This window comes from Anser anser (assembly GCF_964211835.1).
Source record: "Anser anser genome assembly, chromosome: 1".
In the NCBI taxonomy this organism is placed as follows: domain Eukaryota; kingdom Metazoa; phylum Chordata; class Aves; order Anseriformes; family Anatidae; genus Anser; species Anser anser.
Genome location: NC_139720.1, coordinates 29295397 through 30410220, shown reverse-complemented (window position 1 = coordinate 30410220; position 1114824 = coordinate 29295397). Strand labels below are relative to the sequence as shown.

The following is a 1114824-nucleotide window of genomic DNA, read 5'->3' as shown; positions in this document are numbered from 1 at the left end:
CAACACAATAAACTGTAACTTCTCAGGGCCTCTGCTTTTCCAAATTAATGTGGTTTTTTTTCATAACATTTTTCATTCAGTTGTGCAAATTCTTCTTCTTCTTAGATATATCTATGGTTGTTTTTTATGATAAATATGTGAATCGACTACCGTGGAGTCATTCTTTTTGTCACTCTCTTTGCAGATAGCATTTTTTTTTCTGCCCAGAAGCAGACAATAAATGGAGGAAAAACAATGCACTAAATTCATTGTTTCTCTTTCCTCATTCCAAAATTCAAAAAAACAATGGAATAGTATTAGGCTCTGAATTCTTTTGCCTTTATTCCATATTTCAGTTACACCTTTCCTACACATAAATCCTTTTCTCCACACCAACTATATACACTTGTATGAAAATTTTAATAAATTGTATAACAACCTTCATTTCAATAACAAAAATAAATATGTTGGTGATAAGGCAGCGTGCACTGTCCTACCACTTGCTAACTCAGCACAGATAAATCCAATAATAGATAAGAACCCAAACTTTATCCCATCCACAACAGCATACTACACAAATGCTCATTAAATAAATAAATAACCCCTTTAACAAATAAGCACAGAGATAAGCTCTCTTAATTCCAAAAATCCTTTACTGGAGTTATTGGAATATAATATATGTTGCATGAAGATAAAGCACTTAATTCACTGTCTCCCTGAACTTCTGTTTTTTGAGTAAATCCATAAACAAAATAAAGGCTTGGTTTCAAACATGAGACTTGTAGGTTTTGCAGGGAATATACTCTACTAATTTTGAACATAAGCTGATGAGAGCAATAAGTCTAATTGCATTGACTTTGAACACCATAAATTGGATGCTAGAACAAACAGTACTGAAGTTAAAATTCAGCAATCTGTCATGAATTTTCATAAGAGTGGTTGTGGGGGTTACATTGTTTGTTATATTATATTGTCCTGAATTGTAGGGAGTATTACATAAATTTCTTTAGTTGTACCTTTCTCATCCCCATTCTGTACTGGATTTATATGCTTTCACTTTACAAAACTGTTACCAGTTAAATGCCCCTACCCTTATTTGCTAGTTGCAGTCCAGAAGGGTCCAAAATGTTTTGAATTTTTATATATATTTTTTGAGATTAAAAAAAAAAAAAAAAAAGGACCATCTTCTTCAACATCACAACAAAAGAAGAACATTAGTTATTATACCAGAGTATTTCTAATGCACTTTGCACCCAGCTCCTCGTGATAGTGCACTGACTATGTCAGTAGATGAAGAATGACTCTTCAGCATGAGTAATAGCATTGGACCCAGGCCATGGTTTTGCTATCCTGAACCCCAATGTAAGTAAATGACCACAGAACACAATTAGAAGTGGCAGGATTAGGCTTTTAATATCTGTGAAGTTCTTGGAAGATAACTGTTCACCATGGCTATGTTCTACTGATTGCAAGAGTCCTATTAAAGCACAACCAGAGATTGAAAACGGTTTGAGTGTTATTGCCATTGGTCAAATACTGTCATAATGCTCAGTAGAGAAATACCTAGTGTCTTTCAAATATTAGCCTGGAAGTAAAAATAGTATTTACGTTAATTTTGTTCATTTTTACTATTTAAATATGGGCTTCTCCCAGCTCAGTATGACAGATTTGTACAGCATTTAAAATAATGATCTGTCCACAACTCCTCATGTAAAGAACTGCTTTTCCAAGTTGCAATTCTTTCCAATACTCTGTAAGCATATTCCTCTCATCCTCCCACTTTCCCAGCTGTTTCATCTGAAAGTAGAAGTCCATGATTACTAGCAGTAGCACTTGGACAACAAGCTGATTTAAGAGCTTGCCACCACGAAAATTAGGAGATTTTACTCATTCCATTCCTTTTCTCCTCCCTGTTCTTATTTTATGAGTATGGTGCTTGTCAGACTGCCCTAAAAGTTAATCTAGTGATAAGGAGAAGACAGGAAAGGGAGAGGGAAAAGGAAAGGGAAAGAGAAAGGGAATGGGAAAGGGAAAGTTAATGGAAAAGGTAATGGAAAAGGGAAAGGGAGAGAGAAAAGGAGAGGGAAAGGGAGAGGGAAGGGGAGAGGGAAAGGGAAATGCACTCCAAGGGCCAGAAATGAATTAGCTCATGGAGGCTTCTTATATTTTCCAAAGCTGATTTCACTGAGCTAACAGGACAGTGTGAATGGGACATGATGGGGTTACAAGGAGGTAGAGCTTGTGAAAAAAGAAGATGCAAAATCTTCATTCTTTAAGGTGGCAATTAACTAATTAAGTAATTGGAGTAATTAAGTTGTTCTCGCTGTTCTCATGAAAACACAGCTTTTGACTTCCATGACCTATTTCTATGACCTGTCACCATCCTCTTCATGTTCATAAAGAAATATCTAAATCACTCTATAACAGCAACATATTCAGCCAGACACTGAACTGCACTAAAAATATGTTTATTCCAGCTTTCCGAATATGATAAAATAAGCATATGTTATTTTTTAGAAACATACAGGCATCTAGAGATACGTTATTCTACGCTAATAATAATAATAATAATAATAATAATAATAAACCTTGGTGCTTTGATGATCCATCATTTCTGCATTTAGGACCAAAAAAAAAGAAAACAAATATCCTCCCCAATCAACACATCCATCTACATGATATGATCATGTAAGAAGCGTATTATCTACAAAATTGAGCTTATACATAGCTTCCTCAACATCTTCCTGTCTAGGTCTTGGATTCTCTGTGAAACATTCAGTTGGCTTCAATACATTCAGAACAGAACATCAACCAGAACCCATAAGCAGAAAACTGACATTTCTCCAAATTTCCAAACCTTTTTTCATTTCTCCAAACTTTCACACTCTCACTGTTGTCCGTAGCTTCATGCCCAGTGCATCATGCCAATAAGCAGAGTCAGAATCCACACGAAGCTTTGGATCAGGCCAAGGAAATAAGAGAAAAGATGAATGAATCTCTAACTCTGATTTTTTTTCTTTTTAAAATTATTTCCCTTCCCTTTGTTTTGTTTTGTAATCTCTTGACACCCAAATGTCTTCATCGTGTGTGTATCCTTTCAGTTTTAAGAATTATATAGCAAAGTGACTGCTAAAGTTAAAGAGTATGTTATAAACCTTAAACACTACTGCATGTCAGTTCATGTTAAACACAAGTGTTCAAAAATTATTTAAACAATATTGTCAAAGTTCTTAGCTGAGACATGGGCTACAGGACATATCTAAAGAATACAGGATGCTGGCAAATACAATGGAAATCTGGCACTTCTCAGTGATTACAGATTGAAGCAAAGGCTTTTAGCACACACTTTAGGACAATTAACATTGTACAGCAATAGAAATAAATATAGCTGAAACATTCAAAATATGCATTTTATGCTTTATGAGGTATTTGAAAGTCATCTACACATGGTTTCTCAGCTCTTTTTCAGTGTTTGTGAAAAGATAAATAACTAATTAAATGTGCTGGTAAATAAGACCAGTAGCTGGCATTGTTATGTAGTGGTTAGGAAGATATGATTAAAAATCTAGATTTCAAATTTCAGCTCTTGGCTTGGTCACTGACATTTTATGATACGTCATTTGCTTTGGTTCAGATTATCTACCTCTAAACAAGTAAAATAATATATCCCAAGGCATAGTGGTTCAGAACAGATCAGGGAATTAACTAATTGACATGTGTGGCATGTTATAATCCTTGGAAGTATACAATACATGGTTAGTGTGAAATATTATTATTCTAGTGAGGGATTCCATTGACTGATGGTAGGATGCACAGCCATGGAGAGCTTTTCAAGTCAATGCCTCCCATGGGTAACTATGTGGCCACAGTGATCATTAATAACTTTAAAAAATAAAAATAAAAAAATCTCTACTTGGAGAAATAATTACGTATTTTTCTTTTGCTTCCATTCATTATGATTGAGATCTTTATTATTTCTAGAGTGGATGGCCCCAGAAATCATTGTCCTATGCTAGCACACAACAGTCAAAGCTATGGTCTAACAAGCAAAATTATCACTTAGTGTTCATCACTTAAGGGAGAAGAGAATGATTATGAAAACGTTCAAGAACTGAACTACAGTCAGGAGTAATGAGATCAAGCCAAACAGTGTAAAAAATACCAGTATAAGTCAAAATTTTGGAGGTACTCTTGATTTCTCTTTGCTTGGAACAGTGGTAGTTTCCTAATGCAGCTTTATATACAGCAAATTCTGACTATTTGAAGTTTTATGAAAGGTGGCTGTTGACACAGGCCTTTTCCAAAACCACATACTGATCTTCTGGCCAATGAAACCTGTAACACTCCAAACAAACAAGAACATAAGAACACTAAATAAGCCTTTAAAAAGAAAAAGAAAAAAGAGAAAAACCAGAAGCTTTAGCTTTGAAATGTATCTAAACTGTATCATCTACACGGTGCAATGCTGTGTAGTGTTGAAATACCACAGAGGTTTCCAAGTGCTTTGACTCTGATATAGAAATAGCTCCGGACAGATTTATTTGTGGAACAGAAACTTCTTTGAAGCCAACAACCCATAAATAGCTCTTTATTACCCACAGAAGGATTCTGGTGCTTAAACTGTCTTTAATGAGGAAGTTCAGGTATCTCCATGAGTTATTATGTGATGTTGACAGACTTCTAGACAAACCCAGTATTTGAGGTCTTATATTCTGCATATATATCAGGGTTTATGATCCTGATACACACGTATGTAGATATTACAACTTCTATATATCTACATATTGTGAATATGCTGTTGACTGAATTTTTACAGTGTCCCTTATTGAAATTTTAGGAATGTAAACTATTTGTTACTTTTGAAAAAGTGCTTAATATTATAGTATAATGTCTATTAATACATTCCTAATATTACCACTCAATAGCTGCTTAGTTATAATTTTCAGCATTTTGATCTCATGCTAAATGGAGCCCTTCATAACAAAGTAGATCACCTTAATAAAGGTGATCTTCACCATTACTGCTCAATGTTCAGACCATAGGTTATTCTTTCCATGATTCCTGTGTTGTGTTGTTTGAAAGTGTTCAAGGTTACCAGAAGGAAGTAATGTTTTTCTAAATTATCAGGTAATGGAATCAGGTTTGCTGTCTGCACAGGTTTTCTCTTCTTTGACCAATGGGGTATGGATTACCTTCAGCCCACTAGCTAGAGTGAGAAGATAGGAGGGACCTCCCCATCTTGCCCAGAAAAGCCTGGTAGAAAAGACACATCAGAAATGATGTGCAAAAACACAGAAGTGCGAGTACCGGAAAGGGTCTGTCTCTCCTCAGCAGGCAACTTGTGTACCAAGAGGTGCACAATTAATCCCAATATTTTAAAAAGAGTTATCAAGATGGTATATGCTTGATTCCTTTGTATTACAGCAAGTGTGCACTACCTAAGAAAATGAGATTTGGTCTTTTCAACATACAAGGACTGCAGAGAATTTTATACTTTCATAATTATTGTATTTCTAGGAGAGAGAAAAAAAAAATGAAAACAATTTTTCCCATCACACTTTCAGTTTACCTCTTTCAGGGATACAAATCAATGTCATACATACTTGTTATGTGTTGTGAATCATTGCTGCAGTTGCTTTACTTACAGAGTTTTACTGAAATAGGAATTACTGTGCACAGAATATATCAGCAGAATTTGAGATCAGGTCCACAGACAAAGATAAGAATTTGTGTTTTTTTCTGAAAGAAACTGCTTTCCTGTCAACAATGTTTTTATGATTATTTTGTACTGTGAGAAGAGGGAAAACAGAAAGTATTTTAAAATAAGAATATGGAAATACATTTATAAATAGGAAAAGGGAGGTTGCATTAAAACATAATCAAAAATCTATGAAGTTGGCAGGGATTTTTTCAGTGATTTCCCTGATCATTAGTTCAAGCCCCGGACAAACAAAACAGATTTAAAAACAAACAAACAAACAAAACAACAACAACAAAAAATGTAGAAATGAATTAGTGATCTAAGTGACAAAACAGACTAATAATTCTAACAATGTAATGTGGACACTGTTTCCTACAGTCATGTTTATCTGTAACAGGTGTGAAATACAATTAAAAGAAAGCTTTGATCTGTAAAGAAAAACATAAAAATTAGCTCGCAACTTATTCAACTACTTGCTAAAAATATCAGAGAAGGGTTTTTAGACAATTCATCACTAGAAAATTGGTTGTCATTGAATACAATAATCTCTTTCAACAAGAACAACATACTTATTAAAAAGTGTAAATTGCTTCTACAACACACAATTTTATCCATGTTAGTTTGAAAATACTAATCTTTCATGGGCACTTTTCTAACAATTACTAAATTAACTTTACTTAATATATTCCAGACTATAAAGATTTTTAGAATCTTAAGTGGACAAATATATATTAATTTATAGTAGACAATATTTGCTTTAAGAAGTAAAACTCACAACATGCATTAATCCTTTCTGTCTGTGGTTCATGCTTTCAAAATTGCAAGAACTTTATTTAATTATTCAAAATCTACATTAAAATAATCAGCATGGCCTGTGTAAAATGATAAACTCTTCCAGTGTAAATAGACTCCTATGAGGATAACAAGACTCTTCCTCAAAAGGCAGTAAGATGCAAATTTCCTCTTTCACATTTTCACCCAGCCACATGGGGTAGGAGAGGCAGAAGCTAGCACAGGTGAAGCCAGCATTTTAGGAGTGGGAGACAGTTTCCAACAGTAGCTGAAACTATCCAGAGCAGCAGGGACAATCCAGGCTCATTTTAGGATCCAACATTCCCTCCACAACTGCCACCCACAAACGGAAACTGTAGCTTGCTGTTGGCAACTGAATTTCTGCAAATTATTTTCCCTCCACTGATGCCTTACCTTGTACCACTTCCTTCTTTACCCTCTGGATTGTCTCTTCCTTCCTTAAGATGCCCTTTGTGTTACTCCCTACAGTATGCATGATTAGTAGTGATTCACAAAGCATTATTAAGATAATTCACTTTCCCCCAAGAGATAAAACTCCTGAACTAGATGTACAGTCTTCTCACATATCTCTCTCTTTTTTTTTTTTTTAAAAAAAAAAAAGGTAGCATTTAATTTTTTTTAAAAAAAAAAAATTATTTTTTTATTATTTTTTTTAATTTTATTTTTTTTTTTTTAAAAAAAAAAGGTAGCATTTAATTGCAACTGTGGTAGTTAAGACTGATTGTGTTTATCACCTGGGCCTGATGCTGTCCCCTGCACTGTGATTTGTAGCTGTGTACTGATTGACTGAGCTGTGAATTGTAGAGTTAATATGTATATTTTTGTACTGAAATAGCACAAAGCCTATGAACATAGAGATACATGGACCTATATGGGACTTTAATGCAGTTCTGGGATGATAGTTCATGGCATTTCTGTTCTTCCAAGAAGTCTACCATTTCTGGTGAGTGTGTCTGGTAAAACTGTACTAGCTATACGTCTACACAGTACCTATTCTTAAAACAGATCTGTGCTTCCCTGAGCAGATTAACTACTATGTATCCTTGCAATTTCTGCTCTTCTGGGTGAGAATCCTTGTACTCACTCACATAAGATAAGGTTCAGTCACTCTATTCATCACATTTTCTTGCCTTCCATATTTCGGCTTCTTTCTTTATATGTTGAATTTGAAGGTTTTAGTATTTTATTTATGCGCTTATTAACCAGCACAACAGGTGGGGATTCTAAGCACTATCAGAATAAGAATGAAAGTAAAAAGGAATATCTTGCAATCCTATACAGAAACCTTTAATTTCTTTATGATTTATATCCATTTCAAGTTGCATGTCTGGTTCCCTTAGGCACATCTGGAAATTCTTCTTTTAAAGTATTTCTGTACTGAGAAATCAAAGGAACTTGCCCAGCAAGCAGCTAAATGCATACCATGAGCACGCTATTGATAAGAAACTGGTAATTAAATAGTATAGGTGATACAAAATGAATATATAAAGCACTTAGTGGTTCATCAGACATTCAAACTAATGTGTATCATTTGCATTAAATGCCACACTTCTAATAGGTTTAGCTTTAAGTTCCAAGCTGATTTACTGTTAATACTTATTACCAAGAGATTTACTGGTAATATTCCGATGTCTGTTTTAAATCAATGGGCTTATGTCAAAGGAAAAAAAAAAAAAAAAAAAAGAGGCAATTTGTCAGGGCTTTACAAGCTAGTTTAGTTTTACATGGAACTAAGCAAAGGACTGGAGTCTGGTGTTACTTCCTTTGAATTGCAAACTTCCTCTTTGGAGGAAGTACTTTTCTGTGTGATGGCTGACTTTATGCAATAATTTCAATGGAAAAGATGCTTAAGCCTCTCAGTGCTTGCTTGGCTACTTCCCAGCAGTGTTCATTCAGACACCATTGTATTCATATTCAAGCTCTTTGTGACTTAAATCTTAAATTTTGTGTTTAAGCTACAGAAATGTTTTAGACTAAGGAAATGTCTTATTGTTCCTTGTTGTCTTAATTTTTTGAAGACAAAAGACTGGAACCCTTTCTTTTGTAAATATTACTGGCATAGAAACCCTAGAGAACTGTACACTAAGATTAAATGAAAGAAGCTAACATTCTGTTTCAGGAAGGAAAGACTGTTATATGCTTAATTAGAGAACAGAAAGTAAAGAGCAATTTTGTTTCTCTTTCTCACGGTCCTGCCCAAAGATATGGAAAAGGTGGAGTCATACTTTGGTTTTGTTTTAAAGCCTATGAACAGTCAGTGTCACAACTCCATGGCAAAGTGCAAAATAGAGGTTTTGCTTCTAGCACTGGTTTTCTACAGGGTTGGACTTGAATCAGGTCCAGCTACTGCAAATACCAGGAAAGGGAGGAGTGTTGCAGGATGAATTTTCCTCCCTCAGTTCCTTGAGCTCCACAACAGACATTGGACAGAGCCTGTAGTGCCATTTTACTACTTTGCACATCCATATGGCTTTAAAAAAAAAAAAAAAAAAAAAAAAAAGGTGAGAAGGGGTACTGGATTAACTAGTTAGATGCATGGAGATCAAATCTTTCAGACAATTGCCCATTTTGTTCCTCTCTAGCACTAAAACAGAGGCCTTGAAGAGATGGTATTCGGAGGTAGTCTGTTTTCTTTCTTTTAGCAATCCTTTCTGACACCTGTCATCAGCTAAGGAACATTAGCTGCCTCCAGTGAAAGCTATGTAAAATACTGGTTAACCCGAAATATAAATCCAAACTGGAAAAGACATAAAGTAGGGTTATTAAGATGTTCAAGGAATCAAAAAGCCCTCTGAGAGAAGACTAAAAAAAAATATGTTTGTTTTGCTAAGCCAAATATAGAGACATAAAGTATGTTATGCACATTACAGTGTAATCACCATGTAAATTAAACAACAGTGTGGGAAGCTGGGAACAAAATGACCATATGCAATTTAAAAGAAAGGTTCTAAACCTCAGAGGGAAGAGGTTTTCTTCTGAAACAACTTGACAGTAGTAGCTATGGGAACAAAAATATTCCTGCTGAATTTTAAAGGGGAGTATATGACTAAGATCATAAAAATGTTTCTGTTACTAGAAGACTGGGTTTGGCAATCCAGGAGAGTCCTTCTAAACCTCTGCCTTGTGTTCCTGTGACTCAAAGGAAAAATTGTTTCACAGAAACTGAAAGAGACCACAATGTGAACAGCAGCTCTCACCTTGCACCATTGCTGCTATGGAGGAGAAAAATAGTAGTAATACTGGGGGATTGTTCAGCCACCGGGTCTGGCAAAGTGAGCACATTTGCTCAGATAATAACAGACACAGCTAAAGTGTATCTCCCTCAACCTGTAAATCTCTGCTTGGCAGATTATAGGCTTCATGGCATTTTTGAGAGGCAACAAGCAATTCCAGTTACTTAACATTTTATCAAATGAAGAGAGACATTTCTTTAAGAGAGATACTTTTAAAGTGTTGGCTGTGTATAATTGTCCATACATCAGAGATAGCAACTTGTTATTACAGCCAATGGCACACTAATCATTTTCTGGTAGCAAGGAAAAGCAAAAGCCCTTCAAACAGACCTTTCATAAGATGACTTAATACAGCAATAAATACAGACAGAGGAAAATGCAGCAAATCAGACAATAACATTTAAATGTAATCTTATGCAAACTTGAATTCTGCTCTGCACTAAAGACCTCCCAGTAAGCATACATTCCTACTAGGTAGGAGGAAAGAGTCTTAAGCAATAATCAGGCTTATGTGAGATCCATATTCCCAGTAAAGCAGGTGATAGTTTTGTGATTATTGCAAAGCATAAGAAAACAAATGGAAGGTTCCTTCTGTAGAATTTATATATCTTACCCTCTCTCCATTCATTATTAGTTACTCTCAGCATTATGTTACTAGACAAGAAGGAAATGGTCCAAACCAACATAGATCAGCTATATGAAATATGAAATTAAAGGAGATATAATTAATCCATTTAAAAGAATGATGGACTCTTTTTTTTTTTTTTTTTTTTCCAAAAATATATTTCCTGAAGCATTCTGGGCATTCAGAAGTGTTTGTTTGTTTGTTTGTTTTTGCTTTTTTTCCCCCTATTTTGTTGTTTCTGTTTTGTTCTGAATAGAGATATTACAGGTTTTCAGTCCCAGGCCGAGGCAATTCCAGCTTCTAAATCAACATTTCCCTAGATTTCCCCCTCTGAACTCATTGTCCCCTTATTGTTCTCTGTTTTATGCTGATAATTCTGTTTTTAAACTTATCTTTGTCTGCATTTAATGTGCCTTCACTGCAGGGAGTACTTATCATATTTATCATACCACTAGAATCAAAGATTATAAGGGTAAATGCCTGTAAGGGACATGCTAGGATTTAAACATTGGCTGTCCTGTTATTTAATGACAAGCTTAGGAGCACTGTGTGCTGTATAGCTTAGGTCCCTTAATGATCACTGCTCTAACAATGTGAAACGGCCTCCTAAATAGGCATAAAATGTGCCCAATTGGAGGCCCTTCAACCCAAGGGGAGGCCTTCACAATTATTCAAATCAGTGCCAAAACCTAATAGATTCAGTGGAATACAAATGCATCCTTGAAATTTTTGTGAAGATTGAAACTGAAAATAAAAAATGCCTAGGGGTATGAATGAATTAAAACAGAAGAAAATATTTTCAGAAAGAACAGAAGCCTAGACTTACTCTTGTATTGGGAGGTAGCAAGGACTGCTCAGCCTAGACTTTGCCTTACAGATGAGAGCTATAAACTGGCTGAGTCTGATGATTCTGACCAGTCGAAGTGGAATAATTTTCAGTTAAGATTTTTCACCCTAATCCTAATGGGATCACTTACCCTACTACATGCTTTTACTGAAATATGGGGGGGGGGGAAGATTTTTTTTAATGTAACCTTTTACAAAATTATTTTTTTCTGAACAGAAAAAGAGATTAATTAAATGTTTCTGAAAGCATTTTCAGACATGATACAATCAAAGCAAGCAATTTATAGTAAGAGTGGGAACTGGGACTGAAGGATAGCCCATGGCATACTGCACAAAAAATGAAACAAAACTTCTCCAAGTTGAAATTTTCTTCACAATTCAACATAATGAAGTCCTTCAAGATTTCCTAGGCTATAGTCTACTGGGTGTTGCCATCTGCCACTTGCTAAAATATTTCAATAGAAGTACTTCAGGAAACCTCTTTCAGTAAGTATTTCATTAAAATGTAACATGAGGGTACCAAGAGATATTACCAATAGGATGTTTGTTTAGTTTATTAAAAAATATAATGGGCTGCACATATAACAAATTTCAGTGATGTCTCTACATTAGGACTTTGCCATTATGCTCTCATGCTTCCAATGTCCTTCACTGAAAATAATGTAAAGTCTACTTTTAGTATGAGACATGCAGCAGTTGCTGAAATCTGATGTTCAGATCTGATGTTCAAATCTGATGTTCAGATCTGATGTTCAGATCTGATGTGTGATCTGATGTCAGATCACCAGAAAAACATTGAGTGTCACTGACTTTGTTTGCTAAGAACACAAAACAAACCAAAATGAAATTAAAAAAAATAAAAGCATTACCAATCATACTGCATTTAAAAAGTATATATTTTTATGCCTCTGTAATATATTAAACAAAAGAAAACGTATTTGTGTTTACTCTTATTAAACAAAGTGTTCACTTCTAAAAGTAAAAAAAAAAAAATCAAAAAAAAAAAAAACACTATCTGAAGTTTACACAAAGAATATCTGAAATAACACATGAAAGAGAAATACCTTGCTGCTGAAAAATGAATGACAGGGACAATCGGTAACTTCTTTCACATGTGCAATAGTCTCATTGCGTTTGCTTCATTGCTGTCCTACACCACCAGTGCATGCATTTACACCTGCACAAGGGGGATGCTAGACCATAACATTGCACATGAAAGAATTTCTACAGACAGAATAGACACCTGGCAATACCAAGAAAATATCTTGGCCTTTCTCACATTGTGTACACAATTTCCATCTCCTTTTGAGTCCTAAATGATGCCAGTCCTTTGTGTTCTCTCCAATTCTCCAGCAACCAACTCCTTCCTACTCTTCCTACTTCTGATAACACCACTGTTCTTGTTGGTAAATTGTAGCTCTTAGCAGAAATCCAGTAGATTTCTAGATATCTTAAAAAAAAAAGGGGGGGGGGGGGGGGCAAATGGCCAGGACCCACATTTCTGCCAACACTGGCAGCTGTACCTATCCATTCCCCAGACTCCCATTTTCCATGTGATTTTTTTTCCTATGTGATTTTCACATTCACTACTTCCCTGGGTCTTATGTCCCGCTCTCTCTTTATGTAGACACCTCCCCAGACACATTAGGAATTAATAGTGTGAACTGGAGGTGTTCCCACCTTCAGTTTTCATTCTCCTTGCAGCCTGAGCATAACTGATCAAGAAGCCGAAATGCTGATGCAGCTTATGCTTGCTTGAAAAGGGAGAAAGCAGCCAAGTGTTTCAAGTCCGTATTAGCTACTAAGAGGAAACAGAGCTACCCATCAGACAAAATTAGAAGGAACATCTAGCCATGAAGGAAAAAATGAGTAAACCAAAGACCCTTGGAAAAAAGACCTATTGTCTAGTCTCAATTCCTATAGTGAATTCCATTTCACATGAATTAAAAAATGCAAGGTCAAACATCATGGACATTACAGGCAGAGAAGAGCACATGTTACAAAATTATTTTGTGTTGTGGAGAAAAGGTGGAATTTTTCTGCTTGTGAAGTTTTGAACAAACCAAATACTGTAGATAAATATATATATATATATTGGGGGGGGGGGGGGGGGGCTGAATTTATACTCTTCAGAGAATGTATGGCAGCTGTGCAAAATTTTTGAAATTCATTTTTTTAAATTAGATATCTAATGCATAAGTTGGGTAAAACATAACTTTATCTCCATGCATGGATCACAACTTTACTCATCCTTTCTCTTTAGCAGAGTTGCTTTTTCCTTTCTTCCAAGGTTATTTTCCTACAGAAGACAGCTTGAAGGGAGAAACCAGTTCATGGTTCCACTCCCACCAGAGACTCCTGAGAATGGCTGCTATGGGAACCACTGATAATGGTTGTTCTATCCTTATTTTTGATGCTTATGAAAGACACTCACTATCCATAAATATCCTGGCTTCCTGTCAAGAAACCATGAAATAAGGATTGTTCAACCTGTCATGAGCAATTAGGCTTTCTCCCACTGTATTACAGGAACTTCTGTTCTAAACAGTGAATTTCTGTTCTGACAGTGGATGTAGCTCTGCAGCTCTCAGGTTGCAGCGAGTGCCTGGGGCCTCCCATGAAGCTTGAGTTGACAGTCATCTCTTCTGCAGAAGGTGTATTGCTGCTGATGGATGAGTTATGTCACCAGGTCAAAGAGTTATGGGAGGAAATAAGCAGGCTGTGTAGCGTTCATGAAGATGAGCGAGAGAGAGATAGGATATTCCCAGAGACCTTACAGCTTCAGGAGTCTCACACACACACATAAACACACATTGTGATGGAGATGCAGGTGGGCTCTGTGCCATGTGAAACAGAAAGTCAAGTCTATAAATGATGAAAACTGGAATGTGTCACTCCTTGTACAAGGAGAAAGGCTTTTGTTCCTCTTGAAGAACTGGAGTCAATGAAGCTCAGGAAGTATGGACTGGACAACAGATGGTGAGGTGGACAGAGAACTGGCTGAATGGCAGGTCTCAGAGGATTGTGATCACAGAATCTAATGGGAGACTTGTAAATAGCAGTGACTCCCAGAGGTCAATACTAGGTCCAATATTGTTTAACTTATTCATCAGTGACTTGGATGAAGGGATAGAGTGCCTCCTCAGCAAGTTTGATGATGATACACAACTGGAAAGAGCGTTAGATACCCCAGAGTGTCATGCTACCATTCAGAAGAATCTCAACAAGCTGGAGAGATGGACAGAGTGGACCCACTTGAAATTCAATGAAGGTAAGTGGAGGGTCCTGCACCTTGGGAGTAATAACCCCATGTGCCAGCAGAGGCTGGGGGCTGACCTGCTGGAAAGTAGCTCTGCAGAGAAGAACCCAGGGGTCCTGGTGGACAACGGGTTGACCATGAGCTAGCAATGTGCCCTTGTGGCCAAGAAGGGCAATGGTACCCTGGGCTGAACGAGAAAGAGTATTGCTAACAGGTTGAGGGAGGTAATCCACCCACTCTACTCAACCACGGTGAGGCCTCACCCGGAGTGCTGTGTCCAGTTCTGAGGTCCCCAGTACAAGACACAGAGCTCCTACAGCCAGCCCAGCAAAGGGCTACTAGAATGATTAAGGGACTGAAGCCTCTCTCACGTGAGGAGAGGCTGAGGGAGCTGGGTCTGTTTATCCTGGAAAAGAGAAGGGTTGGGAGGGATCTGATCAATGTGTACAGGTATCTGAAGGGAGGGTGTCAAGTGAATGGGGACAAATTGTTCTCAGTGATGCCCAGCAATAGGATGAGAGGTAACAGGCACAAACTGCAGCACAGGAAGTTCTGTGTGAACATGAGGAAAAAATTCTTTACTATGAGTGTGACTGAGCACTGGATCAGGTTTCTCTGACAGGTTTTGGAGTCTCCTTCCCTGGAGATATTCAAAAGCTGTCTGGACACAATCCTGTGCTCTTGCTGACCCTGTTAGAGCAGGAAGGTTGGACCAGATGATCTCCAAAGGTCCCTTCCAACCTCAACCATTCTGTAATTCTGTGAAACCTACATCTCTTACAAAGCATATGAAAAAACGTAATGTTCTCACTAAGTTAATGTTCTATTGAAAATACCCTAAAGTGTTCCATATTAATAAATAATGTTACTGAATAAAAAAAGGCTATCTGAAATGAAGCTTGACAAAAATAAATCTATTAATATCTAGTGTGTGCAGGTAGGTGCAAGAAAAAAATGTTATATCACCTCATTTGTGATTGGCAATCAAAAGTAAGATTAAATCAAAGTGTCAAAAGTTAAAATTAACCTTCCTAAAGGAATCAGTTATGCATCCTTTATATTGTCAACATCTAAGCAGGATTCATCTCTCCTGTGTAAAAAGAAAAAGAGAAGTACAAAACCAGCAAAACACTCATTTAACAATTGCTTTTATGTAAATGTATATTAGCATATGCACTCATGCACAAGCACATACACACCCAGTGATAACAGCATCTATTCCTGCCACGTAGACAAAAATGATGTCATTATTAACCATCTGCACTTGAAGTGTATTTTCCATTCATACACAGAAGTTATTCGTACTGACAATTACAGTACAGCCTTTCTAAAAGCTTTTTAATCATTTCTAAAAGTTTATAAGAAGCCAGACATTCAAGGGAGCCATGTTTTCAACATCTGATTTCTGAAAATTCTTCCCAAACTTAAGTCTACCTTGAGAACTTAAAAGAGGTAAAGATCTATTTGGCTAAAGTATTATTATTTACACTGTTGTGTAAGTTTTATTGGAGTATCACTTTGCATAGATCTGATATGATTTTTTATTATTATTATTATTATTATTCTCTTCAGTGGTGTTAGGGAGTTTAATGAAGATTCAAGAAAAGATTACCTAAATCCTACTGAATTTTGATTGTAGCAACTTGTGACATCCTAGCACTTCTTGACATTCATCACTTTGTCTTACTATATTTCAAACCAACAGCTGTATCCAGAAAAAAAAATTATAAAGTCAGGAGAATTGTTGTAAACATAAAAGTTACACTATATTATGTCAATTTGCACGGCAAAAGGGCATACAAGCATTATCACAAAGTCAGGAATAGGGCTCGTTAAGTATTGCAAAATGTTATCTCTGAATATTAATTGATTTTTAAAATTAATCTACATAGTTTCATATCCTTTTCAAGCATGCTTCCTATTAATATTCTAGCAATGAAGTTTGCTGCAGGTTAGAAATTCTTTGTAGATCAATGTGTTTCCTATTCAAGGTCTGAATAAATAAATTGTACTAGGTGAAATATTCATGGGAAGACTTTTAGGATTCTATTATAAAAATCAGTTTATTATTCTGAACACACATAGAGAAAACCTAGATTTGGATCCTTTATTGTTACACCAATCACTCTGTAGTATTCAACCTATATAAGTGTAGTGAACAGACAGTGCTGAACAGCAAAAGCATCACTTTCAGGAAAGTTACTCATGATGCATCCACTAATTTATTTTTTTTCCCAACTGAGGAACTGCAGCCACCACACAGGCTGTCAACAAATCCTGGTGACAGTACCCAAAAGCCTACCCACCTGGATAAAGGATACCTCACTGTATGTGCCCAGCTGGAACTGATTAGATGAATTAATTAGAAGCTAGATAATAAGTTAACAATTCAGAAAGCAATGAAGAGCCCCTCAGAAGAAAGACGTTACTCTGATCTCTAAGACCATGTTGATGCTGTGGTCTGAGGAGAGGAATTGCCACGTGTAGAAACTGAGCTGTCAACTACAGTCAGGGTGAGCCTCCTGTTCGCAGGGGTCATCTGGACAGGCTGGTGTAAAGCACACCAGGGTGGCTGAGCTGTGATTTGTGCCTGGTCTGTGTTTGCAGGACAGGAGTCGTCATCCACATGCTGTATTTGTCCTGCCAAGCAGATCAAGTTTAGATTGTGTGTCAGCGACTGCACTGATTGTGCTTGAGCAGCTGCCTGCTGTGATATCCAGAAAACTGTTTCATGACAGAAGAGCAGGTGAAACACAGATAAGGTCGACAACAGCTGGACTAAGTGTCTCAGTCCACAAAAGGCTTAAGAGAACTCTTTTGTCCCTAAGTCAACAGGGACCCAAAGCCAAAATACCAGAAGAAAATCCCAGTTTGTTGCTCACAGGAGACTGGAATCAAGATTAAGGAATCAGAAGGGTCTAATCCGTCACTATAATGGATTACATGTTGCTAAACTGGCAGCGTCTCCCTACATTATTGTGGAAAATGTGTAGACTCAAACTTGCCATTTAGCACAAGGACTCAGGAAATCCAGTCTTAAAACCTTACTCAGCTGCATACTTAGCAAAGCTTTAGGTGGTTCATTTGAAGTAAAAGCACAAAACAATGCAGGTATCTGAGCTCTGCCTGTCTTCCCTTGTAGGCCCACAGTTCAGACCTTGATATCCTTAACAGACCAGCTTAACTGATGTGGACTTCATCAGACTACACCTAGGTCTTTTCAGTTTACATCTGAACTAGTCACTCTCAGAACCTCTTTTAGTCCAGCAAAATATGTTTTGGAAGTGTCTGTTTCTGTCCAGTGACTAGCATAGGATGTCTAACTAGCTAGGGCCAGTTACACTTAGTAAGCAGCTAAGTTACAGGCACCATCATCTCTTAATGCTTTTGTTGCCTACCTTAAGCAGTTTCCTGTTCAGTATGCATCTGTTGAAGGCATTACTCTTTAGTGACAAAATAAGCACAAAGACAGGCAACAAAGATGCTGAATGTAGGACTGAAATGACAAAGCAGCTTTGCATCATAAAGGCAGGTGGTTAAAACACTGCTGTTAAAATGCCCCTTTGTTTCCATACTTCTTTGTTTGTGATCTGTAAAACAGTCATGATGCACTTCTCTACCTTTCAGGAACCTTGTCAGTATAAATATTGTAAAGAAAACAATGTCATCAAGCAACAAAAACTCAGATAGATATGGTAAGTGGAGACAGACAGATAGTAACAAGCCATTCTCTATCAATAAGTCTGTCTGCATTTCCTAAATTAAAATTAAAAGCCTTTTCAGTCTTCATTAATTTGAACAGTCTTTAAGAGGATAACAAAAAATTCTTTTTTATTTTATTTTTTTCCATTTTAGTGAGTTCAATCTAAAAAATCATTCAAGCCCAGGTCCCCAGAAGTATTTAAAGGTGTAATGCATCCTGAATCAGACAGAGCTTCCTTTGAGGAAAAAGGTCCAAGTTATTTTTTAGACATGTTCAGCAGAAAAGTAACTTAATAATTAGCAATGTGTTACTTATCTAACTGTAATGCATTGCATTGAAAACAATAAAAAGTGTTAGCCATTTTGCAGTTAGCCATTTTTCTGGGCATGATTAGATTCACTAAATGTTTGTATTAAATGCTGCAATATATTCATATTTACCAAGCTGAAGGCACACTTTCAAGGGCTGCTGCAATATCAGTTGTCTAAATGCCTTCTCTGAAGCATGTAACAGAGATGGAGAGGCTGAGCAATTTGCCAAAGGTCACAGCATGGTCAATCCATTTTGAGCTCTTACACAAACAGACTTTTTCCAAAGGCAGAACAGTGCAGTTTTCTTGTAATATACATTATTTTCCCAATTTGCCAGAAATGTGTTAGAAATCAGGATCAAGTAAACAGTTTTTGTCTAGTTTCAGAAAATGGCTAAAGGATATGTAGGCAAAATGCTACGCTGGAAATGAGTAACTGCATGGCAGTGTGGATACAGGAAGTGAAGACACACCTGGGACCACAGAGGTCAGGCCAGTAGCTATTGCTGGGGGGAGAGAGACAAGAAGAATTTAGGAGAAGGGAGAGAGTGAACTCCCACCAAAGAAGGTCATATCTCTAACAACATGAGAGTAAGACCTCCAACTGTGTGTGTCTAATCTTAATGCACAGAATAAAAGTATACTCCTTAAGTTCTCCCATTAAGTTTCCAGCACTCATTTCAGTAAGAGCACTTTACACCTACAGTGTTTTGAGGTGTTGTATTCCTGCCTACTTTCGGTTGCCTTGTCCATTTTATTGTCAGTTTTCTGTCCTATGGGTAATCTCATCTTCTGGCATTTATGCTTCCTTTTGAGAAGACACAAAATTCTGGAATATTCCCTCCCTCTGGAGCTGTCAAACACTGCAGAGCAGCAGACTTTAAGGGAAAAGGTAAGTGACTCTGACTCTCTCCAGAACATGATCAAACAGAGCTTGTCTAAGGAAGAAAGCAAAATGAAATCTTCCTGAGAGAAAGAAAGGCAAAATAAATTCATAAAACAAGGTACACATTTTACAAAACTTCTCAAATCATTCAGAAGTTTCTACAGTCACAAGGAGCTCTGATTCATCTGAAGAATGTTGGCAAGTTCTCCTAAATTGATTTTTTAATTTTGCACCAATTTTCACTAAGATTCTGTTAATTTTACTGCCGTACATATTTCAAAAACAAAAAAGAGCTGTTTGGGGCCTTTCCCTCTTCTATGGCTCAAAGAGAATCAGGAGTACCAGTGTTTATCAGGTTTTCTCAGAGGTTTCCTTGTATCAACAGGGATAATACATTGACCTCACAGGTCAATTCCATTCACCTCCACAGTTTAGAAACCCTGAAGACTCAAGAAAAAGAAAAACAGAACTCTTTAATCCTGTCATATCTTACAGAAATCACAGTTTCATGTTCAGACATAACTAGGTAATTTTCTTTCAAAAGGAAGAGGTTCAGTATATCATGCTTTCCAAAATAAGTCCACTGCTTTATTCACTAGTAACTGCTCTTTTTGTTTTATCATTGGCAGTTGCAATGCCAAATGATTTTAAGAGCTATAAAGCACAGATGCATTAGAAGAAAACATAGGATGGCCTCTTCATGTGGTCCAAATGCAAAAGGTTTGCTTTGAAGTGACTTTACTTCTACAACTTCTTTAACAACAGAAATTGAAACCAGCTTGTAATGTACCCATTACACTTACCAACAATTCCTGTCCTAAATTACTTCCTTTCAATCTCAGTCAAGTCAGTTAAATTCTAACTCACAACATTAGGTCAGTTATAATGCTAACCCAAGATTTTTGCTTTCAGGAGGGTAGTTGATTCTGCAAAGCATTGGAAAGCTCTACAGAATCCATGAAGATCTTTTCTGGCTGTTGTACCTACTGCAGTAAATACCTCTTGACCTTTTTACGCATACAATAGTGAGTGGGTATGTGTTGAAAATTCTCTTTTTCTTGACTAGGGATTGAGTTAGAGGATATACAGACCACAGTAATATTTATTGGAATATATTTTTTAAGTCAGTGTTGTAATAAGCAGATGAGTATTCACAGGGTACATCTGATTATTCCCTCCCACTGCTCTCACACATGCACTCACTGTCACATGCGTCACTCACAGCCCTGATGTTTGCTCAGTAGTGCAGGGCTGCAGTGGCATGCCAGTGGATGCAAGGTGGGTGTTCAGAAAATCTCTCACATGGTGCCTTACTCCTCGGTGGCACGCACAGTCCTTTTGCCTCTGACTGCACAGAGCCACCACTGTCACCATGGATGTGGTCTGACCTGCACAGCTCTTTGCCAGTGCTAGCATGTGATGGTGGTTGCATACACGCTCAGGAAACTCTGGGTCTTCTTCCCTTTCTTGCAGACGTAACAGCACCACAAGTCTCCAGTACACTTTCACACATTTCCCTTCATCTCATGCTTTTCCTCTCTTTAGCCAGCTCTTTCTCACCCATAGATATAGGTAGGACCTATTCACACTTGTTCACACAGAAGGGGACTTCAAGATACATGAACGCATGCATTTTCATTCTGACTTCAGTCTACTCTCCTCCCTCTACCAGAAGGGTCCCATAAAAGAAATTGTGTCTTCTTTAGTCCCTGTTAATATATTGAAACAGACGGCAAACCTAACAGGAATTAAGTATACTTTGAAGGGGGGACTGCCAGGCTCCTTACTTTATTCTTACTCACATCCAACAGTGTCAGAAAATAAAACACAAAATTTGGTGGCAAGCACTGTATTGTAACAGACAGAAAAATTGTCTCTTGTGTTACATTGTACTGTTTGTGATTAAGAAAAACTGAGCCCAAGCTGCAGCTGGTGTTTGACAGAGTTGCCAAAGTTCACTGTCTGGCCCATTGAAAAATAAATATTGCTGATAGGTCCCCACACAGTAATCTGAAATTATTGCCCTGAAAATTTTGGAGGTGATAATGTGAAGTGAGCAAAAAATGTTTGGCTGAAACCAAAGCACAGTGGATTTTCTCAGGAGAAGAAATCAGAAAGGGGGCCACAGCTTCATTCGTTAATCTGACTGCACCAAGCCACTTGGTACAGTCACAGCCAAACTGTCTCTTCAGCCTTTTCCTTCTCTCTTCATTTCCCATCCAGGTAGATTGTGAAGTTTTACACCCAGAGAAATGGATTGGAGAATGAGCAATGAAATGAGTAATGTAATTTGGTGCTTATTGTCACAGAAGAGACAGCATGATGTTGGCTTCTTCTGCGTCGACAGCAAACAAAATTCAATTACTGTTTGGGTATGATCAATTATTGCCAAACTACCTGCCAAGTCTATTTGCTCTGTTGGCACAAAAAGAGCAATTCCTCCAGAAAGGATGTCAAGTATTCCTGTGGTAAAGAGAGAAGGCAGGAAGAGGAGAAACAGAGTGTTAAGAAGAGGTACTGAGTGACAATAAGACCATTTTAGGCCATGGTTTTGCTATGTATAGCCCCTAAAGTGTGACAAGGAACAGATCCCAGATGGAACTGAAAAGGCTATCAGCTGTGCTTCACAGGCGCTCCACAGCACCCAGATAAAAAAATGCCTTGCAGCTGGTCAGTTGAAAAATCACTGCAGTGTTCAGCGTAAAATGTCACTGATACTCTATCACTACCACTACAATTTGCATACACAACAAACTTTCTCTGAGCCTTTTCAATTAAACCAGGAAAGATAAGCCAACTGCCTGTGGAAAAAGGCATTCATGTGTACTGATGCTTTTAAGAGTCTGACTATTTCTCTATTCAGTAGCACAGGGCTACCAGTCTACTCTACTTACCTATGCAAATATATTTAATCTTTATTTGTTAAATGACATAAAGTAGCAAATATCTAGTAGGGATATGATTATATATGAATATATTTTAGTAATCTTGCAAGTGGTGATTGCCATGTAGCTCCTGCAGATTGAGAGAGTGATTTTGTTACAGGATTGATGAATAAAGAAACCAGTGAGAGTCCAGACAAAGATGGGAAAATACAGGTACTTGCCTATTTCTCAATTTGAAATCAAGGAAGGGATTTGATTCTGTAGTATTTTAAGGTAATAAGACCTGGAGAACATAGGCAAATCCATACTTTCTCAGATCATTATATGCAAATGTATTATAGTAGAAGATCCCCAATCTGAGAACTAGTTCTATTGCAGTTGATGCTCATCTGTGTTTTCTGTGTGCATACCAAGTATGAAAAATTATATGAAAATTGCAGGCATGTAATCATACTATTTTGTCTGACTTCAACCTGTGACATATAAACTTTAGAAAATATCAAGGTTTATAACTTAGAACCCAGAAAAATATTATTTATTGTACTGAAACTCTGCAGAGCATAATGCAAGAAAAAAATGAGCTGAAAGCATCATTAAGCAAGTAGTAAATAAAAAGGCAATTTAACAAGATCAATTATGTAGTAAGTGGAAGTAGACCTACTGTTCCTTTCACTTTCAGCTTACCACCCCCAAAGTTGTCCTTCTTGTGTGCTTACTTCTGTCAGGCAGTTATTGGAAAGATACTAATGCTGCAAGGCCTGGAACAGGCGCTGATGCAGTGATATTAGGGTGGGTGATCTGTAAACTCCAGGTTTTCTTCTGCAAGCCAAGGACACCTTTCCCATCCTTCTGACTGCAGAAACAGGTTTGACGCTTGTGGTGTGGCCATAACAACAGGTTTTGCTTTTCTGATGTAGAGTACAGTGGTTAAATGCAGGGTGTGGTGGTTTTACTCATCTGGGCAGATGAGCTCCACCACAATCACCCTCTCACTCCCCCTGCTCAAAGGGGAAGGGGGAGAAAATGCAATGAAAAGAGCTCAAGGGTTGAGATAAGGAGATCACTCAAAAATTCACTCATGGTCAAAACGGCCTCACCATAGGAAGATTAATATAATTTATTACCTATTACTAACAAGCTGGAGCAGTGAGAAACTAAAAACAAACTAAAAACACCTTCCCCCCATCCACGCTCTTCTACCTTCTCCCCCTGAGCAGTGCAGGAGAATGGGGGCTGCAGTCATCCCCCATTGCAATCATGGGATGCCGTCCTTCCTGAACTGATCTGCGGGGGCTGCCCACAGGCAGCAGCTCTTCAAGCACTGCTCCCACATGGCTCCATACCACGGGGCCCATCCCCCAGGAGCAAACTGCTCCAGCACGGGTCCCCCACGGGCGGCAGCTCCCCCCAGACCCCCTGCTCCTGCGTGGGCTCCTCTCCACGGGCTGCAGCTCCGGCCCGGGGCCTGCTCCTGCGGGGGCTCTCCATGGGCCGCAGCCTCCTCCAGGCCACATCCACCTGCTCCACCGGGGGCTCCTCCACGGGCTGCAGCGTGGAGATCTGCTCCGTGTGGGACCCGTGGGCTGCAGGGGGACAGCCTGCTCCACCAGGGGCCTCTCCACAGGCCGCAGGGGAACTTGTGCTGCGTGCCTGGAGCACCTCCTGCCCTCCTGCTGCACTGACCTTGGGGGCTGCAGGGCTGCTTCTCACTCCTTGCTCTCCCAGCTTCTGTTGTGCAGCAGGTTTTTTGGTTTTGTTTTTGTTTGTTTGTTTGTTTTCTTTTTCCTTTTCTTAAAAGTGCTCCCAGAAAGGCGCAAACATCACTCATTGGCTCAGCTCTGGCAAGTGGAGGGTCTATTTGGAGCCACCTGGAGCTGGCTGTAATCTGACATGGGGCAGCTGCTGGGCTCTGCTCACCCTGGCAACACCCCTGCTACCAAAACTTTGCCACTTAAACCCAATACACAGGGCTTCCCAGCAAGTACCCTCAACAGCACAAGTTGTGTGATTCTCAAACTGTATTATCTCTTTTCTTGTTTTCTTTAAAATCCTTTTTACCACCCTTGTACTTCCATTTTTCCACCCCTGATCCCAAAGATACAACCCACTGATGACTACTTTATCTCCATTGTTCCCAGTTTCAGTATGTCTGTTACTTTGGCAATCTCCACCTTACATGATACCATTACACTGATGCCATACTTACATTGATAACATTTTATTAGGAACTTCTTGCTTCTGAGGATTTTAATTCCCAAAAGATCACTGCTAGTCCCCCCAGTTATCTGTGAAGTTTGTCTCCCATAGCTCCCCAGCATACAACCTCATGGCACTACTTGTATCTTTTGTCAGGTTTTCACTGCTAATGTCATACCCATCACTTTCTTAAACTGTGTCCAGTGTTTTTCTACAATCCATTCAGTTACCTTAGCCATAGCACTAATGAATTCAAACACTAGGTATGGAATTACGTGTGAACAATACATAGTCTGTATTGTGTTGTATATGGATATTGTATAATGTATTTCTGTTTGCAGAGGATCTCGAACTCCTCTACTGTATGGAGCAGAGAACTCCAGTTTGTATTCCTGTTGTGTGTTTTATTTCCATTAAACTTCTAGTTCGGGCTTTATGGCAGCTAAAAGAAAATACAGAATAAACTATAATATAGGAGATACTGAGAATTAATTCAACTGTACTAAACTATAACCTCATCCATTGATGCTATTACTATGGTACATGAGTTAATTGCATTTGCAAAAGGTAATAAAGAAAACAAGCTAATGCTTTAACAAAGCAATGACTTTTATGGAAATATGTTTCAGATAATCAGACTCTACTGTAGATCTTTTAACAGTGAAATAATTCAATTTCCACTGCAGTGCCTTGAAAAAGAAAATGATAATATGCAACAATGTAATGCACTTACCAAAACAGCAGAACATCCATGCTGGGCCAAACAAAATATCTGTAGATGTAGATATTTTAAAATGTAGATATTTTATATAGACTTTAGTAGTAGACAAATTATGGTTGCTTTTGCAAAGTATGAAAACAGCACAAATAAATGACAATTCCTCATTTTCAGCAATTTAAAGCTTAGGGACTTCCTGGGTCCAACCTTGTATCTTTTTTTCTGTGTATGTTTATGTCAACAGGCATTGATGGATTTTTTTTTCCCCATGAACTAACTCTTTAGGGGGTTGAATCAAATACTTTCACGATTGCAGCTTGTGCATAATATGATAATGTCATGTTTCCAAACTTCTGCAGAGACTAAAGGGATCCTGAATCAAGGGGGAAATAATATAGTAAGTTACTGCATATAGTAAGTCATTTTAAAAGAAAAAGGCCTCAGAGTAATACCAACAGTAAAGGGAAATTTTTCAATTGCCTTTTCCAATTCCAAAATGTTTGTTAAATTTTTAGTTGCATAACCAATTACACACAACTTAACCTAACATTTTATGCTGCTTGCACAATGTAAAATAACTATTCATTGTCTTTATTAATTCATCATATGGTGACAGAAGGAAAAATTGGTTCATTTGAAGTTATCTTAAAAATTCCTACAGTAATAGTAGTAATTTCCTCCACCCCCCCCCCCAAAAAAAAAAAAATATATATATATATCGAGCATAGTCACTAAATGAAAGATCTTTATCCCAGAGATTATCTACATTGGAAAAGACTTCTAAGATCATCAAGTCCAACCATTAACCTAGCACTGCCAAGTCTACCACTAGGCCATGTCCCTAAGCACTACATATACACAGCTGTTAAATACCTCCAGCGATGGTGACTACCAACAACTACCCTGGGCAGCCTATTCTAATGCCTCACAACCCTTTCAGTGAAGAAACTTTTACTAATATCCAACCTAAACCTCCCATGGCACAATCTGAGGCCATTTCCTCTTGTCCTATCACTTGTTGCTGTGGAGAAGAGACCAACCCCAACCCACTGCAAGCTCCTTTGAGGTAGTTGTAGAGACTGATAAGGTCTCCCCTGAGCCTCCTTTTCTCCAGTTGTTTCAGTTCCCTCAGCCACTTCTCATAAAATTTGTTCTTTACACCCTTCACCAGCTTTGTTGCCCTTCTTTGGATATGCTTAAGCACCTCAATGTCCTTCTTGTAGTGAGGGGCCCAAAATGAACACAGTACTCGAGGTGTGGCCTCACCAGAGCTGAGTACAGAGGGACAAACACTTCTCTAGACCTGCTGGCTATGCTATTCTGATACAAGTCGGGATGCTGTTGGCCTTCTTGGCCACCTGAGCACACTGCTGACTCATATTCAGCCAGCTATTGACCAATAATCCCGTGTTCTTTTCAACCTGGCAGCTTTCCAGCCACTCATCCCCCAGCCTGTAGCATTGCATAGGGTTGTTGTGCCCCATATGCAGGACCCAGCATTTAGCCTTGTTGAACCTCATACAGTTGGCCTTGGCCTCCAGCCTACCCAGATCCCTCTGTAGAGCCTTCGTACCCTCAAGCAGATCAATACTCCTGCCTAATGTGGTGTTGTCTGCAAACTTACTGAGGATACACTCAATCCCCTCATCCAGATCATTGATAAAGATATTAAAGACAAGTGGCCCCAGTACTGAGCCTTGGGGGACACTACTGGTGACAATCTTCCAACTGGATTTAACTCCCTTCACCGCAACTCTTTGGGCTCAGTCACCCAGCCATTTTTTTTACCCAGTGAAGCATATGCATGTCCAAGCCATGAGCAGCCAGTTCCTCCAGGAGAATGATGTTGGAAATAGTGTCAAAGTTTTACTAAAGTCTAAGTAGGCATCATCCACAGCCTTTCCCTCATTCGCTACATAGGTCACCTTGTCACAGAAGGAGATAAATACCATAGAATAAGAAAAAAAGATTATGGGATAACATGGAAAAAGGGAACAAAATTAAGTGAAATGAACAGGAGAAGCTGAGCTCCTCCATGATGACAGAGTTATAATGTCATGGCTTGTGGGTCAAAAGTCATTACATACAGCCCCCCTCATGCATACACTTGCAGAGATACAGAGAGAGAGAGAGAGATGCTGAAATAACATTATTAAGAATACAGAGGTAAACATTCAAACATGATGGTATTTACAATGTTATAGTGAGTGTTACTTATTTACACATCTTGTTTTTTCTAAAATAGAAAAAAAATAGGAAAAAAAAAGTGGGAGATAAATGTTTATTTGTAGGATCCTTTCCTGTTTATCACAAAATGATAACTTTGCAAATAGAGGCAGAAGCCTGTGGTGATAGGAAAGATGCCTTTACAATTAGGGCAGCCAAATAGTTCTTGTTAGACTTGTAATAGGTAAGTAGTAATTATCAGGTCCTCTATACCAGTGGTTTGACTTGAAAATTGGATTCAAAGTGCTCAGCTCTCACAACTCTGACAGAGTCAAAGGCAACCCTGCTTTGTGTAAAGAGCTCTAACAAGTCAGGTCCTATTTGGTATCTGGGATGACTTGCTTAGGGAAGAGTTTGAAGTTGTCCTGTGTGCAATAACAAAGCTGGTTAATTGAAGTCCCTGACCTTCCCTCACTGACTGTTTGAAACCTCCCCCATAACACATTTTACTACCCACTCAGTTACGCTGATTCAACTGTGCCTGTGTATTCATGCTGTGAGCCAGACCAATGAAATCATGGGTATTAAATAATAATAACACCTTTTTGGCGGGCATTCAGTTTTATCTCTTTGTTTCTCACCCTGCTCATTTCCATCAGCAAGCTTACAGTTCAGCTTCACAAACTGCTGAGGGTAGGGTCGGGGGCTGGGATTGACTGACTGCACTGGGGAGGGAGGCAAACCGGTGTAATAGTTTAGCCACTAGAGAAACTGCACAGCTTAGAGACACCTCACAGCCCAGCTCTGGCAGGGCTGTTATTGACACTGAAGCCAATTAGCCCTGCTGGGCTCCAAGCAGTCAGATGTGGAGCCAGGTCAGCTACTTCTCCTTCACACCCACCAGTGCACCAGTGGTCCCGCTTCTAAGGAGACAGTTCAGAGACACCCACACCAATATCCCGCATCACTAGCACACATAATGCAGGGTTGGCTTTCATGTTTTTCACTCTGCAAGTGAAAGGCTTTTTTTTTTTTTTTTTTTTTTTTTTTCCACTGTGCTAGAGCAACTGTGCCGCCAAGCCTGAGCTTTCCATGGAGTCAGCTCTGGCCGTGGGGTGCTCTGCCTGCACCAGACAGAGCCTGCTTGGACCCATGCTGGCTCTTACACGTCTCCACAGCCATGCAATGCTTAATCTGCAACCCAGATAATCCATCCATGGAGAAGTGGGAGCTGAAACTTAGTTAATTTTTTTAAAGCATTTAGTAACACTGTAGAGATGGATTCTTTGAAAAACCCAAGAGGAAATTAATGGTTCTGTCCTCAGTGCATAATTTTTATGCTTTGCTGTAAATAATATGTCCAAACATGTTAGCAAAAACAGGATAAAGCAAAGTCGTGGGTACTTGCTTTTTTTAGTTAGCACAGTCCATCCTGTATCCTGAATGAAGCCGAGCTCCTATTTTTTTTTTTAGGGAAAAAAAATATAAGATAAGATAATCAACTTTCTCATGACCTGGGAACAGATAGAAGCAAGTGAATATTTTTGCAGACAACCTTAGTTGTGGTACCCTCTAACTTTTAAGGCATCACCATGGCAGCCATGATGAAGTTCCTTATATATGCTGTTTCCTGATTTTTATAAATGTATATAGACAGTCCCAGGTTCTGTCATTCTGTTTGTATTTGCATAGCTAAGAGAGCAATATGAAGAAAAAATTTAAACCGTGGGAGATTAAATGGTCAGCCACACTAAGAAAACTGAAATGAAGAAAGAGTTTCAAAAGCAATACAGAAAACAAAACATATCTTCATTTAAAACATGCATGAAGAACATGTTAGGGTTGGTTGTGCTGGCTGAACAGAGAACAAGGGAAACAGATATGAAAAAAATGTCTAAGCATGAGGACAATTATATATGGGCTTGAATAAACTGTTTAAATTGATGAACTACAGTCAGAGTGACATGAGTCATAATGACGGATAAAGAAGATATTCACCCTGGAGAACAAGTACAAGAGAATGTTTTAAGGCAGAGATATCAGGATTTATAAATGGGTTACTTTTGATGGGGAAAAAAGTGTAGACCTTTGAGACAGTAGTAACACCCAAGGAGAACGGGACAGAAAGATTGGAGAGGCTGGCAGTTTCTAAACTGGTTCACTAGAAGTTAGCTAGTGTGTCTATAAATAGTCTTTAAAATTAAAACAGCCTGATTCTGAAGGTAGTGAGCAGTGGACATTCCTACAGATTCTGACTGAACTAACCAGTATCTGGGATTTCTGCATCTAGCTAGGCCAGGGAATCAGTAAGAAAATTTTGAAGCCTTTCTCAGGTTTATATATTTTTGTTCCTAAGCTTCAGTCTTGTTTGCTTAGAGAAAATTTTCTGTGGTCTTAAGAACAGATTCTCCTGTCCAATAGGCAGCCAGAACTTCTCTTTCCATTAACTCAGTACAGTATCTAAATTTATGATTTCTATGGTTATAACAAATTCATCAAGTATTGTGCCAGATGTTGAAAGTTATGGGCTAGTATTTTGAGGAGATACATTATTCTCATGCTTAAGGATCCCTTGAACCAACAAATGAAAAATATGTGGTCAGTGGTACCAGAGGACATCTTGCCAATTGTTAATGGGATTTTGTTTACAGCCCTGTGTATCCATGGCCAACAGTATGCGACTCCCTTTGTTAATAATCTGTGAAATTTTTTCTGTGATATCTGTTTTAAATCTGCTTGAAGATAATTTGATATTTTGCTTTGGGGGAAAAAAAAAAGAAAAAAAGAAAAGATAAGTTACTGAGTGTGAGAATATGATCAAATGGTATTCTTGTCAGAAATAATGAATATCATACTAAATACTTCAGAAAGGCCCCGTGATATATTCTGCTCCCATGTACATTCATCCTACCATCACAGGCACAAAAAGCCATCACACATGGTGAGTCAGTCTATATTTCTATGATCATAGAGAACATTTTCTACAGATATTCAATAACCTTCCAAATTACATATTTCACAGAAGTAGGTCGAATTAAGTAGAGATTGAAGACTAACATTTCTGCAAGTACCTAGCCATTCAGATTTTATCAAGATAATACCAAAGAGAAACATTCTGCATATTAAGAATGGGTTATCTTTTTGTAATAAAGATCTTAACATTGCTGTGTGTAAAGCAAAGGCCTTTTCTCTGGTGACCTCTTTTTAAGTGTCTGCTCTTGCTGTCTTCAGTTTCTGTTAACTCATGTTGTACAAGATCAGTACTACTGATCTTCTACTGATCTTCTGAGTCAGTGAAGATGTTCATCAGCTCTGCATTAAGGTGGAAGGAAAACAGTGAGAGGAATGAACTTAGAGATTCCTCTGTATGTTGAATCCTCTGCACATTTCTTCCCTGTCTCAAAAATACACTAATACTGTGCAGCTAGGCCATATCAAAGAATCTAATAGTGCATGCGTTTTGATGGCAGATTGGCATCTATTCTTTGTTTCTTACTTCTCTTAAGAGACTTGATTTTCAGGGGTTTGCTTGTTTTTTTGTTTTTTTTTTTCATTTGTTTGGTTGGTTTTTATTGTTTGCTTTTTGTTGTTGTTTTGTTTGTTTATTTGTTTGTTTCTGGTGCAGGAGATCACAGGAACATATACTGCAGATTTGTATCTACCTTTAATTTACATTACATTATTCATTGACTGTTTCATTCCCCATTCACATTTTCTTGTAGAGCTAAACCAGTCCACAGTTAATAAAACCAGTTAATAGTAGATTTTGCTTGAATGCACTCACCTTGGAAAGATGATGTTCCTTGCTTCAAATAGATATCACTGCTGGTCAGACACAATCCTCATGTCAGAATAAGAATTTGGTGTCCCAGGCAGATCCAGCTGTGGCTGCTATCACTTGACTTAGACACAGGATCTACAGAGGAAGACTCCAGTATGAAAGGTTTTATTTATTTATTGTTAACTCTAAGGCATTCAGATACCTTCATGATCACTGTTTCATAAAGTAGACAGAGACGTTTAGAATCAAAAAAGCCAGCAATTTGTCTTTTGGCAGGTGTGCACTTAGCAATGAAAATAAGTTTTGATTTCAGTACAGTGATACTAAATTTAAATGGAATCGCAGTTAAATTAATTACAATTTATTACAAAAGTGATTAAAGTATTAAATTCTTGTTTTTATGTGTGCTTGCATTTATATTTTCACAGTAGTGCTTATGGGAATTTAGCTATACAACTCCTGTTACTGCACTGAAAATTTATTCCTTGGTGTATTATCCGGTAGTTTCACTAAATAAATCCTTGAGTTTTATAGGCTCCAGTATACTTTTTTTTTTTTTTTTTTCTGCTCTGCATCCAGTTTATTTTTGGCTGCTGGGAATTAATTTATAAAAGAAACACTACATAGACACATAGCATGCTTAGATGTTGAAGAGTCTTTTACTGTGGATTTCATTGCTTCAGTGGGTTTTAAAAAAACATTTATTAAAAGTAGTGTTTCATTGAAGGAAAATCACAAGATACAAAGGACAGAAATCTGGCTCTCCTAAAAGCTTAAGCAATACACTTTGTTAAGATCCCCTGGTGCTCTCTCCCAGGCTTATCACTGATCTGATAAAGTGGTGAGGATCCATCAGATCCCCAGAGGAACTGGTCTGGAGCAGCATGTGTGTGCATGCACACAGGGAATATAATTTACTTTATTGCTGGGTGGTGGGCAGCATCCCTACTAAGTCTGTGTGTGGCCCACATCCCACAGGCAAGCCTTCATACGTTCTGTGAGAGCTGGCTGTAAAGTTTCAGGCACAGTCCTTGGATATTACGGCCTCATGTGGACTGTCTGGTGTTTATTCAAAAAAAAAAATAAATTAATTAAAATTATACTCAAGAACTCCATTTAATTAGATATGGAATTGAATAAAATCATCAACACAGCAGCCTCCACAGTATTTGTTTTGTAATAAATTCCATTTGTTTTATTCTATTCTTCTCATTTTCAGCTTCAGTATAGTACTGAATGCCTTTTGTTGGGTCTCACTTGTGACCTAACTCATTTAATTTCCTGAATAAGCTACCAAATGAGACACCTCAGGCAGCTCAGAGCTATTTTTACCAGCCTGTCTAGAGATGCACACACACAGAGCACTTCACCAGTTACCTTTCAGTGGCAATTTCAGAGAGTTTTTTGTATCCATAAAGGCCATGTGTGTGACTCAATTTTAAAAAGATTTCTGAGCACTGATCTTGTTATGACCATCAAGATGCAGGCAAGCATCTGTTGTAACTACACTTTAAACTGGCTCTGCTTCCTTTGTAACTCTCACCAGTTTTTTTTTTCTCGTGGCATCTCTTTGGATCTCTGGGAAGGGACTCTGCTGCCAGGAGTAACAATGCTGTGACTAATATGCTCCTGATAGTGGGGAGGATCTCCCCTGTGGTGAGGGGGCTTGTAGCCACCTTTAGCCTTTCACTTTTTCTCCCTTGCCTACACATCTGCCAGCAAGTTCCCCTCACACTGCATCCCCACGCTGAACAAAGCAGGGAAGCAGTCAGGCCAGGCCTGCATTTGCTTGTGGCCTTTTCTCTCTCTTGTCTGTGCTCTGAACTCTCAGCCACCTCGATGTATTTCAACACTAGAAGTCTCATTTACATGCATGTTTCACAGCAGCTCAGCATCACCCTTGCATTTTTCCAATTTCCAGGGCTGAAATATGTGTTTGCTTCGGGAGTGGAGAGCAAGCATTTCCAACAAGGTTATCGTTCTCCACATAGGTCCTGGTGTTCCTTGTTAGAGACAGGCAGACACTAATGCACTCTCTGGTTCCCTGTCTCACACAAATACATGTCTCTTGGTACTGTCACATGCCATTAGAAGCAGTGAATTGTCTTCACAGTTCTCTTGAAAATATATTTCCACTAATTTGTTTTAATTAGTTATCTAGCATATTTTTACAGATTTTCTCATTCAAGGCTTACCTGTATGTGGAAGTCCTGTCCTGTGTTATCATTCCTGACTGTTTTATAATAAATGGACAGCATATTACCAAATTCATCCTTCAGGACAGTGTCTCCATTTTCTTTAAATCCTACTCAGTGCAGCCTGGATAATAAAATCAGCTTATATTGCTATACAGTGCATAACTACAACATTTATTAATCCCAAATATTAATTTTACTCTTATAACACTAGATATCAGATATCAGCATCCTAAGTAATTACACCTGAATTTTTAAACTATTATTTTTCCAGACAACATAATTATTCACAGGTTATTACATAGCACAGAGGATTTGTCTTTGTCAAATACATTTTTTATTTGCTAGTTTTAACCACTGTCAGTAGATCTGATTGCTACCATGCAGAAGAATAGAAAAAAGTGGATAAGTGAATGAATTTCCTTTTCATCCTGAGCTTGAAAATTCTTCAGGCAAAGCTATTCAAAATACAGATAAATTAAAACATAATTTGCTCTTTTCTTCCACTTCAGAAATGAATGCCTGTGTTCTTTGTTTAGCCCCTATTATTCATGTAATGGCAAGTTCTAGGTCACTGCATACAGGCAGCTGATATTCAGCAACTGATCTTAGTGGGGCTTAATTAGTTGTCTGTGAAAATTGTATGTTTCTTGAATAAAGAACAAAATACATTCCAAACGGCAAATCCTTGTCTTCCAGAAAAGCAGCTATGAGGGTGAATTTCAACAAACACAGTGATCAGTCGTGTTGTTTCTAAATTAATTTTTCTTTAGATATAACTCAATTTTTAATAAAATTTATGGAAATAGCTGCCATGGACCTCAGGGATGAATGCATACAGTCTCTATTCCTTTACTTGGAACTCGTTTGTCAGATTATTTTTTCAGGTGTTTAGATTCTCTACTATAATATGATCTCTTGAAAACTCCAGTGTAAAGCTGGTATGACAAAACAAAACCAAAAATGTCTATACAAAGCACAGGGGTAATTTAATTGCAAAAAGCCAGCATAAGCGTATTTATCTTTCCTGACTCCATATTCTGGAATGCCTCTGGAAGCCATAGTATCTCCATAGGGTAGACTTTTTTTGCTGGCAGGGCAGCACAGGTATAATTAATTTCTCCACATTCTTTTTTGCTTGTTCGGTTGTTTTTGATTTTTGTTTTTGTCCAAACCAAACATTAGACATTCTAACCAAACATCAGACATTTTAACCAACTTTATTTTATAAATGTCTCATCATTATAGCTAAATTGAATCCTTCATTTTGGTTGAAGTACATTTCTTGTTACCTCTTCTGTTGAGAACTGCAGGTCCTCACCCTGTATATCATCAGCAGCAAAAACCATTCTCTCATTCTATATCCAGGATTTCCTTAAGACCTGGAGCCTGAGTGACAGATCTAAGAGACAGCCTGTCCTATCCATTTGCAAAGATAAAACCCTTACATTCTGATTGGATTTTTTATTCTATATAAGACAGATCTCCCTACTAATAACCACAGAGATGCTGCTACAAAGATTTTGCTTCTACTCTGTCAAATATTAACCATTACACATCTCTTCATCTATTTTCCCTCTCTGTTCTCCTTTTGTACTGTTTTAAATATCTCTCTCTCCACTGTCACTAGTCTGTATCCAGTCTTGCCTGTAATTTTTTCCTTCACTGGACCACAGTCGCATTCATGTCATACACCTGGCAAATTTTCAAGAGAACATCTCTGTGTTTATCTCGATGCTCCCCTTTGTCGCTTGGGAGGAGTTACATGTACAAAACTGTATTTGTCTTTGCCCTCTTTTAGTAAACCTTATTTATTTATTTGTTTGTTTATTTATTTATTTATTTTTAATCCAATTGTCTGAAAAAAAAAAAAGAGAAAAAAAAAACAGCAAAAGTCAAGCAACAGATATGGTAGCAAGACCGGTTGTAGTACTGATTTGCATGGTCTTATTCGGGTGCTTGTAGCTATCTGATGTTTCATCCTTTGCATTTAGAATACTGATTCTTTGCAGAAGAGACCTTTTGATATTTTTTTATTAGCTTCTAACAGCAGCATGCTAGCTTGTGAGCAGAACTGATGCTAATATAGATAACAACAATAACAGCATCAACAACTTGCTCTGGGAAATAATCGTGCACAGAATGCTCCTATGATTGAAGAACTGCAAAAATAAACTTTTTTCTCTCTTTTCCTTTACAGTTAACTCTGACTTGTCCCCCGTTTGCACTATACATACCACAAAATTAGCTAAGGTGTTGGTTCAGCACTTACATATTGGTTACAGTCACACTATGAAACCACTATGAGTTACACACATTTTTCAGGCTGTCTCATCTACATCCCATTGATGTTGTGTACAGTAATGAGACATTGCAACCAGTCACCTGTGCTGTGACTGAATGATGAGCTGGAGAGTCTGCACTACAGAGAAGTCCAGCACAAAGAATAAATAGCTCCAGCAGATCAGTAAGCCACAAGCAATAACCAATGAACTCTTCCAGTGTATGTTTGCAATTATTTCAAATGACTCTCCAAGGTAATGTGAAATGTGTTTTAAGTAGAATTTAGAAATCTAAATCCAAATGAGACATCTGTAAGAACACTGATTAACCTAAGAATGTGTAAGTGTCCATGAGTCCATGTAGAATTCATGATCTAGATACCTTGATATCTAAAGTGTCCATAAAGGTTTAATCATATATAGTTTGGATCTACAGTGTCAATATTTACTGGTCAAATTTCTTTATGATCAATAACAAAGAATACATAGGGTACAGTTCACTTAAACTGTTTTAGGCATTAACATTAGGATGAGATCTATTATGTAATAGCAGAATTCACTTCACTGACCATCCACTGTATGCTTACATGTTTGCTCCAATGACTCAGACTCCTATACGTCCACATTTTTATTAGGAAACTTAATTTGATGCCTGTTGCATGTGCCCTAATTCACCTTCTTGGAGTGGTTCAGCAGTTTTGAGTGTCTCACTTGTACTTTAGGTGGTTTTTAGTTCAGCACCAGACCTACATTCCTCAGGTGAATAATCTAGTAGGCACAGTCTGAAACCATCTATGCTACAGGGACAGCAAAAAGCAGACTGCTGAGGATAGAAATTTGTGATAGAAAATTGCATCATGCTAATTCCAAGGCATGATTAATGTGCACAAGTAGAGAAAACTGTTTCACATTCTGAGGTTTTGTCAAATTTAGGAAAATAATTTCCTGCTGGGTTAGTACAGTGCTTCCTTACCATGATGACAGATGTGAACACCCTCTGAATCACTGCATTTGTTCCGGATAACCACATATTTCATGCTCATTTGTGACTTCCATACCCAAAGCATGGCATCAAGGAATGGTAACACTCAAGCTAATACTTGTGGATTTTGGTGCTGAAACCTCAGAACTCAATGTTTTGTGATGGGAGGGCTCATCTACTACAAACAAACTTAGTCACGATCAGGATTATGGAACAGATGAAATTATTTGAGAGAGCAGAAAAGCCCTCGTGAAACTAACATAAGGCAGTACAATTTTTGTCCTATTAGAAACAGAAAAATTTGTGATGCCATGTGCCCATATGCTTATAAATACATGTTACATCTGTGTAGAATTATCTTTATTTTGAAAGCATTTATTCAATAAGACTTTTCTCATTACGGTATGCCCACCTTCTCTATATAGATTTACATAGTTGTAGTACTGTCTCGTATAATATTTTGAAACTACAGATGCTCTAATAGCAAAAATATATTTCTGGGACACCAGAAAGTTGATACAAAGTCAGACTTAAAGGGATACATTTCATTTTTTAAAAATGATGGTGTCTCCTGTGAAAATTTCAAGAATTCCAATGTATTTGATTTTTATTTTTTGTTCATATTGGAACAATCAAGAGATAGTGGCACAGATACTGCAGCCATAAAACAAACAGCACATATCTTATTACTGGGAGTGTAGGATTTACATTCACACTTTCTGAGACAGCTTTTGCCTGAGGGAGCTCTCAATTATTGGAGCTGTATTAGCTCCAAGGATCTAAAATGAAAGCTAGAGATGGGGATAACATAAGAAATATACACTACTTCTTCCTGTACCCAATTACAGTAGTGTGGAAATACTGGCAAGACTGTTGAAAATAAGCACTTGCTTTGCACCACTATTTAGTTTACTATGAGATTACTATGTATGGGGGACAGATGCATTTCCATTTACAACTGGCTTTCATCAGCACAAAGCAATACCAACAGATTATTCTGCCTAGGAAAATATCTCCATCTTTATCACTCACCTCCTAGAATTTAGTTTTGCATTTAGAGAAGTGGGAAATAACCTGTTTATGCTCACTTTTCAAAAAATGAATCAAACATATTGGAAAATACAAAATATGTTGTTCACAGAAGTAATACAGCATATTTCATCTGCTGTTTTAGGATCCAATCTTTACCCCTAGGGAATTAGTGCTTACAGAGGGGAATCTCGAAGGTCAATTCCCTGGGATACTTCTGCTCTGAGAGTGATACTTTCTCCTGTGCAACTGAAATAAAAATTCCAGCGGGAAAAGGATGTCACACAGGAAGCCTCTTCATTATTACTCATCATAAATGTCAAAGATTCCTCTTAAGCTACAGGGGACCAGAACCCTGGGAAAAAAAAAAAAAAAAAAAAAAAAAAAAGACTTTGGAATGGAGACTGGAGACAAGGGACAAGGGCTGGACAAATCATTCAAGGCACTGCTTTCTTCACTGTTTGCAGAACACCTGTCATCCATGTGGTCAAGAAATGTGATCAACATATTATCAGATTTGGTGTGTTTTGAAATAAATGTTTACTCATTAAATTGTTCAGGAAATGTTTATGTTTGATAGTAGTCAAAGTCCAAATTTTTTGAGGTGGATATTCCATGCTGTGGAGGTTTTGTATCTTACGAAAAACATAAAATAAAATAAAATAAAATAAAATAAAATAAAATAAAATAAAATAAAATAAAATAAAATAAAATAAAATAAAATAAAATAAAACAACAAAATACAACAAAATAAAAAGAAAGAGGAAAGGGAAAGGGGAAAGGGAAAGGGGAAAGAGAGGGAAAGGGAAAGAGAAGGGAAAGGGAAAGGGAAAGGGAAAGGGAAAGGGAAAGGGAAAGGGAAAGGGAAAGGGAAAGGGAAAGGGAAAGGGAAAGGGAAAGGGAAAGGGAAAGGGAAAGGGAAAGGGAAAGGGAAAGGGAAAGGGAAAGGGAAAGGGAAAGGGAAAGGGAAAGGGAAAGGGAAAGGGAAAGGGTGGGAAGGGCAGGGCAAGGCAAGGAAGGGCAAGGCAAGGTGAGGCAGGGCAAGGTGAGGAGAGGCGAGGTGAGGTGAGGAGAGGAAAGGGGAAAGGAAAAATGTAACAGGCAAGAAGAAATAAAAAAACGAGACTGAAGAAGCAGAATATTGACTGTAAAGGTGCAATGATTTGAGAGGAAGTGAAAATTAATTACTAGCTAGATATTCCTCATTATAGCAAACTTGCAGGTGTCTTCCATCTACTATAAAATTCCTGAGAATAATGTCTAGTGATAGCAGGTACTCATTGAGTTGCCCCACCACATAAGATTATCAGACTGAAACAGACAAACTTCTGACTGGCACAGGAAAATGGCTAATAAAGGAAGAATGTCATTAATCACAAGCAAAATACTCTTCATCAAGGTGATTTTCTAAATCATTCATTTTAGTGAAAGTACTGAAAACTTTAGATTGAAAGCCTGTCAAGGGACAGTCTTGTAAGATCTGTGAATCTCATGAAAAGGTTGTCTACAAAAAGTATGGAGGGGGAAAGGGAGAGGTGAAGGAGAGTTAACTAGATTTGTGCCTTCTTTCATTTCTGTGGGATACTCAATAAATCTTCATGTTTATTAATTTCATCAGAATGGTCTGCATTAAGTAATTCAGTCTTCTCTCTTTTTATCAGAGGAGATGTTGATGCTCATGTCTCTGATCCTTGCCATTTGTTGTCACAACCAGAACATCTATTTTCTGACTGGATTTTTCACTTTTTGTTTAAATCACTTAATACTTGGATATATATTGTCTCTGGCATGGAGGTGGTCTGGGTGGTCCCTGTCATTAGTTTTCAACTGAAAGAAACAAATGAAGTAGAGCAATGTAATAGGCTCCCTGACAGCTACAATCTTATTTCAGCAGCTCATATCCTTTGCATTTTACTCACAGGGTCCTACTTGAATTCGTTAGTGAACAGTCATGCATTCAAGTACAGTTTGTTGTCTAAGGCATATAATTTCTTTAAGCTCCTACTGAGATCATTTTCTATTTTGGTAGACCACAGAGGGTATAACCTCCGGATAGGAAGCTTGCCTTAGGAATGACATTGCGCTTATACCTACAGGAAACAAACTTTTCTCTAAATTAATTGCAGGGTTATAGTCCCAGTTTTCGTTACAAAATCTTGACCATTAATGCTTAAAAATAACTATTTTATATGCACCTTCTCACTGTATGCAAAGATTCAGCCACAGAATAATCATGTCCTTCAACAATCATTTTCAAGAAAACTCAGCAACAACAGACAAGAAACATTTGAAGAATTTTATTGTATTAAAAAGACTGAATTTAGTTCAGACTAGAAAGACCTGGGTGATACACAGACTCAGATGTTTAACATCCTGAATCCTACAGTAAATTTAACATTTTATATGTACCTGGGATGTATATGAATGTGAGCCTCTTGGGTCATTCAGTCCAGTAGTGTACTACTGCAGACAATTATGTCATGACATATACTATAGTAATCTAAATGCAGCATGACATTTTTGCATCCTTTAGGGATGCAAATTCCAGGGGTTATTCTAGATTTGCCCATTAGGAAGTTATCCTGGAATGGTAAGTTGTAGATTCTCTGTCCTCTGCTCAGAGGTCACTCAAAACTGATTCACTGATGCCCCACAACTAACCCCTCTTCTACTAAATGAAAAGCTAGCTCACTTTGTTTCGATTCTGCCAAGGGAGTGAGCCTACATATGTTCATGGACTGTGAGTAAGTTAGTGAGTGAGTGAGTGAGTGAGTGACCCCTTGTATACATGGGGTGATAAAAGCCAAGTTACCTTCCGTGGAAGGAGAGCAAGTTAGCTCACATTTACCACATTTATAGGAGTGGCTTGTTAGCACACTAAAGATATCCATGCTTTTATAACTCATTAACTGAGGATGATTCAAAGTCACTTATCTTGAATTTATTTAAAATATTTTTACTAATCTGAATTTTGAATTTCTAGACTTGTTTCAGATTTGGGTCCTTTTCAGTTGGGTTAAGCACAATGGAATCATCGAATCATAGAATATCCTGAGTTGTAAGGGAGACAGGAAGGATGATTAAGTCCAACTTCTGACTCCATGCAGAGCAAACTAAGAGTTAAACCATATATCTAAGAGCATTGTCCAAACACTTTTTTGAATGCTGAAAGGATTGGAACCATGACCACTTCCCTGGGAACCTTGTTCCAGTGCTTGGCCGCCCTTTCAATGAAGAACTTTTTCCTAATATCCAATTTGACCTACCCCTGACAAAGTTTTAAGCCATTTCCTTGCATCCTAGCACAAGTAACCAGAGATCAGCACCTGCCTCTCCACTCCACATCATGAAGAAGCTGTAGACAGCAATGAGGTCAACCCCCAGTCTCCTCTAATCTGAATAAACCAAGTATCCACAGCTGTTCCTCATAAGTCATGCCCTCTAGTCCTTTCACCATCTTTGTTGCCCTGCTTTGGACATATTCAATATTTTTATATTCTTATATTGTGGGTCCCATCGCTGCACATAGATCTCAAGATAAGAATTCAGTGCTGAGTATAGCAGGACAATCACTTATTTCAATCAGTTAGCTAAACTGTGCTTAATGCACCCCAGGTATGGCTGGCTCTTTTGATCCCCATGGTACATTGTTGACTCAGATTAAGTTTAGGATCAGCAATCTGGTATCTCCCTTAAAGTGGTGGTTTGTGTTCCTTTATAGGGAAGTTTTTTCAGAAACCAGCTCTCTGATGGTTAGACATTTGTTTTCAAATTTCCACTTAAATTTATTCACGATGAGTTATCCTTGTTTGTTCTTGGGCTAACATTTCCCTTCATCTTAAGTAATGTTTATTCCCCGGTGCACTTACAGATAGTAGTCTTTTCCTTTCACAGCTTCTGTTTTACTAAACAAGATGAAACTCATTTAGTCTCCCCTTGTGTACTAGATTTCCTTCTCTGATACAGCTAGTAGCCATTCTTTGCATCTGCATTCCAAATTCATGTGCCTTGGACATGTGTACAAAGTGTACATTATTCCTGGTGAAAGTTCAATATGGTCTTTTAAGAAGGAATTATGAGCCCTATACGTGGTAGAATGTCCTTCCTAAAGCAACTTCAGATAAACTGTTTCAGAACAACACTATTAGTAGTTCATAAATGTCTTGTGACTTTTTAATATACCTAGGTGATTGTCTCCCTCTGTTGCTTCTGCTGACTGATCTCACAGCTAAATGCAAAAAGTCATAGTTTTAATTTTTCTTGATGAATTTCAATTAATTTCTACTAGCTCAAGAGTATCTAACTTTTCTCGTACAATAATCCACTCCTTCTATATTGACAGTGTCCTTGAATTTGTCATTGTCAAATGTCAGTAATGCAAAGCAGTTTTGACGTCAATATTTTGAGCTGAGAAGTGAACTACTCACATCTCCTCACTTTATGCCCTCTTTTCATCACAACCCACTATTTTCTTGTCTTTAACTAGTTTCATATTCATTCAGCAATTTTTCTACCGATCACCATAATCTCATATTTAACTGCTTTCCTACAACACTGTATGAACAATTTTTTTCTTCCTTTTTTTTTTTTTTTTAATATATCTTACAAGAACAGGTACTGCATTAAAAAAAAAGAAAAAGAAAAAAAAAAAAAGATTTGCTTGGCACTCCTACCCTGGAAATCTAATTCCTTTTATCCTATTTTCTGTTCATGCAGGTGCTTCAGTAAATTCATACTTCAATTCCTCCTGTTCTGTAGCACAGCACACTATGAAATCAAACTAATGGGGCCATCATTGGCATATCTGGTGATAACAAGATTTATTATTATTATTATTGAAGACATAATTTCCTTTTTTTTTTTTCCTTTTTATAAGTGATAAGAAACTGAATTTGGTCTTCCTTAGCTTTGCAGGAATACCATACTAAATATCTCAAAAATGTTTAGGCTCATTTCTTACCTGAAGAGGCTCCACTGTTGCCATTTTAACAAAGATTTTGTGTCAGACAAGCGTGTGTAAAGTACTAGAACTAAACAGATGTTAACTAAACTCCAAACAGTTTAGTCAATATGACTTTTACTTTCTCAGTCATGCAAGACTCTTCTGTCTTGTGATTATCAAGATAACTCCAAGACTTACAAGATCTGAATATATAAAAAGAAGATAACCAATAAAATTGACTTCATTTGGCAAAAAAAAAAAAAAGAAATTATATTGCACCAAAAAAATATATATATATCACCAGGTGTAATACATTTGAATGGCAAATTATGGGATAATATTACATATTAACAAAAAACACACTCCATCATAAATTCCATACATGATCAGGCAACACTGAAAAATTGCATCCTAATAATCCAAGATTTGTTAGATCTTTTAAACTATGAAGAGGCATTCAGGTTAACAAGTATACTTTAAGTTCATTATTTACAGTGAGATTTATAATTGAAAAGAACTTTGATGGCCTGACTTCTTATCTAACAGATACCAGATTTTGTCTATGACCTAATTCCATTGTTATATTTGGTTTACTTGGTTTCCACACTCACACACACAGTCAAAATCAAACTCATACACGTCCCCGTCATCAGTGTTTTTAAGGATAAAATGAAATCACAAGTCAAGCAATCACTCCATGAAAAGAAAGATGTAGAAGAGCCTGGGGAAAAAAAAAATAAGAGAGAATCTGAGTTTTATTTTTTAATTGGCTGGTCATCTTAAACATGAACTTAGTGTCTATGATGAAAGGTGTAGTAAGATTACTATTACACACAGAAGAGGTGATTTTAGAGAGTTTTGAAAGAATAGGCTGAGTTTATGCTGTGCTACAATTCATAGAAATAAAGTCACTATTTGCCTGGTATAGAAAAGCGTCTAATGGAGTAACTGCCACCAGACCATCATTTCTTTTGTCATCTGAACCACACAGACTATGTCAAGATACAATGGCCCTATCATCCTCTTCATTTAATTTGGTTTACATCAAGACAATAAAGCAAAAATTCCCAGTGCTAACTTGCTCATCACAGTCCATTCAGCTATATGTGGAGGCTGCTTGTTGCCTGTACATAGCTACTTTTGTATTACTGGCATAGATAATACAAATAGGAAGGATATCATAGAATTATAGAATCATGGAATCATAGAATAGTTTGGGTTGGAAAGGACCTTAAAGATCATCTGATTCTAACCCCACTGCCATGGGGAGGGACACAAAGCCCCATCCAGCCCGGCCTTGAACCCCTCCAGGGATGGGGCATTCACAGCTTCTCTGGGCAGCCTGTTACATTGCCTCACCACCCTCTGAGTGAAGAATTTCCTCATAAGATCTAATCTAAATCTCCTCTCTTTTAGTTTAAAGCCATTACCCTTTGTCCTATCACTACACTCCCTGACAAAGAGTCTCTCCCCAGCCTTCCTGCAGGCCCCCTTTAGGTACCAGAAGGCCACTATAAGGTCTCCCCAAAGCCTTCTCTTCTCCAGGCTGAACAACCCTGACTCTCTCAACCTGTCTTCGTAGGAGAGGTGCTCCAGCCCCAAATTTACCACAGTGATGATGTATTCCTGAGTCATGCCCAGGAAATGGAGCAATGTTTCAGTATTAGTCCTATAAATATGCCCTATAAAGTTTGGAGCAGCCATGATCCTCCTCAATTTATATTAGTGGGTTGATGTGTTTGCTCCATCCTTGCTCCATCCAAAGATCCTTGCTTCATCTTTCCATGTGGAATCACCTGGTTCCACTTTGTGTGGTGTACCCCTTGGTTATACCATGTCAGAGAAAATCTTTGGGACAGATTCATGTGTAAAACAAAAGTATATTTATGAGCTTCTCTTAGGTTATTTCCCTTTATATGAAAAAATCCACAAAACTTTGTAGGCCAAATAGAATATTTCTTATGGTTGTCAGCAGTATCTCAGTAAAAACTTATGTCAGTTAGAGGTGTCTATTATCAAAGTTCCTAGTACAGACAAATATATACTTTAATTTCTTGGAAGTTACATATCAGAAAATATTTTATAGATGAATAAAGCCATCATTCTCAAGGCATATAGAAGAGAAATGAGATAATTTTGTTTCCATCAAATAATAAGAGTATAAAAACGCATAGTAATATTTATGTCCAGAAAGGCATTTCAATATAAAAATTTTAACCATTTTGGAAAATCTATAGGCATGGAATATATGAAACGGGAGAGAATTACACTGACTTGAACATCAAATTTAACTTTCCATTAGCTTATGTTGATGATTAAATTATGCTGATGTGAGGGTTATTGTGCCCTTGAGCCAAAGTTTAACAGTCCACTTACAGTCTAGTAATAGAGATTTTAAGAAATGATGACTCTGTCATACTGCTGGTGCTATAATAGGTATATTTGGATGGCTGTTCACATACAAATGTATTTAATTTAAATGAACATCATATCAGTCATGATCTGCAACACATCTCAGATTTTTCTGGCACTTTATCAGGTTAAATTATATATAAATTATAAATACCGTGAATATCAGCAGTCAAAGCATTATTAGTATAACAACAACAGAGACAGATAGCAGAACTATTTTGTTAGTTCACTGTGACCTGTAACACCATTGCATTTTGGGATATTAATACCAGAACTTGTCTTTCCATTTTCACTTTTTAGAAATTTTTGCATCATTCTTAAAATACAGTATAATGCAGAACCACTGATCTTTGTTGAGAGATGACATATCATGTCCTTCAAAACATATAGTTACTGACTGCTTAGTCTATAAGGTCCTGAAATAAGGTGCTCAATGTTAGTAATTGTAATATACAAATAATTTAATTTTAATATTAGAAGGTTTTTAAAGGTTTTTTAACACCCTAGATCTGAGACATTTCATTCAATTCACTTGGTTTGACACCATACATGCTTGTGTCCCACCCTAGTTACAGTTCCCTTAAAAATAAACTCCGAGGCAAAATAACAATGACTAAATTCAAAACTACATCCAGCAGCAGGTACATGTCTTAAAATAAAATCTATTTTCCTAAAGACATTTTCTGCTTTCTCCTGTTTCCAAAATTATTATATATATATAATATATATATATAAAAGGTCCATCAACTCACAGTTTTATTAACAAAGCTGTAGATAAGTAACGATGATTCCTTGTCTAAGCTTTTGCAAAATTTGTCAGACATTAAATATAAGAAAAGTGTTTCTGCATAAGGAAAATCACAAAGTTTTCAGAGTAAGCCAAACTATTCCTTTTATTAAGTGCAACATTTGCTATGATCTGCCAGCACATCAGGGAAAATAGGGTTAATGTCATATTCTGAGTGTGCTGAATAGCAAAGGATATATGTGGAAATACATTATTTTTAGGTTTCTAATCTGCACACCTCCTTGATCTGAGAATAAATAAATATATGGAAGAACAGCTATGGATCCCAAAGCTCTTCAATTAATTAAAACATCACTAAGAGCATTAAAGCAACATGTTAGCTCATCTCAATATTCTCCCTCTGCCAGTGACTAGATGAGAATTCCTGGAGTACATGAAACACAACCTGTACAAAGTGATCATTTCTAGAAAAAAAGTAATTTAGTACCTTCAGCCAGAGGTTGTGGTTGAACCATAATGTTAAATGTTCTCCAATGGAGCTCTACTTTATGAATTTCTTTTTGAACCCATTTATACTTTGACCTCCTTGAAACCTGTGGCAATGAGATCCACAGTTTAATAATGGTGAAATAGTGACAAATTGTTCCCAGTTTACCTTCTACACACAATATATGCTCTTATAAACTTCCATTGTCTTTCCCTTCGGCTCTTTCTTTCCAATCTGAAGTCTCCTAAACTACTTTGTCTTTCTTTACACTTAAGCTTTTACAGCACTTTGTGGCAATGAGTTCCACAGTTTTATAAGGGAGAAAGGAAATATTTTTTCCCAGCTTTCTTTTCTATACAGTTTAAAAATTTGTAGACCCTTTTGTTATCATGTTTTAAATTGTCTTTTCTAATCTAAAGAGTTCTGGCCTTTTCATAGACAATTTTCCTTTTTCAATAGGAAGTTGCTTCAAATCTTTCTTAAACTTAGCTACACTTCTCTGTGCTTTTCTTAGTTCTTTTTGATAAAGGAAGACTAGAACCTGCAGAGGTTTTTAGCTTAAAGGCACACCATAGATTTTTAGTGGCATAATGATTGTTCTATTTGCTTTCCATTCTTTTTCAAATAATCCTAAACAGTCTATTTACATCTCTAACCATAGTGCTGAGCATTTCAGAGAACTATCTAATAAGATCTTTTTTTTTTTCTCTCTTTTCTTTTTCTGAGTGGTTTTAAGTAATTTAAAGCCTGTCATTATGCATACATTTTTTCCCCATGTGCATTGCTTCCCACTTATCCACACTGAATTTCATTTGCTATTTTTTCACCTAATCATTCAGTATTGTGAGACTGCCCTGTCTCTCTAGGCAACCAATTTCAGTTTCTACTATAAGAATATTGTTTCAGAGACAGGTAACAAGGGTCAGCCATGCATACCCATTTTCATATGAGAGGAGCCAGTTATTGCCTCATTTGACATCGCTCAAGAACCAATGATAAGGTGCATACATTTGTGCTCTTTAGATCTTTGTACGTACCTTTATGTCAAGAGTGATATAAAATACAGTTTGATATAAACATTTTTTTATTCAAATGATACTTTACTATCAAATATACACAACAAGTTACCAAAGCCGGGATGAGGAAGGATTTACCTCTTACTGCGGCAAAGTTTATTTGGTAGCAAAGTAGATGAAATGACATCTGATTTAACAAAAACACATTAGCATTTCCAAGGCTGTGGATTAATCCACTTCGTTGGATTAAGAGACATGACAAGCTGTCTGCCTCTTCTAGAAGGAAGACTTAGAAATGTTTTGGGGAAAGAGATTACATGTCTGGAGCCTTAGAGGATTTCAAAGGAGAGAATGGCTATAAAACCTAATATGCATCACCAAGACAGGGTATTCTCTAATAATGCAACATGACAAGAATGATAAGCAAAAACAGAAAATCCCTAACAATCATCTTGTCTGGGCAATTTATCACAAATCACCTAAATAGGAATAAAAAGAAAAAAAAAAGAGAGAAAAAGAAAAAAGAAAAAAGAAAAAGAAAAAGAAAAAGAAAAAGAAAAAGAAAAAGAAAAAGAAAAAGAAAAAGAAAAAGAAAAAGAAAAAGAAAAAGAAAAAGAAAAAGAAAAAGAAAGAGAAAGAGAAAGAGAAAGAGAAAGAGAAAGAGAAAGAGAAAGAGAAAGAGAAAGAGAAAGAGAAAGAGAAAGAGAAAGAGAAAGAGAAAGAAAAAGAAAAAGAAAAAGAAAAAGAAAAAGAAAAAGAAAAAGAAAAAGAAAAAGAAAAAGAAAAAGAAAAAGAAAAAGAAAAAGAAAAAGAAAAAGAAAAAGAAAAAGAAAAAGAAAAGGAAAAGGAAAAGGAAAAGGAAAAAGAGAAAGAGAAAGAGAAAGAGAAAGAAAAAGAAAAAGAAAAAGAAAAAGAAAAAGAAAAAGAAAAAGAAAAAGAAAAAGAAAAAGAAAAAGAAAAAGAAAAAGAAAAAGAAAAAGAAAAAGAAAAAGAAAAAGAAAAAGAAGGAAAAAAAAAGAAAAAGAAAAAGAAAAAAAGGAAAAGGAAAAGAAAAAGTTGTTTCTCCCCTTAACATTAAACCAAGAAACCAAGTAAGTTAAGCATAGTTTTTCTTTTATTTATTTTCCTTTTTCTTTTGTAAACTTAGCAGCTGTTTTGCCTCTTTTGCATGTTGTAAACAAAGACCTCCAGGATATTATTCCAGGTTTCCAAAGCACAAAAAAGTGTGCCTATTTTCAACCATTTAAAGTAGATAGAGGAATAGCAACTGGGGAATCAGGAGAGGGATAACTGTGTCTTGTAACTAGAGGAAACCAAGGTTTCCTTTTCCTGGGATTCTAACTGTACCTTGAAAATATTTGGAAATTTCTTCAGCTGTCCTTTATGATCGTGTATGAGAAATACTTCTGGTGGAAGAAAGCTATTTATCATTACATTTTCAGAACAAACTTCTGTTACCAGGGGAATAATACAAAGTTTCTTTATAAAATAACTTTCCTGTTTCTTCCCATATAATTGCATACTTCTCCTCTCTAAAAAAGAAATTGAGTATAAACAGATTCTATACATAGTGGTTTAGAATCATAGAAACATAGAATATCCTGAGTTGGAAGGGACCCACAAGGATCATCGAGTCCAACACCTGGCTGTACACAGGACCACCCAAAATCGGACCCTATATCTGAGAGTGTTGTCAAAACACTTATTGAACTCCAACAGGCTTGATGCTGTGACCACTTCCCTGGGGAACCTGTCCCAGTGCCCAACCACCCTACTGGTGAAGAACCTTTTCCTAACACCCAGCCCGACACTCCCGATACTGCTCCAATGTTGTTCCCTTGGGTCCTATCACTGGTCACCAGAGAAAAGAGCTCAGTGCCTGCCCCTCCACTCCCTGCGTGAGGAAGCTGTAGGCCGCCATGAGGCCTACCCTCTTCTCTGGGCTGAACAATCCAAGGGAGTTCAACCGCTTCTCATATGTCTTCCCCTCTAGACCCTTTGTAGCTCTCATTCAAACACTCTCTAACAGTTTTGTGTCCTTTTTATACTGTGGTTTAGCCATTGACTCTCATTTTATCCAACACTGTAAAAATCTTCCACCTGAAAAGCTATCCTTTTCTTGTGATCCTTGCACTTTGTCTTTGTTTACTTATCTCCACCTGTGCCCTTCCAGGTTCCCTCAGTCTCTTACCATTACATCTACAAAGATATGGAGACTGCAGCTGGAGAGGGGATAGGAACACAGTTTATACTAAACATTCAGTACAAATGGTATTTGGAAATTGACTGCAGCTGGTAGGAGAATGAGGTATATCAAATTGGTTTGATATTATAGAGTGATATTTTTATATTTTAATTAACTGAGATTTGCAACTAGGAAAGAATAGGAGGGTGGATGAAAAAAGAAATATAATAACATACCAGTTTGCAGGAAAATATGAATAAATAAGATTACTTTTCAGATTCTGTATTGTAAAGCAGGGGATTATAACAAGATGAATTTGAAGCTAACAGGAAACATAAACAAGACTCCGATTATAATATATTTGAAATGACCCTTTTATCCTGGAGTCTGCAATAGAGAGTAATCCGTCAATCAACAAAGCTAATTTTAAGAGGACATTGTAAGTATTACTATTATTTAATGTACCTTGTTTAATATCCAGGTTTTTCATCAGAACTAATATATCATGGGTCAGATTCCATTTCACTGCACATGCTGAGTAATCATTCTTTACTTACTGAGTAGTCACACTAATTTCAAGGGGACTACGTAGCAAGATGATAGCCAGTATAGGTCAGACCTGACTAAATGTTTTTATCTTTCCATCTAGCTAAGATGTTAAATTTAATACAGCAAAATAGTTATGATTATGCTCAAAAAACTGCCAGTACTCTGTTAGGATGTTTTATACAAAGACACACTGGCATATTTCAAGGTTAAATTGTGGAGATCACAGACCAAATTATTTCCATCCAAATTTAGGCATGTACAGGAGATGATTAAATGTAAAACCTGACCATCCACAGCTTCTATTTTAGTCACTGTGGGATGATTTTAAAAAGGGCTGATTCAGATCCAGTTTAGTTGTCTCTCTTTACATTTTTTTTCAGTGTGATAGTACAAATTCCCAGCTATATCAAATGATGTCTGCTAAAATCCATAGAGGCACATTCTTTCTCTTCAGTATATTAAGGTATTTTTTTGTTTTGTTTTGTTTTGTTTTTTTAATAAAATTTCTCATATATCACCATTTTCAGTATCATAAGGTAATGTTAAACCTTATCCATAATATTAACAGTGAAATATTCTAATTGCCTAACTGGTTTGTTACAAGAAGTTCCACTACATTTAATTTATGTTTACAACAAATTTTCCACCTAGATATTTGAAGGAGAAAAATCCTTCAAGATGTGTTCACAATCATGACCCAAAGAAGAAGCTTAGATGACCCATTTTATTTAAGTATCTATCCTTTAATTTAATTTATCTGGGTTGAGTCATTGATCATCCCTCTGACCAAAGAAGTATTGAAAGTGACAACTTTGTTCTTTTATTTATCTGGGTTTTTCCATGCCTTCCTCTTTCCTAAAATTTTTGATTATTTTTTGTGGTTTGAATCTGAAATTCAGACATTCTTATTTCATTAGAAGATATGTTAATTATGACTCAAGTTAAAGCAAAGTTATAATGTTTTATTTGCAAGCTCCACTAGCTAGACTGTAAACACATTAAACTTTTCTTTGTAGTTTTATTGTATATGCTAAGTGCAGAGACAGAAAGTAATCTTTTTTACCAATACTGAGATATTTTATTTCAGGGACTTTTATCTGAATATTTTCTGCAGGAAAAAAAAAATATATATATATATATAAATATATATATATATTAACAAGATTATTACTCTTTGTTTTTCAGATGATTTTGAATATTAATTTCAGGAGGTGGAAGGAATGGCAAATATAAAAAGGCATAACTATTCATCATACTCTACCTCTATATTTTTGAAGATTCCTCCAATCTAGCAAATAAATATAGGTTTGACTGCTTAAAGCAAAATGTATTTTTTAAGAAGATATGGTCTTGATTCATTGATTCCGCAGTGAAAAATAATATTGTTTTAATGGACTTAAATAAAGACATAAAAACATGCTGTGAATATTCACATGTATAAAAGAATTTGTGACTACAGAATAATGGTGGCAATTTTTGTTTGTTTGTTTGTGTTTTCTGGAGTGTCTGGTAGATGAAAGGCTTGACATGAGCCAGCAGTGCTTGTTTGCAGCCCAGAAGTCCAGCTGCATCCTGGGCTGCATCAACAGAGCAGTGGCCAGCAGGTCAAGGGGTGTGATTGTCCCTCTGTACTCTGCCCTTGTGTGGCCCCACCTGGAGTTCTGCATCCAGATCTGGGGCCCCCAGCACAAGAAGGATGTGGACATGTTAGAGAGGGTCCAAAGGAGGGCCACAAAGACAATCAGAAGGCTTGAGCACCTCTCCTATGAAGAAAGGCTAAAAGAGCTGGGGCTGTACAGCCTGAAGAAGAGAAGGTTCCAGGGTGATCGTATTGCAACCTTTCAATACTTAAAGTGGGCTTATAAAAAAGATGGAGAGCAACTTTTTCCTCGGGCATATAATGGTAGAACAAGGCAGGAGGGTTTTAAACTTGAGGGGAGATTTAGATTAGGAGGAAATCCTTCACTCAGAGGGTGATGAGGCACTGGAACAGGTTGCCCCAAGAAACTGTGGATGTCCCATCCCTGGAGGTGTTCAAGACCAAGTTGGATGAGGCCCTGGGCAACCTGATCTAGCAGGTAACATCCTTGCCCATGGCAGGGGGGTTGGAACTGGATGACCTTTAAGGTCCTTCCCAACCAAAGCTGTTGTATGACTCAATGATATTTTCCAAGTTAACATTTCTTTTTCTTTTTCTTTCTTTTTTTCCCCTTTTTCTTTTTTTTTCCTTTTCCTTTTCCTTTTCCTTTTCCTTTTCCTTTTCCTTTTCCTTTTCCTTTTCCTTTTCCTTTTCCTTTTCCTTTTCCTTTTCCTTTTCCTTTTCCTTTTCCTTTTCCTTTTCCTTTTCCTTTTCCTTTTCCTTTTTTCTTTTCCTTTTCCTTTTCCTTTTCATTTTTTTCTTTTTTCTTTTTCTTTTTCTTTTTCTTTTTCTTTTTCTTTTTCTTTTTCTTTTTCTTTTTCTTTTTCTTTTTCTTTTTCTTTTTCTTTTTCTTTTTCTTTTTCTTTTTCTTTTTCGTTTTCTTTTTCTTTTTCTTTTTCTTTTTCTTTTTCTTTTTCTTTTTCTTTTTCTTTTTCTTTTTCTTTTTCTTTTTCTTTTTCTTTTTCTTTTTCTTTTTCTTTTTTTTCTTTTTCTTTTTCTTTTTCTTTTTCTTTTTCTTTTTCTTTTTCTTTTTCTTTTTCTTTTTCTTTTTCTTTTTCTTTTTCTTTTTCTTTTTCTTTTTCTTTTTCTTTTTCTTTTTCTTCTTTTTCTTTTTCTTTTTCTTTCTTTTTCTTTTTCTTTTTCTTTTTCTTTTTCTTTTTCTTTTTCTTTTTCTTTTTCTTTTTCTTTTTCTTTTTCTTTTTCTTTTTCTTTTTCTTTTTCTTTTTCTTTTTCTTTTTCTTTTTCTTTTTCTTTTTCTTTTTCTTTTTCTTTCTTTTTCTTTTTCTTTCTTTTTCTTTTTCTTTCTTTTTCTTTTTCTTTTTCTTTTTCTTTTTCTTTTTCTTTTTCTTTTTCTTTTTCTTTTTCTTTTTCTTTTTCTTTTTCTTTTTCTTTTTCTTTTTCTTTTTCTTTTTCTTTTTCTTTTTCTTTTTCTATTTCTATTTCTATTTCTATTTTTATTTTTTTTATTTTCTTTTTTTTTCCCCACACTGCTGTATTTTTATCCTTTTAAACTTAAAACTCTTGCACTTACAGTCTTGCACTATATCTGTGTGCCTGGCTTGTCCATACATCAAGGTTTCTGTAGAAATCAGACATTGTGAAGTGCTAATATTTTTCTGATTGACTAGACTTGTTTGAAACTAGCTTTTGAAATGATATTTGAATCCAAAGTTCTTCCATTTCTGTAAGGTAGTATTAGTGTTTATGCCTTGATTACAAGTGTGGGATTTTCTCAATATTTCTCAGTTAATTTGTAAATTCTTTGTGGCAGAATTGTTATTCTTTGTTCTGTGCATATCTTCACCAATATTCAAATTATCATAGCCATTTGTTATGCAGGGTCACCCCAACCCCTTTTCTAATTACAGAGTGATTGCAATTGTTTTGGACACGGTGGAACATATTAATTCGAGTAGCAGCAATAACAAAAGTGTTAAAAGTATTCTTCAGTATGCTCAAATGGGGGTAAGGCATAGTGTTTTACTACTCTGTAGGGAGTTATAACAAGTGTTTTAAAGTAAAGCTGCAGTGAGCAGTTCAGCAACTATCTGAACTCTGGAGAACAATAAAGTGCTTGTAAACTCACTTGAATAAGTTCACAACCTAAAGGAAAATAGAAAAAGTGAGAAAAAAAATTGCTCTCCAATTGCTACCTAAATGTTCACAGATTATCCTTGTGTTTAGAAAACCAGTTCACCTTATCCATGTCACCTAGTGCACCTTCTAACTCTTTCACTTTAGACTCGAATGAAAACAAATGTTTGCAAACATTTGCACAACTGGAAATGTAATTTGATACATCTTGTTATAATCCCCTGAGACAATTCAGTGACCAGTACAGTGCATAATCTGACTTTTTTTCCCCTTTTGATCATTGTGTTTCCATCTGTGTTGACATACAGGACAGATATTAGACACATACAGGAAAAAATTGTTTTGCACAGATACACAAAACTTATTAAAAAGGCAAAAAATTAATTATGGGTTAACCCCACTAGGCAGCTAAGCTCCACCCTGCTGCTCACTCACTTTCCCCTGGCAGGATGGGCAGAGAATCAAAAGGGCAAAACTGAGAAAACTCATAAGATGAAATAAAGACCGTTTACTAAGTAAAAAAGAAAAACAACAACAACAAAAAAAAAAGAACAACAACAACAAAAAAGATGAAACATTCAAACAAACAAAACAAATAGGAACGTGTGATGTAAAAACAAACGCCCACCATCAACTGACGGATGAACAATGTCTAGCCAATCCTTGAGCAATGGAAAACCCTGGCAAGTGCACACACTCACAGCAAGTATAATTGCTGACCTTGACATTGTATGGTATGGAATATGGACACGAGCCAGTAGTGCATGTTTGCAGCCCAGAAGGCCAACTGCATCCATCAACAGAGAAGTGGCCAGCAGGTCAAGGGGAGTGATTGTCCCTCTGTACTCTGTCCTTCTGCGTTGGAACTGACCTTTAAGGTCCTTCCCAAGCAAAGCCATCCTATGATTCAGTGATATGATATGAATATCCCACACTGATCAATTTAGGTCAGCTGTCTCAGCTTCTTTCCCTCCCAGCCTGTTGTCTACCCCCAACCTACTTGTTGTGGGGAGCAGAGTGAGAAATGGTGAAAGCCTTGACTGTTTGTAAGTACTTTTCATCAATAAAAAAAAAAATAATAATAATAATAAATCAGCATTTTATCAGCACTGTTTTGGTAACAAATCTAAAACACAGCACAGTATGGGCTGCTAGGAAGAAAGTTAACATCCACACCCAGTACACTAATTTATTTGGATTTTAGCATAGACTAATTTTGCATTGAGGATCTAATCTCTTGAACAGGGTAGTTGCTCACTGTCTGGTAGCTATGGGAATCTCCATTACAAAGTTTATTGCAGGAGTATCTTTGGCTATATTGGGAGAAACTCTCTAAACTACTCTTTTGCTTATAATCTACCTGACCTTGGCCTGATATGGCTACTCCAGAACAGTAGAACAGTAGAACAGTAGAATAGTAGAACAGAACAGAACAGAACAGAACAGAACAGAATAGAATAGAATAGTGACTTTTGCAGAAGCATAGAATCAGATGGGTTAGAAGGGACTTACAGAGATTGTCTAGTTACGTCTCCCATTCATTGCAGGTCCACCTAGAGCAGGTTTCTTAAGGCCTTGTTCAATACAGTTTTGAATATCTAGATGAAGAACATACAACTTTTTTGGCTAAACAACATTTGACTTCCCTCATTATGAGTATCTTTTACTGAAGTCTAATCAGAATTTCCTGTGTTGAATCATTTGACCATTGCCCCTTTCATTATTACTTTGTACTTCTGTGATGAGTCTGTCTCGTCTTCTCTGTACCTCCTACTATGTGATCAAATGTAGCAATAAGATCACTCAATTTTTTCTTCTTAAAACGTTTTTTCTTCTCAGACTTCTTGGTGGCCCTCTGTGGAACTCACTCCTAGGTGATAAAGTTCTTCTTGTACTGAGGAGCTCAAAACTGGATGCAGTACACCAGATGCATTTGCGCAAGTGTTAGAGTGATAGGAATAATCGCTGACCTTCATCTGCTGATTACTTTCTTCCCCAGCACTGACAAATATCATTTGCTAACTCTCAACACTCCACGGTGATTTTCTACAAAGCTGTTTTCTATCCAGTCTATACACAGTTGCTTAAGAGGGTTATAACTTTCTAGGTGCAGGACTTCACAATTGTCTTTGATGAACTTTCTGAGATATGTGCCAGACTTTCCCCAGCCTTTATAGCTCTCCCAGCACACAGTAGCACTGTACTAACAAATAACAATGTTATTTTCCTGCAGAAAATAACAAAATAATAGTCTAGAAACTTGCTAAAATCCCATACCATGCCCAGGCCACTAAAAAAAAATGTTAAATACCATCAAATCCAATATGAATCTCTGAGGGAGATTCTGCCAGCCATCATGACCAGACACCAGCTGAATTTAGAATCTCCTAACTCAGCATTTTGATTCCAGAAATCTAGACAGTTTTCTACCTAGATATATAGTCAACATGGTTCTAAGGATACTATGGGGTAACAGGTCAAAGATTTTGCTAAAAGAAAAGCAAACAGCATCAGCTGATCTCCTCATGTAAACAAAGCCAACAATCTCATCAAAGAAAGATGTCCAGTTCATCAGGCATGTTCTGTCCCTTTAAAGACACAAATCCATAAACCTACAAAGAAATCATCTGATTATTCTTTCAAGCTCATTTTTGGTGTTCTCCAAAATGACAGGTAAAATCTAATGAAAAGAAAACATTAATTTATTTCAGTTTCTAGTCATTTTGTTTTATTTAATTGCCTTTTTATGCATAGGCTCCCACTATGATATTGGCAATTATGTCATTAAAAAGATGTAAGTAAATTATGATATGTGAACTATTTATTTAAAGTTTCTAATTGAAAAATATTATCATTATTTCTACTAATTATAAAACATGCAATTAGTCCTATAAAACTGATTAGTAATATGCCAAGAAAGATTAATGAGCTTCAATATCTTGCAGTATTGAAACAGATGTATATTCAGTAAACTTAGTTAAATACTTGCTACTATCTTGGAAATAGTTCATACCAAACATTAAAATGTTATCACATTCTAATGAATAAAAAGACTTTTTTTTTTTTGTCTCTCTGCAATAACATTTCCTCATCTTTTTTAAGTATTTCATCAGCAGTATAAAGCAAATTTTTGAAGTTTTAAATTAGGATTGAAATTCAAGTTTCCACTACAACCCCCATTAAGAAGAATCTTGTAAAAAGTCATCTTGCTAAGATTTTGTGTTACACTGGAGAACTAAGTGACTTATAATTTACATTGCCTAGTGTAAGCAAAAATGCTTGTGTCTTGAAAAAACAAACAACCAGCCATCTAACATAGTCAGTGAACAATAATGGCTGAGATGTATTCATAGATCTTTAAAATCTGGCTTTTGATAATTAATAAGAAAAACTGTAACCCTAATATTTTCTAGCAGAAACAGATCTTTGCAGGGTAAGAATAACTCGAGAAAACTGTTTTAGGCTAGGATAGAGAAGACTCTTTCTAATGAATGATAATCCATCATTCGTCAGTTTAGTTAACGTGCACCCAAAGGTGAATAGAAGAGAATATTCTAGGGAAACTATTGGAAGGGACCTTCAAAGATCATCTAGTCCAAATACATGACCACATCAGGGCTAAACAAAAGTTAAAACATATTAATAAAGATGTTGTACATTTGCCTCTTGAACACTGACAGGCATGGGGCATCAATTATCTCTCTAGAAAGCCTGTTCTAGTGTTGCACCACCTCCATGATAAAGAATTTTATTCCTTGTATCCCCTGTTGCACCTTTGAGCTGTTCCCATGCATCCCATCACTGGTTACCAGGGAGAAGAGACCGGCACCTCTCTCTCCATTTGAGAGAGTTGATTAAGAAATTTTGAAGAGGAGCATAATGGTGATTTTGGTTATACTGAAAATGTTAAATACTATTATATAAAATAACAGACCTCTTTATTCAAGCTACTGTTTTCTGCCAACATTTTGCTACTAAACATTTCATTTCCACATACACAGATACTATTTTGACACAAACTGAAATAGATAGTTGCTGACATTTAATTGATAGTTACCTTGTCTTTAAGCAAGTGTCGGTTTTATTTGCTTAACAATAAAGATCACCTTTTCTGTTATCCATTCAACTTAAAAACAGTACAAAACTGTAACCAACATACAGTAGCCAATAACCTTCTGTGTTAATTTCCCATAATATGTTTGAATATCTGCAACTGTACTATTATTAGTAATGTCACAGACCACTATAAGTTTTCCTCATATATATATTTTTATACAAAAAATAAAAAATAATAAAAAAAGTATTTGAAACTCTGAAAATAAATTTAAAAACTATTACTTTTATTTCCCATTAACATGTTTTGGCATAGGTATTTGTCCAGTTTTCTTAGTCCCTAAATCACATCCAATGTAAAAATAAGTCCATTTCTTATGAGATTTCTAAAATCCTATAATTTTTTTTTTGGTTGAAAATTTTGTCATTTTCTGAAAATTAGATTTTGGTAACAGTTCACTGTAGTGTGCATATGTGCACAAATGTGCACTTTTACAATAGAGTTGTAGAATTTCTCTCATAGTAGGGAAATTTGCTGTTACTGTTCTTTTCCTCATTCATGAAAGGAAAGTCATGTGCAGCCATAGAGAATTCCATATCTTGACATACAGGACACTTGTTCTTTGATTTAGAAGTTGATTTTCATTCCACAGCTGCTACTTTTTTTTTTTTTTTTTATCTGCTTGGCTTTATAGAGCACTTTGAAAATGTGTTTCTAATTCATGTTACACAGTTTCAAGTGAAATTACTTTTCACCTACCAGCTACATGAATTTGTAGAGAGGGCTTCCTAATGTCGTAAATAAATGTACATAATTTTGGTGTTCAGATTGTTTGAAACAGGCAAAAGCTATTGCTTGCTGGCCAAAAGTTGAAGAGGTTAACATACAATGTGTTTCATTGAGGAAGCTGGTGTGCTTGCTAAAACATTTACACTAATGATGGGACCAGTTATTGAGAATTTTTTTGTACATTTGTACTTTATGAGTTTTGGATTTCTTAGTGGAATTGAACTACAAAGGCCTGAAATATATTAACAGCAGTTTTCTTTTAACCCTGCAGTGGTAATCAGTGAACACCAGAGGGGTAGGAGAGCAAGAATAAAAGAAAGAGAAACTTGGAAACAGTAAATTTCTGTTCTTACATATTGGTTCAAAGTAATGCTATACGTATGTATGGAATAACTGTTTATTAGGTAGATACAGACAAGCTCTTTTTAAAAATTTCTCACAGAGAGAGAATTAGAGTTAGGCAAAAAATATACTGAATTGTAAGTGGGGTTAGTAACACTACTTATTGGAATTGCTCAGCTTTCTGCAAGATGATCTGAATCTAACGTACAGCTTTTACCAGAGCCAAAATTGAAGACTCATGGTAAAATTTTACAAAGTGTCACGGATTTTGTTTATTTGTTTGATGTAAATTTTGATCATGAATCTGAACTTTTCAAAGAATCTGAGGAAAATATGCATTTCGAAGCTTAAAAAAAAAAAAAAAGGAAAAAAAAAAAAAAGGAAAAATCCTGATAGTTTGGAGTCATCTGTACTCCTCTTCAAAATGACTAGGTAAGGAAAAAAAAATATCACCATATAGAAAATCAATTCAAAAGTCTACTGGTAAATTCTCAGCATGTACCTCTTTTCCCGTAGGCACTGTCTAGTTCCTTCTTGCTTTCCAGTAGCAGATTTTTCTAAGCTATGTCTTTAACTCTACTCTATTTTTACTGCCTTTGAGGAAATAGGATTGCTTAACAACTTTTAATTTGCCACTGAGGGGAATAGAAAAAGGGTAGATTTAGAATTGGAAATCTAAATTTAGATATCCCTGTTGAATTTCCTATAGAGACAACAGAGGTTTAAGCTCCCGTTATAATCAATGATGATCTAATCGATACATGTAGTAGAGTCTAGAGTTAGATTCAGTTCCTTCTGTAGTGTATACTGGAAAGAAAAAATACAGGCATGTAGTGCTATCTGAGGTGTTCTGTTCCAAGATAACTGAGGCACCCATATGATGCTGCCACTAAAGGCTCTACAGAATACCTATGCCCTTCTGGCACAGCAGCTGGCAGGCAGGTAGGCCCAATCACAATGAAACAAGACACCTGCATTTAGTCAGCTGAATCCAATTTCATTGTCTGATAGGATCTATCAATTTTCTAGAGCCTCTGTTCAGTGGCTTAAACTTAGGTTTTTCTGACAATTGAGGCACTGCAGCTATATAGAATCATAGAATTATAGAATATCCCGAGTTGGAAGGGGCCCAAAATGATGATCAAGTCCAGCTCCTGGCACCACACAGGTCTACCCCAAAATTCAGACCATAGACTAACAGCACAGTCCAAATGCTTCTTAAACTCTGACAGGCTTGGTGCCATGACTATGTCCCTGGGGAGCCTGTTCCAGTGCGCGACAACCCTCTCAGTGAAGAACCTCTTCCTGACATCCAGCCTGAACCTCCCCTGTCACAGTTTGACTCCCTTCCCTTGGGTCCTATCACTGGTCACTAAAGAGAATAGATCGGCGCCTGCCCCTCCACTCCCCCTCGTGAGGAAGCTGTAGGCCACGATGAGGTCTCCCCTCAGCCTCCTCTTTTCCCGGCTGAACAGGCCAAGTGACCTCAGCCTCTCCTCTCGGCCCTTCCCCATCTTTGTCGCCCTCCTCTGGACACTCTCCAACAGTTTTACATCCTTTTTGTACTGTGGTGTCCAGAACTGCACACAGTACTTGAGGTGAGGCCACACCAGTGCAGAGTAGAGCAGGACAATCGCTTCCCTTGGCCGACTAGCAATGCTGTGCTTGATGCATCCCAGGATACGGTTGGCCCTCCTGGCTGCCAGAGCACACTGCTGGCTCATATTCAGCTTGCTATCAACCACAACCCCCAGATCCCTCTCTGCGGGGTTGCTGTCCAGCGTCTTGTCACCTGTTCTGTATGTATAGCCAGGGTTGCCCCTTCCCAGGTGTAGGATCCCCCCAACCCCAAAAAATAAAAGAAAAGAAAAGAAAATGTGTTTTCTTGTTTTCAGATGGAATTGCATGATTTTCAATTTGTGCCATTACTTCTCATCTTGTCAGTGGAAACAACTGAAGAATAGTCTAGCTTCTCCTTCTTTATTCCCTCCCACCAGATATTTATGGACATTGACAAGATCCCTTCCCCCACCTTAAATCTTCTGTTCCCCATATGACAGATTAATATCATCTATGCAGTTGATTGAGTCACTAATTGTAGAATCATTAAATGTACAATGTGCACTCAGCTTCCTCAGCATCATCTTGGATGCTCTAGTCCCTTGATAGTCTTCTTGGCCCTGTACTACATTTGCTCCAGCAAGTGGATGTTTTTCTTATAATGGGGAAAAAATAACTGGACACAGTGTCCTGGTTTCAGCTAGGATAGAGTTAATTTTCCTCCTAGTAGCTGGTAGGGTGCTATGTTTTGGATTAGGATGAAAAGAGCGCTGATAACACACTGATATTTTAATTGTTGCAGAGCAGTGCTTACACCAAGCCAAGGACTTTTCAGCTTCTCTCTCTGTCCTGCCAGCGAGCAGGCTAGGGGTGCAGCAGGAGCTGGGAGGGAACAGACCCAGGACAGCTGACCCCAACTGGCCAAAGGGGTATTCCATACCATCTGACGTCATGCTAAACAATATAAAGGGGTGGCTGGCCGGGGTGCTGGCCGGGGTGAAGGGGCCGGCTACTCGGGGATAGACTGGGCATCGGTCAGTGGGTGGTGAGCAGTTGCATTGCGCATCACTTGTTTCGTACACATTATTAGTAGTAGTACTATTATCATTATTTTTTTTCTTTCCTTTTCTGTCCTAATAAACTCTCTCTATCTCAACCCATAAGCTTCATTTTCCTGATTCTCTCCCCCATCCCAAAGAGGGAGAACGGAGGGTGAGCGAATGGCTGTGCGGTGCTTAGCTGCCGGATGGGTTAAACCACAACACACAGCATGTGTGCCATATGGCCAGTACACAGAGATTTGATGGTTGGAATTGATGATCTTGAAGGTTTTTTCCAACCTAGATGATTCTATGATTTCAGAGAGGCATCCAAGCATGCTGATTGCCCAGAATAGGCTTGAGAACTTTCCCCATATGGTTTTCCATCAGCTTTTGAGTCATTTCTGCTAACCCATGCAAATACCTGGAATACCTTAGAGCATCTCAATAACCCAAAACTCTTATGCTTAAGCAACTGCAATCTCAGATCTCTGTTCATTATCATTGGAAGTGAAACAGCTGGAGTAGGATTCAGTTCTCAAAATATGCAGCCATGTTGGTTTCCATGAGACATCCTAACTATCTTACAGCTGTAGCTTTAGAAGTACTATATGTAGCCCATAAATCTACTGTTATATCTGCCAACACAATGCAGGTGCTCCAGTTAACACAAGATCTGCAAAATGTCTCTGTTAGCCAAATTGTGTCTCCCAGACTGTATGTAGACATCTTATTTCTATGGTCATTTTAGAGATGAAGTCATCTTCTCATAGGCATCTACACCCATCATATTCCTATGAGACATCTACATGGAGTTCACAGGAGACCTGTCCCATTATGGACCAGTAGCTAAAGACCAGGTTAAATTTTCTAGAGTACCAAAAAGGGCACTAAATTCATATCTGTGAGCAAATGAGTTTTGTCTGTAGTGATTATACCCCAGAAGGTAATTCATCTCACCTAAATTAATCACCTACCAGCGTATGGAACTTTAATGACTATATGTCCTACATTAACCATAGAGAGACCTAAAGTCTTTTAGGTGGATCTAACTAGATGATGTGGACAGTGTGAATCCATCCTTATAAAATGGAATGCATATTTTTGGCCAGCAAATATGTCATACTACAGCTCAACTACACCACATAGGTATTCAAAATAGTTTCCCTAAAGCAAATGCAGTGCTTCTCCTACTTGTGTGTGTGGAAAACATGGTCAGAGCACAGGTATTTCTAGCTGTTTTCTAGGCAATCATTACCAAATGTACAGAAGTACCCTGAAGGTACTAGTCCCATGCTTACTGGTGTCTGTTTCAGTGATGTGGAAAGATATAAGGGTAAGTTAAAACTCTTTTTATCTACCAAAATCTTTCTCCCTCAATAATCAGAAGCAAAACATAAGCTCAGAAATTTTTTAATAGTCCATCTTTTATATTAATTAACCAAAGTTTTAGATCAGTTGTACCACTTCTCAGTCTTTCTATGACAGGGTAATAATCAGGAGTCTACTGTATACCAAATTATATATTATTTGATACCTAGAGTCATATAATAATCAATAGGCATATGTCAGCCATGGCTACTGCAAGGTTTTGTTAATTGGATTTTTTGATGCTTTGCTGTAAAACACAATAATCGATAAAAATATATAAGGAAACAATGGAGGTTTTGCCAAAAATTAGGAAATTAAGAGTAAAATAAGTAATATATAGGAAGGATGAATTATTTGAATTTTTCATACATATACACTTACTGAAGTTCTGTACATGAAAGATAACACTGAAAATAAAAATGAAGTTACACTAGAAATACTCTAAGGTATCGTAAGAATTATTTGGGAAGAAGAGGTCATAAAAATATCTATTGCTTTTCTAAGCATATCATGGTATGGATGCTATACAGTCTGCTTTATAATAAATTTCAGCACTTTGGAGGGATCAAAGATACATGAAGAAATGCAATGTCATTGAAAGAGAACCTCAGCAAAGTTAGAACACTGATCACTGAGGACTTAAGTCATCATCTATGCAGTTGTTTGAGCCACTAATTGTAGAACCATCAAATGTATGATGTGCTCCTGGAAGTATTAAACATCTCCTCATACTGGTTGTTGAAGGGACTTGAAGTCCATCAGTCACTCTTAGCAATGTAATCTAAACATAAAGTGATGGAAAAAAGAAGGTGGAACCCAGTATACTACTAGGTAAATGCGCTAGCAACACATTTGTGAGTTTTGTGGTGCTCCTCAGAAGCAAGCTAAAAATGCATCCAAGGAATACATTAAGTACATAGAAAAAATCGTAAACAAACATTACTTAACTTCTACTTATGGTAATTCAAAGTATTCAAACCATTTCAAAGACCTCTTTGAACCTAGACCTTTAATTGTGCTATAAACACTTGCTTTCCATTCAAAGTTAAAGGAAAACATTTATGTTCTAATGAAGTAAGAATGCTGCGTGATCCACACGAAAAAGCACTCTTGAAAATACATTCTGAATTGTCCTATGTAACACTCATAAAGCTGCACAGTCCATCATTAGACATTATATGTGAAAGACAATAGCTGAAGATATTAAAATTTAAAAGGCACATTTGCAGAGAATATGTAATGAGTTCAGGAAAGATGATTGCGGTTAACTATTGTACAGAACATGTGTAATGAAAAAATCAGAACATATTTCAAGAAGAGAAAGAAAAGAGTATATTAATACTCATGAAATCTACATGTCAGCAGCACAGAAATCAATGAGATTAAGCAAAAGTCAAAAGGCAGATGTAAGGGATTTCAAATGCAGATACAATAGCATAAATGAAATAATGTACAGACTTTTAAAGCAAGAGGAGCAAGTGAATCAAAAAGGTGGAAATAGCTGGCAGCTGTAAGTTTGTAAGCATAGTGAAAATAGAATAAATTATTGTTCTTTCTACACATAAATTAAATAGATGAATTGAATAGATAAATCCTAGATAGATTAACTTTGGGATAAGAGGTAGGGAGGAAATGGAGGTAATTAAGAAAGAGACAAATAAGGAAAAAAATATTAAATACCTTTCTAAAGTAAGGGAAAAAATCTTCTATAGAATGAGTGTATTAAAGTAGACCTTCAATAGTCCATATTGTTCTATTACCTACTTTGGACCTAGGTCCTGACAGAGAAAATAATCTAGTTGGAGAAACCTCCTCAGGGGAGGTTCCAGTCGACTGGCGGCTAGCAAACGTGACGCCCATCTACAAGAAGGGCCGGAGGGTAGACCCGGGGAACTATAGGCCTGTTAGCTTGACCTCAGTGCCAGGGAAGCTCATGGAGCAGATTATCTTGAGTGTCATCACGCGGCACTTGCAGGGCAACCAGGCGATCAGGCCCAGTCAGCATGGGTTTATGAAAGGTAGGTCCTGCTTGATGAACCTGATCTCCTTCTATGACCAAGTGACGCGCTTGGTGGATGAGGGGAAGGCTGTGGATGTGGTCTACCTTGACTTCAGTAAGCCTTTTGACACCGTTTCCCACAACATTCTCCTCAAGAAACTGGCTGCTTGTGGCTTGGACTGGTGTACGCTTTGTTGGGTTAAAAACTGGCTGGATGGCCGGGCCCAAAGAGTTGTGGTGAATGGAGCCAAATCCAGTTGGAGGCCGGTTACTAGTGGAGTCCCCCAGGGCTCAGTGCTGGGGCCGGTCCTCTTTAATATCTTTATCGATGACCTGGATGAGGGGATCGAGTGCACCCTCAGTAAGTTTGCAGATGACACCAAGTTAGGTGCGTGTGTCGATCTGCTCGAGGGAAGGAAGGCTCTGCAGGAGGATCTGGATAGGCTGGACCGATGGGCTGAGGTCAACTGCATGAAGTTCAACAAAGCCAAGTGCCTGGTCCTGCATCTGGGGCGTAACAACCCCAAGCACCGCTACAGGCTGGGAGATGAGTGGTTGGAAAGCTGCCTGGCAGAGAAGGACCTGGGAGTACTGGTTGATAGGCAGCTGAATATGAGCCAGCAGTGTGCTCAGGTGGTCAAGAAGGCCAACAGCATCCTGGCTTGCATAAGAAGCAGTGTGGCCAGCAGGTCTAAGGAGGTGATTGTCCCCCTGTACTCGGCTCTGGTGAGGCCGCACCTCAAGTACTGTGTTCAGTTTTGGGCCCCTCACTACAAGAAGGACATGGAGGTGCTCAAGAGAGTCCAGAGAAGGGCAACGAAGCTGGTGAGGGGTCTGGAGAACAAGTCTTATGAGGAGCGGCTGAGGGAGCTGGGGTTGTTTAGCCTGGAGAAGAGGAGGCTCAGGGGAGACCTCATCGCTCTCTATAGGTACCTTAAAGGAGGCTGTAGAGAGGTGGGGGTTGGTCTATTCTCCCACGTGCCTGGTGACAGGACGAGGGGGAATGGGCTAAAGTTGCGCCAGGGGAGGTTTAGGTTGGATATTAGGAAGAACTTCTTTACTGAAAGGGTTGTTAGGCATTGGAATGGGCTGCCCAGGGAGGTGGTTGAGTCGCCATCCCTGGAGGTCTTTAAAAGACGTTTAGATGTAGCCCTTAGTGATATGGTTTAGTGTAGGACTTGTTAGTGTTAGGGCAGAGGTTGGACTAGATGATCTTGGAGGTCTCTTCCAACCTAGACGATTCTGTGATTCTGTGATTCTGTGATTAAAACAACAACAACGACAACAACAAAAAACCTCTTTCCCCACTAAGTGATGTACAATGCCTTCCATCCTGGTGTTAAAAGTGTAAAATGACAGTTCTTTTTGCCTCTTTTTAGTCCATATCTGTAAGGATATATTTTATATGTCCAAGGATCTATTAAAAAAAAGCTGTATGCATCCTGAAAATAACAGGATAGCATTAAAAAGAAGATCCTTTCCTTTGCATATGCAAAACAATTGGGGGCAAAACTTTAAAATAAATATTTAAAATAAATAAATAAATAAAATAAATAAAATTTTTAAAATAAATATTTAAAATAAATAAATATATACATAAATAATGATCAGAATGGTGATGTCAGGAAAACTGAATTCTTTTCTGTCCAGAATTGACAAGAACTGACTAGATTAAGTGTCTTTACTAATATCTAGGATAGAGAAATTCAACATTTTTTCCCAAAGATCTAAGATTTTACATGAAAGAATTTTAGAGGACTAATATATGTAAATATAACCTTGTTAAAATAATAATGTATCAAAAATAAATTAATAAAAAGAATAAACAAATGTTACAAAGCAGTTTCAGTGAATCATACTGCTTTTGACCAGCAAAATATCCCAAACACTCTGCCTAGTCATAAGCATTTCAGCTACTTTCACTGTAGTATGATACATGATATGGCAGAACGAGTGCATTGACTGCATGCTGCTCAACTGTAACAACATAGGTAATCCATAATATTCATCCAGAGGACTTCCCAGACATTCAAGGGTAGATTTTAAATAGATGACAGGCAAGCTGGGCTTTCGATTTTACTATGGGTATTTGTGCAAGTGATAGACTGGGTCAGACCTTGCTCCAAATGAAATCAAATGAGGAAAGTCCTTACTGTTTAAGAGACATGAGATCAGGTCTACAGAAAGCATGCTGTAACAGTGTCATGTCAATGTGACAGCTGAAACAGAAGCTTTTTCATCCAATTTTGAATGAGTTCTCCAGTCTTCTGGAAAAGGTTGATGTCATGATAAACAGATTAAAAATAAATATATAAAAATACAGAATGATAAATATCTTATGGTTATACTCAGAAAAGTAGTGCAAAAGCTGTAGTGCAGCCTGAACAGAAGAGGAAAATTCATTTAGTTTCTTTTAAATACACAGAAACTTCTAATGCAACTAGGAAGCATACAGAGGGTTTACACAGGTGAAACTTTTCACCTTACTTGTGGAGATCAATCAGACCTGTTAGCGTCACTGATAAGCACCAGCCTTAAGTAAAAGGGAGTTGAGCAGCTTGCTCCTGCTTCTCTGTTATACAAACTTTGTGGATCAAAGTCCACAGGCTTGGTATGAGAGGCTGATGAAGGAGAAGGCTGTCCTGCCAACACAAGGCTCTGTTTTGGTGGCAGAACAGAATCTTGAGAGCCACAGTGCCCAGACTGAAACTTTTTGCTACATTATTCGTAAAATGAATATTAAAGTTAATACCCTGAATAAAATAATGAGCTTAATGAAGTGCATGCTAAACATATATGACTATAGTACTCAACTCTTCAACAAAATCATGTTAAATGTCACCCCAGGGAGGGAACAGATAAGGTTAGGATATAAAAGAGTGTTAGGAGTTAGTGTAAAATACTGTTAGAAAAAAAAAAAAAAGTTAAAGTGAGGAAGAAAGGAGAGCAGGGGGCAGCTGAGAAGCTGTGCTCCTTTTCTTCTCCTCCACCAAGACAGAGATGCCTCCTTGGTAAGCTTTGTGACTTCACCTTTTGGTGAGGAATACCCAGGATAGAATTTTGCTAGTAATGTTATTATATATTAGTGTTATTGCAGTAAGTGTATTTATCAACAGCAATTCTGAATCTGTTATATCTGACGCTTAATTATATATGTTCAACTTTGTGAAACTGTCTCAGTAAAAGTCCTTGGCAGGACTCTGAAAAAGGCAAACATTTGAGCCTGGTAAGTTCCCTTTAACAGGACATTACTGAGCTGATTTTACTTGTTTCTCCCTTTTTTTTGGTTAGCTGATCAGAAGAGCCACAAAGATCAGCATGTAAGTCTTTTACATAGAAGCCATTGATAGACAGGTGTTATGTCTTGCATTGCTAGAAAATGATGTTACACAAAATTCTCAAGTTCACAGCTTCACCGCCAAAGATTGTTCTATGTCTATATTATATTGTAGATAATTTCAATTGTAGCATTTCAGTTTCAACATACTCTGAATTTTTTGTTTCAGTGGGGTCTGAGCTCGCTAATGTAAGAAACTGAGCTCTTAGGAAACAAGCTGAACCCATGGCAAGTCTTGGTTTGAATGAAATACAATTCATCTAGCTATTTTTAAAGAATAAATGGCTTATTTCTAAAATCCTGGCCCACAGAGGTAATCTTTATCAGAACAGAAATCTATTAGTTCTGAAATGAATGCTCACTTTAGTAACAGCCTTTCATCAGCCTGCACTCAGGGATTAAAATCAGTGTAAAAATTCAGGCTTTGGTGGGAAACCTATAGTGGTAAAGGTTGCAGACTTTCTCCACCTTTTGTTCGTTTGTTTGTTTGTTTGTTGATGAATTTAATTTGTAGTATAATTTGGAAGACACATTCACTGTTATGTTTTGGTTCCTCCATGCTTCAGCAGTGACAAAAAGCAACTTTGAAACCACCTTCTTTGACAAAACAGCTATACACTTAGCTTATGTGACAAGTTGTGGTAGGTTTGCAGTTGCTTTTTGTGCTACTGAAGTCTAGTAATAAACCTAATCCTGTGTTTCCAGTCAGTCCAACAGTTCCAGGAACTGTGTAACAACAGCTGAAGAGATCAGATGAGATCTGATGACTTTCTGTTTCTTCAGAAAAATATAAGCAGTAAAAAAATATCTGCCATCAAACTGGCAATGGAACCAATTCTTATCTTGATATCTTTGATGGGAAAACTTACTGAGAATCTTAGAAAAGTTTTCTATGAATCATTGTTACTTTGTCAGTAAATGAAGAAGGTGCTATTCAATAAGCAATTTTAAAAGTACCTTTTTCATGATAAGCCCTTAAACTAAGATAACATAAGTATTGCATTAATAACAATTCCTAGAAGTCAGCTTCTGAATAAATTATCTCTATTATTACATGTTACAGAGAAAATGATTCTGAAATACTCAGTAAATGATTTAGTGGCAACCTTTAATGATGTAATTGAAGGAATGACTTTTAAAGAGTTCTTAATCAAGAAAATTTATCTGGAAACTCCAACTTCTCTATTAGTCCACCTCCTTCTTCTCTTACCATGGAACCAGTGCCATTCGAATGCCTAGGGCAGGCACATAAGTTTTTTGCCAGGCCTTCAGGAAACCTGAAGGGAACCTCTGGTTCTAGACACGACGTAAGGCATGGGACAAGATGATTACTGGGTGATTATTTTCCTTGCCTGAGATCCCTATCCTCATCAAATGAACTCCTAGAGATATAATGGACTTCTGAAAATTATGCTCTGCCCTGTGTGGACCCTTGTGGACCACTCTGGACTTGTGCATGCCTCTTTTATAACCGTGTTCTAGTTTGATAAGATTTGCTTCTTCAGTGAACAAATTTTTGCAGCAAGGTGTTGTTCAAAATAAATAATGACTGTGACCAAATCTGTGTTTGAATTCATCTGTGCTTGCTTTAGCAACATTTTTTTGTGTGCCTGTGTTGTCCTTTGAAAGACAAAGTGCCATTTCTTTGAAAGATTCAGCTTATGTGTATAGGTTTATGATGTATACCATGGGTGTACACAGCTAACATCTGCACACACTCAAAGCTGGTAAAAAAGCGATCTGCCCAGGATAGCATGGCACCATGCCTGCACCAGCTGAGACCAGATGCAGTGCCATAATACTATTGTATGGACAAGATTTTAAACTCCAAGTGCTATCAGGTTGAAATAATATGTGTCTGTTATATAGAGCAAAAATATGCTTTTTGTTACACAGAAATCATACCAGATATGCTACTACATATCCCTACTGCATTTTTTTTTTCATTCGTAATAATACCTATTAGTCAGATTATGACTTAAAATTAATTTAAAACTTGGGGCCTTTTAAGAATTTTAGCATCTGTGCCAGTCTTTATTGTGTCCCAAATGATCATAGGAATTGAATAAAACAGATGTTTAGACTTTCTGTCATTAACATGCATTGAAATTTTGTGCATAAGCTATATTTGAGGAAATTAGGTTGTAATTTAGCTTCTCTCTGATTGCTATGATTACATAAACTATAGACAGGTCAGGCTAACAACACATGTAACCCATCAGTGTGACTACTGTGACAACAGAGGTAGTAGCTAGTCACCCCTATCCTCTTTTAAAATGAATTTGCATGCAGTAATTCAATTTGCTTTAATGAATGAGAGCTATTAATGTGACAAGAATTCTGATTTGTAGGCTTTTCATTCAACTTTTGCTGCTTTTTAAAGGTTTGTGGCCAATTGCTTTTGGGGCACTCGGGCATGAATAACACTTTGCAGCACTGTTGCCTTGTCAGTATTGCTTAAATTAGTCAGCATCAGAGAAGGAACTGAAACAGGAGCACAGGGGAAATCCTTCAATGCAAGAAATGATAATAATGTGAGGTATTACAACTGTCTTTGCACTCCCTATAAACCACAGATTACACTACAAGCCTGGCGAAATAATATGGGGACAATGAAAACAAAAAAATCAGATTAGGCCCACTTTGAACTACAACCATGTAGTGGGTTTACGTGGCAAGGTTTTGGTAGCAGGGGGCCATAGGGGTGGCTTCTGTGAGAAGGATCTAGAAGCTGCCCCATGTTTGGTAAGGGCCCCACTGCTGACCAGAGCTGAGCCAATAAGTGAGGTTGTTTTGCGCCTCTGTGAGAGCATATTTAAGACAGGGGAAAAAAACGCTGTGCCACACAGCAGCTGGGAGAGTGAGAAGAGTGAGGAACAGCCTTGCAGGTGCCAAGGTCAGTGAAGAAGGAGGGGGAGAGGTGCTCCAGGACCCGGAGCAGAAGTCCCCTGCGGCCTGTGGTGAGGACCATGGTGAAGCAGGCTGTCCCCCTGCAGCCCATGGAGTACCATGGTGGAGCAGGTTCCACCCTGCAGCCCGTGGCGGAGACCACGGTGGAGCAGGTGGACCTGCACCAACAGAGGCTGCGGCCTGTGGAAGACCCCTGCCGGAGCAGATTCCGGACCGGACCTGTAGCCCGTGGAGAGGAGACCACGCAGGAGCAGGGGGTCTGGGGGGAGCTGCCGCCCGTGGGGGATCCAGGTTGGAGCAGTTTGCTCCTGAGGGATGGACCCCGTGGTACGGACCCATATCTGGAGCAGTTCTTGAAGAGCTAATGCCTGTGGGCAGCCCGCACCGGATCAGTTCAGCAAGGACTGCATCCCGTGGGAGGGACCCCACAGCACAGGGGACAAGAGTGACCGAGAAGGAGCGTCAGAGAAAAAGCGCTATAGACTGACCATAACCCCCATTCCCCTGCGCCGCTCAGGGGGGAGGAGGTGGAAGAGGGTGGACAGGGGGGTAAGGTGCTTTTGGTTTCTTTCCTTTGTTTCTCACTTCTCTAGCTTGATAGTAATAAGCAATAAATCTTACTATCTCCCTATGCTGAGTCTTTTTTGCCCGTCATGATAATTACTGTGTGATCTCCCTGTCCTTATCTCAACCCTTGAGCCCTTTTCATCGTATTTTCTCCCCGTTCCTCTTTGAGGAGGGGGAGTGAGAGAGCGGTTGTGGTGGAGCTCAGCCGCCCACCCAAGTAAAACCACCACAAAACACTAAAATAAACTGATGGCCTTTTTGTTACCAGTATCACAGGAATTATTTAAGTGAGCACTTCTATAAAAAGTTTGCTTTTCTTTAAAGGTCATTAGGTTGGTATAATCATAACAGCTCCCCCATTGAATTAGCAATGTTCATTTCCGTTCTAAACCAAATTTTCATTAAATTTTGCTTCTCAAATGACATAGAATAACTCAGTCCATTTAGATTCTTCATGTTACATGATGCATTGTTATGTGGGCTTTTCAATATATACTTATTTTGTATATACATTTACTATGCATTATGTGTAGCCGTTTATATTACAAATATGTGACTCCATATTCAATATTTATACATTAGGTGAATTCAAGCTGGAGATGAAACAATTAAGATTTTGTTTCTATTCATTGTATATATTTTCTCTGAGGGAAATATTACATTTAATTACATTCTGAGGACTTAGACTCAATGAAGTAGTTATCTGGGAGGCTCAAATTAAAAGGCTGATGCTTATATAGTTAGCTACTGTTTGATAGTCCAGATGGTACTATTAATTATTAATAATATCTATATAGTACCATGAACATAAGTTCCACTGTATGAAAGACAAATTTTCTGTGCTGCGGAGATCATAATAACAAGCTACATAAACAAAACAAAGACAAAAAAGGAGGTGCATGGGAAGCTGTGGAGAGAATAGTGATAAGAAAAATATAGGAAAGATTGCCTAAACAATGAATACTCTGAAAGGGTTTGAAGGAAGAGATAAAGGTATATGGTCTATTCACAGGGCTGCCAGAGACCTCTTTGGTCACTTCCCTGCAGACAAATCAAACATGAAATCGCTTTCATATACTCTCCAAGTTCTATCTTTAAAGCATTTGGGGGTGAATTGCCCTCAGTACCTGTGACTGGTTGACCCAGAACTGCTCTCTGAGAGTTAGAACCTGTCTTCTCATTCCAGCTTCAGCTTCCTCACAGCCAGCTTATAGCCACTTGTTCCCATGCGAGGCTGATCCTTTATGTTAAAAAACAGTTCACTCTCACATGCTTGCCCCCACTCATATACAGTAACAATATCTTCCCTTAGGTTTCATTTTGCTGGATTAATCTCTCAAAGTCTTTTTCTGAGAGATATGCTCTTCATTCCTGTGCAAGACCCTACAACCCTTCTCTGCAGCTGTTACAATTTCAATTCATTTTTCCTTAATATGTGGACCAAAATGGAACATGATATTAGAGATGAAATCTCACTAGGGCCTTTAAAATGACAGAGAGGTTTCACTGTGTCAGTTCAGCTCCTGAGAGCACCTCTCCTGATATATCATAGAACCACCATAGAATTTTCACAGTCATTCCTCTGTGATAGGAGATAGCCGTTCTGCAATCCTGTCATTAGCTAGTACAACCACTCATTTCCCAGTGGCAATATCTCCTAGCGGAAATTCTTATTGTTACACTGTGCATCAGGACACCAACAAGTGGACAAAATCAGGTTATAAGAATGCTGTCATCTGTCAGTGATGCTGTAGCCCCCAACAAAGCCCTCAGATCGGGCTGATGGCTCTACATACTGCACACATCTACTGCAGGAAGATGGAAGAGTCTGTTACTTTGTCCAAAAGTATCATCGTCAAGGGACAGGAGGAGCTCAGAGTTAAACAAAAGAATCATTGAATGCAAATTTCTGTTACCATGATACTGATCCATTTTTTCCTGACTCTTTAGTAATGAGTTTTCATTGCTTGCTGGAGTCCAAGCATTACTTCAACCAACATGAATCCTTCCTTTTTATTACAGGTTTGTGTATTTCTTTGTTTCTTTCTTAAGGAAGCATTTATTTCCTCCATTGGGTCTCCATCTCTTCTTTACAATTTTCTTCCTATAGCTAGGGACAGATATTTGAGAAAACTGTTTCTTAAAGAAATAGGCTCTTAGACCCTTTTTCTAGTTCCATTCAATAATAAATTCCCTCAGTGTATCTAATCATCTCTGTTTAATATTGAATCTTAGTTACTGATATGATGCTCTGTGTCTTTCATTTGATTTGCACTCAAATCCAAATTTTAGAGTGGGTACTTTTAGCAGTCAATGCTTTATCACAGTGAAATTTCTATTAGATTTTTACACTGGTTCCTTCCACTGTTGGTTTCTCAGATTTTAAGCCTACTACTTCAACTAGCTCTGCTGCCTCATTTAAGGATATGTTGCTCCTATACTCCCTCACACACTTAACTGTAACGCTTCTCTGCTCTTCACAGCACAGGATCCCTAACAGTCTCTGTAAGCTATGAACTACAGCTACACTATCCTTACTATAATGCAACCAAGTCCTTGAGTCTTACCTTTGATACAGAAGAAACAGGAAGAGACCAAGGAGAGCAAAGGAATATAAAATGTTCAGCATGGTTACAAGTCTGTACATCAAGCTGATGTCAATGCTGTCACCTACAAGAAATAAAGAGATGAAACAAGATTGAGAGGGAAATTTTGTAAGGCTAAACATCTAAGCAAACTTCTAGACAGGAAATTGAAAACAACTTGAGTATTCCATGTGAATGTGGTTCTTCCACATGAAAGTAATAATTCAAACTGTCATAAGTAAAACGATATGTAGTAAGACTATGACTGCCAGTGATCACTACTTCACCGTCTTGTTTAGAACGTCCTTATATACACATCTAAGTGTTGCTTACATGTGCAAATACGGAATATGTCCATAAATAGATCGTTAACTCTCTAATGAGATTTAGGCAGAACATTGCAGGAAGTCATCCCAACCAGCCTTGGAGTGGTAAGCCACACCTACACTTCTACTTATCTAGCTGCATTTCTGGTGTATCAGAGCATTTCTTAAATGTTAACGAACTAACTTTCTGTTACTTCACTGTAAAGCCTCTCAAGTATCAGTCCAGTGCCTTAACCAGTCTTCTATAAATCAGGTTAGATTTTGAAGAGCTCTTTCAAGCCTTTGCTTATAATTCAAATGGGTCATTTGAAAAGCATAAAAATATCAGTTAATTTAAATATTTTATTATTTGCTATCTTGTTTCAGTTAAGGTCAAAAATAGAATCACCAAATTCCTGAAAGAAACATTGTAATTTTATTCATCATTTGATCAAAAAGGTTCCTGACATACTATGTTTACAGTGTTCAGCACTGTTGTTATATGCACACACTGTTACTGATTTTAAGGGTCAGCCTTTGCTATTAGGTTTATCTGTCTGTGCCTTCCACTGTGCCACCCAAGGGTTAGAACTGTATCTTTCAGAGATTTCTAAAAAGCTGTTTTGAGACCTGTGTATTAAGATGTGTTAAATTTCTGTGTTGCAAACAGAACAGTACTAAATACTGCCTTCAAAAAAAATGGCTTTTTTTTTTTTGTACAGCTGTGAAATACATTGAGCATTTCTTTTCCTTATCAAAAATATATGTATGTATCTATATATATGTGTCATGGTTTTAGCTATGATAGAGTTAATTTTATTTGTAGAGGTTTGTATGATGCTGAGTTTTGTATTTTTGATGAAAATAGTGGTGTTAGCACAACAGTGTTTTTAATTGTTTCCGAGCAGGGCTTACACAGAGCCCTTACACAGAGCCAAGGGCTTTTCTGCTTCTCATGCTGCCCTGCCAGCAAGGAGGCTGGGGTTGCAAAAGAAGCTTGCAGGGGACACAGCCAGGACAGGTGACCCAGGCTGACCAAAGGGATATCCCAAACCATATCATGGCATGCTCAGCAGTAAAAGCTGGGATAAATAAGGAGTAAGTAGGGGACATTCATAGTGATGGTATTTGTCTTCCCAAGAAACCATTATGAGCCCTGCTTTCCTGGAAGTGGCTGAACACCTTCCTGCAAATGGGAAGTAGCCAATGAATTCCTTATTTTGCTTTGCTTACACACATGGCTTTGCTTTACCTAATAAACTGTCTTTAACTCAGCCCATGAGTTCTTGCAGTTTTACCTTTCCGATTCTCTCCCCCATTCATCGGGGAGACAGAACAAGTGGCTGTGTGGTGCTTAGCTGCCTGCTGGGGTTAAATCACAGCAATATGCACTTACTTTCATATCTAGATCATTCTGCCACCACTCCAAACGGTGAAGAAATTCAATTAGGCCTTCCTCTAAGGATTATCCAAGGGATACTACTAGGGAACATGCTCCCTGCAGAATGCATTAGTTTATCAATTCTTGATTCTCTTTAAGGGAAGAGATTTCTTCTAGGGGATTTGGGAAGAAGACAGACTCATAGTTTAGGCCAATGTATATGGGTATTTTGGCTTCTTTTAATTTTTTGTTTATATTACCTTGTCATGGATATGTCTTTAAAAAGTAGCCTGTGTTTGATTCTTACTAAAAAAAGCAGTGGATAAAATATAGACACTTCTATGAAAATTTTGAATCATAGAATGTCTTGGGTTGAAAGTGACCTTAAAAATCATCTAGTTCCAACCCCCCTGCCATGGGCACGGATGCCACCCACTAGATCAGGTTGCCTAGGGCCTCGTCCAATCTGGTCTTGAACACCTCCAGGGAGGCGGCATCCCACAGCTTCTCCTTGCTTTCATTCATTCATGAAAACCAGGATTTATCTGATTCTATATTCATGATTCCAAAACAAATATACAGGTTATGCTTTCAGGTTTCCACTTCCTTCACAGAGTAAAATGTTGAGTGTTAGGATGGATCACTGGCAATGATCCTTCTGTTCCTATTATTAGTTATTATGCAAAATAGTTCCAGTAAGTAGCAAGAGAACTGTTAAACCAAACCAATGTGCTTTTAATTTTTGTGGCCCAGAAATTTACAAATTTATAAACTTTCAGTACATTTTAGCATTTGTTAAAATGTTAGTGAACCAAAAATTTTCCAGGACAGTTTACCATGGGAGACAAACACTACGGCTGATACAGTTAAAACATCACCAATAATGGCCAAAGAGCTTGGCTCAGCTAGGCCCTTAAGTTTGAGGGCCTTCTTTGTCAAGTAGCTACTGACCTGTGTTTTCCACAGAAAACAGAAAGTGTTGCCACTGTGAGTAACATGGTTTTGAGTGAATGCCAGTAAAATCTTTGTCACCACAAATTTTCTTTCTTTTTATTTAGATATACATAAATATATTTATGTGGGTACATACAGTCACACAATTTTTAAGCCTTAGAAGAAAGGTTTACACTCCCCAAAAAAAAGGAAAAATTGTAATATTAATTAAATTTCTTGTTGCTTTGTGACAACAACATGATGGACTATTTTTATCGTGGTGCTAATATATAGTGTTGCAGCATTACAATGGCTTGCATATAGTTATCAGGTATTAATTGCCATCTGTGAAAAAGTAGTTTTATTTTGTGGAGAAAAAAAAGTAGTCAATGTATCATGTCACACTCTATTTACATTTGTAAAGTACATTGTTGTCAACAAATTCCAAGTTGAAGGAGAAGTTCAGGAGGTATTTTCTGTACCTTTAAAAAAAGTGACACCCTTGCATTGTTCAACATCAAGTTATTGGGATTGAGCAATCCAGATGTACTGGCAGATTGTTTGGAGACATGTTCAGGAATAGTCATACAAAGTATTTTGTTATTGCAAGAAGCATCAGTACAACTTTGTAATTCAAAAATGAGTGCACAGTCCATGAACTTCATATTCAGGCAAGGTGCTATAGGATCATAATAAAAATCTAATTATTTCTAGAAATGGTGTGCTGCTATATATTTTTATAGTAGGATTTTAAGGAAAAAAATCTATTTATTATACAGTATGATTTAGTATTAAATGGACTCTCAAAATTTATAGTCATGTTTTACTTTCAATAGTTAACCATAAAAATATATTTTTTTTCACAGTAATAGAACACGGTGTTTTTCTCCACTTGCTCTTTTCTTATCATCATTTTTCAAATAAAAGCTGTCATTTTAAAATCAAGCTCTGTAATAGAATGGCTTTACATCTGACATAAAACTGCTTTTCACCTAAAATAGGTGAAAACACATATTAGGTGTTCTAATAAAAAACACAACATTTTTCTAGAAAAGGATGAGGCAGATTAGTTTTGCAAAGCTTAACTGTCATGAACGAATTTTGTTATTGTAACAACGAACAAAAACCAAGCACTTTAGATGTTATCAAAATAGTACAGGTAAAATTTTGCATTCCAGTACTGTATTATTTATACGTACATTGACATAATTAAGCAAAGGTGTAGAGGTATCTGGATATTTTCTTGAGGTTAGTGTTTGCCCAAACCACTACATTACACAGGGATACTACACAATATTTTCAGTAGCTCCAATCAAAACAGCTACATATAAAATGTCAGATTGCTCTGTGCATGCAGTGATTGAAAACAAAAAGCATGCATGTGATTCATCTGCAATGGACAGTAACACTTCTTTGTTCATTTCTCATGCTGGACAAAGGCCCGTGATTTAGCCATACAGGAGATATCATACTTTTCAGGATATTTAGCAATTGTAGCAACAGATGAGAATCTTAGGGTTCTAGAAGATCAGATTGGATCTGTAAGTACAAAGTGTCTTATGCAGTGTCATAAAACATCATACTGAAGTTCAGGCACTTTCATTCAACTTAGCACATTTCCCTGTCTCAGATTTCTTTCCTCCCCTCTCCTCAATTCATTTTTCTAATTTTGATGTAAGAATTTTATCAGTGAAAAAACGAAAGTGGTAAACGTGAATCTCTGAGACAAATTACCAGGTTCTATAGCATGCTGAGCTTTTTTTTTGCCTTTTTTTTTTTTTTCCTGACCATAAGCTTCACTTCTTTGGTGAGGTTGCTTGACATTATGCCCTAAAAATGGAAACTTATCTTTTACAGATTCAATTGCAGACTTCTTTGCAGGCCTCCTGTTCAAGTCACTGAACTTGAGTAATCTACTGCCAAATCTTTAATATATGTGTTTGAAAGATGGGGCATAATCGGTCACACATTTTTACATGGGGATTTACTAAATATTTCAGATAGGAATGTAGGAAGCTGGTATTTTGCACAAGAAAATGCTAGCTGATAAACCATGCATAATAAAAGGGTATATATCTTTACAATGGAAGGCACTGCTTCATGGGAAAGGAGCGCCTTCCAGGGAAAGCAAAATCTGTATCTTATGAGAGTTTTTTCTGCACCTATGCAAGTGATTTGCAGCACTCCTGGCTGGTTTTGCTTCTAATATCCTGCCTAATGACAGTGAGCTAGCTCCTTCATGAGATACATCTGTGCGAGAGTGTGAACATACTATAAAAGACATCCAATTTAACACAGATTTTATTTTGTTGTTGATGATGATGGTGATGGAATTCACTCTCCATTGTATTTTAAGCTTCTTGCTATTCTCCATTAGCTGTGACAGCTATTTTTTAGTGAAAGCATTGATTCCAAATTTTCATCTTTCTCTAAATCATTTGTCTTCTAAAAGAGATGCCTATTTTGAATCCCACCATCCTCCACTTCCCTCTTACTGCAAAATGAAAATTATACAAGTGTGGGGGAAGAAACAATCAAGAAGCCTTTGCACCACAGCCCTTCCAATGAACACTGGAAGGAGATCAAAGAACTTCTGACAGAGTTCCAGGATGTTTGATTCACTGATTCAAAGAAACAAAAATATGGGCCATTTCCAAACAGTACAGTAGCCTGATTTGTTTCACCTGCATTTAGAAGTGCACTGTGAACATATTTATATGTGGGAGGAATACAGCCTGATTCAAGATAACCCAGTAAACTGCCCATGAAACTGCTGCATGGGAAGGTCCACATTTGATGGACATGAGCCATGTCAGCTTCACAGTAGTGAAACTACATGAGGTACATCACAGAAAATAAGCCCTCCTCAGAACAGTGTTTTCCTCATTCATGTAAAGGCCTTTTCAAGAAGAGGTGCAATTTCCAAGTTGGTAACAAGAGAAAACATTCCTTCCTTAGGAATTATTGCTCAGCCTGATGTATATATTATTACTTTGCTGAGTTAAAGAAACTGCATCACTTTACAGTGGTAATGCTCTATCCAGTATGGTCAGCCATTTCTGTCCATTTCATTTCTACATTCTTTGCTTGGCTCTAATTGCAATGTGTCTTTATTATTTCTCCAAGTATTTCAAACTACCTTTCCGTCAATTAAGATTGAATGTATTCCTCTTTATTTTTAAGCTATGCCTTTCAGTCTGATTATAACATTTCTGAAAGCTTAAATTTATAATTTTTATATGATTATGTCTTATGTAACTTTTTGGTTCAGTCTAATTTACAGAGAACAAACTTAGTCTCCTGTCAAATAAAAAGTATCTTTGTTGGCATCCCTCGTGTTGAATTATTTCGTAAAAATGAAGATTTTAATAAAATCTTGTGGTGGTTAGGCTCATTCTTTCTTGTATCTCTGCAAAAGTTTATGCAAACTAAACCCAGTTTGCAATGCTATTTGGAGTGGACAGTCACTAACACTCTGCATTTTTACTTATTTCTGCTAAGATTTTTTTTTCTTTTATCTCTCAAAAACAAATTGTAAATCATTAACCATAAAACTGACTCTTCAGAAAAGCCACATACATTCAGAGTCAAATTGCTAAAATGTTTATCTCACAATATGACTCCTGTCCAACTATTCTGAGTAATAATTGTGCTGAGTATATTGCTGCTTCTCTACAAAGGCTTTAAAGCCTTCTTCCATGACTCCCATGGGAGCAGTATGGACTTTATTTCTGTGGGTACCAAATAATGAGGCCCTATTGCTTAATTCCTTGTAGGATAGCACCAGCAAATTTTAATTCCTCAGTTCTTTAGATATACATTTATTAAAAGGGGAACAGAACTAATCAAGAGATACCATGTTATATAAAAATCCAATGAATTTTAACGTGGTCTGAACTTTCCCCCAGTATGCTCTGATCCTTCTAGAGCTCAATGATGGGTGCAGTCCACTTCCCTAAGCATTATAAACTTTCCATCTCCACTATCTCTTGCAAACCAAAGCAGCTTGCAATACAATTAGAGAGATGAAGGCCATTATGGAAGATATCAAAGCTGTATAAATGTATCAGATTGAAACTATTTCTACTTATTTTCATTACAACAGTCCTGCACCTGTTCATAGATAGCATGATGCAAAAATGACTGTTTTCTTGAATGGTTTTCCCTAAAGAGATCCATAATGCTCAGACCTCATTTTTGTTTGGAGCAGTTACCATCGAATCGATTACATCTTCATTGTTAGTGATTTTCTTGTTGCATCTTCAGATCCAATTAAACCAATCATGCCTTTTCAATTAACTACAATTACCTTAATTAGATGAGAATAACAACAAGAAAAAAAAAAGAAAAAAAACCTTCCAAATTTAATCAAGTTAGCATCTCCTTACTTACAGACTGCAATCAAACCTCTACATGCTTCGGTCCAGTTTCCAACTTTAGCACAAACTGACCTCTTAAGAGCTTTAAGAGAACAGTCAGCCCAGTTTGGAGAAAGAAATCATGTAGCTTCTATAACACTTAAAATTGAAACAGTCTCTGACAGGTAAATGTAAAGCAGGAAATTTTTCTAGACAAGGAGAAGTACCAACTCCAGAGCTGAGTTCTAGTCTCTGGAACCTGCTATTTATCCCTCTGTCATATTCAGGAAGATGCCTTGTACCATTTTAGTTTCAGGTTAAAGTTATTAAATCATTTACAAATATGAAAATAAAGCTTATTTCAAATGAAAGGAAAAAAAAAAACCAACAACAAAAAAACAACTCAATAGCAGACTGAAAGTACTGTAGTCCTAGATTCACCTTAAGTGTCTATTCTAGTTAGACTCAAGCCCTTCCAGATCTTGGACATTTTGTCCATGATAATAGCTTACTTCACACATTTTTTCTGTCAACCCCAGTCTGTGAACTGCCACTTCCTTACCACTTTTTATTTTTCCTTCTACAGCATGCATGACTTTATCATTCATATCCCAATATTCTCTACTGTAAACTACTGCAATCTTTTCAGCTTTTTTTTTTTCTTCTTTCTAAATATATAAAGCACAGTTTTGGCTACTTTTGACAACCACTTCCCCTGGAATATATAATTTTTCTTCCACTGAGTTGCGTGGAAAAATGACTTCCAAAACCTCTTCCACGGATACTATTGATAACACCTGTGTTTTTTCATAGTTAGTAGTAGTAGTAGCAGTAGCAGTAGTAGTAGTAGTAGTAGTAGTATAAACAGACTAAAACTTATATTTTTTGGGGAAAATTAATCCATTGTGCAAAATATAATTTTTCTTCCCAAGGTAAGGTTTCCTTCTTCACATCGGATCAAAATAATAACAAGGCACTTTGAGCAAATAAAAGAATAATAACATTAAAGCGCACACACACACACACACACACACAAACCACTCTTTAATAAGACATGTTTTCCCTAAAAAAAAAAAAAAAAAAAAAAAAGGGTATGTGTATATATATAAAGAAAAATGACCCATGGCCATGCTTACCAAAAGAAATTAACAGTGATGACCAGTGATGACTGCAAAATATACTATGGTCATAAAGACAATGCAAGAATTCACACCAGAGAAAAAATAAATACAAAATTAGATTTTCTAGATATCATACTAGATCTATATTGAAACTGAGGTGAAGATAAAATTCTTTATATAAACTTTTACCATTGAGCAGACAATTCTCTTCAGTTTCAGATGGCAGTTAGATGGGTAAATTTATATGAAAAAGAAAAGCTCTTTGATGATGATGAAAATGATTTAGAAGAAAGAAACTGAGAAGAAAGAAACAAAGATAATAGAAACAGATGAGTACAGCTAATAAAAAGGGAAAGATTCACTGTCTTCCTTTAAAAGATATGCAGTCTATTTTAAATGAGAAAACTAGATTCTCTGAGCAAGTCAAACAACTCTAATACTGAAGCTAGCATGTTAGAAAAAATAAGATTGTTAGCACAAGACTGATGGTTTTGTATAAAATTTGAGATTTCCATGTATTGCTATAAGCTGGTACTATATGATCCTAATCTTTATTTTAAATATAAAATTTGACTCTCTTTTACCTTCATAGGTTTCACATCACTGTCATCTCACTGAGACAACAGAATAACTGGTACTCGGTAATTTTTGAAAAAAAAATAATAAATTTTTAGTTAATAAATGTAGATAATTAGATGAGGACTTGGACATAATTTTTACATTAACACATATTTAAGAGTAATTTGCTTTGAATAAAAATAATTCCACTTTGATTCAGTCCTTGAGAGAGTTTGGTTTACAGTCTCCACCCTCACTGAAATTCTGTATGTTGTTTGCTGTTTGCTACTTCTGTGTGTCAGTTTATGGGAAAATAAATTATGGTTTACATATTCTTAAATAGCCATCTGATTCTATGGTATATTTTTAATGCAACAAGTGTTATGTCTGGGTGTTCGTTTCTGTTCTGGAGCACTAGTGCAGCTTGGGAATAAAGTCTTTATTCACCAGCTATGAATTGATTCATTTTGTAGGACAGTACTGGAGTGTGTGAACTAGATTCATTTTCAGTGGGTATTAAACTGGAAATTCTGCTTCAGAAGTACCTCAAATTCTTTCAAGCATTTTATGGAACCATGTATCCGAAATAACAACTGGTTGCCTACACACTGTACACTCAGTGGGGATGTTCAGTTCATGACACTAATCCAAATCTAAAATGAAGTACAACCCCGAAGTAAAATATGGAGTAGATGGGTCACAGCACCAACCAATTCAATATATGGATCAAGTCAGATGAAGTAGATCACTATCTAACAGAGACATAGCTCAAGTTCTGGAGTATTTGGACTGATTAGTTGGATATGAGATTGTCTCTCCCACTATAAACTGAATAAAAAAAAAAAATGGGAGTAACATGAAATGTCATCCAAGGTGAAACTAATACATTATACCTGTAACACATATTTCTGTGGAAACAGTAGTGCATACTGACATTTGTGTATATCCATAGCCTTGCAGACTATGTGATTCTTATGCATGGCTTTTGTCTCCTTTTTTTACTAGAGAACAGCAAATTCCGTTGCTGGCACTGAAGATGTCTGAAATCAAGCTAACAATATTTGCCAACATCTTTTCACCCAGGATCGATCATGTCCTTACAGCATGTCCCATGTCCAAAATTGGGCACATGGCCAAAATATAGCACAGCTTATAGCATAATAAAGCTGCAGAATTTTCAAAAGATTATTTTATTATAACATCCCAACTAGTGTGTTGTAAGTGTGTAATTTCCCTCAGGCAAATATAATTCTTGACAAAAAAGTGGATGCAAGATTGACAACATATGGATGACCTTATGAATACTAAAAAGTAGAGAAAGCCTGTAAAAAATACATTCTGCATTCCTGAGATATTTCCTTTTTTTATGTTTGTAGAGAAGTTTTACATGCCTTAAACTCCTTTCATTTTTCATCATTTATAGCTCACTACTAATTTATAGCAATTTATACCAAGTACTATTTTTTTAATAACTCAAATTAAATACAGTTATATTCAGGAATTTCTTCCATATTAGTGTATGCTTTACTTGTAGGATGGCAGGAAGAAGATAAAAATCGGTCCCTAACCCAATTTTAAACAATTTTATGCAATTTCAAGAAGTCTATTCTTTGTAACTTTCTCGGGACTAGCTTATTGGAATTACTTCTATGCACTTATAATTCAGTGAAGGAAGAAACTGAATTACCTTTCAGCCAGTTTTTCACTTTTCTGTGTATCTAGAACTCCATACATGCATGGCTACAAACTGATGTGGTAACTTATTATTCCCACAGAGTAAATATGTATGAAAAGAATAAAAAGAATATATGAAAAAAAAAAGGTGGAACATTCATTTACTTTACTCTAGTGAAGAAAAGGATTTCCAAATACTTTCTTACCTACAAGAACAGATGCTAACAATTTCTTTTGCAAATGTTAATTTTCTTTAGTTTTTCCTCAGCTCAGGGTATTCTGTTAACTATAACAATGATGAATTAATAGTACTGGTTAAAGTTGCTGTAAAATCATCGTGGTTTAACACTGATAGGAAGCTAAGTACCACACAGATCCTCTTCCCCCACCCCTGCTCACCAGGGTGGGGGAAGCAGAGGGTGGGAGGGTGGGAAATGGGACAGAAGAAGGAAAAAAAAAAAAAAGTCAGAGTAGTTTATTGAGAAAAAAAGCAAAGGTTGTATGGAAGTAGAAAGAGAAAATAATTACCTTCCACTTCCTATCAGCAAGTGATGTTCAGCTACTTCTTGGGAAGCAAGGCCTCAATATGTGTAGCAGATGCTCCTGAAGACAAATGCTTTCATATTGAGAGTCCTCCTGACTCCTTCTCCCCAAACTCACCTCCCCACCCCCACCCCCAAATTTTTGTTGATATTGGATGAAAGGCCATTGGAAACTAAACTGAGACTTCCACATGTATTTCAACAGCAACCAAACTTCATTTTCGTTGTTTCCTCAGAGTAATGGTGCACTGCAAGAGTTCAATCTATAATGTTTCCCTTTGTGTTTTATAAGATATAGCTCTTGATGGTGATATGTGGAAGTGTAAAATATATCTTCCACCACCAAAAGCTGACTAAGGAAATTTGGTCTATGACATACCTCAAACCTCTGTGCTTATCTGAGAGCATCATAGAGCTGTAGAAGTGAACTTGCTTTTTCAAGTTTCTTTACAGAAAAAAGGCAAGTACCAAGTCTGTTCACTTGTTTGTTTTTTGTTTGTTTGTTTGTTTCCAAATACATTGCTTCCACAGCTCTATTTTGGGATACTGCATGCCTTGTGTTACATTAATTGAACCTAATTTAAATCTACTGAAGGAGTTCAGAATCAGACTTTTTCTTCTAATACTCAGTAAGCAACAGTATAAAATCCCCTGACCTACAACTGCCACTTTCATAACATCTATCTAAATTCCTAGACTAGCAGGCACTATAGAACAAGTGTTTACTCCCCAGGTGCTCGATCACCCAAAGCTGATTCTGAGTGTAGAGGTCTCAAACCTTAATCTATTTTGTGTATGTGTGTCTATCAAAGCTGAGGAGCCCAAATGGTGAGGCAAGCATTCAAAAAAAATTAGAAAAAATAATTAAAGAAACCCAAGGCCATGAAAAAAACATACCTACAAGACAGTACTACACAAAGACAAGTGAAATCAAGGAAGTCAAGATCCAGATAATGCAGGAATACACCTAAATTTTTTGGTGTAAAATACTTAGGTTGCCTATACAATCCAAGGTGAAATTTTACATTTCCATATCCACTTAAGCTAAGAGGAACAGAAAGCTCAATGAAGAGGCTGATACTATGATGTCAAACTAGAACATACACATATATATGCAAACACACATTGCTCAAAGCTATTTAGCAGCATGGCTTCTCATCAGCAACACAGAAATCACAAGAGTACCTCTCAAACTCTTGTATGTGCTTTCAAAGGCATCAAAGGTTCATATTTCTGTCAAGACAGAAACAATCAGTAACTGAGATCTAGGAGAATTATTTCCTCAAATACATAAAACAATGAGATCATTTTGATCAGTCAAAATTAATACCCACCTTTCCACTCCGTCTTAGCTATATCTGAAACTAACAAACAAAAGAGCAGCAACTAACTCAATGAAAGAAAAAGATCAGTAATTCTAGTTTTCAGCTCAAACATTGTCTCTGAAACTGTCCCTGACTAAGTAGGTTTAATAATTCTAACATCCACCGTTTCTTTTTCTTTCCCTGTGTAGATGGAACACATGTACTGTTTCTTTCCAAGGACATACATATCATAGTTTCCATGGCAGAGTTTGTTTAAAGTATAAAATGCATTTGGCAACACTTCAAACAGCATGTCATGCATTTCATCTTTCAGCCATTCTGAAAAATGAAGTGCATGAGGTCTGGTAATGATGAGGATGTTTTTGTATATCATTCATTCAGGTGAAAACTGAAAAGGTGAAATCAAGTGTATTGAGATTAGGAAATGCTGCAGTGGTTAGATGTAATCAGAAAGACAAAATGTCACACCTCAGACCCATTTTTGGGTCATTTAGAGATCAAAAGATGGCCCAGTGGAAGATAAAATAGATAATAAACCAAAGCATTTTGACTAGTTTTGACTGGTTTGCAATTTCTAAAGATTCAAAACAAAATTTTCATTGTATTCACTTTCCTTTTGATTCCATTTTTTTTTCTCAGTGTCTGCTGTTTAAGGCACGCTGTGTGCCAAAATCATCTTAGAAAGTCTGCTATGCCAGATGTCACCCTTTTGCCCTTTTGCTCCGTCTGCAGATTTTCTTTTAACAGCATTTGAAGCTAAGTTAGTGAGCACACATTTTCCAGTATAAGAGGCATTATGAATAACACCTTTCGTGTTTCTGAATAACACCCACAAAGTGCAGAACACATTATATATCAGCTACATCAACTATGTCTTCAAAAAAAAAAAAAATTATTATTAACCCTTAGCTACATGGATAGTATCATATGCTGTCATTCTTTTAAATATATATAGCAGCTACAAGGGAAACTAATAGGAATAATAAAACCCTACAAAGATGGATTTTGCAGCATTAATTTGTCCTCTGTAGGGTAAAGATGAGCTATTTCATTTTAAATGCTTCTTGTAGGTTTAAGCGACTTGTATGTGAAAGGTCTACACTTATTTCTAAAGGAGAAAACTCTTCCTGTCTGAATTCTTCATGTAGGAATAAGATTTATTTTCTAAGGTCTTATTTCTTAAGCTATGAATTTCTAGAAATCAGAAGTGCTCCTTGCATTTCAAATTACAAGCATGAATAAAAATATAGTATTTTTCTTAAATAAAAATAAGGCACATATAAACTAATTTTGTCAGGACTCTCTCCTTCTCCAAGTGCTTCTCCAAGGCAATAATCAAATGTTTAAATATTTTTAAATAGTTTCTTTCTCTGTAAAAGATACAATTTCAAAAGTGTGTTTTAATTTAAAAAATAAAAATAAAATCTCTATATGTTACTCTTATATGTTATATGTATACTGTCTATATGTTACTGTACATCTGGCTCCAGCATAGACCCAAATTCAATTGGTTTGGCCACTGCACATGACCATTATGTGTTGTTAAGAGGAAACTTGTGGGGCTTATCTGTTGCTTTTTTTTTGATCAGTCTGGGGAGAGATTGACTGCCATGTTTCACTTTTTCTTTAGGATAAATCATAAATAAATAAATAAATAAATAAATAAATAAACAAATAATGAAATGGAACAAAACCAAACCAAACAAACAACAACTAAAATCAAAATTTACACCTAACACAAAAATTGGCTCACTAGGATGTAGGGACTGTAATTTGAATAAAATATGGAAAACCTCAGAAAAATTAAACTGATCAGTAACTCTGCTATTGTTCCTACCAGGTCGTGGATTCAGTGGTCTGAGCTAAGTGTCCAGACTCCCTTTATACTCAATGGGGAGAAATGGGCACTTTAAAGGCATGTATTATCTTAGCTTAAAGTCTCACTACAGAGCAGAACAATTATCCGTATAGATGCTTATGTGTATTGACTAAAACGAAACCTGCACTGACTAGTTCATATGTAGACATCTACATGGCAATGTCCAGAGCTATGTGAAAACATTCATTCCTGCCCTGGGACTCCCATAAGCAAAGGAAAACAAATCAGCAACCACAGTGATGCATTCACCAATATCAAAATTGAAGTGCCAGGGAAAATGGACTGCCACACATATATGTAGCTGGGGAAATTATGACACCACAGGGTTAAGAATTGTTCAGCACATGTAAATTTCTGGGTAAGTGCTGAAAACAGCAAATCACCATCTCTTCCTCTATAAAATCTGTTACCCTCCGTTGACATAAAAAGATGACTTTACACTGACTAATTTCAGATTGAAACATCTATACTGCAGGTGTCTATAGGTACAATGAATGTTGTTCAAGTTGGTTTTCAAGTTAAACACAATGCACTACCACAGGAAATCTTTCCATATTGACAACAGCAGGAGCCTGAACAACTAGTGTAGACAAGGTGAATAAAGAAAAGTGCAAGGATTCTCTCCCTGCATTTCCCAGAAGCTAGCCTACTTGTGGTTTATTCACAGCATTCTTCCTGAGGAACTGGAATGCTAAAATAGGTCACCTAATACTATCTAGAGTCAGTATTTATAACTTTTATAGCGAAGGCTGTGTTTAATGTTCTATGGCATTTTCCATAGTTACTTACATATCAACACTCAGGGATCAAATGCATTTAAAATCAAATATAAGTTGTGTCAAAAAGATTCATCATTTTACAATAACAGTCACATAATTTTTACTGAATAATAAAATGTGTGTTGTTCACCTTTTTAATGAAATGAGACCCACTGCAGAATGGACCCAGTACAGAACACAAGACCATCCAGAATGTACCTGCAAGGTTTCCACATAGGCATGTAAAACTCTCATTTTGTTCTTTCTGTTACCTTTATTTTATTTTTTAACATTACATTTGGACTGATATAAGAAAACAGTGACATATAGAATAGATATGTAAAAATACGTAATTTACACAATGTTTGAAAACTGGGCCTTCATCATGAAAATAAAGCTAAATTTAAGTTCTAAATAAATAGAATGTTGATGTATTTACATAAAATGGGTACATTATTGATGAAATTATATTCAAATAATCTCTTTTCTACATCCATCTGTGATAAAATTTATCCAGAAGTAAATGCGTAGAAGAGCTAACATGTAAATTCAGATTTATACATATACATATATATATATAATCAGCACTATTTTTCATTGTCATATGTACCCTTCCTTATTTTTATATTGTTCAAAAATGTGAAAAGTTTTTGAAGGTTTTCAGTGAACTCTTCTTTGAAAGTAGATGTGATAATTAGCTCTTGGAAATCTTGTTTTGAAACATGAAAAACAGTTTAATAGAGCAACAAGTAGTTGAAAATATTTTTTGAAAGGTCAGACCACTTCTGTGCCCACTTTGTCTTTCTTTTTGTAAGGTTACTCTAGAAAATGAAATACAATAGAACACTACCTTACTAAGAATAAATGTCAAAGTCATATCTAAAGGAAGAACACCAAACTTTTCACTGAAGGCCACCTGCCAAAATGCAAATGAACACCTACAAGGAAATATTAGACAATTCCTTTTAAAAGTAACAAGACAAATATGATCGTAAAGGTTGATGTCACATGGAATGCTCATTGATTTAAACTGATATATGTTATATGGTAAGGCACAGAATCTTGATTTTAGTCTTCATGAATAGGAAAATTGTCTCTTTTCCACTTCTAGTATTATTTATTTCTTATAATACTTGCTAGGCTTTGCTAGTGCTTTTTTTTCTGTAAACCTGTCATATTAGATGTCACAGATATGTAGTGCTGGTCAGCTGCCAGAATGCAAATTCACATCTACAAAGAAATATTGGACAATTTCTTCTTCCCTTGTAATTTTGCATTATCACTATTGAACAATGTTGAATATTTGTCTGTCCACTAAATCTCAGGTCATTATTCTACAGAAAGGTTTTTTTCTGTATTGTCCTTCCCACATCATCTTCTCCTTCAGGATTTTTTCTATATCAGTTGTAAGTAAAAACATACTCTTAAATCAGGTTAAGGATTAAGACTTTAAAATTTAACTGAGACATATTCACATGAAGTCATGCAGCTAATCATTCCACATGTTTCTGGAATTTGCCTGAAAACTTATTCAATAATTGTTTCTTGGAAACATTTAAATGTCTTTACAATTTTTTCTTTTAAATCTCCCTTATCTTTGTCTTACTATAAGTAAATCTAGCAAAGGTGTTTTTATTTTGTTTTGTTTTTAAAAGTATCTGTGATAAGAAATTCCTAGCAATACAGATGATCACACTAAACTTCCACATACAGAGTAGCATCCTTATGAGGCCTATTTTATATTATTTCAAGTTACTGTTGGTGTCTGTCAATAATCTTCTGTTTAACAGTCAGTTAGAAGTTCTTACTACTGTCCAGTTCATACAAAAGAAAAAGTCTGAATATTTGAATCATTTTACTTTTTAGGAATTTATGCTATATTTTTTAAATTTGCTGTTTTAGTTACTGGAAAGCTTTAATTCTGAATTACTCTTTTAGTCACCTGAGGTGTAGGTGTATTTCAAAGGAATAGGTGGCTCATCTAAGAGCTTATTTAAGGTGGAATATGGCTCATCTAAGAGTTTATTTCAAGAACATACTCTTATTGTGCCTACATTTTTTAATGGCATATTCTTATACCATTCTTTATTCATTTTTTTTACTTCTCATTATGCTATCAACTTTGTTTACTGTATTAGTAATTTTCAATCAAAAATATTGTTCCAATTTTGTCAAACCATTGCTGAAATTTAATTAGGCTTTTGCCTCCCTAATAGAAAAACACAAATAGAAAATAAAATTAGAATTAATAATATTATATTGTGTATTACAATTATTATTAATAAAATCTGCAGCAGTTGTGTAGAGAAAAAGAATGGGGTGCCTTGGGAGATTTGAAGGAAATATATATATATACATATATAAACATAGGATATTTGACTAGTTGGCATACAGCTCCAGTACATTCAATTTACAATATAAAGTTTCACATTACGATGTGTTCAGTTATATACAAAATTTTTAAATAATCTCTAAATTGACTCAAGGCAATAGAAATAATTAGAAGAGAGAAAACAGCATACAATGTGTATCTAGCATTGTTTTACCAGGGAACTGGAATAGTGTTCCTCAAACATTGCACATATGCACAAACATGCATTTAGACACACAGAGCTGAAAGATATCACAAATATTTCTCCAAATAAAAATAACAGCTGAAATTAAGGACATTTCATCATGTTGTTTTAGGTTTGCTTATTTTGTTGTTGTTTTTTTTTTTTGTTTGTTTGTTTGTTTTTGGTGTTGGTGATGCGTTTCGTTTTTTGTTTGTTTGTTTGCTGTTTGTTTTTGTTTTGCCAAACCTACAGAGGCAACATTTAGGCTGATGTTTGTCAGAGATCCAACATCACTATATGAGTTTTTTGAGCTTAATCTGTATGAGATGTCATACAGTGTCACAGAAGCAATTAGAACACAAGCCATCAGGACATTGGCTGATTGTCAGTCCGAAAATACGATAATCTCACTCCATAAGGAAAAGTCCTAAAGCTTCAACATTAGTAAAAACTCATGACTGTTAAACAGAGTGAAAAGCCAAATGTTTTTCTTTTGCATTCGAAGACACAATTTGTTCTCTTTTATTTTCCTTTTTTCATTTTGCTATTGTTTTTTCTTTCATTTACAGCAATATACTGGTGAAATGTGAGGTGTCTAATGGGAAAGTAAATACAAAAAGAAGATACCTCTCCTAAAGTGAATATGAACTAAAAAATTAAACTTACATTTAACCCTATTTCCTAAAATTCTCTCAGGAAGGATGATTAGCAGAATGCTAAAAATTAGGTTTAACATCTCGAAGGGAGATATTCACTAGTCAAGATTAGGACATCTACCAAAGTCTCAATTTCCTGTCCATTCTCCCATAATATATACATGTATTTGTCTAAAACACTGCAAAGAAACAAATAATACCTCAATACTACAAACAGAAATATTCTTGCAAACAAATAATAATCTTGCATTTGTTTCTTTAATCTCGTATTTAATTCCTTTGATCTTGTATTCCTTTAATCTTGGGATTTCAGAATGTAATAAATACTGAAGAATTGTCACACTGACATTTATTATATTTGTGTTGTTACTGAAGAAATCACATTATAGAAAGATATAATCATATCAGTGACTTTTGACATCAGGGGCATCCTCAAACTCCCTGCCTAATTTTGATGATACCTACATATTCATTTAAAAATTCCCAAAGAAGTTTTTATGTCCTGCAACTGAACTCTACTTACAGCACTGACCTGCTCAGTCTTAGTCTTCTGCCTAACTGTGGATGGGATAGAAAAAGGTCTTCATTTATTCATGTTACTGCCTCTCCCAGAAATCATCAGAAAACTTAGCTGGAAAAGGCAGCCTTGGCAGTAGTGCTTATTACACTCCATCCCTACTTAATACATGAGTTTAGAGGCTATGACAGTTATCAGGAATGTGTGCAAATCAGTCCTGTCAAAAGGAATTTGAAACCTCATGCCAGGGAATGACCTCATAAGCAACTTTGTGACCTGCATTGCAGGACTCTCCATCTGTCCTTCCTGTTGTGACTGTCCCACTTTGCAAGAAGGATACAAATATGTATTCATCAAAATACAATGAGAAATCATGAAAGAATTATTTCATAGCTTCGTGGTGACTCAAAAGAGGAACTATTTCAAGTGGGGCCCCGAGCAACAGCAGGCCTTTGAACAGATCAAACAAGAAATGGTTGGTGCAGTAGCCTTGGGCCTTTCTGTACCAGACCAGCTGTGTAAAACATACTTTACACTGCATCTGGGGAGCACAGCCTTTCCTGGAGCCTCTGGCAGAAAACCCCGGGAGAAACTTGAAGTCAACCTCTGGGGTTCTGGAGCCAGGACTATCAAGGATCAGAAGCCCATTATACCCCAACTGAAAAGGAGACACTACCAGCATATGAGGGGATTTGAGCTGCCTCAGAAGTTGTTGGTACAGAATCACAGCTCCTCTTGGCATCATGGTTACCTGTGTTACACTGGATGTTCAAAGGGAAAATCCTCACTACACACCATGCAACTGATGCTGCATGGAGTATGTGGGTAGCACTAATTACACAGCAGGCTTAAATGGGGAAACCCAACCACACAGGAATCCTGGAAGAGATCATGGACTGGCCAGAAGAAAGAGATTTCAGAGTACCGACAGAAGAGGTAACTCATGCCGAAGAGGTACCATCATATAATGAGTTGTCAGAAGACAGAAAACAGTATGTGTTGTTCACTGACAGATCCTGTTGTGTGGTAGGGAGCCATCGGAAGTGGAAAGCTTCTGCATGGAGTCCCACAGGCCGAGCCATGGAAGCCATGGAAGGTGAGTTGAGTCAGTATGCAGAAGTGAAAGCCATCCAACTGGCCCTAAAAATTGCTGAAAGAGAAAAATGGCCAGTACTGTATCTCTGCACTGACTCATGGATGGTGACAAATGCTCCGTGGGGGTCGCTGCAGCAATGGAAACAGAGCAAATGGCAGCATTGCCTATCTAGGCCACTACACTGTGGCAAGATATTGCTGCCTGGGTAGAAAACCTGGATATAAAGGTACTTCATGTAGATGCTCACACATCCAAGAGTCGCACCACTGAAGAACATCAGCGAAGGGGCGGACCGAGCTTCAAAAATTGAAGTGGCTCAGGTGGACCTGGACTGGGGACGTAAGGGTAAGCTGTTTGTAGCTTGATGGGCCCATGAAACAGCAGGACATCTGGGGAGGGATGCCACATACAGATGAGCTCATGATTGAGGTGTGGACCTGACCATTGAGGCCATCACAAATATCACCCGTGAGTGTGAAAACGGTGCTGCAATCAAGCCATGAGGGTAAAGTCTCCCTGGAATAGGGGGAGGTGGCTTGGATTTCGGTATGGTGAGGCCTGGCAGATTGACTATATTGGACCACTGCCACAAACCCACCAAGATAAACGTTACATACTCACATGGTAGAAGCAACTACTGGGTGGCTAGAAACATAGCCAGTAAACCATGTCACCACCTGAAACACCCATCTTGGGCCTGGAAAGGCAAGTGCTGTGACATCATGATATACCAGAGAGAATTGAGTCCGACAATGGGAGTCATTTCCAAAATAATCTTGTCACCTCCTGGGCCAAGAGGCATGGCATTGAGTGGGTGTATCACATCCCCTATCACCCACAAGCCTCTGGAAAGGTTGAAAGGTACAATGGACTGTTAAAGACCATGTTGTGAACATTGAGGTCTGGGACATGGAAATACTGGGACATAAATCTACCAGAAGCCAGTTGGCTAGTTAACACCAGAGGGTCTGACAACTGCCCTGGTCCTGCTCAAAAAAACAACCCTACACATTGTGGGAGGAGCTAAAGTCTCCATAGTGCATGTAGGGAAGTTGATGGGGAAGGCGGTATGCATTGCTCCTGCCTTGGGATAAGGCAAACCCACTTGTGGGAATGTCTTCACCCAAGGACGCGGGTATACCTGGTGAGTCATGCAAAAGGATGGGGATATCAGGTGCATGCCTCAAGGAGATTTAACCCTGGGAGATAACTAATCTGTAATCTGAGTTATGTGTTGTAGGAAGGCCCTGCAGAACCAATGACAGGCCAACTTCACGAGGAGCCAGGCAAGTGTACCAATGACTCGAGATAAGCTGGTACTGGCGTCCAGAAATGCAACTCCACCTGCCCTGAGTGACCACTTTGGCAGATGAAGTCTAAATCATCAACAGTTCTTATGAACATTTTTGGGAGAGACCTATAGAATGAAAAGTACCTATCTATAAATCTGTTAAAGGACAGGGAGCAGTGGTGATGAGAATATCTATATAATAAAGTAAGTGGGACCTGAGTGTGACACAAACGTTATGGAATAAGGGGTGGAGGTTGTGCTGGATCTGGCTGGGGTGGAGTTAATTTTCCCTGCAGCAGCCCATACGGTGCTGTGCTCTGCACTGTAGCTAGAACACCATTGGTATCACATAAGTGCTTTGTCTATTGCTGCACAATACTGGCACCACATCAGGACTCCCTCCAACCCCTCAGGGGCCAGCAGGCTGGGGGTGGGCAAGAGATAGGGAGGGGACATCACCAGGAAAGCTGATTGAAACCAACCAAAGGAATATTCAATATCATATGTTGTCACGTTCAGCAATAAAAGATGGAAAAGGGGAAGGAGAGGGAGGGCTCTCATTATGAAAACATCCATCCTCCCAAATAATCGGTATGCATATTGAGGTTCTGCTTCCTGGGACATGGCCAAACATCGCTCATTGATGGGAAGTAGAGAGTAATTTCTTTTCTCTCTCTCTGTGCTTCAGCACAACACTTGCTTGTTTTTTGTTGGTTTTTTTTTCCTCTTCCTTTTCCCTTTAATTAAATTATCCTTATCTTAACCCATGAGTTGTTTGTTTGTTTGTTTGTTCTTTATTTTTTTTTCTTTCTCTCCAGCATACTTTCTTCTTCCCCTCTTCTTCTAAGGAGGGGGACTGAGAGGGCAGTTGTGGTGGAGTTCATCTGCCCAGCAAAGTTACAAGCTTTGTTGGGAAGAGCACACCTAAGTCTTTATCATGGAGCATAGTGATAGGACAATGGGGGATGATTTTAAACTAAAAGAAGAGAGATTTAGATTAGATGTTAGGAGGAAATTGTTTACTATGAGGGTGGAGACATACTGGAATAGATTGCCCAGAGAAGTTGTAGATGTCCCATCCCTGGAAGTGTTCAAGACCAGGTTGGATGGGGCTTTGAACAGCCTGGTCTAATGGAGAGTGTCCCAGCCCATGGCACGGGCATTGTAATTAGATGATCTTTGAGGTCCCTTCCAACCCAAACCATTCTGTGATTCTATGATTCTAAGTCGTAGTCACTGTTTCAGGGAATATAGAGTCTGTAACTTCAAACAGATAGCTTAAAAGTATTGCACCTGGGGTCACATAATTTTCCTTGTCACTTCCAACTAGTTAATTTTTCTCAGTATGACTGTTGTTGAGAATCTTAGACAAAAGAACTAAATTTTCTAAACTCACTGTAAAAGAAACATAAATCATTGATGATTTGGAAGGAAGCATAGCAGCCATATTAGTTGTCATGAATATTAACATTGCTTACTTTAGCTGCATTTACAGCATCTGTCCTGAAGAGGTTACTAGGACAAGAATCAGCATCAAGATGTATTATAGCAGACTCAGAAGGTGCTTCCTGTTCACATGTTCAATAATGAACCTGGAGATGATGGTAGTAGTGCAACGCTGCAAAATTTCAGGAGGGAAATATTAGAGGTTTTAAAGGAAAAAAAGAACCAAAATTGTAGTACATAAAATCATTAGATGTATCTCACTGTTAATCTAAAAGCCAGTTGTGAATGTTGTTCTTCTACACTGAATAACTATTCCATCAGAGAAAACTTCTGCTTCATTTCTAATCCTTTCTCTTCTCCATGGCAGTTTCATGGGGGAACTGGGGTAATTCTGGAAACTGATTTATAAGCCTTTCAAGGCTGAGGGATTGTGCACAAACTTCTGCCATATGAGCAGTGCTCCTCTCCCATTCTTTCTCTGCAACTTTTGTTGGCCCTCACACAATTTAAGGAAAAACATTCCACAGAACTTAGAAATACAAAACAAAACACAAAAAAGTTTTCAATATAGAAAAAGAATAGACTGAAAAGTGGAAAACATTGTACATAATCCTTCAAGTTAGATAGTAGAACATGATGAACTTTCCAAAGGTTTCACCCACAAGCTCTCTGGAACTCCAGGAACAGAAGAAAAGTAGAAATAGAAGCTCTATCTTTTCAAGTTCAAATTGTATGACAGACAAGTTTTTGTTTGGCATGAGAGTATTTTACTGAGAATCAATTTTCTCTTCTAAAATAAAATTAAAAAACGGGGGGGGGGAGGGGGGAATAAATTTCAAAAAAGACATTTTAATTAATCACTTTTTGATTTGGCACTTAGAACACTGTAATATTCAATTGTAATATTCAGATAGAGAATTTTCAGAATAATAATGGTTTGGGATAGAAATAAATTACTTTAATATTTAATAATATTTAAATTTAATAAAATTAATTTACTTTAATATTTAATAATATTTAAAATATTTTAATTTCTAACTTTTTATATTGCTTAAGTACACCACACTATATAAAATGTTTTACCTATAAAAGTTTCTAGATAGAATACTGAAGAGTTCTATTTAAACAAAGATAAATATTTCTGATACATTTCAACTTTTAAGAATATTTTAACTTCTACATTTTATGTTCAGTATGTTATTTCTAGAGGTTTAACTTTCATTACAATCATTTATATATTTGGCCAATATTAACAAGTCACAAGAATATTAACAGAAATTTAAAGAGCTACTGTCCATATAGGTGATTATAACTGGTATTATGATATCATGATACCACGTTATCATAAGATATTTCCTGGTTGCCATTTCAGATTTTATCTTTTTTTCCCCCACTTAATGTAAATAAGTTTTTGAGTGAAAATTACAATCCAGATAGGAAAACTTTAAATATTGGAGTGTTATTAACATAAATAACTGTAATTGCATATATTGTATGTTCATAAATTTGTTTATTTTTTTAAAGCTTCAAGACTATTATTTTTTTAATATATGAGATTATTTTATGGTATTGTAAGGACATAGAAACAACTCTGGAACAACATATAATAAATAAATAACACAATTTCCATCTTGGTTTACTATGACTAACACATGTTGAAAACAACCTTTCAGAGAAAAATGGGCTCAGGAAGTTTTATTTCTATCTATACCCACACAAAATTGCTACTCAAGCTTTATCAGATAAGAACTTAATTCTTGAAAATTAATAATGAACTTACACATTTTCATATTGATTTTCTGCCTACCAGTCATTAAGTCTGACTGTCCTAGTCTCAGCATTGGGAAGGCTACCCTGCCATATTTCCTACCTTAGCACTACCAAGGTCACCAAGCTTTGTGCTAAGGCTGGCAGCTAGCCAGGGGAGGAGCACAGGCTGCAGGTAAGAGGATTCTTATTAAGCTCCAGAGACATGAAAGATTCTATGTTATAGACTAAACAGTTTTTTTGTGAAAAAATATTGGAAATCAAATAAATTTAGCAATAGAAAAATATTCCCAGTTAAGGGTAGCTGAAACTATCCTGAAGTGGTAAGAGCAAAGATACCAGCAGGTACTTCTGCTCATCCTAGATGAAAGCAGGGAGCAGCATAAATGAAACTCAAAAAAGAAAACACAGCTCAGTATAGGTATACTAGAAAACAATTTTGGTGATCTCTTCAGAATGAATATGGATCTATATAACCACAGGTTTCTTGTCAATAAGCTGATCACAGAGTTCAGGCAGAATCATAGAATGGTTGAGATTGGAAGGGACCTCTGGAGGTCATCTGGTCCAAACCTCCTGTGCAAGCAGGAACACCTACAGAAGGATACTCAGGACTATGTCCACATGGCTTTTGAAAATCTTCAAGGAGGAAGATTCCCCAGTTTTTCTGGGTAGCCTGTTCTGTAAAAAAGTGCTTCCTGATGTTCAGAGGGAACCTACTGTGTTCCAGTTTGTGCCTATTGCCTCTTGTCCTGACACAGGGCACCATTTAAAATAGTGTGGCTCCATTGCATCCTCCCTTCAGTTATTTATACATATCAATAAGATCTCCCTTGAGCCTCCTCTTCTCCAGGCTGAACAGCCCCAGAAGGCAAGGAACTAAGAATCCTCCAAAAAAGGTTACAGCTGGCTTTCCTGCCTTTCACTTTGCCATTTGATTAAATGAGATTTACAGAAGCAGATAACTCCGACTCAAAGCAACCAATGCCATCTTCAAATGCAGATATCATGGCAGAGATTCTTTCTCCTCTTTCCTGGCATTACCAGTGAATTCATCTCTGAACCAACACCGCAGGTTTGCCAAAATGTAATGGTGTGCAGCTGGATTAATTTACCACTGAGCGTGGTCTGAAAACAATTTTTGAGCTATGTTATAGCTAAAGGATGAAAAAGCAGCAGTATATATCATGACTGAAGATGTAGAGGTTTTCAGAGAAGTGAATGTCAGGAGTGAGTTAAGAAAATCCAAGATTCCTCATGAGATGCATTGCAGCTATTCAACTATAACTGTAATATTAGATCAAAGGCAAACTGGAGTCTAGCTGCAATGTATTTCAACTACGCACTAAAAACAACCAAGGAAGTCAGACCCAATTTCCTCAGAGCAGATGTATTAACAACTTCATATGCCAAGAATGTGTTCTGGTACAGTCAGATATATTTGTGGCCAAAAATGGGTTGTTGCAGCCAGACAACAAGGATCTCACAGGAACCAAAATTGTGGATGACATTTTTGTTGTAATAGAAATAGGGGTCAAGGATGAAGCAATCCAGAACCACAACAAGAAACTGAAATAACTAGTAAGCATTTCCCAGTAACTGTCTGCATGCTGACAAGCTGAAACTGAGAAGACCTGGTATGGTTATATTGGCACTTAGAGAAACTGAAAGCGGAGACATCAGAATAAATAAATGAAATTCAATAACTTATGGAAATGTTAAATTATTTTTCTACAGTATACCCATCTGTCAAATTAAAAATCATCCAGAAAAAAATCACTATTGAATTCTCTGACTTGCCCTACAGTGAAAAGGCAAGTCAAAGAAAAGTGCTGTGAGCAGACAGCACTTTACAGACCAAAACACAAATGCGTTCCAGACAGCAGTTTTGTAGCACAGGAGACAAGCTTTATCCATGTGATACAGTGCTCTGCATTTCTCTGGAAGAACCCAAGCAATCCAAAAAGACTTTTCTGTGAAAGCTCTCCATCCATTAAAACAATGCATACTCTAAAATTTGGAATCCAGTACTAAAGGCAGTTGTCACCTACTGCTAGCTTGTTTTTGGATGAGCTGTGAATGCAAGATGGTCCTAAACAGTGACATATGAGCTGACACTGATACAAGCAAACACCATACTTACATAAAACAATATACAAGGAGCAAGCCAAAAGTCATTCAAGGCCATGAATTCATTGAACATGTATACTGTGCGTGAAGTACAAAGCTATTAGAAACTCTCCATTAGAAAACTCTCCAACCTCATTAAATCACTATCTGGCACTAAAATGACATAATTTTTAAGGAGAGGAATTCCACTCTTGTTGGCAAACACTCTCATTTCTGAAAGGTGGGAACTGATCGAGAAACTTCAGACACATTTTCCAGGTGTTTGGCATACACAACAGAAAAACAAACAACAACAACAATAAATAAATAAATAAATAATCTGTAGCCACTATGTATGCATCAAGATTCATCCTGAATGTTTAATATAAATAGAACTCAGGGCAGCAGAAATGAAATCAAGTAGACCTGCAAATCAAAGGCAGGCCAAAAGGCAGAGCAAAACCACTGGTGATAACTCAAACAGTAAGTTTTAGGAAATAACAGCAAGTTGTTTAAGAAATACTAAGAACTGGTGAGCATGCCAGAATGGTCTGCTGATAAAGGCCACGTCCGTATGATACCATATTTACTAATATCTTCTTGTCCCATCACGTCAGGCAATACTAACACAAGTTACTAGGTAACGACAGATATTGCTAAAATAAGGAAGGATAGCTAAATGAATGCAACTTGGAGGAAGGAGTCCGGGATGGAAGACAGCACAAAGAAATCTGTCTTGTATGCACATAGCCTGAGTGCTAGCTGCAGCTTTTACCTCTCTGTAGAAGTTTATTTTATAAATAACATATCCAATTCTAAAAATGTGGTGTAAAACATGGGGCAGGACAGAGGCTAGTACTGGCTGTCTACTAAAAAAATAAAGAAAAAAAAAAGAAGAAGAAAAAACTGAAGGAATTCTGAATGTATTACTATGGATGATATGAACATAAACACAAACTGAAGGAAGCTTAACACAGTCTGTAGTTAAGCTATTATTGCAGCATAATAATTATTGTCATTTATTACTATACCACAAAGATACTTAGTGGTTCCTGTGGGGATCAGAGAAAGGAACACTGTCATTCCCAGAATGTTGAAATTTTGGAATGTAGGAGAGGGAAAAAAAAAAAAAAAAAAAAAAAAAACTACCCCACTTTTATCTTTCTATATTAGCAACACTCATAAGAGAGAATTACATCATCTGTGACCAAAACTCTTACTGTAATCAATGAATGTTTGCATATTCCCTGGCATCTGCGCTGTACAAGTCTCAAGACACTCCCATTTGTTTAAGATAATGTGTGTGAAATTACAGTGAGCAGATAGTCATGCTTAAATTTTCCTTTTTAAGCAAGGTTCATTAAGATTGGGAAGAAGAATGCGAAAGTATAAACTTGTGGGTGTTAGACAATAAAAATCATTTGCAGTCTCTCAGAAGCAGCTTGGAAATAACAATTTCTGCAATACCAATTCGTGTCAAGTAATCTACCATCCATAAAAGACAGAGCACTGAATGCAAACTAATGAGGAATGCTGAATCTGGGAACAATTAAGCCTGTCAACTAAACCTCCCACTGAAGACTTGAAAGGTACAATGCTCCCCAAACCAAAGCAAATGCTCTGTGGCCTTTAATGTACTCCCTCCAGATGGATTTGGTCAATTAAGTAGAAGAAATGTTCAAAAGCTTTCACAAATTTGGTTGGTTCCTAGACTGCAGCTTGCCCAGTGAAAAGTTCAAATAGTGACTGCTTGCTACTTGTTCATCAGCTAATGAAGTTCTTTAAAAGAACTCCGAGGCCGCCGTAGATAAAACATACGTAAAGCTGGCAGCAATCCCTGAGTCTAAAGAAAGGAAATGAAGAAAAAGCCATTTCTGGGTGACCATTTTTGAGAAGCTGTGATCCAGGATGATGAAATGCTGACCATTAAAAAGAAAAAAAAAGGTTCACAAGACTTTAGCAAGCTTTGATTAAAACCTCATGTAATATCTTGATGAATCTTCTATGGATTTCCATTACTATACAGTTAAAAAGCTGTTCTTTTTGAGGAAACTGTTATTTTCACTAGGTTGCCAGGCTAAGCAGACCACTTACCAGCTCTAATCTTTTTTTTTTTTTTTGTATGTTTTTGATTACTAAAAATGTTTAGGAAATTGGAAACAACAAAGTTTCCACTATGAAGATTGCTTCTGAAGTTGTGTACTTGAGACTTTTGAAAATACTATCATACGTTAGCTATAATAGCAGGAGTTTAGAAATGACAACCCAGAGGAAATGTCTCAAGCCTAAAGTCTGATTCCTTGTTTTCCCTGACCCTTCACAATGTTTCACATGGGAATGAATGTGATTCGAGTATGTGGAGGCTGGCTAAGAGCAGGGAAAGTATCTATTCTCTCTGGCTTTATGTCTTTACAAGAAGAGTTCATTCCTTAAGAAGCATTGTATGAAGGAGCATCAAATCATGCCATGCATTTTCAGAAGAAGCCATGGCACATTTTAAAATGAAATGTATAAAGTGGAAAAACAAAGGCAGTCTAACCTACCTTGAGGCTGTTTCCCTCCCAAAAAATCCTATGAGCATGAAAATGGAAGATTTTTGGAACATTGTCATCTGCTCCTCCTTTGTCTTGGCAAGAATAATAATAAGATGAATAATCAAAGTCTGTCCTTGTCTAAGCCTATGAGTGTCATTATGGATGGGTACAACTTGAGCCTTTCTAACCGTATTAGGCAGAGGAGCAACCTGAGGCAAGCAGATCTGGCTCTCCCAGCATGTGCTGAGGGGAAGCTGCAATGCTGAAGAAACCAGATATAACTGCAGAAAGATATGACATTTCTGGCATGCTGTTTGAGTAACTGACAATGTTAAGTTTGTTCAAACCCATTTTCATTTACAGTGTTTTAACCACTTTGCATAATAAAGGAAAAAAACTACTTTTGCCTAATTTCTGGATTGAACAAAGCCTTCCTTCTCTGAGGCATTCTACAGAATCTAAAAACGTCATTCTCATACACAAGATAATGTACAAACTGATTTTTACATAGCCTTTTCATTTCTGGGAGATTTGAAAACACTTTGAGAAATGCTGTGTGTAAGATCTTTGGGTTTGATCTTATCAAAGAACACAAATATTCAGAAATAGGCAAAACCAAATCGCTATTGAGTTTTTCAGTTTATTTTTGTACATTACCGTTAGATTTAAATTGTCATGTCCTATAATATAAAAGATACAAAACCCAATGAAAAAAGCATGAAAGGGATTAACTGGCTTGAATCTCGCAGGCTTACATTGTGAGAATTTCTGCCTACTGAGCTCCCAAGCTGAGGAACAGAGTGAGCTGTCTGATGCCCTCAAGCAGGCTTGGCAACAATGGGTCTGACATTAGGCTACATAATGTAGATGAGTGGTAGATTTCAAAGCAATGTCTGTGTGCTTGTACTCAAAATAGCATAAAATTATTTCTAAGTATTTCTACTTAATTAGAATTAAATACTTAGAATGCTTAAGTCACTAAAATTTGGAGGTCCCTTTAGGAAAGGTATTAGCTGTAGAAAACATGTTATTCTTTATGAGAAAGCTCAGAAAAAAAAATCTTTCACTGACAGCATTTGCAATTTGTAGTTTCACAATGATCTGATATGAAGCTTGGTAGCACTGTATTTAGGTGATCTTTGAAATTTTCCTTCCATCTAAAGAATAGAACCTAAAAGATAAGAATTGATATGGGGAAATATTAATATAAGGAAATAGTAAATCTTTGGGAGGTAAAAGTATTGACATTCTCCCAACTCTTCACCATGATCAACCTGAAATGTTTCTTTGAAGTTAACACTACACAGGCTTCCTTCATGTTAAGGTTTAGTCAAATTTATGGAAGATGAGCTTTCTTAATTCCACAAGAATAAAGTGCCTTCTCTCAAAATTTTAGATACAGCATTACTGTGCAAGCTAGAAAACTTGCTTTTTATTTAGAACCATGTTAGCATTATTTATGGCATGAAAAATACCATTTATGGTAAACTAAAAGGTATTAGTTAGATTACAAATGTGTTAGTGCAGATGAAACAGAATAACAGAGCTTAGCAAAATGAACATAGTCATAATACACATCTTCCACAACAGTTTCCAGAAAGCTGAGAAAATAAATATACTCTAGGGGTCTTACTAAAGACTGATAATAAATAGGTAAATAAAATACGCAAGAATACATTTTCTAGAGGCAATTTCTCCTTGTACTCAGAGGGGGAACTGCATAGTATGCTGAAGTGAAGAAAGAGAAATATGACAGCTAGGGAAATAAGCCTCAAGAACCTCATATTATTAACATTTATGGCTAGGAAAAACATTTCTAAAAGACAGCTTTACTTAATCAGCTACCAGTGTATCTTTGCTGCGCACGAAATTTCCAACAGAATGATGCTTCAGTACAAGTCAGGAAAACATCCTGATAGTCTTCACAAATAACATTTGCTGACTAGCTCTAATCTTTTTAGTTCCTTTCAGAATGAGTTCTCAGAAGCCTTAGGACCACTGTAAGCATTATTGGGGGTAAAATGGAAAGAGGCAATATGCAAGAGATCTGTTTTAACTGAATCAAAACTGTTATAGTCTAAGAACTATCAGGAATAATTTTATTTTGAACACTTCTCTTATTTGCATCTGTCTGATGAAATGCCCTCTGTTGGTGTTATCTCAACTCTTTCCCTTTCATACATTCATACATTTACTTTTTGCAAAGTATCTGTGACTCCTGTGAAAGGGATAACCCTGCACAGTGATCTTATTGATGTTTAATTTTATGTTTAATTTTACTCTTTCTGCTCCTCAAACAACCTCTAACAGACCTTCATTTCTAACTGACACCTAAGTCAAGGCTAGAATGTGTCTCATTTTGGCCAGTTCTAATTGCTGTTTTTTAATCCAAATTTCCTATTTATTAGCCATTTTTAATCCATAGCCATATTTGCAATCTCTAAGTATAAGAGATCTGAGACAAGGTTTAAAATGGAAGGAGTTTTTGGAAACACAGTAACAGACTCATTTTATTAATTTAGAAGCAAATATAATTATCTTATTAAATTCAAAAACGTATTTTCTTTATTGTATGGGAGGTCCCTTTCTCTGTATTAGTGTTTTACCGCTTAGTAACAGTATTAAGGATGCCATTGTGTAGTGCTGAATCACTTCAGAAAAACTGCATAAGTATGGTATTTCCTAAATGTAACAGAAGTAACAAGAGTTTTTTGAGGACTTCTATTAAGATCAGAATTTAACCCATTATCTTCTTAGATACCATGACAATAAGTGTCAATTAATACCATTGTTTTTACCATCCACTTTTAAATGTATACATACGTCCATTTAGGAAAAACAACAACAACAAAACTTCTTTGTTCTCCATCCAGGATTTCCTGCCTGGTCTTCAAGAAAAGGAATGTAATTTTATTGTATTTTATAACCTTTAAAATGCATGTCATGGCTTTCCAAAGGTTTCCATCTGTTACCAATGGAAAGGGTATTTTTATAGGTTTTTCAACTATATGTAGGTTATTCTATATAATTTAATAAATAATTATAATAAATTTAAGAGGAATAAGCTCAACAAAGACAATAAAATAAATTTTGTCTGACACCTGTTATAAATGTCTGTAAGGCTACACTATAAAAGCAACTATAGAGGAGATCAGCTTCAGCCTAAATAGGTGTCCTGTTGTAGGATTTATAAGTAACAGTTACTGATGAAACACTACACTTTTTCCCCAAAGCAGATGCAAAAGCACCTTATAAAAGATAACAACCTCTTTCTGACTGGTTGCTAATTAGATTGCATTTTTTATAATCCTGATGAATTATTTCAATATGAACGTATTACTCACACTACAGTAGATGGAATTCAGGTATAATTTCCAAAACCAAAAGAGAACTCATAAGACATTGGAGAAAATGAACTAAAAAGGATGTTTTGACAAGAACTTTGGGAGTTATTGACTTTGGGAGAGAATAAAGAACTTCCTGGGGATATTAACATTGGATTTGACAGCATCATTCAGCAATATGGAAGTTATTAAATGATCTTTGAAAGCTTGTGGGGTTTTTTTGTTTGTTTGTTTTTTCCCCCCACTGGAAGCTGCATGAAAATCCACAAACTAGGCTTAACAAAGAGAAATCAGAGAATAAAATGTGATTTGAATAAATAGATATCAAGGAAAGCTGAAATAAATCAGCAATTATTAGAAAACTGTTAACACTAAATATCGGTGTCACCTTGACTTTCAAAAGAAACGACATAAACAACTTTAGGATAGGTGAATATTATTTCCAATATATTTTCTTTATTTCCTTGTGCTTTTAGACCTTCCACAATACTGAACATTTTAGGAAGGGGGAAAATAGAACTGAAATATAAGAAAATCCAATTCTAGATTTGCTATAGGAAGAGACTAGACTGTGTGTATTTCATTCCTATCCCACTGGTTCATGCTTGCAATGTTTCAGGAGGTATAACTTCAATGATACAATTGGTTTCACATTCACAAACAAGATATTGAGTCAAACCAAAAAGTTAGCTTTATTGCTAGTAATTCAAATGCAAAATTGGAAAAGTAGAGGGTAGAGCTACAGATATTGATGAAACTGTGTGAGCAGGACATCTTGAACAATTATTTAACACCATTTCTTCACTGTCCTAAACAGCGACAACAGCCTCAATGTGTTTTAACAGGCAGACATAGCCCCCAAGAAATATCACAGATTTCAAAGGTTACCCAGAAAGAAGTTAAGATAAAGAGTGACGCAATCTAATGCACAACAAATCTTAGAGATTATAAATCATAGTAAATGATTTTCTCTTTGTTCTTCACTTATCAGATGCCAGCTGAGCACCAAGTCAGATTACATACATGCATATAGAATGCTAATTTGGGGGTTAGAAGCTCTTTTCTTCAAATAAAGTGCCTACTGCAAAAACAGGACAACGTGCATCTTATGATATCATATTCAGTAATATTTATGAACTGCAAAAACAGTATTTTCTTAATAAATAATTATATTATGAAAACTCCAAACTGTTAGTGAAAAATAACACCTGAAATTCTAAGAGAAGCTTACCTGGACCCCAAGGATCTCAGGATCAAGCCTCAAAACTTTAAACCAAAACAGATGGAACTTGAAGACCAGTAAGTGTTCTGTTTGAACGGATGTTTGGAGAGCTAAGGACTGATCCTCTGATATATATTTAGTACTCATGTGTGAAGTAGAACTGCAACAGATAAGATCCCTATGAATATGGTATGGCTTCACAATACTTACTAGGTACAAGGCAAAGCTGGAGTCTAACTCCAGCTTTATAAACTAACTCCAGCTGTTATAAATGAAACCAGGCAAAGAGTTGCACTAGAACTTCTGCATTGCATAGTATTCTAATGACAAGGAGGAAAAAGTTCTCTCTATATATATCTGCTAGTACCATGTGTAAAAGATAAAATACATTTTTTTTAAATAGTTTTGTAAGCATTTCAAATGCAAACACTCTCAATTGATTTTTTTTTTTTTTTTTTGTTACTGTTTTGATCTCCGCAAATATTTGGAGTACACATTTACCTCCCTAAATGATTGCAAATAAAAGTGGTGGTAAACTGCACCTCCAGCAAAGCAAATTACCAGCTTGCATGTGGAAGAATCATTCTGCTGCTGCATTTCCCAGGCCTCTTCCAAGTCTGCTTTTAAAGTCATCAGTGTTCTCACTCTTCTAGTAATAAAAAAATATTATAGACTATACGCAGTACTGCAGAAGGACTGATTGAGTAGACCTGCTGGAGAGCAGAATGTATCAAAAGGCAGCCGTGACTCTACCAATTACCTGTCTGCTTTTGAAGTCTGTTAATCTTTTCATGTAATGGGACAAAAATGTTAGCAAAGTACTATTGGTGTCTATATACAATTTTCTTCTCTTTCTTGATCTCAGTCATTCACATACACACATGAGAGTGTGCACATACATACATAGAGTTTCTCTTCCTTTGTTCAACTTTGATTATGACAGTTGTCAGCTGAAATTCTCCATAAGTATTTTTTCCAGTTAAAGAGTTAAAGTTTTTTTTTTTTTTCTTTTGTCGTGTCACACCCCCCCCCCCCCCCCCCCCCCCCCAAGGTATTTCATTTCTACAGGCTGGAAACTGGCAGAAACTGTTGTCAGTTGACATCCACAGAATTTCCCAATCCTATATTTTTCATTTTCAAAGTATTGTTGTAAAACCAGCTAAAGAGCTTTGAAAGAGAAACAGTCTTTACAGTTCTTCACTTCTTTTTTTTCTACTCATTGGCATTTTCTACTTAGAAATAAATGCTTTCATTAAGAAGAAATAGATTTTTTTTAGCTGACTAGAATCTTTCAGACAGTAATTTTAATGTACACCTTAATTCTAAGAAGTGACTTTCTTAAATAACATCTATTTGCTCTCTGAAAGCATGCTAACAGTCTCATACAACACACTCCATTAGCATGGAAATGGATTTTTTTTGTGTGTGTAATTTACTTTTCTGCCACTATATTACATTATAGTTGCAGTTATCAGAAAGAGCCAGGAAAACTCTTGTTGTACTTTAAACTGTGTAAGATTCCAGCTGTTTTTTTATTGTACTTCTAATGTGTGTTCTGACTAGCAACATATCTTGTAATAAATGTAAGAGTATACGTATGTCAACACAAATATATTTCAGATTTTCACATTTTAGAAATATTTTAAGAAATCAAAAGTCAAATTGAACTATTTTGCAAGAAGCATGTGAATATATGAGCATATCTGACAGACCCATTAGCATAATACTTAGAAGTTAAGCATTAATATTCCAGGAACGACGATGGAATAAAAATAAGAGTAGGTAAGCATCAGAATATTGTAGTATTCACCTCGAGCTATTTATTGATATTTTAAGAGTCTTTAATATGTATGTATCTTGAGATAAAAAGGTAGTAAATATATAGCTACATAACTAAAGATTTTTTTTTATTCTGTAAGATTGCTAAAAATTATATTTAATGCAAATATAAGTTCATATAACCTAATATTGGGTGCTAACCATAGTAAAGAATTACTCTATTTTGGAAAAAAAAAATACAAATGTTTTGAAGAAAATGTACTGAGAAATTGGTCTTTTCTATCACTGATCCTTGCTACTGTAATACAAATCCTGGAACCTAAAGTTGTCTCAGAGGCAGTTTCGGACATCCTAGAGTTTTCATAATAGTACAGTATGTCAACTCAGTCCTTTTTTTGTGGTTATTTTTCTGTCACATGTATCAGATTAGCCTGCCTAGGCTTCATGTCACCAAAAGAACTCCTACTTGCCAAGCTATAGCACTCAGGCTAATGCAATCAGCACTGGTGGGAACATATTGAGGCCCAGAAATCATAGAGATAAGCTGCACATATTCAGGAAGCCACCCAGATCACAAGTTTGTATGCAGAGCATTCACTATACCACTAAACAAAATAAAACGTTGTTCTATTGTTTCCTTTTCTTTTTTTCTTTATTTCTTATGGATAACGCCCCCCCCCCCCCCCCCCCCCCCCCCCCAGTGCAGGTTGAATCAGCTTTTTACGTAAATTAGACCAATTGCACCAGGCCCTTAATAGAGGAAATGTCTGACCATAACAGGGTTCATGAGCAAGAAGCACCTGGGTGCTCAGTCCTCCCATGATGGCAGCATCTCCAGGTGCTGCAAATTGCAAATGCTCATTCACTTGCTTCCTAGTCTATACTACAAGGTGGTGGATGCTTTCTGCTCCACTTGCAAAGTTGTTCCGTATTTCTGCCTGCTAGCTTTCCTAGAGATACTGTTGGCGCTGTCCTCACGTCATCCAAACTGACACTCCCTGTGTCAGTGACTCCCTCTAATTTATTATCACCAACAAATTTGTTTATATTGCATTCTACCATCACCCTGGTTATCAATGAAGATGTTGAACAGTGTGAGGCCTGGTACCCACCTCAGTGTACAATGCTCATTCACAGCTATCAGATAGATATAGAGATATTGGATCCTTGGAGCCCTTTTGAGCCCAAGTACAGTCAATTTTCAAGCCGCTTAATCATCTATTCTTCTAGTTCAGTACATTTCTTTCAGCCCAGCCATTCCAGTTCAGTATTCATCCCATCCTTATATATCCTTATATTGCTTTCTTAGAGTTAGGCATCTAAATTGCACGTTAAGTATGTAAGCATTATCTTAGATTTCACTTCCTGAGTCAACTTGCTCGTTATGTGTTTCAAATTCCTATGTCACTTCTTTCTGACTCATAGATATCTCTGATGCTTAAATTTCTAAAGAAAACTGGAGCTGTGGCATTTCCATGTGAAATGTTGTTGAAATACCTCTGGGGAAAAGAAAGAAAAAAAAATCATCCCTATTCCAAGAGATTACCCTCACTGATGAACTATGGGTATAAACAATGCTTTAACCTGCTTTGTACTGAGGGGGGCATACATATCACACTGCATGCAGCAGCAATTATGGTAAGTAATATCTCTTCTGAATTTTTCCATTAGCTAGGACATGAGTTAGATATATTAGGTCACATAGATTAAAGTTTATGAGGTACAGCTACTACCTGCAGATGTGTGAAATAAATAAATATCTAAAATAGAAGGCATTTCCAAATACCTGGTCTAAATGCAGAAAAACATTTCAATGTTGGGGTTTCTTGCGGTAAACAAGGTTTCAAGAACTTCTTCACTCTTCACCTTTAAAGAGAACAAGCTACTACATAATGTCTGCTGAGAGCTTTGCATCGGATTTAATAAAAGCAGAGTCAGGCTCTGTCTGTATGAAATGTTCAGCAGCTGGCAGGAAAAAAATGTTCCAGAATTGTCTGCTTTTGTTGACATTCTTGATATTTCTATTTCTGATACATATAAAGTTGCTGTGTATACATCATGTTCGTGCCACAAGCACTCTTAGGAGATGGAGCCAGAAGCACTTTCTCAAGCTTCATATGCCAAGATGAGAAAAATCAACTCAATTCCCAACACCTTGTAAAGCTGCCAAGGTCAGGAAAACCTCAAGTTATACGCTGCTTTAAGTGACAGTTGCATACATTAAAGATGTTTGTTACGGCAAGACATGTTTTTCATTTTCTGTTCATAGGAACAAGTTGTTGATATAAACAGAAAATGAAAAAAATGTTATGTTAGCCTTCCTAAAGATCAATATATTTCTTTTCTCTTTCTGCACCTTTAAAATTTAATTACCTTTGAGCTTGTTCACTTTCAACCTTATGGAAACTAATAAGAGACAGAGGAAAAAGTAACTTTTTTTTTTTTTTTTTTGTCCTCTAACCAGTGCAGAGTGCTGTAAAAGCCATGGCACCCACCTTTTCAGGTCAATTCTCTATGCAGCTTCAGACTCCTGAGATCAGAAAGTTCAGTGTAACGTATTTTGAGATAGAATAAATACTAGTTTCAGTGGAGCGTTCCCTTTAGCAATTTCAGAGGTTGGGAACTGTGTTACAAAGGAGAAAGTGAGATTTCTTGTAGTTCCTCTGACACAGACACAGAGAAGGAACATTATCAGAGGTAAAGTCAGAACTAGGGATTTGAGTGGGATGGAGACATCTTTATCAAACAGGTCTGAAGAGACTGAGAATGTCTCAAACCTCTGTATCATCCATATTTCCTCTCCTCCCAGCTCTAAGATGGCCACCTCTTCCACAGTGTCCCTACCACAGTCAATACAGCTTGGAAGACCTCAGTGGCTTGGGTTCAGCTTTTCATATGTGCTGTTTTTTCTCACCACCATAACCCATTGGGAGCCTCTGATCTAGGCACCAGCTATTTATCTGCAGAGATACCTACAGATATCACACCAGCACAGCCCCAGAGCAGACACATACTTGTGCCCACACCTAGGAGCAGAAGCTCTGCAGGAACTCTGGGAAGAGCCCTGCCTTGTTCATCCCTTGCTTCTGGAGGTCAGACACTGGCGTGAAGCACACCTGAAAGAGAAATTAAAAACACTTGAATCTCCTTAGCTTTTTGGCGTACTCTTCATACCATGTGACACAGTCCCAAATATGGAGCTTTGCAGCCTATTTAGAAAAGGGCTGCAAGCAGCCCCATAAAGTTGAAGCATTATGCAACCCAACCAAAAGACACTTGAATATAACCTTACAGACTAACACTACCATAGGCAGTCTACAGTGATTTTTTAAATCACTGTAATCAGGACCTTATTTCCTCAGTGCAGTCTACTGGAGTAGTCTGCAAAGTCCACTGTGGTTTCAAAGGCTTTTTTCATGATGCACTCCATTGACTGTAAGTCTTGTGCTACTCCTGACAAAGGAAAATGGCCTCACCTGGCAGTTCAGGCCAGGTCTGGTTTTGTGTTTACATCAGAGTCTTGCGCTACTCCTGACAAAGGAAAATGGCCTCACCTGGCAGTTCAGGCCAGGTCTGGTTTTGTGTTTACATCACAGTCTTGCCCAGGGACTGAGCAGCCAGGCAGTGTCAATAGCAGCCTTCTGGCAATGGTGGAAAGAGTGTACAGAAAGCAATGGAAGAAGCTTCCAGCCTGGAAGTCAGTGACCTTAGCAGTGTTGTAGTGATGACAGTCAGAGAGGGTGAGAGGGAGGCTCACACTTTCGAAGTGCTACTGTAGAAAAGTATGTAATGAAAAGAGAAAAACTAACTTGTAATATAAGGACTTCACAAGTAGATGAAAACAGTATCAGCAAAAAGAGCATATTCATTTGTGAAAGGCTTGCGGGCCAGTATTCTCACTTCTTTAAATCAGTATGTCTACACAGATTTCAATGGAACTACACTGATTTACCCCTGTTGGATATCTAGTTATTTCTACAGTAGAAGAAAGGCTTAATAAATATTATGGATTGTATTTTCACCCTGTATAAATTGTTGCTGTTCCCTTGGTATCAGTGGAGCTACGCTGAATTGCATCAGACGAAGGTCAGATTCAGCTATACCAAAGAGCATTCACTAAGTGCTTAGTGAGCTGTTGTTCAGCTTCCCCATATAGGCGCTCTCACTGGGCAAAGATCTGAGCTCACAGTGTGAAAAGGGCTGAAGGTAGTCTCCTAAAGGTATTTTAGGATTTTTATGGAACTTTGGTGCAGAATACATGCCATTTACTTATGCAAGTGTAGGCCTGTTCTATATAGAACAGTCTGATGACTGAAAAAGATATTACTTCTATTTAGCTCATTGTGTCTGACAGAATTATAGGGAAAAGAAGGAGGAGGAGGAGGAGAAGGAGAAACAAGAGAAGGAGGAGAAGAATGCCAGTTCATCAAAGAAAAATTTGTTTATGGCTGTCAAAGTTTAAAAACCACATCAACTACTCAGTTTGAAAAAGCAGCAAAGGCTATTTGCAGATGTACTTGGGCACAAATGTTCTTCCCTTGTGACCTTATGTGAGCCTCAAATGTACTGACAAAACCACATTTCTCTGTCTCACTTCACAGATATATCGGAAAGAGTTAGGATCATTTCTGTAAACTTATGAAAACTCTGTGTTCTATCTTGAGATATTACTTGAGGAAGTCACTGATATATCGATTCCTGATGTTGCCGGTGTTAGCAAGATAAGACCTTTAATCCATCTGCTGAATGTTACTGTGCCAAAGATTAAGCAGCTTTTATGCCATCCCTCCCCCCCCCCAAAAAAAAAAGGAGAAAAAAAAAAAGAAAGAAAAAAAAAAGGATTTAAAAAAGAAAAAAACAGATTAGCGTGCTGAGGGATTAAGGAAGCTTCATTTTTGAAAATAAGCAAAAAGCAACAAGACATGCTGGTGTGTGTGTGTGTGTGTGTGTGTGTGTGTGTGTGTGTCAGTGCCACCTTCTGAAGCTTTAAAGACCACTTATCTCTCAAAGAACAGAATGGAAAAAGAAAAATGTGGGGCATTACTACCTATACAACTAGCATAACTTCACTTAGACCAAAAAAAGGACTTTATTCACCCTACCCAGAGGTGCAAGCTGTTAGCCTACTATCCTTATCATCGTCTGTTCTGAAAAGAAGAATATTGCCATGCATTTGAGAGTCCAGTTTGTTCTAACCTGCGAAAACCCAATACACTGTTGGATATCAGTGAGGTCGGGTCAGACTGAAACTAGTATAAGTAAGCATAGATTTGCTTGTTCTTTCAAAAGGCACTGAAGAAACTAATGTATTTTAGAAAGGAAAGTGGAATCTCAGGAAAGAGAGAGAAAAAAAAACCATACTGCTGAGAATATTGCCTTTAGGCACTGGTAATGGCCAAATGGAAATAAGTGAATGACCAGACAAGCTGATGAGGCAAATGTACATATTCAATCTGTAGAATACTTCTTATTGACTCTATTGACATCAAAGGTGTGGGATGGATGCACAGTGTATGTGCATGAGAAACCTAGCAAAGTCTTACAAAATTTAAAATCCGGTGTTACTGACCCACTGTAGCCTTTCCCTGGTTTTGATTTTGACTTGTTGGAGACTCCTTTTTCAGTGTATTCATGTGAAGACACAGTATTTTTGAAAGAAACTGATCTTTTCTTGTTATCAAAATCTGAACTAATACAGAAGTACTGATTTCAAGAGATACTACTGTGGATCCAGAGGAAGGACCAGCATTTTTCTCTGCTATTTCAGAGGACCTCTCAGTTACTGATGAGTTTTGCCCCGTATATTTCACCCTGGAGCAGTGAGCAAATATTTCACAGTGATACTGAGGCAGCAAACCAAGCAGATTTTTCACAAAAAGTCTGTCTGGATGAAGAAAATGCAAGCATCCTGATCCTCATTCATGTGTCTAGTGCATTGAGTGTTATATCCTAGATTTTAGAACTACATTTGGCATCTGAACGCTCACCAAAACTTAAAGAAGTTCAGAGTGAGATGTAGCTTTGATTGATTTTTAAAACTGCAGTCCAAGATATAGCACCTTTAACTTCCAGAATCAGTCACTGAAGAATAGAAAAGAAATGTATTTATTACATGTATGCTCTAAGTCAAATGTATGTTCCTTTTTCTACAAGTTCTTCTGGGTTTAAGAGAAATAGTAGTTGATAAGATATATAGCTATGGGATAAGTATGATAATGCATTAGAAATATCATATGCGAAGTCATTGCATTAATAGCATCACTTTACTTGAACATGTTTCATTCTCCTATTTTAATTTAATGTAGATTTAACATATCCAGCTTTTTCAACTGCCGCTGAGGTCAGACAGCAGGTTTCTTGTGGAGACTGGAGAAACTCCTGTGACCCCTTTAAGTCATAAGATAACTTTTGTTATATGATTATGCTTTAATAATATTATCTGTTTTAACATGAGTAGGTTTAATAATTTCAGTGATAGTGCACTGAAACCAGAGTGTAGCTATTATAATTTAAACTAAAATTATCATTTCTTTAATATAAAGTGAGATAAAAATCCAAGGAAAAGTGAAATCTTAATACCTTTTGATTTTTTTTTCCTGTTGCTTTAAGCCTAGAGGAACACTTCAGACTGTAATTATTTTGTAGGGTGCTTGGACATTTCTGTTGCTTGAAAAGATAGCAACTCATCTTTCTTAACTCTATAAAGTGATGCTGCAGTTTGCATTAATTGAAGTCTGCAGTAGTTACACATTTTATAATTAGCCCTATTATGGTTCATAGAGTTTAAATTTTCAGCTTTTGTTCTGCATTCAAACACAAAGAGCTCCCAAATAACAAAATACTCCAGTAAAATCCATTTAGATAGTAGTACACACTTGCTAAAGTTCACTAATATGAATTCTACTTCAGGACTAAGTATGGCCTTTCCAACATTCATATTCAAAGTGAGAAGACAATAAAAAGTCAACAGACCATGAACCCTCTGGAGCAGTCAAGAGTGATCCAAGAGGGACTAGTGTGGAACATACTATTTCACACTATTACAGGGGAAAAAGCTTTCCCTTGTGATAAACATATGAAAATCCGCACCAGAGTGTTCCAAAGTTCAGTCAAAAACTCTAGGATACGAGTGAGTTATTGGAAGACACATTACCCTGTGGACATGTCACATGCAAAACCTGGGACATCCTGAAGTCATTTCTTAATTTTGTGCTTTCTGATTTTTCTTTTATCATGTCCTTATTTTCTTTTCTGGCTCCACAGTAAAGATTTTTTCAGCTCAGTGTATGTATGTATGTCCCTTTGTGTCATTAGTATTACAAAGTTGTTCCCATCAATGTTTGTCTTAAGATATGTTTACTTTGCATGCTTTAAGGTTAGCTTCGAGATCATCTTCCTAACATTTCAGCCACCCAGCTCTGCATTTTTGTTTTTCTATAAAAAAAAAAAAAAAGGATGCTCCCCTCAGGCATATGAACTATATGACTTTGCTCTCTAATCTAAGATATGATAATTACACTGTCAATGTCAGTGTTTTTACCGACCTGCAAAGCTTCAGCACTAGTTATCATATTTTGCCACTTGACACTAGGTATTTGCTGAAATCAGCATAGGCAGAAATGAATGAAGTGTTTATATAGCAATCTGTCCAAATCTTGCAGCCATAAAACTATGACAACAGCAGCATAATATTCCCATTCAAAAACTAACTTTGAGGTCAGTCAGTGGCTGGCACCATAATTTACCAAAGAAGTGTTAGCCATGCTGATATACTTTGTGATATCATCAGCAACCACTGCATTTCATTACTAAGATAACAAAACTTGTTGGCAGCCTTAGTCACATGTTATCACTGGACACTAAAGGGATCATTACAAAGATATGCTGTCTTAATAGAAGCATAACTTCTGGGCTTCAGGGTTTTCTGATGGATTATGAGATCACTAAGTTTGTAGCAAAGTAATCAGTGGTCAATGGAATATCTGTAGGATATGAGCTTTTCTTAAATTTATTTTGTATTTGAATTTGCATTTGCAGTTTTCAAGATTATGCAGTAACGTATGCCGATAGCTGTCCTTAAATTTGTCTGTTAACACTACATCAAACTCAGTGCTGGGAGCAATATGACGACTCTAACTTATTTGAAAAAGAAAACAAACTATTTCATAAAATTTCTTTGTTTAATAAGATGAAACCTTCTTTTTCATCTGAAGGAACTGGATACTGCTGATCTACTAATTAGGATAGCCAAATGTCCATAGGATAGCCAATAGTCCATAAGTCAGAATAATTAATTGTGTCAACATTTTAGGAGGATTATGAAAGATCACTTAAAAGCTTTGTTTTTCCTCAAGATGCTTCATTTGAAAAATGAAAGCATAAAAAAGGCATAATAAATAAATAAATAAATAAAAATAAAAAAAATATCCGTCATAGCAAAGTTAGAACAGAATGTTGCTGGATTCCATAGGTCTTTTGACTTCTCTGCAAACTCGCTAGGCAAACAATTTAACAGAATTGGCAGGCATCATACCAGCATCTGCTGAATTCTACCACTCATTTGAGACTGATACTCTCTCTTTCATAAGCCAACTAGTTGGATAGATGTTTTTTTTGGAAAAGGTCAAAGAAGGGACATCTGATTATTCATTCTAAACTAGTACACTTTAATGTCTGTCAAAACCGTGACTTTATTTTGCTACCAGTGCTCCAAAATTTGTCACAAGCTGGTGTGTATACAGTGCCTTTGTTTAGAGTCACACTGCCCTAAACCTTGTAGTGCTTACATCTAACCTGTAGTATGAGATGCCATTAGTCTATCATGGTTGCACATGGCATAAAACATAAATACAGATATAGATTAAAACCTATAGAGGAAATCAATACATTCAGATATCCTCTAAAGTAAAGGGATATTTGTAAAAGCCATTATTTGCAACTCTACTACCTAATTAATAGATTTGGTGTCAGAAGATGAAACAGACGCTCTGCCTACCGAGTCATCTGACCTTGTGGAAATCTGTCCAGGTTGCGTTCTCTTCCAGTGAAACTGTAAGCAAGCCATGATTTTATGACCACTTGCAAAGTACTGATTAACAAGACATGGGAAAGGGTTCTTGTCTTGCTTCAGATAGCTTAAAGCCTATTACTGGCATGACAGTTCAATGCAGAAAGAAGTCAGGTCACCCATTGCTATTCCCACCTACCAGCTTTCTGAGCTAGGAGTTGTACTGTTTACAACCTACAATGAGGTTGAGGTACCTAGGAAAATCATTGCTTGAAATATTAAGCACTGAGGGTGTCTCAAACACCTATGCAATTTATGCATGGTGGTTTTGTGTTTGTTAGTTTTGTTATGTTGTTGTTTGTTAGTTTTGTTATGTTGTTGTTGTTGCTGTTATTTTGTTTTGTTTTGGATTATTTTTCTTGGGGGGGTTCCCCCTTGAACTTAGTTTCCTAAGTTCCATCTAAATGTTATCTCCAAGATCCTTGGTATTTTCTCAGATAAGTCTCCTGATCTCCATGTTTATATAAATACCACTAAGCATCTTGAACAAATTAAGATAGTCAAGCTTATGGTGACGGTATTTGTTTAGAAATGAAGGTATAGGTACCTTAAAATTAAAGGTTGAATGATCTACTCACTGGAAGATCAAGGCTTACCTAACAAGTCTTTGCAGCCTTATTTGAAAATTGTAAATTCAATGATATTCACTTCTTAAGCTCAGTATGAAAAATAAACCTGACACTTACAAGATTCGGCTTTACCCTCTAGGATTCAAGCACTAGAACTAATGGAGTGATTTCCTGTTCTGCTGAAATAGGATAAGCTAATGTTCAGAGAGAGATCACTGTGCCTTCATCGAATTCTGAATATGATGTTTTTTATCCATGTGGATGAATGGCGGTGCAGGCTTATATTTTCTTGTGTTTCAAGTGTAATTCCATTACGTAACATCCAATATACAATGAAGTATATGTTTTTACAAAGAGTTAACTTTATTAAATATATATATTTCACTTTAAAATAAATATGTCACTAATAACCTCTTTTGCCTTCTTCTCTCACAGGCAAAAACTGTTAATGCAATTAGTATAAAAATATTGAAAGCTACAGGATCACAGTTCTATTTCTAAAAGCAAGACCAAAGGCAGTGACATTTCAGTTTAAGGAGACAGTTATAGTGACATACCGTATGAGGAAACAAAAGCTCAAGCACATTTATTTGATGCGCCACATTTATATGTATTTATCATTTAATTTTTATCTGACTGATGATAAGCAAAGTTCTATAGGGAAAGAAAGGGTTAGTAGACTAAAACAATAATAGGAAAGTTCTTTGCATATTTTTCTTATAAACCCTACATTTTATTTTTAATTGTATCTGTCTATTCTTATATGAACTCACCATCCAACTCTGTAAATCCCAGATAAACGGTAGTAGCAGATGTTCAACATCTTGCAGGTCACATTCCCTACAGAGGAAGAAATATTGACAGGATTTCAGTATTTTTCATGTGTAACCCCTTTATATAAGTCCTAGAACAGAGGTGGAAAAAAACATCACTCAAGTAATCCTCTTTCACAAATGAAAGCAAAACACTTATAGCTAACTTGGTCTCTGTGGATAAATTATGACTTTGGAACAGAATCTTAACTAGCAATCAAAGCACAGTGGAAACTCTTATACTGATCATGATTTCTTATTATTCAGGAATTTGTATAACGCTAACAAGAAAACTGCTTGTCTATAAAGAGTGAACAATGCTTAAACACCTACCACTACCAACTTGGACACCATCTTATAATATCTAACAAAACACATATATTCATACCAGTTCCTAAGTATGAATTGGGTGAAGTGAAATCTCTTGAAAAATTAAATATGAATACACATTCTGAATACGTCTGTTACTTGCTTTTGAGTTGTAATACAAGTTTCCTGACAAAATTTGAATATGGATATTCAGTTGGTAATAGCAAAATCAGCTGTGGAATAAAAGAATTCACAGATGTTTACAAATAGTTTGGTTATTTTGCCTAATTGGTCTTTTTCTAAGCTATTAGACTTTGTATGGTCTAAATGAAATATATGTATGTATCCTAAAGCATTGAAAAAAAAAAAAAAAGAAAGACAAAGACAAGCATAATATATGTACCAGATAAAATTAAGTATGAGCAGTTCCTTTACTCATACTAATAAAAGAATAATTTATGCGTATACTGTTTAATAGGGACTGACAATGAGAAAATATATATTGTTAAAATTTTATTTCCACATGATGATAATCAAGAGGTACATCCAGTTGTTTGTGCAGATATGTTGCCTTATCATTAACCTCCAACTTCACTTCCTTGAACTTTAGCTTGCAGAGTCTCCAAGTCTATATATAGAAATCATTCTTGACATTGCATTTCTGAGAAGTTCACATATAGAGTGGCCTCTTGGGCATAGCTCCGCTTATGTGCTGTTTGCCTGTGAATATTTGTACACCCCTAAATTATCTAGGCCTTTTTTTTTTTTCTTTTTTCCCCTCTGGATACTTATTTCATGGACAAGATTGTGAGTAATGAAAAAGTGTGATTTTCGATTTATTTTTTTTTTAATTTCAGTAATTATTTTCCAGTAGAATTCTTAACCCATAAAATAGCTACTTCACATATGAAATGTGTCTGTATTATTGCTTTCTTTAAATGCACTAATACATACAGGAATGTTATTGTTCAACCTACAAGATATAATTTCCCCATAGAGAGATTTTTAAATGAAATACATAGGTTTGCAGTCATTCTTTATGACAATCCAGTGACATTTCAGTGACAAAGGAAGTTAACATCATGAATATTTTTGTATGCCTGGCAATATTGTCCACTATTTGTAATAGAGCACTAAAGCATTGATCTTGAGCATTTGTAGCCCAGGCATACATATTTTTCAAAGAAACTCTTTGGTCATGTTGAATAATTTCTGTTCTACCTACAGTATCTGATTTGCTTTAGAGGCACTTACAGCTGTGTCAGTAAAACTGAGATTGATTAGGACCACAGCATAGGAATACATAAAGCATGAAACCATGTAGTACATTGTCTTAACCGTTTTATCCTTTAGATTTTCTTTCACTTAATTTGTTTTCACCTAGATAAAAATCAAACCAATCCATACAAGACTTCTTAACCCTAGTCTCAATCTGCCCTCCAATTAATTCCTTCTTCAACAATTTATCCAGCTCCCTCTTCAGTTAATTTAAACTTCTTGTTAGAGAATCTTTGACATATTCCATATTTCAACAATGTGGTTATAGACAGGTCAATGGCTTATTTAACTACATCCTATGACCTTTTGGTTCTGGACTAGTCACTGATTCAAACTCTGTTTTTCTGACCAGTCTGTTCTCCTACTCTCAGAATTTAAAACACTTCCAATTAGTCACTGTTTAATTGCAACCAGTAAAGGCAAAATTTGTCAAATGAGAGAATGTGCCTTCAAACAAACCAAAAAGTAACATTTTTGAAAAAGAAACTTTCTGCTTTCTTAAGCAGAAAAATACACTTAAAGACACAGTTTACTTTGCCTATGTAAGGTATCCATCAATAGATTTTTTTCCCCCACTGTGTTCCAACTGTGCTTTAAATCTCAGCTTGTTTTGTTGCAAGTGTCACATGGCTTACAGCTTAGCAGCATCTGAATTCATGATACATTAATATTGAGATGAAAGATGTAAGGTTAGGTCCATCATATAACTAGAAAAATTATGTTTTCTTAGTCATAAGAATTAAATTTATAACTAGTAAATTCCAAAGGTAACAACATTGTAATAGGAAAAAAAAAAAAAAATCTTGATTGGTTGGTTGGTTGGTTTTGTAAAGCCTTATTATTCATTATTTCCAAAACTTGATTTGCATGATAACATTCTTGGAAAATTCCAAACAATATTTTGGAGATCACGAAACAGAACAACACCCATGGAAAAGAAAATAACTGGGTGAGTAAAAAAAACAACAGAGTGAAAACTAGGAATGAAATGCAGGAATAGGGAGAATAAAATTAGATAAAAAAAAAAAAGGATTTAAAAAAAAAAATGGACCATGACTAATGAAGAACAAACTAGCAGAAAGACTGTCTGAGACACAGAAGTTTAAAATAAGAATAATAGAAGCTAAATAGAAGCTAAACGTGTGTAAGGAGCTCAAAAGCTTTAAAACTGCTGAAAGGCATATGCTGAGTGAATTGCCGTATTGTTTTGTTTCCAGAAAGGTGATTATCTTCTTTAAATTATGCATTCCAAATAATCTTAGATGAACTAGCCATAACAAAAGTCACTCTCACAACACTCCTATTTCTTGGTACAATCCCACAAACTCCTTTGTTACCAGTTTTCACAATATGAACATCGTCCATCTGAATAAAAAGAATTGAGAACCACTTTCAACCCTAACTGCTGCCTCAGCTCTATTTCCCTTAGCTTAGTGAAGGTGCCAGGTACTATTACCAGTTTAAATTTCTTTTGTGCAGTGTCAGCCTTGTTTGTTTGCATGTTGGATTTCCATTCTGCAGGGAGCCACAGCTCTGTAATAATCTGTTCTTAGTCAAGCGTGCTGCCAGTTGAGCAAGTGTAGTTGAAGTCCAGCATGGCTGAAGAGTGACCTTTTGACTGAGCCTAAAGGCAAAAAAAGAACTATACTCAATATAGAAGTAGGATTTGGCTATCCAGAAAAATATAAATGCTTCTCCTTCTTCTTTTATGACTTCAGGCTTTTTGATTCTCATACTTATTACATCTATCAGTATTCATTAACTATGTTCTTCAGAGATTTCCCCATTCCTAATTTATATGGCGTTGGCATGGTGCTCATGAATGTGCCCTTTTCCTTTGGTTGGATAATCTCATATACAAGTGAGTATTCAACTACAGTCTTCTACAGTCTTTAAAAAAACAATTTACAGACCTGCCTTGTAGTCCAGATCTGTCTGCTTCTGTCCATATTCAATTTATGTCCTCTTCCTTCAGTTTTCTTTTGTGGCAGGCTTTATAAAACATGGCATGGTTAAAAAACAAAGTTTAGCTGTTTTCCCTCAAAGATAATCCTTTGATCTACCTGCGGTATGAAAGGTAGCAGCATCATCCTTTGTCTATACCACCAAGTTGAGACTATACAAGTCTTAGGGAGTTTTGTTTTGTTTTGTTTTAATGTCAAACCACTCTCTACTGGGCCCTGAACTAGTCCTATGCTCTTTACCAGTCTCTTTTAAATCAAATTTTGTTAAATGCAGATGGGACATATACTCATGTATACAGTACATAGATAAATGTGTATGATACAAGATAAATACAATTTCTTCCATGACATAATTAACTTATCTCTTCTAATCTTTGTTAACTGCAGTTTTACCATACGTTAGCAAAAAGTGTTTTGTTGTTAATTATCAGCATGAAAATCTCTGGAAAACCAGGAAGACACTAAAAATCTTCCATCAAAACTAATACACTTACCTAATTAAAACAATTAATATCCATTTATACAGTTTTCTTTTCCAAATATCAGCACTTTAAAATCTCTGTTTCCCCTCCCCTAAAAAAATTTTGTCTGAAGTCTTTGATGAACAATTAACATCAGAATGATTTTTGAATCAACTTTTCTTGTAGTATGTGGGTTTGTTTTACTTGAGCTGTACTCTGCTCTGAAAGCTTGGGCATTATCCTGTTCTTACTAATTTCATTCTCAAGAAAATCTACATCAGAGTGAAGGCCGAATACAAAAATGTTATTAATGTAATATTAATTAAATTTTAAATTTATTTAAATATTTTAAAATTAAATTAATTAAATTTGTTCTGTACTGTGAAGTGCTCTAGTATTACAATCATTCATGCTAGTGATAAAGCTTGTTCATGATATTTATGTAAATACATTTCTCTCAGGTTCTGTTTGTCTCCAGAATTCGTTTTTCCTTTACAAGAGAATCCTCTTGAGATGTCACATACCATAACATAAAACACAGCTTAAAACCTATCAAGATAAAATGAATATAAAGAAAATAATCTTGAAAACAGCATCAACATGGTCCAACACCCTCAGTAAAGATCAATACTGCAATACTGCGCCTGCTAGTAGCAGGCAGGCAATACTTCAAATACTTCAGCTTTACGTAATTCACTCACTGTTCTGCTTTTTTTTTTCTTTTTTTTTTTTTTTTTAAAGCTATTAGCATGGCAAAATTCCAGAAAGTCCATTTCTTGTTCCAGATGCTTCATGTCACTATCTGTTCATACTTGATTTACATTTACAATTCCTTCATCTGCTGTACAGGTTTCTCTGTGTCTATCATAAGTTACTGCACTTACTTCTACTTCTTTATGTTGCAACAGAGTTATCAAGACAGGCTTTTATGTGAAATAGTTTCCTCTACAGCATTCCTCAGTAATTTTCTCCCATCTCATCCACTTCCTAAAACTAACTGTTAGCATACACAGAATATTGTTTCTCCTTCAAGTTAAGCTGTCCAGACATTTACCTTTGTCAAAACAACAAAGTTTTCTCAAATCCATTGAAACGTGTGATACACTCAATCCTGAACAGTTACACAATATACTGAAATATAAAGGAGATAAGAAATCTGGATATCTCTCCAGTCCTTTTTTTTTTTTTTTTTTTTCCTGCTGATTTCTTACATACCTCTGTTTCACAGTAGCGGGTTTTAAAGTTGCTTTTCTTTCTATACATAAGACATGCTTCTGTCTTGAAGAGTGATGGCCACAGTAGGAATATGAAAAACATGACAAATGAAGTTTAGGACAAGGAACCTAATACCAAACAATATATTTGATATGTATCTACCACAGTCCACTACGTAGTAAAGACAGAGACAGTATAGTAGAAAGTTAATGAGCTAACAAGTACATCTTGTATTGACATTTCAAACAAAAGCATTAGCCTGAATTATTTTTTTTCTTCTAAGGTTTTAAGCAAATGCATTTTAAATGCAGTTTTCAGTGAGAGCATTAATTCTTCTAGAGAGCTATCCCCCAGTTCCTCCCCTCCCCCCTCCCCCCCTCCCCCCCCCCCCCCCCCCGTTGCAGCAAAAGCTGGGCTAGAGCCACCGAAATGTTAACATCAATTATGAAAAGAGGGTTTTACAAGTAATTAAAACTAATACTTACATCTTATTTCTCAAGTATATGTCAATGGGATATCATTAGATGTAATACATGGAACAGGATAGAAGAAAATAATGTATATGTAGATACATTCATTAGCCAGAGACTTAACTGAATGTGAAAACCTGCTGACTTCAATGATATTCAGTGGCATGCCTGCAAGTGGTGAAAACTGAGAGCACATACCCAGTCTAAAAATGCAGGAAATAGCTCAGTTGAAACACTTGTTATGAAAAAAACGGAAACAACAGCCATCAAATGTTGATTGAACACTACAGACTCAGACATTAGTGTATTGCAGGCTTCCGAGCTACTCTTTTGAACTAGGCACCTTTCCGATCTGATTAAAGATAATCTCTTTATTTCTGTTTTGTAAACTTTTGTCTTCATTTTTTTAATTGGCATAAAACACCATGGTCTTTCGCCAAAGAGTAAACTTCAAGTATTTGTATATTTTTGTGTTTATAAATATGCAGTTCTATACACCTCAGTGCAAATTGCTTGGGAAAATTTAATTGCTCAGTCATTAAAAATGTGAAAATCTGGATCAAATGTAGTAATAAACTAAAATAAACTAAATAGATAAACTTTTCATAAGAAATGCATGACTATAGTTTTCAGAAACTTTGTATTTAAGGTGTTCTGTGCCCAGTAATATCCCAATGCCATCCTGAGCAAGGGAACTTTATATATATAACCTTGTTATGTTATACTAGTGAACTATGTGACTGTCAGTATGTTTACATAATTGATCATGCAAGCTGCACTTCAGTTCCCAGTGACTGCCTGTTATGTCAGTTCCTTCAACACTATGATGTGAAGAGAGTTAAAAATGACAGCAGACAACACAGTTGCTTTAGGGTGAAAGATTTGAAAAAGATCAGAATAAATGTTTCTTGAAGCTAGCTGTGAGCATATAGAAGGCTATATTTCCTTACATTAAAATTGTACTACATAGTTTTCATATCACTGATGACTTATATAGAAACAATAAGATAATATGTCAATAGAATTTAAATGCTTAGATTTGAGTTTGGAAAATGGCTTTTATATACATATATATATATATACACTTCATATGTATATACTTTAAAAGATTCCATTCTAATGGTAAGGCTACAGTTCAAGGTGTTTATCAGAATCATTGCAAATGATCAGACTGGGTTAACATTATTTGTTTAACCCTTGCTGTTTCTTCATCTGGAATGATGAGATCAGAACAGTGGGAAATATTATTGTCCAGCCAATCTCACAACTCGTTCCATTTTTCTTGTATTGGGACATCTGGAACTCTGGCCACCAATACTGACTGCAATATCCCAGCTGAAAATCATACCTAATGCACATTGTTAGGTTGTGCAAATGTGAAAGTGTATTCAACCAGCGTGGGACTAGAATAGCTATGCAAATTGCCCTCTCAACCACACAGTGACATGGCAAGGTTTAAATGAAGGTTCAGCATGGGCTTTAGGCTTTCTGTGGTCATTGTATCTCTGTAAACACACAGGTTTGTCAGAGAAGACAGTAGCAAACACATATTTTCTAAAATAACTGTTTACCCTGAAAAATGGATAGTTGGAGTGAGCACATGCAGAAACCATAAAATATTAACACTTTGTGGCTAGTTTACATGTAAGATATAGCTAATTATTGCCAGGGGTTACACACTGATAAAATTACAGAACACATATGGTACACAGAAGAGGAAAAATGAGAAGTTGTACATGGATAATGACAAGCCAGTGGTAAGCCAAAGCAAGATGAAGCAGTGAAACAGCTCCCATCCTACACACAGCTTTCAGCTACAATAGGAGACAAGCCATTCTGCTTCCTTCCTGTTATTACTTTTGCCAACAAATAAAACAAACTTTCTGTGATGTAAGCCCTCCCAGGGCATCATATGGTGCCCTACATTGCCAGGGCTGGACAGGATGGGGCTGCTGGGTGAAAGAGGGGCTAGGGGCCATTAGGTGGTAGGGCACTCCCTTGCCCTCACAGGCACTGAACAGGCAGTGGGCAGCTGGGCCTGGTACGTGGCCAGAGCAGCCCAGAGTCCCATGGGCCTGGGGCGGTTGGTAGCCACCAGGCAGGTCAGAGGCCTCACTGGGAAGCCCAAGCAGGGATGCACCCGCAAGGCCCAAACCACAAGCCTGGCTGCAGCGAGCCCCTGGCAGGCATCAGGGGTGAGAGCCAGGGCCTTGGTGAGGCTACAGGGTGAAGGAGGGGAGCTGCAGGTAGAAGCAGTGAGGAGTTTTTATTTGTTTATGGTTTTTTATGAGCAGCCACAGCTACACTTATGATTACAGGAAGTTTGAAACAGTTTTACACTTTTTGAAGTATTTCTGTTGGACGAGATTCGATTCCCACTAGCCCATTCCTCAAACATTGCCATTATTCTTCCTCATAACACTGTAAGATAAGAGGGCAAGGCAGCTGTCATGTTCAGTAAATAAGTAGAGATAATTTAGATTATTTACCTAAATATTACTGCATTTATTGAACCATTATTTTTTGATAATATTAAACAAGAGCTAAATATATGAAGTTTCTATTGTGCAGCTCCCTCGGGGATATACACATAGGAGTTTCTAGATGAAACTCAGAAAACTGCCTTAATTCTTCTTTTATATTTTGCAGCTATGGAGAAATGACTTATTGTATATGAATAATAGAAATGCTAACAATTCTGTTACACAGCAAAAGTCCTAAAACTAAACACTGAAAGTAAGTCAAAAGACATGTCAGCAGCTTCTTATAAATATCTATAGTTTCTTCATGTCAGGAGTAGAAAGCGAAAACTTCTCTTTCTCTTCTTTTTCTTTTTTTGTTAATCATTGAAGCTTTTTCTCTCTAAATAGAATGCTAACTATCTGCATTAATTAAGGGAATTATCCTATTCCTGTTTTCCTGTTCAAGCATTGGCAGCTCTTGTAATATGCTAAACCTTCGATGAGGCCCATCAGTTTTGATTGCAGTATAAGAGTGTAGTCTTTCCCTTAGTCACTAATTAGTTTTATTCATATAGACACATTTCGACCATGCAGGTAGAATAGAGTAAAATGTGTATTTGATCCCTTTTTGTAGTCTTAAGAGCAGATTAGTATAAATAACACTGTTCATCAATTTAGTTTCTTCTGTTTACTTGATTGGCTGATGTTTGAAGACCTGGAGTGGCATTAGTGCCGAACATGTGCTTTCTTAATTAATTATCTATAATTTTAAACTTTCTACTCCGTATTTCAAGAGTTTGAATCTATATACTAATTTAAACTACATATATTCTTATATTTCTATTCTTAAAGGATGTGTTTATGTCTCAGACATCAAATAGGCAATGCACCATAAGTTTTAAAAAATATTGTATAATAAATTTGAAATTCCAAGAAACCACCAGGCTTCTCATTGCATTCCCTTCAGGGAGATACCCAGCAGTCATGGCCAGCCCTCTACTACATAGCACTGAAGGGGGAAAGAACATCAACAATGGAATTTACCAATCCATAAGTGTACTGTGTCTGGCTGGGATGAAGTTAATTTTCCCTGCAGCAGCCCATACGGTGCTGTAGCTAGAACACCACTGGTATCACACCAGTGCTTTGTCTATTGCTGAGCAATGCTGGCACAGCATTAAGACTCCCTCCAAACCCCCCTAGAGCCAGTAGGCTGGAGGTGGGCAAGACACTGGGAGGGGACATCACCAGGGAAGTTGACCAAAACCAACCAAAGAGATATTCTATACTTTGTGGTGTCACACTCAGCTATAAAAGGTGGGAAAGGGGAAGGAGAGGGAGGACCCTCCTTATGAAGATGTCTGTCCTCCCAAACAATCACTACGCTTATTGAGGCCCTGCTTCCCAGGCTGAATACTGCTCATTGATTGGAAGTATAGAATTTTTTTTCTCTCTCTGTGTGCTTCCGCACAGCCCTTGCTTGTTTTTTTCCCTCTTCTTTTTCCCTTTGATTAAATTATCTTTGTCTCAACCTGTGAGCCTTTTTTTTTCCTTTCCAGCATAATTCCTTCTCCCCCTCTGAGGAGGGGGAGAGAGAGAGCGGTTGTGATGGAGTTTAGCTACCCAGCAAGGTAAAGTGACCACAATGAGCCAAACAGACACCAAGTTTATGTGCTTCGCTTGGAACCTCAGTAAAAATGCAGAATTGCTCCCTTGGCTAAGGTTCTCTTCGTCTCTGCCTTCTATCAGTACGTGATGAGATAAATAGTGTATCTTTTCCAATATACTGACTGATTTTTTAAAGCAATACTGCTAAGGCCTCCAAGCCATTCCAGATCTTCAAGGCTATGGCTGGCAATGCTGATGAGAAAAGCTGCACTCGCCTTTTGTGGGAATGGGCAGCAGAGCTTGGAGGACCTGAGGCAGCAGTATGCAGAAGCTGCCTTGTATAAAAAACACCAAATTCATCCTTTCTGCAGACATATCCAGGCTAGAATTTATTTATTTATTTATTTATTTATTTATTTATTTATTTATTTATTTATTTAACTCTTCTTCCCCAAGGAAGAGAAAAGAGAAGAACAGCCCCGAAGGATGGAGGGTAAGATGCTCAGAGCAGGTGGGCACAATCTGGGAGTGTGTACATCAGAGAGCAGAAAAGGCTATGTCTTTGTAAACCTGAGGAAAGACTTTTTGAAAGAAAGCTGTGAAGAAAAAGTGAGGACAATGTCATTGAAACTCTGGGAAATACTCATGGGAAAATATTCTGTGTCGATTTGTAAAAGCGTAGAGATTAAGAAAAGTCTCAGAAAAAAAAATGGTTTTACAAATGATATCGCAGAAGGAAAAGGCGCTGAAAGGACAAAAATGTGTGGTAAGAAGACAGAATCAAATGCTCCAAAAGCCATGAAAAAAGTTTCTGCTAAAATGCAAAAAGATAAAGATGTTTTTTGGACCATACAGATTCACATCCTTCCTGTGGAGTAGATACTGGCTTTTCTGCAACCATGACAAGTAATCTAACAAAGGAAAATGGGAGTATGATTACCAATCTTAGAGACTAACTTTCTTGGTTTTGGACAGTTTGTACATTTCCTTGTTCAGTGCAATTTAGAAATCTCATTATTCCATACATAGTTCTTCTTATTTATTTTATATGGAGCATGGATTGAAGATGTTAATTCACAAAAGAAGTAGTGCAGCACCTGAAAGCTTTTGTGAATGCAGCTTTTAATACTTTAGATAACTATAGGATTAAGTTAAATCTCTGTCTGTGTGTGTGAAAGAGAGAGAGAAAAAAAAAATATGCAAGACAGAATAGACTCATTGTGCCTAAATGATAAGGTAAAGCAGTTGTGCTGACTGCTAGATGCCTAATTTGCTCTTTGGATTTATCCCAAAATGATTTAGGGTAGAAAGTTCCATTACTTTTCAATCAAACTTGTTCATTTAAGCCATTCAAGTATTTTAGAAAATCCCATCAGAAGTTTTCAGTGTTTTTTAAAACTTTCAACTGCCTACCTCTGCGAAGGGTCTGTTCCAAACACAAATTATTAAAAAAAAAAAGATAAGATAGAGGAAATCTCTCTCTCTCTCTCTTTTTTATTTTTTTTTTTTATTTTTTTTTTAATCCAGTTAGCAAAAAAGCATTAATATTCGAACTTAGTTTCACACCCCTGCAATGATTTTCAGTAGTGGCTACTGATTCAGCAGATTAAGGATATCATTTACAATGCCTTAAAAGTAGAAAGATCTGCTTTTAAAAGTATTGAAAAATCAACCCCTGAGGAGCAGGTCTGTTCATGCTTGGCACTCAGTTATTGAGGACTCAGTGTCAGATTTGGATTTGGAATTGTGCCATAAGGCAATCCAAATAATTTTAACCAACTGTAGAGAGAGAACAGAAATTCTTACTGTTTGTTGAACTTGCTACTACTGTATTTAGCATGGCTAAAAAATAAGACTTCACTTACTTATATAATTAATTTTGGACTTATTTACTAAGAGCTAAAACAAATCTTTTGAAAAATTGTGTGAACATTTAAGAAGAGAGAAAAGTACATATTCTTCGATTTGTTCACATAAAACTCCTTCTAATTTCTAGAGTATGCGACACAAATGGGATTTCTAAGTGATAATCTGGCAATAATCCACAGAGAACCTAAAACAAAGCACAAGTTGTCTGGACTGTGAACATTTTAGCTTACCTGTAGTCTTTGCTCAGATGTTTTCTTTCTGTAAGGAGATGTAATCAACAACAACAACAAAAAAAACCTGATATATGTGTGTTAAAACAAAATGTCTAAGACTTTTCAACCTTTTCTGTAGAAAAATAATAGGCATTAGGTTTGATAGAAATTATTTTAGAAATCTTTAAGTCATTTTAAGTCATCAGCCTGCCTGAGTGCTCTCCAACTGTGAACCGAAAATGAAATCAGCACTTGGAGAAACCTGCAACTACGTAATTTTGTGTGATCCAAGGGAAGGTCAAGATTAATTTGTGCAATAAAATTCAAGCAGAATTAGGAGACAATATGGTCTTGATTTTGATTTGTTTAAGTTTTCTGATGGTAATCTGCTGTGCAAAGTACTAAATCATATACAAATTAAGGCTCAGTTCCATGGAACTTAACTGAGACCAACAAAGTCTCTTTTCAACTCACTGAAGAGAAACTGGAACTTCAGAGGGCAGCTCAACATACATAAGTCCTGTGGATGCTCTGAAGGAGTCTGTGTACAAAAATCAATTAAGCAGGGCCTTGACTATATATACAGCCACAGTCAAATGCCTGAAGTTTGGTAAATGAATCTTGGCTTGGAAGTTCTGTAGAGAATTTAGTATCCCTTGTTCACAAATAGCCCTAAAAATCCATTTAGATTCTGGATCCTACTGTGACTTCTGAGGTATTCTCTGTTTGTAGGGCAGCATCTCCTAGGGACAATTAATATCTTTCAGAAAAAAAATAAAAAAATAAAAAAAATTCTACAGTCAAAAATGTTAGTCTGTTTGCTCATAGTGCTACATCATTTAACACATTAATCACATTAAGAGATGAAAAATGAATTTTATCCCAACTGTTCTCCAAAATGCAGGCACAGAAAATCTCTCTCTCTCATTTTTATTTTTAAATTGTAGAGGTGTCATAAAATAATTCCCTTAGCACATAGTGTTTTCATGTAGAACTATTTGAAAGATTGTGGCATGGCTTTTGCATTTACCCTGCATCATTCTAGAGGGCTGGCAGGAAGAAAAGAAAATAATCTTAATAATTGCTGAAAAAAAGTCCAAGGCATTTTGTATAAAGCCTAAAAGTGGACATTTCCATCTTAGTCATAATTTTTGGTGGTGTTTGTGAGCTTCTCTATTTCAAGCTTGCACCTTGTTTTGATTTTTAGACATAATTGTTCTTTCCCTTTGGAGACTTAACAGCCTTCTTTTCACTGAAAATAAAACCTTAAAAATCAGCTGACCTCGCTACTAGGTGTTAGGTACTGCTATTATAGATTCTGTCAGGCATTTACGTAAAATTTGTTTCCGGTTGTGGATGTTTTTAAAAAAGGTATATATCTTATCACATCACAAGTTAAAACATTCTGTTGTTGAGAGCTCTGTGGCAAAAGGTATTTCAGCTTTCCTCTAGCACTTTGTACCTCACCTTGTTTTATATATTCCCCCGAATATTATTTCTCTGTACAATATCCACTCTATTTCTATGTGCAACATCTGCGAGGCCCCTCGTTTCAATGTAGCAGCTAATCTGTTTGATGCAAGCTCTTCAGGCTGAGGAAAACCTTGAACCTGAACCTTGCTATTTTGTAGGTGAATATGCTAGCCATTTAGCTATCATGTAGAAAATAGTCATTTTAAGCACCTTTCTGTCAAGATATGTACTAAAATAAAATCTCGAGGGTATGGTCCCAGATGATAGATTCCCCCGTGGAGCCATTCTAGCCCCACAGAAGGTTGCAAGTCTGTTTTTAATCTTGCCTCCATCACCTTAAATACGATAATTAAATACTGCCCTTCTCAGCCTGCCCTGTGTCTTCCCATACACCTTTCTGGTTAGCATAGATGCCAGAGTCTATTTTATGGACCAACCCTCTTAAACACTAGGGCCTAATTTATGTTGACTGTAGTCACTTACTTGGCACACATATAGAAATATGCCTTCTGAATCTTTGTAATCTTTAATGGTGAAACTCTAAAAGTGTAAGATGTCATGAAAATAATCATTAACACTGACATCAGTCTTAATAGGTATTTTTCAAAATGCTTTATGGAGGTAATGTTTTTCCTCCATAGAGGAAGGCAACTAAAAGAAAAACATTTCCATTTACCAGATTTTTGAGCCAGATACTGAGGGCCAAACATCCCACAGGCAGAAGCAGCCAAGAAAGAAAGAATTGCTCCCAACTTTACATAGGGAGCAGCACAGGTAAATAGAAGTTAAAGCCAAACATTTCAGTCTTTACTCCACTGTTCACTCTTTGAAAGCTATTTAGGAACTGAGACTTTTCAGAAGTTGCTGTTGAAGCAAGCATTAAGCATTTGTATAGATAATGAGAACATTCAGTTACATTAGAAAGAGTGTAAGATAAGTAAGGAATTTAAACTTTCATGTCTCAGGGTACAGCACTAACATTAACTGCCTGGGGTTGGCAACTAATTTTCCTTATGGCAGGTTATTTCAAACTCTCAATTATAGGAAATATAATTACTGACCCCTGTCAGGAAGGGGTTACTGGACAAATAGACCACCCATCTGAACCCTTAGGATACTTCACAACAGCTTCAGAAACCATCCATTCACAATCATGGAAGAATGCAGGAGAAAAAAAAAGAAATACATTTCTTTAATTACAGGCTCATCTAAAGAAGGTTAAGAAGGTAAGTAGTATAGCCTGATCTTAGATCCTGAGACATCACAATTCTACAGAAAACTCAGGACTCTTTGTGCGATTAATCCTTGTGATCAAATATATAAAACAATAGAGATTGCTAAAAAAAATCTCTCAATTACTTCATTTATTAATTGAAAAGTGTTTAAGAAACAAAACAAAAAACTGAGGGTGGTATGTTTTAGTCCCTAAAGAATATAAAATTAAATTTTGACATTAAACAGAGGGATACGAGAAAAGGTTAGATGTTAAATAAAACGCTGAGTGAATGTGAGTTAAATAAAAATTCTGAGTGTGATGAGGAAAATAGTACATGATGTGGTGGGTTAATATAGTTCAAACAAGTTATCAAAAATTAAACTTTTTTTTTTAAAGTTTCTGTCACTGTATGATGAGTACAACCTGATATTCAGATACAGCTGCTGCATTTAAAAATATTCAATACCTTCAGCTTTTTATTTACTAATTAGATCAAAGATGAGCCTCTCATCCAATAACATTTTTAATAAATTCCAGTCAAGAAGATATTCAGATGGTGACATAGTTTGAGTATTGGCAATATTTTCTATGTAACATTCTTATTAAAAGTCTCTTGAGGTGCGGATACATAAACCAGCTTCTGGCTTATCTTTTATTTCACAAATTGAAACAAACAAACAAACAAACAACAACAAATAAACCCACAGCATTCAGTGGCATGACAGATAATTCTAGAACATCCACCACAGGGCACACACTTTTTTTTTTTTTTTTTTTTTAATTTGAAAACACTAGATGATATTAAGTTTGAAGTTGTGGCACTAGATTTAATAATCTTCATATGGACTTCACACAAAAGAATTACTGAAGAGGAGTACAGATGTAGGGATGAGGACGTGGGTCCTGCTATCTTGGGGGTTCCTGGTCTATCCCCTAAACCACAGCCATGTGGTTTCTTTGCAGCCTTTGTCCTCCACGTTTCTTCAAAAGCTGTGATTAATTTCGGCACAACAGCACAGCTCTCACCACACTATGATGGAGGGTTAAGCTGTCTACCTGGAATTTTGTTTTGTTTTGTTTTTTCTTTTTTCTTTTTTCTTTTTTCTTTTTTCTTTTTTCTTTTTTCTTTTTTTTTTCTTTTTTCTTTTTTCTTTTTTCTTTTTTCTTTTTTCTTTTTTCTTTTTTCTTTTTTTTCTTTTTTCTTTTTTCTTTTTTCTTTTTTCTTTTTTCTTTTTTCTTTTTTCTTTTTTTCATTTAGATTTGTATTCTATATCACAAATGGCGCATTTGTACATTAATTGTGCAAGACATTGAATGCTGTGAATGACGGACAATCTTGCCATTAGGAAGGCAGATTGTGGTCCAAGAAATCCTGGTTCTTTTCCAAATTGGTTGTGATTATCTTACATAACCTTGGACAAGATGCTTAATAGACCATGATAAGACATATCGGTATGGGGAGGAATAGAATAGTAATTTCCTTGATCATAATATTAATGATAGTAAAACATTCCGAAGAGAGAAGATTATTCCATTGTATAGCACAAAACCAAAGGATCACCAAAGTCTCACAAGAGCATGCAGGTTCATCAGCTTTTAGAATCCTGAGCAGGATGCCTACCAAATTATGACTCTGACATCTATTTTACTTGTAATATGCTGAAAGAGAAAGTGTTCAGAACTCTGATTATAGTGTGGAAAACAAATCTAAATGAATGAAAAGATTTGTGAAAACCAAAATTCTGCTTAGCAGCAGCTGATGTCTGTCATCACTTGACTTCACGACATTACTTGTCTGAGAGCGTTGTCCAAAAACTTCTCGAACTCCAAAAGGCTTGCTGCCATGACCACTTCTCTGGGGAGCTTGTTCGAGTGCTCAACCATCCTTTCAGTGAAGAACCTTCTCTAAATATGCAATCTGAAACTCCACTGATGCATCTGCATGCCATTCCCTCAGGTCCTACCGATGGTCTGGTGACCAGAAAAGAGATCAGTGCCAGCCTCTCCGCTCATGAAGAAGCTGTTTCTTGATGCGGTCTTCTCTCCGTCTCCTCTTCACTGAACAAACCAAGTGACGTCAGCCACTCCTCATACGTCTTCCCCTCTAGACCATTCACCATCTTAGCAGTCCTCCTGTGGATGCTCTCTATATTTTATGTCCTTCTTATATTGTGTTGCCCAAAACTGCAACAGTACTCAAGGTAAGGCAGAGGTGAGTTCAGAGCAGAGCCAGATAATCGCTTCCCTCAGCAAGCTAGCAATGCTATGCTTGGTGCATCCCAAGATACAGTTGGACCTTTTGGCTTCCAGGGCACATTGCTGACTCAGATTGAACTTGCCATTGACCAAAACTTCCAGATCCCTTTCTGTGTGAAAAATCCCAAGTGATTAATCTGGCACTTCTCTTGTTAAACTTCATATTGTTGGTGATTGCCGTGCCTTCTAATTTGTCAAGATCTCTCTGCAAGGCCTCTCTACCATCGACAGAGTCAACAGCTCCTACCAATTTAGTGTCACTGACAAACTTAATTATTTTACCTTCGAGTCCTGCTTCCAAGTCGGTTATGAAAACATTAAAGAGAACTGGCCCTATAACGGAGCCCTGCGGAACAAAGCTAGTGACTGGCTGCCAGCCTGATATAACCCCATTTACTATAGCCCTTTGAGCCCAACTGAGCAGCCAATTGTTCACCCATCGTATTATGTATTTATCTAGCTGTATGATGGACATTTTGTCCAGAAGGATACTGTGAGAAACAGAAGTGAAAGCTTTGCTGAAATCCAAAAATATTACATGAACTGGCTTCCCTTGGTCAAGGAGGTGGGTAACATTGTCATACAAGGCAACTAAATTCATTAAACAAGACCTTTGTGAACCCATGTTGTCTGTGACCAATGACTGCATTGTCTTTCAGGTGTTTTTCAATAACTCCCAAAATAATCTTCATAATTTTACCAGGCACTGTAGTGAGACTGATGGGCCTTTAATTACCAGGGTCTTCTTTCTTGCCCTTCTTGAAAATTGGAACAATGTTCCAGATGAGCTTCCAGTCAACTGGGACCCCTTCAGATTCCCAAGACCATTGAAAAATAATTGAGAGAGATCTCATGATGACATCAGCCAGCTCTCTGAGTATCCTGGGATGAATTCCATTGGGCCTCATGGACATATGCATCCATCTGGAGCAGCAAATCCCGCACAACTTTGGGGTTGGCTGGGAATTTATCATTCCTGCAGTCATGGTCCTCCAACACGGGGCTCCAGGGATCTCAGAGCCCATCATCAGCATTAAATTTCTGTGCTTTGTCTATGTCCCTATTTGTGAGGTGACCATTCTCATCAAGTAACGGCACAATATTCTCTCTGGTCCTCCTTTTGCTCTTAACCCACATAAAAAAAAAAAAAAAAGGCATTTTTAATGCCTCCCACAGTACTGGCCTGTGTCAACTCTAACTGAGCTTGGTCCACACAAATTTTCTCCCTACAATGGCAAACAGCATCTCTGTAATCCTCCCGTGTCATTCAATCTTGCTTCCAGTGTCCATACACTTTCTTTTTCTGCTTTGTCTCTAGAGGAGGATCCCTGCTCAGCCAGCCTGGTCTTCTGCTCCACCTGCTTGACTTCCAACATTTTGGAATTGCATGTTGCTGTACTCCCAAGAGGTGGTAGTTAAAAAGTGACTAGCACTGATGGACCTGAAAACCTCTAAAACCAGTTTCCCAGGGGACCTCACTAGCTAATTCCCTGCACGGCCTGATGTTACAGTAAACTGCTTGTATACTAAAGCACTATCTGGTGTCTTGGCTTTGCCTTTTCTTTTTCCTTGGATAGTTCTGCACTAAACTCTCAATTTTGTGAAGGCTTCATTGTGCAAACCATGACAGGTTGCTAGTCTTCATGGTGCATCATCTAGGTAAGTCATATTAAAAGAATGGGTGGAAGATAGGGAAATCACCCCATCTTCTGCTATGGTGACTGTTTGCTTGTCACAGGGAGTTCTGTATTCATACTTACGAATCCCAATGTGCATTAGGTTAATTATTCATTCATTGCACCAGCTTTCCACTTTCTCAATTGTTTTATAGTTTTCTGTTTTTTTGTTCGTTGGCTTTCTTCATGAGGCTTTGATGCTTACACATTGCTGACGTGTATAGTTTTGCCCTGTTACTCCCTCAGATGCAGTTGCTTGTGTCTGCTAAGAGTAATGATGTCTCATCGGCTTGCTCTACAAGTGCAGTCTGGAATTTAGAAGGCAGACGCAATTCCATGTATTCATTCATAAAGGGGGCATTTATGTGGCATCTCATAGAGGGAGGAAAAGAAAAAAAGAAAAAAAAAGGATTTAAAATGTCAAATCAACTTATCACTTTTTAATGTCCTACATTTCCCTTGTGCTCATTCTTATATACCTCCTATGAAGCCAGTTCCCTTTTGTGTTGCAGATATGAGCCAGCAACAAAATGCCAGAAAGCTGGGGTTGAAGAGGAAGGATGGTGACTTAGAAGCATCCTTCATAGCTTAAGTCCATGAGACTTTTGCCACAGATTTAATTATTGCCAGAACAAGCATGTGTTTCACATCTGGAAGTTAAAAATCATATATCAGTAATACCTTTTAAGATGTGACTGTGTGTTATTGCTGCTGCTAGGTCCCTTCTGCTTTTAGCAATATGGTCTGTTCTTCATGCTCTGGATAATGAATGATCTGTTACATATCTTACTCAAATCAGTAGCATGTTCAGCTTATGATTTCACTGAACTATTTCCATTCAGCTAGTTATGAGATGATGTAAAATGTCATGCACGGTAATTTGATATCAATGTGTAGCAAAATGGTTTCTTTTACAGGAATCAGGTATCTTCTGAGATACTTATTGCAAGTGGTATATGAGGCTACTGTAATAGTTAGGATTGCATATACTGAATCTTATAAATATAAAGGAAGTAGATACTAATGCAGCTGCCTTCCTGCCCATCATTAAAGACAACACTAAGTTTACTAATCTTTGTAAATAAAATACCTTCAGAATCACAGAATGTACAAAATAACTGACATGGATCTCAAGGTCTAGTTTAGCTTGTTCTCGTCTCAAATTACAGACAGTCCAGATAAATATTTGTCTAAGAAATTTTTAAAACCTTGCAATGAAAAATAAGATAATCCAATGTTTTATTTTTATTAAAATTCATATGTTTCCTTCCCCATGTCTAGCCCGAAAGTCATATTGTTGCATTTTAAGTCCAATGCTTTCCCTCCTGTACATGATGGAATTAGAAAATCAATAATTCTCTTCCATTTGACAGCAACCTTTTATGATTTTGAAGACTTTCTGCCCCGGGCTGTCCAGACTAGATAAACACGAGTCCTTCAAACATTTCTTATAGGTCATATTTTTCTGATTTCTTTTTTGCTGCTTCCCTCTAAAGACTCCTGTTGTCCCTCATTTTTCCTGAATCTGGTGCCTAAAAGCAGACTGCAGATGAATGAAGCCAAAATACTGATTTCTGCATTTATGGATTATACAGTTGTTTACGAAGTGTGTATTTTCCTTACTCATAGCAGCATATTGTTGATTCATGCTCAACTACAATTCACTGTAATCTCCAAATTTTGTTTAAACTTAATCCAGCATGTGCATTGGTAATTATTCAATCAGACTCTCTGCTCATCATTACTGAATTCAGATTACTGTGGTATAATATCATTCTCCAAAATGATTGCAGATATTTCTACCATTGTAACATCTTCAAACTTGACATAGTTTTTAGTCCACCATTTACATATATGTGTATATATATGTATATCCTATATACATAAATCCTATATTTATACATATATCCATAAAAATTCATACATATTTATAGATATATACATGCAAATATAAATTAACAAATATGCCTTGAGGCATATCACAGTTGAATTCTTGTGACATTTAAAATTTCATAGCTTGTATAAGGTAATGTGTGAGACGACAGATGGCTTTGGCGGCACCTGGACATATAAGCCCCCCAAGGCTGCAGTCCATATCAATTGCTGATACAGACACCCCCATCCTCCAGTCATGGATCCCTTCAATAACTAGGCTCAGACACCCCATCCATCCAGCAGCTGAGCCTGGATCCCCACTCTCCCCAGTTGCCTCATGAGTGTAGGAATATGCCTACAAAGCTAAAGAACTTCACGGCATTTGTTTGTAAATGTAGCAGATGTAGACAGATTTGGCTGTTTCTTTACACAACATGAACAGAAAAAGAAAATTAAGAAAAACCTGAGGAACAAAAGCCCTTGTTATTATTAACAGCTCTTTGACATTGGTTTTGCAGAATACATACCAGTAAATAAGAAGAGTGAGCAGAATTTTCCAGCTTATATTTTTCCAGTCAATATATGCAAGAACATCACCCCAGATCAAGAAGAGGAGGATGGAGGGACTGAACTAATGGAAAGGAAGGAAATAAACCCTAACAACTGAGAGAAATAAAGCTCATCTAATCTGCTCTTCTTCTGCTTCTTTTTATGTTTGCCTCTATCTTTCCCCTTTTATAGATATGTGTTAGTATCTTTGTCACCAAAATTAATTACGACAATTATTTCTTGGAAATTTCTTGTACTTTTTTCAGTTTTCTTAATTAGTTTGGAAAAAAAAAAAAAGCGAATCAAAATAATTTACTGCAATTAAGGTCCAAACAAACTGCACTAGTTTTAACTAAGATGGGTTCAAAGACCAATGAAACAGCTTTATGAAACAAAGATGACAGGACACAGACAGTGAAGAGTTCAGAGAATCTACAGGGCTGGAGCATTTAAGAAGGTTAGACTACTGTCTAAAGAATAGAGAATTTTCACTGTCATTGAACCTATCATCTCACTGATACACAGATGTGTCTTCAAAGAGCTATAGATTATTTTCATCTTGTCTGAAGTTCTGATAATTGCATGATTGTAGCTGAAATGTTTAAAGACCTTTTGTGTGATCTGTTAAATTTTTTTAAGTACTATCCTATCTGAAGTAAAATTCAATAAATATGAAAATAAGCTGGCTCATTAATCTGCAGCTGAAAAGGTGTCATTTTTCTAGTTCTCCTTATTTCTAACATGTAGAAGCTTTACTACACATTCAGAGTATACTTACACTATGTATTTATAGTATTAATTGTATAGTATTTATATATTAATTACATATTTTCAAATAAATATGGCAATCAGTAGTAATGTTTTACTAAAGAAATGAGTGAAGCATTACATTCAGATACTGTAATGTAATTGGTACACATTTTGACTGAATATTTACTTCAGCAAGATATACAAGGAATGTTTACATAGCAGTCCCAGAAGAGATATTAAAAATAAGTAAAATGTACTCAGTTTAATAATAAACACAAGCACATTAAAAGACCAAAAAAAACCTCATTAGCTATTTGAAAAAAAAAATCTATCATATATGATTAACTTTTCAGCTACAGAAGTACTGATTCTTCAGTATTAAAAATAATAAGACAATACAAAATATTATGTGTAAATGTGTTTTTTTTTTCATATATAATCAACAATAATAAGGAAGGATCTGTTTCGTTACTGAAGAAACAAGCTGAATGTAAAAGATTAAAATATTTTATTGAAGTTTTTAACAATTTCTTATCCAGAGAAGCACAGGTAGAGACATAACAACTCAGTCATTTTACTGCTTCCAGAAAAATTGAACATTCGAACCTACAACCAATGTGTAATTATTTCCAAACTAAATAATGCACAATGCGCTACTGTTTGAGATTATAACAAACAACCAATTTACAAACAATTTACTCTTAAGATGACATTTTAACATGAAGATATTGCATGTATTTGCTGATATGGTACCTGATGTTAAAGCACCCTTGGCTAAGCTTTTACAAGTCATGGTATAACGACTGCAATTCTTGCTGGCTAAACTTCACTTCAGTGTTCTTCCATGTGAACATTTAGATCACTCCTGCTCCCTCTGGAGTGGTTTGCGCTCTGGAGGTAATATTGGCTGTAGCTTCTGCCAGCGCTTTGGAGGCCAGAGAATATGAGTAGCACGGGCATGTAGAAGTCCAAGAGAAACCTGTACCCAAAATATAAACCAGAGAGAATATTAAATACGGCAAGTTAAGTGAAATCTGGGAGATACATGATGATTTGTTAGAGCAATGAGAGAATAAAAAGCAGAGAACTTTGTATGCATAAAGAATGTTGTATGCATAAAGAATGCATTCTTTGTATGCATGCGTTCTTTGTATGCGTAAAGAATGTTTGTACGCATAAAGAATGTCCCATGCATGTAAGGAGAGAAAAAGAAAAACTGCTTCAGTGACAATTCTTTTTTTTTTGTTGATGAAACAGTTTGTGGAACCAATACAACTTGTTGAAATGCATTGTTTACAACAAGCATGAACTAGGAATGTTTTTTCAGGTTCAAGAAGCAGCAGCCAGTCAAAACAGGTGAGGTATTTCATAATCCACCAAAAGCTTGTGCTGATTAATTATTTTGAGTATGGCAGATAAAGGTTCAACTATCAATTCTGGATAAGTTCAACAAAACCTGTGTTCCATCTTTGAGCTACATACACTAACCATACCAGGATGTTAGCTTTTCTCAAACATGCTGTACTTTCCACATCTCCGTCTGTCTTTCAAAATTCAGTTTTGTCTCCAACCAAAAATAGAAATTACTGTGAACTGTAAATATTTCTATAGGATGAAAATGTATTTCTGGCAGAATTATTTGAAATATGTTTATAAATCAAAGAGTTTTGAAGTTCTAGGACTACTTACACTTTATTCATAGATTTTGTAAATGTTTTACATCATATTATTTATTAATGTGTTAATTCAATAATTTTGCTTTACTGATGTTTTAATTCAATAAACTGAAATAAAAGTCAATATTGGAGTTGCTTACAAATGAATCCCTTATAAGTGACATGGTTTAGAAAACTGAATGGCTTAGAAGACCTTAAGAAAATTATAAACACGGCTCTTTTCAATTACAGTATGAAATGCTTAGACTAGAACATTTTGAAGATTTTTGAATAAATGTTTAGATTAAGAAATTTTGAGAACTTTTAAAGATTTTTTGAGAATAGAACCATCACATTTTCAGATTGGGATTTTACAGGCTTTGCTGGTCCATACTGGTATGGAGTTAATCTCACTCAATCTGAAATGCCTAAAGAACTCTACTCTGCACTGGTGCTCTACTCTGCGCTGGTGCGGCCTCACCTTGAGTACTGTGTGCAGTTCTGGGCACCACAGTACAAAAAGGACATTAAACCATTGGAGAGTGTCCAGAGGAGTGCGACGAAGATGGTGAAGGGCCTAGAAGGGAAGACATATGAGGAGCGGCTGAGGTCACTTGGCCTGTTCAGCCTGGAGAAGAGGAGGCTGAGGGGGGACCTCATCACAGTCTACAACTTCCTCGTGAGGGGGAGTGGAGAGGCGGGTGACCTATTCTGTGTTATCACCAGTGACAGGACCCACGGGAACGGTGTTAAGCTGAGGCAGGGGAAGTTTAGGCTGGACATCAGGAAGAGGTTCTTCACCGAAAGGGTGGTTGCACACTGGAACAGGCTCCCCAGGGAAGTAGTCACTGCACCAAGCCTGTCTGAATTTAAGAAGAGATTGGGCTGTGCACTTAGTCACATGGTCTAAACTTTTGGGCAGACCTGTGCAGTGCCAGGAGTTGGACTTGATGATCCTTATGGGTCCCTTCCAACTCGGGATATTCTATGATTCTATGACAGATTTCAGCATCTTAAACTTTAGACTCCTCCTGAAAACCACAATGAGTAATAAGCTTCTCACCATAAAGTAGCCAATGTTAACAGAAAAGTTACAGAATAGAAGAAAAAACATGGTTAGAAATATTGCAATGTCCCTTTATGTGAAAAGATTAAATAATTTAGACTCCTATATAGACATCAATAATTTTATAAGTGGCATCTGGAAAGAACGTATAGGCTTTATTTGCCTGTTATGTTCTCATATCTCGTAAGAATAAGGAAACATCAGATAACAGTTTCTTAAACAAATTTAAGCTACAGCCTAATTATTTTCTTTTGTCACCCCTCCTTTTTCTGATTGATGGTTGTATTTTCTTTTACAGATTATATTCCTGTAAAAAGGAAACGCTTCTTCAGTGTGCACAATTACATCATGCTTTACTACATTATACAGGATACTGAAGAGAACATACCAAAATAACAAACTGGTTCAGAAAATAATAGTAGAAGCAGATTCCATCACAGATAACTGAACAGTGTGGTCTCTATGATCCAGATTAGGAAACACTGAGAGAAAAAAATATGTACTTCCTTTGTCCTTATATACTAATGATCTGATATTGGCTGTTATAGGAGAAGAAGTTAAAAGTACTTCTGGTTTGAACCTGTACATTCTTGCTTAAATTTTTATGTAAACTCAGTTCTTCAATTACATTCCATTTCTCATCATACCAAAAAAAAAAAAAAAAAAAGAGATTTCAGTAAGCAGGTAATTCAGCATTTTATGCAAATGGACACCAAATAGGCCCCTAGGAATATCTTCAACCAATTTTCTTGATTTAATTTCATAGGATTAATGTATATTCACTGGTCTCTCTCTACTACATAATCAAATCAGTGAAGCTGAAGTGGTCTATATCTAATTCCATATTCTGTAGCTTGATGAAGCAGGTGCTGAATTACTTGAATATAATTTGGTTACTTAATAACCCACAATATCTAAAAGAATCTGAAGAATCACTGAAATCACAGTCCAGCATCGTATTTCACTTGCTTGATCTCTTGCAAGGATCACTTATTTCCCTGATCCATTGCTTCTTTATCCTACACTTAAGCAAAGGACAATATATATCCAGACTGCAAAGTGACAACTCCTTTTTGATAAGATTTAGCTACATTTTTTTTTTTAAGTCTTGACATAGTTCTGTGTATTTTTTTGATATTTATAGAATTCACAACATCCGTTATCTTAATTATTTCATAAAGTGTTCTGCAAATGTAACATCACCAAGTGGTTACGTTCTCTGAGTATACAGCATGATGGCATACATTACAGGTTGTTGTCAAAATAAAAAACTACTGCAAACCTCACTACTGCATATAAAATATGACAGCATTTGTACAGAGAAAAATATTAAAATACTCTTCTCAAACACAAATACCATCTCATTTTCAAAGCTCTGTGTTTTTCTCAGAGCATTGCTTGTTACTGATATCAGTAGGAGGTCTGTACACAGACTGAGAATATAATAAATGAATCAAAACTTGTTTGAAGCTCAGACTGGAAATAATTTTGCCCAGAGGATTACTTCTACTGACTATCATCTGACTTGAAACTAATAAAGAAATATCCTTCTCATAAACTTGATTTACAGGACAACATGACAAGTGTTAAAAAGTAAAAAATGGGTATTGTAGGGTTATGGAAGTCTTTACTAAATAACAAATGACACTGATGCTATAGGGCTTATTTTATAATAACTTAAAGGCTCACTTTAAAAGCACCTTGCTGTCTGACTTCTGCAAAGAACCTTAATAACTTTTGTCCATTGCCTATTATTATTCTGTAGTAACCACAGCAGCCATGAATTTCACAGAGGAAGAACAGAATTGTTCGCAGTGAATAACCTGTCCTTGTTAATGGGTTTACCCTCATCAAGGTTAGATGTGGATTGAGGGTGAACAGAGAGGACACACTTTCTGTTGCAACAGTGAAATACTGAAATAATCTATTAAAATAAAGATTGATCAGTTCCCTTACAGACATTACTTATTCTTTTTACTTAAGAAAATAAGTTTACCCCCTTTCCACATGAAAACTCTTTGCTAATATCTCTGGGTCATGTTTGTAAATGAAATACATTCCTCAATCTAAGTAGTTGATTCTTATTTCTACATTATGAGCTATTAATTATTCTTGCTGTAGCAACAACAGATGTTATTTTGAACTGAATCCATATTATTCTCCCCAACCTGACCTGTTTAGGCATTAATTTATTTTTTTTTTTAATATTTGAATATGTAATTGGCCAACTGAGAAGTCTTTTTTTTTTTGTTTGTTTGAGATAGAAATTTTATCACAAAACAAGTTTTGAATGAATAATACTGTTTTGACACTGTTACTGTGATAAAAGCATATTTCCTCAAAGCCTGCTTGTTGTTACTATGTTAGTTGCATGGAGACTGATTAGTTTTGGCACTGTATTAGAGAAGATAAGCCTAAGCTTGGTGGTGCTATCAGCAGTGATATTTACATCTTTCTTTCTCATTCTGTCATAACAGGTTAGGATAAGTGCGCCTCTGTTGGTATAGAGTATGTAGTTGGTATACAGGCAAGTATGTATTACTTGCCTTGATTCCAAAATACATCATTTTAAAATTCTCAATGATTTACAGACTGTACTCTCCACCTTTTCTCCTCTGTTTGCTATTTGAAATCTTCACTGTCCCTTAGCACGATGCCTTTTCTAATCTCCAATCACAATGGGACAAGCAGCACTGAGACTGAGAATCCTGTGGAGAAGTAGCATGCAGTGGTGCTCACCAAATCTTCTATGAAATCCAGGTCCTCAGTCCAGATTTCAAGAAAAGGAAAAGTCTGGATAAGAATGTGACCTTAACAATGGTATTCTCTGCTTTCTCAGGATATGTAAAGTCTACGCAGGTTGTGATAATCACTTTCGGTTAGGAGCATTCCCCACAGATATCTGTTTGCTTCTTTTCCCCTTGAACCTTTGGTGACTTGGATCTAGATTAAACAGCCAGAATTTTAAAATTAACAACACTAAACCAGGAAAGTACAGTAGCACTGAATATAACCTGATAAAGCAATACAGAACCAAAAGAATAGGTATCTACAACCTCTTCTAAATCTAGACTCCTAAGTACTCAATTTGCTAATTAGAAGTAATAATAAGACGAAAAGACAAAAAGCAGTACAAGAACATTTTGTTCTGCTGTTATTGTAACCCTGTAAGCCAGTATCGGCATTGCCAGTAACAAGCTGCAGATCTTGTACCAGCTCTGCAAGAACTTCTTGCTCAGGCTTTGCTAGAACTGTCCTTGCCTGCTTAGAGTTTTATTTAGTTTGCTTAGCTGCAACATTTTTTCCAATGATCTGCTGTTATATTTTGTTATAGTTTTGCTTATATTGCTTATATTTGTTTGTATTTCCTTATATTTGCATGATCTTTCAGTATAATAGTTTTTTGCTTATTTGTTTGTATATAGCAAAAAGTAGAAAGAAATGTATTTCTGTGTAGAAAGAAATAGTTATTACCTTCATGCAATAATGTGGATTACATGACTGTAGGCATAAGATAATAAGAAATGGGCACAGGATGACACTGAAGACTGCAAGCTTAAATACAACTCAGCAATGATCACTTGAAACGCACCTGACTGGGGAGGTGGACAAAAAGGTTTTAAGACTATCAAAGAGTTCAGAAGAACAAGGAGTGTAATAAACATACAATGTATAATAAATACAGATAAAAATGATTTGCCAAGAAGTGAAGAAACAAGGCAAAATACATGTCAGCAAATGTATTAAATTAGCACCAAGAAAGTGAGGAAGAAGCAACCACCAACCTCACAGTCCTGGTGAAGAATTCAGGATGCCCACACAACTTGCTAAAACAGCTTTTCCCCTCTTTTTGAGGAGGACAAGCGCTCCAAAAAGTATAAAATAACATAAGAATTCTTGGAGTATCTAGATGTGACACAGGAAGATAAGCAAAGAGAATGGGAAGATAATAAAAAAGCACAGTAGCAATCCTTAATATTGGATCAACACAACAATCTTTTCTTAAGGTGCACTTGAATAAGTACTTAATTACGAATATACTTCCTCTGATGAAAGAAATACTACTTAAAAATACTATCTTAAAATGATCTTGTTTTATGATGTTTAAACCTAGAAAAAAAAATCATTATTAATTTGTGTTTTGTCTCCTGGTCCCATTAATAAATGTTTAAATTGTGCAAATCCTTTAAATCTCACTGGAAGAGAACAATAGCTACCTAACAAGAAACAGAACTAAATTAAAAGTGCCACATATTATAACCTGTCTATTTAAGAAATTTCATCAACTGCTGGAAAATCACAATTTTTAACGCATACATTATTAGCCTTTGGTTTTGAGGAGTCGCATTTGCTTTAGTCTCATATGCTGTATAGTATTGCACAGGCCTTCCAAAATCCAAGGACAATGACAACCATGCAAACACAAAAATTAAGGTTCTCTCAAGCCCAAAAGAGAAAACAATACTGATCACAATTAGTGTTTCAAATTATGCTTTCCATTCCCTGAAGTACTATATTCTCACCATTTGTTGTTGTTGTTGTTGTTTTGTTTGTTCTTCATATATACATTAGCAAAGAATCTTTATATACAGCCTTTCACATGCTCAGCACTATGGAACATCAGCCATACTTAAAACAATTTCCTCAGATTTTCTGTTTCATAACACAGTATCATTGGAGATGGGGTTGGGGAAAATCCTCTAGCAGTAAAGGTCTATGCAGACTGCATTTTGCTGACTGGATACTTGCTGCTCCCCACAGAGGTTCTGAAAGGTGCCGATGCACAGTAGGTGAAAAATCCCCTAATATGGAGATAGCCAGGGAGATTTAGAGATGACCAGCAAATATACGGATTCTGAAAAACTGGAAATGCCAAATTTTTATGGAGATTGAAAACTGTCTCCAAAGGGATGAGGTTAATGAGAAAGGAGAGAAAAAAAGTTCTGGACTACTTCATCCCCCAAAATCTCAAAGAAAACCTCAGGATAGAAATATCTAGGCAACTATGCAGTGTTTCAGCTAAAATACTAACAAAAATATATAGTATGGGATAGGTATCTGTGTCAAATTAGATTGCTTGTCTTTAAGAAAGGTTGTTACACTGGGCTTTGATATTAGATTGTAGGTGTAAAATGGTCTCACAGAGAATTCTCCCAGTAAATTAGTCTCTTCAGAAAATCCATACTTTAATAGAAAGTAAACATGATTGCTATTACATTTCATTTTCTGTACATGGCTGAACTTTGAAACAGCTACTATCAAGTGCAGTAGCAGGAAAAAAAGGCTCAATAAAATAAAATCTTGCGGATTACAGTAAAATCCCAGAGAAACCACTTCCTCTAGTAGAAGTACCTGGGATAATGAACAATGGCAGAAGAAACAAATATCCTTGACCTCCTTCTTTTTATGTATGTAAGAATCACAGAAAGGTGAAAATCAATAAATTAATGTGTAAATAAAACCATACCAAAACAGATTTTCTTTAATTTACATCAGCTTGCTGAAGGTTAGCAAAACAAGATGCTAACTAGCTCATGAATATTTTAAAAAATACAGTAATCGATTCCTTTCAGCAAAATACTAGCATCTTCATCATTCTTTCCTCTTGTCCCTGAACAAATCAGACCTAATGGAGCCATACAGATCTAGTGACAAAGAAAAGAATGCAGCCCATTAATTTTGCTAGTAAGTGTTCCATTACAGTTCCATTAGTTTGATAGCTGAAGCAGCAGCTCCAGCTATAGATAAAACATTCCATATGCATTTTCTTTCACAGAGCTACTGTATAATCAGTAAAGGTCCTTATCAAAGTTATCAAATTCAGAAGTATTTATATAGCTAGCAAATATACTATAAAAGTACTTGAAAATTTATAAATCACATTGTGACAACAATTTCATTTTGAGAAAGTTTTAAACAGTGAAAATAGTCACACTCAAATGTGCCACTCGGAAGTGATGCACATGCACTACATGTGCATGCATGCACAGACGTAATTGCAAAATAAAACATGAAAGCGAGTAATATGTTTCAAATGCAATGGATGATTCCCAGAACTAAAATTTGCCTGTTAGCACAAAATATTTGTCTGAAATTAGTATAACAATTGTGACTGCTCTGATCCAACATGGTTTTGCAGTTTAAACTTTCATATCAGAAGTAAGTGCATTGTAATAAAAGCTCATCTTATCGATTGAATTGAAAAAAAAATGTAATTTACTAAATATCAAAATAACTGGGTATATTCTCTTTTGTTCAATCATGTCTGCACATCTACTTTAAGCCTAACGTTTCAGAAGAGGTCAAAGAAGGAAATGATCACTGAAAATAGAATATTTTTCACATATTAGATCTTTCTACAGTTATCCATGCATAGAGACTGGTTTACCTTGAACTTGGATTAACATTTATAAAAGTAGTGGAGATTTAAAGGAATTCATTATCAAGTAGTGTATTTTTTATTCAATTTGTGAAGAAATCAGCTGCCAATACCTAATATTACTAAATTAAATATAGTAGTGGGCTGGGTACAAATATTGTGTGAGCTAAGTTCTGTCTCAGTGCATTATCTTGGAATAGTCAAGGATATATTATTGAAATGGCACCAGAGCTAATTAATTTCTTTGTTCCTTCCTAGTTTTTTCTTCAGTGTTTTCTAAAGAAGTATTTTAAAAAGAGGTTAACATATAACAGAGTGCTACTAGTCTTTTATCTTCAGTAAGTATAGCATTCTTAGAAATTATTCTTTCTTGCTTATGATTAACAGAACCATTATGCTAAATAGGTCTACAAAAAGATTTACAAACCAATCTATTATTTATTTTAGATTTCTAGTTACAAAAACGGTGAAAGAATTTGCTTAGCGCACATTATGATGTGCTTTGCATGCTGCTTATACATAAATATAATTTAATAGTTAAAAGCTTTTTAATATTTCACTGGTTGAAGCACAAAATTCAGAGACTAAATAGGATTGCCACTAAGTCATGTAACTCAACAGAAGAACAACATGTACTAATAGCATTCATAAAAGAGCCCCACATTAAAAAGCAGTAATATATTTGCAATTCAATATTTTAAAGAATTGATAAATTAAGTAGCAGGAAACAATTTTCACAACACATTTATTATCTTCACATAGAAAGCATTAGCTATATCCCAAATCTGTGTATATTAATTATTCAGGAATATATAAAAGCCTTCAATGTGAATTCCTATTCAGCAGGGCATTGTGTTAGTGCCAGCAGAGTCAGAAGAATATCAGGCTTAGTGACATTTTTCAGCTTACTACACTGATATTAATTATGTGTACTGTCTTTCTTGACTGAATACTTAGGACACTATGCAGAAATGCTGTACGTTACAAATTAAGTTGATTTCCATTTTTGTTCTGTTGTGTGTCATTAATTCAGAGTTTCATTCTAAGTCTTTGGCAAACACAGCTGTATGGGATTACAATGGCAGGTGTCACAGATCAGCTCCCAGAGCTCACAAACTACCCAGAGATTGCATTTGCCATCTCACTATGCCACTTTGCTGCAGACCCAATTCGTCTCTATGGGATGCTGCTTGAGCAGGTAAAATTATGATCTCCACTTCCCTTGTCTGTGGTGTTGTGTGTTCTCGATGGCACCACTCTGGCCACAGCATTGACTGTGATGCTCTTAAATCCTGCTGCAAGATTGGACACTCACGCTCTGCTATCCAGTACACACTCATGGAGGTGTCCAGCAAAACCTGACTCTTAGAAAGCAGGACCTAGTGATGAGTGACTAGCATTTCAAAGCTGAGCAAACAAGCTAAGATGAAAGATCAAATTCCACCGAAGTTCTGGAAGTGTGGCTGCACCCCCACAAAATTAATCCTTTTTTTTTTTTTTTCCTGTCAGAACACAATAATAGGCTTCAGTTTCTAGATGCACTCAAATTCTTCTTCAAGACAAGTGAACAGAAGGAAAAAATCCTGCACATCAGTTAGGTCTTGCATCTGATTTGTATTCTACATACTCTTCCCAGAAGCTCAGGAAAGCACTCTGTCTCACCGGTCAGAAATCAAGGCTATTTATAAACCCAAGGAAGTGTCAACACCAAGGAATGTTATGGAAAACATCCCATCCCACTGCTGCCCCAGCTCTGTAAGGGGTAGTGCCAGCCTGGGTGGCTCTGTTAATGAGCACCGAGACAGGGTGGCATTGGCAGCACCAGACCCCAGGCATCTGGGAACGGTCATTACCTTAAATTTTACTTGGCAGATACCTGGCAAACAGGGAAGATCATGCTACTATAATTATCAAATGCTGAGGTAAGGAAAAAAAAAAGACAAAGTAAAGAAGGTCGGCAGTAGCAAGAAAAGCTAGTTCAGGGAAGTAGGTGAGAAAATACCTATGAATTAAAACATAAACAAATAATGGTGCAGCATGTTACAACATTACAACTGTTATTGGAGAAATGTTCAGAAGTTTTCAGTAATAGCTTGTATGTTCATCAAATAGATCTGCCAGCATACTCAAAGCTTCTCCATTTTTATCACACATTTCCACAATTTTAATCTGATACAAATCAAGTTGTTGCAATACTGTTAATAACATCATTTTGTCTTTCTCTTACCTTAAAAGACCACTGTTCAATAGACTATTTCACTTACTTAATTAAATATTTCAAGAAAGATCCTACTGTGAGGCTTGCTTATATTTTCTTCTAAAATGGCATACAGAAGCAGTTTGACTTACAGAAAACATGCTGTTGGCAATATAAGCTATGAAAAGCAATGGGGAGTAAATATTCAATGAGCAGCTAGGATATCAAAATGTCATTAAATAGCTTCATGATACGTTATTAAAATTATAAAAGACTTTTTAATAGAGGTCTTTGTGTGAGGATGGCTAGAGCTCATCTAAAATGGTAAATTTCATCAAGATAATTGTGTATATATAATCTCCCTGGTCTGATTTACAGGAAAAAAAAAAAAACACACAAAAATACTTTATATATACACAAAGATTTTTCTCCCCCTTATAGCTATAATAATAGCTATGAATTTAAGAATGTTTAAATACTTCCTCTCTTGTCTTTATCTGATTTATTCCGTATTTTTGTTGAACCTACAGAGAAGAGATTAAATGTACTAAAACCAACTTTTACTTTACTTGGAAAAAACTTCCCAAAACATTCATTTTTTCCTTAATCAATCTTAATATTACTTAGAATTCCATGTTTTTATGATACTGTGACATTTGTCAAATTCTTGGGATAATTCAAATCATATATCTATCCTTTCACTTTGTAACAGAAGTCGTGATTAAATAATCAACACTATTAATTATTAATATAATTTCCTCATCCTACATAACTAATCCTCTTCATATTCGCATTTTCTCTTTAGTTCATTCCTGATCAGCTTAAGATAATGGCATAACAGGTTCTGCTGAGGGAAAAAGCTTCACACAAAAAAAGTAATCAGAAGTATATTAACATTCATATCCTTATTCAGAAGCTGTTGCAGTTCTGTGCAAGCTTGAGTCTACAAAGCTAGATTTCACATGTCAGATGATTGTTTAATTCTCCACAGAAAACTCCCTCAGTGAGGAAACAGGTTTCATGTGTGGTTATGGAGAAGGAAATTTTATAGAGAAGTGACTATATCGGATCAAATCACCAGGCCTGACCCACGTACCAGGGCACCCAGGTAGAGGTGACTGATCCTGAGGAGAGGCAGGAGACCAGCAGTCGGGGTGATGCAGCTCTCCATCATTATGCGGATGTCAGAAGAACAAGGAAGGAGAGGAGGAGACCACATTTGAGCTTCCTGACCATTACGTTAGAGGTCCAGTTCATTGGCATAAACAACGAGGTCCATTCTGCCATTTGAGATGTCCCAGGAAACTTCTAATGGCCACTGTGTCTCCTCATTGAGGGAGGTACAGGATTCCTCCAAGTCCTGCGCAACTTCTTACTGCACATAAATGTCTCGTATTCACTAGGACATAGGAAAACTACTTTGTGGACAGTCACAGTCGCTCTCTTCAAGACATCTGGTATTCTTCCTGGAATATGCTTTTTTTTTCCCCTTTCTATTTTCCCCTTGCTCTCTAGTTTTCTTTAACACACCATTAAGTAACAAGACAGGATACTATAAACCAAATAACTGAGGCACAGACTGCGTTCATTCAAAATGAAAAGTTACCTTCCTCTTCAGCCAAACACAGTAACCAGATTTAATCCACTACTTCACCATCAAGAGCTATATTTATCTCAAGAAGATATTAAGACTTGTTCTTAAGCTATACAGCACGAGCAAGAAAGTAATGGAAGACTAATGAATTCAGTTTCCTGCATATTTAATAAAATATTCTCTCATAGTCGTAATCAAGCCATAGTTCAGAAAAGCATGTGCTGAACTTTAAATATTCAAGTAAAACACTCGAGCACATTATTAAAATTAAGTAAAATAAAATAAAATGAATATAATTTCCAGAGAGCTGATGATCCAGATTTATTAACTCTTTAAATTACTCATTTTTTCAGACTATATGCAGCTATTAGGCTACTTTAGCAAAATATAACCATACAGGACTGCCAGGTCATCAGTAAAGGAAAAGGATTAGCACGTTTAGGAGCTGAAAGATCTAAATGTTAAAACTTAACACCATTAAAAATAATTCATTATATGGAGCTCTCCACTTCCAGAATAAAAATCAACCAAATTAAAATTCCTTTTGAGTGCTCACTTTTGTTACACAATCTTACTCAAGATATGCTGCAAATCCAACATTTATTTTGTACCTCAACGTTTTAGGGGACAGAAATCACATTTTAGGTCAGCAGCAGACTGCATATCCATCACCATTGCTGTAATGCCTGGAGATCCAAATACCGTCTCTGACATTAGCTGAGGAGACAGCAGTAATGACGTGCAGACAGCACAATCTGACACATTTTCATCAGTCTACTCTGGAAAAATATAGTCTGTATGTTTACTGAGTTGTTTTTTCCTGCTTCAGGATCTTAGTATGCAAAGTGAATTAAAAAAAAAAAAAAAGTGATCCATATTTTAAAATAAATATGATTCTGAGGCCATTATGCATAGTTCATCTTCTAGCTTGCTTTAGAGTACTGAATTACTGTCAGCTGCAGGTAAAGGCTATGGAATGATGGCAGTTGCCATTGCCTTGCAAGGGAGATCTGGCAACCTGTCTGAAGAATCTTTGTTCCCTTACTACTGAACAACTTAAGCAACCCAATCTGAACTTGATGACTACGCGTTCTTGTTTCCCAAATGATATTTTGTGCATTTCCTTGTTCAATGAGTCCAATGCTTATTTTAATTGAACAGAAAACAAAACAAAAAACCTCACACCAAAACCTGCAGTGACATGCTTCCATGCTATATTGTAAATTTCCTGCAGTAATCCAAGTCCTCATGCTGTCTGGAGTCACACACAGACAGAGGAGAATCTGAAGCTGCCTTGTCCTCAGAAGTCTCACCATCTGGTGGTATGCACCATTAACCCATTTGAAGAGTGAATCAATCTCAAACTGGAAGCTGCCACACCGTATGTTTTTGGCCATGAGGATGGGATTTTAACCATGAGTCAAATACATATCATGAGTCAAAATCATGATACTCTAAACGCAGCAAGTAAGAAGATGGAAGTTAGTATCTAATGATAGGGAAAAGTGCAGTTCTTATGAAAAGCAAGCAAATGCAGGGCCAGAATCTCAAGAAATTTCAGGAAAAAAAAATAAAATAAAATAAAAAGGAAGTTGTAGATAGAACAAATTTGGATAGGTGTTAAGAGTTGCTTGAACAACTCACACCCTCAAATTAGATTTCCTTTCCAGGCCTCAATAATAACACAAACTCAATGAACATTACCTATGACTGGAAAACATTTCCATTTAGTACTAATGCATTAAGTAAGAGGTTGGGAGCTTCAAACTGAGCAAGAATAACCTTTAACCTCCATTGCAATGGAAGTCCCACACAGCATCTTCTATGTTCTACAGCAAAGCAGCTCTTTCTGCAATCTCAAAATACTTTTACATCACCTTTCTTCATGCTCTCTTCCAGATCTCTGCAGAAAATAATTTAGAACCATTGCATGACTCTCTAGTACGTGTTTGTGCAGGGAAGCACTGATCATATCTGGACAGGATCCTGATGCTTTCCTGTGTGTTAAATCTAGCTACAACTCTGCAGTGACTTCTCTGATGCCATTCTGGCAGTCCTGTTCCTTTCCCATGTGTGTGTCAAGCAAGGCCAGCTGGCCTCAATTATTCCTTTTCGAGGCTTCTGATTTGCTGGCTGCAGCGTTCCCCGGGCAGAAGATACCACCAGTCTTCCTCCACTGCCAAGCAGAACAGCACCTAGCTCAGGTTCCTAGACTCTCCACTACATAGCTCCATTATACAAGGGTTCAAATATAAATCCACTAACGCTATTTTATGAGGAAGGGTGGAGAGCTAGGCCTAATTGCAAGCAGAATCTGGATGAGAAGGGATACAAAAATAATTTCCAATACAGATCAACATCCAAGTTCAACCAAACAGTGAATGCTGCAATAAAAAAGCTAAATTCTGTGGCATCTGAACAAATATTTAATTCTCTGGCCACAAAACAACACCCTAGATTAGACCCTGATTGAGATTAATGGGGCATGTCCTATCTCTCTTGTCACTTTTTTAAACCTCATCTAGATTCACAAAAAGCCATCTCAACTGTCTGATTGCAATGAAAGCAAATTGTTATGGTCATCTTTTGAATCACAAAGAATATGGGTTTCTAAGGAGAACTCCTCAAAAAGGAGATGAAACAAATATAAAATCAGTAGAATATATATTGTATATGCTACAGCAACTATCCAGATAAGAAAATAATAAAAGTGATTTATTCTTGGAGGTAATATTTTGACTGGCCTCAGTTATTAGCTTTAGTGCTTAAAAAAGCTTTAATGCTTCTCTAGTTTCAGTTGCTGAGTTTACAATTCAATCAATTTTTGTTGTGAAGTAAAACTTACCCTTGCCTAGCCCTTATGACTTTGCATTTATTTAAATGCAACTGAAAAAAAAAAGTACTACTACTACTACTAATAATAATAATTGTACAGCCTGTATTATGGCATTACTATGAACACTGCTTAGTCAGTAATATTCATTTCTGAAAACACTAAACAAAACCATTGACCTGATAAAAATGCTAGACAGGGTATATGAAATATATGTATAGAGAAACTGAGACTCTCTCTTAAAAGTCAACATTTTCTCAAAGCTGTGACAATCAAAAAAAAGTTCAATTACCACTTACCATCCTGTAGTACATTATATACATATTCATTAACTTTGGTACAAAATACACACAAAATATTCCTTTAGTTGACTGTCATAGATGTGAAGCTACTAAAAGATATCAAAAACTCTATTATGTCAAAGCACATCTTCTACTAAATTTCTCTCTGCTACACTAACAAGGTTGAGCCTATTTGATGATTGTCATTTGAGATTTATTACTGAGAACCATGCCAAAATTAATCTCTATTTAATGAGTTTTTTTGAAAGGGGTTTAAAATATCAAAATTTTGAAACATGCTCATTAGAACTATTTGTAAGTAATTTAAAATGATAGGTTATAAATAAGTTGTGATTGCATCCTAAAGCCATGTCAGAAATAGTGTTCACATGACAGACTGTCAGAAAATTTCATGCTTGACACATGGGTCCAGTTGATCACTAAATAGTGACATTTTTATTATTGTCTTGAAAAAATACAATTAAATTTCTGCCCTTGCAAATACTTTTTCCTTCCCTTTCCCTCCTAGATCATGGCACATTGACATCATCCAACTGGAAACTAGAAAATCGTGAATTACTCAATTTGTGTTCCCCAGCTTCTCCATTACCAAACACCACTGTTACAATATGAGAGCCATAAATTGAACAGAAAAGGTAACAAAGATGCTCATGAGGCCTTAATTTTTCTCAATTTGACGGAGACACTAACATGATGAGTTATGGCATTTCTGTTTTACATCCTTTTTGGATTTGGAGTGTGTCAAATTCTATCAGTCAGGAGTCAACAAGTTTCTCATGACATCTCACCCATAGGGAAAGCATTGGGTGCAAGTTTTTATTTTGCTTTGCTGTTTTAAGCATATGGTGAGGATTTCTGTAAAGGTTTTGAAAACTCCTCAGCCTTCAAAGTGTAGTATAAAACCTGCATTAAAAAATAAAAAAGTATAAAACATATAAAAGAAATATTCAGAAATAAAAAGTGCCCTTTATTTTTCATAAATAATCTACTTGAGCTGAGGAGTGTTTAAAATTATAGTCGCTAACAAAAGTACCAGAATTATTTTTGTTAATAATACGTATTTTTTCATCTACAGAAAGTTAATTAGATGACAATAAAACAAATGGATATTGAATGTCAAAATGAATGCCAGAGTACCTTTGTCACCAGTGATAGGACGGTGATAGAAAAATAAAAATAAAATAAAATAAAAATAATAAATAAATAATAAAATAAATATAATAAAATAAATAAAATAAAATAAAAATAAAAATAAAAGCCTGTATATTATTTTTTTCATAAATTTTTGGTTGTGATTATAATTTTTAAGGGTATTTAAGAGACTAATTACTGACATTGGTGTTTCCTAGAGGAGACAAAACTATCCAGAACCAATAATGTATTGTTCTGTTCTTTCTAAATAATGATACATGTTGTATATAAAAAGCCATCCTGAGCTGTGAATTTCTTAATGTCTTAGTTTCAGATGTTATTTGAACTTTGGCTGGAGTCTGGAACTCTTCCTCAACCTGATTAGTAACTTATTTGAAAGCTAGTTGCAGTAAATCTGAGAGGACTGTTCCTGTAAGCCAGTGCTGTTCCTCATCTATAAGGACACCTGAATCTGACCCTAAGATTTATTTCATTTTCTTTGTAAAATGGAAGATTAAAACAAACAAAACAAACAAAAAACAAACAAACAACCAAAAAAAAAGTTTTATGGAAGACTGTAAAATATGCATCTGTTAAACTTCACCTCTCGTATCTTACTGGTTTCAACTGTTAATGTATAGAACAGTGCAAACAGCAAAGCTTAACGGTATTATTACTCTGACATAAGTAGATGACAGTCTAGTATTGTGCTGCATTTTCCTTTTGATGAGGACTATTATTTCTAATAGGCATAACATGTAACAATACCACAGCTTGTCATAACTTATCCGGGAAACATGAGAGTTTGCAGCAAATGCATGAGATTTATTAATGTCACTAGTATACAGACACTGTTTTTTTTATGGTCCTTACTGAAGTGCTAAAGAAACATACTCTGAGTCACAGGAAAAAAAAAAAATCAGTGGAATACTAGGTTTTCCAAAAAAAAAAACCAAAAAAAAACCAAAAACAAAAAACTCAGATATTTTGAGTTCTACAGCAGAAATGTGAATGCTACTAAAGATTCTTTCCAGCATTAAAAAGTGTTGATGACCTGAGGAACTTATTTAAAGAACTTGTTTGTCTACCAGAACAAAGCCTTACTCAAACAAGGAGGAACACTCATTCCCTCTGAAATTTATAAAACTCCTGTCCATTTATGTGAGTAGTGAGCAGCCAATTGCCTCACAGACATTAGACTCAGACAGCTATTAGAATATAGTGCAGACTACTGTAAAATTTACAATAAGACTGACACAGAGCTTATTAGATTTAAAGGATGTAATTTCATTCGTTTCAATGGACACTGTTTTTAACCCTATTGGTATGATCCAATGTCTACTGAAGCACAAGGGAAAATAACCACAAAAGAAATCATATGCAGGCCCTATTCTAAGCTCCTTAGGTGGATGAAGACAGAAATTCAGAGAAAAATTTTATTACTATTGTCCTTGGTTTATCCTGTTGTATTTTTCATATTTCAAGTGTACATGCTTTTACAAAGAAAAAAGTTCATTGGAAATCATCAGAGAACAATTTCAAAAGATTTCTGTGTATACTTGCTACAGTCTTGCCTTCTGTAGAGCGACTGCCTACATGAACGTCTTTCTGACCTAAAAATTGGTATTTGCATGCTGGAGGGCTAATAAAGCAAATACTTTAGGTGTTTTAATAGCCCCAAACTAACATAATTTGAGTCATGAAGACATAAGAAACACACTGATTTAAGTTGTCATTTAAATACTCTTTGCTGAAGTTCTCTGATGTCTAAAACAAAAGTATGAGAGAGCAGTAATCTCTGATAAAAATATTAAGGTTATTTAGAGAAGTTTATAATACATTTTAAATTCAGGAATTTAAAATTAGAAAACTGAGTTTGAGAAAATATTTAGGGATCAGACTTAAGGTCAATGAAGACTGATTGAATTGTTTGTTTACTAGATCCTCTCTCAGTATACTCTTGAAATCCTGTGAGAAAATCAGCAAGTTTGGATTCTCCCACTTAACACAATAGCCTAAATTTAAAAACACATTAAACTCTGTAGACAACCAATGGAAGGAGAGGACATCAACAGAGTGATATAAACTTGCAGTAAAAAACATAAGTCTTTCCCATTTCTCTCCATGGACTATAGATGGAGGCTAGGCAACTGTGCTATTAATTTGGGTGTCTCTGTTCAAGGCTTACGATTAGATTAAAAGAATCTGGGCTTTTATATTGCCTTAAAGATTATGTAATGTTCTCCATTAAAATCCATCTGTTCAAAAGGCATTCTCAAAATAAATGGAAAACATCATTTGACGTTAAATTAACTTCCTAAATGACTTAATTCTAAATTTAGAGAGGACAACAGCAAAACTCCCTTTGGACTTCACCAGCCCAAGACCAGTATAGAGTACTTGATACTGCTTTTCCTCCCAGCTTCATGAATAAATACGGAGGAGGGGAAAGGGGTGGGGAGATAAATGTTGTTTGTCTGCTTTCCTCAGAAAACTATGGCAGAAATCCTTCTTTTTATACTAAAGGAGAGCAGTAATAATTGCAAGCGGATTAGTGTACATAGGTTACAGTGTTTGAAATCTTACTGACCTTGAGTAGAATCAGTTCCGAACTGCAATTCGTTAAATACCGTTATATTACATGACAGCTATGGGAGTGAGGGAATATGAGAATAGTAAAGCCAAAGTCCCTTGGGGTAGTCAGATAAAATGTAGCAGAACCTGTCTAAATAGCACATTTGTTATATCTACTTTTGTTGCTTTAAAATGCTTCGCTCAGGAAGCTGCTATGCTCAGTGGCAGAAATCACCTCATCTCAGCTATCACAAAGACATTGTTGTATACTGCCTCTGTTCTAACCATGGCTATATATTGCCCTCTTCCCCCCCCCCCCCCCCCCCCAAAAAAAAATCACTGATGCAAAGCTGGGTTAAAATACTCATTTTAGAAATAAATTAAAAACAAAGACATCTTGGCTACTATTAAATTACTCAAAACTGTCTTTTTAATAAAAAAAAAAAAGTTTATTTAAGCTCAAGTCCTAGGTTTTCTTTTTTAGTTTCCACTTTCAGTGAAGTAGATATGACATGTTTTCTCTATGGTACCACATCTGAAATGAGTTAGTCACTTTATACTACCCACAGTCAAAAGAACTTCATCTAAAAGTACTTTAAGATTGGATCTTTTGTGTGAAGCCTGAGCAATCTGCAGCCAGTGAAGAATAAAAATATATTGAGGATTCACTGCAAGAGATGCAATCATGAGATGCAGAAATAATTGCTAGAAAATATCAGAAGCTGGTGTGCTATGGAAAGTTTGGGCTTCATCTAGGTCTATGTGTCCTGCTAATTCTATGTGTCTAGTTATGTATATGGTATTACTCTATCATAAACAAACAAACAAAAAAAGCATGTTTTTTTTATCAACCAAAGGCATGTTTGTCAATTTCCTGGTCCCTTACTTTCAATACAATTATTTCTCCAATGGTGCCTAGTTTTACTAAGGGTTAACTGACACTTAATGCTTTTAGTCATTTATAACTGTTGCATGTAACTATATGCACACTAAACTAACATGACTCTAAGTTTCATTTTTCACACTATTTGTTAGGCTTAAGTGAATTATATGGTTCTGGTTTCAGTTTGAAATAGAAAAAAAAAAAAGGAAAAACTGAGAGAAATGAAGTGGTTATAATTAAAGATTTATGCTGGAACTCTGTTTCTGCAGGTAGTGCATGAATATTTTCTCTGAAATGAAGTGTCCTTGATATACTCTTCTCGCGCTTTATACTGTTCCATGAATTATAGAAGAATCTACACTGGCTGTGTATGTTACTTTGGAAGAGTCACTACCCTCCTTAGACTGAAGTAAGGAAAACTGAGTCATCCAATCAGTAGTCTCTTGGTATCATCACAGACTTGCCCAAAGGAAAAACTAAAGTTCAACTAGAAAATTATCTCCAGAAATAAACCTTGAGAAAGAGATATTAAGCCAGGTTAAAAGCACATGGACACTGTTTCTAGGAAGAAACAACAATGATTAAGTAGACTGTTAACTGAGACATGTATGGCTAATTGGAATGAGAGACCATGATACAGTTCCTAGAACAGTGTAGCCTTTCTGTCTGAAGATGAAAGAAAAGTGTGCATAGGCATGTACTAAAAGTAGATGCAGATTTATTATTAAGATTTATTAAGTCATGAACATACCCTAAAATTCACACACAATTCATCTGACAGGTCACAAACCTTGATATCTACAGAATTTGTAGCATTATTAGAAGAGCAGTAAGAGCCAAGACATTAAAGACTGTAGAAAGGCTGGTACTATGCAGAGGGTCCGTTGCAGATCCTGAGAGTTTTTCAGCTGGGGAAGCCTCAACTTTTTCAAAGATTAGACTGCAGAGCAAGGCAGCTATCACATTTTATGCATCAGGGAGTTCTCTGTCTAAAAGTGCTACCTATCTTGTCAAGAAGGCACTAATTTTAGAAAAATTTGGAAATACTGTTATATCTGGAAATTAAATTGCCCATCATATTTCACAAATACCAAAAAACAAGTAGAAGTCACCGAGAACTTCACTGTTTCTCTTCCTGCTTAGCATTACTTTTGCTACAGGAAGCATGCAATCCACAGTTGTTTGTTGTCCCAGTCCTTTTCCTTTTTTTTTTTTTTTAATACACTGTAATAATAAATCCATAAAGACTGACTTCTTAGAGTTAACCTGAGTGGCATCTCTACGCTTAACAGACCTCATCCAAATAAATCTCAAATTCTGTCATTTCCTGTCCGACCTTTCCTCCATGTCACCCACTTTCATCTTGTCCCTCTTGGTATGTTCATTGGGAACACAGCTTTGATCTTATACAGAGGAAAAGGTAAAAAACAAATTCTGGAACGCATGAATTGTTGCATCCATCACAAAACAGAACTGGATATTATCTGCTGTCCAGGAAAAAATGTGATTAAATGGAAATGTTTGTGTCTCTGGATTAAGCAAACATTCAGTTTCACCAGACTTCTGAATGTCCCCAGAGACCCTAATAAAATCATCATTTCTAGTAAACAAAATACAAGGTTTGAGCAACATAATTTCTTAAGGATTAAAATAAATAAATAGATAGATAGTTTCTCCTTTTATCTGATTTATTGGTTTTATCTAAAAAACAACTTTAAATTTTAAAAATAAAGCACCGTTTTAGTGCCAGATTCAGAATCAACACTTTTACAGTAAGGTGATGAAAAGGTCTATGAAGGTAAAAGAGATTCAATAACAAATGTTTTCTTACAAACGTTTAGAATATTATATCTCACCTGAATATACCTACAAGTAAGAAATAGTAGCTATTACGCTAGATAAGTCACTTACGCTAGATAAGTACTTATTTTCTTTTTAAATTACCATTCAAAGTTAAAAGCTGTTTTTGGTGGATGAAAAACTCGACATAAGCCAGCACTACGCTTGCAGCCCAGAAGTCCAGCTGCATCCTGGGCTGCATCAACAGAGCAGTGGCCAGCAAGTCAAGGGGGTGATTGTCCCTCTGTACTCTGCCCTCGTGAGGCCCCCCTTGGAGTACTGTGTCCAGGTCTGGGGCCCCCAGAACTCAAAGGGTGTGGAGCTGTTAGACCGGGTCCAGAGGACCCGATCAGAGGCTGGAGCACCTCTCCTGTGAAGAAAGGCTGAGAGAGCTGGGGATGTTCAGCTCACAGAAGAGAAAGCTCCGGGGTGACCTCAGTACTTAAAGGGGACTTATAAAAAAGATGGAGAGTAGCTCTGCTCAATCAGATCATGACAGGACAAGGGGGAATGATTTAAACTAAAAGAGGGGAGACTTAGATGAGAGGTAAGGAGGAAATTTTTCACTCAGAGGGTGGTGAGGCACTGTCACAGGTTGCCCAGAGAAGCTGTGGATGCCTCATCCCTGGAGGTGTTCAAGACCAGGTTGGATGAGGCCCTGGGAAACCTGATCTAGTGGGTGGCATCCCTGCCCATGGCAGAAAGGTTGGAACTAGATGATCTTTGAGGTCCATCCCAACCCAAGACATTCTGTGATTCTATGATTCTTTTTTCCCTAAACTTCAAGAGAGAATCCCCTTGCCTAAGCAAAGCTACTTTACATAGCAATGTAATCATGAAATCATGACACCAGAATTGCTAGTTTATACACTGACTACTGTATGAGTCATCATCTGACTACTGATGAGTCCGAATGCAATAAACTTAATATCATCTGATCAAAGTTTAATACATTTTTCTGAATTATTTTTATAGAAACTGCATAAAAAGTATTCAAGATAAATTTCCAGAATATCTGAAAATCCTAATAAAATGCTAAACCAAACCAACCAACCAAACAAATAAATAAAAAACAACCTTTGAAGCCATGTGCTAGGTCCAGCACATCCAGCAGTCCCTATTTTCACATTTAGATGTAAGAGAGGTCCAATTAAACCTGGTGGTCAGGGAGTGAATTTTGCAACCATGTGGCCAGGATGGAATCATATGACTCCCAAGTGGCTAACAAGTAACAGCAGCTAATTACCCATGCAGGATTTAATTAGGTATCTTGGGATATTTTACAGACAGGAACAATTCAGTATAAATCAATCAGATAATCAAAAACAGCAAAACAATGAGAAACTGATACTGTCCCCTTGTATTGGCCTGTGGTCTTAAAGTTTCTAGTCTTTAGTGCAGACAACATCTTTTTCCTTGCCTGAAATACTGAAAATGACAAACAAGAGCTAGGGAAAAGAAAAAAAGAAAAAAAGAAAAAAAAGAAAAAAAAAAAGAGAGAGAGAGAAGAGAGAGAGCACGATATAAAGAGAATACAGCAATATATGATAGAAGATTATTCTCGAGTAACAGTATACAATCGTGTGCTTTTGACAACTCAAATCATTTTGAACAATGAGTAATTTACGGCTATGATAGGGCAAGCACTTTTCTTCCTTCATTTATTTGTTTCATTCCCTGCAGGATGAAGTGAATAAATAAAATTACTTCTAAAAAGCCATTTTCTGTTGTTATCATTTATGCCTCCAGGAAAAGAATCTTAAAATCCATCTGCTTATAAGCAAACCCACTTTCCTGTTCAATTTGGAAATAAATTCTGTATATTCTGAAAAGCAGGATCAATTCAAAAGCATAAAACAAAATAAAAATTAAAAGTTATACAAAAGTGTAAGCAATTAACAAGATGTATACAATTAAGATTATATAAAGTCAATCAGCAGAATCCAAATGTAGAACTATTTCCATCATGACTCATATTAATTACCCAAGTTGAATATCTGGTATTTTACTCTAGCAGCATCACAACAAAGCATAAGGAGTGCAAACTGGCACAACAATCTAAATCCAATTAAACATTCAGGAATATAATTTCATATTTTGAGAAAAATAAATACAGGAGTGAATATGTGTGTTGGAATTAACTCTAGGCACTAATTAGTTTGTCTTGACTGCCTTTACTCTTAATGGAGGCAGAGCATTCAGACCCTAAATCACTGTCTGCAGAATCCCTTTATCAATCTATTTTTCCACTGATCATAGATGCATCCTAAAGACATTATCCTAAAGTTAGCCTTTGCATCAATGCCTTTTTTAGCCAGTTTTCCGACAGTTGATTATAGTGAGAGCTCCAGGCATTCCTATACGTTGCTATGCAAACATAGAAAAGATAACAATGTATATTATTGAAAAAAAAAACCAACCATATTATTCCTAAACATTAGCTGGCTGTGGTCATATGGGACTAGATATCCAGGAAAATTGGACCTGCTGGTTTTGGAATAAATAATATTACTGCTTGATGAATGCAGGTATTCAGGAATGAAATTGTTGATCTCCATCTATGTATGGTTACATTCCCACAAACCCTCTGTGCAAGTTCTGTTACATTCAATAGCCCTTCTCTGTCATGTGTCTGTGTCATCAAAAGTAGGTATTCTTCACCTACTTTTCTATATCGAGCTATTAAAATTTACTGTGTGCAGGCCAATTCTTGAAAATCATTCAGAAGCTAAAGTGTGCAGAAACTACACATGATCCTCATACATAGCAGTAGATGAATCTGAAGTAAGTATTTGTTATTTTCCTTCTGTGTTCTTCTTGGGATCCTGTTTATTTATCGGTGTAGTTAAAAGTGCTGGTAAATTCATAAACCCAAAAACGATTTGGGGATGCAGTAATTTTAGCTGCCGCCTCTCCTTACACTTCTCACAACTGTTGCAATTCATTTGATGATTCTGCCATCTGCCTCAAAAGCTGAAATGCTTGGTTTAAATATATAAAAGCTAGACAGGCAACTCTATTATTAAATGCAAAGATACTGCTAGCGCTGTAAACATGGGCTTAAAACTTCCCACCACCTTTGCAGTTCTACCTCACTTAAAAATCTTGGGACTGTAATGGGCTCAGCACCAGAATGGTTTAATCTGATCTGCACTGCATGGCAGAGCAAGTTACTGCAAAGCACCTCCTGGATTATGCTAAGGTTCCTTCCAAAAGAACTGCCCTATGGGTTGGTACATCCTATTGTGACATTTCAAAGAAAAGATTGGAATTAAATGATCAGTTCCTATACATATCACTGCTGATTAATCTGTCTGACATAAAAAATATTCTGTATGTGCAAACCCCTTTGCTGCTGTCTTGTTAACAAAGTCCTGTAAGTCTACAGCTTAAATGAACCCTTAACATTACATTCTTATTCTTATATGGTGCAGACCGGATTTAGTCAGTGGAAAATTTGACAGCCAACCTATATACTGAATTTCTTTACTTTTGGATACTTGGAATAAAGTCCATTTATTCATCTTTCTTTTCTTTTTGATGGCTTAACACAGTTTCATCCTGCTATAATGCCTTTATTTCCCAAAATTTGTTCCCAATTCCTTTTATTCAGTTAATCATAGATATTAGTGAATAAGCATATTCGAATTTGGTTATATTAGTGCATTTTACTGCATTATGTGCTCTGTGTTATGTGATGTATAAAATTCTTCTCTATTACCTAAAACATGATCATCCTGCTTTAAGTCAGGTAAGTATAATCAGAAAGAAATCAAAGGACCATTCTAAGCTGCAAGACCCTTGAAGTGTTATTTCTCTTAACAACTCTGTTTTGTAAGAATTTTCAGTGTAACATTGGGTATTAAAGCATGCATTTTTTTTATATATCGTATTACTTAATGATGGGCAGCTGTGATATAGTGTGTTGAAAAAGGGGGGATAATACTGTGTGGAAAATATCTGTAGAATTTTTTAGTGATCTTGTTCTAGCAGCACAGAAATGCAATCTAAACTCCTACATCAAAACTTGACAAAAATACATTCAATTCAATTTTAGAGTAAATTGTTTCTGGAATAAGATTATCTGTCACATTTCAGCTCAGAAACATTTCTTGATATCCAAATTTCATTTTTTAACAAACAGTCATTCTGAGTAAGTTTGGCAGGCTTTTAATTACAGAATATATGCCTCTAAAATAAAAGTTTTCAGTATTCAAACTTTGCAGGGACCACTTCATTTAAGACTCTGAGGGTGATATCAAATCTGAAATGACAGTTATGATTTTCAGGCATATTTCCCTCTATAACACATACATTCTTCACACTTCAAAAAAATGAAGGCACAGTTACAGCTGCTGCCTACTGATCTGTGTGCATTGAGCAGCACATCAACATATTCAGCTTATCGGAACCGTTTGCAAGAGCATGTTTGTCAAGCAAAACTATCTCAGAGCATTAGGGAACTGACGTCTCAGTTGGATTACTTCACTAACTCTTCTATAATAGTGTAGAAGAGTTATTTTAAGTGAGACTATGCAAACAAAACCAAAAAATTCTCACAGACTGTTAAGCAACTCAGAAACTTCAACACTGAAACCTGAAATTATTTCAGGCTTGAGGTTCAACATGCAAATAAAACCTAGAGCTAGTCAGAACACAGACAGCAGAAAGAAAATTGTAAGTTTTGATCCTGACCTGTTTCCAAAATACAGGTCATATCTTAAACTAAAAATTGGTATTTTAATGCAGACTAAATACTATAAATTACAATATATTTCTATAGTTTTTTCAGTGATTCATTATGAACTTCATAAGACAATATCATGCTCACTTTGTAGGAGTGGAAATTGGCATAACTGGGCTCTCCTGAGCTTTAAGCCAAGACGTTTAATAATCAGCTGATTGTCACACAGAGACCAGGTCTGATCATTTGTCACACTACCTTGGCTCCAGACAAAATTCTCTCCTCACATATGACTTTCAGCTTGAGGGCAGCTGGAGAACAAACACATTATAGCAATGATCCTTCGATAGGTCAATATTTTAGACTTCTCATGCCTGAACTTAAAATCCAGTACTCTAAAGGCTCTGCTTGCCTAAGAAAAAGGCACCTGTGGAGGTCATCTGGTCCAACGCTCCTGCCTTAGCAGGGACACCTCGAGCAGGTTACCTAGGACCATGTCCAGATGTCTTTTGAAGACCAAAAGAAGGATACTCCACAACCTCACTTGGCAACCTGTGCCTGTGCTCCTTCACCTGCACAGCAAAGAAGTACTTCCTCATGTTCAGAGAGAACCTCCTGTGTTCCAGCTTGTGCCCATTGCCTCTTGTCCTGGCACTATGCACCACTGAAAACAGTATGGCTCCCTCTTCTTTGCATCCTCCCTTCAGTTATTATACACACTGATAAGATCAGGGGAAACCCTGATCCTCTCCTCCAGACTGAACAGTCCCAATTGCTTGGAAATGTCATATAAATATATAAGCATGGGCAAAACCTAACAAATGGTAATTTCACTTTTTACTCTGCAACATAAAAGAACATATACCGTACTCATGGTCTACACAAGAAGAGAATGTGACATATCTGTGAGATTTTTTAAAATTAGGCTCATCTATCCCTTCCTGACTAAGCTCTTGCTAACAGTTCTCTTCTCAAATTCAATACTCAAGCAAGATTAAGAGACCTTGAAGAAACAAGATGAAACAGCCAGGAAAAAAATAAGAATAGATTACTGAAACTAGAGAATCTAATATTTAAGAAGATTATATGATAATAAAATCAATAGTACACTAAGAGAACATTCCTAACATTACAATGCATTATAAATATGTATATATACACTTTTATATAAATACATATAATTAATATATAGTCATATTTTTATCATAGAGCAAACCAGTAGCAGAAACCTTCTCAGACTACTTTATTAAAAGCACAAAAATGTGAATCCTATTTCCAACAGTGTCTGTGGAAAGAACTGAGCAATTTCCGTGAGGCCAAAGTTTTGCCAAGGTTCAAAGGAGGCAATCATTTTGACTGGACTGTGACCAAATAAAGCGTCTTGCTAACTTCTGTGACACCAGCCAATTTTACAAGGGGTAAAGCAATTGACATTATTCATTTAAGGAATATAAAATGTGAGGACAAGGACCCATACAAGTTTGCCTTTTTCCATGACTGCCAAGTTATTCTGATCAAAAAGCATCTCAGCAAAAGCTTCTGCACTTTCTTAAGTATTTGAAGCCCCTCAGTTGTGGCTCTGGTTGGCCTTTACTTAGCACAAATTACTCCAGCTGTTGTACTGCCATGTAAAAAAGATTGGCTCCAAATTAATCTCTTCTGATATGAGATAACAGTAAAATCAATTGCTCGGTGCTTTCATAATGACCTCTCACTCCCTTGATCTTTAAAATTCCAAAACCGCCATGTATACCTGAAGGGTTTTGGCATACATAAGGAATGCATTCAACCATCCTATTGCACACATACATAATTCACATTTGAATTGGGTGATTGTATCATGCATGTTACTAAGAAAACATTCTCATTTGCCAACAGCAAATGCTAAGCCCAGGAACTCTTGTTCCCCTGTGGTGCTTACAGGCTTAAGTTTTTTGTGAGTATCTCAGACATTTGGTATCATAAATAAAGATGCCTTCAAAGAGATGAGGAGAGTGGAGCTCATCTTTTTAAAGATGGTGCATGTCTTGTATATAGCCCCAGTATGTGGTGAGAGCACTGGCCAGGGAAGAGGGAGGTCTTTGTGCATTCAAAGGAGATTTGAGTTTGCACCAAACAGCTCTGGAGGCATTGCTTTTCCAATGGGTTACAATTGCACTGTGCTAACTCACTGAATCTGAGCGCAAGTGTAGATAGATATAATGATTCCCATGGCCACAGGAAGAAGGTCCTGCGAACCTGCTTTTGAAGAAGAGATGTTAAACTAGGGATCAGCTACACGAAGCAGAAATATGGCAGAAAGCAGGAATCAGCAGCCAGGATGACCCAGCACAACTTCGGGAGCCCTGAAATGGCAGGGTTTGTACAGGCATGCAGATGGGAGCACCCACAGACAGCTGTCATTTAAGTGGAGTCTGATTCTATGGGACATGACTAGCAGGTCATATTCTTCTTTTATGTTCTGGATCCCAAGAAAAGCTGAGCTGGATGATGGCACTGAACTTCCTAAAGCAGAGTGCTTCTATATGGCACTGCAGGAACTAACGGTGTTTTGGGGTCAGAAAGGGTGACTCCTTGAAAGCATAAATACTTATAGCGTTAGGAAGGCCCTAACCAGCTCTCTTAATTAAAATTGGATGCCTCAAGGTCATTTAATTTCTACCTTAGGCATCCTTTTTATGATCTGTACCACAATGTGTAAAATATTTTCTGCTTGTTATGAATCTGATAAACAGTAATTCCATATTCTCAATAAACTACCAGCTGGGGGAAACAAACAAACAAATGAAATAACCACTGTATCATTTTTAACTAATATCAGGAGACAACAGTATGATTTGTGCAGACCCCCACCAATGTCAGCAGGGCTTCCCACAGTAGCAGTTATTCTCCTGCTTAGAGTAAACCACAGGGCCAGGACCTAACAGTCAAAACAGCTTCACTGATTACCCACAGATTGCAAGCATAAGCACAAACTAAAAAGTAGAAGAAAACAAGCTACCTATTTTTTTCCTACTACTCTTAAGTACAGACTAAGCATAGCACTTTCAGGGAAAGATTTAATTTCCAGACTATAGTGAGCTACTAATGAAGTTTCCATAATGATTTTAGGCAGCCCTTCTCCAATACACATCATATTATAATGTGGACAATAAATGCTTTTATTAACAAGCAGATGAGTCTGTCATTCCCATGCCAAGTAAGGATTCTTTCATAATTAGAAATTGCACACTCCCTTGAAGCAAAATTCTTACTGAGCACGCAGCTGCAGGGAGCCTCTGTGGCGGCTGCACCCTGCTTCCCTCAGAAGAGGTTCCTGTGGTGTGGAAATTATTTCCAGCAGTGTTACAGAAATAAATACAGTTGGTTTAAAATATATTTCTACCTTTTTGAAACAATTTACATACCAAGATTGCAGTTACAAATGGATTCCACCCTATTCCTTCCTCTTTGGCCCTCAGTTTGTCAGCGGTATGGAGCATTGAAAAAAAAGGGGCAATTCATGAAAAAAACTACACACTTTAAAGCAATTAAAATACATTTGAATTAAAGCAGATGCAAAGCACTTTCAAGAATAAAGATCAGTTCTGTACTGCATATAGCAATAGCATTATGACAAATGGAAGGACTTCAGGCAAAAGCATCCCTGCCTTCAGGAGGGTTCACCTGAATATAGGAAAACACTCTGCTTATTTTCCAAAATATCTGCCTTCCTTAAACAACTTCCCTCGTATTTATCTTATCTAAAAAGAGCTACAGTAGGTTTTGTTTGTTTGTTTGTTCATTTGTTTTAATTCTCCCAAAGTGGTATGTGAAGGGGGCTTAATAACCCACAACAATAGCAACAACTTTTGGGGCAAGTGGTCCACTCAAACTTGTAACAGCCTTCAGGTCAGATGGACCACCCTGGCTTTTAGCTAGAGGTTTCTGCTTTTTTGCGCAGAACTACACTTGTTTATAGTTCTCTAACACCTTACTCAACTCCCACTCAGCCAAGTGGCAACAAAACGCTCAATGTTGAGAAAATCTGGAGATTTTCCCTTGCTTGTCACAAAGTTTGTTGAATTTTAAAGTGTAAACGTTTCTTTTCAAATACTTGGGAAACTCATCTGATTTGCTGCCCACTAGGGTCTACCTCATTATATATAATCTTCTATTTCTAGAATCAAATGTGAGCACATTTGCAAGGTAACTTGTGAATCACACAGAAACCACAGCTATATTTCTCTATTCACAATGCTGTCAACTTGAACTTTATATCAAGGAAGCATGCTGTGAATACCATCAAGAGAGTCATCAGAGGGCTGCTCTAACATTTATTTTAAGGCTACCAGAATCTGGGGTAGTTTGCAAAGAAAAAGATAAAGACGGACAGACAATTAAATTATCTTAAAGCTAATAATTTATTTACCTAAATAGTTAGCTCCCAAGTGTTTTTTTCAGTGTGCACATGATTGATTCACATTCACATTAACGATAATTTAGTTTTCTATAGTATCTTTTCCAGAACATGTCACTCTTAAGAGTAAAGTAATACCTTTAGTATCAGTAGACCAGGATAGGCAAACAAAAAATTCTAAACCATCATGTAATGAATATCACCTCAAAATTTGCTCAGTTTTTTTAGACGCTTTTTATTTATTTATTTTTTTTTTTTTTTTAAACGAGTAGTGATGACCCATATACCATCTGCCTTCTGAATCTCTCACGGAAACATCCATTTCTACCTGAATGGTGACTGTGAAAGAAAGTTTCTCACTCAAATCTTCACAGGTTCTCCTTTAGAGTTCAATAAGATAACTAGAGTCTTCTGAAAAAGCTGCGACACAACCCTCAATTTTATTTTTTTTTCTATCATAGATAATCAGTGAACAAAAATATCTGGGTGATATATGAATATGTTTTGCACAATAATATTGAAAGTAGAGGCATCATTCTAAACACTAATAATATGCCTGTTATTTACTGAATGTCATAGCGAGTGCCTATGATCAAATTACAGCTAAAAAGGTAGTTTATGAATATTATTTGTATTGAGCAGCTTAAGATATTTAACATTTATAATTTTATTCAAATAAATTATACAGATCTTTTGCTCTAAAACCATATACTAGAAACTAAACAAAACAAACAAAAAATCAGTTAACTCAAAGCATCCCACACTTTTGATGGCACTGGTGGTGGAAAAGTTAAGTTTTTTGATGCAGCCAGCTACATATTATGGAATAAGATTAAAAATTTAAGAAATATCTGAAAATTAAAACCTCTCTATTTCACTAGCATTAGAACACAAACTACCATCAAGGATGGAAATTTGATTTATAGATAGAACACGATGAAACACATGGCTGTTGTAGGTTTTTACTGTATCCAAACAAAAAGCTGAAAAGCTATCCACAACATAATTAATGGAGCTCAGAAGCCAGTGAGAATTCTGGCCTCTCTTTTGTGTTTATCAGCATTCTTGTCGGCATGTTAGTTAGATATATAGAGTTTTGTTGTGATATGCTGGCAGGTTTGGACTGTATATATTGCTCCCAGTGGTTGTGGGCTCAGTTTGCAGAACATATGCCTTCACAAACTGGGTTTCTTATAAGGAATAAATCTAGGGCATCCAGTATACACTATTGCCATAATATGATTACTTTTCCTGTAGTCCTACTTACTGAAACTTTTTTACTGTGAACACCTAAAGCAGAAGATGAAGAATTCCTAGTAAAAGAGATTCTTTTTTTTTCCTCAGGACATATGAAGGATCCGGGAAATTAGGATTCCATTACGGATTCAATTGTAAGGACCCCAGACATGTTCTTCATCATTCTAGCAAGTCTATATTTAATTTTAATTTTAATTTCTATCACATTACAATGTAAATACACTGCAATGGCAAGTACGTCCATTGCACCATTTGACGAATGATGTTATATTACTATGTTACAACTATCATATAACAAGGCCAAAAGCATTTTGCTTTTGTTCAGTTTTTGTTCTAAACCCATGAAAACCAAGATGTTCAGAGATCGGGTATAAACCTTATGAAATCCTGAATTTGCCACATTGCCAATATTAATTACGATGTGTATACATTTAATGTTATCATATCTCTCTTTCGCTTTCCATCAAGGACAGCCATGTGCCATTCTCTCAGTGACAGTTCTGCACTTTCTGACCTGCTGCAGCATGGGCATGGAACATTTTTCCCATTTTGCATTATTCTTGTGGGCTCACAACAGATGATCCACACTCCTGAGAAGTCTAGGGCATACCTATTTTACGTGAGAAATGAAAAGAACTCTAAGAAACTACTGGAAATATTCAAAAGCATTTAATCTTGATTTATGTAGCAAGTTCAACTCAGTCCTTTCAAGACTCTTTGTTTATCTTGCCTGTCTTTCACTGAGAGACAGTCAAAGCAAGGAATATTTTATGGCCTGATTCAACAAGATGTTTAAGAGTATAAATCGCCACACTTGCATGACATTTTTTTTCATGGTTTAATACTTTCTGGAGCACAGTATATTTATGTGTCTTCTGCAGTGCTGGGAAGGCCATTGGAGTTTTCTGAAATAAAAATAATGATTCAAAATGATAAAAGATCAGACCTATACTACCAAACATTGATTTATAACATACCGTCCTTGCAATATACAACTACGACTACTATGTAGTACTAAAAAAAAATAAAAATACATACTGTCAAAATTAATTTCCAGTTAAGCTGAATGAAGCATTCTGAAAACTGTGTGGAAAAAAAATACAAAAACACATTTCAGATTTTGTAAGTAAAATAATTCTGTAGATTTTTTTTCTCCTCCAATATGAAGCAAAAAACTTTGAGTCTGATGTGTTACAGGTCCATTGGCTATGGTTTTATACAATGGTAAAAGAAACATACTCTTAAATATACCACTTTTGTAGTCAAACTGATATCAGTCCAAATTGGATCACTGTTTATTTAGCTACTCAGTTAAGACCGTTTCATTGTACATCGAAGTAAAAATAATGTCTTGCCTATGATAAAGAAGAACTCGAAAGAAGGAATCTAAACCAGAACATCTGCACTATTATGTGATCGAGGATTTCTTTTTTTTTTTAATAATTAAATTGTATTTCATTTGATTTTATTTTTCCTTTTCAATTATTGGCTACAATCATCTTTTGCAACCATTTTAATCAATGCTCTTAGCTTACTTGATTATATGCAATGGAGCAGCCATCCTGTGTGTATGGTAATATCTCCATGGTAACAGATTATAAAACATAAGCACAGGATTGTGATCACTGTTTAGAAAAGAAGGTGTTTGAACATCAGGAAATTACACTCCCAATCCATTTCATTTCCTTGGGATTTCAAGCAACAACATTTAAGGACTGGCACGCACTGTCAATCCTCAAGTTTAATTTAAAAAATTATTAATTAGGCAAATTATATAAATGTTATAAAATAAAAAATATCTCATTTTATCATATCCGTTATGATAAATAATGCGTCTTTAAGGTAAGAACAACCTTAATTATGGTTCACTATAAGCAAAATCAAGCAAATAATTTATTATGCCCAACTGAGGTCAACTTGTCTGTGGAACCGTTTATGGTCTTAAATGTAAGCACCTGTGAAATACCACAGAATTTTCTTTAAAGTGTGCTGCATATTATATTTTTGATCTAAAACACAGTCATGCAAAAGCAAACAGCGGAGATACCTGAATCCAGATAGCTCTTGGAGAACACATGAGCAAGGAAAAGGGTCTGATAAGACATTTTCCTAGTTACATGAGTTATTAGCAGGAGAAGACCAGGCACAATACGACTTCAGCTGACTTTTAGGAAAATTGCTTCAGAGCATATTTAAGCAGGAAGAAAGAAAGGTGTCAAATCTTTCTCTTCAATTCATTGTCTCTCTTCTTCTGTGAGAATCTGACCTACCATCTATTCCTAACTAGGCAATAAAAAATTCCTTGATCTTGATCCAGATTACAAGATTTACAAAATGAATTATTTAGACAAGTCTGCAGGAGGAACTTATGCGTTATGATAGTTCAGTTGACTTTTAGAAAAGATGTACTTAGATATACTACTTACCCTAAGTGAAATAGCTCAAGTTGAGTTTAGACTAAATACCTAACTTCTAGATGCATAAGGCCAGATAAAAGACTTTGTTGTCAGAAGTCAATTCATCCCAGGATGTGTCCAAGGCAAGGAGGACGGTTTACCTTCAGGAGTGACTCTTCCTCTCCACTGGCCGATGTAACTGGCTGACATTACAAAGTTTTGATTTATATCGCAGAAATTCCAGCCCCAATCGCATTCTAGCGTTTGATTTATTTACAAATGAAAGGGACAAGCTAGCTGAAGATGCAGTCCTCTCTTGGCAATATGTGACTGAACGACTTTGTGTCTAAATATCTGCTATTTTGCTCCTGCTCTGTTTCCCCACAGACCCAGCAGTATATGATTGTTGAACAAACAGCAGACAGCCTACCTACATTACATTTTTCTTGCTGTAGCCTGCTTGAATTAGAAGCAGTTTGAAGATGCACAGTTTCAAACAGTAGTTTGTTTGCATTACTTGTGAAAGTCCTCCAGCTAAATTTCAACACAGTACGCTGCTTATGTCCATGCAAGTGTGTCTGTGGAGCTTTTAAGATTATTGAGATGAATAGTGAAAGTAACGGACAGTGAGAGCTTCCTGTACTGATAACTAGATTTCCATTTCAGTTTATTCTGAGCTCCCTGGGTGACTGATCCTTTTAGCTATTTTTATATCATCCTAAACTCTATACATGACAGATTGAAGGGCATCACAGCACTGATTTAAAATCTCTAGTTACCAAAAATATATAATCTTTTAATTAAATTTATTTTAAAATTATATGTTTCAGTTTTAATCTTACACTGAGGAATGCTTTGGGATCAACAAAGAGAAGAAATTTCCACAGACTGAATTGTGTATGTCATATTTTCCATATTTTGAAATAACATTTCTTCTCTTTAAAAAGCATTTCTGACTTTGGAAATAAACTGCCTGGGAAAATAAATAAATAAATAAATAAATAAATCCTTGGGCAAAATTCAATGGATTTCACTATTCTAGAGATCAGACTAAATGATCCAATGATCCCTTCTAGCCTCCATACCTCTGTGAAACTTACAGGAATTGCCTTAATGAGTGGAATTATATGTATCTAATACTCCTTAATAGATTTGCAGATTTTAAAAATCATTATGATCATCTGATATGACTTTCTACAATAACCACTTACCAAAAATTAACTTAATGAATTATAGAAACTCCTTAGTAAAACACAATATAGATTTTAAGACTGCAAGTGATAAAAATCTAATGCCATAAGGCAAGCTGTCCTGGAGGTTATTGCCCTTTGCCATTTAAGTTTTCTTTATTTTTTTGTTTGAATTGGCCCAACTTCAGCTTCCAATCACTTGGTCATCTTAAGCCACGTTTGTTAAACCCTCCCTTCTATCAAATATCTCTAAATAAAGATATTTTTAAAATAAAAATCTACTGTATCCATACTGTTCAATGTAATCGTGCACTAATATTTTGTTATTGGACAGTAATCTCCCACTTCAAAGGAAACTCACAGGCCTCAAATCATGCCCACACCTTTTCTGAGAAATCCTCTGTTAAAATCATTCTTCTTTAAAACCAAGTTACAAATTCAACTCACTCTTCACCAGGTATTTCTATGGTGGTTTTACTTACAACAGTGCATTCATTTACGTAAGTGGGTTTTCTTTTACTTTAGTCTATACAATGTGAACATGTGTACACACATATAGACATGCATTTGTAGGTATTCTGCTTGCAGTGTCTAAAGTTGCACCTATCTAAAGACGTGCAAACAAATCAACCCAAAAGGAAGCCTAACAATTGCTTTTAGATCAAACTAAACTGGAAGTATCTAATGTGATCCAGCTGCAAATGGTTTGTGGGATTGGACTAGAAATAGTTCAAAATTAAAAAACACAGAAGTGTGGCCATTCATGTGAGTTAACAAATAAATCACCAGGGCTTTCTGTTTCATTGCTCAGATCAGCTCCTGTTGGTCCACACTATTTTCTAAAGCAGACATTGTCACTAATTCCACTAGAGTTGGCATTGATCATAAACCTCTCAAATATACCAGAAAATCCTTCAGCTTCCAAAATGATAATATTTTTGTTTTCAGACATACTTCAGAGGTTTATTATGTTCAGTTGATTGGCCATCTTAAACTCTTACATCCCTTACAGAGGAAAATTATCTTTGAAATTGTATTGCTATACTACCCAATGGATCTAGGCTATTATTTTTTTTTTTTTTGCAAGATCTATTAAATTACATTTCATTAATATTCATATTGGTCAATTAGCCTATTTTGCAACTAAATGTACTCTTTTCATCCCTTCCCTCCACCATAACACTTTCAAAGGTGAAGTGAAGGATGATGGAACAGAAAGACTTCATCATCTCAGCACAGTTCTTGTACTATGCAAGATATTGAATCTGTAACAAAAAGTTCTTTCAGGTTTTGCACAATTGAGTACATAAACGTATATTTTTTTCCTGGAGGCTGTTGTTTGTTTTAAATAGTTCAAAGGCCTTTAATTTTTTATTTTCAACAGAAAACTATCCTATTTTTTTGAATGGTCATAACAGTTAGGACCTAAAGGTGAGTTATGGCTCAAATTTGGGCGTGAGCAGTACAAATGTGAAACTAGAAAGGTCACCACATCACTGATCAGGACAAAAAAACATGCAAAAAACAAGCAAACAAACAAACAAACAAAAAAGAACTGTTCTTTCTCTAGTTGGCTTTCAAGATCTGAAGTAACAGCAGTTTAAATTCAGTCTTACTTGTATGGAAGCTTTATTTCAGTTTTCTTCTTTATTTCTCATTCTCTGTATAACTATTTCCCTCCTTTATATTATTAACAAACTGCATATTTAAGGAAACTCACTGTCTGTTTGACTTCAAATTCAAACATCCATCTGAACTAAACAATGTACTGTAAAAAGAATCTGGCATTGCTTCCTTACTTTTTTTTCTTTGTTTTGAAATAAAAATGTTGTTAGGATAAAAGATTTCAAAGTTGGGTGATACACTTTTTAAGCAAAAGTTTATGCTTTGCTTTTGAAGCAAAAGTTATGCAGACGCCTAACTTCCTGAGTTATGCAGACTCCTAAGTGCAGAGGATCACATCACTAAAAAGTCTCATTGTACTGTTACCATCTGCAGCCATACAAAAAATAGGCAATGCATCCAGACTGGCAAAAAGAGATAAACAAGAAAAAAAGACCAATAACGAAGATAAAAGACATGTTGATAAAATATGAGCTTTTTACCATCAGGAAAGTGGGAATCCTTGTTAGCTGTAATCATTTTCAAAGATGGTATGTGTAAGTGCAGAATAAAGCTTCTTGCCACTGCTAAATAGCATACAGAAGTAACAAAATGTAATTTGCATCTTTAAATACAGGAACATAGAAATTGCCATGCTAAGTAAGTCTCGAGGTCTGTTTAGGTTCAACTGTCTGTGAGGGTCTGTTAGATACTTCAAAGAATGAGGATGCTTACTGTGTACTGATCGGAAGCTGTACTGACTGTAGACCTCTGAGACCAGCTATGGATGAAAAAAGTCTGTAACGAATATCTTTGTGTAGGCAGCTGCAATACAGGGAATCAAAACCTTTATTATGTGGCTTCATTTCCTAGCAGAAACATCGGACAGACTACTTTTCCAGTATGCAGCAATCACCATGAGTTACGCCTGGTGAGCGTAGCTGCTAGAATATAAACCTGTGAACTTTCACTAGCTTTTAGTTTCACTAACAATAGAAAGTTTTAGAAAACGTTTTGTGTAAGTAGAAGCAGACAAAATATGATCAATTGCTAGTCCCACACAATGGCATGCACCTTGAATAGTTATTGTGTGATCAAGTACATAGATCGTCAACTATGCCAACAATCTGTCAACAATCAAGAAGTGCAAAAGTGCTGAAGAAATGTCTGGACTGTGAGCACCACCAGCAGTGACAGCAAATCAGAAAACAACAGCACAATTTGAACAGATTAATCACCACCAAGTCATTCTCTAAGTCCTATAACTAAGGACACCTAGCTGGAGAACACTGGAGTTAGTGAAGTTTCTGGGAAGACTCCCAGGAGGAAAGCCTTGTTACCTTGCACCAACATCTCGGACCACCAGGGAGCAGGGAAGAGCCCAGAGGACCCCACAACCAGGCCCCAGAGCCTTACTGGCACTACTCACCCACTTGACTTTTTGCAGGACTGCAGCATCTCTCCAGCAGAACAGAGAAGTAATGTACAAAACCACTACACAAACCTGCCCAACTTCTTTCCCTCACTGAAGTATCTCTCTCATTGCATAACCCATAAACTGTACAGCCCATAAAATAGCATGTATCTGTGATTAAAATGGTATCTAAAACCATTTAGCCTCCATATTTCATTTGGTCTTCAATCACAACACTAAGATCACAGATCAAAACATTTTCCTCCTAAACTGCCCAAGCTTTTATTTGTTTTTCATAATTCTAATAATATAATTCATGTATATAACATAATTCATAAGAATGTAACAGGTGCATGTTGGCTTGCCTTTCAAAGGAATGTGTGCTCCTATATCATAAAAATCGAAAGACTTTGTTATCGCACACACACATATATATACATATTGATGAGAGACAGTTTTCTTTTCCGATTTCCCTGATACTTCAAGGGAGAGCACCTGCATTTATGCAAATTCATTACAGCATGAATGCATTCCTCCAAGTGCAAAAGCAGGCATTACTTATTACTACATATGCAAATACTCCTATGAATGTTAATGTTATTGAGGATAATTAGGGATTTTTTCTGTAATTGGAAAACAACAATAAAATATTTAACAGGTGAATTAAGTTTATATTTTTTTTCAAAAACAATCTTGTGCTATCATAATACTGTGCTGTTTACACAATAGACAGAATCAAAATTCCAAGTGAAAGACTGCATTTAAAAAGGGGGAGAAAACTTCCTACCTGGTCTTGTCTAAAAACTGACAATTACTATAATTTTATTCTAGATAGGTGGACAAAGTTTCCCAATTTGCAAAACCTTCTGAAAAAAAGAAAAAAAAAAACAAACAGTTGCATTCATCTTGATCAACCTTTTTCTTCAATTAGAAAAAAAAAAAGCATAATATTGAATAAACCAAATTCTCTCTATTTCAGATATATAGGTAAACATTTTTATACACAGCTACCCATATAGAATGAGCTTGATTTCCAGCAAGTGAAGTTCATGGTCTCTTGAAACAACCAATTCATTTTTAAGTAGGATGATTTAGGCTATGTCTGTTACAGGACCCAGAGATGTATCCCAATTTCATTTCAGGTCCAGATGTACATCTAGTCATCTCCCAACTCCTTTGTAAGGTAAGATCTGGCTTAAAATCTAACTGACCATCAATTTCCCTGTAGCCCAGGGAGACCTTACCAAAGAAATTTTGGTGCAGCAGGAAATGGTTTTGAAACTTTCTGATTCTACATATGTATAATTTAGGGTATACTCAGTTCCAAATTCAGCATCCTATGTAACTAAAATGTTTCAACAGTGGTGTGGGTCTGTTTTGATTTGTTTTGCTTTACTTTGCTTTGGTGGGGGGGGGTGGAGGGTCCTTTTTTTTCCTGAGAATCCTTCGTTGCCCTCACTGCTGGAGGGCAACATAACAGTGATTCAGAAGACCTCACTGACCTTGGTCTAGAAAAAGTTGTTCAGGAGCATACGATGGTACAGGGTATTCTGAACACTGGGAGCTAGCCTGCAGCACTGCAACACTTCATTAAAACATCTGCTTGGGGGCCTTCCTCTGTATACCCTAAATTAAAAGTTTAGTATCATATTAAATTAAATGTTTTATGTTTTTCTAAAGTACATGCTTCAGTATTTTTAGTATAATAAAAACAAATATCAAAAATTAAATCAGATTGGTTCCTATTACCTATGTAATTTTTCAGTTCATCAGCTGAACTAAAAATCAATTATTTATATAGTCCTACTTGCAAGTTCATTAAAAATATTGGATTCTATAAAATACATTATATTTTCTATAATCCCCAGCTGATTGGCATGACCTTAGGCAGTCTATTTTAAATCTTTATTTATCAAGCTTTGTATCAGCTATTGCATTATTTTGACTGGGATCAAAGTTAGGCTGATGGAACTATGGCTAATGGCAGTAATAAGGTATAATTTCTGTACTTGTTTTTGTAATCAAGAGTATTTTTTACTTCATTTGATGCTAAATTAAATAAAAATACACGAACACAACATTTTTCAGCGGAACCAATGACAAAATCATAGATAATGATGAGCATTTGGAATGACAAGGACAACATCAATATGCAAGATTTGGTAGCTATTGTGAATTTGTTAAAACTGTTAGCAAATCTGAGGATTTTATCTAGGAATAAACTGTCTAGGAAGCTTAGGGTTTCATGCTTAATGTCTTGATTCATCCAACCTACTTTTAAGTGTGTAAAAGTTGCACGTAAAATACTTAAGACACATATTCCTGGCTTCCTTTCTAGTAATTCAATACAGCTAAAAGAAAACAAGTGTTCAAACGAGAGGGTGGTCACACACTGGAACAGGCTCCCCAGGGACGTAGTCATGGCACCAAGCCTGTTGGAGTTTAAGAAGCGTTTGGACTGTGCTCTCAGTTATATGGTCTGATTTTTTGGGAAGACCTGTGTGGAGCCAGGAGCTGGACTCGATGATCCTTATGGGTCCCTTCCAACCCTGGATATTCTATGATTCCATGATTCTAAGTTATTTCATCCTGAGATACATCATTTCATTCCCAAGATTAATTGTTATTTGGGATGCCTCTTCTTCCTCACTGATTGTGCAGACTTGTGCAAAAAACTCAGACTGACATGTCTATCTTTCAGCTAAGAGGAAATCCCAACTGAAATCCCAACTGAATCCCAACTTTTTTTTTCTTTTTTTTTTCCTCTCCCTAAATTACTTTACAGTCTTCTTAATTTTCAAGTCTAAAGAAAAAGAAGGAAATTCAGATCAGCACGACAGGCTACAGTGGTCACACATGATGATGGTGTCTAAAATTATATCAATTTACATATAATGCTATCTGTGCAGTAATGTTTTTGAAAATACAGAATTCAAATACAATCTTCTAATTATTGTTGGCAGTTTTGCATCTTTGCATCTCTTTCTGGACCACTGCAAACAATTTTATGTAAATGTATCATCCATGACATTAACAAGAAGAAACCAGAAAGGCTCTGATTTTTTTCCACAAAAACATATTTCATCTTATATTCCGTAAGCCATTCAAGGAATAAATTTATTAAATTGACAACTAAAGAAGAAGAAATCCCTTTTTCTAACACATCCCTTTTTCTATCAGGACACCTATATTTATTTGGACTATCAATGTGGGTGAAAATTCTTTGCATACTCTCATATATATTTCTTCAATTATTAAGTATTATTAAATTGTAAAAGAAAAGTATGTTCCTTATCAGGTCTTCAAAATGCTATACAAGCTTATTAAGTGTGTGCATTTTGTTTCATCGAACTACCAATTATGAACATATTCATATTGATTTTTACCTTTGAGATATTTGAAAATAATGAAAAGAAGTGAAAAACAAATTCAGTGAAGGTAGTTATATGTAATAGTGCTCTTCCAAAGGGAACGTCTTACAAACATCCCACTTCTTCATATTTATTTAAAGAAAACTCTGGCCTTTTTAAAGACAAAGTTGGTAGAACAGACTGATTTGCTATATTGGAAATCAGGGTTCAAAACTGATTTGACTGTATATGACTATTTTTTTTTCTTAATAACATACACTTACAATAAATTCCAAAAGACAAGATTTGTGACTTTTACTTCAAGAGCTATACCATGGAATGTGCTATGCAACCAAATCATGGGAGGAGGAGGGAGTAATACTCTACACCACTCCAAAGTTCATTGAGCCTTTTTTAAGGGCAGATAGGTGTGTGTAATTAGTATCCTTGGAAGCACCTTTTCACATTAAAGACAAGCAATAACAGGAAGTTCATAGCTGTGTAATTGCAATCTTACAACAATGACCTGTGAATGGTGCCAGTGGGGCTGGTAAAAACTGGTCAATACTGTGCACTTATAATCCAGTTTCAACACAAATAATTCTTTTACATTTAATTCAAATGATGCTTTCACTTGTTCCATGCCATAGCTTTTTCCTTCTTTGCTTCTTTTTTTCCTCCTGGCATTTTTTCCCTAAAATTGTTCTGTTTCTATATTCCAACTTCCTTTCATCTCACCTTTTTCTTTGTGTCTCAAATAAATACAACAGAGGAAGACCAAAGAAATCAATAAAATTATTAGTTAAACTGGAAAAAGTAATGTATAAGAAAGAGGTTCAGTTTAAATAGCATACAGCTAGCAGGATGAGGACATAACAGCTAACAGTCTATGAATTTTTAAACAGGAAACTGTAAGGAATTAAGGAGTAAGACTCAGCTGGCAAATGGATATGTGAAGCATGACTACAGTTAGCACAGAGTTTAGGAAGATAATCTTTTCAGAAGGAAAAAAAAATGGAGGATCTTGAAATTTGATGCCTGGTGCATATGAAGCATGTTGGATTCAGACTTGAGAATTAGAAACAAGCATATTTAGGTGTTTTAGGTATCCGTATGTGTTCTTGTAGAATGTAGAGCTAAGTAATATTTCTGAATGCACAGCTGGATTAGAACAAAAGCAAATTATGCAATGCTGTGGTATTTGGGTTTTAAATTTAATACTTTAAATTATTACACTTAATAGCTCACCGAGTGCTTTTTATTTTCTACACCTCTGACATTTTTCTTAGGTACTGAATATGGTTATTGAGCTTTTCAGTGATTTTTCTTTTAATGCCTTTATCATGCTCTTTCTTCTAGCCTAGCCATTTCCAGCTCTTAATTGCACTTCATGATTCCATTCAGACCGGACTGTGGGAACCACAGTTCCATCTTTTTGTAGGTTTACTGTCCGTGGACAGCAGTAATCTCCTCTCTGCAATCCTTTCCCCCCTAAGGCTGACTTTTTACCACTCAGAGTTATGGAGGAGTTAGCTCTGAGCAAAATTCAGGAAAACTTTGGCATCATTGTCTTCTTGGGTGTCATGCAAAAAGGATGGCACATATAAGGGAAAATTTGGGCATGATAATGGAAAATTATTTATGACAGTGAAAGGGTTTGACTTGAAAAGGTTTCAAAAAGAGATCATAGGTGGCTTTGAATTAAATTATTTCACAGGTTTCTTACTTGAAAAGAAATGTGTCAAATCATTTTCAAAGGATATAGCTTGAGTATCAATGAAACAATGGTGGAAGTCAGCCTACATTCATAAACATGACAATGATTTTAGGTGCTTCAGTTCTGAAGTGTGCAACAATATACCCTAAAGGGAACTGTATTCAAGTAAACACTAAACATCCAGCCGTTGAGCTACAATTCCTTTATGTTCTTCAGATGCGGTTTAAAAACAAAAATATCAAAACTGAATTACTTCCTGGAGTGCAGTCTAAAGTTTATGTAACTTTGAAAATATAAGATCTAAAGTCCTATAGGACTATGAGCTTTTCTTGTAAAACTTTATTACATCATTACTATTATATGTTAGTACAAATCTACTGAAAATGTAAATAAATAAACTTTAAATAAAGAAAACATGCGATCATTTTTTCTTGAACTTTGGTAAGTTGCTTAGTGTATTTAACTACAAAGCTGATGAGTTCTAATGAAACCATGGGGCTGCTTTTAGTTCAACATTAATTGCCTGGTATGTATCTTGTAAGTTAAATTAGATCTTAATATTGGTTGATAATGAAAAAATGGATCACAATAATAACAACAGGAAAGTCATTAAGATAACATTAATTATTATAATCATCCTGTCTGTCAGTATTAGTATCGTGCAATGATATTAAAGTGCTACCACATTAAGGTCAGTTTTATTCTCTTCCAGAAGTCTTTATACCATAAAATTTAAAGAGGCAGAAAGAAAATAACAGTGAAGACCACGTCTCACGCACATAAAATGTTTTTCAGCTAGCAGGTAGCAGAACATGAAAATGCGACTGAAAAATAACTCCTGAGTATTTTAATACCAAGTTAATTACTTTATAAAAGAAAAAGTTAACAGAGAAACTCTTCCGAGCTGAAGCTGTCCTGTCCAGAATTTGCAAACTGCTAAGACTGTCTCATAATGCTGTCTCATTATGCAACATATTTGCTTAGAAAAAATAAGAGCACTAAGGTGCTCTTTAAACCAATTACTTTTACAGAACACAGAAATCTGAGAGATATAATGAAGTTTTATGAAGTACCTCAGACTGAGACAGCAACAGAGGAAAAAGAATGTAGTTACAAGAAACGCAGCTGTGCAATAACTGGTTAAAGTGGTAGATATGATCTAAACTACTCCAAATGGAAAATCTGCAGAGCTTTCTGAGTGTCTAGAACAGGGCAAACAGAGGTGAGCAGACTCTCAGTAAGGCTTTTGAATCAACCTTCCTTCTACCTTCTGTTGATACTTACTTCTTTTCTTAAATAGGTCTCCAATCTGTCAGTCATACATCAAGTTGTATTGTGCTCATGTGCAAGGTTTTGGTAGCAGGGGGGCTGCAGGGGTGGCCTCTGTGAGCACAGCCCAGCAGCTGCCCCAGGTCAGATCAGAGCCAGCTCCAGATGGCTCCAAAAGGGACCTGCTGCTGGCCGGAGCTGAGCCAGTGAGCGACACTGCTTGGGCCAGAGCAGACTGAAGAAAGGGGGGGAAAACAAACAAACAAACAAACAAACAAAAAAACTGCTGCAACACAACAGCTGGGACAGAGGAGTGAGAAACTGTGAGAGAACCAGACCCCCAGGTCAGTGCAGCAGGAGGGCAGGAGGTGCTCCAGGCATGCAGCAGCAGTTCCCCTGTGGCCTGTGGAGAGGCCCCTGGTGGAGCAGGCTGTCCCCCTGCAGCCCATGGGTCCCACATGGAGCAGATCTCCACGCTGCAGCCCGTGGAGGAGCCCCCGGTGGAGCAGGTGGATGTGGCCTGGAGGAGGCTGCAGCCCATGGAGAGCTCCCGCAGGCGCAGGCCCACGGGCCAGAGCTGCCACCCATGGAGAAGAGCCCACACAGGAGCAGTTGGCTCCTGATGGATGGACCCCATGGTATCAACCCATTTTAGTTTCTCACTACTCTAGTCTGTTAGTAGTTGGCAATAAATTACATTAAATCCCCTGTGCTGAGTCTGTTTTGTCCATGACAGTAACTCATGAGGGATCTCCCTGTCCTTATCTCAGTCCATGAGCCATTTTTCATCATATTTTCTCCCCCTGCTCTTTTGAGGAGGGGCTTAAGAGAGCAGCATGATGGAGCTTAGCTGCCCATCAGTTGGAAACCATCATGCACTGAAGTCTAGAGAGAGCACAAAAAACAGTGAGAGCCCAACCTGGAAACAAAATTTCCCATTTCTTGTACTGGATGCTAAGTGCTGTCTCTGAGTCGGTATCAGAAGAGTTTCCAGTTCTGGGCCCTTTATTTTGTAGGCAATTAGATTTAAGTATTCCTCAAGTTTATCAGATACACAGATGACAAAGATATAAAATTGATAGGGTTCTTTTTTCCCTTTGATGTTAACCAGTGGAGCTGATGGGGTGCAAAAGAGCATACTGTGTCCTTTCTGGGGCTCCTCAAATAGAACTGCAAAGCGGAGATCCACCGGTAAGGCACCAGTGAGCCCCTGCTGAGTATATTTTGAGTAAAATTGTGATTCATTGTTTCAAAGATAATTTTTTTAAAAGCATTTTTTATTTGCCACGAGACCATCCAGCAACCATTAGGCATCAACAGCGCAAAACTGAATTCAACTTTTGGCATATAAATGTAGCATAACTGCTGTTTATGAAATATTATAAAAATAGCTACATAGCATATGAATAAGGTGTATACATTTTCATGTTTCACATAAGGTTAACAGTATAACAAAAGCCAACTGGTTGTAAGATACCACAAATTCATAAGTTGTGAAGATCTCTCCTTTAAATCTCAAAGAAATAGAAAATATTTATTTCAGTTAAAAAAAAAAGGATGCAGCAAACTCTTAAAAGTACTCTGAGTATTACTGTAAGATCTTTTGTTCTGAAATGATTGAGGCCCTTTATTGCTTTTCGTTAAACTCAGTGTTAAGTACAATTTAAATATATGATGTTCCATTGTACTTGCATTACAGTATGCAACTATAAATAAAATTACCACAAATTGGTGAACAATTAATGAGATTCGTTTCAGGAACATTTCATCACTAAATGCTGTTTTCCTGCCAACCTAGACATGAAGTACTTAATTCTAAATGACACCACCTGCTCCTACCTATAAGTGAAATGAAAAAGCTGCCAAGGAGCATGTTGGGAATTAACTAGCAGCCTTCCTTTTAATCAGGCATTCCTCCATAACATCGCAAGCCAGCAGTCTCATGAAAAATACCATTGTACTATATGTCTGCATTTAAATGTTGAGCCATCACTGTGATGACTGATTTGAGCCCAAAACATTTTTTCTTTACTATTTTTCTTTAGCTGACATCTGGGTCACCAACTACTTGAAGCTAAGACATGCTAGATAAATGCCCACATCCCACTCTGACAAGGACAGTACAATTGACCAAACATTTATAAAGGTTTTTGTAGCTGTTTTTACACCTGTTTTTAATTTGGGGGCATATACTTAAACTTTCACTTTCAGAAATATCACACTGCAAGGACACTGGTGAAAGAGAAAAGATCCTTGAATAGTTTAAAAAATACTGTTCATGAACACACATGAACTTGCTCACACAAATTACTTTTGCTTTCCACAGTAAATGTACCTTTGGGCAACAAACTATAAGGCTGACTTGGGGAGACATTTTGTTATCTGTGTGCTTGGATGTTCCCTTTTCCCCTAACAATCTGCTAGTATAAAGGTAACTCTAGCAAACTGTCGTATCCAAGATAATAACCAAGGGTCATTAATAATAGTACATTCTGTTTCATGTCCTTAATGTCACATTTGATACGTAGTCAAACGAATTTGATCATCACATATAGCACTGCCTTAGCAAGAAAAAAATGTCACCATACGAGCTTTTTGTATGATAGAAAACAGCAACATAACAAACCTTTCACCTTATGATTACTGGCAGGAAAAGCCAGAGTGAGGTTTTGCAACAAGCTTTTCAAAGCCTGTTTATACCTGGCTCTCCTTGCTGAAGTGGCTATGACTACTTTAACAGATAGAACAAAGTAATTTGCACTGCTAAAGCTCTTCATTTAAACGACCTCAACAAGTTTAGCAGGTGTGCTGCATGTTTTAACAGCACGTGTCCCAGGTTGTATGCCCAGTATTTGTTCATGGGCACAGTATGTGTTTCTGAAAAACTCATAGCCCTTTGGGTCATAAACATCACACGTTCTGGCATTGAAATGAAAGGGAAGAAGGGGAAAAAGTATCACCCACTGAGGAATTAGAAGAACAGGAACATAGGCGTCCCTTTCTCCTAAACCAAAATATTGTCTCCTCTGAGCAGGTTGGGTTCACTCCCTGCACATGCTGTGTTATCGAATTCCTGCCATTAAAAGTGTGAGCTACAAGCTCAGCACAGACTTCTGATAAAATATTTGCTCAAGTCAATGGCTGTTTTATCCAAGAGCATTAGGACTGGACAGATTCAAAGAGACTAAAACTTGATTATTTAGATGCAATACAACCTCAACCTATGTGAACATTTCCATACCTAGAGAGAACGCTCAGTCAGCTATACAGCAATGATCCTTTTTCTTGCTCCTGTGTAACTGAAAACTAAAGACCAAGTTCTGGATTTCTTCATGTCTTAATGCTTATTCAGCAAATTTTATTCATAGCAGTGTAATAACAAAGTAGGACAAGCAACTCCACTTGAAAAACGTAGAATATTTTTATTAGGTATCTGCAGACATTCAGTGATATGACTTAATTACAATACATGCGGCTCTCTCAGCAGAATTCACAGTACTAACTCGCTCATCTGAAGTCCCTCCAAAACATATAGAAGAGATCTGGGTTCCTAGACTGTGGTTTCCAAGAGCCAACACACTGAGCCCAGAAAGTCTAAATTATGAACAGGAAAAGGAAAAAAAGACATGGTAGAAATTGTGCCTCCTGTACAGAAGAGGGCATCGATTCCATGACAACACATCTTAGACTCCACACCTGAATTCCTGTGTTCGAAAGCTAAATTTTAACCCTTTTCTCCCATACTTTAATGCCAAGTGTTACTTTTCTGACTGCACAGAGGCCTATCTTTCCTAGGAGGGCTGAACAGAGTATGTCTTTGCCAAGAACAGCTCATAGCTCAGCAATTAAGGCACTCGAGTGGTATGAAAGCAATGTATTCAAATATACTCAGGCTTCTGCACTAAAAATCCTCTGAACATTTAGAAAATCAGGAAAATCAGAAATTCTCAAAGCCCTGGACCAAGGGAATTTCTTTTTTAATTCTATATGATGGGTGGCAGGAGAGAGATGCCAAAATAGACATCTCATCAAAGACAGATAAACTATTGAATATTAGAAACAGCACAGCTCTGTGTATCCAAGGAAGCACCAGTAGTGTCTTAGGCATCCAAGCAGTTTAAAGGGTCCCTTAAATCTTCTTCTCTCTCTTAAGGTATCTTAAGAGAGATGCTACTCTTAGGGCATCTAAACACTGACTACCTGTTGGTGTCTGAAAAATACCTCCAGGAAAAGCTTCCTGTTCACTATTGTGTCACACAAACTATAAATGATTTTAGCATTCAGCTTGTCAATGGGACAGATGCTGCCATAAACAAACAAGCACTGACATGCTACCAGACCAACTTGTAGAACATTTGGGATAAGGAATAAATCAGAAATTTGTACCAGTAAAGATATGTAATCATTAAGCAGGAGTTGCATGGTCTCCTGAGGTGGTACATATACACTGATTATCTCTCCCCCTTAACAACATCTGACACAGCATTCTAGTGCTGGTGTGAAACATACAGTTCATCTACAGCAGCAACACACAAGATAGCTCAGGGAAGTAAGGTACTGAAATCAAGGAAGAATGGTATTAGTTTTGACGAGGTGGGGGAGTTGAAACTGTTAGCTCATAATTCAGGGTCAGGCACTTCTTATTTTTAACCTACGGGCTGAAATTCTACTTTGTGTCATGGAAAAGATGAATAGTTCCTTCAGGGGGTACCTAAAATTGTTTACTGTTCTCATCACTTTGCCACAGTTAATACTCACAGCACATAATATATTACCTAGCAGTCTAGAATTATTGCTTTGCAGCAATTTTGTAGTGCTTACTTCAAAAGAAAACATGATACATGTCACATAAAGGATGAATGATGACAACAACAAATAAAAGATATATTAGTGGTGTTTTGAATTATGAAAAGTTGCAGTCTACTTTCTTTTGTCCTGCGCTTGTCAACAGTATACTAAGGTCTCTTTAGTAATTGCTATTTCTAACTAAAGTATTCAATTAGACCCCTCACCATACTTTAATGAACTTCAAAAATACACTCAAACTTTTGAAAAATATGAACATACAGACACATTAACTGACCTTCCAAGGTCAAATAGGAAATTTGCAACAGATCAGGACACAGAGTGCAGCTTTTCCAACTGTTATGTTGGAGTCTTCTTTCATCTACTTTTACTGTTTGATATGTCTCATTTTCCCAGTTCTTACCATTCAACTTAGAATTTACTTTTCTCTGAAAGCAATTATTAAATATGCAATTAAATGAAATGCAATCAGCCTCACAACTTAGAAATGAAAATATTGAAGTTGTTCTCCCAATGAATTTATTACATGCATTTCATATATTAAGAGATGTTTCCAATATTTAAGATGAAAACTCTTTTTAGAAGAGCTTAATTTTAACTTTCAACTCACTAAACTCTTTTATTTAAAAGAGCAATCAAAAAGCAGCCAAAAATCAATGCCTTATCTAATTTGAATCTTCGTCAACATCATATGGCATGCTTTGTGCAAAATAACACTTCATGGAAAGAATATCACGTTGATATTAAGAAAAGAAAAGCAATTAATCATCTCCCGTATTAAATGTTCTGCAGTCACTGTCATATGCAATTTTATCAGCTGTACTGAAGCCAAAGAACATTCTGAATTTCACACATCAGGGCAGGAAATGGAGAACCAGTGCAGCTGTCTGGATTACAATGAGCTATTTTCTGATCCTTTGTGCTTCAGTAAAGGTTTTAAAAGTAATACATTTCTGTAAACCAATCAATCCTGATTATCAGTTTCATAGTTTATTGCAGCTTCAAATGTATGTGTGTTGATAAAGGGCTGGAAAAGCTAGGAGAGAATTTTCAGATGTTAGATAGTCAGTTTTCCTACTTTTCTGATACCCGTGCCTTAGAGGCTCTCTTTCTTTTACGAATACTATGTAGAAACAGAAAATAAGTAGGATAGAATATTTTCAGACTTGACATCAAAATCTATTTAATGGCAGATAAACCACAGCCTGTGTTAAGCAATCTCTGATCACTACTGTTTACATATCTTCCTTGTGTGTGTTATATAAGAATAACCTTAAATAATGTTTGAACAAGTAAAAAACACACAGGTAAATGTAGCTAAAAGACATATTCAAATGTTAAGAGTCATTTTTTCATTTTTTCTAAGAACAAGAATAGGTCACTGTATTAACTTTTTTTTTCTTTTTTTTTCTTTTTTTTTTTTTTCCTTTAAGACATGTACAGACCTACAAACAGAAATTCCCAGCTTTTTGAGATATTTTTCTTCTTCATGATCTTACATTAAACATGTGCATCTAAGGTAAGTGCATTGCCATTGCTGTTCATTAACTGATTCACAGCTAGTAAATTCTAGTAGAAAGTTCTGCTTGAAAATTGAGGTTCTAGAGTTAACAGGGAAATTGTTGATTTTTTAGGAACTAAAGGCTTCATTTAGGGGTATTGGATGCAGCCAATTGAGTCAAACCTTATTTTGGTTCACATAATTTAAACAAACTAAAAGTACTAAAGTACAATGCTGTCTGTCCTAAAACAGTATTGAAGGTTACTATGCAGCCATGAGAAGAAGGAAATAATACCCCTGATAAAGAGGTCTGAGAGTGAGAGGACATAATGGTCTGACAGCACCGAAAGATTTAAACTAGAGCTGCAATCAGACAGGCAGGCAGGAGAGACACCACAACTGGGACAGGTCTCCCAGGACTGCAATCACAAGGACCTCAGAGTAACTTGGGACTGGGGAATATGAAATGGATTAAACCTTGTCATTTCTGAAAGCCTGGTATTTTGTGTTGTGCGTTCTAGTTGTGCAGTACAAATTTCTACCTGCTTGCTTCATGCAGGCAATTATACTGCATATGAGGAAAGAAATTTTCTCTCCAGAGATGGACAATCCATATGCATGTATTTCACAGAGGCAACTTTAACCAGACATCTGATTAGAAACTAAAGCTTTTTTTGAAGTATGCTGGAAAATATGCATATCTAGACTGAATTCTTAGTGAGTTTTTTTTTCCCAAAAATATTCTTGGTCTATATTCAAAACTTTGCTGTTGCTTATTTAGCAGCCACAATGCAACCACTGTGTCCTTACATAACATTGAATGTAAACATCACAAGTGTGGGTACTGTGGACACTTTGAAGTCCCAGCTTTTAGAATGGCAGAGCAGATCAGGAAACCGGCCTTGGAGAAGACCATGACATCATTCTAGTCCATTTGCCAAACTTTTTGTCAACAGAAGCACAAAGTAGGAGGGCTGAGGATGACGTACATGCAGGGCATGCGTGACTGGGCATGCACCCAAACCTATGATGTGGAAACTGCTGGCATCCCACATTCATTAAGTGACTGCCAGCATTCAGCCCTTCTGTTTTCTAAACCTGTCCAGATTCTATCTGTCTCACACAGTGACTAAAATGCCAGTGGTATCAGCATTTGGGTCATGCTGGTGCTAATTCCAGTGAGCTGCTTCAGAAATATGGGCAATGGAAAACTGTTAATGACTAGACAAAATAATTTTAAAATTTCAGGGAAATCTAATAATGGTAGGTGAACAAGAAGTAAGATGGCAGAAAAAAATCAGTTTTGACACAGGCACAATATTGTCTGTTGGCGAGAACAATGTAAACTACTTATATATAGTGCCTAACTGCAGTTACTCAAAGAAAAGACAATATGATTGCATTGTAATAGAAGAGAAAAAATGGCCTGCTGAACACTAAGTACAAAGACATAGAAGAAAACAAACATATATGTCCTTAAAGGATAGTTTAAGTCACTGTACTTAGACTGTATTTAATGTACTAGTAGAATGTATTTCATTTCAAAATCACCATACAGCAACAAGTACAAAAAGACAGTTTTACAGATCTGTATCTACACACAACAAAATCTGTCCTTAGATCAAGTATTAGCTACTCAATGTTGAGATATTGCTGACCTGGGGTGTAAAAATAATTGTATTATGAAAGGATGGTTCCTGCCTTATTTAGGATTGTGTCATCACCTATCTGGACTTCTTACCAAATAGCCACCATTGCCATTTAAGTAAAAAGATGTTATGAAAGCTTTGGAAATGGCCTGTTGATTTCCAAACAGTAGAATAGTGATAGTAATAGTCTACCAGAAGAACTATGATTTTATTTGGTAATTCAAGTAAAACTGAAGATATATGCATAGTGACATACCAGCTGAGAATGAAAAATTTCTCATAGTATTAACAAAATCATCAAACAATTGGGAAAAAAAAAGCAAGCAAACAAGAACCAGTAAAACAGTAGCATATTATTTTCACAATGCCTTCAAAATCTATTTCCTTTTCTTCACAGATACTTTTCACAACATTAAAAAAAATCTCAGCATATTCTAAACAAAAATTCTGAATATGCATCGCCTGTCTTGGACACACTTTTTATCAAAACTTATCTACACAGCTCTTCTGCCTGTGGGCTAGTTCTGAAATAAAGAAATGTGAAAGGAACTTTTTATCATATTGAAGTATTCTGAATTCAATATTATTTTTTGTTGTTGTTTTCTAATGGAGTAAAAAATATTGAAAAGGTCCACAGTACATAGCCCAAATCCAACTTCCTAAAATCCCAAATCCCCAGTGAAATTATATGTCTTCTATGGATTGTACAGCAAGGCACATATTTGGGTAACAAATGAAAGCTCGCCAAATGTACAATCATAAAATTTGAAGATTTGTGCAGAGTTTCTGTGCACTACCATAGAATACCTACAAAGTTCATATTTTTTTCTTGTTTAATCACACTTCTAGACTTGTGATGCTCCATGTGCTTTTTTTTTTTCAAACTTTATGTTCCCTTAAAACTTTTTAATTGGGAAAATATTTGATTATTTCAAACTCTTCTATATACTTGTCCTGGTTTCAGTTAGGACAGAGTTAATTTTCCTCCTAGTAGCCGGTAGGGTGCTGTGTTTTGGATTAGGATGAGAAGAGCGCTGATAACACGCTGATGTTTTAATTGTTGCAGAGCAGTGCTTACACCAAGCCAAGGACTTTTCAGCTTCTCGCTCTGTCCTGCCAGCGGGCAGGCTGGGGGTGCAGCAGGAGCTGGGAGGGGACAGACCCAGGACAGCTGACCCAAACTGGCCAAAGGGGTATTCCATACCATCTGACGTCATGCTAAACAATATATAGGGGTGGCTGGCCGGGGTGGGGGGCCGGCTGCTCGGGGATAGGCTGGGCATCGGTCAGCGGGTGGTGAGCAATTGCATTGTGCATCACTTGTTTCATACACATTATTATTATTAGTAGTAGTACTATTATTATTATTATTTTCCTGACTTAATAAACTGTCTTTATCTCAACTCACCGGCTTCACTTTCCCATTTCTCTCCCCCATCCCAGAACGGGAGGGGGGAGGGTGAGCGAACGGCTGTGTGGTGTTTAGCTGCCAGCCAGGTTAAACCACAACAATACTCTGTACTCATCTATATGCTACACTAATACTCTTCTATAACTAATACTCATCCAGGCAAATATTCCCCTACATATTTCTCACAAGCTATTATAGGAACTTAAATACCATGTCTCTGCAATCATTATTAAAATATAGACTTGATTTTGAATTACCTATAAGCTAGAGTGCACTCACACAAGATAACAATGGCAACAACAACCACAAAGTTTTATTTACTTAAACAAAACTCATGACTTGCTATTGCAGGAGTGTCTGTCTAGCATTCTCCTGCAGCCATATAAATAGAAGCAAAGAATCCTCAGTTGTGCCTCAGCAATGTAACTATGGCAAAAAAATCTACTCCAATGTGTCTAGCAGTGTGCATTATAAGAAAAATTTTGTCTTTCTAGTAGGCTGTAGTAGCTTACTGGTGTTACTACAATTAGAGATAAGCAAATTTCCAATTTTGAGACTTGAATTGTCTCAGATGTGTATATATGTTCAGAGCTTCCCTGAAACTTAACTAAATAAGTGACTCTCTGGAATCTAATTCTAGAGTGGAAATCTCACAAGTATACATAGCTTTACGAGATTGAGTTGGCTTCTTGCAGTACAGCCATAAAAGCTGTGAGAACAGTCTTTCAGACAGGACTTTTTAGATCTTCTGGTACTAGTTATAACTAAAGACCATGAATTCAAAAAAAAGTAAAAAGTAACATGAATAAGTCTGAACCTTTCTGGAGTACACAAAAGATTTCTTGCAATTGTATTTTGCATATGGGGAAATTTTGAAACAGGCCCTGTTCTCACCATGGGGTATGTACTTATAGAACTAAATTTCAGGTTTGGAATAAATTCTGACAAACAATCTCAGTTTGTGGATCTACTGTGCATTAGTAGTAGCAGTGCTTAATATATTTTTTTCATTTATTCAATAGTCTAAACATAAAATTGCTTTCTATCTTCACGATTTCCAACTCTAACGTAATGCAGAAATGCCCTTGACATTACAGCAAGCACAGCCTGAATATGACAGTATTGCCAACATTATGCCCCATACTCAGGATTCAGATACTGGAAATCAATTATTAGTTTTTATACAGCATAGTGCTTTGTATTTGCCTTCTGGGTTTTGAACCTTACTTCCAGCTCCTTTGCTGTAATTATGAGTGCTATAGCTTTCCTCTTGATAAATTTTATTGCAGTCCTGTGAATTCACTCTTATTTGTCAATCTCTTTCTAGTAATATATAGTCTGAACTAAAAAAAAATGTACTGAAGTAATGTAGACTCAGATCTCAGTTCTATGATGTTGCATATAGTACATGCAGCCTCAAAACGAAAATTAGCCTGTGGTCATCATTTCGGTACCATATCCAACAAAAACATCATACCTATTTTATCAGCTTCGCTTCTAATTCTTTTCCTAAAACTTTCATTTCACATATCTCTTTCTCACAGTCTATATTTATTCAATGACTGCATGTCTTCTGCTTCCATTTTAAAGCTGCCTTTTTTTTTTTTTTTTTTTTTTCCCCATTTTCTGGCTATTCTTTATCTTACCTGTGACAGTTTGTCTTTGGTGATGCAGCTTTGAGGAATCAAATATCTTCTGTAGCATAATCGATACTGTCTATAATTTCTCCCTCATTCAATTAATTAAGGTGTCCCATAAATCTAGTTCTAAAGCCACTTTCCACAGTAGCCTGAAAGAAAACAGAGTAGCCTGCTGTTTTACAGTATCTACCCTTTGTGTCTGATCCTCCAGTCAGTTCTCTGTAAGACAGTATTCTTATTGAAGACAACCTGTTAGCTATTTTATTAAGACTTAGAAGAACATTGCTTCAAATACTTTAAAAAATGCAAATACATTATATTTCTGTTTACTAAATTTGTAAACAGAAATCAAGTTTGTCTGTTTTATAATACGCTACTCATTTGTTCAAAGTCTTGCTGCCATTAAGAAATATATTAAAGAAATACATGACAGCATCAATTTTTAAAATGAAAACCTTGACAAAATTATGTACTTGGTACTTTTGAGATATATATAATATATGCTAATTCCTTCCTTCTTGGGTGAATCTGAATGTGAACCAACACCAGTCATAAGCAAGATTAACTGAAATATTTCTGCACAGTGAAAATTAACACTTACATGTTGAGATAACAGAAGTAACACACTCATGATAGAGACCTTATATTATCTTTCTTTATATAACCATATTTGAATTATTTGCAAATGAAATCTACTGTATGGAAGCTTAGTTTCCACTTTCAATTTCTATTTCATCCTTTACCATTCACTTAGTAGTTTTATGTGAATTCTGCACAGTGCAGTGGTATCAGTGACAGACCACTTCAGTGAATCCTCCTAAATAACCTGAACTATTCCAGTTTTAAACTGCAATACATTCTCAGGATGTTACTGTTATTACCCTCAAGAATAGGTCTCTTTAGCTACCACTTCAAAGGTCATTTCTTATAGCCATGGAAACAAACTAAACTAAAATGTTAAAATTAATTAACATGTATGAATTTTAATGTGTAAGCCTACTGTTAAAAATCAGAATTGTTACATTGTCCATTCTTTTTGATAGTTATTATCTGTGAATCATATTTCCTTACTGAATTTCCCTTTTTTCATTTGCTGATATAATTCACTATTTTCTGTCATGTAATACTTTGAGGTAGCTATCAAAATTTGAGGTAGCTATCAAAATTGATGGGAATAAAAAAAAACCTGGAACATAAAAAGTTGTGTCACAGTGGGATTCATTGACTCAACAATGAAACTTGTAGAGAATGAGAGCACAGTATTATTACTAGGTTTTCTACATTTCTGCAATTCACTCTACTTAGATATATGCTTAGGAATTAGCCTGCCCACATTTATAATATATGAATGATCCGTATGTTGATTCAGGACAATTAAATTCAGGACCACAGCTAGTCAGATAATAAAGCTCATCTCAAAGGTGTGGATAGTAGGAAGGTTGTAGATTTTGCTCCGAAATCTGAAGAAGTATTTCTGTTTATTGCAAAAGTGGATTAAAGAAACTGAAATAGAACAGAAATAGAATAGAATCTGCTGTGCCCAGCATATCAAATTGTGACATTTGTGTGACTGACATTATCCCTCTGTCTTAGCCTGCTAATGTTATTCATATGCTTTAACATACAAGTACTCTGAATAGTTGGCTTGCACATAGACGAAAGAAGAATGACACAGAAGCAGGTAGCATCCTAGAAGGTGGAAAAGTGATATGCAGAAAATGACTCATTAAAGGACATCTGAACCAACCTATTTTTACATACACAGGGAATAATAATAGTCATTTCTTGGTCTGTGCTAGAGGTGGAAAGGTGGCAACTTCCTACATCACATGACTACAAAAATAAACTCTGACTGCACTAGAAATAACTGGTGGGTTAATAATATTACCTCAGAACCACTAGCAAATGCTTGTACCAAAACTACAATTAGTACAGTATACACTGATTAGCCACTAAAAAGAAGTGACACAATTTTTGTTTAAAAATTTCCACTTTTTTAACTGAGAATATCTTGGACAACTTGCATCTTGGGAAACTTTATTGGATCTTTAAATTTAAAATGCATGCACCTCTTTCTCTTTTGGACATAAACAAAACTATTAATGCCAGGCTAAAATATCTATCACTGGGATCGGATGAAGAAGAGCTTTATTGAACTGGACTGTTGAAGACAATTTAAATTTTTAATTTCCTAATCTGACCTCAGAATAAGCATAGATATTTTCTTCTAAAATTCTTTTAAATGTGGTAGATTAACGCCAATGACAAAATGAAAGCAGAACAATGGGAAAGAAAAAGCTTAAGAACATAAAGGGTAAATATGTACTTTATGCTACCATCCCCTAGAAGGACATAAGAATGGAGGTGGCTACATATTTTTAAGCCCACAGTTATGAGAGAATGAAAAGTAGGAAGAAAGAGGGGACATAATCCAGGCTCCACCATGTGAAAGAATTACAGTTAGCTTGGATTATTTTAATATTCTATCTTTAATAAATGTACTGATGTCATCCCCCAGTAGATGACTAAGAACATCCTAGATTAAAGAAAATGCTTCTTGGATCGTGGGGCAAAGGAGAGAAATCATTGCAAGACATGATGGAACAGATGTAGGCAATGACCCCAAATCCTCTTTAGAATACAAAATTCAAGCTTTCAATATTTTCTTTTGTAGTAAGTGAGTTTTATCATTTAACATCACAGACTGCTGGCTCTGTATGAATTTTACTTGTCAATAACAAATAACAGATTGTTGCTAACATTCAAATAGAAATGTCCTAGGCTGCTAAATACTCCTCAGTAGTACAGAGTGAAAAGTATAAAACATCTTTAATATGCTATATTAGCTGTCTTGATGAGTCTCTACCTAGAGGGAGTAGACGATTGATTGCTCCTTTGCAAGCTTGAGAAGTATTTGCAATGCAGACTTCTGCAAAAGCACTAGGAGTACAACATAAGTTGTACTCTGACACCTGATGCTTTCGAGATCTATATTTGTGGCTGTGCAACACATTGAATTAGCATTTGCAGCTAACGCAAACATTTGTGGCTTGTTTTAGAAGTCTTTATAAAAAACATCTTTACTGATGTGGTATTTGAGAAGATAGCCTCTTTCAATATCCTCACTGGGATCAGGACCAAGTTTTCACACAGATCACATGCTATAAGAAACACACAGATTTCAAACACATTTGTTTGAGTCTCAGAAAAAGCCAGTTATCCCAGACACATTTACCTTGCTCTAGTGGCATCTGATCTTAGATCACTTGCCACCAACTGGAGGGAAAATGTTTTCCAGAGGGCATGCTCCTGCCATCTGCCATGCTGGGGGGAGAATTTTATGTAATTCATCTATGTCCTTGTTATTGTCACTGAGATAAAACAAAAAACACAGTATAAGGCTACCTCAGTATTCTTTCAAGACCTACATCTAATTCGCATAGATGTGGATTCCTTCATTCATTGGAAGTTGTGACAAAACTGCCATGTTCAAGTGTATCCAGCAGCTGATAATTTCTGTAAGCTGGCTGATTATATTCAGGTAAGAATGCAAGTCCTGCAACTCAGGAGCCATAAAACTTTTGAAAAGATTGTTGACAGATGCATCAATGAAAAAAATCACCATCATTTTGAATCTGAAATGGATCTTTGTTAAGATTCTTTCATGGCAACCTTTTTTCTTAAGAACAAAGAAACCTCTTCTCCTGGACTTTATTAAAATATCTTCTATCAAACCTAAAGGAACAACAAAATTCACATCTCTGAAAGACTTTCATGGAAACAAAGACAATGGCAGATGTTGTGAGATAAAAAGTAAAATTAGCTTGCTACCATACATAATTTTGGCTATTCCACTTAAGCACTGATTGAAATGTGTTTGGCTCTTTGGTTTTTCTTTGGGTCAGGAACCTTAGAGGATCAGGTTCACACTGGGAATATTCTCAGTCTTTACAAAACCAGTCACTCCACTACTTTGCTCCACTAGTTCTTGTTCATCTCAAGAGCAATAAATGAAGATGTTTTTATACTAATAAAGTTGTACTGTAGTAAATGATGTCTTTCAAAACTATTGGGTTAATCTGGCTTTTACCTTAAAATGGTTATGGTTAAAAATAGTTAAAAGAGGTTATGCTCACCTCTTTCTTGATATTTTTCATATGAATAGTTCCACACATTCAGCGTAGCATAGCTGATATCCCAATAAACAAAGGTGGTGACCTTTCTCTACTTGTAAACATAAGGCAAATTCTATCAAATATTCAACAAATTCTCTTACAATAGCACCTGTGTTCAAATCCCAAGAGGGAATTTGAGAGCAAGCAGATGGATGAGGTACTCATATCAAAATACAGTCCCAAGAAAGAGATCAGTGCAGAAATGCCAACTGAGATTTTATTTACTGTTCACTCAGTGAGATGCACAGAGAATAGGAAATTGAAAATACAGATGTGATGGGAATTATACATGAAAATACCCAGTAAAATGCAATATGCAATGTACTCCATTCCACTTCTGTGTATGCTTATAATATACTGATGTATCAGCAACCTCAGCTATCTTGATACTCTGCCTATCCAGGATAGCTTGTACATTGGCTTCATCATCAGAACTCCTCTTTGAAAGTGAATGACCCACTTTATTCTGTCCCTTTTTCTCTTTCCATTAAAATAAGGTAGAACTGATATGGTATTTTCATTTGTTTTTGGCCTCTTGTCATTCTAAACCGTTCTAAATTGAGAGAAAATAAGAAATTTCCTCTAAAGCTTCTTCTGAATTTCTTGAATTTCACTGGGGAGCTTCTGAACTAAAATGGGCATAGTTGCTTTTGGGACAGATATTTATTGCCCTTTGTGATGAGTAGAATTATTACGAAAAAGCAACCTTTTAAAGCACATTGTTTTATTGGAAAACCTCCTCTTTCTTTGCATTTCATTTTTTCCTCTAGATAGTTCTCATGCAGTGTTTTCCTGGTGGATGTCTCAGACATTTTTCAGACAACTGCAGAACACTTTGAATCCAGCAGCCACTATCACTACAACCAGCCTCATAAAATTCTGTATCAATGAGTTTATGCATGCAAATACTAACATTCAGGCTGTACTTTATGTTAAGGAAAAAGATATATAAAACTTTCCATCTGATAATTATACTTCAGTCAATGTCTGCTAATCAATGTCTTTTCATAGAATGAGGGCAGACAAAAAAGATTTTATGCGAAACCTCATATAAAACAAATTAAGTTTGCAAACATCAATTTGATATCATTAGAATGGCAACTGCAATTTGTTTTAATTTCCATATAGCAATTTAAAACATTCATTTCATTTTCTTCTGAAACATTATGTGCAAGCTCACTTTTAGAACTTTAAACTCATGTGTTTCAGACTACATGTGTTCCTGGCCTAACTCCAGTGATTTTGATGAAACTTGCAACAGGGAAAAAAAAAAAAAAATTTTTGCTTTTATTTTTCTCTAGATACTCCTTAGAAAATATTTTGATGAGTGAGAATGCTTCTCCCATCTGAACATAGTCTAGAAGTTGAAGCCTTGTGGGAAAAAGCTCCTAATAATCTATATAGGGTATAAAAATAAATACTTTCTTAAAACAGGATCAAGAAGGTCATTCAGTGTTCTATTTTGTTAACTGAATATTATGAAGAGCCTCTCTGAATTGGTAATTCTTAATCAGCAGCTCATTTCTGAAGATATTTTCCACTTTGAGAATACTCACTAAGGTGAAAACACCTGAGACAATTTCAATACTTGTACTGCAAGTTAGTATTTGTGAAGAAAAAAAAAAAGAAAAAGAAAAGTGCTCTCAGTTCAAACTTCTCTGATGACTCTTGCTGATAATACTCCATTGGCATTAACATTGCATAAAATGAAGTACATTTATAGCATTTGGAACTGATAAACATTCTTTAGTACTTTCATAAAGTGTGACTGATCTTTCAATTATTAGCAGAGATACACTTGAGAAAGCAGAATATTAAGAGGAGATTACAACCAGCACAGCACTTAAATTCCTGAGCTGTTTCACTTAAATAAAGTGCAAATTTTATACTTTCTGCTTTTCCTAGCACTCCTCAAACCCTAAACTATTAAAAAGAACAAAGAAAAATAGATAAATACATGGATACATTTGATTTTCTGCTGAAGAGCAAAAATAAAGGCAGTGTCATTGCAGCTGCAGTACAGATGTTTTTTCTTACACTATTTCACTGAATATTAAACAGATACTCAAAATGTTTGAAAGCATAGTAAAACTGAGTCTGAAAGCCCTCTGCGTTTATCAAATAGGCACATTCAGAATATCTGGATGGCTACCAGCTTTTAAAAGAAAAAGAAAAAAAAAAAAACACTGAAAATAATGATTTTGAAATTACACATAATTACATATTTACATTCTTCCTATGTTTAATAAAAAGGCAATAGTCTGATGGAAGTCAATTGGAGATAAAAATGGAAAGACCACAATCACATGCGTGCATTAGTAAAAGGATTTTATAGACTATGCAGAACTAAATGAAACAGGGATCCAACCTTTAAAAAAGCTGCAAGACTTGTATTTACTAAGAGTTCTGAAAGAAAAGAACTGCCATTGAAATTCACACTAGGATGAACAGATTTAACTTTTATGAATAGTAAGGGTGAGCTAAGACTTTGGTGTGCTTCTAAAACAGAGGTGGAAAGTTTGCAGGTGACCTGTCTTTTGGCAAATACATAGGCATTGCATTAAACTTACTCAATTACAGACATTTAACGTGGTATGACTTTGTAATACAAAGTTAGCACATGAAGGCGTCCAAGGTGCAATGAACTGTCATATATTCTTTTGACTTTTCATTACCCTTTAAAGCTTTAAGTACAGCAACATACACTAATAGCAAAATAAATAGGCGCACACTAATAGCAAAAGCCTGATCCAAAGTCCACTCTGCCCACTGTTGCTGTCAGAACGAATGAACTGTGCAACCAGAAGTTCCTCAACATTGCTCATTTAAACTCAGCACATATGACACAACAGAAACTCATCAACAAAGTGTATATGAAAAAATGTGGTTCTATGCTTCTGGCATACAAGCATCTATAACATTACACTTGGTAGCCTGGGCATGACCATTAGTTATCTTGCAATGAATCTCTGTATTTTAAATTTAACTCTTTCTTGACCTTTACTTTTCAATGTTCAGCAGCAATAAAATCACATAGTATTTTACCAAGTATAAATGATTTCCAGTTGAAGGAAAAAATATTCTTCCTCGTACTAAGCTAGTACATCATTAGCTACTGTTGAAAAAAAAGTTTTTTTCTTAATGCTACTTTGATATAATTTCTTCAAGTAATATTTGTAATTACTATATTTTTGAACAATTTTCTGATGTATTCTTTCTTCTTTCAAACATAAATGTATTTTCTTCTAGGTATTTTATGTATTAACTTTAAGAATTTGCCAGAGAAATTATGCATTTTATGCACATGAATTAAAGTATTTAGAGGTCTTTAAACTACTGAGGTAAGGCAGCTTTAATTTCTTCTAGGATTCTAACTCTCACAAGGAGTCACAACTCCAGGTTGAATGGAGATAGTTTCTTGCCAGCGGAATTAATGACCATCCCATTCATGCAACAATGCTGGCTTTTGGATGGTAGTATGATAGAAGAAAGATTGTTTTTGCTTTGTGCTGCTCTTCTTAAAAACTCTGCACTACTAACAGCCTTTCACTTGCAGCTAGGGTTTGGGGCAAAGGAAAGTCTGAAGATTATTATCACATCCCAGTTACATATTATGTAAATGACAGCTAGAAAACGCAGCGTCTTTGATGTCTTCTTAAAAATATGGCCTTCAGCCTGCAGAGCAGGGCAGAAGCTTTTTCCATGGGTATAAGTTTACAAGCAAAAGAAAAAAATGTAATTTTTCAGATAAAGTTGTATATCATTTTCCATTCTGAAAAAAAAACCAACATTTAAGTCATATTGATAAAATACAGACAAATCTAATGGCAAAGAGTCAGCTTGAGTAGAAATATAAAGCCCTGAGTAAAAGGTAGCGCACAGCCACTCAGTCCCATTGCAGATTAGGAATCAAACATTATGAAGGGAAACCCTTTAACACTTGTCTGCCCCAGCATCAAGGCAGACTTAACCTACCTTCACTCTATACTAAACAGAATTTATTTCCCTTTCTGTTCTATCTTGGTTATATTCATGGTTGCCATGAACAAGGCTAAACCAGCTTGACACATACTCTACACAATATTACCAATACCAGACAGACACTTGAACCCACCAAAGACTTTGAATGAAGGATCTGTACATCAGAGTTGAAAGGACCTAATCAATGCTGACTTTCCTGCACAGAGAGAAAATGGCCATCAAAAGTGCCAAGGTCATGGGTAATGTTGCAGAGGCCTTGCAGTCTGAATCAAAATCTTCCCAAAAGCAGCTCTCTGGCAGATATCAGATGTGCTCATGATGTATGTTCCCTCTGATAGTAACACATGTAGCCCTTTTACTACTATTAACTTTCATTCATTCTGTATAAATAACGAGAAAATATGCTCTAGGAAATAACCTTGTAATAATAATAAAAAAATGACTATCTGCAATTGTTCTTTTTCCCATTTCTAAATTATTTTAAATTATCGAGGCCTTTACATTCTATCTACATATTTCACTTTTCTGTTCAAACAATACTTTTTGTTTCTTGAACATGGAAGATCCTTATATACCATTAATTACTAGGAACAGGGAAAAACGAGCTTCACAGCATGACATAATATCTAAAATTACTCTCTTCAGATATGTGAATTGCCCAGTCTTTCTAAAATAATAGAAATTCTTTCCAGAATTTCTACAAGTGTAGAAAAGCTGTATAAACACCAGTTGTCATTTTCCAAGTATTGGCATGTCTAATAGCTGATAAAGAAAGTGTCACAGGAAAAAAAAATAGAACTTGAATCTACAGGGTTTTATGGCAAAGTGTTATTTTTGTGGCAAGTAAGGTAGATTGTAACGTATTCATAAATCAGCAAAGAGGTGACAAATTATTAGAAACATTTTGCAATTTCAATAGAATCCTGCCATGAATAGGAGGTTTTGATCAAACAGAGTTTTCACTCTTTACTACTACACTTGTATTTGTTTACTTGTATATAACTGTGATGTATGTATGTATGTAGTTTTCTATTTGTTCTGGTAATTTTACTTGCTTTTACTACTTTTAAAAATCTACAAGAATAAAATTGTATATAAGTCACTTCTACCATATTTTATAACCATGCATCAGTTTTATATGCAGATTAAAAATAAAAATAGAATTATTATAAAAGTTGAGGTAACCAAACTATTTATGTAACTGCAAGGCACTACTGTTGCATGCTTCATTCTCTCTTCTACCCACACCACATTAACTTACACTCTCACATGTAAAATCAGTGTCAGCTGTCCATTTCTAAGTGTCCAATGATTCTATCTATCGCTATATAAATGCAAACAATTAAAAAGATAGCATTTATGCCTTGAAAACTTCACAGTGAGGAACAGATAAGAACAGAAATGTAAGCCAGATGAGCAGGAAGAGAAGGAAAAACAAGCATTAAATACCCAGGGAAAACATAAGATAGATTTCAGTGGCAGCTGAAAAGTACTGATAGTACTTTGAAATAAAAACAAGTGGAGGAGTAAACAAGACAGAACTTGGAAGTCTGCACTGGAAAAGAGAGAGAAGGGAGTGGATTTTGCAGGAAGAGATTGAGAATGTTCTAACTGCTTTATGAGTATGGACTATGAAGTTTAAAGAAGATTTTCTACAATAACATAACTCCCAGCTGGGCCAATTTTCTAAACCCATGAAGGACATTCATGTCAGCTTGACTGTGTTGGTCTCGATGAAAGCTTTCTTCATCAAAGCCTCCCCTACTTTATTGCCCCCCCGCCTCTTAACAGAAACCACAACCACCAAAAAAGGGCTATGAATATTTCAAAGAACTAAATGGGATAGATGGATTAATATTTTAATTCAAGTTATGCTTGCCTTTTATCGAGATGTAACTTTGAACATAATAAATTCTGTTTAAAGGACCAAAGGCTTTCATATTCTATATTTTGCATCCTTTTTAATTATTTATTTTAAGCTCTCTCTAAACACTGTAATGTTTATGGACATAGACAATGGTATGCCAACAGCAGAGAACAAAACTAAGATTGTATCAAGTCTACTCTTCTAATAAATTTTCAATATAAAACACAGAAGAAATCTGTTTTACATTGCCTACTGTAAACATTTGTGCTGTGACTTTCTTTACTTCAATTGACAGATCCATAAAAAGAGCGCTGTATAGTATTTACCAGAGAAAAATGTGAAGAAATATTTTCTGAGACTGGCTGCAGGCAACAGCTGAATTATAGCAGTCTAGCCAGTGAATGCTACTTGGAGTGTTCACAAGAGTAGAATTCAACAGGACTGAGTGATTCACTCATCACCTTCTGGGATACAATCATATTTATTTCAAGGAATTCATTGATAATAAAGTATAGGCATGTTATCATATATACACAAAACAAATTGAAAAAGGCTACTGGCCAACAAAGACTGCATCTCACATCAGTTTGGACACATAGCTAAAATCTCCTCAACTTAACAAAGACAAAATTGAACTATGGGGCATATTTTGCATTTTTACCACAGAAAGCTCATATTTCTGATAACAACATTTAGTGAATTTCTCAATATTTTTTTCACTTAGTAACTCAGCTTTTATTGGGTTCACTTTATTACTTCCCTTATCATAGTACCAAACTTATTCAACTTAACAAAAAATCAGATGGTATTTACTACACTTTCCCATATATCTGTGGGAGAGGAATTCACAGGGAGCTTTGTGCTGTTTCACACATCCCTGAGTTAGAGATAATGAGGAAAACAGCAGTAGAACCAAAAACTTGAGCAAGGTTGAGATAAAGTAAATTGGCTACAGTGTTAAAGATGAGCTTTGGGAGTGGCCAATTGCTGGCTGGCTCAAGGCGTGTGTCTGAGGGTCTCTAACCAATTGTATGACAGAATCGGGCACGTGGACAGCGCGTGGGGCTACAGGGAAAGTATATGTAGTGGTGAAAAATGGCAATAAGTGTCTCCTGTTCAAGAGCCATCAGGAGTCCATGTCTTGCATCCTTTCATATATCCATTTGATATTCGCCCATATCAAATGTCCTCTCATAAGCAATGCCCATGAGATAACAGTTACAAACAACTGAGGACTTGCATTCAACAGCTAACAAAGGTTAGTGTTCAAGCAAGCTAAGACTTCATCTTTTGTTTCTTCAATGAAAAATCTTCTTTTCCATTTATTTTTCTCATCCTGTCAATCTGTGAGCTCTTCAAGAGGTTTTATGTATTTGACCAAACATTAGCATTATGACAACTTAACATAATTTAGACACTACTATGTCAGAGTTTACACTGAGAAAAAGTCCACAATACACTCAAGAGAAACTACCAGAAGTCATGTTGTTTTGTTTTGTTTTGTTTTTTTGTTTGTTAAACTAAGCTATGCCAGCAATATGAAATACATTGTCTCATACTAATAAGAGAATGAGAGTTATGGCAAAATTGAGGCCTCACCGATTAGAACTTGGAAAGTAAAGCAAAGTGAATTGGTTCAGCTTACAATAGAATATGTTCCAAACTCTTGGTCTTTGAAGATGAAACAATGATAGTTCATAATAGAATAGCAACATTCTTTAAATATTCAGGACTGCTATTGAAGCAGGATATTCCAAAGCTCCAGTACACATTGCATCTCTGGACTACCTGTTGATGGTCCAAAGATTTTCCCTTTGAAGATAACCTCATGTTCCCGTTACAAGAACAACACTAAAGCTAGTAAATTCCAAGACTTAGTTTTGCCTTGTATACTTTCTTCCTTTTCATAAGCTGCAAGTTTTTTAAAAAAAATTTTTTTTTTTTTTGTCTTTCAAGCCAGATTCATACTTCAGGTAGAGGCAATGACAGAAGATAAATGTGAAGTAGCACAGACCTGCATAGGGACATGGAGATTTGTCAGCAAAGAAGCTTCTGAGTGTACTTTCGAGACCAAGAATTATACTATGACTGCATTATATTTCATTTCCTCCTCAACCTTTTTTTACCTGTGAAGTCCATGTCTACTTTTGTTTTTGTAATATATTTTTCAAGCTAATTTGATACATAAAACCTCCTATTTAAAGACCATACAGCACTGAGTTCTTGCTTGGAACAGTAAATAATGGATACTCCTTCAGAAAAAAATACCTGATAAAAAAAGAATTAAAAAGGAAGAAAATAAGAGAAAAAAATTACCTATTTTATCTTACAATGGTAGATTTCTAAACATATATGCCTGTACACACTGAGAAACTTGAAGTCTAATTGATTCTTAAATCCTTTTTCTTTTCATATTTCTTTGCAAAGCATCAGGATATTCTGTGCAGAGATATTCTGTGTTTCTTTATTGTTGCTGCTCTGATCCACAAAGTATAAATAATTCCATTTTGGATACCACTGTGATTTGGCAGTGTGAAAAAATGGGTGTTGGAGCATGTCTGCGTGTAGTAACATGGGCCACAGTTTAGTACAGTTTCTTCTGATTTGTTTTTTATTTATTTATTTATTTTTCCTCGAGCCTCCTAAGTTATCATGCTCACAGAATGTCTTGCATAAATGGGCATGCAATGGACGTTTCTGCACATCAGCATGTGCTGCAATATGCCCCAGGTATGTCAACCTGTGTGACAAAAGAGGGCTTATGGGATTTGAGACTGTCAGGCAATGTGCTATCATAACACATAATCCCCAGCTTTAGTGCACAGTTGCTGATTTCTTTCTACTCTGGCATGGCACTCTGGTAGTGTCACGAAAAAGTAGACCTACAGGTAGGTCCTTCAGTGGGAGAAAAAGTAGGCATCTCATACTATAGAAATTCAGTTGGCTTTAGAAATCATCAAGACCTTAAGATCCTCATTTTGTTTTGCTGGAATTTGTAATTTTGAAGTAGAAGTAGTACATTCTCCCTTTATTCAAGCTGATTGTAAATTCCAGTGCCACCCTTTTAAATGCAAAGTTGAAATATAACCGTTACATCTTCTGTTTGTGTGGAATATCTTGCAACTGGATTGTTCAGAGAGGCCAGAACGGACTCCTCTCTTATTAGACCTTTTTATTCATAAACTACTGTCTGAAGGTCAGACTACAAAAAATACAGTTATGTTCTCATGGATCCCATTTCTGTGATAGGCCTTCCTGCACTAATCACCTATTTACTTAGTTGCTGAATACTGAAAGGTCATTTAAAATTAGCAATGTACTTTGAATTAGTTCCTCAGCTGTTTCAGCTTATGCTGAATTGGGCATGATCTCAGGCAGTCACTGCTAGACTCCTGCCAGTCCTGTTTTCTCTCCCATCAAGAGCCCAATGCAAAGGACCCTTCCACACCCTTTGCTAAGGAATTGCTATGTGAGCATCGTTTAGATCCCTAAGGAGGCAAAGTAGAAGGCTTGGCTTAAATATCAGTTGGTCACAGCTGTTATCTGTTTATTTCAAACAATCTTAATTAAATAACTAATATTGTTTACTACTTCTATACTAATCTTTCTCACCATATTTAAAACAATTATGGGAGACGTTAACTTCTGCCACAATAATTTGAAAATGGATTAGTAATAACTGCATATGTGAGTGCTCTGATAGTGGAGGCAAGTTTGAGATATATGAGGTTTAACACTGGGTTATCAGGTTTATCTTCAAGTAACCATTAGGATGTGTTTAAAAAACTGATAAAAATATACAGAACATTTCAGTATTCCTTGTGTTTTGTTAATTTAGAATAAATGAATGGAAACAATAATAAATTTCGGCTATAATTGGACTGCAGCCCTCTCATTCCTATTTCAGATACAGCACATGAAAATATCAGGTAGACTGGGAAAACCCCCTATTCTCATGGGCATTCCAAGTATTTCCTCCATATTCATCAGAAATCTTTCCTGCATATTCTGAACAAAAATGATAGACAAGTCTTTAATGTCAATGGGATATATACATTAAAGTTGACTATGCAAGAGAAAATCATTAAAATCCACAGAAAAGTATCTGAGGGTGGCAGTCAGTTACAAGCAAACACTGTAACACTTGCAAAACTGTAAATCTCATTCTTGTCTGTTTTAAAAATGGAATTGTGTGTGAAACACAAAAGTTATATTTTTTCTTCTGAACAGCACTCATGGCCTCTCCTGGAGAAGTGGGTACTGATACACATGACACTAAGAAACACATCAGTTGGGAAGGCATAAGAGAGTAGAGAACCACAAATGATAAATACTTCAGCACTTACTTACAAGAAGTTTTAAAGGAAATGATGGTTTTTAATCTTGAAAAAAAAGAAAAAAGAAAAAAAAAAGAAAATCAGAGAGATTTTTTTGTTGTTGTTTGTTTACTAAGTAAAATTTACGTAAAAATACAGTGATTAACTGCCTTCCGTCTCCAACAGGGGAAGGACTAGAAAAATCAGATGAATGTAACAAAGATGATCTGGATTGGTGAAGAAAAGCCAAGTCTAAAATAGTGAAGGACTTGAAAAAACAAGAAAATCATTAAATCTCCTTCACAGAACAGGTTAGAGAGGCATTCAAAAAGGTCTGGGTACACTTGGTCCTGTCTCCATGCAGGCAGTAGCCTAGTTTGTCACTGAGGTTTCAAGCAGCCCTGCATTTCTGTGCTTCTTTGCTTTTTTCACAAAATTGAAGCAGAAGCATGTATCTACATTTTATTTTTTTAACACAACTACATACTAGTTGGAAAAAAAAATGGGGAACTTAATCAGAAACAAAATAGTATAAATGGCAATACAAACAGTAACTTCAGCTCAAAGAAGTAATAAACTTTGACTCACAAATCTAAGTTCTATTTGGTATTAGACAATTTTATTTGTGGAGTTTTCTAAAAGAACAAATTATCCTTGTGTAGTTCGGTTTGTAAAGAAAGACGAATAAAAATTTATAGAGCAAATAAGCATTTGTGTGGAGTATTTACAAAAATAGCAAATGAACTGTTTTGCCTGAGAAACTCACTATGAAACCTCACAGCCCAAACTGAAACACCACCACTATAGAACTATGCTAAAGCACTTGCCGTGAAATCCTCTGTAAATGGACCATACCCAAGATATTATGAGAGCTTGCCCATCACTTACTCCAAAAAGACTGTAATTCAGGACATACAGAGAAATTGGTTATGCTGAATGTGCTAAATAGCTTTTTCAATGCTTTTCAAACCACTCTTTACGCACATTGTTCTATATCTTTGAATCAGTTGAATAGGGACTTGCTCAAGAAAACATTTCCACAATTAATTTCTTGTTTGTTTGGCTATAATAGCATGTCATGAAACACTCGCTGAACATAATTAGCTCCTTTACACTTCTAATCCAAACCTTTTCGGATGAAAATACTGGCTTGCCAGATGGTGAGAAACAGCACGATATCTCACCAACTGGGAAATGTGAGTTCAGGTTCACAGGCCAGGGGACAGCAGTGGCTGTGTATGATGGAAAGGATACAGAAAACCCCCACAGGTAGGGAGTGAAGACTGCCAGTTAGATGGCTTTAGCTAAACAAGACACACAGTTCTTGCCTCTGTCACAAGGAACGTGAGGACTGCAGTGAGGTAAGAGACAAAATCAAAGGTGTTCAGTAAAAGGAGAGAGTCATGTGAGACTGTACGAAGCTCATGGAGCTGGTTGGAAGGGAACTGTCACCAGTTGCTTATTCTTCTCTTTTCTCTGCTTTTTCTTCTCCTTCTCTGCTCCCCTCTCTGTCCTCTTCCCAGTCTACCTCTCTGGTGCAAGTATGGACGACCAAGAGAAGAATCACTACATGAAGAATTGTTCAGCTTGTATCCAACAAAAATGGAAAGGCACAAAAAAATCTCTGCTAGAGTAAACTGGCAGAGATCAATAGAAGAGAATATACTGCATTGCAAGTTTGTTCATTTCGCATTATTCTTTTTAAACAAAGGAAAACCAAACCAAAACAAAACACTTTTGTGTGTTATTTGGTTGCCCTGTCATGGTTTAACTCAGCAGACAGCTAGGCACCACACAGCCATTCACTCACTCTCCCCCAGTGGGATGGGGGAGAGAATGAGAAACAAGGTAAAACTGATGGGTTGAGATAAAGACAGTTTGATAGGACATAAAGGAAGGGAAAATAATAATAAAAATTATAATGATAAAAGAATACACAAAACAAGTGATACTCAATGCATTTGCTTACCACCTGCCAACCAAGGTCCAGCTAGTCCCCAAGCAATGACAGTTCCTGTCCCACTCACCCCAAGTTTTGTTGTTTAGCATGACACTACACAGTATGGGATATCCCTTTTGTCAGTCTGGGTCAGCTGTCCTGGGTCTGTCCCCTCCCCGCTCCTGCTGCACCCCCAGCCTCCTCGCTGGCAGAGCAGTATGAGAATCTGAAAAGTCCTTGGCTCTGTGTAAGCCCTGCAACAACTAAACAATGGTGTCTTATCAGCATTATTCTAATCCTAAATCCAAAACACAGCACATATCAGCTACTAGGAAGAAAATTAACTCTGTCCCAGTTGAAACCAGGACATGCTGCCACCTTGTAACTGAGGTTCTGGGCAGTGCTCATGAGAAGGCAGCTTGAACGGATGGGGGAAAAATGCTTTAACTCAAAATCATTATGTTTGTCCTGCAAACTTAAACTCCTAGCCAAAATAGAACACTGAGCTTAAGATGTCTTGACCAGATTCTGAAGCCAGAAGATAGAAAAACTAAATCAGTAGGTTTGAGTTAGATTGAAGTTTTCTCTGAAAATCCTTCCACCAGTATTATGAGTTTCTGTACATTGCTTATTATTTTTTTAAGATAGGTAGGAATAAAAATGCATCTTTAGGAAAGGTAAGACATAGCTGTCAGGAAGCAGCAAGGGCTGGCTCCTTCCAAAGGGCAAGTGAGCTGGAAACCAAGGAAGCCAGCACCATCGTTCTGGTGAGGCTGCTCAGAGCCAGCAAGAGCACACAGGGACCTGGCAAATTCAGAAATATAAAAGCCAGCATAAGACCTACATATGCTGCAACATTTAGACATAACTTTGATCACAGATGGAAAACAGCAAACATATTGTTCCAAGCTATTGTGAGTCCTTCAAGACAACTAGAAAGAGAGATCTCAGAAGGGCTTCTTTTTACCAATATCATTAAAAAAAAAAAAAAAAAAGGTCCAGAAAAACGTGCAGTGCAATGAGCTGCCAAAATTCTGAAAAGAAAGTCAGTGTGGCTGCTGGCCCCAGCCTAAACCTGGTGTCCCCTACCAACTGGCAGCAGCACATGCTACACCAGAGGCACCTTTGCACCCTTGCCCGGAGGTTTGCTGCCTGGCAGTATCACAGCATAAATCTTGACCAAATCATGGCCTTAGTACATGAAGGACCTATTGCACCTGTGGTACTATAATCAGAATAATAATAATAATTATTATCATAATATGTATTTGGGCAAGGCCAATCTTCATTTTTTCTGCCACAAAACTCCACAACTCTTGCTAGAGCATTACATTTTGCTAGTAGACAGTGGTATTTCATTTATTTTCTAAACCATGGCACCATTTCACTCATTTCCACATTTCATCCTTTATCTTTTTTCTAGTATTTTGTATTCTGTCACTGAAAATGGTTTCTCTCCAGCAAACCTGTGGTGAAGAAGAATGTAAATTCTGCAGCATCACTAGCTGCAAGTAAATTAAAACATGGAGAGTTTTATGAATAAAATATGAAACTGGCTAATGCAATCCATTCTGTGCTATGTACATTATTTATTTTATTAAATTAATTTGACTCCAGCTCAGTTTCCAGGGTGCTAAGGTTTTCATATCAAAGACACGGCAGGGCACTCTAATAGAAGTCGAAGAGAAGTTGATGGCTTTGGAGCTGAGCACAGTGCATTTTGGAATCTGGTAAAGGACACTGCTTGGGATTTGGGGATATACACATTTTGGAAGTTTTGGCTACTGTGATAAGCAAAATGATAGCTTACGGAGTTGACATTTATTCCATTGGGCTACAAAACTATCATCTCAGAGAAGAGAAGGAGCAGTTCACTCTTTCTTATGTCATGATTCCAGTCTTTCTGTGAACCAAGACATCACTGTAATGGCTACATAGCATTCCCATTCTGAAATCTCCTTTTGATGTATTATCCCCAAGGGACACTGTAGCAGATGGCTATTGAACAAACATGCAGTCTTCCAACCCATATGCCTTTATCCCCAGCTACACTTCAGAAACCAGTAAGGGAAAGTGTAAAAAAAGTAAAGTAAAGGTAAAAAGTTTCAGTCCTAAACCTGCAAGAGCTGTAAAATTCTGCACCTAAAACAAGAAAAATCACCTCCAAATTATTTTTACAGTATTCTTTTCAGTATATATTGAATGTTCAAGATTATTTTGTGACTGATACTTTTCTGTTCTTTGCAAAGTGGTTATTTCTAAAAAAGTTCTTCATACATTTAACTTGCTATCTATCCCTCTTACTCACTCAAACATAAATTATTAAAATGCACTATCTAGAAAATAAGAAACTCCCGTTTCCTGTTAAATAATTGTTGTTATGATATGCTGTTCATATTACTAATGAGGGCTAATGGGGCTATCACAGCATTCTTCCTTCCAGAAAGGTTAGCTTCTTCACGCAATTTTCAAGGAATTGTAATCAGGATAAAAGGTTTCCCAGCAGGAAACAGGCTGGCACAGAAATATGAGGGGAAAAAAAAAGTCCACTGTAAGAAACAGATGCTAAAGGATAGATCACCACAAGTTAGTACATTTCTAATGTTCCAATTTCTAATTTTCTGTCACCATTGCATGTAGAGAATTTAAACAATCTTCAGAGGAATGCAGAAATAAGTTTCCTGAAATTCTAGATAACTATCTATAATTTATGGGGGTTTGGATAGATTCATCCTAATGTATGATTAAAAGTGTATTTCTTTTATGATCAGTTAAAAGGAAAGTTTCTTGAAGAAGACAATATTTTATATTTTTATAGCACATAGTACAGTAATGACATAAATGTATATCGCTCAGTCTAACAGAATTAAAGGTGGGTGGGTAACAAAAAGGAGCTAGCTGTAAGATGTTCATAAAGCACTACAACAGCATCACACTAAAGCTCATTCAGACTTGAAAACATGGCTTGAAAGCTGGCTGAAAAATAATCAAACCGTATTACTGGATGGCAGCACATCCTGGTATGGGAGGGCAGTGATGGAACCAGGAAAGGCTGCTGAGGGATGGTGCTTTGGCATGTGCTGATGGCAACTTGGATGAAATTCATCTGGAGACCAGAGGATTTCTGCCTTGTATGAATACTGAGTGTCATTCTGTCTACATTTACAATTCTTCATTTGTAATAATGTCATCTATAATATCTTACTGGTGTATCATTTATGTACTATCTCTTATAAACATTCATTAATAAATAAAAAATGTTATTAGCTAGAATAAATCATGTCCCTAAGTAGAGCATTCCTCCAGGAAAAAAAAAAAAAAGAAAAAAAAAGCAAACTAACTAAGCAGGAGGGCCTCAGCTGAATGCTGAGAATGTGAAATATTACCACACATAAGATCAAAAGACATCTGATCTTTTAAAAGGTCTGCCCTTCACAGAGAAAAGGGGAAGCTGTCGACTGCAAGAGGTAGGCACAAGCTGAGAAAAGCATCTGCATCCAGTGGAAAAATGGGGAGTAGTCAGAAGTCACTGAGAAATCCTAAACAGTGTTGTATCAGGATTCATGCATGTCTGTATTTTGACTGTTGTAGCGTAATAGTAAAAACTGACAAATTGTTACTAATAAATCCTAGTTAGTTAAAAAGAAGCTGCTTCTGTGTGTTCCCATACTGCTATCAATCCCATGCCAAATGACAGGGCTGAACTCAGAGTGAAAGATAGTTTTGAGTCAATGTCTCACCTATGAGATCTTGACGCAATTTCCAACCCACTCTTTTAAGGCAAGTCTCAGATACTCAAAAGCCCATTCTTATGACCACAGGTGTACAGACTTAACTGCAACTTTTCCCACACCGGATGATCAGGAGACAGGGAGCACTGGGATGCACTGTATTCCAGCTGTAGCTGCATGTCACAGCATGTTTAAGAGGCCAATAAGTCATGATTAAAAATCAGCTGTCAAGCCACTTTGTGTTTTATTATTAGAAAGAATTTCCAGTTGTGGTCACTGCTTATAAAAGATGGCAGAGCCCTTGAACCAAAGTTTTGTGATCCAAACTACACACATTGGTTATTAGAATTCATGCCTAAATTGTTCATGCTTTCATCAATTCATGCTTTATCAGAAATTTTAGAAAGCATAGGAGATGTGCAGAAGATGCTGTCATCTTCACTTTTTGTTTTCTATGTCATTCTTTCCTAGTAAAAAAGAAAATGCTCTTTTTATAAGGCTGACCATAAAATAATGTGTTTTGATGAGGAGTCTAAATGAAAAAGGCAAAGACGGCCAAAGTTAAAGGAGATCCCAAGGCAGAAAAGAAGGCATAGCAGTACTGGGGGAGGAACAAAATCAGAAAACTGAAACCACACAACTTTGAACAGCAGAGATAGCCAAAGCTCAGAAGCATGAAGCAAGAGCAGAAACAGTACAGAAATTTTTGCACTGAAAGACAAGATGAGGAACTCTGACTTAATAAAGGCAAAAAACACAGATAAATGCAAACCAAAAGTATTCCTTCCATATGATGTAGGCTTCCATTATTATTTTGCAGTATTTGTTAAACCACAGCAGTATATTCTTTACCAGACCCAGGATAAGGTATTTGTTCCTGTCCTTAGATGCTTACAATTGTAGAAAAGGTTAATGATGAGTGAGACTGCAAGCAATATTAGCTGAATGAGTTCACTTAAGTTTGGCAAGTGCAAACAGATAGTTCAGAGCCCTGCATAATCTAGGAAAATGGGACAAATACTAGAAAATGTGAATCCAGCCTTAAAATTACATCACATTTCCCTTGAAAAACAGAAATAAACACTTCCTGAGAATAATCAGGAAAGGGGAAACATAGAAAGGAATCTAGACATTACTTCTGTTAGCATATTATATTGAATTTGCCTAAAATGCAACAATGCCCACAAACTTTTGCAATTTTGTGGTTACATAAAAATCCATCCTTGCAATACTTAAAAGGAGGGGTCTTCCCTACTTATCTTTAGTATATGAACCGCTAGAGAACTGGCTGCGGGTATAAGCAGCTTACTAGTGGAAAGGCTGGCGGTGCCATAGAGATGGGATTCCTCTCAGCTGACAGGAGCTGTCTAACCTGTATTAGTCACTGAGTCTTCTGTATTTTTCATGGCACTTCTGGAGGATGATTCATCCATCCATCTAAAATCCCTCTTATTGGATGGGATGAATCACCTTCTAGAGGTGTTGTGGGTGAAAACAAGTTCCTAGATATCTAGTTAAATTTGGTGCTCAATGCCTAAACAGCCAAAGAAATGTAATGTAGCCAAAGTAGAAGCCTGTGAAACCTCTAAGGTATACATAATTTATAAAAGAAATCAGAATACAATTAATATCCTTTGCTTTCAACCCAAAGGTAATCATACGAAAGTACTGTAACCAGCGACAGTGTATAAGTATTTCATGACTCTGAAAACGCATAACCAGACATGACGGATGAGACTTTTACATAAGTATGTAAGCAATATGACTACCAAAGCAGCAAACAAAGCCATATGTAGTTGGACATAGGGCATACCCAGGTTATTAAAACATCGCCAGACAGAGCAAGATAAGAACAAAGGACTGCAAACAGGCATCCTGCTGAATATACAAGAAGGATGAATGGCAAAATCAAAAATAAGACAAGCATGATGCAATCCCCCTTTTAGGAGCATGACAAATAGCATAAAAATTTTAAAACACAAGGAGAAAAAATTGAGAAGAAAGAAAATAAGCCCTCTAAGTAAGTATAAATACTAAGTTTTGTATACATTGTGCTGATGATTAATAATGTATAAAAATGAACTATTAGCATGGTGCATTGTTAATGAATGAATTTAGTAAAGTTTTGCTTTCAAGTTTAAAACTGGCCTGATGTCCTAAAAATACTGCATTGAAGCAATCACTAATTCCCTGAAAAACATACACGTATATATCTATATTTGAATCTGGAAATATATTCAGTTGCAGCAGTGCATTGTGCTAGATGACTAGCGAAACCTAATATTCAAATACTAAACAGAAAAAGTTGCATATAGGTTTACCTTAATGAAGGACTCGACATTTTGTTCCCTATTACTATATGTATTCAAAGCGCTTTCAAACTCACAGTCTAAGATATCCCACCTCCTTGAATTTTTTTATACAGTAGGAGTGATAGCCGTTAGATTAGATTTGTATATAAAATTTCACTCTATGCCAAAAGTAAATTAACCTTGGTGTGAATTTCCAAATATAAAAAATGCTGTTTGAAAAAAACATGACCAAAAATTATTCCTAAATGTAGGTAATTTTTTTTTCCAAAACTATCACATGTAAACATTTTTTCCAATGTATGCTATGAAGTCTTTCTACCTTTGTAAGAGGAGGAATGTTTGGAAGCTTGCTGAACAGAATGGAAAAAAGAATTACAAGGTATACATCTCCTTGGAAACCTCATCTCACTCAAAGGTATAAGCAAATCTGGATAAAGCAGGTTATCTGCAAATATCTGCTGACTTAATTGAGCTTGCAAAAATCTCAGAAAAATCTCAGGAGGGATTCATACAGTCCTAGGTAAATGGTCTTTTCTGTCAGAAACTACTTATACTGATATTTACAGCAAAAATATATGTAAATTAAAAATAGTGCAATAAAACTTTAAATATTTCTTTTAAAATTCTTAGAATACAAAAAGCAAAAATTGGAATCTTAACTTTTGATATTTTATTAAAATATTACTACTGCATATCTCCACATGACAGAATTTTTGCAAAGCTTCTTAATGATTATATTAAGCAACATTTGTCCTGTGTTTTCATTCTGGTAGAAAACATACTTTTTATTTCTGAACTGAATTTAAATAGGAAACATCTTCAAATATATGCAAATCCGGCATTATCACACTATGCATTGTTAAATAATGTTTCAGTAGATCATGTAAAACTGCAGCAATGGCAGCATAAACCTCTTCTATACAACTGAGATAAATAAATCTCTGGAGAAGGTAGAATATTCTTTTTTATTGCTGTAAATACAGAAGTGCATTAAACTTCTGAACTGAGATTTGGTTTAGGAAAATGCTAAATGCCTGCTTTCACTATCAGCTAAGATAAAGGTTTAGTATGAATCGTGTGCACTTTAAACAGTACTGACAAGAACAATGTATTATTAAGCATTGAACTCTGCCATGGCAAATAATATTTATCTGACAAAATATAACTACTGACTGACATTTTCTATATTAATGTCATGTTTCATCATTTTGGAAAATGTATTTTCTTAATTCCTACAGAGTGCCAAGGTGCATGAGGCTTTAGCAGATGTGTGAACACACACTCTCTGTTCTCAATATCTCATAGACTAATTTACATTGCAGAATACAACATTCAGGGAGCCAATGTAAGTGGTGCAAAAAAAGGGGAAATTAAACAGTAGTATAATGTCTGTAGTGCAAAGTCATGATGTAAAGACAAAGATGTGACAGAATTTCTCTTCACAGACAGTTTAGTGCAACAAAATGAGAACCATAAGCAATACCTGAAAGTCAGCTCACAAGCTCTCTGAACCTCAAACAGACCAAACTGAATTCCTAACCTCAACAGCTACTTCCATTAGGAAGAATGAAAAGTGTTTTTCAAGGGGCAGTTAGACAACAAATAGTTCCCTTTCTTCCTGCGGTTCAAGACATCATCTGACTGACCACTGGCTGAGCTTGTACTGCAGAGATTCAAAGAATGGGAAAACAAACAAACAAACAAACAAACAAAAAACCTAGTGGATTCAGAAACCTGCTTACTAATAAAAAATTGAACTAACATAATTCATATGATTTATCAAAGAGCCTGAGACTGATCTCTGTTAATAAGACAAGAAATACATGCAGATCATTGTAAAAAAATATATAAATAATAATAATAATAATAATAATAATAATAATGATAATAATAAATCTCTTGTTTCTGGGGAAAAAAAAAGAAAAAGAAAAACTGAAGGGAAAGAGACAATCACAGAAAAAAAAAGTGGGTTAGTTTTGTTTTGTTTTAATAAATTGGAGGTTTAAAATTGGGTCGTAGGTTCACATTTCACAGGACTTAAAAAAAAAGTCCCAATTTATTTTGGAGGATTCATCAATAGAATCAGGTATGCATCATTACTGAAAACTAGGCTTCTTACTGAGTGCTTGTTATAAATACTGTTTTAAAGATACACCAATACCCTAATTTCCTCTCTCCATCATTTATGAAATCTTTTTGTATAAATCTTTTTTGGATAAGGATTCTTGATTATTTTTATTTTATCAAGATTTCCATCCCTGCCACAAAAACAGTATACGTGCATTTCAGATACACCACTGACCACAGTGCTTGCCTTGGGACAGTCTAGTACTTTCAAATTACCCTGTACTTTCAATGAATGTTACGTATCTGACAAACCTGTCAAAAAAAAAAAAAAAAAGGAGCGATATCACTAAATATATCAATATCTATAAATTTAATACAATATTAATGTGGAGGAAAGGTGCTAATTTGACAGTTGTCAAGATTCAGCTCCACAAAAGGGTAGAGAACATGCATTAGCAATACCAAATCTATATGGGTTTATACTCTGTACAGCACAGAGATATTGCCCCATTCAGTAATGGAAAATAATTCAATATCTGCACTGCTGGACTTTGTTTTCTCTGCTGAGATGGCTAAGAGCACATGATGCTATATATATTTTTTTAATATTATTATTATTAGTGTTCTTGTAAGTTTTATATAAACTAAGTTGAGAGAGCAGGGGTTATTTAAACAAGAAAATACCGTCAGCATGAAACAACTTACATTCGCATAATCTTCAACATCTTTTATACATGAGGAAAATGTTTTAAAACATGCTGTGCCTCTCAGATAGGTTTCGATGGTTTTGTCTCTTTGCTTGTTTTCCCACAGTGAAATCCTTTACACACATTTTCACAATCCTTTCAACATACCTTCTATCATTATACTAGCTGAAATGCCTGTCTTTCTGCTGTTACTAAACATGCAGTGCTGAAGGATTGCTGCAACTGCCTCCTCATTATACGTTGCACTAGCATTGAACTCAGTTGGGATGTTTTTTCAAGTGCTTTGAAATACCTTGAAATAGAAAAGGTATTACAGAAAAGACCCGTCATGAGAGTGAACCCTTTCAAATGGTATCTAGGATTGCTTAGATGCCCAGAACACAAAAAAAAAAAAAAAAAAAAAAAAAAAAAAGTGGCCATGAGGGTGAGTATTCACACAGCTTATTTAAAAAAAAAAAAAAGAAGAAAGTTAGAACAAGTTAGACATCAAACAAAATGAGATTGCACATGACCTGAAAGACACCTTTGTACTTAATATCAAACAATATTGTAATCCTTACCTCAGTCTGTAACTGTAAAAGAGTGTATACTAATAGGATTGAATTAAGACTGAAAAAATAACAAAGGCAAAATCAAGCTGCAATAATATATACTGGATTATTATTTTTTTAATATTGACAGATAAACTTTTAAAAATGAACAAACAAAGAAACAAAAACCTTTATCCTGTTTTTATAAGTATCCTAATAAAAGTGATTATTAGCAAATATTTTTCCCATTCTGTAACTGGATTAGCAATGCCACACTAAATGTATTTCTGGTTAATTACCCAGACCCCTAAGGGAATTTCAGTTTACTGTTTCATGCTTGATATTGTACCTATAATCAACTAAAACAACTGCAAATGTATTTGCAATTTGCCAGCTGTTTCCATTTTTAGATTGAGATGCACAGAGGCTATGAATTATAATGAACAGTCCAGAAATTATGAGCACTTGTGATATATACAACTAAGAGGATGCTAGGAAATGTATTCCACTTGCTGTATGTAATCCATTTTCATTCTATAAAACATGCATGATCATTTACGAATTTTAGAATTAGTACAGAAGATGATCCTCACCTGCAACATCTGGCTCTGACTATGGTCATTTGAAGGACAGGTTCTTACTATACAAAGAGGAAGATTAGATCATTTATGTATTTAGCGTTTATGTGCCACAAATCACTATCAGAATACCAGAGCAGACATTCAAATATCAAACAAGAACATGATTCTAGTGGTGCATTGTTGTGTGACAAAGATATGAAGCTTCTTCTCTGAAGAGCCAGCCTGGGCAGATGGAATATGGCAGGGACTGGAGAAAGGCATGGCAGGGGGAGCTCTGTGCCATCCTTTGCTGGGGAGACTGTGGTGGTAAAAGCCTGCAGCATAGCGTCATCAGGAAAAACCTGCTATGGGGATGCAATCCTCACCTCACTGGCAACACTCCCAGTTACTCCCATAGAGACAAGATTTCCCCCAGTTTTTACTACTTTGGCATACTGTACAAACTGGACAAAAGATCAACTCATTCTGGCTTGCAGAAGGGTTTTTTTTTATTTTATTTTATTTCCTGATGTTGGTAATAAAGCTATTGTAAATGTCTCAGACTTCAATGGAGGTAACAAATTATTTTCAAAGTGCAATATATCTTTATATCTATATAGCTTAGAAAAATGCAATGCAAAATTCCCCAAGAACTTGCTCAATGTCATTAGTGCAGTGACTGAAAGTCCAGTTAATGCTAGAGCTTAATTTGCACTTATGCTGAAATTTAAAGATGATGAGAATACTGTGAAAAAAGATATCTTTTGTCCAGCCCCAAATTTAATGGAAAGAAAATCCTGAGTTTTTCTTTGGATGCAGATAAGATGTGAAATCTAAAGCTACCACTTATTTATGCTATGTAACATTTATTCTATGAAAAGTTTAAATTATTCTCCAGAAATCTGGCACCATTCCATTTTAAAGACATAATTTAATTAATTTATTTATTTTTATTTCAAAACCTATGAGCAGCATTTCAGTATTCTTTTTCTTTTACATGAAACTTTGATAGCTTTAGTCCCTTATGAATCTCATTTTAAAATACATGCATTTAAATGTAGATTGGGACTTTCTCTAGAGAGCTAGGAAAAACACTTTAAAGTGGAATTTTGGTAGAAGAATAAACTTAATTTTTTTTATTACGAAGAAAAGTCAATCTTTTCCAGATATCACTGGTATCTGCTACTTACTGGAGAAATATTATTCCTCCATAGATCATATAATTTTCTTTTCTGAAAAAGCACCTAACTATTCTGACATTAGAAGTCTCTAAAGAATATCAAAACCTGTTTTCATCAAAAGGGTCAGTGCTTTGTTTCACCCACAGTGTCATACCAATTGTTAGTGTTGTATCACCAGCGTGTGTCTCTATGGCAAGACACTATCAAGGGCACAAGATCATACTGATCAATAACAAAACCACCATATAATATAGAATGTAGCATATTATTAAGTACCCTCACAAAATTAATGTCATTGAGTTACATACGGATTTAACCTATAACATTAATGTTCCCAAAGTCTATTTTATTTAGATATTTGGAAAAAATTGTTCACTTTTTTTTTTTTCCGATGGTGAGCTTTATTAGTTCCTTTACTTACATAACAAGTTGACATAAGTCAATTCAGATTTTCAACACATCAAACATCCACTTAAAATACTGGAATCTGTTAAAACACTGTCTACTATGATCTCACGTATTTTTGTCAAGAAAGGAAGAAATTCAGATTTGGGAAGCTAGAAGAGACTACACTTCTCTCATTTTGCCCTAGCGAATAGGAAATACTATATAACTGGGCCAATATGCAGGTAACAGTATTCAAGGAACACTTGTTATTTGTTTAGCAATTGCTTTATAATTTATCATCTGTCTAGCTTATTTCAACTCCCATCTCTGGAGAACCTATCACAGAAAAAAAAAAAAATCAAAATTCCAATTACTTTCTAATGTTTTTCTAATATTTTAGGGTGTGTTTTTTTTTTTTTTTTTCCCCAAATCTTTTTCAAAAACTCATTGAATAAGGTAAGTGGTTGTGCTCTTTTCCTCTGTAACCTTAGGGATATGTTATATATCTTCAGAGTACCAATAAGTTATCCTCTTAAGAAGCATAGATTTATGCTGGTAGGATAAAAGCTAGCTATAGAGGTTAAGTTCAGTTTCACAGGATTTGTCTCTCAGGTTAGAATTTCAAAGGCCCGATGTGCTGTTAGGGCTGGAGCTCTTTTTGATGGATAAAACCCTAATGACTTGAGACATAGCAACAAGGGTAAAGCTAAGGTTATTGTGCTGTTCTTGTTCAGGTAGTGTGAGATTCACTAAAAAATCTGCAAGTCAGGGAGAATGTGAAGGCTCAGCTGGCAGTTGATAATTTCTTTTTTTTTTTTTTCTCTGTGAAGTCTACAGCTTTACTTCTATATATAAGCTATCTATTGCAATGTGATAAAGAACTAAGATTTCACACACTTAAACACAACAAGTGATAAATTGAATTGACATGGTTCTGCCGCTAGTTTACTGCTGAAGTAATCCAAATACCTTTTTAGTTTTTGTTACTGTCAAATTAATTTGTGTAAAATGTGCCAGGAGACAACTCTAAAAGCAAACCAGAGAAGATAGATTTCCTCTTATTTTTTTCTTCTTTTTTTTTTCAGTGGGTGACTTCATGTTACTGCATTTCCTAAAACTTCATACTAAAACACAAATTTAAAATATGGAGTTCTACGCTGTCTGTAAATTCAAATACAAATGATTAAGACGGTATCTTCTATTATTTTATTTTCTAAAGGTGTTCAAAAATTAAATGAATGGTACAATGAAAATGCAAGGTTAGTTTATACTGTTATGTGAGCAGTACCTTATTCTCCTGGGCAAATTTATCCAAAAAAATAATTTTTGATTAAAGAATAATGTTATAATCTTTCTTAAATTAGTGCCTAGCTTTTTCAGACACAGCAATCCTTTTGTATGAACATACTGGAGAAGAAGAAAAATCTATTTTGGTGCAATCAGGAAAGTAATTATAATTCCTTTTGTATTTATGGGCATATGAGACCTTCAGTTCAACAGTTCATTACCATCCTGAATGGCTACTTTGTCTTTACTCAAATAGAAGAAAATTGGGAATGACACTGTGATAAAGATAATGAAAACAATCCAGGAGAGTGAACAGAACACCGAATACTCAGTAAAGATGCCTGGGCTACCAAAGGAACATTTGGCAGGTGCTACTTTTCAAAAGAAAAAAGCAAGCTTAGATGTCATAAGGGCCACACAGAGTTTAAGATACTACCTAGAGGAGGATGTATGAAAATACGCTGTCAGGCTAACGGCAGCTGCATCTCTGAAAGAGAATGGTTGCCTAAGAGCATACTGATACAGCACAGTCCACTTTTGCCTATACACAGTGGAAAGTAGACAAAATTTGCTTTTACATAAAATTTTCAAGGACAGACTAAGTCTGAAATATGAAAATCGACATAAACTTTATGGTGCAAAATTTTATGTCTGGTTCCTACAGACCCACCAAATATGTGAATAATGTTTTGCTTTGAAGACATTGTTTTTCAAACATTTGAATGAGTTTAGTTAGATTCCGTAAACACAGTCAGACTGCTAGATAATGTATGCTAAAAAGAATATCTGCAGCCCAGAGATCCCATCCAAGAGAATTTAGGTCACCAAGCTTTTGAAGGCTACATAGGGATATATCAAGTTCCTCATAACTGACACAGAAGTGTCATGAATAAGTAGTAATATTCAGAAACATGTGCACCTGGCAACCAAGATTTTTAAGAACACACACACACACAAAAAAAAAAAAAAAAAAAAGCTTTACTTTAAAGCTAGGCTTGGTTCTGACTAGAAGATTACAGAACTCTGTTTCTAACACATATTAAAATCCATTTCCTGGACAAGAAGGTCCCACTGGGACTAATAGTGTTGCTGACTTCAGCAACACCAATAATTCCTAACACTCAGCAGTATAAGGAAAGAGTGAAATGCAGATTTGAAATAAACACATTTATCACTTCTGCTATTTGAAACTGAGATACTGTGACACCAGAGAAATATTTGTGAAATATTTACAGCAAAATTCTCTCTAAGAGTAGCCATCACTAAAAGGCATATAGAAAGATGTGAGACAGTCATGAGTGGGATCCAAAATGAATAATCATAGAATCATAGAATGGTTTGGGTTGGAAGGGACCTCAAAAATCATCTAATTCCAAGCCCCCTGCCATGGGAAAGGACATCTCCCACAGGCAGGGACACCTCCCACCAGGCCTTCCTCCCCTGCCTGTCCTTTCTAAAGAGCCTGCATCCTTCCATCCTAACACTCCAGTCATGGGAGCCATCCCACCATGTCTCCATAATGCCAATGAAGTCATAGCCCTGCAGGTGTTCATATATCTAACTCCTCCTGTTTATTTCCCATGCTACATGCATTAGCATAGAGGCTAACTTCCATCATTCAATATAAGCATGATGACTGTATTCTTCATTAGCATTTTTTTCTTGTTTATTCTAACTACTGATGTCATTTAACAGTTAATTGCTTTGTTGTACTACCAAACTCTTGGCCTCAATTCAAAATACGATACTTTGAAAATTGATGTGAACAAGAATTCATTCTGATATTACAAACATTTTAATAGCTATCAATAACTTTAGGAAGAGTGGACTTACTCTCTACATGACTCTGTTCACTAAATATAAGCATATCTTATGTTACTTAAGGAATACTTTGAGTTGTGACCTTATGCCTTCATTGACACAAAATTGTGAGGGCCTCCAAAGGTGAGGGGCAGGTTCTGGAGTATGTCTGTCTAATCAATAAAACTGTAAAAAAATAAAAGTAAAAATCACATCCTCTGGCATGTTCTTCCTTCCTGCCTAAGTCTGTGAAATTTGAAGGTAGCTATTACAGTAGGTGGAGCCATGACCTGCCAAGGAGCAGTCATGGAGAATTTTGTAGGCAGTTACTTCTTCTGATCCCTTTACTTTTTCAGCACTTTGTTTCGGTCACAGGCTTCCCCTGGCTTTTATTAGATATAGTGTGTATATGGCCAAAATTCAATGTTGGATACCAGTTTCACATCTGTTATGGAATAGTCCAAGAGTCTACTATTTTGGCATCTAAATTATACAAAACCTGTTTTTAGTAAGTTGCAAATTAAACCTCAATTTTAATTTGTATAATAGTGAAATATGTTAATAAGATCAGGCAAAATAAAGAATTTAAAATATTAAATTGCTAGCAAGTTAGGATTTTTTGACTTTGTTATATTTTTTGTGTGTATTTTTAGTGGGAGGAAGCTCAGCCTTTGGCTTTAAAACTTCTCACTTAACCACAAAGAAACCTGATTCCCCCTAAAGTGATCCAAATTAAAATTGGGAAGGCTTGTAGCTCTTAAGTTTCCTCTCTTGGCTGTGTACCAAATCAAAACTATATTCTACAAACAATAACTCTGCAACATCAACTAAAGTGTTTAATAAGCTCTAACAATGTGCAATATTGCATAAGTACCACTTAACATACATTAATCCAATGGCTGTAAAGCAGTGATTGCAGGGACCATTTACTCTGCTCTTAAACACAATGGAGTGACTCTGAGAAAATAGCTGGTAACTCATTTTGCTTTCACAAAATACTATAAAAGATTTTTTTCCCATTTTTTTTGACTGATACTGTACGGATTTTCATTATTAAAATTGCATGACTCCCACAGAATAACAGCAGATATTTTTTTCCATTTTTCTTCTTTCTTTCTGATTATTGATCAATTATTGAACAAGGATCCAAGCTTTTAAAGTGCAGCTTATTCATCATCTTCAAATTTCAAGCTTTGAAAGCAAAGAAATATCAGACCTCACTATCACTTCACATTACCAGCTGTCTTGGTTTCCTTCCACCCTTAATTCAACAACAGATACCTCCCAACTATTATGCTTACAAATTCCTGTTTTCTAAAATTTCTAATCCAGTTTCAAGAAGAAACACCACTAACATCATACTGGAATAGATGCACTGGAGGAAAAAAGTAATTTTGCTGGCATTGCTATGCATCAGTGGTGTTCAAAGGTCTGTACAAAACTTGCCCTCGTGACCACAGAGCGCTGCTGGTCACCTAATGCTAGATTTCTATTCTGCATCAAATGCAGTTAAATATATTTTCAATAATTACGTGAAAACAAATAGTATAGTTACATAAGCTATAAGGAAGCAGCATATATTAACTAACTACGTGGGAAGTATCATGGAGATATTATTACTATTTAATGCTATTACCACTACCAGTTTTCATATTACATGCAACTGTTTCTAGATCTCAAGGTTTAGAAGAGAAGAGTTAAAATAATTGTACTGGTTCTTGGATCTGATACTGAGTTGTAGTAGCTCTAAATGAAACCAACATGAAGTTTCAAACCCTAATAAAAGTTAATCTTTAGTGCTCAAATCCTCAGAGCAAGTAAATAAAAATAATTATACCTAGGTATAATTAACTGATACTGTCTCAAATTGCACTGTAAACATACATGTAACTATTCTGTTATTTGGCATTATTTCTCTCAGTAAATCTAAGATTCTGTGGGGTTTATGTTTCAAGAACTATTTTTTGTATTTGTCTCTCCGGTAGTGAAAGGGAGAATGAATAAATTCAAAATTCTACTATGAAACTGAAAGTTTCTCTAGGCAACACTATGATTATGTTCATCAGACAATTAAATTTATATTTTTTTTACTTTGAATTCATTAAAAATCATAAGGAAAAATTTTCATTCTACGTTATTATTACTTATCAAAAACACAGCTTGGAAAACCCTTTGATGGCTAACAATCAGGAATACAGTTATTTCCACAAAAGAAAAGTTATAACTGTTTAAAAATTAAAAATGTTACTGAAATAGCTGTCGTCCTAATGAGCCACTAAAATGATTCAGTTTAAATTGGGGGTACTCATTAAGTGTTTTTTTTTTTTTTTTTTTTAAAGATAAAGAGAGATTTAAAGATAAAGAGAGAAAAAAAGCACAGTAAACAGAAAGGAGCACTCTGAATCATGCAGTCCCATGACATCAGTAAGAATTACTTGTAAACATAAAACTATGTATAAGTAGACATTTGCAAGTTAAGGATTCTAGCTCTAATTAAATATTTTTATTTGTTCCATAATACACCTCTAAATTTGAAGTGATTCTTCAAAAAATGTGTATGCTGTTAAAGGATCATGAAACTCCTTATGCATACTCACATTGTGAAAACTATTTCCAAACCTGCATTGGCTTTCTTGATTATCTTCTTATTAAATCATTATTTTTTTTTTAATACCAAAATGTCATGTGATCTGTTCTAGACAAATTTTGAAATGATTTGACTTGATGGAATTTTAAACTGGATTTAGTCAGGCCTTTATCATGGAAAAGAAGAATCTAATTTAATTCTCCTTGGCACTTGCTCCCAAAATTACAGAACAACACAGCAGAAGAGTAGTCCCCTTAGCTTTCTTTAACAAACATAATCAGATCTGAAATTAAATCCTGAGACCGTCCTCACACTTTCTGGGAGACCAGGGAAAAGAGAGCTTCACCTAATTTCTTGGTGTGCTGCCCAAAATATCATGGGTTCACTTAATTCAATATCAAAAGAGCAGTAAGTGTTTTCTTTTAGATACCTCTCATGTGGCCATACATGCTCAAACAGCAAGACAAGATATCCTTTTGAGCCATAACCTTTTTTTATCTTACTTATGTATATTTATGTCATATCTTCTCTGCCTAGGCTGAATGTTAATCATGGCCAAATTGGGAAGACTCATGACACCTTTGTTTCATATCACCTCTGTTCTTTTAAACTTTTCCTTTTAGAACCAAAGGAACACATATAAACGTTTGCAAACAAACAAGCAAGCAAGCAAACAAACAAAAAGAACTTGTACAATCGGATATGTAATTTAATATATTTTATAATCCTTTAAGACAATGTAAAAATAACAAAGCCCTAATGCAGTAAATAATTTGACCATTTTTCCTCTTTCGATAAATAAGGTTTATGTGTTAACACATAAGGCAGTAAATGTATTATCCAGAATATAGACAAAATAAAATTGGCTTACAAGGATGCACAGAATCATATAGGTAGGAAGGGACATTTGGAGGTCATTTGGCCCAACTTCCTACTCAGAACAAGGCCAGCTTGGGTTGCTCAGGGACTTTCCCAGTAACATTTCATTTCATTTTAAACTATCTCACAGAACTGAGATTTCAGCAACTTTCTGGGTAATCAATGCACGACTTGCATATTGAAAACAAACAACAACAACAACAACAAACCCTAATACCTATTCAGAATTTCCTGTGCTGGGACTTGTGTTGTCTTTTGCCCTACTGTTATGTGCCTCTGAGAAGTGTCTGACTCTCCTGTATGCTGAGGACAGCCATGAGCCCACCCTATCACCTTCTCTGCTCATGGCTGAACAAGCTGCTTTCTTGAAGGCTCTCCTCTACACCATGTGCTACAGCTCCACTGCAGGAGCCCTTCACAGGAATCTTTTCCCTGTGTCACTGTAACTCTTGAGTAGGGAAGCCCCAAACCAGACATAGTACTCAGAGCCACCAGGCACAAACTAGATGGAAACAATTACTTCCCTTTAATAATTTACAGAAGTATTGGTAGTTCTGATAATATTACTCATCATATTTAATAACATTTGCTCCCCAAATAAACAAACATACATTTGTAAATAAATAAGCATTAGTTTGCACATTCACTGCCATATTAATACACGTCTAACATCTTGATATGACATGCAGTAATATAGATGCTAAGGCCAAATAGTCTTACTTTAGGATCAGGAAACTTAATGACAATAGTAGTGACAACACTACTGTTTTCCTGTTAAAATAATGGAATCAGATAGATAACAATTTCCTGTAATTCTGCAAAATGAATATGAGCCAGCAGTGTGCCTTGGCAGCCAGGAGGGCCGACAGTATCCTGGGGTGCATCAGGCACAGCATCGCTAGTTGGTCAAGGGAAGTGATTGTCCCACTCTACTCTGCGCTGGTGCGGCCTCACCTCGAGTACTGTGTGCAGTTCTGGGCACCACAGTACAAAAAGGATGTAAAACCGTTGGAGAGTGTCCAGAGGAGGGCGACGAAGATGGTGAAGGGCCTAGAGGGGAAGACATATGAGGAGCGGCTGAGGTCACTGGGCCTGTTCAGCCTCAAAAAGAGGAGGCTGAGGGGAGACCTCATTGTGGTTTACAGCTTCCTCACGAGGGGGAGTGGAGAGGCAGGCGCTGACCTATTCTCCTTAATCACCAGTGATAGAACCCGCGGGAATGGTGTCAAGCTGAGGCAGGGGAAGTTTAGGCTGGACATCAGGAAGAGGTTCTTTACCAAGAGGGTGGTCGCACACTGGAACAGGCTCCCCAGGGAAGCCTGTCTGAATTTAAGAAGCGTTTGGACTGTGCACTTAGTCACATGGTCTAAAATTTTGGGTAGACCCGTGTGGTGCCAGGAGTTGGACTCGATGATCCTTATGGGTCCCTTCCAACTCGGGATATTCTATGATTCTATGAAAATAAAATTTAGAACATTATTTTAGTAATCATTGACTGAACTTTAACAATGTTCCACATTCAAGGAAGCAAAAGTAGAAACAAACAAAAACATTCAGTGGATTTTTAAATGAAGTCCTTGGAAATCTTAACATGAATTTAGGAATCAAAATTCCCTATCCATTTAAACCACAGAAAAGTCAGGAAAGATTCCTTTGCGCCCTACTTCTATTAGAACAAGTCATTTATGAGATGATATAATGATATAATGCTATAAATTCTGCAGAGTGTTTATCAAAAAAAAAAAAAAGGCATTTCAGGCTGTAACTTTAGTGAAATAGAATTGTGAGGAAACTGATGAAGAGGTATACAATACGTTCAGAGTTCAGCAAATTATATATTTGAATGTAGAGCTGTTCAAATTAGTTAATTACAAATGATGGTATGAATCTGACAGCTCTCTGATCTCTTTTAATATTTTATTAAATCAATCTAAAATTGTTTCAACTTCTTTTTTTCCTGGTTTATGTCAACATAAATTATGTCAAAAACAGGTGCATGCTGTTCAGCCTACCGTTCTTTTCACTGTGGTTGGAAAATCATTTAAATGTCCTTGTATTCATAAATATTTGCCAAATATTTGGATTAATAATTCATTGTGCTTGGGTTTATTACGTAAAACCTGTTCCATAAGCATGATGACTGAAGCTTTTTGCATAGTAGAATGGTAAATAACAGGAACACTTCCAAGTACCATAGTAAAGAAAATTAGCTGGCAAGCATAAAATATATAGGATTTGACATAACTAAGATAAAAACCACAACTTTCAGCTACTTTACAAGTCCTCGTGAATGTTCCATTATCAAGAAATAGCATAGACTTAATTGAGAGCTTTTAGTCACAAGGATTCAAAAAATTCTCTATTCTGGATGTGCTTAAAGGATATACCAAATTTAGCATCCTATTTACAGTAATTGAGTAACAAAAAGGAAAAGCTTTCTGAGCATATAGTCAGGAATGTTATATAAGGTTCAGAGAGAGCCCTGTCTGGATTGATGATAGCCAGGCTGCTTGAAAGATTAACTTTTATGCATTGATTTAGACTACAATCAGGCTAAATATTTTACTTTCAAAAAGAGTTAGGACAGCCATAGAGAACCTTTTATTCTCTATTCTGCAAATTTAGTTAGTCATGATAATTTAACAGACTGTGAGGCCACACAATCTTATTACCAAAGCAGCTCCTAGGGTGAATTGTCATTCTCAACAGGCAAGCCACCATCCCAATTTGAATCTCTTATAATATTCTCTCAAAAGGGACAAGCATATTACCCTTCATCATCACTCGTAACATATAATGTCCTATCCATTTTATTCATCATAGACTTTTACAAGTTCAAGCTGTGTGTGCATGCTATTTACTACTGGCAACTTCATGCTCCATAGGAAAAGTCTTTTTTCTGATTGTAAACAGGTTTATTTATTTCATTTTTGCCAGTGGCCAGAGATAAATATAACGGGATGTCATTGATTGCATATCTGCATTACACATCCTGTTTTAACACAGCTTCTTTTCATCTTTAATATCCAAGAGATAAAGTAGAAATGTCACAGATCCCATAAGAGTCGTCAGTTGTCCCATAAGAGCAAGAAGTGGTCAGTGGTAGCAAAATGACAGAAGAAGCTGCAACACCAGATAGCAAATAGATGTATCTAAGTCCCTGAAGTCATTCCCAGTATTCACTCACTACTATGCCATCACTATTACACTCACCTACATTAGCTTTATCAGTGTAAGCATAGATAGCTGTTTTGTTTTTGTTTGCAAAAAATCACATTTCATTTCACAAGGCTTGACCATCTCTTGACTTTGGTCTAAACAAAGAAAAATAGGGATTGGGATAAAGGTCATCACCCTGTTACTTTATTTATCTTAAGAGACTTGAGATGGCTGGTTGGAGTATGGGGACACAAATGGGATCACGAAGTCTTTTGAGATCTGGCAGAATTCCCTATGGGAAGTGTGTGCCCTGCCTACATACCTTACTTTGCAATTTTAACAGAGTGCTCCTCAGCACGTTGCTGTGAGCTGTTAAACTCTTCCCACCTTTTGCCTTAGCAGCTGCTGCATTTCAGGGGGATTCTTGCACTAGTTTGTAGCTCATCTTCAGCAGATGGCAAAATCATCACCAAGATGATTTGCACTTTTAGGATATGTAGCATTCTGTGTTTACTATTATGCAAGTAATCCAGTACAGTGGAAAGATATCTGCTTCTTCCTTCAACTGTCCTCTGATCCTGCCTTAGAAGGAGAGCATGTGAAACAGTTACTCTCATGGGCTGCAGATCTCTTGGTTCAAACATTCCTTTATTAGAAGTCGTGAACTGAACTTCACTAAGAGCGTCTTATTTTAGATCACCTTACCGTTTTCAAGCTTTCTGATTTTGACTATTTATACTCGCTAACAGTAGTTACAAAGAGAAATATTGGATCAGTTTAAGATTATAATAGGCCACACTGTTACTGTTATTAACTGAATTTGCCCATTGAGGGTTAACAGGCAAACCATTTTTGTCTTATATCCAAAAATGATTATGATATATCTCTTTGAATAGCAAATTAAAATCACTCTTTTCTATAGAGTTTTCTAGTCACAGGTTTGTGCTGCTGAAAGAAGAAATAACAGGTAAACAGACAAGAGTGTTTTTCAGTTAGTTTATTGCATGAACTTACAGTACAGAATTGCTTATATGGAGAATCATAAATAAAGCCATTAAAGTAATGCTGACTAAAAGCAATTTACACATTCGAAGCTTATGAACATAAAATTTCTGTTAAACAAAAAGCCAGACTCAAGTTCAACAGGATTCAGTTTTGAGAGTAAACACGTTAAAATACGTAATTTTAATAAGAAGGGCTAGCATGGGGATCTGACTGAGGCAAAAAAGATATTTTATGACAAGGTACTTAACCTACCTGTGTCTCAGGTTTCCCAGGAAGATAAGGAGGATAATAGTCTTTTTGCCCTTACACTGGATTGTGAAGCTTAACTCATAAAGAGTCTTATCCAAAGCCATTAAAGCCAATAGAAATCTCTCATTGACTTTAATGAGCTTTTGTTCAGGTCCTTTACCAGTCAGTTGCAAGACTGCCACTAACTTTAAACCCTAATTTTATAAAGCTCTTTCATATGCTCAGTTTGGAGGCATCTGGAGAGACAGAAATGTAGCAATAAGAGTCCTGTATTTACCAAACAACTCTCCATGAGATATAATTGAATGGTTTTATATATTTACTATTCACTGCATCTGTACACATCCAAGAATACATATAAATTAGTTATTGTATGCATTTACTAATAACTGTTCTCGGGTACCCTTACTTATTGGTAGCATAATCACCTCTGGATGTCACTGCTGGCTGCCAACTCTATGCATCTGATCTGTATGTGTATACAGTTTATGACTCATCCTTTGAATTAGCTGCAATATCAGATTCAAATTATAAATTGTCAGTTGGTTTGTATGTTGCTTACACAGCCAACATAACGCCAGACAATAAGTGACCCGGTACAAACCTCACCATCAAGTTACCTGATTCTTTAAGAAGTCTGAAGCAGCAGAGGAGTTTAATAGCAGATCAATAGTTTACATAAAGTGGCTTCTACATTTCTGAGCAAAGAAAAAATGTTTCCTATACCATTGAACTACAACCTCATAGTAGAAAGGCCCAAAATTACAACATTACCAGAACTGAAAAGAAAAAGGTGGGGAGTATCATAATTATATAAGCAAGGAGTCATTATTAGACTCCCATAGCATTTAAACAATGCTAAACAAATATCATAAATGCTCGATTTCATTCTATAAGAATTTGAAAACAATAAGAGAGAATTGTGTAGAAATCACTATTCTAGTCCAGATAATTGAAATAAATTTCCAGAAAAATGTAATTTTTTTATTCCCTTAAATAATAGTAAAAAGATCCAAGTTCTCTGAATATTTATTGGCTGCTATTCAAAACCACTATGCTCAGCGTTATGAATGGCTGACATGACATATTTCTAAACCTGAAACACAGCAGCATCAAAGCAGTAGTATTATGTAAGATCTGCCAATCTGTATTGCACTAAGCAACAGTTTTTCAAAGACAATGTACAATAATCACACTAATTAAAATCACAATTTAATTTCGTCGACTACTCTGGAAAGGCAATTAATATTTAAGTTTTGAATATATAGAGTTGAGTTAACAACATGTCTAATTCAGCACTAATCATACATGTCCTGTTATTTTTGTAACATCAGTTGAGGTATTAATTTTATTCAAAGAAACAACTAAGCAGAAAGGAAATGTAAAACCTTTCCAAATCTTTGTTAAAATATTTTCATTTTATTTAACACCTCAGAAAAACATCTATCTATACCTTAACTTTCCAATTTTAGTCCTTTTAAAAGCATGTAATAACAATAAATAATAGAATTTATTTTATAAGATTTTTATGAGCTAAGTAAAGATAATTTAATTTGTCAAGATTTTACATTTTCGAAATCCATCTCTCTCTAAAGGTGTATCTAATTTAGATCTTGAATGATCTCAGGGTTGTTGCTTTATCAACCTAACCCATTAGGCCATTACACATGTTGTTATTCTCAAAGAGAAAAATTGATTCTAACATCTGTTCTCAATCTGTTTTTCCATAATTTCCTTTTATGCCCCATGTAACTCATTAAACTCATCTACAAAATATTACTGTCACACTATCTACAGTATATGTGCTTTTCTATTTTAAGATTGCAAGAAATTTGAGAAGTGGTAGGCCTACAACGTAACCCATCTTAAAAGTATACTATTTTTACTGAGTCTTGTGATCCAAGAAAATATATTTGTTTTTGCAAATCAGAACCGTGATGCACATAACATAATCTAATTTTTAAAGTGACCTATAATATTTCAACAGAATGAGAACAAGGGGTTCATATCTCACCACTGCACAGTCTGTTCCTTATGACTATTGTAGTCTTATGAGAGCAAAGGTGTTTAAATTAAGAGCATACCTTCTGAATGGCTTGAAGAGAGTGATTTTAATGCTTTAAAGCAGAACAGAACAGAACAGAATCGTTAAGGCTGGAAAAGACCTTCAAGATCACCCTACCACCCACTAAGCCATGTCCCTAAGCACCATGTCCAACCTCTCCTTGAACACCCCCAGGGACGGTGACTCCACCCGTTCCAATGCCTGACCACTCTTTCTGAGAAGAAATGTCTCCTAATTTCCAACCTAAACCGCCCCTGGCGCAATTTGAGCCCAGTCCCTCTAGTCCTATCACTAGTTATCTGTGAGAAGAGGCTGACACCCAGCTCCCCACAACTTCCTTTCAGGTAGTTGTAGAGAGCAATAAGGTCTCCCCTGAGCTTCCTCTTCGAGAGATAGACAGATAGATCCTCTTCAAGAGTAAGATACCTTACTCTTACTAATACATGTTTCTACTTCCTACAAGAAAATAAGCAAATTGTTTTGCATAACTAGGAACTCTGTCTTACTTTCAGACTTAGAAAATGCTGTTAACTATTTTTAGGTTTTTCATCCAATAATCTTACTTGCGCTTGTGCAAGAGATCTCAAGACTGCAGCACACAGAGGGGTACAAAGCGCCCCAGTTACCTAAAATCTAATCTGTGTATAATGTTAAGAACCAGCCATCTAGCGTGCTCTTCTAAATATATTCTTCCTTTTCTTCTACAGCTGAAATTTCTCAACATTTTATTCTTCTCAAGCTAGTTTCCAGCCCTGTGATCTCTTCTGCCTCCTTTTGTCTGTATTCAACAATTGCTGCTCTAATTAAATGTCACAGAAGAATACCTATTTGCAGTTGACCTGTCCATAATGTATTCATCAAAACAATACAGGGCTCATTATTCCTGCAAATAGCTAAAGAATTCATTGTCCAAAGCTATCGTAGTAGCTCTCTAAAGCTTCTGTAAGAAAAGTGACATACTATCAGATGTTAGCTAGCACCTAATGTGAGGTCATAGTCTTGCGAAGGTAATTTTCTAGTATTTATAAATATCAATGAACTGAGTAAAAACCTCAGGGTATTCAGATTTAACCCAACATGCTACGTTGTATGAAAACTATAAGGTGACTACCTTGAAAATTTAACCATGTATAAATTTCTGTGTGAGATGGTGTAAATGTGAAACCAATGCCTGACTCTTAAAAATTCCTTATACTCTAAGTCTACACTGGCAAATATTTTTAAGTGAAAAAAAAAAAAAGTGCTTTTATGACTATGATTTACCTTGGAAACAGAGAATGAAACAGAAAAGGAATAGCCTAGAAAGAAAGGAAAGAGATACCTCCACAGGACAGACTGAATGAAATCCTGCAGGAGAGAACCTCTAAAACAAGATGTCAGAAATCTTAGAAAGTAGTAACAGAAAAAATAACAATGAAAAATAGCAAGTGCAACACGAACACAAATAATAACAACAATAAAGAGAAGAATGAAGAGAGTAATGGCATCATTAGACTACTCAGAAACAGACAGTAGGCTTTTTTCCATCTTTTTCTAGACAACAAGTATAAACAATTGGTCTCTTCTTCTAGAAGCCAGACAAATTCATAAGCTCCTTGCTGTCATTAATTCAACTAATGCCAGTGGACGACTTCTGTATAAAATAGGTACGAAAGATGAAATAAATCTACCCTTGACAACTTACCTGTGAAAAGCACCGGCTTTTTATAATATTAAAGGAGAATTCTCCCTTAAACTCAAAAAAATGCATTTGGAATAGGGCAAAAAGGATTTATAGGATTTGTATTTACACAGCAGAATGCACAGATTACATGACTATTATCTTCTGAATGCTAGGTTAAGTTAAAACAAGAACATGATTTCACACAGAGTAACAAAACCAAAAGCTAACTAAAACTGGAGTGCAGAAAAAACATTTACTGTCTCCCTGATGAACAGACACGCATTTTTACCGGTCAAGAAAAAGATCTTTCAGGTTACATTTTGACATAATTCAATATGAAAATGGACCCATAATAAGAAAACTTAAATATTTACTTTGGGGAAAGATTTGAAATATCCCTACTGTCATCCATAGACCAGTTACCAGTTAACACTTGCTAAGTGCACTTACAGTTTCCTAATTCTTTATCCCAGCACTGGCACTAGAGCAAGACAAGCTCCTTGGAGGGAGCCACTCCAAATTGCATCAGCTGGCAACATCCTCAGGGAGCATCTGTCAGCTACAGGGAGCTGGCTCGCCCTCTGCCTACTCCTCCGGTACATCCCTACAATTTAAAAGCTCTACTCCGTCTTCTTCCATGTGGGGGAATTCAAAGGAGTCTTTGTTACTTTTATAATAGTTAAAAGCAAAGTCAATCGCAATCCACTAAAATATTTTATGAAATCTAATACTTCCCACAAAAAATACTAAGAGCACAATCATGTGGAGTTCACACATGCTGTGTTGCACAAATTAACCAAGAGATATGCACCGCTTTTCAGTTGCAAGCTTAAATGATACACAGCTAATTGACTTACCGGGCCAAACGCATTGCTGTCAAAGCTGTGCCCATGGTGATCACCTTCCACCCAAATATGTCCATGGGGAACTTTCACATACTTCTTTTTGTATCCAATGGTTCTAAAAAGAATTGCAAAATTGCAAAAAAGGCTAATCAATTCAAAAAAAAAAAAAGCATTTTTTTTATGAAAATTCACATATCGTTGTTTTGGAATTTGACCTTGGACACCATGAACACTTGCTTAAAACAAAACAAAACAAAAAAACCACTAAAGTCCTTTAGGTTTCAATAATGCTACTCAAGTAAAAATGAATAACAATTTTGTATGAGCTAGTTGCACTATCAGGGCCTGTTTACTAAATTGCTCTGGCAAAAATCACATCACAACAGGGTGTAAAAGACTTTTCAGTTAAATATAATTAAGGAACTCTTATTTCCATATCTGTAGTAACAATTCTTTGAACCATCAGATTTTATCTCAGGTAACTGCCAGTGGACATATGTCATAGTCACATAAAGATATTGTATCGAGTTTGCTTTCATTTCAGGGTAGCATTAGGTACTCCTCAAAACTAATCTGGTATATGTGACCTGGCCTTAGATTCAGAGCTTGGATTACAGTAATGTCTATATCCTGGGGGTAGGATTTCTTCACCTGTAACAAGCTAAACAGGATAAACTTAAAGGAAACATCTAGAAGGCCAACTGATGGAAATATATATATATATATATATATATATATTGATAATTCAAGCCATTCTCTACAGAAATTCATGCTGAAACAGTGTCTCAGCATGCAATGATATTACAAAAATTACAAGCTACAGAGCCCTACAAGCTGAGGTTTGCAGTATGCAAAATTCCTGTATCTAGTTCCTGAGTAGCTGTCATTCTCACAACTGCAGTCTGCCTTCTATCATACACTTTTCTTTCAGATAGGATCTGTTATTCTGCAAACATTCATGCAGGGAGGTAATTCTATCAGGGACACTGAATTATTATCATGATGAAGCATTTACAGACAGGACTATGGGTAGTGATAACCTTTTATCTTGTATTGGGTAACCACATCTGACCAGAGAGAAACAGTCTTTTGATCTAGCTTGCTGCTTCCAGCTGCTCACCTTGTTTCACCACCTGCCCTTAATGCAGAAGGCAAAACAGGAGCATGCTCAAAAACTGAAGAATGTCAGCTGAAGACAGAAAATCACTTTCACCAGCAGATTCAGCTGAACAAAGCTGATTGGGGATGGTCACAAATCAAAATGAGAAAACTGTTTTTTGGAGAGGGGTGGCGAGAGAGAGAGAGAGAGAGTGAATGTTATGAGGACAAGCTAATCAATAGCCAGATGACTGTGAAATATTAAATAAACAAGGAATCCTCAAAAGTGCATTAATAAAGTCAAATAAAAATAATAATCTACTTTGTAAGTCACAGAATCCAAACAGTGCTTTTTCAAACAGCTTCAGAGGCAGCTGAAAGGACAAGGCTGCCAGAACTAAATTCTAATGGAAGTTCTATCTGAGTTTTTATTAGAAACTGAAAAAATGATAGCCTATTTGTGGAAAAAGAGACTCAACATTTCATCTTTCTTTAGAAAAAAAATCATATTACATAATATTTAAGGCTGAGTTGCTATATCATTTATATAAAAATGTGTAACTATCCCAAGTTGGTAAGCATATGATTTCTAAAATGCAAAGAGTCTGTAAAAATTTAATTATGCTAAAATAGCTATTTTTTACAATGCAACTACTTTTTTTTTTCCTTTAAAAATAGTCTGGACAATAAAAGTGTTTATGTTTCGAGATTCCATAATGCTTTGTCTCACTAATCACTTATTTTATTAAGTACCAAATGAGAACATATTTTACTAGAAGCATGTGTTTTAAGATATAGTTCAGAGAAGTTTGCCACTAATTCTGTTCTGTCTGATTAGACACTCTGAAAATTAATAAATTAATATCTTCCATCAGTGATAAAGGCAAACAATAGCTCAAAAAATATTTAATTTTCTCTTCTATTCATCTTCCTGAATATAGAACAGTAGATTGTGATGAAGTTTTGTACCTTCACAGACTTTATGTACAAAACTGAATTTCATCCGTGGGTGAAAGGGATTTGAAAGTTAATTCTGCTGACATGCTCGCCTCATAAATGCCAAGAAAATAATCTGGCAAATGTCAGTCAGTGATTCCTTCTCTGATCACACACAGTCTCCAACACCCAAATAATCTCTTCCTTTATTAAGCTTATGAAATTATTAACAGGAATGGGAAAATAAAAGCTTTTGCAATAAGTATTTGGAAACAAAAATGGAGAGAATTTAGTCTGCATGGCTAGACCTTGTATTTGCAGAGAGCCTATGAAAATACAAAGGCTTAACACTAGTGTATAGTGTGTTCTTTAGGGTCTAAAGCAGAAAATAAATAGAGTATAGAGTTCAGTAATTATCATTGGCTCTTTTTATTATTTCTACAATATAGGAAAATATATATTTCTTTTCTACTTTTGAAGAAGCCATTGTAAAGCAGAAAATTTTGTTTCAGTTATGCAAAATCCCTGTCTCTTTCAGTGATTAATAAGAAATTATGTAAAAATTCTCAAATTGAAAAAAATAACAGATGATTGCATGCAAAAAGATTTAACTTAGAAGACATAGAATTAAAATTGATAAGGTTAATAAGTGTATTAAGGGAATAGGAAAGAGAAATGGAAAATAAACAGAAGCAGTAGTTTATCTATTTTAGTAGATAGGACTGATACTAAATCAATAAATTCTCTGTAAGCTCTGCAGAAAAATGTAAAACCTTCTGCCATTTAACGTCTGGAGTATAAAAATCATTATTTTTTCCCACCTGTAGGTGCAATAGTAAAAGCAATAGTAAAATTTTCGGGATATATCACAAACAAAAAGTACCTGTATATCTGTGAACAAAAGAGAGGCAAAAAAAATTATTTTCCTAAGATAATTCATTCAAAATGTTAGTGTAGGTATTTGCACAGGGCAGTTGCCTGGGGACTTTGTGTCCACTGTAGCAATACTCCTGCAAACACTGTCCTTTGGAGGGCAGGCTGAAATTTAGAAACAAAGTTTTATTTGAGCCTTTCACTGCATGAATTAGTACCAAACTACAACAATAAGCTCATGTTACAGTAAATTGGATCATCCATTACTTAATATTGTTTTTAATTTTCAAGATAATTTCATTGTTGAATTACTCCACAGCAGATCGATAAATCATTCATGCAAGCCAACCAGGCTTCAGAAAACCATATTCAGTTAATGACAGTAGGTTATTTTTAATTACTGCTGCAAACACTACGTTGACTTTTTCTAAGAACAAAAAAGTTATCGTTTTCTCTCCTTTGAAGGTAGTCCAAATTGTTTCATAATCAAAATTAGTCAGTTAGTTATTAACACTGCCTCTCTCTCACATGAATTTTACAGAAATTAAACACTTTAATCTCAGTCCTAAATTACAAGGAGGAGAGAGACCATGTGTGTGTGCCACATTGGCAATATGGCTCTTCCTCTTAATACACCAACTGCCATTCATTTATTTCATTAGTTAAACATTTTAGCCAGACATGCTGAAAGGAAACATCACCCATCTTTTTATGCAGTCCTACAAGGCCAAATTCTAACACAAATAGTGCAACACTATTTCTGAGAGGAAAGAGAAATGTTGATTGAAGTCTCTCTCTTAAGGATAAGAGAATGCTATGACTTGCAGGCAACTGCCATCCACTTTTCAGATTCAGTACCATGTAAATAATTACAAATTACAAGTATAATGATCACTAGTTCTGTGAAAAAAAAATAAAAAATAAAAGTGAAAACTCACTTAGGAATGTTTCTAGCACTCTTCAACAATAACAATACCTAAAATCCTCAAGCCAAATATCAAATAAAAGCACCAGGAACCAGCACTAGTTCACCAGGAATTTTATATCAACTCATTCTGAGAGGCCTTTGCTACAAAAGGAATGCAATAAATTGTGTATTTTGAAAGCAGTACAAAAAAACTATTATTTTTCCTTCTAAGTTAAGAGAATACTTCAACTCATTTTTCTGCATTTGCATGTAATCTTGACCTCCGTTAGCTCTCACACATTAAGTATTTAATTAAATTCAGAAGATTTCTGAGTGAATTCTTAAGAGAACAATTTGTGCAAGTGATAATTAACTTAGTATTTGTTAATTCCATATCCAGTTCATTAGCACAAGTTATAATTACTGAACAATCTTTTACATTGAAAGCCTCTCCTGATAAAGGGCAGTCTTTCACTTTCTGAAACATAATATCTTTAAAAAAACAAACTGTTCAGCACTTTATATTCTACTCATTTTATCATTTTAAAAATCCACTTTCAGAATAATATAGGTAAAGACATTAAAATACCCAGATTTTCATACGAAGTAGTCAAGCATCTGTAAAAACCTATATTGATGTGTGTAAATAAATATTTCAGCTTTTGCCTAGGTATTTGAGAGGTTAGCAATGACCACCTATGCTACAGTTGCTCAAACCCCAGTTTTGACTACTCACTGTAATAACACTGAGTCTAGGAGAGTTCCATTAATTTTATTGATGAGAATGTAATGGAATTACTTTTAGCCTTTTAGTCACTTTTACAGAAATTTGTCTGAAATTTCATTTTTTTTCTTACATTTCAAATACGTTTTGAACTCAATGCAAAGGTGGTATTTTTGTCGGGGTTTTTTGTTTGGTTGGCTTTTTTTTTTTAAACTCCATGTTTTAATAGTTAACAGATGTACTTATATCTATCCTTGGCTGAGAAATAATTTCAATCTTGACAGTCAAAAATGAGCTCTATATGGCATTCTAACCACCTGTCCACTAGCAAGAAAAATCTGCTTTTTTAGGATGTGGTACCAGTGCCAAAGCAAGCAACTTGGCTCTGCTAAGTTGGATGAGGAATGATTGCCTTCCACTTGATTCGACCTTGAGAAACCAGAAGGTCCCTGCAATCTCCATACCTTTGGGTGCTATCAGGGAACAGACACTGTAGACAATTTCTTCTGTTTGCATAGGAGATAGTAAACATACACAAACTCTTTTGAAAAAAAAAAAAAAAAAAGGAAAAAAAAAGGTAACCTATATCATGCTAAGAACAACTTTTTCCAAACAACATAAATTGATGCACATGGAAATTTATCACATGTATCCATCTTCATCAACTTCACAGAATGAAAACTAGTAAGATATTCAATTTCAGATGACACCCAGATCCCAAGGTACAAACCTTATTGTAATGTATCATGTAAATTATATTAGTATCACCACAGGGCATTTTCCACATGACACTAAACACCTTCCACCCCCTAAGAAATCTCTGTTTTCCCTTCCAACAGACACATGCAGCCATCTGTGTCTTTTTATTTTAACCCTTCCCTTACAAGTTCTATATGCTTTTGACCACAACCTGTTACTTAATCAGCTGCCTTTAGAAGACAAGTTTATGTGTGTGAACCAAATAAATATTTTGTTTTAAGGCCAGGTTACCAGACTATGCATGAGAGTATGTCAGCAGGTTTGGGAATATGCTTTGGTTTTCTGCAGCTATTAATATTTGCCTCAGAGCTGAAGCATGTTTTCCTTAAAAGCTGTAGATCAATCGATTATTGAAATAGATCTGAGTTGAAAATATGCTCTGGAGAAGTGCCGGAGGAGATCCATGTTTGGGATGGACCTCCAAAAGCAGGTAGGCTGAAATGACAGAAACAAGAGACTCCAGACTGGGGAGATTAGGAGCAGTTGTTAAGGAGACAAATGATTCCTTCACCCATACTTGGGCAAATTTTCAACCGTTTAAACAATGTAGGTTTCACCTTTTGCTATGAATGAGATATTTAGAAGATTTATGAAAAATGAAGACTAATTGACTAGTTTTCTCATTCAGAACAGAGGGACAATAAAAGCAAGTTTTTATAATAAGCAAAGCAAGTATGATGCTGAACTTCAGATGGTGTCTCTTTTTTTCCCAGCTAAAGCCTTTTTACCAAAGTGATGCCACAGCCAATTTTGTTGCATCATTGCAGATTTATAAGTCTCAGCGATGGTAACAGTAAATATCTTTAGAAATATAATCTAGAAGTCATGGCAGATGTTTGTAGCTCTCTTTTATTAATTAGATATTTTCTCAGAAAGTATGTTATTCTAAGCAAAATAATTATTTAGTCATTACTTGCTTCACCAGCTTCTTCAAAATTGCAGTTAATCACTTTTAAAACATACAGTATTCAGAAAAATTACTGCATTTTAACTTAAATTAAAAACCAGTCTAACCAAATACTGATATTTACAGTTTTTGTGAATTATCTGCTGTGTGAAAACATATAAGACTAAGTCAAATGTTCTAAAATGTTGTTGCCCAAAAAGTACTCTACTTTTATGTTTTTGTAATGGAATTGAAGATAATTTTGATGTATATATATCAGTGAAGATACGACTTTCAGTGCCATATTACAAATAGGTACAGAAGCTACTCTTCAAAGTTTAGCATGGATCTTTGCCAAGATAAATTTATCTTCCCCCTCAGAAGTCAGGAGAATATGAAAATATGTACTGTACATCTACTTTTATATTAATAAATTTATTTATTTTTTTTTTTACATGTGACGTGACAGATTCCTTAATCTCTAAAAGCTTTATTTTGACCTACCTATTTTTTACCTGCCTATTTTGTAGAGAGATTTAAATTGATGAACGGAAATACACATAACCTGAACCACACATACAATGAAATAAAGCCAGGTTTCTAATTTCTGATGCCTGACCTTATGTATTCTTTCATAATGAACTTCTCTGTTACCTTCAACACCTGTTTGACTATTATCAATATTAGAGTGGTAGTTTCAATTTTTCTTAAAGTACATTTTCTTCCATTTTTTTCTGAATTTTCAAAATGTTTTCAAAACACTTCTAAGCTTTTTAATGAGTAAGCAGTTATGGAGCTGGTGTTGCTTTATATGCTTGACGTATGTGACACAATGCACATTTATCCCAATCTGCTTCTCCTTCATATATCTCTTTCTGGAGAAGGTTTTCCATGACTTTGCCCATTCACTATTTTTCCCAAAACTGTAATTTGACTTAATCTTTGAGGATAAATATATAAGATGATAACATTTCTAGGTTGTATTTTATTTTCTTTGCATATTCTCCTCTTCACTTTAAAGATATGTCATATATCTAGGGACTATGTTTTGCCCCTCTTCCAATATTTTTACCTACAAATATATATGCATATATATATATATATATATTTATATACTGCATAAGAAAGAACTGTTACACAGGTGCTGGGCAACCAATCTGTTAAGTCAAGATAAAAAAAAAAAAAGCTACAGCTAACAGAAATTATTTTCTAAATTTCGTGAACAGTAGAGCTGTAGCAGCAGTATCAACCAGCAATGCCAGAGGATCTAGATTTTAAAGTGCTTTTTCTTCAACTACAGTTTTTTGTGTTTACTTGCAATCAGTTTTTGTGTTTCCCCTTTTCAGCCTCACATTGCCTTTCTGTAGTCTTTTCAACTCATCCTACTTTCCTTTAGAAATCACTTAAAAGACCAATGTAGATCACATAGCACTTAGTATGGGATTTCCTCTGTTCCTGAGAGTTTTGCTTACAGAGTCAGGAGGCATGTGGCTACCTCAAGCATTTAATATCACTTATTCATGCACAGCAGAACTCATTTTGCTCCCACTGCTAAGAACCATCAACTAACAGTAGTTGCCTTCCCCCTGATGACTTTAGCCCTTTTACCTGTATCATGTGTGGTTTCATTCACTGGTCTTCTACACCATTCCCTTCATATTTTGTGCCACTTTCTTTTCACTGTATGTCTTTCATCTGCTCTAGCACTAACAGCAGTCACATTTTATGATCCTTTCCACAGTAACTCTCCTCAACCTTCTTAAGAAAAATGTAATTTTGGTGAAATTTTTATGACTTTAAGGATGATTTCTGCTGATCTGCAATGACACACATAAATGCAGAATCATAAATGCAGAATCTTTTTTTTTTTTCTCTCCAAATTGATCAAATGTGTAGCAAAAGACTGTTGAGGTGATACTGTGGATTCCTTGTTCAAGGAACATATTCCTTTCAATGTTCATAAGTAACTTGTATTACTGCCCCCAACTGTGTTGAGAGTATTTGAATTTAAAATAAGTATCAGAAAATTCTAAATTTGATATCAATATGCATTTTACAATTTGTTCAACATTAGATACTACCTAAAAATAACTGCATATGGTATATATATATTTGAAAATAAATATTCATACACACTTTTACACAAGTCTGTCATTCCTATCTGAGATACTGAAACTACATTCTTTTGTTCAGTGCATTCTCTTAACCGGAAGAACCGTAATTATTTTCAGGATAAATTAAAACAAAAACAGAACAGCAATTTTTAGTTGGGGAAAAAAAAAAAAAAGTGCAACATTTCATCTGTTAGATTTGCTTCATTTAAATGACTAACCAGCTTACTGATTCAGCAAAAAGAAAACACACTATATCTCATATTTCTCTACTGTAGCCTTTCACTTGTGAATCTGATTCCAACTGCCAATACTGTGCCCTTTCAAGTTAAAATTATAAAAATTACTCAGTTTGCTTTTTTGATAGAAGTCCCATTAACCATATGAATGTACTCATCATTATCTACTCACATTTCTCTAAGTTATATTAAAAATTAACATGAGAGTTTTTTGTTAATATCATTACGATCTATTAACAATATAATATCATATATTAGATAGATGGGATATTAGGTAGGAGTCATTTAAATTCATTACCATTAGCTTCATAGTTTTACCAAGGTAAAAACTTACTAGTTATTCTAGGTTGTTTAAGTAAAATTACCAAACCCTATTATCGTTGTCAATTTGGAAATTTTATACCTGTCAGAACAGGATAAATGAAGGCCAAAAAAGTTCTGCTATCAAAAAGATTAATTCTTGCACCCAGTTATCTTTTCATTAATAATGAATCAATTGGGAAAATTTATGAGAAAAATTTTAGCTTTAGACGGCTCTGAAAGAGCTGAAGACAGTTGTTTACAGTACTGCAAATTTTATTTTTTTTCTTTCAAAATAAGACTAAGATTTCACCTGATATGTTTGGACTTAATGACCTACTGCAGCAGTATAATGCCTTTTCCCTCTTAAGGTCATAGATGGGTAAGTTTTCCTCTCAGTAAGCCTAGGCCAACCTAAGAGAAGAGAATATCTAACTTTTTTTGAGATTAAAATTTATGGAACTCAAAAGCCAACTCAACAGTTAACCTCCAGGCTGTAGAATCTGCAATTGTTAAATAAAGTTCTCTACAAAACTCTTTTTGCTTAAACTCACTCTTTTTCTCCTCAGCCAAGTCCTCTGCCCTAGCAGTTCATCTGCCATTTCTTCTGCCACCAAAACTGTCAAGAGAGGCCGTAGTCTACCCTTCAGTTACCCTGTGAGTTTCACAGCCTCAGGTTAGGCACCACTGGCCATGTAAGCCTCCCAACAAATGTGCTCTTACAGGCAAGAGGGAGGAGGGAAGGACAGGAAAAAAGTTTGAAAATTCTTTGCATCCTAGGGGCAAAATTATGGCTTCTATCACCATAGAGAATCCTGTTGGCCTATTCATCTTCTGAAGAAATGCTGAATGGAGACGAGCTCACTCTATTTTATTTATTTTTTCAGAAAGAGCTCGTAGAGGTAGTCATAGCAGCACTGCCACTTTGTCACTGCTAGATGTTAATGGGCTACAGGTTAAACCTCTTACATCAAGATTTCTGTATCCTCCTCACCTTAAGGCAGGTTGAACCCCAAATATTAGGTAGAGAGAAGAGAATGAAGAGAAATATTAAACTGAACTTTTGAGGCCACATCATTGTGCAGCCAGGGAAAATTATGCAGTCAAGGAGAAAAAGATTTTTTTTTGTACCAACCTAGCACTCCAGGCTCTTGATGTAAGCAACAACGGTATCTTGGTTCTGTAACATGATATCATTGCATTAAGACAACCAAACCCTTTGGGGTGATCACAGGTCTTTCATCTTCTCAGGAAGGGTGTGCTAGCAACTGGACTAGAACTAGTCTCTTTTTTTTCTTTTCTTTTTTTTTTTTTTTTGCCTGCTCTCTTGCTGAATCACTTTCAATTAAACTTCAACTACCTCTTTCAATCCTCAACTCAGCTCATGAAGGAAGAAAAGGGCACCATGAACGTGTTTGCAGCTTGGTGATTACAGCATTCTGTAGCAATAAGAAGGGGGTTAAACTCCTCTTGGACTTTATAAGACTTCAGTTGTGTTTTTGACCACATCTATTTTGGTGTCTAGGCTATTTAGGTACCTGGCACTTCTGTCCATGTCTAGGTGCCTAAAATAAAGTACCAAGGAACTGCTGGAGTAGCAAACCTCCTTCTGGGGCAGAAGCGGCAGCAAGAAGTCTGCAGTTAGCTGAGATTCAGATGATCCAGTTTTACTGGTCCCACAGAGCCTGAAATAGGGAGCCATGCTAAACAAAGTACTGTTGGAGCACCATATATATTCAGCGCAGTCTAACCAGTTCTGCCAAGAATGAAAACATACTTTGCTTGGTGGTGCAAAGGGGTCATTCAAAACATATATTTTTAATGTTGTCTTCTCTGCAAAGACTAAAATAACTTACTCAAGACTGAGAAAAAGATCTATGACTGCGTACAGTTTAGTTAGTATTCTGTAGAGCTGTACATGTCAGAATGACATTTGCAAGTGCAAAAAGAAGTTTTAACACATCACATAGAACACTACTCCATTTGCTGGGTGTTTTTTTTTTTTTTTTAACCTTATAAGATCAACTGTTGAATAGCTATCTCAGTTAGAATCAGTCTTGTAGACCTGTGACTGCTAAAAGAATGGGGCAATATCTCTGCCTAGCTCCAAATGTACAAAATAATTCCCCACCCACACACCTCTCATACAGAAGCTAATTGTTCTACATTCATTATTGCTTAACACTAACTAAAGGTATTAAAATTTCTTAATCTGCTTTAGGCAGCACAGACAAAATGTGGAAACTCAATTTAGTAAGTGCTTTCAAGATGTATTTTTTTTATTTATGGAAACTGGAAAGTTGTTATTCTCTGTACAATGGAAGCCTGAAACTTTACATGCTTCCTTCTTTTAAAGTTAGGGAAAAGTGAGAAAATATGCCTTTTATTACTTTTCCTTTAAAAGTACATTTTCATTTTTAAAGGAGTCTCCTATCAAACAGATAATTAAGAAGCTGGCAAGTAAAGCCATAAAAAAAAAAACAAACAAAAAAACTCTGTGATATTGAATTAATGTGTTTTTCAATTATACAAATTATGAATCTTCAAATTCCCAAATATTAAAATTATTTTATTTCAAATATTTAGGAAAAATATTTAATAGTAATAAAGATGTAACAGTAATAAAGAAATCAGACTGATCAGACTGATATTTCATGTGGAGAAAAATCAGGACTAATTGATGTAACCTCAAGGAAATAGAGTTACACCATCAGAATAGCCTTTTTAAATGCAATATGACACTGATCAGAATTTGGGAGATGTAATGCAGAACCGAGAACAATTTAAATTGCAAATACCATTCATTACAAGCTTTCTTGAAATTAAAAAAAAAAAAAAAAACTAAATAAGAGAAAGAATTGGTTGGTTTTGTTTATTGGTTTGTTTGCTTTCCCATACGACAATAGCTGTGGTCATAAAAAGGTTGGATGTGCCTGTACTTAATCTCAAAAGCTTCCTCCTAAAACCTAAAAACCAATATGTTTCATATGGGTTCTGTTAAGAGATATGAACACAGAGAGAGTGATCAGACTGCAGAAAACAGCTACTTTTGAACTGGTGATGCTACTTCAGACTGAATTTTGAAATCACAGTTTTGCAAGACTTCATTCTTTGAGGTTTGCCCATCTCTTATATACAATGAAATTCAACCTTGGATTATATATCAACATTATTTCAAATCATGTTTAAATTTAAAATGACCTATAATATGATCCTCAACTGCCTATAAATATTTTTTAAAAGAAACTTCCAGGTGTGATTTTTTTCCAGCATTAGCAGTGTACACCACAGTATAAATTACTACTCTTGAAATGTCTTGACACATGGTGAAAGTAGTACACATCATTATGCAACTGAAAAACGAAATATAATAAAGCAGTTGTAATACAGACTTTTCTGAAGGAGCATTTAAATAATTGTAAGAACAAACTTTCAAAAGATACAGAATGTCACTTTCAGAAGCCTTTATCATGGAGCACTTCTCAAAATTGGCATTTTGGTTTGTAAAATATTTCAGTTATTTTTTTCTGTTTAGCATTATAAATTAATGTGATTGCAGAGGGGTTTAGTTATTTTCTTTTTATTGGGAAATGTCCAGTGAGACATATAGATTTCTTTTATAAAACATTAACTGTTTAATGTCTTCTTCTCACAGCTACATTAACTGAATTTTAAAATTTAAATTTTAAAAAAATATCCTGATCATCAGGTTAAGAGAAAATTGAAGTAGTCAGAAATGGGTTACTGCCTGTCCATAACAAACATGAGCTGATAATGTACTGTTGTTGCTGAACTAAATATTACAAAACAATGCACTTAATTCTCATTCACTGGCTACACCTATCTTGTCTTCAGCTCACCATGCTATCTGACCTGGATCCACATACCCCTACTGACACCTGATGGTGCCTAAGGTTCTCGACAATGCCCACGGAGCATATGGCTGAATAACTTTCCTTGCCTGCACGTCTTCCCTGTCCTTGGGTAGGGAGCCTCCAAATCTCCCAAGAAGGATCCCACTGTCACTCGTCGATAACCCAAAGTCAGATAATAACAGTTATCTGGATCCTGGTATGCCCACCTTGCTCACCGTGCACACAGGTGTTTACTTGGGTCTACCCAGGGAATAGTGAGGCATATTTTCTCTCCCTGTTGTCCTGAAACCTCACTGCAGTGTCACATCCCAGGTAATTTTGGTCTAGAATAAAATCTTATGGCCCTCCACAGATGGAAGTCTTGAAGGGTATTCAAGATTTATCCAAACTGAATTCAAACTGTGTCCATTTGAGACAGTTTGTTAACAAGTTCAAAAAAGGAAAGTTGGATAAAAGAGGAGTTTTGCTTAAAATGAAAGTCTACCAATATATTTGCATCTGATACACACGTTACTCCAAAGAGACCCCTGAAATAATTTCAAGTAGTAGACACATAAATTACTGAATAAAAGGACTGAAAAAATGCCATTAATTTTTCTTTTCAAATTTTTAAAAAGAAGTATCTCTGATTTATTTTTTAGTTTTTTATAACTAAAGTCACAGGTGCCTAATTCTATGATTTCTTCACAACTCTAATTAAACTCATTAATTAGATGATGTTGGTGCCTTCATGCCTGACAGTTAGTACAAACAAAAAATGTAGAGATCACAGCACACAACAGCTGGTTTTAATTTCTAGCCAACTGTCTAAACATTAACTTAGGATTCAGGTTCTTCCTCCTCTTTCTAATCTTACCCAAAAGAGAAAAAGACTAGAGAAGGAAAACTATCACCTCTTCATATTACAAAGTATTTTAACTTAAGTACAGGTGTGTGCATGAACGTATGAGCATATACATGTTTATTCAGTTTATTCAGAGGGCTAACATATCCGCCTTGAGTTGCCTATATGAGAAAATTCTTCTCTTGCCCTGCAGTCCTGTAAAGCACTCACTAAGTGAGCAATCAGCCAAATTGAATGGTGATTTTTTTTTCCTTACAACAGCTGTATGATTATTTTAAGGAAAAAAAAAAAAGCAAAAAAAAAAAAAAAGCAAGAATGAAACAAATATTCAAGGTGGGTCTTTTTTTGCTTTTTGTTTTCAAAGGCAACAATTTCTAGGAGATTTCTGCAAACAATTATTACTACTGAGCTAAACAATTACAATATGAAGTAAACATTATGCACTCTTTTCCTGATACTAGATAAGCCTTTAAACATAGCTATTAATAGTTCTTGGTGTTTAAGTATATAAGACTACATTACAGCATCTCCAAAAAGCATACTCATCTTTAATCTTATATTTAGGGTATAAGAAATATGTTATTTCTAGGTCTAAGCAGCAGTCCATCTAGCCCTATATTCTGTCTCTAAAGAACTGCAAAAGTAGACGATGACCAGGACAAGCATGTAAGCCTGGCCACTCCCTCCAAGCTGCTTTCCCAGCATCAATATTTACTGTATTGGAGATGTTTGATCATATGTCATTGTCTACTTCTTTTAGTATCTCTTTATTGATCCATAATCCATGAATTTGTCTACCCCCTTTTTGAACCTGTTAATACTCTCTGCCTGCACAATTTCCTGGGACAACAAATTCCAGAAATTCACTAAGTATTTTCTCTGATTTGCTGTAGACCAATCTCCTAGCAATCTTGTGTAGTGCCCCAAATTATGTATGTGGGATCTGGTGAACAATTGAGGTCATGCACTGCTTTCCCAATTTTGTAAATCTCCAGTTTACAAACCTTTGTATTTCTCTCCTCACCCTCTGCAAACTGCAAACTGAAGATTCAGTTGTCCATATCTGTCCAACTGCTCCATCAGCATCATTTTAGTTGTTTTTCTCTTTAATCTCTCTCTGTCCGTCTTTAAAATCATGTCTCAAGAAGTAAGAATTAATAGTGTTCTTTAGGGGCTTTACATTCTTGGCCTGTTAAGGCAGATCTATGCTGATTTTTATTTTTATTTTTTATTTTATTTTATTTTATGTTCAGCTTTAGTACTGCAATTTACATCACCGGTGGAAACTTAATAAACAAAAACACTTAACTTAGGAATAGTCTAATACCTTTCAGAGCAGCCTACTATTTGCCATGAGTTCATCTTTAAACATTTTTTTCTGAAAGAGCTCAATTACATGCAGTCTAATATTAGACTATAGTAAAGTGGTTCTTCATGGAGCCTAAAAAGCTTTAGAAAGCTGATCTTTGCTCTTAGGAATAGAAAATAATGATAGTTTCCTTTTTTTCTCACAATACTGGAATTCCATCTTGCCTTGTTAACAGCAAAACACTGCAAAGCAGTAGAAATTTCAGACCAAAGATCCTCAAAGAAATAATCTGAATCACTTAGAAAAGGAAAGGACATTGCCCTCATTAATACTTCCACTGCATTCAGTAACCTCACAGCACTGAGTCAATTGATGTCTCATTAAACCGGCATATTGCCCCTATTCTCCTTCTCCCCAGGTATGTTTTTCCATTTAAAGTTACTAAGCCAAGAAAATGTTCATTCAATATCAGTTCTTGAAAAAGCCTTTAGAATTATTCTTTGATCATTTTTCATATCAATAGAGAATCTAAGCCTGCATCTGGCCATTGCAGCAACTTGCATGTCACTGACTTGTATGTTAACAGGAACACAAGTATGCCGAACACTTTACTGAGTCTTGTATCACTACAAAATACTTGGCAACTAGGAGTACTTTTATATTTCTTTTTTTTTGAGCTGCAAAGTGCTACACAGGAAGTATTTCTGATTTTGGTTTACATAATCTTGCAGTGTGAGACCAGGAAAAAAATTAGAGATATTTTGGTATTAACAATGGAGAAGCCCAGCATGTTGGCATTTCTGGAAAGAGAAGTACTATCTGCATGATCAGATGGCTCTAAAGAAGTGAGAATACAGTGACAGGAAGCCACAGAAAAGGCTTCTAACCATAATAGCCTGAGACAGACACAAATATCCAAATTCTTATTTAAAAATCGCAGAAAAGTTGCTCTGTTTTCTGTCGATATATACTGAAAAGTTTGAAAATTTATTGGCATGCTGCAAAGCAAAAGGAGAATGAATAAGTCTCAATGTTACAATTTGTGGAATTAATCTATTTAAACTTTGTAACTCCCAATTTTAGACTATTAACATTAGATTCCATAGGTTGGTGACTCAACCCAGTGGAAATTATCTTCATGTCCCCAGAGAAAGTCTGCTCTTTCAATTACCTTCCCTTTCTTCATAAGGATGAAACAGATATCTTTCACCACACTGAGAGGAGACAGTTAGCCAGGACAAGTATTGCATCCTACAGACTGTCCCAGGCCATCTCAGATACTCCACATGGTGATCCAGCTCTGCCTAACTCAGATTCAGACCAAAGCCTGCTGCTGAGTTACAGTCCCTGGGATGGGTCTTTCTGTTTTTGGTGAGAATTTCCATCCTCAGAACGAGTAACACCCATAACTAAACATTTACCAATATCAATATAGACTTTTAACAGCAAATCACACAAATTCTGCATTTCCTGGTTTAAAAAAAAAAAAAAAAAAGATGAAAATATCCTGAGTACCCCCAGTAATGTCAAAGGATAAAAAATATGGAGACCCATTCAGTTTGAACAGTCTGAAGTTCAAGTGGAACTTTTGAACTTTTGTTGGGAAAAAAAATAATAAAAAAAGGGTTCTGGGACAACAAAACAAAACAAAACAAAACAAAAACAAACAGTTTGAGAACCTCTGAGAAGTTTCCAGTATCTTTCTAAGGGGAGACACTGAATCCCTTATTTTGGGCTAGCACTTCGCCAGTCTACCACAAATGAGTAGAAAAAAGTGACATTAGAAAGATGAATCAGATTACCTGAACCAGTTCTTGGGTTCGGTGGAAATGTCCATCAGACACAAACACCTACTGGATTAAGGTCATGGACAAGAATAAACATATTAGCTACATAGGGATGGTTAAAACTAGTACTGATAAAGCTGTGTATAAAATACGTTGCAGCCAGCAATCATACTATGGTATGCATTTTCACTGTCAATTCTCTTGGAAACTTTTTAAAAGGCTTTGATGTGAAATGGGAAAATCACTTTCAAGTTTGGGTTACACATTTCTTTTGTACTGCATGTAGCAAGAAAGATAACGTGTTCACTTTACATAATATAGAATCATAGAATATCCCAAGTTGGAAGGCACCCACAAAGATCAAGTCCAACACCTGGCTCCACACAGAACTACCCAAAAAACAAACTAAATGTTAGAGAGTGCTTCTTGAACTCTGGGAGGCTCAGTGCAGTGACCACCTCTCTGGGGAGCCTGCTGTAATGCCTGACTACCCTCTTGGTAAAGACCCTTTTCCTGATATCCAGTATGACCCTCCCCTGTCCCAGCTCCATGCCGTTCCCTCATGTCCTGTCACTGTCATCAGAGAGAAGAGATCAGCTTCTACCCCTTGTAAGGAATCCACAGGCTGCCATGAGACCTCCACTCTGTCTTTTCCTCTAGGCTGAACAATCCCAGTGACTTCAGCCACTCCACATACATCTTCCCCTCTAGACACTTCACCAGCTTTGTAGCCCTCCTGTGGATGCTCTCTGTTTTATGTCCTTCTTATATTGTGGTGCCCAAAACTGCACACAGTGCTCAAGGTAAGGCAGAGGTGAGTACAGAGCAGAGCCAGATAATCGCTTCCCTCGACCAGCTAGCAATGCCATGCTTGATGCATCCCAGGGTACAACTGGACCTTTTGGCTTCCAGGGCACATTGCTGACTCAGATTCAGCTTGCCATTGACCAAATGGTCAATGTTGCTGTAGGGCAGGGATGGGATGGGGAGGCCTCTATCCCACTTGCCATTTAAAAAGCACATATCTGTACTGCCTAACAGTGGGAGGGGAGCCAAGGGAGCCAACCTTTCCTGCCTTTCTTTCAGATGAGCTGCTCCAGCACAACTCCCCGTCAGTCATAATCTGTCACTTCCCTGGAGCATTAAGACTAATTAATTCCTCATGCCTAGCTACACAAGGAAGTGGCACTATATAATCCCCCGTGAGTAGCTCTCCCTGTCATAATGCAGCATCTTTACAAGAGAAAGAAATTATCTGACAGACATGTGACAGCTCAGAAAAAAAAAAAAAAAAGTAAATATTTGCTTCAAAGCAAAAAGATGCACACGTGAGCTTCTTTAGAGGACAGCTTTAGAGTTCAATTCTTCTGTATAGGCCATTGAGAGAAGGAAAATAGGGTTCCATAGGAAAGTGAAACAGAGTTGCAGTCAAATGACTGCCAACTCTTTGTCCCATTCAATGAATCAGTTTGTGTTTTCTTTATAAGAGGGGCACTCAGACTTTATCTCCTCTGGGAAAATGACTAAGGGCACATCATGTGCTTTTCCCCTGTAGGGCAAATCCTATTCATTCCTCAGTGTCTCACCTGATAAACCTCAACCAGCGCCTCGCTGTGGCACTGGTCAGTACACCTGGTATGTCTGGATAAACTTCAGAGCTACAAGTTACCTACCATATCGCTGTGGAAATACTACAGAACTTGACATAATGAGAAAAAGCAAATTACTAGCAACACTGAAATTATCTAACATGGGAGTTACTGAGAGGGAGGGAGGAAGGAAGCAGGTTTTCTGCCCAAGCCTTTCACACTGTAACTGCAAAAGGACTTCTCAGTTGTACCAATAGCTTAAAAACAGCTACTGGGAAACTTGAAGATAAAACAGCAATTCTACAGCAGTCAAAACAGCCATTTCCATTTCAGACTTCTGTTGCTTTTTAGGAATGGTTTAGTTATTTTATTATTATTATTATTATTATTATTTATTAATTATTTGTTGTTATTATCGTCATCATCATCATTTCTTTCTCTGTAGGCCATTATATCTTCCTTTCACATACTTCTCCCCTTCTTCTATGTTTTCTCAAGGGAAAAGCTAATAAATGTTAGATCTGTTCTACAATGGCTTTTAGGTTTCTCAGAAACCCTAAGGAATACTTCTAGAGACAGCATGCACTTCACAAGGGTTCAGTGGAATCGGTCCAATAAATTCTTAGTGCTTGTTGAGATAGAACAAGCAAAACCTTGAGCACTGTTACGCTTTGATACAGCCCTTCTATAGAGCCATACTCTTAAGCTCTATGGCATCTCTTCTCTCTTCATAGGATGTCATTTACTAACTACAGACAGCAAAAGATTCCCTCCATGCTTCAGAGCTGCAGCTGTTCACATGAGGCTGCAAAGATTTGCTTTGTGAAAAGCACATTAAAGTATGTTCTTTATCTGCAAGTTCCTTTGTCAACACAGCTCTCTGCTGCTGTGCATACCTGCTTCTCCAAAATGACAACCTCGCTGATAAGAAATATAGTGGCTCTAAGAGGACATTGGTAGAGGCAACAACAGCTAAAAGGCAGGTTGTAAGCCATTAAATTGGTAAGAGCACTGGATTTTTCAGGCTGAAGATATTAGGAAGATTTTTTATTTTTATTTTTATTTTTTTTCAGACAAGACGGCACACTTTCTAACTTCCTTGATATTTCTGTAACCAGAGAATATTAGAAAACAATACATACACAGTGCATACATGATACATATGCCATAAAGTGCAAGGAAATGGATGGCAGCTTTTGAGCACAGTGAAAAAAAAATAATCATGAAAACACTATCAAAAGTCAGAAATAGGTACTTCTACCTTAACCTGTCACTAATGAAACATTTCCTGGGTCTATAGCATTACTTTTATCATTAAGCATTCATTAACAAAACCGTATTGCATAAAAAGGAAAGTACAAAAATATAAGAAAAACAGAGCAGGAAAAAAAATGAATACATTAGAGTGAAATTTCTAACTCTAAATTAATTATAAAATACTATATTATAAAATTATATTTTATAGAGACTATATTATAAAATTATATTTTATAGACTAGTCAGTAATAGGAATGGACAAATATATAATGTTCGGATATACAGACATTTGTATTCAGTTAATACTTAGATGATACTCAAGGCACAATTACAATTCTTAGTTTTCTGTGGCTTTCCATAAGACTGAGTTTTCTTAATATAACAAATCACGTCAGTCTCATATTTAATTTAAGGCATTTACGGCACTTACGAAACTCAACACTCAGTCTGTGAGTCTGACTGCAGTAGGTTTGGAAGATGGATGACATAAAAGTCTTCAGTCCCTACTGAGGAAATACAACATATGTAATTAGGAGTATACATTCCTTTAGCCTTCCAAAAATATGGAATAAAAGAACAGGATAATAATTTTCTCCATAAAACCTCAAAGAATCTGAGAACTATTTAACTTCATTCCTTACAAGAACGCAAGAAAATTAATGAAGAACTAGGTTTTGTTGCACACTATTGCTACAAATAGCAGTCTCAGTAAATACGTTCCTACGTACAAAGGTTTACTGCAGCCATCTCTTTTATGAATAAATCTGTGGTTCAACAATACTGAATTGAGTGAGAAGTTTTCCTCTTTTACTGAATGTCTAGTAAATGGCAATGTTTCCTGCATACATTTTGGGAGTGGACAAAAAGATTTCTTCAGGGTTTCATTGAACCAACTAACTAGAAGCAGGAGTGGCAGAACTAATGTAGAATTTCTCATTAGCCCTTGTGGTTTTTCTACACAGACAACACTTCGCTAAGAAACCATCAGGTAAATATTTGACTAGTCAGATTATTAATAGCTAATACATCTTCAGTGAGAAAACCTCAATAAAGGTCTGATTTTCATATTTCATCACCTCTCATTTGAGTCTTGTTTTATGCCTGTTCGATGCATATTTTCAATCAAATGGTTATAAGAGAAAAATGGCAGTAAAAGATAAAAAGATAAATTGAAGAAATGTCAGGAGTATAAATAGGTCATTCACCTGTTCAATTAGATAGCATATTTATTTTCAGTACTGCCATTTCATGAACATCAGTGTGCAAACATGAAGTCAATGTCTTTACCGCAAATGGCTTAAATCTTGTACAGTAATATAACTTTCTTGCAAAGCTGGATAGCTCAGAAGAGAGAACCTTCTCATTTCGGAATTACAGGTTCATATTCCTTCTGATCTTACAGATTGCCTCCTCCCTGGAAGTATTCAAGGCCAGGCTGGTTAGGGCTTTGAGCAAACTGAGCTACTGGAAGGTGTCCCTGCTCATGACAACAGGGTTGGAAGTAGATGACCTTTAAAGTCCTTTCCAACCCAAACCATTCTACGATTCTATGATTCTATATGATTTAAATTGGGTCTACTGTCTGGTCAGAGATGGATAATTAGAAAATATTATTGGATATATTGTTCCCAAACAAGTCACCACCATGAGATGTCTTTTATCAAAACTCTCATCAGCTACCAAAACCTGACAAAACATAAAACTTAAAATAGTGTTCAGATTATAGCATTATCTTCAGGGCACCCATGGTTATGGAATACGGCATATAAAATGTAAACAAGATATTGATTACTCAACCTGAAGAAAGATGTTTAAAAAATTCTTAAGGATTTAAAAGAAGAAAGAAATTCAAAGTTATAGACCCTATAATGCTTTCTTCTTCTACATTATATATTGAATACTGTTTTGTTACATTATATGCTTTTAAAAACCTGACACCATATCAGAAATGTGCAAAGTGGCATTGTTATTGTTGCTATGGGAACTAAAATATTAAACTTCCTGATTTATGTACATACATTATCAGACATAATGCTTCTTTCATGTAATATTTTGTAACAAATTCCCTCTCTCCCCACCAGTCTTCTGGGGACTGCTTCCTCACAAGAGGTACGCTGCTCTCCCTGGATGAACTTCTGCCTTTTTTGAAATCAATGGGAGTTCTACTGTCAGCTTCAGTGGGGGTCATCATTTCATCCCAGATCTCTGCACCAAATAGTGTTGCTTAGGAATATGCCCTGAAGATCTGATTCTGATCTCACTTATTCTGAACAGAAAAGGTGAGAGAGAAACAGAGGCAGGGAGAGACAGAGAGAGCATGAGTGCAAGAAAGCAAGAGAAAGCTAGAGAAAGTAAGATAACAAACAAGTCCTCTCTTCCATTTCAGACTTATATGCTAATATTTTCTTTGGCAATTTTCCCATCATTCAGTTTAACAATATAAATCCAAAGGTAATATAATCAAGACAGTTTTATGTCTCAGGAACTACCTAGCCTGGTTTTTTTCAATGACCCCATCTGTTCTTTTTCAAAATGAAGTCAGACATTTATTAAGGCTCTAAATATAAGTTCAGATGTGATTTGATAGCTGGGCATATCTAGAGGAAGTAGTGTCCAAAGAGAGAGCATTAATGGCAAACATTTTGACATCAAAATTTATGGGCCTGTCTGCTTTACTTTGCCATTTACAGACTCAGACATGGAATTTCTCTGCTTCAGCTGAGCATTTTAAAGGGCTTAGTCACCTTCCAGTTATCTGTGAGTGCTGCACAAATGGAGCTTCATGAAGGCCTGTTGAAGTCTGATAGGAATACTGTATGTGTTTGTGTGTGAGCATGTGTGTGCGTACATATGTTCTTATATATGTACTCCTGTATGATGTACAAGAATCATGCATACCTGACTATTCCAGTCCCAAATAATCCAAATAATCCCAACTAACACACAGTTCCCTACAGAGTAAGTAAGGAGACAGAGGTGTCAGAAATTTGCATGATTAAAAAAAAAAAAAGTCTTTTTTTTTTTTTTTAGCGCGAATGAATAAGAGTATTTGATCTGTAAATTTCTGTGAGTGACTCTCAGAAGATATGACTATGCACACTTCACAATCAGTAAGAGCTCTAGATGTTCCTCACTGTTGAAAATTGAAGGCTACGTCAATCTCCAAATGTCAGGCTTCTTTTTCATTTGTTTCTTTTTTATCTCCTATATCTATTATGAGGAGGAAGATGACTGTTGGGGTCAAAGTAATGGATAAATGTGAATGATAAAACTCCTACTCTCTCAGCCTTATCTGACATACAGAAGAAATAGCCCTCCTGGAAGACTGATGTGTCTGCCAACCACAGAGTAGTGTAGAGGACCTTAAGTGGTAAACTCTTTGGTGAATTCATATATTGGGGCAAAAGATGTTTTTTATATTGTTGGAACAATCAATGAATTGCATACAGCAAAGGAGTAAGAATAAAACTAGAATGATTTTAAGTCTAAAAATGAAATTTTATTCTTCCATAAAGTTTCAATACATACACCTTAGAAAAGAAAATGGAGATTAGAAATACTGAAAAGCACTGTAACGAAATCCAATGTGTATTTTTTAACTGTGTACCATCTGACAAATATATAAATCTTTCAACCTTCAAATATCTAATTCTCTTACTTATAACTCACTAATATTTAACCTGCTTGAAAAGAACAGACAAACACATCTAAGGTTCAAAAAGCTGACAAGACTACTAATGTATGTCATACTTATTGCTATTTTGAAAACTCAGTGTCTATACTTTTCTATTGTACACTCAATAAACCGGTCAAACCCATCTCTTAGCATAATTCCAGCTGACTGTTCTGTTAGATCATGCTGCTTTTCCTTCTAGACAAACCCAGATATTCTTTAAAACTTACTTAAAAAAATTGTCTTTTAACTGCTTTTTTCTTAAGCCCAGTTTATGAGCCATTATGTGGCAACCCACAGTACATCTTTCAACAGAAATATATTTATGCATAATTTGTGTCTGAATAAAAAAAAAACGTTTTTACATTTAGAAAATCAATGTTTAATTAGTACTGTTTTGTAATTTATATATAACCATTAGAAATTCTGCAGGTATCCAGACTACTACATTGTGCATACTACTAACGTTTGCTGTACGAAAATGCACTGGTGATATCTGTCTCCCTTCAAGGTTTTTCAGAATAATGACCTACTCTGAATTTATATTTTGTCTTAGAAAACCAGAAGATAAGTGGTGCTGCCTGGCTGCAGATGTATGTCTCTGCAGATACAATTTATTGTATTACAGTCCAACTCATCTTGTCACATTGCACAAATATCTCCGATTTTGCAGTACACGCCACGCTTTTTCTCAGACAGTATCACACTTTGCGTGCCAGAAAATTTTGTAATAACTGACTGAAAGGTGAATAGTATATTTTTGGCATATATGAAATATATGTTAACACATTTACTTCTCATTACACTATGGTGTTTGGTATGCATTTTATTTAATCAAAATCCGCAATCATTAATATTTTGTAGTTTATTCAGTATTTTGTCAGGATTATGTCCTTCATTATTTTACTAGCATTAGGAGCATCACTTACTAGCTGGCAGATCAAATACTAGCCAAATACTTTCCCATTGCTGTGTATTTGATAGATATTATAGTCTTATAATACATTTTTCAACTTTAAGTTTTTTTAAGTCTTATGTAAATATCCTCCCCCCAAAACCTTTACTATTGCAAAGATTATTGTTAGGTAACAACTTACAGGAAGGTTCATCACCCCGACAATGATTAGATTCCACTATGATTAGTTTAACCTTATTGTACTAAAAAATTAAATAAGGCTATATTTTAAATAGTTCTATGAAAGTGGAATTTTCCTTCTAAAATTATAAATTGTGATATCTTTTACTAATTATCTGCTCAGACCCACAGTCAATGACACTTAATCCCAAGATTTTCTATCCACTGTATATTAAAATACAATTTATGTTTTTTACCGTTCTTCTCTAAGACTCTAAGCAGCTATCAAGATTGGAGTCCCATTGTTAGATACTGTATATACCCATTAACCAGGAATTCTCTTCGTTAAGTTTAAAGGTTACAAACCTATTCTAAACTCATTGCTATCAAAGAAGACACATTCAGATGAATTATCATTCACTGCATCTATCATAACAGCCTATTTTATTCAATATAATTGCACATATAAAAAGTGGGAGGTAACAGACGGGTGAGTTTTAGAGGCAACTCTCAATAGGAAGGGTAATTGCAATGGGGAATTTTAACTCCTCAGCGAATGTTTGTAACAGAAACAGGATATCACACAATTTCTCTGAAAGTCTCATGTTTTTAAACTGCTGAAATTAGGAAGGTGGCACAACAGTGTTCGTTTTTTTCTGCCTTGTAAGTTACTTGTTACTTACTAAATTTTACTCGTAAAATTGAAAATGAAACATGTTTCTGTGAAAGCAATCATAAAACTACAGAACATGCTTTAATGATGGAGAGAAAGCATTGCTTTTTTATAGAAAATGGAAACAAAGATGTAGGAAAAAAGATAGTTACAAATGAATAGCAAAAATTTGTAGGCATAAAACTGGTAACATAAAGAACAAAATGAGTTGAAAGAAGAAAGAAGCCTAAAAGGCAAAAGCAAACAGTTTAATTAAAAAATGGGAAAACAAAGCAAAGGAAAATGCATTTCTGTTTCAAATGCATTTACTTAATAGAATGAGAGAAAAAAAATAGCTATAATATGGTCATAATACTTACATAGAATTAAAAGCTATGATTTTCTGTCATAGAGCTGAGAGAAGGCTGAAGGAGGTAAATACTCTACTTGCACTGGCCTTCACAGAAAAGTTTAATTCATGGCCAAACACTTAATTAAAGGGATTTTAATGATGGGCTAGGATTGCAAACCAAAACACAGAAAGAATAAATTATATAAAATATACATTCTGGATGAACTCAAGAAGGTAATGCAGAATGAAATTCCCTTAGCCAAGACAGTCTCTGAACCAATGATTTTCTTCAAGAATTCATGCAGGACACAAGATATCTCTGAAACCTAACAAAAGTAAGCATAGTGCTTATGTTCATATCAGATGAAAAGGAGGATCCAGAGATTGCTGAGCAGTTGGTCTCTTTTCAACAGCCAAAAAATGCTAGAGGATATTATGATAAATTCAATATGAAACATACATACAATGATGAAGTGAAAAACACCCAGTTTGGATTTTAAAAAGTAATTTCTGTTAAATCAATCAATTTTTTATTATTTTTAACATAACTCCTGGCCTATCACAGGTAGGAAAAGCAACAGAAGTGTTTTACTGTCTTTTTAAGGAGCCTTTTGTGCCCTCCCAGAAACATTCTCAAAAAAGTGTTTTATTGTTTTGGGGGTGTTTTTGTTTTGCAGTCATGGGAATAAATCTGCCACATTCATGTGTAACAGTAATGCAGCAGTGCATATTGTAAAGCACCCAACAGAAAAGGGGAGGGAGAGATCACTGTTTATTGCAGCATGCCACATTATTATGACTTCTAGATTCTGTGAGGGGCAAGAAAAAATTAGGATGCACTAAACCTTCCAGAGCATCAAAGAGCACAGCATATATTATCCAGTGTAGCTCTGCAGAAATTAGCCTCCACAGGAGAAGCTTAGTGCCAGCTGTACCATCACTACACTGCAGATCTGGAGTTACAATGCAGTTGATGAAGGGTCCCTAAATGCATTCCATAGTACCTGGACTACCTGTTTTACAGTATCTATAATTGATCCTATTTGATAGAGTATTTGTTAGAATTATGCTCATCTCACAGTAAAACTAGATGGGTGAAAGATTTCTAAGTGTATGCTTAGATCTTCTCGGCATTTTTACTATGGAAGTAGGAGACGAAATAGAGAGTACTCTAATGAAACAAAAATGTGATGGGTTTTAAACACTTTGAAAAGAAATATCAGAATTTTAAATGATTCCATTACATTTTAAAGATGGCCCAAAACACAACACCATGAGATTGACTAAAGATGAACAAAATACTCTGTAGGAAGGAGCAACTGAAAACATCAATTTTATTTTCACAACTATTTTGCAGAAAAGGATTTGGTCACTATACCTGCTAACAAACAAAATATGAGATAATGTTGATGAAGAAAAAAAAAAAAAAAGACGAGTATTTGAGAGATGTAATACAGAGATTTGTTAACAGATTTGTTGCATATAAAATATGAGGGAAATGGACAATTTGTTTCTTCTATGAATTGCTTAGGTCCAAGCTGAAGTTCCAAATCAAACTTAAGAAAAAGAAAAACCTACTGGAGAGAAGCCAGGAAAGAGCAAACAAGTCATGCTAGATTTAAAACACAGATTTAGGTCTCAGTGTAGGTAAAGCAATAATTATGGGATAATTTTATACACAGAAGGATGGGCTTACTTACCCCACAGTAAATTATAATTGAGAAAATTATTGACAATTTGATCAAAGGTCAGCTCAATGATTATTAGCAGTCAAATCCAGTGTCAGGCATAGTAAGAAAGAGGAAAAACAAACAAACAAACAACAACAAAAAAAAAACACAGACATTGTCCTTCTGTTATTATATAAAACCATGGTGTATCTCCTCTTGAGTACTGTGTGCAGTTTTAATATAGATGCTTGATATGATAGATCTTGATAAAAATTGAAAATTATACAGTAAAGCTGACAAAGATTCGGAGAAGGGCAATACACTTGTTAAAAATACTTGGATTCTTCAGCTTGGGAAAGAGATAACTGGGCAGAAGAGAATCATGAAGATCAAAAAAATTAAGAACCGTAAAGGTACAAAGGTGTACCTTATGAAGGTAAATAGGGAACTACTTTTCCAATAGGCAAAGTAGGGAACATCAAACAAAAAGCAGTAAGTTCAAAACTAACTGCTTCTTCAAATAGTGCACAGAAAAGTTTCAGAACTGCTTGAACGGGGTGTTGTGGATGCTATGAGTTTTAAGGGTTTGAAAAGCGATCAGACACTGGTCTGCTGAAAAATTTTTTTTAAAGGCATAATCAGCCTTGGGAAGACTTCAAGACACTGCTCAAAGCTAGAAGAGTATTCTCCAAACGAGTAGTCAGGCATTGGAACGGGTTGCTTAGGGAAGTGGTACAGTCATCATCCCTGGGGGTGTTTAAGGAAAGGTTGGACGTGGTGCTTAGGGACATGGTTTAGTGGGTGATATTGGTAGTAGGGTGATGGTTGGACCAGATGATCTTGGAGGTCTTTTCCAACCCTAATGATTCTATGATTCTATGAGAAGAGTCTCTATGCTCTTGCCTTCTCTTCAGTCTCTTCTCTGACCTGGATGGTTTGTGACAAAAAAGATTCATCAGGAAAAACAGAAGCTTGGCTTCTTTACTACAGAAAAAGTAGACTAAGGGAAAGAAGAAGCATGCAGAACTGAAGTGCCCTATGATGTTCTTCAGAAGAAACGATGATCAATTTTTTTCAATAACTAGAAGCAGCAGGAGAAAATTGCTTAATTTTCACTAAGATAATTTACTTTTATGAATTACTGTGAAAAAATATTCTGGCTACTCAGATAACTGTAGAATAGCTTTCTGCAAGGTTTAGAACAAGACAGACAAACATTTGTCAGAATATGGTTATCTTCATTCTTTGCAAGAAAACTGATTAAACCATTCTCCCCAGTTCATTTCTATTTTATGGCTACAATTGCTACCGGAGTAGATGAAGAAAATTAAAGATGTTTTTCAATAAAAGGTGCTTCTTTAACTAAAAACACCTTAAACCTAATGAAATTATTAAGTAAAGTTTTGAGACCGCATATATGGGGCTTCATTCTTTCAAAAGCCTACTGGACAAAACTGAAGGTTTAAAAAAAAAAATGTTCTGGCACTTTTTATCATTTAAAATCTTTTAGATAGGAAGAGAAAGTAAGCCTGAGTGATGGAAAATTAACTATGAGCATAGAATTGAGCCTCAGTGCATGAGTATTAACAGAAGGTCACCTCTTGAATAAAAAGAGAATAAGCCCATATATGAACTCCTGTTATCTTGTACAGAGTCAGGTTTTGGATAAATATAGCACACTTAAAACTCCAAGGTTTTCCAAACAATTATTTTCAGTTGAAAAGAACTCCAAACAACACCAAAAAATACTAATAAATGTGAAAGCATTTTTCAGTATTAAACAAATATTTAATAAGATAAAACAAAAAAAGATACCACTTTTGTTCATCAAGATGCAAAGTTCAAAACCTTCTAGTTTGTTTAGAATAAAGCTTCAAAAGAAGAGGCAATGTGAGGTCTCTCCAGAGGAAGTATTGTTCTCTTTTCAGAGTGGGAATAGATGTGCTTCCAGCAACTTTCTTCTATCATCTGATTGTTACCACAGAGTCTGTCCATTATCGGAACCCCTCTTTGTCTTCCCTCTTTATCTCACATTGTCCTCTCTGTATGGCATGCGATGAGGGATAAAGATCTGACTTCCTATGGTAACTGCTGCTGTACCAGACTAGTGAAGCATGATGCCAGTGCTTGTTAAATCATTACTTTTATCCAGTTTATAATTGGATAACTGTTTTCAAAAAGGATGCAGTGCAAAGGAAAAAAAAAAAAAAGTACATCATTAACTTTTACAAAGAATAATTCTCTTACCATTTCTGGGTTAGTCTTAAGAGTTTCCTAATCACTAACTCAAAAGTAGAAATCGGTGAGAGTTAAAATGCATACAGACACAAAAAGATAATGGAGTAGATTAACCTGTACACCAACAAAATCTAGGTCAGGCTTAATAACCTTCAATTGCAGCTAACATAATGAATATTAAACTAGTCAACCACGAAAGATGCCTTCATGAAGCCAAACCAATTTATTTTTTTTAGAAAAAATATAATTACAATATGCTGACGTTTACGTAATTTTTCGCTGTACAAAGGTGTTTTAGTATTTCTAGCAAACTTGTCACACATAGTTAATGGTGGATCTCTATCAGCAATATTTTAAGGTGAAAATACTGCAATAATCTATGAAGAGGGCCTAAGCTCAGTATTTTTTCCAGCACAGATTTTTACCAATATATGTGAGAAAAAGGGGGATGAAAGGAAGAAAGGTAATTGCTTCTTAAGTGTGAAAATCCCTCTAAAATACAAGTGGAAGAAGACTTTTTAACTGAGAGTTAAAGATAATTACTTTCTGAAAGTGCTATTGAGTAAAATTTCCCACAGAAAAGAGTAATCACAAAATAAAAAGTATTAAAAATTCTTGGTTGGCCATTTTCCAAATTCAGCACATGACAATCAGGTTTTCTTTATCCCGTGAAGGCAATATATTTATTTTCTGGAATATACCTATATATATATACATAAATATATATATATATATACACACATACACTATAGCCCTGGAAAAAGAGTAAAATGGAACACCAAGCAGCACTAAACTTGTTCTGGCAGGAAAACTGGTTCACTAATCTGAGGTTTACACAGTAAATTATAACCATGTTATGAAAATTGTCAGGAAAAACACAGGAAGATGAAGAGTAGTCTTTTCTACACTTGTATCTTGTGTAGTATCAAGGAGTCTGCATCAGATCTGCCCAATGTCTACTGTTCCAGTACTGTCTGAGAACTGATAAAGGGAATGCTGGCCCTTTAAAAATTTGTATGTGATGGTTGCTGGGTTTTTTTGCTTGTTTTTTGGTTTTAATTTTTTTGTATGGAAGGTGTTATTATGTCATTCATAGAACAACTTTAAAATCAAAATACTGTTCTCAGTCTCTCCTAAATGTAATGCTAAAATAGACATGAATGCTAAATGAGTATTTGCCTTCTTTTTAAAGCAATGAGACTATCATCTACTGTACAAGGAATCAATACTGCATTTGAAAAGAAATAATTCAGAAGTATGTGCATATACAGTATATTAAAATCATATACATTGACTTGAACACCTCAAGTATCTTCTGTTAATGTGAACATATATAAGCAGACAGTATTATCTTTTGGCAGACTGATAAAAGAACTGGCTATCCAAATGGTTATTTGCTATTTAGAATCCAATTTATCAAGCCATTAATATACAAAAATTCTGCATAAAATACCCTTCAAGCTAGCTTTGATGGTGATTGTTCTGACAATTCTAATATTCGTTATCAGAATTATGGTTCTCATGTATTATTAGTCAAAAATTAAATACAAGAAAATAATAATGGCATTGAAACTGGTTAAATGATTTATCTCCTTCTACTCTTTGCAGCTAGGCTGGATCTACACTATTTCTGAGAGACAACTGTCTATCTTCTTTCTTAACTCTAACTGTTCCTCTTACGGGGACGTTAAATCTCCTCTAAAACAATTACCTTGAAAAACTGATGAGGTTGGAACCAGGTATAAACAGGTAGCTAAAAGTGTAACTATAAAGAAATGAACTAGGTAGTTGCTAGACATTATACAAGGGGTCACAATTTGGATTCTGTACTTTATAGTGAGGAAAACTTGTTCTTTTTGTTAAGAAATGCTGCAATAATAAACAGGTCTTCTGTACAGTGTTTGACAGACAGTTGTGGGAAGTAGAAGAACGCACCTTAAATTAATACAAAGATTTTATATTTTCCATATGTAAATGTCACAATTATATGTCTAATCAGGCATGCAACCATGCTTTTAAACTAGAACAGGTGATACCTAGCAGCAAGAGAATAGTTGCATACTTAAGTAATGGCCTAGAGAGAACTAGATGAGCCAGAGGCACCAACATCTATTTAAATATGCTATGCCATTTTCAACATAATTAGTTATCTAATTGCAAACCCAAACTTAGACAATGCATTTGCACATGTAATTAATTACAGTTTGTTTAAAAGCACTTCATTTGTGGTGCTTTATTCTTTGTCTCCTACAAATTACATTACCAAAGGATTTTGATTTTTGAAAACAACAGAGAAAAATGATGAAAATGAAGAAAGATATATGTACAAAGTAAAAGGGTAATACACCATTAATGCTACCTAGCACTTCAAAAACACATCTTTTCCTTCTTTTCCTTTCCCTTTCCCTTTTCCAACAGGAATCTATTTTAAATATTTCAAGCTGCTGTATAACTAATTTCTCTCTCTTAGATATGTAAAAGACTCTTTAAGCTTTCTATAGAAACAGCATCAATTACGTAGGTCAAATTCACATTGTAAACTTCATGCAAGCAGATAGCTAAGAGCAAATAAAGTCTTTATTTATGGGAATGTATTATTTTTGTTATACTAGAATCTAGGATCTCTACCAACAGACTACTGTCATTACTCTGACAGCTTTTTTTTAATCATGTCCCAAAAGGTCTGCAATCAAAGTATAAGTTGCACTGGATACAAATCAGCATACAGCACACAAAAGAACAGGGAGTGCACTATACAGATAAATACAAAACACATCTTCGGCAGTGTTTTGAAGTTGGAGCTACAGTAATCAAGTCTAAAGATACTGAGCCCTTACTGGACTTTTACTAGCCCATTTTATAGCTATGAAATATTCTTTGTGATGTGAGCTTCGAACATAACTGTAGCCTGATATGAGGACTGAGAAAATCATGCATTTTGGCACGTGGACCTAAGTGAGATGAAATACAACACAGACAGTGTGACATGCAGGGACTGAAAAAGAAAACTGTGAGACCAGCCAGGATGTAAGGCAAATGAGAGCACTGGAACACATCAGATGGGTTACTGATTACACACCCACAAGGTGGTGTCAGGGAGGCAGAACAAGATTTTACTTTGGACAGCTGGAAGATTTGGAGTAGAAATAACTCCGTCCTGCAGCTACACGAATGACCTCACCTAACATGACTGAGAATTAAATTAGATAGCTTAATGATGTCAGCAGCACAACATATACCCAGAACTGGGAACATACGTTAAGAAAATAACTTATGCAGAGTATCAAGTCACTTATCAAAGCTGATTCTGTGATAGGAACATAAATAAATAAATAGTGGCTATACCCTGGATTTTATACTAGACATAAACTTTGAATGCAAGGAGGAAAGTAGCTGGTTGATCAAGGAAGAGAAGAACAGAATAAGGGTCCTAAAATTTGCCTAGGAAGGCTTTGGTGAGAAAAGTTTCAGGTGAATGTAAGGGGGCAAATCAAACAGGAAAGTGTCTATGACAGAACAGTAGGCCAGAAACCTGAGGCACTGAACATAATAAATAAATAAATAGTGAGCATTCAGTTATTTCATAGATTTAAAAAAATAATAATAATGAAATGAGATACATTCTAAAAAGACAATTGGGATCAAGGACAAGTTTCTTTAAGACAGACTTGAACAATGAGTCTTTACAGACTGAGGGGAAAGAGACAGATAAACAAGATTAAAAATCAAAAGATTAAATAAAAGAGGATAAGGAATAAAAATTCATCAAAGAAACAGAGAAGAAAAAAATCATCAAAGGACAGAGAAATACAGTTGACAAAAAAGCTGTTACGTCTATAACTGGAAAGAGTAGAACAGGAGGTAATGAGAGAAATGGAGGGAAACAGGAATCACCTTTATCTCACAGAAATCACTGTATTTGTATAAAAAAATTGAGTAGAGAGAAGAATCATATGCATGTATAGTATTTATGGAAATGTCCATATTTTATTTGATGAAATCTCTAGTGACAGGAAAAAATTCCTGAAATGCAGTTGTCTTCTGATGGTTTATCATAGTCTCTTTCAAAAGTGGTAGGGAGTCTGGGGGGAATATAGAGCTGCTAAGAGATACTAACAGCACAAAAGAAGGGCTATTGGAGAGACATGATGCAATTGCATGCTCAGTTAGGCCTTCTGTTCAGAGCACAAAGTGCCCTTTCCCATTAATACTATTACATATTAAAATTATTATTGTCCAGAAGGAATTTTCCCTGGGCTCCTCCTCCAACAGCATCTAGGACAAAGGATGAAAATCGGCAGTACTTGAGGACAGAACTGGCATGCAAAATCTCTAAGGAGAAAGAGAGAATGCAAAAGATAACCAGGTTCAGAAAATGTTCAAATAGCTTAAATCTTTCTTTTTTCTCTCTTGCCTGGAGAAGTCCATTTTACATATGCATTTAAACACACTGCATTTTAATATGCATTAAAATGTACTCTTCTAAATAGCTGTGCTCCCACCTCCTCATTCCAGGTAGGAAGAGAAGCTAGAATTCTTAGACTTTAATTCTGTTATATCTCATCATATTGACTGTGGTAACTGCTGAGACTTTGTGTTCTAAGGAGATGGGACTCCTTTTGTACTCTTTTTAAAATGGCAGAATAGCAGTAGAGAACCTTTTTCTTCCAGCCATGGTACAGTAGAGAACCTTGTTCTTCCAGCCATGGTACACTAGGAAACTCTCACAGCAATTTTGTGTACATATATATACATACACATACATATAGTTATAAACATATATCATAATTTCTAATAATACAATATATTATATATATTTTATACATACACCCTGAATACACGTCTGTGTGTATATACATAAAATATTATACAACAAAACCTCCACATGCTTTGAGGACAAAAAAAAATAAAGGGAATTTAAGTTAGTGACTTACTTCCCAAGATTATGTCTTCAAGTAGCTATCTCTGCATTACCAACTGTAGTCACTAAAAAGTGATGAAAATTACTTAAAACCCATGACATTCTGAAAGGCTGTGATTGTGGAAAGAAATTACCTTATACTTGTGCCTTTTCTTACTATGGGGGCTTATAGATGATGCAGCTCTGTATTCCTAACTTTGTTTGCTCTGTGGTACATAAGTATTTTAAGTTCTGGACTTCTGAACTAGACCATTAGCCTATCAAAATTATAAGATCCAGGGTATTGCCAACCTGTAGATCTCAGGAACACGTCCTGGCTCCCAGATTACCCCTCGTCCATCCTAGACTGGTGTTAGTACAAGACCCACAAGTACATTGTATCCTCTCCTTCCTTACTTCCCTTGAAAAGGAAAATCAGGTATACAAAGGCCAGAAAGGAAGCACAGCATGAGTTATGCAGGAGTGAAAACAACGGGTGCGTTATGTTATGCTATGTAGATTAGAAACTATTTCATTTCAACTCTACTCTACATACATTTACAGAACTCTGATTATTTTAATGGAATCATGAGTGATCTCCTTGAGAAGAATTTTTAGGTCCAGTCATCTTGCAAATATGGTCACAAGAAATACATCCACATTCTTCTTTTTTACCCAGAAATGACATAGGATGGAACTAAGGTCTCCATATTAAATATCTATATATATCTATAAATATCTATATATCATTCACACTTAATCTAATAAACAAAAGTCTGATGAAAAATAGTCATCTCTTCAAAAGTTGGTTCAAGCTGTTATTACAATCTCCCAGTGGCAGATGTACCACAAATTCCTAGCATAAAATAATGTGTAATATATAACAATCCTTTAGTTATAAAATTATTCCTAATATTTAATGCATAACTCTTAACAACTTAATCCAATCACTTCTTCTAATCTCATATTCCTTTCATCCTCAAAAACTATGGTGAGTAGTTAATCACATTAATCATGTAGCAAACTTTTACTTATTGAAAATTATCAGACCTCCTCGATCAAGAGCTATTTTCTAAATTAAACAAACCTAATTCTTTCAGCCTTTTCTCATCTATATAGATCACGTGCATCTTTTAGGTGCACTCAGAAATCAACCTGCCATTCTTGCTGAGGTTTCTGCAGTAGTGAACAATTATCTACTATATCCTCAGATGATGTTTCTGTTAAATATAGTTTCTGTAAAACTATTGCATTCCTGCTCACTATTCACAATTTGTTACATATATTCCCCCTACTCCAATCTTTTTCTTTTACAATAAATCCTAGCCTTGCAGTTTTTATGACAAATGAGATGACAAGAAGGATGCCTCTCAGTGAATTAAAAAGCACACTACAAACTACCTTATCAGCTCTGACAGACTACCTATATCAATGCATCACTACAGTGAGAAGACATTGTCTACTCCAAACTTTTGTTTATTTGTTAAGAAAACCTGGATTCTTTGGATGGATTTACTTATTTATTTTAATGGAGGTTCATTTCAGAAAAGATCTGCCTTATTTTTTTTTTTAACCTGTCCATAGCATGGAATTATATATATATATATATATATATGTATATATATAAAATATATATATTTCTGCTTTTTGTGTTGTTAGATACTGTCTATCATACTTTGCTTTGTTTTGAATTTGTGATTATATTGTATTTAGCATCTCCAATTCCCAAAGGATTACTAATAACATATATGCACTGCAAGGAAAAAAGAAAGCCTTTGCTTATATATCTGTTAGTACCACACATTCATCAGTTTATCAACAAGACATATCCTTGTTTGGGGATCAAATCTACTTACTAGTTCCAGTGCAAAACCTTGCATCTGGATCTTCCATTTAGACAAGCAACGTGTGAAATCACATACAGATTGGTAGTTCTCCATTGAGCTTACATGTGGGAAGACTGATTTATATTGATTATGCCACCAAATGAATGGAATATATCATAAGCATAGAAAATAATACTGATCGTCTAGTTCTTAACAGAATACAGGAGATTAACACGTATGTGGAACTAAAACGTTCTCCAGTAAGTTTAGTCAAATATGTTCTTAACTGTCACAGGGTAAGGCATATTAAGCCTTAATAACTACATTAGTTCACTCTTAGGAGCCTGTAGATGCTGGTGGAGCAGCAATCTCAAACAGATATTACTGCTAGCCTCTTAGATGTACAATTTATCTCCCAGTACAATACAGTATGAATCTCAGAACAAAACATAGCTCTAAATGAGGTGAAATAAACATAAATTAACTACTTAGCATACACTTCTCCCAGGTTAGAAACTCTAGAACTCCCCAGATTCATTTATTTTTGTGCAGTTCCACTGTAATAAAATTGACAAGATGTGAAAAAATTGAATACTACAGCTTAACTTTAGTATAACATCAGTGAAGAGTCACTCATGTATTTGCAGATTTGCTACAGGGGTTTTCAAGATTACTGCTCAACATTTTTTAAAGTAATGACCACTGAACATAGAAGGTGTTAGAAGGCCAGATATGAATTATTTACAGCTATATTAACTGTACATTATAGTGTATGTTATACAATCATGTATTCAGTAGCATTTCAATATCCTGAAGTTACTGTTTCATATAAACTAAATATATAAACCAAAGTTTGTTGTCAAGAATCAACAGAAATTTGTATTTGTCATTGCTTCTGCTACAGGCTTTGTCCAAAAGATGTAATATTGTGGCTGTAGAGATGCTCCATACTGTGACAAACCTCCAGAGCCTCTTCCAAAGAACAGCAGAAAAACGACATCTGCACCTACTATTTTGAGTGAGATGTGGTAACGTGTGTCAAGTTTTTCAGCCTCTTATGCTGTCATTGTTGTTGAGCTTTTCCATTTTCACAAGTAGAGAATTACAAGTGTTGTTCTTGGGAGCAGAGAAGGAATTGTGTTTGCAGCAGGACTGAGACAACTGCACAGTTTTTTAACTCTGATTTTACAGACTGGATGTAGTACTCTGTAAATTTTTGTTTGTCTCAGAATAGCCTTTTGTCAGTATAACTTTTATGCCATCAGTTCTAAGCTAAATGGGACATAATTTCTAAAAGCCAAAAGTAAGATTTTTCAAACCTGTACTGAGATGTCTCCATCGAATAACCTGTGAAAGCTTGGCCAATAACACCTCATATTCAGACACCTATTCAGCAAGTGCCATTCAGAATTTCCAGTGCTTACTATAATATAGAGATCTGATCCAAAATTCCCTCAACACAATGGAAAGATTTCCATTGATATAAGTGAGTTCAGATGAGGTTTTGTTAATATTTGTATTACCAAGTGCTGAAAGGTAGCCTTAAAGACTCGTTACAGTCCTTGGCCTTGCTTAATCTCCTGTGTATAAACAGATCCTTACTTTTGCAGGAGATTCTTTTCAAATAAGATATTGATGGCAATGAAACTGAAGAGCTTGAAAAAATTTAGTTAGGTATTTTGTTTTCTGAAACTGACAAATAAAGGGAAGAGTCAATTATTTCTTTGCCGAAACAAGGAGAAACAGTTCTCTGCAAAACTAGACAGCTTGTTTGTTTTTATAACTTTGTGGGTCAGAATACTTGTTACTACAGGAAAAAAAAAATGATCAGGGGATCAGAAATCCACTGAATGTTTTAAAATAATATATGTATAAACATCATGTGTACATTGCATATCAATGTGATTGTTACTGTTAAAAAAGCTTGGAGATATTTACAAAACACAAGGTTAGTTTGACTAATAAGTTTCCTAATAACTTCCTAAGCTTCTACCAGCCACTGTTCTCAGGGATCCCCAATATCTTTAACATACATTAAATATTGCAACTTAACAATTATTTCCCACATATTTATATTTATATATATTTGTTTTCTTTTACTTTTTGGTGATAGGTCCCCTTCTTCTTTTTGACCGTCTAAATGTCTGGGCACAGCCAGCTTCATGATATCCAATTCTCAACTGGATTTTGTGTGTCAGAAATCTGCTGGTTTACACTTACATACGGCCTTGATCTTCAGTAGCCAATAGTGCGATACTCTTGGGACTCTGATATTATGCTGATACAACTGCTATTGGGTGACTCATGTCAGAAATTAAGACTCATTTTATTTTCAATATCCACCCAGAACGTGGGTAAGATGGAATGGAGATATATCTTTGTGAAGCTGGAACTCCATTCTCTTTCGCAAACATGAGTTCTTTTGTGGTGCCCCAATTTAAACCATATGTTTTATTTTGGACTTCAGGATTCATGTTGCATTGCATCTTCCAGTGGGGACTACAGACTCCATTTGGCAATAAGAGTTTTATACGTAGCTTAATTAAAGTACCTGAAAATCTGTCAGGGAATAAACATGACTGATGATTCTGATTATCTCTCAACTACTGACCTATCTAACAACAATCTCTACACAGAAGCTTGAAGGGTGACCACAGTTGCCAGTGTTTAAGTGTTTGACATTAGAAATATCTGCTTTAGCAAATCACACTTATTTCTGTTCAATACTTTAAAATTGAGGCCAGAACTGAATACAAAATAATTATGTTAAATTTAATCTGATTTTCAGGTGCAATTTCTGGAAAATTTCTCATTATCAGATCTTTCTGCAGATCTACAGGGATGCAAGTCCAGTCTCCAAAGATGCAACACTGACAATATCATTGTGGTATAGCATACCAATCAAAGCTCCAAAAGAGTGAAAGCAAAACAATTTAACTTTTTCGACTTAATTTGTTTCAATTTTGCATTTATTGCCAGTTGCTGTGAGTGTATGATGGAAAGTTTCAGGTATGTCAGAACACCAGTTTAGCAATCTTTCCTTGTTATAAGAGACATGAAGCTTATTCCTCCAATCTGGTTCTGTTTAATCTAAGCAAAATATCACAATTTGTCTCCAGTGAGTAATGGATGTTTTGAATTTCTTGTAATTAAAGTCAGTCTGCCTAAGCATGTATTATTAATTTGTATAACACTTAATTTATATTTACATTGAAAGCTTGAGTTCCCTGTAAAGTGACAACACAGAATCTAGGTTTTGAATAGCTGAATCATGATTCATTTCAGTCTATTTTTCAGTTCTGTTCCTTGAAGACCAATCTCATACCTCTTGATTCTTAACAAATTCAGCATTTTTTTTTCTTATTCATGTATACTTCATATGTATACATTTCTATGAGTACATATATGCATATATATCTGTATTCTATATACAAATTGAAAATCTGTCCACTATAGAAAATATTTAGAAAGGCTTATAAATTTAGCACAAACAGTGCCTTGTCACTTTCTGTCCTTACTGTACGCTATCACAGATAGTGCTCTACACGAACTTCTTCACCAGAACAAAGCAGCTATCCCATCAATCTTATGTTAAATAATGTCTGGAAGACAATTGCACTGGAAGCAGGTAACATATCTTAATATCAGTGATGCTGTTCTATTGTTGACTATTGTTCAAAATTCAACTACTGAAGATACTTGGGAAACAAATAATAATTCAAATACAATGAGTTTTCACTCGTCATTGTTAAAGGTGTACTCCTTACATTCCAAAGATAAACACTGTCCTTAAGCTAACTTCACATACATGTAAGAAAATTTCAAGAACTTCTATAGAGTAAAATGACTTAGTTTTAAGCCCCAGAATGCTGCTGGATGTTTGCCAAAACTTCAGCATGATGTTTTTAATTGCTTCTCATGAACCATCTAATTTGTTACGAAGAATGACCTGTGTGCCTATATATAAGTGACTGCTGCTATTTTAGGTACTCTACTGAGGCATCCTCATGACAAGGGCAGCTATAACACAATGTTCAAGAGACTTTCTGAAACTGCAGCTTGTAAGACCAGACATGATAACTAGGACATCTAAAACGTCTCTAGACAGGTATATTTAAGCAAATGAATCACACGTATAAAACTTGTAAAATCTACTGTTTTCATTCAAAAATTAAAGATTGTACAGGAAAAGATTTTTGTTTAATCACTTAGCCCTCAATTGTTTATTATAGAAGACTTTGGATTAAAAAAAATCAACTTTGAATTACATGATTTTCTTTCAGCACTGAATATACAACATGGAAAGTGCTCATAGCAGGAAACATTTTATTTCAAGACCTAAAGTAGCCACCAATAAGAGAAGGAAAAAAAAAAAAAAATCCTTCAGCAACATATGCTAACCTCTTGTCCTTGTCCTGGCAATAAATCAGCATCTAACAGTTGACTGCAGCAGAAAAGGATTAAACAACTAAAAGATGAAACTTGCCAGAAACTTCTTAAACTCTGGTAAATTTAAAGTGTGGTCTAAAGAGCAGACATCCAACTTATCATGGCATGTTCAAAATGATCGTCACATGCCTGTGTATGAAGGGCAGTTTACACTAATCTGTAAATATTTCTAAAATACTCCTCAAAATCTGTTATAGATGTCAGAGGAGCGGGACATAGTTACCTATGCAGGGTTTTACAGACCAATTTTAGCACCAGTACAAAGATGTATAGAGGATACTTGGGGGTGGGGAAATGGGGTAGGGATCAAAATGTCATTTCCTAAAATGTTCATTACAATTAAAAGAGAGGTTATGGGATGAGTTGCACCATATTACACAACAATACATGATTAACTGTTGATGCAGGTGTTTCTACTGTAAATGGTTAGTTTTGTTCATGCAGAATTTTAGTCTTCACATTAAATACTGTCTCAAATTTCCTATGAAATGATCCTGGATTTTCTTTCTCACCATCATTATCAAAAAAATTCACACTATCATTCACAGATAAAATTCATATTATTATTATTATTCACATTATATTCACAGAGAAATGAAGGGTACAGATGTTGCCATGTATTTTAAGGTTTGCAAAATTAGAGTCTTTCCATTTACAGCCCTGTAGCTTTTCACTTGTTGCACTGAAGTCTACCTTTGACTTTGTAAGTCATTCACTGACGTACCCCATGGCTGCTGGGGCAATATTTTTACCTTGTACACCCAAAGGCTTTTGTCCTCATGGCCTTGTACCTTCAAATTTCAAGACATTGATATGTCTCTGATGTTGGCTTTCTCAAGGGAATGCATTGTGAATGATGTTTAAGTCACCCTTTCTCCTTTCCCTTTTTTACCTCTTACTTTGTAGCTTTTGGATTACAAATTTAAACTCAGGAATACATAGAGCTGAGTAGATAACACTAGTAGATAATTATTATTTAAATGGCTCAGAAATATCTCCTCATCCCTCACACAACAAAGACAATAATATGGACTTTAAGAATTATATATATACACTATATACGCTACTTTGGCCCAAGTTTGGATAATGTCAAGCATGAACACCCAAGAAAAGATTAAGGGTGCTACTAATTATAACAATAAAACAACTTAAGTCTAAGTGGATGAGACAGAAGGAAAATAATTATGAAAAGTTCAACAGCAACTACATATCCTGTAGAGAGAAAAAAAAAAAAAAAGAGTATTTGAGGTTACAGAGGGAAACAGTTCAAAAGTCCTTAGGCATTTGATATTACTTCAAAAATTGACCCAAATTCTCAGATTCTATTTAACAGATCCCAAAAGAACATATCTAAAGCTAATCTATCTGAACCTTTTTAAACATCATCAATATTTCCCACCCAAAGAAGAAAAGAATAAGGGATCCCTTGGTAATCTGTCATGAAATGAAGGCTTTCTTTAAAGAAATACAGCAACTCAGCCAAAGAACAGTAGTCTAGCAGGTTTATCACCTCTCTCAAATACTTGCATTTCAAAAATGTTTAAAGTTTTTTTTTTTTTTTTTTTTTACAAATAGTTTAAGGAAACACAGAAGCATAAACAAACACCGTATCCAAACACTAGTTAGTGCTATCAACTTAACTATCTAAATCTCACAATGTAAAAACATGTAGTGGAATATTGTCTCCATATGGAAGAAAATGCAGCAGTTCATTAATTGTCTTCCATAATTATTACAAAACTTAGCCCTCTTCTATCCCATGTGAGAGACCTCTTAACAGAGACAATCATATCCTCCATATTAATCTTTGTCTCTTCGAAAAGAAATTAGAATTAACATTAGCCAAATCCAATTTACAGGAAAGAAAAATATTCTGGTACATAAAAATTCCATATGTCATTTTTGCTGTTTTGTTTTCATAAATAGGGCTCAAAGAGCCCTACTTGTACTGAAATAAACATTAGCCTAAGGATACAATTTTTATACCTGACTATGGAGTGTTGGCAGCATAAATGCTGAACTTAAACTGTAGAATAACTCATTAGGAAATATTTACTACAAATATGCTTGAAGTGTTTTTAAAAATTAATAGTATGCTGCTATGCTTGGCTTAATTAGCTTTCTTTTTCATTTACAAAGCGTATCTGTCTGGTTTATGAACTTAGTCTCTATTTCCCATTCTTGCAAACCTGTTTAATTAAAGTTTTAACTACTGCATGAGCTTTAGAAACAGTAGAATGACTTTTATTACTAGAAATCTAAATCCTTCTTTTAAACATGATCATATCTACATATACTACACTGGAAATATGACACGACATGCTCCAGAATATTTCTGAATCACACATGATACTACTACTTCCAAATAGATACCATCCATTTCCATTATGTTGCATGTAGACAATTTTGGTCTTTTTGCACAGAAAGTTGCACTAGCAGTGGAACTGTGATTAATTTAGCCAGTCACCAAATCAGTCCCCTGAAATCCATTAAAGGTCACCTTTCTTTTTTAGGTATGTACCAGTTTCTAATCTGTTCGTTGATTTCCTCATCCATTATTCTATTCTATCTCTTTCAGAGGTCCATCACTTATCGGACTCCTACCTCTACTAGTATGGCACTATGCTTTGGTTTTCAATTATAGCAACTTGTATCACAATCTTATTCAGCATGTATCACTTGCTCCCCTTCATGCTATAATAAAAGATTAAATGGTAATTTATTTTTGCTATATGTACAAAAATGAAACCTATTCATTAGAAATATGACCTGAGATACACCTGAAGCTATAGAAATACGTGACATACAGTTTATCATAATGGCTGAATATTAAAAAGCTTGTGGCATAATGGTCAGTGAGCAGAAACCATTTGTGCAATCACTGCCAACTAACAACAGTAAAGCAGAAAATATTTTTGTCTCCCCTAATCGCAGATGCTGGAGACCCTGCTTAATGACTTGCTACCCATTATACCCAAAATACTCTACAGTTTTATCACACAATTTACTTCACAGAAGTAGAATGTCAACAATAGTGAGTTCTATAATAATGAAAAAAGATAATAGTCATTTTCCCTCCTGTCCTCATTTGAATCTCGTAACCACTGGGGTGATCAAATTTAAAACCTTATTAGTTCTGCTATTGTGACCTAGTCAGACCCTCATTTCAAGATCAGTTTGCAGCACAACACTATGGAGGCAATCTTTTCAAATGAACAATTTACAATTAATATTTCTGCCAATATATACTTGTAAGCTTTACATAATGACAAGCACAATAATATCGAAATTTTCAAATTACAACATTGGCGATCATTGTTTATGGCTGAAAAACAGTGCTATAAAACACAAATTGGCACTAAAGAATTTTGTCAGGGTCTAAATGAGGAAAAGAAGCAAACAAATGTAAAACTTTACACTGTTTTTCTAAATTTGGGAGAGAGAGAGAAAGCATCATCAGGTCATACTTTGTACAATTTTGTGGTGATTAATTCACTCAATGGAAAAATATGAAGTGTATCAAACAAAAATAAATCTTTGAAGAGGTGACTTTTTTGTAGTCTTTATATATGTTCTCATCCCAGGAAAGACCATGTAAGGTAAGAAAAATACTGCAGAAAATACATTTTAACCAGATTTTCATTTAGACTAAATTGGTCTATGTCTCTTAACATTAAGAGAGCAAAGATGGTTCACACCAACTGAGATTGATCCTATGAGAGTATGCTTATATGGTCACAACTGGAGGTGTCAGTGCTTTTAAAGAAGTTACTGTGCTTCAGCTAGCATTGGTAGGCAGATACGTCGTCCCTGTTAACTCATTGCAATGTCAAGTATACATTTTCCACTTGAGTTGCCTTCAGCAGTTCCAAAAGGGAGCCCAGGTGAAACCGAGGGAAAAATGGACACTTAGGAAGAACACTTTGGGGGTGAACTATTGCTATATAATATGTATATATATATATACATATCAAAAGCGTTACAACTGCTGTTGTTTCCCTACACTAATAAAGATTGAAATTAGTCTTCTTCATTAGACTAGAGTAGTATCATGCATGTGGTCAGTTTATATGAATCACTTCAGGATGCAGTATCTCCAGCTGTGGGGAAGTGAAGAAGGCAGGGAAGTGTGTGTGCATGTAGAAACGGGAGACAAGAAAAGTAATACCTTTTAAAACCCCCAAAGCAGTCACTTGCAGTTACCTGACCATTAATTGATTTGAAAAGAACAGAAAGTCTGCTTAATTTCTGCTCCAAAGGCAGCAATGGAATTTGGTCAAGAAAGAAAAAAAAGTCATGGTCTGGGACTCTGAACCCATGATTAACCATACAGATGACGAAACAACCCCGTATCTTGTCTACTTCACAGGACCGTGTTCTAGCCATTATTGGTAAGTGGATACAATTCTTTCGCCATGTCACTGGCTGAGTTTACCACCCTAAATATATTTACATAAGATAGAAAGAGGACTTTTGCGCTGCTGTAGAATGAAATAATGAACAGTAAGATTTATTTATGTTATTCAGAGTAGACTTTTTTGTTTCAGCATATTTTCCTTCAATTTGCAAACACAACACTATCCGTGACCCCAACATTGCTCCAGGAACTACTAAGCAAACATCTAGAAGTTGAGAAGATGAAGTCCTAAACTGTTTGGGATAAATACTGCTTTTCCTAAAAACCCTTTATTCTGATGCCTAAGTATGTATTCCAGTGCCAGATTTCAGACCACCAATGACATTTGTATCCATAGTTTAGAAAGAAAGAAAGAAAATAATTTGCTGGAATTAAAATATGTGAAAGCATTTTATTAACTATGAAATGTTTTAAAATGTTACTGCATTTTAATCACTTGCTGCTCACTTTTTAAAAAATCTTCATAAAGACAACCTATTGAGCTTCCCATTGAGATGATTACACTTGTGTGTATGTCTTTTCTAACCATCTGATATCTTGGCAGCACATCAGCTTTCAGTGAAACAGAAATCAAATGTGTTTCGTTAAAGAAAAAAAAGCCTACAAAATACATCCTCTCTTAAATAAGAGAACATATAACAAATATATCATTCTTCTAAATGTGATATAATACATTTAAAAATTAGTATTGAGTGTCATAAAATCATAGGACAGTTTATGTTGGAAGGGCCCTGAGAAGGTCTCTAGTCCGATGTCCCACCCAAACCAGGGTTAGCTATAAGGTCAGACCAGGTGGTTCAGAGCAGGGCTTTATCCAGTTGGATCTTAAACATCTTCCGTCTGGTCTGAATCTCTCTGTATTTCAAGTTATGCCTACTGTCTTGTCCTCCTGTCACTAAGAAGAGCCTGATTCCATCTTCTTGCAAATCTCCCCATAAATACTGGGGTGTTGATGTTAGGTGACCCCAAAGCCTCCTCTCCTCCATGATGTCCTGCTGTCTCATCTTCTCTTTACAGGGCAAGTGCTGCAGCCCCTAGCCAGCTTGGGTTCCTTCTGCTGAACTCACTCCAGGTTATTGATGTATTTCCTGCCCCAAACTGGACATTGGAAGGCTATGTACTGTCTATGACACAATGGTACTTTTCTTTTCTTAAAATAGTATTTGTGCCCCTGTCACAGCCCTATTCAGAATGCTTGCATTTGAAACCCATCAAAATGCCTCAGCGTCCTAAGAGATAATTTCCTAGAAAATAAAGACCTTCCTAATAGCATTATTACCGTTTCTTATGCTGGTTTCTACTCAGTGTCCAGCAAATGGAAGCCTGACAGGAGAAGTAAATTGGTGACCATAACTCTGCTGAATATTTACACCACAGAGAACTTCACAACTGACCAGTGGTGGAATGAACCAGCTGAAGCTGCATGCTCTCAGGTGCTGATGCAAGCACTTTCCAGATAGACTGAGGTTATTTAAAAGGCACTTTTCCCAGCTCCTCTCCAATATTTCTGTTCTCCATCCTTTTAGTTTTCAATGATAAAGACATAAGATGCTTGTTTGTCTCTTTTCTCCTACTTCTATAATATATATTAGCGCAAAATAGAATGGTACTTCACACGGCTACAGCTAATGCTGGCAATGAGTGTCTGAAGATACATTTCATGCATATGCTGGAGTATACTTCACAATAACCATAGGCTGCATAACTACAGGGATTTACTGAAAGCCAAGACAAGTGTTACTCCAAGTTGTCTACAGAGCATTTAAAAAACTTCCCCATGGTTTATTACTATGGCAGATTAAAATAGTCTTTGAACACTACTGAGACTCGTTACGCGCGGTGTTCACAGCTATGCCATCTTAAAAGAGATGCTGATTTTTGCATTTTAGAGTGCTGCTTCCCTAATTAAACTCCCCTCAAAAAGGAGAGGGGGAGCGAAGGGAGGAGAAACGATTAAAAAAACCTTTCTCCCTCCTGTAGATGCAGCTGTCATTTGTGTCTTGCTTCAGATGCACACTAATAGAGAGTTGCTGACTACTTATTTTATCACAATTGCACATTTTATTTACACTTTATTATATTTTATTTTATTATATTTTATTACAACTTTTTAGTACTTTTGGTTTTAGTCTGAATAGTAGCTGTGAAAACTAGTGTTGATGGTATTTCTTTTATGGTCTCAGTGTTGCCCAAATCAAATGGCCTCACTTCAGAGGTAATAGGATATGTTGTTTCTGTTTTGTTTTGTTTTCTATAAGCCGATCCTTCAAATTCTGTACAGTCTGGGAGAATCACATTATGCTGACTCTTTCCCTTTAATATAAGAGTTCCAGAGGTCACAAAGCATCTACATGGAAACTCCCTTGCCTTCACTGAGTTTCAACAAATACAACCAACAGAAATATGAGAGAAATGGCACTGATGATACACACAGCCTTTTAGCAATCTTACTGTTGCTGTCTGTACTCTGAAGAGGAAAATATGTTTAAAATGTTACAGATACTATTTTATAGACAGAATCATAGAATCAGTAAGGTTGGAAAAGACCTCCAAGATCATCTAGTCCAATCGTCTCCCTACCAACATTATTATCCACTAAACCATGTCCCTAAGTACCGCATCCAACCTTTCCTTAAACACCCCCAGGGATGGTGACTCCACCACCTAAATTATAAATATTATGGATATGATTTAAGGAATTAAGACCTAAGTACATGGAACAATGAGTAAATATTAATATAATATTAATAATCACCTTTATACCATGGTGGGGTGGGGGGTGGAGGTTAAAAGACTGTCCAGAAAACTCCAAATTATCATTTTTGGCATTGCCTTTTTTTTTCCTCTCTTTTTTTATGCATTTTTGGAAAAATATATAACTCTTTTCTCTGAAGACAAAAGATAGTGTATCTATATATTTCTTCCTGAAATTCAACTTTCTGTTCTTAACCTTTTTTCTCTTCATGGATCTTCCCTAAATATTAGACAACCAAAAATCTAATGCAAAGCAAAAACGTCTCTCCCTACTTTATAGTGGTTCTGAATAATGCCGAATTTTAGAGATCTAGCTTTGCTGAACTTCATTACTGGGGCTAAAGATCTACAGAACCTCAGAAATTCGTTATGGATATAGGAAATCATTCCAGTTTTGTTGTGTTGCCTTTATAACTTGAAGACTCTGTACCAATATTCATTCTCATCATTTGCATTTAAAGAAATGGAGTCCAGTCATGCAAGGACTCTGCATATGGAAACAGAATCAAAATCAATGGAAACTCTATTTAGGAGATTTGCAAGGATATAATCAATGCTGAAGAGTCATGACAGAGCAGTATTGCTGGAAAATAACAAGAGCTTTTGTTGACTTAAAAAAGTCCCATCAGTACCTAACTATAATTAGTGCAAAATAAACTGCATAGATACCACGAGATATGCATTCCGTGCATACAGACATTTAAAAACATAAAAACATTTTGGATGACTAAGAGCTTTTCATCTAAGGAGAAGCTTGACTGTTACTACTTCCTTTAGATACATGAATTGCAAAGACAGAAAGATATGAAGACTACAATTACTCACTCCAAAGGAAAGATGTTCCAAAATTTGTAGTCTCCAAGGACAGTGCTGTGAACCTGTAGAGTTGACTGCTCTCATTTCTGTTGATCCCACCAGCAACCTTGTCAATGTGGATCGCCACATTCTGTGCTGACAAGCCCAACAGAGACAATGGACTTTGAGGAGGAAGGGAATAGCCATAAACATAGCCTGTATATCATTATCAGCTCTGATTGCTAGTCTTTTAAAGGTGACAGCCAACATGGCTTCAATAAGGGCAAATTGTGCCTGACAAATTTGTTGGCCTTTTGTGGCCTTACAGCAGTGGTTGATAAGGGAAGAAGAACTGACATCAGCTACCTGGACTTCTGCAAAGCAATTGACACTTTTCTGCATGATATCCTTGCCTCTAAATTGCAGAGACATGGATTTGACAGAGGGACTACTTCGTGGGTAAGGAATTGGCTGGATGGTCACACTTAAAAGAGCTGTGGTCAATGTCCAAGTGGAGACCTGTGATAAGTGGTATTCCTCAGTGGTCTGTATTGGGACCGGTGCTGTTTAACATCTTCGTCAGTGACATGGAAAGTGAGATTGAGTGCAGCCTCAGGAATTTTGCCAATAACACCAAGCTATGTGGTGTAGTTGACACACTGGAGGGAAGGGATGCCATTCAGAGGGACCTGGAGAGGCTTGAGAGATGGACCTCATGAAGTTCAACGAAATCAGGTTGCAAGGTCCTGCATCTGGGTCGGGGCAGTTCCAAGCACAAATACAGGATGGATGGAGAATAGATTGAGAGCAGCTCTGAGGAGAAGGACCTGGGCTGTTGGCTGATGAGAAACTCAATGTGAGCTGGCAATGCATGCTTGCAGCCCAGAAAGCCAACCGTATCCTGGGCTGCATCAAAAGAAGTGTGGCCAGAAGGTCAAGGGAGGCGATTCTCCCCCTCTACTCTGCTCTCTTACACCTGCAGTACTGAATTCAGTTCTGGGGCCCACAACATAAGAAGTACGTGGACCTGGAGGAGTAAGTCCAGAGGAGGGCAATAAAGATGATCAGAGAGCTGGAGCAACTCTACTATGAAGACAGGCTGAGGGATTTTGGATTGTTCAGTCTTGAGAAGAGAATGCTTGGGACAGATCTTACAGCAGCCTTCCAGTACCTTAAAGGGGGCCTACAAGAAAGCTGGAGAGGGATTTTTTTACAACAGCATGCAGTGATAGGGCAAGGGGTTTGCTTGAATCTGAAAGGGTACTCCAACAAGTGGACAGAATAACCAGGTTTTGGTCATATTTTAATGCAGTATGGGATCTTTGTCTGGAAGAAATATAACAACCTGCATGACAAGAGGAATACACGAATTTATACTGTGATCACTATATTTAATAGCTGCTGATGGGATTTATTCCTATGAAATCTCTACTCCTATTTCAAACTCATTTATAATTTTTTCCTTCCCAGTTTAATGATGCACCTCATAGTAAAACTAGAAAATTTACTGATGCTTGTTTTAGACCTACAGAACAGTAATGTAATGATATATTTCTGCACTGTCATAATGTGAGAAAAAGGAAGTAAATATCTCCTTATTCACATCTTCAGAGCAGTTTTGCAAGATGCCACACTTAAATGCAACATTGTTTTGCTGAACCATTCAGTGCTATAACATTGTCTCCTCATAGCTTAACAATATCCCTGGACAAAAGTTTTTAAAATTACATTTTCTAGTGGCTCACCAGTAATTCCTAAATCAGCTATGGTGTTAAGAAACAAACAATGACACGTAAGAATGAGAATTAGCACACCAAGCTCTTGCAGACCTGGACAACTGTGATAGACAGAAGAAAGATTAGTTCAGCAAGTTGCTGAATGGACTTAATTTTAAATGTTACTAGTTTAATCCCAATTTTAATATTATTTTCCTTCTCATAAACCTTAATTTATTTGTGTTACTGAAAACATACCATGACTCAGCCATCTGTGATAGATTACTATAGATTTTTGAATCTGCATTAGTGCATCTAAGATAAATGACTTTTAATATGCTTAATTTCAAAATATATAAAGTGTTTTAAAATACCAACATTTATTTTTAACAAATTAAATTATATTGACTTTTAAAAGAAGTCCTGCCTTGGAAGAATTATAATTTAAATAGTTTTCAGGAATCATTGTAATGATTTCCTACTTAAAGCTAATTCTCTTGTGAATCCATGGAAGACAAAACAAAACCTGATTTATGGGATCTACACTGTGCAATATTATCTATATACAAGCTGACATCTCAAGGGCTAAATGGTGATTTTCTATTCTTTAAATTCCTTTCAGGAGGAAGTTACACTAGCTTATCCAAATTAAATTATGAGTTATACGTTTGTGAAGTGTATTACAGTCTTCTAGGGATTTACATGACACAACTCATTTCACCTGGACTTTCAACTAGATTAGAAACAAGAACAGGATTTTTATTCAGCAAGTTTGTACCATTTTTCCACCCATCAAAGTACATTTTCAAAAAGTGAAGTACCATGTCATTCATAATTTCTGACTACCCGAATAATGCAAAATGGAAGGTCAGAATGGACCCATTATAGATGTCTCACCTAAACTAGAATGTAGCCATTTTTATTTTCAAAATGTAGCTATATTTTTTCCTCTTATTTAATCCTTTTAGAAATGAAGGACTGAAAAACAGGATTTTTCAGCTGTGGACTTAAGACACCTGAACACAAGTCAAAATACATGGAACCTGCCCTTTGATAATAATGTCTCTGTCTATATGGTATCTCATTACTTTCAGCTATTAACAGATAGTAAATGAAAACTAACTTATTTTAAGTAATAAGACAACACAGTATTCCTGTAACAAATTATCCCATAACAAGCACCAAACAGATTGAATACAGATGATTCATTCATCTATGATAGATTCACAGATTCACAGATTCACAGATTTCTCTAGGTTGGAAGAGACCTCAAGATCATCGAGTCCAACCTCCGACCTAACACTAAGTACTCCACTAAACCATATCCCTAAGCTCTACATCTAAACGTCTTTTAAAGACCTCCAGGGATGGTGACTCCACCACCTCCCTGGGCAGCCCGTTCCAATGCTTAATAACCCTTTCGGTAAAGAAGTACTTCCTAACATCCAACCTAAAACTCCCCTGTCGCAACTTTAGCCCATTCCCCCTCGTCCTGTCACCAGGCACGTGGGAGAATAGACCAACCCCCACCTCTCTACAGCCTCCTTTCAGGTAACTGTAGAGAGCGATGAGGTCTCCCCTGAGCCTCCTCTTCTCCAGGCTGAACAAGCCCAGCTCCCTCAGCCGCTCCTCGTAAGACTTGTTCTCCAGACCCCTCACCAGCTTGGTCGCCCTTCTCTGGACTCGCTCGAGCACGTCCATGTCCTTCCTGTAGCGAGGGGCCCAAAACTGAACACAGTACTCGAGGTGCGGCCTCACCAGAGCCGAGTACAGGGGCACAATCACTTCCCTCGACCTGCTGGCCACACTGCTTCTTATACAGGCCAGGATGCCGTTGGCCTTCTTGGCCACCTGAGCACACTGCTGGCTCATATTCAGCCGACTATCCACCAATACTCCCAGGTCCTTCTCGGCCAGGCAGCTTTCCAGCCACTCATCTCCCAGCCTGTAGCTCTGCTTGGGGTTGTTGCAGCCCAGGTGCAGGACCCGGCACTTGGCCTTGTTGAACTTCATGCAGTTGACCCCAGCCCATCGCTCCAGCCTATCCAGATCCTCCTGCAGAGCCTTCCTGCCCTCGAGCAGATCGACACACGCACTTAGCTTGGTGTCATCTGCAAACTTACTGAGGGTGCACTGGACGCCCTCATCCAGATCATCAATAAAGATATTAAAGAGGACCGGCCCCAGTACCGAGCCCTGGGGGACTCCACTAGTGACCGGCCTCCAACCAGATTTGACTCCATTCACCACAACTCTCTGGGCCCGGCCATCCAGCCAGTTTCTAACCCAGCGAAGCGTACGCCAGTCCAAGCCCCAAGCAGCCAGTTTCTCGAGGAGAATGTTGTGGGGAACGGTGTCAAAAGCCTTACTGAGGTCAAGGTAGACCACGTCCACAGCCTTTCCCTCATCCACCAAGCGCGTCACTTGGTCATAGAAGGAGATCAGGTTCGTCAAGCAGGACCTGCCTTTCATAAACCCATGCTGACTGGGCCTGATCGCCTGCTTGCCCTGCAAGTGCCGCGTGATGACCCTCAAGATAATCTGCTCCATGAGCTTCCCCGGCACTGAGGTCAAACTGACAGGCCTATAGTTCCCCGGGTCTGCCCTGCGGCCCTTCTTATAGATAGGCGTCACATTGGCTAGCCGCCAGTCAACCGGGACCTCCCCCGATAGCCAGGACTGCCGATAAATGATGGAAAGCGGCTCAGCCAGCTCCTCCGCCAGTTCTCTCAGTACCCTTGGGTGGATCCCATCCGGCCCCATCGACTTGCGCACATCCAAGCTCCGTAGCAGGTCGCCAACCATTTCCTCATGGATAGCGAAGGCCACATCCAGCTCCCCATCCCCTTCCACCAGCTCAGGGCACTGGGTGTCCGGAGAACAACCGGTATTGCCGCTAAAGACTGAGGCAAAGGCGGCATTAAGCACCTCAGCCTTTTCCTCATCCTTAGTAACTAGGTTTCCCCTCGCATCCAGTAAAGGATGGAGATTCTCCCTAGTCCTCCGTTTCGCGTTGATGTATTTGTAAAAGGATTTTTTGTTGTCTTTAACGGCAGTAGCCAGATTGAGCTCCAGATGAGCTTTGGCCTTTCTAATTTTCTCCCTGCACAGCCTCGCTACATCCTTGTAGTCCTCCTCAGTGGCCCGCCCTTTTTTCCAAAGATTATAAACCCTCTTTTTTCTGCTAAGCTCCAGCCGCAACTCTCTGTTGAGCCAGGCCGGTCTTCTTCCACGCCGGCTCATCTTTGGGCACGTGGGGACGGACCGCTCCTGTGCCATCACGATTTCCTTCTTGAGGAGCGCCCAGCCTTCCTGGACTCCTCTGCCCTTCAGAACCGCCTCCCAAGGGACTCGGCCAACCAGTGTCCTGAGCAGCTCAAAGTCAGCCCTCCGGAAGTCCAATACAGCAGTTTTACTGGTCCCCTTCCTGGCCTCGCCAAGAATAGAGAACTCTACCATTTCGTGGTCACTCTGCCCCAGACAGCTTCCGACCACCACATCTCCCACCGGTCCTTCTCTGTTTGTGAAGAGAAGGTCTAGCGGGGCACCACCCCTGGTAGGTTCACTGACCAGCTGCGTCAGGAAGCTATCTCCCACGCTCTCCAGAAACCTCCTAGACTGCTTTCTCTGTGCCGTGTTGTGTTTCCAGGATATGTCCGGGAAGTTGAAGTCCCCCACGAGGACAAGCGCCGACGATTTTGCAACTTCTGTCAGTTGCCTATAAAACTCCTCATCCGTCTCCTCATCCTGGTTCGGCGGTCTATAACAGACCCCCACCAGGATGCTAGCCTTGCCGGCCTTCCCGCGGATCCTAACCCACAGGGATTCAACCTTATCATTCCCAGCCTGGAGTTCCACAACATCAAAAGATTCTCTAATGTAGAGAGCCACGCCACCACCCCTTCTGTGCTGCCTGTCCCTCCTGAAGAGCCGATAGCCAGGCATTGCAGCACTCCAGTCGTGGGAGCGGTCCCACCACGTCTCCGTGATGGCAACCAAGTCGTAGCCTGCCTGCTGCACAATGGCTTCCAGCTCCTCCTGTTTGTTACCCATGCTGCGTGCATTAGTGTAGATGCACTTCAGCTGGGCCATCGCCTTCTTCCCCGGCCTAGCCATTGTTTCCCCCGGCACAGCTCCGACAAGCCTTGTTTGAGCCCCGTCCCCCTTCTTACCTAGTTTAAAGCTCTCTCTATGAGCCCCGCCAGCTCCTGGCCTAGGATCCGTTTTCCCCTTGGAGATAGAGACCCATCTGGGGCCATCAGGCCGGGTGCCGAGTAAAGCTCCCCATGGTGAAAAAACCCAAAATTTCTATGCTGGCACCAGCCTCTGAGCCACCTATTAACCACATGAGCTTTCCATGTCCTCTCCGTGCCTCTCCCTTCCCCCGTAGGGATGGACGAAAACACCACCTGCACTCCCGCTCCCTCCACCAATCGTCCCAGCCCCCTATAGTCCTGTTTGATGGCCCTGAGGCTTCTCTTTTCAACATCATCGCTGCCAGCCTGGACTATCAAAAGCGGGTAATAGTCAGAGGGGCGAACCAGGTTTGGAAGCTTCCTGGTAACGTCTCTGACCCTGGCCCCAGGGAGGCAGCAGACTTCCCTATGTGTGGGGTCAGGCCGACAAATAGGGCCCTCCGTTCCCCTGAGGAGGGAGTCGCCTACAACAATCACCCTTCTTTCTTTCTTGGTGGAGGCGGTCCTGAGGCGTGGAGTCAACTTCCTCACCTCAGGCATCCTCCCGGGTAGGCTTCCTACCTCATCCTCACCCACCAGTCTCTCCAGCTCCAGGGCCTCAAACCTATTGTTCAAGGGCACCTGGGAAGGCGGCGCCGGAAGGGGAGGGCATCTCCTGCGAGGTCGAGCAGGGACCTGTCTCCATTCCTCCTCAACTCGCAGGTCCCCTCCCTCTGCCCGATGGCAACAGGGCAGGGGGTCCACCCCCCTTTGGGGCGTCTCACCCTGGTCCCTCTCGCTCCGGTCCTGCAGGGAGTCACTCCACCAGTCTATCTCCCGCTCGCACTCCCTGATATCCCTCAGCCTCTGCACCTCCTCCTTGAGCTCTGCCACCATGCGGACCAGGTCGTCCACCTGCTCGCACCTCACGCAAGCAGTCTCCCTGCCTCCCGCCGATGGCAGCAAGAGGCTCAGACACTCCCCGCATCCGGAGACCTGAACTGCCGCATGTTTGGACGGGCAGTCGGTCTGGGTGTGCACTAACTTCCTAGAGAAAGCACCGTGCCTGGTGGAGACCATTACAGCCCAGCTGACAGGAGAGTGCCGTTAGAGGAGTTGTCCCTATGGGCGGGTGTGAGCGCTCCGCCCTGCCTGCCCGCCCTGCCTGCGCCAACTGCCTCGCTAACTGCCGCGTCACTCCCACCGCGTCACTCCCTGTTTGCCGGCCCTGTTCGCCGCGCTCCTGGTCGCTCGCGCTCCCTAAGGGATGCCTTTGAACGGCCGGGGGGAGGAGATAGCATAACTACAGACCCACAGACCGTATCATCTATCACCCATCTAGTGGAACACCAAATGAAAATACCTTCCAACTCACAGTTATTTGCATAGCTTTCTTCACAATGAAAGTCTGCTCACCACTGAAAGCATGCCCTCATTAATTCTGTCAGTTGACATCAAACAAAATTTGCAGAGCAACAGACAGACTTCATACATTTCACTGACCTTCCACATAAAATGTCCAACATGGCACAATTCTTTATATAACCACCACCTCTCTGCAAAACCGCTATACCTGCAAGTAGCTCCATAAGCACATGAACCCTACTATACACGATTCATGATTCGCACTTTTCTGTACGTGGGAAATGAAATAACTGCTCTGCAGTGAGCCAGGTTGTTTTCTTGGCAAGAAGAAATTCAGATTGATCACTGGAGCAGCAAGAGGCCTAACTACATGTTGTGTTTTTTTTAGTGTACAGGCATATATATTCCACCTCAGACATTAGGAGCAAGGATTTTCAAATATTCCTCTAAGGTCAGCATATATCAGTTCCACATCACTTTTCACCCATACCAAAAAGGAGTCAGAACAATAGATAAGAGTATCATTTTAATACCTTCAGGTCTACTTTTTGCACATGTTCAGAAACTCTCAATTTTATTAAGAGAATCATTTTTATGTTGATCTGGATTAATTTAATGTATATAAATAGATAGACATAAAATCTTCATCATCAACAGCAATACTTTCAGGTTTGTAATAATAAAGACTGTCTTCAGATATATCAAATAGGAGTCAAAATCCTATCAAAATCCTAGTCAAAAAGTTTGTTTCTTAGCATAACCAGTCATCTGTTTTAGTAAGAAATATCCTAGTCAGACACCTGCTTGTGGTTTTATTACAAAAATAATATTTATTTTAGAAAAAATTTGCCACTTTGTTTTTTTTATTATCTAAGCTTTTGCTTTACCTAGTCCTGCAAAAAGTATTATTTACATTGTCTACACATACACACAATTAAGGGACAATGGCATGTAAAAAAATCTTAAAAGTTGTAATAGCCCAATAATGTATTCTTCAGCTAAAAACAACTTTCTACAGATTAAGCAAAAGACTCTGAGACAATTTCCATGTGATCAGATAGAAAAAAAAAAGAAAGAAAGAAAAAAAGAAAAGAAAATAAAAAGTACATTTGAATTACTGGTATTAATATTTCTAACAATAAATTAACCTAACCTGTTTTTACAAAGACAAATGAGAATCATCACTCAGTCTTCTATACCCCCATGTGATACACTAACCTACAGGTTCTTACACTATTCTTCACACACTCTCAGCTATTACGCTCCAACACCTTTGTCCACTTGGCCAAGAACGCCCACAGAAGTTAACAAATAGTTCAGAGTTTTAAGGCATTTGAATGTACAGTATAATTAATTTCCTATAATTGGAATTTTAGTTATTAAACATCTTTCATATTATCAAAATTTCCATTCCGTTTCAAAAATACAGACAAATAATGTTCATAATATAGAATATTGAAAAGTAACACTTGAAATTATTTTCTATTGCAATCTTTTTCTGACATTGCTACAGAAATTAATGAGGAATACTGAATTACGAATACCAGTTTTACCACTTATAATATCAGCAATAATATCAACGATATCAAGGAACGAGTACTTTCTTTAGGATATAGGTTTACTCAGATAATAGGTTTTGTCTCAGTAGCACATGTTATTCCTACGTTTTTATTTCTTTTGTGTGATAGCTAGTCTTAGCTGTAGATATCCATAGTTTTTGAACATCAAAATCTTTTCTTAGCATTTATTATTTCAGCCTTTTGCTTCAACAGAAATGTTAGAATTTCTTTCTCAAACTGAGATGTTTTTGAATTTTTTAGTAAAACAAAAGTGATATGGACTGCAAAAGAAAAAAAAAAAAGGCACAGACATAACCCACAGAGCCCAACAGCCCGTCAGTGCTGCCATTAACTAGGGCTCATTGAGACCACACTCAAATTGTTGATTTGAATTGCAGCTGCAAAGTACTTCTTAAATATTCACTACACCAGAGCAAGAATCATTATCCAAATGAATTGAGTCTCAGACTGCCATATTGTCTAAGAGCTCCCAGGGTCATTCATATCTTAGTGTGGGAAACTAGGGATTTACCATCCCAGCTCTGTGCCTATTCTGTTCTATACCTGGGAAAAAGAAACCCTTTCAAATAAGCGTTTTCATCAAAATGATACTGTTTCCACAAAAACTTTTGATTTACATCTACTAGTAATTTATTTCCAATCAGCCCCAGTAGGAAGGGCTATCTGTCAGAGTAAACTAAATCCTGGAGTACTCGAGAGTCTACTCTTTCTGCAATTCTTTTTCTGATAGAATAATTTACTCCAAACCAGTCCCACCATATTCCCTACAGATTCCTACAGACTGCAGGAAAGGCAGTCATCTGTGAGGGTTCTTTGTCTCAAAAATAAAGGAAGAAAAAGAAAAAAAGGACCCACCTCTCCCTCCCCATCCCCCCCCCCCAAAAAAAAAAAAAAAAAAGAATATCTGACCTTAATTTGCCAGCCATAGTATGACACAGCAGCTGGACTCTCTAACTAAAAAATCAGAGCCCTATAATCTTATTTTAAAAAAAATGATGTATGCTTACCTGCCTGGATATGTGATATTCTAAGAAATAAGCATTATTTGCACACATGTACCTTTCATGAGAGAGTGAGTAGCTTTGTGTAGCATTTCTCCTCTCATTAAAAAGGAGACAGGTACAACACTGACACCCTGTTAAGGACAGATAGAAAGAAAATACTAGAAAGTTCTCGTTGTCTAGGATACTGATTTAAAATCCACTGAAAAGCTGCACTATTCCTATAAAGACTCAGAGACTAAGGCTTAAAATACTTACTTGATAATGTCTCCTTCAAGAGCAATCACTCGTTTAATGATCTTCTGTTCAGGGTTTCTAGGAGACCTGAGACAGGGGATAAGGTTATACAATCAGTAATGTTCCCGTTGTTTTAAGAAAATGAAAAGAAATTCCACAAAGAAATAGACACTATTAAAGTCATTAGGAGATTCCAAGTTCTCCTTGATATAGCATCAATCATGATATTCCATCCTGAAGTGAAGCTACTGTAATCATTCTCATTGCAAACCATCATTGAAGAGCAGATACTGAAAAATGACCTGCATACGAACACTACAATAATCAACATACCTTTTATCATGAAAAATATACTTCACATCATTAGAAATAAAATGTCCCACTATTGAAGAAGAGGGTACCTTTGCAAATAGATTCATATGTTAAAACCCAAATTCTCCATGAAACTGTAACATCATATTGTGTTTAAACATGAATGTCATTCATTCACCTTGGGAAAAAAAAAAAAATCCCTATGTTATATTGATATTTATCACTAATTTAGTTAAACCTTGCATAGGGAATTGTGGAGGGTTTAAAAAGACAAGTAAAATTTTCTCCAGCTATCAAGGATTCTTAATATAATACCAAGCTTTCACTTCAAGTTATGAAATATATGAATATACTATACTGAGGGGATTATGATCATGCATTACATAGTATTACAAAAAACAAAGTTGAAGTTGCATGCCCAGTCTGAATAGTCCAACTTTCTGAATGTATATTAAGAGATAGGAAGATTAAGAGATAGGAACCCTAGAAGTGTTATTCTATTTCAGTTTAATGATAGACTAACGTAGACCCATGTGCACCAAGGACTTTCTTTCCTACATACTTTACGTCATTTTCTTTTATTTTTAACTTTTAATTATTTAACTATGCAAACTTAGTAGAGTGTTTTTATGTTATTTTAAAAAATCTTTTTATCTGCTGCTTGTATATTGAAAAGGCAGTGAATTTTTTGATTTTCTGCTGATGCTCAGGTTCTTTATATTAGACTCCAAGTACAGCCTGCTAGCAATGCAATAACAAACCTGTATATTACAGGATTTGTGCCTGAAAACATTGGCCATGCCATCTTCACAATGTAAATTTGAGCTCACCTCTGGTCAAGAGGTAGCACACTAAGACTACATTTTCTTAAAAAGCAAAGCTGAGATTAAAAAACTTGCTTTTAGTGACTTCAAGACTACAGGCATTTGCAGTTCACTTTCACTTCCAAAAGTTAAAAAGAAAAATTGTTTCAGGTGAATTCAAAAATAATTTTTTAATTTGAATTCAGAAAGTATTCCAAATGTTTCAATAGTTTTACTTTTGTGTCAATATATTTGCAATATATTTATATTTCAACGTAATGAAATAAAATTAAAGGAGCATAATTTTGAATTTCAAAAGATCTGATATATTCACTTTACAGTTTAAAAACCTGAAAACCCTATTTTCACAAAGCAGTGTGGAACAGTGAACATGAATAAGGACCATATTTTGATTCCCTAGTCAGCACTGGAATTTTCAAGTCATTTTTGTGAAACATTTACAGTAAGATTTTATTGAGTATAAATTTTACCCAAAGAGCTGTATATTCCAGTTTACTCTTCTCTTTCATCTCAGGTTGAGAATACACATTTTTGTAATATTTTTACATTTCAGTCTTGGGCAGAATTAATCAAGTTTTAGATGTTCATATGATTCAAATATCTGGAGGATCCACAGCACTTTCTCATGCTGTTTCCTAGCAGGCTTCAGTGCACGCTCTAGCAGGCGTTGGCCTTCTCTCATTCTAAATTAGAGGGCAGCCTAAATAAGAATGTTTTATTATTACATGCTATTCTACATTTAAAATACTTGTAAAAACTATTTCATTGTTAATTATCATTTATACACATATACTCAGATTTTAGCATTTTCCTGTAAAAATTTAACTAATGGAAATAACACATACTGTTTGTGATGAATTGTGCATTTGTTAAAGACTGAATGAAAACAAATTTTAGGTTCACTCTTTCAAAATTCTGTCCTGTTTTAACACTTTACTTTCAAAGGTTCTTTGAAATGTCCCATGTTAGCATTTACACTTGATTAGCACTTATATATTGTAGTGAAAGTACTAACATCTCCCTTAATTTGCCTTCATTCTGAAACACACAAACAAACAAACAAAACAACATCACCAAAACAACACCTCACATCTTTGAGGAAGACTAAACATGTCTCTGAGATATGAGTTCTAAAGTATGGGTAATTTTCTGCTACTAATGACATATTTAACCAAAACACATAATTTATCAAAAAGACTTAAAGGAATTCCTTCTAGATAGTTATTATAACTCATGAATATTTTTAATATTTGAAGCCAGAATAATTTAAAATAAACTTTATATTAACATTTTGATTCAAAGTCATGAAAATGGCAAAGGAATGGTAAGAGAGGGAGTAGCAGGCTCACAACCACTTTTAAATCAAGGATTTTCAACAGGAGATCAGAATGCTTTGTTCAAGAGCCACGTTAAATAAACAGGAGGTGAGAGAGACTAGTTCTGAAATGATGGATATCGATGCCTTCCTGAAAGGTGCTTAGTATAACAGTGGGATTTCATTGATTATGGAAATAACAATAACATGCAGACATAGGCAATTTCTGTCTTTGAAATTTCACCATATTCAGCTACAGATAAAATTAAACAATAAAGTGGGGAAAGAAACAAACAACCGGTAATCTTTTAGTACTCCTCTCTCACTAATATCTGCATGAGATAAGAAAAAATAATATTTGAAAATGGGATTTGTTCAAAACAGAAGGAAATAGATGAAAAAAATGAAAGAAACTGTTGATCTACTTCTTTGCACCGCTCCTAAATTACACTGTTTCTTCATTCTCCTTACATAAAAGGTCATGTTCAGACAAGTTCATTTCAAACAATATTGCGTGGGAAGAAATGAGATTTCTAACACACAATGAATATTTTTCTCCCAAAGATGGCATTCAGAAGATATAAATATCATTAATATGAATTAATAACAACCATCCATACACTTAACAGACAGATCCAGATCTTATGTTTCACAGAGGGGTCAGTTTGGACACATCTTAACCATTTTCTAAATCGGTCTCTAAAACAGTTAAGTCCATATTTTCCCTAGTAAATATACTTTCTCATTTACATAAAATCGTTTCTCACTATGCGTGAATTAGGGACAATAGAGCAAGTAGAAACAGTCAGGATGACTATGAAAATCTCAAGCACATTACAAAAACTAATGCTTAAGTAGCAGGTAGCAACACATCAGGAATGCACTAGGAAAAACATCTCTGGAAAATAAATCCACTTGCTAAATACAGATTGAATTCTATTCCACTTATAGTCACTTTTCCTTTTTTTGTAAAGAAAAGTAGAACAGGCAAGTCTAGCAGTGTGTCTCTCAAGTTTGATGATAATTCATTGTTAACAACTTCTATTTAAGCTGAACTATTATTTTTTTTTCAAGCACCTCAGAAGAACAAACACTGTAATACAAAAAGAAAGCAATGATCTCTGTAGCATCCAAGACTGATAAATATTTTAGATTTTTATCTGTCAAAACAATTCTTTAAACTTCACCTACAGATCACCTGATGGCTGGCTGCAAATAACAGAACAAAGGAGAAACATCCTCTCTGTCTGAAACACCATTTGTTGATGGGACATTTCACTCTGCCTTAGCAACAATTTCTGACTTGTTCGTAAAAGTGAGCTTATGCACGGTGCAATGCAGAAATCCCAGCCTCATTCACAAAGTCGTGAATAATGACGTCAAAATCCAGATTCAGAGCTTTAAGGTAAAAAATAAATACCAAGGGAACACTAGACATGTGGTATCTATTTGTATTCAGTTTTCCAGATGCAGCCTTAGCAACTCAGTATAAGCAACCTGACATAATTAATTTCTAGTAATAATCCTAGCCTTCTCCTAAACCTAGCTGGATATCCTAAACCTGTATGTTTGTCTTGCTCTTTCAGCTGTAGAGCCATCATCTACACACAGCTTTAATTAAAAACTAATGAGCAATTCCACTACAGTAAAAGAAGAAAAACAAATGCCTATGCCATCAGGACATCATTAACTTTGGATTAAAGCCTGTCATGTTGGGCAACTTGTTTGAAAAGGAAATAAGCGAGTTAGGTTAAGTAGAAGAGAAGGTGGATCACCCCAGCAATTAGGGCAGATTCAAATTTCTTATGCATCATCAGCAAGTACTTTAAGATACAATATTCTAATCTCCAGCCTACACAGTATTCTGGCACTTTTCTCTCTCCAGCTGATACTGGTGGGAAAAAAAAATAATAAAAAAATAAAAAAAGAAAACAAAAAAGAAAAAGGAGAATACATAGGAACCTTATCCTGCTTACACACACATTAGATTCAAAAGTTAAAAGATATGCTTTAGAAGTAGAGCTATAAAGAGCTCAATTTCCTTATTACCGAATAAATAAATAAATAAATAAAATAATTTCAGAGCTAAAGATACTGCATATCATCATGGGAAGAAAATATTGAGAAAAGGAAGACTGGTGAGACAGTTACAGCTAGGTTTTTAAAGTGGTACATCCCCAAAATCAGAGTCTGAAATATACTGATAATTGACAAGTTTATAAGAAGAGGTAGTTTATTGAGGAGGGGTATAACAGTTGCTTCTCTGTTTGAAAGTAAGACCTTGTTCTATTTCAGGAAAGTACTGACAACCTTTTAGAGTTATTAGCTCTACTCCACTAAAACTGAAACACTGATTATGTTTTTATTTAAACATACTCTCCTACAGAAAACATAAATATATACATACACACATGAACAAGTACACATCCATCAGTTTATACAAGCATGCATTCTTCTATGTTCATTCTTGTATTGGGGAACGTACAGTGTAGGATAGCAGTACTACAGAACACATTTACCTGGAAAAACAATTGGAAGGCTGATGACTCTCTGAAGTCTTGCTTTCCTGATTGAATATCTGAGTACTTCAGTCACAATATTACTTCAAAACTTTTCCCCTTCCATCATTTGGATTATTTATTTACTCTAATGGATATTGCCTAGCACAATTTTATATAACTGCTCCGTTAGCTAATTAAAATTTGATCTATAATTAAATTAACGTAGCAATTCTACTTTTTGTATGTGTTACTTAACCCTTTGATTTGTCTAACTATATTGTCTAACTATATTCTTCTCAAAAGTGCTCACAGCAAATCATGTTAAAGAGCTTAGACCTGAAATTTCTACAGGCTTTTCTAGAGGGAGTACTCTTTGGGCTATACCCTAAGATCCCAGCAAAATACGTGAAGGAAAACAGTTAATTCATTTCTACTCCCCAGAGGGATATATTAACATGTGTACCCAAATACTATATGATATAATTCCCTGCCAAGCATGCTGTCTCTGTAATAAATAAAATAGGAATCCACTGATCCCAGATAATGTTCAAAAACAATGTTTGATGCTCACACAGCAGACACACCAAAAGCAATTATAAACAATTATACTTTTCAACACATATTAGCACAATAGCTATCATCAGAAGACAAAAATTTGACTTGAATAGCTACAAAATTTAACTAAATAAATACTACTTCATACTACTTCACTACTTTCTTCCTTGAATGAGCACTCAGAGTTTCTAGGTGCATGTGCTGGGAAAAGATGTTATACCGTAAACTCATCATGAAAAAGCAGCTAATATGTTTTAAACAGCTTGAATTGAATACTTTGATGATCTAGAAGTTTAATTTTACCTATCCATTATCTTAGTCAACCTGTTTAGTTTCTTTGTGCTCACTTTTGAAAATTCTTTGAATTTTGATACTGAGCATTTTACAAAACAGGCCATTGAATGGTATTTATTAACAAGTTGAAGTGAAAGGTGCCTGAAGTTTGTGTTGTGTTTAAATTTATCTATTTACATGCATATATATGCATATTACTGTTAGCACATGGTTTTATTTTTCTATGAGATCAAAGGAAGATGTTTAGGCAGCAGATAGAATTTTGCCTTCAGATTATTCAGTTTACTTCAGATCAAGATTTATGTGATTTGATTACCATTTATATGGAAGTGACTGAAACAATGAACACTGTTTTGTTATAGCATGAAAAGACTGAAATAATGGAGACCATCTCCTTCACAAACATCATTTCCACTTTGATTCACGTCATTAATGCTAGATAATAAGGTTTCAATTCCAGAAAACGGGATGAAGGGGGAACTTTTGAGATCTTAATCTAAAGCTGTGATTCAAAGCCATCCATTCAATGACCTCTTCATTTCCCAAAATTCATTCCTGTCTGATTTGAAAATTCCAATATGGTTACAGTTTACACTTCTGGGCATTTCCAAACCTGCTGCAGGATGAAAAATTAGTTGTTTATCTCCTTCTTGAGCCTTCTGGGGATCCAGAAAATAGCCAGAGCAGTAACTAAAATGTAGTTGGAGCCCAAAATAAATGGCACTAATATACCTACAGAATTGGGTACAATTCAAAGTACAATTTTGGTGGCTTTATTTTTAAACCATGCTTGGAGGAAGAGGAAAAACAGAGGTAGTAGCTATCTCATCTTTATTTGCTGGCTTTGCTTAATAAGACAAACAGGGTGTTCTACTTGGTTGAATCATACACTAGATAAAGATGTTTATCATCAAAAACAAGATCTGTGCCCTTGGTCAATGAAGAAGGAGCTTCCCATTGTCAGCATAGTAGCTGATGCTTAAGCTCTGTGCAGTGGGAAATACGTAGCAATATCCATTCTTTCATCACTCCTAGTACAATAGCTAGGATAAAACAGATCCAGCAGATCTATTTATAAAAGTTGTATAAGAATACAAATTTACCGAATATATGCACATATTTTCTAAATCAAAACATTTTAATACGTTCAATTCACTTTTTCCCAATCCATAAGTTTTGTTTTAATTCCATAATTTATGCAGAGAAAGATCACAATTAATACTTTGACTTAAACTTAATTTTCTTTTTTACCTCATCAGTGAATATTTAATTTCTTTCTAGTCCCAGCAGATACTGAATACAACAATAAACATAATATTTAACTAATAATATCACAGATTCTGAGACAATTTTTACATTGTGAAAAATAGCACAATATAATAGCAGGGGAAAAAAAACTGACCGCACTTATTTCTTTTTTTGCTGTCATTCCTGCTGCCATATTCTATTGTGTAAAATTGCTGCATTAGATGTTTCCAGTAATCAGGGCCAGTATCTGTGCTCAGTATTGACCCACCAGAACAGATATTGACCAACCGGATATAGTGAAGAGCCACCAAAAAAATAGTAACAGAAGAGTAATGTAACAGCAGTGGCTTATGGAACTGGATTTGTGCAGATGAGAGATGAAGAAAAGGGTTTAATTACTGCTCTCAACTATCTGATTGATGATTAGAAAGAAAAGAGTCAGACTTTTCTGAGAAGTGCACAACAGAAAGAGGAAAGGAAACAGCATGAGTTGCAGCAAGGGAAATTCCAGATGGACACCAGAAGAAAAAAAAAATGAAAAAAAAATCACACTGCATGTGGTTCAGCTGCGGTACAGGCTTCACAGATAGACTGAGAAACTCAGAGATGCTCAGAGCTTGACTGGACAAGGCTCTGAGAAGTCTGACCTAACTTCATAGCAGACCTTGCTTTGAGTGGTTGGTAGGCCTAAATGATCAGCAGTGGTGCCTTCCAACATATGCTATTTTGTACTTGTAACTATGCAGAGCCTTTGGTCCCGTTCAAATATATGAAGAATCATGATTCTGATACCTTAAAAAACAACAAAAACAACAATATGCAGGTTCTGCATGCCGGAAGAGATCATACTGATCATCTTAATGCCTACGGATCCCTTTTTGCTTGTCTTTTTGAACAGTACCTAATTCTACCATAAAGCATTGTATAGAAGGTTATAGAATCATCTCAAACATTCTGAATGACAATGAGTCTATCATCCAGATAAATTACTTCAAAGTTTAATTATCCTTCCTATTAGGAAATCACATCTGCATTCAAAATGGAATTTATGCAACTTCAATTTCAAGTTCATGCCTTCTCCTCCAAGGCAAAAAAAACACTCAATGTTTTATTTCTTCTTCATGCAGAAAGATTTGGGCACAACAATTTTCTTAGATTTCTCTTGGATACATCAGCTCCTCAAGCTCCTTAGCATACAGTTAGTTTTCCGATTCCAGAATCATTTTTATGACCAGGCTTCAAACTTTCTCCAACATTTACAATTTCTTCATGGCACACAAACATGAGAAGATTCAGCTGGGTTTACTACTGTACTTAACAATAAATTTAGGAGAGTAATCTAGCATTATTATGTTGGCTTAATGCAAAAATTCTTTCCTTTTTTCCTTTTTTATTTTCCATTAATTTCATATATTCAGGCAATAAGCTTATCTTTTTCATAGTAGGAACTGATGTTAAGAGGATACAAAAAGTAACATCTAAACTCTTCTCTGAGTAAACTGCCTGCTAAAACAGTTAACCAATATGTTTTGATTACTACTTGTACTTCACATTCTGTAAAGTGATATATATCTGTTGTAACCAGATGATTGATTCAGGCCATGCTATAACAACTGGGATGCTTTATTTACTGCCCTGTCTATCCCTATGCTCTTCACAGGCTTAACCAATGATTATGAAGATAACTGACAAAAAAAAACGAGTACTTGACTTTGGATCACAAAGCCATCTGATAGAAATATTACCATACATCTTCACAGTTGAACTTAGCCAATTTACAATGTCTACTATGGCCTACATTTATTACATAAAAGGCAAGCTTCTACTTCAGGATATTATGTGTTAGTAAAAAATAGTCTTAATGAAAACATATATTCTATATTATTGCTATCATCAAAATTGCCTTTACCTAATCATTTTGTAATTTTATTGGTAAGAGCTTCCACGTTTGCTTGACAAATCCTAATTCTGAATTGACTAATCTTAACCATATTTTAGTTTCTACTGATAGAGTGACAATAAGCCTTGTGATCATTTTGTTCAGATAAGACTTTCTAAAGGCCTCTTTGTTTGTTTTAAATACTGAAAATGTATTGCAAATTTTGAAATTATTTGCATTTTCCCCTTTGTCTTTCTTCCCCTTCAGATGCTGAAGAGGCATTTTCAAAATGGTATTCCACACTATAAAAAACATGTTTCAGTCCATGCTTGCCTGTCAGCAATGTTTGCATCTTTTGACCTTAAACAGTATTATAAATTTAAAGGAACCTCTACAGTTTAGAAATTTTTTCAAACTGAAATATTATACAGAAATCATAAATAATTTTCACAATGTTAACAGATAATGACAGGAATAGAAAACGTTCTTCAATTGTTCCTGAATTCCCTCTGTTATGAGACATTTTGAGCATTTACCATTTTTTCATCCATGATTTACAAAATAAGTACTTCAAGACAGCAGTTGCACCAACTGGTTAAGCATAAGTTCCAGTGATGCTTGATTTGTTCAGCAGCTCCACTGGAAAATATGTACAATGATATAATTAAAAATACAAGGAAAATTATATTTCTAATAATGTCCTGTAATTCTTAATTTAACTCCACATTGTATTAGCATTTATTAGTCAAACCTCTGTTAAAAAGCACTCACTGCCAAAAATATTTATTATTTTACACAAAGTAGTGTTTTGTAACAATTTTAGATTGCAAGCATGTACTTGTTGGAAAGATAGTATTTTAGATTTACTAATTTTTAAATTTCACAGCAATTAAAGCAAAGCATCCCTGAAACTTCATGGGGAATTTTAAGCACACTCTACACAGAAATAACAATCTGAATATCATAAAACATAAAGTCCCAGTGAAGCATTCATACGCTTTGCCATATAGCCATGGAATACACAGGACACGTAAACAACTGCCTCAAGATCTGCAGTTCTTGGATATTCACAATTCTCTCCCCTTCTCACTGCCCCCCATGCCACAGAGAACTTTAGTTCCTCTCTACATTCTGATTTAGTCTTGAGTCTTCCAGCAGAGCAGGAAAGTATCTCTCCAAAGATAATACATTCAGGAAAAAAAAGTAGATTTTATGGTAAATACACATCCATAACGCATTTCCTGGTACCAGATGCTATTTAGCAGAGATCTCTAAGATAAATTCAGGAGAACAAGAATAAGGATCAGAAATAGCGTGGTCAGCCGGACTAGAGAAGTGACTGTCCCCTGGTTTTCGTCTCTGGTAAGGCCGCACCTTGAATACTGTGTTGGGCCCCTCAGTACGAGAAGGACATCAAGGTGCTGGAGCGTGTCCAAAGGGCAACAAAGCTGGCAAAGGGTCTAGAGAGCAAATCTTATGAGGAGTGGCTGAGGGAGCTGGGGTTGTTTAGCTTGGAAAAGAGAAGGCTCAGGGGAGACCTTATTGTACTTTACAATTACCTTAAAGGAGGTTGTAATGAGGTGGGGATCGGGCTCTTCTCCCAAGCACCAAGTGATAAGATGAGGGAAAATGGCCTCAAGTTGCACCAGGTTGTCTTAGTTGGATTATTAGGAGAAATTTCTTTACTGAAAGGGTTGTTCATCATTGGAATCAGCTGCCCAGGGAAGTGGTTGAGTCACCATCCCTGGAGGTCTTCGAGAAATGTGTAGATACGATGCTTAGTAGCATGGCTTAGTGGTGGAATTGTCAGTACTAAGTTAAAGGTTGGAATAGATGATCTTAGAGGTCTTTTCCAGCCTGAATGATTCTACGATTCTATGATCTCCACACTTTCAGTGAAATTCAGTTTTCCCTGGTCTATCTACAGCATGCTATATAGCTGCAGCCTCATTTTCAAATGAGACATCAGTTGCAGAAAGTTTTCTTTATTTCAACAGAGATGTTGAAAAGTTATAACAAATAAGCTGGTTCTTAGTGGATAACTTTGGACTTTTCCCCTGTGGAAACTAGATCTACTGTTGCCATGTGACAAAATTAAGCAGGCCTTTTTGAATCCAGCAATCAAAACTATGTATCTGAAAAACTTTCAGAATCACTTACAGGGCAAAGTCAAGACAAAAGAGAGAAAGAAAAAATCAAACATGTCTCCATAAGACAGTAAGTTAACTTTTCAAGATTTCACCGTTAGCTAAAGTGAGGCAAGAAAAACAAAAACAAAGCAAACGAAAAACTGAAAAATAATTGTTTCATTAGAGTAAAAATAATTGGTAGACTGCAAAACTGTATGACAATTCACTCTGAAAATTTTAAGATAGTATAGTAACTCACAAGCATAGCTAGTATTTTGAAGTAAAATCACATTTAATAGCCTTCCAGTCTAACCACTTTGAGATTAAATGACTCAGCCGCTTGTAATGCAGACTGTGTAATCACAACAGTTATGTGCACTTGACCTTCTTCCTGCTAACAGAGAGACTCAATTAATTACTTGCTGTTTTAACTGGCCATTTCACCTTATCTTCACCTTTTCCAAAGGGTTGAAAAACTCTATACTTTAACATTTGCTTTAGAAAGCATACACAGAAATTTCTGTCTATCAAATAGGAAGTTATTACGATCTATGAGAATATCTGGTCTTTTACGCTTAAGTCAACAACAGTAAAATGTTCAGTTTTGTTAACCATTATGCTGTAGTGTAAGAAACAAATTTCATCATTATCATAGCTGCTCAAATATTCTACTCTGATTAGAAATAAAACATGACTTATTTCTGCTGAAACAGACAACAGAGAAAGGCACAAAAAACTACAAAATGTAATCAAATGTTTGAAAATCATTCTCAGATTACCATATGGGATACTAGATAGACATAATTTATTTAATTTAGAGAGGAAACTATCTTGTGATTCTGAAGAATCCTAAGTTTTTGTCTACTTTTTTCAATCACCTAAAAATGAGAAGAAGCACATTGCTTTTTACATTTTCCTAAATGCCACTTCAAGCACCTGCTGAGAAAATCTCATTCTTGATATTTCTGAACAGCTTGATACTTTCTTGCATTTAACCTCTACTATGGTCAAGAGGCTAAGCCTTCCAGAGGAGTTAAGTCTGTTATTGTCAGGGCACAGAAGATACCAGACAATTATAGTGGAATGAATCACCTTTTGGAGGAGAATTTCTCCTCATTGACTACAAAGGAAGCCAAACTTCAGCTTACTCTAACCATCTCAATATGAAATGATTAAAGATAAATTTCTTTAAAATATTGTTTCATCTACTTTATAAGAATCTAGAATAGATTAAAAAGAAAAAAAAATACACATGACAGGAAATAAAATATTAGCAGTAAGATAAAGGGAAGACCAATAACAACAAAATGTATACTCTTAAAATCGTATATTTGTAACACACATCTTTAATAAAAAATCATCAAATGTCATGTGGATTAAGCAATAAGAGATCAAGCTGATCTTTGTCTGCTAAGATCAGCAGCAAAATTCCTGGAAGCTAAATGAACTTCTACTGCTACTTTTAAAAACAGATAGAAAAGACAAACTGTTTATAGCTTTGAATTCTTACATTCTAATTTAGCTTGTTCTGTTGAGAAATCAGAAAAAGAAAAAAAAAAAAAAGAATAGAGAATCAGTTAAACATAAATTCAAAGAAAAATAAAAACAATTTAGAAAATATCTACAGAGGCCAATACAAGTCTTGAATTTGGAATTATTTTTAATTACTTTTGTAAAATATTGCCACATACTATATAAATGTTTTTTTCCATTATTGTCAAGGCACAGACGGTAATAATTAAAGTGGGATGAATTAGTTTTTTCTAAAAGTTAATTTTCTAAAAAAAAAAAAAAAAACTAACATTTTCTAAAAAAAAAAGCAGTGCTAAGACAACTGGACATGGCTACAAACTAACTTTTTTTTTTTTTTTCCTTCACAACTTCTGCTTTTAGCTTAGATAGCCTTTCAGGAAAAATGCCCACAATTAACTGCAGGAGTCCACTCTGCAGATGAAGTCAGGCTGAATTAACCATAGATTGGCTACTGTGAGAGAAATCCTTGTAATAATGGGAGTTATGACCTGCTTATGAGGATTTGGCAAAGAGCAGCAATGAGAAATTTAATAGGGAGTATATTTCCACATGATATTCTTTGTCAAAAGCTGATCTACTATGTCAGCAGGTCATCAAGCATTGTGCTCCATTTGATACTAATTGCATTATCCTCTACTTGTGTGCTTTCACAGATAGCAGAAGCAACCCTGAACAGTAACTGAGGATATTGCTTTAACAGACTTTGATCACCTGAGCAGACATGAAAGAACTCTGAAAAGTTCGCCAAGAATAAAATGGTGTCCTATGCTGGTTTTTGCCACAAGATTTTCAGAATCCTGGTCTGCAAAGACACTTCCTGTCTTGTATGATGATAAACATATTTATTATTTATTTTAAAAAATAAAAGGAAAGATGAGAGAAACCAGAAGTGTCTACAACAGTGAACAGCATGAATTAGTAACATATCTGTACTTACAGATGATTTTCCCTTCACACAAAGCAGTTTACAGGCTTCTTAGATATTGTTCCCCTGCTCTGTGAAGGCCAATCTGTACACACAGCCTGAGGGTCTGGTCTGCACACTTGCTCCCCAGCTCCCCAGCAATGCTTCTCTTCCCACACTACCGTCCCTACTGGTTATTCCACCCAAAATGTATTCTTCCCTTTCAGGCAGCAGCAAAACCAGCCCTCGCCCACCCAGCCTGTCAAACCCAATCCTGTGTGACAGTTCCCTGCAGAAGGTCGCTGTCACCTTTTTCTCCAAGTAAATGATACACTGCTCAGAATATTGCTAGAAAAGGTAGAGACTGGAAGGAGAAGCAAGAAGGGAGGGGAAAAGGATGAATTAAACTTTCCATACACTTGTCACACACTCTGAAGATGCCTTCCTCACCATCCTCCATGAGGCAAAAGTTCAAATAAGTTATCAGTTTTGTATCTTTATTCTTTTCAGATTGAATCCATGTTAGAACTAGGTGAATTCTACAGTTTTGATAAGTGTCAAAATGTTTATACCAGCTTAACATTTCTCTAGTCTGTCGATCCACATTTTATTTTTAAAAAAGCTTTCTTTTTCTGAACATTTCCTGGAAAAAAGGATGAAAGTCCCCTCCAAGAAAACAGTCAGGAGGTTAGCAAATAAAATTCATGCTAGGAGTATTGATGATATAGGCTTGCGTAAGAAACTAATATGGAAGAAAACAATTCTTTACTTTTTAGTGGTTGGAAATGTAATCACTGCTAGCAGCATGAAAACCTGGGAGGAATAAATGCAGGATATGCAGCAGCATTAACAAAACTTTTAAGAATTTCTACTAGATTTTGGATTGAATCTTATAAATATGTGGTTCCCATATTATTCTGTATATTTTGGACAGTACTGACAGATTCTGAAATGTGTTGATACTGCATGTCTTGTTGACACAGAACACCTGTAAAAAGCACAGAAAGATTAACTCGGTTAACTCAGTTAATTCAAACTTAGCATTGTTACCTTGGCATTTAAACTTAAGACTTCATATTTCCATGACAAGTGCATCTCCAAAACAGGTTTGAAACACAAACTGCCATTTGAGAGAAGCACTTTCAGCCCCTTACCTTAAGAAAGCAAGAACAGCGCTACACATTACTGGGGTTATGAAGAGACAAATATCAAGGGAAAATTGTGGAAAATTGTGGAAACAATACAGATCTTTACCACAGTGGTGCCTATTGCAACACAAATTTAATTGTTTAGAACAGTCTAACCTTTTGATGTGGATTCTCTCAGTAATATTTTACTATCTATTTTTTTAGATATATTTTTTAGATAGATTTACTATCTATTTTACTATCTATTCCTAATAGGCATTTGTTGCAGACAAAGACCATAAATATTCATAAATATGAATACTGAAATGTATTAGAGTTGTATGGCATGGTGTTCTGAGATAATTCTGTCTCAAAATCCAAGTATAGGTTTTGTATATATGCTCCAAATGATGCATCGCTGCAGAACAGTTACTCACACAGTTCCTTAAAACTCAAGCTGGCAGCATTTAGGACGATACAACAGTAGGGCTGTTGGATGCCATGATGATGCAAGTAAAGGTTGGACTTGGTGCCTAGGGACATGGTTTAGTGGGTGACATTGGTGGTAGGGTGATGGTTGGACTAGATGATCTTGAAGGTCTTTTTCAACCTTAATGATTCTATGATTCTAAGAATAAGCCTTACTTGTTTGAAAGAAACTATATGAGAGTATAAAAAGGTGTCTACATATTTTGGTTAAAGGATTGTTTAAAGCATACATTTCAGGATTAGACCGTGTCTCTTTTTAACTGAGAGGTAACAATGCTAACACTTAGCAATGCTAACACTTAGCACTTAAGTAACTCTGTATATTCAAAGCCCTAATTGACAATACTATTAACATTTGTGATTTATAATGTTTGATCAAAAGCTACCAGTGCACACATCTCTGATGTTCAAGTTTGCTATGCAGACAGTATGCGTTGGGACTAGTCTTCTAGTCTTCAAAAATAAATAATCGGAACATAATCAAAACATTATTAAAAATACATATACAGTTGTCACATTTGAAAGAGAAGACATTTCCTAGCTTTAAGTTGCAATCAGTTCAAGTTGGCAAGATGAGTCACCAACTGCAAAACAACTAGTGACAGCAAGGACTGCTCAGCAGGCAAGGATGTTTGTGACTTAAACATGTTGTGTAAGAACAAACAGGAACTCCCGCAAGCGCCCGCCTGTTTATCAGCTCCTCAGAGGGAAAAAAGAAAGCTGTTCTTCCTTTAGATTTTCACAAACTTGTCTTTACTAGGATTAGGCAGTATTATCTCTCTGAATGAAGTGAATAGACCCGTAATAGACCCTGACCTGTAACCCCACATAGGCATCGCAGGGCTACACTGCTGGTACATGCACAGTTGTCTCTCCACTTGCCTTCTCTCAACATCTGCTACATCTACAGCTGGATTAGGCCAGCCAACACAATCACTATCTGGAAAAATAAATATTTTGGTTTGTTTTTATATTATTACTTAATAAATAAACCATGGGAAATATACTTAAAGGGAATAGTTGAAATACCTCACCATAGTGCATTATATTTTGTCTTCCACTGAGATAGGAAAGTACATAACATAATATTATGTACAGACTTCTTGTCCCATCGATAATTAGTTTATACACTGTGACTGTAACTGGTTGAAAAATTGTTGCGAATGGCGTGGCTAATTCATGCTCTTTTTCAATTCCTATGATTAATAAAGATAACTGCATAACTTCAACACGCATTTTCTTCATGGGGTCTCTACCATGCAAAAAATACATCCTGTATACCCATACTGAATTGGAAGGCAGGAATCTAAAGCACATTCAAGGCTAGACATCTCAAAGAAACATGGCATTGTGTCAACTGAACTTCTGTAATGCAAGCAAGTTATTAGTGGCCTAACGTCTGTAGTATGTAATTATATGATTACTATGTCATTGTTGTGGCACAATTGTGAGAAAATTTCAAGTGGTTTCTTAGCTTATTCCTCAGAGTTTTTCAATTCTTTGTTTGTTTTTTATAGTTCAGTGTCCATAAGAAAAGGAAAAAATATGGAGTTTGTTTTCTGACACATGCCAGGGTTTGTATATACATGCTAGCAATGCTACCATCACTTCTACTGCCTACATTTATGCATGACAAATGCTGGGTATAAGAACAGAAGATCTTCCCCCTTTTCAAGACATGGTTGACAAACACTTATGTTTATTTTCCATCCTATAAGTCGTTATTCAATCCAAAGACAGATGCAAGACCCTTTTTTTCTTTTATATAATTATAATCAGCAGTATCATGACCACTTTTTGAATAATTTAATGCTATGTTTGAAAAAAAAAATTAAACAAGGTAAAAAATGGCATTCCCCTCACATCATTCTCCACTAAACTTTCTTAAGTTTTTCTTTAAACTTTCCCCTCCCCTCTTCTGCTCTACTGACTTACATTTGCATGCCTAAACCTTGGGTGAACTGGAAGAAGTGGCTGTTTTAGCCAGAGGAAAAACTGACTTTAAAAAATGACAAAAATATGTAAAGAAAAAAAAAAAGTGTAAAAAATATACCATGGTGTAACCTAAACAAAAGGTGTGGCCATTGTTTAAGTGAGAGTGTGAAATAAGGAAAATAAGGAAATTAATACCAGATTTTATCTCTTATTCTCTCTTTTTTTTTTTTTTTTTGGTGCATTGTAAATGTTAACATGTGAATTTTTGACATTGGAGTCTAAGTAGAAAATTCTAAAAAGAAGGTCAGACAGGCTAGAAGGAAGCTTGTTTAACAGCTTAAAACCCAAATAAACAATAAAGATTATAATTAAGAAAGCATAAACCAGGAACTGTGAATTTATTTGAACAGTCACAAAGTCGCAAGAATTGCATTACATAAAAAAAAAAAGTCAGCTCAATGCTGGTCCATCCAGCTGAGTGTTGGATGAGTAAATAAATTTCTACAACAACCTTGGCTGATAGATCTCAGGTCACATTTGTTCTAATAAATATATTCTCAACCTTGAGAAGATGGCATGTCATCTGGTCTTTGCAAAAGGCAATAGAACTATTCTCCTAAAAGTACAAGATGATATTTCCCAGCTTATGGAAAATCCCAAACTACTTGCATAAAAGGGTAAATGTAAATAATTAAAAACTGCATAGATTAGATTTAACAGTACATACAACCCGGTTCACTCAAGAACAATTTTGTAAGCTACAATAACAACTTATAACCATATTATGAAAACAAATGTATTTTTTCTTTTCTTAAAATATTAATGACATCAAGAGGTAGCTTTTGGAGATAACACAGAAAGAGAGAAAAAATGTATAAACTAGAATTTTTACTGCCAAGTTCATTTGTGAATAAATGAGTTTTCGATTGCTGCCAGCAGTTCAGTGAGAAATCACGTATCTTCCAGAAAAAAATTTAGACTGTAAGCATTTTAATGAGACAGATGCAGTCGTCTCCATAACTGTTGAATCACAATGCCTTCATTCATGTACTGAAGCAGAAAATGTAAGAATGAAATTGAAAAGGCCTTCCCCATTTTAATACAACAAACCCTAAAAAGCATAATAAATGTTGGCAAGAAAATTAGCTATATAAACACTAGTGCATACTGTGTATTTAATGTTTTTTATTATGTGTGGAATTACATCCCTGTACTCAACTGATCAGTTTCTAATCATACATATTTTAGAAAGCTAATATAGTTCAAATGAAATTTTATAAAATGAGCAGTGGTACTGGATACCCAACATAAGACACCTGAGGGCCTCATTATTTTCTTGGTTAAGAGCTTCTTTTTTGCTTAGTTCAAAGTGGGTACAAAAGTCATTAGGTGTACAAAAAAAAAAAAAAAAGAGCTTGTCAACCAATATCTATTTGAAGGACCCTTAACTGTGCGCTACACACAAGCTGCAGGTGCTTATATCACTTGATCTGAATTTCTGAACTGACACGGACCGTGAAAGTGTGCATTCAACAGCAAAGACAAGGCTGAGATAATCAATACATCTCTCATTATCCAGAGATAGTCTTTGTCATGAGAAAATACTATAGTACCTTTTTTTGGAGTGCTTTACATATGCTTTTTTTTTTTTTTTTTTCCTTCCTACCAGGTGGACTGACAATCCTACCCTCAAATTTAACCTGCCAGCTTGACCCTGTACCTGCCTCATACAAGGAGATGTGTCTGGCAAGCTGGACTCCGGGCTGCTCTGACCACGTCCCTTGGCTGGCAGCGTGCTGCTTGTCCAGCGGCTGCACCCTGGGGGTGAAGGACTGCCCTGTCACCCTGCTGCCCCCAGCTCCCTGTGTCCCTTCTCTCCTGTTGCTCTCTGATGGTTTTCTGTTGCAACTCTTTAAGCGGTCTTGCCACCCACGAAGCCAGAATGCCTTTGTCTTAATTCATACAGCACTAAAGCACTACAAAGACCTGATTAGCATTGACAAAGTGGCTTCAAAGTAGCTAAAGTAAATTTTAATTAATTTAATTAAACAAATTCAAATTCCCAAATGTAGTTGAGCTTAAACCAGTTTAACAAAGCTCTAGGTCATTTCCATGAGTGTTCTTGATTCAGCGTAGTAGAAACAGCTATTTCTTGAGGATGGCAAATGAAAGCTTCTGGGTGTTGAGTAAAACAATTGCATCTGCCAGCTGGTGAGACCATTCCAAAAGCTAGATGAGCAGCTCAGGGCAAGAAAGAAAATTACCACTTTGAGGGGAAAAGAAGAAATCTCATAGGTTTCCTACGCTGGACAACAAGGAAACCACATGCCTAAAGCTGCACAATGTAGCCTGTCAGTGGGACGGAGACTAACGTATCATTAACTGTGGGATGGAACAGATGGATGGACAGAAGGACAGAAATTGTTTTATTCTGAAGTAACCAGAAAATTATGGGATGGCTAGACCATTACAATTGGGATGGTTAAAGAAAACGTTGGGAGAATTTACCAATTTGGTTGAAGTCAGTGATTAACAGTATTCATGAAACTAGTCAAGCAATGTGAAATAAAATATTAGAATTTTTAATTATTATTATTACTACATTGAGACCAGCAACATTTGCAGAGGGATAGTAACTATTTAAATTGCTTTAGCTCAATTCTTTGTAACTGCCTGATTACACTCAGACAAACACAGTCCTTGCTTAAATCAGTTTAAGTAAATTTAAGGTTTGGTTTGCTCCAGTTGGTGAGTGAAGTTAAAACTGAACAACTTTACTAAAAACAGCCTGTTATCCAGCACGTATCGTTTCCTATTTGGCTGTCATGGGGCATAATAATTACGGTAACAGCAGGGGAAGGAATGGGTCCTGATAGCCTCCTGCATCAATGCCTCTGTGTTCATCATCATTTGTGTATAGCTTAACAACACTCTCTCAGATCACCAACCTACTCACTCACCCAGCTACGTTCCTGCTATTTTCAAGTACTCTGCTTCATTAAACCTTAAAAAGACTCTGATTGCAGGCCACAATTGGGAAGTTGTTATGCACTTCTTCCTTCTCTGTAATTAATAAAAGTAAGTCTTTAGAGTCTTACCTTCACCCTTCCAAAGTAGTTCGTTTCAGTTTACTTCTTTTCTGTGAGGGAGGGCAATGCTTGTTCTGTCCATCTTGGGAGAGATTTGGACTGAGATTTTTCTCAGTCCAACGTGGGTGTGGAATTTTTACACTATTTACTGTAACAATAAATGGCCACTGTGGCCACAAGTGATTTAGCAGATTACACAAGGCAATGAGACAGCTCTAAATAGATTTTCTCACTTTGAATAATAGTTGCTGCAGTTAAGTCTTGTAGGAATAAACAGATTTGATAGATAATGTATACACAGTATCATACTGCACAAACCTATTATTTACATGCATAACTGCATATTGGATTTTCTGAGAGTTGAAAAATCACATAAAGGGATTAACTATCACATAAAGATATTTACTGTTTTCAAGGTTTTGTAAAATAAGAGAATATCAAGCTATATTTAAATACCTAACAGAACAAAGTAATCACACATCATTAAAATTTAGATATTAAATTATCTTGTAAAAGTGAGGGTCACCATAATAGTAGGTTTCATTGAAATGGAAATATCAGAGGCCTCTGCAATTAACCGCTGTTTATTTATAAGGTTACTTGTCAAAGTGATTCTCCAGCTTCTACAGACCAGTACATTTTTCACTGTGCAGTAAGTGCTAATAGCTCTGGCTCTGTAAAGTAAAGTGCTCAAGATACAATCACACAGATAGCCCACAGACACCCAGGTCTGAGGAATGAGCTCAGTATTTAAGAACAAATTCTCTCTGCCCTGCCCCATTCTCCTTGCACAAAAGGCAGCAGAAATGATGTGGTCCTGCCAGCCTTCTTTCCAGAAATTTCCTGTGTGACCCTCACAGCAAGCTTCAAGCTAGAGTACCAACACACCTACCACTCCTCCCCTGGAGCAAGGCAAAGAGCTCGCATGCAGCATGTTCTGATTCTGCTCAGGAGGAAGGCACTTTCTAGAGGTTTCCTATCAGTTACAACACATGGACCATCTTCAAAGATGGTCGGAAAATGAGAATGTTAGTAGGAGTTATATCTTCTCTGCATTAAGTAGAAGCTCGTGCACATAGAATATGACCAAGTATTTTATATTTTCTTTTATATATATATATATACATTTTCCTGACAAAATATATTACTCAAAGCCTATCTACTTATCTACCCACAGAGTTTCCTGGCCATAATATTGTCTGAATAAAGTCTCCCAACAAGCTCAATTATGATTTCTTTAATAAGCTTCTGGAAATCTGCTGCTTTCCACATCATCCTCTTCAGGACTCCAAGCTATTTGCTAACATTTGATATCAAGTCTTTTAGCAAAAGCTCCACAAACAAAAAAAATGTATTGCAACTGAAAATGAGCATGCGATTTCTAAATAAAATTCTTGTTAAACAAATAACAGCTTGACTGTATTTAGTAAAGGGATTGAGCATGTGAAAATACTGAATTCTAACCAAATAAGTCGTTAAAGCAAGATGGTGAAATGATCTCTCAGAAGTCATACTACCTAACCTTACTTGAACCATTTAAGGTTTGTCACCGAGGTTTGTTACAAAGCTTTTCATGAAAATACCTTATTTTGCCATGTAATTTTTCTTTTTTGGGGGGGTTTCACTGTGAAAACTGTCTTTTCTCCACATACCAGCAACTGCCTGTACTTTTCTCTCTTCCAAAGATGCGAACTTGCATCCAAATCAGCCTGTTTCTAATTACGAGTTACAACAGGATTCTAGCAGGGAGAATGTGAAACAAAGGACATGCTAGAAACTGACACACATTAAAATTTTGATTTTAGAATACTGAAAATATTTCAATATTGAAAAGAAATTTGCAATATGAAAAGATTTACAACAGAATGTAAGATCAACATAATGCACAGAAAAACATAATTAGCAATGATACAGAGAAAAATATAGAAGTGTTCTGTTTCGTTAATGAAAAAGGGATTGATGTAGACTGAAAACAGAAGTCTCTATCCCTGAAAATTAGCTGTTCTTTAAGAAATAAAAATCAAACAACATGAAATTACATGTGTACATTACCCATGTGCACTTTGGCTCTTCACCTCCAAATAAGCAGGTTTCTACTCTAAAAGCTAAAAGCCAAGGTCAATTTGCTTGACTCTAGAAGAAGGTATCATTTTCAAGTATATATCAATCTAATGCAAACTAAATTACAGTACTTAGTTTAGCTCTGTAGAAATGAATCATAGAAAAGCTTCCCCTGATCAAGCCAGGCCAAGACCAAGCCTGTAATTCTTATCTGAAATCTTTAGGACTAGAACAAGGAAACCTGTAAATAACTATCAAACTATAAGCTATAACCTAGACTTCAAATGCAGCTCATGCTTTGAGGTTTCTCAACCAACCAGAGAATTTTAGAGTACGGTATAGTGTCTGTTTCCAATGATTTGTTTAACTTTCCATTCAGAAACTGGAAGGTGATTTTCAAGACAAACTGACTAAAATGAATAGTAAGAGTCCTGAAGCAGTCTTCTTTGAAAGGAAATACATTATTTTAATTGCTGCCTTTTCCAGAGAAGAGAGTTTTAGACCTTCTGGGGGGTCTACCTGAACAATCCAGAGACAAGCAAAAGATGCTTGATTAATTTTGGCAGCAGAATGGGAATACAGCAATACGCTACAGCATTTGAAACCACAGACTTTCTAGTTAGTAATAAGCAGGGGAATTATTCCTTCATGATCATTTTAAGTATGACACAGATGTTTTATTGTTATCCAACAAACTATCACAGTAAAGCATTTTTAAGGCAACCAGCCACCACCAGGGACTTTAAGAATGAAGTTTGAATAAAACAAATATATTATTTTTCTGTGAAAATAACTTCTGCCATTGCACCTTTCTTTTAGTTAATTGCACTTCTAAATGTCTTGGCAAGAACTTCATAGTATAGAGCAGATTCATTAGACAGCTTTAATAAGACCGTTTGAGCATTTGTTCACAGGAAAAGTTCATCCAAATGCATCAAAATTCTAAGCCAATATCAAAATACTTATGATTAAGGATACACTCACGCATACTACTACTTTTTATATTTATTCAGATTGCCAACTTCACAGTGAATATATTAGTGTTGTCCTTGTATGTCACTTGCATTCAGTCCCTGGAGTTAAAGCAATTTGGCTAACATCCAGCTACAAATCACTTAGTTAAAATTATCATTCCCTTGGTGAATATTCATTGGATCAGAAAGGAAATATAAAATGAAAGATAATTACAAGCAACTTGTAGCTACTTGAGCTTTAACCTAACCTTGTTGTTATCCATGAATGACTGGTTATTTTCCATTCACGGGCAAGAATCTCTACACTATAACTAATTAATATATAATCAAAACATTCTACATAAACTAAAGGACTACTGAATGATACTTTGCAGGCCACACCCACTAACAAATGCGAGTGGATTTTCAAAATTAATTCAGTGAAAATTCATTGAATTCCTTGAATGAATTTTCAAAACAATTCAAAAAAATAGTAGAAAACACTGTGACTAGCAAGAAGAAAGTGAGGAGAAAGTAATAGCCTCTCAAGGAAAACAACAACAACAAACTAGCAAATACTTTGCCATTAAATGTGTTATGTATGCAATAGCAACTGAAGAAAAAAACAGTTAGCTCTGCTAGCCTACTCTGTCCAAATTATTGAATTGTCTTCATTCCTGAACTTATTAAATCACATCTATTTTCTCAAAAAGGGCAAATATGTTTTCTTATTGACCCTCAGGCAGGGCAGTATAAGAAATCTAGTTTCATGTTTGCCCTTTAGATGCTCCTGAGAATGGGTACATTGCAGAGGCAACATGCTAGAACTACAAATGCAACGATGTCAAACATACTGTATATTTCAGACAAAATTGCGTGAACGGATAGGATGAAGTTCCACTACTACTGGTAAGACATTTGAAGATATTAATATGAAGCTTCTTCAGATGCAGGCCTAAAAACACCTCTTAGAAAATATATCCCAATGAAGGAGACTGTTACCATTTTTAAAATATAATTTTAGCCTTTTTTATATGCAGCACTATTCTGGTGAAAGGCATTTAAAGACTGTTATGAATAACAGCAATAACAAAGAAACAGTGCCAGTGTACATCTCACCCATTTTGAGAGATAATCTTCAGCATACAAAAACTACAGTTTTATTCCTTTATTGGTTATAGTTACTATTCATGTTTTTTCTGTTTGCTTGTTTTGGTTTGTTTTGTGTGTGTGTGTGTTTTTAATCTAATTGTTGAGGTATTTAAGGTAGGCCTCTGACCTGATCGTACAGGTTATTTTGGATTAAAGAATTAGGTGTAACAAATAAGTTTTGTAGGTGTTTTTTTTTTGTTTTGTTTTTTTGTCTTTCACAACAGGTTGTACAATATTTCTGAATGAGTTTTCCATGTCTTGCATTTAATATAGTGAAAATTAGTGAAAAAAAAAAAAAACAAACTACAGTTCTTGCAGAATTTGGTTAATACATAAATTAAATTTTACATTTGAAATTTCTGCCTTTCTTGCAAGACGTTATTGAGTACAGATATTGTGGAAGGGACATTAAATTTGTCATTTCAATACGCTAACATCTTCATTAGAAAATCAGACAGCCCATCATTGTAATATTGTGATGTTCAAGGGAACAAAGATATTCTGTTGTTCAAACATGTTCTGTCATAAGCATTTGTAAAATCTACTGGGGTGAAATTCAGCATATATCATTATTATAGTTATGTAAAGAAAGAATTATTGTGACTCTTTTCATCTTGCTTTCCTCACTGTACTATTTTTTATTCCATTTATGATTACTTAGTGATTTTCATCATTAATATAATCCCTCCGTATTAGCTATTACAATTTCATTTATAACCTAAGTTGCTCACCACAATAAGCAGTAACCACATCACTTCACAATGGCTGTACTTACCTACTCCAATTCTGATATAGGATTATCATTTAATACTACGCATTTCATAAGATAGAACTGTCAAATCACAGGGCACTCAGAAGTGGAAATCACAGTTTACAAACTGATTCTGGCAGTAGATTGTGGCCTTCATAAGAGGAGTCCAAAGGTAGTAAAATATGACTATTTATATATTGATTTTTTAACTTTTGCTAAGTATAACCCCAACTGTCATTTAGAGATGATTACAGGTTTAAGTATATTTTTGTTAATTTCTCTGATGGTTAATTAAAGAAATTGAGTTGGTCACATCTCATTTGGGTGCAATCAGTGTGGCTTCACGTTACCGAGTTTTCATTCTAGTCATTTACATGAAAATTGTATTTTATTCCAGTGTCTAAAATCTTCATGTCCAAACTTTACGTTACAACTTCTCATGAGAATGAAGAAGTATCTCATGGATACAGCCAACTCTCTGCCATGCCACGTGAACATCTAGGAGTTAGCCTGAATGCCAATTTGAATCTTGGTCAGAGATGGGCCAGAAGTCTGACTCATAACATAAAAAATAAGTTTTCTTTACATAATTTAATGTAAATCCCACATTCTACTTAAATGCCTACCTTCTTATTTATCAGAACTGAATTATTCAGCTTGCACTGCTAACAAAGTCTATGATGGAGGAGAACCTCCCAGCTTGTTCTCCACCACATGCTGATTGCTACATATTTCTTGCAATAGATATTAAAAACAAATGATGAAGAGTTTCTCCTTCCTAAAACAACTGGGTATGCCAGGAGAGAGAAAGTCCTGGAGAGGTGGATGGGGTCCTTTTTGCAGCAGGTCTCTCCTCCACATAAACCTCAGATATAAAATATAACGGGAAACTTTTTAAAGATACAGAGGGGACATTCAAGTCATTTGTTAAACCCTAGGGCTTAACTGGCGCAGGAACAGAAGTAGGGGAACAGAAGGGGAGAGGAAGAGATGTGCTGTAGACTATTAAGGAGTCTGTGTGAGGTGATGGTGAAATGCAGGCCTATTTTCAATGGATTTTGTATTTTCAATAGAAGCACCATTCCAGGGTCTTCACTTCCATCAGAAAATTGTAAAAAGCTTTTCAATTTTTAAAATGTTGAAAATCACTGATCTAAGCAATGGTAAGATGAAAGTTATGGGCTCCTGTCTCAGGCAGTCCCATTGGTCTGGTTGCAGTTATTTCAGAGCCTAACAGGGTCCCAAAGACTGTTAGAAGGTAAATACCATTGCCCAGTGAAGGTCAGGCACACTGTGAACAGCAAAATAACCTAAGGAAATCTATTTTACATACATACAGGGCTCTCATTGCCAATCAAAAATTCTGTGGTCTGAGGGCAATGCAACAGGTTTTGAAGAGAAATTAAAAATCAGTCCTGAAATTCATTCATGCACTGTGTCAATGTTTTAAGACAACACTCACATTTTTAAAATATATTCTTTCACTGGCATAGGAATTAAGAAATAAAATCTCTATATCATCATATCCATTATTAAACCAAACTTGCCGTAGGCTGACATGCAATTTAGCTCTAATTGGACAGTTAATGTTTTTAATCATATCATTGTGTCTGTAGTTCTATAGATGAGTATTAAGACATTTCCCATGTCATGGTGTCAGGAACTATACATATTTTTTGATGAAGGCCAGATCCAACCCAGCAAAAATTATCTCAATTTATATAAAAACAAAAGCCTATAAAAACATATAATCCTATAATTTCCTTATTTTATTCTTAACAGACCCTTTCACCAAAACCAAAAATGTTAGATGTGTGCTCTTAAGGATTTTTCAATAGAAAAATTACTAATATTAAAAGTTCATGCTGTTAATAAAGATCCCCTTCACAATATTATACAAGTTATAGAAACAGCTGTTTTAAAAAAATCAAAACACAGCAAAGAACTAAAATTTTACTTTCATACCTATGGAGAATAAACATATGTTCCCAAGACACAAAAGAGCAGAAGAATAAAACGTGGCATAACCGTCAGTCAAGGTGACTACGAGGCACCGCTGTGATGCAGCTGTGAAAAAGATGCCTGTAGCCTATTTGCAATAAAGGCTGGAAAGTATCACTGCAGCACCGTATACAAATCCGGCCATCCATTTTGAAGCAATTCAGAACACATGACAAGGAGAGGCAATTGCAAGACCAAAAGTCACACACTATTTCACAAAAGTGACTAACAGCATTTGGTTTGCCTGACAAAGCAAAGACACAAGACTGCATGATGATACTTTTCTATATAAACTAGGGGGATGGCACATGGAGTGAAAGGTGAAAAGAGGCATTAATTGATCTCTTTAAATATTGTGAGGATAGAAGATGTTGACACTGGACTGATGACCATAAAATTATCACGAATAAACTTAGTCTGGGATTAGACAAAAGCTATAATAATTTCCGTGGGAGCCTCCAAATATGAGTATTAAGCACAAAACACACAAACAAACAAATCTCTATCTTTAAAGGATAAAACTTAAGACTATTTTAAGAATACAATGTTGATGCAGGGGACAGCGGGAGACAGATTTGCCTGAAGCAGTGGGTGCATTCTAGCACCCTTTTCCCAAATGTAGGGGGAGACAGCTTTGTACTATTGCCCTGGAAATGCCAGTACATTACTGAGCAACACACTTTGTGATAGTACCAAATTACATTCATTCCCATCACTTCCTAGGAAATGCAGATACCATGTTACTTGATGAGCACAATTTCAGCTTGCCTAAATGCTCTATTCAGACAGGAACTTAAAGAAGAATATCCAGTTATTTCATCAAATAGTAGCTCATTTGCTGGATTCTCAGATAAGTGAAAATCAGCTGAAATATTCTCCATTCTAAGAAGTGGAAGCAAGTTTTATACAGCTGGCATCTCACGTAGCAAACACACAAATAATGAACTACATCCAACTGTCACTCCTGAGTCACCACTGTACATTTCCCTGATATTTTTAGACACCAGTGATTTTCGATACGGCAGACTAACATACTGCAGGCCTCAGAGGTAGCTGTAGTATCTTACTGTAATCTAATCACATTGGCAAACTGCAAAACCTTTATCAACGTTGATGAGCAATTATACTTGTCTGCTCAGTGAAATCAATCTCCCCAGAGAATAAACACTCACCTGTAGCATAAGCACTATACAGCTGAATGTAGTGCTGCAACTGCAGTACTAATCTCTTATCTGTTTTTGGACAAAGAGTAATATAATGTAACCCTGTAATCATTTTCATCAAACTTTTCATGTTTTTTCTCCTCTGTTTTTTTAATTAAGTGAAGAAAAATGAAAAACATATGGTGTGTGACAACAGTGGTGCTCTTTTGATCCAGACTTGCAAGTTCAATCTGGAAAAAAATAAAATAAAAATAGAATGCAGTAATATATACTGTGAAAATAAATTGTTAACCCACTGCTTCCATAATTGAATATTTCCTCTCCCAGGCAGTCATTTTTAAATACGTGAGAGCATCCCTGGGAGATTACCATGATTTTTTCATATACATAGGAAATGATTCCTATTTGTTACCTTGCAAGTAGGCATTTATGGTTAGCATGGCCTTGGCTAAAGGAAACCAATAAAACTGTCTTAAATAATGCTTTTTAGGATTCCAACAGATATAATTTCTACACAAAAATGACTTTGATGATAACAACTCATTTTTACTGTTACTACCTGCAGCATAATGTGACTAGATATTGAAGTTGTTATTTTTCAATATTTATGCTGAAACTTCCATATTTCATCATCTGCCATTTCAGTTTTCAATCTGAAGGAAATAGACATGAATTATACAAATGCAATATATGCAGACATCAATCTTGCAACATAGATTGTTTACTTTAATCAATGTCACCTACTGACATGCCAATGCTTGTCAGAGTGGCTTTTTCAACCCTACTCCAGCCACCTTGTCTTGATTACATCCTTACTCTTTTCTGGCAGTGTATGCCCCGATTAACACCTTTTTTTTTTCTTTTTCTTTTTTTTTTTTTTTCCCCAGGATGAGAAATATGTAGCATATGTTATACAGGGATATACATAAAAAAGAACTGATACTATAATGGGTCAGCTATTTTAATTTAGCTTATCGAAATGAGTACAATATGCAAGACTGACAGCAATTTTATTCCCTGGCTGCAGTCATACAAGGGTTACAAAAGCTTAAATCTCACAATGACAGTGGGACAACACATGAACAAAAGGACTGCTGTTATGGTAACTCTGGCAAGTAATTCCTAGCTGCAAGTTTACTGATAGCATAAGGGAGTCAAGTTGGTATTTACACATACAGTTCTTCTATGACAAGTTCACATAACAAAGAAGTATTTGGTGCTCTTTGTTCTATTATCAGAAAGGCTACTAATAAAGTACTTGCAAAAACTAAACTGCCCCCAAGCACGAGCCCAACTGAACATAACCAACATACATGCAATCCTGCATTACTGACCCTGTAAATAGAGAAATACAGCCTCTAGTGATTACATACACACAGAAATGATGAAAAAAACTGCATGTATAGGTAAAGTGCACAGTCTGAGTCATCCCTTTCAACTAGACTACCATAACCAATTGAAAGGCTAGCCAACCTCATCATACCAAAGTAACTACAATTATTACAAGACTACTTTGCATCAGAGTATAAGACAATAGAGAACCTTTTCAACTTAGAGAATTCATTTATTTTCATGCCTGTCAGATCCAAGTTTGATCAAAATTGCTGCAAACAAAAGACTAGTAAATCCACGGTCCATTGGACAGTTACTGAAATGTCAATTCATTTCACTTGCTTAGTTCTATTAATTATATTCACAATACTAATGAAGAACACTAAGCTCTCTTCTTCGAATAACTCTTTATGTATTTCTAAGGGAAGTCCCATGCAAGTTAAAAATAAAATCACCTCATTTAAACTTAAATAAATATTCCCAGATGTTAAATAAAGGACAGTATAAAACAAGATACCTCCACAGGACAACTACTCTTCCCAAAGCTTTAGGATATCTGGATACAGCATGCTATTACCCCATAGCATCATTATAGCACTACAATAATTTTAGTAGCCTGAACTATTAAGGTAAAAAACAACATACTCCAGTGATGACAGGATTTTAATTCTTTCCAGAATGATTCTATTTATGGACATGTCTTGTAAAGGACTTGTAGGACTTTTTCTTTGATGTGACAGACTCAACACCTAACAATGCTTACTTAAATCAATGGCTTTCTATCACATTCCTGCTTTCTCTAAACACTCAAGAAGCTGTAGAACCAACTAGCTCTCATATATAAGAGGTCAGCCTATCTGCTTTTATAACCTACAGAGATTTCTAAAAGGGTCTTTGGATGCCAATTAGCAAAAAAATAACAAATGTTGTCTCTGGTCAGCTCGTAACACAGTTTCTTTGGTAAGAGGAAAGGAGATATTATACTGGTCTCATCTGACTGGAAGATTTCTCTGGCCTAGGTAAATACTCAGTTGCCCTCTTTGGGCTGCTTTTCAGCTGCACTGTGCAAAAACAGAGTGATCTGAGAGACACACCCCACTATTACTAATAATATTCAGCAAATGTGTGCATACTGCATTAATCTGTTTAAGAAATATGTAGATACAGAGATAATGACTATTGAACTTCAGTTTCTGTGTGATTTTCTTGTGAGATAGCAAAGTAGTATATGAACATAAGTTGCTCAGGTTTATGTAAAGCTTCTGTTAAATCTTGAAGTCTAAACCAAATAGCTTAAATTTAAAAGAAAATATATAATACTCTAAGCTTAAAGATGCTTTGAGAGTGTCAGATAAGAAGAGAAAAAGGAGAAGGGAAAGGAAATTAAAAATTTGCTGCAGACATGCAAACGGACTACCAGCTGAAAAGCTGATGAATCATGAAGACCATCTCATACAAGTGTTGACCCAAACAAGAGATGACAACTAATTTCAAATCTAACGAGGCCAAAATGGGTGGGCTTTTTTCCTCTCATCTTAGTTACGGATAAGAATTGGTTTAAAATCTTAATAATAACTTATAATAAGAGCATCATAGCTGGTGATTGAATGTTTTGCTTGACTTTAATTGCAGTGTTCCCAAGACATATCAAAGACTTCATAGGACTAAAATAGCAGAAATCTTATTCATCTGAGAGCTTGAAAATAAATTATTAAGGTTTGATTTCTATTACTTCTGTGGTTTATCATTCTGGTATCTTTAAACTACTTATATATCTTTACCTGTATAGTATTATTCTAAAGAGATAATCATTTGACTTTCTATACTCTGACACAACCTTTCTAATTCTCAGTCCTCCCAATGAACTAATTTTCTGTTTCAATGATATACACCCAATTAGTCATTCCTGTCTTGTCTATGTAAAATGACATTACCCCCACAATCCATTTGTTTTGTATAATGTGAAGCTAGTCCTTATTTGCAAATTTTGTCAGTAGTCTAGAAACTATTCAACACACAAAATAAAGGTTTTTCCTTGCTTGAAGCGCTTGTAATCTCAGATGAAACTAGGATGATTTGACTATAAAAGGCTATGAAAAGAAAACTGAACAGTGATTAATACCACTACCACCCCAACACAAATGCAGAGACACATGCACATACATTTTTGTAGACATAGCAAAAACAAATGTTTTAGTACCACTGAAGCAAGAAAAGGACAGACTGCCTTTTATTTAAAGATACCATTGGGAGAATGCTTTCTGCTTCAGGCAAAGTAGCTATGCCTGCTCCAATACAGGATTCCAGACAATGCTGGAAGAAACTGAGTGCATCTTTGAGCATATAAATCAGTTTTCTGTTTTCTCAGATCAGGCAGGGAAACAATCTTCCCAGCCTGCACTACAGATGTAGATACCTATGTATATTTATTCCCTGCAGTATTTGGACCCCTGTTTATTATAAGACACAGAGAGAGGTATATTTGGGGTGCTCATTATGTCCGCTGGTATTCTGATCGACAGGTCCTGACCACAAGGTCTAGAGCAAGAGAGGTGCCCTCTGCAGTGGTCCTGAAGTTCTGGTCTCCTGATCTTCTACAACAGGTGACACACAGATGTCCTTTCTGGAACTGGCACCCACATCTCCTTTCCAAGGAAATTAGGACATGTCTCTACTGAAATAGAATGGGGATGTGGCTGGGGTCTTCACCTGTGTCCCCATGACTCTAAGAACACGATTGGACTGAGCAGCACATTGCACTGAGTAGAGCAGGTTGTTACTATCCAAATGGTAGGCTGCTGAGTCTTCAGCAAGAAAACAGTGTTGAAGGATGATTTTGGCCCTATGAAAAATAACACTTACTGGCATTACGACAGACATAGGACAGAAAATGTGGCAAATGAAAGGGCAGCAATATTTCACTAGGAAGAAGAAGAAATTATTTCCATGCAGTGAAGGTTTCTAAAGATAGTTTGGGTTTGCTTGCATTGCAACCTTCAAGGCACCAAATGCATTTATTTTAAGGCAGTGATGAAAACATTTATTTCACCACACTGAAAGAGCAATCTCATACTATCACAACACTGTAGTAAAGTTTAATCCATACCATCCTCAGCAGTGGCAGTTCTGATAATAAACAGAAGTATGTTATCAATGCCTGGAAAACAGTAGGGAAGCAGTGAGTCAAAATAAAGCAGGTCAGTTCTTCAGTTTACATGCAAATATGTTTGAATTTCGTTTCCTATGTTATTATAACTGCTCAGCTACAGCAATTGGTCGAGTCATATACTGATAACATGGGCAAGAAAAGTGAAAAGAAAATTAAATAAAAGGAACATAAACATCCTTCTCCCTGTGACTAAAAGATGATATTTAATCAATAGCTGTGTGGTTTGAATTTTAGTCAAACTACCTCGAAAGGCCCTTGACCAAAGACAGTTATAGTCAGTGAGTGGCAGTTCCATGTAGTTTAGAATTTTCTACTTTGAATCACTGTTTACTATTTGTCCAGACTCCAATAATTCTGTATTAAAATAAAGTGCTAATCATGGAATGCTAAGCACACTGGATTAAGGCGAAAGAATTTCAAGAATAAGAATAAGAAATGTTCTTGCTTCCTGTTTACCTGACACTTAAGTTGAAAGCTCTTCATTGTGCATGCTATTCAGCTCAGATAACGTGTCACAGCTGCACAGTAACAAAGTTCTGTTCTGAGTTTCAAATTAAATTTCTTTACTATTAAAATTCTCTACTGTGAAGGGGTTCAAAATTCACCTGTGAAAATATACTCCTGGGAGACACTGGGTTTCAGCCCAAGAACGGATATTTAGATATTTTTTTCCAGGAAGTATCTGAGGAGAAATTAAAACATAAATAAATATCTGTGAACACACAGAGCAAACCAAGCATCACTGTGAAGAAGGTCAATTTGGCAAAGGAGCCCTCAGTAGGGCAGAGAACCCTGACTCACTCCAAGCACTAGCTGGGAGATGGCTGGAGTCCCTTACAGCAGTAGCAGCCTTGGCTCCCGCCCAGTGCAGTCACAGAGCCCCGATGACACTCCTGCACAGCAGTACAGACAGATCCCCTTCAAGCATATGTCCCTAATGCAAAAGGCTGCATCCCTCTTACGCTCTAACATAAGCTTTCCACATCCTGTTCCGTTGTACAGAAAGGAACCAGATTTATTTTGCTTCCTGCTGCCATATGTGCTTCTGTAGAGAAAAGAGGATTTGTCCTAGTAAATGAGTGTATCATCCAAAATGAAAAATATTAGTCTCATCTCTCTTTTTTTCTCTCTCTCAGACTTGACAAGAGAAAAAAATCATGAAAAATCAAGTGTTTAATGAGGAATCCTACTTTTGATAACATTGTTTTTTCATTCATGATTAAGCTTTCCAAGCATGTAATAGGATTAATATTATTTTATAACGTTTTTTGTCCATTTTCTATCCATTTTAGACAACACAGTGAAGGAAAGGCAAAATATTTCTGTTCCAAAGATATGTTCTTGCAGCATTTTCTCCAAGGTACCATTTGAAGGCATACTGTCATTTCTCTTTAAGGTTTATCAAGCATTGCAAGTCTCCCTTTGGAGCCTAAACATTGTTGGATAATTACAGAAAATAGCTCCGATTGCTAGAAAGCTGTTATAATGAACAAAATTTTCCTAGTTGGAATAACGTTTTCAGGTATGTATTGGTAAATAGTTCCATGTAAACTGGTGCTATAGTGAACCATCTTGGAGACAAATGATTTTCATAGATTCTTGTAACAATCCCACCACAATAATCTGCAGGTATTTGCATGCTTTCTTCTGGGAAGAGTAGGTAACAATGTGTGGAAACTGAAATGCACGTTACCTTTGCATTCCCTTCATCTGCCCAGGCTTGAAGGCATCTTTAATTTACAGTACATTGCAAAAGTATCCAAAATCAAAATTGGTGCCAAAGAACACTAAAGATTACCTTCTAGTCTTCATGGCACTACTTTCTCATTAAATCAAAAACAGTGACAATGTCAGGCTAACAGGTTGTCTTTAAACCATGGGAAAACCACTTCTTGACCTGAAAGAAGCATGATCAAACTAATTAAACTAGCTTTAAGGCCAGACTACACAGGTGTTTGGCACAAAACTGCTACTCCACAGGTTCTAGCTAAGAAGACTTCTGTGGAAGAAAGAACAGAAGACAGTTACCAGATTGATGACAGAATAGAAAAATGTCTCCCACGGAAAAGGTCTAATGAAATTTTGGCCATGCACTACTCAGAGTGTGAATGTTGCTATGTTTGAAACATCAAGCAACTTATCCAGCTTCCAGAACAATCTTTTGTGCAGTCTCTCTGCCTGTTGAATCTGACACAATTTGTTTCTCAAGTACGGGGGCTGGAATGTGAAACACAAATTACCAGAACAGGAAGAACCCCTTGGGAGTAGTTATTAAATATGAATGTATATTCATGAATACTTCACAATTCTTCACTGACCACACTATATGAACATTCACTAAAATATGTAAGAGTTCATGAAAACTGCATGAATGACAATGAACATAAATGAGACATTTTGTACCACTTTTTGATAAGTGACATCTAGACCTTCAGGGATACTATCTCATTGTCAGGCTCCTCAGTATCTAGCTTAGATGCTCTGAATTACCCTCTGCAGGAATCTGCAATGTGCCTTAACAGACTACGTTGAGAATACGTAACACCTAAACTATAAGCCTGTAATAGCTTAACATACACATGCATGAGTCTACATATACCGACTTGCAAACAACATTAAAGCAATACTTCACATTCTCTTCCATGCTTTTCATAAAAGAATACTCTTAACATACTCTGGGCAAAACTAAAAACTCAACTTTCCCACTATACCTTATGTAAGTAATGTTCTGCTATGAATAATAATACAACATATCCACCCTTTTGTAGCATGTACATGAAGTATTTCTGAATAAGTCACCCTCTTCCTTGCTGCTGGTTTTGCAAACAGTGCTCTTGAAGTTCTTGTGCCAACCCAGGGCTCTCTCTCCTCAGACCACTGAAATGTGCCAAATCCAATAAAAGTTCTAAAATTGAGTTCTTTGAGATACCCAGTACAAGAACTCAAAATCACTCAGCAAAATGTCTCTTTGCATGATGCCACCTGGAAATACAGGTCTCCTTGACAAAACTACTTTTATGTCTATTCTGCATCTGGCATTGTTTTCTTGTTACACTGATCTTTCCTCCATCTACTCTCTCAAAGCTATTTTTGAGGTCTTCCACACCCAATGCTCTTCCTAGAGAAATATGAGTTACTTCCCCATAACTTCCCAATTGTATATACACAATCATATTGTGTTACCTATAAATAAATTAAATTAATTAGGCAACTGACCATATTGTAAAACTCCCTTGATATAGATCAGTTGCTGTAGATTCAAATGAGCACACTGAAGAACTTGCACTGATGTAACTAAATGGATTTAAATATCAACGTCATTAAGATCAGTGTCACTTCTTTTTGAGGGATGGTCTTAAATAGCTATTTCTTTCCCTTCAATATGGACGTTCTCTGGATGTAACATATGACTGTCCTGTTTGTAGCAGCACAACGATCTTTTACATAGGTTTGATTTAACTTCACCAGAGTGTGTGAAAGCTCTCCATTGACTCCAAAGAGCATTGAATTAGCTCTGTGGTGGAACATATGCCTTTATGCTAAATACCAAAATTTTATATTCAAAACTTATTTGCTTGATGTACTGTTCAAGGTACTGTTCTGGGTCTCCCATCTCCTGCAAATCCCAATTATCTCTCTTTTCTCTTTCTATGCCTGTTTTAAGCAAACAATTTAAATCCTTTTTTCTTTTCATTTAAAAGCTCCCTACTCAGTTGTGCCATGTCTAACACTGTATGTTGCTAACAAAAAAAAAAAAAAAAATCTGCATTCAATCCTGAAAATAAAGTTTCTTTTTTTCTCAGTTATTACACAGGAAAGTAATGTTGACAGATGGATCAAACTGTTTGCCCTCAAATGCCATTATGAATGGATAATGAAGAAAAAAACATGCAACTTAGATTAGATTACTGGGCTGAAAGCAGACTATTCTGGTAGCAATTACAGAAAGTTTAGTTATTTACATATAAATAGCCAAGAAATTTCAACCCAAGATGTACCTTAAGATATAGAATAAGAAGAAGTTCAGTAACACAAGGCTTAGGTCCATCTCAGTGCTTGGTGAGGTGATTATAACAACCATGCATCCAACAAAAAAAAAAAAAAAGAAAAAAAGATGGAAATCCATTATAGAGGCTTTACTGGAAGAGAAAGAGCTGTAGAATTTTTAAAGCACTCCCATACCAATCAGAGCTCCAGTATCATGAATTCCTGTCATTCGAAAGGTTCAGTTCTAGTATCAGCCAATCATGCCTACATGAGAGCTCCACAGAGCAGAATGCGAGTAAAAAGAACAACATTGAGAATATAGTCTGAACACACCATATTTCTATTTCTGCCTAGGAATACCTTACTTATAGCCCAGAGCTTAGTCAATGGGATACCTGTGAGTTAAGTCAATGACCCCCAACATTTTGTAGGCTTGCTTGAGAAAGATGGAAATATTCTGACTCTCACTAAGCTCAACTCACTATTTGCTCTGTCTTAAGACTGCTGCTGCCTCCTCAGTTGCTGCCCACCCAGGTCAAGGTGGTGTGGTACAGCAGGCACCGTAGATCTGGCAATATTTGTATCTGTGGATTCCACCCTATTTTACTTACTTATCCCATGCCATTAAGATGGCCTCACCAATTACGAGCTACAGAACTAAGGTGCATGAATTGCATGTGAAAACTAAACATATTTAACAAGGCTGTTGTGGATGTATGTCCATAGGTGGGACAACTCTTATGGAAATGTTATTTTCAGTGATATCTTCCAGGCACAGGAAACAAGTCCTATTGGCAATAGTGAATAATGTCATCAAAACCACTATCATTTAGTAGCAAGGGGTTGATCAGCAGTGTTGTCTCTACTAAGCCATTGCCTTGCTCACTGACCACTCAGTTGGCAGACACAGGTGGGGTTTGCAGATAACCCAGACTGTGGACATGACCAGATGACCACTCATAAATGTTGTTTAATTGATTTGAACAAGATTCTCTAAAGGGTGTTGAATTCCATCATCAGGAATAGGGTGACATGGCTTAGGAAGGTATATATATACTCTAACAGTGACTTGATACAATAACATGAAAATGAATCTTTAACAACAAAAAAGGTCACAAATGTAAAAGAGTGGAGTATAAAGAAGAAAAACGAAAGCCTGAGTCCTCAGAAAGGAAAGATTTCTGCAAATACACTACTAAAATGAAAGTCAGGGAAAAAAAAAAAAGAAAAAGATTCTCTATAAATGTAAGGTATTTTTATTCACTGTAACTAAACTCAGGGGAGATCTATCTAGATGAGTTTTGCAGAATGTCAGGCTAGATACACTATGCAAAACATGTCTTCTAATCTTGAGCTGCTCCTGTGCTGTTAATAAATCCTGTTTTTAATTAGACCACTTGAGCCTCAGACTCTTGTAAGGAAATTTTCATACAGGTTGTCCCACAGAGATGAAACTTTCAATCACTAAAGGCTAGTGGAAGAAAAGTGGCTGACAGTATCTTTCTCCAGGGATTCCCAGTCAAAGAGGACAATTTTGCACTTATTTTAGAGGTGTATTACTATTGCAGGCCTAAGGTCAAACGCATTCTTCTTCCACTGACCAAGAACAAGAAGCAAATTCAAAAGAAACAGAGAAGACCAGAACATTTATATCTCTTTTTTTTTTCTTCTTCCTTTTTCAAACTTTAAAAACCTAGAAAGATAAAAGGAATAGTAAGTACTTGCACCACTACCAAATGACAAAATCTCAAATATGAGATTCAGTTTCAAAGACTAGAATTGCAATGATTTTCAAATGCAAACTGGGGTTTTACTAGTCTTTTTTTTTTTTTAATGTCCCAACAGGAAATGAATTAAAGGAATTCTTATTGAGATTACATTAAGATTAGCAGTGTCAGTTCAAATAACAAACCTGCAACTAACAGGAAAAGCAGAGTTCTGCAGTCGATACAATGGTTAAAAGCATCTGCTTTAATAGTTAATGAAATTTAAAACATTTAAAAAAATTTTTTGAACAGAGGAATTTAAAAGCTTTGACAAAATGATGAAAGTATTCTGTACAACCACTCTTTAATCTCCTATAATCTTCTTTCCTGCACAGTTGTACAAACACAATCCCAAAGGAAAAAAAAAAAATGTTTAATATTGTTTGATAATAAATCACTGAATGCAACTCCTGAAGTACAGCTTGTAAACATGAAAAAATATTTCATCAGCTATAATACGAGTATTATTTCTACTATTATAATAGTTGTTTTCTAGCCACTTCCTACTTTACATACAGTTCTGAAATAACAAACACTAGCAGCAAGTGATATTACAGCAAAGTGTCACAATACTTTTAGGACATATTTTGTGTTTAAATTGTACAAACTAGCTGTTGCAATCAGTGTAGAGGCATTGCAGATGTCATCACCTTTGAAGCTGCTTATCCTCTAAAGAATATACACATAAACCAGCACCAGTAACTAATGACAAAATCCCAATGCAAAGAGAGCGCTTCAAAATGCATCCACAGTATTCTGCAAACATGCTTATACTTACTATTTGATTAGAGGTTCTTCCAAAAGGAAACAAAAAAAATATTATATAACTATCTAAAATTTTCTCACATGCATCTCATTTATACAGTAAAAACTCAGTCAGTTTCTTTCTTTGTAAAAGTTGTGTATATCACTAATATAATTTTCTTTTTCTCAATTATGTATATATTTTTTACTTTATATTTGTACTGCACCTGTTATTTGAGGTGCTCCTTTGGCAAAAGCTGTGTAGAGAAATGTCATAAAAGGCATGCCCAACATAAAAGATGAATAATCTAAAATGGGAAGTCAATGACAATAGTTTGACTCAGTAAAAAAAAATAGCTTGGCGTTGAGGAGGGGAAGGATGGAGGAAAATCAAAGCTTTTCATGTATTTTTCTCTTGCTCTGAGAAAGAACAGCTGGGATGCTTTAAGAATCTTATTATAGCTAATGTAGATCTTCATGAAGACTCTCAGGTTCAACTGAAATAGCAATCTACTTGGAAAAGGACCATTTTATCCCCCTTATTGGGCATTCTATACACACACTGTGGATCTGAAGACTTCTTCTGTAACTGTTTAGCCAGTAAAGAACTATATGTAAAATGTATTTAGTAAGGGATAATTCAGAAACTAAAAAAAAAAAAAAAAGTAGGCTATGATGTTACAGAGATAATATTTTACAGCTTTAGATAAGGATATGAACTGGAAATAGTTGACACACTCAAGGTATTTTGGCAGATTTCAACATTTCAAAAGGAAATATCGAGGAAAGTTTAAATTATCTTACTGGAGAGGTTCAGGACCTAGCCCAACATTTTTTTTTAATTCAGTATCATACATGAGAGGTAGTCGATGTACAATGAATACATTGGTTGAAAAAACACTGATTTGTGTTTCTATATAGAAATACAGTACATGTCAATATACAAATAATAATGCCTCTACCTGCTCTGGCAAAACACTTCTAAATCAGACATGTTAATCGTACTGTGAATTAAATTTTATTCATGTGTAAGACTTCTAGTTTGCCATTATGATTTTGCACCCATACAAACATCATTTATCATAGACATAAATCAGTGTCTTTATTTGCACATTTCAACAGCTATAGTAGGTATTTTTGTTTTTATATATATTTATCATGTCTTGAAGTTTTCTTTTTTTTTTTTTTCTGGTACTATGGGACTTACCACACAGTGTGATCCCACTAAAGACTTGCACTGTATTAAATCAGCTACTTCATTACTTTTAGAGACCAAAACCACTTTATTTTTCTATTTGTACCGCAACATCAATCATTTAAAGTGTACTTTCAACTGTGTTTATATTATGAGACATACAAAGCACACGAGGAAATACATTGTAAATAAATTATTATTACATTACTGGATACCAATAAAGGTTGAAAGCAAGGAAGAAAAAACACAAAGCACATTACTTTCTCATGGTGAGACTGCAGCAAACAGCAAACTGCTTAATCTATAGAGACAAGACAAATGTCAAAGTAAATTCTTTAGCAGGAGTATATAGCTCCAGGGACATATAACGGCATACTGCGCTCCTCAGCTTCTAGGTCACAGCCTGGAACCTGACTCAGATCATTCCTGTTTTATGAAATGATCCACTGCTTGTATATGCAGACATCAGGATTGTTAGTTGCATGCACACGAAGAATGCTGGTGATAAAACTCACCCCTTTCACTTCTTGTAGAATTGTCAGTAACTCACAGTGCAAGCCAAATGGTTTCCATCGTGTTGGAAAACCAACCACTAGCTAATGGGATAGGGACAAACTATAAATGTTTGAGCAGGTATGAAACTGCTGTTGAAAAGAGGAATGCAGATACACCCAGGACATCTGATGCCTGCCTAGTGGCCCATGTGAAATGAGCACTTGACACGCTTTTTTTCCTAGTTCCCAGTGGACACATAAGGAGAAGTAATACCCATGGAAATCACTAACGTTGGCAGTAAAGCCAAAAAGAATGAAATATCCTTTAATTCTCATAGGACCTAAGAGTTGAGACATGTTACTAGAATACAGAATAGAAACATCACCAAAGACGTGATATCCCAACTTCACTGTTAATCAATGGATGGGCTTATACATATATATATATATACACACACACACTTCCACATTCAAGTTAGAGGGAGAAGCAGATCATTTTCACTACTGCTACAGTACAGCTCTGTACCGAAAGTTTTCACAAAAGTGTCTACTGATTTCAGCACTGGAGTATGCTCCTGAGAGGCACTAGAGAGAAGTGTTTATCTGCTAGTGAGACCTCTATAAAACATGTCGTATATAGCCAAATAAAATAACTTTTCAACAACTATCAAAACTGTTGAAAGAGCATTTCTGGCAGTTTCTAAACACAGTTATAATGGTCAGAGTTTCAAAAAACAGGATTCATGATCCAGCACAGACCTGACAGCTGTTGTTAACCACCACTGCTGCTCATGCTGTTAACTGCTGTCATTTTCAATGGCAGTAAATTCCTAATTAGGATAACCCTTGATAGGAAACTGTACGGGCCTGCTTTCAGGACACAGCAATACACTTTGAACAAGTCATGATAATAAAAATAAAAATAAATAAATAGAAAAAAGAAAACGAAATGAATATAAGCATTGTTATTATGAAGTGGATGAAGATTTTTGCCAGAAGATATATAAATCAAAAAAAGCACAAGGCATGGTGCAAAAGCCACTTGTTAACTAACAGGGAAGATGATGGGAAAGGAATACAGGGACAAGCATAATGACCAGCAAGTTCTTGAAAATCACTGATGGCTTTTAAAAAATAATATAATTTTTCTTAAGATCATACATTACTACACACATTTGGTGTCCATCTAGAAAAAGGAGCTGGAAGAAGGGTTCCTCTAGACTGGATGTTGACTCCAAGGAACAAGCTGGCTGAGAATATGACAGTGGGATAAACGCAGCTTGGGTGAAACTGATGATGAACTTAAAGAATTCACATTCCTTTGAGAGAAGGAAAGCAGCAAAATAAAACAATGAATTTCAGGAGGCAAAAAAATTTGGATGAATCAGTGGAAAGAAAAACAACAAAAGGAAGTTAAGAAGATAGGATCAAAGAGCATTTTTTTCCAATGGGGTAAAAGGATGGAATTCCACTAAAGCAGAGCTTTCATCGATCTTAAACAAAAATAAAATAGGACAAGTACAAAAGAACATACAGTGACAAAATAAGAAAGGCCAACACACATTATGGAATATAAATAAAAAACATCAAGACTACCATGAAAAAAACCTGTAAATACACTAGCAGTGAGAGAAAGCTAAAGAAAATATTGACCTGCCATTCAATAGAGAGGAAAGGCTATTGACAGAAAGAGTGCTGAGAAAGAGCCAAAGTATTTAATAACCTTTTCCACAAGTTGCCACTAAAACAGTCAACAGCAAGCAAATGGACAACTCAGTTTCTACCAATGACAAAAGAGAGCTCAACTCTTAGCATCGGTCAAGTTTATCTGAAGGTGTGGGATAGAATCACGACGATCTTGACAATCTGAATTGGTTTGACCTCCTAAGAAAGGAAGATGTGGAAGTAAAGGCCATTGGTAAATTTTCAAGTGAGAATTGAGTGACCAGTGCAGCTGAGAACTGAGCATTTGGGATAATTTGTTTTTTGCTTTTTGCAGTACACTACGAACTATCTTAATTAATAACAGACCAGTGTCCAGTCAGAAGACAATGAATAAGAGATAAGCCACTCTAAAACTTCAGTGACGAACATCTGTTCACAATAAACACCTCTGCTGTCAACTGAACTGAATCAGATGAACTAACCCCCAAAATAGATTTTAAAAAGACCATCATTGGCAATTCAGCTACATTTCTTCTCATCAGAACCCAGTATATGTTATAATGAAAGAAAAAAAAAAATAAACACACACAACACTATTTATCTCACTCAAATCTGTAATGTAAGCTATAAAAATCCTTTATGGAACAAACATTCAGATTCACTATTCAATTTTTAACAGCATTTCTGTTCATTCTTGGTTTTTATTGCAGTTGTATATACACAAATTAGTGGTGATAGCACGGCTGAAACAGTCAAGAGAAAATGAAAGCAATCTTAAGACAACCCAGGATCATGGGATTCACTGAGTATTATAAATGATTACTGTAGACAGAGGACAGAGGTTTATATTCCTACTTTTTTTTTTCTCTCTTCAGATTGTTTAAGTGAGAAAAATATCACTGGCAGAGGACACGAAGAGGTTTTAGAGGTAAACACATTTAACTAAACATAAGAGTTTAGACCTGATTCTGGAATCCAACAGAACAATAAATCCTGACTCTAACTTCAGGACAGCAAGGGTTCTGCCAGCTCAAGAGGAACCTACAAACACGAATACTGCACACAAAAGCATTTCCTGTAGTCTTAACTCACTCAAAGTCATTTTGAAATAGGAGATAGAGCATGCAGTAATATCACAATGATTTGGGACAACCCTGTTCATTTATTTAACTTTTAAAACACTTCAGATTTTATTTTTGTGAGAATTCAAAATTACAGATTTGCAGGGAATTCTTAACTACAAAGTGTAAATGTAAAGTATCTCATAACCAGAGGTCTATCATGCTGGGAGTAGCAAACTAGTGAATGAAATTACCCTATAAATGTTGCCAATTTTTTATTATTATTAGGAACAATATATGCAGACCTGCTAGAGCAGGTCCAGAGGAGGGCCATGAGGATGATCAGAGGCTGGAGCACCTCTGCTATGAAGAAAGGCTGAGAGAGTTGGGGTTGTTCAGCCTGGAGAAGAGAAGGGTCTGGGGAGGCCTCATTGCAGCCTTTCAGTACTTAAAGGGGGCTTATAAAAAGATGGAGAGTAAATTTTTGCTCAGGAAGATAATGATAGGACAAGATACAATGGTTTTAAACTAAAAGAGGGGAGATTTAGTTTAGATGTTATGAGGAAATTCTTTACTCAGAGGGTGGTGAGGCACTGGAACAGGCTGCCCAGAGAAGCTGTGGATGCCCCATCCCTGGAGGTGTTGGATGGGCCAGGCTGGATGGGGCTTTGGGCAACCTGGTCTTGTGAGAGGAGTCCCTGTCCATGGCAGGGGGGTTGGAACTGGGTGGTCTTTAAGGTCCCTTCCAACCCAAACCATTCTATGATACTATGATTTTTGATCAGAAGAAACAGAACTTTTTTATATATAAATTTATATTTTGATATTTATATAAATTTATAAATTTAATAAAGAATAAAGATGAAAAGGAAACTCATGCCTGATTTTTTTACTTATATAAACAGTCTGCATTACTTATTCAGAATACATTATTTATATCACCCTCAAATAAAAAATGTGGGTTTTGCAGTTAGAAAGGAAAACAGGTCTCTAAATTTGACTTTGGTGAGTGATACAATGCTTTGCAGCAGAGTATGGATGTAGACTAAGAATAAGGGTCTTACAGTTAATGAGTACTTACAGGTACAAAGCAGATATTTAGCTCTCAGCTAATAAACTTGTTGTCTAGGGTCACTCAGACTGAAAATGATATATTTTTTTTAACATGTAAAAATTTAATTAATATTTTGTAGTCATTACGCTGTTCTGCTGTAGGTTGATTTCCTTGATCAAGCTGTTAGTTGCTTTAAAAGGCTAAGATGTCCTTAACTACTTCACACAGAACAGAACATTAATCACATTCCTGACATTTTCAAATTTCGGCGGGTCTGTTTTGTTTTGTAAATATGTGCTGTATCAGATGCATGTGCTTCAGATAGATTTAGAATATCACCAGAAGTCTACTGAAAAATCAAAGAAGAAAGGAGAGGAAAACCATATGAAATTGGATAATCATAAGATGTAATTGAGGCCAAAAGCAGAAACCATTAATTTCACAAGAGAGCCTTGGATGGTATAAAAACCCACTTCAGATGCATTAGTTGGATATCATTTTCCGTTTCAGTAGGAATAAGATCAAATCAAGGCAGTCTCATAGTAAAAGAATCCTACAGTCACACTCCGCAAAGAGGGGTCATTTTAATTTCAGGGTCTTTTATTACACAGCAAGATAACTGATTGAACTGTGAAATAACATTTACAGCATAAATAAATTCTGATGTCCTCTCTTTAATGCATTTAGAAACTACAGAATTCTTTTTATTTCTGTTTGCAAGAATTATTATGATTCTTCAATTACTTCTGCATAACTTCAAAATATTTATATGAGAACTGTACTATTGCTAAATCTTCTGCCACTGCTAAATTTCGCACTAATTATCAAATTAAATTTTTTGAGGGCTGTGATGATTTAATAGTTTCAGGGGTTCAAAAGCTCTTTACCAAGAATAACTTGATTTCTATAAACCTATTAGATTTCCTTACCTCTGGAAGCCTTTATCTAGAACAAAATATTTTTGAAATTAAAAGCAAGAAAGTAAAAAAAACAAAAAACGATAGGCATTTATATTATAAAAAGCAAGAAAGTAAAAAAAAAAAAAAAGACATTTTTATTATAATAAACTTTACTCAAAATAAGAAAGTATAGTTCTTAAAATGTCTCACAGGATCAACTGTCCACAGGAAGACATCTAGATACCTGCAGCAGAGTACCCATTTCCAAAAACCAGGTAAGAAGCCTCCAATTAGCATGCAACTCATACTAACACATTTTCAAAGGTGGTTTCAGAAAGCATGAGCATTTTAGTGTTTATAATATGCAATGATTCTGAAGATATCAAAGAAACTAAGCTGATGTGGTTTTTGAAGGCATATTTTTTAACAGAAGACGCTACTGCTTTGGTTTATTGTTAAAAGTTTTTTTTGTTTTTTTTTCCCCCCTCCAAGGATATTAAACTAAAAGATTGTAAAGACTTCAAAGAAAACAGATTTTCTCTTTTTTTATGATTTCTACTATAAACATACAAAAAAGGACTTTTTTAAATCACAGTGCAAGAGCCTGCTTAAACTCATGAAGAAAGACCATACTGCCAGGAAACTTCCAGGCCTTAAATGACAAATTATCAGTAGCGTGTATGCTTGCTTGCTCCTGCTTACAAGCTGGTTGAAATGCTATTCCCCTCACATATAGACCCATCAGGTCTGATTAACCAAGGCCTAATGTGTTGTTTTTGTTTTGTTTTTAATATTATCTTCAGAGAGATACCTTTAAAAATATAACGATAAATCATCCAATGTAAATTTTGAGCATCTGCGACGTAGCTGAATTGCAAGGTCTGTCTTAACGATCAGTGATCATTGGAGATCTGTCTTAAATAGTATGTTTTTTCTAGAATAGTTATATTTTCTGCATTTTATATTTTTTTCTAAAACACTCTAATTTTGATGGCTATGTAAGGTTATTAAAGAGGTGGGCTAATTGGTATAATAACACACATCTTGTAAATTAATTAAACTGTAAATTAACACACACTTTCAGTTCAACTAAATAAGCTTTCATTCAGAGGAAATCTGAAGTGTGTGTTGATGATACTCTCATTCTAGCTAAATTGTGTATTGCAACCGGGCCTTTTAATGAAATTTTGGGGAAGATGGTACTGCATAGGCAAGTGATATTTATTCACACTCAAGGAAAACAAAACTGGATCACTGTTATCCCAAGATTCATGATTCTTTGCCTGTAAATTAATAACTCACCTGAAAACCATGCACAGGGTGTTTTTTGAATGCAAAAATTCCCTGATTGGTTGATGATGATTAGAGAAATCTGTGTGTACTGCAGTGGTTTAGCATCAGTGAGGCTTCATTCTTCTCCAACTACACCCCACTAGTCTGTGCTAAAAGAGTGATCACAGATATTTTTGTACTACACTTAAGTACCACACTTCTTAGAAACTTTGCTAAAAACCTCAATGCATAAAATTTACTCTGCTGCTTTTATTTTAAGGTCTTAGCCAAGTATGTGGAACACCTCTCACAAAAGATTATCTATTAATGCATGAATATGTGCTGAGACACCACGCTGTATGCCAGCAGCTTAACTACAGTTCTGAATTTACTTAGCAAGAAACATCTTGACACTTTTATTTACATGCTACCAAAAATACCTTCAGGAAAATACATAAACATTAAATGAAATGCAAATTTGGCATCTGTCAGTTCCAACCTACCCACTGCAACTTTGAGTCACACAAGTTGGCTGAACTGATGATTCTGACTCCCAAGTAACCTCATCTTTAGTCACAGACTCATTCACACCTCACTCTCAGTGCCAAACCACTACTGACTAAGGGACAGATTTGTCTATCAGAAGAATATCAGGTTGTAGGAATGAGATTAAATATGTTTTGCTGTTACCATAAGTACTTACTACTAAAAGTCAAGATATACATTTATTTTGTAATTGAGAAGGAACATCTCTGGACTACAACACTGAATTACCATCCAGGTGAGAGCAGTAAAAGTAAAATACTGTGAACACAAGAGTAAATAGATTATTTTATGTTTAGTTTGGCAAAGAAGACAAAAGAGGCATTTTTGAAACTTCCAACTAAAACGTAACGTATGTAGATGTTGTGTTTTCACTGAAGACATAATGTATGTTGATCAGTTATTGAGTTTCAATCACGAGACAAGCAATAATGGTAAATATGTTCTGATATTAATTAAACTTCCCATCAACTTAAGCACATATCACTAACAGTATTTAAAGTCACATATTTATACATCTTCACCAGTCTTCCCTTAAGCCATAAAGGAATATGCATAAGCAGCACTCTTTTCCCAAGAAAAGAACTATCTGTCTTATAAGCAACTCTGATTACATATTTAATTATCATCTCCATTTCAAGATTACTGTGGCTACTCTGGGTCAAATTACTAGCATACTGTAGCTCTGAAATCTTTATTATCTTTAAGCATATTACCAAAATTTGCAATAAGAATTCCTGTTTCCCACTTTAACTTTCAGACCACTTGTTTTCTCCATGTATCTGTAGCAATTGTTGCATGTCTTCATTTTGAAATATTATATTTTAACATTACCCCAAATCTTTTCAGTTCATGTAATGATTAACTACTTCACTGGGTTATAATACTTTTCCAGTGTTTTCACTGTAGATTTTTATGTGAGAATTCTACTCTAGTCCAGTTTTAATTTACACACATTACTCCTTCAAAGGCACGAAAATGACAGAAAGAGAGGCTTATATTTTTAAATTATATTTTAATAAGAATGCATTTATTATCTTTTAAAAAAAATCCTACTTATTAGGACTATTACATTCTTATTTTAATACTTTGATCTCAGGATCACTCAACTATGCATGCCAATCAATTAATTTTGATATATGCTCTGGAATTCTCAAAGTCATGTCATCAAAACAACAATTCACAGCAAAGTTTTCCCTAGTCCCTCTTTAAGCCTATGGTGCAATCCAAAGGCAGCACTAGCAAGAACAGCCACATGTCCTAATATAAAATTACTGCTAGTCAAATACATTTTTGAATTGCATTTGCAATTCTTAACATTCAGAGGTGTTATCCACTTGTTAAATCACTTATGCTTAAGAGCAACATAATAAAGCACAAACTCAGAGAGGAAGGAAGGAAGGAAGGGAGGAAGGAAGGGAGGGAGGGAGGGAGGGAGGGAGGGAGGATCTCCTCTGCTATTCTAGTTATACGGAATAAGAAAGGATGAAACCCAGTGGTGACCTTTTTGTCACCAAAAAAGATAAACTCTTAAACTTAGCAATTCAGGCTTAACAGTGCCTTTGTGATTTCCCAGTGAAGATTTGAAGATTGCTCAGTTAAGAAAGACCACCTGCCAAGACAAACCCTATTTCTAGGAAATTCTAGTTAATTCTAGATGAAACTGCAGTTGACATGCAGTCATCTCTGTTGACCAGCTTAGACCAAGTTTGGAAGCTGAACGTGACAGTTAATCACGGAATTCTATTAGGAATGAAAGACATCTCAAATTTCCAAATGTGATTCTTCTTTCATTTTCCAAGGCAGGTACCCACTAATCAGCCATTCTAAAATGCATCATGAAGCCAGTCACCATAGAGATTGAATTATTTGATCAAATGACTAAAGCAAAATATGTGGCAAATATAATTGGACTAAATTTTTGTTGAAACTCTGACTCCAGGCTTTATTTTTCCCTCTCATGTATAATGTACCAGATAACACAGTTGGATACTTAAGATCTGAAAAAAAAAAAAAAAAAAGTAAAGGTTTGAACTGATTTGTCAAGGTAAATGGAACAAAAAGGAATACTATTACTACTGTAAATAACTAGTCAGTCTTCTTAATATACAGGCTACTGAAATGGAAAAAGGGATGCCTGCTGCAAATACATTTTTGCATGCTTCCCAAATACAAAGGAGGTACTAGCACTGTAGTATGCTGTTAGGCAAACATCTTACACTTACCTTCCAGCAACCCCAACAATAGCTAGCAGGCCCCAATGTACACAAATACTTGCCTTACATCACCAACATATTGACCTACTGAAGTCAATTAAAATTCTCATGTGCTTAATGGTAGATGAATCAGTTTAATTTGTTATTGAATCACAACTTTGATTAAGATACTCTTCATACAATCCTTTTCATGTCTTTTTTCATGTGCAGTCCCAGCGACTTTCACTAGCTCATATTGAAATATCAGTATAATAGCCACATGAAAATTCTTCCTCAGAATCTATCTCATTTACAATAAAGCAATGCATCATATTAATAAACCATTTTTCTTATTCCCCATATTATAGTCTTTGCCTGTGTGTAGGGAGGCAGCAGTGTTTTTCACTATTGGGAAAGTACTAGTGTACAGGATATACATTTTGTTAATGCACATGAATGGATGCTGCCCTTTTTCTGCATGTCTTCCCTTTTCCCAGTATACCCTTTTCTATATTCTATATCTATATCTTATTCTATATCCATTGAATAGGCCTTTTTAAAAAGAGATGCTTAAAATCTGAATAGAAAAACAGAATCATATGTATTACAAATTAAAAATGCCTAGTTGGCCAACTATTCTGTCTGCACTACACAAAGATTGTTCTCCATGGTACATTATCTAGTATATCATGGTACATATCTAGTATTTCACCAGTGACGTTTCTAATGCCCTAAAAATAGGAATTCTACCATTCCTCTTGGAAGACTGTTTCCATTTAATAAGTAAAGATTTTTTTTCCAAGATTCAACCTAAATTTTTATTTTAATAATATCCATAATATCCTATGGAACTACCTACATACTCTTTCCTACCTTTGGTCTTCATAGGTACAAAATATTTCAAACTTCATCTTCCTTAACAATCTCCTAATTTTTAGCTAAAATATAAACAGTTACTTTATTAAAAATATATGCAGAGATCTTATGTAAATATAACACAAACATACGTATAAATTGAGCATATACATAATTTGAATGTAAATACATACATACAGATGCACACAAATGTAAATATATGTATGTATAAGATAAACAGGCAATGTTTCCCTCTTAAATCTAAACTTCCATCATCCTCACTTTTGTTCATCATCCTCAACAACCTAATGTGCCACTGTCAGTATCTCTTGCGATATTGATTTATCTTTGGATGCTATTGCATCCAGAGTCCGATAAGACATGTCTTGATTTTTACCATACAACAGTGAAAATTTTTATCTAATAGGTCCGTATAACAATCCAGCATCTAAAAAATAATACATTATAAACTATCCTCATTATACAGTACTCTAGAATCATAACAAAGTTTGCCACAAAAGACAACTTTTTTCCCTTTTCTTTATTTTTATTTCCTTTTTCTTTTATTCTCATTATGGAATGAATGTAAACTCATTCTTAAATGTTAATAGTGACAATTAAAAAAAAAAAAAAAGATGATTCTGCAACTTAATGAATTTAGACTGTTGGTACTGACTCCTGTGCTGTCACATAAGCAAATTCAGGAAATTCTGTCTAGCTTAAACCACTCAGTCACTGAAAGCTATTAAGAGGGGGTTAGGCAGAGAACTGTCAGATATAATTTAGATAAAGCTGACTCTACATTGATGAGAGGTAGCTACATTAGAAGCATCCTCAGGAGGTCAGGGAGTCCTGTTTTCTATGGCTCATTTAATGAACTGATAACAACTGTAGCTATTCATCCTAAATCATTAAAAAGTTGATGAGTTAGTCTCATATGTATGAGCAAGTATATATGCTAATCTAAAGAACAGACACAAAAATACTAGACATACAAACATAGAAATCAAGATCTACATTTCCCACACCAAAACCAAACTGTGAATTCATACAAAATAAGTAGATAAGAGTTCTTACAGACATCTAATAATTTCACTGATTTTATTCCTCTTCAAGAAGCATTTACTATTGACGGTTACATCAGATCACAGTAGGGTATTCTTTTTTCTTCCTTAAAAAATGCTCTATCATAAGATTTTTTGTCAGTCAAACTGTTAAAATTGCCATTTCACAGCAATAGCTCAAGCCTGCTAGGAGTTACTGTCAGATGCATCTCTAACCCTGTACAGAACTCCAGATCTTTCATATCACCTAGTAGTAAGAAAATGCACAACAGCAATTACCCATGGAACAGATCTTGGACAACATTAGCTTGATAGTAGATAAATTGAAAATTACTTGCCATACAGCCAGGCCCAAACAACAGTCATTAAAAGACACAAAATACAGGACTTACTCAAATATGAAAATTATCATATATTATTCCATTTTATGACTATTCCACTACAGGTAGGTAAAATACTTCTGGATTTCAGACAACAAGGAAAGTGAATAGTTACATTATCAAAATCCACAGAGGCTTACAACACTTAAATTCTATTTGATAATGTCACATTTGGTATCAAAACCTTAAAGTCTTTACAGCTTCTGATGTAAAGTGATCTAAAGGCATTTCAATTTTAGAGTGAAATGAAATGTCATCTATAGATCTTTAGTATCAGCAAGAATCAATGAAGTGGTAATTTGGAGTAATAGGCAAAACCTAAATATGGCACACCTGGGAAAGGAGCAGCTCTGAAGACTGCAGCATACTCAGCCCAACTGCCTTTATTCCAACCAAAGCTACATTAAGTCAAGCTCTCTCACTCTGTTAAAGCTTTAACATGTAATAAAATTAACGTTCCTCTACATATTGATTTTTCACTTCATAAAAATGTAACACTCTGCAAAAGAAAAATTCTTCTCATTGCAGGTTTTTGTGTTTGTTTCTTTCCTTCTTTGGCCTAATTTCAACTGGCAGCCAAAGTGCTCCGGTCCCAAGGCTGTCCCAATGACACTGATCCCTTTGTTCAGATAAAATAACACATTGCAACTGTCATGTTATTGGCACATGCAAAACCCACCGGCAAAATTCCTACTTTTAGTGGAATTAAGTCAGTATGAATGCACGTTTAACAAAGTACAAAGGATAGGATAGCTTCATTAGCATACAGTAAAACAGCACGAAGCTGGGGATTCCCCATCCCAGTTTTACACTGATGAAACATTGCCCACTGAAAAGCAATAAACAATAATTTAACCACAAAGACCGAATTCATGTCAGTTTTCTGCCTTTTGAAACATATCAAATTATTGTCTGCATTCTGGAGAATTTTGGAATGTCAAAGTCTGTCAGAATATTAAACTTGGAGTATCAGCAAAGGGACCAAATGCCTACAATCAATTCAGAAATGCTGCCTTGAGATGAAAGACATCTCAACATTAAACATAAGCAGGAAGATCACTCTTAGAAAGAATCCTTCAAGGGAGGGTACATCTAGGAACAAAACAGAACATATTGACCTCTACCTCTACTGTAAGAGACATGGAGGATTGTTGACTCCACTTTGGTATCTCCAAATACAAACTTATGTACTTGCTGCTTTGTAATCAAACTCATGAACTATAAAAATAAATAAATAAATAAATAAATAAAATAAAAAGAGATGTTTTGAATTTTATCATCTTTGCCCAAGTTATTTACCAAATTTGAAGCAAAGGAAGTGTTAGAACTGATTTTCTGCCTCCGTTAGTTTTTTTAGTCTATCCGTATATCATTATTTTTTATAGTATGAATATTCTTTTTAAAGAAATGCCTGAAATCATTTCTATTACCATCTTCGCAAAACTTTTTTTTTGAGGGCTGACTTAACTTAGTTGCTACAGAGTTTCTGCACCCTGTTTTTTCCATTTGAATCTCAGTGCCAGGTGAACAATTTAGAACTAAATTGTTTACTTTTCATATTTTCCTTCCTCTACATAATTATAATCGTTTATGACAATTAACTCAGCATTGACTTTAACAAAAGCTAGACTAGTAATAAGTAGGAATGCTTAAAGTTCTACACATCTTAGAAACCAATCTGCAGAGAAATAAAATCAGTAAAAAAGATGATTCCTATGTTACAGATTAAAAATTGAATGGTCTAAATTGATCCAGACATGAACAATAGCTCACGCATTTCATGGTGTGCATAAGGACACCTGATCAACACTTGAAGTCTGCTGAGCATGGTAGCAATGATGACGGTGGTCACTGAAGTCTTATTCCCTGTGGCTGTGCCTCTGTTACTGCCACTGCAGGAATTCAGTATTGGAGCAAGAGGACAAGACCTTTAAACAAGTAGACAAGGCTTTTCACCACTTCCATAAAGCAAAGTATGATTCACAGTGGTACATCCATATTTGCTAGTGTTATCAACCTTAAAAATGTTTTCAGTTACTGCAGAACAGATTTTATTGTTTTATGGTCACGGTAATGTTGCACTGTGTTTCGCAATTCAATTACTTATCACCATCTGAACTGAAATCTTTCTTTCTTCATTTAGTATAAAATTATTTAGTCAGAAGCTTCTTCTCATCAGCCTGTTGTTTAATGGCTTTTGTCTTTAGCAACCAGAGCATTCACAGTTTTTTAATTATTTGTTTGGGTAGGCCCTAAATCACTGCAACAGACACAGACAGGACAACCATCATTTCCTTCCGTGGTAAAGCAGAACTGACTGTGGTAAACACTGTAATCTGTAGAATTTACATAAACACATTAATTAGCCTTCCTTTGTTTCTTTCCAAAACCATATTAAAATACCAGACACAGCTGCCTCTACGAGAGATTAAATTCATGTCCTTTCTAATTCATGATGTCACCCCAGTCACAAGCAATTTCCACTAGTTCTACTTTTAAAAGAAAGACAACTAATGAAAACATCACTATAAAAATTTACATCTGTACATTGTGCAGTCATTCTACAAAAAATTTAGTATTCACTTGAGACTCTTTTCTCACTCTGCTGGGTAAAGATATATAGGCCAGCATTCCTGAAGTTAAATCAAACTTCACTTCCAATAAAATAGGCAGCTATTATGGAACAAGCTAAGAGCTTCAGCTTTTATTTCTATTAGAATATTGCTTTCTCACAAACATGGAGCAAACTTATTTAACAGAGTGTTCTGTTTAAGGATGAGCCAAACCATTTGGGGTTCTTGGCCTCTTGATAGGGGTGATCAGTATTGGCAGAACACTTTATATGAATGGAAAGTAGCAATAAGAATAATGAAAATAAATGAAAGTAAATAATGAAATAAAGAGAATGGGTCAATGTGATGGCCAAAAGGGCTTTTCTGGTGTTTTACTGGACACAGAGAATGAAAAGTCCTCAATCTGAAGAGTAGTAGTAACAGAACAGTAAAAATGAGTAAAATTACAAGACCATATGATAGGAAAAATGTTACAAGGAGGAAGGCCAAGGTCTGCAGCAACAAGAGCATGGAAAACTTTGGGACTGTCCGGCAGCAGAATCAAAGTAGGAATGAGGAAATGTAGTAAGCAGCTCTCTGCAGGCTGCCATGTAACACACACATCAGTGGCTCCTACATGAGTCTCACTTTTTAACTCTGAAACATGTGGATTGGGTTTGCAGTCTGTTTCTGACAAATAGAGACAAAAATCGATAACTTTATTGATACTGTTATGATTTCTGGCACATTGCAGTCAAAAAGCTTATACCTGCAATGCTTCAACAAGTGAGGGCTGAAGAGAAAGGAGAGAGATCTCTCAGAAAGTCCATCATCATGAGACAGAACCCACATGTCCTAGTCAAGTCATATCTATCAGATGATCTTGAAATGAAAATATCTTTATTCTTTACCTACTGATAATGAGAACATTGCAGTCAGAATTATATGCCACTTACACACTTACAGCACTCTTGACCACAGTAAAAAAATTAAGAGGTAAGAAAGCCATCCTGTGTGAGCACCCACTTTTTCATCTATTCCAACATAATAGTATTTTTAAGAGAAATGTGCAAGGGGATGTTCACAAGTGAAAAAGAAAATTAAAAAAAAATATATTACTGAAATGCTAATTAGTCTGAGTTACATAGCTTTAGCATTTAATCTAATGATCACAAATCTCTTTAATAATCAGTAGTGACAGGCCTGACACTACTAACAACATTTACAAAACAAAGGATGAGCACTAATTCAAAGAGTACGGGGAGAAAATTTTTCTCAAGACCAGGCCCTAAGTCTCTGTCCACAAAGAGTTATATTTGCAATTCTCTGCTCATAAACTAATGTTTAAAATGCATATGAAGGATTTATTGTACCATACACAAACATTATAGCCATTATTATCTTCCATTCCCACTCTGGAACTGAGAGTCAGTCCTCACTTTGGAATGGACTCACCTCACTCCAGGGGCACAACATTGGCCAGCATTGATGTTTAATTAAACAATTAGCTCAAAGGTTCTGAATGTTAATCATAAACTAATGCTCACGATAAACCAACTTTACTGTGCTGCCAAAATACATATTAAATACAGAAAGACAGCTCTAATAAAATATTAATTTTAAAAATTTAAATGCACAGTAGCAAGGAAAAAGAATCGTCAACATCTTTGGTCACTCTGCCACACTAAACCTACAAACTTTATAGGCTCTTTAATTACTAGCTAGATGACTATTACTATGTAACTTTAGTACCAAAGGTCTAAAATGGGCCTGGGCACCCCAAATGAAGAAAACATTCATGCTCTACACAGCTTATGAGATAAAGGAGCTACTTTGTAAGACTCCTAACTGCATGCTAGATTTGTAGGTAAATACATTAAGCAAGCTATTATCCACAATGAAGGTGGACGAATGTAAGTAAGAATGTCTATTGCTCATGACATGAAACGTTGGCAATCTGTTCTAAATGGCCACACTTCAGGAAATCATTTAACCGTGTGCTGAAGGGCTCTCTTGGCTGGGAATACTTGAATTGAGCCTAAGCGTTTTGCGGAGTTAGGGCCAGATAAAAACATGCACAAAAATGTACAAATGTGCTTAGAGAACTGATGCATTCAGCTTCTCTACCATTTAAGAGAAAAAAAGAACAGAATGTACTCAGCAACTGTTTAGTGATTTACATATACATTGACAGCCACACCTGAAGTTAACAATGAACCTACATAGTACAGACTGTTCTCTGCAAGGCAGGGCTGAGGAAGATACAGTGATGTATGTTGGGATGAGTGTATATTTATAAGAAATGAATGTGAGAAGCATATTTTCGTTCTACATAAAATCTTAGAGTTTAATGGAAACTTTGAAACACAGACAACCATGCAAAGGTATCTAAATATCCAGAATCCTTAGGTTGAAAATCTCAAATTATTAAGGAAGCTTTTAGAGGAGTTTATGTATTTCATATGTATGTTCTTTATGCTGTCACTTCTCTGAAAGCAATAGTACATGTGATTGTCTTAAGGAGGAAGCAGAATTCTTCATATTCTGAGTATAACATCACGATGAAGAACAAACCTAAACCAAAAATCTTTACCAAAGCCTCTTCATAAAATCCAGGAACTGTCTTTCAGTTTATCGTTCCATTTTATTTAATTTTATTTGCACTTATTTTTAGGATATTAATGGCACACTCTTTGGAGCAAACACCGCTATAAAATCTGGAAAGTTAACAAGTAAAAGAGTTTTTAATTACTGGAAAGTAAGGCCTCGTTCACCTTTTTATTCTTCCATTATTTTTTTTTATTTCTCTCTCCTCCAGCAGAAACACACCATACTTGAGCGTATAAAATCCTCAGGAAAGAAATATTCAGAATTTATACCCCAAAGGAAAAGTTTCAGAAAACGCAATCAAAACTAAAATTTTAAATGAAAATATAAAGGCAAATCTCTGAATTGGTCAAAGCAGCAAGAGATAATATTAGTCTAAAATTAGTCTGTATTTTCTATTTCTGTTCTATTTGTAATTTTAGCTCCTCATTTTCTATTTTCAAAAACCTTACTATAGTATCATAGTACCATACCTTGCTGCAGTACCACTATATAGTTACTACAGATGCAGGCAGACTTCCTATATACAACCTAAATGTGTAATTATGTTAAAAGACTGATCTGAAAAAGAAATGACATTCAGTGGTCATTATCTCATCTTCTGTCAATCAAAAAATGGCCAATGTTGCTAGCAACAATGCAAAAATATTCTGTAATTAACCACTTATTTTTGTTTCTAGAGGTGTAATCAATTCAAAAAAGCAAAAGATATCAAAGGGAACATGCATTTCCTTTTGTGTAGCTGCTAACTACAAGCAGATAAATAGATATATCATAAATAGATATATAATTTCCTGATCTATCTTACTAGTTTTATACATGCTGTCAGTTACTGAACAAGTTTAATCTTTTCATTTGTTTTCAGCTCTTAAATAAGACTAAATTTATCACCATATATATCCTCATATAGCCTGAATTTTTTGTTCTTTGAAGGCCTAAGCCTTCAAAGGCTTCAGGAGAGGAAGTACTGCAATATACAAATTTCACTTAAAAACCACTCTTTCATGTCATAGAAAAAATAAACCTCAGCTGCACTAAATACCACAATTAAAAGAAGTGTAACCAATTGTTTTCCTCTAATGAAAGAGGTATGTGCCTAGTTATTCCCACTTTACCTCTATCCTCCAGCACTTCTGGTGCAAAGGAAAAAAATAAGTTTTTAATTCGGAAAGAATCTTTTGATTTCGAGGTCTAGTTTCCAGCTTTTACAATTACCTATTTTATATATTCCATGTGACAAAGTGGTCAAGTTGCATCCTAGCACTAGGACAAAGAACCAAAACTGCACATTTTCTGACTAATCCAGAATCTCACTCCCAGATGGTTGTTGTCTCTCATTTCTACGAAATAAGCCATCACTGCCAGCATATACACATTTGTTCCTCCGCTGACATAGTTCTACAGCTTAAACAGGCATTCTCTCTCTTGCAGTGCATTACCCGTTGAAGAGAAAGAAAAGACAGTACAAATTCTTTATTCTGTAAGGCTAGATAATCAGATCTGTTTATAATACCTGCATAAGGCAGAGTCTGTATTTCCTCACCTTTAGGTACCTATCTTGTACCTCTTCCTTTTAGAAGTTGTGTTTTGATCATAAGTGACCAACACTACAAACAGATGAGATTCCGCTAGTATCATGTTCACTGCCTTTAATATTTTCTTTTCTCTCTGAAAAACGCTGTAAGTAATGCATCCTGGTGTATATTTACACTTGCCTTTTTTCATTGCTGTGTCACATTGTGGCTTTAGTCAGCCTGAGAGTAATAAAACCAGATCTCTCTTCCTCTGACACTTCCAATTATAACTCCCAGCTTATAGCAGGAAAATCTTATTAGTTCCTAATTAGACTTTGTACTACACCGTTTTGTTTCATTCACCCTTGCTTCTCTGACTTGCCTGATCTGGCTTTCCCATCTTCTATCTGCCAGTTTCCTGGCCTTTATTTTTATACTCAGAGAAATATTTCCTATTGCCTCCAAGTTAAACTACAGTTCAATAAAAATGTCTTTCAGCAGTAGCACTGATCTGAATTACACTAATCCAAGAGGGGGAGAAAATGCTATTTTTTCTGCCAGCTCGGCCTCCCTATCCAGTTTATCATACAAGTTCTTGTGCCAACAGCCAGCATCAGGGTGAAAACAAGCCTTGGAAAGGAGGATGTGCTTTTTTCAACAGCAATGTAATCTGCAGACACTTCAGAAGCATTACCCTGCACTTCTTCACTAGCCTCAGCCTGTCTAACAGCTGATTGCCATGGTCTTCTCTTAGCCATTAGCCTTTATCTCTTCCTGGCTGCAGCACTTGGTGGATCCATCACTCACTGCATTCTTCCAGGATGTTAGGAAAGTAGAGCTCTGTCTGCTTGTTGCCAGTACCAAATATCAGCATGCAGATAGGGCTGAAAGGGGGTCAGAGGAGTAGGAGAGCCCATGGAGGCAATGGGAACAAGCAGCTGTGGATGGGGGAAGGCAGGAAGATGCAGCAGGTCATCTTATGGCCCGGTACCAGGGCTCCTGAGGCACACGAAGAGCTTGCTGCTGTCAGGACAGATCTTTTCCTCCTTGTCCCTTTCCCTGCTGTTACTGTTTCTCTCCCCTGCTCCCCTGCCATGCCCTCTTCTGGGCATTGCTCAACCCCTTTAGGAACTGCTTGCACCCACCTCAGAGCAAACAGCTACCCCAAATACAATGACTGAGTATGCACATAAGCTGGGTGACAGGAACACTCATCAGGGAACAGAAAAGGATGAGAGAGGTGTGAAGGCAGACTTGAAAGCCTTCAGATGCTGAGGAAGCTCAGTTTTGAAACCACAGCCTCAATTTTCACTGGGGCATGCCCAAGCAAACCAGTGCAACCATGGACAATGGCTTCTATTGTGTCTACTTTCCCTAAAACTAAACAAAACAAAACAAAAAAAAAACAGGCATTTAATAATTTGCTCCTTATTCACACTGAATGCTAGCAGCTAGCATGTCCTTTCACCTTAACAGGCTGTACATCAAAAACATATATCCTAGGAGCTACCAATATCTTGCTATGTATTAATGCTGTTTTTTTTTTTTTTTTTATCTAAATCACTGGTATATCTAAAGATAATTAGCAAAATCAAATTAATAATACTTTGCTAATTTAAATTAAAGGTTTGTTTTTATTTTCAATATATTTTTGTTAAAGTAGTAAGTAAATTATAACCAGCAGAAGTATCTTTACTCTCAAAAGCTTCACTAACAGGAATACTGCTTTTTTCCCCCCAAACCGTGTAGCTCTATTTTGCATCACTCCTCCTTCAGAGCTGCTTTATCTATAAACTTGTAATGCACATGAAGAATTAGTAATGTTAATAACTAATAACTAATCAATGTATTTGAGATGCTGACTATAAACCAAATGGAGTGCCAGTCAGTGTTAAAAATATTATTGTATATGTCAATTTAAATGTATGAAAGGTATTTAGAAGTCAGGAAGATTTAAATAATTAACTCAGCCAGATTCCACAATATGAACTTATGGCAGTGTCGATTGCCTAATGGATCAATTAGAAAGGATACTACATTTCTTCATAAGAAGGCCAGAAGGAAAAAAAATAATAATAAAAAATAAATAAATATATATATATATATATACTGGGATAACACCCTGCAGTACTGAAATAGACATTCACCATCTCATAGTGTTAGATTGCAGGCATACTTGCAGACAAAGAAATACATCATTAAATGATGTATCTTGTCCAAATATTTATGACTTAATTACTTATTTGTATAAAGATAAACTTCTCCTTTAAAAAATCATGAAACTTTAAAGAGGACAGGAGGCAGCAGAGTGAGCAGACTTGTGAAAAGAGCTCTATGTTTAACTCCAGGGCAGCAGCTGAGAAAACTTCCCCTAGTTATTATGTGACTTGGGAAAAGAGGAAAAGAGAACAGGTTCTGACACAATTAACCTTTTGGCCATACCGAAAAGTTCTCCAAAAATAAGTGCTGTTTTCTTCAGAGCCAGAATTTGTACACCTTGCAAACTCCACTCAAACCAGCAACCGTTCAAAACTGATAAGCACACAAAGAAGAGTAGTTATTTTTATTTTATTTATTTCAAAATAAGTATCAGAAGTGCCAAAACATATTCCTAATCTGCATATAAATTTTATTTATTTGGAAGAAGTGATAAGAACAGGCATTATGTACCAAATACTAATACAGGAGCAGAAGACATAGATAAAAGAGCAAAAAGGGGGAAGGTACGGGACAGAACTTCTGGAAGTGATAAGGTTAGTTTATGCAACCTGGCAGATTTTTTTTTTTTTTTTTTTTGTGCACTTAACCGAGTCTTGTGGATCATGCAAAACAGTATCAAGAATGTGTGAAATGGATTCCAGGATTAAGACTTAACAAATTTATCTCCTCATGAGCCACCTAGCATCCTTATGAAAAGATGTATTTTTCTTTCTGTTTTAACTGCAACATTCTACATTTGTGTAGCAAATGGACTACATTTGTTTCTGCAGGTAATTGTGCAAAAAGCTATCCAGGGAAATTTTCTGTGTGCCCCAGTACACTTTTCATTTTATAAATTCCCTGTCTGATTACTGACCCTACTTACTCTCAGCAGTACTATCCATCCTTCATCTTAGCTGTGAACTCCACATAGGATTAGAAAGAAGAAAAGATTTGTTACCTTATTTTTTTTTTGTCCATTGTTGTAGGAAAATCAGCCCAAGACTGTTCTCCAATACAATGACACACTTTAAGTGTTCTGTTCCGTAAATTCCAACCATTTGTCTACACTGCATGTGTTCCTGGTTTAGAAATCAAGTTTTCATTTATACATATATGTGTATATATATATATATATTACTCTCTTTGCATTCCTACCTCATACTGCATCTCCATCTTTTTTTAAAACAAACAAACAAACAAACAAAGATTTGTAAGTTGGACAATAAGAATTCTGGAATAAACTCTGGCATCAGCTATATAGTGCCTAATTTTGCTTTCTAGATACCTTTTCCATCTTGCCTTTTTGACTTGCTTCTGCACATTTTTCTAAATAATTCAGACATTAGACTTACCCCTTTGAACACTTTACCACAACCTATTATTTAAATGTATATTAAACCTTTCTATGAGGTCAATTTTTAAGGCATCAGAATATAGTACTAAAAACAGTGCAGTTGGTCACAAGTTGCCATGTTACCCTAATGACACTTCTGAGATTAGAAATAGAAATTAGAATATCGTAAATTAAATATCTGATATGAAGGGACTATGATACCATTATAAAATATTGTAAGACTGATTTTGCTGAAAGATTCTGTGTAATATCCACCAGTGTACAATCTACCATTATGACTATGATAAGCCTTCTAGTCCTATCTTGTGCCTCTCACTTTAAACCGCATTAGTTTCAAGACAGTCATCAGACCCTCAGAAATTTCCCAACTCCGGAGGTAGCATATACTTTTAAAACACAACATATAGAACAACAAAGAGGGCTAGGGAGGTAAGTTATATTAATATCTTAAAACAAAGCAATGTGAGCTGTAAGAAATCTTCACAATATTATTGGAAAATAACATTTCCTGTGTAAGTATAGACACGGATTTAATCATTTGGGCAAAATTTTGAAATGAATATGAAAATATATGGCTATGTTTCAAATAGATGACAAAAAAAGAAATGACACAAGAAGACTACTCATATAAACCACCCACATGAAAAACCAGAAAACTTGAGAGGTAGGTGTTGTATGATATAGCCTCAAGTTTCACATGAAGAAATGAACTGCAATAAGAAACATGAATGAAACGAGGACAGTTTCAAAACTGTTTACATTAGTTGATGGTACATTTTTTCCCCTGCAGTAAAAATTACAGAAAGGCTTAACTGGCTAGATTAGCAAATAATGTTACCCAAATCATCCTTTTTCAATACATCTTTTACACCTGAAGAACAGCCTTGCCAGCAGACTGAATACAACATCTCTTAGTTCTGACAGTAAGGCTAGAAATGGAATGACAGATAGAACATACTTGCCCAAACAAAAATTAATTTTGTATTTTGAAAGAAAAAGCATAACATAAAAGAAAAGGCTATAATTGCTTGAAGAGATATAGTACGAATATGGTGAAGGCTATATAAAATAACATGCAAGGAAATGAACTAACATGGATTTTAAATACATAAGTGGGTCGATGCTAATGATCATAAGCCTGATATTTAAGCTGTTTGGTTTTGTGCAAAGTTGCCATGTTTGGGTTCTATTCATGGTATACTGTCTTCTGTATATGTATTTAAAATATATTTAAAAACAAACCTGAAAACATCATTATTATCCAACAATGTAAGCAGCACTACAGCTGGACTAAAATCCTAAAATTTAATCAGCCAATTTTTAAATAAAAAGATTCAGAATCAAGAGAAATAATCATCTGTCATGCCAAACAGTGTAATTTTCTTTCCTTTATACATTATACCAATGGTTCTTTTTATAAGCTGATAAGAGAACAGAAAAATGAAACAGCTATAAAATTTGTCAGTTTATATTCCTACAAAAAAGAAGTTCATATCACATTGGAGCTCAATTTGAGAGTACCTTGTACAATATGGAGAGCCAGGATTGAAACTCGGAGTCGTACTGCTAGATCGGGATGGCCCTCCTTTTAAGATAATAAGAATTAGCCTAATTAAGTGTTTTCAAAACCCTCTTGAACATGTTTACACATTCACATGATGTTGTATGCATTTGCCACTGTTTGGAACCACCTTAGAGATCTGTTTTCTGCAGAATTAAGAATGTATACCACATGCTTTATTTGTATTCATTTCTATGTATATTATTTAAACAAAATGTACTTATATACATATACCTGGAAGGATGACTGAGTTTAATAACTGACTCAAGTTCCCAAGGCAATGGAAATAAGCTTCTATGGTAACCAGGTACACTGTGGAAGCAGAAAATAGTAAATAGCAGAATATTACACCCACAAGGAACTAACTTGTATATGTGGACTAAATGTAGATGACAAAAGAAAATTAAACTAGAATCAGGCCAAAAGTTCTTCTAATTAATGTCTTTTGTCCAACACAACAGTAGATGGAAAATGGGATCATCCCACCTGCAGATACACTTGTGTTCCCTAAAAACAAATTCATTAGAAATGTATACGCACACACACACTAATGCATACACACACACATACACACACAAAACAGGACAGGGGAGTGTTTCAGCAAATGTTATCCAGGAGCACATACGTTACATTAACTGTTAAAGCTGCATATCTGAAAATATAACCTCTTTCTTCTCTTCTTCTTAATGGACTTGTTTTGCATTAATATTGCTAAAAACAAGACATAAAATTCTGAGCACACTGAAATCAGTAATTCACAAAACTGTCTTCAACAAAACCGACATTTTACCCAGGTTTTAATTTATATATACTGCTCGCTAGTATTTATTTTAGCTTATGGGTAATTTGGAGAGTTTACAATAGGCCTTAGAAAAGTGACCATAACATATGCAGTGATCAGTACGATGAAAGCCACCATTTCACAATTTTCATGGCTTCAAGAAAATCAGTAGTAAATTTGTCTTTATAAAACTTTAATTTTGAAGCCCATAATGTAAAAGATTTTATTACACCATCTATCTCATCCCATACAAATATGTCATGGAATGATTTGTCAACGAAAGTGAGAATGATTCCATGCTTCCTTGAGATGTTATCAATAAATTATTGCAAATTAGCTACCAAATAAGCCCCATGTTGTTGTTGCAAAATGTTTCATTTCCACAAGCTCTTTAAAGAGCCAGAGCATTATCCCACTGAACTACTGAAATACTGAATTATGCAGTATTAAGTTAAGGTACGTGTTTATAGAGCCTATTGAATGCTTTCAAAAATAAAGACCTACAGCCTTTCGTTGTTTAAAAGCAGTTTCTCTCTTTCTTTAAATCCTTTATAAAGCTTATGAAAGATTTTAATATTCCCAGGATTTAGACACAGGTAAAATAATAGAAGTATGGTTCTCAGAACAAAAAGATTTGCCATGTATTATAGAGCTCTCTAACACTGGAGCTCTTCTGAAAGGGTTGATTAATCGTACTGTTTAAAGGTTGTGACACATTTATGCTCAAACTAATACAGGCAGAGTTAGTAATTCACAGTTACTAACCTATGCAAAAGATACCTCACATGTCGAGCACTTGGTTTTAAATTCTGAACCTTTTTGGACCCTGCTCATTGCTTTGAGTTGGAGCCAGTTAATAAGCATATCTTAACTCCCTAGTGATTTGTGTGTTAAGAAAAAAAAAAAAAAAAGGCTTAATTTGTTGTTGTTTGCACTTGCATTGAAATTTGTCATTTAGGTTGACTCAGAAGAACCATAAAAACCGTATAGAATAAGGATAATAATTCATATTGTACCTCTCCTTAGCCAAGATCATAAAACTTTAGACTCCATTTAAAAAAAGCAATCTGCAGAACATTTTTTTTTAAACACAGAAATAACGGTTGACCATAAATATACTGAAGGTGCCAGCCTAATTTATAAATAAATATTTAAATGGGCTTTAGTAAATTCTCAACATAGACCTTCAAGCTTTATAGAGAAAAAAATTATTCAATGCACAGAGTGGTATGAAAATTTGCATAGAGAAATGCTGGATGTTTGGTGCCACAAATACCCTAGAGCCCTTGGAGTACAACTGTGCTGAAAGTGGGCAAGGAGAAGGTCATACTGACACATGCCACATGGAAGCTTCTCTCACCAGTTTATCATAGCCACAACATTGACTTTTCAATCCATTTGCCTTACAAGCTTTCCAAGCATTTACCCATGAATTACATGCCTTGCTACATCTTTCTGCCCTTCCATCCCATCAAAAAGAAGAAAATGTGACTGCACTCTTGATTTCACCTTCCCACAATTTAAACGGAAACAGGGTTTCACCATCTGACTCCAGAAGCGTTGCAGTAAGGGGGGCAGGTGTTGATCACGCAGCATGTGCCCATACAGGCCTCCCTGGCTGCCCCACACACAGTCTGTACGGAAAGAAGGGAAATCCCTATCAGCAGATATGGAACCAGGTCTTGGGCTGACGGCTGTGTCCCGGGGTCAGAGTGGCCATGTGTTCAGCACTGTTAAAGCAGACCCCTTCAGAGGGGTCTTTTAACCAAAAGCAAAGGAAGAAATGGATTCCACACAACCAGGAAGGCCCAGCTTTTCCTCTGACATCTCTGAAAGTGGCTTGTGCTAAAGATGCCTTCACTAAACTTGAGCAGGAAGCAGAGGATTGAAATATACATCCCACAAGACAGAAGCTAGCAAAGACAAAGAAACTAGCCAGGACAAAGACATGAGCTGTCAGTGTCAATCAAGACTTCTATCACCTCTTCATGATGGGGAGCGGAGGGGCAGGTGCTGAGCTCTGCTCTCTGGGGACAGCGACAGGACCTGAGGGAACGGCATGGAGCTGGGACAGGGGAGGGTCAGGCTGGGGGTTAGGGAAAGGTTCTGCACCCAGAGGGTGGTCGGGCACTGGGACAGGCTGCCCAGGACAGTGGTCACGGCACTGAGCCTGCTGGAGTTCAAGAAATGTTTGGACAATGCCCTTGGACATATGGTCTGTTTGGACTACTATTGTAGTTGGACTACAATGATTGTTGTGGGTCCCTTCCAACTCAAGATATTCTGTTCTGTTCTTCTTCAGACAAAAGTAGGGTCGACTACTTTCTTTCAAAATGAGGAGCAAGGTGGGAGAAAACAACTGAATGTTCTTTGCACGGCCACAAAGAGGAGGGAAAGACTGGGCATTGGGAACCTGAATCAGTGGAAAGTGAGATTCAAAGCCTAAAGTAATTTATGATTAGCCAAGTTAGGAATATTCAGTTAAAGGTTTTGAAGTACAGTGTAGGCAGCAATGAAGGTTTTGGCTTGTTTCCAAAGGCAGCTGCACTCACACCCAGGACTAAGAGAGAGTCTCAGGAGGGGGTAGCGGAATTAATGGAATTACTAGAATCTCCTCTCCTGGTCAAAAGTTAGTGCTCCTGCCTGACATACCAAATTATCCACCATTTAGGTCACTCTTGAGGCACATTTGTAAATGACAATATAAAGTCTCCTTTATATTAAGTTCAATATTCTTCATGTGAAATAACAGTAACCATGATAAAAATATGTGGCCTGAGAGTACATTTAGCAAAATCTGACACTGAATCAGCAGTTTGATTTCCCCCTCTTCAACCCAGGCATTTTAACTTGTTGGGTTTCCAGTTTGAATGTTAATACTATTTCACTACGGCCAAATCTATTTGTGTTCCGGTTCCTGAAAGCCCATTTGGCACAACATTTGAATTAGCAGTAATGAGAAAAGTACGCTCTTCCATCATCAAGTTTGTTACCATGATGAATCTCCCTCTGTAGGAAAACCTGAAATGAGTTAATGCACTTGCCTATTAAAGCCACTTTAAAAGATGGCTGAATACATAGGTGGCCTATTTGCTAGAGAAATTCAACCTAAGGCCCAATGAAAAAATACAGAACGATCTAAAAAGTGGATTTATTACTATTTCTTGCAGCTACTCGTAGAAAAAGTAGATGTCAGCAAAATGAAATTGCTAAAGGATTGTATCAAAAAAAAAAAAATTAGGTAATTTTGGGGCATTTGGACTTTGCCTTTAAGATAATGAGGTTTATATGTACTTTTTGTGCATACAAGGATTTTTGTGACTTCCATGTAGCTGAACCTGGAAACCCTAATTATCTGTCACAGTAACTAAAAACAAACGAACAAACAAAAACACGTGAGGTTACTGAAAACATTACCTGAACAACAGGTATCAGGTGATCAAACTGGCAGACAGGAACAAAAGTTATGGTAAAATCTAAGGCCTTTGGATAAGAATTAGTTTTAGAGAATATTATCAATGTCTTTACTGTTTTCAAAAATATGAAGAGAACTGGAAATCAAAGGGTATAATGCAGGATGTTAGTTTCCTTTTTTCTTCCAATTTTTTTTGCACTGCCACTCAACTACTATTAAGTAGAGATAGGTAAACCAGTATTTTATAATGGTAAGTAACTGTAAATTACTAAACTTATATTTTCTTTACTTATTCTTGCTGGGGTAAATATTGAGAGAAGGTGTTTTACAACTGAAACAACAGTGCTCTCTCCAGATTGGGAGTTAGAAAATTCCATCCTTCCAAATATTCCAGATTATCACAGACAGTTTAATAGAATTTAGAACATAATAGATAGGGATGGGATTTATACAGAAATCTGCTAAGTAAGGTTTTTAAAGGACTGAAAAGACCTTGCTAAAATGGTAAGTCTAGCCCCTTCTTCTATAAGTGTGAAGTCAGTTATTTGTAAACATACCTTTTTTACAAATATAACAAACTGTATCTTCAAAGGCTGGATATTTTGTTTGTTTGGTTGGTTGGTTGGCTGATTTTGATGTTTTTTTGGGGTTGGCTGGTTTCATCTGGTTTGTGACTATTTTGGTATCTTCTTGACTGTTTTTTCTATCCAAACTATTTTCGCTGGAAATTTGTCCCAGGATGTAATGACTCAAACTTGAAGAATTAAACAAACAAACAAAAGCAAGCAAACAGAAAAACACCTCTCCTAATTTCCAGACTTAAATTTAATCATAGTCACTTACACATTTGTTCTTTGGCTAGCTTTACCTCTCATTGTGTATCAGCAGAATGTATTTATCAGCAGGAATCTTATTTTCTCTCTGACTCTACTACACCAAACAAGGCAAGGTTTTATAAACTGCTCTGTAACGTGGGCTTTGCCATCATCTAAACAGTATTTAACTGCATGTGTTCCAGCTTGAGTTCACCTTTTTTTCAAGCATAAAAACACAACTGAATGAATTACTCCAAATGAGGTGTCCAAAGTAATACTAATTCCCTACTGCTACTGGAGTGCATACTAGGATCATATTTGCCTTTTTCACAGCTGTGCCATTTTGTCAACTCATACTTCTTGATCGGCCAGTAATACAGAGATATGTTCTCCTCCTCAGTTATTTCTAAGTAATATGCCCACAACTTACAGCAGAACTGCATGTTATTGGCTCCAAATGACCTTTCATCGTAGACTACTTGGAGTGTAATCCCATTTCTATTACTGAAGTTCAAACAACCTTTCTGAATGATATCCCTATGTTCCTCTGAGATGCTTATCACAGGAAAAACTCCCTCCTCCTCTACTGCCTGTCCTTCACCTCCTCCTCACAGTGATGTCATTATAAAAGTTACTTGGGACTGTAGTATTCTTTACTGTATCTACTGCATCTTATATTTTTTAACCAAATATTTAAGTTCAGTTATTAAAAAAAATGTTAGTTTCTCTTTTCTGGTAAAAAGGATTACAATTTTAATTATTAACTCTTATGTGTCCTCCAGTCCTCCAAAGGCATTTAGAGTTCTCACCAGATAGACCGACACTCTTGTATCAAAACAAATCCTTGCTTTTTCTGAAAGTTCCTATCCCAGTTATTTTATAAAAAATATTGATTTAATCTCTTTTGTGATAGTACTGATGAGAGTTGGAGGCTGAATGCACTCTTTTGGAAACAAACCAGTTACACCATAAAAGAAATTGTCAGTATTACCAAACACCAAAGACCTTATTTCTTGCTGCAAACATAAATTTAAGGATAATGAATAGCAATGCTTTTAGTTTACCTTGAGACATGTTATGAATCCTCGCAGTAAGGCAGCAGAAAGCAAACATACCAGTACAGCACTGAAACAACACAAATACTAGGGAATATTAAAAATTGATATTTCTTAGCTGAGACAACCGAGGCCTGATATCTCTATGTAATTTAAAGACATTTATTTTCTTTCACCAAAAGTATTCAACTAGGTCAAGCCAAGGACATTTAAGCTTTAACACAGCTGTCATTCTCTCCCTTATAAAATAGTCAAGGAGTTAATGAGGAAAATCTATATGGGAATGCCTGCATATTAATTGTGCACAGAAATGCACAAACAAATCCCTTTAAAGCATGTTAGCTTTAAAAGTAATCCCTTGTCAACTGTGATGGCATATGAACTACACAATGTATATTAAGAATAATTACACATCAGATAAACCCCAAACTGCTGACAACTTAAGGTTCTTCATTTCAAAATATATCAAAGTGGCACTAACGCTTTCAAAGTATAGAATATATTTCTGTTTTCACAGAAAATAAACTTTCTGTAGCACTGTTTTTGCTACCACATTATCCTACAGAGTCATGGGATTTGTATACCTGAAAAATGCGAATTTCTGTCTTTGTCTTCAGTTGTCTGTCCCACTTGACAGAAAAACTAACTTATAAACTAATTCAAGTATTGGAAATGCTGAATAAGAACATTTATTGACCACAGACTTAATTTTCCTACAGCTCCCTGTCAATCTGTTAGATTACTATAACTCTCTGACACTTGCAGTTTATTTGTGAACAATTCCAATATTTGAGGAATAGTTTGGACTCAGTTCCAAGTAATTGAAATACTTACACTTTATATACATATCCCTTCAAACCAGATTCTTCTGGTGGTACTAAAGCAACCTTTTGTTTCTGAGCATATCATTTGAGAACATGCAATTTATAATAGGGGGATTTTGCATTCACTTATTAAGACAAGTGTTTAGTCAGTTCTTGACCAAAATACAGGTGCTATTCATATGGGAAAAATGTGCTGACTCTAATATAATGTAAATATGTTTGTGAGTTTGTAGTCACGTCTTAAAACAGGAATTTTGCCAACACAGGCTCACTTTCTAAACAAATCTGGTCAACTGTTGAATCCATGGCCATCCTCACAGCACTGTTTTAGCCATTGTCATTGGATAGGCACTTCTTTCTACTTCAAATTAACACCACATTTCATTTTAGAACTCATATCTGATACTACCAAAATGGTACAACAGATTTCTCAAGTGTCCTTACAACAGAGGCATGCAAAGTGCCTTGTTTTACTGATTAATACCTTCATTCTGTTGTGTTTTTTTTTTTCTTTTTTTAGTAGGAACAAAGCAATTAAAATGCATACATATACACTCCTGAAATATAAACAGATGTGTACACTTTCATAAGCATGTAATGCAATAGTCTTCGACCGTGCTCCTTAAAGAAGTGATGTTTCTAAGCCTCTTTTGTCTCCTTTGCCTCTTTCTCAGTGCTATAATGCAATTCTCAGCGTTTGAGCACCAGACTTCAAATGAGAGATCTATTCAAAACATGCACAGACAAAATAAGTGGTTTCCTTAGTAATGGGAACTATGTGAAAGCCTCTGAAACAGCTCCTCCTCCAGTAAGTCATTATGTACACGATCCTTTCTACTTCCAACTTATTAATGTAAAGATAACTTTTGAAGTATACCACAAAATATATTTAACGTGCACCCACAGTTTTTGGCAGTCAAATTACAGAGGAGAAGGAAAACATTTACTGCATTCATAATTAAACAATTTTTTTTTTCTAACCAGTAAGGATGTTGTATGTTCCAGTGACCTTTTAATTAATTTTCTAGATCTGTAAGTTGTAAAAAAGGAAATTGTGTAAGTAAAGTACTAAGAACTTCAACTTGGTACCCAATACACTCCAATAGTTTAGTGTATTCGATTACCATTAGCTAACCATATTCTGAACACACGCTGCCCATATCCATGCTGTTTCTTGTCACCGCCAAAATAACTTCATAGCAATTATCCATGACCACTGTTTGAGAACACTATTGATAGCATGAGAAAATTACTATGATACTTCTCTTAGTCTCAGAGAAAAAAAAAAAAAAGTAAAAGCAAAACAACATTCTAGTTCTAACATTTAGCTTACTGACTGTGTTTCTACAGATTTCTAAATCAGCAATGTAACTCATGCAAATAGTTATGAAAGCAAATAATCTAGAATTAGTATTATTGTCCATCCATTTTTAATATTAAACCATGATAAACTATAGCAAAATAGTGTCTGTTTAGTTTCACCCAAGTTTGAAGTTCTACCCTTGACGAACATACTATGGCTTGCCCTATATACTTAAAAAAAAATAAATGTGACTTTACTGGGGAAAGTAGCTAAAAACCATTAAAAAAAGATTTGAGGGGGAATGAGGTTCCCTCTCACTGATCATCTATTATGTTCCACACCACAAAGTGTTAACAGAAAAAGGGTCAATCTGTTTTGCATAAAAATTCAGTTAATTCTCCATAGAAAGTAAAACAGATTTGAGCAAAGAAATGAAGAAAATCCTCTTGATTAGGACACAAAATTTACGACTTACCACCAGCTGTAAGAACTATAACAGGTCACAATCATTATGAAAGACACTATATTCAAATCATTACTGCCACCATTTTCTTTATCAACTGCAGACATTGATTAACTCAGACAACCATGGCACTTTAAGGTATATCCCATGCATGCACTGGGTCCCTTGAACGACAGGCAGATTCTTATGAAATCAGCAAGAACTCTTCAGTCTTCAAGAGCTACCATTGAGAAGATACCAACAAATTATATCCAATTATTACAGCTTACAAAAATTGAGGTATGACCACAAGCAAGACATAAACATACAGAGGTGCAATCAGTTCTAAAGCTGAATACATACACTGAGCTTGAGAACCTCTTTGCAGGTCTCATATTTCATCTACCTAATCCAGCTGCACATAAGAATTCTCTGGCTGCTTTTCACTACTCCATCTTCATTAAGATTCCCACGCGGCATAGCGAGGTTGTGGTTGCTACGTGTGACTCATTCCCAGCCTTCAGTGGATGCTGCTATGCCAGAGATTCTTGCCTATTAAAATAGAGCCAGGGATAAAAAACAGAAGAACTCTAATATCCCTCCAAGTCAGACCTGGTAGGTACCAGTATAAATAAAACACATTAAGACTTTCTGGATCTCAGACTATTCCTGAGGAAGGCTGACTAGAGCAGTGGGACCTATAATGAAGAATTAGACAATAGTTCTTGCCTGGGATCTTATCCTTTCTGTTTCACCGAGCACAGTTGCTACATGAATAGCCAAATTTGCTGGAATATGCAAAATCCACTTGATCACCAAGATAAGCATCAGCTCATCACCACAGCTTTCATTCATCCACATCACACGATTGAATTTGCCCGTACTATTCAGCTCCTATTACTACTCAGTTCCAGATTTTGCCAAGTCATACAGCACCTTCTACTTGCATAGCTTTTAATGAAGTATCTGGTGCTTTGTGGAGATGTGAACTTTTCCTTATATGAAATTCTTTACAGGTTCACGGCCTAGATTTGTTTCCATCTGCTTTATCTCTATCCTATCAACACTAACTCTGAGATCTGATAAAACAGAGTCGGCAGCAGGTTAAGTAAGGCAAGCACAACACTTTCCATTATGAAGTACAACTGCATTCAGAAACTTGAACTCATTGTTGGCAACAAGCCTTTCATCTTCAAAAAAGACAAAGAACTAGAGCTAGAAACGTTACTTTTACTTGTGCCTTGAAAAAATGGTTCAGTCGCAGAGGGAGACACATTAATAAAAGTTACTACTTGTCTGTATGGAAGCATAGCCCTTAGGAAAATGTCAACAGTTAGCTGCCGTAATATCTAGAAGTGCCCGACAGTGTCAGGTTAACGACACTGCGTAAGCAGCACTGAAAATGCTGCTAGAACGGGGTTACAGGAAGCGATGGCACTTTTTCCTCTTCCAGGCAAATCATGCCTGACAAGTGCCTATAATTAATAAGTCAATTAATAAGTTAATTGATGAAGTCACAAGATAGATTTTCTTGAATCCGAGCAATTCTGACATTCATTCAGAACAGAACACCACCCCACACCTGACATGGAAGATACATGAAGGGAATGCTTTGCAGAACTGGTGAGCGTTCCTCTCAAATCTCAGCTCCTTCCTCTTCTACACTAAAGGCTACAGGAAGGGAGAGTGAAGTGCAAAGAGTCGCCACTCACCCCTCTTGCCTGTCACTGTGGTGCCTCAGAAAGCAAGAAAGTGGCACACATATTCATAATTGATAAAGCTACTCAAAATGTGTCTGCTTTTTTACATGTGAACGTAATCTGTGTGGATAAGCACTTGAGAAGAATTTTTTAATTGCTAATTGTAGTATAAAGTGTTTCATCCTGGAATTTAAGTCAAATATTTGTAGTGGTTGGGCTTTTTTTTTTTCCCCCATTTAACTGCATAGTATTTATTTCACTTTTTAACTGCACTTGCTGCATTCTAAACACAGCTGTGTACTCAGAGCCTAAGAATACCAGAAATGGTCTCTGCTAATTGCCTGACCCACAGGGAGCCTACAGGATATTAAAGCCCAGAGATGCTTCACCCTAATGACAAAAGTTCTGAAATCCCCTTTCAATTTTAAGAAGAATGCATGCATAGAACCACTATATTTTAATAACTAAGGATTTTATTCATCATACTAAATGTTTAAATAAATACTTAGTTTATTTTCATGTGGACCCAGTAATCAGATAAAATGTGTGCAGAATAAATACCTGGAGCTAGCACACATTACTTTCATCACCTCTCTATCAGTTTGAGATTTTTTTTTTCTGTCCTGTAACTAAATAAGCTATATATATAATTCTGGTGAAATAGATTACACTGCTATTTTAAAACCACCACGCATCACGGTGAAATCAACAGGAAAATAACTTAATGAACCTTAATCATCATGACTGTATTGTTATAAAAGGTATTTTTCACCTGCAGACAGTTCAAAAAAATGTATTCCTTAGCATTAGCTAATTAAAAAATTCAATTATTTCATTTTTTATGAATCAGAACTCTATTATGATATAATAACATTTTAACTAATATGAAAATGTACGCCTATCAAGGAGGTATTTTAATTGCACATATAGTCTATCATAAGAACTCACTTTCTTTATGCAAGTATACTTTAGCTGATTTAATTATTTAGCCTTCTAATTACACAGTCCATACCAATCAACCAAAATGAAACACTTATATAATCTTAAGTTCACATGTCAAATCACTGAATAGGTTTTTACATGAGTCTCATGCTAACTAGAAGGCCAAATTTTTACATGAATGACAGTGAGTATGTGAGGTTAGGGGCAAAAACTTAAGCTTTTACTAACTTTTACTAAACTTAACTAAACCTTTACGCTGAACAACAGCAGTCCCTACCTACTCCCTTTTCTCCAGATCTTCATTTCTCCACTGGATAAGATCAGAGTAGTAGCAGTACTTTGTTGGCTTTAACCTTTTCCTATTTTTCATTTGGGCCAGACTGTGAAAAATCTCTTCTTTTTTCTTTTAACTCCTCACCCCCCAGGCCACCCAATGCCTAATAGCTAGAGCAAGGGTTTATATCTTTTGTCCTGGGCCAGGTGCAACTACCCACATGGCTGGGATCAGGCAGAATTTCCATTTTCCTATGGGGGCTAGCTTGGCAAGCGGCCTTATTTTTCTGGCTTTTGGGTGTGCTTCCTTAACACATCCTGAGTGCTGTCCCATAGGAAACAGGCAGCAGGGAAGGCTCATAGGTTCACTTTGGGAAGTTTATCATAGTTCACATTTGCAGCTCATGGTGGTGAACATTAAAATACTATCAGAGGTGCTTTGAACCACCTTCTGGGTGGTTAAAAAAATAAATAAAATAAAAATAAATTAAATTAAAAACAAACAAACAAACAAACAAACAATGGCTATAATAAGAGAAAGGGAAAAAATGGAAGGGCCACACGGCCTTCCTCCCACCCTGGAGTATTGCATGTATATTCAGCCTCTCACTTAAATACCATTATTTCGTATATGCTCAGTTGCATGGATGAAACCTGAACTGCACACATCTTTAAAGATTTTTAAAAGTTGCTCTCTGTACTTATTCTAATTGCAGGACTCAAAAATTTGATGGAGAAGGGAAAAAAAGCTGCTTTAATTACAGCCACAACAATTCAAGTACCGGTGAATCAGTCAGGATTGATTTTGCAAAATTTCCCCTAACCAATTAAAACGAACAGAAATTTATTGAAGAATTTGGCAGTACCTTAATTTACTTTTCATAATAAGTGATTTTGCGAAGTGTAAAATCATTTTCTTACAAAATAAAAACAAAACTAATGCAGTCCACGATCCCAGAGTCCAAGTGAATCAAAATGATACACAGCATTCATAAAACAGTAACCATTTTATAGGAGAAATCTGGTGCTACTGCTGTTGCAAAAAGTACATGAATTTACGTTGTTTGCTAACCTTCAGAAAATTTTCACACTGTTAGAGAGGACCACGAGGCTTTCTTTCTTCAAACACAGCAGACGTGAAATGAGAACCACATTTCACTGTGCTCCACTAGAGGGTGGCCTGTCCCACTCAGGGCTGGAGTGCTGAATGCATGCAAGGCAGCCAACGCTTAGTTCTGACCTGTTGATAACCAACTCTATGTATTTCCCTTTTGTTCATCTGCCATTACAAAGTAATTTCCTTCACATAAACCACTATATACAATGAAAAAGCTTCTCCTGACAGCATATATATTGTTTTGTATATCTAGAAGGGATAATAAATTTCAGTGTAGACTTCCCTTAAACACAAACACACACACACAAAAAAAGGGAATTACTTGAATTACTTTACAATGTCTGAAACCTCCACAGTTTGTATGCCCTTTGCTCACAGAGAGAAAAAAAAAAGTGGGGGGGGGGGGGGGGGGGGAATCTTCACCAAAGAATATGACACAAAGAAGAGAGAAACGAAAAGGAAGGGAAGAAGGAAGGGAGAGGGGAGGAAGGAAAGGTAAAATCTGTGTAGCCCTTTGTTTATATAATTGGATGGCCAAGAAGGAGACAGAGATTAAAAGAAAGTGATTTTACTTCAGTGACCCTTTCCCGGGTTTATTCTCAATTTTTATTTCTCAGAAAGGTATATCATCGCTCTTAGTTTCTGTTGATAAGCATATGCAATAAAATTTAATATTTTATAAAATTTGGGAAAGGGGGAGTATGAAAAATCCTTGACTTTCTTAAACTATAAAAAAAAAAAAAAAGGAAAAAGGCAGCAAAATGACAGGGTGGATGGGGGCATTTTTCCTGAATGGTTCAGCAGACAGCATCCCCTGAACTGCAGTAACCTCTGCAGAACTTCAGCGATCTCCGATCAGTTGTGCCGAACACAGATAACATCCTCATATGCTTATGTACCCTTAAAAAAATAAATAAATAATAAGGCATGTAAGCTTCCCGAGCCGTTCTGCGAAAACACAAAGCGTGCCCTGCGACTCCCACGAATCGGAAGAGATCTCTGGAAGCGTGCGAAGGCAAGCTTCGTGCATCCGTACCCGGGGAGCCGTGTCACGTAACAGACAGCTTCCCGTGGCCAACCAGCCTGGCGCAGCCGCGCGTCCTCCGCCGCAGCCGGGCACGCCGAGGCATTGGCTCCTCTCTGGGGAGTGGAAGGGGCTCGGTTATTAATGACCGCTGAGCAGGCAGCACCATGTCAGTGTGACAGCCGGGAGGGTGGACGACGCACCGCTAACCACCATGGAAACAAGGAGAAATAAGAGCTAGCGAGCAGCTCTTCCCTCTCCCACTCTCCCCCCACTGGATTGCGAGCCTCAGCCAGCCAGGCAGCAACAGCGCCCTGGCAAACGTAAGGGATCTCAGCTGGCAGCACCGAGAGGCTCTCATGCTGTAGGATATCGATAGATACATCTTTGTATTATATACCATTAGACGTACACCCACACGTATGCACGTCTGCTCAGACTCTGGCTTTAATACAAGTATGTGGTTGCCTGAACTAAGGAATCAAAATTACCGAGATGCAAGAACTCCTCCAGCTCTGAAACTACTCTTATTGTAGGGTAAGTTCCTCTGTATTTTCCTTTTTCTCCTTTTATTTTAACATGTAAACTCTTTCTCCTTTCTTCTTTTTGCAAAGTTATTTTATTAGCGCATTTTCACGTTTTACTTTCAGAACGGAAATGCAAATGCAATTTGCTTTTTGTGCCAGAGATAACCTAAATATGCTTGTGAGAGTATCAGATTCGTGCATTTGTTAGCTTGAAAGAACATCAAAGGGAAGAAAATTATAAAGGGAGAACGTTCCCCCTGATGTTTCGGATGCAAAATCAAATTACACAGTTGCTCTGTGTTTTGAAACCAATAAAACAAGACACAGGACAGCCTCCTTTCTTCTCGCCAGTGCAAGGATTAAGGGAAATGCTGTTTATGTCAGGACCTAAAACCCACTGAGCGGCAGGGCTGAATGAGCATATCACAAACAGTTATTGAATTTCTGCCAGGCTACATCTTAAGGATTGTGGCAAATGACTTCGCTTAAAAATATCCCCTTTCCAGTCAGAAGGGACAGTGTGAACGTCTGATTACTGATGCAGCTGGAACAGACGCGTTAGGTAAAAGGATCGCATTAAGCAGAAGAGTTCTCATCTTCTTTGGTAATTAACAGGATCACAGCAGGGTGTCTCCAAAGTGTATTTTCATATAAGGAGACTGCTTGTTCAAATCCATCACTATAAAAGCTTCGCCTCTTTTAGTATAGGAAGGCTCAAAAGTGTTTGTCTTTGCTTTCCATGCCTTTGTTTTCACATGTCTAGTTTGAGTTTTTGCCCAGCACTGCTGTTCAGAAAGACAAGAGCCCAACACAAGGAGACCAAGGGGGCAGTAAATGCTTGGGGGGAGGGGGCTAGAAAAAAAGACAGTAATTATTCACTATTTTAATCAACATAAAATTCCATGCCAGCAATACTGTTGCCTCATGTGTGTGTCATTCCTTTCATGCAGTATAACTGTATCCTAGTATGCCTTCAGATGAAAACATATTCAGTAAAGTCCATCAGCATGGATCTGTGATTCATGCACCAGTGAAAGCCAGAGAGAGATTTTAGTTTATGCTGTGGAAAAGACAGGTTAGCTATCTGCTGTGTGCTTCAAAGTGAAAAATTACAACCTAAATAGTCCTGCATGTTCCTGTTTGCTTTTTAGAATACTGTGCCTGCATTAAAAACAGCTCAGTATTTAGATTATTTCTTCTACTTCTCCCCACCACCAACAACCCCCTCTCTGTACACCCTAGAGAACATCATAAAGAATCTGTTCCTTTGCAGCAATGCAATTATTTACTTGCAATTTTAGAGTTACTGTGTTTTGAAAAACAAACATCGTGAAACATCAACAGATAGCCAATGGCTGTAAGCCTGCCACCTTTCCATAAATGTCAGGAAACGGGTAGCTTAACAATATGTATGGTAAGAAGTCAATTAATTCAGGTGACCTTTGTAAATGGTGACAATAAAGCAGCTCTGACAATATGCCACAGCATTCGATTTTCCCTCTGGAAAATGAATGAGCTTAAGAAGAGGTTTCCTTTTCAGAGTACAGAATGAAAGGTATTGAAGCATTAGCTCCTGCTATTGGCAAGCTTGCTTCCTCTATTTCAGAGATTGTATGAAATCTGTTTAAAGCAAGCTGGTTTATTTTATTATGTGAACCACAGTCTCTGGCTCAATTCATTAAATATCCCTTTTCCACCCACATTACATGTGCATTTTCGTTGTTCAAACAAGAATTTCAAGCTACTGGGTTGTGTTTTTACAGAACATAGCATGCAAAAAGGAGATAAAGCCTGATTCTGATCTCTTCATGGTATATGCAAAGGACTACTCGGATGAAACTTTTTCTATTATGTATCACGGTACATGCTCAGCTTTTCTGATTTAAGTCTCACTGGTTTTTAATGTAAAAATTAAGTAACTGTGGGTAACTTCACGCTAACGTGCACTGATTTTTGCCACTCTAATGCACTGCTTTAAGATATTATATAGATAAGCCAAAGTGTTGGAGAAAAATTTGGCCATCCCAACCATGCACGTACAGAGAAAACACGCTGCACATGCACCGTCTGAGCACACAGCACACGCATTCTGAACTAGCACACCAGCCCCAATGTTTGGCGACTATTTCGGCTAATACTCCCTAAAAGCTCCTGCGATAACGTTGTGGTGTCAGACAACGACTGGCTGATGTTGTTATGGCAACTCGGGCGTACCGCCGTTCGGGGCGGTGTGCTCCAGCATGACATCACAGCACGCCCGCCCGGAGTACCGCAGGTAGGGCACCATTCCCCTTTTGCGCCAGGGTTAGAGCAGATCAGCTAGGCAACATCGCTACCTAAAATGCAGATCATAAGTATCACGTATAATCTTTGTCAACTGATGAAGAAAAGCAGCTTATGAAAATAAATCCTGCAAGTCACTTGTGATCACTCATCCCTTGATGCTAGAGGACAAAATTAAGTGTTTGCAAGTGAGAGCAAACTATTTAGCACTGTTGTAGCCACTTTCTGTGACTCTTACCCCCTAATCTTTATTCTATTAATACTTACTCCACAGGAAAAAAAAAAAAAAAAGCGAAAAAAAAAGCTTTGCTGCTTGGTGAGAACAACTATATCTTTAAATGGCTGGTGTTTAATAGCCAGATTTTGGGCAGCTGACACTGTAGAAGAACATAAGCAGGTTTTTAAGGCAAACTCTATATCAAGCATGTTTTGAAGTGTAGAAATATGTATTCTGTAAGTTACGGTACATCAATGTTTCAGTTTACTCATATATCCTTCCTTCACTTAGTACCGTTAAAAGCTGGAGAAAAAGAAGTAAAAGTCTTGAGAGAGACAAGGCCAAAAAATATCTTAGCAAACCCTTCCACTTTAAATTCGACAAACTCTACATAACAAGAACAAGCAAAATCTGACAGTGAAAAACTTGTTGGACGCATAGCACTCAAGCAACTGTTTCCCAAAGTAGATTTGTCCAAAAATGTGTAACTTCTAAAACATGAATTTCTTCTTTTTTTTAACACCCCCCTCCATGTATTTAAGCCCCCATATTACCTCAAAAAGAACAGTAATTCTCATTCTAAAAATACAATAAACAATTAAAACCCTTTCCTTTCCCCCCTTTTTTTTTTTGAAGGGAAAATGTCAGTAGAATTTGAGAAGAAACAGTAGTGACAGATGTCATTAAAAAGGTCATTAAGCACATTAGTATTAATAGAAAATCAATACTTCTCATTAAAACTGTAATGTAACTGTAAAACAAAATTACCCTACCTTTTACTTATTCAACTGACCGTTCCACAAACTGTTAAATGCCATTGTTGTGAAACACTGTTCACAAGAACGTTTCTTAATGCTCTTGATGCCAAAAACTTTATTGAAACAAACAGTATGAACCTCAGTGTTATACACAAAATCTAAAAATGACACCATCGATGTCACCACAACAAATCTATATATGATGTCATCAGTGTCACCACAAGCAATTCCTATCCTCAACTGACCTGAACTGATGAAGTATCATTAGCACAGCCCATGGAGCTGTACTCATCTGCACCAGAGGAATGCATATTGACAATATGGATGTCAATAAAGTCATTCCACACTGGGCTCTTTTGGAGGAGCTGAGTGTGCCACCTCCTGAGAAAGAGCACTTTCATGAGGGCAAAACACAAACTACTTTCACAATTTTACTTGATCTGACTACCCTATTCTGACAGGATTTCCTATTTTTATACATGGAAGATGGTACTATATAATCAATCTACCATAATAAATTGAATAGTAAAGGAATAGAGTCAACATGTGCACATTTTCTTCTCACAATAAAGACATGCTGTAGTCATACATGGAAAATTATATATCATTTTATAAATAGGATTATATTTATCATGCTCATTTACTTCTATTTTATGACTTCTTGGCTTTAATTTACAAAGTGTTTGGAAGAACAAGCTACAGATGGGCTCTCACCCCTAGCATTCCCAAACCTGCTTACTGGTTCGTTGCAAAGCACAAACTGCACAGACATTAAAATGGATAGAAAGCTTAATTTCATAAACACATATTTATACATTGCATTCTTGAAATGATTATCATTCATTTGGAAATATTTCTTCTTCACCAAAGATTTGTCTCTATAAAACTTTCAGCCAGCCTATTTGCTGTAACTGCTTGGCCACAAGCAGTAACGCTATAATTCAAAGGAAATAAGATCTCTGTACTCCCATTATTTCTATTCATCTGCTGTATTTATGGAATTCATTAAAATATCTGCCCCAAATTTAATGGTAGCTTAACTCTACTGACCTCTGATTTAGAACAGAAAAGATTTTTTACCTCTTTTCTGCTCTCAACTCCCACAATTCTAGTCAAACTGGGAAATGCTTTTTGACAACACTGGCACAAAAGAAATCATTTAGCAGTTCCCTTTCCTGTACTTAGAGTCAAATACTGCAAAGCTGAGTGAAATGCTATAGGAATTTTATTTATTTTTTTCAAAGTATCTACTGATTATTAGAATTAACCCAAGAATCTTTAACGAAAGTGTTCTTGTCATGCAAATAACACTCTGCAAGGAACTACTCCAAAGTCTAAAACATGTGGTAGAAGAAAGGTAAAAATACCTGTCTTAAGTTTAACTGCACAAACATTTCCCTGGCTATTTAGTTATCAGTATTGAAAAAAAAAAAATTATTGTTTATACAGTTCTCTGCCTAGGGATCAGACAATTTCAGAAATTGCCTGTTGAATAAATTACAGAACAATAATCCAGAATTATCACCAGGTAGTAGAACACACAATGAAGAGCAAAGATGTGCACCAAGACATTTTTTAAATCATCACAACATAGCCATCATCCATCCTGGGGAAAAGAAGATGAGTCCCCTAATAGTCTTTACAAAGGCAGTGTAATGGCAACACAAAGGTCAGAAATTGCCAGGGCTCTTCTAGAGTGGTGTTGAGATGTTCAAGGAAACTCCAGCTGACAATCAGGTTGGCTTTGTCATCCTGGTGCTAAAACGCAAAGTCATCCATACTAAAGAGAGATAAAGAAATATATCCCTGACTTGGGAGGCACTTAAATAACTGCAAATGTTTAACTTGTTCCCTGAATAAGGATAAACACAAATGTCTCCTCATTCTGCTGCATAATACCACATCTCTGCTGAAAACAGATATATATTCATGCCACTATTTATATCATATTTATGTGATTTATTCTGTACCTGAAGTCCTAATAAAATTGTTCATCCTGAGAGGGATAATTTTTATGCGTAAACAGAGACTTTTCTCAAACATTTTAGTCAGTGTCACGGTAGCAGTAAATCTACTAGAGACATTTATTCATTTTCTTCACCCTAAGCTCATTCCTGTGGCCACATTCTTTCAAGCCCCTGAACTTCCTCTCCCCTCTGGAAAGCAGCTATCTCTCGAGGTCATGTCAAGCATCAGCAATTGCAGACGCCACTTAACAGCGAGCTAATTCCCCATGTTTCTACCAAAGTGCAGAATTACCTGCTGAGTTTTCCACCCCAGCTAGCTCCATGTTGCTGGCCAGACAAGCAGAGAGACAGGAGAACCCACTCCAGCCAAGACTCATGCGGGGCCGAGCCTCACAGAAAAACCTCTTCCCCACCATGACAACCCCTCCAAACCCACCACACCACATGAAACTGCCATTTCACATGTCCCATACAGAAATCAGGTAGTCTTTCAAAAATTATTCCTCCCTCCCAAGTGCAAAAGTGTTTCAGAAACAGTACAATGGGTTTATTAAATATGCTGTTTCCCCTTAGCAAGTTCTAAACCAACAGAAAAAGTCTTTCAGTATGAAAAATAGAATTACAGCCAAGTAATTTCATTACCCAAGTGTAGCTTGAGGGACGTTATCTGCATAACTCCCATTTAATACCAGTTTATAACAAAGCACAGCTATTTATTTAGGTTACTCTTGAAGCATAAAACTCTAAGTTTATCCTGGATACATTCAGTGTACTACACCTTTTCGCATATCTATTTCTTCTAACAATGGATGCGCCATATTAACTTTGAAAGAAGACAGCTGAGGCTGTACAGTAGCTGTTTTATGACACTCTCCTGGAATCCAGCAATTTCACTGTTCACTCCATTTTAATTTTTTTTGGCCAGTTACTTACTGGTAAATACAAACACAAGGCTAAAACACTACAGCACATGAGAGAAAGGAAAAGACTAATGCCTATTATGTCACTTTACAGAGGTATCATTATGAGGTGAGAGAAGACAAAACTAAGTAATTGCAAATATAATCATCTGTAAAGCTAGAAATGGTTGTCTGAACAGCAATTTCACCCAGCACGTATAATTCAGCTAACATACCCTCTTGAATGTTGCTTTGCTATGTAGTCATCAACACTCTGTCAGACAAACACACGTTTTCGGTCATTCCATTTTTATTGTGCAATACAGGACAAAAAGGATATTCAGCACATTATTCTAGGATTAGACTCTGAACTCCCAAAACATATATGGAAAAGTATACTGCTCTTCAAGAGCAGCAGATAAGCTCCTGGACTATTTTTCTTGGGCAGAAAGAACAGCCCATGAATCTGAGGTATGGCACAGCACTGGTCCTACTTTTTTCATTTCCACAGGCCCAAAAGTAACGTACATGTTTGGACATACACCATACAAACTTGATGCACACTCAGATAAGAAGCAATCCCCTTAGATATTAGTGCATAGACTAATTCTAATAGGATGAACTTTCCTGAATATTTCAGTGTTGCTACTGGTAAAATAAAACCTAAACTTGCTTTCAATAATCCAGGGTTCAGAACAAAGCCTACCATAGCCTCACCACTGCTTCATTTCAGCAGCAGTCAGGAGAGCTAGTGTGTTTGTGTCCATGCTGGTATAGACACTTCCATGCCTTTAGAGCATGGTAAAACAACTTTAAGATATAGGCCAAAGAAAATCTAGTTAAAAACTCACATGTTAGCTATAATTTTGTGCCATTACTCAAAGATACTAAAACATAAATTGCCCTCTTATGTACCTCTAAATCTGGTGATACTGTATATTGCTGCTGATTTCTGTTCCATACAAATACCTCAGTAAAAGCAGGCTGGATCAAAACCATCGTGGGAGTCTCAACTGAAATTATCTTTTATTCTTTCTTGATTTTTTGCTAATTGTGTTTGTTTCTACTTTCCCATTAACATTGTTTTAACAGAGTTATGTGTAAAAGTAATTATAAGAGAACTATCTGCTAAAAACACACAAATGAAACTGTTACCATGAAAATTTCCACACTAGATAGAACAATCCAGAAACCTTTCACAGATGGTCCTCAGAATTGCTATCTTTGAGTGTAATTTTACTTCCATTTGTGGTAAATGGCAAAATTCCCATCGATGTCAACAGATGCAGAAGGGATTTGTAAAAGCTTTTTCTCTTTGCTTTTTGGTGCTTCCATCATGTTTCTATCCAGAAACATGAAATTCATCATGTTGGATCACTTCTGCTAATGCCACAAAGTAAAAGATCCTTGAGACCTTTTCTTGTTTTTTAGAACAATCCTGATTATTATACATATTATGGCACAGCCTCTATATCTAAAACACCTAGATGGAGATCCAAAACTTTCTGAAAACCAGGATTTCAGATGAAAAGGAATCTACTTAGCCAGCTCCAAAAACAAAACAAAACAAAACAAAGCCAACTTTGGAATCAGTCTGTATCCCCTAGAAAAGTTGGCTAGGTAGTTTTTCGAGCACCACACTGAGAGACCCTGGAAACAAGCTGAATTCTTGACTTTGGGTCAAATGGAGTTTAATTAAGCAGAATTACGGCAAACATTTTGCAACTATTGTACATTTTGTTTTGCCTGTGTGATGAAACAGGAATACTCAGAAACAACAAATGGCATATCATCAGTCTTGATAAGGAGAAGCAGGCCTTTTCAATATTTAAGACAAACTTTACTTTGAAATGTAACTCATGGAAAGTAAATTGATGTTCCAAAATGGAAACATATGGTTCCCCTATTTCATATCTCACTCGACTGTAGTTAGGCATTTTTCCATGAAGAACATCAGTGCTTAAATTGTCAGTTTATTACCTGGGAGTAAGCAGAATAAGATTAGGCAGTTTTTAGAACTGCCATAATCAATTTACTTGGGGGGGATGGGGAGGTCTATGGCTAATTAGCAAATGTATGATGAAAGTACAAAGTTTTGTTCAAGCAGCATGGACATCAAAGAAGTATTCTTACTGCTATTAATGACAGGGGTATGAGTTCAACTTCCCAATCATTCAGAGGAGGGACTTCCAATAAAGCTTTTGCTCTTTATTGTTTTGTCTTAACAGATAACTTGCAACTAAGATTTTTTTTTCCAAACTGTTCATGATTTATGTCCTATCTTCTCCAGTTCCATTCTAGCCTCATGTACCTTCCTTTTATCCATTAATGAGTTTTATCCCTTGGAAAATAAATGTTCATATTGAGATATTCAGATATTCAGATCTTTGCACGTTTGCTGCATAAATCCATCCTCTCCAGCCTATCAAAAAGATGTCTAACATAGACATTAATGTTTGCCTATTACTTATACAATGCTCCATTCACCTATAGTTAGCACATCTCAGTAATTCTGTTGTTCTATCCATGATCATTATTGTCACACTGGGCAATAAAATCTCAAAGCAAATGAAAATAACAGAATTGTTTCTTTTTACATATTTTGACCTGTGCTCTCAAGCTGCTAGCCCAGATGTCACTGACATTATGGAGAAAAGATAGTCTCTTTTTTTTTTTTTTTTTTTTTACCATTTTTAAAGTATTTTAAAGAAATAGGCCCATTTTAATGTCTCCATTTCCAGAATTAATAACAATAGTGCATTTTAAGGATAGAAACTATAATATTTACAGCTTCTATACTATATAGCTATATAGCTTCTATGATTAGGCTTCATTTCCCACTTCTACACCTATTACTTCTCCTGTTCAACAGTTAGATTTAGAAGCTGCTCTAAAAGGATTGTATTATTTATATAGTACAGTACACCAATAAAAAATGTGTGATTTCATTGGAAAAATATTGATTCAAATAGAATAGAACGATTTTTCTTATAACTGTGTATTTGCCTTGAGGGTTTTGAAAGTGGAAGTCAGAGAAAGGTTTTTTTTAATTTATATTTAGGTACTTACATAAAAGAACTTCCTTTAATAAAGGTGGATTATTATTGTTGTTTTGATCGTCAGTGCTGCAACTGCCTTCAGAGGCTTCTCATTGCAATCCAGATCCTGCTGCCTTTTTAAAGCATTTAAATATTACCTTCTCCAGGTATCATGTAACAATAAAACCATAAATAGAATAAAGAAGTAAAATTACATGAAATTTCAAAGATTTAATTGCTGAAAGATTAAATTCCCCATACATTGTCCAAATTCTCAAGTGTGTTTAGGGTCCTTGGTCATCCTCTCAGTTGAAGTAAAGTAGAGCTCCATCAGTGGAGTTACACCAACACAGGTATTTAAGTTTACAACAGAAAAACAAGACCTTGCTCTTTTAAAAAAATTCTTAAACTTTCTGTTTTTCAAGTGTTACTTTTCATCACTGCGTTGACAGTTTCTGATGCTTACCAGAAGTTCACAGAAAGCAAGAGAAATCTTTCTATTTACTTAGGGTGGATGTGGATTAAACTTCTGTAGTCCTTGTTTTAAACGTTTTACATATCAGTTATCCCAACAATGTCTTGTGTTGGTATGTCATTATATCAATGCTAGCAATAGCACAAAGACAGAGAAAACACTACAAAAAATAAGAAGAAAAAGAAGACTCCCCTATGTCAGGGGGGTTGGAACTAGATGATCTTTAAGGTCCCTTCCAACCCAAGCCATTCTACAATTCTATTAGAAACTGATAAAAGGTTTATACAAATATATATATATATATATATATATATATATATATATATATATATATATATAAAACTTTACCTTCCATGAGCTGATCTGACATAAAAGCAGACCCTACTTTGAGCAGGAAGTCAGACTACAAATTTGCTGAGGTCCCTTCCAACCTGAAGTATCCTATGGTGTTATGATCTTTTCAGTAGAGGGGCTTGCTACTTTGCTGACAGAGGTGACAATTTACAGTATCACTGTCTTCATCGGAGTCTGCTTAGATGGCTCAGTATGACTGCATTGGATGAGAGTAATTAAGATGCTACCAGAGGTGGAAGGAACGTTGCTAATCTCTACACGCTTTGAGTTCGGTATCTCATCCAGTGGTATGGAACTGAAAATTTTGAGAAGGTGGACAGTCTGATAGACTGCTCACAGCTACAAAGAAAATAAAACTGTTTAAACATGAGGCAATATTTGCTTTGTTGTTAACCATCAATACAAGGGTACCTTGATCACATCCCAACAGATACAAAAACAATTCTTTAAATGCCCTCCTATTTTGTTTTAAATTGTTAAAATAACACAATGTTTATTCAGGTAACAGAAAATATCCATTTTCTAGTAGGGGAGAACAATTCCCTGGAGCTTTACCACCTTAGTCTGTGACCCATGTATTTCTGCTCAGCCAGGTGTTCAGTGTATTCCACAAATATGATGCTGAATATACTACAGATTTATACACAGTCTTGAAAATACAGCATTAACAATTGTGAACAAGAATTAACATAATAACCACTTCATGTTAAGCTTTAAACTTCAGCTTGCAGTTCCTAGAGTGGTATTTTATTTCATGTAGTGAATATATTTAATCTGTTTCACTCTTTGCATGATATAAACCTGCAACAAGTTTCAAAGAAGGGATTCTGCTGAGAAATCTTGCCTGCTTAGAGTTATTATTTGTGCTGATTTTCTCAGAGTTATCTCCAATATCAAGATCCACCCAGTAATTACTTCTGCCAGAGTAATTTAAGAAACATGAACTGGTCAATTAGAGTCACTGAAAATTTAGAGAACACTCATACAGATGGTTAAATGAACACCATTTTTAGTCCTAAGCTCTGAAAAAAAGACAGGAATGTGCAAATGATGACGAACTAGAACAATGCTATTATACTACATGTAAAACAGGGCAAAAATTAGCTGCAGCACCAAATTCCAGAATTTGCTCTGGTGTTATCCACTATATAAGACAGCTTTTTCAGTTTGAAGGTCTGAACATACATAAAATCATTGTAATGAGATTTATTTGGTACTAGGATTAGAGGGAGGGTCAGGAAGCCCTTAAAGTATTTTTCTTATAAGAGAATACATTATCTATGTAGATAATTTGCAACTCTGTTCTTTACAATGAGTAAAAGCTACACTTTGATAATGTTTTTTTATGGAAAGTACTCCTGCAAAAATTAAATTATATTGTTTATATTAATCACTGGTATTATATCAAGTTACTAAACCAATATCCCAACATGAGTATACTCTAAATTCAGAAGTGTAAAATGCAATGAAGTTTTAGAAGCACCAAGTGTTTCACCAAAATAATACCAACATAGTGCCATTAACTATTTCTTAGCTATGGTCTTTACAAAGATGCCTGACAAAGCCTGCTTGTTGCCATTAATGGGGTTAAGTATTTGCATGTAGTTCGAATCTAAATGTTAATGATACAATTATTTCCTCTTACAACGATCTTTTCTCATTATGCAACAACTCACGGAATTCATTACCAAACATGTTTCAAAACAAGCACAAGAAAGTTTCCCTTAATAAGAACTTCTGTTCAGGCCCTACACCGGGCTCCTCTGTGAGCAGCAAAATCTCAGCTTTCTAAATGCCTTCTGGCACTCCACTGATACTCATATTCAAGATAGATGCTTAATGGAATTTGACCGATTACAACTCACATTTAAGTGAATGAAACACGTTTTAAAATTAGATTTCATTTCTGCTTACGCGACCTGATAATCACACCCAGAGAACATCATCACCACTTACGCTACTCCCAGCTATATCTTATTGACAGTAAGTATAGATAGTTTGACAGGGCAAAAAACAGTTTAAGCTGAATGCTTAAATTACTTCCTGAGCCAGGCAAAACACGGGAGTACAGAGAAATTCAAGGTAAAAGCTGAAACAGATCTAATTCATTGTTATGTAAATGCTATGGAGGAAAACCATAAAAAGCAAATTGAGTATATGAGACTGGATATGACACTGTTTTCCACACTGCCATTTTACACGTGTTTTATTCTTGGACTTTTTTCTGCATAATGAAAAAAAAATTGTTACCCTGGCAACTGCCACATGTTACTCCGTTTATTTCTGAGATACAGAGCAGTCTATAAAAGAATAATACTGTTCACTTTTATCAGGATGTCTCAACGCCACAGAGAACTGGGAACTAAGCGTCACAACACATACACGGTTTTCCCCAAAGTTTCAAGAAGACATATCAAAGAAGGAAAAGCTACATATTTTGCATTTATCTTTTTTGCAGTCTCATTTTCTTTATTGCTTTATGTGTAAATGGGAAGCAAAGATTAAGCATTGTGTGAGGAAGGATTCATATTCTGCCCAATCTGACAGCTGTTTTCCACATTCTCTTTTTATTACAGCTCTAGTGTATTTCTATGCCATATACCAAATGAGTAAAACTTTCAAAACTTATTTAATGATGTAGGAGATACCATCTTCCAAAGCATAATCAGAAGGTAGATCTCCAACTCCCATCACCTGTCAGGGGTTAAGGTTTAGTTCAAAGTAAGAATTAAAACATTTCACAGGTAATCTTTAATTATCTGCCCTCCCCGCCTAAATGAAGTGAACTCCGTTACATGCTTAGGTGCTATATAATTTATGAAGAGATGCCTCAGAATAATAATACTACCAGAATAATAATACTACCAGCATGCTAAAAAGGGAGCCATCTGAAGCCAGCCATTAATGAGCACACATTAAGGGGAATTCTGTCATTCTTCTGCATTTTGAAGGCTGGAAAGAGGCCACCTGAGGTCTACAGCCCAGGTCCTGGACACAGGCCTTTTTCTGTGCAGTCAATATAAACTATGAGTCCTGCCTCAGTTCCATAAGTCAAGCCAATAATCTTAAACTTTTTTTCCCACCTCCCAGTTCATTTTTTTCTGGATGGGACTTTGGGATAAAATACAGGAAAAAGCTTGCTTAAATACTGATTTGTCATCCAAAATACATGACTGTGTCAATTCAGATAATAAAAATATTTCTAAATTTGTACTTGAAACAGAATAATCAAAAATTAAAAACTTTGGATTTAAATAAGCATTTGTATGTTTGAATATTCTTCCTGACAGCTATTTTCAAAAGGTCTAACAAGTAAATGCTGCTCTGCCTATTTTGCTTGTCTCTTCTGATTTCTTCTACATCACCATGCACCTTAGAAGCTGAGGAACAAAAAGAAGTATAAAGAAGCCCAGTTATATTTTCACAAAAGGAGATTTTTGTAAAACATAGGAAGGATGGCATTGGCTAAAACTGTGAATTTTGGTATTAGATTGACAAGAAAAACAACAGTGTTGCAGCAGTCATGAACAGGTCAGAAGTTCTGAACGGGTTGAGCAGCACAGGAAACTCTTAGATTGAGAAGGTAAACTAACAGAGGCTAAATATGTATCTATGCTTTGGCAAGAATGCAAGCTACAGGTACTTCAGATATTAATGCAAGCTTACATTGGTGAACTGGACAAAGATCAACACATTTGTTTCATATAGACCACATATACCTACGTATATTGGGCAGTCCAAATGCTGAAAACACACGCCTCCCTTTGGATACATGTGCTTTAAAAATATATCACAGATAAATAAACACAATAAATTCAGGTGCAATGTTATCCTAGTCCAGAATACACACACATACAAGTGATTAGATTCTTGCAATTAAAATCATTTACCTTTAGTAATGCGTAAATAATTTATTCTTTTGATGTTTAGTTTAATCAAACTACAGAAACAGAATAGTAGGGAACATAGAAACAGACTTTTTTTTCCATTCCCTTGGGGCACAATATAGAGCAATCAATTGTAAATTAATTGGGGAAAATTTGTGTTTTGCATAGCATAAAGAGGCAAAACATTAATTCACATTCATTTGCTTAATGGCATTTCTAATATGTTATGCATGTATGCAGCCTAGTTCTTTATATTGGAAAGCAAAACAATTACCAAGGATGTAAATACCAATAAACCATAATCTACATCTCTATTAAACAAGTAAAACTAGAGTCAAACTACTAGAAAATTTCTACACTTCTATTTGAGTGTATCAAATCCTCCATCAATTAATGAGAATTTATAAAGATTTTATTACATTTAGACACACTTGGTATAGATATGTAAAACCATCCATGACAGCACAGACGTTGTATGTTGTGCGTTCTATCTGCATGAACACTTTCAAGTCAGTTCTAGCTCTTCATATATTACTTACTTTATTTCTTATATAAACTTAATATCTGATCCAACTACTCCTTCAGAAGAAACTAATACCCTTTTTAGTGGTATATACATCTAGAAATTGTTCTCCTTATTTTTAAACAAAATCCTGCCTGTATTTTCTCTTGTATTTGTACGGATAGATAAACAGATAAAATAAATATATGAAATGCAGGGGAACAACACTTTATGGTTAAAGTTTCCAAACATGCTTTCAAGGGAAAACAAAACCACATAAAGTAATAAAATAAAAATAACAAGCATTTTGCATTTTACTGGCCTTAAAAAAATAATTTTAATTGGTGACTTATTGAATGAGATTCAATAATGCCATTCTTGCTCTGATTAAATGTCAAGGCCATAGACATGCTATTAAAAAGCAAGCGAGCAATAATTTGGTGTGTATAATGACCGTTCCAGAGGATTTATCTGTGCAATACTTTTCTATTCTTATCAGTGAAACATCCTGTTCTGGTATCTTAAACTGTAGCTTATTTATTATGGTATGTTTTGGTTTAATAATATTCCATTTTTATTTATAACAATGGAAGCAAACTGACACTAACTTAACCTGATTGTGATTAGAACTCTGTCAGTCAAAATCTTATTGCTTATACGAAAAACAGTGCCTTGTGACTTTTGCTTCTTGTATCATGGAAACAAAGATTTGAGAACCCCAAATTTCAGTTCCTGTCCTCAGATAGGGAATTTGATCCACCATTTCTACAGCATTGACGAACCACTGCAAGAAGATAGGAAAAGTTGTTTACAACTCTGTGCAAGACTAACCTCCGGTGGTATTCTAGGCCAATGTGGTTATCTCAGTAAAGTTTTGCGTGACTCTGTACAAGCCTAATCTCCAGAGACACTCTAGGTCCATGTGGTTATCTTAGAAAATGCAGCTCATCACCACTTTATTCTGTAATCTATGCCTAACCAGACACAATTGAGCCCTTAGGAAATAATAGACTTTTCTGAGTGGCATAAAAAGCACCTCTCAGCAGAAAAAAACACTGTGCACTGGACCACTCTGGAAGTTCCTTGTATGTAAAAAAAAAAAAATCAGGAAACAGTTCACAAGTATTTGTAGCATTTTTAGAACCTATGTGTATCACATAGGAAGTTAAATATAGGAGGAAATAATGCAAGGTGACTGAGACTTTCTGCATCATATCTTAGAACAATATTCACATATTTTTTCACACATATAATTATTTATAATAAAAATAAATTTATAATAAATATATTTATTCACAAATACATTCTTTTTTCTTCTTCTTAAACTTGTTTCTATGAATAAAACCATATTCACATAAAAAGCTGTTCAAAATAAATTTGGGGTCTATTATTGCAATTCTTCAGCTGCAAAGGAAATTGTGGTTTGGATTCAACACAGTTTATAAGAAATAATTTTTGGAAAAGTGAGTCATTCATTTACAGAGTCACTCCAACAGAATGCATTACACAGATTAAAGTTACACAGATTAAACAGTAAACTTAGAATATCAAACAACAGCTATTGTATTAATTCAAATTGCTTATATGCAAAAAGTATTGCAAAAAAATATTTAGAAGTCATAACCTGTTTTCATGCGATTTTTGAATGGAGTGGTTGAATTTATCAATTAATCATTTGCTGTTAAAACCCATTATCCAGAACTGGTAAGTGAACACATGACAGCACGCTGCAGAAAGCAGGAAACACTGATAACCTAAAGAAACATAGAGCTTTGACTACAATTTGAGATCTTTCAAATTACGCGTGATGAAAGCTGAGGTCTGGTAGGAGGCTGATGGCATGATAATTGCTGTTTTCAGTTGCCTCTTTTGGGCATAAAAAGGATTGAGAAGTCTAATCTTGCCACATGGGTCTCCAAACATCCATTACACAGATAGCTTCAGCCTGAGCAAAACAAGCCCTCAGATTGAGAAAAAAAAAAAAGAGAGTCCTCAATGGATATATAAAATAAATGTATTTTTTTTAGTGAAGTGCTGCTATTCATCTAGTAGAGTAGAAGTAGAAACAAGTTAAAATCTATTCATTTTTACTTCTAACTCAGTTAACTTCCAAAGATGGTAAGCAAGAGAAAGACAAAACCAGAAAGAAAAAAAAGAGATTCTCTTTTCCCCTCATCTTACTCTCCTCTCTGCCTCTAGCAGAGAAAAGCTGAGTTATGACTGTTTGCACCTATAGTTTTCATAAAAAAACAGAGCTTTATTTTGGTACTATATTACCAGTTTAAATTGTGCTTTTGCGCTCAGAATTGTAGGTATTAAGAAGGAAATCAGCAAATTCCTTATAATTCCAAAGCTATTTTACAAAGCTAAGCAGCGTCTAAGATGACCAAACTGAAACAAAACAACAAAATAGTCATAGCCATGACGAAGAGTATGATAACTCTTCTTACCAAATACTATTCATTTACACTCTGAAACTGACTGACAAGAAGACTGTGAATGCTACATATCAGCATCTCCCAAATCAATATGTGCCAGGCTGGGAGATATGGATGGAGCTACCTTAAATTGATTTCTCATCAATAACTACTCTGAATGTTTTCCAGTTACAAAATTAAATAAGACCACAATTAACCTTACCTGGATTCTAACATGTCCTAACTGCTGAACACTCTATATGGATCCTCCTTTCCTATGGCCAATCTCTTCGACTTTATCTGACGTCTATGTTATGAAGAAACGCATGTGGTATTTCAGGCATTGTCAGTGCTCCCATTAGTATTGTCACATCAGACAGAAAATCTGATGATAATAATTTTGAACATAACACAGGATATTTAATAAAGACTGTACTATAACAACTGTTACAGTGGAAGGATGTTTCCTGGTAATTACCTGCATTTCCCTGTTACCAGTCTATACAATCCACCTAACCCTGCAACATTCTTTCTATAACATGCAGAAGCAGAACAGAAACTTTACAATATCAAACTAGTATGTGCAGCCTCTGGAATTAAGGATTTTTCTCAGTGAGACAAATTTGCAGTTTCATGCTTCTTAACTATCTTTTTTCTTAATTAAAAAAAAAAAGAAAGCAATTAAAATTGTGGTGAAAAATACTTTGAGAGTGAACTTTTGTAACAAAATATGATTGACTCAGTAGCAGGAATGAGCCTGTTCCAAAACAATCTGCTTAAACTAATTACCAAACTAATGAAGGCTAATCATGTCAAACCTTAGAAACTGCTTGAAATATATGGTATTTCACAATTGAGCAAATTAAGCAGAAATATTTTTCATTAGAATATACAGGTTTATCTTTCAGGGATCACATTTGTACATAATCTACTATTTTATCTACAAAGGAAAGCAAAATAAATCAAAACAAACCTTTCTATTCAAAAAAGAGTTATTGGGTTGCTGTAGGACTGTGTGTTCTGTAAACTACTTCAGAGAAGAGACATGTTGCCCCTCTTTCCTTAACAGCTCTAGAAATTGATTCCACATATAAGGAAGAAGTATTTGGGGACATCATCAGGAGCCTTGCTGCTTGAACAGAATGTAGTTTTTTCTTCTCTGACACACAGTCACAAAGTCTTATAGCAGTGCCTGAAATTAATAAAACCCAGGAGGTAGCAAGGAAAACCAGGAAGAGGAACAAATGAAAGTCATAAAGACTTCTTCAACTAAGCATTTCCTAGGTTATCATTTTGGCAAGCACACAGCATTATAATAATATTATTCATCCTAAGAAAAAAAAAAAAACACAAATATACGTGCTTATTAGCTGAGCTTAGGTAATAGTTAATATTTTTATCTGCAAATATCAAGTAAGAATTGCTTACATCCAAAATATGCTAGATAATGTCTTATTTATTATAACTATGATAAAGCACACACAATCCTGCTGGAAATACATTCAAAAATATTCAAAACAGGGATTCTCTTGGCAGAAAAAAAAATAAAATGATAACAGACCAAGCTACTGTTAACACAACCTGCTCAACCTGTTGTGAAATCTTTTTGGCCGGGCACCGATCCCTACCTGACAATAACCAAAAACCAAGCTTCACTTTATCTTCATCAATATGAAATTGCAGTCTTCCAGTTTTCTTTCAAGGTAATGATAGATTTTTGTAACTAAGTGTCTATGTCCCTACCTAGAGTAGATTCTGCACCCTTCATTAAAAGTTTAGGCTAGTGAAAATCAGTTTTCTCTGTCCATATGGCTGTATAAACCACAAGGACATTAAAAGGAATCAGACATCCTGACTGTAAAGAGAGCTCATCTCAATAATTTTTCATTGTTTTGTTCCAAGACAGACCTTTATTAACCAATGAAACTGAAACCCAGTTTTCAAGCCAAACATTTTTATGGCCTTCAGAGTATTTTCCTTACTGCTTGTAATGCAAGTCTTGATCAACCCTAAAAGCCTGTTCCTGAAGGACTGCCAAACAAAGCTATTTCACCTCATATTTGCTATAACTTTCTACTTATTACTTCTGTAACTTTCAAATGTTTCCTGGATTCCTCACATTATCTCTTCTGTCTCATGGATGACAGGAGACAGAAAAGAACATTCTGTCACTTTCAGAGAAATGCTTTCAGGACTTTTCAAGTTCTCAGCCATTCAGATGTGTTGCTTTACCCATTCATTTGATTCCAGAATAATGTCAACCTTTAACCAGTTGAAAGTTACCAGATGGCACTGGAGATTCAGAGCTGGAACTTCAGGAATACATGACAATTATTCTTGATAACCAGTAATGAAAATTGAGCCTGAGATAGGGTCTGAAAATAAAGAAGTTAGAATGCTCACACTGCTCTGTACTCTGTGTTCCAAATTATAGAAGTCAAATCTAGACTTACTTCAAAATCAGCATTGCCCACATAAAAATAGGATATCATAGTAAGGACAATTTAAAGCATACTAAGGCAAACTTAACAACTGGTGTGGATTTTGAACTTCAAATTATTTCCATGCTTTGTTTTCTTAGGATTGAGAACATTAAAGCAATTTAAGGTGACATTTCCATGCTCATTAACAGAGGACACAGAGTCATTTGCAAGGAGAAAGACAGGTGGTTTATATCTTCCATCATTATAATACTAAATAAGGTGACACCTGTTGCCTGAAGGAAGGATAATTATCCTGCAAGAGAACTTATACTGCATATTCAGTTCACATTTATAAGAACTGGCAGAAAAAGCCACACAGCAAAGCTAAATTATTCTTCTTTATCAGTTTAAGCTAGGGTTAAACAACTTAATCCCCAATGCACATTTATTGGTATTGGCCTTTGTACTGCATCAGGTAATGCAACCAAGTAGGTCTGTTACTGGCCTTCACAAATACCTGCATTACCTATTATTACACACTACTGCATAAAAGCAGACTTATGTTACAATTTTAGAGTATCACCTTGCCACCTTCACCTTTTCTTCTAAGATAGTGGATTAACTTTCGAGATACTCTCTGCCTGGTTTCAATGGCCAAGGAAGGACCAAGTAAGAGAGAAATCAACCCTTCCAAATGTCATAGAGAGTTGATAACGTGTTCTTTGCTTTAAGTTTTTCCATGGTGTATGTGTACTTTTCTTCTCTGAAACACAGCAACATGTGTGGTTTTAAATATTGCCGATTACATGGATGACTTTAAAAAACTCAGGTATACAAAAAAAATCCTTTAATATAATGGGAAAAAATAGAAGGACTATATACTGGGGAAAAATGAGATGGGAAGGGTGGCTCTGAGTCTACACATGCTGGAGAGGTACAATGGAATCAATAAGTTTGCAAACTTGTACATAAATTATCTTAACAACATGAAAGGAAGAAAAAAATTGAAAGAAGATACATTTAGTGTTTCTAGAAGTATATGATTATTGAGCTGTAGTGCTATACATACAAGAAGAGATACTGTACTTAGCTTAAGTGCCTCTATTTATTTATCTTGTATTTATCCTTTTTCTTCTGGTCCTATTTTGAAAAACAAATCATAAAAAGAAAATAAGATCTGCATTTAAATGTATTCATTTCTGGGGAAATAAGAAATGAACCATGATAATCTTATAGTGTGGATTAGAGCTGACGAACGGGTCATAAATACAAAAAAGCAATAATTTCAGGTCTGAAAATAATATTAGTTTTTTAAATCATGTAAAAAAAAAAGAACTTTACATGAAATATTAGCAATGAGATGCTCAACCAAGCAAAAACTGTCATTAAAACTAAACACAAATCAAAATACTTTCTGCAATCAGAAATGAGTATCTTTGTGAGGTAATTTATGAGTATGCATAAATCACTCCAATGGATATAAAACACAGCAGAAAATAGGATTGCAAGGATTATTTCCTAATCCTTACAAAGGATATTCTGTTTTACACCTTGTCAGTTTTTGCATCCTGAAATTGTTTTTTTCATCAGTCCATATCTCTACACTGCCTGAAGAATATTTAAATATATATATATATATCTCCACTTCTGTTGAACAATACATTGTGAATCTGATTCCACAGGTGGCTCAGGATAAAAGTAATCACCCCATATATTCACAATTATAAAGTTAAAGCAATTTGGCCTAAATTGCTGGGAAGATTCAAAATATAGAAAAGATTATCCCACCCACTACTGGCACTTCAAACATATATATATATTTTACTCAGGATTTTCCACTAATTCCAATGACAAATTTTTTTTCCCCTTCGTGGATCTTAAACCACATTCCATGCAGTATACATCAAATACAGGCTGAGACTGTATCAGGATGCTCCTGATAAAATTGTATTCACTAGGCCCTTTTATATCTTTAGATTATTGTAGTTTAAAATCCCATCCAGTGTGCACTGTGTTTGGTTGGTTGGTTGGTTTGGTTTGTTGTTGGGTGTTTATTTTTTTAGGTGTAGGGACATTTACCTTGACATGATGATATCTCAAAACAAATTATAAATATAGCAACAACTGAAAGATGAAAACACTGAACATTTGGAGTCTGCCATTAAAGATTGACGGTTTAAATTAATTCAGGTCTTTCAAACCTAAATCTTTGTTATTGAAAAATTATACACAGAAATTACGGCTCCTAAAATTATCTTCCTTACTATTATGCTAATTTTATTACAGTGACCTTTTTTTCCCATGATAAATTAAAAAAAAAAAATCAAAATAAATTCACAAGGAAAATATTATGTGATAAATACCGCCACTATCTTTCTTTGCCTATATTACAACCACCTGAGCACACCTGCTTCTATGTTGTAGGCATGTTTAACATTTACATTGTAAGAACCACAAAATAAAAATACAAAATGCAGACTTTGCCAACAGCTCTGCTTGATTTTGGCTAGGATTCTTTACTAGTCATATGTATTATGGGCCCCCAGAATTGGTGTGGTAGCTTTCTAGAAAATCCAGCCAAAACTGGTCTAACTCATCTTTAGTTCTGGCCATCTGCTTGGAGCATCTGGTAACTGGGTACATTCACCCACATCCCGAACGTGATCGTTCCTTTGCCAACTATGTGCCTAGGTAACTGCCAAAATGTGCTTTGCCGCTACTAACATGACAACTGTCAAAAAGAAGTTGAACATGTACGGATGAATCTAAATTGAACTAACACATTACTTTCCCAACTTACAGCAATATTTTTTTTTTTTTTTTTAACATAATTGCCTGGTAATGGCAACAATAGATAACCCACTTACACAAAGAAACATTTCTGAGGGTAGGAACTATAACAAGGATACAAAAGATTTAAGTACCTTGAAAGTTATTCTCAATGTTTTTACTATTTTCTCTGACAACTAGAAAATAGATATGTAGCTTTATTTTAGAAATCAAAACAATTAATTGTAGCAATGAAAAAAATAGAAAAAAATCAGAATTATACATTCAATATCTGATTTTTAAAGAAGTAAAGAAATCTGATTACTTTGAGGCTTATTTTACAATTAATCCAAGTCTATAAAGTTATTAGATGTAGTCTAACTGACAAGCATTGAAATTATTACAAGAGGATTTGGAATGCTATACAAGGAATCAGAACAGAGATGATAGATTATAACAAAAATGGAAAAGAAGTGCGCAACTTCAATTGAAATTCATCATCTTGTCATGTAAATTTAATTTTCTAATATCTCTGCTCACTCAGAAAGAAATACCTGCATATTATTTTGTGTATTTCATGTTAGGAGTAGTAGTCAAAAAAAAGAAAAAAGGTAACTAATTGATGAAAAGATGATTTCCTTTACCCAGTATCATAACTTTTCATCCTGTTTTGCCATGCCACTTGTGAAACTGTCAGATTTAATAAGTCAAAATAAGTCAAAAGCACATGAAAGAGAAAGTTTCAGTTTTACAGACTGAAAATTTAAAAGAAAAGCCTGGAAAACTTACCCAAGATCATGATAATAAATTACTATGCCATGGTTAAAGGAAAAAAATAAAATCTGGTATGTTCTGAGATTGTCATGGTGACTTCTCTTTCTTTCTTGCCCTGTCATCTGTCGTCACTTTTCCTGTATTTGAATTGTAAGCTCCATGGAATACAGATCACAATTTTGTTCTGCAGCAAGTCAGTGCACAGGACAGTGGTCCTCATCCACCACTATGGCTCCAATGCACAATGCTGCAGTCGCAACCGGTGCCAAATTTAGAATAGTAACAAAATTATGTATTATTTCTGTTATGCACTGTGATTATGATTGATAAATGCCTTGCTTCACATGCAGGTGGTCCCACAGTTATCTGCCACTCCATGGTCAATCATGCTAATCCAGTTTAAAATACATTAGGAAACAAGTGCAATATCTTTTCCATTATCAATTTTTTAAAAGGTTTTACCAACTGTTCATTCAAGTCCTTTTAAATGTTTTTTTAAAATAAAATGTGTAATAAATTCTCACATATCATATATTAATATTCCTTTGGCTTCCATTTTACTTTCTTGTACATACTTTTAACATATCTATTTTAAATCTATTTTTAAGGCCTTGTGCTTTATAATATCACAAAGTTTGTTTAATGTAATTTTTAACTGATACAAGAGATACAACTACAATAAGTTCTTAATGAATTGTATATTTTGATGATTCCTCTGATATCTGTGAAATTGTTTCAACATACAGTAAACAAGAGCACAAGGGTAGTAGACCGGACTCATTTAATGAAGGAGAAAGAGTAAATCTCACGTGGATCTACCTGGTCATAATGTTTTTATGAATTTATTTTTATTTTTACATTAAAGTAGACTCAAATCACATAATGCCCATGGATGCTAAGAACTTTTAATGACATATAAAATCATGCCATTCTTATCTTGTAGTGTCTATGGTGTGAGAACTTGTTCTGTTTTACAGACATAATAAGCATCTTATACTTTTGGCTTTTGCCCAGGAAAATTTATTCCAAAAATGGAAAAAAAAAAAAAAGTGTAACAGGTTCACAAAATAAACACATGCACTGAAATAAATATATAAATATTCAGACACTGCAAATTGTTTCTAGGGTTAAATACAAGTAGCTTTGCCTTTTCCTTTGCATCTTGCACTTACTGCTATACAGAGCAAGCCTGAAGTTCTAAAAATCCACTATTAGAAGAAAGTAAAGTAGATTTTCGTAATTAAAACAACATCCCAACAGTAATCCCTAGTCAAATTTTTCAAACATGTCCACGAATTTTAGATACTCACTTTGGAGTTTTTCAGCCTAAGATTCTAAAAATCCAACTATCATCTGATACTGTCAGCCACCCAAGTTGAACACCTCAAAATTGAGACTCTCAGAAACACCCATTCACATTTCAATGTGAAACTGTATCTTCGCCATATATAACAACAGAAAACAGTAAGAGTGTATTACAGTTAACTGTTAATTTGCACTTGTTAATTTGTAAAGAGAAGCAGGATTCTGTATGAAACTCCTTGCTATGGAGTGTGGAATAAAAGCAGGACTCCATATTCCTTCCAGCAGAAATTCCTTCTATTTTTACAAAGCCTATATGATTTCCAGCAATTGTATCAGACCGTCTAGTAGAGCATAGTTCCAGAAATATCTTATTTCAGGACAGGTTCTCTTATGAAAATCTACTGTATTATCTTTTTGTGCTTTAAAACTAAACTTATATTTGTTCCTCCATCACAGACTCCACACTTATTTCAACAAAAACATCCTAGTTATACAGGGGAAAAAAAAAAAAGTACCAATTCTTGAACTACTTCAAATAAATAAGTTGTTGCACTTTTTTTTTTTTAATCAATAGTACTGTAATAAAAATGCCCCAAGAAAAAACATCTTTTCTATTTTAATCATTCAACAAGCATGGAAGAAGAACATCACAAAAAGTGTCAGAAAAATACTAAATTTTCAAATGTAGTCTGTATAACTCCATGATTCTGACTTTAAAAAATAACAAATAATAATAATAATAATAAAAAAAAAAAGAAGTGCTGTAACCACAGTCAAGTGAGGAATGAAATCTCATCCCCAGTTTTTGGTTAGTTGACATTTCCAGGATTTCTGTCCACAGAAATGCTCAAAGTGGTTATAATGACAAGAACCGAGAAGTGGCTCTTTCACTTGATGTTTTTGAAAGGTAGCTTTGTATGAACAGCTGTGTTTTCAAAATGCTTGCCACCTCTAAATTGGTCCTTGTGAAGTGAACTGTTTGCCTTATTGCCAGCAGGGCACATTGCAGTGTAGCTGCTGCATTTTTAGTTTTTATCACTGTCTCTCTAACTGCTGAAGTGGAAAAGAAAGATTGCCAAAACCTGACGTGTTTCTTTTCCTTTCTGCCCACTCTGACTTGGTTTTTAGCTGTCTGTTGCTCCAGTGATGAGAAACATTGCTCAGTTTATTCATTCACTGAATGTCTTTTCCAGCTCAAATAATGGTGATACCCTCTTGTAAACCAAGGCTCCAGCTGTCAGTAGCAGTAAACGAAACAAACCTAATTAAGACATACCAATCATTGTCTACACAAGAGATAATTAGGTTGCAAAAAGTCACACTTACCAAAGAATCCAGGGCATGTCTTCCTAAAAGCAAGAGGTAATACCTTACAAGCAAGAGACACACCGTATTTAATAAGACCATAACTATGGATTGAATGTAACAGGGATGAACTTCCAAAAGAAATTGAAGAGTCTCTCGACAAAAATTTAAATACTTTATGATAGAAGTTATAGCACAGAAAAACAATAATAAAATATTGAATAATTATTATTACTAATAAGCAATAGTAACATTTTAGATGCAGAAGCTATTTAGGCTTTTCAATTGCAGACACTAGGAAGCAAACCACAACATTTTATCCAAATGAAGAAATACACGTACAATCAGACCGCTAATAATAATTTTTCAGTGCACTCTAGTAAAGACTTTTACATCAAAGACCTTAAAACTACCGTGCATAGCTCCTGCTGCTGCTTGTGTGAAAACACTAATCCCACAGCTCAGCTAGCAGGTGGTAGTTTGCTGCTGAGCCTCATCTCTACAGGCTTGGCTGTTGTGCATCATAGTCAGCACAAGTTTTAAGAATCAATTGCATCACATCAAATACATTGAATCACCATCAAAATCCAGTAAAAAGAGCTATAATAAAAATAGTGTTTTTACTTAACAGATTATGCTTACGTAACTGCAGTATTTGAATTATTTTGTTTGTTTGTTTAGAAAAAAAAAATCTACTTTTGCACAGGAAGCCTCTATATGTAAATCTCAGGTACCTTAAATACTATTCCAAGGAACAGGACAAATGACCTTCAGGTTCTCTTTGTCCTCTTTACTGGTACCTTTAAAATTGGATATTTGAAATGCAAAACTTTCACATAAAGCTCCAGATGGTACAAAGCACTTAGCTTTAAAGCACTGGAAGGCATTAATAAAAATTCTGAAAGTCACAGTTAGTAAGAGTATTTCAATTTAATCTTTATTTACTGTTATCAGTATATTAATGAAGAAAGGGAATCAACATGTTCCCAAAGTTCAAAGTATCACAAAGTTAAATGCTTATTTTCCAGTATAAACATTTATCTCTGTGAGGCTGCATTCTTCAAGGAAATTGAACTTCAATTATAATTTATAGTCTTGAGTGCAAGATAGCAGTTTACATGAGGTTTATTTTATTACAGTAAACTGCAGCTCACTTCTCAGTTCAAAATGGTTTGTACACATCTCAAGGTTAGAAATTAATTACATACACACAGGAACACAGACTCACACAATCAATACAACCAGTTGACATGAGCAAAGTCATACTGCCTAACTTCATTTTGGGTTTTGATCTCTTCAAATGGGACCAGAAAGCTTAACATCAGTAATCCATGCTTTCTTAACATTTTTGTCAACATTGTATATTGAAGATTCACAAAATAATACTATTAGAAACAAAAAGACCAAAGCAAATGTTTTGCCATCCAAACCATCCTACACTGTTTTTCCTGTGCCTTTCACTGCTTCTCTCTTTTTTTTTTTTTTCATAGTGTCCCACAAGCCACCATGGATGCCCATACTACTCTAGAAATATTCTTTTATTCCATACCTTGAATGAAGTCAACAGCAAATCATTTTCATATAAAATAATACACAAATATAACACTATTTAAACCAAAAAAACTTTATGAAGTGAAACAATGTATTTCAGAATGATGACTCCGTAGGCTTGGAGAGAGTGAAAATTATTCTACAATCTGTTATTCAAGGCACTCAACCCCAGTGAATATTTTATACGTGGCAGAAGCACTTCAACTGGAGAAATAAGAAAGATTAATGCTAGAACACTACAGGAGCTTGAGCTGGTGTCTTATTAGCTGAAGCATTCACCAGAAACAGGAAAGACATCAGATTAAATGATAAAGAAGAATTTCAGCCTGGATCTCTCACATCTTTTTGACGCCTTTTGCAGAAAGCCCAGTCTAATTAATATATGATGTGAAAATGTCCACAAATGTCCTTGTTTTGGGCTCAAGAATCCCATAGAAGCTAACTGATGTTGGTTTTATGCACACAAAAACATAGTAATATACATACTTTTCCTGGTACAGCATCTCAGGTACCTAGTACTTTACACATGAAAAGTCCATCTCTGTCTACATCCTATCATTCACAGTGACCAACAGCAAATGTCAGGGTGGAGCAGAAAAGCAGGTCAATTATATAGTTATGCTCCCCGAAAATACTTTCCCAGCACCTCTACTGAGCAGAAGTCCTAAGCATCATAAGAGAATTTAAATGCTGAGCTTAGATATCTGCAGGAGCAATTTATTGAACCTCAATATCTATATTACTCAGGTAAGAGTTCCAATGACATTTCAATTATTAGAAGCTAATAATTTGTATTTGCCATACAAATATATTTGTAATATACAATCCAATTAAAATTCCAGAAGTCAATGGAACACGTGCCTAAGAAACTGCATCAGGAACAGGACTCAAAAAGTGCTCCCCCTCCTCCTCCAAATCCTCTCCTCTGCCTATATAGTAAATTACATCTGTGCATTTGGCATTGAATGATTTCTACTGAGAGACCTTTAGTAAATGGGACAGTACTCCATAAAGGCACATCACCTTGCCTTCTGATGACTAAACTAAGAGCAAGTTATAGGCATTAGCTGTCCAATGCAAATCTCTATTTTTCTGCAAGCCCCAAGTTCATCTCATTTCCCAGAACAAAGGAACAGATTATATTTTTACTATTTCTATCGACATAGCTTTGCATTTCAGTATAAACTGGGCCATTTCCACAAAAAACATATTATTAATCCTCAAAACAGCAGAATGTTTCTGTATGTTTACCTCACACATTGTCTGTTCACTTTTTTGATATACTTATGTGTTAAAATAAAATATTAAATGTCTTAAAATGTACATAACACAGAAGCCACAAACATTTGCCAAATGTTCTTCAATACTCAACATTGTCCAACACCTTTCTTCTGAGCTGATACGAAATGCCTATTTGATCAACATGTCCAATCCTCCTGAGCCTGCAAAGGAAATCTAAAATCCAAATCCTTGACACTTGACTTTTGTAATTCTGTCTATCGATACCAACAACATCTCAGAAGTTATTTATCAATGTCAATGAAGCATTGATCTCATCTTACAGTTTGTAAACAATGTCATTGTGAATTTTAATACAAAAGCCAAAGGGAAAAAGGGCATAAATGTGTATCATATAGCAGCCTTCTGAGACAAAGTCTAGTAACAGTTAGTGTATAGTCTATATTCTGAAGTAAATGCAGCAGCTAATGTATACTACTTCATATATAAAAACACAGAAGCTTTTGAATTATATCACTTGGAATACAATGTACACTTGTAGTAGGATATTTTTCCTCAGGAAAAGTAAAGAGATACCAAAAATCTGAAGAGAGGACACATTTGACATTTCAGAATGCTACAACTCCAGTCTTTATTATCATTTGGAATATGAAGACAATCTGCAACTTAATAGCAAATTTCAGATTCTTGCAGAGCTACAGATGAAAAAGCAACTGCTAGTGTTGGCTGTTTTTTCTTATATTCTTATCACTTTAAAGACAATTTTCTGTTTTTATTATTCCCTGCAATTGAAGTTATTGAAGCCAAAATAAGCAAGCCAGTAATTAGACTAAATTTGCCAAAATGACAAGACATTTAATACAAGGTACATATTCCTTTCTAATTGCTTTAAAGAGAGAGAGAGAGGAAAAAAAAAAAAAAAAGAAAAGAAAAGAAAAGAAAAGAGAAAGTTTTCTTCCTAAACATCAGCTACAAAAGGAATTAGAAAATGATAAAATTAGTGGACTATCAATTTTGTAAATATCTGTATAAATATCTCAAAGGCTTGCCTAAGAATGCCATCATTAGGAATGTGTATTAATCCAACCATTCAATTTTCCTTTGATTAAACATAAATTATGTTCTTTATATTTATAAATTTTATGTTCAAAAGTTAAATATTCATGCTCTGTAGGATTTTGCTCAGTGTTTACATTTTCAAAGCCAACAGAACTCAGTCTGCTTCTAGTGATAACTGTAAGAAAAAAATATTTTAAAGGGGCATAAAATATGTAGAAATATCTCACTGATATATTTTGCTTTATACTTTATGGATCTTCATCTTTCTTCAGAGCAATGCTCCACTGGACGTATGACAAGCTACAAGTCTGAAGATATATTACTATATTAACTTCATTTATGCTATCCGGATACCACTACAATACTCTAGGCACCACAGTCATTTTCTTTTCTTACTTGCAATAATTAACACTAGATAGCAAGAGATGGCTAAATTAATTTATAACTTTATAGTTTCTTATACTAATTATTTCCTCTTCTTATATTTTAGGTCATCCTGTCATTCCTGCAAACACTAATCAATCATGGGATTTGAAGTTAATACTACTAAATAAATGAATTGCTTAATCTCCTATGACCATCTATACATGCTTCATCTTCACAAAGCTTATCAATTTTATGTCATCAAGGACAGAGTGACCTTCATTTCCACAAAATGTCTCTTACTACTGGACAAGTTGGTTGCAAATTTATCACTTATCCTCAGGAAGAAAGTCCTTCGCAATCAGCATTTGACAAATGCAAGTGTGTGTTTTATCAATTGACCGGGTCATACTGAATTGCAAAACCATAACCGTGGAATACTTACGGGGTCTGTTACTTTTCTGAACATTTGAGCTAAGATGAAGGACATGCAACTCAAAATTAATTTTCTACTTGGCCTAGTTATCACTGCAGTAGTACAAGCTGTAGAAAAAAAAGCAGACTGCCCCGAGTCATGTATATGTGAGATCAGACCTTGGTTCACTCCCAAGTCTGTGTATATGGAGGCTCCAACAGTGGACTGTAATGATTTAGGCCTTTTTAATTTTCCAGCCAGACTGCCTGCTGACACACAGGTTTTACTTCTACAGACTAACAATATTGCAAAAATTGAACACTCAGTAGACTTTCCAGTGAATTTAACTGGTCTAGATTTATCTCAGAACAATTTATCCTCAGTGGCCAGCATTAATCTTACAAAGATACCACAGTTGCTTTCTGTGTACCTTGAAGAAAACAAACTTACTGAACTCCCTGAAGAATGTCTCTCTGGACTCCACAATTTACAAGAGCTTTATATTAATCATAACCTGCTTTCTGTGATTGCACCTGGAGCTTTCATAGGCCTCAATAATCTTCTCAGACTTCATCTCAATTCAAATGGTCTGCAAATGATCAACAGTAAGTGGTTTGAAGCTATTCCTAATCTGGAGATTCTCATGATTGGAGAAAATCCAATAATCAGAATCGAAAATATGAACTTCAAGGCCCTTACCAATCTGCGCAGCCTAGTTTTAGCTGGAATAAATCTCACTGAAATACCAGATAATGCCTTGGCTGGCCTTGACAACTTAGAAAGCATTTCCTTTTATGACAATAGATTTGCTAGAGTGCCCCACATTGCTCTTCAAAAGGTTACAAATCTTAAATTTCTGGACCTAAATAAGAATCCCATTAACAGAATACGAAGAGGAGACTTTAGCAATATGCTGCACCTAAAAGAGTTAGGAATTAATAACATGCCTGAACTGATTTCCATAGATAGCCTTGCTGTTGATAATTTGCCAGATTTAAGAAAAATAGAAGCTACCAACAACCCCAGATTATCATACATTCATCCAAATGCATTCTACAGACTTCCCAAGCTGGAATCACTCATGCTCAACAGCAACGCGCTGAGTGCCCTGTACCGCAGCACAATTGAATCATTGCCTAACCTGAAGGAAGTCAGTATACACAGCAACCCCATTAGATGTGATTGTGTCATCCGCTGGATTAACATGAATAAAACAAATATTCGCTTCATGGAGCCGGAGTCTCTGTTTTGTGTAGACCCTCCCGAATTCCAAGGCCAGAACGTCAGACAGATACACTTCCGAGAAATGATGGAAATCTGTCTCCCTCTTATAGCTCCTGAAAGCTTTCCATCTACTCTGGATTTGAAAACTGGCAGCCATGTTTCCTTACACTGCAGAGCAACAGCAGAACCAGAACCTGAAATCTACTGGATAACGCCATCAGGACACAAACTTTTGCCTAATACTATTTCTAATAAGTACTACATTCACTCTGAAGGAACATTAGACATAAGTGATGTAACACAAAAAGAAAGTGGCTTATACACATGCATAGCAACAAATTTAGTTGGGGCAGACCTAAAGTCAGTCATGATTAAAGTGGATGGCTCTTTCCCTCAGGACAGCAATGGACCTTTGAACATTAAAATAAAAGATATAAAATCTAATTCTGTTTTGGTTTCATGGAAAGCAAGTTCTAAAATTCTGAAGTCCAGCGTTAGATGGACTGCTTTTCTGAAAGCTGAAAACTCTCAGGCTGCGCAGAGCGCTCGAGTACCATCTGATATACAGGTATACAACCTTACGCATTTAAATCCATCAACTGAATACAAGATTTGTATAGATATTCCCACTATCTATCCACAAAATAAGAAACAATGTGTCAATGTAACCACAAAAGGACTGGACTTAGCAGTGAAACGCTATGAAAAGAACAACATAATAGGATTCCTTGTCTGCCTTGGTACTCTTCTGGGAATCATCTCTGTGGTATATCTCTACAGCTGCGTCTCACGAGAGACAAACTATGACGTCGGACACAGCTATCTAAAGAATTACCTGAAGAAGCAGTCCTTTTCACTCAACGAGCTTTATCCTCCTTTAATCAGTCTTTGGGACATGGGCAAAGAAAAAAGCACAGCAATGGAAGTAAAAGCAACTGTAATAGGTGTACCAACCAATATGTCATAAATATCAATCAATTTCTGAAATAAAAATCACATGACTGCATTTGTGCTGAACAAAAAGGGAACAAGAAAAAGTATTTCATTTAGAAATCAGATGCCTGGACTTTGCTGCTGCTGACAAATGGGAATATGTACTGCCTCAGCATAAGAGAAGAATTTTAAATATGGCTTCTAAGGGTATTCTACCAACCAAATACGATTAACTTCATTTTCTAGAACTTTCATGAGACTTTTAAGTCTGGAATACAGTGAAAGTAGCCACATTTTCTGTATTTTTTTTTAATTATTAATACATAAAAGTAGTGGAACTGAGCAATACCTCCTCCTGTGCTGTATTACACACACTAGCCACGAGTTTTTGCAGTGAACAGATATACTAGGATTGACACATGGTGTAATGAAATGGACAAATTCTGTAGAGTAGACACAGTGAGTATGTAAAATTTTTTTATGAGGAAAATACATTTTTGATTAAAATCAAAACAGTTTTTGTCTTGTTTGTTTCCAAAACATATTCTGGGAGCTCTTGTCTAACAATAAACAAATTCATTATAAAGTCTGATAAAATATTTCCTTACATATTCTCCTGTTGAAACGCCAATCTGAGCACATAGGTTATTTTTGCTGTTTTTAGGCTGTACAACTGCAATGAACTACACAATAAACACTTTCACAAAGTACTTACCCATATTGTTAAGTAATAATGTTGTATTTTACATGTTGCTCACTGTGGGAGGAGGAAGAGAGAAGTGCAGAAAGGAGGTATGAGACTGATAGAGTAACAGGCTATTAGCTACTGCTTAAAGCACATTTTGAATTGCTTTGATACCTCCCCAGAAACCTGAAAACTAAATGCAATTTTTAGACCCAGAAAATGTAAATTCAATATTTTGTCTTCAGTCAAAATGGTTATTCATTTATTAGTAATGTCTAAACTTTAGGCTGGTGATAGAGTGAACTTGGCTAGTTTGAACAGTTTAGATGATATTAAGGATTTCTTTCTGGACCTGCACACTTCTGTTCAGCAATAACAACAACTGACTAGCTTATAAACCTCCCCAGCTTTCACAGTGTAACAAGCAATAAATGACTGACAGAAACATTATTAGTAGAAATGAAATGAAACGAGACTAAAAGAGAACATTGAATACCTGACTCTACTTATATTGAAGTTAAAGTTCTCACGGGAGTAGGACTGGGCCCATAAGCAGAAAATGTGCACAAAAACCTGTTGATCAGAATGTTGATTACAAGCTAAAACCAATTCTGTTAGGATGAAAAAAGTGACTACTCCTAAGTCCAGTACAGAAAAGATATCTGACTGTAAAGATAGCTGATGAAAAAATATGGTGACTCCAAACAAAGAAATTGGTAGCAAAAATTTTGTTATTTCAGTTGATAGTTATATATACAAATAGGGAAAATGAAAAAAAAAAAGTTATCATTGTAAATTGTACTTAGGGAATTAAATATTTATTGGATGAATAGGTAGCTTGAATTACACAGTAAAAATAGGAGTGATGAATATTTCTTGTAAGTCATTAGTAAACTTTATATTTTTTAAACTCTATAATAACTTACATTTTTTATAGACTTGTCTGAAGTAAACATTTATGTGGAATCACTGACAAGATTTTTGGAGGTAGAAGCAGACGAGCTACTTCTTGTGCATAGACATTAACTTTTCCACTTATTTATAGTGTGTCTTTTTTTACATACTTTCAAAATATTATTGGTCTTCAAACATTTACAACATGGAAAAATCATTTCATTTTACCTACTGCTAATGAATAACATACTTTCATGTTAAAGATGTCCTTTTTATAATTAAATCCCAGGATTTCAAAATCACAAAGGTTGTTTTCAAAGTTGTCAAAGGCAGAAAGAACAACCTGATGTTAATTATAAACTATCAAACAATAGGATATTCATAGATTTTATATGCTTCGCTGAAGAAAAAAAAAAAATAACAAACTCGATGAATCTCTGCTGCACACACAGGCACATTGAAATATATCAGATGAAGATGCCGAATGGGCATGTCAGATTTCAGCACCATGGACAGACCTTCTGGAGGGGATTTGTTTATGAAAAACAGGTACCCATCACCACAGCCTTCACTGTGCACATGGTACACGGTAACAAGAACTTTGTGGATATACCTTGCATGCCTACCTCTAGAATCAAGTTACATTTAGAACTTACTTATTAGAGCTTAGAAACAAGAATCTCATTTCTTTCATGCAAAAACAGCTCCACAGAGTGTTATAAAACAGCACATGAATACAAGTCTAACTGGGAGCACTGATATGAAAATTTCACACTTCCTGCCCCACTGAATAAATACAGATTATACTTGCTTTATTTAAATATCTCACCAAATTTTTTTCTCGATAGACCAAATGCATTGGTATATAGAATTTTCATACTAACCTGCTGAGTAACTAATTATTTGAATAATTCCATACTTTATACTGATATCAAATGAAAATATACATAACATTTTAAGAAGAAATTGATTATTCTATTTCTAATTGCTCAGATGCATATGTTTTCACCTATCTCTCAAAAAGAAAAATACAACTGCATTTTGTTAAAGTACCTTTGCAATCCTCCTCTCCCATGACCTTGAAGAAGACATTTTACAACTTTGCACTTTCCTTTCTCTTAAAGAATAAGCTGAGCTTTTGTTTTCAGTAGGAAAAAAAAAAAAAAAAAAAAAAACACACTTTGGAAGCACTTTGGTAACCAAACAATCACAAAGATGAATCTCTTGTAATTAATCATAATTAAATTGAGTAATATTGTTTATTTGTGCAAGTATACCTTCACTTAAAAGTGCCACTTGAAGAAATACTAGGAAAATGTCCATATGAGCAAGGTCAACAGTTTCTCTACAATAGGTTACAAGATCACAGGATTTTATATAGTTCATCCAATAAAATATTTGAGAATTTTTTAGGGTTGCTTATCTAATTGGTACAGAGGAGGAATACAACTATAATAACCAGAACAGGGATATTCCTTCAAAGAGTTCTCACTCTTACCAAAAAAATCTGCAGAATGAAACACATGCAAAATTAGATTAAAACTTTTAATAGACATACTTACTAATGCATTCAAGATAATACCAACATCCATTTATTCATGAACATATACATCAACAGTATTGCAATTCTTCAGTATTCCATTGACACTTTGAATTTAAGTTGAAAATTTACATGTTTCTAACAGGCACGTAGTGACATTTTGAAATCATTCTATTTACAGTAAGAATATGTCAAAGGCTAAAAGCATGTTGGTTGTGAAGCCATTAAAACTCACGTAAAACAGATTTAAATATGTATATTGATTAATTAATGGTTGTTTTATCCTTCTATTATACACACACCATTTTTAACCCTTTTATTATATACACACCGTGTGTGTGTGTGAAATACCTGTGTTCCATTAGAAACATGTTAGCCAGCCTGCAGACCTTTATTTCATTATATCTATTTCATAATATTTTATGCATAACACATGGCAATGCTCAGAATGGCACTACTGTGAGCCACCTCCCATCCATATAAAGATAACATCTTTAACATCTACATAGAAACTCTCCAAGATACTAGCCTAACAAATCTCTGAAACGGTTCATTATTTCTCCATGACCAAATACATTCTTCACATTAAAATCCCCAATGAAGCTACAGGCAAGCAACGGGATTGTGTAGCAATAAGTAAAAATGGATAGCTGTTCCTTCTGCAGATATATTACTCCATAAACATATGAATTTATAAATCATCTTTTCAGCCGCAATATTTTAGTATATATTTAACTTACATTACTTTACAGACATGTAAAAAAAAAATTCTAAACAGATTTTTTCCCAGCCAAACAGCCCCTGTAAAACAAACAAACAAAACTACTGGAAGAGCTTCCTACTGGTGGTATAGTAAACTTTTTAATAATCTCTTCATTTACAGGGAAGTTGTTTTTTGTTTTTGTTTGTTTGTTTGTTTTCCACACAAGGCAAAGGCCTATTTTTTTTCCTGTTTTTTTATTAACTTCAGTTTATTTGTATCCCATTTTAAGTTAATCAGAAGTTTTATTCTGACATTACCATTTTATATCTTACTAACACAGAGATAGGTGCTTATTTTGTATAAATCACCAAACATCCACTTACTGCTATAAAAATAAACTATTTTAAACTATTTAAGTTATAAAGTCCAGTCTTCAATGTTATGCATTACAGCATGAAGAAGTAAATACAGTAAACTAAACAAAGCACTCTGCTGGTAGACCTTTACATTTCAGACTTTCATTTTCTGTATACAGCTTTCCTACATTCCTCTAAGATAAGCAGGTAGGTAGTTGGCGCAAGATGCCCAAAGGAAAAACAAAGTACAAGGGCCTTTTAAATTCTAGGAAACTCCTCTAATTCTGATAAAGAGAGTTTAAAAAAGAGAGAGTTACTTCATGAAAATCACATTCAAACTAACTCAATTTCATGCCAATTCCCCCTCTGTTTGCAAATCACAAGAAAGCAGAAATCAAACTTAAAATATGAATTTGTGACCTTTTTGTGCAGGTTTATATTTTCCTATCATTAATACTTTGCTTCACACTTACACATTCTATATAAAACACTTGTGGTTCTAAATGACTGCTCTGAGTTTTGCAGGTAACCTTGCTGAATTTTTTAGAGCACAGTGAGCACGGTAGTACTTGGGAACATATGGCATTTGACTTGACCATGTTTAAAAAAAAACGACAGCAAGTATTGAGTATACATCCTTTTAGAACAAATTCAGAACAATTAGAACAATTCAGAACAAATTATCTGTTCTTCAGGAAATTTTGTTACATGACCAGCCACTGCAAAACTTATCACACAAACTTATGACTTTTGCAGAACTTTCAGAAGATTTACCTATATTTTAGTTTAGTATTGTTTCAAGTCTCTATATTCAACTCATTTATTTCTTAATTAGCTGGGTTGTTTACTCTCTTTAACAGAAGCAGGAACTAGAAACTAGCTATATTTAATTTCTTCAGAAAATTAATTTCTTCAGAAAAAAGTATTGCTACACACCTGTGTTTCCTTCTTATTTAACAGTTTTCTCTAAGGACTCCAACACATTAAAAGCACTACTTACTGATTATTCATACCAGAAAACAGTAGCTCAAAATAGGATTAATTTTAACTTGGCATTTGACAGCAAAAATCACTCCGAAACATGTTACTAACAAAAGAAAGGAGAAGGCAAGATCAGTGTTTGAAAAGTCTGGCTAGGCAATACCCAAAACATAAGACATCCAGTGTTTGAATTCAGTTACCTTACGTCTTTCTGTCAGCTACCAGACTGAAAATTACCGTGTTCTATTCATGGAAATATTAAGCATTTACTACTTGGTAAAATATTTATAAATATCAATTCCAAAATTCCATCAGCTAACACAGCCAAAATGCTAACATACATATGTACATTTAAACTTCTATTCTAGCAACAACAATGTGAAACAACTCCAAATAGTAGCTTAAAAAAAATAATAAATAAAAGATCGCAGAACAAATGTTGATTTCCATTCTAAAAGGAAATTTCCATTTCCAAAATTCACTAATAAAAAGATTTCTTCCTCAATCTTGTGCTGCCCAGAGAAAAGACGCAATGATCAACAGTTATCAAGTAGTCTTTGTTACTATGAAGCCAGAAGAAACATTTTAGGGAAATGCCTATATAGTCTAGAAAATAAGTTCACATAATGAACAATTCCTGAAGAATTAAGGAGAAAAATTTGGAAAGAATCACTCCATCAAACTTAAAGGAGAAAAATAATTCTGTTAATGAACTGAATAGAGTAAAAACAGACTCTTGACAAGAAACTCTACATAGCAGAAAATGTACAATCAGTATGAAAAGCGAATAAGACATTTTTAAGGATATAGTTAAACAGAAGAGAGAGAATAGACATTGAACACAAGACTAACAATTTGTCTTATGCTAAAGATGAGAAAATCTGTATGGTATGCGATTAACAACCGCATACTGTTTTTGTAGAGGTTATAAACAAGATAACTAGAAATATACACTGAGTTAAAAAATACTGATCTTGTCTACTTTAGATCATGATACTTCATCACAACACAGCTTACAGAATCTTAAATAAAATTGGAGGGGTAGCAATATATACCATTAAGAAAATGATCTTTTTAAAATACCTGTGAGCAACAGTGGAAAGGTGTTTGCCATAAAATGCTAGGCAGGAAATAAAAATTACATTTTTTCTGGAATACTGGTTTACCTCCCTAACCAATTGGTTTCGCAGGTCAGTTGGTTGCCCTACCAAATGTTTAATTTGAATAGCTTACAGTTGTACACCATTTGAAAAAACCTGAACCAATCTTCCAAGCTAAAGAAATACCTGGGGAATAAATACTATGCTACAACAACAACAAAATGAGAAGTATTATCAAAAAAGGAGAAAGATTGCCTAAACATTCTGTGACCGTAAAATCTAGACACTGAGAACCAAAACTGAAACCAAGATGCCAAAGGTCATGAGAATAAAATGAAAAAATACTTAAATTATCCATATGATAGTTTTAGAAGTTGGATTTTAAAGAAAATAATTGTATTTAGACATGTATATAGATAAATTCAAGATGAGTGAAACCTGATTACTGACATCTGGTGAGATCTGCATGACTGGAATGTTAAAGTACATGACCATAACCTATCTCATTAGAACTCATGAGAGGTCCCGGTAGACTGGAAGCTGGCAAATGTTGTGCCAATTTTCAAGAAGGGTAAGAAAGAAGACCCTAGCAATTACAGGCCTGTCAGTCTCTCATTAGTGCCTGGTAAAATTATGGAGAGGATGATCCTTGAAGTTATTGAAGCACACCTGGGGGACAATGCAGTCATTGGTCCCAGCCAACGTGGGTTCATGAGGGGTAGGTCCTGCCTAACAAATTTGATTTCTTTTTATGATAAGATCACCCATCTAGTCGATCAAGGGAAACCAGCTGATGTGATCTTTTTGGACTTCAGCAAAGCTTTTGACACAGTTTCCTGTAGGATCCTACTGGACAAAATGTCCAGCATACAGCTAAACAAAAACATCATGCAATGGGTGAGCAGTTGGCTGACAGGCAGGGCTCAAAGGGTTGTGGTAAATGGGGCCACATCTGGCTGGTGGATGGTCACTAGTGGGGTCCGTCAAGGCTCCATTTTAGGACCAGTCCTCTTCAATGTCTTTATAAATGATTTGGATGTAGGACTAGAAGGTGTTTTGAGCAAATTTGCAGACGACAGCAAACTTGGAGGAGTTGTGGACTCGGATGAGGGTGGAAAGGCCTTGCAGAGAGATCTGGACAGATTGGAGAGCTGGGCGATCACCAACCACATGAAGTTTAACAAAAGCAAGTGCTGGGTCCTGCACCTGGGACTGGCCAACCCTGGCTATACGTACAGACTGGGCGATGAGACGCTGGAGAGCAGCCCTGCAGAGAGGGATCTGGGGGTTGTGGTTGACAGCAAGTTGAATATGAGCCAGCAGTGTGCCCTGGCGGCCAGGAGGGCCAACAGTATCCTGGGGTGCATCAAGCATGGCATCGCTAGTCGGTCGAGGGAGGTGATTGTCCCGCTCTACTCTGCGCTGGTGCGGCCTCACCTCGAGTACTGTGTGCAGTTCTGGGCACCACAGTACAAAAGGACATTGAACTGTTGGAGAGTGTCCAGAGGAGGGCGACAAAGATGGTGAAGGGCCTAGAGGGGAAAGCATATGAAGAGCGGCTGAGGTCACCGGGCCTATTCAGCCTGGAGAAGAGGAGGCTGAGGGGGGACCTCATCGCAGTCTACAACTTCCTCGCGAGGGGGAGTGGAGAGGCAGGTGACCTATTCTCCGTTATCACCAGTGACAGGACCCGTGGGAACGGTGTTAAGCTGAGGCACGGGAAGTTTAGGCTGGACATCAGGAAGAGGTTCTTCACCGAAAGTATGGTTGCACACTGGAACAGGCTGCCCAGTGAAGTAGTCACTGCACCAAGCCTGTCTGAATTTAAGAAGAGATTGGGCTGTGCACTTAGTCACATGGTCTAAACTTTTGGGCAGACCTGTGCAGTGCCAGGAGTTGGACTTGATGATCCTTATGAGTCCCTTCCAACTCGGGATATTCTATGATAACTGTGCTGTCAAACTGAGAACTGACGTATTCACTGAAAATTCAATAGAAGTTCTGAAGGAGTTGAATCCTCTTACATGTTTGAATTACAGGTCAGTGAAAAAACAATATATTGTATCATACTAAATTCTGTCCATGATTCAGTATTTTGAGACAAAAGTTACAGACATAATTTGTAAATAGCATAAGCATACAGTAGAAGTAGTAACAAATAACGAAAACTGACCCTATAAAAAGAGACTAACTACACTGTATACACACATTGAAACACTTCATCTTACTGTTGTGTTTACATTAAGTAGTATTTCATTTCTATAGTGAGAGTAGTAGTGTACAGACAGGCACTGACTTGCCTACCTGCTTAGCTATGATATTCTTAGAAAGATATAAAGCTGCAGTTATGTTGAATTCTTTACAATTTCAATTTAGATATATATATATATATATGAAGTAGCCTGATCTTCAAAGAATGCAACTGTAAAAGAAATACTACAAGTAACCATTAACCTCAACTGTTCCCCCTCCCAACCTTTCCCCCCAACAAAACAAACAAAAAAAAATGAATTGCTTTTGTCCTTGTCTGCTTAAGAAATTATGATCAATTGTCAGAGCTACCAAATATGAACAAAACATAAACTACAACTGTTTAATTTCCATTTCTAGAATTACAACCACAAAAATTGAGTACAAAGTAGTTTATATATTTAATTAATGCCAAGAAAAGAATAATAAAGTCTATCTTTACAGATAGATAAACAATTTAGTATTTGGTTACAACAATTCGGATAACCTGTAAACTCCTGTACCTGCTAAAGCTAATTGATGATATTAGGTATAACATTGAGGACAAAGGTATAACAGAACACAAATATGCTGTTTCATTTTGAAAGCTTTTGGGTGCATCCCTTCTGACATTCAGTTGCTGTTCCAAAGAACACCTATCTTCCTATCTCTCATAGGTCTTGTCAACGTTGTATGTACTGGGATCTATGGTATCCCAGAGCACAAAAAAAAAAAAAAAAAAAAAAAAACCACAAACAAAAAAAAACACCACCTCTAGATGTTTATGTAACATAACTACATAACTATGAATGAACAATGAATGAACAGAACAATGAATGAACATACTCAGAACAATCATGTACACAAAGAAAATTTTATCTAAATTGTGATTTTACAGTTAGTGGAGCTCATTTCTATTCACCATAAATGAAACTCTTACTTTCAGCACCCAACTGGGATGGCAGTTCAGTTCCCTAGATTGCATTTTCTTGACTCAGATAGGAATGTATTTCAGTTTATTTGGGGAGGAAAAAAAAAAAAAAGAAAAAAAAAAAAGAAAAAAAAAAAAAAAACGTCCACAGTACTTGGAACATTAAAATGGTTTTAAGGATTTCTTTAGAAATTTAGGAAGAAAGCCTTCCATTCTCATTTGCCAAATTATTGTAACAGATCAAAGGCGGGTATTTACATAACATGTATTAATAAAAAACATAAAAAGAAATGCAGATATGAAGTGTTGACATTCTTGCAGAACAACTGATATTCATTGAACCAACAGTTTCAGATTTTAAAAAGTTCCATTGGAAAATGTTTAATTCCTTCTCTTGCTCAACCCACAAAGACATTCAAGTCTGTAAATCAATAGTCTTCAAAGCAACTGAATCATTTTTCCCTTCAGAGACAGATGAAAACTACAAACAAAATTCCTCTGGCTGCTAAAAAAATGTTTTTTACTTATCTCGTTCACTTGCTCAAGTGTTTTGGTTTTTTTTCTTTCTCTCAGCTTCAATTATTTTTACACCCTTTTGGCCCAAAGTCCTTTTCTTGGCCTTGCTGCCTCCTCTGCCTTTCATGATCCCTGTTAGTCCTTTGCTTATTTCCTGCTACTATTGTTGCCAGGCTGTCACATCATTTCCAACACTGCCAGTAAGGACAGATGTTGTCTGACTTAATAATGAAATTAGCAAGCAAACATCATATTTGGAAGCAAAACACATGAATAGTAAAATACAAATATTAAAGAAAGACCTGGAATTCTTAAAGAAAACCCTGGTGTAAAACAAATCAGCTAATGACATGAAGTATCTTTCAGAGAAATACAGCATAAAAATGTAATGACATTCAGATGAAAATAATGACAGTAATGTGGGAGTAAGGTAAAGCTGAAAGGGCAGGCAATTTGGGCAGATGGCCTATTCCTGATCCTAAAATAGATGATGTTCTTTTTAACATTACAGTTTAGAAGAGTGGAAAACTACTCCATCTGCCTTATCCTTATGTAGCTATTGTTCCTTATTCGTGTTGATGACAATTTCATGCTGTGCTCCAAATAGCCATAATGCTTTTGGGAATCACAAAGCTATATGCTGGATGTATTCAGGTGCAAAGAGAAAATTAGAATAAATGCTCAAAAGAACAAGATATTATTTATTATAATAATTGTAGTTTCTTGATCCAAGACCATTTGCATCCACGTCTACAAAATATACCCTCTAATGGTAGATGGGAACTTGGAACTTCCCCCCGCAAACTGAATTCATTGACTTTCTCCCACCCACTCAAAGTATATAGTCACATAACACCTCAATCATCTAACAGGATTTCCTGAAGCGGAAATTGTCCACTAAAACAGAAATGAATGAAAGGAAAGTACATGGAAAGATACGTCCATACTGAAACACCTTCTTAGAACAGCTATCATAAATAATCCTACTTTTCCTTCCCATTAAATTACCCGTTAAACACACCACCAAGATCTACAGATTATTGAGTTCTAAGCACTACTCGGAATTCACAACTCATTGTGCGTCCTGGCTAGAACTCAAGGGAAAACAGAAATGCTGAGGACAGCTGTACCTACAGGAGATAGTCTTCCATTGCTCAGTGCTAAATCAAGGGTGAAGGAAGGCGATAACTCTTGCCCTAGATACTACTTACTGCTTCAAAATGTCCACACATGACACAAAGCTACTTTCCAAGTCATTATCATAAAATATACTGGTTGATTCCTTTTGACAGTTCAACCCAACTTTTTTTTTTTTTTAATCTAAGTGTAAATCTGCATGGCATATGGAGATTTCCCAAGACCAATGCAACAATAGGCTTCTCCATGACATTTGGCATAACGTATCACCTTGCCAGTCCTTGAACAGACTGGATTTAATCAGACAAAAATTGTTGGTAGCCAAAGAGACAGCTCTCAGGTTCACAGAGAGAAGGAAACAAACTTAAACAGTCCCATATTAATAACAAGGTATTAATGGCTGATCTCTTCAGTTTTGCCTGTTGTTACAGATGAAAAAGCAAGAACTGAACTCCTACAGAAGAATGTACGTATTTCACTCTCCATCATGTGGGATGACCTGAGCGCTAGCTGCCAGAACAAGGACAAGTAGGATAGTAAGAGTCTCTTCTATCAATAGTAAGGCAAAAGACAAGGAAGAAATCAACACACAAAAGTGAGCCTATATATATATATATTCTTTCTCAAGGACTAAACTCACTAAACGCAGTTTCCAGTGGCATCACAACAGTGCAAAAATTACCTTATTCATCTTTTTAAGGCTAGCAACTACATTATCTGCATCAGTACACCTTGAAGGAGAAACAAATGAGAAGGTTATCTCTGTAACAGAAAAAAAAAGAAAAAAGAAAAAAATATATAAAAAAAAGAGAAAAAAAAAGAAAAGAAAAAGAGGATTGTGGCATGCCCAAAATGAGGTATGCAGCAGTATGGACAACAGTATGCTGCTTTTCAAGCTAACCAAATAATTAGGAAACAAACAAACAAAAACAAAAAAAAAATCTTACAGCTTTCCTGATACTTACTTAGTTGTACTTCAGAACCTCATCAGAGAAAAAGGAATATGCTCATTTTAAAAGTAGAATAAACATGGATTAAACATGGATTTTGCACTGGTCAAGGACAGACAAACCTCAAAGAGAAATATTTAATGCTAGTGTTGAAATAGCAGTGATGATTCTCTTCTCTATGCATGTCTTTCAGCCCTAGACTCTATAAAGAAAGCATTGTAGAATTCATGTAATACACTTTACAGGTCAAAAGGTTTACAATTTCGTCTTTTTGCATGTGAGCACAACTCATATTCCATGAGATGGCTGTTGGGCATAACATTTGAGGGCAGAATCTTGTCCTTTTTTTTTTTTTTTTTTTGGTATACAAATGTACTCTATGCTTTTCATAGAATGATTCATGATTCATAGAACGGCTTGAGTTGGAAGGGACCTTAAAGATCATCCAGTTCCAACCCCCCTGCTATGGGCAGGTATGCCACCCACTACATCAGGTTGCCCAGGGCCTCGTACAACCTGGTCTTGAACGCCTCCAGGGATGGGGCATCCACAACCTCTCTGGGCAACCTGTTCCAGTGCCTCACCACCCTCTGAGTGAAGAATTTCCTCCAAACATCTAATCTAAATCTTCCTCTTTTAGTTTAAAACCATTCTCCCTTGCCCTGTCATCATCTGACTGAGCAAAAAGTCGCTCTCCTTCTCGATCTTTTTTACAAGCCCCCTTTGAGTATTGAAAAGCTGCAGTAAGATCACCCTGGAGCCTTCTCTTCTTTAGGCTGAAGATCCCCATCTCTTTCAGCCTTTCTTCACAGGAGAGGTTCTGCAGCCCTCTGATTATCTGTGTGGCCCTCCTCTGGACCCGTTCTAAGACATCCACATCCTTCTTGTGCTGGGGGCCCCAGGCCTGGACACAGTACTCCAAGCGTGGCCTCACAAGGGCAGAGTAGAGGAGGACAGTCACCTCCATCAACCTGCTGGCCACTCCTTTTAAAAATCGTCTTGTCTTTTTGTTTGTGTCTCTACCATGAATTTCAGCTAAACTTAACTTAAAGCTTAACTTAAACTTAAAGCTAATACTTTCTAGCACCAAAGAAATTGTGTTTCTCTCTGATGACTGCTGAGTACATCTAAAAGACAATGCTCTGACATAAAGATGGAATGATTTTATAGGACACTCAATCATTTGAGGAAATTTGTTTATTCTATATTTTCTATATTTACAATATTCTATATATTCGAACATTTAAATTGAAGCTATAAGAAAAGGCCTACAAAGTTAGAATTATCACTTTTAAATTAAGTGCAAAGTGTCTAATAATTACACAAAATAAAAAATAAAGTTCATTTCAGTATAATAAAGTAACCATGATCATTAAACTACACGCAATCAGATGTGTCTTTCTTTACATACTAGGTAATAAAAGGATTAAATGAAATCAAATTTATTATCAGTTCAACTTTCTCAGGTTAATTTAATCTTACCTTAACATTTACTATAAAATTGGATAGGTAAATATATATTATTTGGGTAGCTGTTTTAAAAAATGCATTTTTGCTTAGTTAGACTATTGTGTAGACAGTAATACTATGACAGCTTCCGAGAAAAAAAAAAACGTTCTATAAATCCATTAATATGACTTTGAATCATCATGTTAAAACGCAGTCATATGCATTTTACCGACTCAGTAGTGTTTCTGTGCTTTGCAAAAAATTGAAGTGTTTACTGACCTTAAGTGTTAGCCTTATGTAATTTAGTTCATAAATGCTCTGCAGTTATTTATGAGAAGTACATGACCATTTTTAGCCAAGTGCTACATTGAATATTCATGTGCCACATAATATATTCCCAAATGTGATACCATGTTTTCTTCTCCTGAAATACCTGCTTGCACAACTTTACCTAAAGTAATATAACACACGAACACAACCACATCAATTCCATTTTTTCTAAAGCCATATGAGGATTCAATCCTCCAGCTAGTATGAGTTGTATCTCCATGACTTCCAGACTCTTAGTCAGAGCTTCAGAATAGCAATGTCTATCCTCACAACACTTATAAATGTGTATTCATGTTATTAATTTGGACATTTCTGACATATGTGAATGTATGTCCAAATCACTGTTGACTTTCAGCATGTTAGAGATCCAATTCAAAACTACTTTCTTTTCAGCCCTTCTTGAAATTTCAGTCTCTCTCTCACCTTCCATATTTCTTCCATTCACTTAGCATTAATCTAAACTGTTTGTCCTTATACAAAATCACAGAAGCATGGGCATGCTCCTTTCTAACTACATTCTATTTCATTAATGCTTCGTCTTTTTCCCATGCTCCTGTGAAATGTTTCCCATGTATCCTTCTCTAAGCTATTTGTTATTATTTCTGCACGATTATATGAAAAAAAAAAAAAAAGCTGAATTGTTCTGTGGATTTGAGTGCAAATTTCAAGTGTAGCCAGAGGGAAATTGCTTCTATCAATAAACAAGACATATGAACCACAATCCATATCACAGTAATGTTCACAGCCTGCCAGAGAACAGTGGAGAGTTTGGTTAAATTTTAAGATTTGCAATGCTGAAATTTTTTGCTGTTTTGTTCCTCTGTCTTCTTCATCAATTAACCCTTCTTAACCCTTAACATTATATTAACTAAAGTTCAATCTCTCCCTCGGTCTTCAAAAACCTGATTAAAATGGAGGATGTCTGCTAGTGCTAGAGGAATTTTAAGTTATTTCTAGCTCGTATGCTATCTGGTTTATTAGAAAGAGAAAACAAAGAAAACAATCTTATTGTTCATCTAGACTTTCAAAAGAATATTACAATTTATGAGCATATACAAATAAACACATTATGCCAAAGTATGGCTCTACTGAAGACAGTATGAAAGCAACATACATCATTCATTTAATTGAAAACATTACATAGATTTTTAATTATGACAAAATGGGAAAAGAATGATATTACTTATTTAAAATACTTTGAATAGAATACTTTGTGGAGAGCATCTGTTTCAGGATTAAATAATTAAATATATACCGAAGAAATAATCGTCTAGAATTGTGTGTACCAGCAAAGGAATGTTCTTTGTATTCAGATATTATCTAATTACAAACAAAATTCATATGCCATACAATATATTTTAAATTATACTCTAATGATCCTATTGTAAGACAAGAATTCATGTTTCCTCAAATTCTTACTCTTCCTGACCAAAAAGTTTGCAAGAGCCCACTCCTACTACTCATCTCTAACAATCAATTATCTTCCTACACGTTTTCTTAGGCTTTAGTTTGTCTTCCTCCTCCTTTTGTCTCCTTCATCTGAAAATTAAATTTTGCTCCAATTATCTTACATGTGAAAGTTCCCTGTCTTTGTATGTCGTACAACATCATTCTCCCACTATCACCATCTCCTCTTTTGCTAAATGTTCTGGCACTGAACTCTGTTTTTCCCTTTCCAAAACTAATATTCCACTGTGCTGGATGTACTTTCCAGTGAGTGGGGTTTACTTTTATCAAGAGAGTGGAAACTACCTCATAAATATTCAGAAAATGAAAGTCTAAGGAAGGAAAAAACAAACAAACGAACAAAAAAACTTTTAAAACAAATAAAAATAGACTACAAACCTCGTCACACGTTGCTAACAAATCAAGTGCAATCCATATAAATATTATAAATGAAGGTGACAAAAAATAAGAAGCTGTAGATACTCAAGGGTGCATAAGTCAGTAGTTAAAAAAAATTGGTAACAAGATGATAGAAATATTTTAGAACAAATTAGAAAGGAGATGGAAAAGTGTGGCCAAAAAGGACAAAACTGATAAAAGATCAAGTTGGCAACAGCAGAAGATCAATAAATACTAGAAGAATGAATGAATGAATGAGCTTTTACAAGTAGTTTTAATGATGGTGAAGAAGAAACATAGGGTAGAGGAAAGGTATGGAAAAGACTGTTAAGAGGAAAGAGCTAAGACACAGGTCTAACAGCCCATTCTGGAATCACAAGAATTAAATTTAGCAAGAGATGAATCAGTAGCTGGAAGCAAATTTTGGGCAAGAGGAAGTGACGGAATTATCAAAACCAGAGAAAGACTAATGATAAAGAGACAAAGGAATGGCTAAATGAAACAAGTGACCTTGAAGATACTATTTAATATACATATACAGAAGTTTGTAATGAAGAAGAATGAACAAGAATGGGGAAGAAATAAAAGACAACAGGAGTATGTGCTTTGGTTGGGACAAAATATTTAGTAAATAAGAAAGTCACAAGGATGTTCTGAAATGTTGGGAAAACAAACATGTTTAGGAGATAAATTATAATTTCTGTACCTCATTAGTAAAAATAAGCCAAGTGCCAAGAAAAAGTTACAGTACTAATAGTAAAACAATCAATACAAAAATATTTATTAGAACGTAAGGAATAAAGGCTTAAACAATGAAGAAAAACATGTTTGGAAATTCTGGCTAGAATGAGGAAAGCAGCTACAACAGGTCGTGTCATCCGGGATGTTTCATCCAGGAGACAATTGAAAGCTGATAACCCTGTGTTAGGCAAAATATTTTCATAGGGAAGTCTCAGAGGGAAGGAGACACTACTGCCTCTAATTAAGGACAGAGCTCAAGGTCCAGAAAGCGCTTAACAATATCAATTTTAATGCCACTAATAACCAATTAAGGTTTGTGATTTCCTAAACATTACCGGAGCCACAGCTATTCTTATTGTTGCTTTTAAGAAGCCTCAAAACTCTTTAAAAATAATTAATTCTAAAGGATTAACTCAAAAAATCCATTTAAAGGCAATAACAAAAGACATTGGAATGTATTCAAGTTTGTTCTAAGTTATATCCAAAGCAAATGTATTTCACGAAAAAAAAGAAGCCAATCATTGTCACACAGACTAAAAGCTTGAAGAGAAGGAAGTGGGAAGAGGAGGAGTGGAGGGGAGAACAAAGAAAACAAAAACCCATAAAATTAAGAGGAAAGATGGAAGGCAATCACAATTAAACATTAAGTTACATAAGTTAAGCTAATATATTTAAGTTATATATGAAAATACTCACTGAAGCAAGAGGTAGACAGAATTCAACATGAAAAATTTCAAATATTAAAAAAAAAAATTCTTAAAATCCATTTTAAAAAAGGATTAAAAATCTGGAATAAACTAACTGAAAACTCAGTGAAAACTTGAAAGTAAGACTGAATAAGCTAACTAGGTGTCCGTATGTAAACCCAGAGCTGAACCGTTCAGTCTCTGAGGACATGTATCTACACTTAAGATGCTCTGCAGATGCAGTTTGGAGAGATCTAAATAAGTAAGTCCAGAAAGTGCAGTGCAGCACTTTCAAGGCTTTCACAAGCTTGAGTCCAAGTACATTTGAACATAATCAATCAGCTTAATATCACTCCCCCTGACTAGCTTGGAAGGACCCCACATTCATTCAGAAAGATGCTAAAATACCCAGTACTATCATCCATAGTAGTTTGAGTAACAATACACAACACTCAAAAGAGTAGTGGCTACCGATTTGTAGAGACAAGACATAACCAATGTTCCTCAGGGGTCTAATCTGGGATTTATCCTGCATAGTAACTTTATCAACGACCTGGATGAGGAGACGAAATCATTATCAAGTGTGACAACACTAAAGGGGAGGATGCAGACAATATATCTGGGGACAGGGCTGCCATTTAGAGGGACCTAGACAGGCTGGAGAATTAGGCCAAAAAGCTCATGAAATCCAGCAAGGAGACATATCAAGTCCTGCACCTGGGACAGACTAACCCTTGAAGAAGTAAAACCCTGGGACTGGCTCACTGTGGAGCAGCTCTGCTGAAACAGACCCAGGAGTCCTAAAGACAATTGGCTAAATATCCCTGGTAGTGACATAGGCTAACGGTATGCTGGATCATATTAACATTAATGTAGCTAGTAGACTGAGGAAAATTATTATTCCTTTTACCCATCACTTGCTAGACCATGTCTGTAATGCTGTGTTCAATTCTGGGTCCCCCCACACAGGAAAGACATTGCTCAAGTGGAACAAGTCCAGCAAAAGACTACCAAGATGTTGGGGGCTGGAGCACTTGCCCTGAGAGGGAAGGCTGAGGGAGCTGGGCTTGTTCAGCCCAGAAGAAAAAAGGATTGGGTGGAGTAAGTAGCATCCTTCCTGTATGTAAGAGGTACTAAGAAGACAGAGCCAGGCACATTACTGAGGTGCACAGCAGGAGAATGAGTGACAACATCCATGAAGTGAAAGGAGGGGAGAGGGAAGTCTCATCCAGATATAGGAAAAACAATTAATTATGAGGAAAATAATCTTGGGAACAAGTTGCCCAGCAATCTTACAAAATTTCTGGTTTTTGGAGGTTTTCAGGACCCAACTGGGAAAAATCACAAGCACCGTGATCTGATTCACAGTTGAACCTGTTTTGACCATGAGTTTGAACTAGATGACCTCTCTTCAATCTGAATAATTTTGAAGAGGAACTATATCCCCAGAGGTTATATACAAGATGTAAACTGTTTAGAGAAGCAGAAATATTTTAGCTGAAATGACTCCAAAGTTTTGATCAGGAATATCGTCTTATTCCTTTTAAAGTTATCATTTAAAAAGGTTTCAAAATAGCTGCAGCCTCACAGAGGAGCTCTAGTTTGGGTAGAATCCCAAAATTTTAAATTAAAATGAAAATAAATAAAGAAAAAATAAATAAAGAATCCCTAAATTTTAAAACTGCATTCATAATGCAGAAAGACATTTCCATACCTTTTCAATATGTGATCATACTTTAAAATAAAGATACTTAATCTACTTTTTTTTGGAAGAAATTCTTAGGAATTTCTTACATGTGTAATCTACCATTTTCACTATGATGTTCCTTCTAAATGTCCAAACGGCATGATTTTGCATAAATGTAGAGCAACAGACTGTGAAACTAAATTTAAGAATGTTTCCAGCTTCTTTTTTTTTCTAACCCAGACATGAGTAACTAGCTATAACTAGCATCCATTTTTCTGGAATATAAAAAATTCAAAATAAATTCATCAACATGAAAAAAAGATTCAAATTAACTTCTTCAAAGAAATAATAATAAAGAATGAAAAAATGGAGACATCTATCCCTTCAGGAAAATTATTGGAAATACGCATGGAAAATGCAGCAGAAATCAAGACATTCAGTCACAAAGGAAAAAAAAAAATGATAATAAGGGGAGCTCAAATATGGATATGAGATAATATCACTGGCTAGTGAGAATACTTCAAAAAAAAATAATCTGGTAATCTAAGATACACATGCATTATGTTCTTCTTATTAAGCAACTAACTAATGTTCTGGTATATACACAGGAATACAATTTAAATCACAAGTTTTCTTTGCTTGGTATCCCGTCTCTGACAATGTTCAACAGAAAATGCCTAATGAAGAGCATAGGAACAGGGTGATTTTCCATGGTACCTTACCATCTCTTTTTCATGGACTCTTCCCTCATGAATTCATCTAAGCAGTTTTTGAATCTATGCAAGTATTTAGCATTCAAAACATCCTTCTGATGTGCCAATGAGTTCTAATAATGTTTAACAACATGTTAAAGAGATGTGTGATTTTTTTTTACAGCCTTATGCAACTATAGAGACTTTCTTTTTTCACATATGCAGACGATTCACAAACATTTTTCATTTTTAACTTAAAGGTCAACTTTCTCAAATGTTTGGTGAATATTTTTTTTTAGAATTTTAATGTGGCCAGCATCCTAAAATAGGTGCTACGCCATGTTACATTACCTGAGTAAAACCTTAGCAAATTAAACACAAAGACCAGTTGGGAATCAGAGGAATAATGATAGGTGGAGGAACCCTAATGTGAACCCTGGTGTGAGAGCCAAGAAGGTGACCCAGCGGAAGAAACTGTCCCCAAATACTATGCAATTTAAAGGGGATTACTGCCCAAAGAAGTGTTAAAAATTGATCTGGGAGACAGAGGAAAAAGAATTTGGGGATTGCGTAATTGTGTAGGAAGTTTTAAGTAGTAAGAGGAAAAGCAGGAAGAAAGAATCAAGGTGTATTTGGTGGGAATCAGTAAAGAAAACACAGGGGAAAAAAACATAAAAGGGGCCACTCACCTGTAAGCCAGTGGCTGGTCAGTACACTTTGTCAGGCCAAGTGTTGTACCTGATCACTGCCATCCGTCCTGTCTCATTAAACTCTAGTCCCAACTGTTTTCTGTGTAAGTATGCTTTCCAGTCCGTGTGCGTGCATGCACGCTCTGCTAGAGAACATCAAGCTGATCTGGAACCTCTGTGGGACAAGAGGTCTCAGTGCCAACTGCTCAAGAGGGCCTGCAGGTCTGGGGGGGCTCATAGGACTGGCTGGCAGTAACTGTAGGAAACTGGGGCCTGGGCCACAGCTTTGGGGTAGATTGAATGAATGTCTGAAACCAGCTCTTCAGAGAACCGTGATGTGTTGTGTATGGTTTTGGATGGGAGCACCAGCAAACTTCAGTCCTTATCAGTTAGACAAGGGGGAACAGGATCAGCTGATCCACACTGTTCACGTTTATGTGCTTAGCTTGCCGATGGTAAAGATGCTGTTTCATGTCCGTGCTGATCTGTGTGGCTGGCCACGTGTGTACTGCACAGCATGTGCATCTGCCTAGGGGGAATGTGTGTTCAGCCTTCCCACTGGCTGAACCTCGGGACACAGAACTGCAGCAACCTCACGTTTATTGCACCAGAACAGGAGGCATCTCCAGGTCTTACAACGAACCAAAGATGGCTCCAGCAGGCCATGAAGAACCCTGAGTCCTTAAGTTCATAGAACCCGATGCCTCTAACACAATTTCTAAGATTACCCTATCTATATTTATCGTAAGCAATAATATCAGATGATTGATTGCATTAATCTCACAGTTTATACATATATGTGCTTTTCTAGTTTAAAAACAATAGTTTCTAGTTTAAAAATATTCCACTATAAAACTTCTCCAAACTGTTTCACATTTTCTTTCCCCTTTACAACACAAAGTAAGCTCTCACTGCAACATCATCACCACAGGCTATCAGAATTGATCAGGGGTAGGATTATTGGTTCTGATGCATGCTGACAAACACTCTGCCTGCTTTTCTCTCAAACTTCAAACACGCTATACCATTGAAACCATTTGCTTTTTTTGTCCACAGGCAAAAGAACTGCTTGCTACTGAAGAGAGCAACCTTTGCTTCTACCTTTGAGATCCTAACAACTAACCATTCAAACTGACAGCACCAGCCAGGGTCAAAATCTTCTTGTGTCCTGAGGATCATACCTAGGAGAGCTGCACCTTCGTTAGTCATTCCACCCTTGGTGAGAGAACGTTCAGAAACAGCAACTGCTTTCATTTTACCTTCTGATAATAATGTGCTCTTTCATTTCAAGCAATAATTAATGATATCAGCTTGAGTTCAGTATACTTTTCTCACAAATAATTGATTTAGTTTGTTTGCCTAGTTCTTCTTACTCCCGTGTTATGACTGATGCCTGTGATCTTGGCGTTCTCTCCTACGCACTTGCTAAACTTTAACACAGTTACAAGCACTCCTAATTCTACCTTTATCCCTGTCCCCAATATTTCCTTTTCCCGTCCCTCAGAAGCTCCCAGCCAATGGAAAATACTAGAAGCAGGGAATCAAGTTTTATTTAAAACACTCGTTTCTTAAAGTCTTGACTCATACAGACCTCCATTAATCCTTGTTCTTCACATTAACAAGTCAATCATGTTACAGCAGCAGCAATAATTCCTCTCTTTTGTCAAGCTGATAATAGTGGAATAACTTTTATATTTAAGTTCATGTTTGTTCAAAATTTTCTACTTGTGTAGTCACCTGCCTAGAATCTACTTTGTAATGCCACACTGAAGTATCAGATATGTACACGACAGAGAAATTCTCTTTGCAGCTTCAACTTCTTTCTACTATGTGCTAGTCAGACCAGTAAATGCAACTTATTTAATGTAACTTCACACCAATCATACATTTAACTGCCTCATTACCTTAACATCTTTCCTTGTTTCGAATTTCACCTCAGTGGCAAAGCCACCACTGCTCCTTTTTTTTTTTCTTTTTACTACTTTGAAAGTTTGAGACTTTGAAACTATCTCCAAAATATTACCTATAAAAAAAGAGCGTCTCTTTTCATTACTCTAGGAGATATCAAAGTTCTTAAAAGTTTTCCATACTTCTTAATAAGTTATTCAAATGTGGTGTAGCAATATATTTAGTGATTTCTAACATTTTGTTCTCTTAACTTCACTTTATAAAGATTTCAGACTTCAATTGATTTGTAAACACTGATAAAACATCCTCTTCTGCAGCTAAGACAGGCAAGTTTCAATTCTAAAATATTTTCCTACTAAAACAGCCACTTTAATGTGAACTTTATATATAAATTTTAGTAGCATATAGTGCAATGAATGCACAAGTCTCCAACCCAGTCTAGGATACTGCAAAATCAATTGTTCTCTGAATGACTGTTCATATCCACTCAGTATAAATGATTGCCACATAAAGTGCATGGATATTTTTCCCTTGTGCACAACACAATTTACTGTATCTAGTTAAAAGAAGGACAAAAAGATTCACATTTTCTACTGCTTATTCAAATTTTGTGTACTTCAAATCTCATTTTCTAATTGTCTCAAGACGTTACAGTGAATGATTCTCCACAAAAAATTTTATGAGCCACTTGAAGGCTCATACACCCTTGCTTTCTTCCTTTTATTTAGAAAGAGAGAGTTCCCAGTAATTTCATTGTCACAGAATGAGTCATTCATAATCTCTAGCCTACATATTACATTAAAAATATATATATATAAATGCATATGTCCTCTAGAAAACATTATTATTACTTACAATAGCCAGCAACTACTACAAATGGCAGAAATTACAAGGTTAATTCCCATCTTAAAAACAACAAAAAACAGCATTGAGATTATCATTATATCATTAATATTCATATAAGAACACGTTCACAATTTTCTAGTCTTGCAATCATTGACTTTAAGAGTAGATTCAAGCATAAAATTTAGCATGTGCTTAAGAACATAAGTGCCTATAGACTCTGTCCCAGAGTGCTGTGGTCATCGGATCATTTGCCCTATCACCTTCTGCTCAAAGTAGAAATCAACCACCACTATATTCAGTATGAGATACCCAAGTGTTCAAAAGATTCTGAGTCCATTCGAACCGTCTCTCCAGCACTAGTCCCAAAACATCGCTAGTAACTTAACCATTTCTGGCATTTCACCACGTAAGCTAGTACATTTTACAACACCGTAACACAGAAGTACAATTAAACATTCCATCTCTAATTTTGATAAGAAATTCAGAAAACAGGACTGTGATCAGTGGACACACAACCTTGAACACCATGAAATTATATTATTTTCTAAAGTAAAGTAAAAAAAAAAAAAAAAAATCAAAATGGCAGCTCCCTCATCCTGCACAGAAAAATGCAGAAATGCATGGTTATCAAGGTAAAAGCTTACTGAACACCTTTTTCATTCCTAAACAAAATAACAAGAACTACTGTGTTTCATACACACACACACAAAACCTGATTTGCTTTAGACAAAAGCTTCTTATAAACTATACGCAACTTGGAAAAACATCTGGCTAACATGCAATTATTTATTTCACATGTATTGTTAGATTCAACACTAACATTGCAGAAAAAATAGCTCATATTTACAGTCAGTTGAGCTGCCATGAAACATTTTTTTTTTCTTTCCTAGATATCAATATCACACAATGACATAAAATTTCCGTATAAGTGAAGGACAAAAAGCAGGAAAGAAAATGTCAGTATTAGAAAAGAATCAACTATAATTACATTAGAGGATGGAGATCATTTTTGTCTTCAAGATTAGAGAGTTTGAAAAGGCTAGTAACATGGCTAACAACAACTGCCTTAATTACTAATCTAAAATGGACTGCTCCACACAACTCTTACCTTCTATAGCACTGAAAAGGATGCTACAAACATTGAACTAGTCTTTGGAAATTATTTCAGTCAAAATTAACTTCAAAAAGGTATGAATACAGTGTTATAAGTTTAGCTATCAATATACAACTAAATAACAGACACATTAAAAAACGAAATCCACAGAAGAAGCAATTTCATGAAACTTTTTCAGGCTTGGAATCAAAATCAACTTAAGCCAGAGGCAGACCTTATCCTGGAGAGAGGGAGGTTCAAGCCCAACAAAATTTTATAAATCTCCCTAAATCTTTTTTTTGTTGTTCTGATTTAGTGACATGCAATGGCAGCATAATACAACAGAGTACAACAGAGGTTTAAGAGAACAGTACTGGAAAAACAAACAAACAAACAAACAACAACAAAAACAACCAGTGTCTATTACCATCAAGATGACACATACAGATGAGAATGTTTGTTTGTTCCTGAGGATGGGTCTCAACCAGCCCTCTGCATCTTTTTTTAGCATTTGTTTTATTTATATTCAGAAAATGACTATGCTATTGCTCAATCACTATACACACTATTCTTACCACGAAAACAGTGCAACCTTTTGTATAACAAGGGAAATTAACGTGAATTTCCTGCTAAGGAGAGCGTACCTTTTGGTTTAAATGACTCAGTTAAAGAAAACCATTCAAACAGTTTCTAAATATATACAGCAGATTCTAATACATAGCACATGCATTACATAGCCTATGCACAGAGGAAACGCACCCATATTTATCAAACAATATATATTTAATTTATTCTCGCTTTCCTCTGATGATTAGCATTTATACCACATCAAATACATTTTTATTAGTTCTCTGTATGTGTGTGTAAGTACTTATGGAGTCAGATGCAGCTTGCAGCTTCAGTCTGACCAGGGAGCTTCACAGGTGTAACGTGTCTGCTAAAGGCCCCTTACTTTATCACTGCCAAGATATCTGCACTTACTGCGATTCATCCCGGAAAAGAAGGCAGGAACCACAAGCAAGGAGAATTTATTTTATATCTGAATAATTCTCCTCAGTACAGTGATGCCTTTTGTTCTGTGTGCCCACATGTACTGTGACAGGAAAGGAAAAATTAAATCGTAATGTGTTTATAATTTTGTGGCTTTTGAATTTCTTAAAGGTATCTTTATTCTTGTGATTCCAGAAACAGTAATAAGCACAATTCAATTGCTTTCCTTGTAACAATCATTCATTTTTACACTTCTCCTGAGAACATTTATTCATCAATTGACCGAATGAAATAGTTGTAGTTTTTAAACCCTCTCTTCTCAAGAAAATCTCTCCACGTATTCATCATTCCACCTTTCTGTATAGTCATAGTAAATTTAATTCAACTAGGAATTCTTAGGGTAACCCAGCTTACTACTTCTGTTCATCTGTTACTGATGAGCTTTATATCCCATTAGACTACCTGTTCAGCTTGGCTTTTTTCTGGAGTTCCTCAATCTTCCATTGTATTAACTCATTCGAATCATTCAATATGACATGTGAAATTCATCTCCTCTTCAATAGCACCATTCCTAAACAGCCCAAATCTTAGAACAATATATTAATTTACTATATTGTCATACTGGAAAGGACCCTTTATTCTTACTCTTTCATTAATCTGATCTCTCCAGTCTTACCTTAGAATTACTACCACGCTATCTGAATACCATCTGCACAAAATCAATAGCAATAAGGCAATTTTAATGGAGTCTGTCACATTTACTGGGGAATACTTAAGGTGTCACTTAGCCTTACAATTGGAAATGGTCTGTTATTTTTCTCAAATAATGTCATAATTTAGATCTACTCTGTCTCTTCTAGAAGATTATAATCTGCATAACTCTATATTTTCTTTTGTGATTTGTAATAATCTCATAATACTCAATTTTTCATAATGTTTTATTATTTGAAACGTGCATACTCATACAATTCATGCTGGCCTGCCAGCTACCTCTGGCAAAAGTACAAATCTTTGTTTATTTGCTCTGGCTACAACTATAGATATTCAAAGAACTGTTTGTTTTGTGGTTTTTTTTTCCTAATAAGAAAGAAAAGGGATTTTCAGCATCAAAGGAAACGTTTTTGACTAAGAAACAAGGAATTATGACAGAAACTATTCTGCAGCAGTAAGTAACACCAAATCAGTACTCTGCTCATAAACTAAACCCATCACTATTGTTCTATTCTGTCACAGCAATTTATAATACAAAATAAGATACAGTACGTCATATACTAGTGTCATGATTAGAACACTACATTTTAGAACTGCAAATGATGTATACCTCTCTTTTATTTTATAGAACAGCTAAATGAGAAAAAGCATCTGATGAAGGAAATAAATCATGTGTGAAATTCTTGTGAGAAACAATCTACTTGCAACCACAACGTATGTTATTGCTAAACTGCCTAATCAATTACAGGAAGCAAAAGGTGACCCCAGTTTACAGCTGTCACATTTTGATTAAGCCAAAATATGAGAAAAAATCCTTCCTAGATGCTTATTAAATCTCAGCTGTGTTAGATGTTTGCTAGCTTCATTTCCTGAAAACTTTTCTTGAATTGCACGCTTTTATTATAGGCTTTTACAAGGTTAAATTAAGCGCACTACAAATATTTTAATTATATCACTAAAAGAAATGTTGCCTAAGTAAAAAAAAAAAAATTACTGACAATGAATCATAGAATGATTTTCAGTGCTAAGAACCTGTGGAGATCATCCTGCTCAAACTATTGTTAACTTCATAGTTTGATAAGGCCATTCAGGGCCTTCCCTAGACAAACTGAAAAATTTATGCATTTCTTGTATCACATCTTCTTTGAATTGTCCTTCATTATCATTTTTTAATTTTTCAGGCTATCTTGGACCATCGATCACAGGACTTTCCTACACTTTTCCTACAGAAAGAAAAAAGAATTCTTCTCCATGATAGAGAGAATATAAAAATATTATAGGACACAGTCTAGTTTTATAATAACAGCTGGGGATTTATTTATATATTTAGGTTTTCAAGTGGTGAAAACTAAATAGCAATGTGGCTATTTTTACAACCACAGATTTCACAGTATGTCAGGGAAAGTTACCCTTCAGATCAATTCTCCAAAAAGCCACTTTAGCCAAATAGATTCAGCTCCAGTAGAGATGTTTCTGTTACTGAATTAGGTAACCCAGCTAAGATCACAGTAGCAATTAAAACACTAAAGCCAACAGAATGCTCGTGTTCTCTATTTGCACTTCATGAGTGAAGGCAAGTGAGTAGTAACAAAGATTGAAATATTCAGGGGGGAAATAAAGATAGATGAACATAAAGCATAACATCCATGTTTAAAATGCCCAGGATCTAAAAGTGTGGAATACATTTGGGACTTACTCTTAAGAGACTAGACCTTCTCAAGCATAATCATTTCTCTGCTTTTTTTTCCATTGGGAAATATCCTGGATACTCAATAAGCTAATCCACATAATTTGCTGACATTGCCCAACTATTTGTCTGGGCCTCCTCAGAAGGAAATCTAAGCATTCAAGAGGACAGTGGACACAACCTGCACCAAGGACCCAACAAAGGTACACATCAGTGGATCATAACTGTAGGGTACACAACAGGTACAGACATTTTGCTGCCTTTTGACTCCATGCCAAATGAAAGTAGACCATTTTCAGACCTGAGGGGAACTTTGAAGTGGTATGGACGTGTTTTTGCAGCATTGCAATGTTATCTTATAAGATAACATTGCCTTATAGACCTGAGCTATTTCTGCATGGAAACGGGTGATAGTCTTACAACAGTACTAATGCATTTTCAAAATGACATGACATTACTAACATAATCTAGTCTAACCTCCTGCAAATCACACCACTACAGTTCCTGACGCAACATACTGTTGATCTAGAGCATACATATTATTTGATAAAATACGGAGGACCTGCTTTTGCAATGTTATAATGCGGGGTCAAAATAACACAATACAAAAAGGGTTCAAATTTTAGTGTAACTGATTGATGCAATGTTATGAAGAAAGAACTAATGTAATGACCTCCAAACAGTGTCTGCCATTATTTGTTACTTGAAACACAGCAAAACCTTTCACTGAATAAATCTGGGAAAAAAAAAAAAAAAAAGAAAAGAAAAGAAAAAAAAGACAGCATATCTGTTGAAGAAAAAAAAATTGAGATTTGTATCTAGAAGGGTGATTTAGGAAAAAAAAAAAATAACCAAAACTTAATTTAGATTTCTACTGTTTGAAAGTATTACCTCCCCATATACAAAGATTTGATTTGTGTTTTGATTTATATCTAAGACATCACTTAGACACCACAGAAAATGTTGAAAGACATTTTCCCTTTGCAGGGACTATTTAATTTAGTGGGCAAGCTCATAGAAAACCTTTATTAGATAGCAGTTTCTTTGAAAGACTGACAAACAGAATCAAGGACATCCGTTATCAGCAGAAAATTCCCTTGCTTATTTCTGTCAGGCTTTTCTTTTTTTTTAATTTTTTTTGGTCTCCTCACAATTCACTCATTTTACTTTCAAACTCTTTTTTCATCCAATACAACTTCATTACATGAAAACTTGTGCTGGGAAGTAGAAAAACATTTATGCTTTAAGATAATAAAATCAACTGAAGTTTACTTTCTTGTCTTTATAGTAGGAACTTTGAAGGTTTATATATATATATATAAAGCAAGTGAAAGGAAAACTAGGAAGGCGCTGTTTCTGTGAAAAGAAAAAAAAAAAAAACACAGTTTCAGGCTTCTGTCGGAGAAGATGCTTTCTTCTACTCGTTGTTTCCTCTACCTGAACTGTTGGTCTTCGTCTTCAGCATTCTACACTCATCTAGCTGTAAGTCTAAATTCCCTAGGGGTCCATTAAGGATGTTGCTAGGCAAACAGTCCGGCAGCAACTGTAAAACAGGAGGCTTGGATGGGAGCCAGTTCTGTAGGTCACTACACTGTAAACCTTCACATCATTAGAGAAGACACTAGTCTTGCTAACTGCATCTATTAAGATTGTTTCATTTCTCTGAAAAGCTGGAGTTATTCATACTACGCTAAGTTTCCATGAACGGGTATTTCTAAACCAAAGGCATCAAAAAGTATAGTACTTTTCCATATACTAGGAGAGTATAATTCTCTACTTATATGTTTTAATACTATCTATCAAGTGTTTAAAAATAATACAGTCATAACCAGGTTGAACATGTGCAATTGCCATGCAATAAACTTCTAACTTATTATCTTGAAAGCCACATACAACTTAACGGAGCACTCACCCCTGAGTGAGCAGTGTATATTGTACTTTCTTTCTTTTCTTTATTTTAATGATGGTAAATCAAAGCAGACCTATTCACAGAAAATTAGCCAGCTACCACATTATCTGATCCAGAGACGTGCTATCTCTTAGGCTGAAATAATGTTTCTATGCTGCAATCTATCATTACCCTGAAATTGAGCATATAAACTCTTCAGAGTGATCTTTGTATTAATTCAAACAGAACACTATTTAAGCATAGCAAACTGCAGAATCCTGCTGCTGTGAATCCGCTGCACTACCACATGGAAGAATCACTGCCCCAATTAGTACGTTCAGAAATAAACAAATATGGTCTCAGAAACTAGAAGACTTCAGTGTCAGATCCATGAGGAAAAAGTATGGCTTAGACATGTATGTTAAGGTTTCTTCTTTAGTTACTAGTTTGACATTGAAGCAATTCTGAGCTGAAGAAACAATGTGAAACGGAGAAAAATAAAAAAAATCTTCTGTGAAGTTTATATATTTAGTGGAAAAAACAGTGTGTTAAAGTGTATGTTAGTGGAACTGTGTCCTCACAAAAAAAAGTCATCCAGAAAACAAAGCACTGATGATACCAACTAGTTCTCCTATTTTCTATGCCCTTGTTTGTTCATTATCAGCAACATTTTAACTTTTACGGTAACAAAAGTACATCAATAATCTCCAACCTTTATGTTTTCAGATACAAGAAAAAGAAAAATGGTTTTGGATATAGGAATTGGAAATGCATAACCTGAAAGATCACCACTGTCAAAAGTACAGAGATTTAAGCAATGACAGTAATGCCAGGCATTTCTCATCACTACCAAGTGCAAGGAAAATAGCAGCAACTTCTTTTACAGTTAAGCCCTAGATAATCCTCCACACCCCCTTATTTGTTGGTCCTTGTTTGATTTTCAATCTTTAACAAAATACTGTCTACATATTTACTTCTCCAGAAGTGGGGGGGAAAAAAAAAATCAAGCAGAGAAATGGATTTTTATAACATTCCTATCATCTTGAAAGAGGGTTTAGAATTTGTCTACTTATCCTGTCAATTCTTGAGGAAAAACATCCCCAAAGTGAGCAGCATTATTTAAGATCTCTGATACATATGTTTGGGCTTGAACAGGCAAGACAGTAACTTCTAGTTTTACCAACAACTTCCTTGTGTTATTCAGGCTTCTTTTGACTGGAGCTGAGGATTAGATTAGACTCAAGCAAATTCTTAAATCCATCTACTCTATGTATATAAACAGAGACGCCAGAAGGGCTCATTAAAGAACCCCTTTTTACAAAACACTGTGTGCTTTAAAAAGCCTGCTGATACTGACATCGTGTTTTTCGACAGTTCTTAAAAGCTTGGCATTACAAATTGCATTCAAAAGACAAAGATAAGGTAGCAGGTACTAGTAAAAGCTATGTTAGTAAAAGCCTCAGAACCATTAGAAGATTCTTAAAACTGAACATGCTTGTTAGTTTAATAGTAATTCCATTAAAAAACATGATTTACATGTTGTGAGGAAAAAGAAACATAGCACGTCTCTTAATGTGCACCTAACAGACACAACCACCAAACTGTGAGTGGTGCACTGTTGGTTTTGTTTCTTTTGCAGACAAATGCCTGAGCCCTAAGGGCACCCAGGGGCTTAATGTCCCCACCTGCCCCACCATCCCTGCCCACGGTCCCGGAGCCCAGTTTCACCTCAGTCTGCAGCCATCATTCCCCACAACAGCAGTGCTGTAGGCAGATAATCCCAGCCTTGCCATCTGAATGGACTTTGGACCCACTCTGTAGCCTTGTCTCCAGCTCTGTTTCTAGTCCCATCACATTTGGCTGCTGCTGAGACTCCTGGGATGGCCCCTGGGCCTGGACCTTAGCTGTGCATGGGGCTACCAATGGACTCCCATACCAACCCTGAGCTCTGCCCCCCACGTTTACACCCTTTCAGTGGTTTACACCCTGCCTTATCTTCCCCATGGAGCCAACCTGCTCTTGCTGCTCTCCAACAGTAGATACAGGAACATGTTTGCATTCATTCATTCACAATTTTACACAAATGCTAAAGGCTTTGCTCTGCCGACATGGACATGGGGTAGATCTTCCCTGGCTACACTGGTAGCTTAGAAAGTTCATATGCAATCAGCTAAATGTAGGTGTACATCTGGAACTGAACCAGGCACTATTTTCTCATTTGTGCACTTGAGCACTGAAATACCTTGTTAAACCTAGCCAACGATTATTGGCTAATTCACATTTTTTAACAGACTAAATAATATAAAATACTCCAAGTTTCCTGACATTTTTCTTTAATACACAGAGCTACCTGCTTCATTAATATTCTTGTCTCCACTGTTACTGCATCACAAAAAACCACCTCATAAACATGAATTCATGAACAGAAGTTAGGAGATAAAACATGGCAGTCTATGTTGTCAGAACCTGAATATCCTGAGAAACCTGTGGAGCATGTCCTCCCTGAAAATACTAGTAACTGAGGAATTAAATAATCCATTTTTGCAGACATGCAGTCTACGTTTTTTGGTACACATTTAATACGCATAGACAAAACCCATATCATGAATTCTTTGAAAGTCATTTTCTGCTCGCATGTGCATCACAGGGGTGCCTAAGGTTGTTCTAAATGGGTTGGCTCAGTTGCTGAGATAGCATAGCCATGCTAGCATAAACCCTGCATAAGGTACTCTGACCATTAGTTGTAACACATTTTTTAAGATAACAGTATATTTAGAAATTATTTTCGAAAGGCCATATGAACCTAAAGAATCTCAGCTGCCTCAAAAAGACAATCTCATCTTAGACCACAACAAGGGCAGGAAAGAACACGATTTGGACTGTGTAAAGAAATGGCCACATCTTCTCCAGACAAAAAAAAAAAAAGGATAATAAATAAAGCATACTTTAAAAGAGCATAATAGATGAGAACCTTTCGATGCTGCAACAGTAAATGAAGTATACTGCTACTGGTCTAGTGTAGGCTGCCTAAAAAATTACAGGAAAAACAGCTTTCAAACAACAAACAGCTAAACACACTCATCTATTCAGTGGCATGTGTAATGACTTTTATCGTGCACCTCATATTTCTAAAACAGCCTTTATGAAAGTTTAGAATAGTTATACATTTTACATGAAACCACAACCTAGTATTTTCTAAATATAACAGATCACATGCATTAAAACAAGAACAATGTATTTTAAAATGTTTAAACCAAACATAGGTTTATCCGATAAAATGTCACCGATGGCCCTATCCTTTTAAAAAATCCTCTAAATATACTACAAAGCGATTCCATTGAAAGGAAAACAACCCTATACCACACACACTTGTTTTGAAATTTACAAACTACATCATGTTTCATGCTCTAAAGAATAGTCTCTCTTCCTTAATTGCACTTTTGAACAAATATCTAAATACTTCCTCCATCATTCACAATCGAATCAAGAATAAACACAAATCTGTTTACTCTGTTTTGTCTGCCCACCAAAGGAGCAGCAAACACGCACTATTCCCTGCTGATTACACAGCAAAATTGTGTCTTGCTCCTGTTCATAACAGGCCAAATTTAAATCATTTCACAAAAGTGATCTGAGGGGATAAGCCCATCACTAAATACTTTCACTTATAGATGTAGCTATGAAAATCACAGAAATTAACCTGAGTTTAAGTTGGAGAACTGCAACCTGGTATTCTCACCACAAATGAGCTAAAAATAAATTCTGATTGCTATATGAAATGATAAAATTGGCATATCAGAGAGGAGTTCTTTTTTAATCTGTTTGTTTTTATTTTGGGGAGTATTCAGTCTTTTATTTTTTAAACAACAATTTTTATGCTTACAAATTTCTATATTTAGTATAATGAAAATGTAGCAAACATATTTATTTGTAAAGCCTTGAGGTCATCCTGACTTTGCCAGCTGCAAGAGAAACTTTATCCAAGCAAAAACTGAAGTGCTTTTAAATGTAAAATGTGTTCGCTTTCACATGAACAATCAGCCCGCAGGTAAAAAATGTCTGCCATGGACTCAAACAATAATGGTGGAATTTCTAGCTCTCTTTTCTGAATATTTGTAACTAACATTGTTGATCAGAAGTCCACTGAGTATCACAATGAACTGTACTGTAATATGTGACAATAGGATGCCATTTGGCTTTTCTCTGCCCCCGCCCCCCCCTTTTTTAATAATTTGTTTTAAGCCAGAGGCATTTCCTCTCGCAGCTGATATGATGATAGCTAATTTATATTCCCTGTAAGAGAAGAAGGCAGTGGGGGTGGGAAGGGGACATGCAGAATAATGGTATCACACTGCCTAAAGACTGTTTTTGGCCTGCAAACATTAAGATATTTTACAAGAGTTGCCACCATCACCTTGAGCATTGCTGCCTTGGACCGAGTATTTCTGAAACTGAAAATGGAGTGGCACCATCAGTGAGGAGAAAGTGTAGATAAAAGCTTACAGAACTTCTAACTTTACTGAGAATATCCAAAAGTGCAGTCTTTCTGGAAAAAGAGAACAGTTGGAGGCAGAAGGAGAACATACAGCCATTATATACTGACACGTTTTCCTTGTTTTCTGTGCTCAAGACCTGAACATCACAGGATATTACATTTCCAGTCTTGTGTCACTGTAATACTTCAATCTGTAATGATGTAAGTATAATTTTTATATCATTTAAAACCCTGTTAACCTGCCAGCATAGCACAGAAATTTTTGGTGTACTTGTATGTTAGGCTTCACAGATTTAGACTGTCTGGGAGGTTTGGGAAGTTTTTTTGAACTCCAACAAAAATATAATCTAAGGTTTTCTTAGGCATTTATTAATCTTATCTGAACTCAGGACTTCTTCATTTGTTAATCCATATTTTACCATCTAGTTGGTTGAATAAATTCTTTAAATTAATTATTTCAGCCATAGTCCAGCCATTTGCCTTCTGTTATTTATCAGATATTAGAAAAAATTAAGAAACAATAATTACTGACTCAAAAATTTACTGAGATGATTACTAAATCCAGGAATTTGTGCAGTTCCTTTAAAACTATGTTAAAAATGAAAATACACGATGAAAAATGTAGTGTGTAAGTAAACTACTAAAAATGCTTAAGAATGTTTTTAAATGAATGAAAAGTTTAAAATATATGCCTTCATCTCTGGATACCAGCCTTCCTTTAACTCATTTGTTCCACCTAGTCAAACCTCATGTTGGGAAACGGATCACTAAGAACTGATTCACCCAGGCAGAAACACACTACACGGATGAGTATGTGTCTCACCAGAGTAAATTCAGGGCTATTTATGTAACACCAAGGTACAAATTCCACAAAAGATGAAAATTTTCTCACCATTGATGAGACTGAGGATAGCACGTAATTTTATTCTGGATCTCCTTTATGCACTTCTACTATTCAAGCAAGTATTAAATATTCAAGTATATTTAATTCCTGCATAGCTGAGAAAGTCAAAAACACACAGATGGAAACTAAGGAACTGGAAAGAAACAATAAAATATCAAAGATACGCTCAGTTTAGATCACAATCTTCTATGGAAGATCTTTGTATTCTACACAATATGTAAGAAAAAAAATCTCTTTATACTAGGTCAACATTTTCATTGACTTCAGTGAGATAGCATTTCATCCTGAAAAATTACTGTTAAAAGAATATACAGTCCCATGCCTAAGTAGCCCAAGTTCTACCCACAGATCAATTTCCCCTTCAATACCATTCCCTATTAGTCATGCCTCCTATCCTAGCCATCAGTAAAAGTGTCAGAAACATTTCAGTTAATCTGCCAAAGTAATTCAAAATTGGATGTCTCCTACCAAACCCATCCAATTCTTCATGCTCTCCAGCCTCACTCTTTGCAGCTCAAACAGGCCTCAGCTTCCCAGTCCAGCCACTCCACAACACACAGATCTACATTTGCACTTAAAAAGCCGATTTCACACACAGCTTAGACCATATGAAAAATGAACTGTTTAACCTTTTGGTAGAAGGTATTGGCAGCTCTGTAAGAAAGTGTATTCTGCTTGAACTATGAGTATTATGACTTTACCAGAAATCAATTTGCAAGCAAGACTTCAAAAAACTGCTGCTACACAGGAATGCATAAGGGAAAATGCTATAATTTGGCTAGTGTACTCTTATTCTGTTCAATCACTAAGATTTTTTCAGTGGTTACACTGAACCCAACTGTTTTTTAATAAATAACTTGGGTATTTGGAAACTTCATTTGAAGATAGATATGAGTTCAGATTACAAAGTTTTGTTTAAAAAAAAAAAAAGTTAAATATACTTAGTGTTTCTGCATTACGAAACTGACTCTAATTTACATTTAGCTATAGAAGAAGTAAAATAGAAGTATAGCAGAATACATACAGGAATAGTCAATAGCTAGCTGAATATGAGCTAGCAGTGTGCTCAGGTGGCCAAGAAGGCCAACAGCATCCTGGCTTGCATCAGGAATAGCATGATGAGCAGGACTAGGGAGGTGGTTGTCTCTCTGTAGTCTGGTGAGGCTGCACCTCAAGTATTGTGTTCATTTTGGGCCCCTCACTACAAGAAGGACATCGAGGCCCTAGAGCGTGTCCAGAGAAGGGCTACGAAGCTGGTGAAGGGTCTAAAGAACATGTCTTATGAGGAGTGGTTGAGGGAACTGGGGTTATTTAGCCTGGAAAAAAGGAAGGCTCAGGGGAGACCTTATTGCTCTCTACAACTACCCCAGAGGTTGTAGCGGGGTGGGGATTGGTCTCTTCTACCAAGCAACAAGTGATAAGACAAGAGCAAATGGCCTCAGTTTCCATCAGGGGAGATCTAGGTTGGATTTTAGGAAAAATTTCTTCACTGAAGGGGCTGTGAAGCATTGGGTCAGGCTGCCCAGGGAAGTGATTGAGTCACTATCGCTGGAGGTATTTAAAAGATGTGTAGATATGGTGCTTAGGGACATGGTTTAGCAGTAGACTTGGCAGTGCTAGGTTAACGGTTGGACTTGACGGTCTTAGAGGTCTTTTCCAATCTAAATGATTCTATGATTCAGTATCTAGTAAGACTGCCATTTGTCTGACTTAAGGTACCAGAAAATTATTCATGTAGCAATGAACATCCTTATCCTGGAAATCTCTAAACAGTTTTTGGTAATTCATTCCAGATACTCTGCCAATAAGGACCTACAGTTGTTATGTTTTTAATCAATTCCCTGAGAATCAGAGTTTCAAATCAAACATTCTTCCAGTGTTTGCAACCCTATCGCCAGTGTTCAATTCATACATGCCACAGAAAAGGTACTGTGAAATTAAAGTTTCCTAGCAAGGAAAAAGAAACTCCAGTACTCTATTTTGATTTTCCAATCTGAAATAAATATAAATATGAAAAAAAAAAAAATAATTAACAAATAGAATAGCAAAATATGTTTGTTTTTTAAAACTATTTCCTCACTGATACTTTAATTTTATTCTTAAAACTGGAAAGCAACAACAATATTTTGATATTATTTTGTGATATACTATGTACTGTATCAAGTACTACAACACACTTGTTGACAGAAACAAGACTCCAGGGGTAGCCAATAAAGAGAAAATTTGCAGTATGTTCTATCTATAAAAGTATAATCAAAGAGAATATTTTATATGCTCAGAAATAACTTCTTAACATTTTGCACTCAAGTAAAACAGTCTAAGTGTATATTTTTTAACCTTATAATGATTTTTGGCCAGTGTAGGTAGTTTTCTGAGAACATCTTAAAACTAAAATATTAAGTCACTTTATTAGAAGTAAGACTATAATCAGAGTAGCAGTTAAGGGTAGTAAATCATGCATTTTTTTATTAGTTTACCACTACTGACATTATATAGGGGCACTGTATTTAAATAAATTATTATATATGTTTATATATGCATTTTTAGGCTCCTATAACATTAAACTAAAACAGGAAACTAAAATAGGAAACCCCAAATTAAATTCTCATGATACCTCTCTAACACTGTCATTCAAAATTCCCTTCCTGTGACAGAGAATTTGTAATTTTTTTTATACCTAACCCAGACATGAGATATACATACCTGATATAAAGTATTTTCACTCTTTTCTATAGAGTGCTCTCTATGATTCTATGATTCTCATTATTCTATTTGACTGAAGACAAATATTTAAAAAAAAACTTAAACCGCCACCTGAAAAATGCATACTTTTGTATTTGAGATGCAACATACTTGTTAAAGGTGCCTACTCAACATTTGCAACAGTAAAGAGCTGTTCTCCTTTTAAAGCCTTCTCTTTCTTTTAAATGAGGCCTTTTAGTTTGAAGTAACCTCAGGAACAAAAGACACAAGCGAAGATCCCTAGAATAAACCACTTTCTACAAATTGTTTCAAGTTCTCTCATGATTTCTATCCTGGCTCACTTATCATGTTATTAATATTAAAATGTGTTTCAGCTTCCAAGAAGAGAATCTTTGAAGCAACTTAATAAATAGGACAGTTTGGGGAAAGTATATGCTATCAAGTTCGCAAGAGCAGTAAACAGTTGTGAAGTAGTTCTGTATGTTAAGACGAAATTTCAAATCATCTTACATGGCGGATAAGGAAATAAAGCTAAAGTCCTTTCTGACATTGATCAAGACTGTTAGTTTTGTAATTAATACCAAGTAAAATTAGTTAAGTCAGATAGTAAAAGGTGAGGAACCTGAGATTCCTTTACTGTGTTTCAGATATATCTTGGGAATTATATTCACCATTTCTTCTTTTAACTGACAACACTAACTGAAGGTCAGATGACAATATACCTGTATGAATAACATTATTATTAGTGAACCGTTCTATCGTTTCATGATTCCATGATTGCCTCCAATATTTTTTCTTTTTTCTAACCACTGATATTCTCTGGGACAAAGCAAATCAAAATATCAGAACACTGTGAGTCAAACATGCTAAATAAAGTGAAGTTACATCATCCTCATAAATAACTTCTTGGTTTTCAAAGATCTTCCTGGAAAAAATATCAAAGAAAAATATTAAAGCAGTTAAAATCGAGTTACTGGAGAAAGGTTTTTTCCCAGCCACAAGTAGCAAGTTTTCAACACATCTTTCACTGATGCAGAATACAGAATTCAAATAAACAAACTTAAACAAATCAAATAAACATTTCAAGGTTCGAGTCCACTTCAGCTACCATACCTGTGTCTTTCTTTACAATTAAGAGTACAGCTTGCTTTAGAAAAAAAAAAATGGTTTTGCTCAAAACTCAGCAAAAAGGAGTCTTGCTTCAAGGCTAGGTATTAGGCATCAGAACAATATTAATAACAATACAAATATGATAGGCATATCCATCAGCCTTCCAATAGTTGTTGGGCTGGAGAAAGAACATCTAGGAAACACAGGCACTTTGTAGATCAGCTAATATATAAACCAGGCAATTGTATGTTCAGAGCTAATATCTACTTCCACTTACTGCATTAATAATTCAAATTATTTTATCTGAAAAGACATCATATTCATTTTATGTTGTACAATCTAGTTTTTAGAAGACAAACTATTTAAACAAGAATCTCAGATTTAATTAAAAAAATTAATCGTCATTACAAAAATAAATAAATAAATAAACTATTGGTTTTTTTTAAAGCCTCCTGTATCCTACACTGTATCCTGAAAAATAAACATCAGAAAGCAAGCAAAAGACCAAATTTGAGGGCATTTTATCACAAGATTTCCAAATTAAATTCAGGGTTTTCCAGAAGCCTTCTTGCAATTGAATGGTTGAATGGCTCAAGTATACAGTTTTCTCTCAGTGAGCAGAAAGGAACAACAGATTCTAATTCATGCCTTGCTATTACTGCTTTTATGGACTGACTCTAACAAATATCAAACCAAATAATCATCTGTGTAAACACTTAAGCCAAATAGATGTTTAATCTCCATATGTTACAGAGCTGCAAAAGACAGTTCAATAATCCAAAGCATAAAAAATCCCTAGAATACTTTTTTAAAGGACAATTAATGATTTCTTATCACTACTTATTGATATTTCTCTTTTAATTAAATCATCACTTGTAGAACTTTTAGCTGGATTGTATCTGCCGCTTGGCTTAGCACCCAGACTTGCTACATCAAGATTGCTGAAGAAAGTACAACACTTTAAAGGTCAAAGTATAGTCATAGTGTTCTGTGGGAGGGAGGAGAGAAGACTATGAAGTCTCATCTTGCCTTGAGATGTAAAAGCAGATGTGAGTTAGAGTGGAAACAGCATGTAGCAACTTCTCCCTCCCTCACTCTAGTTAAGTCTGCCCTGCTAATGCAACTGTTTTAAGAAATACAAAGTGGACATTGCATAGATAAGAACATTTTGGATGTAATGAGATAATGAAATAACTTCCATATTGTCCTTATACAGAGATAGGAAAAATGTTTCAAAGACTAATGCAAAATACAAAACAAAAACAAACAAACAAACAAAAAACATGCTAACAAGGATGAACCACCTTTTAAAAAGCAAAGCTAAAGAAAGGTTATTTTCCTGTCTTTGTCTCCAAAATAATGCTCTCTTCCATGCATTAGGGCTTAAATATACCTGCAACCTCTCACTAGGTAAATCCAGGAAAAAAGGACATATTAATCAATTTTAAAAATGAATTGACAAGGTTAGGAAAACAAAAAACAAACAAACAAAAGTATAGAAAAGACTGCAAGCTGATATCCAGATTCCATGTTGACATTAATATCTGAATGCCTTCCTGAACACCAAGCAGCAATTTGCTCATCCCTTTCAGTTTTGGCTCCCTACACTACCAGTACAAAATGACAAATAATCATGCAGCAACATATAAGCACACACCTATTTACAATGCATACTAGCAATCTAGCTGTATGGTGATTTTTTCCCCCACTTATTTAAATTTATTTCTAAAACATCCTCCTAATACTTGAACTGGATGCTTAAATGGCTGTATTTTCATGTCTGACCAGAGTTATGTTCAGCCATCATCAAAGAAGGCCATTACTCAGGCTGTCGGGCAGCAAACTAAAGGCAACAAAATATGGCAGGAGGAAAGCAGATCTGCAGCATCGCGCTCCCCAAGGAGCGCACGGTGCCGGCGGTCATTAAGCTAGCTGGCTGGTAATGGGGCACCCGCTTGTGTGGCTGCTCTCAGCTCCTCCTTCCATAGCCTGATGGTCACAGGGACGGAGCGAAGCAGCTCACACCTCCCCTTCTAATCAGTGTCCCTGCATGGCTCATAGGGACATTTGCGGAGGCTAGGGCACGGGGAAGCAAACTGGCTGACTGCTGGGGCAGAGAGTTCATTTAAAAGAGGCCATCATGCCAAGGGGCAAGGGAGAGAGGACAGAAAAAAGCAGCTGTTCTGCTTCATCAAAAATTTACAATTCATTAGATGAAGGCAAAATAAAGCATTTTATCTCTGCTCTCGAGGGGGCAAAATTCAATTTTTCCAACACTGCTGAGTAGCACTAAAATGTGACACACCTAAACTAATGAAGTCAAGAAAACTGTTGCATTTTTAAAACACACATTATCTACACTTGGCTAACATCCTATTCAGTGATACTTTGTACCACTTTATAATTACAGACCTATAAAATCTCCATTAAATTCACACCAGTAAACATTTCTTTGAACTGCGTGAAATAAAGCATTGTGATGTATGCTGTTCTCAGCATTTATTATAGGTATTAGAAATACATTCAGTAGACCGGATTACAAAAAAAGTCATAATTCCACAAAAATCAAAGTAACAGCGCCCTTAATTGCCTCAGACCAATAAAGGAAAAATGGTGACAAATTCAATTAAAGATATATTAAACAAATGTATTTTAGGTGGCAACTCCCCACCTTCATTTTAGTGCATATTTCCTTGAATTTCATGAACTTGCTAGTTTTACATCAGAAGCTGTGGGATATAAAGTATGGTCATTGCCTATGGATTTCAACATAGGCTAAAAGGAAAACCTAGCAAAAAAGAAGGAAAGGGAAAAAAAGGCATATACTTTTTGAAGGGTATTAGATGGTTTCTTCAGTATTACTTTTCACTTTTTCTTTACCCACAAAAGTCCTTTTTTTTTTTTTTTAAAGTCTTCTGTAGATGAGAAGCACATAAATGGCTGATGCTTAAAACACTGAATATTTAAAACATTCCTGGAAAGTCCTGATAAATGATAGGGATCATCTGTGAGTGTCACATCTTTCTCTCTCTCTCTTCTACTTTAGAGACCTTGGAGCCTGATCTTTTAATCTCTGTATGCCACCATACGGCCCTATGACAAGCATAGCGATCCATCCAGACAGCAGCTAGCTGTAAATTAATAAGAACAAAGACAAGCAGAGGACTTGAGAAACCTGCTTGAATCTTCTTTGTGACTGGGGCAAAGAAAACCTTTCTTTTTGTACTTTCCTTGAACAGACTTAGACAGATGTTCTAATTTCCCAGAGAATGTCAAGTCCACAGATCCATCTTTATTGTAGCATACTCACAAGTTACAAAATTTCAAAAGTTCTGGCAGATCTTTCTCTGATATGCTCTGTCCATTAAAATATTCAAAACATACAAGTTGGAACACCAAGAGTTTGTGTAAAGGGAATGCCTGGAATCAAAAATGCCTGTGGACTCCTTACATACATCTTCATGCTATTATCAATGGCAGATGGCAACTTCTAACTTCCAAATTCACATTAAAATTAAGGAATTATTTCCCTTTTTTTTTAAAACCATGCTAAATGATATTTTAAAGTCAGAGCAAAAGCCACATATGAGAATACTATGTGTAAATGTAAAAATACATGATTATTTAGAGAAACACACACACATTCGACCAATGAAGGACCTGTAACTACTCAGTAACAATATTTTTGCAAAATCATAATTTAGTAGCACAGTACAAATATTGAACATTGCATATTCAGCCTTCAAGAGGAAATATTCACAAACAATTTGGTTATATTGTTTTAGAAAATACATGTAGGGAAAATAATCAGTTAAACAATTGGTATATTTCGCAATCAGGAAAAGAGACAAGTTTTCCTGAATTATTCATGAAAAAAAAAAAAAAAACTATCCTAAAAGTCCAAATATATTCTGGAAGTAATCTTATCTTTTAAAAAGATTTATCTCTGAAATCAGTGGATGTTATTCTGCACAGGTTTTCAACAGCCTATGTATAAAAGTTTTGGCTAGCATGGTGGCACGACAGGCTCGGCTGCCAGCTTCAATTTCTTAGTTCATGAACAAGTACCTTGGATGTAGATCACAGAAGACTGATACGTTCAAGGTAACAAATATCTAAGTAATGCTGTACTGATGTTGGCTATTTTATGGAGCAACCGTGGCATCAGTTCTAGCACAGGAATGCCATTTTGCTCATCCAACTAAACACGAAGCAATGTAATTGCAAGACAGAAAGGGTCAGACACTACTGTGTCGTTAGCGACACAAAGCATTATGGTATGTATCACAGAATCATTAAGGTTGGAAAAGACCTCCAAAATCATCTGGTCCAACCATCCCCCTACCACCAATGTCACCCACTAAACCATGTCCCTAAGCACCATGTCCAACCTTTCCTTGAACACCCCCAGGGACGGTGACGCCACCACCTCCCTGGGCAACCCATTCCAATGCCTGACTGCTCTTTCTGAGAAGAAATGTCTCCTAATTTCCAACCTGAACCTCCCCTGGTGCAACTTGAGGCCATTCCCTCTGGTCCTATCACTAGTTATCTGAAAGAAGAGGCCGACCCCCAGCTCCCCACACCTTCCTTTCGGGTAGTTGTGGAGAGCAATGAGGTCTCCCCTGAGCCTCCTCTTCTCCAGACTAAACAACCCCAGCTCCCTCAGAGAATGCAGTCTCCTTGCCCTTGACTGTATGCATATTGAACCACTGAATCGCAGGGTATCTTCTTACTGGTAGGAGAAGAAAGGAACTCCTTTCATGAGTATAAAAAATATTTCCTTTTTTTTTTTTAAGGATAATTTTTAATTAAATTAAAATGCTTCCAATTTATGCAATTACCCTAAAATACCAACAAGTAGTAGTAGTATTTGATTTGGATGAATACCTTCATAAGGACATACATAATTCATGCTATAGCTGAAAAAATAACTCCGTTATAAAATATATATATATTCATTGTACATATATAATTCAGTTTTCCAAGTGTAAATATTGCAACAGGACATTTTAACACTGATTGCTGCTCTAATAATGTACCAAACACCAGCTTGGAAATCAAACATTTACAAGAATACAATTAAAATGAAAGTCCCACTCCCAAAATAAAAAATGTGTGATAAATAAATGAATTTATAAAGTATTCCTGCTGCCTTTGTCCAGTTCTTTTTTTCCCCATATGGTATATTATTTGTCATATGGAAGCTGCAAAAATACCCTTTTACAGAATAAATTAGAAAAATGAAGCATAAACAATAAAGTCTGCTCAGCAGTCATGTTTTCCAGAGCTCTGTAGGGTAGCTGCAGGAATTTTCCATGCTGTGAGTGTTAATGAGACCCTCCATAGGCACCATTAATACATAAAAGCAATCACCTATAACTCACCTTTTCAAATCTGTACTTCTTGATTTTAGTAACTGGAGGCAGAATAGAAAACAACATGCAAATACTATCCTCATTTACTGATATGCAACCATTAGCCAAATGGGGTTGACAACAAATAAGTTAGTGTAGTACATAAATGCTTCAAGAATCAAGCGGATTCCAGAAGCACTTGGAGAATATGCGGGATTTTGAAGTCTACAAAACTGTCTCTAAACATATGGTTTTCCGGATGGAAGAAAACACACTTATAGGAATTACTAATTAGCTAAAAGTGGCTCGATTCAGGATGCTTACACACTCACAACAGAATGGCTATCTGACCAAACTCAGTAATGACAGTGTTCTGGCATGAAGAAAATTTTATAGCTTATCTCCAAGTCGTGGTTAATCTTTTATAATATTCAGTTAAATGAAAGGGAAAAAAAAAAAAAAAAAGGCAAATTTTCCACACGGATGCCGTGGAAGTACCAGATAACAGTTGCCAACACGAGGCCATTGTCACGAACCAGCAGCTCACACAAGCAAGTTTCCAAATCAGGCACTGGACGTCAGCCTAAGAGAGCTCCACCAGCTTGTGAAGGACCTCGGGCTCCTGTTAGCAGGTACACAACTTCTGAGCTGCCAACCTCCAGGCAAAGGCATGTCTGGGGTCTGTCAGTCCCTCCTATTTAACAAATTCTCAAGTCAGTTCATTCTACCTAACATGAGCAGCTTAAGATATTACTTGTTATAGTTGGTGATAAAAACATGAAACAATAACGTGCCTGAGAGCTATCGTTCACTCTGGTCTGGGCTCACAGTGATTTCTCTGTTCCAGTTACTGTCAAGTTTCTATATGATTTGGACAGATACCTAGAAATGAGACACTTTTTTTTTTTTTTGAAAAAAAAAAAAGAGACTCACCCCTTCCACAAAATGGACTCCAACTTTCAAAATGGTGAAAGTTCAGCTCAGGTCTCCCTTTCAGAGCTGCATTTCTGTTTCTGCTGATGTAAATTAACCCTTGGGTTTCCCACAGTTCCCATCACCAACAGCTGATTCAGGTAGGACATCCTGTACCAATCCAGTGCTTTTTGGTAAAGTGCTATATACTGCCTTGTAACAATACTTTTTCAATAGCACAATTTGCTGCATAAGCCCAAGCACACAACCTGGGCTGCAGTTCTAAGCTGAACATGAAAAAACATATCAAAGCTTTCCCTCAAAGGCAGTTTTGCTGGATGTTAGGTCTGCCCCTTGCCTCTCCATTTGCTGGCTGATACCCGTCAGGCCCTTCACTGAGTAATTTCAGCATGCTAAGTTGGCAAAAGAGTATTTTTTTGGGGTGGCCAGGTTAGCTTCCCGATGCCTCAGTGTACTCCTACGGCTCAGTCAGCATCTGGCAAAACCTGAAGCCCTTCTTTTTTTTTAAAAAAAAAAGAAAGGACAAGTGGACTTGGTAAGTGGCAGAGTGAAGGAAGACGGCAGCAGGGAGTTAAACAGGCTTGGTTGCTAGCACACTTATTTAGACAATGAAATGCATGCCCTGAGTGTATTTCACTTTCAGAGAAGTGAAAAATCGCTGTGGCTGTACATGAGGTTTTCATCCTTAAGTAAAATATGACTTCAGAAATACTCATTGTACAAACGCACAACTAGGAAATAAGAAATGCATCTCACTAATAGCTCCTCAAAGAACCAGAACATGATGATGGACAAACCTGAGAATGATAATTTATTAGAGATAAATGATCTATAAATGTGACTTGCTAGAACAGGGAGTACCATAAGAACAGCCACTTTCATCTAAGAATAAAATTTCTTTTGCTTCTAATTTTAGACTGGACTATCACCAGCAAGCAGTCACATACTGCTATTTGGTAGTTGAGTTAGTGGTTCACACAACTGAAATATCATTTTCTCTCATCTGGATTCCATCAAATAACTCAGGAAAAAAAAGTAAATTCCATCACTGTTCATGTTCCCAGACAGCACTGGCTGAACTGCAGTTTTCAAAGGCAGAAAGCTTTATACACTATCCCAGTGGCATGTTAAACCACTGTGTCAATTACTATTGTAATCTACATCATCTACTACAACATCTCTCTCTTTCTTTCTTTCATTTATTTATTTTTATTCCTCTCACTCTATTTTTAATGAAAAAGTGAAATACTGCCAGTGCCTGTCAGACAGGAAATTAGCTCAACATTAGGGACAAGCAAAATTGCACTAACACTCACTAAAAAGAGCATAGCTATTTTCTGATTTTTTTCTTATTGCTTATACACAGTTGCTGCATAGACATTAGACTAAACCAACAAATAAGCAAAGTTCAAAATGGCCTGATCCAGAGCACAGCAAAGTCGAGGCAAAATGCCTCACCATATTTAAATTTAGATGTCTGCCACAAACTCCCATTTCAAAACAACTTTGAATTACTGTCAACATCAGTTGTACAACTGTTATTGCAATGAGAAGCTTATTGCCGCAGCATGCTTTAACATCCAGAAGTCTGAAGAGTTACAAAAGGGGTCACCGGGATTAATGGAGGGTGGATATTAAATTAGATCGAGGTATTAAACAAAACAATACAAATGCAGCCCGTGGCTCAGACAATCGCTAGGATCTTATCTCTTGGAAGCCCAGCGCACCAGGAAAAGAAACACATGCTTCTTCCTCCATATGTTATAGCTTGGGCAGACTATGGGAGTTTGTTCTGTTTTTAAATACTGTTTATGTCATCATTCTGTCAAGAAAATTCCTTATTTTTTAAAACCCACTTACCCCAGGGAAAAAATAAGAGAGACACTGACAAAAATAAACATGTGAAGTCCATGAAGTGCCACATTCAGGATATTTTCCTTTTTAGTTATGTTGGGTTTTCATTGATTGTTGTGATATGGCACAAATAAATGGATGTTCTGCAAGTAGTAGACTTTTTTTTTCCTTTTTTTTTCCCTGTAACAGACTCAGCAAATAATGTTCCACATATTGTGACACCAAATGTGCTGGTGCTCTTCAACTGTTCTAACACTGTTTCAAAGAATTAGGCATCAAAGGTTGTTTTTCTCAAACCAAATTTTGCACAGATATAAACTGCTATGGTAGATTAACCTCAACATGCCAAGCTATATACATGAATCATTAGATTTTATTTAATGGACATTTCTAAACATCAGCTTTCAGTAAGGACTATGCTGATAAATCTTTTCCTGTAATCACCCACTGAATTTATTTGAACTCATTTGCTGGTAATTTGTCAAAATAAAGAATGACACCAGAACTTAGCAACTTTATGCTAAATTATACACCTATTTAATACCTAAGAATGCACACCTGCTTCATACCTAAGAATGCTGACCATGGGACTACATTACTTATGTTCCAAGAAAGCATTTTGGGATGAACATCTCAGGACTTTAAGCCTAAAATTACCATTGATAGCAATATATGTTTACTCTCCTTCCATTCACAGCCACATAATATAAAGTTTATAGATCAGAGAGTACTTTTCACTTAAATTACGGCTTCTATGATGGACATGACCTGCTTCATTATGTGTTCTTAATCACTTATTTTCTCTCTTCAAATAGAGTGAATCAAGTAAAACCATCTGGAACTGGGAGTCGATTGTGCCTTCATAGTGACCAACCAAGCACCAAAGGAAAGTCCCCCAAAGGCAGCAAGGGATGGCAGAGCAGGGAGTGCCAAGGCGGGCAGGCCTCATCCAACCAGGAGGAGACAGAAAGAAAATTAAGGATCGGAGATTTCTAGTTCTCATCTTCCCAGAAAACCATGTGGTGGTTAAAACCAAGCATGGGATGAAGAACGTGCTAGCAAGGGCTCATTGGACAGGAAAAGAGCAATGTAAACCCTGTTTATTCTGTTCTGGCCAACCTAGCTGCATGTGGCACTGCTATTGTTTTTTGTTTGTTTTTCTATTTTAAAAATAATGATCTTGCATAAACTGTTTTTTCTGAGTTTAAAAACCTTAAGCTCTTTTACAGGAGCTCCCCATAAAGACAAGTTCAAATAAGATCCTCTTCAAAGCTCTGGCCTTCTCTGGGAACCATGACAGCTTGCTACAATCCCACTATGAAAACGTATTTCATTAACATTTCAATATTATACTTTCATAAATTTTGTAGATTTATACTTTATAGAAATACAATTTATGGAGATGTGCTTTATATAAAGATTTATAACATCTACAAAGAGAACTTTATAGATCTATAAAATTTACAGACATATCTTTTAATGTTAAATCAGGAAAGACTCCATTTATTTACCTAAAACCTAACGCTTCTGTCAGCTGCACTTAACAGGGAGAATGAATTTCAGTTAATATTGAAGTTTTTTCTTGTGCAGAATTTGCCCAGTTGGAATTACGTCTGTATCTGACTTAAAGCATCAGTCCTGAATCACAAGAAAAGAAGACAGTCATCCAAGTTCCTATTATATTCAAATGAGATATTACATAAAAGTTATCATTATGGTAAGTTATTAGGTTATGATTACTCTCTCTAGACAAGTTATCACAGAGATGGAGAAGAACCAACATGAATGCCACCAGAATGCCACCAGGGGGGCAACAATATTCTGCACGTACCGCTCAAATATACACATCAAACACAGCTTCTAAAAATGACAAATATAAGAGGGAGTGAATAAATCTGGTGTTCATTGAGTAACTAGAACAAAGTGTAAGTGCAGGTCAACTTTCTAGCTCTAGAGGAAGAGTTTAGATATTCAAGGAATCTTCAAAGTGAATCTGAATCTACAAGGGCATAATGTGGGAAAATAGGTTAAGAACAGGCAGTGTTACTATTTTTAGGCACAAAGGAAATCTAAGAATATGCGTACATGTGAATCCCAACAGAGAGAGAGAGCAATGTCAAAAAAATAAAATAAAGAGACTGAACAAGCAGATAGAATTTGCCAATATGTGAAGGACTCTGAGAACTACAATGATAAAAAAAGCTCTCTAAAAATAGTCTTGTAAAAGAAAATAAATATTCTGCAACTTAAAAGGATGACATAACCTAATCATTTTTTCTGTAATTTCTATTAATGACATAAATAACTAAAACGGGAATAATTTACCTATTGCACTGCAGTGTTCACGTGTTCACAAAGTGCTCTAAAGTCAGAAACAGCTGCTCAGACACTCATACTCTTATTAAAATGCTTCTAACAGACTGAAATAACAGCATAGTTTTGAAAGATCTGAGGTCAGATGATCAGAACTAGTTCTGGGGCCAGTCTCAGAGCCCAATCATATATTTCTGGTACCAGTTTACGTACAATTTACTTATCCTGTTCTTTTTCCATCCTTGTGTTTTTTTCCTTGTATTTCTCTAATAGTTCTAATTCTGCTGATTTGGGGCAGTGCTTTAACCGAGTAAGTTACGGATAACTGCATCATTCTCCTGTATATCAGTCTCCTCTGCACTTTGTTACAAAAAGAAATCTCTGACATCAGTCTCATTGTAATTGAGTTTAAGAAAGCGAGGACAGTCCACATAAACTAGCCTCCTGTCTGACAATGGCCAAAAAAGGTTGTTTAGGGAAAAGTGTAAGAACAGAACAGGTGTGTATTCAAAATACCCTAGAAAATTTTTGAGCAATGTTCAGTCTAGAGAATCCTGAGCCATACATGCTATCTTTACAGCTTAGATTTGTCTTCATGAAGTAAAAAGCAAACCAACACTGATGGGATTGCATTACCTATCTCCACAGATCCACTCCTTTGAAAGTTTTCTTTTAATTTATTGAGCGATTTGCACCCAATTTAGCACAGGAGTACGAAGCATCAATGTATTGAGTTTCAGTGTTAAGTTTCTGCAAATTTAATGAAAATCAGCAGCTGGGGAAGGAGACACTTCAATTAATGGACCCTCATGGAAAAAGGCTGTAAGAGTGAACAAAACGTTATCTGTTCCATATGGTCTGCACCATGGCCAGCCTAGCCATGGCATATTTCCACCCATTCCACAGCCCTAGGTGGGAATTCACAATGCAGCAGTGGGTACTATACAATGTGTTGGATGGAAACTAGACAAAGCAATGGCAACCTGGGGAAGGCATGGAGTTAGTGCTGTGGGAGACAGTAAAGGAAGGAACGGAGTGTACCACAGTGGGATGGATCATGTGGGGGAATGGGACGGAATAGAGAGAGATCTGTGCAGGAAATCTGGCCTCCTTAGCTCTTTGTAACAGCTCAGTGCAATAAAGACAAAGTGAACCTCTTTCAAGAGTAAAAAGAGTAGAAGAAAATAGTGTTGAAAGGAGATGGGAAGAAAAGCAAAATAAAAGGTAGTTGTGGCATAATGGAGAAGGTAAGCAGCCTGTAGAGTAAGACAGTTCCAGAGATGCATTTCTGTACTATCTGAGGAAAAAAAATAAATAAAAAAATAAGCCTGCAAATTTAAGAGGATAGAAAAGTGCTTAAAAGACAAACTCTTCCTGATAGAATTTTCTCAGCTGCAAAGCTTTTGCACTACTTTGTGACAATTTTGGGGATAACAGAAACTAAAATACCAACTAAAATAACAATCCTCCCTCACATTTTCTTGCTCAGTAGCTGCCAGTACAAATGGCTTCAGCAGTGTGAAACATAACTACATATCCATCTATCAGACGATGATATAAGCTAAAATATCTCTCAAGATCAACTTCCAAATTCCAAATCTTCTACACTGTCCTGGTTTCAGCTAAGATAGAGTTAATTTTCCTCCTAGTAACTGGTATGGTGCTGCGTTTGGGATTTCAGATGAGAATAATGTTGATGACACACCGATGTTTTAGTTGTTGCAGAGCAGGGCTTACACAGAGCCAAGGACTTTTCAGTTTCTCACTCTGCCCTGCCAGCGAGGAGACTGGGGGTGCAGCAGGAGCTGGGAGGGGACAGACCCAGGACAGCTGACCCAAACTGGCCCAAGGGATATCCCATACCATTATGGCACCATGCTGAGCAATTAATACGGGGTGTTAGCCCATATAGCCAGGATGAGGGATGGGGGACAGGTGGGGAGATGGACAGACACCACAGCTCAGGAATGGGCTGGGCATCAATTACTGGGTGGTGAGCATTGTGCGTTGCTTGCTTTGTACATCTTATTATCATTAATAATAATTATTATTATTTCTCTTTCTTTTCTGTCCTATTAAACTGTCTTTATCTCAACCCATGAGCTTTCGCTTTTTTTTCTGTCTCGATTCTCTCCCCCATCCCATGGCACAGGTTGGGGGAGCAAACAGCTGTGTGGTGCTTAGCTGCCTGCTGGGTTAAACCACAACATACACTAATAGAAATTATTAGAAAAATGATTTTGTACTTAAAAGACAACTTTAACATTTCAGAAATTGCTTTCATTCAAACAGGGACAATTAGAAATTCTCACAAAGAAACAATTACAAAAATATTACAGTTAGAAATATGAAAACTTAATAATTTTGAATTATTCTGGTATTAAAAACAAGAAATAAACTTAGCCTAGAATAAGATAGGGACACACGCTGCTTCATCTGCAAGGCCCTCTGTAACAGCAAGATGGATCTACTTTGGCTACCATTTTCCTGTACCTTGTCATAGGTGTCAGATAAACAAATAACTGCAGCCTGGTTTGTTAAGGAAGATGAAAAACATAAAAATGGGTGAGATGAAAAGAAGGCCCAATTAAAAAACTGCATTAAATGTATGTGACACAAATCTTTCCATAACTAGTGAAGACTTATGTTGTGGCACAAAAGAAGCAAAACAGAGGAGAGGGGCTATAATAATCAACTAGAACTCGGATTTCATAATGGACTGCAAAACAATTCAATATAAACTAATTAAAAGTCCAAGCTTCCAATTTCTGTGTAATTGCTGTACATTTGTGGCACGCTGTATTTGTTGGATTTTTGTTCCTATATTGGATAAGTGCTTAAAGCTTTAGTCATAAATATCAAAAACAAAGACTAAGGTCCTGATGCACCAAAACTGGTGATGCAGTACTACTCGTTGGAAAAAACAACCCTTTCTGCTTTTCGTGTTAATGTGTTAAACGAGCAAGTCAAAAATAATTTTGAAAATCTTCCTAAATACTATTTTTCTTTGGTTGTTTTATATATACCAAAATATTTTAAAGTGTGCGGCTTGCAATGACATTATTTGAATGCCTTAAAGACATCCGATTACTGAAGCAGTAGCTGTCTGATCACTGACATGGAAAACAACTTTTACTAGTGTTGGCCGATACATATTATCGATACGTATTATTGTGATGACAAAAATCATCACAGCAAAAGTGGGGTTTTTCTCTGTTCGTAATTTTTGTTTATTTCTCCCACCTTTACTGAGCTTTCACCCAATATAGCATTTTTGTTCTTAATTTTCTATGCTTTTCTCTCTCTTAATAGCCTCAAAAGTTTGTCCTCTGGTCTTCATTCTTCTTCCTTTTCTACCAGTTTGGGACTGTTTGTACGCAGCGGTTGATACCTTTTCTGTTCCATCTGAACTACTCTTCTCCCCATCAATGTGCTCTGTGTTCTTTCTTTCCTTGCCTGTCACTTTGTGACACGTTGCTCAGGCAACGTATTCAAAGGGTTAAAATATTCAACGGATTAGTTCAGCTAGTCCTATTAAGGACTAGAGACACCACTGCTGTACTTTCCAATCATTGTGATGATACAATAATCTTAATTAAACATGGACAAAAATACTAGTGTGGATCAGATATATACAGTATGTTTTCACATTTGCAACCACCTTCACCTCTTTTAATTTGACCTAACATATATCTGTTGTATAGATATAAAAATGTTTTCAGTAAAGGTATCCTTGGAAACTACGACTTTTATTAATATTAAAATCCCTTAGAGAAATAAGTTTAGTTTAAATTTGAACTAGCCTTTGTGATAATTTTTAAAAGACATTATGAACAAGAAAATATCTATCAGAGATTACTAAGCAACAAGGATTTCAAAAATGAATTGCATTACATGTGGCCCCGAGACTTAGTGCTAATGTACAGTGCTAATATACTACTTCCAAAAACCTAGTGCTCTCATTAATTATGAGACAAAATAATTCTTTGCCAATATAAACAGTGTCACAATGGCCAATATAAAAAGAGGCAGAATGATGTTATGAAAAGAAGGTGCTCATGTTAAATTGGGAGTTGCAATCTTACAACATAAAAACTTGTCCCTTAGGATTCACATTAAAACTACCGATCTAATTTCAGGAGACCTCACCTTCGACGTAAACCTCATTGCAAGACATAAAATGTCCCTGGTTTTATCCTCTAAGTAATCCAGACCCATCAGGAAACTGGATAGTAGTTTTAATAAAATAGGACTCATAAGTTTTTATTACTTTTATAATGAATGATCTTTGGTTTTATTGGCTCTTAGAAGGAGTAATTTAGCGTCTCTATTTAAACATGACTTTTTATCCTTCACAACTTGCAGGTTTCAATTTTATGTTTCTAACATTATAAATAAAAATGCAGATACTGAGGTTTTAATAAAGATAAGAAGTTCTTCTCTGTGATATACACAGTGCAAGACTGAAAATCATAGGAAAGGAAAAAAAAAGATTTAATCTTTTTTCTAGTCTGATACATATAGCACAATTTTTGAGAATATAAGCTGTACAAAGTGCTTATCAGTGGTCACACGGGTAATATATGCTGTTATGCATCAATTTGGGTGTTTTGCTTCTCTTCATATTTTCCTGTAAAAAAACATTCTAATATATTTTCAACATATTAATATCATGCCTGAGAGTAAAATTCCTTTAAATACACAAACCATACCTGTTTGTTTAAACTACATTATTGAGTTTGGACATCTCTGAATTATTAATCAGTGCTGAGCTATTCAATGTATAAAAACATATGACATACATATATCTTTATATCAATACATCTGCAGTTCTATTTATAAAAATAGCTACTTATAATTTCTTAACAAAATTGTCATTGCTGTTAATGCATATTCTGCACTATTACAGCTCTAATATTGTCAGTGCTTTTCCTTTTGACAAATACATGGTCAACTTAATATTGTACCTACAGACCCTATTAGTCTAAAGAGTAACTTTATAAATTACTGATTTTATTTGTTACAGAGGAAATTGGAAGAGAACAATGTGTTTTCACAGTCTGTTTTTAAAATAGTGAAGAATCTTTAATCAGCAGTGGAATTCAGCATCACCAGACACATCCTAGTAAACAACAGACTGGAGAACACTGGCAACCTGAAATTCTACTCATTAATTTACGGAAGGCAAAGCTGTCAGGTATAGTCTTCTGGTGTAACAACCAGGAAATTTTACTTTTTCCCCTCGCTCTTTCCTGTATAACTGAATGGAATGATGTCAGTAAAGTGTTCACAGTGAGCTGAAGAAATGTTTACAAATGGCTTAATGTTTAGCTGTAAAAAGTAAATAAAAGATAAATTTTGTTGTAACTAAAGGAGACGTGACACAATAAAACAGCGGTTTTCAAAAACTGCATACATCCCACTATTTTTGCAATGCTAAGGTTGCAGTAGACTGGCTAGTTAAAGACAAATTTAGAGAGGCTTTCAAAGCTACACAATCTGTAAGAAGAGCTGACAACGGGAGCTGATGCGTTCATGCCTGCCACCTCTAAAAACAGTTAGTAGCACGTGCAAACTCCATACAACACATCAGAAGAATGCTCTGGCATTCACATCACACGTGTCACACAAGAGCAGAGGGTCATTTATAAAGCACTCATTAGCTGATTATGAAATTTCCAAGATTATAGAAAAAAAAAAAGAAGAAACGTAGAGACGTAGAAAACTAAACTATTAAAATTAAAATTTAGTAAAGTTTCAGTCTACTGGTCTTCATGAGGAAATCTTGATTTCATGTTTTTCTTTTTTTTTTTTAATCATAGCTGGCTATAGTAACTCAAATTTAGAGGTTGCTAATATGTTATCATTACTCAAATAATTAAGCTTGGGAGCAATAGATTTTTTTTAATTGGCTATCTCAACGCAAGTAACATTATAATCATCTAATTATCCTTTGAGGCAGCTTTATGCATAAATGCTTTAAACATTCACTGCCTTACTACTGGGGGCCATGCCTCAATTTATATACTCTAGAAGAAAATAAAATTAGTGTTATGCACCGATGAACATGTGTTAACAGAAAATATCAAAATGCCGAATGCTGCAATTTTAAAAGTCTAAGCCCTTTTACAAGAATTTCTAAGGTCTAAAGAGATAAACCAAACTGTCCACTGAAATTAAATATTAAAAAATACATTAGTTCTGTTCCATTTATGTCATTTATACTGTCTACACCTGTTACTTCTCCATAAACCTGGAATAATAACACTTCAAAAATGACTGAGCTGTACAACCATTAATGAGTAGGCTTTAAGATTTTCATATACATCTTACATTTAATAAACTAGTCTGTCATCAAGGCTGCTTTTGACAAAGCCTTTTAGCAATTTTTAAGAATTACTGGTGTATCTTCTCAGCAAAAGGAACATTGAGATGGGTAGCACAACCCATGGGTAGCAGGATGGGTAAGCACAACCTAGCTAGAGGGTTTATCAACAGCAGTGAAAATGCAGAAGCATACATTAGTAGCAAGCCTCCTGCAGACGAAGCAGAGGTTGGGGATACTGGCTAATAACAAAGCATGTGCCAACATGTTTTTATCGCTACTGTTATTTTCAGTAAGTACAGGAAAAGCTGAAAGGAATCTATTCATTGGTACGGTAATAGGACATTCATATTGCTTTATACATTTCCTAAAAGGGCAAGTTTTACTTGGTTTCATTTCACTTGATGAAGACTTAACATTATAGGTACATAACATGGTTCCTGTTTCAAATTGGTAACATAAGTTAAGCCAACTAAGTATTTGAGCACTATATTTGTATTTTTAAGGACTATATCCAGTAATATCTGTATGAACCTGTAATTTCACATAGCATGACCATTTCTCTATCTTAAATACAAATTAGATAGCTAATAAATTTGTAATGCTATCAATCTTTATAATTCCTTCATACATTTTAAAACCTCCTGGAACTGAGATACCAGTAAACAAAAAATTAGAATCATTTAAGTATTATGTTTTTAAGATCAATCATTAGACCCATTATCACTGTTTTTGATTAAAATGTCATCTAAATAGCAGAATTAGCTTTGGTGTACTTCCAAACTTCCAATCAAGTCAAGTCTTCCTAAATAAGAGATATATTAATCTGTATATTTTCTTCTCAGATCACCCTCATTAAATTAGACTTCAGCTTTGCTCACAAAGTATTTGTATTTTTTCTTCTTTCTTTACTTTTCACTGAGATCCTTCTAATGAATATTCCTTCCTCACTCCTTGAATTTTGACAGAACTAATTCCTACTTCTGAAATCCACATTCTTATGCATCCAAAATGCCTCAACTACATTTTCTATAAATACGACTCTTTTGTCATAATGCTAAGGCATTTTTTTTAAATGCTGTAGGGTACTAGCTACCCCTCCCAGTCTGGTAATCAAACCTAGGCAGCTACTTTTCTTACTGTCTGCTCTATCTATTAAAAGATAGAACAGGAAAAGTCTGGTCCAAAAGATAATTTCCAAAAATGTCAGCACAATCAGGCTATGAAGACCATAAGCAAAAAATAATGTCTATTAATTTCCTACCTGATATCCTCCTGAACTTTAACTCTGAGGACAGAAAAATAATCCTAGATTTATTAATTTCCATGTAACAACTCTAGAAATAAAAAAGAATTATTTATGAACTACACCTGACAAAAAAAATCCATTAAAATATGTTTTACTATAAATGTTTGTTCTGAATAATACCAGTTCAATTTAATATATTCTACATTAAAGGAAGGTGATCACTTCACCAGAATCAAAGAACATCTCAAATAATATAAGCTTATAAAAAAAAAAAGTTACTCAGAGAAGAGGTAATTCAGCTTCAGAATGCTTAGTTTCAACATCTGATATCCAACCATCTAAATATGAAATTTGAAACTACATATGGAGTCCATCAAGTAACGCATGGTTTTCTGTTTATTTTGTAGAGAGAAAAATATATATTTTACTTAATACAGACCAATTTATTCCCTTGTTATTTATAAAAGTTGTTTATAATATCAATAAACAGGTCTAAAGAAATTGCAGAGAAGCAAATAAAGCAAGCGAAAACTCCAAAACTACTTACTGAAAGTTATTCTTGTATGATGAATATGTAATTATTGTATTAGTTTAGAGCAAGAAAATGGTGCACAGAATTTCAAAGTACTAAACTGATAAAAACATTTCCTCACAAATTTAGCATAGCACCAGAAAAAACAATCTGCATCTATTCCATCAACAAACAAGTCTGCTCTTGATTCTATCTGACAATATTTAAAAAAAAAAAAATAACAACATAGTTTGGATATAGCAGGAACATGTTGTTGACACTTTCTGTCCCTGGATGTTCAAACAGAATAACGAAGTAAAATCAATAATAAACAGTTCTTTGTTCAAGAGCTCTAGCTGTAGAAAATATGGCTAGAAAAAGGAGAGGACAAAAGGAAGTCATACCACTGTTCAATTTAATTTTAAAGGATTTGTTAAAAACAAAATAATAATCCAAATAATCTACCAGCATCTGAAGTTTGGTTTTTTTCTTAAAACAACAATCAAAAAAAAAGCTTTTTTCAGGTGATACTTATTTCAGATATGTAAGCAAACCAGACATTCTTAAAGTTTATGTCTCCATAGCTTCTCCTCTTCATGAAATAAATAAATGTCCAAAAGCACAATTTTTTCAGTGTTCTGTCATGTCTCTAGTTTAATATAGATTTTTTTAAAATCCAATATTCTCTTATACTTCAATTACCCAGCAGAAAGCAGAAAATATTTATGCACTTCCTTTTACATTCAATACATATAATAGTCAAAGTTGTTCATGAAAATAAACGTATTCTTCATAAGAGAAATGCAGATCTGCTAAGGATGTATCTGTAAGGTGTATTTTCTAAATGCTGAGAAACACTAGAATTGTGACTATTGTGAAAATAAAACAGAAATGTTTTTCTTCAACAACTTACAACAATTTTACAAAACACTGTATCTATATACTCAGCTACTATTTTTTTTAGTTCTTACTTTAAAATACATATTTAAAAGAGATACAAATATTAAAAAAAAAAAAAAACGAATTATGTTTTTAAGTTATTTGCACAATGCCCACGCAATGCATGCTGAAGAGATTAGTTTGTTGCTAAAGGTCAAATACAGGTAACTGAAACAGCTATGAACACCAAAATTTATCATGGGTTTCCCTGGACTGAAGAGCAGCTTCTGACTGTAAACTAGCTCTTTTTACAGTAAGCATGTCATTTTTCTTGCTTACCTAAACTGCGAAAGTATATTGGAAGTTGTTTAAAACCTCCTGTCTCAGATATCTATTCCAGGACGGGATAAATTGACCTTTGGGTGAGTCCTTCCCCCTTATAAAGCAAACCTGGATGATTTTCTGAGATTACTTCAGCTACTAATATATATTCAACTGGCTAAGACTAGGTATGTCTGAATTATTTGGCTACTAATTAAACGCACTGACGAGCTGCTGTTATATGAATGGTATTTTTGTTACAATGCAAAAACAAGCACCAGGGTCCCACGCAGACCCGGAGGCCCTGCTATCTCATTCCCTCTATGGGGGTTTGGCTGCCCTTGCCCACAGCCAGCTCTGAGGCGGCGCAGCCATGTCACCGTGGGTCCTGCAGATGGGGGAAGCCTTGAGGGATCCCCCCTCATCCGCACAGGGACCCCGTGCAGCTGGGCCTGGGCCTGGCCTTGTGCCTCGCAGGTCTGTCCCTGCCTGGGCTTCCCACCAGGGCCTCGGACCCACCTAACAGCTACTGACCACCCCGGGCCCTTTGGACTGCTCAAGTGGCCAAGTAGTCTGCTGCGATTGTCAACACAATACTAATTGCTATTAATGGGATTCCTCACATGCTTACATTTATGCATATGTTAAGAATTTTACTGGATAAGCACCCTCTGAGCAAGGTTCAAGCAAGGTTTGAGGCCAGAGCGCAACCTACAACTCATTAAGCAAACCACAAGATTGATTTTGTTCTTTTATAAGTTTATCTGTTTTCCTCCTTTAATCATTTCACTGTCAAGAATTTTATGTAAACCTGCCATTGTACTTCAGTGATTTGTTCTGTCTCCACTAAATCCATATGAATCACCCAATTACCCAACTTCCTACTATTCGTCAAAGCAGTCCCAACTAATTTACAGCTTTTGCGCAAGCAGTATGTGCCTCTGGAAGCTTTACATGTCATGAGGCAGAGGTTGTCCTTATCAGCCTCCCTGAGATTATCTACAAACTGAGGGCTATTTGTGTCGCCAGCACACCACAGGTTAACATTGACAACCACCACTAACACTCTCCTGATGAATCGTCCTGACGGATCATTTGGGACCTCCTTGAGAGAGCCAAGGGCAAGCTGACAGATAAAAATCTGCAGCAATTGATCTCCAGCAGAATCCTGAAAATCAGAGACATACATCTCGCTTGTCTCTTCAGATACACAGACTACATTTGTCCTAGAGTGCACTGCAAAAGAAAATATCCATGAAGGACTGGTGGATTCACTCAAAACTTAAAGAACCATGAACAGCTAGCTATATTTTATCTTTGAAAACAGTGGCATGTAACCAGCTGTTTCAACCCACCAGTATGAACCCGAACTACTGTAACTGAAGGTTGCAACATATTAGAGGTTTGACCTTCGGAAACTGAGTATTTCAAGTTAGTAAGGGATTATTCATGCCACCTACTTTATATACTTCACTTGCATACATATCCCAGGCTTCCTAGATGGCCATTAGAGCACAGCTGCTTCTGTTTTGAAGTAGCACAATCACATTCATTATCAAGACATGTCTATTGGACCCTTATACAGGTGTGGAGGCAGAACAGGAAAAGCTACCTGTGAATGCAATGGCATGTCTGTATTGCCCCGAAGACAGTAATGTCAAAGCAGAAGCTGACAAACTTGCAGCATTATCTCCATACAAGCAGCATGGCGAGGTAGAAGACATATGTTTCATTAAGGGGTACTCAGCAAAAATTAGGTTTCAGAAATTGCAATGCTAGAGAATGTTCCCAATAAGATGTTGCCTTGTACTAAATTACTACCATGTGCCTCAATTGCATAATTTAGACATTAAAAATGAGACTGGTGATTCTATCAAAAACAGAAATACTGCAGGGAAAAAAAAAAAAAGTTATGCCTGCCTATGTACTTGCAATTTTCCTAAGTAACCCAGGCCATTTTTCAGCTTATTTCATAGCAACTGTAGTAGTCTAACAAGCAACCACTGTTCTGTGGATTTAAAACATCTTCTCTAGTAACTGTTGAGGCTGTTAAAAATACTAATAACACCCACTCAGTAGACAAAACTCGACCTACTTGTAAAGCCCAGAAAGGAATTCTCACACGTTCTTCAAAACTGAAAGTGATAATAGCGTAGACAAGAAAGAAGGTTCTTTTCTGCCTTTAAATGTATACATGGCTTTAAATTCAAAGACATGCTAACAAGATAAACCCCTATACAAATACATATTTGCAGAAACTCTCACTTGACGTCCCACAAACGATGCCATGATCATTGTGACAGGTCTGTCACATGCCAAGGTAGCCTCCAAAGGCCTGACAGATGAAGCATGTTCAGCACTGTGGTCTGTATCATCTGATGAGCAATGCTCATTGCATTAGGAAGGTTGGTTAGTGGATTAAGAAGGTTGGTTACTACAACAGTGAGAAGCCTTCGTAACATTGATTTCTCAGTGGGAAGTGTCCAGGACTGACTGCTTTGTTACCATGCTTAGGAAATTAGATGGATTATGAGGTTTCTATTATTGTGGCCCCAGTGTGGATATTAAGCAATTTCAAAAATCTAAGCTTAAATTTGTACCATAGTAAAGAATGCAGATCACTATATAAAGAGCATGGTTTATACAACATAAACATGTCTAAAATGTAACATAATACACTACATTACAATAGAAGAATATATTTATGGCAGGAAATAAATATGTGAATGCTATTAATGTCAACATAGGCCTATTCACTAACAGATATTCAGTGTGAGATACCAACAAAATTATTGCTACTATTGCCATATTTCTTAAGTCAGCTGCATTGAAAAGAAAAATCCTTCCATTAAAATAACATCATTGCTTAAGGGATCACAGGTCTCCACCTTTCATATTCTTAAAAAAATTATTAGAATACTGAATCTCCGTAATAAAATATATCAACACAATATGAAGCTTTCATCTATCAAGTTACTATTTCTCAACCCCATGTAGGAGACTTGGAAAAAAATAAGAAAACTAAAATGATGGGGAAAGCACAGAGGATTTCGAAAAGATGTTTACACCTAATTAGTATAAAATGGCCAGAGAACTATATAGCAGAAAGCAAGGTTAGCCAGTCAGCATGCAAGTAAAGCTCAACAACATATGGAAAGTATAATTCTGAAGAAATCACTCAAAAATCTTCATAATTAAGTTTTGCATTTACTGAGTTTGCTTGATATTTGTACTCTACATCTTACTTGTACAGTTAAAAAGTGTACATTTGTAGAATATTTCAGTAAACCTACAGTTCCATAAATACAACATTACATAGCCCAAAAAAAAAAAAAAAAAGAGAGAGAGGAGAGAGAGAAAAAAAAACACTCAACCAGACATCTATCTCCTTGCAATGTGTTGTTTTGGGGGTAACTGTTAATTAATCTTTTAAAGAAATTTGTGTTCAAGGAGTTTATGGCAAAAAGTGAAATTGAAGATACCACTTTTTATTGGGGAACAGGGTTAAATACTGTATACTTGGTATACAGTCTGCACATACATTCTCTAAAGCAAGGGAGGAGATAGAAGTATGAATTGCATTCTAGAACAGTGACAGGAAAAGATGAACAGATATGCAGAAACACAAAGATAAAGACATTAGATAGGAGAATATTGGTTCTTCACAGGACAATATTTACATTATATTAATTTCATGTGACGGAGGTTAAAAAAAAAAAACCTGTCAGAATAATCTTGTTCTATTATGGAAGAAGAAATGTTAGAGCAAATGAAGCATAATTGCTTAAGTTACTTGATCTGCTCAAAAGAGGTTTCACACTTAGCGAAAATTCTTGCAAGACAACATCCAGGTAATTTGAGGGAAAAATATCATAGTCTCACAGTGAAGGTATGATAAGCATCAATTGAAGAATTTTAGGAGTTTTGCTGAGAATACATTAAAACATGTTATGGTTTGATTCATAAAGCAATCTCCTTTTCTCACTCATTAAATAGGTAAATCTGAAAAGAAATGATTCCAGTTCTTCATTCTTTTCTGATAATAAGGCATTTAGCTGTTTCAAGGTACTTTCCAAGAGAGACATATGATAACAGAGAGCAATAACCACAAGAGAACCCCATATCACAGTAGGAGAAATGAGCAAGCTACTGTGCTTTTTTTAGCCTTATGAAATTTAAATAAAATATAGTAACGTGAACCTATCTGAGAAAAGATGGCAAGCTTCTCAGATCAATTGACTCAAATGCTTATTAAAATTAAGTCAGTCTTAGTCAGCTGTCACTGTCTATATTGTACAGCTGAAGAAACTGAAGCAAAATATTAGTTGTCTCTACAGCTTCGTAATGACATTATGGGAGAAAGGAAAACCAACACTCAGAATGTACTGGCCTCCAGCCCTACTCCTCCAGAACCATCCACCCATCCCTTCTAACCACACAGAAGAGTCAAAAACCTTTACTCTATATTCAAATACATTCAAAAAATATCCACCTAGGAAAATAAGTGTGATAACTTCTGTGTATTTATTACCCATGATATCCAGTGCAAGGTAAGTAACTGTCACTGCCTTCAGTGAGCAATGTAAGAACCATGGATTCCAAGGAGAAAATAAGAGCATATGTTGTTCAGTACAATTTCTGATTTCTTTTTTAAATACAGAAATAGTCATAACTACACACAAAAATCTAGCAAGGCAGTAGCACTAATAAAATTAAAAGAATGTTTCTAATGCATAATTGAAACACACTTAAAAAAAAAAACACCCACACCTTTTGTACCACAGGTATGTAACACAGCAATCCCTTTTTAAAAGTTCAGTTGGTTTTTTTAAACTATCCTGTGTCCTTTTTCACAATAATAGAAAGATTTTTTCTTTATGTAACGTATTTACCTAATTAATAATGTGTACTGTGGAGCATTTTATGAGCCTATGAACGATCCACTACACAATTCCTCTGAAAGCCTCTACCTTGGTTTCTCTATTTTCCATTGAAGTCTAACATCACACTGAGAGCAAAATGGACGGCTGCTTGCCAATTACTCTAAAGCACCCTGACTGGAACCCATCATTACTTGAAGTCCACTTTTCACGAAGGAATAATTCAATCATATTTTGCAGAGCTATGAATCAATTCAAATATGCAATAAGAACAGTTTTAAAACGCATTTTCCTTCAATTAGGAAGAAAGAAACTTTATTTACAACCTTCCTTACACTACCACTGAAGTAATAGACCTGTACGAACTCAGTTGGGATTAAAAAAAATATTCCCACTAGTTTCCTTTCATGCTTCAGACAAGAAGATACAACCTTTAGTAAGAGAGCCATAAATACAGAAAAGTTATTGGTATTCTGTTCAAAAAAATATTTTTTCTTCTGATATAATGATGATAAAGCAGAGCTTGGGCCTCGACCCCTGCTCTTCTCACTCTGCAGTGACTGTGAACACTTTCTTCCACTCACATAGCTTATAAAGCTATCTACTGATGACTCAAAAACCCACCTGTCACAATAACTTATCTCCTATGCCCAGCTAATCTCTCTTCTTAGGCCTGCCTCTGCCACCTTAAACACGTGGTTCTCCCATCTTCACTTTCAAATCCCTTCTGCTCCTTCTTCTATCACTATCACTACTATTAGTCTCCTAATCTTTGAGGACCATGTGCTATATTTTTGCCTTTTCTTTCTTCTCTGTTATCCCACCATCAGTTATCCAAAATCTCTCTCTAGTATCTATCATTTCATCTCCATGTCTCAGCAAGCATTGCCTTTCTGCTGCTCATCATTTCTCTTCTGTTATTAGGGCCTTGTTCTGGTCCTGAGCTATTCTCCTGCCAATCCGTTCTGTCTCAGTGGCAATTTTTGTGCAACGTTGCTGTTAAACCACATGGTTTTGAATCCTTCTGGTGAGTCCTTCTTTGCTACCACTTGAAAACTTGAATTTATTGCTACCCTAAAATTTTCTAGAACACCATGTTCAGCCTATTTTGCTGTGCCCAGTCCCCACCCCATACCTCCAATCCACCACAGGTTAGCCACACAACCTTCAAACCCCTTTTTGTTAGGCTTCTCCATCAGAGGCCTGTTCCTTTTTACCTCCAAGTTGCTCTGTTGTTAATATCTCCTTTCAGCCTACATACCAAGCAGCCAGCTGATTCATTCTGACAAGTATATGCACGTACGCCCAAGTCTACTTATTCATAGCCATGTGCAACCTGACACAGCTGGTGAGGTGCCTTATATCAGAAATGCAACCTGAGCTATACAAAGTGCAATATGGCAGAAGAAAGAAAAATGATATATACTGCCTATTAGCTCATTTATAGTACATTCACATGGTTTGTAGTGATGAGAGTATTTGCCCATTCTTACACCCATGTTCACATATGATGCATGACAGAACTTCACTTCCCCTAAACTATTAAAATACTATAATATAAATTGTTTGCATCTGATACGTAATGCCTGAAACCACTGGGTAATGTGGGAAAAGTACCATTTCATGGCACTAGCTACCACACTGCCTGTACTCATCTCCCCTGTCTATCAATTGGATTTATATTAATGGCTTTCTTGGTTATTTTTTCTTAACTGCTATTCTGCAGCGAAGAGACTTGGTTTTGTGAATTAAAAGCCCACATTTGCATCTCTCCAACATCACATCACATACCTGAACAGATTTACTGGTGGGTTTGAGACAGAGAGAAACCATTTATTGTTAGCTTTCTAAATGACCCCACATATATCAAAAATCAGCTCATTCACCAATGAGTGATATTGCTATTCTGTTATTTTAGTATTTTACATAAGACTTAAATATTATACTATTATTCACTATCCTTCTACATATTGCTGTTTTGGCAGATGAAAAACAGATCAAATGCAAAGACACTCCAAATCTGAATATACCAGCTATCAAACATGCACAACCTCCTATTTATATATCAAGATTTAAAGATTGCTGTCTTGTGGGAATTGTTCAGTTTTAGTTGTGGCAGTGACATAAACCAATCTAAGCAAAGTATAACCCCGACTGTTCAGCGGAATTGGCTGTGTGCAGAAATGGTAGATCAGAACTATCAAACTTTAGCAGATGTCGCTCGACCCATTACACAACCTGCAAAAGGTAGCCCGGGTAAAGGCAGAGATTACATTATCACACTGCCTGCACCACAGACTTCCCAGCCACAGAGTTAAGGAGTTTCATTTTGCTTTTGAGAAAAAAAGGGAAAAGGGTACACTGAAGTGGAAAGCAAACTTACAACAAAGCCAAAGAAATAAGTGTAAAAATTACAAATGAAATTTTAAAGATGTTTCCTGCAACTAATAAAGACATGCTGCTAAATTTCAAAGTGGTCTACTGCTAAATGTGAAATACGAGTATGAGATGACCTGACCATGGAAAATGCCCTTAACCAATCTATGAAATGGCTTTTCTCTCCAGATCATGAGGAAATATGTGCCAAAAGAGCAGTGTATCATGGAGGTGAATAAGAAAAGATTGGGACAAAGAGTGAAAAAAAAAAACTAGAAAATGGACTAGTACTTTCTCTTACCATAAACCTTGCTGAATATGCTTTAGGGAAATAAACACGGCTACAACACAAGAGAACAAGGACAGGTGCCTGCTGTTCAGTGATCATTCAGCTGAGCAATAACTCAGTGCCTTTAAGAAGCTATGAGTTTAACGTACAGCTGAAGTACATCAGCAAGGAGAGAAATCCAATCTCCTCAGAGATTATTTATGACAGAGTGCACCTGACTGAGGCCCAATTTGTTTGTGGAATTGCAGTCATTCTATTTCAACTAAACAACAAATGAATCTGCCTTTCACAGGATTGGTTCAGGGCATAAAAGAAAACAAGGGAGAGAGCAGATACAACACTTCATTTACACGCCAATCTACAGGCTCACTTACAGAAATGATTGATAAAGCAGCTGCTTAGAAGCTGAGAACTATGTGAAGTGGCGAAACAGAAGGGCTCTGAATCACATCTAAAACTTCCATTTGTAGAACGAGCATTTCTTATTATGGATTATTAATATACACTCATTGGCTTAAAGATCATATTTCATCTCATTATTTTACTGTTTCCCAATTTATTTTACGTGGTTAAATTGCAAGTTTCATCAAACTAAGAAAACTAGCATCATTCTTGTTTTATATACAAGGAAAACACACTCTAGGATTAAATATTAAGAAGGGAAAAAAAGCCAGGGTGCTGTGTGGGCTGGCAGCTCCCCACAGGCAGCAGTGGCAGGGACTCCCCAGAGGTCCTCAGGGCAGAGCCGTACAACCAGGGCTCATCCCACCACCCCCAGCTGGGAGAGGGGCAGCTGGGGGAACAGCTGGGGGCAGCCCCAGTCCCTGGCATCAGGCACCTCCATGAGGTGTTTTTCTAATTAATTTGATTTAAATTTTATTATATATGCTATTTGAAGGCACTCTACTTGAAAAAAAACACTTCACTTTTCATATTGGAATTCCTGTAAAAACACTAAAATCACATAACATCAGCTAAGAAGAAAATACAAATACTTTATCACGTAGTGTGATTATACTGAAAATTAACTCTAAATGTATTCACTGAAATTTAATAATGGAAAATGAATTTTGGTTGGCAATAACAATGTTGGGTTAATTTCCGTTCCTTTTCATATCATCCTTACCATCTACTCCAAAGCTTTTCATGCTTTTCATTTCTCCATGCCAAAGATCGTGTGAGCGTCTCTCCAGTCACTAAAAATGACCCCACACCAAACAGTGAGTCAGAATGTTCAGAGAGAATCTGTACAACATTGGCAAACGGGCAGTACTGCAGTCCTGAAACTAGGGTTAGGAAACCCTGAAAACTTTCAGAAATGGTAACTAATGGCTCCATGAAGACCCCAGAGGTCTACAGAAAAAGGGTAGAAAAATAGTCAGTGTTCAACAATTAAAGGCAAAGCTATAACTCTCCATGTACTTAAAATGAATTATCAAATCCCAGGTCATACAAATTACCAAAAAATGGAAAAGAAGCAATGCACATGAGATCTGCTGCTCGAAAGTATTGAAAAATACTTCTTAAATGAAAAAAAATACTAAAAATACAATTCAATATATATATTTCCAAGCAGAAGAGGCAGCAGTTATGGCAAGCATTCAAATAGAAGAGAAGCAAAAGGTCAAAAACAGAGTACTAGACAATTTAGAGATCTGTATTTGAAATTGGATAAATTAGCACCTAGTGAAGAACAGAATGATTTACAAAAAATATATACAAGATGCCTGGTAATCAGGCTCTGCTTGTCCAAATGCCGAACATGAAAATTGAGCAAAAAAAAAAATCTCAAATGTGCTTTTTTTTTTTTTTTTTTTTAAAAGAACCTCCAAACTTTAAAAGACACACAGTAATAACTGAACCTTGGCAAAAAAGAAGGGAGTCTTTTGTGCTAACAATACAACAATGAAAGTGGAAAGCTGTATGGAGAGATAGTTAAATGAAGCCAAAGAAGAGACAGAACTCTCAAGATTGACCAGAAGATGAGAAATGTCTTATCTGCTTGTATCCATGTTGTTAGTATTGCGATACTTATCAAACTACCTGCTTTATAAGAAATGCAAATAAAATCAGAGACTCATAGAATATCCCAACTTGGAAGGGACCTGCAAGCATCATCGAAGTCCAACTCCTGGCTCCACACAAGACCCCCCAGAAATCAGACCCTATGCCTGTGCCACCCAAACCCCCCTCGAACTCCAGCAAGCTCAGTAACATGACCACTCCCCAGGAACCTGTCCCAGTGCCCGACCACTCCGCTCTCAGTGAATAACCTTTTCCTAATATCCAGCCTGAACCTCCCGTCACAGACTTCTCCTTCTGAAGGTTCCCTCGTGTCCTCCTGTCTTGTTCTCCAGAGAGGAGAGATGAGCACCTGCACTTCTCTCTCCTCAAAATTATATGCGGTGGCCCGTACGGGGATCGAACCCGCGACCTTGGCGTTATTAGCACCACGCTCTAACCAACTGAGCTAACCGGCCCTGCTGCTTCCTGCCTCCTCTTCCTCTGTTACTCGCGTATATCTCCTATTGACATTTTAAGTATCACAAGTGTTTGGGTTACTTGGGAGAAACTATTAAATGCTCTACTTGGGGAATAATGTACTTCGTAGAGAAGCGTTTGTCTTTTATATACCTGTAAGACACCACATGATCCTTTGTATTACAGTATCAAAAAACACTCATGAAAATTATGCAAATTATGCAAACATTCACTGAAAGTATATATAAGATTTGAAGATGCAAAACATTTTAAAATAATCTTTTAAGGGCAAGAGACAGGTTAAACATTTCTAGATCTGAATACAAATGAACTTCAGAGGTATTTGATAAACATATCCCTACCTGGATCAAACGTTTCCAGGGACAGAACTTCTATTAAGACGGAAAAAATACTGTTTCTAGTCACAGTGTTTCTATTTCAAATAATCAAAAGTTGTATTTCTATCCAAAGTTTGCAGATCAATATTACTGACACTGGCTATACATACAGACTATGTTCTCTGGCTATACATACAGACTGGGGGCCAAGAGGCTGAAGAGCAGCCCCGCAGAGAGGGCTCTGGGGGTTGTGGTTGACAGCTAGCTGAATATGAGCCAGCAGTGCGCTCCAGCAGCCAAAAGGGCCAACCACACCCCGGGGTGCATCAAGCACGGCATTGCTAGATGGTTGAGGGAAGTGTTTGTACCGCTCTGCTCTGCGCTGGTGAGGCCTCACCACAAGTACTGTGTGCAGTTTTGGACACCACAGTACAAAAAAAAAAAAAAGACATAAAACTACTAGAGTTTCCAAAGGAGGGCTACAAAGATAGTGAAGGCTCTAGAGGGGAAGACATATGAGGAGAAGCTGAGGTCCCTTGGTTTGCTCAGCCCAGAGCAGAGCAGGCTGAGGGGAGGCCTCATGGCAGCCTGCAGCTCCCTCACGAGGGGAGCGGAGGGGCAGGCGCTGAGCTCTGCTCTCTGGGGACGGCACTGAGCCTGCTGGAGTTCAAGAAGTGTTTGGACAATGTTCTCAGACACAGAGTCTGATTTTGGAGTAGTCCTGTGCTGACCCAGAAGTTGGACTTGATGATCCTTGTGAGTCCCTTCCAATCTGGGATATTCTGTGATTCTGTGACACCACAAAACTTAAAACAGTGCAAGTAACAACAGAGCAACTGATGTCAGAAAAGGTGAGGATACAAAGAACCCAACTATCAATTTAAGTAACAGTATGAAAGATGGTTTGACTTAATACTTCCTTGTTCCTCCAATAATGTAAAATCCTTTGACTGTGTGATTATGAAATACTGTGAGAAGTGATGTGTGAAATGGGATTTCCTAGACATATCATAGACTGATAGGCAATATATGTTAGCCGTAGGGAAAATATCAATAGATGTGACAGTACAGTTTAAACTGAGCAATGTATTTGCCAAAGATGTGTACAGTTGCCTTTGGTTTAAATATACATGTCTACTTAATAATATGAGACTCACTGGAGGACTTTTGGTCAAGGAATGAAAATCAGAGTTGTCATATAATCAGATTATAGAATATAATTGACATGAGCACAGGAGAAATGAAACTTTACTAAATAAGAACTAAAAATAAAATAAAAACATTAGCAATTAATGATGACCATTGCCCCTATATAATGCATTTACTGAACTATCAAACGAACATTAAAAAGAGTTGATAAATTCAGAATATTTTGGATATGTCATAAATACTAAGGAAAGATGTAAGTTTGGATGCTGCATGCTGTTCCGAGCAGGAGGTTGGATGATACTATATATTCTTTAAATGTTTCTGTATAAAGGTTTGCGAAGCTCACTAGCTGTGAGCTCACGTTGGGAAACTATTAGTTTGCTTTGAAGCTGACTGTTCTTCTGAGTAACTTCTGATTTTGAAGATGGGTTTTAAAAGCTCATTGATAGGGTGGAGGCTTTCAGAATCGAGATCCCTATAGATATCTCAGCACATAAGGAGAATGGTTATTTCTGAATATTATTGTAATCTTACTTTACAAAATATACTCTAAAAAAGAATTCAATCTTAAGAAAAATTGAGGAAAATGGGAGTGCTCAGAGGTTATCTTCTTTGGCCTCAGGAAAGGTAAATAAAGGTATTTTGAGACTGTATTTGCTTGTATATGTGACATCCAGCTCAATGGTAGAAAATTAGAGCCATTCTGAGTGGCATTAGCTGTCACTTCATAGCTATACGATTCAAAAAGTCATATGCAAATGTCATGATCTCCAATAAGCGGGAATATATATTCATTTAGTAGCATGGAAGATTCAGCCAAGAAAATAATTTTACTATCAGAAAAAACAAACAAACAAAAAAAAAACCACAGAAATACTGCCTCAATAATGTGCAGAAAATAATAAGATCCTTGATGAAACATACGACATAGCATTTTACCTCCAGCAACGCAAGGTAATCACTTTACCTGTGTTGTGGTTTAACTCGGCCAGCAGCTCAGCACCACACGGCTATTTGCTCACCCTCCCCCGCAGTGGGATGGAGAAGAGAATCACAAAAAAAAAAAAAAAAAAGCTTGTGGGTTGAGATAAAGACAGTTTATTAAGACAGAAATGAAAGAAAAATAAGAAGAATGATAATAGAACTACTACTAACAATGTGTAAAAACCAAGTGATGCACAATGCAACTGTTCACCACCTGCTGACCAGCCCAGCCCTGAGCAGCAGTCCGCCCCTCCACCCCAGCCAGCCCCCCCTATTAATTGCTCAGCATGATGCCACATGGTGTGGGATATCCTTTTGGCCAGTTTGGGTCAGCTGTCCTGGGTCTGTCCCCTCCCAGCTCCTGCTGCACCCCCAGCCTGCCCCCTGGCAGGACAGTGAGAAGCTGAAAAGTCCTTGGCTTGGTGTAAGCACTGCTCTGCAACGATTAAAACATCAGCGTGTTATCAACATTATTCTCATCCTAAATCCAAAACACAGCACCATACCATTTTACTAGGAGGAAAATTAACTCTATCCTAGCTGAAACCAGGACAACCTGACAGTGTATTTTTGTGCTGCTATCTCCTCACCTATACTCTAACCAAACACATTAACTTTCAACTTCATCAGGAAAATATTACACATTTGATTTTTTTTTTTTTAACTTACTATGTATTAGTGCATGAATTTCAAAGGGATCAGTACTTCTGTCTCTCTTGGTGAACACTAAAAATGCAGATGCTCAAGAGACTCCTATCAGAAATGACAGTTCTTTGAAGATCTGCTACAAACAGCCTTTCTACATGTCCTCTTATACTCTTTTTCTTCTTCCTTCCCCCTCCCAAGGCTTCCTTTCATCTTACATTGCCTCTAAATTAAGGATGATTTTTATTTATTTATTTAATATACTAAGCATCACAATTAGGTTGTTTATGAAACCAACTTCCATGGGAAAATATAAGACCCATAAATGCTCTTCTGTCACTAGCTTGCCCATATTCTTTATCAGACACCTTAAATTTGCCCAGTAGTAATGTTCTTGAAAGTGTGAGAGCAGTGAAGGCTTCTTGACAGCCATTTTAGGATCAAACTATAAAGTAATACATCTAAACAGGATAGGAAGCAAGAGTCAAGAAATTTACTCACTTTACTGGTTAGTATACGGTTTATCTACTCCCTGTGTATACCAAAAAAGGGGCTTACCCACTTTTAGTTTGGAGTGTATGGTTCAGCTGTCACGGGCAACTTTTTGCAGTACTGTTCTGTTGAGAGTTACTTCAGTTTTAGTTTTATCAGCTAAACTATGGCAATTACTTATGCATGTCTCATCTTTCCTGAGTTGCAGAGTAGAAAAAAATTGGATGCAGTCTGGGTTATTTTTGCCAAAAAAAGATCAAAACCTAACAGATTCTTAAAATAAAATTAGCTGGTAACTTCTTTGTGAAGCTGTAAATTTGGCATCTTTGGAAGAGTACTGCAAATACTGCTAAGGGCATTCAGTTGACTAAGCTGGTAAGCATATGCAGGGTTGCTTTGCATTTCTCTGGCCATAATATTATTGATGCCACATAGTTAAAGTACAAAGTCATCATAATTCAACTTTGCAGTAGCAAGTATCTTCAAAACGGGGTAACTCCACAAGGAATCTATTGCCTCTCCATTACACTCACAAGTAATTCCAAATGTACCCACTAAAACCCAGTTGTAAATCTAGTTCTGACCTGAGATTTCTACACTACTTTAATTTCAGTGCTAGTGCGTATAGTCCATAGTGATAGTTTATTGTTTTTTAGTCATTACTGTGTTGGATTACAACAATGATATCTGAGGAAGTGGTGGTGGCATCCATAGACATTCCTAGTGCACTCATGCCTTTTCAGGAACAACGTTGGCTGTACAACTCCATTAAAAGTCTAAAAACTGTTAATGAGGGAAAAGCAGGTAGGATCCTGCATACATCAACAACAGAAGGTGAATTTAACAATGAACATCTTAGATTTTTAAAAATACAGTTTTGTACAGTATTGCAGTACCAGCACATGCTTACAGTCACATGCACAGAAATCAAGGACTTACAAGGTTTATCTTGAAACAAAGAATAACAAAGTTGCATGCCGTTTTGCTGTTACTTATTGCAGTTCTATCCATATCAGGACACTGTTTCAAAAAAAAATCTATTTTGTAGCACGTAGGAACTTAATGTATATTGTATTGAAATCTTCTATTACACACTGATTTTCATATATACTATCACCAAGGTCCTCCCAATGCTCCAGTCTTAGATGCATTCTTAAAGTTTGCAGTATTTGAACTCCCTACTGCTTGATTTTGAAAAAGTCTTACAGAATATGACTGATTTAGTATGTTTTCCTTCAGTTACTATGAAGTTATATATTATTTGCTTCCCACAACATCAATCAAATTTACGTTTTGAAGTAATGACAATTCCCAACAAAGACAATTTTCACTTCTGCTGCTAACTTGTCCTTTTGCCTGAGATCTACGTCAGAAGCATAAAAGGTTTTCCAAAATGCCCTTTTGTCAGAGCTCTGAATGTATTCTCCCCAGGAGCGTACATTTCCTCCCATTATTTCCTTTCTCTGGAGTCCTTCTGTTCTGCTTTTCATCCATGTTTATCTAGCTCAAAACAGCCTTTCACTCCACTTGTCACTTATTCTTGACCAGGAGTCTTTGCTCTTTGGCTGCATTTATGACATACCTAATTCCTTATCCTTTGCACTTGTTTTTTTCTTGGCATCTCAAATGTCCCAAGAGACACTGTTTCAAGCCATAAGCTATGCAGACTGTAGTCAGCCTCTCTGGACCGCTAATCCCAATATTCTTTTTTGTTTGGTAGCACTCATATTTATACAGCTGACACAACATGATAGAAAAGTTAAAAGAATATTCACAGATAAAATTTCAGTTAAATACAAATTTACAGTATACGGTATCTTCTAGAGACCCTAACTTAACAAACCAGAGCTTTAACAAACAAACAAACAAAAAAAAAATCACCCTTAGCCCAGTAAAGATTTTATTAGTATTTCTTGATATTCAAAGCACAGCAAAAATAAACAGATCTGGAGTAATTTACACTGATAGGACTGAATATAGCTGCTTGTCAGATTTGTATCTCCTGTCCCTTTTTAGTTATCTTAAACTGTAAAGCTCTATTTTCTAGTGGGATTATTACCTCAGACCAATAATGAGTATTTTTAACTTGAAATGATACTTAACAATGTGTTGTTTTTTTCTAAAAGTTAATTCTAAATCTTTTATCGTTAGTTCATATTTAGAACCAACTACACATACAGATGAAATGTACTGCAAGACAGTATTAAGCAGGATACTGTTGAATAAGTACATTGCTGAACTTTGTGATAGACTGCTTTAATGTCTTTTCAGGTTACAGCACTTAAAAGGCTCATAATACTCAACTACAGGATATGAAATATTCCTTTTGGAAACCACAACTTAAAAGACTTTTAATCATTTGATTTTCTTCTTGATACATATTCTTTTTTAACTACTCTTACTAATTGTCTCTCCTATGCAGTTTGAGGACAGCAAAATATAGCAAAAACTACATGAAAAAGCTATTTCACAGATGACAACATTCTTTGAAGCAACTGCTACAGAAGCAGCTTATTGTTGTATGCAAAGTAAAACAAATCTGTCTTCATGGAGGACTGTCAGAATACACAATAACTTACTGACTAGATAGCTGATGACTCTAACATATTGACATTTTGTAGCAACCGCATAAATCACATTGTGCTCATCTAGAAATTGGCTAGTTCTGTATCAATGAAAACTTTTCATCTCATCTGGTGTTTTATAAATTGGTTGTGGATTCTTCAAATCAGAAGATACATCTTCCATTCAAAGAAAAGTAAAAATAATCTGAGGCATTTTTTCAGATAAAAGAGATATGCTCCAATTATTACAAATACATGAAAGTTTAAAATCATTTAATGCATCTACCACTCTTAAAACCACCTCTTTCTTACACAATTTTTGCCTGTACAGCTCCTCTTGAGAGTAAGAACTGACAAAGGTAGTTTTAGTGTAACAAAATGGCTTCACTATGGCCACGACTGTAAGTGCACAGTGTTATAAACCCTTCTGCACGGAGAGCCCAGGAGCCAGAAGGCATCAGGTAATAAGGAGAGTGCTGAGTACTAAAACATCTCTATGGCCCTGATAACAGCTCCTCTGAGAAACTTGTGAATTACCTCAAATACACTCATTCCAGCACTCCTGGCCCAGGACAACACGTAGTACTGCTGCTCCTCTGATGACCACAACACTATTAGCACACACTGCTTAAGCCAGGAGGTGAAGTTCTCTAGAATGGAAAGGAAATGGAGCAGACATGGCCCATTCTTCGTTAAGCAAGCCTCTGGTTAGGAGCATGCTTGACACCTCTTGGATAAATGTAGGGAATGCTCTCCGGCAAGCACATCCCAGTGCATCTCTGAGAGGATGCTGTGCTACCACCTAAAAGTGAAAGTTAGTCACTTCCTTCACAGCTTCGAGGGGAAAATATGCATAATGCACTTGATTTAGCTTTCTTCTTGATCCCCTGAATCACCAGCATTTGGTACTTTAATAGTAATTAATGAAACAAATGCTAACAATAACACTAAGCTTCATCCTTTCAGCAAAGCTGTGAGAGAGATTTTTCTTTTTAATTTTCTTACAAGACATTAAGATAGCCTATTAGTAGACAAACACACGGAGCTTATTCCAAAGGGTAAAATAAGGATGTAATGATGAAAAAGAAAAGAGCAGAATGCACAGATGATAAAGACAAAATTGATTTAAAATATATTTAAAAAATAAGTTAATGAAATATATAGTGCTTTGCATTTTCTTGGAACTCTTGCAATTAGCCAATGTACCCCCAAAAACAAAAATCAAAGACAAAACCAATTTAGGATGGGAAATTGCCTAAGACATTGGTCAAGAGTCCTTCAAGTGGAAAAAAATACTAGAAGATTGGCAAACAAGTATTTCTCCAAGAATTTCAATGTTCAAATCTTCAAAGAGAAAAAAAAAATTGTCTTTAAATGATAAAACACTTACACTTTGAAATTCCAGTAAAATTCTGTTTTCATATGGCAAAATCAGAGCAACACTTCATTTTTTGTTCATTCAAGAAGACCGCATGTAAACATAAAACTTTGTCTATTTTAAAGAATTCCAAACATATATTTTAAAACTCTGAGCCCAAATATGAGGAGAAATGCTTTGATTCAAAATATTTTCTTCTCCTCAGCATCTGATGACAATAATGAAAGGCCTGCACCATAAATGGGATATAGAGTTCACAGACTGCTGAAGGGTATCAAGGATGAGAACACAAGATAGAGAATGTAAAGTACTGAAACCTGTGAACAGATCTAGTGGAGATCTGCGTTCAGAAAGGCCTAAGAAAATGTAAACTGCCAGTCACAAACCTTAAGTGTTCAATAAAAGGAACTAAATAAAGAGGAAAAAGCGATAGAGTACACTAGAAAATTGTGCCATGAATCAAGAATATGGCTGAACATGTCAAACATAGCACTAAATCTGTATAGATGAGGAAAGAAAGGAAAGGTTGGACCATGTCAAAAAAAAAGAGCTTCACATTTATAGAGACAAAACAGTGATTATGAAAGTTTTTTGGGATACAGTGATTATCCGTTACGCTCTTGTTCTTTAATTCCAAAGTAATTCTTTCTGGTTGGCAAGTCCCCAGAATAGCATTCTTTAACCCAGCTGAACAGAGTGATTTATTGACTAACATCACATGTTTATCTACATTTCTGCCTATGTTTTTAGTAGTCTTTCATTTGTGCTAAATTTTTGCTCTTAATGGTTATATGTTTTTTTTCAGGTAATAGATGCAGAAGCTAACGTAGTGGAGACCTAAGCCCATTAACTCTAAAGCCACTAGAGACATTTGCAGAGACTAAATAAAGGTTTAAAAACCCTGCTCCTGATTACATGAACATGATCTAACACATCAAACCAATACCCACTGAGATGTGCTGTTTTTTTCAGTGAACAACGTAAAAGGAATTTGTTTGCTGTAATAGCTATTAAATTATTTTTAAGTAAAAATTAATGAAAAAGGCATGTCGTTCTGCAAAACAGACTGATTTAGGTCACGTATAAATTACACATTGCCACTTTCACAGCATCTCACAAAATACGATAATGCAAATTCAAATAACCCAGTGCATTTATTTGCACAGTCACCCATTTTGTTATTGTTTATAGCAACCTGATTTGATTCACAGTAATTCAGGCAGCACAGATTTCAAATTACTCAGAAATATTCAGTTTTAATACACTCACATTCTTTTGCCCAGCAAAAGCTTACTCTTTGGGGATTTTACTGAAGCAATTCTGAAGTTATTCTACAAGGCAAATGCTTTAAAGTTTGCTATCTCCTTTTCACCCCACTGATCTACTTCTTCCTGAATTAAAAACACATTATGTCTTTGTTTATACCAGTTCATGCATTTCCATAAAAAGCTAAATGAGTACAGTGAGAACAAAATGCACATGTACTCATTTTTTCCAGATTATTTTCCTGCTCATCAAACCACACTTAACCCCCATTTTTCTAACTAACACTTTTAAAATGCTCTGCATTTTTAAAAGAATGCAGATAAATGGATTGCTTCAGTGGTAATATGCACCAAATCCAAACAAACCAAACAGATAGCCTCATTTAAAAATCGGAAAACAGAAGCTACTATTCAGCTGGTTTACTCTCCACTTTGGAGGCAGGATTACATTGAGTTTTACTGTAAAAAAATGGAAATCACTACATCTCTAGAACTCTCCTTTCTTAAAAATTCTTCAATTGCTAAAAGGTCTCTTCATAAACCAAGGAAGGAAGGAAGGAAGGAAGGAAGGAAGGAAGGAAGGAAGGAAGAATAAATTCAATTCTTCTTCTAGTGAATCTGCATGACTGTTGTTTCCTTGTTGTTTCTTCTGCCAGTTTAAAAGCTTTGAAATCTGTGTGGCCTACTTTCCTTGCCACTTCAGGCAAGATTCATGTCATGTACTTTGGCCATGTCTGTATCTCAGCTAGTCCCTTTGTGCTTTCTTTATACCGAACGAAAAGAAAATGGTCACTTTTAGGACCTAATTAGTGTAAATTATTTCAGATTCCAATTTCATCTGGGAGTCCACATTCCTCTCCATTGACTGTAACAGAAGTCGAAACAACAAGTTTAGCTTTAGACACCTCCTTTTGGCCAAATGAATCGTGGGCTTCCAATCCTTCCACATGCCCAACTATACGTATTCTTGTGTAACAAAACCCCGTTTACTGACATTGCTGCACGGTCAGTGCAGTAACATGCTTCCAAATGCTGTACAGGATGGGAACAGTCCAACAGTGGTGTGGTTTGCTTTGTCCTGCCTGTACGTTGTGGTTTCTGCTATTACATCAGATAGACTGACTTCAACAAAATTCGGCTAGACCTAGGGCTAGCACTTTCATCTCCTTATTTCTTCTGTTTCCAGAATTTGATTAAAAGCTGGTGTGTTATTGATTTGATGCCTTTTTTGACACCCTCTTTAAAAGGCAACCTGTTTTGTTTCCCTTTAGATTAGTTCCACCCTCTGAGGTATCCTGCACTTAGGCTAGAGAATCCGCAAACGCAGGAATGTCACCCGGAGCCACATGCTCTTCTGTGCCTGTTAGCTTTTCTTACAGCTCCACAGTTCAAAAACTGTCTTGCAATCTTCTTGATTTGAAGTGCCAACAGCTTAGTTTCTGTGTGATTTAAATGAGGTCCCCCTTTCTCTTACATATGTGCCCTTTATTTAGGACAGTCCTTCACAAAATGTTTCCTTCACAAAATGTTAAAAATCCTGGGTTTATGAGTTTAAACACTGGGTTTATGAGTAGAGTTAACAGCCAAAAGCAGTATCTTTATATTTCTTTCCAAATCTCTAGACTTTTTTTTTTTTTTTTTTTGGATGGGCTGCTTTTGGACTCATTTACAATAAAACAATTATTTAATTCCCAAGGCCGCATTTTCTAATCCCTTTGCAGGACATAGAAGGTTATCTACTACCCCTCAGAGACTGTAAGACTGTTACTAACAAGCATTTCAAATTAAAATTGCTGTTATTTTGCAATTAATAAACTGAAATAAATTACCAATACCTCTAATTCCCAGAAACCAGAGATGAGGATGTTCAAGCACACTGCAGCACTTGTTTTCTGAACATCTCTTTGGTAACACTGGATTCAAAGACCAGCTTTAAAACAAACAAATACTTCTTCCCAGAGCCAGGAACAAAAATAGAAGAGCTTTTTTTTTTTTTTTTTTTTGCCTAATTCCCAATAGAGATGGTACAGCTATACTTGTTTAAAGTATTAATGCTTCACAGAGATTAAAGACACCACCTTCTCTCCATCAGTATGTAAAGCACTTGCACACTATCATTTGCAGTTTTGTCTACTTGACATCTCCTAGTTTCAGACACCGAAAACACAAAACCAAGGGACAAAATCTTTGTTTGCACTGATATTCTAAGCTTGAGGTGCACCAGAAATAAACCTGGCATTCTTCCAGTTTATTTCAATCTGATTACACTAGGGAAAATGGACTTGGTTTTTAGCATCCTAATAATTCCCAGAAGAATAAAAAAAAAAAAACCCTCTCTAAATGAATTGCTGGTAACAAAAGTCACTACGCAAGGTCAAAAAATATTGCTGACCACATATGGAAACGCTGTAAGAAGATGCACAAAGAAAGTGACCCTGGTGATATTTTTCACTTTCCTGCTTTGAGAAATCTCTTTGGAGGATCAGACTGTAAGTATTTAGAATTATTCTACCTGCACACTGAAATATATGTAATGCAATTGATTTCAGCCAAGTTGCATGGAGAAAATGATCTGTTACTTTCTTTCTACACATACACCATTGCATTTCTATCCTAACTTATATACATTAATTCCAGTGTTAGACCTTTCTTGAGTATAAAGTGTCAATAAGCAACAGGGGGTGGACTTTATTATTTTCTTCCTAAGTTGTTTCTGGAGAGAAGCCATAGATTTCCTGAAAAGAAAGCTCAACTTCACTGTAGGAAGACCCAACACTACAAACCCAGAGCATACATAATCTTTGCAAACAGAAGTGAGCCTAAGAGAGTGACTGTGATGACCTATTCATGATAGCATGGGTTAGGCAGCTTTAACTTCCATTATTACCCATTCCTAATCCTTTTATACATAAAACTTCTGGAGTTTCTTCCAGCCAGAGGTTAAATAGAAGAACATGGCTTCTACAATACAATAGTTTCTCTCTCACATATAAATTTGAAACAAGCCCTACTGCAGCTGTTGGCCAATTTCTTGTTAAATTTTTGTTAAATTGAGAAGTTGTTAATTTCTTGTTAAGTTCTTGTTAAATTACAGGCATTGGAAGCTGTAACTTCTCACTCGTCCATTGCCTGTCATGGAAAGAAGTGCGTATCCAGGGCTTCCTATGCTCACCTCAGAGGCTGTGATCTCTTCTTGAGCAGCTAATGGATGTTACACGTGATTTTCCTCTGGAACTGGCAGAGATCTTTCAGAAACCCATGGTACATGCAAAAGCTTTCAAGAATCATCATACTGTTTCTTTTTTTTTTTTTTTTCCAAAGAACAGAGACTGGTCCATGGCCACACAGTCCTAGTAAATACCTACTAGAAAGGAAGCCTTTGGTCTCCTAACCCTGCACTGCCGAGATGGCAGTATTTTGAGAAAGCAGCAACATGCATTTTATGTAAGAAATGCAACCGTTCAGTGAGCAAAATATGTAAAAGGCTGTTGCTGGAGAACAATCTCTCTTCTCATTTAACACTAAAAAGGCCTTCAGGAGAATCTAAATGCAACGCCTTCTGTTGCCCTTTGATCTTAACAATAGCTTGTGACCTGTTGTGATGGCTGATTATTTAAGTCACGCATTTTTGGTTAATCTTCTTTATTCAGTTTAGTTCCTATGAGCTAATACATGATGTTCTATTCTCTAGTTCCATTTCTTTACACCCCTTCATAATTTAGTTGCTTCATATGCTGTGGAAAATTCAACAGGCTGGAAAAAACATCATGAATATTTCTAGGCTACAGAGCAATATGCCTAATGAGAAACTTAAATTGCAGTTTCTCAAAAACTAACATATGTAGAACTAAAAGTCCCTGTCAGTGTGTAGCTATAATTGTACTCTGCTCACTTATAGAGCTGCCTAATTAGTCATTAATCACATTGGCAGAATGCATCCCCTATCTCTCAGAATCAAATATGACACAGCAAAATATTTTAGGTTTGTGTTGCTAACTATACATTTTTGACATATTGAATATTCCAGGAATACAGCCATCAGAGACGAAGAAATTCTGGTCTAATTTGAAATCTTCTGGCAAGATGGAAAACTTCAGAATGAATCTTTTTCTTGTCTCCCATCCATATTAACTGATAAAAATCTCCAGCAAAGTTGAGCTCAGACTGTTCACAATTAGAAACAGGATCTCTACATGCTATTTCTTTTCTTTGGATACTAAATAGCATAATGAAGAAATCAGCGTGAATGCTTATGTCTGGTATCTAGCAGGGCTAAGTAATTTGGGGAGTACTGGGAAGTGGAGACTGGCTGATGGGTTTAATTTGGACTTGTTTTTACACTAATTTAAAGTAAATTTAGCTAAATTGTTTTGACACAAATCTAAATGTTTCATTTTCAAAATGTTTATTTTTTTTTTTCAGAACCTCTTACTGTTTTGGTATAAACTGTTACACAAATAAAGATTCACACATCATATCAATTTCCTGAAAGATGCAATTGTAATGAATAAAATCCTTGTCCAGTAGCTCTTCGTTTTGAAGAAGTATGATTTATAGACTGAGACTGTGAAGTTCTGAATAATTTAGATATGTGACAGAACCCAAGCTTCCAGTAAATGGTGGCCAAGAAGCTCTTTGCCGTGAGACATAAATCATAACACCTTATTTACAACAGTGTTTCCAGTACTGCCAAATCTCCTGTACTTTCAGGGTCCCACGTACAGTCAGGATTTTTCATACATCTGTACTAGGCACATGAGAGCTAGTAATACTTGCAAAATGCATAGTCCCTGTAGATTTAGTAGACAGTAAAAGGGATCCTACTCCAAAAGCTTTCCCTTGGCTTCCCACAGGCCAGTGGCATGCATTTACCACACGCAAATGTCCTTCTCTTCCTTATAGGCCACCTAATTGGTAAGCTTTGCCAACAGTCTAAGCCTGAAGCCTCACTCCCTTCACACAGCTTGAATAGCATTAAAAGAGCAGAACAAGGATGACAGTCTTCTCCATACATACTTTTACTTGCATGAAACATTTAAAAGACTTGTCAGGCTAGAATTCTAGTTATTTGTGATGATTTTTGAATACCTTTGTGGGAAAATAATTTTTTACAGACTTTTAAAAAAGACATAATACCTCTTACTGCAGATATGCATATATGGATTATTACATACAAGAAAAATCAAGAGTCACAACAGAATCAGCACTGGTTATATGATGTGATGTGTGTTTGTGCTAACAGCTAACTGATGCAGACAAGTCAAAAGGCCTCTCAGATGTTATCTTACAGACCTGTGAAAGGTCCATGAAGTTATCACAGAATCATAAACATTGGAAAAGACCTCCAAGATCATCTGGTCCAACCGTCCCCCCACCACCACTGTCACCCACTAAACCATGTCCCTTAAGCACCACGTCCAACCTTTCCTTAAACACCCCCAGGGACGGTGACTCCACCACCTCCCTGTAACACTGAAAGGATAAGTAAGGACCAACTGTTCCCTCTCTTTTTTAGAGTAAAAAATGAGAAAGCATCAAATGAACCTGAGACAAAGCCAAATTCAAAACAGACAAATCAACAGTGTTTCTTCCTGTCAGGTTTACAACCCCTTGTCTAAATATAACTCAATATTTATCTAAAGATAACTCACTGTTTATATTTTTTCAATGGGAAATGGACACGGTAATGGAAAGTAATCTATTGAGGAGTCCAGACAGGAGCCACAAGCAGCTCAGGAAACACCTAAACTGCAGTTAATTGGAGGGCAAATACTGGCAGAGAGTATCACCAAAGAACAGCAAAACATCCATGCTGAGTCAGACCAACAGGATCTGACCCATCATGCTATCTCCAGGATTTATTTTCCCAAGATGGTTTTGGAAAACTATAAGAACAGGGGAAACAGAGCATTTGACAATATGCTTTTGCCCACTGGTTTACCTCAAAATCAGCATTTTTACATATTTGACTTTATCCTTTTGAAGGATAAAATAAAATTGTAAATAAAAGCGTAGGCAGTAGATGTAGAAAAAACACGGATTTACACAATCTTACAAGGATGTTCTCTGTCTGATTCTCTATTCTTTTGCTGAGAATTCATAACACTTGCTTTGCCTTTATGACTGCTGTTGAGCATCAAGTTTTCAAAGAATTACATGTCATAATCCCAAAGTTTCACTGCCATGTGACAATCATCAACTAGAACCCCATCATTTTATATATGGAGCTAAGATTCGTTTTTTCCCAAAGCATACCATTTTATATTTACCAATAATGATCTTCGTTTGCTGTTTTATTTGCCAGATATTCAATTCAATAAAGTACTCTGGCAAATTCTCACTGTCGGTGCCATCTTAGTCACCTTAATTTATTTATTAGTAAGTCAACAGCAAATTGCTCACTTTTTTTTCCCCCATATGATTTGTGAATATTTTGAAAAATCTACATTAAATAAAGGTCTTACAAACTTCGCTGGAAACCAAACCATCATGCATGCTTTTTAATCAAGTATTTATGGATGTTTCTTTCACAACAGCCACGCTTGCTTTTCCAAAAACATATTGCACTTATCCATTCATTCACTGATTCTATTATCCATTCAGTTTTCACTAATTTGGCCATGTAAGTACTTCTCCTGGTCATCTCTGAAACCATGCTTACTTTCTTTTTCAAACTGCAGCCATATTTGCTACTCGCAGTCCTCAAATTGTAAAGTAGTTTCAAGGAAGACAAATCCTCACTGAAGACCATCAGAAAAATGAGTACTGTGCATTCTAACCCCAACTTCAAATGCTTTCATATGGTAAGAGTTTTTGTTTTGCAATCATTGATTAAACAAAATGAAGGAGGCGATCGAATGTTTTCCTCAGAATTACAGAAACAGGACAGATAGATCCAAAAAGTGGCTTATTTTCATACTCAATTTCCTCAGTCTGTATTTCTGCCCAAAGATTATGTCAGACATTTGTAATAACTGCATAAAAGCTGTGCATTAATGAGCAGCCTTTTCAGTCATTTATAGGACAGCTAATATTTTAGCCTATGAAATCATTATGTAAATTAAACTAATTTCCACTGCAGCCATTCGACTTCAAACAGCTGCACAGAACAGGATTTTCCCTTTTATAAAGAAATCTGCATGCCATTGCACTTTGTATCACAGTTTTATAGCACCAGCACTGTCCTTTACTGGAACAAGACAGACCTTCAAACCTTGGTCCATATTTTAGGTGCTGCTGTGACGCTCACCTTACCATCTGTTCACATTAATCTCATGAACAAATCCGCTCAAAAGCATGCCAAGTACAGACAGTTTTGCAGTAAAAACATATTCATAATTAGGGGCAGAAAGAAGCACCTGATCAACAGAAATTGTGCAGTTCTGTATACATCTAGAGTCAGTCACCTTTAAGCTTGTAACTGAGTCTTTCTTCTTTTGAAAATACCTGCTCAACAAATAATTACTTTGCTCCATTAGCACAGTGAGTACTCTGACCAAATTCCTCTGCAGAGGCAGAGCCAGGTTCCTTCTCTCTGTTTCCTTCTCCTCCCCAACATCCGCTACAGCAAACAAGCAGAACAAGCTACATTTTGGGAAGGAATAATACAATACTATTATTTAATGGATACAATGGAAATAAACATAAGGAAGTAGGGGCATTCTCCACACCAAAACAATGGAGGACAAAGGGATTTGAGCAGCACAGAAGAGAGGGAATGGTGAAAAAGAGGGCTCCTGTCCTCCCAGCCCTTTAGGAGCCACAGTCCTTCTTGCCCCCCAAACATCCTTAAGATTTACCCTTCCTAGATTTCCTTTTCTCCTACCCAGTATCCACTCAGCAAATGTTAAAAAAAAAAGTGATTTTTATCTATGTCTCAAAACTCTTGAATCTCTTCTAACTATACATATTCAGTGGCTACAAAAATTGTCTTTATAGATGAAAAATGGGGAGAAACAGGTAATTTTATGAATATACCCAAGTTGAAAGATAAGCAGGAACCAAAAAGCTCAGTGAACGATGACTCATTTTTCATCTAACAAAGTTATTAGTCTATTAACTTAAAAAAAAAATCATTTTAAATTGAAAATCAAGACATATGGTAGAAAAATATGACTAAGCAGACACCCATATATGGGCACAAGCATGTGTTAAATATTGGTTATATTTGGCAGAGGCATAGATTTCAGCACCTTGCATTCAGCCAGATGGATGAACACAAACAGGTGCAAATTAGAAAGCCGGACAATATAATGCCCAAGCCACATCCAGAGATCATATGAATAGGCACAATGGAAATTCTCTATCTTCAGCTGAAAAATCACCTCTCAGCATTTATTATTAAATGACATATTTTGTATTAATTCTGATGGATTCTCAAAACTTTGTAGCACCTTAAATTTTTTAATTACAGAACAACAGAATGACAAGCATATTTGACAGGAAAAAGGAGTTCTTAAAACACAAAGTGCATATATATACAAAGAGGCTAAATCTCCATGCAAATCATGATTAGAAATAATGCTGAAGTTTTACTACATGTGCAGATTATGTTGTTCTTTAGAACAGTGATTTAGCTGACCTTCAGTTTGAACAGTATGACCAGCTTGTAGTTTCTGAAAGTATGTAATGGTAATCAAATGCAGACACTCAGGAAACTCACCTGTTCTCTCACACAGACAAAAATCACCTCTTCTCTTTCTTATAGTTGGTCTCAAAAAGGAGAAAAAAATAAAATCAGTCTTAGCACCTGGGATTTTTACAAAGACTTTTTGGAGAAACGTCCTAATTTTCTGGGTATCCAGTGGAGAAAAACAGATCTTGAAACTCAAAGGCATGAAAAACATCTTCAGAAAAAGTAGGTGAATAAATGGCTCCTCCACAGCCTTACAGTTAGTTTCAAATGCTATAGCAAGCACATACAACAACAATTACAACAAAAAAAAACATAATAAGATGTAAAGGATAAAGATTCACTCATTCCATTAGGTTCCATTACGAAACAAATCATTCAAAAGCAATAAATGGCATTTAGGAAATATAGCTATTAAAAGGGATCTAATAATCAGAAACTAGATTATTACCCTAAATTAAAGTATTAAGAGGATGCAAATAATGTTAACAGAATTACTTTTCTTAAAATGTTAATCCACTATTTCATTCATGAGATCAGATATTAGTGTTCCATATTAAAATGCATTTAATAGAGACAATAGGACTGAAACAATTTTTTAGAGTGGAAAATGGCTCCAAAATATATCACAACACTTTTTTCCAACCCAGACGTTAAATTTGCACCTATGATGGTGCAACAGATTGCTAAATAATAGTGCACTATGCATCTCACCAAGAAAATACGGAGATGATGATGACTGGCAAGCACACACTTCAGGCTGCTGCCTCCTAGGTTCATTTTGCATAGCAGGGAAAATCATTTCATTTTGGAAAAGACAATATTACTTACAACACTATTAATTAAGACACTTCAACGGAGAAAAAGAAGCCTCTAATTCAATAAGTTACTTGTGGACTATGACAAGATATGTTGCACGGGTAAGACAAATGAAGAAGACTAATAAAAACACAATAAATTAAGCAAAGTCCTCATAGTAAAAAGACCATTCTAGTTGGTGCATGGCATTGCTTTCTTGAGATCTTGTGTAAAGAGATAAGTCTTTCACTCAACCCTGATCGTTGCTTGGTAAGCAACAAGTGCCCTTCACCTGTATGCTCTGTCCTGTTTTTGGAAAGAAACAAAGGAGTCAAACCTAGTAAAAAGGAAAGAGTTTCTTATCCAACACCTCAATAAGTTTTGATGGCAAACTACACATTTGCCACTATGAACAGAGACAATATTAAGACAAAAATCACCCTGACATTTATCAGTTGGGAAAGGGTAAAAGGTGGTGTGATTTTAAAATATAGTACTTGGATTTGAAGTTAGTTTAAATTGCATCAGTGCCAGTGAAAAAAAATAAATAAATAAGCAACACAAGCACTGAAATTATGTTCATCTATTTTTCTTTCTCAGTGAACAGTACTAGCCTGTACTCACAATCAACAATTTCAAAACTTTTCAGAAATAAGAAAAACTTAGATTTCATAGCATAGCTGTACAGCCATGCCAAAAAGGATGGCACATTTGCTGCAGGTTTTAAGGCACCCTACAGTCCTGAAAAGAGCTCTCTAATTCATGTTCGTGAAATGAATGCTGCCTAACATATTTCTAAAATGGGCCTATGCTCATTGTGGGTCTCAGATAGGTCAACAGACAAGGCCACATTAAAACTACTTCTACATCATCTATCTTTATCCATTTGGCCAGCAAACTCAATCACAGTTCAGAAGGATGATGACTCAAAATATTTCATTTAGAAATAGCACTCACTCCAAATCATTTTAGAAAGTAATCTATACAATAAAAATAAAGGTCAAATGCCAATTACTATTACATGCGATTTATAATGTTATGTTTTAAAAGAAGGGATTAAAATAGACTCGATTTATTTGTGATAGCTTTTCTCAATATGCATGAATAGAAGGATAATTATAATCAGCAGCACCAGGCCCCAAAAGGGCCACTGTGAAAAGCCCTGTACAACAGCAGGAACATCTCTGTCCAGAGAGTTTATAACGCAAATGCTGTTTTTCTTTGTGAATGAAATATAGTGAAGAAGGGGAAAAAAAGGAGAAAAAAAAAAAAAGGATTTAGATTGCTATGGATCACTCTTGGCTAAAGATGCTTTAAACATCCCCTGGTAGTTTCTAGAAACAGCAAGCTCAAATTGATTCAATCTAGCACCTGTCAGTGAAGGTATTTCACTCCTAAGTGAGTCCATAAAAGAGACTACTATGATTCAAATATTTGTTTGATCTGTGTCCAAAATTATGTCCCCATGTATGTGTGGTTGACAGCGTTTTACTCTTCAAGCCCAGCAAGCAGGATACAAGTGATTAACTGAAGTTATTAATCTAGATTTGTCACTGTCTCTTTTAAATGTCCTGCTCCACACCGATGTGAGAAGTTATCTGAAGCTCTACCACGCTACCATTTGCTGCTGCGAAGGGACTATAATTAGCTTGTAAATTGTTTTAATTTGTTTGATTAGCCTCAACAAAAAGCAGGTCATCTGAAATATTTCTTCTCTGTTTGATACCTAAATTACTTTCTCCTTAGGACCATTAGAGACAGCATGTACAGTGACACCTATTGCCTAATTGTAAAATCCAGCCTTTATAACCTCTACCATTCAGGCTAGAATTTTCCACGTTGGCTGTCCATTAAAAGATGATTTTTTCTTCTTAAGTTTCCAATTACAATTGCTCAACTATTGCTGAAAAACAAGTAGAAGTAGAATATATTATTCTGGCAATACTACAAAGCTCTTACAACTATTTCATTGAGAGGTTTTAATGACACTTTGTTTTGAACCAGAATCTTCGAGTTTGTCAGGAGATTAAATTTCTGTGAAGTGATAGCTCCTTCTGAGCCAACACAAGCCTGTTTAAATTCTGGAAAGGGACAAACCTTTGAAGACTGCTTTTTGTTTGTAGTCTGTTGAGGTCATCTACATTATTCTATGACAAGCTGGTTTATACTGAGCAGATTCAATCCTCCCATAGAGCTAGCAAATTTCATCTGCCCCCAAAGGAAAACTGGGCACGTTTACCAGCTTGTCTCATCTCCTAATTAAACCAACCACGCCAGAAACTGACTAGAAGTTTCAATATTTTCTGTGAATCCTACACTGAATGCAGCGTGTAGCATGCTAGGCAATTGGTATCATGATCTGTTTCAGAGCTATCAAGCATGCAAGCTTCTTCCTGCAATCACTCCCCATGCCTGGTATTATGCAGATGATGATGCAGACGTTCGTTATGAGAACTTCAATTAAGCAGACTGTCTCTCCTGTACTTTCAATAGCTCTACCAAAAGCATTTAGGGAAGTCAGAGAAAATAGAACTAGCTGGTCTTGCTGGGAGCTGAAAACAAAAGCAGACTAAGTAATAATCTAGGGCAACGGAGGGGAGATAACAGAAAAACAGGATGAGACGGACACACAGAAAATTGTCTTTGCAACTCTGCGTATTGCTTTTTGGAACAGAACCTGTGTTTGAAGACTATAAAAACCAGCCTTATGTCACAATTTCCAGTGCAAGCTGCTAGCAAAGTTGATGTCTCATCCCTCTGTACTGTTGGCTATATAGAGCCTAATGCTAGCTTACCATTACTAAATAGTCTGGTATTCCTCAAACATGAGAAAAACGAGTAACTAAAACATCAGCTTGTATTTGCATGCACTTTCCATTACTCCTATTACTCCATAATCCTTTAATACACAGTAACATTGCAACAGTTGTTTTGCTCTCCTCGTTATTTATCTGTGCTCTCGAAAATAAACAGAATACATAACAAATATCAAAGAGGCACATCACTGTGTCTCCCTATTATTTCAAACAATAATGTCAATTTGCTTAACTGATTAGCACATTAGTCATTTGTTTAGACAATTAGGGTAGCAAAATACTTCTTTATAAAGAATGTCTTTTTCATTTAAATAATGAAAGCATTGCAATTCTGAGTCTCTTTCTTAACCACATCCAGCTTCTTTTAGTCTTCGATGCTACCTGATTTTGCTGAAATATCTGTTTCCCAAAGAGACTTCATCTTTATTTCTTTCCCAGACCAATCTGAAGCTTATGTCTTTCTAAACTATCCTGCATCTTTGCATCACTTCAGAGGCTTCTGCTTATTGAAAAATGCAATGCCCCAGTAATTTCATTCTAAGTTTTGAGGGAGTATTCCCACATCTCCAGCCATTCCCGTTATCATTGTAAGGCTGTTTTGCAGACCTACATTTTCAGGATGTATCTGTTCAGGATGATGATATGTCAAGATTAATCCGGAGCTGTAATACTAAGTACACACACTATCTGTAAAGGATTTTGTTATCTTTTGAAAAGATCACGCTTGCTTGCAGGTCTGATTGATGGGAGGTTTGTTTCCTTTTACAGGGAAAAAAATAATCAGATCTTGGACTAGGAACAACCACTGCTCGTATCAGAGGCACTTCATTGGCCTATGTTCCAGAAAATTGAGATGAAAGTTAATTTATGTCAGGGGAATACTGAGACAATGTGACCAAATCAAAGTTTTTTTCAGCTTTCACTGTTCCAACAAGAAATTATTGAAATACACTTACTTTGTACTGATACCATATCGTATTGAAATTGTCAAAAAGAAAAATAGAACGGATTGTTTCTGGAGCTTAGAGGGACTTTGTCACAGGGAGTTTTCTGAGAACAAGTTAAATCAGTGCTGACTATGCTAATTCTACTTTGACAAACACCTGAGGGACACAGGGATGAGATGCTATCACTGTAGCCAGGAAAAAGCTGGGCACCCAGAATTACATGCTTCTACAACATGAAGTACTATCAGTGTGTGTGTGCTCAATCTACGTGCCCAACAGAAGTCCAGAAACATCCAGAGAACAGGGAGTTTTGCTGCCCCTGCTTATCAAACTGGACACAAAGCTGCTGACTGCTCATCCTTCCTTCTGCATGTAGGTCTCTTGCAGTGCGTCCCCAGTGGCCCAATTTCACAGCTTAGATGAAGGATTCTCCCCATAGCAGCGGTTAGAGCACTCGGATGAGTTACACAAAGCCATTTTAGTTAAATAAAGCAGAGTTTGCCTCCTGGGCAACTATGCTAACAAATAAGCTACTATGCTGAAGCAGTTAAAACCTCCTCTTCCAGCTACCTACTACTACAGAAGATTTCAGGTTCTTTGCAGTGCAATCACCCAGTTACAGTGATCTCCACATGAAGTAAACATGCTCAACGTTTCAAATAATTTATGAGTCTTCTGTGATTTCATACCATTCTCGCTCTGAAGTCCCAGCCTTTCTGAGAATGTTAATGACTTCGAATCACCTACCTTTCACGCTACAGCTCTTAATTCTTTTGGTAACAAAAATGAGAGACCCTTATTGAAGGAAATTGAACTCCATCAGTACCGTGGTCCCAGTTTTTTCTTTCTTTTAGTATTCCTCATTGTCCCCCACCAGCAGTTTGCCTAAGAGCATTATGCCCTTTTATCTTATTTTTTTAAAGGAATTGCGACTGGTTCACAGAAGCATTCAAGAAAAAAAACTGCAATAAGATGAATTCAGCTAGTAGTACAGTTACATAGTTAGCCAGTGTTATGTGTTACTACCAGTTTCTGATGCTAGTCTGATTGCTCCTGCGATTCAACTATATTTTGTTTGAGTGATTGTAATTTCAGGACTGATAGACATTTCTAATAACTATTGAGGATGTCCTGCCTTGCAGCTATCTAAATGAATTTCTATTGCAATCATGCTGCTGTAAGTCAGCCTTGCTAGAGCACCTCCCGGCCTTCCAAATCTAAGTAGCCGAAATGACATTGTGTCTTCTGCAAATTTGCTATCTCTCTGCACATCTTCCATTTTCTAGCTAATAATAGCACATTAAGCAATGTGAATCTTAGCAAAGAACTGAAGTACACTGCACAACTAATATAAAAATCAAACAGATTTCTGCTGCCTGCTTTCCTTCTGTCAGAGACTGCCCAATTGAGAAACCTTGCTTCTTCCCTATGATCTTTGCTTCTATCAAGCCTTTTCTTTAGAAAAGCAGGAAAAAATACTAAAATATAGTAACAGACATCCTTCGTGCAAATTTCCTCATCTCCTTTCCAACTCATTTTGGAACTGATTAAATGTTTTCCTTCTGACATTTCTTTCCAGCTATTATAGCAGTAAACATGAGAAACACTACTGACAGCTTAATTATTACTGAACAGCTTGATTTTCTTGGAATAGCTGTTAAGATAAGCCTTCCTCCTTATCATAGACCTTCTCACCACTCAAGCCTGCTTACAGCGAAAAAAATCTCCTAGACTGTTCCCATAAAGCTAAGATATAGTGTGCAAGTTTAAAAATGTGAAGAAAAGAAGTTCTGAAGTTTCAGAATCCTCCTGGAGTCACAGAATTTTAGGACACGGTGAATAGTTTTAACAATGTTTTTTAAACTATAGAAATGTAAATTTAACTCTCCCCAGGACAAAAATTGTAATCTTATCAGGGATCTTACATACATAATATCATTCACTGTTAATATGCTTTTTATTATTTAGTACTCTTGGGTAAAGTTTTAAATTCTCACAACTGGAAACAGAATCTGATAAATATAATAATGTGTATCTCTGCCTTTAGAGTTTACTCTCTATGCCAGACTAATACCAGTTAGGTCAAAAATAAAACTGTGGTTATAGCTGTGAAGATTTAAGGATGTAAACAAGTCAGAGTTTGGAGGAAGAAGTACTATCTTTTTTTAAACAAGATCATATAGCTGTGCTGTTTGCATTTAAGACCTGGGTCTGTGTACCCAAAAGCCTGCCTGCCTTTTTTTTTTTTTTTTTTCTAGCTGACAAAACTTATTACCGCTCTTTATAAATCTTGCCTTCCTGATAGGGGAAAATAAAAAAAAGAGAGAGAGAGAGAGAACAAGACTTGGAGCACAGTTCAGAAGAGTTTAGGTTCAGAAAACTTCACAAACTAACAACACACTTCTGAATGTATTTGCTCCCAGTTGCTTTAAGAGAATAAGCCTGTGTTCCTTGTTAAATGAACAGTGCAAGTCGGGAAACAGAGGTTCCTTACATCCCTTTCTTATAAATCATGGTGGAAGTAGAAAATCTTCCAAAACTTAAAATATAAAATTTTGATGTAATTATCTTTTTAAAATATTATTGGTATACTAGGGGTTTTACAGGCTGAAAAGGACGTAAAGAAACTGCAAGACCAGTAAGAGATAGTATTCAGAGTGGAAGAAAGAACATTAAAATGTTGTGTTAACTCAGACGTGTAAATGGACTTAAAATTTATACCCACAGGTGACAATTTTGTAAATTATTCATATGCATCAGAAAATTTACAGGAGGGATCTGAAGGTACGGAACAAAACTGCTTTGCAGATAGACTGAAAAACATACATAAAAGAGTAGGAAAGAAGATACGGAACATTAGGACTAATAAATGCTAACCTTGAAAATGAATGTCTAGGAAATGATGGCACTCAGGAGCTTGTACAGAGGATTGCTTGCCTTCACTAAAATATGAGCAACGAGACAAGATGGGGAACAGGGTAACTGAAATAAAGCAACTGGTAAGAAATACTTTTTTAGATGAAGAAGAAAAAAGAACAAAGTCAGTTAAAAATTGGCTGAGGCAATGTGTTTTTCAGACACAATATACCCATGGCACTTTACAACTCAGTATAATTTACTGTTGCAAAAATTACTTTTTTGAAGTAACTATTTTGTAATTTCATATCATTTGAATCTCTGTGGGTTTTCTTATTTCTTACAGGAAAGAGTGTACTTAACTGTAAAAAAATAACATTATTATGGGTGTTCAGCTGTAGTGCCTTACAAATAGATGAGCAAAATCTGACAAAACTGTTCTACAGATTTGGTTTCTACAGTATTGTAAGCAGTCATGTCCCTTTATAGCATGTCGAGCAGGAATGGGCTCCAGTGACTTACAATAGAAACTCTTATTTTGATTACACTGGTATTAATTATACAACACTATAGCTCCTCTGAGATCAATAGAATTATTCTAGCTTGGTAAAATATTTGACTATCTTTCACTGCTGAGAAGCATTGCAGAAGTGTAATAATTAAATTAACAAATTGGAAGGACTGCCAAGTACTTAGCATGATCTATGTTTATGGATAAGAGTGAATGAAATGATAAGATTAAAAAGTAATTTCCCTTTTTAATCTGAGACCTTCTGTCATACATGGAAACAAGAACATGTTTGCAAATTCAATCCCAGTCTGAGCAAGTCACAACGTTGCAGTTTTTGCTGTTGTAAACACAAGGTAATTTCCACCCACCATCCTTTCCTATTTCATTACTGTCTGGGTATTATTGTGGACACACTTTGCCTCTTATTGCTGTCAAATCTAAATCACTTCTTCATAACTAAAATTCATGTTAGGAAAGGGAAAAAGAAGCGATCCTAAAATATTGTACCTTAAAGTTGCTGAAAATAAACTTGTTCTTAAAAATACTTCGACTGCAATGCTTTTTCGCTTTTTTGTCATTTTGCAGTTACACATTTGTTTTGACTATATATATGTTTTGATCTTCTTTTTTTCTTCTCGTGTTTTCATAAATGATTAAAATGCAGTAGTGGTGAACCGTGACCAATGTTGTAAGAATTCAGTAAATTGGGAAGTTTAAAATGACACAATGCAAAGTGTTAATGGTGGGCTTTTGTTTTTTGTATTTCTCAGTTGAACAATTTGTTTCCATTCTTCCAGTTTATTTGGTGAATAAGCTACAGTGTACTGCTGCAAGTGGAGATGCCACAAAGTTGTGACTTTTAAAATCTTGCAAACTGACACCATAAACAGCACTTCTCTCATTTTTCCCCATTTAATACAACATAAGCATTCTAGTATTTTGTGCCTGTTTTTGTCCCCAAAGATCTTCTCCTAACCCTTCATACACAGGGCATTAATAATTTCCAGGGCCAGGGAATAGCTTATGACCTTACCATCAAAAAGCAAACTATAAGCATGTAGTGGTTTTTCTCCCTCACAGCTCTAATGAGAACACAAAGACCTTTGATTCCAATGAGTTACTCTTGGTCCCAGTCCTGCAGCCCTTTCCCTAGTATCTCAACCTTGCTTTGGACAAATACAAGCTTCCTATCTGTTTTGAAGGTGAAATAGAATAGAAATAGAAATAGAACGTTTTCTTCTTCTCTTTCCTATATTTTTCAGGACAGAATATTGTGGCTTTTGCAACAGTAATGATGGAAAAACTCATTACTCAAAAGATAATCCCTTGCCTCCATTTCTACTACTCTTTCCCAGTGAGCAGATCCAGTGTATGTTATCCTTGTCGTACTTCTATTTGGTGACAGAGATTTAATTCCCATTTAATTTCATCCATTTCCAAAGATCTTTGCAGAGACAAAACTGTGACATCACCTGTTATATCACTGTCCATTTAGTACGTATTTTCTGCCAGAATAAAGAAATTACTACGTTAGTAAGTGCTACTTAAGTAACACTTGTTGAACAGGCACTTCTATTCAACAGGGAGCAAATAACTGTGCTTCTCAATTTTTAATTACAAGTAAAGGAATTCAACTTTTAGCTGTGTATCTAATACACTGTGTAATTGTTTATGATGTTAAACACCTCAAAAATGATACCCTTTCAAGTAAAATTGAATTATTGCAATCGATTATCCCAGAAAGAAGAAAAAGTTGCACAACTAGAATTTCTTTCTGAGAATTGTCCTAGAAAATTCCATATTGGCTCCTGACTTTAAGTGATGATATTTCACTTCACAAATGGAAAGAATTACAAAGCAAATAAAGGCTTTATCTTTTTAGAGTGTCGATCACAGAAATCCATCAAGAATGACCACAGCTATTTCACTGAATCATGTTTTACATTAAAGAGAAAAAGCTCTGTGAAAGCATAGGTTATTTTTCTATCTCAAAATGTTTCCCTATTTTATGAGTAAGCAGCATTATAGAGTACCAATTACAAAAGCGTCAATAGGAGTAGTAAACAAGAAGTCATCCAGTCCTGGTTTCCAATAATCCTGAAATACTGACCTAATAGAAAAGGGTGAAGTTAAATCTGTATTAAGTGCTTGATGTTTTGAAAAATGAAAGATAAACCGTCCTGTTATCTCCACACGGAGATGAAGGATGTAAACATATAGAGGCTATTCCAGTTTGCTCCCTGTTATAGCACTTGAAACAACAAAGTCATATTACAATCAGAACACATTAAAGAAAAACGTTGTCCATGACCCTGGAGGCATTTTCATACCTGTATTGATCTTTTCTACCAATTTCAATGACTCTGGGCAGCAGTTGCTGCAAATTATATCCTTCTTATCCAGACCACCACAAAGGTAGCTTAAGGTATTTCCCCTTGTACAGGGGCGTTTCCGGCTTTGATATCTACCTGATTAGCATGACCATTTCTGTATTTTACTAACTACGTGAAACACGCTGAATATAAAAATCATTTGGAATATTTGGAAACAGTCTCTGATATCTTGGTCTGAATTATTTTATGAACAAACTTCCGATGACGAGTATAGTATCTCGATGTAATAAAAGTATTAGAAATGGAGACTAAAACTAATTAACATTTCACAGGAGAAAAACCCAACAATCAATTACTGAATGCAGTAGGACTAGATTAACACAGAAACTGCCCCCTATCTTCTTCAGTCTCCCAAAAAAGAAGTGTCCCACAGTCTATACGACAAAGCAGCTGGGTAAATGAAGACTTAGCTTCCACGCAGAAATCTGGATATGACTGAGCTCAAAACAAGAAATGGAAAGTAAATTTTCCATTACAGTTGATTCCCTTTAAGAAACCAAAAAGCAGCAATTCTTGGTGTTTATACGTGTGCATACCCTTCATTTTCTCCCTACTGTTTTTAAAAGTAATATGAACAAAGTCAGGCTCTTCTTTGTGTACAACGACAAGTTTTGTTAATAGTTTCTACAGACTTTGAGATTGGCATTAACACCATTGGACTGATGCTCCTATACTGCTAACAACTGCTCACTGATTTAAGACATCTACAATATTCAGGTAAACAAAAGTGCATCACGTTGTTAGCCTTACATGTTAACTCTAACAGCTTTGTTTGATTCACATAAAATTAAGACTGAGAAGGCTATCACTGCACTTTAAAATGTATTAGGCGGGAAGATAGTAGGAAAGAACTATTTCAGCTGAAAGACAGTAGTAACAGCAGAATAAATAAATATGCACAGCCTCTATGTATGTATGTATGAAAGTCAACTGGTCATTGATATATTTAGGCTAAAATTACAGATTCTTATCCTGGAAGAGATGAGATTCTGGAACAGCCTTCCAGTTAAACCACCGGGTAAACAAAGTTATAAAAAATACTATCGTGTGTGACAGTTTGTAATGGGAGGTTACTGGATGAAGCGACGCAGGAATTATTGATTTCTTCTTTCCTCTCTTAATAGTCATACTGTTTACTGCAAAAAAATGGAGAGAAAACTCCTTTAATTCTAGATTTCATCAGGATTTTAAAGAAAAGCGTATTTTGAATTATTCAAAAAAAAAAAAAAGATTAGTAGTACTTTTCAATAAAGCCAACTTTCAGGTAAAAGAATCTTCAAAAATGCACTGGAAATGTTGACTATAAATTCACTACTTTCTAAATTAATAGAATACCTAAGAAACTTCCAAGTGAAATCAGAGTCTCAGCTTCAATAGAGGGAGAGTTTCTTTCCTGGAGGAAACAGTGTATCAAAAGAAAAAGAAAAAAATATACTTTACAGAAGGAATACATGTAGAAATAAGATGCACTTATTGAGGAAGTGCACATTTGTTCTTAGATTGATTCCAAACGAATGAGATCCAACACATAAAATGCTTTAAAATGTTAGAATTCCTCCAGCTTAAAACATTCATGACATGTCAGTCTGAAAGCTTCTATTGTATTCTATTCTTCTTCAATATAGATTTTTTTTCAAATTTTAACTAAAAATATTATGTAATAACAAAAATCAGTTCCAAGATCCTATTGCTGAACATCACCTATTCTGGCTACTGACTGCAAGACTAGGTTTTAGATTATCATAGCATCTTAATCAGTAATTGGTATAAGGCAGCATGCAGTCTTCACATCTAAGTTTACAGTCTAAATATTGCCACATAATTTTTTTTTCTATGAAATTACTTCACAGGGGAAGAACAATTTACTGAAACACAAAGCACTTAGTATGATGTTTTATACTAGATAATGTGACACTGCTGCCATTCCAAAACCACATAAACAATCTCTAAAACATACCCCATAGGACAGTCAATGTCCTCTCAGGAGCCAGAAACATGACTAGGTTCTAAAATCTTGACTGCTTTTTTACAATCTACAGAAGACTTTTCCAAACCTAGTCAAAAAAAAAAAAAGCAAATGGACTATAGGCCAAAATTTCTGTATATCTATATTTAATTCATTTTAGTTTCCAGTTATCAATTTTTCTATATTTAAGCTCTCTTTCTATTTGAAGATATATTTTTCTCCAATCTCATTACTTTTTTGGCAGGAACATTGCCTAGAGCATTCTGGAGTTCTGCAGATTCTTAACACCACAATTCCTTGCAAAATCTCTACATAGCAGATACAATTCTAGCAGAAAAAAGTGCAAAAGAAAAATCAGTAAAAAAAGAAAAATCTCCTCTTGACTTTTCCAAAACCAATGTTCTTTGAGCTTACTTTGTCCCATTTGGCCAAAAGTGGAAGTTTGTAATGGGGCTCAAAGGTACACTTTTCATTGGAAAAAAAATGTGGAGTTTCAGCAGCCAATTGCTTCAGTTACTTTTTCATGTAACAAACAAGATCCTTTGAGGAAAAAATAAATTAAAAAAAAAAAAAACAACTAGAAGAAGTCATTTAAAAGTTACAGAATTTATATACATGGCTGATGAAACAGTAAGAGAAGGAAACTTTAGTTATAATCCTCCTTTTCCCCAAACTCAACTCCAACGCATGGAAAACTAACAAGCATTATAGAAAATTAAACACCAGAGGCAGGGAATAGGAAAGTTTATGTTAAACTGCAAAGAATTGCAAAGGATTTGTTAAAGAACATATGAAAAGAATTTGAAATATTCTCTCTCTTGATATCACTTCCACTGTACGAAAGAAAATGGTATTATGAATCACCAGCATGGAGAATGAGTGAATGAATGAACTACTTCTGATTTCTCTCAACTAATCTTCTTATAATATCATCCCACAAAAAGAAAATTACTTAGTATTCATGAGAAAAGAACATCATAAACACTGTACGTTATAACTTCATAAAAGAACTTCACAAAGCCAAAATAAGTTCTTCAATAGTAATAAAAAAGTATTCTTAAAAAAATATATTCTTCATTTCTGCAAATTGTTTTGCAGAGACAACAGAACATCATTCCAGAGAAAGCCTAATTTGTAAACAGCATTGGAGAGAATAAGGGACTTCAAGAGGTCTACAAATTAATACTTATGCTCCAAAACAGGTGCAACTTTACCTATAGTGTTCTTGATAAATGAATTCTTATACATCCCCAAAGACAGAGGATCTTTAATGTCCTTAGTCAATATAAACCAGTGTTTTACTTTACTGTAAAAAATGTTATTCTAGTTTTGTTTTTCTCCCTGATATCCACCCTAAAAATCCCCCACTCTTATCTAAATATACAGTTCGAAAAGCAACCATAATTGAGATAATTATGCTTGAGTTCACTGATTATAAATGGGTGCATTGTTAATTAAATTACGAATTAAAAAAAAAAAACAGTTAATAGATGATTCTCACAGTTTCATCTGCAAATTATCCTAGATAGTAACGTCTCATTTCTTTGTGAGATTTTCTTAAATTTAGCACCAAAGCATTACAAGAAAATATCATAAATTATTTCCTAGTTATAACACACAGCATGTATATACATTACCTCTAAGAAACTACTACATACAAGAATTACAGAATTCACACCTTCTTTAAAAAGAATAATTATTAACATCCAAAGAAAGTATAGTTAACAGAAAGAATAGGTAAACTCTTGAAACAAAAAAAAATACTCTGAGTATCATATTATATATTTTGTGGACCAAGAACAAATTACAAAATACTTTTAAAAATTACAGTGAATATAAAGTAATTTAACTTATTTACCACAGAGAAAGTTATTTTGGATGCAAAGGAAGAGATTCATATGATGTAATGATTCCTAGAAATATCACAGCCATTTGAGGTACCAGTACAGAATTCAGTCCATTCAGTCCAGAGCCTGTGGAGGTCACGGGAGCTCCTAAACAAGAATATAATTTGATCCCTGACAATGGCAAAGAATGGGCTGAAAAGACCTAAGTTTCTGTGATGCAAAGAAGAAGGTGACCAAAGCTAAGATCCTGCTAAAGACGCTCAATGAACAGAGAGAGAGGTCTGGATGTGAAAACAAGGACTATTACATTTGCTACTATTAACCTATTGCTATTATATTCAAAGAATGAAGACTTGGATTACAGAATTTGCAAATAAACATGATGGCATACAAAATATGCAGAACTAATTTGATCAATTCCTCCACCTTCTGGAAAGAAGCCAAAAAGGCTCTAAATATCATCTCACTTCTGCAGGACAAAAATACATTGAAATCACTTTAAACCTTGAAAAAATACAAGGTTTGTTGTTGATGGTTTTTTTTCTAGAAAGCTTTTGAATAAGCTTTAAATACCACAAAATACTTTTTAATGAATGGCCCTTCCTGCTGGATTCAGTTGGATGAGCATTTATTGAAGCACTAATTGTCACCACTATTTTCAGATTTCCATCAGTTCTCATAAATGTCCATATGTTCTCTGGTTAAAACCCGCAGCTTAATGACAAAGGAAAGTGCAAGCCAATTTATCATCCTTCCTTAACCTTTTGAAAAATAAATTAGTTTTTATGAGAAACAATCGCTGTAAATAAAGTAAAAAGCACTTCAACTCTATCATCGTATGGTGTCGCTTTACATTAAATCTTAATCACTTTACTTTAAAATGATTTAAATCAATGATTATTTTATTTTTTTGGCCTGACCTAAGTGCTGAATATCTGTAGAAGAGCAGAGATACAGACCAACTTCACAAATATCTGTATATATTTAAGATGTGGCTACCCACCAGGCGTTTATACATCCCCTTCAGCTGAGCCAGAGTTGTACAGTACAACCTCTACTTTCAACATATTAATACTAGTAAAAAAACCCATTATGCTACAGGGATTCATCTTCCTCTTAAATACTTACTCCGATGTAAAGGATCCTAACCAGTATAACTGAATCCACACTAGAGGGTGCTACTATTTTAATTGTAAAAGGTTTTTACAGTTAACATTGCAGCTTCAAAGCAGTACGTCTTGTATAGATAATGTTTCAGCAACGCTTTGTCGCTATCTGGAACAACGTATTGCTACCAAATGGGAATTAAAAGTACGATCGCAGACTTGGTTTTGTACAGAAGTTTGGTCATGTTCTCCTAGCCAACTGCACATAAATAAGCTACCAACCCCACACAGTACCTGTAATTAATGTGACAATTAAAATATTCTATATTCGAAAGAACAAAGCCAGAGAGCTCATAATAAATACTGGAGAGCCTTTTTTTTCCCCACTCACCTCACTACAGACCACCAGACGCATGGCTAGTACACATCAACTCGCATTCCAAATCTAGAAATAAGTTGTTTATTTTTTGCTATCTTCATTGCACATCAGCACTTGTATTACACATTTGACTAACCTCATTAAAAAGACGAAGCACCAGAAAGCCAGTTTATAAACTGAATACTGATAGACTTGAAACTATCCCAAACTGTACCAACTCTTCTGAAACAAGATCTACTTTTCACTGAGTGCATTTTTCCCAAAAGGGGAATAATTAGCTTCTACTAAATACATAAAGAAAGGTTTCAATCCTCAACAGCCTTTGAGTAAAAGTAATCGATATCGTAAACACATCTATCTACTCCTTTAAAAACAGATTATAAGTGTTATGGAGTGTCACTTGTCACTTGTTGTGCCACTCACAAGGGGAAAAATACCCAAATGAGTATCATTTGAACCTATGAAAAAGTTCTTTTCTCAAAAAACGTTTTTGTACTTTGCAGTTTCATTTGCTATGTGATGGTCACTGCTGTTTGAATAAAAGTGTTAGGCACTTTCTCATAAGTTTCCTTCGCTTTTGAAAGTTTTGTTTTGTTTAGTACTTAGTTATTGAAGCACAAATAAATGAAAAAGAAAGAATAAAGAAATGCAGGGAAAAAAAAGATTAAAAAGGAAAGGCAACTTTACAAAATATATACAACTTGAAAGCTTCAAACAGAATTTTGCCTCAGGCTGCAGAATAGCTTCTGCAGGAGCTGGCTTCCATACCAATAACTCTCCATCTTCCTTGACCCACATGAAGCAACATGAAGTAATGTGCTGCCTCATATCCGATCTCCCTACTCACATTGTGAACTTTCTGTGAACGTGGAAGGCCTTAAGTGTGTTATGTCAGGGCCCATTTGTCCTGGTAAGGCAAAGGCAAAGATTTTGGCCTATTATGTGGCAAAGAACAGTCTGACAGGCTTCGTGCCACTGAAAGATCCTATGAGAAAATGCTCTGCTAGCTTGGGGTGATCTGAGCTGGACTGAAAGAAAAGTGGGATTTTACTCTAGTGCTAGTTCTTCAGGAAAAAAAAAAAAAAAAACAACTAGAAAGTAGGAGAGTGCACAGGTGAAAAACATCTCAGCTGAATGAAATGCACAAATAAGTAAACCTCAGAAAATTATAATGAACACATACACAGTGATTAAGGGGTGCTATGTATAGTACAAACTAAAATGTTATACAGCTTAAAAAAAAAAAGGTAGTTTTATAAATTTGAAACATCCCTGTGCCTACTTGATTTCTCTTCTCTTTCCCTTCTTGCCATTCTTCTCTGTCCCCTTTCTTTTTCTCTCCCACTTCCACCCTTTTCCCCTCTTCCTCTTGTCTCCTTCTCCCTCTCTCTTACCAGGCAAAATCAGACAAGGAAAGCATTTCAAGCCATCGGAAGGATATAAGCATTATTTGAAATTTAGCTTAGTTCACTCATCCAAGGAAGAAGCCATTAGGTAAAACTTAAAAGTAACAAATAGCAAGTATTCATATCAGAATAGTGAATAAATCATTTACAATAGAAACCACTCCTTTCAATGATGCATTGAGAATTTAAAAATACAAACTTGCATAAAAATAATGTGCTTTGTTCACTGTTAATTCTGTAATTAATTAACAGTGAACAAATATACAGAACAAATATACACAAAGACAATGTAGTCTTTTCATGACTATCTATTGTGAATTGCTTGAACAACTGCAGGGACATCTGTAATGGTCCAAATTTTTCTCTAAATTTTTTTAGGATATTTTAAAAAGAAGATATTTTCATATGCGATATAAAGACCATCTCAAAAACAAGGTAACCTCAGAGAAGTGCTTTCCTTTAACACTGTACTGTCTCCCATGGAGTTGATGGGAAGTTTGAGGGTTTTTTCTATGTACAAATTTAAACCTTGATTTTTAAGAAAATCTATCATTGAATAAAGATTGTTATGTAACTGTTTACAAGATAAGCAAATATGTTTTACCATTACATGGCAATTCAAATGACATTCCTACAAAAGACTTTTGAAACTTTAGGTACTTCAGCAGTTCTCTCTGCCACTTAACCAGAAGACCTATAATAATACTGTAAAATGTTTATTAATTAATATTAATTAATTGACTATGCATAATATTACTAATGGATAATCTGTACCACCCAAGGCATTCTCCCTCTCCTGCAAGAGTAATGCTACAGATAGTAAAAACGGCTGCATAAAAAATATTTGCATGCAGAAATGAACAATTACATGATCGAGGTGAAAACAGCCTTGTGAACAGCTCTTTTCATTACTGACATCTTTTCCTCTGAATCTGCTTTTAACGAAGTGGGAAGAACGATGTTCTTCAAAACCTGCTCTGTTTATTTATGACCAAACACATTTGTAACTGCTACTTCTAACCTGTTGTTCTGAAATTTGCCGTTAACTTTTCCCCCAACACTTGAAACTTCTACCTGTGCAACCTTGTTCAAGTTTGGTTAATTCGGACAGCTTTCTGTGATCCATCAGTCCTGTTCATCTCATGTGATCCATTTGCACAGCTTCATATACACAGATCTAGGTGAATGATAAGGCTGGGAAAAGGAGGGGAAGTTTCCAGACTGCTGATACAAAAACAACTGGTCTAGGTACAACAACCAATTCTCTACAGCTGTAAATACGGTTTTGGTACAGTATGTGGCTCAACATTGATGTATACAATGCCATTTTTATACAAGAAAGATATTCCCTGTCTATAGTAATGGAAAGAAGACAACACAAAGTTGGATATCACTTGTAGGATAAAAAGGATAATGCTTCTGGGGAGGGGATGCTGAGCTAAGCAGGCTTTACTGTCAGCCGGCACAGGGAAAAAAGTCAGGTCCATGCACACACACAAAAAATACAATAAGGATAAATAAAGAAAGAATGCCTCAAGAAAAGGCTTAAAATGTGCAAGATATGCACATACATACGGAATTACATACTTTAAAGTATGAAGCCTGAATTTTATTTTCCTTTCCCTATTCACGATAGCCATTGCCAAGATATTTCCAAAGAATTCTGTGCATACTATTTATTAAGCCACAAATTTTGACCAAGGATATAATAATTCAAATACTAGTATCTGATTACAGCTACATTAGGGCCACTTGCCCCTCACCACGTGGAAAACTACCTTCCCTGGAAAAGGGACGCTCAAGGAAAGCCATCTGTAGGGGTCCGGCCACAAGTTTTCACTTTCTGTGCACGTTGCCCCTGCCCTTAGCAGCAAATCACTCTGAGCATTCAGGAGAAACTTCTGAAAGCAGTCCACGCTGGTAAAAATATGTTGAAATACAGTAATATTTCTTTAGATTTAGTGAGCCTCTGTTTCTTCATTCCCAAAGCTGAGACACGCAGTGACACCGCCTCAGCGTTGGCCCTGGCCATGAGCAGCTAAACCCTGGCAGGGTGGTGGGTGGCAGGGCTTGCCCAGGCTCCCTCACAGATATTTTTGACAATGGTGACTGCAAAAATGTAAGTTGGCTGAATGAAGCTACAAGCTATTATTCACGTGATGTCAAAGAGGTCAGGAACATGAAAACAAAAAAATCTCATTTTCTTCATTCTACCCATGCAGAAAGGAAAGAAAAAAAATAAAGAAAAGAAATCTAACTTTAGGTAACACCTTGTTACCTAAAATTTGTTTAATCTACATCTTTATGCATGTTGCACTGAATTGAGATTTTGTTTAGCTTGGAAATTGTATTTTACTGCCTAAAAATATTGAGAAGTGTAGGCAGTTAGAGCTAGTGAAAGATGCAGCCATCAGCTCCTAACCATCCCACTCAAACACATGCAGGTTGGCACTGTAAACAGCTACGTGAAACTGCGATCGTGCCTTCTGGGGAGCCAGGAACACGCAATATGCGTAAACCCTCAGCACAGGCAGGAGCTGGAGGAGTCAGGAGATACTCTTTGTTTCCCAAACACACCCTGGTGCATTACATTTAGCAACTTCTTTAAAGCCCTTTTGTTTGCATCAGTTTAACAGCATTATTAAATATTCATACTGAAAGTTGTCTAACACACTCTCTTTGCCTACATTTTTTCAAAAACATTTAGCTTTTTGTTTATTTTTATTTCAGCCCAGCTATGAAAAATTACCCAGTGTTTCTTTTTTTGAAGAAGTTCTAAAAGTCAAAGTCAATAAGAAGATATAGCACAGAGCATACAAATGATGTGCAGTAAAAAGAAATGAGAACTGAAGTCTTCTGAGATTCCAGGGGGAGAAGTTTATTGCCAGAATTAAAAAAAAAAAAAAAAAAAAAGATTTTGCATACAAAATAATATACAGACACAGACATTGTAGCTTCTTCTTCCTTGCAAACATTACTGCTAAGCACATCCTCACATTACCCCTACTCACACTGTCAACAGTGGACATTTTCTGCAATGTTTCTCCCACAAAGGCTCACAACTACATACGAGCAGGATATTTCTCTCCCAAGGTCTAGGATTACATGTCAGCAAGTATTTGACTAGTCATGCAATGCTAATACTCTCATTACGACAATATATTGATTTCAAAGTTACCAGCGTGCATTAGTGGGTTTTTTAATTATTATTTTTTATCATCTTAGAAGTTTTTGAGATTTTCTGGAGAATTTCTATGCAGCTTTACCACTTAGCTAGTGCAGCACAAGAGCTTCTAAAACAGCATTTTCTCCAGACATACTCTATCTTCTGTTCTATATCGACCCTCCAGCAGAGGAGCATCTAAGAAAGCTAATTCTTGTGATAAGAGACCTGGGTTCAGGAAGGGGCTGCTATAACTGAGCTGAAGGAAAGCAGCTAGCACATGATGCCATGGCATGTTCTCTGCCTGTGTTTTTAAGAGCCATCAAATAGAAAAAGAAACTTTCAATATCAAAGTAGGTGCTATGGTATAGGATGAAAGCACATAAAATCCAGTGAAAATTTTCATCTCTGCAACCTAAAATAAGTACACCTTGTATACACAGAAATGCATGTTTCATATTAGTGTCCAACTCTACACAACTAGCTTTATTTTCTATTTATTGGTATTGTCATAATATGAAAAATAAATACCATTTGTTATGAAAGCAGCCGTTGCACAAAATTAGCAGACATATTCTGCTTCAGGGCATGCATACAAGAAAATTGTCAGACATTAATAATGTAGACAAAGCATTTTCCTGGGAAAATGAGGATCCATTGGAACAACAGATAAATCATACCCAACTGCTCACTGTTTGTTGTGTCACAATCTGTTGTATTTTATCGAATATGACTAGTACAAGTCTGTTACAGCCATAAAAAAACATTAGTGGAAATTAATATGTAAATTACTGTAGTGCTTGTGTGGGATGCCATTTCATTAATTTGAATTCACTGACATGACTGTGTAATCTAAATTTATGAGTTTTTCAACTGCCACTCCATGGAGAATACAGCATTTATTGAATTTTGCTTTAGAAGTATTTTATGCATTAAATAATATTTGCATGGCAGAAATGTACACGAAGGGCTTGGAATTTAATATATATAATATATACCAGGCATTTTGACTAGGAGAAGATATATAACCTACAGTGTTATAAATGATATCTTGGTATTTCCTTTTTAAACATTTCTAGACAGCAATGAAAACAAATCATTGGAAGAAGGAACAAAATCAGTTTTTCAAGTTCTCAGTAATGTAGATATTGCTCATAATTATTTTGTTGAAACAAAAGCAATTCTTCTTCTTTTTAATAAAATAGGTTTATGATGCATACAACATCTTGTGTCACCCTCCAGAGTTTAAGAAGAAAAAAAGCACCGTCAAAATAGTACCCAAATTTGAAAAGGAAGCTTTATGAACATAAAGGCTGGCTTGAAGCTTTTCACTTCAATGCCAAGATTTGGAAAAGGCCAGCAAGAAAATTTCTTACTATTCAACACTTTTCCTTAACTAACACCAGGATGCAAAGATAGCAAATACGTTGCATAGTATTGGCTGTCTTGGTTTCAATATCCTCCAGTTTCCTATGTGTAAAATGGGGTACCCAAAGAACATAATACTATCGAAAGGTTTCTGAAGTAAATACTTGCAAATGTTCACCTCCTGAAGAAAACATGGCAAATATTACAGAAGAGAAATAAAACTTACTAAATAAACAACAAAACATTTGGTCAATTATGAAAATCTATTTTTAGAAGTGGGAAAACTTCAGGGTTAAAAAAATATTTCTATTGTTAAAAATGTTTATTTTTACTTGTTAACTACAAGGTAATGTGCTTCCCTTCTCCCTCCCCTCCCCACTCCAGCCCATGACTCTAAATGTTCTGGCATCACCTATTTGCTGGTAGGGCATGCTGTTGGGCTGACAATTTCGCTTATACATAACTCTATTAAGAAATACAATTGTTTCATTACTATGGCTCATCAAAGTATTTATCTTATAATGTCCATGGTGCAGTTTTACCCCTAGACAGGTTTTTTCACATCAAGAATTGTATCCACAAACAAAATGTTTTGTTTTTTTTGTTTTTTTTTTTGTTGGTGGTGGTGGTGGGTTTTTTTTATGTATCACCTAGCCTTTGAATGTAGAAACCCACTTTGAAACAAGGCTTTTGGGGGTGAAAAAAGGGAGAATTTGCTACCAGATTTGTTTTACCATGACACAATGAGGAATATATTCCCAGCCAGTAGCGAATGTTTCGCGCCTGTCAAATCCTCCTGTCAGCATCCCCTACAGCTCTGCTGACTACTAGGAACACCTGCCTGCTCCAAGGTCACGCTGACTCAATGTCACCTTGCAGGGAACATGCTCAGACACAATCAGGATTTCAGCATCATCTTGCAGGGAATTCTGATCTCTCTGTCATTTTCCCTGCTAGTGATGAGTAGGTAATTATACTTTGTGAATTTGTGAATTTTATAGATTAAGACCTTGAATTAGTTTGCCAGGCTGACAAAGAGGCATGAGCAGACATGACAAAAAACACAAACATGTACAGACACAAGTATCTGTTAGATGAAATGGCTACCATTCATTTGTTTATATTGACTGTGTGGAGACAACATATTCATGTTTCATTCCACTGTTTTCTTACTAAAGAAATATTTTTTTCAAACTGAGGTAGAGCTATACTTTATAGTGAAAACACCATCTATTTTTTGCCTCATAAAACATTTCCACCTACTTACTATTTAGGAAGCTACCTATTTAAAGAAAAATACCACAGTCTTAAAAAATTATGCAATACTTCCTAATACTTGAATACACATACAAATTAATCAGCCATCATATGCCCACAGACCTGTATTCTTTCATTATAAAAGCATGAAAGAACTACAACAACAGGCTTTGTTCTGACTTGACCTTGGCATTAAAATGTGGATAATATGTAGCTTTGTTCTGTTCCCCTGAGGAACCGTAACTTTTATTAGAATCCTATCCTCTGGTTTTTCTAAGATTGAGACCTCCTCTTCATGTCTGTAACTACCATTTTCTCCCTCATAAGTTTTGCAATACATAGCAAGCAATTGCCAGGAGATGCACGTTCCTCAGCAGCACTCAACCTACTTACCAGCCACCTCTTCCCACACTGAAGTCTTCCTCATAAACATTTCCTTTCTGCTATCTCATTTTAAACTCTTCTTTTCTCCTAACCAAAAATGGAATAACAGATTTCATAGGTCAGAAAAGCAAAGGGGAATGCTTCAGCTCTTCAAATGACCAGAGGAATATCAATGCTATTGCTGTCCCTCCAGGAAAAGAAAAAAAAAAAAAAAAAAAAAAGAAACATTTGTCACCGCAGAAATCAGTGCAGAATTTTTAAAGAACCACACATTGTGGATCTTGTAAAACTCTTCTCCCAGTTTCTCTAAGCATTATCTGTACATACATATGTAAAGACAAGTATGTTTCTACTGAAAAATGTCAAGGTTTTCTGTTGGAAAAGGAATAAACACATGCATAGTATTTTCAGCCAAAACACAGCTAAAATGATACCTCAAGCACAAAAATCTGCTAAACTTTTCCCATGCATTATCTGGACTTTTGACTGCTTTCATAGTACTGGGTAGATGTTTAGCTACTGATAGTCAATACCAGTTGGGGTTAATAAGAGTCCAGATACCAAAAGTCATCAACAAAGACCAGTCGTGGCAGGTATTGGCTGCCGCGACTCCAAGATGCCTTCCAGTTAGTCCTTTGGAAAGGGACATTTGATGTCTTGCTGCCAGGGCTGGCTGCCTTATGTCCACAGCTTTGACCTAAAAGGGATACCTAGTTACAGGCTCCACTGAGTGGAGTTATTTCAGTTTACAAGCGGTCAAGTAGATGGGTATACAACGTCAGGTCTTTCTCGAGTACCCTTAATTGTCATTCTGTAGTCACCACCCAATTTTGCTCTTGGCAATCTGTCTACACTTTTCATTTAAAGTATGATAGCTTGTTAAATTTTCCACTGTATAGTCTGAAACATATGTCAAAAGTTATTCTTGTTCCCTGAATGTAAATGGATGAGGAACGGGAAAGGGAACGGGAACGGGAAAGGGAAAGGGGAAAGCAATCCCAGGAATTACTTATTTTGCATGTCTCACAGTTTCTTTCCCTTCCAGTTGGAATCATAAATGTGAAGAGTTGAACAGGTCATCTTTCAGGTACACAACTGCATCTTTGTATTTGATCTCTCTCCTCCTAAGCTCCTCTTTGGTCTATTGATTTCATGACCACAGCCAAGGACTTTATAGATTTTCTTCAGAAGGAGAAAAGTTGTGGTGATGGCACTTTTTGCTCGTGAGTTCAACACTGATTCTCCCGCTGAAGTCAATAGAAATATGTGATCTTGTAATTATAAACTGCAGCAACCACTGACTGACCCCACCTATTGCCAGGTCTTAAAAAAGACTGCATTCTGCTTCACATTATTCAGCAACGATATCAAATCCCATCCTTACTAGTTCCTGGAAAAACTATACAATCTGAACTGATACTCACAGAGCCATTGCATTTTAAAACCACAACGAAGGAAATCCTAACCCGTTTGTATTACACACAAGATAATGCTTACTGAAGAATCAGGAGAATTCACATAAACCATCACCAAACCTACAACTGCTCAATAGGTTAGTTCTCTGGGAAGCATAGCAGATTTCTTACACATACACACACACACAAATAAAAAGAAAGCACCACTACCTTGGCCCATTTCACAACAGCAAATCATTGTCTGTCTTCAGTAAGAACAAGACCAATACCCAGATTTCCTGCCTGACCTTAACTTGATTCTCACCCATTCTCACCCACAACTACGTTACCTGCCAATACTGACTGATCCCCAGTTTGCCAAGTTACAAATCAGACACTAAATGTAGCACCATTTTATTTCACACACAAAATACACAGAGAAGATTCTGGACAGTTATCTCCTGGACTCCCTCAATTTTTTTATGACAAGATTTAATAACCATCAAACTGAATCTCAAATACATCAACAGCACTATCAATTTCTTGCCCACTGTACTCAACAAAAAAAGAAAACCTACAAACTACTACACATAAAAACCATGCAAAATATCATATCCAGCATCAAACTAGGTGTTTCCCAAAACAAAGAAGGCTGTAAAATAGAGTAAGCCCTCAGACACCACTAACATTCCTTGTGTATCACACTCTGCTGATGCACAGCTCAGCAATGTAAGACCTTTAACTGAATAAACGCACCACTCTAGAGATCCATGCTTTCACAGAATCTTCTAAACTTCCCAGTTTTGACTCTGATAGGGATTCACAAGGCCCAGATCATTCAGAGAGCTGGAACAAAAACTCCAAAGAACACTAAAAACCACAGAGAGCATATTAGGTTCTGGTGCATTATAACTGTCCCTCATATCTAACCTCATGCTTCATATTCCTCTCAATCTCCCTGCCTAAAAGGACTTAATGACTGTATTGTCGTTTCTGTGGATAATATCCTTTCTCCTTCCTCCACCTCTGTTCTACAGATATCCACTATGTTATCTTTCAGATGGTGCAGCACAGTAAACAAGTTAAACTCGTAACAGCTTACAGTAGCCCTGCAAGAGCCCTCCATATAAGAACTGAAGAAGCTCACATGCTGAAAAGGAGGTCTATTTTCTGTTATTTCAATTAGTCTACCTCCTCCTAAAATAATAATAAAAAAAAAAGTGCAATGCTTTTATCCTTATAAAACCATAGTTACAAAGCTGTGAGTGCATTAAAGCATTTGTTGTTAGCATAAAGGCTTTTTAGTGCTAATGTGTATGGAGACAAATAAAATAAAACCATGTAGGGTTTCAAGAAGCCTGATTACAATGTTCTTTTGTCTAGAGCAGAAAAAGTATTTCTACACTGCACATAAAACTCAGATAATTATCTAGTAGTTTAATTTAAGGAAGAGCATACAGGCTTCTTACTGCAGTAACAAGAGCAATTACTTTTGGGGTAGGTTAAATATTAGATTTGAAATGTTTTCAAACCAAATATAATAATGTTTTAGCAGCAGTTTACTCAGAAAAAAAGGGCAGTGTCCTCTTATATATTTGCAAATTTCATTTCTACTGTGCTAAAACATATCAGGCACTGCACTGTATGTTAAGCAGCAGTTAAGAGGTGCACTAAGTATAGAAAGTGATATTACCATCTATACCATAATGAGGTATAATTTACACATGTACATAGATTAATTGGTGGTGAGGTATAAAAGCAATCTATATAGCGAAACAATGAGAGTGAGAATAGCTTTTTTTAAATCTGGTCTGTTATTGTCTTCTATACTCGTTTTCATTAAGCCAAAGTTACTACAAGTGTGGTAACCAACTATTGAGATTAGCTCATTAGATTTTTGTAGTTTTGAGTAAGATTTCATTTATCTTATTATGCAAGCAGTGTTTTTCATAGTTTAATAATTTTCATTTGATTATTTACAAGGTCAGAACCAATTAAGTAACAAGCCTACTGACTTGTCCTGTTTTTATGTAAGAGATCTCAACCTTATGAAAAATCGCAAAGTATGCAAACAATCCTGGTTGAATGGAATACTACCACGAGACATTTGACCTACATGCCAGCCACGTCCCTTGAAATACTGCTTTTTTTCCCCAAAAATAGAACAAGCAACATTAATTCAGTAACACGGCAAAAGCTCTGTCGGTATGAGTTTCTGCAACAGTTGCTACCAAGATTTAATTTGAATATACAAAACCTACACAAAGTTGCAAATGTAGCTTTATCCATATTATAATAAATAATAAAAAAAATATTTAATGCAGGGAAATTGAGAGATTTTCTAATATTAGACCACACCCTCTCATAAACTGTAAACTGTTTACGCATTTATGCAAAATGTTAAAAAAGGGGTCTTTACCTATTCCAGACATCTTAGTCATCAGCTAATATTCAGTATCATTTTCCCATTTTAGTTTCCATGTTTTGGCCATAACAATTCAAGTTGTGCTGGGTCTGGCTGGGATGGAGTTAACTTTCCCTGCAGCAGCCCATACAGTGCTGTGCTCTGCACTTGTAGCTAGAACATCGTTGGTATCACACCAGTGCTTTGTCTATTGCTGAGCAGTGCTGGCACCGCATCAGGACTCCCTCCAAACCCCCAGAGCCAGCAGGCTGGGGGTGGGCAAGAGGTGGGGAGGGGACATCACCGGGGCAGCAGACCAAAACCAACCAAAGGGATATTCCATGCCATATGGTGTCACACTCAATAAAATGTGGGAAGGAGGAAGGAGAAGGGAGGGCTCTCCTTATGAAGACGTCTGACTTCTCAGACAACCACTACGTGTGTTGGGGCCCTGCTTCCCAGGATGTGGCTGAACATGGCTCATGGAGAATAATTGCTTTCTCTCTTTACTTCCATGCGTATTTTTTCCCTCTTCCTTTTCCCTTTAATTAAATTCATCTCAGCCCATGAGCCTTTTTCTTTCCCATCATACTTTCTGCCCACCTTCTTCCTTTCCGCCCAGCAGGGTGGAACCACCACAAGGCCAATGTCTGCACACTGTTCAAAACCCTTCTCTTGGAGAGCTACAGCAAACTGAAGTTTGAAGGGGAGGAATCAGCTTGGGTTTTATGCTCATTTACTTTAAAAACAACAACAACAGAAAAACTTAAGTTATTGCTTTCAAAGTCCTTGTTATGCCTTCTAGAATTCTCCGCAGACCATTAAGTCCTTAACGTGGATTATTGCCCTTGGGTATTAAAAACAAACCATTAAAAAATGCCATTTTATTTATTAGGGTGGAACCCACACTGGTTTTCTTCGTTGCAGATTTCACAAGATTTTTGGTATGTCATTTTACTTTTTCTTAAGTGCTAGATTATCCTGATAAACCTAAAAACCCAGAGCCAGCCATCACACTCCAGTACCTCGATAATTATCCATGAAACAAAACACACTGATTCAATGGAATATAACTCATTACGATCTGCTACATTCAGCAGGGGATAAATCCACACACACTGACAAAGATAGCATAAATGCCCTAAAAGGAAAGATAATGTGGATAAACAGATTTTCAAAGGAAAGGCACAAAGAGATTATCTGGAACTGAAGCTACTGTCTCAAATAAGGCTTTCCTCGCTGTCCAAAGTAAACAAGTTCATTTGTTAAAATACTTGGGAAAACTGTTGGTGTTAGTTGGAAAATCTAATTGTTCTTACACATTCAGATGCACTGTTGGATCTCGTGGGACATTCTACCCAAAACTGGCCAGTATTTTAACCAGTATGCGACTGCGAGTATCTGACTCACTATGCACCTATATCACAGAGGCCAGGGTAAGTAACTTGTATTACAAATTATTAAACCACACCTCATAGCCTTTGAATGTTATTCTCTGAAAATTAAAGGCTTTTCATTAAAACATTTAGTATATTGATTTTTGGGGGGAGAGAGCTAAGTACGTTGTTTGGTTTTACTATTCTAAATTCACAGAATAGGTGCAAGGTAATTTCTGAAGGTAACAGCTGGATAAAGACTGGATATAAGCCCGCCAAAGTTGTCATAGCAGAAGTATACACTATAAATTGCAGTTTCTGGAAGCAGCACATGATCTTGTACTGCAACAGAGACTCACAGCTGCAAAGGGCTTCACTTGAGGCTCTGTCACTCTCCAGCAATTCCCTATTTGCTCTGTTCGAGTTTCACACAGACTATCCAGAATCACACCTCACACAGCATCCCTGTGGCCCTTTTCTTCTCTGTAAATAGGTAGCACCTGCTCTGCATATGTCAAAAGAGTTTCTTGGCAGAGATTACAATACCAGGCTATATCTGTGGTAGCAAGGATCCTGAAATTCCTGTGGTTTCAGTGGATATAAAGTTGTTTATCTGAAATTCAGCTTTTAATCCACTAGATTTATGCTGAATATTTAAATTCAGAAACATTTAGTTCTTAGTCATAATATATTCACCGAGTAACAAAACAATTTCTCTTCTAAGACAAAAACATTCTCTTCTAATAAAAATGTTCTTCCAGCAGCATGACTTTTAAATTGCAAGAAAGAAGCTGATTTCTGTGATAATTTTTATCCTTATTCTACACATTACTCAATACCATTTAACCTCATGTAGCCATATACATTTTAGTCAGTTTACAAACAAGCCAAAAAGCTATGATGGTACACCTCTAATGTATTTTTAAGGTAGTCTACAAATAAAAGAACAATTCCAATGAATTTTACTAAATAGGTAAGGCATTACTGTATTACAAGATATTCGGAGTTTTCAAAAATTTAAAAGACTGCCCCAAGTATGTGGATAATATATAATTTTTCTCAGAAAAATAAAATAAAGTCAAAGAAGACTTCTACAAATTTTCATGTTATTCTCCCAACAGTGACAGAAATAGAATCATATATTGTTCTTAAATGTACTTCCTCCATAATTTTGAAAGTACAGCAACTGAACTGACATTTTCAGGTACTGATCAGTACCTCAAAGATGCAAACTGCTCTGTTCCTCATTTCTCGGCCATTTCCTTTACCTACTTCAACACAAGCAAGCATATCTAAAACAAGCTACACCTAAAATAAACTCCCTTGCTATTTTAAAATATTTATATTTAAAATATCATAAAATATTTTAAAACCTTTTCCCCCATGTGTTACTTTCATTAAGAAAATATTTCTAATAGAGGATGATAAAATAGAACAGTTTAGAACAAATTACAGGAAAACTTTAGATTTAGATTAGAAACATTCAGACGAAACTTTTTGCATGGTATTGACCATGATCACTCCTTTCAAGTAGTCCCTGGTTAAAGTGAGAGACAGAAAAAGAAGAAAGTACAATTTGACAGGCTCTTCAGATAACACTTGGTGCTGCTGAACAGAGAGGACAAAAATAACTCTTTCACTCTAACAAGAGGCAGTACAACACCCTTTAGCTAGTGAGGATCTCAACAATACATGTGTACAGCTTAAGATATTTTACCTGTGACTTCCTGACAGTAAATGTGCTATAAAGAGACCACTCAGCAAATTAAAAGGGAAAGTCATCTTCAGGAACATAGTTCAAAGAGCACTGACTACTGCATCAGCAATCTGAACGAGAGAAAGTGAGCCTTTTTGCACACAGTTAACATCATCCTCAAAATACCTGGAAGCAACAAACCAAATCTACAGCCTGTATATATCAGTAGTGCTCCATTAGTTTCATTGGTAACAGGCCAATTTGCATGAATTGAGAATGTGGTGCAAATCTATTAGTTTTTCAAGCTACAGTATTTGACAGATAACCAGCTCTCACAGGAGATGACATGTGAGTTGACTCAAATATACCATTTGTAAAGGCAGATGTCCGTTAAAAGTCTACAAACATGAAAATAGTTTTACACGATGGTTCTACAATCATCAGTTTAAAGATTGTACAGTAACTAGTTACAAAATACAAACCCATCAAAATTCACAGGTGTGAATTTTGGAAAAAACACTGTGGAAAAAAATGTTTGCATTTTTTAAAAGTAACAGCAATTTGTATATAACTTCATATTTCTTTGTGTATTTACATGAAGTGAAATTTAAATTAGAAGCATGGAAAACATGGCACCTCACCGACATTTAAGATTTTTGATGTTCGCAAACACTGCAGGCACCTCAGTGCCTATGATTAAGCTCCTAAAGCTTGCAGAAGAAAAGATAACTTTATCCCGGAGTATCCTATGGCGCTGTGGGCACAGCATATTCCTGAGTGTGCAACCTCCTCCATCAGAGGAAGCGTGAGCCACAGCCACCCACAGGGCATGGAGCCCTCTTTGAAAGGGGAAAGCTGTCCTACCTACCTCCCTTTTCTTCCATTTTTGAAATTTAGATTTTTCTTTAAAAAAAATGAAAGGTCTAAGGCCAAATTTTAGGATCTTGAGATGACACAGATGCAACATTGCTATTTAGCCAAGATGCCCAAATTCCTAGGAGTTAAAAGGTTATGCCATTATAGTTTAAATACTTAATAGAATCATAGAATATCCGAAGTTGGAAGGGACCCATTAAGGATCATTGAATCCAACTCCTGACACCGCACAGGTCTACCCAAAAATTCAGACCATGTGACTAACTGCACAGTCCAAACGCTTCTTAAATTCAGACAGGCTTGGTGCAGTGACTACTTCACTGGGGAGCCTGTTCCAGTGTGCGACCACCCTCTCAGTGAAGAGCCTCTTCCTGATGTCCAGCCTAAACTTCCCCTGTCGCAGCGTGACACCATTCCCGCGGGTCCTATCACTGGTGACTAAAGAGAATAGATCGGCACCTGCCCCTCCACTCCCCCTCGTGAGGAAGCTGTAGGCCGTGATGAGGTCTCCCCTCAGCCTCCTCTTTTCCAGGCCGAACAGGCCAAGTGACCTCAGCCGCTCCTCATACGTCTTCCCCTCTAGGCCCTTTACCATCTTTGTAGCCCTCTTGCCTGCTTACTGTGCCAGAATTTTGTATCTCAATCCTGGTCCTTCTTTACATACACTGTATATAAAAATTGGATATGTAATTTCATGTTTCAGGTACCTAAAGAATATAATTTAGATGTTCACTATAACACTTCGATCTTTGTCTGAATCTCAGTAAGTCTTGCAAAGATCTGAATATAGAGTTGAACATTCTGGAAAATATTCTTTTTCTAATTGACATGCTCCCCTGGCCTTTTTAGAAAAACCTGTATTTGGAATTCCCTATTGAAATGGAATTTAATGACAATGCACACTTCTATGCCTTACACTGGTGATGAGATTATTAACCTAAAATATTAATCAGAAAGCAGTATCTCACAGTTCTTTTGACAAGTCAGAGTCTCATATTGAGCCTCCTATCTCAAGCAGGAATTGAAAAATTGATGAAGCATTTACATGTCTCAAAAGCAATTCAAAACTCAGGGATGAGGCAAAGCCTTCCCAACACCCTGCCCCACCCCTTTAAATCCCAAACAAACAAAAAGTCCAAAGAAAACTACAAGCAACACTGCATTTATCTATGACCTGTGTCTTGAACCAATATGTACTAATTAGAAGTATAATGCTTCTTGGATTATATTACAGTCAGATTTTGGAGAGAATTCATGTGTGAGTTTGTGGGTAGATTCTACATATTACTGAAAGGCCAAAACAAGATGTATAGCTTGGGAAGTGATGTGCATAAGTGTTTGCCATTAAACAGTGGAGAAGCTACTGCACCCTATTCCAAAACAGCAGTTCCATATGCAACTTTAACACGCCCATCAACTTGCTTTACTTATACATTTATCTAAGATGAAATCTCCAAAATGGAAAAAACAAATGGTGCACAGAAACCTGTCCACTGATTCTTCATGACAGATTCAGTGGTGTCACAAGTGGTAGTGCATGTTATACCTCAAGCAGAGAACAGAATGAAGTTTAGAAATTACCCAATTACCTGGATTTATGAATTTAACAAACAGAAAGAAATCAGAGATCAGTATCAAAGGGAGACAGCATTTAAAGATTTCCTTAATTTCCCGTAGCACTAAGGCAAATTATATTTTTAGTGTCTGTTTTAATCAAAAGAAACATAAATATTTTCTAGTAATTTGATGTGCATAATTTGTGTTAGGTCTTGATTATGAGGCAGCACAAATCCAGTCAAAACTATAACCAAAGTGTCACTTTAAACAGAATTAGAAGGATTCAGTATATTGGTCAGAAATAGAACTCCAAAGCATATTGCTTCACATCCAGTCTCTAGTAAATGTTTAGCTATGACTCACTTCATTTTCTGTGATTTTCATTTCATTATACTCACAAGATAATGAAGACAGTGCATTTGTAAAAGGACTAATGTAACGGTTCTATTTGAAATCTTTTATTCTCACATCTTTTGGGGTATACGATAAGCTCTTAAAAAATCAGTCTTCATTATCACTCCTTACTGGTAAGCAAAGCAGAAGATAAAAGATACTATCCTGGCAGGCGCAACAGTAAACAAGTTTCACCTCCTCAGAAGCTCTCTTGAGTCCAAGTTCCTACTTCTTTACTTCTTGTGAAAGAAGTTCTCAATGATGAGCAAGCAATGTATACAAAATTATCCTGTGACTTTTTTTTTTATGAACATACTTACTGTTTTAATTGTTAGAAGCATTCTTGAAAAACGGCTTATTTAGGACCCATCATCATTTCTTGTTCACTGCAATGAATTTCACTAGCTAATGCGAATTTAAAACTGGAGATGATAATGGTATTTGAGTGAACTTTCTGAATAAATCCATACACAGATCTCTCATGATCAGAATACTCCCCAAATATATAGAGAAAATACTATTGCCCTAAACTGGGACATGTAACATTGCATATTCTTCCTAAGTTTCCATTGTAGTGTTGGCAGTAAATAAAAATATTCAGAAAATTTATTTGCACGTGACATTACTATATACATATAAATCCATAATCCATCTTCAAAAAAGTGAATATAAATTTGATCTCAATGGAGAGGTTTATTCTATATCTAATCTGGCTTCATGCATGTTTTGTAAACAACAACTTCTAAACCATGCAGGGCTTTACCTCATCTGACCTTACGCATCTGAAATCAGCATGCAGTTTAAGCTAGAGATCTAAATCCCCTCTTTAGTCAGTGAAGAGAAAGAGATATATTTTAAACAGATTCATGCAGCTTTACTTGGCAATCTTACAGGCTGATGAACTAACCCCTGAAGGTGGTATTTCCTCTCTGTCAATGACTGCTTAGACATCTAGAGCTACTTAAGATGGATCCCACCTTTAATGATATAAATGTCATTGCCTCTAATGTATCAGGTAAGAAAAGCTTCTAAATATTTGAATACTGATTGCCACTGGCAACATTTGCTCTGAAAGGGCTCAGCAAATTAAATAACGTAGAATGATTTATCTGGTGCTCCAATAATGCCTGGAAACACACAATTTATACTGTGAGAAATATGTTTATGAGTTTGTTTCTTTCAAATCATACTTTCAAGATCTTTGATATCTACAGGCACTTTTTCAGTATAGTATTGTGGAAATGTTAAAGTATAAACTCTGTTTTACAGTCTACCATCAGGGATTAGAAATGTTTTCTTCCATTTATGTAGAAATGCTATTTCTCTCTGCAGTGGGAAAAAAAACAAAGAACTTGGGCCAAAGAGTTTTACAAACTATGTAAGTCAACTATGTCATCTTCTTTTAAACAAAAAATATGATCTCTGAACAGGGATATTTTATATTTCAGGACATACCGGGGATAAAAACAACAAAATTCTGGGCTCTAATTGCTCAGAGAGTTGACAGACATCATAAATAAAAGGTAAACCATGTGAAACCATAGTGATAATCAAAGAAAGAACTGAAGAAAACTCCAGAATGTACCACACGGTAACACATTCATTACATATTATGTCAAACTTGTTAGAAGCAAGTAGCCTTCCCTGTTTAAATTTAGAAAAGTAGTATACTACTAGCAGTAATCATTCCTATCAGTAGTAAAGCCTGAGTATGACCATCAATTATCCGTCTTCCCAGTGGGAACAGACATTTTCCTTTAAGATTACATATAATGCATGGAGCAATTTTGCCACTGTGTTCAGTATTACTAAGTACTTGCGTGAAATATTGTGTCCTACTTTGGATAGTATAATTCTAGAGAAACATGGACATGGACTAACTGCAAAGAATCCGGAAGTCCAGAAAAGTGTACTAAGAACAAACACAAGTCCATAAAAAATTATCTAAAAAAAATATGGAGAGTTGAGTTTGTTTAATATAACGAGATGATTGAAGTAAAGACTTAAAGTCTTCAAATAAACATGAAGGTACTGTAAAGAGGAGGGTAAGAAAGAGTTCTACATTTCCATTATGGATGGGACAAAAAGCAACGGCTCTAAATGACAGCAGTGGACAGTGAGATAGGAAACTGAGGGAAATAATTATATCTGTAATGACAAGAAAATCAAAGTAATTTAGAACAGTAATTTACAAACCAGAATAAGCACTGTCCAAGTCAAATCACCTTATGTCATTCCATTGTCTCATATCATTCTGTATCCCTTCCTGCTGCTTCCTGAAACTTCCTATCAGTTTCACTGATGAGGTGACCTCTCTTTCCAACTCACCTTGTTGCTGAAAGTTGAAGAAAACAGATTTTCCTCAAATACGCAGCTTATCTGCTGAACTTTATATTCAAACCTTCCATACAAATTCTGAAAGCATCTGTAATACGTCATATAAAATTGCAGGCCTCTTCAGGCCATCAGTATAAAAGTCTGTTTATATTTTCAAGACTTTTACTAACTGCCAGAGCTTCCTACATTTGGGTTAATTAAATTAATTCTTTCATATTAAGATCGAAAAACTTTCACAACCATTCTTTATCTTCATTATATGCTTGTCTTCATTTATGCAGATCCTTAATTGTGAACAAATGATTACATTATTATATGAAGCAAATACCTAATTCTAGAAACATCCAAGTAGTCATATTTATAGTTTACTTTATCTTGAGACTGTTTATTTAGGGAATTTCATTACTCAACTGCTTACAGACGATTCATTTCAAATCACACGCAATGCCACTAACAGTAGTTCAGATAAGAATCAGACTCAGAGTTTTAGTAAGACATTCTTCTAAGTATTGCTAGAAACACATAAAATGCTTAACTGTGAAAAAAAAATTAAAAAAAAGCTTATTTGAAGAATATAGACCTAGGGAAGTGACCAATTGTTAGAATTAAGCTTTTTGTTTTTCCAGCAGGGAACGGAAGCTCTGCCCACGAGGTAAAGCAGTCAGAAGCCTCCTTTTAGTCTTGGCTGTGATCTCAAATGAAGGGACAAAGACAATTTCTGAAAGAAATACTCCTAGAAAGTTGGCTTAAACACCATCAAGCTGAGGAGTGCCTATGACTCTCAAACTAAGTAGAGCATCAACTTTCAAGCTACTATACAAAAGACCATCTCTGCTTACATTTTAGATCCGAGAAAAAATTACAAGTTTATTTATTAAATTTTAATGGAAAATCTGAACTGCAAGAAATACATACAATTGCTATATGATAATGATTTCAACATATGCAAAAATCTAAGCACATTTTTGAGTTGGTTTAGCACTAAGATATAAAAAACACTGCTATAAATTTGTGAGATTAATATAAGGTATCATGTAGTTTACAAGTTGAAGGACATCATCTTGGCTTGGTCAAACTAAAATCTTACAAAACTGCTCAGAGGATTTGTCTTATCCATTATTAAAACATGATGATGATGACTAAACAGACAATATTACTAATCTGTCATAAATATGAAAATGTTTCTTTCCTGAAAACTGAACTACTGTATGCTCTGTATTCACAATATTGCCTGCTTCTTACTACAAATTGCATTTTACCTAATGTTACCCTATGCTTCAGAGGGCTCATATATGAAAGAAAATACAATTCCTGCTTCAAAGAATTGATACAGATGTTCTATGACTGCATCTAATTTCTGTACTGTACTGGAATATTGAGTAACTAATTCATTTTCTTGTTGATTCTTTGAAGTTAGGAAGTGGTAACAGTTCATTCAGTCATCATGCCTCAAATTCAAACTTCCTGCATGCAGACCCACAAGTTCAAGAGCTTCTTGCGTCTTTAAACAGCCCTACCTTGCTCCAGTTGGTAAAACTGTATGAGTCCCCTGCACCTGCACAACCACCTTCAAGGTGATCAGTTTAAAGTGTGTTAAGCACTTACAGGTAGCTTAGCAAACAAAATCCAAGAGCTGATGATGGGCAACCGCAGATCGGTGGCTAAGCTACAAACAGAGATTTAAAACAAACAAACAATGTTGTTCTTTGTGGACACAGTTCAACTTAGTGGATTGGAAAAGCGGAAAAAATAAATCACAAGATGTCATCCCCCTGCTGAAGCCAAGTCACAGAAGACTGCACTTTATTTATTGTAGACGTTTCATCCGGCAGGATGTTCAATCTAGTAGGAAATACAAATGTAACTTTTTTCAACTTCTTGTCTCTTTCTATTTGAAATAAAGAAACACAAAGAGACACATGTGATACTGTCAATATTAAAATAAATACATTACAGCACAGAAGTTCAATACTTTCCCCAGTGAAGAGTTTATGGTGTCTTTATAATGAAGAGAATTGAAAGACTGATACACTTATTTAAAATGAATTATCAGCAGTTGCTGTTGCTACTTGAAACCACTTTAATTTCTTGTAAAAGATGAAAGTTTAACTGAAAAGGCTTCCCCCTCCCTTTCACATCCACAGTATCTGTCAGGTTGAAAAAGTTCTGCACAAATTAAGTATATGCCTGAGTTAGTACACTAAACCAGAAAAGCCCGGGCCTGTACCTCCTACTACAGAGCTGTTGTCTTGCACTCTGTACTAACCTCTTGTTTCTGTGTACAGTCAACACCATCAGCTGCAGAAGATTACCATGAGACAATGCTTCGAAGCACAGCTCTTCCTGCCAGGTGCCATTCAAAGAGAGAGGGATGTGCTTCTGAGATTTATCCATGCCTCAGGACTCCCTGGATGTCCCTGCAGCCTCCAGGGGCCATAACAACCAAACCGGTCTTGTTTTCCAACAGCTTTACTGGCCCTGGTGGGCTAGTTCCATATATCACCAGAAGCAGGCAAAAAAAATAAATAAATAAATAAATCAAAGATTAATTATATCTTTTCATCCCAATGGAGACCGAAAATGTTGTCATAGATTAAAAAGAAGTTCATTAAGTTCATTACACTTAAAAGATTAAACAGTATTAGTAATATTCTTTAATTGATGTGCTACTACATTATACACTTTTTTTTGGGGGGGGGGGAGGGTTGAATCTTTTTCAAGGAGAGGGGGAGTGTGAAGGCAGGAATATTTTTCTATTATTTTTTTTCCTCATCATTTCACTGATGTTACAGGTACCAGTGATCCAAAATATTGGCCTTGGATAAAATAGCACATGTATTGACCCAGTATGGCAGCACTTCACATTTACCACTAGCTGCAAAGGCATTCTCTAAGTTTGAATATCCTGGCTGTTTACAAGCACAGAGGTACAAAAAAGCTGAAGCACACAGTAAGAGATCTGTAAAGATTTGTAAACAACATGTTAATACTAATATGAATGGAGAGTTAAAAGGAATGCAAGGGAGTAGAAGGAAATAACAAAAAGGAATGACAGAAGCATGAATGCATGTATTGATGAAAACAATACGTCTTAAAGACTGCAGCATGTCCACCAACAGCTTCAAAAATCAAAAAATCAAAGAACAGTCTAAAACAAGGGACAGTCTACTGTGGACTTAAAGACCTACAGACTCAAACCACTTAAGCATGATGGTGGAAAGTAAAGAACAGGGTTTGAGTCACCCATGTAAGGAGAGGCAAGACAGTGAGTACACCTCCAAGAGGTGGCATAGGACAGAGTCAAAAGATCTTAATCACTGTCAGCTCCTAAAGAATACAAAATGCAAATCCAAAATCAGTAGATGGGCACCAAGCTAAGAAGCAGCAGCAGCAGACATGGTAAGAACTCGGTAGTTACTGCCAGTGTTACTATAAATATGACTACAGTACAGGTCTGCCATAGCTAAATGGAAAAGCATTAAAGAAAAACCAAACAGTATTTACAGTTTAAAACATTTGTTCACTTCTCCTGTCAGTCAGTGACTAATGTCTTAGGAATCCACATTCACCAAATATTCATCTTTATTTTCTTACTGTCTCTCTCTATATGACCTTTTAAAACAGTATGCAGTGTATACTTCTTTCAAAGAGGTACACAGACGTTTTATGCTGGTGTTACAGACTGCATATAAATCATTTAACTTGAAACAAAACCTTCAGGTTGAATTTCCTAGTCCTGAACTCTTTTTATGTTACTAATAAAAGCATCATACTAATAAAAACAACTTTTAAAATACCTACAGCATATCTCTGGCCAAACCTCTTATTCATTTTAAACCTGTAATGCTAAAGAATGTTTACAGCAAGAGATACCTGCTTTTATATTATATTTCAATTCAAGTCTGAAAGTTGGTAGATGGATGGGTGGAAGAAGAGAAATTAACACAGTGCCCAGTCAGTCCTGGGGTTTGCTTCTGAGTTTATACTTGGGACAATTCTGAAGCAAGCCAAACCTGTAATTCTGCATTCAGTCCTCCCATGAGAACCATTTTGCTTTATTCCTCCAGGCAGAAAGGCTGAATCCCCAGGTGGAAACACCCCTGTTCACTCAGTGAACTCTTAGTAGATCCAATTGCATTTTTCATCCTGCTAGAGGTTCCCATTTTGGCGCACATGAATGCTGTCAAATGGCTATGGTAGACAACAGGTTTGGGATTAAGAAAAAACACTTCTGTATTTTCTAACACAAGGAAGAGATAAAAGATTCAGTTTCCAGAAGATATTTAACTGTAACTTTTGCATTTCTTTGCAAATTCTGGCTTACTGTGCCATACAGTTCTGGAGAAAACAAACTGCACTTCACCTGTTACTTCCATACAGCATTACCAGTTTACAAATCATTCTCCCAAAAATACTTTGTGGTGTTACACCTGCACTTCATAAAGCTGTTTGATTCCTATCTGCAGGAATGTCAGTGCTAGAATTTCCTCAGTACATTTACATTTCAAATCAGGAAGTAAACAAAGGCATTTTCTGACCCTTTTCATCTACATTTCCTCTGACAGGAATTACCCATCAGAACAAGGGCATCCCATTGAACCAACTGTTCATGCTTGAACACATGAGAGAAACACTGAACTGCAGCAATAACACAGATTTCTTTCAATACGTGATTAGAACTATAAACTAAATTCCACAGACAAGATGTGCAGCAAGGATACATTGCCTAAACATAAAATAAGAAATTTTCATACCTAGAACACAACTGTGTATCAGTGTATCAGCTGTCCTGCATGTTTAAAAGACACAAAAGGAAAGTTTAAAAAAAAAAAAAAAATCTATTTTGCAACTAAGCGAAACCAAGAATGTACAACTCTTCATACAACCATTTTACTTCATTTTTCTCTTAAGTAATTCAAAACATAAGAGCTGCCAGACTGAACCTGATCAAACATCTCATCTAGCCTGGTATTCCATTTCTGACAGCAGGTAGAAAAAGAGCTGCATCCAAAAGCATGTGACAGGGAACAAGTATATCATCCTTCCCTCCCCCTTGATGCCATATTCTCCCAGCATCCAACTATTTTCATCTCAGTGAATTTCAGAGCCAGGTTTGGTTTTCCTAAAACTCCATTCAATCTGTAAAACATTAAAATAGTGTGGTGTTTCTTCACGCTAATATGTTGTCATACTGATTTCATCCTTGATCTCAGAAGATGGAATACTTTCCCTGTCTAAAACCAAACAATCAGGGAAAAAAGAAAAAAAAAAGCTATTTAATGTTTTTTATTGTTTGTTTTTTTTAATAATTCATAACAGCAATTTTCATCTAGTGAGATAGGCTGTTAGTTGTCAGAATTAATGGCTTTACTTAGCATTAACCTGACAGAAAATTACCAGTTTCTATCTGAAACTAAAAACTGAAGCAGTTCTATTTTTCAATAGGTGATCACAATAAACAAACAAAGCAAGGATGACTCAGGATTTAATTGTTTCCTTTGCATAACTAGCAGTAATTATAGCCTTAAAATAAATGATTTATGTACAAAGGTATATTAAAAAAATCACTGATGAGATCCACAATTGCAGTGAAGTATTTTGGTTGCATTTCATTCAGAGTCAAGCCTAGACTGAAGCACCTTTCAGCCTGCACGGGATCATTTTATACACGGACATCAGAAGCATATTCTGTCAATAACTGCTCTGCAATAAAGAGGAGTTTTAATGCACCCTATGCTACAGATAACATTAAACTTGTCATCTGGGATTTACAGGACATTGGTTCCTAATGAGCACATTTAGTACTGTGGCAAAACACAGAATGTGTGAGATAGTACACAGAAAATAATGTAAAAGACCGTGATTAGCCATGCATCTCTAACTATACTTAACATTTCTTTTGGACTAAAACTACACCAAGAAGCATATATTATAAGTAAGTGTTACTCGGTATTATGAATTGTATAATGTATATATTATGCACTCATTATGTATAAAGGAGAAAATAAAGCATGTTGACTACTCTTAAGTAGGTATTTCTTAGATTAAAAAAAAAACTTTTAAAATCTTGTATGTAATTCACTTTATGGTCATAAAGTTAAAATTAAATATGGGTAAGACAATCAGGAAAGAGAAAACTAAGCTTTTTAGATGAGTATAGGGTCCTATAATACTTTGTATAGTAAGAAAATACCCCGATCTCCGAGCTTGGAGTGATGTTCACAGCCACCTGAGCCACGTGCGAGAAATGGCACAGGTTCATTTGGCCTTCCCCAAAATCCTGTCATGCAGTCCCTTAGACTTTTTCCAGCATGAAGCACCAGGGATACATCCAGAAGTGACTTTGTGTTTTAGCATGTGTCTCACAGTGGTATTCAGAGGGCTTTATGGGTTTTCTGCAATAGTGTGAATGCCAGTTTTAGTCTTTGTTTATCTGAATCACAACTGTAACAGGAATTTAATGTTATTAAGATTTATAAACAAATGTTTTCAAGGCCACACCACTAAATAAATGGCTTAAGAAGCCTTTTTTGTATTATTCTGGACTGCAACCAACAGGTATGACAGAGAATAATGTGCAAATACAGACTGCACCACAGATCCAGAACACATAACCAGCATCCATTATCATAAAAATAACTTTTCTAACTGTGGGCATAAAAAATCTTTTACAAAACCTATAAATTCTTATTTGTTAAATGGGTTCATGAAATTCAAACAGGAAAGTGAGTGACTTCTATATCAACAGAAGAAAAGCACATTGAAGTTTAATATAGAGTTATGTCAACAGTATTTTAGCTGATTCATTCAATATTTAATTAATTTTTTTTTTGCTATACAGTCTAATCGAGTAAAGAATGACAACTCTATCTCATATTTGTCAGAAATGTATCATACATCCATTATACACCATTTCATACTTTGGAGGTTTATGTCTTTCAAGAAAGCTGTTACACAGCTCCTCAGTATATCCCATTTGATTTATTAATATAAAGCAGAATGTGATTAGACTACCACATCTCAATGAAATAATGTTCAGGTACATTAACACTAGTTTCATTTCAATAAAATGAATGTTGACATGACAGCTTTCCTTCTGTCATGTCAGGAAAAAAATGTCTTTTGTATCTGCACATATTACTGTTCTCTGCCTCCACCTATTACATCTGTATTGCACTCTCTGTATCACTTTTCTGCATGGATCCAAGCCTTTGCAAGTGTGATTAATGTGAATGCAGCATGCAAGACTGGCTACAGTCATTTGTGTGCCAGTATCACTGCCAGGATAGAGCAACTCTGTATTCTAGACATTCAAGGGTACTCTGATTAGATTTGAGTTCGGAAAATCTGTTGTTAAAATCTGAATTTAACTAGCCTTTTTTCACCTAGATAATACTAAGAAACTTCACAATGTTCTAAACAGTGAGGACCGCTGTAACATAAATATCCTACGGTGGGAGTTCAGCAAAGAATGTCATTGCATTGGTATAATTAAGTTGTAAACTAGCGCACAGGGTTGCAATAGGGAACTAAAACTGAAAATGAGGACACATCTACTTATTTCTCTTTATCTAAAATTCTAAATTCACATCAAACCCCCTCCTACTCTGGTGGGAAAAAATATATTGACATTCAGTCTATTCAGAAAAGTCCCAGTAACTCTCCAAAGGGAAACAAGTTCTTTTTCCTTCAGATTTGCTCTTAAAGACTACAGTCAATTAGATTCAGAGTCCAGGCAGGAGCTCAAGACATTACACTTAGTTGGGAAATACTTCCAGCGCACCACCAAATGAATATTCATTGCTACCTGATTTCAGACCTCACTGTTCTGAACTCATATCCACAATTTAACAGTATGTGAAAGTAAGAGGAAATATTCAGAGGAAACAAGGAGATATCACTAAAGGAGACTGTGGATTGTGGGCTAACAATCACTTCAGGACAACACAGAGTATTTTTAATCGTATGGGAGAAACAGCACTTTTTTAAAGCAGGGTTATATCATTTAAATGCATTGGACTGAAAACATTTAAAACATACATAAGGATGACTGCAGCAAACAGATGAAGGATAATTTATAACAGCTGGGCTGGAGCTGGTGAGAAGCATTCTTTTTGTAGGCACATTTACCGTGTCTGTAGATAACAAATACTCTTTGTTTCTGTTGGATCTTCTGATTCACATAATTTTCTGATGCAGTTCAGTAGCCTATTTTTTTACTGCCTGAAATGGAGTTCTCAGTGAGAGATTAGCTCCACAAAAGAGCAAAAAGATATTTATATACTTGCAAAAGTAATTAGATAGAGCAGCAGTTCTAAGAGCCGTACGCTGATGCTTGTTATTCCTGTAAACAATGCAGGTGTCTTTCTGTATCCAAGATACCTTCTGGCTCTCTGGAAAGCATTGCAGACAAAACTGTTTTAATTACTTCCATGGAAAAAGGCAACTGAAAATCAGATATGGACCATTAAGCACGCGTGCGCGCGCACAATATTTTTGTCACTTCAAGGTTACGCTGCCTGTTTTTTAAAGCCATGAAGAATTTGCCACTAACTTGCAAACAGACTACAGAACACACTAAATGCTGTTAATTGATTTCCTGACAAAGCATTGCTTTAAACTGTGTTGTTCTGAACTGCTTTTAGCTAACCCTCCAGGCCTTTCATGAGACTTTGGTCCAACTACAGCCATCTGTTGCAATCACCTCATAGACCAGGACTTTTAACCCTCTAGAAAGCCTAACCATGGGAAGTTTCTGGCTTAGTACTAATTTTGCAGGGTATTCAAAAGGATACTTACAGTTCAAGATGGTCACATAAACAAAATCACAGGAGAAGGAAAAAGATTTAAGGAAAAAGTATTTGTGTGGGCCATATTGGTACATAACATTACAATATTTTTACGTTATTCCAATGGTTATGCAGAAAATACCTTGGATTAAACACTATGCTTCTGTTTCAGAGGACTGACTATTCCTTTTTGCCTTTCCAAGGGCACATAATAAATGTCCTTTGGTTATCAAAAAAATTGCACAATTGAAAGTTGAATTGATGATTTATTTCTATTGAACTACTGTCAAGGCTTTCTGTTAGTTTTTAACAAGTGCTACCTACCTTCCTCCTGATCCATCGAGTCCTCAGACCTCATCACTTCCCATCTTGTTCATGGCTTCCTTAGCATAGCACAGTGTAGCCTATCCTTGCCTAGAATTAGTGACTAGAAATTGATTGCCCTGGTCTGGTACTTCACCCAGGACATGAACCCACTATGTATTTCTCATAGAAAAATGGTAATTGAATCATTAGGAATAACTATAATCGAGTTTAAACTCGGCACACATTTTCATGCTACAGGTATCACGGTAGAAATATTAGTAGAAATATTAATTTGACAACAGTTTCATATACACTCATATTTTCATTGTTCCCTTGCAATCTTCTGAGTCAAAAATCAAGATTTTTAGTATCATACAATGATACTGGTTGGAAAGAGCCTCAGGAGGTCTCTGCTCACAGCAGGCTCAGCCAGAAAGGTCAGATTGTTCAGGGTTTTTGCATGGACCTCTCTGGACAACCTGCTCCAGTGTTCAGCTTTCCTACTGATGAAAAATATTTCTTGTTACTGCATTGTCAGGTCACCATAGCCCCTGTTTCACTTCTCTCAAGAAAAGTTACTTGTCTTAATTCTAATGAATCTCAGACACCCTTAATAAATCCTCAGCTCCTGGAGCTCTCACTCATTCATGTGTATAAATTAATCTCCCAAATTTGCAGCAGTTGATTATCTTGGCAGAGCCTCCTACTAAGCCTATCCCGAGGTAGAACATAATACAGCGTCTGTGCCCTCTGAGGTTTACCTAAGGCTCCTACCAGCTCCTTGTATTTGCTATTGATTTATTTTGCAGATGCCCCATGTAGCTTTCTGAGAAAGAAGCAATTAATATCACAACAGCATTAAGGAAAAAAATAAAAATAAAAATAAATAATTAAATTGAAAAACACACAGAAAACCCACATCAATTTACCCTACTAGAAAATTCTGAGGATGGAAATGTGACTAGTGCAAAAAGACGTTTGTTCTTAGGCACTTTAAGAGAGATCTATCTCCATATAGTATATTTTATAAGTTTTGATGCCTTTCTTCAACTGAATTATGACAAGTATAAAAGAGGACTGGAAGCAGAATGCTTTTAGTGAAGAGTTTTCACTTTTGAACTGCTACTGAAAACTTGGGTAAGGTGAAAGGTTAAGCACTCTATGGATGTGAAGAGATGCTTTTTAAATAAGGAGGCTTAACTGAATTTTGTATAGGACCTAAAGATAATACGATATGCACTTGATTAAACCTATTTTCAATTTATATTCATCTCAGTAAGGGATGCCTACCTAGCATAATAATAGAAATGGAAAAACATCCTAAAAATAGCACACCATGTTTATTAAGATAATGTGAGAAGACACTAGAAAATGCCTAAATTCCACAGTTAGCACACAGTAGCTTGACAGAACACTGAAAATGACTAAAAACATTTGAAATTTGTAAAAAACAATGATTTAAGACAAATAATTCTACATACTTGGGACACTTTCTTTGAAGAAGTAGTCATCTGTTCACAGGATTTTTAGTGAATTCTTCCATTTATTTCAGCAAAAATTGACACAGCATGAAGTATCATTTCATAGTAACCAACAACAAAGAAGAGCTATCTATCCATAATTGACAGTGAAATTCAGTCATCCGTATCAACTTGTGATGACCACAAGTGCTATTAAAAACTTGCTAATTCATGCAGCTTCTAACCATGTTTAATGGCAACATCAGAATAGCAAAATACATTCAGTTTGAACAGCAGAACATGAAAAAAATGTTGCCTGTTTTACCCCATTTTTTCAAAAGATGTTTTTCAACTCTACTTTATCTGTGATAGAGCTAAACTCTTTGGTACCAGAGGCTGATTTGTATACTTACAAAATTTAAATCAATTAGCATAATCAAGTCCTTTCAAGTGTTTTCTACCAAGATGAATTATGCTTTTTTTTCTTTTTGCTTACCCTTGAGCTATTGTAATGAATAAACTAATCTCAGTAGTGATAGATAAAATTTTGAGTTCTGATGAAGAACCTTAACAATTTCACTGAATTAGGAATAATCATAAATGCAACTTATAAAACAGTCATATTTCTTCATGAGATACTTGGCCTTCTAGAGTACCCTGATTATATATAAAGTCTATCATTTTTTCACCAGATAACATTATTTTCAACTCTTATTTTTCCAGATGTCTTTAAATTTCAAAGCAAGATAATCACTTCACTTTCTATTTTCCTACTACATTGACACACAGTAGAAATGTTCATAATGAAAATGAGCAGTACCCACTGCAGTATGTAAAGATCGTGCAAGACATCTTCCCTTTCCCAAAGAAAATATCATGGCTACTCAAAAATTGTGCTGATTGTTATGCTGTTGCTGACAGTGCCAAAAAAAAAAAAAAATCAATGGAGTTTTTATGACAAGGGAACTTTCAAAAACTGAACGCAATGTGATACTAAAGTGGAATTAAATTCAGTAAGTCTAAAATAAAATCTATACTGAGAGTAGAAAGTTTGATATTTCAATGGGAGAAATATATATTACAAAGATTAAATTGCACTTATAAATTGAAGATAAAGCAGCAAATTAAATAAATCAGCTTGAAGAAATCCATGAGACATGGAGTGAAGCTGAAAATATCAAAAATAGAGTTACAACTTTTCACAAAATTAATAGTTAACACAATGGATTAAAGAGTCTGTATGAATTTTGTTTGTGTGCCTTTCATTTCTATTTTAATACTAGGAAAAAAATACTTTTATAGCTCATTTTATCATTAATTTTTCTAATACTCTGCTGATCATAGAAGCTCAAAAAGGAAGCAGTTTCTTCTTGAGAAATACAGTAATGTGGTGTTTTTAACAGAGAAAAACTTTTGAAAACTTTAATGGAAATACAAATCACAGTGTAAGCTTTTAGCTACTGATTTACATGAACCATGTCTAAACTGCAGAACGTATTCTCTAGAAGAAAGATTAAATACTAATCCAAGTTAATTGGATGAGGAAAAAAAGTCTGAGCGACATTTTCCGGAAGATAATCCAGTGCATTTGTTGTAACCAATATCAACAGATCTTGAGCAAGAAATCCAGTATCAACTATACCTAAGACCTTATGTGAGTAGATTTACGGGTAACCAGTACTTATCTGAGCTCTGGCTTAAAAATCAAGTCTAAAGGAACACATCAAGCTGAAGACTTCACTGCAAAATTAAAATATTTTCTCACTTGTGTTGGAGAAGCCTATACAGAAATGCATGAGCTTGTATCACATAGCATATGCACAGTAAACTCCATATTCTCAGCAAGTACTGAACACCTACACACAGATACACACACACTTGCCATTTGAAATGCAGCAGACTTGTCCTGTGATTTTAAGGACAGACTAAACAAATGTCACCAAGCACTGCATCAAATGAAGGAATTACTCTCCTCACCCTCCAGCTCCTGGTCTTCACCTTCCACTCCCTCAATGCTCCACCCCAACCACGACAGATCGTTTTTGAAGCTACCAAAGACCTGAATCGTGGAATTGAACTGGTTTACAACTTTCTCAGAAAAAAATAATCAATACACAAACAAACAAACAGAATAAGACTTTCCAAATGACTACTAGTTGTCTCCTTCATCCATACGATTTACTGGGAGCTTTTGTGTACAGCAAGGAGGATGCCCCTTGAGGAGCAACACCAACTGTTCAGGAAAGTGCAGTGTTGTAGGTAAGCGCAGTGTTACCACACACAATGGAGCTGACACATCTGGAAAGTACCAATGTATTGAACAGGTATGACAAGACTATGTATCACATGCTAGCTGTCCATACTTTACTCACCAAATCCTACATTAGCACAGCAAGTTTTAAAAGTCCAATCTGCAAACTGTTGCAGATGTGTATGGGAAAACCAGATTTACAGAAGACTGCATGCTGACTAAAACAAAGATAAATTGATTCTGAATAGAAATGTTTGAATCTCAGTGTATGAATTTGACAGACAATTTAAGTGAAAAAATGATTTAGATAGTTTGGGGAAAAATTGCATCCATGTTTTACAGGAAAACACCAGCGATAATACAAATTAAGGATGATTATTTTAATTATACTGTGAAGTAAGTATATGACTTTCAAAGATGGTATGAATCCCTGTATTGGGTTTACATGGCAAGGTTTTGGTAACAGGGGCTGCAGGGGTGGCCTCTGTGAGAAGACACCAGAAGCTGCCCCATGTCAGATAAGGGATAGTTGCAGCCGGCTCCAAAGGGACCCGCTGCTGCCAAGAACCGAGTCAACAAGCAAAGTTGTTTGTGCCTCTGTGAGAGCAGATTTAAGAAAGGGAAAAAAACTACTGCACAACAGCAGCTGGGAGAGTGAGGAGTGAGAACCAGCCCTGCAGCCCCCAAGGTCAGTGCAGCAGGAGGGCAGGAGGTGCTCCAGGCACGCAGCAGCAGTTCCCATGCGGCCTGTGGAGAGGCCCCTGGTGGAGCAGGCTGTCCCCCTGCAGCCCATGGGTCCCACACGGAGCAGATCTCCACGCTGCAGCCCGTGGAGGAGCCCCCGGTGGAGCAGGTGGATGTGGCCTGGAGGAGGCTGCGGCCCATGGAGAGCCCCCGCAGGAGCAGGCCCCGGGCCGGAGCTGCAGCCCGTGGAGAGGAGCCCATGCAGGAGCAGGGGGTCTGGGGGGAGCTGCCGCCCGTGGGGGACCCGTGCTGGAGCAGTTTGCTCCTGGGGGATGGACCCCGTGGTACGGAGCCATGTGGGAGCAGTTCTTGAAGAGCTGCTGCCTGTGGGCAGCCCCCGCAGGCTCAGTTGGGGAAGGACGGCATCCCGTGGGAGGGACCCCGCGTGGAGCAGGGGCAGAGAGGGACCGTGAAGGAGCAAGGAGCAAGGTGAAACCACCACAGTCCCTTGCAGGGCAAGTGAAAAACCTGAAAGCTATGTAGAATGCATTTCTTCAGTCTCAACCTACCAAAGCAAGAGAAAAACATGGCAGTTACCCCGATAAATTAAAATCCTTGTCAAATCTGAAGCACTGTTTTGAACATAAAGACTCAGTCAAATTACCAAGTTTTAGAAGCTTTAGTAGAGAGCCGCTCTCTTCTTCTGTTAAATCAAAAAGGTGTTCACTACACTCCAACACGTTACAGCATCCATTGCAGTAATTCAACAATCCTTCTGTTTGATATAATCCCCATTCCTGAGCACTTCACATTCTGAAGCAATATTCCTTTCATTGATGTTGTGCTGAACAGAGACAAATGAAAATTTTTTGACTAATTAACCACAGATGTTCTCTTTGCAACTTGTTGACTTGTCACTTTGGCTTAAAGTGCCTAACAGAAGATGTTACAGGAAACCCAAACAATTACTCTTGAAAAAAGCCATCAAAATACATTATTTTAAGCTAGCTAATTATAAAACACTGCAATAAGAGCAGAAGGTTCAGCATCCTCTCTCAAATACTAATTCGACTACATAACTTTTCAACAAAAGAATAAAGATGTTTGGCAAAGATTGCTTTGTTTTGTTGAGAGAACGACTAAGACACTTCAGTTCCAAGTTCACAAACCTGAATTTAGGTGCCTAGGTATAAGCATCCATCTGCCTTCTAGACTTTACAGATGGTATTGACTAGCTCTCCACTGTATATCACAGTACTTTAAACACCTAATTTCCTGGATACCTACATGTAGATATTTACATTTAAGCACTGGTCTCCCAACAGAATTCCAACCTTTAACTACTATGCAAAACCAGGTTTTCATTAAGTTCTAATTGATTGCCAGGAAAGAACTTTTTTTTCTTTAAGATAAAAAACATACAGTAACAAAAGCTATATGTTCTACTATTTTCTAGCATAAGTGACAACGTTCAGATAAAAGTATGCTGTTCCAGAATCTTTACAAGGAAGATACTTGAGGATTTCTTTGAAGCTACCCTAGGAATTTCTTAAGATGTAAAAGCAGACTACCACCAGAGAAGTCTGATTTGTCTAACCATATTTATTAGTTCTCTTGACTCTCATTGTCACTGTTACAGCACAGCAGTCGCTTCAGTGAGTTCATCTGAATGATTAGATCAACACAGCATGGAAATTAAAAAGGCCCAGAGACTAGTTCCTGAAGCAACATGCATAACAATTTTATTTTAGTAGCTGTTACAATAATCAATATTGCAAGACCAAGCATCCAGAATATAAAGAAACAAACCCATGCAATTACAGAAGCTGACATTTCTCTCATAGTGACACAGATGATGATGTTAAAAATAAATTAAATAATTAATAAAATTGATGAAGGCTTTATATGAAGAAGCTAGTTAACTTCTAAATATTTTTGTACCCTATTTTGCCCAAACAGACTTGCAATTAGCCTTCTGAAAAAGCATCTGCATTTCTCCCCTATATTCCTGTATCCTAATTCCTGTGTAATTAATTCAATTATCACCTTAAATCTGTATCACTTTAAAAGGATGTTGCCACTGAAATTATAAATGCATTGTAATATATCTCGTGGTATCCCTTTGCCATATACCTAGCTCAGAAAACACATGCATCACTTTTCTGCAGTCCATGCTTTATTTCACATGAATAATTTATGTTCTAAATATATATTGCAAGATAGAATAGAATAGAAACTTTAAAGCCGGAAAAGACCTTCAAAATCATCTGGCCCAACCATCCCCCTACTATTAATGTCACCCACTAAACCGTGTCCCTAAGCGCCACATCCAACCTTTCCTTGAACACCCCCAGGGACGGTGACTCCACCACCAACCTGGGCAACCCGTTCCAATGCCTGACTGCTCTTTCTGAGAAGAAACGTCTCCTAATTTCCAACCTGACCGCCCCCGGCACAGCTTGAGGCCATTCCCTCTCGTCCTACTAGTTATCTGCAAGAAGAGGCCGACCCCCAGCTCCCCACAACTTCCTTTCAGGTAGTTGTAGAAAGCAATAAGGTCTCCCTTGAGCCTCCTCTTCAAAAGACAGATAGAGATAGATCCTCTTCAAGAGTAAGATATCTTACTCTTACTGATACACGTTCCTACTTCCTACAAGAAAATAAGCAAATCGTTTTGCATAACTAGGAACTCTGTCTTACTTTCAGACTTAGAAAATGCTGTTAACTATTTTTAGGTTTTTCATCCAGTAATCTTAGTTGCACATGTGAAAAAGCCTTGTATTGGCAATATCCGAAGTGCTGGGTCAGCTCCCAAGAAGGCTGTAAGAAGTTCCTCTTACCACCACTAGAAGACTATATAAAGTTTAAACACCTGAGAGATCTGGTGAAAAACCTGAAAATCTCTGACGGTCACTAATTATAGTGATTTTAGTTCCACAGAAATAGAGGGTATTGTCTAAGAAACAAAGGTCATATTATGAGAAAATCGTCAACAACCTTCCTCACACTTGAACTAGCACAGCTGCTGACTGCTTCATAAGGTTCCATTTACAGGTTCCATTTTGCAACCTGTAAATGATGACAGACTAGGCTTTCCATTCATTTTTTGAAACAAGGACATAGTCCCTGACAAGCCCTTTTCCTTTGGAAATAACTCACTTCTTCTTCCAAAAAGAGAGTCGAGAGGGAAGCTGAAGGATAGAAGAAAGAACATACATGTATCATATTACTCGTTAATAAAAATTTTGAGGCATGAATTGAATCCCTTTTACAGCAACTATTAAATAGTTATTAAATTGGTAGTGTTGATTCCCTTTCTCTATGTGTACATATATATGAATATCTCCCAGCTGAGGCTCAGAGACTCGGAAGTCTGAACAAGAGCACCCCTCCTCCATAAGCCCCTCTCAAATGAGCCACAGGATCTAGACATCTATATATTTTCGTAAAAGGGAGGAGAAAACTCACAGAAGACAAGCATCACCTTTCAAAATATCTAAACGTTTGGAAGCTGTAACCTGAAAATCATACAGTGCTTGAATTAAGAAGCACCAACACGTGGTGCCATGTCAGCAGAACAGTCCAGTGGCCCCAAGATGGCCAGGTTGTTGGTTAGAACAACAGATACTGGGTAGTCAAACTCTTTCTTATCCTACTTAGGACTGCAGCAGCAGATCACAGTCTCCCTCCTAATGGGGACTTCCCTTCCACCTCTCCCATTCCCTGACAGCTGAACAGAGCTATTAGCTGAGATAATCCTCTCTGAAGCCACCACTATCATAAATCAACCTCAGAACAGGGCAAGAGCAAATCAACTGCTGGAGGGGGATTCTGATAACAATGATTTAATGTTATCAGTGTGAAACTCCACAGAAAGGAGTACTCCGGATGAAACAAGCTCGTTCCAAAGTTTCTGTTTTAACTGACAAGACCTTGTAAAATTGAATATGCAGCTACCCCACGCTGTTTTAACAATAAAAGAGGTTCAAAGTAACAGGAGGTCTGACACCACGCAAACAAAACATTGATATATACCTTAAGCCAGGGGGGTGAGGGGAAGGACACAGACACACAACAGAATTTAAGACTACGGTAGCTTTAAAAAAAAATCCATATTTAACAGAAGATTACTGTTTTAGCAAACTAAGCTAAAGTTACAATCTTGCAAGTGAACACTAAATTAGTAGCTCTTTAAGTAAAAGGAAGTATGTATTCATTTCTTAATCAATCCTTTAATCAGTAAGATCTATTTAAGATTACAACTTGTTCTTTTTTATTAAAATAAAGTTTTAAATTAGATTTGGTATTAAATTAATGGCATGCATATCTATCAATCAATCATTTATACTGTGGTAATTTACTCAGATGTAGGGAAAGAGATTGCTAATAAAATTCTTCAGATTTTCAAACAATGATATGAGTTTCATCTACTGGAAAGTTTTCTATGCTTCTCCATTTCAGCAGTCCTACAATATTGTTTTATTCTGTACTCTATGAAGGTTATCACCTATCTTTCCCATAAAGTTACTCATTTCACACTACACAACAGATACCGCTGGGTTTCATGGACCTTAACAGCCAATCCTAATAAAAATAACAGAAGGACATGGACAAAACTGAAGGGAGATAGGCAATACAGAACTGACACATCATGTTCTAAACTGTGCCTTAGAAGTCCAAATGTAGATTTGTGGACATTCCTACCTAAAGAACATGAAAACATACATTGATGACCAAAAATAATAAAGCACCACTCAATTTGAAATGTGATTAATAACAACGAATTTAAGGCTTTAACAGTCATTTGTCCAATACGATTCAGAATCTTCACCTACACCTAAGTGATTCTGACAAATTCTATAAGGATGGTGTGAAAAGTAGAAGAAAATTGTATTTTGTCTTTTTAAATTTTGTTGAAAATGTAATGGTATCATTTTTATAATCTAGATGCAGCTAAGCAAGTAAACATCTAAGAGTTTGATTGACAATCACATTGTAGATCTCTAGGCAGTCAGGGAATATATTTAAAACAGATTACTCTCACTATATTCTCTTCTTAAAACAGCAAGTGTGCCTCATTTATACCAGTAAGCAGTTGAATACACGCATATATTTTCATTAAAGACCAATAGTTTTTCATATGCAATCCAAGGGAAAAGTTGTTCAAGGCTGAAAGTGTATTATACCAAAACACAGAATTTAGTGGAAATACTTTTCACATTGACATTCTTATTCTTTAAAGTCTCTCATGTATTTTTTTTTTTCCGCCTGGAAAATTGATTTCAGAAGAATAATTGTACACATCTAACCTTTAATGCAAATTTTACTCTATCCACAATAATCACTGACACATTTGCTGATCCCAAAATCTACTTACACACTGTCTATTTGTACTCCTGAGGTTAGATATAAACCCACTGGAACTTCTGTTCTATCCGAGAGATTACTGTAACCTCCTGCAAACAATTCTGTGGCATCTTAGGTTTTCCAGTATTGAAAAGCCACTGCTTCTCATAAATCGAAACTATATTTTAGTTTCATCTTTGATCATCCTGTGATTGAGAAAAGAACAGGTATGCTGCCTTTGAGCCTGCATCTGCAATGACTACATGTAAAGCAGAGAGGAAGCATGACAATGTAGCTCATCATTCATGCACTTTATTCTCTCATTCAAGGCACAGTCAACGGCTCATATCTAAAGGGAAAGTCCAAAGCAGGTAGGGCGGCTTCCATATTCCCTTCATTCTTTGGTACAGTGAGCATTGCTGTAATCACTACACCAGAATATTCACTGTTCTGGATATTATGTAACTCCACAATAGAAAAAAAGACACTAAAGAAAGCACTAACTATTCAAAACTAGGGAAATAATGAATTACAAATCTCAACTATGACCCAGCAGACTTTCATCTGTAGATAACACAATGTTTAAAGACGTGAGTTTCACTGGGTAGAATCTCACACACCAAAAAGAGCTTTACGTACTCTTATCTTTCAAAAGTGCATAAAATGAGGTGCAGAAATGTCGATACACGATTGCAGTGAAACTCAACTGCTTGAATACTTTCGCAAATCAAAGCAATTTGCCTAATTCCTGTACTCAAAAATAATGGAAAATAAATAAATAAAAAGAACCTGAACACAAATATATGTTCAAAAGATGAGTTAAAGATGCTTTTTCTAACTGTGAGGTATGAGGATTTTAAGGGGTGGGAGGAGAGAACAGCAAACTGGGCTAGTATCAGGATTAAAAGGAACATTGTCAACAGACCTAAATCTCCCTTGAAATATATAATTGAAAGAATTATTGATGAAAATGCAGAATAAACAGAGGCATGCAACATCTATGTTCCCCTCCAGAACAGCTGTCTCTCCACAACATGTAATAACTGTCTAGAAGCAGGAAACAGCAAAAGTGTGCAGGATTTCTGACCCGAAATCGCACAGTGGATAAGGAGTTATTACTGAAACACTTACAAAGACAGCATGCTAAGCAAAATACAATGAAGGCAATGATAGGCCTCCTCACTCAAATTCTAGGCCCTGGACAAACGTGTTACTGAAAAATCATTGTTATGCATTTTCTAACTGTGGGACACTGCAGACAAAAATTATTTAAAATTCTATGAAATAATCTGAGGTGTTGTATACCTGATGAGAAAAAGGAAAACCAACAATTTCTGGGAATATAAACTTCTATTAGGCCACTTCGCCATCCCTCATTAAGTGAGCTTTTTTCCTTTTAAAGTATATGCATATAAAAAATCTGGACAAGGAAACGTTTACTTTCCTCCCACCTGTTTAATCCCCCTTTGTACAAAGTCAAGGTAAAGCCTGACATACTAATTACCGAGCCTTCTCTATGTATACCTTAGAAGTAGATAGGGTAGGTAATGAAAGCCTTAACAGAAACTCTGCATTTGGCTTACTCACAACGTATTGTCAAAACAACAATTCATATAATAGAATGACTGTAGTTATTGCCTTCTCCCATCAAAGTAAGTTTCATTCGCATACAGCTCTACTACCCTTCCACCCCCCTCCCCTTTGTGTTTTCTTTCTCTTCTCACCTTCTATTTTTCTTTTCCATCTGCTTTAAGTAAGTACCTCCCCACCTACTCCTTAGTAGTAGGGCAGCATTGTACCTTCTTATAGGCCACTACGAAGCAATAAGCCATTCCAGCACACAAAAGCAATCAAGACTGTGGTATAAGCAGAATACAGAACAAAACACAAAGATTACTGAATACAGAAATATTGATAAAATCCTGCTATCAACACAATGAACCTCTTACAGCCTCGTTTCACTTTGTCCTTTTTTGTTATTATATTATTTGGATTTATTGGGAACATAAGGTCTACAAATACCAACAGATTGACTATTAATGCCGCAAAATTACTGATGGATCAATTTTTATGGAAATAACTGCATTTTTTTCACTTCTTGGCCTATTTGATACTTCTAGAAGTATTTAGCATATTAGGCCTATTTGATCTTCTAGAAGTATCAAATACCTCATTTGATATCAGTTTATCACAAAATTCCATCCCAGCAGGAACTACTCAGTGTCTTGCAATGGAAGATTCTAAACATACGTGCTTTAAAAATTAACGGGTAAAGATTACTGGTTGTTTTAAAAGAGCTATGCAGCAACTTTTCTGAACTATTAATGTGAACTTGATTCAGACATGCTGAGAACAGAAAGGAGTTAATGTTGTGCCAATATTTTAAAAGCCTAATTAAATAATCTCTGTATTAATACTCCAGACAGGTTGACAAAATAATAGTACTGCTCATGTGTGGCTGAATAATGAAATCTATAAAATTAATACAGATAAATATAATGAAACTTTGTATTTTTAAGGAGATTATAAAAGAAATTTTGTAGATATACTACACTTAAACCTCTGTAAGATGGGTTTGATTAAAATACTTGTGGAATGCAAAATCACCATAGCACAAGGACACAGATCTGAGCATTCATCTCAAGCTTATTATTCAAGAACATGAGCACATGCCACTCCACTTTCTTGCCTGTTCTATATTACAGAATAATACTCTTAATAAACCTAGCTACACACTAAGCTAAAAGTTTGAATCACTTCATTTTATAAACCAAAATCACTGAAGATCTAATAGATGTCTTTTGCACCTGAATTTGCACTTACCCTGCAATGCATTCCCAACACTATATTACATGTCTATAGGTGACTGTAGAAAAAAGTTAATTTCAAAGACAAATAAAATTCACTTTTAAATGGCAATTATTAGAAATTTGGGAATACTTAGAAAGATGAAAAATTTCTGCTTTCTGCTAGAGTAAATTGCAAATGGATAGATAATCAACTATTTAAAATTAACTATTTAATTAAAATACTGAGAGAGAGCTGCAGAAATGGAACTAGCAGAGAAAATGCAATATTACTTATTTGCCTATACAGTGTATTTCCTGTTTTGCTATATAATTCCTTCCATGCTCCTCTGCAACTGTTCAAAGTTCAACAGTATGTTTTGACTCATACATGTAGGAACAAGAAGCCACCCATACAGCACTTTCAAGAGAAACTTCTCAGGAAGCAACTTCTTTTATTCATGACCAGTATTCACAATACTAAGTTAATAATGTAACACAGACCAACTTTGTACATGATTCTTCTGATTATAACAAAGATCTTCTAAATGGAAACCAATTTTTCAAAATAACTAAATCATAATGAACTTAAACTTCTTTATAAAAACTGCTTTCATTGCTCACCACATTTGTTCATATGCATCAGTTTCTATGAGGTCATGCTGCTTGTTTCACCAACAACAAATCTATAAAATAAGGAGGCCAGCCAATTTTGCTTTTCCTAAAAATCTGGAAGAGTATTTTGTCATATTCTGTGACTAAGAAAATCCAAACACTAAATAAAATCATCATAAGCTGTTGGGAGGTCACCTGTTTTCTTTAAAATTCTCATCCCTGTTCTTAAAAATTAAATGTGGGCTTAAAACCCTTCTGGTTCTATTTTCTATTGACCCTCTCATTTTTCCTCATTAGCTTTAATTCTAACAATACTACTTTGTAACATTATTCCAACATTTATCCTAGACAGTCAAGCCTACTTAAAGTTACCTTTGTAGAAATAACCTATGGAAACTGATACTGCTGTCCATTTTCTCAGTATGTGAAAAAATACTTCCTTTTATCAATTATTAGTTACTTGCCTTAGCAATTTCATTAAATGCTCCTATATACTTGGGCTGTAAGTCAGTGGAAACAAAAGATTCTACTGTACTACTACTCCAGTATTTATTAATTCATATGTTAGCATTGTTTTACATAGTAGAATCTACTCCTTTTCCAGGCTGAAAGGATTTTGCTTTTTATTCCTTTGCTCTTTCAAAATCTACTCAGTGTAAAGCAACAGCACCAGATAGATGCTCATTTTCCTTCACCACACACCACCAATTCAAATGTTCCTCCCTTATGGGTATTTTTATGTATTAGGAATCAACAAGACCCTTCAAGTTAATGTTATTCTCATGTCTTGGTGAAATCTTTTGAAATTTCTAATTTATTTTACATATGATTTATGGTCTCTATGGTTTTTGCATGCAACTACCTACATACAGCTCTCCTACTTTCAGACTGTTGAGAGTTTATGATTTCATTAACAAAAACTTACAACCTTTAGACTAAATGGGTGGTTCACTGTAAGTTTGCAGTTCCTCATAGTACCCTGTGTGTCAAATTCATCACACTTTACTTCAGCTACCTAAAAGATAGATTTGTCTAAGCTACTCACCCAGAACCTCCATCCAATTTATTGGGAAAGACAAGCACCAAAGGAAGGCAATTCATCCCAAATATATCTGATGTCTTTTAAAATAGGATAAACTGCTCTCTGGAGGTGTCTGCTTGCCCTGTCAATTACAAAGGAGGTCTAGATGACTAAGTTTTATCAGAAATCTCGTTTTCAGAGAGATTTAAATAAGATACAATACAAATGTTACATGGCATCAGAAGGAATAGTTTTGACAGTAGAGATACTTCACCTCCTCAGAATGACACAGACCAAGCAGGTAAAAGGTATTGTCTGCCTGCTGACCCAAATTCAGACAGAGTTTTCTCTTAGCTAGTTTGCTGTTTTCCTGCCATGCTGGCAAAATTCCATACAACAGGCTTGGGCTGGAATGCAGCTACAACAAAGATGAGTCAATAAATTAATAAACATATTAGTTGAATATTATAAAAGTTCCCAGGCACAATTACTGAGATATGGAAGAATCCTGCTGGATATTACTACCCCCAGGTCTGGGTAGTGTGGAAGAATTGTAGCGAAAAAATAGAAAAACTAAATTTTCCTGTGAATTTGAATTTGTTTCATAAAGCCAGACCTTTAGTTCTGAAGTGAAAGCAAAGAAAACAGATTTTAATGGCAGCTTAACTACTTGTTTGTGATTTGACATTAGACATTTTGGCCTTACCAAATGCAAATCCAATCCATAATACATACATAATCATAGCAGGTATATTCATGCCTATTACAAAGAGACTCATCTGTTTAACCAAAATAGCAAGAACAATAAAAAATAGATTTGAAGCTGATTTTTATCAGACAAACAGCATGAAAAAATAAAAATAATAAATAAACTTATGCCCTGTTCTGCCTACTGGACTCATAAATACTGCTTTTTCTTGCTTCTTCTCAAGTGTGTGATCAAAAGGCAGAACACTCTTGGCAATAATACATTTAAGATTAAAGAAAAAAAATAAGACGGCAACGAAGAAGCCTGGAACAGAATTGTTGCTGTGTAGTCAGTATCATTTTTATTAAAATTTTTCTTTCTAAGGAATGTATGTTCCTAACTGGAAAATAAACGTTCAAAAGAAAGTAAAATATTTTATTCTAATTCTCAGGTACAAGGAAAGGAATTTGAAATGAAACTACAGCTATAAATCTTATATGCAACTCTCAAGCCTTGTTAGTGCCATGTAGTACTAAGTCTTCAAACAGAGTAAAAGTCTCTTTTCTTGTTTTGCTCACCTCACATTCAGATTAAAAACTAGAGTGTTTGAGTGTTTATCTTGTACTTCTTCTAATCATGGCGGGTGGGTTTTTTTGTGTGTTTTTAGGGGGTCAGGGGTTGTGCTGTTTTTTGTTTTTCAAAAATATTTTTTGCTGTGTTTTTGAACTTCTGTTTCCTGCTATTTATAAACAGTTATAAATAGGTTGAGTTAGAGGATTTAGAAACATTCCCAACATGAATGCAATTTCCAGAAAGATGGTACAAACACCCAGTTCACGCCATTTGTTCATACATGATGGTTTGATTTTTTTGTTGGTGTTGTTTGTTTTTATACCTAGAGCTCTAGCTTATATCTCATATATAAAATAGGCACAGCTTTAAAAATATCATATAGAGAATGGATTTATAAATGTTTTGTTAACTTTCATTCTTAGCACAGGCCTGGAAAAGCACATGCCACCAAGAATGTAATTAAAATATGTATACTGAAAATTCAGATTTTTCTCAGTAAGAAGTGGTAATTTGATAGCTTGTTCTTTCTGTGGCCAAGGCATTTATGCAATTCCTGCTTTGGTACCATTAAGAGTTATATACAAGCTTCAAATATTAATGAACATGAGAAACATCCCTTCTTTTTCTGTCAGCTACATTAATAGATCTTAGATTTACAAATAATGTAAGATAAAGTGAATAAAATATTAAAATAGTTTTCTCATAACCGTGACAAAGGCTGTAGTCTGAGTTTAGAGTAAGATGCATCAGGACATGTAAAACATTTGAACAAGGATTGGTATTAAGATACGAATGTGTTCTTCACATCCGATTTGAAATACTTTAAGTCTAGTAAGTGGCAGACACCTGGCTAGTATATGTAGCTGATTTTTAAATTTGTACACTATTTATGTAAATTGCTGTACATTTCCACAGCTAGACAGTTGAACATGAACAGCTTTGCACATTTGCAGTCACCATACAGACTAAACATTTTGGGTTTTACTTCATTTTATTACACTGCTCCAGGCAAGTAGATCTGCATGAAGCAACAAAGAATACGTTTAAGCATTATTTCTAAAAGCGAAAGATGCAAGAGGACATCTGCCTTGGTAATATTGGAAAATAATTTTTACCACAAAATCTAAAAATGCAGATTTAACCTGCTCCATATGTTGATGCGTTGGGTTTACGTGGCAAGGTTTTGGTAGCAGGGGGCTGCAGTGGCGGCCTCTGTGAGAAGACACCAGAAGCTGCCCCATGTCAGATAAGGGACAGTTTCAGCTGGCTCCAAAGGGACCCACCACTGTCCAGAGATGAGCCAATAAGCGATGTAGTTTGCATTTCTGTGAGAGCAGATTTAAGAAAGGGAAAAAAACTACTGCACAACAGCAGCTGGGAGAGTGAGGAGTGAGAACCAGCCCTGCAGCCCCCAAGGTCAGTGCAGCAGGAGGGCAGGAGGTGCTCCAGGCACGCAGCACAAGTTCCCCTGCAGCCTGTGGAGAGGCCCCTGGTGGAGCAGGCTGTCCCCCTGCAGCCCATGGGTCCCACACGGAGCAGATCTCCACGCTGCAGCCCGTGGAGGAGCCCCCGGTGGAGCAGGTGGATGTGGCCTGGAGGAGGCTGCGGCCCATGGAGAGCCCCCGCAGGAGCAGGCCCCGGGCCGGAGCTGCAGCCCGTGGAGAGGAGCCCACGCAGGAGCAGGGGGTCTGGGGGGAGCTGCCGCCCGTGGGGGACCCGTGCTGGAGCAGTTTGCTCCTGGGGGATGGACCCCGCAGTACAGAGACAGGTGCAAGCAGTTCTTCCTGTTCACCTTTAATCTCTCCAGTCTATAAATGTTACACAGCATGAGTTTTCCACTTTCTCAGTATTACATGTGTAAGGAGGATTAAAAAAAAAGTAAATCAATCCTCCATTATCTGCATACATTTGAATAAACTTACATAGTGATATGAGGCCATTTGGTTTCTTCTAAATTTTATTTCCAGTATTGTCTACTTTTTTCATACTTATGTTAACAACAGCATCTCCTCTCCACAGTCCTATGCACAAAGATGACATTAATTTTCTAAATATTTTTCTTCCGGTTTTTCTTCATGACATACCAGTTCAATAGAGCCCAGATTCTACAGTGACTTCTTTTCTGGAATCATGGAAGCAGAATTCTGACCAAAACCTTAAGAAAAATAAGAACACTATCTGGAAAATAAAACTTGTTCAGCTGTCAGCAAATTGGATAGGTAGGAGAAGACAGAGCATATATAGCCTCTGCATTTTACAAACCATCTCAGAGAAATGAGATGCAGTTTCTTTTATACAGGAAACTACCTCATGGTTTTTCATTGACCTTTTCGGTAAAGACAATATACATTTAACAAGAACAAGAAAAACTGAAAATCAATTTGTAAAAAATATTTAATATTCTTATTCTCCTGCACCACTACAGAGACACATACTAGATATAAGATGCACATTACAAATAGTAAGCTAGTTTTAACATAGAGTACTAGCACTCATTCTATCCTTCCCAGTGCAAGTTATAATAATGTATACCAAATACGCATGACATATAGCTGACAATACTGCATATGGCAGAAGGTAAAAACACATCTGAGACACACAAAAGTTAGCAAGAAGCATCATTAATTTAGATTAGTTAGATTTAATTAAGATTTCACAACTGAAGTGGCAGTGTTTAGCTTCTTTCTGAATAAGATTACCATTATATAACAAAAGTTTTCTCAAAGAGAACATATAATCCAGAATGATTTTCTCCATTACTTCACCTGCTTTTGTATTCACTTATTTTTTCATTTTCATGGAAATAATAAATCAATTGTTTCTAAATCAGCATGATAACACCCTAAATCTGATTTTGCCACTTGCGATGTGCAGAACTACAGAATTGATCTTTTCACTGCTACAGCAAGGAAGAATTCAATATATTCAGACTGGCTGGCTGTGGATCTCAAAAATAACAATACCACAATGGTGTGGATTTCAATGTGCATTTTGGGAGTGTTGCTACCGACAGATCTATGTCCACCTCCCACTGTACACGATGACATTACTACAGTAGTGTGGTAAGATTATAGCTCAATTCCACTTTAATTTAAACAGTTTCTTAAGAAGTGGATAATAAAACAGTTTTCAATAACGGAACTAAACTAATGCAATGTACTTTGTATGATGATGGACAGTAAAAACACCACCGGGGGGGAGTATGGCAAACTGATACAACATTCATTTATTCAAATTTCTACAGCAAGCTTGTCAGACTATAAACTCTCTAGTCAGTTCAGAAAACAGATCATACTGCCCACAAAAAGCAGCTTTGGATTTTGAAGGAATTTCTTGAACTATGTCATAACATTTGACAACATTAGGGCCAAGAATCATCGTCACCTGCCTGTTTGATATAATTTATGCCTACTTTCAGAGAAAATATTGGTAAGTTTCTTTTATGGCATTTAATTGTTACCTCATTGTCAAACGTATGATTGTTTTAATAGTCACCTATGCTCATATTTTATTATTTTTTCACTGAGTACTCTAACTTTGCTACACATGAAAAAAACAGGATTTATACACTCACAGGCATCTACAATATTTCAAAAGAAAATGCACTCATAATGCTAATACTTCCATTTAAATCAGGGATTGGGGTATGAAAGAAAGCTGTTTGACAAAAACCTATGAAAACCAAAATTAAACTGTGGATGCTGGTAGAATTTAACAGGAACACAAAAAAAATCCATAAAGAAGTGGGAGAGACAGCTAGAATGCTACAAAAAACACATGGTTTTGCTCCTTGTCTGCAGGGTGTTACACTTGTTTTTTTTTTTTTAAATAAATGCTCTTACACATGACATAGAAAATTAAAATACTTAGAATATTTACTAATCATATTGCAAGAGAAATGGTACTGACTCACTTCATCAAACAAAATTCAGTACCTTCTTCTGTAACTGAGGCAGTAACTGACCTTATATAGTCATTTTTTTGATAGAGGAACATAAGGTTAGGAGATGTGATGTTTTATAATTCCACGAACGGGGTGATAGCCTTCTATTTGTTAAATACTATTCTTTATAAATGTGCAATAAAGAAGATAACTATATATATGAGTGACCTAATCTTGAGTTTGCAGAAACGTAGCTTCTTTAACCACAATTCAGCTAGACAGGTTAAGTATTAACAGAAGACTTGACATCACAACCATTGCAAACAGACATTTTATGCTTTTTTTAAACATAAGTATGGAAACCCAATAAAGAGGAAATAATCCAGCAGATATGCAGCAACATAATGACTACCTTTAAAGTGCCTCAGTCAGAGAATCCAAAACACAAAGCACTATAGTCAGGCATAGAAATTCCTTTCATATTCATGCTCATAAATAAAACTTTTTTTTTTCCCACAAAGGCAGTCCAAAAATCGACATTTCTTACTGTTCTAATGACAAAGCAAAAATGAAAAATACCCAATTAATTGGATAATTAAGTGATGTCCTGGAACAAATTATCTTCTGTACCTACTGGATATTTTAACAACTTATATGTCAGTGTTCATGAGTATAAGAGAGAATGATTATGGCTTTAACGTACAGGAGGACAGAAAGCAAATTCGAATTGAGAAGTCAATTAAGAGCCTTCAATTTTTTAACAATTGCGTTTATACATGTAATTTTTTTTTTAGTTTCCCAATTTAGACAGAATAATCTGTAAACACATAAAGGCATTTATGAGGTCCCAAACAAAATGAAAGAAGTTGCAGTCTTAATAATATTTGCAAACATACAAATTTCAATAAATTTCATCGTTTGTTATGATTTCTGTCTCAAAATTCCATTTGTACCTAAATGTTCCAAGAATCTTACCTGTTGTGAGGCAAACTTCAAAAAAGGAAGGAAGGAAAGCATCAAGAAAATAAACTTATTGACCTTTCAGTTCCAAGGCGCTATGCAAAAGCAATGCTTGAAATGGAGAAATCATCAGATATTCAGTAACTTCATGCACAGATATTTCATAAATGGATATTCAGTAATTACATGCACATGTAATCTAACCACTGAACAGATTCTGATTCTGTATTTGTTTTTAAAATTTCAGTGAAAACTACAAACAAATCAAGTTTACAGAACACACATACCAGTATCTGGAATAATGACTACCAGATCAGATCAGACCTGCAACTATCTTTATCATCTTGAAATGGGAATATTATCACCTTGATTTCTTTCTATTTTATAGATGGGCAGAAACCTCAGATTTCAAGATATTTCATGCATTATTAATACAGAAAAAGACAGTCACTCCTGTGAATAAACAACATAATTTGAAGAAAAGGGATAGAGGTGTATTTTGCAATATGGTAAACTAGGCTTTCAGGAAAATGCTATTAAGACTGTGAAAACAACCGAGCATTGAAAAATTGTTACAGCTCATACACTAACTCTGAACCCAATCTGCCAGGTATGGCATTTGTTAAAAAGGCTAAAACTTTGTACAGATGGGACCACTTAGTCACAACATACTTCAGGAATTAGACCAGACACTATTAGAATTAATGTTATCTGTCAACAGCTTTCAAAATGAATGACAGCAAGTGATTCTGTGATTCTGTGAAAACTATATGCACATTTTAAAGCAAGTCACAACTGATGGTTTAAAATGTGTGTCACGTTAGTATTAAACCAAAGATATGACCCCCACAAAACTATGAACTCTGTAAGTAAAAATGTGCACACTATCACCCTATTTTCCAATACTTAATGCTATCACTCCCGAAACTCTCAGCAACTGCCTATCCTGAGAACTCAAGGTGCTATGCAGTAGTGTAAGAGCTACCCGACACACTGCTGCCTTGAAGTAGCAGTCTTTTTTCAGTCACATTAGCAAACAAGTGATTTTTTTAATGATACAGGAGGTAATGGATAAAATCTACAGTCTACACCAAGTAGAATGAGATTTTCTTGCTAGGTTTTGCTGATCATGCTTACAGCTTAAAGTGTCAGCCTTCAGATTTCACAAGATTATACAAAAATGAATTCTACACCTTCTCCTAATGTAGTCCTCAGCATTTTTTCCAAAGGGGACAGAACCAATCAAGCCAAGAAATCATGCTACCTCCCACAGCAGCTCTGTCTGAAGGGAAAAAAACAAAACAAAACCACCTTCACACAATCATACAAAAGCGAACTCTAATGCAGTCATTGAATGGTTTGGGTCGGAAGGGACCTCAAAGATCACCCAGTTCCAACCCCCTGCCATGGGCAGAGATGCCACCCACTAGAACAGGTTGCCCAAAGCCCCATCCAGCCTGGCCTTGGGCACCTCCAGGGATGGGGCATCCACAGCTCCTCTGGGCAACCTGTGCCAGTGCCTCACCACCCTCAGAGTAAAGAATTTCCTCCTGATAGCAAATCTAAACTACCCTTTTTTGGTTTAAAACTGCTACCCCATGTCCTATCACTACACTCCCTGATAAAGAACCTTTCCATGTCTTTCTTGTAGTCCCCCTTTAAGTACTGAAATGCCTCTATAAGGTCTCCTCAGAGCCTTCACTTCTCTAGGCTGAACATCCCCGGTTCTCAGCCTTTCTTCATAGGAGAGGTGCTCCGGCCCTCTGATCATCGTTGTGGCCCTCATCTGGACCCTCCTCATGGACCCTAACAGGTCATCTAAGAGGAATCATCTCCTTCAAGCTACATAATTTGAATCAAGAAAGGTTCAGGCAGAATACAAGGAGAGATTTTTTCCCAATAAGGGGACACAGCCTGCCAGACAGGGCCACTTTTGGTGGTTTTCAGGACCCAGCTGGATAAAGTCAAGAGGAAGCTGGTCTGACATCACAGTTGACCCTACTTTGAGTAAAAGGCTGGACCTCCTAAGGTCCCTTCCAACCTGAATTATCCTATGATTTACGATGTGATGCAACGACCACAGATCTTCAGGTTTAGTAAAGACATAGACACTTGTCTTAACAAAATGGCCAACATTTTTAGATTGCTTATATGTCAGAAATACTCAAAATTTGGAGTGGTTTGAGTTATTTCCATTAACTACAGTAAAATGGATGGTCAAAGAAGTGGCTGCTCTTCCCATTGCTTTGCCTCAACCTCAACCCTAGTACAAGTAAAAACTGTCTGCAAAATTGCTCTATTTTCAACAGCTGGACAGGCTGTCTGAAATATATGGCAAATAAGTCTCAAGGCATCATTCTCTAGACATAAAAGGCAGATCCATCCTTTTAGTCTGTATCTCAAAAGAAGATAGATAAAGAAGCCAGTTCAAAAAATTTGCATCTGTGGGGAATTCTTTCATAGTAGGCATATCACCAAGAATGCTGATAAAATTCTCATGTAAATTCACTGTGCAGTCTGAACAATATAAAGAAACCATTTCCCTCCTTCCCTCTTCTTCCTTCAACTGATGTTATGCTTTTAACCCATTTTAACCATGTAACCCAAAGAAACATATAAAACAGCGTTTAAAGTTTAGCACAGTTTGCGGTATCCTTGGCATGCTATTAAAAGCTTCACTTGCAGTGACAAGCTACGAAATCAAACAAAAATCGTTGAATTAAGTCTGAAGAAAAAGAAGAAAAATTAAAATGAAAGATGCATTATTAATATGACCTCTCACTGGAGAATGCCAAAAAGATTTCTGCTTATTCAAGAATATAATCATTCCAATTGGAGATGGGAATTGGAAAATAAACCCAATATATTATAAATATATTATCTTTATTCCTGTTGCCAAAATTATATATGCTGTATCACATATTATCTAGTGTTTTATCCTACCTAATTAAAAATAAACTAACTGTTTTTCTTAGTCTATTTCCTGTAACTAAGGTGTGGATTCTCAATTCAAGAGTTATGACTCACAAACATCACAGACAAGTTTCAGAGGGTCACAATCATTCCACGCTGACTATATTAAATAGAAACAGTCCTACTGTAAATAAAGAAGCATACTTACAGGGAAAAAAAATGCTATTGAAAAGATTAGAACGATATGAACGCATACAATTGTGCTTCAAGAAACTCAGTATTTTCACAGTAAGTGATATGTCAGTTCTGGAAACTTCTGTATTTGACCTAAAGAAGTTGTAACAGTCATGTTGACAAGATGATGTTGGAGGGTTTCTATAGGGGAGGATGGGCCAAAGACAGCAACCTTGCTTTGCACAACTATAAAAAATAAAAATTACCATTTTTATAAACTTCAGCAGATGAGGAATCAAAAAAACTAACAAACCATTAAGTGCCATGCTCCTTGGTATGGTTATAAGTAAAAGAAAAACTCGTTTTATTGGATAATTGTCTTTCATATACAGTGTTCTATTTTTGACTATTTGACAAAAACAAAATGCATGCCGTATGTCAGCAAGATGTAACAAACACCAGTAACATCCACAGACCGTTCCAATGAAAAAATCATTCACACAAATAGCCCTTGATAGCTGGTTTTTGTCTATTACTCTTCATGCATTTTGTGTCCCATATCTGTGCTGAACTAAGCAGTTGTGTCCATGATTGCTACTCTAATTTCCATTTTGGGTTATGCAAAACACAACAATCAACAGCAGTTGTGAAGTTTGCTGCCAGAAGTAAGGAAACAAAACCCAGTTTTCTCCTGAGTTTTAAATATGTAATGAGAGTGAAGATCTCTAGAAAGCCTGCTATTTCCACCTATTAAGATTTAAATGCTCAAAAGGCATCACCTGATCCATGTTAAGTTGTTTCTGTACTGCAAATGAGTTCCCTTCTAAAATGCTGAATTTCCACATTTGTGCTAGAACATAATATGAGGCTGCAACTTACAACTCCCTAAGGGAATGATGTCAATTGGCATTTTAAAAATGAATTCAATGACCTACAATAATACGAGTTTCATATGCACAGTATTTCTCAGTAGGCAACATGGGAAGTTCAGAACTCGTTTAGAGAGCCCAAGCTTTATAAAGGCAAGCAAAAATATTCTTGAACCATTTCCCTTAGCTTAATAGGTGTCTTACGGTGAATGACTGACTGTAATATCAAAAGAAGGAAAAACTGATGATATGAAAGGGATCTGCAAGCAGTAGGGTTAATATTCAAAACAAGAGGGAAAGAGGAAAAAAATCCAGGCAGCGTATGCCCATTTGGCTCCATTATTGACCTGATAAGACATTCAAAGCTTGTGGAAATTTTGCAAATCTTCAACCTGTAGAATGGTAGGTCTCGTATGTGCTCACACAGCTCAGTTTTAGTCACTACAAAGAAAATCTGCAACCATAAGAAAGTCTTTGGGACAGAAGGCCCCATCTAAAAAAAAGTTTAATATCCAGTTCTGCCAGCGCTCCCTCCTTCTGGTGTTACATCCTACAAATATGTAGAGGCAGCACTCCACTGAATGGCCTATGTAGATGAACCAAGCAGAAAGGGTTGCCTATTGTTTCCCATTTTTTTTTGCTGTAGTAAGTACAAGGTGTCTTTAGAAACAGCTTTTTCAAGTGATTCCCGCTGTTTCACGAAGGATTTCACACTATGCCCATGACTTTCGTTTATCAATAAGACAAGGTTAGAGTGGGAGGGAGTTAAGGTTTAGCTATAAATATATGAAACTGAACACTTTCTAAGCAAGGACAAAATACTGATACAATTACAATGCATCTAAATACTGGAATGTTCAATATTCTCAACATTTACGATGAAACTAAAACATGATAATCCTATGAAGACAGAAGCAGAGTAGCCACTATGAAAAGCTTAAAAAGGTTTGATTTTGAACTCTGAAACCCTGCTTATAAAGCCACTCCTAAACATCTGAATCACGCAGACAAAGACCAATGCTTTTTATTATAAAAACATAATAACTAAATCTGAACAGACTATCTATGTTAAATGAAGTACCAACAAAAGCAACCTGAAAGTAGTGATTAATTCCATGAAAGGAGAATACATGTTGTCGACTTTCATGTTTTATCAGAGAGCTTGAGGAAGCAAACAGTTCAGAAAGTACTTCACATGTCCTTCAAGACATTTGTCCTTCAAGAAGAATCAACAGTAACAAAAATATTTTAAATGATAGAAAATATTTTTAATTCCTATACATCATTTATTAACTATGCATACATATCACCAGACAAATATAACACTTTCTTCCTCAAGGAGATAAGTACAAAGCTTCCCCACACAAACAGCATCCTCCACTTTTTTCCCTACTATTCATATAGTTTTCAACCAAAGAGCCTTTGCCATTACACACCATATCTCTACATGACACCAGTTTTCATTTTGTCAAATATATAACACTGGATTAATATTTTAAAGAAATTAACATTCACAGTAGCATTAAAATATTTAAATGGAATACATTACTTCAAATGCAGTAAAAAGTACAGCAAAATGGCCACTATCATAGAAAAAAGAGCTTAACCCAAAAAATAATAACACAGTAAGACAGGAAAAAATACAAAGGAATTCATTTCCTAAGAATAGAATTTTTTTTATAATGTTCTTTACTTAACAGTCCAGTTCTGGCTATACAGACTATTTCACTCAAGAAGAGTAGTACTGTATCAGCCATAACATTTGTTTCAGCACAGTTACTGTCACTTTCTGTTTTATAGGCAGTCACACTAACATAAGTATTTTCAGAAATATGAACGGATCCTTTTTGAGCAACTAGCACGGAAAATTAAAATAGGATATGGTCAGGTGCAGCATCTCACTACATCACAGACTCCCCGGCAGTAGGCTTGAACTTTAGTAACACTTGCGATTTTAACATTTCCTCTACTCTCCTATTAAAAAAAATATATAAATCACAGCACTATGTAACACCAATCGGGAACTCATACAAGATTATGTGATCTTCATTAATGAAAACACTCAAAATGTCTAGTTAAGTCTCTGCACAGTTAGATCTAACATTAGCTCTGCTTTAACCAGGTGTTTGGACCATGTAACTCAAAAGTTACAGAATTATAACTATAGTAAAGAACTAAACTATTTTATGATTATCGGAAGAAAACAGTAAGGAAGACAGACACTTAAGAACAAGAGAGAGTGAAAAATTGAAGTGCTGTAACTAAAGGCCAGTAACAAGTCAAGACAAGTGTTAGACTGATGAATGGTAGGAAGAAAATGCATGTAACTCCACAGGGCCTGATGGGATTCACCCCAGAGTGCTCAGAGAGCTGGCTGATATCACCACGGGACCTCTCTCAGATTATTTTTCAGTGGTCTTGGGAATCTGGAGAGGTCCCGGTTGACTGAAAGCTGGCAAATGTGGTCCGAATGTTCAAGAATGGCAAAAAAGAAAGAAGATCCTGGCAACAACAAGCCTGTCAGTCTCAAGTCAGTGCCTGGTAAAATTATGGAGAAGATTATTCTGGGAGTTATTAAAAAACACCTAAAGGACAACACAGACATTGGTCAGAGCCCACATGGGTTCACTAGGGAGGGTTACATCTAACAAACTTACTTTCCTTCTACAAGATCACCCACCTAGTTGTCCCACCTAGTTGTCCAAAGGAAGCCAGTCAATGTAGTATTTCTGGATTTCAGTAAAAGTTTTGAGGTCGAGGGAAGCGATTGTCCCACTCTACTCTGCGCTGGTGCGGCCTCACATTGAGTACTGTGTGCAGTTCTGGGCACCACAGTACAAAAAGGATGTGAAACTATTGGAGAGAGTCCAAAGGAGGGCTACAAAGATGGTAAAGAGTCTAGAGGGGAAGACACATGAGGAACGGCTGAAGTCACTTGGATTGTTCAGCCTGGAGAAGAGGAGGCTGAGGGGAGACCTCATGGCAGCCTGCAGCTCCCTCACGAGGGGAGCGGAGGGGCAGGCGCTGAGCTCTGCTCTCTGGGGACAGCGACAGGACCCGAGGGAACGGCATGGAGCTGGGACAGGGGAGGGTCAGGCTGGGGGTTAGGGAAAAGTTCTGCACCCAGAGGGTGGTCGGGCACTGGGACAGGCTCCCCAGGGCAGTGGTCACAGCACCGAGCCTGCCGGAGTTCAAGGAGGGTTTGGACAGTGCTCTCAGACATAGGGTCTGATTTTGTTGTTGTTTTGGGTGGCCCTTTGGGGACCCAGGAATTGGACTTGATGATCCTTGTGGGTCCCGTCCCACTCGGACATTCCAACTGGGATGTTCTATGATAAAATCAGAGAAGTATCTGGCATCTGTATGGGAGACGCTGGAATCCACGTGGTAAATTTTTAAAAATAAATTTCACTGATAACTACTATTTTGTTTTTGCTGGACCTGTAACTACGGATCAGTTAACAAGTTTCCAAACAGAGCCAGGTTGTCAGTGCAAGCTCTGGGCTGAAATTGCAGTAATGCTGCAACCCTCAAAAGAGAGGTTTTTGAAAGACTGCATATGAAACTGCAAAAAGTGAAAGAATTCCTTGAAGAATCTTTTATTCATTTTAAACTAATAAGTCAGACTTATAATTAAGGCACTTGGCAGATTTCATTATAACAGATCAGATATTAATTCAGTTCTGATATCCAAAGCTGCAGGGTGGAGGGCGAGGGGCAAGGAACTAACGGAAGATATGATTTCACACTTGGAAAAGAGTCGTATGTGACGTGGCAGGGCTGCAGAAATCACTCAGGACAAAAAGAAAATGCCCAGGAGAAAGAACAATACAAAGATACTTAGTTTGACTACAGACAAAAAGCAAAAACGTAAGAATACAAAGTAAAAACTTAGAAGAACCCTCACAAAGGAAATACTGCCAGAAACAGTATAAAACAAGAACCATATAAGATGTAGGGCCATGTATTGCATTTGCAAAACAATGTACAACTGCAGGTGATGCAGCCAAGAGCTGCCAACTCAGAGCAGCAGAAGAAAATAACATCTAGCAAGCATACATATGTACAGTGCATCAAAAAAGCACCAGATATAACAACACTGCGAATCCGCTCAGAGGAAATGCCTGCAAGATCTAACCTGAAAACAGACACTTCTTAGAAATAAAAGAAAGCTCTTGTGAATTTAGAGTGGGATTCAGACAATCTCTGATAAATGTTATTTCTGAAACCACTTTAAAAACATACCTAGAAAAATAAAAAACACTTATCAAAGCATTGAGATAAAAGAAGCTAAAATTTAGAGCTTAGAATAAAGAATTAATGTTAAGGCTTATGACTCTAAATTAAGATGGCTCAAACAGAACTAGGTAAGTGTTGCTTTTCCAGTGTCATGATGAACAAAGACATTACACGTAATTAAAAAAAAAAATAAAGCTTTAAATGTTGTTCAGTTAATACCAGTAGAGAAGAATACAGAAGTAAGAACTTGCATTGATACAGAATCAAAGAATGGTTTGAACTGAAAGAGATCATAAAGACCACCCAGTTCGCACCCCCCTGCCATGGGCAGGGACACCTCCCACTAGACCAGGTTGCCCAAAGCCCCATCCAGCCTGGCCTTGAGCACCTCCAGGGATGGGGCATCCACAGCTTCTCCGGGCAACCTGTGCCAGTGCCTCACAACTCTCCGACTGAAAAATTCCTTCCTAATGTCTAATACATCAAGATGGGATCAACCCTTTATTTTAAAAACACATTTCCCAAAAAAACTAGTGTGATACTTTCTACCACTTCCACCTCTAGAAAAGGAGGATAAATTGGGATGAAATGCATCAATATGAGTTGAAGGGTATGAGAAACTCCAGAAAAATTCCATCTTTTCCTTCCTGGAGAGTAGTGTAGTATCTCAGTTTTTAATTATAGCATGCAAGTAAGACTAAAGACTGCAACCCGTTCTTCCACTGGTCATCTCTTCAAATCTAGGCTTGGTTGTCCTGACACGTCTTCACTTCAGGTAATGGTGAGCTGAGAAGGAACTCAAATTTAGGAACTCCTTGACCGTTCTGAAAAGTAGTTTGCCTAAAAGTAGGAAAACAGTAGCATCACCTTTCTTCTCAGTAACCGGGATGCCCTCTTCCAACAGAGCTAATTCTTTGGTTCTGTTTTGTTTATTTTTAATTCGATTTGCTGATTATCATCAGTATTTTTTCCCTACAGAAATGAAAGATTTTGCATGTGTAAAGATATGATGTTTAGTACTAGGAACTTCTATACCTGCAATTGTTTCCCAACTGAAATATGTCTCTTCCAGGTATAAAAAAACCTTCCCATGTAGTCATCCGAGTAGAAGGATGAAAGCTGAATCTTCCTTCCTTCTCAATGCTGAAATTCTTGGGGACATCCTAAATCCTGGGTCACAGAATAATACCAGACATCTGAGGCAAAGTGTCACATTTCTTTTCATTGTCATCATCTTTGTGTGTCACATCAGTGTCACATGATCAAAGAGCTAATGGGACTACATTCCCATAAACGGTTCTTTTGACTGTTGCTTAGAAGTGTATTTGAATCACAGCATAATAGTGCCTGTCCTGCCTTATAAATACTCCTGTCAACCACTGGTTGGTGAGCCTGAGCTAACAGATCCATCATACATAGCAACACAGATGGTGTGGCAAGAAAAATGCACAGAAAAGGCAGGAAAGTATGGATAGGACCAGAAAAGCATATGCATGGACCCAGTCAGACAGGTTTGTGTTACCTGAATATCTGAATTATTCAGCATATGATCCTGACTATCACCCACACTGAATTATTTGGTGAGTTTTCTGTGGCACATACCTCATCTTCCCAATTTCTTTAAAACACTACAATTTCTACAGTAAAATGTAAAAAAAAAAAAGACCATTTTTCAGAAGAAAAAATGATTGTTTATTTCTTCAGGAGTTACTACTTATCTTCAGAAAATTCATTATATATACAAAGACATGCACGTGTATTTCCAACAACATCCTAGAAATCTGTTGAGTTGAGTTCTGCAGCCACAGGTATCCTGAATAATTCTGAAAGCTACCAAGGAGAAGACTGTTGGAGACAGCTTTAACCCAGAAGCTATATCATCGTAAGTTGACAACAGCTTCCTTTATTTTAGAGTAGATATACAATTTCATTTACAGATGTACATAGCAGCAGAGCAATTAAATGAAAATTTCACATGTAAAACAAGAACTAGATGGATGTGGGGCCTTCCAGACAGCAACGAAGCTTTGACACTAAATGAGACTACACTTGAGAAATTATATTTACGGAAAAATGTTTCCTTTATAGACAAGAAGGATACACATTACTTCACGTGTCAACTGGAAGTTTATAGTAAATTGTTCTAAAGGAAAAAACAGGACCTGAAATCCTCCAGGATACAACTCCCTCAGATGAGGGATTATCCTAGTTCATTAAACTTTACACAGCACATTCTTCAGTGCAGAAGTAACACATAGAAAGAATAGAGGGAGGAAAAAAATAAGAGTGCATGGGGAACAGGGAAAAGAGAGAGAGGAAAAGGGGAGAGAGCAAACTTAAATTCTGAACCAGGATGTAATTCCAAATATAAATTACGTTGAAATCACACAGCGAAGTTTCCGTATTCTGTCAGCACAGGTTGCTTCTTTCCTCCTTTACTTGTTCTACAAGTATCATGAAAATGCTAAAACAGCAGCAGGTTTTCACAGCGAAATTAAGCAGACTTGCTTGGCTGCTTACCTGCTGATTAGGAGAAACTACTTTGGTTCGTAGAAGACGTTGCTCTGAGTCTTAGTGAACCAGCCTCCTTCCAAATTTCACAAAGACCCTTCGTGGCACATAGCCGATAAACAACCACTGTTTAATTTGTTTTTCCACATAAAGGTGTGTTGTTTTTTTTGTTGTTTTGTTTTTTAATCTTTTATGGTACTTATGAGCATATGAGTCTGCTAACTCATGCAATATTCACTTCAGTACTTAACACAAGCTAAAACCACAAAAGTATATCTTGATAGTATGTTATATTACCAGAACAGAGAGATAGCCAAAGCAGTCAAAAATATGGTATGTTTCTGACAACTGAAATCCAAGTAGCAGAAAGGATTAAAGATACTTTTTTCATTCAGAAAAGTATTTTTCCATATCTATATGCAAATCTATAATAAAAAAACACATTTTGGATACATTGTAAATGTTGCATATACGTTTTCATATAGAGACTCCAGTTTCCATTTATTAGACTTTAAACTGAAATGTGTCTTATTTAGCAGGAAATCAATTCTTGCCTTTAATTCTATCAAAGTATGAGTTGTCTGCCTAGAAAGCAATACATCAACTGTAAATTTATGGCTCAGTATGGATACCAGCCCACAGCTAAAAATTTGCAGATCTATATAACCAAGCACATTAAACAGTCCTCCTGGGTAACGTATAATCAGAAGTAACTCTCATAATTCAGCACACACTATGGGAAGAGCTATTACGACCACGTCTGTTCACCTTTTTTGGTCCAATCCATTTTCGAAAGAAGCTGCGCATATTGTCAACATAATGAATGAAATCACAAGACTCCTCATAAATTTTAAATGGCCTAAGGGCTTTCTTCACCTTCATGTGAAATCTGAGTACTGTATGCTTAAACTGAAGTGTTTTATTTTTAAAATTAAATTACACATTTTGATGAATGTGCCCTTTTATTGGCTACATCAGCATTCTGCAGAATGCCTCAAAGTGAAAAGATTCAGCAATATTATAGCTGCGTTTTCTTAGATTAGTCCTCTTTTACTGTATAATCTCTTCAAACTGCACTGTTTTTCTTTAGAGTAGAAACTCTTCCCATATATCTTCCATCATGCCTTAGAGATTCTGTATTTATTTTAGTATGAAGAACACTACAAAAAGAAAATATATTTTTAAACGTACCATGAAATTCCTTAAGGAAGGGTTTTTGAGACCATTCTAAAAAAATAATATCCGAATTCTAGTAACAGAGAAGGAGCATCACTTCATTGTAAATACAGGATAAGAATACTGCACATCGTCTGTTCTGTCAAATATAGTAACACTGAATATATTTTTTTCTTGGTAAAGCAAATGTTCCCTAGAATAATCCTTTTATAGAAAGAAGCTCTGCTGGGCTATTTTTATAACTGAACTAGAAAGCAACCAAGCGAGTATGTTAGTGTTGGTCAGTTTGGTATATTTAGTAAAACAAAATCTTTGTTCCTATTATAAAACAGTATTCATTATTGTGATGACATCCATTCAACAGTAAAAGTAGTGAAAATACTTGAAAGCTTGTGCATTTTTAAGGCTAAACCAGTAACTGTGAAAAAGAAGCACGCTGTATGACAAGCAGTACAAAACCAGATTTACTTAAGTTTAAAGACTACCATTTTCTTCAATACACCTTGCTGCTCTCCCTAAACCATTACTGTTTACACTAACTTTAATGCACAGCAGCAAAATCTCTGTCAAGTAGTTTTAAGCTGAATAAAACACCAACCCCTTACAACCCTTTACCATATTTAATAGAACAAAAGCCTTATGCAAATCCATGAAGCGTCTCTATAAATCTTCATAAATACTTATCAGTAATTTCATGAAGGTTTTTCAAGTTTCTTGCCTCAATTAGCCTTCAATTTATCATTTCTTATGTTTTCATGTCTAAAAGCTTTTGTTTAGAAGACCAGAGACCAGTACTGCCCGTTATTTTCAGTAAAGCTTATGAAATAGAAAAAGGTATAAAACAGTGCTTAGCAGATTTACAACCAGGTTGCTTATTAACAGAGACAGGTAGCCTAAGGAAAGACAGGCCTAGGAAAGAAACACGAAGAAATTAAAAGGTATTATCTGCTCCAACAGATTCAGAGTTAATTGATTATCCTAATAACCTCACTCACTTCTGTAATTGTTCCATAAAGCACACTAAATGCGAGTATCAGTAAAGGAACTAAGGATCTGAAGTTCCCATTACAGTCAATCCCATCAATGGAGCCTGAATTTTGACATCCAACTGCTAATGTGTCTATTTAAGTAGAGCTGAATCTCTGTCATACTAATACACCCGGTGTTAATGCAGTACACTATTATTTAAGGATGGAGTCTGTGCCTGTCCAGTGGCCAAATATCTGTGGAAAAGTTCAAAAGCCTAAACACTAAGTATATATATTTTTAAATGAAAATATTTATTTCAACTCATCATCCCTGTGAGAACTTCAGTATTCTCCTCTAAACCGTTGTCATAAAACACTGCGTGAAAATCCTCTTAGATCAATGCAGTGAGAATCTAATTAAATCAAGTTACTGAACTGTATCAATAAACAGTGGTTTTAATTCTGTCAACTTAGTATCACTAATGCCATCCATAAATTTTGTCATGTTTACAAAGAAACCATGAAAAAGTCACAGTTTAGCTACATAATAAGTTATGCTCTCTTGTGTGACTTTAATGGGCTCTGCTAGGATAACAGCAGCTAGCCAATTTAAAATTTTCAGGCTTCATTTTGTCAGCATCTGTGATCCAAGGGGTCATCCATTAAGTTATGACTTTTTCATTCTGTGTGGTTTAACTGCCAGTGAGAAAGGAAGGAAAAAAATATTGATGCAAATACAAGAAAAATAAGGAAGACCCCCAATATCAGTTAATTAGCTGCAAGTGTAACTCACAGGATGAAAATATACTGCAACATTTGACATACTCAGCTACTATTATAATCTCAAACAGATACTCCAAGATGTGTACAGTGAAGAGCAAGAGGCATTACGATGAAATTAAAGATGTGATGTAGAAAAATATTATTTCAGGGTAAGTAAATTCTGCATAAAGAATCTATACAATTGTTTGGTGAAAAAAAAATCAAGTAATTTCAATACTATTAGGGCATCTAGTTTAGGAACAGCAGTGGAAAATCCATTTAGAACAATGGTTTTACTCTAAATTAAAATCCATGATATTTATTTGGCCCATTAATCAAAGTAAAATGTCTAAGGATAATTAATAAAAATTCATTTTTGGAAGTACTCATTTTTCTCCATTAACTACAGAGAAATTCTGGTGAGTCTTGATTTACAGCATCTAACTACGAAAACAATAAAGATGATTGAAGGAAGTCTAATGCAGAACCCCCGTCCTTGAGGGAACAAACAAATCTATGTGGAGCTTCTTAAACAATGAAACTCTTGTCCAAAAGCAGCATCCTTAGGCATGACAAAATATAAAGAAGAATAAAATAATAGCCTAGAGGCTTCGTTCTTAAGGCTTAATTAGAGATTTATAAAATGAAAAAAGGAAAAAAAGTCAAAATACGCCACAAAGAGAGGAGACAGATTTGCGTATGAGACAAACTAACAGATGAACTAGTCTGTTGCAAGCACTGAAACAAAGTATCGATGTAACCTATTTATTTAAGGACTAGACAAAGGCATAGACAAAAAAATAAAAAAAATAAGATCAGAAGTAAAATTCCTTCTCTAGAATCTCAATTCAGTAGAGATTCTCCATCAAAATTCCACTGGGAACAACAAAAACAGAAGCATCTCAAGGTGTCAATCATGTACCTTTGTTCTCCACCACAGGTCTGTTCTCATCTTCCTTGTTTTCTCTCTCATGTTTCTGGATTTGTTATTAGGACAGGTTGAAAGTAGTGACACTGACATCCCAAGATTTATCCACTCAAATGGAGTGGAGAGTTGAAAATTGTCCCATAGCACAACACCTATGGCTTGGGCAGGACCTTAGACCCAGACACAATCTGATCATCAGAAACCATGACCTACAGACAAAACCCAAATATATGCTTCTAGAGCACCCTTCTATATAATCTCTTAATCACATTTGTTGCTGTGCTACAAGTTTGCTTCAGTTTATTAGTATCCTCCCGCATATAACAATCCTAACTGAGATAGCCAGAAAGCTTTATAGAGAAATCTCATTTGCCTGTAAATACGTATCAGAATTAGTTTTGTTTTAAACGGACCCTAAATTGAAACATCCCTCACATATCTTTCCTGCTCATTACTAAGAAAACGAATAATTCCATATCTGACCAGCAGCTTGCCATTCTGGGTGGAGGCCCTTTAGTTGCTGCATGCACCTTCAGTACAATAGAAAACCAGGGATATTATTTTCAAATAAAACACTGTCATTCTAGGATATAAAAATTGTATATAATATAGAACAAAAGAGTGTAGATATCCTTTTTGTTTTGATTTTTTTTAAAAAACTGCAAAATAAATTAATTTAACATATTCTGTTTTACTGGAAGTCTGATTTTCTGAACTGCTTTAAAATATATAGTAGATTTTGACCCTAAGGATAAAAAGTTGAGGAGTAATCTTCTGGGCTGTAAATTGGAAGAGCAAGGAGGGGATTACAGTCTCTCTTCTCCCAGGCAACATGAGCTTCATACACTCAAAGAATTATGACAACAGGGATTCCAAATCCTTTCACAGTCTGGATTCTCAACAGCACCAAACATCACTTCTGTTCCAAATCACACAAGGAAAAGAGAAAATGACCAACTTTCAAAAAACAACATACACCTTTACGAACTTCCGGAGTAGACATGAGTGATATGTTCCATTCATCCTGCTACTGAATGCCTGCTGTTCCAAAATATGACCTCTGTTTGCCCACAATGAATACTTCACAAACAGATTATACAATATGAAATTAGACAACTATTACATACATATAATGAGCACTATTAAATTAGTATGCAAGCCTCTTATTTGCCAGCAAGAATATGATCAATACTTTTATTTTTTAAGCAAATCTCACCAATTACCACCCTTTCATACTTTTGCTCTTACAGTTCACAAATTCCTAGTGTGGCTCATTTACTTCCAAAGGTAAAGATCACTTTGAATATCAGCCATTATACCAGTCTACATTTGTTCATCTTTATACTTGGATTAAACTTAGACAGCAATTTCCAAAATCACCTTATTCTTAGAAGGCACATGGGAGACCTATCAGGAATTTATGAATACAGGAATCATAAAACTGTTGTTGTGTTCAAGGTTCATGTTTGTGTGTGTTGTTGTTGGTTTTTTTTTCTAAATGAAATCTCATGACATGAACCTCATGACAAAAACAGTATTGATCTGTTTTATTTGTTCACTTTGTCAGCTGCAAGTATGAGACTAAGAGAAAAACATCAGTACCTTTTCTGAGCCCATTCCGGTATCAGTGACATTAGTATTAACATATCATAAAGTAAAAATATAACTGGTAGATTAGATACCAAAACGGATTATTTCTAGCCTGGAGTAATGCTTTGTGCTAATAAGACTAAATGCTCTGCACATGTTATCTGAACACCAGGGGCTGACACGTTTGCTAGCCCTGCCACTACCACCTAGAGAATATACTTGTTGCTGCAATATAATACTTCATGAGCTTTAGGAAACAGTATACAGCAGGTGAAACAAGCCCCACGGTACAGCTAAACATAGGTGCTAGCAGAAATTTCTGGAACAGCACAGTAGAGCTTTTACAAATCAGGACATGAAGTGTCCCTTGAAATTTAAATTTCCCTTGGCGGTTAACTGCTGCTGCATTAGCAAATCCTGTGGACTGAAAAACCCTGCTGAGTTGCCTTGCATATAGCTAAAACATCATAGAAATCCTAAATACAACTGTTAAAAGAGTCTTTGAGAGATCTAAGTGTTTTCAAATACATCAGCTCATTCACATATGGACTAGCGAGAGATGCTATGTAATACCTGATCAATAAGTACACGTAAAAGCTGATTAAAAAGCATCAAAACAAACAAAAATGCTAAGTGTTATAAAGGAGAAGACTGGAAACCGTATTTGGAATGAGACAGCTGGAACAATAAGGACAGACTTCAGACAAGTATGCAACTTAGAGCAGACGACAGTCATCCAGGCAACGCAACACAGCACCAACTACTGCACTGTCTAAATACTTACATAAGCCTCAACTCACTTTATGCAAACTCTCCAACATCAGTTGTCAATTTCTAATCATGGGATTCGAAAATGACAACTGTCCAGAAGATTACGTCTGGAAGACCGGTTACTCAAAAGTCTCACAAAGATGACCACTGAGACAATGTTTCAAAAAGGAAGCATGAAAAGAAAAACAAAGAGGAGTAAAGATTCTATATGAAAGTGCTTAGCTGTTTTAATTATCAGAACTAAGAAGCATGAAGACAGAGTTTCAGATGTTGATATATGGTTTTTTTTTCCCCTGCTAAATTCACTCTTGGACATTCAGAGGTCCTTTGTTTTGCTAAATCAAGTTTAACTTAATGTTATTTATAATTTTCAAAGATTTCTCCCAGTAAAGACTCCTCCTAACATCATACCTTCTCATCATCAGTTTTAAAATATATGGAATGTGGTGCCCTCTTCCTCAGTTAGGCTGTAGTTAGTACTGCAGTCCTGCTGATGCACAAGAAGCAGTATCTCACAACACGCAAGCATAAGGTTTCATGCAGTAAGGGTGACAAACGTTAAGTCAACTCATTTAAAAATCTAGCTAGCACTCAATATTACAGTCCAGATATCATGGGAAAATGTAAAGGTCAAGCATTATCTTAGAAGGCCACATGAGGCCCACGAAAGATTATTGTTCCTACAAATTCTGGCTTTGCAAGGTATTTTAAATATGTTACATTAAATACACACCAACATCCCCCTTCAACTCCTAAAGGTATGTATGCTGTTCCTGTGAAGCAATGGTCATACCGACCTAGAACAATCTGTTTTTCACCGAACTTGGAGAGAAATCACAGCTTACAGCAAAGAAAATGTAGTTTCAACCAAGTCAGCAATTCACATTCTATGGACACTTTCTATATTAATCAGGGATCTGAAACCATCCCTTCCTAAACCGTCCAGAACAATGGAAACTAAGAGTCTGCCTCACGCATTCAGCTAAGCTATTATTTGATTAAGGATATGGAATATAATTTGTAATTAAGGTTTCCCTTTTAATGTTAAACAGATAAGCCTTTGAACTCCGGGAAACTGCAAACTAATACAAATCTGCTGTAGAAAAATTACTGCTATCGGTGTCCTATAGGACTGAATAACACACTGTGCATGATCACGCATTTCAATATCTTCCAACAGTATCTCCTTACTAAGGTCAAACTCAGCACTAGTTTAAAAATAGACTGTTCTGGGGGCAAAGGGGATCTTACGCAGACACAAACATCATAGCAGGCCTTCTGGGTGTACAGGATGCTATTATCTTTTGCTTGCTTGACAATATACTTCCTTTTATATGGCAAGACCACACTTCTCTCATTATAGTTGCCCTAGTTATTGGAACATCAAAGTTATTGTTCTAAGAATGCCACTAATTCATCCCTTAAAGCAGACATACGAAACAACACATAACACGAGAAATATGTTCAATAGGTACCTCTTTTTTAGTGATCTGCATTTGAAGGTATATGAGAAAGGTGTTCATTGAAAACCTTAATCATCTCCTGGGTTTTTTATTTGTCTGTTTGTAAACAGGCTTGGGGAAATCAACTTACTATTCAAAGTCATCAATATTTTTCCCCATCGAATCCATATTATGAATAAAGAAAAAATTAAAAAGGAGCTTTCATATGCTACGTTTTTACATTTCATAAAAGGTAGCTATAAAAGAAGATATCTACAGTACCAGGGAGAATATAAGCTGAATGGCTAAAAAGTAGCAGACTATATCTATTCTGCTGTATATTGGCAGAGGAGATAGGTCAAGTTCAAATCAATTTAAGTTCTATCTATGAGATAAGTGAAAAAGATTCTTGTAGATTCTTCCTGCATCGAGTCATTAAATTACAGCCACGATACTAAATTTTTCAAGTAACCCCTCTCTTTGCAACTGAACTGCTTTCATTTTTCTATCATATTAAATTGTTTGCCTTCATTTTAGGTGTCTTTTATATTTTATTCCTGACATATTTCTCTCCGATTTACAGTCAAAATGTTGACCCTGCCTCTTACGAATGAATCCAGTCAGACTTAATTGAAAATTTAACAAGTGAGCAAACAATTACTTGTGTACTTTTCCAGGCTCCTCTTCTCACTTGGGAACTGCTCTCCACACACATTTGCAGAGGAGTTTCCTTTACTATAGTATGTTAAACATGACCCAGCGTTTAGCTGTCTGCATGCAGATTGCCACCCACCACACTGATTGTTTCATTATATGCATCTGCCTGAATCTGCTCATTGTTTCTGCTTTATAAAATTTACAGTCTAGTTATCAAACCAAATGCAATCTTACCACTTTCTGTACCTTCACCTATTAACACAATGGACTTTCTATGCACAACTGGGTCTTCTAGATGCTACTGTAAGACAAATACCACAGACATCTACAGAAGAGGTTTTTAGAAACTACACTTCTGCATTATAAAACCAGTTAAAACCAACATAATGAATAATCTAAACACTAACTGGTACTGCTGACTTCTAACTTTGAAGGGTTTAGTAATTGTCTCATATCTTAAAAGTTCAGTTGCTGAAATTCCATTTGATGTAGAGAAACAGAATAATTCAGGTTCAAAGCAACCTCTGGGAGTCATCCACTTCAACCACGTGGCCCAAACAGACTCAGCTTCAAAGGTAGGTCAGGGTGCTCAGGTTTAGGCTCATCAAGTTTTGAATGTCTCCAAGGAGGGAGATTTCACAGTCTCTCTGGAGAATAACTTAGCCATTATAATTGTGCAATATTTGTCTTATATCTGGTCAGATTTTCCTTGTTAAAACTGTGGCCATTGTCTCTCATCACGTTTCTGTGCACCTCTGAGAAGAGTTTGACTCCATTTCTCTGAAACTAATCAACAACGCAGCTGACAACTGCAATAAGGTCCCCTCTCAACAGAACAAATATATATGTATGTATTTAAGGCTAAATTTTGTTCAACTGCACTTTCCAGGAGCAGCTGATTGCACATAAAAGACTAATGTTACATTCATGAATGCAGCCTAATATAATTTCCCTAGAAAATACAGTGATGATAAGGTTAATTATCATTTTAAACATGATAATTTGCCATTCCCTTGTTTTTACCATCGCTAACAGGCTATTTCAAAAAAAAAAAAAAAGAAAGAAAACAGAAAACAAGGCCAAGACTCTGCTTATTATATGCAAAAATATTCATGTCCACAATATACTCAGCACAGGTCAAGACCCTTGGTTTTTCTTCCAACTTCACCAATTAGATCGGAAATAAATATTTTTGATAGGTATGCAGAACCCACTTTGTCAGCATATGTACAGTGCATTGAAAGATTCCTAGAAGTAGCGTTCTGCAGTTAATATTTATGGTTGCTCATAACACAACTGGCTTAGGGGAAGTTATTACTAAAAGATATGAAGACAGCTGTGGCAGTATTTAAACTATAATTTGTCCAAGAACAAATAGTATGAAATATCCTGCATAATAAAATATCAGTTCAGTATTTCCCAGATTGTACACAAAAGAGAAGCTGCCCTAACTGCATGAAGGGGTAAAATATATTTAGATTTCTTTTTGTACACTCAGAAAGCTATGGAAACAATTTAATTTGCTTAGCAGCTTATATAGAGGACATCAGTCCCTCTATTTTCTCAAAAAAAATCAAATTTCATTGCTGAAGAGAAATTACTGCATTCTAGGTTTCAAGCATTGCTGAATCACATTATAATGCCTTATGTACACATCTTTGTTAAAGCTTTCACACTACTGCAGGCAACAATTTAGCAATGGAGTATTACAGCCCTGATGTTAAGGAACTGAACACCTTTGAAACAGAATGGTTTCATATGGAAAAGAAAGGAAAAGCTGATCTTTGGAGTTGTTCTACAAAAAGATTTTTCATTTCTTCCCTCCAAGAAGGGAACTTGTTCATAATAGAAGTTGATACACCATCTTTAAGACCTAAAATTTGTATTACTTTTGAATCCTTCCAGATTCAAGTAAAGCTGTACGAAAGCTAAGATTTAATCCAACCAGAAGGTTCTTTTAAATTGAGTCTGGTGTTTCATCAATTTAGCCCTCAGCATTTCATCAGTTCAGTGGAACCTAAGTTTAAGTATTTGATACACATCTTTAGGAATCATGGTTGGTCCATTAGCTTCCCCACAAGACCTTTACTTTCAAGGGAAGGAAATTACTTTCCTAAGCTACCAGTTTATTTACAGTTTACCATTCCTCTGAATTTTTAAGCTAGTACTCATCAAGTTGATCCTTGTGGGTCTCTTCCAACTCAGGATATTCTGTGATTCTGTATTGAGAACACATTTGAATATTACAATCCATCTACACATATCATCATCAACAATACACTTCAGATTTTTGTGCAAGGATACATACATATACCCATGACATTTTTTATTGTACACCATCAAAGATGTTCAGTCTGAATTTACTTAAGGAAGTTTCTAAATGAACAACCTACACAGGATGTGCACTGGAATGTTCATTTGCTGAAATAATTGTATTTCCTGCTACTTCCAACAACAAGAGTATGTAGACTATTCCAATGCCTTTTCTAGCTCTAGGTACCTACAAGCAATACCAGTCAGAGATAACCAGCAATTACTTCTCAGCAACTGGCAAAGCACTGTGAAAAAACGTATCAAATACTCCCCTCTCATGGTTGTCAAACTTTCTAAGGTTAAACAAAACAAAAAAAAAGTTTAGGAAAAATATATTGTTACCTTTCTGTACGTGTAACACAGAAGGCTTTTATATCATCAGATTCTGCTGAAACCAAAGCAAGTTCCTAGCATCTAAATTATAAATATTTCAAAAGGAAAAAGTGATATTTTTCTAAAACAAGGCAGCTTTCAAGCTCCTTTTGCTCAACATGACCTTCACGGGGCAGTCAGGCATCACGCTGTAAGTCAGGCAGTTACAGGACCACAGACAGCTTTCCAGCCAATCACATGGTGGCTGTAATTTCTGCAATATTTCACGCAGCTGTCCGCTTATACCCAGTATCTCCAAAATACTGCGACTGCATCAATGATCAAGAACAGTAGAAAAGCCTATTCTATACTGTTCCCCTTTCTATCGAACAGAGGCAGGTAAAAGTTACTTCATTTGTTAGAAAGGTGTTTTGTTTTTTGTTTTTGCTTTTTCCTTTTCTCCTCCTCATCACTAGCCTGATTACTAAAAAGCAAAGTAAAAATAAAGGAATCAATTAATCAAATGAACAAATAAATTAATTCTATTTTGAGATTGCAAATTACTGTTAACAGTTCTCCTTCAGCACAACATGTCCCCCTTATCTACTAATTAGCTGCTAACACCTTATCTGATCATCTTACAATTTAAAGATCACAACACAACCAGTTTTCCTCCCACCTTCCTTGCCTTCTAAAGAATTAGAAACATATATATTTGGTTGAAACTTCAAATGCACCTTGTTTTTACTATTCTCATCCTAATCTGACTGAGGTGCTACACAGCCATATCTTTCAGAAATTCCAGGGTGAACAGAGATGGGCCAAGAAGCAAAATACTTGAAACGAGGAATGTAGATCTGCAGGTGATGCTGTATAGAACCGCTTTAATGCTGAGGCTATTGAATTGGTACTGTGGTTGCTAAGATCATAACTACCCTTCATTTCACTAGAGTATATCTTTGTGGAAGCTTATGTTACTTGTCTCAACAGTAAATTCAAGCAAACATCACAGTCAGTATATCTGTTTTTAATTTCTTTGTCAACTCCCTCAATGTTGCATTTGAAATGAAAAGCAAATACTATATGCAGCAAATTAAAATGATCAAGCCAACAGCAAAAGGCACGGTAATAGTGATTTATGTTTCTCCAACTCAGCCTCTATATAGCAATACCTCAGATAAAAACTGATGGAATTGTCTCATTAGCAGTCATTAAGATTAAGCTATTTTCCAACTAACGGGAATTCACATTTTAAACAGAATTTATGACAACCACACTGATGTCCATGAATTTATTCAAAGGTATATTAACTAGAACAAAAAACTGACCAGGTAACTGATCCTGTTATTATATCTTGACATTTGCTTTTAGAGTAGGATTTACTGATATTATGGCAAGATTCTAGATCCACTTTTATCCTATCAAATACCTTATGTAGACTTAATACTACCTCATATATTCTTGTGATAGAATGATAATTTCATCTTTTATCATTAATGGTTTTGTTTTGTCCTGTTAGCTTAACTCACTAATCAATGTAGTGGCTTGAGTAAACTTGCAGTGTAGGATTCTGATGGATACAGTAAGCAATATTCTCAAAAAGCAGTAATTTTTTTCTTCATTCAATAGCAAGGTACTATCATTAGGCTGACAAAACCAAAATCAACCAGAATATGAAGTTCTCACTGACACCATTTATAAGAATACAAGACTCTTCCCTATCAACTAACACCTCTTTCACAAATAGACCCAACCATTTAATTGACTTCCACATCATTAACTTTTTAGAAAACTGAAGATATTTCTTTTTAATTATCATAGTTGCAAATTGGCCACTAAGGAATTCTAAAGTCATAAAATCATATCTGTTACTTTTTGGTCCAAATAATCTAGCTAGACTCTCTACAGCAATGATTATTGCAACCAAATCTTTCAAACTTCCTACTTGTATCAATAGACTTTAAATTCAATAACCATAGCTGTAAATACAGCAAATTCTTCCCTCCACAACTGCTCAGTTTCCACAGTACTACAATAATTGCCCACTTAAACTCATCCTAGGCACTTCATTAAAAATCCTGGGATTACATATAGTATCTAAAAACATTCTTTAAAAAGTGCATTTTACTTACTTTGTAAAGAAAAAAAAATTTTTCTTTCAACAACAGTATTAACACACTCATATATAGTATGATATCTAGACTGTAACACAGATAATAATACTAGAACTACATATTTGATTTTTATCAGGAAAAGACATGAGTTTTTTTCTTCCAGCCAAAGGGACAGAATAGGAAAAGATTTCCTGAGGTCACTGAGGCCCAGAAAGTAAAGTGATTATTTAGCTTCTATGTCAGCACAACCTCTTTTGCAGTGTCCTGCCTGCCAGAAGATAGATGACTTGGTATAGGGACCTAAGTACAAACAAAAATAGAATAGAAATTGGAAGGCTTAAGAAGGTCAAACGGAGGTATTCTTAAAAGGCAGTTCAATATTTTAGCCAGAAAAAACTTTCGTAAAATTTATGCGAGAACCAGTAAATATTCAGTCATGCTACATCTATCAGAATTTTGTAGTAAGTCTTTTTATAATTACAGCTACTGATTCAAATTCAAGGCAGTTCCTTCAATAAGTACATTCTTACTGATTTTTATTTTACTAGGCTAGTCTCATTAATGAAATTCCAGTTAGCATTGTTTTATGAAGAGTATGTATTGATTTTACACCATTTGAGAATTCTTTTGTTTCCATCATACGAACAGGACCACATTCCTTCAAAATGTAGATTATTCAGATTTGTGTGAATAGACTGAAATTTGTTGAGCTATCAAATAAAATCATCATGGCAACTACCTTTTCCCATTTCCATTTCTGAATAGCTAACAGTGAGGGATAACACAGCAGAGACAATCTTGCATGTAGTACTTTGATTCTTCCTCCAGAATGTTGATTTGTTGATTTGTACTGTATTTTCCAAAGTTCAAATACACATATAAACTATAAGCTTACCAAAAGGCCTGAAAACAATCTTAGAGTCAAAGGTAGCAGTTACAGAAGCTACTTAATATTCTTCATCAGAACAGGAGATATGATGTAGGTTGTTTTTTTTTTAAACATCAAGAAATCTTCCATGTAGAACATTGGTTTTGTATTAAAGCAATTATGCTTTTATTTGAGAACTCACAAGAAGCTGACAAAATATACATTTTTTTTTCCTTATTATTATTGCTGTCCTTTAAAAATATGTTTTTAAATACACTGCCAGTTTTCATTTAGCTATTACAGTTAAAAACTTCAGAAACATTTTACCATTCAGAACACACAGAACAAATTGCATTGGTCCTCAACCTTTCCCAGATTACATTAGCATAGGTATTTCTATTTAACTCATAAAAACACATTCTAATTTAGAAATGGAGGGACACCTGGCAACCTACAAAGTTCCTGTTCTCGGTCACACCTTGCAGAAGGTACTGTCTCTATTACGGATACTCCTATTATACAGAAGTATCTGTGCTACACAAGCACAGCTTCCAAAAGCTAAAATTTGTATCTGCGAATAGTTATAGTCTTGAAATTTCATCATTCAAAATCTAACAATCCTTTTTATACTACAACCGTTGAACCTACTCCTTTGTTAAAAAATCTACTAACCAATCAAAAAATTCGACAATGTCCAAACTTTTAAAACGTTTTTTCAGATAAGTAAATCTGAGCTAATACTGTTGTCTTCATTTCAAAAGCTTACTTAAAATTTGTCATTTCCATTAAAAAAAAATCACAACCGTACATATACATACTAATTTTGCCATTTTCTACATCTTGCAACACCTTTTTGCTACATTAAGACAGGAATTTTGGAATAAAAAGAGGAGAAGAGTTTATACTCAGGATACAAGGTTTTCAGTAGAGACTGAAGGATAGTGGAGAGTAGGATATAAGGGATTTTTTCAGTAGAGAAAAGAATTCTAGAGCTATAAAACATTCTTTAGCAACATCTTTTTACCACAGCCTGCATTTGTACACTGTAGAAACCAAGCTACGTGTAGGTAAATTGGCAAAAATGTCCATTAATACACAATAGAAGAGTACAATCTCCATTAGCACTACAAAGTGCAGTTGCAGCGTATATGCCCAAGGACCTGCTTGAGCTGTACAGCCCACGCTGTGATGTGGACTTATACAACTACAATGCAGTTGACACTCAAAACTTATGGAGTAAAACCAACTAGGATCCTATAACCCACTCTGCAATATCTGATAAAGCTCATCATAACTGTTGGCATCTACCTCAGCACAGCTGTTGCAAAATAAATGCCTATTTCACCACAAAAAGTACCAAAAGATCAAGGTCTGTCTGCTAAAAATAATCATTCATTTATCTTTTGAAGATAAACCCATGTGCCACATGATGTTCTCCAAGCAAAATGCGAAGATAAGTAAACATTGTCAAAACAAAGAAAATAACACACTTTCCTTGCATCTGTTTAAGCGATGGAAAGGCAGTATTATGGAACATATAATAATGGAAATTATTTAATTTATTGGAATAATAGTCCTGGTTTAATTTTTGATATAGGTCCCAGTAATACAGTAATGTCAAAATTAAGCACTGAAGCAAGTGATCAAATTAAGGATGATGATATTCATTTCCAAATAAATTTAAAATTGTGAGTTCAAAAGTTGTAACATAAAACATTGAGCTCCCTTAATTCTGGTATCAGTAAGTACGATTTAAGCTAAAATTAAAAACGTTAACTTAGAACAGCTTCTAAAAAGCTGGGATAAGATTTAGCTATTTCTAAAACATTAAACTGAAAGTAAAGAAATCATCCTCTGCTACCAACTTATTCTCTCCATTTGTTTTATCTGACTCTAATTTTATAATTTTGAGGAGTCATGCCATTCTAAATATTATGCCTAAAAACAGCTACACGCACATGTGTACGCACAGTGACTAACTGCATAGCCATGGTTGTGATGCACAGTTACAGCTACATCAGGTCAGCTCAGATGCAAAGTCAGGGATGACAGACATGACATGTTTCCATAAAGATGATCTTCATTTAATTCTTAAACCCAACATAAATTCCACCAAATGCTTGGGGGACAGGGTGCTCATTTGTAATTCAAGTCTGCAGATAACAAAAATACAAACTTTTGGACCTGCAAGCAATATCGCAAGCGTAATCACAGGCTGACTGTTGCTCTCTTGGGGCATCCAAAGCCAACAAGATTAATTCATCTCTTTGCTCCAAGGTTTGGCTCTTGGCCATCTACTTACGTTGGACTTTGCCACTTGGGATCTCAATAATCCCTTTTAAGAGCTGTGGTAAAAACAGCACCCATCCAGAATGACACATTTCTGATGGTATGAAGAAGGCAAAGAATTTGGACGGCTCTGGTCAAGCTGTCACAAGGAATATTCAACCTTAGTTCTTATCCTGCAAAAGACCACCCTCCCACAACCTCTTTGCTAGTTTGTACTATGACTTGGCAAAGAGAAAACAAATGCTAAATGTTAAGCAGCCAAGTAGGATATGAAAGAAGGTTTACATCTTCATCTGCCTGCTTCCATCACACCATCACCTTCTCATTTGAATTTCTAACAGAAGCAGGAAAAGCAGCAGCAAATTACTGGGAAACTGGCCTTCCCTGTTCATGTCTCACCCAAATCTCCCAAATCTACTATATGAAGACCACTTAGTAAAATTCATGAACATTCATAGCATATCTATTCACTTCTGAGTTAGAGATATCATAGGTAAACAACCAAAATGAAAAGGATAAAAATATTCACTTCATATATTCAAAACTTGTTAATAAAAACCTCATGTACAAAAGGTTAAGTTTCAAACAACCCACATAGGTACATAACCACATCCAGATACTGAATCCTCCAAGTCACAGAATAATAGAATGGTTTGGGTTACAAGGGACCTCACAGATCATCTAATTCCAACCCCCTGCCATGGGCAGGGACACCTCCCACCAGACCAGGTTGCCCAAAGCCCCATCCAGCCTGGCCTTGAGCACCTCCAGGGATGGGGCATCCACAGCTGCTCTGGGCAGCCTGTTTCAGGGCCTCACCACCCTCAGAGTAAAGAACTTCTTCCTTATATCTAACCTAAATCTACCCTCATTTAGTTTTAAGACTCTTGTCCTATCACTACACTCCCTGACAAACAGTCCCTCTCCAGCTTTCTTGTAGGCTCCCTTCACTGGAAGAAGTCTTTGCAACAACAGTGAAAACTTCCAAATTACAGTAAGCTTTTAAACACAACTAGCAGGCCAAAGATGCTTCTAACAAATCTGTATCGTGAAGTAATCTAAAAGATGTTACTGATACATAAAATATACCTCACTTTTTAGCAAAAATTATTCAATATATTAGTTTTGCATTGTTTGTTTGTATTGTTCTTAAAGTGTATTATGAATTCCCTAGCCTAGCTATTCAGGGTACTTCTCAAATGTTTAAGAAAAACTTCAGTACAACACTCAAATACAATGTGACTTCTTCCACGTGAATGTACATAAGCTCCATCAACAGTAAGTGAACTTTTCAAAACATACCAAAAAAAAGAATAAAAACACCCACAATATCTAAAATATTAGTCATCATGTCTGAACGTAGAACAAAGTGAAAGCAATCAAGGCAGATGGTTCAGATAGTACCACAAACCTTGAATAAGTATAAGAATGAAACTATTTGTTCTGTTTTCTGATCGGAAAACAAGCTGTTCAGTCAATTAATTAGTAACCAGGTACATCCAGTATTTTAAACCGTTACTAGAGCGTGACTTGGGCAGCGCGACACATACACAGGTAAAATCAAATTCTGCAAGTAGTCATTACGTGACTTCAAACTGGAGTCCTTCTGTAATATTTGGTGTTGCAAACATGAATAAATTTGTATTTGTAGCTAGACCGTTTACAGATAATCTTACATGCCAGACAACAAGAAAACATAAATTTTAGGTTTCTAACAAAAAAACACGACGTGAGGGTAGCAGTTTGCTCTAAGAGCTGGTAGTAAAAACTGTTATATGAATTACCTGTACAATGAAGAAGTAGAATAAAATGAGACAATTAGAAGAGATGGCTGACAAAAAGGAAGCCAGACAATATAGCTTTAAAGACAATTCTTCTGCTGTAATCTATATATTGTGCATTTCACCCTTACAAAACTAGATACCCTAAGTTTAAACTATCCGAGCATGTACTACAAGTATTATATCATTGTGTCAGTTATGCACATTTTGGCACTCCATTTCTATCTTACATTAAAGCTGAAATGGAGTTTCTGTCTCGTTAGTCTTGAATATTTTCAACAGCAAAACACTGCCACCTTTTGGCTTGATACACAGACCTTCCCCTTGTAATCGAAAAACTTTTTTTTTTTTTGGGGGGGGGTACTTTAGTCCTTTATGAAGAAGGTTGAACTCTTGTAACATTATTTAAAATTTGATTCAGTAGGAAGATTTCTCCAGAAAAAAATAATGTTAATTATGTATGAAAATGCTATTTTTCTCATAAATATGAATGCATAGCCAAACAAATTAAAAAGTGTACTCCATTTAGCCATATGTTTTTTCTATTTTTTTCTCTTTATATCACAGCTCTTTTTCTTGGCAATTTCTGTACACAGATATTACTGTATCACATAGTATTTTACACTGCACTCCTTTCAAGTAAAAAACTGATAATACATTCTTTGACCTTCTCCTGACTTTTGTAAACTCATTATAGGACTAACTATAATGCATTACTAACAAATGATGTTCCTTGTTCATACATATACCTGCAGTATGCCAGAGATAAAATACAAAATACTCAATAAATAAATATTAAATAGCTGAACATTTATATGAATATATATTCAAACATATGTAAGATTACTTACACCAATGACACAATGTCCCCACGTTGTACATCATAATTTCGAATGCTCCAGTGGTTTAAGAGCACTACATCAGATGCTTGTCTTCCCCCAGGATTCAAAGAAGGCTTAGGGAGAGCAAAAGAACAGATTTAATCTACACTGCCTCTATGAATCCTCCATCTAACTCTCATACTATCACTAGGTCAAATCCTGAAGCCATTAGAAACAGTAAAACCATACCCAATTACTTTAAAAGGACCAAGAATCTGTTTTATTCTAGTAAATATATTTCTTTACTAAATGCTATGTTAAATGTCATAAATTTATGGTAAAAAGTAGTTCACATCTTTCGATGCACTACTATATGCAAATTAAATTACATAGAATACATATTTTTGATGAGCTTCATGAAAAATTGTGTTTGCCTTTGCTGCCTATCATCTAAGATTACAAACGAATGAGAACCGAGACTGCCAATTCCCAGAAATTACAGACTTTCTGCAGGCATTTTACTGTTTATACAAGGATAATACACCAAAAACGACATACATACTTGCAACAATACTAATCTCAATGCTCTTTGCAAAGGAAAGAAAACAAAAACAAAACCAAAACGAAACAAAAACCCTACATCTACAGCATATACCACTAAATGGGGGCCTTCCATAACAGGATCCAAAGAAGCATGAACTTTCACAGGAATATACATTGAAATGAGTCTACTGACTAACCTCAACAGTTAAAAACCATTGAATAAGTAATTAGCAATGAGTATGAGGAGATATTCAGAACCATACACAATTATTTTGTATGATGCAGTACAAAACTATGGTACCTGATTAACCCTGGTTCTGAGTTAACCCATCAGAAACAGTAGAGGAAGTAAGCAGCCAATATTAGTACTGTCTTCATTGATGTTTTAGGGATTATTACAATACATATAATTCTTTTACTACACAGAAAGTATATAACAGTAATCCAGACTAAAGTTTGTTGGCAGCATATTTTTCAATATGCTTTCTAAGACTCTGCAAATAAAATTATGTTGTATTCACACTGGCCAGCAATGGTCTCTAATTTAGACTCTAGAGCTATTTGAAATATTTAATAAAGCAAATTACTGGAACAGGCTCCCCAGGGATGTAATAACGGCAGCAAGCCTGTCAGAGTTTAAGAAGCAGTTGGACTGTGCTCTCAGTCATATGGTCTGAATTTTTGGGCAGACCTGTATGGAGCTATGAGTTGGACTTGATGATCCTCGTGGGTCCCTTCCAGCTCTGGATATTCTATGATCCTATGATTATAGCCCCATGCAGCACCAAATCTGACAAAGTATTGAGACTACACAGCTCCTCATTTATTGACATGACAGTGACAATATTTGCTGAAATTTGATATTTTTATAGAAGAGGTTTTCAGTGTTTGCCTTACAGCGTAAGGACATTATTGTAAGGACATTAACATAAATTAATGTTAATGTCCTTACTGTAAGGACATTAAAATTCATCATTATTTTATTTAGTGGAGTCTATTCATTGCAAGAGCCAGTAAAATGAAAACCAGATGCAGATAGTGGGTTATTATTATTTTAATAAGGAATTTCCAAAATGATTTTCCAATTTTACGGCAAGCATCTTCAACAAAATAATAGTATTTTTACATAAAAATTCACAAACATTTCATAATTGTACTTATTTAACCAAAAGAAGGCATTCTTTGGTCCAGAAGCTAACAACTGTATTAAACATTAGACAAAGAGGCTAATCTAAAAAAGTGAGAATCATGCATATGGTATATTCCCACAAAATAAACTGCAGTATTTACCTTAAAAGGCAGAAAGAGAAGGTCAAGGCAAATGGTAATTTTAATCCAAAAGCTAATGTATTTCACAGCTAATACATAGCAAAGATTTGCATGAATGTTCATAAACTTGTCCTTGCAACAAAAATTGTATCAATTTCATCTTACAGACAAACACACCATGTAGTTACAGCATTGCCCTAGTCAACTCCTACTGTTTTCTGTATTTAAACAAAGGAAATGTTTCACAGCTTAAATACAGTTAGGTATTTCATAATCCTTTTAACTCAAAGCACTCTAAATGGAATGCCATATGGCTTTCTGTTTTTAACAATACATCACTCATAGTTTTGATTTACAGAGTGGATATCCAATTCCTGACTTACTAGATTTATATCTGAGAGAAATATGACAACGTGGATTTTTTTTTTCTTTCTCACATAGTAACACTAACGTATTCAAAATGCAGGCATACAAATACAAAAATATTTCGGTAGAAGAAGGTATGAAAGAAAAACCAGGAGACAACTTTCACTTTATATCAACAATACAATCTTCTGTAAAAAATCATTCAAATCATTCAGTAAATGTTTCTCTCTAAGGTAAATAATATAAAGTATAAGAGACAACTTGTTCTCCTCAACATTTTTACTGCTAGTAGGATCTCAGATCTAGCAAAACAAAAATACAATTTCTGAAAAAGCAGTCAACAGACTCACGAGAGCTCTTTACTTTTATAAGAAACAAAGTAATAGAGGGGCTTCTTTCTTTCTGGAGCTTGAAGCATTATAACTTGTTTACCCAAGTTCTTGGCATAACAGCTTACTACAAATGAGACACATAGGTCTTAATTTAGAACTATGGTGCAGAAGTCACAAAACATTCGCTCTTTCCAATTACCAGCTAATCTAAAGCTAAAAGCATGCAAATTGAGATCCCCAGCCATATGATGAAGCCTCACAGGACATGAGGTTCTGTAAGTAACAGGGTAAAAGCATGCCCTTTTACTATAAATAATGATTAACTTGATAGTTATTATGCTACTAGTGAATACCAGAAGGTCACAACTTATTTGCTTTTAGCCTGGGGAACAGAAAGAATATTCACATAAGCTTCCAGGCTTACGTACAGTAATCCTAATAATGTTAGGAGAAACTGCAACAGAATAATTACAACTGCCATTATGCATAATGGCACTGAACATAATATTTGCTGCTGAAACAACTGGGCTTTGTCAGAGATCACTGGTCAGGCAACTTGCTCTAATTCTTCGTATTGAACTGTTTGTGACAGAAACATCCATGTAGAGCCGCACATAAACTGTCATCTTTCATCTCACTTGAAAACAGTCCATTTGATTTAATGAATTTAAGAATTTATATATCCATAAGGGTTTGCTTTTTCCACACCATTATATATGAGAAGTTCATAATACCAGACAAGCAATGTAACACAAGACAAAACATGTTGAAGTACACAACCAGCATTACAAGAGTAGTCCCAAAAAATCCACAACATTGAATTAAGAAATCATAATACCAATTATTTGTGTCACTTATGTTCAAGGCTGTAATTCACTTAAAACCCGCTATTAAAGCAATGCTAGATGAGAACATCAATCTGTAAAATTCTAAGCAACTGAGAACACCTCACGTGAGGATTAAAAAAACAGTAATTTTGGAAAGAAAAAAGAAGGCAATGAAGCAACTAAAAACGCTGAAATTATAACCTTCAATACTTTAGTATTATTCCCTATACTTCAAAGTTAATACTCATATACACTGTAGTAGCACAAGTGAAAGAATTATGCTGTAGAAACACTGAACCAGCTTGAGAAAATGAAATGCATGGTTGTCTTAATTGATTGGGAATAAATCATAAAATATGTACTTTAATTAGAACCTCAATGCAGTGTGCTTGCCAGAATGTGAAAAAGTACTACCAACTACCAATATCAATAACTATGAAGCAGCAGTATGGCTGGTCCAAACAAAAACTGAAAGGGGACAAAGCAGGAGAGAGTGAGAGATTTATTCCCTGCTTCTTGTCAGAACTTTTAATTTCAGACTCAGCAGGAGCAACAACAATGAGAACACAAAGTCAGCTAGATATTTTAGAGGACTGTTACAAATCAAATTGTTGGAAATCGTATCACGATATCTTCACAGTGAGACAATACAGTATCATTGGAAACATGCAGTTGATGGATATATGACTACATGCTGACTGGGCTTCACCCTCCCTCCTACCCGTAAGCTGCCAGTTACATTCAACATAGATCACTCTTCAGGGAACACTGTAAACAGATAGAATTCCAAAGCAATGACCTGTACTCCTTCAAGCTATTCTGCAAAAGAGGGATGTGTTCCTTATAATTATGTTCCTGCCAGACCTACTTAGGTGTCTAATAAATCTTGGCAAGGAAATTAGTATCTTATTAAAAGCACCAGGAAGATTTTTTGTAGTCTGAAAACATCCATGCACGCAGAATCATGTTAGTTTAAAACAAACTTCTACCTCACTGCTACAGTCCAGAATAAAACCAGAAAGGGAATTTTACAGACACTGAAATGCCATTAAAATTAGTAAATTGAATACATATCACTTTCCCTTGCCACTATGAAGACTGCATACCCTTTTTTGTTAGGTTGGATAAATCTAAGCGCATAACTGTAGTGTTTTTCACATTTTCCAAAGATAAATGACAGTTAACTATATGCCCTTTCACATGAGCACAGAAACAACACTCCAGAACAATACCAGAGTGTTCCCTAACACTTGAGACTTTGACTTCAAATGGAAACATAAAACTGAGGTCTTGACCAGATGCATTCAAAAGGCTTGTGGACTAGGGAAATTTAGAACATTTCTTTCCAGCTACTGAGTTAAAACTATCCCAACAAGAATGGTTGGGAAATAGAATATTATGCCAGAGACAGACAGAAAAAAAGAAAAAAGAAAAAAATGAAATTAAATTAAATGAACCGAGAATGAAACTGTTTTTCCTGTTTTCCCATTCCTCTACTCATTTCTAGAGCAAATTTCTGGCTCTGCAACTGTAAGCTGTCCTGAGACTTTCACATATTTGATTGGTCATCAATGATACTCAGAATAACGCTTATGAAAAGGGAAAAATAATGCATGTTACATCTAACTTCTGTTCTTGGACTGTAGAATTACTGGAGCATGATTATTTTACTTCAGTCCCCGTTCTTGAGGTGAGAGCTGCCTTCCAGACTAGCTGAAATTTCTTGACAGAAGTTGAACACCAGGGTACAGGCTACTGCAAAAGGCACTATGCCACCCTCCAGCCCACCCTAGGCTTTTCTGTGGCATTAAACACAAATCAGTCAAGCCCAGGCTCTAAACCAAGTTTTGCCTGAGTGAATGTTGTACACTTCAAACTCCAACAGTTGGTCTTGATTCTTATATAACCTGTCTTCAAGGTTCTGAACTTACTCTGATAATCAGAAAAGAGAGCTCAGCATCCATGAATCAAATCTTTAGTCTCTGCTAATTGGAATGTTACGATATTAAAACAAAATACATTATAATTATCAGTAGTGATGCACTGCAGTATACAGGGCATATGATTTAGAAAGCAAGGTAACAATATAAAAATTGGCTAACTACATTACAACATATATTTTTCAAGTCCTAATAACAGGAAGCAAAGTAGCTGTTCATTATCAAGAGTATATATCTTTCAAACATTATAAACATATTTGTATTGATATGCTTACACCAACGTATAAGTATCCTGTATAAGCAAAGTAAAAAAAGTTAAGGGATATTTATTCCCTAATAAGCATGGGTATTAATATTAGGTTAATGCCATTTGCAGCATACTTCACTGAAACAGTGCTACATTTGTTCTATAGGAAGAGCACCTATGGCCAGAAGTGGTTTTGCCTTGAGCCCTGCAATTATTATAATACAGCAAATAAAACAAATAAAAAAAAGCTTCTTTGTGAGTCATCAAAGTAGTGCATCAAGACAAAAGGTAATGCTCAAAAAAAAAGAAATCTTGATTTCTAAATGACTAGGAGGATAAAAACCAACACTTTTACCACTACTTATCTATATATTTTGCTTTTACATAGAATTTTAGGAAGTTTTGTTCTCAAAAGCTTTTATTTTCATATCACAAAATTGGTTGTGTAACAAACTAAAAATTCAACTATTCCATACTATAATTGTGATCACTTGGTAACAACTGAGAAAAAAGATTTTCTTCCATTTTGCTGTTGTCAGTGGACAGCCAGTTTATAACTTCAAGACACACGAAAGATATTTTCAACCATACCTGCATGGATGCTCCTTCCACTCTTGCTACACAGGCAACTCTATCTAGGAAAGTCACTGTCACGGGAACAGCAACAAAGAAACCTTTAAAGAAGGCTTTAATGTATCTTCTCCCAAAACCTTGAGCCTGTGCCATAATCTGAAAAAGATTAAAAAAAAACAGGGAAAAAAAGTCATTATGAAGCAATTTTTAAGTAATAATATTGTCTATATCATTGGAGTGAGGAGGAGTTAAGAACAGATTTCTTATCTGTTATACTGTTATCTCAATATCCACAGTGAAAAAATGAATGTACACATAAGAATGAAAAAGAACAGAAATATTCATCAAAATTTAAAAGTCAACTGTACAGAAGAAAATGTGATACTTGACATTTACCCTTTACATAATTTGACCATTTCTAGTGATCCTCTGCTAGCGGCAGTACTTGATAAAAATGCCTGGATAACAATTCAGCTAAACAAGAAGCAAACTGATATAACCACACAAAATTCAACTATGTATTTCTGAAAAAAAATACAGATAGATGTATCAGCTATATGGTAATAACCTATTTCAGAACATTCAACTGGAGTTCAAAACTAAAATGCCGTAAGTAATTTTCTCCCCATAAACTAGTAGTTATAAATTCATGAGCCCAAAAGATAGATTGTGTTATGTAAACGAAAAGCTGACCATTTACAATACATTAGCAGTTCTTTATTAAATAGTCTCACACGCACAAGTCGTGTGTCATTTCTACCCTTGTGGTAACTGCAAACACCAGTTTGAATCGTCACTTGGGTACTGCTGCAAAGGTGCAAGCCTACTTTACGGAACCGCCATTTCCTCGCCTGCCCACCGGCCAGCCACCAAGCAGCCCGCGCTCCCAGCTCCGCCGCAGCAGGCCCTCCTGGCGGCTTGGTCATGACCTGGGTGGCCTTGGCAAGAAATGATCTAAAAAGGTGAGATCCTGCAGCGTAATTTACAAAGCTGTCAAACTTCAGGATTTTTTTTTTTTTAAGATCTCACTCGTTGACGTGATGTTAATTAACCTCTCAGTTCGAGAAGAGGGTGCGACAGACTGTTAGGCTGCGGAAGCCATGCGGGAGACAATGCCTGAACACTACTGCATGGAGAAGTGCTTGAGCAGCCCCAGAAGTTCAATTCAATAAACTTCTTTTAGCAGAAAGACAAGATTCCTAAGTAGTGTATTATAAGAAATACAGTTCTTCTCCTATTGGCAAATCCAATTTAAACCTTTGTTTCTGTCTAATGAGTACCTGGTGGAGCCTGTACAAAATCAGTTTGCGAAGTCCCTGCTCCTTCTATCACGTCGTAACTCTGGCAGAGAGGAATAGAAGATGAGAACAGACTCTGCCCTGAACTTTCAAGTCCTTCAGTATGTTTATATTCAAGGACAAAGAATTATTTTTCAACAAAAATACAGTTTGTTTCAATGCTCTTAACAGTATATTCAGACTTCCACAATATTTTTTTGTTGTTGCATTTTCAAAAATATGGAGGTGATGAACTATTTGTATGCAAAGCACAACCTCAAATAACTCTGATGAAATAATACTGAAAGCAGTATTTCTGTCACAGATATGGCTACTTAATTCTATAATGCATTACAATTACGAGAGGAAACCCAGTTCTACAAAATATACCGTCAGCATATTCTTCACTTGAATTCTTTATGGATATTAATAGCTTTGCAATGACAAGATCTATCTTCAAAAAGACTGGAACATCTTTACCATCAATTCTGGCATTCACCTTCACAAGGTTTTTAATCCCTTTTTACTTTTTTTTTTCTTAAATGTGGAAATATTTCACCACCACCTATAACTTTTGCACACAACTGAAGCCTACTTAGTAAAAAGAGTAAATATATTTAATGTTTGTAATACAATTATATTTTCTTCCTGTACATTTCATTTAAAAAAATAATCCAATTTGCATCAACAGCTTTCACAAAGAATCTGGAATAGGATGTGAAACAGAACAAAAAACTCACCAATTTAAAACAAGCGTTAAAAAGCTTTATTTCCATCTTACTGTGTAAGAACTCATTACTGGAACCAATCGATCAAAAGATACTATTGCCTCAATCAGCACGGATTTACCTTTAGAAGTATTCCACATAAAAAGAGAAGCCCTAGGAATCAGCTTTTTGTCTACTGTTTAACAACCTATACCATCTCATGCACCTTAACACCCTTCCCTCAGTCCCCTGAATCTGAACCTCACTTCTCCAGTTTTGTCTGGAACGTACTCCTCGACTGCGAGGTCTCCTGTATCTCAGACCTCTCGACTCTTACAGAAATGGTAGTCTCAAAACGCAATTTTTGGACATTGCCCACAACAGTCTCCTCCACTTTCTATGCACAGTTGCTCTTTGAGTTTAAAGACTCCGTTTGACAAATGTAACAGAATATGACTAAATTAGGATTTTTTTTTGCAAACTTTAAGAAATTAGACAAACTTACTCATTAAATTCCTCATAGTCCAACCTATTTTCATGAATAGTGAAGTATAAATGTTGACCCCATCCCTTTTACCAAATCCATCCACAGATCTTGCTGTAATTTTCTTGCAAAAGACCCATGCTGGTATCTACAGAAAATTCCAATATCTGAAGAAAAGTAATTGGCCAGGCAATCCACGGGAGACCGACCATATGCTCTTGGAGCTACAAGCCAATTAACAGCGACACACAATCTAGCAACCAGGTTAAAAAAGGTATGATAAAATGCTGTGTTCTCGGTACATCACTTGGCCATGGAAATATCAGGAGTATTAGGCAGCTCCGGGCAAAACCGGGACCTCAGGTCCTACTTTTGTGGGTTTGGACATACACAGCATTACAAGGCACAGCCAAACACCAACACCACCCCTGCAGGCAACTGATTTTCAAAGCCACCAAAGCCAGCAAAAGCTGAGGAATTTCTTCCTTTCTTCCTTTCTTCCTTCCTTTCCTCTTCTTTCCTTGCACAACTGAGCAAACCACTGGCTTTACCTTTTATACTGTCATAGATAAATCCATCATTTCTACTCATGCACCACATTCTAGAAGTTTCCTGGCTCCCCATACCCCACAGGAAAGGACAGCTTTCTCCTGGACACAAACTGAGCAAACCTGTAGATTACTCTACTGTACAAGTCCCTCTTCCCAAACATAATAAATATATGCATGCACATTTCAATAGTTTGAGAAGAATTACTTATAAAGAAATCTGTCTTTAACCTTAAGTCCTTCTATACAATAAAAAGTTCTTACCAGAAGGGTAAGAAATACCTCTGTGAACTACCATTATTTAATGATATTGAGTGAACTCATTGTATGTAAAATTTAAAAGATTTCTAAACTAACTGTAGATTTTATGAGCATCACAGTTCCAGAGTGAAATTCTGAAATCCAGTGCTGTGTCTGTTCTAAGCTAACAGCTAAATACTTAGCAAGTTTACATGTATGCCAATGGAGCAAGCAAAGGACTCTTTGCTTAAAAATAAATAAATAAATAAAATAAATGAAGGACTCTCAATAAGTTCATCAACACATATTTCTGGATCTCTGCCCAGTCAGCGACACCTTGAATAAAATTAACAAATCCTAACACTTAAAAGATGGTGTAAAAGAAACAAACAAGCAAAACACAGAAAAATATTTTACAGATGAATACACTTTACACTGTTTATAAATTACACGCGTTTTAGGAAAAAAAATAATAACTGAGTAATTCAATAGAACTGGCAAACTTCAAAGTATCAACCTTGAAAACTTGTTTGAAATGGCAACACGGACAAGAAAAATCCAAGATCAAAAATGCCAGCATACAGCAGGTCAAAGCATTAAGAATTTCACATTGTGCAGCTCAGAGATTAAGGCAGATGGAGCACAGCATTATCTGGACTGAAGTATTTGGTGCACAAAAGGTCCAGGGATTATAATGAGCCTCTCGTGAGTACTACAACATATGGAGCCGAGATGCTATTTAGATAGCTCTCTATGTATAAAATGTTTATTTTTCTTATACTTGCCTGCACATTAGAAGACACTGTTTATCAAACAGCCTGCAGAAAGTCATCAAGTAATATTCAGAAAGCCCCAGGTTACAATATATTTGCAAATCTAAGTACTTAAAAATTACCCACAGAAGTATGATAGGAAACATAGCTGTAAAAACAAGGCATTAGCAGTCATCCACAAAGGAAAGAAATTGGCCCCTGAAGTGTTTCTACAAGAACGTATGTGAGAAACAGGAAGGAAGGAATTACAACCTGTATGCAAAACAACTACCCAGCCAAGACTATGTTAGTATGAAACGACCTATTTAATCTCGTTCAGGAATGAGTAACTGTACAGTATATAGTACTGTAACTCCAGGTTCCACTGAAATAACCAACTTTCCTGCCTTGGCAAGTATTTTTCTACAAACCAATGACATATATCCAGGTATATATGGTTTGAAAACAAGGCAGACTGCTGTAACAACGTACCAGCACACGAGCCAAATTCTGCTCCATTCTATGAAATACAAAATTCAGCAAGAAACAAGAGCTCTTGTTTTAAGCAAGACTGGTACAACTTGACGACAAGGCTACACCTAGTTTAACAACCATAATGAATAGGATGCTGCTCAGTATCAGAATTTGTGTGACCTTTTTCACATGTGCCTCTTCTGCAGTCTTTCCCGAAACAAGGCCAGCGTAATAGTGCCATGCAGCCTGACACTCATTTCCCATTTGTCACACATTTCGGTAACTTTTACACTACAGTAATTTTTGTAAGGGGGAGGGTATGCATGCTTTATAGTAAACTAATTTAATTCATATAAATTTATCCAAGTACAGGCTGATGCACAGAGACAAAATGGTGATGACTGCTACGGAAGAATCAACACAGATTAGTCTATGTAAAGTTTTCATTTAAAAATAATGTCTCCTTCCAGAAGGAGCTCTCATTTATCCTTTATTAAAGACTACTCCATCCTGGTATTATTCCACCGTAATGGTGACATTTCTAATCTATTAATGTACTCATGCTCTCCTTACAGGTTTTCAGCAGCATACCTCCGCCATATTAATAACCTCCCTGTGTTCCCTTGGCACACAGGCATGACAGTCATTAAAGAATACTGCTCTATTACAACGTGGGAAATGCAACACCTCAGGGAAGTGACTGCTCCATTACTCTTCGGTAGAGATGCAGCCACAGAAAATGTAATAAACTTATAACCAGGTATGGTCGGGTGACCGTAAGAGCCACTTGCAGACGATAGCTAACGTTTAGTATCCAAAGCAGAACTTTGACAATAGCCCAAGTCTAGGCAGCCAGAAGAGAAAGAAGTTGAGAATAATCAAATCCCAGTTACCTTCCTGCCCGGCAGAAACCAGGCACTTAAAAGGTTCTTCCCTGAAGGTTATGTAGGAAACTAAACCCAAATATCCACTGAACTGAGGAGTTAGCTCATAACTGCGGACTGACACCAAATGTAATACAGAGATTGGACAGAAACGCACTTAACTGTTTAAGGCCTTTAAGCCGTCTGAAGCAGTGACAGAGGTTCTGTGGACTTGTACCATACCGACACTGTTCAACTAAACTCACCAGCCAACTCGGTTCTAGATTTTTCTTTCAACTGCAAAGAAAGTTCCCCTTATCTTCAGGTTACATGCCCATAATAGCCCCATCAAAAACAAGTCAAGGCACAACTGGAAACAGGAGCAAAACTTATGCACAGGCTAAGTTAAGCAGCCTGAGGAATATGCAACTTTCAGCACGTCAGTAAAAGAGCCCAGAAGCGTGCCCTCAGGCAGCACTACTGCTCTACTTTTGTTACCGTTCTGCCCTGCAAATGTTCCAAATATGTAACAGCAGAGTTTGTTAGCTTTAATTCCACTATATACCATTTACTTATGCCTTAGTTTTAATTAAAGCTTAATCTAAGAATATTCATGTGATAGTTCCCATCACTGTGAATTATGAAGAACTTTTTCCATTACACCACAGTGCAGAAAAGCAACAGTAAAAATCAGGTTTAGTAATCTTCTTAGAGGTAATAACATCCATAGAAGTTCCTGAAGCAGACGAAGACAAACCAACACAATGACCTTTCAGCTTATAAGCCACATCAAAACAAAAAAGCTTAAAGCACAACAATTAACAACCTGATCTGTCACAGAATTATTAATGGGGGAAAAAATCAGTTTATTGTGGAACTGAGTATTCCTTCGAGCTAATATTACTACCATATCCCATCACTGGGATCTATCTCGTACAGAGGCTCAATCCACATGTTGTTTGTGACTGGAAATAAATAGCTTATTCTTACTAATTAGTTGTATGCGTCAAGGACATGAATTTTACCGTCATGAACAACTGTGTATTTCCAATGAAAACATTTTATTCTTGAAATACAAAGCAAAAGTGGAAGAATATGTAACTGTAGATGCCAATTACAGCAATTCAAGCAGTAATTAGTTCAGAATGGGGAGTAATCAGTCACCTCTCACATCTGACAAGTTTCTCAGGATTTGGTTTTGCACGTGTAAGCAACCAAGAAAAAGAACACTAATGCGATCACTCTTCTATTGTCATTGTGATACTAAAACATGATCAGTAATTTTTATAAACCAGATCTTTTCAGAGCATTTGAACTTCAGCTGTAATGCAAAGTCTTCAAGAACTATCCCACAGGCGACTGGCAGAGTACCAGCTGGTCTAACCTGAAAAATACAGTTACTGCTTTTATTTGTGTTTCTGTCTCTTCAAAGAAACTAATAATCATTCATATATATCCCACATAGAGGAAAGTACTGAATTGCTTCAGTTTTGGAACGCGTTTAAGTGATCAACATAAAAAGCATTTATCTTCTTGCACCTGAAAGTTCTGTGTTGCCTTTCAGCTTAAAGATTCAATGCATGCAAAACAAGTGAATTTTATAAATTGATTTGAAGCACCCTTTGCAAACAACTACCAGCTGCCGCTATGTTTTGGTCTCAGGAAGACTGCATAAATGAGGTGCTGCTTCTGAACAGAGTAAATTTCTAGATTATATTTACAGTAAATAATAACATAACCTTTGATTTTTAATTCATTTGCACATTTATCTATGTATTCTTTCAAGTACCACGAAGCTGCCACTGTAGTTAGTTGTGGTCTTTCTCAATCAAACTCTAGGCAAAAAAAAAAAAAAGAAAGAAAAGAAAAAAAAATGTGAACAAGGTTTTTCTATTTGGATTAAGAACAAGTAAGTTTAGTACACAAAACAGGGAAGTTTCTTCTAGCTGAATGCAAAATGAGTAAACATAAGAAACAAGCTTCTAAGCTACGAATCTTTAAACGACACAAGTATGTATTGGGTATGTAAGGACAAAATAATAAATGACAATATTTAATATAGTACGAGTAAATAATTCCAAAAGAAAGAATAGAGAGAACTTGTTTAGTATTTGAATGATATTTTTCATTTTCAGTCCCACAACTTCTACAAAGAAAGCCGCCTGTTTATTTGCTCAAAACAGGCAGGAATTAGAACTGACTCCAAAATCTACTATTTCCATGAAACCTAGCAACCACTATCTACTGCCTGTGGCACATTAATAAACTAAATGTACAAACTAACATGCAAAATTATGCCTTTGAAAAATAACTTCCTTTATTTCAACAACTCGGGTTTTATCCTTGAACATTAGAGGTCACTGTGGGGCTTTCTAAGAGGGTATTTTGTGTGCTCTGTAGTAACCTTACACCACCATATTGGTTTTGAGCCTGGGATTTATGACAAGTTCAGCTCCCGGCTAAATTTCTCAGCTCTGTAAAACTAAGAGCACAGCTAAAGACAAATAGTTTGAGGAAGACATGATTAATCATTTTACTGAAAAATGAACAGAAGCATCCTACAGCTTAGCTACAGTAGAAAATCAAAAATTTCTTTTAGTATTTGCAGATTAATTTATTTCTAGCATAAATCAGTAACTTTTACAAAGCTAAAGAAAAGTTATCCAATGGGTTGTTCCCCCTTTCATGTAGGACTCTAAATAACAGTTCAGGAAAATACCAGTTTAAAAAATAAATAATACTAAAACCCTTCCATAGAAAGAGTAGCATATTATTTATACAACCCAATATATGCCTTTTTCTAGCAGTTCAGGACTCGCAGGGTACATCCCAGGCAACGGCAATTGGTATTTTTCTCTTAATACATGAAATGGAATCATATTTCTCATCTTCAAGGACTAAAAATTTAGCTGGAAAAAATAAACAGAAGATTGCCACACTTATGTAAAACTAAGAGTGTTCGTTCTACACTGACTGATACTGGTTTTAGGTTTATAACAGGGATTTTGGGGCTTCAGCTTGTCCGATCTTTGTAATACAATATGAACTCTAAAATTTACATTTTTCAGCACGGATCTAGAACTTCAATGACTCTTTTTCAAGTGTTAATTGCAACAGGAAGAACTCTAACACACAGGAACTAAGATTTGGTTCTTCTTGCAGAGATTTCAATGAGGATAAAAAAAAACTCTGAAAATGTTATAATATTAATTAATAGAAAAACGCAGGTTTGGGTCACTAATAAGAAGCTGAACTAAAAGCAAAGCATAAGATCCAGGTATTTCAGAAAGAGTTGGTATCTGGGGAACAATGGTCAAATTACAGGTACCTCAACATAAAATTTAAGCTGTGATTGTGAAACCTATTTAAATCTTAAAACTATTGTTCAGCACAATCAAATACCATTCTCTAGGATCTGGTTACCACCCACTATTACATAAAGTGCATAGCTCCTTCCCAGCAATTTGGGGAGCAAATTTCTTTTGGTAACCTATTGAAAGTTACACAGAAGAATCTGTAATTTTAAAGTAAAAGAAATGAACAGAAATCATAGAAATCTCCCAGTCACAGTGGTTAAAACTGTTATATTTCTGGAAAATGCATGTGGATTCAGTTATAAAACTGCACACTGGAAGAAAAAAAAAAAGTCTAATTCCAAACTCTGAGAAATAGTTTAAGTTAAAAAAATCATTTATTTTAAATCCCTGAGAGATCTTCCCTTCAACTTATCTTCTGTTGACAATCAATAGCTTTTTTCTTTCCTAACTGTAGTGTTGAGTTGTGGATAACAACTTAACAAGGAACAAATACTTATATGTACATGCACACATACTGGAGAGAGAAGGGGGGAAAAAAACCAACGGTACAAGAAATTTATCTGAAGAGAGGTGAAGCAGCTTTCCTAGACCACCAGCTTCATTTTTTTTTCAGTATCTCAATGTAATGAATTAATTCCAGTTCAATTTAAGAGCAAGATAAGAAAAAAAATCACAATGAAATATTGGCTAATTAAAAAGATATTATGAGGTTAGAGTCTACTTGGTGTTCTGCTGTTTTTCTATCTATGCTTCCCATTGACTTCCAAAAAACTTAATTTTACTTAAAAAGGATTAAGAACATCATGGAGACATTTCTAGTAACTGGCTCAGTCTCTTTAGCTACAAGAAGGAATTCTTTATTGAAAGGGTTGTTAGGCATTGGAATAGGCTGCCCAGGGAAGTGGTTGGGTCACCGTCCCTGGAGATCTTTAGATGTTTAGATGTAGAGCTTAGTGACATGGTTTAGTGGAGGACTTGTTAGTGTTAGGTCAGAGGTTGGACTAGGTGATCTTGGAGGTCTCTTCCAACCTAGATGATTCTGTGATTCTGTGAAGAAGTACTGTGGTCTCCATACAGGGAAGCATTAAGCAAAGAATCGAGTGGACAAGCACCAAGCGTGGAAAAGCCGCTGCTTTAAGTGATGTTACAGTAGAGAGTATAAACCAAAATAATCTCTCTCAGATGTTCAGCATGGATGGTAACAGGGAAGCCCCTCAATCAGGAGAGAGCCGTTATTAACTGTAGTCCTTACAGGACAAATAGATCGTAGAATCGTAGAACGGCTTGGGCTGGAAGGGACCTCAGAGATTGTCCAGTTTCAAACCCCTGCCATAGGCAGGGATGCCACCCACTGGATCAGGTTGCTCAGGGCTTTGGCCACGCAGGCCTTGAACACCTCCAGGGATGGGGCAACCACAGCACCTCTGGCCAACCTGTTCCAGTGCCTCATCCCCCCCTCGAGTTAAGAATTTCCTCCTAACTTCTCAACCTCCTCACTGTTCTGTGCAGCGTGTAAAAAATAACAGTGAAGCTGACTCAAGTGTCTGACTGCAGAGCGTGTCGAGAGGGAACAACACCCAACCCAGGACCGAAGAACAGCACCCAGCCACCCCAACCACAAAGAACACGAAAAAAGGACCCGAAGCGCTTTAACCCCCTCAGGGGCCCGCCCCGCCCCGCCCCGCGCCGCCCAACGGCCGCTGAGCGGCCGTTGGGCGGCGCGGGGCGGGGCGGGGCGGAGTCGAGCGCCTGGCGCGAGCCGCGCGCGTGCTCGCCGCGGCCGCGCGCTCGCCGCCGCCCCCGCCTGCCTCAGCCCCCCTCTCCCCGCTCCCCCCTCCCCTCCCCGACTGCCCCCTCCCTCCGCCGTTCCCCCGCCGCTTCCTCCCTCCCGCCCCGCCGGGCCCCGAGCCCTTCCCGCTTACGTCGCGCCGCTCCGCCTCTCGCCCGCCGCGGTCACGTGGTCACCGCGGCGGGGCCGGGCGCTGCGGGAGGGGGCGGGGGGGTGGAGGGGGAGAAGGGGCGACGCCGCGCTCTAACAAAATGGCGGTCGGGCTGTGGCGGTGGTGCGGTCATACGGCACGGTGTAAAATCATCGACTCACAGAATCATTAAGGCTGGAAAAGACCACCAAGATCGTCTGGTCCAATCGTCCCCCTACTACCAATGTCACTCACTAAACCATGTCCCTAAGCACCATGTCCAAACTTTCCGTAAAACCCCCAGGGACAGTGACGCCACCACCTCCCTGGGCAACCCGTCCCAATGCCTGACTGCTCTTTCTGAGAAGAAATGTCTCCTCATTTCCAACCTGAACCTCCCCTGGTGCAGCTTGAGGCCATTCCCTCTAGTCCTATTGCTAGTTATCTGTGAGAGGGGGCCGACCCTCTGCCTGACTGCTCATTTCTGAGAAGAAAATACCACAGTGTGTTGTCTGGTGTTCATTTTTAAGTCTACTTGCAGTTCGCCTGAGTCCAGGAAGACTTCAGGCCACTGTTAACAGCGGTCATGAATCCCTTCGGTGAATGTGGAGATTAAAATACTTGAAAGTTGCATCTGGTTTTTGCCAGTCAGATAAAATAAACCAATTTGAATATTAACATGTAGCACTAGAGTTTTTAAATATCATTTAGTTATAAACGTGAATGTATCACATGTTATAATCCACCCGGAAAAAATATTTTTTTTTTGTTTAGTTGGTGTTCCTCCTGGTGTGTACCAGTTTCACGTTGACTGATGGCAACCACATGTTCTGTGCATTATCATTCACTAAACGGCTGTATTGTCCAGTGTTTAAAAATTAGGGTTGTTTTTTCCTAACACCAATACTGGCGTTTGTGATTTCACTCAGAAATGTAGGATGTGGGGGTATTTTTATCACCTACCAAAACAACTGCAGGTGCCACTATGGTCTAGGACAGGACAGTTCACTTACCTTCAAGAGAAAATGGGCAAATTTGTGGTGGAGAAAATCCACTAAGGGTTAATATTAAACACCCAAACTGCCTCTGGCTCAGAGAATCCATAGCATGGATGCTAGGAGATGCTACTACTATTCAGGCTGTTCTTAGAAGTAATGTAAGATTATACCTTTGTCTAACTGTGCTGTCTTACTTGTAATTTATTATTAAAATCATGTCATTGTTTTAATTTGAGTATAAAATTGTTTGTATTTACAATCAAAATTACCTTGACTTTGGAGGTCAGTTGTGAAAGTATGAATGCATAGTTATCTGTAGTCAGATCGTGTTTTTTTGAACATGTGAAATAGTCTTTCCACGTTTTTTGAGACAGGAATCAACCCAAAATTATCACAGAAGACAACACCATAGAATACTTGTTCATGAACCAAATTTGAGGCTGTGGTATGTCAAGTTTATACTTGAACTTGACAATCTTGAAATTCTTTTCCAACCTAGATGATTCTATGACTCTATGACAATTTTTAAATACTGATTAAAGATTTTTTTGCTGTACGCCTCTTGATCAAATGATGACTTATTGGCAGCTTTCTTCGTTTTGATATACATGTACTAAACAATGAGCAGAAAATAGCCATTCTTATTTAACAGTTATGTGCAAATAAAATTATATCTCTCAAAGCTGATAGTAAAGTTACTGGCTGCAAATGATGCATTACAAATGTTCAAATTATTTTATTTATTTATTTACAGATTTTTTTTAATAGATATTCCTACCTTGTCTCCTTTGTTTTGTTTAGCTCAGGACTACACTACTGCAGTTATATCGCTACCTGCAAGTAGAGAATAGTTTATTTTGCTTTCAAGTGTAACACATAACTACTGAAAATGTTTTGATACTTCCATGCTTTGATATATCAGTGGCTGAAAAAAATATAAAGAATGCCCTTTTCAATCAACTCTTCTATTGCTTTTCAGTTGAGAGTAGCATTAAATCATTCTTGGCAATTCCTGAAACTTTTGTACCACAGTATACATTTAAAAGAATCTAAGCAGACTGCAGCAAGAGTATGGCTTTATGCTAAAAACACATGTAACAAATTCTGTTTCTCCTAGTTTATTTCATTTTGCATTTTAAGAGCATGGAAAGTCAGTAGAAGGTATGTAGACCCTCTGAGTTATAACCAAGTACTGTACTGAAAATACATCTATCAGTCGGGAATTTAAGGCCTGTTTATCTTCCTCCATATAGTAAAGTAATGAATCTTTGAATAGGACTGAGTACGCTGTTCTGAAGAGGTATGTGTTGGAGGACAGACTGGGCTGGATAAACACATAGATAAACACCTGTGGTGTGGCTCCAGTCATCCCATATTCATGCTAATACAGCTGCTTTGGGGGACCATGCAGCAAACTGGATCACTGAACTTAAGTGGGCTGAAGCGTGTGTGTTTCTTATCTCATTTCCTGATCTGGGTTACAGGGCGATCCCCTGGCCCTGATACACGATCATTGGAGGCACAAGATCAAGATGCCTGATACTTAAATGCCTATTGCTGATAAAGGCTTTCTGTCATCCACCTAGAGTTTGAAAGACCTGTGGCCCAGGGGCAAGTATGCTGTGGCACAAAAGAGGATAATAAAATCTTAAGCCTACAAATGTACTGGGGAAATAAAAAAAAATAAAAAAATAAAAAAGTGGCCATAAACCTTTAAGTATTATTTTATTATTAAACATTTCCATTTTATTACATTACTAAGCACGTAAGGCTTGCTAGTCTCTGGATTCTGATAATGGCTTGTGATAAGGACTTACACACTGCTTCTATTTTATTTTCTCCTCCTCAAAACACTTCTTTGCTGCAAGTTTTTATTCTGTGGGAGTTACTTACCCACGTGTATATAACACAGCTGTCTTTGTAGGACATAGGATCCCCCTAGGACAGAATTAATGTCATTCAAGTGTGGATGTTGCAAAGAAATCAGGTAAAATATTTTAGAAGCCCCTCAGCATTTTCTGAACACATCTGGATGACCGCTCAGGTGTGGAGGCATGCAAGTTGTCTGCCATGGGAGGGGAAGCACAACCCTACTTGTGTCAGGTTTCCAGACCTAGCTGAGGGCCGTTTTTACCAAATACCAGCAGGAGCACAGGCCGAAACTTCCTGACTGATGTTAATACCTATGCATATACCTGGGTTGTCTTTGAAGTTGATTATTAGACTGTATGAAAGCTCTTACATAGCGACTTACGGACAAACAAAATTACCTTCCTGTTCCTTAATGTTGATACTCTTTTGACTGTTGCACATTGTTTCTGTTATGCCTCATGCCTACTGAAACAAAAACTGATCAGAATAAAGTAGATTTTGCTTCCAATTGGTCAGGCAGGCAGCAGAGCATAAAACTCTGCACTGGGGAAAAAGAGAGGAGTTAAAATACAGGAAAATTATTCCTGAAATCCTTAGTATGGCCAGTGAAACAGACATAATCTCTGAAGGGCATAAAATAGATAAAAAAAAATTACCACAGTCAGCTTCGGTGTGTTGACTTTTCCTAAGGAATGGTTGTTGCCCTCAGATTCTTGTCACAGGAAAAAAAGGAAGCAAACCTGATTTGCAAACTCAAGAGTTTATCAGCAGTGTACATAAAACCTTGACAGGCTAATCAAAGAACTATCAGTCCAGATCTAATATGTACAACAAGAAGAAAACAGTCTTATTACAGGAATAAAAAACATAATAATACAGTTAAAATTCTTATACAAACTTCCTAACATCCGCCTCCCTCTGTCCACAGTGCTATGCTCACCCTTCTGTTGCTTCTGTGGGTACTTAGGTCATTTGCTTGATTTTGCCGGGTGTCTTTGCGTTCTCTGCCACCCCTAGAGCTGGCTTTCCCCAGCTGCCAGGTCAGTGTATTTTTAACTGCCTGCTGATGTTTATAGCCCTGGAGTTTCCAGTGTCATGTTGTGCCTTCCCCCACTCCTGTCACACCATGACTTTATTCCTCTGCGTTGCCTTATTGTGTTAGGGTCATAAATATTTCAGTCTAACAAGGAACTGCTTGTAACCACTGTCCATACAAAAATTATCGTTGTATAACACACATACAAAATTTCACAAAATTAAAACATATTAGACAATAACCTCCTGATCATTAGAAAATTGTTCTAAAAAGCAAACTAAAACAGAGTTTCAGGCATGATAAAGCAAGCTCAGCAAAGCCCAACAATTTCTGAGGGTTTGCAGAGTCTGTACGAAGCTCATGTTCTGCTAGTAGCCATAGCAAAACTGGATGTACTGAGCTACAACGCTCCTGGATTAAGGGCTACATGAGTCCTATGTATTCAGAAATGTGAAAGTAACTCGACCTCATATTAATTAGCATTTTGCAGTCTTCATTATCAGTATTCAGTTCTTACATGCAATGTGTAAATCCTTATCTTGTTTTTAATTGCAGAGAAGAGATTACACAACATCCTTAGTAGCAATACACTAGTGAAGGAGAAATCACTGTAAATTAGTGGTTATTATATGTCATTTGTAAACCAGCTAATCCATACAGTACAGTCTTTCAGCATTGTCATATTTAAGGGGTTAAAATTCCCTTAGTGGAATCAGTATTTCTGTACTGTCCTTTCTCATTATAGTAGCTTATTTCTGAATCATTTCTCCTGTACATGGCTTTTAAAAGTGTGTAATTAACTGGTTGCAAGTTGTTAGGCAGTTGATGAAGTGTGAACTGGGCACTGATTTGTTTTCTTTATTTACATGTTTCCCATAATACTCTGATGAGAGCAGGATGCTGAGGCTTTTTACCCTTTGTATTATTCCTTGCCTGTTTCATCAGATTAGGAGATTTGTGAAGCCATTTGCAATTCCTCAAATTTCATTAACAATTAGTATCCAGGGAAGCCTTAATCAAAACTTAATAAGTGTTAAAATATGAGCACAAAACAGCAGCCCTTTCACTAACTCATTTAAGTTAAGGAATTAGCTGCATTTACATGAAATGTAATAGTACATCTGAGCACTCTCAGATAGTTTGAAAATAGGCTGCTTTTGAAGACCAAGACAATTTAAGAACTTTCTGTTGTTCAATGCTCAGTCCTCCCCCACATACTCCTTTTTCACTAGAGAGAAAAATAATTGTGTTCAATACCTTCAACCAAGAGGTAGGGAGAGAGACAGCTTCGTCCCCTGGGAAGTGGTGGTCTCACGTTTTGAAACAGTGCTGTGTGTGAAGGTGTCTACCCATGAGAGTTTGCTGCTGGCTTTACTTTAGCATTGTCTCTGGCAAGCATTATAAATAGCTTGCAACCTAAAAAGAACATATTCTTACACATGTACGTTTCTTGCCTTTGCTGGTCCTGGTTCACCTACTGAGAGTTGTTCTGTGTGGCTTGGTAGGGCAGCGTGGTTTGCAACACTGGTCATACCCTGATTGCCTGCAGGTCTTCACACCCATGTTTTGTCTGTCATAAAATGGGTTCAGGTGTTATTTCTTCTGAGTCTAGTTACTGAATCTCACAGGCCAGTTGACCTAATAGAAAAATAGGAGTCTATCCTACACCTGTAGTGCTGGTGCCTCCCATCAGAAAGTATTATCATATATTTTACACTTAAGTCTGTATTGTTTTTACTGTCTTAATTTCCTCAAATCTTAAAACTTCCACTGTACAATGGAAAAAAAAATCCTTCTTGTCGTCTGTTTTCTGTGTTGTACCTTAGAAAAATGTCAGTGTCTGTTCACACTGTGTTTATCCACCCTGGCGTTACAGATTGAGGAGGACTGAGAGAGCAGCTTGTGGGCGTCTGGCAGCCCTGCTGAGGGGACTGCAGGATGCAGCGCTCTGACAGCGTTCACGTGGCAGGTTCCTGGAGCACCACCCAACTTCCCATGTCCACACTACATCAAGGACTCAGTGTCCTCAGGCATGAAACTGAGCCTCTGTGCCCTTCAATACCCCACAACCATGTTCCCCTAGATCTTGTGTCATGCCCCACTGCCCTCTTTACATTCAGACCCAAGATCCTGCTTGTGGCCCTTCACAGGGCCTACATCCCTCAAGCATACGCTGAAGCATTACTTCAGCGTGATGTGATGGACTGATCCTCTGGGACTTGGGCAAGGCAAGAGAGGGACTCGGGTAGCTTCACCAACAGCCAGATGGGATTCAGACACCAGGCTCATTTCAGGAGCTTTCCTTCCCCTGCTACAACCATCCACAGACCTGTGCAGGCCACAGCCGTACAGGCAGATTCTGGCAGGCTGGGTGAGGTTACGTAAAGTAGCATGTACTGTCTGAATCTCAGCTGTTTGACACATGTACCAACAATAGCTGTGTCAACCTTCAGGTGAGAGAGAGCCCTCCAGTAAGCTGCTTCATGGCTGATGGCAGAAGCTGGCACCGGCACTGGTGAGGGAACGGTGTAGGTACAGGCCTGCTGTCTGGACAGCGGCCGTTCCGGATTTATATAGATGTGCAGCACAGCTACTTAATAAAAAGCACATTCTGCAGTTTTGGTAACAATCATGTAAGAACACGCACTAGCTAATTTATGACAAAAAGTATCACTGTGGTCAAGACTGCACTGCATGCCCAGCTACCTTTGAGGTGCAAGCAGAGCTCCTGTTGTTTTCTGTGTTTACTGAGGGGATAGTAATGATCATTACAAGCAGTACTCTGGGTCTTAGTGATCACTAGGGGTGATCCATGCCAGCTGAGAGGTGGCAGTAACCATAAGAGAGCCAGACATGGTTTCAAAGTACTCGTTTGCCTTGTTTCATCCTGCTGATGTTCACCTTGTGCGATACACAGGTGCTTTGTTTACCCCACATAGTATGGACAGGGCCAGAGTGAGGACTGCCGCTCTGTTAGTCCTGTGCTGCCAGAATGTGTCTAAAAGAAAGAGATGGATGCAACACAGTATGCATGTACATAAACTTACCTTCTCCACCCTCCCTCTTAGATCAGTGACTGCTGCCGCATCTCTTCTGAAATCAGTTCCTTTCCTTCCTTCCTTCCTTCCTTCCTTCCTTCCTTCCTTCCTTCCTCCCACCTGTCTTCAGTCTTTCTGACAAATTTCTTGACCCTTTCCCATTGCAGCAGACATCCCCCCCTGTTGCCCTAACAACAGGAGCAGCTCAGCTGCACAAGGCAGTCAGGGCTGGAGTTTTTCTCTTCTCACTGAAAACACTCGCTCACTTCTTTCCACCTGTATTCTTTACCATCAGTCTAAAATGCTGATGGTAAAATGCATCAGTCTGAAGTAAAGCAGACACTGTACCCTGGTAGGAGAGCTGTGCTCAGAGAGGTGACATGCCCTCTAAAGCCACGCTAACGTGCACACTGCCATCTCTGCCCAGTCTCTATTTCAGTACTCAAACCACAGTGATGGTGATGAAAAAAAGGACAGAGCAGAGAGCTGATACTATCTTTAGTACCTATTACAAAGGAAATATAAAAGCTGCCCTTGGACTAATCTTCTAAAGTTGCTTACTGGCTTCTAGGAATATATATTTTCCAGCTTTCCTTCCCATCCATCTCTCCTGACTTCAAAGCTAGATTTTACTGCATGCCCTGAATTCTTACATCTTTTCTAAGCATGTGAGTTGAAGATGCTGTTTATCTTATGGAAGTTATCAGCTTGCTACAAGTTGAACAGATGTCACTTGCCCAAGTCTTCATTTCGAGGGATGTCACTCAAGCAGGCAGTACTTGAACCTCTCAGAGAAAAAGCAGGAATAGGAGCCTGCTTGAAGACAACAATGTCTAGAGAAAATATATGTATTGCATTGTATAAAAAATATTTATGTCACTGACAGATTGGAGGAAAAAAAAAAAAAGCTTTTCCCTGTTGTGAAATGCCAGAAAGTTGTGTTAGGTTCAAATAAAGTGCTGCTGGGAAGCAGCAAGCCCCAAAATAGTCCATATTGAACAGTTACCCAGTTATGCTTGCACTAAGGCAACAGACACAGTAATAAGTAAGAATACTGAGGATGGAAGGGGCAAGCTAAAGTCTTCAGAGCTCCTAGCTAGAAAGTATTTTTAGATAGGCACCTCCTGTTCACTGGTGCAAACACAAGTTAAGAATAAGCAACTCATTCCTGACACATAGACGCTTTTGCTTAAGCATGAGCATTTGCAGTCCCACAGAGTCTATTCAGACTGGATGTATCTAAAACTCCTCCATGGAACATGGACAGCTGCGAAATACTTGGAGGAAAATGAGGGCCATAATCTGGGCTGGCTTTATAAAATCAACACATGGCCATAAAAATACACACAATGAGGAATTGCTGGATCCAATCGCCTTGTAATTCTAGGCCTGGGATTTAGACTTGAGATGTTGACCTCGGACCTCAGTAAAATGCCTTATCACAAACTGAAAAAAAGACTTTTCTCTGTAAAATGTTAGCTTTGAAGAAGAAAATTAAACCAGAAAGGAAGCCCTGTGTACTTTCCTCGTGCAGAATATTGCTTAGATGGATGGTCATGGCTGGCAGGGTGCACACAGTGTGCTTGGAAAGTCCAGTCCCGATGTCTGAGCTGCTACAGTGCTAAGACCACATTGTTTTGATTCTGTTCTAGTTAGCCCATTAAGGTTGGCAAGCCTATTAACATAAAATTGGGATCCTGGAGTGTGCTCGGTTGCCATTTCGTAGCAAATGCATCAAAGCCACATATATTATGCCATCTGGAAATAGATCAGAAAGACCTTCCCAGCCTCCACTCAAACTGAGAAGATACAAAAGCAGACTTGCCAGCTCTCTGCATCTGCTAGCTCTGATAGCTCCAGCACCCAGACCCGGAGTAGATCTCCTGGAAAGTCCAAATTCATCAGCCAGAGAATTTGGGGGTGCAGCTGCTCTGAGGAAAAGGCAGTCCGGTGTTTGATGGAGAGGCTGGCCAGTGGTAGTGATAAGCTTGGGCTGAGAGGCAGTCCACAAATGTGCAGCCATGCCAGTAGTTTCAGAGCCTGATGATCTCCTCAAGGCCCAACACTTTAATGTCCTCCTTTTCCCATCTATTTTCTTCTCCTGAAAAACGAAGGGAGCTTTTAATCACTTTCCACCACTATCACAGGCAAACATTAATATAACAAATTCATATTGGGTCACTTAATTAGCAAGAACTTATTGGAAAACCTCCTCTGCAAAGCAGGAGTGCCTCTACCACCATTACAGGTAGATAGCACACGCATCTTTAGTTTCCTTCCTTTTAATGCAGAACAAGTTGCCAGTCTGTCTGTGAACACCTGGGCCATCTAAGTGGTGATTTCCTCACAAAGATGCCAGACTCAGTGAAGTTGGATGCTTCATATATGACAGTTGTACAGAGCGGAAGGAATGAGCTTCCTGACAGGATTGGGAAGCCCTAGGTTGCATTCCTTATGGCTGTTACAGTGGAAGGGATGTAGGACCACCACATGGTTAAATATAAGGCACCAGGCACATTGTTTGTACCTTAGTTCAGGAAGATTGATGCCACGTCGGATAACCCAAGGATGACAAAAAGCACGTGGTAGGACAAGTCAAGTTGCAGAGCTATGCAGGAGCTGTGTAAGCAAATTCCAGCAGATCCAGGGGACCCTGAAGGTCAGTTGAGCCAGCTGCATGGTAAGGAGGTGCCCTACAGAGGGGAGTACTTCCAGGCTTGCCACCCTTGTCCTTGCAGCTGACAGTCAGGATGCCACAGGAGGTGCTCTAGGAGCTAACCAGTGTCAGAAGGCCAGGAAATTTAGGCTCAAAGATGTGACAGAAGTGGTGGAGGGGTAGCAATAAAAAATAAAAATAAAATTAAAAAAAAAAAAGTAATTTTATTATTTACATTGTTTGTATACAAATGGTTATAAAATACATTTTTGTTAAAGTAACTATAAAGAGCAAGCCAAATCTTTCCCTCAGAGCTAGTCTTCTGTCTCTGTTTTTTTTGTTTGTTTGTTTTGTTTTTTTTTAACAGCTAAATCCATAGGTGATTCCGGCCTCAGGATGGCCCTCAAGCAAACACAGAAAAGGTCTGTACCAGTAAAAAGGAAAAAAACAAAAACAAGTAACTGGCCATTGTTTGCCTTATCCTCAGGACCTTCTAGTCTGTTCATAAAATTCAACATCATCCTGTCAACTTTTCCATTCTGGTCTATGAAAAGTGACATATTTTTCCTTCTGAAAAGCCCTACCCTTAATTATACCGCATTAACTAAAATCAGCGTGAACAGTTTTAAATGAGAGAGTGGGAGCTGTAATGGAAGTAGGGGAGCGGGTTGAGAGCTACCGAGACAGCAACGCGGAACAGCGGAGGCATGAGGAAATTAAAATGGGGCGTGAAGGGCTGAGTGTATCGAAATGGCAAATAGGAAGCTGGGGGAATTGGCAGGGGACAAGCAAGCAGAAATACAATAGAGAGTGTGGGTGAATATGAGAGACAAATGGCAGAAACAAAGAGCCGTTTATAACAGGCAGGAAGAATTGAGCTGTGTAATCACAGAAGCCTGCTGCGACTGAATGGACACGTACACTGAGCGCAGCACTTTCAAGAGGACAGCAACAGTTTCCCTCTCCTGTGTTTCAAACTCGACCCTGATGCCCCAGCCAGCCCCGGCCTATGGGATATCATCGATTCCTGCCCAGGTGGGACAGCAGCCTGCCGCACGCAGCCCCGACACCACGCTGCCTGTGACCAGCACGCTCCTGCAAGCGGGCACAAGGCTGGAAGGCAACTGGCACGAGTCCCCAGGCAGCAGCCTGGAGCTGGCAGGGGCTGTACTGAATCATTCTTAGAAGGCTTTCTTTGCTAACGCCACCTGAAGCATTTGTTTTTCCATGTACTGTGATTTGGGAAGCATAATACCTTCGTTCCTAATATACTTAGAACAAGTACCTGCACAGTGTTACAGGAAAGCAGCGGGTGTCACTGCTAGGAGCAGCTGGCATCTCCGTGTGCCTTTATTCAGTACATATTCTGGGCACCTTATTACAGGTTGTCAGGTCACCGTGCTGAGCACATCCTGTTTGCTGAATCAATTTTTACTTCTAATTGTATAGAATGGGCTGCGTTAAAATGTTCTTTAAATTAGATCAGCACCTTCTGTATCCAAAATCCCTGAAGAACAGCTAGCTGCACTTTTAGAGCTCCATTTCTAAACCTCCCACGGGAAAAATCCCTTCCAGACACATGAAGTTAGAGCCAATAAAGAACTAAGGCATCAGATGCAGAACTGAGACACTTAAACCCAGAGTTATGGTCCAAATCCTACTGCTCAGCTGTTGTATAACCTTGTCGATAACTCCTCATTTCACCTGCAAGTTCTCTGTGAAAGCCTGCTTTCCTGCAAGCATGAAATTATGGCTGCACGTATCTAAACCAAGGCCCTGAGCAGAGCTGTCAAATTTTAAGACCCCACCAAATCTGATACGAATTATCAGAGAATTACCAGAGCATGACTTGCACCCCCCACCCCCTGCTCCCCCCCAAAAAAAAAGAAAGGATGAGGGTTCTCACAAGATACAAGTATTTCTACGTGTTTTAAAGCAGCAGCATTTAGCATGCAGGCACCATGCAGTTAGAGAAGGCAGGAAGCAGAAGAGCTTGATCCCAGCTTCCTGCTCACCGTTTGGTTCCAGCCTCTGGAACCCACGAGCTCCCAGGGCTGATCCATACATCCCAGACTGAATGTGCCGTCTGGCCCCATATACAAGAGGAAGCGCTGACTGCTGTTGCTGAGTGGCAAAATAAAGCGATGACTTGCTCCTGAATTTGTACAGCTCCTGCTTCAGGAGCTCAGTGCACGTTCTAAAATTGCATGCTGGAGCAAGCCCCTAAGGGCCTGAAGACAAAGTGAACGCTTTCCAGGACCTAATCAGGTTGGCATGTACCCGAACCACCCACTGCTGTAAAACTCATCCTGTGGTACTTTGCAGGAGGCAATTCGCAGCTTTATAGCCTAAACTCACCCCCCCGAGGCACATCGTATGCACTTTGGAATGAAATTCTGAGCCCTTGGGGACCAGTTTTGTAAAACACTCGTTTTGAAAGTTAGTGAGTTTAGATGGGGATGCCTGACATAAAGATGGTTATATGGCTAACTGAATGGGGTTTGGTCTTTTCTTGCTGTCTGCTCCCTCACCACTTTTACACGCATACATACGTATGTGTATACATGTATACGCACACATTGTAGTAACATTTCTGGATGTAAATTACCTGGCTGTTCATCCCTCTGAGTAATTCTGTCCTCTTAGCACACCTTGGCCCATCCATCCCGCATGGCCTGAGTACTCTGAACAGGTAAGCAAGCAACCCTGAACTTGCTGAGGGCAGTAACAGGCAAAAAAGACACGGCGCAGTGGGAATTTGGCTCACTTCACTTTCTGGCTGCTTCTCACATCTGCATAGTAAACTGCACTCTGACAGGCTCACCAGTAATCCGTGCAGTTTCCGAGGGTACATAAACCCGTCAAGCCTGGTGCAGCCATCTATTGCTACCCCAAATTTCTGTTCCCATCACTCAGCTTTAAAACCATTTAAGCCACGACACAAGATTTTTCTTTCAGTACTGAGGAAAGGTCTCCGTTTCTCATTGCACGTGACCATTTTTAAATGCTTTCTAGAATAACTCATTTTCAGTTTCTCATCTTTACGTTTCAGCATGAGCCACTGAAGCTGAATGTCACAACAAGCTTGTCAGGAGCTAAGAATGGTAGTAGAAGTTAGTGGTAGAAGTTAGGGAAATGAGTAGAAGTGATCCTAGAGATTTTCCCAGACTTAATTGCACATATGCATATTCCCTTTTGCCTGGACAAATGAAGGCATTATAGTATTGGTTTTCAGCTCTTTCATTAAAATGAGCCGTGATGACAGCATTCATAGGTCGTGTTTTTAATTTGCTGGTATTTGTGTGTTCACAGATATGCTTACAGGGCTCATTTTCTCCCTCAAAATGGTTGCCCCGGGAGCCAAATGGCCGTGAGGGCTGCTCTCTGGCTCTGTGTCAGCAGACGACTATGAAATCAAAAACGAAATTAGCTGAGCAGACCGGAGAAAGGTATGTAACCACAGCTTCCTGCTCCCCAGAGAAGCGCATGACTGGAACATGCTGTCTTCGACACTACAGTAAATTGCTGATTTTGTCACCCAAACTGGGAGAGCTGTGCCAGGAGAGCTCTGCCCTGGGTGGGTAGCCTGTTAGGGAGAGCGTTTTCATGTGCTGGGAAGCTGAAGGTGACAGAGGTGACAGATAACATACTCAGCATGCACAGCAACTAACTGCTGGGGCAGAACAAGACACTAGATGAGAAAGAACAAATGCATCGCTCTATTCTGGTGTTTTTGGCATTCACCAGGATTGAACTTGGGAATCTGGGTCCCTAATATTTAACTAATACTTAATATAATTAAAACATGTTACATATAAAATCGATACATGCATACTGATATTAACATAGCTAATTTTACATAACATTAACATTAAATTTGGGAAGCACCTACCAGTGCTCTGCATGTTTGCAGCAGCCGGTGATATGGTCTCCACAAAAGCAACCACATTACGGTGGTCTCCACAGTGGTTGAAGATTAGCCAGGAAACAACAAATGGGTCAGCCACATTGTGGCTGAGAGCATCGGCCACTGGACTACGGGGTGAAGGAGGAGCTGCTGCCTCTTTTGGTCGTATTCTGATGGAGTCTCTCTCTAGGAAGGCCATGAGGACTCCTGTGAGGTTGAGCACTGCGTACTTGCGCATGAGCTAAATGCTTGGTGCACCTCTATCTGGAGTGTTTGCAAGCCTAGAGAATGGTGAAGCAAAGCTTCATGTTCATAAAGACTTTTAATAAGCAATAAAGAACAGGGTGTGAGGTCAAGCCTTGACCTTTTGCCTCTCACATTTGAAGACTTTGGATAACTGCATACCTCAGGTATCAGTTGGATACCTTTGAATGTATTGTATTCAACATATTGTACAAATTCAGTTAAATTCAATACATTCAGTACATCTCTTCAGCTTGGACTTTACTCCATACTGTTACATTGCTGTAAAACTGAAGTAACTTCACTGAATTTACTGAAGTTACACTTATTTTTATATCAGATCTGAGTAACCGACTTCAGTTTTGTAACTATATTTTGTAAGTATAAGTATTTTACCATATGCTTTTAGTATAAGTATTTTATAGTATATTTATACTTTAGTATAAGTATTTTACCATATGCTAAAAGCATATGGTAAAATACTTATGAATAACAAAGAATAGTGCCTCTGGTGTGAGTTAGTTACCTTTGCAAACACCAAGCAAGTCAAAACCTGAAAGAAAAAAAAAAAAAAAAAAAAACAGGAAAACATATGCTTTCACAAATACTAGTTCATTTTTATCAAAGTGTCATGAATACTTTGTGCAGTTAGTATAACAATGGGAAACCTTCGTTATATGCCTGGGTTGAAAAGTAAGGCAAGAATGTCCACTTCTTTTGTATCAGCTATAAAGCACACTTTCTATATAATGCACAGATAATAGCAGGAACTAAAATCAAACATCAGATTAAAATTCCTGTATTTTCTGGGGAACACTGTAAATCATATGCATGAAGCCCCAGTACAGTTTTACTTAGAGGATTTATTCACACACAAACCATCAGGTCTACCAGGATAAATTTACCCTGAAAGTAAGTCTGCATGCGTGCAGGCAAAATATAAATTAAAGGTAATAATTGTAAAAATCTTTTCTCGTTGTTTAGAGATCAGATTATATGGGTTTGGGGTGGATTTTTTGCTTTATTTATTTTGTTTTGTTTGGGGGTGCACCTTATTATTCCTCCATACGTGTTTTGGCATGAGTTCAGCATGGCAAGGGGAACAGTTTTCTGAATTTAGGACAGAAGAGGTAAAGGGAAAACTATTTTCAGTATTTATTCGGCTCCTGCAAATTGGGAAAAAGTATTCTGCAATCTGTGGAACAGCATCTGAATGACATTGTAATCTTGTATTAACTTCTGTTTCCATAAAGTTTCTCTGATAATCATTTGGTTGTTTAAAAGATGTCTTCCCAGTAATATTGTGTGTTATAATTCACTGGCAATTGTTGACGCTCAAAGATTTAGTACACTAATTCTGCTTTTAGACTTCTCAATGTACTTCAAGTTTTACATTTGAGAAGTCTTGTTCAGAGAGAGGAAAAAAAAAAAAGGCAGCCATGTTGCTATCAGTTATTTCTGGCAGCTTAGAAAGAGTTTGGATTGTTTTATTTTGTTTTTCTATTAATTGCACGCTGTATATCAAAACGGGTTTTTGACGTTCTAATGTGTAGCATCACGATTTCAAAACACATTACAGAAATCAAACACAACTGCATAGTAATTGCAGTTTTATTGCTTCAATTCTCCACCACGTCGAGAGCATTTCAAGACTAATCTATTCAAGATGATTGCCTCTGAACTATTTGATTGTAAATGGTTTAAAGAGCTTCCACTTTCACCCTGAGCATGCACCAGATTATATATACATTTTTCATACTCTTATTAGACGCAATGATCTTAGAGGAAGGAACTTAAAGAAAATGATGTAGGTTGCAATCTGCACAGAGCAAAAATATTTTAGTGAACCAATCTTGAAGTTTAAATACTTTTGTTCCAATTGCATAAAGAATTCCAATTATGCAAAGAAATGAGTGGTTATTCCCAATTGCATAATGCATAAACAAGAATAAAACACTAAATTTAAAACATTCTTTAGTCTTAAAACACAAACCAACACCAAAAGCAAGACTACGAGTGCTGGAAAATTGCTTTTGCTTAAATAATACTATGAGGTCATTAAAATAGTAATAAACTATTTAACATTTTATTCTTTTTATTCTTCTAACACCTTCATTCTCTACCACCAATTTCTGCTATTTATTCCAAACACATTTAGAAAAATCAGAAAATAGTCCTGCCAGCCCCATCACAGCACATTTATGCAAAAACATAACCCTTTTGAACTCAAAGTCCTGGAAGAGCTCAAAATCTGAATATTACCTATAACATTTTTCTCTGGATGCTGAGTACTCATACAGCAAGGTGTGAAACAGAATGACCTGATCACCCAGGACCAGTCACGCCGTGGAGTTTTTTTCCCAGTTGCTCTGATTTGTTCTTGTTTGTCTGCTACTTTCTGGCCCTGCTGTGCCATTATTTCCCACTGGAAAGCAGGCATAGGGATGGGAGCCTGCCCTTTGGCTTACACTGAGCTATTCTCACCATGCCATGCAGAAGCATCATTTAATGGGCACTTACTCAAATGCAGGCAAAGGCAGTAAGGCAGGCCACTTGTTCTTCCCTCACCTGCTCCTTGTCCTCGTCGAGGCACCACTCCCTGGGCACCGTGCACTGATCCAGCCACCTGCAGAGGACCCAAGGAGGAGCCACAGCGATCTGTCAGCTCCAGATAGAAATCCAGCTGCAGCAACGCCCTTTGTGAAGTGCTGCTTTCAGCGGGTTCACCAGGGAGATTTAAAAACTTTCCATGTTATTTAATTTATTTGTAGTGCTGCTAAATATGGTGCACAAGGACAGCACGGCACAACGGTGCCTTGCCTGCAGGATCCCGCCTCACTGCTAGCGCTCACCCCCTTTTACACCAGCCCCTCACAGTATGGATGGGGAGAGAGGCAAAGCGGGCCTGCTGGGGGAGCACGTTGGTCCCTGAGGAGGGCAGCACGGATAAGTCCATGCACAGTTGATTTATTGCTTTCATTTTGTCAATATTCTGTCAACGATAGACTCATAATATGGTTTAAAACAAGTCTCTTTTATTTTTGGATGCTGTCTATTGCCTTTTCCATTGGAGACCAAGGTAGCAATCAGTGATAAAGTTGTGGTTTCCAGAGCAAATTCAGATGAGTCTAGCTGCACTATTTATCCATTATGTATAATCAACATTTCTAAAAAAAAAAAAATAAATCATTACAGCCCTGTATTCTACAATACACAAATCATCAGCGAAAGAACAAGCCAGCAAACTCGCCCCGTGTTTAGCCAGCCCAGTAAACCTCCTCGTAACAGCTTTCCCTTCTGTCAATAGCGACCATGGCATTGGTTCCTTCACTCACCCAACCAGAGCAACTCATTTCAGCAGTCATCGTTTGCTAATTAGCCTGAGTTATACGGTCATAGCTGAGATTTTGGCAGCCTGCTCTGGCACAGGTTTATTAACGATGATCAATTACGACCAGGTGGAATTTCTAACAGGATTTTTTTTTATTGTTACCTGACAATATATTGGAAGCCTTCAATTAGATAAATGTGGCTGACAAGCTGACCCTGCCATCTGCGTCGTTGCTGCTCCCCCGTTTTAGTGCCTGCTCGGAGCATCCCAGGTCGGTCGCTCTTCTCGCACGCGGTGTGGGACACAAACCTCGCTAATGAGCCAGAGCAGGGCTGAAGTGCCATCCTTCCAGCTGTGCCTGCTTTCAGCTAGCACAACTGCCGGCACCTTCCCGTGCCAGGCGAGCTGGCAATGCTTTCAGTAAAACAGCACCTCGCCAGAAATGGCTCAATAAGAGAATTCGCAAACTCTCCCAAGTTTCTCAGCTCTCAAGCTAAATAAGTGTAGGGTTATTATTATTATTTCCCAGACCAAAGGAGCAATAACAGCAAAGGAGCACAATAAATAGCTAGCTTGATTTAGAATATGGTATTTTAGCCGGTTCTGTGTCCTTTACGGTGCTGCAGCTCCCTGCAGCGCATCATTCACGTGCCACAGCAGGAGCCCACGCCCCGCAGCGACAGGGCGCTCACCGTGTTTTCGGCCTTGGGTGTGTGAGGGGCCGGCAGTGAGCGGGCCGGTGGCAGGGCTGCCCCCAGCCAGGCAGGCTTCAGCCGTGGCCCATGAACCAGCTGTGGAAGGCCTGCTGTCCCCTCCGGATGGCTCCATCTGGCTGCCAATGCCTCTGCCTTAGACCATGGTGGCCACCAGCTGAGGAATGGCCAGCCTGGGTAGGCCGTAGGATTTGCTCGGAGAGAAAACATTTCCGTGGTGGTACTTTTCTGGCTTGCGTTTACCAGACTCTCGGAGCAGAATTTATTCTTGTGCTTTCAGCCAGGCACGTTTGGGCACGGGGGGAAGAGAGCAGAGGAGCAGAAAGTAAATATGTCTCGTGAGGAACAAAGTGTGAACCTCTGGCCTGCCCGTGGCTGTCCTTTCCTGTCCAGGTACTTTTGGGGGCGGTTACAGCACGCGCTGGAGGTGCTGGTGGGCTTGGCTTCCTGCATAAGCACAATCCTTCCTCTGGAGTGCTGCTGGCTCTCTTGCAAGATTGGGAAGCTATTTTTTATCTTATAGTCAAACAAGTAGCAATTCACAATTTAGAACTGATCTTTACCCTTTGAAGGTTTGGGATCACGGGCCAGCCAGAAAACACAACCACCCCTGAGCTACGAGATCATGTAGCGCTGACCAGAATTGTTTTCTGTCCTCCTTTCTTCTGTCTTTCCCTTCTCTGCACAGAACTGAGGAAAACACACAACCAAACGAAAAATTATCTTCTGCAGATACATCAAACCTACATGGAGGAAACAACACCCCCAGCATTATATCACACAGAGGGGGAAAAAACATTAAAGCATATGGTAAAAGCCCGGCACTTCTCAGAAAGCAGCAAATATTCCAGAAGTGAAAAGACCTTCATGACCTGAAAAACTCTCCTCTTTCTCTTTTTCTTCCTGCTTGCTCCCCTATAGACCCTGCCTGCGTGTTCAAAGTCGCAGGTTATGGCTTGCTTTGTTTATTATCACTTATCATCATGCAGCTCAGGTTTTACAGCTATAAAAACTCCACTGAGCTATAGCTTTAGGGGTATTGGCAGGATGTGCTTCAGTTCCGAGACACAACTTGGAGGGGGACTGCAGATGCACAAAAACTCTCCTCGGCAACATAAAAAGTCTTTGTCCAGCGTGCACAAACTTCCTTTGGTACCCTTAAATGCCTGAGAAGAGCGAAGCACAGCAATATTTGTTGCTTCATCTCCTAGTGCACTAGCCAAAAAAAAACAAAAAACAGTTGAGATTATTGTAAGGTGTCTTGCGGTCAGTGTTAGACTTTGGTTTTCTTTAGGTGGAACTATTCATTACGTACCAGCTGCTTTCACCCAACTCCTCCTGGGCACAAGCCAATTTCTAACAGTGTTGATATGAATCTTTGCATTCATTTTAGAAAGCGTTGTATCACATCCCTGGACTTAATGCAGCAGTGCCTTTATAAAGGTCAGCTGAATGTCTCAGAAGGGAGCACGGTGGTCAGACCACAGCAGACTGCTCCAGAGAACACACCTGCTGCAAGCCGCTTCTTGCAACAGATGGTGAAAATGAGGCTGGCACAGGAATTCAAAGAGTTTGAGGGGCTGGCTCTACTGAGACCTTCACTTTGGTGCCACTGGAGCGTATTCAGAGGATAAGGACAAATCACCCGACAGTGTACATCCCTTGAATGGCTGCCAGCCCAAAGGCCCGGAGCAATGGTCTCAAGTCATGCTAAGACTAAAGTGTAGACAGAGCATTCCCCTGCTCCCTGAACAAGAGTGATTTGTCTCCCTTTATCTCATGCTCAGCAACCCTCTTGCAAAACATCGGGTATCTACCTAGCACTTATTTTTTTTTTCTGTGAATAGAAGAGGAAGTGGAAACGAGGCAAAGGATTTCCATTTACAGGGCATCCTGGGGCTGAGCTTCATACCTGGGCGAGGTGTAGTCCCTGCAGGGTATTACCTAAGCGCTCCTCCTGGTTGTGGAAAGTTCGTTTAGGCTCTGTCCTTGAGCTGTCGCTGTGTCGCTGACCACAGAGCCCCACAGGCGACCTGCCCCAACAAGCTTCTGTTCTGAAGGCCCCAGGGATCCTCCCTCACGAGCAGACGTGCCTGCGCTGTATCGCTTTGTGCTTCTGAAGCATTGCTCACAGCGAAGGCTGAAGCAGCTCCTTGTTGACGGCCTTTCTTTTGAAAAGCAGGAGGAAGCACTTCAAGGGAAGTCGGTGAGGTCAAGGAAAAACAGCAGCGACAGCAGCCTTTCGCAAATAAACAAGAATGTAATGTGGAGAATCCCTCTGCAAAATAATTTCTAAATAAATGGAGCAAATTGAAATATACAAGAGGAACTAGTGCCACTAGTAAATCAGTGGTGTAAAACACGTAAATATATTACAGAAATTCCAGCAGCTTATGAGCTATCAGAGGAGCAATTTCCAGTGAAATTTGGACACGGATTTGCTCCCAGAAATTCTCTGCTCATTGCAAAACACACTGCTATCAGCTATGCACAGTGGGGTAAGAAAACAACTGTCTAGCAAAAATAACTTTCTAATAAAAAAAAAAACCAGGGCTTTAAAAACTCTTTTCCCTTGCAACTTCTCTGTCCTCTGGCTTCTCTCCTCTGGTAAGGCCTTTCCAAGGGGAAAAACCAAAAACCAACAACCCACAACCCAAAGGCTAATAAAAGCCTATTTTGTCAGGACTCCCAGCTTCCCTATTGCTCCCTACAGCTCAACCAGCAGTTAAGCTGGTATAAAATCATACTACAGCAGCTGAAGGAAATAGATTTGATACTTCAGTTAATATTTCTATTTCTCCCACTGTTATTTTTCCTGGGTGAGTGAAAAACACACTTGCACTAATTATCTAGCTGTCATGGGTTTTCCCTACTTTTCATTTACCTTTTTTTTCTTTCAACTGGTTACCTTCGCCTCACTTCTACCACACCCTTCCTGAAATAAATAGAAACCCAGGAACAGTGAATTAGAGAGGAGCTACGACCTGTGGCCTTAGCACAAGTCATAACCTGGGTGCATTTGCCCAGCCGTGCCTGGGAGGCTGGTGTCGTAGGTCGTGTCCTACTGCAGTCTTCAAAGCTATCAGCCTGGTATCACAGGCACACCGAGTTCCTCACAGAACCATCCAATTGAAAACAAAGTGAAACAAAATAAAACAAAACAAAACAAAACGACCCAGTTGCCTCATCAGCAGCCTCATTTTACCTCCCAGGAAGAGTCACACATCCCGATGCTTGGTGCACAGGTGAGGTAGGCAGCTCAAAACATTTCGTATTCCTGAGGCTTGCAAATCTTTGCCATCTCATGGCGAGAGGAGTTGGTAGTGTTATTCAAAGCAACTAATCGCAGATGTCTCTATGAGACGCGTGTCGAAAGCTGAGCTAGAACTACAGGGAGGAGAAAAAGACGGGTTACACATGCAGAGGGCTTTCTCTTACAGAACCTGGTGGGGAAAGGTTCAAGGTCAGGATCCCCCAGGCTCCAGTGGCGAGCCCCCTTTCACCCTGCCCCAGCAGATGGGGCTTTGCCCTGCCCGGCCCACCAGGGTGTTGGGGTAAAGCCCAGCTACCAGAGGAGCCCTGGAGCAACCAGTGGCGTTTGCTAGCCCCTTGGGTTACTGGCACAACACTGCTGCATGCCTCGCTGCACCCAGCCACACTCAGACACGCTGCTTTTCGCCATTTACACCTCAAGCATCATCCATCCTGCCGATAGGTATCTTTTGGCTGGGTCACGGGGCTGTTTGAAGACTCCTTTGGACAATTTGCAGGTAAGAAGAAACTGGCAGGGCAGGACGGCAAGGTGCCGTCTTCACACAGAGGAGATCTGCACGTAACTGCTCTGCTCCAGGTGAACCCGGTCATATCCGCACTACCCTAAAAACTTTATTAGCAAGAGCCAACTTCAGCTTTGTGCTCCTCTCAGGGGACAGGCTGTGATCTGCCTTGGGACTTCAGCTCGCTCCCACTTAGAAGCAGGAGCTCACTGGGGGATGGGGCCGAATTGCGCCATTTGCGAGCCAGCCAGCTGAGCCTGCAGTCGCTTCTGTGGCATCCCAGAGACAGCAGCAGCTCAAACGCAGTTTGAATACACGATCATCCTGACCATGGCACGTACGTTAGCTAACGCTCCAGCTATTGAGAAGAAACAGCAACTTGTTCTTGTGGGTCTGCTTTTACGAGCTTCTGAATTGCTCACCATCATCCCCAAAGTGACCAAACTACATTTAGGAGTGATGCATAAAATTCAAACGAGACCTTTATTTACATTAGGGTTTCAAGCTCTGGATATTGCAACATACATAACAAAATTTCATACTACATTTTTATAGGAAATCAGGTTGAAAAGCTGATCTACAGAATCAATTTGTCAAAACCGGCTAAGCAGAAAATGTGTCAGCTCAGTTTTAGAGTACTCTGTCAATTTTATACCACCTGCTATCATTCAGAGTATTCCCGATGTCATGGTTGTAAAAACAGAGCGCTCATGCAGGTTAATTTACAGTGAACTCTCACAGTGAATTTCACGTTCTTCACTTGTTCAGAAGAGCAGGTCAATGCTCTCCACCTTGTCTCACAAAGCAATTAAGGATCCAAACAGGGAGAAAACTAGATCCATCAGGAGATATTTAATAGAAATGAACGTGGATTTAGCAAGACAAGGAGTCAGAACTTAAATTCCATGATAAACTGAATTATAATCTCTCATTCCGTAGAAAACAAGTTGTACTGTAAAGACTAATCAAGTCATTTTATTCCAATATTACCATTATGCAGCAGCCAAGACGAGTGTCTAGGTAAACAGAAACTCGTGAAACGTTTTGCTGCAAAGCTGACTTCAGTAACACACACAAATGATAAATTCAACAACTCTGCTCACTGCCAGAAATAAAAAAATGGCTTCAGGAGCAAATAACACTGATTCATACTGTGCTCAAGCACTAGCCAACAAAATCTATTAAACTACACAGGGGGAAAGAAAAACAAAACAAAACAAAAAGAACAAACAAAAACAAAAACAAAGCAGCTTTGTTATCTTACGTGTGACACCTTATTTAAATCTCAGGCATTACCTCTTCATATCAGCATAAATATGTAGCCTTCTACACCTTTTATGATGTGGTTACAGACACAAAAATGTTATAGTTGAAAGCAAGAGCTAGCTCAAGGAATTTCAGACTTTGAAATCAGCAAGATACAAAGCTAAAATTCATTTGTTCCTTTTCAAGTTATGAATACTTTCACTAAAACATAAATATTTTAACATATATTAATTTTTTCTGACATTCAAAACTGTAAAGTCAATATGGCAGAATTATTGTTAAAAGCACATATTTACAAATATTCTTTTTTCCATACATAAAGTATTTGGCATAATTATAACAATCTTACTGCATACACAACTGTTCGCTTCTTTTTCACATAATGGTACACTCCTTATTAAAATTTACCAATTATGTACAAAAATACTTGAACATTTATTATAGAAAACCTCTATAACCACCGTCAGCAGCTTGTAACTGCTGAAGGCTTAATTGAGAGAATATAAAAAGTGGTCACTTTCTTCCAGTTAAACTATCAACAAATCAGACACAGCTAAAATCGACATGAGCTTCCCAACAAAAGAGGGAGAATATTTTTAACAGCATGATTTAAAATGCAGTTCATACATCTGTTCCCGAGCACATGTTAAACAGTCAGTAAAAGAAAGAGGATACAAAAAATACATACAGAAGGTGCTTTTTTCTTTTTTTCCTCTCCACATTCCTACAACTTGGCATTAGCTTTCCAGAGCTCTCCAGATGCCGGTCACTAGCACACAACGTAAGGCCAAACGCCAGCCTCCTACAATAGATGATGGTGTCGAACTCGAGCTAAAAAGCAAACCCCAAACCTGACTCCACTGGTACACGCACATCCAAAGAGCTGTTCAGAATCTTGGTAGGTTGTTATCAAATTGTTAATGACCTTTGAACTCACTTTTGAAATTTGTTGACAGATATCCAGTAATTTGTGTTTTCTCAAATTAGTTCATTTAGGGAATTGCCCTGGTGCTAGCCAGTGCCGATTCTTGTACACAAATGAAATGAACGTGTTTGTTTGTACCCAAGTAACACACAGACCGCATTTTAGGATGAACTCTTAAAAAACAGCAGAGAGCCTCCGCTGGCAAACTGCTACTTTTTAAAAACAAACCAAAACAAAATCAGTAACTAGAACAATAAAGGTAAATTGCACCTCAAAAAGAAAAGGATGCACTGGGTACAGCAATACAATCATGGCACAGAAATCTTACCGAGATTCACCACTGAGGTGCTCTCCACTGAACGAAATGCAGGTATTTCCCAATCTTAAAAATAACATGAAACAAGTATTTGCTTCAAAAATTCCAAACCACGTTCTTGCTCAGTTCTCTGCAGTGTAACTTGCATCATATCTCAGTTTTTCCACAGACATTTGAAATGACCAACCTGTTCAGCAGATAAGAGAAACAACTTCCAGCCTACTTGCGGAAACATCCTAGTCTACAGACTACACTTTGTTAGAAAGCGTGCATTTATTTCTAGTAGTAAAGATCCAGTCAGTATATTCCGTGTTTTGTAAGAAGCATTCAGCTAGCTCAGATGAGAGTTGTAGGGTTTTAGATTCAACTTTTTTAAATAAAAACAAAGTACAAATAAAAGCATTTATCAGTATTCACCACCGTGAAAGTAAAAAAAAGCCTCTCATTCATGCTTCCTGCAATATCTGGCAACCTAAATTAGTAATTTCATTTTAAAATGTGCAACATAATATTAACAAGCATTTAAAAATTACTGAAAAGAAAAAGTGGGCAGAACATTAAAGTGCCTAACTAAACGCATTTTACCATTTTTAAAAAATACCATGTCCTAAACGGTCACGAATCGGTTGCGATTAAATACAAAAAGTGGCTTCTCATAACTGAGACACTTTTCGCGGCAGAGGCCTGGGCCGGGGAACCTGCTCAGTCCTCCTGCTGCTGTTCTCCAGGTTGTTCGGCCGCACCAGCTGCGGCTTGGGCGGCAGCGCCGGCGGGTCTGCGGCGGGCGGGATGGAGAGGCTGTGAGGTAGAGGAACGGGGCGTTTCAAAGTCCGCTCGTACACGCTGTAAGGTGGCGGGGTTTTGCTTTCTTTTCTCACAGGCTCCTCCGAAACGCTGTAGCTCGGGACAGTCACTGCTTGTTCGCTGCCTTGGCTTTCAAAGCCCGACGTCTCCGACGTGCTACATCGGCTGAGCGAAGAGATGCCGCTGCTGTAGCTCCCCGACAGCACCGGGGAATTGGATATGAGCCCCGAGGAATGATACTCCACTGGAGACGGCGTGAACGACTGCACGGACCCCTGCTCAAATGAAAGGGCGTAAGAAGAATTTACCCGCGGTAAAGCAGGGAGAGCATTTCAGCCCCCAGACTGGAAACAGACAGAGGCATTTGCACAGGTTCTGCGGTTTGATAAATGTAAAGCGCTGCATCTCGGTTTTAATTAAGAACCAGTGAGAAACCAATAACGAGCTCGTTTCAAAAGTGCCCAAGTACACCCTAAGCAGTGCTCATGCCAGTAATTAATTTAAGTAGAAGCAAAACTGTATTTAAATGTTATCTGATTATCATCATACTCTGGAAAAATCTGGAAGCCTTTATTTAAAACGAACTCTCGAGTTTCGCAGCTCTTTAAACGAAATACATACCCACGCATCGTGTGTGCCTAGTGGTGTCCTGCCCCCTAATGCCAAAACGCAGGACTTGCATCGCATTCAGAGCTGATGCTTCGATCTCTTCAACATCCATTTTCCAAAGCTGTTCTCACAACTTTTAGTTTAGTCATGCAACGAAAGGCACATTTAGGCCGTGGTGTTTGAACTGCAGTTCCTCTGTCCCATCTCCCGGCTGTTTTTCAGACGCACCGTGCCGCTGTGCGTGACCCAAAACACCACCACAGCCCTGGGGACAAGGGTCCGGGGGAGGACAAAGGTTGCAGGCGCTACACCAGCAGCCCTGCGGGTCTGTGGGGAAGGTGAGGGACCAACGGCAGCACCGACGAGGAGCAGAGGCAGGGGCAGGAAAGCCCTACCTAACACCACGGAGCCCTGCTCTAGTGAAGCAAGTTCAGCTAACGCTGTCAGATGCTAGAGCACACGTTAAAAGTTGAAAAGGCTTTGCGACATTTCTGATTTTGACTAGAGCAGTCTGAGACAACCTAGATTTAATGGTCTCTAGCACAGACTAAAAAAGGAATGGAGAAATCATGTCAAAGACAGATTTCTGAGCCCGATTCTTATTAGACTGCCTGGCACCCAGCTGCTCAGCTTTAGGTGGAAGTGTGAGCCATGCAACAGGGGTGAGGAGGGGAGGGAGGGAAAAGGGGCAGAAAGGTACAAGCTGGCTGCACTGACTTTATTCTGTTGAGATAATCTCAGTTATTAGGACTGGATCCACAGCGCCCTGAAAGCAATGGAAAAATATTCATTTGCATCAGTGGGTTTTGTACTAAGACAGCCTTCTCTGGCAGAACATAACAGTTGGAAAAAAAGCTAAAGATCGAGCCATTCAAGCTATGGAAAAACAGAGCAAGTTTTCTTACAACCTCAGTACATGTTGAAAACATTTCACACGTTGTGGGGATGCTGCTTATTAAATACTTGCTTCAGATTCCGTCCCCCTGTGTGTAAGGAAGCTGCAGCTGCACTCCTATCCACACAAACATCCAGGGTCAAAGTTTTCAAATAAATGACGCAATAGGTTCAAGTTCCAAGAGCACTCGACACTTGGATTAAGTGACTATAGATAAGACTTAGAAGCTTTGCTTTTGTCACTCAGAACAAGAGCAAATATGCGTAAACCCTGCCTGCTTCAATTCAGGAGCTGAGCAGGGGGAAGCACTTAGCTCCTGACAGTGCTGCAAACTGCTCCTGTCAGTGGTGAGTAACAGTCTAGACACCAAAAGCGTCTGGAAACTCATGGATGCCTGAAGCGAGATCCAGCAACTCTCACAAGTATTCTGGGCCAACATTCCTCTCCTCCCAGGTGGCATTCCAGAGTTTGGCTGTAAAACGCTTAAATTCTGTCCGGGCCTTTAGAAAAAAAGGTTAGGATGAGCTTGAAATACCCATAAGAACCAGCAGTACTGAGTCAATTCAAGAATGCAGGCCGTCGCTCGCCTTTTGTACGATATCCTAATGCTCTGAAGAGCTTCCTCGTAAGCAGCTAGTGGGAAACCTGGCATCAGCGCTCTCTTCAGCACAAGGTGTACCACGGCAATGGGACTACAGGGCACGTGACAGCAAGCACAATCCCTCTGTGTTGAACCTGGTCCACTTTGCAGCCACAAGTGGAGAAGTAACAGGCTCACGGGACGATAAGCAGAAAGATGACTGCAGACTTGCATCTCCTTTTGCCACTGCTGGAGACAGCATTCTGGACTAGCTGGCACTTCTTACATTTATTTCTTACACTCTGTTTTGTCCACTGACTCAGGTGAGCTTGATTACACATGTAAGTGAGAAGCCTAATACTGACAGGCTACAGAGTCTGAAGATTATGTTTCTTACCTGCAGTTTTGAAAATCTTCAGACCTGCTGTGATTGTTATGACTACTTACTTTTTGGATTTTGAATAGGCATATGATAATGAAATAAATATACATATTTCAGTGTAATGAATGAAAGAGGTAATCCCAAATAACACATTTAACATATATGATTTACCTCACAACACCTACAGTCAGTCCCACAAAGGAAATTCACTTGCAAAAAGACTGTACCTTCATCGGTGATCTGCCAGCAGGAGAAGGGGAAACAGTGGCTATGTGTCTTGCTGGTGACGCTGTAAAGGCAGAAAGATTTCAATGCAGTCTTAGCATTACAATTTTACAATTTTCATTAAGAAATCATTTAAATAGATAAGAGATCATTCTACATACAAGCATTATCTCTGGTTCCCTCTACATATTTGCTCAATAGCTGCAAATAGTCTTAGGGATTCTGTTTATGTTTTTTTTTTTTCAGGATTATCTTGCCATACAACCAATGAAATACAAGAAATTTCTGCATCCATCTTTTATTTTATACCACTGTAAATTGGTTTACATCCTACCAAATGATACAGGGCTCAAATTAAGTCAGTATTTTCTTCTCCCCTTTCCCATCCTCCTTTTTATTTTTTAAGAATTATGTTCTGTATTTTTATGTCAAGTAAGAAAAAATGAAATACAAAATGTACTTACTTTGAGGCATAAGGCTAAAACTCCAAAAAGTTTCCACCCCCTTGAGAGCAATTATATTTCTAATACCACTTAAGAAGTCTTTTCTTTAAATGGAAATTAGTCTTTTGAAGGGCAAATTGGTTATAAGAACAGAACTCACGTACTTTCATGATTGCTGTGCATGTGGTAAGATTCTTTTTCTTTAATGATCATTTCCGATTGCTAACCTCTAATTATCATAAGATCAAAAGATTAAATTTGATCATCCTCCCTAGTTACCAGAATGAACTGTCTGAAACTACACAGTCATTAAATGAAGAGGCAGAGTACTGGAAACAGAATGCTACAAAGAAGCCTAATGAGATGAAAATACTTGAAGTTCTACAGCCTTCTATGTAAGTAATCAAATAATAAACTAACGTGCCCAAGAAGCTAAATGTTAGTCAGAGCGGAAAGAATCTAAGCACTCAGGTAAATCAGTTTTTAACTGGAGTTTAGCCTGAAATGTCCATTAACTCACCAGTCTGTGCAGGTCTCGGTGGTACAGGAGGAGATATAAGCTTTCCACTGTCTGATGTGTTTCTGGCTTCTTTCCCACTGTCCAGGCTCCAGCTGCTGGGAGTGGTGTTTACAGCTGGAAGAGAATGCAAAAGCTGACACAGGCATCACCACTTTTAGCTGCCACATCCAAGCTCTGTTACTTGCCTTTCTCCATGCGGGTACAAATATGCAGAGTGAAAATGTTAAACAGCTGTAACTGCATGCCTGAAAAGCTCTCGTGATTGCATCATCATTTGAAAGGCTCTTAAATAAAGCCTGTCAGTCTCCTGGTTTACCTGACATATGCATCTGGCCCTGCGGTCAGTTTAAGATTGCATAGCAGTTTGGACCATCAATAACAGCAGCAGCTGATATAGCACTCTGGTGTACTGCAGATGTCCCACAAAGGGAGAGAAGCTTGAAGCCTGTTAACATAATCAGTTTATCTTTGCACCAGACTCCTATTTAAAGGTTTCTAGGTGTAAGAAAACAGCCTATTCATAAACTGTTTCCATTAACTCATTTTATATGCAGAAGGGACTAGAGAAAGAACTCACCAAACTCCAATCAAGATCCCTCAGAAAGCTTTCAGTGCTAACAGTCTTTTGTTGCCTGCATAGGCTACGAACTCAGAAGTGAAGGAAGACGGAAAGAAGGGCACAAAATGGGGAGAGTGAAAATGGGAAGAAATATAAAAGTGTTTGAACAAAATCAAATTAAGAAAATACTATGGATTAACACAATATATATACACGCTGTCTGTATCTGTGGTCCAGGATCCTGCAAACTGACTATCACCTGGACATGTATAAAACTGGCTGTTGTAGTATCTGTGTTACTTTCACCAAATTCCATTTAACTGAATGATCCCCATAAGGTTTGGAACAGCTTCCATAATGGAACTGGATTATTTCTTGTTATCATACAGCCACTGCTATTGGAAAGAATAAGACAGACACGAAGAGCATTTAACATGGACAGAACACAAACTAATGAAAAATTTGCAATTTTTCTTACACATCCCATAAACAGTGAACAAGCTGCTTCCAAAGAAAACAAACAAACAAAAAATGAGACAAACAAACAAAAAATGAGACAAACAAACAACTAGCAGAGGAAAAGAATACCTGAGAGCTTTAAAACCTCAAACCTCTTCGACCAAGTTAAAAGTTTTTCAGGAAGTAACATGAACTCATGCCTTGCTAAGACAGTTTCCTTCTTGTCTGCTAGTGTCATACTTGTGAGGAACCACGTGGAAGGACTTCATGCTCATTTACTAAGATAGAGTGAAATTCAAAGTGCTGCTGCTGAATGCTGATTGATTTTAGCAATTATTGCTATTGCGGCAGCACCAAGGGCTTTCAGAAGGACTGGAATCACACTATACTAGTCTATACCAGACTTAACACAAAAAAACATGAAAAAAATATTATTTGTAGTGTATCTGTAACAATATTGCTAGAGAATAATTGCACATCAGTTGACCCTGAGAATAGTGCACAAAATAATCTGTCTGTTTTCTAGAGGATCATTTTGCCTTTTTATTGCCAGAGTATGCAATTCACTGTTTGCTTTTTATCGTAGGCTGTCACCTAGCAGTGTGGTTTTGCCCTCAGCCTAAAAATGACTTGGCACCAGGCCTGGGTACTTCAAATGCCTGAATCTCTTGAGAAGCCAATTTTTTTCCTTTTTAAGTTACCCTAGTAGTCAATTCTTTGGACTGCTAAAAAGTCTCCTGGAGAGAATACTTTATTTTAACAATTCTGTAATGTACTTGGCTGCATAGACCAATGGAAAAGTTTTGACATTTTCATGTTATTTCATGTTTTTCACTCCTGTGAAAAATTCCACTCTTCATTTTACATCAAAACCTGGACACATAAATATTTATAAAAATCAACTCTTACTGATGAAAATCTGAGTCTCAGTCAGTGCTTGTTTATAGTATGCTCTTGAAATGTTAGCTTTTAATACATCTATTTTATTGTAGCCTTTATTCAGGGTGCAACAAAGGGTAGCACAATGAAATTATGGAGCATAAAATGCATACAGAGCACATAACAAAATCTTGGCAAAACAACTGTGCCAATAATATTGAATTTCCCCATGTGAAAAATTATAAAAGGCAATATTGTTTATTGCAATTCATAGGTTTCTTTCTTATTTACTTTGATTAGGAAAAAAAAATAAAAACACTAATTGATCTTTTCCCTTCCAAAGCGTAACTAAAATCACAGAGACATGTTTGGTAAAGGAAACTTGCAGGTACCAAACTTCATGACTGCCCATCTCTTCAGCTTCCCTGTGCTCCAGTCACCAGGGTTCAACTCCCTACACTACTCTAACAAAGCAGTTAGATGGTGAAAGGACAGATCTCACACATGCTGCACCACCCCTTCCTGTAAACTTATGGGCCCTTCTGAGTGCAACACTCAGTTTGAACAGACACCATTTTCCCCTCTTTTTGGCAGTGCTTTGAAACTTGACAATGTTAGCATGCTTCAGTTAGTGCTTTGAGGCTTGGAGATGACATTATGTGCTCAACAGTTGGCATTCTACAAGAATATGACGCGTGAATTTTCATTGATTCCAAGACTGGGAGGGTGATCTTGGTGGTAGAGGGATAGTCGGGTCAGATGATCTTAGAGGTTTTTTCCAACCGTAATGATTCTATGATTTCCACTCACCTTTGTCAGGGCCAGGCAGACTGGAATCGCTTCGTGGCAAAGCACCATCTCCAATATGATTAAACAGCATTCTCTATAAATTGAGAACAGCATGGTTTATGTATAACTGCAATTGTATGTGAGTAGCCTTTGAGAAAACAGATATATTTTTGTTTTTATCCCTACCACACAAGTCTACTTGGAGGTAAAGTGATAAACATCACCTAGGAACATAAATAATTTAGTAAAAACACATGTATACAAATAGACTACTTGTCTAAAAATTGTACACACTCAGTGGGAAGATTATTATATACTGAACTCTGTCAGTTTCCTGCTTCCTGCAAGACAAAATGAGCCTCTTTCTTCAAGTGATATCTGAGTGAATTAACTTGATAAAGTACTAAACGTGCATGGATAGATTTGCAATAACTTCGTTGCAGAATCAGCATCTGGCCAAGGTGTAGTGTTTGACAACATTCAAGTTATGGCTGTTACCTGTGAAGATCATAATGTATTATTTCCTACCCTGACTTTTTAGTAGTATCATTCTTGCTTCTCTTGTGGATAAGACCCGATCCACAAGGTATGTTTTTTCTTTCCTTTTCTGAATAGTAACTTAAAAATGTCACAGAAAATTTACGAAATTACTTTGAAATTCCACTAGTTATTTCTTTTGGCAACATTCAAACAATCAGTGGGTTACTAGTTTATCCTGACAACAGGAAAAAATAATATACAGTTAATTCCAATTTTTTTTTTTTTTTTAAGGGAAGATCAGTGAAATCCAAACCTATCAAACCCTGTTCTCACATCTCCTCCCAGTGTTCATAGAGGCCCTGTGCCAAGTTGCTGAGACACTACACCATGGTTCCACACAATGGTAAACCCATCTCCAGAGCAATCATCGTAGATCTGTTGCAGCACCACGTTTCAGAGTGAAGAATAAATACAGAATCACAGAATCCATGCCCTATTTGACTTGATTTAAAGCATCTTGTAAGTGAATGTATTGGTAGACTTTGACATAGACTAGGTTTGCCCATCTGTGCTGTGCTCATCACGCAGGATCAGGCATTATCTTTTTTCCTGGAGTTACCATTAAACTGAGGAGGTGTAACTACGTGTGTATTCTAATGTGATAAAAATGCGATCATATGTTCCTGCCTAGTCTGGATCAAATGTTCACTATGTAGCAAGTTTGCAGTATTTTAGGATTTGGTGGGCAAGTGTAGCGCTACTGCTGAGGTCTGTCTTCTGTTGTGAAGGTAAAGAGCAGAAGCTGAAAAAGCAACTGAAATTGGGGGAGCTAAAAGTGGCAAAAGCTGCATGAGTTACAGAGAAACGAGGACATGCTGAAACAATGGAATATAAAACCATATGGAGGAACAAGAGCAATCACAGAATGTTTAATGAGCTGCAAAAGAACCAAACGTGAAAGCCAAAAAGCTCTAGTTGGAAGAAGAATAGCACAAAAACTAAGGAACCAGTCAATGACAATAGACATTCACCCTCAGAGCATGGAAGAAGCTAGAGAGACATTGTACAATTGCTCAGTCAGAGATCAAAAAGCAATCAGAAACGGATGTTGACAATGCAGCTATACATAGAGAACCTTGAGCAGCAATTTCAATGAAGGATCAGATGCAGTATGGCTGTGGTCCAGTTCTACTCAATCCATCAAACTTCCTTAAAAGAGGTAGCTACAGCCTGAAAGGACTGGATTTGGACTTGAAGAGCAGGAATTTGCCTGTGCGTCTCATGCTTCCAGGTTGAAAAAATATTGTGAAAATTGCATTCGTTAAGCCATAACAAAGACATTCATAAATGGGTGGTCCTTTCCTCATTAATGTAGTGTGAAGCTCCAACCAAAACTGTAAAAGTTAACTTGTGTTAGAATGAAAATAGAAAGTACAAGGAAAAACTTGAGCATCTGAATTCCAATGAGAGTTGTGGGTGTCTCCAAGATATCTCCTTACAGTTGTCGTGAGGATTTCTTTTTTCCTGTCTTTTTCATAATGTAGAGAACCAGAATTTTCCTTCTGATCACCATCCATTTTTACTGCTCAGGAAATACAGCACCAGAGGAAGAAACTGCACCTTTCCCCAGAAAGATATATCCTCATTTATAGTTATGAGGGCAAAAAGAAACTGTCAGACCTTCTCATCTTTGAAACATGCTTCACTGTACAAGCAAGTTAATTTTCTACTTACCCTCTCTTGGGACACTGAGGGTAGAGACAGATTGGGAGATTTTGCTGCCAGGCGAGTCTCTGAGTGAGTGGGGACTGGGCCTACGAGCTCCTCAGCCTCCCTTATCGAATCTCGGGTAGAGTGGGGAACAGAAGTCACATTCCACTTGGCAAAGCAAGAGTTTGCAGTCTGGGAGCAAAAACGGGATAATTTTTCTTTGCGGCAAGCTGTAAAACCGCGTTATTTAAAGAACATCTCCTGATCTTTCCTGTACACTGGTTTGGCTCCACTACCAGTGAGAAAGTGCCCAATAGATACATCAGTAAGTAGCTACCGAGGACTGTTGTTAAGTCTGGCTAAGCTTCAATACTAGTTCTCAAGCCCTCAGGTAATAATAGCATGAGGGCTTAAACAAGAAGATGAAAAAATTCAGACAATTCAGTAACTCAAGGAGCAAGAGACAAGAATGCAACAACTAAAGAGAAACCAACAAACCATTTCTAAAATAAAGGATCCTGAACTACCACATCGTATTTTATCAGAGGCAAAACTTCTGGTGAAAACGAGAATTACTGTTGAAAAGAGGGACTTTCACAATATACTTCTGTTCTCCTCTTTCTCATCTTCAGCCAGATGTGCATAGTGTGATGGTGTGGACTGAAATAGTGACTATATTAAAGGAAAGTGCTTTAGGAAACCAGGTCCATTCAGAAGAAAAGATGAAATAAGGATTCAAAATTGGCTAGCTCACCAAGCCCATTTTGCATTTCAGATAATTCAGAAGATATAGATTGTATACAGACCTATGTAAGAATAATTTTAAGGTAAGAACTCAACTCATTCTTTCATCTGGAGTGACATAACGTCTTTTCTGAAACTCCACTGAAAATACGAATTGCCACATGGACTGGGTTATTATCTCACAGTGGCTAGGATTAGCTATTTCAGAGAGATTAAGGGGAGGTCAACATGGATAACTGCTAGGATAACTGTTAGTTTTTCCATTTTTCTTCTTCTCTAGATTGAATAAATATTGCTGTTTTAGAGAAGCATGTTACATGATCTGGTAAGTCTTTGTACCTCTCACTCCAGTGAGTAAATATCAAAAACAGATCTAAACCCATAAAAGGAAGCAGAAATGTGATCAAGTACAGTGCATTCTATTCACACCTCTTTCGTGTGTGCTAAGCTATTATTTATTAAAATATATATATATCATAGCAGTGAGCAGACAAAATCTGCTCAAAGTTCAAGTGCCTTTAATGTCATCTTAACTTTAGGGGGCCTCCCAGAAAGTTTCCTACCTGTGAGGTTTCTGAAGAAGTAGGGTAGATGGCACTGCAGGGCCTCTCTCTTGGGGACAGGCAAGAGTTATCTCGGGAATGCTTATGTTTGTCAGACAACAGGGGAGAGGCTACAATATAAATGTGTCATGTGATTAAATACACACACTGATATTTGGACATTTCAATTCTCTAAGGCTATTTATAACAAAGAAATCCTCTACTACCAATAATTCTCATTCCTCAAAAAAATGGCCAAATTCAATGTCTGGTGACATTGTGCAAAAATTATTTAAGGATTCAGCTGTGCAACATATCAAGAATCATTTAATTCAGTTTACCACACGAGATGAGCACTGACCTCTGGCACTGGATGGAGCAGAACTGGTCACATTAGGTGAAGCAGAATGAGTAGAACTCAGGCTTGAGGTAGATGGACTAGGCTGTGTTCAGAAGAGATGGTGGTGTTACCACAGCACACTTAATACTTCGGAAAGCAAAAGTTTATAATACATTTCACTAAAACTTTTTTCCTAAAATAAAGAACTAGTAACTTGCTGTAGTAGCTTTTCAGCAAAACAGTATAAAGAATGTTAACGTAAATACACAAAAAGATTTAGTACAATATTGAATAAATAGAAATACAATTAATATGTTAAAATATTACGTCACTGTGACTACTGGACAGAAATGTCTAAATAAGGTCAGATAATTTTGCAAAGTGAATTGATTCTTACTAATTTGTTCCAAAATTCATACTCCAAGTTTGGAAGAAACAGTTACATAAAAATTGTCCTTTGTATTTTAAGGAGGTTAACAGCCCATGTAAATATTTGTTTTAAAAATGTATCAGCAGTTACTTTTAGATTTCTGAATCGAATAATAGAAACATCAATTTAATAAGTAACTTCACAAGAAAAAAATGGTTTGAAGAATGACAACAATTTGTACCTGCATGTTAAAAACTTCATCGGAGCTTTCTGACTGCCCAGTGATATTGCTGACTTCAGCAGAAGCTTGGGATGACAGTGATGAGGATGAATACCGATTGACAGCTGGGTAACTCAGGGGACTATTATGAAAATAATGAAATACAAAATGGTTAACTCCAGTTGCCAATCATAATTTTTCATGTGAAAACAGCACATGACATTAACCTCTACAATTTAATTTGAATTTATTGGTGAGGGAGGAGGGAGAAGAGAGGAAGTGAGAAGCCTGAAGATTCATGCCTGAAGATACTTCAGGCTGACCTTAGAGGAAGGAAGTGTGCACACAAAATATTCTATGGGTCATCTTTCATGAGGAACAACATTAACAGCTTTTATTAATTTAACTTGCCTGCGTCGTGGTATTACCCGGGCACCATCTGGACTCATAGAAACAGGTATTGAATTTCGGCACACGCGAGGGCTTCCATTTGGGAAATGGATAGGGCTAGCTTGCACACATGCAGAAAATTCCTGCAAGTTGTGAAAAGACTGGTTACAATGAACATAACATCGTTTTGTGACACACAGATATTCATTTGAATAGTTACAGCTGTATTTTAGATCAGCCTCATCATTAGCAAGAAAAACATTTTAACTTTTTGTTGATGATATTTTCCCTTTAGTGAAACATGAATATTTTTCTCTGCACTGCATGGAAAGTTTATGAACTTTACCTTTGCTTTGTCATACTGTAATACAACAAGATGTAATGTGGACAAACAACCAAAAGATGTCACTATATGTTGCTTAGGAAAAGTAACAATCATTAATGCAACTAGACTGTCTCCTGGTTCATCTGTGCACTTGCTCATGTACCTGTATTCCCAAACTGGACTTCATCACAAAGAACTGATCCACCAGCTTTTTGTGCAAAGGCCTCATGTCCTGGGGCACGAACTTCTCGTGCACTGCTAAGCCAAACTCCAAAATCTGGGCCTGCAGAAGAGACAGTAGGAAAGAGGGGAAAAATATTTTTTGATCTGTTTTCCTTACACTTTCATCTTTTGAACGACCAACATTTATGACACTAATTTTAAAAAAAAAGTAATGAAATACGTATTGTATTAAAATAATTTATTTACAACCCTGAAAGAACTGTAATCAAACCAGGCCTAAGACAAAAAAGGGACACACAAGACAATTTATGCCTCTTCCTATTTTAGTACTTGATTTTCCAAAAGATTTGGCTTATGTGAATTCAATTCTAATCTAAGAACTACTACAGATAATGTAGTGAAAAATCTGGCTAAATGGTAACTGTACAAAGGAGCAGTCCTAAGCCCTAAATGAAATGAGAAGTTATCATAAAAAAACATGAAACAGAACAGCAATAACCACATCAACCTGAGACCTTGGAATGTATTTTCTGTGAAGTCCTTTGTTCTCTGCTCTATCTCATTTCCACAGAGACCCCAGTAAGCAGTGGCTTTATGCATATCCCCAGTGTAAGGCCCAACAGGCTTCAGAATAACCTTGCTAAAACTCCCATCTTGCTCAAATTTAGTCATAGGAATATAAAATATTGAATTGGTTAAGTGGTGAGTCAGATAAATCTGGATGTCAAAACAAAATAGTTACACTGTGCTGTAATATCTTTGGATGAGAGCTACTGCCGATGTTTTGAATCGGCCTCTCGGGGGCAATGCAGCTGCACAGCATCACTGACCCCAGTTTATAATCCCAGCTCGTGTATCCACACACTGAGCCAGCCTGGCCCTTTTGAATCCTTTGTGTTTTCTGTTACATCACCTGTGTGCACCAGACAGGTTTTAACTGAAATTGCTTGGAATTCACATTTTGTCATGGGAATTTACTAACTCTTATTTTTAAATTCTAAGAGTTAGTGAGATTAGCTATAGCTTGAAAAACTGAAACTGTGATGTAAAGTTAATATACGTTATCTAAATTTAACTAAAATGAGCCCAGTGAACCTGTTCTGGTTTATACTCCCTGAGGATCTGTCACTTCGGCTGATCTGACCAAAAGATACCACAACGCTGATGAAAAACTGAATTTCTATCTTGCCAAATTCCAATACCTTTTCATCCTGAGCTGGCAAGAAAGTTTGAAATTTCAAAATGCTGCATAGAGCAAAGATACATCAGTCAGTTAAAAAAGCTGAGATAGTAGGATAAATTGATTAAAATATTTTGTTTCAGGGTTTCCAGCCTTTTTATACATAATTCCCCTCTTTGTTAGCCTCCCAGTGATTTCTGCAGTAGCTTTTGAGCTACTGTAGATATGAGTTGTTGCTCAGCTCCCACTCTCATCTGTAAACCCTGCTCCTGGACTGAATTATAGGGGTTAGGTCTCCACATCCTGGCATTTTCTTCGATTTCCACCTTGCAAATATTTGGTTTATTCATCATTCCTAAAAATGAGACTATTTTGAATTTAATAATTTGGCTTATTCCTTAACCAAATCAGCATCTAAGGATATTTTTACCTTCTTCCTGCTTTGTTGAAATAAAGGAAAACAAAGGTCAAACAGACAAACGAACAAAAAAAAAAAAAACAACAAAAAACCAGTCCCCAAACCCACAAACATATGAAAAATATTATATAATGTAATAAATCAACTTCTAGAACCCGTATTTTCCTTAAATTCATCAAAATCTATGCAGAACATTTATCTTTTATTTATTTATTTATTTTAGCAAATTCTACAGGAATATTCATGATGTAAAGACCACAGTACACAGGAAAAATGAAGAAATAATACAAAAAACATGTAATGAATAGAACATTCCACTGTGCGGAATTTCTCCCCTTTTGCTCTTATGATAAACTTTGTTGTAAAAATAATGTCTATTCTGTACTAGTGGTAAACTGCAATGTACAAATATTTGGTTAAGCCATCAAACCTTTTAGTGAGAATGTTTATTCTGTAGTAGCGGTAAAATATGTTGTGCAAATATTTGCACATGATCATCAGAAGACAAAAAATTGGCTCTTGTTCAACTTCTAATTGAACTATTCTAAACTTCTAATTTAGAATAGTTTGAATAGATTAAGATGATGATGAAAGGGACTAGGGAGAATATATTAGCATGACCTGGAAACCTGCTTATATAGGAAGTTGCTGTGTAATTCAGAAAAATACTACAGACCACTAAGCAATTACTAACCTCTGAAATTTAATATTTTATCTGGGGGACATATCACTTTAGCTAGAACAGCTGAGCAGGCAACCTAGCCATTTTTTACCCCCACTTTACCTGCTCGAGCATCAGCTCTCTCAAGCGCGTAATCTTCTCTCCATCCTCTGGATGGTTCAAAACATATTCTTTGATAAAGAATGCCTAAAGCAGAATAAAATGTAAATGTAAATGTAAAAAAAAGTAGAAGCAAACGGCTTTAGAAAAAAAAAACAAAAAAACAAAAAACAAAACAACAGTTTCTTCACGGTATTTTTGAATCAAAAGCTCCTTTTCCAATACAATAGAAGATGCTAAATAATGCTAAATAATTAATTATTCATTTCAGCATTGCTGGAATATGGGCAAATAAAATGAATCCATTCTTTAAGTGTAATTCAGTCAGTTGTTCAATATCCTGGACAGATTACGAATCAGATTTGGAAACCTGATTTCGAAATCATAGTTGAAACTAAACATCTCTCCCTCACTTATTGTGACATAGAAGTTTCAAATAATTGCAAAGATCTAGGCAGAAAGTATTTTCATACTAGGAGGTTCATTATCCGTTAAATGTAAGAAATATTAACGGATAAGAACAACACATAATTTTATGCTGTTACATGTATTGGAGCTGTGACAGAATCCTTTTCATTCTTAATATGATTAAAGTTTGAAAGAACGCACAATGATTTCAAAATGAAATGTTCAAAATTTCAAAAATCACAATGATTTCAAAATTTCGAAAAGACGCACTTTTTTCCACTACAGGAACATCTGATAAACATCTAGGCGTGTTAATGAGCTTATATGACTTTCCATGCCATCTTCAATGCTTAAATAGCACCAGCCATAATACCCTGAAGCCATTTTACCTACCAGCAGTAGCCTGGACATAGCAGTCACCTTTTTGTTCATGGTTGTATCTTCCTTACCATGGCACCTACCCTACACTGCAAAGGGATTACGTTGAATTTACAACACTGCTTGGCTCTACTCTATAAAGAAAATGCCCAGCTGCTCCTTTGAGAGATTTATGGACCTTCTCAGAAGTGCATTTGTCACAAAAGGTCTCCGTTTGCATACCTATGTACACATAGTTTGCTTTCCACAGAGCGGAGAGGACAGTAGTTGTTACTCTGTGCTCTGTTTTCCACTTGTGTTAGCGATTCTCTCATACACCACTTACATCCACCCTCCATCCAACTTTTGCTGTTAAAATCTTTGCTATGCATAATCATTTGGAAATATAGGGAAGGGTGGAGCTGGAGATTAATATACCCCTTCCTCTGACAGTTCCAAAATCCCATGCTGTGGCAACCCATAACAAGGAAGTGCTGAGACCTGTCCAGAAAATGCTGATACTGTAGTGAAGAGTATTTACTTCACATGGCCCTCTCACTGCAGATAAGTCAACACGAAGTCTTATAAGTCTAAACTGTAGAAAGGAGACCTCTGATACTTGCTAAAATCCCAAACCCCAAACTTCTGCCAGCTGAATTTTTTTCCCTCGTCTAAAATCTTAATATTTTTTCAATATCAAGCAGGTGGTGTCTCGGTAGTTTTGAGCTGAGAGAGAACTGCAAGAGCTGTAATATGAGTCAGAGATATAATAATCTAACTTTAAGCAAAATCTCCAGTATTTTAGAAGAAAAAACCAAAACCACCAGAACTTGACTAAATCCAGTAACAGTCTTGGAACTGGTGGTTTCCAATAATTAAGCATGAAAGCGCCTCTACTCTATTCCTAGCATATGCAAAGGAGCTTAAAGAAACGTATGTTATAGCATAAAGTGCAATCTGAGAGGTGTTAATGGGCACAAAACACACTTGATGCTTTTTAGCATACAGAAAGGTTTTGCGTAACTATCACTTCTCTAGATTTTCTTGGGATCTGCTCTGTACCAAAACCAGTGAAAGAAATGGTACTTCTAACAGATGCAATATCAAGTGCAGAGTGATTAGAGATGAATCTTCTTTATCCCATCAGGAGAGAAGAAGAAAGAAAAAAAAAAAGGAGGGCAGAATCAAAAAGGCAGCAGTTGGCCAAAATACATTATTTGCTGGGTCTTCTATGATTTAAGCTGGGAAGCTGCCAAAAGGGAAAGAGTGTATAGGAAAGACAAAGTTAAACTTACCTTAAAGACTACATGCTCCAAGACTGACTGGGTTTTGTACAGGGGAGAAGGCTAAAGCAAGCAAATCATATGGATAGAGAAAAGCACTTACAGAGGACGGAAAAGAAGGAAGATAGAAAGGAGGTGAGAAATGGCAAAACAACAGGAAAATATATAAAGACTGAAAAGGGAATATGAAAAGAGAGCAAAGGTGAAGAAAAAAACACACAAATCTCACAGCCAGTACTATGAGTTTGGGCATTTAAAACACAAATTGGTGAAATGTAAATGTGTAACATCCTATTTTAGATAGTGAACGAGAGAGAAATGGGTAAAGGACAGAAGGGAATCAAAAACTAAAAATGAAGACTACCTAGGAGATCAAGAATTGAAGCTAAGAACAGTAAAAAGAATGGAACAAGCTAAAACCTTTAATACACTCCTGAAGAATGGGGAGAGCCATGCAGAGACACCCAGCTAGCTCTGACCAAACTCAGATACTACTAATTCGAACCAGACATAGCTCTGACATGACTCTATTGCTCCAGGGACTACATTTGTGGTGCTTCGCTATGCTAAACAGCTTTGTTGTCCTTTTTGTTTAAAGGCAGCTGGGAAACATCAAACATGGTATTGCTTTGCTTTAGCCTCCCAGCTTTCATAATGCTGCAGTATTAATGACAGGTTCTAACACTATAGCAGACTCAAATCTCTTGTCGTTTAATTTAGGTGCAGTTTTATCAGATTTACCACTGTTGACTGAACACCAAATCTTGTAGCCTTTGACACAAGTGGATAACTACTCAACTTGACATTTTAAATGCAAAAGGAACAAGTAGTCAATTCAAGTATTTCGTAAGACTAGTAAGAGAAACAGAGAGATCAAGCTGAGCTGAAAAAAAGTAGTCCTTCTTTCTTTTTATTGCAGTTTCAAAGTCCCACATAACTTCATGAAAATATAGCATCCCAAAAATGTAAGCTTTCTTAAGGTGATTTAGAGATGATAATAATCAGGAACAACTTCTGGGGACAAATCTAGTACTGAAGTAAAAGTTTGGACGTTTTTGAATAATGTGTTTTACAACTCACTAGATTTTTCCAGAAAACAGTTTTGCTCAAAAATTTGGGAGAAGCAGAAGAAGGATGTAAAAACAAACAAACAAAAAAACAATTATATGAGGTGAATTCATTTGTTGTTAAAAACTATGTCTCTTAAATCAAAACATCAGCATACAAAATGAAATGTGCTGGTTGGCCAGAAGTACCTCCAGACACGGGATCAGGGTGTACATATTATAGCAATACAGTTAGAACTGTTTCTAAAGCAAAATAATGATAAAGAAAAGCATTAACCACTAAAGAATGCAAGTGTTTGTGAAATTGTTTGTCAGCGGAATGTGTTTATAGAGCTATCTGCACCAAAACAGTTGTTTCAATAAAGCTATAGATATTTAACATCAGCTCACCATAAAATAACTGTAATTAAAAGTATAATTGATACAATAGTTTCTGTCCTAAGCTTATACAGATGAACTGCATCTGTATAGACAAAGATTCAGAAAGAAGCTATCACATAACGGGTTTTAATAAATACAAAATAAATTGCTTACCTCTTGGTATCTAGCAACACCACCATTAACTGCTGCATCAATGACCCCATTTAGACACATTGTGAGAGGGTTAATGTTTTGCATCTGTCGAGTTTGACACTGACTGATCAATGTTCTCAGCTGCTGGTTCTTATTTTCTAAAACTTCAATGGCATTCTCAAGGGGACTCATTTCCACCTGAAAAAGAAGTGAGGAAAAATTGCAAACATGCTTAATCCTCAGTTAAAAGATGAAATAAATTAATTAAAGGTAATTTTTGTTGATTTCTAAACCTGAAAACAACATCATTCTATGTTCTAGTGTGTTGGGGCTGAAAAAGTTCTTTCTCATCTGGACAACACTATAAAACATATGAACAGAGAGAACTAATTTTATCAAGTAATCAAGGACCAAAGCAAACAACACTCTCTAGTAGATTTATTATCTGACACTGGGGGAATGCTCACCACCTGCTACAAAATGCACACACATCAACATGTAGCGAAACTGCTGGGCTTTGGGGCTATTTTTGGACTGTTCTTGGTAACCTTACTTAAACTGGGGTGAGATCAGTGTATTGGGTTTAAGTGGCAAGGTTTTGGTAGCGGGGGCTGCAGGGGTGGCTTCTATGAGCAGAGTCCAGAAGCTGCCCCATGTTAGATAAGGGACAGTTTCAGCTGACTCCAAAGGGACCCACCACTGTCCAGAGATGAGCCAATAAGCGATGTAGTTTGCATTTCTGTGAGAGCAGATTTAAGAAAGGGAAAAAAACTACTGCACAACAGCAGCTGGGAGAGTGAGGAGTGAGAACCAGCCCTGCAGCCCCCAAGGTCAGTGCAGCAGGAGGGCAGGAGGTGCTCCAGGCACGCAGCACAAGTTCCCCTGCAGCCTGTGGAGAGGCCCCCGGTGGAGCAGGCTGTCCCCCTGCAGCCCATGGGTCCCACACGGAGCAGATCTCCACGCTGCAGCCCGTGGAGGAGCCCCCGGTGGAGCAGGTGGATGTGGCCTGGAGGAGGCTGCGGCCCATGGAGAGCCCCCGCAGGAGCAGGCCCCGGGCCGGAGCTGCAGCCCGTGGAGAGGAGCCCACGCAGGAGCAGGGGGTCTGGGGGGAGCTGCCGCCCGTGGGGGACCCGTGCTGGAGCAGTTTGCTCCTGGGGGATGGACCCCGTGGTACGGAGCCATGTGGGAGCAGTTCTTGAAGAGCTGCTGCCTGTGGGCAGCCCCCGCAGGCTCAGTTGGGGAAGGACGGCATCCCGTGGGAGGGACCCCGCGTGGAGCAGGGGCAGAGAGGGACCGTGAAGGAGCGGCGGAGACGAAGCGTTAGGGACTGACCGCAGCCCCCATTCCCCCTTGCCCTGTGCCGCATGGGAGGAGGACATAGAGGAGGGTGGACGGGGGAAAGTGTTTATTTTTTGTTGTTGTTTTGTTTGTTTGTTTCTCACTGCTCTAGGTTGTTAGTAATGGGTAATAAATTTTATTAATCTCCCTATGCTGAGTCTGTTTTGTCTGTGATGATAATTGTTGAGCAATCTCCCTGTCCTTATCTCAACCCTTGAGCCCTTTTCATTTTATTTTCTCCCCCTTTCCCTTTGAGGAGGGGGAGTAAGAGAACAGCTGTGGTGTAGCTCAGCTGCCCGCCTCATTAAAACCACTGCAGTCAGAGTGCTTCACCTTGCTTAAGGGCACAGACCAGAGTTTAAGTTTGGGTGAGCTAGTTCACACACCCAATGTAAAGTCAACAGCTAGACATTATGGGTGAGGAGTGTGAATGCAGGCTTTGAGATAAGATGATAATCAAGTTACAGTCAAAGGCAGTCATTGAACAGAATGTGCCTGTCTTCTCAAGAGCACGAGGAAGCTTTACTCACTGCTGGCATGAACTGCAGGAAAAGCAAAAAGCAGAGAGATGGGAAGAATAAAGGCCTGCAGTTGCTGTAATTTACCAAAACATACAAGCACAAATCTGAGTCACAGTCCACAACACGCCCAGAAAAAATTATTAGAGTTAACTGTAGGAAATGGTGATTATAATGGTAACACAGTAATTAACTGAGGTGGTTCTTCTATTTTTCATTTTCCATGTAGTAACTAGATTGGGGTCATATTAACCTAGTAAGGACTTAGTAGGAATCAACTAACAAAACTTCTCATGTCACACACAATTTTTTGATTTTTACTAATTTTCATTTTTAGTTTTCTACAGAAGAGTATCAGGACGGTGAACAAATAATATTTTGTTGCTATTATAAAAGAAAAACACAATAGATTTTTAGAGAAAATCCGTTGTACGACAGTATTCCTATATTTAATGGAATTATTGTATAACTGGCTTTGACGGAAAGGAAAGCAGTTGCAGATGTTATATTCCCTGGTTCAACAACTGACCAAATTATTTAGAGATCTTTATATTAGGAGCACTCCTCAGAATGCATATGAAAAGTATTTAGGGATTTTCTAAGAAATAAAACAAGGAATTAAAAGAAATTATAACGTGTCAGTAACAGATTGGTACTTTAGAACCTATTCCTGCAAGTCCTGCGTAGGCATGCTTCTGTGCCCATGCTGAGAACTGGTAACTTCCACAGAGCTCCAGGCAGACACAGAGATATACCCACATGGAATTTATTATAGTACAGGAACTTGGAGAATGCTTGCATTTCAAGGATACTGGAAGATAAGTTAAGCTATAGATATTCTAAGTCTTAAACGTTATGTACTGCTGAGTTTTAAGAAAGAAATTTGCTAACATTAAATGTTGCCTTTGTCTATGTTCTGACCCCCCGTTACTGTTCACAACTCCTTTTTCCCTCAACTGTTAAAATGAATCCTAAGGGTAGTTCTTAATAATACTTTACAGGGTAAGAGGAACTGGACAACTCAAATTATTTACTACTTTGTAAATAATTTTGTTGTAGCTAGCTTGAAAACTTTTAAAAGAAGTTAGATCTGGGTAATTAATCTTACAATACTTTTCAAATAACATATAGATAAGGAAGTAAACCAACACAATACATATTGCTGTCAGTCTCATACTCACTACTTCACGTTTTTCCACTTCAAACCAACGGGAGATTCCAGGTAAACTCTGCACCAAGATCAGTGTGGTTCTCTCCACCCATAGGCTCTACAATATGAAAAATCAATTTTTACCCCTAATTTGCCTCTAGAATTTTCTTAATTATGCACAGTTTTATTTGTGAATATCTCCATCTAAGATACAGTATACATTAAAAAAAAAAAGTATTAGCTTCCAAGTATATACTGAAAAGTCCACCCTAGAAGCCTATGACTTCCCCTTTTCTCCTTACTTTCTAGGATTTGCTACTATGCAGTAATTTCTGCTGGTTCTGCAAGTCTTAAACAAGGTATTATCCTACATTATATATTGTTCCCTCATCTCCAAAAGTCACTCACAACTAAATTAGGATTTTGATATTTCCTTTCTGAGATAACAAGCAAGAACAGGGAGAGTTCAGAAGCAGAACAGCTTACACCAGCTCTCCTCTGTGAAGTCTATTTTGATATTCCAAAATGCATGGCCGATGTGATACTCAAATACTATTAAACACTTAGAGCAAGAGGTTTTTAAAATGACAAATCACCTGAAGTCAGAGTAATGGTTAACTCACAGTATAGCTCTTACAGAAAATATATACAAGCCATAAAATTAAATTAAAACCCTAAGCTTTAATTAGAGGACAAGAGAGATTTAATTTAGCTAATTTATTACCCTTAAAGTTCTTTTCTCTAACTTTCTAAGAGCATTATTATGGGATAATTCTCTTTCTTTGTTTGAATATCAGAATATGTTCCCATGTGAGGATGTAAGCATTTCTAGTGGATCAAAATTGAAATTACACCAAAAATTGTAAGATGAATTTCCAGTTGATATGTTCCTTAGGAGGAACAGAAAACATTTACATATTAGGGAAGGAACTATTGCTCTTCCCTGAGACAAGCTGTAAGTTCAGATGCAGTTTTTAGTCTTGATGTCACAGGAACAGAACATTATGCTTTAGCTTAGTCAAAACTGTCTTTCCCTTGCTCTAGGGAGAGATAATTTTTGGTAATCCACAGATAGCCATTCTTAGTGACAGTTTCCCATCTGCCTTATAAACTTCTCTGGAGGCTGCTCCGCTCTCTCCAGTTGTGCTTTCACTATATCACTGATGCAAAAACAGGTACTTTTTGCTCTCCTATTGTCATATTGAAAAAAAAGACATTTAATCTCCCATATATTTATCACATTGTTTTAATTAAAACGAGTAGTGAAACAAACTTGACCTGTCATATCCTCTAGAGAATTTGTTAGAACACACTCAGTTCAATAACAAAACTGTAGCTGATATTACAAATAAATCATTAGGTTTAGTAGTTCAGAAAAGTGTGCGGTACTTTACCTTGAATTCATTCTCCTTGTCCTTGGTCCCTTTGTGAAACGGCCTGTCATACCGGAATCGCCAGATGTGATTTACTTTGTAAAAGCTCTTGATGTTATCTGGAATGCCATCTCTCTGCAGGACTTCCTGGTTTTCTGGGATTGGTGTCACGGCATAGATCTGCAAGTCTGTATGTAAAGAGTTAAGGCTACCCCACTTCATTGAAATTAGTAAAGCACAACAACTCCTGAAGCAAGACAGAATAAAAAAACTCTTTTAAAAGTCTGTATCATTAAATGCTTCTAGACTATTGATAGTTTGGGAGAGGACCTTGAGAGATTTTTGATGATCTGTGGTTTCTTTGTTATTGTTTTGTTGATATTTTTTAAACCCAAAATAGTGCTACATACATGTTTTACATGTACAGGGAATAAAGGGATTTAATTAAATATATTCTTACATACAGTACACAATGTTGTGCTGACATTATGCTGTATTGTAAGAACATGAATTACTGTAACTTCAAATCTGAGAGCGTTATACTAGTATTTTTGGTTAAAGTAAGAATCTTAATTATCTGCCAATGAATTTTTAATGAAAACCAACAATTACACAAAAATAAATCCAAACATAATAGAGCCTTTGGGACAAATTGCAGGGGAATTCTCACCTACCATTTCCTTCAGTGTGGCACACTGTGATTGAAATTGGCTATAGGTGTACCTACATTTTTTGAAAGCATGAAAGACAACTGCAGAGTATGGGTTTGTGATTATGTGGATACACTGTGCTTCTGCCTGAAAGATGGTCTCATCTGGCTGATTAGCATGTTGCATAGCAATGGCATGTGGGAACTCATTCAACATTCGCTGCTGGAAGGCCTCCAGCCTTTCATAGTCATGTCCTCGGCAAACAAATTCCTTATTCTGAGCACAATAAGAAGAAAAAAAAAAGAAAAGAAAAAAAGAGCAAGTTATGCAAAAATAAATGGGTATCCAACACATAGATCCAAACACAATTTTAAATACAGTCTAAGGGCAATTCTTACATCATTTTAAGAAGGAAAAAATAAGAAAGAAGGCAAGGATGAAAATAAGAAATCTAAAAAGAGCAGGGAAGTTAACAGAAGAAGGAAATTCTACCATATAAAGAATGTTTTACTCAGAAGTCTGGAAAAATGAAATGATTATACTTAAATCTTCAATAAAAATTTGAAGGGAAAAATTGTTCTTATTGGATTAAAGTGTGTAGCTAACCTAAAATATCAAATGGTATAAAATATGTAACAAAAATGTAATGTAACAGACAGTTAAGACAATGAAAGAAGCTGAAAGTCCTTTCCATGAGGAACTAGGGAACCCCATTTCTTTTAACATGGATGCTCACCATGAAGCTGCACCATTATTTTCTTAAGACTGTACAACATGAATATAGATATAATCCAAGTCCCACATTAAACACGAGATGTCTGGATATGAAGTACCCACTGGAACTAGTTCCCAAATGGGTTGGTAATGAGGGCTTCCTGTCTCTGGACAAATCTTTTTTGGTTTGATTTTGCTTGTACACGTGTTTGAAATAAGGAAATCTTAACTATTTTTTTAAAAAACACTGTTAAGTGAACTTCATTTTAAAATCTATGTTAGGAAATTCTGAAAAGTAATTACTAAAGTTTACTTGAAGCAGATTTAGACAGAAACAGTATTTGTCCTTATTGTGCCTTGACAAGAGACAGGAAGCATTGAATTCTGAGATCCTAGACTTTAATGGGAACGCTATACAAAGCCAAATGCGATAGTGTTAATGTGCACCTACAAATTAAAATTTGAGAGCTTTATTCTGAAGCTTTGTTCTTTATTCCTTCTATAGAAAACATTGCCAGACTGCTTAAAGGAGTTATAAACTACTTTCCCACAAAAACATTAAATCAAATTTAGTTAAGTTTTGAGGTGTTCCTTGTTGGTGCGGCAAGCATAAATCTGTTCTTTAGGAGTGCTATGTACATATGACTTGGAAAATACATAAATACTTCATGTGCTGATGCATAAACAGTGAAGGGTTTTCAGGTCTGAAAATACTGCATTCTTGTGCAGACTTTTTCCAGTACTTTCACTTCATTTTTAGGACACATTTTTACGAACATAAGCATTCTATCGTTTCTAATTAACATTTTCAAATCAGTTTATCCATAAGATATATACAGGTGACTGTTAGACAATAAAAAACTATGTGCCCATCAGACTATTTTTGAGCATTGCTTTTATTGGAGTCTTTCATGCTGTATTTACAATTTGGAATTAGTGATTTTCCCTGCCACATAGGCAAAGAAAAAATAGGCTTTTAGGCCTCCACCACGCAGAGGAGGTTTCTTCATCGCTTATTTGAATTACCATAGGAAGAGGAGCTTGGATTACGACTGCAGCGGCTCCATGAATAAGATGGATTCTGTTCTCTTCCCAAGGTGACAGTCAACGCAGCAAAACCACTGCAGACTGTGGAAGAGGGGAACAGAATAACAAGAATAACATTTCCAAGGGCACTTCAGTAACCTCAGAATCTAAGATTAATGTTCAAGAGTACCTTTATGTATCTACTCAGCTTTAGTACGCTGCTAATCAATGAAACTCAGCATGTTGAATTTTTAACTCATTTTAAGAAAATGGAGATTGGAAATGTAATTACTTAGATGCTAAATTACTGATTGTCCATCTGCCAAGCGATACCTCTCTTTTGATAGCCACCTTCTGAGCAGCCACCGGCATGAAATGAACAGAACAGTGGGAACAAGGTACAATGAAAAGAAGATGGTGGTCTGTGGAATAATACAGGTGGATGGATTCCAATACAAACAAGAATCTTAAGTCTATGTGGGACTCTGAAAGCCTAGCATTTGTCTTTCTGTTAGACAGGATCTTTTCTTGCCCCTGGAAACAGGAGGATTTTCATTAATTAACACAGAAAATTCCCTATTTCTCATAGGAAAAGAACTCATATATGGTATAATTAATTTCTCTGGTAGGGAAAGTGATTATGAATGACAGCATAAATCCCAGAATTACTCCACTCTGTTTATTTTCTATTCACTTACCCTCAAGAAGAATGGAAACTTTTTCCCATAAAATCCAACTCTGAAAAATTCTGGCTCCAAACGCTGTTGATCCATAATTTTATCGTACAAAGATGCTTCCATCATCTGGGTGAGATTGAGAAGAAATGCAATTAATGTTTTTTGAAAACGTATCTTTTCCTTAAGCTGTCAAAAAATACAAGGTGTTTTAGCACATTGCTCTGAAACACTGGAATTGCATTGCATCTCTGAGCAACAGCAAGAAGAACTACAAGTCTCGGAATGTATTAGATTGAATATTTATATTTCCTAGTGACCTGAAAGCTTCCAAGAACTAAAATAAACCCCTGCTTTTAACTATGAAGTACCTATATTAAAAGAGTAAAAGATTAATAACAAAATGTATAGCTCTTTAATGAAAAAGTGAAGTAACAGAAACACGATATAAAATTTGAAATGTGACCTAGCAGTCTTAATTATTCAAACACGTGGCAGTAATGTGGTCAGTTTAGAGAGCAAACTGATTTCTGTGGAACCATATTCCAAATGACTGTATTCAAATCATACCAGATTCCAATGATTTAAGTGTCTAACGTGAGTTCCTTGACGAATCTCACAATAGCAATTACATTTTTTATTTTATTTTTACTTGAATTTTATACTGCTTTAATTTTACTCAAAACACTGACACAAAGTGTACTTTATGTCAAATTCCCTTTTTTGGAATGATTTTCTCCTGTTTTCAGCAAAACATTCTCAGTTCATAATCTTTTTTATACTATGAAAAAAACAGTATTAGCCCCATTTTAGCTAACGTAGACAGATATTTAAGGTGTCTATGATACCAGTAGCTGCTAAGATTACATTGGTATGAGAAATCCCCTACCCCTCCTTTTCGGGTTAACACATAGGTGGCACAGATATAGTAAAGGATATTGACAAAATCAAATACAGAACACATTAAGTGCAGTTAAACATCTATAAATATATTATTTTATTCACATGATGGTAGTTTGTTTTTGCTTACACAATTCTGTCATTGGGATATCTAAGTATGGAGTAGGCAGATCACAAGGAGTATTGCTACACAGGCCTGTGTTGAGATTTTTGTATCATGTTGTTAAGCAGCTCTGGATTAAAGTCAGTCCCAGCAGCAAGCATACCACACGTACACAAAGTTTTAAAAGGAAACTAATATACAAAATTGAATCCATCAGAAACAGACATGAAAAAGGAAGACCAGATTATCTTCAAAATGCCACAGCAGCAAGAATGAACATACAAACAAAGCTCTAAAAATGACAGAGAAAGCAGGAAGACTGTCAGAAAAGATTCCTGTTGGCTTTATGATATTAAGCAGATCACATTTTTATGCAATAAACTGATCTGTAAAGTTGCATGTTGCTTGTTGCAAACTGTTTGTGTCCAATTACAACTGCAAAGACATGTCACTGCTCCTAGCAAAGGACTGCATAAAGAGAACATTCCCTGGATAAACCATACGAAATAAGTGAAGCTGAATTAGTAGATACAGTATTTTTGCATAGGCATACGCACAAAGGGGGTGCTGTACAGGTACAAACATTGCAAGACCTCTTATTTTTCCATTTTTCTTCAAAAAGCTTACACTCCTTGTTATAATCTTTGTTAGAGAAAACAAGTACAAGCTAAAAAAAAAAAAAAAGATATTTTCAAAGCTAACTGAGGGGCCACTCGGTGGCAAACTTAGGTTTCGAGGTAATATTTTATATCCCAAATTAAAAAAGCTTTTGGATCTGTGACTGATGAAAAGTTCTCAGGTACGTTACCCTCATCTTGCTGAGGTTTCTGTAGTCATAGTAGCTCTCATACTGTTCAGCAATTTTTCTACATAAGATAATGCCATTTTCCCAACACTGCAAGCAAGTAAAAGACATTCAGTAATTTCACAGCGACTGTTTCATGAGTTATTAGTGAAACCTGTTCTTTCTACACTAAGTCATACTTCCAGTAACTGAATATAATTGAACATAGTGTTCATTAGACATACAGATAGCTGCTGAGTAATAGTGAGGAATTCTTTGAAGGATCTATTTAGAGACTTATTTAATACATGAGTCTTACGGGGCAATCACTGCACAAGATATAGGTCATTGTAAGAGTGATGCCTGTCTCTTTTGAGATATGAGACTGATGCAACAGAGTAAGATTTTCACATTTTAAAAATGTGTTCTTAACATATCCTAATTAATTTTTGTAGTTTGGAAAATATTTCATTGTACCATATAATTTAAATTACAAACTGATTACAGAATTTTCTGGAAAAAAATATTATAATTAGCATAGGTTTGATTACATTTACAATGCTTACCTGGATATTATACTAGCTATGCAAAAATGCAATGAATTGCCTGTTTATCACTGAGACAAATCATCGCACAAAGAGCATATAAAATTTTAGATTACAGGATAATCACTCTTGCTTAATTCATAAGATTTCTCAGAGATAACAACGAACTGTGACTCCCCCCCTCCCCAATTCCCTTTTAGAGATTCTGCAATTGCTATTCTATAAGATACAACATGATTTAGTAGGTGCAAGCATAGTCCTTATAATCCAGACCCCTGAATGTTATTCCTCACTTGGTCACTGAGTGAATTGCATAAGCTTCCTTCATTATATGGCTTGTTTTCATCACCTTCAAAATGGGGAGAAATTATACCATCTTTTATAAAGTGCTTTGACACAAAGAGAACTGCTACACAAGTGCAAATTATTCTCACATTTAGTGTGGGAGATTTCTAGGATACAAACACAGGATTAGAAGGAACCTACTGTGTCGCTAAGTAACTGCTTAATCAGGCAATGACAAACACTTCCCCCCTATATGAGAAAAGGCTGCAACACTGGAAGCAATGCCATAAAGTGAATTAACTACCCTTTCTAGATCCATTCAGTACAATAGAGCTATTTTACCTTTCCCCTATCAAAGTTTTGTATGATGGTCAGATGGAGATATTCTTTACGTTGCCACTCTGTTTGCATGGGGTAGTTGAGAAATTCTCTCAGTGGCCGATCAGACCACTCCAACAGCTCGTCGTACAGCAAGAGTGTGTAGGCAGCCTCTGTAAGACAAATTACACCACAGTACATATGAGCACCAAACAAATAAAACAGACAGAGAAAGTAAACAGAAATGTGAATACTCTTACTGATATGCATCTTTTTAATGGATAATCGTTTTATTTCAAGTAATAAAACAAATGGTATCGGTAGTTTTGGATGGCTACTATCCACAGCTATAAAAACTTCAGCTGACAATTTTCAAACACTAATTAAAGCGGAGTCACTGGGACAGTTTTACTGAATCTGACAATATAAAGGAAACAGGGAAATTAAGAAAGAAATTCCTGCTTAACCTTAGACTTTCCTTCTGCTAAGGAGAAGCTCTCAATGGTTCTGCTGTCTGAACAAGAGAACACAGGCTGGAGGTTGAGGAACATCAAGAAAGAGGAAAGAAGACAGATAGGACTATGGATAGAGGCCAAAAGAGATCAGGTTGGGAGGGAAATGGAGAAAGAAGTCTTCTTAATAGTCTTGACTTATTCTATAGTTGAAATAAATTCCTCTCAGCTGACTTAACACTCTGCTGTAGGAAAAAAAGAAATGCACACAAAATTTCTCTTTTTGTTCCTTTTTTTTTTAAAGTTTTGTACAAATCAAACTTATTATTGCTTTCCAGTATCAGAGAACTGTGAAGTAATCTTTAGATCATGTTTAGTAGGAATTATTAGGTAATAACAATATTACTTTTTTTTTGTTTTAAACTTTGCTTTAAGGAATTCCTCAGAAACAGTACAATGAAACTAATACTAAGAGAAACTGCCCAGTGCAAAGTCAGACTTTGGCCAAGTACAAAACGCCAGAATTAATACTGGTTATGACAATTCAATTTGACTAACTATGTATATGCGTTATTGTTTTCTGAGTTAGTATTCAATCTATTTTTCCAGCCAGAGGACTATTTTGCATTATTCTGTACAAAGATGGGCCATGTTCTGAGGACGTTCTGCGCGGGAGGAAAAAGTTGTCGACTGGATTTTTTTTTATTGCAGGTTTTATATGCTGAGTAGGCAAACTTGCCCCAGACAACTATATTCTACTTCTGACTCTGCCATGTAAGTTCCTGAAAGATTTCAACCACACTATACAGAGATTGTTTTCTAACAGTAGTAACAGTAGTGTTCCTCTTAGATGTTCAGCTTAAAAACCCCTGGATGAAAAACCATCACTGCAGCAGATGTTATGGCTTTGAATCCAAATGTTGTAAAACGCTAAGTATGGTGCAAAACAATGCTGTATCGCATACACAAGGGGGACCAGTTGAACTTGCACAGACAGTCTTGATTTTGGCAACACACTGCTTTCAGATTGCTAGACCAGTAACGTACTTTTATCCTAGTTGTTTCAAGCTACAATTTGGTAGTCAAAATATGCAGCAGGTTTACATAACAATTAAAAAAAATCCATGAAGTTGATGATAAAGTATTCAAAATTCAAAGAAAGCAAAGTAGCAGATCACAAACAGATGTCACTATAGCTCACAACGACCCTTTCTTTCTAACTTGTCATGTATGTCCTTAGATTTGGTAGATTTTTCTCAGTCATACTAGTATCTTTGTTTGTTTGTTTGTTTGTATGAAGTTATAAATATATATAGAAAGTACCTAAACTAAGAATGGCTATACTTGACAACAGGTCTGAAGGGTCCCTCTACCCAGCATCCTATCTCTGGCAGAGGCCAGTATAACAAATAGCGTATTGGTACTGATTTGGCACGGAAGAGGTCTGTAACTATTGGCTGTGCCCTGAAACAGTAACAAGAGAGAAACAGGGCTGATTCACAATGGGGGAAATTCAATTTATACAAGAAAGATTCAAAAAACCTAAACATTTCTAAGATGGATATTAACAAAGACTATCTCATTACACTTGTCAGGTGACTGAGGGGACACAAGAGGATCCAGCACATTTATGTGCTTCGGCCTCGAGAGAGTTAAATTTATAGCTGTAACTGAGTGCTTGGTAAAGAGAGATTTACAGATAGGTCTTTTATTATTAGGAAAAAAAAAAAGGACTTTTTTCACAGAGAATTATTAGAAAGTCCTGTAAACTATACTGCAAAAGAAGAGAAGAATATTTTAAGGGCAAGCTGGCTTCATCCCTAGATGAAGAAATGGTGAGAAAATTATGCAGTTAGCAAACTAATGGTACGTGTAATAATGCTGCCACAGTAGCAAAATTCTCTTCCTATTCCCACGTACTTTAATTCAGACAATTTACAAAAGGTTTGTGTGTTGTTGCAGATTGATAAGGCAAGGATAAGGCAATGGATTACATAAATCTATGTTCTAGTGGAAAGACTGCCCCTACCCCTATGCCATGGGTGTGAGCCAATCCTTCCTTAAGTTTCCCCCAGCAAAAAAAATCTTAGTCGTGGAATCTACCATGACAAAGAATGCAAAAATCACACGTGTTAATAATAGATACACAGGAAATATAACAAAGTGCTGGAGATACATTGTGAGCAATTTCAGATAAGAATGGATGGCAAAACAATAATAAAATAAAAAGATTCATATCACTGCTGAAGGTAAACTGGACAGAGATTAGCAGCCAATGTGCAAAGGGAACTCAGCGTTGCTTAAAGAGTTACTAAAATCTGTTATGTAAAATCAGGAAATTAATAGTTTGTCAGAAAAGCCAGTTTGGACAAAGAAACTGCTTGATAAACAAAGCTCTTACTGCCAGATCACATGAGGAAATGAAAATCCTCTCATTAATACACCCTGCTATTTAGTTGAGATTTTAAACCCATGAACTGTGAAGGGATGGTAGAAATTCCAAGCTAAGGATCTTTCCTGTGGATTTCAGAAAAGCATAAGGAAATTCACTGTGGCAGTAGGTACCTGTAGCCTGTTTACTAGTGTACCCCAGCCAACTAATCTACTTTTAAGAATTAAAAAAAAAAAATCTGCAGAGATTCTGAACAAACGCTGTTGCAATTGCAATCACTGGGGAATGGATAGAGGTATTATAAGGTCAGTTGAACATTTTGGCAAAGACTGTTTAGTTTAAAGAGATACTGATTTTATCCACTCCAGCTATCCTTGATAGCATGCAGTCACCCAAATGAAGTACCCCTTTTGCTGTATAAACAACAACCGTGCACATTATCTTTTTATTTCTTCATTTAAATGATAATGGCCTGCCCTGCTGCTAAATTGGCACTGAGAAATACTGGACAATAGTACTGCAAATGTGGTATGCAAAGATTCAAAAAGACATCTCTGTTTCACCACAAGTAAGTTATATGGCTCTTACTTCCTTTTTTTTTTTTTTTTAACCAGAAGTAGGAACACACTGCACCAAAGAGCTAACCAGCAGCATTTGGGAGAGGGAGTTGAGGAAGGGAAGGGGCTCAGATGCTACCAAACCACTTCACAAAAGCTTCCTCTAAACTTCACTCCTCTTGGGTGAAGAATGACCCATCATACATTTATTGCTAGCGTGTATCAGTAGTAGTTATTTCAATAGGGCTCAGCAAGTAGCAGAGTTGTAGGGCTGAAAATAATCCTTTTTTTTTTTTTTTTTTTGAGACTGAGAAATTAAGAAAGGAAATTAAGCAGGAACAGCTGAATCCTGCTGTTGCCTGGGCCTGTATGTTCTGCACTGCGATACAGTTTGTAGGTTTACAAAAGGCTCCAAATCACAGTCTAGTCCTAAATGCCTTTTCCAGTTTGTACAGTTACCTGTGAAGTTTTGTGCTTTCAGATGTAGGTCATAGAGCTTATGAATGTAGCGAATATACATCTCTTCTTTGTTCAGTTCTGTCTTGTAAAAATTCTGCAATAAAATTAATTTAGTAATGAAATGCAGTAGGTATTAAATATATTAATTACAAACAAAAGATATTGAACATAATGCTATAGAAATACATCTTATATTTGAAAGTTTCACATGTACAAAGGCATTACACAGAACTTCAGTAATACGATGAATAGTTCCATTAAATTATCAATAGACCAGTCAACATGCTCTTGATTTTTTTTAAATTATCTTAAAATATAAGAGGAAGAACCTGACAAAACTGAAATCTGATGTTTCTTTCTCTGTAACATTTAACCATTTAGTATCTTGCTGGAAAGCTCTTTGTTGGTTTTAAAATGCTGACAGCACTCTTAACTTTTGTATTCATATTTTAACAAAATATCTACTGCCTGGTATGTCTACTCTTCATTCTGTCATAGCAAAATATCAGGAGGACTTTGGTAACACTATAAAGAACTGTTCAGTACTGGAAACGGCATAATCCCAAATGAAAAACATGATTTCTTCAGCCCTAAATGACACTGGGAACTGATGCATAAATATTGTACTAAATGATTGAAATATAAAAAGTTGCACTCAAAAATAATATTCAGGACAAAATTTCTACAAGATTTCTGGCTAGAGATTTCTGGATGTATAACTGCTATTTGTTGTTACTTGGATAAAATATAGGAAGCAACATAATGTTAGAGGGAGAGGAGCACAACTCTACAGCACTGTCCACAAGTGTTGCCATACTCACTAAGGGCCTTGCAGCTACAGTTTCTCTGGTAGCTACGCTTAATGTTCAGGATAACCTGCTTTGGTTAACAAAAATTTATAGGATACAAGAATCTTGAACTGGTTCTCCTTAGCAATTAACAATTTGTGTTCTATTATTCAAATCTCCCACTATTTGAATTCTAAGCAAGTAGCCAAAATGCTTCCCTTATTGGAAAGTATTCTTACTGTGTGACATTTTCTTAGTTTGAGATATTATCAAAGAGAAAAGTGGGAGGATCATTATGAGAGTATCATAACAAAAATACTATAAAGTACTTTTTTAACTGGCTTAAGAAAATGACTACTCATCAATAGCTCTGTAATGACATGCCCCCTTTTAGGCCACCATATGACTTTATAATCCAAAGACTTCTCTTTTCCTTCCACAGTGTGTAGACCAGGAACAGATTCTTTTCTTAGAAGAGAAAATGAAGAAATATCTATGTGTATATTCATGCTTACCTGTCTGAAAAAAAGCATATTCAATAACACACAAGAGCAAGCAATAAGGCCTCAAGACAAAATATGTCACTGAACTACGGTACTGAACCTGTTGGCTCTTACCCCTGTGTGCTAAAGGCCCCAGTACTTGTCACAAGTCTAAACTATACATATCAACTGGTTTTCTGAAGCTCAGCCCTGATAAAGTCCAATTGGTCTCTAAGGCAGACAATAGCAAGACAACCCAGTCACAGCTCAGGAGATGTGTCATGCCAATATAGTGACAAAGGTGTTTTTTTTTTTTTTTTTTTTTTATCAACAAACTATTTCAAGACAGAAAACATAATAGATAGTCTTCAAAAGGAGACGTGATGTAAAAAGTAGACTTCCTTAAGTATGACAGACTTTTTTTTTTTCCTTAAGAAAAAACATCTTGAAAACAGCATTCAAACAGGCAGCACGAACATGTTCTACCTAAATGACATCATGTCATAGGCCAGTGTAGAGCATCACAGGAAAAATCTCCCCTTTCTAATAATATTTAATTCTAAATGAATACGATCTAAAATATGAATTTAATGTTAAACAACAATGAAGACCAGGGATGCCTGAGAAAATTCAGAATGTTACCAAAAGTTACTCTATATTCTTTCAGTGCTTTTGTATGGTTCTGTGATGATTTCTTTCATCAGAAATTCAGCTTTCAAATGTGAAATTAGGTCATTTTTACATACGAGGAACTCCACTAGACCCCTCTTACACCAGCTTTTCTGAACAGACATTACTAATGTGAAACCCAACCCTGGTGTTCCAGAGTGAGTAGAACAGGAAAAAAATCCTACCTTTTCCTTTCATCTAAGTTACTGATACTTATACAGAGCCCTTCAGCATATTGCATGATGCAGCATAATTCCAGTGAGTTTGATAACTTGGTTGACTTGGACAATTCTATTTCCCAGAAGAAGAGCACATACCTCTACAGCAAAACAACATAAATATTCTCTTTTCATGCCAACCAGTCCTCTTATCTTTGGAAGTCAGAATACCTTCAAAGTGCTGATGAAAAACTAAGTGTTGCTTCCTCTTCTAGCCTTTTATTTTATACATTCATCTAATTACCCTTTGCATGAAACATCTTTTGGAGATGATAAGCAGTTCATCCATCATATGGACAACTAAGTGTCTTAAGTGGTGTGCTGCTTTTGTAATGAAAGCTCCCTTTTCAAAATTAAACATTAGTTATTTCTCTGATAGGCAAATAGTAACATTTGTCTGAATGTTATTAGGGTAGAAAAATCTGCCTTAGCCTGTACAAGTCATGGGAAATCCTATTAGAAAGCTTTATGATGTTTTGAGGTTCTTAAATGCTTCAATTTTCTTTTTGTGAAAATCTTGAATGAATGATTTACTAATAATAATTTAAAAACTCCTAAGTGATAGAACTAAAATAATTCAGGTGCTTTAAAGAATTCAAATCATGCCAGAGATTTTGACAGAAAGACAGCTGCTCTATGGCTGTGTAGTAAACATCGTCCCTATTCGGAAAGCACTATTTCCCTGCTGAAGAAATCCTTTATTCTTTTATGTATAACTGCTACTTAGAAGTGATACCAAATTGTTTCACTGACATCAAAAATGCAGAATTACAAGTCAGCTTTTGCTTTTTTTTTTTTTTCCCCATGGCTAAAAATAAAGCTTTCCAAAACAATCACCATGAAAATGGAAATTTTCCAAGGTTAACAGAAATCAACAAACTTGTCAGTAGAAATTGGCCTAGAAGCAAAATGTACCCTCTAAACATAAACGAAATATTTTTCATACTATGGATTTGCATTGACGGTTGATGACATGAGAAGCTCTGGAGCAGCATGTCTGACTCTTCTGTTGGGAAGAGCCTGCAGTCTTCAGAAGATATCCCTTATATAAGATATAAAGTATATCCCTTATATGATACATCCATTCGAAACAACCTGAACAGGCTATTGAGTAAGACAGGAAACTAGAGAAATCATGTCAGTTTTGTTGGGTTTTGGGAAGGAGGAAAGGTTTGTTTGTTTCTAAGAACTTGGGAGACCAATTATATTTGCAAAATACTCTGGTGAATTTTATATAGCAGGGAGAGACTGAATTTACCTAGTAGGGAGAGAATTGAATAAAGCAGTACAAGAATCTCTCAGAACTCAACTATACAATGCCAGAGAAAACCACTGTATCAATTTCACCCTGAAAAAAAATATTAGCGATACTAAGCACGGTATTTCTGTCAACTAAAAATGCATCAAGAAGCAGGCCATCTCCCATTCAAATATGTGGTTATATACTAGGAAATGCTCAATTAGAATCAAAAAGGATGAGATAAAAGTATTATACAAACCAAAAGGCTAACAGTGCAGCCAATCTTTTTGCCATCTACTTCTCCCATTTTCATGCAGTCCCTGAAACAGAAAGTAATAAAATTCAAATGGAATGAAGTTTATCCTACTCTTAACATGAAGCACATCTGTCATTCGCCATATGACTACTGTAGATTCATTTGATTTCTTCACACCTTGTGCTCAAACTGTGGCAGCAGAAGCCAGCAATACAATTCTGCTCACCTCTGGCTCTCAGGCACTCATTCCCAGTCCTGCACTGTGGACTACAGAAGCCTCATGAAGCAAAACAGGCAGCATCTTTTGCTGTGTTACTTTTAGCCCATCTCAGTCAGATCACCAGAGTGCAGCACAAACACTTGTGTTGGCACAAGGAAGAGGGTGATGTGAGTGAGGAGATGAGTCTGCTTTCTTCAGAGACAGTGTAAATCTAAAGTGGTCATAGAATTACGACAGTAGTTCCTCTGCGAAAAAGCAGAATGACATTGACCTCCTCTGTAAATGCTATGAGGACAACCAAATTTTCCTCAGTAGCACTCTATAATCAGTATCATTTATGAGTTGGTGAAGCAATGGCTCTGATTCCCAAGTCAAAAAAAAGTTGGAACCAAAAGGGAACCATTTTAAGAGATTTTGATTAGCAAACAGGGAAACATAGTGTTAGTACAACCATACTGGAGTAAAAAATAACAGGCAGGCATGACCATGCAGTCACTAAAAGAAATTTTACATAAATTTAAAATGTTCTTGTATACATGAGCTAAACAATTGTCTCAAATGCTCTTATAACCACTAGCATACACATTTGTTCTGAAAGATGTTGGATTGACAGCCCTGGAGGCTGTAATCCAACTGATCCCTGAGGAGGAATAGCAAGCATTTCAAGATAGAAAAAACTCATTTTTTTGTTGACAGAGTAGCTTTCTTTTCACACTATCAGTGAGGATAGCAAATGGAGTTGCAGGTCTCACCAGTGATTCCCTGGGGAACTGGGGAAAATACAAACTCTTAAGCTCTAGAAAGTGCTACAATTGATGTCAATGAAGAGGACTAAACTGAATCTTAAGATTCTACACAGACTTCACAAATGACTGAGAAAATCACTTGTAGTCTTCCACGTCTGCAAAGGAGGATATGTCTCTTCTTTCCCTATCCCTTTTTTGTGCAGTACAGTCAGATGCAAGCTCCTCACTCAGAGATCATATCTCTGTATACATACTTACTGTGCCAGCTGACACTACAACTAGGCATGACTGACATCGTGATAATAATTTTACATATTCTGTAAGACAGCTGTCAGGTGATTAATACCGAGCTTGGTGACTTCAGGTAGACTTCAGTCACTAACCTACTGCTGAAAGTTTCTATATTCTGGATAGAAAACTGGTGCAAGCCACCGGATTTTCATCCCACTGGAGGGATATATACTTGGGTTGGTTTTCAGCTAGCTTGTGTCATTTGTGGATTGACTAAGCAGCTGCTGCCAGAGATCCTGAGCGTGTACAGATGATGTATCCATGTGCAGTCACCATTTGTGCAAGATGACCAAGTTTTTCTCTTAATATTTTGAAGATGACAACCCTACTGACAAATTGTGATAATCACTCACCTGTAGTCCAATAACCTTTCCATGAGGCGAGTCACCGTAGCGATTAATGAAACACCACTTTCTCTCCATGTTTCCCGCTCAATTTTCTTCAGCAGACTGAAAAAAAGAAGCCAGAACAATTTCGTTTATTTTTAACTGTCACTATGACAACCACTCTGCTTTTACCAGTACCTTAATACCTTAGCAACATCTTTGATAGTTAGATTTTTCCTTTACAAACACCCTCCCAAGAAGCACAATTTGCAAACAATGTCTTACCTAGGATAAGGACCAAAAAGTGGAATTCTAGTCCAGGAAGCATTGACAAAACAAATGATTTTTATATTAGCTGCATCAGGTTAAAATATATCAAATACCTAATTTTCAGAATATATTAATATCCCAAAGACTTAACAAAGCTTTTACGTAAAATTTATATATTAATTTCATGCTGATACTTCATAAAAGGGGGAGTTTGAAGACGTAGCTACAAAATAATATTTACCAACTCAATAAACTTTCTGAATGGGACCTCAGCTTTTTTAACAAATTTTTTTCCTCCACACTTCTCAAACATTTTGGCACACATTAAATTTAAGAATGGGGAAGGGATGTTAATAAGATGATTCCTCCCCACTTAACTTAATATTTCCTTCTAAGAACATACTATCATGTACATGTAAAATTCCATTAGCTTAAACTGCTGTAAGATTCTTTATTAAAAACTGTGTTGTGCTGAATTCTTATGTAAATACAAATTACAGATTGAAGTGAAAAGATTTAAAAATTGTGTTATAAGTGGAGCTGTCAGTAAAATTATACTTAATATCTTTCTCTTAGAGGCCTCCAATTTTCACTACTTATGTTTATCAAATATAATAATTTGAGTATGAATTTCCAACATTTCCTCTCTGTCTGAAAATGAACATGGAAATATTTATCTACAGAGTTCTGCTACTTTTATGCTTTGGTGCAGGACCTCAGATGGATGACATGCCCAAGGACACATCTTGGTAGTCTCCCTGAAAATGCACTCGGGTATGGTTTTCTTAGAAGTCTCTGAAAACTGCCACATCTATACACTCGGAGATTTTTAGAGAGTTGCTAATAGCATCTCCGAACCTTCTGTCTGCAGTGGGTAAGCTGTCAGCTCCACTGACCTTCATCTATACTGAGCATGTTCAGTCCCATAAACTCCTACGTCCAAATTTCACCGCACACATACCAGCGCCCAGTAACTCCTACATGCCAACTGCACTAGCTGTGCACTCCAGCTCTGTTCAGCTCCTTACATACAGGGACGTCGCCGATGCAGTTCTGCAAGCTAATCTGACCTGAATGAAGCTCTACAGTGCTGGAAGCAAGGAGGAAACATTGATCTTCATTCTGCACCCTTATATCGATCTTAGACTCACCACTTCTTTTTAGGAGGCAATCAGATGTCTTTCTCTCACGTTCAAAGACTGGCTACCAGTCACTGCTGGGAGAGATGGATGTCAAAGCCATCCCCAACAGAAGAGGCTGAAGCACTAATCCAGCATCTCTGCTTTCCGTAGAGAATGCATAAGCTAACTTAATTTGCTTTTAAAACCCTGATGTTCCCTTTCAATACAAGTTTTTGTGTCTAGCAAGAAATAAGAGTAGAGCCTGTTACATTATTAAGCACTGATTACTGCACTGATTTTTCCTTTCTACTGCCTTTCAACCTTGTGTTAAACAGGAACATTTCAACCCAAATTCAACAAAATAGTTACCTACAGTTCCTGCAGAAAAACTGCAGAAGTCTGAGTTCTCTTTTAAAACAGATGGGCTTAATCTGTATTTGACTTACACATGTTCTTTATAACTCTATTGGCATATTTGTTATAAATAGACAATTTCTACAAAGGGGTGGTGTAGATACATTCAAAATACTTTTTCAAACTGATATCAGTGTTGTCAGTGAACAATTTTATGTCTTGCCTTCTGATGCATGCCTCCCCCTCTCCACCATACATCTTTCACCACTATGCCCAGAACCACCATTCAGAACAACAGAGCTACTCAGATACAACCCTTGGCTTTCTCATGGCAATACCTAGGTAGAATTAGAAATAAATGACTGGCTTAAGCTTTTTTTTCCCCACCATCACATTGTGTTTGAAAATATGTGCACGCTTTATTTTAATAGCTCTCTTCTGTTTGATCCCTTTGTTGGATCTATTTATTTCCCAAATGCAACCTCTTCCCCACATGCACCCATAAACATGGATAAATTCTTCCTTAACCTGTGTTATGCCTATTTCCATTGTACAATTTATGGTACGTGCAGGTCCCAAAGCACAGCCAAGAGGCTATGTTGTAAGGGAAACGAGGAAAATGTTTCTGCCTACCCATGCTACTACTGCCTAACATCTGAGCTCCCTTGAACATTTTGGTTTTTAGCTTGGGTTCCTAAGAATAAGGGTGTGGAGTGGAGACCTGGAGGATCAGAGCTCTCCAGGAAAGAACACCAGGCTTGTAAACATGTTCAGGTTAGCTCGTCCATGTAGTTAAGTCCCAACTGAAGTGGATTTTATATGCCTAAGCTACAGAGTTATTCTCAATTGACTCAAAACTGACTCAAAAGCACCTAATCGTAGCAGTGTTTTAAATCATCTAGATCTCCACTTTGGAGTACAAAGTCCTCCAGATATCTCACTATAGCCAGTGGTTCCCTCATTCAGTCAGACAGGTCAAAGTCCAATTTTGCTGTAATTCACAGATGAGAGAGGAGCTTCCCAAACCCCACAAAATGTTCAAGGAACACCAAAACATTTAGTCCAAACAGGGTCTAATGGACCAGGCAGCGCTAAATTCAGTCATGCAGCTGGTGGAAGAAATTAAGAAGACTGAGAAAGATTGACTGCACGGGAGAGAGAGCAGTCATCACTTTTTATACAACAGCCTTATGGCTAGTGAAATTACCCAAGAACTGACAGAGCTAAATATTAAGTGCCTGCTTAGCTTGAACGCTAGCTGCATTTCTTCAAGCAGAAGCCCAGTCACCAGTGGAGCCTGCCAGCTCAGGCTTTGTGCTTCAATAATGTGGCCACCTACTCTCCACACCTGAAATGGCCAAATTGTGTTAAGCCAAACTGCAACACAACTACAGATTTAACAAAATGTCAGCATCCATGAGATTCAGAACAAAAGAGCTACTCAAGTATATCCCTTGGCTTCCAAAGATTTTGTTCTAACCACCAACTGCTTAATGAAATGGAAGCAGGCACCCTGTGCTAATTAAATCAGGGGTTCCTTCTCAGGGTTACAATGTAAATTTAGATCAGGACACCTTTTATATCACAATTACACTGGGTAGCAATTAAAACATCTAGTTCCTCATGAGAGCAAAATGTTCACCACTGCAATGTTCTGCAGCTCTTCAAATGACATCATGAGCTAATCACTGTGCGGTCACGTTCAAGTCCCTGGAAAGACACTGATTCAAAACAAATAGCAGCCGTCTTCCCCTACTTTCACTGTGTTTTCATTTGATAAAGATATTTCCATTATAAGCAGTGAATTCTAAGCACAGAGTATTTTAGAGATGCTTTTAATTTGTCCCTGAAAACAGAAGATATTCAAAGGAAAGATGTAGCGATTATCTCTGGAAAAAAAACAAAACAGCAGTTAACGTGGGAGTCGAGAGATTTAAATTCATTTTCTGATTCAGACAAAATAAACAAAAAGCATGATAAAAACGGAATGTGTCACACCCACTGCAGTTACTACTGTGTATCCAAAGGAGGTGTGTGCATCTCTGTGGCTCCCAACTGTACCTATCAAATCCAACCATGCCAAATCTTCAGACTGGTCAGGTAACATTGCAGCATTTGCTTTGGTTAAAGACTGTGTAATCACTGCGGGTCTCAGACCTACATTAGTTTCACATTCCTTGGGTAAATACCACATCCCTGTTACTTCAGACTAAACAAGTCTGCTTGCCTGCACTGTGTGAAGACAGTTTAATTTTGCAGAAAAAATCTCAGGGTAGCTGACTCCCTAAGTTGTCTGCTTTTAAATAACTTTCCTCCACATACCCTGGAAAACTATCATCCTCCATTTTAGATTAGCTGCTTCTCCAAGCTCTCCTGTTGAGAGGGGGTAATGTATAGACTCTAATCAAATTCAGAGAAAAACAAAAAACAAAACAAAACAATAACAAACAAACAAAAAACTAATGATAAATACTTAGTTTTCTTGAGCTAGAAGTGAATTTGAGCTGTTACTCTGAAATTTGCCAAAAAGTCTAGTTATAATTCAGTTATACCAGAATAGAAACAAGTATACTGATGCTGTGAGACATTTTACAATTTAGATTACTACATGTCTTCAGCATTTAGACTTAAAAAAAGCTCTCACCATTTTTCAACATATTTTAACTTCCCCCAGTTTAAACCCAACTCAAAACTTAAAAGAAGTTAAGAGCTAGATTTCAAACTAATAAGCCTTACAGAATTTTAAGCTTTTTCAGTGACAAACATCCTAATGTATTTTGCAAGAGAATGAAATGACACTTAATTTTATAGAGATTCTCCCTAAAAATGACTTTATTTTGAAGTTAGAATACTGTTACTAAATATTGAAACATTCTTACCTTTTATCCTCTTTACTCAAGACTATGAAAAAAAATCATGAATAATTGCAAGAAAGTTCTACTTTAGCATGTGGTACTGTTGTTTACCTTTATTCATCAATTCCTATATTATTTTGCCTAATATCTCTACCCAATTTTGCTTTTGAAAAGGATAAATATTTAGGAGTTCTATCTTTTTCAGCTCAATATAATTGCACATTATTATGTTTGCTATTCATAGACATTATATGCAGTAGACTTTAGAGCACACCTATGTTTGCTTTTCTGAATGTTGTTATTTAAGCAAAGACAACAGAGGTAAAAAGTAATATTTAAAGAAGAAGGAATGGTTAAGAAGCTACTTAAACAGAAAAAGATTGTGTGTTTAACAGCATTAAACAACAGGCAGCTTGGACTCTTGAAGAGGAACAATACAACTCATACTAAACACATCAGAAATGAGAGAAATCTTCCACTTAGGTGGAATTGAGTTCTAAGGAACAGCAAAGGAGACAGAGTTCAGTTAGTTATTTTGTACTTGTACTCTGTGACAATCATTTATTTCAATCAATGGGATAACTTATGGGCAACCTTAGACCCTAGCATTTTTACTAGCTTTTGCTATTAGAATTCAGTGGTACTTCATTTATTAAAATATAGTGAATGTTTAACAAGTAATTTATAGAAGAAAATAATAAGAAATAATCTTATCAGAATAAATAAAATTGTATACATCAATCAAGAAATCAACAAGTGACATTACACAGATAAGTATACATTTCTGGCAATAGAAAATTATTACTAAACAGCCTTTTGTTGAATTCTCATGCCTATTTTTCAAAATGCCCTATTTGTGTACTACCTGCACTCTATACAATTATGAAGCATTTCTTGCTTTTCTGAATTTAAATCTAGGCAGAGAACGTTCTGTGATATAACAGATTTAGCCTTTCCCAATTATAGCTATATGTAAAGAAGTACAGCCAGACTTTACAGATGCCATACAATACTATAAAATGTTTTTATTCCTCAGAATTTCAGGAAAAAAAAAAAAAAAGATTCACAACTGCTGTAAGCATTACTTCTCTATATTGACATTAGCATCTAATACAAGTAACTGAATTGAATGAACTAGTGTAAGATAAACACATTACTCACATACTGTTGAAGAGCTCTCGGTATGTTTCGTCACCTTTACCTTCCGACATTAGGCTGTCCAGTTTGTCAATCAATTTTGCTTCCACCTGCAACATATAAGTGTGGTATAAACAGTTTCTTTTCTCTTTACTTAGATTACATAAAAATGAAGGTGGACTTATTTTTTTAATGTATGGGACTTTGCTAAATTAGCATTACTGGTCAATCGTGTAAATCTGATAAGTCATTTCATCTCTTTGAAGCTGTTATCATTCCCAGGGTTTGTGGGGTTTTCTTTTTTTTTGGTGGTTTTTTTTTTTCCTTTTTTTTTTTTTTTTCCTGGAGGGAGGGAGCTAATTTAAATTGAGCAACGTGACTTTAAAACTACAGGCTGAGTAGCATTTGCTGCTGCTAAGGCAGCTATCTATTTATGGAGTCAGACAAAAAGCACACAGCCCAAATAAATTGCCTGAATTCTCACTGCAGGGTCTTAAGCACAAGCCATTTTCTTTGACTTCAATAAAAACCTCATCTTTTCCAACCTGTACCCCACTCTTTATAGATTACATTTTTTATAAATGTCTCTACTGTTCAACATTTGGAGGCTTAAACTTACGTTCCTAGCCTTGCTTACTTTCTAGTGTATTTGGCTAGAAATTTAATTTGCTGGATTTACATATTAGTTATCAAAAAAAATAACTAAAAACATACTTGGTGGCTAATGACTTCAATGAATATTTTTAAGTGTATTAATTATAACAAAAAAAGAGAGATGAGGCTACACTGTGTGCTAATTTTTCAAAGCTCCTTTTTAGCAGTAATATATTAGCAACCACAAATCTAGAGGAGAAACCAAGATGTTGTCAAGATATTTTATTACAGAATAAATCTGTTAGAATTTACATTCAAACCCAAGCTGAAAAAACAGAGAAGCAGAACAAGCAGATTTTTGCCTTCTCATTCTTAACACTTCTTAGCATTTGAATGGTTATTTTAACAATAAGCTTATATACTGATAGTGAAAAGCTACCTACTTACATCACAGGTACTCCTCCATTCTTAATAGTTTGTTTTGTGTTTGTGATACAGCTCCCACCCTAAGCATTATGATTGCTTGGTATCAATTCAAATACTTCTGATTTCCTTCATTTGACAAAGCATGAAGGAGGGCACTGAGAAATAGTTTGAGGCAGCCTTAAAGAAGTGAGTGGGAGCTGTGGGAGCAGATGGCACACTTGGTCGTTCCTTCCTAGCCCGTTATGAAGGTGTTTGAGCTGCAAGAATACTTGGATCCTTACAGAAGAACATTCCTCAAGGACCATCTGATCTTTTTTTTCATACAAACCGAAAGGGAAGCTAGTTGAATCTTACCTACTGCTGTAAAGTAGAAATGAAAAACCCCACAACAAAATCAGCCTTGTTGAAGACAACTGAAGTTTTGCTCTTCACTTTGGCAGGCCATAGATTTTATCCTTCATGTTACATCACTAACATGAAAGCAGAATTTCATTCATTGCAGAATCTTACTACCCCTGCACACAGTCAAAAGGGAAAACCCTGGTAATCCCTCTCCAATGGGTATAACAATATTGTGGGCACCTTCTCCACCCTCAACGCTAATGAATCGGACTGGCACTCTCTGAAGTGCTTGAATTTCAGTCCTCTTTTATAAATGGCCCCACATACAGTACCTGCTTAAAGTTGCCACTTCGCCTTTGCTCCCAGTCCATCATGTCATGGAAAATTGGAATCATTACATTCCTCAGGTCTGGCTGAGGAATCAAGGTCACTTCCAGGAAAGGGCCAATCAATGCTGGAATAAAGTGAAGCTTGTGTTCCCCTAAAATGAAAGTGAACATGAATGTGAATTGGGAGTTATCAAGCAATCCAAATACTACCTGAAGAATTAAAAAATAGAATTCTACATAGAATGCCTACAGACTTTTACCTAGCCTCCATCAGAGCATTTTTTTGTAAACACAAAAAGTGAAGAGAAAAGCTGCAGACAACAGGAGAATATATGGCCAGACTAATACCAGATTTTATTATGCAATACTGAGTTCAAATGTGACAGTGGGTTACCCATATCCCAAGTTAGTCTTCCAGGAGGAGAACAAAGACAAAAAGCACTCTGGGCATTTCACTTTTTTTTCCCGAGAATGGTTTGGGTTCTGTGGTCTACATTCTTGTGTTTACAAAATGGCTAACTATCTGATATTACATGCTCATCTGAAAGAGTTAAGTACTTTGATTTTTACCTATCTTTAGTTTTGTGAGTACAGAAATGGAAGTACATGTTTTGACTGCAGCTAAGGAAGATGTGACTCAGCTGTTCTGAAAACAACTCCTTTTCAAAATCAGTGCTAAAACACCTTCCATTAGCTCATCACATTCTACTCAGTAGAAACTACAAAACTAAGGTCTTGTCAGGAAAGGAAGGAACGGTATATAGCAAATCCTGACCATTTAGTTTCTCCAGGCTTAAGACTTCGGAGATCTTCAGAATAGGAGGATTATAATCACAATATGCTGACTGTCCAAGCTAGGAATCCATTTCCATCCCAGCCTATCTTCCAGTGGACAGTCACACCAGACTGACACTCCGTTTGGTATTTGGACAAAGGAAAACCACAATCCTCTCTGCTGGAAACGTTCTGGGATGCATACCCGTATGAACGCAAGGTGACCATACAAGGACCAAAGCTTATGATGAATTGCACTGCCAATACAACTTTGTAATGCTGACTAGCATTAATGTAATGCTGACAGCAATTACACGAACTACCCTGCCTGCAGGATTTAATTGGACACGTTATCAGATGAACTCCATGGTGTACACAACAGTTCTTGCCCCTATTAAAAGGCATCATGATTCCCTCCTTGCCTGCGTAGCAGGCTTCTGTTCAGCAGAAACCAATGTGAGAAGGGAAGTGATGCACACTAAGGTCGTATCCTAGCATGCAGGAAGGAGGTGGGACCCAGGAGTGGATCCCTGATATACCAGTTTAGAAACATCCATCGTGTACCCAAATAAGTTAGAGCATGGATGCCTTAGAGTCACTAATAAATAGTAAGTACTGTAAATAAGTAAAATATGCTACACAACAAATGTTAACAACATTAATAAGCAAATATTTCTAATTTTGGATATTTATCTTTCTAGTACAGGCTGATCAGAAAGTCCAGTTTTATTACTACTACATATCTTGCCAGGGAAAAGATTTATAGAATTTAGGTGATAGGTCTCAGTAACCACTGATGACCTTCGTATCTTTAATTAGGCCTTTAATGTGTTAAACTAATGAATAATTGAAATATAGAGATGACAAACTTGGTATCCCAAGCTTATAACCACTTTTGATTCTTTTCCCAAACAACATCTAATTTCTCCAAGGCTTATATTTTTAAACAGTTTGTACAGTTATTGCTTATAAATATAAAAATGTTCCTAAGTTTATAACCAAGCATTATATTTTTCTCTTGTTGTCCGACGCGTCATTTATGCGTCAGTTGCTGATTTGTTTATGCCTTTATATTTTAGTGCAGCTAGGACTTAAGGGAAGATTTGATGCAAATCCAGCATCTCAGGAGAGCGTCAGAATTGAGATATATGCCTGTTCCATAAACTGTTTGCCAACAGAACTAAAATCGTGAACTTAAGTATATTTTCAGGCATAATAATTCTGCCCCAAATGAGCAGTGCTTTCACTTCTAATTTTCTTTGACAGGTTTCTTTTAGTTCTCTCTGAAGAAATAGGGAGAGGTCCAACACAATAGAAGTATCAGTGCTTAGAAAGCTGGGTTTAGCTATAAAGAAGGGAACTACAAACGACGAGGGTTTTTTTATACTTGAATCAAGGCTTCATGTGGACTTAATTATCATCAACTCCTCTATTACTGGTAATTGTATTTAATAGTTGAAGTAACAATATGTGCTTTTCAGTTTGAGCTTCTGACAAAGTGTTTAACTCCTTACCTAAATTTTGCCACATACTGAAGATTTCACATCCCATCGTTACCCGCATGTCACCGTATCTAAAATACATTAAAAATAAAGCAAAACGGTAGAAAATCATTTAAGAAAATCAAGTTCATACATCATTCTGTGACACTGTTAAATGAAATGTCTCATATGTTGTTCATAAAAAAAAAACTACTTCAAAGAGATGCTTTCTTCCAACTTTTTGCTGTTCCCGTTGTACCCAGCTAAAACTAGATTTCTACATTCAGGTGGATTTGCAATATTGTCAAAAGTTTGTCAAACAGTGCAATGCCAAGCAGAAATACCTGAATGAGTCTGAATTAACTAATGCATGAACTAGAAATTAGTGCTGGCATTGCTACAACATGTCTATTTTGCTCCCTGTATCTGAACTAATTTGGGCACTTCTACGAAGGCTGCCATCAGCTCAGATGACCTATACAAAGGAACAGAACCAACTCCCATTCAAGCCAGTGGAAATATTGTTACTGTGCTCTTTTGGTAGGCTCTTTTTGCAACCTCCCACATCTTGCATTTTGGGATGTGTTTGATCTATTACAGTTTTCTAGAAGCTGACAGCAATACTTACTTTTCTAAAACCTTTTTTTTCTTGGAAGGTGTGAACATCTCCAGTTGAAGACATAACTGGTTTATAAAAATGACAGCAAGAAAAAAGTAGGAATCCCATATCTACAATAAGCATATGGCATTTGGTTATTTCATTTTCTCAGTACTACCATTTTATGACCACTCAACATGCAAATTTTCAAATCACATCACTTGTTTCAGTCTCAGGTAATAAATTACTCAAAATGTTTTTGACCAGATTTCTTTGCATCCAAGTGTACTTTCACCAGTCCCAAAATGTTCCACAGAAATAATCTATTTTACATATTCTACATCTCTTAAATGTAAAAGTTTCAGAATTGCAGATACATACATATATGTATTTTTTTTTACAACCCTGAACCAGAAAACCAGGAAACCTTACCTTCTAAATTTGGAAACATGCTTTTGGTATATCTAAGTAAGGACTACAAAAAGTTCTGCATCTAAGTTCTGCCTTTAAACCAAAGGCATTCTGACACCTAAAAAGCTATCACATAAGAGAACGATCATTTTCTGGCCTGTTCTACGTTCTAACTTTATTTGCAAGTCTCGCTGGACAAAAGTTACAGGCTTCCCTGGACAAAACTGAAGCCAGGCTTTATTATCAAATTGTAAATATACAGATGTTTGTGTATATGTTTTTAGAATCGGGTGTTGAAATTTGTACAAAGAAGATTAAAAGATAAATTTAACATCAATTAAAATATGATTTCTTATTACTCAATTACAGATGCTCCATGGCAGGAGGAATGAAGAAGTGTAAGGGTAGCTCTATTGCAGACTGCAGTTCTGCAGGATAGTAACATTGCTAAGGAGGTTTAGGGAACATAGATGCCTGGTTTGCAGGTAATTCTTTCATCACGTTTAGCCCTTTATATTGCAGAACTTTGTAAAGGACAGGCTTCCTCCTTTTCAGTTATTCCCAGTATATAAATATGCATTCCTTCCAATCTCTCCTACAGGAGTCTGGATTTTCAGAGAAGCATCCACAACTCTGCCTGAAGTCAACAGGAGCTCTCTGTCTTCTCAAAGAAGAAAAATTCTGCAGTTTTTATGATGAAGCAATTGGACTAATGCCTCTTGGTTGGACAGAATATTTATTCTGGCTTCCATGGGAATGGGTCATTTAGGACTCACTCCAAATCTTGTTATCTGAATCCTAAAAACATAATTCTGTAATTCGTGGTTTATCATAGGTATTATACCTCACTGTATGAGGTACTCACTAACAGGCATGCATCTTTAACTATATTTGTTACGGAGTGTCAAAATTTTTAAATTTAAGTATGCAGCAAGCTAATCGGTCCTGAGAGAAATTAGAGAAGCACAAAGCCATATTTTTGATAAATTTACATTGAGTCAAAAATTGGATTAATCTTCCTTTCTGAGGTAACTGGGAAATAACAGAGAAATAAAGAAAAATAGTTTCTGTAATTAAAAAAAAGCTATACAAAAAAAATGAATAAGTAGTCTACCATAGAGACTGAAAAAAAAAACCACAAAAATTAAAACAAAACAAAACACAGCATTCTTGATTTTTAAGCCAATCCTGTATTAAAACAAACACAAACAAACACAAACAAACAACAACAACAACAACAAACAATCTCTGAGCACTTGGAAATTCTGATGTGGTGTATGTTGTAGGTATTTAGATGCTGGAGCTAAGTATAACAACAAACAACCAAGCCACAGGATGATGTAGCAGCTATTGCATCTATCTTACATTAGATATGTTTACTCTACCTTGTAATCAAAGTTTTCATTCAAGAAGTTTTTACGAAGGGCATCCGAAAGGTACAAGACTGTTGTAATGATCACACTGGTAGGAACAGAATAAAACAGAGAATAGTCTTCATTAAGTGGAAATTCATAGGTAATACTTTTCAATGAAAAAACAGATGTACAATGTAGGGTAATATTAAATACTGCATTGCAAACATACACAAATGCCTGACTACTAACAGCACCTATTGACAAAGAACTTGCACATCAAGAAAAAGAATGAATGTGCTGAAAATAGATTATCTGTATAGAACAACAGAACTGTTAAAAAAGACAAATCATAAACTTTGTTATGCAAATATTGCTGATATCACATTTAATACTAATATATACAGTTGGGCAATTTACTTTTAACTTTCTTGGTCCCACAATATGTGCATATAAATGCAAAATATCTAGTAGTTACCATATATCCAATACTGACAGCCCTATGGACAAAATGCCTTTTTAATGACAACGGATAAATGCAAAACTGCGTGAACTCTGTGAGAAATATTGGCATCTAAAGATCTCTGTTCTGATTGTTGCCAATTTTGGTACATCCAGGATCTCCTGGAAAAGCTGGCAGCCCATGGCTTGGACAGGTACACTCTTTGCTGGGTTAAAAACTGGCTGGACAGCCAGGCCCGGAGAGTGGTGGTGAACGGAGTGAAATCCAGCTGGTGACCGGAGCTGGGGGTCGGCCTCTTCTCACAGGTAACTAGTGATAGGACCAGAGGGAATGGCCTCAAGTTGCTCCAGGGGAGGTTTAGGTTGGAAATGAGGAGACATTTCTTCCCAGAAAGAGCAGTCAGGCATTGAAACGGGTTGCCCAGGGAGGTGGTGGCGTCACCGTCCCTGGGGGTGTTCAAGGAGAGGTTGGACATGGTGCTTAGGGACATGGTTTAGTGGGTGACATTGGTGGTAGGGTGATGATTGGACCAGATGATCTTGGAGGTCTTTTCCAACCTTAATGATTGTATGGTTCTATAATTGTCATACACAGACACTTGCCTGAGTTATATTATTCTTAGATAAATATAGACAACCAAAACCTCTTCACTGTGATCATCACCAGGTGTCAATAACCAATCTTCATCGCTGCAGCAAGCAAACAGCACTTGGCAAAATGCAAGTTTGATTATCTACAGAAACAGAACACCCTCAAAGATTGTTTAAATATATACCATTTCAGTATGTCAGCCCTTAAGCCAACTTCTGCTGCACTTGTGTCTATCAACTTCTTTGGTCAAATCAAAAATCCATATAAACCATTACATTCTTTTTGAAAGTAGTCGGTAGTGAATGCTTATGGAGTAAGAAAAGAAGATAAATACAGAATGATCTTTTTGCTGTTACAGTCATGTATTTCACAACAATCAGATGTTTAAAGACCTTCTGCAAATAAGGTTACATCTGTACATTTCATGTGATTGCCATCTATCTGCTGTTAATACATCTAGATCTTCTTTGCACACGGTTCTTGACCTGTACTGTATTACAGTGCTAAAACTTGTTTCCCTTTCTACAGTTTGTACTTCATTTTTCACTTTTTGCAATGAATTTAAGATAAAATGTTTTATTAAATATAATAACAAATATATAATAGTATATATTTTTTATATTGTATTTTTCACCTTCACAGCAGTGAGGAATTATACATTAACCAACCCACCTAGGAGATAAATAATATTTTTCTTCGGGCACTTTTGACAAGATTTCAAGCTTATACATACAAAATGGCTATATATCATTTAGCTTCTCACTAGCTGAAATGCTTACTTGCATTTCCCAACTTTTAAAATGACTGCCTCTGTCAAGCTTTACCTTCTGGTTCGATGCATCTGAACACCTGTAACAGTTAAGTCTGAGACAGTTTTTAGACCACTGCTTGATTCTAGGGTTTCCTTATTTCTAGCTCAATTGCTAAAAAGTAACTTTCATATGTATTATTTTTTCAGCAATTATATTGTATTTTAGCTTTTTTATCCAAGTAGTGTTCCATGTTTAGCACTCGTTTGTGCAGTTTACCCTATTCTTCCACCAACAGGGAGGTACAGTGTTTGCACAGTGCTCCCTATTGTAGCATGGAAAACAAAGTGAAATGTTAACAATATGTAACATAAACAAAGCTAAGAATCAATGCAGGAAAAATAATAAGAATCCTCTCATTCTTGTATTTGTGCATGATTTAATTTACAGTCCATATGTTTGACAAAATGGAAATAGTTTGCACATTTCAGGAAGATGTTCTGATAGAAAAGGTCAGTTCATTAGAACCATTGCTATGTAAAATTTCAACCTAAGTCCAAAGTAACAAATCTCTGAAAAACTATATGCTAGAGAAAATAGTTTTCTTCCAAAATCCCCCAAACATCCCCCAAACTGCAACCGTAATGCCAAGTTTACATTACATAGATCTATTTATATCTGAAAGGATTCCTTCCTTTCTTGCCACATTCAGATGTCAGGTGAAACTGAAGAGAATGATCTGCTTAAATCCATATGAGAAAATAATTAGAGTAGAATTTTAACTGCAATTTTTAGAAGACTTTTTCAGAATTTTCCTGAGATAGCAAAATAACTGCAGTGCAAATAGTTGTTGCTACAGGCAACATAGCTCCACTTTGATTTATTTAGTAAGCCAAATATATGATATGGTTTAGTTGATAAGATGTGAGTCTGTAGAGTGAGATTGTGTATGTTGTAGATTAAACAAACAAACAGACTGAGCATAGAAAGATGATGCCATTGTTTATGACCTACAAACTGCATCCTCAAGAACTAAAATCAGATAGGACAGAAAACATTGCTAAGTGTGGGGGTTCTCGACCCTCCTCCTACAAATAACATAGGTTCTATAAAAGAAAAAAAGCAAAAACGTGCAAAGCAGAGAAGGCAGCCAGAGGACAGATGGACAGCTGAATGATCCAGTTCAATTACCCACATTCCATGTTGCTTCCCAGCCAACAATTTCAAAACAACAAACATTTATTTAAAATCTATTTGAGTATTAAACTAGAAAACATTGAGCTTATGACAAAACTTTCTTTTCCTCCTCTTACCACCTGCCACAAGTTTGTTCAGAAACCCTGACTTTAAAAGAAGAAAATCTCTGCTTTTAGCTACTCAATTTTTCTGGGCTCATATACAAAATGCTAACCCGAGGCCTGGTTAGGGCACTTCTGACAGAGTGGCATCTCCATCAAATTTGCACAGTAAACCTTTCTGCAATAAGCTGTTTGAAAAGTTCATGGCAGCCCCCAGAAGTTCAACAACTTTTCTGATGCCTGGAACGTGCTACGACAAACTGGATTTGCTTGGGCAGCCAGCTGTAGAAAATGAAAGCTCTTTTCCCATTCTGGTACGGGGCAAACACATAACACATTAGCTTCTCATTTTAGCCTTTGCTGGTGCAGAATAAAATCTTCAAAAGCACTAAGGTGTTTGAACGGAAGAAAGTTTCTTTCATATTTCATAAATAAACAATATTCACATAAATGTGTATATACATACCATTGCACGTATATAAACTTATTCATACATGCATATCTCTATATACATATGCTCTGTGACAGACAATGGCGCAGAACCATTTTTACAGGTTCAGTTGTAAGCAACATTTTGTATTACATAAAACCAAGGAGGTTGTTAGCAACACTTTGTATTACATAAAAGCAAGAATTTTTGTTCATTGTAGGAGTCTCAGACTCCCACACCATGGGAACTAACAGGATTCTTCAAAGCAGCCATAATGATGAAACCGATGCTAATTTGATGTCTTCCTTTATTGCGTATTCTGTTTGAATTAATGTTTTTAAATGATAATAATAATGTCTTCCAATTGTCATTGAATTAGATAACCAAAAGGATCTTCTGTTAAAAGTCAGTATGCCCAACTGTCAGCAGATACATTTGTAAATGTGTTATAAACAATACATTATAGTAAATCTTACTCTATAGATCAATGATTTTACTATAAATAATCATATTCATAAATCCATTTTATAGGCTCTTAGAATTCAAATTGAGAATTGGATGATCTAGCATCTCTACCATTCAACAAAATGCTCAAAGGATGAGATCTTTAAACTGAAAGCTTCTTGCACAGCACGGGCAGTGGAAAATTAATTCATTGTTACATAATACGTGGGCACCGTATGTTACAAATATCAAACCTCAGCAAGTAATAGGAACCTCACTTTGCTTTCTGACAGCTTCCTCAATTGTTAATGAAACATGGCACACTTGGAGTTCAGCTGAGTCTGTTAAAGGCTTTCAAAAGATGTCAGTCATTTAAAGCACTGGATAAGTGATCCTTTCCCTAACCTCAGGGTAAATTGAGTGACCATTACACTGTTATTTCCAGTTGAGAGAAACATTATGAAGGTGTTATGCAAAAGCTTCAGGTTTAGTCTGGCATATCTTACTGCTTATTTTATGTACAAAGTGGGTCTGTCCTATAATGAAAGAAATAAAGATGATTTCTATAAAATAAAGAAAAATAATCTGCCACTCTATTAAAATCCCTGATAGAAATATTAGATAAGCATAAGTAATCACTTTGCTTTGCTGAATGTATCCTGATTAGCTCAGTACAGATGTTACATGGTTATGTAGTTTAAACAGAGTTAATTGGTCTCCTTGCCAGAAGCTGATAAACATTAAAGACTTTTTGCGTGTACTTCTCCTTCCATCACACAACTCAAAAAAGATCTATTTCTCTGTTTTAGTACTATGTATGCCTTCTTAAATGTTAATTTATGTCTCGAATTTTAGAAATCACTCGGTGACTTTGTAATGCTAGTCATTAATGCTTTCTCATGATGGATATTCAGACATTCAGAATTATAGACCATGAGTGTATCATCGTAAAGTATCTTAGTTTCTGGCTAGTTCCAGATTTGTCTTCTTGAGCTCGCAGTACCTTCTCTTTTGTTTTATCCCAGACAGCATCCAAGTACCAGATACTACATAATTACTGAAAACACTGCAACAAGAAAAAATTCTAGAAGCCAGGGGGCAGCAATATTTTTATATATAATTAATACATATTGAAAGACTCTTATGGCATTTTAAGACCTAAAAATCTTTCAGGTAATTTAAGTTCTGCATGTATAAATATGAGAAGAAATGATTTTTTCCCCCCTCAGGAAAAGCTTATTACCTGATTATACCCTTGCTAGGACTCATTTCTTCCCTAGGCTCAGACAGTCTAAATCTCTCTTCCTGTAAATACCAGACAGTTTGAATTTTTATATCACTCTGGGGAGAGTGGAGAGAAAAGATAGTGCTGCTGGTGATGTGACTGCAGTGATGGTGAAGATCCCAAGACACATGCTGCCTTCAGATCAGCTACAGCTTCTCGGGCTGAAGCCCAGACAGTTGAGAAGGGGCTGTCTGACCCAGGAAACATGCCAGTGATTTTATTCCTGGGAAGGAGGAGTTAGAAAAAAAATCATTTTTTTAATGGATTACTTGATTATGCTCTTAAAAGGATGTGCAACACCTTGCAGTTTTTCCTTGTAGACATGAACAGGGCTAGAGTTCAAGAAGTTTTGCATTCAGTTGCAAAGGGGCTCAGGTTACTGGCAGCACTCTGGTTCAGCAAGTGGAGGGAAAAGATAACAGCTCGCAGGCACTTCTGTCTGGTGCAGGCAGTGCCCTAACCTCTCAACCTGCCTCTGCGATATCCCCTTTCCCATAAAAGATTTGGGGTTGGGAAAATTCCAGCCAAGCTACTGCTTTGAGTCTCTTTGCCACTTCCTCAGGGAAGTTAACAGAAGGCAGCCTCTGAAATGGCAGTGGGGGAAGCAAGTGAAAGGATGGCATTCCCATTTAGAAAAACTAGTCCAGAAAAACTAGTGTCCTGCAGCTGAGGAGAGAGCTGAGGTGGAATTTCCTTTCTGCTGCCTCGAAAAGGAACAGAAACTAACCGTCAATATGTAACATGGGAATGACGGTTCTTCAGTTCACAGCACACTTAGGCACACACAGCAAAGCAGGATCTCCTCCACAACGGAACATACACCTAGCAAAGTAGATTACTAAATGCTGAATTGGTAAAGGTGTGCTAACATGCCATTTGCTGACAGTAATGCTTATGCAATCGCTTGTTAATGAGTTCAGTTCGCCAACTTCTGCCTGTCTTCTGTGACTGACAGGACTGCACACAGAGTCACAGTTTCACCAGAGTTGGTTAAAAGCAACATGACACGGAATAATAAAAGATGTTTGATGCTCACTAAAATACTAATGCAAGCAAATACTCTTTTTGCAGAACTTGCTAACAACATCTTTAGCATATCTGAACACCACCGCTCCAAGAAACACATGCCAAGGTCGTTCCTAAATCTTAGTTTTGTACATGTCAGCTGTTGCAAAGCCATCTGCCAAGCCAGCTGTTTCTGGAATATGTAGCGATTTCTTAGATTATATATGAGGCTAAGAGTTCCTATGTTTTTCTCCCTTTCCTGTGTTTCTCAATTTATTTCTTAAGCACTATTACCAGATGCATCATATCAATTCTTTGATTATTAACATTTTTTGCTGGAATTCAAACCTGGAAAGATTAGTGCTATTAAATCATGTAATAAAAATGAGCAAAAAATGTTATTTTCTCAAGTCATGATAAAGCTTGAACAAACGCTATGTCAGGCACATACATAACATCTATCATGAATACAAATTTTGCCAAATTTAATTGTAACCAGAAGATCAGCACTAGTTGTCTGTACAGCACTATGAATTCAAATTCTTTTTGGAGCTGATAGGCACAAAGAAGACTAAAAAACAATTCATCAGGCATTGCAGTTTAAGTAAATCCTAAATTCTGGATTCCTACGTCTGCTCAATACAACCCCACTCTTCTGCTGACACTGATTTTTAGGTAATTGTGTTGACTGTTCAGCTGGCTTATCTGATCCAAAACTAAGCCTACATAAAAGGATAGCTGGTGACACAGGTGAAATAAAATTCAATAGTTTTAGACTTACTATAATGACTTCTCAGAAATGCTGGGAACCTGTTTCTGTAAAAATAAGGCCAGAGCAAAGAAAGAATGGCTCAAAGGCAGGTTATATCCCAAAGTATCACTAGGCAATGCTTAGAGCCCCATGCTACTGTTGCGTGTGCTGTGCCTCATTTCCTGATTTGTGATTTTTCTGACAAGCACTAAATTAACAAACATGCAAAAACATCGTTAATAATATTATAGCAGATAATTTCTTCTTGAGAGCAAACAGATCTCTACCAACTCAGCATTTCAACAAACAGATTTGAAATGAAGTTCTGTTGAGATCTGTCATTTGCTGCTTGGAAAACAAAGCTGTTGATGCTTAGCATCTTCAATCTGTAGAAGTGTTTCTGAGTTACCAGTTCTATGTTCTTACTGAAATTTAGAAGATAAACAGGAACAGATTAAACTATGAATTTGTTGTCTAAAATAAGTGCAGGGATTTTAAAACTTAAACCCAATCTTAAATTCAAAAATGAAAAACTGCAGCCAGTGTTATAGAGTATATTTTACATTTTTATTATATACATCATATAACTGTGTTTACTTATACCATGATCTTCACATACACCCCTTATTTTTTTGTTACCATTAAAAATGTCTTACTTGTTTGCAACCAAACGCATCACTGTCCAGTCTTTGGGAAACATCTCTGGTCGTATCAGTATCCGAAATACAGTGAAAATCTGCAGCAGGAAATCCTGTGGAAGGAAAAGAAGCAATCTTATACCTCTGGTACTTTAAAAAGAGCAGTGAGCTTTAAAAATATCTTAATCAGAGGCAGAAAAAAATCATTATAGAAATAGCAGATTGCACATTTATTTTCAATATATATACCTTTTAATATTTTTCCATTGTTGATTCCCTAAGAAAGCTTCAAGTAGCAATTTAATTCATTTTTTCTTAAAAAGAGAAAAATAATTTAATCTGCCATTTGATTGACAGCAATACATAAGATAAATGTCAAAGATGCATTTGGTTTCCACCCATACACTTCCACAAATGTGATCCTGAGAACAATTTGCAAATCAAAAAAGCACTTTACAAACACCACAGAGTTCTGAATACCTCCTTAATCATGCCAGGTTTTCATCACATTCAAGATTTATTCTAAAAGTAGCATTATTTGGTGGGTAAGAGAGAGAGTGCAAGGACAATTTTATCATTGGGTTTGCAAAGACCAGTGAAGTCAACAGCAACGTCCAGACCCCTGAACTGCTAACGCAGCTGTCTGTCTGTATGCAGGTCACTTAACCCTTCAGCTTCATTTGCTGAATACATACAAATAGTAAATGCACATGAGCTATTTTGAATGTAGAAAGCACTGTAGAATGAATGTAGAAAGAGCTTAGTATTATCATCTCCTATGTCATTTAATTCACTAATAAATAACTAATTTAAGCTATTCCTGCTATTCCTCTCAGCACAAGGTTTTTCAGATATACTTTGATAAATAATGCTTTAAACAAAGGTGGTAATGGTCAGTCTTGATTGTGTATAACATTGCTTGTATTTATTTTTTTTTTAGTAAGCAAAATGGAGCTTTTGATGTTGTGAGGAACAGGAGGCAAATGATATAATCCAACTAACAGAACTAGTGTACCTGCCCTTGAAATGTTTGAAATATTGATTCTGCCCATGTCATTTGTAGAGACTGAGTTCAAACCAAGGATGAGATGAAGATACAACCAGAGGTACCAACTAATTTTGAACACCAAAGTATGTTCTCAAGCGCATTTACCAAAGTGTAGATGATGGGCATTGCACAACAGATGTCTTTCATTAGAGAATCACTGTAAAGGGGGACGAATGCAGGCGCTGGGAAAAGCAGCTGAGATCCCAGCACCCACCCACCAGAGAAGATTACATAAAAGAGACAACCTGTTTTCTGAGTAAGAGGCCAAAAAATCCTCTGTATTGAAGAGTACAAATGAGACTTGGTGCAGATAATACAGCATTTGAGCGCAGGTGACCAGCTTTACAGATAAACAAGTATCTCCATGAGCAACATATTTATCCAGACTGCCTACTTACAGTTTTCCACCTTGTAGTTCAATTTCAACACTTGTGCCTCTTCCTTTTTTTTTTCTTTAGGGGTTACCTCCTTTGCCTGTGCAGTAATCCCAAAAACATGGCAATGCCCCAAATGCTGCTGTAGGACACTTCACAGTACTGACCCCCATTCTCCCATATCCCATTTCTATCCTGTTCACTGTCTTGACACAATACGTGTTGCTGCTGAATGGCTGCTGACCTGAAAAGACCAAATGTCTGCTCTTGGGAAACCAAAGAATGGTTTAAGGACCATTTAAAACTCCAGGGTTGCATGGGGTGTAAAATTTAGTGCCTTTCAGACCCAACAGGCCACTCCCAAGCCTGTTGAAATTCATTGGCTAGTTCATAAATTGTTAAGGAAAGAATGACAGACAGAAAGGAAGATCACATATGCTTCATTTCTTTAGGCAACTAGGCTAAGAACAGAATGAACCTTTTATTCCAAGCAAACTCGAAAACAAAGCAAATGTAGACACTGGCATTATAGTTTGAATCAGCAACACAAGGCTAATTATTTCTAATTTTAACAGAAAAAATAGAAAATCGTGTCATCAATTCAGTAATACGATTTATTAGATATAAAATACGAATTTGAAAAGTCCAAGATTGAAGTTTGTCTGTGTTGTAGTAAATATTAAAACATACAAACAAAAATGCAGTGTAATTCAAAGCTAAAATGTAACTTGAAGAAACAGAAAATTCATTAAAATAATAGAAAAAAATAATTTTTGCAAGATTTGAAAGATACAACTATTAAGCTTCTATTTCCGGAGTTAATCTATGCCTAACTTATTTTTCATGTATGATTTTTTTTTTTATTTGATAATACATTTCCCTAGGAAGCCATAAGCATGAAAATAACCAAAGAGTAAAATGCCAGCTGACTAGTCTGATGCTTTGAGATTAATGCACTAGCAGCCTTCACGTCTCAGGTCTGCTCATCAGTATTCAGTGGCAGGTCTCCGATACCCAAGGAGCTCCCCTCCAACAGCTCCATACAGAGCATGTTGATCAGCATTACAGTGACTGGGATTTTGCATGAAGCGATTGCTCATTTTTCCTTCGTGGTCCAAACATTCCAAAACCATCACCAGATATAACTATGAAGTACCATTCATGGTAGATTGATTTTGTAACTATAGCTTAAACTGTTTTCCGTGCAATAAGCTATTATCTTTCATAGTTGTATCTGCTCTGCTAAACACTTCAGAATGACTTAGTAACAGATTTTAACATTTAAAAAGGGTTTTTGCCCGCACTGTAAGTGAACTAACATTTGGTTGGTTGAATACAGCTATAATTGATGTCTCATATGCCTTTTAACTTAAGTGACAGTAATGGAGTAATTTTGTCCTTTTACATACTCCATGCAACTAAATATCATCTCGTAATACTCCTACCTAGCATATATAAGCTCTAGTACTATCTTACAACACTCAAATAACATCATAATATCACAGTTCAGTTTCATTCAGCTGCAATAACTGCTTGATGAAATTAGTAAACTGCAATTCAGTGAGAAGCATGGCCTTCTGAAAGATGGGGAACTATTTAGACATTTGATCAACAAGCATCTTTGAATTTCTTTCACATCTCCCTGTATACACATAAAATCCTCTGTAATGCCGGGCAGACTCTATACAGGACTTCTCAGGGTAAATCTATTAGCATTTTAGTTTGGGACAACAGTCAACTTTTAAGCTAGTTGCTTGATCCCCTATGCCTTGGTTCGCACTGCAGAGTTATCAAGCTACTTGTTATCAAGTCTTTGTACAGTGTCCCAGAGATGTTTTGCAGAGTGCCAAGGTGCCTACAAGAAAGATGGGTGAATTGTCTCCGAAAGCGAGTTGTTTCTGCCAGGAAAACACATCCATCCTGTGGCCAAACCCTTTCCCAGATCCTCTTTCCTTCACTGCTTCTTCAGTCTACATCAGAAGCCACCTAAATTGCCAACCCCATGCCAACCAACCCTAAAAAGTCTTTGTCCAAGCTGTCATTAGAGAAGAGAGCTGTGGAATACACTGCGCTTGCTGGCAGGGTTTAGTACCCACCTTACCCTGCTCAGGCTCCTTAGCTGGAAGAGAGGGATCAGAGAACCAGTGAAGTTCGCTCCCAGCCCCGTGAAACACTCTTTTCCTACAATAGATCTCTCCTGTATATCTATCCTGCCTCATTATCTAGCATATACCAGCCGTGGATAAAGACTAGGCCTTCTGACAGGAGCTTTTATTTTGCTTTCTTTTAACCTATTAATTAAAACCCCATCCATATCAATCAAAAGCATTTTGCTGTGGTCAAAGCTGCATTATGCAAACATATACTGTTCTTCTCATTCAGTTTCCCACTTCTCTACCCCTATTTATAATTTCCACTGTAATCTTTTGTCATAAATTAGATCTGAGCTTTTTTGTGGCAGCAAATATCCGCCTACAAGGGAGCCTCTGTTATGTAAATTGCTAAAAAATATATTTACCAGAATAAGATGTTATTTTGTGGTAAACAAAATAAGCATATCTTAAAAATAATACTGAAACATAAATTAAAGGAAGCATTGAAAATTATTTTCTTATTAAATTAAACGTTTCAAAAAGTGAGTGAAATAGAATATCTGGCACTACCACTCAGCCACGAATCCCCTGACATTTCTTTCTTACTTCATTTGCACGTTTTCAAATATAAAACGCTTGTTCCATCTTCTGCTGTCTGTGGAAAAAAACTGACTCTTGAAGAAACAACTAAAATAAAAATAGTCAACATGTCAGTTACTTAAACTAAATATATTTAAAAATAAAGGAAATATTTCTATGAACGCACTTGTTTAAATCATCACTCACATGTGTGTCATATAAAATGTGCAGATATATCTGTCATTTTAAAATTGATGTTATTCCTTCAAACTCCATTTTGCTATACTGTGATGAACAAGCTGGAAACAGCCTTTAATAATTTTGGTATAGATTGTTACAAGAAAGAATAAGAACTGGAGTTATGTTTTGATGACGAATGACAACCTTTGTTTCCTTTTTTACAAGTATTTACATGAGTGAATTTTTGTTTGGAAAAGTGGCTTGATGGGGATAGTTTATGAATAGGAGCATAAATACTGTGCAAACATGCATTCCTGCAAACACTTGAGACAGTCTTTTTGAGAATTAGTCAAAGAAAGAAGAAATACCTTGTAATATCAGTATGCAATCATTTAGAATAGAAAGATACCTATAAACAGGAGTAGTCAAAGCAAAAAAAAAAAAAAAGAGGCATAGCAGACAGCAATTCAAAAGCCTGGGTTACACTCAGATAAGTCACTTGCAAACCCCGTATTATATATGTAGTTTGTAATGTGGCTTACGGAACACCCAATCCAATCTGACATCACTGACCATGGTGCAGAAAGAGGATTCAAAAATAGAGCAAGTTGATGATATTTACCACTGAAGCTTAAATCCAGAAATACATACTAGCCACCAGAATAATAACTATGGTTACTATTTCAGTCTCTAAAAATACCTCAAATAAGAATGTCTTATCACAGATATTTACACCTTCTCAGTCCCGATTTACTCATACTGACGTCAGTTCCTAAGGAACATATCTTAAAGCAGTATAAAATATGAAAGAAGTTCCATGCTTGGCAAACAAAGCATAGCACAGAGGTAAGTGGCAAGATCACAGAAGCACCGAATCATAGAATTGTTTGGGCTGGAAGGACCCTTAAAGACCACCCAGTTCAAATCCCGCTGCCATGGGCAGGGACACCTCCCACCAGACCAGGTTGCCCAGAGCCCCATCTAACCTGGCCTTGAGCACCTCCAGGGATGGGGCATCCACAGCTTCTCCGGGCAACCTGTGCCAGTGCCTCACCACCCTCTGAGTGAAGATGGTTCAAGACACACACAGTCACCTTATGATTAATAGCAGTGTCAGACTAACACATTCGCTCTCATCTTTCCCTCTTCCTGTCAGTCACACATTACAGTCGTATTTGATATTTCCAAGTGAGAGGAAAAAACAATTTCTTATATTATTTAAGATTCAGAAGAGAAGGAGTGCTGCAATAATTATCATCAAACCTACTGCCACTTAATCACTGGTGGAGTTGACGCTGATTTGGTGAGATCAGAATGAGAAAAATAAACTCTGGACTTGAGTTCTTACGACCTCTATTTTGATAGCTGATGGCACAAGCTACAGCTGCTTTCCATATGTCTTTGTATAATAGTAGGGTATGCGTGTGCGGGGAATATAAATGTGTCTCAAATCAAACACCATTCAAGCAATAACTCTAGAGATTTTCATGTTCTAGAAGCACAAAAGTATGAATATGCTCAACACTGTACTCACAGATATATCAAACACAGAAATCAAGCGTGAAACACCTTCAGCAAATCTAAAAATCTAAACCTAAGAACACATATCTGATCAGAATTCAAACAAAAGGGAAAATATTTTCAGAAAAAAATGCCTAAATTCCAACAACATATATTAAAAATTGTCTAAGGATACCAACTATGCCAGGTGAAAACAGATGGTCTAGTACTAGTCTAAAAATCTCCCACTCTATATAACTCCTAGGTAGTACTCTTGACTCTTGATAGAGATAACCTCTCAGTACTATTTTCTTTCTATCTTTCAAACTTAATATCATCACCCCACTACAAAGAAAAAGCACTCATGAATGGTATGCTCTCTTCAGAGCATCTCTAAACAGGAATTTAAGAAAATCTGGAACTGCACCATGACTAGGCTCTCCATTTCAGGGCAACAATTAAGATTATTGAATCATAATTTAAAAGTAACATATAAAAATATACTATCACTCTAAGATGTCATTACTCTCCTATCCAGAATCACTGGCTGAATAATGGGAATAAGTGATCCCTCAAGATTTCTTATGTGGATAAAATGCAGTCCTATACTAGTTTCTCAGGGTCTAGCAGAGTGGAAGCCTTGGTGTTATGTCTTTATGCAGGAAGCCTTAACTACTAGTTTGTGTTGTTGTTGTTAATCCATCCCTCTCTTCCAAAAACAAATTAAAAATGCTGCATCTCCATGAGCCTGGTAAGTCCATCAATAAAATTGGTAAAATCTGCCCTGAAAAAGTTCTGCAACTATTCTCTTCCATGATCAAACAGGGCAGACAAACATTACAAGTCTGACAGGTCCTCCTGCCAAGGGACCTGCTACACAGTTAGGCAAAACAGAGCGTTATTTGAATAGTCATTTATCAAGATGTGTGTTTGCCATTGCCATATATAACTTAATAAACGAGTAAATAAATAAGACAAACAAACAGCTGACAGGAAGAATCAAGCAGACCTGTGTAACTTTAGACGGACACAATCTTTGGCTGGACAACAACGGACACAACAGGCTTTGAGGCTACTGTATATGGCCTTAAAGCAATTATATGGTCCTCCCACCTCTACTCTTTCAGTTGTCACTGTAGAAGCAATAGAATCCTAGCTCCATCACATGAGTTGCCATGAGTGCACATGAAAATCTGTGTAAAAGCTACCTAATCCAAAAAACATATTGCATTTAAACACTGATGTATTTCATCAAAGCACAGGAATATCTGAAAGAGGGAGAAAGAGAAAAGAGATATAAATAGAGACCTGAACAAGTAAAAAGACAGTTCTGTTACTTACCCTCAGGTCTTCCTTTGTACTGAAGCTATCAAGAAGCTGTTGATAATGTCTATCAGTCATTTGTCGCAAGAGTGACAGCAAACAAGAGACAAACTCCCCCTGTTCAGATAACGCCATGAATAAACATATGAGAGATTAAGCTCAAATACAGAAGACACTATAAATTGTCATATGATAAGCATTTAAAGTAATCAACAAATGCAAGGGAAATTAATGACGATTAGAAAACATTATTCCATACTTAATGAAAATACATTAATTTAGCTATAAATTTCCTTCCCATTAAAAAAAATTAATTTTTACTCAAAACAGTTTACTTGCTCAGCATAATCTATAGATCTGGAAGAGCTAATGCAGTAAAAGTTTGATTTGTCATTTATTTCCCTTGTATTTGTTTTTAAATGGATTATTTAGATTGCTAACATTACAGTCTCTTTGTCAACTCTGTTTTGAAACAAAAAATAAGTATTTTGCAACAACTCTGGGAAAAATGCTAATGTTTTCCTTAAGGGAAGAAATAGCTGAGATTTTTTCAAAACGTTTTAAATTGAAATATCATACTTGTCAAAAACAAAACTCATTTATACAACTGGACAAAATTTGAAAATGTTTTGATAAAAAGTTTTCTTGGACCTACAGTGGAAGTTCTCATTAAAACATACATATATATATATATACATATATATATATATATAAATGGAACTTAATCATAGGGTCTGGATTGCATCCCAGTGCTGTAGAAGAAAAATTCTAGTATCTTGCAAACTTGTTCAAAAATGGGAAATAAACTCTGGCCCTTAACTACCAGAAATGGGAACAAGACTTGGAAAACAGACGGGTATGATAACACTACTTTAAAATGCTGTCTTTCACTAGTTTTTCAAGTGAAAATTTGGGAGTATTTTCCTCTGTCTTTCCTTAAAAACAGAAAGCAAGATTAAAAAAGGAATATGTCTTCATAGAAATAGTTGTTTGGGATTTTACATTGGAAGGGCTAATACACTTGTGATTATATCTTATATACTTGGTGGTGTGTCAGGTGCTCGCTTTAACAGGCAACATAGTGGTAAACTAATAAGTATGCCTTGCCCATAATAATACTCTACGCTGAAGTAATGAACCCAAATTAATTACCTTCCTGCAAAACCATTGCTCCTTACAGTGAGCACAGCTTTCTCAAAACAACATCCGAAGTCTATAAAGTATGTTAACCTTCATGGTCTGGGCCTAACCAGCAAGGTTACAGCTGTTATCTTGTAAATATCCATAAGGTAGCTGAAAAATTATTTCCAATCCTATCAGGTTCTTTTCAGAGAGCAAAAGGACTTCGGTGTTTTATCATTATTTTTTAAGAGTTGCAGTTTCGCTGTATCATGTCTCAATATGATTTTATCATGCTATTTAAAATAATGTAGGCTCATCTAAATAGGCAAATTTTGGAGACTTTTATTCCAGTTATAAAATTTGAGACCACTCAGATTTGGCTAAGTAGCCAAAATAAGAAAAGTAATTAAAGATATAAGTTGACCTGATTGTCAGCTTGAGTGACAAAAGTTGCGTATGAACCTTTTAAACACTTCTCTTCTTGCTTAAGCATTTTAAGCAGTCCTTTCTGGTCACCTTCTATGATCCCACACTTACTTTGACTTAGAGGAATATACTAAAAATCACAGTCTATTATAGAAAGCTGTACTATTACAACTGACAGACAGATTAGCTTTAAAATGGTACCAGCTTTAGCTAATTGTTAACTTACTTCTAAATTTGAGCTTTTGATTTAAATTTAGGTAGCTATACAGGCAGCCAGTTTTTAGAACAACAATGAACGTTCAGCTGCATTTGTTGAACTCAATATGAAAACAAATTTTGTTAATATTTCTGCCAGTGCTAGCCACAGACTAACTAGTCAGGGGATACGTCGGTCATGCACAGAAGCCAACTCTACAAACAAAATTGCCTTGATAAAAAACATGAGGACCAGATCCTAGTGCCCTAATTCAAGCCAAGCCGTAAACCCAAATTCACTTAAGTAGAATCCTGAAGTAGTTTTCTGTGTCTCATTGAATGAGTATAATTATTAAACTACATCAAGCTGACAATTACATTGGAATTCATTTAAACTCTCGAGGACTAAACTTCCAAGATTTCAAATAAATAAATATTTGCTCTAATTGGTTTGCTCTCTGCTACTACGTTTTTCTTAAGAAAACCTACAGATCCAAATCACTGATATCCTAAAGCAATTAATGTATAATTTTCACTTTCACCATTCCACTGAATTCGATGTTAATTAGTGCAACACCTGTAACACTGCCCCCCACCCCCACCCCACCCCGAAGCCATGTTTTTTATTTTCTTTATGAACTGCAGAAAAACAGTGACCTGTGGGCCTATAAGATCACACTGCAATGAGTTTGGGACTATGTCCAAAAGTAAGACTATAACTGATAAAAAAGGTATGATGGAATTTTATCCAGTGTGCTGCCAGGGTACATCTCACAAAGAATATTTTATGATGGGTGCAGCTTGAAATACTGGTAACACACTGGAACAGACTCTACTGCTGTACTTGCATCGGGTACTTCATCATACTTGCTCTACAAATAGTTCCAAGAATTTGGCTCTATGCATTGCCATAAGCCCATGCTGCATGATGTTTCTACATAAATGTATATAATTGCCTTATGCTGTGCTGTGAGTCACTTCCACATTAAGTATTCTTTCAGATGCCTGTGGTGACAATGACATGGCTTTTCTTATGCATAAAAAGAAAATTTTGCAACTTGAAAGAATTTTCAGTCTAATTTTTGATAGCGTGAAAGAATTAGGCTGTCATGGTGTTTTACTAAAACTTAATCTGAAAGCGAGTGGATAGATCAGAAGAAACCAATAAGCTCAGAGCTTTGCTGCACTAGGAGTCTAATACTACAACCCCTGCTTCAGCTGAGCTTTCTTGTAATGGTCTGATATGCCACACAGAGTACATTTGTAATTTTATAATTTACAGATAAAAAACCTAAACTCTTAGATGTACAGTCCTACTGAACCACAGTGATTAAAGCTTGGTGTTATCCTATTACAGAACTTAGTCAGCTTCAAAAACACTTCAACTAATGTTTGCTCTTTGTAGGATAAAATAAACAAACAAAAAAGGCAACAACACATTTCTTTCACAGGTATTAAATGCTTTTTCAAATGTTTCATCTCATAGGAAATTCTAGTTTGGAAAGCAACCGTCTATTCATTAATAAAAATGTTACAATGTAAAAATAAGGCAATTAATGAAGTGTATAATGAGATGGTAAATCACAATGCATAGTATGTTCTCTTCACAAAAAGTTACCCCCCTACTTCATACTGGGGTCATATCCCCTGCTATATTAGAACAGATTTGTCCTTCAAATGCAAACTGGGAACCTTGCTGAAAACAAAGCAAAGTAATACTTCATTTTGTTTCATCAATGCTCACAATTAGCCTTCCTGTAAATGGCTCAATTTCAACACTCTAATTTGCATGAGTTGTTGTATCACATTGACCAAAATATCATTCGTTAATCTTCTAAATCCATCCTCTATGCCCTACCTCATGTGACAGAAATGAAATTCAAATGCTCAGTCCAGAGAACAACAGAATGACTTTTGATTAATAAATTTGGATTCATACAGGCTAGCATCACAGATTCTGGAGGCATTTTTAGAGCTGTTTCATCATGTAAAAAAGGTATGCATCTTAGGAAGTAAATTGTTATTAGTTGATACTCTTTCAGGAGTACCCACATTCAGGAATTCAAACTTAGTGAGAGATTAAGAAAGCTATTGAAAATCTCAACAAAAGAAACAGTGAAATAGTTACTGCCCTGAAATAACCTCAAGAGTTACTTTCTTTTCTTTTATTTAAGGTCACAAAATATATATAATATAATGAAAAAATATTACCATTTCCATTGAAAATGAATAAAGTGCAAGAAGTTTTCTTTGTTCTGCTCAATCTCTGTTTAAAACACAAAATCTTACAATTGAATAACAATATAAAGGCAGAATTCTCATGAATCTAATAGTTCAATCAGTGACAGTTGTGAGGTATTTCATTATAAGAAACTTACAGTCACATCTTGAAATTGGAGGCGCATAGCAGAGCCTGATGGCTGCGGTCGGCTGGTGATCTCTAGTATTGTCCTTAACAGAATATCTAGTAGGCTGTTTACAATCACATCAATTTCTTCCAGGACAGATTTTTCCTTAAATAATCAATAAAACATTTAAGTTGTAAAAACAGAAAGGTGACCACAGGCATATTTCTTTTGATGTGTCTTTAGAAGCAAATAGAAGCTTTGCAATAGAAGCTTTGCTACGAACGTTTTACTTGAAAAAATAAAGACCATTCTCAAGTTAAGATATTATTTAATTCTATTTATGTTACCTTACAGTTTTCAATTAATTACGTTGTACTGAAATGCAGAGGACAGTTATGGGGACTTTGAATAAATAAGCATTCATCAGATTACCACAACTATTTTCAATTAATGTTTAGAATAATATAGGCAGGTTTTTCAGTCAAGATTATTATACATAATGCCCATATATTTTCTGGGGAAATTGCCAAGAGAGGCTTAAAGTTCAAAAAGTAGAATTCTGTTTTCACACTTTGAAACTATCACTAGAAACAAACAGATGGTGCTCAACCTTCAAGACCTGCTTCAGCAGTAAGGACCAGATACATTGCTTTCCATCAACTGAGTAGCACAAACAAATTAGTCATTTATGTAAGCCTACAACTTGTACACACACAACAACAATACAAAGAAACCAGTGTTCACCACCAAAAGAGACCATGAATACCTTAATTAGACACAAGAAAAGACTTGATGAAGTCAAGTTGTACTTTTAAATCAGACGAAAATATGTTTTCCCTGTTTCAGCAATGTTTTCTGTCTCCATGACAGCAGACAACACCATCTTCATCTGAGCCATTTTATCCACAATTTAAGATGACATTTCTTTGCAGAAAGAAACACTTCATAATCAAATGCACACATCCAAGCTAAAACTCAGCTGACAAACAGAATCATTCAACTTTGTCGGCATCGAGGTGTAGGAGTGAGATTTTTTTTTCCCTTCCTACACACCCTAAGCATATGATTTGTAACAAAACTCAAAACTCTTGTTTGGACTCAAGATGAGTCTAGTGTCATGGCCGTGTTCTCTGTCACTTCATCTAGTGTCAATCAACTGTTAACTTTGCTACTTATGAAGGCAGACAGTATTCAGTGTACTGAGGAACTGCTGTCTCGAGACGTACAAAACTCATGTACAAACTACTGTTAGAATGGCCAACAGAAAAAGAAAAAAAAAATCACTTTTCAAAGATATGTCTCTTAAATTCACTTGTTCCATCAGCCTCTGAATTATCTGGATCACCACAGAAGGAATAATATTGTGAACTGATCCACAAAAATCAAGTGGCAGTCACAAAGTTGTTAATACTCTGTCACTCAAAGACCACTGCAAATCACGTTTGCATATCCTGCCCACTGGAAAGAGCTTTATGCAGACATCCATTTATGTTACGTACTTCTCTAGAGTTCATGATCAGAGCAACTTGGTGAATCCAAATGAAAGATCTGAAGTTAAGACCAGACATATAAGCCTTTCTCCCAGTCCAAAACCACAGCTATGCTTTATCATCCACCCCTTTCTCTTGTGAAGAGGTACTAACACTAATCCAGGAGCAGCTGCAATAAGAACATTGCAGTGCCAAAGCTGCAGGTCACATCTGCACCAAATCAGTGACCGGGCAACTTTAATTTCTAACAGAAGTATGAAATGAAGAAATGCATACAACAGTTCTCACCAACACATTACAGGGTAAGGTGTGCTGGCTTTGGTTTGTATGTACTGCACTGAATACAAGCTATGTTTATTTCTTGTTGTCTTACATCCCTTTGCCTGTCAGAACTTCACCATCATCTTCATGCCTGCAACAGACCTACCTAAGCTAGCTCTCATATGCAGTCTTCACAGATGAATTTGCAAACACAAACATTAGAAATAGGCCACAAAATTTACCAACTAATCCCTAAGTACAATTCCTGCAATACTCATATCTATCCCTTCCCTATACCATCTTTGTGTCCCCTATGACTAAACAGCCCATGATAAATAGCCCATGCCTCTACAAGAAAGTGGACGTTTCTTTCTGAAACACAACACTCAGAAAGAGTCAAAGCTTGGCAGAAAATAACGTGCCACAATTAAAGTATTCTTTCATGGAAAGAAAAGGTGTCTGAGAAATCAAATTTACATTTGACTCATTACACAGAGAATTCTTTAAAATGCTCTTGGTCAAGGTCCAGCCTGTGTCATTACTGGGTGCCATATAAAAAAGTTCAGTACCTTGTGGATGTGACATGCTGTTTACTTACTGAGCTGTTCTTCTTGATGAGACAAAATATGTTGCTAAGGATACGTGCACACATTATAAGATCCTTCTGTTCTTGTAAATGCATGTGGAGATGATGTAAAACTACTGGAAGAAGAATATATCGAGAATCTGAAAAAAATGAAAACTTTTATGAGTAGGAGCTTCTCGCAGAATCGTTTCATTTTAATACAGATATACAAATAAGTCTTCTGTTCAGAGCTCTAGTTCTGATAAGCAAAAGTTTTTACTTGCTTAGACCAACAGTTTTGATAGGTGGAAGCCTTTACATAATAATATCATAACAAACAAAAGCAAATATTTGAAGAATGAACAACGTGTGGAAAGGCTGTATGTTGTACCATGGACAGAGACAAACACCGCTGTGTGCAATGTAGTATATAATGGAAATTATATATTTATAGAATTATCATGCAAAAAAACATAGCACAACAATACTCAAATTCAAAATAATGTGGAATTATGCTTTAGCCTTTCCTGCTATGTGACAGGATCCCTTTGCATGTTAAGGTCACAACAGACTTTAAGTTTTGTTATTCTGCAAATGAGTCCTAATTTATGGACCAGCAGTACTTTCAGATTTCTTTCAGGATTTGTGCTTTTCCAGATTCCTCACTCCTACTGAGTATGAGCAATTTAGACTACTGGTGTCTACATTGAATAATCTGCCTTTCCTCTAACCATTTCCTTTTCTAAACACAGCTCTTTGGTCCTATTTTTAGTCCTGAATTCTCTCAAAATGATGCAAGAACTTCATTAACATGCTACTTCTTCTTGCTTCTTTTTCTTATAACTGAAGACAATGTTAAATGGGGAAAGTCCTAACTCTTAAACTTGTTTTAACACATAAAACACCTATTTACAACTTGATAAATGGAATGAGTGTTATCTGTTCTCATTTATTTTTTTTTAGATCTTTTCCTTAATTGAGAAACGATGTTTTCATAGAAGTATACTTGAATTATTTCCTCTATTAAAACTTTAAAGATGATTATATTATCTAAATATATATACATCTACTCAGTTCCTTTGTACATTAATGTAATTATTTCCTAAAAATTAAGTTTATCTAGCAGAAAATTTTTCTCCTTTAAAATAATTTTCCAACCAGGAAAAAATCCAGGTTTAGTCTTTGTATAAACACTTTTTTAACCTTCAAATATTTCCTCAAGCATATTCCAGGAAGGAGAAAAATTAGGTTTATTCTGGAATTTTATTTATTGAATGTTTCTTTCATTTGCTGAAATATAGCACTTCTCTTGTTTTTCTCTATTATTCTCGTTTTCACTAACTATACATATAACACAAGTAAAATCATAGGGACAAGTTGATTTGTACAAACTATTTAAATATATTCTTGTTTTCAAAAGAAGCTTGTCTCCTGTTTTTGAACGGGTATTTCATGCTTAGCATTTGTTCAGATGTTTTGAATAAATGTTTTCCTCCTGAAGAAAAAGTATAAATATATTTCACAATAGGTGAAAGGCCATAAATGAATGCCCCCCCCTGCCCATTTGGCAGGGGGGGCTGGACATGATGATCTCTTGAGGTCCCTTCCAAACCCCACAGTTCTGTGATTCTGTGAATCTGGAACCAGTGGTACTAAAACCCCAAATCAGAGAACAATCAGCCTGTATCCAGTGGTTGCTTATTTCTGCAGGTGCCTCAGTAGGTTTTCATCAGGTTTGGTCAGATAAGAGTCCTTATCTGCCTGCAGCAGAGCTGGTGCCTCTCAACCAAACCAACAAGGCATTTTCTTTAGTCCATCCAAAAAACAGAGGCATAGTAAGGTGTTGCTCCAGGTAGTCTGAGACATGAAGCATGCACAGCTGCCACTAACCCAACCACTGCAAGACCTATTGGGTGAAAATGAGAGCGGGCAAGAAGATGGGCTAATCAGCAGACCTCTGGTCACAAAAGTACCACCTTCTGAACCCCGCTGCCAATGCTGTTTATTGCTTACTGATGGATGAAGTGGACAGAACTAATGCCTGCAGCTGAGGCAAAAAGCAGGACTCTCCATTCCTATAAAAATGACCTGACATTTAGGCTACAGGGCCAACTCCTTTTTCCCTGCTTTGCCAAGTGTATTCAATTCTTAACCACGTGGTAATCCATCTTCAAGAGCAGAGATGAAGGGCTCACTCTGCAAAGCAGCCCTTGGGTCTATGGTTGGGGTACTCTCCAAGTGATGTGAAGCTGACTCCAGGCTGACAAAGCACCGGGCCTGGTCTGCCATTCCCAGACCAATACTCAAATCACCACTCAGCTACACAACGGTCACAGAGCAGTTATGGTAGCTCTTTCACACATCGCTGCTGTGAGCCTTACCCCGCAGGTCAGGGATCCTCTGAGGACAGCAGGTCCTCTCTTGCAAATACAACTCCAATCCCTTAGCCCAGAAGGCAAGGAGAAAATCGCAGCAGCCATGTACCGAGGTGTTTCGTCCTGATTAATTCCGGGCAGCATCCTGATGAGCACATTCAGGATTTGGTGCCTCATTTTCTGAGGTGCCCCCTACTCTGTGCGCCGCACAGAATGCTTCCATATAAGCTTGGCATTATGAACTCCATTTAGAAGACCAAAGAAAATAGGTGTGGCAACACCTGACTTGTAAATAATCAACTTCCATATGGTATGGCCTGCAGTGTCTCAGCTATAGCTGAGCATCCTCATTCAACAGTTTGAACTGTCCCATTTTTCCAAACGCTCCATAAAATGATCAGAAAACGTGGTTTATCGAGTGGATTAGCAAAAAGCATGTTATGACTTGCAACTATACACTGGAGATAACAGCGCCTCTTACTGAACTGACCACCACATCTAACACAGCTTTGGACATATTCCCTGTAAGCCCATAACCTAAATACCTCTCTGGCTTGACCTCTTTAGATGAGAGATCTAGTGATAATACAGAAGAGGATAGCTAACATCTTCACCCCTGATCAGGCTCAACCAAGGACTATGCAAGTAAGTTCTGAGAATGCAGCATACACCACTTGTCTCAGGTTATTTTTTTCCTTAAAAATTGCCAGCTGCAATGTCAGCCACCATGTACAATAAAATTAATGAGAGCAGGGAATGGTGCAATCATCAGAACTCCTAGCCATCAGTCACTGTCCTAATTTCTCTTCTGTTCAGAAAGCCAAATTAGCTGACTGTTTAAAATGTTAATACTTGTCCTTTGCAAATACTATACAGAAAGAGAGAAAACAATTATGACATTGAGCTTTTCAAGTTCATGCCTGGCATGACTGGAAAGAGAGACCACTCTGGGCAATCCTTGTGCCTTTCCTGTGCAAGCTACATTAACATTAAACATTTAACCCACAGCACAACTTTCCCCCTTGCTTTTCAGTTAGTGGTAAAGCACCTGCACAGACATATAAAATTTTCTACACTCCAGTGTATTTTAAAGATTAGAAAGATGATATTCATTTCAATGACTACATCTGAACAGATGGTCAAAACTTCAGCCTACTTGGAACAAGAACTAGTCTAATTGGACATCTTTAAATAAACAGTGAGAAGCTCTTGAACAGTGAAAAGTGAGGAAGTTGCTCTTATTTTTGGTAGTTTTATTTGGACCTATTCAATTTATGCTTGCATGCTTGGAAGAACCACTGTACTTGGGGGAGGTAGGAGAAGAAAATGCTTAAGCCAAACAGTCATCACTGCAATTCCAAAACCGAACATATATGCCTGTTCTGCAACTGCACTGACATGTCACTGTTCTCAGTCATTTTTCAAACCTTTATGAAGAAATGCTTTCAAAATTGCCTGTAGTGCTGAAGAAAAAACATGGGTATGGCTGAGAAACTCCTCAGAACCACAGATGCAAAGAATTACTTGCATGGCTTTTACAAAATAATTTCTGGTCTTTGCTAATAAAGGCTGATTTTTTATGCATATACACATCCCTTCCCCAAGAGGCTGGGGTGTATAAGCACACATACACAGACTACTCCAAGGAACAATAAATTGGTATGGAAGACAAATTAAGAAATACTAATTAAACTGAAAAAGATCCTGGAGTACTAGAAAAAAAATATATGGATCAACATATAAAGCCTTTACATTTTGAAAAATTGGAGTCAATTTTCTAAAGTGTGTGTTAATAGTAGCTTGCAATGAGCACTAAAATATGTTACAACTGTTATTAAAAAGAAGTTGTGAGCCTTTTGAAAAAGTTGTGGAATCAGAGGGAAAACATAATACTGAGCTCCCAAGCCTGAACCTCCTTATCAGTTAATGGTATCTTTCCCTAATCTTGCTAGCATTTTTTTTTTCTTTTCAATAGGAAGTGTAACATATAACAGCATCCACTCTGTGAGCTATTTCAAAGATATTAAATTATTCTTACTGATTGTGTCTAGATATTCGCCTCTGAATGGCTATAGAAACACAGTTTCCAACATGTACACTCTCCTGTGATACACAGGTTGCAATCCCCAGATAAACTCATTCAAGGGGACAGACTAAGGGAAGCAGTCAGTCTCAGAAAGAAAACAAATAGATATTTGTCACATTTCTAATCTATTGATAGTAGATTTCAGTGACAAATAAGGAAAAAAATAAAAAAGCAGGTAAGAAATACATTCTATATTAAGCAGAGATTTTCATATGAACAAAATAAATAAACACATGAAGATGTCCTTAAAACAACAACTCAGGATTTTTCCTAGATTCTTTATTTTTGGTATATATGATATTTATAGTGTAAATGGTCAGAGAATTGAACTCCTCCTCTATTTATTTTGAACAGTTTGCCTCACTAATAGAGAAAGTCTTATCCAGCTACTCTTGAGTAGAGGTCCAAATCCTCGTGTTCTGAGAAGACACATTTTTGTGACGTAAGAACATCCATCATGACATAAAGAGCTGCAATGCACACTATGACAGGACTAAGATACAGACTTTATCTGTTGACATCTTTTAACATCTCTGTAGTTGTTACTGGAAGAGCTGTAGTCTAAAATCTAAAATTGCTAAAATACAAATAGTTTCTATTGTATTTTAGAGGCTCAAGCCAAAGCCTCAGTAACAGAGCCACTTCAGACTCCTACCCACACATTTTCAGTAAATACAATATATAACCAATGGGACACCTGCATTCTCTAAAGAGAAGTAGGCGGAGACCAGATGCATCTAATATGTCTGAAATTGCACTTAACATCTGTGCTTGGGCATCTTAAATCAATGTTGGCATGTCTGACATATGTTTTCAATAATATACCCAATATACCTCCAGATTTTAGCAAAAGCACAAATGCAGTGTCAGTTGATTTCTGCAGCAGTGGGAGTTAATGTGTTAGTCGTTCAAGCCCTAGCAGCACAAAATGCATGCAATTCCCATGCTCACGTATTCTCACTTGCTTCTCAGCAAGTTCCACAAAATAGAAAATGTTATCTAAGAAGTGCCCTCCCCTTTTTTAGAAGTTCGAACAAATACTTATTTTCCGCATTCCACCTAGTCCAAATGTATCAGCTAGTACTGCAGCTTGAAGTGTTCATTGTCTTCATCTGTGAGGCAGAAATCAATTATTTTCATAGCAGCAAGCCTCAACTTCATGTTAGGATGTATGGTTTACTTTACACATTAACAAGGCTTAGTGCAGTATTTATTTTTTCAATAGGATTTTCAAAAGACTTCCCTCTAGGGATTGACTACCTAAAGTCTACTTATATTTTTATATATTTAAAGAGAGAAAACATTACTGGGAAAGAGACCAAGACACTGATCTCCACAAGACCCTTCAACTCAAGGATGACTGAAATTACACTGTACAAGTATTTGCCTAAGATTTCCGTCATGGACACTGGGAGCTTACATTACTGCCCAATGTCTTTCACATCAGTTTCCCTGTGGTTTAAGGAATTTATATTCAATTTGTGTATAACCTGCACTCCATGTAAATTTTAACATGCAACTTTCATTGCTTCTATAGCTGAAACCAACTCTGATGACTTCTTAGTAGTGAAACTGCATTTGAATGAAAAACAAATACTTTTACAAAAGTAGGCTACCAAAAAAAAATTCTCATACATCTGAAACTATATTTACAGTTCCAAGAAAGTTGCCAAGAGTCTCTTACGTGGCAATAAATAACTCTCTTTAAATACATTCATTCTCTTAGATCCTCTGGTGAGGCTGACCTAACCAAGATAATGGGAAGAAAATGGAAATAAATGCTACCTACCACAAGGGAGTTTGGAAAATACAAAATATAAGTTAGAGTGTCCTTAATATTGCTCTATGAATATGGTAGTGATCTAGAGTATTGAAGGCCTGATGAATCAGCTGTAAGGAGACCTCATTGTTCTGGAAGAGACTGCTGTGGAGACTCACAACGGAAAGAGTAAGCTGCTTTTGCAACCAGAAAGAAGCAAAGTAGCCAGGATCTCACTTCTTTGAGCTCAAACTTCTAAAGTACAATCATTAAAGGCATTTTTTTCAAAATGTCCTTAGGCGTTCAATGTTTTAAATGATCTAAGTTAATGTTTCTATTGGACTCCATCAGCGAACAGTTCTCAAGAGCACTTTCAGTAAGTAAATTAACACTTTTTATTACAAAATTAATTCCTCTCAAAATTAATATTTTGTCATTTCTATGTGTTTTGCTTAGGAATGAAAAAAAAAAAAGAACATTGGTGACACCACCGCACAGCATTTCTTTCTTCCATGTAGCACACGCTGTTATATGCTATAAACACCAAGTATCACTTGCATCTGTGTAGGCTTTTTATGCTACATTAAGAAAATGGAGGATCAAAAGTGCTGAACTAGCAAGATTTACACAAATAAAACTTAATGGATAAGTGAGAATCTGTTTGCTGAACTGCCCCCAAAGGAGGGGAAAAAAAAAACAAATTAGTAGAGCTTTTTCCTTTATAATTACTTTTAAAATATAATGAAAATTCCTTTCACAAACATATAGCGAGCACAAGATCAAAACAAAACTGTACTTTAAGAGTACTTGTCTCTAAAAATCTAACCCCTAAATTTAACTAACTGTATTCTTGTTAACTAGCAGCTTGTACAGAACAGAGCTTCAAGAATTGTTACTTGGGAAGCACTATTACGAGGGGCATGATTCCCCTCAATACCTGCTGACCTGTATTGCAGGCAGCCCAGGGCAACCTTACCTGGGTTGGTGTACAGGTGACTCTCTACAGTTTTCCCAATACTTTGAAGTTTAACAGCTTGAAGGGATTCATCCCCATGCATGACTGTCGGCAAGCTGCCCAGAGCATCGTGAACCAAATTTGCCACTTCTCTGACATCAAAGAGCTTCAAAAGTTCAGAGTACACAGATGGGAATGAGCTGAGAAACACAGCCTAGAGGAAAAGGGAAAAATTGGCCAGTCAGATATTGCAGCATAGGTTTGATATTTATAGAATTTAAATAACTATAGACATGTAAGTAACTGTAGAAAAATATCCATTTTTACATTTCAAGGGCGGTCAGTACCTTTAAAATTGGTCAGATTTTTCCGAGGAAATATCCTCACATTCATTAACGGGCCTACACTTGTGACTATTTCCCTTAAGCATTATCAAATGACTGTTCATTTCTTTCATGACAAAGTGAAAGTAAAAAGCTCAGCTTAGAACAAAAATATTTATTATTTACATGTTCCTCGTGATCTGTGCATGAGAGGATTTTTTTTTCAAGTGATACCAGAAGCCTGCTGATGATACCAGAACAAAAAGATTTGAGGGGGAGTTGTTTGGCTTCAAGATAAGGAATATAACAGCCTCTATATCTTTCATTTTTCTAGTAATGAAAATTTTTATTTTGGAGTGAGACAGCAGTGGCAGTCTTGGTTCACTTCAACAACCCTGAAATAGGGCTGTGAATTTATTGGTGATTATAATCAATGTGGAAACACTGAAAAAGACAAGAGGACAATGCCAGAGAAAGGAAGCTAGAACTGACATTTCCTTCTTCCTCTCCAAATCCTGTAAGTGAGAAAAGCTACTCCTACCTCTGCTTTCTTCACTCTGGTGTCAGCTCAGATGACATACAAGGTTAAAGATACCCAGGAAGAATTCCAAACGCATTTCTTCATATAATTTTGTTGTAAACATTTCACTCCAGCTGCGTATGTGATAAGAGATGGAAGAACCATCTCTCCATTCCTTTCTCTCTGATTTGCTGTCTTCTTGGAAGAATAATTTTCTACAGAGCTTAAGAAATGAATAATTCTCTACAGATCTTAAGCACCCTTGGTTACAGAAGCAGGGGAAGAAGACTAGGAAGTACATCTACATTGCTAAATCTACCACACTTACTGTAGAGATCTGTCTCCTGTGTGTTTTGCCTCTTCCCTATAGCACTAGTCTATTTTAGTAGTCAGCTGAAATAAATATATGCCACCTGAGTGATATATATAAGGTACAATTTAGCAAAATTTAAAGTCTTCTGCAGAGAATGAAAACTCAGAGAGCCTTTAGTTCAGTTCAAATTCTTCAGGTCCAATGTGGTTAAAACAAAACAAGCTTTTCCAGTCGACTGGCAGCTAGCAAACGTGACGCCCATCTACAAGAAGGGCCGGAGGGTAGACCCGGGGAACTATAGGCCTGTCAGTTTGACCTCAGTGCCAGGAAAGCTCATGGAGCAGATTATCTTGAGTGTCATCACGCGGCACTTGCAGGGCAACCAGGCGATCAGGCCCAGTCAGCATGGGTTTATGAAAGGCAGGTCCTGCTTGACGAACCTGATCTCCTTCTATGACAAAGTGACGCGCTTGGTGGATGAGGGAAAGGCTGTGGATGTGGTCTACCTTGACTTCAGTAAGCCTTTTGACACCGTTTCCCACATCATTCTCCTCGAGAAACTGGCTGCTCGGGGCTTGGACTGGCGTACGCTTTGCTGGGTTAAAAACTGGCTGGATGGCCGGGCCCAAAGAGTTGTGGTGAATGGAGCCAAATCCAGTTGGAGGCCGGTTACTAGTGGAGTCCCCCAGGGCTCAGTGCTGGGGCCGGTCCTCTTTAATATCTTTGTCGATGACCTGGATGAGGGGATCGAGTGCACCCTCAGTAAGTTTGCAGATGACACCAAGTTAGGTGCGTGTGTCGATCTGCTCGAGGGAAGGAAGGCTCTGCAGGAGGATCTGGATAGGCTGGACCGATGGGCTGAGGTCAACTGCATGAAGTTCAACAAGGCCAAGTGCCGGGTCCTGCATCTGGGGCATAACAACCCCAAGCAGCGCTACAGGCTGGGAGATGAGTGGCTGGAAAGCTGCCTGGCAGAGAAGGACCTGGGAGTACTGGTTGATAGTCGGCTGAATATGAGCCAGCAGTGTGCTCAGGTGGCCAAGAAGGCCAACAGCATCCTGGCTTGCATAAGAAGCAGTGTGGCCAGCAGGTCTAGGGAAGTGATTGTCCCCCTGTACTCGGCTCTGGTGAGGCCGCACCTCGAGTACTGTGTTCAGTTTTGGGCCCCTCGCTACAACAAGGACATGGAGGTGCTCGAGAGAGTCCAGAGAAGGGCGACCAAGCTGGTGAGGGGTCTGGAGAACAAGTCTTACAAGGAGCGGCTGAGGGAGCTGGGGTTGTTTAGCCTGGAGAAGAGGAGGCTCAGGGGAGACCTCATCGCTCTCTATAGGTACCTTAAAGGAGGCTGTAGAGAGGTGGGGTTGGTCTATTCTCCCACGTGCCTGGTGACAGGACGAGGGGGAATGGGCTAAAGTTGCGCCAGGGGAGGTTTAGGTTGGATGTTAGGAAGAACTTCTTTACCGAAAGGGTTGTTAGGCATTGGAATGGGCTGCCCAGGGAGGTGGTTGAGTCGCCATCCCTGGAGGTCTTTAAAAGACGTTTAGATGTAGCCCTTAGTGATATGGTTTAGTGTAGGACTTGTTAGTGTTAGGGCAGAGGTTGGACTAGATGATCTTGGAGGTCTCTTCCAACCTAGACGATTCTGTGATTCTGTGATAAAGTGCCAAAACCAGAGAAATCCCTTTATTTGTACCCAGCAATTCTGAAAGTCATTTTAACCACTGGCATTGCCAAAAACACAACATAAACTGTCCGTAAATAAAAATTAATATTGGGTTTACTTTATTTATTAGATTCAGGATTATCTTTGTCAAGCATATTCAAAAGCTGCTGGTATGAAAATTTCACAGTATAGGGCAAAGGTATGAGCATGAACTGAAAATGTCATTTTGCTTTAACAAAAACACATTTTCTTTCCTGGAAATGTAGGTAAGGAACATAATTTTTTTATAATGCATGTGGAAAGTGGCAATTATCAAGGCACACTCACAAACTTACTTGTAGTTGGGATAAAGCATTAGCTCCTTTGCTCTCCTGGGACAGGAAGAAGCGTACTGACATAAGTAGTTCTTGAATACAGCAGCGAAATTCTTCCTCGTTTTGTCCACCAGTGGCAATAGAGAATAATCTTCGAGACTGAACTATGTATTTAAAGATATATTCCTGTGCCTACAAATGTCAAAATCAGAGATAACTCATAAAAATAAAACAACTCATGTAAAAAAACAACAAATGCTATGATTATATAATTAATATAATGACAAGGGTCTGAAATGGGAGACTGCTATTTAATTTTGGCACTTTTAAAAAAAAAATTCGAACAAAACACTAACATTACAAAAGCACATACTCAGAAATACTCTTCCCTTGCCTTTTAAAACCTCTACAAACCAGTGAACATTTGATTATTTAACAAATGTAAAACTGCATAATCTCAACATTGCCCCTTGCAATGCATCCTTGCATGTCTGTGGCTACCGAAAGATGTAGGACATAAACATGCAAGGCCAATATAAGAAACAGATTCAAACTTTTGAGCTGTTGTGGCATTTCCTCTGCCTGTTAAATGTTAAAAATGTTTTCCTGTGAATTGTTAACAAGATAATGCCAAAATATAAGCTTAGTTTAAGTTGCAAATATAAGCTTAATTTAAGTTGCAAAACTTAAATTGTTGTTAAGAATGCAACAAATACACAGCCTTTTGTTATTACTGAAACACCTAAGTTAACAGCAGCTTAGAAAAGCACAGGGTACCACACTGATATCTTATTTCCAGATCACAGCTCCTATCCCAAATGGGATTATTCTGTTGTACAACTCAGACTGTCTCCACACTGTGCTCTGTTGATGTACAAAACAGGATGAGAGCAACTAAATTTCCATTTTTAGCAAATTCCCTCTTGTCAGGATTGAACCAGTAAGTCAGCATTCTTGTCTGCCATTTAGATTCTGTTAGTGACAGACGTTAATACTACCAATGCAATCTATCTTTGCTTTCTTAGATTCAATTCCTACTCATGCATATCCTCATTCAGTAAGGAACATAGACTTCCAGAGTCTAGTGGTAGCAAGCTCCATTGACCACCTTATTAACAAAAGAGAAAAAAGAATAAACTGACAGCACTAAAACAGCCTGCAATTCCCTGGAATTAATACTGCATTTCCATCATTTACACATACTGTGCTCCTTTTCCTCAGTTAAACCTGTTGGTGCCTTTGAAGATTTCTGTTACCTTCAGTACTTCCTGTATGTGCTCATGCAGCTCCACTTCGGTGACTCGATCAATGTGCCACTTCAGTACTTTTATAAGATCTCTAGAATAACACATTAAAAAGTATTACTACACAGAAGCGGAAGAAGAGTTAACTTGAACTTAGAATGCAGAATAATCTTTCATATAAGAAACACTGAAAAAAACCACAAAGTTTCGCTAATCACTACAAGCCCAATATTACAGCTAGTTTCCAGCCTGCCGATAGACCTAACAGACCTCTAATGAACAGGAAATAATTGTCATCATCACATATGCAGTGGAATTATTTCAACAGGGATACATAAGCTCATTAAGATACAAGAGTCTCTGCCAGCGTAGACTACCCCTGCTATTCCATGAATTGGTTTGCAGTCTCATTAAACTGCATTCACATTAATGAAAGTTCAGCTAGAAAATAAATACAAAGTATAGCATAGTAACTGATGCTTATTAGTGTACTGATCTACACAGCAAACACAGTTGTAACTGAATGACGTTAAGGCTCCAATGCTGGTCAAAGACATTTGAATAAAGAAAGCCAATGAAGAAAAAGAGACAAAATTAAGCCAAGATGAGGCCTTTCACAAGTAACCTTTATGGTAACTCAAAATTATTTTACTCCTTTTTTTAATGGCCTAAATCTGGGCATTCATAAAAGCGTTAAATTTTATTCCTACTATTACAGTTTAATTTAACCTGATGATTGATTCTGCTTAGTATACCAGTAACTTTCAGTATTCAAATCAGTTAGAAAAAGTACAGACTTCACCTGTATGCAAGTGCTCCTGCAAAGTGACTTTCAATGTAAGTGTCCATTACTGGCTTAAAGTGGTGAAACTTGCTGTCCTGCAGCAGATTTATTATGTGAACCTAAATGTGAGGGAAAAAGAATAAAAGCTTTTGCTTTTTTTTTTTTCTTTTTACTTCGTTCTTAAATAGTGTTAAGCATTCTCACAAAACAAAACTTACCAAACAATCAAATACTTTTGATCCATATTTTTGAGAGTTTTCATCTAAAATTCCAAATAAAGTGTCTAGTGTATCTTGAAGAAACTGATTGAAGAATAAGAGGCAGTTTGTTATTAAATATGTATTTTTGTGACACACAAATATGTATACTTGTGACAGACAATTATTTCCCTCATATTACTTGAGAGCAAAATAAAGGAAGAAATGAAAGAATGGTATATACCTTCACTATTTCAGAACCATCAATTTCTTTTAATTTTGATAGGCAACCTGCAATTTTGTCTGGGTGGGTTCTCCATTTCAGAAGGTCAAGCATATCTCCTGCCAAGACAAAATGCAAGATTAAAGCTGGAAGCAAAGCTGCATTTCAGATTTTAAATTCTACTGTTACAGTCCACTCAGCAAAACTGGGCTTCATTAAAACAAAAGAAAACATCTCAAGATTTGCTATAATATGATCTGCCCAACAATAACAATTTTTCATTCTGTCCCATAATTGCTTCACCAACAGAAAATAAAAACATGGTATTGGGTCACTAAAATCAATCTCTTGTGGCAACTATATTATGCAGTCTTGCTTAGAAATTTGTCAGCTGCCACCTTAAGAAAAGTAATTATCTTCCTGTCTCTTATCCCATTGAAGGACACCTTCCAGAGCTGTCTTCTGACAGCTAGAAACAGTCTCTTGATAATTAGGTATGAATTGTTTTTATGTATTTTAAAATACTCATATTCCTATGTCTCTTTAGAGCACAAACATAATGCCTCTGCTTTATTAATAAGCAAGACGATCTCTACTGAAATAAACTCTTCTGAGCTAAACCACTCTTAAGTGTCTTCATGCTTGCTCCAGTTTTAATCCACTCTCCTTTAGCCTTCTTGATCGACGTGGTACACAACATTACAGATGAGACCTCATCACTGTTTTTTGTATCATCATTAGCAGGCTCGTATGTCTTCTGCAAACACCTGGCGCGTGTGGCGTAGAATTTTCCTTTTTTGAGATACATTTGGTGACACAAACAACTCTTTCTTCTTTTTAATGCCGTTCAGCTCCCTGGCAATAGCAGAATCCCCAGTAGTCTCCATTAGGGCATGATCCTGCCTTTTGTACTATTAGATTTCATCTAATTTCTACTCTAGCTAACCATTTAAATCAAAGTTGCTTTGGTTTGTCTGTATCATATTTTAATTTGGTTCCCTCAATTGATGAGCCTTTTCCACTGCCTATTAGCAGCAAATTTCATTAACAGGCTTTTTATAGTCTCAGGTTTTAGTGAAGCAACTCCTCCTCCCAAGCTCTTCCAGCCCCCAGGCCCACCCCACCAAATGAGACGAATCAGTACCAGGCAAAATTCTTCAGATCTTGTAGTATTTTCCTTCCGTTCAGGAAGGAAATTCCTTCCATTACAGTGCAACTTGCTCTTTCCCTTTTAGCCTGTTATTTACCAATTTTTAAAATACTTATTCTAATCTGTATCTCTTGTAATTTCCCATGTCGTGTGTCACCGAAGTCCAGATGGTTTAGATCTGCTTTGTTTCCTCTGAATAACAACAACAAAAAAACCTTAGAAAAGAAAGATTAAGAAGTTTATTCTGGCATGAAATGCCTTTGATAAACCCATCCTGGGTTTTATAGCATATTCCATTTAGCTACGTGTCTACTTTTTCATCTATGATTTCTTGTAAATACTTGCACAAAATTCATCAGAGTGATGGCCCAGTTAACATATCTACTCTTCCACCTATCTTAAACATAGGTACTGTATTTATTACTCGTGTAATATATTTATTATCCATAGGTACTCATTTATTACTAAGTCATGTGTTACTGCTTTCAGCTTCAGAGATATACTAAAAGAAATCCCAGCTTGCTACGAGATGGGGAATTTCATGTCCAATAAATACCATTCAGTATCTGAATACAGAGTTTTGTGAACTTTGCTTGGCTTTTTAACAGTTTTCACTTCATCCTGACCCCTGCTGAACCCTGACACATTGCTGTTATTTCTCTCCCTTTTGGTGTAGGTTCTCTGCTTACTCCTCACATTTTTTTGCCCATGACTCTCTCAGTTAGGGCTGCAGCACTCCTTCCAAGTTGCATTCAGAGCACAGAAGTTCCACAGATTTTCAAACTCTTGAATCAAATAAATCCCAAAGTTCCTTTACCTTCAAGTTTACTACTTGCACATTTAACTAACCAGCTTTTCAGAATCTCACAAAGCCTGGCTGCTTGAAATATAAAACTTTAACCACTGTCCAACCCTTCAATCGGCTTAAGCTGAAACACTCTCCACTTGATCACAGTCCAGTATCGTTTTAGAAGGATCCAGTTCTTCTGAAATGTCCTCGCCATGTACCAAGAGAAGTAGATAACTGCAAGTTTTCCTCTTGGTTCAGTAGCTAGTTGGGTTCTTTCTACCACAGACAGTTTTCACACTCAAATAACATTTAATGCACACACACTTTTTGTCACTTCTTTCCCAGCTTGCTCCAGGAAAGTTCCTCTCTCCCATAACAAGGAATGGAATAGCATTTCTGCCCTTAATAACATTAAATTAATCTCCACCTGCACTGAAATCTTGCCAGAACTGTTAACAGCAAACCCTCTACATTATTCCACTAATATTTTGCTGCTTTTGGTGGGCGCAAATTCTTTTCATGCATTTATACGTTTCTTTTTTTGTTTTGCTTCACAATATGCTAGTGTGGAAGGGTTTGGATTAAGAGAGGTCTTTGAGTTCCGCTAGGGGTGAGGAAAGGTCCCAGGTGTGTCAGAGACACCTTCCAAAGATCAGGGACAAATGATAGATCTTATTATTTCTCCTGTCAGGAGTTTTCAAGTAACAAACATTACAAAACCATATCGAACGGTATTTGTCTTCTGGATAATTAATTGGACTCCTACCTTCTATTCTGTTTAAGCCTCTACTTAAGTTGAGGAACAGCGAAACTAGCTAAAGCTGTCAGTTCATAGCAGGAAAAATACTTCTTTACAGGTCTGCTGGAAGAACTTTGTGGGTAGATAGCTGACACTCAATATTAAGGATTTGTTGGAGGATTAAAAAAAGAAGGAGAAAGCAAATGTAAGACACTCACTTCAAAGCACTTATTTCAAGGAAAATGCAAAGGAGGAAAGACACTGCTGAGATGGCATTAGCGAATAGCCCAAGCATAAATGACATGAATAGAAAATCTGACGTGAATCACAAGGGGAAGGGACAGTAATGCATCATGTAGTAAGAGAAACGAGAATATAAAAATGTCCCCAAAAATAAGTCCACTAGGAAAGCATAGTTTTGGAAAAGGGAAGAAGTCAATGCTGCTGATAAACTTTGCTGAAGAAGAAAAACATTTCCAATGCCTTCTCTATACCACGATCTGATTTGTACATAAAAAATAGCCCACACCTGAGCTACCACTCTTGCCAAACAAAACAATTCCCTTCTCAAAGTCAGTAGTTTAAATCCAAAGTGCTAGGTGTAACAAATGGTTTAGAATTCGGTGTATAAGGAACAGGTTGGTGATGATCTTTCCGTCTCTGTCTTATAAATCCCAAGACATCAGCAGTTGGCCTAGTGCAGCACTATTGCACTTCCAAATGAAAAAGCCAAACTTTTAACCAGCAATCTGTATTCCTGTTCCAGCAGGCTGCTTCTGGGGCTGCCAAACACCCCCCACCAAGAGGAGGTTACTCTGAAAAGTTACCCCATTACTTTTATTAATCATGAGTTTCACTTTTTTTTTTTCTTTCCCCTCCTCCGATAGATGGATTACACCCCTGCATTGCAAGAAACACACTGCATGGCATGTTGTTCTGCTGATGAACAGCTGCTTACTGGGGATGTGCTGATCAGTGCTGAGAAATCAGTGGATGCCAGCTTGCTAAAATACTCCAACTTGTTGGATGGATCCTGATTCTCTGGCAGGCAGAGATCCCTCCTAAATGTCAAAACCTACATGGGACTGTTTTGATAACTACTCAGTAGAAAAATACTATATTCTCTCTTCTACTGTTTTTTAGGAAAATAAAATACAACTGAAATACAACTCAAAGGTAAGAAACAGGCATATTTTTGGTTTTGTTTTTTGTTTTGCTAACATCAACTGATTAACTACCTAGGATCAAAGGTCACTCTAAGGAAAAGACAACTGACAGACAGATTAAATAAGGATGGGTTCTCACAAGAGCTGTTGATGGATGCACAGGCTCCCCTGTTAGAAGCTCTCTGAAAACTGCTTGGAAATAATCCTCAAGTCCCCTCCAAAGCACCTAGGGTAAGGAAGTTATGGATTCCACCAACTGGAAGCCAGCCTCCTTCCCCCAGTCCCCATAATTTTAATATGCATGAGGGCTGATGGCATGTGGGAACAGTCAATGAGAGAATGACAGCTGAGTAAAATTTCACAGCAAATTAGGAAAGCTGTGGCCTAACTCAGTCATACCCTTTACGAGTCTGGGTTTGGGGTCTTCCCCCAAACCACAGCCAGACCAACAGCGTAATTTCCAATTAATTTCCAGGACATTGGTGTTTGCAGACACAAGCAAATCTCCAACAACTTCAGAAAAATCTCCACATTTAAAAACAGATTTAAAAAAATCAGCAATTTTCAAAAATACTGATACAAATATCTACTACAAAAGCAAATACAATACACAGAACTTTTAAATCCTGTTTTTTTTTTTTTTTTTTTTTTGTAATAAATATGCTACATTCTCTCAGGGGTAACTGAAGTAATGCTCACATGACCAAGTATCCACATGCTTTGCTCTATGTTCATTTTCTGAGCATGCAATAGATTTTGGCAAATTTTTGTTTAAAAGAATGGGGATTTGGAAACTCACCAAGATGAACTTCCCAAAGAAGATCCTTGGAGAAAATATGAGCCTGTCTATTGAAAATATTTCCACCCTCTGAAGTACTGCTGAAATAATTGTTAACTCTTTCAGAGCTGAAAAGGGGATCAATATTATTCAGATATTCTACACCCTCTTACTCTGTATATGGTAAAATAAAATAAATGGAAATTTCATGCCCTATGTCACACATCTATTTACATCAACTATAAAATGACTCCTGTACCGTGAACATAAATTAGTGAAATTCCTATAACCCCAGTCAACAGCAAAACTATTCATCAGTGAGACACTTAAGTCCCAAGCAGCACTTTCAGGCATGTCTAAGCACCAGCAGATTCATGCATTTTCCTAAATCAAGGCCTTTAACTGGAACAAATTTAGTTTATGATTGCCTATTATCATCTTTGGGGAAAATCTTTTATTGACTAACTTTTATTACTTTGAAGCTAACTGTTATGAGAATACAGAATGGATGTGCACAGCGAAACAGACCATTTACTCTTTGCACATAGTTCTGTTTCGGAAACTTGCTACTAAATGGTGAAAATTAAGATGACTGTTTCCACTTAAAAAGCTGCTCTAGTTTTTGTTATATACCTATAATCAATTTGCAAGCAATTAGCAATTTTATCATCATACATGTGAGAAGGGTAAAGATACAATCATGTCACACAAGAGGTAGCTAAGCAAGATTTTTCAAATGAAACAAATAGCTAAGAAAAATATAAAACTGAGGATATCAAAGAATAGTCAGAAACATTATCAAGGAAATACACAATATTTATAAGCCTGTAGAAAATTTGGCAAAAATATAAGCCTGTTTGAGTAACAGCTACATATTGTAAGTAGTATGGCAAATAAGCAAGAATTTTAAGAATTTTATGCACAGCAATGGTAAGGAGCGTATCACACATGTATTTCTAACTCCTTCTCATAATATCCAGTGTATAAGGTTGCTTTAAGCAGTAGTAAATGTTTGTTGGCATAAAGGAAGAGAAGTGATAAAACAGAAAAGCAATATGTACCTAATAAAAACCAAACTGCCACATCCTAAAGCCTACAAAATAAGTATTTCATAAAAACTCCAAAGCAAACAGATTAAAAGGGTTTATAAAGCAGCTGGGTTTTGATAGTTGATTCCAAGAGTGCTGCATTTGATTCCAATATCATGTTAAATTAAAAAGCATTCTTGAACTGCTTAAAATCAGTGGTTTATCATGCTGCATTGGTTTCCATCTGGATTTCAAAAATTGTGAAGAAATCCTGTTTGTAAAACTGATAGAACATAAGCTATCTTTGAGTATATCCATCCTTGCTTGGCACGGAAAAGGCTAGTTATCACACTCATTTGAATTCATGATGTTTTAAATAATCAACATATCCTACCATTTTGTGTGAGTTTAGTGGAGCAGAGAAAGGACGTAATCCAGAAGGACTCTTTAGTGGTTTTTACTGCTTGGCTGTTATTTCCTAGGAAAATTCCCTTTGAAAAGGGGAGTTTGAGGTAGCGACTAGAATCCTGAAGGTTTGTGTTTTCTTCACACTGTGAAAACAAACCAGTTAAAATCAATGTACTGCATGCAATTCCCTAGATTATTGTTTCTCTGCCAGAAATTGAAGACTTTTTAAAGGTCTCATACAAATGAATTCAAACAGGTCAAGTCCATTGAACATTGTTTCTATTCAAAACACGAGTCAGAAAAAAATACAATGCAAAGTTATGTGTTTAATATTTTAAATAAATACCATTACCTTTAGTCAAGTAGAATTTAAGCTATGAAAAAATTGCTTTACAATACATTCAGTATCTATGTTTAAACGTACTTTAAAATAGCATAAATATTTAAAGACTAATGTCCCAGAACTAATATTCAAACATTTTTATAACTCAGAAAAAAACTTCATCAAGCCATCCTAAACATGCATTATCTGTGTGTGTTTATATATATATATAAACATGCATATACATTATCAAAATAAAACCTAAGATTTCAAAAATAAGTTATTACATGTCCTTACAATTATTATTATTTTTTTCCCCTACAGGAGCTATCTAATCCATCTATACGAAGGTTAATTTATATAGACAAAATGAGTCAGCACATTCTTTAATGAAAATATACTAATTTCAGATCGGAAAATTAGATTAAGTGGTCACACACATATAGAATATAAGCATGTTTTCCGGTTCACTGCTTTCATGGATAGTTCTCAGTAATGGAAAATGCCTGTTGCAACTATTTTTGAATCATAGCTTCATACTGGACACTGAGGTAATAACAAAGTAAAAGCTTTCAACAGGTTATATCAAATAAATAGCTACAAATTTCTGTGTTCAAATTTAAAATCTATCTGGAAGAATATCAAACCCTCTGGACAAAAAGATAACTGTAAAATAGGGAAACAAATAAGAAATAACTTAAGATAGAAATATTTTTAAAATAAGATAGCATTGAATAGATCCGCATGAAAGATTGCTTCATTTTCCATTTTTAGCAATTCAGGAAGTGGTTATCACCATTCTATTTTAATTGAACTTATTTTTATGAAATTCATTATAATGTAACATAGTAAGACTCCACAGTACATCCAGTGCACTGAAATGTACACCTAGATTCTATTGCTGTTTGTAACAAGGAGCAATTAAACAATCAGCAATGGGTATTTTAATGGAGACAAGATTATCACTCATTTGGTAATGAATACAGACTTTCCCAACCTAATGTTTCTGGGCATTTGTAGTATGTTCCAGAGGAATCATTACAGCTAATGATTTCTAATTCAAATTACCTTGTGTACAATGAGTTCATGGGTGCCATCTGGCAGTGTCCTCCCATTCTCCTGCATTAGCGGCACGAAAGAAAAGCCAAACAACTTCTTCTCACCCTTTTCTTTTGCTGAAATACATATGTTAATAGATACACTTAAAATTAACGTTTCATAGTTTAGACAAAAAAAAAAAACGGGTACAATACAGCATAAGGAAGTATTCTGGAACTATTTGCAGCTAGTCAGACTAAGAATATTTTACATTTTTTGCAGATTTGTATGTTATCTCCTCTAATGGTGTCTGTTATCTCACTATAAATCAGAAAGCAGTATTCTGGAGTGACTTGGTTTTATTAATGTCAAATAGTGGAAACCACTGGATACAAAACCTTTGCAATACACAGAATGCCAGGAGACCCAAATGAATGTGATCTAGCTATTCCAATGTGAAGAGAAGGGGTTTTGTTTTAAATTTTGTTTTGTGTTTTACTGTGTGTACGCTATTTATCCGCTATAGTAGGTTCTACCTAATGATCTTCATTTTAGGTCATCCTCAGGGTAACCTGCACTACTGTTTTCAAAAAAAGTATCTACCTCTCTATATATGACTGAAGATGTCACTGTTTCTTATACATACAAAAAAACAAAGAAAAAACAAAAGTGATGTTAATTGACCATACTGTATCTGTATATTTTTTCAAGGGGTTGGATTGCTAATCATCTACTAAGGAGTAGGTATGATTTTGGATCATTTTGGATATTTCACCAGGTAAATTCTAAATTTGCATGTCGAAATTATGCTTACATTTGCACCTGCAGTGCTGCCTATTACTATTTAATAAAACTAGACTGGTTTCTCCTAGCATTTAGGCTTTACCAAAGCACCAAGTTCCATGAAGCAGAGCTACAAGCCTGAAAAAGCTGTGTCATAGAAGCATTAGAGAGAAAGTTAACGCAGCTATCTTTTTCCTGAGGTGTTATGGAAACTCGTGCTGACTGCAGCTCTAACAGAGAGGACTAGGAGAAGTCGTGAACAGTGCTTACTGGAACAGTGCCGGAATTCACAGCGGATGTGGGCTCCTCTGAATTTATCCACAGGAATAGGAAGTTTCAGCAGCTCAGCCCATCTGGGACCATTATTATGATAAAGCACAAAGGAATGGTACTCGCTGGCTGGTGGCTCTCCAGAGCCAAATGAGATAAAATCCTAATGAAGAAAAAATATTGATTAAATATTTAAAGATAGATTAGATCACTCCTAAGATGTCATCAAGAACTGTTCTTACAAGGAACACTATTTAATATCCATATTATTATCATAAATGCCACATGTGGGATAGTACTCAATACTGTAAACTCCACAAAAATAGTAGCAATTTGTTAACATTTGCTAATTAGAAAAAATCATGGCAAGAATCATCCACATAGATAAGAATTAAAGCATTTTATAGGGGAAACTGGGTGATCAAGAAGGCTTAAGCAACATATGTTAAGTGGAAACCCATGATACAGGGTGTTCTATCCAGTATTTATGCTCAAGCAGTAAATAAGAATTTATGCGAGATGAGAACAGCCCAGACTCCAGGATCTTTAGTCATCTGAAATAAACCTGTAACTCTGCTCTTGTCAGTGATACATCCCAGCATGAAACAGTAAAGAAATCTGGATCCCTTGACCAGGAACAAACACAGTATTGGATTGCTTTTGCAAAACTCATAATGGTTTCTCCATTGTAAAGTAAGCAAATGGGTTTGTCTAAGTCCTGTCTTGGAGATACCTATCAATTCTCTGCAGGAAAAATAAGCTACTGCCGTAGCTTTTCTCCCCAGCAGTTATAAAGGATCGCCTTTGCATCTTAATATAATTTATACATAAATATATATATATATGCATATATAACATAAAAAAAGGTTTTATATATAATAGACATTCATCACACTCCATGCATTTACACACACAACCTCACTTCACAGATATGCACACACACACAATTTGATTCAGACTATCTCCGTCAGCCTTTCTACATTTTGTCAGCCCTTAGCCCTCAACATCATGAAGAACATATGAAAAAAAAAGTACCTTCAAATAAAAAGAAAAAAAAAAGATGCTAAATATGTATGGAAAAGGTTGAAGGTGAACAGAAATTCTTTGGTACAGAAAAACCTGAGAAACAGTCATCTACTAATAAGGAAAATCTAAAAGGAGTAGTGCCTTTAACGTATCACCAGCAGCATGCAACCAAACCTGAAGAAAAGAAGGAACAATAATTTATTCTTTTATTAATACCCACACAGGGGTCATTTTTGCATCAGTGATCTCTCATTTATTTCAATTAGACAGTAAAAATAATGATGCAAAATGACTGAAACATGTTCTGCATAACATGAGAAAATGCGTATCTACTAAAAGTTATCAAATCAAAAATTCTCCAGAACTTAATCTTGCTTCAACACTTTAGAGGACCTTAATGGAATCATTAGTTATTTGGGTGGCAATTTTAGGTGCTTATCTGGATCATGTAATTGATCACATAAATTAAAAACACACATGCACTTTGATAGAGATTTTAAGCAAAGTGGAAATGCTTTGAATATCTAAACACAGCAAAAGATACATATGGCCTTTCCAAAGCAATTTTGTATTCATCAAACAAGGCCACAAAAGATTATTTACATGTGAAAATGTGTATCAAAATTAACTACAGGAAGGAAAAATACACAACAGAAGTACCTTTAAAATCTGACCACTGCTGTCCACAACATGCATCGTCACTTCCACATTTCTGGCCACACTTTTCCCTCCCTTCTCAAATTCTCCTCTTTCTACAGTGATGTATAAATCATTCCTCATTTCACCTATAAAAAAAAAAAGTGTGCAAAAGTCAGTTCAAACTGATTGCTTTTCACTTTTACTACTTTAACAGACTTTCATCTTTTCTTTCAAAGAACAGTATCATACAATTAATCAGTATTTTCAGATTTTCATCCCTATGAAAACCTATGAGGACATCTGCTGTGCTGAACAATTCTAGTGACTTTCGTTTGTGTTATCTGGTTTTGGTATGTACCACGGTGTCTCCAGTTAGACTGAAGCTGATGTCTGGCTTCCCTTCCCTTCATTCCTCTTTTAGTCTAAGGAAATATCAACACATTTTCTTTCACTAGTAATCTCTACATTTCTCTGTTTAATGACTCCTCATTAGAACTTTTTTACACATAATCTCTTTCACACTTAAAGAAGGTGTATTACTTTGCTCATTACTCTTTGAAAAAGCAAAAAGCCAAGCTAGCATTCAAATCTTTCTCATCTAAGAGGCCTCAACATATTTTATACTAACTGCCTATTCTAAAGTTTAGCAATAAAAAGTACTCTTATTTTTCACTTGCTGGAAAGGATTCTGAGACTAAAGTCTTCATCAACATAGTCAAATTACAAATCCAATGCAAGCACTACCTAAGTGTTACATAATATGAGTAAGTTATTAAATACTGCTAGCATGTTTTAATGGAAATTCTTTGCACATTTATCCATTAAGAAATTATGTAATCCATCAGGCCTTAACCAGAAATTCTGAAAGAGATCTATGCTAATTTTATCTTAGTTTCATCTGACACACAACATGAACTTTATCGATGATGAACGGAAGAATTGTTTGGGATTTGTTGAAGACAGAGGGAAGAAGCATTAACTGGTGACTGGAGTGAGGTGGTAGGGAAGCCCCTGTTCTCTAAGCAGATGCTAAATCTTTTTTCTAAGAAGTCAAAACTAACCTGTCTCTGTACAAACATTACTAAAACTACTTCGAAGCGATGGGAGTTTCTAGAAAAACAGCATTATCATTAGGAGCATCTTCTAAAATTCTAATTTCTAGACTTCACAGGAAGAAAAAAATCAAGAATACATGCTTTTACCGAGTGAAATGCAAGTGTAGAATTAAAACAGATTTTCACTGAGCACTGAAGAAAAACTCAAGTATGACAGTTTTGTGTATTTACAGGCATACTATTTAGAAGTCAAACAGGAGGTGGATACTTGTACTGTGGGTAAAATTAATTAACAGATTTGTAACTGATAAATGATCAGTGCATCTTTGATTTTCAGCTTCGTTTTAATATGCAGGCTGAATTTGACTCGCTTGAACTTTCCAGGATACTCTTGTGTTTGTTTTACTGCACGCAACCCTCCAGCAATTTCCAAGTACCAGAAACTTTAATCTTGCGCAGTCTTCTAATATTTTTATAACATTATTGCATCACTCTATGCAAAATAGTTAATTAAACAATTCCTCTAAAGCACAATCTGAACCACTGCCAAATGAAAAAAAAAAAAAAGGTAAAAGAGGAAACTGATAATATTATCAACCTCTCAAGAATCATGCCCATAAAAAGCAGGGGAAATCTGCCATTGTATTATCTTATTAATTGTCTTCCGAAATGATGATGCTAGATGTTAGAGTACAGATATACAGCATGAACAGAAATAAATACCAGGACCAGATGGTATTCACTTAAGAGCTTTACATGAAGCCAAGGATGAAAAAGCCAAATTACTAATAACAGTGTGTAATCACTGAATCTATGTCTGGTTCCCAATGGGAACCAAGTTCAGAATGAGCAAAAGGTGGTGGCTATTCTTGTGATAGACAGCAGACTTGTAAAAAACAAAAAAAAAACACTTTGAAACGGATGTTGTGAATGTCAGAAATTTGTAAGGGTTCATGGGGAGAACAGAGAAGTCTTGGAAGGCATATCCACTGAAGGATATGAAACAGACGGTCACAAGCAGCTCAGGAAATCCCTTGAGCTGAAAATAGCTGGAGGCAGGGGGAGCATCAGGGGGTCATTACCATACATGCATATATGCATGTCTCTTCCTTAGGTGGCTGTTCACAATAGTTGGCTAGAAAGGCCCTTTGAGTGGATCAGTGAAGATGTTATTAGGATTCAAGTCACAAAATTACCCTTAAAACTACTAGTTTCTGATTATTTCTACATTTCAGTAGTATTTGATTATAGAAGTTTTAGAAGGCAGCACAGTGTGGTTAGCAAAGAGCACGCAACATGCCGGTCCTTGCTTGGCACACGCTAATTCTAGGACTGGTTCTAGTCAGTGCTGGCACTTGGTCACTTTCAGGAGTTTTACGTTCAGAAAAAATGACATCTGCACATTAACCAAGACGAGAAGCTTTGTAATATAACTGGTTTTAGCAAACAGCTTGCAGTTACAGCAATATCTCTAAAGATTAACTTGAATTCTGCATGCATTTGTGCTACATTTTGTCAGGAAGAAATTCTTTCCATTTCCCATGGAGTCTCCACAGAAACACAACCAAAAAAAAAAAAACAAACAAAAAACAACATTTTCACCACAAATTTCGTGATCTAGCCCAGATAAAACCCAGTGAAAACCAAGTTTTCACTTTGTTTCACTTTTTTTTTTTTCCCTTTTTAAGCCGAGCAAACTGTATGGGATTTAAATGAAAAATATGGAAACATTGCTAAAAATGTAATCACAGCTATACAGAAGTTAAGCAGGCTTTTAAAAATGTTGTCTGCATTTTGAGGTTTTTAAAAAATTCTATACCCATTGAGTTTCATCATTATAAGTGTCAGATGAAATCAAATCACTGGGACTAAAGGCATAGGTGGATGTACCTTCATAATTCCTGTCCTGTTCTCCTCTTAAAGAACCTTTGCAGGGTGCGCAATCAGTGCCATGAGAAGATAGTTCAGACACTTTTTGTCCTGATCTACATCCATTCAGGATGCTCTATTCTGTTTTCAATGTCTCAGAGCAAATCAAAGCACGTGGGTCACCTTATTGTAAAAAAAGTTGTATTTTCTCCATTCTCATGCAAGGCAAATTAAATCCAAAAGGAGAATAAGCCTCTCACACTATAAGAGAACCAATGACGTACATGACATATGATGATTTACATGGAAACAGACGGATAGAAAAGCAGAAGGGAAACAACTGAAATACACTGGAAAATGAAACAAAAAAGAATGTAAGCTCTGGGCTATATATCATGGCTACAGTCTGCATCAGGCAGATGAAACACCAACTTCCTTTCCTCAATGTATGTGGCATATCTGACATCTTGTGATCCTTACAAAAATGCTTCTGGTTTAAATTTGGCTTTCTGTGTCTGGATTTATACTCACACGTATTTCACTTTTGCTTTAAAGGAGATCACTACTTGCAACCAAAATGTAAGAAAACCAGCTATGCTGAATTTGTACAGTTCAGATAAGCGTACTGGAAGGTTAAGAATTTAAAACCAAGCTCCTGACAAATCTGTAGCACAATATTTATGTGAACATATTATGAGAGAAAGCTCATAAGATTAAAAAGTCAAAGGGGTTGTAAAAATCAAGCACAAAGCCTTATCAGAAAATAGAATTGCTGACTGAAAAAAGAAAAGGCATTTGGGAAGTGAACTTCAATCTGGAAAGGAAAAAGGAAAGAAAACTGTGATAAAAACATACAAAAATATATTTGGAACTAATTTTTAAAATGTATTTAGCTCTTAGTATATTGTTCTGGAGATATCTTAACCTCTTTTACTTCCCAAATGTAGAAATGCCATTGCTTCAAGCTTCCTTGAAAAATATTCTCTGTCAAAAAAGTGAGATTTTCTGTGTAAAGCTAACCTGGGGCATTCCTTTGTGGACCCCCTTCAAGTAAAAACAATTCCAACTTGATCTATAAAGTATTGAAACATCAGCAAATGTCTGATTTTTTAAAATCTATATTCCTTTCACTGATCTTTTTCATTTCTGGAAACTATAATTACACGTTTGATTACAAGAATATGCATCCTTTTTCTACAGTATTTCTTCCTTGACAAGTATACCAGATGGATAATTCTCACATTATATCATCTTGTTTCCACCAAGAGAGGCAATTACGGCCACAGGGAGCATTGAAAGTCAAAATTCTGCTGAATACCTAAGTTCTGAGGTAGACTTTGGTGAGTACAGATGGTGTCTTCTGCTAAAGTATCTGCATGACTCAAATAAATCTCCCCTAGGTGGGTGTGCACTGAGATTTTTTCTACTGTCTTACATTTGACCAAATGTGCAGAATTTACACAGAATCAAGCAAGGGACATCTCAGACATTAGAGTCAATCAGTTTTTAATTACTGGTTGAAAACATGCCTATAAAATTGACCCTCAGTCAGACATGATGAGCTTTTAAACACGGTAAAAAAAGCAGCATACTTATTCCAGCTAAATATTCAGAAGTACCAATGTCACCTTCTCTAAATATGCTCCAGTGACAACATGCAATGGCTATTTTCAGCATAAAGTTTGGTACAGGAATAAGTGACTGAAAACAACATGCAAAACGTTGCTCAACTTTAAGGTGACAAGCCTACCTCTACCTATAATTAAGTTGTATGGAAGATCTAGATCTTTTGAGAGGTTTTCTTTCAAAAGAAAGGGCAGCTCATTTTCACCTGTTCTCACGGAGCATCTCCATCACCTCAATCCTGTATGACTTGAACCAGTTTTTTTCAAGCTTTCTGAATTCACCAGGGCTTGTGGGCTGGGCAATGAACATGTAGGTGTGGACATCCAGTTAATAACGGTGGTAAACAGTGTGGAGTTGAAACATCCAAGATAAGTCAGCTTTCTCTAGGACTGACATACAGTTTTCTGGGAAAGAAAAAGCTATAGGAAGCTGAACCACTCACACTAAGACTCATTAAACATGTTTTGTGAATGTTTTGTGAAGCTAAACCACCTAGGGCTCCTGAGAAGCAAAGGGCAATTCTAGACATGTGGGTGAGGGGCTGAGTCAACAGAAGATGGAAAAAGGAAAATTAAAGAAGTTACGCATTGCATTTCTATGTTCTCTCAATAATTTTGCTGCATAAAAATACTGCTTATCTTAGCACAGCCACCTTCTACCCACTATCCCAATAAAAACAGAAGTTAACACGATACAACCAACCACAGGTAAGACAGAAGGCTGCTGTAGATTAGATGTAAGATGACAAATAACAAAGCAGAAAAAAAAATATTGGCATTAGTCCCTGTTGGAGTAAGAATAAGCTGTCTCTTGGAAAAATGGAAGAACTGTGAGGATCAAAGAGTGTATCTAGGGAAGCTGTTTGCTCTTGCTCTTACTTCAGGCAATAACACAACGTGTTGAAAAATGGTATCAATAGCTTCTGTCCTAATTACAGAAGCAACCCATTAGACCTTGACACTACTAAGTTAGCAGTCTATCGTTTCATCTGTTTGGCTAATCAAAACTACGTTTTTAAATATTAGAAGCTACAGAGTGAAGCATTCCTACAAGAGCTTCTGGTACCAGGGGAGGGCTGGAGATATATGGAAATCTAAGTTCCATGGAATTAAAAAAATAAACGTAAAGATGTAGTGATGTGGATGATTATACTGCTTTCACTTTCCAATGCGGCACAAGTATTTAGGGTACACACTGAAGGGACATTTGGTCTGGTAAGTGAATTCAATTGTATGTGAAAGGTGAGGAACTGAAATGCCTGGGTTGCTAAATCAAAACGTGTACAGCACAGCATTGGCAGTAACTGCCTCTTCATATGGTCCTGCCAAAACATTTCAGCTTGGACCTGGCAAAAAACATCTTGAAAGCACTATTTGTAGGCTAAGAGGAAAAACTGCAAACCCTTATTGCCCCAGATGTAGGTGCTAACCAGGTACACTACAGCTCAATGTTTCTGACCTGAGAAGAAACAGGAGAAGCTTCACTCATGACCGCAATCCAACTAGCAATGAGGTATCATGGGCTAAACCGCAGTGGAGGATGGAGACCTGATCAGTATCAGTTACATGACAGAGGCAAATACAAGGAGCAAAAGGAAAGGCCAGTTAAAGCCCTAAAACAACCGCAAGACATACTGACGGAGGACACGCTTAACTAAGCAAGGTCAACCTTGCTGAACCTGCAACAGTAAAACACAAATGTTAAGTAAACAGAAAAGAGAAAGGAGGCAGGAATAATTTGCAGGCTGACAATGCATGCTCAGGGGTCCTATTATCTTAACCCTGCAGTTTCATTATGGGATGGTTCTGCAGACTACCTTTCGTTCATAGATAGGAAGCTGAATTATCATTGTTCAGGAGCCTGCTTACAAGCACTGGTCCGCAGCTCCTGCTGCTCACAGGATGTGCCCCCAGATACAGGACCTGCATGTGAGCCGCCCCTGGCCCACAGAAGCTTCAGTGCTTGCACTAAACCTCAGGTGATGAGAGCAACATAGGTAATCACTAGGGAGAAGAAGATCAGGTCAGGACAAGCACCACGAGAACATTTGTATGAATGTATTGTTTGTTCGTTTATTTTTCTAGATATACTCGTACCTTGTCTATGTGTCAAAGTAACGATCCTTCATTGCAAAACTGTTTTCAAAGTTACACTGAGGGAGCTGTGAGTTGCAATTGCAACACAGATATTGTAACAACAAGACTTTCTTCATATTCCAACCATACTCAGAACTGTAACATTTCTTGTAGCATATTAATATGGAACAAGCTTTTCAAGCTGAAGATAGCTGTCAAAGATCAAAGGTAGCTGTCTTTGTTAGAAAGGGAAGAGAGTTTAGTTTGCCAGTCATCCTCAAGAAAGCTTTCTAGTGAAATAAATTCCAATTCAATTATTTACTGCTGTAACAAAACACAGTGTGATTGTATTTGACTGAGATAGCATCTCTGATAGTTACAGCTTACAGTGTGCAAATCTAAACTGTCTTGACAGCAGCTGCTAATTTGAAAATAATTACACAGAACTCACTGGGAGCTTTTGTTAGAAACTGCCTCTTTGAAAGCTTTCTTCAGAATTATAGGTCCTTTAGAACCATGAATTGAGCAGGAGCATAAAACTGTATTTGGTTTACAGAAAGTTCTTGTTAATTTACATCTCTGTAAAGTGCAAGCTAATGAGTTGCTGTGCTTTATACTTTAAACATGACTTGAACAGCTCTTAAAACAATTTCAGTTGCAGGGAGCGAAACTCTCTGTACATGGCACAGACAAAATGGTACTATGTGGGATGTAAATCTTGTGGATGCAAAATGCTTTAAAGTTCTTGAAAAGACTTTGTAGAATAGGGCGAGAACTGTGTAGCCACACTCAGTAAGGAGATCTCAAAAAAAAAAAAAAACAGAAAACAACCCTCAAACACATTTAAGGTGATTTAAACTTGAGGATAGGCCTAGAGAACCTTAGTCCATGTTGTGTCCAGCCCTTCGATTCAACACTTTCAATATCTCTTAGCAGCAATGAAGTTACTATTCATGCTGATATTCTGAAAACAACAAGCAAAACAAAATTAAAAACAAAACAAAACACAGAAAATCTTCCACTCCTTTTTTTAGGCCAGTAAACGTACAAACTGACATGGCTACAGGTATGATAGGAGGCAGTTTACAGAAACACCGGGAACAAGACAGAAGAGGTGTCTTGCAGCAGTGCAGCAATGCAAAAGGTGGCCCTCTATGAGGGTGATGCAACACTGACTACAGATAACAAAACAGCGTATAGCTCAGATTTCAACCAGTTGTACTGCAAGCTGGTGGTATGTATTTTCAGTAGCCTCAACCTGGAGGTTGTAAATACTTTAACAATCAAAATATATGTATTTATTAATACGTCCACTTTGGAGAAAAATAAAAAAAAAAGTCCTGGAACACTATAGCACTACTAAACACTCGCTAATGCCTTTCTGGCAATTGAACTTTCATGATTTGTTCTCTTCTAGCGTATAAGAATTTCACGTCAAGCTTCACAGCTGCATTTAATTTAAAAAGGTCAATTTAAAAATAAAGGCAAGTTAAGCAATTTGGCACCATTCATGAAAATCACAGTGCAAAATGATGTTATCTGAGTGAAGGACATCCTTAGAAAGATCAAGACAAGAACATACAGGCACACTGCATTTCACAAGGAATTTCATCACTGTAATAAGTGAACTCCCCTTACTGCAACAATTACTTTTCTGTTTAGCATTGTAGAAAGTACTGAAAAAGTGGCTGGCTGCTTATCAGTGACTGTATTCTTAAAAAAAGCAGTTCTGAAGGGAGAAATACTATCAATACTTTTAAAAACAAGGCAAATCTCATTGACATGACTGAAGCTGCTAGTGAACATGTGTGTCAGGTTTAAGGGCTGTGACAACCACCAGTCAGATGTCTGTTCAGAGCTTTCTCTTTGTTTAGCAATATCTTGACTTGTTGCTTACTGCTGCAAAGAACAACTTTGCTATTTGCAAGAAGCACAGACTCACAATAATTACTATTTGTCAGTAATATTCACATATGGCTCCGGAATGAGAGAATGTTGTACAGGGTGCTTAAATATATATATACAAAAAGAAAAGGTCTGAGACTGGGATCCTCTGGGTGACAGTTGGGAAAAACTTATTTGGTGTGTGTGTGTGTGAATGTGTGGCTGCATTCAAGTACGTGACACGGGCTGGGCAGAAAGAAATAAGACAATTTCTGTTATTTTTGTGTTACTAGCTAGTTTTTATTTAACATGACTATCAGTAATACTATAAGAGAAGAATTAGAACACTGTATAAGAATTTCAGGAGCATTGGTGACTTTGGTAACAGTTCTCCATTTTACTATTGGATTTAGTAAGCTTTGGCATTTAAACTGAAGGCCAAGAGGAAAAAACAGACTCCTTTTCTCAGTTATCCTACTGTCCTTTCTCAAGAGAACATAATTTACATTTCAGCTTTATTGCAGAAACTCTCAACAAGCCCTAAAAAAAACTCATCAGAAAACAGCTGACAAAGCAAATGAAATGCCCTTTACAAATCAGATTCTCAAACTGTAAAACTTTCAGGTTTCAAACAAAATGTAGATCTACCATGTTGTGTGACTTTTCCTTGCTCTTCCTTTTAACAGTGAGATGTAAAACAAATTGATTTAAACAGTGGGGAGTAAACGATTTACAAGCTTGTTTAACAGAAAACAGACCTGTTGACTTTCTAAGGAATTTAACAGAATTTTGAGACTATTTTTTCAGAGCTAACACATTCACTTGTTAGTCTCCTAATGCTATTTACCTGTTTTAGTGAAGAATGACTTCCAAGACATAACTGCCTTGTATATACTTCCAACGTATTGCTGCTACTTATTCTATGCTCAGAAGAAAGCCACCTTACTCCTCCAAATATATTATCTGCAGAAGGCCCTTTTCCTCATTCTCCACTTCACAGAAACATAGAATATCACAAGTTGGAAGGGACCCACAAGGATCACTGAGTCCAACTGCCAGCTCCACACTGGACCACCCAAAAATCAGACCCTATGTCTGAGAGCTTTATCCAAACCCTCCTTGAACTCTGGCAGGCTCAGTGCTGTGACCACTGCCCTGTGGAGCCTGTCCCAGTGCCCGACCACCCCCTGGGTGCAGAACCTTTCCCTAACCCCCAGCCTGACCCTCCCCTGTCCCAGCTCCATGCCGTTCCCTCGGGTCCTGTCGCTGTCCCCAGAGAGCAGAGCTCAGCGCCTGCCCCTCCGCTCCCCTCGTGAGGGAGCTGCAGGCCGCCATGAGGCCTCCCCTCAGCCTGCTCTGCTCTGGGCTGAACAAACCAAGGGACCTCAGCCGCTCCTCATACGTCTTGTCCTCTAGACCCTTCACCATCTTTGTAGCCCTCCTTTGGAGGCACTCTAATAATTTTAGGTCCTTCTTACACTGTGGTGCTCCAAACTGCACACAGACTCGAGGTGAGGCACCCCAAGATAAGGCTGGCCCTTTCGGCTCCCAGGGCATACTGCTGACTTGCCATCAATTCGAACCGCCAGATCCCTTTCTGCAGGGCTGTTCTCTAGCCTCTCATCCCCCACTGTACATATATCCACCCCAGGTGCAGAATCCAGCACTTGTTTTTGTTAAATTTCATTTGGAAACTTTAAATTGAGGGAAGTTCATTTAAATTCTGGCTTTTCTTCCCTTTCCATATTCCTTTTCTGTTATTCCATCAGTTCCTAATGAACCAAAAAAATAAGAGAGAGGCCATGGGAAGGAGAAGGAAAACAATATAAAAGTTTTTTGCACTTGCCTAACCAAGTATGGAGTCACGTATCAGTATCTTTGTTTTCTCCAGCGATTTTCCTTTGGTAGAAATGATCAAAGCTTTTAAATAGTATTAAAATAGGATTTGAAAGCAGAGGATATTCCCCACAGAGCGCTACAGTTTTGTGAAAGGTCAAAATTCAAGGTGTCTTTACTTGACAATATTGCTCAAACATATTTTGTGTAACTAATATATCCAAGGCAATATTACTTTCAGTAATTAAAAATACATATTTCTGGATTCTTGGAAATCAGAACAGCAAACAGTGGCAGGTGGAAATTTAGGCTGTTTGTACTCCATACAGGCTGATCAAGATTGGAAAAAATTCATACCACTCCTTGTGGGAGAAAAACGTTTAAGTGTGTCAGACATATATTTCTCTTCCTAGAATCAACAGTTCTTTACTAAGTCCAAGCTCACTGACAGCTATATAGACACATACACTTACCATGATGACGAGAACAGATTCCATAGCTTTCTTTACATTTTTGCTCTCCAGACTCTTATTCTAAGCTTTGAAAGGGGGAATATGCTTCTAGTCAAAATCACATCGTTGAAAAATGCATGTTATCACATGGATAGCATTTTGTGAGATCATTTGTATAAAAAGACAAATATTTTAGTTCTAGTTTCACTTTAAAAGCTTCTGAAAAGGGAAAGAAAGAACGATTGGAAAGAGTGCACTTGCACATGAAAAGAACAAAAGACCTTTTAATAATCCAGATGAAGGAGTAGTAAATATATTCAGAAGCTTTAAAAGACAATTCTGGTGAGATATTATAACTGGTGAGCTAAAGGACACCTCATGGATTTAAAACTTGACAAATGTAAAGCAATGCAGTTGTGATGGTTAAAAAAAAAAAAAGTTACTGTTCCTAAATTAAGCATACGAAAGCTTGTATGCGATTTCAAAGTACTGAAACATCCTAGGCAGCTCATTGTATCTGCTAAATGACCAGAAATTGTTATAAAAGACAACACTGAGAAACAAAACACAACTTCTGTTGTTTGTCAAACATAAGAGAAGTCTGGAAGCATTAAAATTCTATTACAGAAATTAATGCTGCAGCTTCATGTACTCAAAAGAGTAAGTGCATGCATATGTGCCAGAACACACGAGCATAACACACAGCACTGATGTTAGGCAGTGATGCAGATGCTGTAAGTTAAATTTGAAACCAAATTCAATATGAGTACAGAATATAAAAGAGCAAAAAAAGCCGGTACAGTTATGTATAGAAATATACAAAAGGGCTCTCACATTCTACCAACTACTATGTACATTAATTTAAAGTATTTCTCTAGAAGTTTAGTATGTTCATAGACATCCAGTGTACTTATATAAGTAACAATGAGGCTATCTGTCCTTTCAGGAAATGTTGAACTCTTAAGACAGAAATTCAGAGTGTAAGCACAGTTGTCCTTTGATGCGGTACAAAGCTTTCCAAGAATATCAGCTTGCACATCTGCCGACTGCCACATAAGGATGATGGAAAGGGGAGTACTAGTGGTTGCATACAGTGTGCCCTTATATCCTTGTTAAACCTAGAAAATGTATATTGATTAGGCTCATAAGATGACATTTTTATTTCCTTTCCTTATTCTGCTGTCTAGAATAGAGTGAGTTACCTATTTCACAGCCTTTTTTGAATCATATATGCCTTTTTTTTTTACTCATCTACTTCATGTCTTAAAACACCTAAAGTTCTTCATTAAAAAATTCCATTGATCCTGAAAAGAGGCTTCACCCTGTCAGTCTTCACTGACATAAAAAGTATTGCTCTGTAAAAATATGCATTATTATTGTCATCAAGACTCTGGTATGGCACCTATGCTGATCCTAGTTACTTTTAGAAGCAAAACCTCTAAAAAGAAAAGGACTGATACAATGTAAAACAAAGGTCAGTTAGAGTTTAAATATGCCAAAATAGGAGATGGACTTAAAATCTGGCACTTTATACAACAGATACTTTAGTTTAGCAGCATGTAGTATTTCTTACTAAATAATTCAAGACAGTCTCCTTCAGAACCCTAACCTACGTGCTAATTAGCCAGAGCAACACACTCAATTTCAACAAAAAACAACAAAAAAGACCTAATTAGTGACCATTTCCAGTGGCAAAAGATGAAGTTCTCTCATTCATCTCTGAAAAGAGACACTAGAGAGAAACAAAATGAAAGGGGAGCTTTAAAAGAAAAAATCATTTTAAAGGGTAGGCTCCTGCAGGCATTTCACTGCCTAGAGCACACTGCTCTGGTTAGCCCTTGGAACTTGTCGTTAGAAGAATGAGATGATTATTTCTCTTTAGGATAAATCTCCTCTATGCCAACAAACACAGACTAGAAGTTGAACTTTTTCTAAACTGAGGTATGCATACATTTTGACCGAAAAAGCAGTACACCAAAATCCATATATTATATTTTCAATAAAAAAGGACAAACCGAGCATGTGCATTTATTTGATTCTGGTTTGGAAAGCTCCTCCAGCAGCTCACTAGACAGTACTCTGCTATAACATGCTTTTAGCAGTTTAGTACATCAAGTTATTACACAAATGGAAAATAAGAACTAAGAAAAGGACTGAGAAAATTTGATAACAGAGCAGAAGGCCGTTAAATCATAGATAAATAATGAGTAAATGGAGAAAGGTTTCTTAATGGGAATTATAGTGTGCTTTTTGTAGCTTTGTAAACCTGCTTCCATTGTTATCAGCCATATTATCTACAATACACATTTGATTCATAAGAAAAATTCAACAGTCACAAAAAAAAACCTAGCTAAAGAGCCTTAAGACTTCAACTGAATCCTTCCATTAAACATGCGTATATAATCTACCTCTTAATTAAATGGTACCAGACTCATGCGTTTTACTGTTCTAAATATCGTGGTGACATCAGCAGAATATTTTCATAATAACGATAAACCTGTTTTATTAACTTGTGCTCTGAAAATTTTAAGCGATTAGTAGTACTGATGAGGGATGCAGAAGGACAGATGTTTAATTGGCAGTAAGAACACAAGAGTGAATTCTCAATTGTCAAGTTTCAGGCAGAAATTCAAGAGAAGTACATGCCCATAGCTAAAGCCGAGTCTCATTACTGAGTTTTAAATGCCTATTATGACTTCCTTGACTAGTGAACCATTGAAGCTTACATATTCTTGCCTCAAACCTCAGTTTGCTTCTGATGTATGTATAAAGAAATGCAAATCATGTATTTACAAAGAAGAAATAGTCCCTATTAAAAAACTCCAAGTCCTGAGGATGACTTACATCCAAGAGAGTCAAGGCACTGCATGTGGACTCAGAGCTGAAACAAAGATATGAACTCCTCCCTCCAACATTTCTCAGTAACACAAAAATCTTGCTTAACTCATCTGCTTGTAAGAGTGCTTTTCCTTTAAAAAGACATTGGCTGTATAACTTCCTGCAACCAATTAAATTAAAAAAAATCATTTATTGGAAGGAACTATAGATATTACCTCTGTCTTCTTCCTATATTTGCTTCTTCACGTACATATTGACACATTCTTTCAACCTTCCTTCCTTCTAGCACTTAAACAGGTTGAAGTATACTATCATACAATCTGCTCAAAATAAAGTCTCCACATCCCTACAATGACCTATTTCCAGTATCTCTATCTCATCAGTTGAGGCATGAACCTGGTGAAACCAGAAGCTGTACAGTGCCAGTAAAAGTCTGTGAATCCTTATTTAGGAAGTAACCAGCTCTGAAGAACATAGTGTCCTGCCGGTTATTGCTTTCTCTGTGCAGAGCTCAGCAGTCTTGTATTCAGTCATCTTCACTTCCATAAAGTAGGGTTTCATCTCTCAAGAAGAGACTGCAATGGCTGTATGCCCTTTTGAAGTTTATGTAGTAACTATCTAATCTGATGGGGCCTCTGGGATATAGCTTACTTTTATTTATATCAGAAAAAAAAAAAAAAAACACATAAAAGTCTCCGGAAAAGTTTAAGGATTTTTAGAACGAGATAGGTGTTTCGAAAGCAACTGAAAGATCAGTAATTTCTCATAATTTCTTCCTCCTGCTGCTTATGGAAAATTTGTTCTTTTAAACTTACCAGGCATGATAATATTGGAAAAACCTAGCTTCCTTGTTATGGATACTCCATGGGTAAACATGGATGTATACTCTCTCCTAATCTGTTCTATGTCTCCATGAAGCAGCTGAAGAGAAACTGCCAGACCTGAAATTGAAGAGAGAAACAAGGGAAAATAAGACATTCAAACAGACTATGATCATTATTCCTTCTTCAAAACTTTGTATGTTTGCAAGTATATATGCATTCCTGATGGGTCAGACAACTGAGAGGAAGTTTAGTAATATCAAGCTATTATATTATTACTCTGTGTTATATTATTACTATATTATCGTATTATTACAAGCTATTATATCATGTTATTATATTTAGTAATATCAATAGTATTAACATATTTGGGAATGGTATCAACACACAGAAATCCAGAAGGGTGAGAAAACAACTACCCATGAAAAAGAATTAGCAAATTATTACTGATGTGTAACTGAACTACAATGACACATCAGATCAAAATTGTCTCAACAGAGATGGACAGAGACCTTAACTGGGTAAAAAAAGTTAGAGAAATGTCAATTAGGAGAAATGTCAATTGGTAATACTTGCTACCATTTAATTTTTTCATTTACTTCAATACAACACTGCCTTCATTGGTATGTAAAAAAAGGTGCAACCATGGTGCTCCCTACCCATCAGAAAAACAGGGACATCTCATTACGAAGCATCATTTCACCTTATACAAAGTAATACAATTATTCATCCAAAATTTGAAGAAAAAAACTCCAATAAACAAATCTACCATAATCAATATTTGTTACATAGGCAAAGTAATGCCATAATGACTGAAATTACATTTTTTTCAATGTTCATCAGATTTAATCAATCGTGTTCTTTTCTATGTTTGCTAATAGACATGCAAAATGCAAGGGTGATATATAATCATTTCCCAACATTCATTGCTTTAGAATTTAGGAAGCATAACTTCAGCTATTATATCTGCAGTATACAAAAGAAATTGCAAACACAATACTTCATCACTGCTGAAATTAGCAAAAACAACAGGCCTGCCTTTTGGTTATTTCAAATATAATCATCAAGACAAGTGTCAGGGTGATACAGTTTGCAGAGATTAATCTGCCCTGACCTTCAGCATTACTACAGCATATTATGTGTCAACAGATCAAGGGGAAGATAAGAAGAAACTCTTCATATACACTGAACAACTGGAGATAAAGAGACAACTGATTAACTTCAGATTAAGCTTAAGTAAATAACAAACTGAACAACAAGGTCATTGGTCCTTTGGGCTTTGGAAGAAATTTCCCCTATGAGCATGTAACTGTTTAATTGAATGAATTTACTTGAAGTCTGATGGTTCTTAAATCACAACCCGAAAGATCTGTCCTAAGTACTACTAGTCCAGCCTACTTCCTGGAAGAGATCAGAGGTTTCATTAGCATAACATCTTTTATGTTCTTCCTCTTATCTACTCTTACATTTTATTATTTTGGCAACTCCAGAGAATGTGGTGCTCTAACCAGACTTCCATTCTCTTAACATGAAAAAGAGCTCACCTACGCATCTCCAAATCAGCGCATAAACAAATATTACAAGGAAAAATGTTCAGTGAAGTCTATTCTAGTTTAAGGACTAAATTTAATAACGGACATTATTTATCTTGGTAATGGTAATGTGTTCTGTGATTAACCACTTAAAAACTTCTAGGGAGATGTGACAATTGCTATCAGTGTAGACCAGAAAACAAACCCTTGGTGGCCTGCTTATGTCTGTGGTGGTTTTAACTTGCTGGGCAGCTGAGCTCCGTCACAACCACCCTCTCACTCCCCCTCCTCAACGGAAAAGGGGATGAAAATAGAGTGAAAAGGGCTCAAGGTTGAGATAAGAACAGGGAGATCACTCACCAATTATCGTCATAGGCAAAACAGACTCAGCAAAGGGAGATTAATGAAATTTATCGCCTATTACTAACAAACTAGAGCAGTGTTCCATTTCAGTCTGAGGGATTACATATAGCCAATTCTACATACAGTAGCTACATGTTATAACTATCTACTAGATACAAAGCACAAAGTATTCATATCGATGTGTGTTGCACTGGAAAACTGAACAAAGCTAAGCAAGAGCTAAAATAAAGTAGATATAATTTATTGGTTTGTTATTAGATAAATGCTGTTACAAGTCAAAACAAATCTGCAGGCAGGCCAAGACAAGTCCAGCCAGCCAAAGCCAGAGGCGTCCTGAGGACTGTGCTGTCAGCCAAACACAAAACCTGTGGCCAGTTATATGTGATATCGATTCCATATTTATGGTCTACAAAAATACCACTTGACAAAGAAACTAGACACTCATTGTGACTGAGGAAGCATTTATCTGAAATACAAATCATGAGGAAGAGGTATTTTGCAAAGACAGAATAATACACATTTTACAAGGGACACTGTACAAGTTTGTATCCTTATCATAAATCAAGTTACCAGACTATCAATTTGAGTTAACTATGATCATTTAAATTATGCAGACACACCACAGAGCCATTCAGATTTTTATAACACTGCCTGCACATTCAATTGAAGTGAAGAGGAACTCGCTCAGACACGCCGCAAAACAAAGTGAAATGAGGAGGCACCGACTAGTTTAAAGAAACCACCTTCCTCACCAAAATGTAAGCAGAATTTTGTGTATCTCTGTAATGGCTAGAGAGCCACTGACCTCAATTTGCAAGAGATTATAGCTATCTCTAGGGAGAAGGAGGGAAGGGGGGAGATAAGATTACTGCTCTGAGAAAGGAAGGTTTCATCACCAGACAGTAATGAGACAGAGTCAAGGTGGAGCAGGCTTCCAATTTGGTCTGTAGCCAATCTGGGGGAGATGGAGAAGATACTCAAAGAAAAGGAATGCAATGAAAGTAATGAAGATACTCTTTTTGTATAAGAAAATGGAAAGATAATTGATTAACTTTTCTCTTATGAAAACATGAATGCTTTTTCTGTCTTATAACAAAACTAATATCCTTTAGTTTCAATTAATTCCACTCTGATGATGTACATCAATACCATTTTTTCTCATTTAAGTTCCTTCATTAGACTATAAAATTATCAGCCAACTCTAACGAGTTCAGCTTCAAAAAATAAAAAAAAATAAAAAAAATTGAGCATTCCTGCTGGAACAGCTGTACATGGACAAAGCGAAATAGAAAACTGTAAAATGCCACCACATGTGGCATCTGATGGTGGCTGATATGATCACTGAAGCATTTCTGAGACCTAGAATCTCTCCCAAACTTCGAAACTATACATTTTCCATTTCTAGAACATTTGGAGCTAAAATATGAAAATAAAAATGATGATCCAGTCTCTAAATGACTGGCATACTTTCCTTAATTAGGTACACAGTCTAGCTTTGTCCCCATCGAAAAAAATCCGATTACTTACCTCATGTTTAAAGTACCTCCTTCATAATTAAAACCTATTGTGTTAATTATCGTTCTTCATTTACTCCAGTTTTGAAAATATTGCTACAAAACTACATGTGCTGCTGCAAACAGATCTGCTTTTACTTCTTTTGTAAATGGTAGAGATTTCTCACAGCTAACTTGTACTATAGTTCACCATGGATGATTTTTACCATTCAGATGACAGAGAATACAGAAAATTGACAAGCTGCTGAATAAGCATCCTGTATTTCTGTTAGATACGTGATTTTAGCTTAAGGCAGCTTTTATACTGCATTATTGATTTCTGCAATTAGTTATAACAAAAGGCAACTGTTCATTATACTTACACATCACTTATTTGCATTTGAGCTTCTGGAGGAGGGGAAAGCATTTACATTCAGCTTCTATCTACTGGCAACAGAGCATCCTAGATCATATTAAGAAGAAAATGCCTAGCAGCTGCTCAGGAAGCTGACAGAAAACAACAAACAAACAAACAAACAAACTCCCCCTTCCTCCCCAAAACCAAACCAAAACAGAGAGAATATTATTCAGAAATGATTGTATTTTAAGAAAGGTAATAAAATAAGGCATCTGTCCAAATAAAGCTGCCTAAGGGTGTTAACAATATTCTGAAAACATACAGGTGTTCACATTTCTCATAGTATTTAAAATGCCCAAAATGCAACTGTAAAGATAAAACCAGTAGATTTTCATATTATAATTGGTGAACAAAATCTTTTATTAGTTCATTGTGATATGGGAAAAATAATTGTATATATCTTGTGAAATTTGGTCACAGCAAAATCTGTGTAGTAAATCCCACAAATTACAGTCTGGGAACAGACAGAAAAAGAGAGGTAAATTCAATCCCTGCAGGCCTTGTTAAAGGTTGGATTGTGATTATTCTGAACGAGCAAACTCCAAACTCTTACTCTTTCCCTCAACTTTACATTCTTTTTTTTGGCTCAGTAGATAAGAACGCAAGAAAAACAGCCTTTGCAAGATTTTTACAACTTTCTTGAGGGTCACAAATTAAATGAACTCTTGTACCTAAGACTTTTGTCAGAAAGGCCATCAAGAGAGGAGGTTTTTTGCTCCCTCACACTTTTTTTTTTTTTTAAATTCACATGGAAAATAAATGCATAAATGGAAATAGCATTATATTATCACAGGAAAACTGTCTTGGAATTTCTTTACAGGGAAGATTGCAGTACCTCAAGTATTTCTTGCCAGAATCACCATAAGATGAAGGCTACAGGACCAGAAGGCTAAGTGACTGTTCTAGTCTAATCTCCTTATACAGGCAACTGCGTAATGACTATTGTAGTCTAATCTCCTTATACAGGCAACAAAGATCTCAGCAACAATTTCTCCAGTTCTTACCTGGGTAAGCCCATTAATGCCCTTTTTCTATTAACAATGCATATAGCATGCCAATTCCCATTGCTACATTATATTGTTATATTGCAAAAGCAAATCATCTTCAAAAAAATTAAAATTACACTTTAACACAGCTTTGTTAGAATACTAGGCTGTGCACAAAACAGACAATTTGACCATTTTCAGTGTATTATATTGCTTTCATTGCAAATAATATACAAAAGGTTCTAGGAAAACACCTGTTTTTTCCTTCATGAAGTGCAGCTCTGTCACGCAAACAACTTTCATGCAACTGCATGAGAAATTTAGGTACATGGCATGTTTCAAATTAAGAAACAGTCAACATTTGACTGAGACCTCTAGAAAGTGTTAAAAACTTTTAAAACCATACAAGCCCAGGTAATGTTAGCAATGAATTTGTAACTATAACCCTTAGAGGAGATATGATCTTGCATGAACATTCATTAAATTTATCACCTGAAGCTGTCTTTAGACGTATTATTCTTTCAGTATATAAAGTTAAGAAAGTCAATAATGCTATATAATAGTAATAAGCAGAGTAATTTTTTGGAAACAGCTTAGAAAAAACTCAGTAATAAGACACAACCCAGTGCAAAGACGGAAATACAAGCCAGCTACACCCATTATGTAGACTTATCTAGGAATTTCAGGGTGCCAGATCAATCACATGCATAATTGCAGTACTGAGATGAACAGCAAGTCATTAGTTTTTTGTGTGTGTCACTGCATTGCAGAATAGCACATTTTTCATTCTTCTCTAGAAACAAGTCTTTTTGCAACATCTGAGAATACGGTTTGAATTTAACTTTATTAAAATGTTCATTTCCAGCACAGTATATAAGTCATGCTGTATGAAGGACACTTATGGATGACTACACCAAAAATCTATCTTGAACCTGACTTTTGAAGTCCTTTTGGTAAAACAAGAACCTTCAAAGACAACAACACAAGCTTCGACTCCCATGTAAATATAGAAAATTATTTCCGAGTGATTTGTGAGTCCACCATTTTTATGGATTAATATCCCCAAACTACCATAGTTAATACTACATGCTACATTAGGTTACAAACGTTAAATATTTGTTTACTCCTGAATTTTGAAAAAGGTTTTAACAGTAGATAGCTAAACAGTATCATCCATCCTGAAAAACATAACTAGAAAAGTAAGGTTCTACAAATCCTCGTCTAAAAACCTGCTCTAAACATGGCTTGTCATTCAGGGACAAACGATCCTGAGCAACAACTTATGTGCAAATTCTGTGTATTATTTAATCTTTCAGGTTTAGCATTTGTTGAGAGCAAAAAAGAATGCTTTAATTCATTGTGTACTTACAGTGAAGCACATACGACTGCTGTTCTTATTTTAAATGTATTTCAAATAGCAGCCTTCAGTGACAACTAATTCTTAAACACATCAAAATAGAATACGCATAATCTCCTTGTCACAAAATTTAACAAAAGATTAAAACTGGCAGATTAATAAATTGTCATAGAACTAAACTAATTAAACAAATGCACTTGCTGTTTAAATGTTAGTGATGTGTAGCTACAGAAAACATTTCAGAGCACTGCTGACACATCCATGCACTCTGCAGAGAACAGACAAATGCCAGAAAGCTGCTGTTCTCAGCTGTGCACAGATGCAGGGCACAGCTTGACGTGATGAATCATAAGCTCAGGAGTTGCCTAGAAGTTATGTACTTTGTTCTGTTCCTTCTTCTCTGTCAGGTTCATGTTACCAGTCCTGCCCTCATTCCTCCTCGTTTTCCACTAGCCATTACTATACTCGTCTCTCCACTATGAGCCTACACCTTCTTGTTGTGGTCAGCAGCTGCTCCCAGCAGGGAATGAACACGCTGTTTCCCATCTGACATTAGACACATCGACTCACAGGAAAAAGGTTTCTTTACAACAGCTCCAAGGGGGCTAAGGTTGGACCCTTACTGCTGGGCTACTGTCATGTAAACAGAGCTGCACTACTTCTTGTATGCAGACAATACTGTGTGTATGTTACTACAGCTCTGTTCACAGAAATATTAATTCTATAAATTATTATGCTGAGCTACCAATTCCCTGCTACACTTCATCTCTTGTAGCTTTTCATCATACAAAGTGTGAAAAAATGATGTTCCTGATGGAGCCTCTGCAGTTTCACCACTGGAAGGTATATACTAACTCTAAAAGGTTTCCCCTCTGAATCAAGTAATTTATAAGCCAAAGCTTACCTTTGATGAAATAGGAGATGAAACAGCCAAAGTATATTGTTTTCCACCTACTTCTTTTTTTTAAATCTCTCGGTATTTGATGGTAACCATGGAGAAAAGAGATTATTAGACTGTCAAGTTGCTGAATGCAGAGAGAGAGAGAGGTGAAGGAAGACATAATGCCCCAGGGCACATACTTCTGTTTCTACCTAAATGCCTGCACTGCCATACTTGTCTCAGAGCTTGCATCTTGTAGTATGGGCTCATGCCCTGGGCTGGTTTGCCTCATGGCTTGCCTTCTCTAACCAAGTCTTCAATGACCACTGAGCTACCCTGAGTTTCAGTACCAACTGACCTTATACTTGGGAACAATAGTTCCCCAAAATGATGAATGTTTGCTTTACGAAACTTACTTTGGTCTGGTTGAATTAAAATAGTAGCAATGTAGTGAGATTTGCCTTTGAATGAGTAACCTTCCTGCTCTTCAAAACAGTTAGTTCCCACGAAACCAGACGCTGTTTTTCCTTTGAGCTGGGGTCAGACCACAGGACCTCCTGAGGCCCCTCCCAACCTAACTTACTGTATGATTTGATGAGTAACTTTCCCCTCTGATGACAGTTTATCCTTCCTCAGAATGGGATTCTTGGCAAACATCTGGTAACAATACGGGCTTCAAGCCCTCCACACTTCAGTCTGGGCATTAGGCAGTTGACAACTTACTAAGCACCTTTCTTTTATAACGCAGCATCACTTCAGGTATGCCTGCAGGTTTTTGCACAGCTATCATGGGAACATGTTTGCATTTATTAATGACAGTAAAACATTAATTTGAAGAATCTACCTGTGCATCTTTCTGTTTTAAAGAAAACAGAAAACATTTAAATTTGTGGCTGACAGGCTTCGGAACATCTTTTACAAATCAACCCACAACCCGGATTTGCCTGAAGAACAGTCTCCCAACTCAGATCTTGTTTCTGCTATATCTAAAATAACTTATTGTTTCTGCCTACTATGGGATACAGTATAGTAATTTTTGATTTTATTCTTTTTATGATCCAAACTGTATGTAAGAGGGCATAGAAAATTTATGTAGACTTTCCAAGAACTGTATTTTGACTCCTATGCAACAGATGAAAAATTAATACTGCTACCACGTTAAAAATCAAAAATTGGAAAGAATCATGCTCAAGCCAGAAGTGGTAAGAGAAATCCCACCATTTTCAATGCGTATCCTCTACAGTTTAAGGCCCTCCCATCAATTAAAGCTAATGTGTAATTACCGGTGTTTTCAGTGGAGTCACAGAGCAGTTTTGGCTGCGCTACCACCATACTGCATTCAGTAAACATGCAATTAGGTTACATCACCCTTGTCTAATTCATCACAGCATTCCAAAATAATGGCACAGGAAAAGACCTTCCCACTACATTTGTTATTTTTGCGGAATCCACGCAAGAGTCCAAGGCTACAAAGCAGCTAGATATGCTCGTAATTTCTTACACCAGTAACTTAATCGCTGCAGGATTTGAAAGGATTTTCACCTCCCTTGCTGTAGCAAGTGAAAAGCATGTGTGTCCTTGTCTTATCTCTCCAAAACTACTGCATCAGGCACATGTGGCTTTTCAAGACTTGTTATAAGGGAATCTAAACTGGCATTTACACAGGAGCTTACACTTGGAAATGTCAGGAACCTAAAGTAAAAACTGGAGCCAAAATGAATGTCTTGGATCCCCTTAAAGGAAAACAACGCAATCCAGTCTTTCTTTTCAAAGGAGGGGGAAGAAAGAAGAACTTGCAAGTACATTTAAATAATTTTTAACATGCTTTCTATAAGATAATTCATTAGGGAGAATATTCACATATAACACAAGACTTGAGGTTTAAATCTCTCGTCTATAGGATTTGCTAAGATGACATGAGTACAGATCTCATTTATGAAAATCATGCACTATTCAGCAGGTTTTAGAGCCATTTTCACTCTCCCCATGGTATAATGAATATTTTCTGTTTGTATACAAAGCTGAAGAGTTGCTGCAGGGAAGTCTGAGAAGCCAAGTGATTAGCATTCTCACCTGGGACATGTGAGACAGACTGAAAATCCTTTTCCAAATCAGAGTCTAAACCAAGACATTTTCTTTCTTTTTTTGAAGAATGTTTCAACCAGTGGAGTAAAAAATCTTTACGGTAAGCCCGGTGAATATTTATATATTTCCTGAAATAGCACAAGCACAACAGCCATAGCAATAAGCTCCAGCATTTTTTAAGTCTCGTGCTCAGGCAGCTGAATCCAGACCACCCGTATCCCGAGGGAGCAAGTGTCCTGGTTGCGCCCAGCCACCTCCCGTTCTGAACTCCAAGCAGTGGCAGAAATCAAAGACACCTTTAGGTATCCACAGGAAGATCTTGCACTTGAGGAGGTTCTTTTGAGATGCTGCTGGCATTTAAGGAGGGATTACAGCAAGGACTATCACTGTTCAGCAGTGTAACTTGCTCACAGTTGTAAGTAGGTGATTTTTGCAGACAAAACTCTCCACCTTCAAATCTCAAAAGATTACTCTAGTCAGTAGACATTCTTTCCATCGTGGTGTGCAGTATTTAATAAATTGTATTTCAACTTTCAAAAGTATAAAGAATTGAGGAAAAAAAAAAGTGGCACCATAGTCATGAATACAAAGTTATGCATGACAGAAGAATCAGAAGAAAGAAATCCATGACTCTGTATATATGTGTACAATCAGAGATTCACTCACTGACTTTATTATTTCTGTATAGAACCATATAGAGCGACAAACAGATCTGGCCCTGTTCTTTTGCCCCTTGTCCTAAAATGCACTTCAAACCATTTTAAAAATCAACAGGCAGGTTCATTCACGCACAGCAATTCTGTGGGCAAATGAAGCAGCTATTATGTGATCAATAACAGTTTACAAGGCACTTTGTGCATTAGTGTCTGCTTTATTAAAGAGAAAAGCAGTCCACATCCAATACTATTTATTTACTGAAGTCCCAAGAAAGGTCCAGAGTATAGCTGCAGTCACACAGTCAAAGAACAACATCTGCAACAGTGACCCACGCTGCAAACCCTTCAGAAAAAAAATACATTTGACAGAAGCCCAAGCTCTGATGTGAGGGCAAGAACATTGTCTAGGCTTCACTGTCTAAAATACGCTATTACTTATGACTATGCCATCATAAGCAATATTTTTTTTTCTGTGAAATTACATATTCCTTTTTGAAACTTTTATATCTGAATTAAAACCTAAGGTTAAACCTGCTTTATTTTTCCAGTTTACTCCGGTTTTTGCATTTTAAAATTCAGACAGCTACAATAAGAACACAACAAACACACAGAAGTTCTGTTTGCTTATGTATTGCAGCCTCAGCACAGCAGCTGTATAAATTGGAATTGCCTGAATCTGAATGAATTGCCTAATGAAGGTAACAGCAAAATGCCAGCCTACGACAGCATGAAAAGAAGGGGATAAAGGACAATTTGATACGGTGCTTTGAGATAAGCCATGAACCATTTTCTGTATCTGCAGTATATATTTCACTGGTGTTTAGCCCTACAGATACAGAAATGTGTTATTTTCCTTGCAAGATTGGTGTAATTGGGTGTGATCTTTATGTACGAATATTCATTTTCCACAGATTTTTTTTTTTTTGCAATAAAAAACAAAGTAGCTAGCCTATGAATTCTATGAATTCTAATGAAACATATTATAGGAAAAATAGTTTTTAGTCAGCTCCACTCTAGAGATTACTGAAACTTGGTTTGTTTAATAATTAAGAAATCATCTAGATCAAATAGTACTTATTCTACACATAATACACCCCAAAGATAAGAAATAACAATGCTATTAATGCAGCAAAGGCTGTAGTACTTGGCCTTTACATTCATGGTTGTATCTCTTATATGAGGCAATCAGCTGTTTTCCAGTAAGCTGATACCTGACACCAGCAAGAAAATACCAGAGGTGACTGGAAATTTGATCGACTACCTGCTACAGGGTTTGTTTTGCATGAATTTGCAGCAGAAAACACATTCCAGTTCCCACTCTGGCAAACGATGCCAGCTTATCCACGGGACTGAGTCCTACCGGTCCTGCATCCACTGTGAAGAGGAAAAGGAACGAACATTTGTCCCCTCATCCTTCCTGGGCTGTGGTAAGACATCACTGTCATTTGCCTTTTTTCGATCCTCTTTTTTTTAGATGCAAGTTGAGAACAAGATAGAAGAGGATTCTGCACAAATAAGAATCGTCATGTGTTAAAGTAGAAAAAGCACATTTTGGGGGATGGGGACTTGAATGTTAAATACAAAACCTATAGTGTGACAATTTTGTGCTTTACATGCAAGACACAAAATGTTTTGAGGTCAGTTTCAGTTTTCCCCAGAAAATTGGAAGATGGTTTTTTGCTGAAGAATAATTTGAATTCACTGATAAAACTATTTCAGCAGTGGGTGATACCCATTTGTGGAAACTAAAACTGTGTGTGAAAATCTGCTGAGCTGGAAGAAACTGTACAGGACAGAATGTTAGAGGGAACAAGGCCAGCACAGAGACAATAGTCTGATGAATTTTTGCTGTTGTGTGTTGATTATGCTTCATTTCTTAAGTGTTTTTAACGTGATTTGATAAGCAAGTGGGATATAAACCAAAAATTCAAGTTTTCCTATGTTTGGTTCGTACCTACAATGTTCCTGAGAGAGAAAAAAGACCTGTGTTTCTGTAATGCAAGATTTTCCCCTTCTTCCCATTTTTTGACAGCTACAAAATGGCAAAGGAGGCTAGTGGGTCATCAGAGCCAGCCGTTCAATACTACAACAGACAAAGACAGCAGAGAAAAAATACAAACCAGTGTAACAACAATATTTTCCATGAGGTGTCAGCAGAAGTATCTGAACATATTGCTGAAGCCTTGTGAGTGCTTTTTCAGGCTGCTAAGAGTCGCAGTGGAACAAATTTCATGTATGCAATGCAAATAACCTTTCATGGTTTATCTTTTAGTTCCTCAGTACTCAAAGTGACATTACTGCTCACATCCTCTTTCCTTCTCCAGCCTTTACATGCGCTACTCCCTCTGTCTCCTTCCCCTGACAGCCCTTTTTCGAAGTGTAAGTGGTATTGCATTTCCCAGCTTTAGTTTCCAGCACCTGTAACCTGGAAAAAGTTCATGTCCCACATGTCTTTCATGCTGATAGGCACATAATTAAGAGCATTCAAATTTACTGAACGTCTCCTAGGACAAGCGGGTATTTAGTGGTGAACTCTTATTTCACGAGAATGGAATAAGATAAGGGATTATATCACAGAGTAAGCAGGTATTGCTGTACAAAAGGGCAAAAATGCTTTTAAAAAGAATATTTTTAATCTCAACACACACTAGATTTTTCCCTTGCCAGTGTATTTCAGATCCTGCCATTAAGACAGTAAAACCACCACTCCCCTACCACGTTTAAGGGTCAGAAGGTACACGATCAGTAGCAAATGATATACCAGTCTGATTTTAAACATGGAAAGAAAAAGGGCACCTCTCCAACACTGAGGTTATTTCTCTGATAAATTTCAAGTTTTCATTCAGGCCGGGGGACTCGAATGTTTTAATCTAAAAATCCCCGTTTTTCTAGTCTCAAACTGTTTTTATTTCAAGAAAAAATGAGATAAACAGACAGCATGAAAACATAGCCTGAACTTGAGTTTGGTAATTTTATAAACTACTGAAAGGAGTTAAAAATTGAAAGCACGAGCCATTCTTGCTTATGTCTAACCATCAGCTTGGCCTATAATTCTACGGCAATCTTAAATGGACAAACTACATAGCTAAAATTTTACAGAGAAATGGCAAAGACGGGTCTAGTCTGCTCCCCGGAGCATTTTTTATGTTATTCGTTTTATTCATTCTTTACATTTTTCTGATTTATGATCATTCAAATACTTAAGAGAAACTAATAATATTTAATTATATACTTTTAATGAAATAGAAATGTTAGCAAAAAAGAAAAAAAAGAAAATAGCATAACCCCATAGCTCTTGTGAATGTGTTGTATTTTTAGGAACACTTGGATGAGTGTAAAACGTCACTTTGGATAATATAAAATTTTGATTTTATATTTGTAACATAAAATGAGGATTTACTGCTCACCATTCGTTGACATTAGTGTGTCAACCAGTTCTGGTAAAAGACTGAATTTGGGTGCTGTCTCTAATGAAAATGGCTTACATTCACAGACCTACATGTACTTGCATATTCTCCAAGACAAAGAGACTTGTACATAGCAGTATCCACAAGTTACTACAGCTGTCTGGTGGTTAACACTACCGTGCCACCAGCCTTATGGCTTGAATCGCCCCACTGCACACAAGAATCACTTAGAAGCACGCAGCATGCCACAGGAGACTACTTTAGCTGCCTATTCAGAAATTACCGTTTTTTTTTTTTTTATTATTTTTCAGGTGAGGACATAAATGGACAAGTTAAATGTCTCATAGCAATATTTACACAGAAAACTTTGTTTATAAACACCCAGGCACCTTTTGCAAACTGTGAGATTTACATTAATGCCAAAAGCCATATACCTATTTAGAAAGTGAAATGCATTTATTCTTTATCATACATATTGAATCTTCTATCTGATATTCAGGGCAAGTATTTGAACAAGTCCTGAATTATGTATTTTCAAAATGTTCCATAGCTTTGCAAATTTGACACAAAAGGTATGCCATCACGTAAACAATGTGATTTTTCTGGGATTCCATGTATGCTTCATTTTAGGCCAAATAAGTGTAACTGAAATAGTCATTTTTAAAGTAGCCCAGTGTACACCATAGGAAACAAAAAAAGTTGCATGAGAAACAGAAGAGACCATAAAAACGACCCTGAAAACATCAAACACTGTAGCATAACTTCAAAATAACTTGAAACAAAAGGAAACACTATGTAGTGGAATTTATATACATCTGGTAATAATTTTCCCAGATCATTCTTTTATACCAGCATATATATTCATACATTACAGCTATTATTTATACTAAAAATGTGATCCATATATAATTACTACCTTTTAAATAATTCAGATCACATTTTTCTCTAGACTGATTGTGAAAAAAGACTAAATTCAACATTATCATTTTTAACAACAAATAAAGTTATCAATTTCTATGTCAACAAACACTGAGCCTACTCTTTCAGCAGAACCTAAGTTGAAATGTAAACTGTCGATCATATTCACATTAAGGAAGTTGAAATTAAAAGTGCTTATTTCTGAATTTATTACTGAAGACTTGCTATATAAGCTCCAGCATAGAAAGCGATGTTGAATAATTACTTAATATTAAATGCATGTACTATCAGAATGACAAAGTCAAATGAATACGGTTATCATATTTAAGAACACTAAACTTAGTAATGTGCTCTTGTATTTTCACTATATTAATTGCATATTAATTGTCCAATAAGACACACTATATTCTAAACTTTAAATATATGTATGTATTAGACTTTGTATTATAACATTATAAGATTAGAATGGTTATATACATATATACAACCTCAGCCCTGATAAATACCATGAGCTTTTCTATGTGCTTCTCAGTCATCCACTAAAGACTGTTGAACATACGTTTTCAAAATAAACTCCAACATCTCGTTTGGGTTAAGACACCACCTCACAATAACAAAGGTCAGTCATCTCCCATTCCCTAAGTCTCCCAACTGCATTTATTTTGATGACACTTAGTGACACACAGTTGACTACGGAGGACTATTGGTAAGTTCTTAAACATCAACTTTGCATCTTGCTCAGTTAGCCAGTAGGAATGCAGAGAGCACTGGAAGGTCTGTAGGTCCCAGTTAATTTTTTATGAAGTATAATATATCATTTCAACAATGTTTGTTTTCCTGATAAAAATGTAGATCAGAAGTAGAAATCATCCAGCAATGCAGATCAATAATTTGATCAGCCTTACACATGAACAGAGCCTAAGAATGAAAAAAAAAAAAGTTGAAATTTACTCACCTGCATTAGAGCCTGTCAAGTTGTAACGTGCATTCAGCTTTTTAATGATGTTTTCATGGATCTGATACCAGTCACTCTCTGTGTTGCACCTATAAAAATTATAGTTTTCTTAAGTCTGAAATGGGAATACAAGTTTTTCTGACCAGCTTCCCCACGTATCTGTGCACAAATCCTCTTCTGTTCACAGAATTACCTCAACAGAAGCAAATAAAGCCCCATGAAACTGCATGTCTCAATGGAAAGGGTGAGAGCACTCTTACCATTTGAGAAAGGCCTCATGGAAATATCTGCTTCATGTGGCAAAGTGTGGGAGAAAGATAGGAGCAGTTAAGCTCAGGAACTCAACCATGACCAAGTTCATTATCTATATAGATCCATCCTTCAGCTCTAAAACACACAGAAATCTGTCTTGTGACACTCAGGGAGAGACACGGAACTCAGAGTTGTTCTGTACCTGTGCTGTACACTTCGAAGTTATTTAAAATGGAACATGATCTTCAGGAGGTAGTCAGTGAAAGGCCAAATTACATTTCAGTATGTATTTAGTAGCTGCTTTTCCACAAGGAAAAATCGGCCACTATTCATGGTTTAGACTGGAATTAGTATTTGCATAAAATCTGCAATCGACAGGTTCCTCTCTTTTTTTTTTTTAAAGAACAATCAGGTGAAATTTAGAAAGTAGAATATAATAAGTGAACTTATAAATTTAACAATTTGTTATCCAACAGCAAACACTTATTTGAATTTAACATCCTGGGAGTCTAAATAAGAGCCAGCACACATTTTCACTGCCACACTGGATAGCTTTTCTGCAGCACCAACTTCAGCAGCTCTAATTCAGCACAGTGGGGGAACAGAGGAGAAGAGAAAGGCTGCCTGAAAGCCCACCATGACTTCCGGACTTGAGTGCTAACCCTGGGAGAGGCAGAACTTCCTCATGTGCATGATAAATGTGTCCCAAGTCTGTGTACTTAGAATAGACCACTCCACAAAACGGTTCTTACTATAATGTCCAAGATCAGCAGGAAATTACATGCACTGTGTTGCTACAAATAGAAAATTTAAGTTTCTTCCAAATAGTATCTGTCAAAATCCACTATTTAACGAACAATTCATTTCAAAATCTATTTTTGATTTTTTATTCTCCAGCATTAACTGCCTTTCACACTTTTGCTATTCGCTTCCTATAATAGCTTTCCCTTGTCTGCTTTTTTCTCTAGTTATAAAGTACTTTCACTAGCTGCCTAAGCAGCACAAGGTGTTTAAACAAGTCTTAAAAGCACTTCATGTTGCCATAAAAAGACAGCTCCAGAAGCACTTACAAGGATGTGATAAATGCTGAAACATACACAAAGATCTAAAAGGACGCAACCTTCATTTTTCATTCTATAAGCACGTAGAACTAGCCACACTTTCTAAACCATGACAAAGAAAAAAAAAGAAATTAACTACTACTCTCTTTTGGAACAGAAAAGAGCTACAGCTATTTATTCACATTTGCACTTAAAACCACTGTTTTTGACGTAAACCTACCTTGATATACTTCTAAGAAAAAAACAAAAACAAAAACAACAACAAAAAAAACATTCCTTACATGTATACTTTTAAGACGAGGTCATCCTTTGAATCTCCTGCCAGCAAATCTGCAATACTGAGGACCGCGCAGCCAAAGGGCCGTCTGTATTGTACGTTGCAGGCATTTTTCTTTTCTCCAGCTCCCATTCGTCCTGCCAAACAAAATACACATTCGATGCATAATCCCTGGAACCGTGTCCCTTAAAACCACAGAAGGGAGGCAGAGAGCAATCCAGCTCGGTATGGTGACAGGTCACAGCAAAGTGCCAAGTGTACTCTCTGCGAATCTGGTCCATCTTTCTCTATAGTACGTTAGGATAACACATGGTCCAGGAAGCCCATTAAAGATGTGGTGATCTTGTAAGGGCTCAGACCAGAGGCACTGCTCATCCTCGTATGACCTCCAGTCTCCAAACAACTCTTTCTGATGCCCAGTGACAGTACTACTCGAGACACCACCAAATTAAATTTAAAGCTCAGACATGACAGAGTGTTCAACATTTGCTGTCCAATAACAATTATTTTACTGTGGTTGCTGTTATTTGTGATTTATATGAGAGGTCTTGTGATTGAGCCACTGCAATTTAGAAATCAAATGCTGACTCCAAACAGGCAACTAGCTAGCAAAGGGATAACTGACCAGCTGCAGAAATCAAGAAGAATAAAACTCTGGCAGGAAAGATGACGAAGAGCAGGAGAACAAATTGCGATACGGAAAAAAGGCAGCCAAGGAAAAGAGAATTGAAACAAAATATTTTTCTATTTGATTTAAATACAATTCATCAATCTTCTCGCTATGTTTCTAGTATATGAAACTGCCCTCTTTCAAAGCATTTTATTCAATTGTGTCCTGACAGCTGTGTATCTTTCCCACCAAGTCTTAACTTCTGACAAGAAAAGCCTCCAGCTGCAGATGCGGCAGGGCAATGCCTCCTCTGAACACTCCTATACATCAAAGCAATTAGAAGAGTAATTGTTCATTTATACACCATGAAGCATATATGTCTTATTTTAACTTATTTGTTTCATTTACAAACTTGGCTGAGAATATATTTGAAAATTGTACAGAAGGAAAAAAATCTACCCTTTATTATTCTTTTAGGCATTTACTCTTATCAAACGTACTTGTGTTACATCAGTTTACCACACTTTTCCCCAGTCCTTACCAATAAAAATACAGTATTTTGATATTCTGATGAAACACTAGAACAGCATGAAAATGCAAAGAAAAGCTATTCATCAAAGTTGTAAAATAATGCTTACTTTGTAACAAGTTGTTTCTGAACTCAGCACATGTTAGAGAGACTATATTTAAAAGCAAAATACCTTGTAAAAATAGGGAGATGTATTTAGTACTTCATTGACGTAGCTATGGAGACCACTTACAAAACAAAACAAAACAAAACAACAACAAAAAAAATCACATCTAAGAAGTCAGAAGCAGACCCAAAGACTCTTGCTTCAAATTGGTACAACCCAGAGGATAACTTCTTAAAATACATATGTAACACATGCTTTTCATCTCTTCAGCTTTGTTTTGGAGGACGCGATATCTGCCTATATCATTACAAGACTTCCTCCACTGGCTTCCCTCTCCCCCTTTTTAAAGGGATCAGAGAGAAAACAAAATTTATCTGAACAATTTCAGATATACTTCAGATACTATACTCTAAGTAGGTACATTACATTTCTAGGCAAGTTCTCCAGTGAACAAAAGATGTTTGAAATTGCTCTCTTTGGGACAAGAGTGGACTCCCCAGCAACAACTCCATCATCTTAAGACTGTTCATATGACACCTTCATTTTGTTTTGCAGTAGTAACAAAACATCTTGCACCTAAACTCAGCAGTACACTTGAAATATAACACAGGCAAATCCCATCAGAAGAGAGGCATTTTCTTTACCAAATTTATTCAAAGGCCTAGCTAATGTAACAGAACCCAAAGCTGACCTCAAGCAGTTTTATTCACTGCTGTATATCTACCAAATGTCAGATTACTACTCACAGACAATTATACCTACCTATTCGGATAATGTGCACAGTGATATAGATGTCCTTCCTGAGTTCACTGCTACCCAAATCCTGCAAGAGAGCAGAACCTCATTATTTCTGACTCTGATTAAAATGTGACATTTTAAAAGATCTTTACACATTGCTTTTGCTGCCAGCAAAAGTGATAAATGAACAGTGAGTTCATTTATACGGAATTAACAAATTATCCATTTAACACTCTAAATTGGTGGTCATGCACTTAAAATGACTGTCCTACAATATCATGGGCTAGAATATGCTGTAAAGCAGCATAATTGGACAGTGGGAGGACAGAAAAGACTCGCTGTGTGCCTTGAACAGCAATGATGTCTTTGTGCAGTTCCTTATGTCCTGAAAGTACAAAGAGCACTGCACAAACCATCTTTTGGCTGTAAAATGCAAAAGCATAAAAACTGATTAGTTCTTGTTGCACGGAGAAAGACTGCTATATATGGAAGCATACATATATATATACAACATATGGAAGTTTAGATATGAGTGACCACATATTGCCAGAAAACATTCAGCTTGGGATTTCAGTAATACCCTTTAACCAGGCTTTAGAATTTATATTCATAACAATGTAAAAGCGTAGGGAGCACCACTGAGTCAACCACAGAATAATTTAATCCAACTACTATTTTCAATACACTGCACAAAAAAAGATTGAGAATAGGAATAACTCACCACAAAAAGAGAACAATGTCTTTCAGGCTTTTCTGGACATTTTGGCAAACCATTCCTATTCAGTCTTAAAAAGAATCTTTCACTGTAAGAAAACAAATATGACAAATATTTTGAACAACATTACAGCAAACTAGATCTCACATTGATCTTACATCTAGAAGATGTAATCTTCCACAAGATATATAAGAATGAAATTATTTCCTTTTAAAAGCCTCAGATGTAACAAGAAATAAAGGAAGAGACTAGATAAGGGCCGTGATTTACTTAATGATCTAACAAAATTACTGAAAACTCGATACAAACTAGAAGACTGATCGTAGTTTGGAAGAATGACATTGTATATCCTAGTGCATAGAAAAGCTTAAGCAATAAAATCCTTTTAACCTAGAACTGAAATTAGATGTTTATTATGGTGGTATTGATTCTTGCTAAATAAATGTCAACATTGCCACATTTGTATTCAACCAAAATTCTTTTCAAAAATAAGATGATGATCCCAGGTGACATTTTTCCTACCTAGCTCTATGAAAAGTTCATTCTAGACGGCACTGATCTTAGCAGTCTTGTAAGTTCCAGCAAGGCAAACTTCATTTTCAGAATTCTGTTTTGCAATCTGCTGAGGGGTGCTAAGTGGTGTAGCTGATACAAAAACTAATACTGATAGTAGCGAGATACAGAGAATTCTTATTTTAGAGTAGAAGAGGGCAAAAGAACTCACTGAAAGAGAAATTACTCTGAAAAATTCCTATTTGATAATAGGTTCATTATGGACGATCTCTTGGCAATTCACGCATGGGAATATCAAAAATATTTCTGCAGTGAGAGACAGGGAAAGTAGAAGCAAGGATATCAGAAATGGTAAGCTGTGCAGAAGTGTTACATATGTTACTTTCACCCCTTTTGCCCCCATCCCTAGCTGGCCAGACAGCTGAGTCTGGATGCCCTGTAATGTTCAAAGTAAAAAAAAAAAAAAAATGCAGATTGAGTTTATTGCAACTGGGCTTTTTCACCTCTTCTGCATATTCCAGAGGCCAAACATGGTATACCACTGCTCTATACCATCCACAGCTTTTCAAAGTGCAGCTGGAAAATCACTAGGAATATGTTGGATTAGATCCAACTCAATAGAGACTAATGAAATCTTTATTGCACCAGCTTTTGCTGTGTACAAAATCCGTATTAATCATTGACAGCATCAGAGCCATTCACATTGCAAAGGACCTCAAAAGGCCTCTGAGTCCAATCTCCTGCTCAAAGCTGTGTCAGCTCTAAGGTCAGATCAGTTTGCTCAGAACAGCATCCAGCTGGGTCTTGAAAACCTCCAGTGATGGAGGCTGCACAACTCTGGACAACCTGTCCCATGCCTGACTGTCCTCAAATTTTTCTTACAGTCTGACAGAGCCTCTCTTTTTTCAACTAAATCCATTGATGTTACTGACCACCTTGTAGGTCTAAGCAGGTGCCTGGAAGCTCCCCCTGAAACCACGTCTCCCCCAGGCTGAACAACCCTCAGCCTGCCCTCACAGGGCTCCTGCCCGCGACCGACCTGGGCCCTTGTGCTGAAGCGACTTCTTGTCCTGGAGCACCCACAGGCAGTGTAAGCACCACTGAGCAGAAGGGGACAATCACTTCCCTTGCACAACTGACTACATTATGTTGTTATAGCTCAGGATGTTGCTACCTTCAAGAGCACATTTCTTAACAGCTATGTCTGGAGAGTACTTTGTTTTATGCATGCCAGCTACCCAATGCTGAACCTACGATATGGGTGAGCGCTGGGTCCTGCACTTTGGTCACAACAACCCCACGCAGTGTTACAGGCTTGGGGCAGAGTGGCTCGGGGGAGAGTGGCTTGAAAGCTGTGCAGAGAAAAAGGATCTGGGGGTGCTAATTGATGCTCGCCTGAACGTGAGCCGGCAGTGTGCCCAGGTGGCCAAGAAGGCCAATGGCATCCTGGCTTGTATCAGCAATCATGTAGCCAGAAGGACCAGGGAGGTGATCATCCCTCTGTACTCAACTCTGGTGAGGCCGCACCTTGAGTGCTGTGTTCAGTTTTGGGCCTCTCAGTACAAGGACATCGAGGCCCTGGAGCCCCAGGGACGGGCTACAAAGCTGGTGAAGGGCCTGGAGCACAAGTCCTGTGAGGAGCGGCTGAGGGCACTGGGGTTGTTTAGTCCGGAGAAGAGGAGGCTCAGGGGAGGCCTTATTGCTCTCTACAACTGCCTGAAAGGAAGGTGTGGGGAGCTGGGGGTCGGCCTCTTCTCACATAACTAGTGACAGGACCAGAGGGAATGGCATCAAGTTGTGCCAGGGGAGGTGCAGGTTGGAAATTAGGACAAATTTCTTCTCAGAAGAGCAGTCAGGCATTGGAACGGGTTGCCCAGGGAGGTGGTGGCGTCACCATCACTGAGGGTGTTCAAGGAAAGGTTGGACGTGGTGCTTGGGGACATGGTTTAGTGGGTGACATTGGTAGTAGAGGGTAGTAGTGGGATGGTTGGACCAGCTGATCTTGGAGGTCTCTCCCAACCTTAATGATTCCATGATTCTATGATTCTACAAATGCTTAGACTTTTTATTGTGAACATTTAAAAACATTTGTGCCATCCTCAGCTACACAGCTTTTTTTAATCAGACAGCAAAAAAGACAGAACCTAAGAATAGTAGAGTTGAACTCAAATGCCTCAAAGCACATGAAATGTATTTTCTCAGAAACACTCATCTTTTATGATACAGCCACTTTCTGCAGCTTACGTCTCCATGGAAACTTTAAAACTGAGTTTTAAAGAATGTTTACATGGATATATTTTTAAAGAGAAACAAATTGGTATTTTGCTGTTGATTTTAAAATGCTATTAAAATAATTCTGTCATTTCATTTACATTTAGTCCATTTGTGATAGCAGAAAATACAGTAAAAAAGTACAATGTTTGGCTTATAGATTTCACACAAAGATATTGCTCACTGAACAAGAATTATTATTTTTATTATCAACCAGTTAAAGCTTTAGGACCCATTATTTTGGGTACTATGCAAAACTGAATAAAAAGAAAAAAGACTCTGCTCCAATAGTAACAATACAGCTTCTGTGCACTGAAACCTGCAGTGTATTTGTCGGCATCAATATAAATTAGGCCAATTCAAGGTGATTCTGAATTTCATCACCTTCAGTCTGTAGAACTATTTACAAGTAATGCCCATATATACATATTTCATTGCATTTTTTTGCCTTAAAGAAACCACTAGAAATGTTAGTTAAAAGAAAAATACTATTCAATAAGAAACTACCTTGCTGTAGATAAGCTATCTTTACAGTTTACCTAAGAACATGCAATTCATAGGTATTCATAATGCTGAATTTAACTGGCAGTGTTCTCTTTCTTTATTGAGACTTACATTCTGCAGAAATCAAAGGCACATTTTTTTGAAAGCTTCCTACTCACTATCAGCTTGGATGTGAAAATTTCAAGCTCTGCTTATACTCACAGACCATGAGATTATGATTTACAACACAATTAAAAGCCAAGGCCTTTTGTCATGCCACAAAGAAATGCACTGATTGCAACAGACATCTAATGGCTATGCAGATCTAATTTCCTCATTTGAATTTGAAATTTTCTTTGACTGAAGCACAGGACCTAGTGGCAATGAAAAAAGCAAACCGAAAACAAAAAACCCAAAGAAATCTTAATCCTTGTTTAGCGCTTCAATATGTTTCAAGCAAAAATATAGCACCAGTTTCAGCTCAGATAAAAACAGTTATCTTTGAACATTACCAGGGAGCAAATGCAAGCAGTTAAGACTTGTAAGATTATGGGAACAGAATGACATTCTGATAAAGTACAGAGAGCATTTATGTGTATAAACAATTCAAAGCGTTTCTGTAGAGAAAAACAGGTTAGAAAATGATTGAGGCAAGTAAATAACCTTCCTAAAACAAAATAAAGACTGAGAATTCCCAAGATCTGAAAGCTTGCCTTCAAACAGCAGCAAAAGCTCCAGAGGGTGAAATCTAGGACTAGGATCTTATTTCACAGCAGCTTTCTTAGTAGTCAGTTCCACATACATACATACAGCAGACACACACAGCAGTATCCCAAAGCAGAAATACCTTTCCTTTGTATGAAGATGGTTTGATTTTAGTTTAAATTGCAATGCATTTTTTATGAGCACCAGTCTCACCACTTAAATATGCTGCACAGATTTAAACTCTGCTGTCTTCCCACTGAAAATAAGGAAATAACTAATGCTGGAGAGATTAATTTAAGAAGGTCAGCAAGGGATTTCTGTACTGTAACTTCCCGTGTATTAGTGAAGCAACAATGTGTTCCAAATCTGCAGGCTTAACACATGAATTTAAAAGAAACATAGCCACAAACTGTTCTATTTTCATAAGTGACCCCTATTTCCTTGGTATTAGCAGGAAAATGTTACCAGTCACATGTTAGCAGTCTAGACAGATTGCTTGTTCTATGATTTATAAACACAATATAAAAATAAATAAATAAGAAATCAGCCACATGGCATATTCGTGCACTAAAGCTGCATCATTCAATAGTCCCAGCTCTTAGTATAATAACTTCACTTTCCGACATCTTTGTAAGTGTTCTCTACCTAAATATGGGTTATAGTGATTTCTAAAGCAAATGATGAGAGATAATACGAGAATATTGCCACACACTTCACCAGCTCGGGTCTATCACATTCCAGATCGGCATTAGGGAACGTTCATTAAGAGCTTGAATCCAGATAGACTGCGTTTAGACTCACTGACTTCATAAAACCACTATCAGACACAGAACATTACCCTTTTAGTTAGTGGTGAAATGCAGAGGAATGTGGGACAACATGTCATAAACTACTGAAATAAATAGATAAAAAAGCCTTAAAAGTATATTCTTAATTGCAGACTAACTGGATGGTACACATGCCAACATGACTTCGCAGTACAAGCTGTTCCACAGTAAGTCAGCCCCTGTAGTTTAACTCCATTGTGCACTTCTGCTAAAACCATAACCAAATTTCTGACTGTAAAATAAGTAGCAAAGGGGAAAAGGAAGAACGAGTACTATAAAAATAAGATTTCAGCCAATTTCAGATAAATATCAAAGTACCAACAAAAATAAATCAAACAAACCAATATTATGATGCTATATTGAAGCTCATCATCACATCTCCTAGATGTGCTGACAACATGTGGGAAGAAGAAAAAAAATGTTCGAATGCTAGGTTTATGCCGAGGAGCCAAATTTTCTGTAGAAGTAGAGCTAATGAGGATGGCAAGAAAAAAGAAAGAAGAAAGGAGTTGTACTGGGTCTGGCTGGGATGTTAACTTTCCCTGCAGCAGCTCACGGGAGGGGAGACTGGTGGAAAAGAAAACCAGACATACATAGCTAAATCAAGCTGTTGCTCCCATCTTGTGTCTCTCTCTCCACTGAGAGAAGACAGACTTGAGAAATTAGCTTTTGTGAACACACTCTACGTTATTTTAGATATTCACAACTGTACTTTAACTGAAAGGTGGTATGACACATTTCCTGAAAAGATTAACAAGTTGCATAGGAAAACAACAACTTTAAATTACTTTTGTGAGGTACCAGGAGCCAGAGGAAGATGATGTGGCAGAAAGCACACTGGAATTTCTCAGCAGGTATTTACAACTATAGAAACAATGTACACCAGAAGCTGGAGCTCTCAGTAATTGTGAGCTTAGTCTGCTACCATGGATAAACGTTTTGCAGAACAGCATTATCAGTGCACAGACCTATAGATCCCTTAAGCTGAATTATGGTCTTGATCATTATCCTAGTAGCTGGCTGAAATAACAGCACGGATCCAAGCAGATTTGCTGTATCTTTCCCCTGAGATGGAAATTCAACTTGAAGAGAGCAGGAGAAGTGGCAAAGGTGAACGGAAGCAATGGCATGTAGGAGAATTCCCCTCCCTCCAGCAGCTCAAGCGCACCTGTGTATTCTTCTCCATTTGGGGATTTATAAATGGCAGGTCTGTATTTTTTTGTGCTGACTCTGATGTGCTTTTTGTTAATACCCAGCGCAACATGTTCTTGGTAAGATCATCTGCAAACCCACCAGAATACCCCTATTTTTCAGTATATCTCACCATTACCTAAACCTGTCACAAATACATAGTGGCTGGTGCACATACTCTAAAACTTCACTCATTTCTGAATGTAATCTATCATTTAAGCTCCAAATGGTAAAACACCAGCTATAGGAAAAGTCACCCTTTGCAGTGTTTTCGTCACGGCAATTAACAAGAATTACTCGTTCTGTTGCTCCTCAATTTTTACTATAAAAACAGTAAGAGGGTTATTTGTTAATGCTCAAGGGAGACCTAATCCAGACCACAGGTTTGTCTTGTTTAGGTTGGTTTACCTGCTTTAAAGAATTGTGTGTCTATACAAGAACAGATCAAACCTCTGCATAAGGTAACATCTTTACTCCAACCACAGCAAGCAGAAGATATTTGAGAAAGAATCTTTAAAACACAGATAGGTAGGTACAGTTGTTTTACTGAGAACGGGCTTTCATGAGAGGAACTGAGCTACGTGGTGAAACATAATTAGTTTCTAATAGATATCAACTGGGAATAATCCATCTGCACTTGTTGACTTGAGAGCATATAAAAAAACAACAACAACAAAAAAAAACAGGCTACGTCTCCCCATAAAATACAAAACCTTTAAAGAAAGAAAGAAACAAACAAAAAACATTTCCAAAACATTTTCTTGTTAGATTATACTCATGCCTGTCTTTGGCAGCTCATTCCTATCATATTCTACCTCATTTATTACCCACAAATGTAGTTATTTTGCTGGAAATTCCCTTGCAGTAGCTCCCTTACAACTGTTAAATAGGAAAGTCTGGACAGTCAGGCCAATGCGAATGGGCCTGCTGAAATGCCAGCTCCTCCAAAACCACTTGGAACTCTACCCTGAAGATGCTGTTCTCTTGCAGTTTGGGAACGGTCAGTATTAAAGAGAAATTTATCAAAACTCTTATTAAAAACAGCAAATTGCACAGTATCGCATAAAGTCAGATTAAAGGACTGAGCTATAAAAATAAGTATTATTAAAACATATAGAACCTCTTAAAGCCAGGACAGAACGTTTTGATCACCTGGCAATGAAGGGTGATACAGATCTGTAGAAAAGAATTTTTTTTTTTTTTTTTTACAGAAACTACCACAAGGCCAAAACATTTGGAGGATGCAGCTGTGCCAAACATTCCTTTCATACACATTCTGCCCGCAACATAAATCATATCTGCTTATGCTATTGCTGTTGACAAGTAAATAAAACTGGGCTACCAAAAATGACCTACTTGAGAAGGATAAATAAAATATATTTTTGCTATTGGTATCTGAGTGCCACACACACATTCACGAGATGCTAATGTAAACTTATTTTGTATAAGAGACATTATTATGATTTTGAACTTAACTGCAATACCATCTGTGGGGAGTGGCCACCATAAATGGCAAAAATATCCAATCCTTTTATCTTCCTTCAAACATACTGTTAGAAGGAAAGAAGGACTAAAAAATATTAATTGGTACAAGGGAGAAACAGGTCAGATATATAGAAATCTTTGTAAGATATCCACCCACCAATTTTGAAATTTCTCATTGGTCAGGGTATGTTCCTGTCAAGTTTCTAAATACAGAAGAGATTTTTTCAGATCAAAAGCAGACTCAGGAAGAAAAAAAGAAAAAAAAAGAAAAAAAAGAAAAAAAAAAAAGAAATCCTGCTCACACTGAGAGAACAAATTGCTTGAATGTGGTACCTGACAGGCTCAAGTTCCAACGTATTTATTAGTGACTTTAAATATCAGGTGAGTACGGTGCTTTTGGAGCTGTTTTGCTTTGTAAAACAAATGAAAATGTAGCTAGTGGAGCAAACTAACTGACTAGGGCAGCACTTTGCCATTCTTCCTTCTGATGTGGAGGAACCCCACCAGCAGGGAGTTTAATTCAGTATTCTCAAACAAGGAGTATTATTCACTCGAGGCACATCCTCTACATTTCCTGTCTGGAGTAATCCACCTGACAGCAACCAAGACACAACATCTTTGCTAATCTCTGGTCACCAGAGAGTCATCAGAGATTAGCAAAGAGCCTAGAAATTCTCTCCAGAATTTCTCCTTGTTCTAGGATCAAGTCGAGATGCTCTATGACTTCTACTACTTCACTGTGCTTGCCAAGAAAAGCCTGAATGTCCTGAATATATTCCTGCATATAGGAGTCTTTCACATGTTAAAACATAGTATTCTAAGGGGAAAAGGCAGAGAAGCCAATCACTTAATTATAGTTTATCAGGAGCACCTAGATTGTGTAGTTTATTATATTGCACTGTACTAATCATACATTCAATGTATATATATTTTTTTCTTTAAAAAATCCTCTGTAAAGATACAACAAAGTCCAGTCTGAACCGTGCCTCTCTAATCAGAGTTCACTCCTTCCAGAAATTCTGTGCTGCAAGAGGAGGCAACTTAGTCTGAGATACAGTTAAAATGTAACCTTAAACAACTTAAAAAAACACACAATTTCTGTTCTTTTCCTTGAATATTAATTTTATAGATAACATTGGAAGCAAATACCTCTTTCTATTAACAAATCCTCTGAATTTCCATGACATTCAGAAACACAGAACTTAAATATCAAACAATCAGATATGCAATGGAGCAGAAAATCTGAATTCCACCTAATGTGTTTGCATGTATGCACACATATAAAAACAAATGTGTGCATACTCTCTCTCCAGCTTTTGTATTAAAAATATAGATTGCACCATCTGCTTTCCATATCAGGTTTTAAAGTGTCCTCCTCACTATTCCCCCAATCCTCTCAGTAGTTACAAATAAGAAAATAAAGAGCTGTGTTTGGAAAGAACCTGGAAAGAACAGTAGATGCACATATTATAAATGACAAAAAGTGTCCAAAATACCATTTCTAACATTTCGTTATCATTTTTATGATGATAGTGCTATGAAAAGAACCAAAAAGAAGTTGAAATTCAGTAGTAGGTGGTTCTGAATCGGAACCTCTGTGAATATCACATAAAGGCAGCATAGATAGGCAGCTGGATCATTTGGTTCTTTATGGAAATATAGTTCTTAACACATTCCTCTCCACTTTCCACCTCTGCTAGATAATAACTGCTGTGCTACAACACTTCACCACTTGTCTTTCTTTGCCCTGAAGTTTCAAATGATTATGATTAATGAACTGCTCCCCACAACTATAGGTGACAAATTCTTCATAGCTAGATGGCTATCCATGCAGGATACTTCTGGACTCTTTTAATAACTTCCATAGCCTTGCACTGAGTACACACCCTACCATTTCACAAATCTGCTTTCCACCTCCTTTGTGGCTTAGTGTTCCGCATTACTGAGAAGCAACAAGGAGCTGAGCTATCTGCATCTCCTGCATTTAGAGTGCTGATACCTGGAGCACTGGTCCTAAGTAAGCTGGAGATTGAAACTCAGGTGTAACCCCATCGACTTACATGCTCAAAGTAATATTGACTCTCTGAGCTGTAGCTCAAGAGAGGTCACAGGACACCTTAGCTCGTAAAGAAGAAAGACATCATGGGTTCAAAACAGTGAGCCTGCTGGGTAAGGATGGGTATCATCAGCTAGATTCAGGAGGTGTCCAAGCCCTTCCTTGCTGTTCTGACTTTTAACAATTAACACTAGCCGGTTCTGTAAGCTTCTAGCTACAGGGAGGTTAGAAGTTGGTTTCTTTCAGCTGCCATAGAACAGAGGAAATCACATGTTTGAGGACTTGGAGGGAAGTTACAAAAATTGCCCTTAAACATTTTCTTTGTATACCAAAATACTTTAAGATTTCCCTTAATTAAAGGGGAGGAGAGCATTTGTTTCTTAAAGGGGGAAAAAATGAAAACATTTTTTTTTTATGAAAAAAATCAAAAGAATAAATTAGAACACAAATATTTTGAGTATCAAAATGTGGATTTCAACTTTCTACTGAAAGTGAATTAGTGATTTAAGTGATTTAAAGTAATAACACGATTGAGAGAAGAAAGGCATAAAATGGTTAATGTGTATGAATGTCACTAAAGTTGCAGCTGAAAGTACAACAAATGAAGGGTAATCTGCTTATTCCTTGATATGGTATAGAGCCTACACAGTCCTTAAGCATATAGAAACTGCACTTTGCCTTTATGGGCCTTGGATAAACAGCCTGTTCCTCTTTGTGCTGCCGAAGAATCTGTGCCCTTTTGAGGGCAATACGATAGTTACAAACAAGGTTGTTCAAGGTGATGGAAAAGGAGGATTAGCATGCCAACTTATCTCTGCTTCTCACACAGATGGGGCCAGAGGCATCAATCATTTGTGATAAGCCATTCCTATCATATTGACACAGACACAAAGTGTACATCAGTGAAAGAAATTCTTAACACACTCCATCTTTCTTAAGAGCTGCCTTAAATTGTTCTATTAATAGCATTGCTATTTGGAGGAAATGATAGCATTAAGAAAATGGCTTAGCGAAGACACTGCTACACAAGAACCATGTGCTCTACTGCAGATTTAAGAAAAAAAATGTGTTCTACTGCAGCATGTTGTCATAACACACAGAAGCACAAACACTACGAAAATGTAAAGGTCAGCAGTGCAGCTGGGACTTTGGGCAGAAGATGGTGCAGCATCCTCATGCATACTCATCAGTAACAAGAACAGCGACCACTGTGTTAACTGGACAAATGCAGGTAGCCAGCTTAATACCCTCCATTCTCTTTCTCATAGTGCACCCCCAAGATGCCAGTTGCCTGTGTTTTTAACTTTCTTTATAGAAATAAACAGGATCTCTGGATAGCAATGTACTACAAATACAAATACGGTCTTACAGTAGCTATAGAGAAAAGGAGGCATCTCAGAGGACATTGTGATATTTGAGTTTGGAAAGTAGTCATCTGGTAAACTTTTGTTTTTTTTTTTTTTTTTCTGGTAACAGCAGAATATTATTGTGGTAAGAAATAAAGTTAGACTCTCGGTGAACACTGTGCATTGTCTGGAAAATAGCTAAGTTGTTATGTTGTCCCTTGCAACTTGTTAAAACAATTCTATTAAAAGCTGATAAGTGAGATCTTTCCAGGATCTGATTAAAAAAAAAAAATCAATATATTTTTGATTAAAGGAATGGTGGTAGAGCTCCAGCACAAATGGGCTTTCTGGCTCCACTAAGGTCATCACTGCTGCAACAAACGGCGGTACTTGGCAAACGATATGAGCACTTAAGGGTGAAAAGAATATACCATCATCAAATGTCCTTTATGTCTCAAAAAAACTAACATTGTAAACTGGGATCTGTGTAATCAGTTAAAATACATACTACAGACTTTGTACATGTGATTCAACTGCTGGAAAAGGGTTCATTTAGTTAACTTCTAGGCTGGCAAGTGAATAAGACACCCCAAAGCACACAATCATTGTCACATTCTTTGGTACTCTCAATGTTGGGAATCTAAGCGTCTTCATACTCCAACTTTACAGAAGAGAAGCTACTGATAATTTCTTAGGAATAGAAAAATCTCAAAAACTTCACAGATCTCATAATTAATCACAAATTACAATATATTTATAAAACAGCTAATGAAGAACACAAGATTGTTTCATTCTTCTGAAATGTTGACAACACACATTTCTAGTCTTCCTTTGGAGATATCCTGTCTTTTGCCATTAGTTTAAAATCAGTTATTTTCCTATAAGTGCATCTCATTGTAAAATCAACTGAAATCAATCTATAATCCCATTTAAATCTGAAAATGTTTTGGCAACGTAATTGCAATGTCTAACACCCAAAGTAAAAACTGATAGAATTAGAGCTGAGCTGCTCCATGTTTTACAGGAATTTTCCTCATTCAAACTATAATCCTGTAATATTCATCTTATATACACTATTTTATACATATACTATTTTATGATCTACATGATCAGCTTAGTTTGTATCGGGTATTTGCTTTTGAAGAAAATCTCCCAATTGCCTTCACAAGTCAAATTTTATTCACAATACAAAGCAGTCTAAATTATTGAACTGGATTTCTCCTGGATTAAACTGGCAGATATGCTCTTGCCATTCCTGAGCAATCAGTCCACACAACCACATCAGTTTGTCCTTAGTAAAATCCTCCAAACATTCACACGTTAACACTGAGCTCTTACCATCAACTGATGCTCTACAACTCTACTCCCACCGGCTAGCACTGCTTGTACATAGTAGTCTTATAAGAAAATTAGACAATATTAAAACAAACCATTAAAGCTTGGTACTAAATTGATAAGCCCTTTGGATTTTGCTTTTCTCAAACATTTGTTGAGCATGCCAGATTCAAAGAACAGATTTTATAAAAGCATTTCTGAACAACACTAATTAACCACCGTCTGGACTCTCAATAGATCTAGACAGAGTACGTTTGAGACAACGTACTTTAGAAACAGACTAAGATGCTGTGCAACTCTGAGTACCCAGTAAAAGTTCAGCAGTGGCCAAACCCACAGGCCTGAACTGAAAAACAAAAAAGCCTTGAGAAAAAAACTGAAGTTATGATCATGGACTTCTTACAATACAAAGCCAATACTACTCTACAACTACGTACACGCAAAATTTTACTTGTCTATTACAATTCTTACAATGTAGTTAGTGCTACAAAGTAAAGCTTTATCAAGGCAAATTTTTATTAAAAAAAAAATAATGAAAAACTCACAAACAGGTTTGTGACCTGGACAGAAATAAAAGGGGAAGAAGAATGTAAGGTTAGTAGAAGACACAACCAAAGAATTTTACTGGGACAAGTCATATGGCTGTACCATGTTAAAGTAGAGCCATTCACAAATTTGCCACGCACCATGCAGGGATTGTTACTATCCTAGGAAAGAAAACTGGAAAGCAGAAAGCAGGAGGCAAATGGAACAATATAGATGAACACAACAGTGAAAACTATGGGACTCATCAGGGTCTGTTTATTATTAATGTAAAGGCAAAAAAATAATTCCTAGTAGTTAGTCTAGCTGAAAAGTATGTATAAATACGTACGCATACACACAGAGTCAAGAGGAACTAGTACATACCAATTAGGCAGAAAATTATTTGCAACTCTAGTCTTAATGCATCAAGTACCTAAGTACATCATCACTCATATTTAAATACTTGACTATAAAGAGCAAACTTCTGCAGTTTACTTGCTTCAAAAAGAAGTAGATGTTCAGGTCCAAACAGCTTTTTAAAGCATGAAGGCACACATTAAAATTAGTAAAATTATATCAATATAGAAATACTCTGCAAAGTAATTAATCATAACTGTTTATTAACAATAATAAAGTCATAAATAAGCCTGTATTTTACTATTACATAATTAATACTCAACAGAATTGATGCTTCTGCAGACACCAACGTAATTAAAAAATTAATTTTTAATAGCAATTTCCAGCAACAAAATAAATGGAGAAAAGTACGGTCTCCAACAAAAGCTAAGATTCCTATCAAGAGCAAGACAGTGATCACAAAAGAACATTTATCTCTATCTTACGAAATTTGACAGAAAAAAATTCTGTTGCCTAAAGTGTGTGTAAGCTGGGAGCAAGTGATACATCACAGCTGCTCCCAATCTAGCGAAGTCTTTAGACAGGAAGTCTGAAGGTCAGACGCTGCCTTCCCTCCCCCAGCATCACGCTGAATCTCTGTCACTATCTGATTTCTTTTCTGGGCAAGTCACTAATTCATTCCTACACCACCATTTCTCACATCTCACCTGAAAAGCTATTACTATCGAATTCTTCTACATGTTGGGAAGATCGTGAGCATTTATCCATGCTGTTAAAATGAAAAATTATTTAAAATAATGTAGTTATAATTTTAATTAATTTTCTTTTCCTTAATTTTCCTTTCATTTGATGCACTAAAAATACTAAGATACATTATCAAAGCCAGAGTAATGATATTATGGTTTTAATCTTTTACTTAACAGGTGCTAGCTTAGAAATGCACTTGTAGGTCACACGCAACCAGAAGACCAATTTCTCTGTTACATTGGAACTGCCTACCACAAGTGCCTACACTGCCTACCGCAACATAACAGACGAGTCACACAGACAATGCTTTCTTTATTAACAAAAGAATTTCAATATATACCTAAGCAACAGTTATAAATTTGTGCATACATTCATGACGTGGCTTTGATCTCCCTACTCTTTGCAAATTCTTTGCAAATATTTTAAGAGCAAATTCAGGGTACTTTTCTTTACGGGTTCCACTCTGAGAGGCTAATCTCAAGCAGTCAGATAATTGAGTATCTATATCCTTTATGATTTCAACAACAACTCTTTCTGAAACTTTATTGAGATCTGAAGTAGTCGCATAGAAAACAAAAAAGAAATTGGATGGATTCAAGTCAAAATTACTTCAGGGTGTGCAGGGCAGCTCTTTAATAAATACAGCTGATGGATTCTAAAGAGCTATTCAGAATGCCCTGAAGTAGACACAGACATATCATCAGCTGACTCAATTTCTCATCTTCACTGACTAAAACTCAACTAAAAGAGTCTGTATGCTTAGCAGAAGCCTAGATACGTAATTCACACAAAGACATTAAGTTTATGTATCTTTGGAGCTGTATTCCAATCCTAAAGGCCATTTATTCACCATTAAGCCTTCTAAAACTAAACAAAAAAGAAAAACTAAGCATTGGCATAAGTCTTAATCTTGGTATTTCACTCATGACTACAGACAGATACCTCCACCAACACAGATTCCAGAGTGTAAAGGCATCCCTCCCTCTTCTTTTCTAATGAACCACCAGCAATTAGAGAAAGAAAAAGTGATGAAGAATTTAAAGATAAAGTGTGCTGTGACCACTTTGGGCTTTTTTGCCTTTTTTTTTTTTTTTTAAAGAGAAACAAGGTTGTGGTGTAGCTGAAGAATGGAATTATATTAACAGGTTGGACTTTTCTTTAAGAAGACAGAGACCCATGTTCAGTTTCTTGCTCTGTCTTCAAATATTCAGCCTTACATTTCCTATCTCCCAGGGAGTCTCAACTGTTTCTTAAGCTACAGCAACCATCCTTAAAATATTGTGTAAAGGGAATTACAATCATTAGTATTCTCCTTTTCCTCCTCTGGTTGTCTTTACAAAGACAAACAGTGTCTAACACTGAAGTATTAGAATCCAGCCCTGCCAAGAACACACGTACAACTTAGCTCCTATGCAAAACACAGGGATCGTGAGAACTAGATAAAAGTTGTGTGCTGATATTCAAGAGCATAGTTTTCAATATAATATCTAAATTTCACTCTACTTTATACACCTATATTCTTTCAATCTGGCCTTTTCATGTCATTATGCTGTATTCTCTTATTAGGAATAATTCTCGCCCCACTAAATCAAATGCAAGATCTGTTAACACATTTTGCTTGCAGCTTGTAACTTGGTTTAACACAGTTGCTATGGCATGCCTTTTTCAGAAAGAACCTATAACTATAGCAACAACAACAACAAAAAATGTTTCATTACCTTTCACTGTTCAATGACAATATAAGTCTGGGCAGTTGTTAATATTGCTTGAGAATACTACAAGTTTACAATGGCCTAAGGGCAACTTTATTCTTGCACTTTAATATAAGGTTCAGCTATTAAACTATACCTTCCGTATGTTATCAAGTACATTCCTTTTTCTTTTGGTTTCCACATGGTAACATGTTATCCACATTATTAATAAATTCAGATATTTTTAAATTAAAGGAAGAGGAAAATGAAACCCTTTCAAAGCATACTGCACTACGGTTGATCAAAAAAATCAATAGCTGCAAACACTGAAAAGTGACTATCACAAGATCAGACTGTTTTATCCATGTAAGAAAATGACATCCTCTTATCAGTAATGTTTAAACACTCAAAATGTAATGAAAATATTCTGCATAAATTCTCCAGTGATATCCAGACAGATTTATAATAATACATTATAAAATAATCTATATCACAATAAAATATCTTTATATGCTTTGGTTCCCTGCAGGCCAATAACATGAAGAAGCCAGGTGATCTGTGAGATGAAACATGATATACTCCTTTTTTAATGTAGTTACCTGCATTAGATTAGAGCATCCTACTCACAGCCTTTTTCTTGCACGAGTCTGGAGCTGGACTAGGGAAAGTGCTGCTACTCAAGCTTCCTAAAGCCTTACTATTCCCTTTTGTATATACTTGCTCCGCCTCAGTATCTGCAATTGCATTTTTATTTTAACCATGATGCTTGAACAAACATTTCTGCTCAAACAGCTTCATAGAATGTATGAAACTGAGAATAAAAAATATCATATTTTCCACAGCCTCAAAAAAGGTGCACAATCTATTAAAAAAACCAACAACACAAACAGATAATATTGTTTCTATTACCCCAACAGTCTTTTAGAGCTGTTATTTCAACTGTATAAACCTGAGATTATAAATAATGAAACAAGTATATAGAGATCTTATGTTTGCAGGTTGATCTCATAAGAATATGAGTTAGTCTTAACAACGAAATATATCAGAACAGAAATTCCATCATTAAATCTGAATTCTGCTCTTTTTACTCCCTCCAAATGAACTCTTTCTCTAAGAGGCAACAAAGATCACCTGTTTTATGTCAATTTACACCAGGCGGACAATGAAAACCAGATCAGAATCTACAAGCAGCCACATTTTTGGAGTAATTGTACCTCTAAGCTTGTACTTAACATTATGCATTCCAACTGCCTCATTAAAACAAGCAGGATTACCCACCTAAGGAAAACTTGGTACACATATAGTGCTTGCAAAGCTGAAATCTGAGGGAAAAAGCAAAAAAGCCTGAAGAAACAAACCCCCAATATTCTAATACCGCAACCAACAAATTGAAGAAATACATAGTAAGTTACATATATTCATATATTTCTATTTTTAATCAAGTATCTTTCTATTTCAGAACATAAATTACCATGTATTGTTCCTTAAGCTTATAGGTGCTATTAGCAAGAGTTTCATCTAGTATTTTCATTGCATTTTTCTAGTGGACTGTAAAGCAATGACTTAGGAAATAACAGGCAAATCACCCAGCAAGGTTGTGACAGACAGTAAGGTGTTGCTAAACACACCTTTTTGACCTGCTAATCTCTTCCAGAATTAGCAGAAGAGCATGTACATCCAGGCTCCACACTTTGCAGCTCACAACTCTGTTATTGCCAGTAGGCTTCGGCTTCGTGGCAGGGTGTGAGCCGCAGTAGCTGAGGAGTGCACACACAGTCGCTTCTTACACATGGCCTCCTCCTGAGGGAGGCTGCTTATTGCATGCATGTATCAGCTGTAGCCAGGGCATAAGGACCTCTGAAATATCCTGCCGATTTGTACTGAATGAAAAATGTATCTCATACTGTATTGCCGTGTACGCAATACACACGCAAGACTTCAGACTTATTTATGTGCTCTACAAATAGCCAACTGTCTGAAATACAGAGTAGGCTGGAAACTGTGGCCATGCGTGTATTGAGCATGAGCACAAAAGCCTTTTAAGTCTGTGACAACATGGTAATGTCGTTTGCAGATCCAGTCCACAAAGATCACCTGTCTCCAGCTTGGACACATCTGCATTCCAGATCACTCTATGATACAGATATACCTTATATTTTAATTTGTTCTTGTGAAAACCCTCTCAGGTTCATTTTTTTTTCAGTGCGTTGAGGGGATTCTTGTTTCCTGGCAGGGATTTTTGTTGTTTTTCTTTTGTGGTAGAGGGGTGTGTGTGCAAGTTTGTTTTACAGGTGGTAGCAAACTACCTTCACAAATATCACCCTATCATTCCTCCCATGCTCTAGAAGGCAGTTTGGATTCATGACAACACGTTTCTTCAAGGTTTGTCAGTAATGGGATGAGGAAGTTCACACATAATAAAGCAGCTGCAAACAGACACTGGAGTCAGAAATCAATAACTAAAGGTCAGATCACAGCAAGCATGTGACAAACAGCTCGAGAATTTGTGCTTTCATGTGAACGTGAAATCCAATCCATTTGCTTTCATACAACCACTACTGCCATAACCTTGTTTTCAGCAATCCATAACTCCCAAATTGTTTCTGTCAAGGTCTGAAGCTCTCTCCTAAATCCATCACCTGCTATGCCATTCACTGGAATGGACACAAAAGATGTGCCCTGATGCACATTTAATTCTCAGAAATGACAGTAAACTGTCTTTCAGTGACTAATGTCCAACGTGCAGGCCAGAATGAAGTGTCAGTACTTAGCAGCTAATATCCCAACAATAGTTACACTATTTCATTAACAATAAAAATCAATTTACTCAGTACTGTCTTCCTTCAAAGCAGGTAGCTATCTTGCACAACTGCAAAGCAAATATCATTTTGTCAAATTCAGCCCAATTTCCACATGCACCCCAACCAAATCCGTATTGCCGTATATACAAAAAGACAAGTAGTACACAGTCATGACTTTGTACACGTTTAGAATAACACTTTTTACCCTATTAACAGGCTTTTCTTTCTGTTGCTGTATTTGCGTGCTGTCTTATCTGAAGTATATTTTGTTTTGAATTCTAGTCTTTCATTTCTTCAGTGGCCAGCCTTAAAGCAGATGTTTGCTGCCTCCAGTACACGTTCTTACTACAGGTAGGAGAACACAGAAGAATACACTAACAACCAGCAGCAAGTTAGGAGTCGGAGCGTTCTGACCAGTCTCGCATCACCACAACACAAGCATTTGGTGTGGCATTGCTTATTCAGTCTTCCTGCAATATTCCTGAAGGTTCTTCATACAAAAGGTTCTTCCACTAATTCTGCTCTCCCCCTGTGCTCGTATTTACAAACTGCATCATGGTTCTGCTCCTGTCCTCTCTCTTGGCCAGAAACATGCTGGGAATGGAAATAACTACTGATCATTTTAAAATTAAAGTGTTGTCAGGGCTTGCACAGAATTTCAGCTCTAGGACAAACAGAAGATGAATGGTTCCAGGATCAGCTCCCAGATGAAAAAAAACAGAAGCCAAACAAACTCTAAATAGATGTGAGACCAGTTTTGACTGCTTCATTTAAGAGCATGCACCTCAGGCTCCTATTATAATGAGATTTATAATTCACTAAGCTCTCCAGTCCGAAGTATCTAGGAGAATTCATTTTATAAATATTACAGAGCAAGCAACAGTTCTAAGTTCTGAATGTGCGCTGATTAGGAGAAAGGAAAATAGAGATACTTAAAAAAGACCTTTGGGTCACAGAATTAATATTCACTCTGTACGCATCTATGTTCCCACTCAAGCAAAACAAACTGGAAATGGAAATAAGTAAACAACACAGAGAAAAATAAATTATTTACATCTAGAATGATACTGCCAAATATTAACTATAGGAACTAAATTACAAAAGGAAGTAAAAAAAAAAAATCCTGAATCAAGACTAGTTTTTGCTTGTTTCTAAATGTGAAATTTGTCACCAGGATTGAAAGAGACAGTACACATTGACAACATTTATGTAAAATCAGTATCCCAGCGAAAAATCATGTGCTACCTGATGGGCCGATTTTCTTTACTATCAAAGAGTGAGAAGATTACTTCCAGTTCCTCTCCCAGGTTGGAGCACATCAGACTCTTCATCTGAACAAAAAGGTGGTGGCTGCTAGCCGGTACTGGTGTGTCTTTTTTTCGATGACGATGCTCCATCTAAAAATAGCACAAAAAACACAGTAGTCAGTTTGAATTAATTGTAAAAATGTCAAAATAAAAAGAGGTAGAAAACATAATACTGGACTTTTTTGTTATTATTCTTTTCTTACTATTATTTTCTTATTCCCAATATTTAAACTTTTAATTCAGCATTAATTTGCAATAGGGTTTTGTTCTTTTCTTTTTTTTTTCCCTTGTCTGAGAAGGAGAAAGGCAAGAGATTTTCCAGTGTTACACTGCATCATATCACTGGGATACAAGAGTAAACTCTACAAGATTACCTTTTTTGTGCTCCGAGAATTTCAAGCCATTTTAAACCTCTGTTGTAAACCTACTGGGTTGTATTTCATAGCTAGCTTAAATAGTTAATGATCTGATATTCTAGTATTCAAATACACAAAAAATGCTTTTGCAAACGACTTAATAGAAGTATTTTAAAATGGAAAAAATCACTCCATTATTTTCTAATCTTTGACAGACTTGCGTAGAGGCTACTAAGCTCTCTTGATTTGACTTTCCAGTTTGTACCTTCACCATTTTAACCATCTATTAAGGGTATACTATTTCTCTCTTACGCTGTACTAAAACCATTTTTAAAACAGCAATCTTTCTAAGTTACTTAGCCTTCAAACTGAGGTTATCCCGGGCCTTTTTCTTTTTCTTTATTTTTTGAAAGCGCACTCCATGAGCTTCATCATTAATTTTCTGCGTTATTCTTCCTCTGTATGTTTTTTCTTACGTTTAATGGTTTCTCACTGTATTTCATCTAGTGCTTCAACAAGATTCTGTAAGATTACATATGACTGAACCTGCCCAAAGGTATACTGAATCTAGTGTGAATACATTACTATTAGACTTGACAGTACAAGTCATCAAAATAAGTCATTAAAAATATTAAACATATAATTTCAGCTCCACAGCAAATTTACACAATTAATTTTCTTCTTTATTCCATATTTATTCTATATTAAATACATGGGTTACCATAAATAAAATTTAGTTTAAATAAATGGTTAGTTGTAAGCAAATAGGGCTCAGGATTCTATTACTGTAACAGCTGTAGCACTATGAGCCAAAGCCCACAGAAATGAATTGGCACGTTTTCTTACACCTCACTGGAGATTAAATCAGAATAAGAAATATCAGTACAATTACAGTAAGCCAAGATGGGCTTTCATGCCCAAAGGAGAGCTTTTATACGCAGTTCAACTGCTATTCACATTAATACATTAGAAGAGATCAACAGGCCAGTAAGATTATTCATGACAATACTTGTACCACAGGTATGTTGTTATATTTCCACTAATCTTATCTCATGTGAGTCATGGGCCAGTTAAAGAGTCTCATAAGCTTTTATCAATGATTAAATTCATGTAAGAACCCATAATTTTAATGTTATATTAGAATACAAAACCTTCAACAAATAATATGTAGTATGTAGATGTGTGCACGCAAACTTGATATCAAATCAAAGCATCTCATACAGAGGTACAGATTACTATTAAACAGATAACTATTAAAAAGAAATCTTCTTTCCTCACAGCAAACCCCATTGCATTATAAAATTCCAGTGTATTTGAGCAAAAAAGTACTTTTGATTAAATAGAAGAAAGTTGCCATGAAAACCTCAGCATGTAATTTGACAGCTCAAGGACTACTATGTTCACGTACCAGCCTGTAGAGCTCTGTAATGCTGATCTCTTCAGGATCCACCATAGCATACTCTTTTCTCGGAACTAAGTCAAGTCCCAGTTGTCTGTATGAGGAAAAGAGAAACAATGAGATACTATATGGCCTACATACGAAGAGAAAATAAATCAGTAAGCTTGACTCTTTTCTTCTATTTAACATAAAGATTCCATCCAGCAAAGCAGATGTTAATTGGTACTCTACAGTTGTCAGTTGTTGGGGGGGGTTGTTGTTTTTTGTTTGTTTAAGTATTTCAGCTGTATCCACTGTTCATGAACAATTCCTCCCTTTTCTTCACTTTTTTTTTTTACATTAGCAGAATATGTTTTTCCACAATTTTAAACTCATTTTCACATCATGAACAATATACAATGGACACTGTCTTTTGTACTACTGTGGGCAGCATACAATGTGAATTGCACTAGTATTGTCATATTGAATGAAAACAGTAGAAAAGAATATAAAAAGAAAATCCATAAACGTCAAAATATCAGTTTATTTTTAATTTGGACTGGAAGGCATCAAAGCTGCTTGGCAGCATACCCTGAATGAAATAATGAAATACACTTCAGTCAACAGGAATAAAACTTATTTTCAGCACAGCAGCAATCAATAAGGATTAAGAACACATATGGGGGAGTAGGTAGTCATGATGAATTTAGAAAAACTTGAAATATTAGAAAGTTGAAAAAAATTATGTTTTTAAAGAGTGGGAACTGATGACTTCAGTATTCATCATAATTCTGAGCAGACAGTTCTTCCACTGTGTTAGGTGTTTAGGTTTTCAGATAGCAGTACTTTCAGGACCCCCTGAAATTCCATTAATTTTACTACTGAATATTTCTGCATCTAGTCAGAGTTTCACTGAAAAAAATACAAGCTAAAGAAAAGATTTTGGAAACAGCACTCAAATGCCAAAATGTATTCTAACCTTATCAAATAGGTTACTAGTCATTATCTACTTGAAAGATTGTGATATTCAGGAGTTGATACAAAATCTTCAAAAATTGTTAGAGAATGAATTTATGGTGGTGGTCTCATAAAAATGTAATAGTACAGAATGCAAACGGGGATGGATCTAACGTGATCTATCTTGTCTCCTTTGGGCTGAAAAGTTGCAAAGAAATTAGACTGAAATTAACACCTTTTAGAAAGAAGTATGGCAGGAGAACCATACTCGTCTATGTAAAAAAAGCTTTAATATAGTATATATATATAGTATATATAGCACACGGTGGCTGCACTCAGATATTTTTTTTCTGGTTTTAAGACCTGTACTTCAGATGTTAAATATTTTATCACAGTGCAGAAAGCTTTCAATAAGCACTTATAAATTGTATCACTTTCACTCATGCTGACTGCAAGTAAACACGACATCATTAGGCAAAACTATACACTTAGAACTCATTAAGTGATTTATTTATTTTTTAAGATTTACACAATCCAAAATTGCATTTTGGACAGTCTTTTGTGGCACTCCTGCTGTGCGTTTAATAGTTTCTCTCAAGGGTTTTGAATAACAACTTTATCTGGTATTTAGAAGAAAACAATGAAGTCCTACTTAAATGCTGTGGAAACTGAATTCTTAAGTAAAGAAGATAAAAAACGTATTAAAAACTCAGAACATCCTTTATTTTATAAAGAATTATCTTAAGACTGAAATAACTATAAGGGTGTTTCATGAATAGTTAAGGAAAAAAAAATATGCTACATTAGGAAGCTAAAGCACATCAAAAATGACTTAGGAGATGACCAATGAAAAGTGCTGTGCAGTAAAACCAGATGTAGCACTCTTTCTGCTGTTTACTACAATAAATACAAAGAACACGCTTGATTAAAACAACATAATGAAAGTATCCATGGCATCTTGCATAATGGATATAACTCTGACACCAACACAAATATGTGCAAAGAGTTTGCATTACCAATACACAAAATTATGGGCTCAAACACATTTGATAGGCAACGCATCTGAATTCAGAGAACTTGTTCAGCAAGTATTGCACTAGTCTTCCCACTTGCAAACTTAGAAAGCTGAGCAAAGACCAAGTCTCACTATCTTGTCCCATCTGAAGTAGAGATTTTTGAAAGCAATTACAGCCATTTATGGTTTTGCCTCAAATTTGCATCTGCTTTTAACTTTCAAGCGTGTTTTGAGTCTCCAACATTACAATGAATTCCTCTGCTGGAAGAAGCTGAATTTTGCACTAAGTGGTCCCCCAAAACAATCTCGTCACTTTCAGAACAGAATAATGGTTGGTGATGACACTTTTTCCCTAAAGAGACTGAGGAGGGAAAAGAAAGCAAACAGGGATCCTTTTAAAACTCAGAGGTCCTGGCTGAGTCCACATCACAGGTTCAAATCCAGCCCAGGTTTCATAGCTGGGTTAAGATTTCAGAGGACAAATGCTCACATCATAAAATCCACCTCTGCAACCCCTTCTGTAGCCACTGCAGTAAACACTTGCAAAAATCAGAATTAAAGGCACTGGACACACCAGAGCAAATAAATTGAAGTCTAAAGCTGTGCCAATTAGCAGTTTATGATGTTTGTTGTAGCATAATTTGGAGAATGTTGTTTGGTACAAATAATGAGGAAAGGGAAAGATCAGCATTCTGGCCAAAAAAAAAAAAAAAAAAGCCTCGTTGGTAAGTTAATGGCTCCATGGCTCCATACCCGTACAGTGGGGGAGGAAAATATTACAGATGAGATCTAAATCATAGCCATTCCTACTGAGAGCATTTATTTCTACTCTGAAAGTTAGAATGACTGAAGTGTATTCCAGTCACAAGCTTCAAAGAATATGCTTATTTTTTCAAAGGCTGATTTGGACTTCCCAAGTTCTGTATTATTGTATGTATAGTCAGACAGTTTGCAAAAAAAGTTTCCCAAAGAACAAAGTACAGAGAGAGGACTGGTCTAAGAAGAGTATCAGCCTGTATCACGTTATCAGCCTGTTCTGGTACAATAGCTACTATTTCAATAGCACAGGATTTTAATCTATGAGATTAGTTTACCTGTATGTTTTAGTTTAACTAGTTTTCCGAAGTCAAATTTATTTTCTCAGAAGACGATCAAAGAAATCAAATGTTTTTGTTATTTTCATGGACACACAGAATGCCATTCTCACTGATGTTACTGCCTCAGGGTAGTGCAGTGTGAGGGAAAAGGGAGGCTCCTATGGCTCCTGGCCTAAGCACTGATCTTATGCTTGCCCTTCCTTTCACAGAGACCTAGCACAGTAGGTACAAATGCCTCAGAGAGGAAACAGCTGAAGTACATGTAAGCAACAGGCCTTATGGACTTCCAAAAATTCAAGCTGCACACTGTTACTAGACAGGAGGCACTACAAAACAAGTTTTATATAACAGAACCAAAATTCACTTTCTCTGTAGTCTCATCTGGTCTCAGATTTTCAAGCTCAAAGCAAAATCAGTAGCAAAAGCAAGGCATGCATGCCAATGTCACCAATATAAGCACACTTCTTCTTTGCATTTTCCATACTACTCAGCTGCTAAACGGTGCCCAAGCCAGCCTAAGCTGTCACTTCTTTAAGAAAGAATCACAAGAGCCTGGTGCCTCGCTGCTGCAAGAGCAGAGGCTCAAGCTAGTTTTGACTCTCATTGCAAATGCCAATGCAGTGTTAATCTGTGCCACTGTTTTCACCAGTAATACCGGATTCAAGAGTAGCCTGTTGTGCTTATTTTCCCCATGGGTGATGTACCAGGAATAGAGATGAGCTTATTGGCCTTTCAAACTACACCAAGTAGTAGTAAGATTGGTGAAAGCTATACTCAGAAAATGATTTAGAAATCACTTTCAACATCACGCATTATGACAGCAATTCTCTATCCCTAGAACTCTTTATGCTGTTAGGCATTTAGTAATACTAAAGAGACATTATTTGAAGTAGCAGGGGTTTAAGACAAAAACATGAAAATTTCTTGCTTTGAAAAAGAAGTAAGAGAATATAACTTGAGTTAGCTCTTTTTATTAGTTATTCAGATAAAAGAAAGAAGCACAGCATAGCATCAAGAAGAATGTTAGGGATGCTTAAGTAGAAACTGAATCATATGACACAAATCAAATCAAAAAGAAAGCAGCATCAACCAATATAATTTCAGTTAACATAACAGCTATGCTAAACTGTGCCACATGAGAATCTGGTCAGGTGTGTTTTTAAAAGACTTAAAGGGAAGCTGCAGACATATCAGTGCAATTTTCTTGCAGATAGTACCACTGCTACATAAAATAAACTGAAGCAAGTATATTCCTTTAGTGAAAGAAAAAAAGCAAAGGTGTAAGTCATTTTTCACCGTTAAAACACAGCGGACAGTAAAACAATGGAGAAAATCTGCAAAAAAAGGTGACATCTGTCAGAAATTTGTTCCTTATTTCAACATCCTATAATGAGCCTAAAACTGGTATTACGATTAGATTACACCATTTTCTGCTGTTACTGTATTTACTCACTCATTGCCCCAGTCCAGACGAGCAGTGATGTGTCGCTTCACATCCTTCATTCGATCATGGGTGAGATGGCCAACAAGGACCTGCCTTCGGAGGTCCAGGATTTCATTCATTATATGCCACAGTCGGTGAAAGAGATCCCCCTCATTTCTCTGTGAGATAAATAAAGAATTGCATCTACATTACATGCATAAACTTACAACCCTAACGAATCCAGTTGTGGTGTGGAACTCAAAGAAACTCCTTCCTTATTTACCTAGCTAGTCATGATCCTTCATCTCCCCATTATAGTGTGACCTCTTTACCTGCATGTATGTGTACATATGTGCAGAAAACCATCTCAGAGCTTACCACAGACTATATCTTTGCACCAAACTCACTCCAAAATTTCACTCCAACTTCTTATGCCTAATATGTTACACAGCCTAATTTATGTGATAGTTTTTACAAAGATTCAACAAAAAATTGCTGCATGTTACAGCACTGTTTTATTCCAAGAGCACGTTCATTGTGTTGTTGTCTCATCAAAACTGAACATGTAATCTGTGACTATTTGAGCTCACACACATATGGGGATCAAAGATCCTAGCATTCAAACTCTGAACTACACAGCATTAATGTTCTTTTAACTTTTTCTTGCAGGGACATACAGGCACATGCCATGGTCTTTATGTAAATAAATAGTATCCTGTAGACAGAAATCTCTTCCAGACGGTTCTGCTTCATCTAACTGTGAAATAGAGAAAATTATGTGAATATGAATAAACCACATCCTCCTACTCTAATTATATTCCAGTTAAGGACATAAGACATTTCCCATAATGGTTTCCTTCCAAACAGCAGAAGTTCTTTTAACTCTTCCTTCACTGACCGTAGGTAGTTTTAATTAATATAATTTTCTAAGAAACTTCAGCTTGAGGAAACTATTGCAACCTCTGTTAAATGGCACATCACACAGACTGAAAAAAAAACAGACTTGTTATGCTTACTCGTGCAAAAAAGAAAACAAAAACCAACCAAACAAAAACCTTCATTTCCCTTTTACTTCTTCCTAAGGAAAAAAAAAAAATCATAAAAATGAAGTTCAACTTATTTTGCTGCATAATTGACATGAAAAGCTAAAATTCACTTAGAAGCAGCATTATTCTCTGTCAGTAAATGTTTTATTCCAAGGGCTCTGACAAACTCTGCTGTTTGACAAATTTGCTCTTTTTATTTCATATTCATTCACTTTATAAGCTCACTAAAATGGGCATTGATTTATTATTTACTTTGGCTGTCTGGAAAAAAACAAAATCAGTATATTTTGAATACACAATAATAACACCAGTGAAGAAAAAAGGAATTGGCTTCAGTAAGAAAAATAGGGATATCTGACCTTTATAAGTAAAACAAAACCAAAAAAAAAAAAAGACAAGACTTTATGGGAATGTTACAGAGAACTAGGCTGACAGCATGTGCTCATGGTTTTCCATCAGATAAAGATTTCATTTTTCAGTTAAAAAATAAATCCAATAAACGCTAATTCAGGTGCACCTTTGTTTTCAGTATCTGATGACAAGCTCTGCTGAAGTAAATTATTCAGCTGAATACGAAAGACGTTAGTATTTAACAACACCATTAAGCTCAAAATAACATTTTCAAGACAGCATCCTGTTTTCCAAAGATTTAGAATTTGTCTAAGTTGTTTGCATCTCAAAGTGCTGAGTGGCTCTGCAAGCAAATGCACATGCTTTACTGATACAGTTACCTACAGAAGCAGATCATGGATTTGCTCCTTTTGCACTAATATACTTGCTAATATATAAGTACATAAAGCTATCACACTTGGATGTGCTTCAGACATTCGGGTAAACTACTTCCCATTGCAATCTAGAGAACTTTCAACCATGCTCTGAAGCTCATCTCAAGGAACAGTTCACACTGCTTAATTGCAATTTCACTGACAAGTCTAAATTGACACTGTGTAACTTAAAATCCAACAGAAACAAATATAGGATTTTGTAGATTCTTGTACAAAAACTTTGACTAAACAAATTAGCAACTGTACCAATTGCAGGTTTCAGAAAGGTCACCTGGTTCTGAATAGCCTCTCTGAATACATTCCCTACAATCATCTCTAAAAAAGGAGCAAACCGGTTACTTCTGGACCATCCTGATTTATATGAGCCTCACTTTTTGCTTTTTTTTTTGCGTAGCAGAAGCAGCCCCTTTATCAGCAGAAATGCAGATAACAGGTAAGCTTCTCACAATTTAAGTCATATTTATCAACTAAGCAATGAGTTAAGACCAGGAGTTGGAGGTTTTAACTATGGGGAAATGCAAGGAGACCATGGGAATGCAAGGACACGTTTTGATTACATTTGATGTGTGCACATCGTGTCAAGTCCAAACCATGGTTTGGTTTTAATGTAGCAGATTAGAAGGTCAAATGTTAAGAACCGAAGACAATCACAATGCAAATCACAGTGTAAAACAAGTTTTAATGGGGGCAACATTTTGAATATTTTAGTTAAACCTTTAAAGATAATTCCAGTGTCAAGGGAAAGTTTAAAAAAAAAAAAAGCTGTGAACAGATGAAATAGAAGTAGGTATGGAAAAACGAAACTGATACCAACTATTATGAGTTAGATTATATGTATTAAAAAAAAAAAAGAGAGAAGATGCAGAATGGTCAGAGAACGCAAATTTCAGTCAGAATAGAGAGATTAAGTGGATTTCTTTCTGTGTGTTGTAAGTATACCCATAATTTCTACCCATGGTAGCAGACAATGAAGAGATGCAAATGGTAGAATTTTTCACAATGAAAAATTCCCTTTATAGAGGGACATTCTGTAGGGAGCTGTATTGGAAGTACACAGTATGAATCAAATATGAAAATGTATACATAACAAGAAATGAAAAAACAAGGGAAAGTATACATTAATTGCCACAAAGCACCTTAAGTGCGATTTAACTCGAGCAAGGAGAAGAAACAAACTGGTCTGAAGAAGTCAGGAAGAGAGAGAAAGGACCAGAGCCACAAAACACCCATTCAAGGAAAACAAGAGTACTGTGAAAAGTGGGACTTTTGCTTAAGGTTTATGAAGTGTGAGACAAAGTCATAAGACAGAATCCATTTCTAAAGTGTGTAGCAGGTAAGTCCAAAATCTGTTTATCACTGTTAATCAAGAATAGCTCCCTGCCTCCCTCATCAGTGAGGACTCAACAACTGGAATCCTTTGATCTCTGTGTCATATACAAGACGTGTCATATACATGGGCACGTCTTGGTGCCTGTGAGTGTGTGGATGTAAGAGAGGTCTTAAATACAAGAGAGAAATCTATGAGAAAGTGAATGTGAATCACAAATCAACTGGCTTAGAGATTTTCTGTAACTCACAATTTAATGTCACTTGAACAACAGCTTGTTCAAAAATGCATTTTTTTAAAAATATACTGTTTCTTAATAAAGTTTTCTAAATCTTTTCTTCTTTTCCTTCTGTATGCGTATATATATTCTAATCACTCGCCTGTGAAAAACATCCATCTACCTTCTATCAGTACATTGGATCTGATAGTATAATCTATATATACAACATATATTGTACATTTACAATTGTATATACACAATGTCAAGAATTCTTCCATCTCATTTCTGAATTTTATCATTTTTGAAGTTATATTAAAACAAGAGGGAAAGCCTTTTTGACTTATTTACTAACTGGGACTGGGTGAGCAGAAAACCATTAATGCCAAGTTTAAAAAAATCATTGAAAAAATGGACAATTAAATAAATCCAAAGGGAAAAGAAAATCCCAAATTGTCCGCTACCTTTAAACCTATTTTCTCCCTTTCTTCCTCCAGCAAAAATATTTATATTTTATCAATGTGTCTGGTCTTTTGAGTTAGTATTCAATCAAAGCAACATTATTCAGGGTACTTGCCACATAGAGTTGTTTCCACATCGTTCCCCAGTCTCTTAAAGTTGATGTCATTTCTGTAATAACCGAATCTTCTGTTGGAATAACCATTTCAAATTGTCTGTAATATGCAGAAGAACACATGATATTACAAAAGCATTACAAATCACATTACAATTACTAACATAAAGACTACCTCCTGCCAACAGTAATGTCTGTTAAACTAAATGGGAGTTCCTTCAACCCTCAAGACTTTTTACTTATACATTTTGTTTAATCCCCACAGAAAGTCTTGGTTCTGAAGAAGTCAAGGAAAGCATTTTACTACGAGATAAGCACATCAAACAGTACTTTTATGTCAAAGTAATTCCCATTGTTTTCAAAGGGATCTTGCTTAGACTGCAAACCAGTGACTGTTGCCACTCTTTTCTAATACATATGTTTATAGAAATAAGAAAAAAAATGTCACTCCTTCAGCTGAAAGAGGATATAAAAATCAAAATAAAATTTAGTACAGTGTGAGTGAGTTCTTGACTATTTTGATGCTGGTCAAGAAAAACCCAGGTTGGCTTGGTCAAGACCAAAGTCTTAAGTACACCATCACTTTACACACCACTTTGTTCTCACACACAGTACATTTCAAAGGTCTGCGCTCATGCCTGGAGTACCTTTCTCATGATATAATTTCTCTTCTATGGAGTTAACATAATAACATGAGAGCCCCTAGCCCTGATACACTGTAGAGTACAGAGCCTGAATGGGAAACACAGATTACAGAAGAAAATAGAAGCAACAAAGACTGAGCTCCCTGAAAGCATTGTCACGGTGTCTGTTAACAAAAATTAATCCATCTTTAAGCTTTGTCATATTGTGACAGTTTACAACAACTTTATTTCACTGAACCTTCGGTTTTATCTACGATTGCTTTCAAAGCAAATATGATCCTAGTGCACAACAAACTATGGGTGGATTGAACTCCATAGCAAACAACATGGAGATCTCCAGAATATGACTCCTATTTACACCTATGTGAATGAGACTTCTTTATATTTATTTAAATATATATAACAGTCTTCCTGATTAACTTTTGCCAGTCATGAAACCTGTATCATCTACACACACGCTCATTCAAGCCCCCAAATTCAGGTCACCTACACCTGATGGTTCATTCTCCATCTAATTTGATAAGAAATGTCTTCATTTAAAGAAGTTTCAAATTGTCATGTATCAATTCCCTATTAATACATCTAAATAAATGACACAATGTGAACATTCTCAAAGTATGTAAACCTGGAAAAAGTTGTACTGAATTAGCGTCACTGACAAATATTAAAGTGATACTTTCAAGGTAAATATTACATCACAAAAAAAAAATCACTGTTTCTTTTACTCAGAACATTTGGGTTTCAAAAAATAAAATAAAACTAATTTTAACAAATTGTTCCAATTTTATTAGCTCTTCTAAAAATGAAGTGAGATCAGTCATTGTCAAGAATAAATATTGGCTTTTCATCATCTGAAGGAAAGCATTAAGGGAAAGAACATCTCTTTTTTTTTTCAATGTTAATGAAATCTTTTGCTTTTGTATCGATACATTATTTAACAGTTTTTTATAAAATGCCAGCTGTCTGCCACGGTACAGCTGATGTCCTTGAAGAAAACAACTACTAATCTTAAACAGCAGGTTAATAGCAAGCTTCTGTATAGAATAACTTATTCTAGTTAAGGCAATAACTTTTTTTCAAGTCAAATTCAATGATGGGAAGCAAAAACGTGATCATTTTCTCTTTATTCTGATTTCCCAGTTGCACGCCATGTCTTCAGAGAATATACCACTCCAATTTTATGACCGTGCAGGAGTATCAGGTTAGCTAAAGACAACCTTTTCAAATCCTGTGGCAGTAAGCTTGACTTGAGATATTATAACATAATCAAATGCTATCTTCTTTATCATATATGCAAAAGATCTTTGGTATAAGTAACTGACCATGTTTAAATATTTGAATCCAGAACATTTCACCTACCCTTTGTTCTTAACACATGCGTTTTTCAAGTGAATGTAGTTGGATGGAAATATACCCTGAAAAACAAAATAGGTTAGTTAAAAACAACAAAAAAAATCCCCCTAAATGAGTTTGGAGAGTAATCTTAAAGTACCATTTAATATGCAAACACATGCTGAATTAAAAGTCCTCTAAATAATTACCAACAAGCATACGCAGAAAAAGAATGCAATCTATACCCAGTACAGATCTAATGGAAATGAAAATGCCTTCAGCAGAGTTTTAATCCTTCAATAGTTACAAAAATTAGAAGATAAAGTTGTAGAACATGTAGAAGATTGCTTGACAGCTCACTTATCCTAGATGATTTATTAATCATTCCCCACATATACGAGAAACTGACCAATTTTGTGAGGTAACTTCTTATCAACAGGATCTCAAAAACAGTATCTTTAATACTGATTTGCAAAATAAATAAAGATAATGAAGCTCACTAAAAATAAATACACTTAAGTTCTTAAATGAAGTTAACAAAGTCAAAATAAAGTTTTATTTGAGAGCTATTGTGCCATGCAGTGCACTGGAAAGGTGTGGTAGATGCCTACCAAAGGGCCTCAGTGTCGAGACAAGAGTGGTCCTTTTTAGTTATTTAAGGGCTCTTGTGCATGAAAAGCATTGCCACAACACTTTTAGTGCTCTTATATCGCACTAACCTTCATAAATCATAGCGGTAAGCAAAAGGAAGCGATTAACCTTCCAACTTCTCACTCAGAAAATAATACACTACAGCTAGCTACACAATGCAGTGAAAAAAAATACATATATGTGCTCCTTCATAATAAGCATAGCTACATACAGCTTTCCTTTGTGGTGGTGCCCTGTTTTCTTACCACAGAAACCAACTCTGGACCTTTGACAAAAAGGTTATCTGCTATGTTTGTCAAGTGCCCTTGTGAATGCTCCTTCTCAGCAATGCTCCGGAGAGATCTCCCAAGGACAGCAAGATGTGCAGCCCTGGTATTTGTAACGATGTGCCAGAAAACAGGATATGCACCTGCAGTTACGGTAGACCAGCTGCCACAAATAATTTCTCTGAGTGTCCAAGCTGGCAGAATAACAAGGGAGGAATCTTGACGGTGCGATACCAACAATAAGCTGACTTACAGGGTGCTCTTACTTTACTTTTGGAGAGACTCCCTTCAAAAATCCAATTCGGAAAACTGCATTCATTTCCACTATGAAAGTAGAAAATACATTTCTCGGTTCTTCACACATCAAGTCATGTTTAGAAAACCTATTCATAACTTCTATCAACACATTTGACAGACCACAAAGCAACAGTGACAGCAAGCATGTGGTGAGAATTGCAACAAAAGACACAGAAGATGCGATAACAAATCTCAACTGCTCATGTCTTATAAATCAAATTGTAATATATATCAATGAGATCAAAGTAGTAAACATCGGATTAGACACTGTGGCTAAATCTATTGCTCACATTGACCTTTCACATAAAGCAAAGCAAATTTATGTGAACACAGACAGCAGGCCTAGGGACAAAAGGCCTTGTATGATAGGCGCCCCTAGAAACTTTTGAGATTAACACATTATATGCCCTACTTTACAGCTGAAGGGGCTTGGAAATGAAGAGGGGAGAGAAAAAAAAAAAGAAAGCTTACGATGTGAGTTAAAGGAACAACAGCTTGATTTTTCTTCAATGACATTAATAAAACTAAAAATTCTAGTACTGTGTGGATGGGAGAAAAAAAAAAGAAATAGTTTCCCATATGAAAAGCAAAGTCTTTACAGTGATAGAGGCAGGTCGACAGAGGAGATTAAGAAAATAGAAAGACAGTTAAGATAGGAAAAGCTTAAACACAATCAAGATGAACAAATGCTGAAGAAAATAAATGTATGAATTTAATAATATTTCATGTCTGAATGCAACAAAAAACAGTGGAATCTGGTTTAGAGTACTACCAACTATAATCCTATGGAAATTGAAGACTACACACCAAAGAAAAATAAAATGAATCACATATTTTAGATGGAAATAGATATATTTTATTCAATTGATATGCTGCATATGGCTCCTATATACTATTTGTCTCCATTGATGTTCTAAATTAATGCATAACATCAAGAAAATAGGCACAGTGTAATTAACTTTTCTAACATTATTTATAATTAATATCCTCAATAGTCATTTCCCATCAACTTAGCGTCTAAAAATCAGATATAAAAGAAAATTTGCCAGAACCTCAGGTTTGTAAAGTGTATCATCCGAATACACAGGAGCACTTCAGAAGTGTAATCCATGTCCAAATCTAATCCATGCAATATCAATAAAATACTTAACTGTAAGCTCCAGTTTTCTTTTAAAAGTAAATAACATATACTTACATGGAGACTATAAACTTTTATAAAGTAAATACACATTTTTGCCAAAGAACGCAAAACTGAAATTGATCTTTACCTTAACATTGGGGTTTTTTAAGGCAAATCCTCTGTACCATCCTGCGGAGAAAGAACATTTTGTTTTTTAAAGTATGCAAATCATTTCCATATGTAAAACAGATTTAATTTTTCCCTTTTGGACAGATATGACTATTACACAGTGCTGGCAGACTGAACTCATTTAGAGGACTTTCTACACAATAAAAGGTATTTTGTTTAAACCAGCTCATGTTCAGGTGACTTAATTCACGTGTATTTTCAGGAATGACTCTCTAAACCTGTATCAACAAAAGGTCTAGTGCAAAAGGGGTAATGGTTTCATATTCATTGTAAACATTTACAGATAATTTTTGGACTTCACAATCCAAATTTATCAACCACATTACTATATAAGATTTATAATATACCCAATTCAAAATGATGAATCTTATGCCTTTTATAAGAAAATTTCTTACAGCAAGATTAATAGCATATAATCCCAACATGAAACCACAAAAATACCTACATAATCTTAAATGAACAAAAAAATCATATTAACAGATAAAATTCAGGTGATGAATTAAGGGAACAGATTATGAAAAAATTGCAGCTTTATTTCTTTTATACTAGTAATGGTCATTTTCTAAAAACATATTAGTCTTCTCTAACTCAGAACAGAGGCAGAGGAGAATTTTTACATTGCTGCTTTTAAACTTCTGACTTCAAATGAATATGAAAGGGTCCTGATGGCAGTCAGACTTCCCCAGGAAATACCCAGAAAGCAGAAGAATCATAATGACAACTCCTTGCTCTTTTAACTGTTATCTTCTGTGAAGTTTTATTAAACAAGGAGATTAAATAAAAAAGATGAATTACAAATAAATTATGATAGGAATTAGAGCTCATTAGAAGTGTGGAGACTGGAATTTGTTGTATTGTTGACTTTAAAAAAATGTGTTCATTTAAGAAAATAAATGAATAGTAATTGGGTTCAAATCAACAGTATAGGAGCCTTCATTACCACTGGAAGTCCAGCCTGTGAACTCACCGTCACATTTCTCTAGTATCTGAACGGTGTCTCCAATCTCCAGTGATAGGCCATGGGGGACTGTCCCTCGAAAACCAGCTATTACTGAAAGAGACAGGAAGTTTAAATTACTAAGATATAAGTCAGGATTGTTCTTTCATAAAAACAGTATACTAACAGGGGTAGTTAAGTGTTAATACTGAAACCATGAGCTGTACAAAGAACCAGAGGTTAAGCCACTGTTATGAGCAGAATATTTAAAACATAGAATTTGGAAAAAAAAAAAACGAAACACAGACCTACTACGCATGAATGGAAAGCTTGTACTGGAGAAGGCTGCCAGCTAGTCTACTACCCATAACTACCCTCAAGGACAGAAACTGTTTTATTCCAAATGTTCCCACTAACACATAGCTGACCTCAGACGTCTGCAGGCGGAAAGTGCCAATATTTTTGTTGCCATCTGTACCACCGACTTGTCACAAAAGGAAAGACTTATTTCTCAGAAGTTTAATGGATGCTGTAGACCCAACACTCCATATAATCCCAGCTGAGGAAACGGTTAGGGGGTGGGGAATAGTAGGCACGCTACAAAGCAGGCTGTTTGCTGAAATCATGCATCGCTCCCCCCCAGCCTTGCTGGCCAGGGAAGTTGGGGCAGGAGCTGCACACGTGGACCTCCCGCGCTGGACACGCCACGGGCCGTTGAAACAAAGCACCCACCAGGTCACACAGCGACTCCTCCTCATACTTAAATTAGTCACGAGTTAAGTCGTATATTGTTAGTGCTAAAAAAAATAGCCAGCTGATTTTTTTGTTGTTGTTGTTCAGAACCAACGCGTAATACTCAAAAGCCGCTCAAAAAGCTCACTCCTACATATGCTAAAAATCCATCAACGTGCTAGATAACAATTTGGCTACTCAACCCTCTGCTTGTTGTACCTGAAATTCTGAATTAAAATGCTGCCTGATTCAGGCCATGACACCAAGCAATAGTGATTTTGATTCCCTGCACTGCAACATTATTCTGAAACTTATTTTTGAAGTTGAAGAGGAAAATGGCTTTCTACCAATATCAGCGGGACTTGATGCAGAAAATCACTCAATGACCAAACAGACGTCTTGCTGCTATCAAACACCTGTCAATCCAGGTAGGAAAACACAAATCTCACAGCAAAGTAAAAAAACAACCAACCAACCAACCAACAAAAAACAAAAACAACTCAGGGGCATGCGAATAAATCTTCATATGTAAAAGCAAAAAGGAACCCCCCTGGGTACAGCTGTGCATATCAAGTACCTACTCTGCCACCAAGGGAAATGCAACATCTGGAGTGACAAAAATCCATTTTAGCAGCCCGTTGACTGTCTGGAGTCTCCCCCGCCACGAGCAGTGACTGCACTCGATCACAACGTAATGTCAGCCACCCTCCTGCTCTTGCCACGATGCTCCTCAGAGGCAGCAGCAGCGATCAGCTGTCAGCAGCCACGAAAATTTAAAATTCCTTTGTGAATCTTTGCCAGAAAATTCCAGATTTTAAGAGTCAAACAACAGGATATGTTTTGTACTGTAGGACGATGCACCCCACGACGTGCAGCAGCTCAGGGAAAACGCTCGATTTTGATGTTACGCCGATTTGGAAATGCAGAGCGAAATTTGTTTCATCAATAAGTGTAAATAACGACAACTGTGCAAATCTCCCATTGTGAATGTACGTAGCTTAGGCGTTTGTAGAAACAAAAGCTACTAAAAAAAACATTATCTCCCTTCAACCTGTTTGAGGCACTATTTTTTTTTAAATATCATCACAGAAATAAATTACTTCAGCTGTAAAATCAGCAGCAATTTCTAAGGAATTCTTCTTCACATGCTGAGATATAAGTATTTAAAAGCACAAACCAAATCTTGTCCTCGGATGTACACACAACTTCTATTTGTCTTTGCTGAAACTGGATACGTGTGTATCTTCCGCGCTTCTGCTGTTTGGCAAGTTGTACGGCTAAACTTTATGCTCCTTGGAAATCCTCTAGACAAAACATTACCTCCTTTTCTAAGAAGCACATCTTTGCCAAATCTTTCTTCAGAATTTGTCAGCCATTGCTGAGTCACCACTGTTTGTAACCCACAGTCCTTATTTAACCCTTTGAAAAAAGCCTGCCAGACTATGTGTCTGAGTCAACCCAAAGAGTTTGATGTGACCACAACTTGCAGCACTAATTTTTTTTTGGTTCTTCCAAGGCACGTGTATTGAATAATCTACATTCAGTTTAGTGCTACTCCTACTCTCCAGGTATTTATATGGAAACAAAATCCCCTAAGATAAGCATACTGAAATAAAAAGAGCTGCTACAGTTCTCCCACCGTGATCAAGTACACCATTTTTAGAGGGTTAGTTGCTAGAAAGCATTTTTAGATTGAAAAAGTTTGTCTAAGAACTGAATAATAAGAATTTTTTGGTTAATTCTTACACAAATATCTAAAAGTGAAAACAGCTTACTATGAGCAGATAAATAAAAAAAGTCAATAAAATGTGTATCTGAATTCCTCTATGGCACAGGAATGACAAGTGTCATCTGGTCAGCTTTCCAGTCTGCTAGAGGTAAATGTGAATTATGAAGTCTGCCAAAATAGCTCCGACAGAAGTAGAGCAATTGAAATAAAATTAAAGAATTTGCAGAACTAGCATGCAAACAAAATCCTTGTGTCTTATTATACTTGTGAGATGTCTTATTTTTAAATTCCACGCCGTAAAAAGAAGGAGTATTTTTTTCCTTAAGAGCCAGCATATCCTGTCACATTGTTATGATCCAACTTTGCTGTGACATTCAGGTTCTATTACTTAGTTACTAGATCTGTTAAAGATATTTTTTTTTCCTTTTTTCTCTTTTTTTTTTTTTGAAGACAAATTTAAAAAAAAAACACTTTTAGGACAGAAAAAGATTGAAATCTGACACAGTAAAAAATAGCCAGAATTCATTTTAGAGCTTGTATGGAAGACAAAATTGTATCTTGAAATATCCTCTAGAAAGATAACCTGCAGAGTATCAGAAGAAAAAAAAAAAAAGAAAGAAAAAAATGAGGGCATCACCTGCACCACTAAGCCAGCGCAGTCACCCCATCCACTTGCAAATATTTCTGGCAGGAGTCTAACAGAGGTCTCGCAGCCAGGTCAGGCTCAAAACAGGCAGACTGGCGTCTTTAGCAGTGCCACTCAAAACAAATGAAAAGCGCACTGCAGAGCAGCAGAGAATGTAAGGCAAGGCACAGGAATCCACAGATGAATCGCTCTGTGTAGAGCAAGCACCTTATCACAGAAATGGTTCCTTGGCTAACTTTCTACTAATCATGTTCAGACCTGGGACCAAGACAGGAGGCAGCTATTTGTGTCTTTTGAGTTTATCTGAGATGTATGTATATATGCAGAACAGAGGGAGGATGGATAACAATGAAGTCGTGGGAGGAGGTAGCCTCAGTTCTACTAGAGGAGATCCTGGCGTTCAGCAACTCGCTTAGGGCACAGCCCAGCTGTGATACAAGTTTGATGGACCAAGCTTCTTGCCCTTTCCTCCAATGGCCACATTGTTCTGCAACACTTTGCAGATGCTCGTTACTTTGTTCTTGCAGTAGTTTGTATACAATTAACCAGGGTGCAGTGATGTGGCTGAAGGTGTTCCCAGCCTAGCTCCAGAGAGCGGTGTGTGTTCACCATACTCACAGAACTGGACTTTTTATATACACAGCATTCACTGAAGCACGAGCACCAAATCCACACCATTTCCATTGTCACGACGACAGCAGCTGCTGTGGTTATCACCTCCTCTCGCTTCCCTTGCAACTGGAGAGCGGCGACCTTACAAAAGGAGGGTGGGCAGGAGATAGATAGGAAATCCCCTCTGCATACAGCTCCCCTCCCAGTACCTGCAGTCCCTGCAGATGTGCTGTCCGCACGCACAGGCACAGGAAGCTGTGTATCACAAGCACTTACACCTACATACATTTTGTCGTTGTAGTACCTGAAGGTCCTTCACATTTCCTGTTTGTGTTTCAGGCACAGGCGCGCTGATTGATGCCGTCTTCGATCATCCCTCAGCCACAGGAGAAAGAGGAAATATGAAACTCCAGAATAAAGGTTTGCAGGAGGATATATTCCCAGAAGGAGGTTTGAAACTGAGTTCAAATACAACAGCTAACTTGAAACTATTAAGTATTTTCTTGCTGCCAAAGGGTACTCAGAGGGTAAGTCAGTAAAACAACATAGGACACAAAATCCCAGTCCATACAGAAGGTGAAATCATACAGTGAGATCTACAGTGATATGAAACATTAAAGAAGTTCTTGGGTTAAGGCGAAGATCAGAATGTCTTTGGTATTACAGGTGCAATGAATCCTGTTTTGAAACAACTCATTTGCTTGAGAGCTGTGGAGAGAGAACTGGCCATCTCGCACAGGTTCTTTTCTTTTGGATTAAGTTACTTATCTGTGATAAACTGCTAAAAATCATCCAAAATGTCATCCATAATATTTTTCTTCTGCAAAGGTCAATAAAACAGAGAGTCAGTTCAATCAGGAATGTGATAAGAAATATTACAGGACATCTTCTTGATGAGTTTCTCACAACTTTTTCACTGTGAACTATTGGAATGAGGTTTCCAGTCTTACCTTCACATCAGACCACTGTCCCAATTAGGAGAAAGAGCAGACAGAAGGAGTAATCTGATGGAGCTTATGTTTAGCTTCTCAAAAGAAACTTTCCCTTTCATCTCTTTCATTATCTAAGTCACTGCCTGTCTGTGCTCCCTGTTGGACAGCTGTGAGATACGGGTCCCTGGCCTATAAACAGATCAATCCAAGCCCAAGGTCTTAATTAAAGCCTAAATGAAGTTCTTTCGTGCAAGACCCTTCTGCTCTTCTACAGCACAAACAGAATTGCTGTTCTGAAAAATACAACAAGATTTTTTCTTCCAGTGACAATTACTGCACTGAACTCCTTCAGCTGAGTTAGCATTATAAAGAAACACTTGAGACTCACCCAATCCACGTTGTGCTTCATGACTGGCTCAGGTTTTTGTTTATAAAATGGAAATGTTCCCCCACAAAGGGTGCAACGCAACGTGGTGCTCAGGATGCCCCCTGTCCCAAGCTAAAATTAAGCTCAGTGCTAAGAAGGAAGACAGGCAGCACACCACAGCTCTGGCTGAGCAGCAGGGCTCACGGGCTTACATCCCCACCTGCAAAGGCATCGGGAGCAGGGGAGGCGACATCTGCAGCAGCGACCGATACCTCAAAGCTGGGCATCTGTGCCACGACAGGAGGCTCAGGTTTCAGATAATAAAAGACAGTCCTTCATCTGAAGAAAGAGGGGAGGGGGGTAGAAAAATGTAAATTGCTTTAATCATCACTTTAAAATTACTTGGCCATATCGTGCACGCTCAGTGGTGGAATAAAAAGCAGACTCCAGTTCAACGCCCCGAGCCATGATGTCCCAACTACCGGAGACAGCACAGGAACCACACAGAAATATAAAGACACAGGAAAATAACTGATTTGGAGGGTGGGAACACTGTGTCATGGGGGCTGGTGTTGACAGGGAACAAGATGCTGTGATAGAAAAGGAATTGATCCGCTGGTAGCAGGGGTGGGTGGCCCATTTCCAAGTTTTGCTCGGGGTTACATTCTTAAAATTTTTATGCCTGAAATAACTGGAGACCTGCACATAAGAACTAATGAGGCACACACTGTTGTTCCTTTCCTCCTAACAGATGACCAGAAGCTATAATTGATTTCAGATATTATCTGCTATAATTGAAATCAGGTCCTCTCTGTGGCAAAAGCCATTTTTCGAGTTTGTGTTCTGGACTTGAAATGCTGTTCTTTAGACAGATTGAGAGTTTCAGGTACAACCATTTCAAGAGGTTTATTTTCAATTCAACACTTGAAAACTTATCAGAAAAGCTGTAATAAATAAAATTAGAGAGCTTGTAATATTAAAAAGACAGCATTGAGTTCAGTTGATAAATCCTTTACTGTTCAGTATTCCATTTATGACAAAAAATTGAGCTTGTTTTTATGCAGCCCTTTAACTGATGAGTAATGACAGATATGTACATACGGAGAGCAAACACAATACAAATCTGTCAATGTAAGCAGCTGCAGAAAACGCAACGTTAGAGAGAGCACACCATCAAAGCAGACATTAAATAAAATCAAGCAGTCAGACCAACATCTCTGCTCAGGATTCTGCCTGCGAAGTCATCCTGATGCTACCGACCACTGGCAAGCAATGCAAGCATCCAGCGGTACAGCTCTCAGCATCTCGTGTCTCCTGAGCCAGATGTGATCATTCTGTGTTCGACAGCTACTAATGAATTTGTTTACACATTTAATGTATTATGAATGCATTGTTATGTTGGTGCTGACAAACTCCCCTGGAAGCGAACTTACCAGTTTAAATAAGGTTCAGGAAAAAAAGAAATCTTCCTTTTATTTTACACCTGCCACTTACAATTTCCTTTCACATCCCTTTGTTCTTGTGGGAAAGTTTGAGAAGCCTTCTCTTGTCACCTTCTCTGCTCTTTTCTCCAAACGATTCCTTAGCTCTATCTTTTCCAGGATGAGTTTTTTCTCCCCAAAAGAAGCCAAGGTACCTTTTTAGATTACTAAATAGGCAGAATTTTTGCAAGCATAAACACACTCGGGCGTACAACGTTGTTAATGCTGAATGGCCAAAGCTTACCGTCCCAGGCCACCGCACGCACTCAGCTTTGCCTGCATGTGAATTGATCTGGATGGAGTGCCACGATAGCACAGCTACATGCTCACACTTCTATTACACGGGTTAATTCAGGCATCTGTTCAGTAATGCACTGTGCTGCCTCCAGATACCCTAGAAGGCTTGCTGCTGACCAAAAACAAGCTAATGAAGGCAATGGCAGAAAAGCAGAGAGCGGAAAAAAAGAAATCAATCTAACCTCTCCTCGACAGAGACAATACCCGTGTTAGTCTCAATAACAGAAGTGATCCTTAAATCTCCTGCAGGTCACTGAGGACAAGAACCCTTAAATTTATATTGACATGAAAGAGTGTGAGCTCTCCCTCCTGTATGCCCACCACAATTAAAAGGATCACACAGCTCAGATGCTGACAGCCCAGGGCTCCTGAGCCATGCGTGGCTCCTGAATATCTCAAGTGCTGCTCGAGTGCAGTGTTCGCCTGTTCTTCAGAGACGAGTGCTTGTGTGGGCATATTCCTAGTAGGAATATTTATCGAACAACTATTTATGAAAATACTTTGTGGCACTTCAAAAAGCATTAAAAAGTTTCTAGCAACGTCCAAGCTATGAAAATACTATGTAAGTAGAACCACGAACCTTTCCATATGACTGTTCTTCACTTGTCTGAAAAACAAAGCCAACATCCAAAATTCCTGCTGCTACTAGCACTAGCTGTTTGCACAGCCAAGGCAAATACCAAGGCTGAAATACACAAAGAACACGGAGCTGCAGCAGAGCACACTCCCCCTGTTCTGGTCTCAACATTTGAATTCAGCAAGGTAATCGCTTTCAAATCCCTGATTACAATGCTGCCAAAACCCACAGGACTATTCTAATACAGATAATCAGTTTAGTGCGCCTGTCTGAGCATTTGTCAAGCTCTGCTCATCCTGCATCTCAGCTTCAGGGAGGAACTTTATCACCTGGTTTGATAACAGTTCCCCCAACATCTGCAGAAACTTTTGCTAACTCTTTCCTTTAGGTACCTTAGATATTAAGCACTGTATCTTAGGAAAGAGCACTAAAAGTAACAAGTGATGGCTTCCTGGGGCACCTACCTGCTGTTGAGAATGGCTGCCCGTCTAGAATACCAGGAGTAATTCAGTATACACCACCAGAGTGCCTATCCGTGCAGGTATGAGATTTCACTGATTATTTTTCTTCTTCAATCAAATATGAGTTAAGCATTTCTTGAGCTCCTACTACCTCTTACTATGTCTACATTTTGACTCAGCTAAGAGCAATTTCTTGGTTTGCATTAGTTCTGGAAATGGAAATTTAAAAGTAAAAAGAAAATAAAACTAGCAGGTCTGTACACATCTAGAAAACCTAGTGCACCTTGAAGTCTACGAGTAGATGATCCAGCTCCTCGCTATCAGATTTCCTTTAAGACTTTCCTTCTTTGAAGAGAAGGAATGTGCATGTAAAACCTGTCTCAGGTATCGCAGTAGAAAGCGAGGTAAACGCAGTACCATACGGTATAGATGTCATGCATTGAATCATATCACAGGATTGAACACAATGCAGGAGCTATGCTACGTGCAGTTAGACCATCTGGTCTCACAGCTCTCTAATACTCTCTCTAGAGCCACGGATGCAGTATTGGTGCTCTTAGACTGACATCATGAGCAGTAAGTATGGACAAAGTATCAGCAACAACTTCAAAAATCCAGCTGGTACAAAGCAGAACATGGAAAAAAGTAGATTATATTAAAGATGACATTATCTACGAGGACAACCTTCTTCAGATAAAAATAACTGTTACTATGACTTTCGTTATGACTAAGTATTTCCAAACAACTAAGTCTTTCCAAGTAACTATTTTTTTAAGTTTGTTAAGTAATTGCCTTAATTTTTAATATCATCGGCAAAGAAAAGAGTTATTGTTATGTAACTTTAACTTGAAAAAGTCTTCAGGTTTTGTTCATAGCTTTTGGGGAACCAAAATTTTCAATTAAAATCAAATATATTCCACCTGTTTCTTCTTCTATCTTTTTTTTTCTTTTTTCTTTTTTTTTTCTTTTTCTTTTGGCAACTTCCTGTAGGTGTCAGATACAGAAAAAAATGTTAATGCGTGGACAGGAGAAGCACAAGTGCATCTGAGGTCCAACAAAGTCAACAAAGCCCGGTAAGCACAGGTCTCATCACGACTCTTCAGTGTATTTGGGGCCTCATTAAAGCATGATGTGGTGCTCGCTAAAAACCTCCAGAAAGTTAAATTTAAAAGACTCAAAGTTGCACATGATTTCAAATCCAGATCCATGGTGATATTCTTGCATATGCCAGAAGGTTTGCTGGCTACCTCTCACATCCCCACACAGACAGCACAAAATGAAGGGTGTTTCACGTAATTATAGACCCAGGAGACACTTCCAAGAAAGCATCTGAAACTTTTTTCAGAATAACACTAAGGTGTTTATTTTAAACCAGGCCTTGAATAGCTGAGTGCATCCTTACAATTTTGTGCTGATTTAATCCAAGTGTACTGGGTCTGGTCCAAAGCCTAATGACCAACATTTCCCTATTCTCCTCTTCCGTCCCAAAAAAAGCATTATAGCCCGACATTCTGCCCTGAATTTAGGGTCAATAATTTCACAGCTTTTAATGAACTTTTCATGTACCGCCATACAAACCCAAGTTCAAAAGAGCTGTAGTCTTGTGAACTGTAAAGAAAACCAGACTGCTGTGCAAGCTGCAACACCATTCTTCAGCGACTATCAGAGCCTTCCAAGGAGAACACAGTCAGACAACAGTACAGTAGCTGAGAAACTCCGTGTGTTTGGTATAAAAGAGTTTGGCAAACTAGACCACTTTCCCGTTAAAATTTCAGTGTTTACTCCTATTCAAGTAATAAGTGACTTTCAAGGAGGCCAACAAAAGCAGAGCATAAGGTTTCTTCACTAATAAAAAAGAGACAGGCCATCCATCTTCTGCGGTAAATTTTTTATAACAGACAGGTCCATCAAATGCCATTATAGATAAAACACTGTCCAGTTTTCTTTTATTTCCTTCGTAAGAACAGTGTTTAACTCTGTACTTGACATGCCATCAGCAAAAGACAACAAAAGTAAAATCAACACCCTGCGCAATTTTTAGTGCCAATACTTTTCAGTGTGTCTCGTAACATTATATCGCAGACAAGAGGCAGTCTCTTGGTAATCTGTATTTCTCTGACATTCAACCATTTCATTATAAATTTATTTTAAATACTGTTGTTTTATCAATAAGAGTTCTGTTAATTTTGAGTTTAACCTACCTGTAATGTTCTCTCTCCCATTTTATAAGTCAAATTATTCTGCTTTGGTAATCTATAGCCTTAACCACACTGTTACTTATGATGTATATTTATTAAATGCCAATCTTTTGCTTTACGTTAAAAAATATCACAATATTCTTCTAATTATTAGTAGTCATTTCCTCAGTAATATAACAAAACCCCTAGAAACTTACGCAATAAGCACATTGTGTAATTTAGTTAGCAATAAAAATAAACAAAACCCAAAGATTTTTTGTGTAATTGTGAGCTGTTGTAGACTGCCATACAGATCAGCCAATTATCTGTAGATATGAACTTAATACCAGAAAACCTCTTGAAAAACTAGTCTGTTTGCAAGGTGTGGAAGTGCATCTAGGTAAGTGCATCTAAGGAAGACGATGATTACAAATCACTTACAAATACCCTGGTGCATTTTTTTTTTTTGTATCTTAAATGAAGCAGAACTTTCTTGATCTAGTGTATTTGAGAGACATTTCAAATTATACTGGAAATTCATGACTGGTGAAGCAAAACTACTTTCTCCTCTGAAAATTTTCAGAAACTGCTGAACTGAAGAAGTTTAAACATCCCACTGGTTTTAAGCTGGTTTATGAGGTTTAATGGTTGGCAATAACCATTTCACTTTTCAGCCTGACTTCAATCGTTGAGACAGCAGAACTCAGTGTAGTTAGTCCTGACAAGTTTCATCACTAATCTCCATAAAGTTAAAACTACAGGGGCATTTAACATAATCCCACAGGTATCTTAAAATGTACGCCCAAAGAGGAAACATAACAAATGAATAAACTTACTCTTTTTCTAGTCAAAGCCCCGGAAAAAAAATAAATCTATCTGGATATATGCTTTTCACAGTATCTCTGCAGGCTTCTGATGTACTTTCAGAAGAATTCTCTCAAAAAATCAGATCCTTCCTGTACTACTCATGTTTGCTTACAAATTATACCTATTACTCCAAAATCATGGGTGATGAGGGTTTAGGTTCAGTTGGCTGCTTATAAAAGTGCACAAGAGCATCCAAAAATGTATCTGAAAAGAATATGCAGCCAGTTATAGGATAATGAAGATTGCTGACCAGGGACTGATAGTCTTGTTTGCTGGGAAGGAAGTCATCAGCGGAAGTATATGAGCAAACAGCCCTCTTCAAATGTTTATATTACTACTCATTGCTGCATCTCAGCATTTATCTTTTTATGTATGAGTACATCAAGATAATTCTTTTGTTTTCAACACTGTTTAACATATTAGGAGAGTCACTAAAAATAACGGCCACTATAACAGCTCTCTCCTTAACTCTTCCTCTAGAGGTGGCCTAGGGGTATGTTTGGGATACCATGGGTCCAGAAAAACACAGAAAACAGTGAAGTATTTCTAAGAAATCAGGACTGGGAGACTCACATTACATTCTGAACCATGAAATACCTCCTGAATGAAACTAGTCAAGGTCTTGACAGGCAAACTGGACACAGGTACTCAAGGTGAGGCTACACCAGCGCAGAGTAGAGTGGGACGATCATTTCCCTTGACCAGCTCATAATGCTGTCCTTGGTGCTTGTTTTTTTCTTTTATTATTAAGGAGTTTTCCCATCCTTCTCCAGATGAACAAATCCACATGACTGTTTTCTGAATCTCTTTAAAAGCAACGCAAGCAGCAAAAACTTTACTTCATAAATAAGAAAAATGAGCAGAAACATGTAAAAACACTTTTTGTCAGCCCAGCATCTGCTAGCAGGTTGGTAGCAAAGCTGAAATGAGCTCAGATCAGATCTACAATATATTGACCATTGTCCATGCCAGTAAGACACATCATGCACTTCCTTTGCACTGAACTTAAGTACAAAACTCAAAGACCTGAAGGAAAAGCAGCTGCCAAGCTCCATGTGAAAGGGGCATGGGCGAGGCAGGGAATGAGGAGAAATGAAAGCCAAGCAAAACCAGCAGCAAAGCCTTCCTGAAAGGCTGCTGCCCTGGAAGGGACCACTCCCAGTGAGGGGCAGCGAGCACAGGAACTCCCAGCCACATATTTTGTCAAGAGAGCCAGCTTACCAGCACAGACAGCTGATATAATTATTAAGCTAATTTAAAATCATTCATTTGTTGAAAGACTGTTTTTCCTTCCTACAATTAATAGCCTCCTGGGCATCCAGATAGTATAACAGAGGCCCCATAGGCTTTATCCAGCATCTGAGGTAAGGAGAGAAAAAAGCTGTGTTTTCCTCCAATGCTTCAAAAAAACTTTCGAAATGAGAACATGAAACTCAGGCAGAAGACCTCTTACAAAAAGATATTCTAGAAATAAGTAAAACAAAATATCACCAACAATACGAAGTTTAACAAGAGCAAGTGGTGGATTCTGTGCCTGGGATGGGCCAACCATGGATATGTATGTCCAGGATGAGAGATGAGAGCCTGGAGAGCAGCCCCACAGAAAGGGATCTGGGAGCTCTGGTTGACAGCAAGTTGAATATGAGCCAGCAGTGTGCCCTGGCAGCCAAAAGGGCCAGCTGTATCCTGCGGTACATCAGGCACAGTGCTGCCAGCTGGTCAAGGGAAGGGATTGTCCTGCTCTGTTCTGTGCTGGTGCGGCCTAACCTTGAGTACTGTGGGCAGTTCTGGGCACCACAGTATAAGAAGGACATAAAATTATTAGAGATATCTGAAGTAGAGCTACAAAGATGATGAAGGGTCTAGAGGACAAGACATACGAGGAGCGGCTGAAGTCACTTGGTTTGTTCAGCCTGGAGAAGAGGAGGCTGAGGGGAGGCCTCATGGCGGCCTGCAGCTCCCTCACGAGGGGAGCGGAGGGGCAGGCGCTGAGCTCTGCTCTCTGGGGACAGCGACAGGACCCGAGGGAACGGCATGGAGCTGGGACAGGGGAGGGTCAGGCTGGGGGTTAGGGAAAGGTTCTGCACCCAGGGGGTGGTCGGGCACTGGGACAGGCTGCCCAGGGGACTGGTCACAGCACCGAGCCTGCCGGAGTTCAAGGAGGGTTTGGATAACGCTCTCAGACATAGGGTCTGATTTTTGGGTGGTCCTGTGTGGAGTCAGCAGTTGGGCTTAGTGATCCTTGCAGGTCCCTTCCAACTCAGGATATTCTATGTTTTTTGATGCAAATGAGCATTTTCTAAGTGATAAACTATGGCGATCATACCTTTGATTGTAACGCATGTGGTTAAACAAATTAGTTGGTCAAGTAATGGTGTGTGAACTGATCTTTTCCACTGCACAGCCATCAAAAAAAATCATAACATCGGCCTTCAAAAATTGGTTCCCGATTTATTGGGCTTTTTGCTCTGTTGTTTGATTACCCTTAGACTGAGCATATTAATTCAGAAAATAATTGGCAGGAATAAATCACCCAGATGTTACCACTGTCGATTATAAAAACCAAAACAATAATTACATACATGACTGTACCATAAAATATCTTGTCAGTGTCCTGTAGTTAATACACAAAATTGCATCATCCACAGAAAAACTAAGGACTGACCATTGCAAATTATACAGGGCATTCTTCACATGATGTTTTCTGCTTTGCTATAAACACTTCAACATCTCAGAAAACAGATTTATTCCTTAAATAAATGCGGAAAAAATAATTTACCACAACCAAATATCCAGTTTTTCTAGCCTTTGACCAGAGGATACTGTATGGGGCATGTCCAAAATGCCCATGACCCATAATCCATAATCGCAGGTTATTAGGAGATATTTGCCCCCAGAAGCATCCACACTGTGTCTGTGCAATGTGCATTTCCACATCGCTGTCTGCACATCATTTCCTAGCACCTCATAGCAAGATGGATTCTTATAATCATAGACTGAGTTGCAGCTGTACAGTGCCACAGGAAGAAAGCAGTTTTTCCCAAAGGCAATGACAGTGCTCAGAAATCCGCTAGGAAAAAAAAAAAAAAAAAAGAGTCAAGAAACCATGGTTCCTGCCAATCTAATCTAACAAAATAATTCTTCCTGAGTCCGGTGATAAAGTGTACCACAGAGGCAGGAGCAAGACACATAGACACATCAGGCAGTCAACTCGGGCATTTTTCCTGTATCAAGAGGACTGCCTCTATCCCATCTCCACCCACTCTATCTCAAAGGTCAATACCTCAAAGGCTGTAGCTGCCACCATGATGACAAAACAAAACAAAACAAAGCTTCAGTTAAGATACAAGCAAAATTCCACTTAATCCATCAACTTGAAGCAAGTAGTGATTGAAAATCTACATAACATGTTCAAAGCTTACAAAGCTACAAAGTTTACGTAAAACTAATTGCTGCAGTACCCAGAAGTTCTGCCACTACCTAAATCCACAGAGAAATCCCCCCTTGCAAAATTCTGGTTCCCATTTTTGGAATAAACAGAAGAACCAGAACAGGTTCTGGTCAAAGAAAGACAGAAAAGGTCATCCAAGGCATGTATCATCCTCCTGAACTGAGCTTGGAAAAGAAATGTAACTGACAAGATAATACAGAGGAACACAAACCACGAAAATTAAGGGAAAACAAACATGCAATTCCTACTCCTCATAGCATAATATCTTAAAGGAATGAATGGTCCAGCAGCAGTTTAAAATGAACCAAATAGTATTTTCATGGAGGCACAATCAAGTTACACAACATCACTGTCACAGAATGTTGTCAAGGTTGACAATAAAAGCAATTTTAAAAGGGATTACTGATATAGGAGGACTTAAGTACAACAGTCCTAATGCAATCTTAGTCTTTGGAAAGGCTCTAACAAGCATGGTTAAATCTATATTTCCCTTATCCCTTATGCTTTTTCCCAGTAAAAAAAATTCCCGTAAAAAAATAGACGGGTGTATGTGGCTTGACCTAGCTTGACAACTGTTCAGTTCCTATGCTACACAGCAGTAGTAGCAGTTTCTGATGCCAAGTACAGACTAAGTAGCAATGTATGGATGTTGAAAATAAGTAAATTAGATGATTAGGAGACTGCTAAGATGTTTTGAATTTGAACGAAATAAGCAAAAGAACTGATGAGATGAATCAGGTGGCATTTCTACGACATCGACCTTTCTTTTTTTAACAGAAGATTTTCAGAAGCACTGAAAAGAATCAGCTGCTAAGTTCCAAGCCAAATGCTGAATCTGAAGATGAATAAGCACAAGCATACTTTAAAAACAACATTATTTTTCCTTAGACTTACCTGGCTTTAAAACAACTCTACTATTTAGTACTTCTGCATTATTCCCTTCTCCTCTCTCAAAAAATCACATGCCTAAAACCTCTGAATTTAGGTAGCTGGGATATCAGCTCAAAAATAGAATCACTGGGAACACTGTGCATGAATAACCACTAGCTTAGACTTGGATAAGCAGAAGCTTTTGATCCATATCATAATCCTACCGACTAATTAAAACTACTACAGGTACGTAAATCATCAGTAACACACCTAACTTGTAACGGGTCTGTTCTTCCTAACAAGGAATTGAAGAGAACAAGTCAAGGAAAATGGCTTTTTATGGAATAAGAAAGTATTTGCAACCCAGTAAAGAGTTAAACCTGTGGAGCAATAGGAAAGAGGCACACCAAGGCTTGCAACACTGCTTCTAAATTTCTTCAGAAGTTTAAATATAGCATGTTCAATGCATTTATCAAAAATATGCTCTTTATTAACTCTAAAATTACCATCCCAATTAAAAGGGTTTGCTTTTCCACTTTACTAGGATTATCTGAAAGGTCAGCCAACAATTGCTACTCGGCTCACACTGAAATTCATTAGTTCCAACCAGCAGCAGTGTTAACGGATATGCTAATTACGCTCATTTGTGGTTTGGTTACTTGTAGTGCCAGAAGGAGATACCATTATTTGACCAACCTAATCCTATCTAATCTTTGAAGGCCTGCATTTAAACCACTGAAGTGTCACAGAAAGGAAATTACACATGAGCAAAATCACGGAAGTAGTCTTATGACTTTTCATACTTGTTTTCTAAAATGTATGGAAATTAGACAATTTTATGCTCTCAGTCTCCAAAAGAATTGAAGGTGTCAAGCACGCCAAAACAGACTATTCTCATTCACGTACATCTGGTGAAATTTGAAGCCTTTATATTTCAGCTAGAGTAGACACAAGAAGAGACAAACTAGAGGTTTTATTAGAAAATACTCCTACTAGCACTTCACCTTTTCTGAATAAAAAGTTAGCTTAAAGATTCTGAAATTGGCTGTGTTTGTTTTCGTCTGCCCTAATGCTTCTATTTTACCATTTCAATTCGTTCCCCTCCCTTTTTCTTTTTAAGGACTGAGAAGATCACCCACCCTCACACATAACAAGCAACAACCAGTAAAACGAGAGCTCAAAACAGCAAAGAGGCGGATGCATTAGAATTAAAACTTAAACTGAAGAGTTCTTAAACTTGTGCCTTTGCAAATGTCCGGCAGCAGTCCCTAGGACACAGAAAGGGCCTGACGGGGCAAGCGTGAAGATTGGTCTCCATTACACTGTAATACTAAACTGATTAATGGACTTAACTACAATGTAGGGCAAGTACATGCGGAAATGAGACTAAAATATCATCTTAATGATTCCACCTTGCAACTTGATTTGCCCAAGCAGGCTTTTGAGCTACGATCATACTCCATTAGGACTAGGGATTTACATAAAATATTCAGGGTTGACCTGGTTTCATGAACATTAGCCGTATTTAACATTTGTACACCTGGGACAGGGAAGCAGAATTAGGTGACAGGACAACAATATTCTGGCTTTTATGTTTTAGGGTAGGGTGTTTTTTTTCCTTTAAAATACAGTTGCCTGGGGACAGGAACCTCAATCCACCCAATTCCCAGAAGTTTGATGCCAGTGCCAGCAATAGATGGCCATAGCCTGGAGAAGGATCACAGGTCAGCAGGAGAGCCCTTGAAGAGCAGCATGAAGGAATTCCAGCCATGCCAGCCAGTAAGTCAGCTTCATCAGGGGCCCAACCTAAAAGCCTCACATAGCACGGGGAATAAACAGGAGACGTATGCACACCTGCAGGGCTGGGACCTGATTGGCATTATGGACACGTGGTGGGATGGCTCCCATGACTGGAGTGTTGGGATGGAAGGATACAGGCTCTTTAGGAAGGACAGGCAGGGGACTGGGGGGAAGTAGAGAGAAGAATGGCCCAAGAAAGCTGGTTAATATTCAAGGATCACCTCCTCCAAGCTCAGGAGAGTAATGCGTCCTAACAAAGAGGAAGTCAGGCAAAACTACCTGGAGGCCTGCGTGGATGAACAAGGAGCTCCTGGCCAAACGCAAACAGAAAAAGGAGGCCTACAGAGGGTGGAAGCAAGAACAGGTAGCCTGGGAGGAATACAGAGGAATTGTCTGAGAAGCCAGGGATCAGGTTAGGAAAGCCAAATCCCTGATAGAATTAAATCTGTCCAGGGACATCAAGTGCAATAAGGAAAGCTTCTATAGGTACATCAGTGATAAAAAGACGACTAGGGAAATTTTCAGCCCTCTCCAGAAGGAAAGGGGAGACCTGGTTACCTGGGATATGGAGAAGGCTGAGGTACCTGAAGACTTTTTGGCCTCAGTCTTCACCGGCAAGTCACGCTGCCCAGGTTGCAGAAGGCAAAGGCAGGGACTGGGAGAATGAAGAACCAACCGTGAAGTTCAACGAGGCCAAGTGCAAGGTTCTGCATCTGGGCCAAGGCAATCCCAAGCACAAATACAGGCTGGGCAGAGAATGGATTGAGAGCAGCCCTGAGGAGAAGGACGTTGGGTTATTGGTTCGTGTATGTGCATTTTGCTTTTCACAGATTTCTAGTATTACTAAGTTGGGAAAGTGGACTAGTGGACTTTGTCATAGCTGTGGTGACAGAAAGAATACTCTGCCAGTGACATAAAAATTTTGGCCCAATAAAAAGATTTCCAGTTGGGTTCAACCTGCAATTCACAAAGTAAAGCTGACTGCCAGAACAGGCAGGGTGAACCTGCAGCTGCCATATTTTGCCTGAAACAATTTAGAAGTACAAAACCCAACAAAATAAAACAAACAAAAAATAAAAACCCTATGAAGAAACTAGACTCTGCAGAGGAAAGTGAATCAAAGACTTAGCCAAAGGCTTACGATGAGAAACTCTGCACTACTTCCACTAAGACAAAAGTGGTGTGGTAAACATAAGTGCTAAAACTAGTGTAGTCTACAACACAGAATTCACTGCAATTCTTAATCTCATCATAAGACTCTTAAGTAGGTCACAGCAAGCTTAACAAAATTTGACAGAAAGCAAAGTAATAGTATGCAAATCACTTTCCTTGCAAAACTTGATACTTCAATTTTTTTTTCCTTGTGATTTTGACCAAGACACAACTATAAAAGGATCCATTCTCTCTGGAAACAAAGGAATATTTAAAACACTTTAAAACCAAGTATTTAATGATGAACTGTGTGCTTTTAGACCAGTTCTAAATGATCTAGACTTCTTTCAATGTTTGTCTCAAGTAGTGATTTACGGCTGCTCAGTATTATCTTAAATGCTATGATTAGAAGGTATTAGAGACTGAATACATTAGATATAAATCCTACTTCAAAACATACATATATTTATAAGGGGTTTTCTTTTTTCTTTTTTTAAGTTACTCTCAGAACTCAGCTTTTTGGAGAATAAAATCCAACTTTCACATACAAATATTTTAGACCAATTTTCAATTAAATGATGTACTTCTGCAAGATAAAGAGGGGGAAAAACAGTTATTGCTTTGTGAACAGCATTTGTAATTTATGTCATCCTGTTCATCTATTCTAATCTTCGTCACATCCTGAAATCTATGCTTATAGGTAAAATAAAGAAAAAAGAAGCCAAGAATGAAAAAAGTTAGCCAACTGTCTGGCTTCTTTACACTACGGACTGCAAGGATTATCCATGTAAAAATTAATGTTGCAGTAATGACTTTCAGTATTTAATATGCCTAATGCTTAACATTTATTAAATTAAATAATTAATTGAAAATTGTATCTTCCTTAAATTCAGCGAGTTAACTTGGACATTTAGGATACTAGAACTTCAAATCTTTTTTTTTTTTTTTAAATGATGGCATGCCAACACCTGTGGATAAAATTCTTCATTACAAGTAAAACTTTTCTATTGAGCTTCCAGATCAACTCTTAAATCCAAAATTTATATTCTGATAGATGGCAATTGTATCTATGAGTTTTGCTGCCAGATCAAAGTTTTAGATTTCACCCTGGGAATATAGGCTTACACTCATGCTATCTTAATTTAAAAGTGAGATACTACTGCATCAACACTGCATTTCAACACAACACGTTAATCTTATTCTAGATTACTGTTTCCCAGAAAATAATCTAGCTAATTCCTGCCAAGCAACATTTAGCATTTTTTTCTTAAAAATCAAACAAATAAACAGAAACCCTAAAATAGATTTCATTTCTTTCACATCTTTAAACCCTTTTAAAAAGTAGCATCTTCAGACTTAAGTACTGTACACTTGCTTGGCCTTTAGAAAAAAATTAAAAACTAAAATGGCTACAGAAGGGAAAATTATACCGGATACAGCAACTAGGTGAAACCACACATCTTAAAATTGATGTTTTGTTCTCTGCATTGTAAAAGCCACTGGTCTCACCTTTCATGGTGAGTTTTCAGACAGTCATGTTTCAGGTGTTTGCTTTGGGATCGAGGTAGCTGTATGTAAGGGAAGGCTTACTTCTTCCAAACCCACGTGTTCCACCATAGATATTTAAAGTAAGGTGTCAGAACAGAAGTTCCTAACACTGCTTAATGAGGTTTTAAATATTCAGTAAGTTAAGTGCAATAGCTTAGAGAATCTGTCAATCTATGCCCACGATATTAATACCAGCTCCAGTTGTACCACAAGTGCTTTCTCCCTTGCTAACAGGTTGGTGACATGTGCTAACCAACTGGCATTTGTGCGGGGAATGTGAATCAAGGATCATTAAACCTTAATGACATCTATCAGTGCAAACAAGACCAAATTTGTTGTAAGGGGAAAGAACTCCTAGACAGAACTGTTTTTGTTAATTATTAATGCAGACTCTTGAAAATCTTGGTCTCAGGTGGGTGGAGATTGAGAGATTTGGAAGCAGCAGCAAAACAAAGTAGAAGAATTGAAGAATTTGAGGAAGTCACAGCCAGGTTATGCAGCAGACCGGGAGGCTGGAGGGAGTGTCAACAATTCAGAGCTGATGCTACATGAGGTAGGGGGAAATACAAAAATGAGCCTTGCGGAGACTTCGGTGTAAGCAAGTGAAAGTAAGCATCAGAAAAGTAAGGAAACAGAGGCAGGCTGGAAATGCAGAAAATTTTGTCCACTGAGGAACAGAACAATTACATGACAAAATCTTTAGGAAACATATACATATTCCTAAATATTTTTAATATGCTTTCAATGTAACATTTCCCTGGACAGGTAACTAAACTCTCAGTGCCAGCAAGGTCAAAACTGCATCTCTTCATGACAGAGTCCTTCTGAGATGGTAAGCGGTCCTGTTAAACCACAGACGGCTCCAAGACCCTGCTTTCATGCAAGGACAGCTCACAGACAACCCTCATTAGACGCATGCACCCGAAACACAAGATGAGTCTAAGAAACCATACCATAACCTAAGGAATTGAAAAGCACACAGTCATACTGAGGTGATACCCACCAATGCTAATGCAAGCCTAGCAGCTTTCACCCAGCCGAGTTTTGTTATTTATCCAAAGAGAAGGTTAATTGCTGGCATAAACAAAACTACAAAGTACACGAAGTCTTACAAGAAAGGAGCGGTGCTGAATTGGGAGGTGCTGAAAAATGCATTTGCTTGTTGGCTTCTCAAACTTCTTTCTTCACAGAACACCGGTAAGTGTTAATGTCTTTTTATGATATGGACACTTGTCCTCAGAGCACAGGACCAAGATGTGAATAGGGCTACATTACATCCCATGTAAGCCCTTAAACAGCTACCAGAGCGTTATGATTTCTGGATTACATTCATCATTTCAGAGGTGAATGCCCTTTCTGACTATCCGTCAGCATCTTTTCCTATTTTAGAGTAATATTTATGCCTTGTTTAGGCCAAGACCAATAAAAGCCAGTCAGCATGTCATATTTGATAGTTAAGGACATCAGTATGAAGTGACTTGATATTAGCTACCGTACACGAAAGCCTCGGTGTTGTGATTTATCACAACAAAAGCACTGCAATAAATTGGTGAGGGAGGAACAGCACAGCTGCTTGCAACTTCTGGTAGCAGCTGAACTGGCTAGTTCACAATTGTATTGCACAGGAAACAACCCAATAGGCTGCACCATCTGTATTTGCATAGGTAAATGAATTCAGAAGACTAATTAACATTCTGATGTGTCAGAGAAAGTAAAATGCCAGGACAAGTGCAGGGTACAAAAAAAAATTAAAAGGTAACAACTAACGCTTCTAGAAAAAAAAACTAATTAGCAGCCAATCTATCATATTGCAGCTACCAGCTGATTTAACATCTGGAGGGTGCTTCAGACAAGCTAAGAGGGGAAAATGAAAAAAATCCTCTAAAACAGATGTAGGGCAGTATTCGGGGTCAGTATAACGAGAAGTGGTGCTGCTGAGGGCTGGGCAGCCGTGGCACTGCAATCTCACAGCTGCCCGTGGGTGTTGCTGTGGGTGCAAATCCCGCTGAGGCTAGGCAGGAGCTGGGGCTCTCAGCAGCAGAATAACCCATCCCGTGCTCCATGACTTGCTCAAGCTGACCACGAAGGCACTAGATCTCACACAGGCTCATTTTCCCAACCACAGCTGTAATTCGGCTGCTATTTTCAGAGGAAACTTACATAATCGCAGAGATACTGTGATAATCACGGACTTTTATTCTCTAGCATGAGCCCACCACGATGAACCTTCTGCTCTCATCCTCTGCCCTACTCTTGGCTAACGCTGGCGGCACGACGCGACCATCTCACTTCAGAATAGGCCCTTATAAAAACCAGGCGAACCAAGTATTCCAGAAAGAGAGCCAAGTTAACTGTAGTGTAACTGGCTGTTGCATACTTTGAGGATACAGAGAAGAGAGAAAAGAAAACCAACTAACAACCACCACCAACACAACCACTCCCCCCCACTCACAAGATCTGCACTCGTGTCTCAGTCCCAAAGGATGACAGTGTGTTTCTTCAATTACCTCCCCCATACCCTTTTCTAAGCATGTGTTAAATAAGTTTGTCACATGTTACACTGTATTTTAAACTCAAGATGACTGAAGCAATTATGCTGCCATAAATATAACTCTCGAAGTGAGCGAGGCAATCCCAAACCATTTTTTTTTCCAAACTAAAAAGTTGCAATTTACCCTAGGGATCAGCCTCGACATGCCAGAGCAAATTACAAATATCTGTAACCCAGAACAAGCATCCCAACAATGCCCAGACTAGCAATTACAAAATAATTAACTACTTCATTTTAAGGGACAACCATCAAACAGTATCTCCAAAGGTAAGTTATTTATCACTGCAACAAGCCTTCAGGTAAGACAAGCCCAAATAAATGTTCCAAAATCTGGAAGAGACTAACTAAGAGACTAAAGATCAGTAACACAAGATGTATAGCATGGGAGTCTAAAGGGTGTTTGATTTTATTTTTTCAATATCTGAAGAATTTTAGAAGTTCAGGAAGGAAGAAGTGAAATTGGAGTCAATCTTGGGAGCAGTTGCTCAACCACTTAAATGGAGCTCAATGTGTTTGCATACGTAGAGATGCAAAGTGAACCTACACAAAATTAAAGAGAAGGTTGAAACTTATTTGAATATATTCTTTGACAAAATGAATGCAGATACAGATCTTCTGACCCTTATGCTCTAAGATGGGAATGCGGATATATCACAAGGCCGCTGCCTCTAAAAGGCTCAACTGCACTATGTGTGGCTCTCTGCACCCAGAGCATTGCAGCCACTGGTTCTCACCTGTTAGAGGAGTAAAGCTACCATTGAATGCAAGTTTCTTTGAATTCTCATTTGCTAAATTGACCAGGTTTTTCAGGGCATGTTCCTTCTTCAAACATGTTACACACACCCTACTGTTACTGGTAAACTAAGGTGTAGCTGTTGAGGTAACAAACCACGTAATGCTCTTGGGGGCCAGGCTTAGCTGGGTGACCAGAAAAATGGGGAACTCCTCACTACCTTATTCATGAAACACAAACTTCCTCCACTGCATAACAAATGACCAAGAAATTAAACATGGACAAAAACCTGAGCCATTTCACTGTATCATTCTTGTCAGGTCTCAAAAAACCCCAGCGTCCCTGAGAAAGCAGACATAAATTTGAGGTCTGGAAGAGAACACCAACAACAACCACTAAGAAGCATCATGACTGCTTAAAAATAGGCAACTATGATGTATCCTGCAAACCACATGCTTCATTATACAAGTAGTAGAAACAACTACCAAACAGACCTTCAGCAACAGACAACAGATAAAAATTGGGAAGTACAGAAAGAGTTCTACAGGCAGAAGATTGGTCTGTGCAATTAGCAATAATAATTAACAAGGAAACAAACGCAGACGCTGCCTGTTCCAAACCCCATAATACAAGGAAGTACAAAGGGACTTTCTTCACTTCTTAAAATTTAGGAAAGGCTTCTCCAAATCAACAAGGGTAAGCATATTAACTCAAGCCTCAGAAAAATCTGCACATGCAGAACAATGTGTTACAAAACTAGAGATACAGAACAGCAAATGTTTATCTGCTGCATGAACACAGAGTATCGACCTAGAACAAAAGATTTCTCTTTTAAACAGATTGACGACAGCTCTATGACCTACTATTGAATCAAGTGTGATGTGAGCTGATAAGTCCAGGGTTGCATGTGTGTTTTGGCTTTCTGATGGCAAATTTTCCCTATTCCAGATTTCAATACCTTTTACTTCTCAAGTCTGCTGGACCTTATTCCCTCCTGCCCACACTTCCAACCCTGTATCTTTATCTCCAAAGTGTTTTGAGCACAACTTTTGGTGTGAAAACTGTAAGAAAAGGACAGGTAAATGTTTCACATGCTAGGCATCAGTGAAGCTGAAGATACAGGGATCTGCCTCACATTTCAAAGCTTCTCAACACAGGTGACTGGTGAAATTCTACACAGTTGGAGTGGGATATATGAGCCTTTGTTCATCGCTGCATCAAACAGCCACGCAGACAGACAGAAAGCATCATCTCCAGCATGGGAGAGAAAAAAAAACAAACACAAGTATAGAGGCAGTCTTGAAGGCACAAAGTTTCTGAGCTCACAAAGTAAATATTTACACAAATATTCAATATGAGCAGAAGAGCCCATTTTTGTTATCTCAGAGATACTTGTGTGTGAGGATATGGAAAAAAAGGAACAAAAGGCCCAGAGGGATGCAGCTAGGTGTTTGTTTAGTTTTGTTTTCCAAGCTGTTACCAAAATTGTCTCTGTATCACAGAAAAGTTTTACATTTTTGTTTTGCCTCCAGCTGATGAGTAAGACATCCAAATGCAATGAGACTAGGTGTTATTACGAAATGGTAGCATTTCTGCAGTTTCCCATTGAGAATAAGAGCATTTCTATAAACACTGAGGTACCACATGGTATGTTTCCTCGACTGAGACAAGCAGCCTTCTCTCCTTGAAGAGAAACATCGAAATTTATCTCATGACAAGTTACTAGCAAAGCTAGGACATCATGGTCAAAGTGAAACGTTACTCAAACAGTGGCTGCATAGCCTTCACGATCAGGCACAGCCTGAGAAGCTTCACAAACAGAATTTGATGGCAACCATTTGTATTTGAAAAGGAAACCATCTTCACTACTACTGGGATACAAATTCCCATTCTGTTCTTCAATAAAAAGTTTTCCTCAACCATCCTCTGGTTTCCAGTAACCCATTACCGGTTGATTTGCATTTTTGACAAAGGTACAAGCACAGCATTTTTGATGCATAACTTTCTTGTTCCTTTTTCCTCAGCTAGAGAATTTAAGTTTCGATTCCAATTTTGATGACTTACGTAACTAAATTTTAACTGCCGCAGTGCATTTTATTTGCATAGGCCACATGACAAGAAAAAATTATGGTTACTCCGATTTTAATAAAGTTATATGTCCGCTAAAAGAAAGATTTTCATTTCCATTAAATGCTATTACCCCAAACAAAGCCTGCAGCTCTCATCCACTTTCTGTAGGTCACAGTAGCATCTTAACAAGAAAAGCGTGTTGATTCCTAGAAATGACCTTTTCTCAGGAAAAAAACTTGAAAGCAGCTATTCTTTATGCTCACAGGTTTGTAGGAAAGAAAAATTTATACTCATACAGCAAGCTTATTCATAATTTACTACACCATGAGGAGGACCACAGATGACTTACTACATTTGTCCTTTACAAAACCAGCTACAATGATTCCTCAGTCTATTAACCTGTATTAAATCACCCAGGAGCTGACTTAGTATGAGAGACTTTTAAAATCTTTGAATTTATCAAACCATTTGTTACAAGAAATTAAAGTTACTTCTGGAGGTAAACGAGATCGTATAGACTGGCTTCCAATTTTATTCTTTTATTTATTAGGTTTTGGGATAATCTCTGGATTTTTCTTATGAGACAACATCAGCAAGCATTTTATCTAAAGCACCATCTACACATTTGGGAAATTAAACTAGTGTTCAATTCCCAATTAGTTCTCGGCTTCCCTGTCATTGCATATCGTACCACTAATAAATCTGTAAATAACCATTTCAGCTTGATTTCTGACCCAGAACAGATCAGATTCACTAATCTAAGCTGCTTCATTTTCAGCTGCAACAACAGAACTGAACACTACTCTGGCTGAAGACAAATCACCATTTTGATGGATATATTTTTCACCTTTCTACCATCTGTTTTCAAAACAGCTAAAGAACCCTGTTTGCTTTAAATTCCTGTTTCAGATAGGATACACTGTCACTCAACTGCCAAAATCTGCTAATATCATTCTCTCAACCTCCAAATGAGGAATTTGTAAGTCTGAAGAGTGTCGTTTTCCTAAGCTGTGGCTTTCATTAGTATAACTGGAGGAGTACAAGACAATTATTGTGTTTTCTGCCAGGCTCTACTGGCCCGAGACTCGGGTAGCACTGCACTGTGGTTTTGTCACTGTGAGCAGCAGCGAGCCACCAACGTGCTGGGCCATATCGCCTTACTTGCATTGTACGGCCTCCTGCTGAATCATCGATGAAAGCCCGCAGTGACACTGATCGCAGCATTGTTCCCTTGGGACACCAACGTATCGACTTTACGTCCAGAGGAACTCCACCTTTGTACTACACAGTCAGTTTATAAATTCATTAGGCTTTAGGCAAAAAATCCATGGTCCCATTTTTCAGGTCTTTCAAGGCAAATCTTAACCTTTTAATATTCAAGCAACACGCTGAACTCTGTGCAATCACCTTTTAAAAACAACTTCTGCATATTTTGGTATCTTTCATGTCATATGGGATTTGTGATTTTACAACTGTTGTTCTAACAAAAAACAGCGTATTTGATATCACTTTCAAGGAATATCCCCTAGTGCAGAACTGACATTCAGCTCTGGGATATTTCAAGAAAAAAAATACGATTTAACCAAAAATTAACTTACCGAAATTCTACTGAACTTAGTAAAACTTAAACTTACCAAAATAGCCCCAAAATGAGAATAGAACTGTATGCATGTTGTTAGTTTTCCTACTGAAGCAGTTTGTAGAATGCCATATTCTAGCCTTCCTGAAATAAATGTTAAACACATTGTAGCTTTTAACCCATATTATGCTTGCCTTAAACAAGTAAGAAAAACTGCAATGAACCATAGCTTTTTGCTATGGTTCCTTTTGCTTACCATCTGGACCAGGCTTTGAGCATCAAGGATGCAATACTTCCTTCCAATTTAATGCTACCAGTAAGCATTCTTTGCCTTAGTTTCCTTTTGCAGCTATTTTTGTCTTCATCTTTACAAGCGTTTAAAGAGAAGTGCTTGTGGGACATTCAAAGGAGATGTACACATCTACCAAGTGACAGGAGGGAGTTGTAGTAGAGCTGAGGTTACAACAGGGACTAAAGAGTAAGACGGAAAAGGTTACAAAGGAGAAGAACGGAGGTAGAAAACTTGCAACAGACTCCTTCTGCCTCCTTTTGAAGTCCTAGACTTTTTACATCCGGCTTCTGAGTGGATATAAGGAAAAACGGTGCCAGCACGGGGCAGTCCAGCAGCACAAAAGGTTGCGCAGGAAGGTCATGCAGCCTCCATAAGCAGAACCTGCCGAGGCCACCAGCTGACAGAGCACCGAGTAGCCTGGTCTCACCTTGCAGCTGACCCTGACCGGAGCCGGAGGTTGCACTAGAGGCCTTCTCTCCCCAAATACTGTGAGATTTATTCTGAGCTCTCAAGCCGAGTTTGTGACTGAAATTCTGAGCCATGCAGGAAAAAAAAGGTTAAAAAATAAAAAACAAAACATCAAGTAAACTCTGAAGAGCTCTTTTACTATGTTTACTGTCTTCCTGCCTGTTGTCATGTTCAGAAGCAATGTTAAGGATCATCTGTTTGATCTTCAAAAGGAGGAAGGAAAATTGTTATTCAGTATTCCCATGAAATTCTAATTCCTCGAAAAGCAATGTAATTGCACATTTTGTACCCAGCTCAGATGAGACTACAGCAAACACAACCTTTATTTAAGTGAAGAGAGACTTGTCTAAATAAAGCCTGGAGCTCTCGTGTTCCTCAGAAGCCAGTCCTCTGCCTGCGCCCTGCTCCCACTGAGAGCAAGAGGGAGTTGAGATGAACCACGAGGATCAGCAGCACTGCTGGGTCTTGCTCAAGCACATCTACCCGTTTTGCAGACCCTACTGTTGGTGGCCGTATTGGTATCCAAGGGATAGGGAAGGATGTAGCCACACCAATTGCTGAAGGCTATCTAGGAAATCACAAAGATATGCTCGTGGCAAATTCCCTCAAAGTAACAGCAAAATATAAGGGATAGAAAGGTATTCTGCAGAGAAAAAAAAAATGTTCAAAATAAAATATAAGCTATTTGGATCTGCACATTCCTGTACTTAGTGCAACGAAGCCCGGTCATACATTACACGTATCAAAGTAAGAATCAAAGTAATTAAAAGCAATGAAATTGTAATGAAAGAACAAATGATGACAACTACATTTGTCACCTACAACACCGTAGGATAAGACTGCAGATAAAAAGCACATAACTATTGGCTCCAGGAAATCTTCAAGTTGTATTTAAAGGTAAAAGTTGTTAGACAGTGTGGACATGCTCTGCATTAGCCCAAACCAAGCATGAGCATAGCTTTATTGGGGAATAAAATAGCCCCAGAAACTGGGCAGGTGGATAAAGGCATTGCTGCGTTAACAGGAGAAGGCTGAGTGACCAGCTCAGACAAGCAGCATAAAAAAGAGCTAAAACAGAGATCTGGAAACCAGATTTCCAGCTTTGCATGATAATCAAACAGAAGCTCCTTTCAACTCATCATACTACAGTACATTTTAACCATCTCTTATGAAAGACTGAAAATTAAAATAGAAGTAACACAAGAAGAGATTGCACCTACTACTTAAAGGGGGGGAAGGGAGAGAAAGCACAGAAAAGAAAGTCTATGCCTTAAAAACCATTAACAGCATCAAAACATCAAATGTGTACTGTGAGTGGAAGGCACAACGCCCTTCATTTCTTCATTTTTGCTTTTATCAAACACATGTAAATGTTTGTGTCATTTCAGCATGTGGCTGAGCTGGAGAAGTTGAAAAATTCAGGCAAAAAGCCCATTCACTAGAAGACTGATAAAAATTTGGACCACTGAATATTAAGCTTAATTCGAGTTTAACTTGTTCTTCCAAACCAAACCAATCAACCCAACAAACACAAAAATACAACCACCATCCCACCAACTGTATCTATGGAAAAGTAAGAAGAAAAAAAATCACAGGCATGGTAACAAGAGGTTTCCCGTAGAGCTGGACGTTGATGAGCTGAACCTTTTTGTTACCGTACAAATGACTGTACATTTAAAAATCCCTACCGATGCAGCTCTACAAAGACCGAATTGTTGCACAGTCCAGCAGTCACAATCAAGTCTGAAAAAAATTTAAGGCAAGTCTTGCTTTCTCTTCTGCCCAAATTACTCCTCAGTGAAAAATTAACATTCTAGGTCTGCTTTTAAAGTGAGCGACAGTTAGAAACAAAAGCTTATCTATTAGGTCATTAGTGAATTCCTCCACCAATATAAAATTACATCTTACAGTACGCAACAGTGGTTTATTCAGTCTAGTTAAAATAGCAGTCAACAGCACTTTCCAGGGATGATTGATCACATAGGTCCAACTTCAAAGAGCTGGACAGTTCAGTCCAAATAGTCTTCATTTAATTTCTTCCCATCAGTGGCAGGAAAAAACTCTCGTCGGAGAGCCCTGCTCCTTACAGCACCTCAGATGCAGGTTTTTGCTTCATGCTGCCAACCATCTTCCAGCGATCGCCGCAACCCTTCAGTTCCAGGTGAAATTCCCTCTCCCCACTTCTTGTCTCTCACACAATGTTGTCTTGGGGCAGGGCTGCCAAAAGCTGCGTGGCTCACATGGCACTTTCCACTACAGCTCCATCCAGTACCAATTCAATACAGGCTGTCCAAACCAAGACGTGATTCTGGAGGCCATCATCCACACGAGTCGGGTGGATCCACACGACTTCTGGATGGATGAGAAACTGAAGAGCTCAGCAGCCCTCAGAAACAAGCAAGAGGCAAAGTGATAAAATAAAGTAGGGTTTACAGGCAGCACTCATGACAAATCTTGAAAAGGCTCATGTAGAGTAAGCATAGCTGAGCTACAGCCTACCCAAACCTTCTCCATACCTTCACCTCAAAGCTTTCCGTGCGTTAAAACTTATGTGGCTGTGCTGGGTTTTCACTGGGCTGTTCTTCACCACAACCCCCCCAGCTGTCAATCCTGCAGCAGACTGCCTGCGACCCATTTGATGGGGAGGTGAAGCTCAATTTTAACTTGCCTTTTTGGCACTACAAAGTCACGTCTTCTGACTGCATGTTTACTGCAGGCCCACGCACATCAGCAGACTGTGAGCAATGGTGCTTACTTCAGCCAGTGCTTGGTGGCACCTCCCGAGCAAGTGGATGTCAGAGGCGAGTGCCGCAGCACGAACCTCCTGCAGTGTTCATCACTTGGCAGAACCACAAAAAATAAACTAGGCAAAGGACACTCAAGTTAAATTGTCCACTTGCTCAAGAAGAAGCACGCCCTTGGGATTAAAGATCCTAAGCAGGGTAACAGAGACTTGCCCCGTTCCTACCTCATCTGTTTGAAACAATAGACCTCATTTACCTTCGGAACAAAAGCACGCAATTTAAACGAGATCTGCAAACTACCTGGGAATATGCAAATTGAGCCATTATGAATTTGCATAAACTCTGAAGGAGAGAAGCTATGAAACATTTGGCACTTATGCTTTAATCCCCGTGCTGTCTCCCCTGCCAGGCAGAGAGGAGGCCGTCTCCAAATCATCCCAAAGCTCAGCATTATCGGCGGCCACCAGCCTCAGAGACATTTCCGTGGAGAGGGTTTCCATTGCGAGCGTTAATATCTACACAGCAAATCATTTTTATTTCATTTTTCTGGTGTAATAAACCCCAATGTCTCAATTAGGATTACTTCACAATATTGCAAGCCTTACATTCCCAGACATTATCTCATAGAAAAGAAATAAAAAAGGAAAGACAAGAGAGTGTAAGGGAGGATAGAGATTACTTACTGCAGTCACATATTTCTGTGTGCTGTTACAGCATTTAGCTGCACAGAATCTGTATCATGAACTGCTAATGCAGCACTAATAGTAATAAATGCTCTCTTCTTCCCCTTGGTCCTCTCTAAACAATGGCCACAAATAACATACGTTTCTAATAGGAGATAAATTTATTTTCGGACTACCCAGTCTACCTCGTCCAAAATAAAAAAATAAAAGTTTTCTCACCTCTAACTTAACTTTCCCATGTGGGGACACCTGATGGAAAAAAGATTTCCCTGAGTAGGAACATGAAGTCTACACCTAAAAATCCGTGAAACAGTAAGCCAAGCAAAAACAAATCGCTATTTCTCTGAACAGATTAACTTTCCATCCCCATAACATTAGAACTTGAGTAACATAGCTTTCTTCAGTGGCTAGGGCAGTTTGCAAGTGTCACTAAGAAGTTCTGCCTTTTCGGCCATGAAACAGATAGGGTTGAAGTGAGAGCTTTGCATTCTCAGGGAGCTGACCCCATCAAACCAGGCTAGCACAAAGGCCTGCGTTACCGAGGCAGAATTTACTTGCTCTGTGCATAACGAAGTAAGATTTTCAGTTATTTACACCTTAAGCAAATAGAAGTGAATAGAGACTTTCACAACACCCAGGAAAACGGCAAATCGATGTAGTATTTTTTTTAAATGCATTGATTAGTAAGATCAAAATATGAAAAACTTTGGTTCATGTGAAAATATTAAATAGAAGCAATCAATGAGAATATCAGAGGATACAACTAAAAACCCATGACCCACATCGTTGAACACCTATGTTTCTAATTTCAAAACCAATGAAGACCAAATAGTATTTTTTTTTTATTAAATACTAGTTATTTCCTGCAGTTGAAGGATGGAAATCAAAATAAGCCATGTGAAATACATCACTGAAGTGAAGGGCTTCATTTCTCAAAGTACGGAACGAATCTTTGGGACCTCTGATTTGATAAATGGGCTTGGCCACTGCACACCCAGCCAGCACATAACGTTTGATTTTAGCAAATGTGAAGAGAAGGCGAACGCAGCCAGTAACTCAGAGCAAGAAGTGCTCTGCACAACTGAACTGCGTCCCACTTTCCAGCCGAATTAGGCTAGCTCAGCTGTCAGCCAAAACACCCGGTCCTTTCCCTCAGACTGCCTGGCACAAACAGTGGTCCTCACCTGTCTTCAGCACGTAACAGCCAAGACAAAATTCCATAAATTAAAGAAACTCTTTACAAAAAATATAGGAAAAAGAAAAAGAGCGTGGCTGATACTACTACTATTTTATGAGAACACTTGCAAAGCATTTTAAAGCATTCTCCTAACCAACAGCAGTACCACGTAATGCCAATGGAAAAGAGTTGCGCAAAATGTGTTAATTATTTAATAACCTATTTAAACAGATTTCAGATACAAATGGAGAAAATATTTGCTTTGAAATCTATAAATCTGCTGTTATTAGCAAAAAGTTCTTACAACACTACAAAGCAGTAGTCTCTCTGACAAAGTGCTACACCCCTCAAGGTCCTGGCAGAGCCACGCAGGCGCGGCGCTACCTGCAAGTTGTGGCAGCATCACTGTACCGCCTGCAATCATCAAAATCTCACTGCGCCGCCTTCAATCTTCAACATCTCACCACACCTGAAATGCATTTTTGTCATTCTGCTCACAGACAAAGCAATCTGCGTCTGTTTATATCTGAAGGCATGAGTAAGACGTGAAGTACTTCATGTTGCACAACATTGAGTCTTTCTAATAAGAGAAATCAGTTTACTAATCCTCGGAAAATGGAAATAGCTGTAGGAGAGACAGCACGTCTCTGATGTTTTCTACTGCACCGGAGAGTCCTATGGAACATTTAGTCAATACAGTGCTGTTTCAGACCCTGAAGAGCTGCAAAAAAATCACCAGCGTAACTACTAAAGTGTAACTACTCAATTCAAATCCTGTCCTTCAAAGCAGAAACACACAAGTTTAGAAATAACTACCCAGTGCTACAGTAGGTTTGACAGGCTTTAGGCATTCACTTCTCTGACAACACAATGACATATACCTGCTTTTCAACACGGTATGGCATCGGAAAGCATAAGACTGGCATATCCAACTCAAACAGAAAACTGAATTTCCCTGTTCACTACACCACTTATTGAAAACAGATGCTAAATTGCCTAAGTCTTACTATTTGCAGTTATCTGTTCCACAAGACCACTAGAGCTTTGGCTAAGTTCAGTGTATAACATTCCTAAAGGATTTTCAAAGTGAAGGACATTACAAAAGCAGTACGGCTTGCTCGTGCATAATATCACAGTTCATGGTGTATTGAATAATTTAAAGGATTTGATACATCACGAGTAAAACTAGCAGAGTAGTTTATTGTCAAGCAAGAAATTAACAGAAAAAACTGATGACAGCTTCTACGCAAGGCTTGTGGAGCACTGTGGGCTCACAAACACACATTAACCACTTCTCAGGTTCATACCAGTCACTCACAAACTGGTCTGCATACCACTGATGGAACAGAAGACCACGAATAGCGGTGTGCTCAAATAGAACTGCCACAATAAAGGTTTTTATTAACTAATAAGAAGTTTTGATGGCTGATTGTAGTTTATTGGTCAAAAAACCTTTAGTAATAGTTAATCTACTTGCTGTTCCACCCACTTATTCACTTATTTAAATATCTTTCCTTACATTATACACTAAGATTTTCAACAAAGACTGGAGCACTTAACTAGAACTCTGATTTTCACTAAGTGCTGATGTGGCAGGCTTTAACACTTACGCCTTCCTTTAAAAGTTTCAAGACAGCACTCAAAATTCTTTTATCACTCTTGAAAATCTTGAATATTATTTAAAGTGTACCCATTACAATTTATAATTACTGCAAAGTCACCGAACAGAGGATAAATATGCATTCAGCAGACTAAGAATTTTACAGTGGAAACTGTTAAAATAGTCATGTTTTGCATTATTAGATGTTTATGCTGCAGTAAGTTGAGTGAATTATTACTGATGCTTTCAAAAGCATAGGTACACATCAGCGCAGTGGACCACCTCCCTTCACAGGGACTCATTTACAAACGCCTCCTTTTGTGATACCCTAGTGCCTAGCCTGCAAAGAAAGGTGATGCACTCCCTCCAGCCAGCAGACAATAAACATAGAGCCTACCAGTACATGTTGGGGGCTAACTGGTTGGAAAATAGCTTGGCGTAAGAGGACCTGGAGGGTCCTGGTAGTCCTTGGGTTGAACTTGAGTCAGCAGTGTGCCCTTGCGGCCAAAACCAGCTGTGTCCTGGGCTGCATGAGGAAGGGCATTTCCAGCTGGCTGAGCAAGAAGATCCTTTCCCTCTCCTCAGCACATCTGGAGTGCCATGCCTAGTGCTGGGCTTCTCCAGAGAAGATGGGTACCTACTGCAGTGAGCCTGGCAAAGGGCCATGGAGATAAGGGGCTTGCAGCATCTGATGTATGCAGAGAGGCTGAGAGAGCTGGGACTGCTTAACATGGAGAAAGGAATGCTTTCGGGGGGAATCTTTTCAGCCTATTTAAATACCCAAATTTGGGGAAGTGGATAAAGACGATGGAGCCAGACTTTTCTTAGTGGCACTCAGCAACAGGATGGGAGGCAATGGGCACACACTGAAATATGTAAGAAAACACTTCGCTGTGAGGTTAGCTAAGCACTGGAACAGACTGCGTAGAGATGTGTAGTTTCCACCCTTGGAAGTGCTCGAAACCTACCTGGCCATGGCCCTGAGCAACGCGTTCCAGCTGACCCTCCTTTGAGCCATGGGATTGGACTAAATGGTCTCCAGAGGTGTCTCGTAGCCTCTGCCTTTCTGCGATTCCATGATCTTTGGGAAAAGCGCAACTAGAAGCTAGAATGCTATAGATTTCTGTACAGATGGGCTCCTTTTACCAAATTGTATACCCATTTAAAAACAGGCAGAATATCAGTTGAACACAATTGACTTTTCTATAAGAGGAATGGACAATACATATTGAAAATAAATGGCTGGCCACCGTTTTATTTAATTGAGGCATAAGCATCCAGGTCAAAGCTACAGCACTGCCAGAATGGCATCTACTGAGAATACCGCTTTTTGATCAAGCTGGAGACCCAACGAGCTCGGGAAAGATAATCTGGCTGTTGACACAAGGTCTACCAGCCTTGCATACTAACCCCGCGGCGAGGACCCTACAGCTATTGCAGGTACAAGAAGGGAATGAATCAAGCTTCTAATAAAGGATACTGTGGGACAAATAAAACAGCTGTTGGGACAAGTAAAACAGCTGTCCAGCCTCAGTTTTGGTTTTGGAAGATTTCTTGACCTAGTGAATCACACAAGCTACTAACCCACAGAATAAGCACGCATTTGGCTACGCTGTGGCAAAGGAAGTAAGATGGTCCTGCAGGATCTCTCCTTTTGCCCCACGGCAGTGTGATATCTGAAGCACAAATGGTAAGGACGCTTTTCAAGGGATGGCCACTGACCTACCAGGCACGCTAATCACTGCTCCTCGTTCTCTTAGTGCAGTACAGGCCTCTGGTGGGGACACCAACAGCTTCTGGTGCTGCACCACTCTCCCCTTTCCCTGCACTTTTTGTTCAGTGACAGCATTGTTGCTCCTCTACTAACTGTTTCAAAGGGACAAAAAGCCAAGTCTAAAACACTGAAGGATACTCCTAGTGACTGTGGACAGGGCATCATGGGGACTTTCCCAAACCTACCACACTGTAAGCATCTAAGGCGTTGTTTTGAGAAGCTTTTCTCAAAACAAAGAAGCTGTGTTTTCTCTTTTAACACATTAAGACAAAAAGGCAAAGAACAAAAGCAAGTAAGCTGAATAAGTAATGAGAAGCTGCCAGGAAATTAATCATTTTTTATTCAAGTTAACTTCAAACCCATTTCTTAAACACATCCCTTACTGCAGTTTGATGCACCTGCATTTTGAAACGGTCTTTTCAGCACCAGCCTCTGCTGCCTGCTAATGGGAGCAGTAGCCATCCTTATGCAGTAAAAGACAATAGATGCTCACTATACAGCTGATGGAATTTACGTTGTTTCTAGACTTCTTGAAGATTTTCCTAATAAAAGGGTTGTTTGTCTTACATCAACCTCTTGATAAGTGGCTAACGTAACCCAATCTCATTTGACAATCAGTGAAATCTTTGCTTGAACAAAGCATATATATGCTTTCAGACGGTGTTAAAGAACACTACCTTGCTGAAAACAAGTACACGGTAAGAGTTCCGTATCCTTCATGTACTTGTTTGACATAAATACTAAAACAGCATTAGGCCTCCTGCCAATGTATCTATACGTTATGAGCTTTTGTAAAGTACAAGAGCAAAACATTTCAGGCCTAAATACTATACATTCCTTCTGCCTTCTCAAGCTGATACCCATTTGAATTCCTTCAACATTTAAGCTGTCTGCAAAAAGAAACCCAAAATTTATGAAAAAACTCTCTTCAGACTCTGTGTTCTTCTACCTTCCTTTTTCTAAATAGCCATTGACAGTTGAAGAGGGTAAGGTTTGTGTGTAAAGATGCCACAGCCTGTAACAGAGCGTTCATCTCTTGAGGTGCCTACACGTTACCGCTTCTTCATCTATAGCAAAAGGCAGCTGGCATGCTGAGCTGCTGCCTCTGGGCAGACGGGTACACAGGAACCGTGCGATACAAGCAAATGGAAGCATCAGCTACAGCTCTCTTTGTAGCTGCCACGAAATCCTGTGCCTAAGTGTCTCAGACTGTTTGCATTCTTATTGCTGAAGGTTCACTGAAGAATGACCGACAAATTTAAGATTGTTACAGGCCTGAAAGTAGATCTGTCAGCAGGATGCACAAAAGGTCGAGCTACAGTTTGAATAGATGGATTTCCCAGCTCATTTCTTGCCATTTGGGATTCTTACTCACGGGAAGAAGACAGCAAAACAGATCTTTTCCACGTAGGACAAAGGAGGTCAGAGGAGTTGGTCAGAGGAGATGGAGTACTTTTAATAAAAAAAAGCAGCAAACAGCATTTAATTTGTTATCCCCTAGAAAATCAGGGATGGTTTCACAGAAATCTGCGTGAATGCTATTGCTATAATGATCATGACTTTAATGAAATATATGAAAACAAAAGGGTAGAAAAGCTAAAAAGACTTTACATATTTTACAGGGCCATCCTCCCATTCATTTTTTCCATATCAATCAATTGCTCTCCTTTTCAACAGCACACTAAGCCAGTTCAAACATCCCATTCACTTTCTACTCAATAGAAATAACACACTCTGTAATTCAGTAACATTGATCTGTTGTAGATTAAATTAACAGTGATCGTGCAATTAACGGAAAAACTGATATATTAACGCTACAGGAGAGAGCAGAGATGGCTTCCAGTTGGATCTTTGATGTAATCCAGCTGTTCTAGGAAGCAGAGCAATTTGTTGTAAAATTACTGTGCCTTTGCTAGCCTTGGAAGCCAGCAATATAGATTTATATGAGACACTTAACAAGCAGCAAAGGGAGCTTTTTTTACATTACCAATTTACAGTACAATATTATAATATATAATGCTTTCAAGCCATGTTTGAAACAAACAAAAACCCCACATCTGAGCTCGTCACTCCAAGAACTAAGGCAAGAGCAGCAAGCTTTTCTGTGTAATTGTGCTGAGTTCTCATTTCGATTCATCTGTTCCGTACAGAGATATGTAAATCAGGGTATGCACTTCTTATCCTCAATCTTCTTTCTCCACGTTGTTAATTACTCCCATGTGATGGTGGTGAGAGTGGCTGCAGGAATTAAATGATCATGATGACAATGGTAGCAGTCGTGGTCAAGGCAGCAACCTTATTTTTTTTCCTCATCACCTTCCAGGAAGGAGCCAGGGACAGGAGGGAACGGCCCTTCAGTCCCATCTCAAACAGGAATTTGCTGAGATCCTTTTCTTATCGCTGTTCGTCCCCAGGGGATCCCACAGCAGGGACAGATCCAGACCCTATCCTATAAAATCAAAAGCTCTGGTGGGAAGGCAACATGGGACACAATCCACAAAACCTGAGAGTAAATGAGGAAACAGAGGAGGTAGTGAATACGTGAAAACAAATGGAGGAAGGGGATGGAAAAGGGAATGCAACGGAGTCAGGATTTTGGATGGTTTTGTTTCTTTTTGTTGTTCTTAAAAACAAACAAACAAAAAAAAACCACAAGAACCCACAAATACAATATAAACGAAAACTGAGTACTCCTGACAGCATCCACCAGCTTCTGAAGCAATCCTGTGAGCTACTGCAGATTTTCAAGGCATATCCTAACCCAGAGACCTGATTAATATTAGAAACCAGCCACAGGCGGCACTGCTACCGTGAGTCTCCTCTTCAAGTTCTCTCCTCCATCCGTGAAAGTTTGTTGGACAGCTGATAAAAGTTCTGAAATATTTTGGAGCCTCAAGAATGATTCAAATGCAAAGGTGCCACTGAGTCCTGGTAAATAAAGCAGGCTCACCTGAGAAGGGGGCTGGGCACTTAAAAGGACAAGGAAGGAGGACAAGGTGCCCAGAGCACCTCACTTTGTAGCCATGGCTATGAACTGAAATCCCCAGGGACAATACAGGATCCTCCTTCCCGTGACCGAGATCAGACTGGTTGGGGAACAAAGGTGTCCTGGGGACCTCCTTTACCTTTCACCCCACAAAGCCAGGAGCCTTTCAATCCATAATCCACCCTTCATCCACAAACCTTACTATTAACTATAATAAGTGACAAATATCAAATTCTTAAACACTTACACCTCAGGCAAAGCAATGATGTAGATCATTTTATAGAAAGCAATTCTAAAAATAGGAGACGATAGGGCCATTGGAAAGTATGTCTATTATGCTCAATTACAATCAATGGATGATTTCTACAGACTAAATTTATGATGAGTATCGAAGCATTACTTGGCTGATTGCTGTATTGCAGATGTTACTTCAATTTCTTTAAAGCAATAAATTACTTCAGGTTGTTTTCATGTTGTTTTTTTCTTCCCAGTTTAGCTGCAGAAGATTATCCAGTCTCCACAGCTGCTATACATTACTGGAAGCGGACTCTAAAATCCCCCAGGACAACACACTTTCTGCCACAGAAGGAATTACGTCAGAGGAAAAAAACACGCCGGTCCTTAAGTCTGACTGGAGACCAGGAGGACCTGTGAGAGCTCAGCTGACTTCAGTTTAACTAAAGTGAATTTCGTGTTGAAACGATTCCCGGATAACAGAACAGCATCAATTCTCCTCTCACTTCTGATCTCTATCTCAATTGCTTAGAGGCAAAAGACTGAAAAATTAATGGAAGTAGGGTGGTGGGTTTTTTTTTTTTTTTTATTTCTTAGAGGTTTTCTGTGTTGTTCAGCCTACTACGAAACAAATCCCTTACCTACAGTACTCCACAAATCCGTATTGACTGAAAAGCCCCAAAGGGCTCAGGGCTCTCTACCAGCTATAGTACGGACAGGAATGCGGAGCGTTACTTGCTTAATAATGTAGCAGGAAGGGCAGCCAGAACACCCTCTACCATATTTCCATTTTCTCTAATTGGTTATGTTACAGGCATATTTTTAAATCTCTTGCAAAATATAGCAGTTAGGTGACAGTTATGGATATTTGCCATACAGAACTCGCAGGGCTATACCACATCTCTCATTTTAATTTTTTTCTTAAAAAAATAAAAGGAAAAAACTCACTGTGTGGGCTAAGAATGTAAAGAAAGTTTTGCTTTCCATCTGAAAGTAGATCAAGGAAATGAAACAATCACACCCAGTCTGAGGACAATTTTGTACAAATATAAATATACCCGAAGAACAACGTGGAATCAAACCAGAAGGAAAATCATGAATACAGAGATAGCAGCTTCCATATATTACAATATATTGACTTGTGTATGTACCAAATCTCTTAGTGGTTAACTACTGTTACTAGAATATTACTTCAGAAGTGATAATTCCCTAACCACTCTAGTTAGAAGGTGAAATAAATTTCAAGGATTTTCTTCTACACCTCTAGGCTCATGACCAATAAAAAGTGGCAAAGCACCTCATGTTAATGGATTCTAAATTAGTCTGGGATGCACAAAAGAAACATAACGTAAGAGTAACTTCTAAACTTAAAACACCAGAGAGCTTCTCAAATACAGCAGCATCAATGTCTGTTCCAGTATCACAGTAAATTCAAAGGCTGGAGATTTAATGGTTTTAACTACAGAGTTCTCTTTTTTTCTGCAGAAAAGGAAAACTATCCTCAGAAAGCAGAGCACAGGCCCCATTTTACAAGCCAAATATAAAAAATAAAAACACTTATTTTGCAAGTATTTGCACCAAATTAAGTGATATGAAATTGATTTTATACATTGATGTACTGATGCTAAAAAAAAAAAGAAAAAAAAGAAAGAAAGATGAAGCAAAAGCTTACATATGTCCAGAAAAAAGGCCCAGCTATTCTAAATGAGGAAAAAAAGTTCCCAAATACAGGCACCAAGTGTCTGACCACGACTGCAGCCACGTGCTGCAGAGCAAACCTGAACAGAGCCACTTCTCATGGCAGCAGAGCAGAGGCGGGAGTACTCTCACCTGCACAGTTTCAGCCTGGGAGCAATGGGAGTGCTTTCTCATACCTCTTCATTTCATGTCTTGTGGCCATCTGAACACGCTCTGACTTAAAAATTGGACAGAAATTTAGGATATCCAACTATATCCACAAGTATATCCACAACATTTTCATTCACAGAAACATCACACAAAACCCAAGACTGCAAACCACTGCACGGCTCCCGGAGCCACGGAGGGAGCACCGCAGTCGTGCTGGATAACCTTACTGCACGTGTGCTGCCCAGGGCTGCACCGCCCCGTGTGACTGCAGATGACAAAATACAGTACGTGTGAGTTTCAGTTGAGACTGGGAACCTACAGAAGCAAGTAAAATTCATATGAATGCCTTCAAAGATGTCAGGGGGGTTTATTTAATCAAAAGTGGTTTTCTAGGCTAGTTCAAATGATGCAAGAGCATTATTTTTTACTATTGTATTTTGCATGCCATGAAATACGTTTTCCATGTGTAGTTTTCTTTCTTTGTACCTAAAGACCAAAAACAAAGATTTAGCATGTTTCTGTTTAAGGCAGCCTTTTCCACAAAGTTGCCCAATCAAGGTTCAACTGAAGTCTTTGTCTAGTATTTAAAGATTTTTCAGTAGATCCTCAGGATAGCTCAGTCTCCATGATCCCAGGTGAATTCAGTCTACTTATTGCTGGCAACCAAGGAACTTTGCCTAAAGGAGCCTTTACCTGGGCTGCTCATTGTATCCAACGAAGCTGACCTGAAGCCAGCCACCTACACTACATCTCTAGACCAGTAATGCAGCCATCAGCAAGTTCAAAGGCAAGGCTCCATGTCTTAACTGTAATTTTACCAAGTTCGGTTTTTAATAAAATTGGAAGCACACCACTCGGTTTACAAATCTGAAGGTGCTACATCAAGCAGTACCAGAATTGCCAAGAGCAGGGGCTGAGGGGAGGAGATGGAGAAGAAAAAGTAGATTCTGACTACTTCGTGAGAATTGAACTTGAGAGATTAATGGGGTTTAAAATAAAGGGACAACTCAGAAGATGAAAAGTGTATAAATCCCGAGCAAGACTGAGCAGACAAAGTGACAGAGAGACTGGTGAGCATAAACAACACCTGTCAAAAAGCACTTTGAACTAAAAATTATCACAAAATGCTAACTCTGATGTTATTTAAGGAGAACTGATCATTTTTCCTCAGACTGATATAACTGAAGTCTGAATTACTAGAGAGGAAACAATAGTCTCAATTGTCATTAACGCGAGCAGGCATTGAACAGCTGAAGAGCTGCAGAGAGTACCACTGAAAATTGCAGATGCAATTCTAAAGATAATTTCAAGCAAAGGTGTGGGCAGGTATTAAAAACACTCTGTGATAAAACTAACTGCTGAAATGAAAAAAGGGATTTAAGGGGACAATTTCACTGAAACCTTCTAACAGCTTCAGAATCCTGTCATCTGCCACAGAGAACAACCCTATCCCAAAGAGAACAATCCCTGGGTTAACTTCAGAGAAGCTGTAACAACAGATGGACATCGGCATTTGTCATATAACACGTGCAAGTCCCAGTTATGCTATTTAATCACCACTCACATGATAAAAACATGCAACACGAAGACACCAACAGGAGCAAGCAGCACTTCACCAACCCACCTAAGCAGCACTCCAACAACCCTTTTCCTAGGAGCTCTCACAAGAGTTCACATTCGTAAACTGAAGCTGTTACCTGTCTTCAGAGAGACAGCTCTAAGCAGGTTTGTCAGATTTAAAGCTACCACGGTCAGATCTCAAAACAAGAGATTGTGATGGTGGCTGACAAGCCTTAAGCACACAGGAAACGTAAGGGACAGAAGCACAGCTTTATAGCAGTAGACTTTGAAGCTGTCTTTATTCAAAAACATTCTTTTTTATGTTATTAAAGCTGCCCAAGACTAAGTTAAAGCAGTAAAACTATTTAACAGAAATTTACAACTCTAGGAAAGGGTAGGATGTCAAAACAGATCTCTGCACTGATTAACACAAATTACACAAGCCATCTAGTCATGGATGCAAAATAAAACATTGCATTTCTTCCTTCTACAACCCATTTAACCTGGATCCTTCAACTAGGTTTGCGCTGTCAGACCTGCTAGAATTTGGCATAGATTTAACAGCCTGAAAGTGCTCAAACACCGTTAAGGTGCTGAGATTGAAATACCTAGCTTTTACTGAAACTCTCCAACCTTCAAAGAATTCCAAGCTTCATCAAGTACCAAATCAGATATATAAAAAAAAAAAGCCTTATAAAAGTGGACTAAACAAATCTTAAGTTACTATTTGTCAAGGGAAACAGCAAAGTTATTTAACGTACATTTCACGAACACGAAGGACATCAGCTAACGCAGATAATTTCGCCTTTGCTCTTCGTACAGATGCACCAAGTCACTACAGCACACCTCCTAATTGTAACTCATACCAAAGTGGCCAGGATTTTTGCATCAGCAGCATGTGAAAGATGGTTAAAACACACGATCACGATGTTTTTAATGTTCCTTCTGGACAACATTCCCTTTGCTGTTTTGCTTCCTATTCATCCTCACAACCGTGGGGTTCACCATAGTGGCCGCAGACTAGAACAACAATTCCACAAGTGAATGAGATCCAGATGTCTCCCTCAAAACATTTCGTAGTGGTTTATAAGATGCTGCAAGATTTGTTTTCATCTGCATCATCACATGCTGGGGCGGGGGGGGGGGGGAACAGCTACAGCTGTGATCATGGAAAACAAGGCCAATTCTTAAAATGAATTAACATACTTTACATTGCATTTTTGTACTCCTTTCCAGAGCATACAAATAATGGCAATGCATTCATATATTCTACTACCAACTAGACAGTAGCTTAAGTGTTATCATAAAAATGTTGGAATCACACCCATGATATGAAATCATCTGCTTATTCATTTCTGATAAAGAACTGATGTGGCAGAGGCTGGACCTCCAGCTCTCACATAACTGGGAAAGGGGAAAAGAGATGTATTGATGAGACTGTAGTTTGTCTTAGAAGGAACTGAAAAGCCTGTTTCCTTAGAGACTGAGAGCAGTAGCTGAACACCTGATAGTTTTCAGAAAGACAACTGTACTGGAAGAATGGGCTTTACAGAGGCTGATTGCACTCAAGAAGCTTCTTATATATCTAAAAGGAGAATTTTTCAGTATCTAAAGTTACCTTCAAAAGAAGGAGTAGCTGGTAAGTTGAAAAATGTGACCACATCTAGTACACCTCTGTCATGCATACTTACATCTATGCAACAGCCAACTCTCACAAGAAAGGCATAAACGTAAAACAGAATCCCAGAACCAGCAGTCCCATTTCATCCATCCATGTTTCGAAGGCAGGAACCACTGCTTTCTCCCCCCGCCCCCTTTGCTTGCATTTGTGGTTTGTACTCCATGTCAAAATTTAGCAAGGCCCCTAAGTGTACACAAGCAATACTTAGATATTGTGCTGAATCATACCCCAGACCTCTAAAAGCTGCAATTAGGGATGAAAGGACGGGGGCACAATCCACAACTTGCATAACTAACCATAAAAAAAACAGGCATCCTTAGATGTTGGGAGCTGACAGAATACAATTAAGCTTACAGGGAAGCAGAGTTCAGTCTCAAAACAAGTGCTTTTGGTAGCCAACAGAATGAAATACTTTGTGAAGCAAGCAAGGACTGGGAGGGAACAAGGTGGAGCGGAGAGGTATGGAAAAGAAAAAAAAAGTGAAGAGTGAATGGCAAGGGAAGCAGAGAAAGAATGACAGCAGGTCTGGCTGAACACTTCCAGTACCAGCATGGAACCAAAAAAGTCTCTCCTCACTTCTGCTATAAAGCTGAGCTAGTTTTATGTAGAAGCAGCTCAGGTGTTTTAAGATCGTAATCCTCAAACTGTGACCGCTGGGGACTAAGTGCTGCAGCATCCCCCTGGCCTCGACTTTTCATCCCAGTGCAGCTAAGTCTTGCAAGCCACAAGGCACCGAGTTTAAATAGGGCTTTGTGCTGCCCCCCAGCCAGTTCTCTGCGTTCAGGGGAGGTTTATCTGCTGGGGCACCATGCCAGCTCCCTGCTGGCCCTATATATTTGCTGCACCCATGCAGAACCCAAGCGCTGCAGGGACACTTGTCTGGTTTTAGGGTCATTTCAGGTCCTGTGTGGCTAGTGCTTAGCTGGGGGCAATAAATCCTGCTAAAACCAAAGCGACTGCTGCAGGGTCACTGAAGTGGCTCCTGCACTACATGCCTAGCATTACCCAGGCTTCTCCCTTCCTCCAGGTATGCAGTACCCACACAATGAACTTTTGACTACAGTCTGATTGGGTGGTTTAAATTCAGTTAGAAAGGCTACGTCGGGCTGCACAACTCCACAGCAATTAATTTTCTCTAATGAAATCATCCTGCAGAAAGAAAGGCTTTTCACTATCAATTTACCTGTAATAACTCAAGCTGCCTACAGCACGGCAGCTGCTGCAGGTGACAAGAATGCTTTCATTTTACTGACTGCATTTTAAATAAACAGAGAAATATTTTCGCTATAGGCTTTTCTGAAGGGAGAACAATACTATTTCAATACAAAACACAGGCTTAGCCTACTGGAGGAGTCATCGTACAGCTGAAGTCACAACTAATTAGCCCAAGCCATTTTACAGCCTGTCCAATAATTACCTTTCATCAACTTCCTTGTTCTTACAAACTGCACAGCAGAAATCTTCACATGGCCACAGGCTACAACACTCTACCTGACTGACAAGCCGTCTGAAGTAGAAAGTTTAAAGAGCAGACTATAACATATCAACAAACTTGGTGTATTTTTATTACTTATAAATGCTTCCAACAAATTCCTATGACATTGAGGAAATGCGTCTTCATTAAAACCTGAGATTTATAGAAGTTTCAGCTAGAAAAAGAAACTTCACATAGTTTGCTTTTTTAAATCCAGTATAAGAACTTTCAAGCTTTCCTTACCACTCGTAGACGTGAATATACAACGAAGGAATTAGTGTCCAAAGGACCTAGGCAGAATCAGGTTCCATTAGTCTGGATCCACACAAGCGTACCACGCATACCATAACATCAGCTCCCAGATTTATACAATAGCAAAGCAAATTGTTATCTCATTTTGCAAATAATAAGAATGTAAATAACGCACAACCATGCAACTGGAGGGAAATATTTCTCCAATAATTTGCTCTTCCATTAAACAGGCCACTTGAGGAACGTACTGCCAGGTAACAATAAAACCACAGGCTTAAGTAGTATTGATTGTAACATAGCACGTGTATAAGCACGCAGCAGTTAACCACAGAGAACTGACAGAATGAATTCCTCAGTGTCAAGAGAATCAGCTTCAAGAAAAAGGTTGTTTTTTCCACCATACATTTCTGTTTCTTCCATAATTCAAAATATTTACGTGAAGAAGAATAAATAGCAAACATTTCTGAGATATGTTCCAAGTTATACAAAGCATTCCAGAATATTTAAAATTACCACTTTCACAAAGTACCACGTCAGTATTTTAAAGAAGAGGACGGGGCACTGTGTACCCAGACTGCTGGCCAGTTGTTTCAGACAGAAATTAAGATAGTTGCAGTCACACGATCTTCTTTAGAGGGCCCCACGTTTTTAGGTATACACCGTGAATCTCTGTTTTACTTCACAAAGAAGAAAAACTTTTTTTGTATGCTTGCTCAGCGTCATCAAATCAGACGGAGCTCTGTATACGAATTCAGGCAGTGAATGCATGCGATGAACATAGGGCACGATTCCACAGCTGCATCCAGGCATCCACCTTAGGATTCAACAACCTGCTCCTCACAGTGCCTCGTGTAAACCAGCTCACCCACCAACTTACCCCCTCAGGCTTGTCCTATTCAGGCCGTTTCAAAAAACCCTTCTATTTCTGATCAGCCATTTAGCATTCTAACAAGAGCTTTAGGGTGTCTTGCTTAGATGTCACTGTAACCGCAGACATGCATTTAGGCTCCTGAACACACCGATGTGATCTACAAAAGCCCTTAACAGTTCTTGCCAAAATCATTTCTCTAGGTTCTCACGGTTTATAGCTGCATCTTCCCCAAACTGCTGAAAACTATACACATTTCTACCCCTACACCTGCCTGGCATTCAGGGACAAGGTAGAAGAGCAGGTCTCCCCTCCAAAGGGTTTGACCCAGCAAGCAATCTCCAACGAGCTACACTTTGACGGAAGAGATGGAATAAAAGCATGCATGCATGAGGCACATATGGCTTTCTGGCTCTGCTAGACTTGCTTGAGAAGGGATCTTCCAATTTTATTCCCCAAAAATGACTAATGCAAAAACCATAAAGACTTGGCATTCAGACCAAAACCCAGGACTTCCCTCAGCTGCTGCTCTGCAGAAGACACGCTCTGCAGAGCTGCTCCAGCTGAAAAACTCAGTTTGAAGTGGAAGCTCGCAGGCCTTTTCCACAGATACTCTGCTCCTGAATTAATGCTGTTTTCGAGCAGCAAGAGGCCAAACTTATTGACTCTCCACACAAGCTCCCAAGTCCAAAATTTTACTTTTGTTGTAGAGAGGAGAGTAGATAACTTAAAGTTTGTGTGTTGTTTTTTGTTTGTTTGTTTTTTAATTGGGGGTGCAGCTGTTCTTTTGGATGCTGCTTGAAGTCATACATACATTTGTCATGTAGGAGTCATTTGTTCAACTGCAGTTTATTTGGAAGGGCAGGGTAAGAGATTAGACTTGTTTATATCTGTATGAGATTGAGTGCACAGCCACAAGTACTTCATGCTTATTCAAGCTCTCTCTGAATTTCTTACTTTTTCAATCACACAAAGCAAGTTTTTCATGAAAGTTGAAAAAAAAAATGAGGAATGCTAAGCACACTGAATTTTAAAACCACACACGTACTTAGAGGCTCACCACTCGGATTTCACAAGCCTTACTTCAGAGCTGCCCACTCTGCCCAGCAAGGGGACCTAAAAAGCCCTAGATGGGAGCCAAACATATGGGATTCACCAACCAGTGTTTTAACATACCAAAGCCAGCCACTTTGTTTCTTCTCAAGGAATTTCACAGCGGCTTTTCTGAAACAGCTGACAAATCCAACTGTATTGGTGTCCTCCTGGTGACTGTGCCCAGGTGCTGGCAGCACGGCTCCTATCTGAAGGGATTTTGAATTTTGAATTCTAATGGACATCTAACTTTTAAATAATATAGCCTGTAAACCTGAACAATGCTTTCTATTACATTTTTACCTCGTGCAAATGTCATGAAGTAAAAGCACCCATCATTTAACTTTTTAGAGAATTTATGTACGCCTAGAGAGTCACTATATGTATACATATATACAACTGTATACACTATGTACACTTTTGTATGCATGCCTAATAACAAGAGCCACTTACTTTAAATCTTATCTTTTCTTGAACTCCTTCTCCATTGTGTAAATTATGTTCAACTATCAGTTTAGACAAGCTAGCCATGCCCAAATATTCATCTAACTCCTTTTAGCTCAGACTGATACAGAAGCTGATGACAACCACCAATATTTTATATTCCTCCCTCCGCAAGTCTAGTCAGAGACCTGTTTTGTCTCTGTAATTACCAGCTTTAATGTCTCAGTAATCATTTACTCCAGCTGCTTTTTGGCTTTTACCCTGCAGTAGTCCAGCCAGCATTTTCCTCTGAGCACCCACAGTGCTTGCAGCTTGCACAAAACAATCACATTCCCACTCAAATACAGAAGAGACGGAGAGGCCATTCTAGTCAGCATCTAGGTGCACGTGCACACACAAGTCAAGCCACAGAAAATGTTTGTGCAGAATGTTTTTGTAGTTAGGAAAGCCAAACTACAGAAGGGAAATAAATTTAAGCCTATGTAGCACATGGAATTTGCAAGAGAAAAAGGTGTGTGCCCACGATATTTCCATCATTTATCAAATCTCTGCTCTGAAGCCAAGTTTCCTTCCAATCTGTTCCTAATATTTTATTCCTTAATCCACTTACAAGAGTAAGGACAGCAGGAATAGAAATATCTTTATGAGCTTCAGTTTAACAAATGCATTTAATTGGAAAAAAGTTTAAGAGGTATACAATGTTTTCATAATGTCAATAAACATGACAAAGAAAATGGAGGAAATACTTTTGGACAGCAGGGATCAAGCTTGCAACAACATTTAGTTCAGACATACAATTGAGCAGGAGTTTTCTACCAATGTCTGTTTGCCTTAGCAAAACAACTAGTTCAGGCATAAGAGCTTCCAGTGAGGATCAAAATAATTTTCTCATTGAATAAACAAGAAACATTTAGAAGCATTCAGGACAATAATGTATTAAGGTGATTCCTTAACCACCTTTTAGAAGTAGCTGTCCATATGTACGTGTTACCTACACACACACAACCCCTAAGCAGGCAAAGAACGATGAGAAGATCAGCACGAGATCCTGCAGTCTGTTCTGACTCAGGATTCTAGAAGGGTAGTGAAAACCCCTGAAAAGAGTCAATTGCAATAAATGTTCAGCATAAGCTTGTTGTATGGTTCTTTTTTTCTTTCTTCCTCCTTTTCAGCCACTCCAGTTTCAGTTTAGAATATCTTTTGATTAAAAATATGGTTACATCATCAAGTGGACAGTAGTGCAGTACCAGTATCTTCATTCCCTTTACAAATGAAACCTTATGTCAAGTAAAACCTTTCTGCTGTTTCTATCAGTTGTATAAGGTCTTCTCTTAATTGCTAAAACAAACCTGGCAGCTATTGATGTTTCTTTGGAAAAAAAGGCCAACGCTCCTTGTAGGTCTCATTCAGCACTTCAGTGGTTATAAATAAGTTAATAACAATAATTTGTGAAATTTTTCTTTCCAAAACTTTTATTCAGTTCTCTTCCCACATTGGATGAACTGTCCTTCCTTTGCATTTTGATTTAGCTGAAGTGTTTTAAGAAACACTCAACTTCAAGCTAAAGTTCTGTGTACTCCTCATTAATTCTTTGTATCAAATTTGCAAATTCTTCTCAAGAGCATTTTTTATTGCTGTGTTCATCTTCAACTCTCAAGCTACCCACAATAGAGATTTTAACTCAATTAACATTTGCCAATAATTAGTTTGGCCTTTTCTCCCATTGTTAGATTTGCAAAAAACGTGTTTGGTCCAAAAGGACTGTAACTTCTAAAATACTTGAGATGTAATTACTGCCCAAGAAGGAAAAACAAAATTTGGGCTCAGAAACTGAAATCAAATATGCCAGAGAACATCAAACCAGATTTTACAGATCGTGTCACTGTTTCCCCTTGCACAATATTCAGAGCTGCTTTCAACTGCACATATTTTTGACTACTCAGCAACTGGCGTATCACCCAAAGCCACTGACACTGACACACAGCTCATCACCAAGGATGATGAAAGCACAGGAAAAAAATATTTCGTGAATGAGACAGGTATGTTGCATGCAGACAACCAGTAAGAGCACAGGTGTTCCATGTTTTGGGTCTCATTCTTATCACTTGTTTGGTGAGTACTAGGTCCATTTTGATGGACCATGGTAACTCCATATTAAGTTAGAAGATGAGCACTGAAGGAAGAGAAAGGTATCATAAGCAGGATGAATACAAACAACCTTCTTATCTCCTGTGCTTCTAGGCTGACTCTGCAGACACCCTAACATGCTCAGGTGTGTAACAGGGTAGACAGGACAGACCTTCCCTGGACCCTCGGGAAGAGCCCAGTGTGCTTCTGAGGGGCTGTGCAAGGAGCAAGTCACTGCATTTCTCACATGAGGCTGCGAGCTTTTCTCAGACTAACCACTGACTCAGGATGCTGACTGACTCAAAGCAAGTTAGAGTGGTTTTGTGCTTATGTATACATTCTTTACCTCTTGCCTTGTTTGTTTTTTATTGCTTTGCTGTTGTGTTTTTTTTTCCCCACACACAAAATTATGAATTTGTATGTTTATGGAAATCTCACTGTAAAACGCTATCCCTGTAGGTGGCAGAATGAGTTCTGTCCCAACAGCTTCAGCTTTTCCAGATTTCAAAGGTCCCATCTTCTGCAGAAGACAAAATGAATATAGCAGCAAAAACAACAACAACAACAAAATAGCCACTTGCGTTCTACCCCCGCCCCCTTTAAAGTTATTTTCCACAGCTCTATAAAAACAAAGGAGTCCGGTGCATATAAATACAGTTACAGGTTCCAAAAGGGATAGGCCGTATTCAAAAAGAATGCCAGAGAAAATTGGTTTCTAAAAATATTTCTCTGGTTTCAAAATATGTCATGATGGAAAAAGAGGAACCAGCACTGACAGTATCACTCCCTGTACAGGAGTAGGAAGACAGAAGAAATATTTCACAACTGTTAGAGAAACTCATTACAGCTGGGGGATGAGCTGTACCTCTGACTTCTCCTCTTTTCTCTTTTGTGGAACTATATTGAAATAACCCTCTAGTTGCAGTTGCATTCCCTACAGCACAAAATGCACACTGCACCTGATTTCAGAGGAAATTTCTGCAGTACAACAACACATTTCTCATCAGACTGTCATGATTACAGGGCAGACGATACCTCATACTGCCTTGCAGTCTCTCGTACCATGATAGGTTTCCACTGTGCCTGCCTCTCCTCCCCAGCTGAGCTGCTCAGCTTTGTCATTCAGCAAGGCCCAGGACTGTCAAGCCATTTATTAAGCATATAAACACACAGGCCCATGTCTGAATTGGTGCAAGGCACATGTCAACTCCTCAGAGGCCACTAACAGTTTCTGTTTGTTGGATTCCCTTCTTCCAGGGCTTGCAAGCACCGTGTTGCTAAAATGACCCCAAAACAGCTGCCTCCGGCTGGATTTTCCACCCATTCACACAAGCAGAGCGCCAGCAGGAAGGAAGGGTCACAAAAGACCTGTGCGTGGATGGTTGATTTTCCTTCACAGAGCTTACGAACACCTACCTATGGTTTATCTGCCTGTTTCCACAGCTGCAGCTGTTCCATAGGCTAGAGGAGCCCAAGCAGGAGCGTACGGGGACTTACAGACAGCTGGCATCCTGCAGAGGCCCTGCCTCTGCTGCACACCGCCGCCTCACGCCCTGCTAACTCCTGAGCGGCAAGAGTCTGCGCTTCCTTTACTTACGTACACGTCGCTATCTCAAAATACCTCTTCCAGGCAGCAACTTTAAAGAGCTTATCATTCTTCTTGATCCCAGGCTTTGGCTTTAGGAAAATAAAAAGGACGTGATGACTGCCTAGAAGTCATTTCCCCCTGATTAGCTTACCCATAGTTTCCTGGAAGGCACGCTAGATGGATGGCCGGTTTTGAAATATTTGACTGTTTTCTTGAGCATCTCTTCTCATTTCATTTCACACACGCAGTCAGCCAGAATATAATTAAGGTGTTAAACTGAGGTACACTGGGTACCTCCCTCTCTCTCTTCTCTAAATATTTTCTGAATGTGGAAGTAATAACCTTTGCTACCTTGCTTATGGATTGCCTTTTAGAAAGCAAGCAGCTTCTTTGCTTTTGTATCTAAGTCCACTTTTAACCCTTTGACCAGATTTAAGAACTATATCCTGTCACACCAGCTCAGAGGTTTGAGACAGGAGACTGCCAGATCCAATCCATGATGAAGCAAATATTATCGACGTGATTATCTTCACGTTTCCCAATAATACATGCAGAAACTTGCAGCGAAGTCCCTGTTCCTAATTCTATACATGTCTAATCCTAAAAACCTAAGTACGTTTTGTCCCGAGCAGTGAACTTATGCAAGAGGCAAAAGAAAATATACTTCCAAGAGCTCTTCTCCCCCAGTAAAGCATTATTCCCCACAATCGGCCCCCTGTAAGTCGTGCATGGCAAAGCACAACTACTGTCCCTCACAGAGAGGTGAGGGATGCAACTAAGTCCTGTGAATTTGAGATACCTACCAATATCCACTGGGAAAGTACAGCAAATAGCTACCCTGAATGAGCCAAATTCAACATTAGCTGTTGCCTAGGACTGATCCAAGTGCCCCTTTCCTAGAAGCTGTTTGAAGAAGCAGCAAAAAAAGTTCATGTTTCCTTAACCCTCCTGCAGTAAAATCCATGAAATAAGAAAAAAGTTGAAGCCGGCTGTGATTTTTAGGTATGACCGATCTTACCTTGAGCACAGAAGGACAACTGCACACGTGTAATTTTGTATCTAAATATAGGACAGCTCATCCCTCTGTCCTCCCGGAAAGATCTTCATCTTGCCAGAGGGTGAGAGGAACAGTGGTAAAGAACCTGGAAGTAAGGGAGCCCACTGACAAGGTTCTGCATCTCACAACATCGACGTCTTTTGTCAGGGAGGTATGAAAAAGGAAGAAGAGAAAATTTCCCTGGGGAAAATAACTCTTTGCAAGAGCTTTCTTACAAACTTCAGAAAAGGAAAGAAGTTTTCTCTTTGGGGACTGACAATATGGAGACCAAAGCTTCTTAATTTTGCCACAGCAAGATTTAGATAAGAGCAGCGGAAATGCATCTGTATGAAGAGATATCAGGAGTTGTTCCCCCTGAAAAATAAAGTCCCTAAAGGGGCAACGTGGTACAGATATGCAGAGTAATGAACAGCATAGAAAGTAGGTCAGGAACATCTATTCAACCTTTCCCATGACATTACAGTAGACAATGCAACTGTAAGGCTAGCAAATTAGAACTGATAACAGGAAAAAACTTCTCATACCGAAATTCCTGTTTGCAGTAATTACTGCATCTAATTGCAGCAAGAAACGGAAGGAAAGTGCTTAGCAAAACTGCCAGAAAGAACTGGATATTTGCAAGGGTACCCATCACCATTAGAAGTAACATTTAAAATATGAACTGCTCTGAAAGGGCACAAACCCGCAAGCTTTAGGTGATGAGCCACTGCCCTGGCACCGCGAGGAGCCCTTCCCTGCTGGCAAGCGCTGTGGCTCCCGAGCAGCACTTTTCACACCTCCCACGGAAGCGCAGACCCTGGCCTCTTGGAAATGAATCACACCTCCAGTTAAAAGTGTCCTTTCCATATTTTCATCAGAAAGGCCACATGACCTGTCTGTAAGAGATAATTTTCCATTTTACAATTTAATTATGTGGGGGGAAAAAAAAAGCAGCTCATATTTTCAAGCACGGCTGAAACACCAGGTTATTTGCTTAGAGTCACTAACAGTATCACCAGTAATGCAGAACTTTGTCACATGCGTGTATTTTACCTCAACTTCTCAATTCTTTCTTATCAGCACACATAGGTAGCAAAGAAAAAATGGAATTGAATTTGTGGCTATTGTGAAAGAGAAAATAAATGTCTGGTAATTATTTAATTGTAGATTATTGGATGGGGGGGATCAGCGGGGGTTGGTGTCAGATCAGAACCAACTGGCCTTAAGCTAAACCAAGCTAAAATTCTGGCCTCTCAGCTAGGTGACCTGCCATTTAGCTTCATTTAATAGAAAATGTACATTAATCAAATGCATGTGTATGGCAATCTAACTTGCTATACGTAGCTCCATTGAAAGCCTTTTGAATTTTCGGGGAAGCTAACAAACAAAGCGTGGTGTTTAATAAGCACCGAGTGCTTTCTACACGTTTACACTCACATATGAAGCAGTCCACACACAAAACACTGAGGGATGATTAATTCCCTGAACGCCTGCTAAATCCTGCTTGATTTTTCTCCATTTTGGTTGATTTAAAGTGATTTACTGCTGTCCTAATACCCAACCCCTTAGTCCACGAATAGTACAGAAAGGAGTTATACCCAACAGTTTAAAACTGAATAGAGACAGGGTTTTACCTGCAGGAAAGAAATACGAATGGATTGTTGCAAGTGAATAGTCAAGCTAAGCTCCTTTTATCAAACAGAATAAACAAGATTGAAAGACTGTAATGAGCAGCAGAAGTGTTATAAAAAGAAGATAAATTACTTTTGGAGAGCTGAATGCTAAGATTCATTCATTATATGTTATGCTACATTTTATTTTCATAAAACTCAGAACTACGTATTTCAAATGAAACAATTCAAACTGGTGAAATTTGAAATAAAACCCCACAGATCTACCTCTTCAATACATTTTACCACACGTTACACTGCAGTCCGATCTGTATTAGCCACTGTTGTCATGGTTATCAGTGCCATCGGAATTCATAAGCCAGTTTCTCATTTCCTATCTCCCCACACACCATGAATAATACCAGCTCTCTGTTCCGCACTGTTCATACCCTACATTTTTATTGCCTGGCTTGGTCACCTTCTTGGTGCTTCCATATGTTTGTTTTTAATACATGAAACATGCCCGATGTCATGAGAAATGAAGTGCAATAGAAGAGCTGTGCTCTGGAACAAATGCTTGAGAAAAACTCTAAAGGAAATAAAAAGAAAATTCTGCTTCTCACTCATTAATCTCATCCTTGTAGACAGTGGTTCCATAGTTTCAGCAGCATAAACGGTATAAACAGCCCCATAGTTCCCAGGTCACCTAGTCGTCCAGAGAGCCAGCTATCTTGCAAAACGGCATCAAGAGCGGCTCTCGTGACGGAAGAATTCAGAGTCTGAATGTGCTCAGTTAGGCATGGGGGCTCCGTGCAGCTGGGAGAGAACTGGGAGATTAAGGCCTATAAGATAACCAGCCACTGGTGCTTTGGGGGATCTGAAACTCCAGTTTGTTGCAGGAGGCAGGCAGTGGATGGTTTGTGGTTTTGTTGGGTTTTTTTGGTGGTGGTAGGGTTTTTGAGAACATTTTGATAGCTGCTTAGAGACCTTGGAATTAAGTCTCTCTTAACAGGACGGCAGGATCCCTAAATCCCATGAAAAGCACAACTGGAAGTGGTGCTTCAAAACACACATTAGCACTCGCCAACCTCACATCGGCCTCTTCCACTCCATCCTACACACATCGATGCACAACACCGAAGCAGTGGGGATATGCTACCATTAGAACTGCACGCAAAAAAAAGGCCCAGCAAAATGCCACTTTTATTGCTGTAGACTGGATTTCAGCATTTTCTACTTTCCCTAGATTGTACAGAACGGAGCCTATCTTAGCACCCGTAAGTCACAGATTTCCTTTCTAACCAGCAAAAACAAACACGCCCTCTATAAAGTAGTCTGCTTAATCTGCAAATAAATATCCCAATGCCCTACCTGCACTGGTCTGTAGAAATGTGTTTCTGGAGGTAGTATGTTCGTGCCTCAAAGCCGTTAGATTATTTCCTCAAGATGTACGTTAAATCAGAACTCGAGTGGCCGCACACTTCCTACGAAGCCTGGTCACAGCTCGGACGAGAGACAAACAAGCCCGGCTCCTCCAGGGAACCGAAAGCAGCAGCCATAACAACTGCGTAGTTCGGTCAATCAGCTGCCCAACTTCTACGAGCTGTTGCCAGCACTGAAAGCCTTTTAGACATTCCCCTTCTAGTGTAAAATTTACTGCTTGCAACTGCAGATATTTGGGGAGGGGGAGGTAAATGGGAAAAAAAAAGGATATACTTGTCTATTTGAGAACCAGTTAAGCATGGTATCAACAAGTTTAAATAATCCATCCCAGCTTTCTGTTACTGTTCAGTCTTGGATATTTTTATTTATTTATTTATTTTTGTGCAGTGTGTGAATGCAATCCCTTTGCTAGAAGTAAACCTAAACTGAAGCAATTTATGACATACCCTAAGTGATTGCTTCAACATGGAGGATACACTTGAACCAAATGTTGAGCTTCAACATAAATTTAGTGAATAGGAAGGAAGCAGTGAAGTTTCACTCAGGAAAGTTATACAGACAAAAGCTAAAAAAGCAGTGGATGAGCCGAAATGTTACTTTGAACGAGCTCCACTCTGTTAGGGTCACTTTAACTTCTCAATTAACATTAGAAACTTCTGAGAAATGTATCCCCATTCACATATTTGGAATGAAATCAGGTATTTGAGTGTTTCCTTTCAGTATTTCCTTCCATTCTTGATACCGTGTTTCTTTGGATTATGAGGTGGCAAAAGATTCATTATCTTCTCAACATGTACTCAATGTCTTATAAACTGCTCTGTGACAAAAGCTGAAAATACCTTCCTTCCAAGAAGATCTGCCATAACAATTCCTCAAAACCCACCATTAATATTCCCCTTCGTATACATGCCAACTCATTATTGTAACATCAAACAATGTCCAGTGGTAATGAGAATATTAGATTGCTAAGACCATACCATAAAAATAATAATATAATACCATTTCTAGAAGTTTTAATATTCTACAGCAACTTAGCATGTTATAAACCCAAGAGACAGTATTACAAGTTATTACAAGTGTTTGTCTAAAAGTTAAGTTCATCATTTGAAGCCAAATCTTTAGGAGCAAGACATTTCTCATTTGAAAATTAGAAAAAACAGACCTAAATGGTTGGGTACTGTACCTTCTATTTGCAAAGAAGCTGCACATGAAAGTTCTTGAAGCACGAGGTACAAGAAAATAATGCAATATGCATTTTTTCTCCTTCTAATCTCATTGAGACTTTAAGTACAGTAGCTATATTAGGAATTCTACTGATACAAACTATCCTGACATAAGTAACAAATTGAAAAAAATCACTAAAATTCTGTTGAATATCATGCATTTCTTACAGAAATAAGGAAATGGCTCTCAACACAGCTAAATGCTAACTTATACAGCTAAATTTAATTGTCACATTTTATTGTTGCCCTTGATTTCAGACATCAATTGTCAAAGTACCAGTCCATCTGAAAAAATAGTCAAAGGTTTTGACTAGATTTAAAGTGTTATGAAAACATGATTCAAAAATTCTCTCTTTCAAAGACTGAAAACAGGCACAGTAATAACACAAAGTCAGACAGTGTATTTAACCTCAGGTGATTATATTTAGTCATTAAAGTGATCTCTCATGCTGTCCTTTATTTCATTCTGCTTTTCCTAGCAGAAGCAAGGTTAGAGAATGGGGATACACATTCAAACCACACATGTAGAACTTGCAATGTGTTGCCTTTTACTGCATCATCTAGTGATTTATTTTTTTAACTTAATAGCACATCACACAACAACAACAAAATATGCTTCTTTCCCTCCTTGCTTTCTTCAGTCCTAAGAAATATCTGACTTCATAGTTAAAAGCAACTGATTCTATAGTCTGCATAAAACGTGTTTGTTTAAACACAAATAAAAGTTTAGACACATCTCTAACAGACATAGCCAACAAACCTCAACTCTCTTACCGAAATAGCCGTCTTGCCTACAGGGGAGCCAAGGAAAGGAACTGTTGCCCAACCTTCCTACACCATGCGAGTGCCGCAACTCTCACAGCCAAGTCAAAGACTATTAGGGTCAAATCCAGAGATGTGTGTTCACCCCAACACGTAACTGGAATTCTTATTTGTTCTTGACGAAAGTCAGGAAAGAGATAGAAAAGAAAGTTATCAGCACTTCTAAGTTCTTCACGTTTAAGGGTACCACAAAAAAATAGAGGTTGAAAGTGGACTCAGCCCTTTGTGTCAAGGCCAGCCTGCATTCAGATAAGGAACTTCAATTTAACCACTTTCAGCACAGGTAAAACACATTAAGACACTTTTCTCCTGTTCATCAACAGACATGGATAAACAGCCGCAAATAAAAGGATCCCCAGTTCTATGTGAAGAAGCATCAATGTCTGTGCTCAATCCTTGCAAAGACTAGAAAGCATTAAAGCCATAAATTTTTATTAGAAGAGGATAAATTCGCTGCAGGAGAAGCTCAAGTTAATGGAACTGTGCCCATATATACCAGCCAACAGCTTGACCCCAATTAACTCTGCTACTTCTAAATATGTCTTCGAAAAAACAATTACCATGTAAATACAATGACTTCTTGTTATCAATGTACAGCTGGGGTCCACTCACAGCAATCACTGCAATATTATAGACTCCCTAGGTAAACATTAATAAGATATATTTTATGCAGTGATCTGCACTCTCTGTAAGTACTTCTGACATACGACTACTCCTCCCTGTGAGCCAGGCTCCATGGCATTAAGATAAATCTCCTCCTGTTGTTCTGACCAAATAATTCAGATTTCTCTCTCAGCAAAAGTGAAATTAAAACCTTACAATGGAGTGACTGAAGTATACTTAAAGCAGGTTTGCACTGAAGATTATTTGTTCTGGTTTTGACTCCTATAATGCCTGTGTTTCTTACTTTATACCCTAAAATTAATGAAAAACAGAGAAATCCTTCAACTGAGCAGTTCACCTCCTGGACTACCCAAAAAAATATAACTGATCTTAGGCACACACTATATTTTACCAAAACTAATTTGCTTATTATTTTCTTTTTATACTTCTTTCTGATGCTAGCAAGTTATCACATTTCAATTTTTCTTGGAGACATAATCTTTCCAGATATTCCAAAAGCAACCAGAGCACTCCATGGATCCAAGCACGTGCAGTTAAACAAACTCAGTACCAGGAGAAATGCATTATTAGACTTCTGCATTGTCAAAATGGAAAAGAAGAACAGAGCAGGCAGGTACCAGACTGGTCTCACTGATTAGCAAGCACAGCTACTTTCGCACAAGATCACATTTTAAAAATTCACTATAAATTTTTTATACATTATTTATGCTTCATCTCAACTATGACATCCAGTAATTTGGAAAATCCCTTTTATACAACAACCTAAATTAAGAGAACTTTAACGTATTACTTTCCTCTGATACTTAGTAGAAATACACTTGTATTGAAGATATTCAAGTATTATAAAAAGAGTAAAAAATACATGCACCATACAATCAATTAATTGTCTGAAGTATCCTCAAGTATTTTTACAAATATAAGAATATAATTTTCTTCCTAGGCTTAAAAAATGATCGTTGAAAGAGGTTCAGTAATTTGCTGCATGTCATAAAGCAAAACAGAGGAAGAGCTAAAAATAGAGTACAATCTTCCTTATTTCCAGCCCAGGCCCTGTATGTTATTCCATATTTTTTATTGCTAAAACTATACTGCAAGAAATTTGTGGCTGACAGCACCTGACAGCTAATTAAAGGAAATAAGTGAACAATACAAATCCTACAATGAAGGGCTTCAAATACTTTTTTAATCCCTAAAGAAATATATACATATATATATATATATTTGTTAAAATTAAAAAGGCACAGAGTTTTTTGCCTCTACTAAATATTGAAACAAGAAGCCTGTGATAAGGACTTTAAGGTTTAAATATTAATAACATTATCTGATTCTTTACTGCTCTACAGTTATCAGGAGCTCCAGAGCAACTCTAAGTATCTCCCCCAAACCTGTGCTGTACATTTTCTTTTTGTCAAGGGGAAAGATTTCAAGTCATTCCAGCACCTCTGGGTTAAAAATTATACGCATACACAGACACATCAACCCTCTTCCTTCCTGGCCCTTTGTTTCAACTACAATGGCTGACAAGATCTTGCCCGAGTCTCTTCATCAGACCTGTCTATTCCCAGAGCTCCGTAAGGACTCTGAGTTAGCCATGCTCTTCTTAGCCCATCACCCAGCACAGAGTTAAGGACTCCAGAAGCTGCAGGTTGGTTTCATAGTTATGGAAAACGCTTGCTCCCTTTTGTACCTGATGCCCTAAAGGAGAGCATCTTTACTGCACTAATGTTATTTGCAGAGTGCGCTATCAGAAAAAGTGCATTGTAAATTCTCAATGACTGACATAAAGAATGTGGTCCTTATTTCATTTTATATAATCAACAATATTAGACGTTCAGTGACACGTGTCCCCTTCCAAGGCCACACACAAGACTAGGCAGTGAGAGGCCAGCTTGGTGCCCGTGTGACTGATGGGCACATCTTATGACCAAGCTCAGACAAATGCAACTTCAAAGAGACTTTGTATCTCTACCACAGAAGATATCACCTACTGCCACAAACCAGTATTTACGTTTGGCAAACTCAGCTACAACTGTATTAACTTAATTTTCACATAATGTACAATATTCCACAACTACCTGAATTTTTCAGTTGTGCCTCACAAGACCTCCTGATTAGTTATCAATGCGGTAGTTTCATTACTGTGGCAAAACTAAGATACCTGACCTGGAACATTTCAAACTAAAGGTTCCTGGTTTGGCAGCTGCTGCTTATTTTCATTCCTACAAATCCAGGTAAAAGACACGCACGTACACCCCTCAAATAAACAAGCAAGCCTATAACATGAAACAACTCAAGAAAATCCGTTGAATGCTCCACTAAACATAATACAGCCTTATTCAAAAGGGCTAGAACTTTTCTTTTGCCGTTGATTTCTGCAGCTTCATGAAGAACATGTAGCCAGAGTCACCAAAGCAGGAGCCCTCGTTCAATTTGACAAGTAAAACAGAAATTCAATGTAAAACATTGTTATCTATCATCATAAAGACCCACACAAAAGTGCTTAAGCAGACAAAAGGTTTAAGGTTACCTCACATAATTTATTTACCATTACTTTTGCGGAAGTTGAACCGGTTGAAGTGTGTACATAAAGCACATCCACTCCAGAGGCAACAAAATGGAAGGCTGGTATCCACGGCAACCTGGCAACTGTGGGACACTTTGGGGGGGGGGGGTTCTTTGTTCTTAACAGATGGGAAAATATCATACTGCTGTCCTCACGCTTAAGTTTCACTCTGGAGTTACTTATGTTAAACCTTAAGGCAGAAAAGTACGATAAAACTTTTTGTAATTTTATCTTTGAAAAGCGTAATACTTGTTACAATCAGATAAGCTTAATCACGTAAGGTCAGGCCAGGCAGGGAACTACTGATACAGCTACTGCAGGTCATTCCTTAGTCATTTTCAATGAAAAGTCTTTAAAAAATTTAAAACCAGAAATTAAAAAGCTTTAAATTCACCTTGAAATATTAAGTCATTCTGCAGTTAACGAAATTTATTTTCAATTAGGATAGCATCAGTCATTTACCTCAAACAGAAGAGCTCATAACTTCAGGTGTGAGGTTCTAGGAAGGGATCCATGATTTCAGTAGCATAGATTCTGAAGCAAATCTGGTCAGAGCAACACTTCTGAAGTTACAGGTTAAATACCCACCTGTACAAACGCATGCCAACAGCATAGCCCTGCGTACTGAAAAGACTGCTTGGTCAGCAAGGGGAGAGCAGTGGATGTCTACCTAGACAGAAGGCCTCTGATACTGTCTCCCTCAAGGAGATGCTAACGAAGTACAGACTGGATGGGCAGACAGTGAGGTGGACTGAAAGCTGGCTGAACAACTGGGCCCAGAGGGTGGTGAGCAGTGGCACAAGTCTAGCTGGAAGCCAGCAGCAGTTAGGCCAGTAGCAACTAGCCACGCATAGCATACTGTCCTGCTCAACATCTTAATTAAGAGTCTGGATGATAGGCAGAGTTCATCCTCAGGAGACCGTAGAGGATATAAAACTGTGAGGAGCAACTGACACACCTGAGGGTCATGCTGCCATCCAGAGAGCTGGACAGGCTAGACAGATGGGCTGACAAGAACCTCATGCTGTTCAACATGGGGAAGCGCAAAGTCCTGCACTTGGGGAGGAACAACCCCATTTGACAGGGAAGGCTGGGGGCCACCCAGCTGGAAAGCAGCTGTGCAGAAAAGGACCCGTCAGTCCTGGTGGACACCTGAGTTGAAAATGAGCAAGCATTATTGTCAGACTCACTCTGGCATACTGGAGAGAGTCTAGCGAAAGGCCCCCAAAATGATTAAGGACCTGGAGCATCTCTCCCTATGAAGAAAGATGGTGCAAGCTGGGACTCTTCAGCCTAGAGAAGAGAAGGCTTGAGGGGCAGAAATCTCAGTGTGTACAAATAATCCAAAGGGATGGTAGATAGAAGATCAAGCCAGGCTGTCTTCAGTGGTGCCCAGTGTCAGGACAAGAGGCCATGGGCACAAAAAGGAACACAGGAGTTTCCATCTGAGCATCAGCAAACATTTTTTCACTGTGAGGGTGACAGAGCACAGGTTGCCCAGAGAGGCTGTGGAGGTTTCCTCCTTGGAAATACTCAAGAGGTGCTTAGACATGGTCCTGGGCAGTCTGCTGTAGGTAGCCCTGCTTCACCAGGGAGTGGACAAGAGGACCTCCAAGAGTCCCTCAAACATTCTTTGACTCTGCCTCTGCTCTCTCATGCCACCCACTTTAGGCTTTGCCCAAAATGATATGCTTCTATAACTATACTGCCTGTTTGACTCTAAAAGCAAGAATCTTAACTACTAGAAACAAATGTTATGTCAGTGATTTAAATGTTATGTCAGTGATTTCCTGAAGTTTGAACATAATGAAGTTACTTGGGTGGTTTTTTTGTCATATCTCAAACCACCAAGAATGGCACGCAGTTTGCAATGAAGAGCTGAAGAAAACTTGGCAAGTATGATATGGTACCTGAATATTTTAACAGACTTGCATAATCAAATGCTTGACAACAGTCACTGAGCATAAAGTTTTATGACATGTAGTAAAGGAAAGAAAATAAAAAAGTCCATTTAAGTCTAACCTATGCTTACACTTCTATACAGGAAGTGGCAGGGAAAAATTAAGACTAGAGGATGAGTAATGTCTCTTAAAGGATATCCCAAATATTTGCTGGAGTAAGTGGTTAACTTTAAACATTAACTTTTGATTGCAGTCCTGAAAAAGATAAGGAATCATACATCACACTTCTAGAGTGGCTTAAAAATGTAGAACAGCTTCCATGTTTCATGAATAAAAGCTATAGATCACTAGCTGGAACACTTTACTGTAACAGTAGGATTGTTCTGTGCAAAGAATTTGTTAAAAACAGAGACTGGCATTTATTCCTCCATAAGATAAAGGCTCTCTCATATCTTACAGAAATATTGGCACAGATTAAATAAACTCAGACAGGGGAGAAGTCTAACAGGCTCATCTCTATCAGAGTTCCTGTTTCTACAATACAAAGAATCTACTTCATTTTTTGAAAATCATTTGAATCATCATAGACACAAGTCCAGTACAAGACAAATGACAGTACTATATGTACATCAACATGGCAAGAAATGTCAGACACACTGGAAGAAAAAAGTTTGCTGCAACTATTTCTGGAAACTGGCAAAAAGCAGTTTATTCTCTGCATGGAGAGAAATGCAGGCATAGTTTATTTTTAAAATAGATCTGAAGGCTCATTTTACAGAAGTTTTAGAAGTATGTTGAATAGTCATTGAAATTAACTGAAAACCATAGCATTTTCCCAAGTCTTTGTAGCTCTCAGTAATTATTTCTTTTTACTAGACTGTTTTTATGAGTTAAAGTGCTCTCGATTATTACATTCATTAATATAAGAAAATTGACTGCTAATTACCAGAGAAGCTGCCAATCATGAATTATAATACTTTACCAAAATTACTTGTTAAAACAATACAGCTACATGAACGATCACTAAGAAACTGAATATCTGGAACGAGTTTATATCATCCATTTCTATGAGCTATTAAAAAATAAATATCAATGTTTTAATTAAAATTATATGTTTGTTGTTTTTTGGTTGTTTGGTTTGTCTGTGAATTTTGTTATTTTTTCATTTTTATTTTCTTCAGTAAAAGGACAAGTTCTCCTCTTTTTCTCTGGTTTAGGTATGTTCAAGTCTTTTCAGTACTTCAGATTCACAAATAATTCATGAGAACAAGATTCACTCCATTAGGTCCACTTCTAAATTCATTTAAACCAGGTGAAAATAGGGTTTTGCATAATGAGAAACATGGAGAGGTAACCACTTCTGACCACAGTGAGATGGCCCATGGGTGAGTCTTCATTCCTCCCATGCCAGGCTTGACCAGGGTGCTCAAACCTACTAAATTCCCACCTACTCGTGTTCAGCAATCTTCCAACATTCACATTGCGTGATATACATAAATCTGTCTATATGTGCATTTTACTAGTTTGTATAGTCACACATGTAGCGGAGGTTAATTTAGAATTAATTTCATGTTGCTTATTTGAGTGCTTTGAGAGCATATTCAAAGCATTTTCAACTTCAGATCTTAAGTTCTCCTGATTCATATTGTTCCTTTTTCTGAGCTTTTCTTCAGCTATTACTTTGTGCAGCCTCAGGTCAGACTACCCGCGTTGACACCTGCTGATGGACGGAACTGAGGTAGCTCTCAAGGTATGCTTTACATCAATGCACTCATGTTTTGTGATGGCACATACACGGAACTTGTCCATTAGATGTGCAGCCAGTTCAAGGTACACTCATTGGGTGTGGATGAGGGTGGAGACCATGATGGAGATTGTCATTTCCATTACAACAGAACCTAAAGTCCCCAGCACTCCAGCATACCAGGCATTCGGTGTATTTAATGATAGCTTTTAAGCCCCTGCTATCAGTGTTCTCCAGAACTTTAAGAACTATCACATGAAAATAATATGCTATAATTGAGTCAATTTGAGGCCTTCCCCATAATTACTGAATCAAAAATATTTTGAATGTGTTTCTTGGCACAGGCAGATACTAGGCAGAACAGCCAGCTCTGCTTGTCCCTGAGGGAAAGCAGGTACATGCACACCTGGGGTACTCACCAGGCAGGACAGGGGGCCCTCAGGTCCACATCAGACCCGAGCTTTTACATGCATAAGGGAGTACACAGAGCATGTGAACAACAACAACAACAAAGTTAGCACAGGGAGCCCTGGATTGGCATCTGCCTGTTAATCATGTCTGTTTTCACTTCCCCTCCTGCAGCTCCTGCCTGAGATGACTTCCACTTTCACAGCTCCAAGTTTTGACTTCCCCAAACCAGTCCCGCTGACGACTTCTTGTCACTAACTCTGTCCACAGTGATCTACTGCAAGGCATGCAAGAAGAACTTGAAAAGGAGAGCTGGAAGTGAGGACATCAGTTGAGCATTAGCTGAAGAAGAGAGGTTAAAAAGGGCTGAGCACCCCTGCTCGGTTCAGGCTGCAAAGGGCAGTGGCAGCCCAGAACATCAGCAGCACATAAAGCATCTGCAGATATCAAACCAGAGCACCCACGTTCTCAGTTGGTCAGTACCAGATGGGCAGACTGTGTGTTACTTCCCTCTGTGAAAAGGAGGAAAGAAAATATCTCCACAATCAAGTGCTTCGACACAGCCAATAAAGAGGCTGCTGCTAAGCCACAGAAAACAGGTGATGCTTCAGACTCATTCCTCTGCCCATATCTGTGGACTTCAGCAGACCTCGGGACCTGCTAGAGGCAGAGAGCTGCTGCTACACCCATTCTTCACAAATCCTTCCATCACCACAAAGTCTCTAACAGCTCCCTTGACAGTTTCTGAGTTCCCAGAACTCTGGTTGTATCTTACCAAATCCCAAGTTTCCCAGCAGATCTTATTTTCTTATGACTAAAGTGAACATCTCTAATTTTCAAATTGACTGGGAGAGCTAGGAGGTCATCCAAATAAACCCCAAAGGACACAGGGAATCCCAGTGATTCCTGGAGCACTAGCTAGCATTGACACTTTAATAAACATGAGGAAAACAAGCAATATAAAAATTAATTTGAATATTTCGTAATGTAAATTATTAATCTTTTAAAAGCAGCTGCTTCTACAGATGTGTCCATGCTACTGTTTAAAGTAGTAATTTTTCTCAGAGTTACTGTGACAAATCTAGAAATAAATGCAATAGTTATTGTCAGAAAAGATATTCTTGTCTTGTTATATAAGTGCTAATACAAATTCTATATTACAGATACTTCAGAAATCCCCCTATCAAGTAGGAAGATCAATCAGAAATAAAAGTGTTTCAGAAATATCTTAGGATAACTGGACATTTTTGAAGAAGCTCCGATTTTACCCTGGAAGCCGGCAAGGTCCATTCCCCATTCCCTTCTGCTTACCCTCTACTAGGAGAGGAAGCAAACTTCTAGCCTGAATGATAGAAACTGGCTATGGGTTTGGTTCTGTTTAGGTTCTGTGGATCTGTCTGTCTGCTTTTGACAACAAGGCTTACCTGGTTCCAAACCTTAAAGACATTTAAATACTGGAAAAATAAATTGATTTGGTCCCACCGGTTCCTTAGTTTGCAGCAAGGATGTTGGAATCCACCCCCACGCTAGTCCCCAACCCGCTCCCAATAAATCGTTGCTCACTCACACGGAATACAATTTGTCACAGCGAACTAATGTAATGAGGTTTTATTCGTGGGCTTAAGACTCTACTGGGCATGACAGCTTGAGCACTAAGACCACTCCCTCCAGACTAGACAAGAAAATATCAATAGCTCATGTGTGGCGTGTACACATCATGTTTAATGTGGCATAACAAAGTCAACTGTCAAACCTTCCAGCTAGAGTTAAGTGTAAGTCTATCTCCAGTGGCAAAATCTGGAGAACAGCAAAGAGAATATTGATCCTGTTTCTTCTTTTGGTAACCTAACAACATAGGGCAAACTAATGGTCAGAGCTCAGCCCAACTGTTATTACACTCAACTTCTGTTGACATTGATAGCATCTTTTGTCCAAACACCTAAGACTGAAAAGAAAAACAAAATACAAAACTATGAACTGCATCACAAAATTTCCAGTTCTCTGTATTTATTCTGAAAAATAAGGCTGTAAATTTTAGCTACAAAAAGCATAACTGGCTTATGCTGATTACTTACAAAATACAATCCCTCATCTACTTTTTAAACTCTTCCTAACAGAGGCTTGTCAAAATCTATCCAAACTGAAGCACAGATATCCTTAGCATGCAGCTAGTTAATCAAATCTCTGGAGAGCTTGGATGCTCTAACAGCTGCTTAGGGTGAATCAAGAAAAACTGTTTGTCATCTTAATCGAGATCCTGCTACTCCTAACTTGCAGCAGCAAATTGCTGCCATATCCACTACTCAGTGGCACAGCCTGCACACCACAGTGATAAAAATAAATCTCTATACTGGACACTAAAAAAGAGCTGGCAGTATGTGATTTGCACAAGAGGTTAACAGTAAGAGGTTCAAAGAGATAATGCCTTCCCTGACTGATCTTTGCAATATACAATTATACAATATTTTGCCACTCAGGAAGTAGAAACCTAAACAGGACAGCACCAGAAATACAGAAATCCTGCTCTGCATGATGACACCAAGCCAGGCTTCTCCCCACCTAACTCTGAATGTTCAGGACTAATGAGTTAAAACAGAAAAACACACAAAGAACACAACCACACTTCATTTATTTCTTTCCATGCAATTGCTTCACTTCATTGTCCTTCTACTATCATGAAAGCAGGATACAAGACTAATTAGTTCAAGTTGGACTGTTTTGTATTTTGTTTTTGACTTGGAGGGGTTGGGTTCCTTTGTGGTTTGTTGTATTTTTTGTTTGTTTGTTTGTTTTAAGTTTATCATCTTGTGTTGTGGACTTCTGTAGTAGATTATTTTATGAAGGAGGAGATGAGAAAAGTGAAATGTGAGAATGAAGGAAAGTCAGTTTGGCTGTTAAGTATATCCTTGGTGCCCACTAGATGAAAAAATCAAAAGACAACATAAATATTTACTGTAGGAAGCTTAAGAAAGGCAGCTCAGTGTTCTATTTTTATCACAGAATTTAATTTTCAAAACTAGTAAGCTAGCATTAAAGAATTCTGAATGTTTCTCTTGAAGCTTGTATAGAGGAAGCATAGAAAAAGCTAAGATTTTTTCTCAACTTTTTAACTGGAGAGACCTCATGGTGGAGACTGCATAACCAGGCCCTGATGCCAGATCCCATCATCCTAACACAATGGATGTGTCTTTAAATGCTGGAACATGTAGGCAGTCAACCCTCTTAATAGACTCTGTGCCTCACAGGCCAAAGTTCCCATTTCAGCACTGCCAAATCACTGTAATCTGTCCAACAAGCAATAGAGCCAGCTAACAACATTGCACTCCTCTAGCCAATATTTGCAAGTATGTGCACAGCTGACTCATATCTAGATCAAATCCAACGCCAGTGCCTGCTCAGCACACTTTCTTCTCCTGCCAAACAACCAGCAGAAGACAATCCAGGTGGTCAAGCCACCTTTTGAAAGACGCCAGTTCTTGCAGGTAGTACAGAAACCAAGGGAAGAGAACACAAAAATAAAGTGAGCAGTCTTTGACCACTATACAGGTTCTGCAGTACCTTCCTACTCTATCCCATCCAGCAGCACAAACACCATCTCCCTCAGTATGCCCCTTTTCTTCCTTTTCTCCATTGAAATCCAGTGCCAGTACATCACAGAACTGCAACACGGCACAGGGTGCCCCATGAATCGCATGGAGGACTTATCTGTGGCCAAAACATGGACCATCTCCTTCTCTGAGCATGCACCACAACCGTTCAAAAGACATAGATGGCACAGCAACTCCTTGGGTACAGACCACAGCATACAGCCCTAGAAAAAAAACACACACACGGTGGTGTTAAACTTACCCAATACCCTTTCAGTCCTGCAAGGGATATCCAGAAGGTGCTCGTATAGGAGTCACTCCAATTTCATCCTTCCTTTTTTGAATATTGAGTAGGGGGAACAGCAGCATGCAGTAGCACAGATTGCCCCTGGAAATGCAGGCTACTGCATTTTCTTATGGCTTTACTGCATCTTTCTTATGGCTACTAATGGTAGAAAAATATCTTTCAGTCCACAAATAATTCTACACAAATGATCCTGGTAGAAAACTACTTTGCAAGGGTGTATATATAGACACCTGGTCACTGCAAAGGCTAAAGCAAAGGAGATGGAATGAAATTGGCTTTGCTGGCAGCTGGCCTGACTTGGCATTTCCTCCATCTTCAGACACCACTCCCTCTTTCCTACTCCTACTAAAAAAAACAAGGGGAAATTGCTGGTCCTTGAGCCTCAACTCCAAGACATGACAGTATGTCCTGGTAATAGAAGCAGAAATTGATATTCTCCTTCATGAAGCTATTTGGGTAGACCATGACTGTGAGAACACCAAATGTATACGTTAGTCTCCAGAGAAAGGCAGTGGACACTGGAAAGCAGACCCTCCTCTACCATGAAGCAGTGTTGACACTCAGCAGCACTGCTGTCTGCGGCAGTACCAGGTACACAGGCATTCTGAGCAGCACGGTACCATAGGGCGCTTGTGGGGATGCGAAGTGGCTTCATGCAACTGATGCCATGAGTCCTCACTGCGACGTGGGCACTGTCAGGGCGGGCTGGAAGCGTGCCATGGGCTTGGGGACTCAAAGAGCGTCTCAATTAGATATGGCTTCTCCAGGGCAGTCTCCAGAGGCAACAGACAAAAGCAGCACAGACATAACTTCTTTGTCCACATGACTAATGCATTTTAAAAGGTCCAAGATAAAAATAACAACCTATTGGCATTTGCATGGATACCAGATATTATTTTTGAGATTTTTCCTATTTTTAATTATAGCTCCTTTACATCTATGCGCACTCAAATCACTGCATCATGGTTATATCTGATGACAAAAATGGGATGGAAATTTTAGAAGCTGATAGCGTTGCTTAAAACAGGGAGAAGTTACAGACCAGCCAACCCTTTTTTCCTCACTTTTCCTCAGCTAACCACAGCAGCAATTCATGAAGTATCTCAGCTATGTCAGAGGATACAAGCACTCAAGCTCTCAGCCAGCAGCGAGAGCCAGCCTTTCAGTGTCTGCTTTACAAGCCTGGCGCTGAGGTCGCATAACTCGGACCCAGTCAATGGGCAGGTCGGTAGCAGACGTGGGAATCTAAGCCACTACTGCAGATTCCCCATCCAGCGCTTCATAGCCGCTATGGGCTATTACGAGATTCATACTCAGAAAGGCACTCGCCATCATGTCTTCAAGTCAGATTTATGATTTGTATTTCCTTCTTCCTCCCTTTAGTTTTTCCATGTCAGAGAGGTATGAGCAGAGACAACAAACCCGAGCTGCGTATTTTGACAGCTTAAAGAACAGAGTCACACCCCAGGCGTACGTCAGTGCTACCCGGACATCTCCCACCTGAGCATCCACCAAGTTTCCTGCAGAGCAGGAAAGCTGCCGTGTGACTACACAGAACTGCACAGCTGCCTTTATGTCCTACATGATGAAGTACACAAGCCTGGTTGGGCAGCACAGACGTGGAGGTGCAAAAGCTGCCATCCTCTGTTCTTTCCCTGCAAATCCATGCAGGAACAGCTAGTGGAAATTCAAATGACTGCAAGAACTGCAAAAACCCTTAAGCACTCTGGAGCGTAGACCTTACCCACGTGGTTTAATTTCTCTTTACAAAAGGCAAAGTTGAGATGCCAGAAAATGAACAAAACCTACATTTGCAAAGGGAATGAAAAAACAGAAGCAGGTGGTCAAGTAGCTAAGCTGGCAGAGAATTTGGACAGTAGCCGAATGGCCTGAATTCGGTCTTTAGTAAGGTCACCAGTGTGTCTCCCACAACACACAGCTGCATTACTTGAAAACTGCAATCATATTTGTAAGAATAAACCAGAAAGCATAAATATTTAAGATGACAGAGGTGAACTACGCAAGAAAATAGGAATTTAAAACATTTTAAAATTATCTATTGTGATTCATCTGTAAAAAGGCCATTTCACAAACATTACAGGCATTCATTGTACTTCTGCAGTACACAGTTCATGATAATAGAGGTTCAACTCCTATCACTCTCTGCAAAGGCCCTTTGTGATGGCAGTTGTGCACTATTGGTACACGTGCACTCACACACTCACTCTGTTTTCTAAATAAAATGCTTGCCAGCAGCTCCAGGACATGCTCTAAGCAGCAGCCTCCAGCAAGCGTGACCTCAAAAAAAGAAGCCCTATGATGTGCAATCAACCTTAGCTCAACAAAATCACACTCATTCATCACTTTCTACACTTCTGAACAAATACATACTCTTCTTTTTATTTAATAAATGGTATTTTTGGTACACAAGCACCAGGGACTGCTAGTCCCTACATTTCACTGGTTCTAAGTGAGGTGGTACAAATAATACCAGGAATGCTGACGCTTCGTAGAGTGAACACAGCACTCCGTTAAAGCCAACTGAACGTGTCATTTAATCAAGATTGGTTTGGCCACCTCAAAGTTCCCCTACAAATGAAGTTCAAGCTTGATTCCCGCAAGCAACACAGTATTGACAGAATCCACTACCCCAGTAAAGCAGAATTAAAGATAACATCTTTTCCTGCCACCGTCTGTATCTTTCAGCATCAGCCATCACCTTGGTCATCTGTAGGTCACCTAAGCAACTGAATCCTCAATATGTAGCTGAGAACCGCCCACCCTTTGTTAATGCACTAGCAGCTTAGCTGCTGAGCACGCAATGCAGGGAACAGCAGTATGCCATCAGCTCTCCTAATTCAAGCGCTCTTCTTAGGTCACAAGCAAGCATTCAGCCAAAAGTTTCCAAGCAGTTTTCTGCAACTGAGAATTTTGTATGTTCAGGAACAGCTCGTTCAGAGAGCAGCAAGCCCTGACTTGGCACCACAGGAGAAGGACTTTTGATTAGCTGAAATCTCATTAGCAGCATTCAAGAGTCTCTTGGAGTCGTTATCTAGTGAACTAAAACCCTCATGACCTACAAACTGAGATAAACACAACTGATTACAGAAAGTTCAGATCTGAGGTCCTTACCTAAAACTACACAGCCAAAGTACCAAGAAAATGCAAGGTGAATGAAGCACTTCAGCATCCCGACGTGGTCTTGTCTCTGAAGTGTGCTTTAATAATATCCGAATAGCACTGTAAGTCATGTTACATACCCCTTACAAAACGCAATCCCTGACAGCACATCCTCCAGAAACGGCTGGGCAGAAGGTCTGCTCCCACCACTGCCTAAGGTCTACAAGTTTTGCAGCAAGCCTTAATTACAACTTCCATCCCAGACAGGCAGGCAGCAGATGCCCCAAAAAGGCTGTCAGTGGAGCATAAAAAGAAAGCTTCCCACACTTCCATACTTTGTGTCTTCCATACAGTTGTGACTCCTCCTGTGCCTGCCAGTTTTACCCTCTGCCAGTCTACTAGTAAACCCTTTGCAAATCCCACCTCATGACGTGATAAAAGCATGCTGCAAGTCTGACCTCTGCCTCTACTTACCACTTAGCTTAGGCTCCAAAATCCCTCAATCCAGTCTCTACTTCCCTAGTCTGATACTCACTATCCCCTACTGCGTTTGCCAAGTCCAGCTCCGTAGGCCCATCTCTGTCCGAGTCTCCCTTCCCTTCCAACTGAAGCTGCTGCAACAACCTTCAAGCTTCCATATTTTCAAGAAAAACAAGCAAACAAAAACGAATAAGAACATAATTAGCATAGATGTTTAGTTCACTTACACTACTTCATGATCTATAGCAGTTCACCTTTGCAAGATTACCAAAACAAATAGTTTAAGTAAAAACAATTTGCAAGTGAACATAAAATAACTGGCCCAAGATCTTTGCATATATCTCCGCACAACTGCAAAGATTAGTTTGTTTTTCCTAAATTCTTCATATTATTAGAAATATAAACCAATAAGCCTGAAACTAACTTTATACAGAAAGGATCGTGTTACATGAGAGATGTGCACGTGTAGATTACAATGCAGATAATACAAAACCCTGTTGCACTTCTAAGCTTGCAGAATTCAGGGTATTTAAATCAGGTTTGCAGCACGTGAACAGTACAGCATCGTTTTACACTAGCGGTATCAGTATCTCACTGCGACATCTGAGGCCACAGCATTCCTTTCACCTCCGGGGGCTGGTGTGACATACCAGAGGCTGCAGGAATGCCTTCCCACAGTCACTAGATCCACGTCCATGCAGAACACAGTGATTCCAAACTAGCTAAGAGAAACTTCTATGAGTACTAGAGAAAAGTCAAAAACAATTTTAAGACTGAACTACACACTGATGAATTTCTGGAAACAAAATCTGCTCCAGAGAAAAAGAAAATTGCTGTACAATGGACTTCTTTATCTAGCCTTTGGGACTAAAGAGAAGCAAAGCCAGATCTGCCTAGCTTGTCTATTAAATGTGTATCTGATGAGACTAATCTATTCCTTTTTTAAAATCACTTATCATTAGCTTGTCTTAATATCTACCCTTCTATAGGAGACATCACCCACAAAACAATTCCTTTTGTAAACTGATATTGCCACTTGTTTTCTTATGTAAATTACATGTATGCAGATGTGAACACTGATGGTTATCAGGCTATCTTTGCAAAAAACAAGGGTAGGGTACTGAAGCCTGGTAGCAACTACCTTCCCCTTTACTAATAAAGGTCCTTAAATGATTCAAGACTTCAAGGGAAAAAGAGAGAATATTAAATTCTTCAGACAAGTTACATATTTTAAGATTGTGCTATGGAACTCTCCAAAAAACATAGTCCTGATCTGAGCCAGCCCAATGATTATCAGACACACGATAGCTCTTTCTTCCCCTTCACTCTCAGTTCATTGTGGTAGGGCTGAACAGCAGGGAGACGCGACAAATTGGAAATCCAGTATGAAAACAGGCTGAAAACACACTTAGCAATTGGAAGTGTCACAAACAAGGTGACTGCCAGCTTGAAAAAGCTTGGAAAGAAATACATACACAGGTCATGCATCACATTCTAGTCCCAACTCTCATACACCGTTGTACAGCAAGCATACCCACCACACGCCCCCCTAGGGATACCTCCAACAAAAAAAGCCTTGAACACATTAAGTCAGTTCACAGCTCCTCTAACTGAGAGGAGGATGTGGGGGAAGACACAAGAAAGTGCCTCCAAAATGATTAACATTATATGTGATCCCCTAGCTTTATAGCTACCATAGCAGAGTTAAGGATGGTGCTCCAATGTCTTAGATGTGAAGAGTCTAGTATCCCCATAGAACATAGGCAAATAATTTCTCCTGTCCTAAAATGTTCTTGTAATGTACCTAAAACCATATTTGGTACAGAACATAAAAATCACATAATTAAGAAAAGCGTACTTCCCTTGAGCTTGAGTACCAATTTTGGTGCATAAAGAACAGATATGTTGCTGAATGACAGGACTGAGACATTTTTGGGAGAAGTTTCATTAATCCAAGGGTACTCAGTTGTCTTCTATCAACCACATAAATATGTTATTATAAAATATATTTTGCTTATACTAAGCAGAAATTTTTGTTTTCCTTTCCCATACTATATTGAAAGGACTCAAGTTTTGACCGCTTCAGTTTGGGGTGCAACAATGAGACACAGAACCCTTGAAAGGATGTCATAAGTGTCACATTTGTGCTCATTTTGATTTACTTAGTTGCTTACATTTCACTGAACTCTCACAGTACACTTACTAGTTCTTGGTTCTATCTTTTTCCAGAGTTTGCTCCCTGAAAAAATTAGATGACCTTGTATCAACAGAACTGAAGTTGCAACTTCAGAGTTTAGTTTCTTACCTTGTGACACTCAAATTGCATTTTAGTTGCCTGCTCAGAGTTGACAAGAGTCGATCCCAACTTAGTTTCCAAGACACGTGCTTAGACAGCTCTGCTTGCTGCACGTGGAGACAGTCTGAAAGCAAGGATGGCTTAATGAGCAGCCCGTACAATAGGAAAGAGCTAGTCAAAGTGCTCAAATTAAAGCCATCTGAATAGCACTAACAAGTGGGAATGGCCTAAAATTTGCAGAAGTTTTTGAAGCAGCAGTAGGTTCAGAAAACAGCACACTCACGATTCCAGACCACTGCAGCAGGATGAGAAGACAAAACTAAACCACCTACTTCGACTCATTATTTGTCCCTGCCCCACAAAAACAACAATGTATTTCTTGACAGGCTAACTAAACTTCTCACTGGGCTGTAGCTTACTGTCAAGTCTACTTCACCTGATGGAGCCAGGTCCAGCACCACGCAGAGAAGCCCTGGCAGCTGCCCGCGGATGCCAGCAGCAGCCCGGCACCACGCTGCGGCTGCAAGGCACTCCAGCAAGGCTGGTGAGGAGCCCTGGGGTCCGGCCTACTGTGGGGGGCAGCCCCAGCCCAACTCGAGGTGCTGATCTCTGGTTTGGCACGGAGGAATCCCTCCCTGCCAAAAGGGCAGTTTGTTGTCAGCCAGATAAGCTGCTCCCAACTGCTTGTTACAAAAGCAGAAGGCTGGGGGAGAGCAAGGCCGGAGCCAGGACGGTCCCAGAGCTGGCCCAGCCAGGCCATGCCTGCGCTGACCCCCACGCAATGACACTCAGCTCACCTAAGCTCTTTCCTTGTATTCAAGGCAATGTTATTGCAAGTTTCCTGAATTATTCTAACATATGGTACCATAACTGTGCACAGCCTACACAAAACCCGGTATTTGTAGTCTACAGTGCTTTTGAACTTTTGCATAAGGTCCATAAAAGCGTAAAAGGTGTTTTATGTGGGCCATTAAAAAGCCAAACCTACGACAGTTCTGCAAACAATAGATCAATTTCAGAGATTAACAAAAAAATGTAGCTTGTTAATTTAAAACAGTCTATTCAACACCTAGGGGTTAAATATCTTGACTCTCTACCTTTGCTTCTCTAAGACCAAGCCTTTCCACAGCAGCCTCTTGCTATTTGGCCACGGTTCTGCTGAGGAAACCGCACTCAGAGGTGAGAAAGCGATATGGTGCTAAGATCTCCATCAGCATCACAACCACGTTGAAGACATTTCCACATATAAAGCAGTTAGCTGGCTGCTCACAAAAGAGCTAGAAACATTATTTATACATATAAATCCAAAGGGATCTTTGTAGGAGAAATCGCTTTGGTTTTCATGGCAATTCTACAGTTACAGTTGCACTTTCTTTGTTTAACAAGTTGCTTTTTTGTAATGTTTTAGGGAAAAAAAGAAACCACACAATTTGTACCTATTTAATGTAACAACTAACCTCTGTACTTTATCTCAATCACCTTCAGAACTGGTGTTATTTCTTAATACAGCTATTAAATACACATTTTTAGATGCATTTCTTTTCCAGCCCCAGCCTATTCAGCAGAACACTCTGCAGAACTGAAACAAAACACTTTCCTTTGCATGTAAATACATCAAAACCCAACAATTTTTGAATCTCAGGCTTCCCAGTGAAATTTCTGAACGTAAGCAAGCATGACCACGTTTAAACGTGAAAAAGCAAAAGCCATGGCTGTGGTCTAACACTGAACAGACAGGGAGCAGCAGCAGAACTGACCCCACACATCCTTCCCGCTGCTAGGAAGCCAATGCTCTTCACCAAGGGAAAAAGCTTTAAATACTGCTTCTTAGAGCAGATTATAATTGCATAGCTTGAGAAAAAGCTACCACTTACTTAAGCAGGGGAAGAAAAAATAAACAGAATCACAGTGTTTTCCAGAAGAAACCACAGAGGGCAACCTAAAAAAAAATGTTAACTCTGCAGGTGACTGTGGAAGGAGGGATTTCCATACTACCCTAAATCAGAACTTGGGAAGCCTGTTATCTCAGATTCCTCTGAATATTGTTTAACAAAGCACATCTCAAAATACAACCTTCAAAGAGGATTAAACTCTAAACCAACAGTTGCCTCTGACATGCAAGAACACCACACACTTTCCTGGAAGTCCGTATTATTTTAAAATTTTACCTATTTTCAGCATCTTTTACTACTTTTTCAATTAATTGGTGGTAAGAAATTTTTCAACGGCCTTAGATAATTAAATTACAAAAAGCCTAACTTGCATGCAGAAAGGACTATATCCAAATATTTTGTCTTCCAATCCGATTTGCAAAAAAAAAATTTAAGTACAAAATTTAACTTTCTTGTTATATAAGTAACTGGAAAACGTGTAACTTGGAACGCATACTACTATCATTAGCACATTTTCCTAAGATTAATATAATGGCAAAGTATGTGTGGGCAGATACCTGTACCCTTACTTTACCTCTAACTTGGCAAGAGACAGGAATAAGCCTGTTTGTTTGACACAGCTGAGCACTCAAAACTACAGCTGGCCCAGTGAGAAAGGAGATTTAGCTTTTGGGTCCTTTGTTATCCCAAGCAGAAGAAAGGATACCAGGAAGTCACAGCATTTTGGCCTCAGTTATAATTAGCTATTCAATTTCATTCCAATATGGGCGGGTGGAGGAAGAGAAGCAAGTATAGCTGAAGCAATGAACTCTCTACAGCACTGACATGTGCTCTTACACTGAAATAGAAGAGCAGTGATCTTCCGTTGTTTTCCACCTTAGGATTTCCTCTTTTTTTTTTTCTTTTAGTCTGAAGCTTTACAAACCAAAAAAGGAAGGAAGCTGGGGAAGGGGGGGAAGGTGAAGGAATAGGGAAGAGACAGATAAGTGACGAATGTTCAAGAAGTTTCCACTATTAACCGTGAATAACACTGCAGCTCTGCAAGCACTTATCCAGTAAATCATTTCAAAAATACATATTCAGATTTCTTCTTCCTTTACCATAATTAGAGAGGATAATGTTAACACCAGAAAGGAGCAATTCTGAATCCCATGCAAAGGCAGAAGCTGCATGTCAAGCTCCTTATCCTCACAGAACTAACAGCTGCGAGAAAAGCAGCTTTACACATGCTTTTAAGTTACAAAGTATTAGCCAACTTTATTCTTTACAAAAGCTACCACTATCACTTACCAGAAGTGAGCACTTACAACCTAAAAGCGATTTCTCTACCATGTCATTTCAGGGAGTGTCTCTCCACTGTGCCCATGGAATCAGAGGTGCCTTAATCAATCACTAATGACACTTCAGTTTTCCAAGGCCACTATTTCTTTTACAAAAAAATAATTAGAAGACATTACACTCAAAAAAAATCAAATTACCACCTTTACAGAGAACTTTTCCTCAGAAATGTATCTGATTTCACAGAGAACATTACCTAGAAAAACAGTAATTCTACCTTACAGAAAAATAATGGTTTCATAGTTATATAGCCTTCCACGTTATTAGGAATCAATTCCCATTTGCTGTTTGTATGATTCTTAAGTAATGCAATTTTTGCAGCTAACTTGCATTCAATTTATATAAGAAAACAAAGCCTCAGAAATACAACTTTCTCCACAAGGCATCTTGTGCATCCTTCACTCATTATGTTGTTCTGTAGGCAAGTTGAAACAAGGCTTTGTGGAGCAATCAGTTACTTTTTGCACTGCAACTTGTAATTTAAAATAACTTCAGAACATGAAATATCTCATTGAATAGTTAATGGGTTTTGATAGTAAAATAAAAATGCTTTATTAAAAAATAAAAAAACCAGTAACTTGTCACAGAAGAGCCCCTATTGCAGTTCATGCCCACCTCTTATCCCCAGCATCTACAGATTCACATACATTCAATGCAAATTACTGAAGAAAAGGTGTCAGTATACAGATGATCTTTATGGTTAAGAACCATTTTGCATTTCTAAATCAATCTCAGAAGTTTTAAGTTCAGTGCAAGCAATACCAAAAACCGAATGGAGAAATAGCTAGCAGCGACTGAGAAAGGGCACCCCGTTCCTCCTCTGCTGCCAGAAAAGCAGCACAAGCTCAGCATTTACCTCCTGACTGCATGAGATCAGCCACCACCCGCTCCCAGAGCCCTGCAAGGCCAAAAGCAGACAAAGCAGACAAAATCCAGTAATTCAGTATTCAAAAATTCAGTAAAACTGAAATAAAGTTAAGTCATCCTTCAAACAACTTATTCTGAGCTCTGCTAACCAATGACCCAATCTGGGGGTTTATTCCTTTTTCCTGTTGTGTTTTTCCACACACAAACTACCAACACAACAAAACTCAAAGTACTGGAGAGCCCAGTAAGAAGACTTCCTTACTTTCAGTTATAATAATTCCAGCTGTTCTTATTAAAGAAGTAGATAAATATCACATGTGAATCAAAAAAAATGACTTGGTTCCTTAACTGGGGAAAGATGAAACATGCAATCCGTATCAGCAGGGTTTCCTTTGTATTAGCACTCCTTCAAGAGCACATCATCTTGCTTCATCCCATACCAGAACTGATTTTTTTAAATCCCTACAAAACTCTTATTAGATTCTATCCCATTTTCCTACTCAAGAAAACAGAAGCCAGCAAGCACAATGCATTACAAAGTGCAAAATCCAAGCTTCTTTCTTTGTCCCCATCACAGGTGACTTTCAGAGCTGCACTGTTTGCAGCTCTTACATCCACCCCAGAGCATCTGGAAGTTAGATCAGCATTATTTTCAAAATAAACATTTCAGGTGCCTAAGAAAGCACAGTTGACAACTTATCACATCCTATTTAAACTACATAAAATGTAGCATGCATTCGGAACAATGAGAAACATGCATTATGAAGATAGACAGAAAGTACCTATCACCTCAGTCTTTTGTTTTTGTAAAGATCTGAAGAAAACATTCCCTTTAAACATACAGAGATCCAAAACTAATGGCAAATCCAGGTGGCATCCAAGTGTCTTTCAGTAGCTCGTCAAGCACTGCTTCTGTTAGCAAGTTCTGCTTCTGTTAGCAAGCACGGTTCCTAAACTGCATCTCTCACAACAAAGCTGTCAGACAAGGTGCTTCCAACAGGCTTACGTGAGAAGGGAAACTTGGGAGCCAGCACAGCTGAAAACCAGGAGAAATAGTATGGAAAAAATAAGGTGCGGTTCATTAAGGACAAATGCAAAGTGTCACACATGAGCAGAAGTAATCAGCTGACAAATACGGGATGGGAGAATGACTGCCTAGACAGGCATACCCCAGAAAAGGATCTGAAGGACTGCTCTGTGGTTCCCAGCTGAACATGAGCCAGCGTGATGCTGCTGCAGAAGGCACAGACAGCACAGTGGGAGTGACAGGCAGGCACCCTGCCTGGGGAACACACTGAAAGGTTCTCCTGCTCTGCCTGATCGAGCTTCTCGGTCCAGTTTTGGACACAGGTTAAGGTCAAGGATAAGACCAACATGGCCTACAAGGAAAGGATGAAGTAACTGGAGCTATTTGGCTCCGAGATAAAACAGTCTCAGCAAATATTCATATACACATAATGATAGATCCAAGACGAAAACCGTACTCCAATGCTGAAAACTTTGTAGCACTGACTACAGAGGTCGCAGATGCTCTGTTACCAGCATGTTGACGACCACGCTGGGAAACATCCTTCAGAAGAGACAGAGTTGACTAGGCCTTGAGAAAGTAGCGCAGACTAAGCCTCTCAAAACCCTTCCTAGACATACATGTCCCTGTATTTCTATTGATTGTCCCTCAAAACTACTAAATGTGGGTATTACATTTGTGTTAGACCCTTCCTACCACCAATGCAAACTAGGAAACAAAAATGGTATCTCCCTCTGGGTTAATCTCTGGCTTCCAACTGGAAATTGGACAGTGGTCACCTCAGAAGGCGTTTTGCCCAATTCCTCACAAAAGGACATGCAAAAATAAACAGTAACAAACAATTCCAGACAGAGTGAAGCAAGATCTTTGCATTTCTACCCTTCTTTGCAAAACCACCAAGACAGGCTCGAGAGGACTTTGAGGGGTTATATATAGGTTTCCCTATACCTTCACAGAATCAACTACCAATCCTGCAGCACAAAACCAAAACCCACACAAACACCACTCGTACTTGCTCAACCTAAAGAAATGAAGCAGCACTTCTCCCATGGGATGAGAGGTTTTTGCTGGAAGCTCCATCAGTGGCTGCATCTATTCAAGTACCTCAAGTGATCCAAGATCTCAAACTGCTCTCTTCAGGATATTCCCTGATCCCAAGACTCAAATTACAGAGAATTTATAGACCAAAACCTGCACAGTGAATTACACTCAAATGGGCTGGAAACTATGGAAAGTGGTAAATAACACGTTCACCTTGAACTAGTCTGTAAACGTGAAATCCTCTTTTATATTGAGGTTTTATTTCCTGGCTGCAGGTGAGGGAAGCAAGAAGCTGTATCAAAAGGCAGTTCTGGCAGACAACCTCACAGCACTGCAAAAAGTTTCCACTATCTGCATGATAATAGTAAAATAACAGATGTAGCCTCCTTGACAAGAGAATTTAGTGACTGCATCATGTGCTGTCTGAGCTCCCAGAAGCAGTCACAGACTCCATCAGCCTTCGCTCCTTGCGCTATTTAATTCACCACTGCTCCATTGTCTTTTGGCTAAATCTTGCCCAGCTAGTAGCCACACAAGTCCAACACTGAAAAAGGTGAATGGTGACAAAAAGCTCAATACAATTGAACGGGAAGAAAAAGACAGTGTCATTAGTATACAGCTGCCAGCGCCGTAACATCAGTCTTAAATTTTCCCCTAGTAGCTCCATATACACAGTGAACAGGAAAGATGAAAACTCTGACGGGAGCTATGTAAGATGGTGTTAAGGAACCAACCAGCTCTGGGTTGTCCTCAGGCGATGGTAAGGACATTCAGATTACACCCATACCAAAGACTCTAGGTGTTTGGAAGCAACCATTAAAAACCCATTTAAAAAAATAAATCTTGTGTTAGTCTTATTTTAATGCAATTTCACTGATTTCACAATCACAGAAGTAAGTTAGGGCTAGTCTTATGACCTGGCTTTTAAAATCTTATCCTTTATGTTCTGCTCTCCAACAGAAAGCAGTTAGTTACTTCTAGTCCAAAAGCTGTAAGCTGAGATCATTTCTGGAAGATACTGATAGTTATTGCTTATGTAGAAGACCAGTAAAGTGTCATTTTTATTTGACTGTCATCCTAAATGGGTATGAAACCCTCCGTGATAATATAAGGCCCACGCGTCTTTTATCTCAAAGAGCTAGAACCTGGGGAGTATTTCATGAAATGGGAATGGGCTCCCACTGCCCCCGGGTGTGGAGGGAGCATGGATGTCCTGCTAGGTTCAGCCTCCATGCCCCGTACCACCCCACATTCACCTCCCTGCAGGTGACCAGCCCCAAACAGTCCATGCTGTAACAAGAAGACAAAGATCACCCCGCCTGCTCCCTAGCCAAAAGGGGTTCATAAGCCCCAACAAGCACCGTGCTTTGCCTGGCCTCACCTCTAAACAGAGATTTAGGCAGCTTGTTGCAGGTTCATTATTAGAAGTTGTATTAGCGTAAGGCAGAAATGCAAACTGAATTCCACATAAAACTGTGAGGCAAGATCAACATAGGAGAAGGGAAATAAGAGCACTGTTTGTACTGCTTGGGGAGGGATGGAAGAGAAGTTGATGAAGCACATGTTAAACAAACCACATTATATTAGATGCCTAGCATTCTTATGACAGATACATCATGACAGTGGCCACACCACAGTCTTGGTCTTTTGTTGGTTTGTTTAGCTCAACAACAAGCTCACTTACAGTAATGTTACCTCAAAGTCAAAAAAAAGTGATTGCAGCATGAAGACAAAGATATCTCAGCAGCTTTCAACAGGATTGCCAGTGAGACTCGTCCAACTGCAACTCAGAAGAATGGGGCACAAGCCAATTGATTCGGCTTTTGCTGTGTGCCAATCAATACGGCCCCTGTGATCAACTAATACACTCCTGGCTTATTCCTCCCATAAACCTCAGCTTATAGCACAAAGTCATTTAATCCTTCTGTTTCCCTCTATAAAATGGGAGATAGCCACACTTCACACCCCTTCGGGAAGCCAGATTTATAGCTTAACCACACTAAAATATCAAGCACTATTTAAACTTCTGAGCTAAATTGGTAGATTATGCTACATGGAATGACTTCAGGACCTGGAACAACATGCCACCTATAAATTAGATGAGGCATTCAGCAACTGCTTAATTATTCTCTGATCTTTCCATCCTAATCTGAAAAATGCCTTCCCAACAAAATTTGGCAAGTGATGTGCTTACCAGACAAAAGTAAGCCACCTACATTGCAGACAGCATAAATGCAAGGTTCACATTCAGGTTAATCAAACCTGAGGTTTGATTCACAAGGTGCAGGTAAATCAAAGACCACAGACAGTACAGCAGTATGCAGAGCTGGTGAGGTAAAGAGAAAAACTGATCCTTTACATCCAGACTGCCTAACAGAACTTCTATCTTTACCCCAGACAGCATCTACAAAATAATCATTTACTCTTGTGATTTATTTATTTATTTATTTTTTAAGTTTATTACAGCTAGAAGTTTCCAGTTTGCACCAGCCAGCAAGAATCAACTTTGAAAGCTGCACTTGCTGATTTGCTGCCTGCAGAAGATCCACAGCTACACAGTCTTAAATGACTCACTTTAACAAAGGATTTGGTTATTGTTCTAAACAATATTGTGCTGTTATGTTCCAAGCCCGTATAGAACAGCATGCAATGTATTTGAGCCAACTCCACTTGACATCTACCAGTTTTAGCTACTGTTAACAGCAATCCAAGAAACCCACAAAAGCTTACCTCTCCTGCCCCTACATCAGCACGCATTGTGCTACATGCTCCACGTAACTGACTGGTGGATGCTTTGTGTGATGCTGTCACTAGTTTGACACAACAGCTGAGGGGATAATTCAATGCAAACGAAGCATCAAAGTGAAATACAGAAGTTTAACCTTCTGTTTGGCAAATAAAGGTATCAAAAACCCAGACAAAGCAAACTTTCTCAGAAGCACTTCTATTTCAACGCTTACTTCAGTCACTGAATGGCTTGGGTTGGAAGGGACCTTGAAGATCACCTACCTCCAACCTCCCTGCTATGGGCACCCACTGGATCAGGTTGCCCAGGGCCTCACCCAACCTGACCTTGAACTGCTCCAGGGATGGGGCATCCACAGCTTCTCTGGGCAAGCTGCTCCAGTGCCTCACATTTAGCATTCTGGGGGATAATAAAGAGCTGACCAAATGTACTGCCTTAGAAATGAAACCCACAAAATTGCAGTACAAAGACTCTCACATCTAAGTGTAATGGTCATCATGGCAGTATGCTACTAACAAACGAACTCAGAGTAAAACAGCCTTCTCAGAAAAAGGCAATTATATGTTATCGATGGTTAGCAGGCAAAAGTTTTAAAAAAATCGAAGAGATGGCTACTTGCACTAACTGCTCCTCAAAGTGGGGATCAGGCTGTGCAAGCGAGCAACAGCCACCTGGCTACCAGCAACCCTTCAGTGCAGCCAGGTGGCTGTTGCCTGGTTATTCATCCATTTTGGCATGTCACAGTAGAAATGTGCAGCACACAGCATGTGCTGCAAAATTCAGATTGAAAATGCAGATGAGGTCTGATGTTAATGCAAGCCCTGAGCTCTTTATACAAAGGATACATATGCTTGGTACAACTAATCAGGATTCTCCAAGGGTTTTATAATGCACCCGTTTTACCAGGGCAGATAAACACACTGTTATTTAAAAACTGCTTGGAAACACAGCAATAGCACGACTTTAAAAAGGAACATACAAAAGTAGATCTTTGGTACAAAATGCAGGATTGTGTAAAGCAGCTTTCATAAATCAAAGTTTAAAGAATTATACAGCAAGAGACAACTCTTTCTCCAGCCTCCCCTACCGCTGCCAGGCAGCACAATAGCTGACACTGTAATTGGGTGTGAAGATTTTGCAGATAGCACTCATCATGCAGGTGAGCTGGCACACAGCATAAAACACAGCCCCTGAGAGAAAATAACGACTTGAGACCCATTTTCCATCATTTTGCGGTGGCTGTACGAACCATGCTGCCACCCCTGTCCCAGGGGTACAGCGGACCCAAATCGAACAGAGGCTTTTTGTTACTATCTTGAATAGCCCTTGGAAGGCGAATCGCAGAAAACCACGGAATGAATTTAAACAAGAATAAGCACCGGCTTGTGCCTTTTCGATATCTGCACAACCAGGGAGGATTCTTTCGGCGAATTACGCTTTCTGGCCGATCCAAAGAAAGCCGGCTATTGAGGAGCCACGAGTGTGCCTCTTTAGCGAGCTGAGGTCGCAGCAACACGAGCCGAGCCCTCCCGAGTGAGGAGAGGGGAGCTGGACAAAGCTCCGCCACGTTCACCCACCTAAAGGCTCTGCCGAACAGGGGGACGTTGGCGGAGGGGTAGCACCTCAACGCGTACCACTTCCATAGCGGCCCGGGCGGCAGCTATTCAAACAAGGGGAAGGCTGTTCGGTGCTTGTCGGTGGTATTAAGAGATGCTCCGTGCTCGCATTTATCTCATAAATCGGAAAACGCGCTGCCATTGGGAAACAGCGTGCTGCTCTCGGAAATAAAGAAATAAAACAAAACAAAAGAAATACACGCACGCACACAAAACCCAACAACAAGCAGACCGAGAGGACGGCTGCAGCTCCAAACACTCGGCTGCTAACCCCCAGCCAGCCACCCCGGGGGGTCCCAGCCAGGTTTGTAAGGCTCTGCTCCCCCCGGGCGGGGGGCGTCCCGCAGCCCAGCCCCGCCTGGGTGAGGTGCCGAGGCGGCACCGACGCCGGGGCCAGCGGGGCTGCTGCTAGCCAAGCAGCTCGCCCAAGTTGCCGCCCGGCTCGGCACGGGCAAGCGGGGCCATTGTGCGGGACGAGGCGGCGCGGCGCTGTCAAAAAGGGGGAGAAAATATAAAAAGCCGACGCGCACCGTCACAGCGCTCCCCGCACAAAGCGATCCAGCGGGCTCCGGAGCCCTGCCCCGGGGCAAAGTTGCGGCACGGCTCGGCACGGACCGGCACGGCTCGGCAGGACCGAACAATGCGCGGCGGCCCCCGGCGGGGCGGGGACCCGGGGACCCCTCCCGGCGGCTCGCCGCGGTCCCCGGGGCCGCTTCCCGGAGCTCCGGGGCGAGCAGGTGGCGCGGCGGGGCCGGCGCGGCTCCCCCTTCCCCCGGCCCCTCACTCACCCACGCCGTACTTCTCGTGCTCCGTGGGTATCCACATGCCGGCGGCACCGCTCCGCTCGGAGCGGCGGCCGGCTCCGCCTGGCGGGCTGCTCCTCAGCCGCGGCTGCCCGGCTCCGGCGGCTGAGGCATTGTTCTGACCGACCGACCCACGGACAGGCGGACGCACGGACGGACAGACCGACTAGAGGCGCCGCTCGGCCGCCAGCCACTTATATCTGCCGTCCCGCTGCACGCCGGGCAACGTAGTGCCTCGCCGCGGCCGCGCCCCTCGCCGCCGGCGGCACGGGGGGGGACTACGAGCCCCGGCCGGCCCCGCGGCCGCCGGGGGAGGGAGGCGGCGGCGGGGCGGAGCGTGGAGGGAGGGAGGGAAGGGAGCGGCGAAATGGCGGCGCCCCGCGGGGCCGGCGGGCGGGCGGCGCGGGGAGGTGAGCGCGGGGGGACCGGCGGGGTCTGGGGTGAGGGGGGGGCACCCGCGTGGGTTTGAGGGCGCTGGGGGTTGAGCTGGGCTCCCCCGGGTCGTCCGGGCGCGGCTCGGCTCCGGGTCGGGGTGGGTGATGCGGAACCAGCCCCCCGGCTCGGGCGGGGGCTGCAGGAGGCACCTGGGCGCTGAGAGGGGGGCCCGGGAGCTGCGGTTGTGTGGTGTGGTCCTGGGGGGGGGGAAACAGGGGGAAATGGGGGAAAAAAGAGGAGAATACAGTGTGCAGTGCTGCTCTGCGGGCCGCACCAGGTACGCATCACCTCTAACACGAGTAATTCACCTTTCTTTAAAAAAAAACACAAACTACCCTCCAGTCAAGTCATTACTTTGAACTGGGATGTTTTGGTTTCAGCTGAACAAAAATTCAGTTTTAATGTTTTCACAACTAAGAGAGGAAAGCAGTTCAAGTTGTTCTAGTTCAGGTTGTCTTTTAGCCTGTATTGTCACGTTAGGTTGAATTTCTGTCACCAGTAGTGTGAAAGACACATTGGAAGAAATCATGCAAGCAGGCAGCTTCAAACCTAGGTCTGGAGCGTGCTTGTTAGGTTTCTCTTCTAGTTGTCAAACTCAGGTAAAGAGTAATTTAATTACTTTTGTGTTGTTTCTCTAGTATGTCCCCTGCTTCTGTTCACAAAACTCATCTCATTTTAATGGTGCTGCTAGTTAAAGCAGTACTCTTGCTTTATTTGTGTTGGCATAAGCTTTGCCTCCATGAGAAGCCAGTCACTTCTAGAGGACTGCGCTAGTGTAACTGCATACAAAGGCAGAGCTATGTTGTTTTGGCTGTTAAAAAGGTCATCAGCTTCTCTCTGTACAAGTCTGTGTGACACTGCATATAGGACTGTGGGGTACTAGAGACAATGAGGTGAGTTTCAGGTTTTTCCAGGTTACTCGTGTGAAGACATCGAGACTAGTATGAAGAAAGTTTATTCCGTAGGAATTTAGAGGTCTGACCTATGGTGTTTCCTTGTTAGTGAATTCAAAAACTCATTGATAGTATTAGTGAACATTCAGTGACTTTGCTCAGGATTCCCAGACTTGCTTTACATCCTGTTGCAGATCCTTTGGAGTCCCTACATGACAATATGTGTAAAAGTCAGGATTGAAAATCAAAACAGCAGGTGCCAGGCTGAATTAACTTCTGCCCCGGCCTATAGATTTCCATGTACGTCCAAGCAATCTTCCTCTCCATGAGAGAGGGCTGCCAGCATGTTGGCTGGGAGTCATGAAATTCTGCCACAGCCTTTTAATTGCTGTCCGTCATGTTAGCCATGACTGTCTTCAGCATGTTTTTATTAGGCTTGGAGCACGTCTTCTTTCTTGCCTTGAACAAAGACAAAACTAGCCAATAGCTGAAACATCCTTTTCAAAATTATTCATTTATGGTCCAGTTGCTTAGAATAAACAGATCTTGTACTATAAAGCACTGCCTGTAGACAAAGAAAATACTTGACACTAATATTATCATTTCCCTGGCTCTGGGTAAAATTCCTATTCTTCCAAAAGTTTCATTTCCACGTAGCTGTTCACTCTAGCATCATGTTGTGCTTCCATGTGCACCTGAGAAGGTGTGTCACTTCTTTGGAGACAGAATATAGGAAAATAAAATATAATACTTTTTCCTGTCTTGCAATTTCCCGTTTATAAGAAAGCCTGTGCTTGTATATGCTAATACAGGACTGCGTTTCTTTCTAGTTAATTTACTCCAGCAGCTGTCACTGAGTGGCTTATAAAAAACATATCACTGTCCACAGTACAAGTTATTCAGTCTACATTAATTAAGCTACATATCAACATTTCTTACAGCATCTGGCAATGGATTTTATTTTTTTTTTCTGGAAGCATGTCTTTCATAAATTCATAGGCAGTCTGAAAGTTACAGTTTCTAACTTAGGGTTTTAATGTGCTCAAATGCTTTTCGGTACTATGCTCCTGGAGCATACCATGTCCAAGCACGACATGTTATTCTCCCACATCTATCTCTTGTGTCCTGTTTTAAAGGGAATTTGACTTATTGTGAAAAACTGAGGCTTGACTGGTCTTGTACAAGTCTACTCTTCTTTTTAATTACTGCCTAGAGGATACTTCAGTGAAAGTTGTTTTGTTTCTGATACTATAAGCATCATTTCTTCAGCTCTATTCTAAGTTCCGTTTGTTAAGGATGAGAGCTGCTCAATCCAATGGACTCTGGGATCCAAGGGTTCCTCTTTCCTGGTTGCTGAAAGCTAGTTTTGTGTATTTTCAGACCTGAGAGATGTTTCTCTGTCCTGGTTCATGGATGCGGCTGCTGCTGTTCCTGTCTGCAGGTCTGGCCAGTAGCAAGGCTGAGCATGCATTCAAGAGGGGCGTGCAGAAACAGGAAAATCTAATGGTTGGCCATGCAGGCAACCACAGAGCAACTGGCTTTATCATATCCTCATAAACACCTATACCACTCACATAAACAACAATACGGATAGCCCAATCTTGTTCTTCCTTTCTGGTTCATCATGACTGACATTCACTATAGAATCCTCTCTAGATTTCCAGGCACCCCCCATGTTAATAGACCTCTTATATATCAGCATGGGCTCTAAGTCTGTTTAACATCCATTCCTGGACTTTGGGCAAATTACGCAGCATCTCAGACTCAGTGTTTCTAAATGATGGTCTCCTCCTACTCACTTCTGTCACTTCTCAGGATGCTGTGGAAATGTAAATACACCCTGGTCCCTCAAGTTGCTGATGTTTAGACCTCTCACATGTACCGTCCAGCCTCTCCAGTTGTTGATGTTTAGACCTACAAGTACTATGGCTGTGGTCCCTCCAGTTGCTGCCATTTAGACCTCTTGCTTTTCAGGCTTTCCAGTTGCTGGCATCTAGACCTGCAGGCCCAGTGACCTGAAGTTTGTTTTCAAAGTTGCTTACACTTAGCCCTTGCAGCACCCTCATTTGTGTGACGGAGTAACATTGCACAAAAGTTAAGAACATAATTTAGTTAGAATATAGGATAGACTGCAGTGATCGTGTGCAGGGCTCAAGAGTGTACTTACATGCAACTGACTCTTTTTATGCCCATCTTCTCCATTTTCCTGTGCTTGTTCTTCTCTGTCATTATCCCTCCATTTCTCCCCCCTTCTCACCTCCCAGGTAAATCTGCCCTTTATTATTTCTTCCCCATTGGTCCCAGTTGTGCTATATCCATAACCAAATTTGGTATTCTGATGCTCTTACCTGGGTCATTTCAGCCTCTTATGGCATCACTGAGACAGTAAGCTCAGCCCTGCAGGTCTTGCAAGATTTCACTCCCCAAAAGGTCCCAATATCCTCCCCCACAGTTCTTTGTGAAGCCTGGCCATTTCTCACACAACTCCCCTCTTAATTATCTGAAACCCAGCCATTCTTCACAGTTTTCTTTGTAGCTCTCCTGCCTACTGAGCTTAATAGTGCACTCAGTTTCTGGGAGTGGGGGAAGTGAAGCACTTCTTGGCTCCCATGTGCTAAATTAAAGATGGGATTTGGCCTCCACGTTGCTGCTTCCCTTCTGTTCTGGAAGCTGGAAAGTGAGCGGGGGAGTGGACAAGTGTTTCTCTTTTCCCACTCTTAAGTTGCCTCCCTGGGTTACTGCTAGCTCTGACAATAGCATTGTAATGACAGCTTCCTCCACGTTTGCTGCTCCAAGCTACGTAGGAAGGTACGATGCTGCAGAGCACCTGAGGTAAAGCTCATGCATGCATCGCAGTGGCTCTGCTGGAGGAGCAATGAAAGGGATTCCTTGGCAGTAGCCCCAGGCCGCTCAGGGCTCTTCAAAAAAGGAGACTGCCTCTCTGACCCCCGCTCTGATCCCCGTACCCTGGGAGAGCCAGGCGGAGAGGGCGGTGTTAGCAGCAGCAGTGTCCCTGGCAGCGCTCTGCCCTAAAGCCCGTTCTTAAGACGTTAAAGGTTAAGGACTGGGGTACTCTTGTGTTCCATTTAGGGTGACAAATTGGATTGGGGTTGAAGTCCACTAGCGAAAGCACAGATCCTGGCTGTTACTTCCAGAAGCATAGCCACATCCATGGAGCCTTTGAACATTGCCATGACCTCTAACCCTGTCTGATTATCTGGGCTCTGGGCTTCTTACCCCACGTGCAGGTCTCCTCCTCACCAGCTAATCCATCTTGGTGTTTGCTGTCAGAATGGAGGCATGCACCCACACTTGTCTCACAAGTACCCCATGGCCATAGATCCCTCAAACATTATCTCAGCCTCAATGTCCGCTGCCTGGACTGCCTTGCAGGCCTCGGCTCTGGTTGTGCCTGGACCTTGAGCCCCTTACCTGCCACTGACTCAGGCCTTGTCTTCCCAGGTACAGGTCTGCTTATACTCACTGGTTGTTTGTTGGCTAGTCCAGATTGAATTTTGCTAGCAAATTACACATATACCTATGATAAGTACAGGTTTAAATTCACTAGGAAGATAAAAATATGCCATGATCTCTCTAGTTGCTGGTGTCTGGCCCTGCAACCTGCAGCCTGTTGTGCAGTTGCTGACACTTGGACTTCAGAGCAGTCTTACACATAGGACAGAGGGTGAATTATACAAAAATAGTTAAGAAAACGATTTAATAAGAAGAAAGGCTAGACAGTGGTGATCAGGTTCAGGACTTCGTCAGAAAAGTGTACCCACCAACAGCCTGTTTAAGCTCAATTGCCCTTTTCATTCCCCTCGCCCTGCATTTCCCTGTGTTTGTTCCTCCCAGATCCTTCCCATTTTGTGCTGTTGGCCCCTCCTCTACATTTCCCATAATAATGTTTGCATAATCCCACAATCCACATAATCCACAATCCCTTCTGTTTCACACAATTCTGCAAGCACCCTCAAATATTCCATAGTATGTACAATAATTATGTTTCTCCTTTCTTACCGGTGACAAAGTACAGGTTGAATCTCTTCAAAGCTAGGTCTGAGTAGTTCCCTTAATGGCATTAGTTCCTGTAGTGACCAAAGACTTCTGGTCTTCAATATTGTCTCTGTCATCACCTGCTCGTTAATGTTTGTGTGCCTGCGCGTAATCCATCTTTTTCCCTGTTACTTGTTATTTTATACTGAGTAGTTGTTAACCAAATATGTTAATGAACCAGATGACCTCCCATTCCACATATCCTTATACTACCTATCCTACCCAAACAGTCCCTGAGTGAGTGAGTTACCTCCTTCATTTTCAAACATCTGCCATGTGCTTTTGTGAGCAGGGAGCTGATGGCTACTTTCTGTCAAGGGCGAAAACCCCAACAAGGTGATAAAGCAGCCATTACCCCAAGCGTGTAGCTGTCACTTCTTGCCTATTTATTCATCAGAGTTCCTCAGACATTAGGTGTGTAGGAGGTAGGTCACCCAGCCCACCCACATCTGTCCACATCTGCCTGATGGTTTTAGAGTTTGGTATCCTTCTTGGTAGCCTTCTTAAAACCCAGCCAGTTCCAAATGTTGACACAGGTGTTTGCATCTTCGTTTGTTCCTCGCTGGAGGCTTCCCCCTATCCACCATGCCACTGTCTGTTTTTTAAGTTAAACCTACGCGCATTCAGTTCAGGATTTCAAGACCCGGTGTTTCCACTGTGCCACAGATTTTGGAGAGAGGAAGAGAGTCCTTTTGCCAGTAGGCACTATAAGCTCTTTAAAGGATTTCGATTTGATGCAGGTTAATCATTGTGAATAGAACAACTAGTAATTATACCTGGAGGATAGGTTCGGTAATTAATGTTGTGAGCACAGCACAGTTTATTGTAATGTGATTACAAGAACGAATCTCCTGAAACAGTATTATCTAAAAATGTTTTAAGAGCATATTTGTTATGATTTTTAATTAAAAATGCAATCTCATAGTAATTTGAAATGGTTACCTAATAAGCACATAGGTCACATGGAGGAGTGGAAATTACTAAGTTACAATTGGTAAAATAATCTTTTATGTGCTTCTGTCTTTGAATAGTAAAAAGGCAAAAAACTTCCATGCAGCTGTTACAATAAGACCGTAGTGTCTTTTAGCCTTCCACAGGACACTTCTTACAACTACAGAACTGATGACAGGTGAATATACAAGTGAAACTAAGTATTTTCTTAAATGTGTAATTATGGCTTAATAAAATAATTAAAGGATTGCATTGCTTGGTAATACTATCTGAGCTGCCTGTTAACCTGCCATAATTTTACAAATAGATGTGTTACAAATGTGCAGTGTGTTTTATCTGAAGACAAGGGGTGTCTTCACACCTTGCCATGAATATATAACTCCCATTAGCACAAGACATAGACTGTGTTGTATTCTCCAAAAATACCCAGTAAAGGCTTGCAACTTGTTTTTCTCTGAATTCAGAAAATTTTCGTAGGTTAAATGAAGAAGAAAATGGATGGCCCTGATCTTCATTAGGTATAATTTCTTTAACTGCTTACTAGTGGAGGTACAGCTGTATTTAAATCCAGGAATCCAAGCCAATTCTTACCTGCTCAGAGTTCAGTCAAGGCTTTGACTTAGGAGCACACTACCAAGTATCAGCCACCATGTGCGGAGACTAGAGCTCTGAGAAGTAAGCTGCTTCAGACTATCTAAGCATGTGCACGTGGACTGCAGCACAGTTTAAACATGATAATTGTTTGCATGCTAAGCCTTTACGTTGTCTGAAATCTCTGCCCAGACCTTCATAAAGAAGGGCTATGGAACTGGTGAGGGGCCTGGAGCACAAGTCCTGTGAGGAGAGGCTGAGGGCGCTGGGGTTGTTTAGTCCGGAGAAGAGGAGGCTCAGGGGAGACCTCATTGCTCTCTACAAGTACCTGAAAGGAAGCTGTGGGGAGCTGGGGGTCGGCCTCTTCTTACAGATAACTAGTGATAGGACCAGAGAGAATGGCCTCAAGTTGCACCAGGGGAGGTTCAGGTTGGAAATGAGGAGACATTTCTTCTCAGAAAGAGCAGTCAGGCATTGGAACAGGTTGCCCAGGGAGGTGGTGGAGTCACCATCCCTGGGGGTGTTCAAGGAAAGGTTGGACGTGGTGTTTAGGGACACGGTTTAGCGGGTGACATTGGTAGTAGGGTGATGGTTGGACCAGATGATTTTGGAGGTCTTTTCCAACCTGTATGATTCCATGATTCTATGATAGCGAGTGGTGGTTCCTCAGTCTGCAGACTGATGAAGTCACTTAAACTGCCTCAATATTACCTGAAAAGAGTTTCTCGTTACTTGAACAAATAATGGATGTGGAAATGCTTTATGTAGATCTGGAGGTGAGGGCCAGAGAGGTACAAGTTTTTGTGATTGTTCTGAGTGTAGCACAGATGCCAGGAGAGTTTGCTGTGCCCCTTGAAACACCCTGTTCACAATTATCTTACTGTGTTTTGCTTTGCTAAGTTCTCTGGAAGAGCACCAAACCTGTAAATCATATCCTCTGATGTCTGCAGTAAAATGAGCCTGTCATATAGACAGATGATGGAGTTCTCACTCTGAGACTTCAGGCAGCTTTTGTGAAGAGGGATGTAGTGCTTAAACTGGGATGCTGTTGTAATAGGCGTGGATGGTAGGAAAGGAGGACAAGGACTTAAAAAAATATTTTTTTTTTACTTCAGTACAGGTGAAATTCTTGATTTGTCTGTCCAAACAGCCTTCATAACGTTTCTCAACCTTGTACACTTCCTTCCATCGTGTCCTGTGTTGCAGTCCCTGCTAGAACTCCTTACCTGTGTGTTCTCAATGCCAAAATTTCGGTGCTCCCAGATTGTCTCTGAGGCTTCTCCTTCACATTCTCTTCCGTGAACACCCAGCTGGCTGAAGGCAGAAGGAAAGCCTGAAAGCATCCGAATGTCCTTCTGTGGACCTTTTAAAATAGCTTTGAATGTTGCATCAGGATATGCATAAAAGAATCACACAATGTGGGAAGAACCATGGTAATGAAGACTTGCTAACTGTTGAACTAAATAATGTGTTATCAGTACTATTAAAACGATGTAGCCAGACTGAAACTGTACTGCCTAATGTGCAAATTCTTGAAAGCTGCCAAACTGCTAAGAAGTTGGTTTGAGGGATGTGCAATTTTCCTCAATAAGAATATGCCAGATACTACATAAGAATACAAACATAACGCGTGTGGCTATTCGAGCAGTACTGTTTCATGTTAGGGAACTTCTCTGCCCCACTTGGTGGGGCAGTAGATTTATACCCTGAAATATAAACAATAGCACTTTTTTTTACTGCACAAGTGTGAAGTGCTCAAACCTCATCATAAATAAATAGTTACCCATATTTGATATTTTGATTATGGTAGGGAGCCCGGAGTGCTGAACCAAAATCTTTATTAATTTTACAAAACATGCTACATGTTATGGCAGTCAAATTGTAATTATGAAGTAAATGAAAATAACGTGTTTTGCTTGAGTTTATTCTCTAATTAAAAAGGATCATAGATAATCAATGTACAGCAGTAACTATCAACTTTTAATGTTTCTGAACTGTAGGAAATGGTGTAGTTACAAGTCTGCTGTCTGGTCATTGATATCAAGGCCGGGTTTCCCAGCGAGTAATTCCATGCTTCAGTCTTCACTGCTTGTTTGCCACTACTGTTTTGATACAGTAGAACTGTAAATGAGGATTTGGAGTAGATCTTTTGTCAGTGGCTTCATTAGTCCAAAATTCACTTTTGTCATCCTTAGTGATATATTTCAGCTGGCTTTATTAAACTTTGTTTGATTTTTTTAGCCTTATGTTTTCACTGGACCATCTCTTCTGAACGGGTATTTTTCCACTTTCTTTTATATTTCTCTGATTTTTGTGAAAGACAGTGACCACTGTGAAATGGCCCAGCTGCTTCTGGTTGATGCCGGCTCATTTAGATGTCATTCTCCCATTTATCATCAGTGGTTTGGTCCCTGAGGAGCAGCTGTTCCTCTTTCTTGCCCTCTGTAGTAGCCGCAGGTTAAGAGCCTTCTCTTTATCTGTCTGGTGTAGAAGCTTTATAACTAGATATGCCATCTGTTTCAACCTCACAAGCAGGTACGGTGTGGTTCTTCTACATTAACAAATAATTTGGCGCAATAGGAATGGCGCAGTAGATAAAAGCAATTGGTGCTGCAGTCCCTACAACTGTATTCTGTGGTTTGGCATTTTTACTTGGGATCCCATGCAGTCAGCCTTCCCACACCAACCAGCCTCAGCATGCCCGTGATGCAGAGCTGTCTGCAACGGTGCCCCTTGTTGGAGACCTGTGCCAGGACTTGGAGCGCGTTTTGCATGTACCTGGACTCCAATCAAATCTAGTTAGCGTGCCCCAAAACCGCCCTCTGAACCAAACCCATGTGCAGAGCAGCCGGAGGCTGATCAGGGATGTCAGGACTCCTGTGCGGGTTGGATCTGCTCCGAGAGGTGCGGGAAGAGGGAAGGGGCTGGTGAGGAGCAGAGGGAAGCGTGGCACAGCGCTCTGCCAAAGGTCTGCGTGCACGCTGCGTCAGCCCAAAGCAGAACACAACTCATGGCATGGAAACAGCAGTGGTTATGGAACAAATGCTTGCAGTAATAAGTGATGCTACTGTCACTGGAGCATCTTGCTAGCATTTGTCTTGACCAGTGTGCCAGCATGGAATTTTATTATGACTCAGTAATGCACGAATAAATGAGATAGAGCTTTTTTTCTGAAGGATGGCATGTAACAGAAAACATCCTGCTTGAGGTTTTAATTTGATTTTGTCTTCTGTGGAATGAAAATATGCAGCCTGTGTTATTACTGTGCTAATTTAATGTTCAGGAGTCTGCATGTATTTATACAGTTAGCAAAATGTTGCCTGAAAAACATAAACAACTTGTATCAGTAATTCTCATGTTCTAATTCTGTTTCTTGAGGAAATTAACTTCAATTATTTTACCATCCATGTCTAAGAGCTACATTAGCAGAAACAGTCAGTAAGTGTACACCATACTTAAGAAGTAAAGATCCGTGTCCTATGTTTAATAAATGCATGAAGGTCAAGAGAAGTAAGTACAATATCACAAAATGTTCATTTCAAACTCTGGGATAAAGTCAGAGTATGTTCACAGAAATCTGATATGGACTGCGGTGAGATGTCACCGAGATCTACAAGACATTAATATTTGAGCTCTGACTTTAAAATACTTTCTTCTGAAATTAGTTTTCCAAAAAAAAAATGTATAAAATGTGTAAATAGTGGATTATTTGAAATACAGTCAAGGCTTTGTTTTCCTTAGCTAAGGTATCAATTAGGCTGAACTATATTGATCCACATCACTGCACATTATAATGAGCTGTCCTTTTCAGCCATTGTTTTTTCCAGTTTGAATACCAATTTATGGAGGTTTGATTCTAAAAGTAGAAACAACTTCTTTTGCTGTTCTCCATCTGGAAAAGCTCCAGGTCACTAAGAAAACAGCAACAGCCCACAGTGCTTCTGATACCACAGTGCTTCTGATACCACAGTGCCTCTTCGTTGTACTCATTCACCTTAAATACAAAATTTGGTAAACAAGTTGGCCTTGAAGGCCTTCTGAATACCAAGAAGCTCTATCAGAATACCGGAGTGAGATTTCCACCCGTCCTGCCATTATGAAACCTACAAACGTCAGAAATGGGGTTTCTCGGGATACACTTTGAGTTTAGGACTAATTTCTGTTAGCCTTATAAAAATTAAAGTGACAGTTACAATGAAAATTTCACATTTTTTAAAACTCGTTTTTCTCAAACGCATTTTTCAAGGAATGTATATCATTGGAAAAGAGTTAGAAGCCCTGTAATACGGTTTAGTCAGGAGCATGGTAAAATTCCCATTATAATCACGTGAGGGTGTCTCATAGGAACCTCAAAAGGAGGCTTTAGATTTTTACAGGAAAATCAGACAGTCTTACTTTTGTCTATAGAAAGCAAAGCAAAAATTTAAAAAGACCACCAGGAAGCCTTTTTAACATCAAGAGGAAAAATTTTGAATCTGCGTAGATAAATATGTTCTTGGGAATTGAATCCTTTTAGAGGAATAGCAAAAGTAACAGGAGAAAAGATGAGAAAAATTCTTGTAATAAAGGATTATTGATCTCTGCTAAATAATGACAACAAGTACAGAGTAAACTAGTTAACACATTATAGAAGAAATATTACTCTCCTTATTAAACATACTGTTACGACCCCTTGGTTTTGTAAGAGCTAAGGTCACAATTGTAGTAAATGGAAACTAAGATAGACTCCTATGTACTGAATTTGTCTGCTGACAGCAGGCCTTTATTTATGAGCACTTGCACATCACTTTGAAATACAGAAAATCAGTATTCTGTGTTAGACTGTCTAATGTGCCCGGTGGTGGTGGAGGGCATTGGTATTTTTGTTATTCAAAAGCTTAGGAAAACATCTTCTGAGACACAGGCTGAAGGAACTTCGGGTTCCTACAGGTTACCTATATGTTGTATGGTTTACAGAAGCCTGAAAGAGCCTTTTTGTAAGTATTCTTTCTTCACAGAGAGTGTGGTCAAGCATTGAAAGAGGCCGCCCAGGGAATTGATGGAGTCCCCATCCCTGGAGGCATTTAAGAGATGTGTGGACATGGTACTAAGGGACCTGGTTTAGTGATGGGACTCCGTAGGTCACTTGACAGTTGGACTTGGTGATCTTGGAGGTCTTTTCCAACCTAAATGACTCTTATTCTATGGTAACTTCAAGCTTGCTAATACTTTCAGAGAAGTCCATGGAGCAGTGGCAGCGGTAAAATACACAAGCACTGAATTCACATACGGATCTTCACTTCTGACACCCTCCAGGGGATATTTTTAAAGGTTTAAAATCAGTCTTGATCAGCATGGCAGCAGCTTTCATTTGAAAATCGCTGAGATTTAGTCTTTAAACCTCAGCCTTAAAACAGCATTGTTTAATATTTTATTATGATGCCTTTGATATGCTAATGTATACAACAGCAAATTAACCAGGAAAAAAAAAGTGGTAATTTGAATTAGTTAGGTTTAGACCATAAGTACAAAACAAGAACCAAAATGACCACTCTTTTCCTGTTTCAGATTCTTGTGTTGGATATTTTCCTCCTCTCCCTGGGAACTAAACATTCAGAGTTTCAGGCCACATAATTACCTTGGTAATCTTTCAAGATAGTAGGGCAAGTTTTAATCATTGCTTCTTAATGTCAGATTTTAATACCTTAACACAGAACTGAACTCCATGTCTACCATGTCATGTGATCACACTAAACAGTAAAAGATCGATATTATTTGCTTCAAAAATAACTTCTTTGCTGAAGTGTCCGACTATTCTGTCTAACCCCTGAAAACACAGAATCATAGAATATCCCACGTTGGAAGGGACCCATAAGGATCGAGTCCCAACTCCTGGCACCACATAACTCCTGGCTCCACCCCAAAATTCAGACCTTATGACTAACAGCACAGTCCAAATGCTTCTTAAACTCCGACAGGCTTGGTGCCATGACTACATCCCTGGGGAGCCTGTTCCAGTGCGCGACAACCCTCTCGGTGAAGAACCTCTTCCTGATATCCAGCCTGAACCTCCCCTGTCACAGCTTGACACCATTCCCTCAGGTCCTATCGCTGGTCCCTGAAGAGAATAGATCGGCGCCTGCCCCTCCGCTCCCCCTCGTGAGGAAGCTGTAGACCACGATGAGGTCTCCCTTCAGCCCTCTTTTCCAGGCTGAACAGGCCAAGTATATCAAGGCCAAATCAGTATAATAATTCATATAAACCTAAGTAATTTATAAATATCATTTTTTAACATTAAACAGAGGAGATGTCAGCGAAGACCGCTGAGTATGGAGTACCACCTCAGAATCATCTTGATTTGCTTTATTACTTTTCTAATAATAAAAAAAAAGTATAGACTGATACAGTTCTTTAGTTATTAAGACAGTCTCTCTGTATTTATGCTTACAGTTTTCATCTTGCCAATGCACCGAAGTAAGTCTGATAGCCTGCTGAATGAGATTGTTCACAAGAGCAACATTTGCACAAATAAATATTTGTAGAACTAACCACAAAGTTTGCACAGCAGACTGCACCCAAAGCCAAGATTCAGGAAAGGAAACGTTTGGGGAGGATCGTATGACAAAGATAAATAAGTGCTCTTGGGAGGACGGAGCTGGAGGATGGAGGGGGGCTGATGGCTGGTGTAAGTCATACATGTGCCACATTTGTGGTTTTGGGTAGTGGGCAGGGAACAGGGTAGAGTAGAAGCAACTGAGAATTAAGGTTTATGGAAAATTGCATGAAGTAATTAAACTGAACTTGGTTTCCCAATTTGTGTCACACCCCTGAATAGATTTGTCTGCTGAAGGTGTTAGAGCTGCAGAGGAGGAAGACTGTGGTAAGGGTATCCAGGAGGAGCAGGCAGGGTGGGGTTAGAAAAGAAGGTGTAGTGATAGGAGTGGAAGACAGGCGTGCTGAAGATGTTTTGGCTGTGGGAGTAATGAAAACCAGCATTCCCCTCACAGCACATAAGAAATAGCCAGGATCTATCCTGCAAACCTAGAGCAGCACCCACAGGCGAGGCTAAATCCTAAAGCACCTCCAGAGGAACTGGTTCTTATGTATTGACTGGGAGGAGTGGATGCATTACAACTTGGGAAATACTCTGAAGATGTTACTGAAACCGATGAAATACCTGCTATAGGAAGAGTCCAAGATAACAGCCTTCAGTGGTTAATGAAACAGCAAAGCAGAAGTTCGGCTATTAATCGTCACATAGGTTGTCACTTGTGGGAATTACTGTAGATTTTTTAATTCCAACTTTTGGACAGGGAAGGTAGAAAAAAACCAGATAAACATATGTTCTTTTGGTAATTTTTTCCTAGTTTTGCAAAGGATAGGAATTGACTTTGTATTTTGAGTATAGCACAAGTTATAGCACAAGTTTTTTTTGACATGGGTACACAGGCAATGCTACCATTTCATCCTCCAGGTGTTCTGTAAACAGAAATGGCACTAATTTTAACAGCAGTGGTAAGAAATCAGAGTAGTGCTAAAGGATGTAATAAAAGTATTTCATTCTGAATTAAAGATAAATATTGTTTCATTTTTATGACAAAGACATCAAACCCTGCTATGCTAATGTTACTCAATGCTATTTACCCAGAAATGAGGTATTATGTGGCTCTGAGCTTGCACAGAACTTGTCTGTAATGTGTTAAGTATTTATAAATGGCATATTAGCATCAGCACTTAAATATTGTTACGACTACTTATTAGGGTCACTTTCATCTGTCTGTGCACATGTACGTATGTCCCTCTCAATGTGAGCACAGTGCTTTTGCTGTGGTGTTTCTTGTTATTCACGCAGGGTTTTGTCTTCCTGGGCTTAAGCAGAAAGATGGCAAGCAGTGGCATATACCTGTTGGTGAACTAGGCAATAATGTAGTCTATTATTTAAACATAATCTCGTTGGCAAGCGGATTGGTTTTATTAAAATTCCAACACTTCACATTTTTATTAATCACTTTCCCACTCCTTCTATTCACTTGTACTCTGATGCCTCCACTCCGGTACCCATAGCAACACTTGTTAATGCTAATGAAACTGCAACATCCTAAGCTCCCCGACAGAGCAGCCCTGTTAAATATGGCTATTTAGCACAGTTGTATTTCTGTTAGTTCCAGCTCCCAGCAGACACCTGCTCTGTAGAAACTCACTCCTGCGATACTAGGATTTGGTAACCTACAGCTTTTCTTAGATCTGTCATTTTACTGGAGTAAAATTCACATATTCCCGGACAGCGGATGCTACAGAATATGTACGTTTTCTGCAAAACTGGCAAGGTTTAGCTGTAGGATTAAGCATGCTTTTGAAGTGCTCATTTGCATTCAATGAAAAACCGCACAGGGCTGAGCGTGACTGATCTTGGGGGAAGCTACGGGATGAGTCCTCTCCTAGAGCACATGGACATTTTAACTAAATATCGTCAATAGCATGTTAACAAGCAGAAGTAATAGCTAAATAATTCCTCGTGAACTCAGACTGAATAATAATTCAACTTAATAGAAGTACTTGAGTGCTTTAATACATAGAGCGAGGAAATTGTTAAGTGTATTGATTCTCCGTTCCCTAAGGAACGTATTTGCATGTGCTATTGGTGAGGATGATGACAGGGTGGTTTATTTCCTTTATTCTGAGTTTTGTTTTTGAATACTGTTTATTTGGCAAGTCATTAGTCATCCATCTTTCATACTCCAGAAAACAAAGGAAAAAATCCTGTAATCAGTATAAAATCTCTTCCAAGAATGCGACCACAAATTAGGGAATGCAGCAGTGCCAGCAGATAGGTTCTGTAGTGCCAAGGTTGCCGAAGAAGGAAGCTGTCATGTGTGCGTTTCGAGAGGCATGCCAGTACTTCTTGATACTCGTTTTTATTACAGCTCAAGAAAGCTCAAATACTAGGCAGAGCTTTAAACCTACTCTTTCCAGAAGAGTTTTAAATGTGGTGCTGTTTTGTGCAGAGGTGCCTGTAGGGATACAGCCTAGCTCCCTAACGTGGGGGGCCGGTTATTCCGAGAACTACATCTTTTTGCCATGTAAGCGGTGTGAGCTTGGGGGAGGGTGCTCAGCCTTTCTGTTTGCCAGTAGGCATCTGTTATGCTGTTGTTGCAGAGTGCCAGGTTTGCTGCGCGCCTTTTGTTTTCCCGTCATTTGTTCTCCCCTTTGTTCTTTACATGTCTAAAACGCTCAGTCTTTTTACTCGTTGTTTGGTCTCATTTATTTGCCCGTGTATCTTTGGGGCGTTCATTTTTGTTGTAGGATTGTTTCAAGTTCTCCTGCTAATCTCCTCATAATATTAACCAGCTGTATTAATGAGATAATAAACCAGACTTGTTGGTAATGAATTGATTCATTCAACTACTGGATTTAATTAGAAAGACACTTAACATTCCAGCAGATGTTCTTATTTTGTTTCATTGTCCTTGTGTTACCAACAGTGGGCTTATAAATACATACTGTACATGGTGGTATTTACATAATATGCTCTTCAACTTGAAGCCTTGTTGTTGTGCCATAACACTGCAAAAAATGGCATGAAACCTCTAAATTTCTGTCCTAAGTCAACTGGCATGAATTCCTCTGTCATCATTTAATTTCTTCGGATACTCACAGTCCTGAATTTTCAGAGTATTCTCTGGAAATATTCTTCAGTGTTCTTCATCTGATCAGAAAATGCTTAATTTTCCTAAAAGGAAGTAGGTTTCTTCTGTCATAGTTAAAAACCCATGGTACTGGGCTTATGTTATCTCCTTTCTAGTCCTGTGACGTTCATTCTTCGTTTTGCAGTGGCAAAACTTCAAAAGGAAGGGCATGAGTGCCCCTCTGTTCGGCGTTCCCTGCGGACTAATCGGGGAGGTCCTCCCTCGGCTTGCTGAGTGCCTCCTGGAGGGGTCTGCCGCTGCCTGAGCTCTGGCAAATGAATCGAGGCTGCAGATTCCTTCCCGGGTCCGAGCCATGTGAGTTAGCAATCAGAATAGTGAAGCTTTGTTGTTGATCTGAACGCTGGCAAGCAGAGGAGCCAGCACAAGCGAAAGGGCAGTAGGTGGTTCAGAGTGGGAGGATGAGGTGGAGAAGGACAGAAAACAAGGCTTCCCTATGCTTGGAGGTGGCAGCAAGCTGTGCACTGGCTCACCTGTCTCCGAGGACTTTGCCTTTCACAAGTGGCCTTTAAATGCACAAATCTTCCCTTGCTTTTCTTTCTGCTACTCGGATCTGCTGTATTGGCCGTAAAATTACACGGCGTGTTGCTTTGTGATAATTGCATGTGTGATCGTGCAGAGTACATTGCCTGTATTGCTATAGTCTTTATTGTGCCTGTGTGGGTATAGCACTTACTTAATGTGCAAACTAACATTAGTTTTGAGTTGGGAACAACGGTATTTAAAACTAAAAATGTTCCAGTAAGGAAAATGAATCCATTTTGAGCCTGTTGCTTCATTAGTTGTGAAGGTTAACTAGTCTATATTTAACAGCAGTTAAAATAAAGCCATATAATTTCTTTAATGGACAGCCTCTTTTCTTTCGTTGCTGTTAAGGTGGTACATAGAGCATGTGGTGTGCAGGAATCAGGATTCTATTGTACTAGTATCGTATGCATACCTATAACAAAAAGTAATGCCTATTCCAGTTTTCAAAGTAATTTGCATAATCCACATCATTTTCTATACCATCTCATTATCAAATGTCTTTAAAGTATTCATTTTATTTTCCCCTGAAGAATTTGGTATAGCTTCCATTCTTTGTTTTCAAAGAATGTATTCCTCTAATCTCTTCTTTCTAGCAATTTACATTTTTAGCTCTGTATTAGCTGTAAAAGACTACAATTTTATCTGTCATGTTAAAGGTTGAACAACACGGTGTCAGCTGTCAGCTGTCAACTGTGTGAATGACAGAGGGACTTCCTTGGCTCCTGAGTAGGGTGGCCTTCCTCTGAAGTCTTTGGGGTATCTACTTAAATAAAAGTCATGTTGATTTTCCTTTGGGTAGAGGAGGAGAACTCACCGGTGAGAGTTGGGCAGAAACTTTATGGAGGGATTTTGTAGGTAACTGGATCTTGTGCTGTTCACCACAGCCACAAATAGGAAGGGTGTTAGGTGATAAATTTTGCTATTAGTGAACTTTTTTTTTTTTCCAAGTAGTAAGCATTAGGGCCAACTGAAGCGTTGCAGAAGAATCTCACATTATTTGGATGAACTGGACAATAAAAATGCTATTCAGTGTTAACAAATGCAGAGCAATGCACTTGGGAGTGAACACAAAGAACATGGCCATTGTCATGTATGTTAATACCTGATTTATTTTTCTGAGACTTTGGAAACACTGACGATAATTGAATGGTTCTGAATGATCCTAAATGCAAGCAAAACACTATGAATAGAAAAGGAACAGAAAAAAGATTGAGGAAAAAGTGCACTGATTTAGAGATCCATTTTCTTTTGCTCTTGTTTTCTCCCCACTCCCTTTCCCAACTAAAAAGGGTGAGTAGGACAGGCAAAGGGTTGAACGAGGGCAGCGAGGAATGAATAACTGTGAGGAGAACGTGAAATGCTGCTGCAGGTTTTGGTAGGTGTTAAAAGACAGACAATTTCAAAAAGCGCTGAAACAACTCCATGAAAGGAAAATCCTTAAAATGCTGTTAAACCGAGGCACAGATACAGCCTGTGTCTTAAACTCTCCACCCTCAGATTGATAGCAGACTCTGCTATTTGTGTGATCGCTGATGGTTTGCCCTGTTTTCCCTAGGTATTCGCTTCTTGCCACTGTCAGACAGGGTGCTTGCACTAGATGGATGTTTAATCTGACCCTGTGAAGTCATTCTTGTGGCAGTAGGTTTTAAGAGAAAAGCTTGCAGCTTTTCACTCATTTTCACGCGACTGCAAGTGGGAGTCTGCTGGAGCCTGAGAACTCCATGCAAGTGTTTTACCTCCCTGGTAGCCCTTAGCTGTGCTTTAGAGATCAACAGCATTACTTCAGTACTTATGGCCACTCTGCTCCAAACATAGCATGAAAATTAGCTGCTTTTTCAGGGATTTCAGTAATATGCGTAGCTTTATTTGGACTATTTGATGTTTGTGTTATGTGCTAATCCATTAAGTACTATGCTAAAGGCTGTACATCTTTGTTCTGTGCATTTACCTTCTTCTTCAGTGTTTTCTTGCAGCAGATGAGTACAAAGATTTTTTTTTTATTTTTTTTCCCCTCACCTCCTCCTTTAAGTGCCTTTGAAATAAATTGCGTAAGCTTCTTCAGACGCCACACTGGTCCAGCAAACGATATTTAAGTTATCGTCATATGGTATTAGCTACTCTCTTTGGCCATCAAAAATACTTCACCTCCCTTTATTCCTTCTGCAACTCACCCCTACGCTGAAAGATAAACAGGTCTGTTCTTCAAGCCCAAATAATCGTTTCTGCCTGGTACTTGTGCTAAGGGACTGTATCAGCTCCTTGTCCGTGTTGAATAGCAAGTCTTGCCATGCATACCTATCTTTAGAAAGTTGGTTTGCTGAGGCAGATAGGCTTTTGTTTATTTGGACTTCTAAATGTTTAAATAGGTCATTGCAAGAGACCTAAACCAAAAATGAACAAAAAGCAGGCTAGTGGCTTACTGGGCACAGCTGACTTGGCTGACAGAGTATCCTCTTAGTTCTTTTGGTGTCAGTGAGAGTCAGCAATTGCAAAGGAAATTAAGTTGCTCTACTTTTCTCTGTAAACACATTTTAATGATTCTCCAGGCTATAAACCCATGCCGACTGTAAGAATGCACAAACCTAGAATCTTGCAGGTAAAACGTTCTGCTTAGGAGTGCTGACCCTTCTGTCAGGATTGCTATATCATTTTGTGTAGCAGTTGCTGTTCTTAAAATAGGAAAAAATGGAACAATTTATACAATCCCAATTTAATAAAGAAATATCTAGGGGAAGGGAATAGGCTGATGTGCAGGTAAAACTAGGAGAAAAGAAATGTTAGACTGTCAATTGCAGTTGTATTGCTCCAGGTAATGGTGTGCTCTGTGCACTACCATTGCTCCACGCTGTATAGTTTGACGAGATAAGCTGAATTCAGTGTAACGTGTCCATCAGTCTTCTGCCAAGGCACTGTCTTGCCAGGAAGTTTTATTTTTCAAGTTGCTTAGGTAGAGGCTTTAGCAGTTGTGCAGGGCAGCTTTTTAGTTCCACGAGCAGCATGGAACTCAAGGAGCTGTACACCCTATAGTTTTGTCCTGCAGCAGCAATCAGTGCACGCTGGGGCTGCTTTGGAGCACTACATGTGCAAAAACCAGCTGGCCAGCTGCTGCTGAGCAGCACGTGTGATGGATGGGGTGTCCCGTGCCCCAGTCTGTGCCTCTTCCTTTACCTGACTGAAATTTGTCACAGGGCTTTTAGGAGTTTCATGGCTCTGTCTCTGAAACTTCAGCCCTTCTTTGATTATTTCAAAGTCTTGTCAGAGGATGGTGGGGTGAGTTGCAGAAGAACTTTTCTCCTAGAAAAAAAAGCTGAATGGATATGATTCCTAAAATTATTTTTCATTTTTTTCCATGTGGACAAGTTATCAGATTTATCAGGTACCAGATTTAGTGTGCTTGGCAATATAATACGTCCATGTGAATTTTGTAGGGTGAAAATTGTCATACATTTATTCTTCTATCTGATAAATAGTGTTAATTAAACTTCCATTAACCTTACATATTTTAAAATTCTGTGACAAAATAATAGGCTTGGGAGAAGGCAGGAGATGTCCTTATCTTTTTTTAATTCTGTAGATACCTTCAGAAACTGAAACGTGGGAGTTTCTCTCTGAACATCAGCACTTTTTCACTGTACAGGTGACTGAGCACTGGCACAGGCTGCCCAGAGAGGCTGTAGAGCCTCCCTGCTCGGAGATCCTCAAAAGCCACCTGGACGTGGTCGTGGTCAACCTGTTTTGGGTGTCCCTGCTTGAGCAGGGGGTTGGACCAGATGGCCTCCAAAGGTCCCTTCCAGCCTCAGCCATTCTGTGAACCTGTGAAATTTCTTTCCAGAGGCGTTCATATCACTGCAGGAGTCCAAAGATGTGGAGTTTTCAAGTTAATTTCATATCACAAGAGTCAAGGAGACCCGTGATGTTTTCTGTTTTCATTCACGATGCAGGCAGTATTGGAGAGCTTTTTCTGTTTGCTTTTATTCTCCTTGTGCTACCTGAAATTGAAGATACGTATTGAAATGGATATTTTGTTTCTAAAATAAAACCTCAGCAAAGACGGAGGTATCGTTTGTGTGGAAAATGAACAACATGGTTTATTTCTAGACAACTGGAATTTGGTGAGGCTAATAAGGCCAGCTGTTGAAATCTGATGGTCACACAGCGTGTCTTAATGAATTACACTCACTTCTACCAGTGGAAGAGCTTAGGAATTTACACCGCTGTTATTTAATTAGGGGGGAGACATATACCCCAGGTAAGCCTGCATGTTCGGGAAAGGGAGAATCTGCAATACTCTACCGCAGTCCCGTGCAGTCCAGCCCCTTGTTGAACTACGTACGAACAGCAGTGAATCTGGAGAACATCAGTGGGTGACTCACCTCTGTATGCTGTCATCTGAGCAACTTACGCCTGGGTCGTAGGGTCTGTCACAAACACAAGCTGTTAACCTTCCCACAAGGGCATGTCTGGGCCCTGCTTAATACCTGTAGAGGTAGGAAGAGTTTCAGTGGGCCTAGGCCGCCAGGTAGCTGTAATCTCTAACAAGAATTATCTTTTCTTTTGTCACAAAAGAGTAAGAAAGATCCTACTGGCAAAAAAGAGACAAGTCAAACGCGTAGAGAACTTCAAGAGTCAGACAATGGTGGAAGTATTGTGCAATATGTAAAAAGACAATTAGGAGAAATCAACATACAAACCAGTCTGTGCTATACAATTTAATGCCTTCCTCGTAGTATGAGGAAGATGGCAAAGAGACAAGCCTCATTCACGTCAACAGATAACCTATGTAGTGAGAGAAAGAAAAGTGGGTTTCTCATCATAAAATTTCATTTAGTAATGAGCAGTGCACTTGTGCTGTCTAATAAACTTTGATTTGCTGTCAGCTAGAGTTTCATCTGGAGTATATATTTGAGAACTGTCCTCTGCTAACCTCACACTGCCCATCTTGGAAATAATTGTGGTGGTTTTACGCAGGTGGGCAGCTGAGCGCCACCACGGCTGCTCTCTCACTCCCCCTCCTCAAAGGGAAAGGGGGAGAAAATACAATGGAAAGGGCTCAAGGGTTGAGATAAGGACAGGGAGATCGCTCAACAGTTACCGTCATGGGCAAAACAAATTCACCGTAGGGAGATTAATAAAATTTGTTACTAACAAGCTAAAGCAGTGAGAAGCTAAAAGCAAACTAAAAATACCATCCCACCATCCACCCCCTTCTATGTCCTCCCCCCAAGCAGCACAGGGGAATGGGGAATGGGGGCCGTGGTCAGTCCCTGACGCTTTGTCTCCGCCGCGTTTTAGTGGAAGACTTGTTAGGTCAGAGGTTGGACTAGGTGATCTTGGAGGTGTCTTCCAACCTAGATGACTCTGTGATTCTGCTGCATGCCCTCCTTCTGCACTGTCTGCAGGGCTGGTTCTCTCTCATTTTCTCACTCCTCTCTCCCAGCTGCTGTTGCACAGCAGTTTAGTTTTTTTTTTTTTCCCTTTCTTAAATATGCTCTCACAGAGGTGCAAACAACATCACTTACTGGTTCAGCTCTGGCCAGCAGTGGGTCCCTTTGGAGCCATCTGAAACTAGCTCTTATCTAACGTGGGGCAGCTTCTGGAGTCTTCTCACAAAGGCCACCCTTGCAGCTCCACTACCAAAACCTTGCCACATAAACCCAACAGTGTAACGCAGTCAAGTGGCTTCCATACACCTTGTTGCTGAAATCATCCATGCAACAAAACTGGGGCGCAACAAAACAGGTTTTTACATATACTGCCTAAAAGTACTGCAAGTGATAGAGATTTATTCACTTAGCCAAAATTACTGTAATTATTCTTTTCATTTATCTTAGATACGGAGTGTATTTTGGAGCCTCTGACTCTGCCAGAAAGTCCAGCGAGTCCAGCGGGAGTTGCTGCTGTAGAGGATTCTCCATATGTGCCTTGCATTTTCTGCAAAGAATGCTATCTCCTACCGGAACAAAGCCAGCTCCTGAAGCACATGATAATTGAACACAAGCTTGTCATCGCTGATGTGAAACTGGTTGCAGATTTTAGAAGGTAAAGATTACGTTGTTAAAAATGGGTATGTATGTGTACAGTTACTATATAAAGCTTCAGAAAACTAGAGATTGTATTTCTAAAATACTTGTTTTACACTGGGGTGTTGTGTAGCTACAGCACAGGGCAATTCCTCTGTTAGAAATTCTTTGTCACTTCTCAGATCCTGTTACTAACCAGCAAGCTGTGTACAAGGTAGAAAGCTGTTTATTTCATAAAGGACATTCTAGACAGTCAACTCTTCCAATTTTTGGTTTTATTCACATGAGAAGACAGTTTCTACAACTGTACAATGTCCTAAAGATGTATTGTACACAGAAGCTCTTCAGTACGTGAACTTACACATTCTGGGTTGAAATTCATTTACCCTATCTTAAGGATGCCAGTATTTTCCCACAGAAATCACATTTAATCCTTAACTATACTCCACAGGTCTATGATCTGCATGCAACTGTGACTCGTACAGCTGTGTCACCGATCTTCTCGATGGGGTCACGTTTGGCTTCCTCTCTTTTTCCAGTAGCTGGCAAAGGCCCAGCTGGCTTGTGATTTCAGGGGCTCGGCACTTGCTTGGCATTTTGTTTTCACACACAATGATGTATGGTCCTGTCAGAAGGCTAGATGGTACCTACTGATTTTGTAACTAGTTGTGTTGCAGTGCTTAAGTGTTAGCTAGATAATTTCTCAAATAGACGGACTTTTGTGGTAGGCCTTCCGTGATCGGTTACTCTGCCAAAGCCAGCAACTTGTGCCTAACTATCAAAGTGCAAAAACCTAAACATTAATATGAAATTTGGGAAGATGAATGTAAGCCATATAAATCCTTAGTCATACATAGGAGCTTAAAACTGCATAAAATTGAAAATTGATACTTGTTTTTGTTTGGTTTTGTGCGGAAGGCAGGCAGAACAAGAATGCAATGTTCTTTGGAGATAATGCTAGTTTCCTCAGATAAATAAAGGGATCAGAACTGCTCGGTAATGGAATGCCAGTTTAAGTGCACTTGGGGGATTATTCTGGGTTACTAGAAATTTATTTTTAAATCACCTTTTCAAGAAAATGTCCATTTAGATTCTTTTGGCTTCTAATGCAATTGGAAGGTAGCCAAATGTTAGAGAAAACAGCCCCAGGATGTGATGTGGTGGAGCTGTTACTCTGAAGTGTTTCTTCTCTTTATTTGCTGTACTGAATACCAGCAAATGAGTCTAATACTGTGAACAAAAAAAGACAAGTATAATCTGAGGTGTTAAAATGAAGTGTGGAAAATAAAGGGAAATAACTATAAATACATTATATTATATTTATACTCAACAGTGAGTTAGAACCAGTCTTAGGTATGTGTTTCTTGACAGAACAACAAGCACTGGAAAGTCCAGAGAAGATCAGTGCTAATGGAAAGCATTTTTTTTTTTGTAAGCTTGGAAAAATAAAGGTAAGTTGGCAGTAGGGGAAGGAATAGAGATGAGGTGAATACATCCAATACATGCATGACTGATACACAGAGGACATTGATCACTTACTCTCTCTTCCTGAAAGTATGACAAGGCATTGGCTTTATTTGAGCATTGATTATTTGGGTTAAGCCGTATCGTATAAAATCCCTTAACAGTAAGCTTCATGGCACAGAAGGTTATGGTTTGGTGAGTTTGTCTAAATGGTGTTTGCTTATTTCAGTTCAGGGGACAGACTGAATGGCATCTTGAAATCCTTTCATTTGCACATTTATATCCTAAAAACTCCATTCTTGAAGACCTGCTGTTCTATGTAACTGCAAGACTAATTCCATCATACATTATAAAAGTAGTGGGCATAGGCACAACAAAATGCTCACCTGTCACTTACAGACATCTAATGATGCCTCTGAATGAGCTTCATCTGTGCTTGCAGGTTTTACTGTGCTTAGCTGTCTGTTGTACCAGAGATTAATCCTCTCCACGTCAAGAGCCGCTACAAATATCTAGAAACGTCCTCATAACACTGTCTGAATTTTTATGATTCTTTTCCTAATTTGATGTCACGTCAATAGGAAACAGTCACTGAATAGCTAGCCTTTACCTGACCAACTCTTACATGATTAATATTATGCAATAGGCATAAATGTAAGCATACACTTAAACATTTTCAGATTATTTTTCTTTAATAAGATTCTGAATAATTAGCACAGGGGCTGCTTTATTCACTTCATCATAGAATTGAGGGTGATGACTTTTTGATTAGACAGTAGCTTCTATTTCAGAATCTCCGTTGTGGTCTGTTAATGCTGCTATGACAAACAATAATACTATTATTGTACTACAGGAACATTTTTAAACAACTGTAGTTGATGGGTTAAACTTTCAAGCTGTGTTTAGGGCTTTTGTTATTCTGTCTGGTACCCCACCCCCAGGTGTTTGGGGACTTCATTCTTCTGTCTTCCTAGCTGTCTGCCAGGCTACAGCTTTCACTGTAACTCCACAGGAGACCTGCCAAAACCTCACTTTTGACAAGTTGGTGTTTTAACTGAGTTTCAGATCCTTGCCTGCATCTTGCAGAACACCGAGCGCAATGTTTTGGGAATTTGAGAGTACTCTGTAGTATATCTTTTCAGTAAAGATGCATCTGAATGGCACATATGTCTGAAAATGTGAATAAGTTACAGTGTTTATGTAAAACCAAATGCAAATCTTTCTTATTTAGATCTTCACTTTGACAGGGTAGTTGAACCCAGGTTTAATGAAGCTGACTGAATTTAATGAATGAGAAAACCAGGTTAAAGGAAGAAAAAAATGAGAGGAATTAAAAAAAAAAAAACGAACACTTAAGACCTATAAGAATTTAAAGTATACAAGAAATGAGAGCAGATCAACTGTTTATTAAATGGTTTGGGGTTTTCCTTCTTCACTAATCATCTCCCCCTTAATTTTAAGATATATCTTATATTGGAAGAAGAGGTTTGCAGAACAACCCATCACAGACTTTTGTAGTGTGATAAGAACAAATTCGGAAGCTCCATTAGGTAAGTATGCGGCTATTTTCTCTATTGGCCAGGTCATATGATAATTTCTGGCATATACTGGTGCTTTGATCCAGTCAAATGTGAAGTAATCTCACACTAGGTCAGAAAAGCACAGAAATAATGTTTAATTCAGCTACATATTTAAACATACCTTCCTGAAGGGTGGCAACATGTGCTTCAGTAAGGTGCTGAGCAAGGATGAGCTCAAGTCCAGGCTTCAACACTCTGCCAAAGTGGGGCCAGCTGCCAAACAAGGCCTAGAAGCAGTGCTGCTCCTCATCATAGCTAGGGAAGCTTTGGTAACCACTGCATAAATAATTGCTGGCAGTCCTTCCAGAAACATTCCCAGGGAACTACCTTCCCAAATTCACCCTGTCCCCTACCCCCAGCTCATGCCGTTGGCTCTTCTTGGGCAGCAGGGCTGCAATCATGCTTCCTTTCTCCTCTCCCTGTGCTTATTGCCCCAAAAATGTTAAGAGAAAATATCTTCACATTAAGGGTACGAAGACTGCAATTTTCTGCACTCCGACACAAGACCAAGGACTGTACCTCACAGCTCTGGCCCAGTTGGATGCTCCTTCAAAAGGACAGAGGCTGACAGTGCAAAAGAAGTGTTTTTCTCAGAAGTAGACACAAAATTGTTAAACAGATTTCCACAAAAATGAGTTTCCTGTTGTGAACTTCACCACCTTCTGTTCCAAGCAGAAGCTGATATATTTCTTTGGCTTCCCCTTCCTAACAAAAATATATAATTTACATAAAAGCAGATAAGAGAACATTAGGGCTTTCCTACATCTTTAATCATCTATGGAGAGCTTATAAGACAGTAAAAATGCATGCAGACAGTGTCAGAGATGCGTGGAAATAAACTGTTCTAATTCAAATTAATTTTAAGAAAAATAGTCCTGGAAAATGTGAAAATCACTCCAAAGACTTACATTTCTCTTACATATGTATTTTTTTGCTGCTGAAATTTTAACACCTACCACGCATTTTGAAAATTGCAAATCAAGCACCTGAAGGCTAGAGCCTACCAAAATTGTGATCCAACAGTAGCCATTCCAAAGGATAGTGAGAATATTTTAATATTAATGATGAGCTCCTTCAAATTGGATAGCTCAGAAATCAGGAGGTTTATATTACTTCGTACAGGTTCTGTGTGAAAAGTTGGGAAAGGCTGAAATGGGAAAGTTTAAAATGGTGAAAGACTTAGTAATGGTCAGTTCAGCTCACCAGCCACATAATCCTTTGATTAATAAATGAGTAGGTTTCAAATGCAAACTGTTTTCTTAAATGTTTTTATATATTTTTATCTGCCGAGTAATTTTAAGGTGATTAATTTGAATGAGATTTGTTTCATTACTAAAATGGATATGAACATAAACAGTAAAAAGTGTAGTAAACATAAAATGTACATAAAACAATTAAAACGTTAATTAGGCAAGCCGCAGTGTGTGTTATTAAACAGCTATGATACACACTTGCAGATGGAACAAGATCTGACAGTAAAAGGTGGTGCTGTTAGTGAAGGGTATGCCAAATGATAACTACTGAAAATGAATAATTATTTAGAGAAATAAATGAAAAATCTCACATGCAAGATAGAACTAAAAGTCACTTAATGATTCTTTTATGCTGACTATATACTGTGACTAATATCAATGATTAAAGGTTTCTCTGTCTCCAGAAGAACCAACATAAAAGAGAACAAGGGTGGTTGCGGGGAAAACCTATGCAAGACTTTTGTCTTTGTACTGCAATATAAATGGTGTGAATTCAGTTCTGTTTAAGATCAGATGTATGTATGTAATTGCTGATAAAGCCTTATGAGTAAGTGTATACAAATGTTTAAGCATGTTTCATTAAATTATGCAATTAAAATAGCTGCCTTTAATAGATTCAGGAAGTCATTTCTTATTCCTAATCCATCCAGAGGTTTAGCAGATTATATGCTACAAATATTCAAAACAGCACCAGCCTCCCATCCCTTACCCACACTTCCTGATCTCTTAACAGAAGAACAAGACAACTATTTTCTTCTCTGTGACGTCTTACCAGAAGACAGGTTACTTAGAGAACAACTTCAGCAAAAGAGACTGGTAAGAAATCACTTTTATTTCCTTTTTTTAAGGTAAACAGTTCATTAGTATAATATATGGAAATTTAGTGGACATTTTGTATATAAAGCATATTTTACTAAACTGCAAAATGCTTTTTAGTTCATTTTCCTATTTACTACAGAAGAGTATATAAAGTCCTTGTTTATAGATTTTTCATTGGAATAAATCTACAGGTTGTACAGTGTTTCACAGGGGTGGAAAATACACCCAGAGCACGACAAAAAGGCTGAGCATGTTGAATGTTTTTCTTCTTCAAAGAACCTGCAGTGCACTGACACACTATCATTTGTGTAGTAATTTACGTGTGGGGACATTAGCAAAATAAAACTCAGTGTATGCTACTGTGAAACAGAAAGTGATACTTAAAAAGTCTTCAAGCAAACTGCTTTTGTGTACTAATACACTTTCAGTCAGATGGTTTTAATTCACACTTACATACTCACATGCACCAAGATGCATGAGTGGAGGAAGTCTGTCCAGGATCGTCTCTGTGACAGTTGTTGAGTCCTCATGAAACCCCTGGCTTTTTTCTTGCTTGGTGATGACACCCTAGCCCTTTAGACAAATCTCTCATATCTTAGGAGTTGTGAGTTCTGACTGGGTGTCATTTGTGTTAGGCTCTTGCTGATTTCAGCTTCCATGAGTCTTAGCCCAGGTTGCTGACCACTGTTTTGTGTCGTTTCCTTGTTTGAAATACACATCCGTAATCTGTTCTTCCTCTTAGGCTAATTTAAAAATGAATGCTATGTGATGCGTTGCAGTCTTGTTGCCAAGCTCCTAGTGTTAGGATGCAGGGTCTTCTGCTAAGTTATCTGTGCTGTGAGGTCTTAGAGTGCAAGCCTTTCGATCTTGACATGAGCAAGTTCCTCAGTTTACTGCTGGGAGCTCTGTCCTTTGATTAATCAATACAGGACTTTTAGCTCTTCGTTTTGCAGTTTCTTCTGGTACCTTACCTGGTTGGCAAGATACTAACTTTACGTTTCTTTTACAAGGCTACATACACAGCATGCAACTGAAAAACAACTTAAAATACAAGCATTCAGAATGAGGGGGATGCTTACAAAAACCAAATTCTATTGCTCAGGAAAATTGGGACTGGCAGGCAAAAGCTGCTACCCTGGGAATGCTCTATCTGTTTTTTGGCTAAAGTCACATTCTGAATCTTGCTGCACACAACAAGTGAATCCCCAGAGTCTGTGGAATATGTACAGGTCTCACACAGCTCTCCATGGTGTCCCAGCTCTTGCAAAGGAGAACTGTAATAGTTCTGACACTGAGGATTTCCCACAGAGTTGGAGGTGCTTCAGCTGAAATCTTCATTCCTATGTAGGTCCATTGGGTTGGCATGGACTGAGAAAAAAGCGTCTGGTGCACTCATGCCTAGCATGCTTCTTTCCCAGTTCATCATAAGGCCCACCCTGGATCAGTAGAAAAGGTTTGTCTAGGTCAGTATCTTACCTTTGCCAGCAGCCAGGTGTCTGGTACATTTTTGCCTTGCTCTGATCCAGTGGTGATTCTTTCTTAAAATATTCTCCTAGTCTCCAGCAATTGACAGCTCAAGAATTTCCAAATTCAACAACACCATATCTATATTTAACACAGTAGATTTTTATTTCATGAACCTCCGACTCTGAGCCCCCTACAAGCTTCTGATATCCACAAGTTCCTGCAGCGGAGTTGCACAGCTTAACTACACTGTGAGAGAACTCTTTGTTCGGCTCTTTCCAATCTCTCCCCTCCCCCTTGGAATGTTTTTCACATTAGAAAAGGTAGTGAACAATTCATCCTTAATCTTATCCAAACCATCCATGATTTGTCTCCTGGTTTTCCTACCTTACATCATGTCTTCCATGAGTTACGTGCTGCAGTGTGCCCTCACAGCAAAGAGCAGCATCCAGGACTGCATTAGGAAGAGCTTTGACAGCAGGTTGAGGGAGATGATCCTTCCCCCTCTGCTCAGCGCCGGTGGGGCCACACCTGAAGTACTGTGTCCAGTTCTGGGCTTCCCACTACTAGAAAGATACAGACTTACTTGAGCAAACCCATTGCAGGGTCCCAAAAATGATTAAGGGACTGCAGCATCCATCATACAAGGAGAGGCTGAGAGAGCTGGCACTGTTAAGTCTGCAAAAGAGAAGGCGCAGGGGGAATCTTAGCAATGTGTATAAATATGTGGTAGAAAGAAATGAAGATCAAACCAGACTTCTCTCACTGCTGCTCTGTCTTAGGTTTACGTGACAAGGGCGTGGTAGCAAGGGGGCTTCAGGGGTGGCCTCTGTGAGCCAAAGACTGTCCCCAAAAGGGGACATGGGTCCCATGGTGGAGCAGATCTCCACACTGCAGCCCGTGGAGGAGTCCTTGGTGGAGCAGGGGCAGAGAGTGACCATGAAGGAGCAGCACAGGCCAAGTATAAGGGGCTGACCGCAGCCCCATTTCCCCGTTCCCCTGCGCTGCTCAGGGGAAGGAGGTAGAAGAAGTTGAGTTGGGGGAAGTGTTTTAGTTTGCTTTTAGTTCTCACTGCTATAGTCTGCTAATGATAAGCAGTAAATTATATTAATCTTCCTATGCTGAGTCTGTTTTACCTGTGATGACAATTGTTGAGTGGTCTCCCTGTCCTTATTGCAACCCTTGAGCCCTTTCCGTCATATTTTCTTCCCCTTTTCCTTTGAGAAGGGAGAGTGAGAGAGCAGCTGTGGTGTTCAGCTGTGTAGCAGGGTAAAACCACCACATGCCCCCCCCTGTCAGAACAGGAGGCAGTGGACATGAATTATAAATCAGGAAATTCCATCCGAAAAGGAGAAAACACATGTTTACTGTGAGGGTGGTCTGGTCAGACACTGGAACAGGTTGCCCAGAGAGGCTGTAGGGTCTCCATCAGTGGAGACAGTCAAAACCCAGCTGGACACAGTCCTGGACAGCGAGCTCTAGGTGACCCAGTTAGCGCAGGACATTGGACTAGATGATCTCAAGAGGTCCTTTCAAACTTCCATGATGCAGTGATTCTAGGTTGAAGTTGCTGTTTATGTCACGGTTCTTCCCTGTACATCCCTGTTACACCCATCTGTACCTTTTCCAGTTTCCCATATTCCCCTTGAGGTTATGTGAGACCTCTTGTATATCGCATGCAGGCATGCAGTGTCACAGTGGTGTTCGTTTCCCAAGCACATTCATGTTATTTGAGGAAGGGAAGGGAATCGTTATTGAGCATGCAACTATTGTTTTCGTATAACTGTCTGCTGTAGTAGTAAGTCCTGGCTGCTACACCTTGAACTGTACTTTTTCTTTTTTAAAAGGCCATTTGTTTCTGAGTTTTCCGTATTTTGTGCTATACAATCCTATCCCAGCTAGGCCTTCTCTCCACTACTGGTGTCAAGGGAGGGCAGAGTCATCTGGCAGGTAAGCCATCTCATCTCTCCTCTGCAAGTAGTTGTTTCCTCAAAGTCAGAAGAGTGAAGGTTTTAGCCCAAAGCAAGTGCTGCTTTTGTTTACAGCATAATTAAGTTTGAAAAGAAGGAGTTAATCATTATGGTGTAAAATAGCCTTTGATATTAACACTGCTTTAAATATCAGAATCATATCTTCAGTTTTCACTGAAGCTTTTTGTGAAATCAAGCTGCTGCTGTAGTTGGGGCTAATGGAATCACAGCTCTAGTTAAAGCAATAAAGTCTGTTTACTTTTTTATTTCCTTTTGCTGCAATCTGAGTGTTGACTTGCAAGTTAAATAGTTATTTTGCTTTGCAAAGTCTTGTACCTCCAGACAAGTCTAGCAATTAAGAGTGAGCTGGCAAGTGGGCTTGTGTGAGTTGCTCAGAATAAAGACCAGAACTGAAAAACTTCTGGTGATTTTTCTGCAGCCTTTGAATCCTAACTGCTGTCTCCAACAGCAAGCCCAAACAAGGAAACAAGGACAAATGCTATCTTTAAAATGTGCTAGCTGAAGCACTTCATTTAGCAGTTTTGAAACTCCAGTTTAGGAATATTTCAGGCTGTATTGCAGCAGGGGAGCTGGCCAAGGTGGATGTCATGCCGAGACATTATGGTGACTGTGATGTATTGAGAGAGGCCAAGGAATGAGCCTGAACTAGGCTAGAGTGCAGCTTGCTGAAATAGCTAACAGGACTATGTAATGTAAAACAGATACAGTCTTTTGGAAAAACACAGTCTTCACAAAGCATTGGTGGTTGTAAAGATCACTAGTGGAACCAGGCTAGGAAGTCCCGGAGGCAAAACTCAAATGAGATTAGGAGAGTCAGTGTTAGTATACACCACTTGGGCTTATACACACCACTTCTTATAAAAGTAAAAACCCCAAATCTATTTTTTGAAAATTTACCCATGTTTACCACAACGTTGGCCTTGTGTGGCTACCATGTTTGCAGCCATTCTCCTATTGTGTGGCTGGTAGTTTTAAAGTGAAGAGGCTGCAGTTCCTCCTAGCAAATCCAGCCTGAAGAGCAATCTTCACAAGAACTGGAGGAGGAACAAAGGCACCTTTAAAGTACAGAGCTATACCAGTTTCCTAATGAGTTGTATTTACCATCCTCAAGCTTAAGCTGAGAGAAAGTTCAAGAAGTTGAAGCTATGCACCGGAAAAGATTGGGATGCTAGTGTTATGCTAATGATAATGTTAGCTTGTCAATACCTACACGGATGAAATTCTATAGGTCCTTCTTTTCCCTGTTTTAAGATCTGTATTTAATGGCTTTTCTCTGGCACTCTGGAATTTTGTCCATCCTCCATGGGCTTTTGAGGAGTTGTTGCACTAACAGTCAGGAATTGTTTTATCCACTTCCATAATGACTTGTGAGTATATTCCAGAAGATTTGAATATATGTAACTTCCAGCATTTAACCTTTTTTTTGTCTTGTTTCTTTGTTTCTTTTGTTTTAAATGCATTTTGCTAATAGTCTTGACATAAATAACCTTTCCTGCAAAGACTGAAGCCCTGAATACTGGAGGCATTCCTCTTTTGTCTATATTTGGTCTCCTGCTACTTTAAGTAATGGATTCCTGCTCTTCTTTGTTGGTTATTTCTGGTGAATGTTCTAGTGAATTCAGTATCAGAGTCAACTGGAGAAGAAGAGTGAGATGGAAGATAGGAAACAGCTGAGAACAAGTGGAGCAGACAGCCAGGGAAACAGTCCTTCACAGCTATCCCTATTACTCAGCCCCTCTGGTTACTTAGAACCTGAGTTCTGCTGACAAGGCTGGTATCTAGGATAGGGTATGGAAAAAATATTTTCCCTATTTCTGTGAGGCAACTTGCCATACAAAACAAACCAAGAGAATGTGCCTCAGGGGTTTCACAATAAATTTGTGATATCCATATTACAGTCCTGAGACTTTTGCTGGTTATAATGCCAGTTAAGTTATAGTTCAGTCTTTGTACTATTTTTTTTTCAGTTTGCCTAGGATCTAGGTTTCAGCAGATTATTCAACGTTTTCCCCACCACAACCAACATTTCCTTCCCAACATCCTGTTTTTCCAGTAGATCACGACTCTTATTTCTCTCTGAGTTTTTGATGCTGTCCTTTCAAACCTTGTCTAAAAGTCTCCGCGCTTAGCTGGCAAGCTGGCGTCCTGTGCCTTGAATTCACCCAGAAAGATACAGGAAGATGTTACTCATCACTTTCCTTGTCCATTCTCATTCCCAGTTTTGTGGTAACATTCTTATCTGAGTGTGCAGTAAATCAGAACTGCCCGCTTGAGTGATCAGCCTGTACCAGATAAACCAGAGTATTCACAGTTTCGTTACCAGATGGGCAGCCTCTCTTGGATGACTGTAGGTCACTGTTCCATTGTTTTCTTCCATTTCCCAAAAGTGTGTCTCTAATGCCATCATCTTTCATTTCTTGGTCTTTGGCAGCAGTTCTATCTGTCAAGCCAGTAGAGCTCTGTTTATGAAGCTCCAGAACTGTGTATGAATTCTCAAATTCATTTAATTAGAAGGAAAAGTGTGCAAAGTAGTCAGCAAATACATATATATTGATGGTATGACAGATGACTTCAAATGCGTTGAGCATTTTCTGGACTGGAGGTCCTATCTTGACAAATTTGTTGTATTTCCATGCATGTTAAGCTGTTTCCTGCAGGACTTCTCCAGCAGGCATCTCTGATAATATTAAAGAAAAGGCACTCTTTGTGAGATAACATTGAGGACTTCATAATGATTACAAATTGGAAGATTTTTTTTCATAAAATCCCAGAATGGTTTGGGTTAGAAAGGACCTTAAAGATCACCCAGTCCCAACCCCCCGCCATGGGCAGGGACACCTCCCACCAGACCAGGTTGCCCAAAGCCCCATCCAGCCTGGCCTTGAGCACCTCCAGGGATGGGGCATCCACAGCTGCTCTGGGCAACCTGTTCCTGTGTCCCACCACCCTATGAGCAAATAGTTTCTTCCTTATAACTAATCTAAACACACCCTCTTTCAGTTTAAAGCCATTTTTCTGTACTCAAGAGGCAAGAGTAATGTTTGAAGTGGGAGAACTGAACACAGTGATCGGTAAAGAGGGAAGCTAAGTATAGAAGTTAGGACCCAGGCTGTTGATACACAGATATGATTGCAGGTCTTTACAGAGGTATGAAGTTTCCAATACCATAATTCTTTATAAATATTTTTCCTGTCTAGCAGCCACAAGCACAATCTGAAGCTCATCTGCCAATCTTTGAGGAAGCTGTACACATAAAAGCAAATTTAATTCTCTTACTCTAAAAGGAGTTTATCCTAAAGGTGTATAAAATCATCAAATAATATGCTTGGCAAGTGTTTAGAGTGCATCACAGGTCTCACCAGTCCTAGTCTTTGTTGCAGTGTGCTGTACTCGTTTGTTTCTTTGGCAGTAAAATGTATAAGCAGCTTCTTGTGATCTGTCAGCGTGATTTTTTATTTTTTTTAACAGAATCTGTTTCGCTTGGTTCCTTTGCCTACAGCAATAGCTAGTTTCTGTGAGCACTCAGCAGGGAAATGTAGCTCTTATTTAAATTGGAAGAAACTAGAACTAAAGATACACGCTGTGTGTTTGAGAGATCACCTAGGAGGGCTTGATAAAATATGTATTCTTATTGTCTCTATCTGGTATTACTCAGATCCAGATTCACACCCACCTTGCTGCCTCTGGTTACTTGTTTCCCAGACAAGACAGTCTGATTTCAGGAGTATTAATGAGTCAGTTATCCTAACAGCAGAAAGCGTGCCTTGTAATTGTGCATTCTTCGGAGCAGTGAGGATGACAGCGTGCTCAGTGCGGCAAGACTCTGCTGATTCAGATGTTTGAGTGCTTCACACTCTAACAGTTGAGAGGTTTCCTCTTCAAAGAAACATCTTTAGGCAAACTGCCTTCCCAGGGGATATAGCTCTGTTTATAAAAAGCTTTAATTGGAACTTCTCTCAAACGATCGCTTGTATAATGTACTGTCTTTGTAGTCTCTTGCCTGGAGAGGTTAAGAGCAGATGACCAGACCTGGCAAAACAGATGCCAGCAAGAATCCTCAAATTCCAAAATGCCCTTGCCCAAGTCCAACCCAGTACTGAAACACCTGCTTAAAGCTGAGACTACTTGTAGGCTTAAATCTTTGGACTAGAGACTTTGGACTTTTTCTTGTCATGGTTTATGGCAATAATTTTTTTTTTGCCCTCAGCATCTTAAAAATGAAGACCCATCCTGCTGCTAGCTCCATTTTACAGACTGAACTACAGAATCCAGTTCTCCACTTCACAAATGGGTTCCTGGGCTGAGGAATAAATTGAAGTCTCATTGCAGCCACAAATTCACTGCATGATCTTGTCCCAAACTACCTAGTGTAATCTGCCTCTATCTTATAGCTAGAGAAGTACTTTCTGCCTTAATGTCTTCTCTCTCAGAAGTGCCGTGATTATAAAAGAGTCAGGATTTTAGAGAAGGAAGTAATGGTTTCTTTGTCAGACCAATTGATGTAGTGTGAAGAAACTTTTGACCACTAACTCTTTCTTGAGGTTGGAAGCAAAAGCAGCAAAACTTGTGCCAAGTATTGGTTGTGATGGTTCTATGTGATGTTCTATGTGATAGTTCAATGTAATTGATCAGAGCCATGTATTTAAATAGCTAAGTAAACTCTTTGTTACTAAAGGAGCGTATGATGAAAGAGCAGGGCTTGAAACCAATAAAGATGATTCAATACCTGGGTTAGAGTGTGTTTTAGAAGAAGGGGTAGCAGGTATTACACTATCGGGAAAGTCTAATGTGCCATGAAACCAACAGTCTTGAGTGCATATCTTTTGACATCCAGTGGAGTTGGTTGTCTTACCTTTTCAAGGTATTTTGTGTGTCGTGAATGCATTTTGAACTACAGACCAGAAATGAAGTAATTGTTTAGGGAAAAGTGTCTACTTAAGTAAGCACTTTAAGTACGCATTTTTCAACTTTTACTCATTATCAGTGTGAATTCTTGCTGATGCAAAGTGGTTAAGTGTTTCTGGGGGAAAAAAAAAATGGTAATTTCTTCCAGAATACTGCTTCCAAGGAGAGAGACAGGCACATTTTTTTCAGGAACATTTTAAATTGCTGCCTACTGGGAGCAAGTCTGAACTCCTCGCAACCTCAAACTGAGCATCGTGAATGTCTGTGGCATTTTTCTAGACTCCAAGTTACAAATTGTCATGCAATCGAATTTATTTTGTATTTCTAGTTTAGTGTGGTATATTTAAAGGTGATTATCCTGGTATAAATGCTTGCATATTCTTACCGTGGTTTTTTTTCTTGTTTAATTAGTTAAAACACAGCACAGATATGATCTTACAATTTGGTTGTTTTTTTTTTTAATCTGCCATATTCTAAAAAGTGGAGAGCTTAGAGCTGTAGAAGAGTGTTTTTCCAGACAGAAAAAAATGGAAATTGAATTAATGGTTGTTTCATAACTAGTTTGACAGTCTTCAGTAAAGTAATGCATTTTTTTAGTGTATCAAACAATATGGTAGAAAGATTGAAGGACAAATAGCTAACAGAACTTCTGACAAAAGATTGAAAGAGATGGGGGTCAGGAATTATTCATCAAACAGCATCAATATTGTACAGTAATTGCCTGGAATTCGACTCTAGCATTTGAGCCACTTACTGTTGTAATATTTTGGATTACCTTTTCTGTCTGTACTCAGCTCTTGTATTCATTGTAAGAAAAGAAGACTGATACACATTTACTCTGTCCTGTTTGCTTTTTCCTTGAGTAACGTTGCCCTCTCATTCTCTGGCGCTTTGATATGACACAGTATCCTAAAACGTTTTGGAAAATTCTCATGTCTGAAATGTTTTTGTGTTTGTTTGTTTGTTTGTTTGTTTTCTTAATATCAACCACAAACTAACACTAATGGTCCCTACAGTTGGAACAGTTTGGAAACTGGTGCAGGTATTAAAGTAAATTGTTCATTTCCTGCCTCACGACTTGACTTTAAACTTGGTGTCAGTTCTGGAGCTGAAAATCTCCACTCAGAAAAATCCCTAGAGTTTTGTGCAAGTTACTGTTATTGCTATTGTCCCATCAAGTGCCAGCAATGGAATGGAGGTAGGAGGGTGTCTGGGAATGTCAGCAGGGCAGAGCAGGCCTCTTACTTTTACGGTACTGGACTTGAGCCACTGCTTTTAATTCCTCACCTGTGCAAGTAATGGATTTGCTTTCTGGCTTGGAAAGTACCATCTAGCAATGGATGATGCAGACAAATGATAAAAGGAGTCTCTACATCGGAAGATATTTTTTAAACTCTACCGAGAAAATTTGTAAAGCAACGATGCTGTGTTAGACAAGGCCTCTCAGCTGCTGAGCTTGCTGGTGCAGGGGGAAACCAGAAGGGTGAGAGAGCAGAGTATCAGGAGCAGTGTCTGAGGGATACAGTGTGCTTCTCATTCCCCCTCAGGCATAACTGGGAATAGCAGCTCACCAGGGCTCCAGTAAGCAGTCTGTGGGAAGTGGGAAGAGTTAAGCAGCCAAGTGTCAAATATTGTAGAACACTTCTTTCCTCACAGTAGAGTACAATTAGGAAGCTATGTTGGAATGTCACTAATAGGAGGGTGAGGTGCTTAAACTCTTGCTATCTTAATATTTAATTTGTACATGGCATCTTTTGTTTTCCTTGTAGATTCTTTCTGGTTTATTTTACAAATTCTATAAACTACATGCAGATACCTTCAAATTCAAGGTTGGCAAAACAGCATGAGATGTACTGCTGAGCAGAGAGGTGACAGCCAAGAGTACCAGTAAAAGTCCAGTTCTCGCTGGCATGCTATGGGATGCTTTCTGCCCGTGTGGAGCACGGATATTCTTACTTAATTGTATCTCTGCTGAAGGGCTCTCGAAAGACACGTTATGCTCCATTTATCTTTTCCCAGGAGTCAGCCCTGAAAAATATCAACTTGTATTTGTTAGCTGACATTTTGCATAACACAGCAGGATGTCAGAGGGTATGGTCTGGAATTTGAGTAGGTAGCGCTGAACATGACTACAATAAAAAGGTGTACTTTGTAGTGTAAAAGTGAACAAAAAAAGCCCCAGAATTTGTGTTTTGAGGGTGACAGAATCTTAGCTGATGTGACGTAGCTAAAACTCCCAAATTGTTTCGCTGAATACAGGCCCTAAAACTGTCTAAGGCATGGTGCACTATTCCCCTCACAGCAGCCATGGGCCTGAAGCCCAATATAACTCGTGTGACACGTTACTTTGTTTTCCAGCAGGTGTCCTTTTAATCTCCCAGTCCTCTGCTCAATACAGCATTTTGCTGTTGCAGAAAAGAAGCCAATACCACATTTATTTGCCCTAACATCAGCCATACCCTCCGTGGTATGGTAGACTGGCTTGCATAGCCAGGCATCTTCCAGCTGCGGGACACATTTGGGCCTGCAATGGCAATGCCTCAAGCCTTCCTTTTCTCCTTCCTCTTCCCGTATTTTTTTTCCCCTTCCTTCCTTCTGTGGAGCTCACCTACCAGGCATCGCCAAATGTGAATTTACACACAGACTGTAGGCTACTTTGGGCTTTAATCCACACAAAAAGGTACTGAAGAGGTAGGTCAGAAGCACAAAGCCCCACTGTTGCCGGCTTTAAGAAGATAAAGAGATTGAGAAAATCCCCTAAAAAATTCAGTCATGATCCCACATGTCAGAGAGCAGACAGTAACATCTCTGCGTAACACAGAAAATAAATGCTTTACCAGTTATCCATTCTTAAAACACAAGTACAAGGCAGTGTATTGCTAGGCTAAAGATGTGCTAAGTTTTAATCCAAACTCTGACTCCCCCATGTCCCCAATGATCCAGGCCTTTCCATGTGAAGTGTAGAGTAACTCCACAACATAACCACACTATTGCTGTTGCAGCATCAGAGCACATCACCTGCTGTATGATTTTATCGATGTTAGGAAAATTCTGGTCAAGAGTTGTAAAGCATCTAAACTGCTCTAATTTGCTCTAAATTAAATGAAACTAGTGGTACAGGCAATCATCAGCTTCTCCTTTCCTGTGAATTTATTGCATGCCATAGCTCCTTGCAGAAACCACCAGGGTTTTTGTCATCCTTCTGCATCACAAGTATTCTAGATTGCCTGTGATGAGACAAGTAGAATTTACTTTTATCATTCCACTGTGGTTTATGTGGTTACCCATAAGCTTGCTCGCTGATAGCGGGGATAAATCTGTACCTAAGTAGAGACAATAAACTGATCTGTTATATAAAGAATCATTTAAATAGCTGTGTGAAATTTCTCTGCGGTTTGTATTTCTTTCCATGCATCTTTCCCACTGAACTTTTGAATGCCCCATCTCTGGAATTAGTCAAGGCCAGGTTAGATAGGGCCCTGAGCAACCTGATCTAGTGGGAGGTATCCCTACCCATGGCAGTGGGGTTGGAACAGGGTGGTCTTTAAGGTCCTTTCCAGCCCAAGTCATTCTATGATTCTATGAACTTGCATAATAGTAGGGGAATTTTGCTGGAAGTTGACTGGAGCACACGCTGCCTTTGAAAAAAAATGCTGTAATTTTTGTGAGCTACTCCCTCCTCCTCCAGTACTAACTTCTGGTTTCTGTCAGCACATTTGGTCATTGTTACCAGTAAGGGTAAAGAGGTAAAATGCTTATGTGATGAAATGATTGTTATTTTTAATCTGAATAATTTTATCTGTTTCTTTTCATAGAGAGAAATTCTAGAACAGCAACAGAGAGAGAGAGATGACACAAGTTTTCATAGTATGTGCATGTTCTGTGATCAAGAATTCACAGGAAACAGGTTTGTTTTATTTTTTTCATGTCTGTTCAGCTTCTTTGTTTATGGTTTTAACATCATCGAGCTAGTTAATGTCTAATACTAGGACTCAGAAGCTAGAAATCTTTTTGGGATGTAGCTTAGGTATTTCTTTCAACTGCACTGACATTTCAAGTAGACTTCTCCCACTTCTCAGTCCTATAATTATTCCAGTGCAACTTTGTAGAATTATATGGTAAGCTGGATTTGAGAACGAAACCATTTTAAAGAGAGAGTTTTGTGTCAGCTGTTTTGGTGTCAAGGAGAGCTGTTTAAGCCAGTATGGCTGTTAAAAATGTATCTATCCAGTTACACATTTTCCTGTTTAAATTCACACTGGTTTGGCAAGATTTAAAGATAGAATGAAAAAGGGAGGAAAATTAGAGTGAGAATGGAGTGCTTTGCAGCATCAGTCAAGTGCAAGCAGGAGCTGCATTCAAGTGCCTGCTCCACTGAAAATTTATTTATACACAATAAAACAGTTTCAGCTGGAGAGAACGAGTATTATCCCTGAATGTGTCTGATTGCATGGGTAGCTCTGGTACTCTGGAAAGGTAGAAGAACCTGTGGTCACGTCCCTGCTGGTCTTCGCAGTTTTGACTGAGTGTCATTTTCGCTTTACTGCATGGTTTACCGCACTTCACATCATTCAGCCCGCAAGAACTTTATCTACTGCTTACTTGGGTCTGACAGACAGAATATGTGATTTGAAAATCGCACTTAGACTGTGGTGAGAGGAAGGCTCAGCAGTGTTTACACTTGAAGATTTCTTTAGTCCCCAAAAAGCAGAAGCTGAGGAATATAGAGATGTTAGACACCTAAGTGATTAACCATTACATCTCTATTAGAAAAAATAACTTGAATATCATGTTTGTTCATGAACACAGTTCAGTGCTCATTGTCTTGCTAGTACTGCATGAAGCAATATTGATATGAAAGAATCTGTTTTGTTAACCAGCACTGAGAAAACTAACAAATGGCTTCTTTGAATGTTTCTCAAGACTGTTGTTTGAAACATATTATTTGCTTATTCAAGTTAATAAATGAGATTTGCTAAGAGAGGGTCAAAATAAAACTATATTGTAATTTTCATTAAAAAGATTATATTGTATGCATGCAGATTAATCAGATGAAATGTCACTGAACATACAGTAGAACTGAAATTGAAAACTTCCCAATACAATAAGTTGCATTCTTTTTTTTCTAGCAGTGGCAGAAACACTATTATTGTTTATTTAATGTTGACTTTTATGCAATTTTAGAGCAGTTGGCATATTTTGAGTCACAAGCTACATAATTCTCATACGTATTCAGGAATACATAATGTTCTTTTTGAATGTCTTTTGTAGATCTATCCTTCTCAATCATATGGCAAGAGAGCATGCTTTTAACATTGGGCTGCCAGATAACATTGTGAATTGCTGTGAATTCTTGGCTGTATTACAGGAGAAGCTTGACAAGTAAGTAGGTTCCTTGTTTTGTTGTTTTTAAATGGACTTGAGTCATATTTCTTTTAACCTTGGAAAGAAGTTGGGTTAAAATAATTCAGCACTCATGGTTAGTTAAGAAGAAGATAAGAGAGAATGTAACTTTTGCGTGGGTGATCTTAGAAGGCTTTTCTTTAATTTATTGAAAGCTAATTCATAACACTTTGTAGTATGTGTTTGCTGGAATAATACAGTCACATGTAGTGCTTTAGTTAAGTTGCACAGTTTTCATTAACGTCAATAGTAGCATGCCCCTTTTTCTCATAACTGCTGGAGTCAATGATCTTATTTCTTGTTGTAACCATCTTTATGCTAGACATCTCTTTAATCACTTAATACAGAGTTCTTGTGCCAATCATCTTTTGTCTCTCTATATATCACTAATATGTGAGATTTTGGGGCCCTCCCTTACATCCCATAGCAGAATGGGAATGCTAATGTATATGCTGCCTGAGAAGCATGTAAATCTGAGATGGCTGAAGAAGTTAAAAAGGCAGTTTGGGAGAAGAACTTAGGTAGCAAAGAACAAAGAATTCTTCACTTTGAGTTTCTTTTGCAAGTGTATAAGTGCCCTTTATGAATTTCACAAATGGGACAAGTATGTAACACCTATCACTTGGGCTCTAGATAATGCTAGGACAAGGGGGAATGGTTTTAAACTAAAAGAGGGAAGATTTAGATTAGAGGTTAGAAGGAAATCTTTCACTCAGAGCGTGGTGAGGCACTGGAACAGGTAGCCCAGAGAAGCTGTGGATGCCCCATCCCTGGAGGTGTTCAAGGCCAAGTTAGATGAGGCCCTGAGCAACCTGGTCTAGTGGGTGGCATCCCTGCCCATGCCGGGGGGGGGGGTTGGAACTAGATGATCTTTGAGGTCGCTTCCAACCCAGGCCATTCTAGGATTCTAGGATTCTAACAGGAAGAGTGAAACCATACCTTAAAGAGTAAACCTTAAGAATGAAACTGTAGCTTTTAAGAAGCTTAGTAGATTTTAATACAATCTGTAACCAAAGACTCTAGGAGAAGTATGTGTAAATCTTAAGCTTTGTAATTAAAAGCCTCAAAATGCAGGAATTTGTGAAAACTGGGGTATAGAAATTAGTTTAAGTATCCTTCCAGACAAATTTAGAATCCATTGGCTTGTACATCTGCAAAAAAATAAAAAGAGATTCAAAAGACTGGAAAGGCGATGGTGGTCTCTAATTTACAATCTGTGGCCTATCAAAGAACATGCAGTCATGATAGATACAGGTAAACTTCCTCCTGAAATGAAGATATTTTAAGAATGCCTTCTGTGTTATAATTAGTGTTGCAACTGATAAATTGCAGCTGCACTGATTATCAGGAGGACCTCAGGGTGTCATTTAGATGGAGGTTTTTCAAAGCCAATTAAGCCTGTAGTTAATGCACACGCTGAAGTTGCTTCCAAAGCAATGAAAGGCCACTCCTCTCCTCCTGCTGAGAGTAGACTTAATAGCTGTGCTAGTAGGATAGTGCCTGAAAATATTTTTGAGAGCAGAAAAGTCTCATTTTAGACGAATATCATGACTACATGGTGTATGCTGAGGAAATGCATTACATATCTTTCCTGGGAATGCCTTACACAGTCAGAGCATACACTTTATTGTAAGCAGGTAGAGGAAAGCAGATTTTTAAACATGTATTCTGCCACTGGACCTACAATCCCCGAGCTAGGCAGTTTTTAGATTTTTAGGCTGCAAGCACAAGCAGAACTCAATAAGCCTAAACTTTAAAATTCTTGTAAGGCAGAAGGATACTGAGAATCCTGAATTGATGTTCCACACATAAGAGCTGAGTGGAATCTAGCTGCACCTTTGCTGAAGGAGTATGAGGGCTTTCTGGGTGCAGGAACAGACCTAGACACGGTATTGTTTCTGTGTGGGCAAACACTTGAGTGAGAAAATAATTTTCCTCTTCAACGTGTCTGTCTAAAACCACAGAAAAATTACAGAAAGGTCTGACCCAAACACTGTTAAAACTCCTTTTGATTGTATAATCAAGCATGCTTTCATTTGTCAGTAAAAATAAAAATGAAAAATGGGTGACCACTTTTGTTCATAGCCATTGTATTTTTTTAATGTCCATGTCTTTTGAGTCTTGAAGTGTTGTTGACTCGCTGTTCAAACTGTTCTTCCTGCTAGCCAGTAGCACAAAGATACAATTCCCAGTTACAAAATTTTTAATTGAACAGAATGGATTTTGATTTTTCTAAGGATTTTCCCTACCCCTCTGCAGAGATGGCCAAAAGAAACTGTGTCCATCCTGGTAGGATATGTAAGCCATCCCTTATAAAAATACGATTTTAACACATTAACTAGTGTCGCAGGAGATATCCAACACTTACATGGTTTAATGACATTGCAGCAATTTAATTTATTACAGTAAGTAGATTGATATAATTAATTTGTTATAATGACAGGAGTCACATTGATTAGTCTACTGCATATTTAAGCTGCTAAGTCTTAACATAAATCAGGTACCTTTAAAAATTCAAGTTCCACTCGCCAACAAGGATAGTTAGTAAGGATTCCTGTGCCGTGAGGAGTAACTTTGAGAGGTGTCCCAGCCCAAGGAGAGATCACTGCTGCGCAGCCCACTGCTTCAGCAAGGAGAGCTCAAATTAGTCTTTCTCTGACTGCTGTATTTATAAGATTAAGAGATTGGTTCCTAGTCAAACTTAGAATCTTAACACATTGCTTTCAACCTCTCAGCGTTAAAAGATATGTAGCACGTTCAGGATATGTTTTTTTTTTTCTCTCTCTAAATGACAATGGAACAGTTACTCATTCATTAGATTCCTGTATAAGTGCATGCTGAATTAAGAATTCAGTTGCTTACCAGTCAACGTCCCTCCCATGTCCTGATAGGACAATTTTGGTAAAGCAGACTTTTCTCCCATTTTACTTCTGGGTCAAACAGTATTATCTATAAATATCTAAATATTATCTATATTTTCATTGTATGTAGTTTTTGTTAGAAGTACGGTTATCTCAGTGTTTGATTGACTGTACTGTGATCTAAGATTTTTTTTGCAAATAAATTGATTTTCCTTTTCGTTTGGTTTGCTCTCATGTGCTTAGAATTTATCTTACTTTATATATCTCCAGCTTATTTAAGTATATTATCTTGCACTATTTTTGTTTTAACATGTTGACCTGTTTACCTTTTTATCCTAGTTTGCAGTGTTTATACTGTGAAAAAATCTTCAGAGACAAAAACACACTTAAAGATCATATGAGAAAGAAGCAGCATCGCAGAATCAATGCCAAAAACAAAGAATATGACAGATTTTATATCATTAATTACTTGGTAAGAGGTTCTATGAATAAATCGTACATCAACTAGAGTGATGCAGACAGTATCTTGTTAAAAGTGAGTAATTCCAAACCAGCAATTAGTACAAAGGTCAAAAATCAAGTGAAGGACTCTTAAGAAATATGCTCATTTATGGTATGATATTCTGGATAATTATTAAACTAAGGAATAGTAAACATTTGTTGTTGAGATTTGATTTTGAGAGACGCAAGAATGCAGCTTGAAGAGATGCTAATCATCATGGCATTAGTGCTCAGTCTCTGCTTTAATAACCAGAAGGGAAAATGAGATAAAGTAATGAAATAAATGGAGATCTAACTTGAATGCTACTGGCTTTGAGCTTGTTTTCTACAAACCTTAGGCTGGAAGTGCTCTTCAAAGTATAAATTAAATGCAAAGAGGAGGAAAATGAAAGATACATAGATGAAAGAAAAAGTAAGTGTTTGCTTTTAGCCTCCAGGTAGGTGTATGTTGTTAGGTATTAATATTTTTTATCTCAGATCTTTGAGAGTTTGTATGATGTGTGTGTAACAAATTTTCACTTGCTGTCTTCAACTCTTGAATGTAAGAGCTGCTTTAAAAGCTTCTACACTCTCTCCCAGAAATAACTGTATTTCACCTGAACTAGTCTCTGTGCCTCTTGCATTTGTTAATATCCAGGTTATAAACAATTTTTTCAGGCACTTTTGGATGTTTTACCCACTCTTTCCATTTAATCTCTTTCCCTGGGTTTTACTCCAATCTTCTGAACAAAAAGCTGGACGTTTAAGGCTCTGCAAAGTCCCTTCTACCCTGGGTGGAGTGAATTCCCTCTGTGATCCTGCATGCCTTCCTTCCAAAGATCAGTGATCTGAGACCTTTATTTTCTTTTCTAGATATTTAAATACCACTGCTTTAAAACTGATCTATATTGTGAGGAAAAAGTTGTGAAGTTTTGCATATTGGTTATTCTCAGCTTCCCAGCAGAACTTAGCATTCACTTCTTCCTTGCAAGTTAGCAGATTTGAATTTAATGTTGTAATTGTAAGTGATTGTAATGTTTTATTTTCTTCCCTATTAGTCTTACAGTAATCTTATATTTTCATTCAGAACTTGGCATTCTCTTTAAATTCCCTTCCGTCTTGAATTTGCATTTGATGTTCAGCTTTGCATTTGTCCCAGCTTTGGTCAGGAAATTGAGCCAGGTGACTGCCTAAAGAAATTTTAGAGACATGCAGGGAGGTCTTAATATCAGCGAAGACACAGCGGCTATGTCATGTTAACATGCAGAACAGGCCAGATTAAATATAACAGCAAGGCTAGTGTTCACACAGCTAACCTCTTTTCTTTCAAAGTAGTGGCCTTGTCCATGCTGTCTACTGGGAATGATCTGTGGCCTGTACACTTCCAGAGCCATGTCCAAGCATTGTCTGGGTAGTGCTGTTGGCATGGCCACGGAGCATGCAAACTATTAAGCAGCGTGGGCAATCACAGGACACTGCTCGTGTCAGTGCCCTGGACCTCTGTAGTTATCGCTGGTATTCTGGTCAGGACTTTGCAGAGTGACTTCTTATGCCAGCCTGAACCATTCTGGTACTGGTCACTTGTTAGCATCACTTAGAGATGTATTTTTCATGTCCTTGGTATTACAGACAGGGGATGGTAAATGTAATTCAAATAAAAAATATAAAACCACCAAAATGCTTAAGATCAGCAGGGGGCTGTGTGTGCAAGGTTTGTGACAGTGTGTTTCTAATGCTTCTTCTTGGACATACCTTGGAAGATCACAATTTTTTGTCTGTCTCTGTGTTCTGCTATAGCCATGTTTTCTTTTCACACATTCTCATTTGTCTTTCACTGTTATACAAAACAGGCTGTTTCTATTCACTGTTTCTGATCCTTCAAAGTGTAGCCATATCAGCACTTAAGACATTTTTTCTTTTAAGTAAAGCTTTTTTTTTTTAATAAAACAGACTAAAAACTTAAGCACTTACAGAATAGCTCACTATACAATGTGTATTTGCACACTCATACTACGTGGGATTAAACTTTCCATTAACATGAAAATCTTAGAGTAGTTCCTATGTAGCAGAAAGTATGTATATGCTCTCAAAATAGCTTTCGGTAAACTCTTTTCTTTTCTTGAACATCTTCACAAAGGAGGAAAAGAGATTACAGGGAAGAACTTTAATTTTTTCACTGGGGGTTCTGTAGAATAGCCTGTATATATAAGGAGAAATAACATTATTCTCTACTGCACATTTGTAGTCTACAGTCGATTATGTTAATGTCATAAGACTTTTTTAAAACTGAATTTATATTCAGTGAATTCTAGATGTTATGCAAGGTATACTTGCTGTAATGACTTGAAGTAGTGGTTTTACTTCCTCTCCCTCAGCCCTTCACAGTTTACTAGAGGATTTTCTTCTGTAGTGTCAAGCTTTACTGACTTTACAAGGAGTCTTAAAGATCTGTTCTTTCTATTGCTCTAAATTTCCAGGGGAATTATACAATTTCACAGCTACAGACATGAGTTGAATATTTTATTTGAATTGACAGATACACTGTTTTGATATATACTAGTCAATCCATCTTGACCTAAAGATGTAGAATTAGAATTTATCTATTTTTCATATGTTTTCACAGAAAAGTTTGAATTTGAGAATGTAAAAAAGATATTTCCATGTTCCAAGTTTGTTCGAGTTTGTTTTCATCACAAAGAGACTCTAAGACTAATGATAAACATCAGTATTATCACAGCATTATCCTCTTTACTTTTAGGATGTGCATCATAAAACTTTTCTATCAGCAGCTGGATCTTTAGCTATTTAAATGGATAGTTCTTTGGTACCATCTTACAGACACCTTCTTTAAAGCCAAGTTGTATTTATGTTAATGTCCTTTTTTTCCCGTTACATATTATCTTCACCAAGCCCTGCGTAAAATAGACTTATTAAGCTGGAGCTGGCAGTTTCCTTATTTTGTGGCTTTTTTACTGAGAGGTTTTAAAGGCTTTTTGTTCACATGTCCTGCGAATGCCTGCTGAATTGCCTTATGATCTTCTGGCCAGTTCTTGTGTTTTTAAGTTGATGGCAAAGTTCCCATCGACTTCATTTAGAGCAGTAGGCCTTCCTTGCTTCTTCCTTTCCCTCCATTCTACTTCTGGCTTCACTTGTATTTTTACTGCGGTTGTAAGAATCTGGTTTCATAACATCAGTTACATTTTCTGTTTGTGTGTTGATAATTCCCTCTCCTAAGTTTTCAGTTTGGCTTCACAATGAATAATAGTGCAAATTGTTCTGTAAATGTTTTGGTGTTCTAAGACTTTTCACAACTTGTGTCACAACCCACAAGCTGCTTTGATTAGTCTACCTCCGTATTATTGACATGTTCTGTTGCTCACAGGTTAATGTTAAGATACAGCATTACATTTGATCTTTAGTAGGAGCGGAAGCGCTTTTTTGTCACGTGCATATATAACATTTCTTTCATAAGCAAGTATCAAAAGTTTATTACTTGGTAGTTACATAGAATTAGAATGGGAGTTTTGCAGTTATGCAAATGACTTGAAAGGCAGTGGGGTCACTTGCACAGTTGATTTGGAGGTCTTCTGTCAGTATTGTGTAAGTATGGAAGATGATACCAATCCTATTCCAAAACGGCTGAAGTATAAATTGAAAAAGACCAACGGATAGAGGACGAAGAACTGAGCAGCAGTGCATCCAAGATATATATGTAGGTTACCTTACTTTTCTCAAAAAAAAAGAACCTTCCAACCTAATTTTCTTGTTTCTGTGCCTTTGCAAGCCTGTGTCCCCATGAGTCATCTTGCACCAAGGGTCAAGTAAAAATGGAGAGGGAAGAACTGTGTAGTCGGTGATGCCTACTGGAGGTCATAAAAGAACAGAAAGCAGTCGTAAAACTCTCTTGTTCCCAGTCCAGAGAACTGAGGTAGACCCAGCATGAGAGGGCCTGCCTTTGTTCGCAAGATGGTTACCAGCTGCACTTTAAGTATGGAGTATCCCTTGTAGAAAGTGATGATGTTTATTTTCAAGTCGACTGATGTCACGTATCTGTAGTAATGTAACATCACCATAATGAATGTGCTTATGACTAAGCTAGACAGCTAAAAATGCTACCTATCACTTATTAGAAAATTTTACTTTTCCTCAAAGATGAAAAGCTGTTTTCTTCTTATTGCCAAGCTCTAAATCATCATTATTAGCTGTTGCTGAGGAGGGAAGGGAATTTATAGAGGTTACTCTTCATATTTAGCCTGCTCTGACTTAAGTAGTGAATAGTTTGTAAAATAGTAAAGGGAAACACTCCTTCAGTTGGTGGTAGTTCAAGTCTTAATAAAATTGGTATGTTCGTTTCTCTTCAAGGAGAGATCAGGCTCTAAGTGGGGAAGCACTTCATTTTAAAATGAATCCAATGTCTGTTCATTAATGTTGGGGTAAAAGCATCTCTTCTACATGGTAAAGCATCACTAAGTTCTGCAGCAATATGAAACAAATCAGATGGTCATAGTAAGGCAGGTGAGAAGAAGGGCAAGGGGAGATTTACAGGGAAATCAGCAGCTGTTTGGAGTTTCTGAGCTCCACAGGCCAGGAATACTATTTGCATGTAGTTCAGTAATTGCTCTTTTGGGAAAAACACCTGAGATAGCAGCTGCCTGTGTCTAGTTTCTCCCATCTCGCAACTTCTTCTCATGTTGGGGTATGTTTTCCCAGTGAAGCATGCAGGCCTTTTCCCTACAAAACCTTTAAAGCTGTGCTTAAGCTGAGGAGATAAATTGTTGGTGAGTCAATTCATCTCTGTATATTTAAACTTTTTTAGAAGAGAAAATCATCAAACCATGCATATTGTCATGCTCTCCTCACTCTTCTATAGAGTTTTCCTCTCCATGAGATATGCAGCAAGTATTTAAAAAATAGTTGTTTTTTCTTGGGTATATATCAAGTCCTGCAGTGCCTTTAATCATGTATTTTCGACTGTGTGAACTATTAACAATGTCAAGTCTAGTTTCTTCTCTGGTTTTGTTAAGGATTTCTTTGGAATCTCAAGAGATGTTTACTGAGAGTTCGTGCATCCCAGATGAAAGAGCAAGGGACCTTGAATGTATAACAAAGCCACCCTTGGTCCCAGATGCTTATCAAGCTGTAATGTTTTTTGCTTTTTTTCTGTGTGTTTTTTTTTTTATTTTTAAGACAAAATTGAAAGAGTTTCAAAAATCTTTTGAAGAACTCTGTCCCACCCCGTTGCTCAGCTTCAGTCTTTTGACACTTTCATGATCATGTCCCCAGTTATCCATTTACCTTGGAATTTTCCAGTGGTACAAGACCTGATTAGCTTTTGTGTTTCTTTTTCTCTCCTCTGAATACGTATAGATGAGCGAAGCAGACTTCTTGCAAGATCCTGCACTGCCTTCTTTGCAGAAATACCGTAAAGAAACAGCAACAATAACGAAGCTTGTGCATAGCTGTTATCTATCCCCTTTCCCCTTCAATTAAAAGTTGAAGCTCAATATTGGCTGCTGTTTTGAACAAGCACTTTTGTGAACATATACTCCAGGTTGCTAAGGGGAAAACTGTTAGCATCCGTCTTCATTTTGCAGTGGTTGTGAGCTGGTATCCTCTCATTAAGGTGTTAATAGTAGAAGCTATAGGAAACTTGTGTGCAGCTGTGAGAACATGTGGTGAGACGTGTTAATGGCTTCATGTTATCTCACAGTAATGGTGACATTAATGAGTCTCCCTTGTAACTCAGAGAGTTTGCACTCTACCACGTAGCATCCCTGAATTAATTACTGAATTTTCATTCTGTAAACTTTAATGGCATTATGTTTAGAGCTGTCTAGAGATATTTGTGTATCATTTACCTGATAGACAGTAACAGCTTTGAAAGTTCTCATTAAATTGTTAAATGATGTGTATCTTTAAATTCTTTTTCCAAACAGCCATAAAGACAATAATAACACTTGTTGCTAAGGTTGTTATTAAATATATTTATTAGAGGAAGTACTGGAATGAAATAAATGAAAGAATGACCTTTTTGTTCATTGCCTTTTTTTGCTGGGGACAAGATCATCAGCTATGATCTTTGTGAATGCTTCGCAGCCATCAAAAGCATGAGTTCAAAAATACTATTTCAATTACTGGTTAGTTGGCCCTGGTTTGTTTTTAAAGGCAGGAAGAACCTGTCAGAGGAAAGAAAAACACTAGCTAAAGATCACTGTTGGAACTTCAGTAGAGTGCTTCAGCTTTTTATTGTCTGTTATTTATCTCACAGTCATGCCGAGAGTGCCTGCCATTGTGCTGAACACCGCACAAAAGTGTTGTGATAGGCTTTTTGCTGAAGATTTTTAAGGTATAAATAAACAATACAGAGGGTAAAAGAAAGAACAGAACGTCATGAATAGGTATGCTTACATTCAGCTCTGAGAAGAGGGTGGAAGAGAAGCTATATTCTAATCCGTGCCTCAGCGCATGCTGCTTCTCTGTAGTACTCTGTGGCTAGGTTTGTGCTACGCCTTCTTACCAGCATAACCTTGTGTGAGATATGAGCATTGGCTGGTGTAGCTATGCCAACTAAAGTCTCAGAAGCAATAGCTGCATTGTTTAATCAGCATATGCTGCATGTAGAAGAAGGAGGGCAGATTGGATTGAGCAAGTGTGCTGGCAAACACAAACCAGTGATCAAACATCCCCACCTTGGCAACTTCTTGGTAGTGTTGCAATGGTAGTTTTACACAGAGCTTGAATGCTCTTCGTGAGAGCTCTGTGCCAAATCATTTTCTTCACAGATCTAGTGTGGGGAGCCCATTAAAAGATAAATTTATTGTTATTTTAAAAGTTACTACTAAGGCAGTGCTGTATGACTGCCTTTAACTCATAGAAATACCGGAGTGATCCAAAATAAGGTGTTGATTATGACTTCCAAATATTCATTCGATATATAAAATGTGATGTGAATCAGAAAATGTTTATCTTTTTTCTTTTTCACCAGGAATTTGGAAAGTCCTGGGAGGAGGTGCAGTCAGAGGATGATCGGGAATTACTAGATAACCTGGAAGAGTAAGTAAGAGTTACGTATCTGCACATTGTAAAGACTTGAAAGAACATTACTGTTGAAAGTAGTTACAGGGAAAATGCTGTGCACAGTTAGTACACAGTTAAAATTCATTTAAGCCAGTCAAATCAACTTCAAATTGTTCTCATTAAAGACATTTCTCCACAATGAGAACTATAAATTTCATATTTCAACCACAAGCCTATGTATTTATTTTTTTTCATATAGTTCAAACAACAGTCTTTATGGTTTATAATGATGTGGGCAAAACTTTTTTTTTTACTTTCGTATTTAAAAATGGTTGAACTGCATTTGCTCACGTTTCAAATCTAGAGTAAGCATCCAAAATGTCAGCATAAAAAAGAAGTTGTATGAAAAAGTCTGATAAAAAGGTAACAGCTAGAGATTAAAGCAGAATTTTGAAGGAAACTTCAGCGGTGCTGTTTGAGGGCAACATCTGCCTCTGTCTGTTATTCTTGGCTCCAGGCCTTCAGGTCACTACCAAACCTCCACTACCCATCTAGTTCTGCCTGTGACTTAAGCTTAACTTTACTTGATTAAAAACTGGGTGCAACAATACCACTATTTCTAAGCAGTGTTGTGGAACTAAATGGATAAATGTTGGTATTTATTTTCTATGTGCATATCTAAATGTTGCATAAATGAGTGTTTCTTTCTAGAATAATATTTGATAAGTAACACTTGGAGTGAACTCTGCGTGATGTTTATGTCTGTGGCTGGTGTATTAAAAGATTAGAAAAATTTGAAAGATCTTACAAAAATAAATACTGAAGGCAATTTTTTTATAACCTGTGAAACTGGATAGAAACTGAAGTTAAGATCCTGTTAGTTAGTAGTGCAGACAAATTCAAGTGTGACTTACTGCCTACCTGCACAGGAATTACTCAGCAGTAACTGCTCAGTTATTATTGAATTTCTAATTTTTTTTTAGACAGTAAAGCAGTTTCTAATCACATATTCAGCTATAAATCCACATTCTCTTCCACCCCATTTAAAGTATTCAGTTTCTCTGAATTTATTTCTGGTGCTGTAAGAGCAGAAGCTGAAGTGCTCTTTCACAAACTATCTCTACTCTTTTCCACAATTAAATGAATATTTTTGACTCTTAATCATAAGAGACTGGTCTGACTGGGAAGAGCATCCTGTGTGTGCAGTTTGCCTGTTCTGTGAACAACAAGCAGACACCACTGGAAAACTCTATTTTCACATGCAGGTAAGACTGGTGGTGGTGGTTTTATGCTGATGGGCATCTTAGCTCCACCACACTGCTCTTTCACTCCCCTCCTCAAAAAAAAAAAAAAAAAAAAAGAGGGGGAGAAAATATGGTGTAAAAAGAAGGCTCATGAGTTAAGATAAGGACAGGGAGATTAGTCAACAATTATCGTCATGGCAAAACAAACTCAGCATAGGGAGATGAATGCAACTTAATGCTAACTAATAACAGAGTAGAGCAGTGAGAACTAAAAGCAATCTAAAAGCACCTTCCCCCTTCGTCTGCCATCTTCCACCTCCACCCCCTGAGCAGAACAGGAGAATGGGGAATGGGGGCTGTGGCTGGTCCCTAACGCTTCGTCTCCACTTAGTCTCCGCCGCTCCTTCACGGTCCCTCTCTGCCCCTGCTCCACGCGGGGTCCCTCCCACGGGATGCCGTCCTTCCCCAACTGAGCCTGCGGGGGCTGCCCACAGGCAGCAGCTCTTCAAGAACTGCTCCCACACGGCTCCGTACCACGGGGTCCATCCCCCAGGAGCAAACTGCTCCAGCACGGGTCCCCCACGGGCGGCAGCTCCCCCCAGACCCCCTGCTCCTGCGTGGGCTCCTCTCCACGGGCTGCAGCTCCGGCCCGGGGCCTGCTCCTGCGGGGGCTCTCCATGGGCCGCAGCCTCCTCCAGGCCACATCCACCTGCTCCACCGGGGGCTCCTCCACGGGCTGCAGCGTGGAGATCTGCTCCGTGTGGGACCCATGGGCTGCAGGGGGACAGCCTGCTCCACCAGGGGCCTCTCCACAGGCCACAGGGGAACTCAAGCAGCCGGAGCACCTCCTGCCCTCCTGCTGCACTGACCTTGGGGTCTGCAGGGCTGGTTCTCTCACATTTTCTCACTCCTCTCCCAGCTGCTGTTGCACAGCAGTTGCTTTCCCCTTTCTTCAATCCTCTCTCCCAGAGGCCCAACCAGCGTTGCTCACTGGCCCGGCTCTGGCCAGCAGCAGGTCCCTTTTGGAGCTGGCTGGAGCTGGCTCTGATCTGACATGGGGCAGCTGCTGGGCTCCTCTCAAAGCAACCATCCCTGCTGCAGCCCCCTCCCCACTACCAAAACCTTGCTATGTAAGCCAAATATACTTGTTTTAAATATCAGTTCTTTCAGCACTTTGGAATTCAAAAGTAGGATTGTGGCATTTTTCTTAAGATTAAATCAGCTGCTGAACTGGAATGCCTTCTTTAGTGCACAAGGAAGGCACTGCATCTCTAGCATCTGCCCTCTATAATATTCAATAGAATCAAGTTTTACATTAATAGTATGAATAGGTATTACTTGTGAGTGTACAGACTGGTGCATACAATAAAATAGTAGCATTTTTAATAATAAAGTTGCTTGATGATTTAAAACATTTGATGGTTAGCATCTGTGTTTCAGTTTTAATAAACTAATTAATAGGAGAGTTGCAGTTTAACAAAATATGAAAGTTTCTGATGAAATAACTTTCAGGCGTTATTCCATACATTAGTGTTTGCATGTCTGTATGTCTGTGTCAGTCTGAAAAGCTGCGCTGTCTTCAGTGTGGACTAGTACAAGTATTGGGAATGAGAATTTTTCCTTTCTTTTGTTTTTTTTTTCCCCTAGAAATCACATGGATTTGACTTCCTTAAAATAAAGTCAGAACATGGTGAGTAAGAGATGCTGTAATTGTCAGCATTTGCTGCTAGTATGGCGAAAACCACATTATAAGAATACCGGAAAACAGCTGTATCAATTTGTTTTTTGTTTGGACATCTAACTTTTCCATTATGGAAACTGTTTCTGCCAGCTTATAAAAGACAGCCAAGAACACTTTATTTTTCTGGTACTCTCGTACCTGTGTCAGCTCCTTGCTTTCTGCATGCTCCTCAAGATTTTAATTCATCACAAAAATGAAGTCAGTCAGATTTGCAAAAAAAACACAGGCCAGAAGCTTTTGTTAACTGCACTTTCCCTGCTTCTTTCCTCAGTAGAGCTGTTAGTGCCAAGGATGTGTGCTATTTTCTGTAGAACCATTGGATTCTTTCACAGAGTGGCCTCTACAAATAGCTGCTCTATGAGTCCTACATCCGGCTGGCGGAGCCCTGGAATAAGTATTACTATTATTAATAGGATTATTATTATTATGCCTGTTAAGACTTGCTTGCAATTTAGAAGGCTGTGGTCTAAGCTGCATTTGCCCAATGTTTCCTTTCTCCTCTAGACGGAGAGGAAGCAAAATGTTTGTAATTTTTACTGTAAGAGAAGGACCAGTTCCCCTGCAGCTGGGAGGAAACATTTGCTCGGTTAGTTTGCTAAGTTACAGCGTTCAGGCAGTGCTGGTCTTCAGTAACCTTTATATACCTTTATGCTTAATCCAGGAAAGCATTTGTAAATTAAGTGTTATATTCCTCAAGTGTTTGTTTGCTACTGTCTCTCCTAGGTCTGAACTTTTATCAGCAAGTAAAGCTAGTGAACTTCATAAGGAGGGAAATCCATCATTGTCGTTGTTACAATTGCCAGGAAAAATTTCAGTCTAAAGGAGGATTGATAAGTCATATGGAAGAGACAAAACACATCACATTCCTGCCACCCAGGTCTACGTGGGACCAACCACAGTAAGGACAAACATATTTCTTCCAGCATTTATACTGCTGTCTGTTAATGTCTGTAAAGCAAGAAGTTGAAAGTTCTGTTTTTTGCCAGTGCTGCAGTGCCCAAAGCCCCTCAGCTCTACTAGCACAGATAAAATAGTAAGTGGTCTCAGAACTACTCAGAAATCCCTGTACTATCCGAAGCTAAAATGAGCATGGGATACTGCTCTTCTAGTTGCATCCTGGATGCAGTGTCACCATAAGCCATGTCTGCACTGTCAAATTAGTATGCTAGAGATCTTATTTCAAAGTTGTCTTTTGCGTGTGTTTGCAGTCATGCAGTGCACAGTGAAAAGCACAAGTGTTGCTCTCTGAGCACTTTCTCCTGGTGGAACAAAGGTTGAATCTGTGCACTAAGGCAGCATCTCGAACACTCCAAATTCTAGACACAAGGTCTTTGAGCCATTAGCTCTCTACAGAGATGCAATTCCTGCCTAGGATGGGCATCTGGTACATATTTCATTGCTAGTAAAGGTAGTGAACATATGGTTCTGGAAACAAATCGAACCCCTTCTTTTGCACATCTAATGCAGGTATATGTATAATATCTGCCTAATTTTAGGCATCAAAACAAGATGTCTCTTTATCCGTGTTTTTTCCCAGAGCAAATGGAGAGAGTGTAACATAGCACTGATTCAGATTGCAAGCATGTTCTGTATATCTGGGGGATGATGGCATAGATGGTAGAGCACAGGGAGTGTTCTCACTTAAAAAAAATCTGTTAAGCATTTGTTATGGGACAGATCTGGATCCATGGCCTCAGTTGTGAGAATGGGCAGGGGAAGGAAAGGAAGGCTTGTCTGTTGCTGCCTCTTCTGTGTGACTCTTCCAAGGTGTACGTGTCAGTTGATTTTTTGAGCATGCTGATTACTCATTGCAGAAAACTGAACTTTCTCATTTTTCCGTTTTATGAATCTAATCTCATAAAATAAGCACAGCCTTTTTAAAACAAAATATGTGACTATCTAGTAATATTCTATTCTGTTAAACCTTGTTGCTTCCAGGTATTATTTTCCTACCTATGAAAATGATACACTGCTGTGTACACTGTCAGACAGTGAAGATCTGGTAACTGAGGATCAAAGTGAAGATGTCCCCGTTGTAAGTGAAGATATATCCAATCTAAAAGCTCTCAAACAGAGCAGTGTTTTAAACCAGCTACTGTGTGAAGAGAACAACAGTCAGGAGAAATATTGACCTTGAATTACAGTTGCTGACCTTTGAATGTTTCTCCTGGAAGACAAAAAACACATTCTTCCACTCATATTGGACTACAGTTCACCTCATTAATGTTGTTTCTGGGCAAATATTACATGAATGGGAATGCTAAATAAAATTTATGTGCAAAGTTTTTTGTTTATCTTCCTTTAAGTTTTAGCTTTATTTTAAGACTAAGTGCTGGATTTTCTGCTTGGTTCTTAGAATACTGTTGGTATTATTCAAAAATAGGATTTTTCTTCTTTTTTTTTTTTCTGAATATACCAAAATCAGAGTTCTACTTTAAGGCCATCTCGTGAAAACCATGAAAAATTGAGACAGTATGTCTTTATATATAAGCCAATGAGTAAAACTGCTATGCGTTACTGCTCTTAGAAAGCATGTGGAAAAGAACCTGAATTTCACTTTTGGTCTGTTACATAAAGCAAATTTTGCTATTTTTAGATTTCTTCAAAGTGAATATGGATCTGTATATTTCTATTATTCATTATCAAAATACCAGATACAGAGTGCCTGTTCTGAAAACTGGCCCAGAAACATCAGTAAAGCTCTGCATGGCTCATGGGTATCTGACTGCATGGAATGCTGTCAATATGAAGCCTCGAAATGTGTAGGACAATTGCAATCTTGGTTGCATCAAAAATCCACAGAATTTAAAATAGCCTTATTGCATGGTCATGAACTGAAATGCGAAATAAATGACTTAGGGGATTGCAGGCACGTAAATCCAAATTAAATCCTCAAAATCTCTACTCAGCTGTCCATTGAAGTTACCGTATTTACTAGTTACCGTATTTACTATAATATGGAACTTAAAAGTTCCCCACGTAATAGGTGATAGGCTTTCATCATGTCCAGAAACACCATAGTGTTGATAGGGCAAAGCAGCTCATACCCTAGGTCCTACTAGGATGATCAAAACTAGGTATTCTTGCCTCTTTTTCTCCTCTGAAATTTTATTTATGGTAGTGCTAGAGTTCAGGTTTGGCTTTGTGTAACCGCTTTCAAATGGTAACCCGTTCCTTTTTCTTCTTTAGCTCAGTGTTAAAGCACTTGCCCAAAGTATGGCAAACTTGGCTCAGTGCCCTTCCCTGCCTGAAAAGATTCAAAGCCATAGCTTTGTCTTTGCACAGGTCCCTTTACATGAAATAGATTGCTGTCAATAAGAGTTATGTTTGTCGTTATATGGTGATTAAGAATTAGATACCAGTCCCTAGGAGCAGGAGCTAAAGCTCAAATCTTTACACATGTTCTGCTAAGCTTCTATATCCAGCCTAATTCACCATGCAGTATATTTGCATCAATTTCTTCTAATTTGTAGTGAACTTGGTTTCTCCTGGCATTACCTATCACCCAGTAGCACCTCTCTTTGCTTCCCCTTTCCTTTTTGCTCTGGGGCCCAGGTGCTCTAGAGATAGGTTACAACAACAGGATGCTGAAAATGTACTGAGAAAGGCAGAGCAGCCCCCTAACTGCACAGTGAAACAGACACAGAAGCAATTTCTCTCTCTGTCAGGAGGAAATGGGATAGAAGTGGTTCAGCAGGTGCTGAGAATACAGACAAAGGAAGGGGGCAGATGTACTCATATATCTGCATTGACTTTGAATAAACTGGTTCAAAAACTATTTTTTTTTCTTTGAACTGGAACATATGACCATCTTAAAGAAACTGTAGTTTGTACTTCTTGCATGTGAAATGTATTTAATTTCATACAGTAATTGGCTGTTGCTATTGATTTTTTTTTTCATTTTATGTAGTTTTCTTCCCAAGCATCTACTTTTCTTCCTAAATTAGAAATTGATCCCAGTCTTTGCTTTTTCATCAGATTCTACAGCTGAGGTGAGTAAGAGTTAGTAGGGTTTACATTAATAATAAGTGTGTTGTTGAGCAGTGGAAGAAATCAGCAAGGGAACTGTGGGTAAATCAGCAGCACACGGATGTGTTTTATGGCAAGCCAATCTCAGAAGGGCACATTAGGGGGAAAGATAAAATTTTATTGTTATATCATAAAGTGAAATAGCAAAATGTTTCCTAATCAAGAGGAATGTCATGCTGAGTCACTCGAAACCCTACAAAATGAAATCAAAAATGTTAATATCAGCAATATGAGGTGGCTGTTGTTCCTGGTTCTAACAGAAATCTGAAGCTGCAATTTTTCAGTGTAGAATTAAGAGAGTATCTTAAGAGGAATTTTGATTTTTTTTAAATTTGTTAAATTTAAAGTTTAAAATTGTAAAAACAACATGGACTGCTTGACTTTTTTGAGTAGAGAAGAAAAGGTACTCAGGAAAAATTTATCAACAGTGTACCAGTTCACTGAAAATACAGGGAACAGCGAGGAATCAGATTGGAGTTGACCTTGTTACTTCAAGTATGCACGGCAGGCCACAAGGTAGGTTTGAAGTCTCCGTAAGTTCAGAGAGAAAGTTGGGGTACAATTTCTAGTAAATATTGAGCGTCTTCATTTAAGCACAATGATGCTTCTAATTAAAGATTTTGCTTGATCATACTGTCTTTGTTTCATAGCCACAGTTTTCCCAGGGAATACTTGTCCTCTGTCTAAAGCACAGCTAATATGAGTGTCTGTTTTAAAACTGAAGTATTTTTTTTTTGCCATTGGATGGGAGACACAGTTATGACTGCAGACAGTGTATAGGCTCAGCTCTTATATGAGCAAATACATACTTTTAAAACAAGCATTTTTGGAAGTATTACAAAATAGTTTTTTTATAAGTCATGGAATAGACAGAGTTGGGGTTGGCAACTGTGCTTGATAGAGTCAAATTAGAAGATTGAGTGGTGCTAACTGTTATGAAAAAAGCTGCTCTAGTTTAAGTCCAGCACACATTTCTTACCATAATATTTCCTCTTAGCTTAGATCTTCACTCCATGTACATACTCCCTTCACTTTATGTAAAACTGTCCTCTTGACAGGAGCAAAAAGGAGCAAAAAGGCTTGTGTCCTGGTGACCAGCAATTTCTCCTGCCTGCTTTAAAAATACGTTAATTATATCTCTGATACTCTTCCACGTACAATTTATTCTGACAATTCTATGCAGACTTGATCTTTCTTAATGAGTTAATGGTTACTGACTTTCATTTAAGACGCTTACTGTTTTCAGTTTCTGTATTACATTTGTCTGGCATGCTTTGCAAGAACTGTCAGTGGCTGCTCTCAGCTGGCTAAATGGTAAGCCATGTGTGAAACCCCCAAGTAAGTCTCTAAAATGTCTCTTCGCTATTGTCATCTCTCAGTTCCATCACTGCCTCCGAATTCTGGTTAGATCACTACTGGTGATCTCTCATTTTCTATCTCGTATTGTTCACAGAGTGATTTGTTCAACGTAAGTCTGGTACAAGACACCTGTGTACAGTACAGTTACTTTCTTCCAAGTATACCAGTCTCCATGGGCAAAGTCAAATCCAGAGTGGACATTGGACATAGTCCTTGGAAAGGACTGCTATTGAACAGCAGCAAATTTCACAGCTTTGCTTACGACTTGTTGCTGTATTAAATGTCCTTGCATTATTGCATTTTACTTATATACAGAGGCAAAGGAGAATCAAAGGTCCCTGGAGAAAAAATGTTTTTCTCGGTGGCAATGAATCTTTTTTTTCCCTGGGAAGTTTTGTTAAATCTGTCTTTGAAAGGTCATTTTTGTTTAGTTGTTTTGTTGCTAAGATGCTTTATTGGCTTTATTTACAATAGGAAGACGGAAGTGGGTATGGTCAAATAACACCCTCATCTATCTCTGCCAGGTCCATAAACCTTGGGTAGATAACAACGGTTGTGTAGACCAGGTATTGGTAACCTCGGAGTGAGTTACTGCAATTACACCTAACCGCCATTAGAATCAGCGCTGCTGAAATGCTGCAGGCAGCAGTGGCTGAACAAAAAGCCCAGCTAATGTAAAACTCATTCCTTTTCTCCACGAGTACTGAATGTGCTGTTCTGCCCAAAGCTGTTGTTTTTTGTGTGTTTGTTTGTTTGTTTTCCCCTCTGTTGGAACTTTCCTGCTTCTAAGGCTCGCTTCATTTGACTTTTTCCACCAGTGAAAATTTTAGCTGCCTCGACTTTGATTTTAGAGCTTCCTTCCCCAAACTCTTTCTCACGAAGATCCAGATCAGGTTAGAAATTGCCATGTGACCTGTTAGCTGAAATTACATTTGATATTTTACATTCCTGATAAATTCACTCTCTCTGCTGGAAGAGCAGGGAAATTCAGGATACGTACAATCAAAAATATATCAGTCTTGTTTGCACTAATTTAGATAGAAGTAAAAGCATTTTCTTGCTAGAAATGTTCCTTGTAACACAGTTCTCTGTCTGGTTTACCATCCTGGGACCGAGGATCTGCCCGTGTGTAGATACATACAAACCTAATGTCTGAGCTTCCGTTATAAACAGTCAATGTAGCCCGTGGATCCTAGAGGGTCATTCGGCTCACTCCACAGTAAAACACCTAAAAGTTTATTCAGCTCTTCACAGGCAGGCATCTAAGTGTCATCTGAGATGTTTGAAAATAACCTGGTCTCCAGCAGCTGCTCCTAAAGGATGCTGATCTCTCAAAGGTCTCGTGTCAGTTCTGTCAACTGTACACGGGCAGTTCAAATGCCGTGGAGCATCTCAGATGGCCCTGAGGCATACCAAAGCCTGAGCGGCTAAACCCAGCACCTTTGGCTGGCAGCTAAATATCTCTTTTAGACTGTGTGAACTATAGTGGAAACTGACACCTAGGTCACATCTGTTCACCTACATCTGCATTCCTAAATTTGGTTACATTAATTTGGATCAGAACCCTACCCTGCCTAATTAATGTAATCTGAAGTTGGAGGTCTACATGGATCAGGTGATTTGCCTTCTGGAAAGAACTAGCTTTGACAGCTGTATTGGAAATATCTGAAACCAGTCATTTAATCTCTGTCACTGTTCTCACAGCAGCTTTGGGGGCAGGAGGACAATTGATTACCATTTGGCACGTGTGGTCATAGGTTAAATTATAATCATGGATCTAAATGTACAAATCGCTAAAAACAGCAAAAGCATCACAATATGTGCATAAGAGTTTCCTTGATCCAGAGAATCTGTTATAGTTGGCTATTGAATAGATGCCTGCTTAACAGGAGTAGTCGAGAAGCTGGACAAGCTCCACAGGTGGTTTGTAACAGCTCTGTTTTTCCTTCCCGTGAACTACTATGTCTTGGAAGTCCCTCCTGAGTCTGATCATAGGTGAAGAAGGAAGATGGTTATAGAAGTGTAGAGATTTCACTGAGGAATATGGCTAAAACTGCTAGACTGTTCCACTCGTGCCTTTCTAACCACATCCCAGGTTTTTCACGTCTCTGTCACAACGCAAAGTGATGATATTGTAGTGACATTCCAAAACAAAAGGGCTTATGGCGATTAATTTAACCTGGCTCTTGGCATGAATTACAGCAGCCTTTGTACCAACTCATCACAGAAGAAAGCATTAGGTAACACTCTAAATAGCACGTATCCCCTCTGGGTGCCTTTGCAAAGGAGAGTTTGTCGCTCTGCACAAAGCTGGGACTGAAGAGCCCCCAGTGAAATGTGGCCCCGTGGCTGGCAGCACCTACCTTTCAGTATCGACATCAAACAGGAAGCCAGAACACTACAAGGACCTGGGTGTGAATTCAGACTGCCGGAGCTGCAGCTAGGTGTGAAACCTAGGTCAGATATTAGTCATTACCGACTCTTATTTTAAAATTTGTGGGCTGATAGTTGTTTCTACAAGTGTAAAAAAAAAAGTACAAAGGACATGAGGAGCCTTATCACATCACAGGATGTAAAAATATATTGTTCTTTATCTGCATTTAATGCTCCATTGTGCCCACTCACCGACTCTGAGCACTCCTGCGAGATCTCGCTGCGGGTACCACACCGTTATCATCAAGCAGATCAGAGACCTTCCAGAAACCCTCGCTCTTCATTTTGGCACCTTGAGGAGCCCAGGAAGCGCCAGTGGCAGCTCTCTGCTGTTACTGCTGAGCACCTGGACACTGGTGAATTGCAGATGTGTTTCTTTAGGATAAATCTGTCAAACTTTCGGGCTCGCAGGCAGCTGTGCGATGCGTTTGTCGCATCAGGTCAGGATGTGGTGCGATCCAGCAGAACAATTACAGGCAGGCTCCTGGCGGTGCCTCAAGCCACAGCACCACTGAGTGTTAGGCGGCTGATTGTTCATTTCCGTGCTCTCTGGAAATATCAGAACAACACAGAAATAAATAATGCAGGAATTACCGATTCCTCATTAGAGAGGCTATCTTTGCAAACCACCCGCCACGGAGCTGAGTGCTGTTTTAACCTTGAGGTGGGTTTAGCTTTAACGCTCCAGTTGGCTTGTGGTTGGTGTGTTACTTTCTGATGCACGTCTGCCTTGATACCATATACAGGAACGCTGGTGGGAGTCTTCACTGATATTTGACCCATTCTAATAAACTGCCTGTTCTGCATGATGTTTCTGTTTGAGTCTAGGTGAAATAAAGAGCAAATAATTATGGACAGGGCTTAGCTTTAGAGAAGAAAGCTCATGAACATGTGACAGTTTTGGCCTCCTGAATTCCTATAGACGAATTACATCCTTTGACAAATGTTGCTTCTTCCCTCAGTTGCCTCAGTTTCCTAACCAGCAAGATGGTGATTGTGCAAGAATAGCTACTAGATAAAAATCACCATCAAAATAGTTATTGATGCAATAAGAAACTTAATTTTAGGGAGACATTCCTATAAGGAAAAAAAAATATATTAAAATTAAAAGCCATACCATTTAAAAAGAAGGGCTAATTTCTGAACCAGATTTTCAGAATATGTCTAATTTGCCATCACTTGAGGTTTTTAAACAAGGAAAGAATATTATATAGAAGATCCTCTGTTTTTAGTCAAATGCAGATCTTCCAAGTGCTCAATTGCACACAAAGACCAATTTTCTATAAGGAAAAAAGCCATCACAGGATGCAGAATGGCAATGTTCCACTCAGGGCTAGAGAAGGTGCTCACATTAACCTCTTGTAAGTCTTAAAAGCTATAAATCCATGAGTTTGCTGAGATTAAAAGAAAGATGTTCAAAGTATTGTTAATCCTTTAATTCACTTAATTGTTGCTTTGCTTTATATACAGTCTCCATTTGAAATCCTGGTTCTCTGGAACTGTCCAAGCATGGGTTTAATATTTTCCTTACAAAGCACATACCCGTGAGGTATATAAGAAAGATTTCTCAGGATTCTCTTAAGTTTGTGGTATTGTATGTACCTTACCTTTGCTTCAGGATAAGAAAGTTTCTAAGTTAAGAAGAGGCTTTGTGTCTCCATTACAGCTGATACTTGGATAAATTCCCCTTGCAAATTTACTGATTTACTGTAATAGTACCTTTAATAATATTCTGAATATTCTTTTCTTCATGAGAGGCCTGAGCTTTCTGACTTGCATTGAGCCAGTCAGACAAACAGGCCACATTTCAGGTAAGCAATCTGGGAAATTACAGATTACTTAGTAACACTGATGCTGTTTCTGTAGACATAAAGCATGAAAAATATCTTAATGCCAGATGCTTAATTTCTTTCTCTCTCTCTCTCTCTCTTTTTTTTTTTTTTTCCCCATGGAAACCAATGGGAATCCAGCAAAGAATCTTTAATAACAGGACTCTCAATATCCTTGGTGGGACCCCTGTTGCATTGGGGCTGGAAAAAATCTTCTGGAGATTTTGGCCAGGTGGGTGCTTACACCCAAGGCAGTCCCAGAGCACTCTTAGCTACCCGCCCCCCTTAAACATGGTTTGGGGGTACAGGGGCAGCTGTCAGCCACCCCTTGAGGTCTCAGCAGGAGGTTGGGGTCTGTGCTGCAATGTAGCAGCGTGGATCATTGTCCCACGGGTGCCAGACCGTCCCCAGTGACCAGCAACCTTTAAATATCAAACAGACAGTGCTTCTGCTGCTTCCTGGTGCCACTGGGAAAATGCTTAATTGCTCCTAATGACTGGTTTAAAATCAGTTAGATAGGATTCCAGTCAATATCTAAAATGAATTTCAACACCCTGCCAAGCAAGAATTTTCTGCTATTTAGGGTTGGTTTTTTTTTTTAGTTTGAAAAAAAAGAATTCCTTTTGACAATGCTTATCCATTAAATTTCTTTTTGGCTTTGTGTTGATTACAAATGTTACAGTTGATACTCCACCCTCTTTGTTCCCAGTGTTTTATCCCCCTGCCACCATCCCTCCTGTTTCCCCTGGCCACCTCCTGCTCCTCACCCAGGCCTACCTGGCAGGCTCAGAGGAGCGCATCTGCAGCACGAGCTCTGGCTCTGGCCCGCCTCCCATGGGATGGCAGAGCTCAGTAAGACGATAGCAGCAACTGAAAGCTGACCTGAGAAGAAGGAAAGGGCTGCGGAGCTAAGAGAAAGGAATCTGTAAGAATTATGCCCCAGGTGCTACCTTAAAAATAAGACTAAAATGAAAAAGTAAATTGGATCATAAGCGGTGGAGAAATCACAGGAGGGACCGTGGGCTGCCTTGGAACACAAAATGGAAACTCGCGCTGACTTCCAGAGTGACAGCAGTGGCTGGAAGGAAAAGAAATTAAGAAAGATGACAAGACTACTACCGAGCATTTTGTATTAGAATAAAAATATTAAGCTGAAAATACCGGGGCAACCCTGGCCAAAAATAGAGCTGAGAAAGCCAGAGCATCAACCTGTCATCTCAGTGGAAACAGCGGTTGCCGATGAAGCCACGTAACTGCCTGAGGTATCAGTATGCCAGCTGAAAGCCAGACTAAATACTATTTCAGGTAGCTAAGGGTTTAAAAGAGCTTAGCACATGTGTGGGGTGTCTCCTGTGCAGATTTACAGCTCTGCAGAGGGAGTGGAAGCTAGTAAGTAAGTCCTGTTACGTGTTGTCTGTGTGCTGGTCACGAAGGAAAAGGCAAAAACAGACGTTCTGCATGTATGTTGGATGATCCAAGTGAATTCGGTAGTTATGGGATCTTGCAAAAGAGCTTTTGTAAATCAATAGTGGTAAATTATGTACTAATCTATTGGACATAGCAATATGTGAGTGCCATGTAAACATGATTGGTGTCATCTCTTGTGCAAGCTATGAATTGATGTTCTGGTGGCTACAAAATAGTAACAGAAATATAGATTTTATTTTTTTTTTTCTGTTTTCAAAGAACCAACTAATATTTCTTCCTTTTAATTATAGAGTTTTTATGTCTGCCTGTGAGAAGGCTATATCCATCTAGAAGATTCAATCTTTTTGCTGTGGTGGTTTTACTCGGCTGGGCAGCCGAGCTCCACCAAAACTACTCTCTCACTCCCCCTCCTCAAAGGGAAAGGGGGAGAAAATGAGATGCAAAGGGCTCAAGAGTTGAGGTAAGGACAGGGAGATCACTCAACAATTATCGTGATGGTCAAAACAGACTCAGCACAGGGAGATTAATGAAATTTATCATAGAATCATAGAATCATAGAATATCCTGAGTTGGAAGGGACCCTTAAGGATCATCACGTCCAACTCTTGATACCGCACAGGTCTACCCAAAAGTTCAGACCATGTGACTAAGTGCACAGTCCAATCTCTTCTTAAATTCAGACAGGCTCGGTGCAGTGACCACTTCCCTGGGGAGCCTGTTCCAGTGTGCAACCACCCTCTCTGTGAAGAACCCCCTCCTGATGTCAAGCCTAAATTTCCCCTGCCTCAGCTTAACCCCGTTCCCGTGGGTCCTGTCACTGGTGTTAATGGAGAAAAGGTCTCCTTGCCTCTCGACACCCCCTTACGAGGAAGTTGTAGACTGTGATGAGGTCCCCCCTCAGCCTCCTCTTCTCCAGGCTGAACAGGCCCAGTGACCTCAGCCGTTCCTCGTACGTCTTCCCCTCCAGGCCTTTCACCATCTTCGTAGCCCTCCTCTGGACACTCTCCAACAGTGTAATCTCCTTCTTGTACTGTGGTGCCCAGAACTGCACACAGTACTCGAGGTGAGGCCGCACCAGCGCAGAGTAGAGCGGGACAATCACCTCCCTCGACCGACTAGCGATGCCGTGCTTGATGCACCCCAGGACACGGTTGGCCCTCCTGGCCGCCAGGGCACACTGCTGGCTCATATTCAACTTGCTGTCTACCACGACCCCCAGATCCCTCTCTTCTAGGATTATTCTAGGATTATTACCTATTCTAGGATTATTACCTATTCTAGGATTATTACCTATTAGTAACAAGCTAGAGCAGTGAGAAACTGAAAGGAAACTAAAAACACTTTCCCCCCATCCACCCTCCTCTACCTCCTCACCCCAGCAGTGCAGGGGAAAGGGGAATGGGGGCTGCAGTCAGTCCCTAACGCTTCCTCTCTGCCCCTCCTTCGCAGTCACTCTCTGCCCCTGCTCCAACAGGAGCGGCTTGCAAAGAGAGTGCGGAAGGGAAGGACGTCTCTTCATTTTCACCCCCTGCCTTCTTCAGCAGCTGGGTGCAACCACTTCTCCAACCCTCAAGCTCTTCTGTAGATGACTGCCTTCTAATCTCACGGCAGCTTGTCCTTTTCCTGTGGTGGTAGGAGGTTACAGCCTCCGCATCATCTTAGGAGGGCCAGAAGAGTAAGAAAGCCTCCTAGCTCCTTCTTAGGAGTGTTTTGTTTATATTTACCCTCCTCCACTTTGTAGCAGAGCATGGGCTCTTACCCCTGCCTCAGCAGGTCACGGAAGGGATTGCAGGTGGATGGCTCGCTGTCAAGCCCTGCTGTCTTTAATCCCTTCTTCCCTTTGAGGGGCAATAACTTACACACTGGCTACAAACACAACTTGAAATCATTTTTGGCTCAGAAAAACAGTGGACCAGATCCCCACTCCCTGTGCAGCTGCACCAACTAGGCCTGTCCATGCCAGTTCTGCCCAGAGTGTGAAAGAAAATGGTGAATGCCCTTCCATAATGTAAAACTAGATGAAATCAGCCTCCTGTGGGCTCCATACCTTACCTAGAAGATATGCCTGCAGCCTTCACTCAGGAAATTGCATGTGAGTGAGCAGAAGGCTTGTGGACACAAACTCCCTCGTCTTTTTCTGCTGGCTCCCTGTTGGTACGGTGGCTGGTTTAGGCTTCATTTTTAGCATGTGTGTCCCTATGGACTAGAAAGGGACCCAGGTACCAAACAGGCTTTCTGATTTCACAGCTAGGACAGGTACCTAAGGGCTTCACACAGTATCTGAGCTACATGCGAAGGCCACTAAAGGATCTGCGGTCCCTACCTGTGTGTAGAGCTGGGTGCTGAGCAGAAGAAGGGCAAGTCTGGTGGAGAAACTGCTGTGCATGGCGACCAGCACTGCCTTGCTTTAGCACAAGCTTGGGTGCTCGAGGCAGCACTCTCATGTCAGTGCTGTTTAACTTCCTAAAGCCCTGCAGGTAATTGCTATGAAAGGGACATGTGCCGTAACAGCTACCACAACTTTGTCATTATGTGATTAACAAACTGCAGAGGTCTCTCCCGTCTTTTTCTACACAGTGTTTCTGTTCCTGTTTGAAGTTGTTTCTGTCACTGGTGACAGATTGCAAACTACCTTACCTTTGGAAAGTTGACCGCTTTAGGCTCTGCATCCATTACTGTCATTTAGCACATGTGGAGAAACACAGAAACAACTGCTTCTCCAGCCTGGTGTGCTGCAGACTTCCTACCGAAAAATTGTGTGTGATGTTTTGACAGCAAACATTGCCAAGCATGCAAGACTTCTGAAATTAGCCACTTAACATGCTAGAGTCAGCAGACAAACTACAAATAGCAGCCTGCTTTCTCAAAATTTTGAATAATTTAAGTTTACAATTTCATTCTCACTAATCTTTAGGGACAGAAAAAATGACTTTGTGTCCTTCACAAAAATAAATAAATAAATAGATAGATAAATAAATAGAGTTGAGATGGTAGGCAAAAAAAATAAAATCAAATCAAATCGCTGACATGGAAAGATAGATCTGTGGCAACTTCAGAAGTACAGAAATACAGAAATATTCCTATGTATATAGGGTGTTTTCACACTGATGGCCAGTCAACTCCACCACAACACTATCTCCCCCCACATCCGCAGAAGAACAATGGGAGAAAATATGATGGAAAAGGGCTCCAGGGTTGAGATAAGGACAGGGAGATCAGTCAACAATTGGCATCATGGGCAAAACACACACAGTGTACGGAGATTAATGTAATTTATTGCCTATTAGTAACAGAGTAGAGCAGTGAGAACCAAAAGCAAAACAAAATCACCTTCACCTCATCCACACTCCTCTACTGCCTCCCCCCAAGCAGCTCAGGGGAACAGGGAATGGGGGCTGCGGTCAGTCGCTGATGCATCTCCGCTGCCCCTTCACGGTCCCTCTCTGCCCCTGCTCCCCGTGGGGTCCCTCCCACGGGATGCCGTCCTTCCTGAACTGAGCCTGGGGGGCTGCCCACAGGCAGCAGCTCTTCAAGAACTGCTCCCACATGGCTCCGTACCACGGGGTCCATCCCCCAGGAGCAAACTGCTCCAGCACGGGTCCCCCACGGGCGGCAGCTCCCCCCAGACCCCCTGCTCCTGCGTGGGCTCCTCTCCACGGGCTGCAGCTCCGGCCCGGGGCCTGCTCCTGCGGGGGCTCTCCATGGGCCGCAGCCTCCTCCAGGCCACCTCCACCTGCTCCACCGGGGGCTCCTCCACGGGCTGCAGCGTGGAGATCTGCTCCGTGTGGGACCCATGGGCTGCAGGGGGACAGCCTGCTCCACCAGGGGCCTCTCCACAGGCCGCAGGGGAACTGCTGCTGCGTGCCTGGGGCACCTCCTGCCCTCCTGCTGCACTGACCTGGGTGTCTGCAGGGCTGCTTCTCTCACATTTTCTCACTCCTCTCTCCCAGCTGCTGTTGCACAGCAGTTGCTTTCCCTTTTCCCCAGTCTGCTCTCCCAGAGGCCCAACCAGTGTCTCTCACTGGCCCAGCTCTGGCCAGCAGCAGGTCCCTTTTGGAGCCGTCTGGAGCTGGCTCTGATCTGACATAGGGCAAGTCCTGGTCTCCTCTGACAGCAGCCACCTCTGCAGCATTCCCTTCCCTCTACCAAAACCTTGCCATGTAAGCCCAATACTGTATAGAAATACACAGGAATACCACAGAACAGTAATAGTCATCCCTGTTTTTTCAGGTGGAGGTGTGGATCCTGGAGCAGTTTGGCACTTGCAGTCACACATACAGTGTATGAATTTGCTTTTCTTGTTCCCTCTGGAAGCAGGCTGTGGCTGGAAAACACAGACTTAGGACTTCAAGAAGAAAGGAATGGACCATGTCTGTCCCACTTTTCAGTTAGGGGGAGTTAATAGGCTTTCTGAAAAAATATGCTGAGTAAAAACTATGTATAGAATACATAGGGAGCATGGCTGACCTGAATGGCTGACCTGAAAAGACAGAAAGGGCTGTGGGATGAACCACCTGTGCCCAGCTGTACATTGCTTCATCTTAGCTTTTGTGCTCCATGACCATTTTTCTTAATGAAGTAAGCTTTCTTAGAGATACAGTCTGGGTCATTGAACTCAAGTCATTCCTCAAGCACTTTAGTCCAATAACACTGAAGAAGAGCTCAGGTGGGTTTGAATCATGGATATGCCTGATTATCTGTTATTTATTATTTTCTGTACATTATTGATTTTATCTTTTGCTCGTTTGCTCAAATGCAGTTCAGTGGTATTTGGGAGCTGAAAGTTCATAGATTTGGCAGTCGATGAAGTTCAGAGCCTTAATCACTGGGCACATTTATTTGATTTCAGTGATCAGGCAACATCTGGAAGGTAAGGCATGGAAACGAACCGCTGCCTCACCCTGTGGTTTCTTCAGGCAGCAATGAGAGCACATAGATGTTGATCTCAAGTGCAGGTTTTTTGTTGGCATTTACAGCTTGTGCCATCAGTCAAACTCCTTTAAGTGTCAGCTATTTTTATATTTAGTAATAATTTTCCAGGGAATAAATTCTTGTCTCTCTGGCTCTACCTTTTTTTCTTAGGAAAAAAGATAATAGTTAATTTGAGATTTTAAGAGGACTTTTAGCAAATGCTTGTATTTTTATTTGCACTAGTAAGTCAAGCACATGCACTGTTATCTTCTGGTAGTTCTTCATTCAGCAGCCTCGTGAAATACTCATCACATTTTGTGAGGATGCAAGTCAGACAGTCTCTCTCCAACTTACTTTAATGTGATGCAGTTTAATGCAGGTCATGCAATCCAAGAAGAGCATACAAGGCTGAGTACCTGCATTGTCTGTCCTGTCTAACACTGACAAAGCTTGTTAAGGGAATTGCACATTTCTTAAAATATTTGTGCCTTTTCATTATAAAAGTGGTTTATTTCAGCATCGAAAGCTTGCCACCCATAGCTACCATGTTACCACTTGTTTGCAGTTTTTTTGCATTTCGTTTGTTTTTTTGTTTGTTTGTTGTGAATGGAGTGAAAAGAGGGGGGGAAAAAAGAGAGCATAACTGCAATTGCATTAGATAAAACTGCTGGTAGAAGGGCAAAAAGTTTTAACACAATGTTATAGAGTAACACTGATGTCTTTGCTGGCTGATTTGCAGAAAAATTCTGAGCTGAAATCCTAGTTCAAGGTAGTATCTTCTTGCTTATGAAGAAAGAAGCACTGGGGAAAAGACTTCATTCTACCTGTTTCTGCATATTAATTTCCCCATTTTTTTTTTTCCCTCTCTCTTTTACAAGTGTCCTGTGACTCTGTCAATGTTCTTTGCCCCACAGTGATGAGTACCATGATGTGCTGTCAAGTTCTGCTGAGGGTGCCACGTCCTTAAGGAAGAGACATGGTCTCTGGAGCCCAATGCCAGAAGTCCCCTGTGTGTACGACCAGTGAGCAAGCTGATTCCCTGTTCTGGGTATAGGGAATTGTAAGACACGTGGAGATATAATGAACTAGGAGAAGCCCTCTTTGCATTTGATTCCTAAATCCTTGTTTTATAGGATATTTTCTTAGGCTAGGCAGGCAGACTGTTTAATGATTCAGCAGGTTCTCATTAAAAAACATTGGGAAGCCTTGACGTTACCTTAGCCAATACAAACAACATTATTTCAGTCTTACTACTGCTCCCCTCTCCTCTCCCCTGTCACATCTTAATCCTATTTAGGTCCTGGGCTCTGAGAATCAGGAACATATCCGTTTGTATTTGCGGAGTGCCAAATTCTCATGAGTACCTTTCCTGCTTTGACTTAGGTTCTGGCATAATATAAAAAATGAATGATAATATTAGCTCCCAGCTCCTTCTTTCAAGCACTGGGTAAGTGCATTCTCTCATACTTCATGCGCAGTTATCATCAATTTATAATTAGGTTCAACTACTTCACTATTCTGCACACTGTTCCAGCTGGCATATAAGCCTACGTGAAATTATATTATTGATACCACAAGTATTTCTATTCCTAGATAAGGATAGAAAAAGTTCAAGTTTTCTGATCACTGAAGGGAATAAAGGCAGATTTACAGACATCTTTGAAGTCTGAATATAAGAATCACACTATACTGCTTGCTGTCTTTAATTCACAGAAAATGTTAGTCATTTTTACAGTAATTTTACAAATTGTCTTGGATCATTAGACATTTTACAGCTTCAGGGAACTGCAATTAACTTTTGCTTATCGCTGCTGGGGTGTGTCCCACTAGCTCTACTACATGCTAAATCACATCCTCTGAATTACTTAAATACTTGCTTAATTTTCTCTTAAACCACACTGTTCCCTCTCTAATGTATTTCGTTAATGTGTCCTCTTCGTGTTTTCTAGGACAGACCAATTCTATGCTATTATGTTTACAGAAATTGTTGGGTTCACCTAGAGCAGGGACTTGAAGGATAGAATAATTACAATGAGAAGGTCTAACTGCTACACACCCAGGTCTTAAAACTGGTAACATTGCTAGTGCAAACCTATGCCCTTGTGAGGAAAGTCATCCTCCAGAACTACCTGGAAGTCATTTAGATGCACGCTAAGCCCATTAATTGAACAGGGAGGCTAGCACTACTCTCCTCAAGATTTCCATCACTCATGCCTGGATGAAACCAAGTCGTGAACCAGGTTGTGTTAGTTGTGGGATGAGGAGAGGCATTTTTAAGCATGTTGCTGTTTACTATTATTATTATTATTTATTATTATTATTATTATTGTTATTAGATCTTTGAATTAAACATGCTACAATACTCAAATGCAGTGGCAGTAAAGTGATACGTACCATACATACCTGGTAACCAACTTTGGGCCACAGGGAAGGATACTGTGCACTATCGTACAAGAATCTAAGCCCTGCTTCTCAGACATACCTTGCAGGACCATGTGGCACCTGCACACTGTTTTTGCTTACTATCTGTTTGCAGGAGTTGTTTTTAGGACCATATACTGAAAACCTCTTCCTATGTCCAACATGCATTCATTTGCATTCACAGGGGACTGACCGCACACTGCCATTTTCACTAACTGGATGCTGGATAGTATCTTACTTTTCCAAACAGAGACATTGCTCAACAGGAGCAAAGGAATTTGAAAGCAACCCGTACCTACTCAGTGAGAATGAGGAATCATTTCTCATCATCCCTCAGCAATTTCGACTTCAGTGAAAAACACAGTGATATATGTAACTCCAGTTACCTGTGTAGGGAGAGTTTGCTACTTTCTAGTAATTGTGCTATTCTGCTGGTAGAGCTGTGTAAACATGGCTGTATTTTTAGGCTCTTTTTAGACAAACGTTTCCTCCAGCTTGCCCCGGTCTGCTCTGAGTTTAAACTGGGAGTGTTTCAGACTTTTAACTAATGAGGGTACGTGTCTCTGGCATGAGGCAGTTCTGCAGAAAAGCTCTGAGCTACTTCCAGGTAAGATCTACATGGTACAGTGTTATGCCTTGTAGACAAGCTGTGTCTGTTTTGGCCTGGGGCCTGAATATTACAAAGATCATACATACCCTAGCTGGGCTGGCCATTAAAGAGATTACTGTGTTAGTGGGAGGACAAGGTAAGGTCTTCTACAAGTGCGTGCCAACAAAACATCCTCACTTTAAATCCCCGTTCACCATGAGCCAGCGTGCCAGGTCTGTTCCAAAAACAAGCCCTCTGTTTTCACTACCTAGCGACAGAGAGGCACAGCTTAAATCCTAACTTGCCAAATCCTTGCTAAAAATCAGCCATGTACTGGTCCCAGCGAACAGCTTGCTGTGGTCGGAGACGTGGTCTTTAGTACACAGATGCAAAAATATACCTTGACCTCTGCCCGGGGCTGCACTAAAAAGTCTGTGTACAACAGCAGGGCTCAGTTATATGCTCAATTACTGTGAAATGTTGGCATTTCCAGCAACCAGGCTTGCAAGTTAGGTGCGCCACACAGACTTTTGTACATTGCTGTTTTGCAAATCAGGCTGTACGAGCCCAGAAGCAAGTTGAGAAAAGCAGTGAGTCAAGGGGCAGCCTGGATGCCTCTTTGTGAAATCGTCGGTTGGAAACAGGCTCCGTGCCAGCTTTTCCTTTTCTATGATGTTTTCCTTTCAGGTTTGGGTCCACTGACTACCTCTGCCTCTTTTGAAGATTTCCCTTTGAACACTGCGTTCTTGCTTCATGGGGAAGCAGAGCCATGGGAGCACCAGCAAAAAAGCATTTGTAGCTCCAGCATCCAGAGTCCTGGCCTCTCTCTTCGTTTCCTTAGGGCTCCCCACATTTTCAGCCCCCGTGCAACCCAAGTCACTGCTGGCAGCAGTGGATTTGCCAGTTCCCAGTTTCTCCGAGGTATTATTAGGGCATCACCTGCTTTTGCAGGGGAAGGAAATTACTTGGAAACCTGTGCAGCAATTGGAACATAATTTCCTTAAAGAGACGGAGAGGTTTTTCTTTTTAACCTTAAAGAAATAGGAACCCAGCTTGATGATGCCTAACAAACCTCTGAAACCCTTGCTGAGAGTGTTGAAAGACATAGATCTAAATTAGGCTCTCTGCAGGTGGCTGCAGAAACTTGAATCTGAAATATCGACCAGTCAGGAAGCATGGCTGTTGGAAAAACGTGGTGGTGTGTAGCCACGTTTCGCAGTCTGCCTTTGCCCAGGTGTGTCACAGATAGCAGGCCTTCCTGTGCTTGTAGGGTACAGCCAAGTGCCTGCGGTAGTGTTAGAGGAAGGAACGTTTTTTCAGAACAATAATTACACGTTTTTTGTGGAACCTGCGTGTCCCATTTGGAGGGCTGTGTTGTGACTTAGGCTGCACATCCACACCAAGGAAAGAAAAGAAAAGGGAATAGAAACCTTTCCTAAGCCAAATCCCCCTCTGGAGCACGTCACCCCATCGCGCTGGCTGTGCCCCCGGGAAGATAGTGCAGGTGCCACAAGGTACCACAAGGCACCGCTGGGTGCACGCATAGGATCTCCCAACAGTCAGCTGTCTTGAGAGAGTTTCCTGGCGTGCCATGGCTGTGTACTGACAGCACGAATACCTGCTGCCAGGATGAGTCCGTACGCCTCTGAAATTCCCAACTGTGGTGTAAAAACTCAGTGAAACGGAATTTTTTCACCGTCATAAGGGAATGACAGAAAAGAGAACCCAAGAGAAAAATCAGGAGGTGGCTGAGCATGCATCAGCTTTTTAGATATTTACACTCATCACTTAACTCACCAAACCCACCCTTCAGGAGCCAGGTAATCCCAGAGACAGTTGGGTCACTGCAGCAAAACCATAGCTCAGAACAAGTCCTTGTCAGCGGGTTCAAGAGGCAAATAAAAACATGCTCATTTTATCGTATTATATTTTATAGAATAGTCTGTAGTGAATTTGCATGGTGTTCCCTCCACGTATATTCTCACCTACACAACAAAAGGATTAGACACACGCTGGTGATTTCAGTTTGTGGCAACAGTGACATTACAAAAATTACTTTGCTTGCATGACAGAAAATGAAAGATTTCAAAAATTGTATTTGGGTCAGCCAGATGCAATTTGATTTCCTCTTTTTATCTTAAAGCTGGAATTGAATAAATGAAAATAAAGAGAGAAAGTGACAATTGGTTATTGAAAACTTTGCTTGCTGCCCACTTCAAAACAGTACTAATAGGCCATTCATGGGCCAGTCTGTGTTCCAGCTGGGAACTGGGAACCAGATTAATTACTGAAATGCACTACTGTTGAAGGGAAAAAAAAAATAAAAATAATAATAAAAAAAGCACTTCATAAGAAAAAGATGAAATATTCTATGGAAAATCAAGGTGCTGCCAAAATAGACTTTTCTCTGTAGGACCTTTGGGTCTAGGCAAGTCAGCTTCTTCAGCAGAGGAACGTAGTGCTAGAAAGATTTCAAGCAGCTCTTTCAAATAGTGAGGGGTGGCTTTAATGGAGAGGAAGCATTTTATGGGTTTTCTGGTTAACATGGTGAGTTGGGTGGAAGATTCAGCCACTGGTTTACACAGAGCCCAAAATTCCTCTGAGGACAGGAGAGCTCTGTAGGGGCAAGGAGGACAGCACGCTCCTTGTGGCCACCAAGGGGGCCACTGCCCACGAGCCTAGGCAGCAAGGCCTTATAGGGTCAAGGGAAAATCCCAGGTTTTCATTGCCAGATGATACGCCTCCAGAATCAACCATTCTTGTGTCTTCCTTACAGAGGGATCAACAGAGAAAGGCGTTGATCTGTGACCAATTTTAGTCTTGGTAAAAAGAGCAGATTCTGTTATCCTGTATTACTTGCGTTTCTCCATTAGTTACTATTGGTTTTGTTGCTGATAACTTCTCTGTACAACAGAAATCTGTTTGGAAATTTGGAGGCCAAGTTCACCATAAATAAATGATATTAGTTTTACAATGTCCAATACAGTTACAAAAAGATTTGTTGTAATTTTCTGTAAGATGTAAAAAATATGATGAACTGTTGTCTGTTAATTCTGGTTTTGGTTTAAACAATTTTGGGTTACACAAGCTGTTTTCTAAGTCCCGAAATAATACTTTAGATAGTATGGTTAGAAAGGCTATTCAGAGCTCTGATTTCTTTGCAGAGATGAGGCATTTAGCCCTCTTCCTGTGGTCACACCGACAACTGACCACACAGCTGGGCACAGCTTTCTCACCTTCAGCATCCTTTCATGGCTGGGCAGTGCCTCGCGGACTGACCGAAGAGATTGTAACCTCTCCATTCCTCTGCTGACATGAATATTACAACAAGCAGGGCAGCCTGTTTGAGAACCTAACCCTTTTATAAGCCACTGTCACCTGAACCAGCTTGCTGTGTAAGTCACAATGGAGCTGGAAACCCTGAGCAGCATTCAGACCTGCTCTGAGTGCCTGCTCTGCCAAGTCATCGCCGGAGGAGCGCACTTGCAAGAAGTGATTCCCACAGGAAACCCAGCACGATGCAGGATTCATCTCTCTCCTGTGGCTAACTCACTTTGGTTTTGTGGGTTTTGTTTCCAATGCAGATAGCTCTCAAGAGGAGACTCCACACTCCTGTTTTACCTGGGACGCAGCGTGAGTGGAATGCCCTGACGGGGGCAAGGACTGGCGGATACAGCGGGCAGGGCTGGTGAATACAGCAGCCTCTCGTGGCCTCAGGTATTCTTCATGACACACCTTGGGTCTGGAGATCCCAGCACTGCAGGCACTGCTTGTGCAGGGGTCAATGCAGCAGCTCCCAGAAGGACTGCTGGGCTGCAGCCAGAGGCTAAGCAGGGCAAAGAGAAAATGACATGAATAAACTGCAGGTTGTCCTTCTGGAGGGTACGGCAGTGTAGCGTATTGAAAACTGAGGTGCTGGAAGGAGCAAACCCTGGTGTCGGCTCCTTGCTGCCCCAGCAAAACAGAAGCTCAACATCAGCACAGGCATGAACACATCAGCGTTATCACAAAGGCAAGGGGCTGTGAACTTCCACAGTTGTAACGTGACTTTCGTCATATTAACTGTATTCTGCTCATTGCTGGATGTTGTAGCTCCTTCTGATTAAAAAATAAAAATAAAAAATACCAGCCTTCCTTTTTTAGTAAGGGTAATTTTACGCTTATTGTTTGGAAGCAAAATCATCAAACTATAACCTGGACGTGCCTGAGTAAAACAGACATTAAGCGCCAAATTAACAGAAAACAGAATGGGTTTTAAGTAGCGTCTCAATCCACTTCTACTCCACTACTGCACCTTTTGAAGGGCTGGTTTGGCAACTGCGAAGATAAAAGGCATGATGCTCCTTAGAAACAGTACAAAGACTTCCAAAAGTCTTGCAGAGCCCTTTAATGCTAATTTCGTGCTCTGACAACCTTCTGCAATTAAGTACTTCCTCAACACCAAAGCTGCCCTTGGATCTGACAGAAGCTCACTTCTCGAACCACAGCAGCTTTGCGCACGTCTTTGGGTGGGTTTCTCTGCTGAATCATGTGGGTTTTCTTAGCAGGCAGAAGGATGTGTGAGCAACAGCTCTTGCTTTGTTATTTTGCTTCGTTTTGTTTTCAGGTGTCAGAACAGCACCTGGGTGATTTTTCCTGTAGATTTTGGCCTCCCCATTCCTTCTCCACTTTGGTATCGGTTTGGACGATGCTCACTGTCATTTCTCACCACTGCTCCTACTTGGACCTGCACTACCCACAGTACACCTGACAAACAAACTTCCTAACACTACAAACACTGCAGTGCCTGACAGCATTTGTTTCTAAAATACCTTTGTTTCCCTCTTTTGGTCCTAGAGCAAATTTTGCTGATTGTAGTTATTGTTGTGCGGTAGGGAAAACATGGTAGGAAAGCTTTGTGACCCCATGAGTAATGGTACCTCTTCTGTGTGGCTTCTTTCTGCTCCAGGCAGTGTGTGGTGACTGGACTGGAGGAAAAGGCAGCTGAAGATAAGCTAGAGGAGAAAAGGAAAACAGATTACAAAAATAAAGGCAGTTTCTCCTTGGGGATGAAATCCTATCTGAAGAGCTGAAATCTCGCTTCCTCGTCCTTTGTCTTCTGCTTGTTGTTAGCAAACGTTGTCACACACGACAGGAAGGAAACGGAGCAAAACAGTTTTAGGGAGATGATATTATTTGCATATATGTGACAGCACTGGTAGGAATCCCCGTTCGCCTTCTCTGATAAGAGGTTTTTGACAGGATCATCTTAGCGTAATCTAAAAATTAAGAAATACCTGAGGGAGGTTGGATCCCTTGTGGTTGTTTTGAAGTACTATCAGCTGCACATCTGCGTGTGTACATTTAACCAGGACTGACTCTGCACAAAGGAGAGATGCCTTTCAGCTGCTGTCAAAACCAGCCCTAAAGCCACAGGCTCAGGACCAAATCCTCTTTGCTCAACACCTTGCTCCTGCAGCTGGCCTTGACCGCTGTGGTGTCGGTGTGGCAGCATCCCCAGCAGCACCGCTGGCTCCCCTCCGCGGGTGCAAGCAGGCAGACAGGGGCTGTGCAAGGGCAGGGCTGACCTCCAGCAGCTTACTGAGCACTACCCACACCTCCCGACTGCTGGAAAACCCACAGAGGACAATCTCCTCCTCCTCCAAAGTCTTTGTAGCAAAGCCCCATCTTGTAGCTGAGCAAGAAGCCCCAGGTACCTACAGATCTTGGTAGCTCACATCTGCCTGATTTTATTTTATTTTTTCAGAGTGTGGGAGATGAATTCAAAAGCAGTTTTAAATATTTCATGGGAATTAGACTCTAGATTACATACATATGGGATCACTGGTCTTTTTGCTGTCTTTGCTAAGTGAAACAGAAGGTCAGTCCCCGTCCATGGCTGGACTAGAGTGTCCGGGATATAGCATGACCATAAACACAGAGCAGTGTCTTGGTTAATGGGACAGGTTTTCTTTGCTTTTTGGTGGACCTGTGCCATTGCACAGCAGCCAAAGACCATGGCATGCTATAATGGAAATAACAAACATGGGCTTCCAGCTTCTCTAATTTTCAGGCAGCCGTATTAGCCGAGCTGGAAGATGGAAATGGCAAGCCATGAGTGAAATTAGTGTACTGCGGTAGAGGGAAAGCATTCGGGCTGACTGCGATGGTGTGCACAAGTAAGATACCATTCTCTCTCTTCTGCTCAGCAATTCTTTTCCTTTATACTCCATTTACGCTGTATTAACTATTTATAAGAGATCGCTTTAAATCCGCTTTGCAGTCAGCGTGCATGCACCTCATCTGAAGGCTGGTGGCTATTTGTTGAGGCTTCGTAGCCATGAAAACATGCCGTGGGTAATTGCTGCTGTGAGGGTTTCAACTGAACAGGTGGAAAGTGTTTGTTTTAAGTGGCTTTAAAAAAAAAAAGCCATTTTTCCACCTGCCCTCTCATATTTATGTGCAATCCAAATTCATTTAGATAAGAACGTTAACATGTGCTTGAGAAATAGATGTTAAACTGGGGAGAATCAACTGAATTTCGTGTTTGGGAACTGGGAAATTACTTCTCGCCCGTGGGCTTGCCGAGGGTGCCTGTGGGAAGCAGTGTGCGGTGTGGTACTGCACCCTGTTGGTCTGCGGCGTTACCGAGCCCCCAGCGCATTCACAGCCCAGCGCAATGCGATTTCTTTCACATTACAGCTTTCCTTCAGAGGAGTTGTCACACAATGCCGTGTGGAGAAAGGTGGGAAAGAAAGACATTCACGGTCTTGCAGACAGCGTGACCTACAGAGGTGAAAAGAAAAAGTTGGATTCAAAAAGCGGGCGAGATTGAAGTGTCCTCCCCGACTAGTTGGTGGGTGGAAGCCACAGAAAAAATAACGAGCCAGCAAGGAACAGGAACAGGGTTTTCGTGTTGGTTGTATGGAAGCAAGAGACATGTTTTAAATCGTTACAGAAGGGTGACTCAAAGGAGTGACTCACATGGTTCAGGCGCGTACAAGAGAGCAAGTTCGGAAGAACCTGAACGAGATTTTGGGAACCGGCTGCCAAAATCAATTCCAGAGAAGGCGATGAAAAAGTTGTCAGATTCGATCTGATCTCCCTGGGTACATGACCACTGAGCTCATTTACTTCAGAAAGCCAACCTCAGACGGGTGTCCCAGCAGACCAGAGGCACACGCCTTCTGGAAGGGGGCCAAGGCGAATGACACAAGAGCTTTGGGGATGGCAGGCTGCAAAAGAAGACTACATGGGGTCAAAGTGACTCCGTGAGGTGGTAGCAGGATCGGAGAGATCACGCATCTCACCAAACGAGCCGGGCAGAGAGATCCAGAGGCAGATCCTCAGTTAGAGTGCTTCAGTGCAGAGGAGCCCTGCCCCTGCACCGTGCTGACGATTTGGTCATACGCTGCTATGCCAGTAAGACTATTTTATGGCTTCGTCAAGGAACATTGCATCCTCATCTTTCCCAATCCCAGCCCGACCAGTTATCTGCGTCCTGCCACCGCCTGCTTGGCGGGGACCTCGCCGTCCTTGCAGGGACTGGTGAGCGGCTGCTACGTCCTCACTTGCTCCCACACCACTGCCCACCCTCCCTGCCTACAGAGAGCTGCCAGAGGTCCTGCGCCTGCCTTGCCTTTGCTTTAAGTAGCCTTGGCCTGAATGACTAGTTCCTGAATGACTACCCCACTGCCATCATCTGCCCTGGGTCCTAACTCAGCACCCTGGGGCTGAATGGGATGAAAATGAATGCCAAGGACAAGCACCTGGCGACATTTGCTTCTGGACTGGAACCTTAAGGGAATTTCTTTTAGGATGTTCAGCTGGGGAAACCACAGTCTTGTAGTAGCTGATAGAGGCATTTTAAATCTGCTGGATTGTAATAATATCGGAGGGGACTTGGAGATAGGATTGTTATTTTGTTCTCCTTAGGACGCAAGCTTCATGACTCTTTGTCTCATTATTCGGTTGGAATCTCAACTACGACGAAGCACAGGCTGTACATGCTTAAGCACCCAAATGCCTACTTCTCACATATGTGCATGATTTCGGGTGATGTGCTGTGACTTAGTTGATGCACGAGGCTTAGGCAAAGATGAATGGTTAAAAAAAAAAAAAAAGGAAGAATATGGTGGGATGGGAGAAGAGAATATCCACTCAAAATTCATTGCTATTGACTCCTGGCAGGGTTTTCAGGTACCATGTGGCAGATTTTCCAACAGCTACCACTGTAACCCATTTAGGTTACATATTTGCGGGACATCAGTGGTTAATTGAGGGAGTTAGGGCTCTTTTTGGTGTCCTTATTAATACCATAGTCCTTTTCCTGAGATTTTCCTTGCTTACAACTGCAGACCCGGCTTTAACACACCAACAGCTTCCGTGGCTTTCTGTCGTAACCATGCCGTGGCCCTTTCCCTCCTGCATGCACGCACACAGCTCCACCACCAAATACTTGTCCCTGCATTTGTCATAAGTGCCTGGGGACACCCCCTGGGGCTCGGGTCTTCTTCGTGTGCAGCACTGCGGGTAGGGCTCCTGCTAGTACAGCCCCCGTCCCATAGACCTGCCTGCTTCCCTCCACACCCTTGGGCGCAGAGCAGCTTTACACTAACCAGCTAAGAGAGCTCGGCCCTGCCTGCAAGAGGGCTTTGTGCCACTGACTGTGGCCTGCAGCTCTCTGAGGGCTGACAGAGCTCAGCGCGGCACACAAAGTCAGAAGCCATGCTGCAATGACTAATTTCTGTGAGAAGCTTCGATGTTCCCTTGCTCTCATTTTCTCTAGTGTTTGTGTGTAGTCCCCAACAGGAGGCTGATCCCGGCAGCCATTTCTCAGAGCTGCCGCTGCCTCAGACGAGAGGCAAAGAGGGGAGAGCCCAACTCAAATCCCAGCCCGGGCTTGACGCACTCGGTGGCAGAGTGTCACTTGGGAGCGTTAAAAGTGATGCACAAAGGAAGCCTGCATGGCAATAAGGCACAGATGTCAGCACGGCCTTCGGCGTCAGCCCGTTTATATCTGCAGAGGGGGGGAAGCACAATTGGTGTGAGGCGGAGCGACCCAGGGCAGGTTTCTGCTGCGTGGCCAGGACAAGAGGGCACCACAGGGAAATGGGGCGGCGCAGTTCCAGCTGCAGCCCCAGGAGCAACGCGCCCCAGCAGCCCACCAGCACAAACAGCTCGTGCTGAGAGCTGCCAGTACCACGGGGCTGGCAGTGGGCAGGGAGCAGACAGACAGATGGACACGCTAAGAAGAGTGCGGGCAGCGGGGTGGCCATGCTGTACTGGTGCCTCTCACCTGTGTGAGCTCTCCCACCAGTCCCCCACAAGTCTCCCAGTGCCACCACACAGCAGCTCTTCCTCTCTCCAGGGCCACAGTCCTGCAGACACTAGATTTCGAAGGCAGCACCAACCCAGGGCCTTTCCCCTGGTTGATGACTGTGGACTCCTCTGGGAGCTCTCCTCCTCCTCCTGCACCCTGCGGCCGCTCCCTGGCCTCCCGGCAGGGAGCAGAGAGCAAAGCAACGTCACTGCCGGGCCGACCCTGAGCAGGGGATGGTCCTATCTCGAGTGCTGTGGCTCTTCCTGGCTCTCAGCTGGCAGATCCATACATGCTTCTGTAGTCAAAGTCTCTGCGCTTTGAGAAATAACTTTACAAGGGCAAATGCCAGCCACATGTTCAGCTAGATGGCTGAACCTTTGGCTCTGTTCTCGCGTGTTATCTATTTCTGTCCCCTGCCAAACACGGCGCTCACTGGGTTCAAACTAAGGGTAACAGCAGGTATCCAAGTGTGCGCTGTGAAAAGGATTCTAGCAAAATCAGAAAGGGAGCTGCTCTGCAACTCCCCGGCCCTGGTTTGCTTCTGCGGTAGCAGATGTACCTCAGCAACATCCTCTTTCGTCTGGGGCCAGCTTTTGGGCAGAGCCAAACAATGGTGGTGTGGGCTTGAGGAGTTCAAAATCTTCAGTGCAGGAACTCAGTACTCCAAAGGGTGGTCACGGTGATCCAGCATCACATCTCCTGCCTACTGCTTTTGAAAAAGAAGGGAAATTTTAATTTTTATTTGAGTAGCCCCACAAGGCAGGGAAATTTAATATGCACCCCGCAGGACAATGACCATAAATACTGTCATATTTCAAACCACTGAGAACAGGCTTACCCTGTTTCCAGTGTTTTTCATTTGTTCGTCTTGGTTAGATATTTATTGCCTTTTCTTCCTGTGTGAATGAACCTCCTTCATTGTTCTGCTCCCCTTGTGACATGCACATGTATCACTCATTTATCCTGCTGTTCAAGCTAACAAGAAAGAAATTTTAACCATATTAAGCTGATTCATTATTGGAAGATGTCTCTCAGCCCCTGTTCCCAGCACTGAGCACTAAGACAAGCTTTCTGTGCTTCAGCCCACCCCCGAGACGTTATTAGCACACGATGAACACGACCTTTCCTGCTTTACTATTTCTTTGCAGCCCTCACTGCCACGGCGGTGCAGCTGGCCAGCAGGTCACCCTCTGCAATTTGCTTGCAGATTTGTGTGGAGAACTGGTCAAACCCTGGTGGTGTTCACAACTCAGAGTATGTTTTGATGCGTTGCCCACACGGTGTGATGCTCGAGCCACATCGTGCGCTGTGCCTGCCCTCGCAGCTGTGGGCAGCGTGGCTTTGCTCAGGACCCGTCACGCAGATGGCCAGGAGATGCACGCTCCCTCCCAAGGGCTCTGGCCAAGAAAACTCCCTGGCAGCAGGTTTGGGGTGGTGACCTGGCATGCTGGGTGTCAGAGGGTCGCAGTGGCACAGCGTTTGTTAGGAGGAAGGGAGCAGCTGGGGAGGAGGTCAAGGAGCAGTTTTCGGCACCTTCACTCACCCCAAGGTTTGAGCTCGCCAGCTCTGTGCCAGGCGTTTCAAACAGTTTCATGAGAAGCAGTTGTTCTAGAAAATTAACCTATTCAAACCCCGTGTGTTTCTATGTTATTACTTTTTTAGTTCTATAATGAGGAAATCAGGGAGCAAAAATACATTTCTTGCTCCACAGACCTTGCCATCTAATTCAGAATGAGAGATGAGAAGAAGACTGGTGGACAGATGAAAGGCGGTGGTGAGACAGCGAGGTAGTGGTGGTACTGAGTGCAGCTCCTTAGCATCCCCTTTCCAATATAATTCATTTTTTTTCCTGGTTTCCTAAGGAATTGGAACTATGCAATTGCTACAGCTGCTGGTGTTCCTGCCTGCCTCTCAGACCTAAAGTCTCTGGAATCTGTTGGGCGATTTTTACCAAATATGCCAGAGAATGAGGAGTCTCATGAATACGTAACTCCTCGAGGGATCACCAGATGCCAGTGGCGGGGCAGAACAGTGCATCCCAAGGAGAGGGAAGGGCAGCTCGGCCTCCTCCGCTGCGAGAGGCAGCCCTTGGCCAAGCACACAGCATGTGAACACTGCCAGCCAGTTAGCACACGTTGCTCTGAGGCCGTCAGAGCATGTGCTGCCTCCTGAGCTGTCAAAATACAGAGGAGAGAGGAAGATGAAGCACTGCAGTGAGGAATTAGTGATCCCATCACATAGAGCTGAAGAAACCAGGGAGCGAGTAAAGGGGATGGAGTGCTGTATTACAGCAGGTAGAGGGGCTGCAAGGGTTATTGTGGGGCAGGATGTGTGCAATGACCTGTGAGGAACCAGATTTTGCCCACAAAACAACTGCTTGTGATTAACGTTTGTGCACGGGATGTAACTGCGTGCACGTGAAAGCTGTGGCGTGAAAAATGTGGCCACTGAGGTCTCCAAGTCAGGGGGAGAAGAGGCACAGCAAAGTCAGCACCGAGTCATCATCTGCCTTGTTGGTAAGAAATGCCTTCAAGGAAAGGCGAATCCATCACCCACCAAGCCTCTCAAGCTCCATCTCTCTCCCAGGATCCACGACAAAGCTGCTGAATGGCAAAGCAGCAGCGGGAGCATTTCAGAAACTGCTGTGAGCCCTACCTGCGGGACTGTTAGGAAAGCACACGCCTGCCTCCAGCATCCCCGCTGCTATGTGTGCGGGCACAGCTGCCCGAAATGCTTCCCTCGGGCTGTCGTTTGCTCCCAAATGCTCACAGGGGGTGCTTCTGCTGAAGGTAAGGGGAATTTCTTATAGGCATGTCGGACACTTATAGCAGTTATGACAAGACGAGCACACCACAAACATTGTGTGTCGTCCTCTGTGCTCCTTCGTTCAAACCCGCTCCGTGAGAAAGCAGCGAGCCTGGTGTCCCTGGCTGCACCCTACCTTGCATCGCGCCGGGCACCTGCCTGCCACCACTGCTGTCGTTTTGTGGTGCCTGGCCATCGTGCTGCACTGAGCACATCCATCATTTGGCCACACGTGTCTCTAACGAGTGCTAACTCTCTTTTGCATACCTTTATGAAGCATCCCACTAAGGTGACACATGAGCTCAGAGAGCCACTAGAGCAGCAGAGAGATGGGCATCTTTGGTTAGCTTGCTCTGTAACAGCAGTGGTGACGTCTATAAAATAAGGGCAGATTTTGATCACGGTTATTATTGAACAATTTCATTAGGGCAGTTGTATTTCACTGGAGTAATCAGTGGTGGAATTAAACAATAGAGAATGACAGATAAAAATTACTGACCACGTTGCATGGGGTAGATGTCCATAGAGAATGCCTCAGTGAGGGTTATTGCTTTACTGCACCAGGCAAGAAAAATAGCTCTTCCTAAGGTTAGGTTTTACATTTCTAGGTTTTGCATGCAATTTTTTATGCAAAATATTTGTTGAGTGTAAGTGACTATGCTCCAGAGAGTGTCGTGTGCCACGAAATCATTTATTATCCCCAAATAATTTAACCTGATCATATGGAAACCATGCTGAACTTAAGAAACCTGGATGCCATACGGGCAGGCTGCCAGGCAGCATAAAGCAAAGACATTCTGTCCTTGGGTGGGAAAGGTACGCTGCTGGCACGAGCTCCAAAAAAATCAGCATCAGGAAGTATCTTGGCCAAGAGGAACTTGGCACAGCATTATTTTAGCTTTGCCGAGGGACTGTGTATGCCCATTGAAATGGTAACATCTGTGGAGGAAGGGCAGAGCGCGCAGAGACAATGCAGTTTTATGGCAGCGCTGCTTAGTCAGGGAAAGAGGATCCGAAGGGAGCTGGTGCAGCCAGCTGGCTGGCTGATGAATGCAGCCACGGCTGCGGAAGGGAGCAGAGAGCTCGCTCATGCTCCATCATCCCGGGTAGCAGCAGCAGAATGAATTCCTGAGGAGTGGCAGAGCTTGGAGCTGAGGTACAGAGGTGTCATTCACAGAATACGGAGCGCTTTTTGGATTCCTAGTCATTAAACACGATTTTGATGTATGAAGAGTTTTCGTGAGAGAGCTGGTGCAATGTTAAAACTACAAAGAATCTGAAATTCAGCATATGTGAAAGGAGTAAAGACAAAATACTGTGCTTTTCACAAAATAAGGGCAGAAATTAAACATACTGTATATTTATATGATGAATTTATACTGGATTCGCTGTGCACCTCATGGTGTTGCTCTCTGTGCAGAGCACAACAAAGGCCACTTTTTTTTACTCTGAAATGTGTTGTGGTGTGCAGCAAAAATAGTTACTATTTTAATTATTTTTGCTCAGGTTATTGCATTTTTAACCTTTAATGAATGTTTTAACCTTGAATGAAAATATACTTTTTTTTTTTTATCAGCTACAAAGTTTCTATAAATGCTGTATTTACCACAGCTATAGGAACCACAGTAATTAGACATTGTCAGCTGATCACTTCCTAAAAGTAAATTAATTTCTAAGCCTGCGCCTCTCCTTGAACGTCCCGAGGTAATTTCCATTGTTTCCCATTTACCCGCTTAAAACCAAAAAACGTTCTTTCTCTTTTTCCAGGCTTTGAAAGAGCTGTACGAACAGCAGGGAAATGACTTCAGGAAAGCCATAAAATTGACTGCAGAGCCACTTATCAAATGCCTTCCAAAACGCAGAGAAATGCATCTTTCCTTATGCCTCCCAACATCACCATCGGTGTTACACTGGCGCGACAACAATGGCGAGGCGGTTGCAGACGGCACCGCAGTTTCCAGGTGGCAGTGGTCCTTCTGGTGTGTAGCGCCTTTAACACGCTCTTCTGGCATCTGACAGCTGCCCTCGGGAAGATTGATGTTCTGTTTGAGTTTGTTTAATTTCTCTTCGTCGGTAATGGGCCTTTGTTATTGCTCTGTGGAGTTCACCGGCTGAGCCGGGAGATGGCAGCAACGCAAACTCCTTCCGTGCCCTCCTTTCAGAAATCATGGTTCGCGCGAAGGGGCAATCGGGGACACGATGTCAGCGTGTAAAAATTGCTTTAAAACAGGACAATTGTCCCAAAAGCAGCTGTCTTCACAACTGTAGACACAGAGATGATAAAAAGATGCAAAGTGTGGAAGGAACAGCGTGCTCCGTTCCCGAGGTTTGAAGGTCGTTTTCTCAATGCCAAAGTTATAAAGATCAGGTCTGGAGACGTCAATAAATGGGATGGAGACGTCAAAAGGGATGACTTCCCAGGGCTACCGTGACTGACAGAGACTCTATTAGCCTGCATTCATTTGATTCAAGAAAAAGCATTTGACTCTAGAGGGGAGGAGGACTGGGAAGATCCTGGGGAGGCAGCATAAAGAGCATAAATGTGGGTTTGGGCTGCTGGATTTTTGACCTGCATTAATGAAGAGGTGAGAAGAGGCACAGGGAGTCAGCTGTTTATATAACTGCTTCCATAAAACATGTGGAGGGACACGTAGAGCCAAGCAGGGCATTTCCTGAAGAGGGATGAGTGTTTACACAGACAAATTAACATACTTATTTCCCACAGGACAAAAGCATTATTAGGCCTGTTACGAGCTTTGTCAGCAACCACCAAGGAAAAGAGCCTTATTTACCCTTCTGCACACGGACCAGACTTCTGGGCACTACAGCTGCTAAACTCACTGACGTGGGGGCTCATGTAACAGCCAGGATTTATCTTGTGTGGTAGATGCAGGTGGCTTTAAGTGCCTTCTGCTACAAGCTTTCATTTCCAGAATAAGCATGCTGTCTCCCAGAATAAAGGGCACATGAGGGAAATGAGGTATTGCTTTGTGTCTGTGTGGCACCGAGCAGAGGGAATGGAGAAGCTGCGAGCAAGGTCGGCCCGCGATCAAGGTAGGCCCTGGTGCTGAGCCTCACAGGTGCTCTGATACCTCCACAGCCCATGACAGGTTAAGAGGCAAAGATTGCTGGTTGCACGCTCTCCTGAGAGGGAATTTGAACGGTGAGAAACGGCACAGCCCCTTATCGCAGTTCTTGGGTCTGGGGATGTAAGTCATCTTGTCTTCGCTGGGAGTGAACGGGAACTCCCATCCTGACAAAACATCTGCTTCCATCATCGGCTTATCGCCACAGAAACGTCTGTAACACCTGAAGTTTTGGCTAGTGGCTTGCTTTCATGAGATAACAGAGTAAATCATGTTTATGGACGTCAATCTGTCCCAGATTGCACTTCTTTTATTAGTGAGAAATGAGCTGTGACTAATGGAAACAAATGATGTCATGAGGTTTTATGGTGCTGTCTTGAGTTAGAAAGGATAATATTTCGAGAAAGAATAGATGGCTTTTGTAGCTACACTCCATTTTGAACACGGTAGATACTTTGGAGTAATCTTTCCTTCTGAAAACCCTCCTGAATACTCTCTGAAAGCCCTCAAGGTGTAATAAGCCTTATTGCAAGAAAATCTCACTAACACTGCTCAGAGATGTCCCTTGTGCAAACCAGGCCAGTGATTACTTTGTTGTAAAGCAACTTGATCTAAAAGAAGTGCAGATCAAAAGAAGCCTCCTTTAGTTATATAAAACCCTGTAATTATGAGGTTAGCTAATTTGCAGAACAAAAGAATGCAACCCCTGGGTTTGTTCATAGGTTAATGTATTCTGTCTGACAGCACATGAGGAAAATGGACTTTTGCACCTTTAATTGTTCCTGCGGTTAGTCTGTATGGGAAGTGCCTTCTTTTAAAAACCTCAAATGCTATTATGTTTTATTACTACTTGTGTCAAAAATTTTGTTGCAAGCTACAGTGAGTATTCATCCTATCTGGGCCTGTAATAGTCTAGCATGCAAACCTGACTCTTCCTTAGTGCTAGCTATTCAACTGCATCAAAAGGCAGCCAGAATTACATTTTCAGCATGTTATTTTGCTGCTCTGGAGATGCTTTCAAATCAAAAATGGAAGGGGTGGTACACGCAAAACTAGTGGCCCATCGTTAGTCTACAGGGTATGTCTCATCCCTCCAGCACTGTTCATATACCAAATAAATAGACTGAAGAGAGTTAGAGATTATTCTAACAGTCCAAGGTACAATTATGAATAGACAAATTCTGTGATGTGAGAAGGAAACAGTTTCTAGCTGTCCTCTGAGGTCACTTTCTTAACACCAGTGCTGTGGCACGCAGTGGTGTGTGATCACAGGGAAGTGTGGGGTGCTGGGCAGCAGCTCCCAAGAGGAGCCTGCTCTGGTGGTTTGGCTTTTTTTTGCTCCCTGGACTTTGCCCTGCAGGAGGAGGGAAGGGCACTTGAAGGCTTTTGAGCTCCACCCCTCTCCCTGTGCAGGCAGGGTGCTGGGTGCCTTTCCAAGCTGCAGCACAGACCTTTGCTGGAAGCCTCCTTCAAAAATCAGGAGCTCTCTGAGAAGACTGGATTTAGATGCAGATGTAAATTCGGACCAGAATAGTGATCGGCTCTCTCCAATGCCAAGAGACAAAAGGGAACTTTCCCTATATTTAGAAGTGGGATCTGAAACAAACCAAAAAAAAAAAAAAGCAAAACCAAACTGAACCAAAAACTCAAAAAACACCTTAAAACACACACAAATGATAAATAACCCCAAAAGATGTATTTTGTCTCTTGGCCAACTAAGACCCCTCATAACAATAGCAGCCATGTCCCATACAATACTGCATTGTATTGTCTTATATCTTGTAGCGTCTTGTTTTTTCCATTACCACCTTGCTCATGCTGTTTTCCATCCTGAGCCCATTGACCCTGTGCTAGGAATGGGAAGACCAGAGGAGCGGAGCTGCCAGATGCTAGGAGATCCTGACCCCCACCCACTCGTGGGCCAATGTCCCCATCCCCAGGGCTGTGCCTGACGCCTGGGGCTGGCAGAAAATGGCCAAAAAGGCAGCGGAAGACTGAATGGGGGTTTGGCACTGACTTCTCTGAGGCGAGGATTTGGCTTTTAATGACAGCACGGGCAGGTGTGGCGCGGTGCTGGCATCAGTCTGGCTGGTCTGGGATGCTGATCTCAAGGCAGAGGAATGCTGCACGTTGCTATTACTGCCTGTAACCAGCCAGCTCATGAAGCACCGCGCTATTTCCACTGCGTCTCTGCTACAACCTCCGTGGCAGCTCCCGTCAGAGGCACGCTTACGGGCCCCTGAAGCCTCCCAGGAATGCGGGGCCATTCCCGCTCCTGCTGCCTGTGGCTGTCCGAGGTGACAGCGTGGGGACCACAGAGGGGCCTCTGACTCCTGTGTGAGGGATGCCATTTTCGAAGGTTACGCAGGCAGTATTTTCAGTGGGCTGGGCCTTACGTGAGGAAGTGAGTTGTTGGACCGGGGGATCTCCAGCGTGGAGGCTTACTCATCCACACATTCAGTATGAAACTGTTGCATGACACACATTTCTCTCTTCTTCCTCTTTTTTTTTTTTCTTAATAATTCCTTCTTCCTCTTTCTTTCTTAAGGTCCTTGTGCTGGGCCCATCGCAGTATCAGGAAGCACGGCTGGGAGCTGAGGAGGGTTTCATGGCAAGGGGCCGGGCCAGGAGACACACGCCATGGGCCTGGCAAAGGACCACGGCTTGTCACGTGTCACCGAGCAGCTGGCTAGGAAAGATAGTGTTTAAACAAACTGTTGTGTGCATTTCCATGCCAGTACCTGTTTGCCCACATTCTTATTTTCAAAGTGCACCTCTTACACACACTTGAATGAGTCATTATTCTTGGCTGGAATTGACGGTACCTGAAAATCCTGAACTTTATTGCCCTATACATTCCCTGTATTCCACAGATTGCATGGGAGATTTCTGTAGAGGTTGCATCGTTTTTACGATTACACCGTTTTTAGGATTACACCTTTACGATTACACTTCCATTTACACCTGCTTTTCTCTGTTTTCTTCCAGAAAGGGCCCTCCAGTTCCTCTACAAGGCGTTTCCCCTTAGTGCAAAAGCCACTCTGTGTAGCTCCTTATTGACTAAATGCTAGCTAAGCAATAGCAATTTGATTTGTTACATTTTATTCATCAGTGCCTGGAAGGTTAAAGCAGCTTTTGCATCCAGGAGTGTGTCCTCACCTGTGGGCATTGAAGCCAGGGCCCGCACATAACTTCATACCCATGTCAGCTTGTTCACGTGTTCACGTTCACGTTGTTCACGCCTGTAACGTGATAGCTTTACTACATCACATTCAGTCATTTCTAGAATATTGGAGGAATGTTACAAATATACTTGGGCAGAAAATGCCTGATGTTGAGAACAATCACCCAGAGAGTGACAGTCGGAGCTTCTATTTAGCATGTCCAGCAGCTTCACCAGTGGCTGGAATGTGCACCCCTCAAAATATAAGCTGCTAAAATCTTCCAGCATCACGAAGATCCCTTGAGTACAGAGGGATGGGAAGGGAGCACACAGTCATCCTGTGGGGAACAGGAATGCAGGTATGCAAAAGTATCTGGGATACAACAGGACTTTAAGGCCCCACGAGGTGTACAACCTGATCTTTCCTTGATGGACTTAGGTAGACTAAAAGCCATGTGTCTATCTCCCCTCATGATACTGCAGAAAAACATCAACTCTCCCTTTCTTGGAAATGACCTTTATCACTCCTCTCCCTATCTTGCTCAACCACCACACTGTAAACCAGCAGCCGAAACAATCTTTCCCCTCCACCAGTTAACCACTCTTCGTATTTCCAGTTTTTGGTGTAAAGAGAAGTACGAAGTCTGAATGTTATTGAGACTGTGGAGCATGGGCTTTGGCAGATCCTCGCAGCTCCGGTGCAACTTGCAGTGAGAAATCACCTTTCAAATAAGCAGCAATCAAATAATCGTCTTTCAAATAAGCAGCAGTTTCCACTGACTGAATGGTAATAGGGCTGTGATTGCCTAAGAGCTGATAACAGCTTTATTGTTACATTTCCCTCTGTTCCAAGAGCAACTTTATGATTAAGAAATGATACCTTTTGACATTCGCTATTTGGGCAGCCTGGCAAATGTATAGGCAACAAGTGGGTGACTATTCAGCACAGAACGAGAGCTTCTGACAGGAGTTTCTTGTCCTTGGGAGCAGGCAGACCAATGCTGCCACTGATGGCAAGGACACAAAAAACAAGAGCGCGTTAGTGAAACGTAAAATTGCCGTATGAAGTGGCGGGTGATGTCTTTATAGAGAAGATTTAAAATATTGCCCAAGAAGAACTCACTTTAAGATCTGGGCTGACAGAAATTAAGTAATAATTCAAAAATTTAATAATCTGAAGTGAAAGATCATGGACTTCAGACTAACAAGAATTTCAAGTCTAAACTAGAGAGTTAATGAACTGTAAATGGTGAGGAGGGAAATATAGTGCAGAATTCAGGCCTGTTAAAAGTTAACTAGCTGGCAACTGTTTCAGGATATTTCTGACAGAGAAGTATGAAAGCTACTGATGACAGTGATGAGACTTTATCTGGAATACTGGAATACTGTGTTTTTTACCATGAAAGATAAATTCTCATCAGGACCTGCGCAGAGAATGGCGTCAAGAGATAAAGAACAACAGCATTAAAGCCTGGATTCATGCTCCCCACCTCAGAAACTTCACAAAGACATGTCAATTAGGGGCACAGTCACCTGGGACTCATGCAGGTGATGGAAAGAGGTGGGTATCTCCAGCCATTCAGCCTAAGTTCTAGCTAAGTTCCTAAATTAGACATTTTATTTAAATACTTTAAGCTACATGCAAAGAACATTGCCCTACATGGTGCCTTCAAAAACAAAGTTTGAGAAAGCAACCAGCTGCTCTCAGAAGAGTAAACACCACAGAAGAGGTGAAGGTCAGATTTATCAGCAGGACAAACTGATAAATGCTGCACATGAATAAATTGCTCTGGTAAAGAGAAAGCTGATTTTTGGAAACAGCCTCCCACATGTAGATGGATTCTTAACTAGAACTAAGTTGCAGCTGAACAGGTTAATTTAAGATGTTATATGAAGAACATACCTGGAAGAGCAAACATTTAGACAGGCAGATACAAAGAAATCCCTTCCAATCCTTTGTGCTGCGCTATTCTATTTGGATTTTTATCTCTGAATACGAACAGGACTAACGCTTTACATCTGCTTTAAAAGAGATGCCTTGCAAACCAGCATGTTTTGGCAAAGAGCTAATGGAAGGCGCTGCCACTTTGTCATTGCTCATGTGCATCACGCAGAGGCAAGAGGAAAATCTGTTTCCTGGGATCAGAATTGCTCAAGAGGAAAACAACCAAGAAAGCAATGAGTTTCTGAGCTTCCCATGTGTAGTTGCACAGTATATCTCAGCAAACCACATGAAATTACTTGTGCTGTCTGAAGTGAGGGAGGCCTACTCTCCCAAGCAATAGGCAAGAGCATTGCAAGGGTACTACTGTTCGGGAGGATCTGGAGTGCCATGAACCTGCTTCCCATAGTCGGTTGCATGCGTAGCACGTGCAGTGGTGTAGACAACTGATGGCAAGCTAGGCCAGGCTAGAGTCCTTCCACTTTCTGGCTGTTGCAGTAATGGAAAATCATTGCCCATGGAGCAGCTCCGCATGTGAGTCTGAAGTGGCTGGACATGCAGTTAGAAGTTTCCCTGCAAATACAAACAAGGATTATCGATTGCATCTGTGTGTTTACAAATGAGGTGGCAGAGCACAACCAAGTACCTGGCAAGCAGCTAGAAAAGGACACGGGACTGTGAGCATGGAAAGGGCTTGGTTTAAGCGTTGGCAGAAATGAGATTTGGCGTATTGTCTCCTGCTATTTAATCCTTACTGGTTTTCGGTGGAATGAGCCTCTGTACACATTGCCTGAGATAAAGGGGCAGAAACAGAAAAATATCTGATTCCCCTACAAATGCCGCTGAACATTGGCTAACTGCTCAGGTCAACAGGGTTGCAATGCAATAGAAACATGTTTGCTGAGGGGAACAAGATGTGTACTCCTGATTGTTGTACCACATGATAAGGGAAAGGCTGTGTCACAGTCCTCTAATTCTATCCAACCCTGATAAGTCGCAAACAATTTTTTGGGGGGTGGAAGTCATTAGGAATTTTAGGTTTAAACTTGAACTTGGATCTAAAGAAATCATTTTAAAAATATTTCATTTTAGAATAGCAGAAAATTGATGATTTTCCTCAACCATATTGAACATCATAGAGGCTGATATTAGGAAATCCGACATTTTGCAAAACAGGCTGAGAAACCATGTGAAGCAAGACACAAACCAACAACAGATAAGATTTTAAGAGGCACGAAACACTGGCTTTTACAACACGGTTTTAAAACAGCACAATGTTGATTACCCAAATTTGTTTCACTAAAGCCTCACAACAATAAACTAGAGAAAAATTCAGCATCCCATTACATTTTTTCTATTTTATTCACCTTTATTCTAGCAAAATATTATTAGCTATTGCAAAATGATTGCAAGGGCTTAAGTTTGACAAGGAGGCTTGTCTTTCTTTTTCCAGTTGAGGACAGCTGATCTGTAATGCTGTTATGGTCAGGAATAACATTTGTGGTCAGTTGCTATCGACAGTGATGGTCCAAGTCCAGGAGGCCAAATTTAGATGTAAAATTAATAATGGCATATGTACCGGAGAGCTTAAGTATGGATTGTTTCTTTCTTTCTTACCAGGAAAAGCTCTTACTGAGGTCCAAGAAGGTTTGGCATGAATAAGTCACAAGTATGGAGTGAAGGATCTGCCTCATGAAAAGGAGGTAAGTATCAGTAAAAAAATGGATAAAATCAGCCAAAAGTTCTGGACTAGGGACCCAGCTGAACCCCCTTGCCTTGGAAAGTCAGGGTATTGTGTGACTGAAGATGTGCCCAACTGTACAAAATATATAGTGTTTGATAATGTGCATAAATATTCTACTGCAGACAGAGTTAATTTAATGAGGATCGTAAATTTAAAACAGCACAATACATCTTTCTTTTATGTGCAAAGTGCAATACATGCCTCTAGCACATACATATTGTAAACACCCCCAAGGTTGTGAGAGGATATCTGTGTCCATTAACCGCCTAGCTGATTTGCATGGTCATGCCTCTAAGCAGGCAGACCTTCTAAATCCATCTACTCACCATAAATAATTGAACTTTTTTCCCGATCGCTTTCTTTTCCCTCCAAAATACCCTCTGAAGGTCCATACACACAGTGCTGCTGAAATCAGGGAAAAGACCACAGGCTTGTTTCGCATTACCTTACGGTACTGGACTTCAGCCAGCTGTAGACGTCAGGAACCTTCGGTGTTTGAAGTTACTTCTTCAGCTAAGGCCAAAACTCCCTCAGGCTCTAATAATAGCTGCTCCAATAGCTAGCCTGCCGTCACATTTAATTTTATTCGGGACTTAGATGTTTGACCACAGCTGGCCGGGATTCCAGAATATAAATAAGAAGGTGGGAGGTAAACGATGTATGAAAACTGAAAGGACCTCCAACCTGGACACCGTACAACCTCTGCTGTAATGTAATGCCCCTGAAATATTATAGTGGGAACTGTTTAGCCCTTGAACATGCGTTCCAGCACTCAAAGGGAAAAAAGCTGCAGCTCTTGGCTTTTCCTCTCTATATTTTTATTTGCGGTTTGCATCTTACTGTTGCACATTAAGAATTTGTGCTACTTGCGATCTCAAGCTCAGAAATTTTGTCGATGTATTTTGTCGATGTATACCTGGAAGTAGATGTGTGTATCTGAGCACCTTTGCTCAGACTTTACAAGAGCTTTCCCCCCCAAGTCTCAGCCTTTCCTCCCAGGCATACGACCAGGTACCCTGAAAGGAACAGAATGAGCCTACAGAGACAAGTCACAAACAAGTATACCACAGTAGCGACTGTGGCCATGGCAGAGGGAGGTTGTGGCTGTAATTTGTTATGGGCACATTTATTTTGGGCGCTGAGGCTACACATTAAAGCTGAGAACATTAATTTGGAGCATTAAGTGTTCCAGGGCAAGGCCTGTGGTGCTGCTAACAGGTTCACGCTCTGTCAGTAAGGTAGTCACTGGCACTTTGGAGTATTGGCCACGGATGCCCTTAGCACAGCCCGTGTTCCAGCTCTGTGGTCTTTTCTTGCTTCTGAGATCTTTTGTGGTTGTGAGAAAGTTGATTATGCAATACAAGGTAACCAGTACAAGCCTGGGACTCTCTGTGGTGTCTTAAGGGTCATATTCAAAGGAACAGCAGAAAGGAAGAAAAGAAATCCAGGGGATTTTGTTTGCAAAGATAGGAGAACCAGCATGTTAGAAGAGGAGGAAAACACCCACATGAATCAAGGATCCATGTGACCTCTTGAATTCCTAGCTCCTCCCCTTCATTTCTGACTTACAGCACTTAATGGTGTAAAAGGTATGTCTGACTATGCCTCCAATTGTTCATTATACGATGGTGGTTTACGTGTCTCTTGAATAAACTCTGGCAATAAAATACTAAGTCCCATATACCTTCTCAGTTACGTGTGCACGCCCCTCAGATGGGCTGAAGCTCTTCGTTACACCTTTTCTTAGGTCCTTTGTCAGAGTCAAGCTGTCTGTGCTCAAGCCAGCTCTGCCATGGTGCTGCTGTGCGGCCTCAGATCAGACTGCTGCGTGAGAAAGAGCTATACGAAGCAGGGCCTGCTTGCTTTCACTCGGAAGCCCTGGTCCTTGCCTGAGCTATGCTACAGACATGCCTGTGGCTGGCCATATACCTGCTGGCCCAGACCCTGACCCAGCAGAGCTGATCTCAGATCCTCCTCTTCGCTGCAGGCTTATCTGATGCTGACCACACCAGCGGCCGGTCCTGGTTATTGTCACTGAACCTGACTCGGACCCTGACTTGCTGGCTTCACTTTCTGGCTTGACCTCACACCTGCTTGTCTCTGCGGTCACTTGGATCCTCTGGCAGCCTGTAGTCCCGGCTGAAACTGGTCACCACCACCTGACCTGCTTTGCTCTTCTTCTTTGGGTGCTGTGGGACTGCACCTGCTTGGCAGTGAGGCCACTCTCATGCCTGCCTCGGTGTCATCTTTGGCTCCCAGCTCGCTTTGCCTGACAGACCTGCCTGCCCCTGCTGCTGCGTCAAACGCTTTTCTCCGGGGGATGCTAACTCCCACCTCTGCTGGTACCACTGGTACCACTGTTACTGTGACACCCGCGATACCAGTCGCTCCAGCGTGAGCCAGACAATAGGTACACAGACTTCTGACACCACGTGACTCTCCTTTTAGCCAGAGATTTTTGTCAGAAAGTAGTCTTGAGCCAACCTAGTGGCGCCATGTGTCCCTGCCAGTATGATAAACCAGGATAGCGGGCAAGAAGTCAACAAGCAGGACAAAGAGCCTGTTCTGTCACAGACAAGCTGTGCAAAAGTAAGCAGTGATATGCAACCCCTTTTGTGAGATCTCACTAAGCTGCTGGTCAGATACCCAGGGAATCTTGGTAACCTGGCAAGAGTGTGTATCAGAATATTAGCCACAAGTAAAAGTCAGACGCAAGGTGGTCACAGATACAAAGTAGTCACGGGTTCCTTGTTTTTGTCACATTTTGTAATTTATTTTGGTTGTCTGAGTCTAGTAACACCTTCTTGCACTTCAGCAGCTGCTTTTTCCACCTGAGCCTCAACTTTTTCTCCACCCCCCCTCCAGGGGTGTTGCCTCCACCTGTCCTGGTTAGACCACCTTCACACTTGTTGTTCCAGCTGTCACACCTGCAAGAAGTTCAATGTTCAACCTAATCCTTGCTGGCAGCTTAAGACAGCATTGTTTTGAGACGAGGGCACCAGCATGAAGGCAACGACTCCACTTAAGTCTGGGCCAACTGGTCAGCCTGTACCTGTGAAAGTAACTTATCCATTAAGAGAGCAGACATACAGGAAGGTGTTAGGACACGGCTGACCTTAATAAAACGGTATTGGCATCTTGCATTTAAAACACACCTACCACACAAGCTTGCTCGGCTGCTATTAGGAGCTGTTGCTTATTCAGCTCCCCTGTTCTAATATTGAGTCTTGCGTACCCAGGGGTGCAGTTACACCTCCTGTATTTAATTAAAACTCCTCCACCTACTTACCTGGAAGGCTGTTTTTTTTCCCTAACATTTCACAGGAACCATCTCGAAGGAGAAAAATTGGTGCCTCTGAGACACTCTTGTGCTGCCCTGCACACAGGCAGTGCTTACTGACTTTTGTCCCTTTTTTTTTTAAACAGGATTTTAAAAGAAATGAAGTGAGTAGGCCTTCTCAGCAACTCGGTTCTTGCATGCCCCAGAGGGAGCTGCTCACCAGGAGACTCCCACGGCGCAGCAGTGGGCCCTAGCAGCACCCCCAAATGTCACAACTGACAACCAGTAACCATTTTCCAGAAACAGATGCTGAAGCTATTACCATTTGCTCGCTAAGCCATTTGCTCACAAGCAGCTCGCTAAGCCCCGATTCCTTTATTTTCCGTGTAGCATTTACACAGAATTGTTATGAAAGTTTATCTTTCTGGAAGCCACAGCATGAACATGTTTTGTACATGAAGGGATTCAAGTAACGCCGCCACCGTTGCACCTGAGGTAACTTTTTGGCACGTTCTGGAAAATCGCCCTCTGCCCCTCAGCCACTGCGGTGTGAGCCTCTAACGTTCACGTTTTGGAAATGTTATCATTTAACCTCTTGTTGGCAGACGGGAATGTTGTTATTGAGCTCAGCAGAAGACAAAAAATAATAGCTTTGGGGTAAGATTCAGATTTTAAGCCACATGAATTGTACACCACGTGGGCTTTCAGTATAGATGTAGATAGTAATAAGGATTTCTGGGTGGTTAGCGTGAAAAAACACGAGGAATTCCTTTCTGCGGCCACCAGAAGCGGGTTTTGTTCCCCGACTTTCACAGCGTCTCCCTTTTGACAAAGAAATAACGATTAAAACACGGTTTTTGTTAAAGTCGTGCCCGTCACACGCGCAGAGGTCCAGTAAAGCCCCTCCCCCCCCAATCCCGTCAGCCGAGCCCGCCGCCCCCAGCATGCCCCGCGTCACGGCGCCGCTGACGTCGCGGCCCCTTCCGCGCGGCCGCGTCACGGGTTCGCGCGTCCGAGCCAGCCGCCGCCCGCTGATTGGCCGCGGCGGCGGCGCTGCGCCAAGCCCCGCCCCCGGGCTATAAAACCGTCGCCGGGCGCCCCCTCGGCGCCTTTCGCCCCGGGTGCCTGAGAGGAGAAAGATGTATCGACTCCGCTCGCGGGCCTCCACGGGGATTTCTGCCTTCGCCGCCCGTCCGTCCTCCGCCTGCCGCCGCCAATCCCCTCCGCTGCCCCGGCCCGGGAAGGCCGCCTCGCAGAGACGTTGGAGTAAAAAGCCCGCCTGCTCCTCCATCGGCTGATCCTCGGCCCTGCCCGGGCAGGGGGGGAGCGCGGACACCGGCACCCGGCCGGAGGGAAGGGCAGCGCGCGGGGAGCGAGCCGGGCCGAGCGCCGCTGCGGCCATGCCCAAGGCCAAGAAGCGGGGAGGCGCCCACCAGCGCGGCGCCGGTGAGACAGCGGGGCCGGGAGCGGGGAGCCGCGGGGCCTCCGTGAGGCGCCCGCCGGGCCCGGGCTCCGCGCGCCGGGGCGGGGCCGGCGCTGACAGGAGCCGGCTCCAGGGCCGCCGGGTCGCGGCCAGTGCGCATGCGCCCGGGGGGGTGCGGGTGTGCGGGGGGGGGGGGACGGGCCTGGAGGCGTTGGCGGGGCCCGGCCCGCGGGGGGGGGGGGTGTCAGGGCTCTGGGCTGCCCTCGGTCTGGGGGGAAAAAAGGGGGTTTTGGGCTAAAGGGGGGTTGTGGGAAGTGCCCAGTCCGAGTGAAGAGGGTTGTGTGGAAAGGAGAAGGGGGTCGTGGTGGCTGGAGGGCGTGGGGGCTTTGTTGGGGGCAGGGAGATTGCCCTTCCGGCTGTCACGGCCCTGACCTAAACCGCACGGGCAGCTCGCAGTATCCTCCTGCGGCTGCCTCTCTGTGCAGGGCTGGCGGTGACTACTGCCATTCTGTCCACTGGGTTTGACATCACTAGGAGCATGAAGGTGGCCGTGCCAGAGCCATGAGCTTTACACGTTCTCCATCCCTGCAAGCACGCTTGTGTTTGCCCTCTGTAACCATAGGAAACACCCCGAGTGTGGGCAGTGCAACAGCCAGGCGTCTAAGGCTTGTTAAGCCTGTGAAGTGTGAATTCAGCTTTACTGGAAAATGCTCACAAATTGATCAACTCAGGGTTGATTCTGCCTAAATAAAAATGCTTTGCTGGGTCTTGGTAGTCAGGAAGCCTGCCTGAGACAGGCAAGCATTGTGTGTTGGCCTCTGATGTAACTTTTTTGGTACCATTGCCTCTAAATTAAGTGGAAGAGTAAAGCTTGGAGTTCTGTGGAAGGCATCTGGAAAGGCTGTTGGACAAACAGCGGTAAAATTATTTTTTTCTTAATCAACTTCAGTAGATTTAGCTAGAATAAGGCAATAATAGAGCTTACAGTATTACCAGCTCAAACTCACCCAATTATTACCGCTCTAAAAATAAGATAGATATGAAAAGCTCCAGAGATGAGTACCAGAGGCAATAATGATGCTTTCTTAAAAGACTGAAGTTACTAAAAGGAGGCCTTCTTGAAGGGGAAAAAAATTCTTCCTCTTGGAACTTTGATGTTTTAGCTTCTACTAAAAATGAGCTAAGACTACAACTCTCTCAACTTGGTTAGAACATAAATCTTAGCGGCTGGAGCAGTTGATCAGAGTGCAGGGCTGGGTGTTGCTGATAGTGCACATATTGCACTTAATCCAGTAAACCCGGCGTTGAACTGGGTAATGTATGTTTGCCTACACTTCTAACCTAGACCAGCCTGAAGCCCTGCAAAATTGAAAAATAAAGTTTGTATGGCAAGTTTTTAGGTAGTTGTTCCAAACAGTTAAATCAATATGAAGCTATTTTTAGGACACAGTCACAGGAAAGTGCAGTAACGTGACTTGGGTTACAGGAAAATTCCTAAACGTAGAGTTAGGAATGCTACTAATACTTGGAAAACTAGGTGGGTTCTTCCCCACCATTCACACATGATTTTCCAGAACTGAGCCCAACAAGTCTTCTGGACAGGTGGGAATAAAGGAGGAGGTAGAGGGCTGGACACGTGCTTTGGGTCTGGATCAGAGCAAGTGGGTGTGTTGAGAGGATTAAATTCTACTTTTGGTATCCAGATCTTTCTTTTCTGTGTTCAAGTTACTGACCAGTTGTGTTTGTCTTTCTTTAAGGTGGTCAGCCCAGAAATGTGCAGCCTTTTAGTGATGAAGATGCTTCAATTGAAACTATGAGCCACTGCAGTGGCTTCAGTGATCCTGCTAGCTTCACTGAGGATGGTAAATTCTTTAATTTTTATCTTCCTGTATTATTATTAGGCTGCTTTCTGTGGGAATGATAGACTTTAGAGACAAAAAAAAAATCAAGGTACATTACAAAAAATTGTCTTATAGGTGAGGTGGTAGAAAGTGTGGGGGAGTTTGAGACGGAGTTAGTTGCACTTGGCAGGTTGGGGTGAGGTTTGTGGTGTGGAAGACCCCTCTGTAGGCAGCAGCTTGTCTCTTCCTCAACCTGGGCTGTTGCTAATGACCTCTCATTGGGAGGAGAGGACTGAAGGCCTGCTTCTGCTTCAGGGGGATGAGGCTGGGAGCCTCCCCCGTGAATACGTGCGATACTTGTACCCAAGCTACTGTTGTGGAGGTGTCTGATCTGATGCCAGATAGGACATGAGGCGTTCACTGCATCAGCGGGGAATATCCCCTGTGTGGGTAGAAATGGTGGACAGGATGAAAATGTACTGCTGGCTGGATGGGTGCTGGTCTGTCAGTCGCACGAAGCTTATGTAAGACCCAATTAACTCCTGCATTCATTTTTAGAACATGTAACGAGCAGGTACGGAAACAGCATGGGTGTATGAACCGGTCAGCTTTCATAAGAGGCAGTTTGATGTAGTTGTTGTAATACTGAACAATTTTGTTGCTGTTGTCTATGCTGAACTACTTCTTATTAGTACTAAAAATGTTCAGTGTTAGATACTAATGTGTGTGCTAATAAAATACGCATCTAAATAAACTATTTCTTATGGATTAGGGCCTGAAGTTGATGAAGAAGCCACTCAAGAAGACTTAGAATACAAATTGAAGGGATTTATTGATCTTACATTGGACAAGAGGTATAGTATGCTTTGAAGAAATTAATTTATATGTTGTTTGGTGGCTTCGTGATAAAATAGGGGAAGTTCTTTGTATGCTTCTGAAACTACGTTTATTTCACCCTGGAGAGGACTTGCTTTTCTTTCGGATCTGAAAAGCCTACCAGGTGCTTAGATAAGTGAGAATCAGACTTTCCGAAGAGCTTCAAGTAGAGTGACTTTATTTCTAGCCTGTTGTACTATTGTGAGTTGTATTTTCAGTGTTGTGCTGGAACTTTTCACTCCTTGAGGGAAGGAGATAATTGATAGCACTTCATGCTTTATGGTTCTGCGGTCGGTTGCTCTCTGTTGGGACCAAAGGAATGTAGATGACCATAAAATCAAAGGCTGAGCTTTAACTGGCATTGATTTCAAGAAGTTTTCCTTCTTTCTTCTAACAGTGCCAAAACAAGACAAGCAGCACTTGAAAGTCTGAAAAGTGCATTTTCTTCTAAAATATTATATGAATTTATCATGGAAAGGAGAATGACACTAACTGATAGCATTGAACGCTGCATAAAGAAAGGTAAAGTGCTTGCTATTAGAAAGCTGTAATGCCAATGATGTGCCTTGTTTATTTGTGGTTTTTTTTGGAAGAAGTCTGTGAGGCTTCTCTAGTGCTTTGTAGAGCTCTTAATTTAGTTGTGTTTACAAAATTCTTTTTCTGAATTTGGATGTCATATTTTAAGTGACCTCAAAAATTAACTGAAATTACATTCCGTCATTCTGTTTGGTTTCTGAGTTTCCACTTAAAGGTTTTCAAACTGATGCCTTTAGCTGAAGGGAGGAATGCACGAGGTGATCACTCACCGCAGTATGTTAATGTCTAGGTAAGAGTGAGGAGCAGTGTGCAGCTGCCGGACTGGCATGTCTCCTGTGCGTGCAGATGGGGTCAGGAATTGAAAGTGAAGAGATTTTTAAGACCCTTGGTCCGGTTCTGAAGAAGATCGTCTGTGATGGAACAGCCAGTGTCCAAGCCCGACAGGCCGTAAGTCTTAGAAGGTTAAATGTTTTTGTCCATTGAGGGACAGAGGGCAGTTTTAGGCAGTCTCACTGTTGTGTAATCCAGAACTAAAGGTTACTGCACTAGTGTGAACACCTCATGTTGACGTATGCTCTGGGTGATGCATAGCGAATTTCACTGTCTTAGAGGAACTCCACCTAAAGCTTCAATGTCATTCTCCCCTTTAACCTAGGAACTCTGGTGGAGAGCTGTTACACCTAGTATTTTGTCAATTTCTTAACTTACAATATTGCACTCTCTTACCGAAGTTCTGAGGGCTGAGTGACACAGGACACATTTTCAGATTGTCAGTTCTTCTTTCAGGCCATGCTGTTAACTTTGTTCTTGGGTGACTTTGTTGAACTCCTTTAGAAAAAGTTTTCCCTCTGACTGTCTTCCTATATTTTTATTTTATATTTATAAAATAGTATCTGTCCTCTGGAAGAGGAAATAGTAGTTCAATAGCAGTTGTTTCTACAAACAAAAGCTTGTTCTGGCATTTAAAGTGGTGTTTGAGTATAGTTTTTGGATACTGTGTGGTTTCATAGTGCAAATGTCACTTTGAAAAGAAAAGCCCTTTTCTTGTGAGAAGAAATGGAGCAGAATTGGGGCAATAGGGAAGGGACTTGTAGGACCTTGTGATAAAAGTTGGGTAGTTCCAGGAAAGGCTGTTGAAGTCAGCGTTCTCATGCCGTATAACTAATAGTGGGCAGAGGGAAAAATTTCCTACAGCTGTAAATAACTGCCATAAGTCCATTACTATTTTTAATCTGTATAATTTCACTACTGGACTCTAGTGGGATTAAAAGTACCTTGGGTGAAGGGAGTGCTACATATAGTATTTGTAAGGTGTTGAACAGAACATGAAAAGTGAATGCTTAAGAGTGGCATATGTTGTAAAACTATCCTGAGAGAAGACAGGAAGTGTGATCTAACTATTGTGAAGGAGCTGGATTAAGCAATCTTGAAGACTAAGGCTTTAATCTCAAGTCTTCATTACTCCAGCTGCCACACTTCAAACACCATATTTAAAGACTTTGTCAATCGTAACATTAACATCAAATACTGACAGTTTCTTTCTTTTGTCTAGTGTGCAACCTGCTTAGGGATTTGCTGTTTCATTGTCACTGATGACATTACGGTGAGGATAAGTAATACTTCCTTTTTCTTTTAATTCATGATATGAAAATGTGCATCAGCAACTTCCATAATCCTTTTACCTCTGTTCAGGAGCTGTACTCTACCATGGAGTGCCTGGAAAACATCTTCATAAAAGCTTATCCACGAGATAGAGACACTAATGGTGTATCAAGTACTCCCAATACTGTTCTTCACATCAGTGCACTCTTAGCATGGACACTGTTGTTGACAATTTGTCCAATGAATGAAGTGAAGAAGAAAATTGAAATGTGAGTATCTTTCTGGAAAACAGAACTTGTGACATCGCTTCATTTCACAGAAATGAACAGTAATTAACAAGATGTTCATGAAATATTCCTTAGGCACTTGCATAAACTTCCAAGTATGCTATCTTGTGATGATGTCAACATGAGAATAGCAGCTGGAGAAACACTAGCTCTTCTGTTTGAACTGGCACGCGAAACAGATGCTGTAAGTATCAGTCAGCAGTTCTATTGCGTTGGGGTGATGACAACAAATTGTTAACCCATGTTATAGAGTATCCCTGATCTCAGCAAGTGGCATTCAGTTCACTGGGGATGTTCTTGGTAGTGAGACAGCCCCAGTTTAATTGGGTACAGCAAGATTTTAGATCGAGTTAGCTATCATTTTTACACTGATTCCAATGCTGCAAAATAGGACCAGTATAAAACAAACGTAAAGAAACACACCACATCAAACAGTAGTTAAGAGTAACTAGAAATGCAGCGTGCAAGCTCTAGCATGTAAGTACAACACCAGCTTTTTAAAAAGGGAAACTATCCCTAGAAATAGATTTTCCAAGATAAAACACCATAAAACACTGTTACTGTAGTGGGAACATTCATTAGATGCTTACTGTTCCGCAGGCAAGTTCTAACAATTCCTAACCTGCACAATTCTGTTCTCATATAAAAATCTATCCTTAAGCAATAACCATGTTTACTTCTAGTGTTCTTTTTCAGTATCCTCAGGAAGAATAACTAGTATTGTATAACAGTTAAGCAGCACTTGTGACTATTTTAGTCAGCTGCAAATTAAGAGGGGATGTCTTGAAACAATTTGCACAAACCTTGTGCAGATACCAGTGTTACTGTTGGAGACTTCTTAGGGTTTGCATTCAAGTTGGATTAGATGCAAGCTTCTCTGTATTACCTCATGCACAGCTGAACTTGTCTTTATGTCCTTCAATATGCCTTATTAATTTCTGAATTGGTTTTCTGACAGCACGGAGGAAAATTGTTTCCACTCACACAAAGCACAGTTTGTCATAGCTGCCTGAGTGACTCCTAGCTTGATGAAGGCTGCTGTGCTTTGCCAGGACGCTGTCCAAAGGACAACTAGTTGACTCAAGGATACAAAACACAGTGGCATGGCAAAATTTGAAACCGTATGCTGAGAATGGGGTATAATTTCAAACAGGAGGGATTTGAGTCCTGGCTGTGGAAGCCAACATTGAAAGAAAAAATGAGACCAGAACTTGATCCTTCACTTGGTCGAACTTACTGCCAATAACTATAAATTCAGTAATAAGTCTGTATTGACATAGAACCTGTTCTGTTCCATTAGGGAAAGGCTCCATTAACTGCTACCAATAATTTGCTTTGGATCCTTAAAAACCACTTCACATTAAAGATGTTTACTGTGTTTTGCCTTAGATCAGTTTTTTCAGAAAGTAAGCAGTAAGCTCAGACTAGTCAGTTGCCGTGTTCAGATGAGGTGATTCTTTTTTTACGTAAGTGGCTTACTTATCCAGGTAGACTGCCACTGAACTAGTAAATGAAGGGAAGAAAACACTCCCTTCTGAGGAATTTTGCCTTTAAAAAATGCCAAACAGAAGTGAACTTCTAAATGCTTTCTAACTTAAGGTAGAAAACTTAGGTCTAAAAGACCTAAGGCTATATATTTCTTAATATCAGTGTATTAGCATCTCACAATCAGTCTCCTGTAGCATAAGTTCTGTACTAATAACTCGGAAGTGCACTCAGCCTATTGACAGGACTGCCAACCAGGTTCAGCAGATAAATTAGGCCAAGCCCTTTGGTGTTGCTGAACAGGACAACTCAACTCAACAGATCTATACGTGAAAGATCTGGACTGCTTCATGTAGCTCTGACTACTAGCGTGGAGCTGATAGTGTCCCACTTGGGTGACTTCACTCTTAATGGATTAAAGGAAATTTCTTTATTTAAAGAGATGGGACATCACTAAGTTAACAACTTGTAGAGGTATCTATGACCAGAATTTGGAGAGATCAGTCCCTTGCGGGGACAAATGTTGAGGCCAGAAACTGAAAGTGTGTTCTTTTGTGATTTTTTTGGATTAGGATTTCTTTTATGAGGACATGGAACTTCTCACAGAGAAACTAAGAGCTCTAGCTACCGATGGAAATAAGCATCGAGCCAAAGTAGATAAAAGAAAGCAGCGATCTGTCTTCAGAGATGTTCTGCGAGCTGTGGAGGTGATCTTTTTGGCTTACTCAAGTGTATTGATTGTAAACCATGTAGTGTACAACTTAATGAAAATTACTGTTTCAGTGAAGAAGACAGGAGATCTTAAAAGATTTCAGATTATTCTGATCATTTCTGTTAAATACAATTTAACAAAATTGTAATTTGATTGGTAAATTTAAATACAACTTAAAATTTTTTAGGAGTTTAGCAAAGTCAAACTCTTTCCTCTGAATTTGACTTTCGTGTCATAGTTCTTTCTATTGAAAACAGGCTGAACATCATATTGTAAACACTAAATTTTCTTTATTTTATGCCCTGAGCAGTTTTTTCATGCAAAACTTGTAGTACATTCAGATTAACATCCCAAATAGTTTGAAAAGGTTTATTTCAAAATATTATTGTAAAATCTTTTTATTGAGTTGATGTGCATAACACACAAATCAGCTTAGTATTGAGATCTTGGTAAATGGCATCTCTGTCAGGGCCTGAACAAGTGTTTGCATATGGGTGGCAGGGAGTAAGTGTCTTAATTCTTGCGCATCCCAGATGCTAAGGCGAAGGCTTTGGAGTGATTTGAATTCACCTTTGAGATGACCTGCAAAGGACTCTGAGTCACTTATTAGCACTTATGTTCCATTGTCACAAGTGTAGCTTTCTTCATAGTACTGCAGTTGAAGGGTGTGGTGTAAATGATGCTCAAACTGACTGGAAGATGACTCAGTCTCAGAACTATTTTTTTTTCCTGGAGTTGAGTCCAATTCCTGAAGTCACTTTCAAGAAAAAAGTCAGGTACATATACTTGAACACTTTCTAACTTGAAAAATCATAAGTGCTTTTTCCTTTAATTTTGTATAGGAGCGTGACTTTCCTACAGAGACAGTTAAATTTGGACCTGAGCGCATGTATATTGACTGCTGGGTTAAAAAACAAACCTACGATACCTTCAAAGAGATTCTGGGGTCAGGGATGCAATATCATCTGCAGGTGAGCTGCTGTTTGATCCATGCTCAGACTGTTAACTAGAGGCTTCTTGGTGGCAATTGAAAATGAGGTCCAAAATCAGGCATAGAACATGGTGTAACAAAAAAACAATTCCAAGTTTTAGATGACAGCAGTTAAAAAAAATTAAGAAAACTGTTTAAAAACACGTTTACTTGAATTTGGCAAAGTAAGGGCCATGCCTCCTTGATACAAGATCTATTTTAATACCTTGAGTTAAAAATAGAGGGGGGAAGAACGGCAGCGAGCTAGAACTGTCTGGGTGAGTTGGGTTAGCAGTTCGAAGGCTTCTCCAAAAAGCATGAAACTCAGGCTGAATATTTACTTAGCTTCAGGGTGTTCCTACTCACCTCCTCCTGAATCCCATTTCAGTAGAGCGGTGCAGTCGTCTGGCTGCTGTAAAGCTGCCCACTTCCACCATCTCTGTCCTTATCTGTTAGGGACTGCCTGTTCCCTAGTCATCTGTTCCGATGCGTATTGGATGTGGCAACTGCAGCATAGGGGTGTGTGTTCCCAAAGTGTTCCCAAATGTGATAATTATGGGGTTAAAGTCTTTGGTCCAATGTGAATTGCATTTCTAAATGATTGGGGCAGGGGCTGGCATGTAACATTTTCTGTTTTTTCAAATATTTTTACAGCCAGATAGAACAAATTAGTGTTGTGAAACCATATGGATCTGTGTCCAGCTGCCTAGTCTTGTGCAAAGGATGTAGCAGGACAGTGTGCAACTTGCTGGGACAAACAAAATCACGGGGGGGTGGCTTTGTGTTTGCCTGGTAGGACCGTTTGAGTTCCTGGCCTTATTCTGATATAAGAAAGAACTGTTCCCTGGATCAATTGCAAAAGTAAAGAGTTGTGTTGACTTGCTGCTGTTTCTTACTGGAATACTGGTATTTTATTCAGGCATCTGTGACTTTTCATCAGAAGGGAAACTTACTGTTTGTTTTTTGTTTAGTCAAATGATTTTCTTCGGAATGTGTTTGAGCTTGGTCCACCAGTAATGCTCGATGCCGCAGCTCTTAAAACAATGAAGATCTCCCGTTTTGAAAGGGTAGGTTATTGAACCTCAATATACTTTCTTTACTTAACACACTGATAGTATTCAAATTGTGGGCTTCAGAAGATATCATCTTAGATATCATCAGTGATGCTTGAGGTCTTATGACAGACAGCCCTAGGTTTTGGGGTTGGGGGTGTTCAGGAAATCTTATATACTATTATACTTAATCTATACCATGCCTGTATGATGCTCAAGAATGACTGACTTACAGAAATGCTTCTAGTCCTTGCACTCCAAATTTCCTTTAAGCATACACATATTAAAACAAGTCAGCCTTTGGTACAAAGATTATATTGCATGTTTCAGAAGGCCAGCCAACCACTTCCTTAAAAAGTAAAAATATTTTCAGTTTCTTTGCATTAAAAAAAAACCTGTAAGGGGCATCAAACTTTTGAATGTCTGTGATTAATTTTTCTCTTTTTTTTAATCTTGTAGCATTTATACAACTCTGCTGCATTCAAGGCTCGGACAAAAGCTAGAAGTAAATGTCGCGATAAAAGAGCAGATGTGGGGGAATTTTTCTAGATCTCTGTGGGGTTCAATTTTAACTATTTCATAATTGATTTGTAACCTTTAATTGACTTTTTTATTTCTGTACTCAGCTTGCACTTGTGCGCAGGGATATTGTATAAAATCTGTAAATAGAATGCATGTTGCTTAGTTGCATATACACTGTACATAGATTGATGTAAGATTGGGTGCTGGGGGAACATTGTAACACTTGCATTAGCTGCAACTTGCTCCAACCCTGGATATATTGTAACTCAACTGTTCAAGGCCGTGCATAAATGTAGTCAACTGCCATGTGTCGGATTGGATTCCTTACTTCATAGTACGGTAAATTAAATGAATCCATTGACCAAATGTTTTGGTAAAAATGTGCTAATATGGAAGGATGAACCGGTTCATGTGAAGTTATTTTAGTACCTTTTAAAACTCCCCGAGTCATCGATGGACAAAGAAATTTCTGTATAGTATGAATTGATGCGGAAGAGGACTGAAGCTAAATTACCTTCACTTACAACAAAGTAGTAAATGACATACTTGCATCAATGTAAAACAAATATTCATATGTTTTGAAATTGGATGTTTAATTTTTGGAATAAAGACCTTTCTCACTGCTTTCTTTGTATTAGTGATTACTATTCATATGGAAAGTTGGAATGCTAGCACAACCTGTGTTTTGAAAGAGAGGAGTCTTCCATGCAAAACTACAGTTAGCTGCCTGTTCTGGGTTGGAAGAGACCTCCAACATCACCCAGTCCAACCTCTGACCTAACACTAACAAGTCCTCCACTAAACCTTATCACTAAGCTCTATATCTAAACGTCTTTTAAAGACATCCAGGGATGGTGGCTCAACCACTTCCCTGGGCAGCCCATTCCAATGCCTAACACCCCTTTCCCTGAAGAAGTTCTTTCTAATATCCAACCTAAACCTACCCTAGTACAACTTCAGCCCATTCCCCCTCATCCTGTCACCAAGCATGGGGGAGAATAGACCAACCCCTATCTTGCTACAGCCTCCTTTAAGGTACCTGTAGAGTGCAATAAGGTTGCCCCTTAAGCCTCCTCTTCTCCAGGCTGAACAACCCCAGCTCCCTCAGTTGCTCCTCATAAGACTTGTTCTCCAGACTGCTCACCAGCTTCATTGCCCTTCTCTGGACACGCTCAAGCACCTCGATGTTCTTGTAGTGAGATGCTACGTGGAACTGTACCCTGCTGTCTCTGGAAGGTGTATCTTCCATGGTATCTTACATTCAGTCTGCACAGTAGCCTACTGTGCATTTTTAGTGCATACTTTTAGTAACCTTTAGTAATAGCCTGAAATTTGTGGACTGAAGGTCAAATTTTTCCCCATGTTTTCTGCTGTGAAGTATTTTTATGTGACAGGAGACAGATGCCCTGTTTTATTATATTGAAAGCCACTCCTGTGCCCTCAGTTTCCCTCTTTATAGGACTGAGATGTGCCAATAAAAATGGTCTGCTGTGGGTGGACAGTGAGGGTTTTATGTGAAAACGGAACTTACATAGAGAAATTACATAGCTGCCACTTCTGAAGGAGCAGATCTTTAAACACGTGAGTTAGAAGCCCCTCATCTCTGGACTAGATGTAGCAAACCCTGCCCCCTTAGAGCTGGTATGCTCTGTCTGGATACTGGGTGGTCACCTCTGGTGTACTCAAGCAGCATAAAGCGGCTCTGTGGTAGCTTCCTGCGCTCCCTGGGATTTGCAGAATCGCTTTCTGCAGCACCTCTCTGCAGAGGGCCAGGCACGTGGTTCCCCTTTCCCCCAGTATGCTGGAGGTGCCAGCCACAGAGACTAGGACGGCTTCCAAGGCTGTTAGAGGGAAGGAGGTGAGAGGGGGCCGTTTTGCTGCCTGATTGAGAGCTGGTTGGTTTTACAGACCTTTGCAAGCTTAGAAAAGGGGGGGTCTGGATATTGACATAATTACAATGGTGTCGGGAATCTTTCAGGGACAGAAGTGAAATTTGTTTTGCGTTTCTGCCCCAACTTCTAAGGCTGGCCAGCTTCAAAGTTTCTCAGCGTAGAGTAGGAAAGTCTGAGTTGGTAATGTGTCATCTCGTGTTACCTGAAAGACAAATACATCCACTGTCAGTTTAAAGCAGTTCAGCATTTAAGAAGTCAGAAAGGACTTACTGTTTTCATGTATGGTCCCTGTTAGCACCAACTGCCTGTCACTTGCATGCTGTAACTCTATGTTCTGTGACATGAGCAATTAAAAAAAGTAAAGAACTATCTGTGAAGGAACAGTTACCACAAACAGCTCAGAATTTATTTTCTGGATGCTGTACAAATTAGTCCATGCCTTAACACAGTCTCACTTGAAATTATAAGGTGTGTGGGAGGAGGAAAATACTGTTTTCCTAGTCTATGCCTTTAAAGTCCTCATAACTGCAATACTATAGAAATGACTCTGCTGCATAGCAAACTGGTTGCTCATAACTACAGTACTGTAGCTATGACTCTGCTGCATAGCAAACTAGCTTTAAAAAGGCATCATAAACCAAAGGGTTAGTGACATATTGATCACCAGTAACATATCTTCCAATTTCCTCTTATAGGATATTATAATAATTCAAACAGAGTAATAAACACTGAGCGGTATATGTGCCGATCTCTTTTTAAACAGGTCAATATTGTGAAGTCAGTACACTTGGCCGAGATGAATGCTAAATATAGACTGAAAGGGACAGCCTGTTTCATAGCTGCCTTCATGGGTCCTGCAGGAGTGGACGGGCTCCGATGGGTCTGAAAGCAGAGGGGAAGAGCAGCACGAGTTCTGTTCTGCTGATTGGCACCGGCTGATTTCTTCCATACTGGCATATTACCTGAACGTGGTTATGTTGTAAGTAACGTTTCATTCTCCTGTTTGTTAATTCCTTTTAGATTGATTTTTTCTGGTAAGAATGTTCAGCATCTTCACGCTAAGTTCTAATTTTACAGCAGTCTGAGGAGGAATTTAGAAGTCAAACGGGGAAAAAAGTGTTTAAACAAGGTTAAAGTACAAGAAAGAGTGATTCCAAAAACCACCATCACCACCACCACCAACAAAAATGTCTAGATTAGTTTGTTGGGCAACTAATCAGTGCTTTTGGCCAGCGATGCTGATGTATCCTCTCACATTTGTCCGTTATGTCAGTGGGAAAAAATAATTGTAATACATCATTGAGTTAATACGGATTTTCTTCCCTGCAGTAACATTACTTAGTGGTTTTAAATAATAATGAAATCAGAAATGTAAAATTCAGTTCATGATAATGAATGAAAGATACTCACATTTATTACAGCCCAAGTTGTTCAGAAGAGTCTTCCCTGAAGTTGCAGGGAGGTACTAACCAAAATACCCAAGAGAAACAACTGCCCTTCGGAAGCTAAAAATAAGCCAGGCATCTGTGCACGAGGGGGTAGCTTTTAGCATGCTGTGGCAGCACAGGGCTCTGCAATGCCTGCGGTCAGTCACGGATGTGCCTGTGGGGAGATAGCGGAGAGAAAATGGGTGGCACTGCGGCTAGCTAGCACTGCGGTCTTGCACCTTGTGACATTTGTGACATTCCAGGGAACGCAAGGAGATGCAGCTCTGTCCTGAAATTACTGCTGCACACCTGAAAACCAGGCACTGCCTTAGGGTCACCGCTGCTATGATCGATTTTCTACCTCGTTTTTGTATTTTTCAGCAACAATTTTGAACAGAGAAACACTAAGCTGTAATCTTCTCTTAAATATAAATAGAAAAGTATACATGTAGGCCTATCAATCTCCACTATTAGAAATAGTCCCATTATCAGGAGAGAAATAAGCACTTAGTTTTCAGTCTTACTAAGACTCAGTGAATATCTACTTGGCTGTGTGCTCAGATATGGCAATCTCCTCCATCTGATTTGATTTGAAAGAATGGGTGCTTTATGTAAACATATATGCCTGTATTCCTCGAACTTGTAATTTTTATTTAGTTTTTGACTGAAGTGCTGAGTTAGGGATCCAATCACACTGCGTTATTTACTTACTGAAAAGGGAGGGAGACATGTTAAAAAGGGCAATTCCACCTCTCTGGGATTCAGAAATCACCCTTAGATGCTTATCATCATCCACCAACAGGAGGCTTGCATCCCATAAAGTGCTGAGTTACGTTTGGCAGGTAAAATTGAACTTGAGAGATTTAATAAAATACTAAATGTGCTAGAAGTATCTCACTTCAGCTGTAAACTAACCTCTGTGAGAGCTGCCTTTACGTTTGCTGGCAAGGAAAAGGTACCCTTAGACTGCAGTTCTGAGGTCTGAGAAGACCTATGTAAGTGTAAGAGGAATATTTCCTGGAGGTACATATTTTTCTTCAGTAACTATCAAGGGAGTTTTCAGTGCCTGGTGTAGGCTAGGACACCTAGTTAGAACAACTGCATCTCCTAATGGCTAGAACTGTAGAGTGCTTCAACACACAGAGGAGACTGCTTAGGTATTGCTTATTCTATCTCTATAATCTTCATAACTGTATTTATTTATACAATCATTCGGTCAGCTGTGCACACAGACTCAGCAGAGAAGCTGGCTGGGCCCCATCCAATGCTTTTCTTAAGGCAAGGAGTAATGGTCTGAAGAAAAGTCTTTACCACCAAGCTTTAATGTACCCATAACTCACATCTATATGAAGTAGAACTACACTAGAAGATTATTTTTTGCCCCATTATTCACAAATAACTTCACAGTGACATTCCAAGGTGCGTAAGCAAACTCATATTCCTGCTCCTTGTCTCGTACGTCCATGCCAGTATTCTGGACATCTCACCTCTGAATAGTCTGATGCTGAAAGCACAGGACCTGAGTGACATCCCTCCTGCTGCTGTTAGTGAAGCTTTGGCCTTCACTGTGGTCAGGGCATCGCTCTTCATCTTACCAAGTACCTCCCAAGTACCCCGCAAAGGGTTATTCAGACAACGGAATTAATATTCAAATCACTACTAATGAAATAATTTTATTTCTACATGTATATATACATATGTATACATAATTATTTATATATATTTGTATACGTATATGCACATCTATATGTGCATTTACATGTGCACAAATACAATGCAGAAATGAAATTTTATACTCATTAAAGATGTCCAGAATAAACAACAAATGTTACATACTGCATTACCTTTCCCTTCAAGCATGCTGGTCCTTCCAATCCCTTTATTTTAGGGGTTGCTAAAGCTGCTCAGCACTTCTGCAGGTCAGGACACTTACTGTTACTAGCTATTTCACATACTCATTTTTTTAACTTACCCTTTTATTATTATTTTAGACACAATGGAGAGGCCTTCTTTGGAAATTAACCTCCCCAATACTGATGAAGAAGGAAAACTTTATGTTGTTGATTCCTTAAATAACCTAAACAAACTAAACGCTTGTCCAGATGAATCCCAACATGCGCTAGGTACGTATGTGTCCTGGTTTCAGTTAGGACAGAGTTGATTTTCCTCCTAGTAGCTGGTAGGGTGCTATGTTTTGGATTAGGATGAGAAGAGTGCTGATAACATGCTGATGTTTTAATTGTTGCAGAGCAGTGTTTACACCAGGCCAAGGACTTTTCAGCTTCTCGCTCTGTCCTGCCAGCGGGCAGGCTGGGGGTGCAGCAGGAGCTGGGAGGGGACAGACCCAGGACAGCTGACCCAAACTGGCCAAAGGGGTATTCCATACCATCTGACGTCATGCTAAACAATATATAGGGGTGGCTGGCCGGGGTGGGGGGCCGGCTGCTCGGGGATAGGCTGGGCATCGGTCAGCGGGTGGTGAGCAACTGCATTGTGCATCACTTGTTTCGTACACATTATCATTAGTGATACTATTATCATTATTATTATTATTATTATTTTCCTGTCTTAATAAACTGTCTTTATCTCAACTCACCGGCTTCACTTTCCCATTTCTCTCCCCCATCCCAGAGAGGGAGGGGGGAGGGTGAGCGAACGGCTGTGTGGTGTTTAGCTGCCAGCCGGGTTAAATCACAACAGTATGACAGATGATGCTCCGTGGTTATTGAGTACATACAGTAGGCTGTAAAAAAGAGTTATGTATGGCACTTGAAAGCTCTAACCACATTGTGTTGCACCGTCAACAGCCCAACAGGCCAATAAGTATATGTCAAGCTCTGCACTGAAGAAGCCTGAACTTGTCTTTCACTTCCATTGAGATCCTTCAGGCAAGATAATTTCTCCAGTACTGCCCAATATGTACCTCTTATATGAGTAACATCATAACTCTTCACAAGCACAAATTCTAGCACACTAAATGCAGCAATAGAAAAAACAGTGAATTGCTGTTGATTCTTTTATGACACATCAAAGGTTTCAAACCTGTGAGACCTTTAAGCATTTTAATTCACAGAATCTCTTTACTCACAGTTTCAGATATGGGCTCTCCCACTCTTACTGCTTTTATGTGGCTTCTATCTTTGATTTGCTCATGGCAACAAAATTTTTTTTTTTTTGGATAGTTAAAATATACTTGTGTTCCTTGTCACCTGGAAACTTCTTGAAAGTTGGAGTTCTTCAGCAGCATTCCACATGACAACATTTGAATCAGTTTTTATTTCCTCTACTATAATGGCAAATTTGACTGAAGAAAAGTTATAGAAGGACAATTACGTTTAAATAAGATTCAAAGGGCCATAACTTAATCATTCTTCTGGTTATAGGGCACAAATGCCTTTCCAGAGGACACTGAAACCATTCTCCTAATGCAAGTAACTGGAGTGCTGTCAGCTTCTGGATTCTACACAAAGATGTTAGACTTAAGCTGCTTAATTTTCATATGTAGATTATCTTGATTTCTACAAGTACAAAATGAGACAATGGGGTAAATTGGTTTTGCAGTGTGCCACCCTGCAGTGTGTCTGTCTTACTCTTTTGTAGTTTTTAATAAGACAGTGTTCTTTACTTTCAAAGGGTTCTGTGGAATAGTCATGTGAATGTTCCTCCCCACATTTCAGCAGTAAAAAAAGGTAGCCTATTATGTATTTTATGCATCCATTTGTAATGTGCTTTGGCTCTTTGGCTTCTAAGATTATTCGTTTTAGCATACACGTCTTTTACCTTTTTTAAAGCTTGGAGATTCTGTAGTTATCAGTGAGATTTCTGGAGTATTTTTCAGTTTCTGATAAACACTACATTCTTGTGAACAAGGTCTATTAAGTATATTAGCTGATGCCCAGTTTGGTTTAAAAATGATGTTTCTAGAGTGTTACAGTACAGACAGCATTCCTTTTGTTCAGTAGCTTTATGTGACCTGGCATAATCAAGCACACTAGCAAACATGTTAAAAATGTATTTAAAATGCAAACAACTTTTGATTGTTTTGGTAGCAGCCATGCAACAGTTTCTTTATGTTTTAGACGATAAAATGGTCCCACTGTTTGCAGCTTGGCAAGAGTCTGTGTTCACTGATTCCTTACAATGCTGGCTAGTCCAGTCAGTAAGAAACAGTCATCAAGCAGAGCAAGCACACACCATTTTTGGGAACTCTGTTGATAGCTTAGTGTACTTGAGAGGCAGTAGTAGCAGGCTGTCCCCCTCCTTATTATGCTAATTAGAAAGCGATATTGGTGCAGGTACTTAGTATATGATGCATTTGTTATGAATGCTAAGGGAATAAACATAAAGTCCGCCAAAACAAATATTAAAGGGTTTCAGCTTACCAACAGTCAGGAGCATGTTAAATGCAATAAAGAGAAGCTGAGATATTCCCAGAGATCTCCAGTTAGCACAGCGAATTGTTCAATCCCAGGTTTGTTCATTACTAAAGTGTTGTTATGGCATAGGCATCCTTCCCTCAGCTTTATCACTAAAGGCTCAGTTGCAAAGCCCTCAGAGATTCCTACCAGCTAATACCAAAACATGATCTAGAAACATTTTTCATAGGTGCACTTGCTACCCTCCCTTTCAGAATGGCAAGACAGCAATTATAGGAGGAGAAATTACAGTATGCAATTTTACTTTGCATGTAAGAGGCTGACACTAAAATGAAATTACATTAGCTCCCTGCTCTCCCCAAAATATAAAATTAACGAAACATTAGTCAGTAAACAATTCTGTTTCAAGCGTGATTTTCTTTGATATTCACTTGAATTTCCTCATGGTCTTCACTTGACTTCACCCATCATCTTTAGGGTTTATTGCCTTCTTTCATTTGATTGCAGTTCTTACTGTGAGAGAAACTATTGACTTTCCTTTATGCAAGACATTCTTAAGAGCACAGTAAACTGTCTTGCTTTCCAGATTCAAGGAAGCACAGCAACTACTTGTTCTTTTTTCCCCTCTTTCTTCCTGTGCTTGAAGGACAAAATATGTAGTCCATGTGAAACTCTATTCCAATTTGGGCAATTTGGGAGGATATATACTTCATGTTTTGTTGGAATGAAGCCAACAAAACCTATAGAGTGTTTTCAAAGAATAATAATAATAAAAATGTTTTGAGATAAAAAAATGAGGCCTACAGTCATCGTATCCAACATCAGGAGCAACTGTGGTGCTTAACTTGGAAATTTAGTCATCCCATGGGTACTTATACCATCAAATCAAAGAAGTGAATCTGAAGGATAAATGTGTAGGATGAATCCGTAACTAGGTTTTCAATCTGATTTTTTTTTTCTCTCTTCTCTTTTGAAAAGGCTGAGCCCATTCAGGCTTTCAGAAAGCTTTCTGATGAAAACTCCATTGCAGTCTTATACATGTAAAACTGAACTGCAGAACTCTGAAATTGTAAAACACCAAACTGTAAAAACAGGTCAACTTCAACAAAACTGTGTATTTCAACAACAGAAACATTTTGTTGTTGTTGTTGTTGAAAATGTTACAACAGTTATAACATACTTTAGTTTTTGTACATCCAAATTCAAGCTGAGCTCATAAAGTTGGTTTCTTCATTTCTCGTGGAATATCACAGGAAACAAAGTCTATTGCCAAAATTGTGATGTATTCTGGAGCCAGAAGCATTTTGGCTTGTTTATTCTAACCCACCTTGACAAACGTTATCACTTTATCAAGCTTTATCAATGTTATCTCATTACAGATGAGGAGTATGAGAACACTGGTGGTACTGGAGAAACCACGGCAGGGAATAACACAAGAAACCAATGCTTGTTCTTCATCATCTTCATTCTCACTTTGATCGTCAGTTTGGCACTTGTTTCATTTGTAATATTCTTAATAAGTAAGTAAAACCAACAGTGGTTCTTATAAATATGGGGCCAACTGGAAGAAGAACTTTGCTGAAATGTGTCATACTACCCTATAAAATCCTACCGTCATATCTGCATGTCCAAAGCACTTAGCTGGCTATGGGCAGTGGGTCTTGGTCCTGGGAGTGAGAGCACAGGTCTCTACTCTCTGAGATACAAGGCACAGTTTTATTCTTTGTGTAAAGGTTTTGTGAACTTAAACAGCTGTCAAGAATTCAGCTCAGAAGGACGAAAGTGTGTTTTTGAAAATGCCAACTGGAAATTAAATTAAATTTTAGTGCTGATCATAAGGCAATGAGTAAGCTTTCTGTATCTTTCCAGGTGAAATTCAGTATTGGTGTCGTTCCACTGAAACTGGAATTACACTAATAATATAAATAGAATAGCACTTAAATCAGACTCCCTGAAGATATTCTCTTTTATTCAGAAAGACCCGAGGGTTGCAAGCTAAGTACTGACTGGAAAGTGTTTGTAACTAAGAAAACCTCAAAGAAACAAAAAATCGGAAGACTTATATCAAAATTGGCACGTAGCATCCAGTCTGCAGACATAAGGGGTGGGCTGGTTGGGCTGGCTCAGCTAGCGCTGCTAAGCACATGGCTACAGGTACAGGTGACCTTGCTTTATGGAACCCTTGCCATCTTGGGGTTTTCTGTGCTAACTGTATTGGACAGAGTCTGAGGTGCATTTTTTGATTCACCAGTCCATTTTTGAAGGAATTGGAATCCATATGAAATTAAGATTTATTTTCTTCTATAGTAGGGAATTTACTAGAGTGAAGAAAAAATCCTCATCCTTGACTGAATTTGCTTAGAAGTTCTCAAGGGACAGAATATCAGACAAGTAAAGAACACAAAGGAAATCTTCAGTGGCACGACTGTAAAAGCCTAATTCAAATATCTCATATTTGAATTCTAGATATCTTTAATGGGCTGCTGCTAAAAGTAGAGCCCTGGTATACATAAATGAGTAATGTGCCCCTCTAGTGGAAAAAAGGTAAAGTAGTAGTGAAAAGGCTACTTATAGGGTTTAAAGAAATTTTCTTGGTCTCAAGTTGGTAGAGACCTGTGCTTTTTGGAACCAATTACCAGTAGTGTTTGTGTCAGATTATGTTTGTAATCCACAGACATAGATTTGTTTTGCATTGGCACCATTAGAACTAAACTTCTGTCTGCTTTAAAACCCATGGGTAAATTTTTTCAGCCTCAGAAAGCCAAAACAAATATAGCTCCAGAAGTGTGTGTAATGTGTACTGCATATCGGTGGTCCACAGTAAACAGGCCTCTTAATGCCAGTATTTACAAGAATTCTCCTTTAACCTATATGCTTTAGGAAATCGGGTGATATGGCTGTAGTCTTTGGCATGCTTTAGTAGTTGTACTTTTAGAAAAAATATAGGTGGACAGTGCCCAGAAATAGCAACTTGGAGCCATTTAATAAGACATTTTCTTGTGGACATAAATGGAATAGATACACTGCTGAAGACTGTAAATTTTGTCTGAGCCAGTGTATTTTATTGTATTATACCGTGTTGCAGTCAATAAGACAGAAAATAAGCAGCTGAAGAATTTAATGAGCAGGTAACTCCACCAGATGCATAACTTTTTCTCATTGGATTCTGCTGCCGTTTTCCTGTTTAATATTTTAATCCATAATAATTCCCTGCACTTTAACACAGGAATGCAAGAGAGGGTAGTGATGCTCTTGACCTATATGTTGCCAATTTAATGTGGTACATTTTCTTTTCCCAGTTCAAACTAGAAACAAGATGGACCAAATATCAAGCAGACTATTATCTGAAAAGAAGAACATAGAGGAGCTTAAGAAAATAAACAATATGATATTAAAGTATCTAAATCACTCAGGAATGAAGGAAAAGGAGAGACACCTCTTCACAGAGTCTCCTGATCTTCATGATTTCTTCACCCATCCCGAGCTGAAAGTCCCTGGGGAATAAATCTACTTCAGAATGAAATTCAGCATCACTCTGTTCATGCACTCGGATGTTTCCATATGATACACAGGCTACTTAAACATTCTGATACGGTCACAGGAACATTGGAAAGGCTATCCAAAAGAAAAATATTGGAAAAGAATATTTGATCCTGTTTCATGTAAATAGAGATTATAAAAAATAAGCTCATATAATTTACAATAAACAGCGGATGGTCAACAATTTTCAGGAGAGTTTCAGATTCTCTAAGCATTGTAAATTGCAGGGTTAGGGGCTTAGTTTTACCTTAAATGCAAAGTAAATGTAAGTGAATAATAACATGAAATAGTGACTTTTATTCAAATGATTCCAGAATGACCTTGTTCACTTTGGAACAGGTTCTGTTTGCTTCTGTATTATTTGTATTTAAGGATAACTGCAGATTTCATAACTTATAAATAAAACCAGTTCTGCCACAGAGCTTGACGGTTTGCATTTCTTTACATCTAAATAGATTGACTTACCACTTCTGCTAAAAAACAAAAACAAAAACAAACTCATCTAAAAAAAACCTTTTCATAATATGCCATATTCAGTCCAAATTCCTAATGACTGAAAGCTGATGTCGTACAGTCTTACATGGGAAATAGGCTTAGAGAACTCATTCTGGTAATACCCATCTCACAACAATGCTAGCATGCTCTACTCAGTACTTGCTGGCAGTTTCAGAGGAAAGACCAAGTGTTTTATAAAGAGATGTGGGGAAAACGCTAGCTGTACTTGTACTCTTCCCTGTAGTTTCTCTTGGCCACTACTGGAGAAAGTCCACAGGGCCAGATGGAAATCTGGTCTGAGCCCTCCTTTTGAAGTGGTGCCGAGGGTAAAAGCAGCAGCTGATGCTTTCTCACTTTGACTTCATGCAGGTGTGGAGACTGAGACCCAAAAGCACAATCACATAAGACACTGGTGGGTAGTTTTGTCGTTTTAGTATTCAGGTCCTGATACTGGTACGCACATTAAGAAGCCATCTCAATTACCAATAAGTGAGTTGGTTACTCCCATCACAAGAGTGAAATAAATGGCAGCTGACACTTTGGAGTACGTCCAGCATCTTCTCTTTTACTTCAAGTTCTCCTTTTTTCATCCAAAGCTTTCTTATCTCTTCCGGAGTATTTTACAAAAAAGTCTCCAAAGTCCACTTGTATTGCAGTCTCCTTATCCAGAATGAGTGACAATTCGTGCTGTGGTGACTTCATCATCTACAACAGACTGAAGAACTAGGTCCAGGAGTCTTTCTTGCTATGACCTTACTTGGTTTTGCCCACTGATTCATAGGAATTCTATTCCCTTTAAGAGGAATACTTTGGTTTACCCCTACGTTTTGCATCACTTTCTTTCTATTTCTTGAGCACCATTTTTCTTTTTCTTCTGTATTACTATCAAATCATTCACATGAAAAGTGAGGTTTAGTCTTAAGAGTTTATTACTCCAGCTGGAGTCATAGCTATCTCCTCTGGATATTGTCAGCGTTTGTTACAAAGATGACTTCACTATTGCTGATAGAATGATAAAAGTAAGTGTAGAATGTGTCGCAAGGAAAGAAATCTGAAAGACTACAAAAGAAGTCTTTCCGCAAATGCTCTTAAATGATGAAAGAAAAAGTGTTGTATGACTAAAAACATGACACTCGCAGTGCTGTTTCTCTGTTCTCTTACCTGTCAGCTGCTTTTTAATGACACTGTTGAGGTCTCATCTCTCCCACTCATCTTGTAGCTACCAAAACTGCTTTCAGGCTCTTGTCTCACACTGACACACATCTGTACTTGTTAGCCAGGGAGAAACAACTAGTATTTGGCATTCAGTGCATCTCAAACATGGATTTGTCACATCCTTCATTGCAACTGCAGCTATCAGAGCAGTCTGTGGTTCACTAGAAACCGACACCAATTGTCTGTAGATTTTTCTGGCAGGAGGCAATGTAAATAAAATCTGTGCTACAGCAACAGTCCCCAAAGAAATGGAAGTGCCCTCATTTCTCAGGTCTTGTCCTCAATTTCTGTTAACCTGGTTATTCAGTCAATAATCATAGGAAATCCACTTTTTTTTCTTCTTCTTTTTTTTTTTTTTTTTTTTTCTGTCTGTCTATTATTGATTAGAAGTGCTGGTATTCTTCTCTCCAGTGTTTGAGCCTGTAAGGTGCTGAGTACCCTCAGCTGCTGCAGACTTAGATAGGACTAGCAATGTGTAGGTGTGCTCAGTATCACAGAGGACTGAGCCTCCAAATCATCCTTTTTGTATTTAATTGCTTCTTCACTTGCAGCGATCAGTGATTTAAAGCAGTGATTTTAAAAGTGCAAAGGTCCAAGGAACTCCTTAAGCCCATCCTGCTAACACTGTTGAAACATCTGTTGTTGGAGCTACTTGTGTACAAGGGTGACATGGAGCAGCAATGAATACAGCTGCTTACGGCTTCCCAGATCAAATTTATCCCAATAACCATTTACAGTGAGGACGACTTCTGTATGAGAGCAGAGCAAGGGTGTGATAGCTGTCTTGACAGTAGAGTGCCACAACCACTCCACCACCACTTTCTGGAGTACCCCCATAAACAGCTCCTTCAGGGGGAACATATTTGTCGTATCTACAGACAGTGAAATAGTCCCAAACAATCGAATGCTGGACTCAAAATCTTCTATGAACTTGACCCTGAAGCGAACTTCAGCTCTTTCCAGAGCTCCATGATCCTCTTCTTGAATAAACAGCTAAGCAATTAGTAAACTCCAAGCTCCAACAGCATGTCGTACAACCGATATACAGTATATGTTAGGATCTCTCTCCCGTAGACGTGGATAAGGTCTCTGTTCTGCTGCACATTTGAAGAGTCTTTGCAGTGTCTGGTGGTGTGACAACTTTCCATCCAGGAAGGTGAACTGATGGTTTTGTTACAACCACACTCAGCAGCACTGCTTCTTTCTCTTTGCTCTTATTTGAAGACTATAGAGACACTTAAACAAAATCATTGGCTTTTCAATGTTTATTTGAGTTCACTGTAAAGCAATATGACACACAAAGGGTTTGGATAGATTTAATAACATGACATTGATGCTCATCTCTCCACAGCTACAACAACTATAATTACTGAAATGACAACTTGACTTCAGGAATTTTTCTGCTGAATAAATCTGGGCAATATTAGAAATATCATGGTAACTAGGGAGAAACACCTAGATTTAACCAAGAAATTATCTTCAGCTTCAATCAAAGGCATCACAGCGCAAGTCCTTGAAGTGTTGTTTCAATCTTTGGGTAATCAGTTAATATCAGTAGACAAAATGGTTTTTTTTTCCCCTGGTGAGTTTTGTGAGAATTTCACCCCTTTGTTTCTGATATCCACAACTGTCCATGTTTTTGTTACCACAAGTCTGGACTACTATATCTGACTACATGGAACTAAGTGTGGAGATAATGTACGGTAATAGATAGCAGAGGACCAGCTAGCACAGGCCCCACCTTCCTTGGCGTTGGGCTACCATGAGAACATCAGCATGTACTTGGTCAGCTTCCAATGCAATGTCAGGTCTTGGTCTTAGTCTTGTGCTTTTCTACAAGGAAATAGAGCTCGATGGCTACAAGCAGCAAGCAAGAACAGAGGACAAAATATTCTTTCTAGAGAGATCTGTCTATGAAACAGTCAGGGGTTAGGTAAATACAGACAGTGGGCGCCTTCAGTAAATGAAGATGAACAGATAGGTGGGGATCAATTTGAGAGGCAAATAAATCCATCCCTTTGCCTGACAGCACCATCAGATATACTTAAACCATTTCTGACAGATGCTTGTCCATTCACATCATAAAATATTTCAGTGATGGAGCTTCCACAAGTCTCCTGCTCTGGTGCTTAGCTAACCACATGGTTAGAAAAACTTCCTGAAGTCTAACTCTGATCTCCCTTGCTGAAATTTAAGCCAAGTATTACCTGGTCTATTGCTTGTGAACATGAAAAATAGTTTACCTTCCATTTTTTCACTTATTATAATAACTCTGTGAGATGATTTTACTGTTAAGATAAACCCTGAGATATTTGGAATTGTAATACAACATCTATTCTCTACTGTGCATTCAGTTTTGATCTGGAAAAAGAGAGCTGTCAAAGATTCAGTGGGCAGGACTAACATTTGTTATTACTACTGATTTAGGTAGAAAGCTTCACATGCTTTGTTCACCAGTAACAATACAAAGCTGAACATGGGTGAAAAATAATAATGATGTGTGTACTCTGAATCTGGAAGCAGAAGAGAAAATTCCAGGAGTGGTGAAAGGCTGGTCACAAGTTTTGTTAGACCACGTGCTCTCAAGGTGATGTGCTTTGTATTGTACACAACCCTAACTATTCAGGAACATTAAATGCAGTGTCAATGTATTTGCAAAATGAACAGGGTGTAACAATGCTCAACAAAGCAGAAGGGGAACTGTCAAAACTAGAATTATCTGAAGAACAAAAATCCTATTTCATGGGGTTTTTAAGATTTTGAAGATCCAATATTTATATTCATTCCAGCAAAGCAAGACATTGTAAAATTATACATGAAGTTGCCTGCAAATATCCATTTACATATCAGAAATCTCAGGTTTTCTTATTCCTTTCACCCTGTCTGACTGGAATTTCAGTTCATAGATTCAGAACCTTCCCTATTGGAAATATCATCAGAGCAACATGCTCCAAAATTCCTTAGTATTTTGAAAATGTTTACTTTGACATATAGAACTGCAACTATTTTTAATTAGAACTCTGATTAAGCAACACCTACATAAAACAAATGCTGAATAACAACTAACAATTTAATTGATGTTTTGACTCATAACTGAAAATCATCTGTCCAAGACATTTAACTTGATCTTCTTATAGGTTGCTGGTTTCATTTTCCTTGGAAGATGCTGGTGAATAATAAAAGTTGGACCAAATCCTTAGCTTGTAGCCTTGTGCTACTGGGATTAAAGGAGCTGTTCTCTTCGACTGAGAAAAAAGCACATTCAGTCCATTACATGTTACTGTTCTTATTTTCCTGATAGATTAACAAGAATACTGAGATTTAAAGAGAAGAACAGAGAGGATGAATGTACTGTGTCTTCCTCTGGGATACATAAAAACTAGCAACACCATGGCCAAAGAGCTTACTCTTATTTGAGAACTTGATCAGTCTTAGAATTCAAGAAAAGGTTTTTATAGACTCTGTTTTCTATCCTTTCTCTTGTTTCTGGGCCACATTGCAGCAATTGAAATGCTGTCCACGATGCACTGATGAGCCAGCAAAACCCCTGAATGGTAATGAGAAGCATCCAGTGGAAACAGGCTCAGCACAGTGCTGCCGCTAATTTATCATTGTGAGGCAAACCGACTTACACAGAAGGGTGAAAGGACAGTTTAAAAATCTATCACCTGCCAATTTAAGAATCTATTAATAATTATGGGTTTGTTTTTCATGTTCTGCGCTGCTCATTTAATCTCAATATCTTCTGTACCACGTAACTGACTTTGGAAAACATTGCTTGTCTGCAAGGTGACATGAAATTTTCAAATTCAGACACTCTTTGATCCTCTGCAAAAGCTTGTGGCTGATTAATTAACTCCCAACAATTACTGAATGCTCTATTTTTTATTTTTTTTTTTCCCCTTAAGGGAACACTGAAGCATTTTCTTCAGAAAACCTCCCCCTGGGTTCTCATAATCATATGGGTAGATACGTGGGCTATTTTTAACTGATATTTCAACAGCAAGCGTGACAAGGATTCTAGCTCTTTTTATGCATCGTCAGTGACCAACTGACTTTGCATCCTGAAGCAACCTTAACTAACTAGATAATGAGGGAAAAAGCTTGCTACCTGTAAACTAATAGTAACAAAGAGAACTTCCTAATATTATTTTAATATAATTTTATATGTAGGTGGCTTATTTATTTATTTATTTTAATAGTATCAACCAATCAGTTCACTGTGGTAAGGAAGGAAAGTTTTCTTAAGACTGCTTCTTGCACAACCTAACCTATACAGTTTTATTGTGCCTGGTTTGCCTTATCTGCTGCTTATCTCGCACGAAAACCTCAGGCAGGAGGACCCACAGGGCCGTGATGCCACTGACAGCGACTGAGTCAGCTTGTCAAAGTGTACGGGGAGCAGATGACATCTACTGAACTGATTCAGCAGCTATAAATAAGCACTGACTGACTCATTTAGGTCTTTTCCATGAGGAAGAGTGATCACAGCAAAAAATCGGGATAAACTGACAAGAAAGAGCCACCTGACTCTCCGAGATGTTCCTTCATAACGTTTTGCGTCTGCCCTACCAAACGCCCTCCTGTCTCCGAGCACTTGCTTTAAGGTCTATCCTCAAGTGCCTCTACAGAGAGGAAACCAGGGCAGGAGGGTCAGCATCTCTTGGCAGACAACAGCCGATATGTCGGGTGCTGGCTGCCGCGAGGGGAAGGCGGTGGGTGTGAGGGAAGGCGGTGGGCTTGAGGGGAGGGCAGGGGCTAACGCCGGCTGCCCTCGCCCTGCCGGGCCCTCAGGGCACCGACAACCTCCCGCCGCCGCTCGCTGGCGCAGGGCGACCCCTGGCGGCCATTTCGGAGGCGGGCGCGGCCCGGAGGGGCTGAGGCGAGCCCGGCGGCAGGGGGAGCCCGGCGAGGGAAAATGGCGGCGGGGCCGGGGCTCGGGGCTGAGGCGCGCCTGGGGACGTGGCGGTGACCGCAGGCTGGGGCGATGTGGGGCAATTTGCAGCCGGATAGTCCCAGCGTGGACCGAGGCCCTTGGCCAGCCGCCAAGGCACGGCGACGGCAAGACTGCAGGCGCCGATACGATGGCGGCGAAATGTCGGGTGCGAGGAGGAATGAAACGCCTCCGTGCGCCTGAGCCGAAAGGGCAATGCTGGCTGGAGGCTGCTGTCAGGCAGAGCTGGGTTTTCTTCATTACTTTTTTTTTTTTTTTAATTATTTTTTCCTCCAAGGGCAGCCATAATGCCTTTTAAATAAGTTTTTAGATGCTTATTGCTATTATTTCCATGGAAATTGTCAAGTCATCTCCTTGCCGGGCTTGGAGGAAGAGCAAGGAGGTTTGGCAAAAGTTCAGCAGAACAAAAATATTAGCTTAAAAATTAAAAGAGAGGAATGTGAACATATTAAATACAAATTTTTAAGTATTTTGCACTCTGGTCAGCACTGACTTTGTTACCCCAGGTCTGTGAAGCAACTCTGCTGTACAACGGTACACCTAGGGGCTCATGAGCAAGTCTAAGAAGGAATTCAACAGCTCAACACGTCTTTCCAAATGTCCCTGAGCTTTTAAACGTCCCCTTTCACTGCAAACATGGCCATTTTGGGGCACAAGGTCAGAGGGCTGTGTGTGCCCCTGGGAAAGGACCTGTGGTGAACCCAGAGGAGAGGAGAAGGGCAGCCCTGCCCGGGCGACGTGAGGCAGGGCCCATGGTTTTGCCGAGCTGGGAGCTGGGGGCAGCAGTGCAGTGCTTGTAGGGTCCGGCTGCTGCTTTGGGTGCTGCTGCTGAGCAGGACTTCGCCCGTGTGTAGGCTGCCTCATAGAGCCTTGAAGGGGGAGTGTTTTCTGGGCGATGGTTGGCTGGGGTCCCCCTGTCCATTCAGCACCTTTTTTTCCTTCCTTCAGATCCGTGATAAAACGATGTTTTGCCACTGATTAGACCGGTCACTTGCACACAAATGTAAAACGCAAGTAAACCTTTTAGACAACCACTGACACGGGCACACACACTTAAGTGATTACTTTGACAATGGGTAGGCATATCTATTGATTTGGGGAGATGTAGACCCTCTTGAAAATGATTATAATGCAAGGTGCAGTCATGTATCAGTGATCTATCCACTCATTTTGAGATGGAGAATTTCTTAGGCCACTTAACCCTTCCCAACACCCTTTACAGCTAGTGAAGGTGAAGCCATTTCTTTCAATAAAGATCATTCAAGAAACTGTTATGTTTTACAGACCATCATTTCCCTTGCTATAAGAATCTGGGATTTATAGTTTGAATTTCTGTCTTCTCGCTGAAATAGCTACATCGGCTTTTCCCAATATTAGGTTATTAAGCAGAACCTGCCATCCCAAAGTAGCCAGCAAACTTCTTTCTGCTCTTGCTAAGAGCAGTCAAACACCCCAGGGTGAACTGGGTCCATGCACATGGGTCGGACCTCTCACCACTGAGAGATTCCAGTCTCCTGTGTACTTGGCTTTCCTTCTGGGCGACCTCTGTTCAGCAGTCCCAGGATAGCTGCCAGCTTGCTGATTGCTCTGCGTGATTGTAACCTGTTGTAGTTTAAGGCATTTCAAGACAAACTCTTTGTCTCATTAAAGCTGTCATTCTGATATATACAAAATTTTGACTGGTATTTATTAATCTAGCTATTTGTCATGGCAGAAAGAGAAGCATATTATTTCTGACAAATATCATCATAATTCTGTGCATCTTAGGACAGAGTCCTGCTTCCATTTACAGGACTGCAGCCTTTACATTTTTAGTACCACTCTGTATTACACAGGCAAGGGAAACACACCTTCCCAAACAGTCAATACAATTTCCTACCCTTTACTTAGGAATAACAAACACTAACACGATCACCTGGCATTCAATAAACTGTTCGGAAAACTTTCCATACAGGTTCTCCTTTGTGACTCCAGGTGTCCTTGATGAGTGTTTCAGTAAAAGGTCTTTATGGTAGTTTCCAACAATTTGTGTTGTACAGCTTAGTTCCAGTTCTTTGTTAGGTATCTAAAAAAGCAATGGGGTTTCTCATTTCTATTTCACTTGTCTCTTTAGGGGATTCTTTTATGATTACTGCAGACTTCTCACCTGCTGCTAATTTCTTGCCAGCTATTCATGCACTGTATTTTCTTGTTCCTCCTGCAAAAATATAAACTTCATGTGAAAGAACTACTGATACATTTACTTGAAACCTTTCCTCTCTCTAATGTATTTTTCCCCCATGTAAGTGGTACAACTGTAACAGGTGTCACTGAGAGCTACATTTAAACCTGTAATTTGAGATCTGCAGTCCTCATTTGGGAAATAGGAAGCAGTAGTTGAAATCTTCTCAAGCCTGCTGCATCATAGCTGAGCAGCCTCTCATTGAGCTACTGGACAAAGTAGGAGTGGGGACAGTAACACTACCACTGTCTTTTTTATCCTGTGTAGACCATGATTCATTAGATGTGCTCTGAAAAGCTGAGCAGATTGGGCACTGTAGAAGAGAGAGATGTGCAAGCAGCTCATTTCTGAATCCTGGCAGATCTTAGCTGTGAACTAGATGCTAATGGATTAGCACTGCCAGGAGAGGGTACTTAGATGCTCAGGGAATCTTTCTGCTGCAAAGATGTGTTTGGCTGCTTCCAATGTAACATGGCAAATAGTTGGCATTCTGAAGTTCTTGATTTTGAGCACAGATGAATAAAGGGGCAGTTAGCTGGGAAAGCACTGGAAACAAGGTGCCTAAAGCCGTATCCTGGAACCCAGTCCAGAGGATTAGAAAGACAACCAAACAGGAGGAGGATCTCTGAGGATCTCTGTGGCACTCAGATCCCAGTAACTCACCACAAAGGTGATTGTCATGATGATGTCCGTTTGTTAATCTACACATTAATCTCCCCAATCTACTGGTGTGAATTGGAGGGAGGTAGCAGCATTTTCCTGATTCAAAGAGGCATTATGGGGATAAACTAAATAGAGTGAGACATCTATTGATAAGAACCAGATAATGACATATTTTTCCAGGGGAAAGAGTAAGAAAAATTCTACCAGGTTCAACAGACACAGGATTATCCTCAGAATCAGCATTCCGCCTGGACAGTGTGAAAAGACAAGAGCTTCTTAACCCTGCTCCTGTGTAGCATGCTCTAGGTGACCCTGCTTGAGCAGGGGGTTGGACTAGATGATCTTTGGAAGTCCCTTCCAACCTCAACCATTCTGTGATTCTGCTGTTTTACCTCTGTCAATTCACATTCAGACCTGGATCTCAAAAGTAGTTTCTTCTCTGAAAGGCCAAAGGAGGCCTCTTGCTTGCTTTGGAACAGGTGGGATGAGAGAGGATGCTCAAGGGATAGAGACTTTTCTGGCAGTAATAATAAGAGGTGACAATGACACTGCTTGCATTTGCCTTTTTATTTTTATTTTTTTTTAACCTTATTTCTGGCAGTTTTTCCCTGACTCCATTCAGCATTTCAATCTCAGCACCCAAAGGGCAGAGCATCCCTACATGAACGTTGCCCGAACAAATTCAGTGTTTCTTGTTTGCTCTGGAGCGTGTACCTGGGTGGGGGTCGGGGCTCACAGCAAAGCGGATGGGCTGCAGGGAAGCAGTGATGTTCCTTGGCAGACCTTGAATCGTTTTTAAAGCCTCCCGATTTCCCTTTCACATTACAAATTACTTGATCCTTACAAATAAGGAAAAACACAGACATAGGTTTCCTGTACATTGTGTCACAGAGTTTGCGGAAGATGTAATATTCTGATACCTTCAACGACATTTTTGCATGCCTGGATACATTCACCAGTAAAAGTGAAAAAGAAAACTTCTTTGGTGACAGGTGCTAAAAATAGGGAACTTGCAGTAGTGATGTTTAAAACAGGCGCTAGTGAGAAAGCTGAACAAAGCCTTTCAGGAGACAATACAGACTTTTTCCACTAGGTGGTGGAAATCTGCCACCATCCAGAGCTTTTAAAAAACAGGAGAAAACCCACATAATTATGAAGGGCAGGCTGAATTAAGATAGAAAATAGCTGTAATAACAGCTTACGATGTATCGATTAAAATGAGTTATCTGCCTGTCGAAGAGACAATCATAGAAAATTATTCTTAATGCTATCCCTGACACAAAGGCAAAAATGTCAGTTAGGGAGGTTTTCTGATGTTTTAGAAAAGGAAATGAAAGGATAATTTAATCTAAATGAATTCTCTCACCCTTTACAGAAGGACTGTCATCTGTAATTTCAGACCATAGGAACTCAGGAAACAAATCTCTCATGCATTTATTTATCTTCAACTGACAAAATATATTTTTTTAAATTAGTAATTTTAATTAGCATGCGTCATAGATCTCTTACAGCCCAAGACTCACTGCCGTGTAGGCATTGTTTCTGAAGGTGTCCTCGTGGTGGCAGCAAAACTATCAATTATTCAACAACAACAGATTTGAAAATCAGAGAACTTTCTGTTGTTCTTGGCACAATCCTTGGCTGGAACGGCAGAGACAAAGCACATGCTCTGCTGCTAACACCAGAGGAGGAACAAGAATTTGCAAAATCATTTGCTTCTTCTAATACAGCACCAACAAATGACCGATGCTGACTTTATTCCACACTTTCTCCTTCAAAGCTACTAATGTGCCATAGCTGATGTAAGATCCGTGTTTTAAGATGAAGGCAACAGTCATGGACACAGTTTTCAAAGATATTGAGGACCTACTCTTTTTGCTGAAGCTCAAGGCTATTGCCTTAGTAGCAAATCACACGTCTCATAGAATCAAGTCATCAGCAGAGCATTATTTTGATAGAAATGAGATTGTGAGATACCTGGTTTAAAGAAGCTGTCATTTAGATAGTGTGCTTGCCACTCATTTATTTAACAGGATGCAATAAATCATGTTCTTGTTAGTGTCATTCTGAGTATGCTCCATTCATTTCCTGATCCATTTTTATTCAAACTCTATATTGCAAACATCAAAACTCATAAATTATAACCGGTGTTTACATCTTGTTTCCTGGTAAAGTATCAGAGCTGAACACAGCCTTAATCTTTCTGCCCAGCGTTATTGGTACAAATCTTCAGTTCTGTTCATCACACAGAAATCTGTCTTCACTTATACATGGACATACCTTAGTCCTGCTATTGAATTCCTTGATGTCTTGGCATCTATCATAAAAACAGTTCATAGTGAGGTTAAAAGGCTTAACTCTTCAGAGGACTGATGAGCCCTCAGTTAATGAGTTGCAGCTAATCAGTGCTCTTCTGGTCCTGTCAATGAGGGTCGCACCAACATCCTTCATGTCAATGCCAGGGAATATGGCCTTGCCGTCCGATCTCCCTTCCTGACCTGTCTGCTCTCTAAGCAGGCTACATAGCACGTGGGTACCCCACTGATCTATGCAAGGGCTGTGGTACTTGCTCTTTGTGACAGTGATCTTGGATGCCTGGATTCAGCAGGTTTTCTTCAGATATACCTGTTTTTGCACTACTTCTGTTCTTACCTGCCTCTCTCCTTTCCTCCCTGAGTTAGACCATGTGGTTATGCAGTGATGTTGTAAGCAGGGAGGTTGTGAAGCATGAGGCAAGCTTCACCCCCCAAAACCTTGTAGCCAGAGAGTGACAATCCTGTTGTCCAGACTGGCATTTTTATATGAGCACTTTTATTGTCTGGGTTCTTGGACTTATTAGTTGTGGCGGTATCTGCTGCTTCCCTTCTTCTCCTTCGTCCACTCAGGGGCTGACTTTGGATGAACCCTGGGTAAATATCTTGACTTGTACATAATAATTAGACCTTTTACCTAAATTGCAATATCTGTTGAGTTTCTGGTTTACAGAATAGCAAAGCATTTCTTTCCCTGCTTTCTGTCTTCTATACATATCCCACTTCCATTAAAATTTACCTTCAACATCACAGTTGATAGGATGAATGGAGACTGAAAACGGTCTAAAGAGAAACTTACTTGTACATCCCTGTGCTCATCAGGATGGTATGAGAATTTTCTAATGATGTGTTCTACTGTGCTAATGGGTCATCTTACCTCTGCTCTACCTCTGCCATCAGAGATGTGTGCATAGAAACACTTAGAAGCAAATTGTGTCCTTGGTCTCCCCCAAAAACTCATGCAGAAGAGTGAGAGCTGTGAAGTTCCCTTCTGGCTAAATAATTTTAAATTTACATAATAAATTCTAGAAAAAATGGATATTCTTTATAATATGCTTTTATATTTGAAGGCCATTTTGTTGCTTTTATGATGCTTAGTGGATTACAGAATTAGGCTGTACTATGTGTTTGATATGGTCTGGTACTATCAGGACAATTTTGAAAAAAAAATTCACAGCCAAGTGGAAACCAAAACAGAAAATATGTTAGCAACTTTCTAGAGAATGACCATGAACTCAAAGGCTGGTTGTGGTAACCAGAAGGTGGCTCGTTCAATTCTATTTACTTTAAGAGCTCATCTGTTCTTCTTTCCTTTCTCTGGATGAAGTGATCCTGCCAGAAGACCTGGTTACAGTTATCTCCAATCTGGCTACCAAAAATATTAGTGTACAGTGGTTGTTCTGAAACTAGTGTAAAACACTCTTCCATGAATAAGCCATTCATGTGGATGCTCACAGGAGTAGATGTATTTTCTGTATTTATTTGTTTATTTTTGAAAGGAATAGCTAAAAGACAAGTATGCTGGTTACACTACAATGGGAAGTCCAGATCGAAATTTACATGCAGGTCTATAGCAAAGAGTGACAGAAAATCTCAAGTTAGCTAGGAACACCTAGACAGATATAACCATAATTAGATTACTTTTCTCCTGCTAATTAACATCTTTCATTTTTTCTTCCTTCCTGTTTATTTTATGGACTTCTGTTAACCAGAGCATTCCATATTGCAATGGAAATGCTGAAAAAAGGAGGTAGTTATTCCTTTTTTATTTGATATCTGGAGCGTCATTCAGAAAGTTAAGTTGTTTGAAGAGCTGAAGATGGCCTTTATCTTTTTTGCTTTTTCTTTCTCTATTTTTTTTTGTCCTGCCTTTTCTAAGGAGTAGAATCTGCATTACACACATACACTAATAATTTCCAGAAATCCATTATTCATTAAATGTTACAACTAATTTTAGGTCTTTCATTTTGCAATGTTATGCTTCACCCTCAGAAACTCAGTATCACTTACATAAAGATTATTTTAGCGGCTTCCATTACACAGTCTCACATTAGCAATCCAAACCATTTCTTCTCTGCACACAGATTTCCAACTAGGACAATATTATTAAAGTACAGAAGTTACAGGACTTCTCTTCAACTTTATTTGCCCTTTAATGGTCCTGGTTAAGTACTATTTCATTTGCAAATGCTTTCTTTCACGAAAATGGAATATATCAAGGCTAAATTGTCTTGACTGAGCTGGCTTGAGTACAATTGCAGCAATGTCTATCTCAGACAGTGCTGCTCACACAAGTACAGTAGAGGAGCAAGCCTGTGCTGAATGTCATATTATAATGACTGCTTTTCTACCAGGACCTACGCTAGCTAGTTTTAGATTAAAATCAGGCATTCAGCTGCAGAAGAGAGAAAATTCAGAGTCCATGATACTAATTGCCAGTGTGATTATAAATTTCACGGTTCAGGGCAAACTCAGTTCCAAGTCATGGCATTAAACCTGCACAGTTTACAGTGTCTTTTGTAAATTGGTGAGCATATGTGAAAACATTGAGTTGAGAACCTGCCTATTACAACATTGGTTTTATAATTTCTCTGTAAAGCCTGATGAAGGCTTAATCAGGATTTGTTAGACCACAGGTAGGTACTGCATCCAGTGCTGGTCTCCCCAGGACAAGGACCCTGATAAAATGGGAGAAAGTTCAGAAGAAGGCCACCAGGATAGTCCATGTCTGGCGCACTTGCCCTGTGATGAGAGGCTGAAGGAAGGGACCCTTCAGTCTGAAGGAGAGATGGCTTTGAGGACACCTAACAGCAGCCTGACAGTACCATCAAGAAGATGGACCCAGACTCTTCAAAGCAGTGTACCTCAGGAGGACAAGAGACAAGGGACATAAATTGAAACAAGAAAGGTTCTGACTAGATATAATGAATTTTTTCTCCAAGGACAGTCAGGTTCTGGAATGGGCTGCTTAGAAATGTTTGGTGTCCATCTTGGCATTGGAGGTTGTCAAGAACCAATTGGATAAATCCCTGGGCAACCTGGTTTGATTTTGCAGGTGACTGCTTTGAATGCAAGGGTGGGCTAGAAATGTCCTGAGGTCTCTTCCAATCCAAGTTACCCTATGATCTTAATTGTCCAGATTTATTGAAATTATCAATTCCTGTGTGTATCATAAGACAGGTTCTCAGTGACGTCGTCTTTAGTTTGATCCACCACTGAGAGGCACTTTCCTCTGCCCAAAACTCCAAGTGGCCCAAGGGTGGTTTGCCAGGATGGAAGATTCCCAGGTATGATGGCTCCAGAGACAACTGGTGGGGTGGGTTACAGCCTCACTGAATACATCGTGGCATTAGATGGTTTGTTGGAAAGTCTCAGGGATTCCTATAGTGCACAGCACTGTAACATTGAAGCTGCTTCTCTGAAGAGAGAGAAGCACAACAACAGCAATCTGAATAAATTGTTTTATCTATTCTTGCTTGTCTGGTGTCATAAGGTACCTCCCAACGTAAAGCAGTTGCTCAAGCAATTGACTCCCAGATGGTATAATCCTTCCCTTTTCCTGTGTCTGTTTTTAGTGCCAACTCTTTGCAGCTAGGGCTATTTCCTATCTTGTGTTTTTAATTTCTCTAGAACTAAGCAAATTCAAATTCACTTGGTCTTAGGTATCATTATAAACCCAACAAATATTTGAGACAGGAGGGTGTACAACACACAAGTGTATTATTAGTATCTGGATCCTGTTGCAATTCCCTTAGCCGAAGAAGGAGAAAGAGACCAAGGTAAACAAGATAATTTGGGGACAGAGCACTTCCTCTACTGGAGCTCTATGAAGCCAACCACCCAGGCTGGCTGCTTCAGACCTGTGATGTTTTGTAATTCATACCAGTATTGCGAGAGAAGTAACTGGGGAGAATGTAAAAGGGTGGGTAGAAAATGAGAAGGAAACTTGACAGAGGAATAATTATATTCTCCTAATTCCTTTATTCTAAATGTCTATCCATATTACAAACAGAGAATAGTTATCCCTGTTCTTCAAAGAAGGGTGTGAATGTGGAATGGAAGACAAAAGCATGAAATGGGTCAATAACAATAATGATAGAGCTGTATCATTTGTGTTTGTGTGTGCATGTGTTTTCGGAGAGGCTGATAGTTAAGATTTAGCACATGCATCACTGGGATTAATATTTATATGTGTACATATCTATGTAGAGCATTGTGATGATTTTTAAGCCACAGAAATAATATTTAAAAAGTGAAAAAGTATCTAGGACACTCTTCCTTCTGGATAGGGGAGCCAATGATGGTGCACTGGCAGCTTTCCTTCTAGCATTTTCTAATTTATGAATACCTGAATTTGCAACCTTGATATTATTTTGCTGCAGGCTTTTTTATATTACAGACAGACATATCCATGCATATGTGTGTATCTAAATGCACACATGCAAACTATATTAAATTCACACATGTCTAAAGATGTAAAATAACAAATAAAGACCCAGTAAGTTATTGCTCTTCCAAGGCACCTTTGATCTAACAGATACAGTAGCAAAAAATTCCAGAAATGTAGTTTGGTACAGGTGTAATACTTAATCTTAACACATACTTTTTTTTTTTTTTTTTCCTGATTTTTAGGGAAAATGATCACATTTCATTTTTATTAAAAAATGCTTCTGTCCAAGACGAGCAATTTTATACCAGTCTGGAAGATTGCTTGGTAAGCATGAGACAAGTTCCAAATGGTAACTATTATGTCTGACACTGAATTTAATGCACGATGGGAAACTGCAGGCTGAACATGTTATAGGAACAATTTTCTTACATTTCAAGGTTCAAAATCCCATAAATCTCTTATCAGCTTCCTAAATTAATGATTACAAGAAATGGATTCACCTCCTCTTGTACTGGAAATAGCTCCTAGACAGTTTCCATTAGTTTTCTTGCTGCCATAAAGGCAATTTGAAATTTGTTTATTTATTTATCGCAGTTTAGTACCACTCCTGGCCTTAATCGCAGCATGAAAATGAAGAAAAACACCTGTACCCTCAGAGAGTGAGGATGACTTTAACTTACCTACAGGGGAATCATTGGATTTTCTGTCTTGTCTCAAATCTTAACCAATACCAGTGATAGTATGAAACTTTTCTGTGTAGTTTGCTATTGTGTATGAGATGACAGCCCAATATGCAAAGCTGGAACAGACAATAACAGTTGCTTAAACAGTGAGTGCAGGATTGCATCAAGATTTTTGTAGATGCATGTGGTGGTGATGACGATTTTTTTTTTTTCTCCCTTACATCTGAGTTAGTAAAAACTTGTACTCAACTGAGCACTTTGCTTCCTTCTGTTAACATTTGGCCCTAATAGGTATGACAGGAGGTTTGCCACCGACTTCAGAAATTTCACCCAGTTATGTCTAGAAATAATGCAGACCTTTCCAGGCAGAATCTGGGAAATTTACCCAGTGACTGAAACTGGATCTGTTCTCTCTGTGGCTTCTGGGAATATTTGTCTTTTGAAATACTGCATTCCCTAAACGACATTTCCCGCAGATACACAGGAAAATACCAGGTGATGCAGCATACTTAAAAAGCCTTGAATAGAGCATGGACTTCCACCTGGATTTTTGAGGTTGTCTGTTTTATACATTCTTCTCAGTCTCATATCTTGAATTTGTATTTGGCCATAAAATGTTCGCTCCTAGTACGAAGGCTCCAGCTTCAGTGAAATGGGTGGAGACTGCTCCCGTGCAGGCTGCCTGCAGCCCTGTGGAGACAACACTTGATTACGTGAAGGCTTCAGACCCCATAAAGCCAAAGAGCGTGATTCGGATGTGACTGCCCTGCTCCTTTTTCCTTAGCTGAGTACGCAGGGGACAGTGCGGAGAGTGTCCTGCTGCCTCTGGAGGGGTCTGCCCAGCGTCACGGCTCCAGCGGGCCCTGGAGAAGCAGCAGAGAGGAAGGCTTCTAGGGTCAGCCCATAAACCTCCAGCCTCCAGCTGCTAAGGGAATGTACGAGCAGTCTTCTGGATCTCTGTCCTCAACAGATGCTTACATTTTATTAGGATGCCCTGTGGCATGAGGGCTCTAAAAAAAGAAGAGAACGGCATTAAAGGGAAAGGGAAAAAGAAAGTGGGCGCAAAGAAAAGGTGAAATGAAGAATATGGTTGCTTTACTGAGACAGGCATGAGAAGACAAAGGGACAGAGCAATCGCATGAGTCCACATTGTTTTGTGTACTGTCAGGTTTATGTCAGCCCCCATCTAGGATACCAGCATCATTCATTCTTCAGAAGGAAGCTGGGGTAAGCGGGAGGCTTCATTATGTGAGCTGACCTAAAACAAACTTTGCAGTTCTATCTCGGTGCAGCTGCTCATCTATTAAAAAATATTTCGTGAAGGCTTCAAGTCCTGGAAAAAATCCAAGTCACTTTTGATGTGTTTTTTTGGGGGGAAAGTTTTAATAATAAAAAAAATATTTTGATTGTATAAATAAAATCTTTCTTCACATCTGAAGTTTGAACCTTTGCCCTTTTTCTGCTGTTTTGAAATCCAGACACTGTTAAAAATATTTTCAGTGCTGTGGTGAATATATTAGCATCCTAAAATCTCACTTGGGAGCGAAGTTTCAGGTTTTCATTTTATTGATATTTTGTCAGAAATTATTTCATGAAGCTTTTTAAAGGTTTGGAATATCAAACGTTATATATGAATGTGAATGTGATATATATTGAAAGTCCGGAATGATATGAAGTACTGTTATCAAATTTAGAACAAATAAAGCAGGCAGAGACTGATTCTACTTTTTAAAACCTACTTTTTAAAAATCGCTATTTTGGTATTATGGGATTTCTGTCTAAAACTTCATTGTACTTTATTGGCTACAAATGATAAAGTATATTTATATTAGAAGAGGACATTGAGTCAGCCACAGTATGTGAACCGTTACAAAAGAGAGAATATGAGTACATTAAGGACAACTTAGCTGCAGGTTATTGCTTTACAGTGTTTTTCCATCTATGCATTTTTATGTAAAAATAACAAAGGAGCTCAATCACTGTAAGCCTAGGAATGCCTTTTGAATTTTAAACAACAAACAAAAGAAAACTGCTGATTCAGTTTTCTATTTTTATTATTTTTCCACACAAGGTATTTCTGAACTGGCAGTTTGAAGGGTCTGAAAATGTCATGCGTATCCAATGTCCTGAGTGACCTTAGCCTGGATGCAAATGGTACAGTTTAATGGGAATTACATTTTTTTCTATCACTTTCTGCTTCCTAATAAACGTTCCAAGGAAAAACTGTTTTTAAATACCAGAACTACTTTCTTTCTGATGTATTTTCTGACTTCAGTGGCAATTAGATGGTAACAGACCAGGCCAGAGTTGTTCTTCTTCAAATGCTCTTTCATTGAGTACAGTTCGCTCACAGTGGCCAAGAAGAAGTCTGTGGAGTTCCTGAGGGTATTGCTGCGTGAAAGATGCTGCATCTGTGGAAGTGTATGCCTTGTTCACATTCATGGAAATCTGCGGATAAATCCACCAGGAACCCCAGTTAAGTAGAGTTCCATAATGATTTGTGTCTTCACAGTGACACAAAGCAACTGAAAGGACCTGCTGTATCTTATCAAACATAAATAATGGGCTCTATTCACTCTACACCAACAACATCCGGTGCAATTCCACTTTTAAGTGCTGAGTTACCGGAGTTACACTGAAACAAAATGAGAGTAACAGAAGCAAATCGGGTGTTGTGCTTTAGGGTGTGTGGAAAGACTACATTTGACTAGAGAGGCTACAGCCAAGAGAGATCACTGTCTATTAATAAACAATGTTGTGTTTTCATTTTAGAAAATTTGGGAAGGACTTAATTGTATAATTGTATATAAAATGAGGCGTATTCTTCACTGCCCTGTGTAAGCTATAGTCATTTTGCCAGTACAAAATTGATGTTGGTTGTTATCATTATCATATCATTTGGGCTGAGGTCAACTGTATGAAGTCAACTGCATGAAGTTCAACAAGGCCAAGTGCCGGGTCCTGCACCTGGGGCGCAACAACCCCAAGCACCGCTACAGGCTGGGAGATGAGTGGCTGGAAAGCTGCCTGGCAGAGAAGGACCTGGGAGTATTGGTTGATAGTCGGCTGAATATGAGCCAGCAGTGTGCCCACGTGGCCAAGAAGGCCAACAGCATCCTGGCCTGCATAAGAAGCAGTGTGGCCAGCAGGTCTAGGGAAGTGATTGTGCCCCTGTACTCGGCTCTGGTGAGGCCGCACCTCGAGTACTGTGTTCAGTTTTGGGCCCCTCGCTACAGGAAGGACATGGACGTGCTCGAGCAAGTCCAGAGAAGGGCGACCAAGCTGGTGAGGGGTCTGGAGAACAAGTCTTACGAGGAGCGGCTGAGGGAGCTGGGCTTGTTCAGCCTGGAGAAGAGGAGGCTCAGGGGCGACCTCATCGCTCTCTACAGTTACCTTAAAGGAGGCTGTAAAGAGGTGGGGGTTGGTCTGTTCTCCCACGTGCCTGGTGACAGGACGAGGGGGAATGGGTGGAAGTTGCGACAGGGGAGGTTTAGGTTGGATGTTAGGAAGAACTTCTTTACCGAAAGGGTTATTAAGCATTGGAACGGGCTGCCCAGGGAGGTGGTGGAGTCACCATCCCTGGAGGTCTTTAAAAGACGTTTAGATGTAGAGCTTAGCGATATGGTTTAGTGGAGTACTTAGTGTTAGGTCGGAGGTTGGACTCGATGATCTTGAGGTCTCTTCCAACCTAGAAATCTGTGATACTGTGATTTAATGCTCACTTTATTTTACACAGCATGCAGGTCACTTTTGGAAATTCTGAGGTGGAGAGGGTAATGTAATAAAGTAAAATATGTATGAGCTAAGGAGAAGGGAAAGTCCTCTAATATAGGAAAGATTTTCATATTAAAATATATATGTATTTGAGGTTTAGTTTTGGTATTCTTTCCCAGGAAAACATCCAACTCAACCCTTTTTGTGGATACAAGGCAAATAGAATAGGACCTTTTGTCTTGCTTTCTGAATTCTATCGGACACAGCCAGTAATCTTAGGCGCTGATCTCCAGTCATTTCCCAGTGCCCTTTATATTCCTCTATTCAAAGGACAAGGATATTCAGGGAAAAAATAAAAATAGAAATCTGGTATTTTTCTGCTAGAGGTGCTCTTTTTATTTTTATTTTTCTGTTACTTATTTACATACATGAAAAATAGCTGTGACTTTGAAGTATATCTATACATTGGGTTAAACATACCTGTATTTGTGTATTCTTAGAGAACAAAGCATAATCACTAATTTGTATATAATGAACAAATTGCATAGGATTAGAGAGGAAACAGTTTTCAGTACTAAAAAAAACCTAACCTTTTAATTGAAAAATTTAGAAAAATGAAAAGAAAAAAAAGATATATCGGTATATTGGGCTACTGGAATTATACTTTACAGATATTTTTAAATCTAATTATGTTATTAAATTAATTCAAATCATTGTTTACTTCTGAATGTCAGCCAACAGAAACCAAGTTACACTTTGGAAACTGTACGGTTCTAAATATTGCTTAGACGAGAATATAAGATCTGCATGAGTAAGCAAGGGCTAGCTATAGGGAATCAGCATCAAGTGATGTCCAGGGCACGCACCAAGACCAGCAAGTAAGCCAGATCCCCTCATCTTCATGGCTTGTGGACGCAGCCCAGGCTCAGACTGATGTGTACCTGAGTAGATGCAGCAGAGCAAAGCTGGGCGCAGAGCACTGTGCTCTTCTTAGTTGCAGAAGTAAGATTAATTATCCAGTGACATGTCTCTGTCATGTCACTGAATGCAGAAAGACCAAAGATTCTGGCATCATTATATTAAAGCAGCACCTCAAGAATGTTTTCTTTCTTGCTCTGCCAGTTATGCTATAAGAGAAGAATCTATTATATTGGAAAGGATGCACTGCAGTTGTCCCAACTCCCTCCACAGGTGGTGCAGTGAGGTACAGTTACATCCCCTCCTTGGCCAAATCTGGCACAATTTCAGAAGTCCCTTCCTTTTCTGTGTCTCTTTGGACTGACTAAGGAGTTCCAAAACACAACAGAGGAAAGTGAAAAATCTTATTTTTCTTTACAGAACTGGCTTCCGAATTATTTGGAAATATATGTTTAGTCCCTTACTAAAGACTAAAATTATATGTCTGTTTGGCCACTTGCATTGGCAGACTTCCCTTTAACACAAGGATACGTAGGACAGTCTGCTACTAACATTAACTCTTTTTGAGTTTTATCTTTACTTGGCTCTGGATGAGTTGCTCGTGTCCTTCTGGATACTGAGATGAGGATGCAGGGGAGGACAAGAGTGACAGTGAATGTGAGCACAAAGCATGAGGCAAATCTGAATGCTTCTAGTCCTTATTCAGAAGATAAGGATCCACACCCACATGGGCAGTTCAGAAAGTAGGGTCAGAAAACAACATTTATCTTCTAATATCAGGAAGAGGCTGAAGACAAGCTGCTAACGGAGGGGCCATCTAATAATGTAGGAAAGTCATAAGAACTAGGTGCTCCAGCACTGAAATCCAATTACAACAAAAAGCTGTAGGTTATTTTAACATTTCTGTCCTGTTTTGTACGTGCTTGTTTTGGTTTACCTTTCCAAAACAAAATCAGATTTCAACAACAAGAACAACAGCAGCTGCAATTGGAGTTGTTGTAGCTTTTCCTTTTTTGCTGATCAAATAGGACAACCGCTGTCCTCTAAAAGGCAACTCAAAAGAAAGCGTACAATTAATGCTTAATACTTTCAGTTCCTAGTGCTTTCATTTTCCCCCTTCACTTTGATAAAGAGAACAAAAGATTTTTAATGGTAGTTGACAGTAAGCAGGCTTCAGTACCAGAAGTGACAGATTATATGCAACTATTGAATTTCATATTGTCACAGAGCTGTGTTCACACTTTTAATTCTCAAAGTCTGTGCACTGCATCAAAATGAATCCAATAGCTGTAAAGGACAAACATATCCAACATTGGAAGGGAATTTTTCTGTCATATTCTGACTATATCTAGATGACTGTCACCAAACTTGATTTTTATGTGCTTTGCCACCTAATAGACTCTGTAGTTTTTACTTGTGCTCTTGTGCTCCTCGCACACTCCACCACAGCAGTAGTACTGTTAAAGCCATGAAGCCTAGGCACATACACCAGGCAAGGTTTGCTGGGAGAACCAGTATCTTTTACCATAGGCCCTGATATAGTTGGAATAACTGAGAGTGCCACAACCTAAACTTAAAACAAGTCAGTGTGCAGACCCAAGGGCACGTCAACTGAGAGAAGTGATTTAATCAACTTTTAAGAAAAAATGAACACCCATCAACGGGCTTTAGAGTGACGCCCTCCTACACTTTGAACCTACACAGAGAAGAGCTTTATGCTGGAGATATGCACTTAAATTCTCTTCTTGATATGGAGAAAAAGTCTGAGTAGGTGTCCCAGATCCCAAGAGTATGTTCAGCCCCCTGAAGTATTTATTGTATCTTCAACCTTGTGTTGACCCGGCAGAAGTGGTCAAGAATGTTCACCAACTTATCCCATGGAGACCATAGAAGAAATGCCTGGTCTGTGGGTGACCAAAAGGTGAGAGCTTCTCAGCCCTTCCAAAATTCAGGCACATCTTCAGCCTGCCCTGAAACAAGCATTAAAGTATCCAGGAAGCATTACTGTAAAAAACCTTGTGCTTATAATCTTGTGCCTACTATAGCTACTTTGCAGCGACATTCAGGAAAGAAGTCATCACACATCCTCCCGCTCTTGAACCTTAACCATAAAGCGGTTTTTCTGTTTTTAAATATCTCTTTGCAAAATATTGAAATAAATAGTGAGAGAACAGTATTGTTCAAAGATTAATTTGCTACTGAGATTGTTTATGCAAACTATATCTTCTGTTGAGTATTTTAATGTTTTAGTGAGTCATATTGCAATTACATTTTTCCCTTTAGTTAGATGGCAGTAATTAGCTATGCTACAGGAAATTGCCTAAATGGAAAATTTTATGTAGGCTTCCTACAAATTTATAGAATATATCATGGAAATGGTTTTCCTATGCAGCTGAGAGATACGTCTTCTCCCTCACCCCAGTTTTACACTGTTTTAAATCTATTGACTTCAGGAAAGTTATGCATGATTTACCCAAAAATGGCTTTTATTTCCAAATGAGAACAGAATTAGGTTCCTGATTCTCTATCAGCATCAGTAATGAGGCACCACGTTGGTTTCTTTGCTGTTTTAAAAAATGTTAACACAGTCGCTTGTGGCTCAGTGGAATAAAGCATTAGCAAACATAGAGTCTGATCTACCATCTCTACCTGGGATCCTGGGATCTCATTTATTGGGCCAATTGAGAAATATCTTGTGTGTTTACTTGCCCTAGACTTTTAAATATAGCTGTTAGAATATCTAACATCTAGCATCTTCATTTTTATTTGTGGACACAAACACAGAAATGCACGTATATGCATTTATAAACACACCCGTGAAAGGAGAAGAGAAAACATATGTATATGGTTAACTCTGTTCTGGGGCAAGTACTGACAGAGATGAACAATTTATACTGCTTCTGGAATACACAAACATTTACAAAATTATTTAATAATTTAACTTATTGCCATCTAATTTTTCAAATGAAGTCTGTTAATGATTTGTGAATTCTAACTGTGTATACTCAGGATTTTTGTACTACTGGCAGTCGTCATAGATCTGGATTTAATTATTTTTTAGTCAGAAAACAACTGATCATAAATCCTCCAAGTATTGAAACTCTGGTAAAAAAATAATGGCTATACAGTTGCTAAGCCAAAGTTGTATCTCTCTCTCTCTCTCTCTCTCTTTTTTTTTTTTTTTTAAGGAAATAGTTGAATTCCTGTTTTATGAAAAAGAAACTCATTGAACATGGTGATCAGCATATCCATAGCATAAACTTTATTGTGACAAGTCTAATTGGTGGATGCAGAAATGCTAAAGCACTCCATGTAATAGCTAATTAAAACTTGTACAAAGGGAATTCAGCATGGAAAATGGCTACAGAAAGTACAGGATTATGACTTGAGCATCTGGTCAAAAGCAAAAGAAGCCATGTCCTTTTTTTTAACGAATAATGTTGTGGACTCCAGGGAGATCAGTGCAGAGAACACTAAATACACTGATATGGGCTCTGTCTACTTTTTAAGTACGCTACTTTTTCCTCCTTCTTAGTGTTTATTCTACATAACTGTGTGAGAGAAAATTATTTTGTTTTCTTTCTAACTATATTTTAGAGAGCACTGTGGAAACTACTTTCTGAATCTAATCTGAACATGAGCTTAGTGTTGCCTTCATTACTGTTCTGGCCCCACCATTATATGTTTAGTACACATTTTATTACTTTTTATATTTTATCTTAGGTCGAAATAATTACAACCTGTTAAAAAAAAAGTTAGATTCTGAAAAACATAGACTTATAGAACATACACTTACAGAAACCTTCCATTATCTGGGTGGAAAAAGGTCCCAAACTGTCAGAATAGTGAGCTTCCACTGTATATGGTCATTTTCAGATACTTAATGGGATTTCATTTCATTTAAAGCTAAGTATTATTATTATTATTCTAACAAAGAATGCTGATAATGCTGCAACTAAACGTGCCTCTATTAAAGTAAAAGATGTTTTCTGTATGATGTATCAGTCTGTCAGTAAGGGCAGTGGTGCAATATTGTACAGTTTTTGGCATTATCTTGTGCATAATGCTGAAAATAATGCAAACAATAAAATAACCATTTTTATAATCCACAGTGTGCTTTGAGCCTTGTTCAGTATATCTAACCTTACTAATTGCATTTATTCTGCAATGCTTGTTATCTAAATGTTTTCTCATGTTCTCTGAAAGGCCACAGGTTTCAACAAAGCTAACCCGGGTGTGAGAGCACAATTTCTAATTAGTCTTTAGCACTGTGACTTTTTATGGTGTCTTTTGTACAGATTAAATACAATTCATAGAAATGTTAATGTTTTCTCTTCTGGGATAATTAAACTTGCTTAGTGATAGCTCGCTCTAATTCCTGACTGGTTAGATACATGAGAAGTAGTCGGATATTTTTCATAGACACATATACCAGATCCTATCTGCAAAGGGACAGATAGTTTACCTAATGTTTTTATCATTTCTTTCTGGGCTCCATACATACATACATTTCAAGAGACTCTATTTCCATCTGCTGCTTAAAATGATTTTCTGGTTTACTTCTGTTTATGCACAATGTTACATGTGGATCTGCCTACATTTTCATTACTTTTGTGGGACTTAAAATATTAAATTTTGTGCATTTTAAAGTAAAGAGAAATAAAAAGAGAAAAGCAACATTTTTTAAATGATGAAATTATGTTATTTGTAGACTACTCATGAAAGAGCATATAGTGCTCTAGATGTCTCACTTGCTGGCTGCAAAACATCCATCTGTTTTTACGTTGTGCAGCCCAAGTATGATATTGCAGCCTGGCAAGAGATTAAATGATTTATGAGAAGAAAATGCTTCAGTGAAAGCAGGTCTATAAACGCAACCCCACTGCTGAAAACGCTAGTGATACTGATCAGTGAATTGCAACAGAAATTGTGAGCCCACTGAAAAGATAAAGTGCATTTTTCTCATGGGAGAACAGTTTTTTCAAAACAACGATGACTGTGCCAGCAGTGGCGAAAGGGGTGTAAAATTGCCTTGTTTAGATCTTAGCTTGGCCCGCGTGTTACCCATCTCATATCACATATTGCTGTAATAATGGGGAAGAGAGATTCTGTGGGAGAAAGAAAGAAACCTTTATGTGGCCATTTATTTATTTATTTTCTGGAAGTAGCATCTGTTTGAACAAATCATGGTTTTGGAAGGCTATAATTAGCACTGATTGGAAGATAGTGATGTGCCAAATTAAGCAGGGTAGGTAGCAGTGCCAACGAATACAACTGTACAGTACTTTTGAAGTTAAGATCCAAACTTTGTTTGCCATAGTTTTGCCAAACTTCAGATGCTGTGCTGAAAATTTTCTTGCTGAATGCCTGATTCACACAGGATTTTCCCTTTCCCTGGTTCATCCCCCTTTGCTTTAAAGTTTCAGCTGTTTCTGAGAGTGAGACAAAAGGAAAAGATGTGCTGCTAAGTTAAGAAGAATTTTGGCAGCCTTATCTTCTGACCAGATCTTGCATCCCTACATTTTGAGTAGGGCTTGAGAGTCGTCAGTAAGCAGTATTTGTGGCCAGAACGGCCTTACACAGTGCAATGCTACCCCAGACTGCACTTATTTCTGAAAGGTCTCAGTCTATACATGCTCAGCAGAAACCTGGAGTCAGAGCCAAAAGGTGTCAACAGAACAGTCTCTACAAATCCTGTCTGATCAGGGTCACCTACATTTACTTGTAAGTTTCTCTAGTGCCTGAATTTCAGCTACCACATATTTTCAGTCTGAAAGAACTGGGATCCACCTTCTGTTTAAGACCACACAAGACACACAGACTAAGCATCATCAGGTCCTATTCCTATGGGAGACAAGGAGTTGTGTGGCCCAGTCTCTGTCACCAAACCTATTTGGGGAATTTCACAATGACAGCTTAGGGCACAAGCATCCCCAGAACCTGGTCCTTCTTGCCATGCTACGGAATGGGCAGCCAATCAGGTAAGCATTTAAACTCTGAACATTAGCTGTAATGTTATTACTTCGTGTGCCAGCAGACCGGCTGTGCGGAGAGGAAGCAGCAGCTCTGGGGACAGGCATCAGGCAGAGGGGCATGGGGTGGAACTCCCCTGTGAGCAAGAGCCCAAGCAGGCCAAGGAGGTGCAACGGGAGGCAGAAGAATAGCAAGAAGTGTTTCCAGAAGCTGTGTCAGCTGAACTACTCCGCAGTGTCTAAAGGGTATGTGATAGTGCAGGCACACAGAGGAAGGGAACTTTAATTCTGCTTGTCAAACTGATAATTATTTGACTTCCAGGGTTCCTGATAGTGAAACATTATTGTTCTCTTGACGCAACTTCTTTATGTGCAAAATATCCAGAGAGTGAAATCTCAGTGTCACTGATCTCAGTGTAAATTTTGTCACTGAGTCTATTTGGATGAAGATTTTACCCATAACATGTAATAAATGGAGAAACACAATCACAAAGAATCATGTTTTGTCATTTATTTAACTAGTATTCAAGATTTAAGAATGACCCCCCCAAAACAAACAAACAAACAAACAAAAAAAAACCAACCAAAAAATACCCCAACCCAAAAGCTGAGATAGGAATAGTTAAAAATTAAATATGGGAAGAAGTGTATCTGAAACTAGGTAGTGATTAAATGACAGAAGTGTTGAGGTTATGCGCGGAGTACCACATTCTTTTGCAGAGCGACCACCTAACCCAGGTGTGTGAAGGGCAGCCAGCCAGATTGCCTTCTCTCAAGCAACTCCATGCACTAGACGTAGTCAGCACTTGAGCCTGTGATCTGTGAACAGTGTGTGGCATATGGGGTCGTGGCTGTGAGCGAGGCTGTGCTGTGTACTACAATTAATGTGTTGTCATCCACTGGAACATGCAGTGACCTACGTCAGAGAAGAAGACATTTCCCAGGTGTTGCCTTGTGCCGTAGTTCCTTCCTGTCATGATATAAAGATAGAAAAATCACAGAAGAACCACCTGACTTCCAATATGAAGAACATTTACCTCACTCAGGCACAAGGTCACATCTCACCAGAAGCTCATAGAGCCACTGTATGTTCAAAGATGAAACGTGAGTGCCTAATCTCATTTACTTGAGTTTTATCCTACTGTAAGAGCTGTGCTGAGGAAAATATCACTGCATGTTTAGTTTCTGGATTAACTTCAAAGTTAAGTCAAACTGAGTACTTAGGAATTGTCAGTTGCACCTTTCTTTTTGTGTGTTCGGTTCTGGAAATCCTCTCTACCCACTTGCATGTCAAGATACAGTTCTGAATGTAAGAAGCTACATTTATTTCATTTTTTCCATCTTGGTTGTCTCTTTGTATTTGTGCTGAGTACTCCCTTTATTTCTTTCATTTATACATTAATTTGTTCATTCTGCCATTCATTTTTCCACTGTAAAGATAACTCCACACGAAAAGTACAGACATTTGGTGCCAATCATTTCGTAACCCTTTGGAAATTGTAAGCCCCCATTGCCATTGACTTTTCCCTCCAATGCCTCCTGAGACACTGGTGTCACCTTTTTCTTGTTGCTTAGACTGCTATAGATAAGAGGGAGAAAGACTCTTTTATACTTTGTGGTTTTATAGAATTAATTAATTTATTTATTTATTTATTTATTTTGCACATACAGTTCTTTCTGACTTAACATCTGTTACAAAATTGTGGGTGATTTCTGTCAGTTCCCCAATTCTGGAATTCTTGCAGAGAAACAATGTGAGAGAGAGTGAGACAGCCCTGCATGCTACATGTGTGTATAAATACAATTACTTAGCTCTAACGATGACACTCCAGGTCCTTTATAGTAGGTATACTCTGAAAGATGGAAGTCCACAACTTGAGCTGTCCTCCAGCCCCAAGGGACAGTCTTCGCTCTATGGGTATGCGTGTGACTTCCATTGAAGTGAACACTAAACAAAAATGAACTGGTGTGAGAATGATTCAAGCATCTTCATCACCGCCTGCTTCTTACCAAGGTAGGAATTCTTGTGTAATTAGATGCTGAATAATTCCACCATGGTTCATCTAACCATACTGGCAAAACATTCATTAGAATGGTCCCTTGGAAGAAACATGCAAACACTGCATGGTGAATATTTCTGCAGTGGTCCTCCCAAGTCCTCAGGCTATCTGCTTTAAATACATCAGAGGTTATTTGGGAGCTGCTCTAAACCAGAAAATTGCAAAGACAGAGATTAAACTGAGGTTTTCTGAGAAAAAAAAATAAATAAAAAGAAAATAAATTAGCACAGACATTTTGGGATCATTCCTGTTCAACATTTAAACATTTAGAAAATGCATTCATACACAGCAAAGAACAACAATCAATTTTCTTGTTGACAAAGACATAATGCCAGAAGTAAAATATTATTTGGTTTTCTGGTGGTTCATATTAAACTGCAAAAAAATGGGACCACAATAAAACAGACTGTTGGTGAAAAAAATGTTTTAGATTATGAATGCTTAGGAATTAGGTATCAGAATGCTGAATATTTATTGCTGCTGCTCCTGATGGTTGAATGCTTATTTATCTTTTTTGTGTGCCAGAACATAAAAAGACAACCATCTTCAAAGACTACATCTTCTCTTGTTATTTCTATGCCTCCGAAGATTAAAACTGCATGGAGATCGTGGTCCCCTGGTGGACAGATCTTTTGTACAGGCATGTGATTGACTTTTGACCCTTTTCACAGCATTACCTCTGTAAAATAAGACTTGTGCATTGATCTTTTTACTTGCATAGATCTTTTTCAAATTTTCTCTAAGCTATAAACAAGCAAAGACATCCCATGCAATATGTTGGAAGTGAAACGATTTTGCATCTTTATGCTTGTCAACACTGAGTTGAGAATTACAACTTGACTAACTCACATATTTGTTTTGTGGTATTGGTATTCACTTATGTTCAGAAGGAGGTTACTGATCAGGAATGGAAACCTCCCTACTTCAAAATTTAATGGCACAGAAGGCATGTCTGGGAACAGAGAAGAGGGGAGATGAGAATAGGAGAGAAGAGGAGAGGGAAAGGGCAGTTAAAGAAAATTGCTAAACATCACTGCAGAATCTCCTCTCAAAGACTAAATGTTTTCTGAGAAGATCTTTAAAATATTAGAGATAATCTTTTTGTCTCCTCAGACTTCCTTATGTAGACATTGAATCTTCAAGAAGTTTTCTGAGTACTTAAATTTTTGAGATGCAGATCGCTGTTAACCTTGTTAATCTTGCTGGTAATACAAATGACCAAAAATGACCAAAAATGACCAAGCAGGGGTTCTCAAAATTTTGACGTATAGATCGATATGAAGAGAGACAGTCTTATGATATGATGTCCTTGTGGAAATCACAGGAGAGCAGTGTCATGAACACTTCAATGAAAAACGTCGAGTATCACAATATTTACGTGCTGATGGCCACTGGAAGCAAAGAAGAATCAGCATTTAGGACTCTGAGTATCCTCATGGGCTCATGGCCAATCAATTAGAAATTTTTCTCTAGCACATTGAGATGATTGGTGTCTGAAACCACAGATACCTAAACTCGTAACATATAGACAGATAGATCACTACACTTGATCTGAACTTTAACTATTTAATGCTTTGGAATCTACTATAGAAATTAACTTGTCTGATCTAAATCTAATACTTTGGAAAGGTGAGAGCTTTTTACAATTTAACATTAATGAATTCCATCAATCTGAAATTTGTCATGTGGTTTGCTCGTATTGCATTCTTCAAAAAGGTCTCCAATATAAATATTAGAAGTTGACTAGAAAGGAAAGAGCTGCACTATTAATACAATGGCACATAATTGCTATCCTGATGTTTCTTAATGACTTTTTGCCTAGAATGCAATGCCAACACGTGTTTGCTTTCCCAGCTGTAGAATCATAGATTCTATCAATAGTCTAAGTCAATAGTTTTCTACATTTTCTCTTGGTGTCTTTAGCTATCTGTGCTGAACTATTTTCAGACTCTAGTACTGCTGTATGTATGGCTGAAAGAGTTATTCTTCCATTTTTCATTGGAATAGAGAAGATAGCCAGTACTGAAGGTGGGTGCTTAATGTTTTCTTCACAAAATAATATTTAATGTCACATTAGTGTTGTTTTTCATCACTTTACCTATTATTTGTTTTTGACCAGGACATAGCTGTGAAACGGTTGGATGCAGTTCAACACTCAAGACTGCAGCAATGTTAGGAAGCTGAGGAAACCTGCGGGAAGACATGGAAAATAACACATCTGCACTCTAAAGATGTGTGACTGCCAGCTGTGATTAAAGTTCAAGATTTATGGAGAACTACATATTCCTTGCTGCTCTTAGCTAGCCATGGCAGTTTCTGCTACCCAGCAACATATGAATATTTCTTTTGGAGGAGGATACTGTGCCTAACTCTAAGATTAGATACTGGTATATGACGTATTTTTTACTGTACTGTACCTTATCTAGAAAAATAAAGAGAGAAGCTGTGGAGAAATGAGCAGCCTTGTTTTTTTGTTTGTTTGTTTCCTTGTAATAAAGTTAATTCATAGATTCGTAGAATTCTATCATGATGCATAATGTCCATGTATTTCCACACACTGTTTGAGGCATAGGCTTTGGTCTATACAACTCCTAAGTCAGAGTGGGACTTTTCTCTCTGTCCTTATACAGCTCCTGGAATGGCAGGGATAGTGAGAGCACAACAGATGTAACACTAATTGTTCTAAAATGCAAAGAGCTGCCAGCTGAGAGTTTTCTGCAAAATGCTCTCAAATTTGCAACCTGATTCTTTCCTTCATTAATAGGGATCCACCTAGGGGAGCAAAATACCAATACCTACCGACAATTGGTGGTGGAGAGAAATGTCTGTTAGTTCAGCATTAGGTTTTTGTTACCTGATGATGGGATGAGGGATAAATATTTATTTATTTATTTATTTAAAGTCTTTTAATATGATTCCTTTGTTATAAGGCAAGGGAGCCTAGGGTCTACAACAGTATCTTATACGTGCTCTAATTCTGAGTAAAAAAGTAGGTTCAGAGCAGCTGTGTGGAAACACAAGGTCTCTGGACAGATGGCTTTTGCCTCTGGCAGCATTTCCAAAGTCTATATGGATACTGGCAATCTGAAAAACCTTCTGCATTTTTTTTAAAGGAAAGTGAGGGAATTAAAAGTTCATTGTATATTGTTGGATGAGAGCTTTGCGAGTATTTTGCCTGCTCTTGCAGTTATAACTCATATAGAAAATAGGCTAGACATCCTATTCACCACCCCCCTGACCAGACTTCTATAAATCAGTGGTACATGTTATGCAAATCTATTTTGAAAGCTGACAAGGAAGCATACCAAATCATATCATGTAGAACCAGCAGAAGGTGTTCATATTTTTTAAAGCAAAAGCATACAATGCATAATGTTGGATTGCACAGTACCACATCGCTACTCTACTTTCAAAATGATGTTTGAGTACTCGTTTTCAATTTTTTTTTAAAAATAACTCTGTACTATGAATTGTAAAATTTTTAATCCATTTTATATAACAGAAGCAGTATTCAATTGATTAAGATTTAATAGCAGAACATGCTGATCCATAGAAAGGAACATAAGGTCTTATTATGCTGTTTTTTTCAGCCAGAATATGAATTATTATTATTTTTTTTCTGGTAGATTCTGTGTTCTCTGGATTCTGTATCAGAAGCCTGATTAGCTTCATTCTACTTGGGGAGGAGGAGGAGGGTTGTTGCACCCAGCCAGAGATGCTCAAATTTCAGCAGAATTGCAGGCTCAGCTGTAGAACTTAAAATATTTGATTTTGTAAGTAAAAGCAATCTGTAATTTTTATAAAGATTTTTAAAATTTAATTTAATCAAATAATAAATAAATAAAACCTTATATAACTCTTCGCTTCATAAACTTATGCTTAGTTTCTGTGGTAAATTTTTAATGACTGTATGTCTTTACAGCACAGACTGCCAGATCAGTTAGACAACTTTAGGGCTGGAAGCGAGGCTCAGGAAGAGTTTAGGCACTGAAGTACAATCCTGTGTTTCTGGAGGAAGGTGCCTGCACCTGGGATGCATCAGAGGTGGTCAGAACTACCCAGATGTCGTAGCTCTGCGCTTAACTGTGGCCTCAGCCCAGCCAGAACCTAGAAATGAGGCACACCTCCATTTCCAAGAAGGGCTGATTCCAGTGGGCTTGGTAATAAAGCGCTTAACACACAGCACGTGAAAGTGAGAATTAGTGCATTTTGAAGCACAGGTGATGCACATTCAGCAGCTGAGACCCGTTTCATGCCTCCCTCTGAGCTGAAGCAAAAGAGATGTTAAAGCCTGTTTACCTACCATCTCCAACAGGAGTGCAGTCACCTGCAGGCTACTGCACTTGGCTGTCTCTTCCATTTTGTTCGTTGAACCTCTGCTGTCACCTAGAGAATTCAAACCTCCTGAGGGATCAAGCAATTGCAGCTGTAGGAAGGGCTCTCAAGTTGAGGGTCCTCTCCTAGACGGATGATATTACAATTTTTTTCTCTATACATCTACTTATCCTTGCTTATATCAAAACATTATTTAATATAAAATACATAAAAGTTTTAACAGCAATGAGAACACCCATGAGCCCACCTTCCAAAATGGCTCTGCTAACCATTAATTAGGGAGTCACAGTCATCCCATCTCCACTTCTGATTTCATGAATTGAGATTTGTTGCACACTTGTACTGGTTCAAGAGCAACGATGAAAAGAGCACCTCTACCACTGCCGTTGTGGCTTGCTGGATGTGTAGGTTTTAGTGACCATACCCTCTTTATGGATTTACCTGTAGTCTCACCAGAGAATTTTATTAAAAATATACTTACAGATTTATCAGCTTTTCAGTCAGCAACTTAGAACTGGAACAAAAAATCTTTCTCCTCGTTTATATGGAGTCCATGATTTTATTTTTTTTCCCCTAAGCTTCTGTTGGAAAATAAATTACTTAACTAATACTTTTTACTTGGAAATGAGTTTTGAATACTCATTCCATTTAAGCCATGTCTTTGCTTAAGTACGGAAAGCACTGATCCCAGAATATTGCAAAAAACATAAAACATTTGAACTTGCCTGTTTTCTTTTGTTCTCTGTGAGAACAATAAGAATGGACTACAGAAAAGATAATTCAAAGAACCTAGCAATAGGTTTTTGTTGTCCTCTCTATGCTGAAGTTCAGGTCTTAGAGTCTCTGTTAACCATGATATAGCTTTTTTTTTTTTTTTTTTTAACTTAACCACCTCTTCAGTCACTGGGGCATAAAATAGACTGTCATTACTGGCTACCACTTTTGCTCCAAGGCAAATTGCTGTCATGTTTTACAGCAGCCTGCTTCTGTGCTCTCAACCTCTCAAGACCTACATTACAATTTGGGGTAAGGTGACTGTCCTACAGATCCTGCCTTTGATAGAGGCAAAATGATTTTAATCTTTAAAAGTAGCTGCTGTACACAACTGTTCACTTTTTATTAATTCTATTTTAACTACCTCTTTTGAAGGTAGTTCTAGCACCTATGGACAGGAAAATTACAGCTAAAATGAAGGTTATTTTTCAAACAATGTCATTGTGTTATGAGTTAGATTGTCATGTGTTCTACAGTACAAGTCTGAAAGGACTTGTATTTTGCTATTTCAGTGGTTTTATTCTGAACTTAAATGGGCTAATAGTTTAGAACTGGCTTACTGTGTTTTATAGTTTCTAGTCTGGCCAACTGAATTATTATTTTTTTATTCTTTTTTTTTTTTTTATTCATGTGCTTATGATTAAGGTCTGCAAGTTTAGGCACTGAAAATTGCAAGTTGTGGATGTTTTTCTCCTCTATTGCCCTGAATAGAGCCTGATGGGTAGGATACTATTTTAGAGGATGGAAGATGTGTCTGAACATCTTAATGCTCAAAAGGGATTTCCATATTGCTCTCCCACATACTACAGGCCTGCTTTCATGACTAAATATCTCTCACTGTGATTTAAAAAAAAATAATAATAACCCTGCTGTGTTCTTGGTAATAGCATTTGTAACTGCCAGCTCTTAGGAGAATACTTTAGTCTCTGCTTGCCATGTAGGTAAAAGCTAGCTCAGGAACATTAACTCTGCAGAGGTAATAGGATTGTGGATTTTCAGTTGTTCTCCAGTTGTCTCTCATGTGCTGGTGCTTACCTGATCCTGCAGTGAGCTGGTTCAGATTTTCCAGCCAACTGGCTCCACAAACTGCCTTTCCATGGTGTCAGATAAATGTCAGCTTGGTGCTTGACTGTCCAGACTGGGAAAGGTGGTGGGACTGCCCCTTTTGGCTGCAGTCAGTCATTAGATACCTTAGATGTATTCTCAAACTGTCCTTCTCTGCATATGGGGTTTTGAATTGTACTTCTGTAGTACCAAACTCTTATTTTTATTTTATTTTTTTTGTGTTGCTGACACATCTGTAAGCAGACCCTGCAGTGTCTCAGACACACCCAGGATGTAGTTTGTTTACAGAGATAAATGTGTACAAGGACAAGAGATTCAATACACTCATGACTTTGCCAGAACCAATGAGTGTGTGAACAGCATGTTGAGTTTTTTTCTTCTCTTCAAAGTAAAATGTAGAGAATATTTTTGAAGTACACATGATTAAGCAAATGTAATTCACTGAAATGGTCTAAAATAAGCTTTTAAACTATAACATCTGTCCCTTAAATTATCCAGACCAATTATCTGTTATTTATCTTCATGTTAAGTTGTACTTAATTTTTATTTATTTTTTTATTATTTTTAATGAAAGTCAGATGCCAGGAATTACAAAACTACATTGTTAACTGAACAATTGTATTTTCCAAGGAATTGGACCATGGATTTAATTTTTAATGGAATAAATGGATTCAAACTTTAAAACTGGTTGGGGAAGATATTCAAATCCTACTATGAAAAAACTAGAATAAATGTCAGATCTGTTTCATTCATGTGATTTACCTTCTTTCTTCATGGTGGAAAGTTTATACAGCCAACATACTGACTTAGAAAAAGTAAGTGATCGACATGTGCTAGTTGTTTCCTAGTCTTGTACTATTTTTTAAAATTTTTTTATTATTTTTTTAAAGATGGAGCATTTTCTAGTCTGAAACAGGCACAGATCAATGTAATGCTTATGGTTGTTCAGAATTACAATCTTATTCAAGCCAAATTTTTAATACCATCATGCAGAGGAGGAGCAGAAGGAAAGTACACTGATTTCCTATAATACCAGCTGATACCATCTGATATGCAGTGGAAAGGCCACAGGGAAATTAAGCCAAGTATTATTTGGAAGAAAGTATCAAAAGAAAGAAGAGACAAATGTATGAAGTTAAATCACTCACTTCATTTACAAATACACAACAGAAAACTGAGCTGACTGAAAGAATGTGAGAAAATTCTGGCACCAGATATCCCCTGCCTGTGTTGTAGCTTTCAGAAATACCTTAACTTGGCATCTCAGCTTTCTCCCAAGGGCTCCCTGCAGTCCATCATTGTGCTCCATGTCCAACAGACAACAGCTTTGTTGATTTAGAAAACAAATAACTTACTGAATTTGTGCACCAAGTATCAAGGTCTCCTGATGTATTTATTATTTTCTCAGTTAAATGAATAAACATTTTTTGATCTAATATCCAGAACAGGATAACTTCATTTTAATAACTTATTTCAGTATTACAGTATCAATATTATATTAATATATTAGAACACAGGTATTAAAGCACAGAAAATGAGTAATAGTAACAGGTAGAGAAGATTGTTTAAAGTTTACTATTTCTGCTTTGTGTAGCAAGAGACCAGAGAATAGGAAGTCCCTATTGTCATATTTGGCCACATGCTTGCAAAAAATCTGCAGCTTTCATTACATAAAATTTGGAAGCTTCCCTCTGGGAAGTTTCCCAAATGCTTCCCTCCTCAAAAACAAATCAAAACAACAACAAAAAACATAACAACCAACCAAAACCAAACAAACACACAAAAATCAACAATGACCTCAATAACCTTAAAGTGAACTCAGTGAACAAAACACACGTGATGGCAAAGAAAATGGATTCCTTTGTGAAGTCTAGTACTCCTAACTTACATGTGGTCACAGGAGGGAAGCTGGCTCATAGTTCTGGAATTTGAACGGAAAAATACTGAGCAAGGGGTACTTCACAAAATATTAGTGGATTTGTTTCTTGTTCTGAATGGAGGGACTGCTTCTCCTCTCAATGGAGCTTTGGATCCAGCCTTAATTTGATCACTATCAGAATTTTAGAAATGTTTGTGCCCTTTCAGCCCTGTTCTTTCATCATCAAATTCAACTTGCCTGAATAGGTGCCAAGTCCACATTACACGAAAACCCAGCACAGTTTACTAGAATCTGTCCTTTTCAGATTGTAAGCTACAAAACATTCAAGAGCTTTAGTGTAAAAGACCAGAAATGTACATGGTACAAGATGCCATAGAATGAGAGAAAGAGAAAAAATATGTGCCATGTGCTGTTCCCCATATTGGAGATTAAAGTGAAAATGACAAAGAAACCTTTTACTTGTAAATTTTTGTTCAGGGAATATTTCTCTGCCAATCTGTTTGTTCCTAAGCATGGGAACATGACATGCTAGCCAAGTATCATGGAATTGAATTATGTGTTTGACTGATGACATCCTGGAGAGCTGCTAGGAAATTTGGGAGAATGCGTGGTTTGGGTCACCAGAAGAAAAGAAGCAGAATTTTAGTCTGACCGATTAATGCTATTGTGCCCAAAGTTGGTATAAATGTGTAGTATACACCTCCTGTGCGCAAGAGAAAATCCTAAAAGTCTTAGCTACAAATTCAAAAAGTGTGAAGACTAAATTTCATGTTACTTCTCAGATTTCCTATGAAGTCTTCACCTTCACCATACCCCCCATCTTTTAAAGGTGTTGAAGTCTGATTGCATTTCAGTCAACAGCCAGGCTCCAGTTACTGGTCTTCCTGTTCATGAGGGAGTTAGTAAGGTTTGTGATTTATAATTTTGTTGCAAGTTTAAGGTGGGACACCCAGAGCTCCTGCCTCTATTGCAGTTCCCCCCAATAAATTTTACAATTGCTATGGTGTCTGTGCTTGTAGGCTTTTAATACACAGATAAGTTGTCTTGCAGTATGTTGTCTGGATTTTCCAGATTTTGCAGTTTCATAATAGCTGCTTAAATGAAATACTTCATGTTGAACAACTTGATTTTTTTTTTCAATAGTTTCTGATCAGTTGCATACCTACTTATTTCTTAGATGCCAAAATTTCTCCATGATAATACCCCTGGTTACCTAACCAGTCCAATTTGCAACTTATGTGTCATTTGATATTGGAATTCAAAATGCTGGTGGTTTTGTTTTTTTTTTTTTACAAGTCTGAAATAAATATATTTTTGTGGCTTAGTATTGTGATAACTTTGCAGAACTTAAAATTAATTTGTCAGTTATGAAACATCTTCTTGCTTAGTAGAAGACATTGTAATGTGAAATAATAACATAGTTCTCATATCAGCCTCAAGTTCTATTGTTCACTAACTAGTGACCAAAGTGTTAGATTTTCAGCTCCTGTAAAGTGCCACTTTACCACTTAATCCTATAGAGCACACTGCTTTATGGAAATAAGAATCTGTCCATATATAATGGCTGCACAGGAAAAACAGTCAAAGTAGTTTTCATTAGGATAAAATGAATTTAACCAAGGCTAAAACTCCAAAAACTAATTTGTGATTCTGGTCATATGTTTCAGTTATTTGAAACTTGCTGTCATCTATCTGTAGCCTTGCAAAAACAGAGTTGCCATAAAGAGGCTTTGGATGAACTCACTAAAGCAACAGAAGTTTCATTTATCCCTAAGGTAAATCTGCAGTGGAATTTTACGGTATGTATGTTGCATAATAACGCACTCTTTTGTGGGGAGAAGAATATCATAGGTTTAGTGAACTGCTGCATTTTTGATCAGGGAGTATATCAAAACAGCGTTTTTTAATATACATTGTCCTGTTTTAGTTTTGTCATTTTTATCACATTAAATTTATTCTAAACTGAGTGACAGCTGCATCTTAGAATAAAGTTACAGTACAGTAAAATTAGATCAGTGAATGCAATAAACAATACTACATTTAGAGGCTCAGATCGGACTGAGCTACAAATAATCCATCTTCTGAATATATTAGGTTATCTTATGCTTGCACATTACATTAAGCATATTAAAAATTGACTTGTGAGGTGTTGATTTTTTTTTTTTTTTTGTAAAATCAGGTATTTTGTTAGGTAATGGAAAGGAAAGGCTGAATTTCTCTGTTTCTCTACCCAAATAACCCCTATAAGTACGTTTTCTCCTTAATGGTCAGTGTTTCTGAAATCATGGGTAACATCTTGATCCTTCCAATATACTTGATTTTTTTTGAAATTATGTAGTTATGAAATTATATCCACTGCTAATATTAGGTTGATCTTACACAACTCCGAGAACTCTTGTAAAATGTGGTACATTTAGAACTTTTGGGGTGCTCACCAGCTTGTAGGATTGAATCTTTTCGATAAAGTGTTATTTTTCCTAATTTTATGATTAATGTTTATTAAAGTCAATAGCATATAGTAACATATATGTGGAAACGGATCCCTCTTTATGTTTTCATTTCTGGAATTTATCTGTGGTGCATTTATACTTATTGATTAAACATGCTGATAATGGTAAGTTTGCATTGGCTTTGCAGGTTTTTTTTCTGTAATCTTATTAACTTCTTTTTTTTTTTTCTTTTTTTTCCCTCCAAGGGAGTAAATTGATTTATACGAGCATGCTGTTAATGTTATAACTCCTTGTCTAGCCCCTTGGGTTCTAATGTTTTTTAAACACAGTACAATTATGGGAAACATTATGTAGGAATGACAGCATAAATCATCCCCATAGGAGTCTGAACAGTCTGGGGAGTAATCGTATAGAGCCCTGCTGAGGTAAATAAAAACAGTAATTTGAAATAAATAGAAGACCAATGGTGCTAATGTGGATGTCTCAAGAATATCATTAAGTTTGTAATGACAATGTTTATTTGGTGTAACGATATTGGATGTAGTGTAATGCTGGTGCTTATATCATAACTTTATAGTTCATGATCCTGTCTTTTTCTTCAGAGAGCATAGCAAGTTGGCTGTGACTCCAGATCTGTCCTCCAAACACCAGCACTTTCTCAAAGAGCACATGCATATGTGAAAAGTAGCAAGATTCTCTAGGACTTTGGTTAAATTTAGTATCAAATATTGACATTCCAGGTATAAAAATAAGCTTGTGGGGATGTATTTGTTCTTTATTTCCTGATTCTATGTTTACCACAGTCAAGATGTTGGAAAAGTAGGGAAATTAAGTACTAAAAATATTTTATCTGACTTTCATTCACATGCAGCAGTGTTGTTGTTTAGGTTCAACAGGGGTCTTAGCCCACTTTGTACTCTGAGTGCAGAGTGAATTGGACAGCTGGGTAGCCTAGTGGGCTTCTTGATTCACAGTAAATTCTTCATCAGTAATTAATACTTATTGATATTCCAAGATATTGTTCCTCTGCTGACCTGCAGGGGAATTAAAGTATGACTTTAGGATACACCGTGAAAACAGTTAATCTGAAAAGGAATTTTTATCAATCTGTAGGTTTTTAATGTGTATAAATCTATATAATAGAAAATACTTAAAAAATATGATCTTTTCATTAAAAAATTATTTCTGCAAAATAAATTAAACATCACACATAAAAGTATAATGCCCATTATACTGTTACTATTACATTATTACTATTATATTATTAATGCTACGGTATTAAAATAAATGCTGTTGGATGTTGCCTTTTTTGTATGTACTGATTTATTCCAACATAACATATAAAAGCTTATTGTCTTAGAACATTACTTACTAATACTCGGCTGGTTTTATTGTTATATTTTTTATATTTTAATATTGCCTAGGAACAGGTAATACAGCTTTCAAATGAGTGATGCAATGTTTTCCCTTAAAGTTCTTACAATTTGAAGGAGACTAATTTTCTATATATTGACTGTTCAGCTTTCAAATACTGTTCTGCAGTACTGTATTATGCCAGAACAGAGTTTCTGTGAAACATTTCATATCATGAAACGGTGTTCTTTGAAAATATAAAAAGAATGAGAGAATGTAGATGGTTTGGTGTTGGTTTATGTCAAATATTTTGCTGCAACCTGTTATGTAAGTTCAGCTTACTCAGTTAAATAAAAGTATTTAGTTTGGGTAGTTGTGCTATACTAAATTAAGAATAAGCAGTACGTAGTCATTTTCAGTATTTCTTCCAAAGAATTCTGTGCTTTTCTCCACAGTAATATTGTGGACTTTAATAATTGCTGTCTCTCATCCAAAGCTCTCTTCTTTCTCTTTCTTTTATTACTTTTCCTTTTTAGACTACTGCCTCTTTTGAAGAGAAGTAACCTACTGAGCATTGAATCTGAGCCTTCAGGGATGTTTGTCAAGAGATTCACCTATTCAGCCACAAACTATATGTTTAATCCATTTGTGGTGGTTTCTCAACTAGGTCATAGCTTACTGCTGTGGAATAATTTTGAAGTTACAGCTTCATATTACAACTGATCGTGAAGTAGTGTCAGAAATATCAATATTTCTGGAAGTGGACCTTTACAACAATGCTCACTACATTTCTCTTTGCATATGGTACTCTGCAATAAACAAATTTTCTCCTACCAGCCTCTTAAAAAGAGAAGTATCTCTTGTCTATTATTAGATTTATATATTTATTTGCTTATTTATTTTTGTATAACAAGATTTTTCTGTTTCTAGACCACAGTTCCTACATATTTTGATGCATGCTTGTAATCCACAGATCTGTCTTATTAGACATCTTGAATAATATTTGAGTCACAGATAGAGCTTCCAAAGCAACTTAGAATTTCCGGTTCCCCCCTCTGTGAATATATTTCAAGTATGTTTTTGATCCTGTTGATGACTATTTTGAACATTGATATTCCATTTAGACTTCTAAACCAAAAAGAAATATATATATATTTTTTTAATACTACGAAAAGCTTACATAAAAGTGCCATTAAAAGCCTAAGATTTTAGAAAAAAAGCAAACACAAACAAAAGTAACTTCACTTTGGATTTAATTACTAAAAGAATACCATATTTTCATGAAGTTTAATTTAGAATATCCCTCCTTAATCTCATGGTTCTGGACTACAGGACCAGCATGACAATTCTGTAGTATATGCACTACAAGCATCACAGAGTAGGTTATAATTTTATCCTGAATTTGCTTCTGAATGCATAGCAAAAAAAAAAAAAAAGGCAAGTAAGAAAGATCTTTTGAAAGAATAATTGTCTGACATAACTCCTCAGCAAATACCCCCCTCCATTTGGGAAGATAACCTGAGGTGACATCAAGTCAACTCAGCTAAAACTTTTAGAAGATACTTCCAGACAGAACAAAGGAAATGTTATTGTAAATATTAAATGTTCTGATTTAATTGTGAAATGTGTCTAATCATAAGAAAAATGTCCATACTTTTATTTGTTGCTTTATCTCATTTATTCTGTAAGATTGGAAAGAAGCAATAGATGATGCTAATAAAGCTGTCTGGTTGGACCCTGCAAACCCTGTGAGTAATTGTAGTATGAATTTCATGTTCTAACATTTAATTTCTATTAGTGTTCGATTTTATTCATTTAACTATTGCTGATTTCCTAGAAATCATTTATCTAGTCTTTTGTATTAGTTATATGGAAGCAACACTTTGACTCGCTTCTAAGTAGTGGTGCAATAATCAAAATAACCTACATATATTTGTGGAAAATATATTATTATGTAAAATATTTTGGAGTGGGAGAAAATGATGTTTTGACTGAGAAACATTTGCAGATTTACATTTCTATACCTAAAAATTATCTATCTAAACGAAAAACTTTTCCTCTTACATGTGTTGACATGGGTATGTAATGGAGATCTGTTAAAGCCATTTTCAAGCTACCGAGTTTCGGTACTGGAAAAAAAAACAACATGAAAATCCAGGTGACAAGTATCTTTTTGCATCACTAGCCTATACTGAGCATGGAGTTGCAGAGCTTAATTTCTGCAAGTACTTGAAGTAGCTGGAGAGCTGTGTGTACAAAATCATAGAAGAATTCATGGTGCAGACATACTTTGAGTGACACCATCATGTAAGAAAGGAGTTTACTGATGTAGGCTTGCCAATAGTGGCACAGTCACACAGGGAACACAATTTCTGCTGGAACAGTTGTGGCTAGAAACACCAGGATTACATAAAATACAAAGCATCCAGAATTGGTCTGGGATATTACTTTTTAAGTAAAAATGTCGTAACAGATACTCCTCTTTATATTGGAAAAGTGTCACTGTGTTTCTTGGTACACGCCAGGCAGATGTATATTGGTTTTGACCAGACCTGTCTCTGCTAACAAGAACCTGCTAGATGGTGCTCTGTAAGTATTCCGTGTGCTCCAGGGGCATCTTTACATCTTCAATCTCCACACCAGAAAGGTTCTGCAAAATAATCATTACCTTCAGGATGGAACAAACCGAGTCTGCTGCTATGCTTTGTTTTACAGAGTACTCTACGTCAGAACTCTTCTGTGGAGTACTGTGGAGTAGCAGAAGAGAACCACTGTTGATTTAGACCACAGCCCCAGGCTGAATCCTTCTCATGTCCGTGCTTTAATCATAAGGGGAATGGGGGGAGGGAGGGGGGCATCATAACTAATCTTAGGGCAAAAGGGGGCCTGCAGCCTTTAGAAAAAAAATAATACCATGACAAGGTATAGATATTTCAGTTTGTTTGACTTCTCATGCTGTGTTTAATGAGAGAAAACATGAAACCAAATTAGGCTTTAGTTTAAGCACATGCATATCTTTGCTCAGCCGCTGTTTATGCTGAAACTGGAACTGAAATGAAAATGTTTATGCTGAAATGGACCTCAGATGGTTTTGATTCTTGAGTTTTTATTTGATCTAATCTTCTCATACTGTAGAGTGTTAAAGTAAAAGCTTTGTTTCTGGATCACATTTTAGTCATAATTCCATACCCACTTAATTACAATTTCTCATCCTTCCTGCAGTAACTACTAGTGCTTGGTTAAAAATAATCAAGCCTTACTGAAGCAGAATGTTCCTCAGCACATACAGTTCTCCCCAGGGAGAAGGTAAGGGAACAACAACATGTGACAGATGTTAGTCACATTGCTATGTGTACTACTGGAAGGCATTCAGACACTATTGTGACAAATGTGTAAAAACCTGCATAGAATAAAGCAAGAATAGGCAATATATTGCAACAGGTGAAGTACCGTACTGAATTATCTGATTTTTGACCATCATTATCTAAATTCTGAACTACATTTTACTCACTGTTATCTGCCTGGTTAAGTGCTTTCTCACTATCAGAGCCGTTCTCTGAAAACAGCTGTTCTTCAGAGGAAGGATTCCAGTGTAGATTTTACAGTGAATGTAATCCTTTAAAGGGACCAAAGGAACTATTATTATAGTTTGAAATCAAAAGGAAGCTTACAGTGATTTCCCAGGATGTACTGATGTGATTGAGGCATTGAAATTTGAACTGATTATCCTCTGAGAAGTTGGGATAATATCAATGATGAAAGAATGCCAGCCCCCCCAAAACAGTCATTTTGATATACCACTGTAGCAGACAATATTTTCAAAAGCTAAAATTATTTTAGAGTTGACTGAAAGAATACTTGCAAAATTAGGATGGGTGGAAGCTGAACCAGAAGAACTGGGAGCGTCTTTTCTTTCTGTCAGCATGTCTAAATATGGTATTTGAGTTTTGAGGAGAAAAAGGAGTTAGAGTTAAATGGAACAATATCATTAAAGTTAAAATTAAAAATACTAAGAAATATAGATTCGTGGCTACTGAGCAGTGTGTGTGTGCACATAAAAATACAGCATCAGGGAACAGTTCTACATACTCTTGCAGTTCACAGGGTAAAACACCTGATCGATAAAGTGTCAAACCTGGGTTTGTTTTATCACCTCCTGACACATTTCAGTATCAGAAAGAAAGTATACTTTGAAATAACTGAGGATCAATCAATATTAGATTTTCTTCTCCCTTCCTTTATATTTTAAGAAGGAGCCATAGGACTTTTCAACTTTGTATTAGATGCAAATTACTTGGCGTGAGACAATATTATATCATAAATATTTTTGCAGGTGAGAAATTTGATCAGCATCTATATGAAACACACAAAATGAGAATTTGAAAAATCCCTCAGGCAAACCTCAGGCTGGTTTACTGAAGGTTAAACTTCTTTTACTACATGAATAATTAATTTTTGGAATGCTTCTTGCAAGCAAACCTTAGAATACAGAACATGGTATTCGAACAGCAAGATAAACCTTTTCTGTCAGAAATTACTTTTTATGCAGTATCTACATTATTATGTAATATTTTGGGCAGATAAAACATCAGTTTCTATGGTACCAACATGACGAATGGTGATGAAGTATATGAAATGTAATTAATCATTCTTTAAAGCTAAAGGAATAAAGTCACCTCACTGGATGGGAATTGAAAATATGATATCAAAGGATCTTGCTAAGCAAACTGGGTGATTAGGTTTCAAGACAAAACTGTGAAGGAGTGATACTGAAGAACATGCTTAATTTTAAGCACAAAAGTAACATAAAATATTTCAGTGTGACTTCAAATTAATGAGATGCTTCCTGAAACCAATATTTTAACTCGTGTAAATGGACTTCTAACACATACACCTGGAGTATTTGAATTCATTTACTAGATAGCTTGAAATTTCTGTGTGTTGCTCCTTACTGTATAGGACTGTGTCCTATACAGTACATATGCGCATTGTGATTAGAAATGCACACACACAAAAAAAGAAGAATGGGAAAAACAAAGGTGTTCTGTTAATCTGCTGCTTTTTCAGTGTGGTTTCTCTATATTTCAGTAAATTCAGTTAGATCATCACTTTGTGATTAAACAAATGTAGTGAGTGATGAAATAAGGCTGTGAGCCTCTCCAGTTCTGGTCTTTCAATTTTTGAGATACTGAGTCTTGCTTCAGGGAAGGTTTTTGTATAACCGGCTAACTGTGTAAAATGCTTTGTGAGAGAGTTTATTTGTTTGAGAAAAAAACACACTCTTTAACTAAAAGCTGCTTAATTGATAGCTTAAAATGGAAGTTCAGAAATGGAATAACTGTTAATGCTCCTGGTAATTCTCTGTTGTGCTAAAAGGCACAACAGGGGTGCAAAGTGGAACAATGAGTGCTACTGATCTCCCATAGGAATAACGTTACTAAAAAAAGCCCAGCCAAGCTGTTACACTAGCATGGGTTTAAGAACCAGTTAGTTTGCATATGCCAGAGAGCGGTAACAAGTCATTTTATAAAGCTAGGTAAAAATACTGTCCTTTTGTGCCTTGAGAACAGTCTCAGAAACTGCTCTGTTTAAGCTGACTTTTATTTTCATGCTTCCCATGACTGAGAGTTTCTGTTCAGAAAATGAAATATTTATGGTAAACTGCATCTACCACTATGCTGGCCTTAAATATAGTCATATATCATTGAAACTGAAATTGCAGCAGTTGTTTATTGAGAACAGAATTAGGTAAAACCAGTTTTGTTTTATGTTGTTTTTATTTTTAATGTCTATCCTCACTGAGATTGAATGTATATGATTATTTGACAACGGTTTTACATAAGTAAAGTTATTTTTTAGTAAAATGGTCACTTGGTGGAGATGGAAGCAGTTTGTCCTGCAGCTCTCTAATTAAGGGAAGCTCTGCACCTCAGCTGTTACCCTTTATTGTTGAGAGGGCTCAGGTCTGAACTTTGATCATCAGAGTGACACGTTGCAACAGTGCCTTGTACATGAAACATAATCTGCTGAAGTAATGTAGATGAATTCAGCTTCTCAATGTGACAAATTTGACATACAAATAGTCTTGAGTTTGTTTTTCTTTTTCTTAGCTCAATACTAACATTTTTGTGTATGGTGGATGGATTTAATACCGATTTCTATCTGATATATGATATGCAGTTGCTATGGCTACCATTTTATCTAGAAACTATAGCAAGATCATGAACAGTTGAAATAAAGCTAAATTAGGAATAAGTATTCTGTATTTTTAATGTTGATTCAAATAAGTACGCTTGTTTACCTCCCTGTATTTGAGAAGAGTTTATAAATAATACTCTTCTGATAATACATCAACACAAGTGCCATTTTGGGGGTGAACAAAAACATCATTAAAACTCAGTTCAAAACTCAGTATTTTGCAAAACATCATATGGTAAATATCAAAACCTGAAATACTTCTTTTTTACAGTTTAGTTATACCAATACATGAATCATCTCTATTACTTAGGTTTTGATTTAGAGGTTTACCACTGGATTCTTTACATAGTTATGGCACAAATGTTTTGTTCCATGTCTAAAATGTATTCTGTAACTGAGAAAACAAAAGGTCTAGACTACAACTCGTTATTCTTGGATTGTGTGTTCATTGTTTCTTGCCATAGTACCTCAGACAGTGCTATCCTCATTCTTGAATTTGAACTCGCGAATAGCACATTTTTACTTGGTGATATATCCGGTGAATTCTGGGTCCTTAAGCGCAGAAGAATCTCCTAGTCCCTTTGAGTTCAGGGCTTGGGGTCAGATTCAAATTGCCCAAATACCTTTTGTATCTCACTGTTAGAAGGCCAAGTCTCAGGCAAACGAATTGTCTGGTCTTTGGCCTCACCTAGCTCTAGAGGCAAGCTCAGGTAATTTCAGTCCTCCACTTTGGTTTTCAGTTTTGGTGCATCGGGATGGCTGCTAGAGTATGCTTAGAGGCATCCTGACCTGGGAAAGCAGTTACCTATGTCCTCTGTAATACCTCCTATGATTTAATAATGGGCAGCAAAGCTATTGAATTCAGTCTAAATGGCTAATTCAATCTAAATGCATTGGTCTGCTCAGACCACTTTTGCTCGGACTGCACTGACTTTGGTACAACCTTTGTTGGTCACAATGGCTTTCAAAAGGAAATTTAATTTTGTGGCTCTGTATTAGCTCCTAAGTGTTCCAGTGCCTCACCACTCTCAGAGTGAAGAATTTCCTCCTAACCTCTAATCTAAATCTCCCCTCTTTTATTTTAAAACCATTCCCCCTTGTACTGTCATTATCTGAACGAGCAAAAAGTTGCTCTCCATCTTTTTTATAAGATCCCTTTAAATATTGAAAGGTCGCAGTGAGGTCTCCCCGGAGCCTTCTCTTCTTCAGGCTGAACAGCCCCAGCTCTCTCAGCCTTTTTTCACAGGAGAGGTGCTCCAGTACACTGATCATCTTTGTGGCCCTCCTCTGGACACATTCTAACAGGATCACATCTTTCTTGTGCTGAGGGCTCCAGACCTTGATGCAATACCCTTAAGTAGAGCCTCACAAGGGCAGAATATGGAGGCACAATCACCTCCTTCGCCTTGCTGGCCACTCCTCTGTTGATGCAGCCCAGGATGCAGTTGGCCTTCTGGGCTGCAAGCGCCCACTGCTGGCTCATGTCGAGTTCATCCACCAGAACCCCCAAGTCTCTGCAGGGCTGCTCTCAATGAGTTCTGTACTTCTATCTGGGGCTGCCCCAGCCCAACTGCAGCACCTTGCACTTGGACTTATTGAACCTCATTAGGTTCATGTGGGCCCACTTCTCAAGCTTGTCCAGGTCCCTTTGGATGGCATCCCTTCTTTCTGTTGTACCAACTGCACCACTCAGCTAGGTGTTATCTGCAAACTTGCTGACGGTACATTCGATCCCACTGTCTATGTCATTAATAAAGATATTAAACAACATCGGTTCCAAGACAGACCCCTGAGGGACATCATTTGTCACCTGCCTCTACCTGGGCATACAGCCATTGTCCACCACTCTCTGGGTGAGGTCTTTAAGTCAACTCCTTATCCACTGAATGGTCCACCCATCAAGCCCATATCTTCCCAATTTGGAGATCAGGATGTCACCTGGGACAGTGTCAAAGGCCTTACACAAGTCCAAGTAGATGACATCGGTCTGTCTTCCCTTGTCATCTAATGCAGTGACTCCGTCATAGAAGGCCACCAGACTGGTCAGGCACACTTTGCCCTTGGTGAAGCCATGCTGGCTGTCTCAGATCACCTCCTTGTCTTGCATGTGCCTTGACATTGCTTCCAGGAGGATCTGTTCCATCATCTTTCCAGGCACAGCGGTGAGGCTCACAGGTCTGTAGTTCTCTGGATACCCCTTTCTACCCTTAGAAATGGGAGCGATGTTTCCCTTTTTCCAGTCACCATACACTTCACCTGACTGCCAGGACTTTTCAAATATGATGTAGAGAGGTTTGGCAACTCCATCAGCCAGTATCCTCAGGACACTGGGATGCATGTCATCAAGCCCCATAGACTTGTACCTGTTCAGTTTCATCAGGTGGTCTCAAACTTGCTCTTTGCTTACAGTGGGAGGGACTTTGCTCCCCTAGCCCTCATATGCAGGTTCAGGGAAATGAGAGACATGGAAGCCTGACTGCCAGTGAAGACTCAGGTAAAGAAGTTGTTGAGTACCTCAGCCTTCTCTGTGTCTGTTGTTACCAGTTCACCCTTCTCATCCATTGGAGGGGATACGCTCTCTTTGGCCTTTCTTTTCTGAGCAATGTAGCTATAGAATCCCTTCTTGTTATTCTTTGCATCCCTTGCCAAGCTCAGTTCCATCCATGCCTTGTCTTTCCTTATGCCATCCCTGCACATCCGCACAGTATCCCTGTGCTCTTTGCAGGCCACGTGTCCCTGCTTCCACTGCCTGTGCATTTCCTTCTTGTGCCTCAGTTTGACCAGCAGGTTCTTGCTCAGCCATGCCGGTTGTCTGCCCTCCCTGCCTGCTTTCTTACACAGGGGGATGACGAGTTCTTGTGCTCTAAGGAAAACATCCTTAAAGAGTCACCAGCTCTGTTCATCTCCTTTGTCCCTGAGGACAGTGTTCCATGGGATCTCATCCACTAGGTCTTTAAATAGCTCTAAATAGCTAGCTTATCAATTGGGTGGTAGGGAAATACTGCTTCATTTCAAGAGACTTGTGAATATTTGTGAAGGGTGAGAACTTCTTTTTTAAAAGTCACTGAAATATTGTAACTGTGACATATTCTGCAGCAGCACCTCCAAAATTGCCTACAGGAAAGTTAATCTGATATGCAGTGGATGCAAATACATTTTTGAAACTTTTATCTTAGACCTATGGCTTATCAGGCAGAGAACATCTGAGAAAGCATAAATGTTTTATCCTTGCAACCTAATAAAGAAGGTGTGATAGGCAGAATATTGGAGACTTTTTTCAGGTGATACTTGTTAGTACCTTTAAAAAAATAAGAAGAAAATGCAAAGAGAACAAATCTGTTTTCTCAAAGCCTTATGTATGAATGAATATAAAAATTAAAATACTGTTTAATACAAAATAAAAATAATTATAGTTTGCTTACAGTAGCACATTTTTCTAATAAGAAAGAGTGCATTCTTTTTTAAGAATGGATTGGGGTGTACTAAAATGATTCATTGTGTTTATGAAAGCTTGTCTGGAGAATGGCAAGGAACTAAATCCTCATTACAAGAAATAGTTTCAGTGGCTTTTTTTCTTGTTCAGACACCTTTGGTCACTAAGCATACCTCACACTATTATGGATTTCAGCTTATTAGCTGTACAGTCATTTCTTTCACAATCGTCATCCTATTGTGAGAATCTTAAGTGCAGTACCTTGCTTATTTTGCATTTGTCAGTCCACCATCTGTGAATTGTTTAGAATACTACAAAATGTTTTATATTTATAGACCATTCATGTTTACTAATTTCTGCTCCCCAAAGTATTTCCAAAAATATTGATTGCAGTTTCATTCCATGTTTGTCAATTGCTATTTATAATCCTGGATTACAGGTGCCTTTCACATTATAAAATGTATAGTGACAAAAAAAAAAAGCAAAAAAAAAAAAGGCAAAAAAAAAAAAAGCAAAAAAAAAAAAAGCTGGAAGCACATTTCTTGTTCCCTGCCTTCCCAAAATAAGTATATACAGGCAGTTCCAAAAATGGTAAAGAGTTTTTGGTTGCTGAAGATTCACCTGCACCTGCATTCTAGGTCAGTTAGAATTTAGGTGATCTGAACATAGGTCTAAGATAAAGTGCCTCAAATTAATGTCTTAATACTGCTTAAGATAGATCGCTCACCTGGTATTTAGTAGATGTTCCAGCCATGCAAGGAGACATTTATTTATGACTGTAAGCCTTCATTTTAGAAAATAAACCAATTTTGCTGAATATGGTATTTTTTTTACTGTGAGAATGCACACTAAGATTTTCTTTTTAACTAAAGTAGTTGGTAAGTAGTACAAATTGTGGTGTGATTGTAGCTATGTTTGCAAACGTGTACTACCAGTATGGTTTACTGTCTTTCCTCTAGAGGAGAAACCTATACTAACGTTAGCATTTTATGTGAATTTTCTTTACTTATACTATAGTGCAGATTTAGTAATGTAACAACTTAGTTATAATGATCCTTTTGTTGTTGTATAGATAAGACCTTCAACCATATTTTTATCATCAGTGTTTTTTGCAGTATAGACCATTTTAATTACTCATGGTCAATAACTCAATAAAATTCATATATATATATATGTATGAATTATATATATATTTATATATCCCTACAAATACTGTTTGTTTAGGACGAGTTACAATTTCCCCTATGAAAAACCTGTCTTTCTATTGCCTCCACTGAAATTTAGGAATACTGAGAGGTACTCATTTCTAAAGCTCTGTAATCCACTTTGGGGCAGCACAATATATTTCTTGTACAGACCTCAGGGGGCTGTCTCTGCAAAATTCCTATCCTCTGCTAGTGCAGTCCATACCGCTGTGTCTGTATTACTAAATAAAATACAACATAACGTGTTCTCTGACTTTTAAGGCAAATGTCACATATAACTTGTGTTTATATAACCAACCTTTCCCTTCTTTATCTATGTTAAACGTTGTGGCCATATCATACGGTCTACTGGGGTAAGTGCCTGGCTCATGCTATCCTAGCAGTATGAGGTAACTTGGGAGAGCAGAATCTGATACAGCAAAACCATAGTAAGGGAGTATGCTAAGAGTTAAATGAATAAGTAAAAAAAAAAAACAAACTGCAGGACAGTGCTTGAGACTGTCCCAGACCTGTTTAATTCTCTAATATAGACCGAGCTTTTGAGACTTGCCGTTTGTCAGAGAATGATGCCTGGGAATTAATTTTTTTCTTGTGCTCAGACTTCACCAGAAGATATTGATTATAAATAACTTAAATATAGGCTTCATCTGACCCTTTTTTCTAATGTTGTTATAACTTAAAATAATGAAATGTTCCTCACTGACTTATAATACTGAATTTAACAAATTGTTCAGTCTTATCTGTTTCTTCCATTGAGGCAGCAGAGCTCTTTCCTATGCCTCCCATCCCATGTTTCAGGAAATATAGCTTATGAGTAAAGATGTAGAAATTGTTTAAGTATTGCTTTCAAAAAAAAACAAAACATCATGATCATCCTTTCCCAACCTATTTCTTTATAGGCGTAACCTTCTGTGTAGTTAAACTTCAAGCCAAAGAGAAAAAATTATATGCATGTGTTATAATTCTTAACACCTGGCAGTGTATTTAGAGGAGCAAGTTGGACTGGTTTTGTAATGTTTGGAGTTTGGGTTTGTTTGACCATGAAACAGGACCAGATATGATCAAAATATGAATTTAAGACTGGAAGGGGACATCTTGGGTCATTAAATCAGGATCCTTGCAAGTACAAGTATCCATGTCATGCAATATTTTGGTTTGTCATAACATTTTTGCAGGTCTCAAAATATAGATTTTATTTTAAGTTTCCTCTCTTTGAAGGTAAAATTATTATTTTTTTTCTTCCCTCCAGAGAACACCCCCTCACTATTTTAAATGCAGATGTTGCAAGTGTGTATAGCCAGACATTTTTCTTTTTATTGCAAGTAGGTTGTGCACTGCGCTTTTAGACCCTTTGTTGTGCAACAGTTACCGTCCCTCTGTGATTGCAGAGGAGTCGCTTTGTTCAGGCACCTTTTACAAAAGAGCACTCTACATGCAGAAGACATCCAAGTCAAATACAGGAGGCAGATTTTTATTGGCTAAAACACATAAAAGTTCACCAACACCTGAAGAGCATTTGCTGGCCAAGATAGGTACCAGTCAAGGGGGGAAGGTTGAATTTTGCTGTTCCCTGAAACAGACCCTTGATAGTTCTTGTCATTCTCTCTCTCTCTTTTTTTTTTTCCCTCCAAATTTTATACCTTTATTTGTTGCTTTTCTTTTTAACTTGATTTGATAAGGGTCCCTACCTCAGAAATCCTCTAGTTGCAATTTGACCTTTCTTATCTTGCCTGGTTTTACTCTTCAGATCTTGTCCTTGCTTGCTCTCCCCTTGCAGTTTGCTCAGTAGGCAGAGCTAAGGTCACACAACTGGCAGCATCAGTGCTGGGCCTTGGATCTGCTCCCAGGCAGCTCTGGTGGTGGTACAAGACTGTCAGAAGTGGCTGGACAGAGTTACAACTGTGTCGGTGTAAAGTCCCATTGTATGTACCGTAATTAACATTTTCCATACACACAGGTATGTTTATGTTCTCAACTGTATCATTAAGGTTGTTTATGCACAGGCCATTGTTCTGAATTCTTTAAAGATGTCATTACATACTTTTTCAAAAAATGTGTTGCTAACTCATAAATCTTTCTCTACCAAAATTTTGAAATTGTTTCACATTTTGAGAACGTGTTTAATTTCAATGAAGCATTAAGGAAATAACTGAATGCAACTGAATCACTTAGTGCTGTTACGGAACATACCTAACACCTGAAAGTGTTTCTACCTAGACCCCACCTGAAAGTGTAAGCTTTTTGTTGTTGTTTGTAAAGATGGGAGTGGAAAGAATAGACAGGTAAAAGGTAAGGACAGAAAGGCTTAGATTAGTGTAGTTTGAAGACAGGTGGGTAGTTCTGATTTGCAGATTAATCTGCAAAATATAGTATCTGCAAAACTTTTTGCAAATAAAATAACTACAGAAAAATGACCAAGTTATGTCTTCTTAAACTTATCCATAGACTTTTATTATTATTATTATTTTCCTAGAGACATTTAAATTAATGCTTTTCAGTGACACCATTCTGATATATTAGGTTGCTAGTTAGAAGGAGTTGATGTTCTTACAAAGTTAAATTGCTAAGAAAGATTGTTTTTTCCTTGAATGTGTCGAATTTATTAAACAGATTAAAAACAGAATTCTTAAAGAACAGTCCCACCCTTTAGCTACAGCCACAAGGAAAAAAGTACCATACTTGTGGGGAAGATTCAAAACTGATTTTTTAAAAAAATTTATTATTTAATATAGAGTATATCTGCATGCTTATGTCAAACAGTAAAACATATGACATGGAAGAATTTCAAAAGTGATTGAAGTGTAAATATAAACTCATTTCTGGTTGTCGCTTCTCTGTAATTTGTTTATTTGTTGTGTTTATTTAAGCACTAATGTGCAGGTAAGTTAAGATTTTGATATTCATGACACTAAAATATAGGAAACCATGAGTGTAAGCAGATAATGAGTAATGGTGAGTGTGAAATATGTCCAAAGGAGGGAACAGTAGAGTTGGTATAACCAGACTAAGAGTAAAAACCATAAACACAAAACATAAATACATATAAGATTTACTTAAAAATACGTTCTGGGAAAGCTAGAATAAGAAACATCTCAATTTAGTGCAACGCAGGAGCAAACAGAATTATATGAAAAAGTGCAGCAGAAGATGAAATTGGATTTGATCCCTAATCCACTGTCCAGGTACAAACACGCTGAAACATAAAATTACTTGTCCATATTCTCTTCAGAAAGTGAGTTTTCAGGGAGGATTCTGAGAATCACAAAGGCTTTTTTTCAGAGTAGCCAGTAGAGAAGGAAGACTTTAGATCTGTGAAGAAAACAAAACAAACAAAAAGACAAACAACAAGATGGTAATAGCAGTATAAGTGTCACCTTAGGCATGAATTACCACTTGTTCTGCAAGGTAAGCATTCATTCCAGAGCTGTGAAGTTAATGCTGATTAGTTAAACTGTTACCTTTATTATTACTTAAGTTTATACATGTGACTTTTCACTGGGACAAGTGCTAATTAGTCAAATGGTATTCTTTCATAGTTGAAGTTTATACACTGAATTTTTTTACATATATTCTAGTTGCGCTTTAGAGAAGGGGTAGCATCACTATTGTTGGATAGTAGTTGGGTAATGAGGAAAAACTATGAAATTGAGCAATATTGCCCTGGTGAGCTAAGGATAAAATTCTAGGCAGCACACTAAGGTGGTAGAGATGTCTATATGCATATATGTATATATATGTACTAGTTCAGGGTTTCTTCAGGAAATAGTCCTTCCCTGTGACACCAGCATAGCACTTTCACCAGTCTGAATCTAAGGGGACAGTTGGTTGGTTTAGTCAGCACTACAAGAAGTTTAGAATACAGTAGCTGATGATCAAGTATAGATTGCTGTTGCCTTCCCTCTCCCCACCCAATACCAACCAACAAACCAACCAACCAAAAAATGCTGCTTAATTGTGACAGAGGGCTTTATAGGGGAAGCCAGAAATCTTAGAGATTTCTTTCTTTTTTTTTTTTTTTCCAGGGTCTTCAGTAAGCTGGGGAGGTTGAACTAAAGAATAGCAATTGTTGTTGGTGTAATATAGCACAGTTCATACTACAGTCTGTTGGTGTCCTGAGAACTAGTGCTGCCAGTGATTTAGAGTGCAGAAATGGGTAGTGGGGTGTGGCTGGTGGTTGGGTAACAAATGGCAGCGTAAGAAGCAAGCCCCTCTCTACAGTGAATGAGAAGTTAAGAGAGCTGGAAAATCCTAAAGCTTCATGAATGAGCGAAAATAAATACTCATTGTCTTACTGGTTATCTACCCATTCAGAATTTGGTAGAAGACACTTTTACTTTTAAATACAGGTTAAATTTTGACCAGGCTTATAGTAAGACTGTTTTCAAACTAATTTATAGATAACAAATATGAATAGTAATTACATTTGGGAAAAAAAATGGCAGGCATAATTGTTCATATTGTCATTTGAAATGAAAAATTTAAAGAACTGTCTACAGATTCAAAGTGTGGTGACAAGCAACACTATAAACAATGCATTTTTTAATGGTTCCTTTAAGGAGGTAAATCATATTAAAGACAATAAGGGATCAATAAAGCATTAATTTTTGAAAAATGTCAAGAATTATATAAATATTTTTTGAAGTGGATGGATATATGAAGAGGAGGAGAATGGATTGCCAAAAATATGTTAGAGAAGTTAGAGAAGGGGGGGATGGGGAAGAGATATAACAGCTTAAGATGGCAATGTGAAACGAAAAGAGAGGGTTACTGGTAATTTCTCAGTAAGCTTGTATTTAGCTTAACAAGACAAAATGTTTGGAAGCTGTGTTAGAAAGACACAGTGTTTCTAAGCAGTAAGTGTAAAATAGAAAACTTCATGATTTAGATTAATATCTTGAACAGCTTTAGAATATCCTTTCGACTTTCCTTAACCAGAGCTGCAAAGTAAATCTTGAAGTATTGAAATGTCAGGTTTTCCTCTCCTCATTGTATTCTGGATTTGGCGTATAAGCAATCTCCTCAGCTAGATATTTGACCTTATTAGTGCCATTTCATACTCCAGAAATAAAAGAATATTAATTTCCTGCCATTAGAGTTTCCTCAGATTTACAAGAAAGATCAAGAAGAAAGAGCATTTCTGTATGCTCAGTCTTTGTGAAGTAAAGAAATGCTGTATCCTAAAAAATATTAATGGTTTGTCTGCCATTTATTTTATCCTTTGTTTAGTCATAATTTATTCTGGGATATTTAGCGTTAATTTGTCTGTTGTTGTGACTTACTACAGGATAAGAATAGGGGATATTGTGAGGGTTGACAGTAAGCTAGAGAACATAGTAAAACCAGAGATTTCGGTGCACAGGAATTACCCATTGAGGATGAGACAGCAGTGTAGATATTGTAGCTTGCTTGCTATTTTTCTTACTGAGAGGAGTAAAATTGAGGGTGGCCATGCATTTTATTTTAATGATTGAGAGAGAAATTGCATCTGTCTCTGAGAGTAAAAAGATAGTGTAGTTGGAGTATCAGCATGTTTTTCTACTGATAATATAATATAATAAATTTCACCCAGGAGTCATGCCAACTAATTAAATTTCCTTTTAAGTGATGTTCCACATTTTTATGTTGGAGGAGACTGTAGGGACTTTTCCAGCTCCAGGTTACTCAAAATTATAATCTTCATAAACATACCACAGAAGGTGACAACTCCCCCACACACACCCTTTTTTTTTTCCCCAGTGATATTTTTGTGAGTCATCACAAAAAGTAGTGGTAGTGGTGTAGTGGTGTTTTTGTTGCTGTGTTGTGTTTTTTTTTAGGAATTCAATCAGAACAAGAAGTCTCATGGCCAATATAAACATATGCACAATATAAACACATAAATACATGTAAAGGAAAAAAAAATGTGTTGTTTTATCATGAAGGGAAAAGACTTCTTCAGTAGAAGGAAAAGTAAATCAGACAGACAAATGATGGCAAAGCATTGTTCCTTGTGCAGTCAGTAGTGGCAGATTGTTTGACACCAACAACTATGGGCTTTTTACAAATAATTATGACACCAGAAACTGGAAAGGGCTTCTTAGGTCATCATTTGTCTTCCATTGTAACAGACCAAGCCACAACATGCAACATGTGATATTTAAAGTGATGGAATAATGCTTTCTTGTTGTTTTAATATGGAAATATAGACATGCTTGATAAAAAGATAAAAGTTGTGAGTGCTGAGAATGGAAAAGTGATGAAAATTTCACAAAGACGTACTCCTTTTCTCTAATTAAAATAATCTAATGCCAAAGAAACCCAAAGTCTGAAAAGGAAAGTCGAGAACTACAGTTTCTTTACTGGTCTAGATGCACAGTAGTGACTCTCTTATGCTGTAGAATTGAGTGTGATATTTTTTAGGATTTATAGGTATGTGTGATATTTATCATTTATTAATATTTTGAATATATCGAGCCATTGTGGTATAGAGTTTCTGTATGTTCATAAAGGAGAGCAGAATAAAACTATATTCGCCAAGAAATGTGTGCTATTTTACTAGGATTTTCTGGAATTAGTGAGGCACCCCCTTTCCTTCCTTTAGCCACTGTGCACTTTCATTCTTGATAATTCCCAGGACAGATATGAATAATCTCTTTAAACATTTTGTGTTTGAGGCTAGCTGCTCCTCCAGCCATGGTAGACTTGTAGAGAAGGAAAGGAAGCCAAACTGTGATGGTTCTTCTATGTTTTAATATTAGTGAAAAAGCTTGTAGCTAATTACAGTACCCTATGTATGAAACACATCTAGCGAGTCTTTGGTGTGTAGGCTATTCTAATTTACAGAATAAATAAAAGTAAAAACACAAGGCATTCTCCCTTCTGCCTTCAACCCATCTTTTTCAGCAGGAGTGCTGCGGGGTTCAGAAGCTGCATTGGCAAATAGTGCCTGATTGTTGCCGTCCTTCACTCTGCCAGTTGTTGTTCAGAGAGCAGCTGTCTGACAGCAGGGGAAGTGAAGCACCTTAGAAGTAAGTTCAAAGAAGCTGCAAAGATGAGTGGAAAAATGTAGAGTAGTTAGAATGTGGAGAAGAGAAATAAGGTCTAAATTTCATCCCCTCAAAGGTGTTTGCCTCCAGCTGGGGCTTTTAGATCTCAGTTTTCTTCCTGCTGAACTAGCTTCATTTTAGTGTAGCTGAAAAAATAATGAAAGGTAATTTTAAAGATGATACTGATTTAATTACACTTTGCTGTGGAAGGCAAACTGCAGTTCATCTTCTGTCTTCTTTTTTGTTAGTTTTGTTTGTTATTTTTGTTGTTGCTGCTGTTCTCCAGAGATAAGCACTACAGGCTTGTTTTCAGTTCTTCAGACAGAATCATAGAAATATTGGTTGGAATGGATCTTCGGAGGTCACCTAGTCCAGTCTCCCACCTCTAGCATGACTGTTGCTAATCTAAATCATGTCAGCTGTGGCTTTCTCTAGCTGAGTTCTGAAAATCTCCATGGGTGGATATTCCATGCCCATTCTGGACAACCTGTGCCAATGCTCAGGATCCTCCCAGTGAAGAATTTTTTTCTAATGCCCAGTATGAACCTCACAACCTACAATTCAAGGTCATTTTCTGAAATGTTTGACACCATTATTTTTTGTAGCTCCCCTGCAATTAATTATTCTAGGCTGCACTTTGTTCTTCTCAGCCTTAATCTCCTCTTTGTCAAACTAAACAAGCCTGCTTCCCTCAACCTCTCCTGTAGGCCATGTGTCCTCTGCCTCTTGAGAGCCCTCTCCTATACTTTTTCCAGTCTCTTATTTTTCTGCTTTAATTAGATGGAACAAAGCTAGATAGACTATTCCAAATGTGCCACATCAATGCCAAGTTGAAAAAAACTCAGTGACTTGGGATCCACCATGACAAGCCCGGGAGCTTTTCAGCAGGGTTACTCTTCAGCCAGTTGGTTCCCATCTGTCCCAATGCATCCAAGTATTTCTGCCCCAGGTGCTGAACTTGGCTCTTCTTGTTGAACTGTGTGATGTTTCTGTTGGCTTGGTCCCCAAGACCTCACTGAACTGACAGTGGCATTTTTCAGAACAGAGTTTTTCATTCAGTGGCTGTAACACTGTAGAATTCGTCTTGTTTTAACTTGGAAACTTTGAAGTACCTTTAGTGGCAAATAACTTTATAATATGTTTCCCGACAAAAATCCTTAGCCAGAATTCACTGCTTTATTGTAATTGTTTCATTGTCTTAGAAGTTAGTTGGGTTTCATTTGCAGAAATTGTGTAATGTAGGAATGAGCAAGTCTTATGCTTTAATTGTAACCTTGTTTTCTCTAATCTCAAAGCTATTAGGTTTGAATTAGCTTGTGGTCTAATATTTTCTCAGATACAATGGGTCCTGAAAGAAATTTTGCAGAGTGCTGAATTGACTCAATGTGTCCCAGGGTCAGACCTAGAAGTGTCAACAGTGACAGATATTTGCAACTCTATGAAGAGACTCCATATAAATCAAGAACATCTACATTTAGATTACCAAATTAAATGTCTGTTCATTTCATGTGGATTCAACTACTTGAGGAGGAGGAGAGGAGAGGAAAATTAACCTTCTAGCTTTTTTAGAAATGTACCAATGTTGATTGAATTATACCTTTATTGCTAATAAATGTTGTTTACCAGCTGGTAGGTAGTATGCCTAAGACTTTGCCTATTGCTCTTTCACAGCATGGTTACAACTTCATAATGAAATCACAGATTCATAGAGGCAAAAACACAGCTGTTTAAACCCATAAAATAAATGGTTTACAAGAAAAAGCATAATCAGTAGTATCAAGTATTTTGTCAATTACATTAACAACAGAGAAATAGATAACAATGCCTATTTGACAAGAGACTGTTTTTAAGATGTTATATTTGCAAAATGCTTGTCTTTTCTTATTACAGAAAGCAACAAGACATCATGAAAGAGAGATATCCATTATTCATGAATTTAAATAATCTGACTTGCATGTGGAAAATAAGACTGAACTAGATTTTATATTGGTACAGTGGCCTTCTAAAAATTACAGGCAATTATTGTTTGTTGTTTTCTTAAACTAATCCTGTTTCTTCAGAGGCTGATTCATTGTATGATCTTGCAGTTAGTAAATTAAATATTTTCTTGTTAACTTCAGTATAATTGACACCTTGTATGACTCAGAGTGCTGAGAGTAAACAACTCGGCAGAATTACCCTGTCACATCTGTGGGGCTGATTAGACATAAACATCAGTCACGACAGTTTAGGTTTGCTGTAGTACATGTGGCTTCTCCAGATGCCCCTGTACTATAAGTGTGGATATTAACTAAGACTATGTTGGTGCAAAAGACCAAAGCAACCCAGAAGAAGAATATCCTTACTTTATTGCTCCATTCTATTTTTTAGGCAAGAACTGTTGATCTCAGCACAGAATTAGTGACTAGGTATAATATTCAATGGAAGAGTCATAGGCAGATGAGTCTGTATCTGTTTACTCAAATAACATATTTTTGGAGTATGGTTCTTCCATAAGACCTCAGTTTTGGTTAGCACAAAATGCTTGAATCTGTGTATTTTTTTCAGCTCTCCTTAATATGCTTCAGGGCTTTATACCTATTTTCCAAACATGAACTCTTCTCTCTTTCCACTGAAAAATCACAGCGAAGCCACTGTGTTGTTCAATGCAACAACTGTGCAGTTGCAATGTGCAACTCTGAAATGCAGATGGGATTCTGTTGTGTCAGTTCTAAAGCTCTGTCTTCTCCCTCCTGCAGCTACCCCCATGAGAATTTAGAGCATTTCTTGCTGTCTTTATTCAGGCTTTTTCTTTCAAAATCTTACAGCATAGTCTCAACTTGACCAAGTTCTCTTCATGTTTCTGACTCTATGACTTTGTATTCTCTAAAGATGACAATATATTTTGAATCATTATTTTTTGGCTTTTAAAAATTTTATTTCTTCCTTCCTTTGTTGAGAGGGGGTTCTCTAGTAATAGTGTTACTGTAGCTCTGATAGCCTATGGGTATAAACGAACCAAGGTTTATAAGTCTAAGTAACATATTTTAATTTCTTTATCAGTCCAAATATTCTATAAAGAAATCAAGATTTCTCTGACACTCGTCCAAGGCAAAATGTGAGATGCTGATACAGGACTTGATTAATATAGAGTTAAAGGAGGAAAAATGTGAAAATTAATAAAGCTTTATAGAAAAATGACATTATTAATTGGAAGGCAGATTCTTCCTCAACAATTCCATATTTTTGTATCTTACCAAATAATACATTCTTTAATCTGTATTTACACCATGGATTAGCTTTCTCGTTTCTCTTCAATTAAGCTCAATTTGAACCAGGAAAACCTTGAGTTTCTAACCAATGATGTGATCAGCGATCTTTAAGACAACCTGGACAGGAGAGAACCCTCAGGAGCTCACTCTGGCTTTTGCAGCCAGTTACAAACAGACCAGAGGTCAAGATTTTTATATGTAAAAACTGTTTAAATGCATATCTTACTGTGATAGATACCATTATGAGTCAACTGATTAAATTATGTGGGTTAAAGCCCATTTCATTTGAAATCATACTGCTTCTGTAGACTCACTAATATAAATGAAATTTTGGACTTGCTTTTGACCTAAATTCCACTCTTAACACCCAAATCCTTCTATTAAACTGGAGTTAAGTGCCTCCCAACTTAGGCAACAGCTGAACAAGGGTTTTAGAACCTAAATTTTGGACTTTGGCACTGAAGAAGTATGTTGGAGGTACCTACAGGCTGCAGTGGTTTGTCTTGCACACATGAGCTTTGGGGCTATTTATAAGCTTGATTTTTTTTTTCCATTGAGCTAAATGTGACTTTATTAATTGGCATTAGACAATTTGATTCCTCTGCCTAACTTCAAGTTTGGGAAACCTGTTTTGAATTTAACCTTTCAGCATACATACGCCTAGTATTACAGTCTTGCCGTCTTTTTTCTATTTAAAACAATGGCTGTGGGAATAGGAACATTTTATTTGAATGTTTTGATTGTGAAAGTTTTTTGGTTTTTTTTTTTTTTTAAATAATGGTAAAGAATTAAATTGAATTAAGAATTAAATTGATAGCCTTTTTTGGTGTCTTTGCAAGCTATTTTTCAAAGTATTTATTTGAAGGTTAATAGACTTCACTTTTTGGAAGTGTCATCAACTAACAGAAAGCCTTTTTTAACTCACCACAGAAAATGCCCCATGGCTCAGGGTTAGGTAATACTCCATGAAACTCATCAACTATATTTTCAGTTAGATCCATCTGATTACATAGACAAAGAACAGAATAAATTGACATCTGTAAGATTACATAGACTAAGAACAGAATAAGTTGACATCTGAAGTAAGATGAAACATTTTTAGAGAACCCATTCATGGATTCTTAGCGTGGATTATCTAGAGAATATTTTTTTAATATTGTGGAATTAAACTTCATTGTAGGATTATAAATGATTACATTTTACCGTTCAATCCTGCCATTACCAAGAAAACAAAACAGGTTTCCTCTAGCAGTATGTATCAGTTTTACTCCTGAACTGAGATTATTTTATGCTTAGTCACATTTCAGTTTGAAATGCAGATTAACAAGCTTACTTCTTGCCACATTTGAGAAGGTTACTTCCAATGCGTTCAGAAATTTGCAAAAGTAAGTCTGAATTTTGTGGCCTGTAGAAGTAACTACAACTGAAGTGACATGGAAAATCAAAAGTTCATCTGAAGTCTCTCAGTACCTTGCAGAGTTGGAACTGGAAACATGTGTCCCTGTATCGAGAGACCAGATTTCCTGACTTAAGCTAGAGTTATTTATCAAATAGTTCAAGAAGGATCGTTGTCCTTAGTGGAACCTTGTGCTTTGCCTTTGATGAGTTCAGCAGTAATCTGTCTGTCTGATGTAGTTGTTTACAAAAACTTTGCATACATGTAAAACTTCAGACAGTTTCACTTTTCAGAGTAGTCAACAGTAGACTTAAAATGAAAAAGTAGAATTGCATACTGAGCATCGCACTCATACAGGTCATCTTTGCTAAAGATTAATCTGAACTATGTCACAGCTCTTGGTGTCAAGGCTATCTGTGTGTCAGTGCCAGTATTTATTAATTCCTGAGGAAGCCAAAACCACTTCAGTGAAAATTTATCACCATTGCAATTTTCCCTCTGTACAGTATCTTTTTCACTAACATACCAAAAAAAGATTGTGTTTGTCTCAAATCACTTTGAAGTATTTCACAACTGCCTTTGTGTAATGAATTTTCAAAATAATATTGTACTATACGGCTTGGAAAATTTTATCATAAATATAATACAATGGAAGAATGCATAAAGTCTCTTTTGCATTATTTTTATTTGATCTACATTTAAGACATTGATGCATAAATTATATTTCTTTATTGTGATTCAGTACAAGATGTTTAATTAAAGAACCAATTAAAATGCTTCTATTTTTAAAATATTCCCTTATTCTAGGTTAACTACTTTTTCATTATCTGTGTGTGTATATTTATTTATTTTTCCCAGGCAATATCCCCTGTTTTTATTTGGGAAACATTTTTGTTCAGAGATTTGGAATCTGTTCCTTCCCTTGATTTTTGCAGGGCTGGAAGTCTTCCGTTATAATTTTGCTTGTAAAATATGCAAGTCTAACAATTTAATTGGTGCTTCTTTTATCTTACCCATGGCAATGATGGTTCTGTAGACAACAGAGACCACATCTAGCTGCTACTGAAACCAGACTCTTTCTCTTGTAATCTCAATGGAGAGTGAAGCAGGTTTCATGAAAATGGATGATAGCCTGTAGATCAAACAAAGGTATCCCTGTGTTGCTGTGTGATGAAGATGCATTTCAGCACCCTTCTGTTCTGTCCATTCCTTGAGAGAGCACTGCTCTAATGTATCATAAGCCAGTACTGCAGCCTCAGCCTGCAGATCCTACTACTAATGAAGTAGTAGGCACTACTACTAATTAAGCAGTCTAATCAAAACTGAAAATTTCTGTTAAATGAGTATTTCTGTTAAATGAGGCATACTAATATTTCAAGAAGTTTGCGTTGCCATTAAATATAAAGCCTATACGTCTGGAGTTCTTTTCTATCTGAAATTTATTTCAAAACATTTTTCCATTTAGAAAATGAAGCTGTCCTGTTTCATGTCCCTGATTCCAAACTGAGTCAAATGCCCCAGCTTTCAGCAGCTCTTAGGTCTTGTTCCTGGAACAGGAAGATTTCTGTCACCAGATTATTTACTGGCTATGACTGAAGGCAGTGTGACTGTAACTTCTGAGAACTTCAGCTGAGGCTTGCTGTGTAGTATTTGCAAGATATTTAGCATCTTACTTCATAGGTGTATCAGCATCTGAGACCCAAAAATAAGACAACTAGCTGAGAGAAAAGACTATTTGGGACGCCACTGAGCTGTAAGCAGTCAGCATCCTCTGGGAGGTGCTAGTGCTTTATAGTATTGCATTCCCAGCTTATACATTGTGGGGCATATCTTTCTAGTGAGGCACTGAATGCTTTTTATTCTTATCAAATTTGGGGAAGCTGGGGAGGAGCAGTCTTGGAAAACTCGTCTCTTAAATGCGTCATAAATTTTACTCATTTTAGATCATTTCTCTGAGTGGCATTATTAGCATATTTAGATTTTTTTTTTTAAAAAAAAATCTTTACTAATTTCACTTTCCCGTACAGAATGAAAGATATCAACCAGAAAAAAATGCATTATTTCTGCATTTAAGTCCCTGTGATAGCGCATTGATCTACAAAGATACTGAACAAGAAAACCATCTCACTATTTTTATCCAGGCATGATTGCACATACGTTGTTTTACCTGGCATAATTATGGCCAAAATGCAAAATCTGGAGGCGATCCTCTGTTCCTTTGTAAGACAAGTAATGTAAAGGGAACAGACTTACCAAGGCCATACAAATTAAGACCTTTCATATTTTTCTTGTCAACCTTTCACATGCTTAGTGCTCATTTCAGCATGATAAAAAGAGCCTTTATTATAGCATTATAGCATTTTATTTTAAATTTCTCACTGCAGATTGTTCAGATAACTGTTCTGGCTGCCTCTGCACCTGTTTTGAATCCTGCAGGGACAGTTGCTCTTTGTAAGTCTTGAGGACCTGTGACCTCTTTCTGTGCTTTCCCTGCTCTTGCTGCAGAGGGTTCTCCTGTGCCTTTGCTCTCCTGGGGGAATGGCTTCTCCAGCCATGCTTTCATGTCCCTCACATCTATGCTAAAACACTTCTGCTGTGTTTTAAGCACAGCTTAGAAACCATCTGCACAATTCTTCTCCTCAATGTAAGACTTGTACTAGTTTTGTTTGCGTTGCAACCTCTTATTGGGGGAGGAGGGGTGGAAAGAAACAGATTAAATTGAATTTTGGCATAGTTCTGTTTGTCATGCTTTTGCTTCAAAAATTAGAAGTCCTATTATACCACATCAATCCCTTTCAAGTATTAGCTGCCTTTTTTTTTTTTTTAACAGCAGTATAACTTCATAGTAAATGATTTTTTTTATACATATATATATATATTTATCTCAGGCTTTAATCCAACTTGCCATAGCATTATAATATTGTATTTTAAAAAACATTCTCAAAAGGCATTTTTAATTTAAGCTGAAGTTCCTTTTATCTTTTAATGGCATGACATTAATGCCAAGGTTTTGGGGATTTTGTTTAGCTATGGTTATCTAAAGATAAGCTACTGAATATATGACCTGATTCTCAGCATCGTCAGATAGCTGCAGTGCCCAGGAAACCCAGGACTGCAGTTTGGTTCAGATCCTGTTTAACAGATTTATTAGCCTAAGAAGTTTGTTAAGCTCTTGAGGTGAATCTAAGCTCATTATTTATGAAAACAAAGCACATGCAAGTCTTGGGCCAGCTAGTACCTGTATGCAACTTCCAGTCTGGGAATATATAGACAGCAGTAGGAGGAAGCATTCGTCCAGCTGGATAGCTTTGTGCATTTTGTGCAATTGCATAACACTGTAAAGCCAAACCTTTTCGGCAAAGTTAATTGCTTCAGAGAGAAGCATTGCATTAACTCTGCAGGTCTTCGTCCCCACATCTGATTATGTGGCTTTGCACTGTGCCCCTTAACTGGCAGCTTTACTGCCCTGGTTCACCGGGACACTAGTTTCTTCTTATTATTCATATTATTCTTGTAATTCTTATTATTCTTCACAGATCATATGACAACTTACATGTGCTGGTCTGCCAAGCAGTTTAATGTCTCTCAGTTTAGTTACAAGACTTCTGCATCTTGCCAGCTTCTAAGATCCATCTAAAAACTTTTTAACCATGCCTCCTGTAGCACGTCCTGTTTAACCTGTAATAAAATCTCCTCTGATTTCCTGTTGATTTGCTCAGATTGAGATTCTTACATCAAGGATTTGTACTCTGCTGCCTGAACATATAGAAAACCCATTTGCACTGGAATACACCAACAGTACCAAACCCAAGTGTAATACAGTAAGAGCTGGTCTCTGCTGTTTGGGTCAGGTCTTTGTAGCTTGCAGACTAAAGACTGGGATTCTAAAAAGGACCAGTTTCCAGAATGGTAAGGCTGGGGACGAGACAAAATGCTACTATGCCAGAATCAAACATCTTGGTGTATAAGGTGTTTCAGACAACATTATTACAGCAATCAGTATATGGACTCTCCCAAGGAAAAAAAAAAAAAAAAACGTAAAAACAAAGCAAATAAAAGTGATCCTGCAGCGCTTGGATTTGGGGCACTATGTAGCAGAATTCACAGACTGAAACCCTGCCTTACCCTAGGTCCATGAAAGGATTTGTGTGCCAGTAAGTCGGTTTGCCAATGTTTGCTGTCTTGTCCCCCACAGCTTAATCTGGAATCTTGTATTTACAGGCCTGGGCTCCCCAGAGCATGTCGTGCACACACCTGGTATCCAGGCCTATTCAGCAAAAAATGGTGAGCTCTCCTGGTGCTGAAGGATTGCTGTCCTTTAGGTTCTCCCCACATTCACCTGGGATTTACAGTTTGCTCTCTGATAGTTAGGTACCTAGGAAACAGCTACACTGGAGCTTTCTGCAGAAATAAGAAAGATGAGTTTAACAGAGAGATTTCTAAGGAATTATTTTGTATTCTTACTGCATCCGGAGCTATGCAAAATAGTAGAATTTCGGCAGTTAATCTCTTCTTGGGTGTTTCTGGAGATCTGATCCAGACCTGGACTCCTGACAATCAAGATGTTTCTTGCACCTGAGAAAATCATGTTCTTTAAATGTCTCACCTGAAGGTATAAAATGCAGATCTTACAGTTGTTTTCATTCCCTCAGCTCTGTTGCTTTCCTTATTTATATCTCTACGGACAATATAAGGAGAACCAATTTCCCAGCCTAACTTCCTGCACAACCTATTCAGCTACTGGTTGTCTCATAAGGAGACAGTCTAGTTTCCAACTTCCTGTCCTGTAGCATACCAAATCTGGTTTAAAAAACTCCAGAAAACAAAAAGGATAATCCTAGGATCACAAATATAACAAAAAGTTCATAACATGCAGATTTCTTATCTTAGCATATTGAAACAACATGTCTGAAGTCTGCCGTAGATAAAACAACCCTATTCAGCACAGAATGGATAAAACCAAAATGGCAGACTAATTTTAATGTCAGTCAGTAAAATAAGGAGGTACACATGAAGTTTTTTTTTTGTTATTATTATTTTTATTTTACCTTTTTGTGCATCATAGGCTGATTTGGTGAGATCAGATAGAGGAAGGCCTGAATCTTTCGGAGATGTGGGGAATTGCAGCCAGAAGGAAGCTTTGCTGCCTTTTCACAAGTGTCAGTTGACACTTCAGCATCCTCCCAGGATCTCTCGTGCTGAAGCACACGTCCCTCTGACTCAGCTTCAGCCATGCCAGTGGGGGGCTCAGAGCCAGGGCTGGGAAGTTTTAAACTATCACAGCTATTTTGGACAGAATCCTGAGTCAGGCCAATTTCAAAAAATGCATCCAGAGAAGATGGCCTTAAGACAGTAAGTATGTGCTAGGCTTGTATAGTATCAGAATGTAAAATTTCATGGCTATTTTAAGCTGAATTGATGGTATTTGCATTCTTTAAACTTAGTCACTAAAAAAACATGTGGCCCAGTTTTCAGAGATTCTGCAGATCCTTTTTTTTTTTTTTAATTAAGAAATACCGATTACATTTGTGATGAAGAAGAAGCATTTAAAGGAATACTAATGAATAATATAGTATTTCTTTCTTCTTCAATGCAAAACTGCTTCAGCTTAGGTGCTCTGTATAGCCGTAACAGGAGACTTGCTTGACTCTCAAGTACATACAGCTGTCCTTACAGGAAAGGTGTCCGTTTAAAGGGTCATTGAGGGGGTACAAATGGTAGAGAAAAAAAAAAAAGAAAAAAAGAAAAAAAACCACCTAAAAATACAGACAAAAGAGAGCAACAAAATCCCAGTTATTCTGAGATGGCGGGGAGAGACTAAGAGACCCCTTGTGACTAATGAGCTCAGGAACAGCTTTGACTCAGTGCAATTACTAAAAACGTTTTAATCCAAGGTATCGATGTTTTAATAGCAGTGCAGTTTACCTTATCAGCTTTAACAGGCAGTGGTGTATACTCCAGAAAAATCTGTGACTGAGTGTTATTTACTTCACTGTGTAGTGAATTGTGAATTGTACCCATAAACAAAAAGGACATGCAGACTACTATGAAGTCAAGCATAATTGCTCTCAATACACAGTGCTACCTTTACAAGAAGTCTTTTAAATGTATCCCTTTGGTCAGTATAATCCAGTTTGCCATTGCAATGGAGAGGAATCGCCACAGTCCTGTTCCTGCTTTCAATCAGACACACGAGGCACTGGTTTGTGCTGTAATTAACAGCAGCGCTATCTATTGTGTCTCGCGACAGCCTTTGTGAGCAATGTAAAGTACTTCCAAAATCAGTGCCATGTATTTTAGTGAAGCAGGAAGGGGCCTGGAAGTTTTGGGACTTATGTCCTATCATTTGCTTTACTCTTCTAACGGAGGTCGTTGTTACTTGGGACAGTTATAGAAACTCTCAAGTACCTAGTTTTCTGTCCTGCTTCTTCCATTTTTATTGCAGCCTCAGATGAGTATGTCACACAACCACTGGTAATCCAAGACTACTGTAAATCTTTGGCATTTTAGCATCTGTTACATGAAGAGCAGAGGCACACCTGAGGTAGGGGGTAGGATTTTCCAAGAGAGAGGACAAATAAACAGCATGTGAAGGCACCACAACAGGAATTCTTAGTTAATCTCTGTGCACTGAATGAATTACAGCCTTTAGTTTCATATGGGAAAGATACTACAGTGGTGACTTTGGTGTTGCCCTGTACAGGTTGACTCATTTGGGAAGTCTACATTATATACATGTACTCAAGTTTACCTTGAAATCTGGCATGTCCTGTGGTGAAGTGGAATAGCACTTCTGACCCAAATTCAGGCAACAGTCTTGAAATTCATTTTCCATTTCATAAAACAGCACATTTTGAGTGCTAGCAAGAACGTCTTCTTTTGTGAAGACATGACCTGCAAATCATGAATCTACTTATTCCTCAAATGTCCTTAGTTACTAAGCAGTTATGCTAGGCTTGGCAGAGCACCTACTGCACCTTTGAGGGCTTTGCACAGAGAACTAAATTCTCTCTTTAGGGAAACTGTAGGAGATCTTCTGGGCCAATAAAATGTGGTTCTGTGATACTGCCATATAAGAATGGTTCTGGTGGGGACATAACATGGCTGCAGAACTGCAACGCCATCCAGTCTATGTAAAGTTCATGCTTGTTGTTGACAGAAATCACTGTGGTATTTAGAAATGCCTGATGGAGGAAATCTATTTCTGTATTTCTGTGGCAGTTTTATTTTTCTTTTTTCTTTTTTTTTTTCTTTCTTTTTCTTTTCCTTTTTCTAACGTTAAAGGAAATATTAAATTAACTGCTTTAGAGGTTACAATTCACCAATTTCAGGAAAGAAATGAAGCGTGAGTGTTTGTCAGGAGCAGAGACTACAAGACAAAAAACTGGGGAAGGAAATCTTGGGGTTGCAAAGGAGAAAAAGGGAAATTATGGGAAAAGGTGAAGCTTTGGGGCAATACTAGGGGGGATGTTCTGGGTGAGGAGGGAAATGGAGAAGTAGGAGAAACTGAGTTTATAGGGGAAAGAGGGCTGTTACCTCTGACTGTGTACCAGGATCTTGCAATTCCGGTCCTTCCGCAACATCTGAGATTAGACCTCTGTGCTAGGGGCCAAGAGAGCTTCTCACCCTCTAACTTCCTCAGTCACCTTGTCCAAGACCCCATCTCGAGCAAGCTGAGGAGGACATTAGACACCACAAAGCAACCTTCAACTTTTGCCAGCCACTTTTTGTTTTGCCGGTAAGTAATAATGCTGGCAGGCCCCAGCTTCCTGCTTCCTCTGCAGGTGCTTGGCACAAAAGCAGGCAGCCAGCTGGGGGCAGGAGGCAGGGACCTGCTGCTGAGATACAGAGCTTGCTCTGTGCTCACCAAAGTTTGAGCTGTCATGCTACATTACCCATTCTGGGAAAATTCCCTGTAATTCCATATTTGAGGGTATCCATTTTGTTTTGGCTGCGCCATTTCACTGGATACCGTTAATGGCCTTACAAAAGTGCCTTGAAGACTACTTTACAAAACAGTTCAAGAACAGGGTATAGCAAATAAATGTTCAGAAGATCCATTCATCATTTTAAAATAGCTATTTTCCTGTGGCACTGCAGCAGCTTCAATGAGATGACAACTCCAAAACTGAAGGTGCATCTTCACAGGGGTATTATTTTGCGTTTAGCTTAGCTGCTGCTCATGAAAGCAGCTGCAATAACAATGCAATAATTAGAGTGCACTGACTGCCAAGACAGTGTTTGTTCCTCACTCTCTTTTGAAGGTGCTTTAAGTTCACTGCTTATTGATGCAGCACAGACAAAAATACACCTTTAAAGTACGGCAGTCCTTCAGTTTTGCTTCACACCAGGAACAAGCAGTCCTTTTGCCATCGGGTGTTATCCAGCTGTGAAGAAAATTATGGGCATTACTTGCACATTCCTGAAATCATCATCACCAGAATATGGCTGTGGTACTCTAGGACTGTGTCAGCCAAGGAGGGGCAGTTCTTGACTTTGAGGGGGAAGGAAAGGCTCAGGATGGGCTCAAGAAGTATTCCTTGAAGGGTTAACTGAACCAAGATGTGTCTGACTAGCCAGCAATGTTTTATTAACACAATGAGGTAAAGGCAAATTGTAGAAAACCCAAAGAAATTAAAACCAAAATGTTTCATGAGTTCAAAAAGGAAATGAGTTACCTGTGGATTTGAATTTCCTATATGAAATCTCTGGTATTTAATGATACTAGCTGGGATTTACACTCCAGCAATATTGGTATTCATGATGCATTCGCACCTGTGTACAGTAGAGAGTACCTTTCATTGAACAGGGATGCACGCTAATGAGATGTCCCTCTCCATCTTCTCTACTTACTTCCATGAAACTTGTAGGAACCAAATATCTTTAGCATCTCTACCTTGATGCAAAAGAAGATTTATATTGGCCACTGAGTTCAAAAGTTACTGGGAACATATGCAGGCACACAAGGGGGTAGTGTATATGTAATCTCCTTAGGAAACTGTCCAAAACCCAGACCTCAGCAATATTTTTATCGTATTCATGGTCTGACAAGCTGGATGGAATTTTGTCAGAAAGCACCCAGCAGAAGCCTCTTTTGGCTGCCAACAAAGCTGAGGACAGCTTCTGGTTCACAAAGCTGGCAAGAGAGAAGTTCAAGAGAATTCTGGCATCAACAACCAACTTGTCTACCTTGGCGGTGTTTTTAGTGTGCACACACGCTAGATTTGAGTAATAAAAAAAACACCTTAAAAAAAAACCTTAAAACAAATGAGTTTCTGGAGCAGGCTAGAAACAAGGCATCAGTTAAAGTAGGTTGATTCAGTTTTATCCCTCAGTTTTTGAGATGATACTTATGGCAGATGACTCACAGAATTATGCCATGGTGATAAAGCATTTAATTGCCTAGCTCTACAAGGATTACTGTAACCATCAAATGAACTCTGTACCTATCTTCAGGATATGCTAAAGGTACATCTGTAACACTGCCAGACAGCTCTCCCTTCTCATCTGCTCCAGGACATGAAGCTACACCTCTGCATGCCAACAGCATTTTGTGAGGAATCAATCTGCCTGTGTCGTGCTGAGTTCCCACTTACCTTAAACAAGCACATTTGTACTTTTTAATGCCTTTTTTTTTTTTTTTTTTAGATACAGTCTGCCAATGGAAACCACCGCACAATTAGTAGCTTACTTCCTGAAGGTATTCTTAGCATGAACTTTCTTCCATGACTTTCCCAAGTATTTCCCGGCCAACATCCTCTGAAAACTCTTCTTCCTTCCCCGCTATAGTGATGGGAAAGATTGCTGCTGATAGCTCTTCTCGGTCAGTAGTCCACAACAATAAATAAATAAATAAATCGCCCACCTGCCCAGTGGCCATACATTGCAGGAGTATACAGCGAGTACTCCTGACTGCAGGGTGTCAGACTTGGGAAGAACAAGGAGGGGAACCATTTACTGTTGGCAGTCCAGGGAAGAGGCAAGAATCTCTCAACTGAAGAGGGTGGGGGAATGTATCTTTTAAGACACCAAAACAAGAAGTTCATCTTTGTCTTCCTGCCTTTCATAGTAATGGAGCTTGATCCATTAGTGCTATCAAGGACTATTTCCTTCTTCCTTGCAAATCTGAATGAGAAGAGAAAAATCAGAGGAGAACATGCTTGAACAATACCTAGTAGTTCAAGATGTCTGACAGCAAGGGTTTTTGGGACTGAACAGGATCTCTCAGGTTTGGAAAGGGAAAGATGAGGGGTTAGCCATGTTATAATCAAAGATAATCACACTATCAGCAAGACTTAGGAAAACAGAGATAAATGAGGATTCTTCCTGCTCTGTGAAGAGCAGACAAATGCTTTTTTATTGGAAAGAAGACTGCAATAAGGCCTTTATTTTATTTTTTCTTCCTGTCACCGGTTATTTTCTGCATAGGTCATAGCATATGAGATTAAGAACTGAAGCTTTGGTTTGAAGGCCCTACTGACACAGGATACCCAGCTGAGGGCTCTCTCCCCCACAAGATCTTGGTCCTCAAGATACCTGAAACAGAGTGGGCAGCAAATTGTAAAATTGGAAACTTGTGATCTCTCAGACTTTGACAAATCCAAGCAATAATTTTTATAAGCATCAAAATTTAATGACTTACTGTTTTTAAGTTTACAAACTTCCCACTTAAGTGCACTTCATTACAGCAAAATAACTTCTACTTATATTTTTGAGAAAAACAAGCATTTTACATTGCATCTGCGTAACTGAAAAAAGTCCTACTAATGAGCAACTTTCAGCCAAAGAATTTCTGTTTTCATATTCAGATTTTTAAAGAACTATCTAAAGTATTTAAAAACTCCCTGATGTTTCCATGAAATATAGGTGCCAGTGTATAAAGAAAATAATTAAGATCTTAGTGAATTACACTGTATGTTGAAAAGACTCCAAGACAACACATGCTCAGTTTTCATGAAATTGTGTGTTCCATTTCATTAATTGTTCAGGCCCCATATTTTACAATATTAATTAAGTTTCATAGTAACATTCATGACATTTAATAGCGATGCTCATACAATATTAAACAAAGCATTAAAAGAAAATCACAGCCACGAGCTTAATAAATTACAGGAGTGAAAACTTCCTTCTGAAATTTAAGAGAACAGCCATCCTGCTTCATTTGTGTTATATTTCATTAAAGAAAGATAAGCAATGTTTCATGACAGATTCACAAAATAGGTCTTAAAATTCTCACTAGCCATTCATAAGCTAGTCATTCAAAATCCCACAAAGCATAAAGACAGCATAGCCACAGCTTAAGTGGAATTTATTTTAAATTATTAAAAACAAAAAAATAGTCCCCTCCTGTCGTAGCAGGAGTACTGCTTTGACAGCCCTCATCAGAGGCCACATAATGCTCTTCCCGTATCTTTCTGGCTGGTCAGAATTTCTACCTCCATGTCTTGAAGTAGAAAATCTTACCCCTCAAAGACTTTTAAATGGAAATCTCTAGTCTGGCAACTTACCTTTCAGATTTCCAAATTCATACTTCATCCTTGCCATGCAGCTTGTCAGTCAGTAATTCAGCAGTCATTCAGGAGAGGGCTCTGTTGATCAGGGGAGCTCGGGGAGACAAGGTAGGGCTCCAGGGGGAGGACCATCAGCTCTACCCAGTGCAGTAGCTGTGGGAGGAAATGGATACCTTACAGCACAACAGTTTAGTGTTAGCACATGGATCACTGTGATAAACCCCACTTTGGAGTACTGAATCCATCAACAAAGAAAGGCACATAGTGCAACAACAATGAGAAAGGTTCTTCAATCCCTCCCACCCTATTAAAAACTGGTCACCTCCTACCTGCACCAGCTGTGTTGGCTTTGTATCAGTGGAGCACAAGTACAGCAACCTGCTTAGAGCTATGTAGCTGATGAGTAGAGGCAGCAGTTTCTGGGTGGTGCTGATGACTGGCTTCTGCAGGCTGGTGTTAGGGGTTTGGTATTGGGGTGCTGCTTTGCCAGCAGCTTGTCTCTAGAGATATGAAGTTGCTCAGAGCAAAGTTCTTCAAGGAGGGTAGGTCACCCCGGATCTGAGGAACCTTTTTCTCCCTTCTTGAGCCCTGAAACATTTTTATGCTGCAGCCAGAGTGTCCAGGGAAATTCATTACAGGATACTGGCCCATGGCTCCTTGTTTATAATTTGCTGGAGCTGTTGGCAAAGCTGTTTCACTGGCAGAGCGGGAGCTGTAAGGAGCAGCAAATACAAGGCCATATAGGTATGTTACACATGTGCTAGTAATGACCTAGAAATGACTGGCAGGCTCAAGAGGAGGGAGGTCACAGAGAGGTGCTGGTAGTCTTGTACCCCACAGCCATTCTGTGCACTCACTCCTTCCTGTGGCACAGTGCTAACTGGACCTTCATAAGCTCTACAATAAGTAGGTAAGCGTTACCCTTTGGGTTCCTTCTCTTTTTTCCCTTTGCTTTTCAATGTTTTGCTGTACTTGGCTATCAGTGCTTGTGGATGGTGATATAGTATGAAGCATATTAAATAATGTAACTAGTATGGAGTATTTTAAATGCTCCATCTGTAATGTTAAAGCCCTCAATCAGTAAGGTTTAATACTGAAGGAAAATGTCGTGTGCCCTGGACAATAGGGATATGTACTGGGATTTCTTCTGTAGCTTATTAATTGCTTAAGGAAAGCTTTCTCTAATGGGAGTTTGTAAGAGGCTAGTTTGTAATTTGGCCATGATGAAGAAATTAGTATAGTAAAGGCAGTACTTTGAACTCATTTTTTGATTCCTCCAAAGAGCAACACATTTTTCAAGAGAGGCCTTCACATATCCTCAGATCCTCACGTGGACAAGTTAGGGCTGAACAAAGTCTGTGCTGTGATTCCTGAGAGCACGAAGCAATTGAATCCCACACTGTTTTATTATTTTCTGTGTATGAATGAGAGGTCTACTGCTGACACTTGTGATTCAGACTCTAACACTGACCGCTTTCTCTATCAGCGACAGAACTGCTTCGCTATAAATATTTAATATTTCCAGACATGACAGAACTGAAGCACTGAAGTGACCTGCCTTTTTTTTTTTAAATGTGTGTGCTGGTTGAGAGGAAATTCTCCTGCTCACTTCTTGGAAAACAGTAGAACAAAATGACAAAGACATTACAAAAAAAATAATAATAAAAAGATAATAAAAAATAGAGTTGTCATAAGGTACCAGAAATGCCTGGAAAGCACGGCTGACTGTAGGATGTTCCTGTGAAACCATTCTGTGCCAGCTCATTAGAGGGCTTTGGCAAGGATATTTGGCATAAAATAGGTTTTATTTAGAATTAGGAACTCTGCTGCCCTACTCTTGGCAAGAAATGAACTTGCAAATTAAACTGTCTTGTAATATAATGACATTACCTTGTGCTATGTATCAGTGTAGAATTAGAAACATTGATCTGAATAAGAAATAAAATTTCTTACGAAGTGGAGAAACATGGACATCTAACATTCAGGGAAAGTGCATAGATACAAGTGACGAATGCATTGCGTGCTCTCACAGATGAAAGCAGTTCTTAAGGTCTAAGCCTGTGTTCAACGCTTAAATCCTTTTTTGCTAAGGCTTTCAGTAACTCCAGTGGTTGCTTCAGTGGTTATCCTTTTTTTCAAGTTCAATTTCTAAAAAAAAAAATGTCTTCTTCACTGGACACCTCAGGTGACATAATATTAAAATTTTATATTTGCCAGGGGCTTACTTTTCAATTATAGCAAGTTTGAAAAGTCTAGGCTAGGTGGAAGAAAGTTTCAAATGCAGGAGGACAGCGGCTGGGCATGTGATGCCTCTCTAAATGTTTGATGAAACATAGGGCTCAGTTCTGGCTACCCGTGGGGAAAAAACCCACAGGGATGGTTGTGCATTTCTGGAGCAACTCACTGAGTATAGGGTTAGTTTAGTTTCTAAAGCAAATTCAATGCTTTTAAATCAAAAGCGCAAAAAGCCTAAATTGGTCTTCAGGGTCTGTGTCCCCTTTATAGGAAATTGATGCATTTTAGGTGTGATAATCTCATCTCCTTCAACGTGCCTCAGACTCATAGAGTTACAAGTGGAGAGAGTTTCCCTGATATTTTCTTGCAAATCTTTTTCTCAGATCAAAGACAGTATCCAGCCCCTGAAGAAAGCCAGGTTACAGAGCACTACAGCTATTTTCTTCTAGCCTGAGCATACAGGAACGCAGTATGCTTTCCTGCAGTTGTTGTGCTTTAGCATTCATGAGCATCCTTATGAAGCCAAGCTGTGAGTCACATGCTGTGTCACAGTACAGGGAAGAAGAATATCAGTTATATAGCATTCTTAATCATGAGGAGAAATGGATTTGACTAAATGAATATGCAAATATCAACACAGAATAAAATTATGAGTTCTTCCTGATGTGCAAAATGCCCTGGTGAAAAATATTTTACTGTATCGATGCTTGACTTCAGGAGATTGTCCTTTATGAAAGAAAGGGGAAAGAAAAGTAATTTAATTTCTTCTTACATTGTTATTATTGAAACTGTTGGTATTTTTCTAGTTTGGAGAAGTGTAGCTGACACGAAGCTTTTACAGCATACTTTGACATTTAAAACGCAGCTTCCTGTGTTTGCATTCATGCATGGTTTCCTGAGATGAAGGGTGGTAAATAAATACTCGCTGCTGTTTTCCTGCATACACCATGAGGACGTACCGGATGGGATTTGTTCTACAAAAAGGCAAGTTACTTCTGGAGCCTTAAACACCCTTGCCCTAATAAATCAACAGGTGCTTGGCAAGGAGGCAGGCGTTTTCCTTCTGACCCCAAACTTGGCATTGAGAGCTATTTACCCACGGTGTGGGAGGTCACAGTTTGTTGCCTGCTACTGCTCAGTGAGAATGGACGCCACCACCCCCAGGTGTCAGAGGAGACCTTGGTGGAACATCTGCTCTGCACCTCATCTCGGTATTTCACTTTGGGATGGGCTGGCTTGGGGAAAGATGCTGTGTACTGTCCTGAGTGGGGAAACCTCATCCCAAGCAGCTTTAAACACTGTGCTGAAGCAACCAGAGTTCTGGCAGGTGAGGCCAGATTTCCAGCACCCTTAGCGAGCATTTGAGCCAGTCATCTAGTCAAATGGCAACATCTTTCCCCTCTTACCAGCTCATGTCTAGAGCATGTGTTTGGAGATCTTTTCTGATCGCCACGAGGTCAGGTTTTCCAGGAGGAAACCCTTGAACCCAGAGGAGCTCGTAACACTGGGCTGGGTGGTTTGGTACGCAGCCCCCTGCGGACTGAGGGCTTCCAGCCAGACACAGCAGCAGCATAGAGGGGACAGAAACTCCTTTAACAGCTGCAGGCACTGGCAGAGTTCAGACCTCAGGGCTCAGGAGAGATGAGGTGTAAGCCCTGGCACTGCAGCAGGGATGTGAACATGGTGCCCCGTCACAGCAAACCGCTCTGCCTGCTACCCCTGCACTCGTCAGGTGCCTTACTGCCAGCAGTGCCACTGTGTCCCTTGTCCTCTTCTCCTTCTCTTTCCCTTGGCATGCTTTTAAAATGCCATTTTAATGGTGAAACAGGGCTCCAGAAGCTAACTGAAATGTTTGGCTCCAGAACAGGCTTCACAGATCCCAGTTTCGAGCTGCTCACCCACCTGTGACTGGGCTTTCGGCACTTCCCAGTACTCCACGAGCGGTGTTCTGCTTGGCCTGGGGCCTGGGAGCCTGTCTGGGTGCCTTGCTTTCCTCACACGTCTGTGACTTGAAGCCCTGGGATGGGGCAGCACCGCACCTTCGCACCACATGCCAGGAGCAGGCAGAGGCCCTGGCCTGGCCCTCCTTCCGTGGTGAGCTTGGTGGGCATCTCCTCTCCACCCAGACCTACTCCACGATGCGTCTGAGGCTGGCAAACAGCTCTGGTAGAGAAAGGTGCTGCTTCTACACATGGAGGAAAGCCCACCAGAGGTGGATTTACTTCAGTGGTGGAATGATGAAGTGAAGTGCTAGCTGTGTCCTGCTACCTATCTCCTAAAATTCCTGGTTTTAAAGTATGTTACAGCTGCCATTTGGAATGACTTTTTGGTAAATAAACTGATGGCCAGGGCTGTGGGATACGTGGTTGGTGGAAGCACCAGCGTGGCTCTCCTGAACTGTGCTGATGCAGGATGACCACACACCCCTGAGAGTAGTGGGGTGCTTCCACGCAATGCAGGTCAGTTCGGAGGATGTTCTACACCCGCTGGTGTTACCATTCCCTTCACTTCTCGATCTGCGTGGGTTTTTGGGGTAAGCCTAATAGCTTGAAAGAGGACCTGTAGCTGAGCTAAGCGCTCCAGCCAAGATCTTCTGCGGTGGAGAAGACAACTATATGAAAAGTGACAGATGGACAAGTTGGAATGGGCTGTGAACTGACAGCTTTGTGACCAGTTCTGAATTATTTCCCTTTTGCGGTCTAGAGATGAGTGCCTCATAAATCCTAAAGACATCAAAACTGTAACTAACATAGCAAAAACCATCCAAGATCTCTGGAAATTTAAGGAGCAGTGACTATAACTAGAAAAGAGAGAGTGAACATGGAATGAGTTCCCTCGTGAAAGTGATATTTTGGGTATTTATTTCAATTTTGATGTTGTAGGTTGACTCAGCACCCTGACACAGTTGTGAGCATTGGTGGTCACACCGTGACTATCTTAAAGTCTGATGTGGACCCAAAAATGAAAGTCATTTCACAGTTTACAGTTCTGTTTTACGAATGAATCTTAAAGACCTTGTTATCCTCCAGCAGATGGCTGATAATGCCCTCATGCTCTGCCAGCCATGAGGCACATGGCTCCCTGGGTAGACCAGGGGGCTGCAGGCTTTTCAGGGGGAGGAGAACCTGAACTGATAACAAGAGGAGTCCTGGCCTTGGGTTAGCAGCTTGGTATTTCAGAGCCCTCAGTGCAGCTGCTGTCCACGAATCTGTCCCTTATCTCTTTAATTCAAGTACCTGCAACAGGCTCTGGCAGGACCAACAGCTTAACTCCCTGTTAAGGTTAGCTGGTGAGAAGCTGGGGAAAGAGTCGGAAAATGAACTACAGTAATGCTGCCCAGCTGCAAATTAATATCTAGTATCGTGCAATGACTAATAAACCTTCTCTCCAGGGTAAGTGCAAGTGAGACCTGCTAACTTTTTGGTGGCAGTTCTTTACTGTGCAACTGTACATAGCAATTTCCCAATAGTCATCAATTCATTATTTATTTTTTCTCAGAAGAGCCACAGGGCACCTGCTGCTCAGCAATGAATTCCAGACAAGTACTAAGGTCTAGCTATTGAGACGTGTTTTTATTGTTTGTTTTATAAAAACAAACAAAACCCACCAAAACTCCATAAATCATCTCAATGCTGCACATTATGAAATGGAACTAGAAACTTCAGAGGAGGTTCTCAGGAGCACCCAACTTGCTAAGTTTGTCTAGCATCCCCAGCAGGACAGTTGGCTTACCCAGAACTGAAGGTGCCTGGATACTCCGCATGTGTTACAAGTCTCCATCGGCTAATTCTGGTGTGTGCGCACACTTTTTTGTGCGTCAGGACCAGGCTGGTCTGCTCCCTTCTGTCTCTGGGTGGAACCTGTCTGTTCTGCCTTGTCCACACAGGAGTTCACCCCATTGTGCATTTTCTGTACTTGAGATGAGGTAGATGATACGTCAGTCATTGGAATCCTTCCTGATAGTTATCTTAGCTATGCTGTTTTTAACCACCTATGCCAAACAAGCAGACGCTACAAAATATTATTTCACTTCCTGCCCTAAGTCAAGCCGTCTTCTGTACGTCTGGGCGCGAGACAAACAGGATGCAGGGCACTTGCTGGACGTCCTGTGCCGCTTCCCACCCGACTTTCAATGGGGCCGTAGTTCACGTACCTCATGCGTGTAGGCAAGCGCTGCGCTCGCTCTATGTTCATAAAGCCTCTTGTCAGAACGTGCTAGGCCTTTAGTGAATTTGCTTCTCTGAGGAATCTTGGGTATTAGAGACCTGCCTTGAACTCAGCAGGGAAGGTAGCACTATTCAGGGGAGGTTCGGGTTGGAAACTAGGAGACATTTCTCTCAGAAAGGGTGGTTAGGCATTGCGAATGGGCTTCCCAGAGAGGTGGTGGTGTCACCGTCCCTGGGGGTGTTCAAGGAAAGGTTGGACCTGGCGCTTAGGGACATGGTTTAGTGGGTGACATTGTTAGTAGGGGGGTGGTTGGACCTGATGATCTTGGAGGTCTTTTCCAACCTTACTGATTCTGATTCCTCATCGAGAGAAGCATGTGGAGCCCAAGAGTAAAAATGAGCCAGAGGCCTGGCTTAAATGAAGCAAGCCACCTTCCTCACCAGTGATGGCAGAAAACAGGAAGGTTCCTTGCTGCTGCAGCAGGCATTTCGTGCAGACACTGCTGTGTGAATGTGCCTGAAGGTATGGGTCAGCCACAGTTGCCCTTGTACTACACAAACCCCACTAGCTAGGCCAGCTGTTGCTGTATAGTGATAACTGGCTTCAGGCACGGAATTTTTTTTTTTTCCTTTTAGAAACCTTCTCTGTAGCAGTAAATTAAACAGTGCCAGGACACGAACCCAGAAATTAAACCTGTCCTGTCGGTGTGTAAGGCTGGGCCATGACAAGGCTGGGCCGTGGCGAGCTGATAGCTTCCCCAGCAGGGCTTGGGAGCTGGTATGGGTCAGGCACAGGCTCAGCAGGCAGGCTGGATGCAGGTGCCCTGGTTTGTAGGTCAGGGTGTAATGCTACAGCTGCGAGAGACAAAACTGACCAGCCCTGAAGCCTCTCTGCAGCTCTAGGTCTGCAAAGCCTGTTCCCCTGGCCACAGCTCTGGATCAGGCCCAACTGTTAGTACTTCTTTTCCTCCTGGCTTTCCTTTTTTTCTTCTGCCATTTCCTTCCTGGAAAATAAGTAGCCTTTCTCTAAGGATAAAATCTTCATACTCTTTTGCAAGGCAGAATAAATCGTTAGGGCTTTCAGTAATATAAACCTGATCCGTCAGGTTTTTTCCCCCTCCCCATCTCTCTTAATGGATCTCATGCATTTATAATACACTCAGTACCACGGTATCTAGGGACCTTATGCACAATTTATAAAGCAAACTTTTTTTTGCAAAAACTTTCTACTTGTCTTCTGGCTATTGCCAATCTCTGAATCAGGCTGTTCTCTTTGATTTACAAAGGAAGCCAGTTGTCTGTTTTACGGTCTGACACAGACTGTTTTCCAGTATCCTGGCCTTGTGTCTGGGGGATGGCAAAGTCAGGTTCACATTGCTTTATTTTAGCAGCAGATATTAATTATAGAACTGTCTGTCATCAACAGAGCTTGATACGTTTCTCTGTCAGCTTCAGCATGGGCATAAGTCAGCACTGGCAGCTCCCTAGCTCAGTTTAAGGCAGTAACTGAGGTAGGAACCCAAAAATATTTCAATGTACCCTGCGATGGTGATACTATTACTACAGAGAAAATTGAGTGTTAATGAGGACTGAAATTTTAAGTTGCCGTATCATTGGTTGCAAGCAGCTGCATGCATGGATTTGGAGCAGCTTCCTACCTGGTATCCTGAGCAGTGTGTCTGTTCCCTTGCAAGGTGACTGACCCTTCACCAATGCCTGAGGTGTGCATCTGGTTGTGCGAGGACATTGCCCTCGGTTTGGGTCTGGAATCTCTGAAGGTAAGCTCTGTAACACTGAAGGCCTTTTGTCTGGATCCAGCTTTTTAATCTCCAGGCTTGTGAGAGCATGTTTGTATTTCACTCCGTAGTGATGGTGCACAATGTATTCAAGAGCTAATGAAGCCCAGCTGAGGACTGCGCTGGATCAGTAGGGAACAGGGATCAAAGCCTTTGTACTTGTTGCCAAATCAACGTGCTTGATTTTTACTTGTTAATTTATTTGCTACAAAATGTTAGTCTTTTTTTTAATATTAGCATTTTTCATCCTACATACTAGTCAAGTGCAACTAAATACTGTATTATCAATGAGTCTGTTTTATCTTCTTTCCTAACCAACAATTGCATGATTTCAACAACAGAAGGCTTTCTGAAAACAGGTCCATGTTCAAGAGAGGTGAATTTGAATAGCTTTTTAAAAGTAAGTTCTTATGCCGCAGTAATGGCATAAATAAAACCTATTTACTAGTTGTTCTAGGTTATGTTGTTTTCCAACACAAATATGTAACAGCACCTAAGGAGAAACATGATTTGAACATTTTTAAGTTCATAAGGATCTTTGAGTCAAATCTGATTTTTTTTTTTTTCCTTCATTGTCCGGTTGGTGTCTTAAAGCACTGCTAATGGTGCAGTGACTCCCTCCACAGCTCTGGATACTGGATGGGCACTGCCGTGCCCATCACCTGCCCCTCACGCTAGCAGCTCTGCTTCTCTGGCATTTCCCCCTGCAGTCTTCTCTGAGAGGGTCACAGCCCAGCCCCAGCTTGTTATGAGTGATGGTAGGAGTGTTTCATGAGGAGGGAGGGCAAGAACATCCCTAGTAGTTTTTTAAGAGGAATAAACGTGCAGATTTGACCTCTTCATCACTGTACACCATCGCAGTTTCTTTCTGCTTTGTTTTCCTAGGCTTGATCTAATTCAAACAGGAACCCTCCATTAACTTTAGAGTCAGATCTTACCGGAGATGACAAGTTTGAACAAATACAAATACATCAATGAAATCTTCAGTTAAGACTCTAAAAAGTCATGTCTCAAAGCACAAGTAATGCTTTTACTAGCTTGTTGACTAAATTATAAAAAATGAGAAGGTAAAGGGCATGTTAATAATTTCAGTTAATATTTATCATTTCTATTAAATTGTTAAGCTACAGATAATCCTTAGTGTTTTCAGTAAGCCCCATTGCACCTTCTATCTAAAAAAAGAACTCTGAAACAAGATGTACACAAAAAAAACCAGCCAAACAAAAAAATACGTAATTCAAGATGGAGCACAGAGTTTTTGGAAGTGATAAATAAAAACATGAAGTGGAAATGAGCATCCAAAACAGCAAAATATATTTAAGCAATATAACAAATACACAAAAAAATCTATTTACAGATTTAAAAACAGTATCTCCAGTAAAAATCTTCCCACAGAAAGGTATTTGTACACAAGAAATTTAAGCCAGTTACATCGTCCACTGCTGGCACCATAGATGCTTACAGCTAGCATAGCATTAATTATGACTTTGCAAAATAAAGGGAAAGCTTAATAAAACTGATGAAGTTTCTAGGAAAAACTGAAGGCCAGACAACAACAATCACAAGGCATGCAAAGCATAATGAACAGCAAATACTTAACTCTGGTAGTGCAAAAATTAAGAAGATGGCTTTTATTCCCATACTTGTTCAGAAAAGAAACCATTACTGTGAATTTGCAATTTGAATTTCTTTTAAAGACAAAAGTTTGTAGGACTTAGTGCTTTTGCGTGTTTCAGCAAGGTTGATAATGTATGGGAAGTAAATGAAAGAAAGTCAACGTAAGATTGATATAAATTTATAGCAACCTTTATAACAAAATTTCTGAAAGTACAGTACAGACAAGCATCTTGAAAAAAAAAAGAAAAAAGTTTAGACCTCAAGCTACCCTTCTCAATCCATATATGTAAATCCATATAATAAATTCTTGAGCATCTCAAGCGTAACTTGCATGTCAATGATAGCATATGTAACATTCTTTGGAATTAGGTCTAAATTTCTCTTTCAGGCTTTGCCTCTGTATTTCATACAGAGCACAGCAGAGGGATAATCTCTCACTGTCATGAGGAGCTTCTGGTGTATTGTCTCCCACAATGTGCACGTGGGGCTGAGCCAGGCAGAGACCCATGGAATTGCTTGAGTACCAGGCACCAGAGGAGAGTTCTACCTTCACTTGGTCCTTGCCTGGGAACATGGGCCATGGCAGGATGTCTTGATATTAATTAGTGTAGAAGTGGTGAATTAATACTGCTGAATTCCTGAGGCTCATCATCCTACACCCTGGATTTTGAATGACAAAATACAGTCTCTTTGTCCAAAAAGGCCTCACAGTTTTCAGTGGCTGTAAACATATATTTTAGATTAAAAAGGCATTTTCACCATGCCTTTGCTTTAAAAAATAAAATCAAAAGTAGGTATAACCTTAGTTAATGTTAATATTATTACAAATTCAGAAAACTAGAGTTAATTGTGAAAACTGAAACAAATCTGAAAACACATGATTGGTTTTGCAAATAACCTTTTTGCAGATTGAAGAGCTGATTCTTCATTTAATTTTTAACAAACTGCTAAAGATCACACAGTCTATCCTACAGAAAAACCTAACAGTTTAATAAATATGCTGGAAACCATTTAATACACTGAGGCAAAAGTTCAGCACCAAATGTTGTGTTTGTTCTGTACAAAACTGTGTATCACGACACTGCAGAGCAGATTTTCACTTTAGTCTACTTACAGTTCCCAGCATAGGTCAGAAATCCCACGCTTTTCAGTTCCTCTTGTCATACAAAGATACAGACAACGTTCATAAAGATGTAACAGTAGAAGCAAGAGAGCAAGATGTACCTGTTGTAGTTAGCAAGAAGTGTTATGATTGATGTTCTAAACTTTTTCAAAAATAAAAAGGACTAATTTCTTGATTTTCAAATGTTGGGATTGTACACGTGTGCAACACCACAAAGCGTACTACGTTGGCGGCTTAGTTATTTAGCTTCTGACTTACAGTATTTGGGCAAACAAGACAAAAAAAGCTACACAGCTTCTCTGACTGAAGAGCACCAAGACAAGATTTCCAGAGTCCCATCCAACTCTGTAACTGAAGGACTAAGACCAGGACCTTGTGGCTGGGAGAACAGAGTTGAGGAACATTTAGGATTCAGTGCTGGCTTATGGGAATAATTTTTCTGACAAACTGCTTGCTCATAGATTTAATACTTTTGGAGGTGAACCCATCTGTCTAATCCCAGACTCAACATTTTACAGGACTGAGGTCTTAGGCACAGCAAAGACTTCAGATAAATGTGGAAGCAAGGCAGCATTTGTATCTCTTATTTTTTATCAATAGACTAGCTTCTTACTTAAATTCCTTGTTTTTTTTGTTGTTGTTGCTGATTTTTACTTCAGAGTAGCTTTTCAGAAATACAAACAGATAAGAGCCTGAAAAAGACAGAACCACCCTGACCAGTGAGGAAAAAACCTCTCAGTGCACTTTTAACTCCATCAGAACATTACAAGATTGGCTGATTTCCTTGTTTTCTGTAGCAAATTTCCACTGATGGCAGTAGAGAACGAGGCAAGAGCTGAAGATGTAAAAGCAAATAAAACAAGATTCCTGGTAGCTACTTATCTACAATGACTATTCATTCTTCTCTTTTAATTTTTGGCTCAGTGCTATTTTATAATAGCCTTGATCCCACCAACCAATTTCAAGGACATAAATATTGATTTCAAGATTAGCTGGTTTCCCTTCCCGTATTTGAACCTTATAGGGGATATAAATGACAAATAAGCATGCTCTAACATTCATAGGAGCTCCTGTCTGTCACACTGGTGATTCTGAACAAAGGCTGCTTGAAGTAACACATATGAACATGCAACTGTCGCCAAAATGCATGGTCATAGTAAGTCTCTTACATATGTACATACAGTCCAGTAACAAAACGCAAATATTATAGTCCTAGCCTCTTCTGTTTAAGACTGGAGTTTCTAACTGTTGCATATACTTTAGCTGCTCAAAGAGCTGAACAAAGTGAGTGTAGCAGATTTATTCAGAGAAAATAGTCATACAAAAAGTTGCAAATGCTTTAAAGTGAGAAAGTTCCCAGAGCTCTCACTTCATTTCCTCTTTGGTTCCTAATTAGGATTTGACGAGTTTGAAACCCTGTCCTGTGTCCAGCACTGTGGGAAGAAACCAACTCATTTTCAATCTTTTCAAGCACCTGAAACACGCTTTACAGACCCAAAACATATTGAGACCACAAAACCAGTTTGCCAAATGCACTAATGGATAGGTAATACGCGGGAAATAAATCATCCAGTGTTTGGCAATATCGCTTCCCGTTGGCAAATGCAACGTGTAGTCACTCCAGTGTTTTGACACACCATACACTGCTTTCACTGTACGACCCTTTTCAGACCAGCTGATGTTGCTGTCAGGGTTACAGTTGTACTCAACCCATTGCCTGGTGAAGTCGCCAAGCTGTGGAGGGTCTGCTTCCTCAACGTCTACAACCTTGGCCAATTCTGCTCCTTGCACTGCGATGTACTGGTCGTTTACTTTCCTTACTTCTTTAACCCAAGGCTGAGAGTTCTCACAGTCTAGAACAATGATGAGTCGGGAACAAAAAGTGCCATTCTTTTCTCTCCACCACTCCAAAAGTGTGTCAAGTCGTAAAGCATCACCACCTGCAACAAGGAAATACGTTTAACGTTAACATGAAGAAACTGAAAACTGTATAGAATTTTAACTGTGACACTTGGAATTCGAGTGTCCAATTTCTCATGCTCCATCTCAGCTCACGTTCCAGCTATACTTTGAAAGAGCACGTTTTTATTAAGCGAAGTTACCTATAGTGGGGATTCCTTCTGCCTAGAGTAGCGGATACTTCAGGATCTACGTAACTTTGAAAAGCAGACTACTTACTCAAGTGCCCAAGGAAAATACCTTGCAAACAAGTGAACTCCCCTGGCTCCACAGTGACTATTAATGTGAAGAAATTATGTCTACGTTTTAGCAAGTTGGAGCTATGATACAGATTTACAGCAAAAACACTAGTTTGAAAATGTCAGCTTTTTAAAAAAAAATTAAGATGACTTTCAAAAGAGGTAGAAAAACATTATTTAAAATAACTGCATTTCAACTCCATAGCGATTTTCATTGTGTAGCATAAGTACATTTAGTAGTGTTTAAAATCTTGTTACTAGGAACTGAACTGCACAGATAAATCTCAAGCAGAGTAGCTGCATATTTCAGCACTCACATTTCTGTCTATAAGGGGTGACAAAAAAGTGCTTCAAATTAATAGCTTGGAGTTAAGGCTTTGAGCCTGATATTGCAGTTATAGTAAAAGCAAAATTACAGGGTTACAACTTTCTCCAAAACAAATGCAAACCTGGAAGAAATAGCATCAAAGAAAATCATAAGAATATACAAACGTACAGTAATGACAGTCTTGGTACACGATCCCCACATTGCTGTACTTACAATATTTACAATAGCGCTTATTTACAATAGAGATTTGTATAGAAGCCAGTTTCCTTTTTTTCCCTAGGTAAGCCTTCTCTGTCAATTACCAGTAAAATGGATTTGTTAACATTTGAAAGGCTTGTAAGTAAACTTTATTTTGGTGTAACTATGCAGGGGTAAACTGTGCAAAGAAAACCAGCTCATCCTTCATACGCACACAAACACACCCTCCGTTTCTAACCCTACCGACATCAAACACATGCATTGATCAGCTGGCACAAGATTCCGGCACCAAGCTGAGGAAGAAATCCATGTGTCTGGCCACATCTGGCTCTTCGGCAGGCTTCACAGGCAGTTAAGCTGACAATTCAGCAACACAGACACCACCTCAGCAGCCCAGCTCTTGCCTTAGCATTCACGGAGAATAACATGACCTCCCAGGTCGTTTGACTGCCCATGCTTTATGCATGACTAGTTAACAGTTTCTTTTATACACCGCTGTGTTACATCCCACCTTCCAACAACAGAGAAACATCATTAGTGAACTAAAGAATCCAGTAAGCCTCCTTTAAAGGATGTCATTATAAAGCAAAGACTACAGGCTACTGCTGTGTTGTAGCAGTGCCTAAGCCAGCAGTAAGATGCTCCTTTCTCTGTCAGATCCAAACGTTGTGTTTCCTGGTTGCCATCCCTCTTAACCCTCTCCAGAGGCCAGAGGATGGCACACACTGCAGGTGATAACGACCAGATGTTCCATCTGCCACAAAATGCCACTGCCCAGCATACAGTACTTGCAGTACCATTATACAACCAAATATCCTTAGTCTTTTCAGTTTATACTTCAGGTTACGTTCAGGAGCAGTGCTATCTGGCAGGATTATCAAGTTATGCTCCATAATGTATCTAACTCTCACAATGGGAAACTGAGCACAAAAAAGGATTCGAGACAAGCACCAACTGCTTGTTCCTTTCCTTTCTGTGACTACAGATTATCTCAGAGTAGAAGCTGAAGATGTGCTCGAATAGAGAACTGAGAAGGAACTGCTAAGAAAGCTGAAAACCACCACATTTATACACTATATTGTTATCACACTAACTTTTTATTGCAACTGGTACCTTCACCCTTATCTGAAAAGTAAAGACAGAGTTTAATACAGACTATTGCTCTCTGAACAGGTACACAGAGATCTCAGCTCCTCCGCCACACTCCAAGCTGGCCAGATGTATGCCATGATCTGGAAGCTGTAGAATTTCTGCATCAGCTTTCATCTGTACATAAACTAGCAGTGTATGCTGCCGGCTGGAGCCCTGGCAGGAGGCAGTCTTGCAGTTAGCAGGCTCCACACCTCGTGTGGACATGCCTGGCAATTGCACAGGGTGGCAGGTGATCTCAGGAACAAGACCACCCTACTCTCAGAGAAGTAATTCAGCCGTATTGGCACACACTGCATTATATCACTCCTGCTAACTGAGAACTGCTGTGGCTTTTTTAATCCGCTGATACAGATGAAGCCTTTGAGAAAAAATATGCATTGCTCTTCAGCAGGTGTAGTACTTCAGGCCTGGAATTGCACCAAAACAGGTGTTTGGCCTCCAGATGAAGACTGACCTGTGGCTGAACAGCTCAGCATGACCACACGCAAAGCTCCAATCTGTCTACACTGCTCAAGAGCACGTGCTCCTGTAGAGAGACTGCTGACAAGCAGACAGCAGCTCACAGGCAAAGTACTATCTGTGAAAATGAATTCTGTTCCAGGAAGAAAACAAGTTGCAAATTTTCAAAGTTATTATTAGAAGATTCACTTTTTGCACACAGAAGAATCAGAAGCCCCATTCCATACAGCAAGAGAGCAAAGCTAAGCCCATCAGTAATGTGAAAGCCTCACAGGTTTACCAAAGAACAATTTTTACACAGCCGAGATGGAACTGCATTATTACAAAGAGATCAAAAATGGGACAGAAGATGGAAAAGTAGTGAAGTCTATGCCGAACATATGATTAGGCATTAAAACAACCCTTTATACATGCATTTGTAGTCTTGAGGCTACATTGCACCCACAATGACTGCCAAACTCTAGGATGTCAGCAAACCATAGTTCCTTCCATGATACAAGGTTTGCTGTATTAGAAGACCTGCTTTTCTAGCACGGGATTTACACCTGCTTCCTACTGCTTTGATTAACTCTTCTATAAAATACAGAGTACATCTTAAGGACACACACAGAGTACATCTTAAGGACACACATGCAGCCCTTCATGACAGAGTAGCTGTCACAGCAATACAGAATGCTGTATAATTCACTCATAAGTAAGTGTGCTGGTTCTGCCATGTCCAGGGAATGAGAAGAGATTATTCTTGTTCAATACAGTGAACAAATATTCCTCAAAATACAGGGAAAATCTGTATTTAGAGCAGGAGGGTGTCGTTTCCATATTACTTTTCTGGAATAAAAACCTGATCATTAAAGGCAACTTTCTTTAAAGGCAACTTCTTGAGCTGTAAGTGGAATAAGAAATCATGTTTAAACTTGTAAGCATACATTTGGGGTCAACAATAATCAGACAATTTTTAGAACAACTGTAAGAACAGTTAGTTTCAGAAGGACTTTTATCAAAGTGACTAAATACTAAAAAATGATATAGAGGTTCACACAGTAACATACCCGACTGTCATACAGAGAAAGGTAAGGAAAGAGCTGCTTCTTTAGATCGAGTTAACTGCGTGGAACAGGGGCTTCTGCATTCCTGCATTCTTTCCAGTAGTAGTAGTAGTCATCCTGCAACATTGCTTATTTTGATGATTCATTGTAATTCCTTGAATTTCTCAACAGTCATGTTCTGTGTATTACCCATTCCTTTCTTCCTTCCCTGCCAGGAGCTCATATGAACTTGCACTCTTAAGACTGGTGGTTCTCACTATCTGATAGTTCAGAATGACTAAGTGGGATCAACACTGAAGTTTTGCAATATTTTTTCTTTCTTTTTATAAGAAATAATTCAACGATTTGTAAAGTTTAGAAATGCCAAAACTACTAACAGAAAAAAATCACAAAACAGTTACCTGCCAGTGCCCATTCACCAGTGCCATGTGAGTGACCACTGTAATATAAAATATAGGTATCATGTCTGGGTCCATCTGCAGTCCGAAGTTCAAGAAAAGTCTTGATCTTGGAGTGAAGGGTATCAAAGGACAGTCCACTCGTAGAGTAGTCACAGCCGTACGTCTCAATCATGTGATACGCAAAAAATCTTTGGATGGCATTAAGCATGCCTGTAGACCTCAGGTTTAACTCTTGCACATGATCAGGTGGAAGAAGAGTTGGCTGGCCATCAGGACTAAAGAGAAGCAAACCAGTTATGATCAACAACAATTTCGTGTTTAGAGGACTTTTAGCAATTGGCAATTTTTTTTCTACCCCTGTGAAATATTTTCTCCTCTATGAAGTAGCACTGCTGGAAATTCAAATTGACTTGAAATGTACAGCTTTCAAACAATGCCAAATACTGTAGTTAAGTGAGGAGCCACTATCTCCTCTTCCCATCACACTTGTTCCACTTCAAAGTGTAGTCTTTACTCAACCCCATACAGGTAAGTGGCAGGGAGAGAGAGAGAGCGTCTTTGCACTTAACGCTTGCTCTGCCTGCACTCTGAACTTGCTGAACGAAGACGAGCAGTGATGTGAACATGCTGGGCTTCAACTATTTTGTCCCACTGAGAGTACACTGCCTTCAGACAGGCATTTGTTCACTCACAATTGGAATGAAGTGCAGGGAGAATGAATGCTTATCTGCACCAAAAAAGTATTGCAAACGAGTTTCCAACAATAGACAAGGAGAAATGCAAGTACACATTTTACTCAGATATTTTGAATTCATATATCTCTGTTCCAAAATAGCTTTTATTCAATATGGAACTCACTTATGCAGATAGAGTAATTCTTACTTGTGTGTGTTGTTCAGATGCTGATCTTTCAGCATCAGAAGCAAGTTTCAGATAACGGCACTCACTGCTTAGAAAATTAAAGTTTTAAGAAAATGATGAACTGGACCTGGAACAACCCAGGTATATACAGGTATGTGTGCATATATACCTCAACATGAATACATAATCAACGAGACTCGGGATTACAAAATGCATGCTTTTATATATATTATAGCTATAGTCTTCATAGCTATTCATTAGTCCTGACAGTAAGAGATTTGGTTCTTCAAGACACCAAGTGGAATCAGTTACTCATTCTTTCTGAAAGGTGACAGAAATGAAAAGGAAAATACAAAATTTTTCTATTAATTAAATTTGTATTTTCTTATTGAAAAAATACAAGCAACACCACTAGATTGCCTCTATTAGCTAACAGCTCACTTACACTACTGTGAGGTTGAAGTGCATGGTAACTATACCTGCAAAAGTTGGTGGGAATCACAACAGCATACCCAACACACGTTCCTCCCAGGCAGTTTCCCAATTCATGAAAAAGCCCATGAGCCATGGATTCCAGAGGCAAAACAATGAGAAAGGCGCTCATGAAGATCCCATTGGTTGGCTAAAAAGAAAGAAAAATATATAGAGAGAGAGATTTAGGTATGGCATGAAAAACCCTCCTGTATGCTGGGTATGGTTTTTAATAATAATTCCCTGTGTTTGATCAAACATAACTGGGTCCTGAAACATGGAACGTGAGTTATTATACGTAATGTAGACTTATTTTTCCACATACGTTACATAGTGAAGTACTCTAAAGAGAAATGGAAGCTCAATTTGGATATCTGGGGAGAAGGTGGCTGGCAAGCAGGGATCACTCTTCTGAAAGGAATGCATTTGAAATCACTGACAGCACAGGATTTAGGTTTGAAAACCCTGATCATAGCTTAGCTTTTAAGCAGAGAAATCACATGCCACAAAATTATTTATGTGCATAAAATAAGTACATTGGTAAATATCAGCAGGATCAGGACTTAATCAGTAGAGTACTGCACAGAGTATCATGTACCTAGCATAAGATGACAACATACTATATTGCATCATTAAAAATACACATTTAACTATTCTTGCTTTTTAATGCCAAGAGATTTTAAAAATATTCTTAGTGCAGACTATTTAACGTGTCACACAAAGGATGACTTATGCGAACATTAAGAACATTATTGCAATTAAAAAGACAATTCTTTATCAGCTACACAAATATCAGATGAGAAAGAAAATCTACTATGGGACTTGGTAGTGCCCACACAGCTAATGCCCTACCTGAAACTTTCCTGTTTTGTAGATAGAAACCAGTTTTGGAAAAGATTACTTCAGTTAACACTCACTGATACATAAATCACTTCTGAGTAAAAGAGTTTCACAAGTTATGTTGCAACCACTAGTACTAGTAAATGGTACGGTTATTCATGGAATCATAGAATCCCAGAACGGTTTGGGCTGGAAGGGACCTCAAAGACCACCCATCTCCAACCCCTGCCATGTGCAGGGACACCTCCCACCAGACCAGGCTGCCCAAAGCCCCACCCAGCCTGGCCTTGAGCACCTCCAGGGATGGGGCAGCCACAGCTTCTCTGGGAAACCCGTTCCAGTGCCTCAGCACCTTCATAGTAAAGAATTTCTTCCTAATAACTAATCTAAACCTACCCTCTTGTAGTTTAAAGCCATTCCCCCTTGTCCTATCACTACACTCCCTGACAAAGAGTCCCTCTCCAGCTTTCCTGTAGGCCCCCTTTGGGTACTGGAAGGCTGCTATAAGGAATATTAAGTATTCATCCTTATGTAGCAAAGGAAATATATTCATACCTTATAGCCTTCTGCCTTTAGAACAGTCTTATGACCTCCCAACCACAACTATTTTTGTGCCCTCATTGCATAAATCTACAATATTAATGGCTATTTATTTATTTAAAAAAAAACGAAACTGGATATTCCCTTATTGTTTAACAGTCTCAGTGATTTGATGAGGGCTGGTAGTTCATTTTACACACAGACAAAACAATTTATAATTTGGAAAGTAAATGAGACTGAAAAAATGACACCTAAATGGAGTCAGTTCTTGTCAGCACACAGCACTAACTTAAAAATACTCAGTTTTTAAGAACTGAAATACTGCATGGCTTTGCAAGTGTTACTTATCTAATGTGCCTCCTGTGCTAAGAAAGAGTACTGTGTTTGCTGAGCGTCCCAGTTTTAAATAGTGCCCCACTGTACTCCTGACAGAAAAACTTCACTTCTGTGTCCTTGAAACGGTGACAGCAATACTTTTACCACAAATAAACACCAGAATCCAGTATTACCTGATAACTAACTGGTAACTGATAACTGGTAGCACTCCTCTCAAATAACTGATAACTTAACTGATAGCGTCACTCTCAAATTCCACTACCTGAAGCCACTAGAAGATGATATCCAGAACCAATGATGCTTTATTGAATTTGCTACAAATGAGAAGTTTGTTTGTCTCGTTTCTAGTGCTGAAAAGTGAGACCACGACACTGAGCAGACGTCAAATCAGAACAGCCAAGGAGAGCTTCCCGTTACCCACAGCCCTGCACACCTCATCAGAAAAGTGCTCGTAAATCTGCTAACCGCTTGGCTACAAAACCAGCCCAGATACAGTGAGTCTGTAAAAGGTGGTAATGCTCTTGTTAATACTGCACTCAGATTTCGTGTGGTATAATGGCAACTGATTTGGTGCTAATAATTTCAGTCCACATGGAGTAATGCATGCCTATGAAGCGCACATACATTATAGGAGATTCTTAATCAGTTTTATATACATCATTTTCTTAGCCATCTTGGGAGGTATCTTGCATCACTCCAGATACATTCCTTTCCCATTCCCAGTCTTGCCTACTGCTCAGAGGGTCAGGATCAATGAGTGAGTTAGGTTAAGTTAGGTATTTGGGGCAAGTGCAGAGAAGCTTTCAGCTAGTAATTCTTGAGTTGTGTCAGAGAATAAGGATTTTCAGAGCAATTTCCCCAAAACACAGTGTAACAATTATGGTGCAACCTGAACTTGTTCTGTTGTAAATTAGGAGAGAGAAAAAAAAAACCTATATTTTTTTTCCAAATGCATCAGCAGAAAGTTTTTGTTGCTCAGTTTCCTAAATATGCTCTGAAAAGGAAAAGGACTCAATAAAAATTTTTAAAGAAGTCATGTTAACATTCATTCTATAGAAAGTTGTTAAAGTATAACGCATTGATGAAATTGTGGAGCTCTCTGGCTAAACTAGTTTCAAGATTTGAAGACTTACTTTTGAAACTGTAGAAGCCTGAAGGTAACTTGCCTTAAGTTATTATGCAGAAATTGAAGGGCTCATCTGGGAAAGCTTCCTATTTATGATCAGTCTGAGGATTTTCGAAACCTTGGAAAGACTGAATGCACGGACCGTGAAGTATTATAATCCATTTTTAGAACTACGGCAAATTCAGCTTCTCCACCATATGATGTATACGACTTTTTTGGATCTTGTTATAACAAACTGCTCTTACATTGCATTAGTGTTTTGATCTGAGCGAACATATTACAAAATAAAAAAAATACACCTGCCCATAAAAAGTACAGCTACCAGAATATCATAAAAATACTATTGTATCATTACTTGCTATGACTTTTTATTTTAAAAGTTTTCTTTCAAACTGCTATGTTGTTCTAAACACTCCCTGCACTTCCCAAGCCCCTAAAACACACAAGTCAGTAAGCCTACAGAGTGTTCTGCAGTAACAGAACTTGAGATTATCAAAAGGTTAAGAGTTTTCACCAAATTTCTGAGTCTGATTTCTAAAAAAAAAAAAAAAATATTTACTTTTACTTGCTGAAAGTATTCCTACTAATACAAAGCTACCAGCAGGAAAATTCACAAGTGCTTGTCAGATAAAGGCCCTATACAGAAATGGTAAGGATCGCCTCCTATCATAGAATGGCTTGGGTTGGAAGGGACCTTAAAGACCATCCAACTCCAAGCCCCTGCCACGGGCAGGGATGCCACCCACTAGACCAGGTTGCTCAGAGCCCCATCCAGCCTGGCCTTGAACACCTCCAGGGATGGGGCATCCACAGCTTCTCTGGGCAACCTGTGCCAGTGCCTCACCACCCTCTGAGAGAAAAATTTCCTCCTAACCTCTAATCTAAATCTCCCTTTTAGTTTAAAACCATTCCCCTTTGCCCTATCATTATCTACCCCAGTAAAGAGTCCTCTATTTTTATTATATTTTTTTTTATAAGACCCCTTTAAATACTGAAAGATTGCAATGAGGTCTCCCCAGAGCTTTCTCTTCTCCAGGCTGAACAGTCCCAGCTCTCTCAGCCTGTCTTCATAGGAGAGGTGCTCCAGCCTCTGATCATCATGATGATCCATGTCTCTCTGTATCCTGCTTTTAATTTGTACCACATATTAAAGAGGAAAGGGAAATGCATTCTATAGTGTTATGAGTCAACTCTGCTCCATCTGAAGTTTCAAATTCATCTTCATTTACTGGCCATCTTATGCTATGAAGTAGAGAAGTATGTTGTTAGGATGGATATTTCACATGTATGGGCATCTCTGTAATGTAAAGATGCTGGCAATTGCTGTCAGCACTTCTTCAACAATTTTGATTTAGAAGACATATATCACTAAGTAATATAAGAATGATTAATAGTGTTTAGAGCAGCTCTGTAGTAAGATAATAAAATATTAATTTAGTGCTGCAAAAAAAAGTAAAAGTAAAAAAAATAATTTAGTGCTGCATTTTAAAACATCAAAACTATAACAACTTGAAATAGCAAAAAAAAATTAAAAACAAAACTAATTAAGCTACTAATTACTGTAAATCTTAAGACAGGTCACTCTTTTAAGATAACAGATAAGATGCAAGGTCGAGACTTACTAAATCCAAAAGATTTGATGACTGGTCCTTAATGCAGCAGATGGCCGTGCATACATAGCCGGGGCCACAAAGGGATTCTGTTCTTTCATCTGTTCAACCCATTTCCACTCTGGTTTCGACTGCACTGGCAAACTTGGCCTAAAGTAGCTCTCTGTACTCCGCGTGCCCATTGACCCCAGGCTGCGCCAAAAGCAAACAGAACACAGGGACCCTCACAGCAACGCCACTGAAAGCATATGAAACCATTTCATCTTTTTGTCTTTGGTGGTGGTGGTTGTTTTTGTCTGTTTGCCTTTGTCCGTCTTCTTCTAAATGAGTACTTCTGAAATATACAGTGAGTTCTCATTCCAAAGAACATGGAAAAATAAAATAAAATAATAAAATACTTCTTGCCTTTGACTACTGAAATGACAGACAACGAAAGATGGGTGAGATTCGCAAGCAGTACTATCTTTCCCCTTCCTTTAGCTTTTCAAGCAACATTTTATGGTTAAATGTTGCTTTGTTAAAACACCAGAAGTTACAGGTACTTTGTACCCTAAATATATAATTTTATATTCATGGATAGGACAACTCCATTCCCAAGGAGAAAACCACTGTTGAAAGTGAAGCAATTCTGATAGAGTATTTAAAGATGGAGCGTTATTTACGTGTGACTGATGAAAACAACCAGGAGGAAGAAAAAACTGAAGCAGCATTAAGTTAAATTGGAAGCCAGTTACAAATACCTACAGAAAAGCCCTTCTGATTAAAACAGAAATAAATTCACAAGCAGATGTCAACTTAGATTATCACAGAACCTCTGGATGTCACCTGGTCCTACCGTCACCCTGCTGAGGGATACCCAGGGCAGGCTGCCCAGGATCATGCACAACAGGCTGACACAGCTGAGGAAGCTTACACAGATGTTTTTGCCTATTTGTGAGGAAAAATTCTGCCCTGCTTTCCATTATCCAAGCTGAATTTATCCAATTTCTGGTTTGATATATCCCTAAGTGCCTGCACTCACATATAAGTAAATATGAAACAAAGCTGCTTAGCTCCTCCGCAGTTATCATGCAAAACCAAAGACGTATACGCTCCGTGAAAAAAGAAAGCTCTGGAGAAAAAGACTAACTTGATAACTAATCTACAGACATTTGAAGGATAGCTTGCTCCAAATGAAAACAAGAGGTGTGCTTTACAGGGAAAGAGGAACTTACAGTGTAAATCAACAACCAGGTGAAACAGCCTTAGATAACAAATTATTTAATGAAAGAACAGTCTCTGGAGAGCAATAAATAATCAGTTACCTCTGACTATTAAAATAGCACTGGGAAAATCCAGAAAGCAGTTTGCAGAAAATAGCCATCGTGTTCCCTGGCAGCCAGATTTAATGTGTTGTTTCCCGTCCCTGACCCCTGCTCTAATCCCAGGAAAGCCCATGCCGTTGCATAGATGGAACAGCAGAAGCAGAAGGGGTGGTCAATTTACAAGCACATTAACTTGAGTCCTGAATATTCGGAATGCAGAAATTCAGATTCTGAAATTAATGAGACTGACAGCAAAGCTGAGCACGTTAGCCAGATTCTGTAGGCTTACAACAAATACTTTCTCTTGTCCCAAAATAACACTGGTGCATTTTGCAGCATTTCGCCGAGGGGCTCTGGACAAGGCACCCTAACTTGGCTCTGAATTTCAGCCTGACAGCACTCATCGTGATGCGAGGAACGTAACCAATCGCTCCTTATTAAGCCCTGAGCCTAACTCAGCTACCAAAAGCACCCAGACTCATCTGAACTCTTTCTTTAGCCATTCTTCTCCAGTGAAGCAGTACAATGATGAGCAGCTAGGGCTCTGCTCCCACTACCAGGGCTGGAAGGAGGCTCCAGAGGTCCCCGACAGCCTCAGGCAAGGTGACACCGTGACGTACTGACCAGGACCAGGACGGGACCTGAGATGCAGGTACCCAGGAAGGGCTTGAGCGCCCCTTACAAGAGGAGAAGATGGGTAGCAAAAATAAAGAGGGTAAGGGGTGAGCTTGGGAACGGTTCAGCGGGGCACGAGGGGGATTTAGGACCTAGCTGAAGAGACGTGAAACAGGGGAAAGGGGAAACGACGGTGTTGCGAAAGAAACGGAGCACCTGAATCCGTAAAGAAACTGCGAGGCTGCTATGCAAGTCAAACAGCAAGCCCAACGACAAACAAAGGCAGAGAAAACTTTTCACTATTCAGAAAGCAATCTGTTCTTATAAAGAAGTTAAAAAAAAAAATCATCACCTTTTATTTTATTAAGGCATCGTAACCTGAGCTTTCAAAAACCTTTTGCAAGACCGTGGCACTGCATAAAGAATACAAAATCACTAACTCGCCCCAAACAAGAAAACACACATACCCTAAACTAACTGTTCTTCCATGAGCAATTTGAGTTCAACAGTACCGCTCATTTAAGCACAAGTACTCATGCATATCATGAATACGATTATTTTACTAATCCATAAAATTCACTAAAACCAAGAATAATGTACTGAAATTACTTCATTCCATTACTTTACCTGTCTCTGACATAGTTCATTTTTCTCTTGGTAATACTAAATACAGGTCTTCCAGGGATAATAATTCTCTTCAGTCAGTAATTAAGCAAAACTGCGCTGCTACCTTGGCATATAGCACTTAACAAAATCTGATTTGAAGTTTCTGAGAAAAAGATTCCTCCAAACCTTTCCAAGAACTATGCTTGCAAATTCCAAGCCCTTCATCCCCAAATTTTTCATCATTTTACTAGCTTCCAGAAGAGGTAATGCCTGAGTCATTTGCACGACTTCTGCTGGATCCCGTCCCAACCCAGAGCCTAATTACAGACATGAGTAATTGCTGAAATGAGTAAGTACTACTGGAGCTAAAGAGGCTATTGATCTGACTAAAATTACTCACACAAATGTAAAGGCAGCGCAGAACGCTTCCTGCAGATTTCGCAAGGAAAATTTTCAACGGGTTTCTACTGACGAGTCAAGGTGTCTTTCCTCTCCAGCTAAAGCAGCGATTAATCGCAGAAGCAGACCGTGTCACTACTGAAACATGTCCCACTGAATAGCTGTTACTCCATTTTTGAATGCAATCAGCTTTGACAAATTGCTTCTACACCCCTCGTGCTTCCTGAGGTCATCCGCCAGCTTCAGCCAGACCTGAGGGTTCTGCTCTTCACAGTTGAGTTTGATCTGTCGGAGAGGGATGCTGCTGGGAGCCCCAGCCCTTCCCAAGCACACCTACAGCCCCTGGCTTCTTGCAAAAGCTAGACCCCCCTTAAAGCAAGGTCCTCAGCTAACGGCGCCATCCGCAGCAGTTCTGCGTGAGTCACAAAAGCCCTACGTGCGCAACAGCGAGTTAATTCTCCTCATTTTAAAGGCCTTTCTATGAAACGAGATTATTTTTTTCCTGGCAATTTTCGTCAATCAGCATGCGTTGTAGCCACCAATTAGCAGACAACTTTCTCTTTAGGCCTTGACCTCTCATACACGTTATATTTATACGATGCATTGATATTGCAGTTGTGCAAAGGGCACACATAATGTTTCTGTAATGAAGTTCTCCATGAAACAGAACCCCTTCCATCCTCTACCCCGTTTTTGGCTATAAGATAACACACACAACCGAGCCAGCTTTTTCATATGCTAGGGCTAGTTATTTATAGCTGACTGTTAGGAAGCAACTTTCCAAGGCGTAGACTTTTAGCCAATTCTGTTCATTATACGAGAGGCCAAATGGCAAACCATTAAGCAATTCCAAGCCCCCTCTCTTATCGAATGCAGTGTCATTAAACTAGCTTCCAGCACATCCTCAGACTGAGGAAAGGTATAAACGGAAAACGCTTCATCTTCTAGGTTACACTTAGCAGACTTCAAATACAATTAGCACTTACTAAAATGACATAAATCCCAAACTGCAAGTTGTAAAGACTGGAAACAGTCCTGTTATTTTACACACGCAGAAAATGTTAAGAAGGAAACTTTAAGAAGAGCAAACACATTTTCAGGAACTTTTGACTCTGGAGTCCTTTGCACTCCTAAGAATGTAAAGAAAAAATATGTTGCAAATTTAACTAAAGACATTCTCCTAATAGGATCTTTGGTGTAGCCTCACGCAGTCACCCTTACGTTTTCATGTTAGGGATGTATTTTTTGTCTCAAAGAGTCCAAACGCATGCCTAGGAAAGACTGTGAGGATAGAATAAGCAGGCGTGTTTCCTGAGCACTCCAACTACTGGTGGCTCTTGAGCCAGACACGGGTTCCTTGCAGAACATAAACCTCAGTGAATTTGTCCCCACGGACTATGCAGTTTCCCCTTGAGCCTGTATGACTGCTTAGCACACCGGGACGCACATTTCTCAGCTAGCTTGACTCTGTACGAGGAGCTGTCCCCACCTGTCTGGCTCATTCCCGCTTCCTGCCAACTCGATTCCCCTCAGCTCTCGGGCTGGGACTCACTGCCTGTTACTTCTCCACATCACACACAATATTTTATATTCCCACTTTGTTATCTCATCTCCATACTGGAGTATCCCCACTTAGTCATTCTTTCCTTGGAAACAGTGCTAGGTCTCTAATGAACTTCATCACCCCTCTCTGAACCATCTCCTGTTTTCTGGTCTCTCGGATGGCAAGTAAGAATTGCACAATTATTTGACATATTGAAGCTATGGATTTATACTGTGGCATGATGATACTTCCAGTCCCTTCCCAATACTTAATTTGCTTTTTTGACCATTAAAAAAAACATTTTAATGGAACGGCATCTAACAGTCCTAAGATCTTTTTCTATTACATTCTATGTCAGTAACTTTTTTTTTTCCTGCAGCAAGGGTTTCTTAAAAACAAAACACAAACAAAATACAAATTCTAACCTATTAAGTATTTAGGGATAGTTTTTTTGTTGTTGTTGTTTGTTTTTTTTAAAGGAGGAAAAGCAGAGAGTATTCTCTAACAGTTTGTCTGTTGTAATATGTGTAAAGCATTAAAAGGAAAGTACACATTCACTGCAGAAGTTTGTTTGCTGCATTACCATTGAGTTTGCTAGACCTTTGGAAACAACACTCAAAAATCCTGCAAAGGACTCTAAAATAGAGTCTTGAAGCCTGCAATTCCCCCTAGAAAGAAGAAAAAACGTCTAGTTTCCTTAAAGCCCCAGAAAAGAAAAAAGTCCTGCAAGAGGGTAAATTGTATGCTCATACATCATTACTTTCTCATTTCTAATTATTTTGAAAACTGACACTATCCAGAAAAACAAAGAAAAGGCCACAGCTCCTTGCAGTCACTATAATAAATGACGTATCCATTTATCAAGTCATGCTCTGACCAGGTCTGGTAAAGTATTTCATTTTCTGACAACAGATGAAATAGGCACAGTGATCTGTGTGGCAAACATCACACCTCTGAAATAGAAAGGATTTTGGTTGGAGGCTAGTGCATTTGTAGTCTTAAAGTAACTCGTTGATGTAAATACATAATGGAAGAGACACAAATACAGTAAAATAAATGCCAATATAATTATCTACTAAAATTATTATTATTATTATAAAAACTGTATTTCCTGACAAGTATGTGGTCTGATGCCTCTCATTTTTGCCACCACAATTACTCCCCTTCCCACTGAACAGGTAACAAACAACCTATCGGACAGAGGAGGTGAGCAACACCTTATCTTATGTACACACAGGATGCCAGAAACTGAAGTTAGCCAACAACAAACACTAAGGGTTCAGCTGAATTGCCAGCTTGCTCTTTGTGAACTGTCCTGCACGAGTCCTTCCAAAGTACAACAGGACTTCTCCAAAATTAGAGAGGCCTGGAAATTATCAAACATTTAACAGCTGCAGTTATTTCTGGGCACACAACAGAGACAGAATAAAAAGAAAAATGATGAAGAATTATCAGCATGAAGAGGAAAATGTAACCTGACAAGTCTGAATCCAAACCTCCCTGCTTGTGCACATAACCTGCACTCAGGAAGAGTAGCCCTGAAGGCAGCGCCCGCGTGCTTTCAGCAGACCAGCAGGGAGAGGGAGCCCTGCCCAGGGGGATCCTGCAGGACACCCTGCAGGTGTCCAGCTGCACGTGGACCGGCTCTGGAAGCCACCAAGAAAATACCTCTCTCCCGTGACTACCCAGCCAGCTTACATGCCTGGCTTGTTCTGACTGCTGTTGGGTATAAATAGGTGGAGTGACTCCACCCAAATCACTTCTGTAATTATTAACTAACGTGTATCAAGGATGTTAAAGGAGTATGGGAAAGACAGAGAAACTAGTAAAACTATTTGAGAGATGCTAAGAAACTTGCTTTTAATGAAAAAGTCACCTGACATAACAAAATTAAAGATTTGCATTTTGCTTGACAAAATCCCATAGTTCTCAGGAGAAAAAAAAAACACACAGAAGTCAACAACATTAATCTGTGTCAGTTTATCTTTGCTGCTTTCTGTTTCCCAAAGTATTTTCCCATTTCTTTCAGCGCATTAGCACCTTCACCCTCTGTAAACAGAATCACAGAATGGTTTGGGTTGGAAGGGACCTCAAAGCCCACCCAGTTCTAACCCCCTGCCATGGGCAGGGACACCTCCCACCAGACCAGGTTGCTCAGAGCCCCATTCAACCTGGCCTTGAGCACCTCCAGGGATGGGGCATCCACAGCTTCTCTGGGCAGCCTGTGCCAGGGCCTCACAACTCTCTGAGTGAAGAACTTCCTCCTTATATCTAATCTAAACCTATTCTCTTTCCTACCCCTTACTAAAAGAATGATTGTTGCTGTTTTCAGATCAACGTAAAAAAGAATACAGGCACCAAACTCCCTTTTCACCCTGCTGCACTAGTGATAACACACAATGTACTTTAGTTTGAGCATTGAGCAAGCGCTTTTAGAGAAATGTGTGTTTCCTGACAAAGAAAATGCATAGGCCTTATGTCAGGAATTGAAAGAAAAGTCACAGATAAGAACACCGTGTGATGTTAAGAACTGGTCTTTCTAGGAATGTATGAGATGCATAAACAGACTACAATATAAGAAACTGAGAGCACCTTATACCAACAATTTATCAGTTTATCAATTGACCTCTGACTTCACATCAAAATAAAACTATCGAATAAAGCATTCTTAAAACGTAACTTTGCCTTGATTCCATTAAAATAGTCCATCAGAAAAGCCCTCAATGTGGTGCACATTACTAGGATTCTACACAGTGCTTTCATTTGAAAAAAAATAAATAAATTACAGCACAAAGAATTCAGAGGTAAATTAATTCTGTAAGTAGGTACATTTAAAATAATTTGCACACTTCATTTGCCTGGAAGCATGAACTCTGCCCATTCTGACTATACGGGTAAGCTGCTAAGTGCCAGTTGCCTCCCTAAGACACAATCAAGGCAGCACAAAGTGTTAAACTGGAAGAGCGTGCTTTTGAAGCCAAAGGCTCCAACTCTGAACTGCTGAGCTACAATACACCACCAAATGGCACAAGAGCTTTTAGGAGCCAACAATTCTCAAGAGGGAGACCAAGATAAAGAGATTTTTGTTTACCTGCCAAGAAACGGCCCCCAAAACAGCAGTTGCGACAAGGCTGAAAAACACTAGCTGTTCTGAAATTAAACAGAAGTGACGCATTCCTTTGGATGCCATAACTCTGTCAAGGCTGTTGTTTTCTGCACGGTGGGTATAGTATATCTTGTGACAGTCATTTAGTTTTGTGTGAAATCCCCAAAGAGTTATAAAAAAAATCACGTGACAGATCATCCAAAAAATTCCAAAAATAGAAAAACCAGGTATCACAAAATACCAGAGATCCAAATCACGTAGCTTAAAGGCGGCAAGGATGAAAAAGATCAGTTCAACGACTCCAACTGAGATGACAGAAAGCCTTCTGCAAATCTTCCCACGGTACAGGTAAGGCTTCCATCGTTCAGTAACAGAAAGTCCACTGAAGTAAACGTCGAGAAGGGGATCTGAAATCAGGCAGCTGAAGAAACAGGCCAAGGCAAACGGGTTTGTGGGAATGTGCAGTGATGGAAAAAAAAGCAAGGATGCAATGGCTCCAAAAATTGCCAAATTTGGAATTGCCAAAAAAGACTTCATACGTAAGTCAATTATTAACACGGCCAAAGCCATAACCAAGAGAATGATACTCATAGATTCTTCCACCAGCATAGTTGTGCTGGCAATTGCAAACCCAACTAGCTCCAAAAACTCAACTGTTGTCAGCAGAGTCGGTCGATGATGGATACAACCACAAATCCTCTCAACCAAAGCACACAATACCCTTAAAACAATGGCTGAAAGGAGCAGATATTTAGTTGCTTCTTCTTTCACATCATTCTTGAAGGCAGAATTATTAAGAAAACAGAGAAGGCCCAGCAAAAAGCCAAACCAAAGATTGGAGAGACTCAAACTTGCTGTTTCCATTGAAAAATAGTAGTAGAGTATGCTGGCAATTCCAAGAACAAAGAGTCCCAGAATAAATATTACCAAAATCAGTGCATCTGCAGTTTTTTCCCATCTGACATAAAGGCCCATGCAAATGGCAACCAGTAAGTTGATTCTGGCTAGATAGCCCAGATATCTGACCGATGAATGCATGTTCACTTCTCTGTTTGCTTCTTCTAGCCTTGTCATTGCTGCACTGAGACAATGACTAACACAGTAACGCAGTGACCTACACATGTAAACTGCAGTTAGGGGGTTTTACCCACTTGACTGAAAGAAAATATTTGGGTTTCATCCAACAAATACAATGCAACAGCTGTCTTCTGTAATATCATTGCAGTAACAGTGGTCCAGAATCACTGAAGTCCTGGAAGAAGAATTAAAAGAAGCGTTAGTGGCAATTAATTACATTTAATCACACACAGCATAAACATGACACATTCACTTAACATCTAAATTAAAAAACACATAATGAATATCAGGGAAGTGTATTCTCAACAGTCAGTCAAATTGGGGTCATTATTAAAATATAATATGGTTTTCACATAAATTTAATTTCATAATTTGAACATACGAAAAATTTAAACCAAACCTTGCCCATTCAGCTTTTCACTGAGTAACACCCATTGGGTATCTGTATCGGATATCTACGGGTATCCAAAATATTCTTATGATATCCATTACCTTCTAAAACATTTCTCTATTGTTTTAAAGTATTGTTTTATTTCACCATCACATTTTACAACTTCTCACTTTACATTAAACATTTTCAGTATGCTTTGCAAGACTTCTTTTTAGTAGTCGAATAGCTACAAGGGTTTACAAAAAGAACTTCACAATCAGTTAATGAGTTTCAACACACAATAGATCACAAAAAAAGCAATTATCATTATCTCCACTTCTGGGAAGGGGAATGGATACACGGTTTATCAACTGGTTTGGCATTCAACATATTCAGAGATAAAATCCAGCCTTTTTTTTTTTATGTCAACTCAAAGCCTTTATTTGCTCTTCTATGAGACACTTTTTCCCCACCAAAAAAAGACACATAAATAAAATGATCAAGATAAATATTATACTTAGAACGTAAGCGCTTCCTACCCACACCCATTTAACCACCATAGTTTTCTTTTCAATATAGTATAGGAACACACAATAATATTTTGGGGGGGGTGGTTGTAAGGAAACATGGCTATGGAGACCTCACTAGAGGTCATCAATAATTTACAGAAAATGTTTCTTCCTGGTCTGAACTGAATCTTGAAACGTGAGGACTATTCTAATCCTACTAGTGTTTAATCTTACTGAGTTTACACATAATGAATAGCATTCATTTCCATAATGAGAAATGAAAGTTCTTGAGGAAATTCTATTTCCACCAAAATCTGTATTTCACTGTATTTAATGATAGTTTTCTACTTAACACAATGTTGTCACAGGCAAAGTTCAAAGCTCTCTTGTTATAGGCAAAAAAGGTTTGTGCTTCAAAGCCATAACCCTGCTCTGTAAGCAGAATGTGTTGTAAGCCACAAATTGGTAAGAGTTACTCCAAGAACAAGCTTTCTTAAAACTTACAGGTAAAGCAAAACACATGTACTTCTGATTTTTGACCATTTTGCACCTAGAAACTCTACACGAGGAGTCACTGAATAAATAAAACAGAACCTACACCTCCAGAGAAAGTAAGACAGAAACCAGCAGGTGAATCAGAAGAAAATAAAGAAACGATACGATCAGTATCAATATTTTTCCCTTGCTAATTTTCCTAAGAAGCATCACAAATTAGAAAGGGCTCCAGAACAAACAAATTCCCTTAGTTAAAACTTACCGAAATCCTGTGTAATAATTATATTTAACTTTTGTTTCACAACGTATTAACAAAATGTTTATCTCAGAGTACAATTAGATAGGTTACTGGCAATCTCCAGCAAGTAAGAAGACTCATTTGTAGCCTCTATCATTTCTGAAGTAATTACCTAATTGCCCATCTTTCAATGACTTCTGAAGAGTTAATGGTACCAGAGAGCAGATAATGCCTTGAGAACACTTAGAGCTAGTGTTATAGCTTACTGCTTTCATTTATAATGCTGGGGCAAGTATTAAAAGACACTTTGACTGAAACTCTTAAGAATTCGTTCTCTCTCTTAATTTGTATTTATTTATTTATTTAAGCCAGTGAACAATAAAAGTGTGGGACTGATTTGCCTACCTGCTTTGGCTTCTCTGAAGACTGACACACCATATCAAACCAGCTTAAATAACTGGTGCAGCGACCAACTAGGCCTAAGGAAACCTAGTTTTTAAGTTACTTAAGATTGATGATATATATTTTCAAATTATCTTAAATACCTAAGATACATTGCAGATATTATTTGGAAAGAACTGTGCATTAAAAATCTGTTTAATTAAAACAGCGTACATACGAACTACTCAGAAGGGATGGTTATTACATAGTGCCATTACAGGTTCAAGTTCTTTGAACTTCAGTAATGCGTTTTCATAGCTCTCATTATTATTAATGTTTGATACATGTAAACTTAATTCTGAACTGCCTAGGCACTTAAGATCTTGTAATATTTCTCCCCTCACCTAGTAGAATACTTTCAACCTTTCCTTTGTTTCCTACTTCGTATAGACAGCACAGCTCAGTTAACTATCATATTGCTGGTGGCACTGTATCAGTTATTACAGCACTAGCCTCACTCTTGTATTCCTGTAATACAAACAACACATGTTATAGGCAACCTGAGGTATTTATTTAAACTCCTGCGTGTCCTCTCTCCCCCCCCAAAGTCACCAGTTAGCTCACATTGAAACCGTGAGTACCAGAGGTGTGATTTCATATTTTCTTCTCTCAGTATTGATGCGTGACTGCTGCTATGCTGAACCACTTTTGCCGTTCTGTCCTGTTATCTCGCTCACCGAACCTTTCTGGAATCCCTCCGAGATGAGGGACTGCTGCTCTAAGTGTGTGTGCAGACAACAGCCTCACACAAGCCACCAGACTGGCCCACGTACAAAAGGCGTAAGCTCCCGACGAATGTCCAGCTTAAAATTCTGCCACTGTCACTAAATCCTTTTTGGGTAGGATCAGTACAAAAGCAACACCATCACCCCACAGCAGGCAAGCAGCCGCTCTGAGAGGCAGAAATCCTCTGCCCAGTTCAGTGCATTGCTGGCAGCAGGTCACAAGAAATGTGGCACAGAAGCTGCTGCTGCTGCCATCGACGTGCCTGCACGCGTTGCCACGGCGGGGAGCGCGCACGGGTTTAGAGCAGAAAGGCACGAAGCCTGCACAAGTGCTGTTATCTGCAAAATGACAGCTCGGACCTTGAATTCAACCTCTTCTTCCTGGTTTTCCACTGAATCAGCAAAAAGATGGGCTAGTAAACCCTGCTACTGACCGTGAATATCCTCCGAACCAAATCACATGGTCATCTTTTTGGTTAGAGGAAGAAAAAGTGTTCTTGTGATTTATGTACCACATCACACAGATATTACCAAACTGCTGTAACACATCAACTTCAATGGGAAACTTCTATAACTGATTAATTCTTTACAACATAATTTGGTACTTTTGTCACTCATTTGTGTTTAGACTTTGAACAAAGACAGTTTTTTTTTTCTTTAAAGTAAGGGCCTTCAGGTTTCAGGTTGCAACATCTGCACTAAATGTTTGAGCAAATCAAATTTAGACATGAAATAAACAGAAGGCGCGCGTTTCTTTTTAAACGCTCATTAATTTTTGCAAGCCCATGGTTTTAAGCTGAATCTAAAACCAGGTTTAAACTTAAGCTCAACTATCTGAGAGCCTTTCTATAAATATTCAGGAACAGCATTCCCAAAGAAGTTTTTAACGTGATTTGTAGGAATCGAAAGAAAAACCCAGAAAAGCACGCTTTAGTAGCATAACAGCAGCTGACTTCAAGTTTGGGCAAGGCCTCTCGAAATTGGATAGTGACGGTCTCTTGGCTGGAGCTGGCCTCCTGTTTTATTCACCCAGTTTAGCACAAGTTTACAACAAAAGCAACTCCGCGAGACTTTAAAAAACAACAAAAAAGCAGTATTTATGCCGAGCACCAGCTGAGTGGTTTAGGCCTCAGACCGACGGCCCCCTCCCAGCGGCGGTGCCGAGCCCTCAGGCCGCTGCGGGCACCAGCCTCGGCGAGGGCAACGCGCCCGAGGGGTCCCCGGCGGGGCAACACCGCCCGCCCCGAGCCCCGGCTCCCCCAAAACCCCCACCCAGGGCCCGGCACCCCTCAGGACTCCCCGCCGGGCCGGTGCCGAGCCCCCCGCTGTGCCCCGTCCCCGCCGTGCGCCCCCTGCCCCCGCCGGCCCGGCCTCACCTCCGCGGGCGTCCCGGCAACCTCCCGCCCCCCCGCGCAGCGCCGCCGCCATCTTAGGGCTGCGAGGGCCCGGCTACGGGCAGCGCGGAGGCTCAAACGGCGCCGCCCGGGCGCTGCCAGAGCCCCGGGCCCGGCCCCGGCCCGTGGGAGGGGTGCGGCGCTCCCTGGAGGCCGGGGCGAGGTGTTCGTGGAGGAACGGGCACCTCCGCCGCTCTCCCCGCCGTTAGAGGGGCCGGAGGTGGGGGTGCTGCGTTCCCACCCGCAGCCCCCGCCGTCCCACGCAGGGAGAGTTCAGCAGTGGGTTGATAGGAGGGAAAGCACGTCCTCCCCTACACACACACACACACACAAAATGGAAGGCTGGTGGGGTGGAAGGAGGGAAAGCAAACAGACACGCGCCCGGAGTCAGCCTGCAGGTGCTTGGGACGCACAAGAGGGAAGGCAGCGTGGAAATGAGGGATGCCTCCCCTCCTTCACCAGCAGCACCATTCTGCAAGGCCACAGGACGCAGATCCCAGACAGACTCGTACCTCCCAAACAAAAGCTGCCACCCCCCTGCTTTATACAGAATGCAATCTGCGTTTCATTCACAGCACTGCCTTGGCAAGCGCAGCCAGGTGGGTGGGAGGAGGAAGCTCCTAGACCTTAACAGGCCCATTGCTTACACAGGCACATCAGGGGTAGCTGAGCTGGACGTGCAGACAGCCGCCACACAGCGGCTCCTTGAACTGCCAGAGGGCTGGCTTCCTGCAGGTTTATGGCCCTCCTTCCTGGAATCCCTTCACCGTGGGTAACCCCCTCCTTCCCCCTGACAAGAAGCAGAAGTGCTGACTGGCAGCAGCTGGCCACTCAAAGATCTGAAACTTGGTCATGCTTTCTCTTCTGCCTGAAGCTGCTGGGCACCTGAGTCACAGGCACCCCTCCTAACCCCTCCTCAAAATTTAAGTAAAACTATCCAGTAAAAATATGCTTTTTTTTTTTTAAGCTATGAGTTTTTCCTTTAGAAGCACCTGCTACAGATGCTTTAGTAGCATCATGAAAACACTTAATTGACACTGTTTCTTCAACAACTACTTGTTGAGCTTCCTAGACGATACTTTATTTGAAATGTAAGAAAAAGCAGCTAAGTTTTCAATGCAAGTTTGCTAAACGCAACCCTTCTAAAAGTCTTCCCACTATTCCACAGGAATAAAACAATGAATTTAAAGTGAGAATAAAGGAGCAGGAACCTGAATAACCCAACTTTGCAAGGAATCAAAGATGTGCTGTGGATGAGTGGAGGTATGATTAAAAGCACTTTTAATAATCACTTCCAAAGGCAAGTCAGCAAGTCTCCCTGAAGCAGAAAAGGATAGGAAAATTCTGTGAAACGATGCTTTTTAATCTTCACTGTAAAGCATGGGATCCAGAATACACCAGCTAAACTCTACAGTGCTAGGGGCACTCTTAAGATCTGCTGAAATTTAATTTTCCTACAATCTTGACCTGATTAGGAGCCTTGCATTTTCAGTTCTTTGGGTTGCTTTTCCCACTGCCATCCTTTCACAGCACCTGCAGAACTCAAAACCATTATGTGGAGGAATACAGGAATGATTTCAAAGGGCAAACTTACTGTAGCTGCTGCAAAGATATTTCAAAATGACAGAGGGGAAATTAAGAACATCTAGAATGGAAAGAGGAACTGCATTACTAAGTGGTCACACTGTAAGTAGGCAGAAAATAAATATGATACAAGATCAACTAGAGGAACTCCAGAAATACTTCCATAAAGCTCACGCCACAACTGAGGTGTAGAAATTTAGTACATCAGTTTCAACTTAACTTCTTTACTAGATTCCAGTTTATAAAATAAACCCAAGTGCTTTCTTGAAAATAAGAACTGTGCATTGGTTTTACTGGACTTCAGTGTAAACCAACTGCAAGAGAAAAAGAAACGGAACACCCACATCTCAAAGAAACATGTCTTAAAGTTTTTTTTTTTTTTAATAAATGTGCTTTGTTCACAAAAAGTAGTGACATAAAGACAACAAAAATGCAAATACACTTTTTTTTTTCCTCTCCAGCACCTTAAGAACAAGAGATGTGTCATCTCTTGCCCAGTCAAAATTTTCAAACATTTCATAACCTAGAAACATCCCTCTTGCACCAAATCTAAATATCCAACAACTCCCACTATCACTAGTATTGTTCAGGGAGGTGTAAGTATTTATGTAAAACTGACTTTCATTCTCCACCACAATCCACTGTCCCTTGTTAAAAAAAAAAAAAAAAGA

The 1114824-nt window shown here is 37.7% G+C and overlaps 8 protein-coding genes and 6 long non-coding RNA genes across 31 annotated transcripts; 6 read left to right on the top strand and 8 right to left on the bottom strand.

Moving 5' to 3' along the window:
* Positions 1–110073: 110073 nt before the first annotated feature.
* Positions 110074–125802, bottom strand: LOC310882354. Its single transcript, XR_014572902.1, has 6 exons — positions 125526–125802; positions 125041–125103; positions 123314–123392; positions 122857–123024; positions 119775–119841; positions 110074–112481 (listed from the first exon to the last, which is right to left on the bottom strand). It is a non-coding gene; the product is annotated as an uncharacterized lncRNA (long non-coding RNA).
* A 16147-nt stretch (positions 125803–141949) lies between these two features.
* Positions 141950–606458, bottom strand: IMMP2L (inner mitochondrial membrane peptidase subunit 2). Of its 7 annotated transcripts, none has more exons than XM_083800913.1 (7): positions 606372–606458; positions 595806–595943; positions 589721–589824; positions 363769–363846; positions 299876–299941; positions 241499–241601; positions 141950–142435 (listed from the first exon to the last, which is right to left on the bottom strand). In XM_083800913.1, the coding sequence occupies exons 2-7, from the start codon at positions 595938–595940 to the stop codon at positions 142316–142318; spliced, it is 606 nt and encodes a 201-aa protein (XP_083657039.1). In that variant the 5' UTR covers positions 595941–595943; positions 606372–606458; the 3' UTR covers positions 141950–142315. The 7 variants fall into 7 exon arrangements, with proteins under 7 accessions (XP_083657039.1, XP_083657040.1, XP_083657041.1 ...); XM_083800914.1 differs by lacking the exon at positions 606372–606458 and adding an exon at positions 597068–597196; XM_083800915.1 differs by lacking the exon at positions 241499–241601.
* Positions 365243–410422, top strand: LRRN3 (leucine rich repeat neuronal 3). The gene is made up of 2 exons (XM_083800906.1): positions 365243–377762; positions 407465–410422. The coding sequence occupies exon 2, from the start codon at positions 407817–407819 to the stop codon at positions 409941–409943; it is 2127 nt and encodes a 708-aa protein (XP_083657032.1). The 5' UTR covers positions 365243–377762; positions 407465–407816; the 3' UTR covers positions 409944–410422.
* LOC310882345 lies at positions 481269–589712 on the bottom strand. Of its 2 annotated transcripts, none has more exons than XR_014572898.1 (2): positions 533097–589712; positions 481269–532718 (listed from the first exon to the last, which is right to left on the bottom strand). It is a non-coding gene; the product is annotated as an uncharacterized lncRNA (long non-coding RNA). The 2 variants fall into 2 exon arrangements; XR_014572899.1 differs by having other exon boundaries at positions 481269–532672.
* Positions 606459–615001: 8543 nt separating the features above from the next.
* On the bottom strand, positions 615002–628267 carry LOC310882304 (uncharacterized protein). 2 transcript variants are annotated; one of them, XM_083800869.1, is made up of 5 exons: positions 623454–628267; positions 622639–622744; positions 620645–620671; positions 619861–620061; positions 615002–615413 (listed from the first exon to the last, which is right to left on the bottom strand). In XM_083800869.1, exons 1-5 carry the CDS (start codon positions 623481–623483, stop codon positions 615346–615348), a joined length of 432 nt encoding a protein of 143 aa, XP_083656995.1. In that variant the 5' UTR covers positions 623484–628267; the 3' UTR covers positions 615002–615345. The 2 variants fall into 2 exon arrangements, with proteins under 2 accessions (XP_083656995.1, XP_083656994.1); XM_083800868.1 differs by lacking the exon at positions 615002–615413 and having other exon boundaries at positions 618222–620061.
* Positions 628268–628397: 130 nt separating this feature from the next.
* DOCK4 (dedicator of cytokinesis 4) lies at positions 628398–879821 on the bottom strand. Of its 6 annotated transcripts, none has more exons than XM_083800778.1 (53): positions 879518–879821; positions 793545–793628; positions 792537–792577; positions 790082–790137; positions 788082–788178; positions 784160–784308; positions 779668–779752; positions 777842–777993; positions 758270–758351; positions 757573–757633; positions 755570–755702; positions 753976–754064; positions 738920–739045; positions 724491–724615; positions 722805–722967; positions 721782–721888; positions 720378–720534; positions 714354–714451; positions 714131–714214; positions 713931–714031; positions 713141–713222; positions 711906–712076; positions 708773–708965; positions 701610–701737; positions 699291–699425; positions 695188–695286; positions 688091–688185; positions 680452–680527; positions 678686–678786; positions 678091–678149; positions 675806–675954; positions 674136–674221; positions 668402–668497; positions 666795–666855; positions 663139–663232; positions 659303–659451; positions 658155–658241; positions 656368–656472; positions 654064–654205; positions 653301–653467; positions 651938–652024; positions 648922–649098; positions 645276–645359; positions 642874–642993; positions 642407–642528; positions 642017–642137; positions 641427–641508; positions 641087–641196; positions 639804–639971; positions 637611–637683; positions 634904–635017; positions 633943–634004; positions 628398–631524 (listed from the first exon to the last, which is right to left on the bottom strand). In XM_083800778.1, exons 1-53 carry the CDS (start codon positions 879552–879554, stop codon positions 631099–631101), a joined length of 6048 nt encoding a protein of 2015 aa, XP_083656904.1. In that variant the 5' UTR covers positions 879555–879821; the 3' UTR covers positions 628398–631098. The 6 variants fall into 6 exon arrangements, with proteins under 6 accessions (XP_083656904.1, XP_083656903.1, XP_083656905.1 ...); XM_083800777.1 differs by lacking the exon at positions 879518–879821 and adding an exon at positions 798753–811107; XM_083800779.1 differs by lacking the exon at positions 879518–879821 and adding an exon at positions 794828–794867.
* A 30-nt stretch (positions 879822–879851) lies between these two features.
* Positions 879852–937193, top strand: ZNF277 (zinc finger protein 277). 4 transcript variants are annotated; one of them, XM_083800833.1, is made up of 13 exons: positions 879878–879942; positions 887574–887891; positions 902501–902708; positions 905615–905703; positions 907720–907802; positions 919981–920072; positions 921437–921547; positions 924769–924901; positions 931895–931962; positions 933095–933191; positions 934818–934860; positions 935635–935809; positions 936850–937193. In XM_083800833.1, exons 2-13 carry the CDS (start codon positions 887840–887842, stop codon positions 937040–937042), a joined length of 1344 nt encoding a protein of 447 aa, XP_083656959.1. In that variant the 5' UTR covers positions 879878–879942; positions 887574–887839; the 3' UTR covers positions 937043–937193. The 4 variants fall into 4 exon arrangements, with proteins under 4 accessions (XP_083656960.1, XP_083656959.1, XP_083656958.1 ...); XM_083800832.1 differs by lacking the exon at positions 879878–879942 and adding an exon at positions 885948–886045; XM_083800834.1 differs by lacking the exon at positions 887574–887891 and having other exon boundaries at positions 879852–879942.
* A 15973-nt stretch (positions 937194–953166) lies between these two features.
* Positions 953167–961462, bottom strand: LOC310882312. Its single transcript, XR_014572893.1, has 3 exons — positions 960874–961462; positions 958830–958904; positions 953167–957736 (listed from the first exon to the last, which is right to left on the bottom strand). It is a non-coding gene; the product is annotated as an uncharacterized lncRNA (long non-coding RNA).
* Positions 961463–980192: 18730 nt separating this feature from the next.
* Positions 980193–991162, top strand: IFRD1 (interferon related developmental regulator 1). Its single transcript, XM_083795037.1, has 12 exons — positions 980193–980677; positions 982412–982516; positions 983268–983349; positions 983769–983893; positions 984198–984355; positions 985461–985511; positions 985601–985779; positions 985873–985981; positions 987855–987989; positions 988837–988965; positions 989936–990031; positions 990476–991162. The coding sequence occupies exons 1-12, from the start codon at positions 980632–980634 to the stop codon at positions 990563–990565; spliced, it is 1305 nt and encodes a 434-aa protein (XP_083651163.1). The 5' UTR covers positions 980193–980631; the 3' UTR covers positions 990566–991162.
* A 1733-nt stretch (positions 991163–992895) lies between these two features.
* On the top strand, positions 992896–1002194 carry LSMEM1 (leucine rich single-pass membrane protein 1). The gene is made up of 4 exons (XM_083839437.1): positions 992896–993409; positions 995849–995980; positions 999613–999753; positions 1001533–1002194. The coding sequence occupies exons 2-4, from the start codon at positions 995854–995856 to the stop codon at positions 1001736–1001738; spliced, it is 474 nt and encodes a 157-aa protein (XP_083695563.1). The 5' UTR covers positions 992896–993409; positions 995849–995853; the 3' UTR covers positions 1001739–1002194.
* A 34352-nt stretch (positions 1002195–1036546) lies between these two features.
* On the top strand, positions 1036547–1045096 carry LOC310896907. Of its 2 annotated transcripts, XR_014581911.1 has the most exons (4): positions 1036547–1036731; positions 1036855–1036899; positions 1041091–1041222; positions 1043763–1045096. It is a non-coding gene; the product is annotated as an uncharacterized lncRNA (long non-coding RNA). The 2 variants fall into 2 exon arrangements; XR_014581910.1 differs by lacking the exon at positions 1036855–1036899.
* A 24618-nt stretch (positions 1045097–1069714) lies between these two features.
* On the bottom strand, positions 1069715–1077378 carry LOC310883227. Its single transcript, XR_014573381.1, has 4 exons — positions 1077242–1077378; positions 1075331–1076270; positions 1073271–1074121; positions 1069715–1070135 (listed from the first exon to the last, which is right to left on the bottom strand). It is a non-coding gene; the product is annotated as an uncharacterized lncRNA (long non-coding RNA).
* Positions 1077379–1077623: 245 nt separating this feature from the next.
* LOC310883220 lies at positions 1077624–1087328 on the top strand. The gene is made up of 3 exons (XR_014573376.1): positions 1077624–1078154; positions 1085340–1085423; positions 1085513–1087328. It is a non-coding gene; the product is annotated as an uncharacterized lncRNA (long non-coding RNA).
* On the bottom strand, positions 1086735–1113178 carry TMEM168 (transmembrane protein 168). The gene is made up of 5 exons (XM_083803192.1): positions 1112552–1113178; positions 1107306–1108572; positions 1095304–1095446; positions 1093964–1094238; positions 1086735–1090121 (listed from the first exon to the last, which is right to left on the bottom strand). Exons 2-5 carry the CDS (start codon positions 1108440–1108442, stop codon positions 1089574–1089576), a joined length of 2103 nt encoding a protein of 700 aa, XP_083659318.1. The 5' UTR covers positions 1108443–1108572; positions 1112552–1113178; the 3' UTR covers positions 1086735–1089573.
* Positions 1113179–1114824: the final 1646 nt, after the last annotated feature.

Coding starts and splice junctions, on each gene's coding strand:
- LRRN3 (XM_083800906.1), top strand. CDS start 407,817: ATGAAGGACATGCAACTCAAAATTAATTTTCTACTTGGCCTAGTTATC.
- IMMP2L (XM_083800913.1), bottom strand. CDS start 595,940: ATGGCACAGGCTCAAGGTTTTGGGAGAAGATACATTAAAGCCTTCTTT. Junction 589,825..595,805: donor TGGAAGGAGCATCCATGCAG/GTATGGTTGAAA, acceptor GCTCTCCCTAAG/CCTTCTTTGAATCCTGGGGG. Junction 142,436..241,498: donor ACAGCAATGCGTTTGGCCCG/GTAAGTCAATTA, acceptor TTTTGGGTACAG/GTTTCTCTTGGACTTCTACA.
- LOC310882304 (XM_083800868.1), bottom strand. CDS start 623,483: ATGACTGCTGAAATGAGTTGCTCTGGTTGG. Junction 622,745..623,453: donor AAATGAGTTGCTCTGGTTGG/GTGAGTGAAGGA, acceptor GGTCCTCTGCAG/GTGGCTGGATCAGTGCACGG. Junction 620,672..622,638: donor CTGCCTTTGCCTGCATTTGA/GTAAGTGCCCAT, acceptor TTTTTCTTTCAG/GTTTTGACTTGCTTGGTGTT.
- DOCK4 (XM_083800777.1), bottom strand. CDS start 798,819: ATGCCCAGCTTTGAGGTATCGGTCGCTGCTGCAGATGTCGCCTCCCCT. Junction 678,150..678,685: donor AAAAAAAAGGTTTTAGAAAA/GTAAGTATTGCT, acceptor AATGTATTTTAG/ATACGGTGACATGCGGGTAA. Junction 658,242..659,302: donor AAAACTTTGATAGGGGAAAG/GTAAAATAGCTC, acceptor ACTTGCTTGCAG/TGTTGGGAAAATGGCATTAT.
- ZNF277 (XM_083800833.1), top strand. CDS start 887,840: ATGTTGCATCAGGATATGCATAAAAGAATCACACAATGTGGGAAGAAC. Junction 924,902..931,894: donor TTTATATCATTAATTACTTG/GTAAGAGGTTCT, acceptor CTTTTTCACCAG/GAATTTGGAAAGTCCTGGGA. Junction 931,963..933,094: donor TTACTAGATAACCTGGAAGA/GTAAGTAAGAGT, acceptor CTTAATCATAAG/AGACTGGTCTGACTGGGAAG.
- IFRD1 (XM_083795037.1), top strand. CDS start 980,632: ATGCCCAAGGCCAAGAAGCGGGGAGGCGCCCACCAGCGCGGCGCCG. Junction 983,894..984,197: donor TGAACGCTGCATAAAGAAAG/GTAAAGTGCTTG, acceptor GTTAATGTCTAG/GTAAGAGTGAGGAGCAGTGT. Junction 988,966..989,935: donor GGATGCAATATCATCTGCAG/GTGAGCTGCTGT, acceptor TTTTTTGTTTAG/TCAAATGATTTTCTTCGGAA.
- LSMEM1 (XM_083839437.1), top strand. CDS start 995,854: ATGGAGAGGCCTTCTTTGGAAATTAACCTCCCCAATACTGATGAAGAA. Junction 995,981..999,612: donor TGAATCCCAACATGCGCTAG/GTACGTATGTGT, acceptor ATCTCATTACAG/ATGAGGAGTATGAGAACACT. Junction 999,754..1,001,532: donor ATTTGTAATATTCTTAATAA/GTAAGTAAAACC, acceptor TTCTTTTCCCAG/TTCAAACTAGAAACAAGATG.
- TMEM168 (XM_083803192.1), bottom strand. CDS start 1,108,442: ATGTGTAGGTCACTGCGTTACTGTGTTAGTCATTGTCTCAGTGCAGCA. Junction 1,095,447..1,107,305: donor TGGGGGCCGTTTCTTGGCAG/GTAAACAAAAAT, acceptor CTTTCTTTTTAG/CCAACCAATGGGATCTTCAT. Junction 1,094,239..1,095,303: donor ATTCCCACCAACTTTTGCAG/GTATAGTTACCA, acceptor GCTTCTCTTTAG/TCCTGATGGCCAGCCAACTC.